The following is a 1153433-nucleotide window of genomic DNA, read 5'->3' as shown; positions in this document are numbered from 1 at the left end:
TTTTTGAATGGTTTTCAGAACTGTTTTGCAAGGAAAACAAAGAGCAAACAAGAAAAAAAAATAACAAACCAGCTCCATCCTATTGTTCTGCTACAATCCCTGAGCTAGATTCTCATTTAAGGTAAACAGCCACAAATTTACCAAGGCAGTAGAGCTGAACCCACTTATCCTGCCTGACACACAGGTCCTTATGTACACCTCAATCATGTGCAATTTAAAATGGGTGTTTCAAAGAGGAGTGGCAAATCCAGATTTGCCCAGGCAGTAATTTTCCTGACTTACACTCCTTCGAAAGAGGTGCTGAGGACTCTCAGATAATGTTGAGGATGCAAGTTGACATTTATAAATTAGGCCAATGCTTTTCCCCAAGCATAAACATTGCAGGAAAGCAAGGAACTCAGGGCATTAGGAAGTTCAGTTTCTAGATTTTTTAAGCACCAAGGGTTGCAGATGCTACTGGAGAGAAATATTTGCAGCAAAGGAAAGGTATGGGGAAAACATAGCAAGCTGCTCAAACAGATTCACCAAATGACCTGGTACAACCTGAGCTGGGAACACTACCACAAAGAGTGGTGGTGAATAGAGTTAAATCCAGTCAGCAATCAGTCACAAGTGGTGATTGCCAGAGTTCCATTCTGGGGCCAGTTCTCTTTAATATCTTTATCAATGATCTGGATGAGGGAACTGAAGGCATCCTCTGTAAGTTTGCAGGTGACACTAAAATGGGAAGGAGTGATTATGTTTGAGGGTAGAAAGGCTCTACAGATGGACCTGGCCAGGCTGGATCAATGGGCCAATGTGATGAGGTTCAACAAGGCCAAGTGCCAGATCCTGCAGTTGGCTCATGTGGTATTTTTAGGCTATGCCTTTAAAATTTGGTGCAGATTTCAAGCAGGACAGGGGGTGTGAGGTGCATAGGGACAGATCTCCTGGTCTTTGACCAGGGGGGGTCTTGTGTTGTTTGTTAATTGTAACTATCTGTAAATATTGTATATTTTGTACATATTCATTGTATTCCATTGTAGAGTGTAGTTTTGCCTGCAAACACAGCTTCCACTTGCTTCCAACTGAGCTGTTCTGCCAAAGTTAATGTTGGGGGAGGGAATTTCAACCCACCACAAGACACCACAACAACTCTGTGCAATGCTCCAGGCTTGGGGCAGGGTAGCTGGAAATATGCACAGAAGAGAAAGAATTTGGGGTGTTGGCCAACAGTTTGCTGAACATGAGCCAGTGTGTGCCTAGGTGACCAAAAAGGCCATCAGCATCCTGGCCTGGATCAGGAACAGTGTGGCCAGCAGGAGTAGGAAAGTGATTTTCTCCCTCTACTCAGCATTGGTGAGGCCACCCCTTGAGTCCTGGGTTCAGTACAAGAAGGACATTCAGGTGTTGGAGCAGGTCCAGAGAAGTATAACAAAGCTGGTGAAGGGTCTGGAGAACAAACCTGGTGAGGAACAGTTCTGGGAATTTGGATTCCTTAGTGTGGAGAAAAGGAAGCTGAGGGGAGACCTGATTCTCTACAGCTCCCTGAAAGGAGGTTGAAGCCATGCTGGGTTGGTCTCTTCTGCCCCATAGCAACTGATAGAAGAAAAGAAAATGGCCTCAAGTTGTACCAGGGCAGGTTTCGGTTGGATGATAGAAGAAATACTCAAATCTTTCCCAACCAAAATGATTCTGTGCTTCTATGACAGTATGTTGTAGCAAGTACAAGACAAAACAAAACAAACTCCCTCAAAGGAGGCTGGAGATGGCATAAAGATGTCATTTCTTTTCAGATATGAGCATTACAGCTGAACAGGAATGCACATCTAAGCTGCACCAAAAAGAGGCAGCTGAGATATCAGCCCAACTCTGCAATAGGTAATTCAGTAATAGATGGGAAAGAAAAGACCCTCAACAACTTTTCTATCTCAGGTTTAATGAGCTAACTCTTTCCATTTCATCTCAAGCTCTGAATATCTGAACATTTGACCTGTCCTGTGATTGAGGCGAGGAAGTTGCCTCAAGTTGCCCCAGGGGGGTTTAGATTGGATCTTACAAGAAACTTGTTGGCTGAAAGGGTTCTCAAAGACTGGTACAGACGGCCCAGGTTGAATCCCCACCACTCTAGGCATTTCAAAGAAAGAGAGATGTGATGCTGAGGGCCATGTTTTAGCATCAGGCTTGGTTGAGTTATGTAATGTTTGGACTCAATAACCTTTATTTAGAATAACCTTTATTTAGAATAAACCAAACCAGGTTGGAAGAGACCTTCAAGATCATCGTGTCCAACCCATCAACCAATCCAACCCACCCAAACAGCTAACCCATGGCACCAAGCACCCCATCAAGTCTCCTCCTGAACACCTCCAATGATGGTGACTCCACCACCTCCCCGGGCAGCCCATTCCAATGGGCAATCACTCTTTCTGTATAGAACTTCTTCCTAACATCCAACCTGAACCTCCCCTGGTGCAGCCTGAGACTGTGTCCTCTTGTTCTGGTACTGGCTGCTTGGGAGAAGAGACCAACCTCCGCCTATCTACAACCTCCCTTCAGCTAGTTGTAGAGAGTGATAAGGTCACCTCTGAGTCTCCTCTTCTCCAGGCTGAGCAATCCCAGCTCCCTCAGTCAATGGTCTGAAAGATCTCTTCAAACCAAAATAATTCCATGATTCTATTCTATGATCTTTCCATGGAGAGAGGAAACCTACAGTTTATCAGAAAACCCTGTAGCACTGAGAAAGAGGCATTCCTTGTTTGCTGTAGTAAGGAACAGGATGAATCCATTCTAACTCATTGTGTCAAAAGGGAAAATTCATTATTCATAGATTCTCATCAAAAGCTCTCATCCCACCTGAGTCGTTAGCTTCCAAATGACAAGTCTCACTGTTCAACTGTTCTGAAACAAGACATTAAATTGATACTTAGCTTCAAATCTCTCCTGGTTTGCAGGCACTCTTTTATACATTAAATAACTAGGATTTGCTGCCAGTCTTCTCCTAAGGATTGTCCTTGCTCTTCACAGAGTGTCTCACCTTTCTTTCCATATAAATACCAGACAATTTCTATTTGCTTCCATTCTCATGGACATTCTACTCCCAGCTAGCGTTGCTCTGCAATACACACTCAAGTCAGGTCAATCAGTAAGTTATTTGCAAGGAAAATCCCTTATTTATGATGCAACAGAAACAAAATGTTTGCTGAAAACAAATGGGTAAAAAAAAAATGCTGACAAAGCTGCTTGAATAAGATTATTTTTTTTTTCTTCTCTTAAAAAACTCCACTATTCCATGTAGAGTTCAACTGGTAGCTTGAGCTAAAACTCACTGGTCAAGCATTACATCTTGTGATAATATCTGCTGTAGGGGCCTCAGAGCACTCTGTGTGAGGAGTACTGAAATCTGGCTACTCTAACTCCAGTGAAACAGCCAACACAAAGAGCTAACTTGGCATTTTCTCTACAGCTATAGGAGAAAGAATTTTCCCTGCCTGGAAACTCCCTTGAATGTAAGGACCTGCTGGAATGGGTCCAGGGGAAGGCCACAAAATTATTAGAGAGCTGGAGCACCTTTCCTATGAGGACAGGCTGTGAGAGTTGGGGCTGTTCAGCCTGGAGAAGAGAAGGCTCTGAGCAGACCATATAGCACCATTTCAACATCTGAAGGAGGCCTACAAGAAAGCTGAGGAGAGACTGTTTTGAAAGGCTTGTAATGATAGGATGAGGGACAATGGTTTGAAACTGAAGCAGGGTAGATTTAAGTTGGATAGCAGGAGGAAGTTCTTCACAATGAGGGTGGTGAAATACTGGAAACAGGTTGCCCAGGGATGTGGTTGAGACCCCACTCCTGGAGACATTCAGGGCTTAGCTTGACGTGGCCCTGGTCAGCATGATCTAGTTGGAGGTTTCCTTGCTCAGTGTGGGGGTGTTGGACATGACCTTTGAAGGTCCCTGCCAACCTGATGCAATCTGTGAATCTGTGAATTTCCAGGGTTGGAGTCTCCACCACTTCTCTGAGCGACCTGTTCCCGTGCCTCACCACCATCATGGGGAAGATCTTCCTCCTAATATTTAATCCAAATCCAGCTTCATCCAGTTTGAAGCCATTACCCTTCATCCCATCACTCCATGCCTTTGTCAAAAGTCCCTCTGCAGCAGTCCTGTAGTCCCCTTCAAATACTGGAAGATCTTCCCAGAGTCTTCTCTTCTCCAGGCTGAACAAGCCCAACTCTCTCAGCTGCCTGCATTGTCCTGCTTCTGAAGGCTGTGAAGATCCCTCTAGATGGCATGCTAGAGGAAAGGGATGTCAATTGCACCACACAGCTTTATTTCCCCAACACTTACTGTGTTTTCTTAACTTGCACAGGAACTCCTGACAATGTTTTGTAGACACAGCTTTGAGTAATGTGAACACTTTACATCTGGATGATCCTCTTCCTCCAGACTTTGTTTCATTTGGTTTATTTTTTCAAGCGTAACATTTGCAGACTGCTGTTCGGAATAAATACTGGGAGTTCCAGTTTTAAATGCTTCTTTTTGCGCTTTGTTTCGCAAACCAGGGCCCATCTCTGGAGGCATTCCAAACCTGCCTGAAGGTGTTCCTGTGTGATTTACTCTGGGTGATCCTGATCTAGCAGGGGGGTTGGACTATCACAGTATAACTAAGGTTGGAAGAGACCTCGAGGATCATCGAGTCCAACCTATCAACACAGACCCCATGACTAGACCATGGCACCAAGTGCCACGTCTAATCCCCTCTTGAACATCTCCAGGGATGGTGACTCCACCACCTCCCTGGGCAGCACATTCCAATGACGAATGACTCGGTGAAGAACTTTCTCCTCACCTCGAGTCTAAACCTCCCCTGACACAGCTTGAGACTGTGTCCCCTTGTTCTGATATTCAGATGATGATGATCTTGAGAGGTCCTTTCCAACCCCCACCATTCTGTGATTGTGTGATTAGACTTTCTAGAAAACACACCTGATTTAGTTTTCTAATCTGCTTTCCAAGTTACTGGATGAACAAGATTATAATGAAATAGTTGAGGAGCCACGAAGGTGCTACTGAAAAGTGCCATTTTCCCTGGTGAACTAATAAAGGCAAACACTGTTCTGGAGGCACAGATTCTCCTGCTGACCACAGGCAGCAGGTTGGGAGAAGGAACAAGGATGAGTTTCTTATGCTCACCAAAACAGAAAAGCTCCCTGGATCCTCTGGTTGCTTTGTGTAATGGCACAAAGTTCCAGCCTTACTTTCCAATGTTCCAGCTTCTCTTGGAAAGGAGTTATTAAAGAAAGAATGATGCTATTGTCTGCTTTGAAAGACTTTTCCTGATGTCATGGGGCAAGACACAATTGGATAGTGAACTGCATGACCTGCAGTATGGCACCTGTGCAATTCAATCGCCCGGTCTCCAAGAACTGACCTCTCTTTTGTTTAAGGAATCAATAAATAATGAACAAGGAATGGCTGAAGAGTGGATTTCTGCTGATGTTCTGCAGTAAAGTGAGCCAGCAGCATCTTAGAGGAGCCAGCTGTCATTCCTACTGGCTCTGCTCCCCAGATCCCAGCCAGAACAGTAGCAGGAGCTTGTGGAGGTAACTTCATTTCGCCACTTGCTAAAAGTACCTGCAAAAAGAAGGGCTCACAAAAATGCTACCTGAAATTTTGCTGTGCTTTAAGTTCCTGCTTCTGCTTTTCCACTACAAGCAGATCATTCTCTTCTTGGTGCTTTGATAAAAGGCTCTGATCCTGGTGGGAGTTTCATATTTGCCAAAAGAATGGAATATTCATACAGGCAGCTCTGTTATTCCAGTTGGCCACCTTGTCTTTGTTATATGCAAGGTCTTGGGAAGTGATCTAACAGAGCTTGTCTGTACAAGCAGTAATCTCCTTACAGATTTTGATCGTTAGGGTCATTTTTGAGGTCATTTGGAATGATCTATGTGCCAACAGGTCAGACAAGCACTGCTCGATAGAACACATATTGTCCAAGAACTATAAGCCTGACTGACAACAGAGATGGTGACCATGACTTGGGAGGGAAAGGCAAATGACTCAAAATCTCAGTAAAGATTGATTGTGCAAGCAGCCCGTGCAGAGGTCACGTAAAAGGGAAGATCACACAGACCTGGACTTGTCCCATATAACTTCAGATGCTTAGTTAAAAACATTTAAATGAGTTTCAAAACAGAGAAAGAAAGAAAAAAACAAAATCTGTGTTGAATCACCCCCTGGAGGGGCCAGGGATCTGAATTGCTTTTCATGTCCTGGTTCTCTCTGTTAATAGAGAGATGAGAGGAGCAATGCAAAAGCACTCCCACTGCTAGCTAAAGCTCTCCCTCTTAAGTATGCAGCAATGGATGAGATAAGCTTCAGCTCACTGCTCAATCCTCCACGGGCACTCCAGGAAGAGATAATGCTCTGCTGCAGCCTGGCTACCTCCAAGCCTCTAAGTCAAGTTTACCACACAGGCACAGAGGACTTAAACAGCAGGGTCTATATACCTCCAAAACATTAGCCATAGAGCTCAAGGGAAAAAATAAAGAAACAAGATATTCATGGGAAGACTTAGATTCTTCACCTAACCTCGGTATGTGATGGAGGCGCAATGTATTTGTTTCTTTTTCCACAACTCAGGAGCTGAGACTCAAGGAAGGGTTCCATTAATTCAATCCCTTCTCATTCTCTCCACTGCTGCACTAAAAGGCTGTGAAAAAGGAAGCACAGGTGGCAAGTTCCTCTTCAGGGCTTACTCTGTGGAAGGCCTCCTTCTGAAAAGAGACCTCCTCTTTGATACCTGCAGCCAGAAGTTTTAGCATCTTTTGCTCTCATTCACAAGATATAGAGTCCTGGAACCTTCAAATGGGTTGCAAATACACTTCACTGTTTACATCTTATCTTTATGCCTGGAACAGTATGCAGGGCACAGCATCGTGGTGAAGTGACCTTTAAAATCATCTTATTCTGCAGTGGAAATAAGCATGATGCCCCAGGGCAAACCTGAGAATCCTCTGGCCCAACTTCTAAAGGTTCACTGCAGCAGAAGGAATAGAAGGGGAAAAAGAATGTAGGAATTTGTGTCAAAGTTGGGACAAACAACAGATCTGCCAGTATGTTTGAGGTGGGCTCCCCAGCACAATCCTGGAATCACAAAATGATGGGGTTGGAAGGGGCCTCTGAATATCATCTAGTTCAACCTTCCTGCTAAAGCAGAATCACCTAGAGCAGGTTGCACAGGAAAATGCCCAGGCAGGTTGTGAAAGTCTTCAAGAAGGAGACTCCACAAATTCTCTGAGCATCCTGCTCCAGGGCTCTAACACCCTCACAGGTATTAAGTTTTCCTCAAGTTCAAGTGAAATCTCTTGTGTTCTTCTTTGTATTCACTGCTTCTTGTCCTGTCACTAGACATAACTGAAAAGAGCCCAGACCCATCCTCTTGAAACTCATCCTTTAGCTACTTATCAGCATTGAGAAGATCTCCTCTGAGTCTGCTCTCTTCCAGGCTAAACAGTCCCACTTCTCTTAGCCATTCCTCCTTAACAGGAACATCTGTTCCTGTTCCCTCAGCACTTTAGTAGCTCTCCACTGGACTCTCTCCAGCAACTCCTTATACTTGAACTGGGAAGCCCAGAACTGGACACAATACTACAGGCAAGACCTGACCAGGGCAGAACAGAGGGGGAGGAAAACCTTCCTTGATCTGCTGAACTACAAAAAACAACCAACCCACAACCAAATAAAAGAAACACCAAAAGGCTCCATAACACCCACCTTAAAAAAACGCAAACAGCAACAAACCAACCAACCAACAAAACAACCAACCAGCCAAACAAACAAAATAAACCATCCAAAAAAACTCAAAACCACCCCCAAAACAAAACAAAACAGGGAAATAGAATCATAGAAAGGTTTAGGTTGAAAGAGACCTCCAAAGGTCGTCAGTCCAACACCTCTGCAGTAAGCAGGGACATCTTCCATTAGATCAGGTTGCCCAGAGCCCTGTTGAGCCTGACCTTGATTCAGCTTGGGTTTCTCTGTCTTCATCAGAAGATGGAGAAACATCAGGATGAAGAGATTCATCAAGGTGTTTCCAGAGTGGCAAAACCAGGTATTTAAGTCCCACTCAAGCTGAAGAAGGGCTTACTAGGTCTCCCAGTCACCTAGCAATGCTGTGCACATGAAACCTTAAGGGAGTGAGGAAGAATCCAGGAGGACCAAGTATGAAGCAATGTCAGTTACTTCAACTGGGTCAGTTCTGATCATGAGATGAGTCCCAGCTATAATTCTTTGAAGGCCTTAGGGGGAAGGAAATCCGGTACCTAAAGAGGTAACACCTTTGATGGCAGCTTTTTATAATGACATTTTTAGGCTCTGATCCCTGAAATGCCGTGAAGTTTTGCTTTCAGCACCTAAAAGTATTAGAAGGCTATTTCTGTGACACAAGGCAGCTCAAGGCTCCATGAAGGACATTGGAGCTTCAGAAAGCCTGGTGCAGAAAAATATTTTCAAAACAGAAGCCTGACTTCTATAAATAGCCCTGGGCATTCAGAAAGTTTTACCCACTACATATGTTCTCTATATTAAGTCCCCAGCAAAGATTTTAATCAGCAGAAACCAAGGTTCAGTGAAGAGTTGAACCAAAGGCCTATCCCTTTAAACAGTCAGTTTTGTGCCATTCACAGAACCACAGAGTGGCAGGGGCTGGAAGGGACCTCTGAAAAATCATCTAGTCTAACCCCCCTGCCAGAGAAGAATCACCCAGGGCAGGTCACACAGGTACATGACCAGGAAGGTTTGGAATACCTCCATAGATGGAGACTCTACAATCTCTCTGGGCAGCCTAGCCCAGTGCTCTGCTACCCTTAAAGTGAAAAATTAGCTCCTTCTGTTTATGTGGAACCTCCTGAGTTCCAGTTTGTGCCCATTGCCCCTTGTCCTTCACAGGTGACAACTGAGAAGAATCTGGCTCCATCCTCCTGATACACACCCTGTAGATATTGATCAGTGTTGACTGGATCCCCTCTCAGTCTGCTATTCTCCAGTCTAAACAGCCTCACATCTCAGCCTCTCCTTGTAAGCTTCCAGTCCCCATGTCATTTTAGTGCTTTCCACTAGACTCTCCAGTAGTTCTTTGTTCTTCTTGAACTGGGGAACCCAAAACTAGACATAGTATTCCAGATGAAGCTTCATCAGGGCAGAGTAGAGCGGAAGGAAACCCTCCCTCAACCTGCTGGCCACCTTTATTGAACTCCTATTTCCGTCCAAGTAATCCTGCGGTGCTTGAACCTTAATCCGTTCCTCAACGGCTGATTGGAGCAGGCATGAAATAAAGTGTTTGAATAAAACAGAACTATCAGTCATCAAGCCTGCTGTCAAGCTCTCTGGCAGCCAGTGAACTGCAGGAAAGCAGAATGATGTGTGAAAATACACTGGAAATTTGCTGCAGCCAAGCCAGTTGTAAGAAGCCTTCTCTAATAGGACTTCAGTAGAGCCTGAGTTTGCAGACTCTTAGACCATTTCCTAGTGAGAATTTTCCAGTGCTTTCAGTTTCCTACTGAGGTGTGATCAAATCAGCAGAAGCTGTCTACAGCATCTATTTCTCCACATGACTCCAGAAAGGCTCCAAAACTGTTTAATACTCAACAGTCATGGCACAGAAGGAACAGTGACTTTCACAGCACCTCTCTGACAAGGAGAGGCTGAGACACCTGGGGCTGTTAAGCCTGGAGAAAAGAAGAATGAGAGGGGATCTCCACAATGCTGATCAATAGGCAGAGAGTGGGGGTCACGAGGATAGGACCGGGCTCTTTTCAGTGATGTCCAGTGATATGACAAGGGGCAATGGGCACAAACTGAAACACAGGTTTCACTGTAGGCTTAATGAAAATAATTCTTTCCTGTGAGGGTGCTAGAGCCCTCCACCAAGCAGCTCCTGCACTGCTACTGTTTGGAACAGATACCGTCATGTACTGAACGCAGAATCATAGAATGGTAGGGGTTGGAATGGACCTCCAGAGATCATCGAATCCAACCCCTCTGCTTGAGGGTAGGAAGGCTCTACAGAAGGACCTCGACAGTCTGGATCAACGGTCCAAGGCCAGCAGTACAAGGTTCAAAAAGGCCAAGTGCCAGGCCCTACACTTGGGTCACAACAACCTCACACAATACTCCAGGCTTGGGACAGAGTGGCTGGAAAGCTGCCCAGCAGAGAAAGAACTGAGGGTGTTGGCCAACAGTCAGCTGAACAGGAGCCAGTGTGTGTCCAGGTGGCCAAGAAGGTCACCAGCATCCTGGACTGGATCAGGAACAGTGTGGCCAGAAGGATTAGGGAAGGGATTGACCCCCTGTACTCAGTTCTGATGAGGCCACTTCTTGAGTCCTGGGTTGAGTTTTGGGGCACTCACTACAGTAAAGACATTGAGGTGGTGGAACATGTCCAGAGAAGTGCAATGAAGCTGATCAAGGGTCTGGAAAACAGGTCTGGTGAGGAGTGAATGATGGAACTGGTGTTGTTTAACCTGGAGAAGAGGAGACTGAAGGGAGACCTTTGTGCTGCCTATAACTCCTTTAAAGGAGATTGTAGCAAGGTGGGTGTTGGTCTCTTCTCCCTAGTAACAAGTGATAGGATGATAGGAAATGGCCTCACAGAGGGTTTAGGTTGGATCTTAGAAGAAACTTGTTGACTGAAAGGGTTCTCAGACTGGAACAGTGGTGGAATCCCTATCCGTGGAGATGTTTCAGAGAGGCAGAGATGTAGTGCTGAGGGCCATGGTTTAGCACCAGATTTGGTAGAGTTAGTGGCTGGATTTGAAGATCATAAAGGACTTTTCCATCTGAAATAATTCCATGATTCTCTCTCCTGTTTCTTTTCCTGGAACAACATCCCTGTACTAATCTAGCATGAGATCAATATTCCAATAACAATCCTCAGAAATATTTTGACGTCCCTAAGTAGCTGTTTCTTACAAGTTAAGAGGAGTTTAAGATTTGGTTGTCTGAGGAACAACAAGTTTTAATACAGGATTTAAAAAGTTTTAGTACAAAAAAAAAAGAAGGGGGGAAAAAAAAACAGAGAGAGAAACTAAATGGAAATCTGAAGCTATATTGCAAAAAGTCAGCAGCAGAACCAAGACCCAGATATGAAGGCAATAATAATACAACTCCCTTGTTTTCACTAACCATCTCAAGAACACAAGAGGTGGTACAATAATGATTTTTATCTTCTTTCTTTTACTGTAATGGCCACCTGGCTTGCAAGTTGCTTGAAAGAACTATTGCTTCCTGCATTTATTATCCCTGTATTATTCTACAGCACCACACAGCTGCACATGCAATTAAGGATTTAAATAATGAATAGATATTAGCATTATGTAGATCATCATAATCTTCTATTAATGGGAACTGGTGGTAACTGCCTGTGAATCACAAGCATTAGAAGTCACAGAGACTTCACAGAATCACAGAATCACTTTGATTGGAAAAGACCTTTAAGATCCTTGAGGCCAACCATTCTCTGACTTTGCCAAGTCTGGTGCTAAACCGTGGCCCTTGGCTGCTATACCATGGCCCTCAGCTGCTAATCCGTGGGCCCTGGCTGCTAAACCATGGGCCCCAGCTGCTAAATTATGGCCCTCGGCTGCTAAACCGTGGCCCTTGGCTGCTAAACCATGGCCCCCGGCTGCTAAACCGTGGCCCCCAGCTGCTAAACCGTGGCCCTCGGCTGCTAAACCATGGCCCTCGGCTGCTGAACCATGGCCCCCGGCTGCTAAACCGTGGCCCTCAGCTGCTAAACCGTGGCCCTAAGCTGCTAAACCATGGCCCCCGGCTGCTAAACCATGGCGCTTGGCTGCTAAACCGTGGCCCTTGGCTGCTAAACCGTGGCCTCCGGCTGCTAAACTGTGGCCCCCGGCTGCTAAACCGTGGGCCCCGGCTGCTAAACCGTGGCCCTCGGCTGCTAAACCATGGGCCCCGGCTGCTAAACCGTGGCACTTGGCTGCTAAACCGTGGCCCTCGGCTGCTAAACCATGGCCCTCGGCTGCTAAACCGTGGCCCTCGGCTGCTATACCATGGCCCCCAGCTGCTAAACCATGGCCCCCGGCATTGTATCTTGTACAATTTTAAATTTGAAACTACATGCCTGCTGCAAATTGCAATCAAAGCACCTCTACTGACTCCTCTTACATTGTTTCCAACTTGATCTGTTGTACACCTGTTAGCAAAACTTTTTGTCCAATGCCCTTAAGAGAATGTGAAATATATTAGCAGCTGGAGTTAAATGTTCAAACCATGATTATCCAACCCAAAATTAAATCCTGTGAGTTAATTTTATGTATGTCTCTTCAAATTACACTTAGCTAAGGTCAGTTATGAAAAACAATTGCCATCTCACCACTTATTGCTCCCATCCATTTCTCTTAATAAACTCATTACTGAGCTATAATTGGAGGGGCTTGCTTAGGCCAGGACTGGAAAGCATTGCTTTTCTTCATTCTTCTTCCACTTCTTGCTCTATTTCCACTGTGATTTGAGGCTTAATTAACCAACACCCTAAATAACAAGCTCAACAAACAGGCAAGACAAGCAGCAGAGTGCACAATTTCCCTTTTCTAACATGTTTTAATACTTATTTTAATGAAAGATATTGAATCCGCAGCAAGGGGAATGGGACAGCTTTCGGCATCTTAGTGAGTGTTCCCTAGTCCTCAGCATAGGTGAGTCCACACCTTCAGTGCTAGGTTCAGTTTTAGGACCTTCCCTACAAGACAGACATTGAGGTGGTGGAGTAGGTCTGAAAGCATGAAGTGTACTCAAAAACCTTTCTTGTTTCTTTCCAGTGAGAGGTCATGGGTGGCTTAGGTAGCTGGCCTACATGAGTGTGATATATAGTTTAAGAAGGAGAAGGACTTGAGGGTCTTGACCTTGAAAAACTCACCATGAGCCAGCAATGGTCACTCTGAATCCCAGAAGGAAACCTTGTCTACTGTGTCTAGTTACAGTGCCCCCAACACAAGAAGGAGATGGCACTATTGGAGTGGGTCAAGAGTGGGTCACAAAGATGATCAGAGGGCTGAAGAACCTCCCCTGTGTGGACAGGACAGGGGAGTTGGGGTCTGTTGAGCCTGGAGAAGGGAAGGTGCCAAGGAGATCTTAAAGCAGCCTTCTGGTACCTGAAAGGAACCTACAAGCAAGCTGAGGAGGGACTTTTTACAAGGGCTTGCAGTAATAAGGTGAGGGGGAAGGGATCTAAGATAGAAGATGGTAGATTTAGACTGAAAATTTGGGAGAAATTCTTTGCAGTGAGGGTGGTGAGACACTAGAACAGGCTGACCAGTGAGGTTGCAAATGCCCCTTCTATGGAGGTTGGACAAGGCCTTGAGAAACCTGTTTTAGTAGAAGGTGTCTCTGCCCATGACAGAGGGATTGGAAATCAATGATCTTTAAGGTCCCTTCCAAACCAAACTATTTTAGATGGACTTGACTACATGACATGAGAAAAAGAAATGACACCCAGAGAAATTATCAGATTGGGCAAACAAAAGGCAGACATTAGACTTTGGCTCTCAGTTCAGGCTGCCTCTTTTCTTGGCAGACTTCCCATCCATGATGCACAACAAAACACCAAAGGGAAGTTGTGTGATCACGCTCCAAATGTTACACGGGGTTGACTGCCAATAATATGCTAATTCTAATTAGGAATATCAAAACAAACCTTTGCCAAACCTCATTCAATGAGCCAGTTCTCCAGAAGCCCCTGCTGATAGTTAGGAGCAATAATCCCAAGCCTTTCCAACTCAGTTGAGTTTGTTCTACTTAAGGTGTAATTGCCACATTAGTGACTTTCAGCACACAAGTAAAGCAGACACGTTGCTGTCAATAACTTCAGACCTTTGTAAAACAGTCACAAGAACCTACTGGCTTTTTAAAAGCATAGGAAAAATGACTTGAACTAAACCAAAGTATATGCAATCTATAATGGAGCTTGTCATGTTTCCCCAGCTCCACCCCCTAGAAGCTTATCCCTTCTTGTCCCCAGTGTAAAACCACCTGGCTTTTGTCCTTAAGGGTATTGGGAGTGAGTAGTGCCCATTTAACCTTTTCCTTTCCCATCATACAACACCCACTATTGATGGTAGAAACATCTGATCTTTATTTGTAATTTAGAATCATAGCATCATTAAAGTTGGAAAAGATCTCCAAGGTCATCAAGTCCGATTGTCAACCCAACACCATCATGGCCACTAAACCAAGTCCTAAAATGCCTAATCTGCTGTGATCCTGATCTGTTGTGATCACCACTTCCCTGAGCAACCTGCTACAATGCCTGACCACTCTTGCAGCAAATAAAGGTTTCCTAACACCCAGCCTAAACCTCCCCTGGTACAACTAGAGGCCTTTACCTCTTGTCCTATTACTTGTTGCTAGAAAGAAGAAACCTCCAACCTAAATCTTCCCTGGCATAATTTCAGGCTATTTTCTTTTGTTCTGTCACCTGATACTAGGAAGAAGAGATGAACACCTACCTGGATCCAACTCCTTCAGGGAGTTTTAGAGAGTGAGGTGGTCTCCCCTCAGCCTCCTCTTCTCCAGGCTAAATAATCCCAGTTACCTCAGCTGCTCCTCACAAGACTTGTTCTGCAGACCCTCCACCAGCTTTGTCATCCTTTTCTGGACACATTTAAGAACCTCAATGTTCTTTCTTCACTGAAGGCCAAAACCAGAGCCTAATCCTCCAGATGTGGCCTCAGCAGTGATGAGTACAGGGAAACAATCAAGTCCCTGGTCCTACTGATCACACTATTCCTGATCCAGAGCATGATGCTGTTTGCCTTCTTGGCCACCTGGACACATGGTGGGTCACCTTCAGCCAGCTGTTGATAGTGATAGGTGAAAAGCTGAACATGGACCAGTGACATGTACTTTAAGCCCAGAAAGCCAACCATCAAGTCTTCATCAAAAGAAGCAAGGCCAGCAGGTCAAGGGAAGGGATTCTACAGCTCTGCTCCACTTAGAGTACTGCACCCACCTCTGGAGTCTTTAGCAGAGGAATGACTGGCATTCAGCTGAGATATTCCCAGTTTTGAACTGGACTTATAATTATCTCTATTAATTTTTATTGTTCTCTCTGAGTCATGGAAAGAGTAAATACAAGGTTGCATTTCTGTTTTAATGATTTCCAGAGTGAGGCTCTGAAGATAAAGTCAGAAAATAAAGAAACCTATTTAGATATCTCTTTTAGCTTGCTCTAACATACTGCCTCTAATCCCCAGCCCTGGATGAAGAACTCTGTGAGCTAAATTGTGGAGCTCAGAGGCAGAAATGGCTCGTCTCACATGTAATCTGCTAGGAAGGAAGTGGTCAGGCATAAAAGCACAAGGAAAAAAAGCTTGTCAACAACATTTGGTGGACTGAGCACACCAAGAGGAATCCTCATACAATATATTTTAAAAGTGCTTAATTAAGAATCCAGAATAAGTGCAGTTTGAAAGGCAATGGTAGATAAGTGCTTCAGACAATTCAGTGGTGAGGACACACCTGGAGTAAGGTGAGAGGCCTCGAGCACAAGCCCTACGAGGAGAGGCTGAGGGACCTGGGGTTGTTTAGCCTGGAGAAGAGGAGGCTCAGGGGAGACCTTATTGCTGTCTACAACTACCTGAAGGGTGGTTGTAGCCAGGAGGGGGTTGGTCTCTTCTCCCAGGCAACCAGCACCAGAACAAGAGGACACAGTCTCAAGCTGCACCAGGGGAGGTTTAGGCTGGAGACGAGGAGAACGTTATTAACTGAGAGAGTCATTGGCCATTGGAATGGGCTAGCCAGGGAGATGGTGGAGTCACCATCCCTGGGATTGGATGTGGCACTTGGTGCCATGGTCTAGTCATGAGGTCTGTGGTGACAGGTTGGACTTGATGATCTTTGAGTTCTCTTCCAACCTTGGTGATTCTGTGATTCAGTAATGTGTCCAGTTTTGGGCCCCCGAAATTAAGAAGGAAACTACTGGAGAGAGTACAACAACAACACAGACTTTTGTCTGAAGGTGCAATATATTTATGGAGGTCTTTTTTTTTTTTTCTTCTTTTTCTTTCTTTTGTTTTCTTAAATGAGTTGACAAAGAAATGAACAGGTCATGTATTCAATCTCTTAGACAACACTGGATTGCTTCATTTACTATAAAGGTCAGAAACAGTGACCTGGTTCTAAGGGCTAAGTTGCTTTTTAAAGGTTAAGTACTGATGCAAGCAAAACATCATTTATTTTTAATTAGCTACCAGAATGGTATTTGATTTTGTTTCTTCTCCAAGCACAGCACAAGTGCAGTCTTCTTCCTGTACCTGCTTAGCCTTAGCAAATGGTTTGTCTGCCTTTCAGTAGAAATGTATTGATCTGGAAACTGTAGTGCAGGAACCAGGCTGAACAACTCTGCAGAGTGGCTGCTGATGGAGAAGCCCTTTATAGACATTTAAGATCACTGAGTCCGACTGTTCTCTAATTCTACCAAGGCTGGGGCTAAACCATGGCCCTCGGCACCACTTCTCTGCCTCTTTGAAACACCTCCAGGGATGCAGATTCATGCATCTCTTTGGGAAGCCTGTTTCAGCCTTTGAGAATACTTTCTGTCAACAAATTTCTTCTAACCTCTAAATTGTACCACCCCAGGTGGAACTTGAGGCCATTTCCTCTCCTTCTATCACTTGTTACTAGGGAGAAGAGACCAACTCCCACCTGGCTCCTGTTGTGGAGAGTGAGAAGGTCTCACTCCTTCCACCACCATGGGGAAAAAAACATATCCACATCTCACCTAAACCAAGTTGCAGCTAGCTGTTCTTTTTTTATTAAAAACATATTTCTTTTAAGCCTGGCATTCTTAAGACAGGCTATAATTTCCTGACAACCACAATATCAGAGCCTTCCTTTCCATGAGCATGAAGCAGGGGACATTTCATGTCCCATGACACATGAGGGAACAATCTTATCTGGACAGCTACTACTTCTGTGACAATTTACTTGCATTCAGACAAGATTATTTCCCTGATCTTGTCAGGCCACACAAACACATGAAATAAGCAGAGACAGCAGCTCACATAACTGCCACATTGCAGTCGCAAGCCTGTGATTAAAGACGTCCTAGGCACATCTTTGTCATTGCCTGCATTCAAATTTAAACATTTCTCTCCTAAACAAACCTTGTTTCTTCTTTTCTCTTTTCAATTACAAAGTTTCCCTTTAAAGATCATCTTCAGATGATCCAAGAAGTATTCCCCTATGATATTTTAATTTGGAGCAATGAGATACTCTTGCTGGTTTCCCAGATCTCTTGCCAGTGTAACCACGGAGACCTTGCCAGATGCTACAACACCTTGAGGAATTTTGTCTCTCTCACTAGCTTCCTCAATGACAAAATCAGTGGCTGCAGGGTTTTCTTCAGTTTTTCAACACTCAGTAGCTCTAAGCTATTTATGCCAACTGTTGGATTTGTTGCTCATCATTAAAGACAGGATTTGCTATTTACATGAGAGTAGCATGCAGGAAAATGTGTTCAGAGGTTATTGAGTCAGTGCCTATGTTCAAATCTGTCTCAGTCACACAGAATGGTAGGGATTGTAAGGACCTAAGATAGCCTAGTCCAACCCTCCTACCAGAGCAGGATCACTTAGGGTATGTCACATGGGATAAAAACAATCAGCCTTATGGAGAAAATACATCTGTCCCTAAAAAATTGCTATAGTACTGTCTCACCTACACCACTCAGCATCACTGCTGTTTTCACAATTGTTAGGTGGGAAGGTAAACTCTTAACTTCTAAACTCACCCTGCTAATCCATGACAAGATTAAAACCTGCTCTGCTATGACTAAGAATCTAATTTACGTTCATTATCCTGAATTAAGGACTTCCAGAACACCACCCACCTCCTCCTACACTTGGTAGCAGTGGAAAGAAGACATTCTAATTTGTAAGCAGGTGTAAATGGGCTTCTCAAAGTGTTCAACTGCAGCCCACCTGGGTCTCTAATCTGAGTTTCAGTGACAGGAAAGCAAGCCCAAGGGCAGCCACTTCTGAACATCTTGTCTGGTTCAAATGCACAAAGAATTTTTCATTGTGATTGAGATAAAGCATCACTTTTCACCATTTTTTTTCCTTTCTTCTCTTTCATTGTGAAAATATCACTTGGGTGATGTCAAAATGTTTACAGATGTGTTTCAGTAAAAGCCAAACAGAAAAGAGCTTTGAAGAATTGGAAATAAATAAATCTAATATTCAGTGGCTTCTCATTTCAAATGTATTTTCATTTTAGTCTTAATAGCTTTAAAAATACAAATAAATACAAATAAATCAATTATAACTTGTCCTAAGGCAAAATGTAATTTCACCTTCTCTGCCTTGGTAGGCCATTTGGACTTGATCATATCCAGAGGTCCCTTCCAACCCCTACCATCTTGTGATTCTGTGTGATTCTGATAACAATACCTCCCCATTTCTACAACCATTGAATCACTGAGGTTGGAAAAGATCTCTCAGATCATCAAGTCCAACTGTCAACCCAACTCACCATGGCCACTAAACCATGTCCTAGGGAGCCATGTCCACACTTTTATTGACACCTCCAGGAATGGTGACTCCACCACCTCCCTGGGCAGCCTGTTCCAATGCCTGACCACTCCTCCAGCAAAGAAATTTTTCCTTGATCTCTAACCTAAACCTCCCCTGGTGCAACTTGAGGATATTCTTGTCCTATCACTTGTTACTAGAGAAATCAGAAGAACACCCACCTTGCTCCAACCTCCTGTCAGGGAGCTGTAAGCAATGAGAAGGTCTCCCCTCAGCTTCCTCTTCTCCAGTCTGAACAACCCCAGTTCTCTCAGCAAATCCTCACCAGACCTGTTCTCCTTATGCTTTTGCACTTTGCTGCTTTCCTCTGGAGACAGTCCAGCACCTCAATGTCCTTCTTGTAGTGACTGTCAAGCTTCTTTTTTGATGGGTACAGATATGACAGTGAACTGAACAACCCCAGTTCTCTCAGCAATTCCTCACCAGACCTGTTCTCCTCATGCTTTTGCAATTTGCTGCTTTCCTCTGGAGATAGTCCAGCACCTCAATGTCCTTCTTGTAGTGACTGTCAAGCTTCTTTTTTGATGGGTATAGATATGACAGTGAAAGAAATTGGGGAGTTTTCCTCAGCATTAAATGTGTCAAGTATGAGAAGGCCACCTTCACTTCCTTTAAACACTAGCTATGCAAAACATTCACAACATGTATGTTTTGGCTTGTTTGTTTGTTTGTTTTTTGTCTACAGCAAATGTTGAAGTGTCAATCATATTTCAAAAGCAAAATACAATACTGAACCCTAGATCAAAACACATCCTGAAAAAAAACCCTTGCATTCTCTCCTTTAACAAATCTCCTTCAGTGATTTTAGGTCACTTTGGACCACGTAGCCTTCACAGCAAATGAATCCTGTGATAGGTTCTGTTCAATTTCCAAACCTACCTCTTAACTTTAGGCTTTCCCCTAGTGACTGATGGCTCTAAACACACAGCGCTGGATCTTAATGGCACTCCAGCTTAACAAAACTCTTCATGGTCATTAAGAGAAAATGATTAAATTAAGTTAGGAACTCCAAAGCATTCAGCTGCAGCAATATTAAACCTCAAGAAAGTGCATAAACCAAAGTCCATTTAAGAAAAACTAAGGTAAAAAATAGGTAATAATGAAGAGGCACGATTCCATTTTAATCTAACTAAAGTGTCTCAAGAAGACAACACTCTAATGAAGCACCTAATGACTACTTAAAATTATTTTAACAACTGATGACTTCAGAGAGAATTTTCCATCTCAAAGCCTTATGCAAAGTCACAGCACTACCCATTAACAACTCTGGGCTGGATAACTCTGCATAGCCACAGCATAGTGAAAAGATGTGCATGTTTTCTAGGCAGAGATAGTGTCCCACCTTTTGACACTGTCTCCCAAAACATCCTTACAGGGAAGGTTAGGAAGTGTGGATCAGATGAGTGGACAGTAAAGTAGATTGAGAAATGACTGAAGAACAGAGATCAGATGGTTGGGAACAATGGCATAGAGTCTGGTTGGAGGTCTGTGGGTAGTTGTGTTCCCCATGAGAACAGTCAGACGTTGGAATCACCTCTCAAGGGAAGCAGTGGATTCCTTTCCATTGGGCAGTTTTAAGACTCAGCTTGACAGGGTGCTGGGCCAGCTCTTTTCAACTAGACTACTACCTAGAAAGGTTGGACCTGATGAAGCTTGGAATCCCTTCCAGCCTGGCATTCTGTGATTTTGTGTGATTCTGTGAACTGACTTTAATTTGAGCTCATAGAACCCTCTCTCTCAACTCTGACTGTGATGTGGTGTGATCAATAGGGTGTCCTTCTTCCCACCCTTTTTCCAGGTGGTGTCCATATCCAATTCTTCCAAGAAAGACAGGAGGATAAAAAAACAAAAAAAACCCACCCAAACCCAACCAACCACCAAACAAAAACCCACAAAACCACAAAACCAAAAGCACAAAACAAAAATAAACAAACTCTACAAAGTTGAGGCTGCAGCACACCCAAACTCATTCTGGGCTAAGCCATGTGTGGCAATAACCTATTTACTACCTCCTCCTATACACATTTTCTTCTCTTCTGTTTCTCTGGCAGCTTAAACAGGTAAAATGAAGAGAGATCAAAGGTCTACCCCCGCCTACTTAGTCCTGTGGGTTAGCAAACATAATATCTGTTTCCATAGCAATGGCACAAACAGGAGAAATCTTGCCAGCATTGCAGCTCATCTTTGATTCTCCACCCTAAATACCTTGCTACTCACTCACAGCTGTATCAGCTGCAGGTGGTTTGCAGCAGGAGGAAAGGTCAAAGTCATCTGAGCTCCCCAGAAAAAGATACTGCCCCAGTAGAATTAATGAGACTGCAAGTCTCAATCAGCTGCCCCATTTAACAATCCAGGCTTGGGGCAGTGTGGCTGAAAAGTTGCCCAGGAAAAGAACCAGGAAGTGCTGGTTGACATGAGCCAGCAAAGTGTCCAGGTGGCCAAGAAGGCCAACAGCATCCTGGTCTGGGTCAACAATAGTGTGACCAGTGTGAGAGTCTAATAAGTTTGTCTCTCTCTATGTGAGTCAACAAAGATAAAGTGATAGCAGAGCCACTGGAAAGAAGGTGGAAAGAATCCTGTCCACCAATCCTGGATGCAAATCAGCTTGTGATTGCATCGTGATAACACGGGACTACAACAATGGACCCAAGGACCCAGCCATCACACTTTCTGGGCAGGATGGTTTCCGCCCATCAAGTACCTTGGGCAGGGTGATACGATGGTTTCCACCACCTGTGTAAAGGAATGTGGGAGGACTTGTCTGGATGGAGATGGGGTAGACGGAAATTCCCCCCTCGCCTCCATCCAAAAATCTTGCCCACATACACAGCAATACACAGAAAGATTTCCGGGGGAACAGATACCTGGATTATTTCCTTGCCTCTGGAATACCTGACATACTGCCCATTGTAAGTGCAGATCAGGTTCGTGATCATCTGAAGAACCTGAAAGTGTTCAAGTCCATGGGACCCGACGGGTTACACCCACGGGTGCTGAGAGAACTGGCAGATGAGGTTGCTAAACCCCTCTCTATTATATTTCAAAAGTCCTGGCAGTCTGGTGAAGTCCCCACAGACTGGAAAAGGGGAAACATTGCCCCCATCTTCAAAAAGGGTAAGAAGGAGGAACCAGGGAACTACAGGCCAGTCAGTCTCACCTCTGTGCCTGGAAAGATCATGGAACAGATCCTCCTGGAGTCACTACTCGCTCAAAAGAATAGTGAAGAGGTGATTGGGAACAGTCAGCATGGCTTTGCCAAGGGCAAATCCTGCCTGACCAACCTGGTGGCCTTCTATGAGCAGGTGACAAAATTAATAGATGAGGGGCGAGCAACTGATGTCGTTTACCTGGACCTGAGCAAAGCCTTCGACACTGTCCCACACCACATCCTGGTCTCCAAACTGGTGACACATGGGTTTGATTGGTGGACCACTAGATGGATAAGGAACTGGCTTGATGGCCGCACCCAAAGAGTGGCTGTCAATGGCTCCATGTCCCAGTGGAGGCCAGTGACAAGTGGAGTCCCTCAGGGATCAGTCCTGGGACCTATCTTATTCAACATCTTTGTGGGGGACATGGACAGTGGCATTGAGTGCACCCTCAGCAAGTTTGCTGATGACACCAAGCTGTGTGGTGCAGCAGACACGCTGGAGGGAAGGGAGGCCATCTAGAGGGACCTTGACAGGCTGGAGAGGTGGGCACAAGCCAACCTCATGAAGTTCAGTAAGAGCAAGTGCAGGGTCCTGCATCTGGGTCGAGGCAATCCCAGGCACAAATACAGGCTGGGCAGTGACTGGCTGGAGGATAGCCCTGAGGAGAGAGACTTGGGGGTGCTGGTGGACAAAAAGCTCAACATGAGCTCTCAGTGTGCACTTGCAGCCCGCAAAGCCAATCAGATCCTGGGCTGCATCAGGAGAAGTGTGGCTAGCAGGTCGAGGGAGGTGATCCTCCCCCTCTACTCAGCCCTGGTGAGACCCCACCTGGAGTACTGTGTCCAGTTCTGGAGCCCCTATTACAAGAGGGATGTGGAGGTGCTGGAACGTGTCCAGAGAAGGGCCACAAGGATGATCAGAGGGCTGGAGCACCTCTCCTATGAGGACAGACTGAAGGAGTTGGGGCTGTACAGTCTGCAGAAGAGAAGGCTCCGAGGTGACCTAATTGTCGCCTTCCAGTATCTGAAGGGGGCCTATAGGAAGGCAGGGGAAGGACTTCTCAGGATATCAGGTAGTGATAGGACTAGGGGGAATGGAGTGAAGCTGGAGGTGGGGAGATTCAGGCTGGATGTGAGGAGGAGGTTCTTCACCATGAGAGTGGTGAAACCCTGGAATGGGTTGTCCAGGGAGGTGGTCGAGGCCCCGTCCCTGGGGGTGTTTAAGAGCAGGCTGGATGAGGCTCTGTCCAGCCTGATCTAGTGTGGGGTGTCCCTGCCCATGGCAGGGGGGTTGGAACTAGATGATCCTTGTGGTCCCTTCCAACCCTGAATGAAACTATGAAACTATGAAACTATACCAACACCTGCCTGAGGACTAAAAAACTGTATAAAAGACTTGAGCAACTGCTGGTTTGTAGAGAGAAACAGAGGAGAGAAACAGAGGAGAAAAACGGGGAGAAAAACGGAGATGAAGGAAAACACAGGAGACGGGCCAGGCCGCTGAGAAGGGAAAGCCGGGACAATGCTGCTCCGGAGAAAAGAAGCTGCCCGGAGGACCACAGCTCCAGCCAAATCCTCAGCACCCCTTCTCTACAGACCCAGGCTGCCCAGAGGAGCCTCAGCACTGTTCCTGTATCAACCCAACATCTCCCCAGAGGACCACAGCTGTTCTCCAGCAAAAGCCTCACCACGGTTTCTCTACAAACCCAACATCTCCTGCAGCACCTTTCCTCCACAGACTTTAACTGTCTTGGGGGGGATGAGGGGTGTGGTAATATAATTCCTTTCCTTTTCTATCTCTCGTCTCTCTCTCCCTCTTTATTTTCTCCCTCTTCCTTTCTTCCCTCTTTATTTTCTCCCTCTTCCTTTCTTATGTCCACTTTATTTATTAAATAGTCTAGCTGTTGATACTTTGGCCTCGTTTGTGCCTTTAATTTCACAACACGGGAATATTTAAAAGAACTGTGTCTCCGGACCGAGACATCTAATGTCTCCGGACCGTGACAACCAGCAGTACCAGGGAGGTGATTGTGCCCCTATGCTAAGCACTGGTGAGGCTGCTCCTTGAATCCTGTGTTCAGTTTTGGCCCCTCACTACAAGGACATGGTAGTCTTAGGTTGATGTTTGTACTCAATGATCTGAGAGAGGTTTTCCAGATGAAACAATTCTATGATTTCCTCCTAAAGGAAGGACAATTTGTTCCTCAGACCCAACCCTTGCCCTATATCTCTTTGTAACCTATTCTCTTTTGCAGTCCTCCTGAAAGTCAGACAGTCCCACCATCCTCAAGCACAAAGGCCCTACATTCTCCTCCTCCTGACTCTTGTGCCATTTTGAACAGTGTAAAGTCTTCTTAATAACCACAGGTCTTGGGCCTTTGCTTCATGTGGTAAGCTCAGCTCTGCTTAGGCAAGCATCCAAGCCCTAGGTGTCATAAAGTTGGCCTTCAGCTAACGTGTTTGGATTAGAGCTCTGTTATATTACTTCACAGCATGAGAAATACTACTCAGCAATCCAGCTTTTCATCTAAGCTAGGCATATGCTAAAGGGACAATTCTTCTCCTCTGCAAGACAATTCCTTTACAGAGGTTTTCATGAACAAACTGATTTCCCTGGTGCTTCACTGTAGTTACAGTTAGCACTGTTAATTTACTTTCCCTTCTGCAAGGCAAGACACTGCTGTACATTCCCCTGTAAGGAAGGGATGCCAATGATTTATGTGGCAAAATGAACAGTCTGACCAACCACTGAGAGATGAGGAAAGACCACTGCAGAATCCTAATGGCATAAACACAACAAGCTACCAAGTACCACTAGCTTAGCTGATGACTATAGCATCCTCTGTCTTAACATTTGTCTGCAGTATCTCCCAGTACTTCACTATCACTACCTGCACTGGAAGATTTCAACCTAATATTTTAATAACTCTACAGAAGAGCTGGAGAGAGACTTTTGACAAGGACATGTAGTGGCAGGATGAGGAGTAATGACTTTGTACTGCAAGAAGCTGGATTTAGATCAGACATTCAGAGGAAATTCTTCCCCATGAGGGAGGTAAGGCACTGGAAAAGGTTGCAGAAAGAAGTTGTGGAGGCTTCATCCCTGGAAGTGTTGAAAACCAGGTTGGATGAGGCCTTGAGCAAGCTGGTCTGGTAGGACATATCCCTACCTATGGCTGGGAGCTGGAACTAGATGGTCTTTACAGTACCTTCCAACTCAAACCATTCCATGATTTTGTGATCTTCAGAGCAGTTTAGTTGCACAATGTTGCTACTTAACTTGTATCTTCAGAGGAATCATGATGCTTAATGTTTCAGATTGAAAATATTCGGGTTACAACAACTGTTCATAGCACAGTTCCATGAGAAGCAGGATTTGTCATGGCCACAGCATACAGGTGCCAAGAAGAGCATGGATACCACTGCCATGGAGGAAATCCTTTATCAAACCTCAGTATAGAAAGGCAAGTCTTTCCAGGGTTTTGAAAGGACAACAGGAAAAGATGATTTTACAGAGGAACTTTCTCTGCAGACGAGATAGACTGCGTAGAGAAGAAGCACTCTTCACTGACAAAAAGAACCCAGACAAGGCTCTTTTTACAGCTCAGACATCTCTACTGTCTCAAAGAATACCACAATTCCTTGACCCCTCCATTAACACATTATGTTTAGTTTAGATACTGAGCAGATGATGTAATGAGAGCAACTGAGAAGGAAGAGGGACTGATTTAAACCACACTTGTTGCTAAGAAAGGCTCCCTACTTAGGTCATTTCATTTGTACATGGAGTTGCTTCTCTAGAACAGCCCATAGGACTCAGAAGGTGGGACCTATACTTTGTGAGAGAAGGTCACTTGAAATCTTTGTAATGTGTTGACGCAGGGTTGATTCCCTACATTCCAGCTTCATTCTAGGCCTGGTAGGAAGCATCTAGGAAGAAAATACAACTACCCCAGGTACATCATAGAATCATGGAATGGTTTAGGTTAGAAAGGATCTTTGAGATCACAGAATCACCAAGGTTGGAAGAGACCTCAAAGATCATCAAGATCATTGATTCCAACCATTATTTAGCTCTACTAAGTCTGGTGTTAAACCATGGCCCCCAGCATCACATCTTTGCATCTCTGAAACACCTCCAGAGATGAGGATTCAGCCACCTGCCTGGAAAATCTATTCCAGTTCTTGAGAACCCTTTCAGTGGAGATGTTTCTTCTAATGTCCAGCTTAAATCTCCCCTGGTGAAACTTGAAGCTATTTCCTCTCCTCCTATCACATGTTACCATAGAGAAGAGATTGACCCCCACCTGGCTCCAACCTCCTTTCAGGGAGTGGGAGAGAGTGAGAAGGTCTCTCCTCCTAAAGTATCTCACAATAAGCATAGCAGGAGGCTAGTAAACAATACCTGCAGTCAGACAGTTGAAGATGCTGCTTTCCTAATTTTCCCTCATAGTCACACTGCTCTGAAACCAGCCTTAGGAAAAAGACACCCATCTAACCTGGCTTTCAGTTTCCTGCACATAAGTAGAGAAACAAACAACTTATTAGATTGCTGCTCAGGACTAAGGCAGCAACACCAGTACTTTTACTAAGGTTCCAGATGTCAAGCCTTAAAAGAGATGAAAGTGACTGTGTAGTCTGGTTTTTGCAGTTTCCTCTCTGTCAGGCTTCATTGTTTCCCTTGCCATGGAAGCTTTGGTTCAGAAGTACAGAAGCAGCTCTTGGGAAGAGCTCTTGGTCCACACAACATCCTGAAGTGAAGGTTCCACTTAAATAGGTTCCACACTTGAGCAGGAGACAGTAAAGAGCTTCTCTCTTGTGTGCTTGCATGCAGAGAGCAGACACACAACACAGAAACAACTTGCTCTGCTTTGCAGATAACAAGAAATACATGGGAAGAGGAAGGTGTGAGCTAGACTTGTTAGATGAGCTACAGATGTTTAAAGCATCTCCTTGAAAAGAAGGTAGACAGCTGTTTCTTTGTATATTTTGCAACATAAATGAATATGGTCTCCAGAGCCCCCTTCCAACCCCCCAAAACCACCATTTCGTCCAGACTTATCCCTTTTGATAATTTTCAATAAGAGGGGGAAGTAACACCAGTAAGAAAAGTGACAGCAGAGACAACAATTACTGAAACCAAAATGTTAACCTGAGAATACCTACAGCTTTGGTGAGCTGCTTTCTTGAAGAAGTTCCAGTGCCTTAGAAATTTAGCTTCCTGCAGAAACAAGTTTTGAAATAGAGTAATCTACAGATCATAGAATCATAGAATTGCCTCAGTTGGAAAAGACCTCTAAGATCACACAGTCAAACCATCAATCCAACACCACCATGTCCCAAAGTGCCACATCCACATCTCTGGAATGCCTCCAGGAACATTGACTCCACCACCTCCCTGGGAAGCCTGTTCCAATGCCTGACCACTTTTACAGCAAAGAAATACCTCCTAATCTCCAATCTAAACCTCCCCTGGCACAATTTCAGACCATTTCCTCTCATCCTATCACCTGATAGTAATGAGAAGAGACCAACACCACCACCCCACTTCCTCCTCCCCCTCCACACCCTCCTTTCAGGGAGTTGCAGAGAGCAATGAGGTCACTCCTCAGCCTCCTCTTCTCCAGACTAAACAACCCCAGTTCCATTAGCTGCTCCTCAAAATTCCTGTTCTTCAGACCCTTCTCCAGTTTTCTTGCCCATCTGGACATGCTGCAGCACCTCAATGTCTTTATTATAGTGCGGGCCCCAAAACTCAACCTAGTATTATCATAGAATAGTTTGCATTGGAAGGGACCTTAAAGATCATCTAGTTCCAAAAATCCCCACCATGGGCAGGGACACCTTCCACTAGACCAGCTTGCTCAAGGCCTCATCCAACCTGGCCTTGAACTCCCCCAGGGAGGGGGCATCCACACCTTCCCTGGGCAACCTGTTCCAGTGTCTCACCACCCTCTCTCTCGAGAATTTCTTCCTAAACTCCAGTCTCAATCTCCCCTCTTCCAGGTGAAAGCCATTGCCCCTTGTCCTGTCACCACAAGTCTCTCCCCATCTCTCCCATAGCCCCTTCAGGTACTGGAATGCTGCTTAAAGGCCTCCACGGAGCTCAACAGCCAGGCTCAACAGCCCCAACTCTCTCAACCTGTCCCCATAGGGGAGGGGATCCAGCCCTCTGATCATCTTCATGGCCTTCTCTGGACCTGCTCCAACAGTTCCATGTAATTCTTGTGCTGTGGGGTCCCAGAACTGGATTCAGTACTTCAGTTGGGGTCCCATGAGAACAGAGTAGAGAGGGAGAATCACATCTGCTGTCCTGCTTGTCACACTTCTTTTGATGCATCCCAAAATGCCATAAAACACCCCCCTGCACCACTGAACTCTCATCTTCTACACGAGCACTTGTACAACACTATCCCTGAGGACATGCTAGCTCAACAACCAGCTCAATACTGCCCTGACAGCATGGCAGAGAGCCAAAGAAAACAAGCTCTGCCTCCTGGCCAGGCTAATTACACCAGGTCTAGTGCCGTGCTGACATGGGTGTGCTGCCTCCAGACTCGTTGATAGGTCTGTGGCACGTAACCCCTTATTTCTGCTTCACAGCTCACGCACAGAGAAGACATGACACACATTGCCAGCACTCTCTCACTTGTACCAGTCTGATTCCACTGCTGATGAAATATGGCATTGTTCAACCAAGTAGGTGCAAAAAAAAAGAGGGGGTGAGGGGTGGGGGGGTGGCCAAACACAGTTCACAAATCAGCTCCAACTACTTGTCTTCCAAACTGGAACAAGCTACTTTTGACCAAAATACATGGACAGAAACACTTCTCTGTTCTCATTCAGTGAAATGACTGCATTAAAGATGTGCAATAGCAGGACTGCTGTGTCTCAGCCCTCTCCCTCTTTCCCTCTTCCTCCAGGCTGTTATTTAAGATGTGGTGCTGAGGGCCATGGCTTGGCACCAGACTTGGTAGAATTAGAGAATGGTTGGACCTGATGGTCTTAAAGCCTTTCCAACTGAAATGATTCTATGATTCTATCATTTCCTGATGGCTTATGACATAAACAAATCTCTGCACTCTGGATATCTAGGGAAACACAGTGAGAGCCCCTCACCATCTCCCATTCCCACTACAAGTACATCTCAAAAAAGGCCCCTATAAGGTTGTGGTGAGGTGGGGGTCTGTCTTTTCTCCCTAGTGTCTGGTGATAAGATGAGAGAAAATCGCCTCAAGTTGCAGCAGGGGAGGTTTAGTTTGGAGATTAGGATAACTTTATTTCCTGCAAGAGTGGTCAGACATTGAAACAGACTGCCCAGAGAGGGGGTGGAGTCACATGTTCAAGAAATATGTGGAGATGGCACTTTGGGACACGATTTACTGGCCGTGGTGATGCAGGTTGATGGTTGGACTCGATGCTAGAGGGCTTTTCCAGCCAAAACAATTCTATGGTTCTATGATCTGCACAGCTCATACAGAATATGAATTGAGCTTCTCATCCTGTATCCCACTGCACTATGCAGCTCTGGACAGAAACATAGATTCAAAGAATTTTTTAATTTCAAAAAAGAACTTTATGATGATCCAGTCCAACTGTCAACCCAGCACAACCATGCTTACTAATCCATGTCATGAAATGCCATGTCTACATGTGTTTTAAACACCTCCATGTACAGTGACTCCACCACCTGCCCAGGCAGCCTCTTCCAATGCCTGACCACTCTTGCAGCAAAGAAAACTTTCCTAATCACCAACCTAATCTCCCATGAGCCCATTTTCTCTTCTATCACTTGTTACTAAGGAAAAGACCCCAACACCCACCAGGTTTCATCCTCCTTTCAGGAGGTTATAGAGAGCAATGAATTCTCCCTTCAGCTTACTCTTCTCCAGACTATGCAGCCTCAGTTCCCTCAGCTATTCTTCACCAGACCTGTTCTCCAGAGCCTTCAACAGCTTCACTTCCCTTTTCTGGAAATGCTTCCAAACCTCAAGGTCTTTCTTAGAGTGATTAGTCCAAAACTAAACCTCGGGCTCAAGCTGTGTCCTCACCAGTGATGAGTCACCTCATCAGGGCAATAATCGTTTCCCAGGTCCTGCTGGCCACACTAATCCTGATCCAGGTCAGGATGCTGTTGGCCTTCTTGGCCACCTGGGCACACACTGGCTCATCTTCAACTTGCTGTCTAACAACACTCCCAAGACTACTGTGCATCTTTCCAGCCACTCTGCCCCAAGCCTGTATGATGCATGGGAATGATTTGGTGCACTTAATAGCAAAGTCTAAAAACACTCCTCTGAATCCCAAGCAAGAGTAAAGATCATGAGGTATCCTACTCCCCTGCTTCTTTAAACACAAAGAAACGCCTTGAGCATAGAACAAAGTCTTTTATCTTCAGCTCAACTCTACCCTCAGGTGCATGCTGATAGAAAGGACTGGAAGCTGGCTCAACCCTGTGTGTGCACCCACCACTTCCCACCAGCTTCCTCAGCAGGGTCCAGTTTTAAGGCTCATATAATGTATGGAATGACTGTCCATAGCTCTGCTGTGACATGATAGTCACTTCTGTATTTTTGTACTTGTATTTGCTTTGTGGATGGTCTCAGGTATAAAAACCCTCTGGGGCTGAAAGCCTCTCTACCATATACAGACACAACCTAGCCTGCAGTGTGCTTCATCTCCACAGACAGCTTAGGGAAACTTCAGCCACAGCTCAATGCACAGCTTGGGACAGCCACTCACTCCACAGAAAGATGAGGAATCTTGTGATCTTAGTATTTGTACTGAAGATCAAGCTCCTGGAGTTCAGTTACATGAGAATCTGAACTTCTCCCAAAAAGGAAAAACTAGTGTGCCTAACTACAGGGAAAAGCTCGAAGACACTTTCTGAAGCCTGAAATGTCAGAAGGATGATAAATGAATAGCTGGCTTAGTGGAAGATGATTTTGCAGCTGCTTGGTATTTTAGGTCAGTTATGTTCTTTTGATGGTGTAAGGGCAGTGAAATACCAAAGAAAGTTTTTAATGAAACACTGGGACTGGACAGGTATGTCTGAAATACCCAGTGTCTCCAAAAATGCAGCAAAAGGTTGTGTATATCCTCACCACATCATGAATAAGGCATAGCACTCCACAAAAAGGAGATGGTTTTTCCCCTCTATTCTGCTCTGCTGAAACTCCACCTGTGTTCAGCTCTGGACTCCTCAGCACAGGAAAGGCAGGGACCTGTTGGAGCAGGTCCACAGAAAGGCCACAAAAATGATCAGAGGGCTGGGCTGGAGAGCCTCTTCTGTGAGAACAGGCTGAGAGAGTTGGGATTGTTTAGCCTGGAGAATTGAAAGGTCCAGGAAGATCTCATTGTGGCCTTTCAGTGGTTAAAGGAACCTACAAGAAAGATGATGACAATCTTTTTATCATGGCCTGTTATGGCAGGACAAGGGATGATGGTTTTTAAACTAAAAGAGGGACATTGAGATAAGATGTGTTTTTACATTGAAGCTGGTGAAAAACTGGCTTAGGTTGCCCAGGAAGGGAGCAGAAACCCCATCCCTGGAAACATTCCACACCAGGTTGTTTGGCGCTATGAGCAAACTCAGCTAGGTAAAGACAATCCTGTTCACTGCAGGAGGATTGGACTAAATGACCTTTAAAGGTCCCTTCTAAGCCAAGCCATTCTATAATTCTGTATCCTGAAGACAGTGTGTAACAAAAAGTACATCCACCAAGAGGAGAAGGTAGTAAGACTGAGTCTTGTTTATATAAAGAGACAACTATTTTGTTTGTCTGACTTGGTTTTGAGGTCTTGGGTGTGTGTGTTTGTTGGTTTATTTGTTTTGGTTTGGTTTGGTTTTCTGTTTAGAATAGAATAGAATTAACCAGGTTGGAAAAGACTTTTGAGATCACTGAGTCCAACCTATCATCCAACACTACCTAATCAACTAAACCATGGCACCAAGTGCCCCATCCAGTCTCTTCCTAAACACCTCCAGTGATGGTGACTCCACCACCTTGCCGGGCAGCCCATTCCAATGGGCAATCACTCTTTCTATGAAGAATTTCCTCCTAACATCCAGCCTAAACCTCCCATTGTGCAGCCTGAGACTGTGTCCTCTTGTTCTGGTGCTGGTTGCTGGGAGAAGAGACCAACCCACACCTGGCTACAGCCTCCCTTCAGGTAGTTGTAGAGAGCAATAAGGTCTCCCCTGAGCCTCCTCTTCTCCAGGCTAAGCAACCCCAGCTCCCTCAGCCTCTCCTCACAGAGCTTGTGCTCCAAACCCCTCACCAGCTTTGTTGCCCTTCTCTGGACACATTCCAGCAACTCAACATCTTTCCTAAACTGAGAGCCCTCATTTTGGGTTTGTTTGTGGTTTGGTTTATATTTTTATGTGGAGGGTTGTGGGTTTGGTTGGTTTTGTTTGTTGGTTTGTTTTGTTTGATTGGTTGGTTGTGGGTTTGTTTGTTTTACTTAGAGAGAGATAAAGAAATACAATCCAAAAAGTAATTACAGGTGTGTAAAATGCTGCCTGCAACTTTACTACCTGCTGTGTTTTACAGTCTCCTATTAACTGTGGGAAAAAGACCAAAACCCTCTTGGCTACCAAGTGAGCTGGAGCTCATAATTTACGGCCCATGTTGGGCACTTCCTGGATCCATCCTCAGTTCAAGTGCTTTAGCTCATGTCTAGAGTCAAGAAGGTGCCAGAAGTTAGAATTTCAGACCAGTTTCAGCCAGGATAACCCAGTCAGACTTAGTCTGGCAGCTCACAGAGGTTCATTCTTCTGAATTCACTCAATTGCTAGAAAACATCCTGAGTTTTCAGAAATACGTAGTTCATCAGTTTCACTGAAGCATGGACTAAGCTGCTGGTAAAAAAAATGTATTTAATTTCCCAGTGAAAAATAAGGTGATTTTGTTTTTCATTAGGAATTTAAAAACTATTAAACATCCCATTGCCCCAGTATTGTGCTTTTTAAAGCATAGAAAATCAAGAAACATAGGATTTTACTGAAAATTAATTCTGTCTCTGTCAGCTTTGCATTTGAAGAAGTGTTGGCTATGATACAGAAAGGACTTTTGACCTAAAGCACGCTCAACAACACAGACTGCTATCCCATCTGCACCGTTAAAAGGGCTTGTTGTGACACAATGAGGGGCAATGGGTTTAAGCTTGACGAGGGTGCATCTTCCAGGGTGGGTGGTGAGACACTGGAACAGGTTGCCTGGGGAGGTTTTGGATTCCCCCGTCCCTGGAGATGTTCAACCTAGGCTAGACAGGGCCTTGAGCAAACCTGGTCTAGTGGAAGGTGTCCCAGTCCATGGCAGGGGGGTTGTAATAAGATGATCTTTAAGGTTCCTTCCAAACCAATCCATTCTGTGATTCTATGATTCTATGATTCTATACTGAGCATTATACTTGGAAAGGACAACTGAGTGTTAAAAATATGCACCACTTGCTGAGAAAAAGTGTAGAATTCCTTTAGAGACTAAAGTATAATTGCTAAGCATTGATAGATTGTGCAAGAAACACTATTGATGATTCACACCAGCAGAACTTGCTGCTAAATAAACTCTGACCTTGATACTCAAGAGACCCACTTAGAACATCCTGCAAGACAATGATATATTTCTCCACACTAACCTTTGCAAGTAGTCTGCCGCTTCAGCTCCTTGAAACAAGCTAGCTCCAATTAAAGAGGAGAAGTGGAACCGTTTCATACATTTGTTTTAGTGACAGGATATGCAGGGGTTATGATGTCATGGTGCCAAGACTATTGGGTTTGAAAAACTAGGTGTGGGCATTCTTCAAATTCCAGATAATGTACTATTGCAATGCTGCAGAAAGTATTTCCTTCTATATGTAAAAAAGTGTGCTATTAGAGGAAAGAAATCCACAGAATCAACTGGTAACCAACAACTGATGACCAGACAAAGTCACAAGTTCCATAACCTGGAGCTCAGTCAAAGACTGTGGAACAGCTTGACAGCTTTATGGGTCTTCTGACGGAGAGAGCCCCTCAGGGATGACTGTATGGAGCCAAAAGAGAGCACAATTAACTGTGGGACAGTGTTAACACAAGTTGAACTGTGGCAACTGAATGACGAACTGTGACCACATAGGAGACTGGAAAGGTACAAAAGCTTGAAGGCAACAGGGAAGTTTGAAGCTTTCCCACTGATCAAGGCTTTCAGGAACTGCAAGACATCATGGGAGCCACAGTGGTGACTATCTCTGCTTCTGCTGATTTCCTCCTCTATATTTCTATCTTTCCCCACTGCACAAGTAAGTGAAATAAAATTCAACTGCTTTTCTCAATCAACTATTTGGTTCCTTCTTGGTTTCATTTGAGGCATCCATAAAAGAACTCTCTCTTCTGCAGAGTGGATTGAGAGTGCCATGGTCCAACAGTGAGTAATTGGCAAGAGTTAAATTCTCCTGCACTCCAGGTTTTCATAATATATCAGAGGGACTGGGAGCAGCTGAGATTAACTCCTGAGTAATGCCCAGTTGGACCTTTAATGTGGCTAACTTTACATTCTGGGGAGCAGAATTAAGACTCTAAGGGAGCCAAGAGCCAAACTGGTTTATTTAACAGGCTGTGGATGTAACTACCATGGTGGCCAAGCGGGAATGACACGAACAGGGGCGGTGAGCGGGGCCAGGCAGGACGGCAGTTCGCTCTCTCTCTGCATCAAGCAGGGCAGCAGGCAGAGTGAGAGGCAGGCAGGGTGGCAAGCAGGGCAACACAGCAGGGCAACACAGCAGGGAGTCTCCCAAATTCCAAAGTCCCTTACTTGAACCCAAGAGACAAAGTGCCAAACTCCCTGTATCCCAAATGACTATACCAAACTGATGCCCCCAACAATGATGAGCCACATATATAATGATTTTTGGTCCCTCACAGACAGCCCACATACTGCTCCTCAGTACACCATGCTATGGTGTTCTAGTAGTATTCTCTCCTACATGATACTGAAGCTTCAGGCTCAAAGAGTAGGCAGCAGTACCACTAGAAATCATTGCCTCTGAATCTAGGGAATGAACAATTTCTTTGACACATCAGTCTTAGCCTGGAGGAGGCTCAGGAGTGATCTCATTGCCCTCTACAACTACCTGAAAAGTGGTTGTAGCCAGGAAGGGGTTGGTCTTTTCTCCCAGGCAACCAGCACCAGAACAAGGGGACACAGTCTCAAGCTGCGCCAGGGGAGGTTTAGACTCGAGGTGAGGAGAAAGTTCTTCACCGAGCGAGTCATTCGGCATTGGAATGTGCTGCCCAGGGAGGTGGTGGAGTCACCGTCCCTGGAGGGGTTCAAGAGGAGATTGGATGTGGCACTTGGTGCCATGGTCTAGTCATGGGGTCTGTGTTGATAGGTTGGACTCGATGATCCTCGAGGTCTCTTCCAACCTTAGTTATACTGTGATACTGCGATACTGTCTTTCTCTTGTCAACACAGCCCACCATAGAAATTATATCCAGAAAGTGCCTGAGAACCTTTCTAAACGTGTTACAGAACACTTGACACCAAAAAAGCCCAAACAAGCAAACAAACAAAAAACCACCAACAAAACCCAACAGAATTCTTTGGACAGACATTCAGTACAAAACACCAAAGGCCCCAACATGGAGATCATTCCTTAAAAAGGGAGCAGGAAAGGTGCAGTGTGCCACTTATACCCTGTGTCACTTCTCTTTTGCAACTGGAAAATTAGTCTAATAGAAGTTAGAGTTAGCTAATATCTGGGCTTGATGATTTTCTTCTGTGTAATTTCATAATGACAGAAAATAGAATACAATAGAATGGAATGGAATAGAATGGAATGGAATAGAATGGAATGGAATAGAATAGAATAGAATAGAATAGAATAGAATAGAATAGAATAGAATAGAATAGAATAGAATAGAATAGAATAGAATAGGTTGGAAAAGATATTCGAGATCATTAAGTCCAACCCATCACCCAACACCATCTAATCAACTAAACCATGGCACCAAAAACTATTCTATGATTCTACTGTGACTTGTGTGCTTCTGAGACAAATAGGCAAGAGAGACAAGTTTGCCAGCACGGAAAAAAAGTGAAGACCTTTAGAGGTACTTCTCAATTTCTGGATCTGTGTATCAGGAAGAAAGGTGGAGATACTGACTTTGCACTCTCAGATATAAAGTCCACCTAAAGAGAACAGAAACTGCTTCCCTTCAGTAAGAAGCTCCTGAGGAAGCAAAGTACAAAACAGAGTCATAGAATTGTTCGAGTTGGAAGTGACCTTAAAGATCCCGGCCTTTATCCTTGAACTTCAGGCAGTCTAGGCTCAGAATAAGAAGAGCAGCTGAGATGAACTCATTCAGTGTTGAGCAGGAAGCCCACACAGCATGTAGAGGACAGATGCAATGTACTGGTGGAAATGAGCAGCTAAGAAAGTGTGTCATGGTACAGTTTGCTCAAGGAGCTGAAACACAGAGCAAGGCAGGAATGAGAGAAGAAATGGCAGTGATGGAAGCAGATGGGATGTAGGGGATGTATCATAAGGTAACATGAGAGAAACATTCATATGTTTGAAAGCAAGGGGGAAAAGACAGTGACTGATGCAGAAGCAGTGAAGGGATTTAGAAAACAGCATGGCTGGTGAGGAGAGGGAACACATAGCATCAGGGGATTCACTTTCCTCATGATGGATGCTGAAAGGAAGTCTAAAAACATTTAGTTTTTCCCACGAGGAAAACTCTATTCTCCAATCACATCCAAAAGGAAAAGCAAACCTGGTGAGAAGTCTGAAATTCTCCACTGTGCCAGGCGATTTTCTTCTCTTTGTTTTTAAAGCCTGGATCACATCCAGCTACACCCATGATTATCAAACAATGATGACAGAAATCAAACCATAAATGAAAGAAAAATCTCTTACATCATGGCATTTTCTTTATGAGTCACTGTTGCCTGCAAATGAGGACTTCTTGCTGTATTCCCAATGTGCAGCAAGTAATTTTGCATTTCTGGTTTGTGCAGCAAGTAATTTACATTTCTGGTTCCTGCCTCGGTCACATTGAAACAGGGAAGTCATCTCTAGGAAAGACTGATGAGATATCAGAACAAATTTCTTCACTAAAGAGTTTCTCAAACACTGGAAGAGGCTCCCCTGGGAGATGGTTAAATCCCCATCCCTAGAGGTGTTTCAAAGACGTAGAGATGTGGTGCTGAGGGATATGGTTTAGCACCAGGTCTTGCAGAGTTCATTAACAGTTAGCTCAATTATTTGAAAGGTCTTTTCCAACTGAAATGATTCTGTGATTCCAGTCTCCAGTAACCCTGCTATTTATTTTTAAGATCAATCCTGCTTGCTATTAAAAACAACAAAACCCAACCAACCAAATAAAAAACCTGAATAAAACCCCAACCAAAAAACAACCCAGTTCTAAGTATTTGGAGTGGATTCCATGGTAACTTTTGTTCAGGTAAAGCAAGTGAAACTCACTCTCTTGCAAGCACTCAGTGATGAAAAAGACTGAAGACCACTGATGACTCGTTTTACATATAGAAATGCAGAATGCATAAACAATAATGAGCATTTCTTTTTGGTTCCAACCTGAATTCCACAGAAAAAAAAGGTAACTTTAGTTGCTAATGCTACATCTTTCTCCTCTGTCTTGAAAGTTTTGATCTTGTTAAAGACTCTGCAGGAAGTTTCATCGTTAAATGATGTTGGTACATAAAAATTCAACTAATTTCTGTGGAAAAGGCAGAGTCTCACTGACCTCTTGGAACCTAAAGGCAGACATTACAGACATTAATTAGACTCACAGAATCATTTTGGTCAAGAAAAATCTTTAAGATCATCAAGTTCAAGCATTCTCTAACTCTACCAAGTCTGGTGCTAAACCATGGCCCGCAGCACCACATCTCTGCCTCTTTGATATATCTCCAGGGATGGGGATTCAGCCACCTCCCTGGACAGTCTGTTCCACTGTTTAAATAACCATTTAAATAAAGAAGTTTCTTCTAAAGTCCAATGTACGCCTCCCCTGGTGCAGTTAGAGGCCATTTCCTCTCCTCCTATTGCTTGTAACTGGGGAGAAGAGACCAACACCTAACTGGCCCCATCCTCCTTTCAGGGAAGAAAGAAAGTCTCCCCTCAGTCTCCTCATCTTCTCCAGACTAGACAAGGCCAATTCCCTCAGCTGTTCCTCACCAAACCTGTTCTCCAGACCCTTCACCAGCTTTGTTGCCCTTCTCTGGAGATGCTCCAACATCCCAACATCCTTCTTGCTGTAAGGGCCCCAAAACTGAACCCAGTACTAAAGGTGCGTGCTGAATACAGGGGAACAATCACTTCCCTGGTTCTGCTGGTCACACTGTTGATGTTCTAGGTCAGGATTCTGTTGGCCTTCATGGCCACCTCAGCACACTCTTGTTCATCTTCAGCTGGCTGTTGAACCAACACCTCCAGGTCTTTATATGCTGTGCATATTTCCAGCCACTCTGCCCTAAACCTGGAGCATTCCTGGGGTTATGGGACCCAGGTGCAGGACCTGGCTCTTGGCCTTGTTGAATCTCATACAACTGACCTTGGCTACCTAATGTAAGAAGTAAGTATGCAATGAAAGTCAGATGTGTTCCTACAATAGGAAATGGGTTGGAGATAGTCATTGCAGTGTCAGAAAGTGGAGCCAAAACTATGTTTCAGGTCACATCTCTGTGTTTACACAGAGCAAGCAAGTTGCCTGACACAAACCCAGCAGGCTGCACAAGTGAAAACTATTTCAGATAATAGGTGAGATACAAAGAAACTATTAGTTTGACAAAAACATAATTACAGCATCCTGCCCAAAAGGGTCTGCTGAAATCAGCAGATCTGGGAGTCATTGAGATAACCAGGGAAATAGTTTAAAAGTGAGATTTTCCTCAGATTGCTTCACTGATACAACAGGAAACATTCCAATAGATAATCTATCACTTCACAACAAAAATGTAACAACTTTGAGGCAGTGCCTGCCTCAGCATTTTGTGTTTTTGGAGAATGTAACAGAGCACTGCATCTCTTGCAGAGTTACTTTCATACTGCATGAAAACCATTTCACTGGCAACAAGCAGAATCCACAGAGAGGAAATAATGAGGCATGATGCAGTGAATTATAGACTTTGCATTAGCAGTGTTGACATTATTGGTGGTAATGCTGCAACAGGCAATTCAAACATCATGCCCTAGTTTATTTAGGCAGAAGAGTCTAATCAAAGTAAATCAGCTCTCACTGGACCTGAAAGTAATTTTCTTTTCCCAAAGGAGTGCTTCAATCCTTCAAATGTTCACTTTAAGTGTGGACCAAAACTGGTATTAGGAGAACTAGCCAAATAAACTGTTGACAACAGAGGAAATGTTAGAAATCTTGGGTTGAGAAGGTGTTTGACGGCTTTCTGCTTCTGTTCAGAAGAGGGCCATGAAGATAGTCAGTGGGCTGGAGCACCTTCCCTATAGGGATGGGATGAGAGAGTTGGGTCTGTTCAATCTGGAGAAGAGAAGGCTCCAGGGAGACTTTACAGAGGCCTTCCAATACCTGAAGTGGGCTACAGGAGAGCTGGGGAGGGACTTTTTACAAGGGCTTGTATAGACAGGATGCTGAGCAATGGCTTTGAGCTGGCAGATTTAGACTGGAGATTAGAAAGAAATTATTTCCAGTGAGAGTGTCTCAACACTCTACCAGATTGCCCAGGGAGGTTGTGGAGATGTTCAAAGCCAGATTGGACAAGGCCTTGAGCAGCCTGGTCTAGGGGAAGGTATCCTTGCCCACAGCAGTAGGGTGGGAACTAGGTGATCTTTAAGGTCCCTTCCAACTCAAACCATTTTATGGTTCTATGATTCTTTCTTTAATTTTGGATTCAGTTCAAGCTGATCTCAAACTTGTCTGTTTGTCTCAGAAAAACAAGATGCCCATTCCAGCTCCAGTTCCATGTGCACATACAGAATGGGACAAGAGTTTGTGCCTCAGATATATCATCTCTTATGAGGACTATTAAGTAAAATTTTATAAGCTGTATGAAGTGTTATAAAGAGAAGCTGAGGGAACTGGGATTGTTTGCTCTGGAGAAGGGTGAGAAGAGATCTTCTCTCTTTCTACAGCTCCCTGAAAGAAGGTTGCAGTGAGGCAGGGATTGGTCTCTTCTCCCAGGTAACTAGTAATAGGACAAGAGGAAATGGCCTCAAATTGCACCAGGGAAGGTTTGGGTTGGATACTAGGAAAAAATTCTTTCCTGAAAGAGTGGTCAGGCATTGGAACAGACTGCACAGGGAGGTGGTGGAGCCACGTGTGGATATGGCACTTTGGGACATGGTTTAATGGCCATGGTGGTGTTGGGCTAATGATTGGACATGATGATTCACAGATTTAGATACTGCATCAGGTTGAAAGGGATCTTCAAAGGTCATCTTATTCAACACCCCTACAGAGAGCAGAGATGCTTCCAACCAGATCAGGTTGTCCAGGGCCACATCAAGTTTGATTTTGAATGTCTCCAGGGACTTTTTGTCCCAGAAGGACAGCAGAATCTCATGGAGACTAGTTTTCCCTGGAGCTGGAGCCTTACATTTTCTGGGAGTGGTCAGTTGGACACATGTTTTTCTTTTACAAATCTCTTTCCTTTTGGTATATGGCCTCCAAAAAACACAAAACAAAACAAAAAACTCCATACCACCAAAACCCAAACCAACCCCAAAATGACATGAAATATGTGAAATATACATAGCTATGGAAACATGCAGTGTATTGATGTTGTCTGTAGCCAGAGAACAGAACAAGGACAGAGAAGAGGACAAAAACTTCACTATGAGTAAACCTACATTTGGAGCAAAGGCAGAATATGGTATTCTCATTTGCTCTGCTCCTCTGGAGAGCTGATACAAGGAAAATACAACGCAGTGCAAAGACAGAATCACAGAATGGTAGGGGTTGGAAGGAACCTCTGGAGTCCAACTCCCCTGCTAGAGGAGGATCACCTAGAGAAAACCACAAAGGATTTAGAATAAATCTATTCTCCTTGCTGGAATGAAGGCCAGAAACATGAAACATCATACAAGCTCCTCAAGAGTAAGATAAAGTGAAGTGAAATACAAGCCTTGCTGAGGAGCTGGACAACACAAAGGATAACCACAAGAATCTTACATGTGCATATATGGTCTCTTAACTACTTCACAAACTGTGCTGGTAATTATCTATCTCTCTTTCCAAAGATGATTCCACAGATGATTCAGTGACTTTGAGCTAAATGGTGAGCTTTTGTCTTCCAGGTTCAGGAATTCAATATTTATCTTTTAAAGCTGAAGCTGCTCTGCACCTAACCTGGCATACCTCACCCTCGAGGCAAAATGTTTTCCTAAACAGAATACCTCCTAGGAGTGCATCCCTGGTCATTCATTCAACATCACGGATGCCTGTAAGCAAGAAGTCAAAGAACCCTCAGATAATGTTCCCTCAGTAGTCCTATTCACAAGTACAAATCACAGAAACACAGAATGACAACTTGGAAGGTACCCCAAGGATCATCTGGTGGCAGCCTGTGAAGCTGAGTCTTAAATGAAAGGGGATCCACCATTTCCCTTGGGCAATATTCCATTGCCTAACTGTTCTCATTTGGAAGCATTTTCTTCTGGAGTTCAATGGTAATTTCCCCAGCAGTAACTTCACATCACCCCTTGTCTTTCCCATGGGACTCCTTGAAAGAAGAGGGTCTACATCCTCTTGATAGCTACCCTTCATGTACTGGTCCTTGGTAATAAGGTCTCCCCTAAGCCTTCTGAAGGCTGAACAAACCCATATGGCAGATCTGTTAATCTTCTGATCATTCTCCTGGCCTTTCTCTGGACACTTTCTAGCCTGTCCACATCTCTTTTGTACAGTGGGGACTGAAACTGCATGCAGTGCTACAGGTGTAGTCTGACCAGCACTGAGTAGAGTGGGACAGTTTCTCTCTGGGACTTCATTATCTCTGTTGTTGTCTTTGTTGATGGAGCATTCTATTTACTCATGTCCACCAAGACTTTCAGGTTCCTTACCACAGGTCTGCTCTCCAGCGAGGTGAATCATAGTCTCAGCTGCTGGGTTTTGTACTCCCAGGTACAAGGCCCTACACTTGTCCCTGTTGAACTTCATAAGGTTCTCACTAGCCCACTCCTTCAGCCTGTCCAGGACTTTGTGGAGGGTGACTGTCCCTTCTGGAGTATCCACCTTCCCACTCATTTTGGTGGCATCTGCAAAATTTATCAGGATGCTCTTGATCTACTCAATTACCACCTCAGAACAGCAAGACATGAAATTAACTTGGAGCAAATTTCTGACCCCTCTTCTCCTTAGGGAACATACCCTAAGTTCAAAAGGTTGCCCTTCAGGAAACAATAAGAACTACAATAATCCTCATGGCTGATTATTATTTTTTCTAAGTCCTTATTTTCTAAAAGCTGGCAGGTAGGAAAACATTTGCTGCACTGACTCAAATACCATTGGAGGGGAAAAACGAAGGAAAACCAGAAAGTTAGAAGCTGATACAGCATGGTCTGGGGGACTTCCTTTGTCAAGCATATTTTCTTGTCTTTTCCAACTAAAAACATTTGGTTTTATTCATTAGAGAAAGAACAGAGACGATTCCATAATTATTCATTAGCTACAAGCACGGAATAAATTGATCTTTGCCCATTTTATCGCTTCAGACTTTAAATACACAGCGACGTGATTGAATCAATATTCTCAAAGGAGACAACACTCGCTAATAGCTGGCTTTAATAATCATAATTTTGCAACCCACTGTGCTTTGAACACAGAAATGAATTAGCTGTGGCAAAGCCAAGTCCTCACAGAAAGAAGGTAGGCATTAGTGCATTATGGTCTTCTTCCAGCTGTAGAAACTGAGGCCAAGGCATCACTGGTAGCATTTACAAAAGGAGGAGAGGCACTTCAATACCCTGACCCCCTTGGCTTTCAGTCTCCACTTACCAGAAGAAATCACCTAACTGGCTTCTCAAGCAGCATTTTGGAATCACAGAATCTTAGAACTGTTTTGATTGGAAAAGACCTCTAACATCATTGAGTCCAACCACCAAGCTAACACCACTATGGCATTAAACCATGTCCTGAAGTGTCACGTTGTATGATTTTTGACTCTCCAGAGATGGAAAAGAAAATCATTTGATGGCCCAATTTGTGTGAATGTTTGAAATCCTTCCAGATACAGGTAGCCTTCTGGGAAGTAAATAACAATTTCCTTGTTGCTCAGCTACATTACAGTATCACAGTATCACAGTATCACCAAGGTTGGAAGAGACCTCAAGGATCATCGAGTCCAACCCGTCACCACAGACCTCATGACTAAACCATGGCACCAAGTACCATGTCCAATCGCCTCTTGAACACCTCCAGAATGGTGACTCCACCACCTCCCTGGGCAGCCCATTCCAATGAATAATGACTCTCTCAGTGAAGAACTTTCTCTTCACCTTGAGCCTAAACTTCCCGTGGCACAGCTTGAGACTGTGTCCTCTTGTTCTGATGCTGGTTGCTAGAGAGAAGAGACCAACTCCTTCCTGGCTACAACCACCTTTCAGGTAGTTGTAGAGAGCAATGAGGTCACCCCTGAGCCTCCTCTTCTCCAGGCTAAACAATCCCAGCTCACTCAACCTCTCCTCATAGGGCTTGTGCTCAAGGCCTCTCACCAGCCTCGTTGCCCTTCTCTGGATTTACATTGCTCATTGTCTCAACATGGTCACAACATGTTCACAGAAGTACAGCAGACTAGGTGGAAATGGGCATCATGGGGTTGGTAATGGACAATCAAGGAATAAGAATATGGACCCAGCAGGTCCTGGCAGTCCTCAGCAAGGCCTGGCAGCTCTTCCTAGCAAACAAGCCTGGCAGAGACCAAGGGGGCATTGCCAGGACCCAAAGTGGGCTCTTTAAATGCCCCCAGGGAGCTGTGGTGGCCCAGAGCACCAGGACCAGGGTGGGCAAGGAGGGCAGTTCATGCAGGCAGGGTGTGTGGGTAGGAGGAAGTTTTTCTCTCATCTCCAAAGGTCAGCCATTCCAATGGGTTTGCAGCTTACAGTAAGGTGCTCAGGCTCTGCCAGCTCCTGAAGTGAGGGGACTCATCCTTACTGATCCTTTGGCACAATGATGAGCACTTGATGCCAAGCAATGCTTGCAGCTTTGCCACAGGGGTGTGGATCACCTACTTTGGAGATGACAGTTATCTTCACCCAGCCAGAGCTGCCAAAGGGAGAAGCAGTCATGCAGACCTCAGCCTGTAGGCAGTGCCTTGACCTTTCTCCTGAGATGGAGAATGGGGGGCATAGCTGCCTGCAGAAGGTGTGCTCAGGTGGAGGATCTCCTGCAGCAGGTGGCTGCACTACAGAAGACAGGCAGAAGACTGCATAGTATCAGGGAGGCAGAAACATAGATAAATAATTGGATTCAAGTGCAATCTGCACTGAATCTGCAGCCTGTGGCCAAACAGCCCTAAATTACCTCATCAGCACACCCCAAAAGAGGGAAAACCAGAAATGGTGGAGAACAGCATATTGCAAGGGCAAGAACTAACAGGGGGAAGAAATCTCCCTTCAAGCAGACCTGAGTAAGACAGCCAGACCGGCTCCCTGTTGTACAACAACTAAAGAAAAATAGGCAAGTGAAGTAGTGGGTAACATTCTTCTGAAAGCACAGAGGCACCCATTTGCCTCTCCAGAAGGAAAATGGAGATCAGGTCATGAGAGACATGGAGAAGGCTCAACGACTACTTTGCCTCAGTGTTCGCCAGCAAGAGCTCTAGCTGCACCACCCAAACTTCAGAAGGAAAAGCTAGGGACTGGGAAAAGGAAGATCCACCCACTATAAGTGCAGATCAGTCTTGAGACCATCTAAAGAACCTGAAGATGCACAAGTGCATGGGGCCTGATGAGATCCACCTCCAGGTCTTGAGGGAACTGGCAGATAAAGTTGCCAAAGCATCAAAGGTTATAGTGACCTGGTGATGCCCCTGATGAATGGAAAAGAGGACACAGCACCCATCTTCAAAAAGAGAAAAAAAGCAGAACCCAGAAATTATAGGCCAGTCAGTCTCACCTCTGTTCCTGGAGACATCATGGAACAGATCCTCCAGAAGCTTTGCTAAGACATATGGAAACTGAAGAAGAGGTGATTGGTGGCAACAAATATGACCTCACCAAGGGCAAATCATGCCTGCTGAACTTAGTGGCCTTTTAAGATGCAATCACAGCAATCAGTGAAAAAAGGAAAAGCAACTGGTGTCATCTACCTGGACTTGTGTAAAGTGTTTGGCACTGTCCCACATGACATCCTGGTTACCAAACTGGAAAAGTATGGACTTGAAGGTTGGGCCACTTACTGGCTAAATAATTGGCTGGATGGTTATGGTTAATGGCTCAATGTCCGAATGGAGAACATTTTATGACAACTAACCCCACATTTCTGAGTTCACAGGTTTCTGGAGAGAGTGTCTTTCTCCCCAGATGTGAGAATTTGGAATCAGATGTGAGGCAGGTCTGAGCCGTGTCAAAAAGTGGGGCAGCCATGAGCAGTATCTTAGGGGAATATCTGTCCAGCACAATTGAAGGCAAGAAATTCAGCTGCGTGAGGGGAGATTGGTGTCTGCAAGCAAGCAAGCAAGCAAGCAACAGACAAGAATAAGCAGTAAAATTACATTTTGAAGATAACTGAATTGTCAGTCATAAAACAACCTCTAAATTATCTGTCTTGGGAGTCCAGTTCGATCCTGCATACATTCAATATTTTGATCCTTATAATGCAGTTAAGTTTCCAATACATCCTAAAGCTATATATACACATTCCCTGGGTTTACAGCTGCAATTGTTTGAGATATTCTGGTGCCTGGCAGTAAATGAAAGCAGGAAATGTTCTGTAATCTCTGCAGCAGTGAAAGATCTCAGCGAAGGAACCTGCTGCTGCGTCATGGACATCTGGGATAATCACATTTAGGAAGGCAATGTGAAGCCACTTGTTTGATGTGATTGAGCTATTACAGAGACTTCTGGCAGCTAATTAATCACCAGGACTGCTGAAGGGGAAGAATCTTTTCCAGACGTATTTATAGGCAGAGCTGGAATAAGCTTGAGAGCTTTTTTGTGCTTTCTTCTGTGTGCGTAGAAAAGAGTCAGTTCTGAGGCTGGCACATGTGTTGGTGATCAGCAGTGAGCTAACTGAACCAGATTAGCTTGCCCAGGGAGGTGGTGGATTCACTGTCCCTGGAGGTGTTCAAGAAATGTGTGGACCTGGCACTCTGGAATATGGTTTAATGGCCATGTTGGTATTAAGTTGAAGGTTGGTCTTGATGATCTTAGTGATATCTTCCAGTCAAAATTCTTCTATAATTCTATGACTCTAATTACAGTGATGCAGGAACAGGAAAGCCCACTCTAACAGGAAATAGACAAAACCCTTCTGTGAGTTTCCTCTGAAGAAGCCAAAATCAAGATGGAAAAACGTCATAGAACTATAGAATGGTTTTGACTGGAAAAGGCCTTTAAGATCATTGAGTCCAACTGCCAACCAAATACCACCATGGCTATTAAACCATGTCCTGAAAATCTGTGTCTGCATACTTGAGACATATGGGTCTGACATAAGCTCCTAACTTTGCTCAGCAATCTCTGTAGTCATCTACAGTCTTCAGGCAGGCTAGACTGTTTGGAATTTGTTCCAGAATCTTACAGTATCAGAAGGAAGTCCTCCTACTGAATTTAGTGGACAGCAGATTAGATTTAACAGTTAATTGACTAATTATTCCGTACTCTGGGAGATACCTAGACCAGCCAAGCTACTGGATCAAAACAATCTGCCAAAAGTATTGATAGAGAAGCAAACTGTAGACTGGATGTCAAATCTTTTGATTAGTGTTTGGACAGAAATGTCTTTACCATGATCCTACGTAAACAATGCTGATTATTCCAGATGCACACACACAGATTCTCAGCCATTCAGCTGTCCTCCTCCATCATTGCTGCATTCATGGCCTTCATTTGAACTTCCCTTCTAGCAGTTCCACTTTCAGACTACAGCATGTCATTTATTTCTTAGATCAAAGTTTGCCATGACACTCCAAATGAGAACATTTGTTTTTTTTCAGGTGACCACTACTACTTCAAAAAGGCCAAGTGATGGATCCTGCATTGGGTGACAGCAAACTCATGAACACTCAAGGCTTGGGGCAGAGTGGCTGGAAAGCTGCACAACAGAGAAAGGCCTGGGGGTGTTGACCAGCAGCTGGCTGAAGAAGATCCAGTATATGCCCAGGTGGCCCTTGATCAGCAATGGTAGGGCCAGCAGACCAGTGATTGTCCCCAGGTACTCAGCACTCTCGAGGCCACACCTTGAGTCCTGAGTTTTAAGCTCAATATTAGATGAAAGACTTTGACTGAAAGTGTTCTCAAAGACTGGAACAGTCTCCCCAGGGAAATACCTGAATCCCCATTCCTGAAGGTGTTTAAAAGAAGCAGAGATTTGATACTGAAGGACATGGTTTAGCAAAAGACCTCGTAGAGTTAAACAGGCTCAGTGATCTTAAAAGTCTTTTCTAACTGAAATGATTCCATGACTCTATGATACCTTAAAGCAGTCTGTACAGATTTTGATTAAGGAAATAAGATAACTGATTTTTAACAAAGACAACATTTTCTTGAAGAGCCTGGCCAGCTCATGAAGCACAGTAATTGTCATTCCTTGCTTACAGCAGCATAATTATCTTGTGGCTTATAATTATTTTTATGGTATTTAAAATATACAACCACATTGGAAATGAGGAGGAGTCCTGATTCCACTGATTTTTTTTCCCCTCTTTCTTTCCCTTCCCTGACTTGTACTAACACTAAACTAAGTACTTTGCACCATCCCTGGAGGTAGTCAAGAAAGGTGTGGACGTGGTACTTTGGGGCATGGTTTAATGGCCATGGTGGTATTTGGGCAATGGTTGGACTCAATGTTCTTAGAGCAGTTTTTCCAACTGAAACAATTCTATGATTCTCCATGTGAGGACCGTGATCACCAGTTTTCTCATGAAGACTCCAGATAGAAATTCATATGCAAAATGCTATGCTTACCTGAAGGCTAATTCTGTCTCAGGGAAGAAGTCAAGCATGACTCTGTGATCAGTATGTGTTCCAATGACTTTTTCCCACTGAGCTCTGAAGATATAACCTAGATAAAAGTTCTTCTGCCAATGTCTAAGTTAGTCTCCTATGTATTCAGTATATATTCTAGTCCATAGCAGGTTGAGATGGATTCTTTTTGAAGCATTCTTATTTCTTTTTCATCCAGAGAAACACAAACTTCCTAAATCCAAGCAGAATCACACAGTGATATATCCACTCACTTGGAAAGACATTATTCAAGTTATTGATCTAACTCAGATGAAGCAGGATCTCCTAATCCCACATGAATTGATCCTCCCATCATCTACCTGCAACTGAGGCTAGAGGGAAGGGAGTTGCTCCTTGATTTCAATCACAGACTCCTTTCTGGGTAATGGGGGATTAATTTTCCCCGGAGATAGCTGCAGTGGAATGCACCACATGGGACTGAATACTTGAATCACGGGAAGAGCTTGTGTTTTTGTTCTACCTCCTCAACCCTACTCCAGAAAAAGGCAACAATTTTAAGGATGATCCATTTCTGGGGGCAGGAAGAAGAGGATAGTCTGTGTTGCAATGCACAGAGAAGGTGAGAGATTTAATGCAGCAATCTGCTTGGTTGATGACACCAAAACGAGCAGGGAGGATGACACTTCAGAAGGGAGAACAACCCTTAGTGAAAACATGGGCAGGCTGAAGGAGTGGGCTAGCAAGAACCTTATGAAGTTCAGTGGGGACAAGTTCAGGCTCTTACACCTGGGAACACATAACCCAGGAGTGCAGCTCAGACTGGGCTCCACCTGGCTGGAGAGCAGACCTGTGGAAAGGGACATGGTGGTCCTGGTGGACAACAAACTGAACATGAATACATACAATACATAGAATACATAGAATAAACCAGGTTGGAAGAGACCTTCAAGATCATCGTGTCCAACCCATCAACCAATCCAACCCACCTAAACAACTAACCCATGGCACCAAGCACCCCATCAAGTCTCCTCCTGAACACCTCCAATGATAGCAACTCCACCATCTCCTCGGGCAGCCCATTCCAATGGGCAATCACTCTCTCTGTATAGAACTTCTTCCTAACATCCAACCATGAGTGAACAGTGTGCTGCAGTTACAAAAAAACAAAAACAAACCAACAAGCCAAAAGGATGCTGGGTTGCATCAGCAAGTGCATCACCATCACACACCACCACAGAGGAATAAGTGATTGTCACACTTTACTCAGTGCTTGTCAGTCCACACCTGGAGCACTGCATGTGAGAAAGGCTGAGAGAGCTGGGTTTGTTCAGAAAAGGATTAGAAGGGACTTTGTTACCATGTCCCTGTACATAAGGGGCAGCTAACAGGGGGATGGAGACTCCCTTTTTCCAAGGAGTTCCATGGAAAAGAAAAGGGGTGATGGGAACAAGTTACTGCTAGGGAGATTCCTATTGGACTCCAGATAATGAAAATGTTTCCCTGTGAGAAGAGACAGCTGTCAGAATTGTCTCCCAAAGGAAGCAGTGGATTTCCCTGCAATGGAGAGTTTTAAGACTCAGCTTGACAGAGTGCTGGGCCAGATAATTTCAACTCTACTGTCACCTAGGAAGGTTGGACCAGATGATCCTTGGGGTCTTGGCATTCTGTGGTTCTGTTTCAGTCTAATAAAAATGTAACATAAGAAAGCACATCTCCCCAAGAATCATCTGTGAAATTTATTTAAAATGCCTTTGAGAATGGTTCCAATCACACTGCTGAGCCTCCTGCCAGTGGCAGCTCTCGGGATGAAATAGCATCAGTGACATGAACAGCATGACAGCATTATGTAAGAGCTTATGAAGCAGTTTCAAACCTGCTTTGATACGGCATTAACAATCAGCAGGGAAAACTTTGTTTAATATTTCAACAACATGTTTAAAAGTTAAACACTTTCATTTCTCTGATGGTGCAAAAGCCTGAGCAGCACACAGACAGAAGGAGGAGGAGGCATTTCAAGTCTTTTGCCTACAATCACAGAATTGTTTTGTTTGGAAAAGACCTTAAACATAATGGAGTCTGACCATTATCTTACTCTACCAAGTCTGATGTCACACCAAGTCCCTCAGCATCACATCTCTGCCACAGGGTGACCTGCATCAGCAGGGCAGTTGGACTAGATGAACTCCCTCCCAACTTCTGCTATTCTGTGATTCATTGTGATCTCTGTGTCTTTTCAACGCCTCCAAGGATGGGGATTCAACCACTTCCCTGGGGAGCCTGCCCCAGTATTTGAGAACCTTTTCACTCAAGAATTTTCTTAGAATATCCAAACTAATGTGGGACTATCATTAAAAACTTGTCCAAAAGTATTCTTACATTCCACCAAGATGGTCAGCATCAGCAGGAGAAAAGCTGTTTCTCTCCTTAGCATAAATCTGTCAAAGAAAACTGGTGCTATTAGCTTGAAGAGCACAGAATTTCATAGAACCATAGAATTGTTTGCATTGGAAAAGACCTCCAAGATTGTGAAGTGCAACCTTCAACCCAACACCACCATGGCCGTTAAACCATGTCTCAAGTCTTGAACATATCCAGGGACAGTACCTCCACCACCTGGGCAGCCTGTTCCAATGCCCAACTGCTCTTGCAGCAATCACATTTCTCCTAATCTCCAACCTAAACCTCCCCTGGCACAATTTCAGGATGTTCCCTCTCATTCTATCACTTGATACTAGAGTGAAGAGACCAACCCCCACCTCACCGCAAGCTTCTTTCAGGGAGTTGTAGAGAGCAAGGAGGTCTTCCCTCAGCCTCTTTCTCTCCAGACTAAACAGCCTCAGTTCCCTCAGCTGCTCCTCACCAGACCTGTTCTCTAGATTGTTAAACAACTTAGTTGAGCTTCTCTGGACACAGCACAGGACCTCAATGTCTTGAATTTGTTCCATTAAAGTTCGCACTGGAATTGCCATGATGAGAATGGAGAATATCCTACTGTAGAAAGGGTCATAAAGGTCTTGGTATTTTAGGTCATGGTGATCAGGAAACACTACTGCAAACGTTTCCCTGTCACTTCCTCATTTGCTCTTTTCAAATATATTGGTGATATATTTTTTTTCTCCCCCTGTACTAATCAGAATCATCAGTCATAAAATCATCATCACATTGTTGTGCTGTTCACTAGGTTTAGATAATTCCAGTAATGACTGCTATGTTATTTAGGTATTCTCACTACAAGGAGATCTGTGAACAGGCAATTTCCTGCTGAACATTTCATACATTTCTAATAGGCAGTTTGTGCAGTTTTTGATGACACAATAAATCATCCAGTCTTTAACTGTGGCACTAAGATTGATTCAGCTTTGCAATGGGAGTAGAACATCTGAATACACACGAGTGTCACCCAAAGTTAAGATCTAATGATGCCATGCTAGACCTCAAAAAGGGTGTTTAGATTCTAAGACTTTAAAAGGGTTAATAAAATCTTTTCTTATAAAACCAAAATCTAGTAGGGAAAAGCAACTTGGAAGATCAAGAAGGATCTAGAGAACAAGTCTATGAAGAGTGGCTGAGGGACCTGGGATTGTTCAGTCTGGAGGAGAGAGGTCTGAGGGGCCCTCACTACAAGAAAGACATTTCAGACTTTCTTCACCATGAGAGTGGTGAAGCCCTGGAATGGGTTGTCCAGGAAGGTGGTTGAGGCCCTGTCCCTGGAGGTGTTTAAGACCAGGCTGGATGAGAATCTGGCCAGCCTGATCTAGTGTGGGGTGTCCCTGCCCATGGCAGGGGGGTTGGAACTAGATGATCCTTGTGGTCCCTTCCAACCCTGACTGATACTATGATTCTATGATTTCATCACCTTCATTGTAAAAATTTCTTCCTTATATCTAGTCTAAGCCTGCCCTTTACTAGTTTAAAGCCTTCACCTCTTGTCCTGTCACAACAAACCCTGCTAAAAAGACCATCTTCATCCTTCTCATAGACCCCTTTAAATACTGAAAAGCAGCAATAAATTTTCACCAGCCTCCTATACTCTTTTAGACTAAACAAGCACCGTCTCTCCCAGCCTTTCCTCACAGAATCAGTATTCCAGGCCTCTGATCATTCCTATGACCCTGCTTCAACAGATCCATGTCTTTCCCATATTGAGAGCTCCAGAGCTGAACACAGTACTCCAGGTGGGATCTCACCAGTGTGGAGTAGAGGGGGAGAATGCCCTCCCATAACCTGCTGCCCACTCAGCTTTTGATGCAGCCCAGGCTATAGTTGCCCTTCTGTGCTTGTGAGCACATGCGGCTGGTCCATATCTAGTTTTTTATCTAGCACTACCCCCAAATCCTTCTCATCCCAATGAGTATGTGGCCTTCCACAATAAAAGAAACCCTCTCTGTGAAGACAGAGTGTCACCTGTGTTCCATCCCACCCTTCACACTACCCCAGCCTCACCAGCATCCAGGCAGAGACACTGAGTCCCCCAACACAGCTTTTCACCTTTAGTTCAGCACACGTTTTGCACTTCTGTGGTTGGGAAGCTGCAACATAAAGAGGGACCTGTGTGTATGGGTTGACAGTTGACTAAATGTGAGTCAGCAGTGTGTCCAGATGGACAAGCAAGCAAATGGCATCCTGACTTGCATTGGAAAAACTGTGGCCAGCAGGAACAGGGAGATGGTCATTCCCCTGTACTCACCACTGGTGAGGCCACATCTCAAGTCTTGTGTTCAATTCTGGGCTGGTGACTACAGGAAGGACACTGAGGTGCTGGAGTGTGTCCAGAGAAGGGCAATGAGGCTGGTAAAGGGCCTGGAGCACATGGCCTGTGAGGAGGGGCTGAGTGAGCTGGGGTTTTTCAGTCTGGAGAAGAGGAGGCAGAGGGAAGACCTTATTGCTTTCTACAGCTATCTGAAGGGAGGTTGGAGTGATGAGGAGACAGCTTCTTCTCCTAAATGACAAGTGACAGGACCAGAGGAAATAGTTTCAGGCTGCACCAGGGGAGGTTCAGGCTGGGTGTTAGAAATATTTCTTCACTGGAAGGGTTCTCAAACATTGGAATAGTCTGAGCAAGGCAGTGGTGGAGTTACCATCCCTGGAGGTGTTTAAGCAGAGTGTGGTCCTGGGACACGGGGACACAGTTTGGTGTTGACCCTTCAGTAGTAGATTGAGGGCTGGAGTGGGTGATCTTTGAAGTCTCTTCCAATTGAATGCATTCTGTGATTCTCTCCTAAGGAGCCCAATTGCAAATGGGCACAGAAAAAATAAATAAATAAAAAAGGTTTGACACTGTAGGATTAGAGAATGCACAGAGAGTCTCTAATTATTTATTCATTTGTGTTTCTTTCATTTTTAATCCTTTGATTTCTGAGAATCACCAGCTAGATTTCCTGGTACAATAATTATAAATACTTCATGACAGTGGATGGCTCTAAAAATTCTATTTGAAGTTTTGATGAGAGTCTGTGATGAAACGTTGGCACATTGTTTTTACTTGTCTGGGAACTTTGATGCCACAGTAATTTTCAGAGGATAAAGCTTAGGCATTTACACATCAATTCCCACTTTCCTCCTTACTTTAATTGTTCCCTTTCCCAGCTTGGGGTTGCCATCTCCTTGCATAAAATTCCACCAGTGGTTTTAATGTGGCATATAGTACCTGAAAGGAGGTTGTAACAAGACAGGAGTTGGTCTTTTCTCCCTAGTAACAATTCATAGGAGGAGAGGAAATGTCCTGAAATTGGATATTAGGGACAAATTCTTTCCTGCAAGAGTGGTCAGGCATGGGAACAGGCTGCCTAGGGAGGAGGTGGAGTTGTCATCCTTGGAGGTTAAAAAAATGAGTACATGTGTCACTCTGGGACATAGTCTACTGATCATGGAGGTGTTAGGTAGAAGGTTGGACTTGATGGTCTTAGAGGCCTTTTACATCCTTAATGATTCTATAATTCTAATAACAAGTGATAAGAGAAGAGTAAACGGCTGTTTAACCCTGAACATCTCACCACAGAGGTCTCTTCTCTGTCTTCCATTTTCTCTGCTATTCTTTAGAGGCTCTATGAGAGAGTTCTTTAATATTGTGGAATCATAGAATCATGAAGATTGGTAAAGATGTATAGAATCAAGTCCAACCATCAAACCAACACCACTGTGCCCACTAAACTTGTCCCAAAGTGCCATGTCTACGTGTAGTGCCATATCTCCAGGGACAGGGATTTAATCACCTTCTTGGGGATCTTGTTCCAGCCTTTGACAATGCTTTCAGTCAAGATTTTTCTTCTAATATCCAACCTAAACTTCCCCTGGTGCAACTTGAGGCCATTTCCTCTTGTCCTAACACTTGCTACTATGGAAGAGTCCAACCCTCACCTGTCTCTCATTGTATCATATGATACTAGGGAGAAGAGACTGACCCCCACATAATTACAGCCTCCTTTCAGGGAGTTGTAGAGAGCACTGAGGTCTTCCTTCAGCTTCCTTTTCTCCAGACTAAGCAAACCCAGTTCCCTCAGCCATTCCTCACTGGACCCTTCCCCAGATTTGTTGCCCTTCTCTGTACACCCTCCAGCACCTCAACATCCTCCTTCTCATGAGGACAAACCCTGAAATTAAAAGATATGAGACTCAGACTTCAGTCATGACACAGCTGAGAAATAAGTCGCCTAACACAGAGCAAGGTCATGATTAGCAGGTGTAGCACAGGAAGAAAGCAGCAGAGATCAGATGGCCAAGGGCAACATGGTAAGAAACTGAGCCTGTTCTCATCCTGCTGGTCTGCATGTACAGCTGAATATGAACCAGAAAGAGAAGTGACTTCCCTATAAACCAGGAAACCCATTTACTAGCTTCCACACATCTTTGTCAATCTTCTTTCAGAAGGAGCCTTTTGATAGGAGGTTGTTAAAGCCCTGGGATGAACTCCAAAACTGAGATGCAGCCTCTGTGTGTCTTTTCTTTCCCCTACCATACTAACACTCATCCATCAACCTGCTAAGCAATCTTTGCAGATCATACAAGCAAATGTTTTGAAGTAGGTAATCTGGAAGTATCAGGAGTAGGGCCTTCTGAAGTCGTAATATCAAAAGTCTTGGCAGCAAAGAACTATAGCAGAAGGAAATATAATCTTAAATAAGCAAAATGATGGTGGGAGTTTCAGGAAAAGGAAAAAAAAAACACACAATAAACCTCCTCTCAATTGTATTTCAGCTCCTCAAACATCACATCAGCAATTCTGTGGCAGAGACTAAAGTGCATCTGTAACTTGCTTTATCTTTCTCCCTGCAGTTAAAGCTTTTATTGTGGTTGTTACCTAAACGTGGAAGTTCATATTTACATTTTACTCTGTGATTATGATTTGTTTACAATGCTGACATTTTCAATCCAAGTTTCATAAAATATGGAGACAGAGGGAAAGCATATAGCCAGCTGGAGAATCTTTCAGGCAGTCCATGTAAGCCCCACAAAAAGGTGGCTTCAATTGGCCAGAGTTCAAATGCTCACAAAGAGAATCAAACAATTGTGTTTTGGCTGGAAAAGACCCTTCAGATCAGAGTCCAACCATTAAGCCTTGTTCCTCAGTACCACATCTCCATGGCTTACAAACCCCTCCAGAGATGGGGACTCCACCACTGCCATAGGCAGCCTGAGCTAGGGCTTGACAATACTTTTGGGAAAGAATCATAGGATCAGAAAATGGACTGGGTTGGAAGGGACCTTAAAGATGGTTTCAACACCCCCACCATGGGCAGGGACACCTTCCACTAGACAGGTTGCTCAAGCCCCTGTCCAACCTGTCCATGAAAACCTCCAGGGAGAGTGCATCCACAACCTCCCTGGGAAACCTGTTCCAGTGTCTCACCACCCTCACCATAAAAAAATTCTTCCTAATCTCCAGTCTAAATTTCCTCTCTTCCAGCTTAAAGCATTTGCCCTTCTCCTATCACTAAGCCAATGTAAAAAGTCCCTCTCCAGCTTTCTTGTAGGCCCCCTTCAGGTATTGGAAAGTCCTCCCCAGAGCTTTCTCTTCTCCAGAAAGATGACAAGAAACAACTTTGCTCATCTTGTCAATTAATATCTCCTCCTGCTTCCTCCCTGATGCAATTCACTTCTGTCCTGAATGGACAAAACCTCAAATACGCCCTGAACCAGACAATGGAGCAGGAGGCAGGAGGGCTGGTTTTCCAGCACATTGCCCATGTTGCCCAGGCTTGTCTGTGGGCCAGGTGTGTGTGCCTTTGGCCATGTTTGGAGAAAACTTGATTCTGTAGGTTAAAGTCTCAAGTTTCCATCTCTTATTCTTTCTTGCCTCTGGCCATCATTGTCACAGGAATTCTATAATTGCTAGCCCAAAGGTGAGCAATTTGCCTTCTTTTACTGGAAGAAGCAACAAGAGCCGCTGCGGAGGTTGCAGCTAAAGAACTCCTCCATAGCAGGCAAAGCTACAAAAGCTGCCAAGCTGCAGGGATGAGAGCTGCTTAAAGGCTGAGCACCAAAGACACCCCAGACATTGGCTTTCTTGGCCACCTGGGCACACTGCTGGCTCATACGCAGTTGCCTGTCGATTAGAACCCCCAGGTCCCATCCTGCCAGAGTTCTGCCTGATTGTTATAGGCCTCTGTTAAAAGGCTCTGTTGCCCCAGCCCCTCTATTGGGTGAGTTCTAGAGTTCCCCTCTGTGGGCAAAGCTGGTATAGTTGCCCAGGTCTTTCTTTACAGTTTAAACTCCTGTTTGCCATTTCTGGGTTTTGCTGGTACTGTTTAAATTGCCACATGTCCCTGCTTGTGAGATACCTTTTCCACAATCGAATATTTCAAATAAGTTAATAGGTTTTATTAATATTTTCCGTGGGATTTTGGATTAATAAAGTTATTCCCATTTTTATTAATTGCTCTGCCAATTCTTGAATGTTAATAACCATAGCAACCTCAAATGAGCTATTTAGGTTTAACTCAACGTGAAAAAAAAATATACCTGTCATCTTAAAATTAAAAGAATAAAGCCACGTCCTCCTCTGGAGTCTCCACCAGCACACATTTGATCTATTTGCAGTGTGGTAGCCACTCTGACATTTTTAGATTCTCAGGGTTATGAATGTCAGGCTCAGAAAGGAATAAAACCCAGAGTGAGATGATTCCTTTCAAAAACATTCTTTAAAAATAAAAGACAGAGCAATTCTGATGAGAGTGGTGATAAAGCAGTCAAAGCTTGATCACAGTGAGCAGCATTATGCAAAATTGAAGAAGGGAAACCGTATAAAAAAGACCTTTAAAACCATACAGCTAGTTGCAATCCAGGCTGTGGCTGATGAATTTCTTATATGATGATAGCTTTCTGTCTGAGGCAGGAAAACTACATATTCAATCCCATCTGCATTAAAGGATGAGAAAATCAGAGGCACTTTTCCATAAAAAGTGCTTGACTCATTGGACCTTTACATAATTCACTGTACTGGGAGTGAGGAGGATATCCAGAGAAGTGTCATTCAAAATATTTTCCCTTGCCCCACTGGTAAAAAAAGCCCTGAAATGGGATTATGTAAATGATGTGACTGTGTGCACACACTTCTATAATGACACAAACCTCTGCCATTTCTGAGGCACACGGAGTCACAGAATGTCAGAATCACAGCTTCACAGAATGCCTGGATGGAAGGGACCCCAAGGATGGAATGGAATAGAATAGAATAGAATAGAATAGAATAGAATAGAATAGAATAGAATAGAATAGAATAGAATAGAATAGAATAGAATAGACCAGGTTGGAAGAGACCTTCAAGATCATTGTGTCCAACCTATCATCCAACACTACCTAATCAACTAAACCAGGGCACCAAGCACCCCATCAAGTCTCTTCCTAAACACCTCCAGTGATGGTGACTCCACCACCTCCCTGGGCAGCACATTCCAATGGCAAATCACTCTTTCTATGAAGAACTTCTTCCTAGCATCCAGCCTAAACCTCCCCCGGCACAGCTTGAGACTGTGTCCTCTTATTCTGGTGCTGGTTGCCTGGGAGAAGAGACCAACTCCCACCTGTCTACAACCTCCCTTCAGGTAGTTGTAGAGAGCAATAAGGTCTCCCCTGAGCCTCCTGTTCTCCAGGCTAAGCAACCCCAGCTCCCTCAGCCTCTCCTCATAGGATCATCCTGTCCAACCTTTCCAGGTAACAGTAGAGTTAAATGAGCTGGCCCAGCCCTCTCATGCTGAATTTTTAAAGTCTTCCATGCAGGGGAGTCCACTGCTTCCCTTGAAGGATGATTCTGACTGTATGACCGTTCTCGTGGGAAACATTTTCTTCTGGAGTCCAATGGGAATCTCCCTAGAAGTAACTTGTTCCCATCACCCCTAGTCTTTCCCATGGGACTCCTTGTACAAAGGGAATCTCCATCCTCCTGGTAGCCATCCTTTATATCCTCATCCATGGCAATAAGGTCTCTCCCAAGCCTTCTCTTCTGAAAGCTGAACAAATCCATTTCTCACAGCCTTTCTTCGTGGCAGGTATATTTCCCATATTTTTTTGTTTTTCATGAAGAACACAGAAACACTGCTGCCAAGTTTTCAAGCCATCAGCACCACAAATGACCTCTTACATTTAATCATTAATAATAATAATAACAATAATAATAAAAAAGAAATGGTAATGGAGTACGTGCTACTTTCATCTCTTTTCCAAATGCCTTTTCCTTGATGCATTATGTTTTGATATATCCCAGGCAAATTAAGCAGCTACGTATGGCAGTCTGATTAATGACATAATGTGATTTATGTGCTTCATTTTAGTACATTGGGTCATTCTGATTATTTTATTTTATTTTAATATGTTCCTGCAGATGGGAACAAGCAGTGCATTAAATCCTGCCTCAGACAAAAATCTCCCATTGAGATTGAAATGAGTGAACTTTTTCATTTAATGAGGATTGCATAAGGGATTTGGGGTAGATTATTCTTTTCTTTTTTTTTTTTTTCCTTTTTTTTTTTTTAATAATTATTTTTTAATGCAGCCCAAGTGCCATCTAAGGGAATTTTCAGACAAGTTGTTACTAGCAAATAGCTGACATTAAAAAGAGTGTGGACGGCAGGTAAAGGACATTCTCCTCCCCCTCTGCTCTGCCCTGGTGAGATCCCACCTGGAGTATTGTGTCCAGTTCTGGCCTTTCCAGTTCAAGAGGAAGAGGGATAGACTAGAGAAAGTCCAACAGAGGTTATGAGGATGGTGAAAGATTGGAACATCTGTCTGATGAGGAAAGACTGAGAGACATGGGGCTGTTTAATCTAGAGAAGACTAAGAGATCTTATTAATGTTTATAAATATCTGAAGGTGAGTGTCAAGAAGAAGGGCCAGGCTCTTTTCAGTGGTTTTCTCTTATAGGACAAGGGGCAATGGATACAACTGGAACACAGGAATTTTCACCTCAATATGAGCAAAAACTTATTTTCTGTGAGGGTGATAGAACTCTAGAACAGGCTGCCCAGAGAGGCTGTGGAGTCCCCTTCTCTGGAGACTTTCAAAACCTGCCTGGATATGTTCCTGTATGACCTGCCCTGGGTGATCCTTCTTTGGCAGGAAGGTTTAACTCAATGATCTGTGAAGGGCCTTTCTATGATTCTAAAGATACCAAATCTCTACTTAGGTGCACAACTAGGTACAAGAAACCTATAGAATGTTCAGACCTTGGCAGTGTTCTGAGCTAGACCAATCTACACAAGAGACCACTGACCTTGATTTTCACATTTGTATGAGCAACAGAGACAAATAACATGCATACTAGACAAAGATATGATTCCACATCACTCTTCATAAAAATCAACTACCAAAGGCATGGAGGCAGTCCACAGTATCTTTGTATTTCTTTCTCTATAGAGCATATACAAATAGGGCACAAAGAAACTACATGGTCCATCATTGCTCTCCATCCTTCAACTGCTTTCAGCAACAGCTTACACTATGCACAAGTGGGAACCTGTTTGGACTGAATGCTTCTTTATGCCATTTGGAAGCGACATTAAAGGTCATTGAGTTCCAAACACCCTCGCATGGGCAGGGACACCTGCTGCTAGACCAGCTTGCTGAAGGTCACATCACAGAATCACCGAATCACCAAGGTTGGAAGAGACCTCAAAGATCATCAAGTCCAACCTGTCACCACAGACCTCATGACTAAACCATGGCACCAAGTGCCACATCCAATGCCCTGTTGAACACCTCTGGGGATGGTGACTCCACCACCTCCAACCTGGCTTTGAACAATTCCAGGACTACAAGTGCTACAACATCTCTGGACAACCTGTTCTTAGTGTCTGTGTTAAGGAATCACTTACAAGCCTGTGTAAGGAATCACTTACAAGCCTGTGTAAAGAATCACTTACAAGCCATGCATTAGGGTAATGTAAATTTTTTCCCAGGATATCCTGTCCATGATTTTTTTTCTTTTTCCTTATTATTGGTTTTAGAAAGCCCAAATGAGAAGAAAATAGTTTTCTAGCTTTTAAAACACTCCAGATTGCAATAACACCGTGGAGCTTTCTGCTGGCCCTAAAACTACTGCTTCTGATGTCAAACAAGGAACAGAATTAGGCCATTACTGAGGGCTTTGTAAATCCAGCTCACTAATGACTACTGGATTCATCCAGCTTCTTTTCCATTGCAACAGTTTCAGAAAAAAAACTCAGTTAGTGAACTAAAAAGAGAGTATTAAACAGATCATCAAAATATTTGTCAGAATCCTGAAATTTTTGAGCCAGGGTGTGGAGGGAGGTAGACTAAAATGAAACTGCAAGTTTAATTAGCTTACTTCTTAAAATAAAAGGTGTTTTGCTCAACTGAAGATGTTTCTGTTTTCAAGTAAAACAATGCCACAATATCCTTACATTATCCCTGCAAAGGCTTTCTTGTTGTATCTCTTTCCCTTGTAGTTTTAGGCAATGATTAGACCTATCTGACAATGAAGACAATTCAATTCATTAAGCTTCATTATAAGGGATTGGAGTAAGGGATTAGTTTAATGCTTAAGCGTATGCAGTAATTATTACTGATGTTAATAAGGATAGTTAATCACAAAGAGGCTCCTATTGCATTATTGCTGGTGGCACTGGCACCAGATAACCAAAAATGTTTCTTCAGGGTTCCTCAACATCACACAGACATATGAGTGGGGTTTTTGTACTCTTTATTTTTACATCTTTTAATTTTCCCATTCCTTGTGAAATGATGGGAGAAAATCTGGAGGCAGGGCTGGGTTTCTCATTTCTTTTAGGACAGGAGGAAAGGATATCAGGTTTTACCAGGAGAGGATTAGGTTGGATAGCAGGAAAAACTTCTATGCTGAAAGAGTGGTCAGGCATTGTAATAGGCTGACCAGGTAGGTGGTGGAATCATCATCCCTGGAGGTGCTCCAAAGACATGTGGACATGGCACTTGGGAACATGGTTTAGTGGGCATTGTGGTGTTAGGATGACAGTTAGATTTGATGGTCTTAGAGGTCTTTTCCAACATTAGTTGTTGTATAACTGGGGAAAATTATCAAACACCAAGATGCAAACAAGTTTCCAAGCACAGCAGTTTATAGCAGGATTTCAAACTCCAGTTAGGCCAAAGAAGCAACTTACAAAGATGCTTAATAGAAGTCAAAACATACTCATGTTTCTTTATTCTTACCAAGCCATGGTACCACCTCTACAGGTTTCTTTGAACAGCTCTATGGGCACTGAGTCCACCACCTCCCTGGTCAGCCTGTTGCAGTGCCTCACCACTCTCACAGGAAAGGAATTTTCGTTAATGTCCAGTCTGAACCTCCCCTAGCACAGTCTCAGGCCATTTCCTCTCCTTCTACCACCTGATACTAGAGAAGAGACCGACACCCACCTCACTCCAATCAGCTTTAAGGGAGTTGTAGAGAGCAATGAGTTCTCCTCAGGCTGCTTTTCTCCACAATAAACAATCTCAGTTGCCTCAGCCACTCATGACCCCAGCCTCTGGGTATGTTAATATCCAAACACAAAACCAAAGTGCATTCTTGCTATAGAATCACAAGGGCATAGTAATGTCATATTGAATGTGAATCATAGAATGATTTTGGTTGGAAAAATCCTTTAAGTCCATTGAGTCCAACCACTCTCTAGGTCTACCAAGTCTGGTCCCTCAGCACCACATCTCTGTGTCTTTTAAACACCTCAAGGTATGGAGAGTCATCAGGCAACTTCTCAAGAGCTTATGAAATGGCCTAAACTCTCTGCCATCCATAGAAAGAAACTGGTCTGTTCTTACCAGAGAAAAGCTGAAATGGAAACCCAAACCAGCTGTAACTCTTTCTGATAGCAGGAATGTTAATTGTAGAGGCAGTAACTGCTTTGAGGGTCCTTCTGCTGTCTTCCAAGCATAGCTGCAGCTTGCTATGGCTCTGTTTTGGCTTTGGCAGGATTTTAACATGTTTTTCCCCCAAATCTGAAATGAGCAAGGGCAAAGGCTATGGCAATTCTTCTGCTTACTCAGTCTGTGTCCAGAGCTAGCCTTCATTCTTTGCACTTCTGCTAAACATGACCTGGTATCAAACTGGAGTGCCTAACTATGAAAATTATATGTCTTTGGCAGGCAAGTTATTTTTCTTTAGTCTTCTGGAATTTAAGCAGATCTCCTTTTTTTTTTTTTTGTGGCCTAATTAAAGATATGCCAAATCAGCAACAAAAATATTACTCTGGGGCAAAGAAAGCTAATTCCTCATAAAATGGCCTCTTACAAATAAATTTAAAAAAATATAAAAAGGGGGGGGGGGAAAGAATAACCAAGTTTTTACCCAGCAGATTCCTTCTCTCTGTGTTTTATGGGAAACTCAGCAAGCCAGGAAAGCTCAATAAGAAACAGAAATCACACTTCTTGCAACTGGAGCAAGAAACTCTCTTTCTCACACAGCCTTCCAAATTTAGGACCCTGCATACGTAGAGTACTCCAACACTTACCAGCATGCTTTTTATGGGCAAACACACACTTGGAAAGACAACCCTAACAGATGACATTCCAGAGGACTCTTTTCTAACCATCCGTGCTCACTCCAAGCCAAGGCTTCAATATGTGCCCACTTGTATCATAAGGCAAACATCTGACAGCATTGTTTAAAGAAGTTCTTCCCCGGGTGTGAATTCTGTGTGGAACATGTCAGAAGGAGAACACAAAGATGCCTGTGAAGGTTCTAGAGAACAAGTTTTATGAGGAGCAGCTGAGGGATCTGGGATTGTTTAGTCTGGAGAAAAGGAGGCTGAGGGGAGACCTCGTTGCTCTCTACAACTTCCTGAAAGGAGGTGGGAGCCAGATGGAGGTCGATCTGTTCTCCCTATTATCAGGTGATAGGATGAGAGAAAATGGGGGGGAGGTGTGAGTGGGTGTCTTGTTGGATATCAGGAAAAACATTTTTTGCTGAGTGATTAGGCACTGGAACAGGCTGACCAGGGAGGTGGTGGAGTCACCATACCTGGAGCTGTTCAAGAAATGTATGGCCTTGGCAATTTGGGACATGGTGTAATAGCCATGGTGGTGTTTGGCTGACAGTTAGATTCGATGATCTTGTAAGCCTTTTCCAACTGGAACAATTCTATGATCTGTCCTGTAAAGCTTCACACTGGCACATATGGAAAGAGAAGTTGTAGCCTATGAAACGTGACTTGTTTCATCATGCTTTAACAGCAGGAGCCACAGGACTTTGAGGAGCATATTACTCATAAGCACATTACACATCAGAAAATGCAGCATCCAAGACCAGGAATCCAGAAAGGGTGATCACAATCTCATTCATCTAATGGTTTTTCTCATGCCACCAGCTATGGATGGGCTCTATTTCCTAATTATTATGACAAATTCATTTAGTCTGTCATCATTAGCAGCTACTTTATACCGTTTGGAGAGTTCCTCCACAGAATAGTGATGCTGTATTGGTTCCAAACCCATGTGGACCTTATTCCAAGCTTTCTGGTAATTTTTGCTCTGCAAAAAATTGAAATTAGAGCTTTTTGGTATTGCAAACTTTTCTTGCCTTCCATAGGTGGATAAATGAAATGTATCTGTTCTCCCAGGCAACCAGCACCAGAACAAGGGGGCACAGTCTCAAGCTGCACCAGGGGAAGTTTAGGCTCGAGGTGAGGAGAAAGTTCTTCACCAAGAGAGTCATTCGTCACTGAAATGGGCTGCCCAGGGAGGTGGTGGAGTCACCATCCCTGGAGGTGTTCAGGAGGAGATTGGACGTGGCACTTGGTGCCATGGTCTAGTCATGAGGTCTGTGGTTACAGGTTGGACTTGATGATCCTTGAGGTCTCTTCAAACCTTGGCGATACTGTGATACCTAACAAAACAGCATCTATTGGGACAGTAAAATCACCATGTCAGTCAATATGGTCATCTGCAGTTCCAGTGCTCAGCTGGACAACCCAACTGAGAAAAACACTCCAAGGCAAGGGGTAAGAAGAGAAAACATTTCACAAAGAGGGAAGGAAATTTCAAGTGAATCAAGAAACACTTGGAAATGATAAAATTCTGCACAGGTCACAGAATGATAGGGGATGGAAGGGACCTCTGGAGATCATCTAGACCAACCCCCATGCCAGAGCAGGTTCATCTAGATTAGATTGTGTAGGATGGCACCTAGGCAAGTTTTGAATGACTCCAGATATGGAGACCCCATCACCCCTCTGGGTAGCCTGGTCCAGGGTTGTATCACCCTCAAAGTAAAGTTCCTCTTCATGTTTAGACGGAGCTTCTATGTTCAAATGTATGCCTGTTACCCCTTGTCCCGGCACTGGGCACCACTGAAAAAAAGACTGGCACCATCCTCCTGACACCCACCCTTTAAGTATTGATAAGGATTTATAAGAGTCCCTCCTCATTCTTATCTAGGCTAAAAAGCCCCAAGTCCCTCAGCCTTTCTCAGAAGACCTATGTTCCAGTCCCCTGATCATTTTTGTAGTCCTTTGCTGTAGCCTCTCCAGCAGTTCCCTGTCCTTCTTTAACTGGGGAGCCCAGAACCAGACACAGTATTCCAGATGAGGTCCTGGCAGCTTGGAAATGTGCTGGACTAATTATATTCTCTTGGCAACATTTATAAAGAAAGTGGAAAGTACGTGCAGAAAGTGTGCAGATTTTATAGCAAGGCACAGGCTCTGCTATAAAAATGCTCTCTTTGTCCCCTGCTTAAGAGTAAAGGCGATAGCATCATCCAATCAAAGGAAGAAGCAAGAGCAGTTCAAGGGGAGAATTATTTTTATTGCAAATTTCCAGAGGGAATTAACCAATTTTCTGTATTATGATAGAATCAGCATATTGTAGATTGAACCTGCAGATAATGTCAAAGCAGAAGAGGAGCTTTCAGATTTGTGTGCCTGCTGAATCTCAAACACAAAAGGCTGCTGCGCTTCTGTTTGCTCTGCAGTTTTCTCATCAATGTGCACATGATTGGACCTTACTGTGGTGGCAGCAAGCTCTTCAGTCTGGCTGATGAGACAAGTGAAAACACCCCTTGGACCTCCTGCAATTCAGTACTTGGCAATGACTCCCCCTCCCATTAGTGCATGTGTGATGGTGAAAGAACAGGAAGGAAGTGAGATCATGGTCATATTCAAAAGAAGGTTTTTTTTGAGCATGGGTACATGCCATGCTGTTTAAATTAAAACAAAATAAAAATAGAAAAGGTCTTTTTATTATTATTTCTCTCCTACAATCTAATCCCTGAATATGATTACTTCATACAGAAAAGAAGTTGGCAGGGAACTGACATGAAAATAAGGGTAATACAGAATAGCTGGGAAAAGCAAGAGAGAGCTCATAACCTTCAAATCCTGCTTTCCTACATTCAATTAGCATACACATTTTAACATGTCTCCTGCAATGTTCAGGGAAATGACACAGTGCCCTTCTGGATATGTTTTATTGAAACTGGCAGACTCACTGCTAGATATAATGAAATAGGAATTACAGAGGAGATTTCACTCTTCAACTTTGTATTTTTAGAAGAGCAAGTGTGAATCAACCACAGAATCACAGAGCGGGTTGGGTTGGAAAGGACCTGAAAGATCATCTAGGGCCAATCCCTGTCCCGGGGGCAGGGACATCTTCCACTAGACCACCTTGCTCAGGACCCCATTCAACCTGGCCTTGAGCACCTCCAGGGAGGGGGCATCCACAACCTCCCTGGGCAACCTGTTCCAGTGTCTCATCGCCCTCACTGGAAAGAATTTCTCCCCGATCTTCGGTCTAAATCTCCCCTCTCAATGGCTCAAAGCCATTGCCCCTCATCCTGTCACTACAAGCCCTTGTAGAAAATCCCACCCCAGATTTCTTTTAGGCCCCTTCAGGCACTGGAAAGCTGCTCTAAGGTCTCCTCAAAGCCTTCTCTTCTCCAGACTGAACAACCCCAACTCCCTCATCCTGTGCAGATAGGGAAGGTGTTCCACCACTCTGATCATCTTCATGGCAAATTTGGTACCACTGCAGAAATTAGATGCCTGGTAGTTTCCTACAGGAGTTCTCCATATTTCTCACTATTGTCCTAGTTACTTAATAAGCAGATGCAGCAGACCACTGCAGCTTCTATTCTTGAGGGTACTGACATATCAAGTTCTGTATAGCTGGAAATTAAAATTGAACCATAGCATTATTTTGGTTGGAAAAGACATTTAAGATCATTGAGTCCAACCATTCAGCTCTACAGGGCATCCATCACTCAATATCCAATTCCTCATCCTTCCTATTGCCTAGGTCCCTTCTAAAGACAGGTCATCCTAGGGCAGACCACCATGTACAGTGAGCTTTCTTTTCCTTTTCACATGACTACACTGCAACACACAGTCTTTGCAGCTTTTTAATAAGCTGCCTGCAGACTGCAATGATTCCAACCTCTTCTTTGGAATTTACTAGTCCTTTAATATCATCTGTCAGTTTTATCAGCAGTGATTTTAGCTTTGCTTGAGGGAAATGTCACCCAGGCAGAGACAAGGACCAGCCTATTCAAGCCCATACAAAACACATGTGTACAGCTACAAGAGCTCTCATTTTACAGTTTCATTAGTTTGTTTAAGAGGCCCCATATTGATATTGCTTATTTCTGCTTCTTAAGTAAAATGTCATGCAATGCCATCTTTGTGCCACATCTCTTCTGCAAAGGAGATAATAAAGGCACTTTTCTGCTTCACAGAGATATGAGAGTCTGTACTGAAACACTTTGATACTGTGACATTAACAGGCAACAAAGAAATGTAGATATCTGGATTGAAACCATAACCATTCAACTTGCACACAGGAAAGTGAGTGTTGAAAAGCCCTCACTGCCTTAGCACAGAGCTTTAGCAGTGGCAAAGCAGAGGGAAGGGAGCAATATTTCTGAAAAGTCAGCTCCAAAGGCTTCTGTGAAGAAAGAGTTCATAGAATCATCAGATAACTGAGTTTGGAATAGGCCTCTAAGATCACAGGGTCCAATCATCAACCCAACACTAACATGGCCACTAAACCATGTTCCAAAGTGCCATGTCTACCTATTTTTGAGCACCTCCAGGGATGATGAATTCACCACCTCCCTGCACAGCCTGTTCCAATGCCTGATCACCATAAAGAAACTTTTCATAATATCCAACTTAAACTTCCCTTGGTACAGCTTGAGGCCATTTCTTCTCATCCTTTCCCTTCTTACTAAGGAGAAGAGACTGACACCCACCCTGCTACAACCTTTAAGAGAGTTGTAGAGAGCAATGAGGTCTTTCCTCTCAGTCTCCTCTTCTCTAGACTAAACAACACCAGTTCCCTCAGCTTCTCCACACTCTTCACAGCTTCACTACTCTTCTCTGGATCCACTTTATTCCCTCAATGTCCTTCTTCTAAGGAGGACCCTAAAACTCAGCCAAGGACTCAAGATGTGAGTATCATTTGACCCAAGATTATGGACCACCTTCTGTGATAGCCTCTATGATTTTGAGGCTGCAGAGCTGCCATAAGTGTCTGCTTACCACACAATTATTGGAGAGTGTCCAAGAACAACTAAGCTGATGAAGGGATTTGAACACGAAGGGATTTGAACACAAAGGAACAGCTGAGGGAACTGGGCTTGTTTAGTCTTCAGAAGAGGAGGCTGAAGGGAGACCTCATTACCCTCTAGAACTACCTCAAACAAGGCTAGAGTGAGGTGGGACATGGTCTTATCTCGCATGCACCAAGTGACAGAACAAGAGGAAATGGACTCAAGTTGTTCCATGGGAAGTTCAGGTTGGATATTAGGAAGAATTTCTTCACAGAAAGGGTTCTCAGTCATTGGAATAGGCTGTCAAGGGAGGTGTGGAGTACCCATTCCTCAAAGTATTTAAAAGATGCATGCATGTGGTCCTGAGGGACTGGTTCAGTGATACTTTTGTAGCAGTAGTGGTCTGCAAGCAGTGGGACTGCAAGCTCTAGATGAGCAATTGTACTTCATGTACTCAAAGATCTCTTTCAACCTCAAGAATTCTATGATTGTACAATTCTGTGGTGTGTGTCCCCACTAGTGCTAAGCACAGGGAGACAATCAGTTCCCTGGTCCTCCTGGTCACACTGTTTCAGATCCAGGCCAGGATGCTGTTGGATTCTTTTGTTACCTGAGCACAACTGCTGGCTCATGTTCACTTGGCTGTCAACTAGCACCCCAGGTGGTTTTCTGGTGGACAGCTTTCCAGAGTTCTGGAAAGAGAGACTAAGAATGGAAGGTAGGTTTCACTGTTAGAAAAGCAAAGACCTTGTCAGAAGAAAGGGAGTGCCAACACTGGGGGATAGATATTAAGTAGGTGAATAGCAAACCATTCATGAATGTATGAGATTCAGAGTAAGTAAGAGTGGAACATTTTCAGGCTGGAAACCAAACTGTTCTTCCAAACCTGGAGTCTTGGAGTCATACTTTCCAGTATGCCTTAGCTTGCCCAACTGAGGAAAAATAAGCATCAGCTCCAATCCCTTGGTGCTATTGCCTGCTGAAACCAAGACTTTCTCCTTAAAGCTTCAGAGAAGATTCCTAACAAAATGCAGTCTGAAGCTCTATGGATGGATGAAGTATCAAACAAACTCGGAAGCTCAAAGCTCTTTTTCTCAATGGGGAAGTCTTTCTTTGCTGTTCTGAGCAAGAGCAGATAGAAATGATATCAAAAGCCTGCAGTCCATAATCCCAAGCCCCCTTCAATTTACAGAATCAAAACCAACTTTTGCAGTGTGTGGCTTTACAGTCAAAAGTAATGCAATTCACATGAATGCTAGGTAAAGAACTACTTTGTTTTAAGTCTTATTGCCTCTTAAAGTAAAAAGAATCTCCCTACCTGTGCTAATGTGAATCTTTAGTACTCAGAAATAGATTGGAACGAATAAAGGAAGGCACTATGCACTCTAATAAAACAAGCAAGCAAACAAAATGAAGTGTTTGGGGTTTTTTTCTGCAGTGATATACATAAGCTTGTAGAATTGCTTCAAGCATGGCAGTTGTTCACCAATAGCAGAAGGGTGCTTGAAGGAACTGTCCAGTGCCCCACCCTTGCAACAGAGACACACTAGAAGGTTCATAGAATCACAGAATAGTTTGGGTTGGAAGGCAATTAAAGATCATCCAGTTCCAATCCTCCTTCCATGGGCAGTGACACCTGCTGGTAGCCCAGGTTGCTCAACACCCCATCCAACCTCTCTATACTTCCAGCCTGGGAGCCTCCATAACTTCCTCGGGCAAACTGTTCCAGTGCCTCACCATCTTCATGGGGAAGGATTTCTTCCTAATGTTTGACCTAAATCCAGCTTCTTCCAGATGGAAGCCATTACCTCTCATTCTGTCACTCCATGTCTTTGTCAAAACTCCCTGTTTAGATCTCCTGTGGTCCCCCTCAAATCCTGAAAGGCTGTGATAAGGTCTCCCCAGAACCTTCTCTTCTCCAGGATGAACATACTCAACTTTCTCTGCCTGTCTTTACAGAGGAGATGTTCCAGTCCCTCTTCATAGCTTCCTCTAGACCCTATGATTCACTGATATCTCAGAACAGCAGCTTTTATCAGCATCACAGCCTGAGGAGCTGTACAGCCCCTTTGTTTTTATGATAATCAGACTGTCTCATCCCAGAATTCAAAATGCTGTTGAGGTGTATTTAGTATTCATGTTGGAGTATGTATGGAGTTCTCGCAGTCTCTCTGATCAGGAGGGTCATGAAGTCATAGAGCAGACTAGCAGTAAAACTGGAAAGAAAATGCTGTCCCTCCTGTGCTCCTGTTAGCACCATGTCCACTAACAATAAACAAATCAATAGTCAATATAATAATGAAATGGCATTTTAATTCTCAGAAGGAATCACCTCCTCGAAGAGGCAAGAAGATAGAGCCACAGAATTCAAAAGCACCTTAAAAGATTGCCTAGAGCCATCTCCATCCTCTGCAGAAGTACGTCCAGATTTTTCCTGTGGTATCTCTGCTATTTGAGACTCCATATCTTATCCAGGCAGCCCAAGCTGTGAATATCACACCTTATCTAAACCATCCTTCTTGAAGTTCAAACCTATCCCTACTTGATCTACCAAAGCAGCAGCCTTTTACAAACCTGCCAACAGTAACAGCTCTCCTTGATTTTTCCCCTTGCAGGAAAATCCTTTTGCTTTACCAATCACAGAAGATTACTTCTGTACAGCTGTGGCCGGTTGACGTTGCCCCCTTAAGAAAGGGAATATGGTGGACGGAAGTTGGTAAACGGAAGGAATAGTCTAAACTAATTTCATTGGACGAGTGGGAGGAAGCACTTCTGAGCTGGGACTATACTGGACATTTCCAGCACTTCTCAGTCAGTCTTGCTTCCGCCTCTTCTTCAGGCAACAGCTTTCTGTGCTGGGCTTTCTGCCAAGGCCTCGGCCTTGAAAACCAGATACCAGGCCTGTATACTAACTCCCTTCCAATTAACACAAACTGCTTCTAACTTTTTTTTCCCTCTCTTTCTCTTTCTATCCCATTCTGGGGAAAGGGGGGGAGAGAGGGGAGAGCGGAGGTGGGGGACCCCTCTCTGCCGAGAGGGATTACTCTCATTTCTGTGTTACTCTGTTGTATATCTTTGTATATATTGTAGATATTGTAAATTTGTAAATAATCCCCTGCAAACCCTACATCGCTTTGTAAATATAGCTCCACTGCTTTGCTAATTCAGCTTGCGAGTTTTTTTTTCCTTTCCCTTCAATTTTTTTTTTCCCTTTTACTTTACAAGGGGGAAGGGAGGAGGCTTCTCGGCCTTACCCTTCCACCCACCACAACAGGGTAACAGAAAAGCCTATCAAATGAAACATCAGAAGCCACACTAGGTAGGGCATTCAGAATCAACTAGGCTTCTTAGACACAGGTTGCATGGGAAACAATTTTGCATCTTCTCTGTGCTGCTGAGGCCTCACCTGGAGTACTCCAACCAGTTCTGGGCACCCCAGATCAAGAACGACAAAAAACTGCTGATGAGAGTTCAGTGCAGGGCCACCAAGATGCTGAGGGAACTGAAACATCTCATATGAGCAAAGGCTGAGAGAGCTGGGGCTGTTCACCTTGGAGAAAAGGAGGCTGATGGGCAATTTTGTTAAAGTTCACAAGTATCTAAAGGGTGCATGTCAGGGAGATGGGGCCAGACCCTTCTCAGTGGTCCCTAGTGACAGGACATGGGGCAATGGGCATAAACTTGAACACAGGGAGTTCCACATAAACGTGAGAAGGAATTTCTTTACTTTGAGGATGGCAGAGCACTGGAACAGTCTGCTCAGAAAGATAGGGAAGCCTCCATCTCTGGAGATTTTCAATGGCTTCTTGGACATGTTCCTGTGTGACCTGTTTTAGATGATTCTACTCTGGCAAGGGGGCTGAACTCGATGATCTTCAGAGGTCCCTTCCAACACCTAACACTGTGATTCTGTGATCTAAAGGACTGAAAATGCCAAATCCACAAGACTGGAACAGCTGAGGCAACTGGGCTTGTTTAATCTTCAGAAGAGGAGGCTGAAGGGAGACCTCATTACCCTCTAGAACTACCTCAAACAAGGCTAGAGTGAGGTGGGACTTGGTCTTATCTCACATGCACCAAGTGACAGAACAAGAGGAAATGGACTCAGGTTGTTCCAAGGGAAGTTCAGGTCGGATATTAGGAAAAATTTCTTCACAGAAAGGGTTCTCAGTCATTGGAATAGGCTGTCAAAGGAGGTGTGGAGTACCCATTCCTCAAAGTATTTAAAAGATGCATGCATGTGGTCCTGAGGGACTGGTTCAGTGATACTTTTGAAGCAGTAGTGGTGGGACTGCAAGCTCTAGGTGAGCAATTGTACTTCATGATCTCAAAGATCTCTTTCAACCTCAAGAATTCTATGATTGTACAATTCTGTGATGTGTGTCCCCACTAGTGCTAAGCACAGGGAGACAATCAGTTCCCTGGTCCTCCTGGTCACACTGTTCAGAGGTCCCTTTCAACACCTAACACTGTGATTCTGTGATCTAAAGGACTGAAAATGCCAAATCCACGAGACTGATCCAGTTCTTTTAGTCAGCATACAGAGGAGAGCTCAATCAAGCAACCAACCTCTCAGCATTGCTTTCATTCTCCCTTTCCAAGTGTCTTGCTCACATAGGCCTTGCAACAAATCACAGACTCACAGAATGTATCAGGTTGGAAGGGACCCTCAAAAGCCGTCTTGTTCAGTCCTCCTGCATTGAGTGTGCTTACTCTGCTTGTAGAACCGGGTACTCAAGGATCTGCTCTCAGATGATGTTTATAGTTGTCCTTTTAGCAAAACCCCAAATGGTAGGTTGATGTTTGTTCCCAGATAGAGTCATAGAATCACAGAATCATTTTGGTTGGAAAATCATTGAGTTCAATCATTAACCCAGCACTTCCAAGTCACTTCTGAAGCTGTCTTTCAGCACCACATCTACATGGCTTTTCAATCCCTTCAGAGATGGAGACTCCACCACTGCTCCAGGCAACCTTCAGGCCTTCAGGAGAAGCAGTCAAGTGCTTCTTGAAGAATCTTGACTGTCCTCAAGCATCTGGAAATACTGTTTATGACAGGCATTTACAGAGGACTTCAAGATTCTGAGAGAGCCAATATGTACTAATCAGTCATTTGAATAGGTTGCCCAGGGAGGTGGTGACATCACCATCCCTGGAGCCCAAGAAATGTGTGGATGTGGCACTTTGGGTCATGGTTTAGTGGTCATGGCCATGGTTGAACTTGATGATCTCAAAAGTCTTTTTCAATTGAAACAATTATATGATTCTATGATACTTAAACTGATTTTGTTTCCACTTTGTTCCTATTACAAATTCCACTATAGTTAGTCTGAAAGCCATTTTCTATTTAAAGCTTTCCACCTAGAAACATGATGCAACAATAAAATTTGGAAGTGTGGATAAGAAAGGACAATTATTTCAAGAACCCAGTGCATAATATGCAAGGTATGTCAGTAAGTACACTGATCACAGAATCACAGAATGCCAAGTTGGAAGGGACCCCAAGCATCATATGGTTCAACCTTTCAAGTGAACAATAGAGTTGGAGTGAACTGGCCCAGCACAGTATCAAGATGAGTTTTCAAACTGACTGATGGAGGGGAATCCACCACTCCCCTTGGGAGATGATTCCAATGTCTGATTGTTCCCATGGGGAAACACTTTCTTCTGGAGTCCAATGGGAATTTCTCTAGCAGTAAATTGTCCACATCACCGCTTGTCTTTTCCATGGGGCTCCTTCATAGTTTCATAGTATCAGTCAGGGTTGGAAGGGACCACAAGGATCATCTAGTTCCACCCCCCCTGCCATGGGCAGGGACACCTCACACTAGATCAGGCTGGCCAGAGCCTTGTCCAGCCTGGTCTTAAACACCCCCAGGGACAGGGCCTCAACCACCTTCCTGGACAACCCATTTCAGGGCTTCACTACTCTCATGGTGAAGAACTTCCTCCTCACATCCAGCCTGAATCTCCCCACCTCTAGCTTCATTCCATTCCCCCTAGTCCTATCATTACCTGAGATCCTGAGAAGTCCTTCCCCAGCCTTCCTGTAGGCCCCCTTCAGATACTGGAAGGCCACAATTAGGTCACCTTGGAGCCTTCTCTTCTGCAGACTGAACAGCCCCAACTCCTTCAGTCTGTCATCATAGGAGAGGTGCTCCAGCTCTCTGATCATCCTTGTGGCCCTTCTCTGGACACATTCCTTGTAAAAAGGGAGTCTTCATTCTCCTAATAGCCACCCTTAATGTACTGGTGCATGGTAATAAGGTCTCCTCTAATCCTTCTCTTCTCCAGGCTGAATAAATCCAGCTCTCTCAGCCTTTCCTTCATCCTCCCCTGCATTTCTTTCACAAGAGCCCGGCACCAGCCTATGCAAATGCACTGTAATTATTCTTGTACTCTACAAAGTGCTCAGGTGTCAGTATCTGGTGGAGAAATCTGCAGAGTAGGTAGCTGTGATTTTTCTAACTTGACATCTTCCTGTTTGTTAAAGACCTTTTTTTTTTTAATTGGAAATTTATTTGGTGTGGGAGAGATGTTTTAATCAGGCATCCATCTCCACCTTAAAACAGGGTGGGGGGGGAACCAAATTGTGAAACTTAAAATACTTCTACATGATAAATTTCCAAGTAAGACCATTCAGGGAGAATGTATGAGGAAAGGTTTATATATTTAATGGCTTTAAAAAAAAATAATTCAGTAATATGTCTCCTGAACATCTTGCTTTTCATTATCACCTAGCAAAATAATCTAGGGTATATTGTCTGCACCATGTTTCTTATCTTGTTAGGTGAATAAGGAGGGCTACAATGTTAAAACCAGTTTTCAGCTGAGTTTCCAAAAAGAATAAAGAGAAGATTCATTATCCTCCTAATTAGGTCTGTAAAAGACAGGTGCATAGATCGCACCATGTTGCATAAGACGAGCTGGCTTTGGGTAAGAAATCAGTGCTTGACTTTCAGAGCTCCTCTTTAGAGATTCCAGAGGGGCAAGCCCAAAGGAAGCTATGAAGATGACCAGAAGGCTTGAGCACCCACCCTCTATGAACACAGGCTGTGAGAGCTGAGGCTGTTAATTCTGGAGAACAGAAGGCTCAAGGGTAACTTTAGAGCGGCATTCCCCCCTGAAGGGGACCTATAAGAAAGCTGAGGAGAAGGTTTTACAAGGATGAGTGGGACTGGATTGAATCTGGAAGAGGGGAGATTTGGGTTGAATATTAGGAAGAAATTCTTTCCAGTGAGGGTGGTGAGACACTGGAGCAGGTTGCCCATGGAGGCCATGGATGCCCTGTTCTTGGAGGTGTTCAAGGCCAGATTTGATGAGGCCTTGAGAAATCTGGCCTAGTGGAAGGTGTCCCTGCCCATGGTAGGGGGTGAGGATGACTCAGAACTAGATGATCTTTAAGCTCCCTTCCAACCCAAATCATTCTAGGATTCTATGATACTATATCCAGCCTGTTTTTGAAAATCACTGTGCTTAAGGAGTCTTACAGAGGAATTTATGGCCAAGAGGATCATAGGCAATCCTGGATGCTTTGGAAAATTCCACCAGCAGCACCCATATCTTCTTCAATCATAAACCAGCAATCAGGGGCTGCCATTCTCCTCACTGGTTCTGTGAGGTCTCTGCCATCGCTAACACAGTGAGGTTTTTCAGCAGCTGGTGAGATAAAACTTTACCTTTCCCAATAGTATTTGGGCTCAAGAAAATCCCTCCACCAACATGTGTAAAGACAGATGGTCATACAGAGGAACAGAAAGAAAGAAAATAATAAAAAAACTCATGTAACTTTGTTTTCCAGCTTAGATACAGCACAAATATTTGTCTGACACATGGAACAGATAGAATATTAAATGCACTCCAACAGCATTTTGGATTCTGGGATGAAACAGTCTGATTACCATAAAAACAAAGGGGCTGTAGAGCTCCTCAGGCTGTGATCCTGATAAGAGAGCTGCTGCTCTAAGGAAGCCAGACTGCTGTCATAAACTGGATTTCATCAATTCAATCCTTTTTTTTTTTTGGAGAAACTAATTTGATTTTTCTGTCTCATGCAAGATGAGATCATAGGAGTGACCTGAAGCTGAACAACAATTTCAAAAATGTGTGCTCATTCGTTGACAGAAGCACAGCAGAGCTGAGGAAAATATAAAAGTGCCAGGTACGAGGGTTAACCCCCTTTCATGCTTTTTTAGTGCCATTACACATTTCCCATAGCAGATGAAACAAGCTGGAGCTTATCCAAAGAAGAAACCACTAAGTCAATAGACATGACCTTTACATATCTGGTTAAGCTAAAATAAGAAAGATGAAAAGCAATGCAACCAGGCTTCTGGGCAGGTCACAGAATCACAGAATGCATCAGGTTGGAAGGGACCCTCTAAGGTCATCTAGTCCGTGCTCCCTCAGTGAGCAGGGACATCTCAAACTAGATCAAGTTGCTCAGGGCCTCATCAAGTTTGACCTTGAATTTCTCCAGGGATGAGGCTTCAACCACCTCTCTGGGCAATCTGTTCCAGTATTTTACCACCCTCATTGTGAAAAACATCCACCTGATATTCAACCTATATCTATCCTGCTCTAGTTTAAAACCATTGCCCCTTGTGCTATTGCTTCAAACCTTTCCATATCTTCTTGCCGCTTTACTCCTACATTTTATTCCTTTAGATCACTTGTTCAGCATCTCAGAATCACAGAATGGTGGGGATTGGAAGGGACTTCTGGAGATAATCCAGTCCAACCCTCCTGCTAAAGCAGATCAAGTTGCACAGGAGTTCTAAGCATGGCTGAAGTGGGCAAGCACCACTATGATACAAAGAAATAACAGAAAGCTATGAGGAGCAGTTTCAGCATGGCAGAATGAAATGCACAACAGCTGAAGAGTTCCACTGTTGCAGATCACCAGAACAACACAAAGTCATCAGCAGATAGAATAGAATAGAACAGAACAGAATAGAATAGAATAGAATAGAATAGAATAGAATAGAATAGAATAGAATAGAATAGAATAGAATAGAATAGAACAGAACAGAACAGAACCAGGTTGGAAGAGACCTTCAAGATCATCATGTCCAACCTATCACCCAACACCATCTGATCAACTAAACCATGGCAGCAAGGTCCCTATCAAGTTTCCTCCTGAACACCTCCAGTGATGGTGACGCCACCACCTCCCCAGGAAGCCCATTCCAATGGGCAATCACTCTCTCTGTGTAAAACTTCCTCCTAACCTCCAGCTTAAACCTCCCCTGGAACAACCTGAGACTGTGTCCTCTTGTTCTGGTACTGGCTGCCTGCGACACAACCATGTGTGCCCTCCACCTTCAGGCTCTCCCTGTGGAGTCAAACTCTTTGTTTAGGTTGGATGTTAGGAACAATCTCTGTCCTGCAAGAGTGGTCAGGGGTTGGCACAGGCTGCCCAGGGAGGTGCCGGAGTCTGCCATGCCTGGAGGCGTTCAAGGAATGTATGGCCATGGCACCTGGGGACAGGGTTTAGTGGCCAAGGTGGTGTTGGGTTGAGGGTTGGACTGGATGATCTTACATGAAGCTCAGGGTTAACATATGACATAGCCAGTGATCTTTAGAAGGGAATTTTCAATCTTGAACACAGCACAATGTTCTCTTCAGATGTGAAATCCATGGATTTAAACAGTAAACCTTCAGATTAAATACCGAAGCGTGCTTCTGTGTCTTCAGAGCCCACTTCCATAGTCTGCCTTTGAAGTTTTAGAGATGGACTTTGAGGATGGGTGAATTAACAAATCCCATCCCTGCTTGGGCAGTTTTTAAACCCATACTTCTTGAGAATTAAATAAGGTCTAGGTCTTGTGACTCTCTGGGGCCCCTTTTTAGAAGCAGTATTTCACAGAATCGTAGAATGCGTTGGGCTGGAAAGGACCTTTGAAGGTGTCGAGGGTTGAAGGGGAAGGCCACAAAGACTTCTCCCCCCCCCCCACCCCGTAAGTAAAGGGAAGAAAATTGAAAGGGAAAAAAACCACAGCTGGATTAGCAAAGGAAAGTGCTATATTTACAAAGCAGTTTAGGAAGTGCAGGTTTATATACAGAATTTACAATATTTACAATATATATACAGAAAATATACAATAAAGCGACACAGAAATGAGATTCCCTCCTCTGCTGAGGAGGGTTCCCCACCCCTGTACCCACCCCTCTTCTCTCCCCTTTTCCCCAGAGAGGGATAGAAAGAGAGAAAAAGGAATAATTGTTAATTAAAAGCAGTTAGTCAGGCCTTGTGGTTATCAGTTCCAAGGTCAGTCTGGCCGAAAGCCCAGAAGCTGTGAGCTGCGGGAAGGAGAAAGTGCAAGACAAGACTGCCCACAAGTCTCTGCTGAACTCCAAGTTCAAAGGTGCTTTCTACCAATCTACCAATGAAATTAGTTTAGATCTGTCTTTCATTTATAAACATTCAGCCACAATGTCCCCTTTCTTAAAGGGACAGCCTCAAACGGTCACAGTAGGTCATCTAGATCAACCCCTCTGGAGTATGCAGTCACATCCACAAATATATCAGGTTGCTCAGAGCCCCATTATGACTGACCTTGAATGTTTCCAGGGATGGCATCCCCACCACCTCCTGCAGCAACCTGTTCCAATGTTCCACCACCCTCATAGTAAAGAATTTATTCCTAACATCCAAGCTAAATCTACTCTTTTGCATTTTTAAACCATTGTCTCTTGTCCTATCACTACAAGCCCTTCTCAGTGGTGTCTCTCCAACCTTCCTTCTCTTCTCCAGGCTGAAGAATCCCAACTCTGTCAGCCTACCTTTATAGGAGAGGTGCTTCAGGCCACTGGCCATTTTTGTGCCCCTTCTTTGGACCTGTTCAATCAGGTCCATGCCCTTCCTGTGTTGAAGGCCCCAGAGCTGGACACAGCACTCCAGGTGAGGCACCTCCAGAGCAGAGCAGAGCAGCAAAACCACTTCTCTCCATCTTCTGGCCACTCTGCTTTTGATGCAGCCAAAGATACGATTGCCCTTCTGGGCTGCAAGTGCACATTGTTGGCTTATGTCCAGCTCTTCATCCACCAGTACCCGCAAGTTCTTTTCCACAGGGCTGCTCTCTATCACATCCTAAATGTTTGTGGAGAAAGATAGGCAGATACCCAGGGGCTGAAGTTAATCCTGATGAGATTTGACGCACTGACACAGCGGTGAGCTAAGAATATTTTTCTTGCCACTTGTCTATTTGTTCGTAGGAGATATGGCAGCAGTTCTGTTTGCAGATGTGCTTAATTTATTTAAATTTCTTCACCTGTGATAGAGCCTTACAGAAAGTTCCTATTTGGAATAATGAGCAGATGAAATAATTCAGTGTAGAATAAGCTGTAAATAGTGCTCGATTCACAGGTGACATGTCAATGCAAAAGGAGAGAGGAACAAGTTCTCATTCTCTCTCTAATGAAAATGCATTAATCAGTTACTTGTTACTCAGTTCATCCATTTCTACCTGAAAGAAGGTTGGAGTGGGGGTTGGTCTCTTCTCTCTAATGTTAGGTGATAGAATGAGAGGAAATGGCTTCAAATTACATCAGGAAAGGTTTAGTTTAGAGATGCTGCAAGATTTGTCAGCCATTGGAACAGGCTGCCCAGGAAGGTATTACAGTATCACAGTATAACTAAGGTTGGAAGAGACCTTGAGAATCATCAAGTCCAACCTATCAATACAGACCTCATGACTAGACCATGGCACCAAGTGCCACGTCCAATCTCCTCTTGAACACCTCCAGGGATGGTGACTTGGTGACTCCACCACCTCCCTGGGCAGCACATTCCAATGACGAATGACTCTCTCAGTGAAGAACTTTCTCCTCACCTCAAGTCTAAACCTCCCCTGGCACAGCTTGAGACTGTGTCCCCTTGTTCTGGTGCTGGTTGCCTGGGAGAAAAGACCAACCCCATCCTGGCTACAACCACCTTTCAGGTAGTTGTAGAGGGCAATGAGGTCACCCCTGAGCCTCCTCTTCTCCAGGCTAAACAATCCCAACTCCCTCAGCCTCTCCTCATAGGGCTTGTGTTCAAGGCCTCTCCCCAGCCTTGTTGCCCTTCTCTGGACATGTTCAAGTGTCTCGATGTCCTTCTTAAACTGAGGGGCCCAGAACTGGACACAGTAGGCCCAGAACTGGACACAGTAAGGTGGTGGAATCATAATCACTGGAGGTGTTCATGAAACTGGTGGACATGGCATTTTGGGGCATGGTTTAGTAGACATTGTTTTCTTAGGTTGAAGATTAGACTCAATGATCTTGGAGGTCTCTCCCAAATAAAAAGATACTATGCTGCTATGCTTCTATTTCCTGCCTCTTCAAGGCAACTGCTGTGACAAACCTTTCACTTTGATACAGATCTCCTTTGGACACAAGATCATGTGACTGCATTCTTTTTTAATCTATCCCTCCTGCTACATACAGAAGAGGTAAACATTTCAAAAGCTACTAAATTTAGCTAGGGAACCCCAGCAGTTAAGGAGAACTGGGAATCACTGGGTGTTAGACACACAAATGTTCTTCAAAAAGCATTATAAAGGGCTCTCCAAACACATGGAGGGAGATCCACCAGAAATGCTGAGGCAATTAAACAATAAGTATCTGCTGTTGAAACGAGTAAGAAAGCCCTCAACTGAGATCGGTGGTAGGGCTCAGTTGTCAGTCAGGAACCCACAATTTCATTAGGAATGAACTTGAAAGAAAAAAGAAATTAATCTTTTCACCATCTCCACTGATATAATGAAAGCTTTTCACCTCGCTGTTCCCATTCAAGTCTGTACACCTACAGGTGGGTTTCTCTCCTAATTATCCTCATGAAACACTTTTGCAGGATGATTTCTTTGGTATTGTCTGCCATTTGAATAGTGGTTTTCAATTCCTTTTCCTCTGCTCAGTCTATCTTATTAGATTACATGAGCGTCTTTATGGAATATTCTCTCAAACTCTAGTTTTTCACAGCACTTTTGGGTATAATCCAGAACAAAGACAGTAAAAAAGTAAATAAGCTATTGATGCTGACACTAGAACAGTATCACAGTATCACAGTACCACCAAGGCTGGAAGAGACCTCAAAGATCATCAAGTCCAACCTGTCACCACAGACCTCATGACTAGACCATGGCACCAAGTGCCACGTCCAATCCCCTCTTGAACACCTCCAGGGATGGTGAGTCCACCACCTCCCAGTGCCATCTCCATAAGAGATGTTAAAACAATAAACTGACCAAAGGTCAACATTGACATCTTTGGTTCATCTGTGCAAATGGTACCCATGGCTCATCTGTGCAAATGGTACCCATGGCTCATCTGTGCAAATGGTACCCAAGACACCACCTGTTGAGTAATCAGCCTTCCCCTGTAGATTCACCAGTTACACTGGCTTGGAGATTAACAGAAATTCCTAAAAAACAGCATTAAAATAGAGAAAATTAAATGAAGAAATGGAAACCTTTGAAGAAAAGGTTCTAGATACCCACCTCACTTTGGCCTTTTCTTCTAGGATCCTATTGCAGGAAGCTGAATGGCTCCTGCTGTTATCCACTTGAAAATATTCCTCTCTTAAAGTTTAAGCACTGAGGATACCTTCAGAGAAGCAGGATGAAGAAAGCACATGCTCCTTGATTTTACTCACTAGACTGCACAAGGTTATAGAACTCTATGTATCCAAAGCACAACTCATAAAATCATAAAATCACTTTGGTTGGAACAGACCTTTAAGATCATCCAGTCCAAGCCTTATCTAACTCTGTCAAGTCTGGTACTAAGCCCTCAGCACCACTTCTGAGTCATTTCACATCAGCAGCCAAAACTGCTGACCACTTTCAGCACTACCATCTAGGTTACTAGGCACACCAAATTGATAAAAATCTGCTGGCAAATATTTCAGTGGAGCTTTTTTATTACTGGGATAAGACCAAATGCATGGAAGCCTTTGTAGCAATGTTACTCAACCCAGCAGTGGTGCATTAGCCAGCCTCCCCTTTGAACAAAGGCTCCTGTATCTCAACAAATAAATGTGAAGACCAGGCTTTCATATATCTACTGGTACTAGTTGAGGTTAATCCTTGCTCCGCAGGCACTTATAAAGACAGAAGGTCGTTTCTGTTCTAAGGGTCTGCTTACGTCTTCAGTCATGAAAATTAACTCTGCAGCTACATCAGTCTGTGAACCTACCAAGAGGTGGCACTGGAAGGACACACTTTAGAAGGAACCAGGCAAACATCTGCCCCGGGAATGGGTGGTGAGAATCAGCCTGTGAAAACAAAACTTCAGGATGCACTCATGGTCCATCCGTTTTCACATGTAATTGAAGACAGTGGCTGTGTCTCCTTCTGCAGGTTCATCACACTGAACCTACTCACACAAAACTAAAACCCTGCACGCATGTACGCCAAGTAATGAAGAATTCTTTTGGTTTGGAATGCAGGGAAATACCAGGGAGCACTAAGAAAAGATAGCTTAGACCATATTTTCATGCAAAAAAAGTTATCAACAGGACTGTTTTCCTATTTTCAAACACTGACAAAACATTCAAATTCATTCAAAGTTCCTGTTAACCTTATGACTCTCTACAAATATGTGACAACTTCTGAGACTCCTGGAAAAGCAGGTTAGCTTTCATTGAGCTTCAATCTACTACACAGGGATTCACATCTCCTATCAAGAAACTTCCCCATCTACACACAGATGAAGAAAGAAAACTGCATATCAGAGTGTTAGAAGAGCACTTGCAATATTATGTGTTGCAGAGCATACACAGGAGTTGTGTGTAGACATTTTTATGTGTTGTGTATTTACTCATGCACAAATCACAGAATTGTAGGGATTGGAAAGGACCTCTGAAAATCACCTAGTCCAATTCCCTGCTAGAGCAGGATCACCTAGAGTAAATAACCCAGAAACATGTCCAGGTGGGTGTGAAATGCTTCCAGAGATAGAGGCATCAAAACCTTTCAGGGCAGCCTGCTCCAGTGCTCTGGCACCCTCAAACCGTGTTGTATGTTTAGGTGGAATTTCCTGTGTGCTTGCCCCCTATCCTGTCACTGAACACCACTGAGAAGTGTCTGGACCATCATGACACATCCACCTGACTTTCACCCTTTACATATTGATCAGCATTTACAACATGATTTCCTCCCCCACCCCAGTTTGCTCTTCAGGCTAAACAGCCACAGGTCCCTCAGCGTTTCCTACCCTGCAAGGTACACCTTCCAGTCTCCTCATCATTTTAGTTGCACTCTGCTGGATTCTCTCCCATAGTTCCTTGTCCTTCTTGGCTGGGGGAGCACAGAACTGGGCACAATATTCCAGATGGGGCCTCAACAGGGCAGAGTAGAGGGGGAGGAGAACCTCCCTCAACATGCTGAACACCATCTTCTTAATGCACCTCAGGAAGTCATTAGCCTTCTTGGCTTCAAGGGCACATTGCTGGCTCATGGTCAGCCTGTCATTCACCAGAACTCCTAGGTCCTTTCCCCAAGTCTGCTCTTCAGCGTGTCAGCTATCAACCTGTACTGATGGGGAGGTTGCTCTTCCCTAGATGCAGCACCCTACACTTGCCCTTGCTGAATTTCTTTAGGTTTCTCCCCACACAAATCTCCAGCTTGGCCAGGTCAAATCTATCTGTATATTATCTAAATCATATTTCATATTTCAGACACTTCCTAGTGAAGCATTTTGACAGTATCCATAACAACATAGGTCAGTAGTCCTTAACTAATTTATTTGGGAATTTGTATTCTACAGCAAGTCTCCAAGTCAAGCTCTTCTTTTCAGCTGATAAAGAACAGTTCTCATTTAAGACCCCCTCCCTCTGTCCTTCCCCAGATTCTCCACCAAAGAAAAGCAACAGTTTCTGGTTAGCCTGGTTTTGTTTGGTTTTACACCTTCCCTCAAAATAATTTGTCACAAGATATTTAAGTAACAATGCTGAGAGAAATGATGCACATGCTTGAGCTCATTGCAAACAAACAAGCTGCTGCAGTTAATGCATCTGCTCAGAAGTAAATTTAAGTGTGGGCATTTGCATGACAGGAGTCAAACCCCCTGTTACTCAAGACAAAATTTACAATCTAATCTAATGTACAATCTAATCACATGTAATAGCTTCTACATCTATACCATGGGAAGTGCTTTGAATTGTTTATTTCTGAGTGAGGGTTGTGTGTACTGATTCCTGTGCCATGGCCCAATCAGTCCCCAGAAATATGACAGGATGGAGATAGTATCATAGTATCATAGTATCATTCAGGGTTGGAAGGGATCACAAGGATCATCTAGTTCCAACCCCCTGCCATGGGCAGGGACACCCCACACTAGATCAGGCAGGTAAACCTGCTTGTTTTAACTGACATTTCACAGATTAGCTTCATTGGTATCAGCACAAGGAGAGCATTGTAGTAGCATTTACAGATGTTTAGTGAATATTTTCATGACATCATAGAAAAGACCTTTAAGAACATCAGGCCAAATCATTCTCTAACTATCAAGTTTAGTGCTAAACATTGGCCCTCAGCACCACATTTCTCTGTCTTTTAAACATCTGCATGGATGGGGATTCAACTGTGTCTGTTTAAGTTTCTGTATTTAAATAACCTGTCCTGTGAAGAATTTTCATAGTAACATAGTATCATTCAGGGTTGGAAGGGACCACAAGGATCATCTAGTTCCAACCCCCCTGCCATGGGCAGGGACACCCCACACTAGATCAGGCTGGACAGAGCCTCGTCCAGCCTGGGCTTAAACACCTCCAGGGACGGGGCCTCGACCACCTCCCTGGACAACACATTCCAGGGTTCACCACTCTCATGGTGAAGAACCTCCTCCTCACATCCAGCCTGAATCTCCTCACCTCCAGCTTCATTCCATTCCCTCTAGTCCTATCACTACCTGAGATCATCTCATCTGCAACATAAACCTTCCCTAGTGCAACACTCTGTCCTCCTGTCTCACGTTCCCATGGAGAAGAGCCCAACCCCATCTGGCTACAACCTTCTTGCAAGGTGTTGAGTGACTTTGGACTCTCAGTGACTGCAATGTTTTGCGATTCGTGGCGATCAACAGTTACTAGGTAACTTAATTTTGAATGCTGACAGATCAGAACTGCAATGGCACAGTTTAGAATTGACATAAATTCATTAAAATCTGCACCTAAATTGCCAAAATAGTCTTAAATCTGGTTTACTGTCATTACAGCTCTCTTGGGTTTATTGGCTTGAGGAGGGAGGCTTGTTGCTTATAGGTTTGCTTTGTATTTTGGGGGGGTTTGTGTGTGTGTGTGTGTGTGTGTTTATTTGATTGTTTTTTTATGCCAGTGGACCTCAGAATGGAAAGAAAAACCAAGACCTGATGTAAAAAAATAAAATATTAAATGCTTCATAATTATCTGTTTGGCAAGCAGATAAAAACTCTAATTTCTTTTGCCTTTATGAAGGCAAGGAAAAATGTATCTGAGAAAAAAGCTGAACTCACCAATTTGTTCCAACAAAATGTTATCAGAGTCTGTCACATTTCAATTACCTGTGTAATCAAATCATAAATGAAAATCACACAGCATTCAAAATACCTCTAATGTTCCAAGTCAAAATATATTCTTTAGAGAGAGAGGTAACTCACAGCGTTATGCTTCAAATTGATTACCACAAACTGCACCTATAATTAGATATAACTAATGCAATTTAAGGAAGAGAAAACTAATATTTGAAACTAAAGACTGTAAGTAATCTTGTTGCCTTCCAGTCAGTTACCAAGCAGAAAATGTACAGTCCTGCTAATTTATTATTAGAAACCTCAGATTCTTAATCTATTCTAAGGGCATGACTATGGTTTTAAGGCAATATTTCCCAGATGGATTCCAAAATCACAAACTTGCTGAATTTTTACTGAAGCAAAAAGTTCAGAACTCCTGCACTATTGTTATAAAAGCATGACCCAGAAGAAGTATAGCATAGCTACAACCAACATTATCTCATTATCATTGTGCCCCTGTACTCGGCACTGGTAAGGCCACACCTTGAGTCCTGTGTCCAGTTCTGGGCTCCTCAGTTTAGGAAAGATGTTGACTTGCTGGAACATGTCCAGAGGAGGGCAACAAAGCTGGGGAGGGGTTTGGAGCACAAGTCCTATGAGGAGAGGCTGAGGGAGCTGGGGAGAAGAGGAGAAGCCTGGAGAAGAAGAGGCTCAGTGGAGACCTTATTGCTCTCTACAGCTACCTGAAGGGAGGTTGTAGACAGGTGGGGGTTGGTCTCTTCTCCTTCAACTAGGCCAGGTTTCTCAAGGCCTTCTCCAACTTGTCCTTGAACAGCTCCAGGGAGGGGGCACACATGACTTCACTGGGAAACCTATTCCATAGTCTCGCCACCCCCACTATAGAGAATTTCTTCTGATCTCCAGTCTGAATCTCCCTTCTTCCATCTTAAAGTCATTGGCCCTCATCCTGTCCCTAAAAGAACTTTTAAAAAGTCCCTCCCCAGCTTTCTTGTAGGACCCTTCAGGTACAAGAAGGTCACTGGGAGACTTATCCACCTTGAAGAGCCCAAACTCTCTCAGCCTGTCCCCACAGGGGAAGTGCTGCAGCCTTCTGCTCACCTTTGTGTCCTCTTCTGGACCTGCATCAACAGTTCCATGTCCTTTTTGTGTTCAGGGCAACAAACTGGACACAGCACCCCAGGTGGGGTCTCACAAGAGCAGAGTAGACCTCCCTTGTCCTGCTGCTCACATTGTTCTTGATGCAGCCCAGCACACAGCTGCCTTCTGGGCTGCAAGTGGGCATTTCTGGCTCATGGTGAGTTTTTCATCAGCTGACATCCCCAAGTCGTTCTCCTTAAGATGGCTTTTAAGTCACTCATCACCCAGCCTATATATTTGTGCTTGGGATTGCTCTGACAAGTGCAGGACCTTGCACCTGGCTTTGTTGAACTTCATGAGGTTTGTGTGGGCCCACCTCTCCAGCCCATTAGGATGCCTCTGGATGACATCCCTTCCCTCCAACAGGTCAGCTGGATCACATAGCTCAAGAAAGAGGATGGACAGAGGTTCCCTACCATTCAGATAATAGTTACAACATTGTGGTCCTTTCCAGTACTAAGTTTGAAAGGCTTCTTCCTTCTCTTGGTCACCTTACAAACTATGCAGAATTCTCTCTTTCTTCTGCCTTCTCTCACAGCCATGCCAGGAAGAATGGCTGTACAAGGAATCATTCTGTCCTCCTTGGAGCAGCAGCTGCTGCTACTACTCACTGCTGCCTGCAAAGGGCTCCCATCTGGTGACAACACACAACACATAACCCCAGGCAACGAGGCAAGTGCATCTGCCTTAAACTGCAGGTCTCTGAAGCAGCAGGACATGAAATTTCAGCAGCACCTCAGGAGCATCAAACCCTGCTCCAGACTGTAGCCCAAGAGATGACTGAGTTTGGATCATACAGAAGAGTTGCACTCATGCTTTGTGCACATTAGCAATATGGATTTATTTCACTTATTGCTAGAACATAGCAACTATGCTCTTTCTGCCACACTAGCAATTATGATCATCTCTGTCTAATATCCCAGAGCCAGACAAAAGTGACACAAGTATAATAGAATCATAGAATCACAGAATTGTTTTGGTTGGAAAAGACCATTAATATCATCAAGGCCAACCACTCTTTAACTCTGTCAAAGCTGGTGCTAAACCATGGCCCTCAGTACCACATCTCTGTGTCTTTGAAACACCTCCAGGGATGGGGATTCAGACACCTCCCTGGGCAGGCTGTTCTGGTCTTTGAGAACCCTTTCAATGAAGACATTTTTCCTAACCTCCAACCTAAACTTCCCCTGGTGTAACTTGAAGCCATTTCCTGTCCTTCTATCACTTGTTACTAGGGAGAAGTACTTGACATTTTTTACCATGGCATAAACAGGGAGGCAAAAGATCTCCTGTACTTCAGACCTACCCTACCTACCAGAACTTAGTAAAGCTACATTCAGAGAATTAAAAAACCACAAAACAAAAAGAGATTTATCATGCTGGCACCAAAAAAACTCTTCTCTAGAACTAAACTTCCTAGCTCAGGATAGGATGAGAGGAAATGGCCTTGGGTTGCACCAGATGAGGTTTAGATTGGATACTAGGATAAATGTTGTCACTGAAAGGGTTTGAAAGACTGGAAGAGGTTCCCCATAAAGGTGCATGAATTTGCCCCTGGAGGTGTTTCAAAGTCACAAAGATGACATTTAACCCTGGCTTTGAACACTTCCAGCCTTGGAGCCTAAGTGCTGAGAGGCTGAGAGAGTTGGCTGGAGAAGAGAAGGTTCTGAGGAGACATTCTAGCAGACTTCCAGTATTTGAAGGGGGCTACAGGAGAGCTGGAGAGAGGCTTTTGACAAAGGCAGGGAATGACAGAATGAAGCTGACTGGAAGAGAGTGAATTTAGATTAGACATTAGGAGGACATTCTTCAGTCTGATGGTGATGAGGCACTGGAACAGGTTGCCCACAGAAGTTGCAGAGGCTCCAACCCAACCTATACTGTGATTCTAGATGTCTTGCTGATGGACACGTGTTACTACTAGGCTTGGTAGACTTAGATAATGGTTGGACTGGATAATTTTGAACACCTTTCTCAACTGAAAATGTTTCTATTAACATTGAAATCCATTGCTATAAGCTTCTAGACAGCTTGTTGTGTTACTGCTGGCTGGTGGGCCCGAGGTACTGTTGTTTCCAAGGTGATTTGTAGGCTGAAGGCTTTACATGTACAAGCAAGCATACCAGTGATTTAAACTTGCCTTATTTATCTCAATTTTCAAGCCCTGAAATACAATCTCAGTACACAGCAACACTCTATATAGAACATGATTCACCTACCTATAAGGAAATTGTCCAAGATCACTTCTACAAAGGGCACTGAACAGCATCTTCTGGCTAGTAACTTAGCAGCATAACTAATTGAAACTCTCAACATCACACTGAAGTGTCTTGACGCCTGGTTACATCGCCACTTAAAACAGCAGCAGCATTCTGAACAGTGCATTCACAATCCTCACTTCATGATCACTACCACATATAAATCCCCCATCCCACACAATGAGAAACGGAAGACTTTCATACAAATAGTTCTGAGCTCTTGGAAAGGCACAGAGATCACTTTAAAAGCGGTTCTACAAAACCAAGACAAGAAAGCAGTGTTGTTGTTTTTTTTCCTTATGTGGAGGTCCACATTCTATGAAATAGAACATGAAAGAATGTGACTAACTTAATTTCTAATTTTCTCCTTAATGCTGAGTGCCCAAAATAAGACTGCTTCAAAGAAGGTGAGGTAGTAGACTCACCATCCCTGGAAGAGTTCAAACAACGTGTAGGCATGACACTTCAAGACATGGTTTAGTAGGCATAGTGGTGTTTAGTTGATTGTTGGACTGGATGATGGCCTTAAGCAGGGGAGGATTAGGTTGGATATCAGGAAAAATTTCTTCACTGAAAGACTTGTCAGGCATGGAAACAGGATGCCCAAGAAAGTGGTGGAGTCACTGTCCCTCAAAGTGTTCAAAACCCATGTAGACATGGTAGTTTAATGGCAAGGATGGTGTTGGGTTGATGTTTGGACTTCACAGTATCACAGTATCACCAAGGTTCACCTCAAAGATCATCAAGTCCAACATATCACCCAAGACCTCATGACTAGACCATGGCACCGAGTGCCACATCCAATCCCCTCTCGAACACATCCAGGGATGGTGACTCCATCACCTTGATATATTAGATGATTGATGATATCAGAGGCCTTTTCCAATTGAAATGATTCTATGATTCTATGATCACTTAGATTCCAGACTTGACAAACTTCAATACACTTTGCCCATTGTCTGAACAAATTTACCTTTACTTAACTGAAGGTCAGCGCTTGAAAAACTCCATCCAAAACCAGAGATTGCAGTTAGAGATCGTATGCAAAGAAGAAAGGACAGATGTGGAGTAATTAACATCACACTTTTATAGCTCCCATGCTGACACTCAGCAGTTGATGTTGAGTTTTAGTGGACACATCATTGGTTTGTTAATAGCAGCAGTTATAAAAGCCCTAATGAAGCCCCATGTGCACCCTGACCACACAACTAAACCCTTGTCTTCTTGTTTCAGTAGCTCACATCTTTTCTTTATGCTTTGATTTTTAATTATTATTTTCCTGTAAGGGGATGAGGTTTCTATTTTACTTCTTCTTGTCACTACCCTTCACTTGCAATATTCTGACATCCTCAACTGTCAAGAGTCAACATGTAAAACTCTTAAACTTGATTGTCAAAATACTGAAACAATTTCCTCGTGTTTATCTTCTTTGCTCTCTGAGTGTTTGCAATAAAACTGCTTCCAAATTCAATATTTGTGTTTAAGAGGCTGTAGCATTAGCTAGAGAGGCTCAGAGTGCAATCCTGGTGATATTGCATACCATGAAGCAAGCTGAAAAGACATTCAGAGCCAACTTTTTACTATGTGACTCAGGAACAAATGTAATTTTTTTCCTCTTGCTCTCTCTGAGACAGTTCATTAAAAAAGCATCAGAAATGGCTTGCTCTTTTTGTGATGGATTTTGTGCTCATGAGAAGTGACAGATAATGCTGGTAGCTGCTATTTAGTCTCTGGGATGTTAGCCTACCCAAGAAGCCAGCCCAATTCCCAGTTCACCAGTCAGGTTTATAAATTGGGCAATGGTAAGGCATTAAATGGAAATGATCTCAACACTACAGTGCTCACTGCCACAAAACACCATCTCTGACCTATTCACATTGCTGATTTAGGAGGTTCTTTTCCATCCTGTTGCCACAGGGTTTTAAATAGGTCTTCTTTATGAACCCTCATCAGAAGAGACACAGGACAGTAAATTGCCTGCTGTATAAAAGCTGCCAACAGAGAAAACGCATGTCATGGTGCCATACAGAAGTGACCTGCCAGCATACTGCTGTTCAGGAAAAAGCAATGCCTTTGTCTCATCCCAGTGGAAGAACTGACAACTCCACACAGCTGTCTCTGGTGGAAACACCAGCTTCAAGAATTTTGCTGCTAAATTTCACAAGACCTTTCATGGAATTAGATAGCACAGTGAAATTTAGGTAAGTGATCTGGATGAAGGAATTGAGTGCACCCTCAATAAGTTTGAAGATGAAACTAAGTTGGAATAGAGTGTTGATCTGCTGAGGAACAGGAAGGCTTTACAGAGGGACCTGGACAGGCAGGATCAATGTGTTGTGGTAAATGAGATGAGATTCAAAAAGGCCCAGTGTTGAGTCTTGCACTTAGGTCACAGCAACCCCATGAGTTATGACTCATGCTGGAATCATAGAATCATAGAATGGTCTGGGTTGGAAGGGTCTTCCAAATGTCCTCTAGTCAAACCCCCTCTGCAGTAAGCAGGGGCACCTCAGCTAGTTCAGGTTGCCCAGAGCCCTGTCAAGGTAGCAGAGTTCAGCCATATCCCCATGCCTAGATTTTCCCTTCCAACCTACTGCAGAGATGAAATCCCACATCTTTCCTGTCTAGCAAGCCCAGCTGGTTTCAGAGTATGTAACATGACTGGGTATATTACAAAAAGAGAACAGCATGAATTCCAGGCTGTGAGAATTAAGGCCCCAACAGTTCATCCCCTCTTCCTAGGGAAGAGAAGGATCCAGGGAGACCTTAGAGTGGCCTTCCAGCACCTGAAGGGGGCCTGGAAGAACCATGGGCAGGGACGTTTCACAAGGGCTTACAGTGATAGCACTAGAGGGAGCCCAGAACTGGACTCCAGATGTGCCTCACCCGGGCAGAGAACAAGGGGAGGGCAACCTCCCTCAACCTGCTGGCCCCACCCTCCTAAATGATTCAGGCTACCACTGCCTTTCTTGATCAGAAAGGCACTTTGCAGATGCCCATCACAGAATATATGTCAGCTTCCCCATGCAACCCCTACCTGGGGAAAAAACATAAGAAGGTCTGACTGAGGATTTCTGCATCTGTGAAAATTAAAGAATAAGCATGAAAAGCTGCTTTTATTCCTTTGCAGCACTATAGCACTAGAATATAAGCCCTCACGAGGTACTCCTCATTTATCCATCAGCATCATAAAAATTTGAGCTGGTGTCTCACTGAGACCTGAAGCTACATTCTATTTCCACTGCACAGGCCCAGGTTCACGAGCCCTGCACTTTGCCTCTAAAACACTATTGAGTGGGTAACTTCACACATCTATCAACTGCTCCATGAGCTACAGGCTGCAGTGTCCTGCTGTGTTTTCTGAGTTAGGATTGTTTTGATGAACACAGTACAATTGACTAGCAGGATTGCCTACATGTCCAAACAGCACTCCAACTCATACCTCATCCATAAGGTGAATGACAGAGCTGGAGGAGGATTCAGCATGTCACTACTTCCACTACTTATATAGCAAAAGTATTTAATTTGCTTGCTCACATTTTGTTGCGTAGTTTGATATAATAAACTGACTTTGCTGCTTTTGAGAACTGTCCCCTGTATTCCTATAAACTGGAGATTAGAAGAAACTTCTTGACTGAAAGGGTTCTCAAAGACTGGAAGAGGTTCCTGAGGGAGATGGTTTGATCCTCCTCCTCGGAGGGGTTTCAAAGATGCAGATATGTGGTTCTTTACTGAAATAGTGGTCTGGCATTAGAACAAGCTGCCTAAGGATGTGTTAAAGTTACTGTCCCTAGGGGTGTTTGAGAAAGGTGTGGACATGGCATTTTGGGCTCATGGTGCTGTTGGGCTGATGGTTGAACTCAGTCTTAAAGGTATTTTCCAACCAAAGTGATTCTATGACTTTATGGCTGCACTTCTTGCACTAGCATCACCTTGTTGAATTTCTTATATATTCTAGTACACCAAAGAGATTGTTCTCACTCTGCATCTCAAATTATTTTGAACCTGCCTGAGATTCCAAGGCATGACATGTGTCTGAGCAGAAACCAAATGGTTGAATACCTTCAGGCTCAGGCCCTCTCTGCAACCACAGATAATTGTTTTGTACCACTCAGTACTTTACAGAATCATAGAGTCATTAAGACTACAGATCATAAAGATCACTAAGTTAATAAGTGACACTGAAGATCATAAGTGACAGGGGGAAGTTTAGGCTTGAGGTGAGGAGAAAGTTCTTCACAGAAGGAGTACTTGGCTAGTGGAATGTGCTGCCCAGGGAGGTAGTGAAGTCACCATCCCTTGAGTTGTTCAAAAAAGTATTGGATGTTGCACCTGGAGCCATGATTTAGTTGTCATGAGGTGTTAGGTATTAGGTAACAAGTTGGACTTGATGATGTCTGAGGTCTTTGCAAACCAGGTTGATTCTGTGATTGAACTGCTGGAGCAGGCCTGGGGAAATTCATGAAGATGATCAGAGAGCTGGAGTACCTTCCCTATAAGCACAGGCTGAGAGAGTTTGGGCTGTTCAGCCTGGAGAAGAGAATGCTCTGACCTCAGAGCATTATTCCAGCACCCACAGGGGAGGTGAAAGAAAACTGGGGACTTTTTACAAGAGCTTGTAGAAATAAGGCAAGGGGGCAATAACTTTGAGTTGGAAGAGATTTAGGCTGGAGATTTAGAAGAATTTGTTTCCAGTGTGAGTGGTGAGACACTGGAACAGGTTGCCCTCAGAGGTTGTGTATGCCCCCTCCCTGGAGGTGTTCAAGGTCAGGTTGAATGAGGCCTTGAGCAACCTGGTCTGACCATAGGAACGAGATAATCTTTAAGATCCCTTCCAACACAAACCATTCTATGAGTCTATTAATCTATGAACCTATGAGCCTATGAATCAAGTCCAACTGTTAGCTCACCATTACCATGCCCACTAAGCTATGTCCCAATGTGCCACGTCTACACAAGACCTCCAGGGATGGTGACTTGACTCATTCCCTTGGCAGTCTGTTCCAGCGTTTGACTATTCTTTTGGTAAAGGAATTTTTTCTAATGTCCTAATTGTCCATCTACTATTTCAGCTTTTGCAATGGCTGAAAGCAAAATCAGAACACAGCAAAGTGAACTAGAAAAACTCATGGCAAAAATTGATGGCATGGCTGGAGGCAATCTTCGTGGAGTAGTCCTGTAACTAATGATTACTGCAATGTCACTCACAGATGACGTCTTCTGACTATTTGTCAACTCCAGTCTCAGTCAAATAGGATTGAGAGCTACCAGAAAAGTTCACCTGACCTTTTCATACATCTACCACATGTCCACACAATGCATGGAAGCAAATCTCAGGAAACATTTGTTTGCTAATATGGAAATCAGTCCCCTAAACACAGTTCTCTTACCTGTAGGAGATTAAAACAGGGCTTTCACAACTCCCGTATTTGCAATTTAATTAGCTCCCTGCACCTTCGGTCCCTTCCATGTTGCAGCAATTTCTCTGTGAGGTCAATTTGGAGAGTGGTCTGGGTAGCTGTGTGAAATAGAAGGCAGCCACACTGGAGACTGGCTAGCTCCATTTATTCTGCTGAGAGCAAGTAAATTGGCTGGGAAGCTGTCAGATATTGAAAAATTGTCCACATCAGATTCTCCTTGTTTTGGAGGAGGCATTACTCATTTGATAGAGGTTTTTAAAACCAATGAGATTTTTTAAAATATCAGCAAGCCACACTCTTTATATAGAGACAAAACTAGTAAGCCAAGCGTTTGAACAAAATATCAGCTTTCAGTGACAAACCACAGTCAGTAAGCAATACGATTTTTGCCCTATCAGCCTTTAGAGATTCATGAACTGTTGGAAAACAACCCTAACCCAAGTCCAGCCCAGAATTGCATTACTCCACTCAGAATGTAGTAATTGGAGCCTTCTCAGAAGAGGAATCACTGGACTGTGGTGAAAGAGGAAGCACAAATGGCCAGAGGCTCTAGAAATAGGCACCTGGCCTAGTCATCACCTTTCCAAATTCCTGCCTCAACAGCAGAAAGACTACAGAGACCTGGAGCCCAACCCTGCAGCAAGCCTTGGCCCAGGATCTTGAAAGGATGTCCAAATTCAGCCTTATCTTTGCTGTACCAAGGAAGGTAAACTCAGGTGAGAAAAACCCCAAAGGTTTTCAAATGATATAGTGATGCTGCATAAGAATTAATACGGAGTCATTCACTCCTCAGCTACTTGCACGTAACACTCTGATGGGTTCCACCCAAACCCCAAACAATGCATCTGCAGTTTTCAGAAATTCATGGCAAAACAAGGCTAAATGTCGGTATCCCAAGGAAAGGCTTCTCACAGCCCAGTCACCAGCACAGGCTTTTCTGACCCAAGCCCCATCACAGGCTTCTCACAGCCCAGTCACCAGCACAGGCTTTTCTGACCCCATTCCCATCACAGGCTTCTCACAGCCCAGTCACCAGCACAGGCTTTTCTGACCCAAGCCCCATCACTGGCTTCTCACAGCCCAGACACCAGCACAGGCTTTTCTGACCCAAGCCCCATCACTGGCTTCTCACAGCCCAGACACCAGCACAGGCTTTTCTGACCCAAGCCCCATCACAGGCTTCTCACAACCCAGACAACAGCACAGGCTTTTCTGACCCGAGCCCCATCACAGGCTTCTCACAGCCCAGTCACCAGCACAGGCTTTTCTGACCTGAGCCCCATCACTGTCTTCTCACAGCCCAGACACCAGCACAGGCTTTTCTGACCCGAGCCCCATCACTGGCTTCTCACAGCCCAGTCGCCATCACAGGCTTTTCTGACCCGAGCCCCATCACAGGCTTCTCACAGCCCAGTCACCAGCACAGGCTTTTCTGACCCGAGCCCCATCACTGGCTTCTCACAGCCCAGTCACCAGCACAGGCTTTTCTGACCCGAGCCCCATCACAGGCTTCTCACAGCCCAGACACCAGCACAGGCTTTTCTGACCCAAGCCCCATCACTGTCTTCTCACAGCCCAGTCGCCATCACAGGCTTTTCTGACCCGAGCCCCATCACTGGCTTCTCACAGCCCAGTCACCAGCACAGGCTTTTCTGACCCCATTCCCATCACAGGCTTCTCACAGCCCAGTCACCATCACAGGCTTTTCTGACCCAAGCCCCATCACTGGCTTCTCACAGCCCAGTCGCCATCACAGGCTTTTCTGACCCGAGCCCCATCACTGGCTTCTCACAGCCCAGTCACCAGCACAGGCTTTTCTGACCCCATTCCCATCACAGGCTTCTCACAGCCCAGTCACCATCACAGGCTTTTCTGACCCCATTCCCTCACAGGCCTTTCTGTGGTGTGGTTGCTGTGGTTTAGAGAGATGAACTCCAGGAGAAGACAGAATTCCATTGAGGCAGAACTTTCTGCCAGGAGCAGATCTGGCCTGTAGCTCCAGAAAAGGAGGTCATTGATGGGTACCAACAACCACTGGGACTTCCAGTCTCCCGGCCAGCCCTGTCTCTTCAGAGCTGGTGTCACCAGGCATTGTTTGAGAGGGTAGAAAACCAGGCTCTCACCAGGCCATAACTACCCGGCCATCTTTCAGCACAGCTCAAGTGAATGCCAGTTTGCTCCAAGGGGATGTGGAAGGTTCTCACTGTGACAGTCTATTTGTAAATCAATTCCAAGAGCAAGGTTGCCTCTTGACCATAGTATTGTCTGTATGGTGTTTCAGGAAGGTGAATATGACTGAAGACCCAGCAGCTTCACTTCGTGAAGCAGCTTATTTCCACTGTAAATAAAATTCACAGACAAAATGTTTGTAGTTGTTGCTTGATTTATGAGGCTTGATTTATACTGATGTGAGTAGAAAAATCAGACAGCAGGTGCTGTGCAAAATCCTCAAAAGAGAAAGGAAAATGAAGGATTTAATTTGAGGTGCCAGCTGTAGGGTGACTTTGGACACATTTCCCTTTTTAACTGAAAAATGTTGATATCAAAAGTTAAGCAATGTGTCATTTAAATCTGAATTTCAATATGGCCTCCAACCACTGCTATATAAAAATAGTAGGTAAGAAATAGGATAATACACCTTGACTTCTCATTATTATTAAACAAAGCATTTAAAGGCAAATATATCACTGGACTACAAAGGTGTGACAACAGCAACACCATAGCAGGGGCAGCTGGGACATGAAGCCACTGTCAGATCTGTCCTAAGGAGCAGGACAAAGCCATAGTGTGGAACTGTGGGATCATTTCACCTGGAAAAGATCTTTCAGAACATTGAGTCCAACCATTACCTAACTTGAACAAATCTGGTACTAAACTCTGGCCCTCAGCACCAGATCTCTGCCTTTTAAAATTATCTCTTCTTCTCCCTAGCAACAAGTGATAAGATGAGAGGAAATGGCCTCAAGCTACACCATGGGAGGTTTAGCTGGATCTTAGAACAAACCTCTTGATTCCAAGACTGGAAAAGGATCCCCAGGGAAGTGGTTGTACCTCCATCCAAGAAAGTGCTTCAAAGACGTGGAGATGTGGTGTTCAAAAAGGACAGGAACTTGCTGGAGAGGGTACATCAAAGGGCTGCAAAGATTCTGAGGGGACTGCAACATCTCTCTTATAAGGTAAGACTGAGAGAATTGGGCCTTTTTAGTCTGGAAAATAGAAGACTGAGGGAGGGTCTCGTCAATGGTGATTAATACTTAAAGGGTGAGGGTCAGGAGCATGGGACCAGTCTTTTTTTCTGCAGTGCTCAGTGACAGGACCTGGGGTAATGGTCACAAATGTGAACATAAGAACTTTCATTTAATCATGAGAAGGAAATTCTTTAATTTAAGGGTGGTGGAGCACTGGAACATGCTGCCCAGAGAGGTGATGTAGTCTCCATATTTGGAGACATTCAAAACCCAACCGGAGGTGTTCCTGTGTGACCTTCTTTAGGTGAACCTGCTTTGGCAGGGGGGTTGGACTCGATGATCTCTAGAGGTCCTTTCCAACTCCTACCATTCTATGATTCTGTGACATGCTTTAGCACCAGAGTTGGTAGAGTTGGGTAATGACCAGACTCAGTGATCTTAAAGGTCTTTTCCAGCTGAAACATTTCTATGATTCTATAAGTGAACCCATTGCTCATCAGAGGCACTGTACAGTGCTGAGCCAAGTTCTTCTTCTCATTACCCTTAAAAGCTTCAGTGCTGGGAGTCAAAACAATGACATGGGTTATTAGCTATTCTGCATCACAGCATAAACTGATCCCCTTTAAAAGGAGACGTTTGCCAAATACTTAGGACGCTGGGTTTCTTTTTAACTTAAAAAGCATCACTCACAATCAAAGCTGAGATAATAATACAGGCAATCAGTATATGAACAAAGGAAGACGACCAGAAAGCTCCCCAGACCTCCCTCTCACCACAGCATAAGGTCCCCTGCTGCTCCTTCAGCACTTGTTCTCTGGCTGTTCAGAACATTAGCTGTCAAGCAGGCTTGCATGTCAAGTTTAGACAGCACAATGCCCAGTTCTACAGATGGCCAGCATGCAACTCTAGATACAAGACTAAGACTCAAATTAGCTGGGCTAGTGTGATGAATTGTCAATGTGAGCTCGATGTGGGGAATGTCAGAACATTAGTTTTCAACACAGTGATCCCTTTTCTCATAAAGATACACTGCTGCTTTCCATCTGCATTTGAAACGCAAATGGAGCATGCTATATAGTCACTGTAAAATTGTTTCATAAAATAAACATGTAAACACCTAAGCCAAACCCACATACTCTCTGATGGAGTCCAAAAGGGGAAGGATTTCTTTGCCCCATTCTTTAAGAGCTGGTGTTGGTCATAGAATCACAGAATTATTTTGGTTAGAAGAGACCTCTGAGACCTCATGGAGTCCAACCCTCAACTGTGCAGATAATATCAGCTATCCATTGGTGGCTGTACCACACCCCAACAAGAGAACTGGGTACCTATGCTGACTGATGTTTGAAGACACCCACTTTAAATATAGATTATATTATTGTTTTCATTTAAGTGGTGTCATGGGAAAGAGAAGCATAGGAAGACTCTGTTGTCAAAAAGACAGGGAGATTCTCCTTCCCCTCTATTCCCCCTGGTGAGGCCACATCTGGAATACCGTGTCCAGTTCTGGGGTACCTGTTTCATGAAAGCCAGGAACTTGCTGGAGAAGGTATTGAAAAGGGCTACAAAGATGTTGAGGGGACTGGAAAGTCTCTCTCATGAGGAAAGACTGAGAGAATTGGGGCTTTTTAGTCTGGAAAAGAGAAGACTGAGAAGTGATCTCAAAAATGCTTATCAATACTCCTCCAGATCCTCCACCAGCTTCACTGCCCTTTTCTGGAAATGCTCCAGCACCTCAATGTTTTTTTCTTAAGTAAAGGCCCCAAAACTGAACCCAGGATTCAAGCTTCAGTGATTAGCACAGGGCACAATCACTTCCATTGTCCTGCTGGCCACAGCACCTACATTGAAGTCAAGATACACTGCATATTCTTGTAGTTACAGATGGGCAACCATTGCTGTGTGGAAGAGGAATGGATTTAAGCATATGTATTAAACATTTTGTTAAACGTCAGCCTGACCTGCCAAGAAACAGACAGCTTCTGCTCCGTTTAATCCATTTAAAACATGTCTGACACCTTCAGTGCTGTTAACTCTGATCCTCAGTTGTATTACTCAGCTCAAGTGGTTGAGCTAACGTTCAGGATCCTACACATACATAACTGCCTCTGGGAAGAAAGTAAGCACAGGAAAGAATGGCTGAGCTAGAGAGTGGAGCTGGGGGCAGGCCCGGTAGGGTAGAAACCAACCTTTATGCTATTGCTATGTGCACACATTTCCATCACTACCCATCTGATTATGACACAAAGCCCTTCTATAATGGGGTTTATATATTTTATATACTTTTCTTTTCCAAAGTATTCTCATTAAGGAATCTCAACACCCTTGTAAAGGCACAGCACAGTCTGCTTTCTCTCACAGTCCAGAGATGGATTTTTTTTTTTCTGTTGTGCCTATGTTACTTTTTATAATCTACTTTGGATTCCTTCAGATACATTCATTTGGCCTGTAATTAACCCCTTCCTCCCTCACTTTATGTACCTTTTCCCAGCTTTGTTTTCTAAGTGCTAGATCCTAACAACATAGACATTCTCTTCTGGAATCTCCTGAGATCCTAACAGTAATTTCATGCACCAATAATGTTTTACTGAAAATAAACAGACCTAAACCCATTGGTCAGCTGGGAATAATCAAGGAGTCACACATGTCTTGATATACAGCCAAACTGCCTGGTGACCTCTGTAATTACATCACTCATTAACATATTCCCAGCCAGTCCAGTTTCCCTCTGGGTGATAGAAACCATACCAGATAAGCAGACTGGAAGGTGTGACCAACAAAGGCAATGAAAACCTAATGGGATAGAACCCAGGTGCCATAAATGTTTAGGCTCACTGGAGTGGTTTTGTTGTGAGGACTGATGATCAAATTCCAGGTCTGCAGCAGGAAACTGATATTTATTCTGGCAGCACTCAAATATTATTTGTTTTAAAGGATTCAAGGCACCTCCTGCATTCCTACTAATTACAGGCCAACTTCTGCCAAATCATGCTGGACAGAGGCATGTGAGACTCCAGTACTGCCTGAAATAGGGAACAATTTAGTCTGGAGAAAAGAAGACTGAGAGGAGATCTTATTAATGTTTATAAAAATCTGAGGGGTGAGTGTCAAGAAGAAGGAGCCAGGCTCTTTTCAATGGTGTGATAGGACAATGTCAGTGGATACAAACTGGAACACAGGAAGCTCTGCCTCAGCATGAGGAAAAATTTCTTTTCTGTAAGCATGCTGGATGCCTGGAGAAATAGTGTGGCCAGTAGGACAAGGGAAGGGATTTCCCCCCTGTCTTCAGCACTGGTGAGGCTACACCTTGAGTCCTGGGTTCAGTTTTGGAGCCCTCACTACAAGACTGACTTTGAAGGACTGGAGTGTGTCCAAAGAAGGGACACAACGCTGGTGAAGAATCTGGAGAACTGGCTTGGTGAGGAGCTGCTGAAGGAACTGGAGCTGTGTAGTCTGGAGAAAAGGAGGTTGAGAGGAGACCTTCTTACTCACTACAACTACCTTAAAAGACATTGGAATAAGGTGGGGGTTGGTATCAGGTGACAGAATGAGAGGAAATGGTCTCAAGTCATATTAGTGAAGGTTTAGGTTGGAGACTAAGAAAAATTTCTTCACTGCAAGAGAGGTCAGACATTGGAACAGGTTTCTCAGGGAGGTGGTGGTATCACACCATACTTGGAGGAGTTATAAAAACATGTAGATGTGGCACATAGTTTAATGTCCATGGTGGTGTTGGGTTGAGAGTTGAACTAGATGATCTTAGAGGTTTATTCCAACCTAAAAATGTCTATGATTCTCTGATTCTGAGTTCCCTGGTCTCCTTCTGGCAACTAAGGAGCTTTATTGCTGCTTTTGCCTGTTGCTCTGTATCGCTCTGACAGCTGGATTTTCTAGGAATGTTTTTTCTTGGCTCTCATAAGTAAGTGGTAGTGGACCAGGAGCCAAGGCTGGGTACACTGAATTGAAAGTGGATGTGCATAAACCCAGGTTTTTCTGTTACCTTGATTTCCAGATAACCAAACAATTGACTTCACAAATTCAGAAAAGTGATTGCTGTTGCCTTTTGATGTTTCAGAAAGGACTTGACAAGAGACATTATCATTCAAGCATTTGATAGAGGTATGGTCTTTGCTTTTGGACTACTAATGTGTACTAAATGAAAGATGAATTTTCTGCTCAGTGTGCTGTAGTAGAAAATTGTGCTGGGCGTTACAACATTTCTTTTGCTGTTCATTATGTGTTGCCTTTCCAATGCTTGACCTAGGGTTACAAATTTCCAGAGGTATTTGATGACAACATAACCTTGGAATTATTTGAAGACAGTGCAGCAGGCAATAGAAGCCCTAAAATTATATTTGGTAATAAAAAAACACCCAAAACACCTCTATAAAATTTAATATGATCATAGAAATATTATTAAGATTTTGCAAATCATTGCCATGGAAAAATTCCACTGCAAGGCTTTCTGTCCAAAGGCAGCACTTAGTGGTGGTATCCTTATTCAGGTGAAACATGTCATTCAGAATCACAGAATCATAGATTGTTTGGAAGAGACCTCGAAGATCATACAGTCCAACCCTTGACCCAGCACTGAAGGATCAACACGAAGCCATGTCCCTAAGCACCAGGTCCATGTGGTGCTTGAACACCCCCAGGGATGGTGACTACACCTTTCCCCCAGGCAGACTATTTCAATGTTTGAGAACCCTTTCCTAATGTCCAGCCTAAACTTTTCCTGTGTTTTGCTGTCATACAGGAGGATGGTAACAGAAGGAAGTGGTAAAAAATTGCATAGATTTATTTTTATTGTTGGCTTGGTTTCAATAATTGAGGAATTTATTAATAACTGCAGCTGCCTGAATTATTTAGAAGATACATCTCTGTTTTTTTCATGTTAATTATTTGATCGCTTCCCTTGCCTATTGTTGTTTGCAGTTTATGATGGTGCTTAGAGAATCAAATTAAGATGAAGGTCTCTTATTTTGCATGCTAAGATGTAGCTCTTTCCTAAAGAAGCTGCAATCTAAGCTGCTGTCATAGAGGAGGGAAAGAAGATAAACAGTTTGCTCACAGTCAGTCAAATCTCTGACAGAGCTGAGTTGGCATCTTTTTGGAATCTTACCCCTTGCCTGTTGGGCTACAACTTTTCTACCTGTGGTGACCTCTGCTCTCCCACTCTCTTCACACATAGTATGACTCAGATTGTTCTGTATTGCTATGCTTCTTCACCCACACTTCTTGTTCAGCAAGGAAAGGGAACTGACACGTGGCTCAACCCTTAGTGTTGTCATAACAAACTGGAGGTTTATCTTTAAGACCCAAAATGGTAGTACTTATTGATACTGAGAATGCTAGAAGGAGAAAGAAAATCCAGTTTCTGCCAATGGGAATGTGAATGAATCCCTGAAAAGGCTGGGGTGTGAGGGTTATTTTACCAGCTTTTCCTGAAGCACTTGTCCTCTTGTCATGACTTGCCCCCACAACCTTGGCTAGTGTCTCTAATTTTGTCATGTGAAATGGTTGTCAGGCTGAATTCAGCAAAATTCAGTGTAAATGTCAGATTTGTCTGGATTCTTTTCATTGCCCTGACAAGAACCACAGGCTGGAACTGTATAACTACATTTGGTTTAGTTTTGTATTACTTACTGCAATTTTCTATCTTGACTTATCTCACAGTGTTTGCCATCAGAGTTGGAGTTTGAGAATTAAACAAATTATGAGATTGACTTATTCCCATTTAAAAAGTAATTTTTCAATAAGATTGCTCCTCTGTAGTGCTGTAGTCAAAAACTGAAACATAATGAGAGTGGTTCTTCTTCTATGGACTTCCACATGCCACTAAAAATATGAAGAGAGAAAGGTGGTTGAATCCCCATCCCTGGAGGTGTTTAAGACACAAAGGTGTGTTTCTGAGGACCATGGTTTACCACCAGATTTGGTAGTGTTAGATAATGGTTGGACTCAATAATCACAGTATCACCCAGGTTGGAAGAGACCTCAAAGATCATCAAGCCCAACCTGTCACCACAGACCTCATGACTAAACCATGGCACCAAGTGCCACATCCAATCCCCTCTTGTAAGTCTTTTCCAACCAAAATGATTCTATGACTCCATCACCTCCCTGGGTAGGCTATTCCAATGCCTAACCACTCTTGCAATAATTAAACCCACCAATCTTTACAACATTTTCATAGAATAGAATAGAATAGAATAGAACAGAACAGAATAAACAGGTTGGAATAGACCTTCAAGATCATCGTATCCAACCCATCATCCAACGCCACCTAATCAACTAACCCATGCAACCAAGCACCCTATCAAGTCTCCTCCTGAACACCTCCAGTGATGGTGACTCTACCACCTCCTCAGGTAGCCCATTCCAATGAGCAATCACTCTCTCTGTGTAGAACTTCTTCCTAACCTCCAACCTAAACCTTTCCTAGTGCAGCTTGAGACTGTGTCTTCTTGTTCTGGTACTGGTTGCCTGGGAGAAGAGACCAACCTCTGCCTGTCTACAACCTCCCTTAAGGTAGTTGTAGAGAGCAATAAGGTCACCCCTGAGTCTCCTCTTCTCCAGGCTAAGCAACCCCAGCTCCCTCAGTCTGTCCTCGTAGGGCTGTGCTCCAAGCCCCTCACCAACTTTGTTACCCTGTTGTTAACAAAGCTATTTGTACACCAGGTGTTTTATTCTCATCATTTGTGCCACATTCTTTCTGGTCAAGATCAGCTCTGTTACCAAATCTATTTCCATAAGGAAAAGATAAATTTATACTCATAAAACAGAGAGATTTAATGTTACAAGCATACTGCATGCAGAAATTTTTGTTCTGCTTTTAGCAACTAACACTCCTAAAATTACAAAACATCTTTAGATATTTGTAGAGATCTTTAAATCTGCAATTTGCATCAAAAATAAGCAGACCCAATCAAATTCTTTGTTTGAAGGAATATAAAAATCCTGAGAAACATGAAGATACACAGATCGTAAAGAATCCCTGTGCTTGCTTTACTTTCACTGCATATCTTCAGCACAGGGATTCAGCCACACCTCTGGGCCTCTGCAAATTGTACATCAGCCTTGAGGTTCCTAAGATGTGTCCACCTGTCACAGTAGAGGCCAAGCATTATATTCCCTCCCTGCATACTGCAGAGCCCTATGGTGACCTTCCATCCTCCTGGCTGCCTGAAGCCTTCTAGCCTCCTCTCAAAGGAAGAAAAGTGTCATATCTTTTTCAGGGACTAATTCATGCATGCAAGGAAAAGTAAATCTATATATACACATTTGTATAAGCAAGCTCTGACTGAAGGGAAGGAAATGAAGAGTGGGATTTTCTGGGAGGTTTACTGCAGATCTGGATGGAAACAGAGCTAAGCCGGTGCTCTCTACATCTCAAAATTCACCAGTGATGATCTCCAACCCCCCAAAAAAGGAGTTTAAGGAAACCATTTGTTTTAAAAAAAAGCTCTCCATCATGTCAGTTCTCCCAAGGATCTAATCAACCTGAAGGCAAACAAGTAGTCACCATCCCTGGAGGTATTCAAGAAACATGTGGACATGGCATTGTGGGACATGGTTTAGTGGCCATGGGGGTGTTGGGTTGATGGTTGGACTCTATGATCTTAAAGTTCTCTTCCAACCACAGCAGTTCTATGATTCTATGAAAAGGAGCATTTGAAAGTGCACTGTGCACTACCTCCTGAATAGAATGTCTTTAGCAATTCACCAGCACAGGAAATGCAGTATTTAAGTAAAGGATATTTATTTATAGACTGCTTGATGTAAAAATAATACAGAAACTTCTGTTTCTTTCCTAACATAACTTCTGACCAAGCTGACATCTGCATTTTAAATTGCTGGAGCCCTTTGTTATGACACCAAAATGAGGTGCCAAATGAGCCTGAGGGTAGATCTTGCTCGCTGAAGTTACTTAAATGGAGGTTGGAGTGAGGTGGACTTTAGTCTCTTCTCCCTAGGAACAAATGATAGGAGCAGAGGAAATGGCCTCAAGTTGCACCAGTGGAAGTTTAGGTTGGATCTTAGAAGGAACTTCTTGACTTAAATTGTTCTCAAAGACTGGAGCAGGCTCCCCAGAGAGGTGATTCCTCAGGGTTCCATCCCTGAAGGTGTTTCCAAGATGTAAAGATGTAGTGCTGAGGGCCATGGTTTAAAACCAGCCTTGGTAGAGTTAGAGGATGGTTGGATTGAATGATGTCAAGTGTCTTTTACAACCAAGACGATTCTATAGTTCTAGGAAGCTATGGGAATTCACAATTAGTTTATAGTAAGTGGAAATACACGATGAGCTTTCAGCTGAAAATACTGTGGGACTGTGGTTCACAGTTCTACACTCAGCTTGCAAACACACTCTGGAAATATCAGACCCTAAATAACAGATGATATGGCAAAGCTAGTGGAAGCCACATGGTGAGATAGAAAGTCGTCAAGGAAAGAAGACGTTTTGTAAAAAGTAAATAAAAATTGAGTACCCAAAAATTGGCTCTATTTCATACCCCCATAGGATTTGGTTTCATTCCCAAATGTTGCTCTACCAATAAATCCTCCTTCCCCAGGAAGTTACAGCCACACAAAGGATAGAGGAAATGACACATAAACAATCTGTGTGTTGACAAGAAGGCAATTTTGTAATATGTTGTTATTTATGGCCAACACTTAAGCAGATGGAAGATGCATCAAAATGAGAGTTTCATTCAGAACATGCAAGCCAGAGAGAAGTCCCTACAGGAAAGGCACACCACAGGAAAATACAAGGCACTTAACAGCTAGAGCCCCACAAGAGTGTTTGTTTTAACTTAAAAAGAAACATGTGGGAAGATACTGGAGACTAGGTAAATGTACAATGCATAGAATCACAGAATGGTTTCACTTTGGAGGGGATCTTTAAAGGTCATCTAGTTCCAGCTCCCCAGGGCTCTCAACACAGGAAGGACAAGGACCTCATGGAGAGGGTCCAGGGGAGGGCCGTGAAGATGTTCGGAGGGCCTCTCCTATGATGACAGGGATAGAGAGTTGGGATTATTCAGCCTGGAGAAGAGAAGGCTCCAGGAAGACCCTAGTGCAGCCTGAAGGGGGCCTACAAGAAAGCTGTGGAGGGACTTTTTACAAGTGCTTGTAGGTATAGGACTAGGGATAATGGTTTGAAACTAGAGTAAGGTAGAGTTAGATCAGCCATTATGAAGAAGTTCTTTACTATGAGGGTGGTGAATTCCTGAACAGTTTGCCCAGGGAGGCGGTGGAGGTCCCATCCCTCAAGATATTCAAAGTCAGGCTTTATGTAGGTCTGAGCAACCTGATCTGGTTAAAGATGTCCCTTCTTACTGCAAGGGGTGGTGGTGGACTATATGACCTTTAAAGGTCCCTTACAATCCAATGTGTTGCATGATTCATGCAGTCTACTAGACCAACTTGCTCAAGGCCTCATCCAACCCAGCCTTGAACACCTTCAGGGAGAGGGCATCCACAACTTTTCTGGACAACCTGTTCCAGTGCCTCACCACCCTCATGGGGAATCATTTCTTTCTAATATCTAATCCAAGTTTACTCTGTTTCAGTTCAAAGCCAGTTCAAAGTCCTATCACTACACTCCCTGGTAAAATGTCACTCTCCATCTTTCCTGTAAGCCCCCTTTCAGAAGTGGAAGGACACATTAAGGTGTCTCCAGAGAGATTCTGTCCAATAGGCAGTGAAAAGAGGTTGAATCCTTTTCCAGGGGTCCACCTACCCTGACCAGCCTTCTTGCTTCCTGAAGGAAGTGGCAGGTCCCATGACATGTCCTGCAGGAAATCTGCCATTTTACTGTGCCTTCCCCCAGCACAGGGGACAGGTGCAGACTCCTGATAGCAGAAGCGGGTGGAGAATTTGGCCTTCACTCTGTGCACTATGATTAGATTTGCATTCTTTAGTCCACACTCCAGGGGCTGTCTCCTTCTGGCACTGCTTGGAGCATGTTGGAGGATGGCTGGGGTGGGAAATGAATTAATGAATCACAGAATGCCAGGTTGGAAAGGACTCCAAGGATCATATGGTCCAATCTTTCTAGGTAAGAGTAGACATGAAATCAGATGGCTCAGCACATTGTCAAGCTGAGTTTTAAAACAGTCCAATGGAGAAGAATCCACTGCTTCCCTTGGGAAATTATTCCAGTGTCTGAATGTTGTCTTCTGAAGATTCCAATGGGAATCTCCCCAGCAGTAACTTGTCCCCATCATCCCTTGTCTTTTCCATGGGACTATTTATGAAAAGGGAGTCTCCTTCCTCCTGTTACCACTCTTTATGTCCTGATCCACAGTAAAAAGGTCTGCCCTAAGCCTTCTCTTCTCCACACTGAACAAACCCAGCCCAATAGCCCAGTGAGCAATTTCTACCCACAGCTCGGAACAACACGGCCCACAGCCCCCAAGAACAGCATTCATCTGAGCTGCATTGCTTTCTGTCATCTCAGCTCATGCATGAAAGAGGAAAATAAATTAGAAAGGAAAAAAATATTTATGCCTCCTCCCCCATCCCCAGCCCCTGACTTCATTTGATTTTAAATCAATTTGGAAGCCCTGCTGGCATCAGGGCCCTGAAGTGCTGGCAGCCTTTGGGAGCTTTTAGTATTTGAGAGTCCAACTCTCTATTTTCACTTTTAAAACAACACTTCTTCTTCCAGTCACTTGTTTAGCATCCCAATCAAAGCTGAATTTTAATCATTTCCCACCCACCTTCCCTGTGGAGACAGGCTGAGGGAGTTGGGGCTGTTCAGCCTCAAGAAGAGAAGGCTCCAGGGAGAATTCAGAGCAGCCTTCCATTAGTGGAAGGGGGCTAAAAGAAGGTTGGGGAGGAACTTTTTTAAGGGCTTGGAGTGAATGGATGAGGGGCAATGGTTTTGAGCTGGAAGAGGGGAGATTTAGCTTGGAGATTAGTAAGAAATTCTTTAGATTGAAGGTGATGAGACAGTGGGACAAATTGCCCAGGGAGTCTGTGGGTGCCCCCTCCCTGGAGGTGTTGAAGACCAGGCTGGGCAAGGCCTTAAGCAACCTAATTTAGTGGAAGGTATCCCTGCCCATGGCAGGAGGGGTTGGAACTGTATGATCTTTAAGGTCCCTTCCAACCCAAACCACTCTATGATTCTATGAGTTTATTTCTTTCCCTACAGCTCTTATTAATTTGATGTAGTTAAATTGAAGAATAGGCTTGGAAGAGTTATAACTTCTGCTTTGTAAAAATGCAAGTAGGACATTTTTAAGTCTGAAGCCTAAGAGGGTTTAGCATAACTTGAGAACTAGCTCCTTGTCAGCAATGAGACTGCAAAGATACAGGTATAGCAGCAGTCTAACTGTAGAAGGTACAATAACCAAGATCAATGAACAAGTTACAATATTATGTGTTGTAGAACAGCCAGAGTGGAAAGTGCAGATAACACAGCTGGTTAAACTGGGCTGTTTAGAAGGCTTGCCAGGGCTGTTTTGGCAGGGAGCACACTGATAAGCACCCACAAGGTGATTTACAGAGACACAGCCACATGTCAGAGAAGCATTTCACACAATAAGCCTCCACAGGGAGAACTGCTCTGTGGCACAGCACAGCACATCACATCACCAGGTATTCTTCAGGAAGCCATCAGCAATCCACATCTGAAGAAGATAGTCAAGAATATATAAGGAAACATGGACTTAGAATTCCAATTACAATTGGAAAAGATTCCTAAGGTCATCAAGTTCAACTGTCAACCTAATACCACTATCCCACTAAATTGCATCCCAAAGTTCCATGTCCACACATTTCTTGAATACCTCATGGGGTGGTGTCTGCACCACCTCCCTGGGCAGCCCATTCCAATGTCTGACCACTCTTGCAGGAAATACATCTCTGCCTCTCTGAAACACCTCTAGCAATGGGGATTCAACCACCTCCCTGGGCAGCCTGTTCTAGTCTGTGAAGTGAATGTTACAATCAATGAGCTTCTCAAACACAAGGCCATTTCCTCTGATCCTATCACTTCTGAAAAGGGAGAAGATGAGTAATGAAAGAAAGAAATCAGTAAGGAGAGGGAGAGGAGAGGAGAGGTTCAGAGAGGAGAGGTTCAGAGTGGGGAGAGGTTTGGAGAGGAGACATTCAGAGAAGTTTGGAGGGGGGAGGGGAGGAGATGAGAGGGGAAGGGAGGGGAGGCGAGGTGAGGCTCTGACCATCCACCCAGCAACTCTTGCATTAGGCAGCAAACTGTGTTGCTTCCTTCCCATTCTCTGTTGCTCAGCATGCTGGCTGACCCCATTTTTCACATTTAAAATGCAGATGGCAATCACTTGAGGCCAAAACTCAAGGCCATGATGGAGCACAAGCAGACTGGTGTAAATCGAGTGGTGCCATGGAGAGGTGCTGATTTACACGAGCTGTGCCATGAGCTTGCTCTGCCTCCTCCAAAGCACAGCAAAACTTCCATGACCACAAACCAATAAATAACAAGAATAGAAGTGCTCTGCACTCATTTCAACTCAAAAAATTACTTTCTGAATCTCTCCATTCCCCTCAAAGTCTCAGCAGTACACAGCTACTCCCATTACTTGCTTTGCTAGCCTAAAGAAAAGCTAGTCCTAAAAGAGAGACATAGCCAGAGACATTAGAAATGCATTTGCATGGAAAGCAGAAGCACCCTGGAAACAACAAAGCTGGTGAAGGGTCTGGAGAGCAGGTCTTATGAGGAGCAGTGAGCAACATGGGATTGTCTGGTTTGGAGAATAGGCTGAGGGGACTTCATTGCTCTCTACAACTCCTTGAAAGGAGGTTGGAGTGAGGTGGGGGTAACAAATGGTGCAAGGAGGAAAATAAATGGGGAAGTACTGTACAGATTCCTGCTGAAATGGAGCAGGGAGACACAAGGTGGGTTGTCAAAAACTCTGTTCACTGCCCTGGCTCTTCTGCTGATCTCAGTGATAATGCTTTTACTGATACCAGTACTTAGGTCAGTGGCAAATAGGCACTCCACACAGGGAGAATGCAACACAGAATACAGAGCTGGAGATAAAGAGGGTGGGGAAGGGAAAAGAGAAAAGGAAGAGTAGGATCTTGCTGTATTAGCAGGCATGTGTCCCTCTGTGATTATACCTACTCAGTGATGAGCTGCTAACTTTCTGTCTTCCAGAATGGAAAAATTCATACCTATGCAACCATGACAACAGCACACAAACACAATTATCTGCACAGTGAAATATGCACCTAAAGAGACCAATGGAGGCAGAAACATGTCCTGTGAGTTTTACAACATAAACTGTAAACAACATCACCAGTAGGAAGTCAACCACCACCTAAGACATTGAGTTGCTGGAGCACATCCAGAAAAGGGCAATAAAGTTGGTGAAGGGTCTGGAGAAAAGGTTTGGTGAAGAGCAGCTGAGGCAACTGGGTTTATTTAGCCTGGAGAAGAGGAGGCTGAGGGGAGACCTCATTGCTCTCTACAACTCCCTGAAAGGAGGTTGCAGTGAGGTGGAGGTTGGTCTCTTTTCCCTAATATCAGGTTATAGGATGAGAGGAGATGTCCTGAAATTGTGCCAGGGGAGGCTTAGATTGGAGATTAGGAAAAATGCAAGAATAGTCAGGCACTGAAACAGGCTACCCAGGGAGGTGGTGGAGTCACCAGTCCTGGAGGTGTTCATGAAATGTGTGGACATGGCACTTTGGTACATGGTTTTGTGGCCATGGTTTTATTAGGTTGATGGTTGGACTTCAGGACTTTAGAGGACTTTTCCAACCAAAACAATTCTGTAATTCTATATTACCTCTTTGCCACTGTGGGACCTGCTGGTACTAGGCAACATATAGAAGGTGATGCATCTGCTTGCTTAACAGGACAATTATTGTAGCCACTAAAGCTGTTGCATTTATAAACAAAGACTGTAGGTTTGAGCCCAGTTGTCAATGAGCCACAACAGGGTGCTTTACTTTAGAGTTATCTCTGTATAGTAAGAGTTACCATGGCTCCCAGGATCTTCTATTGCTGCTTTTAAATATCACCATGTCAACTAAAACTCTACAAGGAGTTGCTGTGTCTCTCAAGAGATTGGAAGCCCATGCTTTATGACACTAATTATGTCTTCTTTTCCTGCCACTGGGACAGAGTGAAACACGAACCAGAAATGACACCTTCCACAAAATTTTGCTTGTGGTTTTTCAAGTCACTGCTATTATTTCTCATGCCTTGTCATCCTTCCAGATAAACCAAGTGACATCCTTCTCTGTAAAGCAGAACTAGCACATAGTGATCATTTTTGACTACACAAAGGGCAGATCCTTGTTGCTATGACAATAGAGTGAGAAGAAAAAAAAATAGTGAAAGAATGACTTCCAAGCCCATGTAAGCCCTCCTCACTCATCCCCATATCACTTCACATTTGAGGCACGAGCTTACTCAAAAGAATCACTGCTTTTAAAGAAAGGGAGAGGGGCTGAGGGGATGTATGGGGCGTTGCTTGCAAGACCAGGAGATTAAAACCTGGGAGCTCAAGGAGGGATTTTCAAAACAGCAGTGATAAGACTCCCATTGTCTACAAAATAGGGGAGTGCTACAGTTACACTGGGTTGGAAGAGGATCAGCAGTGTGTGACTCTAAAATACACAGGAGTTTTGAAGTCCTTTGGTAACAGGAAAATAGTTTTACTACTTACAGATGCAACAGGTTGGGAAATGGGGATTTGGGAAGACTGCCCTCTTCTAATAGAAAAGAAATCAGAGCCTTACTGAAACACCTGTCTTAAAAAAGCAGGACATTGAGATGACCTTCAAATTATGAGAGGCAGCAACCCTCATGGGGGACTGTGACAATCCACAACAGATTATCTTCTTTTATGCTCAGCCTTTCCCAGGCTGGTGTTCTCCAGAACAACTCTATATGGCAACAAGCCATGACATGTTTTGTTCTTTACCATCTACTTGGTTAGAGACAGATTAAATAAGAGCTTTCAAAGAAATGTCTCTGTCTTCTGGGTCATCACAGAATCAGAGAAAGGTTTGGGTTGGAAGGCACCTTCAAGGTCAACTAGTTCCAACCTCCCTGAGATGGGCAGGGACACCTTCCACTAGACCAGGCTGCTCAAGGCCTCATCCAACCTGGCCTTGAACACCTCCAGGGAGGGGGCAAGGATTTTGTCTTTGTTCTTCTGTAGAAACTGGATACATTAAAAACTGGATAGATTAATTAACATCTCAAAACTAATATGTTTCTTTTATTGTTTTATTTTTATTTTCTTCTAAGTCAGCTTTTCCAGGAGCAGAAGCTTCTCCAGTTATTACATCTTTTTATATGGATCAAAGTTTCCAATTTTTGTGTAGTAGGATGCAGAGCAATGCAAATCTTTCCATGATTTTATGAAAATTCTGGTCCAGAATCTCACCAGAGCAAAGGAACTGTAAGACAGAGGCAATTCTTTTAAGCCAAAAACATGGGGAGTGTGGTGGGTAGGCATCTCAGACTCAAAGACCAGTTTGCACCTGGTAAATTCACACTTCTTCACTCACCACCACAGGGCCAGCCTTCATGCATTTGCTTTCTATTTGGTAAGTACACACAGAGAAGAAACACAGGAAGATGCAGTGACTTGAAAAGCCACAAGCACAATTTTATGCAAGGCGTAATTTCTGGTTTGCTTTTCACTCAGTGTCAGGAAAAGACCACAAAAACCCTCCAAAGGATCCGCAATAACACACACTTCCTTTTGGAGCTCGAAAGTGCTAGAGAGACTGCACCTGTTAGTATGGCACTGGTGTTGGAGACCAGTTCAAAGTTACCACCAGAGGTGTTCTGGCAGGTGCAAATGGCTCTGTGAAGCTTCATTTATGCCTTGGTTCATAGTGGATAAACACAGGCACACAGGAGCTCCATATCTGGAAGTAACTAACAGACGCAAGAGTGGACACAGGTCCACTTACACCAATTAATTTGAAAGCATGGCCTGAGCATACAGCTCTGGACACCATGCTCTGCAGCCTCAAAAATATAGAGGCCATTACAGAAGGTGGCCCATACATAAGCTTGGGTCAAACAACACTCATACCTTACATCCTTGGTTCAGTTTTGGCCCCTCACTACAAGAAAGACCTTGCGGTGCTGGAGCAGGGCTGGAGAAGTACAGTCAGGTGAGTGAAAGGTGTGGTGAGGAACAGCTGAAGGAACTGGGGTTGTTCAGCCTTGAGAAAAATGAAGCTGAGGGGAAAACTCACTCTCTACAACTCCCTGAAAGGAGGTTAGAATGAGGTGGGGATAGGTCCTTTCTCCCAAGTAACAAGTGAAAGGAGAAGGCAAACTATCCTTAAGTACCACCAGGGGAGGTTTAGATTGGATCTTAGAAAAATTTCCTGCAAGTGTGGTTAGGCATTGGAACAGGCTTCCCAGGGAAGTGGTGGGGTCACCATCCCGTGAGGTGTTTCAAAAAAATGTGGCATGTGGCACTTTGGGACATAGTTTAATGGACACGGTGGTGTTAGGTCACTGGTTGGATTTGATCTGAAAGGTATTTTCCAACCAGAATTATTCTAGGATTCATAGAAGATATTTATGGGTACTTCAGGTTACTAAAACAAAGGTTTGCTTTCTCCTCCATGCCATTTCTATTTGCCTGAGCAGCCCTTAGAGTTGTTTGGGGTTTTTTTGTTTCATTTTGTTCTTTTTTTTTGTTGTTGTTGTTATTGTTGTTTTTTTCTTTTTCTTTTTTGTTCTTTTTTATTTGTTTGCTTAAAATGAAATGAGCCTAAGGCTGTGCCTGGTGCCTGCATATTTTATTTGATCATGCTGCACTTCAAGTATTACATTCCTTCAATGCCACCAGGCCTCAGCAGCTCTGCTGGAGCTCCAGCAGAGAGGACAGATTCACTGCCTCATGTGTTTTCAAAGGCATTTTTCCTCTCCTTTCACTGGTTTCCTTTCACTGAGAATTATTCAGAAAGCTCAAGCAGAACCTTCATATATTCTACAGAGACCTTTAATTATAAGTTTCTTGGATATATCCAGCTACTATATTGTATCACCCGAAGAGAAAGATAACTTGGTGCCCATTGCCCTCCCACTTAGGCACTCTCACTTTGAGCAATTAAAGCAACGCTATATTCCTGCCTTTAAAAGAATGGTCCATTTTAACCATGAGTTGAGCACATTCCCCGTGCCAACTATGCAAATCTATTGTTTTCACCCCAAACACAGCACTGTTTAGCTTTTCCCATTAAATTAATTAAGCATCCTACACATCTCATATGGTATCTTTTTTAGCCCCATGTAAAGGGAGAGATAATTACTGTACCTCATGTTGCATGGAGTTAGTGATAAAATTTGGCTTTGATCCATCCCTGTATAATCATCATAGAATCACGAAATGGTAGGGGTTGGAAGGGACCTCTGGAGATCACTGAGTCCAACCCCACTGCCAGAGCTGGATCACCTAGTGTAGGTCACATAGGAATGCAACCAGACAGGGTCTTGAAAGACTCTAGAGAAGACTCCACAATCTCTTTGGCCAGCCTGCTCCAGGGCTCCAGCATCCTCACAGTAAACAAATTTTTCTTCATGTTGAGGTGGAACTTCCTGTATTCCAGTTCATATCCATTATCCCTTGTTTTATCACAGGACACCACTTAAAAGGGTCTGGTCCCTTCTTCTTGACACTCACCCTTCAGATATTTGTAAGCATTGGTAGCATCTCCTCTCAAGCTTCTCTTCTCTGGCCTAAATAGTCCCAGGTTTCTCAGCCTTTCCTCATCAGACAGATGTTCCAGTCCCTTCATCATGCTGGTAGCCTCTGTTGGACCCTGTCCCTTTTGAAATGGGGAGCTTAGAACTCTGCACAATATTCCAGATATGGTCTCACCAGGACATAGTAGAGGAGGAGGAGAACCTCCCTTGACCTGCTGCCCACACTCTTCTTAATGTACACCAGATATAAAATCAAGACCATTCCAGAACAAGGTCACTGGGACCATTAAATCTGAATCCTGATCCTGCCTTGTAGGGCATTTGGATAAAGAGAAAAGAGCAAATGGAGTGACCTTTGCTTTAGCAGCTCTCAGCCCACAAGCCTCACTGTCTGTAATGGTTTGAATCAGAATAAAGCAGATCAAACTGCACCAGCAGGTTAACCTGGCTATTTTCCCCACTACAGAAGTGAGGGAAAAGTAACACAGAAACCCTCCAGATTGAGACACACAAAAAACCCAAAACCCAAACACACACCAATGAGATGAGTTTAGTGATCAAAATCAGATAAACAAAATGCACAATTAACTTAGCCTATTGCAGAGGTATGTCATGAAACAGCAGCAAGCAGCAGTGAGCAGAAGCAAGTGAGACATAAGCCCAAGCCAGAAAACTGCTCCCCCATCCCTCCTTGTCCTGCTGCCATCCCAGTGAAAAAACAGCACTCAAGAACCAAGAAACAGCAACCAGAACAGGGAGCCTCCCATGTTGCCATCAGAACTTCAAGTCCCATAATATTTTGCTCCAGTTAGCACTTTCATTTTTGAAGTTGGCATGACTGCAGCATGCTATGAATAACAGCGGCAGGTTCAATTCAATCCATGACACTGACAATGCCATAATAGCTGAAAGAACGTTGGAGTGAAAAGGAGGTCAGTCTCTCATTTCTAGCATCAGGTGATAGGAATAAAGGAAATGGCCTGAAATTGTGCCAGAGGAGATTTATATTGGATATTAGGAAAAATTTCTTGACAGTAAGAGTGGTCAGGTACTGGAACAGGCTGTCCAGGGAGGTGGTGAACTTATCAACCCCGGAGGTGTTCAAGAAAGGTGTGGACATGGCACGTTGGTACAGGGTTTAATGGCCATGGTGCTCTTAGGTTGATGGTTGGACTCAATGATCTTAGAGTTTTTTCCAGCCAAACTAATTCTGTGATTCTATGAATATCAGTTTTGTGCATGAACTCTGACAACAAGTTGAAAATTCACCTACTTCAGAGAAGGTGAATAAGGAGATGGGTCTGGAAGCTGTGTAGAACACAACATCTGTAACAGCCTCCAGGTTCAGCTGGGTCGTGCGGGAAGGGTATTTCATCTGTGGCAACCTAAACAGACCACAACAGAACAAAAAGCATGTGATTTAGCTGGTGACAAAAAACTTATACTCAGTGTTATTACCCAAGCCAGTGCTACGGAGTGAAGACCAGCTTTAGAAAACATGCCACTCAGGAATATGATTTTTGCCTACATATCCAGGCTAGCAAAACTCTTCACATGGGTCCAGTTACATTGATACAAATGCTTTAATTATGTTTGTGTTTCCTTGGAGCCGGTCCAGAGAAGGATATGAAGATGGTCAAGGGGCTGGAGCACCATCCCTATGGAGACAGGCTGAGAGAGTTGGGGCTGTTCAGCCTGGAGAAGAGAAGGCTCCAGGGGAGACCTTCTAGTAGGCCTGAACTGGGCCTATGAGAAAGCTAGGGTGGGACTTTTACAAGAGCTTGTAATGACAGGGTGAGGGGTAATGGCTTTAAGATGTAGGAGCGAAGATTTAGACTGAAGATTAGGAAGAAATTCTTTCCAGTAAGGGTGGTGAGACACAGGAAATGGTTGCCTGGGAATGTTGTGGATTGCCTCCTCCCTGAAGGGGTTTGAGGCCAAGTTGGAGAGGGCCTTGAGCAAGCTGGTCTAATGAAAGGTGTCCCTGCCCATGGTGGGGGTTTTGGAACTAGATAATCTTTAAGGTGCCTTCCAGCTCAAACCATTCTCTGATTCTATCAAATATTTTCCTGTCCTGGTTTTCATGGCTTTTACAGCATGGTATGCTGGATTTGAGGTGGGATCCCGACACAGGCAGAGGTCGGGAAAGCTGTCCCCCACCTCAGAGATCATTTGTATATCAGGTAGCACTTGCAAACTGAATTGTCACCATCAGAGATCACAAAAAACATGGTTCTGGAGGAAAGTAGTCTCAGGATATGGTGACTTTTATCCTCCTTTTGAGTTCAACAACCCTTACCTCCCTCTCTGTAAGAGAGACAAAGTAAATGCCTGCAGCAGTTGCCTTCACTTAATCACTAGATTATACAGCTTGTGAAGAGGAATGAGTCAACAAATCACAGACATGGCCAGGGCCAGGAAACAAAACCAGTTTTTAATGTCAAAACAGACTTTCCAATAAGCTCCTTGTAGCTGGGGTGAAGAAAGCTGAAATCATTGAGCAGGGACAGGAATACCTGCGGCTTTGAAACAGAGTGATGGGGAGATCAAAATACAGCAGAATAAACAAATATATCAAAACCAACTTTGGGTGAGATCCAGGTCTAAGGGAAAAGTAAAACAAATGGAAGAAGAGAATCTGTGTATTCTCTTTTCCATTTTCCAGGCCCACTGTTCTTTAGCCTTGGAGGCAGCAACTGTCACTTGGATAGCAAATGGTAGAAGGGCTGATATTAAAGAAGTCCAAGTCAAGCCAAACTTTCAGGAACTCTTTGCAGGAGTGCAGATATAGTAGCACTATTGCTCAATTAAAGTAATCGGATATCTTGAAGCATTTCTGTAGGTCAAAGAACTGATCTTTGGAGAGAATAAATAGCAAGAAATTATGGAACAGAAATAAAGAATTCCACTGCAGGCGATGACATTGATGTCTAATGGATCTAATTAACAGCAAAGAACTCCAATACTTACATTTCTTTCAGAGTAAACCTGATTCATAGGCTAGATTCAGATTTACTAAGTTCATTCAGACATACTCTATTTGGCATCAAATATAAATCTACCTAAACCAGCCGTGGCACAATTTCAGGCCATTTCCTCTCATTCTATCACCTGATACTAGTGAGAAAAGATTGGCCCTCAATTCACTTCAACCTCCTTTCAGGTAGTTATGGAGAGGAATGAGGTCTCCCTTCAGCTTCCTCTTCTTCAGGCTAAACAACCCCAGTTCCCCTCAGCTGCTCTTCATAAGATTTACTCTCTAGACCCTTCACCAGCTCTGTTGTTCTTCTCTGGAATCGCTTGAGAGATGCTACAGTGGGGCAAGAACTCCTCAGTAATTTCTTCTGCCACTGAGGTAGCAACAAACTCCCTGTAGCGCTTGTTATCTAGTAACACTTCTGAAATCACCCCATCCATCTCATCCAACCTGTTATTGAATTTCCAGCATGGACAAAGGAGAGAAGGCCTAGGTGAATCATAGCTTTTACCAGTCATGAAAGAGAAGCCTGGAAGGGAGCTTAACTTATTTTATGGTACAGGGCAGGCTGAGAGGAATTTTTTTTTGATCATAGGAAATAGTTTCATTAGTACTGCTACTCATAAAAGTGTTTATTCCAAGATATACATCCACAAATAAGAATTTCAATGGAAGGTCTGATGAGCCTTGTTATCTGGATAACTCCAGGCAAAAAGAGATCTTCTAGAAGCACTAAATTCCTTAAGGGTTCCATTTGTTTGGTTTTAAGTTTAAATGACCTGAAATTAATTTCCTTCTTATATTATTCAAAAAATTGCATTCTGTATTCTGAGAGGAAATACTGCTGGTTTGGGAAGGGAACTCTGTATTTTCCAGGCATAACAAAAGGATGAGTTGGATCCTTTGGAACAGAGCACACTTGCAAAAACAGCTTTCCCAGTCTCTATGTCCATCCCAATCCCCTTTCGTTCCCAGCTCCCTGGGGAATATTCAAGCACCCTCACAATCACATAAAATAAGATCTTTTCCTCCCACCTTCTGCTTTGCAGTCATTAATTTCATTTGACTCATTTTGTTTCATGTGGTTTGTTCATTTCACACCTGCTACTCCTTGCTGGGAGAATTTCATCCAAAAAGTAAAGTAAAAGTAAAGCAAAAGTAAAACATTGACACTGGATGGATATGAGCCAGCAGTGTGCCCAGCTGGCCAAGAAGGCCAGCATCATTGTGGCATGGATCAGCAATACAGTGGCCAGCAGGATCAGGGCAGTGTTTGTATCCCTGTACTCAACACTGGTGGCAACACACCTTGAGTGCTGAGTTCACTTTTGGGGCCTTTCTTGCAAGAAGAACATTGAGGTGCTGGAGCTTGTCCAGAGGAGGGCAATGAAGCTGATGAAGACTCTGGAGAACAGATGTAGTGAGGAGCAGCTGAGGGAACTGGGGTTATTTAATCTAGAGAAGCGGAGACTAGGGGGATACCTCCCTGCTGCTTACAACTCCCTGAAATGGGATTGGAGACAGGCATGTGTCTTTTATCTTCTTCCTGGTAACAAGTGGTAGGACAAGAGGAAATGGCCTCAAATTGCATCAGGGGACATTTAGTTTGGGTCTTAAAAGAAACTTGTTGAGGACAAGTGTTCTCAAAGACTGCAACAGACTGCCAAGGAAAGTGGCTGAATCCCCATCTCTGGAGGTGTTTCCAAGAGGCAGAGACGTTGTGCTGAGGGCCACGGTTTAGCACCAGGCTTGGTAAAGTTAGAGAATGGTTGGACTGAATGCTCTTAAAGGTCTTTCAGAACAAAAACAATTCCATGATTCTATGATTAGCAGTATTTCTTCAGGAAAGGGAAATTCTATCTGCTATTGCAGCAATTCCTAGACACAACTGCTCAACCCCCAGCAGCAGTGCTTTTATAGCTAAAACCAAATCTCAGTTGGAAAGTCAGCCACTCCGTTAACAGAAATTAGAACAACATGATTTTGGCATGAGCAGAACAGAACTGTAGCTAAAAAGCTTTATCTATATAAAGAGTGGGAATGTTATGGAGTGACGTCATTGCCATTACAGAGTTGAATTTCACACCATGTTGGCTGCTGCACTTGGAGATTAACTATTTTCTCATTTCATGTGTTTTACAGAGATTCGAGCTGCAGCTCTTAGGGATTTTACAAGGAAATAGAAGAAACCTTTATTTCTAATTTATTAGAAAATGTGATTAAATGTAGTTATAACAATAAATGCTAGTAGAAATAATTGCTGTTGCTGAGAGCTGGACATGACCAAAATTCTTGATCAAGAAATAGAACTTAAATTCTTCTGGATACCTGAACTGGAGCTAAATTGCAGTGTGTGCAAACAGCATGAAAAACCCTCTGGAAGAAAGTGAAGGGAGAATGACCATGAGGGAGGATAAAAAAAGCATCTTAGTAGCAGATGGTGTTCACACAGAATACACCACCTACTATTTTCCTTCAAGCTGTCCCAATAATACACATGAAAATGACTCCATCAGAAACTCAAGGTTAGAAACACAGGACCCATTGTCTTCCTGGCAATGAGAGGTGCTGGCTGATGAGGAGCTTGACATGAGTAGATAATGTGTGCTGGCAGCCCAAAAATTCAGCCACGTCCTGGACTGTATCTAAAGATGTGTGACCAGCAGGTCAAGGGAGAGGATTCTGCCCCTCTACTCTGTTCTGGTGAGACCCCACCAGCATCCAGCTATGGAGCCCCCAACACAAGAAGGGTATGGATCTGTTTGAGCAGGTCCAGAGGAGGCCAAGAAGATCATCAGAGCACTGGAGAACCTCTCTTATGAGGACAGGCTGACAGAGGAATAGAGAAGGTGCTGGGGAGACCTTAGAGCACCATTCCAGTGCCCAAAGGGGGCTACAGGTGAGCTGGGGAGGGACTTATTATAAAGACATATAGTGATAGAGTAAGGGGCAATGGTTGTGAACTAGAGCAGGGTAGATTTAGATTGGACATTAGGAAGTTCTTTGCTGTGATGATGGTGAGACACCGGAATGGATTGCCCAGAGAAGTTGTGGGTGCCTCATCCCTGGAAGCATTTCATACCAGGCTGGTTGAGGCTTTGAGCAACCTGGTCTAGTAGAAGGTGTCCCTGCCCATAGCAGAAGGATTTGAACTAGATGACATTGAAGGTCCCTTCCAATTCAAGCCATTCTCTAGCTCTATGATCCTTCCTCACTTTTAACACCATAACATGCAGAGACCATGGCATAATTGTTTTTCCCTGTCCTTTTTTTTATAGAGTCTGCATTGAAGTGTACTGGGTAATAGGTAGGACACTGCTGAATCAATTGGTATGATGCAGGGACTCCCAGGTTTTGCCCTCACTGGTTCAGTTCCTTATGTTGATATACAAAACAGCCATTGCATTACATTTGCATTGAGTTGCTCCGTGGGTGGATGAAGAACATAAAACTCCAATTCCCTCTGAACTCAGCCTCACCTTCTGAACTTCTTTTGGGCTTCCAAAACTGTCTGATGGATTTATCTCTTTAGCCTTCCTGGATAGCTTCAGGAATAGCAACCCAGGAATTCTGACACAAAATTTAGTTCAGCCCACTTTGTGTGAGGGCAGACAGTTAAAACAACTTCTTAGTTGGCTGGTTGGAGCCTTGTGTCATGTTTAATTGCATTTGCAAGATCTTTATTGTACATAGATCAGAGATGGAGAGTTAAAACTTCAGCAGCAGAGAAACACTTATTACTTATGAATATTTAATACTTCTAGAATCACAGAATTGTTTCTGTTGGAAGAGACCTCCAAGATCATAGAGTTCAGCCTTCAGCCTAAAACCACCATGGCCATTAAACCATGTCCCAACGTGCCACATCCACACATTTCTTGGGCACTTCCAGGGATGGTGTCCACATCCACAACCTCCCTGGGCAGCCTGTTTCAATGTCTGCCCACTCCTGAATTCTCTGAGGAGGTGGTGAGTTGCATCTGTTTTCCTTCTCGAATCTCCTGGAATCACAGAATGCTTTAGCTTGGAAGGGACATTTAAATGTCACCTAGTCCAGCCCCCACTGCAGTCAGCAGGGACTCAGAATCACAGAACTTTTTTCACTTGTGAAAGACCTCTAAAATGATAGAGTCCAACCTTCAACTAATGCTACCATGAGCATTAAACAATGTCCCAAAGTGCAATGTCCACATGTTCTTTGAACACCTTCAAGGATGGTAATTCCACCACCTCCCTGTTCCAATGCCTGATCACTCTTGCAGGAAAGAAATGTTTTCTAATCTACAGCCTAAATCTCCCCTGGCACAGTTTCAGGCCATTTCCTCTCCTTCCATCACCTGATACTAGGTAGATGAGACCAACCTCCACCTCACTGCAACCTCCTTTCAGGGAGTTGTAGAGAGCAATGAGATCTCCCCTCAGCCTCCTCTTCTCCAGGCTAAACAACCTCAGTTCCCTTAGCTACTCCTTACCAGACCTGTTCTCCAGATCCTTCACCAACTTTGTTGCCCTGTGACAATAGACTGAATAATTTTGGCTTCAAGGAGGAAAATATGACCACCACAGAATATCTAGTTCCAAATGCATTGATATGATCATGATCTCTGTGGTCACAACAACATCCCTTCCCAGAATAATTACTTTATTCTCTCATCTGGAAGGAAAATTAATTGATTGATGGTAAATGATCAATAAGGTTCTACCGTATGTGGTCTTTTTTATTGTGAGTACTTAACAAACCTACATGTCTCAGCGGTGAAATGATCTTAGCACATCCATGCAAAACAACTCCATTATCTCAGGAGGCAAAAGCAAACTGTCAGATAAAGCAAGGGAGCTACTATTAGCTTTTATGACAGGAAAACCCTTCTCTCCACCAGTACTTTTGATTTTTCAATTAAGATTGGAAATTCCTCCTTGGAAACCACTGCTGCCAGTAAACCTTTTAATTAAGCTGTTTCCAGAATCCCATAGTTTCTGCTTTCTCCACCTTAAATCAACTGAGCATTTTTGTATAGTGCTTATATTCACTTTCTGGGCTGGTTCTTCAAAAGAGTTAATATATAAAGAGCCCTACCAGAAGAAGAAGGACACCAAACTGTTGGAGCAGGTCCAGAGGAGACCATGAAGATGATCAGAGAGCTGGAGATCCTCCCCTATGGGACAGCTTGAGAGAGTTGGGGGTGATCAGTTTGGAGAGGAAAAGGTGCTGGAGAGAACTTAATACCTGAATGGGCCTACAAGAAAAAGCTGTGGAGGGCTTGCAGTGATAGGAGGAGGGGTGATGGCTTTGAGCTGGAAGAGGGCAGATTTAATCTAGAAATTAGGCTCCCCAGGGAGGTGGCTGAATCTGCATCCCTGGAGATGTTTCAAAGAGGCAAAGATGTGGTGCTGAGGAACGCAGTTTACCACCAGACATGATCGAGTTAGATAATAGTTGGACCTGGATGATCTGAAAGGTCTTTTCCAATTGAAATGATTCTGTAATTCTATGATTTTATAATGCTGGAATAGCCAGTTGGAGAGAGTAGCTGAGCAGCTTCAAACTAGAAAGCTGAGAATGGGACAGGGCCCCATAGCACATAGAAATCCAGTAGTCCGTGAGACACTAGTAATTACCAGTGTGACAGAGCCCAGCTTTTGACAACAGCCTGTGCTAAGAAATCAAATTAGCCATTTAGACAATCAACTGAGTCAGCAAGATATACCTATGTCCCTGTGTCTTGCACTTCACCTTGGACCACATTTCTGGTGGCTTGGTGTCAGCTCACAGTGTGCCTCTGAACCAGTTTTACTTCCACTGACTTAGTTATGGTCTCTTCCTTCCTTAGATGACCAATTCCATCTCAGGTGCTAAAGAGGAGAAGCTGCCTCATCTTCTCCTTCAATATTAATCCCATTATTGTTTTAAGATGTTATTAAAAATACAGAGGGATAGTTCCACCTTCAGAAGCATGTTTCCATGTTGTTGCTGTCTTGGGAAGAAATAATTAACTTATTCACACACTGGTGGTTTTTGAGGCTTTCAGCACAGACACGAGAGCTAGGAACTAACTGTATCTCTTCAGTGTCAAACAGGAAGAGCAGTGTAATTTCATGACTCCACAGACTGGCACTATATACACTGCATTTGGGCCTGATGCTTGGGTTATAGGCATGGTCAGGATTCAAGTTTTCACAAACTGTCTTAGAGTAAATCATAGAATTATAGAATCAAAGAATGGTAGGGGTTGGGAGGGAGCTCCAGAGATCCTCGAGTCCAACTTCCCCTGCCAAAGCAGAGTCACCTAGGGCAGACCACACTGGAACACATCCAGGTACATTTTGAAAGTCTCCAGAGAAGGAGACTCCACAACCTCTCTTGGTGGCCTGTTCCAGGATTCTGTCAGTCTCACAGTAAAGATTTTCCTCATGGAAATTTCCTGTGCTCCAGTTTGTGTCCATTGCCCCCAGTCCTATCACTGGACACCACTGAAAAGAGCCTGGTCCCTTCTTGACACTCACCCTTCAGACTTTCATAAATATTCACATGATCCGCTCTCAGGCTGCTCTTCTCCAGACTGAACAGCTCCAGGTCTCTTAGCCTTCACTCCATAGAGAGATGCTCCATTCCCCTCAGCATCTTTATGACCTTCTCTTGGACAGCTCTCTGGTAGTTCCTTGTCTCCCTTGCACTAGGGAGCCAAGAACTGGATACAATGCTCCGTATATGGCCTCTGCAGTTTGCACAGAGACAGCTGAATGAGGGAAGTGTAAATTGTTGCTCTGCCAAAAACTTCAAAGTGGCAGGAGTGTCATCATCAGAGTGATTCTGTGATGAGTGTCATCATCAGAGTGAGTCCAGCCAAACGAGATGGCCAAAAGCTGACAAACAGCATCATTCCATTTCTCTGTCAAGACTGTGTCAGAACAGATAATGAGTTATTCCATGAGGGCTGGAATATCTTTATTAATATTAAAGAAATTACACTAACACTTCTGTTAGAATTCACCCGATGGGCAATGACCAGACCTAGCTGCAGTGATTAAAAGACCTCATTCATATCTAATGATCACACAGAGTAATAATCTCATTGTAAAAGGCAATCAAACACTTGTTCACTCTTCTTATCTTTTCTTCACATGTATAGTTACTAAGAAAGGAACTGCCTTTGATCATCTTTTCCTGTGCTGCCCTTTAAGTCATCTCATTAAAGAGCCAGAAATTCCTGGATTAACAGCCATTTGTCATTTCTCCATATCAGTTTTGCCTCCAATCTCTTGAGACCTTACAAACATTTTCTGTAATGCTTTTGAGAATTACAGTAGTGATAATGTTGTAATCAGATGAAGAGTTTTTATTAAACACAAACAAACAAAATCCCAAATCCCCTGCCAAAAAAAGCCTTGCCTTTCCCTTCCCCTTCCCCTTCCCCTTCCCCTTCCCCTTCCCCTTCCCCTTCCCCTTCCCCTTCCCCTTGTTCTTCCTCTTCTCCTTTTTTTCCCCCTTCCCTTGAGATTTTTTTTTCTTCAGCATTCAGTTACCTGAGAGCCAGTAATGAGAGTGGAGGCATTCAAGAGTTGTGTGGACATGGCACTTCAGGACATGGTTTAATGATCATGGTGGTGTTGGGTTGATGTTTGGACTCAATAATCTTAGAGGCCTCTTCCAAGTGAAATAATTCTGCAATTACAATATTTAGCAGGGCTATTTTTCATTTTGGTTGTTGGGTTTACTTTTCCCTTCAAACAGGAATGTCTCGGTTCTTCAGTGGCACAAGATGGAAGGAGTGTCATTTGTCCACCTCCATCCAATGCCGAAACTGCTTTCCTTGCAACTCCAGCACATTTGCCAAACCTTATAATATATGTAACAGAAACCTCTGTGCAGAGACCTCATACCCTTTCCAGCCAAGCCATGCATCCTCATTCAGCAGATACAACTTACTCCACTTTTACTGTGATGGTATGGAGATTAAGAGACATTAAGCATTCACTAATTATGTCATAGCTCTTGGGGACGTAGCAGAAGACATAAGTTACCAGATTTTCAGAGTGCTTTTTAGGCAGGAAATTCCCTTACACCGGATTTCAAGAGCTGTTAACAATGTGTTAGTCATTAGGTTAACACCAGAGACCCAACTGAGGCTCTCTAAATATTAATGCAAGAGCTGCTAGACTGTAACTGGTAGCATCTAAGAAAGACCTTCAAGATCACCGAGTCCAACCATATGTAACTCTACCAAGCCTGGCACTAAACCATGTCCCTCAGCAACACAAGCTGGAGGTGGGGAGATTCAGGCTAGATGTGAGGAGGAGGTTCTTCACCATGAGAGTGGTGAAACCCTGGAATGGATTGTCCAGGGAGGTGGTTGGGGTGCCATCCCTGGAGGTGTTTAAGAGCAGGCTGGATGAGGCTCTGTCCAGCCTGATCTAGTGTGGGGTGTCCCTGCCCATGGCAGGGGGGTTGGAACTAGATGATCCTTGTGGTCCCTTCCAACCCTGAATGATACTATGATACTATGATACAACTCTATCTCTTTTAAACACATCCTGGGATGACGATACAAGTAGCTCCCTGGCAAGTCTACTCCAGTGCCATTTCTCCAGATCAAGTGCTTGGTGTGTGGTTTGGACAGGGTGTGTGAAGATGTAACCTTGGTTTGGGGTTGTAGATCTCCCTGATGGAGTAAAAGCACACATACTGCGACATCACCATTATCCCTACCACCAGCAGTCCTGTGCAGTGAGCTTGTGCAGAAAGCAAGCCACACACCCACACATCACCATGACCTGTCCCTGTTGAAAAGCAGGGTTTGCTCAGTGTCGGCCTCAGCATTGTGCCAACCTCAACATTGCATTCTTGGTCATCTAATTTGATACCCCCATCAAACACAACCACAATTTGTAAATGTGATTGCATTGCTTTGATTTTTTTTTTACTTTTTAAATAGTAATTCACCTAAGTGACTCTCATTTGATTGACAGGTGTATACAGGTCACGCTTCATTTAGCTTGGGCAGTTCAGTTCGATCAGCCTTTCATTCTCTTCAGTGAAACCTTCCAGCAGCAGGCTGGCTGAGACCTGTAAGATGAAATTGTGATAATAAATGCTAGGTTTTTCTTCCAAAAGAAATGCCGGACTGGCAAGACAGAAGGCAGCAGAGAGCTGAGGAAGCAACCCTCCTAACAGCCCTTCTTACACTCACAGTGATGTAGCTGCCAAGCATCTTGGTAAAATAAAATACAAATTTTTAAACAGGCTATTTTACATGGATACAAAAAAAAAAAAAACCAACAAGGGATCCAAGGAAATGTTTCTCCCAGCCAAGTGGGCATTTCCCAGGACTTGTTGGTTTTATTACCCCATCTGTGCCCTTAGCTGTCAGCAGAGCAGTGCTGAAAGCTCCCCATTTAAAGCAGGCCATACCAAACAGAGATTTACCGTCTATCCAAAGCTTGTATAAATTTACTGTGGGCAAAAGCTCAACAAAAGCTTATAAAAGAGGTACCTGTGGCTTCCAAATTAAGCCAGTTTGCTCTAATTAGCCTCCTTTTTCACAATTTTCCTTTTCCCTCCACTCTTAAAAAAAAAAAAAAAAAAAAAAGGAAGAAAACTGCAGCAGCAATACTGTGAGGGTCATAAAATCCATGGGCTTACACTGAGCAAGGACTTGATGTGGTAAAATGTTTCTGGTAATGAAATAGAAACTTCCAGCTCAGCTGAAAAGAGGACAAGGAAAAGCAAGCATTCAGGTTGACTTGAATGTGGCTGGGAGAAACTTATACATTTGCCTGGCATTCATTTCTGTCTGCTTTTAAAATCACAATCATTAAGGCTGGAAAAGACCTTTAAGATGATCAAGTCCAAGTATCAAACAAACACTATCATGGCCACTAAACCATGTTCCGAAGTGCCATGTCCACACATTTTGTTAATACCTCTAGGGGTCATGACTCCACCACCTCCCTGGCCAGCCTGTTCCAATGCCTGACCACTCTTTTCATAAAGAATTTATTCCTAAGATCCAACCTAAACTTCCCCTGGTGCATTTTAAGGACATTTCCTCTCGTGCTGTCATGTGTTACTATGGAGAAGACATTCCCTGGCCTGCCTCAGCCAGTAAATACTGTGTTTAAGCACAGTATGAACAACCACCTTTTGCTAACCATATTTCACTTGTGTGAAGCAAGGCAGCATATACAGGAGAGACTGGGGAGAAGACCTTGAACAGGGTAGTCTGTGACCTCTGTACAGAATCTACAGCCCAAGAAGGCTACCCAAACACAGATACATTTTTTTCATAAAAGAGTGATAAAGCACCATGTTCCCAAATAGTCATAGAATCATAGAATAGTTTGGGTTGGAGTGGACCTTAAAGATCATCTAGTTCCAAGCCCCCCGCCAGGGGTAGGGACACCTTCCACTAGGCCAGGTTGATCAAGTCTTGTAGCCTGACTTAACTGCAAGAGGAAAAAAAATAAGTTCAACCACAGGGACAGGTAGCTGAATCACTCACAACTTCCAGCCTGCAGGGATGAGCCTGGATAACCTGGGAGGCTCTTTCTGCTCATAACACACATTGATCTCTTCACCACATGCTCAAAAACCTTCAGGCTTTTATTCTGTAGCAATAAACAGTGCAGTCATTTAGGTTGTACCAGATATTTACCCCCTCCCTGACTCTCCTCTGAGACATGAATAGTGTGATGAATGCAAAGAAACTATCCATGAAAAACAAAGGGGCTCACAAGCAGGGAAACCTAAACTGAACTTAATAGAGCTGGCCTGGAAAACCTTCACTAACCAGTTCTCCATGAAGGTATCACACAGGGGCAGCGTGCCTGAAATGCAATATTTTGAATTGCCTTGTTTGTTTGCTTTAGCAAAGAGAGTTATTATCAAATTACTTTGAATTGTTTACACTGAAGATGAGTTTTCTCTATATTTATTTGTTGTTTGCAAAACACAACCATCCTTTCTCCTCCTGACAGGGTCTTGATTTGTACCTGTATAGGTAGCTAACGATGCTGACCCCAAAATAATTCAGTGAAGTTGCTTAATAGGACAATAACAATCAATTCCTGGGAAATAGCTGGAGGAATTAAGGACTAATAAGCCACAGAAATGATGGATCAGCTAGGGTTTAAGTGATCATCTACTAGCTGCTGAGCCTAATTTAAATACAGGAAGAATATCACATTTCATCAACTTCCATCTTCAGATTTAAGAGCTTCTCAAGTCCTCATTTATACCTGAAGTGTCACTGGCACATACGCTAAAGCTGACAGAATCCATTTACAGCAGCAAGGTGTTCAGATTCACCTGTTTATTCTCTCCCAATATGTTAATTTTTCTGCAGCATACTAATTTTATACAAAAAGATCAAGCAAGCATTTTGTGTTTGCTGTTCTGAAGTTCTTCCATAATCATTTATGTGAGTTTAGGGAGAGCGTGTCTGAGCATTGATGGCATTCAGCCCAACTGTACTTTTTTAGGTGTTGGTCTCTTCTCCCTAGTATCACATCATAGAATGAGAGTAAAGGACCTGAAATTGTGCCAGAGGACGTTTAGGTTGGAGATTAGGAAAAGATTTTTTTGCTGCAAGAGTGGTCAGGCATTGGAACAGGCTGTCCAGGGAGGTGGTAGTGTCACCATCCCCAGAGGTGTTCAAGAAATGTGTGGACATGGCACTTTGGGACATGGTTTAATGGCTATGGTGGTGGATGGTTGGACTTGATGATCTTGGAGACCTTTTCCAAGTGAAACGATTCCATGATTCTATGACCCAGGGCTCTTATCTTCCTGCTATTTCAGTAATGGAAACCATGTTCAGTAGATCTATCTACATCTGAAGATAAGCATCAATAGAACTGCTCATAAAATCAGCACCCTGAAGAGATGAGATCATTTCAAATGTGCTGCTTGCTTCCTGTTACACTGGGGAATTTATGGTGGCTGCTGGCCACTACAAATACTGAAATGACAAGAGGTGGTTCTCACATATTTCACTGCAATATTCACTGCTGCATTTTTGTCCTAAGAGTAATTTGATTTGTTGTAATTGATTTAGGTGGGTTTTCATCCCTAATTAACCGTTGTTTTGGTGAGATGATGCAATCCTTCTTTCCACATTAGATCCAAGAAACAAAACTCAGAAGAGTGTAAGAGCAGGAGAGTGGAGGAGAGTGTTACCTAGGAAGAAGGCCAGAGAATTACTTGGGAAGCCAATTAGCCAGGGAATTGAGTGCTGCTGCTCATATTTGTGGTGTGAATGGACATGCTTAATCTTCCCATGTTTATGGTAAGCATCCTGCAAAACTAATTTCTTTTCATGAATTATTAGGAAAGATGTACATCAAGAAGAGTTCCTGAGCAATATTTTGGCAGACCTTGCTTTATTCTGGTGGTTGCACAAGTCTGCCTGTTATTAGATCAAGTAGTGGAAGGGTGAAACCATGGAGCTCTAGAAACACATGTGAGCTGCATCTTCTTATATTCAGAACATCCATCTACACAAAGGCACAAGCACAGCTGAATGAAAGTTAGGGCTTGTGGGGAGAAAGAGCATCCTAGCTGTTCACCAGTTACTCTTGGTTAACTTTTGGATGCTAAAGACCAGGAGAAAACACAATGGAAGTGGCTTCCATGATCGTTGAGTCCAACATTCGACTTGACACCACCATGGCCATTAAACCATGTCCCAAAATGCCATGTCCACACGTTTCTTGAACACCTCCAGGAAAGCTGACTCCACCACCTCCCTGGTCAACCTACTGCAATTCTCACTTCCCAAAGGCAAGAAGTGGCAACATCTCTCCCCATTACTCTGTCTGACAGGCCAATGCATTTACCTTTACTAACTGGAATGTATACTGATTTTCTCTGCTGGTTATTTTCACTGAGAGTGCTCAAAAATTCAGAGCTGTAATCCTTTTCAGTTGTTAACCTTGATTCTGGAAGGGGACTGAAACCAGGAGTCATATGAATTCTTCAAGAAAACACCAATCTTGAGTATTATTTCAGAGCTGTATTTGGAGAAAATTGTTGTGGAAGTCAGAAAGTCTCCATCAGCCCATGCTTGAGATGAAAAGACTTTACTGACAGCACTCTACAGCTCTCTCTTCCGTTGGCAATGATGTTGTAGCTGCTGTAGTGTTGATGCACGGCCTGCTCTGTTAGTCTTTTCTTGGTCTTTCTACCTTGATCAGATAATTGAAAAGCAAAAGTACCTGGAATAGCTAAAATAGCTAATGCTCACAAATAGTACCTTGTTTCCCCTCAGTTGTTGGTGTCTTTTTGTTTGCTTGCTTTTGGTTGTTTGTGGATTTGTTGTTATTTTTTTGGTTGGTTGGCTTAGTTTGGGGTTTTTTTTTTGTAGTTACTTCATTGGTTGTTTGCAGTGTTTGTTATTTTTTGGTTGGTTGGTTGGTTGGTTTTTGGTTTTGTTTCAGTTTTAGTTGTCAGGCAGTGACAACTTAGAGATGTAACTGAGCCAGAAAGCTGTGTGTATTTGACAGTGATTTTGATATGTCTTCTGGCACTCTATAGTTTGGATGTGTAGGTTGCCATTGTCTTATGCAGAAAAGGGTCTAAAATAGCTTTTAGTGAGGCACCAACTAAGGTCAGGATTGCTGTGATGCCACTGACCCCTGTCCAAGGAGTCATCAAGTGTGGCCAGGTGGATCAAGCCAGGTAATTTGGGTGCCTGTTAAGCCCAGAACTGAAATTCCCCTAAGGTAGAATAGAAACGTTTCTAAATTGACGTTTTTATGGATTTAAGCCAACATATTTCTGTTCTCCACTGGAATATTCTAATACATTTCCACAGGGAGAAAAATAATCTCTACTGGAAAAACAAACCAAATCAAACCAAACCAAACCACTTTTTCAAACAGTCCTAGTAACTACCTCTGGGTACAGTCTTCTCTTACCTAGAATGAGTGATGTCATGGAGGGTGGAAGGTTCTTCTCCTTTACATTCAAACAGATAAACTGACTGGAGATAATAGTAAGGTTACCTCAAATTACAGCTTCTATGGGTTGTTGTTGGTTTTGGTGTTTTGGTTTTTTGCCTTTCTTTTCTGGGAAACATAACCATCTTTTCCTTTTCCTTTTCTGGGAATGTTCAAGTCAGGAAAAGATGTCTTTATCTGAAACACAAATGGAGTTAGAAAGAAGAAGTAGTAACATTAACAAACCAGTCAAGTTGCCTATAGTAGGCAGCATATATCAGGCTTTCCTGTTGGCAAACCATGTCTCCCGATCATGGGTTTCAAAATGTAGCATGTCTGTGGAGGAGGAACACAGTAGGTAAAAGCCAACATGCTTGTTCTGTTTCACATGCTGCCTAATTGAATAAGAGGGAACTATTCCATCTCCAGTGACAGGCTGATCCTTCCTGTCTTGCATTTTTTCTTGGTTGATCCTCACTCTCTTGCAGTCTTTCTTCACAGATCCTTGCTCTCCTCTGCTTTCCTTGGTTGATCCTTGCTCTCCTGTGCTCTTTCTCATTTCTTTTGGTCCTCCAGTTCCTTAAAAACAGATGGCCATGCTAGTGTTAACAAAATTCCCAGCATGCCCAGTGGCAATATTGAGGAGATCTATGTGCTGCTATTAACATTAATTGGCAACATTGCCCCTGATGGACAAGCTATTATCTTCCTAAGCTGTAGTTGTCTCAGTCTGAATACTTATCTTTATCCAGCTGGTAAAGTCAAGGTTCCACTCTATTGTTTTCTCCCACAGAGGGTGATTTATTTGTTAATAAGGTTTCAAACACAATTTCTTCCTAAATTATCCTATCCATTCCATTATTTCTTTTCTATTATCTCGAAATTCCCAAAGACTAGGTAAAAAAATTAGATGCCAAATTCACTGTAGATTTCGAAACTCAGACTGACACCTCTAAATCCCTTTGATGAGATTCTGTGATGTCCTTCTGTCTTACCAATTAACTTGGAGTGGTGTAGTGGTGATAAAAAGATTTGGTCAGTATTTGTCTTCCAGATGTTGTATAAATACAAGCATCTGCATTTCATCTACGCTTTACTCCGTGTTGCAGTAGCAAGGCACATTTTTCATTTGATAAAGGTCATGCTTGCTTCCTCTCATGCCACAAAGACATGTTGTGTATGTGCAGAGAGAGCCATGACTAAATAAAAATTAAAATAGATGGGAACAGATAGCAGCCAAAGATGCTCTTGGGGAAAGAAGTTACATTTGTATTATCACGACACTCAAGTCTTTAATGCTGTGATACTGTCACAGCAATTCAAAGCTAATCCACTTTATAAATATTAAATTCCTAAGGAAATGGAAATTCATGGTGTACTAGTTCCAGAATGCTACTTCCACCTGTCACTTAGATCCTGAAGGTACAGTCTCTGAGCAGCAAAGGACTTTTCCAAGATGAAGATGTAGATGTCAGGATTTGCCTTGTAGCTCTGTAAAAGAGGATCAGGTTTTGTTCTTCATTTTTTTCCCTTTTTTTCCCCCTGAAAGATATGTAAAATGTTTTCCTCAAAACATCATCTTAGGATCATAGAATCACAGAATTTTTTTTGCTTGAAAATACCTTTAAGATCTTAGAGTTAAACCATTATCTAACTCTACCAAGGTTGGTGCTAAGTCAGATGCCTCCGCACCACATCTCTGCCTCTTTGAAACACCTGCAGTGATGGGGATTTAGCCACCTCCCCGGGCAGCCTGTGCCAGTCTTTGAGAACCCTTCGAAGGAAGAATTTGTTCTAAACATTCCAATCTAAACCTCTCCTGGTGCAACTTAGGGCCATTTCTCTCATCCTATCACTTGCTACTAGGGAGAAGAAACAAACACCCACATGGCTCCAACCTCCTTTCAGGGAGTTGCAAAGAGCCAGGAGTTCTCCCCTCAGCATCCTGTTCTCCAGGATAAACAACCCCAGGTCCCTCAGTTGCTGCCCACCAGATCTGTTCTCCAGGCCCTTCACCAGCTTTGTTTCTCTTCTAAGGACACCCTCCAGCATCTCAATGTTTTTCTTGTAGTGAGGGGCCCAAAAATGAACCCAGAACTCAAGTTGTGGCCCTCACCAGTGCTGAGTACAAGGTTCCCTGGTCCTGATGCCCACACTGTTCCATATCCAGGCCAGGATGCTGGTGGCCTTCTTGGCCACCTGGGCACATACTGACTCGTCTTCACCCAGGTGTCAATCAACATCCCCAGGTTCCTATTCCTGTGCCTTTAAGAGTTCCCTCTTGAGCAGTGTCCAGCCTTTCTGGACTCCTTGGCCGTCAGGGCTGCTTCCCAAGGGACTCTGTCCATCAGTCTCTGAAACAGGCCAAAGTCTGCCTGCTGGAAGTCTTAGGTGGCAGTTTTGTTGACCTCTTTATTTCTCCAACAACTGAGAACTCTGTAATTTAGTGATGACTGTGCTCAGGATGGTCCCTAACCACCACATCACCCATAACTTCTTCTCTGTTCACAAATAGTAAGTCCAGCAGTTGTCTTCCCCGCTTGGCTCCACCACCAATTGTGTCAGGAAGTTCTCTACAGACTCTAGGAAGTTCTGGGACTGCTCTCTCTCTTCTGTGTTATATTTCCAGCAGACATCAGGGAAGTTGAAGTCCTCTACAAGAACAAGGGTCATGAAACTTCTCCCAGATGCCTAAAGAATATTTCATCTGTCTCTTCATCCTGGTTGGGTGGTCTGTAACAGACTTCCACCAGGATATCTGCCTTGTTGGCCTTCCCCCTGATTCTAACCCATAAACATTCAACCCTATCATCACCCTCACTAAACTCAGGACAATCAAAACACTCCCTGGCGTACAGGGCCACCTCACCGCCTCTCCTTCCTTGCCTATTCCTTCTGAAGAGCTTGTAGCCATTGATGGTGTTACTCTGGTCATATGAGACATCCCACCACGTTACTCTGCTGGCCATTAGATCATAGCTTTCCTGCTGTACAATGGCTGTTTGTGTCCCTTCTCCCTTTCGGTTTAAAGCTCTTTCAGTGAGCCCTGCTAGCTCCTGGGCTAGGATCCTTTCCCCCCTCTGAGACAGGTGTATCTTGTCTGTTGTCAGCAGACCTCATCTCCTGTAAATCAACTCACAATTAAAGAACCCAACATCCTGATGGAGACACCAGGCTTGGAGCCAGGCATTGATCTGCTGGCTCTTCCTGTTTATTCCCTCATCAATCTTTGCAACTGGGGGTATACAGGAGAACATTGCTTGTGCTCCTCATCCCTTAACTAGACATTCTAAGGCCCTGAAGTCTCTCTTAATTGTCCTTGGACTACTTGTCCTTACTTCATTGCTGCCTACCTCAAAGACCAACAGTGGACAGCAGTCTGAGGGCTGCACTAGGGAAGGAAAATTTCCCCTCACATCACTTACCTGGGACCCTGTGTAGGCAGCAGACATCCCCTAGACAAGAGCCTGGACTGCATGTTGAGCCTTCCACTGCCTTCAGAAGTGTCACCAATGAAAATGACCTGTCTTTTATTCTTTACTGAAAAGGTTTTGATGTGGGCTTGTAGATCAACTAAAATTCAGCAAGTCCTCCGATTTGGTTGATCCATCATCCCAGTCAGCATTTGCTTCTCCTTGCAGAGCAGTGTATCTGGTTTGCAAGGGCAGCTGGGAAGGTGAGGCAGTTACTGGGACAACGGTCCTGTGGTGCCTGTTGCACCAGGAAGGAACTTGCAGCCCCTGCTCACTATCCTCTAACTTCACTTTCAGACAGGCAGGAAAAGGACAGGGAGTTCTCCATATGATGAGCTCCATCTGTCCAAAAGTCTATCTCTCTGTCACATTCTCTGATGGTTCTCAACCTACTTAACTCCTCTTGGTGTATCATTAAGATGCTGAGTGGACTGGAGCATCTCTGTGAGGAGAGGCTTAGAGGCCTGGGGCTGTTTAGCCTGAAGAAAAGCAGATTGAGAGGGGATCTCAATGCTCAGGAATAGCTAAAGGGGGGTGGGCAAGAGGATGAGGACATACTCTTTTCAGTGGTGCCCAGTGACAGGATGAGGGGCAATGGGCACAAACTGAAACACAGGAGGTTTCTTTTAAACATCAAGAAAAAATGTTTCCTTTGAGACTGGCAGAACACTAGATCAGGCTGCCCAGAGAGGTTGTGGAATCTGCATCTCTGGAGGCACTCAAAAGCAACCTGGATGTGTTCCTGTGTGAATTATTCTGGGACACCCTTCATTAGCAGGGCATTTGGAGTGGATGATGTCCAGAGGTCCCTTCCAACCCCACCATTCTGTGATTCTGCAGTTGTGTTCAAGGCAAGCCACCCTGAAGGACTGAGACCATTTAGCTGCATAACACTGAGTGAAACTCCATTTCTTTTTTACTGCCTTAAAAGCTGTAAAATAATGCCTTACTTTTTCTTCTGTGGGGTGATAGCCCTTCTCAACTTTCAGCAAGATCTTGCAGACAGCCAAGAAGAGCTCCGTGTGTTCAACATCTTGTAATAACTTGAAATCTTTGCTTTGCTTCGAACTCACAGCTTTCTCAAGAGCAAGGTCATCATACTGAAACAGAAGAGAGCAAAGCTCCAAGCTATCAAGCAGAGTACAAGCAGATTAGGAAGAAATGAAATTCATCAATACAGTGCCCTCTTGGTCAAAAGTTCACAAAGGGAAATAGGAGCTGCACGATGCACCCATCTCCTTTTAATTGGCTTGGAGCTGGTTTCTACCACACTAAGGCAGATGTGGTGTCAATAAAAGTCATGCAAAGGCAGAAACTTTTAATTATTTTTAAACAGCCTGCTTCATCTTGGGAAGCTGTGGTTAGGACTTGACAAGGAGAAAGATAAAAAGAAAAAGGGAAAAAAAGAGAATGAGCTGATATTTGCTGGAAGAAATCTCTGAATTTCATACAGTAATAGAATGGTTTGGATTGGAAGGGACCTTACAGATCATCTAGTTCAAACCCCCCTGCCACAGGCAGCATCACCTTCCCCTTAGACCAGGTTGCTCAAGTCCCCATCCAACCCAGGCTTGAACACCTCTAGGGAGGGGACATCCACTGTCTCCCTGGGCAACCTGTTCCAGTGTCTCACCACTCTCACTGGAAAGAATTTCTTTCCAATATCCAGTCTAAATATCCCCTCTTCTAGCTCAGGGCCATTGCCCCTCATCCTATCACTACAAGCCCTACAACTTTCCTGTAGGCCTCTTTCAGGTACTCAAACTAGGTGGTCTCCCTGGAGCCTTCTCTTCTTTAGGCTGAACAGCCCTAACTCTCTCAGCCTGTCCCCATAGGGGAGGTTCTCCAGCCCTCTGATTATCTTTGTAGCCTCCTCTGGACCTGTTCCAACACCTCCATGTTCTTCTTGTGCTGGGGGCACCAGAACTGGATACGATACTCCAGGAGGACTCTCACTAGAGCAGAGTAGAGGGGGAGAATCAAGTCCCCTGTTCTGCTGGTCAGGAATTTGCGTTCATCATCTTTGTGGCCATTGGACTTTCTCCAGTAGTTCCTTGTCTTTCCTGAACTGGGAAAGCCAGAACTCAACACAATACTCCAGGTGCAGCCATACCAGAGCATAGCAGAGTGGAAGGAGAACCTCCCTTGACCTGCCGGACACACTCTTTTTAGCACAGCCGAGGACACCATTGGCTTCTTGGCCACAAGGGGAACACAACTGTAGAAGGCACTGCCTGGAGAATCTGGATGTTAATGACTATTTCTGCTCTCAATAATTTAAAATGTTCTCAAAATGTAATGATACAAAGCCCCCTGTGAGCACACACGTGTGTGAGTGTGTGTTAGCTACGAGAACTGTGAGTAAGTGGTTAACAAAACTGAAGAGCTGGTATTGGTTAAAGTAGACATACTGAGTTTATATCAAATTTTATTGAGCTGTAATTCCGGTGGAGAACTGTCTTCTTATCCCTTTCTGAAATTCCTCCAGCTCAGCCCCCACCCCTCCACAGATGGGAATTCATTTGCTAAAAGGGGAGTTGGCAGCAAAGACCCATCCGGAGCTCTGTGGGCTGTGTCTCTTCAGGAGACAGGATTATTGCAAACACTCCCTCTGAGCTAAGATGTTTAAACAGTCTTCCCAGCAATGTTAAAAACGTAAGGTGTGTGTGATGATGAAAGATCACTAGACAATGATTTCCACATTTAAAAACCAAGAGAATGCTTTCCAGCTGTGGCAACCACACTGTCAGAATAGAATATCACTCTGAGAATTCATTTCTGGGGGCAAAAAATATTTCTACTTCCCTTGCTCCCTCTCCAAAGTGTTTTCCTTCACATTTGATGGGCTTTGCTGTGTACCTTTGCAAAGTACCCTTCATTATCTGTTGGCTCCTCAAACTCACTAAGAAACCAGGACCAAGAAGGTAGTCCATTACTAGTGAAAATCTTTTTGCCTTCACAGAGTGGAGTCCCCTTTGTAACTGTCTAGTAGAGATTTAACTCTACTGCTATGCAGTGTGCACCAACTGGGAGGGAACGTTGATCTGCTTGAATGAGGGAAGGAAGACTCTACAGCAGTACCTGGACAGGCTGAATCAATGAGCAATATGATGCAATAGAGCCAAGTGCTGGGTCCTGTACTTAGGTCACAAGCCCATGAACACTCCATGTTTGGGAGAGCGGCTGGAAAACTTCCCAGCAAAGAAAGACCTGGGAGTGCTGTCTGACACTGTCTGAGTTCACTTTTGGGGCAATCACAATAAGAAAGACATCGAGCTACTGGAGTGTGTCCAGAGGAGGGCAAGGATGCTGATGAAGGGTCTGGAGAACAGGTCTGGTGAGGAACAGCTGAGGGAACTGGGGTTGTTTAGCGTGGAGAAAAAGAGACTGAGGGAAGACCTTCTGGCTTTTGGCCACTCCCTGAAAGGAGGTTGGAGCCAGCTGGGAGTTGACCTCTCCTCCCTAGTAATGAGTGATCAAAGAGGAAATGTCCTGAAATTGCACCAGGGGAGGTTTAGGTTGAATCTTGAAAGAAAATTCTTGATTAAAAGGGTTCTCAACAACTGGCACGAGCTCCCCAGCGAGGTGGTTGTATCCCCACCCCTGCAGGTGTTTCAAAGAGGCAGAGATGTGGTGCTGGGAGACACGATTTAGCACCAGCTTTGGCAGAGTTGAGGAATGGTTAGACTGGATGATCTTAAAGGCCTTTTACAAATAAAACTATTTTATTATTTTATTCTATGATTACTAACATTCAGATTTCCTGGCTAAACCCAAATGACAGATAAAACCATGCAGAAGGTACAATCTAGACAAAATTCTGCAGGACAGTTTTGCTGAAGATAAGATAATTATTCTTCACTGGGATTCATCAAACACCTGCCAACTTTCCAACTGAGCAGCAGGTCATAAAGCTATCAAAGTTCCTAAAAGTGAAGGTGCATATAAGCAGCAGAACGAGAGGTGAGAGATAAAAGCACCTTGTGCACATGCTGGGCTGGAAAACAGCCAAACAAACCAAAGCCAGTGTGAGTGCCAGCATGGCTTCATGCCCAGTGAAATACAAAGCCATATATGTGGAGTGAAAGAAAATAGCCAAACAATTTCCAGACCTGAAAGAAAAGACAATAGTAGAAAGAAGGGAAGATGAGTTAGGAGCAGTATCTACTGGATGCTGCTAAGGTCTTCCAGGCTAGAAAGGCTGTGAGAAGATGTGGGATGAGAGTAAGGGTGAAGGTGGTACATTTGCCATCAGTGAAAACTTAGGAACAGCACTGTAATTCTGTGGATTGAAATTCAACCAGAGTGACACAGTCTGGCCCACATGGGTCAGTTCCTTTGCTGTCATGAGTAAGAGGTGTTCTGTACTAAGTGAACAGAAACTATCTGCCTTTACAAGAATCTATGAAACTCCAAGACTTGAGAAAAACAAAGAAAATGGGAGCCTGAAATGTGGTCTTTTCCCATTCAAAGTCTTACACAATTTCTCCTGTCAGGAGTCAAGAAAAATTTCTCTTGGCTGCTCAGCCTGCTGCTTGGTTGTAACTGCATGTCTGTAGATTACTCTTTCTTCTCACCTTCTGGTGATGAAGACTTGTTCTCTCTCACGACTGGCTTGCTTGGGTTTTATTTCAGACTTAGCTATATTGTTTTCTATATGATTTCTTTTAACCTGAACTTGTTACTGAGTGTGTATTTGCCTTGCTCCTTGTTTCTGAATGTCCCTGGCCCAGTGTTGAACTACCTTCGGGACATCTCTTTTGCTCAGACTCATGGCCTCAGCTACACTGTGGTCAAGGTATTTCTTTATCTCCTGGGTTAGAAGGTCCTCACTTAGATGCAACTGGTGGACTTGGGTTATTGTGCCTGCCTGATTTATTTTCCCTACCATGAAACTCCAGAAGCCCTATCAATTAAAATGGGTCACAACAAAGAAGCAGAAAAATAAGGGGCACCAGCAGCAGCTAGGAATTAGATGAAAGGCCTATGTGATCCAAGTAGATGCATCCCCATCTTCCTTCTAGCTGTCAGTTCTGGCAAATAGTTTGTGTAACTGTCTCTCAGAAGCCAAAAACCTGAGTATTTTTCCATGTCATCCTGTGCTTGTTATTCTAGTCCATGTGCTTTGAGTGTGATGATTATTTATTATTAAACTGAGGAAAAATAAAAAGCATTGCCTGAGTCTGTCAGACTTTCAGGAATAGCTTCCACTCTTGCACAGCCCTTTCCCTTATGTCTCGTTTGGCACCTTCGAATGCATTGGTTTTGTCTATGTTTACTCTAAACTGAGATGCTGAAAGAAATGCACAGAGAATCACATGGGGGAAGGAAAACAGTTATTTATAGCATGAAGCAGTGAAACTTTCAGGATGGTTATATGAATTCTTTGCAGCAAGAAATGCTCTAATTCTGCCATCACTTAAGAGCATCCTGTATTTGATGTATTAGGAGAGTGGAGCTCTTGATTTGGTTTTAGCAGTGTCATCAGGGTCATTTGTGCTCAGAACAGATGTGTGAGCTATGAGCCTGGTCTTGGGCATTGCTGGCTGTACCTCTGGATCATCTAAGATCCATCTGGGTGCCTCGGCCCAGCTGGCAGTTTCATATGGTGCAAGGCTGATGAGCCTGTAGGGAGGAGAAAGCATCTTCTACACAATCTGGACACACAAGATTGTTCATGGACTGCAGAAGGACTGTATGTATTGGCTAAAGGTGTCTGTGTGGGGATGTTTAAAGAAATGAGACTTAGCTGGGAGGGTACAGGGGTACATCATGAACCCAAAAAGCAAAACATTACAGATATCTTCTGAGTTTTGAAAAAAAGGAGATTTGTCAAGGGGAAAAGTCTACAGAGACTTTAGAGCACTCTAGAGCAAGTGCTCATTAATTCTGTCAGGTTAGTTAGGTTCTAGCCACTAGGGGCTTGCTTTTTTTTTTTTCTTTTTATTTCTTTTTTTCCCCCCTGAGTTATTCCTGCTTCCTGCACAAATTTGGGCTTTTTATGGAGAGAAATGTTTTGCTAGGATGACTTTTGGCAGCCATGCACGCGTGTGTCGAAGGGGACTTACTGTTGAACAAAACCTGTTAGTGGTATGAAGAAATACTTAGGCTGACAGACACTTTGATGTGCTCAACTCAATCCCAGCAGGCACAAGTAGCAGGAAGAGCCCTGAGAAAATACAGCTGACAGATTGTCTTAAAAGGTCAGAATTTGTATTGCAATGAATCAATATTTGGTTAGTAATAAATATTTCCTCTGCTCTCTCGCTTGCTTTGTGAGACTGAAAACAAAGGTGGGATAGGATTTGTCAAAGCTCACTGTCTCATTAAACTCTTTCTGCACTGCGGTGGTAAAGTAACAGCAGTGGGAAGTGAGCTGTGCCAACTGTAAGTGCTTATGGTTGTAGGAACTAAGACAATGTAGGAGTTGGAGCTGGGTTTTACCTGGGGGTATCAGTTGTGGCTTAATTTCACAGTGCCAAGAAAGTTGGCTTAGTAAAACTTTGTGGCCAAGAAGGCCAACACTTTTCTGGGATGCATTAAGAAGAGTATGGGGCTAGCAAGTTGAGAAAGGTTCTCCTCCTCTACTCTGCCCTGGTGAGACCACATCTGAAGTATTGTGTCCAGTTCAAAAGGGAAAAAGAAATAATGGAGAGAGTTTGATGGAGGGCTACAATGATGATGAAGGGACTAGAACATCTATCTGATGAGCAAAGGCTGAGAGACCTGGGGCTGTTTAGCCTGGAGAAGATAAACCTAAGAGGAGATGCCATCATTGCTTAGAAATACATAAAGGGTGAGTATCAAGAAGAAAGGACTGGTCAATGTTTATAAATATTGCTCTTTTCAGTGGTTTCCTGTGATAGGAAGAAGGGCAACAGACACAACATGAGGATAAAATTCTTTAAGGGTGATGGAGCCCTGGAGTTGGCTGCTCAGATAGGTTACGGTGTCTCCTTCTCTGAAGGCTTTCAAGACCTGTTGGGACATGTTCCCGTGTGATCTGCCCTAGGTGATTCTGCTTTGGCAGTGGGCGTTGGACTCAACAATCTCCAGAGCTCCCTTCCAACTCCTACCATTCTATGATTCTGTGATTCTGCCTCTCTGATTTCATGCTGTTAATGCTCAATTGTACCTTCCATGTGTTTCTGAAAGAACAATTGTGCCTTTTTGTACACTAGATTTATATACAATATATTTGAATACAAAGGTGAACAGACAAGAAGCTTCTTTGTATTTCATGGCAGCTTTGAATCTTTCAAGCCATAGCACGGAGCATAAACAAAACTCACTGGATACTTTCAATGAAAGCTGAATCCACAGACTTGGGTTCCCCACCACCCACCTCAAAGAAATTTTCTTTTTTTCCTGCATGCAGCCTTATGGCTACATATTTATCTAAGCTGTACAAAGTCTTCTTTCTATTCCTTACAGTCTGAATCAAAGCAATTTTTCACCCTGGATGTCTGCAGCTCAGGCAGCAAGGGTCTGATGTGAAAACATCCCTCAAAGCAATGCACACCTTGAAAAATTATGGTGTGACAGGACATCACATTCTACTTGTGACCAACTCAATCAGAAATGTTCCTGCTGGTTTGTACATGGTTTAACTGAAGGCACCTCCTGTAAGCATCAAGGGTAGTTACTGAACTGCAGACCATGAAATAATTTCTAGGATGGAGTGCAGGTGTTAGCCTCTTAGCTGCAGCTCAATTTTGGAGCCTCATTACAAGAAAGACATTGATGTGTTCCAGCATATTTCCATAGTATGTGTCCAGAAAGTGTCAAGGAAGCTGGCAAAGGGTCTGGAGAACAGGTCTTGTGAGGAGCAGCTGAAGGAACTGGGGTTGTTTAGTCTGAAGAAGAAGAGCCTGAGGGTGGACCTTCTGGCTCTCTAAAAGGAGGTCTGAGATAGGTGAGAATTGGTCTCTTCTCCTTAGGAGCAAGTGATAGGAAGGAAAGGAAATTGCCAGAGGATGAAATGTAGGTGTTTTGAGGATGGGGTATACACCCTATATTAAGCATGAGTACCCTACAAAGGCTTACTTGCACCCCTGCCACTCAGTGGCAGATGCATAAAGTCCATTTGGGAACTGACCCAACTTTGTGATATTTGGTCTGGCCGTGACTCTCAACTGGGTTCAGTATTTCAGTCAAAAGCAAGTATGCTCTAAAAACTGGGGGGAAAATTTCACATTCTGCATTAAAATGAAGCCTTTCTTGAAATGAATGCTCTCTACAACTCTGCAAAAGGAGGTCAGAGTGAGTGGGAATGTCCTGAAATTGTGCCAGGGGAGGGTTAGGCTGGAGATGAAGAAAAAATTTCTTTGCTGCAAGAGTGGTCAGGGATTGGAACAGGCTGCCCAGGGAGGAGGTGGAGTCACCATCCCTGGAGGTATTAAAAAATACCCAAACATGTAGACATGACACACTGGAACATGGTTTAATGTTCATGGTGGTCTTAGATTGAACTTGGTGATCTTGGAGGTCTTCTCTAACCCAAACAATGCTATGATTCCATGAAGGGGACAATGCAGCTCTGGGCTTTGGCCATTTGTTCACATTGTATGGACAGAAGTTCTTAGTGTGCTGGGCTAGAGCATGGAGTAACACTGTTTAATAAAGTCAGAGTAAATTAGAAAGAAAATGGATAAAATCCTCTCATAATTCAGTGTTAAGGAAAAATCATGCAGCAGCTGCCTCCGTGTCTACAGCTGCATTACAATGAAGGGCACCATCCTCTCAAACATTTATTGCTGGTATGGCTTATCATTTCCTACCTCTCAAGCTGGCCCTCCTGTTAAGTACTTTTCCATTGACATTTTCTGGTCTTTTTCAATGCTGTAGGATCTTTTACTGACATTGGCTGTTAGAGGACTTCCAAAGCTCAGATCTAGTTTAACAAGAGAGCAATCTGATTTTCTGGTATCTTCTCTTTTGCACTTATCCTTCAGTTGTGCAGGCATTTTGAAAGGACTCAGCATCCCTTCATGAAGATAGATTACTCTGGAGCACAAGTTGTCTCCAATAAAGTTCAGAAAGCATGGTCCTGGTGGAAGAGGAAGACATTACTGGGTATGTATCATTTGTGAAATTCACACTTTACTTACTTTACTTTACTTAATTACTTACTTTACTTTACTTACTTACTTACTTTACTTTACTTACTTACTTTACTTTACTTACTTACTTTACACCCTTTCATTTACTTACATAGCAGTGTTGTAATATTTTTGAAATCTCATTGATTCAAAAGTTTGTACCTTAGTCTCATTTTTTAGTGGATCCTCCTACCTATGAAGAATCAAGATTCAGTTCTGGTTTAATCATCCTTTTACCCCATGCACTACAGGAGCTGGATTATTATATCCTTCCTACCTCGTGCTCCTGTTAAGATTGCAACTCTGATGAACCATTACAGACTTCTTTCCCCAGATATTTACTTTTGTTATAACTCTATTACAACACTGCCTGGCAGCATTCAAGCAGTCTTGATTTATATTTTGAGTCATAAAAAGAGAATCATAGAATCATTTGGGTTGGAAAGGAACTTTAAATCCATCCAACCATCAGAATGTCAATGAAATTGGTGAAGGATCTACAGAACAAACCTTATGAAGAGCAGCTGAGGAATCTGGAGATATTTATCTTAGAGAAAAGGAGGCTGAGGAAAGACCACATTGCTCTCTACAACTCCCTGAAAGGAGGTTGCAGTGAGGTGGGGGTCACACTCTTTTCTCTAGTATCAGGTGATAGGACAAGAGGAAATGGCCTGAAATTGTGTCAGGGGAGATTTAGATTGGAGACTAGGAAAAAATTTATCTGCTGCAAGAGTGGTCAGGCATTAGAACAGGCTGCTCAGGGAGGTGGTGGAGTCACCATCCCTGTAGGTGTTCACAGTATCACAGTATCAGTATCACAGTATCACTAAGGTTGGAAGAGACTAAGCTGTCAGCCTGTGGATTGGACCACTACACTCTGTGCTGGGTTAGGAACTGGCTGGAGGGCCGGGCCCAGAGAGTGGTCGTGAACGGTGCCGCATCCAGCTGGAGGCCAGTCACCAGTGGTGTCCCCCAGGGATCAGTGCTGGGCCCTGTCCTCTTCAACATATTCGTTGATGATCTGGATGAAGGGGTAGAGTCAGTCATCAGCAAGTTTGCAGATGACACAAAGTTAGGGGCAGATGTTAGTCAATTAGAGGGTAGAAAGGCTCTGCAGAGGGACCTCGACCGACTGGAAAGATGGGCAGAGTCCAATGGGATGGCTTTCAACAAGTCCAAGTGCCGAGTGCTGCACTTTGGCTATGGCAATCCCATGCAGAGCTATAGGCTGGGGTCGGAGTGGCTGGAGAGCTCCCAGACAGAGAGGGACCTGGGTGTGCTGATCGACAGCCACCTGAATATGAGCCAGCAGTGTGCTCAGGTGGCCAGGAGGGCCAATAGCATTCTGGCCTGCATTAGGAATAGTGTGGCCAGCAGGAGCAGGGAGGTCATAGTGCCCCTGTACTCTGCTCTGGTTAGGCCGCACCTTGAGTACTGTGTCCAGTTCTGGGCTCCTCAGTTTAAGAAGGACATTGAGACACTTGAGCGTGTCCAGAGAAGGGCAACAAGGCTGGTGAGAGGCCTTGAACACAAGCCCTATGAGGAGAGGCTGAGGGAGCTGGGATTGTTTAGCCTGGAGAAGAGGAGGCTCAGGGGTGACCTTATTGCCCTCTACAACTACCTGAAGGGTGGTTGTAGCCAGGAGGGAGTTGGCCTCTTCTCCCAGGCAACCAGCACCAGAACAAGGGGACACAGTCTCAAGCTGCGCCAGGGGAGGTTCAGACTCGAGGTGAGGAGGAAGTTCTTCACCGAGCGAGTCATTCGGCATTGGAATGGGTTGCCCAGGGAGGTGGTTGAGTCATCGACCCTGGAGGCGTTCAAGGGGAGATTGGACGTGGCACTTGGTGCCATGGTCTAGTCATGGGGTCTGCGGTGTCAGGTTGGACTCGATGATCCTCGAGGTCCTTTCCAACCTAAGTGATACTGTGATACTGTGATACTGTGATACTGTGACCTTGAGGATCATCATGTCCAACCTGTCACCACAGACCTCATGACTAGACCATGGCACCAAGTGCCACGTCCAATCCCCTCTTGAACACCTCCAGGGACGGCGACTCCACCACCTCCCTGGGCAGCACATTCCAATGATGAATGACTCGCTCGGTGAAGAACTTTCTGGTTCTTCAGCACCAGGAATGAGGATTCAACTATCTCCTTGGGAATCCTGTTCTAGTCTTTGAGAACCCTTTTGGTCTAAAGTTTCTTCTGATACCATACGTGATATCCAACTTCCCCTGGTGCAACTTGAGGCTATTTCATCTCATCCTATCACTTCTTATTAGGGAGAAGAGACCAATACCTATCTTCCTTCAACCTTTTTCCATTGAGCTGTAGAGAGCAAGGCAGCCTCCCTTCAGCCTCCTTTTCTCCAGACTAAATAACCCCAGTTCTATAAGCTGCTCTTCACAAGACCCATTCTCCAGACTCTTCGCCATGTGTCATGTCCACATGCTTTTTGAACACCTCCAGGGATAGCGACTCCACCACCTCCCTGGGCAGCCTGTTCCAAAGCATACACTCATTCCTTATTCAAACATTTATGAAGTTCTTTTAATTCCAGAACTATGTGTCTGAGTCACTCCTACCAGTCTCATCGTCTCATGTATTTCAATTTCCATGTAACTTCGTAACTGCAACACAAATTAGTTAAAATACAAGTTGCAAAAAATCATTGGCTGGGAGACATCTTAATTTGAATATAATCCATTAAGTAAAACCCCACTATTCTAATTAGTGATAATGTAGCACAATTAGGAAATAAAATTTGATTGGTACATCAGAATTGAAACTCAATTAGTAACTGCTCTTCTAATTAGCAAATGCAATGCATTTTGTGCAGTGCCATGTAAAGAAGTGCATGTACAGTAGAGATGATGGTGAGGAAAGAGGCATGAGGAGAGCAGAGGTGTGTTGTGAGGAGTAGAGGAGCTCAGCCAAATCCAAGTCCTGTGCCCCCCTATCTAAAACAGTGCTGACCTTACAGAGGGAGAGGCTCAAACTCATTCAAAATATTTGACATGGATGCAAAGTAGAACACAGGAAGTTCCACCTCAACATGAGGAAAAACTTCTTTACTGTAAGAGTGACAGAGCCCTGGATCTGGCTGCCCAGAGAGGTTGCAGAATCTCCTCCTCTGGAGACTTTCAAGACCTGTCTGGATGTGTTCCTGTGTGACCTGCCCTAAGGGTTGGTCTCAATGATGTCTAAACATCCCTTCCAACCCCTCCCATTCCATGACTATGATTCTATGATATGAAGGGTGATTCACCATCAGCTTCAAGCAACCTCTTCCTTTGGCTAATTATTTCCACCATGAAGATGGTGCATTTAACTTTGACGCTGATGGTTTTCCCCCTCCAAATCCAGGCAAACAAATCTGATAAATTAGGGAAAATAATTGTTGATTTCAACTGGATTGGAGAGATCAGAATTGAATTAGGAAGATGCAAAAAGGAAATTGGAGGAAGGAGCTTGAGCTGTAGCTGGATCAATCGCCTTCTGAAAAGAGACTGTACAACATTTCTTTTTAACAGTAAAAGGAAGGAGAGTGAGGTGGTGGGGAGAGGGGAGTGGGGGCAGAAAGTATTACATGCTGAACTAACCATAATAATTTCAGCATCTCTTTCTTGGAAAACAGTTCATGGAATCATTGAAACATAGAATTGTTTCAGTTGTAAAAGAATTCTAAGACCATGGAGCCTAACCATCAACTTAAGAATACTGTGAGCATTAAATTATGTCCCAAAGTGCCATGTCCACACATTTCTTGAACACCTCCAGGGATGGTGACTCCACCACCTCCCTGGACAGCCTGTTCTTATTCCTGACTACTCTCACAGGAAAGATTTTTTTTCCTTCTATCCAAAGTAAACCTCCCTTGGCACAATTTCAATCCATTTGCTCTTATTTTATCACCTGATACTAGTGAGAAAAGACCGACCCCCACAGAAAGAGATGTTGTAATGTGGTAAATCTCCCTCAAAATGATTTTTTCTTATGCCTTTTTCTCACATGGTATGATCTTTCAGTGCTCCCAGTTTTGCCTCAATTATTCAATACCCCTAGAGAGTAGATGGCAGTATCCCTATTTCTGCCAGCTTTGGGAAGTGTGAAGTATTCTACTTTAGCAAGCTCAGAGTTTGCTCTTATTAGGGATTAGCATTTACCTCCTCCAAATCTGGGCATGTCTTTCTCTGTGGGTGCATGTGTGTAGCCATAATTTCTGTCTTTCCTCAGTGGCTTCTATTGTTACACCACATGACTGTTATATATATATCCTTTTTTTTCCTTTTAAATTGGGTAATACACATTTATGACATTTATTCTAAATTTCTACTTAAAGCTTTGTGCACTAATCCAAGAATTTGACCCTTTTGACTGCTCTTTTTATGTATTGATTCCTGTTTGGTTTGCAAGAGTGGTGCGCAATAGGCTTTCTCATTCTTCCTCATTCTTTTTTAATCCCCTATCTTTCAAGATAAAAAATGAAGCTGTTTCTAGATGTAAAGGTGGAGATGCAAGACACTTAAATGGAATATGCCTGTGTGGCCAAGAAGGCAAACAACATCCCAGCCTGGATCAGGAATACTCTGGCCAGCAGGGGTCAGGAAGTGATTGTCCCCCTGTACTTAGCACTGGTGAGGACACACCTTGAACCCTGTGTTCAGTTTTGCAGTCCTCTCTAAGGTCATTGAGGTGCCAGAGCATGTCCAGAGAAACACAACAAATCTGGCAGAGGATCTAGAGATCAGATCTTGTGGGGATCAGCTGAGGGAACTGGAGCTGTTTAGCTTGGAAAAGAGGATGAGGGGCTCTCTACAATTCCATGAAAGGAGGTTGAAGTGAGGTAGGGGTTGGTCTCTTCTTCCTAGTATCAGGTGATAGAATGAGAGGAAACAGCCTGAAATTGTGCCTAGGGGATGTTTAGGTTGGAGATTGGGAAAAATATCTTAACTGAGAGAATGGTCAAGGCATTGGAACAGGTGGAACAGGGAGGTGGTGGAGTCACCATTCCTGGAGGTGTTCAAGAAACAAGTTAACATGACACTTTGAGATGTGGTTTAATGTCCATGCTGGTGTTAGGTTGAACATTTGATTTGATGCTCTTTAAGGTCTCTTCTAACTAAAATAGTTCTATGAAAAGCCTCCCAAGCTGAGAATTAATGTTAGTGCAGGAACAAATGTGCTTAAGTTGTGGTGGTGTTAGGTTGAAGGTTGGATTCAAAGATCTTCAAGGTCTCTTCTAACCAAAGCAATTTTATGAGAAGCCTACCAAGCTGAGGGTTAATGCTAGTAGAAGAATAAATGTGTTTAACTAAGTCATGAATAAATTAAAGCTGGCAATTAGAAGATGGTTCTTATCCATGAATTTTAAATTTCCAGATGGAAGAGTAGGCTAGGAAAACATTAACTAGTTTGAATCAAGGGAATTCCTACATCTGTGTGAAAGATCACAAGACTGCCTTCTATTACAGACTCAACCTGCTATCTGAGAAAGACCTTTCTAGATGCCTCAGGATGTTTCCATTTCTGTAGGAGCAGAGGATCTTCTGCTATGAAACACTTCTGTGCTTGCTCCCTGGCCTGAATGGTGATTCAATATTAAATTCCAGTTGGCAATGACTTTGGCAGCAGAATTCACCACTGTGAGGGGAAAATAAATAAATAAAAGGCTGCCTTTATTTGTCCAAAATTGCCACTCGATAATTTCATTTGCTGTTCCTGGCTCCCAAGTTATAAGAACAATCGACTTCACCCTCTCCACCAAACTCACATTTCTATAGATTTCCCTCACACCTTCCCCCAGACACCTCTTTTTTTCCACACCAAAGAGCCTCAGGCTATTTAATCACTCCTTATAGAAAGCTGTTCCATACTACCGATAATCCTTATTGCCTTGCTTTGGATGTTGCCCAGCTCTGCTAGATCATTTCTGAGCTAGACAAACTGGAACTGCATGCAGTGCTTCAAGATGTAAAAACACCATGCATTTAAACAGCAGCCTGGGGCCATTTTCTGTTCTCTTTCCCTAATAATTTTTAACATAACTACTAACGAGGACTGAGCAGATGTTGAAGCTCCAAGACCTCTTTCCTTACTGGCAGCAGTCAGTTTAGAGTCCATAACTACACCCCTACACAGGGCTTTTGTTTCCAAAGTGGTTTTTGCATCCCAAGGGAAAAAAAAAAAAAGAAATTAAAAACAACAACAACAAAACCCAAACAAAACCAAACCAGGCTTTGAGTTGTCCTGATTGGCAAAGTGTCATCTGCAGCATAAAATCGGAAAATGATTTCACTTGGAAGAGACCTTCAAGGTCATCAAGTTCAACTGTTAACCCAACACCATCATGGCCACTCAACCATGTCCCAGAGTGCCATGTCCACACATTTCTTGAATACCTCCAGGGTTGGTGACTCCACCACCGCCCTGGGCAGCCTATTCCAATGCCTTGACCACTCTTGCAGAAGATAATTTTTTCCTAATCTCCGACTTACACCGTCCTGGTCACACTTTCAGGCCATTTCCTTTTTCCATTTTCACCTGATACTAGGAGGAAAAGACCAAGCCCCACCTCACTTCAACCTCCTTTCAGGGAGTTGTAGAGAGCATGCGGTTCCTTGCCTGATAAATACCAGAAACCACTTTCATACAGAGAGCAGCAACCACCCCGTGCTCTATACCTCTTCTCAACCTGGATTTGGGATATTTTCCTATTGCAATACCCCCTCAGCTTTCCATACAAAAAAGTCATGTAAGCATCTTCTTAATACCACTCTTGTTAGCTAAATATTTAAGCACAAAGCTACTATTACACACCTAACAAATCCTTTTATCTTCAGCAGGATTTCGGCATTTGCTCAAATTTCAGTATAAACTTTGGTATTTTGCCGAGGGGAGATGCTTTCTCAAACAAAGCTTTTATTGAATGAATTAACTAAACAAACTCAGATTTCCTAAATCCTAGGCTTTCACCTACTGCAAATGGGTTGAGTGTGTGTAGGGTTTAAGGAATCAACAGATCCTGAAGTTGCCCGTCAGAATTGTTTTTCACCAGCAAGTGCAAACACTGTCTTATTTCTCTTACACCTTCTCAAAACACGAGTGCTTCACCCAAGCCCAATATCACCAAACATGAGAGGCAGACACAGGGGAGGTCTTGAAAGGCAGTAATGTGAGGCCACTAGGAACACACTCTGCCCTCACCAAAACTCAACTGAGATAAAACTCTGTCATCTCTTGAAAGAGGGGCAACTTTTCTTTACTGTCTTTTTCAAAGATCTGGATGAGGAGATTGAGTGCTCCCTCAGTAAGGCTGCAGATGACTTCAGATTGGATAGGAATGTTGATCTGCTTCAGGGTAAGTAGACTCTATAGATGGATCTAGATAGGTTGGATCAATGGGCTGAGGTCATTTGTATGAGATGCAACAATGCCAAGTGCCAGGTCCTGTACTTGGATCATAACAACCCCATGAATGCTCCAGGCTTGGAGCAGCAGGAGAGCTGCCCAGCAAAGAAGGACCTGGGGGTGTTGATAGGCAGCTGGATGAAGATAAACCAGTGTGTGTCCAGGTGACTAAGACAACAGCATGCTGGTCTGGATCAGAAATAGTGTGGTCAGGTACACCAGGTAAGTTATTGTCCCCATGTCCTCAGCACTGGTGAGGCCACAGTTTGGCTCTGGACCACTCCCTCCAAGAAGGACATTGAGGTGCTTGACATTGCCCAGAGAAGGGCAAGGAAGCTGGCGAAGAGTCTGGAGAACAGGTCTGATGAGGAGTGGATGAGGGAACTGAGGTTGTTTAGTCCAGTGAAAATGAGACTGTAGGGAGACTCTCTGGCTCTCTACAACTTACAGATAGGACATTTGAGTGAGGTGGATGTTCATCTTTTCTTCCTTGTAACAAGAGTATATGTTCTCAAGTTGCACCAGGGGAGGTTTAGGTTGGATATCAGAAGAAACTTCTCTGCTGAAAGGGTTCTCAAAGCCTGAAATGGGCTGCTCAGGGAGGTGGTTGAATCCCCATCCCTGCAGGTGTTTAAATAAGGCAGAGATGTGGTTCTGAGGAATACAGTTTAGCTGCAGCCTTGGTAGAGATAGAAGATGGTTGGGATCAATGATATTGATGGTGTTTTCCAACCAAAACAATTCTATGATTCTATGAAAAAGCCTTGCTGATCGTGGCTTAATACTGTAGGAGTCCCTTGAGCTGCATTGACATCAGATTAAATGTACTTGTGGTTTTAAAAATATGATTGAGCTTTATATGTTCTCTAATAAATCAGTACCAAAGTCCAAAGGCTGATCTGCAGTTCTGCCTGCCCTTAGACTGGGAGACACATCAGCAACCTCACCTGACAGTTGGGCCTGGTGTATGGAGCAGGGAGAAGGTCCTCCCTGGTGAAAGACGACTGCCAGCTGGTAGCCTGCATTGCATGACTTGGGTGTACTTTAACTTCATCCTACCTTATATTTATTTTCTTCAAGAAATCCTCTCCAAAACTCCTTTTATTTTTTATTTATTGTGTTTTTACAGGGTCTACTATGAAATGGTTTCTCACAGAATTACAGAATGGTAGGGGACCTGCAGAAAGCATCAAGTTCAATGCCCTGCCAAAGCAAGATCACCTAGGGCAAGCCCCCCCAGGAGCACATCCAGGTAGGTTTGGAAAGTCTCCAGAGAAGGAGATTTTGCACCCTCTCTGGGCAGCCTGCTCCAGTTCTCCATCACCCTCACTGTGAAGACAGATAGTCACATAAAAGTCATTGGGTTTGAAGGGACTCTCAAAGGTCATCTTGTCCAGCCCCACTTCATTAACCAGGGGCATCTGCAACTAGATCACATTTGAGTGTCTGACTTCAGGTCTCAGGCGAAAATTGTAATCCAAAGACCTAATGTGTAATCAACAAGCCCCTACCAATCTGGTAAAGCTTTTCTGCAAACTGCTTGGGAAAGCAGGAGCAGAGGTTAGGGGTGAGGGTCTTGCTTGGAGTCACACCATGAATTAACATTTGAGGCAACAACATGACCTGCCCCGGTTTTACAGATTGCATTTCTCCTCTATCTGCATGAACCAGTCTGTCTCATACAACAGACCTGAAATAAGCAGAGTGTTCACAGCAAAGAACTTCTACCATTAGGCCCTAGGGATGAGTAGCATTTGTTCCTAGAAAATTATGGTCATGGATGTTAGAAAGAAATTCTTTAGAGTGAGGGTGGTGAGACACTGAAACAGGTTGCCCAGGGAGGTTGTGGATGCCCCCTTCCTGGAGGTGTTCAAGGCCAAGCTGGACAGGACCTTGAGCAACCTGATCTAGTGGAATTTTTCCCTATGCATATTGAAGGGTTGGAACCCTCTAACCCAAACTGTTCTATGATTCTATGGCCTCTGAAGTCTCTTTGTTCATATATATTTAGTTGAAGCATCCCTGAGGAGCCCCTGTGATGAAGAGTCAGCCTGCCTACATGTAAAACACTGCAAGAACATTTCAGCTGATTTTAGCTGCCAAACAATTAACTACCTAGTCCTAGCAGTCACACAAGTATGCTGTCCTTGGGGGAAATGCTGGGCTCAGGAGGATTTAATTTTCCCCAGAGCTACCTGCCTCTCTGCAGGAGAGGGTGAGTCATCCCATCCTGAAATAGACACGGAAACCAATGATTTGCATCACACTCTGTAATGCTCCTCTCTCCTTCTCAGCTCTTGATGACTCTCAAGTGAGCACAGAAACCCAGCACGGATGGAGCCCAGAGCCAGGTGATTAAAATAATTTAAGATAAATCCCAAGCAATGAACTTTTTCCACCCCCAAGGAACCAACAGTTCTAAATTGGGCAGATCTTGAGAAGAAAGCTTTGCAGCTGTTGGGCCATCTCTGCAAGACAAATGTCACCTATACCTATAGACAGGGCTTGCAAATAATTACATCTCAGACAAGATTTCCTATCCTGTCCCCGCTGAGCTGCAAGAGGAGGTTCTCATTCCAACACACAATGGAGCGTGGCTTTGGCATGTCTTCTGCAGAGTCTATTTGACAGTTTAATTAATGTCATTTGTTAATTAAGAAGGATAAATGATGACAGGGAGAGGGGAGGAAATCTTATAAAGGATGAATAATAACCTTGTTCAAAAGCAGGTAATGAGGTGCTGAGTTAAAAATTTGTTAAGGGCTTGCAGAGAATGTCCAAATATTTTTCGGGAATGAGGTGCTGCCCGTCGTGTCCTTATCGCAGACATGTCAGGGAGAAAAATTCATCAACCAGCTCCAACACGTGCTCTTCACTCAAGGGCTTTCTAGCAGAAAAGGCCTCCCATCTCCTGGTTAACAACAGCCAGTCTCCTGCTGCCTCTTGGATTGGTGATCACCATTCCCTTTCTCTCTGTTTAGCGTTACCACAACTACCAGTAAGAATCACAGACTGCCAGGTTGGAAAGAACCCCAAGGATCACCTGGTCCAATCTTTCTACATCACAGTAGAGCTGAAATGAGCTGGCCCAGCACACTGTCAAGCTGAGTCTTAAAGCTTTCCAATGCAGGGGGAGATGATTCCAATGTCTGACTGTTCTCATGGAGAAACATTTTCTTCTCTAGTCCAGTGGTAATCTCCCCAGCAGTAAGTTGTCCCCATCACTCCTTGTCTTTTCCACGGGACTCTTGTAAAAAAGGAGTCTCCATCCTTCTGGTAGCCTACCTTTATGTCATGGTCCATGGTAATAAGATGTCCCCTAAGCCTTCTCTTCTCAAGGCTGAACAAACTCAGGTCTCTCAACCTTTCCTCACATGGCAGGGCTGCCAGTCCTCTGATCATTCTCCTGGCTCTTCTCTGGACACTTTCTGGCCCATCCACATTTCTTTTGTACAGCAGGGACTGAAACTGCAGGCAGTGCCCCAGGTGTGGTCTGTCCAGCACTGAGTAGAATGGGACAATAGTTTCTTTATCTCTGCTGGTGTTGCCCTTGTTGATGTAACCCAGCACCCTGTTGACCTTCTTTGTCATTGCAGCACATTGTGGACTCATGTTGAGCTTGTTGTCCTCTGTTTCCCTTGGCAGGGGTTGGGAGGGGGAAAGTCAACAGTGGGCATCACTGCAACCATGTCTGGGGTTCTGAGCAGAGCAGCAGCACTGGAGCAGGAGCAGCTGTTTCCAGATTCAAGCATAATGCAAAATTTTATCAAAAAACAGCAAAAAAAACCCTGTAAAAATTTGGGGAGATGATGAATCCTGGCACCAGATTGGTGCAGGCTGACTGTTTGTTGAGCCTTTTTTGTTGTTTCATGTTGTTTCGAGTTTTTTTTGTCTTGTTTGCTTTGTTTTTTCTGATTGTTTTAGGTTATGTACTCAAAGCATGCATTTGTTTACCTTGTTGTTTTCCAATCCCTGCATCTGTTCATTTCTTTAAGTGCAAGCCTTCTTGCTTTCCACTTGTGTTTCCACTCATTACAGTGGAGCATCTGCTTGGCACTTGATAAAAAAATATAAATCAATCAATTAGAAATAATTTTAGAATCATAGCATCATAGAACTGTTTTGACTGGAAAATACCTCTAAGATCATTGGGTCCAAGCATCAGTCTAACATCACCATGGCCATTAAACCATGTCCCAAAGTACCATGTCCACACATTTCTTGAACATGTCAAGGGGCAATGTAGGCACTGCCTCCCTGAGCAGCCTGTTTCACTGCCTGACCACTCTTTCAGGAAATTATTTCTTCCCAACCTCCAACACAAACCTCCCCTGGCAGCTGGTACTAAGGAGAAAAGACCATCCCTCACCTCATTCCAGCCTCCTTTGAGGGAGTTGTAGAGAGCAGTAAGATCTCTTCTCAGACTCTTTTTCTCTGGATGAAAAAAAAACCCAGTTCCTTCAGCTGCTCCTCTTAAGTCATATGCCATGGAGCAGAAAGTTTTCATAAAGTGTGGGTGAAGAATAATTATCTACATAATCCCTTTTGTTATTGCTTTTTGTTCAGGCTCCAGTTTGACAAAAAATTTGGAATGCCTCTGACAAGCCTTCTTTTGGGAAAAAGGCAAGAGTAGAGACCTAGGAGAATAACTCAGAAAAAGTCCTCCCTGAAAATCAAGGAAGCAACACTGTTGAGCTGGTGATGGCCTTCAAAAGGGTAGGTTCTTCTCTGATTATCTGTAACCTAACTGCAATATCTGTGCTGAAAGCTTGGATAAGCACGGTCGTTCAGTGTCCACGGGACATGCAACAGCATGGTCACCTCCCCCAGCTCCCTCTTCTTGCCAAACACTCCTCTCTTCCTTTCTTTGCCATGACCTCAACATGAGCAGGCAATGTGCACTTGCAGCCCACAAAGACAACTGAATCCTGGGCTGAATCAAAAGCAGTGTGGATAGCTGGTCAAGGAAGGAGATTCTGCCCTTTTACTCTGCTCTGCTAAGACCACACTCCACGTGTGGACACACACTATGTGTCCAGCTCAGGGCCCTCCAACACAAGAAGTTCATGGAATTTTTAGAGAGGGTTCAGAGGAGGGCTGGAGCATCTCAGCTGGGGTTCTTCAGTCTGGAGAAGAAAAGACTCCAGAAAAACCTTAGATTATGCTTCCAGTACCTGGCTGGAGAGCTGAAGAGGGACTTTTGGCAAAGGCATGGAGTGACAAGATGAGGGGTAATGGCTGTAAACTGGAGGAAGCTGGGTTTAGATTAGACATCAGGAGGAAATTCTTTTACACAAGAGTGGTGAGACACTGGGAGAGTTTGCCCAGAAAATCTGTGGAAGCTGCAACCCTGCAAGTGCAGAAAGCCAGGATGAATGGGGCCTTGAGCAACCTGGTCTAGTAGAAGGGCTTTGGAAGTGGATGACCTTTAAGGTTCCTTTCAACCTGATTGTATGACCAGCAGCTGCTAGGAGCCCTTCAGGGCCTGTCTCCTCTTCTAGCAGGTGGTAATCTGGGAAGAGCATCCCTGCATCACTCTGCCTTCCCTCCTTTGCAACAACTGCAGCTAAGGAACCTCATCTGACCAAGTGACATTTAGAGGAAATTGTCTTGCTGACTAGAAGAAATGTGCAGTATCTAGGGAAAGGATTCCAAGCGCTCAGAAGGAGGTGATAGGAGGCCAAGTGTCCTCTTGTTGACTAATGGCTGCAGGCAAGACTGAGTCATTAGTATAAATGAGTCACACAAAATTTCATGAGAAGTTTGGGGAGCTCTACACGAGCAATCAGACCAAGCAGCAGGTAGATGAACCTCTGTCAGCTTTTCCAGCAACTTGACTCCAGGTCCAAGTGGAGATTTAAAAGATGATCTTACTGGCAGCAGTTCATCACAACTGCTGCAAGCACAACATCCACAGCTCAGGCTTGGAGACCAGGTTTTCTATTTTATTTTGCATTCATTTCTTTCATAGAATTGTTTCAGTTGGAAGATCACTAAGTGCCATCATTGCTCTTTTAAAGATAGCAGACATTGACACTTGGAATGGGGGGCTTAATACAAGCCTGGAAGACACATGAAGCAGGGCATAAAGGACAAAGACACCCAAGAAAGCTTGGTTTTAGAGAGAGCTGCTTTCCCTGTAGAATCATAAAATCATTAAGGTTGGAAAAGACTTTTAAGATTATCAAGTCCAACCATCAACCCAACACCACCATGCTCACTAAATCATGAAGTAGCATGTCTTGACATTTTCTGAGTCCCTCCAGGGATGGTGACTCCATCCTCCTCTTGCAACACCACCTGGAAAGATCTGGCACAGGGATACTGGTCCCCATTGCTGCTCCTGCATCAGTTCTGCAAGTAAGGATAACTGAGGGAAAGTCACATGTGGGATTGTCAGAGCTGGCAAAAACCCTGACAGCACACACCTCTACAAATGGGATTTTAAGAGAAAAGTCTGGCTTTGGCCAAGTGCTAAAAGCAGGTTAGTGAAGACAAGGCAGGTCATGATTTCTGCACATCAGTAGGTCGTTCTGCCTATTAAAAACTGTTTTAATCATCTGGTTATCACAGAGTAGCTAGAGTGCTTGGGGGCCAGCACTTCTCCTAGTGAAGGGAAGGAAGGAAGGGGGAGAGCAGGGCACAGAAGGATGTTGCAGATGAGTGGAGAGTTACCACATAAGGAGATCACAGTCTCTTCTCTAGCACCAGATAAGAGCAGTCCTGAAACACATGAAGCACTTTGAACCTTTTGCTGCACCATCTGTTTTGTCCAGCTAATTTCTCACATTAATCGTCTTCACCCCTTGTGAGTAATTCCCTTAGGGAAAATCTACTGAGCACATTGAAGTTTATTACAACCACCACAGTTTCTCTCCACAGTTTCTATACCCAGTGTTTTCTGCCTTAAGCTCTGGATGATGGGGAGAGAAACACAGCAATGACCAAAAAATGATTTCTTTCATCTCTCTACCTTCCTACTGGGACTGGTGGCACTAGTGGGGATTGGTGTTACAGTGAGGCTTCATGCATATCCACTGTAGTATGCCAAGCATTGTCACATATTTCTCCAGAGAGCTCATGCCAAAATATTGAGAAGAGTTGTAGATGCGGTTACAGCTGGTTGAAGGACAAGGACATACATAACAAGAACACTGTTCATGGAAGTTCTCAGCTGCTTTCAAAGTCACAGAATCATTTTGGTTAGAAAAGACCTCTAAGATCATTAACCCAACACCATCATGGCTGTTAAGCTATGTCCTAAAGTGTCATGTCCACATATTTTTTTCAACATTTCTGGAGATGGTGACTCTACCACATCCTGTTCCAATGCCTGAGCATTCTTGTAGCAAAGAAATTTTTCTTAATATCCAACCTAAACTTCTCCTGCAGCAACCTGAGACTATTTCCTCCTGTCCTATCACTTTTTATTAGGGAGAAGAGACCAACCCACATCACTCCAACCTCCTTTCAGGGAGTGTAGTGAGCAAAAAGGTCTTCTTTCAGCCTTCTCTTCTCCACACTAAACCCCAGGTGCCTTAGCTGCTCCTCACCAGACTTGTTCTCCTGACCTTTCACCAGTTTTGCTGCCCTTCTTTGGACTCAGTCCAGCACTTTCTTCTAGTGAAGGCCCCAAAACTGCACCAGATCCTGGGCTGGAGCAAGGACACTGCAGACCTGTGGCCCTTTCTCCCCAGTTGCTCCAAGCCCACTTCTGTGTGCTGTAGTGTGCCAAGCCACAAGGTTTTGTCTATCACCGGCCTGTTTCCCCTCACATACGTGTTAGCAGAGCTACCTTAGGCTTGTGTTACGTGGGTTAGGAAAGTAGAGCACAGCCAGGTTTTTCCAGCTAAAACCAAACACAGAAACAATTACCCCTGAAAAACTCCTTTTGGAAGCTTAACACACTCCACGTAGGCAACCACTCTACTCTGCACTGGCTAGTGACTCCCCACTGAATAAGCCTACTTCTCCTTGAGGAGGCTGCCAGCCTAACTCAACTTGTGTACTTTAACTGGTGAAATCTACCCAAGTGTAAACAGGCCATCTACGCTCACCTGAAACCCATTCCTGGGTAATTGGTTTCCATGATGACTTGCACAAGCACAAAACATAGGAAAGCTTCACTCAGAGTTGCTCTGAGTTCCTACAGCCATGAAGCTTTTCACTGGTGATGAATAACACAAACTCTTTTATTTTTCTATCTCCCTCTTGGCCCATCCCACCTGCTTCCCCACCAAGAATTAATCAGGCAGGAAAAAAGGGGGATCTGGCTGAGTGCCATGGGCTAAGGATAAAAATCTCATGAACGTGCAGAGAGCAAGAACATACAGAAATGCCATATGGAGAGTAAACAAGTTCTAGTGACCTTCTTGGGCTTGATCAAATATTCATGAGAAGAAGGCTCATGGGGATACAAACCTAATAATAATCAACCTACCAGCACTTCAGAACCTCCATCGTCTTTGCACATTCTAATTTCCCCTTCCAACAGTGTTGCTTCCACCTTGCATGCCAGATGCCTGTTAGCCCAACAGTCCAGACCCTCACTAGGCTGCCTGGTGGCCTTCAGCCCTTAGTTAATCATCACAGAATCATAGAATGGTTTGGGTTGGATGGAACCTTAAAGATCATCTAGTTACAACTCTGACATGGGCAGGCACACCTTCCACTAGACCAGGTTGCTCATGCCTTGTCTAACCTGGAGGGTCTCCATAACCTTGGCAGGCAACCTATTCTAGTGTCTCTCCACAGAATCACAGAATCAACCAGGTTGGAAGAGACCTCCAAGATCATCAAGTTGAAATAGCCTCTTTATAAAAAAATTTCCAGTCTTAATTTCCAGTCCTAATTTCCAGTCCTAATTTCCAGTCTTATTATCCCCTCTTCCAGCACAAAGCATTTTTCCCTTGCCCTATCACTACAAGCCCGTGTAAAAAGTCCCTACCCAGATTTCTTGTAGGCCCCTTCAGGTACTGGAAGGCTACTCTAAGGTCTCCCAGGAGTCTTCTTTGAGCTGAACAGCCCCAACTCTCTCAGCCTGTCCCCTTGGACAGGCTTGGAGCTAAGGCAAAGGAGGAGGATGCAGTGGTATAGAGGATCTCTTCACAGCCAGGCTTGTCTTAATGTCAGCCCTTCAGGGAGACCTGGCAATCTGAGGACTCCATTAAATTAAAATACAGAAACTAACATCTTGCAACATCACTGTCAAATTTTTACTCTTGTGTGCTGGGTTTTTTCCTAGCCTCTGCGGAGCATGTCCATTGGGTACTTTCTGAACTGAAGGCATGGCATGTGTTACCAAGTTACTGGCCTCAGATGTGCAAGGAGTCATCTTACTGGAAGCCAGCCATTCAACGGCAGCAAATTACATTTCATGAAGGATTTCAGCCTTGATTTTTTATTCCACAATACATTTCAAAGGAAAACCAAAAAAAAAGGGGTGAGGGGGGGGAGGGGATAGCCTCCAATACAGAGAGCTGGAAGAATTAGCTTGATAAGATGGGATTATTTTTTCCAGGGACAACGATCTATTTAAAAGCAGCGGAAATAGATTGAGTGGAAACAATTCAAATTACAGTGATGTGACTACTTAGGGAAGCTAAAAGCATGCAAGTCTTTGCATCACCAGTGCTTTCAGCTTTAATCTCTTAAAAATAAATGGGGAGGGAAGAAGAAGGAATGTTATCATTTTCTGAAAGACAGCAGCAGTGTCTTGGTTTCAGTATTCTTTGCTTCTCTTTGAAATGGTTTTCTTTCCCTTACATATTGCAAAACCTCACAAAAGAAGTTTTGAAATAATAGATGTCATTACACAGATGTGAAATGGAAAAGAAGGCAGCAAAACCCAAGAGCTGTATAAATACTAAGGGTGAGAACAGCAGTACAAGAGGGATATGGAACTGCTGAAATGTGTCCAGAGGAGGCCACAAAGGTGATCAGAGGGATGGAGAACCAACACCATGGGGACAAGCTGCAATAGTTGGGGCTGTTCAGCCTGGAGAGGAGAAGGCTTTGTGAAGATTTTAGAGCAGCTTTCCAGTGCCTGAAGGGGGCTACAGGACATCTGGAAAGGGACTTTTGACAAGGGCTTGTAGTGACAGGATGAGGGTCAATGGTTTTAAGATGTAAGAGGGGAGATTTAGACCAAATTTATTTAGAGTGATGGTGGTGAGACACTGGAACAGATTGCCCAGGGAGGTTGTGGATGCCCTCTCCCTACAGGTGTTCAAGGTCATGTTGGAAGAAACCTTGAACAACTTGGTCTAGTGGGAGGTTTCCCTTCCTGTGGCAGGACTGTTAGAAGTAGATGATCTTTAAGATCCCTTCCAGCCCAAACCATTCTATGATTCTATGATTTCCTGGAAGAGTTTTTTGTCATAAGCAAGCAGAGGCATGTAGTACACATGTACATTCTAATGCAAGAGTAGCATTCATCACCTTATCAGAAGCAGTCTGTACCTTTGAACCAGCACATCAGTGGTCATGTTATAACCACATCATGCTACAATTCCTTATTTTGTCCAAGCCCTTTTCTCCCCTCCCTGCATCCAGGGCTCCTGAGCACAGCATTGCTCACCATCTGGCCTCTAGCAACAGGACACATTGGGGTTTTAATTCAATCCAACCTTTCTGCTGGCTTTCATGTTCTTTTGCACAATGTGACAGCAAGAGTAGCTTCCTGATTACCTTGCTACATGTTTATAATTAATTCCTCTTGGGAGGATTACAGCCAATATTATTACCCAGCACATTTCCTAGAGTATTGAATCAGCCTTGCTTCCAAAAAGTACATGTGGTTTATTTTCTCCCAGGGGAGTCGACATTTGTAAGCAGCAGATTACTGACATGCTGCAACCAGAACGCAAAACACAATAGCAATTAATGCCACGTTGGGAATGAAAACCTGCTTGCTGCAAAAATCTCTCAATGGCCCCAACATGACAGCACCCATGTCACCAAACCTGCTGCACAGCTCCAAATACCAAGCAAGGTTAAGACTGAGAGTGCAGGATTTAAAACTGCTGCAGCAGAAGTCTTTTCCTTCAGTCTTTGAGGAGCACGTAGCAGACAGATGTCCTGCCTTGCCGTGGGTGCTCTGAACACCAGCACGAGGGATCAAGGGTAACTTACACTGTGAGAAAGCATCATGGCTGTTTCAGAGCCCTTTTGATCACAAATTGTTAAATGTTACCAATGCAGTGACAGTGCCAATTGTCTATCAATGGACATTGTTAATCAAGGTTAGAGACACATGTCCCGTTGCCTTCACATCTACCAATGTTCTCTCTCTCACTCAAGTCCACTACAGAGTAGAGGTGGATTCAACAAGCTCAGTGCCCAGTCAGGACTGGGAATTGCAGGAAACAGTGGAGGTATTTGCAGAGAAGGCAGCAGTGAGATTGACACAATGAGAGAGATATCACACATGGAGCAGGCTGAAGTAATGCTTGGAAACCATGAGAAGGATCATGGCTAATGAGCATGGCTGTGCTCATGGCTATTTGAAAATTAACCTGATTGCAGTTAGATACAAGATCAATAATCACCATGCCTGTCATCTATCAGAGGCCCGAGAGAGGGCTGCACAAGACACCTCTGTTGTCACATGCAGCAGAAATATCCAGATATGGAAATATACACTGAGGTGAGATGGTGCAAACAGAGCCAGCAGTATACACAGATGGCCAAGAAGACCAACAGCACCCTGGCCTGGATCAGGAATAGCATGACCAGCAGGACAGCAGTACCAGAAGCTTCCATTTTTTTTCTAACTAAAATCTTTATTATTTCAGAAGGAAAAAGAAAAGCTTTTGCTGTTTGGTTTCCTTGGGATTTTTTCCCCCAAAGCCATTAGACTCCCCCTCTCCCCTTGCTTTCTGTACTAGTTGCCTTTAAACCCCCTCAAGTCTGTAAGACAATAGCATCTGTTGAGATTGTCCTTAGGCAAAAGTAATTTTTCCCAGGAAAACTAGCTTCTGGAGAAGACGTCTTTGACCAGGTCTGCAGTAATAAAGCAAATGGGCACAGCATGGTGTCTAATATACCTGTCTACTATGCCTTCTAAATCACTAATATCCTGATACAAAGATTAGAAAATCATCTCATGAGCCTCATCCACTTCACCAACAATCTAGCACTATCCTTCCTAGATGAGCCCTTCTGTGACAGGAGTAAAGGGGTCTTGCTTAATCATATTCATGGCTGAAGATGAACCAGCTGTGTGCTCAGGTGCCCAAGAAGGCCAACAGCATCTTGGCCTGGGTCAGCACTACTGTGTGGTGGTGTTCTCTTCTCCCAAGTAACTAGTGTTAGGAGAAGTGGAAATGGCCTCAGGGGAGGTTTACATTGGAAATGAGGAAGAATTTATTTGCTGCATGAGTGGCCAGGCATTGCAATATGCTGTCCAGGGAAGTGGTGGGATCACCAACCCTGGAGGTGCTCAAAAAAAGCCTTGCAGGCATGGAGCTTAGAAGCGTTGTTTAGTGGGCATGACTGTGTTGGGCTGATGGTTGGATTTAATGATTTCAAAGGTCTTTTCTAACCTTTACAACTCAGAGGTGTGGTCAGAGGGACATGGTTTAACACCAAACTTGGAAGAGTTAGGTAATTATTGGCCTCCATGATCTTAAAGGGCTTTTCCAACCAAAATGATTCTATGATTCTATATTGGGTCAGGTGGACCTAGGATCTGTCTTGGTAGGAACATTCCTCTACTCTTCAAGACACTAAAGAGCTGATGAGGCTCAAAGCATTTTCCAAAATGCCTCAAAGTGTCCTTTTCCCCTTGTTTTAACCAACTGAGCAGACATTCTAGTTCTTGATGTCTTGAGTTATGTCACCTGCATTCACTTTGTAGCACATGGCTACAGCTGCAGCTTATCAGAAGTTTAGCAATGTAAATGTTTCTCCTAGCATAACCTGCAAAAGAGGGGGCAACTTGGGATCCCTGAGAACTATTTAAACAAAAAGATATTTTTTTCATAAGCAACCTGACAGCTTGCTTGGAAGACTTAGCAAGATGAATTTCTGTAGTGCTTGTTAATACACAGCAAGAGGTTTCTGCTTCTTTCCCCAGAACTGGAGCCCTGAATGTCATCCAGCAATAAGAGCACATTTTAAACTGGGATTTTAAGCTATGAATGTCTCATGTTTGAAACAGCAAGACAGTCCTCATGGAATCAAGAAAACAGGGTAAGAATGACATGTTTTGGGTTTGTTTTTTAAATAATGAATTTTGGGTTCTCTTCTTTTGATGCAAACCATGTGGAGTCATGAATTTGAGTTTCCTTCCTACAGTGTAGAAGCAGCTTCCTGGCTAGGAGACCCCAAAGCTTGGGATCTTCTTGGCTCTTGACCTTACTTGTTGCATTCCTAAATGACTGCAAAAACATGTGGGGATCTCTATGGAAGATGCAGATTTCAAAAGGAGATCTCTGTGGGTCTCTGTTTTCCAAACAGTCGAGATATTTCTGCACTACGTTCCTCAGATTGTTCATATTATTATTATTGGTGGTGGTGGCTGTTGCTGTTTTATTTTATTGTATTTCTTTTAATCCTCCAGAAAAATGGTTATGAGGACAGGAGATTGGCTTATGCTTTGTAGATGCCTCAGAGAGATACATACTTGCAATAGAGTCGGAACTTATTAATGTCCAGCTTGTAACACACACTTTACTCCCTCATTCATGAGTGGAGGCACATTTGCCCATGAATTCACCTGGAGGTCCATATTATTGAATGAACTTCTGGTTGATTTTTACATACCAATGCTAAAACTTGTTCTAATTAATCTCAGCTTTAATGAGAAAATGAGCAAAATTCAGCCATACTCAAGGCAAAAGAAACCTAGATCATCTGCATTCTATGTGGAGCATCTAAGTTATCCCATACAGCCCCATCTCCCAATCAGAACTGCATAATCTGATTATCTGTGTCCAATTATGTTAATTACTCCTAGCAATCAATAGAGTTTCAGCCCTATAAACCTGTCTGACCTCTCTCCTTGAAGAGACACAATTACATACATAAGAGTACTCCATTAACCTTTGACATGGGGAGAAATTAGTGCTCACATCTGACATATAACTGATGGAAAGTTGCCAAGCAGCAACAACAACAAAACAAACCACAGCATCACAGCCCTTTTAGGCAGCAGATATTCACCTGACAAGGTGGACATGAAAAGATAAGGGGAGCTTTATTGATCTTTCCTTTCTCTCTTTACTGCACATCTGTTAATTGCAAATGTGGAGGGGAAAAATATTTTAAATAAGCAAAGCTTTTCGATATTAACCTCAATGAGTGAATTAAAGAAGCAATGCTGCATATAAAATTGGAGATCACTAATGGGTCAAAATATGCAATTCCTCCTTGCTCTGGGCAATCAAGACTCCCAGTTGATAGACCTCTGCAACTTAACTGCAAGCCTGATAATTGCTACCCATTACTGAGATAATCAGAGTGTGACCCCAGGGACCAGCAGTACCAAAATCCTATTGGATTTCAGTGGCACTCATGCAGCAACCTCCACCAACAGGCCTGTCTTTTGAAAAATCCCAGCCAACAATTCATCCCACACACTTGAACAAGGCTATGTCATCCTAACTGCTTCCAGAAGAGCAAAGGGTTCAATTCACCCAAGGCTGTGCTGTTGAAGTACTGGAGCAGTGTTAATTAACAATTGCAAGAGATTCTTTTCCTATAAGCATTAACAAAGCCTCATGACCATTCACAGGCAGATGTACTTCCACAGTGAACATATAGCTGATATTGAAAGTTTCCAGTTTAGCCTCTGAATCACTCCTTAGGCACTGCAAAGCCTGGAGGAGGGAGAAAGAGTGGTTCTTTTTCCACAGGGCTAAGCATCCAGAGCAGATGGGCAGAGGTCAATTAAATCAGTCTGTCTGGGTGGAGAAGGATGCAAAACCCAGAGTAGTAAATATAAACTTATTCCCTACTCCAGTGCAATCTCCTGCTACATCATGCAAAATTTGTCATCACAGAATAGTAGAGGTCAGATGGGACCTCTGAAGATGACCTAAAGCAGATCACACAGGAACATGTTGAGGTGGGCCTTGAAATTCTCCAGGGATGCAGATTCTACCACCACTCTGGACAGCCTGTTCCAGTGCTCTGCCACCCTCAAAGTAAAGAAGTTCCTTCTCATGTTTAGGTGATCAGAGGGCTGGAGCACCACCCCCCTCCCCTCCTCAGTATGGACACAGCCTAATAAAGCAGGGGCTAGAGAAGAGAAGACTCCAGAGAGACCTTAGAGCAGCCTTCCAGTATCTGAAGGGGACTACAAAAAATCTGGGAAGGGACTTTTAACAAGGGCTTGTAGTAACAGGAGAAGAGGGAATGGATTGAAGCATGAGGAGGGTAATTCTAGACTGGATCTTTGAAAGTATTTCTTTGCAGTGAGGGTGGTGAGAGGCTGGAACGGGTTGCCCAGAGAGGTTGCGGATGCCCCCTCCTCAGATGTGTTCAAGGCCAGGTTGGAGAGGACCTTGAGCACCCTGGTCCAGTGGAAGTTGTCCCTGCCCATGGCAGGCACTTTGGGTCTAGATGACCTTTAAAATCCTTTCCAACCCAAACTGTTCTATGATTCTGTGAAAAAGAATACAGCAGGGTAACAATGGTGGAATTCTGCTGTGGAATGAGTTAATATTTTATATCCTTCATCTTCCTTAAGATGCTGATGTTACAGACCTCAATCTCCTGCAGTTCTCTACAATTCAGTAACATGAGTATAAAAACACCATATCTACCCAGCTCCAGACATCTGGATGATATCACTTGCAAGTCAGTGGCAACATGCATTTGAAGCAGTCATCAGTAGGCTTTGGTCACAGAGGTATTCTTGCTGACTTCTAGAAATGTGTTGCTCACTGTAGTAAGCTATGTGGGAAATGAAAGAGCTGTCTCACATCTGCCTATGCCAGTGCTGGTTTGTGTATGTGACTAACTCCTCTATTAATTTCTCATCTCTAGTGTCCCAGTTTCATCTCCCACTATTAAATTTTCTCCCTGCCAGTCAGTTCTGAATTTTGAAAAGTGTTTCAAAAGGATGTTTTCTTCCTTTTGAGATCAATCCTTTTTTATAGTGGGACAAGTGGGGAAAGCAGGACACAGAATTATGGGAAGTCTCAAGGGAAGAATAGTTGAAAGAGCACCTTAGAAAAAGCAGTCAGTCAGAGAATGTTTGGGGGTTGGAAGGGACCTCTGGAAATCATCTAGTCCCTGCTAAAATAGGGTCACCTAAAGCAGTTTGCACAGGAACAGGTCCAAGAAGGTTTTGAAAGTCTTCAGAAGGAGAGAGTCCACAACCCCTCTGGGCAGACTGCTCCAGGACCCTCACAGCACAGGTGTTTCTCCTTAAATTGACGTGAACCCCACTGTGCTCTAGTTTGTACCCACTGTCCCATCACTGGGCACCACTGAAAAGAGCTCAGTCCTATCATTTTGACCCCCACTCTTTAGATATTGACAAGTATTGAGAAAATCCCTACTCAGTCTTCTATTTTCCAGGCTCAAAAAGCACCAAGTGTTTCAGCCTCTCCTCATAAGAGAGATTTTCTAGTCCTCTCAGCACCTCCATGGCCCTCCGTTGGTTATATCATTCGCTTATTTTATACTTGACTGCTTCTCTTCCAATAAGTGATCATGCCATGCCAGAGGCAGGAGAAGTTCTCGTTTCATCTCATGACTTTTCAAAACACAAAACCTACATAACATAGACTCAATTCACAAAAGGCTTTAAGGTAATGCAAACACCCCAACACAATGGGATGCTCAGCAGCATAGGTAGAACCAGGTGTAGCAAACACAGAGTCACAGATTCATAGAATGGTAGGGGCTGGAAAGGACTTTTAGAGATCATTGAGTCCTACCCCACTGCCAGAGCAGGATCACCTAGGGGAGACCACACAGGAATAGTGCCAGATAGGTCATAAAGTTCTGAAACCCTTCCAGAATTGTTTCTTCTGCACACACCGTGCCCCACCCCTCCCCCCAATTTCTGGGAAGTATAATAAAGCCCTTCTCCAAACCCTGTGTTCCCCCACCCTATTTACAGTCTCTCCTGCACTGTCTTTTCCTGCTCTCCTCTCTTGGAAAGGACAGTAATTCATTGTGCATGGGCAGGAACAAAGGTGTCCTAGGAAATTCTTCTTTCACACACACTCATGATATTTTGGTTCTCCTAATTTGCATTTTGCAACTTCCAAGGATTTCAGAGGGCTGCATTCCTGCTTTACATTTATCCTGGTTTTGTGTCTCATAAAATAAAGTGTCTCTTGCTGCCAGGTAATGTAGAAACATTGATTTAAGGCATTTTGCTTCAAAACTGCTTTGGTCTTTGCTTGTGATGCGCTCCTCATCCCACTGTCAAACTATTTCCCAGCTCACAGGTAGTCAGATACATGTACTGGGCAGCAATGGCCTAGGAAATCCCAAGGTTTCCTGTCCTTATTCCCTGCTTTTTGCAGCCTGTGGTGCTGTGAAGCTGCAACAGGTTGACCCAGGCCAATGAATAGAATACTAGATACCTAGAGTAGTTCAGGTTGGAAGGGACTTCAAAAATCATCTAGTCCCAGTCTTCCTGCCATGGAAGTCCTGTCATCTTCCACTAGACCAGGTTGCTCAAGGCCTTGTCCAACCTGGCCTTGAACACCTCTAGGTAGAGAGAGAATATCCACAGCCTCCCTAGGCAACCTGTTCCAGTGTCTCACCACCCTCACTGTAAATATTTACTTCAGAAGATCCAGTCTAAACCTCCCCTCCTCAAGCTTCAATCCATTCCTTCTTGTCCTATTACTACAAGCCCTTGTATAAAGTCCCTCCCCAGATTTTTTGCAGGCCCCCTTCAGGTACTAGAAATCTGCTCTAAGATCTCCCTGGAGCCTTCTCTTCTCCAGGCTGAACAGCTCCAGTTCTTCACCTACAATTCATCTCCCCATCCATCTTTAATTACTTTCCTCCTCCTAACCTTTATATGTGTGGCTGTAAATGGGCACTGACTGATGGAAGTAATTCCTGATTTGCAACAGGGAAAGGGAAAAGAGAATCAGGTTCAAAATCCAAGGGATGCTTTGGGGTGTCCCACACAGTAGTCAGTGCACAGTGAATTTACTAGCAAGTCAGTCACACAAGTCTAACCAACTACCCATTAAGTGGTGGTTTTAGTATATTTTGGCCCACCTAAATACATCATATAATTAGGAAAATGATCAAGGGAAGTGCAGGCACAGGTGTCTCTGCTTGTTATTTATCCATGCTGCATGACATTTATATGGGAAACTGCAAATATGTGTCTGCTGCAGCCTACAACAATCTCAACCTCACCACAATGGAAAATAGTCTGTTCAAAAACAACACGCAGAGGTAGGCTGGAACCACTTTCTGCAGAGTATTTCATTCTATCTTAGGGATCCTGTGTGCCAAGGGAGGCTCTTCCACTTCTCAACAACTTCCTGAAAGGAGGTTAGAGTGAGCTGGGGCCAGTCTCTTCTCACTACTACCAGGTGACAGAACAAGAGGGAATGGCCTCAGGCTGCACAAGGGAAGGTTTAGGTTGGATATTAGGAAAAAAGCCTTTCCTGCAAGACTGGTCAAGTGTTGGAACAGGCTGCCCAGGGAGGTAGTGGAGTCAACATCCCTAGAGGTGTTCCAAAGACATGTGGACATGGCACTCTAGGACATGGTTTGGTGGGTATGCTGGTGTTGGGTTGAATGCTGTGCTCTATGGTCTTAGAGGGCTTTTCCAACCCGAATAGAATAGACCAGCTTGGAAGAGACCTTCAAGATCATCGCGTCCAACCTATCATCCAACACCACCTAATCAACTAAACCATGCAACCAAGCACCCTGTCAAGTCTCCTCCTGAACACCTCCAGTGACAGCGATTCCACCACCTCCCCGGGCAGCCCATTCCAGTAGGCAATCACTCTCTCTGTGTAAAACTTCCTATGATTCATTCATTTTATTTCACAATGAAGATAAACCAAAGGAGATTAGTCTTTTGTACATATTAAAAAATGTCTTGTGTCCCTGCCATCATCTGCCCATGAAACTTCAGGGGTAACGATGCTGCCCTCAGGCAAAGGATCACTTGGGCAATGTGTCCTTCTAGCATAGCCCTGCCCTTGCTGCAACTCATCCTGCGGTTACACTGGTGACTGCTGTCTGGCCCACTTGGGAATAACTCATCTCTGTGTTTATAGGAATGGAGAAATCCTACTGGAGCTCCTCACTGCATCTGACAGGATAGGTTATCAGGGTAAGGAGCAGCTTCCTATGGTGACTGGTGGTGATGAAAAACCCCAAACTACTTTTAATCCAACTGTATGGACTACAACAGGGAGCTGTGTGTAGACTTTACACAGTCAAATCAGTATCTTTCTGTTTTCCTCTCAAACTTTTGCACCATAAAAAGTTTAATTCCTTTGAAAGAGGAGAAAATTGCCCTTTATAGTGTATTTTAAAGATGATTCTGCCTTTAAAAACAGAACCTCTTTGCATTCTGATCCCAGCAGGATAGAAAGAAGCCATGCAAGTTTCCTTCAACTTCTTCCTATTTTAGTACACAAGCAAATCTATTTAATCTCATGAAGCAGCTCTGGGTAATGGGGCCATGGTCTGTGATCACAGAATCACAGAGTGGTAGTGCTTGGAAAGGACCTCTGGAGATCATTAAGTCAAATCTCTCTGTCAAGGCAGGTTCACCTAGAGAAGGTCATGCAGGAATATGTCCAGTGAGTTTTGAACATCTCCAGAGATGGAGACTCAATCACCTCTAAGGGCAGTACATTCCAGGGCTCCAGCACCCTTAAATTAAAGTCCCTCCTCATATTTAGATAAAACTTCTTGTGTTCAAATTTGTGCCCATTACCCCTTGTCCTGTGACTCAGTGGCACTGAAAAAAAGCCTGGTCCTACCCTCCTGAGACCCACCCTTTGAATAATTATCCATATTGATGAGATCCTCTCTCAGTCTTCTCTTTTCCAGACTAAAACATCTCAGTTCTCTCAGTTGTTCCTCAAAGACAGATGTTCCAGTCCCCTCATCATCTTTGCTGTACCCTCTCAAGCAGTTCCCTGTCCTTCTTGAACTGGGTATCCCAAAACTGGGCACAATATTCCAGATATGTTTTCACCATGAAAGAGCAGAGTGGGAGGAGAACCTCCCTTGACCTGATGGACACATTCTTCTTGGTGCACCCCAGGATGCCATTGGCTTTCTTGGCCACAAGGGCACATTGGTGACTCCAGGATGTAAGCCGAGGTGTCTTGTCAATCCTGTTGCTAATAGGGGAAATGAAGATGCAAGGAAAAAGACAGAAGAAAAAGGTGCTGGGGACTCCATAGATGGACACAGCACTCCAGGTGAGGTCTCACCACAGCAGAATGGCAGAATCCCATCTCTTGATCAGCTGCCCATGCTTCACCATTACTTTTGTCTCCTTCCAAGCACCAGCAGTGCTTTTCAGTCTGCAGTTAGGTGCTCACTCAGAGTAGAGAAGCAGCAATTTGTTCTGCTGGTCACAACCTACATCAAAGAAGGGATAGCTGCAGCTTGAATTGAAGACACAAAGCAGGAGGTAGCAGATGTGCCAACTTCCCTTCCTGGGCTGAGTCCTGCTAACTGTGACATCCGTTATCAGCAGGCAGCATCAGCAGCTGAGATGAAGAGGAACATTTCTGTCACTGTCAGAGATTTGATTGGGAAATTGAGTCTGTTTCTCTCATCTGCATCACTGGCAGGATGTCTGTTGAGCTGGCTATGAATTTCAGACAGCTCATTTAACATGTTCCATGCTGGCAACTGGGTCTCCCTTGGTCTCTCCTTCAGCTCCATCTTCTACTTACTGCTTTGGAAAAGAAAAATCAAAATTAAAAACCCAGTCAGAAGCAGAAGCTTTCATATTGGAGCTACCCTACTTGGTTGATGTTCTGAGCCCACAAAGGGTGACATGCTGCTCTGACAATAGGTAAACTGGGGCTCAGCTCTGAGATCCAACTGCTCTGAGTTCAAACTACCCAGTCTGCACCATAAAACCCATCTTTGACATCCCACCAATATTCTCCACATGGGCATTCCCAGGGAGGTGGTGGAATCACTGTTGTTTGAGGAGTTAAAAAAACATGTAGGCATGGCACTTCAGCACACAGTTTAGTGGTCATGGTGGTGTTTGGTGTTTTTCAGCCTTTATGATTCTATGATCTTTGTTCTCCAGAGCACTGCCAAGATGTTTTGCCATCTTCCCTGAAACCTGTGATGAGTTCCTTTGGGCAGCTACTCTCCATCAACCATGTCTCTCTCATTCCTATCTAGACTTCACCTGAGTGGGCAGGAAGGCTGAATTGGGGAATAGGGAACTAGCAGATCTTTAAGGTCCATTCCAACCCAAACCATTTTATGATTCTCTGATCTGGTTGCCTCATCTCAAACTCTATAGTGTCTAGCAAGCATAGGAAAAGGCAGGTGGGAGAAAGGCAGCACAGCTGTCTGAGAAGTTTTGCACTTTCCCACTCCAGTAAAAACAGTCCCCATACACCCTTCTTCAATCCACCTCGCTCAGCTCCAGCCTTGACTTCTCCATGATTTCCTCCCATCTCCATATCTGTGTGACACTAGCTGAGCCACTTTACAATGAGCAAACCTCCCTGATGGATTTGTTTTATTGAAAAGTATGAATAAAAACCTTTTTTTAAAGGTCATTGTTATTTGTATATGTATAACAAACATTTGAAGTGGCACTTGTGATCTCCAGTAACTGTACAATGAACATAAGAAGTTCCATCTAAACATGAGGAAGAACTTCTTCAATTTAACTTTGAAAAAGAACTGGAGCAGGCTGCCCAGAGAGGTTGTGGAGTCTCCACCTCTGGAGACATTCAAAAACCCACCTGGATGTGTTCCTGTGTGACCTTTTCTAGGTCAGCCTGCCTTGGCAGTCCCTTCCAAGCCCTACCTGTGACAACATTTCTAGTGGGAGCTGCATTGGTTCCACACAGGTTAGACTACTCTATAACATAAAATAGCTCAAACCACATCTGTGAAAAAGATCACAGTCTCAGAAACAAGCTGCTGAGTGGCCTGCAGGGAGAACATTTATTCAGTAAAGAATAGACCAATCCTTGGAAAAGAGGGCCCTGATGTTTTCTCTCAGCATTGCAAATGTGACTATAATTGGAAGCTGTCAGCTCCCAGGTAACAGCGGCAAATTAAGGTGATGAACCAAGGTAAGAAAGCGAGGCGATAAATGGAGACACACTTTGCTGTCTGCAGGCAGACACAGGCATATGTGAAGGCTGCAATGCAGAGCACTATTTATAACAAGACTAGTTTGGAGAAGTGCCTCATGCTACACCAGGTAGCTTGAGGTACAGGAGGGAATTTAAAAAAAAAGGGAAAAAAGATGGAAGGAAAAAACATTTTCTCGTTGAGTTTTCTTCAAGTTGCTTGTCATAGAGTCAGGGAGACAGGCTGAGAGAGTTAGGGCTGTTCAGCCTGGAGAAGAGAAGGCTCCAGGGAAACCTTAGAACAACCTTCCAATGCCCTAAGGGGGCTACAAGAAAGCTGTGGAAGTACTTTTTACAAGGACTTTGATAGGATGGAGGGCAATGGCTTTGAGCTGGAAGAGAGAGATTTAGTCTGGAGGTTAGGAAGAAATTCTTTGGAGTGAGGGTGATGGGACAGGTTTCCCAGAGAGGTTGTGGCTGTATGAGGCATGGAGCAAGCTGGTCTAGTGGAAGGTGTCCCTGCCCATGGCAGGGGGGTTGGAACTAGATGACCTTTAAGGTCCCTTTCAAGCCAAATCATTCTATGGTTCTGTGATAAATGGAGCCTTTGTCAGTTCAGTCACACACATGTAGTGCTAACAAGAGGAATGAAGCAACAGAGTCATAGTATCATCATAGTATCATAGTATCATTCAGGGTTGGAAGGGACCACAAGGATCATCTAGTTCCAACCCCCCTGCCATGGGCAGGGACACCCCACACTAGATCAGGCTGGCCAGAGCCTCATCCAGCCTGCTCTTAAACACCTCCAGGAACGGGGCCTCGATCACCTCCCTGGGGGACCTGATTGCCTGAATAGAGATGCTCTCCTCTTTCTAAGGTGGGACCCAATGTCATGTTCAGCCTGCTTTCATTTAATGGCTGGAAAAGCCCAACATGGCAAGGCTATAGTATTTACAGAGGAAAGCAATTAACAAAATAAAGCAGCAATTTCAGTGTGCATTTTATTAGCAACTATAACTACTAATCACTTAATTTGCTATTTCATAATACATGACCTACATTTACCAGCCACCTTATCTCCTCCCTAAGGTCAAGGATGCAGCTCTCATTTTACATGGTGATGTTCTGACCTGCTTCTCCCCATTTATATTGATTACAAATAATTAAAATCTTATATCATAGAAATACCACATAAAATGTGCTTTAAATTCATTCCACAGCTTATGCCAGCAAGAAAATAAAAAGCCTTTCTTCCAGGTCACGTTTGAAATTCAGACCGAAGAGTATTTCCTGCAATATATTACTACACCAGATATATTTTTGAGCTTCCCTCTTTTAGAATGGATTTATTAAGCCCAAGGAAAATGTCCAGGATTTAGTCAGTTTTATCCCAGTTGGTTACATACAGAATCATAGAGTCATAAAATTGCTTGGATTGGAAAAAACCTCTAAGGTCATCAAGTCCAACCATCAACCACCATGGCTATTAACCACATCCCAAAGTCCAATGTCCACACATTTCTTGAACACTTCTAGGGATGGTGACTTCACCACCTCCCTGTGCAGCCTGTTTCAATGCCTGGCCACTCTTGCAGCAAATAAATGCTTCCTAATCTCCAAACAAAACCTTCCCTGACACAATGCCAGGCCATTTCCTCTCCTTCTATCATCTGATACTAGGGTGAAGAGACCAACTCCCTCCTGGCTACAACCTACTTCTAGGGAGTGGTTGAGAACAATGAGGTCTCCTCTCAGCCTTCTTTTCTTCAGGCTAAACAACCCCAGTTCCATCAGCTGCTCCTCACCAGGCTTGTTCTTCAGACCTTTCTTCAGACCTTTCACCAATTTTTATGCCATTCTCTGGACTTTCTTGTAGTGAGGACCCCAAAATTGAACCCAGCATGTGAGGTGTAGCACATAGCTAATGGTGTACTTATATGATTTTACAGATGCATGTCCCTATGAAGTGGCTACATCCCTCTGCAAGGGTGTCAAGGCTATGACATGCTTCATGGATGGGAGCGAGCTCTCAGAGAATGAGTCAGAAGGTTTTTGTCTTGTCTGGCAATTTTGCACACCAGCTGCTCACAGCAGACTGTGCAACACCAGACTATTCCCCTCAGGAACCTGTTGGAGATGCTGCCCCAATGCAGAGGAGGCACAAGATACTCTGCTCTGCCCATTTCCTCTTTAATTTAAAATATATCTTCCTTAACATGCTTTACTTTAAAGATGACATAAAATTCCCATAACAGAGCACACCAGCAGTGAAATGAATTAATTGGTAAATTAAAATAAAGGCAAAACTTCCTCTCAAATGCATAAAGCTACAAATAACTTCTACCATTGCTGCTTTAAACAGCCAATAATACACCAACTCTTGACAGCTCTCCTTGATTTACTGACAGTAGGGAAGCTGTATCTATTTTCTAGCACTTGCTGAGTTTAAAGAATTCAGCCCCCACTGCACTACCCCTCTGAGCACACTGGGATAAGAAAATACATCCCCTGCAAGATTGCTTTGCGGACATGTTTTCCACCATAGCACCAGGTTAAAGGGCAGCAAAGCTGGTGAAGAGTCTGGAAAACAAGTCCTGTGAGAAGCAGCTGAGGGAAATGGGGGTGTTAAGTTCTGAAGAGAAGGAGGCTGAAGGGAAACCTCATTGATCTCTAACATTCCCTGAAAGGAGGTTGAAATGAGGTGGGGGTTGGCCTCTTCTCCCTAGTATCAGGTGGTAGGACAAGAGAGAATGGCCTGAAACTGTGACATGGAAGGGTTAGGATGGAGATTAGGAAGAATTTCTTTGCTACAAGAGTGTTCAGACATAGGAACAGGCTGCCCAGGGAGGTGGTGGAGTCACCATCCCTGGAGATGTTCAAGAAATGTATGGACGTGGCACTTTGGGGCATGGTTTAATGGCCATGGTGGTGTTAGGGTGACAGTTGGACTCAGCAATCTTAGAGTTCTCTTCCAACCAAAATAATTCTATGATGCCAGGCTCACTCTCCATGATGTAGCCAAAGCAAGGTTAAAAACCAAGTTGGATGTATTTCCAAGCAGGGTCACTCAGTGTTGTTTCTCTTCTCCCTTGCTGAACTGACATGAAGCAGGACGCCTTTCCTTGATACCACTGCACTAAGTCTCCTAGGAAGGAAGCTACCTGTGGAATTTTGACTATTAGAAAGGACCATGACCCTGTGACCAAGAGTGTCAATGGTATCCTGGGGTGCATTAAGAAGAGTATGGCCAGCACATTGATGGAGGTTCTGTCCCTCTACTCTGCCCTGGTGAGGTCCCTTTCAACCCAAAGCACTGTAGGATTTTATGATCTCAGGGAGTCATCTTAGTAATGAAACACAGTCTCAAGATGAGAAGAGTAAAGGAGGAAGCTGTCTTTTGCTGAAAGAATGAACCAAGTTGTGGGAGTGAGGAAATCCTTCGGAACCTTGACTAGGAGCTATACAGGATGGGAATAATTATCTGTAACAGCAGTATAGATTTATTGACTGTTCCTTACAAAAGCAATGGTGCACAATAGCAAAGTATGATACAGTGGCATTGTAAGGGCATCTCTTACAAAGGAAAAAAATCCTGGATTGATGTTTAAAAAGGAAGGAGAAGGTCAGAGGAGAATAATTTAAAACATCGAGCCAAATCTGGTCACTCTCACAACAATGGTCTCTGACCCTCTAGTATAAGAAGTATTGCATGTGTTAGGTGATTGTTACAGTGCTTAAGGAGATGGCTGAGGTCAGAGTTTGTACCCATGCTTTGTTCTTCTGCTTTATATTTGAGTTGTGCTGTTTGGCCAGCTCTGAAGGCTTTCTGAGAGAGGAGATCAGCTGCCTATGTGAGGGATAGAACAAGTAGTGACAGTTTCAAATAGCAACAAGAGGAGTTCAGGACAGGCACAAAGGAAACATTTCCAACAGCTGGCTAGTCCTGCCCTGGACTTGAGCCATCTGCAGAGGTCTTGCATTTTAGAGCCTGAGGAAGTCTTGCTTCCCTCAGGTGTGTTTAAGTGCTTGTGTAAATCCAAGTATGTTAATGACTCCGTTTGTTTTCAGCCTGTAATGAATCTAGGAATGTTTATTACCTACAGCCTTTGATGTCTGGCCATTTACTGACATAGCTGCTGTCAAATTTAGGATTATGTGCGTGGGTGGAAAGCCAAATGCTGAGATAGAAAGCCGCTGGTTTTCAGCAGCAGGTTGGCATTACAGGAGGGAGGGGTCGATATTATATCAATACTTAGTTTAAAAACCCCACAAAACAAACAAACAAACAGACATCCTACAAACAATGTAATGTAAAACAAAACAAAAAAACATCCCCCCAAAAATACCCCAAACTGAAAACCCAATCACAAAACCCTCACAAAACCCCAAAGCTCTTTTATCAGCCTTATTATATTCACCAACAACCAAAACACAAATCTGATGAAGCAATGTGCAGAGGAGAAGCGCAGGGAGTTTTGAAGTCACATCTCTGACATCTGGAGTTTGCCTATTCCATGTCAGCAGAACTGTTTTGGTTCTTCTCCTTGCAAAAGATACTGGGGGGTAGAGGGTGCAACAACCAACCAACCAACCACCAACAAAAAAAAGAAACCACACCCTTTTCTCTGCCTCCTGTGTTTATGTTCAGCTGTACATCTGTTGTTGGAGTACACAAATGTTTACCTACATCACCATCCTCCTCTCTAAAAACTTCCTTCCTTTCCCCTGCTTTATTTATATTGGCTCTTAGGTCACAGGAATGAATGCCTCTTTAAGCTTCCTGTTAACAGTAAGTGCCTCCAGAGAGTTTATCTTTGGACAAACCAAATTCCATAGGTGGATCAGAGAACCACAGAATTACTTCTGTTAGAAAAAAACACTCTAATATCATTGAGTCCAACCATCAACCAAAGACCACCATGGCCATTTAACCATGTCCCAAAGTGCCATGTCCACACATTTCTTGAACATCTCCAGGAACAGTGACTCCACCACCTCCCTGGGCAGCCTGTTCCAATGCCTGATCACTCCTTTATGCAAAAAAAATATAATAATTCCTAACCTCCAATCTAAACCTCCCCTGGCACAATTTCAGGCCATTTGCTCTTGTTCTATCACCTGATGCTAGGGAGGAGAGACCCAACCCCACCTCACTCTAACCTCCTTTCAGGGATTTGTAGAGAGCCCTGAGGTCTCCCCTCAGCTGTCTCCAGACTAAACAACCCAAATTCCCTCAGCAGACCTGTTTGTTAGACCCTTCACCAGCTTCATTGTCCTCCTCTGGACATATTTTGGCACCTCAAGATCTTTCTTGTAGTGAAGGGCCCAAAACTGAACCTAGTATTCAAGGTGTGACCTCATCAGTGCCAAATACAGGGGCACCATCACTTCCCTACTGCTGGCCACGCTGTTCCTAACGCAGGCCAGGATGCTGTTGCCCTTCTTGACTGCCTGGGCACACTGGTGGCTCATGTTCATGCATCTATCAGCCAGCACCCCCAGTTCCTTTTCTGCTGGGCAGCTTTCCAGCCACTCTGCCCCAAGCCTGTAACACTTCATGAGGCTGTTGTGACTAAAGCGGACTTGGCCTTGTCATATCTACCTCAACTATTTGCATAGGCTAGGAATCACAGGGGCCCATGAGAATACTTTCAGGAGCAGAAGGTAGAGGTTTAAATTGTTCTTGCTTATTTCCTTTGCCATTTTCACCTCTGGTTGTGAGAAGGCAGAAAGGAGGGCATCTGGAGAATATGGGATGGTAATATGGTGCTAAGTAGAGGCACAGCAAAAAGGCTGAGCACTTCAAAAGCTGGGGCACTGTCCTGTGTAGCCAGACAATTTTTCCATGGTGAACCTCTGAAGGCATGATTAAAGTATTAAATGTGTCTGTACTAAACGCAGACACTTAGAGCTCAGTTTGCAAAATCAGGTTCTTAATGCAGCAATTAAACACCTGCACACAGATTAGTTATTCAAAATGCCTGTTCACACTTATTCAGTGGGTGTCAAGTGCCAATTTTAGGTCTAAGTGCAGATGTAGGTGACTGAACAGTTTCAACTGTTTCAAGACTGGAAACCAGACTTTTAACAACAACAGCATCACCTGCCCTTGGTTCTTCTGCACTGCACAGCAAAATCAGCTGAGCACAAGTGGGGAGAAAGCAAGGAACAAGGAGCACAAAACAGCTAATGGCTGCTGTTATGTAGCTTGGGTGATGACTTCCTGCTTCAGAAGGCAAATACTGTTCTGGTGAGCAGGGCAGCAGGCTCTTCAGCTCCAGATTTATGACATTTTCTTTCTTTGATTCCTTTTGGCTTCTCAGCTACTTTCCAGCACCTTCACCTACAGAACAAACATGGCTTTTATCAGTGTGACACCTTCTGAACCCAAAGAGGTTGGCTGCTGTTTCACATTCATCTCCCATGAGGTAGAGGCAGTGTCTTAAGAAGCACCAAGGTACTGGTCTAACAAAGGAGGAGTGAACCAAAGGAGTGAGCAAAAAGGCTCAACACCACAGCCTGAAGGAGAACAAAAAAGGATGTAGGAAAAAAAGAGGCTGAAATATGAGATGTTGAAGGCAGCAGGGAAAACAAAGGGCTACAAAGATGGTGAGGGGACTGGAGCATCTCTCTTATGTGGAAAGACTGAGAGATTTTGGACCTTTTAGTCTGGAAAAAAGAATACTGAGGGAATTTCATAAATGCTGATCAGTACTTAAAGGGGGATGTCAGGAGGATGAGACCAGGCTTTCTGCAGTGATGCCCAATGACAGGGCAAGAGTTAACAGACACAAATATGAACCTAAGAAATTCCACCTAAACATGAGGAGGAACTTCTTTAATTTAAGGCTGGTAGAGCACTGGAACAGGCTGCTCAGATAGGTGTTGGAGTCTCCATCTCTGGTGACCTTCAAAACCTGCCTGGATGTGTTCTTATGTGACTTTGTTTAGGTGACCTTGCCTTGCCAAAGGGGGGTTGGAATAGATGATCTCCAGATGTCCATTCCAAACCCTACCATACTGCAATACAGCTCCTGACACTAGTTTCTCCCTGATCTTGGAACAGGTGGCCTACTATCTCTAGCTTGTGCTTCAAGATCTCCTAAGAGATGAGATCATGCATTTTCTTTAAATCCAGGCTGGCACTCTGATAGTGTAATCTAGGTATATCACAGAATCAAAGTATGGATTTCTGTCTCAATTCATGCAAACCCAACAAGAAAGGCAGCTTTGTCAGCCCTGTGCTAAGATGTGCTGGAACATTTCTTGGGGCAAGGAAAGAAATCAGTTTTAGGTTGCAAAAGAGAGGCTGTATTTTTGCACATATCCAACCACTTAATGAGAAAAAGCAGCAATATTTACAGAATGTAAGGCTCAAGGCAGGGACAGAAGAGAAAAAGAGCCTGAAGAGAGACCTCCCTCTCTACAGCTCCCTGAAAGGAAATTGGAGCAAGGTGAATGTTGGTCCCTTCTTCCTAGGAAGAAGTGATAGGAAGAGAGGGAATGGCTTCAGGCATCAGGGGAGGTTTAGGTTGAATATGAGAAGAAACTTCTTGACTGAAAGGGTTCTTAAAGACTGTAACAGGATCCCTAGAGAGGTAGTTGAATCCCCATCCCTGGAGGTGTTTCAAAGAGGCAGAGATGTGTTGCTGATGGCCATGGTTTAGCATAGGACTTGGTAGAGTTAGGGAATATTTGGACTTGATGATTTTAAAGGTCTTTTCCAGCTGAAATGATTCTATGATTCTATGAAGATGCCAAATACATATTTGTGAAGGACTTCTTAGAGAATACAGAAGAAAACAAAGAAACATACAAACAAAAACCCAAACAAATCCTCCCCAAACAAATAAAAGAGCTCATCCTGCTATAAAGAGCCTGCTATAAAAGACACTAAATGGTGATCTTTTAAAATGAAAGCCCATTCTGGCTAGACCAGGGTTCCTCACTAGGATGATCAAAAGTCACAAACCCATGCCTGAAAAGCCAAATTTCCTGCAGTCTCAAAGGAGAGAGGAAGTGCTCTGGCAGCACAGTCAAAAGTAACACAACCTCAGTCTCTTGACTCCATGGATAGGAGACAGATGGGAAGAGCTAATGGGCTTCTTGTTATCAAAAGGAGTGATACTACTTCCCAAATAAGAGTGTCACATGCTGAGATGACATGTTAGAAATCTACCTGAGTTATCCCTGGATTCAGTAGAGCTGGTTTGGCATTGGAGTTCTTGGAAGACTGCAGCATCACAGTGGAAATGCTGCTTGGGTGCCGTGGGCAGCTACAGCTCCAGCAGTCTGGAGCCCTGCCGCCTCTTCTGAGGGCTGCAAAAGTGAAGAGTGTCATCCTGTAAGGTCATGATTTAGAGGTTTAATAGCTGATATTCATCATTCTGTCATCAGCACTTATCAAGGCAACATCTACCATGCAATGCCAGTCTGAGCCAGAGCCAGCAGACCTTTGGTTTTGTTTAGCAATTCTTCTCTCTTTCGGTGGGAGGGAAACTAAACAGGAAGGACCTCTTTATATCTACTTTGCTGAGCATTTCATTACTCTTTCCTACCCTCTTGTCTGATCTTCATCTGTACTTTGACCTTTGGCTCTTGCAGCTTGGAAAAGGAGTGTGTGGCATGGACCAAAATCCTATGCTCTCAGGAAATATATAGGGAGCAACCACAGCCAGATGGGCTGGTGGGCAGAAGTTTGTGATTGTTATCAATACCTTAGCAATGCCAAACGTGACGTTGCCAACAGCAAAGCTCTAACATGCCTGACACTGGTATCTGCTATGGAAGCACTTCCTGTACTCAAGGAGTTTATGCTCAAAGTAGGAAACTATGAGTGGGAGAGGAAGATGGATTGTGTCCAGTTCCAGACTCCCTGGTTCAAGAAGGACAAGGAACTGCTTGAGAGGATAAAGAGCTAAAAAGATGGTTAGGGGACTCTCATGAGGAAAGACTGAGAGATTTGGCTATTTTTAATGTGGAGATGAGCAGATGGAGGGGGGATCTAATCAATACTTATTAATACTTCAAGGGTAGGTGTCAGGAGGATGGGACCAGGCTTTTTTCCAGAGGTGCCCAGTGAGAGGACAAGGGGTAATGGGCACAAACATGAACCTAAGAAGTTCCATCTAAACCTGAGGAGGAACTTCTTTAATTTAAGGGTGGTAGAGTGCTGGAACAGGCTGCCCAGAGAGGTGGTAGAGTCTCCATCTCTGGAGACATTCAAAACCCACCTGAGCTTTTTCCTGTGTGACCTTCTCTAGGTGAACCTGTCTTGGCAGAAGGGTTGGGCTCAATGACCTCCAGAGATCCACTCCAACTCCTACCATTCTGTGATTCTGTGATGATGAGGAATCACTGCAGGGTTAGAACATTTGTTTCTGTTTAAACTAGAGTGTTTTCTTTTTTCCCTCCAAATTGAGTAACTTATTCTAGAAAATGCATTACCTCCTTGTTCTGGGTCATGCTGATGCTGCTGGGCCTTGAGTAGATGCCCTTTCATTTAGGGTTGTTGGTGTCATAAAATGTTAATGATTTATACTGGGAGTTTAAAAAATAAAGAGAAGAAAATTAAAAAAAATAAAAGAAAGCCCTCAGTTCTTAGACTGCTTGTTAAATCCCACCATAGCTAAATAACATCTGGCTTTCTATAAATACAGCAAGCCAGTCATTAACAGTGGGACTATTCAGTGTTTACAGAGCTTGCATCTGAAAAGAACTGAAAAGCAAAGCCTTCATTGAAGTCTGCAGAGCATCTGCCTGCAATAGAATTTTGATAAATCCAGCCTTCCACTCCAGTCACCTTCATGTTCCAGCATTTGGTTATCTTGTCTGGGTGACTAGTTGTCTTCTTTTCCGGAGTCACAGATATGTTGTTGATGCAGGCAAGATGGCAGTTTCTAATGTGCACAGAAATTTCTTGTGTGATGAACAGCCTTGGACACCCACTTGTGTTTAGATGTGTGAGGACAGTCATCAGACCCAGTCAGACTTTAATCCAGACTTTAATCCCTTTGCTGGAGCAAAATGAATAAACACAAGTAGAATGATAGAATCATAGAATTGTTTTGATTGGAAAAGACCTTTAAGATCATTGAGTCCAACCATTATAAAACTTGACTAAGTCTGGGCCCCTCAGTACCACATCTCTGCCTCTGAAACCCCTTCCAGGTATGGGGATTCAAGTGCCTTGCTGGGGAGCCTGTTCCAATCTTTGAGAACCCTTTCAGTCAAGAAGATAGGGGTTTGGAACACAAGGCCTGTGAAGGGAGGCTGAGGGAGCTGGGGTTGATTACCCTGGAGAAGAGGAGGCTCAGGGGAGACCTTATTGCTCTCTACAACTACCTTATGGGAGGTTGTAGCCAGGTGGGGGGTTGGTCTCTTCTCCCAGGCAACCAGCACCAGAACAAGAGGACACAGTCACAAGCTGCACCAGGGGAGGTTTAGGCTGGATGTTAGGAAGAAGTCCTTTACACAGAGAGTGATTGCCCATTGGAATGTGCTGCCCGGGGAGGTGGTTGAGTCACCATCATTGGAGGTGTTTAGGAGGAGACTTGAAGGGATGCTTGCTTGCATGGTTTAGTTGATTAGGTGGTGTTGGATGATAGGTTGACCATGATGATCTTGAAGGTCTCTTCCAACCTGGTCTGGTCTATTCTATTCTATTCTATTCTATTCTATTCTATTCTATTCTATTCTATTCTATTCTATTCTCCTAATATCCAACACAAACCTCTCCTCATGGAACTTGAGGCTCTTTCCTTTCCTCCTATCACTTGTAGCTATGGAGAAAAGATCAACTCCCACCTGACTCCAACCTCCTTTCAGGAAGTTGTAGAGACTGAGGAGGTCTCCCCTCAGCACTGGTTTTCTCCAGACTAAACAATCCCACTTCCTTCAGCCACTCCTCACCAGATCTGTTCTCGAGACCCTTCGCCAGCTCTATTGCCCTTCTTTGGATCCCCTCCAATACCTCAAAATCCTTCTCAAAGTGTGGCCTCACCAGTGCTAAGTGCAGACGGACAATCGCTTCTCTGGTCCTGCTGGCCACACTATTTCTGACCCAGGCCAGGATGCTGTTGCCCTTCTTAATCACCTGGGCACACACTGGCTTATCTTCACCCACCTGTTCATAAATGCTTCTAGGTCTTTCTCTCCTGGACAGCTTTCCAGTCGCTCTGCCCCAAGCCTGAAGAGTTCGTGTCGTTGTTGTGACCTAAGTGCAGGACTTGGCCTTATGGAATTTCATACAAGGCCTTGGCCCGTTGATCCAGTCTGTTCAGGTCCCTCCGCAGAGTCTTCCTATTCACAAGCAAATCAACACTCCCTCCCAGCTTAGTCTCATCTGCAAACTTACTGAAGGTGCCTCAATCCCTTCATCCTGATAATTGATAAAGAGATCAAAGAACATAAAGATATTTAAGAGAATATAAATACACAGAAGTGAACTATTGTAGCACAGTTCTTCTGTCGGGCTAGTGAGGTCAAGCCACTCTCACAGACAAACAAAGCCTCTTGAGTCCTTGAAAGCTAAATTCTCATTCATCTTTATCCTTTCTATGTAGACTGTGTCCTTCTCTCAAGCATCACTTGCACGTTTTCCACACTGCTGCATGCCTTTGGAGCCTAAGACAGACTTAAGAACATCCTCAGAGACTTACAGAATTCCAGATTGGAAGGGATCCCAAAAATCACCTAGCCCAGCACCCTGTCAAACTCATTCTTGAAACTGTTCAGTGGAGGGTAATTCACTGCTTCCCTTGTGAATATATTATCTTTATTAACGCAGCATATCTCATTTTGTTGAAATATTTAAGTGTTCCAAGCTATTCCAGATCCTTGTTGCTACTGATTTTCTTGCAATTTTTCTACATGTTTTACAGGCATACTTTATTATTGTATGGAATGCACTCTCTGCACAGTGTTTGTGCCCAGTATTTGTGCAGAGAGACTTGCCTGCTTCTATGTATGCAAAGAATTTTAGAAAGGTCAAAAGTGTTGTTCTATTAGTAAACAAAAAAGGGGGAGATGTGGGAAGAGGGATGTCTTCGGGTAGCTTTAGAAGACTATAGGGATGATTTGCCTTTGCTCAAATTAGAGAAAGCTATGTTTTGTCTTTGACTCTGAGAGTAATGTAAACACCTTGTAACTGAAGGAGAGAAGCTGGGCAGAATCTGGTTGGATTTGTTTCACTTGCTCAGTCTTACCTTTAAACTTGCCTTAAGCTGTCCCTGTGGGAGCAGGCTAATGAGAGCTGGGGTTGTTCATCCTAGAGAAGAGAAGGCTCTGTGGAGAACTTAGAGCAGCCTTCCAGTACCTGAAAGAAGCCTGCAAGAAAACTGGGGAGGGAATTTTTACAAGGGCTTGCAGTGATGTGACAAGGAGCAATGGCTTTAATCTGGAAGAAAGGCGATTTAGACTGGATATTACAAAGAAAACCTTTCCAGGTAGGGTGGTGAGACACTGCCTAGCGAGGTTGTAGATGTGCCTCCCTGGAGGTGTTCAAGGTCAGGCTGGATGAGGCCTTGAGCAACCTGGGCTAGTGGAAGGTGTCCCAGCCCATGACAGGGGTGTTGGAACTAGATAATCTTCAAAGTCCCTTCCAACCTACTGTTCTATGATTATTGTCCTGCTCTGTTTTAAACCTATTTAACTTTATTGAAATTTTTAGAGCAGAGATATCTATTCCCTCTGTTCCTTAGACAGACAGATCTTGGAGCAGCTCAGTGAAGAATCAGACAGTGCTTAATTCAACCTTCTGGGTCCTCTGGAGCTTTGATGTGCTGTCAGAGCAATGGGAAAAGCCATAGTTAATCTGAATTTGGTAAGGGATTTAATATCAAGCTCAGATGAAATAAATCAAATGAAAAAAAAAAGATGGCATCAAAAGCACATGCTGGAGAGATCATGGGGGGTTAATTGGCAACCTTTCCCTTTGATCATGATCCAAGCGTCATTGAACCTAAAAGCCAGATGTTTGGTTTACTACCTTAGGAAGAGGTAAGGGGTATGTGTAGTCATTAAAAAATAAATGAGTCATGATTTTTTAAATGCCACCTATAACGCAAGAACTTTTAAAACTTTCTTTGTGAAAGTCTACTCAAAGGCCTTTGAAATCAAGCAGGCCACAGATGAGGTGAATTTAATGGATGGTTTGGGTTGTGTGCAACTTTTCTACATCAAAGTTTTCTTTAGATAGTAAAACATTGACTACCTTCTTTCTCTCTGGTTCATATTTTTTTCATTTCAAATCTCAACTGTTCTTGCCAGTAAGAAGCTTTGAAGCACATACACATGTAGCAGCAAACATAAACTACATTCTGAGGACAGATACGCAGCAGGAAAACTGATGTTGTGGCCCACCAGCAGCATGGTGCTGTTGCACTCCAGAGACTGTAATGGGCATGTCTTTGAATGACTCTCATGCTGTTTGCTCCTACTTTTCACTCCTTTTTACAGCTGACAGACAGTTGGGTGATTGACTCAGAATCACAGAATGCCAGTGTGGTGGGGGTTGGAAGGGACCTGCAGGGATCATCTTGTTCAATCCAAGGTTACCCAGAGCAGGTTGCACAGGTTCGCAGTGTCCAGGTGTGTTTGGAAAGTCTCCAGAGGAGCGAGTCATTCGTCATTGGAATGTGCTGCCCAGGGAGGTGGTGGAGTCATCGACCCTGGAGGCGTTCAAGAGGAGATTGGACGTGGCACTTGGTGCCATGGTCTAGTCATGGGGTCTGTGTTGATAGGTTGGACTCGATGATCCTTGAGGTCCCTTCCAACCTAAGTTATACTGTGATATTGAGACATCATGACTTCCCTGGGCAGCCTGGGCTAGCGTTCTGACATCCTCATAGGAAAGACATTTTTCTTTAAGCTAAAATGAAATCTCCAGTGTTTTAGTTTGTGACCATTGCCCCTTGTCCTGCCACTGGCCACCACTGAAGAGAGTCTGGCCCCATTCTTTCAACCCACCCCTTTAGATATTGATCAGCACTGAGAAGATCCCCTCTCAGTGTGCTCTTCTCCAGGCTAAACAGCCTGAGGTCTCTCAACCTCTCCTTGTCAGAGAGATAGTCCAGTCCCCTCAACATCTCTGTAGCCTTTCACTGGAGTCTCTCCAGCAGTTCCACTAAAGAAAGTGACTTACAGTCCTTTATAGGAAAACCAGGTGTTTATGATTCTACATAGGACAGGAGCTAAACCACTGCTGTAGATATAATCAGACCTAGTTCAATGAAGAAAGATGCAAAGGAGCAGTACTGAAGAAGGATATTAGACATCACACTTAGTTTTTTTCATGTCTCTCCAGTATGAAGCAACTAAACACCCTCATCAGGCTAAATACAAGTATATACACACATTTTTTTTCTCCAGATTTAGAAATACCCCAGTTCTCCACCATGCAGATCATAGAATCATTCAGGCTGGAAAAGACCCCTGAGATATCAGGTCCAACCATTAACTCTACCAAGTTCACTGCTAAACCATATCACTAAGAGCCACATCTAAACAACCTTGAAACATATGCAGCAATGGTGACTTGTACCACTTCCCTGGGCAGCCTGTTCCAATGCCTGACCACTCTCTCAGTGAACAATTTTTTCCTAATGTCTAGCCTAGATCTACCCTGATGCACATTGAGGCTGTTCTCTCTTGTTCTATCACTAATTTCCTGCGAGAACAGACCAGCTTTTACCTTTCTACTGTCCTTTCAGGTAGATGTAAAGAGCAATGAGGTCTCCCCTCAGCCTCCTCTTCCTCAGCCACTCTTCGTCAGATTCATTCTCTAGGCCCTTCACCAGATTAGTTACTCTTCTTTGCACCTGCTCCAGCACCCAAAGGATTTTCTTGTACTGAGGTGCCCAAAACTGAAAGCAGCACCCAAGGTGCAGCCTCACCAATGTACAGGGATACAATCTCTTTCCTGATCCTGCTTGCACATTTCTGATACAAGGATTCTATTGGCTTTTCTTGTGACCTGGGTGCACTGATAGCTCATATTCAGCTACATGTTGATTAAACCCCAGGTCCCTTTCTGCCAGACAATTTTCGAGACACAGCCCCCCAAGCCTGTAGAGTTCCATGGGGTTGTTATGGCCCAAGTCCTGCAACTCATCTGATCTTGTGGCAGATGGGACTTTACAACAGCCAGCAGTTCTCTAAGCCCTGTAGCTGGAAGTAGCAGTGGCAAATAAAGCATCTAGTTCCAACACTGACCATGGCCACTCCATATTCCACTCTACAAGGACTCTAACAGCTGGTGGGGTCAAGCCAGGTCAGACTTATAACCAAAGGTAGTTTCTTTGATTTGTTGATGTTTCTTCCTGTTTGGTTGGGGGGTTTTGGTTTTGTTTGTTTGGTTTTCAAGGTGATAAACTTCTTTTCTCTGCACATTTCATTGGCAGAAGTTTCTCTGATCCGCCAGAAACAAAGCAAAACAAGCAATGCAGTAACTATCAAGTCAGGCTTGACAGCCATAATTCCAGAAAATACATTGGCTAATTCTGTCCTCAAGGCAGAATAAAAGTGACACATTGGATGGCAAATTCTGCTTGTGGAATCACTGCCAACTTTCTCCCCTGTAGATTTTTTTTTTCCTTCTCCAGGGATCACATTTAGAGTATTTGATTTGTCTCTTCAAAATCCAGAACTTGTGACTGATAGCCTGTAGTAAATATATCCATGCAGCACGTCTCCAAATCAAAATAATTTCAAGTCTTTTGATGAGATACTTGCAAACAAGCTCATACTGTATGGAAGAAAAATGCTTGGTCTCCTCAAAAACATCTCCTAGACTTTTTTAGAGGTCTGAACACATGAAACTTGGGGTGGAAACCCCTCCTTTTTATAGCTTGCAATATAAAATATTGGTTAAAAAGATCTACATGCACAACTCCTAGACAAGCCTGGAAAACAATATGAGCTTCCAGTGTTCTGAAATGAATCACAGAATCATAGAGTTATTGATTCATAGAATGGTTTGGGTTGGGACCTCAAAGACCACCTAGTTCCAAGCTCCCAACCATGGGCAGGGACACCTTCCATTAGAGCAGCTTGCTCAAGGCCTCATCCAACCTGGCCTTGAACACATCCAGGGATGGGGTATCCACAGTGTCTCACCACCCTCACTGTAAAGAATTTCTTCCTGATCTCCAGCCTAAATCCCCTCTCTTCCAGCTTGAAGCCATTGCCCCTTGTTCTATCAGTAGAAGTTCCTCCCCAGCTTTCTTGTAGCCCTGTTTCATGTACTAGAAGGCCACTCAAAGGTCTTCTTGGAGCCTTCTCTTCTCCAGGCTGAACCTCCCAAACTCTCTCAGCCTGTCCCCATAGTGGGGGTGCTGCAGCTCTCTGATCATCTTCATGGCCTCCTCCAGACCCACTTGAAATGAAGCAGCCAAACCCTATGATGTTTTCTCATAATTAATTAGTTCAGCATCAATGTTAATTGCCTGCACAACACATGGAACTGACAGTTCATGGGCACTCAGCCTGCCTGCATTGTAGCTGGCTGACTGGGGCGGGGGCTGCTGTGCCATTTTCATTACTATTCTCATCAGCCCTGACATGCAAAAAAAAAAAGCAGCAACACTTTCCCCCCCTCCAAACAGTCTGTTCTGGGTGTGAGTCAGTTCAGACAGTTATCAATAAGAGAGAAAAATGAGCTCAACTGGCATCTCCCAGAAACCCACAGACACTATTTTTTGCCTTTTAATTATTCCCTTCTAAAGATAAATAAAGGGACATTCAGCAGGCTTAGAAGATGCAGCACAATACCTTCACAGAGGCTCTCACCACAGGGACCAATTTGCAAAAATTAATACAAACTGGAGACAGACTAATAAGTGCACCAGATGTAAAGCAAACTCACGTGGAAACAAAGAAGAAAGCACAATAGGATTCTTCCTTCACTGCAGAGAAAGCTCACCATTTACACCATGAATCACACCAAAGTTATTCCAGGCTCTAGCAACTCCAGCAGTTTGGCAGTCAGCACAGTAATCCAGTATGCCATGGACCCACAATTACAACCTCCACAACTCCCACACCTTCCAAATGTGCACATTTTACCCAGCCTGCTCAGCCAGATGAGAGCATTTGAACCCACCACATTCTTATCTTGTGCTTCATGCAATCATTAAAGTTGAACAATCCTCTAAGATCATCAAGTCCAGTATCTCATGGTTAATATAATTACAGTTGGAAAAGACTTATAAACTGAGCAAGTTCAACTGTCAACACCACCACCACAGTCACTAAACCAAGTCAAAGTTCAATGTAAACATGCTTTATGAACGCCTTCAGGCATAGTGAGTCCATCACCTCCCTGGGCAACCTGTTCCAAGGCCTGAACATTCTTGCAGAAAAGAAAGTTTTCCTAATCTCCAGCCTTGAACTTGAAGCCATTTCCTCTCATCCTATTTCTAGTTACTTGAGAGAAGAGAAGGCAAGCTGGTGAAGGGTCTGAGGACAGGTCTTATGAGGAGCAGATAAGGGGACTAGAATTGTTGAGTCTGGAGAGGAGGAGACTAAGGGGAGAAATTCTGGCTCTTTACAAGTCCCTGAAAGGAGGTTGGAGTGAAGAGGGGATCATGTTCTTCATGTGTCTTCCCCATGCTAACTTGCCAGAGGGTGTGAATTCATGGTAGATCCCAGTTGAAACCGTACTCCAGAAGCTCTTCTCCACACTTCATCAGTGTGTTGAATTACTCCCACATGAATCTTGTCCCCAGACACTTTTTCTTTGCTTTTGCCAGCAACCTCAAATCATCCTTCCCCAAACCAGTTCAATCCTAACCAGGTAAACAGGTGAAGCTTGGTCTTGTTTTACTAAAGCAGACCAGGTGAAATTATGCCATGGTTGTGCTGGCTGCATGAAAAGAATGATCCTTGGCAGCAAGAGGTAAAGAAGGGAGGAGAGAAGCCAGGATGGGAGAGTGACTGGCTTCATCCATAAAGCTGCAGCTGGAGCAGGATGAATGCGCACAGCCTGGATCCTGCCTTTCAAGCCCTGTGCTCAGCCCTTCCTAACTCAGCATTGCAAATGAATAAAGGAAGCAGCACTAAAATTCTTTCCTTCTGCAGGGAGCACAGGAGGTTGGCAATCTGGTTCTTCAAATAACCAAGTCAGTCTGTGGCACAAGGAAGTAAAGTTTTAAACTCTCTGGGATTCAGGAGCCTAAAATCCTGTTAATTTTTGTCTGCCCAGGAGGCAGGGTAATGCAAGCCTTAGGGGAGATTTTTATACTTCCCATGTAAATTGACAGAGCTGCTTTAAGGTGTAATCAGCTTCCAGCTGCTAGAGGGCCATGGAGGGGCTGGTCCAAGATGCTCAGAGGTCAACAGAAAAGCTTGCTTCAACAGCCAGACAAGCCAGCAGACTGTACTTTTGGACTCTGCTTGAATATCATCTAATAAGGAAGGACAGGAACCTCTCAAAGGCCTCATCTTCCTGCAGAAAGGTAATGCTCATTCATTCCTGAGCCTGAGCACTTGAAGACACTTTTTTCTTCTACACCCAGAGCACATACCAGATCTACACACCCACCTCTGTGCTGGCCTTCTCCCAGGTTTGGGTTTGGTTTCTGTTTTGGAGGTTTCTTTGTGGAGTTCCCCACAGGGGAACAAAGATGAGGAGGGGACTGGGCCATCTCTCTTACGAAGGGAGGATGAGACACCTGGGGCTGTTTAACATAGAGAAGAGCAGACTAGGAGCTAAGAGGTGGGGGTCAAGAGCATGGGAATGAGCTCTTGACAGTGATGCCCAGTGGTAGGACAAGGAGCAATCAGCGTGAACTGGAACCCAGAAGGTTTCACTTGATCTTAAGGAAAAGCTTGCTGTGAGGGTGCTGGAGCCCTGGACCAGGCTGCTCAGAGAAGTTGAGGAGTCTCCTTCTCTGGAGACTTTCAAAACCTGCCTGAATGCATTCCTGTGCAATGTGATCCTGGTGACCCTGCTCTATCAGGGGGATTGAACTTAATGTTTTCCAGAAGTCCCTTCCAACCCCTACCATTGTGCAATTCTATGTCCGACCTGTGTCAAAAAAATGACCCTAAGCCTAGATTCGTTACCTGCCTGCAAAAACAAAAGCAACGTTCCCCCGGTACAACTCACATATCCACACAGGAGTAGCCCTGACCACATCAGGTGCCCTCTGTGCTACTAAAACCGTAATCCCATAGAAGTCAAGAGGACCATACAGATCTGGTACAAATGGCATCCAGTGACAGGACAAGTGGAAACAGGCAAAGGCCTGGACACAGTAAGTTTCATCTAAACATGAAGAGGGCAATCTTTAATTTAAGAGTGACAGAGCACTAAACCAGGCTTCCCAGAGAGGTGGTGGAGTCTCTGTCTCTGGAGACATTGCAAACCCATCTGGAGGTGTGCCTGTGTGACCTTCTTTGGGTGAACCTGCCTTGGCAGTGGGGGTGAACTCAAAGGTCCCTTCCAATCACTACCATTGTGTAATTCTGTAAACAGGTGTAGTCACCAGCATGCCCAGGCTTGCTACAGTCAGAGAAATGGGTGATTTGGATTCCCAGGAGGATTCTTTCCCTTATTTGATTAAAAACCATTATCTACTGCACACCTAAGATTGTGTGCTGTGATTCTCCTCTTCTGGGAGATACAGTCCCTGAGAAGTAGGTATCACCATCTGAAAAATTCTTGAAGAGCTAAGAGTAAAGTGGAGAGGGTAGCACAGAACAGTACAATGCCTTCTCCAAGACACCCAGGAAATTGATAGCTGGCCTGGGTTATTGCTTGTCTTCTCTGCTCCTTCATGCTGCCTTTCAGCATGGATAAGCCATCTGGCTTTCCCTTGGCTTGTGCTTTGCTATGCCAGCAGAGCTCAGCTCTACCATGTGCACTGAGCTATATTTAGAGGGACATTACTTCATCCCTGTCCAGCTGAACAGGCAGGAAAAAAGGGTTTTCTGGAGGCATTGCTCCTGCGCAATGGCATAGGGACAGCAGAGCTGACCCTACTGCTGGGCACGTTCCATCTGCGACCTCCAGCACTGCCAATGCCTCACCTGTGCAGTCGTGGGATGAAAGCAGCCTGATACCTGATGTGAAACCAAACTGCAATAAAAAGTAGAAAAAATGGGAAGAAAGGCCAGCTGCTGCTGGGTGCTTTTACAGAGTGTTCAGGAGAAGAGGCAACCGGTCAGGCTCTTGCTGCATCCCTTGGTGTCTAACAAGCAGGTCATCCTCCTTTCACTCTGCAGCTCAGCATAAAATCATAGACCTGTTTGTGTTGAAAATGTCCTCTAAGATCATTCAGTCCAACCTTATACCTCACACCATCATGTCCATTAAACCATGTCCCAAAGTGCCATGCCCACACGTTTCTTGAACACCTCCAAGGATGATGACTCCTCCCTGGGCAGCCTGTTCCAATGCCTGACCTCTCTAGCCGGAAAGAAATTTTTCCTAATGTCCAACCTAAACCTCCCTTTGGCATAATTTCAGGTCATTTCCTCTTGTCTTATCACCTGATAATAGGGAGAAGAGACTGACCCCTACATCACTGCAACCTCCAAAAGCACATTTAAAGTATTCTCTTATAAGCAGCTATCTGCTGGGACTGTCTCACACTGTCATTACACAGGTCCCCTTGTCTGGTTTATTAAAGCTTTTCTTTTCCCCCAAAGTCTCTTTCACCCCATCAGTCTCCATCTCACTGTTAAAATATGCAGTAAAAGAACATCTCACCATAGCTTCCCTCAACTTTCCTACCCTTCCCTCTCTGGGCACACAAGAAGAAAAGGTCTATACACCCCCACCCTTGGCACCTCATTCTTAATGGGGTTTGCAGCATTGCTTTAGAGCAGGAGGGGAAGAGGGGTAGGAAAGGATAACAACGAAGGGTTGTAGGATCATAGGTTGGGAAAACACCTCCAAAGTCATAGAGTCCAGCCATTGACCTAAGAACACCATGTCCTGAAGTGCCATGTCTACACACTTCTTGAACACCTCCAGGGATGGTGACTCCACCACCTCCCTGGGCAGCCTGTTCCAATGACTGAGCACTCTTGCAGTCAACAAGTTTCTTCTAATATCCAGCCTAAACCTCCCCTGTTACAATATAAGCCATTTCATCTAATTCATCTATTTCTAATAATTATTTGGAAGAAAAGACCAACTCCTAACCTCTTTTCAGGGGGCTGTAGAGAGCAATGAGGTCTCCCCTCAGCCTCCTTTTCTCCAGACTAAACACCCCCAGTTCCCTCAGCTGCTTCTCACCAGACCTGCTCTCCAGAACCTTTACAAGCTTTGCTGCCTCTTTCTGCACCTGCTACAGCACCTCTGGGCTGTCTTTGCTGACAGAGATATTCATGGAGAGCCATCACCTTAGCACAAACAGCACCTGGCCCCTTGCAGGAAGCAGAAAAAGCTATGCTTCAGTACCAGTAACAAAAAAATTCTCCCTGGTTCTCATTATTTCTTATGCAAACTCTGTCCATCAAAACCTATTAAGGTGAAATGTGTTAGCTTCAAAAGCCACCACAGCCGAGAATATACAGATGGCCAATGGTCTCACTGCACTAATTCAGCCTTGCCTAATATCTGCCAAAGAATTGTCATGTCTAGTTTGTTTTAATCCTTAAAAAAAAGACCCAAACAAGCCCAAACACCCAACAGTTAGAAAGTAAAATGAAGAAACTTCACAAAATAATGAGTACAAAGGGGTATTTACCCTTAAACATGTGGATATATTTTATTCTGTGGTTTTAATCTCTCAAACTCATTTGACTCCAAAACTCAAAGGGCTACATCAGCCTTGGCTGAGTAACTTTCCCTATCATTTCTCCTCCCCTCCTCAATCAGCAGATGTAAATTTCCTCTTGAGCTGTGAAGCTTCACAAGCTTTCAAAAAATAACTCCTAATAAGGACAAACAAACAGGCTGCCTTTTCTTTTTCCTTAAGGGTTTCCCCATTATATCTCTGGAGCAGCTCTTGGGGGTCAGAACTCAACACAACACCATGCACTCTGCAGTAACCCCTTTCAGAAGCCTACCACAATCCAAGTGTGACTAGGGAGACCCCAGATTTTGTGCCTAATCCAAAAGGACTCCCCCCAAATCATCATTCTCTGTGTCTGATGAGTTTATCTCCCATCAAGGCTGCTTGACCTCTGGGGATGTCTCTCCTGAAAATCCTGCCTGCAAATGGAGAATATTCAATTCTTTATCTCTTTGCCCAAAGCAGGATGCTTTTGTTCTAAAAGCTGACAGAGAATCTTTTTCACATTATTAAGGTGCACTGGCCAGCAGCTTTGAAGGTACCATCAGTGACTTTTTTTTTCTCTCTTTCTGGTGGAGTTTGGGTGCTTTTTGTAGGTTTGGTTTGGTCCATTCTCCTCTCAATGAACCAGCTCATCCACATCTTGCAGTACTTATGTTCCAACAAGGCGTAATTTAAAGTCAGTACTTGGAAGGATATCTAAAGATCTTGTCTGTCTCTACTGTTCAGGCCAGACTTTGCATATTGTGCTCAGTTTTGGCCCCCATACTGCAAGAAAGACATGGAGGTGCTGGAGTATGTTGAGAGAAAGGTAATTAAGCTAGTAAAAGGTCTGAGGAACAAGGCTGGTGAGGAGCAGCTGTGGGAGTTGGCATTGCTTATTCTGGAGAAAAGAAGGCTGATGGGAGATCCTATTGCTCTCTGTAACTCCCTGAAAGGAGGCTGGAGCCAGGTGGGGATTGGTCTCTTCTCCCTAGTATTAGGTGAGAGAATAAAAGGAAACAATCTGAAATTGTGACAGTGGGGGATTAAGTTGGTTATTAGGAACAATTTATTTCCTGCAAGAGTGGTCAGACATTGGAACAGGCTGCCCAGGGAGGTGGTGGAGTCACCATCCCTGGAAGCATTCAGGAAATGTGTGGATATGGCACTTTGGGACACAGTTTAATGGCCATGATGGTCTAAAGTTGACAGTTGGATTCCATGATCTCAGGGATCTTACCAGACTGAAATAACTCTATCATTCTGTAAGACATTGATTTTCTATTCAAATTAACAAATCTAAGCCTGACAATTTACAGGTGACTTTCAAGTCTGAATGTCCAGGCACTCAGAAACTCAAAACCATAAAATCATCCTTTGTTCAACACGACTGATTCATCCTGAACGAAGGGAGACAGCTTTGAGGTTTGGGGTCATGTTCACCCAGCTTCTCCATCAAAATAAAATAATGCTACTCTGATTTGACAGACACTATTTCCCAGCCTGCAATTAAAATGGACACTTCCTCAGCTAGGAAGTCTTCCTTTATCTTCACTGCCAGGAAGCATCACATAATTACCTTGGACTAACAGTGACAAAAGGAAATTTATTATTAAATTCAAAAGATGACTTCATTATAACCTTGTTGGTCTGTTGATCATTTATAGATAAGTTACCCTACGCATACATCAGCCAGTCTTTACCATTTGTCAATTTGTCTGTCCCATATATCAGGACAGATGGGAGGAATAAAAAAACACAATCAAAATTATGGTGCCCAGTGTCCCTCACTTACACAAAAAGTTCATGACAAATTTGATGTTTCATATCACACACTTCACAGTTTTATTGTTGTCAGTGATAAGAGAAAAAAGCTCGAATGAAACCAATGTCCTTTGCTGTCAAAGACAAGGGTATCTCGTGTCTCGAATGCCATCGTCGGCAGGAAATTGCCTGCCCTGGTTTCAAAGAGAGATTTCTGGAAGAAGAAGGGAATGACTTCTTGACAAAGCACACTGTTTGAAAATTGTCTGTCAATCAGGGGAAAACAAATCTGTGATTAGATGTTAACTCCTTCAGGTTGACCTAATGTTGTCCACACAGCATACTGAGGTGACTGCTTTAAGGACAACATTATTTGGAATCACATAATCACAGAATTCATAGATTCATGTTGGCAGGGACCTTAAAGATTATCTAGTTCCAACCCTCCTGCCATGGGCAGGGATTCTGTCCACTACACCAGGCTGCTCCATGGACCCATCCAACCTGGCCCTGGTGTTCCTCCAGGGAGTAGGCATCCACAACCTCCCTGCACAACCTGTTCCAGTGTCTTCCTACCCTCAGTGTCAAGAGTTTCTTCTTAATATCCAGTCTAAATCTGCCATGCTCAAGCTTCAATCCATTCCCTCTCATCCTGTCATTTCAGGTACTGGAAGGTCACTAGAATGTCTCCCTGGAGCCTTCTCTTCCCTAGGCTGAACAGTCCCAGCTCTCAGCCTGTCCCCACAGGAGAGGTGCTTCAGCATCTCATCCTTGTCTCATCGCATCATCAGTTTCCGCCAGGATGGATGAGAGGACATCAGTCTGGTACATCAATGAATTTACCAGGAGATCAATTCTTCCCATTGCCCCTTGTCCTGTCAGTGGACACCACTGAGAAGAGTCTGGCTCTATTCTCCTGACACCCACCCTTTAGCTATTGATCAGCATTGATTGCTCTTCTCCAGGTGAAACAGCCCCAGTGCTCTTAGCCTTTCCTGGTAAGGGAGATGTTACAGTCCCTTCGGCATCATGAAAAGCTCAAATCTAAGGCAGTAGAATAAAGCAACATTTCATGCAATAAAAAGAGCTAGATGGCAAGAGGTTAACAAAATCAAAACAAAATCAATGAGTCCTGGGATGAGATACTCTGGAATTGCAGCACTAACTGCTACAGGGCTCTGTAGTCCCCTGCTTACGGATCTAAGTAATCTCTGTGAAAATAAAATAGTATAAAGACCAGATTCTCCCCTTTCTGCCCACTCCTCTCGCTCCTCAGGCAGATGGGTAAAGCATTCAGGAGACTTTCAAACCATGGGGAGGAACCTCACTAAATCTTTCCATGGCATGGTTCTGGTCTGATTGGAAGTGGGATTTCAGCCCATGCATCATTTAGTTCCTTTTGCAATTTTTATCTCAGTTGCTCTCCACTGTGAGACCACATCTGGCAATATCTCCAACTCTTTGCTACTCATGAAAAAGTGATGAACACCAGGGATTGCCAAGAAGATTCATACGAAATCTAACAGCTTTATAATAGTCAATAAACTCCCTGGCGGGTCAGGGGTTTTATTAAAGACCACACTAAAGCCTTTTCTCTGATATCACATTATTGAATACCACAGGTGGGCCACACTGTGGAGAAAGAGAATGTCACTTCTGCTGTTGAGGATGTCACATCTGCTGTCTTTGTATCTAAAGAAATCCATCTATATGCAGGGGAAAGCTACCTTAGCTGGCTGCACACTTTTGCAGTTCTGAGGCTCTCCTGACACACACGTTTACACTTGCTCTGCTCCATGCACTTGGATTTCTGGGCTGCCTTGATGCTTTCCCCTCTGTGACAGACCTGGCCTGGGACTCCCTCTGGTGAAGTTGCTCACCATTTGCCAAGCAGATCACCTTTTTCCCCCTTTCCATAGGATAGGATCGCTCTTGACTAGCATCAGCTGCTGACTGTGTACTCCTCTGAGCTGGTAGTAGTCAAAGGGCCAAAGAGCACTGGGCACAGAACAACACAGCACTCGTTTGGAAATACATGTGTTGAAACCAGGCAATAATGGGAAAGGTCATGGCTCCCAAGCAAACAACCAGTGAAAAGCCACTAAGATGCTGAGGGGACTGGAATATCTGTTTTATGAGGAGGCTGAGACACCTGGTAGAGTTTAACCTGGAGATTTTAAGACTGAGAGAAAATCCCATTAATACTGATCAATATCTAAAAGGTGAGTTTCATGAGGATGGGGCCAGACTCTTCTCAGTGCAGTCCAGTGACAGAATGAGGGGCAATGGACACAAAGTGGTGCATGGGAGGTTCCACATAAACATAAGTAACTTGTCCTTTTGAAGGTGTGGGAGCACTGGATCAGAGAGATTGTGGAGTCTCCTTCACTGGAGGCATTCCAAACCCACCTAGACATCTTTTTGTGTGATCTACTCTAGGCTATGGAAGAGGGGAGATTTAGACTGAATATTAGGAAGAAATCCTTTCCATTGAGAGTGGTGAGAAAATGGAACAGATTGCCCAGAGAGGTTATGGATGCTCCCTGCCTGGATGTGTTCAATGCCAGGCTGGACAGGGCCTTGAACAATTTGGTCTAGTAGAAGACATCCCTGCCCATGATGAGGGATTTGGAATCAGATGGTCTTTAAGGTCCCTTCCACCCCAAATCCTGTTATGATTCTATGATTCTACTTTAGCATGGGGTTTGAAGTAGATGAACTCCAAAGGCCCCTTCCAGTCCTTCCAATCCTCACCACTCTGTGATTCTGTGGAAGTGCCAACTGACACAACCCCCTCAGGATGCTCCCCAAAAGCTGACAGAAGAAAGCCTTCAAGTTTTTCTGTAAGGATACACATGCATGCAAGTATGTGAGCATATGCACACATGCCCCACCTTGTGTCACAGTGAGCAGGATGAAAAACATTCATCCTTTGAGCCATTTGTCAGAAAAGATAGAGCTGTTTGCCCTGCAAATGTTCAGAAAGGGGCACAGAGGACAGGTAAATGTGGTGGGGTGCATAGGAGTATTCAAGAAACTTGTGGGCACAGCACTTTAGGACATGGTTTAGTGGCTGCGGTGGTGTTGGGTTAATGGTTGAACACAATGATATGCCAGCCTGCTGCACCAATGCCTAGAGATGTCTACATCTGGGGGGAGACATAGTTTAGGGAGTTGCAGAGGCCTGTATGTACTTGCTGCAGTCATCTGAAAACTTCAGAGGACAGGTCTCACTGCAGAAGTGTAGGACATGAGTTCATGACTATGGCAGTTTCCTATTGCTGTGTGGTGTAAGGTGATTTCTTTGCTGACAGCAAGCTGAAGTATTTGTGTTTCCAACTCTACATGTCTAACTCAATCTCTGTAAAAGTCCATCTCCCAAGGTGCCCTTTCCAGTCAACAGTAAAAGAGAGATCCTTCCACGGGGAGGTTTGAAGCAAAACCAGATGGACCATATACAAGCTAAATCTCCTTTCCATCTCCATACTCCATTTAGCAATGCAAGGTTTGGATGAGGGCAAGATTCTTCCCTATGATGCAGTCCTGACCCTAAATGTTCCTGTGCCTGGAGGAAAGGCAGATGTTTGCTCCAGTTGGCTGGGGTCAGGGATTCAAAGTAACAGAATTGTAGAATGGTAGGGGGTGGAAGGGCCTTCTGAAGATCATTGAGTCCAACTCCCCTGCCAAAGCAGGATCACCTAGGGTAGGTCACACACAAATGCATCCAGACAGGTCTTGAAAGTCTCTAGAGAAAAAGACTCCATAACTTATCTGGGCAGCCTGCTCCAGGGCTTCAGCACCCTCACAGTAAAGAACTTTTCCCTCACATTGAGGTGCAACTTCCCGTGTTCCAGTTTGAGTCTATTGTCCCTTGTTCCATCACAGGACACCACTGCAAACAGCCTGGCCCCTTCTTCTTGACACACAGCTTTCAGATATTTATGAACATTAATAAGATCTCCTCTTGGTCTTCTCTTCTCCAAACTATCTAGCCCCAAGTCTCTGTCTTGCAAGGAATGTCTGTCCACTGCCAGTAGAGTCCATGGGAGTGGACAGAGCAAATACCAGAACAAACCTTCACAATGAGGAACCTGCAGAGAAGCCTGATGAGTAGACTTTCCAAAGTGCTCAGCAAGCCTGCCTGCTGTGCTGGGTCTGCCCTGCTTTTTGCAGAGCACTGTATTGGGTCCTGCTTCTGTCTTTATGAGGAAGAAGTGGTAGAGGACTTAAGTTTTCTCATTTGTATTCCTGTTCAGAAGCAAGAAGCGAATCTATAGTACTGAATTCACATCATGTATCCAGCCAAGCAGTTGCATGCCCTTTGGATGGATTAATCTACCTGCTTCTGGCTTCACCCTTCAATTCCCTCTTTGCCTGGGCTGCTGTGTGGGATGCCTCATCATGGCCACAGGAGCTGTGTTCCTGTCTCCCTTCTTGTCCCAACTCTTCTGTAGCACTGTTGGATACAAGAAAACACACACAGGAAGCTGTGCTGGCTCTTGATGCCTCTCCACTGATTAAGCTAGCAAGATGTGGTGGCAGTAATGCTCACAGGCCACCCATCCCTGAGCTCACCAGCACAACATGTTCCTTCCTTCTCTGCTTTTGGGCTTCCAACAGGTACTGCCAAATAAGCCATCAAACCTTACAGGGACACAGTGATTTCAGTTTGCTGGAGACTTATTTTTTCCTTGCTGTAGCAGTACATATGGAGAGTAATTATTTCTGGAAAGCCTTTTCATACTCCATGGAGTATTAAATAGGCAGCACTGGATTCCCTTAGTCTAAATTACTTCCTCTGTCAAGGTAAATCTCATGCTCAGTCTTCCTCCATCTCATGCTCATTTTGCTGGCTTTAGCAGGCTTCTTCTCTCTAATTGCCCAGTTATGACCATGGTAGCTAAATTAATCATCCACCTGCATTTGTTCATCTGGATCAGGAATGCTGGAGATAATGGGTCATTAAAAACTATGCTTTCCAAACCACAGATATCATGAGCCTGACTGGCAAAGAATTAGCTTTTAGATAAGAAAAAGGGCTTAGGAAGGTCAATTAGGTTATAGTTGGCTTGGATCATTGCCTTCACCTGCATTGGCTTTATTAAAACCCGGTAGCTGGAGACAATATCTTATCTGCTGTTTTTCAAATGGGGCTGCACAGTTTGGGGCTTGCCAGCACATGATATTCACTACCAACAAATTTGAGATTATCAAACCTGGAGCCCATCAGATTACAAAGCTAAAGGCCCTACTGGAGAGAAGATAGGACAAAAACACCCTTCTTCTGCCATGCTAGGCTCAAGCCTCTGCAGACCATGCTTGATTTCTGAAATAAAACACCATGGATCTGAAAGGAAAGAATCAGCCCTGAGTTACATGAGCCCTACAGCTGAGACATTCCTCTTGGCACTCAGATGAAGTTTCCCCAGCTTGGAAATGTCACAGCAGCTCCAGTGGTATCACAAAGCAATCCCCCTTTATGAGTGTTTGCTCAGGGCAAGGAGAGAAAAAAACCCCTTGGAAGTCTTTCTCAGCCTGATTTTCTCATATCTCTCTCTCTAGACATCTGTTTTGAAGCTAGTGAAAGGGCAAAATGTGGCTGTAATGAAAGCAGCCAGCAACCCCAGAATCAAGGAGCAACTCATAGGGTTCAGTGTTCCCCAGCACAGACCCACAGTCCTTTCTTTACAAGACCTCCAGGAGAAGGGTTCCTACTTGCTTCCCACTGCCCATCATGTGGTTTTGATGGAGGGTACATTTCCTCCCCCAAGCATCCTTGTTTTGTGGGATCTGGCAATATCATTGCTGATGATTGTCTAGTCTGGAGAACAAGATGCTGAGTTGCTCTCTAAAACTCCCTGAATGGAGGTTGGAGAGAGATGGGTGTTGGTCTTTTCTCCCTACTGTCACCTGAGGAAATGGCTGAAACTGCACCAGGGAAAGTTGAGCTTGGTTGTTAGGAACAATTTATTTCCTGCAAGAGTGATCAGACATTGGAACAGGCTGCACAGGGAGGTGGTGGAGTCACCATCCCTGGAGGTGTTCAGGAAATGTGTGGACATGGCACTTGGGGACATGGTTTAAAGGCCATGGTGGTGTTAGGTTGACAGTTGTACTTGATGATCTTAGGAGGACTTTTCCAACCAAAATTCTATGCTCTGTAAGTCTATGATTTGCTCAGTAACTTGGTTTGCAAATGTTGAGGTCAGCCCTTAGGTATTTCACATAACAAGGAAAAAAGTCATCCAGAAGAGCATCAGAATGAGTGCACAGCACCTGGTGATCATCAGCAGCATTTTTTACATTGTGCTGCTGCTCTCACACCTCATCTGGGTATGCCAGGATTCTTTTGAACGGCATGGGAACTGGCAATGTTTGAATCCCAGCCACATCTCTGCTCAGTGCTTGCCGTTTGGCTTTGAGTGAGATAGTCCTAACTTTCAACATCCACTTTTGAAAGCATCATGAGGACTCATCAGACACATGTTTATAAATAATGGCTGCTACACAGCATTATGTGGTTTGCAGTCAGCATTAAACTGAGTTTAGACAGCAAGAGTAACACAGCCCTTCTGATACATCCAAGGTGTCCTGAGGAAGGCAGTGATGCCTTCTGAGATGGCTTATAATCAAGACTCCTTGAAGGTGTTGAAAGTAAACACATTTGGAGGTTTGCTCATGTTGTTTTTACACATAAGCTTTCCTCACCTCACCTCACCCGCTCTGCTAATATTCAAATCATAGAATCAGTTTGGTTTGAAAGGACCTTTAAGATCATCCAGACCAACTATTAGCTAGTTTTACCAAGACTGGTGTTAAACCATGACCCTCAGCACCGCTGGACAGATGGGCAGAGTCCAAGGGCATGAGATTTAACACATCCAAGTGCCGGGTTCTGCACATTGGCCACAACAACCCCATGCAGTGCTACAGGCTGGGGTCAGAGTGGCTGGAGAGCAGCCAGGCAGAGAAGGACCTGGGGGTGCTGGTTGATGGTAGGATGAACATGAGCCTGCAGTGTGCCCAGGCAGCCAGGAGGGCCAATGGCATCCTGGCCTGCATCAGGAACAGTGTGGCCAGCAGGAGCAGGGAGGTCATTCTGCCCCTGTATACTGCACTGGTTAGGCCACACCTCGAGTACTGTGTCCAGTTCTGGGCCCCTCAGTTTAGGAAGGATGTTGACTTGCTGGAACGAGTCCAGAGAAGGGCAACGAACTTAGTGAGGGGTTTGGAACACAAGCCCTATGAGGAGAGGCTGAGGGAGCTGGGGTTGCTTAGCCTGGAGAAGAGGAGACTCAGGGGAGACCTTATCGCTCTCTACAACTAACTGAAGGGGGGTTGTAAACAGGCAGAGGTTGGTCTCTTCTCCCAGGCAGCCAGCACCAGAACAAGAGGACACAGTCTCAGGCTGCACCAGGGGAAGTTCAGGCTGGAGGTTAGGAGGAAGTTTTACACAGAGAGAGTGATTGCCCATTGGAATGGACTGCCCGGGGAGGTGGTGGAGTCCCCATCACTGGAGGTGTTGAGGAGGAGACTTGACAGGGTGCTTGGTTGCATGGTTTAGTTGATTAGGTGGTGTTGGATGATAGGTTGGACGCGATGATCTTGAAGGTCTCTTCCAACCTGGTTTATTCTATCTTTGCCTCTTGTGAAGAACTCCAGGGATGGGGATTCAACCACCTCCCTGGTCAGCCTGTTCCAGCCTTTGAGAACCCTTTCAGTCAAGAAGTTTCTTCTAATATGCAACGTAAATGTGCTCTGGTGCAACTTGAGGCCATTTCCTCTACTCCTATTGCTCGTACTAGGGAGAAGTGACCACCTGGTTACAACCTCCTTTCAGGGGATTGCAGAGAGCCAGAAGGTTTCCCTTCTGTCTCCTTTTCTTCATAGCAAACAGCCCTGGTTCCCTCAGCCACTCCTCACCACACTTGTTCTTCAGACCCTTCACCAGCTTCTCTGGACACTCTCCAGCACCAGAATGTCTTTCTTGAAATGAAGGACCCAAAACTGAGCCCAGGCCTCAAGGTGTAGCTTCACCAGCACCTGACTCTCTTTCTTACAGAAAGGAAAAGGAAGAATAAAAAAGAATATCAAAATTGACCAGCTTTTCATCCCTAGAAAGTGCAAAACTTTGAGGCCCCCTTTAATTTACATTGAATATATATGAAGGCCTTAAAAATCAGAGCAATGAGGAAAAAAAATCTCCCTTCTTCAGAGGGCAAGCAGCTGATTTTGATAGAACATGCATTCAGAGAATAAGTTCTCTGTAATAAACCTCTGCCTTTTTACCATTATTTTAGAATCTGTCAGCTACATCTTAACATGCATGTGCAACAGCCTCATATTTAAAAGGAGAGAAAAAGACATGCATTTTTTACCCACATTTAGCCTCAAGTGGCTTCATAATTTATTACTTTAGTTTGCTGCTGCTGCTGTGATTGAGAGCTGGAGAAAGGGAAGCCTCCAAGCAGGGATCATGGGAATATAAAGGGAATTGGCACTCAGAAGAAGCTGAGAAAGTCTTGGGCTCGTGGCCTCATTTTGACTCCTATCAATGCCAAGTGTAAAATAATAGTCTGATTCAGAGCTAAATGCCATCTAGATTTCCCACCGAGTCCATTAATTCTCCTCTTTTATGGTGCTGGAAAGTATTTAAATACCTCATGCTAGAAATCAGGGTTTCATGCAGGATCTGTATTCCAATTACACAGCATCCATTCCCAATTCAAGACATTGTATTGATTGATTTGGGTGTAAGGGGGTGGGGGAGGACACAAGTAGGGGGAATTATTATATCTTCTTTGTGTGTGTGTGTGTGTGTTTGCGCTGTTTTCTTTGGGTTGGGTGTGTTTGTGCTGTTTTCATTGGGTTGGGGTGCTTTGGCTGTTGTTTCTTTGGGTTTTGGTGTGTTTTTCTTTTCAAGTTAAAAGAAGAATTTATTCTTTCTTTACCCTGAGTTGTAAATTGCAGATGTTTTTGTCAAGCTGCTTCCTACCAGAGCTGGTGGATTAGCTTGGAAAGTGGCTGTCTGCAAAGGAGTATCTGAAGGGTGGACTTGTTTTGTCCACTCACATCACCTCTCTGCAATTTTTGAGGATTATCATTAACGATGAATTCCAAAGTGACACCTGCTAGAGACAGTCTAGCTAATTATTTGCAAGCTTTTCTGTTTCTGCTGAAGTTTTTGGCAACCAGCCTGCAAAGAATGACTCCAAGCTGTGTTTCCACAATAAACTGCTTCTAGGACTGACACAAACTGCTTTTCCTAGCCAATGCAAAAGACATTTGCTTCCCCATCACCACAAAAACCAATATTAAGCAGCTGCTCAGCACTGCTTTCTGAAGGCACTTCTGTCACCCATCAGCAAAATTTAATAACATCCAGATTTAATCCCACAGACTGGAGCTGAGCTCCCAGCAGAGTCACAGAGGGTATGGAAGGTTTGAAAATCAAGTTCTCTCACAGGCAAGGAAGCAGCTGGAGATAGTCCTGGTTGAAACATTTTAGCCAGGGCCAAATGAACAGATTTGAAAGGACAGGGGCAAATGCTGCTTGAAAGTTTATATTTCAGTTGGTGCTGGAGTCACTCTTGTAAGAAACCCAGAAAAGAGTTCAATGAACTCTTTTTTGTTGGTTGGTTTTTGTTTGTTATTAGTTCATTTGGCAAAGGCAAGGTCTTGGATGTGCATTTGAGAAATGCAATGAAGAGACACCTTTGGCTGGAAGGATAAGCAGTCTAGTTGCAAAAACATCTTCAGGATACACATAGGATAACAGAATCATTTCTTTTGGAAAAGACATTTAGGATCACTGACTCCAACCATTCTCTAACTCTACCAAGTATGGGGCTAAACCATGGCACTCAGCACCACACCTCTGAATCTTTGAAACACGTCTGGGATGGGGATTCAATCACCACCCTGGGCAACCTGTTACAGTCTTTGAGAACCCTGTTGGTCAAGAATTTTCTTCTATGATCAAGCCTAAAGCTTCCTTAGTGCCATTTGAGGCCATTTAATAGAATCATAGAATGGCTTGGGCTGAAACATACCTTAAAGATCATCTAGTTCCACCCTCCCTTGCTCTGGGCAGGGACACCTTCCACTAGACCAGCTTGCTCAAGGCCTATGTCCAACTTGGCCTTGAGCACAACCAGGGAGGGTACATCCACAACCTCCCTGGGAAACCTGTTCTGGTGTTTTGTCATCCTCACTGGAAATAATTTCTTTCTAATCTGCACTTTAAATCTCCCCTCTTCTAGCTCACAGCCATTGCTCCTCACCCTATCACTACAAGCCCTAATAAAATGTCCCTCTACAGCTTCCTTGTAGCCCCCTTCAGGTACTAGAAAGCTGCAATAAGGTCTCACTCTGTCTTGCTTGTGTCTCCTACCTTCCCACAGCACCTCTGCAAAGGGTTTGTGTTTCACTGACACTGCTTGACCATCACCATCCTTTCTTGTGTGTTTCTTGCAGTGACAGGTGATAGCCAGTGTAGGTTATGAGGATGATGAAGGGGCTGCAACATCTGTCTGATGAAGAAAGGCTGAGAGACCTGAACCTGTTTAGTCTGGAGAAGAGAATGCTGAGAGGAGATCTTATGAATGTTTCTAAATATCTTAAGGGTGGATGTCAAGAAGAACGAGCCAGGCTCCTTTCAATGGTGTCCTGTGATAGGACAAGGGGCAATGGATACAAACTGGAGCACAGGAGATTCTATCTCAACATGAGGGAAAAATTCTTTTTTGTGAAGGTGCTGGAGCCCTGGAACAGGCTGCCCAGAGAGGTTGTGGAGTCTTCTCCTCTGGAGACTTTCAATACCCACATGAATGTGTTCCTGTGTGACCTGCCCTGGGTGGTCCTGCTTTGGCAGGGGGTTGTGCTTGATGATGTCTGGATATCCCTTCCAACACCCACCATTCTGTGATTCTTTGACTCTATGGTAAAAATGCATCAGGGAGGAAAACCATAGGTTTCTGCAAACTTAAGGTTCTCTTTACCAAGGCATTCACCCCACAGCATCTTCTCTCTGGAATTCATCTCACAGACATGATATCCATGTTCATTCCTCTGCTTCCATACCTTTGCTGCTCTCTTCTCAGTCTCTATGTGCTTGTAAATTAATCAGACCTGACAAGTACTAACCATTTTCCAGCATTCACTGCCATCTCCCAGCTAACCTTCTTCATCCAGACATCTCACTGTCTCTCCAGCCTTCCAGGTGACACTGGTTTGTGTCATAGTCTTGTTCTTACATCCATCTCATTGCAAAACACAGCTCATCTCCTCCTGCCTAAACACAGAGCATCTGTCAGGTTCCAACTCAACTATAGAATGCTGTGAAGATAACAGTGGAGAAATCTCTCTCTTCACTTAGATGAAAATACAAAGAAAGTCCAGACAGCTGTTATTTCAAAGTTCATTTTAACAGCAAAGCACTGACAATGAAAATAATTTATCCCTGCTTTCAGAATCTTAAAATTGTAATTCTCCCTATCTTTTTCTTAATGGCTGTGGCCAGAAGTTTGGGTCAAAGCTGCTGGTGTAACTCCATAGTATTCACTGGAGCTCAGACAATTTCCACCAGCTGAGTCATGATTCATGATAGAATCATAGAATGCTTTGGACTGAAAGTGACCTTTAAAATTCACCTAGTCCAACCCACCTCCAGTGAGCAGGGACACAGGGACATCTTTAGCTAGATCACATTGTTCAGAGTCCCCTTCAAAATGACCTTGAATATTTCCAGGGATGGGGCATCCATCACCGGTCTGGGCAACCTAAGCCAGTGTCTCACCATCCTCATCTTCCTTGCATCTAGTCTGAATCTACCCTCTATCAGTTTTAAATTATTAACCCTTGTCATATCACAAGAGATCCTGCTGAAAAGTCTGTCCTCATCTTTCTTGTAAGTACTGGCCTTCCAGTATTTGTGGCCTTCCAGTATCTGAAGGGGGCCTACAGGAAGGCTGGGGAAGGACTTCTCAGGATCTCAGGTAGTGATAGGACTAGGGGGAATGGAATGAAGCTGGAGGTGGGGAGATTCAGGCTGGATGTGAGGAGGAGGTTCTTCACCATGAGAGTGGTGAAACCCTGGAATGGGTTGTCCAGGGAGGTGGTCGAGGCCCCGTCCCTGGGGGTGTTTAAGAGCAGGCTGGATGAGGCTCTGGCCAGCCTGATCTAGTGTGGGGTGTCCCTGCCCATGGCAGGGGGGTTGGAACTAGATGATCCTTGTGGTCCTTTCCAACCCTGAATGATACTATGATACAATATGATCTCCCCAGAGCCTTCTCTTCTCCAGGCTGAACAGCCCCATCTCTCTCAGTCTGTCCCCATAAGGGAGGTGCTTCAGCCCTCTGATCATTTTTGTAGCCTTCTCTGAACCCACTCCAACAGGTTTGGCTGTGTTTAGTTGGTTGGATTATTTCATTTGTGGGTTTGGGGGGTTTTGTTTGTTTCTTTGTGGTATTTCTTGTCTTGTTGTGTTTTGGTTTTCTTTACTTTTCTGTCACTTGTGGCCTTAGCTGAGTGGGGAGACTTTGGCCAGGGATTGATAAGCTTTTGCAGTTGTATTTTTTTTTTAACTGTGAGCTTGTGTTCTACCTGCAGAGAGTCATAGAAACATAGAATGCTTTGGGCTGAAAGGGACCTTAAAAATATTTTTTTTCTAACACTAGCCTCACTGGAAAGAATTTCTTCTTAATCTCCAGTCTAAATTTCCCCTCTTCCAGCTCAAAGCCATTGCCCCTTGTGCTGTTCCTACAAACCCTTATAAAAAATCACTTCACAGCTTTCTTTTAGGACCCTTCAGGTACCAGAAGGCTACTCAAAGCTCTCCCTTCTCTTTTCCAAACTGAATAACCCCAACACTCTTAGCTTGTCCCTAGAGGGGAGGTTCTCCAGCCCTCTGATTATCTTTGTATCCTCCTCTGGGCCCACTCCAACAGTTCCATGTTCTTGTTTTGTGTTGGCAGTACCAGAACTGGATGTAGTACTTCAGGACTGCAAGCGACCGTTGTCCACTCATATTGAATGTTTCATCAGCTGGCACCCCCAAGTCCTAGTGATCTCTGAAAATCTCCCCCCCCCACACAGAAGAAATAGTACATTCAAATTTCAAAGTTCTCTTAGCAGTAGGTGGCACTGCTGGGACTGAAACTTGAAAAGGAAGAGAACTGTGTGGCATATTTTGCTCTCCGAAAGAACGGTTTGGATTATAATCGCTATAAAATAACCCACCCAATGCAGGTTACCCTCATAACCACCCTATTGGCTAAAAACTGTGTCCATAATTGCACCTTTAATACATGTCTGGAGTTTCTTAAAAGCTTTGCCCGTGCTCTGTTGTGGAGGAAAGGGAGATTGCATAACTGCAAGCAAAAGGGAAAAGGCTGCTAGCGGTTAAATTATGATCTGTGCATTATTTATCTGAACATATACCTTTGGGTTAAGCTTTTGTTGGGGAGTGTTTGTCTGGCTTACAAGGTAATGAAAAGAGCTTTCTGTTGTGGGAAGCATTTGATTTGTAGCCTAAAAATATCCATTTCCTTCTATAGCAGGATTGCACTGAGGTCTTCTCTGGAGATAATTTTTATTCAAATTGTCGTAAATTGCTGTTACCCATTCTTTAATATTCATGGAATCATAGACTCGTTTGGGTTGGAATGGACCTTTAAGATCATTGAGTCCAACCATTCTGTAACTCTACCAAGTCTGGGGCTAAGCCACGACCCTCAACATCACACCTCTGTCTCTTTGTAACTCTTCCAGCAATGGGGATTCAACCACCTCCCTGGTCATTCTGTGCCAGTCTTTGAGAACTCTTTCATTCAAGAAGTTTCTTCTAGTATGCAGCCTAAACCTCCAGTGCTGCTACTTACAGCAGTACTGTGTGCAGCTCTGTGGCCCCTGACACAAGAAAGCCATAGATTTGCTGGAGCAGGATCAGAGGAGGGCCACAAAGATGATCAGAAGGCTGCAGCAGCTCCTCTGTGGGGACAGGCTGAAAGAGTTTGGGTTCAGCCTGGAGAATAGAAGGACCCAGGGAGATCTTATAGCTGCATTTCAATATCTGAAGGAGACCTACAGGAAGGCTGGGGAGAGAGTTCTAACAAGGGTTGGACAGATGGAGAAGTTCTTTACAGTGAGGGAGGGATGAAATATTGGAACAAGTTGCCTAGATATATCATTGAGATCTCATCCCTGGAGGCATTCAAGGTGAAACATGATGGGGCCTTGAGCAAGTTGAAGGTGTCCCTGCTCACTGTAGGAGTGTTGGACAAGATGACCTTTGAGGGTCCCTTCCAACCTGATAGATCCTGTGGTTCTGTGACACTGCAGACCGCACTGCAGAAGTGGGTCTGATTTGTGTTGAAATCGCACTAAATCAGAATTACTAATGGGAATGAGCAGGTCCATGAAACCAAGGTGGTATCGGAAGTGAAGATGAGATCACAACAATTTATGGATGAAGGGGATCATCAGAAGTAAAGATGAGTTCACAACAATATCTGCCATCAAGTTCAGAGTGAACTGCCACATCTTTTTCTCCTGCACATATTCTCATTGCTCCATAGGCAAGACATGCTGTGGATAGTAAGGAAAATCCCACCAGGGACAGAGAAGCAGAACCTCCCTGTCTTCCTGTCTATCAGGAATAAGCCTACTAATGTCAGAATTTTCCAGCACAACACTCTTTCAGTGAAAAAAGTAAAGGTTTTGTTCTCATTTTTCTCTGTCCAGGGCAGCATAGAATGAACATATTTTAATGTAAAATGCTGCTAACCTTAAAACTGTGTCACATATTTACTAAATAATAATGATTATATAAACTCCCAAGGTCATATTAGGGCAGCCATTTAAGTGGCCTGATTTAGTTTTGGTGTGATAAATGGGGGCAAGTAAGTGGCTGAACCTCCACCACCAGAAGCCCTTCACGTTCCTCCAGAGCTCGGTTTAGTTTATTCCCTCTGAGCAAAATGAATGACATTTAGTGAAGCTCTCTCTGAGCTGAAGATATTGCTCTGAAATTACAGGAAACCAGAGGATCAGGAGAGCTGGAAATGGATGGAATCAAGTAAAAGATATTAAAATCTTTTAAATGAAAGACTTTGTTCTCTCAGAGCAATAGCACCGTTCCATGATACTCAGCTACCTTTAATGCTTTGGTCCCTTTGTTCCTTTGGAATCAGGGGAAATCTGAAATACAAACAAAGCACCAAGACTACACTCTTCATCTTTGTTTTCTTTCAATACAACTCCAGGGCACAACATCCAAATTTTGATTTTAAGATCACAGAAAAAAAAGGTGCCATTACCTTCCTGGCATGATATGCTTCTCAAGTGAGAAGCTGGGAGAATGATTACTAGTTAAAAAAGCAACAAGGATGACAAAAGGCAAAGTAGGAAATGCATTATAAATGCAGGGTGGGGCAGGGGGTGGAAATTACCCTGTCACCCCCTTTGTGTTTGTCCATGTAGATGAGGTACATAAAAAACCAACCAGCCACCCAGACAAACAAAGCATACAAAACCCCCAACAACAAAAATCCCCCAACAAACAAAGCAAAACAAACAAAAAAAGGACTGAAACACAAAAAGGCACAAATCTACACAGTATCACAGTATTGCCAAGGTTGGAAGAGACCTCGAGGATCATTGAGTCCAACCTGTCACCACAGACCCCATGACTAGACCATGGCACCAAGTGCCACATCCAATCCCCTCTTGAACACCTGCAGGGATGGCAACTCCACCACCTCCCTGGGCAGCACATTCCAATGACGAATGACTCGCTTGGTGAAGAACTTCCTCCTCACCTCGAGTCTAAACCTCCCCTGGTGCAGCTTGAGACTGTGTCCCCTTGTTCTGGTGCTGGTTGCCTGGGAGAAGAGACCAACCCCTTCCTGGCTACAACCACCTTTCAGGTAGTTGTAGATGGCAATGAGGTCACCCCTGAGCCTCCTCTTCTTCTACAGAGTTATCGAATACAAATGAGACTGGCAAGTAATGTTTTTCCCTAAGCTGTTGTATGTTTCACCATCCTGTCACCAAAAAAACCCCAACACAAATGTCTTTCCTCCCACCTCTGACTTGCTATTGTTGCTTTTCGACCAAAACAGCGTGAAAGGAGATGAAAAGATTGAAGAGGAAGTGCTAAGTTATTTTCAAAGGTAATTTCTATCGTTTTGTGCTTTTCTTAACCATGTGCTGGCATGGTGACAATAGTGACCAGTGTGTGCCTGGAATCGTATTTGGAGATTTGGTTTATAATATTTTTTTTCCTTTTGTTTAATTTTTTGTTTTACTTAAATAAATGAAATTTTCCTAGTGCAGTGTTTCTTTCAGTTCTTGAATCTGTCTCCTCATCTCTTCTAAACAAATTCTTGCTCACCAAGAACTAGCCCAGCCTGATACTTAGACAGAAAATTGTGCTGCAGAGACATGCAGCTGAAATCTCTTCTGCTTTGGAGTAGGGTTTTGCAAAGTGGGCTGAGGGCTTTTGCATCCTCATACAAGGCTGCGGGCTTGGGCAGAGTGGCTGGAAAGCTGCCCAGCAGAAAAGGAGCTGGGGGAGGCTGTTAGACAGCTGGCTGAATGTGAGCCAGCAGTGTGCTCAGGTGGCCAAGAAGGCCAACAGCATCCTGACAATAAGTGTGGCCAGCAGGACCAGGGAAGTAATGGTGGCCCTGTACTCAGCACTGGTGAGGCCACACCTTGAGCGTTGGGCCCTCATTACAAGAGAGACCTTGAGGTGAGAAGCATAGCCAGAGAAGGGTAGTAAAGCTGGTGAAGAGTCTAGAGAGTAAGTCTGCTGAGGACTAGCTGAGGGAACTGGAATTGTTGAGGCTTTTGGAGGCTGAGGGAAGATCTCATTGCTTTCTACAATTCCCTGAAAGGAGGATGAAGCCAGGTGGCAGTTGATCTCTTCTCCCTAGTTTCAGGCTACAAAACGAGAGGAAAGGGCTTGAAATGGTGTCAGGGGAGGTTTAGGTTGGATATGAGAAGAAATTTCTCAAGTGAAAAGGTTCTCAAAGACTGGAATGGGCTACCCAGGAAGGTGATTGAATTCCCATCTCTGGAAGCATTTCAAAGAGGCAGAGATGTGCTGAGGGCCATGGTTTAGCACCAGCCTTGGCAGAGTTAGATAATAGTTGGGCTGGATGATCTTAAAGATCTTTTCCAAATGAAGTAATTGCATGATTCTATGACCTGTAACAAAGCAAGGGATAATCCACCTTTCCTGCATCCATCACCTGCTGGCTCTCATGGCTCTTGCCCAACCTATCTAATGATCCTGGCATACAGCCTCCCCTTCTCTACAGGAGCCTCTTTTGTCACTTGTCAACTAATTAGTCCTTGCAAGTATTTCACCAGCATGGCCAGACAACAAAGCCTATAGCAATTATAACTGTTGTTTTTCAGAAAGCTTCCCAGATGTTTGCTGAGTCTTAGCCACAGAAATTTTGTGGCAGCCTCAGTGTGCTCCCAACAGGACAGCATCTGCAAGTCTCCCAAGTGCAAGATTTCATTCATTCCTCAAGAAGCTTCCATTTTTTTCAGGCTTGGATATTTTCTTGTTTTCCTCCACGCAGGGCAACAGCTATCAAAGGAGGAGAATTGCCATCCATGCCACATTGACAGCTAGGGCATGTTTCCAAAGATCTGGCACATCACCACTCCTCGACATCAGAAGGTAAGCAAAGAATCTCACTGAATTTTGGGACTGCCAGGATACCAAATTTTCTGTGAGGGTTGTACCTTCATCATGGGAGACTAATTGGAATTATCTGTGGAGAAAAAACCAAACCAAACAAAAAAAACCCAGAATCCCAAAACAACCAACCAAGAAAATATGGCTAGAAACTGATATGAAACAGTTGAAAATTGGTAAAGGATGTGGCAGTGAAGGAAGGAGAGGGCACAAGGTATATGTGCATCCCTGGAGGGAAAGGATGCCATCCAGAGGGACCTGGACAGGCTTCAGAGTTAGGTCAATGCCAGCCGCATGAAGTTCAACAAAGCAAGGTCTTGCACCTCAATTGGGGCAGTCCCAAGCACAAATCCAGGCTGGATAGAGAATATATAGAGAGCAGTGCTGAGGAAAAGGACTCAGGGGTGTTGACTGATAAGCAGCTCAACATGAGGCAGCTATGTGCAAGTGCAGCCCAGAAACCAGCCATGTCCTGAGTTACATCCATGGCAGTGAGAGCAGCAGGTTGAGGGAGAGGATTCTGCTCTGCTAAAACTCCACCTGCAGGGTGGGGTTCCAACACAAAAAGGACATTAAAATGTCCAGGTCACAAAAATGAGGTCTGGAGTACCTCTCCTAGGAAGACAAGCTGAGAGACTTTGGGCTGACAAAGGCATGAAGTGACAAGACAAGGGGTAATGGCTTCAAAATAAAAGAAGCTGGATTTAGATGAGGCACTAGCAGGAAATTCTTCCCCATGTAGTGGTGAGGCACTGGAACACATTGCCTGGGATTGTGGATTGCTCCAAACCTGGAAGTCTTGAAATCCAGATTGAATGGTCTACTAGGCGGCATCCCAGCCCATGGCAGAGGACTTGGAACTAAATGATCATTAAGTCCTCTTCCAATTTGAACCAGGGAAGGTTCTGGTGTGTACAAACTCTTCAGTCTAATTCACAAGGCAGTTTATCTCCACTAATGGGGCATTATTGTCCATTACACCACTACAGGTGACTGAAAACCCAAGACACCTGCCTGTAAGGGATCTTTCACACCAGCCACATGCCAAGCTGGTGACCCCAGGTCTCCTGATCCATCCCAGGTTTACACCCTCTGTGCCCTGCATATCTACAGTTCTAACCTACCAGTGTTTGCTGTTGTGTCACAGCCCAGATGATTTATGAAGTTAAACAGGCTCAGGAAGCCCCTGCTTGTCCACCAGCATTACTCAGACCTCTGTTCAGGCCAGGGGAGATTGAAACCAATGTCTTTCCTGTGATACCTGCTACATCAGGACCTGGAAAGCCATCAGTGCTCATAAATCACTCCTGTTGGGGAGAGGACTTTATCAAGGCAACCCTTTTGTCTGTGGCATGTCCAATAGCCCTGATTCTGCAATAAAGGCAGAAATATTGTTGACTTTCACAGTATTTTACTACAGGGAGAAATCAGGTAGTAGGTTCAATACAAGCTTGACAGCCCTAACTAGCACTTAGCTTGACCTTTTTACCCTACAGGAAGGAAAGATAGGATTGCTTATGGGGCTTTTCTCCCCTTCCTCATCTGTCAGCTCCCTGCTCATTGCCTCTCAGTTTCCCTTATTTTTACATATGCAGTTTGTGGTGCTTCTCTTTTCTCTTGGCTTTTGTTGAAAAGAATGAAGGGGATAAAGAAACTAGAGGACAAACATCCTGAAGGAATCCTAAAATCATAGAATGATTTGGGTTGGAAAGAATCTGAAAGATCATCAAGTTCTAGCCCTCATGCCAGACCTTCCACCAGACCAGGTTGCTCAAGATCTCATCCAACCTGGTGTTGAACACCTCCAGGGAGGGAGCATCCATAACCTCCCTGAGCAACCTGTTCCAGTGTCTCACCATCATCACTTTAAAGAATTTCTTCCTAATCTCCCGTCTAAATCTGCCCTCTTCTAGCTCGAAGCCACTGCCCCTTGTCCTGTCACTACAAGCCCTTGTTAAAAATCCCTTCCTGGCTTTCTTTTAGGACCTCTTTCAGGTACTGGAAGGCTGCTCTAAGGTCTCCCCAGCACCTTTTCTTCTCCAGGTCAAGCAGCTGCAGAGGGGTGAGGGCATTTGATGTGATCTTGTTTCAGACATCTAGGAGCACAGGTGACAAGGATCTGACAATGATCTACAATCAGTAAAGATAAGGAGCAATTGTGAGGTCAATTAAAGCCAGCTGGTTTTGAAGCTATTTCAGGATGGCATTAACAATCACAGAAGGGTGGGGGTTGGAAGAGGGCTTCTAAAGATGATCTAGATAACCCTCACCTGCTAGGGTAGAATCACCCAGAGTACATCACACAGCAACATGCCCAGGAGGGTTTTGAATGCCTCCAGAGAAGGAGACTCCACAACCTCTCTGGAGAGCCTGGACCACTGCTCTGCTACCCTCAAAGGGAAGAATGTTGCCCTTGTTCTGTGTTTCAGTTTGTGTCCTTTACACCTTGTCCTATCTTTGGACACCAGTGAGAAGGGGATGGCTTCATCCTCCTCATACTCACCCTTTAGATATTGATCAGCATTGGGAAGATGTCTTCAGTCTGCACTTCTCTACACTAAAGAGCCTCAACTCTCTCAACTTTTCCTTCTAAGGTAAGTTCTCCAGTTCTTTAACTGGAGCATACTTCACTACAGCTTATGAGAGTGTGATGGGAGCTGTGGGGTGTTCTGACCCTTGTTAAGATCTCAGCACTTCAACCACTTGCCAAAGCAATTTGAAAATCTTGGTCTTCAGGGTAAATGAGGAAAAAAGAATGAAGTAAAATTGACAGCAATAGTTATGTTGATGGGTGGTATATTCCTAGCAGTGTTATTGCATCCAGTGACCTAGAGTGCACTAATGTCAGTAGATTTCACAATGTGCAATCATGGTTTGTATGGAAGGCAGCCACTGTGTGTTAGGCAGGGAACTGGTTTCCATTACAGAGGCAGCACAAATCTTGGCCAATACTTCATACCTGACATGGCATCTGTTGGGCTTCAGGCCCAGGAAGAGATGGAAAACAGCTTAGGATGGGGAGCAATGTGCAATTGTAGCCCAGAAGGCAAACTGTATCCTGGCTGCACCAAAAGGAGTGTGATCAGCAGGATCATAGAATCATTGACTACTTAGAGTTGGAAGACACCTCAAGGATCATCTAGTTCCAATCCCTCTGCATGGGCAGGGACACCTCACACTAGATCATGTTGCCCAGAGCCACAGGATGAGGGAGGTGATTCTTCCACTGTGTTCTCATGAGACTACATCTGGAGCACTGTGTCCAGTTCTGGTGCCTTCAGCCCAACAAAGATCATCAGAGGGCTGGAGCATCTCTTCTGTGGGGACAGTCTGAGAGAGTTTGGGCTGTCCAGCCTGGAGAAAAGGCAGCTCCAGTGAGACCTTCTAGCAGACTTCCAGTACCTGAAAGAGGTCTACAAGAAAGCCAGGAAGGGACTTTTATTTATAAAGGCTTGTACTGACAGGACGAGAAACAATGGCTTTCAGTAGGAGGAAGGTAGATTTAGACTGGAGATTAGGATGGAATTCTTTCCAGTGAGGGTGGTGAGATGCTGGAACAGGTTACTCAGGGAGGTTGTGAGTGCCCCCTCCCTGGAGGTGTTTAGGGCCAGGCTGGACAGGACTTTGAGTAACCTGGTGTAGTGTGAGGTGTCCCTGCCCAGTGTGCTTCTCCTCTGTGCACCTAAACAGCCTGACATGTAGGAGGAAACCCTTTTGTTGAGCTCATAACATCTCTAGCTCCCTTGGAGAAAGCTATTTAGGGGCTAGCCTGTGCTCACAAGTACCCAACAGGACAAGATGTAATAGCCTCAAGCTCCACAAGGGGAGGTTTAGGTTGGATATTAGGAAGAACTTCTTTACTGAACGAAAGGTCAGGCATTGAAACAGGCTGCCCAGGGAGGTGGTGGAATCACTGTTGCTGGAGTTGCTCAAAATCTGAGTTCATGTGGCACTTCTGGATGTGATCTAGTGGTCAGGGATTTGATGATCTTTGAGATCTTTTCCAAACATAATAATTCCATGATTCTATTCTTCGATTCTATGATTCACAACACATGAACTTGCCTGGGTGGGAAGAAAATGAGCAGCATGTGATGATATCAAGGAGGGAAGATGAGTCACCATGGAACCGGGGGCTAAACTACAGAGTTGCCTGGTTGGAAAAGACATTAAGATCAACACATCCAACCATAATCTAACATCTGCCTCTACACAAGTCTTATACCATGTTCCTGAGCTCCTCGTTCAAACATCTTTTAAACACCTCCAGGGATGGTGACTCCACTGGGCAGCCTGTTCCAGTGCCTGATGATCCTTTTGGTGAAGAAATTTTTCCTAATATCCAATCTAAAATAGAGACCAGTATAGGAGACAGAAAGAGAAGGAATCTTAAAAGCTCTCTCTGATGACTCAGATATTCTCTCTCTAGAGGAAATTTTCATGGAATCATACAATTATAGAATCACAGAACAATTTGGGCTGGAAGGTATCTCAAATATCATCTAGTTCCAAGCCTCCCACCACGGGCAGAGACACCTTTTGCTAGACAAGGTTGCACAAGGCCTTGTCCTACTTGACCCTGAAAATCTCTGGGGAGGTAACATCCACAACTTCCCTGGATCACCTGTTCCAGTGTCTCACCACCCTTACTGTAAAGAATTTATTTTTAACATCCAGTCAAATTCTCACCTCTTCCAGCTTCAAGCCATTCCCCTTCATCCTGCAACTACAAGGCCTTGTAAAAAAACTTTCCACAGCTTTATTGTATGCCCTCTGCAGGTAATGGAATCAGCTCAAAGCCATTGTCCCTCATCGTGTCACTAAAAACCCTTGTAAAAAGCCCCTCCCCATCTTTCTTCTAGTCCCCTTCCTGGTACTAGAACCACAGATAGGGACAAATAACTTCCAGTACCATGTCCACAGCTTAAGAACCATGCAAAATCCTTGCAGCAGACTGTGGAAAAGGGCACAGGATGGGCCAGCTCTCACACATCTAGCTATGTAGTGGAGAAATGCAGCTCTGGTTCTGGTCAGGCTTTGAAACAGGCTGTGCAGGGAGTCACTATCCCTGAAGATGTTCAAGAAAGGCATGGACATGGCACTCTGGTCCATCTTTTAGAATACAATTAACCAGGTTGAAAGAGACCTTTGAGATGGTGTAGGGATGATGGTTGGGCTCGATTATCTTAGAGGCCTTTTCCAACCCAAACAATTCTATGATTCTGTGATGTGATTCTGTGCCACATGTTGAGGGGCAAACAGTGTTTTGCCTGCAAAGGTAGGGAATAGTAAAGCCACAATACTGTGAGCAAGAGATCTTACTACTTTTTTTTCTCCCCCTTGTGAACCCATCAGTATTTTCCTCTGAACCATTTTTCCTCCCTCATCTTGCTGGAATAGAGAATTGCTCTTTTTGCAGATCTCCCCTCTCTGCTATTCCCTCGGTTTGACTGAAATATAGATGAGATGACTCAGAGTTTGAACTCTCACTATATGTTGCTAACACAAAGTCTCTGGGTGTCTGGGGACCTAAGACAGATATTTAATTTTAGATAAAAATCCTGGTGACATCATGTCTTTGATTTCTTCGGTGGGTGTCTGTACAACCAGCACAGGGTGAAGCTGTTCAGCCATAAGGGTTTTCTCACACTTAAGAAGCTGCTTAATATGCAGCATAGCTGCAGAGCAATGGGTGGCTACTGGTCCTCTTGGGTGGTGTTTAGTGGGAGACCACAGCAGAGCTTTTAACCACAGAAAAAGCACACAGCAACACATGTGAGGGTAAAGAATCATGTGAGGAAAACAAGATCAAGTGCTGGGTTCTGCACTTGGGTCACAATACCATGAATGCTCCAGGCTTGGGGCAGAGTGGCTGGAAAGTTGCCTGGCAGAAAAGGACCTGGGGGTACTGGTAGACAGCTGGCTGGACAAGAGCCAGTAGTGTGCTCAGGTGGACAAGAAGGCCACCAGCATCCTGGGCTGGATTAGGAATAGTGTGGCCAGCAGGACCAGGGCAATGATTGTGCCCCTGTACTCAGCACTGGTGAGGCCACACCTCAAATATTGGGGGTTTAGTTTTGGGCTCCTCACTACAAGAGAGACACTGGTGTGCTGAAGCAGTTCCAGAGAAGGGCAACAAAGCTGGTGAAGGGTCTGGGGAACAGGTCTGGTGAGGAGTAGCTGAGGCAAATGAAATTGTTCATCCTGGAGAAGAGGAGTCTGAGGGGAGACCTCATTGCTGTCTGCAACTCCCTCGAAAGGAGGTTAGACCAAGGTGGGTGTTGGTCTCTTCTCCCTGTTATCAGGTGATAAAACAAGAGGAAATGGCCTCAAGCTGCACCAGAGGAGGTTTAGGCAGCATAATAGGAACAACTCTTTCCTGCAGTAGTGGTCAGAGATTGGAACAGGGAGGTGTTCAAGAAATGTGTGGATGTGGCACTCTGGAGCATGGTTTAATGACCATGCTGATGCTGGGTTGAAGGTTGAACTCAGTGATCTTAGAGGTTTCTTCCAATCAAAACAAGTCTGTTTCTCTCTTTTTTTTTTTTTGTGCAGCTTCTGCACCCCCTGAACAACAAAGCCCTAAGCAGTGCATGTCAGCATGGGGGGCAGTTGCCCAGACCCCCCACACCACCTTGCACACTTTGATTTATACTCCCCCACCAAAGCACACCCTCTGGGGAGGTTGGATGTCCCCTTTCCATTGGTGACTTCAGCTTCCCACAGCAGCAGATGCCAGCAAGTGCACCCAAGCAAAAGAGACCATTCACACAACTTCATTTTTAGCTTTACAGCTTAAAAGAAAAATGGGGGATGGGGGGAAACAACAAAACGACAAAAAACCCCACCACAAACCAGACAGGCTTGCCTTTTATTTTGAAACACAACTAACTTAAAGCTCATAGCATGGAGGGAAGCTTCAGAAAAACATTGACTTCTGCAACAACACCTTTTAGTTGAGACCATTTTGATGACTTTACAGCGACAAATCTTCAGCCTTTCCTACAAGTTTATACCTTCCTACACAGCAGGTGTTAGTCAAGAAGATCTAGGAGACATATTAGCATGGATAAACAGGGCAAGAAGACAGGAAATCAAATCTAATTGCTCAGCCACCAGGCAAACTGCAATGCTGGCGTGTCAACAGGAACAGGCAGCATGTGAGGTGCCTTACCAAGGGGTTCAAGAGGTTCCTCAAAACCTCCAGCTAGCTTTGATGCATTATCTAAAAGTTAGTCCCTAATTCATTCAGGATTTATAAACCCATTGCTTTGGACTGCACAGAAGAGACCTTCCTCAGCAGCCCTCTTGGCTTGTTAAAGGGCCTCTAATTAATGACTGGACATAGTATCACAGAATGCATTGGGTTGGAAAGGGCCCTGGAATTTTATCTTAATCACATACATACAATGAGCTGGGACATCTTTAACTAGATCAGGCTGCTCAGATCCCTCTCATGTTTGACTTTGAATGTCTCCAGAGATGAGGCATCAACCTCACCCCTGGGCAACCTTTTCCAGGGTTTCACCACCCTCATTGTGCAGAACTTCCTCCTGATGTCCAAACTAATTCTCCCCGGCTCCAATCTCAAACCACTGCCCCTCATCACATCACTACAAGGCCTTCTAAACAGTCCCTCCCCAGCCTTCCTGTAGGTCCCCTTCAGATATTGAAATGTAGCTCAAAGGTCCTGCTGGAGACTTCTCTAAACTGCCCCAACTCTCTCAAGCCTGTCTTCAGGCTGACATCTAGGTGACAATAGAGTTGAAATGAGCTGGCCCAGCACCCTGTCAAGCTAAGTCTTCACACTGTCCAATACAGGAGAATGCACTGCTTTCCCTGGGAGATGATTCCAATATCCAACTGTTCTCATGGGGAAACATTGTCTTCTGGAGCCAAATGGGAATCTGCCCAGCATTAACTTGTTCCCATCACCCTTTGTTTTCCATGGGACTGTTTGTAAAAAGGTATCCTTCTAGAAGCTACCCTTTATGCCCTGGGACGTGATATCAAGGTCCTCCCTTAGCCTTCTCTTCACTCAGCTCTTTCAGCCTTTCCTCACGTGGCAGAGTGTCCAGTCCTATGACCATTCTCACGGCCCTTCTCTGGAGCACAAAGTGGATTCAAAGTGGTGTGGTGGTTGCCCTTCTCGATTTCTCCAAGGGAGATATTGAAGTTTGTTCTTAGAATCCACCCACTGGCCATGGGAATAAAGCATGTGTGAGCTCTTAGCAGTTCTGCAATGTTCAGTGGTTACAAGGAACATGCAGCACCCCACCCCACCCCCCCATGCCTATTTTGTGAGCCCACGCTCTTGAAGCTGTAGCACAGGATGCTGATATGCAAGGTTTAGTTCTCTTTTAGTCCTGCCAGTTGATAGGTGATTTCCTAGGTATACCTAACACTAGTGTAATTTTTCAGGGGGGAAAAAAAAATCACTAAAAAAGGCTAAAACAAATCAGAGTGTGAAGTATGGCTGAAAACTCAGCAGGGGTGTTTCTTCAGTTCCTCAGGGAGCTAGCAATTATTTCTGACCCTGCAACACAGCCTCTAATGCCAGGATTGGTTTTGAACTGGGGGACTTTGATTTCTTCAAGGGTAAAAAAGGTATAATTTTTTACAGAAGCTCATTGTACATCATTTTACTGGTGTATTGGACCAGAAGGTCTCCAGGTTAGGTATCCCGTGCTAGGTAATGAAGCCTTGCCTTTAACTACATTTAAGATTTCACCTCTTCTGACCACACTTGCTATATTGCCTGTGTTGAAGTGCAACCCTTATTTCACCTTCTCTGGACAATACTACTTCTTCTATATGCCTAAGAGTATAGAATTATTTGGGTTGGAAGGGACCTTAAATATCACCTAGTTCCAAGTCCCACACCATGGGCAGAGACACCTTCCATTAGACCAAGTTCCTCAAAGCCCACTGTCCAGCCTGGCTTTGAACACCTCCAATGAGGGGGTATCCACAATCCTTGCCTGGAGAAGAGGAGGCTCAGGGGAGACCTTATTGCTGTCTACAACTACCTGAAGGGTGGTTGTAGACAGGAGGGGGTTGGTCTCTTCTCCCAGGCAACCAGCACCAGAAGAAGAGGGCACAGTCTCAAGCTGCACAAGGGGAAGTTTAGGCACGAAGTGAGGAGAAAGTTCTTTAAGAGAGTTGTTCACCATTGGAATGTGCTGCCCAGGGAGTCACTGTCCCTGGAGGTGTTCAAGAGGGGATTGGATGTGGCACTTGGTGCCATGGTTTAGTAGTCATGAGGTCTGTGGTGACAGGTTAGACTTGATTCTTGAGGTATTTTCCAACCTTGTTGATTCTATGTTGCTTATGTACTTCTGCACCAAGAATAATTCTAAATGGTGCCTAACAAGAAAGTTTTCTCTTCTGTGCTATTGATTTGGAGCCTGGAATTGAGCCTCCTTGGAGTTCACAGCAAAGCTACATCCCTAGCTGTGATGCACAGCAAGCAGATCCTTTCTTCACCTCTTTTGACAAGGTTTTCCTCAGGCTGCTTCAGGGGATACAGCCCATGGACTTGAGATTCAGCTTCACTTCATCTAGAACTAGGATTTTTCTTATGGAATTGCAGAATTATGTTGGCTAGAAAAGACCTTTAACATTACTGAGTCCAACCGTTATCTAACTCTACCAAGGCTGGTGTTAAGCCATGTCCCTCAGCACCACATCTCAGTCTTTAAAACACCTCCAGAGATGGGAATTCATCTACCTCCCTGAGGATCTCGTTCCAGTCTTTCAGAACCCTTGAAATCAACACCCCTTCTAATCTCCAACTGAAACCTCCCTTAGTGCATCTTGAGACAATGTCTTCTTGTCCTATCACTTCTTATTAGGGAGAAGAAACCAAACCCCACCTGGGTCCAACCTCTTTGCAGGGAGCTGCAGAGAGGTCTCTGCTCAGCCTCTTCTTCTATAGACTAAACCAGCTGAGTCCTTTCCAACCCAAACCACTCTGAGATTCTCTGATTTTAGTATTCCAGTTAAGAGGAATGAGGGCTTATTAATCTGTTGCATCTTTCAGGCGTTGATTTTAGTGACACTTCTATAACACCACGATGACAACAATGAACTGATTGATTCATGCCTATGGATTAGCTTGCCTGAGACTTTGATCCTAGGCGGCTTCACCGCGCACTGCAACGTCAGAATTCCTCGCTGTGTTATTTACGAGGGACTGAACTGGCTGCATCTCAATAGCTGAAGAGATCTTCACTGTTTTATTTATGTATAAATGTTTACTTAATCAGCCACCAATTTTCTTTAGCAGACTTTGTTAGCAAACGGAAATTGTAAAGCCGTAACGTGATTTCTATTTTAAAATTTGTAGGCTTTCACCTACAGCAAAAGCCAAGATTTCCAAAGTGTCTTTTCCTACTGGTAATCAACAAGCCCTCCTGTATATTTTTCATGGTAATTGCATTGAGCTGTTGTGGCATTTCATGTGGAAAAAATAAAATTAACCCAGCCCTAGCAGGGGTAGTTTAATTGGTAGTGTATCCCAGTCAACACCAATATCATAGAATGGTTTGGGTTGGAAAGGATCTTGAAGATCATCCACTTCCAACCCCCCCATGGCCATAGGTAGGAACATCTTCCACTAGGCCAGGTTGCTGAAGGCCTCATCCAACCTGGCCTTGAACACCTCCTCGGAGGGGGCATCCACAACCTCCCTAGGCAATCTGTTTCAGGTTCTCATCTGCCTCACTGTAAAGAATTTCTTCATTGGTCTAAATCTCCAGTCTTCCACCTCAAAGCCATTGCCCTTTATTCTGTAACTACAAGCCCTTGTAAACAGGTCTTTCCCCAGCTTCCTTGAAGCCCCCCTTCAGGTGCTGGAAGGCTGCTATAAGGTCTCCCCAGAACCTTCTACATCTCCAGGCTGAACAGCCCCAACCCTCTCAGCCTGTCCCCATAGGAGAGGCTCCTCAGCCCTCTGATCATTTTTGTGGTCTCTTCTAGACCTGCTCAAACACTTTTATATCCTTCTTGTGCTAGGGACACCAGAACTGTATGTGGCATTCCAGATGATGTCTCATGAGAGCAGAATAGAGGAGGAGAATCACTTCACTTGCCCCATTGGTCACACTTCTTTTCATGCAGCCCAGTAGAAGGTTGCCTTCTGTGCTGCCAATGCTCAACTCAACACGCTGGGTCATGTTGAGTTTTTTTATCAGCTGATACCCACAAGTCCTCCTTCTTGAGCCACTCCTCCCTGGGCTCACATTTGTGCTCAAAATTGTCCTGATCCATGTGTAGGACACCTTACAGCACACCCTTTACACCAAACCGAGCTACAGGAGTAGTGTGAATGAGCAATTTCTAACAGAAAATTCAAGGGCAGGCCTGTAATGAACAGGAATGGGTGAGAAAAATCCAGCAGGTCATTAATGTCAGCCAAAGCCAGGTTCCTTTTCATAATGTACATTTTATTAATGCTCTCCATGATAGCTTTTCATATTGGTTCATCACCAGAGTACAGTAATTACAATGTATTAAGAGTCATTCCATGCCTGAGGAGTAAGGAAGTCCAGTTAAGATATGGAAAGCAGGTAACATGTCAATCACTATTGACTTGGGGCTGGATTGAATCAAAACTGTGCTGCAGACAACACAGCAACTGGGTGGGTTTGGTGGTGGCACCTCCCAGACCTGCTATTCAGTGAGTATCAGCCGCCTCCTCCTCAGTGGCTCATCTCCACACGTAACCTGTGCACCATCAAAGTGGAGGCAGTGGATGGGATTCATCATTTTTATTAGGACTTGGGGTCAGTCTGGCTCATCTTTACAACCATCACCATTAGTTACAGGGTGTCAGCCTCTCTGGGGTGGGAGAGAGACATTGAAGGCTGTTAGAAATGTCTCCAAGAATAACTCTTCTAGACAAAAAGGCAAAGGTTTAAGGTGCAGGGATGATGGGATTGTCTGGGGAGATAAACTAATGGTGAGGGCTCTGACGAAAAGAAAGTACCCAGCCCTACTCAGAGAATTTCTGCTTTCTTGTGAGCTAGTGAAAAAAACTAACAGGGAATTTCTGCTTTCCTACAGTCACAGACCCCATTGCACCCCATGCAGCACCCCAGGCCTCCTCAGGGTCAAGCAGCCTTAGGTTTAGAATTTAGCACTACGCTTTGGGACTCTAGGAAGCACAAGGATGGTGCCCACATGACTGTGAATGATCGGGAGCTTACAAACTTTTTGGAGACATTTGTTTTACTCAATATGCTGCCTGATTTTCATAACATTTCTGACACAAAAATGGGGTAGGTTGTTCAGATTCTTCATTATTTTTCTCCCTAGAAATAAAGGCTTCACTGGGGAGGAAACCTGAGCCTCCTCAAGAAAATGTCCACCTTGTCTTGGGACACCATGCAAGGCTGGAGAAGTCCTGTGCACTTGGCACTTGCAGTTGTTAGGTGTGACTTGTAACAGCAGCTCAACAGAGCTGAATGACAGAGGAGGTATTCAAGTATCCAGGAGGAAAGATTGAGGGAACTGGAAGTATTTAGTCCTGAAGAAAAGGAGGCTGAGGAGAGACCTCATTGCTCCCCACAACTCCCTGAAAGGAGGTTGGAGAGGGGTAAGTGTAAGTCCTTTCTTCCTAGTAACACATAATAAGACAAGAGGCAATGTCCTCAGGCTGCCACAGGGGAGGTTTAGGTTGGGCATTAGAAGAAATTTCTTCACTGAAAGCCATCCACTGGAACTCAGGGAGGTGGTTTACTCCCCATCCTGGAGGTGCTTGAAAGAGGCAGAAATGTGGTGCTGAGAGCCATGGTTTAGCTCCAGTCTTTTCCAACCAAAACAATTCTATGGTAAAAAAACACCCCTGCAGCTCATGACAAGTGAATGACCATTGTGGGTGCCCAAGCTCCTTGGTCCTTTGAGGCAGCTTCCAATTTCTGTTGATTGTCCATTGGCCTTTTGTTGTGAAGCTCCAGGGACTTTGCCCCCAGTCTCATGCTAAGTGTGCGCAATAGTTGGTTTCATGCTATCTGGCTTTGTAAATGGGGAGGGGACACTTCTGCCTTGGCCTTGCTTCTCTGCAAAATGCCAGGCTGAAGAGAGAATATCTAGAGAATGATGTTCTGGTTGTTTTCAAAAGTATCTTCTTTTTTATTTAAATCTGTTGGGTTTTGTTCTAATTTTAATTTTTAAATCCAGGGTTGTTTTCTTTTTCCTGATTTTCCTCCTCTGCATGAATCCACAGAGTCAGACTCAGAGTAAATAAGGCATAAACAAGCTTTGAGGTGGGAAGGACAGAGGGGAAACACCAGAACTCCTTTTTCTGCTTCCATCAGGTCCCATGCTGGTGCAGCCAGCCCTCACCAAACACCCATGCCCCAGTGGGTGCTGGGAGCATTTGCATATAGGCACAGTTGTGCCACAGCAGAGGGTCAGCAGATGATGACTCAGTGGGGAGCAGAGATTTGTGAGCTGTTGCTCAGCTAAGGCTGACCCTCTAATCTGCTGGTTCTTGTTTCCCAAGTGATGTGAACGCTACTCCGCACTCATGCCAATGAAGCTGGACCCAGAAATGTTACTTAGGACTTCTCAAATGTGTTTGGGAAAAGGAACAGGTTGGCCAGGGAAGTGGTGGAGTCATCATCCCTGGAGGTGTTTGAAAAATGTGCTGACAGGGCACTTCAGGGACATGGCTTAATAGCCATGGTGATGTTAGGTCAGTGGTTGGACTTGATCTTGGGGGTCTTTTCCAACTGAAACTGTTCTATGCATGAAGGTGAGTACAACATCCACATCCTCTCTTCTCACATGGGCACAGCTACACTGACATGAGGACCTGTGCTGGCTGCCAGCTGCTTGTGCAGGGCATGGCCTTCCACACACACAAGAGAGAACCATACCTGCAGATGCCTGTTGACATCAATATGGATGTCTGTACACATCTCTATTTACCCAGCCAAACAGTTGTCCCAACATCAGCAACAAGTTTGTCTGGTTTATTTTCTTTCCCCCTCCCTCCCCTCCCCTCCCTTCCCCCCCCGCCCCTCTTTAATTAAATGCGAAAAGCCTCTGGGGAACCACACTGGTGTGGTTTGCTGATTTCTGCCCACCCCATCTGCACCAAACTGCCCCTGTCTTCTGTGGGCCATAGCTGATTATTTACACCAGCAGACACCACAGGCCCAGCAAGGGATGAAGGAAAAACATCTGCCAAGTCCTCTGTGAGATGTGCTCATTGTCCTTCAGGTGCCTCCATTGCCTGTGACACCCTGCCCCCACCCAGAGCTTCACAGAGTCACAGGATGGTAGGGGTTGGAAGGGGCTTCTGAAGATCAAGTCCACCCCTCTGCCAGAGCAGGATCACCTAAAGCAGATCACACAGGAACACATCCAGGAGGGTCTTGAATGTCCAGTGGACAGATGCCATGGTTCCCCATATCCCCATCCCTAGCTGAGCTGATTGACAAACGCTATCTACAAGGTACTAAGGCTCTTTCTTTTTTCTTTTTTTTTTTTTTTTCTTCAAAAAAAATATCTCTTTTTACACAAGACAATAAAATCTGAGCAGCTTTCCCTGCTTCCAGAAACTTCTGCCCAGCGGAGTCGCTGCTGGATGCATGTGCCAGTCCCTATTTACAAGCCCCAGCTTTGCTTGACACCACTCTGCCAGCAAGTTCTGCTTCTGCTGCCATAGGGACAAAATCTTTGTCCCTCTTTTCCTTCCCTCATTACCTCTCCACGTAGCCAAGTCTGTATTTACAGCAGGGACCTGGATCTGGTGGAATGCCTTTATACAGCCCAGCTTGTGAGAATGGAAAGGGGCTCATGATGGAGTGGAGAGTGAAATATTCTCAGCCATCTTTAAGTGCTTTCAAGTTGCAAAAGCAACATTTGGAGAAGATGAAGTTCATTTCTTATTACAAAGGAGTGTTTTTTTTTTTCCTGTTCTGCTTATCTTTAAAATTAAACAAAACAAAAAAGCAACCAGCAATGAAGCAGTGAGGTCACTTCCCAGGGTGCCGCCATGCACGGGGCAGCAGGAATCTCAGCCAGGCTCTTTTCTGCTTGGGGAGTGGAGGGTTTGCTGAGGGTTTTGCTTGAGGCTAGGTTCTCTGGCCTCTCCTGTTGCATTATCCCGTGTGAGGGATGGGGTAAACAGAGGCACAGAAGAGCTGAGGTGGTTCACTGGCGTGGGCTTGCTGGGTCAGACTGGTCAGGCGCCCTGGGTGTTAAATGACGCTGTCTTCCATGGTGACTCTCCTGAAGACCGGCTCCTGCTTGGGTGTCCTTCCGCTTTCTGTAGAGAACAAGGGGAGAGCAGATAAAGCACCAGAGCAGGACCTCACAGCAGGACCACTGTTTCCACCCTCAAATAAAACATGGGATGCTGGGCTTGCCTTGAAAGCAAAGGCTTGCTCAGAACAGGGGAATGTATTTATGGGAATGTATTTATCTCATCAGGAACCTTCTCCCACCCTTTCTGACTGAAGTACATATTTGCCTGGCTGTCTTCCTGCAGGAGCCAGTTCTTTGTTAAATGGAGTATCGGGCACTGCTGCCCACAAAAGTGACACTTTTCTCCTCTAGGTAAATCCAGCTCAAGCAAGGAAAGCTAAAATGCATACAGCAGGGTCTACCAGCCCAGTCAGGCTTGTTTGAGTAAATTGCATGTTTTTTTATAGAATCCGAGAATTGTTTTGGTTGGAAGAGGCCTCTAAGATCAACTTCAATTGTCAAACTGAGACCATCATGGCCACTAAACCATCTGCCAAAGTGCTGTGTCCCCATCTTTCTTGAATGCCTCCAGAGATGGTGACTCCATCACCTGCCTAGGCAGCCTGTTCCAATGCCTTGAATGTTCTTGCAGGAAAGAAATTTTTTGTACTATTCAACCTAATCCTCCCCTGACAGAGTTTCAGGCCATTTCCTCTCCTTCTATCAGCTGATACTAGGGAGAAGAGACCAACACCCACCGCACTCCAACATCCTTTCAGGAAGTTGTAGAGAGCAATGAGCCTCCAGACTAAACAATCTCAGTTCCCTCAGCCACCTGTTTTCCAGCCCCTTCACCAGCTTTGTTGCCCTCCTCTGGACTTCCTCCAGCACCTCAATGTCTTTCTTGTAGTGAGGGACCTAAAGGTGTGGCCTCAACAGTGCTAAGTACAGGGCCACAATCACTTTCTTACTTTCAATGGTCACACTATTCCTGGTACAGGCCAGGATGCTGTTGGCCTGCTTGATTATTTGAGCACATTGCTGGCTCACATTCATGTTTTGTGGTCATGTTCCCCCCAGTCATGCCAATAACCAGTTGGTTCTAAATGACTTCAGAGTAAACAGACCTGTTACTATCAGACATTATCTGAAAGACACTTCACATCCTGAGTGCTCTGCTTTACAACTGCCTCTACAATCACTGCAGTCCCAGGGAGGAGGAGGTCTCCTCTGACATGTGCAGGCTGGAAAAAAGCAACCTCGTTCAGTTCAGGGTGAACACACACAGGCTGTTACAGAAGTAATATTTCAGGGACAGGTTAAGATAAGCTAAATGCCTTCAAGGATTAAGAGTTGTCCTGCAGCCATTTTCCTGGAATCAGAAAAATCACAGACTCACTAAGGTTGGAAGAGACCTCTAAGATCATGGAGTCCAACCGTCAACCCAGCACTACCATGGCCAAAATGCCATGTCCATACAGTTTTTAAATACCTCTGGAGATGGTGACTCCACCACCTCCCTGGGCAGCCTGTTCCAAACCCTGACCACTCTTGCAGTTATGAAATGTTTCCTAATATCCAACCTAAACCTCATCTGGGTCTTTTTACTTCACCTCCCACCCACACGAAGGACAGCAAATCTGAGTTGCTCTACAGTTCAGCATAGAAAATATTGCAGTGAAAGTACAGTGGGTAGGGCTGGCAACTTTTGGGTCATTTCCTAGGTTAGCTGTTTAGCCTGGCCTTTTGGTTGGTTGGTTGGTTTGTTGGTTTGGTTTTGTTTGTTTGTTTTCCCTTCTGAAAAGGATTTTCATCCTTTCCTTATTGATTTCCTCCCCCCCTCCCCCTTCTTTTTTCTGTATTTCCTCCCCAGGCAGTGGGATGCATTTTTAACCTCTTGTTTCCGCCATTTCCTCTCCTTCTGTCATTTGTTACTTGGGAGAAGAGATGAACCCCTTCCTGGCTCCAAGCTCCTTTCAAGGAGTTGTAGAGAGCCAGAAGGTCTCTTCTCAGCCTCCGTTTTTCTCCAGACTAAACCACCACAGTTCCCTCAACACCTTGACAATTTCTGGAAGCTGCTTTTGGCACATTTCAGCCAAAGGCTTTGGCCTTGCCAGCAGCGAAGGTCTTTTCCTTTCATTTCCCCTCCCAAAGTCCGTTTTCTCATCCTGCTTTGAAGCTCTTGTGCAACAACATACTGAGATATCCAGGGTAGGGTGCTGATGCTTCCCAAGTGGCCCTAACCCTCCACCCCATTCACTGACCACTTGGTTTTCGATGCCCATCCCTCCCCAAATGTTTAGCCATGGATGTCAGCACACACTCATGCTTGCTGAAAGTTGAAGCCTTTGCTGCTGGAGGGACACAAGGGCTGAAGGGCTCAAGTCTGAATAGAGATTTCCTGCCACAGGGACCCAGATTAAACACTACCTGAGATGCCTCAGAGGGAAGTGGGAGAAGACAGGCTCAAAACAGTTTTATTATAGTCATCATTTACCCAGTGAGCTTCCTGCTGCTGGAAATAACCTTTCCAAAGTTATAACAGAAGACGTAGATTGATTGTAAGTGGCGTATGGAGATATTGGGTCATTGGTACAACTATTCCCATGCACACCAGCTGAGGAGGCTAAGTAGTAGCCATAGAATCACAGAATTATTTTGGTTGCAAAAGCCCTCTAAGATCATTGAGTCTAACTGTCACCCTAACACCACCATGACCATTATACCATGTCCCAGGGTGTTACGGACACACCTCTAGGCGGTGACTCCAAAACCTCCCTGGGCTGCCTGTTCCAATGCCTTGAATGCTCTTGTGGGAAAGAAATTTTTATTAATATTCAACTTAAGCCTCCCCTGGCACAATTCCAGGCCATTTCCTTGCATTCTGTCACCTGATACTAGAGAGAGGAGACCAACACCCAGAGCATTCCAATCTCCTTTCAGGCAGTTGTGGAGAGCAATGGGGGCTCCCTTTAGCCTCCTCTTCCCCAGACTAAACACAGAATCACCGAATCACCAAGGTTGGAAGAGACCTCAAAGATCATCAAGTCCAACCTGTCATCACAGACCTCATGACTAAACTACGGCACCAAGTGCCACATCCAATCCCCTCTTGAACACCTCCAGGGATGGTGACTCCACCACCTCCCCAGCCCATTCCAATGGCGAATGACTCTCTCAGTAAAGAACTTTCTCCTCACCTCAAGCCTAAACTTCCCCTGGTGCAGATTGAGACTGTGTCCTCTTGTTCTAGTGCTGGTTGCCTGGGAGAAGCGACCACCCCTCTTCTGGCTACAACCGCTGGTCAGGTAGTTGTAGACAGCAATAATAATTCTGCCCTGAGCCTCCTCTTCTCCAGGCTAAACACTCCCCGCTCCCTCAGCCTCTCCTTGCAGATCTGCCTTTCCTAAATCCATGTTGCTGGACCTGATCCCTTGGCCATCCTTCAGGTGCGCAGTAACACCTCCCATTTCCCTCAGTTGCTCCTCACCAGACCTGTACGCCAGATCCTCCATCAGATTTGTTACCCTTCTCTGGACACCTCCAGTACCTCAGTATCTTTCTTGTATTCTGAAACTGAACCCAGTATTATACAAGGTGTAGCTCGTGCCTTCTAAGTTCTTAGCTGAGGTTCTAAGCAGACACTTCCAAAATATCAAGCATTTGCTTTCAGTATCTGATAAGTGTTCCATACGCTCTTTTGCTTTGTTTTTATTGTTGTTTTGTTTTGGTTTTAATTTATTGAGGTTTTGGCTCGGGTTTTGACATGTCTTCAGCATATGTAAGGGTTAGAAACATTTTTTTAAAAGGCAATATATAGAGGGTGAAGAAATCACTAAGACAGCAAATAGGATGATCCTTTTTTCTTGTTGGCATTTTGCTGGAGAAGGCTATCGTCATCTGTCTGGCATATCAAACACAATAAACAATAAGGACCTGCAAAAAGCTTTTATGATGTGAAAAAAAGGAAGATTTCCAACTCATCCTGGTTAGTCTTATATTTCATCTTTATAAAGATCATCCCTCCTGAACCTCCTGATTTATGATCTACTGCAGAACCCATGAGTCTCTAGGGATGGCCAAAGCTCTTGGAACAGCAAAATTGGCCCTACACCAGCTGCCTGAGCTGAACCAAATTGACTCTTGATGCAGAATGGGGGTTGCTTCTGTCTTCCTGCTGTTACCCTTTTGGGTGCTTCCCCCAAGCCCTGCTACTAATGTGCCTGGTGAAGACAGCCACCATTGCTGCCTTCCTTGGCCACACTAATCACCTATTTGATCTGGCTTGAGCTCTAGGCTGCAGGGTGTTCTCCATGCCATTACTGGAGAGTCTGCAAGGCTGTGACATTTCTGTAATGGACATGACTATTTAAACCTTAAAATATTCATTAAATAAAATTTGCATAGAGCCTAGCTGAGTGCAGCAGGTACCTAAAAATAAAGTCCTTTTTTCCTTCTAAAATAAGGAAGAGAGATCAGGTTTCCCTGAGAGAGCTTTTTAATAAGATAAGCTATCTTTTCATTTCTGTTGTCCAGGCAAGTCATTGGGCAATTGTATTCTTTATAAACTTGTAAGATCAAGAGCAAATTGGGGTGTGTGAATGGTCACTTGGACACAAAAGAGGTAAGGGAGATGCCGGTAATAGGGACACACACATAGAGACACACAAAAATCCCCCTGGAGCTCAGCACCTCCCACTGCCACCACTGTTTTCCTTGGCCCTCCTGAATCACCTCACTGAGGGCATAGTGGAAGGAAAATGATTGGTTAATAGGCACAGATTTCAGGGAATTAAATGTGGTCAACAGGTAGAAAGGAGCAACATCATGGTAAGTGGCGTTGCCTACACAGTGCCGCCAAGCTGTGACGAATACCTCCTCAGCCCAGCAACACTCCAGCCTACACAGTCTTTCTTGGCAGGTCTTTTCCCTTGTGTCTCTCCTTCACATGTTACAGGGAGATATTTCCTGTCTCTTATGGCTCTTGCAGAAAATGGGCAGGCAGTGCCTGTTGGAGCCAAAGTGTCCTTAAGAAGTAGAAAGCAGCATCGGCTCATGAGAGACTCGTAGAATCATTTCAGTTGGAAAAGACCTTTAAGGTTGTTGACCATTCCCTTACTCTGCAAAGGCTGGTGCTAAACTATGCCCATCTGCGCCATATCTTTGCCTCTTTGGAACATCTCCAGGGATGGGGATTCAACCACCTCAGTGAAGAAGTTTCTACATGTCTGACCTAAAGCTCTCCTGGTGCAGTTTCAGGCCATTTCCTCTCATTTTAGCACTTCCTATTAGGGAGAAGAAACCAACATCCACCCAATAACAACATCATTTCAGGGAGCTGTAGAGAGCAATGAGGTCTCCCCTCACCCTCCTCTTCTCCAGAACCCCAGTTCCTCCTCACTTGACCTGTTCTTCAGACCCTTCATCTTTTCTGGAGATGCACATCAATGTTTTTTTTTTTGTGGGGGATTTCCCTTCTTACAAAGGTAGTCTGCAATGGGATTACATAGGAAATTCCTTTATTCTGTGAAAATTAGGAGTAAGAGAAAAATAAGGGATTCACAACTTGTAAAGCATCCCTAGATGATTTCTAGGAAAAACCAAGGCACAGAGCCTCATGCTTCTCCATTCTCCTTTTCCTTGCTGCACACAAGGCTTTCCTAAATAATATCTCAAGCAAGGGGTCAACATCGACAATCCTCACTCCAAGCATGCATGGCAGCTCACACCTCCCAAAGGTGGTCCCATGTTTCAGAAAAGGAGGTCTATGTGTCAGGGTGGTGTTTTCATTGGACCAAGCACTGCTTGTTTGCCCCTATTCTGTCTGGTTTTAATAGGAAAAAGAAAAGAGGGGAAAAAAAAAAAAAGGATGCCTATTGCAGTTGAATGATGAAGCTTTAATCTTCTCCCTGCAAGGCAAATCTGGTTTTGGTTTGTTTTAAGGATTTTTTGTTGTTGTTGCTGTTGTTAAACAAAGCTCTACAAAATCAGATCCTTCCACTACAGGGCTGATTATCTCTTTCAACCCAGCTTGCAAAGTTTGCCAACATAGGTATGGATTTAATAACATCATCTCTTCATCAAGCTGGTTTCTCACAGCTCTGCCTTGGCTCAGCATTAAGAAATGCCTTAGAAGTTGTGCAGCTCTTCCTCCTACCCCAGAGTAATTTTGGACTTCACACTGACTTAAGGTCTGCATGCTGCACTCTGCCCAGGAGGCATCACGCCGCTGCCAGTTGCCTAAGAATTGTTGCTACTGAGCCATTGATCAACAAGCAGAAACCTTCACAATGCCCAAGCAACTTAACAGCAAGCAGAAACCTTCGCCATGGCAAAGCAACTTATCAATGAGCAGAAACTTTCAACAGGCCCCTAATCAACCATCTGCTACAACAAAAGACTGTTTTCAAGAAGAAAAAAATGACCAAAATAACCCACAACCCCAACTAAATTACAGTCTTAAGCCATTTATATCTTAATATAATTAATAATATCTATTTCCCTTCTGTTTTGTGGTTCAGCTGCTTACAAAGCTATAAGAAGCACCACCAGTGAGTCCTGTGGTGCCAGAACAGCCTGGGGACAGAAATTATCAGCTTGAAAATAAACAGTGTGGTTTTTGCCATCAAAGTGCTAATAGGTGTGGTAGGCTGACAGAGAGACAGGATGGAGAAGAGAGGGAGAACAGTCTGGCTGTTAATAAATCCCAAATACACAGAAAGGCTGGGGAAGAACAATCCTTTGGAGGAAAAGATTTTTCAGTGGGAAGCAATCATCCCATAACAAATCTGCCACTGGTTTGCCCTTGCATAGCTTCAGGCACACTGGACAATGCTGTGTGGACCTCTTGCCTCCCATTTTATCAGGACCATACTTGCTACGGTGGATTTCACCCTCTGTGTCAAACCTGCCATATCCCTGGAAGACTATTTTGTTGGGGTCTGATACACTGATGGAGGATTTTAGTTCCTCCAAAATAAGAAGTACTTCCAAGTGTTGCAAGCCTCAGCTGCCTCCATTAGCTACTTCATAGACTGGTATGACTACATGGATCTGGAACACTTGCTTTGCCTGCATGCTTTGCATGCTTTGTCTACCAGGCACTGCCCAGCTTCGTTGCTGCTGGTATGGAAGATAAAATGGAACAAGGGGGCAGCATCAAGAGCATGAGCCATCTGTCCAGAGGCTATTTCGCTATGAAGCCAAGTGATTCCCAGTCTTCTAATGGGAAACACTTACTTGCTGAAACCTAGACCCAGAAAGAGGCAGGTCAGAAATGATGTTTCCTCCCCAAGACGTTTTGGCCTGTGTGCCTAGCTGCAAGAAGGACCCAGACAATTCGCTCTTGTAGGCCATGATTACCACCGAACAGCACTATCCCCTGGTTCTTTGCTCACCAAGCAGCATTTTCCCATGTGAGTACAACCCTGGGATGGAGCAGAGCAGCTCCTCTGCTGCCTTTATGCTCCAGCCCCAGGAATATATTCTCTAGCATAGGAATCACCTGCCTGCTCCAAAGCTTTTACCCAGCTTGATCAGAGTTGAATGGAGGCAGCTTGGATGGAGGCACAACTAGACTCCAAAGCTCAAGGAACGAGAGGACTTTGTGGGAAGTCGTGTAGCAAAAACCCAGTACTGAGTGTGTCCAGAGGTGGTCATTTGCACTGCCAAGCTTTCCAGCCTCTTGTATGACTTTTTAAATTGCTCCCAAGGGTTTTGAAGGCAGAGGCTGGAGAAGAGCATTACAGCACCAGTGGGATGTTGGCAGTGGTGGAATAGGAAGGTCAGTGCGGCTGAGGACAGTGAAGGCACTTCGTGTATGCCGGGAGCAAGAAAATAAAGACACAGCAAACAACGCCAGAGGAGGCCTAACGGGGACTTGCTTTACTCTTTGACATGCTACCAGTAGCTTTAATCTCAGAAGAACCAAAAGTCAGAAAAAAATTTAAAATAATTAAAAAGCAAACCCCCAAACCAACTCAACATTACAATGATTAAAAGCTGTGACACATGAAAATACTCTACTCAAATCATCCCTTTGTTGTCAGCTGGGTTATACAGTAGGCACAAAACCGACCTAGAATCACCTGCAGCAAATGGTGACTGGTGGTGTCCTTACCCCCTAGCCTGATAGTTCTAATTAGTTGTGCTTACATTCCTCAGCTTAGGCCTCCTTTCTTTGGCATTGCTCACCCATGCCTTAAAGGAGTGGAGACTAGTACTGAGGAGAGTAAGGGAGAGAAGGACAACGACCAAACAAAACAATCGAAAATCAAAAGAAAATGAAGAAAAGATGCAAAGGAGAGATTAATTGTACAATACATACATACAGTATCTTCTAAATTGTGATCAGTTGTTTATTGGTTGGCAAACAAGCTTCACTTTTACAACAAATATTAGTAATGAGGTCATTCAACTGTTGAGACCGTACAAAATGGATCATAAATTAAAAAAAGAAAAAAGAAAAAAGGGGGGGGGGCAGAAAAAAAGGCAAGGAAATAAAAACAACAAAAAAAGATAAAAGGAAAAATAGAAGAAGAATTCATATTCCGTGCTGCTAATTTACCTCCAGAAAGCCTATGTCACTTAAAAATCCTGTCAAATAAATACACTTCCTGTTAGGAAAAATAACGAACAGAAGATTTGGTGGTGGTTGGTTGGGGTTTTTCTTTGTTTGTTTGTTTGTTTTTTATCATTGCAAAGTACATTTTCAGCTCCCTACGCACCAATCCGTTTTCTTCTCAACCACTGCAGTACAAGTGCCTAATCTGGGGACCAGATGGAGCCATGAAGGCCCTTTGCTCCTCCAGGGAAATGACCGCCTCCTGTAGAAGCCCTGCTAACCATAACCCCCACCCCCCACACACACACTCTGTTTCAGCTCCTGGATGCAACCCAGTGGCCACAGATGCTCTACAGGACTATCGCCACCATCGGTTGTGCACTGCCAACGGGGAAGTTTTGCCCTGCTCTAGTCTGCCAAAAGCTCTGCCAGCAAGATGCTGGCTGGAGAGAAGTTGTACGGCGAGGAACTCAAAAAGAAACAAAACCCAAAGGAAAAAGAAAGAAGGCTGCAACGAAACAATGACCGTGCTACTAAAAATGGCCCTTAGGAAGTGATGGCTGGGGGGTGGCCTTTGGGGCTTAGGGTTTTTTTTGCCTTTTTGTTGGTGGGGTTTTTCTTTTTGGCCCAGTGAGATTTGTACTGAAATGGAGAAGGGGATGCAAGAGATGGAATGGGGGAGAGGGGAGGGCAGTGGAAGAGTTAAAATAAAATAGCCAAAAGAAAACAAAAAAAAGGAGGAGTTATGAAAAAACCCCCAAACAAATCAAACCTTGCTCCTACTGGTAGACGAACTTACAAGACCAGCACAACAGAAAAAAGTTCTCTTTTTTTTTGTTTGTTTGTTTTTTTTTTGGGATGTTGTTTTCTCTTTTTTTTTTTTTTTATCTTTTTCTTTTTCTTTTTCCTTTTTTTTTTTTTTAAGTTTTTTTGTTTGCTTGTTTGTTTTTCCACTACATTAACAGGGACGCAAGTTCTGGAGGAACAGAAAGCAGACTATATGTGCAATGCTAGTATCTGTACATTACATAGAAACTGTTCACTTCTCCTCTTTGTGTTGTTGCTGCTGCTGCTGCTGCTGCTGTTTTCTGCCATTAGTTTTGACCATCCGTTAACACAGCGAACCGTAACAGATGCCTGTAGCACACAACTCTCAGATTCCCTTCCACCTCATTATGTGTTTGCTTTTGTTTGTTTGTTTTTTTTTTTTGGTTTGGTTTGGTTTTTGTTTGCTCCCACAGCAAAAGGGCACTGCAGTGGAAACCAAGTTGGGAGTGACCAAAACCCATGACGTGATCTGGATTGGTAAGAAAAGAGTTTTTGCTAGCTTGTTTTTGCTTTATTTAGTTGTGGTTTTTTGATTTATTTATTTTTTTTTCCTTTTCTTTTTGTTTTCTTATTTTTTCTTGTGCAACGCTCCCACCTAGATGAGTTATCGCTACTAGTTTCAAATGCACATTTTTGGCCTTTTATTTATTTTCTTTGCTTTTGCCTTTTTTTTTTTTTTAAATTTTTATTAGTATTTTTTAATTACTTTTTTTTTTTAATATATTTTTGTTTGTTTGTTTGTTTTCCCTCTTAAATCAGGTCCTCGGTATTAAGAGCAACACAGCATCAAGGACTTGTTTAAAGAAACACGGCATAACTTGAGAAGGCCACAAAGTGTGCCATTATCTATCTCTTTCATTAACATAATGAAGTCTGTCTTGAGGGAAGAAGGATGAGGGGGAAAGAAGGGGGGGGGGAAAGGGGGGGAGTAGGGAGGGTGGGCAGCAGTTACTGTCCTCTCCGGGCCGGCCTAAAAATTCCAGTAAAAAAAGTCCAAGAGTTTCCTTTTTGAACAGCATGAAGATTTAGGAGTACACACAATATTACCACTGTTTGGATTAACTCAGAACAGTAAACCGAGCGTTATGGAGGGGCTTTTTGTTGTCTCTTTGCTTATTTTTCTGGTTTTTGCTGACTCTTCTATAGACTAGTGACCAAGTGAGCAGGTCCTTTTGCATTGCCGTCCGGGGGGGTTCCCTCTTTGTTTGGTGGGACTATAAACCCGTCGCTGCTGCCTCGGCCTAGCTGGTAGTAAGTGTGTAGCTGATGGATGTGGTTCCTGGAGCCAAGGTTGGGCATGCTTTTGTAGTAAACGTCATCGGCGTCGCCACTGCTGCTTTTGGCTGGCGGGGGATCGGTCTGGGTGCTGGCGGCGACGCTTTCCGCCAGGGGCATGCCGGCCAGCGCGGGCATACTGGTGTAGAGAGAATCCCTGTTGGGCGACTGGAGGTCGTCCGTGTGCTCGTTGGTCAGCAAAGGGAAAAAGCTCTCGCTGTTGTCTTGCGGGATGCGCCGCCGGCTGTAGAGGTGGGGCTGGTGGTTGTCTGCCGAGTACACCCTGGGAGGCAGCAGCGGGGCGTCCGACTCCTCGTGTATGAGCTCCAGGCCCAGGCTTTCCTCGTGGGTGAAGGAGGTCGCATCGTCCAGCACGATGGCATCATCCTCGCTCCCGCCGCCCACGCTGTTGACGAGTTTATTCATCAGGTTGCGGCTCTGCTCGCTGGAGCGCTCGTGGTTGTTCAGGTAGGAAGGGATGTAGTTGGAGGTGAGTTCCTTCAGGATCTTCTTCTCGAGGGCGTTCTCGGTGTGGTTGTAGCCGCGGTCAAGGATTTGCACGCAGTTGCTGAGGTACTCGCCGCTGGCGATGCTGTAGCTGTTGCCGTGATTACCATTCAGTGGTAGAGTATCCGTGACACTTGTATCCCTGGCATTGTTCAGAAGCCCCTCTGAAAAACATCACACAAGAGAGGGTGACTTGTACAAACAGGACATTCACGTGGGATGTGCACACTCAAAACCCCTTCCTAGGCTGCTGGGGCTGCTGGGGCTCAGCAGCGAGGCGAGCGTCGTGGCTAAAATAATAGGGTGCAGGCTGCAGCTAACTGGGTTAAGGTCTTCCCGACACAAAAGTGGAAAGCACCATCGAGTATGTGACCTGAGGTGGCAGTAACTGGGGGGAAGGAATGGCCTCTCCTGGCTGGTACCTCCTACAGCTTCTGTGCTTTGCTCTACGTATTCCAAAGGGGCTGAGGAATAGGTGACTCTGGGCTGGTCCCAGTTGCCCCAGCTCCAGGCACTCTGGAGCTGAGGAAGAAGTATTTGCAGGGCAGGTTAGTCATTACCCAAACTTTGTTTGGGAGTGTGTGCTACCTAGAGAAAAATTTTAAAAAAAGAAAAAGAAACAGGAATTCTCTCTCTCCTTTAGCTGGGCAGGCTGCTGGGGAAAGACATCAGGCCGCAATGGGGGGATTTGGGACTAGCAAGTTGGAAGCCCAAAGTGCTTCTTGGCCCAGGCTCTTTTTGGAACAAGACTAAATGCCCTGCCTCTCATGGCACAGAGGGCACAGCCAAAATTCCTTACTCCACACTGGCCAGGTGGGGAGTTTCTAATGCAGTGACATTGGAGGTGGCTGCTGTGGGGTCTTGTGAAGTCTTTAGAAAAAGTTCCCACTTTACTTGCAAAGCTAGAGCCAGAGATTCAGTAGAAAGTACAGCCATGCCATCCTCACCACAGTGTGGTGGGCTCAGAGGAACCTGAGAGGAGTAATGGGGTCTTGAGGTGCCCCCCAGGTAACTGCCTATAGCATTTTTGTAGGTGTCTCGACACTATAAATGTGAGGCTGGAGTGTGGCTCTTTCCCAAGATCCTACGGGAGATATTGGGGAAGTGCTTTGAGAGCAACACAGCAGGTGCAGCAAGGGAAAGAAAATCAAGCCCAGCAGTTAAGCCACCATTTTTTATCTGTGGGGATTACTGGCCTCTTCAGGAGGCGTGCAGGCATAGGGATGCATGAAATAACAAATCAGCTTCTCAGCTAAGAGCTTCGGGCCTGGACAAAAACTGGCAAACAACTTCCAGCAAGCCACCGTGGATTTGAGGAGCCGTTAGCTGACAATTTCAGATGAAGAGTTGCTCATACCATGCTTGGTACCATGGCAAGTGTACCTTTTGAAAATACAGGATTCAGTCTCTATCTGTGATGGGCTAATTGCTGCATGTTTAAGGGCTGGAAAGCTTTACTGAAGGTTTTCTGTTTGCTTTTGAGTGCAATGTCCTGAATGTTTTGGTCAGCTTTGACGGTTCTGAAGCTTAGAGGGTCCTGCTGTATCCCAGCTTTCCCAACAAATAAGGGAGCAATGCCAAAAAGATCAGCTAGCCATCACAGACACAGAGCAAAGCCATTGATTTTCATGGTGGAAGATCTCCATCTGAGTCACGATGCTTGGGGAGAAATGGAAAGTGAGCATTTTGGAGAGAGGACCATATGTGATGGGTGACAGGTACAACAGCATCTGCCTGATGGTGGTGCTGAGTAATGTATGCATTGAGGTGCTGAGCACCGTGCTTCTGCTGCCAATGCATAGATCTGGGGGTTGGGTGGAGAAAGAAAATGGAGGCATCGCAGGTGAGAACAGAGCAGGGGCTGCAATGAATCACGCCGTGAGCTTGCAAATAAAAGTGTGAAGTTCAACAACAAAAAGATAAATAAAATCGTACACACATTCACATGAGAAACTAGGCTGTGTTAAACAACACCACAAAAGCAAGAAATAAACAAAGAAAGCATCATCTGGTCTCATCTCTCTATATATATGCACAGGTACATATATATATATATACACACACACATACACACATCTTTATACACATGTATAGTCAGATCATTTGGATTGCAAAACTGTGAGATGAATTTCCTTTATTAACTACATCATCTACGTGTGATGCAATAAAAGTGAACTAAAAAAAAATTACATTTGATATGCAATGTTTAGCTTTACTCCCATACTTGTCTCTCTGTAGGGCTCTAAACGACAGCATGAAGAAAAGGAAAGAAAAAACAACAAGTAAGCTTACAGCGACAGTAGGAGAAACATGAGTCAAAAGCAAGTTGATGATATGCAGGAAAAAAAAGAGAAATAAATTCCACTGCCCAGAATACAGGAATTTGTTACATGGTTTATTTCAGGTTAAGAGAAAAAAAAAAAAAAGAAAGAAGAAATTATTGACATTTTAGACAGGAAAAAAAAATTCTTTTACACGCAATATATTCAAGAGGCTACATTTTTATTAGGAAAAAAAAAAAAATCATCACATTTAAAATGGTTTTGTTTTGGGGTTGGTTTTGGTTTGGTTTCGGTTTTGTTTGTGTGCTTGTTTGTTTCCAACGCCGTTTAGATCAAACAGTCAGCGTGCGACACAAACCAAGGAGGGAACGCCTGGAAATTTAAGTGAAGTTTAAAGCTGGTCATGCTTGAAAAGACAGGCACTGTCAATGTCACTTCCAAAGTCTTAAAATGAAGGTCTTGGCTCACTGTTTGTTATAATCACCCCTGGCAGTCGAAACCAAAATCCATTTCCTTGCTAAAAATGCTTTGCCGTCCATCCTCTGCCACAGAGTGCTTTGTAAGAGTATGACTTTGCTCATCGCGGGGCTGCTGGCCTTCTACAACCTCCGGGCAGCCTGCTCTTTTGGGCTTTTTTTTTAACCAAACACATGGCAGACTACATGGGTTTTGCAAAAAAAAAGCCGAACAACCCAGCAAACCAGGGAAGAGGAACAATAGTTCAGATAATGGCATCGCTAAATGGAGCTATTGAGAAGGAAGGGTTAAAAGAAGAGCCAGAGATGAAGAGCCAGTGATAAACTCTCAGCTTCCTGCTTTGCAATGGTCTGTGGCAGGCTGTGGGTTAACCAGAGCTTGTTAATGGGATTGCCACCTTCTCTTAAAATGAGCTCTGACGAAAGCAGTTAGGCCACTTCAAGAAAACTCCTGGGTATGAGATACCAAACCAGATCTGTCTGTCATCTGCCAATGGCAGTGAGCGTTCAGCATGTGCTGCGGGGTGCCAGACCCCTCACCAATCATCTCTCCTTCCTCTACACTCTGTGTCCCATCAAGGAATTGCTTTCACCGCCAGGAAAAGGGATTTTTGGTCCTTTGTGGTCTGATTTCCTGACTCTTTCCAAGGACTGCGTTTTGGTTTTGGTTTTTTTTTTAGGCTTCCTGGCCCCTGACGAGTCTCCACCACAGATAGGGCAGCTTCATCTTGAGCAGAGAGGGAATATTAAAACTTGGAACTGGTAAGGGGGGAAGAAAAGGGTGGACTAGATCAGGTCCCAAGTTTCTTACAGCATCCTGTCTGTCACTGGCCAGTATCAGAAGAGGTAGATGAATGTGTGAAAAAAATCATAGCCTTAGTGATGTAGAATGAGTTAGTTGGATGATGTTAGCTAGCCATATCCTCACCACACGCCAAGATCAGCCAAGGCACACCCAGAGATGGTTACAGTGTCTACTTTTACAATGCACAGTGGTCAGCGCTTCAGCGTTGTCTGCTGGGGCAGCATCCTTGAGTCCTGGGATGGTAACAATAGCAATAGCTATTCCAGTTCTGAGGTCACTAGTTAACTTACAGATTCCTGACAAGAGCGGGTTGGGTTCTGCTCCCTCTGAAGTCAATGGCAAAGCTCCAGGGGCTTTAATGAAATCTTTACTGGTCCCACTCCAGGTCTTCATCTCCCAGGGATGAAGCTGGAGTAGGCTTTTCTATTATCCATCTGGCCATGTGGCACTGAATAGCATTTTGGGGGGGTTTGTGGAGTAAAATGCTGTTAGCTCAGGTAAAACCATACCAGAATCTAACCTTCAAAAATCAGAGGAACACAAGATGATTAAAATGCACATTAAACCTTTTGTGTCACATTTTTTGCCCAGATCACCTAGGTCCAGTTGAGGCACCCAGACCTGAACATCAATCATGGAACTCTCTTAGGTCAAATGTTGACCCAGCAATACCTGCTGCCACTTGATTTAGAAGGAGCCCAAACCTCGATGTTGTCATGCAAGAAACCTATGCAGACCGTCCAAGCTCATTTGGCCATTTGCAGTACGCTGAAGTTCTTAACATTCAGAGCATTCCAAGTTTAACAGCAGCCCTTTTTGCAAAATGTCATTAATGGGAGCAAATTTATTGCACCGAGTTAGCATAGTTTAGGAAATGAATGAACAGCAAAAAGGTCAAACACGTGCTTTCCTTGTGCTTTGAATGAAAATACCCTAGTGATGCAGCGCAGTATCTGTTGTAAACAATACACTGCCATGTCGTACAGAACGGGATTTTCCTGCTTCCACTGTAATCATCATCATTTTCTCTTTCTTAGAGACCTTTTCCAGGAAAGGGTCACCTTCACTTGGCGTAGAGATCTGACAAGAGTGTTCACAGAATCACAGAAAAACTATGGCTGGAAAAGACCTTTAAGATCATCAAGTCCAACCATCAGGTAACTCTACTGGGGCTGCTAGCACACCATATCCTTGAGCACCATATTTAGACAGCCTTTAAATACATCCAGGGATGGGGATTCAACCATTTCCCTGGGCAGCTTGTTTCCACCTATGAGAATCCTTTTGGTATAGAAGTTTTTCTTAATGTGTAACATAAATCTCCCCTGACATAAGCTGATGCCATTAACTTGTGCTTAGGCACAGCATTATTCTAATGATTCCACCACCTTGCAAGCAAGCTAAAAACCGAAACAAACCCATTCCAAATCTGCCATGGAAGTGGCAGAGCAAGCCACCAACAGCCAGGAGCTGGCAGAGTTCCTCCTTGGGTCCTGCTTAAATGAATCATCCACCTCTCCCTCATGAAAGCATCAGGACATAGCGGACAAGCATGGTCCCTTCCCACAGTCAGAGCAGAGACAAACAGATAGGTGACCAGAGGCTGATTTCTACAGCAGACCTCCCCTCTAGGTACAACTGATTCTAATTGACTGGTTGCTTTCCATTGCTGAGAGGAGGACATGCAAGAGGTTCTAGTTCCCCTACACTGTTTTCTGTTCCTTTTTATTCTTTTTGCTTTCTCCTAGCACATCCAAAATGTAGTAATGCAAAGGGCAAAACATTTCTTACAACATCTAAGCCCTGCTCTTTGGAGCTGACCTACACTCCTCGCTTCAGCTGGCATTTTTCTTAGAAATCAAGGGCAGTTGTGCTTTATTTTGCCTTTTTTTCCCCCCCTTTCCCCCTTTCCTGTGCAATCCAGCTGACCACATTTCTACACATCATTTCAAAATGAAAGCAGCTTTGGTGGCAAAGGCCATTTTAGCTTCACTTACCTTCCAAGGTGTTGCTGTGTCTGAAATGAATGGTTTAACAAGGAAATGTGCTGACAACAAAGAGAGGAATGGAAAACATTGGACAAAACACACACACGCACAAGACCAAAACAATACAAAAGCAAGGGGACTGAAAATAGGAAAAAAAGGAATAAAAAGGAAAGAAAACAACAACAACAACAAAAAAAAAACACACCCCCAAATCATCAAAATCAAACCCACTATGAATGCTTTGAGCAGAACTGACAGGAGTTCTCTCAAAGTGAATTGGCTTGCTTATGGAAAAAAAAAGCCTTTGGAAAATGGGAGGATGCATTGAAATGAAAGGAAAAGGAGAAAAAGAGGGGATTTTTTTCCCCCCCTTTTTTTTTTTTTGCCCAGTTACCAAAAAATAAAACCCAAAAAATAATCTAAATAAAACCCAACCAAAGGGGAGTGGTGTGGGGAGGAAAAAAAAAAACTATAAAAGAAGGAAAAAAAAAAGAAAACAGAAAAAAAAAAAAAAGGAAATAATGGGCCAAAAGAAGCCATAGAAAATGGAATTCTCACTAGAAAAATTAGAGAGAAACTCCAGCACACCTTGTGCGTTGTACATGCTGACAGAAGGGTTGTTATAGACCGCCGATTCCCCCAGCAATGTATTATAAGGGTTGTTAGTGCCATGAGGACGAAGCAGAGCATTGGTTATAAGATGATTAGCCATGGCTCCTGGAGCAGCCAGATAGAAAAGACAGAGAAAAACAAACAAACAAACAAAAAAAGAGGTCAATCAGGCAAATGTGGTATCTCAAAAAGAAACGGGAAAAAAGAACATTCAGAAATGACAACAGTTGAAATAATCCTGATTACAAGCAGCCAGCTAATTAGACTTGGGAAAACTGTGTGCCATTAAAGCAGAACAGATGTCACTGACGATGCACAAACCCAAACCAAGGCAAAAGAAAATGTATCGGAAAGCAGGTAAAGCTACATTTATGGTGGCTCCCCCGTTGCTCGGAGTGTAAGCAAGGTTATGCTCACATGCTTGCTATAAAGAAAGGAAGGAAGACAGCAGCCTACACAATGGGGGTGGGGGGGTAAAAACTCTCTGGAAAATGTCAAATGGATTAAAAAAAAATATATATATAATGACTAACAGAAAACAGCACATTCAACTCTGACTATGGGCTAAGGTCTCTCTTTTACTGACTCCTTTGCTTTACTCACAACACTTCTGAAATTGAAAAGGCAACATTAAAAAGAAAGGATGGAGAGTGTGTCTTCTCCAAAGCTTCTCTGAGAGAGGCTGTCTCTCATATCTAAAAGGGTGAGTTTTGCTTCAGTTGCAGCTCTGGTACCATTGTTGAGCACATCCATGATTACCTAAAACCACTACTGAAGATGAGAGCACCTTGGCTCCATCAGGTGTTTCTACCAGCAGTGAGATGCATGTTTCTGCCCCACAAACACCTTGTTTCCCCACTCCCAGACCACTTTGCTGTAATTTCCGAGCTCTCAGCCAGCAGTTGTCCTTTGGTCTTGGTTTGTCCCTTGGAGACACAGCCTCTGGGTTTGTACTTTTCAGGATCACCATGGCTCAGCAGGTGGCTGCCAAGACCTACCTTGATTCCCATTTCAGGCATCACCCCATGAAGCAAAGACTTCCCCCCAGCTTTTAGCTGGCCTAAAGAACCAAAAACCCCCATTAAACCCTTGCTACATATCTCCTCTGGGATCCAAAGACAAGACCGATACGAAAACTCTCCCTCAGGGCCATTCCCACCGTCAGCAGTAGAGACCTAGAGGAAGACTACTCAAGTTCACACCATGGGGTTTACCTCCAGGGCTAAACTATTAAGACAAATCTTTTCCACAACAGAATTAAGACTTTGGCGAGACAACTAGACTTAGTCAGGACAGGCCTCTCAGAGGACTCAGGTTACATGGGGATCACCAATATCTGACAGTCCTAACCCAAAGAAGTGACTAAAAAGCCAGCCTCCAAAACCAGCAACACTGACAGGGATGCTTTCATCAATAACTGGAACAATTGCCATTGCCCATTTGTCTCTTTTAGGGGTGGAGGTGGCCCTGTGGTGCGGTGGAGGCAGTCCTGTGGGGCATGTGGGGTCCTGGTGGCAATCTGCATAATTTATTAACGGGTTTGTTGTTGGGTTTCTATTGTTGGTTTGTTTTTTTATGGAGTTGCTGAGGACCAAGGACCTCTGGCTGGTACAAATCCCCTTAGCAGTGAGCTCTTTGAAAGATCTCACCTCCTAATTATGTTTTAAAAAAGCAGAAATTGGCCAAACCTAAGGCTAGGTAGAAGCTTCTAGAGCTGTTACCCATATGCTTCTCTGGCTACATCTCCAGGACAGAGTTTCTCCATGTTTGAGCAGGTAGAGGAAAAAAACTAGTTGTCTCCTGCCTCTTCCTCATCCTTCCCAGTCCCAGACATATGGTGTTAGTGGATCACTTAGTCTTTTGAGCAGGGGACAAAGTAGAAGGCGGTGCTGTATGGGGGCTGCATGCCAGGGAGGCTCCTCAACACATGCAGCTGGAAAAAAAAAAGACTTTTTTTTTTCTCTCACCTGATATTTTTGGCTAGGCTGATGGAAAGCAAGATGAGCTGCTGTGTTTGGAACTAAGGAAACAAAGATGTCTCCTGTAAGAAAACATTATAGGAATGCTTAACTGAGCAACCTTGAAAGTAACTAATAGGTAAATGAGTCAGTTCTCACTTTCTGGTAATGTATTTTCCACCAGTTTCAAGCACATCTGTGAGGAGAGACTGCAGGAACCACTTCTCTTCTTGCACCAGTTTTATACCAGTGTGAACATGAAGTCCATTAAAATGATTTTTGCTCTCCCAGGATACCATGGGTTGGAAGGGACCTCTGAAGATCAAGTCCAGCCCCCTGCCAGAGCAGGATCACCTAAAGCAGATCACATCTTTAAATCAAGCCGGGCCAAAAAATAGAGATTGAGAAAGGGACTCACTTTTACAGAGGTAACTGCAATGTCTGGAGTTAATGCCAGCCATTATATCATCCTCCCTTTGGAGATTTAACCCCATCTCCAACTTGGTCTCTATGGGATTTGATACGGAGACAAATATATCAACACTGCATGGTTTTAAACCTTTTAGCATGGAGCATCTTTAAAGGGCAACTGTCAGAAAGAGCATCTCACTCAATGTATCCCCAGCCTGGTGCTGTCTAGAAATCCCTAGCAGGTAGGAAGAAGTTAATCCAGCCATGGCTGGGCGGGTTGAATTCTTCTCACAGAAACATAGAATTATTTCAGTTGGAAGAGATCTTTAAGAACATCCAGTCCAACCATCAGCTTAACAACACCATGGCCATTAAATCATGTCCCAGAATGCCATGTCCACAAGCCTCCTGAGCGCCTCCAGGGACAGGGACTTCAAACAGGATTCAAGATGGTTCAAGAATAAGGTTCAAGAAGGACAGGGACTTGCTGGAAAGGGTACAGAAAAGGGTTACAAAGCTGATTAGGGGATTAGAACATCTGTCTTATGAAGAAAGACTGAGAGAATTGGGGATTTTTAGTCTAGAAAAGAGAAGATTGAGAGGGGATCTTATCAATGCTGATTAATACTTAAAGGGTGGTGTCAGGAGGGTGGGACCAGGCTGTGTCCAGTGGTGCCCAGTGACAGGACAAAGGGTAAAGGGCAACAAACTTGAACATCAGAAGTTCCATCTAAACATGAGGAGTAACTTCTTTAATTTAAGGTGACAGAGCACTGAAGCAGGCTGCCTAGAGAAGTGATGGAGCCTCCATCTATGAAGACATTCAAAACCCCCGCTGGGGGGTTCACATGTGGCCTTCTTTAGGTGAAATTACCTTGGCAGGGGCATTAGACTTGATGCTCTCCAGAGGTCCCTTTCAACCCCCACCACTCTGTAAATCACCAAACAGCAGGGGTTGGAATGGACCTCCAGAGGTCCACTCCCTCTTCTAAAGCAGGTTACAAGAGAGTAGAAAGGACCAATCTGTGGCTGCTTCCTGGGGTGGTGGGCTCTGGTGCAAGCTAAATTCATGCACTCCTGGCTCTTTCAGGCAGTTGCAAACTAGTTTACAGCAACTTTTAATGCAGATACATGACCCTGTAAATTTGGCCAGAACTTAAAACCACAGAATAAGTAATTTTTGCTCTCATAGGTGTTTATAAAGGGGGATTGGTAAAACAAAACATCCATTCCTGTGTGGAGCTACTTAACAAAAGTACTCCATCTCCTGCTTTCTTCTAGCTTGATTGCAGAGGGTGTTAAGATGTTTTTCATTTACTGATCAAAGCCCCACTTTAGATGGCAGCCTGGACCACAGTCAAACCTAACCTAACTTAAAAGCTAACAGGTTCAGCTACCTTTCGATACTTTCCTAAGTATTCTACAGGAGGTTGTCACCACAGAGGGCTTGGTCATGGCAAGCTTCATGCTCCCTGCAGGTCACACTAAATGCAAATTTGGCATCTTAGAAACAAAATTATATGTACCTTGCATCCATTAATTTGGCCTCTTGTTTTTCCCTAATTGCTTTTGAGCTGTAACGTTCCTGTTCTCATAGCATGCTGAGAGGGAAGGATGGACCTTCTGTTAAAGCTCTAGATGAAGTAATAATGCACCATACAAACCCCCATTGTTGGGTTTCTCCTTCCCAGATAAGAGAGAGGTAACAGCAACCATACATTTAAGTTTCACCCTGCCTTTTTCGTAACATTTGATCATTGCTATAGCAACCTATAGGAGAAAGAAAACAAAAATCCCACCATATTTACTACTAGTTTAACCACACACAGAGAATGCAGATAGCCATAGTTAGCTGCTTTTTGTGCCTGTCACAGCAGGCATTATTTTAGAGACAGTATGCAACCAAACAGTACTTTTTTTCTTCCCTTTCTAAGACAGAAATTGATGTCCTGAATGCAAGACAACAGTGAGGCAGAAGTAAGTTTGTTCTTTCTTTCTTTCTTGTTGGGTTTGTTTGTTTTAGGGTTTTTTGGTGTTTGAATGTAAGGGAAAAAATTGCACCTTGTTAAAGACAAGTATGATTTACCCACTCACTGAAAGCAAAGGGTGAAACTCATGACAAGCACATGGTGCCAGGCTTTCAACTTCATCATTCAGGAACACAACACACAGAATTTCTTAGAATAGAATCAGAGAACCACAGAGATGTCTGAGTTGAAAAAGCTCTCGAAAATCATAGAGTCCAACCTCAAGCCAACACCACAATGGACATTAAACCGTGTCCCAAAGTGCCATCATGTCCACACATTTCTTGAACACCTCCAGGCACAGCAACTCCACCACCTCCCTGGGCAGCCTGTTCCAATCCCTGACTGCTCTTGCAGCAAAAAATCTTTTCCTAATATCTGACCTCAGCCTCCACTGTCACAATTTCAGGACATTTCCTCTTTTTGTATCACCTGATACTAGGGAGAAAACACTGACCCCCACCACTTGGCTTCACCATCCTTTTGGGGAGCTGCAAAGAGCAATGAGGTCTCACCTCAGCCTCCTCTTCTCCAGGCTGAATAACCACAGTTCCCCCAGCTGCTCCTGATGTGATCTGTTCTCCAGACCCTTCGCCAGCTTTATTGCCCTGGACATGCTCCAGCACCTCAATGTGCTTCTGGTAGTGAGGACTCCAAAACTGAACCAGATATTTGAGGTGCAGACCCACCAGTGTCAAGCACAAGGGGAAAATCACTTCCCCAGTTCCCTCAGCTGCTCATCAGAAAATACATTCAAAGCAGCTTTCTAGGAATCTATGTTCTTGTCATCTTTGTGACTTGCCTCACCAGCAGTGACCAGTGCCCTTTTCCATGCTCCAGGCAGAGTTTTCAAGTATTTAAAGACTTATAGTCTTCCATGTGTTCACTTGCTATTTATTCCAGCAATGAATGCCATCATGAGAAGCCAGATCACACGATTTTGCTGGAGGACAACAGGTATTTCCAGCATTTTTTTTTTCTCCTGGTTCCCTCCCACAGATGCTCTGGCAAGTTTAGATTTATTGAGCTGTGTTCTTATAATAGGCAACAGGATTCAGTTAATAAACTTCAATAAACCTCCCTATTAAATTTCTCTCAAATAGGTTTGTTGTCACTCGCAGCATCTAATCTATTCATTGAGAAGCTATTAATACTGACTGCAGCGAAATGGAGTTTCAGCAAATGAGGTTGTTAAGCTTTGGGCCATCTTCCTCCAAATGAAACATCCTCTGCTTTTGTGCAGAGAGAGAAGGGAAGGAAGGTATTTCTCTGCTCTTTCCCCCCACACACACTTCCTTTCTTCTGCTGAGGAAGGGTCTGGAGAATAAGTTTGATGAGGAGCAGCTGAGGGAACCAGGGTTGTGTAGTCTGGGGAAGAGGAGGCTGAGGGGAGACCTCATTGCTCTCTACAACTCCCTGAAAGGAGGTTGGAGTGATGTGAGGGTTGGTCTCTTCTCCCTACTGTCAGGTGATAGAATGAGGGGAAATGACCTGAAATTGTGCCAGGAGAAGTTTAGTTTGAATATTAGGAAAAGATTCTGTGCTGAGAGAGTGGTCAGGGATTGGAACAGGCTGCCCAGGGAGCTGGTGAAGTCACCATACCTGGAGGTGATCAAGAAACGTGTGGACATGGCAAACTGGGACATGGTTTAATGGTCATGGTGGTGTTGGATTGGTGTTTGGACTCCATGCTCTTAGAGGCTCTTTGTAACCAAAGCAATTCTATGATTTGCAATGATAGCCCTCTGCTGGATTATACCCCCCTGTACCATATGGGAAACACACAGCTAGCCTCCACCAGCTTAGAAATATTTGCCTACTTGTTGATTCCTCTCAGCTGCAGAAACATTGCAAAATTTCTTCTTACCACCTCTACTCCTTCCAAGGGTTTACATCTCGTTAAACCTTGATTATACAAACATTTACTATCCCTAATTGTTCCTGCTTAGGCTTACTTCTCACTATACCTGACCTCTTATACATCTGGAGAAAAGAAGGCCCAGTGGAGACCTTCTGGCTGTCTACAGCTTCCTGGAAGGAGGTTGGGGCCAGGCAGGATTTGGTTTCTTCTCTCTAGTAGTAGGTGATGGGACAAGAAGACATGATATCCAGTTGCACTAGGGGAGGTTTAGTTTGGACATTAGAAGAAACTTCTTGACTGAAAGGGTTCTCAAAGATGGGAACAGGCTGTCCAAAGAGGTGGCTGAATTCCCATCCCTGAAGGTTTTCCAGAGGCAAAGATGTGGTGCTGAGGGACATGGTTTAACACCAGACTTGGTGGAGATAGTTAATGGTTGGACTGGATGATCTCAAAGGTCTTGTCTAACTGAAACAATTCTATGATTCTATAGTTCTTAGATGTGCAGAGATCCCTGCCAATGATGGGAATTTGACCATACTTAAAGGAATCTATTTAAGCAGCTATGCTTTCCTCCTTCACAATCATCATATTAAGATTGCTCTACATCAATATCCTGCTGGATCTAATACTCCCCAAAGGCTGTTCTGATTTCAGAAATTGCCATGCCCTTATTTTTTCTTTTTCTCTTTAAATCTGATCCACCTAATGACTGAACTTCCAATTATATGGCTGTCAATCCTAAAATCAAAGCCAGTTCATAATATCTCCCCAGGGAAGAATGTCACGTCACTCACTGCAATCACTGCAACATATCTCAGCCAAACTCAGGCTCAGGCAGCAAGAGAGGCAAAATAAACCAGAAGACAATCAGCAGTGGGATTCATTTTGCACGTAGGCAGAAACAGGAGTTAAATTCCCTGAGTTTTTTGATCTTTGATGCAGAAAATCATGATTTTCCTGGCACAAAATGTACAGCTGATTAAAAAAATATAATTTTATATATATATATATATATATATATATATATATAAAGAGCTAGCAGAGGCAATCTGCTCATCCCAAAGGATGTTGAACTCCCTTTACAAACAGAAAATACTCCTTTGCTGTACCTGGAATGTCTCTCTCATTCATATGCCATTATTGGGATGGGTTATTTCGAGGCTTTGTACTGTACCCAAGTACAAAGTCCTGCATCTGGGTTGGGGCAATTGGAAGCACATGCCCAGGTGGGTGAGAATGGATAGAAAGCAGTGCTGAGGAGAAGGACTTGGGGGTGCACAGTGATAAGAAACTCAGTATGAACCAGCAATGTGTGCTTGCACCCTGGAAACTAGCCCTGTCCTAGGGTGCATCTCAAGCAGCTTGGGCAGTGGGAGAAAGGAGATTCTGCCCCTCTGCTCCACTCTGCTGAGACCCCACCTGCAGTGTTTGGTACAGCTCTGGAGCCCCCCACATGAAAAGGACATAGAACTTAGATGAAGTCCTGAAGATGAATCAGAAGGCTGGTGAACCTCTGCTATCAAGACAGGCTGAGAGAGTTGGGGCTGTTCAGCCTGGAGAAGAGAAGGCTCCAGGGAGATTTTAGAGCAACATTCCAGTACCTGAAGGGGGCTACAGGAGAACTGGGAAGGGAATTTTGACAAAGGCATGGAGTGACTGGATGAAGGGGAATGGCTTCAAACTGGAAGAAGATGCATTTACATTAGAGATTAAGAGGAAATTCTCCACTGTGTGGGTGGTGAGGCACTGGAACAGGTTGCCCAGAGCAGTTGTAGAGGCTCCAAACCTGGAATTGTTGAGAGCCAGGTTGGATGAGGCCTTAAGCAACCTGGCCTGCTAGGAGGTGTTCCTGACCATGACAGAGGGGTTGGAACTAGGTGATCTTGAAGGTTCCTTACAACCTAAATGGATTTATGACTCCATGAAAACTTCTCCAGATTTAAACAGACACACCTCTTCCTCCACATCTCCTACCATCACAGTGCAGTGATGGTACCACCAAGAGCAACCTGCAGGAAACAAGCACTTTTCTTTAGTGCAAAGATTGTTGTGCTGCTTAGTGCTCAGAAAAATAAAGAAAATTATGTAAAGTATTTTTGTACCCTGGTATATTTCACTGAGGTCCCTCTAAGCATCTGCAGAGCATTCATGAACAAGGCAGGCTGCCACAAGCACCTTGGACATCGTGAGAGACTGAATCTGCCTACCCCAGTATCACAGCAAGAACAAGAATGAAAGAAAGCAAAAGTGATCTGGCACAGCTTCCACACAAGCGTAAAGATTGCAGTGGCCATTTGCATGGTCATAGGGCCACAGCCTGCTGATTTCAAATGGAAAAGTCCCCACAGCATAAAACCATCTCCTTGAAAGACCTGATGTGGAAATCACCTGAACCCACAGAAGACTCTGGGACAGTGCTGCCCAGTGCAGCAAACGAGAAGCAAGCAGAGAAAGTTTCTATTCTCTAATAACTTTAAGCCACAAGAAAAGCCACAGGTGTTACTCAGAACAGGTAAGAAGTCTGATCTGTGACAGATCAGTTGATGGGGCCCTCTGAATGTCCTAGCAAGATGAGCAGAGGGCCTCCTGCCTCTCCCAGAGCTTGGCTGCTTGTTATTTGTTTGCTATGCAGCATGAATTCAGCAGAAATATGACTGTCACGGCAGTCACATCAATCCATCGAGCTGTGAATGAGCATCTCGAGAAAGACTGACACATGACAACAGCAGCACTTCCATGGTCCAAATTTCCACCTGCTCCCCACATTATCTAGGCACTGGCAGCAAAGGCTCAGGGCTGCAAAAGGGCTACAGCACGCAGCAAGCACTCTTTGCGGTTCACCAGGGAAAGGCGCTTGAGATTCCTGGGAGAATCTTGATTTGATTTTTTTTCTACCCCTTTTCTACTGCTGTATTAATAAGTTATGTCCAGGTCATAGAAGTGAATCTCCACAGAATCATTAAGATTGGAAAAGACCTCTAAGATCATCAAGTCCAACTGTCAACCCACCACCACCATGCCCATTTAACCATGTCCCAAAGTGCTGTATCTACAGGTTTTTGGAATACCTCCAGGGATGGTGACTCCACCAGCACCCTGGGCAGCCTGCTCCAATGCCTAACCACTCTTGCAGCAGAGAAATTTTTCTCATACTCCAACCTAAACTTCTCCTGGCAGAGTTTCAGGCCATTTCCCCTCATCACCTGATACTAGGCAGAAGAGACCACGCCCCACCTACTCCAACCCCCTATCAGGGAGATGTAGGGAAAAATAAGCTCTCCTCTGAGCCTCCTTTTCTCCTAAACACCCCCAGTTCCCTCAGCTGCTCCTCACCAGACCTGCTCTCCAGACCCCTCACCAGCTTTGTTGCCCTTGTCTGGACATGCTCTGGCACCTCAATATCTTTCTAGTAGTGAGGGCCCTGATGCTGATTGCGGTATCAAGTTGTGCCCTCACCAGCGCTGCCACCCACCAACCCTGCAGACAGATAAACCAAAGCATCTTCCTCTTGCAACACCAAGGCACATCTACTAGCCTCTGTCTCTGAGCAGAAGAGGAAGATCCAAATCTGAGGGACCCAAACCTCACTGCCTGCAGTGCCCCAAGAGAAATGTGCAGCTCCCCTCTTCTGGAGTGACAGTCTCCTACTAAAGGAAGGATTTCACCTTCTACTGTGTTTTCTAAATAACTGCTCCCTGAAAATGCAGGAGAATGTGGCCACCTGAAGAGGCTTTCAAACATCCCCCACTCTCCCTGCAGCACACACAGTCCTCCCTGCTGAGTTAAGAGCGCAGATACGATTTCAGGCTGGAAATCACAGCTTAATTGTATTTTTTGGGTGGGTGGGAGGAATTTGATGGGAGATTTCATTTAGGAAACAATGAGGTCTCGGCTGGGTTAGAAATCAGGATATTAATGTTCTTCATTTTAATTTTCCCCTCTGACTCAAGATTCCCACTGTTTGAATTTGAGCTCAATTTGTTCTGTTCGTTATGAAGAAATCCACATGAATTTGACATTAAACTGATTATCTCTGAAAACAAGAGCAATAATTTCCCCTTTTTTTCCTGTGCATGCCTCAGATGAAGTCTTTGTGGTTGACATAAAAAACACAGGGGAGAAATAATAAGGCAAAGAGAAATCAAGTCTTTATTATGGAGCCCTGCTTGGAAGCTGAGGTATGCATCGACACACACATTTGGGAAGGAGAAGCAAGGGGCAGGGACAAACAATGTCCTCATTTCTGTTTCCCATTTCATCCCAGTTGCCTGAGCACTGGATTTCCCAGCTGGTCTCCAGTCTGGAGAACAGGTCTGGTGAGGAGCAGCTGAGGGAACTGGGGGTGTCTGGTTTGGGGAAAAGGAGGCTGAGGGGAGACTTCATTGCTCACTTCATTGTTCTCTACCACTCCCCGAAAAGAGGCTGGGGTGAGGTGGAGGTCGGTCTTAGTGTCAGGTGATAGGACAAGGGAAATAGCCTGAAATTGCACCAGGGGATTTTTAGGTTGGAGATTAGGAAAACATTCTGAAATGAGCGGTCAGGTATTGGAACAGGCTGCCCAGGGTGGCATCCCCGTTCTTGGTCCTATCATCTGATACTAGGGAGAAAAGACTAACTGCCACCTCGCTCCAATCTCCTTTCAGGGAGCAGCAGAGAGCAATGAGGTCTCCTCTCAGCCTCTTCTCCAAACTGAACACCCCCAGGTCCCTCAGCTGCTCCTCTCCAGACCCTTCACCAGCTTTGTAGCCCTTCTCTGAATACACTCCAGCATCTCCATGCCCTTTCTCAAGTAGGGAATGCTGGTCACCACACAGCAATAGAAAGAGTTAGAGCCATCTTGCCTGGGAGATTTCAAGCAGCAGAGGACTGTGAGTGCTGTGAATGCAATCAAGGTTTAAAAGGCTTAAAGGAGGAAGCACAGCAGATGGAGGATTCCTCACTGTTCCCATGACAGAAACACGCAAACTCAGTGCTGGCCCAGGACACAGAAGGGGGGCTTGAGCCAGGATCTGGAGGATAGGACAGTTCTGGGGAGAAAGGATTAGTTTTGCCCTGTTTTAGAAAGAGGTCTTCTGTCTGAAGGCTCTGGGGAAAACACCAGCATATAAAGAAGGTTTAATCTGGGATAATAGATACCTTCATGCAAAAAGTTTTGTGAGTAAGAGCCTTGGGTAGAGAAAACTACTAACCATACAACTCCAGGCTCTCACTTGACTCCGCTCAGATTTTGCTGCACAGATGTAAACAAAATGTTAATGAAACAGCTCCTTTAAAGCTTGCTATGCATCAATATATTAAGGAGAGGACAAGAAGTTTACAAACCACATTGCCTCACTGGTTTGTTCAAGCTGCAGCTCTCTCTGGAGGGACTGAAGAAATAACTTATGCTCAATGCAAAGCCCTAAGACCACAAATATTTCTTTGCAGATGGAATGAATAGGATAAAGTGTGAAATATCTAGGGCCCCATGCAGCTGAGATTACTGCTGATGTCAAGGGTATTTTCCTAGCAGAGCTGACCACCTGCTGCTTTGGAGATGCTAGTTCCCAACAAAATATTTTCACTTTCAGTCCAGAAGGCCAACCATGTTCTGGGCTGCATCAAAAGAAGTGTGACCAGCAGGATGAGGGAGATGATTCTGCCACTCTGCTCTGCTCCCCTCTTGTGAGACCCTACCTGGAATACTGCATCCAGTTCTGGTGCCCCCAGCACAAGAAGGACATGGAACCATTTGAGCTGGTCCAGAGGAAGTCACAAAGATGATCAGAGGGCTGGAGCCCCTCTCCTATGGGGACAGCCTGAGAGAGTTGGGGTTGTTCACCCAGGAGAAAAGAAGGTTTCAGGGAGACTTTAGAGCAGCCTTCTTGTATTTCCTTCTGTTGCCTTTGCTGTATCAGGAAGAAAGTCAACTTCTCCACTAACTAAAGTAGGAACCTTTAATGCAGAACAAATTTTGGTTTTCCACTGGGATGGAGCAATGGAGCAGAGAACCACAGAATGATAGGGATTGGAAGGGACCTCCAGAGATCATCGAGTCCAAACTTCCTTCTAGAGCAGGTTCACCTAGAGCAGGTTGCACAGGACAGTGTCCAGATGGGTTTTGAATGACTCTAGAGAAGGAGACTCCACCACCTTTCTGGGCATCCTGGTCCAGTACTCTACTACCCTCAAAGTGAAGAAGTTCCTTCTCATTTTAAAATGGAGCTTCTTATGTTCAAGTTTGTGTCTGTTACCTCTTGTCCTATCACTGGTTGCCACTGAAAAAAGACTGATCCCATTCCCCTGACACCCACTCTTTAGTTATTTTTAAGCATTGATGAGATCCAACCTCAGTCTTCTCCAAACCAAAAAGCCCCAGGCCCCTCAGGCTTTCTTCATAAGATAGATGTTCTAGTCCCCTAATCATCTGCACAGCCCTTTGCTGTACTCTTTCAGGCAGTTCCCTGTCAAGGCAAGCCCAGAACTGAACTCAGTACTCCAGAAGAGGCCTCTTTAGGACAGAGCAGAGGGGGAGGATGGTGAAAGGAAGCAACAGTTCTTGTATGCTTCATGTGACAACCAACCCCCTTGAGAAGACTGGCTGTAGCTCTCCAGTCTTTGATGCAAAGACAGAGAGAGCTGCAAGGGCAATACACGGGGATAAACCAGGCATTTGCAGCGATGACAACTTATAGCTGTTTTTATTGATGTTTTTTCAGTGCAATGGGAAAATATCTGAGCACAACAGCCACCAGAGAAGGTTGAGGGAGAAACTCACATCTCCATTTTTACTACAGTACTTCTCCCTTTGCACAGGTTTAGGCAACACATGTACATAATGCCCAGAGAAGTGAGTTGTATTCTCTTAGTTCCCCAGCACTCAGGAGGTCCATATTACCAACAGTAACAGCCCTTCAAGCCTACCCTCAGACAAAACTCATCCTCAACTTGATGGGGATTCAGGGTGCACAAAGACTGACTAAGAACCAAAGTTATAGAATCATAGAATTGTTTTAGTTGGAAGAGATCTCTGAGATCGAGTCTAACCTTCAACCCAACACCACCATGACCATCAAAACTTTTCCCAGAGTGCCATATCCACACATTTCTTGAACATGCCTCCACCACCTCCCTGGGCAGCCAGTTCCAATGCCTGGCCACCCTTGCAGCAAAGAACTTTTTTCCTCATATCCAATCTAAACCTCCTCTGGCACAATTTCAGGTCATTTCCTATCATCTGATGCTAGGGAGAAGAGGCCAACCACCACCTCACTGCAACCTCCTTTTTAGGGAGCAATGAGGTCTCCCCTCAGCCTCCTCCAGACTAAACAATTCCAGTTCCTACAGCCAGTCTTCTAAGACTTGAGTCTCAACTCAATTTTTCCTTGAGATTTGCTGTCCAGCCACCAAGACTGGAAATACTTCTGATTTTCACTGCTGTGAGGGATGAGCTGGACCCAGTAATCCCAATTCTACCCCTTCTTAATTCCACCATCAGTTTGGCAGATACATAAACCAGAATTCAGCACCTGGTTGCTCAAAGCTGCACCATAAAATAATGCAGATTAGTGGGTGTTGGAAGGGACCTCTGGAGATCATCTTGTCCACCCCCCTGCTAAAGCAAAGTCATCAAGAGCAGGGTGCACAGGAATGTGTCCAGGGGGGGTTGAAAGTCTCCAAAGGAGGAGACTCCACAGCCTCTCTGGGCAGCCTGCTCCAGGGCTCCTGCACCCTCACAGGAAAGAAGCTTTCCCTTGAGTTCAAGTGAAACCTGCTGTGTTCTAGCGTATGTCCGTTGGCCATTCTCCTGTTACTGGGCACTACTGAAAAGAGCCCAGCCCCATCTTCTTGACCTTCAGTCTTGAGCTCTTGCTGAGCATTGATCACATGCCATCTCAGGCTGCTCTTCTCCAGGCTAAACAATCCCAGGTCTCCCAGCCTATCCTTGTCACAGAGAGGCTCCTGTACCCTCCACATCTTTGTGGCCCTCCTTTGGGCTCTCCCCAGTGGTTTCCTGTCTCTCTTGAACTGGGAAGCCCACAACTTCACTAGTTTATGTTTCAAAACCTTTCCATCAGTCCCACCAACACACACAGCACCTTGGAGCCATCTGGGTGCATGTAACCTCCTCTCCCTGCTTGCTGCTCTGAAGAAGGAGGCTGCACACTGGCCACAGACCCTCAACTGTTACTTTTCCAGGCACTGAGAGTGCTGAATTGTACCAGAGAAGAAAGAATCCAGTCTGAGGCTTTTTGTCAGGTGTTTGCTCATTGTCATTTCCCTGCAACTGTCTGGAGGAAAAAGACTTTTCTTTACAAGAGCTGCGCAGATTTCCTCCCATGCCAGGCACCACATTTTGTGTGGCATCCACACCTCTGAAATCCTCTCCTCTGTGTATGTCTATGAAGCTCACATCACCCAGTTCTTCAGACTAGGTTTATGAATGTCAGTACAGACAACTTTGTTCCAAGCATGGTTTACTCTTAGGTTTCTGCTCTGCCATTCATTGTTGCTCCTGCAAATGCGACAGCTACCTCCCCAGGACAATCAGGACTGCTGTGATGCTTACCACAGGCTGCACAGTGCCATCGTGACCCATTTCTACTGCCAACAAGGAGCTCTGACACCTCAGTACTTTCTGGTCCTAGCAGTTTGCTGAGGAAAGGGGGACATTTCTTTTAAGCTTCATTTACCTTTCTTTCTCTTTTAAAAATTATTTTTACTTTTCCTAACTTGCAGAAATAACAATTCTCAGTTGTAAAATGTATAAAGAGAGAAAGAAAAGAAAGGCAACAACCACCACAAAACCTCCTTCAAGTTATCATCAGCACATTTCTTACGTGGGAGAACAGGGTCCAGTGCCAGTCGAGGTGAGGAGGAGGGGAAGGGAAACAAAAGGGGCAACACATTTCAGTTTCCTTAAAGCCATCACAAGAATCAGAGAAATTAAAAAGAGTTCATAATTACCTCTGTTGAGTGAAGCTGAACTGTTTATATCTCCAGTAATAAAGGAAGACTCGGACTGCTTTCGAACTGTGTCATTCCACATCCTACGAATCCGGCTCTGAAGGGGGATTGAACCACAGCAGGCAATGAATTCTTTAGCAGCTGCAAGATAGGTTTCCTTCTGCTTCCTTAAAGGTGGCTACTGGCATGCCTGGCTCAGGATAAGACTTGTCACTGGCTAGCTGTAAGAGTGTGGTTGCTGCCTCGTTTGCCTTGAGTATGCAAGCCCCTGACTGCTGAACTTCATAGCACAAAGATCTAGCTCCCAGAAGAAATGCATCACTGGATTGCATTAATAACTAAAATAACCACCAAACAGTCACAAATGGTATTGGAGAGAAACCCAGAGCCATGTGAGCTCCAGATTTACCAACACAGCACCAGATAACAGAGAAACAGCTTACACACAGAAGCAGGTGTGCTCCACATTCTATCTCAGTGTCTTGTGTTTTGTGAAGTGCAACAGAGGACGTGATCTGTGGTGCCCTTGAATGAAAAGAAGTCTTCTGTAGCTACTATCCAGCTTGGGGAATATCAAGGGGAGAAATAAAAAAGCCCCCTTAAATGAATGACTCAGATTCTCCTGTAGAAAAATCTGAGGTGGATTTGTTACCTATGATAGAGCTTCTGCTGCTGGGGAAACAGTGTCCTGCATATGTTTGCCTTCTGTTTTATTTCTCAGATGGGCTGTGGAGCATATACCTCAGTGGCTTTTATGCTACTGTCTCAATCCACCCCAACTAGACCAAGACCCAAAAATCAGCCAATATGTATCATGCACGTGGTTCAACAACAATTTCTCTGTGAAGATGACTGGGGAACCCAGATGTTTCCCGGGGAAACTCTCCCTCACCTCACCTATCAGATCGTGATGGACATGTCCCATGGATGCATGAAAGTGGTGCTAAGGCAGCTGGGAAGATCAAGAAGTTTGGTTCCTACTCTGACAGGCCATGGTTTTCCTAACTGCTAAAAGCACAGTGCTTCCTGTAATGGAATCTTAGCAGTGAAAGATCTTTCAGGGCTTACTCATGTGGTCACAGCTGCAAAGTGCCTCCTCCACTGCTCATTAACTATGGAGTAATGGCATCTCCTGATCATGCATTAGCCCTCTATAAATGGAAACACAATGTGACATGAGACCCATGCACTTTTACAGCAATTATTTTTCACCTGGACATTTAATCTATTGCATTTCTCTGGTGTGATCCATTGTGGATTAATTATTCTGTTTCCTAAGTGCTTTTCAGAGAAAGGAAAAAAAGAAGATAACTTTGGACTTAGGTCCTTCTGGACTTCTCTATTCAAAAGTTAGGAGTTTTGTGCTTTTGACAGCTCAGACTGATCTCCATTCGCTCTCTCTCATCTGTGTGAGGTTGTCCTGCCTACAGTAGGTCTCAGGCATTTCCATCTTCCAAGGACAAGCTTCTGCAGTCAATAAAATATTCTTGGTGCCTCAAACCTTGCCTGCCATGAGAGGATTGCTGCCAGCAGACACAGCTCACCCTCAGAAGGGCTTCTTGTGGTGAGATCACCAAAGAGAAAGGACCCACTAAAGTCAACTCTTCTTGGAGAGTAGCACATCTACTCAGCAGCTAAGTTATGTACAACCACAGGCTTTCAAATCAGCCACATAATTGTTGCTGGATAGAGTGAGTTTTGGATATTTATTGATTAGTGTGGGATTTTTCTGGTCTGTTGGAGAGAAGTTCCATATTCTGTTGCTATTATTTGCCCTGAGTTGCATCCAGACCTACATCAATGCCAAGTGGAGCTCTTGGGTGACATCTTGGAAACAGCTGAAAATAAATAATAATTTGCTCCAAGACAGAAATTGCAAATTGGGTTTTTCCTGGGAGGCTACAAACTGCTACTTGCTGCATGTCTTTCATAATTTCATAGTGGAACTGTCATGTATAATTACTTCCATCAGTAATAATGAATACATTTGTGTTTGCTTCCCATTGATTACCAACTAAGCCTCTTCATTTGATACGAACTCTTCACCCATCAATCTGCATCTAAACCTACAAGTTAAGCTTCACAATTGCCAAGTGCACCAATGACACAAACCCCTGAATTTTGGGGGGTGATCAAAGCATAACAAATCTCAAAACTGAATAAAATAATCTGACCCAAAGAGATTCTCCTAAGAGGTCCTACAAACTAAAGCAAACTGAGTGAGGCAAGGGGCTGACTAAATGCCAGAAGGAAAGGCCTCTGACTGTGAAGACTCTTAGAGTCTTTATTTTTTTTAAGCCAGAGAAATACTTGGGTATGGCAACATTATTCCTGCACAGTGACAATCTTCACCTCATGATCAAAGGATCTACTGGGATGTAGCATAGTTGCCAAAATGCTCCCAGCTCATGATTCCTATAGAGAATGGGAACAGGACACATCCTGAACCAGGACAGGATGATGACCTTCACTTATCTCTGAAAAGTAAATTTGGACTTTTTATTCTCATTGCAGCTATGTAGAAAGTTCTTGGAGAGGCACTAATTGCCACACATCCCAAGAGAAGTCACTATGTTGAATTCAGGTCTGGGAAGGAGAGGAAATCTCTGCAACTGCACAAGGGAGAGCTCTGAAGCAGCTCCTTTGGTGCCAAGTGGAGCTTGCCACCCGAGCACATCCAGGAAGGACATCAGGGTGGTGGTGCAAAGCATTGGGGTGTGGGTTACCTGTGAGCCTGTGGAATATCTTCCAGGAGTCCGTGACCCCGAGGTTTTTCCTGAGCCAATGGAGCTCTCTGTACTTTTCCCACTGCAGCAATGCGTGCGCAGGCATTTCCCATACTCTTTGCGGACCTAGCCAAGGAAAGAGCAACAGGGGTTAGCTGGCAGCTCCTCCTCCAGCCCACCACCCAACCCCGATGCCTGGAGAAAAGAAGGCTCTGGGGAGACCTTAGAGCAGCATTTCAGTACATGAAAGAGGCTATAAGAAAGCCAGAAGGGGAGGTTTTACAAGGGCTTGGAGTGGTAGGAGCAGAGGGAATGGCTTTGAGCTGGAAGAGGGGAGAGTTTTTAAAATGGAAGATTAGGAACAAATTCTTTATAGTGAGGGTGGTGAGACACTGGAACAGGTTGTCCAGGGATGTTATGGATACCCTCTCCCTGCAGGTGTTCAAGGCCAGGTTGGACAGGGCCTTGAGCTACATGTTCTAGTGCAAGGTGTCCCTGTCCATGGTGAGGGCGTTGGAACTAGAGGATCTTTAAGGTCCCTTCCTACCCAACCATTCTATGAATCTATCCATCTATGAATCTTCCCTCAGTGGGTCATTAAAACAATAGTTATTGCAATAGGTGAGGGAGAAGCCTATTACAGTTTGCAGCTGAATGGTCACAGTAGCTTAGAACCCTGTTTGCAGTGGTGTGAGGGACTTCTTTTATGCAGTAAAGCTTGTGGACACCAATTGATTCCAGCTTCTACTGAGGCACATGAAAGGAGCGTGGGAAAATCTCCAGATACACTATTTATGACTGAAAATTAATATCCTCATAGATTTGATATAAACTACCATATTGGCTCATCAAGGTACTAAAACTTATTGCTCCTGGCAGAGGACATAGAAGAAAAATTTGAGAAGAAACACATAAGAGCTATTGATTTACTTTATTTCTTTTTACATTATTTCTTGCAGTCCAATTGAACCCCTGAATCATTGAATGGTAGAGGTTCAAAGGGATCTCTCATTGAGTTCAACCCCCATGCCAAATTAGGGTCATCTAGGGCAGGTCACACAGGAACACATTCAGACCGGTCTTGAAAATCCCCAGAGAAAGTCTCCACAACCTCTCTGGGCAGCCTGCTCCAGGACACCAGAACCCTCACAAGAAAGAAGTTGTTCCTCATGTTGAGAGAGAACTTCTTGTATTCCACTTTGTATCCATTGCCTCTTGTCCTATCACAGGACACCATTGAGAGGAGCCAGGCCCCTTCTTCTTGACACTCACGCTTATAAAATTCATAAGATCTCCACTCAGTCTTCTCTTTCCCAGGCTAAACAGTTCCAGGTCTCACAGCCTTTCTTGGGGGAACTGCAGAGCCAAAGACCCTAGAGATTATATTCCCAGTGCTATGCAGTGGCTGGAATCTGTCCTTCCACAGCAAACAAATGCAAACCAGTCAGGTTTGAGTGGGCATCACATCAAACTGGGCTAACTCCTTGCCTAGAGTAAAGCCATGACACCTCCTTCACTTCAGGGGAACCAGGGGGACTTGTGCCAGGGCAGGAGCCAAGCTTTAACTGAGCTTCAAGTGTGACTTTTTATACTTCAAAACAAGATGGAACAAGACTGAAAACGAGCAGTCTGTACCATATTGTGGACATGGCACTTTGGGACATTGTTTAATGGCCACAGTGGTGTTAGGTTGATGGTTGGATATTGGAGATTTTTTCCAACCAAAACTATTCTATGATTCTAAAAAACCTGAAGCAGGTCAGGTTGCCTACTAAGAAAACAAACAAACAAACAAAACTAAACCAAAACAACTCAAGAATCCACCCTTCCCCCCAAAACTCTATTCAGGTCAAGCCCAGCAGCTGAGGTTGCTTGGAGCACAATATTAGCTGTGAAATTTTGGCAGCCTATCTCTGAGCATTTCCAAACTCTGCAAAACAACAGTTAAATAGCAAATTACAGCTTTTTTCATTAGGCTCTTCCTCGAGTGTTCCAGACAAACACAATACCACAAGTGCCCAATATGCTCGAGTGCCTAATCAATCCTTTGCTGAGAGAAAATAATTCAATTGCTTTAATTAGCCACCCACTGCTTGCCTCTCTGCAGCTTTTTGCTGATATTTTAGTCCATGATAGATAGGAATAAAAAGGTGGTTGTTGTTGCTTTTTTCCTTCTTCTTGCCTCAGCTCTCAGGTCAAAAAGATGCAACTACCCCAAAACAAGGTACCAGATTTATTCTCCTTCCTTTTCTGCAGCCAGAAATCAGTAGTGATCCCCTATCCATCAGTGATGGTTTAAGGATATTGACTGGCTTGAGACACAAAAAACGTTGAGACAATACCTAAGGATGCTGCAGTGCCATGCTGCGATGGGATGTTTGGGGCTGATCATACGCATGGCCTAATAGAGACAAGAGGTCAGAGCAGTAAGAATGATTCAAGCTCTTCACCAGAGAGGCATCTGCAGTTTTAATTAGTGATGGTGATGTTTCCTACAGTCTTATGATCGTCTTGCCTGGAAAAGGTCTTGCTTAAAGTTCTGGGCACATCATCAGGTAGTTGCATCTAGATAAAGAGTCCAGCACAAAGCCACAAAGATGCTGAAGAGATTGGAACATATCCTTTATGAGGAAAGGCTGAGGGAGCTGGGACTCTTTAGCTTGCCAAAAAGGAGGCTGAGGGCTGACCTCATTCATGTTTACAAATATGTGAAGGGTGAGTGTCAGGAGGACAGATTTAGGATCTTTTCAGTGATGTCCAGTGATAGGACAAGGGGCAATGGATGCAAGCTGGAACAGAAGAGGTTCCATGTGAACACAAGGTGAGTGTGCCAGGGCCCTGAAACATGCTGTCCAGAGAGGTTGTGGAGTCTCCCTTTTATGCAGACATTCAAAACCTGCCTGGATGTATTCCTGTGTGACATGCTGTAGGTGATCCTGTCCTTGCAGGGGGGTTGGACTGGATAGCCTTTCAAGGTTCCTTCCAACCCCTAATGTTCTGTGATTCTGTGACTCTGTGAAAAGCTTTTGAGCTTTTTTTTTCCCCCCCTTCTTTTTAAGCTGCACAGCTTTGAGATGAAATGACAAGGACAAAACTCTAAACCCCAGAACTCTTCCTTTGGTTTTAAGAAGGGCATTTTTACACAGCTCTGTGAGGCACTGCTTACAGAGTTCACTTGGTATGATTAAATTTGGTTTTGTTTTCATATTCATACTGCCTTCCTGAAGAGGCCTACAAGAAATCTGGGGAGAGACTGTTTACAAGAGCTTATAGTGGTAGGAAAAGGGGGAATGGATTTGATCTGCAAGAGAGGAGATTTAGACTGGAGAATGAGAAAAAATTCTTTGCAGTGAGGATGGTGAGGCACTGGAACAGGTTGCCCAGGAAGGCTGTGGATGCCCCCTCCACGGAGATGTTTAAGGCCAGGTTGGATAAAGCCTTGAGCAACCAGGTCTAGTGGAAGATGTTCCTGCCCATGGCAGGAAGGTTGGAACTAGATAGTCTTCAAGGTCCCTTCTAACCCAAACCATTCTATGATTCATAGGTCAGGTCTCCCCTGTATAGCAAAACATGGAGATCAGACCTTATCATGGCCTTGACTTTACCTAATCAATCATTTCACCAAAGGCCACTGAGAAACTGAGACCCAGAGGTAACTCTTCCCTATGTGGCTAAAGAAGCTCTATCCTAGTGAATAAAGAAGTTTTTCTTTGAAAGCAAGATGCACATAAAAACTTTTCAGCTGACATGCACAAGGTTGGAGAACTCGGGGGGGGATAAAATGGTCCTTAAAAGTATTTCTTGCTGAGTGTCAGAGGCTGTAAGTTTGATCTAGATATATACATGGAGAGTTTTATTTTGACTTTTTTTTTTTTTCCCTCCAGAGTTTTCCTAAGTTCCTCCAGTGCTATTTTGCAAATGTTAATTGGGGCATACAGCACACTTCAAGTTCCACCAAGAAGCACTTAACTGTGCTTGGTTTGATGAAGATCTCCAAAAGCTGACATTAGAGCTAAACAACACACAGGCTAATGAAATGTTGCAGAGTTCAGGTACCTCCCTTCTTAAAAAAGCAGGGGAAGCAGCCCTTGCTACACATCATCATTCAAAGCTATAGGAAGGGGGGATTTCTTGCAGGGATTCAGCCATGTGAGGACCCCTCCAGATGCTCATGGGGTCTCTCCCATCTCACACTGGCACATGGGAAAGGAGAATCTGGCTAAGAGCAGACAAAGCCCTTTTACAGCTTGGCTACCCTAAAGCCCTGCAAACTGTCAGCTGCCTTTTCCCTTGCCTCCAACGTGTGCCCTGCCTGCTGAAATGCCACTGTCACATATCTTCATTATCACCTCATTCCCCTGCATCTTGCTGGTTTGCAGTCTAAATACCACCCTTATTAAGTGGACTGGGGGGATAAATCAGCATGAGACCAATTCAGGGCATGCAGACGATGTTAGGCTGCTGTTGTTAGGCAACAAAACACCCCCTAACCATCTCTTCTGCTGCTGGGAACTGTCTGGCTTACCTTTTTCTGGAGGACACAATGGAAAATGAATATAAACATTCCCTGCAGAGAATTGAATATGGTGAAGAGGTACGCCATGATGACTGTGCTTTCATTAATATACATGAGTCCGAATGCCCAGGTCAGTCCTAATAGGCAGAGCAGGGCTATCGCCCCTATCACCCAGGACCTGTTAGGAGAAAGAAAACAAAAGAAAAAAGGAAAGGGGTTGTTGTTGTTGTTGTTGTTTTTTTTTACCATCCACAAAAGAAGGCACACAACTACAAACAGTAAGATTTTGCCTATGGTTTGAGGGGGGAATGAAAAAAAAAAAGAAAAGGCAAACAGCAGATCAAAAGTGTTGCAGGGAGGTTTCTCTTCAGGCTGGATGCAGCTTTACAAATCTTCAGGCTTGAGGAAATATACAGACATGGAAATGTTATGAGCATGGAGAATTATCATAGCCAAAGCACATTTGTAACCACACTGTTTCTTTCTTTCTTTCTCAGTTATTTTTTATGCTTCATGTAAAAGCAGCATGTATGCAAATGATGTGTAGATGTTGCTGCTGCAAATGACAGGGAAAGGATAGCAACCGACCAAAACAGTGACTCTAAATGTCCCTTTTTTTAGTGTCCACTGGTTTCACTGGGGCAGGAGTGCCAGCTGGATGAGCTTCTTTACACTTAACACCACCACACATGTATTGCTTCATTTTAGATAGTCTCCCATATGCCAGCAAGGCAGACAAACAACTACAAGCAGGTGGGCGAGCCCTCACCACCTGCCAGAGCAGCTCCACACTAGGAGGCTCTCAGGGCTGCTGCTTCACACCTCTTCCACCCTGCGAGGAGGGGAAGTAGAGATCTACACATACAGGGGCTCACACACCACATGTGCTGAAGCAGGAGCTGCTGCCACACTTCTACTTGCAGAAAAGGAGGGGCAATCCTTCTCCACATCTACTGCAAACCTAAGATTATTGCTAGCTCCATCTCAGAAGGGGAGCAGGAGCGCTTGGTCCCAGACATTGTGGGGTGCAGACCACTGCTTGGTCCCAAACATTGTCCAAGTAGATATATGGTAGCTGTGTCTCAGAGACTTTCTGCTGGGGCATGGGATGGCTGCTGCAAGTTATTCTTACCTTTTTTAGCATGCTTCAGGAAACCAGGAAGCTCTGCTGGGATGGCAGGGGAGATATTCCCTGTCACCCTGCTAAATATTGTGATATTAGGAAAAAAATCCTGACTGCAAGAGTGGTCAGGCATTGGACCAGGCTGCCCAGGGAGGTGGTGGAGTCACCATCCCTGGAGGTGTTCAAAATAAGAGTAGATTTGGCACTGTGGGGACATGATTTAGTGGGCATAGTGGTGCTGCATTGGCACTTGGACTTGATGATCTTAGAGGTCTTTTCCAACCTTAATGATCATAGAATCATAGCATAGTTTGGGTTCAAAGGGACCTTAAAGATTATCTAGTTCCAACCTCCCTATCATGGGCTTGCTCAAGGCCCTGTCAGATGTGGCCTTTAACACCTCCATGGAGGGAAAATCCACAGTCTCCCTGGGAAACCTCTTCCAGCATCTCAACACCCTCACTGGAAAGAATTTCTTCCTAATCTCCAGTCCAAGTCTCCTCTGTTCCAGCTCAAAGCAATTGTCCCTTGTCCTGTCCCTACAAGCCCTTGTAAAAAAACCCTCCATGGCTTTCTTGGAGGTCTCTCCAGGTACTGATTCCATAAACAATATTGAATCATCTGCTAAATTAAACTCTCAGAGACAAATCTTCCAATGCCAAGACAGGAGATGAAGTTGTGATAATCAGGACAGGACCTGTGTCCTGCTCCTATCCATTCCCTCAGTTTCCATACACTAAACTGCCTACACCATTAAAGGAACTGCTGCTGCACAGGGAAGGAACTCAACTTCTAGCCGGGATGAACAGCAGGAAGTGCATAGCAAGCAGACCATGAGCATCCCTTTGCTTTTTTCCTCAAGGCATTAATTTTCTTCTGCCTTCTCCTGGACTCATTAGGTGTAACATCATGAAAATTACTGCAATAACACCTAATATTTGCACCCCTTCCTCACCATTTACTGCTTTGGGGAACCAAAGCAGACAACCCTGCAGCCAGCACTACCTTCTTTGCCTCCTTGTCTGCCCCAAAACCAGCCAGGGGTGACGCAGGAGAGTTTAAGGAAAAATGAGATGCTTACACTTCTAAGCCACTTCAGCCTTGTAGAAATCTGGCCATGGTTTAAGCAGATCTGGGTTTCCATTAGCTAAGCAGAGCATGGGGAAATGGGGAGGAAAATGAAGCAGCAGTAGTTCAGAGGAAAAATAACTACTGGAGAGGTCAATCTCCATTATGGAGACTCTTTGGTAGCTGCAATCTTGAACCCTTTTCTACTTTAGCAGGGCTTGTCAAAACCAGAATTACATTGATGTTGTATCCATGTTATTTTTGTTGGTTTACTTTTCTGCTAAGTATTAAAATGGAAAAAAAAAATAAAGAAAAAGGCATTAAGTCTTCCACTGAAGGTTTATAAAATATGCATTATTTAACCACACAACCCAAAGAGCTCCCTGAGGTAAGGGCTTATTAAGGCAGTTCTTTAAAAATCACTATTATGTATCTAGCAGACCAGAACAGCTCCTCTGAAGCATTCCCAGTCAATCCCACTAATAAATATTTAGCACAATGCAAATTGAAAATGCTCTCTCCAAATCCTTCAGGAAGGTAGCCACTAGATCAAGTTTGCCAGCTTTAGCCACTTGGTCTATTTTTCTCCTCAAGATTTTCTTCTCCAGATTCCACCATCAATGAGAGCACATAATCATCTTAATTGCACATCAATTTAAAAATACAAATATTGTCTTTTTCCTTAAAGAGAAATGAAAACTAATGAAGCTGAGCATCTGCAGGAGCTGGGATTGTTTAGCCTGGAGAAAAGGAGGCTGAGAAGGGACCTAATTGCTCTCTACAACTCTCTGAAAGCAGGTTGGAGGCAAGAGAGGGGTTGGTCTCTTCTCCCAAGTGACTAGAGATAGGACAAGTGGAAACGGCCTCGGGTTGCACCAGGGGAGGTTTAGGTTGGACATTAGGAGAAATTTCTTGACTGAAAGAGGGGTCAGGCACTGGAACAGGCTGCCCAAGGAGGTGTTGGAGTCACCATCCCTGGAAGTGTTCAAACAATGTGTTGACATGGTGCTTTGAGACACGGTTTAGTGGGCATGGTGGTGGTGTGTTGATGGCTGGACTTGATGATCTTAGAGAGGGTTGTTGCGACCTTAATAATTCTATGATTCTAAGTAGAAAACATTCCCCCCTGCCTACTTCTCTTCTCTCTGATGATTAAAAGCTTCCTGCATTTACAGATTCTTTTAGAAATGATTTTCAGGATGTCAGAACACTCTTTGGCTCTGAGGCACAGCCAGCTCCCGGACCTGGTAAAACAACCTTTGGCTGCAGAAGTCTGCAGGAGCAAACCAGTTATTTAATGGAACTGTGCTGCCTGCTGAGATGGAAAGGAAGCTGTGGGTTTAGAAGGACCTCAAGTATAAACTGAGCTCTCTAGAGTGTTGTCCTTCAGAAAACAAGACCTGAAGATATAGAGGACTTGGAGATTTCTTTGAGTAGCTCCTCTCTTCGCAGGGAAAAAAAAAGGAAAACAAAAAAAAACCCCAACCCTCCCACAAAACCAACAGCCAAGCAATGACAGAGAATATGGGAATGATGCTGCAGGAATGAACACATACGACTCTTCACCAGAAGAACAAACTGAAAGTCCACTGCCAATCTGATTTGCTTCCATTTTGTGCTACTGCTTATTCCTCTTTTCTTTTCTTTTCTTTTTGGTTTGTTGGTTGGGTTTTGGTTTTTTGTGGGCACATAATTTTGAGGCAATTTTGGCTTTCTTTGGTGCAGTTTGGGGTTTGTGGTCTGCTCTCTGTACAGACTTGCTGGGCTTTTTAGTTTGTTTGTTTCGTTTTGTGTCCTTTTCTACGGTGCAGTTTTCTGGCTGTAGCAATACCAAACCACTTCATGTTTCGCTTTAATTGAAAATCAGAGGCTTACAATTAAGAACATTTAGGTGCTCCAGTGAGGAAGGAGACAGTCTCCAATCCACCAAAGACAAATTTGTTTCCACTGGTCCTACTAGGTAAGACAGAAATCAGAGGGATTCTCATCCATACACCTCTCTGAACATTTACCTTTGTGTTCACATGACCACTAAGCACTCTCAGTAGCAGAGCACAGTGGACCAGAGGGCTGCTCTTGGCTCAACAAGTCTGTACTGCGTAGAATCTGCTTGGGAACATTCCCATTGAATTCAAGTAATGGCCAATAAAAGAATAATGAAGCCAATCTGGAGACAATTGGTTGGCAATACATCTGCAGCACGTTTACTCTGCACATTAGCTGTATGCCTGACTGTCTTCCTGCACAGTTTGCTCTTCTGCCTCAAATGCGAATGACAGAAGCTTTAATGATTTTTGCCATATTGATCTGACAGCTGGTTCATGAGACCACACTGATAAATGAAATTTATCAGCCATTCAGGTCATTCTTACTTGATGAAGGGTCTGTTATCCTCATAGCTAAAGAATGCATAGACATAAAGACAAGAACACCAACATTAGAAATAGCATGACATAGAGAATCCACCTCACTGCTAGTCCCCCTCCCTTCCCCCACCAGCCACCACCAAAGCAAAGGTGGGCTGGCATCAGGTGTGCCTGATGCACACCAGCCAGCCTGGCTCACAGCCCCAGGGAACTGAAATTTGACCAAAAAATGTAGCTTCGCACACAAGAGTGAGCATTGTTAGCTATGAGCTGCAGCTACCCCTCCTGGCTGCCACCACCCAACTCTCCATTGCCTTTGAAACCTCTTTTCAGAAATCTCAACTATCTCAGGAGAAAATAAGTTTTGAAACTTCAGTGTAGCCCTTGCAGAAGGCTTTCATGCCTTCAGGTGGTAAAACTTCACTGTGCCTCCCAGCACTCTCCATCTGCAGTGCTGTAGTTCAGTGTGTTCAGCTTTGGGGCCCTCACTCTAAGAAGGACATTTTGGTGCTGGAGCATGTCCAGAGAAGATCAACAAACTGGTGAAGGGTCTGGAGAACAGGTCTGGTGAGGAGCAGCTGAGGGAACTGGGGGCATTTAGTATGGAGAAGAGATGGTGAAGGGAGACTTCATTGCTCTCTACAGCTCCCTGAAGGGAGGTTGGACAAGGTGGGGGTTGGTCTCTTCTCCCTAGTAGCAAGTGACAGGATGAGAGGAAATGGCCTCGAATTGCACCAGGGGAGGTTTAGATCAGCTGTTGTCACTGACAGGCAAGCAACGCTGTCTCAGCTCCAGCACCTATAGCGTCCCTGGGCTGAAGACCTCCCTGCTTCCATCCCCATCCCAACTTCTAATGAAGCCCTCTTGCAGCTCTGCTTCAGCATCCAACCACCACCTTCAGCTGTCCTTGTTGCCACCCATGCAGGTTCCCTCCTGATCATCACTTGCCACCCTGACAGCCACTTGCCTTAGATCTTGCACCATATCTGCTGGCTGCATAAAGACATCTGAGTTGTCCAAGGGCACTCAAATGTAGTGTCTAACAATGCATGGGGGAAGCACAAAACATATCAAGAACGGAAATGAGAGAAGAAGCAAGTGTAGAGGAGCTGGCCTGATGCGGGGGACTGAATCTCTGATTCCAAGACACAGCAAGGAAAGCTCAGTTCCTTTCGCTTAGCAAAGATCCTTTCTTCACCAGAAGGGAGGTGGTGGAGTTGCCATCCCAGGAGGTGTTTAAAAGATGTTTGGATGAGGAGCTCAGGAACGTGAGCATGTGTACAGAGAAACATAGAAAAGGTGCTGTCACCAAATGCTTTCCCCCTTAGCTGCACCAATGGGGATCTCTAGCCTATCCCATCTGTGCAGCATGATGTTGGCTGGATCCCTCTGCTTCTCTTTGCTCCCTTATCCACTCAGTCCATGAGATCACTGGGGCAAGTTGCTATTGTTCTCATGCCATGTGTAGTACTGCAGGTCCTGTAGGCCCCCCATGATGTAACTGAATTCACAAAAGAAGTGAGACAGTCTGGAGCTCCCAGGCCAGCAGTGTGGGCAGGAACAGTTTCTAGTGCTGTGTTTACGAGCACACAGGATAAAGGATAAAGATTTTACAGTTGAAATGTCACTGGTGATAGCTTATAAAAAGAGAGAATTAGGGATTTATTATATTTTTCTCTGCTGCTGCTATCCAGACCTTTGCAAAGTTCTTCAGCGATCTGTAACTGCCTTTCTTCAAGGCACCTGAAGACTCTGTTTCATCTTGTACAGACAAAACGTCACTAAACTCAGCCTTTTAGCTTGAGGCTAACACTTCAAAGCAGCTCAGAAGTAAACCATCAGAAAGGCCCAAGAAGTTTAGACCCCATTTCCAACCTGAATGTGGCTAGAGCCCACTGCCCAAAGGAAGCAGGCACCTAAAGAAGTAAGACTTTCAAAGATGCCAAACTCCCTAACACTTCCAGTCTCAACACACAGGGCTCACATAGGACATAATCTCTCCTGCTGTGATGAGCACGATGAGAGAGGTGACTCTTCTCTTCTACTCTGCTCATGTGAGACCCCACCTGGAGTACTGCACCCAGTTCAGCTGTCCACAGCACAAGAAGGACATGGAACTGTTAGAGTGAGTCCAGAGGAGGCCACAGAGATGATCAGAGGGCTGGAGCACCTCCTCTGTGGGGACAGGCTGAGAGAGTTGGGGCTGCTCAGCCTGGAGAAAAGAAGGCTCCAGGGAGATCTTAGAGCAACTGTCATGTATCTGAAGGAGGCCTACAAGAAAGCTGGGGAGGGACTTTTTACAAGGCCTTGTTGTGATCGAGTGAAGGACAATGAGTTGCAAGAAGGTAATTCAGACTGCAAAACAGGTTGTTCAGGGAGACTGTGGATGCCCCCTCCCTGCAGGGCACCAGGCTGGATGAAGCCTTGAGCAACTTGGTCTAGTAGAAGGTGTCCCTGCCCATAGGTGGGGGGAAGAGCTTTGGAATGATCTTTAAGGTCCCTTTCAACCATTCTGTGATTCCATGATTCTATGATATTCCTTCTGAAATACTGAGCATTCATTTTCATTTTACCAACTCCAGTGTTGCAAGTAGCTTAAGTCTTGTAATAGTAACAGTTCCTGTCTGAAAAACATCACTCCCGAATGTTGTGGCTTTGTGTGTTGTTTGGGGTTTTTTGGACTCTATCAGTGAAGTCTGTCAGTGCTGCAGCATTACTGTGTCATTACCTGCAACACATAAAATCCATCACTTAGACAAAGGAATAGCCTTGGAAGAGTCATAGCCCACAGGAAAATGGAGTTGCTGACTGTAAAACTGAGATGATATTCACTAGTGGTAGAAGGAAATAATATTGAAGCAGATATCATTGGAAAATAAACCCTAGCACAGCTTGAACATGGTAGGTTTAAGTAGATTTTCCAGATTTAGATAAACTCTTCCAATTCCTGTTAGTGAGGGGAATACAGTCCATTGAATTTTAATGAAGTGACTCTCATCCCTCCATAGGTAACAGGAGGCTGGTAGTCACAAAGAGCAGGTGAGGGTTGGTCTCTTCTCCCTACTAACAAGTGGTAGGAGAGGAAACGCCCTCAAGTCACACCAGAGGAGGTTTAGCTTGCACATAAGAAGCACCTTGTTGACTAAAAAGGTTCTCAAAGACTGGAACTGACTTCCTAGGGAGATGAGTGAATCCCCATCCCTGGAGGCATTTCAAAGATGGAGTGATGCAGTGCTGAGAGACAACTTGTAGAGTTAGATAATGGTTGGAATCAATGATCTGCAAGGTCTTTTCCAGTCAAAGTGATCCTGTGATTCCATGATTCCTTTAGCCTGTGAAATCTTACCTCACCTCCCTTCTGTTTCTTCACAGCCCAGATGATGGATAGTGGATGGCCTACCAATCTGTAAAAATACCTTATTCATTTTCTAATCCTAAAAAAGCCCTGGCTTTACCTTGGGGCAAAGACTCCTTAAGGTTAATTATACATCACATAAAACACTTTCAACACCTTCTTTTAGTTAGATGTCTTTCAATTTCCCAGAGTACTTTCTCCTAGGATGAGAAAGGATGCTTTATATCACCTTCTATAGTCCTGTGATATTTCCAGACCAACACTTTTTTTAACTAGCTGCTAAAATTAGCTGCTTATTCTCTGTCTACTGATGTCTTTGTTCAGACACTTCAGGATTTTCAAAACCAGTGCATCTTAAATTTGGGAGCCACTTTCACACTACTTGTCCCTTTAAAACCCAAACATGTCAATTTTGGACAAAAGGCAAACAAATTGCTACCATATCCACCCCATACAGGGGCCCACATCATAGAAACAGAGTATCATAGAATGGTTAGGGCTGGATGGGACCTTAAAGTTCACCTAGTTTCAACTCCCCCACCATGGGCAGGGACACCTTCCACTAGACCAGCTTTCTCAAGACCCTGTCCAACCTGGCCTTGAACACCTTCAGGGAGGGCCCATCATCAAGATGCATCATTAAGGTTGGAAAAGATGTCTAAGATCATTATATGCAACCATCAACGCTAAAACATGTCTGGAAGTGCCCTGTCTACATGGTTTTTGAACACCTCCAGGGATGGTGACTCCACCACCTCCCTGGGCAACCTGTTCCAGTGTCTCACTACCCTCACTCTAAAGAATTTCTTCCTAATTTCCTATCTAAATCTCCCCTCTTCACAGAATCAAAGAATATTAGGGGTTAGAAGGGACTTTGAAAGATTATTCAGTCCAAACCCCCCTGCCAGGGCACACAGGAACACATCCAGATGGGTTTTGAATATCTCCAGAGAGAGAGACTGGGCAGCCTGTTCCAGTGTTCTGTCAACCACACAATGAAAAAAAATTCCTCTTGTTTACATGGAACTTCCTATGCCTCAATTTCCACCATTGTCCCTTGTCCTGTCATTGGGCACCACTGAGAAGAGCCTGGCTCCATCCTCTTGGCACTCACCCTTTACATCTTATAAACATGAATGAGGTCACCCCTCAGTCTCCTCTTCCCCAAGCCCCAGCTCCCTCAGTCTCTCCTCAAAGGAAGATATTTTACTCCCTTAATCATTTTTGTGGCTGTGTGATGGACTCTTTCAAGCTCAAAGCCATTGCTACTCCTTTTATCATTACAAGCCCTTACCAAAAGTCCCTCCCCAGCTCTCTGTAGTCCCCTTCAGGCACTGGAAGGCTGCTCAAAGAGGTCTCTCTGGAGCCTTCTCTTCTCCAGGCTGAACAGCCTCAGCTCTCACAACCTGCCCCCATAGGGGAGGTTCTCCAGCCCTCTGATCATCTTTGTGGCCTCCTCTGGACTCGCTCCAACAGGTCAATGTCCTTCTCGGGCTGGGGGCCCCAAAACGGGATACAGTATTCCAGGTGATAGTCTCCCAAGAACAGAGGGGCAGAATCACCTCTCTCATACTGCTGGCCTGTAACTTTTCTTTACCTGATGCAAACCAGATCCTTGTATGTCAGATAGCAAGATCCTGGATTTCTAAAGCTTTCTTTTGTTTTTCCTTTTTTTTTTTTTCCCCTTTAAATTTTTTTCAGTAGGAAAAATAAGTTAGGAATTTACCTTCACACACAGATTGGTCCTAAAGTGCTGCTGAACAGAGACAGCCTGTTACTCAAAAGGCAGTTACTCAGCTCTGCTTTGAAAAGCATAATGTCTGCTCTTGCTACATCTTGAAAAGAATTTACTTCTTTTTTTTTTGTGTGTGTTAAATATATTTAACAAAACATAGTTTTTGAGTGGCATGTAGAGTAAAACCAGGCCTTTAACAACCCCCTACATAAATAATCAGCTTCAGGTGTTATCATCCTATTCAACCCTTTATGGTTTAACTTTGCCTGACTGGAATTTATCACTCTTTTGCCAATTCAAAGTATTTTCCCATCTCTCTGACAGCAGAAAAAGGCTCAGTAAGCACAAAGACTCAGTGCTCAAGCCCTAAAATAACATGGTTTGTCTAGCAAGTAAAACTGGCAACATAAGTACACAGAAAATCAAGCTACTTGAAACAATAAAGAGAAAATAACACTGGAGAGCATCAATATATCCCTCAATGTCACCTAGGTTAAAGGCCCTGGGGAGACCTTCCTGCGGCCTTTCTGTAGTTAGAGGGGCTGATCAAAAAGCTGGGGATAGACTTCTGGCAGGGTCTTTTGTCACAGGACAAGGGGGGATGGCTTTACACTGAAAAAGGGGAAATTCAGATCAGACATAAGAAAGCCTTCACTGTGAGGGTAGTGAAGCACTGACCCAAGTTACTCAGGGAAGCTGCAGATGCCTCATCCCTGGAAACATTCAAGGCCAGGCTGGATAGACCTTTGAGCCTACCTGGTCTAGTAAAACATGTCCCTGCCCATGGCAAGGGGGCTTGGAGCTAGATGACCTTTTAAGGTCCTTTCCAACTAAAACCATTTTATGATCTCATGAGCACACAAGATGTGTAGTAGCTGCTATGGGTGTTGAAACCTAAATACCAATAGATGGATGATGTGTCCCCTCAAAAGCACTCGGAAAGAGCCATGGAATTTATATGAATATGACAAATAAAACAGAGATTTCCTGCAGGCAAGCATAAGAGAGAGACAAAATAAAGCCTGCTATTGTGTCTCCCCACTGCCTGCCGATACGAGGCAGTAGGGATGTTTGTTTTCTTTTCCTTTTCTTTCTTTTTTAATTTCAGGGATTAGAAAAGATTGATTTATTGAACTGCTGAAGATCTACAGGAAGGAGCTGGAAAGTCCAGACACTCGCCTCATAAAGCAAGAGGGTTCACTGCTAATTAGTGAAGGAGCATCTTCATGGGGAGTAAAATCAATCATGAGCAATAGAAGAGTGCTTAAAGGATTTTGCCTTTACGCTCTGTGACAAAGTTCCCACCTTGATGGCTGGAAGCCAAATGTCTTCCTAATTGCCTTCCTTAGGCTGCTGGTACTCACTGCATGGCTTTCCAAGCCATATTTCCAAGTCTCAGCTTCTGGCTCACTCGCTGCCTTTGCCAGGAGATAGTCAGTCCCCTGAAGACCACCTCCTCCTCATCTAGGAAGCCAGTGAGCTTGTCATGGCTTCATTTACTTTACATGTCTTGGAGATCTGCAAAGGTTGGGGTCCTACCACCTGGTATAAGGAAATTTTATAGAGATTAAAAGCCACTGCTGCCTTCCACTAGTAGCTCTGAAATTTTTATCCAATCCAAAGCCAGATTTTATCCAGACCAATGAGGGCAAATCTTTCTTGGCTCTATGTGATACCTAAGCCCAAGATTTGGGGCAAAATATGCCTGATTTTTTTCTACCAGAGGCAAAGCACCATGACTTCCTCCCTTTACTCACCCAAGGAAGTCATGGCCTGCTTTCTGAGATTTGCTCTTAGCTATTCCAAGTCGAAAGAGAACTTCCATTAAGCTCAACTTGTGTTCTGCCAAGTGATGAATTACCCTCAGAACTGCTTGCCCTGGTTAATTCTACCTCCTAATTTTGCAAAGGCTTGGCATGATTGTTCAAACTACATTGAGATGTAACCATATACCTGATTGTTTCCTCACAACCTGGGTTCAGAAAGGCTGTGTACCCATTGCTGCTGTCCAAATATCTAACAGGTCACACCTTGAGTATTGTGTTGAATTTGGAAAGGACACTGAGATTCTCAAGTGGGTTCAGAGAAGGGTAAGAAAGCTGGTGAACAGGTCTGGTAAGAAGCAGCTGGGGGAACTCTTCTCCCAGGCAACCAGCACCAGAACAAGGGGACACAGTCTCAAGCTGCGCCAGGGGAGGTTTAGACTCGAGGTGAGGAGGAAGTTCTTCACGAGCGAGTCATTCGTCATCGGAACGGGTTGCCCAGGGAGGTGGTTGAGTCATCGACCCTGGAGGCGTTCAAGAGGAGATTGGACGTGGCACTTGGTGCCATGGTCTAGTCCTGGGGTCTGTGTTGATAGGTTGGACTTGATGATCCTCGAGGTCCTTTCCAACCTAAGTGATACTGTGATACTGTGATACTGTAACTGGGGCTGTTTGGTCTAGAGAAAAGGAAACTGAGAAGAATCCTTTTGACTCTCTACAACTCCCAGAAAAGAGGTTGGAGCCAGGTGAAGGTTGGTCTCCTCTCCCTACTAACAACTGACAGCAGGAGTGGAAATGGCCTCAAGCTGCACCAGGGGAGATTTAATTTGGATATGAGGAGAAACTTCTTCATTGAAAGGTTTCTTAAAAACTGGAACAGGCTTCTCACAGAAGTGGCTGAATCCCTATCCCTGCAGGTGCTTCAAAGAGGCAGAGATGAGGTGCTGAGGGACATGCTTTAGCAGCAGACTTCATAGTTAGAGGATGGTTGGACTGGATCATGTTAATGGTCTTTTTCAACCAAAAAGATTCTGATGTTATGATTCTATGAAACAGTGCCAGCAGAGCTTGCTGACAAAATATTTAGAATGTATTGCTTTTCCAAACAGTAATCACGATTTATGAGTTCACAGAAAGAGCTCAGGTATTTAATATCTTCCAGGACACTCTCAAATCAATAAGTGCTGATTGATTTTTATTTTATTTGCTTAAATTTAAAAAGGACAGCACCCATCAGTGGGAAGATTTGTGCTTTACAATTCAGCACCCAACCATAGCAAAGCCATCACACAAACCAGAGATAGGAAAGACTCAAAGCCAAAAGGGTCAGATATTAACCATACCCTTCTGTGAAAACCCCAAACAGCAGCAGATTGCAACAAACAGAATTGGTTGCTGATGCCATCAGCATCACTGGGGATAAAAAGCACCCAGACAGAAGTGCAGTCACAGATGTTTTTTTCAGCACTGGCAGAGTTTCTGCCTCCAAGGTGCCCACAAGTTCTGCACTGGCAAATTATAAATGTGCTCTATCTTTCCTTGGTAAGAAGCTTGTAAATACTTCAGTTTGTTCCATCTCCAAATGATTTTTCTGTGTTTGCTTTAGGCTGCCTGTTCAAAGTTTGCTCATGCACATGTAAAGGCTGTGGAGGATCAGCACTGAATTACCCAGGTGACCAAGAAGCATGGTGCTTTCTTAGGCAGGGTCCACAGAGACCCTTCGCTGATGATCAGCTTAGATATGACCCTGTGAAAACATCCAACACAAGAAGGATATAGAAGTGATGGAGAAAGTCCAGAGGAGGCCACAAAGATTGTCAGAGGAATGGAGCACCTCCCCTACGAAGAAAGGGTATGAGAGTTGGGGCTGATTAATGTGGAGAAGAGTAGACTCCATGGAGACCTTAGAGCAGCCTTCCAATATCTGAAGAGGGCTACAGGAGAGCTGGGGAGGGACTTTTGACAAGGGCTTTTAATGATAGGATGAGGGGCAATGGCTTTGAGATGAGAAAATTAGGAAGAAACTCTTTAGAGTGAAGGTGGTGAGACACTGGAGCAGGTTGCCCAAGAAGATTATGGATGCCCCCCGCCCCCAGGTGTTCAAACCCAGGTTGGAATAGGCCTTGAGCAACCTGGTCTAGTGCACTGTGTCCCTGCCCATGGCAGGGGGTTTGGAACTAGATTACCTTTAAGGTCCCTTCTAACCCAAACCATTCTAGGATTCTATGATAATGAAAATGTGATGGAAAATTTCCAACATACACCTCAGCACTCCACAGCTAACATCCAGATTTTGCAGAAGAGGGAGGTGTTCTAAAGGAGAGAAAAAGCTATTCCTCATTATCAGCAGTACCCAGATTGTTTGGTCATCCTTGCAAAACACTCCTGTCAGGTTTCCTGCTGCCTGCACATCCCAGGCACCATTACAACACACACTTCATTTCTCATTCAAGTCTATCCACACTCAAAACACTGGCTCTGGGGCTCTTTCTGCTCCCTGGGATCACATTCTCTTTTCCTGGGGCAGGAATTCAGGGATGATTCTTTTCCAAAGGGCATCCCTGAAACTTCTATACTCTGAGCCTGCTGCCTCCAAAAGTCAGAAGAGTCCGGAAGGGAGCAAATAGCAGAGCTGGATGGTAAGCAAAGAATTTCAACACCCTATTCTTTAACAGCCCACTCAAACTTTCTGTTTTACAAGTAGGCATGTGTGAAAACGGTAACAGAAACCTCATGCTCCATATGCATAGGGGAGGTTCCTCAGCCCTCTGATCATCTTTTTGCCCTCCTCTAGACCTGCTCCAGAAGTTCTATGTCCTTCTTCTGTTGGGGGCACCAGAACTAGATGCAGTACTCCAGGTGGGGTCTCACCAGAGCAGAGCAGAGGGGCAGAATTCCCTCCCTTTCCTGCTGCTCTCATTGCTTTTGATGCAGTCCAGGACATGGCTGCCTTCTGTGCTGCAAACAATCATTGCCAGCTCACGTTGAGTTTTTCATCAACCAGCCCACCCCAGGTCTTTGTCCTCAAAGCATACCTGCTACAAATTACTGTTCTGCAGTAATCATAGAATCATAGCATGATTTAGGTTGGAAGGGACCTTAAAGATCGTCTGTTCCCATGGGCAGCTCTTCCTCCTGAAGGAGAAGAAATCCTGCCTTTTCCAAAGTCTAACTCATATCTCACTGCACCCAAACCCAGGATGTTTGCTTTTTCTACATTTCAATCAGCTGAGCAAATAAAACCAGCCCAGTAAACCTCTGCTTCTGCCAGCACAACACCATTGTGTTAAATCAAGGATTAAATTTAAACATTTCCACAGCCCATCCTTGGAAGTTGCATTTAATCTTTGTTTCCAATTTTCTACCTAACTCTAAGAGGGGTTTTTTGTATTTTATTTTATTATTTTCTTGATGACTGAAGAAAAGCTGCAGGACTGAAACAACAAGTTAATCTAGGGGCTGGGATTACTCATGTCTCTTGAAATAAAAGACATATGTTGAAGCAAGAAAATGAGCAGATAATCACTTCCACCGATACAACATATGGGGAGAGCAGGATATGGCAACACTTTGTCAGAGAGGCACCCTTGCAAAAAGGGGTTTCTCAGTTTCGTGCCTGATGCTCCTCAGCCCTCACCTCACTCACCCTGAATTGGACTCCCTAAAAGAGTCCAGGCTGGGCTTTGCAAGGTTTTATAGACTAATAATCAACTTTGAGACTTTGCGCTTGGCTCCTACTTTTGGCTTTTAGGCTGCACGTTCTGAGATTTATTTCTGTGGGTCTGTGAGTCTCATGGAAAAGGGAAGAGAAAGAAAAAAATAAAGCATGGAAGTATGGTGTGAGATGTGTTTCAAGTTAGAAACTTGGGGGAACATAGACTTTTTGGTTTAGCCATTAAATCAGAGCTTTGTGCCTTCAGCCCCAGACCATTTTACTGGTTGTCTGAAAGAAATTCTGTACAGTGAAGGCAATGAGATGCTGGAACAGGCTGCCCAGGGAGGTAGTGGATGCCTCCTTCCTGGAGGTGTTCAAGGCCAGGTTGGACAAGGACTTGAGCAACCTGGTGTAGTGGAAGGTGTCACTGCACAATGGTGAAGGGACTGGAACTAGATGATCTTTAAGGTCCCTTTTCATCATTATTGAGTATTCAGTATCACTAAGGTTGGAAGAGACCTCAAAGATCATCGAGTCCAAACAAATCATTCCATAATTCTATGAATCTATGTTCCTGTGATCTAAAGACATCTTCTACTGCATGCTCAGAACATGTTGGGTTTTGTTTGATTGTTTGTTTTCCCCAGAGAATTTCAGGTTTTAAAATAGTGCTGCTTCTGTTGTTGCAGAAGATGGGATGAGAGCAGGTTTCCACAGGAGGGAAGAAATCTCCAACCAAACAATGATTAATGGCAGGATTAAACTATCTCAAAGCTCCTAAATGATAGTGTCTCTTCAGCAATGAAAGAAGCTCCCAGCTAAAAGTCCAGGACTCCTGTCTCAAAATAAGAAATGATGATGAGTTGTTTAGCCTTAAGAAAAGGAGGCTGAGGGGAAAACTTGCTCTCTACAACTCGCTGAAGGGAGGTTGCAGGAAGGTGGAGATCTGTCTCTCCTCTCAAGGAGCAAAAATAGGACAAGAGAAAACAGACTGAAATTGCACCAGTGGAGGTTTAGATTGGATATTAGAAGAAATTTCTTCTCTGAAAAGGTTCTCAAACTGTGGACCAGGCTGCCAGGGGCAGTGGTGGAGTCCCCATCCCTGGAGGGGTTTAAAAGCTGTGTAGATGTGGTGCTGAAGGATATGGTGTAGTGGTGACATGACAGTACTGGGTTAATGTTTGGACATGATGGTCTGAAAAGACTTTTCCAACTGAAATAATTCCATGATTCTATGTCTTTGGGGTAGGTTTCTATTGCACTGGATGAGCAAGCACCAACATGCTTCTCTTTGAAGAGGTCCCCATGAGTTGTGCTTTCTAAAGAGAAGCCAGGTGGCCTATGGTACAAGCCAAACTATTCACTGGTTAAAACTATAACAATGAAATGGGACAAAAAGAGAAGTGAGATGACAAAGCCCTTGCCTCTAGCTTTCTTTGCAGTGGGTCTGCAACTGCACTTGGCAGCCATGGCTAACATCTCATCCTTCCAAAGTCAATAAAATAAAACCTTGTTGCCACATACTGTAGCATAGAAGAATGTGAGGAAATCTGGTCTGGGTGGGGGAAAGGCTAACAAACCCAGGCACAGCCAGGGAGAGCTGAGAAAGAGGGGACAGGCGCCTCCAGGAACTTCAAAGGGAAGGTTACATAAGTAGGGAACAGAAATTACAGCTTCTGGTCCCTCCTAGGAGAAAAGAGGTTTCACTGCCTCCCCTCCACTGGCTCACAGAATGGTGGGGGGTGGAAGGGGCCTCTAGAAATCATCAAGTCCAAACCCCAGATTAAGCATGATCACCTGGAGCAGGCTGCATGGGAATATATCCAGGTGGGTTTGAATTCTCTCCAGAGAAGGAGACTCTACAACCTCTCTGTGCAGCCTGGTCCAGGGCTCTGGCACCTTCACACTTAAGATTTTCCTGAAGTTCAGATGAAACCTCCTGTGTTCTAGCTGGCACCTATTGACTTGTTCTGTCACTAGGCACCACTGAAAAGAGCCCACCATCACAACCTTCCCCAGTGATGCCCTGTGTTAAGTTCAGACATGGCCACTGCTTGGCCCCACTGATAAATCACTTCGATCCACTTACAGGACTTGATTTTTTTAACTAAATAACTGCTCTCCCTAACAAATTCTCTGCCAGTGTTCCACATCAGGCACTCAGGGCTTTTTAGCCTAGAGAAGACTGAGGGGGATCTCATAAATGCTTATAAATACTTAAATGGTGAGTGTCAGGAGAATGGGACCAGTCTTTTTTCAGTGATGCTCAGTGAAAGGACAAGAGTTAACAGACACAAACCTGGACATAGGAAGCTACATCTAAATATGAGGAGAAACTTCTTCACTTTGAGGATGGTAGAGCAGTGGATCAGGCTGCCCAGAGAGGTGCTGGAGTCTGCTTCTCTAGAGTCATTCAAAACTCCTCTGGACACCATTCTGTACAACCTGTTCTAGGTGAATCTGATCTAGCAGGGAGGTTGGCCTCTATGATCTCTGGAGGTCCCTTCCAACACCACCATGCAGGGGTCTTGTGAGAAGCACACATACATACCCATGAGTGGAGCCCATCTTTTTTCCCCCTGTACTAGTGCCATGCTGACCTGAATAAGCAATATTGAGATAGCTGCAGGACAAGCAGTGTTCTGTGACATGATGCAAAGGTATCTGGAGAAAAGATTCATACAAAACCCTACATTCTGCCCAGAAAATGCTGGTTAAGCATCTGGAAACACCAGGATGGTTTGTTGTGTGGCAGCATCTGGCATGAGTCAGAAGAAACTTGTTGTGTGAGGACCACAAGCAGCCACAATACCTGCCTGACCAGCCAGAAAGGAGTTGATGGAAGGAAAACTCAAGAATCATGCTGGAATATTCATATGTGGATGCATTTTCTTTTGTCACATAAGGCTTCCAACAAGAATGTGGATAGAAAGAAGCATGTTCCTGCCTAGGAGAGTCTGAGGCATTTCTTACACCCAGCCAGCACAATGGAAAAGTGCAAAGGAAAGAGTTTCTGCTGCTCAGCTCCAGAAATCAGTCTGCGTGGAAGCAATCTCCAGTAAAACAACTTCACACCTGCTCTGAAGTATTCCAGCTGGTAACACATCCTCACCAGGAGCCATCTGCTAGTGAGAGAGCATCAGTATCATCTTCATATGCCTGTAGTCTCTACCCTGCAGGCTAGAGATGCAAACAGCACAGTAGGCTTTTACCTTCCAAAAAGTTTGTGCAGTCCCTGGCTTAAAAGGAGGAGGTGATTGTGCCCCTGTACTTGGCACTGGTGAGGCCACACCTCAGACACAGGCTTCAGTTTCAGACCCCTCACTACAGGAAAGACATTGAGGGGCTGCAGATTGTCCAGTGAAGGGCCTGGAGAACAAATCTTATGAGGAGTGTGCTGAGGGAACTGCAATTACTTAACCTGGGGAAGAGAAGGCTGAGGGGAGACCTCATCATTCTCTACAAGTCCCTGAAAGGAGGTTGTAGACAGATGCAGGCTGGTCTCTTCTCCCTAATATCAGGTGATAGAATGGGAGGAATCGGACTAAAATCATGCCAGAGGAGGTTTAGGTGGGACATTAGGAAAAGTTTCTTTCCTGCAAGAGTGATCAGGCATTGGAACAGGCTGCCCAGGGAAGTGATGGAGTCACCATACCTGGAGGTGTTCAAGAAATGTATGGACATGGCACCTGGGGAGATGGTTTAATGGCCATGTTGTTCCTAGGTCGATGGCTGGGCTTGATGATCTAAAGAGGTCTTTTCCAACATTAATGATTCTGTGAAAGGAGGACTTGAGCATGAACCTCACTGGCTCAGCAGGCAGAACTCACTGAATCATCCCAGTATCCAGCTGCCAAACAGGGAGGATGCTCTTCACACCGGGGGAAGGACCCAAATACAGTATCACAGAATCTTTTTTGGTTGGAAAAGACCTTTAAAATGATTGAGTCCAACCATTCTCTGCTGTAATATGTGCCCACCCTACTTCCTTCTTGGAAGTACTGAGCTAAGCTGGAAAAGGTAACATGGGTAAATAATTAGCTAGCTCTTTACTCATCCAGTTCCTTGCTGGGTAATCCCTGGGTAACCAGAGCTCCACTGCAAGAATGTCAGGCTCTCCCATGCTGGCACCATAATGCAGGGCCTGTTCCCAAAGGTTAAGGAAGTTTATTTTTACAACTTTGCGCAGTGCTTACAAATCTTTCAGGCACACAGCATCTGCTTCAGGCACTGCCCTTTCAATGGCTGTTCTGTTGGTGCAGTAATTAAAGGTATCCCAGGTGACACCTGATCCCTTATCAAGTTCATTAATTTAAGTGGAGTTATTTGGCTCTCTATTTTCTATGCTTCATAATGTATTTCTAACCTTTCAAGTGACATAGGCAAGCACCGGTTTGCAGGGACGCTTATTAACAGCCTATTAAAATATTTTATGGCCTTTATTTTTACATTGCCACAGGGAATCAACTATTTGGCTGTTGTGGAACAGGCCCAAGGATTTATGTTGCGAGAACTTCACCACAGCCAAACACAGAGCAGGGCTAGGAAATGAAGTGGGAGAACAAACTCCCATTGAGCTCTCTGTGCACCGTAAAGCTGTCATGCACAGATGGCAGCCAGGGGCCCTCCAGTGCTGGCCCTCCATTTGGTTTGGTTTTGCAAATGTAAAGCAGTAAGACAAGATCATAGATCCATGGAATCATAGAATTGTTTTGGATGGAAAAGACCTTCATCAAGTCCAACCACTATCTACCTCTACCATGTCCCTCAGTACCACACTTCATTGAAACGCCTTCAGACACAAGGATTCAGTTACCTTTCTGGGAAGCCTCTTCCAGTCTTTGAGAACCCTTTCAGCAAACAAGTTTCTTCTAATCTCCAACCTAAACCTGCCCTGGTGCAACTTGAGGCCCTTTCTTCTCATCCTATCACTTGTTCCTAGGGAGAAGAAAACAACCTCACTGCACTGGAGGGATCTGCCTCTAATCTGGCTCTATACACTTAAGGTGGGAAAAATCCACTGGGATGTTGTGATATGTGGCCCAAACTCTATAGAGAGCTACTATCAAATGTCAAGCCTTTCCAGAAGTGACTTTTGAGGGGAAAGTCCTGCCAGGCTTGCAAAGGGGCTTATGCTGAGTTTGCACTCACAGGATGCCTCCAGAAAACACCATTTGAGCTACTTGACTTCTCTGCCCAAGTAAGAGGCTTGGAAATCAGCACTGTGTTTAAAGATGGGGACTGGGCTGTCCATAAATCAGGTCCCAAGCTTCACTGCCCCAAGCCTGCAAATCTGCTCCAGTACCTCTCTAAAGCATTAAAAGGAGCCTTCCTTCTCTAAGCCAGGCCAGCTTAGAGAGGAAGCAGTAAACATCTTTGAAACACTTCCAGGAATAGGGATTCAAGATTCAGGGCTCTGGGATCCTGCTGAGAATCAGGCAATGCCTCCTCAGAAACAGATCTGGGTACAGACCTCTGGAAGTAAGCTCAGAAAGGATTTTTCTGATTATCTATGAAATAACCTGGTTTGTGTCTTTTTATTCCAGAGGTGCTGTACCACAGATGCATTTTTCACTTAAATTAGAGAAAATTACTTTGGAATAAAGCCATGATCTTACCTGGAAGGAGACAGCAATTTTACCTGGAAGACAACTATGGGCTTATTCCAGAGACTACAAGCCTCTAGGAAAGCTTCCTCACAGTTGTTGCAGTTTTAGGCCCAGCTGCAGCCAATCCCCAGGCAGCTGCTCAATTGTCCCTTGCACTCCCTCACCCAGGCAGGATGGGAAGGAGAAGTTGGGAGGAAAATGCAAAACCTCATGGGTTCAGGTAAGAAGAGTTTAATAGAACAACACTAAGAACAAAGGAGCAACAGAAGCAACAATAGTCTGGGATTGTTTAGTCTGGAGAGGAGGAGGATAAAGGAAGACTTCATTGCTTTATACAGCTCCCTGAAAGAAGGTTGGTGTGAGGTTGGGGTTTGGTCTCTTCTACCAAGTAACTAGCAATAGAATGAGAGGAAATGACCTCAAATTGCACCAGGGGAGGTTTAGGTTGGATATTAATGTGACCGTTTGAGGTTGTGCCTTTAACAAAGGGACACCATGGCCGAATGTTTTATAAACAAAAGACAGGTCTAAACTAATTTCATTGGTGGAGAGGCAGAGCACTGCCTTAAGTTTTGATTCCCAGTGAGACTTGTCTCAGTCTTGCACTTTCTCCCCCTCCTTCCGCAGCTCACAGTTCCTGGGCTTTCAGTCAGACTGACCTTGGAACTGATAAAGCGTAAGGCCTGCACTAAAACTTACTAACATATTTTGCTTTAATTAACAATTGCTCTTTTTCTCTCTTTCTAACCCTCTCTGGGGATAAAGAGGAGAGAAGGGGGTACAGGGGGAAAACCCTTCCTCCTGGAGGGGGAGGGGAATCTCATTCCTGTGTTACTTTGTTGTATACTTCTGTATATATATTGTAAATACTGTAAATTGTGTATATAAACCTGCATTTCCTAAACCGTTTGTAAATACAGCACAATCCTTTGCTAATCCAGCTGTGGATTTTCTTTCAATTTTCTTCCCTTTACTTATGGGGGGGGGGAGAAGGCTGGGCCTTCCCCTCAACCCTTGACAATTAGGAAAAATTTCTATCCTACAAGAGTGGTCAGGCAGTGTAACAGGCTGCCCACACTGGTGGTGGTGGAGTCTTCATCCCTGGAGGTGTTCAAAAAATGTGGACATGGCACTTTGGGGCATGTTTTAGTGGGCATAGTGGTGTTGGGCTGCCAGCTGGATTTCATGACCTTAGAAGTTTTTCTAACCTCAATGATTCCATGATCTATTAGTCTATGATAATACTGATGAAGTAATCTATAAAGGGAGTGATACCAAGTGTGAATGCCTCTTGCCGCACCAAAGGAAAATTTCCTTCTCTGTTAAAAATCTGCACCTCCTCCTAATTCAGGCAGATCTGATGTTGAGACAACAAATACATGGGGTTTAGACACTTCATTTTGCCCTGCTTTGGTATTCAGAAACTGAAATCAAGTTCCTTCTGAAATTCATGTTTTGATAAACCTCCTAGGGTGAGCTTGGGGTCTTCCCAAGTTTATGTTATTCTTCGCTTATTTTTCCAAGCATAAAAAAAATACATTTGCAAGGAAGAAGTCTGTTTGGAAGGGTATCAGCAACAGACTTGTTTTTTAATTGGTTATGTTTTCAAAATGTTTTAATGAAGCCAATTCAGGAAAAGACACTCATCTGCCAACAGAACCTATAAAATATTTTACAGTGACATTATAGTTGATGTATCTGGTTGTATAAATTATTGGCATTTTAAACGGAGATGGTGGAGATTAGCACAAGCAAGATTATTCAGGAGGCAGTTATTTCCCCTTTAATTAGAAATGCTTTGTTGTTTTGCTTGCTTTTTTGGGGGTTGTTTTGTTTTCTTTGGGGTTTTGTGGTTTGTCTTTCCTTTCCTTCTTCTTCCCCCCCTTCCCCCCCCTCCCCCCCCCCCGTTTTTAATTTAAATGTCATCCTGCAAAGTTTTATAGACAGATTTTGTGTGGGTAACCTTAACAAGCCTCTTCTCAGTAAGCAATCCCAGAGCACTCATCCATGAAGTGTTATTAAATGTATCATTCTTTTAATGCCTCATCAAAGACCCAAAGAAAGACCATCACACTGGGATCAGTCCTGGACATCCAGACGAGACCCTTCCTCCAATTTCATCTCAATAGTTGAGCATGAAGTTCAACAAGGCCAAATGCTAGTTCTTACACTTGGGTCCGGGCAATCCCAAGCACAAATGTAGGGTGGGCGAGGAGTGGCTTGAGAGTAGCCTGGAGGAGAAAGACTTGGGGGTGTCAGTTGATGACAAACTCACCATGAGCCAGAAATGGTTGCTGGCAGCCCAGAAGGCAGTTGTGTGCTGGGCTGCATCCAAAGCAGTGAGAGCAGCAGGACAGGGAGGGGATTCTGCCCCTCTGCTCTGCTGAGACCCTACCTGAAGTACTGTTTTCAGTTCTGGTGCCCCCAGCATAAGAAAGACATGGAACTGTTGGAGCAAGTTCAGAGGAGGCCACAAAGATGATCAGAGGTCTGAAGAACCTCCTCTATGGGGAAAGACTCCAAGTAATTGGGACTGTGTACATTGGAGAAGAGAAGGCCACAGGGAGACCATAGGAAGGACTTCCAGTTCCTGAACAGGGCCTGCAGGACAGCTGAGGATGGACTTTTTACAAGGGCTTGTAGTGATACGGACAAGGTGCAATGGCTTTGAGCTGGAGAAGGGGCAATTAGGAAGAAGGTCTTTATTGTGAGGGTGGCAAAACACTGGAACAGGTTGCCCAGGGAGGTTATAGGTACCCCCTCCATGGAGGTGTTCATGGCCAAGTTGGAAAGGGCCTTGAGTAACCTGCTCTAGTGGAAGGTGTCCCTGCCCACGGCAGGGGTTTTGGAACTAAATGATCTTTATGGTCCCTTCCAAATGACTCCATGATGGCAGCAGCAGAGGCACACCATAAAGCAATCTGACTGCAAGTTGGGCAGGGTCAGATGTGGCCAACGTGTGTCCCTAAGCTCACTGCAGTCCCCTGCATTTGTATAGACTCCAGTTCCATTTCCTCTCCACCCTTGAAGAAGAAACCATGCCTAAGAAACTAAAACTTCACTCAAAGGACCACATAAGGTTGTGGCATTTTAGGAGCATGGCAAGTTTTGCCTGCTGGGGAAGTTTTAAGGTGGAACTGACTTAGTTTAAAGCCACCTGTATGACAGAAGCTGAATGGTAGGTACCAGCTTGCTGAGAAGTGTCTTTCAGCTCTGTAATTCAATCCTCTCCTAACAAGCTCCCTTCGTGCCTGTTCTACTCCCACCACAGAAGAGAAGAGAACACCAACTTCCAGCCATGTCACAGAACATTGTCTTTTCCTGGATGGGCAGCAAAGTGCTGACTCCCAAGAATTTCTTCCTCCTGAAGTTCATTTGATAATTAAAACAGTTAGCAGGCTCCCCATCTTATCACATGCTGCAGGTGAAGTTCTCCTCATTTTTTTTAAAGTAAGCAGTTAAAGCCAGAGGTACTTCAACAAACAGGCACTGACAGAGAGTAATATTCTAATGAGGCAGTTTGCTAGACAGTAAGATGCTCAAGTTCTGATGTCAACCAAATCCAAGGGCAAACAAACCATGCCGTGGCTGGCAAGCACACCTTCTGACATGGGCACCCCCAGGCAAACCCCCAGTCACTTTGCTGAAACTAATCAGATTCTGGGGAGAATCTGAATCATTAAATCTGTCAGGGGCTAAAACAAACAAAAAAGAAGTCAGGCTGCTGCCCTCAGAGCACAGAGAAGTAGTAATGACCAACAATTTCAGCACCTTCCCTGCAGAGTCTGTAATAATTAGCCAGTAATTATTGGCCAGCGTTTATGTAGCGGGACTAAGAGGTTACCTGCTTCAAGGACAGCAAATGCAACTTCACTTCCTTCATACAAAATCAAATGGAAAATGCCACCACTGGCAGCCAAATCCCAGTAAAGACAGTGCTTCCCTGGCAGCCAAATCCCAGTAAAGACAGTGCCACACCATCAACCACTTGCTAGTGATTAGAAACCATTCTGTAGTACCATAACCCAGCATATTGCCTCTGGTTGTCACTGCTGCTGGCAGAGCTGATTGCTAGGTGCTCTTCACAGAGAGGAACGAGGCCATAAACAGCAGAAGACAGACACAGGGAAAGAGAGGACACCAGCCACTTACTTGATGTTGTCAAGGCATCCAGATTCGGGTTTCAGTATGGCAGTATGATGAAACATTTTATAGAGGGCGATCCCAAGGAAGATGACATTAAGCTGAAATGGGAGAAAAGAGGGGGAGAAAAACAAGGTTACATGAGGCAGCACAACACGATGAAGAAAAAGTCAGTTTGTGGTCTGTAACAGATAAGTTGCTGTAGGAAATTAACTCTTGCTGCAGTTTTACCATGCCTAAAAGACTAAAAATTACCCAGGATTTAATGAGGTGAACTGGTCTGTAAACTGCAGGACTGATGATGCCAAGGCATCACCAAGGCTGTGGTGCTGCATATGTTACTGATCAATGATCTGGTTGTCACATCACTTGTAGGACTTCAAATGGCATTATGGAAAAATAAAAGTATCTGTTGGAACAGCTCTTTTTTTATGTCTCAGAGGTGTAGAGTTGTGGTGTCTCCTTCTCTAGAGACTTTCAAAATCAACTGGGACATGCTCCTGTGTGGCCTGCCCTAGGTGATCCTGCTTTGGCAGCGGGGTTGGACTCAATGACCTCCAGAGGTGTCTTCCAGCCCCTACCATTCTATGATTCTGTGAAGGGTCTTTCCAAGCATCTTGCTTCATCAGCTCCATTGGAACGAAGCAAAAAAAAGAAATCTTCTTTTTTATTTAGTTTTTCCTCTTAATATATCTTTTAAATAGTATAATAGGGGAGATGGGCAGGGAAATCATTACTGCTGAAGATGCTTAGCACAATGCAAAACATGAAAAAGAAAAAGAAATAAGAAAGAGTTTGATTTGTTCTTTAAAAGGTGTGATAGTGTTCCAGTGTCTCAGTGTTAATAAAGCTTCCAATTCTGGGAAAGGAGGTCCCCCCAAAGCCCTTGATTAAAAAAAGGAAGATATCTTTTTATTAATTCATTGCTTAAGGGGAAAAAAAGGAACAAACCCCAATGGTTTTAGTTGGTGATGTAGCTCCCTTACTGATGTGGAAGGCTGTTGAAATGGCCCCCAGTTGCAGGAGAAGCAAAGACAATGTCTGCATTGAAGTGAGAGTGCCTGGTTTGCTGTGTTAGCCTATGCAAAACAAAGGGTGGTTTATTTAAGCCATATTGTAGCGATTAAAGTATGAGAAAACTCCAGCTGTCCCTGAAGTGGGGTTCTCTACCTTGTTGCTGTGTTAGCTGATACACTGGCAATGTGCTAACCATGAAGTCACACGAGCTTAAACTTCCGCCGAGGAGGAAAAGCCACCATCAAACCTCTCTTCCAGTTTGGAATTTCTTTCATTCCCCCTGCCTGTGCCTTTCCACCCCTGCCCTTTTCTTGCATGATTGATGCAAAACTTCACTGTGAAATTCAAAGGAAGGCGGGCAGCGAGGGGCATCAAAATAAGGCTTGGAACTTCTAAACGTCCAAGGGCAGCAACCAAACTCTGTGAGCACCTTCTCTGAAGCTCCAGAGCCTGTTTTGAGCAGACATTTTGCAATGCCAAGAGCCTCTCATAATGAGGGTCTAATTGCTTATGCCAGGTGAGGTCAAAGAAGAACATGCCTTTCTCAAATTAATCTGTGTAAATTAAAGATAAAGAGTAAAGGGACAGCAAAAGTTTTATTTCTTGACCTGAGAGATGGAGTAGTTAATTAGGAGTTCTTACCATAATTATCAAGGTCGCTGGTCCTATAAAGCTCCAAATGAAGTAGGTGTCAAGTCGGAGCCAACATCTGTAATGAAACACAGGGGAGAGAATGCATTCAAGGACTGCACCCAGGACATACATCAAGAGTGAGCGAGTGACAGAGAAGAATGTGAGCTGCAAAACGCGGCGGTGGGAGACAGGAAATATTACATTGCTTGTTCATTTAAATGCTGAATTATGTGCCCAATTTCTGACAGCGCTATTGATGGAGGAAGATAATTACCTCTGGAGGAAGCGGGGAGAAAATGGCACAAGGCCTAGCTGCATCTGTTGGGAGAAAACACTTAGAAGCCTGGTGGTTTTTAAGGAAGGGGTCTGATAAGCTGCTGCTTTGCTTGAAGTTCCTCTTCCCTCTCTGGCACTGATGCAACGCAAGCTGTCTGTCAGCTGTCAAGCGAGATGCCATTTCTCCAGCAAGCAGAGAGGAGTGAGTTTGGTGCAAAGAGGAAGTAGGGTTTGGATAACAGAAGGCTGGGGTTTAATTAGGTTCAGCAACTTCCCCTTCAGAGCGTTTTATTTCCCCCAACCTCCAGAGTGTTTTCTTTCCACTAATATTTCCAGGGTTGCATATGGTCTGTGCTATGGCATGAAGTTGATTCATGGCCTAAAACTAAATTATTAATCGCTTAATTTCAACCACATTTAATACTCCCCACATTTTTTAAGGCCCCCTGGGAAATTACATTTCCATTCCTAGTTCATTCCAGGCGACAGGAAGATAAAATGGAAGTGACTGGTTACAAGACAGACGAACATAAATTCCAGAAAGTTTTGCATACTGTTTAAAATAATAATATCTTGCCATGTTTGGAACTCTGCAAATCACAGCTCCATTTAGACACAGAGGGCTAAGGAAGCATCACATCACTCTTGCAGGATACATCTCATGGAATTTCATAATCACACAAGTGACAAGAACCATTGCTGTGAGCTCATTGTGGTGGAAGAATCACAGAATCACAAATTCACAGCACGGTAGGGCTTGGAAGGGACCTCTGAAGATCCTCTGAAGTCCAACCGCCGCTGCCAGAGTGGAGTCATTTAAAGCAGATCACACTGGAACACATCCAGGCAGGCCTTGAAAGTCTCCAGAGATAGAGACTCCACCACCTTTCTGGGCAGCCTGTTCCAGTGCTCTGCCACCCTCAGAGTACAGTAGTTCCTTCTCATGTTTAGATGCAACCTCCTGTGGTCGAGATTGTACCTATTTTCCCTTGTCCTGTCACTGAGGACCGCTGAGAAGAGTCTGGCCCATCTTCCTGACCCCCACCCCCTGGATATTTGTAAGCATCAATAAGAAAGAACAGTTCTCACTAAGGACAGCTGCGGTGCACATGCTGCATGGGGTTTTCCCTTTCAATGGACTCTGCAACAGGCAGAAAGGTCTGTGCCAGCAGCCCCATGGAGGAGATCAGCAGCAGCTGCCTTCTGAGAGAATAAAGCATGACCTGAATCACTACAACTGACAGAAGCTAAGGTATGAATACACTCAAACATGCAGAGAAAGCTTCTCAATTCCCTCCCTGACCATATAAATCCCAGGTCTCGTCAGGGCTGAAGACGTATCGGTGTCTAGATGTGGTCCTACCACTCTTTGTCGCAAATTAAAACACCGTCACTTCCATGACTGTCATTCCTGAACTGCTTCTGCAGCTGTTCATCCAAAATCTTCATCTGTCAGCATCAAAATCTTAATGTGAGAGGCTTTTGGAGTAATTGTAGGGGAATCTCGTTTCCTCTGCGGCTGCTAAAGTTCAAGGTGATTTAAATGCAGCTGGTAATGAAACAACACAAGTGACAAGGAACTCTTTGAGTCTGATTTCCTGTAGGAGAGGGTTTATGCCATCATGACATCTGTGTATCACCCATAACAACACCTGAAATGTCGCCTGAGTGCAACTAAATTTGACAGAGGGGGAGAGATTTCATGGGTAATGAAGTCCCTGTAAAAAGTTCTCCCACTTCATCCCAGAAAACAGATGTCTGCAGAACAGCATCTCACACATTGCATGGCTCTGCAGACTTCAAATCCACTCCGTCCCGTGGGAAAACAGGAACAGAGGTTTAACGGGTAATGAAACCCCTGTAAAAAAGTCACAGAATCATAGAACCACAGGATGGTTTTGGTTGGAGAAAACCCTCCAAGATCATTGAGTCCAACCATCAACCCAACACTACCATGGCCATTAAACCATCTCCCAAAGTGCCATGTCGCATATTTCTTGAACACCACCAGGCATAGAGACTCCATCACCTCCCTGGCCAGCCTTTTCCAATCCCTGACCACTCTTGCAGGAAATACATTTTTCCTAATCTCCAACCTAAGCCTTCCCTGGCACAATTTCAGGTCTTTTCCTCTTGTTCTCTCATCTGACGACACGGACCCCCACCTCACTGCAACTTCCTTTCAGGGAATTGTAGAAACCAGTGAGGTCTTTCCTCAGCCTCCTCCAGACTAAACAACCCCAGTTCCCTCAGCCACTCCTCAAGATCTGCTCTCTAGACCCTTCCCCAGCTTTGTTGTCCTTCTCTGGACATGTTCCAGTACCCCGATGTGTTTCTTGGAGTGAGGGGCCAAAACTGAACCCAGTGTTTGAGGTGCGGTCTCACCAGTGCTGAGTACAGGAGGATTATCATTTCACTCCTCCTGCTGGCCACATTATTCCTGATCCATGACAGAATGCTGCTGGCCTTCTTGGCTACCTGGGCACACTGTTGGTTCAGGTTCAGCTGGCTGTCAACCAGCATCTCCGTGTCCTTTTCTGCTGGACAATCTTCCAGCCATTCTGCCCCAAGCATGGAGTGTTTATGGGGTTGTCTTCCTGCACAACCCCTTAAAAAGAAATGTCCCCATAGCAGCTGCTCACATAGTGCAAGGACATTTTAGACTTCAGACCTACCCCACCCCGGGGGGGTGGGGGGTGTGTGTGTGTAAGAGTTACTTGTGTTTTTGCCTTCAGCTGTCGCCTAGAAATCAGTGAATAGGCAGCCACAAAATTTCTTTTCTCCTGATAAGAGGAGTGCTGCTGTGTGGGAGAGGACTCAAAGGGTTGAGATTTTTTTAAAAAATGGAAGCATGATGAACTATTTTTTTTTTTTTTATTTGCCAATTTAACATTCAGAACATCCCCAGCCCCTGCTGCGCAGGACTCAGGAACATGCTGTATTTTAATTGCCAAGCAACTTGGTTTCCCTTCAGCACAGGGAACAAGCCAGGTCTTGGAAAGCCCAGAGAAGAGGAAAGAAATAACTTCCCCTCTTGACTCCTTCAAGCATGCTGGCCAGCCATATGGTCACATCTGCTGCAGCTGGTTCTGAATGCAGATAGATTGGGACATGGGGAGAAATCAGTAGAAGCTGAAATACGGCATGAGGGAAAAGCCAGGCTGGGTTGAGAAAAAAGGCACCAAGCAACTGAAAGGAAATGACCTTAAGTTGCACCAGGGGAGGTTTAGATTGAATAGTAGGAAAAATTTCTTGACTGAAAGAGTGGTCAGGTATTAGAACAGGCTCCTCAGGGAGGTGGTGGAGTCACCATCCCTGAAGGTGTTCAAGAAACGTGTAGACATGGCCCTCTGGGACACAGTTAATGGCCATGGTGGTCTTAGAGTGATCATTGGACTCGATGACCTTACAAGTCTCTTCCAACCTTAATGCTTTTATGATTCCACTTTGTTCCCCTAAAAACCCATCTCTTCTGCTGCACAGTTCAGTGACAAGACATGGATGAGAAACAGGTAAGGAACCAGTTCACACCCTTGGGATAATCCAGAGGGGACAGGCATGGACCAAAATGTTCCCCTTCCAACAAAAGAGCACTTAATCTGAGCAAGAGTACAGCTTGAGGAAATTAGAACAGGCTTTTCCTTGGCCTCTCTGTACACTTTCACAGAATCACATAAGGAAGGGATCTCAGAAGATCATCAAATCCAACTCTGCTGCCAGATCAGGTTCACCTAGGGCAGGTCACACAAGCATGCATACAGGTGGGTCTTAAAAGTCTCTAGAGGAGGAGACTCCACAACCTCTCTGGGCAGCCTGATTCAAGGCTCCAGCACATTCACCATAAAGATGTTTTCCCGCATGTTGAGGTGGAATTTGCTGTGTTCCAGTTTGTATCCATTGCCCCTTGTCCACCACTAAAATGAGCCTGGCCCCTTCTTGACACCTACCCTTCAGATATTTTTAAGCATTTATAAGATCTCCTTTCAGTCTTTTCTTCTGCAGACTAAAGAGCCCCAGCTCTCTCAGCCTCATTATTGTTGTAGCTTCCATTGGACACTCTCTAGTCTATCCCTCTCCCTCTTGAACTGGAGACCCCAGAACTGGACACTATACTCCAGATGTGGCCTCACCAGCACAGAGCAGAGGGGGCAGAGAATCTTCCTTGACCTGATGGCCACACTTTTCTTAATGCACCCCAGGATACCTTTGGTTTTCTCGGCCACATTGCTATCCCATGGACAACTTTGAACCAGTTTAAGTCACACCTTGTTAAAAATGCAAATTGCAACTGAAACATCAACACCCAGGCATCCAACAGCTTGTGTTGAGGAGCTGTAAATTGCCAATCAGACAAGTGCCACACAGATTTTTTTCCCTCAAAAGACAAAAACCCCTCACAGGCACAATGAGCTGCATTACATGAGCTCCTCCAAACGAGGGAAGCAATCAGGTGACTTGCTTCCCCTAGTTGCTAACTGTGGGCTGTGGTGTCACTTTTGACCCCCCCGTGTGCAGCTGTGCCGTGCAGATGGACTCAGTGTGCTCCTAGTCTAGACTGGGCTGCCTGCAAGCAAAAGAGTTGCTTTAGGTTTCAGTGCAAGGCTGAGTGGATTATCTGAAAATCTGTCGATGCAGGGAACGCTGCTCAAAACCTCCCTGCTTCTTCCCATTGACACCAGTGGATCATAACAAGCTCCTTGGTGCTTCTTTCCTTCCCTTTTTAATTTCCTCCTTCTCCACAGAGACGAGTCACTATATTCACCTAAAGCTTTGCCCAAGTAATAAAGACTACAAAGAGTTTACTCTATTTTCTGCATGAAGAGAAATCAAATACTAAACTATCCCTGGTGTGCATTTAATACAACCAATAAACAATCATTAGCTGCCATTGGACCATAAAATTTGAAGAGCCCTAAACATATCATGTTGTTCATGGGAGCTCAGCAGGCTGGTTCACATGGCTCTACAGCCTGCTGGACTAGGTGCAGGAATGGGATAAGTATGCACAGGGCATGCCATTCAAAGGTGCAATATAGGTTCTGCTGAATTCAGTCCAACCTCCACACTGCTCATCGATCCTCCTCCAAATACCCAACAGGAATGCTTAAAATATGGTGGTACTAAAGGATGTGGCTGTGGTGTTAATGAGACAAGGCTACCATGCCAAGACACATGGTCATGGTGCTAAGACATATAGTCGTGGTGCTAAGACACATAGCTGTGATGCTAATGGACATGGTTGTGGTGCCAAAGGACATGGAGATGGTGCTATGTGCATGGCTGTGGTACTAAGGGACATGGTTGTGGAGCTTAGTCACTTCTTCCTAATAGCAAGTGATAGGACAAGAGGAAATGGCCTCAAGTTGCACCAGGGGAGGCTTAGGTTGGACATTAGAATAAACTTTTTGACTGAAAATGTTCTCAAAGACTGGAAAAGGCTTCCTATGGCGGTGGTTGAATCCCTGTCCCTGAAGGGGTTTCAAAGAGGCAGAGATGTGATGCTGAGGACCATGAATTAGCACTGAACTTGGTTGAGTTAGAGAATGGATGGACTTAATGAACTTAAAGGTCTTTTCCAACCAAAATGACTCTATGATTCTGTGATATGAAAATACAACAAGTTCAGTGGAGCCACCCAAGACAGACTGTGTTGTTGGAAGCTATTTCCTCAGCAACATTAGCATGTAGAACATGTCAGAGACTGGCTGATGGACTTGCAGGCTGTGTACATACACCATGCTTTCATTTTGCTTCCTGACAGCTGGATTGCTTACCATGGATACCCTGCTTTATAGCACAGCAAAAGGGGAGAGGAGGGAGAAAAACCAAGAGAGAGCTTCCTGTCATGATAAATGTGATCACCGCTGGATGAATATACCTACAAGGTAATTTTCTACAATATATGGAACCATTCAGAGCATAGCTGCTTTCCTCTGAGATTTACAAGAGATATTGATATGAAGCTTAGGAGAGTATGGGAATAAGGAATAGCTTCTGGTCGTTGATTTTGGAGAGTCTGCTAGCTGACTGAGTCACAGAATTCTAAAATCATAGAGCTGGTTTGGTTGGAGGACATCTCTAACACCACCACAGCCATTAAACCATGTCCCAAAGCACCATGCCCACACGTATCTTGAGCACCTCCAGCCATGGTGACTCCACTGCCTCCCTGGGCAGCCTGTTCCAATACCTGAGTGATTTTAACTAGTCCTAAAAAAAACCCAAAATTACAATAGCAAAAGGATCAATTTCAAAACTTGTGTAATAATTAGGTATAAAATAGTATCTTCTACTGTGCAGCTGCTCCAGAGCTCCAGTAGGAATACCAGAGCTTGGGATGCTTTAGAAAGTCATGAGTACTGGTACTGGGTCCAGCCCTGTTCAATGTCTTTCTCAATGATTTGGATGAAGGCACACCAGGGACTCTCAGACAGTTTGCTGGTGAGGGAATTATGGCTGACACCTCATCAGGCTGTGCTGCAATCTAGTGTGTGACCTGGACAGGGGAACCTCATGAAGTTCAACACTGGCAAGTGCAGGGTCCTGCATCTCAAGAAAGAACATCACAGGATCAGTGCAGAATGGTGAAAGACCTCAGTAGGCCAAGGGAGGTTCTCCTCCCTCTCTACTCTGCCCTGCTGAGGCCACATTTGCAATACTGTATCCAGTTCTGGGCACCACAGTTCAAGAATGACAGGGGCTTCCTGGAGATGGTACAGCAGAGGGCTACAAAAGTGATGAGGGGACTGGAACATCTCTCTGATGAGGAAAGACTGAGACAGCTGTGGCTTTTTAGTCTGGAGAACAAAAGACTGAAGGGGCAATCCCATAAATGCTAATCAATATTTAAAGGGCGAGCATCAGGATGGGACCATTCTGTTTGCAGTGTTACTCAGTGACAGGACAAGGGGTAATGGCCACAAACTTGAACATAAGAAGTTCTGTCTAAACATGAGAAGGAAGTTCTTTAAGGGTGCTGGAGCCCTGGAACAGGCTTCCCAGAGATGGGGTGGAATCTCTATCTCTGGAGACATTCAAAACCCACCCGGACATGTTCCTGTGTGACCTTCTCTAGGTGAACCTGCTTTAGCAGGGGAATTGGACTCAATCATCTCCAGAGGTCCCTTCTATCCCTCACCATTCTGTGATCCTGTGTTTCTGTGAAACAGAGAGAGGAACAACTGCCTGTTTCTGACTCTGTGATCTGGGTGTGTGTTACGGAAGTGTGGGATTGAGAAAGGAAAATGAAATCAAGGCAACTCACCCTTGGTGTCTAAGCAAATCATCTGAAGATATATGAATGGCAGTACCAAATGCCAGGAAAAAACCAACCAAACAAACCAACCAGCCAACAAAACCCAAACAACAAATACCACTAACAGCTCCACAAGTCCTGCTTGAAACAAATGCAACTAATAATGGAGGGAGGCAAGTTAATATATTCCAGAGGATGTTTTACAAAACCTGGCAAAACCAAGCAACTTCTTGCAATCAAATTATGTATGCCTGGCATCAAGTTCCCTACAAATCCTAATCAGTTCTACCCTTCTAATAACATTATACAGAAAAATACATCATCATCCATCAACCAGATGGAGCATGATCGTTCTACAAAACATATTGTACGGTGGTTGTTTTTTTCCCTTCTTTTCACCAGGAGGATGTGATAGAATTGGGCAATCTGGAATTAGAGATTAGAAATAACTTGGGGTTTTTTTTGTTGTTGTTAGGCTCTCTAAATCTCTGTAAATATTTATTTGCAAAAAAAAATTCCATGTTTGAGCACTAAAATAAAACCCCAAGTACTTTATGCCGTGGGGAGGGAGAGAGATTTTCCTGGCGCACACGGAGGGTTGCTGCCTCCTCAACACAAAGATAGCAAAGCCTTATTGTTCTCCTCCAGAGAATTTCAGCCACACTTGGTGCCTTTGCCTCCCATGCTATGGAAATATTTAGGCAGCCACGGGCTGTTGGATAAAGCCAGCATATCCCACAGAATGTCTTTATTTTGGTGTGCTCCAGAAAGATCAATTTAAAGGGGAGCAGGAACATTTCAGCAATGCAAATCTGCTGTGGTGCCTTCTGAGAGCTCTGGTGAGATGTCAGTATCAGGAGCGGTGTGATCAGAATGACCAGGGAAGCAATTTTCTCCTGGAATCAACACTGGTAAGGTCACACCTTGACTCCTGGGTTCATTTTTGGGGCCCACACTCCAAGAAGGACATTGAGGTGCTGGAGGGTGTCCAGGCAAGGGAAAGGAAGCCTGTAAAGGGTTGGGAGAACAGGTCTGGTGAGGAGTGGCTGAGGGAACTGGGGCTATTCAGCTGGCACAGTGATGGATCATAGAATCTTAGCATGGTTTGGGTCAGAAAGGGCCTTCAAGATTATCCAATTCAACCCCACCCCTGCCACGGACAGGGATGCCTCCCATTAGACCACGTTGCTCACCACCTCATCCAAGCTGTTTTTGAACACTTCCAGGGAAGGGGCATCCACAACCTCCCTGGGCAACCTGTTCCAATGTCTCACCACCCTCTCTCTAAAGAAGCTCTTCCTAGTCTCCAGTCTCCTCTTCCAGCTGAAAGCCATTGTCCCTCATCCTATCATTACAAGCCCTTGTAAAAAGTCCCTCCCCAGTTTTTCTGTAGCCCCCTTCATACACCGGATGGTTGCTTTAAGGTCTCCCAGCATCCTTCCCTTTTCCAGGCCAAACACCCTCAACTCTCACAGCCTGTTCCCATAAAGGAGGTTCTCCAGCCCTCTGATCATTTGATCATGGGCAGTTCTATTGCCCCACAGCCTTGCTTCTATAAGGAATCAGGTTCATATATATAAAATGAGGTGTTGGGAAGAAAAAAAATCCTACCACTGAATTTGATGGAATATCAATTGCTGCCATAACATGACCTGACTTATACTTCATGAAAAATTAGGAAAGATTTAATTGCTGCAAGAGTGTTCATCTGTGCCTCTGTGAGGTCTCATCTGGAATACTGGGTCCAGTTGTGGGGTCCCCAGATAAAGGACAAGGAACTACTGGAGAGTGTCCAGCAGGGAGCCACTGAGATGGTGAGGGTACTGGAACCTTAGCAGGCTCCTGGGGCTGTTTAGCTTGGAGAAGAGCACACTGGGGGGAATCTCATTAATACTGACCAGTAGCTAGAAGGTGAACATCAGAAGGATGGTACCAGGCTCTTCTCAGTGGTGCCCAGTGACAGGACAAAGGACACAAAATGGAACACAGGAAATTTCATATAAACAAAAGGAATGCTTTTTTCCCTTTGAGGATGGTAGAACACTGGACCACACTGCCCAAAGAGGCTGTGGAATCACCATCTCTGGAGGCATTCCAAACCTGCCTGGATATGTCCCTGTATTAATTACTCTGGGTGATTCTGCTCTAGCAGGGGGGTTGGTCTAGATGATCTTTAGGTGTCCCTTCCAACCTCCACCATTCTGAGAGATTCTGTGAATTTGTCCTGGATCATCACAAGGTTTGTGGGAGACAGAGAAATAGGGCAAGACATGCTTTGTGGCTCAGCTCTGCCTGCACTAGCCTCCTTTGTCTGCCAGGTGTGTAGGCTCCTCACTTCCCTTTGTTATCTCCACTCCCACCCCTCTTGGCCAGGTCCAAGCAGTGCCAAGCCCCACTCACACTTTGTCAGTGCCATAGCTCCGATAGTCCACCGCCGCCGATACCGCCACAATCAGCGCAGGCATCCCGTAGCCAACCAGATAGAAATACTTCCTCCGGGAGTGTTCACTCTCAAAAACCTCCACCAGCATGATGTAGAGCTGCACTCCCTCCAGGAACATCCAGGTGAAAGCTGCCAGGAAGAAGAAGTGCAGGAGGGCAGCAAAGACGGCACAGGCAATCTGCGTGCGGATTGGAAAGAGCAAGGGAAGGTGTTTGTAGCAACGGTCAGGGTTATTCTTTCTGGGAGGTTTAATAAGAATAAATGAGTTTGTCCCTTCCCTACCCAGTGCTTCCCTTCCACAAAAGGAGGAGCTTGGAGAATCTGTCACTTGGACCATGTGCATGAGCTATTTTAAAATAGACTCATCTCTGCATGTGTAAGTTGTACTCAAAGATACAAAGGTAGAGGTACACACCGTCTCTCCAACTAACATATGAAGATGTACACACTACAAATGCATTTTTACAATCTACTTATTGAACATCAACTTATTAAACACCAACTCCCCCAAATTATTAAACATCATCTTAAAACTTATTAACAAAAAAAATCATTATCTCGAAACAATGCACATGCAGCACTGGAAATCACAGAAGGCATCACCATCTGACTCCCAGTTAGCAACCACGGCCTTCAGTTTGTGAGGACTGATGCACAGAATGAAGGCAGCTGAGAAATGTCTCACTTCCCAGCCCTGCTTCCCATGCACACAGGGAGGAGAGCCTGTGGTGGGAACAGAAAGTGCTGTGCCTCTTACCGGCTGGTCAGTCCGGTTAATGCCAATGAGGAAGAGGAGTTCTGCCACAAAGAGGCTGATGCACAAGTTCTTGTGAATGGTGTTGCGATCACTCTGCAGCCCACGGAAGAAGCAGAAGGTGAAGATGCAGATCAGGAGGCAGACCAGTGAGAGGAGGATGCCAACCCACGTGATAAAGTCCAAAAGCAGGTCATGGACTGCATCACTGTGCTGAAGATAAAACAAAAAACCAAAACCCAGTCATCAGTCGCATGCTCAGTGACTTTGATACTTGCCAGACACAGAGTGAGGTTGCCTGAGACCCTTCACAAACATTTGTATCTGCTCACCAAGCTGTGACACTAGGGAACAGTAGCAACAAGACTAAACGGACCTAGACTTGAATCTTGCATTAAGAAAGCTGCAATCTGAAACACAGACTCCAAAGCATCTGGTAAGCTGCAGGTGCCCTGAACAGACATAGACCCCAAAGTACCCTAGAAATGATGATGCTGTTGTTGAAAACACAGAATCACAGAATGGTGGAGGTTGGAAGGGACCTCTGAGTGGTGTTCACATTACCCTCCACTTCTGGCACTCTGATGACTTGGGCATTCTGTAGGCTGGCAAATGCAATAGTGTCATGCTTCAAAAAGCCAGGGCAAGCAGGAAACATTCTGCTCCCTGGGGGCTAAAAGCTTGTGACAGATGGAGAGAAATGGTGATTAATTTATCCATTTTCTTTGCCTGCTTGTCAATGATAAAGCCACATCAAATGTCAAGCTTTTCCTGATAGACACTCTGCTGCGTCAGCACCCATGAGAAACAACTCAAACCTTTCAGCTCTTTGCCTTTATCAGTGTGAGTGATAGGCATCAAATGATAATGAAAGATGGGCAACAGCTCTCTCCTCCATCTCTTCCATGCTGGATGTTTTCTTTCCAGGGACACTCAGAGGTGGAGGGATGAGGGCTCCTTTCCCAAAAAGCTTTTGCAGCTCTTCCTCAGTATTTCCAGTATCAAAGGAACTGTGAAGGTGGGGTTTTCTGTGTAGATTGCAAGTCCAGCTGAGAGGCAAGAAATCATTGTGTGCTTCCTCTAGAGCATGACAGAAATGCCTATTCTGAGACTGAGGGAAGATCTCATTTCTCTCTACAGCTACCTGAAAAAGAGGGTGGAGTGAGGTGGGATTTAGTCTCTTCTATCAGGTATAGAAGGAAAGGAAGTGACCTGAAATTATGCCAGGGGACTTTTAGGTTGGAGACTAGGAAAAATGTCTTCCTTGGCACTTGGAGACAGGATTTAATGGCCATGGTATTGCTGGGATGAAGGTTGGACTTGATGATCTCAGAGGTCTTTTCCAATTGGAACAATTCTATGAGCCTATAATTTCAGCCAACTCCTCCAGCTGCATCCAGAAAACTGAGAAGGTGAAGCATATGTCATTGTCCTGGTGGCCACACATTGCTTTATCTGTGTCATTCCAGCTCATCCAGCTCCCTTAACTCAGTGCAAAAAAATGCCCGTGGAAACCTTGCACCTTACAAATCATTCTTGCATCTGAGGCTGCCAGGGAAGGGCAGGAGAACATCTCCCTGAACAACCCCACCAGCTCACATGACTAGATTACTTTCCCAGGCTGAAGTGATTAAGAGATCTTGGAGTGGGTGAGTGGGACAAGGCAGGTAACAGACAAAAGCAAGGAGAAACATACCAGGGAATCTTTGGCCAGATGTATCTGTCCCATTCAGGCAGGCTGGCAGCACAGATTCAACTATCCCAAGACAAAACCTCACACGGGGAAATTTCTTTGAGAGTTTCTTCCCCCACATTTGGACTGGAGATTAGGAAGAAATTCTTTACAGTGAGGGTTGTGAGACACCGGAACAGGTAGTGGGTGTCCCCTCCCTGGAGGTTTTCAAGGATAGGTTGGACAGGACCTAAAACAACCTGGTCTAGTGGAAGGTGTTGGGTTGGAATTAGATGATCTTGAAGGTCCCTTCTACCCCAATGAGATGAATCTCACTGGTCTCGGATCCTGTACCTCTCTCATGAAATTACAGCTCTGTTGACTTGAAAATACAGACCAGGAATCAGGAGAATTTTTGCTCCTGGAGAGGGATTCTGCCATCTAGGTTCATGGACTTCCTCAGGGAAGAATTGCTTGCCCACTGAGCACACCATGATTAGCAAGAAATACAGACTTTGTTGCTGTATTATTATTATCACTCTGACTAGTATTCTTTTTAATATTAATCATAATGATAATATTGATTTTATGCACATTCAACCATCCCTGGAGTACTGAGAAACAACCATGGAAACAGCTTCTCCATAATTACAACCTCCCTCCTTGAACTCAACAGACTCACAAAAGACAGCAAGCAGGAATAATAAAAATAAACTGGGAACAAGCACAATTTAAAGACACCTTGGGGGAAAAAATATGAATTTGCAGTTTTTCTAGTAAAGTCCAAGAGAAGAAGTGAGCTGGAGCAGCTGTGGGAACTGGGGTTATTTATTCTGGAGGAAAGAAGGCTGAGAGGAGGCCTTCTCATTCTCTACAACTCCCCGAACGGAATTTGAAGCCAGATGGGGGCTGTTCTCTTCTCCCTATTAACAAATAATAGGATGAGAGGAAATAATCTCATGTTGCATCAGGGGAGGGAAAGGTTGGATCTTAGAAGAATCTTATTGACCAAAAGGGTTCCCAAAGACTGAACAGTCTCCCCAGGGAGGTGGTTGACTCTCCATCCTGGAGTTGGTTCAAAGAGGCAGAGAAGTGATGCAGGTTAAGCATCAAACTTGGCAGACTTAGAGAATGTCAAGAAGTTTCTTGTAATCTCCAGCCTAAATTTCCCCTGGTACAGGTGGAGGTCATTTCCTCTCCTCCTATCACTTGCTCCTAGGGAGACCCATGCCTACCTTGATCCAACCTCCTGTCAGGGAGTTGTAGACAGCAATGAAATCTCTCCACAGCTTCTTTTTTTCCTCACTGAATAACCCCAGTACCCTCAGCCACTCCCCACATGACCTGTTCACCAGACCTTTCACAAGCTTTGTTGCCCTTCTCTGGTTTTGGAGCCTCTCTTTTGGCCTGATGATGCCAAGAGCAGCTGATGGCAACTTGTTCAGGAGTTGTTACAGTAGCCCTGGTAGCAACCACAGCAGGAGGAGCAGGCAGCCTAGATGCTCTCCAGGCTGGGAAAAATCAATGAGCAGCTCTGGCAGTGCCTGTACATCAGAGCTGAGCTAATAAAAACAAATCCCAGGGAATGTCAGCTTATGACAGAACGTCTCTCCCCAAGATGAGCAGCCATTTCCTTCCTTATTAAAAACATCAGTAGAGGAAAACAGCCACCAAACCAAGCTGCCAGCAGCAGAGGACACATTCCTTTGCCTAATCTGTCCCTCCAGAAATGGAAAGAGTATTATGTTTGCAGGTGGAGGAATAAGCAAGCAGTAAATAAAAACACAGCTCAGATTATGACCACTTGGTGCCCAGTGGGAGCTGGCAGTGTGCTGGACTGGGCAGAGACCCAAGTGGGACAAGTTTAGAATCATAGAATCATTTTGGTTGGAAAAAGACCTGTAAGATCATCCAGTCCAACTGTTCCCTAACTCTAACAAGCCTGGTGCTAAACCATGGCCCTCAGCAGCACATCTCTGAGTCACTGTGTATGAGCCAGTAATGTGAGCTTGGATCCAAGAAGCCACCCCTGTCATGGGCTACATCTTCAGTAGCATGGGCAGCAGGTGGAGCAAGGGGATTCTGCCCCTCTACTCTGCTCTGGTGAGACTCACCTGGAGTACTGTGTCCAGCTATGAAGCTTCCAAAATAAGGGCATGGAACTGATAAAGTGGGTCCAGAAGAGGCCACAAAGATCATTAGAGGGCTGGACAACCTCCCCTATGGGTACAGGCTGGGATAGTTGGGTCTGTTAAGCCTGAAGAAGAGAAGGCTCCAGGGGAAGCCTACTGGTATTTGAAGGTGAATACAGGAGAGCTGGAGAGGGAGTTTGGACAGAGATATGGGGTGACAGGATGAGGGGGAATGACTTCATACTCAAACAAGCTTGATTTAGATGAGACATTAGGAGGAAATTCTTCCCCTTGAGGGTGGTGAGGCACTGGAACAGGTTGCCCAGAGAAGTTGTGGAGGCTTGAAACATGGAAGTGTTGAAAGCCAGGCTGGATAAAGCCTTCAGCAGGCTGGTCTAGTAGAAAGCATCCCTGCATCATTGCAGGTAGTTGGAACTAGATGATGCTCAAGCTCCCTTCCAACCCAACCCTTCCCATGATTCTGTGAATATTACATGTTGCAAAGTGCAATTTTTAATTTATTTTTTTAGAATTAACCCCTTGTGCTGGTACATAAATATTTGTCTTTCAAATCCATTCTGCAGCAGCTCCAGTAGCTTCATTCTGCAGTCAGGGTGTTTTTTTTGCAGTCTTGCACCCACCTCTGCTTTCTCTTACTGCTGTCCAATCCCACAAGTGCTAGTATATGGAGATGCCAGCACTGCAGTAGCTTCAGCTGGCTCTTTATATCCTAAATGGCTGTATTGCTGTAGGCAATGGACCACTGCATTCCATTTAGACTCCATATATTTTTATTCCTTCCTCTCCTTAGCTCACCTTCCACTTCCATTCCCCAAATAATTAGCATGGTGTAAAGTGTTTGTGGTGTGGAATCACATCTGAGAGCTTCCCATTAATTGCTACAGTTTAAACACTTCTCCTACACACACCACCACCCCCACCACCCAACCCTCACCCTCACTTTTCTCTCTTGTTTTATTTCTTTACTTATTTTTCGTTAGAAGAAGAGTAAGCTCTGGAATTCACTACACACTGATAAGCAACATTTATCTACCCTGAGGTACCTTTGCTTCTTCTCTTTGCGTGGATTGTTGCTGTGGGGGTTTTTTAATTGCATTTTCCCACCAGCTCTGAACTTGTTTTGTGTCTGCAGATTTATCCCATGGTACATTTAAGATGCATTTGCCATAATTAATGTGATGCAAAGTGTGAGCTCCTATGAAAAGCAGCTTGTAGGGTCAGAATAATTCTGCTGCAATTACACAGGTAGAATGGCTTATTGAACTGCTGCTGTTGTCTCCTGCCATGAGAACCACCATGTCTTTGGGAGAAGTTAAGGATCAAACCAAATATACTGCTTATTTTAATGACAGATCTTTAACATAGACCTCATCTATGTTAAAGATATCTCATGATTTAAAATCATAGAATCATTAAGGTTGGAAAAGACCTCTAAGATCATTGAGTCCAATGGGCAACCCAACACCACCATGGCCACTAAATCACATCCCAAATTGCCATGTCCACACATTTCTTGAATACCTCTTGAGCACCTCCAGGGATGCTGACCCTGGACAGACTGTTCCAACGCCTGAACACTCTAACAGCAAAAAAAGTCTTCCTAATGTCCAGCCTAAACCTCCCCTGGCACAATTTCAGTCCACTTTCTCTCCTCCTATCACCTGTTACTTGGAAGAAGAGACCAATCCCCACCTCACTCCAACCTCCTTTTAGGGAGCTGTAGAGAGCAATGAGGTCTCCTTTCAGCCTCCTCTACTCCAGACTAAGCATCCCCAGTTCCCTCGGCTGTTCCTCACCAGACCTGTTCTCCAAACCCTTCACCATCTTTGTTGCCCTTCTCTGAGTATGCTCCAGCACTTCAATGTCTCTCCTATTTAAGAAAATATCTATAAGAGTCTACTATTGTTTCTCCTTACAAAGGCCAGCTGACACCTTTCACTAGACCAGATTGTTCAAGGCCTCACCCAACCTGGCTCTGAACATCTCCAGGCAGGGGGCATACATAACCTCCCTGGGTACCCTGTTCCAGTATCTCACCACTCTCACTGGAAGGAATTTATTCCTAATCTCTAGTTTAAATCTGCCCTTCCTAAGCTTAAATATGTGGGTGAAGAAGAAACTCTGAGCCAAACTAATTTTAACATCCAGAAAGCACCTTCAAATTCAAATCTCCTCCTCTTAATTGGGCACTGTCCTATTAAGACTGGAATTGACCCCAGCAACCTCTACTCTTGAAGCACACCAATAAATTCTTGCTGCCATGGTCAGCCAATGTCATTTTCTGCCCCTTTGGACAAAGACATATTGCTGTTCCATGCTAGAGAACCAGAGGGCCATCAATCACCTCCTCAGTGGTGCTACCTTCCAGCTCCGCCTTGCCACATAGGCTCTGCTAATAATTAAATCCCAGCTCCCAGCGTGTAGCTTGCAGAGCAGCCACGGAGGTCTCCTCTGGAGGACACGTTCTTTGGCCATACTACAAGGAGGGGAGATCATTCATGAGCAGAAGTGACACTTGTCAAACTGATGCTGGCTTTTGATTAAGGAGCAGGACTCAGGGTGTCCGCTTTCCTCGCTGCCCAGTGTTCGATCTCATTAGGTAGGGTGCTGTGGATGCTCGCTACACTAAAGGATGCTTCCAACAGATCCAAAACTTCGACAAATTGAAGTCAGCAAACTCCAAGTCTCAATTACAGACTGAATTATTGCTGCTGCAAAAATTCCCAGAATATCATTAATTGTCATGTGTGTGTGACAGTCCTCCCTGGGGATGCCAGTCATGGCTAGAACACCGATAAGAGGTCCTTCTTTACAGCAAGGGTGGCGAGACAATGAAATGATGTTGCGGATGTACCCACCTTGAAGGTGTTTGAGGCCTGTTTGGATGAGTCTTTGAGCAACCTGGTCTAATGGAAGGTGTCCCTGCTCATGGCAAGGGCCTGGAACTGGATGATCTTGAAGGTCCCTTCCAACCTGAACCATTCTATGAATCTATGATTCTATGCAACATCCTTTCCCTAAGGATTGTTCCACCTCCAAGAATACTAAAAAATCTTTGAAGCAAGGAATGCCTCTTTGGACAAAACACAAGACAATAAATGGCTTGAAAGTATGGCTATGAGAGATCATAGAATCACAGAATTGTTTCAGCTGGAAAAGCTCTCAAGTTCACTGAGTCCAACCTTCATGCTAACACCACTGTAGCTATTAAAACATGTCCTGAAGTGTCACGTCCACACATTGCTTGAGTATCTCCAGAGATGGTGACTCTACCACCACCCTAGGTAGCCTGTTTCAGTATCTGATCAGTCTGCTCAGGAAAGAAATTTTTCAACAAATGAAAACAAACCATTTTAAAGCCTCCACCTTTCTAAACCAGCAGATGTTCTGCTGCCAAGATATGAAAATCAGCACATTGCAACAGCAGAAGGAAAGTCATCCAGGCCACCTCTTGATTTGCCAGGAGCCACAGGGCCAGCTCTACCAGCAGACCAGAATGTGATGGTGCAGCCAAGAGCAAGGTGATAAGCAGCTGGAGTGAAGCTTGCAGGATACACACTGCCCTTTGCCCTCAGACCAGGATGATCACTAAAGCAGATGTGCCAGGATGCTGTTTGGTTGCATCAGAGTCAACAAAGTGGAGCCAGCTTGGCTCTTACAACAATGATGTTCTGGCTGCACCCAAATGAGAAAACATGACCTGAAAGTCTTGAGGTCACTTGTTAACATCCAGAAACACCCACCAGCTAATTGCACACTGACTTGGAACTGGGAAAGATTCCAGATGTAGCTCTTTCTAACCTGTTGGCTGAGCATAGGCAAGCAAGGGTCTCACATTCTGCAAGATGAGATAACACCTGCACTGTCAGTCTAATAAGGGCTGGGTGAAATGCTGTGCAGGCAAGGTTGACCTTCTTGCAGCCTGGGAAGAGGCTTGCTTGCTGCTAGTTTGTATCTGCACCACACAGGAGGGATGGCACTTACAAACTGCAGTGGCCTGGAAAGCTATCTACATTTCTCAGGTGCAACCTCTGACTTCAGTGATTCTGGTATATCTGTTACCTCCAGGCAGGTGAAACATTGCTTTTGAAACTTCAAGCAGTCACTAGTGACATGGACAGAGAGATTGAGCGAACCCTCAGAAAGTCTGTGAGTGACACCAAGCTGTGTGGTCTGTCTGACACACTGGAGGGAAGGGATGGCATCTAGAGAGACTTGGACAGGCTGGAGAGGTGGGCCTGAGCCAACTTCATGAAGTTCAACAATGATGAGTGCAAGGTCCTACACTTGGGTTGGGGCAATCCCAAGTGCAAATATAGGCTGGGCGAGGAGTGGAGGTGCTCAAGGTCAAGCTGGATGAGGCCTTGAGCAACCTGCTCTAGTGGAAGGCATTCCTGCCTATAACAGAGAGGTTGGAGAGAGGTCCCTTCCAACCATTCTATGAGTCTATCAAATTAGTAAAGCCAGACTTGGACTGCAGCATGCCATTAACCTATAAACCTGTACTCTGACTAGGCTATTTATTCAGATAATGCCACACAAATCACTGGCATGTCTCCTGGACTGGTGGTGGTTCCTGCACAATACAATGGAGACATCATTCTGCAGCAGCAGGTCATGGAGTCCTAGAATCATAGAATCACAGAATGGTTTGGGTGGGGAAGGACCTTAAAGATCATCTAGCTTCAACCCCCTGATATGGGCAGGGACACCTCCTATAGTATCAGCATGCTCAAGGCCAAATCCAACCTTGATTTCAAGACTTCTATGCTTTAAGCATCCACAGCTTCTCTGGGCAACCAGTTTTATGGCCTCAGCATCCTCACAGGGATGAATTTCCTCCTAATATCTAATCCAAATGCAGCTTTGTCCAGTTTGAAGCCATTACCCCTTTTCCTGTCACTCCATGCCTTTGTCAAAAGTGTCTTTCCAGTTCTCATGGAGGCTTTTTTCAAATACTGGAAGAATGTTGGAAGACCTCCTCTGAAACAACTCAAATTCACTCAGCCTTCATTCACAGCAGAGGTGCTCCATCCTTCTGAGCATCTTCACAGGCTTCCTCTGGACCTGCTCTAACAGTTCCACGTTCTTCCTCTGTTACAGATTGTAAGGTTGGACACCAGCTCTTATTTCCATGAGATGGTTTCTACCATTAAAGTTACTGCAACAGCAATTTTTGTGCCTAGCTCCAGTTGCAGTAACAAAATGTATCTGGAAAAAGATTACCCAGGAAGGCTGTGGATGCCTCCTCCCTGGAGGTGTTTGAGACCAGGTTGGATGAGGCCTTGAGCAAGCTGGTCTAGTCGAAGGTGTCCCTGCCCATGGCAGGGGGGTTGGAACTGAAGGTCCCTTCCAACCCAGACCATTCTATAACTCTGTGATTATCCTGGCCACTTTCACTGCCCAATGCTTTGGCAGTCTCTGAATGTACACCACCTCCACTCACCTTAACTTCCACGTGTGCCATCAGGACTGCAAAGTTTGTCAGGTGATTGCAGGAGCATGTTGTGTGAGTCTTGTTAGTTGTCAGGAGGCGACAGCCTTGGGTGGACCAATATCCTGTCATGGTACGCTTTGTGTAGCTCCAGAATGAGCAGTTGGGATTGAAATTTTCTTCTGACTGCTGTGGGGAAGAAATGAATCAATGCAATAAAAATTACAGGGTTTCAGAGATTTCTAAATGTGGTGAGGTTTTTATCCTTTTCTTTTTCATTTATCTCCCAAAGGCACTTTGTAGCTGTCACCCTTTAATTTCAGAGAGGCCATCAGCAGTAGCTGATACGTCAAGTATGACTGGAGAAAGTTAGATTGTTGTTGTTCTTTTTGCTAATGCAAAACTTAGTTCTTTGTTCTTGATTAATTTCAGCCACAGACTCAATCCAGCTCTTCAAAACCAGATTGCTTCATTTGCATTGCAGAGCAGAGAAATTAATTGCTTTAAGCAATCAACTTTTTGCGATGATTGTGCTTGGCTAACAGGAGGACTAGCTGTCCTCTTCCACTGTAATTCCACTTCCCTCTAATATCCCCTGCCACTATGATAAAATAATATTATGGTCTATTCTAATATATTGGTAGTTTTTAATTACAGAAGGACGTGTGTCAGCAACTGAGCAATAGGCATTAGCTCAAAGGAGACTCTTCCCTCACTTTTATTAACGTGACACGAAAGGGACATTCTCCATAAATAACACAAAGTGCAAAGGGAACAAATGAATAACTCAAAATCTAATCAAAGAGCTGCTGGGGGTGAGGGGCCTCATAGCAGCCAACTTGTGCATCACTTTTTGGTTAGGAATTGAGAATAAGAAGAGTAAAAACTATGAAACTATGAAAAAGGAGGTGGGTTTTGGCTTCACTCACCTTGATGTGCTTGACGGTAAAGACCACAGGATCAGCCAGATAAACCTTATTGCTGAACTCTTTGTTTATTGCTGCCGTGATAACAGGGGAGTTGACAATGACAGAGTGATTAGTGGACATTGCTTCTGTTCCCAACTTCATGCTGGCATTCTCCGTGGAGAGATAGGTGCCCAAGTTGTTGTATAGCACAAAAGCCACCCTGATTTCACCTAGAAAGGCAGCAAGATGTTAGATATCCAAGTCTGCATGCTGTTTTTCCTTTTTATATTGGTGAGCTTTAATACTGAGCTTGACAGGGTGCAGGGTCATCTCATTAAAACTCCACTATCACCTAGAAAGGTCTGATCAGATGACCCTTGAGGTCCCTTCTAACCTGGCATTCCATGATTCTATTGAAATCTCTTCTCTGAGCCTAATTTAAAAAACTTCATGTAGAGAAAATTTGACTGGAAAAATATGAGGTGCATGGATGAGGCCTAGAGGCCCTGAGCAACCTTGTGTAGCGGGAAGTGTCCCTGCCTATGACAGAGGGTTGGAACTGCATGATATTAAAGGTCCCCTCCAACCCAAACCATTCTATGAATCTCTGAAAACTCAGCTCTTCCTGTCAGTCCCAATAAGTACCACGAGATGCAACAAGCGGCCCATGGATAAGAAGGGCAGAGCTGCCTCCCTCGAAACAAACTTTTAGAAGCAAATGGATTGACAGAACACAGACAGAGAAGGTGGGGTTATTTTTGGTGTCAGTGGGTGTAACTGGCTCCAGAAGATAGAGGCCAGGTGGCCCATTTCACACCTGACATAACACTGTGTTCTCCAGCCTTCTGTAGATGTTTCTCCAGAAACATCTTTTGTTCTGGCCTGTTGCACTGTGGGAAAAAACAATTTCAGCCTTTTAATAAATTAAGACTACATCAAAAAAGTGTGGGGACAAATCTGCAAGAGGGAACCCAAAACATTCCAACAAAATTCCAATCCCACACAAAAGGCAAATTAAAAAAAAAAAAAAAAAGAAAGAAAAAAAGCAGCAGACATTTAATTTCAAAATAATTATATTTCCTTAGTTTGGCAATCAGATATTCCCTCTTCCACACCACCTCCACTATTAGGGAGCCCTGCAGAAAACCTGGGCCAACAACCAGGTTGTTCTTCAGTTCTTGTGAACTGAAAACATTAAGTTTGCCTTTTTTTGCAAAGTATTTCACAGGCTGTAAGCAAGAATCCAAGCTGATTTGTTTGTCTTTATGTGTATTAGTTGTGGGGAGGTATTTTTTCTTTCTATAGGAATCACCCCAGCTTCTGAGACCTCACAGTACAGTGTCCAGATCTGGAGTCCCCAACACAAGAAGGGCATGGAACTGTTGCAGAGGGTCCAGAGGAAGCCACAAAGATGATCAGAGGGCTGGAGCACATCCATTGTGGGGACAGGATGTGAGAGCTGAGGCTGTTCAGCCTGGAAAAGAGAAGGCTCCCGGGAGACCTTAGAGCAGCCTTCCAGGATTTAAAGGGGGTTACAGGAGAGCTGGAGAGGGACTTTTGACAAAGGCATAGAGTGACAGAATGAGGAGGAATGGCTTCAAACTGGAAGAAGGTCCATTTAGGTTAGCCACTGGGAAGCAACCATTCTGCATGAGCTTGGTGAGGCATTGCAACACGTTGCCCAGAGAGGCTGTAGAGATTCCAACCCTAGCGGTGTTGAAAGGCAGGCTGGATGAGGTCTTGAGCAACCTGGTTTAGAAGGAGGTGTCTCTGCTTATGGCACAGGGTTGGAACTATTAATTCTATTAATTGATACTATTAGTACAACTGGTTAATCACAGAACAATGCCTAAGGCATGACTGATTCACAAGGCCGGCGTGACTGGAGGAGCTGGACTCACCATTTCGACCATTTTGCTTCAAGGTATTTGCTGACAGCTGGATGGCACTCCCATGGCCCATGTTCTGGGGGAACTTCAGGTCTTCCAGGTTCCCATCTGTGCTTAGTCTTGCAACTTCCAGCTCTGTTTGGGAGAGAGACCAACACTAAGAAAAATCTCTGCCAAATTAATTGACATGATTATTACTTCAAAGCCAAAACCCGGTGTTGCAGACCATCTGAGAACAGAGGAATCAGCTCACAGTGTTTCATTTTAGACTCTGTTTGGGCTCCTATTTAATTTAAAATCTTTGCCCAGAAGAAGTTTAAAATTTAATTTAAAGTAAATAAAAGGAAGGGGGGGGGGGGAGGGGAGAGAAGGCAAATAAATTCTACTCTCTGTGGAAAACAAAAAGACAACCAGTTCTTGTAAACAAGAACCTCAGGATATTAAGGACACAGTGGTTAAAATGAAAATCTGAAACTGCTACTTCATTGCCACTGGCTATTGGTACTTTCTGCAAATGTTATCGGTGCTGGGCATCTGTATTCAGAGCAATAGAAAGAAAAGTTGTTCTCATTTTACATACGCACAGTGGGAGTGCTGCTGCTCTCCATCATGCTTGGGTTTTAATTAAAATCAACAATCAGCCAAATAAAGACATAAATTTGGATGAAATGGAAGGCAATCGTGGTCGGATGAACAACCTCCCTGGGAAGCTGTGCTCGCGGTGCTCGAGCGCAGGCTTCATCCTCAAAGGCAGGACTAGAAAAGGCAGGCTGGATGCTCCATTTCCATGGCATTGCTCGTTTTTCATGGGATTTCAAGCAAGGAGAGCTGCCTCAATCTTCTAAGCAGTTTTGGAAAGACTTTTAAGTCCTTCAGACAAAGGGCCGTGGTAGTTCTAACAAATTGGACACATTCCTGTGTGACTTACTCTGGGTGGTCCTGCCCTGGCAGGAGGGTTGGAGTGAATGATCTTTCAAGGTACCTTCCAACCCCTAACATTCTGTGAAATTCAGGCTGTTTGGTCTGGAGAAGAGAAGGCTGAGAGGAGATCCTATTGATGTTTACAAATATCTGAAAGGTGGGCGTCAAGAAGAAGAGGGCAGGCTCTTTTCAGGGGTCTCCTCTGACAGGACAAGGGGCAATGGATACAAATTGGAACACAAGGAGTTCCATCTCATCATGAGGAAAAACTTCTTTTCTTTGAGGATGATGGAAGCCTGGAGCAGCCTGCCCAGAGATGTTGTGGAGTCTCCTTCTCTAGAGACTTTCAAGACCAGTCTGGGTGCATTCCTGTGTAACCTGCCCTAGGTGACCCTGCTCTGGCAGGGAGGTTGGACTCAATAATATCCTGAGGTCCCTTCCAACTCCTACCATTCTCTGATTCTATGAAATTGCTCTTCAGTTACTCTAGGAGCCAAGACCAAAGCCAAATTTCCCAGCCTTTGCTCTCCCTTCAGCTGCTCTCAGCATTTCTGGGAACGATCTCTTACGGATGTTGTCAGTGTTCTCCCGGACAATGTCTGTCTTCAGCAAGTTATCAGCCAGCACAAAGGCACTGTCCTCCACGGTGTCAAGTAACTTGGTGGCTGCACGCTGCTGTTCACTTGCATTCAGGTCCCTCCACGCATTCAGAGCCTGTGGCTGCAGGAGGTTGTTCACTGTCTCCACCATGGCCTGCAAGGGAGAGGGTTGAGTGAGAAAGGGCTCTAATAATCCTAAAGCACCATTGAGACCTCTGCCATATGCTCAGTCCCATCTCAACACTCATCAGTTTACAGGGAAAGGACAGCATCTCATTTCCCCACCCACTGGGACAGCCTTCAATGGAGCTAGTCATCATTATTCCCATCAGATGGGAGTGGGAGAAAATGTCAATTTTCTCCTAAATGAAGGATGGGGATAGAACTTTTCTGCTTTGGTGATCAGTTGCTATGGGGTTGGAGTAAAAAGAAATTAGGATTGAGGGGGGCAGAGAGATGATGAGAAGATTAAGGAAACATGCAGGAAAATGGATTTCAAACCCCATCTATGAAGCAGGTTGCTGTGACCTGCGGCACCAGAATTTGAAGAGTTGTAGAGTGTTTCCCACCACATAACCCACCACATAACCTCTGGCTAGGCAGTCATGAAGACAGCTGAGTTACGCCCCTTCACTCAGAAAAGCAGCAGGTGCCCGCAGAGTGTTAGGTAAGACAATACATTTCCAGTTCTGCCGTTCAGGAAGGAGCCAGACCTGTGGTGGCAACTTCAGTCCCTCCTGCAGTGCACCTTCTGCTTTGGGTTGTCACACAGGAAGAACTCTCCCATGGAGAACTTCCCACAGGTTAATCTGCATGCTCATCCAGAATCACACAAAACTGCACTGATCACAGCAGCAGTAGAATCTGCTCAGCCTAAAAATTCTGCTCAGCCTGAGCCCCCTGCTTAGTTGCTCACCAGAGCTGACTCAACTACCTTCCAGCTAATGTTTACTAAGGCCAGCCTTATCAGTTGGTAGAACTGATTATGCAGAGGAAAAAGTAGAAAAAGAAGTATCTTGAGTATGGTTTCTTCTGCTGGTTAGTGTCTAACCAGCAGGCAAGGCCTACACCACAAAGAAACACCTCCACTACCAGCTACTGCTCCCTGCAGAAACCAGCCTTGCCTTTGAGATGAAGTTACCATCCTTAGCAATTCTCTGCACACCGCACACGTAGACATCAAACTCACACATCTGTACTGCAAAACAAGGATGGTCCCAAGGGATTTCAACATATTGCAAGTCAAAACGATGCTCCATGGCATCCAAAGTTTCATGGAAGTACTTCAGTATTTCCTGAAATTTGAGAGAGAACACCACCAAGAAGTGGTGTATGCCAAGTTTTGGGCCCCTTGATACAAGAAAGACATTGAGGTGATAGAATGGGTCCAGAGACAGGCAACAAAGCTGGTGAAGGATCTGGAAAACAGGTCTGGTGAGGAGCAAGCAAGGGAAATGGGGAGACCTCACTGAAAGGAGGTTGCAGTGAGGTGGGTGTTAGAGGGAATGGCCTGAAATTGTGTGTGGGAGGTTTAGGTTGGAGATTGGGAACAACTTCTTTGCTGCAAGAGTGATCAGAGATTGGAACAGGCTGCCCAGGCACCTAGTGGAGTCACCATCTCTGGAGGTGTTCAAGAAGCTCCTCAGTTTAGGAAGGATGTTGACTTGCTGGAATGAGTCCAGAGAAGGGCAACAAAGTTGGTGAGGGGTTTGGAACACAAGCCCCATGAGGAGAGACTGAGGGAGCTGGGGTTGCTTAGCCTGAAGAGGAGGAGACTCAGGGGTGACCTTATCACTCTCTACAACTACCTGAAGGGAGGTTGTAGACAGGCGGATGTTGGTCTCTTCTCCCAGGCAGCCAGTACCAGAACAAGAGGACACAGTCTCAGGCTGCACCAGGGGAGGTTTAGGTTGGATGTTAGGAAGAAGTTCTACACAGAGAGAGTGATTGCCCATTGGAATGGGCTGCCTGGGGAGGTGGTGGAGTCACCATCATTGGAGGTGTTCAGGAGGAGACTTGATGGGGTGCTTGGTGCCATGGGTTAGCTGTTTGGGTGGGTTGGATTGGTTGGTGGGTTGGACACGATGATCTTGAAGGTCTCTTCCAACCTGGTCTGGTCTATTCTATTCTATTCTATTCTATTCTATTCTATTCTATTCCTATTCTATTTCTATTCTATTCTAAATGTGTGGACATGGCCCTCTGGGACATGGTTTAATGGCTATGGTGGTCTTAAGTTGATGGTTGGACTCAGAGGTCTTAGAGTTCTCTTCCAACTGAAACTGATTCTATGATTCTGAGGCCTATTGTGCAGCACAGTGTCTACTCTGCAGCCAGTGGACTTAGTGCTGATGAGCATCCATCCTCTTAAAGTGACTAACCTGATTCCAGCCACTTCACATAGTTTTGGATCTGTGACTTCAGGTTTTCCAAGGACTTTAGGTTAGGCTTTTAGCACATATCTGAAGGAAGTCTGTAGACTGCTTTCCGTGGTATTACATCAGAGATGAATTTAGTCCCTAGCTCTTTGCAGAGGGTCACTCCCCTCACCTGTCTCAGTGCATTAATCAAGTGCTCCCCGCATCATATTTCTGAGCCCAGCACTTCATTAGGGCTGAGTGCTACAGCCTGAAGCCAAGAAGATGAGGTGCTAATGAAATGTTTGCCTTTTGGACAGGAGCTGAGGTAGGTGTTTCCATGAAACAAACCAGCTGTTAAAGCAACAGTGTCTCTTGAGGCAGAGAGGCCAACTGGGAAAAGTTGGGCAGGGAAGCAGGAAGAGTGGGACAAGGATCTGCCTGTGTCTTCACAGTTAAGGCAAGCCATTGTTTCTTAGGTGGGTCAAGCACCTGCTCCAGTCATTTTATGGTCAGAGGAAGATTCAGTATAGAAGACACAGAAGTGCTAAGCCTGATGAACATAAAGGTCCTTTTCAACAGAAATGACTCTATGATTCTATGAGTCTGTAACTTTCCATCTGCCATGCCTTTGGCCTCTCACTACAAGAAAGACATTGAGGTATTGGAGAGAGTCCAGAGAAAAGTAACCAAACTGGTGAAGGGTCAGGAGAACAGGTGTGATAAGGAGCAGCTGAGGAAACTGAGGTGGTTTGGTCTGGAGAAGAGGAGGCTGAGAGGACACCTCCTTGCTCTCTACAATTCCCTGAAGGGAGGTTGGAGTGAGGTGGGGGTTGGTCTCCTCTCATATGCAGCAAGTGACAGGACAAGAGGACATGACCTCAAGTTGTGCCATGGGAGGTTCAGGTTGGCTATTAGGAAAAAAGTCTTCACAGCAAGGGTTCTCAGCTACAGGGAAGCTCTCAAGCTGGTAGAGTCACCATCCCTGGAGGTATTTAAAACACACATGGATACTGTGCTGAGGGATGTGGTTTAGTGGTAGTGGCCTAGCAGTAGTGGTGGGATTATGAGCTCTTGGTGATCAGTCGGACGTGATGATCTCAAAGGCCTCTTCCAACTTCACCAGTTCTGTAATTCCATGATTCCATCTCAAGATATGTAGGTGCAGCTGTCAGCTATGTTAGGGCGCCTATCATGGAAAACCAGACCCTTCACAATCTACAAGCCTGTAAAGTGCAACCATCCTGGGGGTAAACTCAACACACCATTCACATCACCAGCAGTGGCTTCAACTGGATAGGGAGAGAAGAGCAAGAACATGCCAAGCACAGAAGAAAAATCCCGTGGTGGTGGTCCCTTTAATTCTAGCACCACAGACTGTACATTCAACATCAAGAAATGTAAATAAATTACAGAGGGAGAGTTGTTTTTTTTTAATTTCAAATAAGGGCATGTGGTTATGGTTTCCTGATTTTGTCCTGAGGTTACAAAACAGAAACAAAATGTAAGCCTTCCTCCTCAGACACTTACAAATTGGTATTAAAAGCTGTATTGTCAAACAACAACTAATTAGGAACCTTGCAGTAATTACACATTACTAAAAGGCCACTCTTACACATCCCATCGATTCCTTTTGTGACAACCACTTTGTCGTGTAAAACTGAATTTTGCTTGTTCATTTATTTTTATCCCTTTTCCCTCTAGAAACAGCTGCTGTGAATATCTGGTCCAGTGGAAGGTGTCCCTGCCCATGGCTGGAGGGTTAGAACTAGATGATCTTGAAGGTCCCTTCCAACCCAAACCATTCTATGGTTCTATGTGACACACAGTTCAAACCTTGGAAGCGAGTACCTATCCAGTGGCACAATATCCATTTATTTCTCTCTTCCTGGACCAAAATCTAAGACATTGTTTTTTGACAACAGTGAAATCTGTAATGTAAAATATGTCTCCTATTGAGAGTCAACTCTGGAAGTCACTAGGAGTCACTTTAGATAGCCTGGAGAGAAATCAAATGAAATTCAGTAAGGCTGAGCACAGGGTCCTGCATCTGGGGCAGAACAACCCTCCCCACCCCCCACCCCTCATTAGTACATGATGGGGGCTGATCTTCTGGAGAGATCTGGAGAAAAGCATGGTCCTGGTGGACAACAGGATGACCATAAGCCATAACCATGTGCCCTTGTGGCCAAAAAGGTCAATGGCGTCCTGAGGTGCATCAAGAAGAGTGTGGACAGCAGGTCAGGGGAGGTTCTTCTTCCCCTCTACTCTGTTCTAGTGAGATCATGTCGGGAGCATTGTGCCCAGTTCTGGACTTCTCAGTTCAAGGAGGACAGGGACATGCTGGTATGAGTACAGTAAAGGGCTACAAAGATGCTGAGGGGACTGGAACATCTCTCTGATGAGGAAAGACTGAGAGATGTGGGGGTTTTTAGTCTGGAAAAGAGAAGACTGAGGGGGGATATCACCAATGATGATGGTGAGTGTCAGGAGGATGGAACCAGGCTTTTTGCAGTGGTGCCCACTGACAGACAAAGGGTAATGGGCACAAACCTGAGCATAAGAAGTTCCATCTAAACATGAGGAGGAAATTCCTTAATTCAGGGGTGCTGGTGCACTGGCACAAGCTGCTGAGAGAACTGTTGGAGTCTCCACCTGTGGAGACATTCAAAAGCCACTTGTACACATTCCTGTGTAGCCTGATTGGGTGAACTTGCCTCATCAGAGAGGGTGGACTGAATGGCTTCCAGAGGTCTCTTCCTGGCTTTTGGCCAGGGGGTTCTTGTGCTGTTTATCAATTGTAAATACCTGTACATATCTGTAAATATTATGTATTTTGTACATATTCATTGCATTTCCTTGTAGATTGTAGTTTTGCTGGTGACTGCAGCTTCATTTGCTTCCAGCTGAGCTGGTCTGGGGGGGTGGAAATTTCAATCCACCACAAGTGGGTTTTGCTCTGTATTCATGCAAAACACCCCACGCCGAAACAAAACCTTAAGCTCTCAGCACTGGCAAGGCTCCAAACTAATTGATTTAAAGGCACAATCAATGCTGTTGAAGATAAGTTCTACTGGAAGTTATGCATGTGTTGCTGCAGGTCAGAAGAAGCACCAGTACAAGAGAAACTCCCATTAACTCTGAGTGTACCAGGTGCAGCCAGCAGAGGAGAAGAGGACTAGAGAGGAGGACCAGAATGTTTCTTGGCTTGCAAGGAGCTACTTTTGCCAAGGTTATTGCATTGAAAGGGAACAGCTCAGGAAAGTATGTGTCTTTGTAGAGTGGCAAATGAACAGCAAATGAACCCGATCCCACTGCAGAGAGGTCACCAATCAAACTGGAACAGTCATCTGCTCTGTGGGAATTCAGGTCAAAAGTAGGTGAACATTTCATTTCTTCAGCTTCCTAAACAAGGAAAAGTATCATTTTGGCTAAATGATGGAATTAAACCCTAATTTTTAGCCCAGAAGTGCCTTCAATTTTGTCTGACAAGGTTCTTTACCCTCGGATGGTTTTTCACCTTGCATTTATTCTTTCAATTCCAATTTGAAAATCATCTCTGGTCAAAGAATAACTAAGCACAGCAGAAACAGCTTCTTCCAGGGAAGCCCAGACACTGTCTCAGACTTCTCCACAAGCAATACAGTCATCACAAAACAGTAATAATATTCAATGGACAAACAAGCGTTGAAATTGAACCAGGCGTGCTGAAATAAGTTGCTAGAATGATAGAATCATTTTGGTTGGAAAAGAGCTTTAAGATCATTGAGTCCAACCATTCTCTCACGCTACCAAAGGTGGTGCTAAACCATGGCCCCCAGCACATCTTTACATCAAACTAGAAGCATTTGGGCTATGACAGACAAGGAAAATGAGCCTCAACATGGAGAACACAGACAGAATTACTATGAACATCCCCAAGACTGTCACAAGCTTTTCACTTTTGCCTAAAGCAACCAGCTTTGGGCAACTTAATAACAACACAGGAATGTCTCTTAAACCTAAACCTTCAGACAATGGAAGCTGGATGGTGCTGGGATGTGGTAACCAAAGCAGAAGGGCTCTGAGGACACAAGGGCCTGAACAATGCTGTCAGCAGCACAACAATCCACTGGAAGATCCATCTGAAGTGCCACTTCCACCTGAAAGCATTACTTTAGCAAGGCAAGAGTCCACCTGAGCTCCAGGTCATGGTGCATATCCCATTGCTAATCTCCACATCTGTCTTCAAAACTGAGCCAGAAGCATCAGCTTACATCTAGTACTAGAGTGGTGACTGGCAACTGATGGCATCAGTTTTGGTGACCCAAGCCAAAACCTGCTACTCATAGCAAAGGCAAGAGAAGGTCTTCCCCTGACCTTGCAGAGGAATTTCTAAACTTGCTCCAATGACTGAGAGCAGAAGTTCTTGAGAAAGAACATGAAGCTGCCTTTTTCCCCCCTCTCCAGCAAATGTTTATGCTGTGGCTACAGGAGCTGTAGTGGATTTCAGTACCTCTGAAAACTCAAGGCAGTGAGAAGAAAGTCACTGACCTCTGATGAAATTAGGCCTTCCACAAAATGCTTAATGGTGGGATGAATGGTCTTCCACCAGGCACACAAGGTTTGTACTGTTGGCCTTGAACTACCAATAAACTGCTAATGGGAGCACACCACCCACAAAAATGAAAAAAAAAAAAAAAGAAGAAGAAAATAAGATATGAGAAATAGAATAAGATTACAAATTACAGGTTATGGTTTTGCTTTACTTTAGCATACGAGGAAGAATAATTTAAGGTCAGAAGGTATCTGTAAGACTGAAATAAAAGGAATTGATTGGGAAGAAAGAAAGAACAGATGATCTATTTCATCTAATGAGATCTTCCCCACAGAAGAAGCTGTGCACTGCATTTATGAATCATCTGTATCTGCCTCTCTACTGTTTGGGAGTTCAGATTATAAAAGCAACTGCTAGAGTCATCGCACCGAGGAAGTGAGCGAAGCTGTAGCCAGGAAGGAAAATGGCCTGTGACCGAGAAATGCCTCTTTGACAGAACACCACAGCCTTGAAGAGAACTCCTAGGGAGCCTGTCAGACTCAACCTATCCTCCAGTGGTCCAAATCAAAGGGATATCTCTCACTTATCTCTGAACCAATTTATACTGAAACTTTTTACTAGTACCTCCAGATTCCAGGACTGACTCAGCCTAAACCAGGGAGGTGGTTAAATTCTCATCCTGGGGGCTGTTTCAAAGAGGCAGAGGTGTGGTGCTGAGGAATATCGTTTATCATCAGACTTGCTGATTTAGAGAACGGTTAGATTCCAGTTCTGGGCGTCCTGGATCAAAAAAGACAGGCAACTGCTTGAGAAGATACAGAAAATGGCTACAAAGATGATGAGGGGACTGGAACATCTCTCTTCTGGAAAAAGGCTTAAGGACATTGAGCATTTTAGCTTGCAGATGAGAAGACTGAGGGGGGATCTTATCAATGTTTATAAATACTTAAGGGGTGGGTGTCAGGAGGATGCACTGGTGACAGGGAAAGAGGTAACAGGCACAAAGCTGAACATAGGAAGTTCCATTAAAAACATGAGGAGGAACCATAAATTAAGGATGACAGAGCACTGGACCAGGCTGCCCAGAGAGGTGGTGGAGTCACCTTCTCTGGAGTCTTTCAAAACCCACTTGGATGTGTTCCTATGCAACCTGATCTAGGTGACCCTGCTTTAGCAGGTTGGACTTGATGATCTCCAGAGGTCCCTTCCAATCCCTACCATTCTGTGCTTCTGTGACTCAATGAACTTAAATATATTTTCAAGGGAAATGATTCTCTCTCTGATTCTAAAGCAGCTGGCAATGTTCTAGCACATCAAGACTCGATTTCCTTCTTAGCTTTGCAGTGTTTCGTATGGGTACATAACCACAGGTGGAGCTCAGCTGTAGGTAGAGGAATACGTGGCAACCTTCCATTTTAATGTTGCTGGGAGGAATTTCGGAGTCTGGTGACAAACTCCAGGCTGCTGCTTTGATCTTCCTCTCTCTTAACAACAGTCTTACCATGGCAGAGACATCCAGGATGGGGATTTCTAGTTTGGCTCTTGCTGACACAAATCAAGTGCAGGTTTCTCATGCTGGGAAGTATATTAAGTTCATGGAGTTTTAACAAAGGGCTACCAAAGCGTGGAACCCCTGCTGCAAGTCACACTTCTTTCAGACGTCCTTTTAATGATATTGAATGAAAGTTTGGGGCACTCTGATGCTGATGGGCAAACATCTTGATCTCTGGAAAGAGCTGCTGAAAGTACTCCCTGTAGCTATAGTTAATATATGGCAATCTGTGCACACTGCCAGCTAATTTATTCCATCCACTTTACCAATGAGACCTTGCCCGGCAGACCACGCGGAGTTGAGGAACGCACGGATCATTAGAGGACTCTGAATGTTGCTTGACACACATTGAGGAGCTCTTTGTCATACAGCCAATTAAATGACCAAATGAGGAACTCGAAAATCCTTATTAATTTGCTCCTTTCTATATATGAGTTAGAGTCTTGCTTGTCACAGGCACAACACGAACACAAGTAAATGCAGTGTAATTCAATTTATTCTCCCTCTCAGAGCTACAAGTTTCTTTCATTTAGCTTTTTATGGAAGTTGGGACCAGCCATGCAAGCAAGGAAAAGTGTGACAAACAGAATTAATTCACTTTAAATAGTACTGGCTAAGGCCCAAGTACACCTTTTATCTATGGAGAACTACTAGGTTAGAAAAGAAAAAATAAAGTCTCTTCTACTCAGCTCTACACTTAATGCCTCGAATCCTCTGAGGAAAGCCTTTCATTTTTTTGCTTAGTGTGGCATTTCTAACAGCCCATGTTATGAGAACCAAGCATTCAGAAAACTTCCAGGAGAACCAGAAGGACAACTTTGACTGCAACCACTCACCACTAAACCTGCCAGTAGCTCAGCAGCAATGGTTCTGATGATGACACCATCACCGAGAAGCTCCTGTGATTTTCACAGAGAAGGTAGCACCTTCACCATTTGCTGTACAGACAGGCCCAGAATTTCAACAATAAGGAAATGTGATTTACAGGACAGTCTGGATGACCTAAAATTGTGCCAGGGGAGGTTTAAGTTGGAGATTAAACAAAATTTCTTTCTGCAAGAATGATCAGAGATTGGAATAGGCTGCCCAGGGAGATGGTGGAGTCACCATCCATGCAGGTATTTATGAAATTTGTGCACATGGCACCTGGGGGCATGGTTTAATGGCCATGGTGGTGTTGGGTTGATGGCTTGATGATTGGGCTTGATGATCTTAGAGGTCTTTTCCAATCCCAACATTCTATGATTCTATGTGCCAAATACTGAAGGGCATGGAAGAAAACAAACATCAAACCCAGTTCCTCAGCCCCCCAAAGACAAACCTTTTCTGTTTTCTACAACTTCTGTGCTTCAATTTAATGAAGAGCACTTTGGCAAATGAATAAATAACAACGCTGAAGAAATGACAGACAATTCCTATCAGCTTCTGTCAGACACCAGTCACCAAACGAGTCTATGCTAATCAAATGCGTCACCCATTCTGACTCATTCTCCCACACGATGACTTTTCCCTTCCTTTCCCAAAATAGATTGCAGGAAGACTGCATTGCATAAAGGTAGGTAGGGAAGATATAGATCTCTGCTCTCCAAAAAGCCACACATCAGCTCCAAGCTCTGCTTAGCTAATGAAGCAACTTTCCAAGGCCATTCATTTCATCCATGTTGGTTATCAAACCTCAAGCAGCTCAGCCTAAGGTGAGTCTTTGTTACAGGAATTAAAGCCCATGTGGCAGCTTCTTAAACATCACCATGACTGAAAAAAACTCCCAGAAAGTTTTTGGGTCATTATATTTATATGTGGTTAGCACCTCACCTGTCACATTGGTTCTTGTAAAGTTGCCATACTTGCCTTTACTCTGCTCTGGTAAGATCTCACCTGGACTACTCTGTCCATCTCTGGAGCCCTCAACACAGGAAGGACATGGAACTGATGGAGAGGATCCAGAGGAGGACCATGAAAATGATGAGGGGGATGGAGCACCTCCCCTACAAGGACAGGCAGAGAGATCTGGGGTTGTTCAGCCTGGAGAAGAGAAGGCTCCAGGAAGACCCTATAGCAGCCTTCCTGTACCTGAAGGGGGCTTACATGAAGCATGGGAAGGGACTTTTTATGAGGGCTTGCAATGATCTAGTAGAGGATGTCCCTGCTGACTGCAGAGGATTTGGATGAGATGACCTTTGGAGGTCCCTTCCAACTCAAACCATTCTATGGTTCTATGATATTAAAGGAGCAGAGTTTGTAACCTCTATCTCCAGCAAAGAAAATCCCTGAGCTTTTAACTCAACAAATACTGTGACATTGCACAAATTAAACCAATATTTATTTTAATTACAAAGTTGCCCCGAGAGATAAGCTGATAATCTGATACAACATTTCCAGGCTCAAACTTGAATAACTCATGAAATTTCCAGATCTGTTTTACATATTTATTTATATTCATTTATTTTGGGCTCAAGAGGACTTTACACACCAATCACTGCAGGGGCTCTGTCATGACTACCTAAATTTGTCAGCCAAAAAAACCCAACACCCCAGTAAGTGTGAGTTTAGCAATTATTAGCTTCTCAGATCATCTTCCTCCTCCCTAAAGTCCACCTTTTCTCAATTCTACTTTTGATATTTGCAATTGCTGGAGATCTTTCAAGATCTTTCACATAATCATAGTGAGGTTGGGGCCAGTCTCTTCCCCCTCGTACCAGGGACAAGATGAAAGGAAATGGCCTGAAATTGTGCTAGGGGAGACTAAGAATAATTTCTTTCCTGCAGGAGTAGTCAGGCATTGGTACAGGCTTCCCTGTACAGGGAGGTGGTGGAGTCACCATCCCTGGAGGTGTTTGAGAAACATGTGGCCATGGTGGTGTTGGGTTGAGGGCTGGACTTGATGACCTTAGCTATCTTTTCCAATCAAAACAATTCTGTGATTCTATAAACTTTGTACTGCCCTGCCCTTTGTTGAAGGAGCACAGGAGTGAGCGCTATCAACTCTGAGCCCAGTTCAGCCACAGGTGCTGTTGACAATAACAAGAGGAGCATCATGAAGAGATCCTGCCAGCAAGGTTAAAGCCTCATGTTCTCTGCCATTAGTGTTCTACTTCCCAGTGATTTTCTCATCTCCCATCAAGTCCAGAATCTCACCATTTAGGATTGGTTTAGAAATCTCTGCTAAATCACCTTATCCAGACCAGATATTTCACTGCTGAGTAAAGGATAGCTGGCTTCTAATATCTGCAGTCACAAATTTCCCCACATGATTATCTGGAAAGGTTCAGATAGGTCATCTAATTCATTCACCCAGCCCTCCATCACAGGACTGTTCTCTTCAATGTATTTGCCAGCTTTGACTATATTTATACCATTTAGTATAATATTTAGTAGATGTTTAGTATAATATTTGTACTCTTCAGGCAATGAGTTTTCCTCCACTGAACAGGTAGATGCATGCTTAATGTTTAAACACACAAGTAGCCTTTAAAAGTGAAAGTGAAGAAGTTCTGGAAATCAAGGGTCAGCTGAAGTTTGTGCAGAGTATTCAGGCTTTATTCTACCAATGTCAAGCTTACTGTGGAGTGTATTGAACTCACTATTCACTGCTCTCTGAAAGAAAGCATAAAGAGCAGGAGAACCCTTCAACTTTGTAGAGTACTTCTGAGAAGCTGGTAGAAAGGACAAATTGTGACCAGCAATACAAGGGAAGTGATTCTTCCCCTCTGCACTGCTCTTGTGATACCCCACTGCAGTACTGTGTCCAGTTCTGATGCCCCCAGCACAAGAAGGACATGAAACTGTTGGAGCAAGTCCAGAGGAGGTCACAAAGATGATCAGAGGACTGGAGAACCTCCCCTACAGGGACAGCCTGAGAGAACTGGGACTGTTGAGCTTGGAGAAGAGAAAATTTCAGGGGGACCTCAGAGCAGTCTTCCAGTGCCTGAAGGGGGCTACAGAAGAGCTAAGGAGGAACTTTTGACAAGGGCTTGTTGTGATAGGACTAGGGGCAATGCCTTTGAGCTGGAAGAGAGATTTAGATTGGAAATTAGGAAGACAACATTCTTTGCAGTGTATGTGGCAAGACACTGGAACGAGGCTGTGGATATTCTGTTCAATGACAGGTTAGACTGGGCTTTGAGTAACCTGGTGTAGTGGGAGATGTCCCTGTCTTTGGCAGGAGCTTTGAAACTAGATGATCTTAAAGGTCTCTTCCAAACCAAACCATTCTATGATTCTATGATTTTAGTCAGGTTGTAGTCATGGTCCCAAACAGAGCTGTGTGGTCCATGGTCAAAGCAGACTCACCAGTTTCCAGTAGTATCAGTAGAGAAGATAATTAGCTTGGGATTAACTTTCTCTCATGACCATATCCAAAGGGAAGACAGACAAACTACCAGCACAGAGAGCTGCTGCTTTATTTTGAATGTCCTAGGCATGTAAGCCATCTAACCCCACATGCTAAATGAAATATGTGCTCACTAACAGTCACTCCCAATGGTAGAAGGTTACATTTTGTAGGATAACCCAGGTATATAGAGAAAAAAAACAAAACAGAACCATTGGGTTCATTTTCACACCTCTGCACATTACACATACACACATAAATAATTATTAACCACCCATAAGTACAACAGGAATGTTCACAAGCGCAAGACTGAAACTAGAAAGTAAAACATTCACAGTTCTTAAAGCAGCATTAACTCACCCGTGGTATGCAAATAGATTCATATAAAAGCACTGGAGCAAATGCTCCAAGGCAAGGTGACAGGATAAAGAGCTAAACCTTACCCCCCACTCTTGAGAATGTCTTTCCAAAATGCTGAAGCTTGACTTTTGTGCCTGTGAGCCTTGGTGGGAGCCTTGAAAAGTTGGACCACAGCTGGGTGAACTGTATGGGACTCTCCTCCTTCCTACATCTCCCTGTGAGGACGCTTTATTCCATTGTAATCCTACCTCCTGCCCCATGCCAAGTTTGCCATTTCAAGTTCTTTCTAAATTTGTAAAGTGTGAGAGAGGAAGAAAGGAATCTCAGGAAATGCAAGCAGCAATTGTATGAGTGACATGGCATAAGCACAACCCAGCTGGTCTGGAGACACCTCTGTGAGCAGGAGTTTTGCATTCCTGCATACTTCCATCCTCTCCTGATTACTCTGAGTCTTGTCAGATGTCTCCTGAGGTTTTTTGGTTTTTCTCACTTTCTGGCTCAGAAGTTTCACTCCTTTTTTTTTCATGTAAAGCCTGAAAGCAACTGAGCAAGTGTGGGGGGGGTGGAGAAAAAGAAGAAAATTTTTATCCTGTAACCTTAGCCTTAGAACTTGCTGCCACAAGGATGGTAATATACCAGATGATTCACAGAGACATGACCCACTTCACAGTCATTCAGTCAACCAAGTGGACACGTGTATTAAAAACACAAGAAATACCTGGACATAGGCCCTGCAAGAGCGCTCCCTTTTCTGAAGCTGAGTCCATAAAGACAGCAGATTAAAGGTGGAATAGAAAAAAACAAGTTAGTGACAGAACAAGGAGGGAAAAAAAAAACAACCAAACCTGAAGAAAATGCCTATGAAAAAAAAACCCCAAACAATCCCTGATTTCTTTTTTAAACAGCTCCTGCAAACCAACCTGCAAACCAAAGGAAGGACATGAGTTAGGCAGCAGTAGGAGACTGGAAGGACCGGCTCCAGAAGTGTGGGTTAGGCCTTTTTCAGTGAGGTAAAACACACACTGGCAACTTTGTAAGAGCAGCTGTTAGATGGTAGGAGACACAGAAGTCAAGTAGAGACACTCAAGACATGATGCTCTCCTGACAGCTTGGAGATCACACGATATTTCCACATCAAACAAGGCTGGAAAGGATGGGGCTACAGAGGAGTATTGTGGGCTCTGCAGTCCAACATCACTGATGGCACAGGGGGGTTATAACCAAGCTTTGGATGAGGCAGGACCAATTCCAGGCAGCAAAATCTGCGCAGGATGGACCTATACAGACCCATCTTAACACACTTGCTCAGATCACTGGCTTAAGGTAGAACCTACAGCTCTTCAGCTTTGCTGCTGTGAGCTCACTTAAAGCCAGAGCAGCACATGTACAGTGTGCACCGGTGAGGATGCACCTTGAATCCTGGATTCACTTTTGGGCCACTCACTCCAAGAAACATGCTGAGGTACCGGAGCGTTTCCAGAGAAGAAAAACTATGCTGGTGAAGGGTCTGAAGAACAGGTCTGGTGAGGAGCAACTGAGGGAAATGGAGTTGTTTAGAGTGGAGAAGTGGAGGCTGAAGGGAGACCTCATTGTTCTCTACAAGCCCCTGAAAGGAGGTTGCAGTGAGGTGGCGGTCAGTCTCTCTCCCTACTACTAGGCAACAGAAGGAGAGAGAATGGCCTGAAATTGTGCCAGGGGAGGGTTAGATTGGAGTTTCCTTTACTGAAAGAGTGGTCAGGTCACTACTGCCTATGGAGGTGGTGGAGTCACCATCCCTGGAGGTGTTCAAGAAACTTGTGGACGTAGGAGTTTGGGATATGGTTTAATGGCCATGGTGGTGTTGGGCTGAAGGCTGCACTTGATGATCTTAGGGGTCTTTTCCAACAAAACCCATTCTATGATTCTACGATAACACATTGCACTGAAAGACAGAGCCCTGCCCAGTGCTCTGGTAGCACAGAGGGCCACTGAAGAGGATATACCAATGGAAGGGGAATCCAGTGTAATATTCCTAGACCAGGCCTTTTGGATTAAACTGCTTCTTCAAGAATGCATTTTCCAGTCCTCTCCTATCAACTCCTGGGCCTAAATGCTTCATATGCTGAACAGCTTTTCCACAAAGAGCCCCACCTTTTCCATAGGAGTCACATCTAGGGCTATACTTCGTCATGCACTTGCATGCCTCTTGTCTGCTGTCTTCACCTTAGTGTGTTCCAAAATTCACCCAGTCACTTCTAGATCTCTCCAGGACTTTGCAGGTAGCCTGAAGCCTGTAAGCCTAGATACTGGTGAGCTCTGCACTGGTGCTACTGAGCCTTCCAAAAGCAGGCTGCTGAGAGACACTGGTTTGGCTGGGTTTGTGGAGGATTTTTGGTGATGTGCCTGGGTTGGAAATTGCACATCAGTGAGGGATTCAGGACAAGTTGTGCTCTCAGCTGACAGCAGAGTGATCCCATTAGTGCAGCTCAGACCCAAATTTGTCCCTGAGAGTTTTGAAGGTTTTGAGGTAAACAAAACACACCCAAGTATCACGCAAAAGCCTAATTTCAATTTCTAATTCATCAATTTGTAACAGCAGAAATCTTCCTCTGGGTAAACTTGGCCAGGATGAAGATTTTACAGAAACAAATGGAGATCAAAGAAAGCCTTGCAGAAAATTACAGAGCTATCCACCTGGGGGTCTTGCCAGTCTGCAGCAGAACAATTATTACCTTAATTTAGCCTGAACCAGTGGAAAGCATAAAGCTTTTAGTGACAGCAAAAGTGGCTCCTGAAAGATGATAGCTTTCAAAAATTCTGATTATGCTAGTTTATTCCAATTCATTGTACATCAGCTTGCAAAAAAAAACAACCAACCAACAAAAACCAACAACCTCAGTACCTAACAGCACAGGTGATTACTTTCAGATCCCTAGCACATTTCCTTTAATGATTAAGAGAATATTTAATGGCTAGTGCTTGCTTTATTTCTGCTTTCTGACTAAACAGCACTAAACAAAACTCCTTGCAAATGACTTTTTTTTCCTTTCCCCCCCCCCCCCCCCCTTTTTCTTTCTTTTGGAAATACTCTTGATCAGTGAAGGGGAAAATGGAGCAGTAAACTCTGTTGCCTTTTGTTTGCCCAATACCACTTCCAAGCTGAATTCATGCATTCGTAAATGAACACAGAGCAGTTGCTCCTCTAAAGAATTAAGTAGGGAATGAGAGCAAGTAAATTACCCAGCCTGTCATCTGGATCACTGACTCGCAGCACTGCTTTGCAGGACTCCACAAGGTCCAGCATCTAAATGAGGAGTGCAATTGATTTGTATGAGCTGCTTGTGCAAAGCCGATGGCAGGAGGGGAAAGCCGGCGAGGGGTGGCGGGGGGCCTGGGACTGACAGCCAAGCTGAAGGAGCTCTGCCTTCCCCATGCCTTCCCCCCCTCACTAACTCATACCAGTCTCTGTGATACAACCCCATTTCACATCACTGAAATATCAGAAGGTGGGATACAAACAGATGAAAAACATGTGCTTGCAAAGCTGAAGTGACAAAATGTTGGGTGTGGGCATATTCAGAAGAGCAAGCAGACTGTGACCATGAAACCTGTTAGTGGGTGACATTAATTGTTGGCTTTACCTGCTAGTGTCAGGCATCCTCATCATCTCAGACAAACAACCGTGGCATGATTATACGGAATAATGTTATGCTGATGTAACAATTAATACAATGATTTCCTACATTGTTACCAAAGAGCTGGAAGCAGCAGCAATTAAAAGCATCAGGATAACCCAGTTCACAGCACATGCAAAGCACACGAGATGCAGGACTTCAATTCCCATGTAGCTGTCATCTTAAACAATCCAGAAGCCCCTTGCATTTCAAACAGCATAAGCTTACAATATTAACTTACAGGCAAAAAACCAAAGCTGCTTCTCTGTAAAGCATTGCTCAGAAGAAATTTTAGGCTTAGGTTGGGCTCATTTATTCCCTGTATAACCTTGGGACCAAATCCTGGTCTGATTTATGTGGATGCCAGGGCTATCAGAGCCAGCAACACAGCTGAGAACAAAACTCTGCTTCTTATCTTAAGTGGATGACCAAGGAAACCATATGCTCATAGCCATGGGGCTCTGCTACTCTTTCTTCTGAGGACCAGGCCTCCACCATTCACTCTCAGAATCCTTTAGAAGTCCTACCACATGTGTTTGCATGAGGTTCAGTGATGAAGATGGCCTTGGGCCAAAGAAAACCTCAAATCAAAGCTCTTCTTACAGGTTCTATGGCCCATTTCTTCCCATGACTGACAACTTCTAGCACCTTTAACATGTAAAAATTCCACTTAATTTTGGAAATGACCAAAGGACTTGGTCTTCCCAAAGAGGGGACACAGAGACCACATTGCCATCATGCAGTAAGGTGCTTCTGGACTAAGTCATGGGTCATCACCAATAAAGGTGCTCTGATACTAAACCACCCTGAAGTGTAAATACGATGATGTCTTCTGTGCCTTTGGTAAATCCCTCTCCAGCGTGAATTCATTTTTCTGTCCACTTGTAGTAATTTATATTCACAAATAAAAGTGTTCACCTTCACATTTTTATCTTGTAATGTTAGAAGACTGGGGAGAAAAAAAAAAAGGCAGTCTCTCTCTGCCTCTTGGGGCTTTAAATATTCCAATGTTCTGGATCATATTACATGGCATTTCACAGATAGGGAATGCTGCTTTCATTCATGCTGCTCCAAGTCCAAAGTAATTGCCACGTTTTCATGCTAAGCTGTGAGAGCTGAGACCACAATGAAGTACCTGGAGTTCATCTATCTACACACTGAGGGTGTTCGTTCCCCAGCGCCACCAGAACCCTTGGCATTTACAACTTGTTTGGCTTCTCAGCAGTATAAAACACACTGCAAATGAGAAACTGCCAGATACTCTGCTCTGCTAGGAAAGAACCTTTGCTCTAAAGAAGCAGTCCTTCAGCTAGACAGCCAGAAGAGCTCTCCAGGGACAGCCCAACCCTGCTTCAGCCTCCCATCCCTTCCCCAGCTGCTCTGCTTTTACCTTGTTTAAGCTGCGTGCAGCGCTGTCCTTCCCACCCGGAGTCAAGTTTCGGAGCTGCACGTCAAGCAAGTTCACCAGCTGGACCATGGCGGACACCGAGTACGCGATGTCTCCAGCGTACAAGTGGTTCTTGGTGTGCTCTGCAAGCTCCCGAGCAATGTTGGCAGCCATCTCCCCTGACTTCATCTGCAGTTGAGAAAACAGAGGAAAAGGTTGTCCTGGGCTCTTAGCATCATCTTCCTCCAGTCCCTTCCAGCTCTACAGTGTTGAGCGAGTCAACTCTCAACAAGAAGAAGAGAGAAGAAGAGAAAGAGAAGAAGAAAGGAATCACAGAATGTTAGTGGTTAGAAGGGACCTTGAGAGACCACTGAGTCCAGCTCCCTGCCAAAGCAGGATCACCTAGAGCAGACCACACAAGAACACATCCAGGTGGGTTTCAAAAATCTCCAGAGAAGGAGATTCTACAACCTCTCTGGGCAGCCTGCTGCAGTGCTCTACCACCCCCACAGTAAAGAAATTTCCCCTCATGTTGAGGTAGAACCTGCTGTTTTCCAGCATTCCATTGTTCCTTGACCTATCATTGGGCATCACTGAAAAGAGACCATCACCTGCATCCTGACACCCACCCCTCACGTATTTATAAACATTCATAAGATCTTCTCTCAGCCTCCTCTTCTCCAGATTAAACAGCCCCAGGTCTCTCAGCCTTTATCCACAGGAGAGATGTTCAAGTCCCCCAGCCTTCCTCAGCTCTCTGTTGGACTCTCTCCAGTAGATCCCTGACTGTCTTGAACTGCAGAGCCCAAGATTGGACATAATATTCCAGGTGTGGTCTCACTAGGACAGAGTAAAGCAGGAGGACAACTGTCCCTGACCTGCTGGACATACTCTTCTTGATGCACCCCAGGATGTCACTGACCTTCTTGGCCACAAGGGTACATTGTTGTGCCATGGATAACTTGCTGTCCACTAAGACTCTAAGGTCCTTCTCCATGGAGCTGCACAACCCCTAGTCTGTGCTGGTGTCTGATGTTCCTCCACAGCTGGGTTCTTCATATGAAATTTCCAATTTTCTTATCTTCAGGACAATCCTCAGTATAAATCCAGACTGGGAGAAGATGTGACTGAGAACCACCCTAAAGAGAAGGACTTTGGGGTGCTGGCTGATGAGAAGCTCAAGATGAGCCATCAATGTGCACTCACAGCCCAGAACCAATCACATCCTGGGCTGCATCCCCAGCAATGTGGACAGCAGGTGGAGGGTGGGAATTCTGCTGAGATCCCAGCTGGAGTGCTAGGGCCAGCTCTAGAGCTCTCAGCAGAGGAGAGACATGGACTTGGTGGATCAGTGTCAGAGAAGGCCACAGAAATTATCAGTGATGTATCACCTCAGGCCAGGCTGAGAGAGCTGGGTCTGTTCAGCTTGGACTAAAGAAGGCTCCAGGGAGATCTTGTGGCCTTTCAGTACTTAAATGGGGCCTATAAGAAAGCTGGAGACAGACTTCCTGGCAGGACATGTTGTGACAAGACAAGGGTTGCTGGTTTGAAGCTCAAAGAGGGAGGTTCAGACTGGAGGTAAGGAAAAAAATCTCTTACACTGAAGGTAGTGAGACATTGGAATGAACCGCCTAGAAAAGTGGTAGTTGCCCCAGAAATCATTCCAGGTCAGCTTCTTTGGGGCTCTGAGCAACCTGGTCTAGGTAAAGATGTCCCTGCTCAATGCAAGGGGGTTGAATTAGATGAGCTTTAAAGGTCCCTTCCAAGCCAAACAATTCTATGATTCTATGATTTTATGATCCTCCAGCAGTCAGAAATCAGACACTTCTGTTGTTCCCTCGATTTCTGGTGCTTGTTATAAAAGTGAGATTCCAGAGAAAGGCTTCAGGCTGAGCTTTTACCTCTCTCTAAATCAATTATCTGAGTTACAAATGAATAAGTTACTTCCATCAATTTGACAGCAACAGCCCATCTGATTTAATGAAATCTAACTGAAGATGTTCATATGCTCATCTTCAGAGAATTAAAGCATGTGATGATCTATATAGGCCAAACAAAGGAGATCATGTGTCGTTCTTCCCATTAGAGCAATGCTAACATATATTCAAAAATGAAATTATTTCTTCCTTGTTACACACGAGGCTAATGCCATAGAAACCAGATCCTGCTCTTACAGCTGCCTCCTCTTCTAAGCATCTGAAGAAAGCCACACATTGGCACAAAGGCTGAATTTTGACCTCTTCTGTCAGCACCCAGGACTTTAAATGACAATGGGTGCTTGCAGTCCTGAAAACAGCCATGTCCTGGGCTGCATCAAAAGCAAAATGACCAGCAGGACAAGAGAGGTGATTCTCCCCAGCTACACTGCTCTCAGGAGACCACACCTGAAGTACAGCATCCACTTCTGCTGTCCACAGCACAAGAAGGACATGGAACTGTTGAAGTGGGTCCACAGAATAATGATCAGAGGGCTGGAGCACCTTCATTGTGGGGACAGGCTGAGAAAATTGGGACCATTCAGCTGGAGAAGAGAAGGCTCTGGGGAGACCTTCAAGAGGCCTTCCAGTACCTGAAGGGGGCCTACAAGAATGCTGGGGAGAGACTTTTTTACAAAGGTTTGTAGAAATCAATGAGTGGCAATGGCTTTGTGCTGGAAGAGGGAAGATTCAGACTGGAGATTAGAAGAAATTCTTTCCAGTGAAGGTGGTGAGACACTGGAAGAGGTTGTCCAGGGAGGCTGTGGATGCCCCCTCCCTGGAGGTGTTCAAGGCCAGGCTGGATGAGGCCTTGAGCAATCTGGTCTAGCGGAAGGTGTCCCTGACCACTGCAGGGCACTTGAGACTGAATGATCTTTAGGGGTCCTTCCAACCCAAACCATTCTTTGGTTCTGTGACTGCATCAAATCCCTTTGCATAAAGAAATCAGTTTTCACCTCTGCCTGCAGATCATGGTCAGCGCTCAGCACATAGCAGCAGACACAGTGTTTCTCTTGTAAGACTTGCAGAGAACTGCCAGAATACAAGAGGCTTTTTGCAGCTACATTAGGAAATAACCCCCCTGCTATTCAATCTTTGGTGCCTGCATTTTCTCTTGGACCAGGCACCTACGCAAGCTGGCAGACTGAGCAAATTACTCAGCTGCTACAAAAGCAAACACGAGAGCTTTCTCTCCCTATGATAAGTCTTTTGCTGTGTTCAACTGTACTCTCTGTTATTTCTACCTGTCTCAAAAGTAGGGTGGGCTGGTCACTAATAAACCCTTTTCCTTATATCCTGGGGTGCACTGAAGAGAGTGTGGTCAGCAGGTCAAGAAAGGTTCTCCTGCCACTCTTCTCTGCTCTGGTGATGCCACATCTGGAGGATTGTGTCTAGTTGAGGGCTTCCTGTTTCAAGAGCGAGAGGGATAGACTAGGGAGTGTCCAATGGAAGCTACAAAGGTGATGAAGGGACTTAAACATGTGTCTGTTGCGGAAAGGCTGAGAGCCCTGGAGCTGTTCATCCTGGAGAAGGCTGAGAGGGGTTCTGATCAATGCTTACAAATATCTGAAGGGTGCATGTCAAGAAGAAAGGGCCAGACTCTTTTCAGTAGTCTCCTGTGATAGGACAAAGGGCAATGGATACAAACTGGAACCCAGCAAGTTCCACCTCAACGTGAGGAAAAACATCTTTGCCATGAGGGAGCTGGAGCCCTGGAGCAGGCTGTCCAGAGAGGTTGTGGAATTTCCTTCTCTGGAAACTTTCAAGACCCATCTGGATGTGTTCCTGTGTGGCCTGCCCTGGGTCATGCTGCTTTGGCAGTGGGGTTAGACTCAATCTTTGGAGGTCTTTCCAAGCCCTTATCTTTTGTGATTCTTTGGCTGATCCTAAAAACCTGAAAACCTGGGGAACTCTAGTGTGACCAAATAAATATCCCAAAATAGGCATACAAGGAAAAAGAGCCTGAGAAAATGGATGTCAGTGCTCAAAATCTGTCGACTCCTGGGACATAGAAGTACTTACCCAAACTCATTTCACACACCTCAGTTTCCTGAAAACCCAGAGATAGGTCATTTCCCCCAGGACAACGTGTCTGGTTGACAGGGAATGAAGTTACTGCTTAGAGATGACATTCATTTCCAAACCTACTCATTGTCAAACAGAAAATGCAGTTTCAAGTGCTAATACACTCTTCCCATCCTGTCTGTGTGCATAACATGAGGGTATCCAAAATAATGGCCCAATGACATATTCATGTGCATTACCCAGTTCTTTGGAGCATTTTCCACTGGAATTTAAGTGTCTCCTCTGGAGATCTGTCCAACCCACTTTCTGTTAGCAGTCCCAAATGCTGGCTGAATACTCCAGGCCTAAGATAAATGTTTGGTCTCTTAGAGAAACAGGACTGAGCCCCTCTTTTGGCTCACCATGACCCCAGAGGACACAGTATGAAGTTACTTTCCTTCTACAAAGGAAGACCAGAGAAGCTATTAGCCAGCCAGTCTCACCTCTGTGCCCAGCAAGATCACAGAGCAGATCTCCCTGGAAACTCTCTCAAGTTACATGAAAAATGAGGAGGTGATTGGTGGCAGCCACCCTGGCTTCACCAAGGGCAAACTGTGCCTGACAAATTTGCTGTGTTTCTATGACAGGGTAACAGCACTGATGGACAAGAGACCTATGCAAAACACTTGCCACTGTCCCTTATAACATCCTGCTTTCCAAATTGGAAAGCCATAGATTTGATGGGTGGACCACTCAGTGGATAAGGAATTAGCTTGATGGTAACACTCAAAGAGTGATGGTCTGTGGCTTGATGTCTAAGTAGAGACAAGTGATAAGTGGTGTTCGTCAAGGGTCAGTATTGTGATGGGTGCTGTTTAACATCTTTGTTGGTGACATGGACAGGGGGATCAAGCCACCTGCTCCATCCAGTACCCCTTAGTGCTCTGAAAACAAACTGTCAAAAGCAACCAGTTTGGAGGATTTCATCATAGTGTCACCCTTAGACCTGGACATGCCAATGTGGTGATGTCATCCACAAAATCCCATGCCTTCTGCCAGAGAGCTCCAAGCAGATCTAGAAGACCTGAGGAAAGTACTTTGACTCCTAAGGTTTACCTGCTCTTTGTGACTGTATCATCTAGGCTTTTTTAGGAGAATAATATAGCCCAGGGATGTGGTGGAGTCACCTTCCCTAGAGGTGCTCAAGAAATGTGTGGACATGGCACTTCAAGACATGGTTGAATGGCCATGGTGGTGTTGGGTTGATGGTTGAACTTGATGGTCTTGGAGGACTTTTCCATCTGAGATAATTCTATGATTCTGTGAATATGAACACGGGTGGCATGTGCTTTCAATTTACAGTTTGAGGCTTTTCATGCATTCATGAAGGACACATCACTCTCTATTCTGCTACCAAAAAGACCTCCTCTCATTCCCAAGCTTGAAGCTGAAGGTAGTGGTGCCTCACATCCAAGGAAGCACCCACAACTGAAAGCTTTGGTAGGGAACAGATACTTTCAGGTGAGTCATGCACTGCAGCAGGGACAGGACTGATGAAAGCAAATGGCAAAACCACGAGGCTGAGACTGAATGGATGACCTCATGGTCAGGAAAATGCAATGTATCCAGCACTGACCTTTTTGTTGCCTCTTACTGCTTGACTCAAGAAATAACCCAGGTCGCCGTACATAATTCAATCGCACTGGCGACTCTATTCTGCTGCTGCGTTAGGAAGGCATGGGAAGCCACCAACAATAAAGTTAAAGTAAATGTCAGGAGGCCAATGAATTGCTGAAGTGGACATTTGTTCTGATCTTCTAGCAAGCACAATAACTCTAATGGAGGCTAATAGAGGGTTGTAAAACCTAATACCATGATGCAAGCAGGCAAACACCCAACGTAGGGTCTGAGCACTGCAGAAGAAAGAAAAGAAGCAATAATCCTTACCTCACTACAGAGACATGAAAGCAAGCACAGCATTTCCCTACCATCCTCTCTATCTTGGCTGAAATCCCTCCAGGGGTCACATCAACCATTTTCCTGAACAGCTTGCACCCAGTAGGTGAGAGAGGAGGGAATTTGGAGAAAACCAAGCAGATTAGGATGGAAGACACACTGAGCAGGGATGAAACTTGGCTACCAGAGAAGCATTTCTACCCATTTTGTAAGCTGTGCTGCAGGTGAGGATGCTTTGGGATGGGTGGTTAAGGAAGACCCCAGAACAAGGAAGACAGGAGAGCTGAACTGCAGGGTGTGACTGCTTCTGGTCATCATAGCATGGCAGGCTTACTGCTTCCTCTGCCTGCCCTCACCACAGCAACAAGAGGAGCTGGCCTGGTTTAGAGGAGGAAGCCTCCTTTTTATGATTTAGAGAGGTGCTGGAGCAGATCTGCAAGCTTGGGACAGTGAAGTGTCCTGGTCATGGTGAAAACCTAATTTATAGACAACTCAGACCCTGTCTTTAAGCACAGTGATGATTTCCAAGACTCTTGCTTGGGCAGGGAAGCCAAGTAGCCATGGGTTGCTTCATAAGCCATTAAAACCTGAGTTTGCTCGAAGGATCCTACTGAATGCAAACCCCTACACAAACCCCTGTGTAAGCCCTCAAAAGTCACTTTTTGGAAGACTCGACGTATGGCAGCAGCTATCCATAGAGGTTGCACCACATATACCAAGATCCAACTCAGACATTAAACACCTAGATCCAGATTAGTCAGATCCTTACAGTGAAGTGGAGGTTGGCCTCTTCTCCCTCCTAACAAATGATGGGAGAAGGGGAAATGGCCTCAGGTTGCATGAGGGGAGATTTAGTTTGGATATCAGAAGCAACTTGTTGACTGAAATGGTTCTTAAAGACTGGAACAGGCTTCCCAGGGAGGTGTTGGAATCCCCATCTCTGGAAGTGTTTCAAAGAAGCAGAGATGGTGCTGAGGGCCATGCTTTAGAACCAGCCTTGGTAGAATTAGATCACGGTTGGACTTGATGATCTCAAAGCTCTTTTCCAATCAAAACCATTCTATGCATCTGTGATTCTATGATTCCATGATTGTAGTCATTCCACTGACTGATGGAGAGTTCCCAAAGCCGAACACAGCTAAATTCCTCCAGAAAAAAAAAACAACAAACCAAACCAACAACACAAACACACAAAACCAAAACCCAAATGCAATAATAACAGTAACAACAAACCCCATTCCCAGCTGCAACCTGCTGGGCATTTCTGAAAAGCTGTCTCTTCCATTCATTTTATCCTGCTTTGAAAGCAGGTAACAAATTAAATGGGGCTCATTTGTTTCACAAATGATAGCTGGGGTTTCAAATCAAATAAGCCTAACCTTGACTGAGATTTCATCAGCACAGGCTATTATTTCCTTCTGCTAATGGCTAAAGGCCTCGCCATCTTCAGTGAGCAGCAAGAGGTCTCCCAGCTGCCTGGGTGAATTATGGCTGGAGTAAGTAATATTAACCCCTCCAGGATAAGTACATGGGTCATAAACCACGAGCTGCACAGCTGCTAATGCCAGCAAAAGGCAGGCTGCATTCATCAGCTAGCTGAATGTATAGCAGCAGAGCTGCCCACCCTCCCCTATGGGACCGAAGGAGCAGAGGCTTTGTAATGTCTGTGCCATGTCACAGCAGCCCTACATTAGTTGATGCCTACCCTGGTGTCTGGGGAGGGATGGGCAGAAATACTGATGAAGATGGGGGATCTCATCAATGCTGATCAATACTTAAAGGGTGGGTGTCAGGAGGATAGGACCAGGCTTTCTGCATTGGTGCCCAGTGAGAGGACAAGGGGTAATGGGCACAAATTTGAACATAAGAAGTTCCATCTAAAGATGAGGAGGAACTTCTTTAATTTAAGGGTAACAGAGCACTGAAACAGGCTGCCCAGAAAGGTGGCGGAGTCTCCATCTCTGGAAGCATTCCAACCCCACCTGGACGTGCTCCTGTGTGTTTTACTCTGGGGGACTCTGCCCCAGTAGGGGTGTTGGACTCAATGATCCTCAGAGGTCCCTTCCAACTCCTACCATTCTGTGATACTGTGCTTCTGTGAAAGTCTTTTCTGCAGGCTCACCCCATCCCGCTAACCAGCAGGCTCTGGATCTCCAGGAGCAAGGTGCTGGTACTGCACAGCAGCACAGGCAGGCAGCAAGGCTGGAACTGGTTCACTTTGGTCAAAGGAGTGAATCAATCCCCACAGATTGCTGTAATAAAGGATTCAGCCCACAGACTCTGTGGCGTAAACACACATCTGGTCTCTGTTTGCAGTGAAATCAGCTGAAAGCACCACTGTGCATTAATAAGCAAAGTGCTCAACATACAGCTACCAAATAAGCTCTGCTTGTCTTGAGCTTCTATTGTCACATCTTAATGGACTTTTAACACTAATAAATGATGAAGTGTCACAGAACATTCATCAAGGGGCTTATGAGTCAAAAGCTAGGCATTATTGCAGTGTTGTTTTCTACCCCACCAGCTCTTTCACAATTTGGGCCGAAGTTAAAACCGGCGAGGCAGATGTGCAGTGCAAACGATTCACATGCAGCCTGCCTTTCTTTGGTAAGGATTTCTCAGCTAGAGGGTTTCTCCTGTGCTTGTGTGGCATGAGAAAATCCTTGGGGATGTGTGAAAGAGAAAGCTTCCTTTTGCAATCAGTTGGTATTTTCCATATGTCCACCCACCTCCTCCTCCTTCTTCCTCCTTTTCTCACCACAAACAAGAGCCATCATTCACTGTTAGTTTATTTCCACTCTCCGGTCCCCCTCCTTTGCCTTTCCCTCACCTTCTTTGCCTTAATTTTGAACAGATTTGTTTTTACAGTCTTGCTTTCTTCTTGCAAATCCTGGCTACTATACATGGCTCATCCTTTTCTATATGTGGCTGTTGGTCACTTATGTGTTCCCTGTTGTGGAAACAACCAGGAGGGTCAGTGGGTAGACTCAGTGCAGTCAACAGGCAGGAAATGTTTTACCTTCTGAGTGATATGGTTGATCCAGGGAGAAGAGCAGTTGCTAAGATCAGGTCCTTGGGGCTCCCAGATCCCATCTGGCGCAAGACACCGGAAAGTTGCGACACCTGGAAGAGGAAAGGGGCTATGTTCAGTGGCATAGGTTGCATTTTGCCCCCAGGACTCCTTCTCACAGGTTTCATTTCACAATGCTGAGCTCCTCATGCGAAGCCTGGAAGCTTTTCAGTGCTCAGGACCTCAGTGGGACACTTCTGAATCTTGTCAGTGTACTTAGCCCATCATCTTAGTGTTTAGGCACCCTAAGACACAGAAGATCCATGAGGAAGCGCAGGGACATTATCTCCACTTCACCAAAAGGTGACTACAGGCAGAGCTTTGCCTTAGGCCATGCAGGAAAGCTGCCAGAGACTGAAAAATGGAAGCTGTATCTCAAACACTGAGCCCCCTGCCTCAGGTGCTCTGTCAAACTGTTTGGCTCCATGATCAGCCCCTGTGCCTTAAACAGGTTGCCTAGGGAGGTTGTGGATGCCCCCTCCCTGGAGGTGTTCACAGCCAGGTTGGACAAGGCCTTGAGCAACTTGGTCTAGTGGAAGGTGTCCCTGCCCAGAGTGGGAGGTAGGGACTAGATGATCCCTTCTGACCCAAACCATTCCATGATTCTGCGACTTCCTTGTTAATTACAAAGGCTTTACTGCTCTGAATCACCATTAACACATTTGGGTGGAAACACAACATTTTCAGTGCTATGAATGCTACAGTGTAACACTGGGATTTACACTTCACCCTCAAACCTTCAGAGGGACTTTAGAGGAGAGTTTCATCTGGGGCCACCCTGATTCCTGCTGCAAAAGAGAGCAAAACACCTCAAACCGTGTCAGACAAAAATAAATGCATCCAAAATCGTGGAGTAAAATATCTTTAGAAAGCAAGCCAGCCACAGTTTAAAGACTCTGCATTCTACAAAGTGCTCTGCCCTGCAGAGCAGAGCTTTCCAGCAGCAGAAGAGTGAATTACAGGCCAGGGCTGACAGTAGTGCCGATTAAAACCAGCCAGAGTTTGCTCATGTCTTCAAAAGGAGCTGGAAGAGGCCCACAGTTAATACACCACAGCTTTTAACAACTCCCATGAATCACTGAAGTAAGAGAAGGGAAAGGCTTTTTGCCATCCCCTATCAACAAGTTGGGTTATTTTATTTTATTTTTTCCCTTAGATATTTTGATCAAGTCCTTAGCTCTTGTGCTTAGAAAAGGGCTCCCTGCATCCAGCCCTCATTTTCCTTTTTTATCCTGTCCTTCCTTTTCACAGCTTCAGTTCTGACTATCCTTTCCCATCTCTGGAAACCACAGGATACTTTTGGCATTAATTTTACGAAGTAGGACTGGGAAATACAGTAAAAATGTTCTTTACCTACTCTCACCACTGATGTCTTCCCATGCCCCTCATATTTTCACTGTATCACAGTATAACTAAGGTTGGAAGAGACCTCGAGGATCATCGAGTCCAACCTATCAGCACAGACCTCGTGACTAGACCATGGCACCAAGTGCCACGTCCAATCTCCTCTTGAACACCTCCAGGGATGGTGACTCCACCACCTCCCTGGGCAGCACATTCCAATGACGAACGACTTGCTTGATGAAGAACTTTCTCCTCACCTCGAGTCTAAACCTCCCCTGACACAGCTTGAGACTGTGTCCCCTTGTTCTGGTGCTGGTTGCCTGGGAGAAGAGACCAACCCCTTCCCAGCCACAACCACCTTTCAGGTAGTTGTAGAGGGCCTCCTCTTCTCCAGGCTAAACAACCCCAGCTCCCTCAGCCTCTCCTCATAGGGCTTGTGCTCAAGGCCTCTCACCAGCCTTGCTGCCCTTCTCTGGACATGTTCAAGTGTCTCCATGTCCTTCTTAAACTGAGGGGCCCAGAACTGGACACAGTACTCAAGGTGTGGCCTAACCAATGCAGAGTACAGGGGCACAATGACTTCCCTGCTCCTGCTGGCCACACTATTTTTAATGAAGGCCAGTTTTAACAGTCTGACCTCACCAAACTCAAGACAATCAGTATTCATGTGCACAGGTGTGACTGGGTCTCCAGGGCAATGGAATGGAGAGCTAACTGAGAGTTTCCTCTGCAAGCCACATCCCTCCAGCCCTTTTCAAAGGCAATTTCTTCTGCTTTCTTCTTGGCGAGCAAGTTCTAAGGCCTTGCTAGCAAGGCTAACTTGACAAAAAAATTCTTTTAGAGAACTGAATTTGTTAAAATACAGTAATATGCCCAGAGAGGTGGCAGTCTCCATTTCTGGAGACATTCACAATCTGCCTGGATGTGTTCCTGCATGACCTCCTCTAAGTGACCCTGCCTTGGCAGGAGGATTGGGTTTGACGATCTCTGGAGGTCCCTTCTAAGCCCTACCATTCTGTGGTTCTGTGATATTCCAAACCCCATTCTTCACTCAGATATGTTTCAACTTGGGCAGAAAATATCCAGAAGCAATATTCTGGAAGAAAACAACTACCAGGGAAGAGTAGAAGTGCAGGAGCATAAATTTGATAGGTTGGACTCGATCATCTCAAAGGTCTTTTCCAAGCTGGTTAATTCTATTCTATTCTATTCTATGCTATGCTATGCTAGGCTAGGCTATGCTATTCACCATTTTGAGGGATTTGACTTAGTCTTCCCTGCCTGCTTTCTCTGCTGATCACACTTGATTCTGGCTGCCATTTGAAGAATCACTCCAGTTGATTCAGGAGTAGTACCTGGGAACATTTGTGCTATGAAATTCTGGCCAAAGACTTTGAAATGTAAACAGTGTAGCATAGAGCTTCGAAATCTAAGTTTTGTTGATTTCCTCTGCTTCCCTCAACCCCCTCTCCAAAACAAGTAAAGCATTGTTCACCAACACATCAGTCATTGAGCTCAGGGGTTACAAATCCAGGCAAAAACAGGCATAGCAGGAGCATCACACAACTTCTGGAGAAAAGGCTCTTTGGGCACTGGAACAGGCTGCTCAGAGAGGTTGTGGCATCTCCTTCTCTGAAGACTTGCAAGACCTGTCTGGATGTGTTCCTGTGTAACCTGCCCTAAGTGATCTTGCTTTGGCAAGGGGGTTGGACTCATCTCCAAATATCCTTTCTAATCCCTACTGTTCTATGGTTCTATGATAGCACATCAAGCTCAACTCCACAAGACTGTTAGCTTGTTCTCTCCTTCAGTCAGAGCTTGTGATACCAAAGAACCTGTACAATGTGGTCACCTTAAACAAAAATTTATTTCCTGTGAGTGTGCTGGAGCCCTGGAGCAGGTGCTCAGAGAGTTTGTGGAGTCTCCTTCTCTGGAGACATTCAGAAGCCACATACATGCATCCGTGTGTGGCCTGCCCTAGGTCATCCTGCTTTGGCAGGGTGGTTGGACTCAAAGATCTTTGGAGATCCCTTCCAACCCCTACTACTCTATGGTTCTATGACTGATCCTGCAAGCTTAAGATCTGAGGAGGTCTACTGTGACCACTAAACACCTCACAGTAACACTGATGGGGAAAATGCCTTAAAAAAATTGACATTACAGTTCAAAATCTGTCAACTCTTGGGTTCCTGTGCAACCTGATATAGGCAAACCTCCTCTAGCATGGCGGGCTGGACTAGACAATCTCAGAATGTCCCTTCCAAACCCTACCATTCCATGATTCTGTGAGGCTTTCACCCTGGTCAGCTGTTTGCTGAAGTCATCAGCATGCTCCACTGGCATGTTCCACCTGGTCATACTCTCAGAACATCCCACAGCCAGAAAGAGATGGCTCTCCATGTCAACTCACCTATTGAGCCGATGGGACACGGCTGCTTCGCCACCTGTCCCTGCCGAGTTCGAGACCACATAATATCGCGGGCTTCCACGGGCTCGCAGCTCTCCGCACCAGCCGCTGGCAGCTGGGAGGAGACAGGTGGGAGGTGTGTGGTCATTTCTTCGGGGACATCGGCCATGGGTGATGGTGTGCTGGTGCTCCTGTTCCTCCTGCCCGAAGCCGAGGTGGTGGTGGTGCGGCTGGTGCTGCTGGTGGCCACCCGTGGCGTGCTGCTGGCAGTGGTGCTTCCTGGCCCCAGAGCCCCCGATGTAGATATTCCTGAAACAAGAGCAGAGCTGATTAAAGGAAGGAAGGGAATAAAAGAGACTCAAGGTCCCAAGGATGTCCCCTCTGCAGCTGCCTGTGGGGTGTAGTTGAAGCTATAGCTAATCTAATGCTTGCTGCACAGCCACCTTTCAGAGAGAAGCCGGAGCACACGGCATGAGAAGTACACAAGAGGGTAATGACCGCTGGAGCACAACTGATTTCCACAGGCAGTAGCATCTGATGGAAATAAAGCACCATTGAATGCCCTCACCATTTTTCTTCCTGTCATTTTAATGCAAAAATCTTCTTTTCTGTCTCATAGAAGAACACCTAGCACAGAATTGCTGTTGATTCTTTAGTGTTGTTGAAGACCCAGCTGGTTTGGACAGTAGAACATTTTCCGTGGTGTAATGAAAAAAACCCACCTCAAACCACAAATGCCTCCACAAAAGAGCAATGCACAGAGGGATGACCTCAAAGCTGCTCTTGGCACAAGATCTTCCCTCAGACCTCAAGGGAGGTTCTCCTCCCCCTCTACTCTGCCCTGCTGAGACCGTATCTGGATTATTGTTTCCAGTTCTGGGCTCCCCATTTCAAGAGGATGTGCTAGAGAGTATCCAATGGAAGCTATGAGGATGAAGGGACTGCAACACCTGTCTGATGAGGAAAGGCTGAGAGACCCGGAGCTGTTTAGCCTGGAGAAGGGAAGGCTGAGAGGAGATCTTATGAATGTTTATAAATATCTGAAGGGTGGGTGTCAAGAAGAAGGGGCCAGGCTCATTTCAGTGGTCTCCCGTGACAGGACCAAAGGGCAATGGATGTAAACTGGAACACAGGAAATTCCACCTCAACATGAGGGGAAACTTCTTTATTGTGAGGGTGGTAGAGCCCTGAATCAGGCTGCCCAGAGAGGTTGTAGAGTCTGCCTCTCTGGAGATTTCTAAGACCTGTCTGGAGGGGTTCCTGTGTGATCTGCCCCAGGTGATTCTGCTTTGGCAGCAGGGCTGGACTCAATGATCTCCAGAGATCCCTTCCAATTCTATGATTCCATGCTTCTATCCGGAGAGCTGGCACTAACGGCACAAGACTAAATTTTGCCATCATTCAGACTAGAGCTGCAGCTATTAAATAAGCACCAAAATATTTCCAGCATCCACAGGGGAGTCCTTGCAATTCCCACAGGAGCCTCTCTCTACTCCTGGCACACTGAATAGCAAGAAAAATAAATTGGTTGTTTGTTTTTTTTCCTCTTCTTTCTTTTATTTTCCAACCTTTACATCCAGTTCAGGGCTCTGGAGGAAAAAAGTTTGCTTGGTGGAAGGAAAATCATGGAAGGGATTGAATCATAGGGAAAAATCTTAAGTGTGTATGGTTTATTTTTATTTTTCTCCCATTTCCTCCTTCTCCCCTTTCCTGGCCTAACATGACAAATGCATAACTCACCTAAGGCCACCAGGAAAATACCACACACATGCCATGGAATCATAGAATTATTTAAGATAGAATTATCTAAGATCATCCAGTCCAACCATGAACCTAACACCACCATGGCCATTAAACCGTGTTGTCTTATCTTCTGCTCTGCCCTCCTCTTCTGGTGCTCCCAGACAAGAGAGACTGCTCTGCCAGAAGATGCTGAGTAGTGTTTTTTTATAACAAAAGTACTTTTGATTGCCAGCATGGCTATTTGTGATCACTACCAAGCTACTTTTTCTCTCACTCTCCTCTTTTGGCTGCTATGTACCCAGTACACTCCATATCTGAAATACTTTCCAAGAGATGTCATGCATTTTCTGTCCCACGAGCTGGGTGCCCCTTGAGCCAGAATTGCAGACAAGATTTCCTGTGTGATGTTACCTGGCTTTTGCTGGGTAACAGATAATAGAAGACATCTGTCAAACTCCACCCTGACGGTTACAGTCCAGAGGTTTAACCTGATGGCTACGTGCTATGAGCCAGCATTTGCTCACGTAAGTGGAAGGAGAGGCTGCGCTCCTAGTTTTATGTGTGAGATCAAAGCAAACCATGATGACTTAACTCTTTGGTGTTCCTGAGTCTGATGCTCAAGCAGACATGCAGGGGTGCTGGTGGCCACAACTCCTTGATGGCTCCCTGCACTGCAGCTGGTGAAATGCAACAACTGACATATAACTAATCTGGGGGGTTCAACACTTTGTCTCTGCTTGAGAGTAGGAAGGCTCTAACAGTAGGATTTTTCCTGCAGGTGAAAGCCAATTAGGCCTCACACAAAACATGTGTCCAGCCTCCTCCTGATCACACACACAGCATTTTTGTGGGGAAGCTGAGCCAGAATTGTGCATGAACATGAAAGTTCATAAACTGCTTTTAGATGAGTGGGAGTTGTGCTTCTTGTTGGAGCTTTACTTTACTGAAACTGACAAAAGGTTTGCAAAAACCATTGATAGGAAGAAGTGATTAGATATGTGATGGTCCCAGAGTGTTCAACATGACACATTGTATTCAGCAATACAACTGCAAGCAGACCTGCACCCCAAAAAACACACATGAATGATACATAGATACATAGCTCTTCTTTTTCCTTCTTCTTACCTAACATTAAAAGCAGCATGACCAGCACATGTGTGCCAATATAGAATAGAATAGAATAGAATAGAATAGAATAGAATAGAATAGAATAGAATAGAACAGAACAGAATAGAGTAGAATAGAAAGAATAGACCAGGTTGGAAGAGACCTTCAAGATCATCGTGACCAGGAGGATGAGGGAGAAGATTCTCCCTCTCTGCTCTGTTCTGGTGAGATGCCACCTGGAGTACTGCATCCAATTCTGTTGCCCCCAGCATAAGAAAGACATGAAATTGTTGGAGAGGGTCCAGAGGAGTCCACAAAGATGAGAGGGCTGGAGAACATCCCCTGTCCTGGCAGGCTGTGGGAGTCGGGGCTGTTCAGCCTGGAGAGGAGAAGGCTCTGGGAGGCCTCAGAGCAGCCTTCCAGTACCTGACAGGGGCTAGAGGAAAGATGGGGAGGGACTTTTGACAAGGGATTATACTGACAGGATGAGGGGCAATGGTTTTGAGCTGGAAGAGGGGAGATTTAGACTGGAGTTTAGGAAGAAATTCTTTGCCCTGAGGGTGATGAGCCACTGGAACAGGTTGCCCAAGGGAATTGTGGATGTCCCCTCCCTGGAGGTATTAAAAGCCAGTTTAGACAAGACCTAGAGCAACCTGGTCTACTGGAAGGTGTCCCTGCCCATGTGTAGAAATTAGGTTATCCTTTAGGTCCTGTCCAACCCAAACTAATCTAGGATTCTATAATACATCCATTACCAAACAGATAGGAAACATGATTTTTCCCTCTGAACAGCCACACACACTTGTTCTGCGTAGAAACTGAAAGGTGTGTTCCGGTTTTCATGGCTGAAACACAGACATGGTTTAATTAAAAGGTAGAAATCAAAAATAAAAGGAAAAAATATGAAGCTGGCAATCTAAGCCTGCAGGAAATCTCTTGAAGCTGTAAGCATAGTGCTCTTCTATCTGCTCTCTAAGATGGTCTGAATGAAAAGCTGACAGCACCTGTTATTGAAATCAAAAGTGATTTCTCTAACAATGGGATCCTGGAGAATTCCTACTGGGCTTCTCTTTAATCGAGTTTGAAGGAGTCAGGTTGGAAGACAGTGCCTAAGATCCGTACCACTGGCTCTAATGCATGGGAGTCACACCAGGGGACAAAGATTGTTTAGGAGGTTACAAGTTCACTCCATACATTCAGTAATGATATGCAGCTGGTGTGCCCTTCAAAAGAGATTGTGTGCTTGCTTTCTTCCCCCTCCCTGTGTGACATACCATGTGGACTGAAAAAAATTAGGCAGATGTTACGTTCAAGTCCAGAAATTCAAAATAACTGCAACCACATCTGACAGCATTTTTGAGTCCTGAACTGATTTGAAGCTAGATTGTCCCCATCCCATCCCATTCCATCCCACCCCCCACCCCTCCCGCCTTGAAGTTTCAAACCGATTAGATTAGTCCATTTATAATAAATCCTGACCTACTCTCTATTAGATCACAGAATCAGAATTGTTTTGGCTGGCAAAGTCCTCTAAGATCATCGAGTCCAACCATCTACCCAACATCACCATGGCCACTAAACCATGTCCCAAAGTGCCATGTCCACATATTTCTTGAACACCTCCAGGGATGCTGGCTCAACCTCCTGCCTGGGCATCCTGTTCCAATCCCTGAACACTTCTGAGGGAAATTTTCCTAATATCCAATCTAACCCTCTCCTGGTACAAATTGAGGCCACCTGCAATCTTTTCCTCTTTACCAGGCCTCCTGTGAGCATTGTTCATCTGTACTTCAAAGAGCATTTAAAGCTTGATGTTCAAATAATTGCTCACTTTTTATGTCTTGCACATGATGGTCCAGTTTTCTTCCTGACCATTTAGAATCACTTGCAAAGTCTTCAAGGGAGCAATGTGGCATCAATGCCTCCCCTGGATGAGCACCAACGGGGACAAGAGTTTAACAAAGATGGATTTAGCAGAGATGCTGCATAGGAAAGCAGAGCTAAGACTTTAGCAACTGTCTAGTCATAGAAGAGGACCGTGGTGAAGACAACAGCTGGTGCTCATATGCTGTATCACTTAACTTTCTGGTATTGCTATGTGTGCCCATGGGCAGTACTCCTGTGCCAATGGCATTTAAAACATTGCCTGATGTCTCTGAAGATACATTTTCAAAGTGGTACTCAGTAATTTCTTGGAGAAGAAGAGGTCAGAGAGGAACAGAAGAAAAGAAATAAACACCTTCTTTTATGCAAATGACAATTAAATTGAAGACCTGCCATTAAAAGCTATTGGGAGTCAGAAAAAGTACTAAGCATTCACATGCACACACAAAAAGAGTGCCACAAAGCCTAAAAGTTGATATTTCACCAAAACCAACTTACGACTTCAACAGGCTGGAGAGGAGGGCCCATGCCAACTTCATGAAGCTCAACAAGACCAAGTGCAAGGTCCTACACCTGGGTTGGGACAACCTCAGGCAAAAATGTAGGCTGGGAGAATAGTGGTTCAAGAGCAGCCTTGAGAAGGACTTGGAGGTATCAGTTGATGAAAAGCTCACCATGAGCCAGCAATGGTCACTGGAAGCCCAGAAGGCAGCTGTGTGCTGGGCTGCATCCAAAGCAGGGAGCGCAGCAGAACAGGGAAGGGACTCTGCCCCTCTGTTTTGCTCTCCTGAGACCACACCTGCAGCACTGCATCCATCTCTGGGGCCCTCAGCACAAGAGGGAAGTGGAGCTGCTGGAGCAGGTTAAGAGGAAGCCACAAAGATCATTAGGGGGCTGGAGAACCTCCCCTGTAGGGACAGGCTGAGACAACTGGGGCTGTTTGGCCCACAGGAGAAAGGGCTCCTGGGACGCCTTAGTGCAGCCTTCAGTACCTGAAGGGAAGGAGAACTGGGAAGGGACTTTTGACAAGGGCTTATAGTAATAGGAAGAGGGGCAATGGCTTTGAGCTTGAGAAGGAGAGATTTAGACTGAAGATTAGAAGAAATGATTCACAATAAGGGTGGTGAGATGCTGGAACAGGTTGCCCAGAGGAGTTGTGGAAGCCCCCTTGAACACCCTGGAGGTGTTCAAGGCTGGGTTGGACAGAACCTTGAGCAAGCTAGTCTAGTGGAAGGTGTCTCTGCCCATGGCAGAGAGGTTGGAACTGGATGATCTTCAAGGTCACTTCCCACCTAAACCATTCTATGAATCTATGAACAAACCAGGCTGCTGTTTGAGTTCTTATTTTTTTTCCAGTCAAAACTTGGGAGTTTGCAGTAAGAGCCTGAATATTATTGACAAAACAGCCTTTCCACAGTGATCCAGGAGGTGTAATGAACAGTTGATCATTGTCAGAAATGCAACTTTTGGATTCAAAACAGCTTTGGTAGACAGAATTTTTTTTCCTGTTGGAAATTGATCCCATGTGGTGACTGCTTTGAATGTCTTAATTGTCTTGCTGAGGGTTGTGCAGTAAGGAAGAGGTGGGGCAGACACCGTGGACTTGAGCCTGTTGCTGTGATTTTATACACTTTGCTCTCCTTCTTTGCTGTCTAATGTTAAATGATCAAATCAAGATTCAGAGAAAAAATAAAACAACAAACCAGTGTGTAAAGGGATTCCAGCTCAAAGTGCACTGTGGCAGCTGAATTTGCACCATGTCTTGGACTACAGCTATAGTTTCTACCCTAGTATAGGGAACTCAACATCTGGCTCACATACATTGCAGCATCTGCCCAGGCCCAGCAGAATAGTCACATGTGGGCAGAGTAGCCTCAGGCACAAAAACTGATCCCCTGCTGAATGAGATAGAATCCAGAAAGGTTTGTTGTTTTTATTTTTCAGTTTGGCAGCAGTCAACAAGGGAATGGCCCTTCCTTCTGTCAGAGGCAGCATCCTTCGTGTTTATAGAAACACAGCATCACAGAACGGTCTGCGTTGGAAGGGACCTGAAAGATCATCTAGTTCTACCTCCCCCGTCATTGACAAGGAACATCTTCCACTAGACCACGTTGCTCAAGGCACAATCAAATGTGTCCTTGAACACCCTTGTCAAAAGTCCCTCCCCAGCAGTCCTGTAGCCCCCTTCAGGTACTGGAACGTTGCTGTAAGGTCTCCTCAGAGCCTTCTCTTCTCCAGGCTTAGCAGCCCTAACTCTCTCAGCCTGTCCCCATAGGGAGGTTCTCCATCACTATGATAATTTTTGCAGCCTCCTTTGGATCTGCTCCAACAATTCCAAGTCCTTCTTATGCTGAAGGCACCAGAACTAGACACAGTACTCTAAGTGGGATCTCACCACAGCAGAGCAAAGGGGCAAAATCACCTCCCTCGTCCTGCTGGTCACAGTGCTTTTGATGAGGCCCAGGATATGGCTGCCTTCCAGTATCTTCACCTAGTGTGTGTTTCCTGCTTTTTGCTTCCAGTCTCCATCTTTAACTGAACAACTTGCACACACTCTGCACAGACAGTACCAGATGGAGCTGGTCCTTCTCCAGCAGTTCTTCACCTTTGCATTTGTGATGAATGTAAGCAAGTGAAGCAGTCATAAAATGACTATTCATGGTCTAGCATTTTCTGATCTATCAAATCAACATGATGAGCCCTTCCAAAGGCCAAAGGCAGTCAGCTGATACCACTATCTAAAACATTTCTTCAGTTGCAAGCTACAAACATAAGGTTAATAAGAGAAAAGTATAATCTTCAGACAGTCAGTGCTCATCTGTGTGTGTAATATCTCCAATCTAGATGTTAGTAAGCAAGGTGGCCAATTGCATTCAGATAAATGCCTGGGACTCTATTTTAAAGATATCATAATCTGCCTGTGAAATGGCTGGATGGTTGCTTTCCAATTTGTGAAATGGTTCAAATGCTGTAAATAAAAAAACCCGAAATTGGATGGCTTTCAAAGGGACAGATTAGTCTCTTCAATTCTCAGTCATTTGGTGCTTCCAAATTACACTCCTGTGATCTTCATATTAAAAGTTAAAGCCTGGTTGTGTGATTCTGTTATCTTGAGGAAGAGGGCCTAATACAATCAAACCCATGGAGACAACCCACTAGAACTAAAAGAAACTAGCTCCCTGTCCTCACAGCATGTGTGTGTGCAAGAGGTGTCAGGGAGGGTCACCTGGCCACATTTCCTCCTGTCTGGTTTGGGAGATTAAAGTCACAAAGGTTGCTTTTTGCATTTAATCTGCATTTTCCCTTATACAACATGAACCATCCCAGCTGCTCTGAGTCTCAGAACTGTAGGGCCTTCCTAGTTTCATGTACTATTGCTGGGCTTCCAAATCAGCCCTGATGCCCAGTCTTTTAAGTGCAAGCACAAGTTCCTCTGTATTCAGCTCAGGTGAGATCACACTTTGCATCCTGGGTTCAGTTTTGGGGGCCTCACTACAAGAAAGACACTGGGATAGAATAGAATAGGATAGAATAGAATAGAATAGGATAGAATAGAGTAGAGTGGAGTAGAGTAGAGTAGAGTAGAGTAGAGTAGAGTAGAGTAGAATAGAATAGAATAGAATAGAATAGAATAGAATAGAATAGACCAGACCAGACCAGACCAGACCAGATCGGAAGAGACCTTCAAGATCATCACGTCCAACCTATCATCCAACACCACCTAATCAACTAAACCATGCAACCAAGCACCCTATCAAGTCTCCTCCTGAACATGATGCAGCATGTCCAGAGGAGGGCACTGAAGCTGGTTAAGGGTCTGCAGAAGGGGTCTGGTGAGGAGCAGCTAAGGGAACTGGGGTTGTATTGCCTGGAGAAGAGGGTGAGGGGAGAACTTCTTGTTCTTTAACAACTGTCTGAAAGGAGGTTGGAGTGAGGTGCATGTCGGAGTCTTCTCCCTAGTAACAAGTGATAGGAAGAGAGGAAATGGCTTTAGGTTGTACCAGAGGAGGATTATGTTGGCTATGAGAAAGAACTTCTTGACTGAAAGGATTCTCAAAGACTGCAACAGTCTCCTCAGGGAGGTGGTTGAATCTTGACCCTGGAAGTATTTCAAAGAGGTAGAGACATGCTGCCAAGGGCCACAGTTTAGCACCAGCCTTTGTAGAGTCAGATAATGTTTGGACTCAGTGATCTTAAAATTTTTTTCCAACTGAAATGACTCTATACCTGTATATTCTGTGGGCAGGTTGGTCGTCTAACATCATAGAGAGGAAAGAGAATACAGTGCAAATCACCAAGGGTGAAGTTAAGGTTGCTTACACTGTTCTTTTGCTAAGCCAGGATAGGACTCTCTGTATTAGCATGTAGATCATACTGCATCCCCAGACATGAATCAGAGCCCTGTAAGCCTGGCCTGCTGTCTGTACAGCACCTGTGACAGCCCTATTGTATTCTTCGTAACCTCCAGAACAACAGGAATGACAAACTTGCCAGCAAAGCTTCACCTCTTGCCTGTCACCAAACCCATCTCTTTTCTGTTCTTTCTACAATCCACTGCCTATTTCAAGTCTCATTCAAAAAAAAAAACAACCCCAAAATCTTTCTTCAAAGCTGCCAAAGGGATTTATCTCTTGAGCACTCACTCCATTCTCTGAGTGTGTGAGCTTCTAAGTTATTTATTTATTCCATTTATTTTTGGTCCTACAAGGAAAAGAGCCTGAACTACAGAGAGAGCTAACCAGTGAAACCAGCAGAAATAGAGAAATGCTGAGAAAGTCTGGCTTTTCTTACTCTTTAAGCATGCTCTAATGCACCTCAGTGTGGATGTGCTGTCAAGACCCCTCTTGTAAATCAGAGGGCAGGCAAGGCCTCAGCCTTTCCACCACATCTCATTTTGGAGCTTGGATTAGCTCAATCCTCTCCCCAGATTTGCCAGAGATTTGCTTTCTGCACATGATGTCACAAGATGGAAGAAAGGGAGGGAAAAAGCTTGTAGTAAGCAAAGAACAAACAACTAAAAATCACGAAACCCCCCACCTCTCATGTACCATACAATCATAGAACAGGACTGGGTTGGAAGGGAGCATAAAGATGATCTAGTTCAAATCCCCCTACTATTAGTAGGGACCCCTCCCACTAGAACAGCTTGCTCAAGGCCTCATCCAATCTGGCCTTGAACACCTCCAGTGAGGGGACATCCACAACCTCCCTGGGCAACCTGTTCCAGTGTCTCAACCCTGACTGGAAATAATTTCTTCTACTCTCCAGTCTAAATTCCCCTTTTCCAGCTGAAAGCCATTGCCCTGATCCTATCACTACAAACCCTTGTCAAAAGTCCCTCTCTGGCTCTTCTGTGCCCCTCTTCTGGTACCAGAAGGCCTCTATAATGTTTCCCCAGAGCCTTCTCTTCTCCAGGCTGATTCATGTAAACCAGCTCCAAGCAGACCAAACTCCGTTGTTAGAACATCAACATTCAGCTGCTTTCAGAAATCAAACAGTTTCCCTGACAAACCATAAACCACTATTTAGCTCCATTCCCAAACTCTTTATTACTTCTGTAGGAATATTGATATTTTGTCAGGCTCTGGTCTAATAATTGTGTTTGTGTTGTCTCAGGGGTCTGTCTAAACAATACTGAACTGCAGGACTGGTGTCTAAATTTGTTTTATAGATATCTGAGGTTCTGCAGAGGGCTTGAACAATGAGAGAGGTATGAGTATGATGAAAAACACATTTGCTGCAGCATAGCACATTTGTAACACATAAGCAAACTCTGCAACATCCAGAGCATCTTAAAGTGAAATGAAGGGGACATCAATTTCAAGGTTCTCCCAGTTTTGCACTGGACTTTAGTACATTTGAACACAGGCAAGTTTCATAGTTTCATAGTTTCATAGTTTCATTCAGGGTTGGAAGGGACCACAAGGATCATCTAGTTCCAACCCCCCTGCCATGGGCAGGGACACCCCACACTAGATCAGGCTGGACAGAGCCTCATCCAGCCTGCTCTTAAACACCCCCAGGGACGGGGCCTCGACCACCTCCCTGGACAACCCATTCCAGGGTTTCACCACTCTCATGGTGAAGAACCTCCTCCTCACATCTAGCCTGAATCTCCCCACCTCCAGCTTCATTCCATTCCCCCTAGTCCTATCACTACCTGATATCCTGAGAAGTCCTTCCCCAGCCTTCCTGTAGGCCCCCTTCAGATACTGGAAAGTTGGTGCACTACCAAGTCCATGCTGATATCTCAACAAGCTTGGAGTACAAGCATAGTATCATAGAATTGTTTTGGTTGGAAAAGACCTGAAAGCTGATCTCATCCAAGCTTCAACCTAAAACCACCGTGACCACTAAATCATGTCCCAGAGTGCCATGTCCGCATATTTCTAGAACACCACCAGGGAAAACGACCCCACTACCTCCATGGGCAGATTTTCCCAATGCCTGAGCACTCTTGCAGGAAAATTTTTTCCTTATCTCCAACTTAACCCCAGCCTGGTGACATTCCAGGCAATTTACCCTTGTTCTATTAACTGACACTATGGAGAAGAGACTAACCCCCACCTCACCAAAACATCCCTTCAGAGAGTTGTAGACAGCAATGAGGTCTCCCCTCAGTCTCCTCCAGACTAAACAATCCCAGTTCCATCAGATGTTCCTTATTCTCTAGACCTGTGTCTTGCAGAATATATTTTTTGAGGGAGGACACTCAGGTGCTACTAGTCATGCTGAATATGCATTCTTGTGCCTCAGGATCTCAAGGAGATGGCAAAGGTCTCCAGAGCTGGAGGTATTGCCCCTGCTAGTCAGCTCAGCTGAAAAGTCACAGCAGAAAGCTGAGAGGCAGGAAGGAATGGCACCCGAAAATCTGAAAAGGAGGTTTAATCTAACTTGTTTGGCTCTGTACCATTAATAGCTACCAGCTCTCTCACAGTCAGCTTGAGCCAAGACAGAGCCTCAAACTCTTACACAAGACTGATGAAAAGATGACAATACATACGGCCAAGGTGGAAAAACCTTTAACAGTGGTTTCTAGCTTTACATCTGTCAGCTTTCAGATTATTCTTGCTAATGGCTAGTTCAGACCAGCACATTGCAACGTAAGCAGGTTTTTCTCCTGTGAAGCAGAGGAATATACCCATTGACCTTGCAGGACTTTGAATTGGGCCTCCAGAAAAGAAAGGCATTAAAAAATCCACAATGAAGTGAGCAGAAGTTCTGCAAAGCCAGATATTTTAGGTCAAAGATGTATGCCTGCCTCCACAGGTTTGGCATATGGGTTTACATCAGGCTAGGTGCTAAAGTTCACATGTCCATGGGAATTACTGGTCCAAACCATAGAATCATGGAATCATAGAATGGTTTGGGTTGGAAGAGGCATCCAAAAGTCATCTAGTTCAACCTCACTGCAGTCAGCAGGGGCATCCTCTACTACATCAGGTTGCTCAGAGCCTTCTTGAATCTCACCTTGAATATCTCCAGGGATGGGGCCTCAGCTACCTCCCTGGGCAACATGTTCCAGTGTTCTATGACCACATGGTGCAGAAATTGTTCCTAACATCCAATCTAAACCTCCTGTTCTTCAATTTCAAAGCACTGCTCCTCGACCTATAACTGCAGGCCTTTGGAAGCAATCCCTCTGCAGCCTTCTTGTAGCCCCGCTTCAGGTACTGGAATGTCATTTTTAGTTCCCCCTGCAGCCTTCTCTTCTCCAGGCTGAACAACCCCAGGTCCCTCCTCCTGTCCTCGTAGGGGAGTTATTCCTGCCCCCCCATCATATTTGTGGTGCTCCTCTGGATTTGCTCCATCAGGTCCATGTCCTTACTGTTTTAAGGGCTCAGTACTCCAGGTACAGGGTGCAGTACTCCAGGTGAGGTCTTACCAGAAGCACCAAATGCAGAGAGGAACATCCAAGTGCTTCTGTGCCAGAACAAGTATTTTCCATAACATATTCCTGGCCTGGAAGCCTTAACTGCACCTGATCCACTTGGGCTACCAACAAAGGCATTGTAGATCCCCATGAGCATGTGTAGAATCAGAGGAACTTGAAAACTGGTTAAAAAAGCCAGATAGGACGAGACAGAAAGGGAAAGGAGTGAATTGTATCCTTTAGCTGTTTTAAAGCTGTTTAATCTCCTTGCCATTGAACCATATACACACCCCCATAAAATTAAATACCTGATGTCACTGCAAAGAATAAATGTGATATGTGCAACAAAAGAATCATGTCTCTCCCAGGTTAAAAAAAAGAAAGAAGTTACATATATTCCACATGTGAGAAAAAGGGGGGAGAGAGAAGAGACTCTGGTCTGAACTATTCCAGTGCACATATCTTTAAAAATCCACCTGCGATCTAGCTGAATGTGAATGTATCTTCATATGACCGCAAGATTCATAGAATCATAGAATCATTTTGGTTGGAAAAGACCTTCAAGATCATCTGGCCTAGCCATTCTCTGACTTTATGAAGGCTGGTGCTAAACCATGGCCCTCAGTGCCATGTCTCTGTCTTTTTGAAACACCTCCAGGGATGGGGATTCAACCACCTCCCTGGGAAGCTTATTTTAGTCTTTGAGAACAATTCCAGTCACAAAGTTTCTTCTAAGATCTGACCTAAATCTCCCCTGGTGCAACTTGCAGCAATTTCCTCTTGTCCCTCATTACTGAGGAGAAGAGAGGAAGTCCTGTCTGGCTCCAACCTCCTTCCAGGCAGTTGTAGAGAGCCAGATTATTTCCCCTCAACCTCCAGAGTTAACAGCTTCAGGTCCCTCAGCCACTCCTCACCAGACCTGTTGTCCAGACCCTTCATAGAATCATAGAATTGTTAGGGTTGGAAGGGACCTCAAGCATTGTTGCCCTTCTCTGGATCCACTCCACCACCTCAATGTCCTTCTTGTACTGAGAGCCCCAAAACTGAACCCAGGAGTCAAAATGAGGCCTCATAAACACAACAAAAACCCAAGAGAGAAATAAAAAACAACCCAGTCAGGTAATTTGCACCTGAATCTGAAGTACAGCAGAGACCTTTCTACACTTCCAGCTATTACTTTAAGTACAGGAAAAAACTACTGCTACAACACAGGGCTACAGAACTGCTGTAAGCTTCCAGCGCACAGCCTAAACCTCATTTTACAGCTCTCACAGGTAACATAAAATAAATGCACCAGTTTACAGTGATTATTAATCCCCCCCCCACCCCCTTCTTCATCATCAAGTAGGTGGCAATGTTTTTGTTTTGTAAATATTTTACAGCAGGCCATTTGGTACATGTGGTGAGACCAGTAATGTTATTAGCCTGGAGGCCTGCACATTCCGTGCATGCATCAAGAAGCTTCATCAATTTGCAGGGAAGAAGTAGATTAGATTTTGGGTGGTTTGTTTTGTTGTTTTGTTGGGTTTTTTTCTCCCCTAGTCATTGCAGTGTTTTTCAGGTACTAAAAACCTCTAAATCCCTAATATTTTACATTATCCAGCCAGCCGTCTCATTTTATGGCAATAACGCTAACCCCAAATCTACCTCACTTATGTCATCAAAAGCAACTCTTCTTCCATTATCTTAAATGTAAATGAGAAAAAGCATGCAGCTGAAGCAGACAGAATAATTTATAATGAGAGGAAATCTGTCAGGCCAAGAATCAAAAAAAAAAGAAAAAAGAAATACAACAAAAACCCCAAAGCAGAGCATAAAATTGAAATTATTTGAAGTAGTAAGGGGTTGGTCTCTTCTCCCAGGCAACCAGCACCAGAACAAGGGGACAGAGTTTCAAGCTGTGCCAGAGGAAGTTTAGGTTTGAGGTGAGGAGAAAGTTATCCATGGGGAAAGTCATTAGTCATTGGAATGGGCTGCCCAGGGAGGTGGTGGAGTCACCATCCCTGGAGGTGTTCAAGAGGGGATTGGATGTGGCACTTGGTGCCATGGTCTAGTCATGAGGTCTGTGGTGACAGGTTGGACTCGATGATCTTTGAGGTCTCTCCCCACCTTAATGATACTGTGATACTGTGATGGAAGGAAATTACAGACTTTGCAGCATGGTGGTCAGGAATGGGTTGGGAAAGGAGGAAGAAGGTCATTATGCTAGACCCTTGTGAGCAGCACTAAGTAAGCTCAGTTCTGGGCATCCCAGGTCAAGAAGGACACAGAACTACTGGAGACAGTCCAGTGCAGGGCCACTAAGCTGATGAGGGGACTGAAACATCTTTCATGAAAGGAAAGGCTGAGAGAACTGGGGTTGTTTAGCCTGGAGAAGAGGAGGCTGAGGGAGGAAATCATATTAATGCTTACAGATATCTAAGGGATAAGTGTCAGGAAGATGGAGCCAGACTCTTCTCAGTGATCCCCGGTGACAATGGGCAATAGGCACACTCATGAACAGAAAATTCCATCTAAACACACGAAGGAACTTCTTTGTTCTGAGGGTGCCAGAGCACTGGAGCAGACTGCCCAGAGAGGTGGTGGAGTCTCCATCTCTGTCTGGACTTGTTCCTGTGTGACCTTCCCTAGGTGATTCTGCTCTGGCAGGATTCAGTGATCTTCAGAGGTCCCTTCCACCCCCTGCCAGTCTGTGATTCTGCGAAGAGATGTTTAAACCTTCGAGGGAATTTTTAAGAGGCTATAGCCTGACTGACCACTGATCAGACATAGAGTTCATTGGCAGGCCAACCTGGAGCCGCTCAGCAAGAGAGAAATTACAAGTGTCAGCACCGCACTGTTCAGCTGCTGTGGAGATTGTTCCAAGGCAGAGAAAATGCGGCTTTGCTAGAAGAGACAGGAAAAGAGAGAGATTTAGTTTAGGAATCTGAGTCAGACAGTCTATGGACAGGAAAACATTCCAGCTAAAGCTATTCAACTGGCCTGAGGTGCTTGACAACTTTGGCGATAGCAGGAATCTGCAAGTTCCCACACCACCATCTCCCTCTCTGTACCAACATATCAGTATTAAGTTCAGTTTTGGGGCCTCCACTACAATGAACACACTGGGGTCTGGAGCAGGTCCAGAGGAGTGCAATGAAACTGGAGGTCTGGGGAACAGATACCAGGAAGAGAAGCTGGGGGAATTGGAATTGTTGGCTGGAGAAAATGAGGCTGAGGGGAGACCTCATTGCTCTCTACAACTCCCTGAAAGGAGGATGAACTGAGGTGGGGGTTGGCCTCTTCTCACTAGTATCAGTTGATAGGAGGATCTTACATGGCTTCGTGTTGTACCACGGGAGGTTTGGATTGGATATTAGAAGAAACATCTTCACTGAGAGAGTTCTCAAGAGTTGGAACAGGTTCTTCAGGGAGGTGGTTGGATCCCCATCTCAGGAGGTGTTTAAAAGAGGCAGAGATGTGGCCCTGAGGCTCACAGTTTTGGAGAAGACTTGGTAGAGTCTGATAATGGTTGGACTCAATAATTTTAGAGGCCTTTTCCATCTGATTGCCATAGAATATAGAATAGAATATAGAATAAACCAGGTTGGAAGAGACCTACAAGATCATCGCGTCCAACTCATCAACCAATCCAACCCACCTAAACAGCTAACCCATGGCACCAAGCACCCCATCAAGTCTCCTCCTGAACACCTCCAATGACAGCGACTCCACCACCTCCCCAGACAGCCCATTCCAATGGGCAATCACTCTCTCTGTATAGAACTTCTTCCTAACATCCAACCTAAACCTCCCCTGGCGCAGCCTGAGACTGTGTCCTCTTCTTCTGGTACTGCCTGCCCAAGTCTTAACTGGAAATCGTCTGCCAACAGTAAGCAACATCTGGCTTAGTCTCCTGAGAAACACAGCAAATCCCTCAGGCACAGAAGAAACTGCAGGTGTCTCAGTCATTTGCTCACCTTCCCTCGAGGTGTTTAGTTGGTGCAAGGAAAGCCTTAAGCCTTGCCATAGATAGCCAGAAAAAGCAGAACAGAGTGGTGGAGAGAGAGGGGAAAGCTCCACCACAATCAGACATCACAGCTTCCTTGTTTCTTCACATTCATCACATGAATGCATGCTCTTGGGAGGTGCTGAGAAGTGCCAAGGATTGCAGTGAAAGAAGAGGTGGTTGAGTCATCGACCCTGGAGGCGTTCAAGGCGAGATTGGACGAGGCACTTGGTGCCATGGTCTAGTCATGGGGTCTGTGTTGATAGGTTGGACTCGATGATCCCTGAGGTCCTTTCCAACCTAAGTGATACTGTGATACTGTGATACTGTGAAGAGGAGGGTGGGGAAGGCTTTGATCCCCCTGTTTTATTGTCTGAGGTAATGAATGGTTAATGTGAAAGAATGAGCCCTTCTCTTGCTCCAGGTTATTCCCCAAGGAATCTCCTGCAAAGTCTGAAGCTCAGACAAGGTATTGGACTGAAGGGACCACTCTTCCCATCTTCTGAGCCAAGCTCAGCATGTCCACAGTACATTTCTGAGTACAACATACAACTCCCTAATCTTCTTGGCAGCAGCCACTCATACAAGGTCAGTCCCACTGGCCTCCAAGATGCCTTTTCAAATTAAGCTATTGTTTTCCCTTATTAAACCTCATATTTGAGCTAAAGCAGGGACACTGATTCAGTTAAGCCATCATGTCTGTAGATCTTGTTCAGAGAGCACAGAAATCTCAAGATGCCTGGTCAGAAAGACTCCAATGACGCAATGGGTTGGTTCTCTTGGTCTGGAGAACAGGTCTTAAGGGGAACAGATGAGGCAAATTGGATTGTTTAGTCCAGGGAAAAGGAGGCTGAAAGAAGACCTCACTGCTCTCTATAACTCCTAGAAAGGCAGTTAGTGTTAGGTGGGAGTTGGTATCTTCTCCCTAGTATCAGGTGATAGAACGAGAAGAAATGGAATGAAATTGTGACAGAGAAGGTTTAGATTGGAGATTAGAAAAAATGTATTTCCTGCAAGAGTGTTCAGATATTGGGACAGGTTGGCCAGGGAGGTGGTGGAGTCACCATCCCTGTAGGTGTTGAGAAAAAGTGTGGACATAGCGTTTTGGGACATGGCTGTAGTGGCGTTGGGCTGAAAGTTGGACTTGATTATCTTGGAGATCTCTTACAACCAAAACAATTCTATGACTCTCTGGTTATAAGGGAGATACAACTTTATTTCAGCAGCACACATCATTTCAGCTCAGGGGACAGCAACATGAATTATGCTTCCTGGCTGAGATTTTATCTTCACTAACAGCAACGTACATCCTGCACTGAAGGGCCTCAAGAGCATCTCCAAGAGCAGCCTCCTAGACACTATCTTACCTATTGAGCGACACAGATCTGAAACTTCTTCGCTACATGTGGCTTTCAGCCCACCAGTAGATGTTGGTTAGGGTATGGATGAGGGCTTTTGTCCTTGAGTGGAGCAACTCTTCACTGCCACTCACCACCACTGAGTTAAATTGCTTGAGATAAAGAGAAAAAAAACATTCTTGATCCAGCCAGCTTTTAATCATGAGCAGCACTCACTGGATAACAAAGGTCACAAAGAAGCCTAGGCTGAAGTTCTGAGGCCTCTAATACAAGAAGGATGTGAAACTATTAGAGCAGGTCCTGAGGAGGCCACAAAGATGATCAGAGGACTGGAGCACTTCCCCCATGGGAACAGGATACAAATGTTGGGGCTGTTCAGCTAGGGAAAGAAGGTTCTGGGAAGAATGTAAAGTACCTGATGGGGGATGCAAGAAAGATGGGGAGGGACTTTTTACAAGGACTTGTAATGATAGGATAGATGGCTTTAAGATGGAAGAGGTGAGATTGAGACTGGAGATTATGAAGAAATTCTTTTCTGAGGGTGGTGAGACACTGGAACAGGTTGCCCAGGGAGGATGTGGAACACCCTGGAGGTGTTCAAGTCCGGGCCTTGAGCATGGTGGCAAGGATTGAAATAAATGATCTTGAAGGTCCATTCCAACCCAAACTATTCTATGATTCTATAATAACAGAAAGGAAATTTTCAGTGTGTGCAAAGAAAATCAAAGACAACACCTAAGGAAGGAATGAACGGAATATCAAAGCAGATATTAAATTTCTTTTCTCTCTCTTGCACTCTGAGCAAATATTGTTCAAGGGTGTTTGACAATCTCTTTGCCAGCTGAAGCGTGCAAGATTTCCATAACAACGTAAGCAGAAAATGATGTGTCGCTTTCTGTCACGCTGAGGCAAGTCCATGCCACGGTGTTTGCCTAAATGGAACACAAAACCATGGCAGAACGGACCCAGGCCAACCTGACAGCTTGTGGAATAAGATAGGACTGAGCTGGGGAACAAGGGAAAGAGGATGCAGAGAGGGTAAGACAAAAAACAAAGCACAAACATAAGAACCAACCTGGCTTAACAATTTTTTCCTATCATATTATCATAGAATGGTTTGGGTTGGAAGGAACATTAAAGATCATCTAGTTCCAACTCCCCTTGCATGGGCAGAGACACCTTCCACTAGATCAAGTTGCTCAAGGCCCTGTTAAACCTGGCCTTGAACATCTACAGGGAGAGGGCAACTGCAACATCCCTGGGGACACCAGAAATTGACATAGCACTTGAGGTGGGGTCTCATGAGAGCAGAGGGAGAGAATCCCTTCCCTTTCCTTCTGCTCTCACTGCTTTGTGTGCAGCCCAGCACACAGCTGCCTTCTGGGCTGCAAGTGCACACTGCTGGCTCATGTTGAGGTTTTCATCAACTGACACTCCCAAGTCCTGCTCGTCAATGCTCTTGAGCCATTCCTCATTCCTTGTTGAACTTCATGAGGTTGGCACAGGCCCACCTCTCAAGCCTGTCCAGGTCCCTTACCTCCATCATGTCAACCAGACCACACAGCTTGGTGTCATCTGCAAACTTGCTAAGGGTGCCTCAATCACACTGTCCATGTCGCTGACACAGCAATGTTCCTGGTACTGACACCCAAAGGATGTCACCTGTCACTTGTCCATTTGGACATTATGCCATTGACCACAACTCCCTGAATGCAGCCATCCAGCCAATTTCTTATCCAGCCAATGGTCCAACCCCTCAAGTCCATGCTTTTCCAGTTGGGTAAACAGGATGTCATGTAGAACACTGTGAAACACTTGACACAAGTTGAGGTAGATGACACTAGTTGCTCTTCCCTTATCCACCTCCAATTTACTGTTATTCTTCCTCCTAATATTCAGTTGGGCTTTTTTAGTTGCTTTTTCCTTTTTTTTTGGTAGTCTCTAAATCTTATAGCCCAGCCTGGCTGGGTGAGAGCAGTATGAGCTAAGTCAGCATCACTAAACATTTTTGCTTGGGAGACAATTCCTCTACAGGGATCCTCCAAGTGGGAAACATGCCATTAGACTGTCTTCATAAGCCAACAGAAACATTGTGGTGGTGAGCCCAAACCCTTGCAGGTGATAGGATCCCAGATAGAATTTCAGCCTGACATTCAGAGATCCCCCAATGTCCCTTACCCATATTTCTCTCCCTGTACTTTGACTAAAATCTCATTCATGTGGAACCCTCATTACAGTTCTCTGGGCTGCTGCTGGTTTATCTCCATTACAGGGGATCTTAAATCCCTGTTTCATTATTTTTAGCTCTTTTCCTCATCTTGGGTCAGTTCCAGAACTTACCTCTGCCTGTTTCACTGATCATTGCCTACAAACCACTTCTACATCTGCCCCTTGAGCAACAAGCTGCTCTTTATAGATTTATTTCTCCATTTTTTTTGCATTTGCTCTCCTTTCCCATAAGAGCCTCTACTGGCAAGTACATCCTGACCTCAATTCCCTTCACTCCAAAACCAAGCATACTCCCAATGTATGTAACAAACTCAAATACCTTTCCCCTACCCTTCAAAAATCTCTCCCTACCACAACCTCTAGTGTGAGGTAGTGCCTTCAGCTCTTGTTAATAACTTATTTAAGGAATACCTTGGGATGAATGGTACCTTGGGGATACAGCCTTGTTTCTGGCTGGAGTACTCCAGATCAGTGATCTGGATCAAGGCTTTGAATACACATTCAGTAATTTGCAGATAACACTAATGTTGTGCTATTTGCTGAGTTACCACTTTCTCTGCCTGTGGAGCCATAATGAGCAGGGTACTGCTAAAGTTTGATCACAGGGTGGAAATGATATTCCTTTCCCCACCCCTGGAACTGCTGGGTGAACTATCTGTGATTGTGTGTACATTTGTATGGATACTCTTCTCCCTCTACAAAGCACATCACAAGTAGAGTTAACTGTAACTGATCCAACAGCAGATGAAAAAGGACATGAGAGAAGAGTTGCTCTTGAAACACCTGTCTCACTATAATTGTGTTCTTTAAAACTAATAGGCAAGTGAAACCCAAACTGATACTCATAAGATCATTTGGGATTGGATCTTTAGGTTATTACATTAAGGGTGGTGAGACATTGAAACAGGTTGCCCAAGGAGGCTGTGGATATGCCCTCCCTGGAGGTGTTCAAGGAAAGATTGGATGGAGCCTTGAACAACCTGGTTTAGTGAAAGGCATCCCTGTCTATGGTGGGGGGGTAGGAACTGGATGATCTTGAAGGTCCCTTCCAACCCAAACCATTCCACGATTCTAGGTGTGCCCCCTCAGAACTGTAGGCAGAGACATGGTTTTGCCAACAATAACCAAACATACTAGGAAAAAAAGTAAATTATGAGACACACAATCCTCTAATAACCCAACCTGAAGCCAAGAGCACATCCTTTCCAGGCTGGAACACATTTTCTCAAAGGAAACTTTCCAACTGATTGCTGACAATAGAACAAATGTGTCAGCAAAATTTCCCTTGCTGCCTTTCTTTCTCTGCCACCCTGACAGGCAGCAAGATGGGAGCACAACAAAACCCTCTTCTAACCTTCCTTGGTACAGGGTATCCTCAGCTGCCTTTGTGAAGTGTGTATTCACTCCATGTTGTCCTTGGTGGCCAAGGTTAGGCAAGCTGAGATAGACATGCAGCTGGCATGTGGCACAATCACAGAATCACAGAATGTATTGGATTGGAAGGAACCCTCAAAGGAGATCTTGCCAAACCTCCTTCACTCATCTGGGACACCTCCAACTATAGCAGACTGCCCAGGGCCACACTGAGTCTGACCTTGAATGACAGCAGGGATGGTACCTCCACCACATCTCTGGGCAACCTGTTCTGGTGTTTTACCACCCTCACTGTGCAGAACTTCCTCCTGATGTCCAACCTAAATCTGCCCTGATCCAGTTTCAAACCCTTGCCCCTCATCCTATCATCACAGGCCCTTCTAAACAGTCCCTCCCCAAGCCTTTCTGTAGCCCCTTTCAGATATTGAAATGTAGCTGCAGGGTCTCCCTGGAGCCTTCTCTTCTCCAAACTGAACAACCCCAACTCTCTCAGCCCGTCTCAACTTTTTCAGCCTATTCCAACTTTTTCATCCTGCCCCAACTCTTCCAGCCTATCACAATGATAGATAACAATTTTGTGAATGTTGCCCAACCCTTGAGCAGGAGACACAGGAAAGGATTTGTCTTACCACGCTTAGGATAGGATAGGATAGGATAGGATAGGATAGGATAGGATAGGATAGGATAGGATAGGATAGGATAGGATAGACCAGGTTGGAAGAGACCTTCAAGATCATTGTGTCCAACCTATCATCCAACACCACCTAATCAACTGATTATGTGGAGAATCTTTAGGATTCAGGAAGAGCAGCTGGATACTCCAGGCTGATGATACTGGAGGTTGCCAGTGGTGTTGGGGAAGAAGATGCCCTTGCACTGCCAACGTATCAGAACATTCCTCAAGACCTCTCAGGTACAATAAGGCCCATTTTATTCCCAAAATAGTTGGCCAAGGATGAAAAGATCTCAGAAAGCTGGAACAATATTTCAGCCCCCAAAAATGGGGCAGCTCCTCAAACACTCTCCTGAGAATTTCAACAAACTGTGACAGAGATGTGGAAAGAGGGAGAAAGTGCCAAGTGTCTGCTTGGGAACCTCCTGCTCCATGGGTTAGTTAAGGAGCGTGTGAAGCAGACACTTTAGGCTTTTTTAGGTTTTTTGTTTGTTTGTTTAAAGTCAGTCCCTTTAAGATGTTGTAGTCCTAACCAAATAAAGAAAATTCCTTGGGCACTGAGTATTTAGAAAACCAAAGTCCCTCTGAGAGTGAAAATGGCAGCAGGGTCGGGTGAAAGAGGAATGGGTTGTGGCCACCAGGATGGGTTGAGTCCTGTGCAGCCTGTGCCCTTACAAGTGGGTCAAGCAGGACTTAGAATCATAGAGTAATTCTGCTTAGAACAGATCTTTAAAATCATTGAGTCCAATCTTTCTCTAACTCTGCCATGTCTGGTGTCAAACGTCCCTCAGCACCACATCTTTGCCTCTGAATCGCCTCCAGAGATGGTGGATTCATCCACCTCCCTGGGAAGCCTCTCCCAGTCTTTGCAAACCCTTCCAGTCAACAAGTTTCTTGTAATGTCCAACCCAAACATCCTCTGGTGTAACTTTAGACCATTTCCTCTCTTCCTAGAGATCAACCCCCACCTTGTTCCAACCTCCTTTCAGGGAGTTGTAGAGAGCGAGGTCTTCCCTCAGCCTCCTTTTCTCCAGACTTCGCTGACTTCCCTTTCCCTTAATTTTGCACTTCATTGTTTTTCTCCCAGGAAAAAAGAAATGCAAACACAACAAATAAGACATTTAGGTCAAGACTTTCATGAAGACTGTATCCATGGTAGTCTCTGAGCAAGTGGCCTGGTTTCTAAAAGTCCTAGGGAAGCAGTATCTGCTTCTGCTTTTAAAAAGCACTGGCCTTTGGAATGTCAGCCTATTTAGGGGTCTCAGTCTTGCTTACCCTCTGAGTTTCATCTTCTGGTTCTGAGCACAGACTCAGTGCACTCTTGGGAATTGAACATCCAACCTTAGTAATACTGAATACTGAATACTAAAGAAGTTGCAAATGTGAGGCCAGATCTGAGAAACACTCCAAGAAGGTGGCCCTCACATCACTCAAGCTAAGTGGGAAATCCTGAGGGCACCTTGCTGAGCAGTGTCTGTTGTGTTTACATCCCACCTCAGATACCTTGAATTTCCTGCAAACCACAAATATCCTTATTGTGCCTACATGAATTAACAGCTCTGGGATGTGCTCTTCTGAATCTCAATCTGGAGCTTCCCCTTTCCTTTAACAGAGAGAGCCCCATGGATGGTTTAGTCCCTCACACTTGAAATAGCTCAAGATGACTGCAATCCTCCCCATGGTTTGCTCTCTCTGTACATGTCTCTTTACATTTGCTGGACAGACTCAGAAGCAGGGCCAGCCTTCACTGTGGTCAGGTTAGATTAGCACTCATGGTTAGAGCAGTGTCCCAGGGCTAAGGAACATCTGCTCCAGATTTACTCTGAAAAACCCGAAAGGAGCCTCTGCTGCACTATTTCTCCCCATTCAGTGGCAAAGAGCTTTGATCTAGTCTATGCCTACCTGCTGCTTACCACCTCACTGTTCAAACTCCAAACTGATTACCTTTGGTGCTCTTCATCAAGGAAAAAAAGGTTTTCCTTTCTTATCAACTTCTGAAGAAGTTTCATTGATGGGAACAGAATTTCTATCCACATTACTTCTGAATTGCTTTGCACAATACATGCTCAACAAATCTTTAGAAACTGCTCTGTGGAGCACTGAAATGGCACTCCCCCATGATAAGGGGGTTGGAACTAGATGACCTTTAAGGTCCCTTCCAACCCAGACCATTCTGTGTTATGATATAAGGTGTGGACATGGCACTTAGGAACATGGTCTAATGGCCATGGTGGTGTTGGGTTGATGACTGGATTTGATGATGTTAGAGGGCTTTCCCAGCCAAAACAATTCTATGATTCTATGATTCTATAAACTTTATACTGCCTTTTCCTTTGTTGAAGGAGCACAGGACTGAGCACTCCCAGCCCTGAACCCAATTCAGCCAGGGATGTTGTTCACAATAACAGGAGCATCATGAAGAGATCCTGCCAACAAGGTTAAAGACTCAGGCTCTCTGCCATTAGTGTTTTATGTCCCAGTGATTCTATTCTATTTTGCACCTGGAACTGAAAGGGATGGATGCTTTTGGTAGCAATTTCATTTGCCTTTTATTCTTCTGCAAAATCTGTAGTAATTATTAGCTATAATACAAAACATACCTTCAAGAAACACACTGCTGCATACTACACTTGGCAACTTGCTAGTACACAGCATAGCAGCATAGAGTCATTGGTGGAATAGGTCAATAGAAGGGCAACAAAGCTGGTGACAGGTCTGAAGAATAATTCCTAGGAGGAGTGGCTGAGGGAACCGAGGTTGCTTAGTCTGGAAAAGAGAAGGCTGAGGGGAAACCTCATTGCTCTCTACAACTCCCTGGAAAGGAGGTTGCAGTGAGGTGGGATCTCTTCTCCCTGGTATCAGGTGATAGAATGAGAGGAAATGGCCTGAAAATGTGCCAGAGGAGGTTTAGGTTGGAGATCAGGAAAAATTTCTTTGCTGCAATAGTGGTCAGGCATTGAAACAGGCTGCCCAGGGAGGTGGTGAAGTCACCATCCCTGGAGGTGTTCAAGAAATGTGTGGTCATGGCACTCTGGGACATGGTTTAGTGACCATGGTGGTCTTAGGTTGACGGTTGGACTCAATGATCTTGGAGGTCTTCTCCAACCAAAACAATTCTAAGATTCAGTACAGATTCTAAGCCTAGGCTTGAGGTTATTGAAGACAATGCTTTAAAAGCCTATTGTGGGTTGAAGTAATTTCCCAGCCACACACACAAACTTCTAGATTTTCTTTTGCTCCCATCCCCCCCTGGAGATGAAAAGGAAAGCAGATCAGCACAAAAAAATGAGGCAGGATTAACACAGGGATCCAAAATCTCTCACAGGCAGCATTTACCTAGCAACAGAGATATGCTGACCCTGGGTCACATTACAGGAGGAGAGCATATGAAATATATTTTGCTATATACTAGAGAACAAATGAAATCATATAGAAGGGATCAAATGCTGCAATAGCATGAGGCAGGTCTAACCCTATCTCTGTGCCCATCATCTCAATCCCTACAAGGGCTCAATCAGACTTAATCTTTCTCACAAACACCACCACACGCTGTTCCAATTGAAAAAGTCTTAAGGTGAGATTTACTTTCCTCCCCTCAAAGCTCCTGCCACAACTATTGCCAAGATACTTGTGTGCATTAAAACATGACAGCTACTAAACCATGAAGTGTGTTAGATTTCTTTTTCAACACAACTAAACATTTCTTTGCACAGGACCTTGGGCCAGCTGAAATTTGAGGCTACCACAATCCTACACACTGACACGTAGAGGGAAACCTTGTTAGCTACTTGTGTTCGTCCTCTCCTTGCAAGTGCAGCATCTAGACCCTGGTGGCAAAAAGCTAAGCAGTGCTGAAGGTGATAGCACCTCAGAAAGAGCAACAGGAAGGAAAGATATAGCAGAAATGGAAACCAGTGATGAGTGGCCTGCTTCAGGGACTGGCACCTGTGCTGTTTGACATCTTTGTCAGAGACTTGGACAGTGGAACTGAGACATCCTCAGCTAGTCTGAGGATGACACCAAGCTGTGTGGTCTGGCTGACATGTTGGAGGGAAGGGATGACATCCTGAGGGACTGGGACAAGCTGCGGAGGTAGGCCCATGCCAACCTCATGAAGTTCAACAAGGCCAAGGACAAGGTCCTACAGGACCTGGGTTAGGCCAATCCCAAGCACAAATCCAGGCTGGGCAAGGGATGGCTGAAGAGCAGTCTGTAGGGGAAGAACATGGAGGTGTCAGTTAATGACAAACTCTCTGTGAGCTGGCAACGGTCACTGGCAGCCCAGAAGGCAGCTGTGTGCTAGGCTGCATCCAAAGCAGTGAGAGAAGCAAGATGCAGGAGGGGATTCTCTTCCTCTGCTCTCATGACACCTCACCTAGAGTACTACATTCAGTTCCGGTAACCCCAACACAAGAGGGACATGGGACTGTTGGAGTGGGTCCAGAGGAGGCAACAAAGAGGATCAGAGGTTTGGAGAACCTCCCCTAGGGGGACAGGCTGAGAGAGTTGGGGGCATTCAGCTGGAGAAGAGAAGGCTCTGGGAAGACCCTCAAGAGGCCTTCCAGGACCTGAAGGGAGCCTACGAGAACACTGAGGAAGGACTTTTGACAAGGGCTTGTAGTGATAGGATGAGGGGCAATGGCTTTGAGCTTGAAGAGGGAAGATTTAGACTGGAGATTAGGAAGAAATTCTTTCCAGTGAGGGTGGGGAGACACTGGAACAGGTTGCCCAGGGAGGTCTGGATGGGCCCTCCCTGGAGGTGTTCAAGGCCAAGTTGGATGAGACCTTGAGCAACCTGGTCTAGCCCACGGCAGCGAGGTTGGTACAAGATGATCTTTACGGTCCTTTCCATCCTAAACCATTCTCTCATTATATGTTGAATTAAATCATTCTCTTCATGAGCAAGGAGCCTGTTTCTGAGGAAATGTCCTTGTGGGGAAAGAAAATCTGCGCTGAGCCCTGAAGTTTGCTAAAACACAGCTAATTTGCTAAATTGCCACAGAACAGGCTGTTCAGTGTTGTGGGTTCCCCCCCTCCAGATTTCCATGGAGATGCCACTGTTCCTCACATGAAGCACTCTAAAAGCTGATAATATATTATATGCTGCTTTTACACCTCATTGAGACACCTGCCCCACAGCACCTCATGACCCACGCTGGTCCTTCCAGGTGCTGAGGGTACCTTTTGGCTGTGAGATGAGAAGGGATCCATGTCCAGTTCTTGCTGTTTCCAGGTTTATGATTTTTCCTTCGGCTGCCAACAAATTTTCAAACATACGATCTTGTGGTTTGGATTTCCTCCAGCATTTCACAAACATCTGCCAAATTCCTGTTAAATCCAACACTGGTTGATGAGCACTTTCCGATGGTGTGAAACTTGATGCAAGTAACTAGTGGAGGCTTGGGAGCAATTAAATTTTAATCAGAGATAAGTTCAGTTTTCAGCACTGTGAGTTATCTCTAGTGCCTAAATACCTAATATCTATAATAATCCACTTCTCTTGTAATCAGCAGCAGTGAGTGGCAGAAAGACAGGGAAGTAATAGCTGAAGAAGTCTCCTTCCCAGGAAAGCCACCTACCATCCTTTCTCTCTGACATGCCATCTGTATCCCAATTTACTCAGCTGGGGTTTCCAGAAGGATCCAAGCATCTGCCATGATCCTGGTTACCTCTCCTTGGTCTCCTGAACAAGATGGCCCTTCATGCTCAGCTCTGCTGGCAGGGTTGCTCATCTCATAGAATCATACAATTGTTTCAGTTGGAAAAGACCTTAAGAATTGTTGAGTCCAACTGCTATCTAACTCTGCCTGGTCTTGTACTAAACCGTGTCCCTCAGCACCACTTCTCTGCCTCTTTGAAACACCTCCAGGGATGGGGATTCAACCACCTTCCTGGGGAGCCTGTTCCAGTCTTTGTGAACCTTTTCAGTGAAGAACTTTTTTCTAAGCTCCAACATAAATCTCCCCTCATGCATCACAGGTTACTAGGGAGAAGAGACCAACACCCACCTCCTTGCTCTCCAATGTGTTTTAAGCAAAGCAAGCAAGACTGTCACTTCCTTATGAAATCATATACAAGCTGGCTCTCATCTGGCATCTTGGTTTCTTCCTCCAGCTGCACATGGGGCAACAAGACACCTCCAACCCTTCTCCAAATCCCTCCCCCTGTGGGTTGCAAACATGCAGATCTCTTGCCAAAGGCTGCCTAATGCCCATCCTTTCCCATCTTTGTAAAGGTGCAGGATGAACATGATGGCTTCCTATAAACAAATCAAGCCCTTCCACCTCTCAGCAAATGAAGGCTGCAAGTCACAGTCCTTTTACTTTGTAAGTCATTCAGGTGTTGGAGTCTGCACAGAGGAGGGCTATGAAACTGGTGAAGGATCTGGAGAACAGGTCTGGTGAGGAGAAGCTGTGGGAAGTGGAGTAATATGGTCTAGAGAGAAGAAGGCTGAGGGAACAACTTGCTCTTTACAACCTACTGAAAGGAGGTTGGAGTGAGGAGGGTGTTGGCCTCTTCTCCCTTGTAACAAGTGATAAGAGGAAAGGAAATGGCCTCAAATTGTACCAGGGGAGGTTTAGGTTGTGCATTAGGAGAGACTTCATATCTGAAAGGGTTCTCAGGCACTGGCACAGGCTGCTCAGGGAGGAGGCTGAGTCCCCAATCACTGGAGGTGTTGAAAAGATTCAGAAATGTGATGCTGAGGGCCATGATTTAGCACCAGACTTAGATCAGACCAGAGTTAGAGAATGATTAGACTCAATAATCTTAAATGTCTCTTCCATCAGATATGATTCATCATTCTATGATTCCTATGGAGCAGAAGATTTCCTGTCTGAGTTCTGGAAACTACTCAGAGATCTGGAAAGATCCCTGAAAAAGCTTATCTTGGATAGGAAACCTTTGCTTGAAGGTGGCCTTACAAGCCACCTTCCTAGCCTCAGAAGGCTACACAGTGTAGCAGCAGAGACAACTGAAGCAGAAGAGATAACTGAATCTGGGGATTTTTTTCTTTCCTTGCAAGTGAAAATATCCTAAACCCCCTTCGCATGTGCTGCTTGGGGAAGTTAGAGGAACAGCTGCCTGGAGCCGAGCACTAATTCATGCATTTTGCTCTCTGTTAATGAACACAGACAATGGTAAATCAGTAGATGCAGAAACCCCACCATTTTTATGGCTTTCCAGGCTGATTTTCTGTACCTCATCTAGGCATTTTTATGCCTGTGAAAAGTGACGGCACAGTTGGTGTAAAGTACCACGGAATTATCATAGGGATATTTTTACCCTCCATTTCCACTGGCTATGGGTGTCAAAGGCAGAAGAAAATGTGTCTCAGCAGAGCAAAGGAATATTCACAAAACTAACAAAATTTGCTATCCCCACTGCTGTCTCCAGTTCAGATAACTAGCAGAGGTATCTATTATTTTGTCTGCAGTAAACCCTGTTCCCTTCTCTCTTCCACCTTCAATTTAAAGTGATGTGTGACCACCAGAATCTTTTCAGAGAGATGCAGGGGGAGCACCAGTCCCAGTGGTAATTCTGGGCTGGAACAGCCTCTTTCTCTCACTTGTGGGTGTTGGTTGATGAAAAACTCCCCATGAGCCATCAATAGTCATTGGCAGCTCAGAAGGCAGCTGTGTGCTGGGCTGCATCCAAAGTAGTGAAAGCAGCAGGATAGGGAGGAGATTTTGCCCCTCTGCTGTGCTGAGACCCTACCTGGAGCACTGTGTCCAGCTCTGGTGACCCAAACAAAAGACGGACATGGAACTGTTGGAGTGGGTACAGAGAAGATCATGAAGATGATCAGAGGGTTGGAGATCTGCCCCTGTGGGGACAGGTTGAAAGAGCTGGAGTTGTTCATCCTAGAGAAAAGAAGGCTCCAGGGAGGTCTTGGAACAGCCTTCCAGTACCTGAAGGGTTATACAGGAGAGCTGGGGAAAGACCTTTTACAAGGACTTGTAGTGACTGAATGAGGGGCAATGGCTTTGAGCTGGAAGAAGGGAGATATAGGCTGGAGATTAAGAAGAAATTCTTTCCAGCGAGGGTGGTGAGACACTGGAACAGGTTGCTCAGGGAGGTTGTGGATGCCCTCTCCTTTAAGGTGTTCAAGGCCAGGTTGGACAGGGCCTTAAGCAACCTGGTCCAGTGCAAAGTGTCTCTGCCTTCAGGGGGAGGGGAGAACTAGATGATCTTTAAGGTTCCTTCCAACTCAAACTATTCTATCATTCTATGATTCTATGATTTCCAGGCCAGAAATACCTGTACCTTGTTGTGAATTTCTCTTAGTCCATTACAGTTTGCAGATCAAATCCAGCTGGCTTAGTGATGAGCAGCACTGATCTGAAGGAGACTGAGCACAGAGCAAACACAACATGTTCTGACTTGCACCTCTCCTGGATCCTAGTTTTTGTGCTGGTTATTTTTTTTTCTCCCACAATCACACTGAGAACATCACCATAAAATGGGTCTGCAGCTATGAGACAATCTGCTTTTTTTAGTCTATGGCAAATTTGAAGGCCACAGCCACTATGACAAGACAGCTATTCCCATGTGCAAATACGGAATTCCTTTCAAGCTGAATATATCCAGAGTTCAAAAATGCATCAGATCCCTAGGATCACCAAGAGAATGAAGGGGGAAATTTCATTTTCAACCAAACCAGTAAAGATAACTTCTTCCCTCTTCCAGTTTAAATTCCTTCCCCTTAGTGACAGGAGAGTGACAGCTTTATGCCAGAAGAGAGTAGATTTAGGCTGGATATTAGGAATTCTTTACAGTGAGGGTGGTGAGACACTGGAACAGGTTTCCTAGGGAGGTTGTGGGTGCCCCTCCCTGGAGGTGTTCCAGGACTTGAGCAACCTGGTCTAGTGGGAGGCGTTCCTGCCTGTGGTGGGAAGGTTTGAACTAAATGATCTTTAAGGTCCTTTGTAACCCCAACCATTCTGCAGTTCTATGATAATGTAGCCCAGCACAATGCTCTTGGGGGCTTCTTGCAAGGAGGCATCGCAGCCTCTTGATGATAGGTTGGACGCGATGATCTTGAAGGTCTCTTCCAATCTGGTCTAGTCTAGTCTAGTCTAGTCTAGTCTACTCTACTCTATTCTACTCTATTCTATTCTGCTCTGATCTCTGCAAAAACTGGCCAGTGCTTGTGCCAAAAATCCCAGGCTCTGGGGTTTGTATCACTGTCAGATTGGTCTACTTGTGCAACTGCAAAGCCTGCCTGCTGAGAAAGCAGCAACTTAGCCCAAAATTGGCTTGCCACCTCTTTGTCTTTGATACAAGCATTCACTGCATTGAGTTACTACAAAGCTACTCCAGCTAAACCCCAGCATTATTTGAGCCCAAGAGACTCAATGCTGATCTTACTCAGTGTCACATGAACCCTGTGATCAAACAACCAGCCCCCAAAATGTGGATTAAGAACAACCAGACAAAATCTTCACTTTAAAAAGGAGAGAAAACCACATCTCTCTTCCAGGTGAAACTGGCTATGCCTAGATTTGATAACTAGAATGCTGTGAATGCCATAGGCTCCAAAAAACCCTGGCAACCAGGAAATGTAAGGATTTGTATACTTTTTAAAAATATTTGATTTTTTTTTCATTTGTTTGGTGTGGGGGGTTTGCTGTTGTTGTTGTTTCTCTGAAATAGTTCTTCACATTGCCAAGTCTCTTATTTCGGTCTTCAAGATACAGGTGTGGCAGCTGGGAGGCTCCAACCCGGAACACGGCTGCTGGATGAGCCATCCATGATTTCAGGGCTTCAGGAAGTCCTGGGATCACACAATGGTAGGACTTGGAATGCATCCATGCAATTCTTAAAAGTCTCCAGAGAAGGAGACTCCACAACTTCTCTGGGCAGCCTGTTCCAAGGCTCCAGCACCCTCATAGGAAAGAAGTTTTTCATCATGTTGAGATGGAGCTTCCTGGGTTCCAGCTTGCATTCATTGCCCCTTGTCCTATTAGCGGATGTGACTGTGAACCCTGGCTTCTTTTTCTTGACACCCACCCTTCAGATATTTATAAACCTTATATGATCCCCTTTCAGACTTCTCCAGGCTAAACAGCCCCCAGTGTCTCAGCCCCATCAATAAGATGTTTCAGTCACTTCATCATCCTCATTGCCTTCATTGGGCACTCTCTAATCTATCCTTGTCCATCTTGAACTGGGGAGCTGGAACTGGACAGAATATTTCAGATGTGCTCTCAGCAGGGCAGAGTAGAGGTGCAGGAGAACCTCCCTTGACCTGATGGTGCACAACGTTTCTTTGCTATTTGTCACTCAATTGCATTTAGACAAAGGCTTCAGCTGTCCCTCACTCTCCATCTCACTCTCCACCTGTGTGCAGCCACCCTTGGAGAGGTTTTTTTCTGCTCAAGAAATAGCCCTATCCAACAGCAGGAGCTATTTGGATAGACCCTTTCCAGGTTCTGTTTCCTGTTTCTCCTTTCTGCAGTGCTATGTAACTTTGCTTTCGCTTATTTTCTTCTTATTATTATTTTTTGTGCACTTCAAGGAAAAGCCAAATACCATCCACCAGAAGCAGAGAAACAACCTGCACTTGCTCAAAAGCCAAGAGAGAGAAGCAATTTCCGCCTCTCTCCCTGAAGCAGGGGTAGAAATTACCTGGTTTTATTCTATTCTATTCTACTGCTGTTTAAACCTACTTCCATCTTGCAATTCCCACCACTTCTATTACTTCACAGCCCAGAGGATTAAAAATCAAGGCAGCAGATCTGAGCTCTGGCTTGAAGAGAAGCCCATCTTCCTTCTGCTTGGGAATTACATCAGAATTCAAGACAACCCACATCTTGCTGTGGACAAAATTAAGTCCAATCAAGCCAATTTCCGCTCTGACATTACTCAAACACAGCCACAATCAAATTGAGGAGAAAGCCAAATGAAAAACCCAAGCACTAAAGTGATTTCAGAGATGAAGGCGGAAAAGCTTCATGGATTTGAACCCCTCCTGCTAAAGATGGATGCCCTGCAGTATATTATGGTCTGTGCTGTAAAATTTTCTTTTAGCCACAGTCCTCATTTTAAGTGGATCATGGACACTACCTTTTGCAGCAGCTTATGTCCTACTAGGTGATTATCTTTGCCAGGCACTTAGAATCACTGATTGGTAGGGGTTAGAAGGGACCTCTGGACATCATTAAGTCCAACTCCCCTGCCAGAGCAGAATCACTCAGGGCAGATCACAGAGGAACACATCCAGATGGGTTTTGAAAATCTCCAGAGAAGGAGGGTCCACAACCTCCCTGGGCAGCCTGCTCCAGGGCTCTGTCACCCTTACAGGAAAGAAGTTTTTCCTCATGTTGAGGTGGAACTTCCTGTGTTTCAGTTTGTATCCATTGCCTGTGTTGCAGTTTGTATTCAGGACACCACAGATAGAGCCTGTCCCCTTCTTCTTGACACCCACCCTTCAGATATTTGTAAGCATTCATGAGATCTCCTCTTAGGCTTCACTTCTCCAGACTAAAGAGCTCCAAGTCTCTCAGCCTTTCCTCATCAGCCATATGTTTCAGTTCCTTCATCATCCCCTCAAGCCTCTCGTGGACTTGCTGTAGTATATCCCTGTCCCACTGGAATTGCAGAGCCCTTTTTTCTTTTGTTCAGGATACATCACACCACTGCTGGGAACAAACCTTAACAAAAGAAAATATGGGCAAAAGATGAACTGAGAGATACAGACCCACTAATAATGTTGGGAATGGCTGGAATTCCCCCCTAGCTTGGGGCTGTGGGCTACCCTTGCTTGAGGCTGTTTCTGGAATCTAAACTGCTTTTGCATTTTGAGAAGTGTGCTATGGAAACCTGTCAGCTCTCCAGCCAGTAGCATAAGCTACTTTGGAGATTTCTGGTTAACTGCACTGGTCTTGAAATGGACACAGTGAAAAATTCTTAGTATCTTTGGACTTAGTCACACATCCCTATTTCATTATTTTTTTCTTCCATAGACTCTTACAGTGGTTTGGGTTGGAAGGAACATTAAAGATCATCTAGTTCCAACCCCCTCCCATGGGCAGGGACACCTCCTACTAGACCAGCTTGCTCAAGGTTCCATCCAACCTGGCTTTCAACACTTTTAAGCTTGGAGCCTCCACAACTGCTGTGAACAACCTGTTTCAGTGCCTCACCACCCTCATGGGGAAGAATTTCTTCCTATATCTAATCTAAATCCAGCTTCTTTCAATTTGAAGCCATTAGTCCTCATCCTGTCACTCCATACCTTTGTCAAAATCCCTTTACAACATTTCTGTAGCCCACTTCAAATAATGGAAAGCTGCTCTGAAGACTCCCCAAAGTCTCCTCTTCTCCAAACTGAACAACTCCAACTCCCTCTGCTTGTCTTCACAGCAGAGGTGCTCCAGCCTACTGATAACCTTTGTGGGCCTCCTTTGGACCTGTTCTAACAGTTCCATATACTTCCTATGTTGGGAATCCAGAACTGGACACAATGCTCCAGGGCAGAGTCTGGTTCTGCTACACATTGAAGTTTTAACTTTAAAGCTGAGGTGCTCTCAGACCACTCTCTCCTCCACAGAATCATTTTGGTTGGAAAAGACCTGTAAGATCCCTGGGTGTTTGAATCCCCCATCCCTGGGTGTGTCTCAAAGACACAGAGGTGGTGCTGAGTGCCATGATTTAGCAGCAGACTAGATAGAGAATGGTTGGAGGCAGAGATCTTGTGAATTGTTTCCAACTGAAATGATTCTGTGGTTGTGTGATTCTGTGGTGTGCACCTCCCTCCCTCGATCCTCGCTACTCACATAACAGGCTCGGTATCATCCCACCACCTTGTGCATAGCTGATTGCACTCTTCACTAATTAGCTGCTCACACAGCTCTCTGTTTTATTCTCTGTTGCCTTTCCTCCTACAGTTTTCTTCTTTTTTCCCCCCACTTTTACTGAATTTTTGCAAGTGTTGTAGCTGTGAGCCAGCTATGAATGAGGGTGAAAGGCCTTTTTGCTAGAAGACTTTCTCTCTCCCCACTGCTATCGTTCTCTTCAAACACAAACCCACACCTCTGGCACCATCTTTTCTGGATCTAATCTCCAACCATCTGCCCAAACACAACAGGGAGGAATAGGGTAATTTCTCTAGCTACTGATTGCAAAAGTCACCACTCCTTCAGCCATTCCTAGCATTTCTCATCTTGCCAACTCTTCTAGGGAAAAAAAAAAAACACAACTCAGAAAATGCAAAAGGTTTTACCCACGTGGGCAGGATACCAACAACAGCACCAAGAGAGTACAGCAAACAAAAGTATAATTCTATCTGGTTTTAGCATGGGCAGGATGGGGCATGGATTTCTGTTGCTGGCTCCACAATTGTCTTTCTTCCTTTCCCACAAACTCAGAGATTCTACAAAACCCAAAATACCATTTTCCATTTCTCAGAATAGAACAAGAAATAAATAGCCACAAGGTTAGAGGGTGCCACAGCTAAAAAATCTCTTCTTAGAGAAACTAGAGTGATGTGTGAAAGGATGAAATCACTAATCACTACTAGAAGAAGGAAACAATAAAATCCAGTCTCCAGATGACAAGCAATGACTCCCAGGGCATGCCCAACTTTTCCCATTGTTTGGAAAAACACACCTTGTATTAACACCATAGAATCACAGAATGGCAGAATCATAGAATCACAGAATCCCTTGTGTTCAAAAGGACCTGGTAGATCACCTAGTTCTAACCTCCCTGCCATGGACAGGGATCATGCCACGCAAGGGTGAAGGACTAGGTGGGCAGAGCAGTGCCTGGAAGTGTGGACCACCACATTATTCCTATGCTGATTGAGAGGGGTCCTGCTTATAACTATTGGGAGTGTGTCATTCCTGTGAGTTTTCCATGGGGTTTACTCCTGTAAAAACTCTTCTAGCTTTTGTGCTCACTACCATTACCTTGCTCCACCAATGCTTTCTGCTCCTCTGCATTACAGCTCTGCAGCAGAATTTAGAGTCATTACCCCAGTTACATGCTACAGCAGATCACTGGACCAGGCTGCCCAGAGAGATTGTGGAGACGTCTTCTTTGGAGACTTTCAAAATCCACCTGCACCTGTTCCTGTGCAACCTAGTCTTGGCAAACCTGCATTAGCAGAGACATTGGACTTGATGACATCCAGAGGTCCCTTTCACCACCAACCTTTCTATGATTCTGTGATTCTGTAATTCAGGTGCCCTGAGCACCACTATGCCAGCAAACAGGAGTGCATACCTTAAGCAATGAGGACACCCTGTCACTATGCATTCAGGAGCTTGCTGCTCCATGGGGACTCACAAAGATCAAGTCAGGTCTCATCAAATATTTAGGATCTTAATTTCTTAGTGATTTCAATAAACAAGGACGCATCAGAAGAGAAAACAGTGGCCTCTGTGTGTAGTCAGATGGGAGTTTAAAGCTCTGTGGAGCATAAAGGGCTCTAACAGAGTGCACAAAGTAAGCAGACAGGAGGGCACAGCCCCAGTGTTAAGGCGGAAACTTCATCTCTCTCCATGGAACCACCTCACTTACTTAAAGCAAAAAGCAGAGGTGAGTTGCTACAGAAGCACCTCATCCAAAAGCAGGGCCTCAAGATTTCACTGTGAGTGAAAAATCCCTTCCAACTAAACAAGGCTCAACACCTGTCATTCTCTAGTCTCCAGCCTTTGTTCTCCCCGGTAATGAACACCTTTGTAAGAATAGTTGTAGCTTAGAAAAGGAATTAACCTGCAAACAAAGGAGAAGCTTAATTAAGAACTGCATGGAAAGAAAAGAGAGGAAGTATAGGTTAAAAAAAAAAGAAAAAAGACAAGACAGCTGCACAGACTTAATTCCAATTTCCCCTCTTGTAGGTCACTTTACCCACTGTAATTTCCTCTCTGTCTTTGGATGAGTTTGTAACTGAGGCACTGCCCGTTAATAAACAGAAGGGGCTTTGTTGCTTTCCACTCAGTTCTACCTTTTGGATGCTTTGCATGATGAGCTCTCCATCAAAAAAAATAAAAAAAAAAGAAAAAAAAGGCAAACCAGATTTAAATTAGACTTTGGGAGTGTGCCATTTCATAAACTTTTCCCCAGAGAGCTTCTTCAGCTAATTAAACAAATGATTGCAAAATACTCACAATGTCAACCCTGGCAGCTTACACGCAAAGTACCTCCACCAAGCTGCAGCTGTTTAGCCAAAGACAAGGCAGAGGAGTAAGGTGCTTGAAAGCCAAGCACAAACCTCAGGCCTTAAGGAGGCACACACTTAAAACCTAGGGCAGACTATGGAGAGACAGGAGACATTGAACCTCCCTGCCCAGGGGCTGGGGGGCCAGTAGATATAGCTATGGCTAGCTGAAAAAAAGACAGAATCAAAGATTTGTTTTGGATGCAAAACCCCTTTAAGTTCACCCAGGCCAACCATTTTCTAACTCTAGCAAGACTGGTGCTACATCATGCCCCCCAGCACCACATCTCTGTGTCTTTTCTCTGTGGCTGCTCCATGCCTTGGCAGCAGTACTAATGAGAAAATACTTTTGAAAGGGGGAACTGCATCCAGAACATTCCTTCAGGAGGAATGCCAAGATCCTTCCTTGTTTATTTTACTTGCTGTGCAAACATTTTCATAATCCTTATCAATACAGTCTGTAGAGTGAGTCTTTTAAAACAACCAGCATGGACTCCATGGTCCTAAAGGTCTTCTCAAACTGAAACCATTCCATGATTCTGTGACTTCCAGTACCTAAAGGGGGCCTACAGGAAAGCTGGGGAGGGACTTCAAACAAGAGCCTGTAGTGATAGAATGAGTGGAAATGGCTTTGAGCTGGAAGAGGGGACACTGAGATTGGATATTAGGAAGAAATTCTTTCCAGTGGGGGTGGCTAGATACTGGAACAGGTTGCCCAGGGAGACCGTGGATGCCCCCTCCCTGGAGGTGTTCACGGCCAGTTTGGATGAGGCCTTGAGTAACCTGGGGTAGTAGAAGGTGTCCCTGCCCATGGCAGGGAAGTTGGAACCAGATAAATTACAACAGAATTACACTGAATAAAGGTACATAAATAAATTACACAGAATCACAATGGTTGGAAAAGACCTCTAAGATCATCAACAACAGATGATCTTTAAGGTCCCTTCCAACCTAAACCATTCTGTGATTTTATGATCAGTACTTTGCTCATGACTCTGGCCTTTTCTTTGACTCCGCACACTGAAGCTATCAGGTTGCTATTGTACTTTATGTATTGTGATGGCTACTACTTGATTGCAAGCTCTTAGTAGATCAGCCTAAATGAATCAGAAGGTGCTGAAATCACATAATGGACACCAGCACTGGAAATGGTCAGGAAATAGGAATTAAGGGTGAATGCACTGTTTACATGATCAAAACACATTAGGGCATGAAAAGGCTGAGAAATTTGTCACTGGAAGCATCTGTTAACAGCATTCAGTTCGGTTCTGTCACATTTCTTCTTAGCAGCAGCAGCTGCAGATCTCTACCACTGAGCAATGGGAAAGTTGAGTGAACAAATTCTTTCAATTGTTTGGTATTCTCCCATTTATCTGTGTGAAATCTTCTGAAATTCAAGCTCACTTCTTGTATCCAAATTTGTATGGCAATCTGAGGAGACTTTAATCAAAATGATGCATTAACTTCTTCCCCTACCTCCCCCTTTTTAACTTCTTCAACCTACAGAACTCAGAATCATAGAATTGTTTCAACTGGCAAAGACCTCCAAGATCATCAAGTCCAATCTTCAAACTAAGACCACCATGGCCATTAAACCATGTCTAAAAGTGCCATGTCCACAGGTCTCTTGAACACCTCCAGGGATGGTGACTCCACCACCTCCCTGGGCAGCCTGTTCCAATCCCTGAGCACTCTTGCAGTAAAGAAAATTTTCCTAATATCCAACCTAAACCTCCCCTGTCACAATTCCAGGCCATTTCCTATCCTTCTATCACCTGATACTTGGGAAAAGAGACCAACACCTACCTCACTGCAACCTCCTTTTAGGGAGTTGTAGGGATTAATGAGGTCTCCCTTCAGCCTCCTCGTCTCAGACTAAACAACCCCATTTCCATTAGCTGCTCCTCGTCAGACCTGTTCTCCAGACCTTTCATAGTTCTGATCACAAAATATTAACCTAATGTACCTCTTCCTTAGCAACAGCTGTAGTGTCAGGGGAGTGCAGTCCATAATAATGCAGCTTGATTGAGAAGCACAATAAAATATAAATAAACTTGCACAGGTCCGTGGCATACAGGATTCGACTGTCAAGGGCCTTCATGCATTTAGTAAATCCCTTTATTACCTCTTCAACACAGATGATTTTGAAGACTTATGGGTGCACACTCCTTTTTATTCCAGCAAATGAAATGTATTTGTTGACTCAGGAACAGGAATTTTCTGCTGCTGCTACATTTGTGGGCATCACTCAGATACGCACGTGTCGGTGCACTGCAGTGCTCATAATGAAATCAAGACAAAAGCAAGACTTAGAGGAAATCTAAAGAGGAGACTGCCTTGAGAGCACCCATAATTGTGGTCATTTGTTAATGAAGAAAGCACAAGCAATTCCCTCCAGTAAACAGCTGCAGTGAAACAAGGGATGTACTTATTATAAAACAGCCTGGGCTGCATCCAAAGCAGCGTGGGCAGCAGGTTGAGGGAGGAGATTCTGCCCCTCTACTCTGCTCTGGTGAGACCACATGTGAGAGTTCTGTGTCCAGCTCTAGGTTTCCCAATGCAAAAAGGACACAGGACTGTTAGCTGGAGTACAGGACAAGAGTTGGAGCACCTCTGCTATGGAAACAGTCTGAGGGAGTTGGGATTTTCAGCCTAGAGGAGTCTGGGGAGAACTTAGAGCAGCCTTCCATCTTTTGAAGGCTCCTTCAGGAGAGCTGGAGAGGGACTTTTGACAAAGGCATGTAGTGACACAACCAGGGGTGATGGCTTCAAAATGGAGGAAGCTGGATTTAGATTAGACATTAGGGTCTTCCCCATAAAGGTGGTGGGGCACTGGAAAAGGTTGGGCAGAGCAGTTGTGAAGGCTCCAAACCTGGAAGTGTGGAAAGACAGGTTGGATGGGGCCTTGAGTAAACAGGTCGAGTGGAAAGTGTCCCTGCCTATGTCGGGGGGGTCAAATAGATGAATCTTTAGGGTTCCTTCTAACCCCAACCATTCTATGATCCTATGAAATCAGCATGCTTAATCTAATACTCACTATAAGGCACCCCCTGTACCATTTCTGCAAAAAGAGCATCCTCAGATAGAGAACAGTGAAATCTTCCCCTTGAGCCAAGTCTAGCTGGTTGTCTCCATCTCTGAAAGCTATTTGGCCATCAGTCCCATGGCTGTTGCACCCTCATGCACACTGGCCCTCTAATCCTTATTGCTTTTAACCAACCTGAATACCTCTTCTCAAAGAGAACCAGGACCTTTTAAATACTGCTTCTTGTCAGTTTTGAAGGAGAATGGACTATTCTGAGCCAATCTGAAGGCAGCAATCCACCATTTGGAGCACAAGGATAGCAGCCTTGTCTGCTGAGCAAATGTTGTTATATCAAGCCAAAATTTACTTGGCTGAAAGATTTCAATCATAAGGTCTTTGATGAGGGAGCCAAGTTCTAATATCAGCTTTGGGGGTCCATGATGTTTATTTGTAAAATCAGTAGTTTTGATTAATTCATTAAGGCTGGGACTTCCAAAAGCACTTTGCAAGAACGTGGAACCTAAATCACAGAATCATAGAATGGTTTGGGTTGGAAGGCACCTTGAAGATCATCTAGTTTCAAAAGCCCTGCCATAGGCATGACACCTCCCACTAGACCAGGTTGCTCAAGGCTTCATCCAACCTGGCCTTGAAAACATCCAGGGAGGGGACATCCACAGCCTCCCTGGGCAACCTGTTCCGGTGTCTCACCACCCTCATTGGAAAGAATTTCTTTCTAATATGCAGCCTAAATCTGCCATCCTCAAGTTTAAATCCCTTCCCATGGCACAAATGTCCCTCTGAATGGATTGCATCACATCACCAGTATCCCTTGTAAGAAACAGCACACAAAGTGAATAATCCAAGGCCACCAATATGTTTTAAGGAAATTCAAGGGCCAAAGCAGGCTCTAAAACCAAACATTTAAGAAAGGATTAGATCACTGACTCAGGTAGAAATCTCATGCTTCCAACAGCTACTGATTCAACCTAGGATGATTCCAAGAGCCAATCATTGTTAACAAAAAAATGCTTGCCTAAAGAAAATCCTCCTGCACAGCTGAGCAGCCATAAAATGAACATGAAACTCTTTGTTTCAGTGCTGTCAACACCAGTAAGTCTGAGCTTAACATGATTTGCTTGTGTGGGAAATCAGCTGCCTGCTTTGCTAGTGGTCCACAGCTTGAGCCTGATGAACTTCAACAAGAGCATGTTAAACTTGCTCATTGATGTTCTATTGGAAGGCAGAAAGACTGCACCACTGAATAGCCCAGTCCTTTGCCAGTTGCTGTTCCTAACCCTGTCTTCACCCAAACTGAGGTTTTTTGAGCTCTTTTGTAAGGGTGACTAGCCATTCATTAAATACATCATAGATGCAGTGCAAAAGAACAACCATAAAAAAACATAGAATCATAGAATACACTGGATTGGAAGGAACCTTTAAAGGACATAAAATTCTGACCCCCCTACAGTAAGTAGAGACATACCTAACTAGATCAGGTTGCTCAGAGACCCATCAAGGCTGACCTGTTTTTTTCCACAACCTCCCTGGGCAATGTGTTCCAGTGCCTCAACACACTCAGAGTGAAGAGCTTATCCCTGAAAGGAGGCTAGAGTGAGGTGGAGGCTGGTTTCTTATCCCTAGTATAAAGTGATATAACAAAAGGAAATGGCCTCCAATTGTGCCAGGTTTAGTTCCTTCAACAGTGTTCAGGCATTGGAATAGGCTGCCCAGGGAGGTAGTGGAGTCACCATCCCTGGAGGTGACCAAGAAATGTGTCAACATACCACTCTGGGATATGGTCTCAGGTTGATAACTAGACTTAATGATGGTTGGATTGATGAGCTTGGAAGTCTTTTCCAACTGAAACAATTCTATGACTGCATACAGCACAGGACAGAAGCAGCATGGCCACAGGGGCAGAAGACTTTCCATGGTTAAGCTCTTGGGAGTGCAGCAGAGGGCTCCCTTAGGAAGTTTTCTCTCACACTGCATACCTTTGGAATGGGAAAATGAAGGCCATTTTAGGCCTCTCAACCAAAGTGCTGCACACCAGTCCTACTCTCTTTTAAACAGGCATAGGGTGTAGGAAACCAGTGGCCTTGAAATTCGACCTCTCACATGATTAATTTTCCCACCTTCTCACATTACACAAATATAAATAGAACAGGGGTTTGTCCTTTCTTTTTTTTTGTTTCTGTATTTTTCCTTCTTTTCCTGCAGTCTTGCAACGACTCAGAATTAATAGCAGATGACAAACTGGACCATGTACCACGAGGGGAAAAGTCACAGTAAAAGCTCCTTCCCATTAATGGGACCATTCATTCATGTGGCCACTATTCCCACAGGGAAACTGGCCATAAATTATGCATTTGACATCTAGTTATAGATGATTATATCTGACATAATGAAGTCATAATGGAAGGAGTTTGCACATTGTTTGGTTATTAAGTGGCCATTTCTTGTCCCTGCACCAGGTGCAACAGTGATAGGGCCATACAAATCATCCAGAAGAAAGACTAAAATGGGTTCCCTCACTGATAAAGCACCACACATGTTTATTAATTTAACAGGTTGTCTGATGTCTCCCCCATCTGCTCATTTAAAACAGTTATTTGCCCTATAAATATTTCAGAAAGAGAAGTGCAGCCAAAAAAAATGAGTCTGGCAGAAAAGGGAGGTAAAAATAATGAAAAAAATAAAAAAAGAGGAAAAAAAAGAAGAAAAAAAAAGAAAAAAAAAAGAAAAAAAAAGAAAAAAAAAGAAGAAAAGGAAGAAAGAAAAAAGAAGAAAGGAAAAAAAAGAAAGAAAAAAAAGAAAAAAGGGAAAAAAAAAGAAGAAAGAAAAAAAGAAGAAAGGAAAAAAAGAAGAAAGGAAAAAAAGAAGAAAGGAAAAAAGAAGGAAGGAGAAAAAAAAGAAGGGTTTGAGAACCACAAAATGGTTTGGGTTAGAAGGGACATTAAAGATCATCAAGTTCCAGCCTCACTGCCAAGGGCAGGGGCACTTTCCACTAATCAAGTTGATCAAGCCCTCATCCAACCCAGCCTTGAGCACCTCCAAGGAGCAGGCATTCACAACCTCCCTGGGCATTCACAACCTCTCTGGGCATCCACAACCTCTCTGGGCAACCTGTTCCATTGTCTCACCACCCTCACTATAAAGAATTTCTTCCTAATCTCCAGTCTAAATCTACCCTCTTCCAGCTGAAAGCTATTGCCCCTTATCCTATCACTACAAGTCCTTGTCAAAAGTCCATCCCCAGCATTCTTGCAGGCCCCCTTCAGGTACTGGAAAGCCACTATAAGGTCTCTCCAGAGCCTTCTCCAGGCTAAACGGCCCCAACTCTCTCAGCCTGTCCCCATAGGGAAGGTGCTCCAGCCTTCCAATCATCTTTGTGGCTCCTCCCTGGACCCACTCCAACATTTCCACGTGCTTCTTGTGTTGGGGGCAGATGGGGTCTCAGGAGAGCAGAGCAGAGGGGCTACTGTCACTGCTGTTTTCACTGCTGCTGTCCCTGCTTTGGATGCAGCCCAGCACACAGCTGCCTTCTGGGCTGTCAGTGACCATTGCTGGCTCATGGCGAGTTTGTCATCAACTAACACCCCCAAGTCCTTCTTCTTGAGACTCCTTTCAAGCCACACTTTGCCCAGTCTGTATTCGTGCTTGGGACTGCCCCAGCCCAGACCCCATGCTGAGAAGGGTCTCCTGCTGAGAAGGGTCTCACACTGTATGCAGCACTGCACTCTATTTTTTTTTTTTTTCAGGTTGAATTGTTTCAGCAGCATTTTTTTTTCCAAGCTGATAATAGGACATTCACTTTAGATTAGTGATGCTTCAGGATGCACCACCATAGCTGACTCTGCTTTCCAGCTGTTACCAGTGTCAGGGGGGTTGAAACCTTCCACCACTGATGGCTAGTGGCGCATTTCAGCACAGTGGAAAATGAAACCCACTGTCAAAAGAATCTCCTGGCTGGATGTCTTTGTCCATTTGCAGCTTATGGGGTGGCACAGCAGCTACAAAAGGCCTGCAAAGACTAACATCTCAAGGCATCCTGAAATTCCAGTTGCAGTATCACAGAATGGCAGGGGTTGGAAGGGACCTCTAGGGATTGACTCCAACCTCCTTGCTGAGGCTTCAAGAAGGTCACACGTGAACAAATTCATGTGGGTTTTGAATGTCTTCAAAAATGAAAGTCTTCAGAGACTCCACCATCTCTCTGGGTATCCTGTTCCAGTGCTCCAGCACCATTAAATTAATGAGGCTCCTCCTCATGTTTTGATGGAACTGCTTATGTTCAAGTTTGTGCCTGCTACCCCTTGTCCTGTTCATGGTGATCTCCACAGCAAAGTTCCTTTACAAGAAAGTAGTTAGCTCTTGAAAAAAAAAACAAACTCAAAATTAGCTAAACCCCACTTTTTATTATTGTTCTGAAATGAGGAGGTGTTAAACATCATCCAGAATCTTCCCCCTCCACCCCAAAAGCCTGAAATATTTCCAAGTGTAAAGACTTTGAACAGTTCCCACCAGCAGACTGGATTTAGCACTCCTCCTTGAGAGACTTTGTTAGCTCCAGCTTTCTACTAGAGTGAACACTGTTATCTTATAAATAAACAGAAATGCCCTGAGGTGCCCCTCTGCAATGAAAACACACATTCCAAAGAAATAAGAGCAACAGTTCGACACCACAGTGAAAAAGAAAATGGCAAACAGCAGGCAATTAACTCTTCCTGAGCATGGGGAGCTACAGCACCTAAAAAGCAAACAGAATTGCAAGCTGGATGCAAGATCTCCAGCAGCTCTGGCTGCTCTTGCTATAGATCCATCATAGGATCATGGAATCATTGGCTCATAGAAAGATATAATGGGTTTGGTTGGAAAAAAAACAGAAGATCATCCAGTCCAGTGATTCACTAACCCTACCAAGGCTGAGGCTAATCCATGGCCCTCAGCACCACATCAACACAGCTTTAAAACACCTCTGGGGATAAGGATTCAACCATCTCCCTGGACAGCCTTTTCCAGTCTTCAGGACCCCTTTCAGCCAAGAGGTTTCACCTAATATCCAACCTAAACCTTCCCTGGTGCAACTTAAGGACATTTCCACTTGTCCTGCATTTTTTCCCAGGGAAAAGAGACCAGCCTTCACTTCACTCCAACCTCCTTTCAGGGAGTTGTAGAGAGCAGTGATGTCTCCCCTCAGCATCCTTTTCTCCAGACTAAACAATCCAAGTTTCTTCATCTGTTCCTCACCAGAAGTGTTCTCCAGACCTTTCACCAGCTTCACTGTCCTTTTCTGGACCTGCTCCAGCACCTCAATGTCCTTTCAGTGAGGGGCCCAAAACAAAACCCAGGACTCAAGCTGTGGCCTCACCAGTGCAGAGCACAGAGGAGAAATCATTGTCCTTCTCTCACTGGCCAGAGTGCTGTTTGCCTCTCAGCCACCTGTGCACACACTGGCTCATTTTCAGTCAGCTGTCAATCAACACCCTAGGGTCTTTTTCTCCTGGGCAGCTTTCCAGCCACTCTGCCCCATGTCTGGAACATTTATGGGATTGTTGTGACCCAAGTGCAAGACTCAGCACTCAGTTTGCTGATTCTCTTACATCTGCAGAAGCTGAACCTCACAACCATGGTTTACAGCAGGGAAAAAAACACCACAGTGCCCTAACTGGGGCTCTGGCTGGGGAAATCTGTACAGAAAGGTGACATCTTCCCTTCCCTCCTTTTTTCCCTCTTCATTTCTAGAACTGGGGCAAACACAGAGTTTTGCTTATTAATTAATATTTTGGAAGCATACTGACTTCAAGCATATCAATCTCCAAGACAGCTACTCCCTGAGCTTCATCTTTGAAGAAAACCTATGCAAAACTCTAGCTCAAGATGGGAGGAGAACTCCTCAGACAGCATAGCTTTAAATGCCAGGCATATATTTCACATTTAATATGATTACATCTATTTGATAAAACCTGCCTCTATAAAACCTTATAAATTGTTTTATTGTGTGGATTCAGTGAGTTTAATTCACTTATTTGCTATGTTTTAGTACCTGGCAGAATCTGAGTCTAAACACTGAATGTAATTTATTGCTATCTATAATAATTCCATAAAATCCCTTCCTAAGCCAGAGTATCAACGTTAGTATCAGCATGAAGGACACTTTTTGTTATCATCAGCAACCACAGATCCATTTTAAACACAGGTTTAGAACTTCAGTCTATGTGACCCCAATCTGAGGGGTCAGCTACCCCTGGACTCATTCTGCATATGCTTGGGGTAGACAGTTGGGTAAAAGTCATGTCATGATCTCCAGATGATTTGACTGGGAGGAGATGTGAAGTCATAGAATCATTTCAGCTGAAAAAGACCTCTAAGGTCATAGAGTCCAAACATCAACTTAAGACCACCATGGTCATTAAACCATGTTCCCAAGTGCCATGTTCACACGTTTCTTGAACACCTCCATGGATGGTGACTCCACCACCTCCCTGGGCAACCTGTTCCAATGTCTGACAAACCTCGCAGCAAAGAAATCTTTCCTAATGTCCAGCCTAAACCTCCCCTGGTTCAACTTGAGGCCATGTCCTCTTGTCTTTTCACTCTTTGCTAAGGAAAAGAGACCAACCTCCATTTCACTCCAACCTCTTTTCAGGGAGCTGTAGGGAGCAATAAGATCTCCCCTCAGGCTCCTCTTTTCTAGACTGAACAACCCCAGCTCCTCAGCTGTTCCTCAGACCTATTCTCCAGACCCTTCACCATCTTTGTTGCCCTTGTCTGGACACACTCAGTACCTCAGTATCTTTCTTAGAGCAAGTGGCCCAAAATTGAAACCAGAAGACAAGGTATGGCCTCATCAGTGCTGACTACAGGGGGACAATCCCTTCCCTGTTCCACCTGGTCACAATATTTCTGATCCATGCCAGGATGCTGGTGGCCTCCTTGGCCACCTGAATGCACTGGTGGCTGATCTTCAGTCATCTGTCGACCAGCACCCCCAGCACATGGTTAGTAGTGCTTTGTTTATGGAACTAATTGTAAACCAGCCTCTAAATTAAAAAGGGTGTGAGGAATAAGAAGTGTCCTGATAAAAAATGCTGATTCAGGCTCTCATTTCCATGAAGTGATTTGCAGTGTCATTACCATGCTACTGCACAGAGCTGGGGCTCAGAGTAATCACCCTGTAATGCACGGTGACACTAATGTACTAGTAAACTACTGGAGTTTATTCACTACTAGCATCAGGACTCTGAGAGGCAGGTAAAAATGCCCTGAATGCAAAGCCACCATGTGGAAATGTCATCAGGGATAAATTTGTTTAAAAAGGAGAAGGAAGAGGCAGTTACAGAATAAATCTGCCAGCTGAGAATTGCAACCTCCTAAGCCCCACAGGAGCACTAAAGCTGTGTGGGTTTTGAATAATTTGGAAAGGAAGGATGCTTTTATCTCCCTGCCCTAGCTCTGGATCCATTTATTACAATTAAAATTGCACAGTGCCTTCTTCCTTTTGCCACTTGAAGTGCAACATTGACCTGGGCCTGGTGTTTGGCTGAGTGTGAGGGAAAATGCTGGAGGGAAATGAAAAGCATCAAAGGCACAGCCAAGAGCATTAGTGTTCAGTGTCATAATACTGCTCTTTTTAGACAGTTCCAGCTACTAGAAATGTGGACACCAATGAAAGCTTCAGGACAGAGGTGGATTTGCTTTATTTGTTTAAAACAGCTCTTGTGGTTACTGCATTAAGTTTGGAACATTAGGTCTCTTCTCCCTAGTATCAGGTGATGGGATGAGAGGAAATGGCTTCAAATTGTGCCAGGGGAAGTTTAGGTTGGACATTAGGATAACTTTCTTCACTGCAAGAGTGTTCAGAGAACAGGCTGCCCAGGGAGGAGTCACCATCCCTAGAGATGCTCAAGGAATGTGTGGCCATGGCATTTTGGGACATAGTTTAATGGCCATGGTGGCATTCAGTTGACAGTTGAACTCAATGACCTTAGAGGTCTTTTCCACCTGAAACAATTGTATCACTCTATGGTTCTGTGTTCTAAGACGTCAGAAAATGCAGGAAAAAGACCCCAAGCTTCAAAAGTTTCAATTACTTAGAAAAAAAGTGATCATGATTATGATAACATTCTTATGGATTTTGGGTGCTGACATAGGGAATGAGGCAGCAGATGTGTAAGTAGAGCTACACAACCCAGGTCCCAGGGCCAGAGGAAAACATTGTCCTTCCCCCAGGAGACAACACTGATTGCTGCATGTTTAATATCCCCCAGTCATCAACTAACAGACTGATGTTTTCAGAGCTCTGCCTCTATGTCCCTCTCTAATTAAGTCGCACAAAGGGAATCGAGTCCTTTTACCAGTATGTAGCAGCAGCAGCATCTGTCCTTCCATTCTGAGCAGCACAAAGGCTTTAAAAAGTCCCTCAAGTGGGGTTGTGGAGGCCCTGGTGGAAGTGGTTAATGTAGCAGTTCACGTTGCATAAACTCCACTTTACCTTCTCTGCAAGTGCTGCAACTGTTCTGCCTGACCCACTTTGCTCTGCTCCTGGTGGTAGTGCCATTCATCTTGCAGAGATGCCCTCATGAGTAGCAGGTCACTGGAAGATTTTTGGTAGTCTTTTGCTCTCATCTTGGAGAAAGCAAGGTGCAGCATCTTTGGTGGCTGCTGTTTCACCACCCTTCAGTCTTCAACAGGCAGCTCCAGACCCCACAGCGAGGATTTACCTTGACCTATTCTAAGTAGGCTCTAAAACATCACATCTAAGATCAGACTTGAGCTAGAAGGTCTTGGAAGTCATAACTGACTCTGCATCACTGGAGTGCTCTGCCAGAAAAGCCAGGTAGTAAATCTGACCACAGAAGTGTAGGTTTTCAAGGGACTTAGAAGAAGCTGATGATCTCAAACACACTTGTCAAATCTCCAGGGTAGTTCACTCAAAGCTGAATGGATATTGTGAACTGCCAGGAGATTGTACGTGACCAGACCAACTCACAAGGCCAGATTTGGAAAGAGGACACTGAATGCACCATTCTCCACTGCTCAGCACATGGTTCCACCTTGCAGAGGCGCAAGAGGAACAATAATGCAGAGGCAGCTTCTCTGCATCAAGAGTCAATTCCTTCGTTTTGGTTCCAGCAGCAGCTAAGCAAACACAGTCACACATACAGAGGGGGAAAACCCAGCAAGAGGGGACTTGGTTTAGTTACAGATCTGGACACATGGCTGCTGATGGAAAAGCTCCCTCAGAACTAAGGGAGCTGTCCGGCACAGGAACACTAAGGTACTGAGGGGACTGGAACATCTCTCATAGGAGGAAAGGCTGAGAGTGCCACATCCACACTTTTCTTGAACACCTCCAGGAACCAAGCCACCCCTCCATATTCCTATTTGATTTTAGCCTAGCTTACGATCCATTCCAAGAAAGACAAGCTGGTCATTTTGATAGCCAATCTAAATAGTGACAAGCTAATTAAAAGGAGCAAAAGAAAGTGTAAAAATTCTGCACCAGTGCAGATACTTGCTCTTGGGCCAAGCCAAGTATTGGGGGCTCATCACAACACAGTCAGGGGACGACGCTCTAAATACGGCACAGATATCAAGAGCTCACATTCATATCACTTTATGTACAGTATGCAAGAAAGCCACCTGTCTTAGCTAGCTTATTCTGGACTTAGTCCACAAGTACTGACTACTAGCATTGTTCCTGAGGGCAATCAGCTCACCACAATCTGAATCATTCTCTGGAGTGAACAGATCTCATCACCAGCCTCAAAAAGAACCTTGAGCAAGGGCAACAGAGGTTGAATCTAGGTTTGGACCACCTCACAACCACTTCTGTATCCCTTCTCACCTGAGGGGCAGCTGAAATCTGCTTTTTAGCATCTTGCCAACAGCTTCCTGTGCCTGTGTATTGCCATGAGAAAGGAAAGGAGGAAGGCAGAAGGCAGGACCTAAGGTACAACTGTTCCTGCAGAAGGAAACCAGTCGGAAGAGCCAACCAGCTTGTGAACAAGATGTTATGTTCAGAGCTATGTAATGGAATGCATGGGATATGGTCATCTCTCATACACCTCTTGAAGGAATTCAGTTGCTCTGGAGAGTGTCCTTGGATGGAGTGTAGGACCATTACCATGAAGGCTCTATGAACACATGAATGATGGGCACTCAAACCATGGCTGGCTCACAATGCAGGTGCATGGAGGCTGTCACTGACTCACCCTTGGATGGCAGTCTCTCCAGATCCGAATCGAGGTGGATCGGTGGGGCAATGTAGGAAACCTGCCCGTGGTGAGCCTGCCCTGTGGACAAATAAGGGGTTTAGTTCTGCTGTTTCCTACAGAGTGCTAGCGTGGGGACAATTAAAGGCACAGCATTTTATGGCACTGGATTCAAAACAGGCACACAGGGGTTTTGTCCTATCCCACACTTTTCATAATGAAGCTTCATTTTCTGATGACACTGGATAAAAAGTTGAAAACACTCCCATTCCTTTTGGATTTTCCATGCAGAGGTCAACTTTGGCCATACCTGCTTTACCACTACCACGTACATTCTGCATGTCATTCTCTTAAAAGGCCATATCATAGAATTATTGAATCACAGAATGCTTTGGCTTGGAAAGAATCTTGAAGATCATCTAGTTCCAAAGCCCTCAGCATGGGCAGAGACACCTTCCATTACACCAGGTTGCTCAGGGCCCTGTCCAACCTGGCCTTGAACACCTCATAGGAGGGGGCATCCACAACCTCCCTGGGCAATCTGATCCAGGGTCTCCCCACCCTCACTGAAAAGAATTTATTCCTAATCTCCACACTCAATCTCCCCACTTCCAGCTCAAATCCATTCCACCTCATCCTATCACAACAAGCCTTTGTAAAAAGTCTCTCCCCCAGCTCTTCTGTAGCCTCCTTCAGGTACTGGAAGGCTGCTCAAAGGTCTCCCTGGAGCCTTCTTTTCTCCAGGTTGAACAGCCCCAACTCTCTCAGCCTCTCCCCACAGGGAAGGTGTTCCAGATCTCTGATGATCTTCATGGTCTTCTCTGGACCTGTATCAACAGTTTCATGTCCTTCTTATGTTGGGGGCACCAGAACTGGACACAGTACTCCAGGTGGGGGGTATGCCACAGAAGACAATCAATTTCCTGGATGCCCTTTCAATCTGTTAATCTCACTCTTGAGAGGGCAGAAAGCCATTCTGCATCACAGCAATTTTTGAAGGAAGTGTGGCATGAAGTGAAACCACATCTGCTTTTTCCCCACAGCAGGAGATGCAGGTGTGACTTTGCAGAGCATTGCATCGCTTTCAACCCAGGCGAAAGCTTTTTGCTTCCTAACATGATGAGGTAGTTTCCCAGTCTCCATTCTTCTTCAGTAATTTGGGGGTAATTCTATCAAGAAAATTCCACTTCCAATCAAACCCATGTTGCTATAATTTATCTATTTACCAGCACAATTTGCAGGGCTATTAATCTCTCTCTTTTTTTTTTCTAAACACGGAAAGTTAATGACACATAGATTACAATAACAGTTAGAGCAACCTTCCTGTTTCAAGTAATATTCTTGCTGCAACAAAAGCAGCTGATTCCTCTTAGGAGACACATTCCAAATAATTAATACAGCTCCCTGTTGGCATTTGCTGTTTTGCTCTAAGCAATTTCCAAGCTAGCATCCCAGGCAGCAGAGCGGCGGAACGGGCTTCAGGCTTCTTTGTAATGACACCCAGGAATACCACGAGCACAGCAGGCTGCTGCACATAATATACTGAAAACATTTCTTCAGGGAGATAAAATATTAATGGGAAAAGGAAAGGAAAGGGAAAAAAAAAAAAAAAAGACAAAAGAGGAGGTTCCAGAGAGACCTTGGAAGGGTCCCCCACACCTGAAGGCGGCTACAAGAAAGCTGGCTGGGGGCACTTTTTACAAGGGCTTGTAGTGACAGGATGAGAGGGGAGAGATTGAAGCTGGAAGAGGGGAGAGTTATACTAGACACTAGGAAGAAATTCTTTCCAGTGAGGGTGGTGAGACACTGAGACAGATTGCCCAGGGAGGCTGTTGTTTCTCCCTCCCTGCCGCTGTTCAAGTCCAGGTTGGGTGAGACCTTGAGCAACCTGGTCTAGAGGGAGGTGTCCCTGCCCATGATGGGGGAGCTGGAACTGGATAATGTTGGGTCCATCTGACCCAAACAATTGGGTCAGCACAACAATTGCTGTGCTTCATTTTCTAGGCATGAGTGCCAGCTTAGCTGCTTTTCAGACTCATCATAGTCTCCTCACACAAGGGACAAAGGCTCCCTACTGCTATCTGTAGCCCCAGTTATACATTCAGGATGAAGACACCTTGTAACCTTTCTTGCTAATCACCAAAATCACCTTTTTCTTTTGATTTTACTTCCAATACTGAAACAACTGTTGGGTATTTTTTTGTGACAACAAAAGGGGGTTGAGGGAAGGGAGGAAAGGTTTGGGGGGAGGGGGTGTGTGTGTGTGATTAAACAAGCTCTGGTACACAAGCATATGGAGAAAATGTTAGGTCAGGAGGCCAAACTAGACTTTAATAGTAGTAAAAATCTAGCTACTCATTTCATTAAATCCTTCACAATTTTATCCAAAAGACCTCTGCAAGACTGGGAGATGATATGGCTGGTGTCTCTAGTGCAGCTCACATTGGCCTCAAAGGCTGACAAGTTTTGCCACGTGACACCAACCCCTGTTCCCCTTTGTGTGAATTTTGCAGCTTCAGATGCTTACTTCAAGCCCCAGTCTGAGAAATGAGCAGTTCCACAGGGGACCACAAAGATGTTCCAAGGGCTGGAGCACCTCTCCTATGGGGAAAGGCTGAGAGAGGTGGGGCTGTTCAGCCTGGGGAAGAGAAGGCTCCAGGGAGTACTTTGAGCAGCCTTCCAGTACCTGAAAAGGGCTACAAGAGAGCTGGGCAGGGACTTCTTTGCAAAGGCCTGTAGCGACAGGACAGGCAGTAATGGTATCAAAGTAGAAGAAGCTGAACTTACTTCAGACATGAGTAAAAAATTCTTCCCCATGAGGGTGGTGAGGCATTGGAACAGGTTGACAGAGAAGTTGTAGAAGCGCCAAGCCTGAAAGTGTTGAAAGCCAGGCTGGACAAGGCTCTGAGCAAGCTGCTCTAGTCAGAAGTGTCCCTGCCCATGTCAGGGAGTTGGAACTGGATGATCTTCAAGGTCCCTTCCAACCCAAACCATTCTATGCTTCTATGACACCAATCTTCACCTCTCCAATTCCAGCTACTGTAAAACAACACTTGAAAAGGGGCATGCTAAAACCTTCATGAGAAAAGGGATGACAGAAACAGCCAACAACAGCCCTTCCAATTTGCCTGGTCCTTCAGCTGTTTTTTCTGAACACTGGATCCAAGCTGACAGCAATGCAGCACCAGGAGATGGAACTCAGCTTCCTCTGGCTGCATGACCATCTCTCCACCTCTCAAGCCTTCATTTCTACCTTCACATCCATTAACTCCTGACCTATTTAATGATAATTTCAACCCGAAGAGCTGCACACAAGCTAACCGATATTGACCTGGTATCAGTGCTTATAGGGAAACGAATGGTCAGTGTCAGGTCCTCCCCAGGTGTTTTGCAGGATGCTCCAAAATAACTGCACCTCTTTAAATAATTGGCTTGCTTTTTAGTTATTTTAAATAATAAGAAACAAAAGAGGAAAGCAAAAACAAGAATCAAACCAAACCAAACCCAAAACTCACAAACAAGGCAGCTTCTTACAAAATACCAAAATTCCAAAGGTCAAGAAGTCTCTGTTGCTGATGGAAAGTTGAACGTGACTGGTGTCCTGACAGCTTGCACAGCCTTCTCTAAATCCCACCCTGACTATAACCATCTGGTGTTTCTGCAGCCAGCTCCCAGGTAGAAAAAATAAACAGCAATTAAACATAATCAACAAAGTAACATGTGATGAAGATGCCAATTTTATATCTAATCTCTAAGGCTGGGCTTCGTTTCCTTCATTCCTCTTGCTGGTGAGGGTCTGCCACTGACATGGTCAATGGCCATGGCTCCCTGGGAGTGGCAGAAGCAGAGGGACTAACAAGCAACAAGGGGCAAAGCTGGGGGACAGCCATAGGTCAATCTTTGTCTGCTTTTCTTTGTTCTGTTTTGTTTCATACCTCAAGGATTCAGGTCTAGCCAACGTTACTTAAGCATAAAACCATCTTGGGGCAAATATCAGATGTGACACTGGTAACCACAAACTCCTCATGCCACCTCTCTTTAACATATTTATTGATGATCTGGATGAGGGCATTGAGTCCATCATCAGTAAGTTTGCTGACAACACCAAGCTGGGGGCAAGAGTTGATCTGCTGGAGGGTAGAGAGGCTCTGCAGAGAGACCTCGACAGGCTGGACAGATGGGCAGAGTCCAAGGGCATGAGATTTAACACATCCAAGTGCTGGGTTCTGCACATTGGCCACAACAACCCCATGCAGTGCTACAGGCTGGGGTCAGAGTGGCTGGAGAGCAGCCAGGCAGAGAGGGACCTGGGGGTGCTGGTTGATGGTAGGATGAACATGAGCCTGCAGTGTGCCCAGGCAGCCAAGAGGGCCAATGGCATCCTGGCCTGCATCAGGAACAGTGTGGCCAGCAGGAGCAGGGAGGTCATTCTGCCCCTGGACACTGCACTGGTTAGGCCACACCTCGAGTACTGTGTCCAGTTCTGGGCCCCTCAGTTTAGGAAGGAGGTTGACTTGCTGGAAAGAGTCCAGAGAAGGGCAACAAAGTTGGTGAGGGGCTTGGAACACAAGCCCTATGAGGAGAGGCTGAGGGAGCTGGGGTTGCTTAGCCTGGAGAAGAGGAGACTCAGGGGTGACCTTATTGCTCTCTACAACTACCTGAAGGGAGGTTGTAGACAGGTGGGGGTTGGTCTCTTCTCCCAGGCAGCCAGCACCAGAACAAGAGGACACAGTCTCAGGCTGTACCAGGGGAGGTTCAGGCTGGAGGTCAGGAGGAAGATTTACACAGAGAGAGTGATTGCCCATTGGAATGGGCTGCCCGGGGAGGTGGTGGAGTCACCATCACTGGAGGTTTTCAGGAGGAGACTTGACAGGGTGCTTGGTTGCATGGTTTAGTTGGTTGGGTGGTGTTGGGTGATAGGTTGGACACGATGATCTTGAAGGTCTCTTCCAACCTGGTCTGGTCTGTTCTATTCTATTCTATTCTATTCTATTCTATTCTATTCTATTCTATTCTATTCTATTCTATTCTATTCTATTCTATTCTATTCTATTCTATTCTATTCTATTCTATTCTATTTCAACAAGAACAGACATATGGCACCCACAGGAGCCAGGCCATAAGCACATGGTGTGTGAATGGTGGGAAAAAAGTTAAGTTTGATAGCACCAGTTTGGGGAGCAAAATGGGTATGACCTTGAAAGCCCACCTTATAATGTGACCTGCCTTGGCTAGAGGAAGAGCAGATGACGACTGCAAGGTAGAAGAACACCTGACACATTAGAAATGTAGCACACTTTAAAAGCCAGCAACTTAGAAGAACAAAGAAAATTATTTCTGAGTACTAAAGGAAACAAAACAGCTTGGCCTAAGGGATTTTTAAAACACTTTTTCTTTTTTTTGGGTACTCATAGAGAAAAAAATGACATCTTGAGAAATCTGCCCCTGAGAGATTTAGTCATCTAGAGAGGCCACAGTAGAAAAAAACACAGGAAAAAATATAATCAAATCTGTGAATGCATGGAGCAGCCAAGGGGAATAGCAATAAAGCTGTCTCACCTGGCTGTCTGTTAAAAAAACAACTTCCCCCCAGTCCTTTTAGGAAAGACAGAATCACAGAGTGGTTTGGGTTGAAAGGGGCCTTAAACATCATCTAGTTCCAACCCCCTTGCCATGGGCAGGGACACCTTCCACGACACCAGGCTGCTCAAGGCCTCATCCAATCTGGCCTTGAACACCTCCACAGAGGAGGCATCCACAACCTCCCTGGGCAACCTGTTCCAGTGTCTCACCACCCTCACTATAAAGAATTTCTTCCTGATCTCTAGTCTAAATCTTCCCTCTTCCAGCTCAAAGCCATTGTCCCTCGTCCTATCACTACAAGCCCTTTTCAAGAGTCCCTCCCCAGCTCTCCTGTAGCCGCTTTCAGGTACTGGAAGGATGCACTAAGGTCTGCCTGGAGCATTCTCTTCTCCAGCCTGAACAGCCCCAACTCTTGCAGCATGCCCCCACAAGGGAGGTACTCCAGCCCTCTGATCTTCTTCGTGGCCTACTCTGGATGCTCTCCAACGGTTCCATTTCCTTCCTGTGCTGACAGGCACCAAAACTGGCTGCAGCATTCCAGAAGGGGTCTAACCACAGCAGGGTAGAGGGGAAGAATCACCTCACATCCCACTGCACTCATACTCACCGTTTGTAGCATTTAAGAGAGCAGACCTCCCTCCTGTCCCATGCCAGATTTGTAGTGAACTTCACACTGGGTTTTTTCTAGAGAATGAACAACTCCTGTTGCCATGCATGACAGCAGGAAACCTTTCTGCCTGACCCTTGCTCATCTTAGACTCGAGGTGAGGAGGAAGTTCTTCACCGAGCGAGTCATTCATCATTGGAACAGGCTGCCCAGGGAGGTGGTTGAGTCACCATCCCTGGAGGCGTTCAAGAGGAGATTGGACGTGGCACTTGGTGCCATGGTCTAGTCATGGGGTCTGTGTTGATAGGTTGGACTCGATGATCCTCGAGGTCCTTTCCAACCTAAGTTATACTGTGATACTGTGATACTGTGATCTTCCCCCTGAGATTTTGCTGTGTACTGCTACGGAGAAAACCTGACCAGGAGACATGAGACTGAAAGAATCAAACCTCCAAAAGCAAAGAAAATGAACACAAACATTTACTAGACTAGAAATAAGCCTTCTAAAAAGGTATGACTTCCTAAACATCTCATGACTAGCCTTCTAAAGCTCTGGCACTGGCAATACCATGAAGACAACTAAACACACCAGATTGGATGGTCCTCACTTTTCCCTCCTGTTCAGTACCCCCAGTACTGTGGTGGGCACTGCTGTGCATGTACTCGAAATGCAGTTGTACTCTATGCCTGACTCAGCTCCAGCTGCAGCAACAGGAAGCCACCAAGAGATACATATCTAAAAGAAATATGCCTCAAACTCTTTCTGTCAAGGGGTGGGAGTCTCCTCTCTTTACTGTCCTCACCCACAGGCAATCACTGCAACACATTTTTGTCTGCCATGGTCAGACTACATCACTTCTTCATTTTCCATGCATTTTCCAGCCTCTTTTGGTGTGTTTTTATTTTCCATGAGCTCATCAAGGTGGAATGAGGCCCAGAGGAGGGCCACAAAGATCATCAGAGGGCTGGAACACTTTCCCTATTGGGACAGGCTGAGAGAAGGCTCTGGGGAGGTCTTAGAGCAGCCTTCCAGTTCTCCAGGCTGAACAACCCCAACTCTCTCATTCCCTCCCCACAGGAGAGGCGCTCCAGCCCTCTGACCATCTTTGGGGAATCCTTTCAATCCTCTTCAACAGATCCATGTCCTTCTTGTGTTGGGGTACCAGAATTGAACCCAGCACTGCAGGTGGAGTCTCAGCAGAGCAGAGCAGAGCAGAGGGGCAGAATCTCCTCCCTCCACCTGCTGGCCGAGCTGGAGGGGATGGAGCCCAGGACACAGCCGTTTTCTGGGCTGTGAGCACACATTGCTGGCTCATGTTGAGCTTCACATCTCTCAGCACCCCCAAGTCCTTCTCCTTAGCACTGCTCTCTATCCATTTCCCTGTAGTTGTGCTTGGGATTGCTCTGAACAAGGTGCAGGACCTTGCACTTGGCTTTGTTTAACCTCTAGAGTTTGGCATTGGCCCCCTTCTCGAGCCTGTCCAGGTCCCTCTGGGCATTACTAACTAAATACTAGGAAAACTTTCTTTGCTGCAAGTCTGGTCAGGCATTGGAACAGGCTGGGAAATGGGGAAGTCACCATCCCTGAAGGTGTTCAAGAAACATGTGGACATGGCCCTTTGGGACATGGTTTAATTGTCATGGTGGTGTTGAGCTGAAGGTTAGACTCAATGACCTCAGAGATCTTTTCCATCCAAAAACATTCTATGTTTATAGATCCGAGATACTTTGCATGCTGTAGCCTTTTCCCCATGCAACTAGGAATTTCCATTTCTAAAAGCAGTCTGTTTTGTCTGAAGTGATCTGATCTGTAGAAAGCAGAGCATTACTTTTTGGCCACATTTCTGCAATCTTCTAACTGTTAAATGGGATTTGTACAAAAACCTGATTTATTATCCCAGTGAAGACTGTGGCCCATTTTGTTGGATTGCAATTTCCAGGATCATTACTCCCATCCTCTTTAATTTCCAAAATTAGTCCTTTTTTTTTTTTTCCTTGTCCTTTTTTTTTTTTCTTCACCCCCCCCTCACTCAGGAGCCTTTTTTCAGCTCTGCAACACACCAGCATATATAAAACCATATGGAGAGAGGAACGGAAAAGCTGCTAGGTTAGCTAACAAACTCTTTCAACAGGGCCATTAAACAAATTTCTTTCTGACCTATCTATTCAGACTGCTCCTGGCAGCCTTTTTTTTTTTTTTTAATCTGCCTTTCATCAATGACTATCGTTACAAAACATCATTTCCTCACTGCCCACCCTTTTCCATTTTACATTAAAAGCTTTCTTTTTAAATAAAGCTTTTATAAAGCCATTCCCTACCTCAGACCTGTCAGAGTTAGCACCGATTCTGTCCACCGCTTCATTTATTCATGGACTTTTATGGAGTAGCTCTCTTTCATCTCTGCATCTCTCTTTCATCTTTCATTGCCCTTTTAACTCCTTAGGGTAGCAGCAACTCATCTGCTCCCTCTTCCTCTCCCCCTCCCAGGGTTTTTTCTCTGTCTCTCCCTTGAAACTGTGCATGTCTCTGAATACAACAAAACCCTTTTCTCCAAAGGGTGCTCTCGGACTGGACGATCTTTGCTCTCTTCCCATTTTGCCTCTGCTATTTCCCACCAGGAAGCATCACAAGCTTAAACCAGCTACAGCAGGAAAACTTGGGTACCTGCAAGTGTGGCTGCACTGTGGAGGGACCTCTGGCTCCTGATCATGTCTGCTTTCTGTTCAACAGAAAGAAACGGCCTCAAGTTGCAGCAGGGGAGGTTTGGGTTGAGTATTAGAAGAAACTTCTTTGGTGAAAGGATTCTCTAAGAGTGGAACAGGCTCCTAAGGGAGATGGTTGGATCCCCATCCCTGGAAGTGGATGGTGCAGCCTGCCCTGGTGCATCTTGAGGCTATTTCCTCTCCTCCTATCACTTGTTATTAGGGATAAAAGACCAACCTCCATCTCACTCCAACCCCCTTTCAGAGAGCTGTAGAGAGCAAGAAGGTCTCCCCTCAGCCTTCTTTTCTCCAGACTGAACAACCCCAGTTCCCTCAGCTGCTCCACATAAGATTTGTGTTCAAGGCCTTTCACCAGTTTAGTTGCCCTTCTCTGGACCTGCCCCAGGTAGTAGTGCCCTCTTGTAGTGAGGGACTAGACACCTCTTGGTTTCCCTCCATACAGCAGCACCTGAAGCAAGGCTATATCCAGGGCTGGCATCCACCTGTGCCCATGGCAGAGAGCTAACCTGCTGGGCTGTACATTTTCTGAGCTTCCCTTCCCAAAAGCATGCCTGGCAGGCTAACCAAACATGACACATTGTATTATCCTTCCCCTCCCAGATGTGCTCGCTGTGCTATGAAATTCAATTTAGCAGTCACCTGCACTGGGAAAGAAAGAAAAGGAGGAGAGGGATTCTGGTGCAGAGGAGACCATGGGATTTGGAGCAGTGCAGTCCTCCAAGCCCTGGGGCAGATGGTGAGTATTGGTAACCACAAACTACCCAGAGTGGGTTTAGCAACAGTGAGTACAGCAAAGCCCAGAGAGGTTTTCTTGGCCAGCTCTCAAAGATTTAAGCTGATATGAAGAGCATGGTGCCAACTCCTGCTGTCCTTACACCACTCTCATCCCAGAAGACAAACTGGACGTTTCAAACTGCCTTAGGAGGTCAAGTCAGCCTGTTCTGCCTCAGAGGAGGCTGGAAAGAATTGGGATGGAGAAGTTAGGAACAGTGTGGAGGAGAAACCTAGCCAAGGAAGATTATCTGGGGAGAAACTTAGCCAAAGCTATCCAGTTGGTCTCCTGCACAGACAACATTGTTCTTTGTGTTGTTGTTTTGAATGGTAACTGCTCAGGGATGCTCACTGCTCCATCCCTGATGCTGAGCTGCAGATCTCACTGTTGAAAGATTTAATCCTTCTCCCTTTAGAATCAGAGAATGGTTTTGGTTGGAAAAGACTCTCAAGATCCTCCCGTCTGATCATCATTTAATTGCCAAGTGTGGTGCTAAACCATAGCCCTCAACACCACATCTGCAGCTTTCAAGCACCTCCAGGGATGGGAATTCAACTACTTCCTAGGGGAGAATTTCCCAGTATTTAAGAACCCTTAAGTTAAGAATTTTCTTCTAAGATCCACCCTAAACCTCTCCCAATGCAACTTGAGGCCATTTCCTCTCATCCTGTCACTTGTTACTAGGGAGAAAAGACCAGCCCCGACCAGGTTCCAACCTCCTTTCACGTTAGCCTGCCTGCCTTTCTTGAAGGGAGGGAGAGGAATCCCACTGCCTCCCGGCCTGAGGTGCTTCTGACTTATTTTTACCCTGTTGCTTGCTCTTTTCTCCCTGCCAGTGTTCCTACGGGGCCTAGCCCTTTGCTGCTTTCCTCTCACTCTCACCCACTTTTCTGGCCCCCCTTTTCTCTCTTAGCTGAGCACAATTAGCCAAGACTGCAGCTCTGTGTTATATCTTACCTATTTCATCGTGGTCTTCCCTCCCCTGAGAGTAATGGCCAGGCATTTCCATTGCAGGCAGGTCTGGCGATGAATACAAGCAGAGAGCAAGGCAAAGCTGATCTGATGGAAAACAACCCAGCCAAAACAGTAATTACTGGTTTCCCACTGGCTCAATGAGCAGAACAAATTCAGATTGCTGTGGGGGTAGTGCCAGATCTGATGCAGAGGAAAGGAGCAAGAACAAAAGAGCCAGGGGTGGGATGGGGACAGCTATCAGCTTCACCGTAACATGAACTGCACCTGGGAACAGTAGTGGCATTGTAACTGGATGTCCCCTCTGCCCCCATGCCAGCTTCTCCCTTTGCCCCAGGGAGGCAAAGGCAATTGCGTCCTTTCTTTGGTGCTTTTCAGACAGCTTTTCATCCACCTGCCAGCGTAATCTGGAGGGCTCCATCTCACAGCTCTAGGTCAGGGTTTTTAATGAAAGCCCAACACCGTTCCAGCACACTCACTGCTCACAGGCAGAGTCTGGGACACAGTCCTGTCCTTCTGTCACTTGTGTTGTCCTTGTTCGTGCAGGAAGGGGAGCAGTGGAGGCAGAGGAGAAATCAGGCAGCAGCTCTTGCCATGCTGAGTTTAAATTTCAGTGGCAAAGCATCCAGGGGGGATTGTCAGAGCGCTCAGCTGAGATGCTGGATAACATGGTAGGAGACAGGTCTGGAGCAGACAGGTAGATCTGTGAGTCACCAGCCTGGAGACGGTAATTGAAGTGTCTTGTGGTTTCAAAGACTGTGATGTGTGATCCAAGAACTTGTCACTCTTGCTTTCCTCTTTTTGTGACAGCCTATAGCACATGTCCTCTCCAATTCTGCCCTTATTTTCCAGCCTGTTCGGTCTCCATCCCCATTTCATACCTCCCTGGTACTGCTTATACCTCTGTTTCAATCCTTTCTCTATCCTCTACCACCTCCCAAGCAGGTGAGACTTCACATTCACTCAATTATGTCTCATAGTTTCATAGTTTCATAGTTTCATTCAGGGTTGGAAGGGACCACAAGGATCATCTAGTTCCAACCCCCCTGCCATGGGCAGGGACACCCCACACTAGATCAGGCTGGACAGAGCCTCATCCAGCCTGCTCTTAAACACCCCCAGGGACGGGGCCTCGACCACCTCCCTGGACAACCCATTCCAGGGTTTCACCACTCTCATGGTGAAGAACCTCCTCCTCACATCCAGCCTGAATCTCCCCACCTCCAGCTTCATTCCATTCCCCCTAGTCCTATCACTACCTGATATCCTGAGAAGTCCTTCCCCAGCCTTCCTGTAGGCCCCCTTCAGATACTGGAAGGCGACAATTAGGTCACCTCGGAGCCTTCTCTTCTGCAGACTGTACAGCCCCAACTCCTTCAGTCTGTCCTCACAGGAGAGGTGCTCCAGCCCTCTGATCATCCTCGTGGCCCTTCTCTGGACACGTTCCAGCACCTCCACATCCCTCTTGTAATAGGGGCTCCAGAACTGGACACAGTACTCCAGGTGGGGTCTCACCAGGGCTGAGTAGAGGGGGAGGATCACCTCCCTTGACCTGCTAGCCACACTTCTCCTGATGCAGCCCAGGATCTGATTGGCTTTGTCAGCCAATGTCAGAGAAGTTGGTCTCCTGGCAGCCTTCAAGAAACAATTCCAGCACACAGGCTTGCTTCTTTGGGTCCCAATTACATTTTCTTGTCCAGCTTAATGAACTCCACCTTCCATGGTCACACAATCTCAGACCATGCAAATCTTATCTCCCATGGGTTTCTACAACTCCTCCTCACAGTGACTGCAGCCCAGAGAGGACTGACAGACATGAAAGCACTAAAAAAGGTATTTGTATCAGCTGCTCTCATTAAGGAAGTGCAAAGAGATGAGTAATTTGTTTTCTGAGCAGGTCAGTATGCCCTAACTTCATTAATCATTTCTTTTGATCTTCAAGGGGAGCCTCAAGACAGGCAGGACAGCCCTGGCTTGCTCTGCTTCCATCTTGCTGCCAAGCTTCAGCTGTAGGGTAGGGTCCCTCAAGAGGGGACAGGCTCCAGCCCAAAGCAAGTGATGAAGCAATAAATGGGATTAACATCACACTATTTGGTGAAGAAATGAAACAAGGGTGGGGATTTTCTTTGTAACCTATACCAACAGTAATCTAAGCCACCAAAGCAGTATAATTATCTTCTTTTCTTTTCCTGTTTTACTTTCTTTCTTTCTTTTTGAGATAGTATGAAGTATGTCTCAGCATGAAGGACATAGCTGCCTGGTGAGAGATTTTGACAACTCCCCTCTGAGTGCTAAAATGCTGTCAGCCAAAAAAAAACTGAGCTGTTTGGGCAAATTGATCCAGCTTTGACAGACATTTGCTCTGTTTTTATGTTTTCCCTCTCAATCAAGAGCCTCCTAAAGGATCCATGTTTTCAGTTCAGTCTCACAGAGGGCAGAGAAGAGAGGAGGTCACATACTTTTGCTGCACTGTCCATCATCACTGTAGCTGCATGAAGAATCAGAGAATCATAGAACAGAATCATGCATTGATTTTGGTAAGAAAAGACCAGGATCCAACCACTTTCTAATTCTACCAAGACTGCTGCTGAACCATGGCCATCAGCACCACATCTCTGCATCTTTTAGGCACCTCCAAGGATGGGGATTCAACCACCTCCCTGGGCAGCCTGTTCCAGTCTTTGAGAATCCTTTCAGTGAAGAAGTTTCTTCTAATATCCAACTTAAAACTCCCCTGGCACAATTTCAGGCCATTTCCTCTCATTCTATTACCTGATACTAGGGAGAAGAGAACCACTCCTACCCAGCTCCAACCTCCTTTCAGGGAGCTGTAGAGAGCAATGAGATCTCCCCTCAGCCACTCCTTCTCCAGACTAAATGATCCCAGTTCTCTCCATTCTCTGGAAAAGAAAAGGTTAAAAGGGGACCTTACCAACTTCTACAAATATCTGAAGGGTGGGTGTAGGAGGATGGAGACAGCCTCTTTTCACTGATACCCAGTGACAGGATGAGGGGCAATGGATGTAAACTCAGTCACAAGAAATTCCATCTCAACATGAGAAAAAAAAAATGGTGAGAGGGTGCTGGATGCCTGGAGCAGGCTGCCCAGGGAGGTTGTGGAGTCTCCATCTCTGGAGATCTTCAAAACCTGGATGTGTTCCTGTATGACCTGCCCTAAGTAGTGATGCTTTGAAGGGGGATGGGACTCCATGATCTCTGGAAGTCCCTCCCAACCCCTAACATTCTAATTTTGTGATTGATAGGCCTGAGTTCATCTCTGGTGCCAACACCAGACAAGCTACTGATTCAACCATCCAAAGAAAGCCTTACTGAGCATTTTTTCAACAATCATTAGGAATCAGCTCCCTTTTTCCTCAGCCCAAAGGAAATGAAAGCTCAGCATTTTTAAACCTTGTCCCTAGCTGAGAATATCTCTGTAACCTTTCTGCACCACTGACAATTTCCAATACAGTTTTTTGATGGTCAAATCCTGAGAGCACTCTTACTGCTTTATAGCAAAGATTAAGCAAGCTGCTGTCACAGCCAGTAAAACACCATCTCTTTCCAAGTCCTCAGTTAGGAACTCCAGAAATCCCCAGTGCCAGCAGGTGAAGCAGTGCCAAGCAGTCCAAAAGCGCCTTGCAAAGACAATTTGAGGTTGCCATTGCTTCTGTGCTCTGTTCATCCTTGCCTGCGGCTAGCAGCCATGGTGGTCTTAGGTTGGACTCGATGATCTTAAAGACCTTTTCAAACCAAACCAATTCTATTATTCTATTCTAACAGAGCTTTCCAGCTCCACAGCTCTTTGGGTCTTTCTTCACAGTTTTCCTAGCTAAGTGTTGAAACATACAATCCTACAATGGTTTGGGGGTTGGAAGTGACCTTAAAGATCCTCTAGTCTCAACAAACCCCACCACTAGAGCAGGTTAGTCAAGGCCTCATCCAACCTGGCCTCGAACACTTCGAGGAAGTGGATATCCACAACATCCCTGGGCAACCTGATCTAGTGTCTCCCCACCCTCACTGAAAAGAATTTCTTCCTAATCTCTAGTCTCAATCTCCCCTCTTCCATCTCAAAGTCATTGTACCTCATCCTATCATTACAAGCCCTCATAAAAAGTCCCTCTCCAGCTTTCTTACAGGCCCCTTCAGGTACTGGTGGAGCTCATCTTTCCTCTTTTCCTGCCTTCTGTAAACTCAGCTGGGGGAACCCATGCTCAGTGTAGCCAACATTTATAATTTTGTTAAGGCCTGTGCAGCAAAATTACTGATTTGCAGATTGTAAGAGATCTGAAATCTGTAGCTCATCAATTTTACTTTTGGTGAAGTCAGCTAGACTTTATAAACTTCATCCTGGCCTTTTGCATTGCTTCACAAAGCCAGGCATGACACAGGAGATTGCACCATCTGTTCCCTTCATACTGCCATCCTACACTTACTTCTTTCTACATGGCCAGGGACCGAGAAGTTTGCAGTGGGTCAGCACCTGCACAAGCCCACTGACTTACAAAATAACTGTGCACAGAACAGAAGCCAAGTACATTAAACATCCTTCTACAGATCAGATGCTGTAAGCCTCTGGATGACAGTTTTGATTAGAGGGCTGGACACTGACTAGGAAAGTAAGATCCTGTTTGGAAGTTCTTGAATAATACATATTAATCCTAACCTGAGTCTCCTTCACACTGCTTGAGTCATGCTGGCTGGCCTCTGCAAGGGCAGCAGACAGGTCTGCAAGGGCACTTCTCTGTCTTGCCAAGGCCAGCCAAGGGTCCTGAGGCATTGCCAAATGTCCCTCGAGTTAGCTGTGTACATGCAGAGGAAGAGGTATGCTAGACAATGCTATTTCTGATGTGTCTCTCTGCTCCCCACAAGGATTACAGGAGACATGCAGCACAACTGAAGATCAGACCATGGGGTCTGAAAAGTACACCCAAAGCGGCTGCATTTCAGCCCAGCTGAATGTCTTTCAAATTCTTCTGTCTCCAGCTCCTGTCTTTGCTGTGAAATCATGCTATAAATCATAGAATGATGGAATGGCCTGGCAGATTTAGATTGGACATCAGCAGGAAGTTCTTCACTATGAGAGTGGTGAAATACTGGAACAGGTTGCCCAGGGATGCTCTTGAGGCTCCATCCCTATACACATTCAAGATCAGACTGAATGGGTCCCTGGACAGCCTGGTCTAGTTAAAGATGTCCCTGCTGTCTGCAGGGGGGCTGGGCAAGATGACCTTTGAGGGTCCCTTTCAACTCAATGAAATCTGTGAAATGCTTTTATATTTCTTCTTCTTTAGAGCTACAACTCCTCACCTGCTTTATGGAGAGCAGAAATGTCCATATTATGTATGCTAGCCATGAGCACTAGCTGAAGCTAAACTTCCTTTAACAGGCTAACCCTTAACCTTGCATTTGAATCTTTAGATCAAAGAGCTGACAAACTCAAAGTGATACCTCAAAGTCTCTGGCTAACCTGGCCTCTGTCAATGACATTAAGCACCCTTCACCCTCTCATGATGCAAGCAAGGCAGAAGAAACAGCAGTACATCTGATGAGGTACCTGGACAATGTGTGATTAACAGCTTCCAAAGAGTGAGCTTCAGACAGAGCAACAGTAATGACTACCTTAGTGGTCAGGAGCCCAGGATGAATGCATGTTTGCCCTAGAATCATGGAATTACATAATTGTTTGGGTTGGAAAAGAACTTTAAGATAGCTAGCTTGACAGACATTTCAGTTCTTTGGGCTATTTGGCAGAGGGCTTGGAGTCTATGATCTCTTCAGGCCCCTTCCAGCCCCTAACATTCTCTGATTTGACTGCTTTAATTGTTTTACTCCAAATCCTTTTTCTTTGGTTCCAAGCTGATGCATACATTATCAACTATGTTTGGGCAATGACTTCCAAACATGAACAAGGTCCCTGTGGTCACAAAGAATCACAGAATTGTTTCAATTGGAAAAGACCTTTAAGACCATGGAGTCCAACCATTCTCTAACCCTACCAAGTCAGCTGCTAAACCATGGCCCTCAGCACCACATCTCTGCCTCTTTAAAACAACTGCAGAGACAGGGATTCAATAGCATGTTCCAGTCTTTGAGAACCCTGCCCCCAAGTCAGGGGGAGGACAGAACAGCTCTGTTTAATCCTTGTTTAGCATTGCATCTAATAGCATTTAATGGCTTTGGTGCCATTCAAAGAGAGGTATAATTTCTGGGTTGGCTCCTTGGGATTGAAACACAGTCTCAGTAACATTGGCCATTCCAGCTCTGACTGAGAGTTTTAGGTGAAGCAAGATTGGCTGAATAGCTCAGTGACCAAGAATCTGTCAGAAGACAGAATTGCATTTACAGCTGATGAGCCCACTCAGAGTATTCCTGGTGTAGCTTAAAGAAAAGGAAAAAAGAGACTGAAAAGAAATTCCAATCTGGGAGTAGTGGTGACACCACCAAAGACACCTCCAGAGTAGCATAAACTCCCTTCTCTAAAGCAAACCAGCTGAAGCCCAAGCATGCCTCATCCAAAAGTCCACCTCCTTTCCACAGCCACTGCAGAAGAAGAGGAATGCCAGTGAAGAAGATGGCTGTGTAGCTCTCTGTGCCAGTCTTCCATTTCACAGTGAGTTTAAGCTCCTTTGCACAGGTGACCTCTTTGTGTGGGAGTTCAGGCTTTCATCATCCAGGGATGACTTAATTAGAGATTGTGTTTCCTTCTCAAGTTACTGGATTTGAGGAATCATGCTGTTGTTATTTCCAGGCAAACAGAACAGAAGAGGGACAGTAAATAGAATAGCATGGGGGGGGGGGGGGGGGGGGGAAGTCCCTACAAAAAAATAAATGGCTGTAAACTCTGATGCATCTAAGAAAAGAGAGAAAAGAGCAAGGCTTACTCACCTTCACAGCAGGCTGGATGCCTTGGCATCCAATCCTGCATGGCTCTGTTGAGGGAGTCCTCTGAAATATTTCCTTTTGTGAGAATCCAGCCAAAAATCTCCAATTAGTTTCATGGAGATGAGAGGCCAGATTGCAAAGTGCCTGTTCCTTGACACAAAGGCAGCTTTCTGCTCAGTATAGCAGAGCTTAATAGATTTTATTAAGGGGTGAGACCAAAAGAAGGGAGTGACTGCAAGAAGAAGTAGAGGGCATCAAATACCCGTGTTGTAGATTGAGGGCAAGTGCCTACACTTTCTGCTTTACAATCTGGCTAAGCAGGGAAGCAGGTTTCCCCCAGGTCCCTCAGTCAAACTGATTACAAAGGTTACAAATGACTGGAACAAGCTCAGAGCTCCCAGGACAACCAGAAGGAAAAAAAAACAACAACCTGTGAAAAAGCTTCAGGTTGTCAGATGTTTGAAATGACATTGGTTGAAAGCTGGTGCTGGGAAGAGATTTCATTGTCAACATCAAGCAGGTGAAAGTGAGGAGAGACACCCCCCCCCAAATGCTGGGATTACATTCTAGGACTTTTAAGCAAAAAGTAAACAAACCCCACAAGAAATAGTTAATCTTATGGATTTTACTCATTGTGCCTTTAAACTTTTCAGCAGTGGTGTTTTATAGAATCAAAGAATCATTTGGGTTGGAAAAGACCTTGAAGATTAATGAGCCCAACCATCAACCTAACACCACCAGGGTCAATAAACCATTTCCCCAAGTGCCATGACTACATGTTTTTGAACACCTCCAGGGATGGTGACTCCATCACCTCCCTGGGCTGCCTGTTCCATTGCCTGAGCAAAATCATTCCTTGGCCTTTTGGATAAGTGTAGTGCAGTTTTAAAGCTTGTTTTCACTTAGAAATCCAAGAGGACTTTTGTACTCCTTCCACAGGAGGGCCACAAAGATGTTCAGAGGGCTGACGCACCCCTCATGTGGGGACAGGATGCAAAAGTTAGGGCTGTTCAGCCTAGAGAAGAGAAGGCTTCGAGAAGACCTTAGAGCAGCCTTCCAATATCTGAAGGGGTCCTACAAGAAAGAAGGGGAATGTGGCGGCTGAGGGGTGAAACTTCAACCCACCACAGAGAGGAACTTTTGATAAGGGTTTGTAGTGACAGGATGAGAGGCAATAGCTTTGAGCTGAAAGAGGGCAGATTTACATTGCATAGTAGGAAGGAATTCTTTCCAGTGTGGGTGGTGAGATGCTAGAACAGGTTTCTCAGGGAGGTTGTGGATACCTCCTCTGTGCAAATGTTCAAGGCCAGGTGGGACAGGGCCTTGAGCAACCGGATCTAGTGGAAGGTGTTCCTACCCATGTCATGGGCGTTGGAACTAGGTGATCTATAAGGTCACTTCCTACCTAAACCATTCTATGAATCTCTGAGCTCCATTCCAACCTGAAGCATCCTGTCATTCTACAAAACAAAACTGAATGTTCTGTGAACACAGGGGCTGAGGCTCTGGAAAAAAAGCATCCCTGATGTGCTCTGTCCCACCAGCTCCTGTGGGAATAATCTCCTACCAGGAGGTTAACAGTGCATTAAGAAGGGTGTGTGATTTATTCTAGCAGGAGGGTTGGACTAGATGAGCAGCATTCCAAGCCCACCATTCTCCAAATCCGTGTGACCATCATTAAACAGCCCCAAATCCTGGGCAGCTGAAGTGTGCTTGGATTCCTGGCACCACAGGTTGGAGCTATCTGCTTTGGTTCTTCATGGTGTACGTCAGACATATGCACCTAAAGGCTGTGACAGCTTGAGTTGTTCAGCAGGACAAATCATATTTGAACCAGCACGTCAGGTTTTGATTAAACTGGCAATTAACAAGCAAGGAGCAACATGCCCTGGGGCTGCAGAGCTGATAAGCCAGATTCAACACAAATGGACAAATTTTCAGGTGATGCAAAGGGTTGGAACTTCATTGCCTGCTGCAGGCCTGCACCTTTCCATGCAAGCTGTGGATCTGACCCTCTCCAGCCTGGGACAGTGACATAGATGGTAATAAAATGCAATCAACTGGGAAGGAACCATTGTGCAAGGAGGCACAACTTGACATTTTGCAGTGGCTCTCCAGGGAGGTTGTTGAATCCCCCATCCCTGGAGGCCTTTAAAAGAGGCAGAGATGTGGTGCTGAGGGCCATGGTTTAGCACCAGCCTTGGCAGAGTTACAGAATGGTTGGACTGGGTGATCTTAAAGGGCTTTTCCAAGCAAACTAATTCTGTGATCCTAGTTTTACTTTTCTTTTTTTTCCCTCCCCTTGGGTAATAGCAAAATGTTCCTTGCTAAACATAACAATAAAAAAATAAACTAACACCAATTCAACATTGCAGATGACAACAGCAGCATCCCAAAGCCTTCATCTGATACTTTCCTGCCAAAAAAGGCCAAGTTCTCACAAAATGTTTCTATGTTCTGTCGATGGGACGTTTTCCAACAACAACAATGAAAAATCATTCCGGTGACAGTTGTTTGGTGTGCTGTGAACGTACAGTTTCTTACATCCAAACCTCAGGGTGCTATAAAAAACCCTCAACCTTAATAGAGCAGGAGGCTGAAAGCAGCAATGTCCCAACTGTCACTTGGATGACTCCTGTTCTCCCTGTAAAAAACTGCCTCAGAATTTCCATCAGGCTGCTGCTCTCTCCCCTTCAAAGCGGTAACTTTTCTTGGGAACACCAGAGTTTGGAAAGCACTGCCTAGAAAATCCAGACAGTCTAATGGTGTCAGGATGATGGATCGAGTTTTTGATTGACTGCAGACCACAGGAGAAGCTTAGTTCATGAAACCTGGCCATTCCCTCACAATCTTCCTGTCCCAGTTTGGTTTGGTTTAGGCATTTTGCCTTCCCTATTAATCTCAGTGTTGGTTATCCAACAAAGTAAACCTCTGATATTGTGTCAAAGCTATTGCCAAAGCATGTTGGCCATGAGAGGCTGCTGGAGGGAAAATAGGTGAAGGTACAGAAATATATCAATCACAGAATGCATCAGGTTAGAAGGGACCCTAAAAGTTCATATTGTCCTTGCAGTCAGCAGGGACACCTCCAACTAGAGCAGGTTGCTCAGGGTCACATCAAGTGTGACCTTGAATGTCTGCAGGGCTGGAGCTTCAACCACATCCCCGGGCAGCCTGTCCCAGTATTTCACTACTCTCATTGGACATCCTCCTGATGTCCAATCTAAATCTCCCCTCCTCCTGTTTCAAACCATTGTTCCTCATCCTATCACCACAGACCCTTCTAAACAGTTTTTCCCCAGCCTTTCTGCAGTTCTGCTTCACATATTTAAATGTAGTTATAAGGTGGTTCTGCCCCTCTGCTCTGCTCTGGTGAGACCTCACCTGAAGTAATGTGCAGCTCTGGGGATCTCAACACAAGAGAGACATGGACATGCTCACCTGGTCTAGAACAGGCCTTCAAAGATGATCAGAAGGCTGAAGCAGTTCTCCTGTGAAGATAAGCTGAAAGAATTAGGACTGTTCAGCCTGGAGAAGAGAAGGCTTCAGGGAGGAGACCTTAGAGATGAATTTCAATATCTGAAGGGGACCTAGAGGAAGGCTGGGGAGGGACTGTTTAGAAGAGTCTGTGGTGATAGGACGAAGAGCAATGGTTTGAAACTGGATCAGGGGAGATTTAGATTGGACATTAGGAGGAAGTTCTTCACTATGAGAGTGGTGAAATACTGGGACAGGTCACCCAGGGATGTGGTTGAGGCCCCATCCCTGGAGACATTCAAGATCAGACTGGATGTGGTCCTGGGGAACCTGATCTAGTTGGAGGTGTCCCAGCTGAATGCAGGAGAGTTGGACAACATGAGCTTTGAAGGTCACTTCCAACCCAATGCAATCTTTGAATCTGTCTATACATAGCGACATGTGAATGACTTACTGCCAATACTACTTCCCCCAGCAGCAGCTTCAGACAGCTCTGCACTCAGTGTGATTTTAGCTGCTAAAGAATGAAGTCTGAATAGTAAACAAGCAGAAATAAAGATCTGAGAGTGCAGGTACGGCTTTTACCAAGTCAAGGACCATCTCCTGGGCATTAAAGATGCCTGTGCATGAGCAACTCCCTACAGAACCATGACAAGGGCTTACTCGAGAAGAGTGTTCTGAAGAATGCATGGTCATTGGCTTCAAGTAGGTGTTTTTATCTGCTGAAATTCAGAACTGGGGTGAACCACAACCTTGAAGCATTGCTTACACAAAAAGCACCACTGCTTTTCAACAGAAAATGAAAGCAGCTCTATCAAAGCCCAGGTACTGAAGAGATTTTTTTTTTCCTTTAATGCTTTGGAGTTGCTTGAAATATTTTTCTTTCCTAGTAACTGGATCCAGACTTCAGGCATTGAGTACAACAATCTTTATGTTGTTAATAAACACATTTCTCTAATGAATATCTCTTGGTAATCTAGTCTGTATTTAAGGAAACCCAAGCACAGCAGAGATAAAAATATACACATCCTAAAAGCTCAAATTGGAGGAAAAAAAAACCCCACCAAATCAATTCAAAGTTAAATTACCCATCTTAAATCAGTATGAAAACTACTGGCAATACTGACTTCTTGAACTTCAATTAATCTTTAGCTATTAAGCCAGAAGGGGAAAAAAAGAAAGATTTTTCAGGGTATCAGATAGGAAGCTGCAAAGAGCTCAGTTCAGCTTGTGGACAGACATGACTACTGCTTGAACTCCCCTTCATGGCTCCCCTGGGGTGGTTAACTCCTACTGGTCATAGAATCATAGAATTGTTTGGGTTAGAAGAGCCTTCAAAGATCATTGAGTCCAACTGTCAACCCAACACCATCATGTCCTCTAAACCACATCCCAAAGGGTCACATCTACACATTTTTTAACCCCTCCCAGGACAGTGACACCACCACCTTCCTGAGCAGCCTCTTCCAATGCCTGACCACTCATTTTTCCTAATATCCAATTTAAACCCCTCCTAGCACAACTTGAGGCCATTTCCTCTCTTCCTATCGCTTATTGCTAGGAAGAAGAGACCAACCCCACCTGGCTCCAACCTTCTTTCAGGGAGCTGTAGAGAGCAATGAGGTCTCCCCTTAGCCTCCTCTTCTCTGGACTAAACAACTCCCTCAGCTGCTCCTCACCAGCCCTGCTCTCCAGGCCCTTCACCAGCTTTGTTGTCCTTCCCTGGACCTGCTCCAGCACCTCTGTGTCTTAGACTCCTTTGGGTTTCTGTTTTCCAAGCATCTGCCTGCGACTACCCACATGCATGTGGCATACATTTGCCAGCTTCACTTCTCAGGGATTAATTGGCAGAAGTGCTTGTCATGGTTAAATAATTTTATTCCATTTGCACTGTGTGAAGATATGTGGGCAAAAGGAAAAAAAAAATAGCTAAAATTTAATTACTTTCCCCCCCTCTATAATGAGAAAAAGTTGCATTCCTCAGAGACTCAGCTGGGTCTAGAACATCACTCAGCTTTATTGTTAAATATGTAATAATAATAATAATAATAATAATAAATAATAATATCAACAACAAATAAAAGTCAATGATCAGTTTCTTGTTGTAGAAGAGTGGCATGCCCAGGACAGGCAAAACAGATCTCTAGAACCAATGACAAGTGAAGTTTATAAAGATGCCCATGGAAATTTAGAAACATCTTGCACAGAAACATGCAGAAGATTTTATTCCAGGTTCCTCATGAAATAAATAGAATCATAGAAACTCAGAATGGTAGGGGGTTGGAAGGGGCCTCTGAAGATCACCGTGTCCAAAATCCCTGCCAAAGCAGGATCACCTAGGGCGGTAAGACTCAAAGATGTCTCTTTTGCCACCTATGGGAAATGTCACCTTTAGTGACAGGCCAGAGTCTCTGCCACACACATTTAAGGATTTCACAGAGCTTGACAACTTCTCCTTTCTCCCAGGTTCAGACACAAAGACTGGTTGCCTTCTGTGGATTCCAAGTGGAAAGAAAAGCTGCCTAAGCTCTCATCTCCCCTTGATGTCATCTCTCCTTATATATAGCCATCAGAAAGAGTTTGGCTCCCTAAAAAAAAAATACACCAGAAATATCTGGAAAAGGGCAGAGGAGACAAATCAAACATCTACTGGAGATAGATGACAATGTTGCTGCTGATATTATTATTATTAGTAGTAGTAGTAATAGCATTATCAGTAGTAGCAGCTCCCTGATATACAGTCTCTTCTCCTGAAGTCCCTGGCCTTTTGCTAGGTCCACCTTCAAATTCTTACTATCTGAAGACCTCACCTGCATCCTACCACAAGCCTCACATTTCCCCCAGCTCCCTGGCTGATATCAACAGATGTAGATCTTCTCTTGACATGACTCACACCACCTAACAGGCAACCTCTGCAGCAAGATGCATGCACAGAGGTGGTGGGCATTTGTGGCCAGCCCTAAATGACAAGGGATGAGTGCCTCTCCTCATCTGCATGGCAAAGAAATAACAGGCTCCTCTAAGCTTCTGCAGTAAGGCAATAGATCCCATCACAAAGTGACTTTAAAGGAACCAGGATGCTAGGGCCAGGATGCTAGAACCACAGGTCCTTGGGGTGGATGCACAGGAGCAAGAGTCACATTTAAACATCATGTCAGCTAGGGATGAATCTCAGGTATGCACAAGCACGTTTGCTGCTTCTGTACCCACAAGGCTTCCAGAGCAAGTGAATTAAAGAGTTGCATGGATGCATGCTGTGTTTTTAATAACTATTCCTAGTGCAGAAGAAAAGCAGCTTTCTAATCAGAGTAGGAAGAGGACACTAAGGCCATTGCAACAAAACTGTTATCTGGAGAGGACCAGCTTGTTCAGCTCTGGATCTACTCACAGAAACAAAGAACCTTGTCACTGCTAAATGCCAACAAACTGTAGAAAGAAACTTTTCACATCATTTACTCCCAACCTAGAAGTCATTGTAAGGGGGGAATTTAATGAAACACCTGAAGGCCATGGTTCAGCAAGGCGATGGTTACTGCCTTCCACGTGCAGATCAGGTTGGAAAGCAGTGCACAACTCCCATGGGCACTACCTTACACCAGCTTGCCCCACAGACACTTCAGGGTCATTTGGCCTAATTTGACTCTTTTTTCCTTTGGTTACTCTCAACTACGTTTGGGGCCGTGCCTTCCAAACATGTACAAGGTCACTGTGGTCACAAAGACTCACAGAGTTGTGTCAGCTGGAAAAGACCTTCAAGATCATCGAGTACAATCATTATGTAACTCTACCAAGTCTGCTGCTAAACCATGACCCTCAGCATCACATGCGCACAGCTTTTAAACACCACCCAGGATGGGGATTCAACCTTCTCCCTGAGGAGCCTGTTCCAGTCTTTGAGAACCCTTTCAGTCAACCAGTTTCTTCTATCTCCAATCTAAACCTCCCTTGGCACAACTTGAGGCCATTTCTTTTCCTCCTATTACTTGTTGCTTGGGAGAAGAGATCCCCCACTACTTTCAGGGGGTTGTAGAGAGCAATGAGGTCTCCCCTCAGCCTCCTTTTCTCCAGGCTTAACAATCTCTGTTCCCTCAGCTGCTCCTCATATGACCTTTTCCTCCAGACCTTTCACCAGCTTCATTGCCCTTCTCTGGACTCATATTGCACTGTAAAGGTAAGAGAGGACTTCCCTAGACTTCCTTGATACCTGCCCATTTTAAGGTTTCATCTCCCCAACAAAAAAAAAGTGAGAAAGAGGGGTGACATGCCTACTCTCACAGTGCTTACTCTAACGAAGCCACTATCTTGAGACAGTCTGTCAGTACCATCAAGAAATGCCTGAAGTGAAGTTTCTTCAAATTATCACAAAATGTAGTGTGAGAAGGAAAAAAATCTACACATTCTGAGGAAAAGCTGAGAGACCTGGGGCTGTTCAGTCTGGAGAAGAGAAGACTCAGAGGAGATCTTATTTATGATTATAAATATCTGAAGGGTGGGTGCCAAGAAGAAGGGGCCAGGCTCTTTTTAGTGTTGCTTGTGATAGGACAAGGAACAATGGATACAAACTGGAACACAGGAGGTTCCATCTCAACATGAGGAGAAACTTCTTTCCTGTGAAGGTGATGGAGCCCTGGAGCAGGCTGCCCAGAGAGGCTGTGGCATCTCCTTCTCTAGAGACCTGCTTGGGGGTGTTTCTGTGTGACCTGCCCTATATGATCCTGATTTGGCAGTGATGTTGGACTTGATGATCCCCAGAGGTCCTTTCCAACCCCTACCACTGACACCATAATAATTTGATTTGAGCCAGGACCATTTTTGGTGCAGTAGCTTGCATGTTAAGAAGCTGACAATCTCTTTCCATCAGGCTTGACCAGTAGATTTTAACAGGGAAAGCTCAGTGTAACATCACTCAACACAATCAATGGTTATTTACCAAACTACTTATTGTACCCTCTACAACAGATTTCCTGGCATCATCTTCCCTCCCCCCACAATGTAAACACAAGCTCCTTTAAGAAGAGGGTGGAAAACAAAACACACACACAGCCCCCCAAAAAACAAACAACCCAAACAATGAGAGAACTTATTTGAAATTAAACATCCCAATACCTTAAGGAAAAAAAAAACCCTGCTGGAATGATTTTTTTGCCTTTTCCAATACACAGATGTTCTCATCAAAGAGCAAATTGGAACTTGAGGACAAACTCTGAGGTTTAAATGTCACTTCCCACCATTCTGGTTCAATTAAAAATGGAAGTGGCATTAAGAGAGTGGTATGGAAGCTTTTCAGCCTGGTAATTTCTCCTAATTAAAAGGAAGAGTTTAAGCACACATTTAGTGACACTTGCCACACGGTTCACATCTCAGAGTAGAAGGCTTTCTTAGGTTTAGTGCTCAGAAAGCCATTTTTTTCATTGCCAGTGAATTATTTGCCTTCAGGATGATCAGGAAGTTCCCACTTTACATAAGTTTCTAACATCTTAAAGAGCATTATAAAGTCTCAGACCTACCACCAACTCCCACACAAGACATCATCTGGGAAAGAGGCAAACAGTGCAGCTGAAGAATTGCACTTTGGGCTTAGAGAATTGCAGGGCTTGTAAGGGACCTCCAGAGATCGTCAAGTCCAACCCCCCTGCCAGAGCAGGATCACCTAGGGCAGGTCACACAGAAACATATCCATGTGGGTCTTGAAAGTCTCCAGAGGAGAGTCCATAACTTCTCTGGACAGCCTAATCCGGGGTTCCAGTACCCTCAGAGTAAATAAATTTCTCCTCATGATGAGGTGGAAGCTGCTGTGTTCCAGTTTGTATCCATTGCCTCTTGTCCTATCACAGGCACCACTGAAAAGAGCCTGGCCCCTTCTTCTTGACAATCACCCTTCAGATATTTATAAACATTGATCAGATCCCCTCTTAGCCTTCTCTTCTCCAGGCTAAACAGCCCCAGCTCTCTCAGCCTTCCCATTAGACAGATTTTCCGGTCCCTTCATCATCCTTGTGGCCTCCATTGGACACTCTCTAGTATATCCCTGTCCCTCATAAACTGGGGAGCCCAGAACTGGACACCACACTCCAGCTGTGGCATCACCAGGACATAGTAGAGGGGAAGAAGAATCCCCCTTGATCTGCTGGCCACATTCTTAATGTCCCACAGGACACCACTGGCCTTCTTGGCCTCAAGGGTATATTGCTGTCCAATGGATAACTTATTTTCCACTAGGACTACAGAGAGATGCTCTCCAGGAGGCCAATCCTGAATCTGTCCTGATGCATGGTGTTGTCTCTCTCCAGCTATTGTACGTACTATTCAAAAAGGCACAAAAAAGGACTGGCTGACCTGGCCAAACCAAAATGTGTATGATGTGGATGTTGTTTACCTCTCCAGCCCTGGAACTGAACACTTCCTGCCTGCAAAAGCACTCTGTGAAGTGTCTGGCTGCCTTTCTGGAAAGCACACTTCAGTTGAAGTCAAGTCATTAGGATCAGTACAAGAGGAAGCAGATGAAATCCAATCAACTGCATTACAGAGGTCAGACTAAATGAGCTAATGGTCCCTTCTGGTCTTAAAAAAAATCTATTAATCTAATTTAATTCTCTGTTCTACTCTTCATACCAGAGTCAATTTAAACTCATTTATATGAAAAGAACACAGTACAGCAGCCTCACACAACACACCATCTTCTTACTGGGCACTTTTAGGCCACCTGAAAGCTTCATTTACTTCCCACCGAGCTCAGGAGGAGGCTTCATTTATCCATAAAGACAGCTTAAATTCACCGGCAAGCCAGCAGGCAGAGGCACCTCTCCCAACACTACACTGAACAAACATGCCCCTTAAACTAGACCAGAAACTCACAGAGTCAGAATTGGTTTGGTTGGGAAAAGGAAAAGACCTTTAAAATTATCGAGTTCAACCACTCTCTAACTGTACCAAGTCTGCTGCTAAACCTCAGCACTACATCTCTGCCTCTTTGAAACACCTCCAGGGATGGGGATTCAGCCAGCTCCCTGGACAGCCTGTTTCAAGCTTTGAGAACCCTTTCAGTCAAGAAGTTTCTTCTTATATCCTACTTACACCTACCCCCATGCAACTGGAGGTCATTTCCTCTTGTTCTACCTGTTACTAAAGAGGAAAGAACAACCTCACCTCACTCCAACTCTTTTCACATAGTTGTAGAGTAGGGAGGTCTCCCCTGAGGCTCATTTTCTCCAGACAAAGGAAAAAAAAAACTACTTGTCATAGTACTTTTTACCAGAGTTTGGATTTTGGTACTGGTGTTCCTCATTCATCCCAATTCCTGCCATGGTGAAGAGCACAGTGCTTTAATCAATGAAATCACTTCCAGTTGTTCCAAAGATATTTCTTGCAAATAACTTGTAACACACTCCATGTTACACCAAGAAATTACTTGGCAGTCACTGTCCATTGGGAAAAGTAGGCACTTATGTAGAGAAGGCCAAAAATATCCACTGCTGCTAGTCCCTCCACATGCTCCTGGCAAGCAAATAGATTTTAATACCTCTCCCTCCAAGAAACGTAAATAAAACCACAGAATGTCAGGGGCCAGAAGGGACCTCTGGGGATCATCAAGTACAACTCCCCTGCCAAGGCAGGTTCACCTACAGAAGGGCACAGAGGAACATGTCCAGGCAGGTTTTGAATGACTTCAGAGATGGAAACTCCACCACCTCCCTGGGCAGCCTATTCTCATGCTCTGACACCTTTGAATTAAGATCCTTCTCATGTTTAGATGGAACTTCTTATGTTCAAGTTTGTGCCCACTACCCCTTGTCCTGCCCTTCTTTTTCTTCTCCATGCAGCCTTGCCTCAGTACTTTGTTCCTCCTGAAGCCTCCATTTTCACATCAACACTACCAGTCCTTTGCTTAATTCAGGACTACAACAGTGCTAAACATAGATGAATGCAGGCTGATTGACCTTAGCAAGCCACAGCATCTTTTACATGTCACTTAAAGGGTGGGTGTCAGGAGGATGGGACCAGGCACCAGTGGTGCCCAGAGTCTGGATAAAGGGTAATGTGCACAAAATTGAACATAGGAAGTTCCATCTAACCATGAGGAGGAGCTTCTTTAATTTAAAGGTGATGGAGCACTGGAACAGGCTGCCTAGAGAGGTTGTGGAGTCCCTTTCTCTGGAGACGTTCACAACCTGACTGGGTTGCTGTGTGACCTTCTCTAGATGAACCTGCCTTGGCAGGGAGGCTGGGCTTGATGATCTCCAGAGGTCCTTTCCAACCCTCACCATAGTGTGATTCTGTGATTCTCTGCTGGTGTAGCTGTGCTTGATGCTGCCTTTATTTCTTCTGCCTACAGCACACAGACAGTCCTTTCCCCATTGCTGTCTGACACGTACACAGATAAAAAGAATTGCAGAGTTGCCCACTGCCTCCTCTCTCCAGTGGCTCTCTTAATTTATTCCAGATATTTGAGGGAAGCATGAATGGCACCCCAGTAAGCCAGCTCAGACTGGTATAAAGGCAGCTGATTTTCCCCTCTTCTCTCATGGCCAGAGTATAACTTTTATACGTTTCAGCTCTGATGTTTCTTTGCTTCCCCCCTCCCATCTCCCTTTTAAGTCTCAAGCAGATGGTACTTCGTGAGAATGCAGAACACAGGAGCTACATAACATGAAATGCCCAGTTTGCTGCTTCTGCTCCAGACTTTTAATCCCATGTTTCACTGGAGCTTGCCTTGCGTCCTTGTTTCCCCTTTGCACATTTTAATCAAGCAAAAGTCCTACTTGTAGCAAAGAAATTCCATTTACAGTCAACGACCACTACATTGTTTTCATGGACATATCTCACCTGAGCCTTCACCACCTCTGGGTTGCATCAAAAGCAGTGTGACCAGCAGCACAAGGGAGGCGATTCTCCCCCTCTACTCTGATCTTCTGAGACCCTACTTGGAGTACTGCATCCAGTTCTGAGGCCCCCAACAGAAGGACTTGGAACTGTTGAGGAGACCATGAAGATGACTTGGTGTTTGGGGACACCCCTCCCCCCCCACTATGGGGACAGGCTGCAAAAACTGGAGCTGGGCAGCCTGGAGAAGAGAAAGATCACCTTAGAGCAGACTTCCAATATCTGAAAAGGCCTACAGGAAAGCTGGGGAGGGAGTTCTGACAAGAGATTGTAGTGATAGGATGGGGGACAAGGGCTTTGAGTTGGAAGCAGGGAGACTTGGACTGGAGATTAGGAAGAAATTCTTTCCAGTGAGAGTGGTGAGACACAGGAACAAGTTGCCCAGGGAAGTTATGGATGTCCCTCGCTGGAAGTGTTCAAGGCCAGGTTGGATGAGGCCTTGAGCAACCTGGTCCAGAGGGAGGTGTCCCTGCCCATGGCAAGGGGGTTGGAGTTAGATGATATTTAAGGTCCCTTCCAGCCCAAACCATTTTATGAATCCATGAATCAATGACTCTCCTTTGCACTTGAGCACAAAAAGCAGCCTTTGAAACACCCAAATGCAATGCAGATATTGTGCCTCAGATCGCTATGGGTATCAGCTTACAGTTGATAGTTACCCATCCTCTCTGGATGCCTTTAGGCACAAATCAAGAGATCAGAAAATCTCTCACTGGCAAAAAAAAAGTAATTCCTCCCAAGGAAAATGTCTCCATCCCTGGAGATACTCAAAACTCACCTGGACGCGTTCCTGTGTGACCTGCTTTAGGTGCACCTGCCTTGGCAGGGGGGTTAGACTCAATGATCTCTGGAGGTCCCTTCTAACCCCCACCATACTGTGATTCTGTGAAACAGAAATTCACTGTGGACTTGCTTCTGAAGTCCCTACTCCAAACTTCCACCGAGTTCAGAGGCTTTGCCTGAATATTGCCTGAGCTGAAGCTCTCCAGGAAATTTGGGATTTTGTCCCAGGAACTTTTTCACCCTATCAAGCCTTACTCACATCCACCTGGCACACTCACCTGAGAGAAAAGGACACTGCTATTTTATTAATTGCCTTTCACAATCCAATTCTCTTGGTGTAGCATCATTCCTAACAACACCAACGTGCACTTTGAGGAGGTGTGCTTCAGAGTGCCTATTATGTCTTATTTCTGGCATCTACCTACTTTCTCCTGTCAAGCTGGTGACAGAATCACCACCTAGCACTTCAAAGTCCTTTGTGGTTGGTCCCACTTCTCCCAGAAATAGAGATTTTCAAACTAGCAACCAAGATTTATTTATTCTTTATACCTTCAACCTAAATTCCTGTCCCATCAGCAACTCATCAAAGTCAACCACACAGTGAGAGTTCATCTGTATTTCTAAGGATAAGGTTGATCTTTCCATTCCTCATGTATACCTTGAGTACACCTTTTGGCAGCACAGTGTCTGGAAACTTGACTTGCTGCCATGTAACAAAGAACACAAGCCCTATGAGGAGAGACTGAGGGAGCTGGGGTTGCTTAGCCTGGAGAGGAAGAGACTCAGGGGTGACCTTATTGCTCTCTATAACTACCTGAAGGCAAGTTGTAGACAGGTGGGGGTTGGTCTCTTCTCCCAGGCAGCCAGTACCAGAACAAGAGGACACAGTCTCAGGCTGTGCCAGGGGAGGTTTAGGTTGGATGTTAGGAAGAAGTTCTATACAGAGAGAGTGATTGCCCATTGGAATGGGCTGCCCAGGGAGGTGGTGGAGTCGCCGTCATTGGAGGTGTTCAGGAGGAGACTTGATGGGATGCTTGGTGCCATGGTTTAGTCGTTTACATGGGTTGGATTGGTTGATGGGTTGGACGTGATGATCTTGAAGGTCTCTTCCAACCTGGTTTGTTATTATTTATTATTATTATTATTAGTAGTAGTAGTAGTAGTAGTAGTAGTAATAGTAGTAGTAGTAGTATATGGATAACAGCATCACCACTCCTTCCTGAAGTGATGGGAAGGCTCTCTAAAGCCTTGTAAAGTTTTGGTCATTTTGTAGCTTAATCTCAAAGACTTTTTTCATGGAATCCCAGAATTGTTTCAATTGGAAAAGGTCTCTAATATCACTGAGTCCACCCATCAACCCAACACCATCATGGCCATTAAACCCTTTCCCAGAATGCCAAATCCACACATTTCTTGAACACCTCCAGGAGTGGTGACACCACCACCTCCCTGGACAACCTGTCCAGTGCCTGACACCCCTTGCAGCAAGGAAATTCTTTCTAATCTCCAACCTAAATCTCCCCTGGTGCAACTTGAGGCCATTTCCTCTCATTTTATCACTTGCTAATAGGGAGAAGTGTCCTCTTTAATCTGGGTATCCAGGCCAGCAGTATGAAGATTATCCAGCACATCTCATCCTTGCTTTGACTCTAGAGCAGCATATGGTATGGCATCCACATCTGCTTCCTTGGCTTTGTTGGTTAAAAACAAACCAAACAACCAACCAAACAAACAAAGAACAGAAAAAGAAAAGAAAAAAAAAAGAAAAGAAAGCCAACCTGACATGGCAGCACTGTGGAATGCTGGTGGCATTGAACAAGTTAATTAGTGTTGCTGAACTAGACTTCAGAAGACAAGTCTTAATAAGTGCTGCTAAAAATATTGCAGCAGTCATTTCCAGACCAAACACAATCAGCAGCAAATGAGCGAGAAGAGCGACCAAGACCCACGAGCTGCCATGGCGAAGGTGTTCCCAGTGGGGAGCAGGGATAAAGTCTGCTCCTTTTAAAGACAAAGCAGCAAAACACCAAGCTGGCACGACAAGAAAGCACCCAGGACCACGCACGTCAAACCAGGCTAGTGGATCTGCAGTCAGGCCAGAGAAGAGCTGCATGGACCAGAAGATATTAGGAACATTGTTTGATGGAGCAATGGTTGCTGGCAGCCCAGAAGGCAGCCATGCGCTGGGCTGCAACAAAAGCAGTGTGACCAACAGCACAAGGGAGGTGATTTTCCCCCTCTACTCTACTCTGGTGAGACCCATCTGCAGCACTGCATCCAGTTCTGGTGTCTCCAACAGGAGAAGGAGTTGGAACTGTTGGAGCAGGTTCAGAGGAGGCCATGAAGATGACCAGAGGCTGGAGAACCTCCTCTGTAGAGACAGGCTGAGAGAGTTGGGGCTGTTCAGCCTGGCCATCCTGTTCCAGTGTCTCAGCACCCTCCTAGTCTCCCATCAAATTCTGCCCTCTCAAAGCCATTGGCCCTCATCCTATCATTACAAGCCCTTGTAAAAAGTCCCTCCCCAGCTTTCTAGAAGGCCTCTCTCAGATAATGAAGGGCTGCTCTAAGGTATCCCCAGGGCTTTGTCTTCTCCAGGGTGAACAACCTTAACTCTCACAACGTGATATATGATGCTGGGGAGGTGTTGGAAAGAGGTAGAGATGTCATGCTGAGGGCCGTGGTTTACCACCAGCCCTGGAAGAGTTAGAAAATGGTTGGACTGGATGATCTTAAAGCTCCTTTCCATCCAAGACAATTCTCTGATTCTCTGATTCTAGAGAAAAGGGAGGTCTCCTCCACTTCTGTTTGGCACGGCTAGCTCCTGTTCGACCACCCTACTGAGAGAAGTGCATTTTTATTTGGGAGGAGGGAACATCCACACATTTATTCATACTGGAGAGGCACTGAAGACACTCCTGCTGTGTTAACCAAACAGAATTAATATTTATGAAAGGCTCCACAAAGGGAACATTTTGAAGCTGAGGAATCTTCTGCTTTTTAAGGATTTTTAGTGTGAAGGTAGAGGAAAAAAAACTCAGACTCAGGCTTTCCTGCCAGAAAGCAGAAATCCCTAATTTCAGAGAAGTGTCCAGTGGAGTGAAGCCTTTTTTTTGTTGTTGTTTTTTAGCATTTTTGGATCAAGCACTGCTTTAGAAAGGGAGATCATTTGGATCTTTAACAACAAAGAGATGGAGCAGGCCTCAAAATAGGGAACAAACACAATTCTGAACCCCACCATACCCCAGGTGGATGAAATATCCTCCTGTCATTTTTGAGCTTAAGGTACCATCTGGCCAGCAAATGTAGGTTGAGGTGCCAGCTTTGTTATCAAAGATGAAGAGTCTCTGTGCTGCTCCCTTCAGCTCCAAACTTAGGCATGGCTTTTTATCCTAAATAGCAAAAAGGGACTGAAATATCTGGAGAAGACATGTAACACACATACATGGGCAAATAATAGAGGATATAAGGCAGAGTTCTAGTCATGAGAGGTGTTTAGCAGAGCCTGCTGAGAGCAGGCACTGATCTCTGGAAACCTCCAGCAGCACTCTGCAGCCAGCAGCTGTCACTATAAGCAATGAAGAGGAACAGGAGCAAAGGAGCTAAGGATGCTCCTGGATGGGAGGAAAGCAACTGGAAAATAAAAACACAGAAGCAGCTGCAATTAAACACTCAGCAGCTCCCTAAAAATGGCCCTTGGCTGCCATGAGAAGCTGCTCATCAAAAAGCCTCAGCTGGCCTTTTACAATTTAGCCCAAATTCTACTTCAGAGACACCAAGCATGACTTACTGCACCAGGACCTCACTGTAACAGCAATTCATGTCCTGGGTAAGAGTGGGATTGCGGATTCAGCAGCACTTAGGATGCATGTCCCAGGAAAAGGTGACCAGGGGGCTGGGGCACCTCCTAAGAAGACAGGCTGAAAGAATTGGGGCTGTTCAGCCTGGAGAAGAGAAGGCATCAGGGAGACCTATATGCTGCATTTCAGTATCTGAAGAGAACCTACAGAAAGGCTGGGGAGGGACTGTTTAGAAGGGCCTGTGGTGATGGGATGAGGGGCAATGGTTTGAAACTGGAGCAGGGGAGATTTAGATTGGATATCAAGAGGGAGTTCTGCACAATGAGAGTGGTGAAATATTGGAACAGGTTGCTAAGTGATGTAGTTGAGGTCCCATCCCTGGAGAGAGTCAAGATCAGACTTGATGTTGCCCTGGGCAGCCTGCTCTAATTGGGGTTGTCCTTGCTGGCTGCAGGGGGGTTGGACAAGATGAGCTTTGTGGATGCCTTCTAACCCAATGCACTCTGTAAGTCTGTGAGTCTCCTATGTGGGGGGGTTCAAGGAGAAGAGTGCAGGAAGCTGCTTCCAGCTACCTATTAGCACGTGGCAGATGTGAAATGTTCAAGATCCTCTGCCCACCATCCACATTACTTGGCTGTCAAAGGCAAAGCCTCAGATTTATGATGTGAAAATTACATTTTAACGAGGTGTCATATGTGTTTAAAGTTCTTATTCATCACCCTCCTGCCACATCTTTTACCCAAGATACAAATGTGCTTAATTAGCATATTCTAAGGACAGAGGGTTCACCTTATCTGCACTGCAAAACTGCTTTAGGGAAGGAAAAAACAAAACAAAACACAACTTCAGCCACCCTTACTGAATAAAATGGCTGCAGTTGTGTGTCAGGGGACCATCTCACAGTATTGAACAGAATGAGAAGCATAAAAGTTTGATGTGCACCAACTGAGGTTCTGAAAATATCACAGATGTGGATGGAAGCTTCATATCGAATTTGATATTTAGATATCAGAAGAAAATTCTTGACTGTAAGGGTTCTCAAAAGCTAGAACAGACTGCCCAGGCAGGTGGTTGAATTCCCATCCCTGAAGGTGCTTAAAAAAGGCAGAGATGTGGTGCTGAGGGCCATGGTCTAGCAGCAGACTGGGTAGAGTTAGATATTGGTTGGACTAGATGATCCTATAGGTCTTTCCCAACCCAACCCAACCCAACCCAACCCAAATCTATGACACAATGATTTTCAGACTGGCACTCCACAGCATCCATATGCAATCTATGGAATCTGTGCAGTCTTCAGCACACTTAGGCTGTATTAGAAATCATAGAAACATAGAATTGTTTTTGTTGACATTGACCTCCAAGACTACCAAGTCCAACTGCCAGCCCAACACCACCGTGGCCATTAAACCATGGCCCCAAAAGTGCCATGGTGTGGTTGGTTTGAGCCTTAACTGGGGCTTAAAAGCTCAGATGGGGGGCAAGGCTGAGAATCCTCTTCCCCAACAGAGAGAGAAAAGGAAAGGAGGGGAGCAAATCCACCAAGAAATAATTTGGGTTCGGCTTGGAAGTAGAGAGGCAAAGAATTTTTCTTTAAAATATATATATATATGTAATAATGACAGGCAGGGTTCACAAGGGTAAGGGACAAGGATGGGTGGGAGAAGGAAAGGAAAAGGAAAAAAAAAATGAGATACAGAACCAGTTCTTTGCAAAATGTGGAAGCAGCAGGAAAGAGGGCAATGGCCACAACTCTCCTCCTTATACCCCTGCTGGACAAGGAGGTGGAGGAAGTGCAACAGACCAAGTCAGTTTCCCAAGGGAGGAAACACTGACCCCCCAGGATGGGTGTAGCCCACCACACATGGCCACACTTTTCTTCAGCACCTCCATCGACGGCGACTCCCCCACCTCCCTGGGCAGCCTGCTCCAGCACCTGACCACTCTTGCAGCAAGATTATTTATTTTTCTCATCTCCAATCTGAACCTCCCCTGGCACAATTTCAGGCCATTCCCTCTGATGCACCATTCCTGTGCAAACATTCATTCTCTGGTGGTGGTGGTGGTGGTGAACACGATGACCTCCAGAGGTCCCTTTCGACGCCATCGTTGTGTGATTCTGGCTGCCTGGGCGTGTGCGGAGGTGCAAAGCTGGGAGCTGGATGTTTGCATGCAGCTCGGTGCTGGGAAGCAGGATGGGAACACTTTATCTTTTTGGAGAGGAGGATTTGTTGATATTTTCCTGAATTTGTTTATGCAGCCTGGATCACAAGTGGGTGATGATTAAAACAAGGAACTCTGGTGAATATTAAGACTGATTAGGTTGCAGAAAATTCCGCATTCTGTGGATACAACCTTTTCATTTCCCTCTCTGCTCACGCCTAATGGAGCACATTAAACAAACAAACAAACAAAAAATCACCTGCAGAATTTTCTGGGTTCAGCTTCTTGAAGAATGCTATGGAAAAAACAACATTGCTAGAGTCACAGAGCTCCTCTCACCATCACTTCAAATTAGCCAAGTCAGAAGCAGCTACAGAGCTCAGAGCCCAGGAGCTCAGAAGCATTTGTTTATGGAGACATAAACTCCAAAGCCTCCTCATTTTAAGGCCAAAAAGCTCAAAGATAAAACACTTCAAAAGCTTTGGGTATCATCAAGGTGACTTCTTGAAGGGAGATATTAGAGACAAGTTTCTTGGGATTTGCAAGGAGTAAACGCTAAGGAGTGTTTACTTTCCAGATTGCTTTGGAATAAAGGAAAGCAACCCCGGAGTAAATGAGTGAGGCAAATCCTGAAACTAAGCTTTTCCCATTTCTGAGAAAAATGAAGAATTGCATGTAATTCACTCACAACCTTGAATTGCTTCTAGATCAGTTGAATCTAGCTACGTGCCTCACTCAAGCCATCAGAATCACAGAATGACAGACTTGTCTTGGTTGGAAAAGACCTAAGACCTAACACTACCACGGCCATTAAACCATGTCCCAAAATGCCATGTCCACACGTTTCTTGAACACCTCCAAGGATGGTGACTCCACCACCTCCCTGGGCAGCCTCTTCCAATGCCTGACTACTCTTGCAGCAAAGAAATTTTTCCTAATCTCCAACCTAAACATTCCCTGATGCATCTTAGGTCCATTTCTTCTTGTCCTGTCACTTGGTCCTAGGGAGAAGAGATCAACCCCCACCTGACTGCAACCTCCTCTCTGGGAGCTGAGGAGAGCAATGAGGTCTCCCATTAGCTTCCTCTTCTCCAGACTAAACAGCTCCAGGTTCCTCAGCTGCTCCTCACCAGACCTCTTCTCTAGATCCTTTAACAGCTTCCTTACCCTTCTCTGGACCTGTTCCAGCCCCTCAATGTCCTACTTTGAGTGAGGGGCCCAAAACTGAACACTGTATTTGTCTTATCATAGTATCAGTCAGGGTTGGAAGGGACCACAAGGATCATCTAGTTCCAACCCCCCTGCCATGGCCAGGGACACCCCACACTAGATCAGGCTGGACAGAGCCTCATCCAGCCTGCTCTTAAACACCTCCAGGGACGGGGCTTTAACCACCTCCCTGGACAACCCATTCCAGGGCTTCACCACTCTCATGGTGAAGAACCTCCTCCTCACATCCAGCCTGAATCTCCCCACCTCCAGCTTCATTCCATTCCCCCTAGTCCTATCACTACCTGAGATCCTGAGAAGTCCTTCCCCAGCCTTCCTGTAGGCCCCCTTCAGATACTGGAAGGCCACAATTAGGTCACCTCGGAGCCTTCTCTTCTGCAGACTGAACAGCCCCAACTCCTTCAGTCTGTCCTCATAGGAGAGGTGCTCCAACCCTCTGATCATCCTCGTGGATCTTCTCTGGACACGTTCCAGCACCTCCATATCCCTCTTGTAATAGGGGCTCCAGAACTGGACACAGTGCTCCAGGTGGGGTCTCACCAGAGTCTTCCCTGGTACCTTCAGCTGCTAGAGAACCTAAGCCCAGAAATGGATCTACTCCAAGGAATATAAGACCACACTTTTAAATAGTGGGTGCAGTGGGTGACAGTGAAGATCATAAGTATGTTCCAAACCTACATGCACAGTCAGCCCTTTAATTAAAGGTCTCAGACAATGTTTAATCACTGTGAAGTGTGTGAGAAAGTGATCCCTGCCTTTTCTATAAGTCAGCTGAATCTGGCCTCCTCCCATTTTTTTTCCTGAAGGGTTTAAGAAAAGAAGGTTTGGTTCTAAGTGAACTGCATTCTCAAAACCCTCCTTTTTCAAATTTAAATTCACAGATTCACAGATTGCACTGGGTTTGGAAGGGAACCTCAAATGTCATCTTGTCCAACCCACCTTGCAGTCACCAGGGGCACCTCCAAGTAGAGCATTGTCCCTCATCCTATCCCCACAGGCCCTTCTAAACGGTCTCTCCCCAGCCTCCCTGTAGGTCCCCTGCAGATATTGAAATTCAGGTTTATGGTCTCCCCAGAGCCTTCTCTTCTCCAGTCTGAACACCCCCTACTCTCCCAGCCTGTCTTCATAGGATAGGTGCTCCAGTCCTCTGATCATCTTTGTGGCCCTCCTCTGGACCCACTCTAGCAGGTCCATGTCTCTCTTATGTTTGGTGACCAAGACCTGGACACAGCACTGCAGGTGAGGTCTCACCAGAGCAGAGGGGCAGTACCACCTCTCTTCATCTGCTGGCCACACTGCTTTTAGAATAGAATAGAATAGAATAGAATAGAATAGAATAGAATAGAATAGAATAGAATAGAATAGAATAGACCAGGTTGGAAGAGACCTTCAAGATCATCACGTCCAACCTATCACCCAACACCACCCAATCAACTAACCCATGGCACCAAGCACCCTGTCAAGTCTCCTCCTGAACACCTCCAGTGACGGCGACTCCACCACCTCCCCGGGCAGTCCATTCCAATGGACAATCACTCTCTCTGTGTAAAACTTCCTCCTGACCTCCAGCCTGAACTTCCCCTGGCGCAGCCTGAGACTGTGTCCTCTTGTTCTGGTGCTGGCTGCCTGGGAGAAGAGACCAACCTCTGCCTGTCTACAACCCCCCTTCAGGTAGTTGTAGAGAGCAATAAGGTCACCCCTGAGTCTCCTCCTCTGCAGGCTAAGCAGCCCCAGCTCCCTCAGTCTCTCCTCATAAGGCTTGTGTTCCAAGCCCCTCACTAACTTCGTTGCCCTTCTCTGGACTCGTTTTGGTGCAGCCCAGGCTGCCATTGGCCTTCTGGGCTGCAAGTGCCCATTGCTGCCTCTTGTCCAGCTTCTCACCCACCAGCACCTCCAAGCCTTTTTCTGCAGGGCTGTTCTCAATCTCATCATCCCCCAGCCTGGACTGATATCTACAGTTGCCCCAACCTAGGTTTAGGACTTTGAACTTTGCCTTATTGAAGCTCATGAGATATCCTTTATACCCTCCTGAATATTCTTTGTTGTCCAATACCAGACACATCAAATAGCTTTCAACTGGCAGCTACGTTTATCACTGTTCTTGTTATGAGCAATTTTTTTTGGGCTTTAAGAGTGCTTCCTCTAAAACTTCACCCTTAACTGCTTTTTAACAACCAATTTATTCGATTCATCAATTTTATAATCTTCCCTTTATTTTCTAATTAAGCAGATACTATTTACATATTTTGCTACTCAAACTGTAACCCTATGAAAAATGGTTGCATTGAACATTGCCTTACTCCAAACAAAGAAACACTGGTGATTTTGGAAGAGGAGAAACCCATCCCCACAATCCTCTCCACAAAATATCAGAGAACTGTAGAATCATTTGGTTGGAAGAGACCTTTCAGATCACCCAGTCCAATCATTCTCTAACTGTCCCAAGGCTGGTGCTAAGCACTGGCCCTCAACATTGCATTCCTGCCTCAGTGAAACACCTCCAGGGATGGCAATTCAGCCACTTTGTTGGAGAGCCTGTTCCAGTCTTTGAGAATCTTTTCAGTGAACAAGTTTCTTCTAATCTGCAACCTCAACTTTCCTGGTGCAGTTTGAAGTCATTTCCTCTCCTCATATCCCTTGTTACTTGGGAGAGCAACCCCACCTCTCTCCAATGTCCTTTCAGGGAGCTGTAGAGAGCAATGTGGTCTCCCCACAACCTCCTTTCCTCCAGGCTGAACAAACCCAGTTGCCTCAGTTGCTCCAGACCTTTCACCAGCTTCCTTGTCCTTCTCTGGACTTGCTCCTGCACCTTTATGTCTTTTGTTGCAGCGAGGGCCCTAAAACTGAACCCAGGACTTCAGCTGCAGCCTCATCACTGTTAAGTACAGGGGGATAATCACTTTCCTACATCTGCTGATCACAAAATTGCTGATCCAGGCCAGGCTGCTGTTGGCTTTCTTGGCCACCTGGCCACACACTGGCTCACCTTCACCTGTCAACCAGCACCCCCAAGTCTTTCTCTGCTGGGGAACTTCCCAGACATTCTGCCCCAAGCCTGGAGCATTCATGGGGTTGTTGTGACACAAGTGCAGGACCCAGCATTTGGCCTTGTTCAACCTCGTACAAAGGGCCTGAGATCAAGCCAGCCAGATATTTATTACTCTAATTAAAGCAATGCAGGATTAAATGTGGTGCTAACTAGACAATGTTTTGCACTGAATTTGGAAGAGAGTCAGACAGATGTCACAGATCCTCTCTGCAAAAAAGACTGGTGTCAAGCAAGTGTTTGCTCATCTGTTCAACTCAAAATCAGTGCTTCTGTTGGCCTGACTCTAAATCACGGAATCACAGAAACATTCAGGTTGGAAGAGATGCTCAGGATCACCAAGTCCAATTGATAACCCAAGTCTACAAAGTTCACGCCTTAACCATATCCCCAAGCACCGCACCTAAACGACCTTTAAACACATCCAGGGCTGGTGACTCAGCCACCCCCCTGGGCAGCACATTCCAATGCTTGAACACTTTTTCTGTGAACATTTTTTCCCTAATGTCCAGTCTAAACCTATGCAGTCACAGCTTGAGGCTGCTCCCTCTTGTTCTATCACTAATTACCTGTGAGAAGAGACCAGCACCAGCCTCTCCACAACATGCTTTCAGGTAGTTGTAGAGAGCAATGAGATCTCCCCTCAGCCTCCTCTTTTCCAAACTAACCATCCCCAGCTCCCTCAGTTCTAGTCATGAGGTCTGTGGTGACAGGTTGGACTCAATGATCTTTGAGGTGTCTTCCAACCTTGGTGATACTGTGATACAGTTGCTCCTCATCAGTTTCATTCTCCAGGCCTTTCAGCAGCTTTGTTGCCCTCCTCTGCACTGGCTCCAGCACCAACACATCTCTCTTTTATCGGGGTGCCCAAAACTGGACAATACTCAAGGTGTGGTCTGAGCTGAGTACAAGGGGACAATCACCTCCCTACTCTTGCTAGATGCAGCATTTCTGATACAAGCCAGGATGCCATTTGCTTTCTTGGCCACCTGGGCACACTGCTGGCTCATATTCAGACCCTTGTCCATTAGAACCCCAGGTCCCTTTCTGCTAGACAGTTTTCTAGCCACACTTCCCCAAGCCTGTAGTATTGCTTGGGGTTGTTGTGACCAAAGATTGTCTCCACTTATAATGACATGTAGGTAATGGAACAGCAAACTCTCGTTGCAAAGGTATTTGTCTTTGAAATGCCCTGGTCCATTCCGAGTTGTCTCATTGTGAATTTCACCTGCTGCCAGAGGAGTCTTCTCCAAAGTCCTCTAAGGTCATAAAATAGTGAGGTAATGGGATCCTTGCACACATCTGCCAAAACAGAAATCCCAGCCATTTCAGAGAAGAGAAACACGTGTAAAGTTCAGCGTTGTCCTCACATTAGAAAGCCACCAAAATCTGCACAAAGGACCTCAGCAAAGGCTCACCACACTCCCCAGAATGGGCTTAACCCTCTTATGCCCACCACAAGATGCCAAACTGCCAAAAATATGTTCACCACAAATTCCAAAAGCAGCTTCATCTTTCTAACTGAGGAACTGGGGAGGTTTGAATTCTCCTCTAAACATGAATGAACTTAAAGGGGCTTCAAACCAGAGGGACACAAGGACAAATCAAACCCCTGCACTTCACAGACTTTCAGCCTTGAGCAATGTTTTCATCTGCTTACCCATCTTAACAGCTTACACTGGGAAAAAGGGTTTTTCACTGAGCATGGCTATTAGTTTTAATTACAGATTCATAAACTGGTTTGGGTTGGAAGGGACCTTGAAGATCATACCGGTCCAGCCCCCCTGACATAGGCAGGGACACCTTCCGCTAGGCCAGATTGCTCAAGGCTTTATCTAATCTGGTCTCAAACACCTCCAGGTAAGGGGCATCCACAATACTAACAACAGTTGCATAGGAAAAAGTGTCTGCAGAGACTCCACTTTAATACCTGAAAATAATCCACTGGAAAAGAGAGAAATTCTATGAACTAGAAGGGATGCAATTGATTTTCACTCCTCAGGGATAAGCAATAGCTCACAAATTGCTCTGCTTCTCTCCACCACTCAGAATACACACACTCATCATTAGGCTGGGAGAATGAGAAGTATTACTTCATTTTGTGCTCATCTGCAATCGTGCAGAGGTCAACACCACTGAAAATGCCCCTGCTCCTCTCTTAACATTCACTCAGTTTTGTTCATCTCCCTCTTTAGGATTCCCTTCTTTTCCTGATGCTTCTTTCTTGTTTGGATTTTTTTTCCCCCACTAAACATATGAAATTCACTGCCATTTCACTACTTGTGTTCCACCTCTCCCCAGATTTTCATATCCACAGTTTCTTTCAGCATCTCTTAATACATTTTTAGGTGAATAATGGATTGCACACAGGAAAAAGAAAAAGAAAAGCTCAGTGCCAGAAACCTCTTGACTTCTCTTTTGCATTCTGAAGCCCCAGATCCACTCACCCACTTTCAAGTTTCTAATTAAAATAACAGGATGTTCAGGGAATAGCCATGAATCACAGAATCATGGAATTCTTTTGGTTGGAAAAGACCTTTAAGATCAAGTCTGGTGCTAAACCACGGCCCTCAGCACCACATTTCTGCCTCTTCAAAACACCTCCAGGGGTGGGGATTTAACCACCTCTGTGGACTGTGAATGCCCCCTACCTGAAGGTGTTTAAGGACATATTGGATGAGGCCTTGGGCAACCAAGTGTGCTCGAGATTCATCCCTGCTGATGGCAGGGGGGGTGGAGTAAATTATCTCTGAAATCTCTTCCAACCTCAGCCATTCTATGATTCTATGAAACAAGGCAGAAAACCAGGGAGTCCTCTGCAGGGGAGCAGATACTCCTCTCTTAGAGGAAGTACACTAACTCATGGTAAGCCATCAAGAGCTTAAAAAAAAAAAACAACAGAACAACTTTCAGGAAGAGAAACCAACAATTTGGAGAATATTGTCATTGATTCCCCTCCTGACTCTGGACACACACTTGTGGGCCCATGGTCAGGTTTATGTTGTTAGTGGCAGCTTCCCTGAACAGTCCAACCTCCTCCAGCTTCGTAGAAGAAACTCCCTGAAACTGTTTTACCCTGTCTGTTTGCAAAGACAACATCTCCCATGCTTTGTTTTGCCAAAATTCCTGCAGAAGGGAAAGATGATCTGATGTAGAGAGGACACTTCAGCTAGAGAGAAAGGAGTGTCTATCTCTGTGAAGGGAACATGAGCATGGACATTTGGAGGCTGCTTCAGGTTAGTTATGGGTAGACCACTCCTTTCTCCACTTAATTTCAAAGTAAGATTGAAAATAAATATAAAGTATTCTTCACATATTCATGTTTCAATATAGGCCTGGTGGTGAGGCTTCATCTACAGAAACACAGGCAGATCAGTAAGACAGGGATGTACTTCAATTTTAAACCCTGTTTGGAAGAAAACCAGAAAGCCCAATTCAGATTTGGGCTTGCTGCTAACATCCTTACCTGCTCTGCTGTCCAGTGGGCCAAAATCCAAGGAATACTTCACCACATGATAGTTGTTCCACACGTAAAGGAGGTTGTCCCGGGGATTATAATCCACAGCAGCAATGTACTGGTAGGAGTTTGGAAAGGGCACATCCACCATGCTATCCTTGCTTTGGTCAGTGTTATAGATGTAGTCTATTTTATTCCCTGTGGCTTCATTGTCATCATCTTCATACACAGACTTCACCACATACAAAATCCCACAGATCATGAAGGCATTAGAAGCTGACCTCTTGTCATAGGCAGTATCCCACGTCCCTTCAATCCTTAAAGTGTAAGGGTTTAGCTGGCTAATGACTATTTTGCCATTATTTTGTTCTGTTGCATAGATTACCCACAGCCCATTCTCATCCACAGCCAGGTCTATGTCTGACTTGCCTCCCCAGCGGTAGGGAGAGGTGTCGTGGTAGTTTGCGTTAGCTATGATAGCCTCCCCGCTCTTTATCCTTGTCCTCAAGTCAAACTTGACGATGTTCCTCGTGCGTTCCTTGTTGAAGAACAAAGCCCCATCATACACCACAAAGCCTGTGCCATCCACCCGGTGTGGGAGCTTGTAGGTTGTGGTTGGCCTCCCAGCAATGAAGTCATCCTTGGAGGAGTACTCCGTCAGCGTGTCTGTCCGGTATGGTGTCCAGGGCATGTAGTAGATCTTGTCAGATGCCTGCAGAGGATCCTTGCACCAGGCACCAGACTGGTGGTCAGATTCAAACAAATGTTCACTCTGGTATACTCCTTTCAGCAGCCCAGGACAAAGAAAAACTGTTGAAGGGGAAAAGAATTTAAAACAAAGAAAAAAAACAACAAAGTTAATAGTCTGGAGGTGGTTGGCCCAAACAGCTCAAAAGCTTCTAGTTCTGGAGCAGAGGATGCTCAAGCTCAGAGGGAACCCAAGAGCAATGCTTTGTTGCTAGAAACTAGCCTTCCTGGTGGCCACATCTCTAGAGCAAGACTTGCTCCAGCAAACTGATTATTTTTGATGTTGGGTTTTTTTTTGACCCTTCTTTTTCGGTCAGCTGTGGCTTGTTTTTCTCCATTGCTTTTCAAATCTATTTTTGCAGGTGTACTTACTTGGACCGCTTGCCTCTGTACCCTCTGAAATGAATATGTGCCCCCAAAGGATTTCTGGGTTTGTGTTTCCAGATTATATTCTGCAGTGAGTCTGTACCTACTAGGTGAAGGGGTAAACTTCCTGGGGAATTGATCCACATTTTTATTTGAACAGCCTAGAAATGGAAATAAGAGAAAGAAATTCCCATCCTTACAGCTCAAGCGGTATTAAATATTGAAAGGGTACCAATGGCAAAACAGAGGAGAATCCCTTAGCAACTCGGAAGAGCATTTAAAGCAAAGGGAGCAGGAGGTGGGAGGGGGAACACCCATCTACAGGTCTGGACATGTAACTAGGAATGAGGCTTTTGAAGCTGCTACAGGACACACGAAACATGCAATCCACACAATTAAAAACAAATGACATATGGGTGCTGAAAGGAAAAGACAAGGAAGGAAGGAAGGAAGGAAAGAGGGAAGGAAAAGAATCAAGTTCACTGGAGAGGAACCCAAGGTCTGGATTTTAATCAGTTAAAAAATGTCCTGTTAAATATAGTAGTAATTCAAACTTAACAACATATGCCTTCTATTGTTACATGAGAGGAGCACAGAGGAGCGGTTTGACTAACCAGGGTGCTTTGCTGCTCAGACTTCGGGGTTGGGGGGTGCTGAGTGGGGCCAGGGCATGCCCAGCACCTGGGAAGAAGCTCAGCCAGTGCCCAGCTGACCTGGGCATCATGGGAACACCAACACCAAAAGGCCAGCTGGCTGGCTGGGGAGATAAAAGGAGGGATACTGCAGAGCCAAACTGGCTCACTGGACCCTCGCCATCCCCTGGAGCACCCTCCTGACCTGGAGGCACTCTAGAGGCTTGGGGAGGAGAATATTTGTTGTTTGTCATGCTGATCAGTACAATAACTGTGATGACAGTGGGATGGGCATCAGGGAGGCGTGAAGAGGTGTCCTACCACACGCTTCTCTGGCACAGGAGATCCCACCGTCATGCTCCCTGCTTGAGGAGGAATCATATTTTTGCAATGGAGGAACTGGCAATACCCTCTGGAGGGCAGGATGGGAGGAAAATCAGATTTAGCAACTGCTGTAAATGTAGAGTGCTCTACTGGAGCCTAAGTAACCACCCCGAGATGCTGATAAAGAGGTGCCACTTCCAACAAGGCTTGGTTGGATATACTTAGGCACAACCTCTCCACATCCTTATGGGCAGAAGAAAAATGAGTTCTGTTAACTTTTGAATAGAATATCAGTGCAAAACAAGCAAATAAACAAAAAAGGAAAAGCTATCTTTTTCCCCAGCAAAAATTAATTATCTGATGAAGTTGAGCAGCAGAGATACTAAATAAACTTTAACAAAAAAAAAAAAGTAGTGAGAATTAATGACAAAGTATTGAAACTAAAACGTTAAACTGTTAAATAACTTAGCCTATACATAAGTAATATATATATATATATATATAATTTGAAAGGTATTTAATTACCTTTTTGTTCCACTTCTATTGGAGAGAGAGAGGTAAAGAGAGAAAGGAGAAAAGAGAATAGATTAATGGTACTGTATTGGCCAGGTACTTTTCTTTACCTCTTTCACATGAAAAGGAAGCTTTATTAATTTACTGTAGAATGTGAACGTTTGAGATATAAATACAAAGCCTTTCCTCTGGTATGCACTGGATAATAGTCAGACAAGCTGAACAAAATACAGATACATTTTAACAAGTTGCTAAGAAGAAAAAAGAAAACAAACAAGCAAAACCCAAAGCAAACCAAACAAACCCCAAACACCTGGGACATCCCCAGCCCTTCCGAGCTATCTGAGATACCTCAGCAGCAGCGACCTTGGATCAGTTTCATAGAGCGAAATGAAATATCCACGTACTGAAATAGGACTGAGGGGGATTTATGTAGAGAATAAAAACTCTAGGGAGAAGTTTTACAGAATATACCTCTTCATATATTTCACCCCAAACCTGTCAACCCAGAGATCCCTACTTAAGGCAGGAGAGTATTCCCTGCTACCTGGCACAAAATAAATTCCCTTATGACATGAACAGAGAACATAGGACAGTCAAATCAAGCTCATCAGTAGATGTTTGTAGGGTCCTGTCTTACGCCTCAGAGAAACAAGCTGCAGAAGGATTTGGAAAGAGAAAAAAAATCATCTTAAATATTCTGAAACACAGATAATATATAAGGTCTCAAAGACTTCCAACATTAATAGATTAGAAAGATCCCAGCACTATTTTAAAGTCCAACCCCAGAACTCATTGGATATTTCTGAAGTGAATTATTAATTCACCACACATAATAACACTGCTGAAGAGGCCGTGTCCCTTTGGGCAGAGCCTCTCACAGCCAGAATAAATCATAAAATCATAGAATCAGAGAATCAGAGAAGCATAGAGTTATTTTAGTTGGAAAAGACCTCCAAGATCATTGAGCCCAACCATCAATCCAACACCACCATGGCCACTAAACCACATCCCAAAATGCCATGTCCACACATTTCTTGAACACCTCCAGGGACGGTGACTCCACCACCTCTCTGTGCAGCCTCTTCCAATCCCTGACCTCTCTTGCAGCAAAGAAATTCTTCTTAATCTGCAACCTAAACCTCCCCTGGCACAATTTCAGGCCACTTCCTCTCCTTCTATCATCTGACAGTAGGGAATAGAGAGCAACCCTCACCTCACTCCAACCTCCTTTTAGGGGCTTGTAGAGAGCAATGAGGGCTCACCTCAGCCTTTTCTTACCCAGACTAAACAACCTCAGTTCCCTCAGCTACTCCTCACCAGACTTGTTTTCTAGACCCTTCACCAGCTTCTCTGGACATGCTGAAGCACCTCAATGTCTTTCTGGTAGTCAGGGACCCAAAAACTGAACCCACTATTCAAGGTTTGGCCTCACCAGTACTGAGTGCATGAGGGACAATCATTTCCCTACTCCTGCTGACCACACTATTGATGATCCAGGGCAGGATGCTGTTGGCCTTCTTGGCCACCTGGGCACACTGCTGGCTGCCAGCAGTCCTTTTCTGCCAGACAGCATTCCAGGCACTCTGCTCCAAGCCTTGTGATAAATGCTCAGTTTCCATGTCTAACAACTCCCTGAAAGAGGCCTTGATGGGCCTCATCCAACAACCCCCTAAGGTCATGGTGTGGTGGGGCCCCAAAGAGCTTCTGCATCCCCAGCCCTGGGGTTTACTGGTTCTGTGGGGCCTCTTCTCCAAAGTATAGGAGAAGGCAGGCCCTATAAAATATCAGTGAGGGAGAAGTGAGAACTTGCCAGCAGAACAGTATGGGTTTGACAGCTGAGAGATCTCTGTTCAGAGGAGCAAGGCAGGAATGCAAAGGTATGCACACATGCTTTGCTTTTGCTTGCCTGGAGTTCACTTTGGCCCCCTCCAGACTGAGACATTTGCCAAATGACTGTCCTCCAGTGCTGGGATTGCAAACCCCTTTGCATTCTGAAATCTCATTCATTTGGATGGGAAACTGCAGGCTGCATGAAGAAAGATTTCAGGCTCAGACTGCAAACACGTTGGTTAGATGTGGATCTGTACTTTGCCGTGCATGAGGTGGACATACAGAGCCAACTGCATCTCACTACATGAATGTTTCCAAACTTCAACAGCAGTTTTTTAACCTGGGCTTTGATTCAAGCTATTTTCTTCCTCTTAACACATTAATTTTAAAGGCAAATGTTTTCAGTATGTGGCTGTCAGGGATATAGGGGGCCTGGTTTCCACAGAATCATAGAATGCTTTGGGTTGAAATGGACATTAAAGATCCTCCAGTTCAAACCCCTTGCCATGGGCAGGGATGCCTTCCACTAGACCAGGTTGCTCAAGGCCTCATTCAACCTGGCCTTGAACACCTCCAGGGAGGGGACATGCACAACCTTCCTGGGCAACCTGTTCCAGTGGCTCCCCCCCCTCACTGGAAAGAATTTCTTCCTAACCTTCAGTCTCAATCTCCCCTCTTCCAGCTCAAAGCCATTGCCCCTCATTCTGTCACTACAAGCCCTTGTAAAAAGCCCCTACCCAGCTCTCATGTAGCCCCTTTCAGGTACTAGAAGGCTCTTCTAAGGTCTCCCCAGAGCCTTCTCTTCTCCAGGCTGAACAGCCCCAAGTGCTAGAGCCTGCAAGATTAAAAGACACTAGACTTTCGACAGAAGAAACTCACACAGCAATTGCTCTCTCCAGCCAGAAAAGAAAAGAAAAGAAAAGAAAAGAAAAGAAAAGAAAAGAAAAGAAAAGAAAAGAAAAGAAAAGAAAAGAAAAGAAAAGAAAAGAAAAGAAAAGAAAAGAAAAGAAAAGAAAAGAAAAGAAAAGAAAAGAGAAAAGAAAAAAGAAAAGAAAAGAAAAGAAAAGAAAAGAAAAGAAAAGAAAAGAAAAGAAAAGAAAAGAAAAGAAAAGAAAAGAAAAGAAAAGAAAAGAAAAGAAAAGAAAAGAAAAGAAAAGAAAAGAAAAGAGAAAAGAAAAGAAAAGGAAAAGGAAAAGAAAAGGAAAAGAAAAGGAAAAGAAAAGAAAAAAGAAAAAGAAGAAAAAAACAACCACAAACCCACAACAACAACAACCAACCAAACAAAAAACAAACACCCAAACAAACAAACCAACAAAAAAACCCACCAAGAAACAGACTTGCGTTAAATGCCAGTGGCCAAAACAAGAAAGCAACCTGACACATCCCCACACGGACAGCTTCATACTGCTACTTCTGTCTGATGGCATGCTGTATCTCTGGCAGCAGAGTAAGGTAGGTTTCCAAATGAACAAAAGCTTTTGTGATGCACTCAAACAACAGTGTGACGTTGCAAGCAGAAAGAGAGAAGTTTCTGCAGGAGCTAATATACTCCTGACCAGCTGAGCAGCTGGACCTGAAGCACTGATTACCCTTATCTTGATGAGCCTGTGTGTTTTATTAGTAGTCATGACATAACCATCTCTCCTCTCATTCCAGACATGGGACATGTTTTGGTGACCTCCTGCAAGGTGCTGCCCATTGTGTATGTCTCAACTATGTATTTTTCTCCAGCTGATTTAAGACCTAATACTTCTGAATTTCAATAAAGCCTCAGCTTAGAATCAAATCTAATCAAATCAAACAGAACAGAATAGAATTAACCAGGTTGGAAAAGACCTTCAAGATCATCAAGTCCAACCTATCACTCAACACCATCTAATCAACTAAACCATGGCAACAAGAGCCCCATCCAGTCTCTTCCTAAACATCTCCATTGATGGTGACTCCACCACCTCCCTGGGCAGCCCATTCCAATGGCAAATCATTCTTTCTGTGAAGAACTTCTTCCTAACATCCAGCCTAAACCTCCCCTGGCATAGCCTGACACTGTGTCCTCTTGTTCTGGTGCTGGTTGCCTGCGAGAAGAGACCAACCCCTACTACCTCGGAGAAGAGACCAACCTGAACTACCTCCCTTCAGGTAGTTGTAGACAGCAATAAGGTCTCCTCTGAGCCTCCTCTTCTCCAGGTTAGGCAACCCCATCTCCCTCAGCCTCTCTTCACAGGGCTTGTGCTCCAAACCCCTCACCAGCTTTGTTGCCCTTCACTAGACACCTTCCAGCAACTCAACATCTTTTCTAAACTGAGGGGCCCAGAGCTGGACACAGGACTCAAGGTGTGGCCTAACCAGTGCTGAGTACAGGGGCACAATGACCTCCCTGCTCCTGCTGGCCACACTGTTCCTGATACAGGCCTGGATGCCACTGGCCCTCTTGGACACCTGGGCACACTGCTGGCTCATGTTCAGCCTACTATCATCCAGTACCCCCAGGTTTCTTTCTGCCTGGCCTCTCTCCAGCCACTCTGACCACAGCCTGTAGAACTGCATGGGGTTGTTGTGGCCGATGTGCAGAACCCGGCACTTGGATGTGTTAAATCTCATGCCATTGGACTCTGCCCATCTGTCCAGCTGGTTGAGGTCCCTCTGCAGAGCTCTCCTACCCTCTAACAGATCAACTCCTGCCCCCAGCTTGCTGTCATCTGCAAATTTACTGATGATGGACTCAATCCCCTCATCCAGATCATCAATAAAGATATTGAACAGGATATGTTCTATTATTCAGACAGGTTGTATGGGAAGCCTAGAGGATTTATCTCATTGAGCAATATTGAAAGGAAGAGCTCTAATTAGGGTCTGGTTATCCCTTCAGCTATGCAGTGTATCACTGCAAATTTGTCTTCAGAAAGTGATGGAAGAATTTTAAACATTTTACCCAATTACAGGCAGTTTTACATCTCCACCATGCCTGTGCCAGTCCACAGAATTCAAGCACCACTTATAATAGAGGAGGTACCTTACCTGCCTCCAACATCTACAGAACAAGCTGCCATACAGAGGTATTTCTCTTACAGTATGATCAGGCAATCATAGAAATACTCTGGTTGGAAAAGACCTTTAAGAGAATCAAGAGCAAACCATTATCTAACTCTCCCAAGCCTGGTGTTAAACATTGGTCCTCAGCACCACATCTCTGCCTCTTTGAGACACCTCCATTGATGTGGATTAAACCACCTCCCTGGGGACCCTGCTCCAGTCTTTGAGAACCCTTTCAAGTCAACACTTTTCTTCTAATCTCCAACCTAAGCCTGTCCTGGTGCAAACTGAGGCAATTTCCTCTTATTCTAAATTTCTACCATGAGCTGTTTTTGCAACCAGAATTTCCAGAGGCTGTAGAGGTTCCCATTTTGCACTCCTTTCTTCTCCTGACACATCATTATAATGACAAAGGAGAGAACATAGCCAAGCTTTATTAGAATAGAATAAACCAAACCAGGTTGGAAGAGACCTTCAAGATCATCATGTCCAACCCATCAACCAATCCAACCCACCCAAACAGCTAACCCATGGCACCAAGCACCCTGTCAAGTCTCCTTCTGAACACCTTCAATGACGGCGACTCCACCACCTCCCCGGGCAGCCCATTCCAATGGGCAATCACTCTCTCTGTATAGAACTTCTTCCTAACATCCAACCTGAACCTCCCCTGGCGCAGCCTGAGACTGTGTCCTCTTGTTCTGGTACTGGGTCTCACTGTGTGCAGCAGAGAAGCAAACCAAAGCATGTGCCACCATTTCCCTCATCCACCCACACCTTCTAGGAAAACCTGGGATCCAACTGAAGTGCAGGCAGGTGGTTGCTGGACCCAGAATGCCACAAGAAGAGGAAGAGAGTCGTATCCCCTGCAGCAAGCTGTAGCCAGCAGGGCTCAGATAACGCCTGACCACTCTTTCTGTAAAGAAAGTTATCCTGATAATCATAACTATTAACCAGTTATATTTCCAATACAATGTAAGGTTTTAATAAAGAGAATTCTTCCCTATTTGTGAACATTTTACTCCTTCCCAGAAGGCTGGGTAAAAGGGAAAAAAATCCAACCATAAATCTTGATTTCTTGTACAGGAGAACTGCTTACCTTTTCCAACAAATGAACTGCTAATCCTCTCTTTAATGAAGGGAGGAATAATCTCACTTGCTCCATTTCTAAATTAATTTTTCATATAATACCCAGGCCTCAGCGAGCGGAGGTGCTCTCCAAGTGCCTCCTGTTACAATGGCTTCATGTAACACATTCCCCAAATTATCACCTCCTAATTAATTTCACTCTGAAGTCTGAAGATTGGAAATGTCAATAATCCAGAAACACTTTCGCAAGCCACAGCCTAAATTAGAGCCTTAAATATGGTATCTGCAGATATGCAGAAATCAAAGCTGTCATTTGGCAGAAGTGGGCTTTTTTTTTCCCTCCTTCCTCCCCCCTCCCCCCCCCCCTTTTAGATTTCCATTCATCTGATAAATATGTGAAGCCTTTCAAACCATTAATCTGGGCTTCCTTAAAATGTCAGTGCTTTCAGCCTGCTTTTTAATGTGTAATAACTAAATAGATGTTCACTACAAGAATATTCGGGGTTATTCATGTTAAAACACCCCTAAGTGTAACTTACAGTCGTCAGGACCCAAGAAACCACTAATATTCATTAACTCGGGTCCACCAGAGCTTTCTGTGAGATGAAAAGAGCTATGACTTACTACAAAATTGCCTTGTGGGATATAGATCAAACTTCAGGCTGTTTTGGGAGGAAGCCATCTTTTCATTAGACTTCAATATGATGGATGACAGGCAGCATGGACTCTCCCCAACACCCCCAAAAGATCAAAGGTTTTTCCATGGCACTGGTGCCTCAAAGCCAATTTCCTAAAAGTTTAAATACTATAGAATTGTTTTGTTTGGGAAAGACCTTTTAAAACATCAAATCCAACCAGTATCTAACTACAGAAATTGTGCTGCTAAGCCGTGGCCCTCAACACCCCATCTACAGAGCTTTTATACACCTGCAAGGATGGAGATTCAACCACCTCCCTGGGGAGCGTGCTCCAGTCTTTGAGAAACCTTTCAGTAAGCAGGTTTCTTCTAAGATACAACCTAAACTCCCCTGGTGCAACTTGAGACCATTTCCTCTCTTCCTATCGCTTGTTCCTAAATAGAAGAGTACAACACCTACCTTGCTCCAGCCTGCTTTCAGAGAGGTGTAGAAAACTAGGTCTCCCCTCTTCTCCAGGATAAATTACCCCAGTTCTCTCAGCTGCTCCTCACCAGACCTGTTCTCCACCCCCTTCACCAGCTTCCTTGCCCTCCTCTGGATCTGCTCCAGCACCTCAATGTCTTTCTTCTAGTAAGGGCCTCAAAAGCAAAGGTAGTACTCAAGGTGTGGCTTCACCAGTGCTGAGTACAGAGGGACAATCACTGCCCTGGTCCTCCTGGTCACATTATTGCTGATCCAGGACAGGATGCTGGTGGCCTTCTTGGCCACCTGAGCACACTGTTGGCTCATCTTCAGCCAGCTGCCAATCAACACTCCCAGATCTTTCTGTTCTGGGCAGTTTTCCAGCCACTCAGCCCCAAGCCTGCAGTGTTCATGGCGTCGTGGTGACACTATTGCAGCAACTTGCACTTGCCCTTGTGGAGCCCCATACAGGTGACCTCATTGACCCAGCCTGTCCAGGTTTCTCTGTAGAGCCTTTCTACTCTGCAGATGATCAACACATTGGAGGTGTCCCAGCTCACTGCAGGGGGGTTGGACAGGCTGACTTTTGAGGGTCCCTTCCAAACCAATGCCATCTGTGAATGTGTGAACACTCCTTCCCAGGTCAGTGTCATCTGCAGACTTACTGAGGGTGCAGCTATGACCTCATCAAAGAATGCAAAAGAAAAGGCATTTCAATGTCTGTGGTTTTGGTTTGGTTTTTTAAAGGAAAAAAAAATAAATCCTTCCTACAGAAAACCAATGAAAATTTGGGGTTCTGAGTTTGGGGATTAAACAATAAACCCCCTGCTACCTGCCCAGCCCTGCAAAAGCAGAGATCAGTGAGATGATTCACAGCATTTTTGCAAATCCCCCAAATTCCATCAATAATTTCTGCTCTTTCTTTGCCTCTCTCCTCTCGTTGTTATTCCAGGTGGCAGTCACAGTGGCTGGCTTCTCTGAAGAAGCAGACACATCATCTGCTTCAGCAGATACTGAATGTGATTGTGCTGTGCTCCTAAATATATTATTCCAAGAGGTAAATATTTTTTGCTCAAGTAAAGATAATTCACTTAAGGTGTAAATTAGAATCCTGAAATATATTTTGCACTGGGGGAAAAAAAATACCAAAGTGAGAAGGAGCAGGTGTTGTTATAGTCAAAGTTTATCTTCAAAATCATAGAATGATTTGGATTGGAAGAAACCTCCAAGATCATCCAGTTCCAGGGACACCTTCCACTAGGCAAGCTGCTCAAGGCCCTGTCCAAGCTGGCCTTGAACACCTCCAGGGAGGGGCCATCCACAACCTCCCTGGGCAACCTGTTCAGTGTCTCCCCACTCTCGCTGGAATGAATTTCTTCCTAATATAATGTTGCCCCTCTGGAAAAGGTCTGGGTACAAAACAAGTATCAAGATGCTGCTGTCCTCCATTGAGAAATGTTTCTGTGCAAACACAAGTGGATCAAGAGGTGCTGGGAGCAGCGTTTGATCCTCCAGGGGTATTGAGTGCAGATTTCCAGGGCAGGAACCCATGACAGACCTAATTCCCAGTGATGTGAGCTAAGCCTAGGAGTGCTCAGAGCCAGGGCACAGGGAGACAGATCAACAGAGTGGTTAGAAATGCCACTGCAAAACAGATGTTTGGGAAGTAGCCTTGCCTGACAAAAATATAACCCCAGAGACCTTGTGTAAGCAACTTGGAGCCTAGGTGTTCCTGTCCTTGTTCATTCAGCCCACAGACATACCATAGAATGTTTGGGTTGGAAGGGACCTTAAAGAACATCTATTTCCAACACCCCTGCCATCTGCAGGAGCACCTTCCACTACACCAGATTGTTGAAGGCCTTGTCCTACCTAGCCTTGAATACCTTCAGGGAGGGGACATCCACAACCTTCCTGGGCAAACTGTTCCAGTGTAACCAGGTAGGGTAAATGGACCTTGATAGCCACCTCCTTCTGGGATGCACAGAAAAATCACTTGGCAACTAGGCAAATGCAGCTAATTAGGAATAATTCTTATTTTCATATCTCTTTACATCCTTCTTGGCAGATGAACTGTAAGCCCTCTTTGACTGCCTGTAAAGAGAATGAAAGCCTGAAGTTCATTAAAGATTTGTCCTCATCCTGGCATAAGATAAATTTGGGATGTCATAAGGCTGACAGAGCCATCAAGACAAACATTAGGAGTCTTGCCTTAAGCAATAAGTGGGAAGGGGAAAAAAAATCTTAGGTGAGGGAAGGCTGAAGTAGAGCTCTGTGTCTTTTGGTCTGATTTCTCTCCAAAGAGGAATAAACTGGTTGTCATCCTGCCAGCTACAAGCCTAGCTATAAAATAATGGATTCCACAGGCCCAGATGAGGCTAATCATAATTGCCAAGGCATGTCTGTGCTGTGAGAAGTGAGCGAAATCTGATGCTCTTCAGAGAAAGGTTTTTTTGCACAGCTTTTTTTGCCCTGCAATAAGCCTTGGCAGTTATCACACGTCTTGGAGTATCTACCATACTTCTTGTTTGATTGCAAGGCATATTTCTAAGACTGGCTGCTGTGGCTGAGTTTTCTTTTAACACTGCTTTGGTAGGGAAAACATTGCTTCTTTTGAACTGCTGAGAAAATGGTAAGGAAGGATTTTGCACTGATTGCTTCTCTCAACAGTTCTTCAGGGTCTTCAGCTGGATGCTGGAGTAAAAATGCCCATCAGAGTCAGAAAAGGATTTCCACAAAGCCAAACAACAAAGTGAAAACATTTGCTTTCTCCTCTCTGAATCAGAGGAGTGGCTGGGGAGGTGGGATTTTGCTACAACCACTTTGGAAAGCAGGGAAGAGCAAGGGAAGGGATTGTTAGGCTTCTTCAACCACTTTGGGGAGCAGGGAAGAGCAAGGGAAGGGATTGTTAGGCTTCTTCAACCACTTTGGGGAGCAGGGAAGAGCAAGAGAAGGAATTGTTAGGTTTCTTCAGGTCCTTTGGAGTGAGATTTTCCAATCTGGTATAAATTTTAGCAACATCTGCTATATAAAAGAAGAAGAAAAAAGAATCAAGGCAGGACTTCTAGCACTTTCAGGCATCAGCCATTAACATGAGCATAGCGTGTGTGCACATACGTGCACTCACATGCAGAGGTTTGGAGATTGAGATGATGAACCCAAGTACACACACTCCTACATATAACACAAAGGTAACATGCTAACACATTGAGGCATGTTCCCAAAACACTCCTCAGAAACAGCTCTGCAGTAGTCTGACGCTCACAGCCCATCTACAACCTGCTAAAGGAGTCTTCATTTCATCTTCTCCTTTGCTCTGGCTCTCAGTAGCAAGAGTCAAGAAAACAGAGGCAGATGTTGCAGAGGAAATCATGGCCCACCTCCCATGCCTTTTCCCCAGTGCAAGCTCCAGATGCTGGGAGGCAGAATCATAGAATGCACTGAGCTAGGAGGGACCTTGAAGGTCATCTTGTCCTAATCCCTGCAGAAAACAGGGACATTCCCAAACAGATCAGGTTGCTCAGAGCCCCATCAAGCCTGACCCTAAATGTCTCCAGAGATGGGACCTCAACCACATCTCTGGGCAGCCTGTTGTAGTGTTCCACCACCCTCATAGTAAAGAACCTCCTGTTAATGTCCAGTCTAATTCTACTCTGCTCTAGTTTCAAACCATTGCCCCTCACCCTAACACTACAAACCCTTGTGAAAACTCCCTCCTCAGCCTTCTCATAGGCCCCCTTCAGTTACTGGAAGATGGGAAGGATTGCGTGCACACCTGTGTAGTGCAAGGTAGACAGGAACAGTTGCTTCCTCAAGAAGGTACCATCAAGTGTGTTAGTCCTGCTGAATGTTACAGCATCCTCAATCTCCAGCTGACCAAGCCTCCTTCTACCATGCACAAGCCTTTCCTCTTGGGATGGGACATTTTACAGGGGTTTGTAGTGACAGGAGGAGGGACAATAGAGGGGAGATCTAAACTGGAGATCAGGAAGAAATTCTTTCCAATGAAGGTGGGGAGACACTGGAACAGGTTGCCCAGGAAGGCTGTAGATGCCTCCCTGGAAGTGTTCACGACCAGGCTGGATGAGGCCTTGACTAACCTGCTGTAGTGGAAGGTGTCCCTGTCCATGGCAGAGAGATTGGAACCAGATGATCTTTAAGATGCTTTCCAACCCAAACCATTCTATGACTTTATTATCTTCCTTACATCTGCTTCACTCATCTCTCCAACATGCTGTGTACCTATCAATCACTACCTACCAAACAGTACAGAAAACCCTCATGTATTTGCAGAGCTGAAACAGGAGCAGAAACAAAGCCAAAGAGTCCCTGCAGCGCTCTTGGCAAGGCCGCGGCAAGCCAGCCTGCCACCAGCTGAGGCTGCTGCACAAGCAGACCCTTGAGAGTTGGCACCGGGATCTATTTATTTAGCCAAGCATGCAGGTAAACACTGAATCACAGAATGCCAGGTTGGAAGGGACCCCAAGGATCATCTGGTCCAACCTTTTTAGGTCACAGTACAGTTGAAATGAACTGGCCCAGCACCCATCAAGCTGTGTCTTAAAGCTGTCCAAGGGAAGGGGACCCACTGCTTCCCTTGGGAGATGATTCCAATGTCCAACTGTTCTCAAGAGAAAACATTTTCTTCTGGAGTTCAATGGAAATCTCCCCAGCAGTAACCTTTCCCTATTATCCCTTGTCTTTTCCATGGGACTCCTAGTAAAAGGGGAGTCTCCATCCTTGTGGTAGCCACCCTTTGTCCTGGTCCAAGGTAAGAAGGTCTCCCCTAAGCCTTCTGTTCTCCAGGCTGAAAGAACTCAGGTCTCTCAGCCTTTCCTCACATGGCAGGGCTGCCAGTTCTCTGATCATTCTCCTGGCCCTTTTCTGGACACTTCCCAGCCTGTTCACATCTCTTTTGTGCAGCAGGGACCAAAACTGCATGCAGTGCTCCAGGTGTGGCCTGACAAACACTGAGTAGGATAATGACACATTCAGGGAGAGCAGCTTGCAACAAACACATGCTCTGAGCCCACCTGTGAATAGGGAGCACTTTATGAGCTTGGGGATGTGTCTCCCCACTGCTTGACTCCAGGAGTAAGAAGGATAACATTATATTTTATACTTATTTCTTAATGAATAAGTACTGCCATAAAGCAGGGACCTAGCTGGAATGAACTGTCACTTTAAAGGAATACATCTGAGACCTTTAACTTGCACTGGTATATTCAGGGAAGTAAAAATATTATTCTGCTTGGGAGAACCACAAATTACAGCAATAAAATACATGTGGTGAACACAGAGAAATTCGGTACCACTCTGGAAGGAACTGAATATTAGGCAGTGCTAAGACCCTATCATTTTCACCATTAATGAAAAGGAGACCATTTTATTTCTAATTTAAAGCCTAAGAATTTATGAAGGTTCAGAAAAGTCTTTTGTGTGCTTTTGCAGCAGCTTGACTTCTCATATATATATATATATATATATATCTGAAAATTAGGATCTCTGGGCTGCTGCACAATATTTATCGATGCACATTATTGGAGCGGTCAGTGTGTGGTGCCCTCTCTCTGTTTCATAGCCAAGGCAGCAGTTTCCCCATGGCACCAAGAGATTAAAAACCCTAAAAAAAAATAAATCTCGTTAAAGTAAAACAAAAAAGAAAGAAAAAAAAATGTTTTAAAAAGTGAGAATGAAACAGGCTCATTTTGCAAAGGCTACTTTGCTAAGGTTCAGATCTGTGTAAAACAACACTTCTTTTATCTTAAAATCATGGAATCACAGACTCGTGGTTGGGAAAGACCTTTAAGATCATTGAGCCCAACCACTCTCTAAATCTGGTGCTAAACCTTGCTAACTTCAAAATGGAAAAAGAATTAAGGGTGAGAGTCAGTTTTGAAGCCATCTTTTGGTGATCTGTAAAAGAGGAAAAATGACAAAGAGGGACCCTGGGAGGTCTAAAGGACAGAGCCAAATGTCAAGGTTATGCCTGCCTCACATAAATGCTCTTTCTCTCTTGAAATCTCTTTTGGGCAACTTAGACAAAGTAAACCAGCAAGTACTAAATGACCTGTTCTCCAGACCCTTGACCTCTTCCTCTGAACATCACCAGGGGAGGTTTAGGCTGGAGGTTAGGAGGAAGTTTTACATAGAGAGAGTGATTGCCCATTGAAATGGGCTGCCCGGGGAGGTGGTGGAGTCACCATCATTGGAGGTGTTCAGGAGGAGACTTGATAGGGTGCTTGGTGCCATGGTTTAGTTGATTAGGTAGTGTTAGATGATAGGTTAGACGCGATGATCTTGAAGGTCTCTTCCAACCTGGTTTATTCTATATCATTCTATATCATATCATGTTGCCAGCGGTTCCCAGAGGGACAGCAATGGGGCCTGATGACCCAGTACTGCAGAGGACATAATCATAGAATGGTTTGGGTTAGAAGAGGCCAACCTCCCCACCATGGGTAGGGACACCTTCCACTAGACCAGTTGGGTCAAGGCCTTGAACAACCCCAGGGAAGGGGAATCCACAGCCCTGCTGGGCAACCTGTTCCAGTGTCTCAGTGTGTTCTCTGCAGCCTGGAAAAGGACACCATGTCCAGGACTTTTTAAGGGTGTCCAGGGGATCACAGCACAGTGTCTTCTCTTTGAAGAGCCGTCATTTCCACATGTTGGACTGCTCACTGGCCAAGCACTTCCTAAAGACAGCTTCCCCCTCCATCTGACATTACGGTTGGATTCATCGAGCAGCAGGAGGGAGAAAAGCTTTTAAGAAATGCTTGTCTGTCTTCCTTAGCTCATGAAAAGCTGATTTCTGTCTCTGAGAGCTAGACCTGGCCTCAGCCATTACAAGGTTAAACTCCTAGAATAGGCTGCACTTTGGAAAGCCACCAGGAGATTAAAGCTGGTGCACAACACAGCTGCTCCTCTTTTACACAAGTCAGTTCCCAGGAGGAAAGGCCATGGTCTGTGTTCTGGACAAAGTGCCAATTGCTTTCTGGATGCACTTCAGCCTGCCATAATGCTGGTGAAGTTTCAGAAGCTGCTCACCCACAGCACCTTGTTGTCAGAGCAGCTGTCTTTGCATGAACCTGCTGACAGTGTCCATCCCAGGAGTGGGGATGGCTGAGGAGGAGACAGCAATCACTTCCATCAGCCTAAGCTGCTGGGATGCCACCGGCATGGTCACCACTAGTGACACATCATGAGTGAGGTCTGAGGCAGCTGGGGATGGGAACAGGGCTGCTGCTTGATGGGCACCAAACACAGGGAAATAATACGGTTTGGATCCACAGCCTTGTGGCATATTGTCCAAGGGTACCACCTCCTTTCTCCTCTCTAACAATGGAGACCAGGCCACATGGTGCTCTCACAGATGCCCCTTCTCCCTCATTCCTGATGTCTGCACAGCAGAAGGCTCCTATGCTGCAAGATAAAATCAGATTGGAAGCAGCTTTGCATGTTGTAGAGCTTCACAAGACTAAGGATACCAGTTTAGACATTGAGAAGTATTCATGCTTAATATCCACCATCATTTTGCAGTGGCTCTGGATAAAGGCTTTACTGTTTTCTTTCCTAACAATGCCAGAGGAGGCCAAGGATCACACAGATGCCACCTACATGAAACACAGCAGACTCTTAAGAAGGAGTAAAATATGACAGCAAGAGCTGGAATTCAGGCTCACTGTGGGACCATGTAGGAGTGGTATTCACAGCAGGCAAGAGCAAAATGAGATGTTTAGAAGTATCAGGTAAATAAATGTCAAGGTAGACAGGTCTTAGTGGGGTGCAACCAGTTATGTTCTCAGCTCTGCAAGGCCACAAAGGCAAGAGGACCGTAATACAGCGACACGCGTGGCATGAACACAATGGCATGGGACTCACAGGACTTTTGGTTCTGAGTTTTCCTACTATAAGAGCAGGAATCTACCTACTAGGTGAGGTATAAAGTCATAGAGGCATAGAATGGATTGGGTTGAAAGGGACTTTAAAGATCACTTCCTCCCAACTTCCCTGCCATGGGGAGGAGCCCCTCCCACTACACCAGGTTGCTCAAGGCTTACTCCAACCTGATCCTGAACACCTCCAGGAAGAGGGAATCAACAACCTTTCTCTTGGGGCAACCTGCTCCAATGTCTCAGCACCCTTAATGTAAAGAATTTCTTCCCAATATCCAGTCTTAACGTCCCCTGTTCCATACTAAATTCATTCCCCCTCCTACCACTACAAGCTCTTGTAAAAAGTCATTTAGTGCACGTGTGCTGTGAGGACCGAGACAAAAGCAACCACCAGCCTCCCACTGAGAGACAGCATGAGCTACAATCCCTTCCAGAAACTGGGTTCAGGAAAGGGTTAAGCAGCTCTGCAAAGTACCTCTTGCTGCCCACCACTTGCAGGGAGGAGAAATGGAGAGCACTTGGTGTGCAGAGAGGACTTCAGGTCTGAAGAGCGCAGTCCTTGGGGAGGAGCCCCAGTCATGGCTCAGCACGCAATTTTCTGTTGCTTGCTTTGTTACTAATTCTAAAGGGGACTTTGGGCTTTGCATGCAACATGGACTTTATTTATAGAGCAGGTCAGGGAAGGCTCCTGCTCACCAAGTCGATAGTGGAAAATGGCACTGCTGTACACAACAGCATCACACCAGGGACCTGAATGTGCAGAATACTGAACTCCTTGCCCATAATTAGAATTGCTGCTTTGTCTTCCAACCTTTAGCCACACAATGACTATGTTTCACTAGAGGAAAACTGGGAATGAAAATAGAAGCCCCCAGGTTAGGACCTATCTGAGCTTCCTTCTGGACCAGCAGGACTCATCCAAGTCACAGCCAGTCAACACAGTGCTTGCAATTGTGACCTTCACTGGCAATTACAGGTTAGGGCAGATCTGGGCTTCCTTCTGGACCCTCAGCACTCATCCAAGTCACACCCAGTCAACACAGTGCTTGCAATCATGACCTTCACTGGCAATTACAGCTTTGCTTCCCTGTTAAACTGTTTTATCCAGCAACGATTTTGCAGTTCCATGAAGCATTCCTGATTAGATTTTCAACACTGCTGCACATGAGATCTCTTGTACAGAGTGGTTTCCACTCAGAGGATGTGAGAATCACCATTCAGTGCTTTTCAGTCCACATTTGGAAGGAAAATAGAAGTGCTTGGGTTTATTTAAAAACAAAGCTCCTATTTTAACTTTTATTTTATATCATTTTTCTTCCACCTAATAAAGTTTGTGAAAGGTCTGGAGAGCTGATCTGGTGAGGAGTGGCTAAGGGAACTGGGGTTGTTTAGTCTGGAGAAGGGAAGGCTGAGGGGACACCTCATTGCTCTTCACAACTCTCCAAAAGGAATTTGGAGACAGGAGAAAACTGGTCTCCTCTCCCTACTATCAGGTGATAAAATGAGAGTAAATCGCCTGAAATTGTGCCGGGGAGGTTTAGGTTGGAGACCAGGAAGAATTTCTTTGCTGCAAGAGTGGTCAGGCATTGGAACAGGCTGCCCATGGAGTGATGCAGTCACTGTCCCTGGAAGTGCTCAAAAAGTACATGGACATGGCACTTTGGGACATGGTTTAATGGCCATTGTGGCCTTAGGTTGATGGTTGGACTTGAAGAATAGAATAGAATAGAATAGAATAGAATAGAATAGAATAGAATAGAATAGAATAGAATAGAATAGAATAGAATAGACCAGACCAGACCAGACCAGGTTGGAAGAGACCTTCAAGATCATCGCATCTAACCTATCATCCAACACCACCTAATCAACTAACCCATGCAGCCAAGCACCCTGTCAAGTCTCCTCCTGAACACCTCCAGTGATGGTGATTCCACCACCTCCCCAGGCAGTCCATTCCAATGGGCAATCACTCTCTCTGTGTAAAACTTCCTCCTGACCTCCATCCTGAACCTCCCCTGGTGCAGCCTAAGACTGTGTCCTCTTGTTGTGGTGCTGGCTGCCTGGGAGAAGAGACCAACCTCCACCTGTCTACAACCTCCCTTCAGGTAGTTGTAGAGAGCAATAAGGTCACCCCTGAGTTTCCTCTTCTCCAGGCTAAGCAGCCCCAGCTCCCTCAGCCTCTCGTCATAGGGCTTGTGTTCCAAGCTCCTCACCAACTTTGTTGCCCTTCTCTGGACACGCTCCAGCAAGTCAACATCCTTCCTAAACTGAGGGGTCCAGAACTGGACACAGTACTTGACGTGTGGCCTAACCAGTAATAATGGAACTATTTTAGCTGAAACAGGCCTCAAAGATCAAAGAGTCCAACTCTACTATATTTCAAGCTATAGTATCCATCAAAGCAGGATCACCAGTATCAACGAGTTCAGTATTTTTCAGGGAACACAAAAGGAAGGAAATGTTGGGACACAAATGGCAGTCAGATCCCGCTTGATTATTTCCAAAGTCTGATTCTTTAAAAGCTATTACTAGGAGAACTCGGTAACGGTTTCCATCTTCTGTGGTTACCATCACTGACATTCGGGGCTGCAGTCAATAGCGTTTTCATTTCAACTGCTTAATTTGCTTAAAGACAATGAAACCCTAACGCCAATATATTTAGTAAAATGCTCCTGTATGACCTGCCCTAGGTGACCCTGCTTTGGCAGGGGTATTGGACTCGGTGATCTCTGGAGGGCCCTTCCAACCCCTACCATTGTATGATTCCCCCCTACGTAAATAGACAGGATTTGTAGCTGCTGCTGCATGAACAGTGAAACACTCAAGGATTAGCTCTTCTGGACTGAAAAACCAAAAGTAACCAGAAAAATAAAAAAAAAAAGGGAAGGGAGGAAGTGTGTCCAAAAGTTCTAAATAGCACTGACATCCCACTACATGGAAGATTCTTTTTCTCTAGTATTTCACTCGTTAAGTTCACCTGCCAAGCTTGCTGCTTTCCTCACTCATCTCTTTACAATTACTCCGTGGGCTGAGCAGCCAGGAATAGCACAGGCAGTACGCAATGTCCACTGCAAAGCAACTTTAGCAGGATAATCATCAAACCAAGCTGCATTAATCATCTCTTGCAGACTAAGCCTTACAGCCAACACTCTTGGGCTTTTCAAAACACTTAACTACTTCTGTACTCCTAGACCCAAGTGTTCAGAGCTTTCAGTTCAATTGCATGCTGCAGGTGTAGACAACAGAGGGTGGTTCGCCCCCTCTACTCCACTCTCTTGAGACCCCACCTGTAGTACCGTGTCCAGTTCTGGGGGCCCCAACACAAGAAGGAGATGAAACTGTTGGAGCAGATCCAGAGGAGGCCACAAAGATCAGAGGGCTGGAACACCCCTCCTGTGAAAACAAGCTGAGAGAACTGGAGTTATTCAGCCTGGAGAAGGCTTCAGGGAAACCTTCTATCTGCATTACAGTATGTGAAAAGGGCTACAGGGGAGCCACAGAGGGACTTTTTACAAAGCCATGGAGTAATAGAATGAGGGGCAATGACTTCAAACTGGAAGCAGCTCAATTTAGATTAGATATTAGGAAGAATCTCTTCCCTGTGAGCATAATCTGGCACTGGAACAGAGAAGTTGTGGAGTCTCCAGGCCTGGAAATGTTGAAGACCAGGTTGGATGTGGTCTTGAGCAACCTAAACTAGTGGGAGGTGTGCCTGTCCATTACAGGGAATTTGAAACTAGATGATCATTAAGGTGTCTTACAAGCCAAACTATTCTAGTATTTTATGACTCTTTTCTTCTGTACTTTCAGCAATTCCTCTGTATGAAATTTCTCTAAGTCTAGGCCAGTTGGGTTTGGCTGACCATGAAGCTGGAATAGCTCTTCCACTACTATACTAAGGAAGCCCTTTCTCTGTGTGAGCATGACAGGTCAGGCATCTTGCTGAGTAACTAAATCAAATTTGGTTTGGATTTAAGCTAAAAGGATGGCTTGAAGCAGCACTACTGACATTCCATTTTCCACTCCATCCTCATTTCAAGGCAGGGAAAAACCTTACAAGGAACATCCACCAGTCCAAAATTCTAGCCCACAAACTGCACTTTTTCTCAACTAGAGAGGCAAGAGAGTGAAATCAGAGTTTCCTTGGGTGTTTTCCAGATCATCAACTTGTCATGCCTTTCTGCAGAGCTGCCACATATTAAGAACAGTGTGGTCATCAGGTCAAGAGAGGTGATTCCTCCCCTTTACTCTGCTCTTGTGAGACCCTATCTTGAGTACTGCATCCACTTCTGGATCCCATCATAAGAAAGACATAGAACTGTTGGAGTGAGTCCAGAAGAGTGCCACAAAGATGATCCAAGGGCTGGAACACCTCTGCTATGAAAACAGGCTGAGGGAGCTGGGGTTGTTCAGCCTGGAGAAGAGAAGACTCCAGAGAGACCTTAGAGCTGCCTTCCACTGAAAGGATCCTACAGGAAGGCTGCAGAGGGACTTTTCATGAGGGTGTCTAGAGACAGGACAATGGAGAATGGTTTGAAACTGTAGGAGAGAATGGTTAGACTGGATCTTAGGAAGAAGTTCTTTAGCACAAGGGTGGTGAGACTCTAGAATGGGTTGCCCAGAGTGGTTGTGGATGCCTCCTCCATGGGGGTGTGTAAGTCCAGACCAGATGGCTTTGAGCAACCAAGTCTAGTTGAAAGGCATCCTTGCCCCTGGCATGGGTGTTGGAAGAGATGTTCTCTGAGGCCCCATACAACCTAAGCCATTCTCTGATTCTGTGATACCACCACAGAAATGTCTCTGCTGCAGCACTGGGTGAAAAAAGACATAGGGATGCTGCTACATTTTAATTAACGTGTGAAAGGATTTGGTGTTTTTCAACTAAGACATGTTTTAGAGCAAGAGACATTTGCATATTCATTGCTTTAAATGCAGTTAACAAGCCACATGCAGAATAAAACCCCCAATCAAAGGACAAAAAAAACCCAAAACACAACCCTGTAACGTTCATTTTCTCTTAGGTCTCTTCAATTCAACGTTTTCTGTAGCACATCGTTCTTGGGAGCTTTAATGTCTTTTATAGAGCAAAACCAATCATGGCTATTTCACTTGAAAGAAAACCTGCAGGCTGTGAAAAGCAGGCTCTAATTGACTTATTTTGTTTTAGGGAGAGAAGAAAAAAAAGGAGGAAAAAAAAAAACCCAAAACCCAACCAACCAACCTGTGTCCCCAAATCCAAATTCTTTCTGCAGCAAATTGAACTTTCAAACTGACTTTTTATTATATGTGCAACTGTTTGCAGAAATTAATTTCCAGGGCAGCAAGAGACCACATGGGTAAAGAGTTTGCCTGATGTTTTTTTCAAACTAAGCATTGCAGTAAAATCAATCAATATGAAGAGGAAGTAACAATGTTGGCATCTGCTGCTGATTTCATAGAATCATTAAGGTTGGAAAAGACCTCCAACGTCATTGACTCCAACCTTCAACCTAGAATATAGAATAAACCAGGTTGGAAGAGACCTTCAAGATCATCGTGTCCAACCCTTCAACCAATCTAACCCACCTAAACAACTAACCCATGGCACCAAGCACCCCATCAAGTCTCCTCCTGAACACCTCCAATGACGGTGACTCCACCACCTCCCCAGGCAGCCCATTCCAATGGGCAATCACCTAGGGCCACCACGACATTAAACCATGTCCCAAACTGCCATGTCCCCATGTTTCTTGAATACCTCTGGAGATGGTGACTACAGCATCTCCCTGGGTAGCCAATGCCAGACCACTCTAGCACCAAAGAAATTTTTCCTAGTCTCCAACCTACACCTCCCCTGATGCACAATTTCAGGCCATTTCCTCTCCTTCTATCACCAGATGTTAGGAAGAAGAGACTAATACCAACCTCATCCAGCCTCTTTTGAGAGACTTGTAGAGAACAATGAGGTCTCCCCTCAGCCTTCTTTACTCCAGTCTAAACAATCTCAATTCCCTAAGACACTCCTTACCAGACCTCCTCTCCAGACCCTTCACCAGCCTCATTGCCCTTCTCTGAACCCACTCCAATATTGCAAAGTCCTTGCTGTGAGTGGCCCAAAAACTGAACCAAATCAACTTGAACTTCTTTGTTTGTTTGGGGCTTTTTTTTTGGTTAATTTGGTGTTCGGTTTTTTGTTTGGTTTTGTTAAGATTTCATCAGCACAGCAGCAGGGACTCTAAAAACTAGTTCAGCCCTAGGAATGCAGAATTATCCTGACTTAATGCTCACATGTTTTTTGTGGTACCAACAGTATGTTTGACTCTGGTCAATCAATAGGGTCAAGAGGCTAGAGCTGGTCTGGTTTCTATCACTGTTTGCCTGAAGTCAAAGAGGCAGCCAATTCAATTTTCCAATATTGAATGAGAACAGAGTGGTAGTGTCAGCTCTTCTCCAAATGGCTATTAAATTACATGATGTAAAAGTGGCTCAAGATGATTCACAGCAATAATATGACCCAGTTATGTGTTTACTGCATTTAAAAGACAATTGGGGGTGTTGATTTCATTGCCAGCTGTGTGGTAGTTAATGATCAGGAAGAAAGCAGCAAACTGAGAACAGCTTCTGGTTCTGACTGAGACCTCCCCTGCTGAATCTCAGAAAATACCAGAATGAGTTGTGGGTGTGTTTAAGTGATCTAAAAATAAAGAGGAAAGGGCTTTTATTGCAGACTAACAGGAAATATTCACTGTGCAACTGTCCTTAACTTGAAAAAAAAAATAACATCACAGGCAGGAATTATGGACAAGCTTCTAAATGCACAGAATTCCTCTCCCTATAGCTCTGTTGCTCCTGATTAATGCTGTCCATAAATCACAGAACCAAAGAAGAGTAGGAGTGGGAAAGGACCTCTGGAAACCACCCAGTCCAACCTCACTGCTAAAGCAGGGTGACCCACAGCAGGCTGCCTGGGATCACAATGTCCAGGTGGGTTTGGAATCTCTCCAGAGAAGGAGACCCCACAACCTCTCTGGGCAACCTGCTCCAGGGCGCCAGCACCCTCACACCAAACAAGTTTCTCCCCAACTTCAGATGAAACTTCCTCAGTTCCACTTTATGCCTGTTGTCCCTTGTTCTGTCACTGAAGTACCACTGCAAAGAGCCCAGCCCCAACCTCTTGAGCCCCACCCTTTAGATATTGATCAGCATTGAGAAGATCCCCTCTCAGGCTGCTCTTCTGCAGCCTAAACAGCCCAAGGTCTCTCAGCCTTTCCTGGCCAGAGAGAGACTCCAATCACCTCTGCATCTTCTAGTCCTCTGTTGGACTCTCTACAGTAGTTCCCTGTCTCTCTAATAATAAATAAAGCCTTTGGGGCTTGCATGACTCTCACCACACTTGCAGAGGATGGGGCAGGACTTGTAAAGCATTAAATCCTCCCACAACAAGAGAGACTTTTACACTGGAAATTCTGCACCCAGATCTGTGATAGTCAAGGGGCAATGGATAGAAAAAAGGAACACAGGAAGTTCCACCTTGACATGAAGAAAGACTTCTTTACTGTGAAGGTGACAGAGCCCTGGAGCAGGCTGCCCAGAGAGGTTCTGGCGTCTCATTCTTTGGAGGATTCCAAGACCTATCTAATGTGTTTCTGTGAGACCTGTCCTAGGTGCTCCTGCTTTGGTAGGGGTGTTGGACTCAATGATCTCTGGAGGTCCCTTCCAACCCCTACCATTTTATGATTCTATGATTCTGACCAACGGCATGATTAAAGCAGTCCCCCTGTTAGCAAAGAGCACTGCCGAATTCCTCTAATTGAGCCTGGCAAAACCAGAATAAAATAGATTTTATTTTTTTTTTCCTCATTAAAATATCAAAAGCAGTGCTTAAGAAACTTCTTCTTGAAGTTCACAGCTTTGTTTTTATTTATTTATTTTTTCTGCCTGAGGAGAGGGCTCTGTAAATGCTGCACTGTTAAGGGAAAGAAGTGCAAACTTTACAGAAGGGCTTTTTGCCCAGCAGTTCTTGGCATGCTGCCTTGGGTTGGAGATGGCTTTGTATGGCCAAGCGTTTCAGCAGAAGAAGATAACAACTGTGTTACCCAGGCACTGAGGAAGGCCTTTGCCTGAAAGGCATTGAGCCAAAAAGTTTCTTTTCAAGGAGAGCAGGGAGAGTGTTTGAATGAGCATGACATTCAGCAGGGGAATAACTAAAATGATTGGTTTTAAAGACACAGAAATGGTTATTGTACTGCTTTATCAACATTTAGTGTGAATTTCAAAAGGCCAGAGGAAGGACACACATCAATCACAGATTACATCAGGTTGGAAGGGACCCTCAAAGGTCATCTTACATAGGATACATAGAATAAACCAGGTTGGAAGAGACCTTCAAGATCATCGCGTCCAACCCATCAACCAATCCAACCCAACTAAACAACTAAATCATGGCACCAAGCACCCCATCAAGTCTCCTCCTGAACACCTCCAATGATCTTGTCCAACCACTCTGCAGTGTGTAGGGACACTTCTAACTAAATCAGGTTGCTCAAGGTCCCATCAAGTTTGACCTTGAATGTGTCCAGGGACAGGACCTCAACCAGACCTCTGGGCAACCTGTTCCAGTATTTCAGCACCCTCACTGTAAAGAGTTTCCTTCCAGTGTCCAACCTAAATCTCCCCTGCTCCAGTTCCAAACCATTGTCCCTCATCCCATCACTACAAGGCCTTCTAAACAGTCCCTCCCCAGCCTTCCTGTAGGTCCCCTTCAGATACTGAAATGCAGCTCTAAGGTAGTGTGAGCTGCAGAAAATGCAGTGACAGAGCAGAGGCTGAGGTAGTGTAGCTCAAACCAGGCCACCCTCGCAGCAACTTATTGACATTTCAGTTAAAAAATCTTGCCGAACATCCCTGTCCCAAGGTCCCTCAGGAATGGCTAAGAAATTCATATACTGCAAACAGGAATTCCACCCTTGCCCAGACAGGTGCAGCTTACCCCAAGCTGCAGAAGAGACAGGATTCCCTTACACCAGAACTGATGTTCCCTCATGGGTTTCCATCATGCAGTATTTCATGGTCTTCATTTGCAGGTTATTAACATAGGATCTTATCCAACAAGTGGAGGGGAAGAAGAGGTCAGGGGGTTGGTTTTCTTCTCAGAAGTGGCAGCTAAAGCTGCTAAGCAACATGTGGTTCTCATTTGAAACAAATCATTCATTCTTAAAAACAATAACACAGATCATCTGCTTCAGCCATTCATAATTGATAAGATTTGGGTTGAGTTTGAGTTTGGGCTGAGTTTCAACATGAGAATGGATGTGCAGATGAACAAGTGTGGCAAAGCAATTTGCCAGAGCTTTTCTTGCCCATTCCAGTTCCCTCGGTCAGACATTGGAATAGGTTGCCCAGGAGGTGTTGGAGTCAGTGTCCCTGGAGGTGTTCAAGAAATGTAGGGACATGGAACTTTGGGACATGGTTTAATGGTCATGGTGGGGTTGGGTTGAAGGTTGGATTTGATTATCTGAAAGGCCCTTTCCAATCAAAACAGTTCTACGAGTCTATGATTGTCGCCAACAACAGCCAATTGTCTCTGAGAACACACTGGCACTCTGAATGCTCTATTTATTGAGCCATTGCAAAGCATCACCATATTCCCATGGCAAAAAGTAGCTTAACAATTTAGCACCATTTCCCTCAAGCAAATATTTCCCTCAACCCAAAATAGTTAGATGTTTGTGAGACCATGCAGAGCTGCTGACTCTGTCAAAGAAGCTATTAAAAAGCAAGGATACACCAGGAATATTTCAGAATAGAAAAGTACATTGTCAGATGGAAAGGATCTACAAGGATCATCTAGTCCAACCACTTTAAGGTTGACCAGAAGTTAAAGCATCTATTAATTTAGTCAATATAAAATATCATTTATTTAATGACATCAAGTTTCACCAGGGGAGGTTTAGGTCAGATATTGGGGAAAAAAAAAACCTTCTATACTGAAAGGGTTATCATAGTATCAGTCAGGGTTGGAAGGGACCACAAGGATCATCTAGTTCCAACCCCCCTGCCATGGGCAGGGACACCCCACACTAAATCAGGCTGGCCAGAGCCTCATCCAGCCTGCTCTTAAAACACCTCCAGTGACAGGGCCTCAACCACCTCCCTGGACAACCCATTCCAGGGCTTCACCATTCTCATAGTTCTCAGAGACTGGAACAGGCTGCCCAGGAAAGTGGTTGAATCACCATCCCTGGCAGCATCTAAAAGCCAGCTAGATACGGTGCTCAAGAATATGGTGTAGTAGTGCCACCAGCAGAGTTAGGCAATGGTTGAACTTGATCTTGAAGATCTTTTCCAACTATAGGGATTCTGTGTGATTAAGGGCATAGTTCAAATGCCTCTTCAAGACTGACAAGCTTGGAGCATCAATCACCTCTTTAGGAAGCCTGTTCCAAGGTGTGACAGCACTTTTGATAAAGAAATGCTTCCTAATGTCCAATCCAAACCTCCCCTGACACAGCTTTGAATCATACCCACACATCCTGTCACTAGATACTAGGGAGAAGAGATCAGCATCTCCCTCTCCATTTCTCCTCCTGTGGGGAGCCATGAGGTCAACCCTTGGCCGCTTTATCTCCAAACTAGACAAACCCAAAGTTATATAATCACAGAATAGCTTGGGTTGGAAGGGACCTTAAAGATCATCTAATTTCAACTCTCTCCCCCACCTTCCACTAGGCAAGGTTGTTCAAGGCCTTAGCTGTTCCTCATAGGAGCTGCCTTCCAGCCCTTCACCAGCTTTGTTGTCCTCCTTTGCACACATTCAAGCACCTTCACATGCTTTTTAAATTGTGGGGGCCAGAACTGCATAGAGTACTCAAGGGGAGGCCACAGCAATGTCTGGTGTACCCCAGGATGAGGTTTGTCCTCCTGGCTGCCAACTCCTTTGCTAAATCGTACTGAGTATGTTGTCAACCAGCACCCCCAGATCCCTCTCTACAGGGCTGCACCCCAGCCACTCCTCCCCCATTTTATTCTTCTGCTTGGACTTACTCTGTCCCAGATAAAGGATCTTGCAGGTGTTCTTGTTAAATTTTATCCCATTAATCATTGCCCTATACTGCAATTTATCTAAATCCTTCTGCAAGTTCTTTAATCTCTGAAGAAAGTCAATACCATCACCCAGTTTGGGATCATCAGCAACCTTGCTAATGGTGCATTCAACCCCTCCACCCAGATCTTCGATAAACACATTGAACAGAGCTGGCCATTGAATGGAGCCCTGAGGAACACTGGTGATCAGTTGCCAGCCAGATGTAGCCCCATTCACCACAACGCTGCACCCTGCCCTTTAGCCAGTTCTTCACCAAGAACACTGTAGCTGCTCATCTCACAGATGGACAACTTGCCCAGAAGGATGCTGTGAGGGATGGTATCTAAAGCCTTACTACAATCCAGAAAACTATATCCACCACCTTCCCTTCACCCACTAGATGAGTAAGCTTCTAGAAGGCTATCAAATCAGTTTAAAGAGGACTTTCTGTGACCACCACATTTTCACTCTGCCTGACAGCAGCATTATTATTTATATGCCTTCCAGTAGTACCCAGCACAACCTTCTCCATAATTTTTCCAGGAACTGAAAGTAGACTAACAGGACAATAGTTCCCTGGGTCTTTCCTCTTGCCCTTCTACTAAATTAGAATAACACTGGCAAGCTTTCAATCAGCAGGGACTTCCTCAGACTCCCAAGACCTTTGGTAGATGATTGAGAGGACTCTTGTCATAACATCTGCTAGCTCCTTCAGTAGTCTGGGATAACCCCCATCAAGTCCCATGGATTTGTGTACATCCAGCTGGTCCCTTAGAATTTCAGTCTCCACATATGGTCAGCCACTGCTCTCACACCCGTGGTCATTCATACCCAGGGGAGCAGGGAGCTACTCGACTACCCTAAGTCCTTCTCCTCAGCACTGATCTCTATGCCTTTTCTGCCCAGCCTGTATTTATGCTTGGGATTGTCCCAACCCAGGTGTAGGACCTTGCACTTGGCTTTGTTGAACCTCAGGAGGTTGGCCTAGGCACACCTCTCAGGCCTGTCCAGCTCCCTCTGGCAACCCTTCCTTCCAGAGTGTCAGATTCCTGATTTAGTTGACTCCTCTGCATCTCATCTCCTAGTATGCCTCACAGCCAGCTCAGTGAGCCTGTCCACAGTGCAGGCACCCCTGCAGGTGCCCCCCATCATGTCAGATACCATTGTGTTTTCCTTGGTGCATCTTAACAGCTACCTCATCCACATTTCCAAGTCCATACTGAGGTTGCACTCCCAGTCTTTGCTTCCCCAGCAGAAATACCCAAAGCAGAACCAGGCTACAAATGCAATTCCATTTAGAGCATGACTAATTCCAGCCTGTGATAAGAAAAATACCACCAGTAGCAATGTAGTGCAATTTTAGTGCAATTTTACACCTAAGAGAGCCACCAGCCACTCCTTTCTGCTCTGCCAAGTGAGGCTAGAATATCAAAGTCATTTATCCAACAATTTCAGTGTTGTGGGTGAAGCCTTAGCAATAAAAACCAGTTCTAGGTGCTGTTTCCCGAGCTTGCTTTCCTCTCCTTAGCATCAAAATTTCAAACTCACACCTATGTATGCTCTGTGGACTTTTCATCCATAGACTCACAGAATAATAAAATCTTGGAATCATTGATTCATGAAGTCACAGAATCACAGAATCATGTTTGGTTCAAGATCATCCAGTCCAATTATTCTCTAACTCCACCAAGGCTGGTGCTAGACCACGGCCCTCATCACCACATCTCTGCCTCTTTGAAACACCTCCAGGGGTGGAGATTCAACCACCTCCCTGGGCAGCCTGGTTTAGTTTTTGATAACCCTTTCAGTCAAGCTTCTTCTGATATCCAAATACCAAATTTGATAGGAGGCTTCCATCCACATCTGTGATATTTTCAAAACCTCAGAAGGTGCACATTGAACTTGTAAAATACTGTGGGATGCTGTCCCACTGGTCCCACATGACTACAACCACGTTATTCAGTAAAGGTGGCTGAAGTTGTGGAATGGAGATTCAAGCACCCCCCTGAGGAGCCTGTTCCAGCCCTTGAGAACCCTTTGTCAATGTGTTTCTTCTCATAGCTAACCTAAGCCTCTGCTGGTGAAACTTGAAGACATTTCCTCTCCTCCTATCACTTGTTGCTAGGAGACCAACACCCACCTGACTCCAGCATCCTTTCAGGGAATTGTAGAGAACAATGAGATCTCCCCTCAGCCTCCTTTTCTCCAGACCAAGCAACCTCAGTTCCTCAGCTGCTCCTCCCCAGACCTGTTCTCCAGACCCTTCACCAGCTTCCTTGCCCTCCTTTGGATCCACCTTCAGTTCTGTTGCAGAAAGGTGGAACTATCCCTTAAGGCCACACTCAGAACAGCACTTAAATTCAGTTTGTTTCTTTAAACAGTTGCAGAGGTTGGGCAACTCCAGAGTATTTCATACGCAGACATCAAGGCTTTCATTAGGGCACCTATCAGGCTCACTCTCTAAAGCCCAGGGAGTCAGTAGCTCCCGTTCTACTTAACACCACCATTCCTTTGCAGGTCTGAACATCTTAGGTTTTGAAAACTTGCAGGTGCTGGGGTGTGCATCTGTGTGGTCCTGCAAGTTTAAATTGAAAAATGTGTGATTATTAATCTTTAAAGGCAAGAGGAAAAGGGAAGGCCTGATGCTGCCTCTCCTGGGATTAAAAGCAAGGTCTCAGCTGGAGGACACAGTGACACACTAGCCCCAGCCTCTGCTGAAAGAGCTTGTCCTAGCCAGCAAAGGACAAGACAAGAGTTTCACTTGTAGACATCATTCAACAAACACAAGAGAGAAAAAAACCACACCAAACAACCCAGAGTTAATGAGGTTCTGTTGAATAATCCCTTTGTAGAGGCAGAGAGAGAAACCAGGAGATGTCATCTGCAAGGTAAATTAAAATTATATATCTCTGAGGATTAGTAGTGAAAATTGAGATCTGGAAGGGAATTTGGGTTTGATATTGGAAGGGATAAATACCCAATGTAAATCCTTTTAGGAGGGCCTGTAGAGTGGAACAGAGAAATTAAAGATGAAGGTATTTTCTAAAACAATGTTAGATGTACTTAAGTTAACTACAGAGGTCAAAAAAGTCTTTGGGGGACAGGATTAGTTTAGACCCTCACCAATACATTCACCTGGGAAATCAATCTGAATAAACCTTTTCTAATCTCAATTGGCTGTCACCTCTCCCAAAGCCAGATACACACCAAAAAACCCCTTAAGAACATTTCTGCCTGGGCTGGCAATCAGCCCAGGGTAAATGACATTTCAGGGCATAGTTGTGGTGAGATTTGGGATACAAAACCTGTAAAGATAAGTTGATTTCTTTAATTATTTAAACTTTTTTTATTGCCCTGGGGAGAACCCCTTTGCCTCAGCTTCCCACAAATCCTCTTCCCATTTAATTCCTGGAAGCAGAGACAGGAGCTAACCAAAGTCAAATGCTAAGCAGCCTGTGTTGCCGTCTCCACTGCCAGAGTCTGAGGTACGCACGACCGCTGCGGTTTCAGACCATTATTAAAAGACAACTGGAAATGTTGTTAGCAAGGGAAGTGGAGGAAATGAGTAACAAAAGTAATACATTCAGATGTATTTGGCTCTCTTCCTGGGAGCCCTTTTAATATAAAGAAACTCAACAAAGCTGTATTTTTAGATCTGGAAAGATACTTTGTTGTATTTCACACACTAAAGGGATTTGCTTTAATGCGCTCAAATTCCCCCCTCCTCGTCCACCTCCCTCATGTGCTGGAAGAAACGAACTTCAATTCTCAACTTAACCACTGGATACACACATTCTGTTCTCCCCATTGGCCCGACTGAAAACCAGTAAATGGATTTCATCTCTTTGGTGGATTTATCATAGCACCTGGCAAGGATGGTCTTAATCTCCTTGCATCACCTGCACCAATGAAAGAAGCCGTTGTGGTTCTCCTCGTGAGAGAAATGGAAGGAAGGATAATAGGAATAAAAGCTGGAAATAGACATCTGATCACCATGAAGATCTGTTAGAACATGTATGAAATCCATATGAATGTCTCCAGAGGGTGCTTGGCATAATAGGGAAATGTAGACAATAGGTTATTAAAACGGGAGGAAATAAATTCCTCTTAATCACAGAGTAGTTCAGAGATGACTGGGGAGTAGAAAGTCTTGCTTAGACAGCAGATTGGTGGCAAATAGGTAGTAGAACACCTGTCAGAAAGAAAGGAAAAATATGGCTTGGTCCAAAGCATCTAATGCAGGTGATTTCTTAATAGTCTGTACTGGTAGGAGTTGGAAGAGACCTCCAGAGCTCAAGTCCAACCCCACAAGTCAAGGCAGACTCACACAGGGCAAGTCACACAGAAATGCATCCAGATGGCCCTTGAAAGTCTCAGAGATGGAGACTTCACAACCTCTCTGGGCAGCCTCATGCAGAGCTTCATCACCCTCACAGGAAAGAAGGTTTTCCTCATGTTGAGGTGGAAATTCCTGTGTTCCAGTTTGTATCCACTGCCTGCTGTCCTATCACAGGACACCACTGAAAAGAACCTGGTCCCTTCTTGACACCCACCCTTCAGTTATTTATAGACATTGATCAGAATCCCTCTAAGTCTCCTCCATGCTAAAGAGTCCCAGGCCTCTCAGCCTTTCCTCATCAGACAGATGTTCCAGTCCTTTTGTCACCCTTATAGCCTCCATTGGACACTCTCTAGCATATCCCTGTTTTTCTTGAACTGGGGAGCCCAGAACTAGACACGATACTTCAGATGTGGTCTCACTGGGGCAGAGTAGAGGGGCAAGAATCTTTCCCTTGACCTGCTGGATGACTTTCCCATGGATACACCAGACAAGCAGGTTTGCTGGGGTCAGGCTGTACATTTGGTGAACATCTTTGTTAAATGAACACAAATGAACTACAGACACTAGGAAGATGCTCTACTATTTGGATGGGGAAGCATCAGCCACCAAAGTGGGGGGATTGTAGGTTATTAATATCCTGAGGAATTCACCAAAATCTCGTTTTTGTTTCTGCCCAGCATTGGTGACAATTTCCTTTTCAGCTGAGACAATACCAGTTATATGCTAGGTTACAAATGGCTGTGACAAAGATGAATCTCTAAAAGAAAGTATGAAGGTAATAACTGGAATGTTGTGTCCAGTTTTGGGCTCCACAGTTCAAGACAGACAGGGATCTGCTGAAGAGAGTCCATTGGAGCACTATGAGTATGATTGGGACACTCAAACATCTCACCTATAAAGAATGACTGAGAGACCTGAGGCTATTTAGTCATGAGAAGGGATCTTAGAAGGGATCTTACCAATGTCTAGAAATACCGGGGGGGTGGGTGTCAAGATGAAGGTGACAGGTTCTTTTCAGTGGTGTCCAATGGTAGGAAAAGGAACAACAGCTACAAGCTTGAACACAGGAGGGTCTGCCTCAACATGAGGAGACACTTTACAGTGAGGCTGATGGATCACTGGAACAGGCTGCCCAGAGAAATTTTGGAGTCTCCTTCACTGGAGACTTTCAAGACCCATCTGGGTGCATTCCTGTGTGACTTGCCCTTGATGATACTGCTTCAGCAGGGCACTGGACTCTCTAGGTCCCTTCCAACCCCTAACATTCTGTGATTCTGCGACTTTGGATAGCCTCAGATTCCCAGCAATGGGACACAGAGTTAGTTGATACTGAAAGGAAGTTTCCCTGTGATTTTTTTTAAAGACTTTGAGCCAGATTCCAAGGCAAGAAGGCATTCAGGAAACAAATCAAAAGATTTTAAGCAACTCTTCCTTTAAATAGCTAACCCCAATCCAGTAATATCCATCAGCTCACTCAGAATTCAGCTGCTGTGGGAGAAGTTTGAAAAGGAATAAATGGTGCACACAAGTCATACAAGAAAATAAGTTACTCCCTTATATTCATGGTCTTCATGGAATGAGATAAATTACATTACTCATCACATTTCTGCATCTTCAGATTCCATAATAAGCCAATTAGAGAGGTCCTAGGGACAAATGACAGGGCTCTCCATCAAGAAAAAAAATGTCCAGTGTGAGAAACATACAACACAGCTCGGGCAAAGTCTTGGACTTATTACAAATTTTGTGAGGGTGAGGTGATGCTGAGGATAGAGATGTGAATATTCCCTTTCTTGCTCTACTAGCTCTTTGATGGAGCATGCTGAAAATTCTAGATGGAACAGGTGGTGGTAGCCTTCAGACTATGGAAATTGCCTAACATTTATCTAACAGCTTCTCACATGACATTTTTTCATGCTCCTAGTGAGAGCAGATCTTTAAGCCAGTATGCATTACAGGTACCCACACTTGAAACCACCTTGTTCTTTTAACGGAAAGAACAGCCCCATGGATCAGTACAGTTTAGGGGATGATCTCTTGGAGAGCAGCTCTGGGGAAAAAGGAGAAGGGAGTCCTGGTGAACTATAGGATGCCTATGAGCCAGCAATGTGCCCCTGTGGCTGAGAAGATCAATGGCATCATGGGGTGCAGCAAGAATAGCGTGGCTAGCAGGTCAAGAGAGGTTCTCCTCACTCGATACTCTGTCATGGTGAGGCCACGTCTGTAGTCCTGGGTGTAGTTACAGGCTTCCCAGTTCAAGAAGGACAGGGACTTTCTGGAGAGAATACAGCAAAAGTCTGCAATGATGTTGAGGGGACTGAACATCTCTGTGATGAGGAAAGACTGAGAGAATTGGAGCTTTTTAGTCTGGGAAAGAGAAGACTAAAAGGGGGATCTCATCAATGCTGATCAGTACTTAAAGGGTGGGTGTCAGGAGGACAGGACCAGGCTTTTTGCAGTGGTGCCCAGTGACAGGACAAGGGGTAATGGGCACAAATCTGAACATAAGAAGTTCCGTCTAAAGATGAGGAGGAACTTCTTTAAGGCTGCTGGAGCACTGGTTCAGGCTGCCCAGTGAGGTGGTGGAGCCTCCAGCTCTGGAGACATCCAAAACCCACCTGGTCGTGTTCCTGTATGACCTTCTCTAGGTGATTCTGCTTTAGCAAGGGGGTTGGAGTTGAGGGTCTTCAAAGGTCCTTTCCATCCCCTACCATTCTGTGGTTCTGTGAGATTCTGTGATTCAAAAATGAACCTGTGATAGCAGATTACTTTAATGAAGAGAGCTTTCCAAGTGGCTGCTGGTTAGGTGCAGTCTCCCCACAAGCACACAGTGAGAAGCAGCTGATAGGGGGAGTAACACCTACTTCATTTCTGCCTCTGTAGATAAAGAACCAACAAGCCAAGCTGGGAATGTCAGTGAATATAAAAAAGGAGGCTTTTTGGCTGCAGTGCCCAGGAAATTGTATGCCTTGGAAGAAAGGCAATTTGTCAGCAGGACAGAAAGTAAAGATTAGTTCTTTGCTCAGAAATCATCATAATGGGTAGTCAGGTCAGGTGTGTGTGTGTTGTGGGGTTTTTTGGTTGGTTGTGTTTGATTTTTGTTTAATTACTGTTCCTAGCCCGTGCACACAAATCATTTATTTAACTAAACAAAACAAAGGACTCTTGGCTTCAGGGAGGAACTCGCTTGTTACTGATCAAAGTGCCCACAGCATGGATAAACCCCACAGGGACACTTCCCATTTTCACCAGTGGGCCCCAGGGGAACAAATCCTCTTGGGTAAAGAGGAAAAGCAAAACAACAACAACAAAACCACAACAGAGCAACACAAAATCAAAATGCCCAGAGTGCAGGAATATTGGAGAAGCTGCAAGTCCATTTGTTTGACAATACCCAGCACAGCTCTCAGTGGGCAAACATTTCTTCCCAATCCACAGGGAAGGCAGCAGGAAAAGGCACAGAGGGAAAGGCTGGAGGCCACATAATGGTCTTACAGTGCTCCAGAAATAATTAAGAACCCTAGACTTGGGGAAAGTTGTCTCATTAAATTGTTTTCTGATTGCAGTTTTCACCCAGTTTCTCCTCCCCTCGTTCCCTTTCCACCAGCAATCTTGGAACAATGAAAATAGCAGTTTGCTTTCTGGTGCTTGTATTCTCTTAAAAATGTCATTATTCAATTATCTGTCTATTCACTGGCCCTCAGGTCCAGCAGAGCAGATATTGGGAACCTTCATTTAATGTTTTTAACGGCACTTCAGTCCACTTGTGATACAATAAAACTTTATTGAATCCTGCTCCCGCATCACACTTCCCATCCCTCACTTTTATTGATATGTAAGCCCATCTACTCTTCTGTCAGCAATAAAAAGGAATATTTCTAGCAAAGAAATGACCTTTCCTTCCATCAATACAACAAGTGGGAAATATGATTTCAGCTTCCATGTTTAAAAAAAAAAAACAAAAGTCTTAAAACCAGAAAAATGAATCATGCTCAGGCGTTGTTTTCCTTCCCCTTGTTAGTGCTAAAGAAGCAGCAAAAAAAAATCTCTCTAAGCACCAAAGACATTTGGTGACTTGGTAACATTTATTAACACATTTACCCAGAAGAAAGGAAAAGAAGGAAGCCACAAACATTTTTCCCTTGCAGTAAATAGACCTTTGAATAGATGTCCCCAATATTCAAAGCTGATGGAAGATGTGTTGCCTGGGTGTGAGGCAAGTTATCATCACAGTGGGATATGCCATGCCCAAGGCACTCATCTCACTCCCTCCTGCTGCTGCCATCCTTTACATTAATGCAGCGATGGCCTTGCCCTCATTAATGACCTGGATGAGGGGATTGAGTGCACCCTCAGTCAGTTTGCAGATGACACCAAGCTGTGTGGCTCTGTTGATCTGCTATAGGGTAGGGAAGTTTTACTGCAGGATTTGGACAGGTTAGACCCATGGGTCAAGGCTAATTGTATGAAGTTCAACAAGGCCAAGTGTCAGGTTCTGCACTTGGGACACAACCACCCCATGGTAAGCTACAGACCAGGGGATGTGTGTTGGAAAGCTGCAGCTTGGAGAGGGACCTAGGAGTGTTGGTTGATAGCCAACTGAACATGAGTCAGCAGTGTGCCCAGGTGGCCAAGAAAGCCAATGGCATCCTGGCTTGTACTAGAAACACAGAGGCCAGCAGGGACAGGGACGTGATCATCCCCCTGTACTCAGCACTGGTGAGGCCACACCTCAAGTGTTATGTTTCTCACTATAGGAAGGACACTGAGGTGCTGGAGTGTGTCCAGAGAAGGGAAACAAAGCTGGTGAAAGGCCTGGAACACATGGCCTGCAAGGAGTGCCTGAGACAGATGGGGTTGGTCAATCTGGAGAAGAGAAGGCTGATGAGAGACCTCATTGCTCTCTACAACTACCTGAAAGGAGATTGGAGCAAGAAGGGGGCAGCCTCTTCTCCTTGGTGTCAAGCAACAGGACCAGAGGAAATGGTTTCAAGATGAGCCTTCTGGGCTGCAAGCACACCGCTGGCTCATGTAGAGTTTTTCATCAAATGACACCTGCAAGTCCTCCTCAAGACTGCTCTTGAGCCACTTCTCACACAGCTTGTATTTTTTGTTGCCAGGAGACAAGTTAGTTCTGTAAGAGCTAATCAAAATAACTATCTAACTTTAAAAATCAGATGAGGAGCAGGCGGCCCAATGGAGCTTTAAATCTACTATAATTTTTCTCCCAGGGAGCACCACACTAAGCATAAGCACCTAAGGTCAGTCCTATCAATATCTGTTAAAGATGATTCCTAAATGCTGCTCCCCTGAGATGTGCACACGCTGCTCTGCTGCTGAGCCAGCACTTGGGTAAGCTCACTCTTTCTCTGTCCGCAAGGAATAATTTGAAACCATAAGGAGTAACCCATCCCCACAGATGAAGTAAGCTGGAATTGCACACAAGTGCCTGCTGAAATATTCATTCCTTCGTTATGCAGCTGCTGTGTTTCTTTAGGAGATGGCCACGTGGCAGATGCCACCATTCACCAAGGTCTCGGTGCACTAAAGTCACCAAGGGTACATCAGCACCCGGGGAAGGGTTTTCTCCAGCCCACTCCCCTTCTGTGAAGCATCATCTAGCTAATGGTTGGACTAGATGGTCTTAAAGGTCTTTTCCAACTGGAACAATTCTATGATCATATTCTAAGATGCAGAGTGGCTGGATGTGGTTAGCAAAAGCAGGACCTGAAGCCTGAATTTGACCAGAGGGGTTGAAGCCTGTCAGCTCAGTGACAAGAACCCAAGGGGACCAAATTGACCTACAGTAAACAGCAGATGAGTCACCAAGGGCACCAAGAGGGAAAGAGATTTCATCCAACAAGTTTGGTCCAGTCACACCCTTGCTGGCTGACTTGTCCAAAGTTGATATCTTTCCCATAGCTTGGATGGCTAGGCAAGAAAGAGCTGTACAGCTGAGTTAACCATTTTCAGAGGGAAGAAATGGAGGCAGTAACAAAGCCAGGCACAGACTGAGGTGGGAGAAGAATCCAAGGAAGTCCTAGGATTCCTACTCCATGTCTGCAGATGAAGGTACACAGTTTGCCTGTGAACAATCAAGTTCCCTGAAGCTACACTGAATAACAACATCACAACAAAATGTCCTAGGCAACAAGAGCTCAAGTTGTGTCAAAGGGATGTTCAGGTTGGATGTTAGGAAAAATGTCTTCCCAGAAAGGGTTATCAAGCATAAGAACAGGTTGCCCAGAGAGGTGAGGCATCACCATCCCTGGAGGTGCTTAAAAGATGTGTGGATGTGGTGCTGAGGGATGTGATTTAGTAGTAGCAGCTTAGCAGCAGCAGTGGGATTGTGAGCTCTAGGCAAGCAGTTGGACTGGATGATCTCAAAGGTCTCTTCCAACCTCAACAGTTCTATGATTCTAAGGCCAGGAGATACAATCCTATCTTACAATATGCTCTCCCTTCATTTCCTCCTCCCATAACTCTGCCTGCAGAAGTGCTACATTTGATTTACAAACAGAGAAAACAGCCATCAAAGCTCCTAACTTAATTACAGAGACAGTGTGGCTTGTTGTTCTTGTTTTCCTTCCCACATTCAGATCATTAAAGCCTGCTCAGTGCCTACTGTACACTCAGTATTGAGCACATTCTGACAGGAGGTATTTTACATCTTGTACATCTGGCCAATGAACACCTGAGGCACAATATTCACATCTTACCTCATTCACAGTGCACCTCTGTTCCTCCTTGGTTTACATGCAGTGAAGGCTACAGAGGCTTAATAGTAATCATAGAATCATTTGAGTGGGAAGGGACCTTCAACATCACCTAGTTCCAGCCTCCCCACCATGGGCAAGAACAACTTTCACTAGATCAGGTTGCTCAAGGTCTCATCCAACCTAGCCTTGAACAACTCCAGGGAGGGGCCATCCACAACCTTCCTGGGCAACCTGTTCCAGTGTCTCACCACCCCTACTGGAAAGGATTTCTTGCCAATCTCCAGTCTAAATCTCCCCTCTTCCAACTCAAAGTCATTGCCCCTCATCCTATCACTACAACCCCTTGTAAAAATCCCCTCACCAGCTTTCTTGTAGTCCCCTTCAGGTAATGGAAAGCTGCTCTAAGGCCTCCCCAGAGCCTTTTCTTCTCCTTTCTGAACAGCCAAAACTCTCCCAACCTGTCTTCATGGGGGAGGTGCTCCAGCCTTCTGATCATCTTCATGACCTCCTCAGGACCTGCTCCAACAGTTCCATATACTTCTTGTGTTGGGGGCACCAGAACTGGATGCAGTACTACAGGTGGGGTAGTGACTTTTGCTTTAGCTGCCTAGTCTCAGGAGGAAACAGCATACCTCATGCAAATCATCAAACACAAGGAAATACAACCTACTACCATAACCAGAAGCTAAGTTCCCCTTGCACAGGGCATCTGTAAAGAGAAAGTTCTCCAAACTGGTAATTTGGTACAGGGTTGCTAGGGCAGACCTTAAGTCCCCTGATGTCACTCTTTCCATAAGGTTAGTAGCTTACCAAAACCAAACTAAACCAAATCACCAAAACAACAAACCATCATCACTGCATTTAGAAGCTCTTAGTCATTGAAGAAGCTGAAGTCTCCTTCTGCTCTCAGTGCAACTCTGTGGCTGGAAAGCAGCCATTTCCTTACCTGCTTTATTATTCTGGGAAGTGTTCTCTGAGCTACTCAAACTGAAACCTTGGACAGAGCCCTGTTACTCACCACTCAACCCATTATGACTGCTAACAAAACCTGCACTCCTAGTGTTGCTGTTGTTAGTTCTTCTTTGAGCTATGCCATTTTGGACAGGAGGACCCTAACTGCACCTAACAAATTTGGTTGCTACAGAAAGCAGGTTCTGAGGTAGATGCTTAACATTTTGGAGCTCTGTCATTTCCCATGTGGCACATACTGCTGCTATCCCAGTCAGCTGTCCTTTCCCTCAAAAATTCAGGATAAATGGTTTGCCTGCAAGTTGCCTTCATAACTTTGGAAGCTTATAAATCAGTATTTTCTGCCGTCAAACATCACGTTCCCCCAAAGATGAGTTCTCTATCTCTTTGGTAATGCAATACTGTAGTTAAAGCACTTATCAGATGTCACCAGTTACATGAATGTAGGTCAGTCAAAGCACAGCTATGGTTCCAAGCACCAAAATCTGGAAAGAGAAGCTACAAGCTATCAAAAGTCCTTCATTCTTCTGGTCTGATTTCACAAACTGGGACTTCCAAAGTGTTTTCCAAAAGGTGCTATGTCACTGTTACATCATGGGGAACTATTAGGATATTTTCATCTATAGAGCAAATCTTGCACAGAGGACAATTTTGCATCTCTGATCAGATCAGCTCCATATGATGCACATGGTTTGTCTCTGAACATTTACTTGACCTCAGGCAACAAGAGGCAAGCTCAAGGCTGGCCCAGACTCTGAAATAAATCAGATCTCTAAGAAAAAGAAGGAAATACAAATATATCAAGATACATACTGTAAGGGACACATTCGTACTGCACTTCGAGGTACTTGTATGTCCCAGGGCAAGGGTCTGGAAACACATCAGGGCCAGCAACAACTGCACACTGAGTCCGGTTACTGCATCTGAAAAGCAAGAAAAAAGAGTCAGAAAACAGTCCAGACAGAAGGACAGGTCAAGAGGTTTGCAGCACCCTGTAGCATCAACAGGAAGGAAGATCCCACAGCTTCAGCATAGAATCGTAGAACGGTCTGTGCTGGAAGGGACCTCCAAAGGTCATCCAGTCTGACCTCCCTGCAGTCAGCAGGGACATCCCCAAATAGATCAGGCTGCCCAGGGCCTCGCTGAGCCTCACCTTGAATATCTCCAGGCAAGGGGCCTCAACCATCTCCCTGGGCAACCTGCTCCAGTGTTCTACTACTCTCATAGTAAAGAATTTATTCCTAACATCCAATGTAAATCTGCTCTTCTCCAGCTTAAAGCCACTGTCTTTCACCCTCTAATTCTTGAAACCCAAGGTCCATCACAGTGACCACAGCTAACCTTAAATACCAGCATTCCCCCCAAAGAGTAAAGCAATAATATTTGTGGCAAAAGCCAACACTGTTTGTTTTACAGCAGGAATAACAAATACATTTCATACAATATTTAGAGAGCTCCCACAGAACCAGGCATCTTGAGTAATGTTGTTTAACTCCATGCAGACTAGAAACAGCAACACTTGAGTGGTAAATAAATCACCAAATAAGCTGCCTAAAAACCAAAATAGGAGTTTTTCATACACAGCCAACACACTTGCATTAGTTATGAGTAGCTACATTTCAGTTTAACACTCTGCCCAGCGCAGCAGCATCTCATGAGATGATGTATTCCTCTGAAAAACAAACCTTGTTCTCACCAAAGGTCTTGCTATACAATCTCACAGAGAAAGAAATGATGTCCCCTCACTACAAGAAGGGCATTGAGATGCTGGAGCATGTCCAGAGAACAGCAATGAGGATGATGAGGGGTCCACACAAGTCCTGTGAGGAACATCTGAGGGAATTGGGATTGTTCAGCCTGGGGAAGAGGAGGATGAGGGTAGACGCCATTGCTCTCCACAACTCCTTGAAAGGAGATTGGAATGATGTGGGGTCCAGGCTCTTCTCCCCGGTAACAAGTGATAGAAGGAGAGGAAGTGGCCTCAAGTTACACCAGGGGATGTTTAGACTGAAAAGAGTGGTCAGGCACTGCAACAGGCTGCCAAGGGAGGTTGTGACTAATGTGTGCCTGGATTGAAATGCACATTTGTCTCTGCTTTCATGGTACAAACACCTCTAGGTATAAATTTTATGTATTTTGGGGGTGCAAAAGTATTTAGCACACAGAGGTTCTACAGAGAAAACTCTTAGAACCAGAGAAGAGTTTAGGTTGGAAGACACTTTTAAGACCATCTAGTTCCAACCATGTGCCATGGGCAGGGACACCTCCCGCTAGACCAAGTTGCTCAACGCCTCCTCCAACCTGGCCTTGAACACCTCTAGGGAGGGGGTATCACAACCTCTCTGGGCAACCTGTTGTAGTGTCTCACCACCCTTACCAGAAAGAATTTCTTCCTAATCCCCAATGTAAACCTTCCCTCTTCCAGCTCAAACCCACTGGCCCCCACCCTACCACTCCTGCGCTGGCTTGTTTTAAAGAAAAAGAGAAATACGCTTAGTCTTTGGCTTTCATGCTTTTGCATGCCAGAAAGAGATCTCCTAAGGGCTAGGCCACTGCATTTACTTTCTCCAAGATGCTGCCTCCTCTGATGTGACACAGGACCCCTGACCCTCCTGCTCTTCTGGCAGAACCTCTGCCATCAAGCGCAAAACTCCTTTTAGGTCTGCAGTGAAAATGCTCCATGTTTACCTGAGGCTACAATTCGTCAGCCTTAATGACAATTTTATTTGAGCCCATAAATTAAAATTGATTCATTAGTGACTGCCTTAAGCTCTGTAATTTCTTTAATTTCATGGAAAGATTAATAAGAGCTGATACACTCGCTCGTCGGGCTGTTTGGCTGGATAACAGCTAATCCAGAGGGATAGGATCTTCTCATGTTTTGGAGTTGAAAGGTGACACTTATCACAGCAAGTGACTAATTTCATCATGCACAGAGAAAAAAAACACAATTTTATTAACCAAAAGGATAACTTTGCTGTCCTCACCCTTGCACACTTGCAGACAGGTGGCTTGGCTGGGATATGACAGGTAGTTTGGATCGTGTGAGTAAGGCAGTCTGCCAGGAGAGGCTCTGAATGCCAGCCAAAACTTCACTTTCAACATAAAAGCCTTTACTGGGCTCAATGTGCCTTTCAAAAAGCAATTGCAGTGGCCTAATCAATAGTCCCCCTGGCTGCAGGAACAGCCTGGCCACAGGACAGACAATGGGAGCAATGGATCAAAGAGACATTTCAGAATCACGAGTTGGGATCCAACATGATGAAGATCTGGAAGAAGGGATTTTTTTTGCTTTCTGTCTGTCAGGAAGCCTTTACTTTGAATGGCCAAGTGAAGGGCTGAATCAAAAGAAGCGTGACAGGCAGGATGAGGAAAGGAATTCTGCCTCTCTGCTCTGCTCTTGTAAGACCCACCTGGAGTACTGCATCAAGATCTGATGCTCCCAGCACAAGAAGGACATGGAACTATTGAAGCAGCTCCAGAGCAGGCCACAAAGATGGTCAGAGGGCTGGAGAACCTCCCATATGGAGACAGGCTGAGAGAGCCGGGGCTGCTCTGGCAAGACCATAGGTTGGGCTGGCAAGACCATAGAATGGCCTTCTGGTACCTGAAAGGGGGCCACAGGAGAGCTGGGGAGGGACTTTTTACAAGGGGTTGCAGTGACAGGATGAAGGGCCATGGCTTTGAGCTGGAAGAGGGGAAAGTTAGACTGGAGATTAGGAAGAAATTATTTGCAGTGAGGGTGGTGAGACACTGGAACAGCTTGTTCAGGGAGGTTATGGATGCCCCCTCCCTGGAGATGTTCAAGGCCAGGTTGGATGAGGCCTTGAGCAGCCTGGCACAGCAGAAAGTTTCCCTAGCTGTGGCAGGGGGTTTGGAACTAGATGGTCTTTAGGGTCCTTTCCAACTCAAACCATTCTATGACTCTTTGATTCCTTGACATTTCTTTCCTCTCCTTTTCAAAGCTCAATGTGGAAGATGAAATTTCTGAGCACTGGTTTTAACATCCCCAAAAGTGTGCTTCCTTCTGGCATATCACTAAAGAGAGTAAAAGCAGCATGATAGAAGGGGTTGAGAAATATAGGGTGGTGGGATGGACTTTGCCCCAAACTCCAAGTCCTTTGCACATCCCTGTATCAGGGGATGTCAAAACACTGAGCCTACCAAGTACAGAAACTTCAAAATAAGGCAAGATCAAACTGCCAGTGCTGCTTTGGGGGAGAAACAACAGAAATCCATGTGAATCGCCTCAGTAAATTTGCAAGTGACAACAAATTAGGGTGGGAGTGTTGATCTGCTTGAGGGTAGAAAAACTTGGCACTGGGACCTGGACCAGCTGGATAAATGGGCTGAGAAAGTGGCACACAGATAAAGACCTGGGGATGTAGATCAACAGGCACCAGAACATGAGACATCAGTGTGCCCACGTGGCCAAGAAGGCCAACAGCATCATGACCTGGATCAGCAAGGGCCAGTGAAGACATTGTGGCCCTGTAGTGGGGTACTGGTGAGTCTACAACTTGAGTTCTGGGTTCAGTTTTGGATCCCTCACTACAAGCCTGTAGTACTGCATGGGGTTGTTGGTAGGACTCACTGATTTTAAAGGTCTTTTTCAAACCAAAATGCTTCCATGATTCCCTTCCAGGAGATCAGGAACTGTTTGTGGCTCTAGCAATCTAGCAAAACTGCACTCCTACAAACCAATTAACTTTTACACATTCATCCATACCTCCAATTACTGCCTTTTGACAAGCACCTCGTATTTCTAACACTGACTCATCAGCTCCTTCAAACAAAACAACTCTTCCCCCTGTGTTGCCCTCATACCATAGCTTTCCTAAGTGACCCCTGCCCTCCTGGGGTATTTTGTCATTCTCCATCTGCTCTGACACCAAGTAAACAAGAGAACTGTGGGAGGAATCTGAGGGAGCAGACAGAGAATGTTATGCCTGTTAAAAAGGCAGCTTCTATTTTATTAGTTTGTACAACATTTGAAGGCAAACGTTTTGGAGACATGGAAGTGGATTTAGTGGCTTTCTTGGAACCACTTAAGTGGTTTTAGTTCTCCTTAATACCATTTATCATGAAATCCAATGAGGAATTTATTGCCACCTTGTTTCTTGGGGTTAGTTTCTTTGACTTCAAGATTTCTTTATTTCTAATTGTAATCTCACTCCTCTCTCCTTGCTGCTCCTTAATTGAAAGGGTGGCACATGAAGCTAGAGCCTGCTTCTCACAGACCCTGAATATCTCAGGCCACCTCTGGAATTGCTGATGGGATTCATAGACACTTTGCCTGGACCAAAAGTGTCCACTTAGCTCACCAGACACCACTCATAGTGTGTCCCAGCACACTATGTCACATCATTCAGGCCAGCAAGGCAAAACAGAACTGATTCATTTTCCATTTTGCAAGATATAGAAAATGTGCCTTCCAGTGTCTGGGCTCCCCTGTAACTGCTTGTGTTGGTTCAAGGGGTGGTTAATGAAAAGGCCAGGATCTCACATCCTCTTTGCCAAGCACAGATGTCTACTTAGAGCAACTATGAGATCAGAAACCAAAGTCCAGGGCAGGCAGGAATGGATTAAAGCTTGAGCAGGGCAGGTTTAGACTGGAGATTAGGAAGAAATTCTTTGTAGTGAGGGTGGTGAGACACTTTAACAGGATGCCCAGGGAGGTCATGGATGCCCCCTCCCTGGAGGTGTTCAAGGCTAGGTCGGATGAGGCTTTGGGTAACCTGGCGCAGCAGGTGGTGTCCTGGCCCATGGCAGTGGGGTTGGCACTAGATGGTTTTTAAGGTGCCTTCCAGCCCAAACCATTCCGTGAGTCTATGATTCTACATTTAGATCATGAAGATTGCCTGGACTCATAACCCAATATATGTGTAATCACCATGACTTGAGAGACTAATGGCATCATAAATTCCTGTGTGGTCAGGAAAAACAAAAATCCCTCCAATTGTCTTAAAAATCAGTCTGAGGTACTCAGCAGCCTTCAAGCCCACAGTATCTTAGAAACAGAATTGCACATTATTCACAGATATGTTTTGGAGAAGAAAAATTGCCTCCTGGGAAGAGTGTAAATTGTCCCACTCACAAGAAAAGAGAAATAAATAAAAGGGTTCTTTACTCCTTCTTTCCAACCACATTTGTTGAGAAGTGGAGTCCTCAGCACAGGAGAGACATGGACCTGTATTACAGGGGGCAGAGGATGCCAGGCAATGATGGGAGGGCTGGAAGCCCTCTGCTGTGCAGTCAGGCTGAGAGAATTGGAGCTGTTCAGCCTGGAGAAGAGAAGGCTCCAGGAAGACCTTCCTTTAGCCTTTCAGTGCTTAAAAGGTGCCAAGAAGCAAGCTGGGGACAGACTTCCAACCAGGTCCTGTTGTGACAGGACAAGGGGTGATGGATTTAAACTAAAAGAGGGAGACTCAGACTGGAGAGAAGGGAGAGATTGTTTCTGCTGAGGGTGGTGAGATAGTGGCTCAGTTTGCACAAAGAGGTGGTAGCTGCCCCATCCCAAGAACCATTCTATGTCAGGTTGTCTGGGGCTCTGAGCAACCTGATCTGGTTAAAAATATCCCTGCTCATGGCAGAATGGTTGGACTGGATGACCTTTAAAGGTCCCTTCCAACCCAATCCATTCTGTGATTCTATTTAGGTACCTGTTTGGTGGAAAAATATTCTTCCTAAAAGGGAGGTGTCAACCCAGTGCAGAACACACACTTGTACCAGAAGATATGAGATTACTTCAGCAGAACTTGTCCAAGTTGCAGTGGAAAATGACTTTCAAGAGTTTTAATGTGAAACAGCAATAACAAGTCCTGTGGCATTTGGTTTGCATTTCTAGCAGTGGGACTGAGGAGGCATTTGAGTTCAGAACCAGCTGCAGGGCTCAACTCTGTTTGCAACTCTGGGCTCACACTTAGCAACACCAAAACTCCATTTCCCTTCAGCAAGCTTCCATTCCTTCTCCCTGACAACCTTTGTATGATTTTCAAGTGACAAGGTTGTCTCGTGATAATGAGGCAGAAACACTTTAAGATATAAACAGCTGTTTATTCCTGCTCTGACATTTTTCAGCCTTTTCCAGTGCTGACTTTGTTCATATTTACAAAATGAAAGGGGAAAAAAAAAAAACACATAAAACAACCCTACACAAAAAACCCCCAACACAACCTAAAAATAATAGTTTGGCAGCTGATGTTTATTTTAGGCCTTTCCAGAAACTTTAATAGCAGAGACATGTCAACATCATCAAGCTGGGCATGTCTGGGGTGCTGTGTTTGCCAGAACAAAAATGCAGAGGCAGCATAAAGTGAAAGATCAATTCCAAACAAAAGCCTTTCAGCATTAATCATCCCCAGCACAATACCAGTAAATCCTCCAGCTCCCCATCCAGGTGGGGACTGTTTGCCCCAGACAAGAAAATTGGATGCCAGGTCTAGGGTGGTGCTTGTCTGCCAAGAATGCCAGAAGAACGACCAGAAATCTGTGCACAGGCCCACAATAAGCCTAAAGGCTCAAACATCCATTTCATCTGCAACACACTCTCTGCCTCCTGGTCCTCATCCTCTAGAGACAAACCCTTCTGAGGTGCTCTCTGCAACACCATGGGCATAAGCTCCTGTGAATAGGGCATACTGCAAACCAGTGCAAATGGCAAAGCCACCCACTCCTTCTGAATGCACCATCAGAGTACAGAGCTAGGCTCTTAAACACCCTGAAGATAGAAAACGCCAGGCTGCGTGACCAAGTGACACTGGTGAGACACTGGAACAGCTTGCCCAGGGAGGATGGGACGCTCCCTCCCTGGAGGTATTCAAGACCAGGTTGGGTGAGGCTTTGAGCAGCCTGGTCTAGTGGAAAGTGTCTGCCCATGACAGGGGCCGTTGGAACCGGATGATCATTAAGGTCTCTTCCAACCCTAACTATTCTATGATTCTGTGAATTTGGATTTGCACAGAAAGCCCTGATGTCACATCCCTTGATGCTGCTAACAAACCCTACTTGTAGCTGGTGCTACCCTTCACCTAGAGCAACTTGTCACAAAGGACTCTTCCTGTCCACATGTGCCAACCAAACTGGCTCAGCTGTCCTCATGAGCACTGGTTGCCAAAACCCCAAAGATGCTTTCCCCCAGCTAAAACACACACTTTACACAGAATTTACTTTTATTTCTGCAAAGACATGGTAGCCATCATGTACCCAGGGACACTCACATCACCAAGACATCAATATCTAAGCCTCTTTCTCAAGGTTTACCTCATTTTACTAATGGTTTTACAGTGAGAGACAGTCTTAATTCATTATCCTTCATGGCAATGCTGCAAGACATCCTTTTCCTTCTCTGGAACACAAAAATCTCCTCTCTGGATGATTGCTTTAAGAAAGAGGCTGTCACAGCAAATAAGTCAGCCAGGAGTATGCTCTTCCCTGTCAATATGTGATATTTCCAAATCAAGCCTTTAGGAAAGGCCAAGAGGAACAAAACCAAACCAAACCAAACCAACAAAATTAATGCCCTGAAGTAAACAGAAAGCAAAGAGAAATTTCACTCACAAGAGCAGTGGCTGGCAAATAAGGGGGAATAGGGGGGGAAAAATAAAAGCAAGCAGAGAAGGGAGGCAGTGAGGAAGGAGAAGGGAGAAGACAACCACAAGCCCTCAGAAAAGCCTTTGGTTCACCACATTGGCTTTCAGTGATGTGCTGCACAAAATCCCCTCAACAGAATCTCTTCCTGCCTGTGCAAACCCTGAAAAGTAAAGGATCTAAAGACAGGGAAATGAAAATCCAGGTTCTCTAATGTTTTCTTCATGAGGAATGGGCTTTTTATTGATCTCAGAGGATAGAGAAGATGGCTTCCCAACCTCTGCTGCCATCCCATTATCTGTGGTGTTTAATACGAGTGCAGACATATCCCACCACACACTGCATTTTGTTGTTTCATTGATGGGGTTTAATTATCTATCCAGGTGCTGGAGCTGTCACAGAAAAGCTGCTTCTTCTGTGATCAAACTAATACAAGGAGAGGCAGAGAGCTCTCTAATTGCAGCCTCACCAAGAGCCCCTGTGGAGCTCTGCCAACAAGATCCATTTCAGCTGCTGTGGTTATTGTAAAGCCTTAAAATGTTCCATGGTGGTGGTGGGAGAAACCAACAAAACAGCACACACCTCTCTTTCTGCAGCCCTAACCCATTGAGCATTTCTGATTATTATTTTATATTGAGCAAAGAAAGAAAAGAAAAAAATAAGAAAAACAAACCACCAAAACCACCAGCCAGCCCCAACAGTAGAAGAATCTTGCAGAGCCAAACCAAATGAAGGCTGTAAAGGTCAGCAAGGGGACTACCTTGATCTATTATGGAGAGCCTGAGAGCAAGATGGAAAATAGGTCCTGGGAATAATTTAAATACCAGTTTTATGTAGGGAAAAGGAAAAAATAAAAGACAAAGTAATTACTCTGTTTCAACTTATTGATAAGGCCCTTAAAATTTAACAAGAAGCATTTAACAGCAAATTCACAAGATTTACCAGATGTAATGGCAATTTGGGGCACTACTGCATATGGTGAATCTGTTTGGCTGCCAGCAAGTCCCTCTTATTCCCAAGAATATGAGGTCTAGGGTGGGACCCACTAGGAGGGAAATCCTGGATCATCATCACCCTCCAAAGCAGGGTCCCCCCGACAAGCACTGAAAGCTTGTTCCTCTGTGTTCTGCTGTGAAGCATCTCTTGCACTGTGCCCTTCCTTGGCACCCTCTTTACTATGAGGGTGATGGAATCCTGGAACATGCTGCTTAGAGGTTGTGGACTCTCCTCTGCAGACTTTCAAGGCCCATCTGGATGCATTTCTGTGTGATCTGCCCTAGATTATTTATTCTGCCTTGGCATGGGGGTTGGACTCAATTATCTGTGTAGGTCCCTTGCAACCCCCACCATTCTGTGATTCTATGGTCTCCACATGGAGGAGGGAAGATGACATCCCTAAAGGCAATGAATGCATACCCCAACAGGAAAACTCGCCAAGTGCTTTGTGCTGATGTGCCTGGCTACTGCAACTCTGCAGCCACAGGGGACCTGAACACCAGCCTGGAAGAAGAAACACAGTTCTAGATGTCATTTGCCCAAACCATTGAGTGTATTTGGAGGAAAGGTTTGGGTCAGCATGGAAATCCGATCTGCACTGAGAACACCTAAAGCAGCCACAGTGTTGGTGTGAGTGCAAGGAGCTGAGGAAAGAAGAAGCTGGTCTTCCAAGTCTTTTCCAACCAAAAGGATTCTATGATTCTGTGTAGGGTAACATCTTTTATTGGATGCTAGTCCATCAGGCTGAAAACCAAACCAGGCAAACATGAAAGCTGTAAAGCTCATCTTTTGAAGAACTACATCTGCCCTTTTACAGACGCTCTGCTTCTTCCAACTCCATAAACTTCTGTAGCGCCCTCATAAAAACCCACTTTGCGAAATACTGACAGGATATCTGGAGAGAAGAGTAAACACCTAACCCAGCCCCAGCAATAAAAAGCTCCTTGGTTTAGCCAGAGTTAACACTAGTTAAAATAACTGCGAACAGAAAACAATCTGCCTTTTAATTTGGGTTAGGAGGTGAAATAAAAGGCTAGAGGAGGTCTGGGCTGAATTTCAGCTGGCAATCCACATTGCTTTGTCTTCACTGCCATTTTAATAAAAGTCAGGGTGAGTTAAAGCCCACTTTTTTCTCCTTCTTCAGTGTAACAACCCAGAGATGGGAGAGCCAGAGCAAGTGCAAAGGATAATTTGTTCTACACACTTCTGAAGCCTGTTCAGACCCTGGGGCTGCCATTACCTATCTATCCACAGAGGCTGTAGTACAGGGCGCTGCTGCTGCTGTGCCCAACATGAAGGTGACACAGACATGTAGACACTGAGGTACAAACCTGATGCTCAGTTTTTTGTTTTACTTTTGGGTTTTGAGCAAAGAGCAAATCTGAACATAAATGTTTAGACATATTTAAAAAATGTCCCCAACAGCATGATTTTCCCTTGAACACAGAACTGGTGAGGTCACACTTTGAGTCCCGGATTCAGTTTTGGGGTCTTCAGTACAAGAAAGACACTGAGGTACTGCAGTGTGTCCACAGAAGGGCATGGAGCTGGGGAAGGGTCTGGAGAACAGGTCTGGTGAGGAGCAGCTGAGGGAACTGGAATTGCTCAGGTTGGAGAAAGAAGGCTGAGGGGAGACCTTCTCACACTTTACAACTCCCTGAAAGTACGTTGGAGTGAGATGGGGTTTTGTCTCTTCTCCTTAGGAGCAAGTGACAGGAGAGGAAATGGCCTCAAGGTTGCACCAGGGCAGATTTAGGCTGAAGATCAGAAGAAATGTCTTGAGTGGACTGGCTCTCACAGACTGGAACAGGCTGCCCAGGGAAGTTGTTGAATTCCTGGAAGTGTTTCAGAGTGGTGCTGGGGGCCATGGTTTAGTACCAGACTTGTTGGAGTTAGATAATGGTTGGACTCAATGATTTAAAGGTCTTATCCAACCAAAACGCTTCTATGATAAAGGATTAGAAGAGGATGTTCTGTCCTGTGTAAAAGGAAAATCCTTCATTGATTCCACTGCACCCCCTTTTCTTGAAGTACAAGGAACTACACAGCCTGTAACAGTCACAGTGCTGCAATTTAGCATCACCACTCAATGCTCTCATCCCAGCCACTGATTCCTGCAAAAGGAAAAACTCAGATGAGGGAATATCATCTGTAATGGGCTTAAGTCATCTGTATTCATGGGTTGCTGGGTTTAATGTATTAGCCTTTAACCTCTGCCAATAGGGTTAAAGAAAGGATTTGGGCCAAAATAGTTTGTACTGCTCTCCAGCTCAAATTTGACATCATAATTGAATGACTGAATGAAACGAAAATGAATATGTCCAGACAGCACAGGAGGTCAAAGCTGGGCAACTCCCAGATGAACTCAGGAGTAAACTGAGGGCATCTATGAAGCACAGTTTCCAGAAGCCAGAGCAACCTCACTCTTCATCACTCTTGCCAATAGCACAATGTTGAGGCCATTTTTTTAAAGTAGATTTTTAGGAAGGGGGGAATTTTCCTGACCAAGTGAGATCAACAGGTGCCAGGTTGTGCCTTTAACATCGTGGTGAACTCAGGTGAGATAAAAAATATGATATCCATCAGTAAAATGACCAGCCTGCCACGTCCTGTTAATCATAGAATCAGAATGGTAGGGAATGGAAAGGACCAGTCCAACCCCCTATGCCAAAGCAGAATCACATAGGGCAGCTCACACAGGAATACATCCAGATGGGTCTTGAAAGTCTTCAAAGAAGGAGACACCACAGCTTCCCTGGTTAGCCAGATCCAGCATCCTCACAGTAAAGAAGCTTTTCCTCATGTTGAGGTAGAACTTCCTGTGTTCCAGTTTGTATCCACTGCCTGTTGTCCTATCACAGGACACCACTGAAAAGAGCCTGGCCCCTTCTTCTTGACACTTAGCCTTCAGATATTTATGAACATTAATAAGATCCCTTCTCAGGCTGCTCTCTCCAGACAAAACAGCCTCAGGTCTCTCAGCCTTTCCTCATCACACAGATGTTCCAAGTCCCTTCATCATCATCTTCATAGTCTCCATTGGACACTATCTAGTCTTTCCCTGTCCCACTTGAATTGGAGAGCCCAGAATTGGACTCATAACTCCAGATGTTGTCTCACCAGAGTAGAGTAGATGAGTAGGAGAACCTCCCTCAACTGTTGGCTGCACTCATGTTAATGGCACCTGATTTTCTGCAGAACCTTGTACAAAGGAGCCTTGGCCCCTATCTGTGCCTCAGGCATTAAAGCAGCACAAACAATAACCAGAAAGAACCCAAAACTTTCACAGACACACACACAAAATAAATCCTAAAATGAAATAAATGTGGGTTTGATATTCAAAAGGGATTTTTTTTTTAATTCCAAGAGCCAACTCTGCCTCTTTGATGTTCAGCCCAAAGCTTGAAGAAAGGCAGCCCGCGCTTTGATTCTAAGCTCAAGAGAAAGCAGAGCATTGCAAAAGCCTCCGCATGCTGCCCAGCCCAGCCTTGCCCAGCCAAAGCACAGCGAGAAACAAACAGTAAGACAAGGAAAAAAAATGAAAATCTTAGTTCTACTTCTTGAAATCACCAATGTAAAGTTCCTCAAAATGTCTCGATGTAGCACTGAAATGCCTGTGGCTGCATGCAGCAACTTGGGAGGGGATGGAGGGATCATTTCTGGGAACATCTGCCCAGCAGCTCCAGGGAGGCTTTCTCCTGCTGTGCCTGATCAGCAGAAAGCTGAAGGGAGTCAGGGATCAAACACCCCTAACCTCCCACCATCCTATTCCCTCCTCACTTGTCCTTCCTGGGGCAGTTTTCAACATATTTAGCTGTCTCTTTCTTTCTGTTTTCAGCTCTATGTGCCCACCACCGAATCACAGAATGTAGCAGGTTGGAAGGGACCCTCAAAGGTCATCTTATCCAACCTCCCTGCGGTGAACGCAGACATCTCCAACTAGATCAGCCTGCTCAGGGCTCCATCAAGTTTGACCTTGAATGTCTCAACCACATTTCTGGGCAACCTGCTTCAGCATTTCACCACTCTCATTGCGAAGAACTTTCTCCCTATGTCCTAACTAAATCTACCCTGCTTCAGTTTCAAACCATTCCCCCTCATCCTATCACTACAAGACCTTCTAAACAGCCTTCCTGTAGGTCTCCCTCACATATGGAAATGCACCTATACAGTCTCTCCAGAGCCTTGTCTTCTCCAGGCTGAACAGCCCCAACTCTCTCACAGCAGAGGTGCTCCAGCTCTTCTCCTGTCCCACCTTATCTGGTCACTATCCTGAGACGGCCACTACTTGTTCATTACCTAGCTTATCTGCCTTTAAAATAGATGGTTAAAATACATACAGATGTGGCTAAAAGGACCTTGCTGAGAATAAAGTTTAATTGGAAAATGGCCTCTGAAATTCTGCAGCATAATGTCTGGCAGGAAGAGAGCCACAGGGCTTCAGTGAGAAACACTTTGTTAGTGGAGGGCTGACCGAGTATTCCATCCCCTGGAGTCTGCCTAACACTGTACTCACAGAATTGAACTCACTGTAGATAAGAAAGCTCCTTTGAGGAAGCTAAGCTCAAAAGCCAACTCTTCCAGAAAGGCTCTGCCTCCCGTCAGAGCTGAATTTTTCCAAAGAGCTTGGTTCCTCTTGGAGGAGCTACAAAAAAGCCCAGCTGCTTGAGCATGGCCTGGGACTCCTTGGTTCTCATGGAGAGCAGCAAAGCTGCCAGCTATTAAGCATTTTTCAGGCAGCAGGCTGTGTCACCAAGTGCCTAACCACTGAGGTCATCCAAGTTAGATAGCTTTGCTTGGCAAAAAGAAAAAAAAAGGGCTTGCACAGGAGCCTCAGGTCAGGCAGAAACTAGGAAACCCACATTCCAGAGCACAGAGCATGTCTCTAGCAAGTCAGCTTTAAAATGTGTGACTGCTGCTGCTCAGACATACTAGCTAAAGTCCAGGGAGATGGATGAAAGGGTAAAGATGCAGGATAAATTCATCAGATGTCTTCATAAATCATTTCTACAGTTCACATTTGTTCTCTGCCTTTCATTACTTACATTTCTAAAGCCACCGGGTGTCTGGGTGCAGTGGAGCTAATAAAAGGGAAGATAAATTTTAACATCCCTTTTTGAAACATCTTAAAATGATCTAGCTTTCTTCTGAATGTTAATGGCAAGCATTACAAAAAACACAATTTACCAGAGCTGGGAGAGAAAGCAGAGTCCTGCTGAAAACTGAAATGCACAGACTGATTCCTCCCCTTACTCCCAACAGGTAGAAAAGATCTCATTTCTGGCATTAATGTTTTGGTAGCCTTAACTTTGTCCCCAAATCCTGCTGTGGCTTTTTGCAGACCCTCTGACACAGGGGCCAAATTCCACATTAGAGAGGAGGAAATATTTTTGGAGATTGGCAGTTTGGAAAAGAATTTGAGCTGCCTGACAGCTGTTGGGAGAAGCAGGATGCCAGTGGGGTCCCGGCGAAGAATCCAGCCTTACACACCCACATGGAAAACCATTACAGCTCCTGTCTCTGAAGTTTCATATTTAATAGCAGAAAACAAGTGGGTTAGCTGGAGAAGTCTGGGGCGACAGGAATAGCTAATGATATTCCCCTTGCCAAGAATGCCACCCTGGGAAGCTCACCAACAGCAACAGGATGGAGGAGCAACTTGTGAAAGCACCAGCAGGTCCAGGTGGGTTTGTTGAGGGTGAGGAGAGCTCTCATAGAATGGTTTGGGTTGGAAGGGACCATCAAGATCAGCTAGGTCCAACCCCCTGCAGTGGGCATAGGCAAGGACACCTCCCACTAGACCAGATTGCTCAAGGCCCTGTCCAACCTGGCACTGAACACCTCCAGGGAGAGGGCATCCACAACCTTCCTGGGCAACCTCTTCTAGTGTCTCCCCACTCTCACTGGAAAGAATTTCTTCCCAATCTCCAGTCCAAATCTCCCTTCATCCACTTTAAACCCATTCCTCCTCATCCTATCATAACAAACCCTTGTAAAATGTCCTTCAGCAGCTTTCTCGTAGGCCCTATCTGGAATAGGAAGACTGCTATAAGGTGTCCCCAGAGCCTTCTCCTCTCCAGGCTGAAGAGCCTCAAATCTCCCAGCCTGTCCTTCCTTTTCTCCCTGCCAGGTCCCTAGGGAGGTGGGAATGGAGCAGAGAGCCTGCTGCTGCAGGGCTGGGGTTGTTGTAGGAGGACCTTTAGAAGAAGATTTAATCCGTGGCAGGTTAACCAAAACAAATGACTGTACAAGTGAGCAATTAAAGAGCATTCCACTGCCAGCACTGGGAGAGCCTTGCCATTGATTAATTAGGTTCAAAGGGCCAAGGCTAACCTCACACTCCCCTGAGAAAGAGGCCACTTAGTTCTTAAAAAAAAAAAAAAAAAGGACCAAAAAAAAAAAAGAAAGAAATGAAGAAAATTTTCAGCATTCCTATTTAACAGGCAAGCAGTAGTTAAACAGCTGCTAAAGCAGCCAAACAATTCCTTGGGGCTGACCTACATTCAGCTTTATGGCTTTATTACATCCAGGAGAAACTTAATTAAGCTTCTGTTACTTAATAAAAGCAAATCAAATCCTCCATTTGATGACGAGGAGCTGCAGTGCCACAGCCCTGTGAAGCTTTGGGCTGTGAGGTTTCCCAGGAGAGCGTGGCTCTTGCTGTCACATCCCTTCCTGGCACACTGGAAGGATAAGAAGGCGCAAGAGATTTTCATGCACTCCTCAAAGTGGGTTAGCTCACTCTGCTAGCTCCCACCCGGGTGGAGACAGACCCCACCCTCTGACACCTGCCTGATAGCTTATCAAACCTGCTCTGTGGTCTACACACAACCACTGTGGCAATGCCAGCAACGAGCAGTGTGAGCAATCTGGCAGTGCAGGCCTAGAGCCTGACATGGTGGTAGGCCATGCTCAGCATAAATGCAGAGCCAGCCAGCAGTGTAGCAAAACAGTGCTGTGCCTGCAGCATGTAACTAAAACAGGGCACTGGTAGCTATAAACATGGACAGTTATCTTGGGACAACAGGACATGCACCTGCATCAACAACCTCGCGTGTCGTTAGTAGTTGGACCAATAAGCTATAATAGTGTGACGTGTGGTCACTCATAGGCAACCAATGAAGCCATGCCAACAAGGCACTCTGAGTTTATATAAGTTGTAGAAGTTCCCTTGCTATGCACTTCTGCCTTTCCTTTCTCTTCTTCTTCTATGCTTTACATTACTGTGCTACACTCGCACCGTAGGCCTGCAATACTGGAGCAATAAAGGAACAACACTCAATCATATTGGTCAGCCATATTGACTCCAATCCCTGTCGTCCCCATTACAACCACATCATGGACTAGATCATAGAATCATAGGATCACCTAGTGGGAAATGATCTTAAGGTCATCAAGTCCAGCACTGGTGAGGCCACAGCTTGAACACTGGATTCAATTCTGGGCACCACAGTATAGGAAAGACATTGCTGGAGGGTGTCCAGAGAAGAGCACCAAGGCTGGTGAGGGTTTTTGAGGGCCTGGTATACAAGGAGCAGTCAAGGAAACTGGGGTTGTTTAGTCTGGAGAAGGGGAGGCTGAGGGAAGATCTCATTGCTCTCTACAACTCCCTGAAAGGAGGTTGCAGTGAGGATGAAGTTGGTCTCTTCTCCCTGGTATTAGATGATAGAAGCAGAGGAAATGGGCTGAAATTGTGCCAGGGGAGGTTTAGTTTGGAGATTAGGAAAAGAAATCTTCACTGCAAGAGTGGTCAGGCATTGGAACAGGCTGCCCAGGAAGGTGGTGGATTCACCATCTCTGGGGGTGTTCAAGAAACCTGTGGACATGGCACTTCGGGATATGGTTTAATGGCCCTGCTGGTGTTAGGTTCGTGTCTGAATCTGATGATCTTGGAGGCCTTTTCTAAGCAAAACAATTCTATAATTCTATGATTCTATCTAGCAAGAACATTACTTCCAGGCAAATAATCTCAGACTGAGTTCTCTCCACAGGAATTTTGGTCTAGAGTTGAAAAACATGGAAGCAGAAACTGCTACAAATAACTACAGTTGATTGAGCTGCAAATAAATTCCTTTGGGCACCATCTTCTAATGGCCAGAAGAACAGACAGTGGCAGAGGGGCTTCTACTGTGGTTTCTGCTGTAAGGCAGAACAACCTTGCAGGGGGACATCTTTGCTCCTCTGAAAAATAGAAGGATTCCCTTCCCTGTGAAGGCTTTTGAGAGTCACAGATGAAAATAAATAAATAAAACAATTAAAAATTACTTCTGCTGTTATTTACTGATGTGTCAAGTCTGCTGCCCAAGCCTGCTGAGACCTGCAGGGCCTCCTATGGAAGCAAAGCATGGCTGCAATGAAGGGCACCAGAATCTGTCCCTAGTTTCTACTTTGCATTGCAACCTTCAGGTTAAGCATCGAGTGTTATTCACTCATGCCATGGAGGACATCAAATATTCCACTGGTTTACAGGAACTTCAGAACCATTTGACTCAATCCAGTCTGCAATAAACAGAGCAAATAATCACACACCCCAAACTAATCCCAGTGTTTCTTGGAAAGAACTGCCTTTACTGTTTTTACCACAAGGGCAAAAATCTCATCAGCTCCTGAGTGAAACTTCTTGACGGGAGCTGAATATTGGAACAGGCTCCTCAGGGAGGTGGTTGAATCCCCAGACCCAGAGGTGTTTCAAAGAGGCAGAGATGTGATCCTGAGCCCCAGACAGTGAAGTTAGAGAAAGGTTTGACTTGATGATCTCAAAGTTCTTTTTCTATTTGAATGATTTAATGCTTGCATGGTCTTCCTGCAAGCTCCTGGTTGTTTCAGATACATCTGCAAAGACTACCATCAGTTCTCATCTTGCAATCATAGAATCACAGGATTGTTTTGGTTGGAAAAGTCCTCTAAGATCACCGACTCCAACCATCAACCTGACACCACCATGGCCATTAAACCATGCCCCAAAATGGATATGTTCACAGTATCACCAAGGTTGGAAGAGACTTCAAAGATCATCAAGTTCAACCTGTCACCACAGACCTCATAACTGCTAAACCATGGCACCAAGTGCCACATCCAATCCCCTCTTGAACACCTCCAGGGACGGTGACTCCACCACCTCCCTGGGCAGCCCATTCCAAAGATGAATGACTCTCTCTGTGAAGAACTTTCTCCTCACCTTGAGCCTAAACTTCCCCTGGTGCAGCTTGAGACTGTGTCCACTTGTTCTGGTGCTGGTTGCTTGAGAGAAGAGACCAACTCCCTCCTGGCTACAATCACCCTTCAGGTAGTTGTAGAGAACAATGAGGTCTCCCCTGAGCCTCCTCTTCTCCAGGCTAAACAATCCCAGCTCCCTCAGCCTCTCCTCATAAGGCTTGTGCTCAAGGCCTCTCCCCAGCCTCCTTGCCCTTCTCTGGACACCTTCAAGTGTCTCGATGTCTTTCTTAAACTGATTTCTTCAATACCTCCAGGAACAGTGACCCTTCTTGAAGGTGGGGGGTAAAGACAAATGGAGAGAACCAAGCTGTGGGCCAACCTCAGATACCTTTACATCAAACTTCTCTTTCCTCCAACTTCTTTTTCCATTTCAAGGAGGGAGGAGGAACTGCGGAGAAGCTGTGTAAACAGTCATCAGCCGCGTGTTTATTGCCTGAGCAATAAAAGATTAGAATTGACAAATGGAGAGGGTTTTGGAGACACAGATGCTACAATCATTTTAATATAATTTGGATTTCCAAATCAGTAATTACTCTATCACATATTTATAATTTTGTAGATGCTCCTAGAAATGCTGATGTCTTTTTTCTATGCATAGTAATGAGCGACAACAAGGGCTGTTAATATAAAGCCTGTAATGTTTGTATTCATATGTAAATAGGTTATGTAAACGTTTGAGACATTTCTGACTGAAATGCTGAGTTCTAATCTAAGTGGCTCCATTCCTAAACTAGAAAATCACACCCTGCATAGAAATTGTTCACCAGGCTGTCAGCAATGCCGCCAGAGCAGCGGGCTGAATGCATGGGGGGACTGAGATCTCTCCATGGGGTGGGATATCAGTGGGATTGGCAACTCATAAACACCCGGACAGAGCTGTAGGGGGATATGCAGAAAGCTGTTTGCAGGCCTGTGGCAGCACATTCAGCAAAAATGAGTCTTCTGTGCCATGCAGCTAGTGCTGGGTCCTGCACTTGGGTCACAGCAACCCCATGAATGCTCCAGGATTGGGGCAGAGTGATTGGAAAGTTGCCCAGCAGAGGTGGGGTGCCTGGGGGTGTTAGTTTATAGCTGGCTGAACATGAGCCAGTGTGAGCCCAAGTCGCTAAGAAGGCCACCAGCATCCTGGTGTGCCAGCAGGAGCAGGGAAGACATTGTCCCCCTGTACTGGGATTAGTGAAGTCACACCTTGAGTCCTGGGCTGTTCTGGGTTCAGTTTTGCGGCCTTCACTAAAAGAAAGATGTTGAGGTGCTGAAGTGTGTCCAGAGAAGGGCAAGAAAACTGGTGAAGGGTCTGAAGAACAGGGCTGGTGGGAGAACTGCGGAAAAGAAGGCTGAGGGAAAACCTCATCACTCTCTACAAAACCTCATCAATATCTGAAAGGAGATTGCAGTGAGGTGAGGGTTGGTCTTTTCTCCCTAGTAGTAAGCAACAGGAGAAGAGGAAATGGCCTGAAATTGCATCAGGACAAACTTAGGCTGGAGATTAGAAGAAACTTGGTGACTGAAAGGGTTCTGTAAGGCTCCCAAGCAAGGTAGTTGAATCCCCATCCCTGAAGATGTTTCAAAGAGGCACAGATGTGGTGCTGGGGGCCATGGTTTAGCACCAGACTTGGTAGAATTAGAGAATGGTTGGACCTGATGGTCTTAAGGACCCTTTCCAACCAAAACAAGCCCACAATTCTCTGACTGGGCACATGTGTGGGCAAACACAGGAACCCTTTCAGGAGGCTGTTTGAGGAATGTGGTAGTGTTTGATTTAATTAAAACTAATTTAGTTTAGCTGACACAAAGCCCTGGTTATGAATCAGTCTGGTTTCTCCCTGTTCCTAATTGACTTTAGACAAAACTGAATAAGGCACATAAAAACAGCACATGTCTGCAAGAAGGTTTATCTCATGTGAATTTCAAACCCACAACTTTAGATAATGCCAAACAATATTAGAGACAGAAATGACACATAGAATGTGGACTAAAATGCTCTAGGGCCAAGGGAGGTTGTAGCCAGGTGGGGGTTGGTCTCTTCTCCCAGTCAACCAGCACCAGAAGAAGAGGACACAGACTCAAACTGCACCAGGGGAGGTTTAGGCTTGAAGCTAGGAAGAAGTTCTTCACAGAAAGAGTGATTGGCCATTGGAATGGGCTGCCCAGGGAGGTGGTAGAGTCACTGTCCCCGGAGATGTTTAAGAAGAGACTGGATGGCGTGCTTGTTGCCATGGTTTAGTTGATTAGACAGTGTTGGATGATAGGTTGGACTGGATGATCTCAAAGGCCTTTTCCAACCTGGTTAATTCTATTCTATTCTTTTCACCTCAGGATATTACTATTTTTCTTCCCACTCCTTCCTCTCAAACACCCACAACTGCAGCCTTCATGTGTCCCACCTGGTGCTTGGTGGAGAGGCCCTTGGGGCTTACACATGCCATTTCAAACTCAGCTGGAGAATAGACACACCACCATGGCTCTGTACTTCACTGGACCTGAGGTGTCTACAAAAGCAGAATGCTGGATCTGTCTCTCATCTATCAACATCACACCACTAACTTCCATGAACTTCAGTGAGATCTCCTCTCAACATTCCGATGCTGAGAGTCACAACATGTGACTTTGCCCTTGGTGTCCCTAGCAACTCACATCCAGGCTCACCCCTTTCTCTTCCTCTCGAACACATGCATTTGCAAAGATGATTTAGGGCCGGCAAAGGCTTTGTAAAGACAGCTCAGAGACCCCCATGGCTCCTCTATAGCACAGGAGGAACTCCCACTTGTACAGGAAATAAAAGATGTCTTGTCTTCATTAGCAAAAAATACAAAATGGAAATGACAACAAGGAAGCAAACATCTTGCTGTTGCTGCAGCAGCTTTCAGCATCTTCTACCATCTAGGGATAGTATTTTTAAGATCTGTTCAATTCCTTTTCTTTTGATGAGGCTGCCAAAAGCTGCCAGGGGCAGCTACTGCCATTTTGACCTTGTTCTTTTCTGCCTTCCCTGCTCCTCCTACCTCTCTGCTCAGCCTTTGCTCCACTCTGAAGCACTCCCAGGCTGTTCCCAGAATGGTATTAACACATGAAGAGCCAAAGTACATTTACATCTTGTGCAACCCTAGTTTTGCTCATCCTGCTCTCTCAACCACTGCCTCTAAACAAAGAAAAGTAACATCAGTCATGCCACAAAACTCCAGGGAGAGAATAACCAGGCAGCTAAATGATTGACATCCATCTCCCTGGTGTGCTGCAGTGATGTGGGATGACCTGTGATAAACAAGGCAGCTTCCACTGGAAAAAAGGAGGGAAAGCACAACAACAAAAAACCCCAACAACAACAGGGCAGATAGCTCCACAGAAAAAAAGCAAAATAAATCTCTTCAGGCCACAAGCGTAGCCTCTGCCACACCCCTGCCAAGAGCAGTGACTCTTACATGAGCAACATTAAGAGGACTACAAGGCAGGTGAGTAAATCCAAGTCTGTTTTGTTTCCAAGGAAAGGAATTCACCCCAGCAAAGCTCTGTTTCTACACTGGAAGAGCAGCATCAATTTTGACAGCTATTCCAGTCTCCTGTGATTCCCTTTGTGCTCAGCAGCTCTGGGATTCCCAGTGCTAAGAAACTGGGTCACGGGATGCTTGAGGTTTTTATTCCCTTTTAAAGAGGACACTCTTGGAGGTGAGAAATGGTCAGTGCTTTCTTGTGATGATGTAAGTGCTAAAATGTGGCTGGCCTTAAAACAAACAATCAAACCCAAACCACAACCAACAACAAAATAAATAAACAAACAACAAGAAAAAAAACCAGCACCAAAAGACATGGGAATGGAACTATTTTTTCTTCCTGTTCACCTGGAATTTGTTAGATCAAGTGAAATAGCAGACAAGCACTCACAGCAAAATGAAAGCTCTTTGCTCCTGTTTGGTGAACCTTCACCTGTAAGTTGTAGGAGGAAAAAGTAAAGACTGGGCCATGTGGCGCAGTTGCTCAGCAGACCCAGTGGTCTGATATCACTGTGTTACTTCCTTAGAGCTGAACAAATACCTGATCTGGCCAGATTTCTCACCACCCAAACCTTTCCACCAAGGACTGTTGTTTTCACTGTGTCAGCCTAATGAGAGACTTCCAGTGGGTGATCAAGGACCCTGACCTGATAAGCTCACAGTCTAGCCTGCAGACTCTGCAATAGCCATTATGCTCAAAATGATGCTCTCAAATAAGGGAAGCATTCAGGACCTTTGTGTTATCTGAAGGAGCAGTCTTTGTCTAGAGGAGCCAGCCTCTCTCCAAGGCCTGCATGTGGAGCAAAGCCAGCAAACTGCTTTAATATTTCCAAGAGGAAATGGCTTCAAGTTATCACAGTATCACAGTATCACTTAGGTTGGAAAGGACCTCGAGGATCATCGAGTCCAACCTATCAACACAGACCCCATGACTAGACCATGGCACCAAGTGCCACGTCCAACCTCCCCTTGAATGCCTCCAGGGTCGATGACTCAACCACCTCCCTGGGCAACCGGTTCCAATGCCGAATGACTCGCTCGGTGAAGAACTTCCTCCTCACCTCGAGTCTAAACCTTCCCTGGCACAGCTTGAGACTGTGTCCCCTTGTGCTGGTGCTGGTTGCCTGGGAGAAGAGGCCAACCCCTTCCTGGCTACAACCACCCTTCAGGTAGTTGTAGAGGGCAATGAGGTCAATGAGTTGCCCCAGAGAAGGTTTTGTTTGCATATTAGGAGAAACTTTGTGACTGAAAGGGTTCTCAAAGGCTGGAACAGGCTTCCCAGAAAGGTGGTTGACTCTCCATCCCTGGAAATGTTTAAAAGCTCTGTAGAAGCGGTGCTGAGGGCCATGGTTTAGTACCAGCCTTGGTAGAATTAGACAGTGGTTGGACTGAATGATCTTAAAGGTCTTTTCCAACTGCAATGATTCTGTGATTCTAACTCTCCATTAAAAGTATTACAAATCTTGAAGGAATCATTTAGTACTTGTCTTTAATAAAAACAATGCTTGATTTCTAAAACCCCTCCTGGCCATAGCTACACCATATCCAAACTAAACTGACCTAAACCATGAATTAAATGAGGCTGATAAAAACAGGCTTTTACTGGCAGAGCTTTCCTCATCCTCTCCTAACAGGCCTCTGATCAAATTATGAGTCCTAATGGCACGGCACAACTTCTTTCTAGGCTGTAAACCAACTGTGCTGGCAAAACAGTCCAGTGCAGTCCAGTCTGCAGATTGGTGTCCAGCTCCTTTACATCAGGGAAATCCCATTCAGCCTTTGAAGCCTCTGGTGCCAATTTACCCTTAAACATCTGTTCTCAAGACTATCCCTCTGCACTACTTCCCAGTGTAATTACAAGGACACAAATCTGGAGCTTCCCTCACCCCCCTCTCTAAATCCCCTCTCCTGCTGCCTTTCCCCACATTGCCCTCCACTGCAGCCAAATCCCCATTACAGCAACACAGAGGGAATCAGACATCTTTGTTCAGATACAGCCTGAGCCTCACCAGCAGCACAGAGATGGAATACTTCTGTTTGTCAAGGACTCTGCTTGATTATTTGCTTCATTCTTTGATATTGACATTAAACATGAAGCTAAAAACCATTTAGCTTTAACTTTAGTGGCTGGAAAGCTACCCAGAAGAAAAGGACCAGAGGGATTGTTTGACACTTGGCTGAAGATGAACCAGCAGTGTACTCAGGTGGCCAAGAAGGCCACCAGTACCTTGGCCTGTATGGATAATGGTGAGAGCAGCAGGAGTAGGGAAGGGATCATTTCCCTGTACTCAGCACTAGTGAAGCCATACTGGGTTCAATTTTGTGCCCCTCACTCCAATTGAGGGGCTGGAGAGTGTCCAGAGAAGGGCAACAGAGTGGGGGAAGGGTCTGGGGAACAGGGCTGGTGAGGAGAAGCTGAGGGAATTTGGGTTATTTAGTCTGGAGAAGAAAAAGCTGAGAAGAGACTTCGCTACAGCTACCTGAGCAGAAGCTGGAGTGAGGCTCATGTTGGCCTCTCCTCACATGTAACTAACAACAGCACAAGAGGAAACGTTCCCAAGCTGCACCAGGGGAGGTTTATGTTGGTGATTAGCAAAAATTTCTTTGCTGCAAGAGTGGCCAGGCATCAGAACAGGCTGCCCAGCCAGGTGATGGAGTCACCATCCCTGAAGGTGTTCAGAAACCAAGTAGCTGTGACACTTGGGGACACAGTATAGTGGTCATGGAGGTGTTGGGTGGAGGTGTTTTCTAACCTTTATGATTCTATAACTCCACCAACTAAGAATTTACAGCAGTCATCTGCTAAAGCTACTAAGAAACTCCATCCTCTCTCAGGTAGATGCTGTGTTTTCTTGCAGAAGACACTGCTCTACAAGATGATTGGAACCCTATAGATTCATCCTAAATCCAATTGGCTGTGGGTGAGAGAGAAACCAGGAAGGAGAAACTTGGGCAGAAAAAGGTCTGCAATTTTGTACCACGCCTCAAAGGGCTGTGAGGAACATTTGTCTTGCCAGCTCATCTCTTTAATCAAAGAATTTTAATCAACTTACAGTTCTAGAAAGCACAGGTTAACATGGACAAATGATAAGAAGCATTAAACCACTCCAATAATCTGTGGCTCATCTGTCAACAGTTCCAAAGCATGCTGCAGCTCTGGGATAGATTTATCTTGCACATTTAGTGAGCTGGATCCTCAGCAGGTCTCACTCAATAAAGACCCCCCAGGACTACCACTGATCCCTGGTGAGTGCAGAGCTATCACCTCCAAAGCCTGCCCTGCTCCACTTTCTATGTTTTCTCAGATACTTGCACATATCCAACAGGAACAGCAACCCTGTTGCTTCTTACGAATGAATGCAAACAGTTGGCACAGCCAAGAGGGACTCTTTTCCCTTGGAAAATGATGAACAATCAAAGTGTTGTGGGGGAGTGTGTAGATTCACATTGTCATTTACTGAATCCTAGTATGGTGGGGGTTGGAAGGGATTTACAGAGATTATCTAGTCCAACCTCTCTGCTAGAGCAGGATCATCCACAGCAGCTTGCACAGGAACATGTCTGGGTGGGTTTTGAAAGTCCACAACCTCTCTGGGCAGCCTGCTCCAACACCCACACAGCAAAGAAGTTTTTCATCTTGTTCAGGTGAAACCTCTTCAGTTTCAGTTTGTGCCTATTGTCCCTTGTTCTATCACTGGGCACCACTGGGCACTACCAGCTCCATCTTCTTGACCTCAATGCTTTAGAAATTGATCAGCTTTGAGAAGATGTCTTCTCAGGCTGCTCTTCTCCAGGCCACAGACCCCCAGGTCTCTCAGCCTCTTCTTGTAAGAGAGATGCTCCAGTCCCCTCAGTGTCTTTGTAGCCTCCTCTTGACTCTGTCTAGTAGTTCCCTGTCTCTCTTGAACGGGGAAGCCCAGAGCTGGACACAGGACTCCATAAGCAGCCTCACCAAGGGCAGAGTAGAGGGAGATAACTTCCCTCAACTTGCTACCCACATTCTCCTTAATACACCCCAGAATACTCTTGGCCTTTTTTTGGCCATGAAGGCACATTGCTGGCTCGTGGGGAACTTGTTCAAAGCAGAAAGCTTTCCAGTTCAAAAAGCAATTTACGTGTTTTTGTTAGCTTTGAAAAGTAAAATATTCCAGTTGAACAGCAATATTTCTTGAAGTGCAAAACCATTTTCCTGGAGAATTTACAAATCTTTGATCCTCTGTAGAGTCAGAATCATTTTATGTTGTCACCGTTATGGCAGAACTTCCTGTTTCACGGCATATTTTGTCTTCATCTAACTCCCTGAATGGTCTCTTTCTCTTCATATTGTTTAACTTCATATATAAAATCATAGAACTCTTTCTGTTGGAAGAGACCTCTAAGATCTTTGGGTCCAACTGCCCACCCAACACCACCATGGCCATTAAACCATGTCCCAGAGGGCTAGGTCCACAGGTTTCTTGAACACCCCCAGAGATGGTGACTCCACCTCTTCCCTGGGCAGCCTGTTCCAATACCTGACCACTCTTGCAGTGAAGAATGTTTTTCCTAATCTTCAAACTAAACCTCCCCTGGCACAATTTCAGGACATTTCCTCTGCTTCTATCACCTAATACTAGGGAGAAGAGACCAATCCCCACCTCATTACAACATCCTTTCAGGGTGCTCACCAGACCTGTTCTCCAGACCCTTCACCAATTTTATTGCCCTTCTCTGCATGTGCTTCAGCACCTCACACAAAATCCCACAGAATCACCAAGGTTGGAAGAGACCTCAAAGATCATCAAGTCAAATCTGTCACCACAGACCTCATGACTAAACCATGGCACCTCAGTGTCCTTCTTGTAATGAGGGGCTCAAAGCTGAGCCCAGGACTCCAGCTGTGACTTCCAGCGCTGAGTACAGGTGCTCAATTACTTCTCTGGTCCTGCAGGCCACACTATTCATAATCCATGCCAGGATGCTGTTTCTCCCCAGCAGCTGAGCATGCTAAGCACTGCAGACCTCTTTTCTCAGCTTACAAGCCACTTCAAACTGACCTGAGATTATTACATGGCCCTTCAGAAGTCATACATATGTATGTTTCAGAGTTACTGTAGAGCTGTTGATCTCTAGCACCCCACTGGCCAGCCAAAGCCTGCCCTTGGTCCCTAATTCTGGACATTTAGAGTATGTCAGACGACCGGCTGAATAGTTTTGTGTGCATTAAAATGCAAACCCAAGTGCTCATGAGACAGAGTGCACTGAAGCTTTGGAGGAAGCGCTCAGCAGGAGACAATCTGAGCCTTTTGCAGGAAGCAGGCTCATGAGAAGGCAAGGAGAAGGCAGAAAGGTTGCTGGAGTAGGCTGCCCAGAGAGATTGTGGGGTCTCCTTCTCTGGAGATTTTCAAGACCTGTCTGGATGCATTCCTGCCCTAAGTGATCCTGCTTTGGCAGGGGGCTTGCCTGGACTTGATGATCTCTAGAGGTCCCTTCCAGCCCACTGCATTCTATGATTCTATGAAAGATTTCAGGTTGGTCCAACCACAGTGTAACAACTTTGAAAATGAGCAGCTAGTAGGCTCGCATAATACCATCTCTGTTTTGAAATGAGAAGGTTTCTGGGGTGATTTCCTCCTTCCCAAGAAGATTCTGCACTCTTCAGCTGCAGAAGTACAGGGCATCAAGCCACAAATTGGACAGCCTTTGCCATTCAGATCTTGCTTCTGCAGGTATTCAAGAACCAACTCTGAGGTTTGCCCTTCTCCTCACGCTACCTGTTGGCACCGCTGACCTTCACTTGGCTGCTTTTTGAAGGAGGCCCTCCCACCAGGACACAGCACTTGAATTCTGAAGCACCGAGGAGCACTGAGTATTTGTCTGAGAGCAATAAAAGAAAATAGGAGCAAAAGGGACTCCTTCCTGTCCTGCAAAAGATCTGAACCTGTACATGCTCACCAGGCTTAGTGAACATGGAAAAGTCCAAGCTCCAGGACGTTGCTCATGGTGTAAGAGATGCCCTCCACAAAGGAACCTACTGGAAACTTTATAATGAAGGGTAAAAGTACAGCTGTTGTGCAGGGAACATTTAAATAATACTATTACAAAGGAAAAAAAAAACCATATCAAAAGTCCAATTGTTCCCCAAAAGGTATTTCCCAACGTTGTCTGGCTGCCAAGAGGGTGAAGACTCAGTTTTCACAAGGAGTCCCATGGAAAAGACAAGAGGTGATGGGGGACAAGGTCCCGCTGGGGAGATTCCCATTGGACTCCAGAAGAAAATATTTCTTCCTGGAAACAGAGATTGGAATCATCTCCAAAGGAAAGTGGTGGATTCCCATACACAGGGCAGTTTGAAGACTCAGCTTGACAGGGTGCTGGGAAATCTTTACTATGTTGCCCAGAGCTGTACTCATAATCAACAGGGGGATATTTCAGCTTATGTCTCCAAATACTAAGACCATGAATCAGTGAGAGAACCAAATCATAACCATAGGCAGGCTGTTACCTTTTCAAACCCTTTGGCTACAGTGGTAGCTGGGTTTGCAGTTTTGTCTCAAATTCATCCTTCACTCATCCATGCCAGCTGGAAATGTGCTGCCGGGACCAACTCATTATCCAATAGGTTGCCCCCAGCTACAGCTGTTCATGATGAGATCCTACAGCAATGTTTACTCAGACATTCAAGAGCAGCAATTTCACCTCCCTACCTTGGATTGTTTTGTCAGAGCACACACTGATGGTGAGGCTACCCATCACCAAGTTAAAAATCACACATTAGGAACTGAAGCTTTCACCTGTTTTGCCTCCATGTTTTGCCACTGAGAATCAGATAAATAAAAGCAAGGATTTATTTTCCTCCATTTCCCCCTCCCTCCCCCCCATTGCTATGGAAGATGTTCTACTGTGTGGTGTTTTCACTTGGGTAGGGAGATGGCTATAGAATACATTAGACATTTGCTACTGCAGACTTGGAAAGGGATTTAATCAGAACATGAATGAGGCTTAAAGAAACAGAAAGCTTCCTAATGCAAATGCAGCTGTGACTGATAAGAAGGACAATGGACAGAAATCCTTGACTTGATTAACTTAGTGACCTAGAAAGAGGGATGTGTCTCATTCCAGCAGGGCAGAACAGAGAAACACTCATTAAGTGTTCCTTTGGGCTGAAAGGATCGGCAGCGCTCACTTCCGCACCCAAAGGAGCCATTCAGCAGAAACTTGGACACGCTGGGGAAGCCTTTCTTCCAGTTTCTGGCTGCACAAAGTCGAACAGAGGGACAGGCTTCACATAAATAAGTGTCTTTACCCCTCTTCCCTTCTCTGGCTCCCTGCTTTGGCTTTTCAGAGGGTTCAGCTGGTCCTAAACCACATACAGTAAGAGAGATTATTTCAAAAGGACCTAATTCACTTTGATGTGTTGCTTTAATGGGCTGGGTTTTTTTCCTAAGGACACCTAAGGACTCTTAACTATTTAATGTCTGCACATGCCATGGTGGTGTTAGGTTGATGGTTGGACTCTCTCATCTTAAAGGTCTTTTCCAACCAAACAATTCTGTGATTTGTGCATCTGCATGGTGATGGTAGGGAAAAAAGAGCACAATTCAGCAAGGCTAATCTTAGTAATACCTTTAAACATATTTCAGATATATTTTACACCTTCAAAGCCCTGTGCATGGCAGCTAATTAAATCTCTCAACACTGCTCTGATACAGATGGGTTAAGAGTAGTTATCTCTGTTTTGCAGGTGGAAGAAGAGAAACAACATGACATGCTGCAGAATTTACAAGGGCCAGGGACATTTCCTTTTCCAAATCATGGCTCTAAGTGCACACCCCAGCACCCTCACAAAGCAGCTGCGTGGGCAGAAGGGGTCACAGACTGCCCTGGGGGAGTTCAGGCACTGAGGGAGAGAGGACATGAACCCAGATCCAGTCTCCACTGACCCCAAGGATTCATGCCACGGAGCAACAACGCCAACAGTGCTGACATTTTTACACAGAAAGAAACAGAGCACAGAGGCCTCATAAAGAATCAATTAGACATTGCAAGAGACTGCAAAATAAAGGCAGGAAACACACAGACAGAATAGCAAATGGAGAGGAGAAAGGCAGGAGCTTTTCCTCCCAGGGCTGGCTCACATCCCCACCCCAGCTATCGCAGGGCTGATCAGCACGCAGGAGGATGGGAATCCAGAAGTATATCAGAGCTTGAAAAGAATCCAGATCTTCCTTATCTCACCACTGTGGTCCCATTCCTCCAAATAACAGAGGTTTGGAAAATTAATTAACATTCCAAAAGGAAAATCTGACCACATGAGCAGACTGCTAATTAGGTTACTGATAAGTGGCAGCAGGCTGCTTAAGAGTCAAGGCTGATTCTACTGGCTGCATACAGGGTGCAAGCTCTGCCCCAGTGAAAAGCCAGCTAACCTGCAGGCTGCTTGGCACAGGGATTCATGGAGAACAGGGCGAAAGGGGCCTAGTAACACTGCCTTGTCAGAGGGTGGGCAAACACCCTGCAGGTGTTCTTAAAAGGCAGAGATGTGGTGCTGAGGGACATGGTTTAGCACCAGACTTAGGAGAGTTAGAGAATGTGCCTTGTGGCCAAAGCAGCCAGTGGGATCCTGGGGAGCATTAAGAGTGTGGCCAGCAGGCCTAGGGAGGTTCTCCTTCCCCTCTACTCTGCCTTTGTGGGACCACACCTGGAGTATTGTGTCCAGTTCTGGGCTTCCTGGTTCAAGAGAGACAGAGATATACTGGAGAGTGTCCAACAGAGGCTATGAGGATGATGAAGGGACTGGAGCATCTCTCTGATGAGGAAAGGCTGAGAGACCTGGGGTGGTTTAGTCTGCAGACAAGATTGAGTGAGGACCTTCTCAGTGTTTATACATATCTGAAGGGTGGGTGTCAAGAAGGGGCCAGGTTCTTTGGTGACATCCTGTGACAGGGAAAAAGGCAAGAGATACAAACTGGAACCCAGAAGTTGCATCTCAACATGAGAAAAAACTTCTTTACTGTGAAGGAGCTGGAGCCCCAGATCAGGCTGCCCAAAGAAGTTATACAGTATCCTTGTCTATTGAGTTTCAAGACCCATCTGGATGCATTCCTCTGTGAGCTGCCCTAGCTGACCCTTCTTCAGCAGGGGAGTTAGACATGATGACCTCCAGAGGTCCTTTCCAACTCCTACCATTCTGTGAAACTATGATAGTAGCTGGACTTGTTGATCTTAAGTCTGTTTTCCATCCAAAATGATTCTATGATTCTGGAAGACACGTGAGGGCAGGATGGTGCCCCAGGGCTGAAGGAGGTGTGAGGGGGAGAGGACCAGCTCTGTACAGCACAAAGTGCACAAAAAGGAGCTAGGAGTTCTTCCGGCGGGGATAAAGGAATGGACCAAAAGTAGGATCCCTGGGAGGAGCAGGGGGAGACAGGAGGTGCCAGTTTCTCCTGCCAGCTTCTGAGGAAGGCACAAAGTGATTGATGGGGGACATGTGAGATGCACAAAGGAAAGGAACTGTGAGGAGAAGGAAGAACCAGCTAATTTACCCACAAGCAACTAACAGAGCCAAAAATTGTGCTAGGGTCAGGAGCTAGACAAAAATCACAAGCTTTGACTTGACAGGAAGATGCACAGCAGAGAGACAAAGACAACCCAGTTCCTTCCCAGAAAGCCTGTGGCAATGCAAGCTGCTTGGAGGAACACACAGAGATGTTTAAAAAGAAAAATAAATTAAAAAAATAAATCAAACCACCAAAAAAAACCCAACAACCCACAAGGTGTTAAGAAGAAAGGAGGCAATGACAGAAGCCTGATCTAGAAAGAGAGCAAGAAGACATGAAGCTGAAAAGATGAGCTAGTGAGTGGCAAAAGCAAGAGGGAGGGGAGATTTATGAGCTTGGAATAAATCACTTAATTACAGATGGAAGGAATAAAGCTTTCACCAAAAACCTACTTCCTCATGTAACTCCCAGAGTGTTTCAGGTGTGCCTGCTGATAAGCTAGCTGGAAATAAAAGCACAAGAATTCAAGTGCTTAAAAAAAAAACACCCAACCACCCTAGTATGAGGGTTTTATCCTCCTGGTGAGATTTATGTGACTACAGCCAGCCAGGTCCAAGCAGTGAGCATTCAGCAGACAGAAGGAACAGGGCTCTAATTTGGGGGAAACAGTTGGCAAGGCAAACATGGAGGCAAACACCCAAGTGCACAGCCAGAAATAGTCTACATAAAGTGGCCTCTAAGGACACAGAACTGTTGGAGCTAGTCCAGAGGAGGGCCACATGGATGATCCAAGGGCTGGACCACCTCTGCTGCCAGGACAGGCTGAGGGAGGTGGAGTTGTTCAGCTTGGAGAAGAAGACTCAGGAGGCACCTTAGAACTGCCTTCCAATACCTCAAGGTAGCCTACAGGAAGGCTGGAGAGGGACTTTTCATAAGGGTGTCTAGAGACAGGACAAGGGGAAATGGTTTGAAGCTGAGAGAAACTAGGGTTAGACTGGATCATAGGAAGAGGTTCTTCAGCATATGGGTGGTGAGACTCTGGAACAGGCTGCACAGGCAGGTTGTGGATGCCCTCTCCCTGGAAGTGCTTAAGGCCAGATTGGATGAGGCTTTGGGCAACCAGAGCTAGTTGAGAGGTGATGCTGCCCATTGCTAGGGAGTTGGAATAGATTATCTCTGAGATCCCCTCCAACCTGAGCCATTCTATGATTCTAAATAATCTAAATTAGAGGCACAGGTGAAGCTTGGTCATTTAAAGTAAGCAAGCAAACAAATAAATAAATAAATAATGTCTACAACTATAGCCAAAAACTGAGAAGGCAAAAAACCAAAGCAGCAGTGCTCCAAAAGAGAGCTTGGCTGATTTCAAAGGAAACTACTGAAAACTTGCAGAGACCTCTGTAATCCTCTTGCTGACACTTTATTTTTCAGCCACCTTATCTAATCATCATCTTTTTATTCTTTTTCTTCCCCCCCCCCCCCCCCCCCCCCAGCAGGAAGAGAGAAAAGATTTTACTAATTGAATTAATACAATCCCTTGTTGTCTCCAGTCCATCCTGGGTGATAACAAATCCCTTCCAGACAGATCATAATTTCCATTTAAACCTTTCATGCCTCTGCTCATCAGCAACACACAGGGCACAAGATCTCATTTCTGTCCTAGGTGGTCAAAGGTAAAAGCAAAAGCCCTCTGAATAACTCAAATCCACTGTGAGGCCACATTCAGGACCAGTTTCCTTTAATATTCCCAAACAGATCAGACAGGGAATTGGGTACCAGATGTAGAATTACAGAATCATAGAACAGTAGCAGTTGGAGGGGACCTTAAAAATAATCGCTGAGTAAAATCCCCCTGCCAAAGTAGAATCACTTAAGGAAGGTCACACAAGAGCACATGCAGTCAGGTCTTGAATGTCTCTAGAGAAGGAGACTCCATAATCTCTCTGGGCAGCCTGCTCCTGGGTTCCAGGACCCTCACAGCAAAGAAGTTTATCCTCATGTCAACATGGCACTTCCTGTGTTCCAGCTTTTAGCCATTACCCCTTGTCCTATCACAGCCTTCAGTTGTATCTCTGATAACCTTTCTTCCCACAACTTATCCAGCAATGAGCAGGATCTGCTGACACCAGTCTGAATCAAAGACAGAAGGCTTCAATGAGTAAATGTGCCGGGTGTTCAGGTTCACCTCTAGCCCTTCACCATCACATATTACACTTGTGGTGTTGCTCATTGTTGTCACAAGTGTGCCTATGCTGATGAATTCCTGACTGCAGCTCTTTCAGCTGTATTCATGGTGTGATGGAAGCTCACAGGAAATGAGTGAGAAATGCCATCCTTCTTGGAATTAAACAGGGGGAAAAAGGCAAACATGGACAATCAGGAGCAGAAAATCCTATTTTCGTGCTGCTGCATGGTGTGTGTAGATCATTAACCTCTTGGTGCATCACAGGATTCTGCCCCTTGATTCAGCCATTAACCAGGATCCAAAAAGGATGCTGGCAGCTCTTTCCCCTCATTTAACTCTTTTCTTTTCCTTGCCTATCACAAAATAGCCACAAGGAAGATCTCTATGCCTGAAGATAGAGTGAATCATAGCATCTTTGAACCATAGAATGGTAGGGGATAGAAAGGACCTGCAGACATCAAGTCCAACCACACTGCCAAAGCAGGACCGCCTCGGGCAGCTAACACGGGAATGCATCCAGGTGGGTCTTGAAAGTCTACAGAGAAGGAGACTCCACAATGTCTCTGGGCCCTGCTCCAGGGCTACAGCATCCTCACAGTAAAGATATTTTTCATCGTGTTGAAGTGGAGCTTCCAGGGTTCCAGTTTGTATTGATTGCCCCTTCTCTTATCAGAGGACACTACGGAAAAGAGCCTGGCCCCTTCTTCTTGACACCCACCCTTCAGATACTTATAAACATTCATAAGATCTCCTCTTATGCTTCTCTTCTCCAGGCTAAACTTATGCTTCTTTTCTCCAGGCTAAACAGACACAGGTCTCTCAGCCTTTCCTCCTCAGAGGGATGCTCCAGCCCACTCAGCATCTCTGTGGCTCCATCGGACACTCTTCAGTAGTTACCTGTTCCTCTTGAACAGAGGAGCCCAGAACTGGAAACAATACTCCAGGTGTGGTCTCACTAGGGCAGAGTAGAGGGGGAGGAGAGCCTTTCTTGACTCCCCTTAAGGCTCCTCCCAAGCCCATCATGGATAAGGTCAGGTGGAAACAGCAATACAGACAGCAGCTTTCCTCAGCCATTTTCAAACCACACATCCTTCTGTCATCACTAATGCTGCCCTGCATCAACTCAAAAGAACAAGCTCCTCCTCTGCTCAGTGACAGTTAAGGATTAAAGCAGAATCCCTGTGCTGTGACTGTCACACACAAGATACATTCCTTAACCTGAAGAAAGCCCAAAGAAAACATTTCTTAACAAAGAAACCATGGGCAGGAAGGGGAGGTGCTGACAATCCCTGCCAGCAAAGGAGAAAAAAAGAAAAAAGAAAAAAACCAACAACCAAAAAACAGGATCATTTCAGAGCTGCTTAGTTGTTGAAAACAAAGTGACACCAACTCATTCATTTGCAGGAGGGAACATGGTCTCAAAGTACAACCCAAATCTCCAAGAGCTACAAAAGGACATAGAAATCCCAAGGGCTTGGCCCAGAGAGATGATCCTGCAGCAGTGCAAGGGCTCAGGGGAGCTACCTGTCCTGCCTTCCAGCTCACACTTGAAGGAAACACCTTAGCAAAATGAATCACAGAAGCATAGAGTCATGGAATCACTAATGTTGGAGAAGACTTTTCATATCATTAAGTCCAACTTTCAAATCAACACCATTGCCATTAAACCATGCCTCAACGAGCCAGGTTCACACATTTCTTGAACACCCCCAGGGATGGTGGCTCCACCAGCTCCCTGGGTAGCCTGTTCCAACCCTTGACCACTCTTGCAGCAAAGAAATTTTTCCTAAGATTGAACCTAAACCTCCCCTGGCACAATTTCAGGCCCTTTGCTTTCATCACATCACCTGATACTACAGGGAGAAGAGACCACCCCCCACCTCGTTCCAACTTCCTTTCAGGGAGTTGTAGAGAGCAATGAGGTCTCCCCTCAGTCTCCTTTTCTCCAGACTAAATACCCCCCAGTTCCCTCAGCTGTTCCTCACCAGACTTGTTCTGTTCTCCAGACACTTCACCAGCTGCGTTGTCATTTTCTGTACCCACTCTAGCACCTCAGTGTCCTTCATGGAGCGAGGGTAGTGAGAGTTAAGTTAAACTCAAATGTGGTATTAGGACTATTAGGAACGTTAGACTGTCCCAGAACCAAACCCTAACATGCACTTCTTAAGTGTGAAAAAACTCAGCAGAGGAATTGTTGTCAAACTTCCCATCTTGGATATTTTGTGCAAAGTTCTCATTTCCCTCTCCTCCTTTGGCTGTCAAAATGAAGAACTGGGAAGCATTTACCCAGAGACTGTTAGAATCTGTCAAAGATTTAGCAGTGTAATTGATAGGGAATCCAGTGTGTTTAGACAGCACTGCCTGAAATCAGCCTCTACAACACAGCCTGCCAAAACTCTTATGCCATTGCAAAACACATCCAACAGAAGTAGTCCAAGATCTGGCAGCTCAAATTGGCAGCTTGCTCGGATACAACCAAACCCAGCTTTGTCCAAAAGATAGAGAAGATACATTTAGTCTCTGAAATGTTAAAAATGGGGTGGGGTTGTGTGGCCAGGAACATGTAAAGCAAGTGGACATGCAGACTGTTAAAAAATGCAGGGGGTTTGGGACACTGACACCAAAGGAAGTGAAAAATATCATGGTGCTCAGGTTGAAAAAGACAGCAATAAGAACCTAGAATTCATAATGTCCTAACAGATTGCTAAGGAGGTCATGGATGTCCCCTCCCTAGAGGTGTTCAAGACCAGGTTGGACAAAGCCTTGAGTGATCTGGTCTAGTGGAAAGTGTCACCCTTCCAACCCAGACCACTCTATGATTCTATGAATAACTCTCTATAAATCTTTCCCACTACAACAGATGAGATATCATTGATAGTCCCGACATGGATATCTTTGATCATAGACTCATAGAATCATTTCAGTTGGAAAAACCCTTCCAGATCATTCAGTCCCACCATTCTCTAACTATACCAAGACAGGGGCTAAACCATGACCCTCAGCACCACATCTCTGCTTCTTTGCAATACCTCCAGGGATGGGGATTCAATTACCTCCCTGGGCAGCCTGTTCCAGTCTTTGAGCACCCTTTCAGTCACCCAGTTTGTTCCTAAGATGCAACCTATACAAATGCTCACCTTTTGCATGCTAAGCTCTGCTAGCATTTTTTCTGGGTTTTGATTTATGGATTAGTTTGGGGTTTTTTAGGACATCCCTATGCAGACAAAAGCTTTACAACTCTAAGCTCCCCTGAAGGCAAATGAGAGTATCTGTTGACAGACAAGCTTTCAAAGATAAAAAAAAAAGAAACATTCTTCCCTCCAAAAACCCTAAAAAAGAAAATTATTAATTGAATTCTCTTAATTTTTGGCTGGCATACTTCAAACCTACAGTTGTAACCCAAGTCCTGTCTCCTCTTACAGCTCACCACCTAGAGCCAAAGCTAGAGTCTCCTTCTCTTGAGATTTTCAAAACCCACCCGTACATGTTTCTGTGTGCCCTGCTCTAATTGGTTTTCTTTTGCAGGGGGATTGGACTCAACCTCTGGAGGTCCCTTCCAACCCCAACCATTCTATGATTCTCTGTAACACAAGTGCAAGTCTGTAGTACCAGCTACAGAACAAACTACACAGAACATAAAGCAAGGACATATCTCGCTAAAGGTGAAAACAAAGCACGCTTGAACCTTCAGAAAGCTGCTTCAGGGTTTGTCTTCTCTCTGCAAAACTGGAATATCATTAAAGCTGCTAAAGACCAGTTGCCCTCACAGAAGCAAATAATGGCTGTGATCCCGCAGATGTTTCCAGGACTAGGTGGATGAGGTGAAATAATCTCCTTCCTATCTACATTCTGCACAGAAGACAACCCACTGTAGGTAGGCAAACAAATTAGATATTCTTGGGATTTGCAAGCTGAGCCTGTTATTTATCCTCACCAACCACAGTAATTATGCTGCAAGCGGCCACCTGCTTAAATTACCCAGGTTCTTTGTGTTCCAGTCAGACTACTGGGAAATCCAAGCAGCTGGGGTTTTAGGGAAGGAAGTCCATAATTCAATAATTGAGTTTGATGTTATTAAAAAGAGAGAGATCCTTGGAAAACATCAACACGTGCAGGCTGAGGAGCTATCATGCATACAAACTGCGGCCACACGTGTCCTTGCAGGGAACAGCCATAGCCTGCATACTCCTCTGCGGGACAACAGCTTGATTAAGGGATTTAATGTCTGATCTTCTGTCTACCTGCTATCCCTGGTGCCTCTCCTCCATGCCTGGGGAGGGACTTTTGCAGGGGCTTGTAGTGATAGGATGAAGGGCATTGGCTTTGAACTCAAAGAGGGGAGATTTAGATTGGAGATTAGAATCAAATTCTTTCCAGTGAGGGTGGGGAGACACTGGAACAGGTTGCCCAGGGAGGTTGTGGATGGTTCTCTCCCTGGAAGTGTTCAAGGCTAGGTTGGATGAGGCCCTGAGCAACCTGGTCTAATGGGAGGTGTTCCTGCCCATGCATGGCAGGAGGTTTGAAACTGGATGATCCTGAAGGTCACTTCCAACCCAAATCATTCTAGGATTCTATGATGTGCTCTGGCTTCCTGGCCTAGATTTAACTGATGCCATTTTGATCCACATTTGTCATATTGCCACACACCCTGTTGCTACTCCCAAAAAGACACTGTCAGAGTGTGTGCAGAAGCAACATGTACACAGGCAACTTCGATCATGTGTCCTCTCTGACCAGAGAGCTGACTTCTGGAAATGGATTCTAGGAAGGCCTCTAAGAAGTTTCAAATGGTTTTAAAAGAACACCTGTGAAAGAGCTGTTTCAGAAACTCCAACAAAAGCCACTGGGTATGGGAATTAACTTCCTAACTTCCATTTCAGGCTACATTTACCATTTCAGTAATGCCCACACTACTCCAGCGTGCAAAGCAGGAGGGGTCCCAGCTCACTGACACACAATGATGGAAACACAGAATCATAGAATCAATAAGGCTGGAAAAGACCTCAGAGATCATCAAGTCCAACCTGTCACCCAAGACCTCATGACTGCTAAACCATGGCACCAAGTGCCACATCCAATCTCCTCTTGAACACCTCCAGGGATGGTGACTCCACCACCTCCCTGGGCAGCACATTCCAATGACAAATGACTCTGTGAAGAACTTTCTCCTCACCTTAAGCCTAAAATTCTCCTGGCACAGCTTGAGACTGTGTCCTCTTGTTCTGGTGCTGGTTGCCTGGGAGAAGAGACCAACCCCCACCTGGCTACAACCTCCCTTCAGGGAGTTGTAGATAGCAATAAGGTCTCCCTGAGCCTCCTCTTCTCCAGGCTAAACAATCCCAGCTCCCTCAGCCTTGTTGCCCTTCTCTGGACACGCTCAAGTGTTTCGATGTCCTTCTTAAACTGAGGGGCCCAGAACTGGACACAGGACTCAAGGTGTGGCCTAACCAGTGCTGAGTACAGGGGCACAATGACTTCCCTGCTCGCCACACTATTCCTGATGAGGGCCAGGATGCCATTGGCCTTCTTGGCCATCCAGGCACACTGCTGGCTCATGTTCAGCCAGCTGTCAGTCAGTACCCCCAGTTCCCTTTCTGTCTGGCTGCTCTCCTGGTTTCACTTTGGTTTTGGGGGTGGTAGATTTCTTGGATCAGTGTAATTTATGGGTTATACTTTATATATTATCATCACAATACTGCAGAGATATCAAATCTGTGCTGGCCAACTGACAGCGTCAGCAGTCTGAAACATTTTTCATGTTAAATGAATTATATCACAGTGTCACAGAATCCCAGAATGGTGAGGGTTGGAAGGGACATTGAATCCCACTGCTAAAGCAGGGTCACCCACAGCAGCTTGTCCAGAATCACAAGGTCCAAGCACATTTTAAAAGTCTCCAGAGAAGGAGACTCCAGAACCTCTCTGGGCATCCTACTCCAGGGCTCTGTCACCTTCACAGTAAAGAAGCTTCTACTCATGTTGAGGCAGAACCTCCTGTGTTCCAGCTTGTCCCTGTTGTTCCTTGTCCTATCACTGGGCACCACCAAAAAGAGTGTGGCACCTTCCTCCTGACACCCACCCCTCAGATACTTATAGATACTGATAAGATCTCCTCTTAGCCTTCTCCTCTCCAGACTAATCAGACCCTGATATTTCAGTCTTTCTCCATAGCAGAGATGTTCCAATCCTCAGATCATCCTTGTAGCTCTCCACTGGACTCTTCCCAACAGATCCCTGTCTCTCTTGAACTATGGAGCCCAAAATTGGGCACAAGACTCCAGATGTGGTCTCACCAGGGAAAAATAGAGGGGGAGGAGAACCTCCCTAGACCTGCTGTACTAGTGATCTTACAGCGTGAATTTGTTGCCAACTCTATCAATTTCCTTTCCAACTAATTTAACACATCTTGACTCTGAAGCAGGTTTTTTCTATTATTATTTTCTCCCCTGCTGATATCACAATGTCAGAGATCAAAGGCTCCTTCCCTTCCTCCAGCTCACGCTACACTCAAGCAAATTACCAGCTATGTTACAGAAAATTTGCAGCACTCACCCAAATACGGTCACCAGCAACCCAACAAAGCTCTGAACACGTGGCAGATGTGGGGTTACTGACAAGCTGGGGCTGGAAAAGCAAGCTCATTACCAGTGAATGCCTCCTGTACCAAGCAGGCATTTACACATGTGTGGGCTGGAAAGAAAAATCCCAAATTCTATGGGGGTGGGCAGGGAATAAAAGGAGAAAAAAAGGAAAGATACATTGGTTTAATGAAGCTAGTCAAGAGATTTGTAAAGCTTTGACAGGTCTGCATGGGTTTTAACCTCTTCTTGCCCACGAGTGTGAAGAAGGACTTGCAGAAGGCTCAAAAGAAAACAACAAGCAAATGTCTAGTAAAGACCAGGTCAAGCGTTTGTAGCTCACCTCTCCACCCTTTTCAGCACGAGCTAATCCTCCTTTGGCACTGAACTAAAGAAACACAAACAGAAATCCCTTCTGTCTTGGCTGCCTGCCTGAGCTACAGTGTCTGTAAACTTCCATTGAGAACCCGGCTGGAGTGAAAATGAATTGAGTGAAGACAATTCATGGCTACAATAAGTGACTCTTTCATAACAAACCAGAGCTGACAGCTTAGCTTGCTGACCTACATTGGATGTATATACAACACATGGCACACACACACAGAGAAAATGGGCAATAGCTGGGTTCTGAGTGATAGTTTGCAAGAGCACTTCAGCATATTCACCTGTGATGGTGGTGATATCGCACACGGACAATGAAAGCAGGGAGATGTTTTCTCCATTCTACTCTCAGTGCTCTGTAGTGCACACCAAAACCACCCCCTCTCCACAGCATTCCGAGGAATTAGCTCTGACATCTTGATAACAGTGAGTAAAAGATGTGTGGAGGGATTAAATCAAGGCAGCACCATGGGCTGGATCAAAACCTAGATCTAAGGATATTCTGCAGAGAGCTCCACAGCAACTTAACTTAAGCATCTAAAAACCCTAACAAGAACAAAGAAACCTTAAAGGAGAAAGCATATAAAAATGGACAGAAAGTGGACCTGAGGAGAGGGACTCAGGGTACTGGATGTGAAGCTCATCATAACCTGTCAATATGCATTCACAGCCCTGAAGCCAACCATGTCCTGGGCTGCATCCCCAGCAGCACAGGCAGCAGGTGAACAGAATGGATTCTGCCCCCTTGCAGTTCTGAGACCCCACTTGCAATGCTGGGGCCAGCTCTGAAGCCCCCAACACAAGAAAGAAATCAAACTGATGGAGTGGGTCCAGAGGAGACCACAAAGATGATCACTGGGCTGGAGCATCTCTCCTATGAACACAGGCTGAGAGAATTGGGGTTGTTCAGCCTGGGGAAGGCTCCAGGGAGATCTTCTAGCTGCCTTCCAGTATTTGAAAGGGGCTGCAGGGGAGGTGGAGAGGGACTCTTGACAAAAGCATGAAGTGATGGGAGGAGGGGGTAAAGGCTTTGACCTGCAAGAAGCTGAATATTAGGAAGAAAATGTTCTTCATGAGGGCAGTGAGATGTTGAAACAGGTTGTCCAGAGAAGCTGTGGAGGGTCCAAGCCTGGAAGTGTTGAAAGGCAGGTTGGAGGGGGCCTTGAGTAACGTGGTTTACCAGGAGGTGTCCCTGCCCATGGCAGGGTGGTTGGAACTCAATGATCTTTAAAGTCTCTTCCAATCCATTCTGTGATTCTACGATTCAAAAAGCAACACCAAATAAGCCTGCCTTCCAAATGCTTCCTGAGCACAGAGTTAACATGAGGTGTGGCTCTATTCCACAGCTATCTGCATCCTTCCTGTGTTTTCTTAAATCTCCTCATCCTGATTCCAGGTCTACAGAACGAGGGGACCAGGACTAGATTTATCGAGCAACAGCAAAGAGTCAATCTTACGAACATGAACAAACTGTAGCTTATACTGATGGTGAGGGCAGCCTACCCACGCAGAGGCAGCCAATTTAGGCTACACAACCCACCTGAAACTGCGCCTTCTGTAAAGCAGTTAGTTCTTTGAACTTGGCTTGATATCATCTGGCCAGCTTTAATTACCTTTTTTTCCTTTCATCTAGTGACTCCCGTGATATTCCTTATTCTTTTAAATCCATACACAAATCCTTCTCCAGCCTCCAAGCCAGGCAGTTCAAAGCCTCCTCCACAAGCAGTTTATTGTGCACCAGAGCTGACTCTCTGCATTTCAGCACTGAATACTGATGCAAAGAGAAAGGTTTATTTCACCCATGGCTCTTCCAGCGTATGAGGGAGCTTTTGCTTTATCAAGAGCGGTCTGTTGTCACCTCTGCTGCAATCCCCAGTAACAGGACTTGGTGTTAAGGTAGAGCCCCCTTGCTTCTGTAGCTTTTCTTCAGAGAATCAGGAACTGCCTATCTTGATAAAATGACACACAATATCTGATAGAATCACAGAATGACTTGGGTTGGAAAGGACCTCCGAGATCATCTAGTTCCAACCCCCCTGTCATGGGCAGGGACACCTAGCTCAAGGCCTTGTCCAACCTGGCCTAAAGAACAAAAGCAATTTTGCAGCCTTGCTTGATAAATTGAATGGGAAGGCATTAAAAAAAGGGAAAGAAAGGGGCTGGAGGATGGGGTGTGTGTGTGTGATTGAGAACAAGAGATGCTAACAATAAAGCTCTTCCACAAGGAGGATTCAGGTCATCAATTTTCCTGCAGTATGAATCAAATACTGTTAACAACATGGAAGCAGCTCCACGATAAGAGCCATGGCCGCGCTTGAGCAACTTAATGCTTTGTCCCCTCGCTGCAGAATTTACAGTATTTAATCGACCAAATGGAAAGGCAGAGGCTCTTCAGAGCCTCTTATCAACTGGGAAGCAGGAGGTGTGACAGGAGAGCAGGCTGGGATAACGAATGCACACTGAACTCAGAGGGATACTTGTGAAGCTGATCCACTCTCCCAGCGATGCAGAGGTTCTCAGAGATAATTAAATTGCATCTCCCCCATGGGCACAATCTAATTTGGGATGTGATGGAAGTAAGGGATTGCCTCTGTTTCCTTCCATGCCCTGGAGCACACAGAGTATCACCAAGTTAGAAGCCTGGCAATCCACATAAAGCTTTGCATTCACATTAGGGAGCTGGTTTGCCTTCACTCAGTGTTTCATGGAATAGTAAATTCATAGAATGGGTTAGGTTGGAAGGGACCTTAGAGATCAACCTGCTCCAGTGTCTCCCCACCATCACTGGATAGAATTTTTTCCTAATCCCCAGTCTGAATCTCCCCTCTTTCAGCTCAAAGCTATTGTTCCTTGTTCTATCACTACAAGCCCTTATAAAAAGTCTCTACCAAGCCTTCCCAAGCCCTGCTTCAGGTACTAGAGAAGGCTGCTCTAAGGTCTGTCCAGAGCCTTTCTTCAGGCTGCCATCCCATAAGGTCAAAAACCTGGTGCCTTTAAGTTAAAGAGAACAGGGACAAATCAAAACTTCACAGAAGATATGGCAGATGCCTGTTATATCCAGCTTTCCTCTCCAGCTGGGTCCCAGTAACCTGCCTCTGGGAAGATGCCAAAACTCTGCTGCTGCATTGATGCAGTGACAGGGCACAGCCAAGGAACCGGGAGAGGTTCCCCTTGCAGTGTGCCACTTGGGAGTAGCTGTGGTCAACATCACAGATGCCCCACCTTGTGATCACCTAGTACAAGGTCATCACTCCTAGCATGGGAAAGATTCCTACTTCTCCTGAATGCACACATTTACTTGTGGAGAAAGGGCAATTGTGGACAAAATCTCAGCCAAAAGTCTCTACACTTCATGACTAGAAACACTGCTGTGGGAATTTGCCACACTGTCACTATCTCAAAGTGGCAATTCTCTCTTGACAAGCTGAAAGAATAACATAATTAGGTAAGCCATGGTTAAAGGAGAATCCTCCTCCTGCTTTCACATGTCAGTCGATCCCCTCTATCTAGGCAGGGATCTAGACACACAAGCAGGTAAGCAACTTTTCCAGCACAATAAAGATTTTGAATGGCATCACTTCTACTGCACACCTCAGCTAGGGGAAAGTCTGATGTCTTCAGATGATTTCTGAGAAAGCACATAAGAGAACAGTGTAGAAACATGAGAAATGCCAGAGGCTTTGCTCTCTACAACTCCATAAAAGGAGGTTGGAGTGCAGGTGGGGGTTCTCTTCTCCCAAGTAACTAGCAATAAGATGAGAAGAAGTGGCCTCAAGTTGCACCAGGGGAGGTTTACATCTTAGGATGTTGAATATTTCCTGATTGGATGTTTCCTAAAATTGGATATTAGGAAAATTTTCTTTCCTGCAAGAGTGGTCAGGCATTGGAACAGGCTGCCCAGGGAGGTGGTGGAGTCACCATCCCTGGAGCTGTTCAAGAAACATGTGAACATGGCACTTGGGGACAAGGTTTAATGGCCACGGTGGGGTTAGGTCCATGGCTGGACTCCATCTTGGAAGTCTCTCCCAACCAAAGCAATTCTATGATTCTAAGATGAGATTAAGTGGCCTCATGCTGCACCAGGGGACATTTAGATTGGATATTAGGAAGAATTCCTTTGTTGCAAGAGTGGTCAGGCATTGTAACAGGCTGCCCAGGGAAGTAGCGGAGTCACCATGCCTGGATGTATTTTAGACACGTAGTGCTTAGGGACATGTTTTATTGGTGGGCATGGCACTGGTAGGTTTACACTTGGACTAGAAGATCTCAAAGGTCTTTTCTAAACTGATTCTATGGGGAAAAATAAAAGGGGAAAAAAAGAAAACACACCAGGGAAAAGAGGCTCCATTTTGAGTTCTTTGTAAGTGCCACAAAATACCTTTGAGCAAACCACACATTTTCTGGTTTTCAGGACCAAAGTGACACATTCCTGACCATATTACTGTGGGTGTCATAGAGGCAATTAAGCAATCAGCCAGAGCTACAGACTATCAGACAATCCTGCTGCCAGCAGCTATCAGAGGCATCAAACAGACCTGCCACAAAAAGGATCAGCAGAAGCACAAGGATCAGTGAAATCAATTCAGTCCAAACAACTCACAAGAAAGTAAATGCCACAGACAAGCAGAAAAAGAGATCTCTCTCTACATCAAACCAGGATTTGAGCCTTCAAAACTCCAGAAGGCAGTCAGTTAGGAGAACAGAAACCTGTGCTACTTGCCCCAGGGATGCCCCAACATTCTAACACGATATTATGGTGCCAGACCTCCCTCCTACTACCCCCAAAAAAAGAGAGAGAATAGAGACCATCCTGTAGAATACTAAGAGGAAATGGCCTCAAGTTGCACCAGGCAGGGTTTAGGTTACAGATTGCAAAACAATTCTTTGCTGCAAAAGTGGTCAGGCATTAGAATAGGCTGCCCAGGGAGGTGTTCAAGAAACGTGTGGCCATGGCACTTTGGGAGATGGTTTAATGGCCATGGTTGGGTTGACGGTTGAACTGAAAGGTCTTACAGGTCTTTTCCATACACAACAATTCTATGAATCGATGAAATCCAGAAGAAATATTTCCTTCCCTCCTGATATAAATCCTTGGTCTGCAGCATAGCTGGACATGCACAAAGCACTACCCCATCTTAACTAGAGGATCAGTTCTACCCCAGCTAACCATCTGAAGGGGGTTTCTTAGAAACAGCCCTTTTTGCCCACCTCTCCTTCCCTTCCAGCCATTATCAGTTGAGTGCTGCTTTGTAAATGTTTCAACTTAATAGATAGAGCTCTTGCAGGTCAGAGTAGAAAGCCTTCCTATACCTACATTTTGGTCTCCTCAGAAGTGTGAGTAATGAAACACAGGCTGGGATAGAGCTATTCAGGATAAATTCTCTTTTAGTAAAGATAAAAAATTTATTCTCTCCCCAGAGCCAAGCCAGAGCAGTCAGGAGGATTCACATCGTTCTGCTATTAACTCAATTAAGCAGGCAGGCAGCTTTGCTGGGTGAAAGAGCGGTGGAGGTTTGGGTGAATGTAAAATGCAGTCCAAAGGAGCCTTAAAATGTCCTTTAAACTGCAGCAAAAATAGATCAATAAAGTATTTTGCAACAACTACTTATGTGTCCATAACAACTCGTTATTTCAATTCTCTGCATCGGGGATTTCTTGTTTCTCTCCTCTACCCCTTAAATAAATCTAACTGAATTAGACATTTAAAGCAGCCTATGCATCTCTAACAACAGAAACAAATTTCATTTAACATCCAGCTGTCAAAAGCCAGCCCTTCTGTCACTCTCTATTCAAGCCTGCTTTACATAATTCATGGCATCTTCATTACATCCTTCTCTTTCTGGGTAGGATAACACTTAAGGATGAATCACTTGTAGCACCATCATTAGCTCTGCTTTTCATAGAATCACAGAATGGTTTGGGTTGGAAGGGACATTAAAGATCATGCAGTTCCAACCTCACTAGCATGGGCAGGGACACCTCCCACTAGACCAGGTTGCTCAAGGCCCCATACAGTCTGGCCTTGATCAACTCCAGGGAAGGGGCACCCACAACCTCTTTGGGCAACCTGTTCCAGTGTCTCACCACCCTCACTGAAGAGAATTTCTTCCTAATCTCCAGTCTAGATCTCTCCTCTTCCAGTTCAAAGCCATTGTCGCTTGTGCTGTCACTACAGACCCTTGTCTAAAGTCCTTCTCCAGCTTTCTTGTAGCCTCCTTCAGGTACTGGTATGATGCTCTAAGGTCTCCCTGGAGCCTTCTGTTCTCTAAATGAAACAGCCCCAACTCTCAAAGCCTATTCCCATGGGAGTGTTTCTCCAGACCCTGATCTTATTTGCAGCCTCCTCTGGAATCTCTCCTACAGTTCACAGAATGTTGGAGGTTGGAAAAGACCTCCAGAGATCATCAATTCCAACCCCCCTGACAAAAGCAGGATCACCTAGGGTAATCAATACAGGAATGTATCCAGACAGGTTTTGAAAGTATCCAGAGGAGCAGTCTCTACAACTTCTCTGGGTAGCCTGCTCCAGTGCTCCATCACCTTCTCTGTAAAGAAGTTTGTCCTCATGTTGAGGTGAAGTCTTCTATGTTCAAGTTTCTATCTGTTGTTCCTTGTCTTATTACTGCACACCACTGAAAAGAGTTCCATGTCCTTCTTGTGCTGGGGGCACCAGAACTGGAGGCAGTGCTGCAGGTGAGGTCTCAGCAGAGCAGAAGGGCAGAATCCCCTCGCTGTCATGCTGCTCTCACTGCTGAGGAGGCAGCCCAGCATATGGCTGCCTTCTGGGCTGCCAGCAACCATTGCTGGCTCATGCTGTGTTCGTCCCCCAAGTCCTTCTCCTCCAGACTGCTCTCCTGACACGATCTCTCATGAAAAACAAACAAACAAAACCCCAACACAGATGCCCTACAATGTCTAGGTAGGGAGTTGTGTGTATGCAGAGCCTATCATGATGGGACAGCACTTGATTCACGTGCCCCAGCAATGAAAATAGCAGCAGAGATGCATAATGCTGTGCTTTAATGTAGACAGATTGTGCTATTAATAGTCTCCCTTTTTTACTTCTTTACAAACAGCTGCTGCCAGAATTTATGAGAAGCAGAGGAAGACAGCATTAGCTCAAACCAGACAGATATTTTTTCTCCCCTTCCAAGTTCCTCAAAATTAAAACAACAACAGAAAATATCTTAAGCTTCAGCCCATGTCTTTCCCATCCTCCACCATTCCATACCAGAAGTCTTCTTTAATTTAAGGGTGACTAATTTAATTTAAGGACCTTCTTTAAGGGTGACAGGACACTGGAACAGGTTGCTCAGAGAAGTGGTGGAGTCTCCATCTCCACACTGGAATAGTCTGACCAGAGTGGGGTGGAGCCTCCACATCTGGAGACATTCAAAACCCACCTGGACATGTTTCTATGTGACCCTCTTTAGGTGACCCTGCTTTGATAGGACTCAATCTCCAGAGGTCCCTTCCAATCCCTGCCATTCTGTGATTCATTGATTGCCTGCTTGGTGTTAAAACCTGAATGAAATGATTGCATACCCCTTCACCTCCTACTGTAATGCTGGTTATAGGAAGCCTTTGAAAACAGAAACTGCTTTCCCTGGGGGAAGTATTTTTTGGTGCAGCCACACAAAAGCTGTATTGACCCCAGGAGATCCTCATCCAAGCCCAAGCAGGGTACTTTGACTGTAGTCAGCAAAGCACAGCTTGCCTTCAGCTCTTCAAAACCTAGACTTCCACAAAGATTTAATAAATGTCCCTGCAACCACAAGCAACAAACAAAGATGACACATTCTTGATAGTGACAGTGGTGAGACACTGGAACAGATTGCCCAGGAAGGTTGTGGATGTCCCCTCCTTACAGGTGTTCAAGGACATGCAATGAGGCCTTGAGCAACCTGGTCTCGTGGAATGTGTCCCTGCCCATGAGTGGAAGGGGTGGTGGTGTGCAGTTGGAACTAGATGATCTTGAAGGCCTTTTCCAACCCAAACCATTCTAGGATCCTTTGATTACTTGGAAGTAGGTAACAGCACAGTTGCAGTATTCCACAGTGTTTCCCTGTGACAGGGTGCCCAGGAAGGTAGCCAAGGCCCCATCCCTGGAGATATTCAGGGTGAGGTTTGACAAAGGCTCTGAACAAACTGATCTAGTTGAGGATGCCCTTGCTTACTGCAGAGGGGGGTGGACTCAATGACCTTTGGAGGTCTCTTCCAACCCAGACCATTCTATGATTCTACAAAAACACAGCAATCAACTGGGAGCAAAAGAACACTGAGAAGCTCCTAGGAAGAAAGAAGGAAGAAAAAGTGCAGCAGGTGTAAAACTGAGAGAAAACAGAAAGCGTTAAAGCAAGAGTTACAGCTTTCTCCTCTGCTTAATAATAGGATGATAATAAAATGATAATAAAGTGGAAAGCTTGGATAAGATGGAAAAATTTAAGCAGTTGGAAGTCAAAGGCTAAATTCTTGGGCAGATTACGGAGTCAGCTCCCTTGGATCCCATCTGCTTACCACGGGTCTTACACATGGTGGGCAAAAAGTTGGATATATGGCCACAGAGAGAGTTCATTGATTAAGAGTCATAAAAGTTTGGAGGTGATGAGCTGAAAGTCACGACACCAGTGTGGGATATTAAGACAGCAATTTTTTAGCATTATGTGTGGTAGAGCAGCACTGGCTCTACAGACACCCAGGGCAGTGCAGCTTCCTTGCTTGCTTTGCAGTTTCAAAGGAAAATAAATAGATATATATATCATAACCCAACCTGGATTTGCTACCATGGTACAGCACCTTGGGGGGGCTTCTGGATGTTGAGATTGGTTTGAATTCTCTGAAGAGGTGGTGAGTTGCTTATGTTTTCCTTCTTGATTCTCATAGAATCACAGAATGCTTCAGATTGGAAGGAACCTTTAAAGGTCATCTAGTCCAACCCTCACAGCAGTCAGCAGGGGCATAGAATGGTTTCACTTGGAAAAGACTTCTAAGATGATAGAGTCCAAACTTCAACCATCACCACCATGGCCATTAAGCCACATCCCAAAATGCCATGTCCACGCCTTTCATGAACACCTCCAGGGATGGTGATCCCTGAACAATCTTGAAGGAAAGGAATTTTTCCTAATCTGCAAGCTGAATCTCCCCTGGCACAATTTCAGGCCACTTCTTCCCATTCTACCACCTGATACTAAGGGTAAAACCCAACATCATACTGTGCACTCTCTACTTTGGCAATAGCCATCTGGAAGAGGGCAAAAAAATATAAACATAGAAGAAATATTTGTCATAACCAAACTAGATTTGTACCCTTATGCCCCATCCTCATGACTTTCACCCTTAAGTTATTTATTTGCATTGATTTATTTATTTTCATCCCTTCTGAGTCTTTTCCAGACTGAAGGTTTTGACTATGCAGAAGACGAGAAGCAGACTTTTACCACCATCATAAAGGACTGAAGCTTGTAGACAGGAGATTGAGACTGGAGATTAGGAAGAAATAATTTCCACTGAGGATGGCAAGACACTGGGACAGGCTCCTCATGGAGGTTGTTGATGTCCCCTCCCTGCAGGTGTTCAAGGCCAGGTTGGATGAGGCCTGGAGCAAGCTGGTCTAGTGGAAGGTGTCCCTGCCCATGGCACAAGGGTTGGAACTAGATGATTTTTGAGGTCATTTCCAACCTAAACCATTCTATGAATCTGTGATTCTATTATTTATGCCTACAAAACTCAACCTCTCAAGATACTATCTTCATGTGTGGTCTTTTTTGTACCAATTTTATTTCAGCCCTTCCCTGCATCTATGTTTGGGTATCCAATAGCTGATGGTGGATCCTGAGGCAGCATAGGGATTCCAGTGCTACCCAATGCTTACCCCAGGGCTTTACAGTGATGAGTAAAGCACTCCAGCCACTCCTGCTGACAATGCTAGCCATGTGTTTAAATATGCACCATTGCATCTTTGTTTCTCCCCTGAGCCAGACTGGGGCGTGACCAAAGCCCAGTCTGTCCTACAGACTTCCTCTTTCCTCTAACGCCCTTCATAAAATTTGCAATGTCCAAAGGGCTGGGATCTTGATTTCACATTCCTCTTTCACAGCTGCCTTATTCCTGCTGAAACAGTGGAATAAAATTATGCATGGAAACTGTGCTGAGAATGTTCTTAATGGAAGAAGCAAAGAAATGCTTGGCATGCTCAGACTTCAAACCAGAAGGCTTCTGATTCCATAGACATGTTATCACTATGGTACACATTGAAAAATCACACTCTACTTACACGACTGGATGGTGAGCCCTTGGGAGGAATGGGATTAAGATACAACCTTGGGTCAAAAGAGGTTACACAATCAGGTTTCCCATACCAGCACTGTGAAAATGAAATTCATGGTAGAGATGCTCAGTTGCTGAAATGCAAGGAAATACTGGAAGAAACTAATGTGATTAAAACCCAGGAATTAATTCTTTTACACAGAAGGGCCCAAAACACAGATTTGGCAAGAGTACTCCTCAAACTCCCTCATTAATTCATTTATTCCAGTGGCCATGCTCTACTTTGTGAATTATCCTTGGTAATTCAAGCAGACAAGTATCCCACTTCCCACATACTTTAATATCTATTCCAGAGTCTCATAAATGGAAGTTTCTGAGCTATGCCTGTTTCTATGTGTGCACCATCTCCAAAGAAGAGAGCTGAAAAAGGGAATATTTGGTTATCATCTTTTGACTATGTCTTGTCTTCCCCCCCCCCCCCCCACTTACTCTTAGTGCATTAATTTCCCAGCTAAAGGTTTCTGCTCTCACTGGAGGGTAAGAAAACAGAACTTCGCAGAGCCCTGGGTTTTTGGCACCACCTCACTCCTGCTTTATGCTTGAGGCTCCTTCCCTTCTGACTGCTTCTCAATTTGAATAAGCCCTCACTGTAAGACTGTATCAGAGCTGCACTCAGTTAATCTTATGAAACCATACAAGTTTGAAAACTCTTGAGTTTGATGTCAGGCAGGCTGTTTCCAAACTACTAAACTTAAGATCCAAATTAGATCATGAGCAAAATCTTCAAAGGCACTAGAGCCACATAGGAGTGAAATTCCACTTCCAAAAGAAATCACTGCAAGTGTTGGGAACCCAGGAGTTCATGTGGGAACCCAGAAGTTCATAGAATGGTTTGGCTTGGAAAGGACCATAACAGATTATCTAGTTGCAACCCTCCTGCCATGGGTTGTACCAAATCATTTGGGACTCAGGCTCCTGGGTGCAGTGGGTGCTTTAGATTGTTTTAAACCCTTAAAATGAAGTTAAAGAGGAAAGCTGTGAAAGCATTAAGAGATTTACATCCTGTACTGCCACTACCTGCACGAGCACATAGGTCCTCATGAAGTATATGTTAGTTATAGGAAGTTCCTACTCTCACCAAAAGTCTCCTGAGAAAAACAAACAAAAAAACCCCAAACAAACTCAAACCCACCCCAACCAAACAAAACCAACCTACCAAACAAAAACCTACCAAAAAAATCCCACTCAATGCCCCCCCTCCCCACCCCCCTACCCCCAAAAAGAACCCCTCTGGGAGACTCTGTTTTACACAGAGTGGTAGAGTTTTGGAAGGGACCTCCGGAGAGATCATAGAGCCCAACCACACTGTCAAAGCAGGATCACTCAGGACAAGTCAGTCAGGAACACATTCACATGGGTCTACAAAGTGCTCAGAGAAGGAGACTCCACAACCTCTCAGGAGCAGCCTGCTCCTGAGCTCCATCAGCCTCACAGCAAAGAACTTTTTCTTCATGTTGAGGTGGAACCTTCTGTGTTCCACTTGGTAACCATTGCCCCTGGTCCTATGACAGGACACCATTTGAAAGAGACAGGCTTCTTCTCTTTGATACCCACCCTTCAGATATTTATAAACATCCATAAGATGCCCTCTTTGTCTTCTCCAGGCTGAACAGCCTCAGGTGCCTCAGCCTTTTTTTCATCAGACAGATGTTCCAGTCCCTTCATCATCCTCATGAACTCCACTGGACACTCTCTCCAGTAGTTCCCTGTCCCTCTTGAACTAGGGATACCAGAACTGGACACAACACTCCAGGTGTGGTCTCACCAAGGCAGAGTGGAGGGGGAGGAGAACTTCCCTTCATTTGGTACTGAATCTGTAAGCTGATGCAACAAGGTGCCATTTAAGCACTGTGAAAGAAAATCTTCACCCTTACTCTTCCTTCACTCTTTATGGAAGAGTACTTTTGGTTTACAGATAATTGACAAGTGGCTACAGCTTCAGTTTCACTCAGCCACCTTTGGGCATAGAAGACTGCAGTCATTACAGGAAGAGGGAAGTGGTAGCTTGCCAGCCCTCTCACCCATAGAGTTTATGACAAAGTAGGGGGCTACTTAGCTGCCCTTAGGTCTTCCTGACATCCATGTCAGGCACCCACGTTTGCCACCTGAATGCCATCAAAACAAAGCTTGTGGAGACCTCCTGGAAGGCTTCTACTGGCACGCTGGCTTTAGACATCTCCTGTCACATGCACAGTCTTACATGAACACCAAAGGGTTTTCTGGATGGCAGCCCAACACAACAGACACCAGCCTGCTTTGTTTGGTGCCTGGCTTTAACTCTTCACAAGTGCAGCTAATCAACTGAAATTGATTTTCCACAGTTCACTCTAACTCACTGCTCTGAAGGTGACCTGTATTCTTTGTGTCTCTACACAGTAAAGGGGTTTGGGGTTTTTGAAGGATTGGATGCCCGTGTTCAGTTATTGACAACCTTGATGGTAATTCAAAAGGGTTCCAAGGGACACTCCTGACACAGGCAGGATTTAGAGGCACCCTAAAGATTTCTCCCCTGCTCTCCCAAATCATACAATCACAGGATAGTTTAGGTTGGAAAGGACCTTGAAGATCATCAGCTCCCTGTCCTTCAATGGGGAGGGACACCTCCCACTAGACCAGGCTGATCAAGGCCTCATGCAACATGGTCTTGAACACCCCTAGGTAAGGGGCATCCACAACCTCCATGGGTAACCTGTTCCAGTGTCTCCCCACCCCCACTGGAAAGAATTTCTTTTAGTCTCCATTCTAAATCTCCCCTCTTCCAGATGGATGCCATTCCCTCTTCTCCCTATGAAGTGACATCTTGCCTTTACATAGGTGGATGATGAAGCTTGAAATGGGAGGCTGGCACAGCTCATCTTATCTCAAATATAAGAACATGGAATTAAAGGGTATTCAGGGAAAAAAAGAAAAAAAAAGATCATTTTCATGCACACAAGAAAAAAAAAAAGAAAAGAAAAAAAGAACACCTCCCCTGTGAAGAAATATTTGAAGGCTCACAGCTCTTTCCCTTGGAGAGAAGAGAGGCTGGAAGCAATAAGACAAATGCATACAGGCTAATGAACAGAAATTGAAAAGGTAGCTTGGCCACATCTGTCTTCACAGGCTGAGGAGGGATAGCAATAAAATTAAAACCTGAAAAAAGCAATTATTTTTCACACAATAAGCCATTATCCTGCTGGACTCTGAGTACCTGGAAGTCATCACGACCAGGGACTCAATCGGATTCAGAAAGGATTTGGCCATTTATACTGACGGCAAGAATATACAGCAAGAGCAATTCATCTGAACAAAGGAAAGCTAGAAAGAAGATTAAAAACCTTGGGTATTGGGGTGAAAGCCCAACACTAACTGTGAAAAATCAGGAAGAGAAAAGGTAAGGGGCTGGTTAAAAGAGTCTCTGTCTGCTGAGGGATGCTGCATCCTGCCCTGAGGCAGGGAGGACAGGGCACAGTTTGCAGATGACACTAAGCTGGGAGAGGGTGCTGACCTGCTGGAGAGTAGGAAAGCTTTGCAGAGCAACTTGGACAGGCCAAGTTCAATGCAATGGAATTCAACAAGGCCAAATGCCAGGTTATACACTCAGGTTGCAACAATCTCAGGCTTGGGGCAGAGTGACTTGAAAGTTGCTTGGCACAGAGAATCTGGGAGCATTGATTTACAGCCCTCTGCACATGAGCCAGAAGTGTGCCCAGGTGGGCAAGGCCAGCAGCATCCAGGCCTGGATCAGCAATAGCATGGCCATGAGGACCAGGGAAGTGATTGTCCCCATGTACTCAGCACTGGTGAGGCCACATCTTGAGTTCTGGGTTCACCCCCATTCCTGGGGGTGTTTAAAGAGGCAGAGATGTGATGTTGAGGGCCATGGTTTGGCACCAGCCTTGTTAGAATTAGAGAATGGTTGGACTGGATGATTCTGAAGGCCTTTTCCAACCAAAACAACTCTATTATTCCACGGGGGCAGACCAGTGACTTCATAAGGAAACCTTATTCTTATTCTGTCACCTTTCTTCCTGGCCAGCTCCAAACCCTCCTTTCTTCTCTTGCATTAGTTTTATAGTTTTGTACGCTTCTCAAGCCCATAACTCCATCTCCCATTCTTCACAGTGTCTCTACAATAAAGTTTTCCCTTCTTTGTCACCTCTCCTACTGTGGGTAAAAGCAGATAATATACTGCCCAGCCCAAGCTGCAGCCCAAGCTAACGGACTGAATGCTGAGGCTATAACTCAGTCCGCAAGTTCTACTACTGCCCATAAACCACTCGCTGTCTCCCAGTTTACCATGTCAGCAGGACTCCAGCTGAATTAAAGCTTCTACTGTATATAACTGACACCAATGTATTCTCTTATGCATAATGCATAGAAGATGGCTCTCATAATAAATTCCATCTCCTGCCCTTCCTTTACATTACAGACGTGACCTGGCATCTCTTACGCACTCTGCTAACCGGGACATAAAACCCTGCTCCTGAATCATAATGGCAGCAAAGCTTTGGCTTGGGTCACTGCTGCTGCTGAAAGCCATTCTCTGGCCCTCTTTTCCTGAAAGAGGCTGAAACAAACTTCAATTCTGTTGGAGGGGTCCCTGCTCATAGCAGGGTCAAGATGACCTTTGAAGGTCCCTTCCACCCCAATGCATTCTGTGACTCTGTGGTTCATCCCATTAACAAAACTCATAGTTAAGTACCATGCTGATCTGATGATTCAGGAACTGCTGCCAGCCCTTATTTCTGATATTGGCAGGCAAATGATTTGTGCCTCACACCCACCTTTTGCCTGTGTGCATTTGGTGTTGCACAGAACCCTAGAAACATCATGGAACAGTTTCAGCTAGGAAGTACCTGAAAGATCATCTAGTTCCTACACCCCTCGTCATGGGCAGGGACCCATTCCACTAGACCAGCTTTCTTAAGGCCATGTCCAACCCACCCTTGAACACCTCTCGGGAGGGGACATCAACAACCTCCCTGAGGGCTTTTCCCAGTATCTCACCACCCTCATTGGAAAGAATTTCTTCCTATCTCCAGTCTACATTTCTTCTCTTCCAGCTCAAAGCCATTGCCCCTCATCCTATTACTACAAGACCTTGTAAAATGTCCCACCCCAGCTTTCTTATAGGCTCTGTTCAGGTACTGGAAGGCTACTAGAAGGTCTCTCAGAGCCTTCACCTGATTGAGCAGCTCTCTCAGACTGTCCCTAGAGGTGAGGTTCTCCAGTCTTGTGATCATCTTTGAGGGCCTCTCTGGCCCTTCCCCAACCATGTCCTTCTTGTGTCGGGGGCAGCAGAACTGGATTCAGTGCTCCAGGTGGGTCTCATAAGAGCAGAGCAGAGGGGCAGAATCCCCTCCCTCATCCTGCTGTTTGCACTGTAGCCCAGGACACAGCTGCCTTCTAGTCTGCCACTTCACATTGCAGCTCATCTTGAGTTAGAATCCCAGCATGGCAGGGTTTGGAAGGGAGGTCTTTGGATCATGCAGTCCAACCCCCTTGATTGAGCAGGTTCACCTAGAGCAGGTTGCCCAGGGATGTGTCCAGGCAGGTTTTGTATCAGCAGGGTGATCACACACATTTAAGGGTACACCATGGATGCCAAACTGCAAGCGTGCAAAGGTGAGAGAGGTCTGTAGAGAGCAGCAGGAGCCCTGCAGAGGAGCACAGACATCCCAGGCTTACACACAGTGCAGGGTGGAATAAGTCAGTGCTGGGCTTACGCATCTTGGAACAGAAGATGGAATTCAGGCTCTAAAGGTTCCACAAACGACGCAGTCAAAACCGTGCTGAATGAAAGCTTTGAAATATCCTGGAGAATAGACAATCCCCTGTGTATAAACTCAGTTGTGACCTCAGGCACAGGCAAACTGAGCTCTTTTGTACAAGAAGATAAAAAAGAAAAAGAAAGAAAACAGAATGGCAAAAGAAACTGATAGAGATGCATAACTTTCAAATTCATCTCACCTCACAGCCCTTTAGCCATTATCTTAAGCCAGGAGACTAACCAGAGAAGGTGCATGCATGTATCTTTCTACTCAAACCAAACCATTTGTTATTTTAAGAGAGTGCAAGTCCACTTAGCCTGAATAAATATTCCCCAACATCCTGAAATGCTCTAAGTCAATAAAAGCCTCATGATGAAAAGACAAAGCATCTGAAGACTAAGTCCTTTGATGGCCCAGTAAGGCATAGAACGCATAGAATCACTAAGGTTCAAAGAGACCTCTAAGATCATCAGATCCAACCTTCTACCCAACACCTCCATGATTCAAGGTGTTAGGAATACTGAGCAGAAGTGTATTCCATGTTAATTTCTTCTGTGATTTAGGCAATGAGCTGGAGGTTCTATGGGATTAACGAGGTGCCATGGTCAGCATGCAGGTGCCTGGCTTTAAACTTTGCTCTTTGGGAACCCCTAAGAGTGATTTTCACAGTGCAAAATTTGTTTCAGAAAAAGCAAAAGTGCCTGAGAGCCTAGAGCTGCATCTTCCCTGACTGTGGCTCAAGGAAGGCTTCCTACATGCTTGGAACAGGTTGCCCAGGGAGGTGGTGGAGTTACTGTCAGTAGAGGTATTCAAGAAACGTATGAACATGGCACTTTGGGACTTGGTTTAATGGCCATGGTGGTGTTAGGCTGAAGGTTGAACAGTTTTCTCTCTGTTCCTGTTTGGTGTTTCCAGATGAAACAATTTATGATTCCATGATTGTATGCCTTCACTCACCTCCTGCAACCTGATAATTAACACAGTACGTTGTTGGCCTGTGGACAGCACTGTGTCAGCAACATCTCCATCTTTGCTCAACATTTCCTCCCTGGGTGCAAATTAGTAGCTCAAGAAGCCTCCAACACCAGAACAGGTTGGTCAGAGAGGTTGTGTATGGCCCCATACCTGGAAGTGTTCAAGGCCAGGCTGGACAGGGCCCTGAGCAACCTGATCTAGCAGAAGGTGTCCCTGCCCATGGCAAAGGGGTTGGAACTAGATGACCTCCAAGGTCCCTTCAGCCCAAACAACTTGATGATTCCAGGATTCTGACAAACCAGATGAGAGGAGCATTTTTCACATGGGTCTTCTCCTGCTGGCAAAAGCCACATGTGGCAGGCTGCCAAGGACTGGCCAGCCCCTTCCCTCTGCCAGGCTGTTGCCAGCCACTTTCACACTGGTTAAGTAATGGATGGAGTAATAACCTGGATTTGCCCTGCGTGGTTTCCAGCACATCATGCATTCAGCACTTCTGAGGCCACTTTGAGACATGATTTATCCTGGAGATTATCCCATGGCTTCTCTTTGTTGGTTAAAGCCAGTGAGGGGATGAAAAAAACAATAAATTAAATGAAACCAAACAAAATAGCCTACAAACTGAAATGGGTGTGGTAAAGAGGAATTCCTCCAACCTCCTCCAACTTACAAGGACACCCTTCATAGAAGCATAAAACCATAGAATTATTTTGACTGGAAAAGACCTTTAACATCATCAAGTCCACCCATCAACCTAAGACCACCATAGACATTAAACTGTGTCCCCAAGTGCCATGTCCACAAGTTTCTTGAACACTTTCAGAGATGGTGACTCCACCACCTCCCTGGGCAGCCTGTCCTGATGCCTGACTGCTCTTGCAGGAGATAAATCTTTCTTAATCCCCAAGCTAAACCTCCCCTGGCACAGTTTTAGGGCATTTCTTCTGCTTCTATCACCTGACATTAGGGAGAAGAGACCAACCCCAACTTCCCCTCAGCATTCCCTCCTCCAGACTGGACAAGCCCAGTTTCTTCAGGTGCTCCTCACCAGACCTGTTCTCCAGACCCTTCACCAGCTTTGTTGCCTATCTATGAACATGCTTCAGTCCCTCAATGTTTTTATTGGGGTGAGGGACCCAAAACTGAACCCAGCATCCAAGTTGTGGCCTCACCAGTGCTCAGTACAGGGACACTATCACTGCCCTAATTCCTGCTGGTCATGTTATTGCTGATCCAGGCCAGGATGCTGGTGGCTTTCTTGGCCACCTGAACACGCTGCTGGCTGATCTTCCTCCGGCTGTCAACCAGCACTCCCAGGTCCTTTTCTGCCCCAAGACTGGAGCATTGCATGGGGTTGTTGTGACCTGAGTGCAGGATGCAGTATTTGGCCTTGTTAAACTTCACAGAATCAACCTCAGTCCACCAGTCCAGTCTGGCCAGGTCACTTTGCAGAGCCTTCCTACCCTCCAATGTGACTGTCTTTGCCCAGCAGCCTCACATTGCTTCCTCAGCTCCAGCCTGGATCTTCTCATGTGACATGGAGCTGCACACTAGCAGCAACAAAACCCCATCAGCTCCAGCACAACACAACCATCTGTTTATTTATTTATTTAATGTGTGGAGGTTTAGAGCTGCCCACGGTTACCAATTGGTACCCAGGGATGCCTAAAGCATCATTTTTGATCTACAGAGCCTTCCACGCTTTGGAACCTAATTACCTTCAGAAAATACTGCCTCCACTCATCTGTTACCATGGCAGCTGCAATCAGCTGAGCTGTTGGGGCTGACAAGCCCTGATTTACTGGGGTACCAGGGCAATTCCAGCGGGCTGTCACGTTCAGAATTTACTCTCCTGCTTGGGTCTGACAGCATTTGCAGGAGACGAAGAGGTAGGATAAATTAAGGCAGTACAGGCTGGGAAGTAGCAACCATTTTAAGAGCGATTCACTGCTCCACTAGCACTTACTGTTGTGGGTTGGGTTTTTTTTTTTCCTTCTTTATATTTTCCCCTGCTCTAAGTAATTGTCTGTGTGCCCTTGTCCCAGGGTCAAGGTGTGGATGAGATGAGCAGACTCTGCTTCATTTTGAAATATCTATCCACACAGAGAGAAAACAGATTGTTTAACTAAGTGCTCAGGCTCCTTGTCCAGCCTTTAAAACCACAATGCAGGGCAAGTGAGCTTCAGTACTCCCTCTTCATATCTGCTGGTTACAGAAGCTACTCCTTAACTACAGCATGAGAGGTTGATTTTTTGGGTTCTATTTTTTCCATATTAATGCTTTTTATGTGGTGATCTCAAAGCACCAAACTTCTAATTCCCAGAAAGAGAAAAGCCTCATTTCCTCCTGTGATGTCTCAGCCCTTCAGAAATGCACTTCCCACACCATCTGTGTGATAACAAATATAGAAATGTGTGTAGTACCTTGGCAGTCCTTACAAAATGTACTCAGGATGCAGGGGAAGGCAGAGGGGTTCCTACAGTGTTCAGTTTTTGAGCATCTCACTACAAGAAGGACATGGAGATGCTGGAGCAGGTCCAGAAAAGGGCAACAAAGCTGGTGAAGGGTCTGGAGAACAGGTCTGGTGAGGAGCAGCTGAGGGAACTGGGGGTGACAAGGCTGAGGATAGACATCATTGTTCTCTACAACTCCCTGAGAGGAGGTTGGAGTGAGGTTGGGGCTGCTCTATTCTCCCTAATATCACATGACAGAATAGAGGAAAGGGCCTGAAATTGTGCCAGGAGAGGCTTAGGTTGAAGACCAGGAAAAAAATATCTTTCCTGCAAGAGTGGTCAGGCATTGGAGTCACAATCCCTGAAAGAAATATTTGGACGTGGCACTTTGGAGCATGGTTTAATGGCCATGTTGCTCTTAGGTTTAGAGTAGGACCTGATGACCAAAACAACTAGTCTCTTCCAACCAAAATAAATCTGTGATTCTATGGTTCTACCAAACAGAGCACTCAGTATCTGAGTCAGAGGTGGTGATAATGAAGTCTAAGCAGGGGGCTGTTTGCTGAGAAAAGTGCTATCAGTTTTACAGAGCCTGACATGACTGTGCTTCAGCTCAGCTCAAGTGTGCTCAGTCATTACACAGCTTCCAGGTCTGCAGCTCTCTTTGTCCTGCACATCCTCCAACAGGTCCAACAGGACAAACTACTTGAATGAATAAAGGACTCCATGAGAACATCCCAAAATAGGTATGATCAAAACCAGTGGGCACTTGATTCGTGATTAGCATGGGTTATCCTGCCTGTAAAATAGTGACAACTCTGTCTCTTTATTTCCCAGCACAAGAGCAGATCAGTGGCATTTGAGAAGCGGCTTGAAAATCGCAGGTGCTGAGAGCATCACTAACAGCACAGCACCAGATGCAATATTATTATTACAATAATGATGGCACTCGTTTGGGACTCCTGCATTTTTCAGGTCATCAACCAAAAGCATTAACAAAGCACAGCCCTTCAGGAGATGAGAAATCTCCCCGGTGTAATGCAAGCTGGCTCATACAATTCCTTTCTCCTCACCTACCCTGCATAAAGTGCTTTTTGTCATCCTTCTGGCTGCTACAGAGAGAGCTGGGAATGTCCCTCCTCATCCAAAAGAATCAGGCTCTTCAGTGATTTTTTATTGTCTTTAGGGTGTTCTTTAACAGCCCAAATGCCAGTGTTAACACTGTAACAACAAAGACAACAATCATGGGAAAAGGTGGCTACTTAGTTTGGGGAGAACCTTGGCTGTTGGCATGGATATCATCTTAATTTGGTGGCTTGGTTGCTCAAGGAAAGACACAGAGAAGCTTCCTATGGTACAGTACACACAGTTTAAATTGGGCATGGTTAGAATCTAATTGTTTGTTCCAGCCCTTGAAAAGCCATTTCTGCACAGCAAATATGCTATGAAATACATTCTTCTCTAATCATGTCAGAGAGAAAAAAACAACAACAAAAAACAACTTCAGCTCATAAAGCACTCCTTCTGAGCTATTATGGGCAGCTGCTGCTTGAATGCTTGGAGGAAGAGCTGGCAAGTTAAAAAACAACACAGGCCACAGAGATTTAATTTCCTATAAAATAGCTCTTTAAATGTCTTTTACTTAAAGAAATACTGCAAAGAGTTTAGAGATGTTCAGGGCAAAAGCATGCAGGAAGAACTCACAGAATCCATCCTGTTGGGAGAGAACTCAAAGATGTCTCTAACCACCAGGGTCAACACGCTGCTTAAACACATCCAGGGATGGTGACTTTGCCACTGCCATGGGGCAGACCTTTCCAATGTTTGAGAATCCTTTCAGTGAAGAAATATTTCTTAATATCCAGTCTGACCCCACCCCCTGCACAGTTTGAAACCATTTCCTCTGGTCCTGTTGCTTGACACTAAAGAGAAGAGGCTGCCCCTTCCTCACTCCAACCTCCCTTCAGGTAGCTGTAGAGAGCAATGAGGTCTCCTCTCAGCCTCCTCCCCTCCAGACTGACCAACCCCAGCTCCCTCAGCCCCTCCTCATAAGCCATGGAACTCCAGGCTCTTCACCAACCTCACTGAATTTCTCTGGATGTACTCTTGCACCTCAATGCTCTTGTAGTGAGGGGCCCAGAACTGAACACAATACTCCAGGTGTGGCCTCACTAGTGCTGACTGCTCCTTCTGTTCCCTGTGCTCAGAGGGCTCCACAAACACTCCACCTTTCCCCAGGGAGGTGGTTGAATCCTCATCACTGGAGTTGTTGAAAAGACATAGAGATGTCCTGCTGAGTGCCACAGTTTAGCACCAGCCTTGCAGAATTAGAGAATGGTTGTACAGGGCTTTGCCACGCAAAATTATTCTATATGTAAAAATTATTTACATAAAAATACACCAGCAAGGGAGGCTCTAGCTCAGTTTGGAGGCAGGGGGGAGAGTGTGGGTTGGGGCAGACATTGCTGATATCTACCATCAGTCGGCTCACTCATAGTCTCATCTCCCACCCTAACAACACCTCTGTCTCACTGACACTTCCCACCAATTCCCCTCCCTCTCCCCACAGCCATGACACAGCTGAGTCAACTATGTTGCTTAGACACGTCCTGACAAATCTTCCAAGGGACTGTGTCTTTCTGAACTCAATCACTGATCAATGCCTAACAAGCATGCACATTGCATTTGCTTTCTCTCTCCACATGCAGGCAGCTTCAACTGCCCTGCAGGCTGCACAGCCTCGGGATCTTCAGCTCTCAGCTTTCCTACTCAGCAGAAAAGGTCATTGTGTTGCAAGCTGCATTCATGTGCAAATCCACCCACACAGGATCATAGAATCTAGCAACCATGCCATGGAGAGGGACACTACACCTGGTTGCTCAAGGACTCATCCAGCCTGGCCTTGAACACCTCCAGGGACAGGGCATCCACAACTTGCCTTGGGAACCTGTGCCAGTGTCTCCCCAACCTTACTTGAAAGAATTTCTTCCTAAACTCCATCTTAAATCTTCCCAAACTCCAGCTTAAATCTTCCCTCTACCAGCTCAAAGCCATTGCCCTTCACCCTATCACTACAAGCTCTTCTCAAAAGTGTCTCCCTAGCTTTCTTGTAGACACTGTTCAGATACAGGAAAGACGCTCTTCGTCTCTCCAGGCTCTTCTCCAGGCTGAACAGCCCCAAGACTTGCAGCCTGTCTCCGTAGAGAAGGTTCTCCAGCCCACTGATCATCTTTGCGGCTTCCTCTAGATCCACTCCAACAGTTCCCTGTCCCTCTTATGCTGGGGGTACCAGAACTGAGTGCAGTACTCCAGGTGTGCCCCATGAGACCAGAGGGCCAGAATATCCTTCCTGTCCTGCTGCTCACACTTCTTTTGATGCAAGCCAGCACACAGCTGTCTTCTGGGCTACCAGTGACCACTGGTGCTGAACTAATTCATTCTGCAGGTAAAGTTTTCAGGAGACAATGCCATTGCTAGTGCCACAAGCACTAGGCTGTCACAATTTTCCCTTTCCACCTTTTTTGTTTTTTGCAGAGGCTCAGCTCCAAGGCATGCTCAGAGCTGTGAGCTGGCAGACTGGGCTGCTTCTTAAGAACATATTTCACTTTAATGGTTGTATTTTTAAATGGTTTCAACTCCTGGAATTAATGGAGATTAAAAAAAGAAATGAGCCCGACATAAAAATGCAAAGCAGAGTGTTTTTCCCCTTTTAAACCTGCCTTTTAACAAGGATTGGGTTATATTTATTTTCAAGAAACTCAATAGTACCCAATTAATAAGAGGATTGTGCACTTCTGCTTGAAAATTGATCACCAAATGGCTCAAACGGAAGGAGCCACTACCTTTCCTCAGCCTCCCCAGTGATAAACCATGCAAGGTCCCAAATATATTCTTTTCAGTCAGTAGGGATTTGCTTTTCTCTTGCAAGAAATTCCCCCCTCAGTGGTCATCCTCAATAGTGCCACTTTCTGCCCATATGAGAAATCAGGGATGCCCCAGGGCCCACTTCCCTGCTCACTCCCTGCTAGTAACAGAGACTTCATCTGGAGCCAAGTGATCAACCTGAGTTTTCACCTGGGCACTGTTGCCATAAAACAGGTACCTAAATAGAATCATAGAATAGTTTGGGTTGAAAGGGACCTCCAAAGGTCATCTAGTCCAACCTCACTGCAGTTAGCAGGGACATCCTCCACTAGATCAGGCTGATAAGAGACACATTGAGCCTGACCTTGAATATCTCCAGGGATAGCACCTCAACTACTTCCTTGGGCAACCTATTGCAGTGTTTCATCACCCTCATGGTGCAGAACTTGTTCCTAACATCCAATCTAAATCTGCTCTCCTCTCATTTCAAACCATTGCCCCTCACCCTGTCACTGCAGGCCATTGCAAACAGTCCCTCTGCAGCCTTCTCATAGGCTCCCTTCAGGTACTGGAAGGCAGCTCTATGGTCTCTCCATTGCCTTCTCTGCTCCAGGCTGAACAACCCCAGCACCCTCAGCCTGTCCTTCCAGGCACACTTGATGACATGCCTTCTTTGGTTTATTGCAGACCTGCTACACATAGGAACTGACCAGAAGACTGCAGAGCTCTGAATTGCCTCAGAACCCAGAGCCTGGGAGGATGCTACTGCATGTATATAAAGATATTACTAGTTGGTAATGGTGATGACATAGTTTTATTCTGCCAATATGCAGAGGATTAAGGGTTTCTGCTTGAAGCCACTAACAACCTGAACAGGAGAATTACAGTAATTCCACTAAAACCACACCAAATCCAAGGGATCGGCTGAGGGCATCTTGTTACCCTTTCTACTTCTCTTGAAAACGTAACAGCTACAATACCACAACCAGGACTTCAAACACCTACACAGGGAGCTGCAATTTAAAGAATGAGCTCACAGGAGCCAAATGCTGCAAAGAGGGCATCTTGGGGTTTAAATCCTTGACATAGCATCATAGAAACATAGAATTGTTCCAGATCATCAAGTCCAGCTGTCAACATCATGGTCATTAAACCATGTCCCAAAGTGCCATGCCTACACATTTCTTTAACACTGCCAAGGATGGTGACTCAACCACCACTCTGGACAGCCTGTTCCAATGCCTGACCACACTTGCAGGAAAGAAAATTTTCCTAATATCCAACCTAAAACTTCCCTGGCGCAATTTCAGGCCATTTCCTTTTGTTCTGACACCTGATACTAGGGAGAAGAGACCAACCACCAGCTCACACCAACCTCCTTTCAGGGAGTTGTAGAGAGCAATGAGGTCTTCCCTCAGCCTCCTCTTCTCCAGACTAAGCAATCTCAGTGCCCTCAACCACTCCCCACCAGGCCTATTTCCAGACCATTCACCAGCTTTGTTACTCTTCTCTGGACATGCTCCAACACCTCAATGTCTTTCCTGTAATGAGGGCCCGAAAACTAAACCTAGTATTTGAGGTGTGGCCTGACCAGTGCAAACAGTTAGGCCCTCATCCTACAAGACAAAGAGTCTGTCTACACAGCATGTATCTCAGTTACCATTTCCAGATTCAGCAGACACTTAACAGTAAGAGTTATTGCACAGAAATATAGTAAGCTTTCAGCAAAACCATGTGAATGTCAGTCCTTGTCTGGGAATTCAGATCCTGTCTCAAAGGAATGCTGCATGATGATGACAAATGGTGGAGACTTTGCTTTGTATTCTAAGAAATGCAGCTGTTATTCTGAAGGGAAAATATTAATTGAATAAAGGAGATTGTTGGCCATGGGCTTGAACACAGTGACTGTGCATTTAAGAAAGACTTCTTTCACACTTTCATTAAGACCCTTGATATCTGGGGTTTGTGAAGGTAATTGGGACACGGTGAATATATCAAGATGACTGATTAGTAACACTTACATGCGTGAGGCCAACCCAGCTCTGCCAAACCCCCTGTTTAGCAATAATAGCTGTAATTCTGTGCACATCCAGACAGACTAAGTACCTGCATTTGCTCCTGCAAACACGCACAGAAGCTGGTTTGTACACACTGGATTAAAAACAAAAAGAAAGAAAACAACAACCCGACAGTCAGCAAACAAAGAACATTAAACACTGTACCTTTGAGTCATAATCTTATAGGCATCTGGCAGATAACAGCGGATATTCTCCATCTGAGCGGGATCAGAGTCACAGATTTTATCATCAGTCCTCCCGTAGTTGGCACTTTCGATCATGATGACATCTGTTCCCGGGCAGCGAAGCTCAATGGGGTAACTCTCACAAGACAGCTCCCTTCGGACCACAGCCATGGGGACCGGGGCACGGCTGAAAGCTGCAGGGATTAACACAGAAACACAGCAAACATTTACACTCCACCCCAAGGTCCAGGATTACAAGTGGAACAACATTTAGCATCAGGTTTTACCTATACGCTGTACTGAGATAGATTTGGTATCACTGAGACACGGTCTACAGAAACAGGGTCCAACTCTCGGCTGGCTGCCTGCCCAGACAGACCATTTCTCCACTCAGTGACCTCATTTTTGGTCAGGCATTGGAACAGGCTACTGAGGGAGGCGGTGGGGTCACCAGCCCTGGAAGTGCTCAAAAAAGTGTAGCTGTGGCACTTGAGGAGGTGGTTTAGTGGGCATGGTGCATTGGGTTGAAGGTTGGACCCAATGATCTTAAAGGCCTTTTCTGGCCATAACAACTCTAGGATTCTACGTTCCAAGTGGGAAGCTACTTGGCTTTGACATATAAAATCACAGCCCTGTGCTGTACCTGATCTACAGGGGGAATTTTCTGACAATAAGCAATCCAAGAATCAGGATCCCACTTGCTCAGGGAGACTGCATCTGTCCTACTGCAGATGTAATAACATCTGCATTGCTCCTGGTGCTTTTCTTTTTTAGGTCCTTAGAAAACAGGACCTGCTGTAGCCTGCAGCATGCCTGGGGATAACCTGGGGATTCTGGCAACTATCCCAAAACATAGACCTTGCAGTGGTATTTTCCATGGAAAGGCCAATAAATGGGATATTGGATAATTAAAGTTCATTCTCAGCTCTGCGTTGGACCTGCCTGGATGTTCAATACTGGCACCCACTTGCAAAGTGAAAATTAAAGAGCTCTCAGAATCTTACCTGTTTTAAAAGAAATCCAGGCTACAGTGTGCAAGAGAAAAAAAGAAACATGCTTTGAGATGCCTTGAAAACAAAGCCCTGAAGTATCAGTAAATAAACTCACATGACAACCAGCAATAATATTAACCCATCTTTACAGCCTCTTTGATCCAGAGATCTCCAGCAGCCTGACAAACCTGAATTTATTAATCCCCCCAAACACCTACACGATGTAGTTGTGTTGTCTTTCTCTTCTGAGCCACAGAAGGGCTATGCGGCTTCCAGAAGATCTCAGGGGAAATCGACAGTGAAGCTGGGAACCAAATCCTTGCTTTCCAGCCAAGCACACCAGCCATGAGCTGAAACAAAAGCCAAGCCCTTCTCTTCCTATTCCATGAGAGCGAAAACTCACCCACACCAAACAGGCTGGAGGCTGAATGGATGATGTGCCCCTGTGCCCTCATTTTGTACTGCTCAACATGTAAACAAACCCCTACCTGTGTGATGGTCACAGAGCAGTCAGGGAAGGTTTAAACTTGTAACCGATCCAGGGGCATCTTACACCTGACGTCTTTTAGCAACTCACTTTTCTCCTGGCTGCATTACAAAAACACCAAAATGCTCTCCCCAAACCCAAAAGAAAGATTCCTTTCAACACACTGTTGTCTTGTTTGATTTGGATTCCACATGGAGCATACATACCAGAGAATCACAGAGTCACAGAATCATTTTCATAGGAAAAGCCCTTCAAGACCATCCAGTCCAATCATTTTCTAACTCTGCCAAGGTTGGTACTAAACCATGGCCCTCAGCACCACATCTCTGCCTCTTTGAAACACCTCCAGGGATGGGGATTCAACCACCCCTCTGGGCAGTCTATTCCAGCCTCTGAGAACCCTTTCAGTCACCAATGTTTTTTTCTAAGATCCAACCTAAACTTCCCCTGGTGCAACTTTCCTCTCCTCCTGTCCTCCTGTCACTTGTTATAAGGAAGAAGAGAACAACCCCCACCTCATTCCAACCTCCTTTCAGGGAGTTGTAGAGCGCAACAAGATCTCACCTCAGCCTCCTCTTCTCTAGGCTAAACAACCCCAGTTCCTCAGTTGTTCCTCACCTGTTCTCCAGACCCTTCAACCAGCTTCCTTGACATTCTCAGGACTTGTTCCATTACCTCAATATCTTTCCTCTATTGATGGCCCAAAACTGAACCCAGGACTCAGAGTGTGACTTCACCAGTGCTGAATATGGAGGGACAATCACTTTTCTGGTCCTGCTGGTCACACTGTTGCTGATCCAGGCTAGGATGCTGTTGGCCTTCTATGCCACCTGGGCCCACACTGGCTCATCTTCAGCTGGCTGTTGATCAAAAGCTTGCTTGTGGAGATATGAGTGTAACAATGTTTCTTAGCACACTTCTTAACCGTACCAAGGCTGTCTGCCTGTTTGAAAGGCAGCAATCCAGCACACTAACTTCTGTCAAGCCTTCTACTATTGTTAGCTGTCTCATTTCAATTTGCATTATCAGTGAGAGAAACCTTCTCATTTCTGTAATTCTGCAGGAAATACTCTAAGATCAGATCCTTCCTGAGGTGCCAGGATTGAGGACTAATTGCCAAACTCCCAAGACAGGTGTGAATTGACTCGGGAATTAACAACTTCCACATCTAACACAGATCTGGGTTTGTGTCACATAAGGTGTCCTCATTCCTCAATATCACAGAATTTTTTGGTTTGCAAGGGACCTTAGGGGTTATCTATCGCTAAGCCTCCCCTCCATGGACAAGGGACAGCTTCCACCAGACCAGCCTGCTCAAGGCCCTCATCCAACCTGGCCTTGAACACCTCCAGGGAGGGGGCATCTACAACGTCCCTGGGCAATCTGTTCCAGTGTCTCATCACTCTCACTGGAAAGAATTTCTTCTCAATCTTGAGTCCCAGTCTCCTCTCTTCCAGCTCCAAGTCATTGCCCCTCATCCTATCACTACAAGCCTTTGTTAAAAGTCCCTCCTTGGTTTTCTCGTAGGTCATCTTCAGGAAGGCTGCTCTAAGGCCTCCGCAGAGCCTTCTCTTCTCCATGCTGAATGATGGGAGAAAAACTTCTGCACTGAGCTTGTATGGCACCATAAATGTGCAATGTAGGGAATTCATGCTGTGACCAACTTTCCCTTTCACAAGAAGGAGAGAAGGCAGGAGAAGCGTGAACCTCTGAGATGCAACACCTTGTTCTTACCCTTGGTTTTATGTCCCTAATCAAAGACAAGGTGAGAGGAGGAAAGATGAGCTGTAAAGTTAGAAAGAAGGTTTGATGGAAGAGATAAGCCCCTCAGAAAGGCAGAGTCAGCAAACCCCAGCAGCTGTAACCTGCCCTACAAATGACATCAGGACATATTAAGTCCTTTTTCACAGACCTGCCCACAAAGCCTACAGCAGCCCCTGCTCCACAAAACACCAGATTCTCTGGCAAAAGGGGGGGAGCTTAATTTTGAGTGTGTTACCTTTAGTGTGTACAAGCCCAGTGCTGACCAGAAATCTTGTGATGCCAGGCTGCTGACCTGGGAAAAGAGCTGCGGTGAACTCTCTTGTCCAGCCCCTTCTGTGTTAAACCCTAGCAGACTGGCAGCATGGGAGGCAGAGGGTTTCTAGCAGCTTTTTGGCAGATCACTGAGGCCTTCCCTCCTCCTACCATGGGCTTAGAGGAATTCTATTAAGTGTCAAAAAAAGGTCAAAATAAGGTTTACAGCCAGCATTAGCTATCTGGGGCTATGGTTTGGCCCAGTTCTTCAAGTCAGCTCTTGGGCAGTTTGGATCCTTTTCTCTGGGCGGCTGAAGAAACAACAGAGGGTTTGCTAATCACTGCATGGTGAGGGTTAGAAGGCACCTCTGAGGATCACCTAGTCCAATGCCCCTGCTAGAGCAGGATCACCTAGGATAAATCACACAGGAAGATGTCCAACTACTTTACATTTTAGTGTTCCCACTAGAGAAAACAGAACTCAACCCTCCAGCCCTCATGCTTCAGAAAGTCCATTTTTGCTATTAATTCCTATGCATTTTTTTTCCTCTCAGAAACTGTTCTGTATTATCAAAGAAAGCAGACATTCATCATGTGATGGTTGAGAAGAACCCCACTTAAAATTGTAGAAATTAACAGCCTGGGAATCCACTCAACCAAACTCAGTGGATAGGTCAAGCATGAATGCGGTAGATATGCAGCTAATCTTAACTCCTGTTGGAAAGAAGGAAGATTCTCTCTGTAGGATTTTGGAGAAAAGGAGCCTGAGGGGAAACCTTCTCTCTCTACAACTCCCTGAAAGGAGGTTGGAGGAAAGTAGGGGCTAGTCTCTTCTCCCTGGTAACAAGTGATAGAAGAGAGGAAATGGCCTCACGTTGTGCCAAGGGAGGTTTAGGTTGGGTATTAGAAGAAACTTGTTGACTGAAAGGGTTCTCAAAGACTGGAACAGGCTACCCAGGGAGATAGTTGAATCCCCAGGGAAATTCATGGAGGTTCCAGGCCTGGAAGTATTCAAAGCCAAACTGGACAATCAGAGGACTGGAACACTGTTCTACTGTGGGGAAAGGCTGAGAGAAATAGGCTGATCAGCCTGGAGAAGAGAAGGCTCCAGGGAGGACTTACAGCAGCCTCTCAGTACCTCAAGAGGGCTACAAGAAAGCTGGAGGGGGACTTTTTTACAAGGGTTTGCAGTGACAGCATGAGGGGCAATGACTTGGAGCTGGAAGAGGGGAGACTGGGACTCAAGATTCAGAAGAAATTCTTTCCAGTGAGGGTGATGAGACACTGGAACAGGTTGCCCAGGGAGGCTGTAGATGCCCCCTCCCTGGAGGTGTTCAAGGCCAGATTGGACAAGAGCCTTGAGCAGGCTGGTCTGGTGGAAGGTGTCCCTGCCTATGGCATGGGGGTTGGAACTAAATGATCTTTTAAGGTTCCTTGCAACCCAAACCATTCTGTGAAAGCAATAGAGAATGTTTTCCATCCTGTCATCCTCCACCAAATCAGATGCTCTGCCTGGCTTTTCTTCTGCCCTGGTACCTCCAGTAAATACTCCAAAGGGAGATTAGAGGCCGGCTGTTTATCTCCTTGCGAGCACATTTCTTTGTTGTGTCCCTATATTCTAATCTTTGTTAAACAGTTTTAGTGGTTTTCCTTCAAGGAGAAAAGATTGTCATTTTATCTGGTTTTTGGTGGGTTTTTTTTTAATGCTTTTTGCTATGAAATAAGATACGTCAAAGCCCATCTGTGAACTACACAGCAGGGTTGTATTAATTCATTAATACACTCCTCTCTTCTTTGAGCAGCTCCCTATCTTCTTAATTTCTCACTGAGCTCCTTATTTAATCTCCTAAATAAGTGACCTAATTGTTGGCTTGAAGCCAAGAGGAGATGCTGGCTGCTCACTAGTTTGGAAAACAGGTGTCTTTTTTTCCTCCAGGCTCCTCTCTGCAGACAGCCACCTAAATACAGACAGAACAACCTCCACATTTTGATAAAACAAAATAACCAACTAAAAAACCCCAAACCAACCCAAACCAATCGACAAAACAACCATTCTTCAGTAACACTGATGCCAGTGCCAACTTGAGTTTTCCAACTGCAGCCATTTGGTGGAAAATCCTCCTCCTGAGCTGCTTCTGCAGGGCAAAGTGAGAGCAGAGGTTTGTGGAAGGACAACAGAATGACAGGGTTTTATCTGGGCAATTTAGAACTTCTTTGTCTCTGCTAATTTCAAGAACTGGAAAATGAAGTAAGTCATCAGAATCTTGTGCTTTTTCTCCTCCTTGCTTTTGACCTCAGAACATAATTGCCTCTTGTCATGCCTGCAGGGCATGGGTTTGTAGTTATCACTGTGTGCTTAATCAAACCCTGAAATAGCCTTTGAATTCCACCTCTTCTTGGCTGCTGGAGACTTGTTGAGCTCTGCTACATTCAGAGGCATGATGGTAGTGGATGTACTTTTAAAAGAAAAGTGTGGGATGATGTTTTTAATTAGGTTTGATATGCAGTTTCCTCAGCAAAATCATGCTCTGGCTCTGAATTTTCAGAGGGAAATTTCAATGCATACTTAAGGGTGGTGACACAAAAGTTGGAAATGTAGAGATTCATGTTCACAAGGCTTGCACATGGTTTCCTCTGTCTAGCTAAGTAACAGACTGTGCATTCCCAAAGGCAAACACAAGGTATTGGGGGATGAGATTTCATGGAAACATAGAATCATTAGGGCTGGAAAAGCCCTTTAAGATCATCAAGTCCAACCATCCTCTAGCTCTACCAAGGCTGGGGTTAAGCACAGCCCTCAGCACCACACTGAAGCTCTTTGAAACACTTCCAGGGAAGGGGATTTAACCACATCCTTGGGCAACCTGTTACATTCTATGAGAACCTTTTCAGTCAACAAGTTGCTCCTAATTTCCAACCCAAACTCCCACCCAGCTTACTGCCACCTGAAGGCAGACAGCGTGGCCAAAGAGCTGGAGCCATTTTAGTGCAAGGCTGGACCTGAACTGGGCTGGTCTTCACTCCCAGCCCTCCACTTTGTGCCTCAGGTGATTGCTGTCTCACAGCTTTACAGATTGCACTGGGCTGAAAGAAACCCTCAAAGGTCATCTTGTCCAACTACCCTGCAGTCAACAGGGACATCTGCAGCCAGAGCAGGCTGCCCAGGGGCACAGCAAGTCTGATCTTGAATGTCTCCAGGGATGAGACCTCAACCACATACCTGGACAACCTGTTCCAGTGTGTCACCACTCTCCTTACGAAGAACGTCTTCCTTATGTCCAACCTAAATCTACCCTGCTCCAGTTTCAAACCATTGTGCCACATGGAGAAAATATATCATCTCCATGAAGCACTTCAAAATCTTCTGAGGAAAGGAAGAAAACAAGATAGAGTTTTCTGAAGATGAAGAATATGGCTTCATCCTGGGTTTCCACATGTGAATCAAACACCCACACATCCCCCCAGGCTGTCTTGAGCTTTCTTATTTTATAGATGATGTCGAATGACTTTCCTTGGGGCACCTTCACCAGAAGCAGTAAGCCTCCTTACCCAACAAATAGCCAACTAGGAAAAAGAGGCAGCAGAAAAACTCAGTGCTATGCGACACCTCGGCCACAAAAACCAAAGAAAAATGTCCTTCCCTTTGCATTTTATGTGGAGGTTGAGGTCAACTATCTCACAGTTGCATAAATTATTTAGTCTACCTCCACTATAAAACTCAGCTGACACTTGCCTGGAATTTGCTCCCACGTAATGTGAGCGAAAAGATGTTAATCAACATGTTCATATCCGACACTTCTCCCTGTGACAACGAGGGGATGCAGGAGAAGGCTGTAGTAGCTAGAATGTGGGGTTTTCTATAGGAGGTGCCAAACCCACCCACAGGTAGCATGTTTTCCAAGGTGACACAGCCAAGGATGCAAACAGGAGCACAACAGAAAAGCCTAACCAAGTCCCCAACCTCCCGTCTCTACAGCAAGCCTCTGCCCCCAGGCATTAGCCCTCTGGAAGTGTCTCTTATTTCCATGGCAGATCTCCTTCTGCCACACTTCCAGACATCCTAGAGGTCAGATCTCAGAAGAGTGATGCAGAAACAACTGGCTCTTCCTGTCACCTGTTGGAAGGCCAGCAAACCCAGGGCCAGCAGTCAGAGGATTAAGCACCAGAAAACTACGTCTTGAGACACTTATGCTCCTCGTGCACTGATGAAGATTCCTCATCTCCTTGCCATGCCATGCTGCCCTTCTTTTCTTTCCAGACCTCCACACATCCTAAGTTCATAGAATTATAGAATTGTTTTGGCTGGAAAAGACCTCTAAGATCGTTGAGTCCTAAGACCACCATAGCCATGAAACTATGTCCCAAAGTGCCATGTCCACACATTTCTTGAACCTCCAGGGACAGAAGTTCAAGAACCTTCAGTTTCTAGACAGACCTCTAGTCTGTCTGGATCTCTACGCAAAACACCCCTGCCCTTCAGCAGATCAACATGCCCACCCAAGTTGGTATCCTCTGCCAACCTACTGAGGGTACACACAATCATTCACCCCATTCTAAATTATTTCACTGTCATGTTTTGCCCTAACCCTTAATCTCATCTTAATATCTAAGCCACCACAGTAAATAATCATAAGGACAGTTCTGGGATCTCCAACACAAAAGGGACCTGCTGCAGTGTGTTCAGGAGGCCACAAAGATGACCAAAGGGCTGGAGCACCACTCCTATGAAGACTGAAAGAATTGGTGATGTTCAGCCCCAAGAAGGGGAGGCTCTGGGGAGACCCAAGAGCTGCATTTTGATATCTGAAGGAGACCTGCAGGAAGTCTGGAGAGGACCAGTTTAGAAGGGCCTGTGGTGATAGGATGAGGGACAATGGTTTGAAACTGGAGCAGGGAAGATTTAGGTTGGACATTAGGAGGAACTTCTTCACAATGAGAGTGGTGAGACACTGGAGTGTGTGTTGCCCACAAAGGACAGCTGTGTAAAACCTCCACAACTCTCAAGAGGAAGCCACAGACAGGCAAAAGAGGAGGGTTTCTTCCTAAGTATCAGAGCCTGTCATTCAAATACCTGTCTGAAAACCTGGGCCCTCAAATATTTATCATCTAAAGCAATTGTTTTACTTCACTGAAAGATGAAAAGGACTCCTTGAGAGTTAATTTTACAAGTACAGAACCCAGACCTTGAATGCCAGCCATCTTCAGGAAGTAATATGACCAAAGTGTAGATCATTAAAGGAATAACTGTGATTTTTCGTGGTGTTTTAGACACCACAGTTCCTTTGAGTCTCTGCCATAAATAACAACAGAGGATTTGCTCTTTCCACAAGCTGTAATGCTGTGAAAGTTTTATGAAGAAGCCTGAGACTGTGCTAAGATCACAGATTCATAGACTAGTTTGGGTTGGAAGGAACCTTAAAGATCATCTGGCACCAAGCCTCCCCTCCATGGGCAGGGGCAACTCTCACCAGACCAGCTTACTCAAGGCCCTCATCCAACCTGGCCTTGAACACTTTCAGGGAGGGGGCATCCACAACCTCCCTGGGCAACCTGTTCCTGTCTCACCACCCTCACAGGAAAGAATTTCTTCCTAATCTCCAGTCTCAGTCTCCCCTCTCCCAGCTCAAAGCCATTGCTGCTCATCCTGTCACTGCAAGCCCTTACCAGCTTTCTTGTAGGCCCCCTTCAGATATTGAAATGTTGCTCTAAGGTCTCCCGAGAGCCTTCCCTTCTCCAGGCTGAACAGGTCCAACTGTCCTGTGTGTGCCCACAGGAGAGGTTCTCCACCCCCCTGATCATCTTCATAGCCTCCTCTGGACCCACTTCAACGTTTTGACATCCTTGTGCAGGGGGCACCAGAACTGGAAGCAGTGCTCAGGGTAGAGTCTCGTGAGTGTGGAGTAGAGGGGGAGAATCACCTCCCTCATCCTGATGGTCACACACTACTTGTGATGCAGCCCAGGACATGGCTGCCTTCTGGGCTGCAAGTGACTGTTGCTGGCTTAATGCCAGATCAAGATCTTGAGCCCTCCCAGAATTGTAATCCAATATATATTTATTTTTTAAATTACAGTGCTCTGTGAATTCATTGTAGGGATGTACCAGGCAACATGGGAAGCCTTGGTTTCTACACGGCAAGATGAGATCTGGGGCTCCTTACTCAGCATACCTCAAAGGTCACTGCTTTTCAGAAACCAGTCGGTGCTCATCAGCAAGATCAGTGAGTACAGAGAACCCCAGGGCTGTACAGACAACCCTATCCCCAGGCTCTGGAGGAGGATTTCCACAGCATAATATCTACAAATTCCATCTCAGGAGCAAAGGCATCAGGGTCTAAGATCCTTTTTACTGATAGACTACAAGAATTGCAAGCAGGCTGTGGCAAGCTGATCTTTATGACCCCTTGAACCAGGGCTCTCCTCAAAGTATGTGACACAGCTCCCCCCCAACCTCAAAAGATCAAGGATTTCACCTCAAATGGGCCAGCAGCCTAAAAAACAACTTTGCAGAAGCAAATGCATTCATCTGAACAGTTCCCAACTTTATTTACTTCCCTTCTGTTAGGGTTTTAAAAATAAAGATCTTTAGGAAAATTTAATTGGGGGAAAATTAAATTGAGCAGCTGAGGGAACTGGGGTTCTTTAGTCTGAACAAAAAGAGGCTGAGAAGAGATTTCATTGCCCAGTTAGTTCAGGCACTCTTGGGCTCTGCAGCTCAGCGTCTGATGCAGTTTCCCTTATCTGTGAGAAGAGAGACGAGCCAACACCACCAGACAAATGGTCCCTGTCAACTGGTAGAGATATAGGAGACCTTGAGTAACACTAACCTAAGGTTTATATAGTCCCAGCTTTGACCTGCCAGGACAGAAAACGGTCTGGGCAGGTTCAGTCAGATTGAGGGGGTGGATAGGTGCTATTGGGTGTTGTTACATCCCCACAAGGAGTCTCTAGACCCCAGCTGAGGATCTGGAGCCCCTTCCAACCAGACCGAGAGGCTGACAACCTGCAGGCACCAAGACCTCTGTTAGACATCAACCTGCAACACTTGCCAAATCTTTCTGTAATGTAACTCCCTGAAGGTTTCTGAAGGATTCTTCCAAGTTGAAAACAAAAAAGCACTATGGAAAGGTTACCAGGGAACCATTTCTGGGAGATCAGAGGTTAAATGTCTAATGTAATTACGTTAAACTACCTGTAACTGCACTTTCTAAATACAAAGAGACTTTTATCTAACAAAGGATTCATTCTGAACACTTTTTTCCCCCACTGTACTTATTTCAAGCATTGTTCGTCTACAGTTATTTATTATTCAGTTCTAGAACTTTCTGCTTTTTCTAAGATTGTGTGTGTGTGTGTACATATATATTTAATATTCCAATCAGCCTGTGTTTTCTGTTCAGATTTGAGGAAAGCACTCTGCTGTCACTGCCCTCCACTTTTGAAGCACAACGGGTAAACTTCCTCAAAGTGCCTGGAGTGCAGAGTCCAGCTGTGGTGGCCCAAACACAAGAGAGACATGGACCTGCTAGAGCAGCTATTGTACATACATGAGGGCTTTATAGAATAGAATAGAACCGAACCAGACCGGAAGAGACCTTCAAGATCATCGCGTCCAACCTATCAACCAATCCAACCCACCTAATCAACTAAACCATGCAACCAAGCACCCCATCAAGTCTCCTCCTGAACACCTCCAAGGATGGTGACTCCACCACCTCCCCAGGCAGCCCATTCTTCACAAACTAAAATATTCCACAGAAAATTGAACAGAAATAAAGATTTAAGCTTAAAAATATGGACAATAAATGGCGAAATCTGTTTCCAGATGAAAAAAATCCTCAACTCTGTAATTAAGAGAAAAGCTTCTTCCTGTAAGGCCACCTTCAAAACAAAACAAAACAAAACCAAACACAAGACAAGTTCAGCAATCCAGTTATAAAGAAGAAATGAGTTTGGAAACAAAACCATGCAGTACTGAAAGCTCAAAACAGAAATGGCAGAAGTGGGGGACAGCAGACTAAGCAGGGCTATGCTTGCAAAACTTGGAAAGCAGGAGCATCAGTTTCGCCATAGGAAGGTCAAAGCCCACAAAATCAATCCCCCACAAACTCACTGCAGTCTGTGTTTGGAAAGAAGAAACAGATATATTCGTAACTCATAGAGAGGAAGAGGTGCTTTTGGTTCAAGCAGGGAGCACCCTCAGCAAGTTTCCAGATGGCACCAAGATGTGTGGTCTGGTTGATGTACTGAAGTGTGTCTAGTTCAAAACCACTGTCCTCATCCTATAGCTACAAGCTCTTGTAAAAAGTTCCTCTCCAGCTTCCTTGCAGGCCCCTTTCAAGTACTGAAAGGTCACTATAAGCTTTCTCCAGAGACTTCTCTCTAGGCTGAATAACCCCAACTGTCTCAGCCTGTCCCCACAGGAGCCCTCTGATAATTTTTCTCATCTAGTTCCACCACCCTCTGCCGTGGGCAGGGACACTTCTTAGTAGCCCAGGTTTCTCAAGGTCTGATCCAACCTAGGCAATATTATTCAGCACACCTCTGAAAGAAAATGAACTGAAGAACTTCATCTCTCTGATATCATTTCAACACACTTCTAGATGATCGGAAAGAAAATAAACTCAACGCTTGCCAAATTTGCAGTGGGCACAGAAAAATTGATGAAATGTTAAGTAATGACATGGACCTTGTCAGTTCTGCGGATTGATTTCTCCACTGCCTCAGCCAGACCGTGCTTTAACACAAACAGAAGTCCACGTAGGAATACAAGACGATGGGAGAGCACAGCCTCACAAGCAGCAGCTCTGAAACAAAGCTGCTATCATGATGGATACAAATTTGAAGGCTACACAGTGGCTCAAAGGGCAAACGTGATCTCTGAGAGCGCTAAGAGGTGAATAGCAAGCAGAAGTGGGAAGAGGAATTGCCCTACCTATAGTCATACAGAATCATAAAATAGCTTGGGTGGGAAGGGACCTTAAAGATAATCCAGTTCCAACCCCCTACAATGGGCAGGTACACCTCCCACTAGACCAGGTTGCTCAAAGCCTCATCCAGCCTGGTCTTAAAAACTTCCAGGAATGAGGCACCCACTATTTCTCTGGGCGACCCATACCAATGACTCGTAGTCATACTACTCTTCATAGTAAAGAACTTCTTTGACCATCACTGCAAGTAAAAGCCACACACTGAGAGACTCTGGGGACTCAGCAGCTTTGAAAGCAATGGAAAAAAGACCTTTGGATGTACTGAACTTCCTGGTCTTGTGAATTCTTAAGCTCCTCAGCAACTTTAAGAGTCTGGTGTAATTTTGACTTTGAACAAGTTCATCACAGAATCCCAGAACTGCAGCAAGTAGGAGGCTGGAAGGAGCCTCCAGAGACCATCCAATCCAACCCCCTTGCCAAAATAGCGTTGCCTACAGCAGCTTGCCCAGGATCACGATGTCCAGGTGGGTTTAGAATCCCTCCAGAGGAGACTCCACAACCCACCTGGGCAGCCTGCTGGAGGGCTCCAGCAGCTCCCACAGCAAAGAAGGTCTTCCACTTCTAGATGGAACCCTGGAGTCCAGTCTGTGCCTGTTGCTGAGCACCACCAGCAAGAACCTGAGCCCATTACAGGAATGTGGCCACTGTTGTGTCTAGACTTCAGAAATACTTGTCAGAAACTTTGAAATTGTTTGAAATAAATACTTTAAAAATACAAAACCCACAAACACAAGAATTCTGGACAGCCACTTTTACAAGTGAGGCTCCAACACTGCTTAGTTTAATGAGTGCAGCCTGCACCTGCTGGCTTTTGCACTTCTTAAACTAAGGAAAGGGAGTGAGAAAAATAGACAAGAGATCTTCAATTCAGCAGAAAGATGCAAGCAAGATATAACAGGCTGGAAGTTGAAGCCAGGACAATAAATGTCATAGAATCATTGTGACTGAAAAAGACCTTTTAATTTATCTGGTCCAACCATTACCTAACTCTACCAAAACCGTTGTCAAACCATAGAATTACAGGGTTGCTTTGGTTGGAGAAGACCATAAATATCAGCCAGTTCAACCAATGGCTTACACTATCAAGACTGATAATAAACCGTGTCCCTCAGTGCCACATCTCTGCCTCTTTGAAAGACCTCCTGGGATGGGAAACAACTACCTCCCTGAGAGCCTGTTGCAGTCTCTGAGACCCCAATCAGGTACACATTTTCAACAGAGTAAGTAATTTAAGATGGAACAGTTAACTTAGGTATACAACTCACAGATTCACAGATTGCATTGGGTCGGAAGACACCCACAAAAGGCATCATCTCCAATGCCCCTGCAATGAGCAGGGACACCTCCAACTAGATCAGGCTGCCCAGATCCTCATCAAGTCTGATCCTGTATGTCTCCAGGGATGGGGCTTAACCATATCCCTGGGCAACCTGTCCCAGTATTTTACCACCCTCATTGTGAAGAACTTCCTCCTAATGTCTAGCCTAAATCTCCCCTGTTCCAGTTTCAAATCAATTCCCCTCATCCTATCACTCCAAGACCTTCTAAACAGCCCGTCCTCAGCATTCCTGTAGGTCCCCTTCCGATATTGAAACGTAGCTTATAAGATCACCCCAGAGCCTTCTCTCCACCCGGCTGAACAGCCCCAATTCTTTCATCCTGTCTTCATAGGAGAGGTGCTTCAGCCCTCTGATCATCTTTGTGGCCCTAAATGATGCTTTTCTTGAAGTCCCTCAGTCATGACCGAGTGCTTTCTACAGAGAGAGTGATTGCCCATTGGAATGGGGGTGGAGTCACCATCATTGGAGGTGTTCAGGAGGAGACTTGATGGGGTGCTTGGTGCCATGGGTTAGTTGTTTAGGTGGGTTGGATTGGTTGATGGTTTGGACACGATGATCTTGAAGGTCTCTTCCAAACTGGTTTATTCTATGTATTCTATTCTACGTATTCTTTCCTAGAAGATGTGTTGCAGCTTAAACAGTAGGTAGGGTAGTCTGATTCACACATTATGGGGCGACATCTCTCCTGGGCAAAATGTCTGCCTTCTTGACCACAGAAGTCTCTTTGTATTGCTTGAAAATTTGGGAGAAAAGACAACAGGAACGGAGTGGGACTTTTGAAGCACAGAGAGTAGGACATTTGAAACATGAATTCATTACCTGAGATGTCAAAAAGCCAAACCAACAAACCAACCATAAGAAATAAACCTCTTCAATCAGTGTTTATCCAGACACCAGCTGTGCCCATCTCTGAACAGATTTGTACCTTGCCTCTAACCAGTGCTTGGGAATAGAATAAATAAATAAATTAAGAAAAAAAATTCCAGGAGAGCTTCTTTGGATTCCTAGGAGTAAAAGACTTGGAGGTGAAAGAAGGGAATTGCTTAATGCAAACCAGCAGATGGGATTTTAGTTAGGAGGTTGGCTTTGTTTTCATAATGAACCATAATCTGTGTAATCTGAAACAGTTTTTATTCAGAACCATAGAAATGTTTTGCTTGGAAAAGACCTTTAAAATCACCAAGTCCAACAATGACCTAACTCTACCACATCTGGTGATAAACCCTGTCCCTCTGTCTCTGCCTCTTTGAAACACCTCCAGGGATGGGGATTCAACCACCTCCCTGGGGAGCCTGTTCAATTCTTTGAGATCCCGTGAGATCCACAAGTTTCTTCTCATTTCCAAACTAAACCTCATCTGGCACAATTTCAAGCAATTTCCTCTCATTCTCATAGTAGGGAAGAAAAAACAACCCCCACCTGGCTCCAACCTCCTTTCAGGGAATGCTAGAGAACAAAGAGGTCTCCCCTCAGCCTCCTCTTCTCCAGACTAAGCACAGAATCACAGAATATTAGGGGCTGGAAGAGACCTCCAGAGATCATCCAGACCAACCCCACTGCCAAGGGAGAATCATCCAGGGCAGCTCACACAAGAATTCCAGTTCCCTCAGTGACTCCTCAACAGACCTGTTCTCCAGACCTCTCACCAGCTTTATTCCCCTTCTAAAGGCTTTACCACAATGTGGACAGGTGAGCAATTAAAGGCTACAGCAGGAAGTCAAGAAAAACTCAACCCACATGGCTATTCAAGGCCCCCTTTGCTCTTTTGAGTCCCCTACCTGAAATAGTGCATCCAGCTCTGGTGTCCCTGTCAAAAGAAGGATATCAGAAGAGCACCCCTGCTGTCAGGATAGGCTGAGGGAGCTGGGATTGTTCAGCTTGGAGAAGGGAAGACTCTGGGGGAACTTAGAGCTGCTTTCCAATAGCTGAAGGGATCCTACAGGAAGGCTGGAGACTGATTTTTCGTGAGGGTGTCTAGAGACAGGAGAAGGGAGAACAGTCTGAAGCCGAGGGAGAGCAGAGTAAGACAAAATCTTAGGAAGAAGTTGCCCAGGGTGGTTGTGGTTGCCTACTCCTTGGGGTGTTTAAGGCCAGATTAGATGACGCCTGGGGCAACCAAGCATAGTTGAGAGGTGCCCCTGCCCATGGCAGGGAGGTTGCAGTAGATGATGTCTGAGGTCCCTACCAACTTGAGCTATTCCATGATTCTATGATATTACTTCTTGTTTTGCTCAGGTCCCACATTTAGGTTTCAGCAACACTGTACATCTACTTGTGAGTCTTCAGCATACTTAAATTCCCATCATATTCACAGAACCACAGAACTGTTTCTGTTGGAAAAGCCCTCTAAGATCTAGTGCAACCATCAGCCTAACACCACCATGGCCACTAAACCATGTCCCAAAGTGCCATGTCCACACATTTCCTGAGCACTTCCAGGGACAGTGACTCCATCACCTCCCAGGCAGACTGTTACAAGGCCTGAACATTTATAAATCCCTGACTTGTACTCATCCATACTTGCCCCTCCTCTTCTTGAAGTTCATCTCCATATTAAAAATAAATGGCTTTCAAATGTAGGCAGCTCCATACATAAACACTCTGCTTGCAAGATACACTTCATCTGTAAATAGCAGCAATCAATACAGCCAGTAGAGAACCCAAACACATTTCTATGATGAATCCTTAATGGATGCATACTTTGGTCATTTTTATTATTAATATATTATTGATTTACAGAAAACATCACCACCACTGGGGTTTGCTTGAGTCACACCCTGTGTGGAGTTTGAGTCAAAACAGGAGCCAAAGTCAATAACCTATTTTACACAGAATCACAAGGGGTTGGAAGGGACCACAGGAGATCGAGTCCAACCCCCCTGCCAGAGCAGGATCACCTACAGCCTGTCACACAGGAATGCAGCCAGACAGGTTGTGAATGTCTTCAGACTAGGAGACTCCACAACCTCTCTGGGCAGCCTGCTCCAGTGTTTTGCTACCCTCACAGTGTTTTGTTTTGTTGTTGGTTTTTTGGGGTTTTTTTTTATGTTCACATGGAGCCTCCTCTGCTCCAGCCTGCACCCGTTGCACCTTGTCCTATCAGTGGATATCACTGAGCAGACCCTGGCTCTGACCTATTCACCACAACCCCCTACTAATCTACCCCAGGATGCCATTGGCCTTCTTGGCCACAATGGCACATTGCTGGCTCACAGGCATCCTTCTGTTCACCAGGATCCCAATTAACCTAAACCACAGCAGACTTCCTACCCTGCAGTAATTCTACCCAATTTTGTGTTACAAGAGCTAAAACTTTTAAATGGGTTTCATTTAAGCCAATGCAGATTTAGTCACTAATATCAACCAACACCCCCTACACTACTCTCCAACAGGTCAGTCCACTACTTCTGCTGATCCATAGGGTTGTTCTTTCCCAGATGCAAGACTCTACACTTGTTCTTGCTGGATTTCATACACTTTACCACCAGTGAGTCCAGAGCTGGGTACGGTGATGATGGTCTGGCTCTTGTGGTGCAATCACTTCTCCCACACTGCCAATTATAAGCCATCATTATTAATGCAAAATGATTGAGGAGGCTTCCCTGCTTCCAGGAGCTTCCTTCACTCTTCTTCACTGCCAGAACACTGTGGCAGTAGGGATGTGGATGAAGACTGGCAGACTAACCTTGCAGATCCCTCTCAGGGAAGAGCTCCTCTGAAATCAAAGCACCCACTTGGGCTCTTTTGCTTGGAATCAATGAATATTTTCCCTGTCTTTATTGCCATTCACATCAGGAAGTGGTGATTGACTCCTGCAGTTGCTCAGGAGAAAAGGCACCAAACAGCTTTCCTTGGGATGAATACTAATTCCAGCAGACAGGGACAAGACAGGCTGCCAGTCAGGCTCCCCACTCCACCACAAACAGGATGCAGAGAACATATCACTGCTACTCAGTGAGGCTTCAGGAGAAGCCTGGAGTAGAACAACAAAGCTATTTTGCTTGGAAAAGGCCTTTAAGACCATCCAGTCCAACCATTCTCCAACTCTACCATGACTGGGACTGAACTATAGCCCTCAGTACCACATTTCTGCTTCTTTAAAACACCTCCAGGGATGGGCATTCAAGCACCTACCTAGGGAGACTGTGCCAGTCTTGGAGAACCCTTTGAGTCAACAGGTTTCTTCTAATTTCCCACATAAACCTCTGCTGATGCAGCTTGAAGCCATTTCATCTCATTCTGTCATTTGTAACTAGGGAGAAAAGACCTACCTGGCTCCAACCTCTTTTCAGGGAGCTGTAGAGAGCAATGAGGTCTCCCCTCAGCCTCCTTTTCTCCAGACTAAACAATTCCAGTTCCCTCAGCCTCTCCTCACAGGAGCTGTTCACCAGCTCCACAAGTTTCACCTGTTCCCCAGAAGATCCTTCACCAGCTTCCTTGCCTTTCTCTGGACACACTTCAGCATCTCCATCTCTTGCTGTGAGGGGCCCAAAACCGAACCCAGTACTCAAGGTGTGGCCTCACTGCTGATGAGTACAGAGGGACAGCCCTTTTCCTGATCTTGCTGGTCACACTCTAAGAAGATAGGTTCACATTGTTGCACAAGCCAAATCTAAAATGTTTGTTTACTGCTACAGACAGAGAGGAGGGAAGGAAAAACCAAAACCAAAACCCAAGCAACCAAACAAAAAACTCACCAAAAAAAAAAAAAACCAAAAAAAGAAGTTCTGGGTTACAGGAGCTCTGGTGAAATGATCCCATACTGTTAACTTCAGATTAATGTCGTGCAGGTGACTTGCCTGCACATCACCATGCCTTGGGCAACTGAGACTTTACATCAAAAGCTGACCACGAAAGACCCAAAGATGATCTGAGGGCTGGGCACCTCTCCTCTGGGGCTGTTCAGCCTGGACAAGAGAAGGCTCTGGCCAGACCTTCTAGAGGCCTTCCCATACGTGAAGAGTGCCTACAAGAAAGCTGGGGAGGGACTTCTGGCAAGGGCTTGTAGTGACAGGATGAGAAGCAATGGCTTTGAGCTAGAAGAGGGAAGATACAGACTGCAGGTTAGGAAGAAATTCTTTCCAATGAGGCAGAGAGGATGGTGAGACACTGGAACCAGTTTCCCAGGGAGGTTGTGGATGTTCCATCCCTGTAGCTGTCTTGGGGACAGGTTGGACAGGGCCTTGAGAAACCTGGTCAGGTGGAAGCTGTCCCTGCTCATGGCATGGAGGTTCCAACTACATGATCACGAAGGTCCTTTCCAACCCAAACCATTCTGTGGTTCTACGATGCTATGAAGACAGCAGAGGTTCAGTAGCAGAAGCATCAGCAGCCCTTCAGCTGCTTAGTGAGGTGACCCTCCTATCAAACTGAGCTACTTTCAGAGGAGATCTGAAAGAATATTTTGCTTTTCTGCTTTTAGTGCCTTTTAAGAGATGGCTTAGAACCAGCCCCTGAGAGGCAAAGGGACCTCTGCTTCTTTCTGTTTCCTGTTTGCTCTTTTTGTGTTTACAAACAACACCTAAGAAGACAAATGAACAGAATGCAAAGAGGGGAGGGACACTTTGCCCCCGTTTTGCAGAAGACCAAACAACTGCAACAGAGAGAGCAATAATCAAAAACATGCCTGAAAAAATATAACAGCCACAAAAAGCAAAAGTCAGATCAATTGCTTAGGCCTCTCTGCACACAGAAGTGAAGTGAGGTGAAGTGAGAAAGTTTAATTCACTGAACTGACTGGAATTAAACAAATACACCATCTAAAAAGTGAGAGAGAAGCTCCTGAGAACCTGGCTGGAAAGCACACTCTTACACAAACTTGACATGAAACTGGCTTACCTATTTTCCCATTTCTAATACAAAGGCAATGTGCTCACACCTTCCTCTTCTACTTCTTCCCCACAAAGAATCATGGAATTGTTTTGGTTGGAAAAGATCTCTAAGATCATCAAGTCCAACCATCAACCTGAGACCACCATGGCCATTAAACTGTGTCCCAAAGTGCCATGCCCACTTGTTTCTGGAACACCTCCAGGGATGGTGACTCCACCACCTCCCTGGGCAGCCTGTTCCAATGCCTGACCACTCCTGCAGCAAATAATTTCTTCCTAATATCCAGCCTTAGCTTTCCCTGGCACAATTTCAAGCCATTTCCTCTTGTTCTAGCACCTGATACTAGGGAGAAGAGACCAAACCCCACATTGCTGCAACAGCTTGCCAGGGAAGCTCTGGAAGTGTTTAAGGACAGGCTGGACAGGGCCTTGAGCAACCTGGTCTAGTGGAAGGGGTTGGAACTAGATGATCTTTAATATTCCTTCCAATCCAATGCACTCAACGATTCTATGAGACAAGAAGCTGGAGACTATCAGTGGTGGAGAGCTTGGTTCTGCCAGGTGAGCCTTCCTATAGCCTGCATTATCCCCCATCTCCATGCTTGGAAGCCCTACCATTGTAGGCAAGTGTATTCAGAAATACCATCATAACTTCCTGAGCTCAGGAAGCTGAGGACTTCATCCAGGTCAGCTTGCCATAACCCAGAGCAATGGGGTTTTTTTTGAGTTAAGCAGCAGTGTAGCTTTACTCCTTGGCACTGACACCAGCTACTTCTCTGCATCTTCCTTGATGGTCTTGCACTGGACCAGCTCTTCAGTTTGCCAAAGCACTCTTTAGATGCTGTTAATCACCCGTAAAGGATGGAGCAGTTCCAAGGGATCCAACATCTCCTCCACCAGCATCAGTAGTGCCTCATCCTTCAGAAGCCACACAGGAATTGCACAGATGGTGGAAGCAGGAGACAAGGCAGAGATAAGAGGCTTCTCTTTATTTTTATCCCCACCTTGTGCTATAGACATTCATCTCCTTCAGCTGCATCTTCACATTATTTTCAAAAGCTGGACAAGACCCAGATATCTGCTTTGCCCCCTGCCCCAGGCTATTCTCCAGTACTGTCCTAGCATTATAGTCCCTGCCCAGCTACAAGTGGTATTGCTGTACTTCAGCTACAGGAGCCTGCAGGCACAAACATCTACTCTTGCACAGGCTTCTTACCACAACACATTTGCCTGCTAGGCACAGAATGCTTCCACTGCGCTGGAACTCACCAAGGCTTGGTCAGATGTCCCCAGGCTTCTATTTCCCACTGATCAGCATGGCTGGGGTTACACAGAAGCTGCCTTGGCAACCCAGAGCAAACTGAAGGGGCAGCTGAATGTTTGGCAACCTGCTCCAACCCCCTACACAGAGTAAGTCTCTACCTCTTACAGTCTGGATTTCTGCAGACTGTGTGCTTCTGCATTAGGTTTTCAGCTCTTCACTGGGTCCTCCAGTTTGCTTTCTCTTCATCCTGCCTCCTGCTAACCCACATGCCTCAAGTGGATTTTTAAAGAGGAAGAGGTGTGCTGCTAAGGACCATAGTTTAACACTAGACTTGGTAGGGTTAGAGAATGGTTGGACTTGAGGATCTTAAAGATCTTTTCCAAGCAAAACAATTCTATCATTCTACGATTCACTGCTGTGGAGCCTGCAATGTCTCCAGAAACTATGTGCTGGTGTTAGAGTTGTCAGTTGCCTAATAGAGTTAACCTGCTTCCTCATGCACTTGGTTCTGGGCAACAGAAGCACTATTGCTCCACATGGTGCAAGGACATTCACCAGTGCCTGCTAGCCTTGGGCAGTGGTCCAAGCAGGAGCTTCTCAACCATACCTTAGCATCACTGGTCTCCTGTAGGTTGAAGAGCAAATTTTATGGTTCTCTTATCTGTACCCTGCAGGTAGGGCTGTGCACAGACTTATGCCTTCCATTCTCTCCTGCTCATGCAAGGGAATTCTGTTGCAATGGAAAGGGTTTGGTATGTGTTTGAGATGTTGCACACAGCTCTGAAATTTAGTTTGATGCTGACAGAAGGGCTTTTTTGCTTCTCCTTTAACTCACACTCTCATGGAATCACAGAATGCTAGGGGTTGGAAAGCACTGATGGAGATTGAGTCAAAACCAGGATCACCCAGGGCAGGTCACACTGGAATGCATCCAGATGGGTCTTGAAAATCTCCAGAAAAGAAGACTCCACGACCTCTCTGGTCAGCCTATTCCAGGGCTCCCTTACCCTCACAGTAGAGAAGTTCTTCCTCATGTTGAGTGTAATTCCTTGTGTCTGTTAACTCTTGTCCTATCACAGGACAGACTGGCCCTTTCTTCTTGACACTCACCCCTCACATGCTATAAACACTGATAAGATCTCCTCTCAGCTTTCTCTTTTCCAGACTACACAGTGCCAGGTCTCTTAGCCTTTCCTCACCAGCCAGAGGTTCCAGTCCCTTTGTGATCCTCACAGCCTCCAGTGGACACTCTCTAGTATATCCCTGGCCCTCTTGAACTGGGAGCCCAGAACTGGACACAATACTCCAGATGTTCAGGACTCCACACTTACTGAACCTCATTAGGTTCCCCTTTGCCTGGCTCTCCAGCCTGTCCAGCTCTCATTGGATGGTCACACAGCCTTCTAGTACATCAGCAACTCTTTCCACTTTGGTATCATCAACAAACTTGCTGAGGGTTCACTCTATTCCTTCATCCAGGTCATTGATGAAGATGAATAAGACTAGACCTAGTACTGATCCCTGGGGAGCACCACTAGTTAGAGGTCTCTAACTGGACTCTACACTGTTGCTCACAACCCTCTGAGCTTTATTTTTCAGCTGGTTTGTTGATTTCAACAACTTCATGTGGATGTGCAACTGACCATAGTCCTGCTTTGAGCAGAAAGTTGGGCTACAGATCTCCAGAGGTCCCTTGAACCAGCACTGCTGTAATTCTCATGCCTTCCAGGTCTCACTGGCACCACAAAACTTCATAGTTTGTGCTCTGGGTAATGCCTCAAACTGAACAGTTACTTCAGGAACGGAATTAGCAAAGCAGAGCTACAATCACAGCACACACCCTGGCCACACCAACAGGCTTCCTCTCTCCTGCTCCTCCTAGACCAGCTTCTTTCTTCCACCTACCAGGCAGGTTGCTATGGAGATTTCTTGGGAAACAAAGAGAAGGATAGAAAAAAATACAAAGCATGGAAAAGGTCATGGGGAAGAAAGCAAATGTAATGGGGCAGAATGTAACATGTTAATACATCTATTTTCCCCATGATAAGCAGGTTGAATGAGATGGTTCTCCCTATCTACTTCACTCTCCTGAGACCCCACCTGGAGTACTGCATCCAATTCTGATGTCCACAGCATAAGAAGGACGTGGAACTGTTGGAGGGGTCCAGAGAAGGCCACAAAGATAATCAGAGGGCTGGAGAACCTCACCTCTGGGAACAGCCTGAGAGAGTTGGGGTTGTTCAGTCAGGAGGAGAGAAGGCTCTGGGGAGACCTTAGAGTGGCCTTCTAGTATGTGAAGGGGTCTGCAGGAGAGCTGTAGAGGAACTTTTACAAGGGCCTGTAATGATAGGATAAGGGACAATGACTTTGAACTAGGACAGGGGAAACTGAGACAACAGAATATGAAGAAATTATTTGGTGAGACACTGGAACAGGTTGCTCCTGGAGATGTTCAAGGCCAGTTTGTACAGGGCCTTGATCAGCCTGGTCTAGCATCCCTGCCAGTGGATGGGGCTTGGTAGTAGCTAGTCTTTAAGGTCCCTTCCAACCCAAATCATTCTATGATTCTCTGATATAGACTCATAGAATCATTTCAGTTGGAAAACACCTCTAAAATCTTTGAGTCCAGCCATCCACCCAACTCTGACATCCTACATGCCTGACCTGGTTTTACACCTCTGCATAGCATCAGAAGTGTGATTATGTTGACTCAGTGCAAGTGCTCCTAGGTATTTGTAGGGGCTGCTATGAAAATACCTCTTGCACTCCTGTCAAGTCTGCAATGCATCTTCCATATGCATGGGGTGGGTGGTTAATGGCTTTGGGTGGATATACTTCTAGTTGTGGCCTCCACAGCTCGGGACATAAAACTCATAAAACAATGTGGTCACAACAAGAAGCCAGGAAAGACCCTAAAGCATTTGCCCCTGCTTTGAAGCTGTTGAGAATGCCTTAAGTGATCAGTATTGCCCTTCAAATCTTTCTCCAATAAACCCATGTGGTCCTCAAGCCCAAAGAAGCAGAGGAAACCAGAAAGAAACCACAATTCAGAAAATACAGTTGCTAATGACAGTAGCTCCATTCCCAGCAGTACTCAGGGCTGCTCAGTGACCCTGCAGTCGTCTGTCACCAACACCTTAAAAGGATGGAGAGAAGCAAGGTCTGAAAGAGACGAGAAAATAGGTGCCTGTAACTACATTGTTTGCTCCAGCCTTCCAGATTATGTCTCATTTCAGCTACTCACAACAAATGCCAGCACTAGGTAGTGGCTTGGTGTTTGCAATTTCTCTAGATACTGACTTTGTTGTCTTGATTTGCTCCCAGCATATCTGTTGATACAGCAACATGAGAACCTTAACTAGAGTCTTAAGACAAATGCAGTCCCCAGTTGAGGCTATTTTACACACTTATGCAGGTTCAGGTCCCACAGCCTTTGAATGCAGTTCACCTTTTCTTTGATCCTGTGGTGCAATAAGAGTGAGTGCTGCTCAGGAGAGGGGATTCTGCCATTGCACTCTGCTCTGTAAGACCTCACCTAGAGCACTGCTTCAGGCTCTGGAGCCCTCAACACAGGAATGACATGGACCTGATGGATTGGGTCTAGAGAAGGTCCACAAAAATGATCAGAGGGCTAGAGCACCTCTAATACAAGGACAGGCTAAGGGAGCTGGGGTTGTTCAGCCTGGAGAAGAGCAGAATTCATGGGGACCTAATAGTGGCTTTCCAGTACCTGAAGAATTCTACAAGAAGGCTGCAGAGGGACTGTTTGCAAAGGCCTGCAGTGACAGGATGAAGAGTAACGGCTTAAAATTAGAGAAGAATACATTAAGAGTGGATGTTAGGAGCATGTTCTGCACCATGAAGGTGCTGGAACACTGGAACAGGTTCCCCAGAGAGGTGGTTGAAGCCCCATTCCTGGAGATACTCAAGGTGAGGTCTTACAGGGCTCTGGGCAACCTGATCTAGTTCAGGATGTCATTGCTGAATGCAGGGGGGTTGGACTAGATGACTTTTAGAGGCTTCTTCCAGTCCAAACCGTTCCATGATTCTACTTCTGTCCTCACCTTGTATATGTAGGGCTGAAGGGATTATGGACCAGGTCCACAGGGAGTGGTCAGAAGAACTGCCATGAAACTGCAGCCAGAAGCCAATGCTCATCCCCGTGCTGCATCTTCCCTGCCAGCCTCAACCTGGCAGCGCTCTCAGCATCTCTGGCAACTTCACTGTTGCCACAGCAAGCATGCAAGTAATCTTGTTTCCACTTGTTACTCATCTGTGTTCAAGCCCAGGTTGGATGGGGCCCTGAGCAAGCTGGTTTAATAACAGGTGTCCCTGAGCATGGCAAACCCAAACAATTCTCCTGATTTTCATATTGAAGACAGCACTGTATCAGCTACATGGAAGAAGATAACTCTACTCCAGTTGAAATCAGGACATCATGACAGCCCTCAGGACTGGTCAAGGGTGCACACAGCTGGCATCCTGCTGCAGGGCATGCAGATAAACAGCTAGTATGCATATGCCCAAAGGCACAAAGCTTTGCTATTAAACATTATCCTTCAGAAACCTCTCCACACCAAGAAGTTGATAAGAAATCCTCTAGCTTTCAGCAAGGTCAAGAAAAGATCAGATAATGACTTGTCAGGTAGGAGGATGTGAAGTAGTTCACCTCTATAGAGAAGATGCCAGGCATCATCTCTTCACTGAAAGGAAAAAAAAAAAGGCTACTGCCTAAGGTGAAGACAGAACAATAAGTCACACAGAATAGTTTATGTTGGAAAGGACCTTAAAGATCACCTAGTTCCAACCCCTTGCCATGGGCAGGGTCACCTCCCACTAGTTCAGGCTGCTCAAGGCTCTGTCCAGCCTGGCCTTGAACATTTTCAGTGAGGGAGCTTCCAAAACCTCCCTGGGCAACCTGTTCCAGTGTCTCATTTCCCTCATTTAAAAATGTATTCCTAATCTCCAGTCTAAATCTCCCCTCTTCCAGCTCAAAGCCATTGCCCCTTATCCTATCACTACAAGCCCTTGCCAAAAATCTCTCCCCAGCTTCCTTGCAGCCCCCTTCAGGTAGCGGAAGGCTGCTCTAAGCTCTCCCTGGAGCCTTCTCTTCTCCAGGTTGAACAACCTCAGCTTTCTCAGAGTGTTCCCAGAAGGGAGGTTCTTCAGTCCTCTGGTTCTCTTTGTGGTCTCCTCTGGCCCCACTGCAACAGTTCCATGTCCTCTTTTTGCTGGGGGCACCAGAACTGGATGCAGTACTTCCAACCCTGCAGGAACTAAAACCATAAATCCCATTTCCCTCGATGTGGTCTGGCATTCTAGGGGTTAATCAGAAAACAAATATTGATCAAATCCAAACTATTCTACACCCATTCAGAGGGTGAATCTACCAAACATCTCTGCCAGTGTGTAAGGAGAACTAATGGTGCTACTGGTCCTGAATAAGCTGACAGCAAATTTCCACCTTAGCAGTCAAATTCATTTCAAGACTTCATTACCTTCTTGCCATTTTAAATAATCATAAAAAATACAATATTTCAGGAAGGTAATAAAGCACTTTCCCATGATCTTCAGCACAGTTCTATTAATGCACATCCCTGGGATTGTACAACTTCTCCCTGGAATCCTCATGAGACCCATGCAGTAATTCATAGAATGGTTTAGGCTGGAAGGGACCCTAAATCATCTACTTCCAAACCCCTGCCGTGGGCAGGGACACCTCCCACTACACCAGCTTGCTCAAGGCCTCACCTAGCGTGGCCTTCAATACTTCCAGGGAAGGGGCATCCACAACTTCCCTGCACAACCTGGTCCTGTGTCTCACCACCCTCACTGTCAAGACTTTCTTCCTAGTCTCCAGTCTAAATCTGCCCTCCTCAATCTTAAAGTCATTGTCCCCTTGTTCTGGACAGGTTTGCCCTTGCTCCATCACACATACACCAAATGCTCTTTTTTAGCACATTGTTGCATCCAACCAACAGGGTATCACTTCACACCACAAACTACTCTTCATTTGCCTCCTAACAGGCTATCACTTCACACCACAAACTACTCTTCATTTGCCTCCTAACAGAGGTATTCAAGCAGTGTGTGCCCATGGCAGTTCAAGACATGGTTTAATGGCCATGGTGTTATTCAAGGTGGGGCCTCCCCAAAGCAGAGGAAAAGGGCAGAATGCCCTCTCTTGCCCTGCTGGCCATGTTCATCTTGATGTAGCCCAGGATGCAGTTTGCCTTCTGGTTTTAGTTTAAATCCAAACTCATGTAAGCCAGCAGCAGTCCTCAAGTCCTGCTGTTACTTGGTAATATCAAAAAGTTAGGGAAAGCAGAGGATCTTTTTCTTTTCCTAGCACATTGTGCACCTGGTTTTCTGCTTTTCTTGACACCCAGGTGGATTCAGAAAGCATGCCTGTCAGGTAGGTGCTGTTCAGGAGGTACAGCCTTCAGAAAAAGAGTTGTTCTCTCATCAAAAAGTGGGGATCTATCAAAACTAAATCTGTTCTTGGGAAGAGGGGCAAAAATCTGAAATAGCTTTCTGGGAAGAGAAAAACACATAAAGCCCCCCAAAATTTCCCAATTGTCAAAATGTCCAAGGTAAACATTTTCTACATGAAGAGAGAAAACTAATCTTGATTTTTTTTTTTTTTCATTTCCAAACATCTAATATTTTATTTTTCAATCAGGTTTTAAAAAGTTGAGATTAGAAGGTGGTGCTTCCAGACACCATAAATCAAACATTCTCACTGCTGACTGAATATCAGGAAGATATTCTTGGCAGTGAGGGTGGCGAGACACTGGAAGAGGTTGCCCAGGGTGGTTGTGGATGCCCCCTCCCTGGAGGTATTCAAGGCCAGGTTGGATGAGGCCTTGAGCAACCTGGTCTAGTAGAAGGTGTCCCTGACAACACCATGGGGGTTGGAACTAGATGACCTTTAAGGTCCTTTCTAACCCAAACCATTCTATGATTCCTTCTGGCCCTTTTTGAGGACTGCAGTGACATTGTTTCTTGGGGTTTTTTTTCCCAATCCATTTAACACATCCAAGTGCTGGGTTCTGCACATTGGCCGCACCTCAAGTCCTGTGTCCAGTTCTGGGCCTCTCAGTTTAGGAAGGAGGTTGACTTGCTGGAATGAGTCCAGAGAAGGGCAACAAAGTTGGTGAGGGGTTTGGAACACAAGCCCTATGAGGAGAGGCTGAGGGAGCTGGGGTTGCTTAGCCTGGAGAAGAGGAGACTCAGGGGTGACCTTATTGCTCTCTACAACTACCTGAAGGGAGGTTGTAGACAGGCAGATGTTGGTCTCTTCTCCCAGGCAGCCAGTACCAGAACAAGAGGACACAGTCTCAGGCTGCACCAGGGGAGGTTTAGGTTGGATGTTAGGAAGAAGTTCTATACAGAGAGAGTGATTGCCCATTGGAATGGGCTGCCCGGGGAGGTGGTGGAGTCACCGTCATTGTAGGTGTTCAGGAGGAGACTTGATGGGGTGCTTGGTGCCATGGGTTAGTTGTTTAGGTGGGTTGGATTGGTTGATGGGTTGGATGCGATGATCTTGAAGGTCTCTTCCAACCTGGTTTGGTTTATTCTATTCTAAATGATCTTACAAAAAAGATTCTGTGACTTCTGTGCTTTCCTGCACTCCCAAATTTTACACCAATTAAACTCAAGAGACCAACATTCCAGCCAGGATGTGAAAATGTGTCTTTCCCACACACAACTCAAAATCCATTCATCATATATATATTTAAAACCAACCAACCAACAATAAAAAAAGGCCTTGTGTTTTTTTTTTTCCCTCCCCTCTCTAGTTCTTCTCAGCCGATAGGGAGTCTGCACTGTGACAGTCACAACACAAAGCCACACTCTGCTGAGAGCCTTTAGGATTAGGATTTTCCAGAAGAAACCGTCTCTAATGAATGTTAAATATGAGAAGCAGGAGATGGCAGAAGGAAAAAACAAGCATGTTTATCATAAATTTCCATTTCTTAGGCAACATCAGAACTAAAAATCCCCACTGCCCACAGCAAAATCTCCCTGCAAATCATACATTTTAGGAACTAGCTGCAGTGCAGGAAGAGAGATCTCCTATTTTTGCTACTTTTTTTCCCTTTTGTTAGTATAATTTTATTTGTTTTTTTCTTTAAGGTGAAAACAGCCTTTTTTTGTGGTGGTTGTTTTTGGCCAACTACAACACAAATCAGCTGAAGCAGCTCTAGCAGCAACAAAACCCAGCAGAACTCTTCTTCCTGTGAGCTAAAATTACTGCTGCCATTTTCATGCCATGCTTCTGACATTTGAGACATCTGAAAAAAAACAACAAACCCCAACAAAATCAAATCTTCCTTTCCAGCTCCAGCCAAACTCTGATTCAACTGGGAAAACCTCAGCTGTGAGCATCTAACCTGGTTGTTCTCCATCAGAGAACCTCCCCAGGAGGTTCTTGCAAAATTTTAAAGTTGTTTGATTTTTTCCCCCCCCCCACACATCCCATAGTGCCCAAAGTCAGGGCTGGGCTAAGTACCAGAGGCTCTCTAGCAGGCCTTCTCCCTTCCCAAAGGCAAGTGAAAAGGAGTAAGGGAAAGATATTCATGGCTTGGGAAAGGAACTAAGCCTATTTAATGAAGATAATAACAACTATAAGATGAAATAGATAGAAATAAATACAAACCAGTGTCAAACCCGTAATGACAAGTGGTCACCATCACCACTGATGCTGTGGCAGAAGTCTCAGACTGGACCTGGAGGTGTGCAAAAAGGGACTGGACATGGCACTTGAAGCCATGGTTTAGTAGTCATGAGGTCTTGGGTGATAGGTTGGACTTGGTGATCTTCGAGGTCTCTTCCAACCTTATTGATTCTATGACTCTATTCTATGACTCAGCAGCAGACAGGAACTAGATTGAGGAGCTGGATTCTGAAACAGGATTCAGGAACTCACAGATCAAGATCCAGGCTAAAATGGGCAGAATCCTCCTTGGGTGCTGGCCATCAAAGATGAGGCTTGACCCTCATGAGCCCTTAGCTTTACAGCAAATATGACATCCATGGGATGGAGTCCCTTGCTGGTCAGTGTAGGGTCACCTGAACTGTCCACTCCTGCCTGTAGGTGTGGCCTTTTATTCTGCATCCCCACATAGCACACAAGATATAGCAGTGCCCTTGGTCTGCACCCCAATCCTTGGTACTAATTCTGCCCATCACATTCTCACTGCAAGAAGCAGACAGTGTCTGAGAGAATGTTCCCAGAGCTGCAGAAAGAGACTGAGCTGGAAAAATCACAGCACCAACTTGAATCAGTTCTGGTCTAGTTCCAACCAGGAAAAATAAGTGAATAATTTCTTCCTGCACTGAGACATTGCCTAGCTCCACAGCTGTAAGATAGGGCACACCTTAACACCACTGTGCAAACGTTGGACAGTTTGGGGAGCAGGAGTTTGCAGAAGTGCAGTGACCATCACTGCCAGTAAATCCTGGTTGAACAGCTGGGCTTCTGACAGCCATCTCAATTTATTGCCTCTTTTGACATGAGGAAATGACTGCCCAGAGAGGCTGGGGAGTCTTCTTCTCTAGACACTTTCAAGAGCCATCTGGATGTGTTCCTGTGTGACCTGTCCTAGGTGACCCTGCTTTGGCAGGGGGGTTTGGACTTGATGATCTCCAGAGGCCCCTTGCACCCCCTACCATTCTACAGTTCTACAAAATGTGACATGGCATAAGCAGAACTGACAGTGAGTATCTAAACACCAGTTTCTGCAGGCAACTTTTGGTGCAGATGATGTCAGCAAGTTGTGGCATGAACGTCAGCTGCCAGGATTGACAGCAATGGGCAAATCCAGCAGGTCCCAGCTGCTAAGCAGCTAATTGCAACTTGAAAGGCTGAGTTATTAATGTTACTGCTGATAAACTCTCTTGTCTGCCTCCCCCACAGACGTGATGGCTGTTGTGCTGGGTTTGAAGGTACAGCCAGTGCTGCTCATGTGACGAGCAGCACATTAAGGCTGCTTTTAATGAATGCACAGCTCATTATTCCTGGTAGAACATTTTGGCTCAGCGACGTCCCATCCAGTTCAGAGACTGCTCTAAGTCTACAATACCAGCTGTGCCAAAACACTCAGTTCCCATTAACTCCTGTGTAGGAGAGAGTTCTCTGCTTTCTCTCAGCCTCATCAGAGATCAGGGAATATCAGATCCAGTGAAAAAGACAATGGGGAGAGGCAGGTTATCCCATCTCTGCTTTTGAAGCTCTTTATGGCCCAGCTGAGCAACAACTTTGCAATTTAATTACCACAATGGAAGGTGATAATGAAAGAGAGATGACATCCCTGTAGTCAGCACTTGTGAGCCACCACTTGAATTCTGGATTCAGTTTTGGGCCCCCCAATACAGGAAAGACATTGAGGTGTTGGAGCAAGTCCAGAGAAGGACAACAAAGCAGGTAAAGGATCTGGAAAACAGATCTGGTGAAGAGCACTTCAGAGAACTTGGGTTGATAAATGTGGACAAAAGGAGGCTGAGGAGAGATCATCTCACTCTCTACAGCTCCCTGAAGGGAGACTGCAACCAGGTGAGGGTTGATATCTTCTCCCTTGTTACAAGTGATAGAATGAGAGGAAATGGCCTCAAGTTGCACCAGGGAAGGTTTCAGTAGGCTATGAAAAGCAACTTCTTGACTGAAAGGATTCTCACAGGAGGTGGTCAAATCCCCATCCCTGGAGAAGTTCCAAGGGTGTAGAGATGTGTTGCTGAGGGCCATGGTTTGGCACCAGCCTTGGCAGAGTTAGAGAATGGTTGGAGTTTGGTCCAACCACAGTGAGCTGAGATCACCTCTTCCTCCAGGCTTTGCCCCACACACTCACAATGCAATCACTGGTTTGCTCTTTGCCTGGAGCAAAGTCCTGCAACTTTCTGTGAGCTAAGCACAGAAAACAGAACAACCCAAACCTCCAGGGTTCTATTAATACCAACCTACTAACTAATCAACATACATAAAACACATAAAATACATAAAATAAACCCCCCAAAAGGACCAACTATATTCAAGAGCTGCTTGGCATCTCAAATTACCTGAAGCACAAACTAGTGGTAAATATGAACACCTCCTGCATCTTGTGGGAAATGAGATAGGCCAGAAATGCCCCTTTAATGTCATTTATCTCCAAAAACCTGCACGTCTCCAGAGGCAGCTGCAATTTCAATTCTTTCCCAGCCTCACTCCCTGGCTGCAGCAGAAGCTTTGCAGATGTGATTCAATTCTGACAAGCAGCTTGGGAGGAAGAAATAAATAAATAAAAGGTATAGCAAGGCTCTGGCTTGGCTGTTGTCTGCAATTTCCAGATTAAATGTGCACACAGACTGCAGGTTTCCAAAGTTCTTTAAAACAAAAAAGAAAGTGCTGATGACACCAAACAGGGAGGAGAGGCTGAGATCCCCTCAGGCTGTGCTGCCATTTAGTGAGATCTGGACAGGCTGGAGAGTTGGGTGGGGAGAAATTGAACGAAATCCAGCATGGACAAGTGAAGAGTCTTGCATTTGGGAAAGGACAACCCCACCAACCAATACAGGTTGGGGACTGACCTGTTGGAGAGCAGCTCTGGGAAAAAGGACCTGGGGGTGCTGGTGAAGGATGCCTATGGCTAAGAAGGCCAAGGGCATCCTGGGGTGAATGAGGAGGAATGTGATTAGTAGGTTGAGAGGTTCTCTTCCCCCTCTACTCTGTCATGGTGAGGCCACATCTGGAATATTGTGCCCAGTTCTGGGCCCCTCAGATCAAGAAGAACATAGAATCCTAGGATGGTTTGGGTTAGAAGGCACCTCCAAAGCTCATCCAAGTCCCCAGCAGGGACATCCTCAACTAGATCAGGTTGTTCAAAGCCTTGTCGAGTCTCACCTTGAATATCTCCGAGGGATGGTTCCACAAACTTCATGGTGCAGAACTTGTTCCTAACATTCAATCTAGTTCTCCTCTCATTTCAAACCATTGTCTCTTGTCCTATCACTGCAGGCCTTTGGAATCAGTCCCTCTGCAGCATTCTTGTAGCCTCTTTCAGGTACTGGAAGGATACTATTAGGTCTCCTTGGAGCCTTCTCTTCTCCAGACTGAACATTGCCAGCTCATAGCAGAAGTGCTCCAGCCCCCTGATCATTTTGATGGCCTCCTCTGGACCCTCTTCATCAGGTCCTCCTCCTTGTGTTGAGGTCTCCAGAGATGGGAGCAGTACTCCATGTGAGTGCTCCACGAGAGCAAAGTGGCAGAATTGCCTCTCTCAACCTGCTGGTGATGCTGCTTTTGATGCAGCCTAGGCAGGTGAATTTCTTACCCCCAAAAAGAGCATTTTGCTCAACAGATTCCTGAGCAGGGACCTGAAGAGCTGGGCAGTTGATGCAAAGAATGCCTTTTGTTCCTAGTGGCCTCTGCCTCCAAAGAGGCTGCTGCCACCATCTCTGTCACCTGCTGGAACCACTGAGCTCAAAGAAGACATCTGCATCGATCTCTGGTACAGCCTGATGCTACAGGAAAACTCAGACCCATGCCTCATTTCAGAGAATCAGAATGGTAGGGGTTAGAAGGAACCACTGAAGATCATTGAGTTCAATCCCCCTGACAGAGTAGGTTCACCTAGAGTAAATTGCACAGGAATACATCCAGGTGGATTTGGAAGGCTACCAGAGATGAAGACTCCACAACTTTCTTTGGGCAGCCTGTCCCAGTTCTCTACCACCCCCAACAGGAAATTTTTCCTTATTTTTTACATGGAACCTCCTATGTCCCAGTTTGTGTCTATTGCACTTAATGCTGTCGCTGCACACCACTGAGAAGAGTCTGGCTCCATCCTCCTGACCTTTTAGCTATTGATCAGCATTTATGAGATGCCCCCTCAGGCTGCTCTTCCCCATGCTAAACAGTTTCAGCTCTCTCAGCCTCTCCTCATAAGACAGATCAGCCCCCTCAGCATCTTAGTGGCTCTCCCCTGAATGCTCTCCAGTAGTCCCCTGTTGTTTTTGAACTGGGGAGCCCAGAACTGGACACAACATACCAGATGTGGTCTCACCAGGGCAGAGTAGAGGGGGAGGAGAACCTCCCTTGACCACACTCTTCTCAAAGCACCTCAGGACACCATTGACTGCCATGGCCACTAGAGCACATTAGTCCACAGGGAGTCCCAGGCCCCTCTCCCTATGGTTTTGCCAGAGCTGCTGTCCTTCAGACCAGGTGTTTTTAAGAAGTTTTGCTTTTCTGAACACCAAACACAGATAACCACAAAGGCACTGAAGTTCTGACATCTTATTTACATCTTCCCACAGCTTTCAGCAGCAGCTGAAGTGCTTAATTGCTTTTTGGGACCTAGCTGCATCTCCCTTAAACCTCCCTGCAAGTCTTCACCTGAGCAGGAGCTGTGTGCCTGATCAGTAGGCAGCTCATCCAGCCTGCGTGAAGCTCTCCTTGTGTTAAGGGACTGCAGCTGAAGAAACCCTGAGATACGCAGAGTCCATCTCCTCTCAACAGATGTGTCCAGCATAGCTAAAGCCCCTCTCCACCACTGCACACCGTGCAGACACAACCATACTTGCTCTCACATTAACATACCTGGCAGCTAATAGCAGAGCCCAACAACTTCTTGACACCCTACCCCTTTGTTGCCCAAAGCACACCTATAAAAACAAACCCATGAGGCTCTCGAGCTGTGCCCAAATGCCTACCCAGTTAATGCAGCTGTCATTTATCTCAATGCTTTTGACATTAATATGACACTCCAGCATCCTAGCAACAGGACCAGACTTGGTTAGGCAAGGAACAGCATTTTATGATTCTTTTTTTTTTCCTTATGACCTTGACTATCCCTCTCCCAAATCCAGGTTGTTTCACTAAAACTATAATAAAAGGACAAAGGTTCAGCAAATCTGCAGTTTACAGACCCACTGGGTTGGAAGTGACCCTCAAAGGTCATCTTGCCCACACACCCCCTGCACTCAGCAGGGACACCTCCAACTAGATCAGTTTAGCCACTCTGCCGTTCTCTTTCCCCATTTAACTATCACTACAACTGCATTGCACCTTCCCATGCAAACAAAGATGACACAGGTGGCATGCTCTGTGCCCCAAAGAACTTAATTTCTGACACATATTGAGTCAGAGAGCAATAGTCCAAGCACAAGAGGGCAAAGGGTCACCCTGAAGATGAGGGAAGAGACAGATGGGAAAGCAAAAAAGTGGAGAGAAAAAAAGAAGTTATCCAGGATTGGTTTTTATTGCAGAAAAGGCAGCTCAAAAGAGGAGGAGAGTAGAGAAGGGAGATGAAAGAAATGATTCAGTGACATAGAAAGCAGGAGGAAATAAGAATCTCCACCAAAATGCAGGGAGAACAAGAAAGCCAGTGAAGAGATTGATGAGAAGAAGCAAGTGGTGTGGACGTGAAGAGCATCCTCGTGGGGCTCGCTCAAAATATCAGGACAGTTTTAGAGCATCTACAGCACATTTAATGCCTGGCACAAAGGGGTTAGGGTGACCTTGAGTATGGAGATCTTTTTAAAGGACCAGAAGCTTCTAACATATAAAAGACAAATAGAAGCGGTAAGGAAACAACACACCCGAAGTCCCTTGCACTCTCCTTACGCTGTTAACTCAAAGCCTCCTTCCTGCAGCTCTTCCTTTACTACATATTTACTAAGTGCATTAACATAAATGGAGGGAGAAGATTTATTTTTAATTAAAAACAAAGAGAAAGAGGCCCAAGCTTGCTGTTCATATTGCCAAAGCCTTTCATGACTTCATTAAAAAATAAATTTTAAGCTTCACCTTTAGTAGCTGTTGTAATGGAGCCATTTGTCATCAGCTCACCCAAATTCCTTTCACACTCCTCTTACTCAGAATGAAATGTAACAAAACAGAGCTGCCTTTTTTTTTTTTTTTCCCCCATAGCAGAGCCTTTCCCCAACGAGGAAGCAAAACAACTAAATTATTTAACTGCCATGTATACGACCAGTGAAAGGAAAATTAAATCATTAGCCTTCTTCAAAAGAGGAAAAGAAAGCAATCTCTCATCAGATACTTGCTTCTTCAGCTATGAATGTTGCACTAATTATACTCAGAAGCACACAACAAGATTATTAGGGGAACAGGAGATGTTTTCTAGCACTTGGAAAATTGAACTTGTCTGTCTCCCAGGTTTTCCTTGTGCTGCCTGAGTCTTCCAATAAATAACACCTCCCTGGTCCTTAAAGAGCAGCGTGATCCCTAGTCCTGAAGGGTGAGGGCAGAGGCTGAGTGGCTTCTCAGGATTGGAGCCAACAGTTCAAGTCAAAAGAGTACAAGAGCATTTGAAGGAAACAGAGCCAGGGACTATCACAGAATCATAAAATTGTTTGGGTTTGAAGTGACCTTGAAATCATCTATTTACAACTCACACACCAAGGGCAGGGACACCTTCCACTAGACCAGGTTGCTCAATGCCCTCTTCAACCTGGACTTATATATTTCCAGTAAGGGGTTAACCACAACCTCCCTGGGCAACCTGTTCCAGTGTCTCAAGACCCTCACTGTCAAGAATTCCTTCCTAATATTCAGTCTAAATATTGCCTCTTCCAGCTTCAGAGTACCAGCAACATGCATTTGATCTCCCTTCTTGCTATCTGCTTTCACTACTGGCAGTCAAGAGAAGGGTGTGCATCATACACCACCAATGTAACATAGGCTGTCTCCTACAAAGGAAAAATAAGCTGCATCTTTCAGAATCTGCTTCACAGTTAATCCAGGCTTCCCAACACTTCCCATGCATATCAACTGCTTTTTACACCCATTCAAAGAGCAGCTTTGAGCTACTCCAACACTTGCTCTACAAAGGAGTGCTAAACTGTAAGTAACTGCAAACATCTAAGCAGAAAGAATACCTGCTTTTCCCTGAAGGAAGAACCAGCAGCAGAGAGAAAAGGCTATTAAACTCCAGATGAACACAGGAGAGATTATGATTGCCTTTCAGATAGAAAACAGACTGAAAACATGATTTGTTTCAAGGACAATAATTCAAATCAACAAAATGAGAGCCTCTGTTTCAAGTGATACCCATGTCTACATTTCATTGTAAACTATGCAGTGCAGGAGGCTTTTCCCTTCAATTTTTCAAGGTGGTGAAGCGTGAAAACATGCAAGCTACAGTCGTAAAAAAGCCTGCAGTACTTTCATATTAGTGTTTGAATTCCTTCTACTGTAGCACCTAATTCGAATCGTGCAATCATTTTGGCTGGAAAAGTCCATTTGGAGCATCCAGTCCAACCATTACTGAACTCTGCTAGGGATGGTGATAAACCATGGCCCTCAGCAGAACATTCCTGCCTCTTAGAAACACCTCCAGGGATGGGGATTCAACCACCTCTTGTGAGGTTTAATCCAGTTTTTGAGAACTCTTTCAGTCAAGAAATTTCTTCTCGTATCCAACCTAAACCTGCCCTGGTGCAACTTGAGGACATTTCTTTTCATCCTATCACTTCTTACTAGGGACAAGGGACCAACCCCCACCTGGCTCCAACTTCCTTCCAAGGAGTTGTAGAGAGCAATGAGGTCTCCCTTCAGCCTTCTCTTCTCCAGACTAAACAACCCGAGCTCTCACAGCTGCTCCTCACCAGACCTGTTCTCCAAACCCTTCACCAGTCTCATTGCCCTTCTCTGCACCTGCTCCAACACCTCAGCCTCAGGACAGGTGAGGGCATCCTCTCCATCTTCATCACTGAATAGCACCAGGTCTTTAAACAATGACCAGAAATTTTCTGAGAGCCTTGTAGCAAACATATATGTGAGTCTCAGTCCAGCTTTGCTGATATAGAAGACAGCAGGAACTGCACCATGGGGAAGATTTCACTGGCAAACCCAAAGGCTGGCAGGGCTATACCAGACAGTCCTTGGAGGGATGCCAGCTATGCCTGGAGGTGCAACACAGGGCCCTACTTTCATGACATTTGTAGCTATGAAAGAGAGATGACCCAGGCAACCAGTTGGTTTCCATATCATCTTTCCTGGTTTCCTTCAGGGATTTTGGCTTGGTGCCACCCAATATAGTGTCAGTTGTCACAGTGAGGCCTCTGAGCAGCTGCCAATCAGCAGCTGCAGGGCATGGTTCACCCCAGCAGAGTACAGTAAAGCAGAGCCTCCTCCAGATACAAGGCTTCTATCTGTGTGAAGTGTACAACATTCAACTGAACTAATTTGTTCTTTGGAGGCTTAGGAGTTCCACACCTGGCTTTAGCTGGGTGTTTTCCAGCCATTCTGCCCCAAGCTTGGAGTGTTCATGACCCAGGACCTGCCATTTGGCCTTGTTGAATCTCATACAGTTGACCTTAGCCCACTGATCCACCCTGTCCAGATCCCTCTGCAGAGCCTTCCTACCCTCCAGCAGATCAATACTTCTACCCAGTTTGGTGCCATCTGCAAACTTTTTATGGGTGCACTCAATCCTTTTTCAAGCAGGCAGAGAAGCTAAAGCTGCCCCAAGATGACACCAGCCACATACTTACAGCATTTTGCTTGTACAAGAAAACTGTTTTCAGCAGGTCTCATTATTTACAATCCTTCAAACCCCTCCACATAACACAGCAAGAAAGGTTAAGATCTTGGTGACTTCCCAAATAATTTGACAATGGTAGAGCGCTGTTCTTGTTCCTCAGTTTACTACAGACCCTGCCACATCGCGGGAGATACTGTGGACATCAGACCACACATGCTTTGGCACTGCCTGTCCTTGTGTGTGTTTCTTGCAATAGATGTTTTGCAACAGCTTTTAGGATATGGTAGCAGAGATAATGTTTGTCTCTTACCCCCATGTGCAAACTGTCCCCACTTCCTCCATCATGTGTGGAAAATGTGACCCAAAGCAATGCCTTGGAAATTTGAAATAAGGGCTTTAATCCTCAGTTAGCTCTTGGGAGACTGGAGCTGCCCAGAGCTCCCATAAAAAGCCATCCAGCAATGAGATTACCCTGCTTCTGGCAAAGGACACCTTATAGTGACTCCATAGCACCAAAGCTGTGCCTCTTCTCTTGGATCCATGAGCCACTAGATATGGCTTGTCTGAATCACCAAAGTCAAATCGGATCAGATCATGCACTGTGAGCACAGCAGCCAAGCACAGCCCTTTGTCTCCAACAACAGGACAGCAGCACATAAGAAGCTGAAATGCTGGGGCAGTGTCTTAAGTACAGGAGAACAGTCACCAGAGATTGTGAACCATCACCATGAGCACGCAGCTGCAGGCTTCAGCAGCATGCCACCATACCAACACGGAGAAAAGTATGGATGGTGGCCTGCCTGCTTCCTGCTACTTTACACACGTATGTCCATGGATGCCGTGCAGATTGAGAGTAGCCAGCCTCAAGAACTGCTGGGAACAATGCTGTGAAGAAGGAGGAACAGCATATGGGGACAGGCTGGGAGAGTTGGGGCTGTTCAGTCTGAAGAAAAGAAAGCTCCAGGGAGACCCTAGTACCTGAAGAGGACCTACAAGGTAGCTGAGACTTTTTGACAAGGGCTTGTAGTGATAGGATTAGGGGCAATGGCTTTGAGCAGGAAAGGGGGAATTTTATACAGGAGATTAGGAAGAAATTCTTTCTAATGAGGGTGGTGAGACACTGGAACAGGTTGCCCAGGGTGGTTGTGGATGCTCCCTCCCCAGAGGTATTCAAGGCCAGGTTGCATAAGACCTTGATCAACCTGATCTAGTGGAAGCTGTCCCTACCTGTGGCAGTAGGGTTGGAACTAGATGAGCTTTAAGGTCCCTTCCAAACCAAATCATTCTATGATTTTATGACTTCAGCTTCTCCTGCTCAACTTCTGTTCTTCTGAGCTGCAAAGAACCCCTTTGAACATGCAGAAGGGAGACCAAGCCCTGCATATGGGTGTTCCCTCACTGTAACCTCACTGTAATCAGTGGAAGCAGCAAATATGTAAATGCAGGCAGACAGAAGCAAGGCTGCCTTTTCAAACAGCAATAGCAAATTTGGGATTTCTAAACTGAGAGGTGGAGGAGAAGTGTCATCAAGAACAGATCAAGGCCTAAATCAGTGTGCAAGGGCAGCTCTAATCTGGCAATTAGCCTGAAATAGCACGATATCCAGTCAACAAAGTCACAAGATGTCACATCAAATGTCTGGAACTGCAGCTTCCTCTTTCATGTCACTACTTGACCCCACAAAGATAAAGCTCACTTGGGCACTTTCAGGCACACCGGCAATGCTCTTCCAAAATGCACGGCAGGCACACAGGCAGGTCTGAGCACAGAATTACAGAAGGCTAGGGGTTGGAAGAGGCCTGCAGAAATCATCCAGTCCAATGCCCTTGCCAAGGCAGGAGCACTTAGGGCAGGCCACAAGGGAATGCTTTCAGATGTGTCTTGAAATTGTCCAGAGAAGAGACTCCACAAAATTTCTGGGCAGCTTGCTCCATTACCCTCATCAAAGAAGTTTGTCCTCATGTTGAGGTGGAACTTCCTTTGTTCCTTGTCCTAGCACTGGACATCATTGGAAAGAGCCTGGCACCTTTATCTTGACACCCACCCTTCAGATATTTATAGATGTTCATGAGATCCCCTATCAGCCTTCTCTTCTCCAGACTTAACATCCCCAGGTGTCTCAGTCTTTCTTCATAGGAGAGATGTTCATTCTCCAATCATCTTCATAGCTTTCTAGTATCTCCAGTACATCCCTGTCTGTCTTGAACTGGGGAGCCCAAAACTGGACACAGTATTCCAGGTGGGGAATATGTGAGGTGAGCTCCTGGGTGAGACAGGTGAGAGGAAGATTATCACTGTCTCAGTTAATATTGCAGATACCAAGCTGAAGGCTGCATGTTTTAAGCAGCCAGTCACTTGAGAAGTAGCTGCGTATCATCTCCTACAATAATCCCACCATCAGTAGTGGTGTTGGTGTTAATTACTTAAGTTTAAATACAAAACATAATGAGATGCTGCAATTCCTTTTTTTTTCCCCCCCAACAGTTTTACCCTGAACATTAAACATTATTCAGCTTATTAGGAAAAAAATCAAATCACATCACTTTAGCACAGTCATCTTAAGGGACTTGCATGTTTTAATCATCAGTTTTAATTAAGCTAAAAAATAGAGGATGAATCAAGGCCCTTTTCTGAGGCACTCTCAAAAGGCACAAAAAAAAAAAGAGGTTCCATTCTTTATGTGACTGAAGTGCACATTATGCTAAAGTGTTAATGAGAGCAAACGAGAGAAACTGAAATCAGTCTCCTGCTAATTAGCATAATTTGTAGTGGAACACTTTCCTAATTAATAATAGACTTCTAGAGACAGCTCTGTTGACAAATACACACACTGCACTCTTTTAGCTTCCTGGCCTCTCTCCTCAGTGCTGATGTACATGCCAAGGTGATTCCAGACCTTCCCTTCCTACAAGCAGGTTAGCATCAAAAGCTTGAATTTTCCCTGAGTCATCTGTAACTGGAAGAAGAAAAATGTAGCCAGCAAGTCAAGGAAGGTTCTCTTCCCTTTCTACTCTACCCTGGTGACACCACATTTGGAATATTGTGCCCAGTTCTGGGCTCTCCAGTTCAAGAGGGACAGGGTTATACTAAAGAGTGTCCAATGGAGGCTAGGAGGATGATGAAGGAACTGGAATACCCATCTGATGAGGGAAGAGCTGTGGGTGTTTAGCCTGAAGAAAAGCAGCCTGAGAGGGACTTTTACAGATGTTTACAGACATTTGAAGAAGAGCCCAGTCTCTTTTCAGTGGTGTCCTGTGACAGGACAAAGGCGATGAATACAAACTGGAACCCAGGAAGTTCCACCTTAACATGAAGAAAAACATTTTCACTGTAAGGGTGGTGGAGCTGGCTGGACAGAGGAGTTGTGGAATCTCCTTCTCTGGGGACTTTCAAGACCTATCTGGATGTATTCCTATGTGACCTGCCCTAGATAATCCTGCTTTGGAAGGGAGGGTTAAACTTGATCTCCAGAGGCTCCTTCCAACCTCTACCATTCCATGATTTTATTATTTTGATTGCACCACAGTGTCCTGCTCCTTGTGAGTCTACAGCAGAGAACATTGATATTTGAGGATGGAGGAACAGCAACACAGTTCTACATTCAGACATGCACTGAAACAAAAGTACTATAGAAGTTTTAGGTAACACTACACTAAAAGTTAGTATATTGTTATCCAGGTTTTAATTTTTCATCCCTAAAGTCTGCAGCTTAATGTGTTGCTCACATGCCAGTGGATGGCAGTTGACACAGCAGTCACAGAATCTCTGAATCACAGCATGGTAGCAGTTGGAAGAGACTTCTGGAGATCATGCAGTCCAACCTCCCTGCTAAGACAGGGTCACCTACAGCAGGTTACACAGGAGCACGATGTCCAGGTGAGTTTGGAATCTCTGCAGAGGAGGAGACTCCACAACCTCTCTGGGCAGCGTAATCCAAGACTCCAGCCCCTCACAGCTAAGAATTTTTTCCTAACTTTGAGTGAAAGCTCCTGGGTTCTAGTTTGTGCCTGCAGTCACATCAGTCAGAGCTCTCGGTCGTGTCATGGAAGGATGCATTTCTCTGCCTGTGCTACCCACAGACACTGGACACCAGCACTTGGACACTGCAGGCCTTTGGGGCCTTCTGCTGCTCCACATCCATTCTTCCACCAAAGTCACTTCAGCTGACTTTGTCCTACAATAAGCCTAGAGAAATATTAAAACCTGAAGGGCAAATCACCTCATTCAATGTGAAACCCAACCAAACGAGGTCCTGCAGTGACTGATGTCCCTTTGCCATGTGAGTCTGACATGACACCACCTTTAGCAATCAAGACTGAAAAGTATTCTGCACAGGATGTAAAAAACAAGTAAATTAACTATTCTTCCTCAGACATATTTAGTTTACCACCCAGCTATAATGTGTTTATTGTGCCATAGTGTGCTCCAAGCTGATGAAGAAACATTGCCTTCCATCCAGAACACACCTTCTGCTTGCCTTTTCTCTGGCTCCACAAAACTTGCTGTCTGCTGACTTGCACAAATGCCATCAAACACAAGTCCTGGCAGCATTCATTAACTAATCCACCTCGTGATGTCAAATCAACTGAAAGTATTCCACAAGCAATGCCCACAGCAGCACAAGCCTACATTTAAAGCTTTTGCCTCACCCTCCTAAGACAGGCAATTTCATTTCGTTTTAATTTAGTTTCAAACTCTCTAATCTCTCCCAAAGCTCATCCCTTTTCACTGCTGTTCCAGCCCCCTGATCCAGCTCAAGTTTCTGTCACACATACCCCTAAGCCTTTCAAGGAGCAACAAGAGGCTGAACAAGAGGAAGGGGCACTCTGAAGGAGTGTAGAAAGGCAGCAATAGAGGAAAAGGCACGAAGCATGAAAAGTAGCTAAAGGGTTAAGATTTGGGACAGCAGCAACCCAATCCTGGCAGCTCTGATAGGAGTTTTTCACATTGCTTGACTGCATCAACCTCATGAGTTGTAAGTCGTTACCTGTGTAACTCAGATTAGAAAAGATTCATAGAATGGTTTGGGTTGGAGGGGACCTTAAAGATCATCCAGTTCTAACGCTCCCTCCATGGGCAGGGACACCTTCCATTAGACCAGGTTACTCAAGGCTTCATTCAATCTGGCCTTAAACACCTGCACATCCACAACCTCTCTCAGCAACTGTGCAGGCAGAGCCTCCAGAAAAATACTTTTCAGTACAGTATGGATGTCCCCTTCCTGGAGATGTTTACGGCCAGATTGGATGAGACCCAGGGCCACCACGTCTAATTGAGAGGCAACTGCCCTGGCCCACAGCAGGAGTTTTGGAGTCAATGATATCTGAGGTCCCTTCCAACCTGAGCCATTCTATGATTAATTCTAGCTAGTTTCAGTCAAGAGTTTTCCTCCTGGCTAGAAGTCTCTTTTTACTAGAAATATGTCTGTGTCCCTACCCCCACCAAATGATTTAAAAGAGCTAACTGGATTTCTTTTATACTGCTCAAATTTTTGGCTTAGCCATCAAGTATAAAAACCACTTCCCCCCCTCCCCCCCATCCACTGCAGACAAATGAAATGTAAAAGGTTTCCAGGAGCCCTCACAGAGTTTTCTTAACAAGCACATATTGAATGTGTCTCCACCAAAAACTCAGCCAACAGCTGGCTCTGATGGGAAAAATCATGCTACAGTAGGAAAATGTCAAACCTCAAAATAGGATATTTTTTTTTGCTTTTTATATATATTTTTTTAAAGTCATGAGTCAAGAGAATTATTCCCTCTGTGAAAGTTTTCACCATTTTTATGAAGAGTCTTTAATGTCAAGAGGTTTAGAAACTATTTGCATTCATATATGTGCACACACTCTTCCTGATGGCTCTTCTGCTCTCTGTTAAAAGAGCTGATCCAAGAATCAGGCAAGTACTTTACAAGAGTCATTAAGGGCAGCATTTTCTTCAAATTAAGAGTTTCCCCTTGATGAAGTTTTCTCTGAAATATCCAAAAAGCAAAGCTGGCCAGTAAAGAAAGACCTGGGGGGGATAAATAGCCAGATGGAGATGAGCCAGCATGTGTCCAGGTGGCCAAGAAGGCCCCTGGTATTTTGCCCTGGATCAGGAATACAGTGGCCAGGAGTACCAGTCAAATGATTGGCCACTTGTACTACACACTGGTGAGGCCACACCTTGAGTCCTTGGTTCAGATTTTGGCCCCTCACTACAAGAAAGCCTTTCAGTTGCTGAAGCACATCCAGAGAAGGCCAACAAAGCTGGTGAAGGGTCTGGAGAACAGATCTGGTGAGGAACAGCTGAGTGAAGTGTGGTTGTTTTACCAGAGAAGGGGAGGCTGAGGGAAGACCTCATTGCTCTTTGCAGCTCCCTGGAAGGAGATTGGTCTCTTCTTGCTAGTATCAGGTAATAGAAAGAGAGAAAATGGCCTAAATTCTTTTGGGGTGCTTTAGGTTGGAGATTAGGAAAGAATTCTTTCCTGCAAGAATGGTCCGACATTGGAACAGGCTGGCCAGGTTAGTGGTGGAGTCACCATCCCTGGAGGTGTTGAAGGCTATTTGGGAAATGGTTTAATGTCAACAGTGGTCCTAAGTTGAAGGGTGAACTTGATCACTGATTCTGTGTCCTTCGGGAGAGACTGAGCTGAAACTATGGTTGTGTGTTAGGAGCACTAAGACTCACAGATGCCAAATCCCTCCTCAATTTTTTCTCTCTTCTGCTTTTCACTTATCAAAATGTTGCTCACATCTACAAGCGCCAGCTCTGAGGTTTCAGTACATGTCATGGATGAAGACTCCATTGTTCCCAAAAAAGAGAGTTGGTCACATTTCAGACATGCTGATGCAGAATGCCCCACGTGAAGCTGTCAAGTGGAAACCACAAAAACCTAACAGAGAAAGGTTTGCAAGGACGATGAAACAGACTGTTCCAGCAAAACCAGCCAGCAGATTATAATAGAAACAAAGGACAGAGCAGAAAAGGTGTTGGCATGAGGAAGATTACATTGAATTAAAAATTAAGAACCTAGGCTGCAAAGATGCTGTGCTAGATCCTCCACAGTCCCCCAGTAAGTCTTTTTCTCTTAGACTTTAGAACATGAGAGTGATAAAGTTCTAGCACTTCAGCAGTGTGGGCCGCAGAGTCAGACTCACCATACCAAGGACATGCTCAGAGTGCTGCATCCAGTTCTGGTGGCTCTGGCACAAGAGAAACATCAAACTGCTGGAGCAGGTCCAGAGGAGACCACAAAGATGAGCAGAGGGCTGGAGAACCTCCTCTATTGGGAACGGTTGTGAGAGATGGGGGGCTGTTCAGCCTGGAGAAGAGAATGCTCCAGAGAGATATTAAAGCATCCTTCCAGTACCTGAAGGGGGCTACAGGAAAGCTGGAGAGGAATTTTTTTACAGGGGCTTGTAATGATAGGATGAGGAGCAATGGATTGAAGCTTGAGGAGGGCAGATTTAGAAGGGAAATTAGGAAGAAATTTTTTCTAGTGAAGGTGGTTGTCTGGAAATGGGTTGTCTGGAAGGTTGTGGATGCCCCTTCCCTGGAGATGTTCAATGTCAGGTTGGATAAGGCTTTGAGCAACCCGGTCTAGTGGAAGGTGTCCCTGCCCATGGCAATGGGGTTGGAAGTAGATGTTCTTATCATAGTATCAGTCAGGGTTGGAAGGGACCACAAGGATCATCTAGTTCCAACCCCCTTGCCATGGGCAGGGACACCTCACACTAGATCAGGCTTGCCAGAGACTCATCCAGCCTGGGCTTAAACACCTCCAGGGATGGGGCCTCAACCACCTCCCGGGACAACCCATTCCAGGGCTTCACCACGCTCATGGGGAAGAACTGCCTCCTCACGTCCAGCTTGAATCTCCCCACCTCCAGCTTCATTCCATTCCCCCTAGTCCTATCACTACCTGAGATCCTGAGAAGTCCCTCCCCAGCCTTCTTGCAAGCCCCCTTCAGATACTGGAAGGCTACAATTAGGTCACCTCAGAGCCTTCTCTTCTCCAGACTTAAAGGTCCATTCTAACCCAAACCATTCTATGATTCTGTGATGTGGATTTTAACAGTTCCCTGGTTTTTGTTCTTGCTTTTGCACAGAGAAGCTGAAACCACCAATGGCATTGAAAGTGGAATAAAGCAGAAGCAGCACAGGACACAACAGTGACAGAACCAAGCACAGCCACCAGCTATCTACATTGCAAATCAGGGCCGGGACATTCTGCACACGTGGAATTTGAGGCATTCAAGTTATGATCTCACAGGACTACAAAAGCAGTCTGAAAGAAAAGTATCCTATTTCTATTTTTCTTTTTTTCTTGGTTTGGCCAATTAGCCTGTGAAAAAATTCCCATACGATATCCTGAGCACAAAGTGAGATTTCTTTGTCTAAAAAAAACCCAACCAAAAAAAAAAACCCAACCCTGTGTATAAATCCACTGTGGTCTTCAATAAATAAATAAATGATAAAATTCACACCCTGGGAGGGTGGGTTTTTTTTTTTTTAATTATTTTGGAAAACCATAAGAACTGAACTCTCAGTTTACTGCTAATTCGCTGCTCTGCAAACTCCCGCCCCAACGCAAATAAACTCTGTCCTCCAGGTGAGGCAAATGAAAATAGAGTCTTTACAACCTTCTCTCCACAAAAAGGCAGCTGTCAAATTTGCAATATGAAGATGAAAAGCATTTGAAAGTTAAATCTGAAACCCCAGACTGCAACAACATTGTGCTTGCTCTCAGCACACCACGCTGCATGGCTGCTATTAAGCTCACAGCGCAATTTAAGTGCCATTTTGATCTTCTGTTTGAACAAAGAGGTGTCAAATTAAGGAAACTGGTGTCAAGTCCAGAAACTTGGGGAAAATGAAGCCCTCTCTGTAACAGCAGCCTATAGGGTTTCATTTCAGCAGCTCTCATTTTAACGGGGCTGAGGCATTTGCCTCAGAGAATCCAAGAATAGTTTTGGTTGGAAAAAAACTTTAAGATCAAGTCCAACCAAGATTCATAGATTGGTATTTAAAGTCCCTTCCAAAGCAGCCCATCTAGCTCTACCCCCACTGCTAAGGACAAGAGACACCTTCCAGTAGATCATGCTGCTCCAGGCATCATCCAGCCTGGTTTTGAACATGTCCAGGGAGGGGGCATCCACAATGCTCCTGGGCAACCTGTTTCAGTGTCTCACCACCTTCAATGAAAAGAATTTCTTCCTAATAACCAGCCTCAAACTCTCCTTTTCCAGCTCAAAACCATTGCCTTTCATCCTGTCACTACACGCCCTTGTCAAAAGTCCCTCCCCAGCTTTCCTGTAGCCCCCTTCAGGTACTGGAAGGCTGCTCTAGAGCCTTCTCTTCTCCAAGCTGAACAGCCCCAACTCTCTCAGACTGTCCCCATAGGGGAGGTGCTCCAGCCCCCTGATCATCTTCATGGCCTTTGTTTGGACCATTTCCAGTAGTTTACTGTCCTTCTTGTGTTGAGGGCATCAAAACTGGATGCAATATCTAACACTAGAGCCCCACTTCTATAAAAAGCTTTCCACAGCATCCTTGAGCTGCTCAACTGTCAGTGCTGTGATAGGTTATATGCAACCAGCACATAATCATGGAACCGTTAAATGGTTTGGGTTAGAAGGGACCTTAAGGAACATTTAGTTCCAAGCCTTTTGATGTGGGCAGGGACACCTTCTAGGCTTGAAGCCTCCACAACTTATCTGGGCAACCTGTTCCAGTACCTCACTACCCTCATGGGGAAGAATTTCCTCCTACTGTCTAACCAAAATCCATCTTCTTCCAATTTGAAGCCATTACCTCTCCTTCTTTCACTCTTTATCAAAGGTCCCTCTCCAGCTCTCCTGTAGTTCCTCTCAAATAAAGCAGCCTTCTAGTAAGTTCTCTCCAGAGCCTTCTCTTCTCCAGACTGAACAGGCCCAACTCTCTCAAAGCTGTCCCCATAGGGGAGGTTCTACAGTCCTTTGATCATCTTCATGGCCTCCTTCTGGACCCACTCCAGCAGTTCCATGTCCTTGCGTTGGGGACACCAGAGCAGAATTCAGGACTCTAGGTATGGTCTCCCCAGAGCAAAGTAGAGGGGCAAAATCTCTTCCCTGCCCCTGCTGCTAGGGATGCAGCTCAGGACATGATTGGTTTTCTGGGATGGCACATTGCTGGTTCAGATTCTCAACTTGAGCTTCTCATCACCCAGCACCCCTAAGTCTTTCTCCTCAGCTCTGCCAACCTGTAATAAATGATTTTATAACACTAGAAACCCACTCCTGCTCTGATGGTCATGTAAAGTCCCTGGATGTATGAGATCTCTGCATTGCTAGACTGAACCTGCATGGTTACACTAACAGTCCTCTTTTCCCTTAATGCTCACTTTTGACATTCAAGGCTAGTGAAGACTATGATGCCTGCAGTTCTCTTCAACCTTGTTAATTCAGAGAAGGGCAAGAAGTTGAGCCAGCAGATGTCATCCACACAAGCAAGCAGCAGGCAGTGCTGAACCAACTGCATATCTGAAGGGATAATTTTTATTACTTGTTTTGGCTTGTTCTCCAAAGGCATTGAAGCTAATACGAGCTTGCAGAACACACCTGCTGGATAGCATCTCCCTAACTACTTTTAGAGGTTGTCCATTTGGAAATCTGTCTGACACAAAGGCTGGGAAGCATAAGGAATTGAATTTCTGCAGCTTTCATGGAAGTGAATAGCATGGCAACAGAGACAGACACCCCTGGCTTCTCCAGAACAGACTGAGGGAGCTAGGGTTGTTCAGCCTGAAGAAGAGAAGATTCTGAAGAAGAGCAGCATTCCAGTACCTGAAGGGGGTTACAAGAAAGCTGAAGAGGAGCTGTTTCCAAAGGCCTGCAGTGACACCATAAAAGTCAATAGTTTGACACTAGAGGAGATTTGGATTGGATGTTAAGAACAAGTTCTGCACTATGAAGGTGAGGGAACATGGGAACAGGTTGCCCAGGGAAGCAGTTGAGGCCCCATCCCTGGAGATACTCAAGGTGAGGCTAGACAAGGCTCTGAGCATCATGATCTAACAGAGGATGCCTCTGCTGACTGCAGGGGGGTTGGCTCAGATGACCCTTGGAGGTCACTTCCAGCACTAGTCATTCTATGAATTTCTATATGCCCACCAAGCCAGTTATTTTTTTCAGAATGATCAAGTTTAACTTGTGTCTCCCTCAGGGACCACCACAGGAACATCTTCAGATTATTTCTTAGAGGCCATACAAGTTTTCAGATTTTTCATATGGTTTTGTTCTGGACACAGGTACAACAGGAAGTTTCCTAATGGCAGTCTATGATCTGCACCAAAGCTGCAGAAGCGTTAAAATACTTCCTTACATTCCTTTCTTCCTGCTAGAGGGACAGATTCCATCTGCCACACCAACAGTCTCAGCTGTCACATCACCTCCTGCTCCAGTAACAAATTGTTTACTACAGCTCTTTGTTTGAAAAGGAGTCCATTAGTTAACTGGCCATCAATTAGTGCTCAGCAAGGAACAATATGAAGAGAGAAACTGTTTTCTGCAGAGGTCTCGAAACAAAGAGCCTTTTTCCAAACCAGACCTCTTTATAGTCAAGCCAATATCTTGCCTCACTGGATGTCTATTGTAATACAGAAGTAGTTACACCAGGTAACAAGACATCCTGTTGACATACTACTCAATCCCATCCCACTTTGGAATGAGTCCTGTGGGTTCTGCAGGGTTTAAGGGAGCGCTCAGATGTAGTCACAACACTATCATGCTGTGGATTTAAAGGATGTAAAACAACAGCTTTGTTTCCCAGGACAAAATCTGAAGGGCAGCAGCCTGCTGAAGACCTCACAAACAAAGTTACCCTGGAGACAGTCTCTGAGGAGCAGTGACAATTCTCCACAGACAAGATGCTCTGCGGTGAGGGAGGAAAAAAGACAGCATTATAATGTAAGTTATAGGCTCCAGCCTAGAAAAGAGAAGGCTCCCTGGAGACATTATAGATGGCCTTCTAGTACCTGAAGGGGGCTACAAGAAGGCTGCAGAGGAAGCATTTCCAAAGGCTGGGAATGATAGGATGAGTAATAACGGTTTGAAATTAGAGAAGATTTTGATTGGATGTTAAGAACAAGTCCTTTGCCATGAGGATGGTGAAACACTGCAACAGATTGCCCAGGGGGAGCTGAGGCTCCATCCCTGGAGATATGCAAGGTCAGGCTTGACAAGGCTGTGAGCAACCTGATCCAGTGGATCCTTACAAGCCAAATCATTCTATGATTCTATATATGCCCTTACTTTCCAGGTCTCTTTCTTTCCCCAAGCCCTACCCAGCATGTCTATTCCCTTCCAGGGAGCATATCTGGCTCTACCATGCATCTGAAATGTGTATTCAACTTCACAAACAACGCTGCAGCGGTTTAAGCATTGTTACTGGGTAACCATTCAGGAACACAGTCATAAAAACTGAAGAACATCTGGCAGCTTTGCAGTTACCGCCTCCACGAGACATTCACATTGCCATCTCCCAGTGGAAATCATCAAACCTCCCCCAGTGAAGTGCACTAAAAAGGACTTGGTACCTAAACCGGCTTTGAGTCTAACTCTTACAAAGGTTTGTAACTGCACAGCTCCCACAGACTTCAAAGATCACCCTTCTTACTGCACTGCATTTTCCTGAGTGCTACACAGACTGATCTTGTCTCCTTGTATCAACTTTTCTATGCCCTTAGCTTGTCCTTCTTTAAGCTTCTCACCGTAAGAGCATTCCAGAGTGATACTGGATACACCAGCACTCCTCAAAAGCTATTCTTGATTGCATTTTGCTGATAGGCCAACAAGGGATAATGAAGTTCAATATGTCAGCACTCCACCAAGAGCTGGAGAATTTCACATCTGTCACATATTTACTACCCAGAAAAAAGAAAGAGGCTATGTTTGTACAGGGGCTGGGACCCCCAGAAACAGAGTGGTCACCAGATACTCCACACTTCAGAGTCTGTGTAGCCTCAAGTTGAGAGGCTGATCAGGGCAGACCCTAAACAATTAAGTTTGCAGGAACTGCTGGCTGGTTCAAGGATACAGAACACAATTCAACACCCCAGTGAGAGAAAGGCAGGAAGAGCTCAGTTAATCAGGGGACAGTTAGGGCTACCAAGACAAAAGGGTGTACAGGACAATACCCAATCTAAACCAACAACAGCCTGGGTCTGTGTCAGGAATGGTGTGGCCAGCAGAACCAGGGAAGGGATTGTCCTCCTGTATTCAATGCTAGTGTGGACACACCTTGAGCACAGGATTCAGTTTCCAGCCCCTCATTGCAAGAAAGACATTGAGATGGGGGAGTGGACCAAGAGCAGGGAAACAAAGCTGGTGAAGGGTCTGGAGGACAGGTCTGGTAAGGAGCAGCTGAGGGACCTGGGGCTGCTTAGCCTGGAGAAAAGAAGGCTGAGGGGAGATGAATTGATTTTCTACAAGTCCCTGAAAGGTGGTTGGAGCCAGGTGAGGGTTAGTCTACCTTCCCTAGGAACAAACCATAGGATGTGAGAGGAAGGTCTCAAATTGCATCAAGAGAGGTTTAGGTTGGACATTCAATGAAACTTTTTGTCTTAAAGAGTTCTCAAAGGCTGGAACAGTCTCCCCAGGGAGGTGGTTGAACCCCCATCCATGGAAGTGCTTTGAAGAGGCAGAAATGTGGTGCTTAGGGTCATGGTTTAGCACCAGCCTTGGCACAGTTACAGCATGGTTAGACTCAACGATCTTAAGGGTCTTTTCCAACTGCAGTGGTTCTATGATTCTTTTCCATAAGCCAGACACAAAACCAGAGCAGTCCTATCTTCTGAGGCTTGTTAGGAGGTTTCAGGTACCACTGCTACAAACCATAGCAAACACTAACACTTTTGCATTTCTACTACAGAAGACACACACCCCCATTTTTAATTCATCTCCCCAAGGACAGTAAACAGGTGACACAGGTTCATCCATTTTGTTCTTCATCTCCTCCATCTTACTGTCTTCCACCCCTTTAACATAAGATTCTGTGAATTCAGGTACGTGACCTGAACCAAGGACTGGAGCTGTCAGCACGTGTGGATGTGCTCACAGTGTTTCAGGGCAACTGCTCTGCTTCTGGAGAGGCAGAAATGCTATAGGACCTGCCAAAAAAACTGCTCACAAGATCTCAGCAGCTCCCAAAATTCATGCCAGTTGATGATAAACTCACTATGAGCCAGCAATGGTCACTGACAGCCCAAAAGGGAACCATAATCCTGGGATGCATCCAAAGCAGTGTGATCAGCAGGATGAGAAAGGACATTCTGTCCCTCTATTCTGTTCTCATGAGACCCCACCTGGAGTACTGTGCCCAGTTCTGGTGGGAGGAATACGGAATTGCTGGAGTTGGTCCAGAAAAGGACCAGGAAGATGATCAGAGGGCTGGAGAACCTCCCCTATGGAGAGAGGCTGCAAGAGTTGAGGCTGTTCAGTCTGCAGAAAAGGTGGCTTCAGGTGACCTTAAAGCAGCCTTCCAGCACCTTAAAGGGGCTAGAGGATAGCTGGGGGGGACTTTTTGCAAGGGCTTGGAGTGACAGGCTGAGATGCAATGACTTTGAGCTGGAAGAGGCCAAATTTTGACAGGATATCAGGAAGAATTCTTTTCATTGAGGGTGGGAAGACACTGGGACAGGTTGCCTGGGGATCTGTTATTTCTCCCTCCCTGGAGCTGTTCAAAACCAGGGTGGGTAAGACCTTGAGCAACCAGGTCCAGTGGGAGGTGTTCCTGCCCATGACAGGGAGTTTGCACTAGATGATCTTGCAGGTCCCTTCCAAGCTACATTATTCTGTAAACCTATGAATTTATGTCCAGCCCTGTTTTGTCAGGCATAAACATAAAGGTTAGAAAGCACTTCAGTGTTTTCAGTGGCTGTCTGATATTGCAACACATGACTTCCAAGCACTTCTGTCAGCAGGTCTTGGAGACTCCAAGGTGTCTGTTGATGATACAAATTCATTATGCATTTGGCAGGCAACCAAGAAGCCAAATTATTTATATTTTCCCCCTCCCAATCAAATTAAGGAAAACAACTACACATTATTAGATTCTTTTGGCCTTCAGAATTCCCCCAGAGTCATTTCCAATAGTAAGATTTTTAATTGCATGTGCCTGTAGGATGACAAATTACCATGACGGGCCAGATTTCAAGTCACCTCAATGGAAGGAAGAGATGTTCCAAGTTCCTTGCATTACTTCAGGTTTGGGTAGAGCAGCTCTCTATAGCTTTATTTATAGAGAGACAGTGTGAAAATTGTATAGAAGAGCACACACACACATGAATATCTGTATATAAATACACACAGAAATAAACTCACTGACCTGGATTTTCCTACAACTACTACAAGCAGCGTTCTTCTTCCAAACAGGCTACAAATTGCACACAAACCGTAGGACATGGAGCTGTTAGAATGGCTCCAAAGATTGTCGGAGGGCTGGAGAACCTCCACTATGGGAACAGGCTAAGAGAGTTGGGCTTGTTCAGCCTGGAGAAGAGAAGGCTCCAGGGAGACCTTAGAGCAGCCTTCCAGTACCTGAAAGGGGCCTACAAGAAATCTAAGGAGGTACTTTTTATAAGGACTTGTAGTGACAGGATGAGGGGCGATGGCTTTGAGCTGGAAGAGAAGAGATTTAGACTGGAGATTAGGAAGAAATTCTTTCCAGTGGGGGGGGTACAGCACTGGAACAGGTTGCCTAGAGGGCTTGTGGATGTCCCCTCCCTGGAAGTGTTCAAAGCCAGGTTGGATGACACCTTAAGCAACCCGGTCTAGTGGAAGGTGTCCCTGCCTATGGCAGGGGGAAACTACCTGATCTTTAGGGTCTCTTCCAACCCAAACCATTCTATAATTTCAGCTTCTCCTGCCCAATCTCTGTTCTTCTAAGTGGTCTGGCTGCAAAGAAGAGCCCCTTTGAATGTACAGAAGAGGGACTGAGCCCTGCAACCAAAGGATCTTTCAGGTCCTTTCCAAACCAAACCATTCTGTGATGATTCTGTAAGTGAGCAGAAGCGCTAATAAAATACTGGTTTAAGTGTTTATCAGGACTGGCCAAGATTCTGTCCTGTAGAGTGGAGCTGAACCTGCATTGGAGATACAGAGGGGATACCTGCTAGCAGGAGTGTCTGGCAGTGCCAGATGCTCCTCTCCAGCAGAGCAGCAGACACCTTAGGGATAGAGAGAGGATTTTGAGACATGCATGGCAAGCAGCAGCTGGCTGAGTTAGCACCAGCCCCCGGCTTTGTGGCGCACCACCTTGGTTTTCCCTGTGCTGCAGAGACAAGGGGTTTGTTCACATGCACTTGAAACTGCCAAGGAACTAAACTCTCAGCCCTTCTCCAACTGTACAGCTAGCACAGCCAGTCTGACTGCTTTGCTTCTGAACTGTCAGGCACATTTCCCCCTCCATCCCGACAGAAACAGGAGCATTACACAACACCAACATACCAAAGATAACTTGCTGCTTTTTTTTTTTCTCCTCTCCTCTGCTCTCTTGATGCTAAATCAACCCTTTCTGCAGCCTCCAGCGTTTCAGTAATAGAAACAAAACACTGCAAATTAACAACTGCAGACAGATCCTCAGCAATGAAAGCTACAGGGCGGGGGGGGGAGGAAAAGGAAAAAAGAAAATAAATCCTTTAAATCAACAGCGCTGATGGCTGCTAATTGTTCCTACAAGAGCTCAAAGGGGAACAGACTCCCGAGAGAAAAAGAGCCAAGCTCAAGGCTGCAACTCTTAGGGCAGTGGAGAAACCCTCAGCTTGGTCAACCTACTTCAAGCATCAAGAAGTCCATACAAACTGCTGTGTTACACTCCAGATTCCCCCAAAGTACATGTTCCTGAACGAGCTGCATCAGCTCGATCCTACTCTGGCAGTGAGGTTGGACTAGATAGTCTTCAGCGATCCCTTCCATCCCCTACTGTGATTCCTTGAAAGTAACCTCCCTCCAGGCTGCAAACACCAGATTCAAAGTACATCTGCATGGACTCACCGACTTGCTGAGGGATTTGGATCAGAGCCTAAAAACTCAGGATTAAAATGACATTTATTGATGACTCCACACTCTGGAGATATAACAACTGACAATTTGACTGAGCTTCTGAAATCCATCAGGCATCTCACTTTGTACAGATGACAGCACAGGAGGGAGTGATGGTACCTGAAGTATCTCATGGAATGGTAGTGGTGGAAAGGACCTCCAGAGATCAATTCTAACACCCCTGCCAGAGCAGGGCAGGTCTAGGGCAGGTCACAGATGAATGCAATCAGATGGCTCACAGTATCACAGTATAACTAAGGTTGGAAAGGACCTCGAGGATCATCGAGTCCAACCTATTAACACAGACCCCATGACTAGACCATGGCACCAAGTGCCACGTCCAATCCCCTCTTGAACGCCTCCAGGGACGGTGACTCAACCACCTCCCTGAAAATGGTCATAAAAGTCTTCAGAGAAGGAAACTCCACCACCTCTCTGGGCAGCCTGCTCCAGGGCTCCAGCACACCCACAGCAAAGACCAGTTGTGCCCATTACTCCTAGTCCTAGCACATTGTTCTAGCCCTGACCACTCCCTCCGACAGGGAAGGATATTCAGCTTCTTTGTCTCTTAGGTAACACAAATTCACACCCCATGAGGTGTAAAGCACCACCCAAGGCTAGCAGGCAGTGCAGAAAGCAGCTCAACATGGCAAAGCATCAGCAAATACAGAAAAGCAGATGTTGCTCTAACTACAACTCCTTGAGTTCCTGATGTGCACCCAATGCTGCACTGTGCCTAAACCCTGCCAGCCCAGTCCTACGTGCTCCACCATGGGCAGACTGCAGCATCCATGTGGTGCTGGCTACAAACCCGCTGAGCATCCCACAGCTTGGAGCGAGTCATGAGACGGTCCCTCTGAGCACTGGGAGGGGAGGAGGCGGGGGTGGGAATGCCCAGCACCAAACAATTTCCTGGAAGTAGGGAAAAGCTTCTGAGTTCTGACATGTTTTTAATTTTCTGCCCTTCTCCCAGTGACTTTCCCAGATGGGTTCTTCACCGAGCAGCAGGAAATCTCTTCCAAATTCAAATAAAACCACATTACCAAACAATATAATCGATTCAAGGAATCATGATCATTAAAGGAACCAACTGAGCAACAGCGAGCGTGCCATGGAGTAATAAACATCAGATAGCTCCAAGAGTCATTTAATGTGACTGTGGAGTTGAGAAAATGGATGTCAGAGATTTCTTCTAGGGACTCAGCAGTTTAATTCCCAACAAGGAGCTTCTACTGCTCTTACTGGGCCAAGGATGTTCTTAGCAGAGGAAAACAGCAGATTTGCCCATATCTTGTGGGAGCAGGTTAGCAGCAACTGAGGAGGTGGTGCAAGAATGAAGGTGTCCATAATTCATTGCCTCCCTCTCTCTGCTCTCATTTTAGCTTAAAATACTTCAAAATTCCCATCTTACATAGATGACAGAACTGGGGCCAGACAACCCTCAGAAGATTTTTGTTTTGATTTGGCTTTGTTTTTAATCTCTCCAACTGCTTAAGTTTAGTTGAACTTATTAGGGAAAGAAACAGGAGTGACATCCCATCTGTAAGCATATTTACCTCCAGTGAAGAGGTGTTACAGCTGCTTGGGAAGAAAGGGCAGATGCAGCTTTTGAACTTTTAAGACCTGGCTATGGCTCCCCACCCATACTGCTGCAAAGGATGGCTCTGCCCTAGCATTATTGCACCTGCTTTGGCTGTGAAGATGACTCTAGGTCCTGCACTTCTCCAAGTACTAAGGAAATAATCATAAAATTTCTTCTGTTGGAAAAAAAAAACCTTTCAGATCAAACCCTACCATTCTCTAATTCTACCAGGGTTGGAGCTAAACCATGGCATGGCCCTCAGCACATGTCTGCCTCATTGAAACACCTCCAGGGATGGGGATTCAATCACCTCTATAAGCAGCCTGTTCCAGTCATTGAGAATCCTTTCGGTCAAGAAGTTTCTTCCAATATCATAACATAAACCTCTTCTTATTACACAGCCTACAACAACAGGTTCTCTCCAGCCCCTGGGAGCTTCCTGTAATCTTCATCACACATAAGCTTTATCTGGAAGCTTGGCATTAACTAAATATGGGGTAGGATTAGCAGTTAGCCAAATCTATCTCCATTTTCCCAGCCAGGTAACCACACAGCTGATTAAAACAAGTAGGGAATGGGTGGGCAATCACCCCTCCTATGCACCAGGATGAGGAAAGGGAAGCTGCCCACTTTTGTTCACCTTTCTCTATTGCACCAGCCTCCCCCAGCCTTGAGTTGCCCCACATCAGTCTCTTTAGACTATTCTGTTTGTCCAGGGGACTGTTTTTCACATGCTGCAAAAGGAAAAAAAGCTGGTGGTGCTCCATGGTGCCTGTGGGTAAGAGCTAAGGGGTACCTGTACCTGGATTAGTCAAGCTTTGACCCACTACATTTTTCATTCCTGGTTCCTTAGGGTTGTTAACTCCAAAAGGATGTATAAAAGATCATTCTGATGTGTTTATTTGCAAGAGTCACAGAATGGCTTAGATTGGAACCATTGCCATGGGCTGGGATTGCCTCTGAACTAGACTGAGTTGTCTATGGCCTCATCCAGCCTGGTCTTAAATACCTCCACATCCACAAGTGTTCCAGGAAATCTATTGCAGAGACAAAAATAACTGAGCCAACCATAACAATAGTGTCACAGACACTGCTTACATGGAAAATTACCATGATTGGGCCATTGTAATGTTCCTAAGAGCCAGACATCCAACAGAAGTGGAAGAGCTCTGGCTGCATCAACGTCTTGGAATGGCTGAGAGCATGACTAAAAATTATTCAGAGAGCACATCCCTTTGAAGGGCCCACTTTTGATGGCTGTTGCTCATTTATTCTTCACTTAGCTATGACAAGGACTAGATGGGGACAGAGCTAGCTCACAGTGCTTGGTAGCACTGTGTCTACTGCAGGAGGTAAACACCAGGATCAGCATGAATGAATAAACTCAATGTTGCCCTAAACCCTAAGAGAAAGGGACAGTCAGGCACTGCCTCAAAGATCCTGTCACTCTAAGGAACAAGGTGCTAAGTACATGGCTGCTCTTCATTCATTTCAGGTCAAAGGAAGCTCTCCTGCACCTCTACTCTGCCCTGGTAAGACTACACCTGGAGAAGAGGAGACTCAGGGGTGACCTTATCACTCTCTACAACTACCTGAAGGGGGGTTGTAGACAGGCGGATGATGGTCTCTTCTCCCAGGCACCCAGTACCAGAACAAGAGGACACAGTCTCAGGCTGCGCCAGGGGAGGTTCATGTTGGATGTTTGGAAGAAGTTCTATACAGAAAGAGTGATTGCCCATTGGAATGGGTTGCCCGGGGAGGTGGTGGAGTCGCCGTCATTGAAGGTGTTCAGAAGGAGACTTGATGGGGTGCTTGGTGCCATGGGTTAACTGTTTGGGTGGGTTGGATTGGTTGATGGGTTGGACACGATGATCTTGAAGGTCTCTTCCAACCTGGTTTGGTTTATTCTAATAAAGTTTGTTTATTTTATTCTAATATTATGTCAGTTCTAGGCTTCCCAGTTCAAGAGGGACAGAGATACACTGCACAGTGTCCAGCAGAGACTAGAAGAACGGTGAAGGGACTGGAACATCTGTGAGATGAGGAAATGCTGAGAGACCTGGGTCCTGGAGAAGGTTGAGAGTAGATCTTGTGAATGTTTCTAACTATCTGAATGATGGGTGTCAAGAAGAAGGGAGCAGGCTCTTTTCAGTGGTGTCTTGTGATAGGACAAGGGGCAATGGATGCAAACTGGAATACCAGAAGTTCCACCTTAACTTGAGGAAAAAATGTCTTTGTTGTGAGGATGCTGTAGCCCTGAAGCAGGCTACACAGAGGTCATGGAATCTCCTTCTCTGGAGACTTTCAAGACCTGCCTTAGGTGATCCTGCTCTGACAGCAGGGGTGGACTTGATGGTCTCCAGAGGCCCTTTCCATTCCCTACCATTCTATGATTTCTCTCACAGTATTTCTTTGGGAAGAGGGTGAGGATTGCTGAACCAACCTTAAAATGCATGACCTTTGCCTTTCACTTTCAACAAGCAGAGTATTAGAAATGCATAGAAAAACAAAGAAATACTGAAAAAGGTTCTTAAGGCATTCGTGGACACTTTTGTTTTCCCTCTCCAGTACCACTGAAAGCACTTTTCCAGCACACACACCAGTTTGGTCCCTCTGGTGCTTTTCCACACTGCTGCAGGCAACTCATCTTCTCTACTCATTCAGTGCTTGCCAGGACTGAAAGCAAACACTCTGGCCATAACAAGGGTGTCTGCCATGTGCATTTGCACAGCCTGAACCAGAGAAAGATTAAATGGCTCAGGAGACTGGGTGTGAACTAAGGTTTCCAGACCAAATCAAGAGCAGATTGGGAAGAGCTAAACCTAGGCAACCGTTTGGCATCTAACACAAAACAGAGTTAGGAGTGAAGTCAGTTTTTCAGACAGCAGATGTCTGCATCACAACACCCATCCGTCACCTGGGGGTAGTAACCACAAAGGAAAATGCTCAGGAACGAGAACTCCTCACTTCTCAGAGCTACCTCTCAGTGACAAGACGCCTGTGCTACTTCTCAGGTCTGGTCTATTGAAAGGTTGATGTCCCTTCAGAAAGCTGCCTACTAAAAAACACTTTTAAAACTCCCAGTAAAAGATAATGGGAATTCAGTGCTGGTACAATAATTCACACTTAGCTGCACAGAGGCCATTTGGCCTTCATCTTTGTGCCTGAATGTGCTGGGCGTGAATTAGTGCACTGCAATTCACATGCTGGCGTGGCTTATGGCTTAATTAACACTACCCAAGGAAAAAAAAAGATCATAATTAATAAAGTTAGAGCCCACAAAGCTGGTCACTAGAGAGAGGAAAACAGCCTTGGCAAGGAAAAGTCACAACTGAAATAAGAACGCAAGGTTATAGGCCTGCAGAGTAACACAACTCACCCCTGGCTATTGCAGGAGAACAGAGCGGCAAGTGTTGGGAGAGACTTCGAAATCGTAAAGTCCAGCCCCACTGCCAAGGCAGGTTCCCCAGAAAAAGGTCACACAAGAACATGTGCAGGTGGCTTTAGGATGTCTCCAGAGATGAAAACTCCATCACCTCTCTGGGCAGCCAGGTCCAGTGCTCCAGCAACCATAAAGGAGTCCCTCCTGATGTTTAGATGGAACTTCTTGTATTCAAGTGTGCACACAATACTGCTTGTCCTGTCACTGGGCACAACTGCAAAAGGCCTGGTCCCATCCCCCTGACACCCACCCTTAAGTGTTGATCAGCATTAATGAGGTCCCCACACTCAGTCTTCTCTTACCCAGACCAAAAAGCCTAAATTCTGTCAGCCTTTCCTCAGAAGAGAGGTGTTCCAGTCCCCTCAGGATCTGCGAAGCCCTTATTTTCTGCCGGTGTAGCTCAGAAAGGAAAGTCTTCCTAATGTCTAATCTAAATTGATCATCTTCTAGTTTGAAGCCATTACCCATCTTAATGTCACTCCAAGCTTTTGTCAAAAGTCCCTCTCCAGCTCTCCTGTAGCCCTCTTTAAATACTGGAAGACTAATACAATGTCCCATGTGCTCTACCACTCTATGTCATATGTCACTAGGGAAGAATGACTTCCATGCATTAATTTGAACCATAGTCACCAGCTGCCTTCTGTGATTCAAACCCTACAGCTCCAGCTTCACTGCAACCAGAGCTGTGCTGCTGGCTGAGGAATGCACAATTTGCTATGGATCAAGAGAGGTCAGGCTACTTAGCCTGCAGAAGAGAAGGCTCCAGGGAGACCTTAGAGGAAAGGGACTTCTGACAATAGCTCGGAGTGATCTTAGGATGGACAGTGGCTTCAAACTAGATGAATCTTGATTTAGATTAAACATTAGGAGGCAATTCTTCACCATAAGGGTGGTGAGGAACTGGAACAGATTGCCCAGAGAAGTTGTGGAGGCTCCAAGCCTGGAGGTTTTCAAGGCCAGGTTAGATGAAGCCCTCAGCAACCTGGTCTAGTGGAAAGTGTCCTTGGTCACACTGGGGGTGTTTGAACTAGATGATAAAGTCTTTTCTAAGACAAACCATTCTGATTCTGTGGCAGAGGCTCAGATCCACCTCTAGTGATCTGAGCTGAAGGGCTTGGTTCAGTTCTCCTTGTTTTTATCTCTAGGATCAGCAAGGGTCCAGCAACCATCTCAAACCTTAGTTCTGTTGCCTTTTTAGGGGAAGAAGATAATAATTGTGTGTCTGGCTGGTTGAGGGTGGTTCATTTCTGATACAAAAGGTCCCTGCCAATCCCTAAATATTCTTTGATTTTATGACAGGCAAGTAAAAATAGGACAAGGTCTTGTCTCCCTCCATAACCAAAATATGTGGACTTAGCACTTAGGGACAGAGTTTAATGGCCATGGTGGTCTTAGGTTGAACTCAGTGATCTTGGAGGGCTTTTCCAAGTGAAACAGTTCAATGACTCTATGACCACTTTGGACTGACAGTTACCCTCACTACAGAAAAAACTTTGTCAGAAAATCCCCTTAAAATCTTCTTTATTTAGTGTGAAACTTCAACATGAAAGAAATAGGGCTCCACACAGCCCTCTGCACTACTTAATGGCTTAGGCAAGAATTAAATGGTCTATGGAGTCTTTGCAAGGTTGAATTTCACCCTCTATCAGCTTATAGATTGGTCAGTCATCAGGTGGGGAACTTAATACTCCCAGTTTTAGTTCAGTGCTGCTAATCAAAGCACCGCAGTCTATCCACAGAGCACAACCACCTCCTTTTATCAGGAAAAACCTTCCTCAGCCACTCATTCCATGATGGAAAGAAGGTGGCAAGGCTGCAGGTAATACAAAGTGCCAAGAATAGCAAATATTATAAATATTTCAAGGGTGATTAATCTTTTAAAACAATGAAGTTAGGCAGAAGCCTGGAAGTCAACTTGGCTATTTCACAACTAATAAAACATGTCTCTGGTATTTCATTTTTGACTATATAAAGAGCCTTGTAGTAAAAAGGCAATTATCCACCATTCACTAGCTAACATAACACTTGTACAAGTAAAAAAGAAACACAGGATGTATTTTAGGCACTGACAGTCTTTCCACTGCATTAAAATAGTCGTGAGGCAAATGTTCAGCTCCCATTAAGCAGCACTCTGTCACCAAGGACCAGCCTGCTACCATCATCTATTCCCTCAAGAAAGATAAGGCTGCTTGCTTTAACAGAGTCATTGTCACCAAGCAACTAGCCCTGCTGCTCAGTAATAAATATTTCCACTGTTCCCACAGAAACTGGCTTGGTATTTGGACCTGCTAATGCCTGGAGAGATCAGCTTGACCTTCCAGCACCATCTCCTCACAAATGCACAGTGCTCCCTCCCAACAGTTGTCTCCCAGAAGATGCTGCAGGAGCGCAGGAGGTCAGAACAGGACAGCAGAAGAGGCTCTCCTTCCTTGTAGATGCAACAACTTGAAAGGACTTCAAATGTCATTTTCTACTCTGCAAAGCATAAACTAGTTCATCCACCATGTCACACTAATTCTCCTATGGAGAGACAAGATGTCATCTGTCCCTACGTGCAGGAAGGTCACTTTACAGCTATACCACAACTGTGCATAGAAGAATTCTTTGGGGCAACTCATTCTTTGAAAGCTGGGCCAGTAGCAGCTGTAACCCTGCCAGTTTGAATTGCAGAAAGTATTGGCTTGGAAAGGATACTCAAAGGTCATCTTGTCCAACTCCCTCTGCAGTGAGCAGGGACATCTCCAACTAGATCAGGTTACTCAGGGCTCCATCAGGTTTAGCCTTGAATGTCGCAGGGGATGGGGCTACCACCAACTCTCTGGGCAACTTGTTCCAGTATTTCACTACTCTCATTGTGAATAACTCCCTCCTGATGTCCAGCTTAAACTTACCCTGCTCTAGTTTCAAACTGTTGCCACTAAATGGTTTGGTGCCAGTCGAGTGTTGGGAGTAGGCCCTTAAACTTCATACCACCAGGCTCCAGGATCTGTCAGGCTTTGTCTGAACTGGAGCAGCCTTTTTAGCTTCAGCTCAGCTCTACCTCCACAGTTATTTAAGAAATCTTTGCTGCAGCTACAAGTTGCTGTCAGATCAGATGACTCTCATCCAGCCTAACCCAGCCATAGCAGCACAAATACTACTCCAGTGTCAGGTGCCTTTTTTTTTTTTGTTCTGCAATTTCAGCCAGCTTTTGGTTATGTTACTTCCTAATTTGTCAAGCTTCAATCTTACCAAGCTTTGGGCAAGCATTTGGTCCTAGCCTACAAATCGCATTGTGCATAGGGAGAAAAATATTAAGAAACCAAAGCAATCAGAGCAATGCCTAACTAATCCCAGGGATCAGCAGCAGCAAATAGACTGCAGTCCATTAACCAGTGCAGGAATCAAGTATGAAAAATGACCCCACGCAGCTGCAAGACCAAGGAGGAGCCAACCTGCACAAATTACACTACATTTGCCCAAGCAGGAATCGGGACACTGATAGCTCCCTCTCGCAGCTACAGGGCAGGAGAATCAGAATTTTTTGGGTAGAGAAGACCCAACACAAAAGAGAGACCTGATGGAGCAGGTCTAGAGGAGGCCACAAAGATGATCAATGGGCTGGAGCAGCTTCCGTAGGGGGACAGGCTGAAAGAACTGGGGCTCTTCAGCCTGAAAGAGTCTCCAGGGAGACCTTAGAGCACCCTTCCAAGACCTGAAAGGGGCCTACAAGAAATCTGAGGAAGGAGCTACATTTCAATGTCTGAAGGGGACCTACAAGCAGGCTGGAGAGAAACTCTTTAGAAGGGCTTGTAGTGATAGGATGAGGGGCAATGGTTTGAAACTGGAGCAGGGGAGTTTAGGTTGGATATTAGGAAGAAGTTCTGCATGATGAGAGTGGTGAAACACTGGAACTGGTTGCCCAGGGATGTGATTGAGATCCTGCCCTGAAGACATTCAAGATTAGACTTGATGTAGCCTTGGGCAGCCTGATCTAGTTGGAGGTGTCCCTGCTGAGTGCAGGGGAGTTGGACAAGATGACCTTTGAAGGTCCCTTCTTACCCAACACAGATTCCTAATCCATGTGAATTGAGTCCAACCCCCCACCTGGCTACAACTGCTTATCAGGGACTTGTGGAAAGCACTGAGGTCTTTTGTCAGACTCCTCTTCTTGAGGCTAAACCACCCCAGGCCCCTCAGGTGCTCCTCACCAGACCTGTTCTCCAGAGCCTTTACCAATTTCACTACACTTCCCTAAACCTGCTCCAGCCCCTCAATGTTTTTTTCTGGTAGTGAGCAGCCCAAAACTGGACCCAGGACTCAAGGCAGGGTCTCACCAGTACAGAGTACAGGATGACAATCTCTTCCCTGGTCCTGGTGGTCACACTATTGCTGATGTAGACCAGGATGCTGATGGCCTTCCTGACCACCTGGCACACACTGGCTCATATTCAGCTGACTGTCAACCAGAACAGTTCTTTCTCTCCTGGGCAATATTCCAGCCACCCTGCCCCAAGCCTGGAACATTTGTGGGGTTCTTGTGACCCAAGTGCCACACCTGGACCTATATTCAAATTCTATAGAACTGGCCTCAGCCCATCAATCCAGACTGCCCAAGTCCCTCTGCAGAGCCTTCCTATCCTCAAGTAGACCAATGTCCTCTCTCAACTCAGTGCCATCTTCAAACTTACTGAAGGTGCAATTCCCTCACCCAGAATACTGTTATACATGTTAAACGGAACTGGCTTCAACACTGAGCCTTGGGGAACACCACTTGTGACTAGCCACCAACTGGACTTAATTCTCTACTACACTCTGGGCCCAGCCACCCAGCCAGTTTTCTACCTAGTGAAGCATCCACCTACCCCAGCCATGAGGTCACCATGCCTGTTGACTTTATTGCTTTTGTATCAACTCTGCAACAGAAAGCAGGCAATTTGCATTCTTGCTTTCATCTGAGTAATCATTAGCAGTCATCCATTTTTGGATTGAAGCACCAAGAGCAAGTGAAATACCCATTCTTTGCCTCCCATGGTGAAGTTATGCAGAAAACGAGGTCCTTAACAATAAAAATTTATATCTAAATAAATGATAAGCCAATCTGACTGGTTAATAAAGATCCTTGCACACAACATGCCTTCAGCTCTTTTCCAAAGCCTAAAATAAGTTTCCTGTTTGAAGCCATGCAAAATGTCACCACACAGTGATGCCTACGTCCTCCTTCCTGCCCTGCCCTTACAATCCTTTGCTTTCTATTCTTACTTTGGTCCAGCAGTCTGGAAGTTTTAAGTCTCAGCTCTGCGCCACACATGTGCATGACAGCAATGTATAAGAGCAGGTGTAGGTCTCTCCAACTGAGCTGCTGCCTGTCACGTCCATCTCATTTCCAGTGAACTTTGACAGGGTTCATTTGCTGGGGAAGAGAAATCCCTTTGTTTGAGGTCAAGGGGATGAAGGCTGAGGAAGAGAACAGCTGCTCATTCCACAAAAAATGCCTCTGGGAAATCCACCCATTATAGGCAAAGAGGATCAGTTTGCTCAGGTGCACATGGGGAACGCTTTTCTGGGGGTCCAGGCCTTTGGTTTGCTTAGGGAAAGGCTTTCAATGAGGTGGAGGTACAAGAGCCCTCACAAAGGATGACAAAACTCTTGAAGTTTTTTTGTTGTTTCTGATATTTTGGGTTTGTTTTTTTGTTGTTTTGGTTTTGTTTAATCATTGAATGGTTTGGGTTGCAAGAGACCTTAAAGATCATCTATTTCCAACCCCCCTGCCATGGGCAGTGACACATTCCACCGGACCAGGCTCAAGGCTCTGTCCTTGAACACCTCCAGGGAGGGACATTCACAACCTCCCTGAGCAGCTTGTTGTAGTGAACAGGTTAACTCCCTGGTAGTGTTGCTTTGTCTCTTGGCTGATCCTCCGAGTTCTACCCAACAGATGGATTTACAGGATTTGCCACAACTTAGAAGAGGAGAGAGAGCTTTCCAGGGGTCTCCACACTGGTCCAAGCTGTGTTGCCTACACATGCTGTAAGCTATTTTCCATTCAAGTCAAGAGCAAAGAAAGCATCCACTGCTGAAATCCACCATTATCAGGTACTTCACATGGTTTCAAGGTTTTTTTTCTGAGCTATGATTCAGAGTAGACCAAGCAAAAATAGACAGTACAGTGCCTATACATACAGGATACATCAGATTACCATCACCACTGGGAAATTGCAAGGATTCATGACTTCTTCCCCTTTCATTATTTCTCCAGCTTATCAACACCATGATTTTGTACCAGGCCAGGATCCTGGAAAATTACTTTTCCTCTTGCAGATCACTGAAGTCATCCACCCTTTGACTCCACACCTGTCAGAGGCCAAGACACACAACCCACACCAAGAAATGACACATAAGAGGGGAAAAAAACACACACCAAAAAGATACCTAAAAAAACCCAACAACTAAAAACCCCACAACCAAATAAACCAAAACCACAACAAATATATGAGATTACTGGCCTCAGAAACCTATCAAGAATATAGATCCCACTGCAGATGAAGACACTGTGTCATGAAACACAAACAGGAAATGAGGGAATAAGAGAGAAACAGGAATGAGAAATGACCTGAAATTGTGCCAGGGGAGATTTGAGTTAGGAGATTAGGAAAAACTTCTTTGCTCCAAGAGCAGTCTGGCATCAGAACAGGCTGCCCAGGAAGGGGAAGTCACCATCCCTGGGGTGTTCAAGAAACTCATGGACATGGTACTTCAGTGGCAAAGGTGGTCTTAGATTGAAGATTGGACTTGATGATCTCAGAGGGCTTTTCCAACCAAAATAATTCTATGATTCTATGAGATGCTGTGAGGTCAGACAGTAAAAGCAGTTGATATCAACACTGGGAATCACTAGAAGAAAGGAGTTATTCCAACCCATGAGGTAGGAAACTCAAATGCTTGAATCCTGTTAGACACAATACACGAAAGCTCGCTGCATGCAGTGAAAAGGGACTATCAAAATGCAAACTGAAGCCATTACCTCTCTTCCTGTCACTTCATGACTTAGTCAAAAGTCCCTCCCTAGCTCTCCTGTAGCCCCCTTCAGGTACTAAAATGCTTCTCTGGGGTCTCCATGGAGCCTTCTCCAAGCTGAACAGCCCCAACTTTCTCAGCCTGTCTTCACAGGAGAGGCCAGCCCACTGACCATGCTTTTGGCTTCCTCTGGACCATCTCTAACACTTTCATGACCTTCTTGTGCTGGGGACTCCAAAGATGGACACAGTACTCCCCCTCCCTCATCCTGCTGCCCATGCTGCTTTAGATGGTACTTTCACCATCAATTTATAGGGATCAGAACACACCTTGGTCAGGTGTGTGGTGGTCAGATTCACCAACTGCTCCAAAAACCACAGCAGGTACCCTGTATATTTACTGTGGGGAAGAACTTAAAGACTAGAAATGCTTGCAGGCACCTAGTTTCTGCATCTCTGGTGTTTGCTCATCTGTAGTGTAATAGGGCTGCTAGGATACCTGTGACATTTTCATTTGCTGTGCCTATCAGGCAGGATTTTTCCACCCACAGTAGCATGGTGAATTTAAACCAGTACTGCCAGAAGCAGATTTAAATTGCTAATTGCTGTAACCCTTCAGATTGTTTAATTATAAAGATCGACAACAACATTTACCATTTCATTTGCCTGGAGAAGAATGAAGAGCACCTTTCCTTAACAGGCTGCTTCATTCCACCCCAACTTCTTGGCTCTTATTTTCCAGTCAGAGAGCAGTTTTGCTGGAGGAGCAATAGGATGGAAAACCTTTGTGCCCAGAGGTGTCTCAGAAACACAGAATGGTAGGGGCTGGAAGGGATCACTGAAGATCAGGTAAAATCCCCCTGGCTAGAGTAGAATCACCTAAATAAGGCCACAAAGGCAAGCCTTGAAAGTCTCCAGAGAAGGAGAATCCACCACCCTTGCAGGCAGTGCACTGTTACCCTCCAAGTAAAGAAGTTCCTTCTCATATTCAGATGGAACTTCCTATGTTCAGATTTATGCCCATTACTTCTTGTCCTGTTCTGGCAACTGAGAAGAGCCAGGCCCCATATACCTGACATCCATCCCTTGGTAAGCATTGAGAAGATGCCCCCTCAGCTTGTCATCACCATCAGAAGTGTTGTGAGCAGACAAGTTGCGCTCTATAGATACGTTCAGTCAATTGCACACATTTGGTTCTTTCACCTCCTCCTTCTCTGTACAATGTTGCTCTAGTGTCCTACCTTAATATCTTCAAAGCAGGAGCCCACAGCTTGCATACAAGGAGCCATGTTATGTACAAACACGGTCCCACTGACCTATCATTAGTTAGATTGCTGGTGGAGCTCACCTTCCCTGAAGGTGTCAGGATTTTAGGAGGAAATTTTTCACCATGAGGATGGCAAGATACTGGAACAGGTTGCGCAGACAAGTTGTGGATGTCCCCTTCCCGGAGATCTTCAAGGCCAGGTTGGATGAGGCCCTGACCAGCCTGGTCTAGTGGAAGATGTCTCTGCCCATGGTGGGGGGGGGGTGTAACTAGATGATCTTTAAGGTCCCCTCCAACCTAAATAATTCCATGATTTTCCAAAGCTCTGCTCTGAGTGTTTAGCAGCTCTCAATGCAAAAAGGAGCTCCTGAACATTTCTGGACTTAAAAACCCTGGGTTGTTTAGTCTGGAGATAAAGGATGCTGAGGAGAGCCCTTCTGGCTCTCTGCAAATCTCTGAAAAGGAGGTTGGAGCCAGACAGGGGTTGGTCTCTTCTACCTAGTAACAAGGAATAGGATGAGACAAAGTGTGCTCAAGTTGTACCCAGATAAGCTTAGGCTGGATATCAGAAGAAGGTTCTTGGCTAAAAGGGTTCTCCAAAGGCTGGAAGAGGCTGCCTAGGGAGGTGGTGGAATTCCCATGCCTGGAGGTGTTTCAAAGAGGCAGAGATGTGGTGCTGAGGGTCCTGGTTTAACCCCAGTCTCAGTAGAGTCCATTAATGGTTGGACTCAATAACATTAAAGTCCATTTTCAACCAAAATAATTCTCTGATTCTGTCAATTAAAATAATTTCCCCACTTCAGGTCTAGTTTGCCCATGACAGTAGCTGGTGAATGACCTCACTGTCCTTACCTCAACTCATGACTCTTTCATTATATGTTCTCTCCCTTGTCCAGCTGAGGAAGGGACTCACAGAGTGGCTTTGGTGGGCACCTGGCATCCAGCCACCCTCAATCCACCACAAGCTCCCACATCCCTGCAGCACAACAGCTGTGCCTGACGCTGTTGACTCAGTTCTAAAATGCAGCCTAGCTCTGCAGCATGGTGCTACAACTCATGACTCCACATGGCTTGGTAGGTTACACAGTATACCAGTCCAAACAGCTGTACTGATTCTAAGTTCAGGAGCACTGAGACCATTATGGGAGCCTCTATCTTGCAGCAGAGCATGGACACATCCACTGCAACGCTTGAAATCAGAGTCTAACATGACAGTGGGCAAGACCTCACCCTGGCAGCTGTGGCTAAAGGGGGGCCATGAAGCCCCTTACCGAGGAGTATTCACAGAAGGGAAATTCATTTCCATGCAGAGGTCAGGAGAGGCAATTCCCGTGACACACAACCAACAGAATGGGTTTGGGCACAAAGAAGAAAGAGTCTGCCTTTACACAGTAGCTGAACTCCACAGAAAAAGCTTTTGATGTGTGAGCAAAGTTCTTTGTTTCAAGACATAATTAGACATAGAAACTTAGGAATTCTAAGACCTGGGGTAGAAGCAGGGAGAGAAATCAACATCCTGGAACAAACCCACAGCATTAGTAAAACGCACAGGCAAAACCCTTCCCCCTTTTCTGTTCTCTCTTCCCTTCCCCCAGACAAATGTACACCAGCTCTCACTCACCATGGGCTAAGGGTGTCAAAAGCATTGTGAAGAATAGCAGCTGTGATGACCACATGACTGTGAAGGAGGCCTTGAAAGTATCCCAGCAAAGGATGGTTCAAAGAAAACAAGGTGAGAGCGGTCCTGTGGCACTTGCTTCCAACACTCCAACTGCTGGCCTTCAATTCACATCCAATAGGGGAGGAAAAACCCAATAAAAAAAAAAAAAGGGGGCAAAAAAAAAAAAAGAAGAAAAAAAACCAAAAGCAGCAGCAATCCCACAGCCAGTATCCAGAGTCTGGGACCTGCAAATGAGAAATGAAAGAAAGAAAGAAAAAAAGGCAGTTAGTAAAACAATAAGGGAGACGTTTTCAATCAAGTCTGGGTGCTTTGCTTTGCTGCCAACAGCTGTAAAGGCAAGAAGCCCCTTCCCACCCGGCCCTTCAGATGCATGCACATTGTCTAAAGTGCAGGAATTAAATCACTCCCTGTGCACAGAGCCAGTCTGTGCATCACCAGGGTGCTGCCTCCTCATTCAATGCAGGGCCGGAGACAACAGTTTTGAACAGTGATGCCCACAGGTCCAATGATTCCATGGGCTTGAAAGCTGACTAGGAGAAAAAAAAAGTCCATCATATCATCCTATGCACATAGGGCCTCTGAGACAGGCTGTAACTCTGCTGAAAATGTTTGGGTGTCTATAAATCACAGAAGAAAAAAAAAAAAGTTGAAATGTGTTTAACTGATGCTGAGGCTCTGTACAGATTCATAGAATGGTTTTTGTAGGGAGGGACTTCAAATATCATCTAGTTCCAATCCCACAGGCAAGGACAGCTTCCACTAGAGCAGGTTGCTCAAGGTCTCACCCAGCCTGGCCTTGAACACCTCCAGGGAGGGACCATCTGCAGCCTCCATGGGCAACCTGTTCCAGTGTCTCCCCACCCTCAATGGAAAGAATTTCTCCTAGTCTCCAGTCTAAATCTCCCCTCTCCCATCTCAAATATGAGAGGCCAAGGTATAAACACAAACCATACTTCTGTGGTTTGCTCTGGGATTTTTGTTGCACATACTCAAGATTGTCCCCCTGTACTCAGTCAGCACTGGCAAGGCTACCCCTTGAGTCCCAGATTCATTGTTGGAGCTGTAACTCCAAGACAGACATTGAGTTGCTCAAGTATGTCCAGAAAAGGACAAGAAAGCTGGTGAAGGGTCTAGAGAATAGGTCTGGTGAGCAGCAGCTAAGGGAACCATGACTGTTGAGTCCGGTGAAGAATAGTCTGAGGGGAGACCCCATTGCTCTCCACAGCTCCCTGAAAGGAGGTTGAAGCCAAAGGGAAAATGGTCTTTTCTGCTTAGCAATAAGTGACAGAAGAAGAAGAAATGGCCACAAACTGCATGAGGGAAGGTTTAGGTTGGAGATTAGAAAAAAAACCTACACTGAAAAGGTTCTCAGAGACTGGAAGGAGCTCCCCAGGGAGACGGTTGAATCCCCATCCCTGGAAGTGTTTCAAAGAGGCAGAGACATGGTGCTGAGGGCCATGGTTTACTGTCAGACTTAGAGGTAGAGAATGGTTGGACTCAAACATCTTTTCCAACATAAACTATTCCCAAAGCCTCTTTAACCTCCTATCTGAGTAGAATCTGGAGCTTTAAACCCAAGCAGAGCCTAAAATTCATCCTTACCCAACAGCTTCTTTCTGTGGTGACTGCCAGTGAGGCAGTTTCTCACTCTTAGTTGAGCTCCACAGTTATTCATTGGGGGATTAAAAATCATGGACTTATCCATCCCACAGGCTTCCTGGAAACATAGGGAAGCGTGAATCCATGCTTGAACAGAAGCTCTCACCAAATAGGAGAACCTATTACAGCTTCCCATCATTTTAATCTCTCAAGAAGAGGCTAAATCACCACAGTGACTTAACTTTGGCAGGAAAAAAAACAACAGCTCTACAGAGTTAAACCATGGCATCATTTTGAGAGTTAGCTTCCCACTGGCTTTGAAATGATGATAAAATATGAGGAATTGAAAAGTATTTTTCCTATCTGTTTTGAACTCCCTAGACTCTGCAGACTTCACAGCAGAGGTCTAATTAAAAATCTCTCCAAATATCTCTGATCAACAGAAGTTATTCTTCTCTGAGCAAAGAAGCTGTTTTTGCCAAGTTTTCTTCTTACCCAAGACACAGCCTGAGCCAAAAAGCCATATGAAAATCTGAGCTGCATGCCATTGTGATGTGGGGATATTGCTGCAACTCTGGTATGACAAAGTGGCTTTTGTTTTGCCTCCTATCTCTGCTGATCAACTAAATCAAACCCCACATTGTTCAGAACCTATGTCTATGAGGAAGCTGCATTTTTTTCCTGATATATATATCTGCTAGGCCTGCCAAGATTTTATTCTCCCAGTCTGCTGGAATCTCCTCCCTAGTCTATCCTTGCAAACTGTTCACTCAGCTATGGGTTTTAGTTTCCAAAGTTTTTTTCCCAGCTCCCTAATTGGGGTGACTGAAAGGCCCAAGGTCAAAATGCAGTCAAGTGGCTTCTGTATAGACACAGAATAGAAAGGGTTGGAAGAGACCTCCGAAGATCAAGTCCAACCTCCCTACCAGAGCAGCATGACCTAGGGCAGGTCACACAGGAATGTATCCAGACAGGTCTTGAAAGTCTCTCTGAGAAGGAGATTTCACCACCTATCTGGGCAGCCTGTTCCAGGGCTCCAGCAGCCTCACAATAAATAAGTTTTCCTCGTGTTGAGGTGGAACTTCCTGGGTCCCAGTTTGTATCCATTGCCCCTTGTCCTACCACAGGACACCACTGGGACGAGACTGCTCCCTTCTTGACACCCCCCCTTCAGATATTTATAAATAGGAAATAGATCCCCTCCCAGTCTGCTCTTCTCCAGGTCAAACAACCCCAGGTGTCTCAGCCTCTCCTTGTCAGACAAAAACGGTATAAAACATGATAAGAAATAAAATAATAAGACATAAAGCAGAATAAGGCATAGAACAGTAGGGGTTGAAGGGACCTCTGGAGACCAAGCCTTGCAAATGAAATTTTGCTTGAGCTGGGACCAGTCAGAATGGTCACTAATAACATTTAAAGCCTGGCTTTTAAAAGGAGGCACAAGCTTCATGGGTATTTCAAGCCATGCATTCTAAATGGTGATCAGGTTCTCCACTGCTATTTTAGGAGGCTACCAGCACACACCAGGCTACATCACTGGCCAGACTCAATGCACACATTGTCAGCAGCATCTTCTACTTAAGTTTTAGATGTAAGACGGCTTTGGTGATACTGAATTTGAAAAGTTGTCCAGGGAAAAGGGGAAACATGACCCCCATTTTCAAAAGGGAAGGAAAAGTAGACCTGAGGAGCTACAGGCCAGTCAGTCTCCTCTCTGTGCCCAGCAAGATCACAGAGCAGATCCATAGATTCGTATAGTGGTTTGGGTCGGGAGGTACTTTCAAAGTCATCTAGTTCTGACCCTGCTGCCATGGAAAGGAACACTTTCCACTAGGCCAGCTTGCTCAAGGCCCTGTCCAACCTAGATTAGGCATTACGAGGAAATTTTTCCCCATGAGGGTGGTGAGGCACTGGAACAGGTTGCCAAGAGAGGTTGTGAAGACTTCAAGCCTGAAAGTGTTGAAAGCCAGGTTGGATGAGGCCTTGAACAATCCAGTCTGATAGGAAATGTCCCTGCCCATGGCAGGAGGTGTAAACTACATGGTATTTGGAGTCACAGAATGGTTTAGGTAGGAAGAGATTTCATGAGATAGAGGAAAGCTGTCCAAGCACAGGGACACATCCCTGAAGAAAAAGCTCAGCTAGGCAGTGCAGGAGCGGATGTTTGCTTTCTGATTTTTATTTAGTTAAGCTGAATCAAGTTCTGCATAATCTAAATCTGTTAGAAAGAGATAACATTCTGGTTACAGCAAAAGGGGTTTTGGGGTGTAATCTCAAGAAGTCAAAAATTAATTCTGCTACCTATCCCACAGAGAGAGAATTGTCAACAAAATGTTTGCACAGTGGCCTCTAAAATTATTGTTATCTGTCTATGCATTCCTGTATGACAGGTTTCAAGGATGTGTTCTATGGTCTCATGAGCTGAAGGTGCATGAGCAATGGGATTTACCTTCCCTTTGCAGGATCCAACCAATAATTGTTGTGAATTAATGTGTTAAAAGCACCAGAACTGCAGATAAAGATTTTATGCTACTGCAAAGAGCTCCTGGGCAAAACAGAAGACAGGAGTAGCTCTGAATTATGCACCATTTACTCCAGTTTCACATTTGGCAAAAAAGAATTACAGAATTATTGAACTGTTTGGGGTGGAAAAGACCTCTAAGATCGAGTCCAGGTGTCAAACCGGCACCAGCACGGACATCAAACCATGTCCTAAAGTGCAGTGCCTGTACATTTCTTGCACACCTCCAGAGATGGAAATTCTACCACCTCCTTGGGCAGCCTGTTCCAATGCCTGACCACTCCTGCAGCAAAGAAATTTTTACTCATCTACAACCTAAACCTCCCCTGGTGCAACCCGAGGCCATTTCCTCTCATTGTGCACCCTGGTTCCTTGTGGTGTCTCCATGCATGTCTAAGCACTTCAATATTCCTAGACTTACTTTCCTTCCTGCTAAAGTAGAACAAGCCAGAGATGCAGCTTGTCAGCCTGCACACCATGGCTGGCACTACAATGCCTTCAAGCATGCCCCTGCAAATATTCCAACCTCTTAGCCTTCAGCTCATGCAGAAACCTCAATAGATCCAAAACATATTTGGAGAAATGCCAAGATCACTTAACAACATGGGGCACTACAAGATTTAGTTGGAGTTGTATTTCCTAGAACCATAGAATAGCTTGGGTTGGAAGAGACCTTAAAGGTCACCTAATTCCAGCCCTGGGCAGGGACACCTTCCACTAACCCAGCTTGCTCAAGGCCTCATCCAACCTGGCCTTGAAGACCTACAGGAACAGATCAACAGCCTCCCTGGGCAAATTTGTTCCAGCATCTCCCCACCCTCACTGGAAAGAATTTCTTTCTAGTCTCCAATCTAAATCTCCCTTCTTCCAGCTCAAAGCCATTGCTCCTCATCCTATTGCTACAAGCCCTTGTCAAAAGTCCCTCCCCAGATTTCTCACGGTCCCCTTCAGGTACTAGTAGGATGCTCTAAGGTCTCCCTGGAGCCTTCTCTTCTCCAGGCTGAACAGCCCCAATTCTCAAAGCCTGCCCCCACAGTGGACACTCTTGATCCTCCTGATCATCTTCGTGGCTTCTTCTAGACCTGCTGTAATAGTTCCATGTTGCACTTATACTGTAGGAACCAGAACTGGACACAGTGCTGCATGTGAGGTCTCAGCAGAGCAGAGGAACAGAATCCCCTCCCTGTCCTGCTGCTCTCACTGCTTTTGATGCAGCCCAGCACACGACCGCCTTCTGCGCTGTCAGAGACTATTACCGGATCATGTTGAGGCCAGCTCATATTTCTGTAATCAAGTAATCAGAGCATGTTTGGGAGCTGGGTGTCTGCAGGGGAACAGCTAGATGGGAAATGAGTGGAGCAGCCCTTGTTGATATTGGTCACATAATCCCACTCCTGCAGTATTACGAGTTGCAGGAAGAAGCCGGCAAACAAAAGTCTACTTAATCTTTGGATTACTTCCAGGTAAAGAACAGCCCAAGAGAGAAACCAGAGCACTTCTCTAGGAACTATCCAGTTCAGTGTGTGATGCTTATGGATGTGAGGACAGGATATGCCATCAGGACGAAAAATTTAAGAGCTGCGCTTGACCTAAGAGGTTTAGACTCGACCAACAAAGATGACGCAGCCAGTATTGATTTAAAAGAAAGTTTTGCTCCTCACTGACCTTTCTGCCCATGGGGCTGCCCTTGACACCTGATCAGTCTGAGCTGCTGCCAAGCATCGTTTAAACCTGACTCACTTGCTGGCATTCCCAAAAATCCATCTCAAAGTGGTGCTGACAGAACAGGAGAAAGCCAAAACAGAACCTAAGGCTTTGTGGTGTAGAGATGAGCAGTGAAGTACTTGTCAAGGCAGCGTTCATAAAAGAGCATTAAAAATACACTGACAAACTCAACATCTCCCCAAGCCTGTTCTTCAGCAGCTGATGTCAAGCAGCACATGGAGCATTTTCTGAGCTCATCTGTCGACAGTCTACAAGGAAGGTGAAAAAGGAAAGGAAACCAGTTCTGGTGGGAGAACAGAACGAATTCAAAGCAGAATTTAGAGCAGCACAATCCAAACATGCCACAAATTCACTTAATTGCTGCCTTCCTCTGCACAAAACTGGACACATTCCTTCTTGGAGAGAATCACAGGATTGTTCCATTGAAAGAAAACCTCTAAGATCATTGAGTCTAACCATCAAGCAGAAATCACCACTGACATTGAACCATGTCCTCAAGCCCCATATCAACACACTTCTTGACCACCTCTAAGGGTGGTGACTCCACCACCTCCCTGTTCCAGTCCCTGACCACTCTTGTAGCAATGAGATTTTTCCTGACCTCCAGCCTAAACCTCCCCAGCACAATTTCAGGCCATTTCCTCTCCTTCTATCACCTGATACTAAGAAGACGAGACCAACCTCCACCTCGTCCCAATCTCCTTTCAGAGTAATGTAGTTTCCCCATAGCCTCCCTTTCTCCAGACTAACCAACCAGACCTCTCAGCAGCTGCTCACCAGACCTCTTCTCCAGACCCTCCACCAGCTTTGTTGCCCTTCTCTGGACATACTCCAGCACCTCTATCTTTCTTGTAGTGAGGGCTCCAAAACTGGATACATTATTAAAGGTATTGCCTCACTAGTGTCTCACCACCCTCACTGGAAAGAACTCCTTAATCTCCAGTTCAAATCTCCCCTCTTTGCCCTCAGCCTATCACTTATAAAAAGTCCCTCCCAGCACTTCTGTAGAGCAGCCTTCCAGTATGTGAAGGGGGCTAAGATCTCCCTGGAGCCTTCTATTCTCCAGACTCTCTTTTAAGGAAAAGAGTAACCTGTACAGTCACTTCCATCAGGAGCTGCTGAACAAAAGAATTGCTGCAATACACCTGGTCAGGTATTACCTGCAAAATATTTTTTGTTTGGTTCCCCCCCCTCCCCCCCAACATTATTTTTTAAAAAAAATAAATAACTTCACCTCTCCCCACCTCTGTTCCATCTTTCCCCTATATCAAACCCCTGTCAGGTGCTCAGGATGTGGCTCCACAGTTACTCTGCCGTGGCAGCAAGACAAAAGGCCATGGTAAAGGTCATGAAGACTTTACTGATGGTAAGATGCAGGGAAGCAGGCTGCTCTCCTGCCATTTCAAGGCCACCACGGGCACTTTCTCTTCCAGGTACTCCCTGAAGTTAACACAGTAGGTTATTCATGGGCAGATACTTCCATGAGCATTTTTTAGCAGTCAGGAACACATTTCTGAGATGTTTCAACTGATTTCTCTGTAAACATTTAATCTGTGGCTGCATCAAAGATATAAATATGTCAGGGGAGGGGTTGCCTGCTCTCCCTAGTAATGACTGACAGGACAGGAGGAAACATCCTCAAGTTGCACCAGGGGAGGTTTAGATGGGATACCAGAAGAAACTTCTTAACTGAAAGGGTTCTCAAAGACTGCAACAGGATCCCCAGTGTGGTGGTCGAATTCCCAACCCTGAAGGTGTTTCAGAGGCAGATATATGGTGCTGAGGGACATTAAGGACATTGAGGTGCTGCTGCAATTGCAAACAAGAACAATGAAGCTGGTGAAGGGCCTAGAGAATGAGACTTATGAAGAGTGGCTGAGGGAAATGTGACTGTTTAGTTTGAGGAAGAGGAGGCTGAAGGGAGACTTTATCACCCTCTCAACTACCTGAAAAGACAATCTGGAGATACAGGATCTGGTCTCATCTCACAAGTAATAAGTGATAATAAGTGACATAACAAGAGGGAACAGTCTTAAGCTGCACAAGGGTAGGTTTAGACCAGATATTAGGGAGGAAAAAAAGAAAGAAAATAAATAAATAAAACCACTAAAAGGAGTGGTCAGGCATTGGAACAGGCTGCCCAGGGGGGTGATGAAGTCACCATCCCTGGAAATATTTAAAGGTCATTTCAATGTGGTGCTCAGCAATACGGTTTAGGGATGACCTTAGTAGAGTTAATGATTGGACCTGATGATCTTAAGGGTCTTTTCCAAGCTCAATGGTTCTATGATTCTGTGGTTTAGCCCCAGCCTTGGTAGATTTAGGTAGTGCTTGGACTCAATCTTAATGAGTTTTTCCAAACAAAATCATTTTCTGATCCTATGAGAAACTTGCGACCACCTGAAACAAACAATCCCATTTCATCACCAGACACAGTAATTATTCCAGCAGCAGTCTAATAAATTTTGGAGAAAGGTTAAGCTGCTTCTGAAAAATTTATTCCATCCAGATAAGTCACCATCTTTCCCAAATATATTAGTTTGCATCCCATCTTCATAAAGGGAAGAAGAGTACAGAAACAAGCTCTCCTCACAGTATTTCCAACTGTTATAATTTCATGGCAAAATTCCCAGTGTGTGGTAGCTCCTTGCACTAATGAACATTTCAGCTTTCTTTGCAAGTTAATTTTCCTCCTCACAGAGAAAAGCTGAAAAGGAGAACTGCAATGCAGCTCTGAGATTAAGGAAAGTGGTAGTAAATAAACAGAAATCAACACAGAATCATGAGTCCTGGAATTGTTTTGGTTGGAAAAGACCCCTCTACTCTGCCCTGATGAGACCACACCTGGAATACTGTATCCAGTTTTGGACTCTCCAGTTCAAGAAAGAGATCTGCTGGAGAGTCCAACAAAGATCTACAAGGATGGTTAAGGGACTTGCAACATCTCTCCTATGAAGAAAGTCTGAGAGAACTGGGGCTCCTGAGTGCAGAGAAGGCTGAGAGGAGATTTTATCAACATCTATAAATATCTGAGAAATGGGTGTCAAAAGGGGACAGGCTCTTTTCAGTCACATCTGGTAACAGGACAAGGAATAATGGATATAGGCTACAATATAAGTGATTCCACCTCAACACGAGGAGAAATTTCTTAACTGTGAGGATGACTGAGCTCTGGAGCAAGCTGCTTAGAGAGCTTGAGGAGTCTCCTTCTCTGGAGACTTTTCAAGCCCCACCTCGATGCATTCCTGTGTGACCTGCCCTGGGTGATCCTACTCTGGTGGGAGGGTTGGACCCAATGATCTCTAGAGGTCTCTTCCATCCCCTCATATCATGTGATTCTGTGACATGTAGGATCGAGTCCAACCTTCAAACTAACACCGCCACAGACACTAAACCATGTCCCAAAGTGCCATATCCATCCGGGGATGGTGACTCCACCACCTCCCTGTGCATCCTGTTCTGATGAAACCTCACCTGGGGTACTGTGTCCAGCTCTGGGGCCCCTAACACAACAAGAACATGGACCTGATGAAGCAGGTCCAGAGGAGGCCTGAAGCACCTCTGCCAAGAAGGCAGGCTAGGAGGGTTGGGGCTATTGAGTCTGGAGAAGAGAAGGCTCCAGGAAGACCTTACACCTACATTTCAATATCTGAAGAGGTCCTACAGGAAGGGTGGGGAGGGACCATTTAGAAGGGCTTCTAATGACAGGTTGAGGGGGAAGGGAGGAAGGGAGATACAGGTTAGACATTAGGAGGAAGCTCTTTACTATGAGTAGTGAAATGGTGGAGCATGTTGCCCAGGGATGTGGTTGAGGCCCCATCCCTGTAGGTATTCAAGGTGAAACTTGATCGGGCCCTGAGCAACCTATTTAGTTGGAGGTGTCCCTGCTGACAGCGGAGGAGTTAGACAAGATGACTCCTCAGCATCTCTTTCAACCCAATCCATTCTATGACTCTAAAACACCAAGATTTACAACTCTATTTGTGTAGGAAGTAACACTTCCATCAACGCTGAATCTCCTCCTTACTCCAGCTGCTGTCACTACTCACCCATGTAACTCTATGCAGTAATAAAAAGGGGAAAGAGAACCACCTGAGTGAAAACACCAAAGCTGTGATGCATTTCCTATCTGTAAAATGTGTCTCCAGTGCTGCCTTATCCTGCTCTTGCTTGCTATTCCTTTCTCAAACAGCTGGGAACAAATGCTATTCGCCCTGCTGTAAAAAAGCAACCCAAACCACAACAACAAAAAATGTAATTTCCTGCCTTTTTTGGTGTCAATTAGGACATTAACAGGCAGTAGAAGCAAGGTTAATTGCTTTCCCCCCCATTTAAAACCTAGTGCTCTTAAAAGAATTAGAGGAACAACAAGAGATCACCTAGGCACACAACTCCATGCAAGCATCAAACAAAACCAAAACAGCTGGCAAATAAGATTGATGGCAAAAGCTGGCTGAGGAACACATTTGGACAAGAAAGTTACACCCAAAAAAAGTTAACTTTAATTGTCTTTCAGATCTGTTGTGATGTAATAAATGTCTATTAATGTTTAGCAGCAAATTGGCCTTTAATGATCATTGCTATTTTTGGCTGGTGGGTGACAGGGAGTTTAAATATAACTCAGATTTATGTTTTACACCAAGATGACTTTCATGGACAGCTCTCCTTGACTTAACCTCTTTACACCCCACAAGACATTTAATATAATTTTATTTCTAATAAACTGGGAGCCAATAGGATCAGAGTTGCTGCACTACCAATGTTTCCAATGAGAAATAAAATCAATGAGGTTTATGCTGAAGACGAGGCTAAGTGATTAGTGAAGTGGAAGTGGCTTGGAAAAATATTAGGAGGGATACAATATTTAACCAAATGATGCAGATTGAGAGAGAGGGTGAAAGGAAAATGTGTGTAAAATTCTGGACCTTATGTTGGAGAAATAGTAGCTGTTATCTGTGTTAGGGTTTTTTTTTTTGTTAGCAGTCCAATCACCAACCCAACACCACCATAGCCATTAAACCATGGCCCAAAGGGCCATGTCCACACATTTCTTGAACACCTTCAGGGCTGGTGACTCCACCATCTCCCTAAGTAGCCTGTTCCAATGCCTGACCACTCTTGCAGCAAAGGAATTGTTACTAATATCCAAACTAAACCTCCCCTGGCACAATTTCAGGCTATTTCCTCTCATTCTGTCACCTGATACTAGGGAGAAGAGACCAACTCTCACCTCACTCCAACCTCCTATCAGGGAGTTAGAGGGTGGAATGAGATGTCCCCTCAGCTTCCTTCTCTCCAGACTAAACAAGCATGGTTCCCTCAGCTGCTCCTCACCAGACCTGTTTTCCAGGCCCTCATTGTAAGCAACACTCTGTCCCAACAAAACTGAGAGATGCTGGCAGGAAAATAAATGTTGGCTCTACGCTTCCAGGTGTGGTATTTCCCATTGAGCTGACTGCAGAGGAGCCACAGAACAAGCACTAGGCCAAAGAACAGAACAGAAAGTATTTACATTTCCCTACAGCAAATGCCTGTGGAGTGATAACAAAGAGCCTGTTTTGCCACATTTCACCACTTCAATGACTGCTGCCGCACGTTACTCAAGAATCCTGCCTCTTTGATCTTTGGGGGAGACAAAAACAAAAGAGATTTGATTATTGCACTCACTTTCAGCACAGATCACTTTTGTTATTTATAGTCTGCTAACAGAGGTCACCATCTAACCTAAAGCCTACTTATGACATGTTCTGGATATTCCCCCAGGAAAACACAGTTTTCCCCATCCTTTCTTCCCTCATATTACCCACTCAACAAAGACTGGGTGGAAGACACTCATTTGCAGAGAGTACAGATGGAAAGCGTTGGTGGCTGGTGACATCGATGTGTCCTCTTCAACTCTGAAAGCAAGGCTCAGACAGTACATGGACTATTTCCAGATGGCTTTGATAACCATTGGTAAATACTCAAAACTTGCCCTCTCCCTGAAGGTGTTCAACACCAGGTTGCAGAGGGCCTCAAACAACATCTGGAATTTCTTGGTCATCTGGAATTTCTCCCTGCTCATGGCTGGGGTATTGGAACTAGATCACAGTATAACTTAGGTTGGAAAGGACCTCGAGGATCATTGAGTCCAACCTATCAACACAGACCCCATGACTAGACCATGGCACCAAGTGCCACGTCCAATCTCCCCTTGAACGCCTCCAGGGATGGTGACTCCACCACCTCCCTGGGCAACCCGTTGCAATGCCGAATGACTCGCTCGGTGAAGAACTTCCTCCTCACCTCGAGTCTAAACCTCCCCTGGCGCAGCTTGAGACTGTGTCCCCTTGTTCTGGTGCTGGTTGCCTGGGAGAAGAGACCAACCCCTTCCTGGCCACAACTACCTTTCAGGTAGTTGTAGAGGGCAATGAGGTCACCCCTGAGCCTCCTCTTCTCCAGGCTAAACAATCCCAGCTCCCTCAGCCTCTCCTCATAGGGCTTGTGCTCAAGGCCTCTCACCAGCCTTGTTGCCCTTCTCTGGACACGTTCAAGTGTTTCAATGTCCTTCAATGATCTTCAAGGTCTCTTCCAAGCCAAATGATTCCATGAATCTATGATTCCATGAGTACTTTCTTCATCCCTGCAGAAGCAGCTCTTCCAGTGACAGCAGCCAAACTCAGTCCAATCTCCAGAAAATAATATTCCATGCTTCCTTACAGCAATTTGCACTTGCCATAATGTTGTCCCTCTCCAAAGGATTATTTTGTAGATCTGGACCTGGAGTACTGCATCCAGATCTAGAGCCTTCAACACAGGAAGGACATGGATATGTTGGATTGGGTCCAGAGGAGAGCCATAAAAATGATCAGGGGGCTGGAGCCCCTCTGCTATGAGGACAGGCTGAGGGAGCTGGGGTTGTTCAGCCTGGAGAAGAGACCTAATAGCAGCCTTCCAGTACCTGAAGGGGGCTACAAGAAGGCTGCAAAGGGACTGTTTTCAAAGGCCTACAGTGACAGGATGAGGGGTAATGGTTTGAAGTGAGAGAAGAGGAGATTTAGATGCATGTTAGGAACAAGTTCCTTACCATGTGGATGCTAAAACACTGCAACAGGTTACCCAAGGAGGCAGTTGAGGCCCCATGCATAGAGATATTCAAGGCTGGGCTCAACAAGCCTCTGGCCAACCTGATCTAGTGGAGGATGCCCCTGCTCACTGAAGTGGGTTTGGACTAGATGGCCTTTGAAAGTCCCTTCCAACCTATATCTTTCTATGATCTTAGAGGTTAGCAGTGAAGCCAACTTACTTCCCAAGCTACTTGAGCACTGAAGTTCCATTAGCAAACCAAGTAAAGTTCCCAGTAAACATTATGGAAATAAGGCAATACCCTCAGTATCCCTCTTAGTGCCTTCACAACGTTGGAGCCAGTCTTGCATACAATGATGCTAAACCTTTGTCCACTGAAAAAGATGAGAGCTGAGCTGCATGTGAAGATATGCTGGTGTCCCCCTAAGACAGCAGTCTGCCCTGAAACACAAGCTAACAGCTCTCCTTTCCTAAAGAGAAGCATCAACCAACCACACACAACAGCAATTTGCACTGTTATCCAAAGAGGCCACCATGCTGCAGCTGAAAGTCAACACTGCTCCTGGTACTACAAAGGAAACATTTAGCAGTAGAAACTCAGGGTGGATCAAATATTTGTAAAATACTGATCACATACACTCCTCCCTTCCCTTTTGAAGTGAAACAAAAGCCAGTGATTTCCAGCTGAAACTACAGGAGGGATCTTAACTAAACAGAATGTTTAAACCTGGCTGGAATTTCCCCACAAGCCCCTCGGCTCTTGCGTCATGATCTGGCATTGCCATAACCCATGTGGTGATCAGCTCTTCATCAAAGCAACTGGCCCCTAATTCTCAAAAATGTATATTTACAGGACTTTTGCAAAACAAAATACTTACACCAATAAGCAGATGTGCTTTTTAAAGGCTACTACAAAGTTTTTGCCCATGGCAGACAGTTGGAACTTGATGATCTTTAAGATCCCTTCCAATTCAAACCATTCTATGATTCCATCCCATTGCAAGGTCCTACACCTGAGGCAGAGCAATCCCAAGCAAAAACACAAGCTGGTGAGGAGTGGCTCAAGAGCAGTCTGGAGGAGAAGGACTTGGGAGTGTCCATTGATGAAAAACTCACCATGAGCCAGCAATGGTGAGTTCAGAAGGCAGCTGTGTGCTGGGCTGCATCCAATGCAGTGAGAGCAGCAGGGCAGGGAGGGGATTCTGCCCCTCTGCTCTGCTGAGAGCCCACCTGCAGCACTGCGTGCAGTTCTGGTGACCCTGGCACAAAGGAGGCCACAAAGATGATCAAAGGGATGGAGAACTTCCCCTGTGGGAACAATCAGAGAGTTGGGGCTATTCAGCCTGGAGAAGAGAAGGCTCCAGGGATACCCTAGAGAAATTTTCCAGTACCTGAAGGGAGCTTACAAGATGGGGAGGGACTTTCTACAAGGGCTTGTAGTGATAGAATGAGGAGAAATAGTTTTGAACTGGAAGAGGGGAGATTTAGACTGGATATTAGGAAGAAATTCTTTCCAGCGAGGGTGGTGAGACATTAGAACAGGTTGCCCATGAAGGCTGTGGATTCCTCCTCCCAGAAGGTGTTCAGGACCAGGACGAATGTGTCTTTGAGCAACCTGGTTGAGTGGCAGGTGTCCTGGAACTGGATGGTCTTGAAGGTCCCTTCCAACCTAAACCATTCTAAGATTCTACACAATAAAACATTTTGATGTTGAGTGAAAGGCTAAAAGTAATTCATTCCTTCAGTGCACTCTTGTAGAAATTAATTGCAAGGACAAGCAAAACAAATGTGTTTAAGAGAATTGTCTTGGGCAGCGGAGTAAGGAATGTGAAACACCTGCCCTGTTTTCTTGCCTCATAGCTGAGGATCAGCAGCCATCAGGCAAGAGAGAAATGCATCTGTTTTGAAATTTGCCTGTGTGCCTGCCTAAGTGAGCCTCAAATTGGGCACATTTCATAGTGGCTTATTACATAGCAAGAATTGCTAATAATCCACAGGAAACCAAAAAGCCATTCTTACATCATCAATTCTCCCTAGCATCAGGTGATAGGGTAGGAGGAAATGGCCTGAAAATGTGCCAGGGGGGGTTTAAATTTGAGATTAGGAAACATTTCTTTGGTACAAGAGTGGTCATGGATTGGAACAGGCAGCCCAGGTTGGTGGTAGAGTCAATATCTCTGGAGGTGTTTGAGAAATGTGTAGACATGGCACTTTGAGAGGTGGTTTAATGGCCATGGTGGTCTTAGGTTGATGGGTAGACCTGACGATCTTAGAATTCTTTCACTTGGAATAGACTTCTATGGTTCTATACATAGGGGCTTATCTAAAATCCCAGAAAATAAAGTACTATCATCTAAGGAAGAGAGAAAACAGAGGAAAAAACAACCAAAATCAAACCCTGAAACTTCCTCAATATATATTACTTTTGCTCCAAGGAACCCCACCCCTAACAGCCTCCCTCTAAAATTAATGGATTGAAATTAATCTTCCAGATAAATCATTCCAGGACTAGAAAGACTGCATTCAACAGCAGTGCTCTCATGTGTAGTTTGCCAAACCGAAGTAATGAACTGCTCTAACATTTTACATATTTAAGCACACATTTGACATAAAATAATTGAGAAAATAATGTTAAACTTGTAGCTTGGTCACAGGCACCTAGTGCAACTCAAAGCCATTTCCTTTCCTTCTGTCACTTGCTCCTAGGCAAGAGAGACCACCCCCCCACTGGGCTCCAACCTCCTTGCAGGGAGTTGTAGAGAGCAATGAGGTCTCCCCTCAGCTTTATTTTCTCCAGGCTAAACAACCCCACGTCCCTCAGCTGCTCCTCATCAGACTTATTCTCCAGACCCTTCACCCCCTTCATTGCCCTTCTCTGTACCTACTGCTGCATCTCAATGTCTTTCTTGGAGTGAGGGTCCCAAAACTGCATGCTAGCCTCCAGGTGTGGCCTCAGCAGGGCTGAGCACAAGGGGACAATTGCATTCATGGTGCTACTAGCCACACTGTTCCTGTAGATATCACATTCAGTTCCAAAGAAGTAATGAAGCACCTCTGGCAAGTGTAAGGGAAATTAATTACTCTGATGCATGAGCCTGTCTCTTTTGATATTTTGCAAGTGACACTATCAATACCCAAGTAGAGCTGTGTTTGATATGCAAAACGAATTTTGGAGGAGGAGGAGGAGGAAGGAGAATTTTAATATCTTCTGAAGTGTAAAAAGACCACCACATTTCACATCCTCTGTAGCAGAGGGTTTCAAAAACACTGCCCTAATGCCAGCTCATCGAGGGTCACTGGCAAAATCCCACTGGTTGCTGTAGGAAGAAACACGAGAGAGACCTTGGAAAACATCACCCCAAGTCTAGTAAACAGCAAATAAACCCCTTGTGATTTAAGGTCAGAGGGCAATAAAGTATTTTGTCCAGTTATCTGAAAAGCCACTCACAATAAAAAACAACCAACAACTTTTTACTACATCTTTAGTCCAATTTGACTGTAAGAGGAGTGAGGACTTCAGCTTATAAACAAGGGGATAAACAGAAATTAGTCCTAAACTTTTTGCCAAAGCAATCAGCCCTTGGTTTATTTTGTTCCTCCCGTAAGGGAGGTTCACGAGGGCAAAAGCAGAAACGCTGGGCTTCAAAAGTAAGCAACATTGGCAAATTGTGCAGATAGCTAGATAGCGCCATTGTTTAGCACTTGGCACTCGCGTGGCTCTGAGCAAGCAAGAACACAGATCGCCTGTGATGGGAAATCTATCAGATGGAACAGAGTCAATGAATGCCTGAAAGTCTGACATTAAGATCCTTTCATCCACTGCCTACCTTCCCCTTACCTCAGTTTCACTTCCAAAGCAAAGAGACCCCTAACAGGCAATGTCTGAATGGAAAGAACATTGTGTTTCAGACTGCAGGATTCATCCAGACAAAGAACAAGCAACCATCAGCAAAAAGAATCTTAGAATTGTAGAACTCGTTTGGTTGGAAATGCCCTCTAAGATCAGCAAGTCCAGCTATCAACACAATACCACCATGGCCATTAAGCCATCTCCTAAAGTGCCATACATCTACGTACCTACACATTTCTCAACCCCCTCCAGAGACATTGACTCCACCACCTCCCTGGCAGCCTGTTCCAGTGCCTGACCACTCCCGCAGCAAAGAAATTGTTACTAATAGCCAACCTAAACCTCCCCTAGCACAATTTCAGGCCATTTCCTCCCACCTCATCACCTGATATTAGGGACCAACCACCTTCCAGGGACTTACAGAGAGCAATAAGATGTCCTCTCAGCCTCCTCTTCTCCAAGACAACCCCAACTCCCTCAGCTGCTCCTCACCAGACATGTTCTCCAGACCCTTCACCAGCTTCAGCACCCTTCTTTCCAGCACCTCAATATGCAGAGCAATGCCTAAAATTCATGTTGTCCACAGTAATTATTTTCCATTCAGGACTCCCTGTAGGAAGGGAAGGGTACATTCTGAGGGCAAAAAGCGAGAGTTTGCTTCCTGGCACCAGCATCCTTTCCAGCTGCACAACGTCCCATTGCCTTCACCACATTTGGTGCAAACGCAGCCACTCTAATTCAGCAGTATAACCCTCAGAAGCCGAGGGAGGAAGAGTGCATCCAGGGCTGTCTCATTACAGAATCAAACAGAAATTGCATTTGTAAATTGGATATGATCACCTAGAACACTTCATCATCAAACACTTCAGAAAATTACATGTATCAAGACAAAGGACTCCATGCCAGAAGATTTCATGCTGTAGATAGCCTTAGGGAGAGCTCAAGTGGGGCACAGTTTGATAGCAGGCAGCAAAAGCACCTTTTCACAGCAATCAGGTTGGGAAACTTCCAGGAATTTCCTTCCCTTTTACAGCTTCCCTTCTTTTTAAGAACCCTCCATTCTTGAGACAAACACAGGCCAATTCAGACACAAGAACATGAGGTGCTTTTACAAACCATATCATGTGAAAGGGAAGGAGCTGCCTCACCTCAGACAGAAGGATATTAACCCAAGCAACTTTCCAGCAGAGATGAATTTCAGTCTGAGGAACCAGAGGCCCTTGGCTCATGTGACAGAGGTACAGCAGGAACTTGTCACAGAATCACAGAGTGGTAGGGGCTGGGAGGGACCTCTGGAGATCAAGCCCAATCCTATGCCAAGGCAGGGCCATCTAAAAAAGGTCACACAGGAACACATCTAGGTGGGGTTTGATTGTCTCCAGAGATGGAGATCCCATCATCTCTCCGGGCAGCTTGCTCCAGGGCTCCATCACCCTTACGATAGAGAAGTTCCTCCTCATCTTTAGACAGAGCATGTTATATTCAAGTTCGTGCCCGTTACCCCTGTAACCCCTGATACCCTGTCACTGGGCACCACTGAAAAAAGGCTGGCCCTATTCACCCTCACATCTACCCCTAAAGCATTTCCAAACATCTACAAGATTGATCCCTCAGTCTTCTCTTTTCCAGACTAAAAAGCCCCAATTCCTTCAGTCTTTCCTCACCACAGAGCTGTTCCAGTCCCCTCATCATCATTGTAGCCCTTCCCTATACCCTTTCCAGTAAATTCCTGTTGTCCTTGAACTAGGGACCCAAAACTGGACACAGGACACCAAATGTGGCCTCACCAGGGCAGTCTAGAGAAGGAGGGAAATTGTCTTTGACCTGCTTGCCACACTCGAGGTACCCCAGGATGCCATTGGCCATCTTGGCCATCAGGGCACATTCCTGGCTCATGGGCATTCTTTTGTCCACCAGGACTCCCAGGTCCTTTCCACCAGACAGTTGGGGAACCCCAGATATTTCTCAACCAACCCTCCACTCCTCCCTGAGAGCCAGAAATATGCCAAGTCTCCTCCAGAAAAACAGAAGATAAGGATCTACTGTTACCCCAGCTCTGCTGATTCAAATTACTTCCTTCCCCCCCCCCCAACTTCTTTTGAATTTTGTATTTTCCTGAAAACAAATCAGCTGATCAATTTTAATAATGCTGAAATCAGTTTTTCCTGTTACCCTGTTGGAAATTGCTTTTTTTCTGATAGTGTTTCACTCCACAGCATTTCATTTTCAAGAAACTTAAGGTGCTCTTTACAGAAAAGATTCAAGTTGTGTTGAAACATTCTGGCTGATACATGGTTTTGATAAAGTCAATTTGCTGAAGGAAATAGTACTTCCCCTCCCCCTCCCAAAATTGCCAGTAACTTAAAAGTAATCTCTCTACTCAAAGGAGAGGGCATGTGCCATGTGCAGACTTCGATCCCCACTGCATAAAATGGGCAGACCACTGTGTAGCCTTCCATGAGCTGAGAGGAGAAGCAGCAGGAAGCACCATTCTTCTACAAATGAAGGCTTGGAAATGGAAGGTCCTCCATGAGCCTCATTCCTCATAATAAAATAGATTTGGCTAGAAATCTGTTTAGGTTGCAGTTGTTTATGACCTGAAATTGTGCCAGGGTATGTTTGGGTGGGAGATCAGGAAAATTTTCTTTCTTGCAAGAGTGGTCAGGCATTGGAACAGGCTGCCCAGGGAGGTGGTGGAGTCACCATCCCTGGAGATGTTTGAGAAACTCATGCACATGGCACTTGGGGACATAGTTTAATGGCCATGGTGGTGTTGTTTTGATGGTTGGACTCAATGATCTTAGAGGTCTCTTTCAACTGAAACAACTCTATCACTCTACAAAGATTTAGGTTGGAAGAGACCTCCATGATCTAGTTTCTACCTCCCCACCGTAGGCAGGGATACCTTCCACTACAACCGGTTGCTCAAGGCCCTGTCCAACCTGGCCTTGAACACCTCCAGGGAGCATCTGCAACCTCCCTGGGCAACCTGTTCCAGCGTCTCACCACCCTCACTGAAAAGAATTTCTTCCTAATGTCCAGTTTAAATCTCCTTTCTTCCAGCTCAACTCATTGCCCCTCATCCTGTCACTACAAGCCCTTGTCAAAAGTCCCCTTCAGGAACAGGAAGGCTGATCTAAGATCTCCCCAGAGCCTTCTCCTCTCCAGGCTGAACATCCCCAGCTCTCTGAGCCTGTTCCCATACAGGAGGTGCTCCAGTCCTCTCACTACCTTTGTGGCCTTCTCTGGACCTGCTCCACCAGTTCCAGGTCCTTTTTGTGCTGAGGGCACTAGAAGTGGATGCAGCACTCCTGCAGTTTACGCTATAACTCTTAAATACCCAAAGGTTCCATCCCACTGAGGTCAGTCCCAAACCCACTGCCTTTTTCCTCAGAAATACTGTCATGAGTCCAAGCCTTTCATTATCATAGTTAAAAACATGAGGAGGAGCATCTTTAGATTAAGGGCGATGAAGCACTGGAACAGGCTGCCCAGAGGGGTGGTGGAGTAAGTCAAATCCTGTCTGGACATGATGCCATGTGACCTGTTTTAGGTGAACCTTCCTTGGCAGGTTGCACTCAATCTGCAGATGCCCACTGTGATAGTGTGTAAAAATTACATAGGGGAGAGAGGCATGGATCAGCACCTCACTGAAAGCTGATAAGTGAAGAGTAGTTGAAACATCTCCCTACAATGCTGCTCTCCCTATTTTGTAATTAGAAGTTAGCCACAATGGAAGCAGAGCTGCTAATCTAAGAGTGGGCCTGTCCCCTGATGGAAAACTCGCCAGTACCAGCAGTAAGGATGAATGCAACATACTCTTTTGTTCATCCCTACCAACTTCAGCAGAACTCCATCAAAAAAGGCAGGCAGTAGGGAGGAGGATTGAGAGCGCAAAGCATGTTCCAGCAGTGCCATCCTCAAGTGCCACACAATCAGTTCAAGCACTTTCCTGTGTCAGAGACTTGCATTTCAGCTCCCTCTACCTATTTTCCTACGTACCTTGAAAGACATTCACTAATGTTTAGCTTTCAAAGCAGTAAGGTGTGAGACTAAAGTGTTCTTCCACTGCTCTTCCTCTGACCTCATCTGGTCATTCTCATCTACAAATGCCTGGTACCAGAGAGGCAACATCAGAGTCTTCCCCACCACACAGGGCAGCATTATCCCAAATGAATACTATAGACCTAAAAAGCTGATGGCAAGAATAATTGGAATTAAAACTCAGGGTTCTCTACTGGAAGAAAAAAAGACAGAGAGAGAGAAAAGGTAAGGAAAAAAGTGAATCCTGAATCAGATGGAATAGAACTTTTGATAGAGGACCTCCTTGTGCTTTCCTCTCCACAGCATTGTGCTACTTGTCCTTGCAGAAAGAGCCAGCAGTTTTTGATACATTTTTTTTTGATAGCAATTGTCCAGTCAGCAGCAGGATTTCATCCAGTTGAAGTGGAAGTGTCAGACTGGTTCACCCTCTCTAACGAAGCCGTTGGTACCTATGTAGTTTCAGGGAATTCCTGCAGTCCACACTTCAAGGCTGTACCAGGAACAATGTGAAGCTTTTCTGTATCTCATGACTGCAATTTAAACTAAAATGGGGTGAAGCTCCCATGAAATGCAACAAGCCTAAAATTTAAAATATGCTCCTCTGCCCTCTTAGCCAAACACTGCCTGGAAAGGATAGGGTTACAAAGGTGCTGAGGGCACTGGAACATCCCTGTGATGAGGAAAGACTAAGAGAATTGGAGCTTTTTAGTCTGGTAGAGAGAAGACTGAGGGAGGATGTCACCCATACTGATCAGCACTTAAAGGGTGGGTGTCAGGACGATGGGACCAGGCTTTTTGCAGTAGTGCTCAGTGACAGGACAAGCAGTAACAGGCACAGACATAAATGTGAGAAGTCTAAAGATGAGAAGGAACATTTTTAATTTAAGGATTATGGAACACCAGAGCAGGCTGCCCAGACAGGCGGTGGAATCTCCAACTCTGTAGGAATTCCCACCTGTACATGTTCCTGTGTGACTTTCTTTAGGTGACAGGGGGGCTGGACTCAGTCTCCCGAAGTCCCTCTTCCAACCTTCACCATTCTGTGATTCTATGAAAGTGTGATTAAAAGAACGAAAATCCAAAACCAAACCACACAACCTCAACAACAAAACACAGCCAGGCTGTGAAGCTTTCCCCTGCTAAGCAACAGGACAAAGAGGAACACTACAGAAGACCACAGAATGGTTATCAGAGAGAGGACAGAAATGATTGCAGGGATAATGAGCAAAGCCAGAGCCCATCTTCCCAAAGCCAACTCCTGGAGGCTTGCAATTCCTAAGGCTGCCTGTGCAGGAATCACTACAAAACTGGAAACATGCTGCTCGTATCTCTGTGGCATAAAGCAAAGCCATGCTGCAGTAACAGCCAGAAGAGTAAATCAATACTCTTCAGGGCCAATACTGTCAGCCACTAACCAAACGAGCAGCACTGGAAACCTATTGATTGTACAGAGCTACACTTCCATGCTGCCTTTCTTTACCTCCTCAGACATTTCTGTCACCTAGCAAAATGGAAAAGCAGAGACCAAAACACCTAATGAATACTTCCTAAAAACCTGAAGTCAGGAAAAGTAGAGACCAAAACTCCTAATGAATACTTGAAGTCACAGTTGGACAATTACAACCCCCCTTGGGAACACATCCTGAATTATGCATTTGCCAAAATACTCTAAGAACAAAAAAATAAAATAAAATTGTTTTTTAACGATTCTGCTGTGGCTTTATCAGGCTGAACACTTAGTTATGATACCCTAAGGCTACTCAGCAAGGCTACCTGGTTGGGTTCACAACATACTTAGAGGGCGGGAACACTTCTCCTACCAAGACGGGCTGAAAGAATGGGAGCTGTTTTGCCTGGAGAAGAGAAGGCTCCAGGAACACCTTAGAGCCACATTTCCATATCTGAAAGGAACCTACAGGAAGGCTGGGGAGGGACTGTGGTGATAGAATGAGGGGCAATGGCTTGAAACTGGAGCATGGAAGATTTAGGCTGGACAACAAGAGGAAGTTCTGCACAATGAGGGTGGTGAAACACTGAAATGGGTTACCCAGGGATGTGGTTGAGGCCCCATCCCTGGAGACATTCAAGATCAGACTCAGTGTGGCCCTGGGCAGCCTGATCTATTTAGAGATGTCCCTGATGACTGCAGGGTGGTTGGACAAGATGACTTTGAGGGTCCCTTTCAATCCAGTGCAAGCTTTGAATGCTCTGCCTGCCTGAAAACTGCTCCCACTGTGCACACTGGAGAGGAGACAAAGCACATCACTGTACAGGGATAAAAATGGGTAAAACCCATGAATGGGTTTATTTTAGTTTTATTTATTTATTATTTCTGCATCCACAGCAAAGCCTGCCAACCCCTGGAAACTCACATGTCCTTGTCTTCCTTCCCAGTTAGGTGAAAGACTTCTGGGGATGCTTTTTCCTTCCCCTCTCTCCCTGCTGCTCCCCTGGTCTCAGGGTGAAAACCAGGGCAGGATTAGAAAAAACCTGGGGGATAAACACTTCAGTAAAACAATAAATACCATCTAGACAGCTAGGAGGGTCAGGAGATGTTTAGGAAGATTACACATTCAAAGAGCACAGCAGCAGCAAGTACTGACAGATAAAGTCAGTCCTCCTCCTGATATGCAAGTTGCATACAAATACGGTACACAAATGTATAATATTTCACACCAAAAATTTGTAATTTTTAACTCTTATTTAAAAGTACATTATTTTTAAAGGCCTGGAACATGAAGGGCTACCACAGAGTGCATTTCCACTATAAAAGGTCTCCTACACTCTAGAACCAGAGCTCTTGCAAAAGGTAGCCCAAGGTCTCCAACACTTCACCCTCTGCTCTAAAATAATCAGATTTGAAGCAAAACCTTCAGAGATATGCTCCAGCCATCAACAGTGACCATTTCTTGAGTGCACCAGTTGAAGATATAGTGCTACAGAGACTAAGTGGGACTTACAGAAAAGAAGCTATAAATCTCTGTCAGCCTCTCTGAAATGAGCACTTAATACAACTGGCTCAGAGTACTTCACTTCTTGCTCAGCCGAGGTACCAATTATGGTACCACTATGATAAATTTAATCATTGTTGTTAATGACTCCCCCAATTTATTTTATCCTTTTTTCTGCACTAATGAGCTGTGCTCAAAGTCCCACCATTCAAATACTTCCCCTCTCCCAGCTGAACAAAGTCATCTTCTGGATTTCAGCCTATACTACTGGGGGCCTACACAAAGACTTTAGGAGAGGACTCCAGGTATTTGGGCCTGCAAAAAGACTGGGTCAGCAAGTGCAGTTACAATGCAGGCAGCAGCCACCTGGTACCCTTTTATTCCTTTTCCTACTTATGTGCTCCCTTGTTTCTCCCTCAGCTCAGCCTTTAATTTCTTACCAGCAGGCCAATTATTTGTTTTCATAGAAATGTAAAGCGGGTTGGGTTAGAAAAGACCTTCAACATGATCTAGTTCCAGCCCACCCCCCCATGGGCAGGGACACCTTCCACTAGACTAAGTTGCTCAAGATCTCACCCAGCCTGGCCTTGAACACATTGAAAACCTCCTTAGGCAACCTCTTCCAGTTCCTCACCATCCTCACTGGAAAGAATGCCTTCCTAATCTCCAGTCTGTGTCTCCCCTTTTCCAGCTCAAATCCATTAACACTCCTTCTCTCACAACAAGTCCTTGTAAAAAGTTCCTCCCCATATTTCTTGTAGTCCTCTTCAGGTACTGAAGGCTACTCTAAGGTACTCCCCATCCATACATCCCGTGTAGGATAGAAGCCTCTCAATTCACAACACGTGCCACTTCCAAAACACACAGGTGGATCACAGAATAGTAGGGGTTGGAAGGGACCTCTGGAGCTAGAGTTCAAATCCTCTGACAAGGCAGGTTTACCTAAAAAAAAGTAACACAGGAATATGTGCAGGTGGATCCCAGGCAGCCTTTCTAGTATTCCATCACCCTTAGAGAAGATCCTTCTCATATTTAGAAGAAAATTCTTATGTTCAAGTTTGTGCTGGCTACCCCTTGCCCTGTTGCTGGGAACCACAACTCCCATCCTCATGACACCCACCCTTTAAGCATTGATCAATATCAGTAAGATTCCCCCCCTCAGTCTTGTCTTTCCCAGACTAAAAAGTCCAAATTCTCTCAGCCTTTCCCCATAAGAGATGTTCCAGTTCCCACAGCACCTGAAGGGGCTTAGTAACAATGCACAAAGGGATTCATGTAGCCTGGGCACTGATGTTCCCCCAGATGATGCAGCAGTGTTGAAAAGCAGTAAATCAGAACGCCATGAAGAAATTCCCCCTGTCCCACCTAAGTCAGGGAATTTGCTGCCACAAGAGGGTGAAGAAGGCAATTCCAAAAAGCAGATGTTTATGTCTAAGCCCCTAATCCTTGAGAGCTCACAAAATCCTTGTGACCAGGTTATCCTGCAACCATTTATTAGACAATCTGGCACTCTGCTGCTCAGGATTTAAGAATGAGAGAAGGAAGTCACAGAAGAAAAACCTCTCAGATTTATTACAACTGTGAGTGAGTAAGATTCAGATGTATTCTGACTAGTTTGTGCCACCATCCCCTGAGAAACTTATGACAACAATCATTCAAGCTACAGCATGTCAGAGAATTTCTCTTCTATGGTAATGATTAACAACAAACCACTGAGCAAGCTTTTATTTCTTTTCCCTCTTCCCCCTCTCCATTCTATCATCCACCTTTCCTGCTTAATTATCACAGAATGGTAGGGGTCAAAAGGGACCTCTGGAGTTCATCCATTCCTAGCCCCCTGCCAAGGTAGCATCACCTTCAGAAGGTCACACAGGAGCATGTCCAGATAAGTTTTGAACATCTCCAGAGACAGACTCCACCACCCCCCTGGGTGGCCTGTTCTGATGCTCTACCACCTTTAAAATTCTTCCTCATATTCAGATGGTACTTCTTATGTTCAGGTTTGTGTCACTGAGCACGACTGCAAAAAAAGCCTGGTCCCATCCTCCTGACACTCACCCTTTAAGTACTGATCAAGACTTAGGAGATTCTCCCTCAGTGCTCTCTCTTCCAGATTAAAAAGGCCAAATTTTCCTCAATCTTTCCTCACAAGAGAGATGTTTCAGTCCCTTCACCTTTTCAGCTCTTCTCTGACCTCTCTCCAGCAACTCCCTGTCCCCCTTGATCTCAGGAGTGCAGAACTGGACCCTGTACTCTAGATATGGCCTCACCAGGGCAGATTAGAGAGGAAGGAGAACCTCCCTTGACCTGCTTCCTGGCCACACTATTTTTTTAAATTTGCTTCCTTCTATGTACCCAGAATATGGAGTTTTAAAACAATAGCCACTTTCAACACTGGATTGTCATTCCCTGAGGATGCAGTGGCTTTGAGCCAGAGCGGGTCCCGTCTCAGTATCTGGCTGCCTGAGCTCCAAAACCAGAAGGAAAATACATGGATAAATATCTCCAGTCATCTAGAGAGGAAGAAAAAAAACCCAACCTCTTTACTGCAAGAGTGATCAAGCATCTGAACAGGCTGTCCAGGGAGGTGGTAGAGTCACCATCCCTGGAGGAGTTCAAAGAACATGCAGATGTGGCACTTCAGGACGTAGTTTAGTGTTATGGTAGTGTTGGACTTAATTATCTTAGGGGCCTTTCCCAACCTTAGAGATTCTATGATCTTAACTGCTTGCACAAATAAGTAGGAGAATGAAGAACTGCTAAGGTGCTGAATCTGTCCTCTCTGCATGACAACAGTTATCTTCACACCCAAAAGATCCTAACCATCCTCCACAACATGTCCTCCCTTCCTCACCATGAAATTGTGCTCATGAACAATTTTGTCTTTCAGAGTGCTGCACACTTCCATGACAGCAGCTACCTTCTGGGCTCTGCACAGCTTTCATAACGAAGAACTACCACCTTATTCTGCACATCCAGGGGCCAATTTCCAGAGTTGGAAAGAGAATGGCCCCATGAAATACAGCAACATGTCTCATGAGAGATTTCTTTTTTGCTCTCTGCCAACAAACTATGTGACACAGAGAGCTGGCAAAAAGGAGAAGACAGATGTCTAGAGACATTACAGTCACTATGTTAACTGCCTGGGAGTTTATTCATCAAAAGGTGACCACCCTTTGTTCTGCTAAGAATTTATTTTGACTTACTTTGCAGCTTTGAGGGGTTGACAGCAAATCACTATTGCACAGTTCTCACAAAGTACCAAGTGATTTGCAGCCTGATTAAAAGACATGGTTCTCGGCCTCAAATACCAAACATTAAGCAAAACCCACAAAGGCACAACACAACTAAGAGGTGACAGGAGCAGAAAAGGAGATGAATGGAAGCCCTCTCTGTAGCCAGGCAGGCTCTAGACAGCTTTGCACACCCATGCACAGCACTGGGCCAGCCTGAATGTCACAGGGATGTGCAGCTTTACAAAGAGAAGAGTGCTGCTACACCAGAGAGTAGCTTCTTGCAATATATTCACAGAAACAGGAAGTTAACAGCATTCACACAGGCTCAGCAAAAATCTCCCTCTTTAAGAGTTACTTGGATATAGATGTTGTAGTAAGAAAACAAAACCCACTGTAGAAGCTATTCACCTTCCAGCAATGTTTCACAGAGACAGAGCTCCTATGAGATGTCCTTTGATTCAACCTGGAGTTCATTTCCTGTGGACTAGGGAGAGCATTAAACACCCATGTGGTCCTTGGACACAAGAAAAACAGCACTAGAAGGCTCAATCATTTAGAATCTCTTTTACCAGTAAATCTGCTCTTGGAGTTTGCAACACTTCCTGTGAAGCAGCAGCCACCAGCTGCACAAATCTGCAGTCTCTCGAGCTGAAGATGGAAGTTCAAGAGAGAATCCAGCACAGAGATGGCTGCAAAGACCAAAACTTTTACCACTGCCTGGAGAGGCATCAGAGACGCAAGGCAAAGTCAGCTTCATCCAACTCCAACTGATGTGCAGCTTAGAATGTCGGAATGGGCCTTTAAAGGTCATCTAGTTCAACTCCCTCTGGAGTAAGCAGGAGCATCCTCAATTAGATCACGTTGCCCAGAGACATCTTTTATGTATCTGGTCAGTCAGCTGTAGCCTGTGTGTGTAACTACAAATAGAAGTGCTTTACAAAAGCATAGATTCATAGAGCTATGAATTAACTGTCAGGTACCTTTCACTTCAATAGGAGACCAAACCACACCTAACCTGTACAACAACCAGTCACTGGGGAGAAGAGGAATACTTGGAGCAGGCACACACTGCTCCCCTAACAAGTTAGAATCAGAACAGTTTGGGTTGGAAGAGACCTTAAAGATCATCTATAGTTCCAACCCCTCTGCCATAGACAGGAATTTGGTGCCTCATATTATTGCTTGATGGTCTTGGAGGTCTCTTCCAAATGAAACAATTCTATGATCCCATGAAGTCACTGTTTCTCAAGTAACTCACTGTTTTCCACCTCCCTTTACCCCATAGCATCTTGCTTCGAGTTTTCTCCTTTTTCAGATTACCTTCCAGTATTTCTGCTCCAATTTTAATCCTCTCACAACACACCAGCTGCCAAGACACCTTTGATTTCAATGTAAGGCCGTGGATCAAGTTGGGAAATGTTGGTGCTGCCAGACCCTCAGCATTTAGAGCCTTCTATGGGGAAGCACAACTACATCAAACTCCTTCCTACTTGTGCCAGTCAGAATGTTAAAAGCACTGCCTGTGTTTGTGCCATGTTGTAAGATCCCTCTGAGAGAGGGAAAGACAGGTCAACAGGATCATTTCATTTGGATTCAATAGCTACAGAAGAAAGTGACCCTGCTGGAACTAGTTCATTCTGGGGGGCTGAATTATGGTCACTATTATTTCAGCCCCCTGGAGAGCTCAGGAGGCCTGCATACAAATTAAAAGATTATAAATAGCACTGAGCAAGGAGTTTTGTTAGAATCTCTGAGGCAGCCCTGGGCTGACCCACATTGAGGTTTCACCCCCAATCTAAAATTCAGCTCAAGCCCCCAAGAAAAGTTCAGGGAAGTGTCAGCACCTCCTCAGTGAATTGGCAAAACCCCCTCAAACTTTCATGGTGCCAGAGAAGTGTTTGCAACTTTGATTTGAAGCCAGATGTAGATGGTGGATTTTGTACAGCCTTAACCCAAAACCTGATGTTCTTACAAAATATTCAGAGCAGCAAAAAACATCTTCTCCAACACCTACAGGGAAGCTAGAATAGGACTTCTCATAGCGGTGTGTAGTGACAGGACAAGGAAGAATGATTTGAAGTAAAGTGAGACTAGGGGTAGACTGGGTCTGAGGAAAAAGTTCTGCAGTATAAGAGTGGTGAGAATCTGGAATAGGTTGACCAGAGCTGATACCTCCTCAGAGGTGTTTAAGGCCAGATAGGATATGGCCTTGGACAGTGTAGCCAAGTGGAGCCGAGAGGCATCCCTGCCCATGGCAGTGGGGTTGGAGGAGATGAACTCTGAGGTTCCCTTCAACATGAGTCATTCTAGGATTCTATGAAGAGATGAGGCATACTGTCCCAAACCAGTGAGCACACCCAAGCAACAAATTCTTCTCCAAGACAGCTAACTCAAGCTGCTTCTTACATCTAGATGGAAGTAAAGCTTTCTTCCTATCCTGCTTGGTGACAGAAAGTTGCCTGGGTCATGGAATAAGGCAAGAAGCTGGGATTTGGAAACCTGTGATTTGCTTGTGCCTCTGTAAATCAATCTAGGGTGTGGACTTGTCCACGGTCCTGGACATACTCCTGCTTCTCACCATCTCTTCTACTAAAACTTGTGTGTGTCATTTGCAGAATCATGGAATTTTTTAGGCTGGAAAAGACACTTAAGACCCTAGGATAGGGACCTAAAGTTAGGGATGGAGTCTCAACCACATTTCTGGGCAACTTGTTCCAATATTTTGTCATTGTGAAGAACTTCATTCTGTTGTCCATCCTAGATTTACTCTCTTCCAGTTTAACAACATTGCCATTGAGTTCAATCATTGCCAAGTCTGTTCCTCAGCACCATGTCTCCCCGGTTTTCAAACTGCTCCAGAGATAACCACCCCCACCAAATCCTGGGCAGCCTGGTCCACATGACTCTTCTAATGAAGATCATACTCTAGCTTACTTATAAGCCTGAAATGGATCTTTCAGAAAAGGACTTCATCAAGATCTTTCAGACTCCTTGTGGTCCTGGGCTGCCTGATCAACTTGGAGGTGTCCCTGCTGACTGCAGGAGGATTGGGCAAAACGGCTTTTGAGGGTTCCTTCCAACCCAATGCAATCTGCGCATCAAAAGGGAGAAGGGCCATGAAGATGGTCAGAGGACTGGAGCACCTCCCCTATGGGGACAAGCTGAGAGAGTTGCAGCTACTCAGCCAGCAGAACAGAAGGCCATGGGGAGATATTAGAGCAGCCTTGCAGTACCTGAAGGGGGCTACAGGAGAGCTGGGGAAGGACATTTTACAAAAGCTTGGAGTAATAGGATGAGGGCAAATGGCTTTAAATGGAAGAGAGAAGACCGAGATGAGGAAGAAATGCTTTCCACTGAGTGGTGAGACACTGGAAAAGGTTACCCAGAAAGACCGTAGATGCCCTCTCCATGGAGATGTTCAAGGCCAGACTGGATGAGGCCTTAAGCAACCTGGTCTAGTGGAAGGTGTCCCTGCCCATGGTGGGGGGGTTTGGAACTAGGTGATCTTTGAGGTCCCTTCTAAGCCAAAACATTCTATGATTCTATAACTGGCCTCTTCCTACTCCCATTTAAATTACTCCAAGCATCAGTAGAGCAGCTTGAAATTCATGGTCATGACCCCATCATCATCTAGAAAATAAGGGATGAAAATGAGCAAGACAAGTGAAGTCTTACAATGTTGAGCTAAGACAAACAGTAATACCAAACCTCTTCACGTAGTGCTCCCCAGATCAGAGGGGAGGCTTTTCTTGCTCTTGATCCTACTACCCTCCAGAGTTTTGGCAGGAGAGCTGTGAAAAGTGACTGGTCTGAACAAAGGGATCCTTCACAATCATCTGGAAGGCTTTATAAAAGGCTGATGTTAAATGTCACATTTTCTGCTGCTATCTCCCAGGCCTCAAGGAAGAATGGAGTTTATGTCAGAGCCTGTATTTGTTTTCCCGTCTGCAGAGACACAAGCTGCAGTGAAGCCTTCTCTAGGAAAAATGCATTTCTGGAGCAAGATAGTGACATGAAAAGGAGAAGACTTTGAAGATTCCTCTTTCCCTTTTAATTACAGAGTTCTAATATAAAGCTAAGGGCAATAAGTCCAAATTATTCCATCAATATTAAAGGTGAGCGGGGTTTAGCATACAATAGCTCTCACCAAACCCCATATGATTCCAGGGAAACAAGCTGCTGAAGGCAAGTAGAGCCCCCAGGACCTGGCTCCAAGTGAAGCTGCAGCAATCAATCACAGCCTTTCATCTCTACAGAAATAATTTAATAACAGCAGCACCACTACACCATGCCACTCCCATACAGCCCCTCTCTACTTGGTAACACTGATTCACACATTCAGACTGCATCAGGCTGGAAGAGACCCTCAAAGGTCATCTTGTCCAACCACCCTACAGTCAATAGGGACACCTTCAACTAGATCAGGTTGCTAAGGGCTGTATCAAGCCTGACCTTGAATGTCTCTATGGATGGGACCTCAACCACATCCCTGGGCAATCTGCTCCAGTGCTTCACCACTTATGAAGAGCTTCCTCCTCATGTCCAACCTAAATTTCCCCTGCTCCAGTTTCAAACCATTGCCCCTTGTCCTATCACCACAGGCCCTTCTAAACAGTCTCCCCCCAGCCTTCCTGTAGGCCCCCTTCAGATGTTGAAACGTAGCTCTATGGTCTCCTTGGAGCCTTCCCCATGCTGAATAGCTTCAGCTGTTGCAGCCTCTCCCCATAGGGGAGGTGCTCCAGCCCTCTGATCATCTACATGGGTTTTCTACTCCCCTTTTAGAATAAAGTCCCATGTTCGTGGCCTCCTCTGAACCTGTGTCATCAGGTCCTTATCATTGTGCTGGGAGCCCAGGGTTGGACACAGTGCTCCAGATGAGGTCTCTCCAGAGCAGAGTACAGGGGCAGAATCACCTCTCTTGACCTGCAGGCTACACTCCTTATGATGCAGCCCAGAATGCCATTGGCCTTCAGGGCTGCAAGTGCCCACTGCTGGCTAATACCCAGCTTCTCACCCATCCTACCAGTACCCACAAGTCCTTCACTGCAGGGCTGCTCTCATCCCCCAGTCTGGACTGGTATCAACAGTTACTCTGATCTAGATGCAGGACCTTGCACTTTGCCTTTGATTCTCCAGAAGTTCTGCTGAGCAGGGACTGAAAACTCCCCAGTTCTCTGATGCTTGCCACCTCTCTTTCCCCAGCACCTCCAATGATTTGGTGCTTCTCTATGTGTTTGCTTTGTACCTGCCCCAATCCCCTTGCTGCCTTTCCACCACCTAGGCTGCCAATATCTAACCCTGCAGACAGGCCCCGTGACTAATGCTCTGGTTTGCAAACACAAGCAGGCTTGCAGCTCTTCCCACAGGCATTTTCCAGCATGTTTTAGGAACTGATTTGCACAGATGGCAGCAGGTTGCTGGAAAACTGTTTAATCCTCCTCCATTTTCTTTGGAGATGGTATTATTCTTAGAGCAGCCAGCACTGCCTTGTTCTGTTGTACCAAAAGACAGATTTATCAGCCTTGGTATTCCTAGACATTGCCAGTTTAGTTCCAAAAAAGCCAATCAATCAACCCCACCAGTGCCAAGGCACTTTTCCCAGGCACTGGTCAGCACAGGCCTGCACCACTCAGCAAGAATCATAGAATGGTTGAAGGGTTGGAAAGGACCTCCACAGAGCAAGTTACACCACCTAGAGCAAGTTACAGAAGTGTATCCTTAGGGGTTTTGAAAGCCCCCAGAGAAAGACTGCATAACCTCGCTGGGCAGCCTGGTCCAGTGCTCTAGCTTCCTGGTCCAGTGCTTCCTTACCCTTACAGTAAGGAAGTATCTGCTCATGTTGAAGAAAACCAGAGAAGCTCTGTGGGGCAGAGCTATGACTGCACCACAGGCAAGCATTGACTTGCAGCAATTCCTTCCAGACATGCTCCCAGAGACAGCAGCTAACACAACAGCCACTCCAGCAGCCTCACTTGCATAGCTATAGCCCCTGGCTGCCCTGCAGTATACACTGCTTGTCCAGGGAGGAACAATCCTCATTCTAGAGCCACCCAAGCTGGCTTGAGCACAGTGTAGGTCTGCTCTGTTCCCATAGCACCCAAGATGCATTTCAAGACCATAAGCTGGAGCTCAGTAAGGAATTGGAAGCCAGGCTGCAGCAGAAGCATGCCCAGTCCTCCAGACCTCAATGGCTTCCCTCCACTCATACAACATGCAATGAAGTTTGTGAGATTCTTGATATGCTAGGCTGCATCTCAACAGGCAAAACCAGCATGAGTTAAGAGCAAAAGAATGATATCCTTTAAAGCTATGCTGCATCTTTTTCTTCTGAGGATTCAACATCCATGCCACAAATCCACAAAATACCCCAAAACAAACCCAACCAAGTCTCTTTCCCACGTGGATATTCATCCTCAAAGCTCCTTTAACATCCTGAATTCACAGAAAGTGTTGGAGATGTGTCAGGGAAGAGACATGAATTCAATGTTTGAATAAATGGATTAAGTGAAGTTGAGGTAAGCAAGGTCTGCTTGACATGAAAAAAGCCGCACTTTGGGAAGGATACTCAAGTTAGATGCCCAAAACACTACACCTGTTGAAGCCTGCTGTGAAAAGATGGCAGGACAGGGACACAAAGCTGGTCTGGAGAACAGGTCTTGTGAGGAACATCAGAGGCAACTGAGATTATTTATCCTGGAGAAGAGAAGGCAGAAGGAAGACCTCATTTCTCTCTGCAATTCCCTGGAAGGAGGTTGGACCAGGTAGGGGCTAGTCTTGTGACAAGGAAGAAAAATGATCAAGTGAGAAGGAATAGCCTCAAGTTGCACCAGGGGAGGCTTAGATTGGAAATTAGGAACAATTTCTTTCCTCCAAGAGTGATCAGGCATTGAAAAAGGCTGCCCAGGGAGGTGGCAGAGCCACCATCCCTGGAGGTGTTCAAGAAATATGTGGCCATGGCACTTGGGGACATGGTTTAGTGGCCGTGGTGGGGTTGGGTTGATGGCTAGACTTGATCTTAGAGGTCTTATCAAACCTTAATGACCCTATAATTCTGAGAAAATTGGAGCATGCAGCTGCATGATGAAGCAGTTAGAACAGAACAAAATGTCATGGCATGAGTCCTGGACATCTCAACTGCCATCTGGAAACAACAAATTTAATTTCATTTTCTATTTAGCAGAACAGCCTTCCTGTCCTAAAGTCAGAAGGCCCAGCGTGGACAAAGACATGCACTAGGCACTCAGATGACTCAGACCATCTTGCTAGAGGGGTACATGCACTTGAGAGCACATCTGGCCAAGCTTCTTTTTTACAGCTATCACCCAAAAAATCAACATTTGTAAATTTTAAATCCAGCTACAAAATAAAAACATCTAAACAAGGACAACACAGAACAAAGACTTCAATTGCAAGCATTGCTTCCTCTCCAGACTCAGCTTCTGCCTTCCCACTGCTTCGAGTAGGTGGACCATCTGCTGGGGACAGTGCATCTGGGTTGGGCCAACTGCAGGCTGGGTGCAGAGTGGGTTCAGAGCACCCCTGAAGAAAAAGCCTTGGGGGTGTTGAGTGCTGAGAAACTCACCATGAGCCAGCATTTCCCTCATGCAGCCCAGAAGGCAGCTGTGGGCTGGGCTACAGCAAGAAGTGTGTGGCCAGCAGGGCAAGAGAGGGGATTCTGCCTCTTTACTCTGCTCTGATGAAATGCCATTTCCAATACCGCATCTAGTTCTTGTGTCCCCAGCATAAGAAAGGCACAGAGCTGTTGGAGAGAGTTCAGAGGAGGCCACAAAGATGATCCAAGGACTGGAGCACCTCTGCTATGAGGACAGGCTGAGGGAGCTGGGGTTGTTCAGGCTGGAAAGGAGAAGACTTGTGGGGGGACCTTAGAGCTGCCTTCCAATACCTGAAAGGATCCTAGAGGAAAGCTGCAGAGGGACTTTGTATCAGTGTGTCTAGAGACAGGACAAGAAGGAATAGTTTGAAGCTGAGGGAGAGCAGGGTTAGACTGCATCTTAGGAAGAAGTTCTCATGTATGGAGATGGTGGGACACTGAAACCATTTGCCCAGAATGGCTGTGGATACCTCCTCCTTGGAGGTGTTTAATGCTGGATTGGATGAGGCTTCAGCAAACCAAGACTAGTTGAGAAGCATCTCTGCCCATGGTAGGAGGACTAGAGTAGGTGATCTTGAGGTCCCTTTCAATCTAGACCATCCTAAGACAGAGAATGCAGCCCAGGGCCCATAGCTTGGGCTCATTTGCCAGCTTGTAAAAAAAAAAAAAGATGTGCATAACTTATTTAAAGCCTAGAAATTGAAACAAGAGAAACCACAGACTTCCAAACATGCAGAAGCCTCAAGGCACATTCATATATCTGTCAGAGGTGCAGCTAACACATGCTGACACACCTACAGCCTGTTTAATCAGCCTGACTCGAGTGTCACAAGGAGTGACAAGGGAGCCTTGTCCTGCCACAGCTTCACTGCTCTTGCTGCCATGACAGACTTGATCAAAAGGAGGTCTCACGCTGCAATTAGAACTGCATGAGCCTGCCTGTGCTTCAGGGACTTTCAATACCAGCTCATCTTGCTAGAGCAACAATCTTCCTAGCTAATCCCACCTTTAAAGGTGTTCAACTGTTGGAGAAGCCTAATTCTCGATTCTTTTTAGAGGAGCTACCAGCTCAGACAGGCCACAAAGATTAATCTGATGATTTGATTTTCATGATGAATTCTCTCCCAATAAGCTTTGTCCCCCAGCTTTCAGAAGAGCAGCTACTGCCCAGCCTTGCCCTTGATTCATCACTTCAAATTTGATTTCTCATATTATGCTCTGACAAGCTGAGCATAAAGTCACAAATGAGCACTGCCTTGTCATGGACCAGCTAAGCTTGGGAACAGCAGTCAAGATGGAGAACTGACAGTGTGAAATTTGAAATCAGAGCCACAGAATTGTTTCAGTTGGAAAAGACCTCTAAGATAATCAAGTTCAACCATCAACCTAACACCACCATGGCCATTAATCCATGTCCCAAAGTGCTGTGTCCACACCTTTCTTCAACACCCTCAGGGAAGGCAACTCCACCACCTCCCTGGGCAGCCTGTTCCAATCCCTGACCACTTTCACCAAAGAAATTCTTCCTAACCTCTGTTCCAACCCTCCCTGGCACAATTTCAGGACATTTTCTTTTGTTCTATCACCTGATAGTAAGGGTAAGATATGAATCCCCACCTCACTATAACCTCCTTTCAGGGAGTTGTAGAGTCAAGTCTTCCCTCAGCCTCATCTTCTCCAGACTAAGCAACCCCAGCTCCCTCATCCACTCTTCCTACGACTTGTTCTCCAGACCTTCACCATCTTTTTGTTGCCCCTAGCTCCAGAGTCAGCTCCCTGCTATGGGAAGGCATCCTGTAGCATAAGGAGAGATACCCATGGGAGCTCATTGTCCTGGCCACTTCATGGTGGCACCGGTAAAAGGGTGACAAGAGGCCAAACCACACAAGTTCCTGTTAAAGGGGGAAAGTCCTCCTCTTCCTTTTTCCTCTGCCCTCCTTCAGAGCACAAAGAGGTGCTACATCCAATACCACCTAGCCTTCAAAGCACCACTGAACCCTAGCTTTGATGACAAGAGAAAGTTGCCAGCAGGAATTATAACACAGCCATCAGTGGACACAACCTAATTTCCCCCAGGGGCAAGCCATGTATGCTTTTTGTTGTTCAAAGCCATCTGCAAGGAACTGGATAGTTTGCAAGTAAAAGGAGATTAGGACAAGGCATTAATCCAGTGTCTGCTGCTCATTCATGCTGTCCCCTGAAAGAGGCAACATTCGAGTCCTAACACTCAGTCCTGAGCTGCTGGGAAATCACAAAGATGAGATGATAATTAACAAGCACACAGAGTTAGGATATTAAGGGTGGGGGTTTTCTTACCAGCTACGCCCCAAGAGGGCCATAAGACATTGAACTGTGAAGGAAACAGCGTCCCTCTGTGGAAAGGCAACTCCTCCTCAGCTGGGCCAACTCCTGCACCTAGCCCCATGAAAGAAAACACAACATGGCCAGGAAAAGAGTGGGTGCAGAAATGGCAATAGACTGTCCAGCAGCCCCTGCTCTTAGGATGTGGCAACTCCTTCAAGACTACCAGAAAACCTATTACTGAAAAAGAGAGTAGATGTTCATGCCCCAAGAGTGTGGTGAATGGGTTTAAATCCAATTGGTGGACAATCACAAGTGGCATTCCCCAGGGCTCAGTCCTGGAGCCAGTTCTCTCTAATACCTTTACCAATGATCTGGGAAAGGGGACAGAGATTCAAGAAAGCTAAGTGCTGGGTTCTGAACTTGGGTCAACAACCACCCCATGAACACTCCAGAATTGGGGCAGAGTGGCTGGAAACTGCACAGCAGAGAAAGACTTGGGAGCATTGATCACTGCTGAAGTTAAGCCAGGGTGTGCCCAGGAGGCCAAGAAGGACACCAGGATCCTGGCTTGGTTCAGCAATAGCATGACCAGCAGGACCAGAGCAGTGATTGTTCCTCTGCTGGTGAAGCCACACCTTGAGTCCTGCATTTAGTTTTGGGCTCCTCACTGCAAGAAAGACATTGAGGTGCTGGAGCATGTCCAGAGACAGACAAAGCTGATGAAAGGTCTGGAGAACAGGTCTGGTGAGGAGCAGATGAGGGAACTGGAGCTATTTAGGTTGAGGGGAGACCTCATCACTCTCCACAACTCCCTGAAAGGAGGCTGGAGTCAGGTGTTGGTCCCCCATCCCTAGGAACAAGTGCTAGGAAAGGAAATAGCCACCAGTTGTGCCAGGGTAGCTTTAGGCTGAATCTTACTTCTTCACTGAAAGGGTTCTCAAAGAATGGAACAGGATCCCCAGGGAGGTGGTTAAATCCTCATCCCTGGAGGTGTTTCAAAGAAGGAGAGATATGCTACACGTTTTAGCACCCACTTTGTTAGAGAACAGTGGGGCTGGAAGATCTGAAAGGGCTTTTCCAACTGAACCATTTCTGTAAGTCTACGACAACAGTGTCTTCGGGCCAACACTCAGACTTGGATGGTGAAGCCTTCTGCTACCCTTGGGAATCATTTCTGCTGTCACATGGAAGAGTACAGCAGAACAGCATCCACAGAAAGCCTTGCTCTGGGCATCATGACAGGAGGCAGAGAGACCATCAACCCAGTAAGAACAACTTCTACTTTTCCTTTGAGTTCTCCTGATATCCACTGTATCTACGTGGCTGTCAGTGCTGCTTTTCTGGAGAGACAAGGAAAAAACACAGATTAAGCTTGGGGGAAACACCCAGTTTCATAGTTTCATAGTTTCATTCAGGGTTGGAAGGGACCACAAGGATCATCTAGTTCCAACCCCCCTGCCATGGGCAGGGACACCCCACACTAGATCAGGCTGGACAGAGCCTCATCCAGCCTGCTCTTAAACACCCCCAGGGACGGGGCCTCGACCACCTCCCTGGACAACCCATTCCAGGGTTTCACCACTCTCATGGTGAAGAACCTCCTCCTCACATCCAGCCTGAATCTCCCCACCTCCAGCTTCATTCCATTCCCCCTAGTCCTATCACTACCTGAGATCCTGAGAAGTCCTTCCCCTGCCTTCCTGTAGGCCCCCTTCAGATACTGGAAGGCGACAATTAGGTCACCTCGGAGCCTTCTCTTCTGCAGACTGTACAGCCCCAACTCCTTCAGTCTGCCCTCATAGGAGAGGTGCTCCAGCCCTCTGATCATCCTCGTGGCCCTTCTCTGGACACGTTCCAGCACCTCCACATCCCTCTTGTAATAGGGGCTCCAGAACTGGACACAGTATTCCAGGTGGGGTCTCACCAGGGCTGAGTAGAGGGGGAGGATCACCTCCCTCGACCTGCTAGCCACACTTCTCCTGATGCAGCCCAGGATCTGATTGGCTTTGCGGGCTGCAAGTGCACACTGAGAGCTCATGTTGAGCTTTTTGTCCACCAGCACCCCCAAGTCTCTCTCCTCAGGGCTATCCTCCAGCCAGTCACTGCCCAGCCTGTATTTGTGCCTGGGATTGCCTCGACCCAGATGCAGGACCCTGCACTTGCTCTTATTGAACTTCATGAGGTTGGCCTGTGCCCACCTCTCCAGCCTGTCAAGGTCCCTCTGGATGGCCTCCCTTCCCTCCAGCGTGTCTGCTGCACCACACAGCTGGGTGTCATCAGCAAACTTGCTGAGGGTGCACTCAATGCCACTGTCCATGTCCCCCACAAAGATGTTGAATAAGATAGGTCCCAGGACTGATCCCTGAGGGACTCCACTTGTCACTGGCCTCCACTGGGACATGGAGCCATTGACAGCCACTCTTTGGGTGCGGCCATCAAGCCAGTTCCTTATCCATCTAGTGGTCCACCAATCAAACCCATGTGTCACCAGTTTGGAGACCAGGATGTGGTGCGGGACAGTGTCGAAGGCTTTGCTCAGGTCCAGGTAAATGACATCAGTTGCTCGCCCCTCATCTATTAATTTTGTCACCTGCTCATAGAAGGCCACCAGGTTGGTCAGGCAGGATTTGCCCTTGGCAAAGCCATGCTGACTGTTCCCAATCACCTCTTCACTATTCTTTTGAGCGAGTAGTGACTCCAGGAGGATCTGTTCCATGATCTTTCCAGGCACAGAGGTGAGACTGACTGGCCTGTAGTTCCCTGGTTCCTCCTTCTTGCCCTTTTTGAAGATGGGGGCAATGTTTCCCCTTTTCCAGTCTGTGGGGACTTCACCAGACTGCCAGGACTTTTGAAATATAATAGAGAGGGGTTTAGCAACCTCATCTGCCAGTTCTCTCAGCACCCGTGGGTGTAACCCGTCGGGTCCCATGGACTTGAACACTTTCAGGTTCTTCAGATGATCACGAACCTGATCTGCACTTACAATGGGCAGTTCTTCCTCCCTGTCCCTGGCTTTGACTTCCATAACATCAGGAGTGTGGCTAGAGGCCCTTGCAGTGAAGACTGAGGTAAAGAAGTTATTAAGTACCTCAGCCTTTTCCTCATCACAGGTGACCATGTCACCATTTTCTTTTCTGAGGGGGCCCACACCTTCCCTAGTCTTCTTCTTCCCATTAATATACCTGTAAAAGTTCTTAGTATTCCCTTTAATCTCCCTGGCTAGATTCAACTCAAACTCTGCTTTGACTCAAACTCTGCTTTGACTCAAACTCTGCTTCAGAAACAGAGATGAAAAGCACTTCATCTCTGTGCATTGTCTGCTTTTCTACCAGCAGCCACTTCTCACAGAGGGATTTTTTTTGCCTGACAGAGCTGATAGGCACTGAGCACTACTCAGATTTGGGGTTTGATACCTTTCAGATGTGTTTGGTGTTCAAAAGGCATCACACGTGGCACCATCTGCACCCCCTGCCTCAGGAATCCAGAGCACATTTCACATGACAAACACTGCCCGGCCACTGGTGCCAGCTGATGCTTTCTCTTCAAGGGGTTTTTCAGCTTAATTTCATTTACTTCAAGATGGAAAAAAGATGTTTCATAAAAGGCACATCCTACTGCCTGCTCACAGTACTGAGGAGGCACCACAGTTTCCTAGGTCCAGACCTCATTGCTCTGCCTGGAGATTCACAGACTGCATTGGGTTGGAAGGGACCCTCAAAGGTCATCTTCTCCAAGTTCCCTGCAGTCAGCAGGGACACCTCCAGCTGGAGCAGGCTGCCCTGGACCACATCAAGTTTAATCTTGAAGGTCTCCAGGGATGGGACCTCAGCCACATTTCTGGGCATTCTATCCCTTCAGATATTGAAATGAAGCTCTAAGGTCTTCCCATAGCCTTCTCTTCTAGAGGATGAACAGCCCCAATTCTTCCTACAAGGACAGCATTTCTTCCCTTTTCCTAGATAAACTGTGAAGCTACAGATAAAATCTTTAATTTTCATCTGAAATCAGCAAGTTTAAACAGCCTGTCTTATGAGGCAAAACAGGGGCTTGGATGTCAACACTCAAAGAGAAATAGCTATCTACAGCAGAGCACAACCCTCACATGCAATAACAAGGAAGTACCATAGAATCACTGAATAGGTTGTGTTGGAAGGGACATTATAGATTACCCAGTCCCACTCCCCCTGCCATAGGCAGGGACAGCTTCCACTAGACCAGGTTGCTCAAGTCCTCATCCAAATTGGCCCTGAACACCTCCAGGGAGAGAGCATCCACAACCTCCCCGGGAAACCTGTTCCAGTGTCTCACCACCCTCACTGGAAAGAATTTCTTCCTTATCTCCCCTCTTCCAGCTCAAAGCCATTGCCCCTCTTCCTGTCACCACAAGCCCTTGTTAGAAGTCCCTCAAATTTCTTGTAGGCCTCCTTCAGGTACTGCAAGGCTGCTCTAAGGTCTCCCCAAAGCCTTCTCGTCACACTGAGCAGTCCCAGCTCTTTCAGCCTGTCTCTATAGGGGAGATTCTCCATCTTTGTGGCCTCTACTGGACCTGCTCCAACACCTCCAGCCTTGTATGGCCACCTCCCCTGAGGTAACCCCTAGGCAAGTTAGCTGCAGGTCCTGGAGAAGCTGTCCTCAGGACACACAACCATTTCCACCTCCCTCTTCAAGTGTTTATGAAACCAGCCCCAAGTACTGCTCAACCCAAGCAGACTTTTGGCATCCAAGTGGCATTAAAGCCACCCTGGCCTTGTCATGCCATTAGTTTAAATCAGTTTTACAGCCAGTTCCCCGATCGATACAACGCAGGAACACGGCTGGAGAAGGGAATTAGCATCTGTAATCCCCTGCTTACACAAATCCCCTTGGTCAATCACTTATTAATGGCTGTTATATTTATTGGGGTTTAGAGCAGGCCCATAAACCTCAGCCATCAGAAGTAGACACCAAAGACGACACCATAAAAAAAGTTATTTGATTACTGACTCCTCACAGCAAGTGCTGACAGACTACAAATTTGGCTGGCTCTCCCTCCTGTTAGTGAGCCTGCTAATGAGCTTGCCAATTAAGAGCCAATCTAAAGACCTTGGAGGGGAAGCTGTCAATAACAAACTCCCATGCCTCTGAGGAGCGAGCAGCTGCAGGACTTGTCATGAGGGCCACTACTAACACTTCTTGCTGATGCCAACCACTGACCCTTTCATCTCCCACAACTCATTCCTCTCACCCAGGAAATGCAAACACTTGTCACACATCACACATGATGGCTTCTAAGGGGTGGGAATTGAAAAATAAACACAGGCCAAGGAGTAATGAAGCCTCCCCCTTGCTCCTCAGCATTGCACAAACCTTACTAGATCAAGCATTGGAACTACTGCAAAAGCTTTTAAATAGTAAATATTCATTAAGACTTATTAATAATTACTGTAATGTCATTAATTACACATCATGTTTATCTAATTATTTTGAGATACATTTTGTATTATTGGATGTAGAATCACCACATTGTTTCAGTTATAAAACACCTCTAAAGATCATCCAGTCTGTCAACCCAACACTGCCATGGCCATTAAACCGTGTCCCCAAGTGCCACATTCACCCGTCTCTTGAGCACCTCCAGGGATGGTGGCTCCACCACCTCCCTGGCCAGCCTGTTCCAATGCCTGACCACTCTTGTGCCAAAGAAACATGTCCAACATAAACCTCCCTAGCACAATTTCAGGCCATTTCCTTTCATTCTATCACCTGACACTAGAGAAAAGAGAGCAACCCCCACCTCACTGCAGCCTCCTCTCAGGGAGTTGTAGAAAGCAATGAGGTCTCCCCTCAGCCTCCACTTCCCCAGACTAAACAGCCCATTTCCCACAGCTGCTCCTCACCAGACCCGTTCTCCAGACCCTTCACCAGCTTTGTTACCCTTCTCTGGACCCACTCCAGCACATCAATAATTGAAAAGAGCTGGCACTAGTACTGAGCCCTGTCAAACACCACTTGTGACTGAAATCTTGTGGGTGTATCTCTTTAAGGAATCAAGGACAGTTTGGCAAGACTATCTGGGCTCCTAACTCACTTGGATATTCCTGTGCATAATCCTCCCCTCACCAGTAATTAACTTAATGCAGTTTATGAAAGGAAAGCTTTGTGACTTTCAGTGTAGTTGGCTCTGGGGACACAGGTAGCATCTGCTGCCAGTCCCAGCACACATCACTGCAACAACTGGACCAGGCTGTGAGCATCTTAAAAATCACAAAATTGTTTTGGCTGGAAAATATCTTTAAGATCATCCATTCCAACCATTCTCCAACTCCACCAAGTCTGGTGCTAAACCATGGTCCTCAGCACCACATCTCTGTCTCTTTGAAACACCACCAGGAATAGGGATTCAGCCACCTCCCTAGGGAGCCTCTTCCAGTCTTTGAGAGTCCTTGTAGTCAACAAGTTGCTTCAAATGTCCACCCTGAACCTCCCCTGCTGCAGTTGGTGGCCATTTCCTCTCCTCTTCTTGCTTGTTACTAGGGATAGGAGGCAAATCCCCACCTAACCTCCTTTCAGGGAGTTCTAGGGAGCCAGGTCTACCCCTCAGCCTCCTTTTCTTCAGGCTGACCAACCCCAATTCCTCCAGCAGACCAGGAGACTTTCAGAAGCTATTCCAGTTCTCTCTTTCCTCACCTTGCATTCCAGCAGGCAATTTAATTCCAGAACCACTCTCCACTGCCTATCTTTGCACTTTCCTTCCTGCCCAGTCATTCAGCAGACCACTAACAGTGACATTTCCAACAGAGAATGGTGAGCACCACACTTGATCCCTCAAGTACCCCCTGATGCCTGCACAGAGAGGTTGAATTTCACCACAGCCCTGAAACACAAGGGACTGTCAGGAAGAGAACAGAAGCTGGACTCCTGGTGGAGTTTTATTTTCCCCCAGATTTATCAGTCAACCATTCACTTCATCACAGCAGAGGATGAGTAACCCTCTGGAAATAACCTTTAGCAGAAAAGCTCTGTTACCCTAAGAAAGAAATGCCAGAGTTTCTCTGAAACCGTATCCTTCTGCTGAAACTAATTATGAGAAAGCTGTTCCTTAATGAAAGTTTGCTTTAATATGACTTCTGCTGTTCCTGAGTTGGCTTTGGACAGCATCCAGCTTTTTTAAATTAAATATTAGCAGTCTGTTAGCCTATCAAACAAACCTAAGCATGTCAAGTTTGGATTTTAAGTGTGTTTCTTTTTCTATTCACTCCCCCCTCCCCCTTCTCCCAGTCTAGGTTTGGCCTCCTTACTGACTTGAAAGCAGCAAGTCAATTAACTCCAAAGTCTGAGTAGAAGATGTCACACTTTAATGGTTTAGGAGTGCACACTTTGTCTGGGTGATTGATGGGTCAAATGTGTGCCCAGGAATGCCGCAATGTTGCTTTCATCATTTCTGCTTCTTACGGGGCTGAGAACTGGACTGCCTCTAAACCTCTTTTGCTGCTAGCAACAATAATTTGATTATCTCATTCATTATAAATGTAAAAATCCATCTTGCTGTCCTAAAGGGATGTCATTGAACTGACATCACTGTGTGAGCATTGACAGAGCTGTATGTACAAGTGTCTCACCTAGGACGCTGGTGAATGTACACACAAGGCACACTGGGCTCTCCCTGGTCCCTTTCAGTCCTCCCCTCTTATTCCTATCCCCAAGCCTTTTGGCAGATGAGATAAGGAAGAGCTGCACAGACACAGCAGTGACAGGTCCTCCAGACAAGTACATAGTGAATCATAGTATCATCACATAGTCATAGAACAGTTTGAATTGGAAGAAGCCTCACAGATGCAGTTACAGCACCCCTGCTATGGGCAGGGATACATTCCACTAGATCAGGCTGCTCAAGGACTCAGCCAACCTGACCATGAACACTACCAGGTAGGGAGCATTCACAACCTCCCTGTTCCAGTGTCTACTACCTTCACTGGAAAGATTTTCTTCTTAATCTCCAGTCTCAATCTCCCCTCTTCCAGCTCAAAGTCATTGCCCCTGGTTCTGTCACTACAAGCCCTTAGAGAGAGGAAGCAGCGCTGTAATGCAGAACCATTCACAGATGGATGGTAAAGAATGGCTGGGGCACTAATCAAGGGTTGCACATCTGACAACAGGCAAAGATGCAGTCAGAGAACACTTATTAAAGAATAATTTATGTATTTAACATTTTCAATGAGCTTTTCAATGAGAATAATTTGCTCCCAGTGTTGCTTAATCAAGCAAGGGACTGCAATGGTTCTGACCTCAAGCTGAGGGCTGAAAGATAGAAAAGGTTTTAAACTGTGCCCTCCAAAGTGACTAATCCAGGCTGTACCCATATCAAATGTGCCAGTGCTAGTGCAAGAACAGTATTCCTGGCTTCAGGCTGTGCCAGTGGGATGTGAAAGTCAGGCAGGTTCTCTGCAGTGCTGACACCGCATTTATTAGAGGTTTTACATACAAAGCTTAGTTAACAAATCCGCTGACGGCGCAGCAGCCAGAACAAAAGCCTGCTCCTTCTCCACAGCAAGGATCTTCCCCAGCTTCAAGGCCAGCAGAAAAGCACTGAGATCATGTAGTTGTGTCAGCCCCATCAGGGCAAGCCTGCCCAGCAGGTGACAGAGAGAGGACTGCAAGAAACCATAGAATGGTTTGGGTTGGAAGGGACCTTCAAGATTGTCTATTTCCCTTGCCATGGGAAGGGACACCTTCCCCTAGACCAGGCAGCTCAAGGCCTCAGCCAACCTGGCTGGGAACACAACCAGGGAGGGGGCATCCACAACCTCCCTGGGAAACCTGTTCCAGTATCTCACCACACTCACCATAAAGAATTTCTTCCTAATCTTCAGCCTAAATCTACCATTTTCCTGCTCAAAGCCATTTCCCCCAGTGCTATCACTACAAGCTCTTATAAAAAGTCCCTCCAGTTGCAGAGTCCCTAACAATGCAGAGCACAAGGCACCCAAGCATAAACAATGTGAGGAAGAATGGGGCAGGAGAGATCAAGAGCACAGCCAATACCCTTAGGCCTTGAAATAGCAGAGGATTTGTTAAATCCCAGGGAGTGGCCCTGGCTGGGTTCAGCAAAAGGATAAAGCAAAGCCCTGGTGGTGCTGACAAGTCTGGAGGGGGTGATGGTCCCCCTTCCACTCCCCAAATCCAGGGAGCACAACTTGAGGTGACAAGTAGGGCTGGTCCAACAGGTACCCCAAAGATTTGTGCTCTCACATGGGGCTGCCAGGAGCTGCCCATGGCTGACAGGAGGTTTCAGCAGGACTCGATGTGCACTTGGGAGTCTGCAAACAGAGCGTGTTACTAAATGTGGTTGGGCATTTGTCCTCATCCCCACATCTCCTTCAAAGTCCTCTGCAAGCATAAAGGGGGGATGCTGGATGTTTTATGTCATAAACACCTTCCTGTCCTGCCTCAGATGAGTGTGGTTTCACTGATGCAGCTACATCTTCTGCTCATTTGTTTTGTTGGTGGCTTTTTTTTTTTTTGGCTTACCACCCAAGATAATAAGAGAAAGAAAAGCTCTTGTGGTATATTCAGCCCTGTGCTGCATCTCACTGCATTACACACCAACAGAGAAGTGGAATTTCAGGCCCCAGCTGTGATTTTTCCTCTGATGTCCCCCACTTCTAACCTGTACAATCACTCTTGCCTATCTCTGCATTTCAGATGTACCTCTGAGACAGCCTGGTGATCTATAAATCATTCCCACTGCAACAAGCCAGGAACACTGACTTCCCTCCTTGCTCCAGGGAGAGGCAGAGAAAACTAAGCAGTGGAAACACCAGGATTGCCTCAATAAGTAAGGGCATGCTTCAACTTCTGCTTTAGTAAAAACTTAATGATATGACCACCCAAGAGAGTGTCCCCTCTCAGTTTTGGACAGGGGAAATAAATCCCACCCATTGCCAGTCTGCAGCACTGAGAGGAGAAGGCTTAGGGAAGACCTTATTACTATGGACCAGGACAAAGGGTGGCTACCAGGAGGATGGAAACTCTCTTTTTACAAGGAAAAGACAAGGGGTGATGGGGACAAGTTACTGCTGGGGAGATACCCATTGAACCAGAAGAAAATGTTTCCCTGTGGAAACAGACCATGGAATCCTCTCCCAAGGGAAGCAGTGAACTTCCCTACACTGGAGAGCTTTAGGACTCAGCATGAAATGGTGCTGGGGCAGCTCATTTCAACTAGAAAGGTTGAACCAGATGGTCCTTGGGGTCCCTTCCAATCTGGCACTCTGTGATTCTTCTGAGATTCTACAGCACAACCCACATGTACAGCTGGGATTCAGCTGCATCCAAGGAAAGCTTTGCTGGCTTGCCCTAGCCAGGGCCATTGCAGGACAGCCCTGCTTTCCTTTGTTCCTCACCTCTTTTCATCAAACCTTCCTGGTGTGGCCTCCCTCCCCCCCTCCCATGCTCTGGCAGAGATGCTGAATGCTGATGAGACAATACTTGATCCATCTTCAAGCACTTATTTTCGGGCAATTAACTTGGCATCATAGAAGCACTTAAGAAGCCTGGCTTTCCGGAGTGGGAGACAACTGAGTAAAGAGCTAAGCAAGGTAGTAAATTATTGCCAAATGACTAAAAAAAGCACAGGAAGGGGTGGGGTGGGGGGAAGAAGGGGAAAAAAACCCCTAAGACTTTGATAGAAGATGCTGTCAGACCAAATCTGAGACCTGAAAATAACTAACTACACCACCACCCCACCCCCCAATCTGTTTGAGCAACCATTAGTCCACTGCTGGCCACTATCAATAGTAGCCATAACAATTAAGCTTTGCCATTAATGGATGTTTTCTCCTCCACCACCTCTTGACTGTTTGTCACCAATTCATCCCTAGAATAATTAGCCAAAGCAAATCATCTCTCTGTTTAGACAGAGCACATTACTGTGACATTCAAAGCCTTGCCAACCACTGGTGTACTTTCATCACTAACACAGACAACACATCATCAAAACTACGCTTACTCACTGGGTCTTAAATTCAGTGCAAGGGAGCAGAATCAGATTGAGCTCTCCAGAAACCAGAAATTCCCAAGTCATTGTCTTGACCAGACTGAAAAACTGGGCAAAGAGAAACTTCATGAGGTTCAACAAGAATAAGGGTAGAGCCCTGCACCTGGGGAGGAACAACACCGTGCACCAATACAGGTTAAGGGCTGGCCTGACTGGAAAGCAGCTCCATGGAGAAGGACCTTGGAGTTGTAGTGGACAATAAGTTATCCATTGCACAGCAATGTACTCTTGTGACCCTGAATGCAAATGGTCTCCTAGGCTACATTAAGAAGAGTGTGGTCAGCAGGTCAAAGGATGTTCTCCTCCCACTTTACTCTGGCCTGATGAGACCACATCCAGAGTACTCTGTCCAGTTCTGGGCTCCTCAGTTCAAGAGGGACAAGGATGTGCTAGAAAGTGCTCAGTGATGGCTATACAGGTGAAGGGACTGGAACATCTGTCTGATGAGGAAAGGCTGAGAGAGCTGGGGCTGTTTAGCTTGGAGAAGAGAAGGATGAGAGGACATCTTATGAATGTTTACCAGTATCTGAAGGGTTGTTTCCAAGAAGAAGGGGCCAGGCTCTTTCCAGTGGTGTCCTGTGATAGGACAAGGGACAATAGATACAAACTGAAACACAGGAATTTCTACCTCAAGACAAGGAAAATCTTTGCTGGAGCCCTGGAGCAGGTTTACCTGCGAGGCTGTGAGGTCTCCTTCTCTGGAGACTTTCAAAACTCATCTAGATGCATTCCTGTGTGACCTGCCCTAGGGGTCCCTGCTGTGGCTGGGGGGTTTGACTCAAGGAGCTCAAGAGGTCCCTTCCAACCCCTACCCTTTTAGGATTCTGCGTGTGGCATTATCTTCCCACCTGAAAATAGCACTTCAAAGATGGATTAGCCTTTCATCTCCCAGATGCCAACATCAGGCCTGTCAGTGGTACCCAGAAAGGGGATGTGAGAAAAGCCAGTCTAGTACTGCCCAAGTGGTCTCACTCTGCTGGGCACCTAGGTATTCAGCAAAGACCTCCAAGATGATCAAGTTCAACCTTCTACTCAACACCTCCATGACCACTAGGTATGCAGAGGTAAGTATATTCCTTGCCACATAGATCTATATCCCTTTGAAGCTTTCACAACAAGGAGGAGTCTTTGGAGATCAGAAGTAGGCAGATTCTGCAGGCACAGCTAAGGTGAATAAATCAGGGTCAGTCTTCCCACTCACAACTTACAGCTGCCTCTCTGTAGGAGCAGCAGACTCCTACAGCCACCAGAAACCTAGACACGTGCAAAATAAATTCCCCTTTAAGGAAAAGAAACAAAACCCACCAACAACAAAAACCTACCACCCCCAAACCAAAGAGTTCTTAATCTTTACCCTGCTGATCACTCCAGCTACTTCCTCTTCTTCTACAGGTACCACTGCCATCAGCATTTTCCCAGGACTGGAGTTCCAGTGCAACACTTTGCAGGCACAGGTAAGAGGGCTGCTTTCAGAAACAAAGAGGAAGATGGGAGGAACAGACAGAAGGAAAGAAATCCTCCTATTCCTCTTGTTCTCAAAACTCACAAGTTAAAATTTATTCCTTTTGCCTCACTGGATTGACATGATTAAGTCAAATCAACAGATGAAATCCACAAGGAGTGACCAACAGGCTCAGGGAAGTGATTGTCCCCCTGTAGTGCATACTGGTGATGCCACACCTTAAATCCTGCATTTGGTTTTGGTCCCCTTGCTCCAAGAAGGACATTAAAGGGCTGAAGTGGGTCCAGAGAAGGGCAATGAAGCTGGTGAAGAGTCTGGATTCTCAAAGACTGGAAGAGGCTCCCCAGAAAGGTGGTTGAATCCCCATCCCTACAAATATTTTGAAGAAACAGAGCTGTGGTGCTGATGGCCATGGTTTAGAACCAGACTTTGTAGAGTTGGACAACGATCTTAAAGGTCTTTTCTGTCCAAACACATTATTTGTGTTCTCATCCTTTCATTCAGCTGAGAACACCACACAGCCACAACAGCATCTCCTCAAACAGCAAGCCTAAGCTAGACCAGAAGTCTAGACATTCTATTATCTTCAAACATCACCTACAGTGGGTGCTTTAGGGCCAAGCAACCATTTAGCTATAGCCCTCCATAAGCCCTCCCAGAAAGCAAGCAATGCAAGGAGCTGAACTCAAGCAGCACGCAGCTCTGCACACATGTGCTTCCAAAACCAACAGCTTTCATTAGTCCTAACCCAGCTGAAAAAACATTTGTCAATGCTTCATTAATGCCAAGTAAGCCCTGTAAGCATGCAGGGGTTTTTGTTGTTTTTCAGAGACAGATGCTGAAAGGTAGGGTGGGCCTTTTACTCTCCTAGTATTGGTTTTCTTTGCCCTTCCATCCTCCCCTTGAGTTCAGAAGCCAGCAGCAATTATCAACCATCTGCAGTTTAAAAGGTATGCAGGTACATGTGTGCCTGTTCACACACACAGGCCAGAGAAGTCAGTAAGTCCCTTTTAGGGACAGAATCTCACCACAAGAGTCTGGATTTGGTCCTCAACAGGCAAAGAGGGCTGCTTGCTGGCTAATCCCAATGAAAGCCTCAGGCAAGAGGTTTCATCCAGGCAAAGTTTATCCAGAAAGAACAGAGTCACTAATACCAGAAGAGATGCAAGCTTGGAAATGCTTACATTTCCCTGCCCTGTTGTCCCAGGTAGTATACTACAGCCCCTCCATGCACCAGCTCCACCTTGCCCCAGATGGGGAAAACAAGGCCCTCTTTATGGCACTTAGGGATGTGAACACAAGCATCACTCAGGAGAGCACCACAACACAGTTAACCATAATACAGTTTATGCCAATCAGCCATGTAGTCACCCCCTAAACGCCCCTACATACACAGGCCAAAAAAGGGCAAACCTCTCAAGTTATCATGAATTTGCCACAGGACCACACAAGAACATTTGTTTCTTGCCTTTCTTCAAGCCCAACAAACCACATGAAGGGTATGCCTCTTTCTCTCCCTTCCACTCACACCTATGCTGTGAGACTGGATGCACCAGCACCACAATCTGTGCTTCGTATCACAACGATTTGTGTTCAAAACAAGCTTAAACGTCACCTGGTTCCAATTCCCCTGCCATGGGCAGGAACACCTCCCACTAGACCAGATTACTCAAGGACTCATCCAGCCTGACCTTGAACATCTCCAGGGAAGGGGCATCCAGAACCTCCCTGTGTGAACCTGTTCCAGTCTCTCACCACCCTCACTGGAAAGAATTTCTTCCTAATTCCCAGTGTAATTTTCCCTATTCCAGTTTTATCAATTCCTTCTCATCCTATCACTACAAGCCCTTGTAAAAAGTCCCTCCCCAGCTCTGCTGTAGCCCCCCTTCAGGGACATGTGACACTCAAACATGTTTTAAAGAGAGTAAGAGACACGTGCTTCTACCCTGTTCATTTCGGACACCTAATTGCCTTGAAGCATAGATGGATTTTGACACAGACCAGACTCCCCTCACCCAGCAGAGGCTTAGGTTGGAGATTTGGAGAAGTTTCTTCCCTTTCAGAGTGGTCAGAGAAGAGGCTGCCCAGGGAGGTGGAGTGACCATCCCTGAAGGTGTTGAAGAGATGAGTGGCCATGGTGGTGTTAGGCTGAAGGTCAGACTTTATCTTTGAGGCATTTCTACCCAAAGCAATTGTGTGACTCTACAGAAAAGACACAGTGAGGCAGCACAGCATTTTTACATCCCCTGGCTGGTTAATAACACCTAATTGCTATCCAAGATTACATTTGTGATATCCTCATTGTCATGTTTCTCAGAAGGTGTTAAACCATGACTTGTTACACATCTTTACAGAGCAGGTAGGCTGCGGCTGTTCAGATCTTTGTAAGCATGCACATTTAAACAACTCCTGAGTCCACATAGTCTTTCTTCCTTCACTTGACACCTCCATGCTGACTACTAGTCAAGTTCAAATAAGGAGCTCATTTAATGCTGAATATTTCCCCAGCACCAATGGACATTGCTTTTAAAAGGAGGGGAAGTGTGCTAACTCTCAGATATTCCTCCTAATGAAAAACTACACCATTTTAAAGGCCGCTTCAAATAGAAGATGAGAGGATGATTTTTTTTCCCCCCTCCCCCCCACCTTCAGGAACAACACTGAGGAAATTACTGTGCATCTAACCCTTCCTCCTTGTCTTTTTATCAGCAAATCCTATAAACCCACAAAATGCCAGGAATTAAATGCTGAGGTTAACAATCTGTCACTGACATATGTTGCTCCCTTAGTTTTCCCCACCACCACCAAGCCCCGAGATACAGCTGCGGTTTCACACTCAGCACAGGGTCTTATACATCACTGAGTACAAATCACAGAGGTCTTCTCCAACTGAAACAATTCTAAGATTGAGTCAAACTATCAACCCAACACCAGCATGGCCACCAAACCATGTCCCAGAGTGCCATGACCACACCTTTCTTGAGCACCTCCAGAGATGGTGATTGCACCAACCCCCTCGGCAGCCTGTTCCCATTCCTGACCAATCTCACAGCTAAGACATTTTTTCTAATCTCCAACATAAACCTCCCCTGGCACAATTTCAGGCCATTTCCTCTCATTCTATCACCTGTTATTAGTATCTTCTCCCTAGTGCCATCTTCACTCCAATCTCTTGTCAGGGAGGTGTGGGGGACAGTGAGGTCTTCCCTCAGCCTCCTCTTCTCCAGCCTAAATAACCCCAGCTCCCGCAGCTGCTCCTCACCAGAACTGTTCTCCAGACCCTTTATCAGCACTGTTGTGCTCTCTGGACACACTTTAGCACCTCAATGTCTTTCTTGGAGTGTGGGGACCAAAATCAAACCCAGTTTTTGGTGTGCTGCCTCACCACTGTTGAGTAAAGGGGTACAATAGAATAGAATAAACCCGGTTGGAAGAGACCTTCAAGATCATCGCGTTCAACCCATCAACCAATCCAACCCACCTAAACAACTAAACCATGGCACCAAGCACCCCATCAAGTCTCCCTCTGAACACCTCCAATGACGGCGACTCCACCACCTCCTTGGGCAGCCCATTCCAATGGGCAATCACTCTCTCTGTATAGAACTTCTTCCTAACATCCAGCCTAAACCTCCCCTGGTGCAGCCTGAGACTGTGGCCTCTTGTTCTGGTACTGGCTGCCTGGGAGAAGAGACCAACATCTGCCTGTCTACAACCTCCCTTCAGGTAGTTGTAGAGAGCAATAAGGTCACCCCTGAGTCTCCTCCTCTCCAGGCTAAGCAACCCCAGCTCCCTCAGTCTTTCCTCATAGGGCTTGCGTTCCAAACCTCTCACCAACTTCGTTGCCCTTCTCTGGACACGCTCCAGCAAGTCAACAACCTTTCTAAACTGAGGGGCCCAGAACTGGACACAGTACTCAAGATGTGGCCTAACCAGCGCAGTGTACTCTTGCTGGCCTCACTGTTCTTGATCCAGGCCAGCAGGCTGGTGTCCTTCTTGGCCACCTGAGCATGCTGCTGGCTCATCTTCAGCCATCTGTCAACCAGCACCCCCAGGTCCTTTTCAGCTGGGCATCTTTCCAGCCACTCTGCCTCAAGTATCTGGCTGCTTTCATTCTCCACTTGCACTTTTCCCCCTTCCCATCCTCTAATCAATGTGATTTACTTTGCTATCCCAAAAGCCAATTTTTCTAGGAGTCCTTTGGGGAAGAGAGGACACATCCTAACATGCAAGAACCTGGAAGCACTTTGCACACATGGCAGCATGCTCCAAAGCAACATCCCCAGCTTCCAGCACAACACAGGCCAGTTCCCCACCAAAATCCTTTCTTCCCTTTGGGAAACCCTCAGCCCAAGCTGTCCAAACATTATTTACAGTTTCATGTGTTGCTTTATTTATGGCTGAAATTTTCCCTGCTACTCGACTGAGTAACTTCTTAGGAATGTTCTTGGGGAGTGGGGGGGGGGGAAATGAGATCATTCAGAACTCAAAACGGAAAGAAAGAAAACCACCAAACATTTGCAGCTTTTATGCAAAATTGAAAATTGGACCAACCTCAATCCCAACCCAAACAACCTGGAGCTGAGTCTTTGCCAAGCTACAGGTGGGTTTAGTTTTTTGTTTGTTTTGGGGGGGTTTTGTTGTTAAGGAAGGAGAGGATTCCAGCTTTCTTGTCTGGAGAAGAGAGGAAAGTATGACTTCTGAGAAGATTAAATACTTGAGGTAGATAAATTTACACAACGTGTGGGAAGTGTGAACATATGTTACCTAGGAGGCCTCCCTCATGACAGCATCTCCAGAGCGTAAGCGCTTTTCGTTTGGGTTTTGTTTGTGTGGTGAGGTTTGGGTTGCTTTGTTTGGGGGTTTGGGTTTGGTTTGTTGTTGGTTTTTTTCCTTGAAAAAAAATAATAATGTAATTTAAGAGAGTTTTGCAGTCAGGAGGACTGGCTTCTGAGGCCTTCCAAATACAAGTATTAGTATCTTTTTCAGTAATTAATAGAAGCAATCATTGGAGTCTGCTTGCTTATAGATTGCCAATACAGACTGACCTGGTTAGGGTATTGAACTTAAAAGTACAGGATCTTTTTGGTTGGAAAAGACCTTTAAAAATCATGGAGTAAGAAGTGCAGCTTCCACCTTGCAATCAGACTTTAGCACTATCCTCTTCAGCGTGGCTCCAAAGGTAGAGAAAGTGGTAACTCAGCAAATGTCACAACTGGGATGGAATCACAGAATCAGCTCAGTTGGAAAAGATGCTTGAAATCATTTGGTCCAACTGTTCTCTAACCCTACCTAGTACCACATTACTGCCTCATTGAAACACCTCCAGGGATAGTGATCCAACAACCTCCTTGGGCAGCCTGTTCCAGTCTTTGAGAGCCCTTTCAGTCAAGTTTGTCCTAATATCCAACCTGAACCTTCCCTGGTGCAACAAGAAGTCATTTCCTCTCTTCCTCTCACTTGTTACTAGGAAGAAGAGTAATTTGGTATTGTTTGCAGCAGTGGTAAAAACATCTGCTCCTGCTAAAACCTCTCCTTGTTACAGATGCTCCCCACAGCTGCAGACTCACTCCAGACCCTGACCTTCCCAATACGCTGGTCTGCAGTTTTGCTTACAAATCAATGGTAAGGCGATTGTTTCTTGCAAAGGTATCCTAGGACAAGCAAGGCACAACAAGGCTCCCCCAGGGCCAGCTGGGCAGAGAAATCAATGAAAGAATTAGGCAGAGCAAACAGGATGCACAGCACCAGAACTTCTTGTGCTGAGTTCATTACAAAGCAGGTCCCCGTGTCAGTAATGACAAAGAAACGATATCATGATTTGTTTGGTTACAGCTACCAGCAGCATCCTTTTGTGACGAGCTGGCAGCTCCCAAAGAGTTGGCTTCCAGAGAGTTCAGTTAAATATAACCCTCACTGCCTGAGCCAGCAATAAAATCTATTCCATTTAATGTGATTTTGGTTAAATCTGAAACATTACCAGCCAAAGAGCTACGTATTGATTATGTCACTTCTATTCTGATGGAGAGGACTTCAAGATAGCACCCAGGATCCAATATTTCCCCTGATCCCATTAAGTTCTGCTCCCCAAAGTCCTCTGCTTATTTTATAAGCAAGCAGTATACTCACAGGTCTCCCTTACAGGTTACCCCAGACATCAGCCCATAGCAATACATATACACACACATACAGCCCTACCCCCATGCACATGATCACATAATGCACCCAGGAGGAAGGGACCCTCAAAGGTCATCTTGTCCAACCTCCCTACAGTCAGCAGGGACATCCCCAATTAAATCAGTTTGCTCAGAGCCATGTCAAATTTGATTTTGAATGTCTCCAGGAACAGGACTTAAAGCACTCCAACCTAAATCTCCCCTGCTCCAGTTTCAAACCACTGCCCCTCATTCCATCACCACAGACCCTTCTAAACAGTCCCTCCCCAGCTTTCCTGTAGGTCCCCTTCAGATATTGAAATGGTGCTTTAGTGTCTCCCTGGACCTATTGTTCTCCATTCTGAACAGCCCAAATTCTCTCAGCCTGTCCTTCATAGGAGAGATGCCACAGCCCTCTGATCATCTTTGTGGCCCTTCTCTAGACCTGCTCCATTGGGTCCACATTCTTCTCATGTTGGTGACCCCAGAGCTGGACACAGTGTTCCTTCCAGGTGAAGGTCAGAGCAGAGGGGCAGAATCACCTCTCTTCATCTGCTGGCCATGGTGCTTTTGATGCAGCCCAGGCTGCCATTGGCTCTCTGGGCTGCAAGTGCTCATTGCTAGCTCATATCCAGCTTCTCATCCATCCCCCAAGTCATTTTCCAAAGGGCCACTTTCAATCTCATCATCCCCCAGCCTGGGTTGCCCCATCCAGGTGCAGGACCTTGTACTGTGCCTTACTGAACCTCATGAGATTGTCCCTAGCCCACTCATCCAACCTGCCTAGCTCCCTGTGGATAGCCTTCATCCCATTTTTCACTCTTATCAACTGCACCACTCTGCTTGGTATAATCTGCAAGCCTGAGTGTCTACAAGCACCTATTCCTCCATATATGCTCTCTTCATATTCTTAGGGTAGAAATAACAAAAAATACAAATAAAGGAGATGGGATCTGTTTCAGTGGCTGAAGGTGGCAAGCAAATTGTGCAGTGTTACATTGCTCTCAGGCTGCAGCTAGAGAAGAGTTACTCAAGCCTGCTGATATGAGCTTTGCAGGAAAACAGAGAAGTAAAAAGCAGTGTGATGTGTACATACTTGTATAGCCAATACACCAGAGGAAGTGTCTAGTTAGATAACCTCTTTTACTTCTAATGCTTCACAGTGATTTAGCTCTCTACCCTGAGGGTTGGTAGGTAGATAGGCAGGCAGGCAGTTGGAATCCTCTCCCCTAGCTCATTAAAAATATCAATCAGGGGAACTCTCTTCTGAGGCTGAATGAGCAACAATCACATTCAAGTAATCAAAAGCACTTCCTACCAAGGTCCTCATAGCATCTGCCTTTGTGCATGGCCAGTGTAAGTGCTCGTTTTTCATCCCTGGAGACATTCAAGATCAGACTTAATGTGGTCCTGGGCAGCCTCATCTAGTTGGAGCTGACTGCAGGGGGGTTGGACAAGATGACCTTTGAGGGTCCCTACCAACCCAATGTAATCTGCTCTATTAACACTGGAAGGGCGATTTTCCTCCAACAGGGAATAAAACCAAAACTATTCCAGGATGGGCACCAATCAGCCTGGCTTGACTTGCTGTGGTCATATCTTTAACTGGTCTCTATCAAAAAAAGATAACCAGTAATCACATGTTGTCCTTTTGGAGACACTTAAGCTGATCACGGGTATCACAGTCAGGTGGGTATAAAGCTGAGCTATGGAGAAGAAAACAGAAAAGAGACCAACCAACCAACCCAAAACCAAAACAGCCACACACAAAAAACCAAACCACCAAACACTGCAAAACCAACATCAAACACAAAAAAAACCCCCACAAACAACAAATCAAACCACCAGCAGGCAGCAAATTCACAACAGAAATCCAGGGCTTAACTAAGTGTAGCTGCAGTTTTTGCAAATGGAATTTTTCTTGTACTTGACATGGCTCCTTGGAATAGCAAGCATCAAAAAGGAAAGTTTGCTTCAATTAGGTTCATGAAAATAGCTAATGGGTAAGGGCTCCAACCTCCTCCTGCCCACTTCCTTCATCAGACTGGTGATGCCTTGAATTTCTCTCACTGTTTACCTTGTCAGTGGCTTTCAGCTCTACCAAGTTCAGACCAAGAACCACAATCATGACAAAACCCAAGAAAAACCACCCTAAACAGTCAAGCAGATCCCACAGGGACTGTGACACTATCTAAAAAGCTAGAGCTGAGGAAGCCACTGGCTCCAGTACCTAAAGGGGGCCTACAAGAAAGCTGGGGAAGGACTTTATGAAGGCTTGTAGTTACTGGACAAGGGGCAATGGATTGAAGCTGTAAAAGGGAAGATTTAGACGGGAGATTAGGAAGGAATTATTTCTAGTGAGGGTGGTGAGACATTGGAACAGGTTGCCCAAGGAGGCTGTGGATGCTCCCTCCCTGGAGGTGTTCAAGGCCAAGTTGATGAGGCCCTGAGCAAGCTGGTCTAGTGGAAGGCGTCCTGCCTATGGCAAGGGGTTTTACAGTCCCTGCCAATCCAGACCACTCTGATTCTATGATTCTACTTCTATACACTTACCTGAAGAGGACTTGAGCTCAAGAGAGAGAAAGAATCTCCTTTAGTTTTGATGTTGTTCTCTGCAGTGCCTGATAACCTTCTACACAAAAGCAGAAGCCTAACTGGTAACATTTATTACCTTTTAAAGCCTCTTTCAGCTGTAAAAGAGATCCAAGTATGACACAGCTCCACACTCAACTTTGGCAGGCACACCAGGAGAGCACTCTTATCTTCTGCACGGAGATGCAGAATTTCTAATGCAGAGCTTAGTAGCAAATTCTAATTTCTTCAGATTTTCCCTTGTAGAAAAAGATCTGCTCCAGTAGCTGTACAAAGGTGATCTGTGTTTTCTGCTCTCTTGACTATTTTCCACTCCTCTGGTCCAGGTTTACAGAAGAAAGCAGGAGATCGAGAGGAAGAAGCCCTGTGATGTAATTTTTGACAAGTTCTGCAGCCCAGTTACAAGGCACTCAAGTAAAGCTGCCTAAATTGGTGGCATCTAGCCAACAAAACAAGTCAGGATTTAGTGCCAAATTACTCTGTGAGTAGCTTACATGACTAATACTGGGCTTAAGAACAATTCCTCTGTCTTCACAAGCCCCACTAGCAGCTTTAACCTTTCAACACCCAGAACTGTCACATGAGACATCAAACATCAGTGAGTGTGCAAACCTGCACAGCCACACCACAGGAAGAAAATGAGCTGCAAGTAAAACAGTGTATGAGGCCATCATCTGTTAACCATTCAGAGCAGGTATGAAACCACAGCAGTTATGTCTTTGCCCAAAAGGCTGATTTCAAGATGGACCTAATCACCACCAAGAGCTTCATCTGGGGCCAGATGTCCCAGAATTAAGTCCATGCCCACTATCTTCTCTCTCTCTGTACCAGAAGTTGGAGTCTTACATCTGTGTCCAGTTCTGGTGCCCCCAGCATAAGAGGGGCATGGAACCATTGGAGCAGATCCTAAGCAGAACCACAAAGACAATTAGAGAGCTGGAGAACCTCCCCTATGGGGACAGGCTGAGAGAGCTTGGGCTACTTAGCCCAGAGAAAAGGCTCCAGGGAGACCTTAGAGCAGCCTCCCAGTACCTGAAGGAGGCTACAGGAGAGCTGGGGAGGGACTTTTGACAAGGGCTTGCAGTGACAGGATGAGGGAGAATGGCTTTGAGCTGGAAGAGGGCAGATTAGGAAGAAATTCTTTCTGGTGAGCATGGTGAGACACTGGAATGGGTTGCCCAGGGAGGTTGTGGATGCTCTTTGCCTGGAAGGGTTTAAGGCAAGGTTGGACAATGATTTGAGCAATCTGGTCTCGTGGGAGGTGTCCATGCCCATGGCAGGGGTGTTGGAACTGGATGGCCTTTAAAAGTCTCTTCTAAACTATGTCATTCTATGAAGCTTGAAAGCATAAAAGTAAAAGCCATGGCTTTCTTCCACACCCAGCATCCTCCTCCACTCTACATGAAAGTCTTCCCCTTCCATGTTAAGCCACATCAAGTCAGAAATTAAAAGAAACAAAGGAAAAAGGGCATTGAACTTTTGTTTTTCTCTGTTCCAAGCTACAGACATAGAGCAGCATCTATGTGCAGATCCTAGTTAAAATGCTTCATGCAACATCCAGACTATCCCATCCAGACTCTCCCACAAAACTCTGGAAAAGCCAGAAAAGAATCTATTAGGAGAAAGCTACTACCTCCTCTTCCCCCCAAGCCAACAAAGCGTGGCAGCACTCCTTCTTCCACAAACCCTTTTCAGTGCCACACTTCAAGACACATTTTGGTCACCTCACTGATGCACACACTCAGCTCCTCACAATGCAAGGCCTCAGGGGTAAGGCCCAAGTCAAAGCTGATGGTACAAATAGCAACAGGTTCTAAATCATTACATCCAGCTTACTCTTTAACGCTATTCCTTTTTCAAATATGTTCTAAAACCCACAGGCCTTTGACTTTGGTTTGGCACAAGGAAAGCAGTCTAGTTTCTGGTGGCTTGAGCAACATGTTCCCAAGATCCAGGCTTGCTCCCAACATCACGTTGCCTCCGTTCCTCAGCTCACACAACTTCAACTCAAAGCAGGGCTCCAGCCCTCAGCAAACAGATGCCAGAGGCTGGGGATTGATCTCAGCTTGTTTCTGCCCCCCCAGGTCCCCTTTAAAGAGGGGCCACAGGGAAAACTGAGTGGGTGTTAGGGGAACAGCACACCTGAGGTACCACCACTGACATCTGGCTCATAATGCCGAGCCACACTTCTGCTCCTACTGCTTTCATTTAAAAAGTTCCTATTTAGGGATCCTTAAAAAATTCAAAGCAGGGGTCAGGGGATGAAACACCATTTGTAGGGGTTTAAGAATTAGCATCTTTCCTCCATAATCATTTTCAGCCCTCTCTCTGCTTCAGACCAGATTTCAAAGGGAAACACAAGTTTGGACTCTATGACCTTAAAGGTCTTTTCCACCCTTAATGATTCTATGATTCCAAGTTACTTAGAATTCACTGGCAAGGCTACAAAATAAATTTAAAGACACCCATTAACTCAGGAATAAAATATTGACCTGTGCCCATGCAGAGCAGAAGACATGAAATGCAGGAAAAGGTCCAGTGAGAAAGTTGGTCTAGACGATCCTTCGTATCCCTTCCAACATGAGATTCTGTGATGCTCTGAAGGTGGCATAACTACTCCTCCTCAGGATAGAGGATTCAAGAACATCACAAACCATAGAGAAATGGACATAACATCATAAAAGGGAGAACAGTATCTGTAATGTGCTGCTTTATGCTTTTAAACTGATTGTTTACTTTCTGTACTGAGATCAAAACTAGAGGTGTTGAAAAGAGGCAGAGATGTGGTACTAAGGGCCATAGTTTAGCATCAGACTTGGTAGACTTAAATAATGGCTACACTCAATCGGAAAAGTATTTTCCAGCCCAAACAATTCTATGATTCTAACTCATTGGAGATCATACTCTTGGCCATAAACCAGATTTTGTCCCACCTTGGAAACCAAGCAGGCCTTGGCTGAAAGAAGAAATTAGCATCCTGAGTATCAAAGGTAAAATTTATTGTTGGTCAGCTAAAGTATGTTCAGTTGTGGAAAGGGTGGGCAGCATCTAAGAGTGAGATCTGAGCAGCTAGAGCCAGGACAGGAGACACAGCATTGCAAAGACCATTAGTCTCTAGGTCTTTAATTACAGCAGTATCATCACAGAGTGACTGATGTCATCAGTTATGCCAGCAGAAAACCATCTCAGAGACAGATTCCTGACCTTTGATTTGTTCACGCACCTTACAGACTTCACCTCACCATGAAGGTGCTGCTGGAGGAGATAACCTGCAGAGCATGATCATCAAGCACCAGCTCAACCCCCAAGCATGACCTCAGAGTTCCTAAGCCAGTCTCCTTGTGACTACATCACACAGGCCCATGCCCCATTTCAGTGTCTAAAATGATGCAACTTGCTTCATGCTTAGAAATCTTTCTCCCTACTATTGGGCAACAGAACAAGAGGAAACAGCCAGGGGATGTTGAGGTTGGAGATTAGGAAAAAATTTCTTCCCTTCAAAACAACCAAAATAATTGTATGATTCTATGGTTATGATGAATGAAACCACTTCAATATACTGCATCCAGTTCTGGTGTCCACATTGTAAGAAGGGCATAGAACTGTTGGAGTGAGACCAGGAGGCCCACAAGGATGATCCAAGGTCTGGAGCACCTCTGCTGTGAGGATAGGCTGAGGAAGTTGGGGTTGTTCAGCTTGAAGAAGAGAAGACTCAGGGAAGATCTTATAGCTACCTTCTAGTACTTAAAGGGATCCTACAGGAAGGATAGAGAGAGACTTTTCATGAGGCTGTGTAAGCCAGACAAGGGGGAATGGTTTCAAGCTGAGAGCAAGCAGGGTTAGACTGAATGTGAGGAAGAAGTTCTTCAGTACAAGGGTGGTGAGACTCTGGAATGGGCTGCCCAGAGTAGTTGTTGATACCCCTCCCTGAGGCCAGATTGGATGAGGCATTAGGCAATCAAGTCTAGATGAGTGGTTTCCCTGTCTGCTGTAGGGGTTTGGAGTAGATGGTCTCTTAGATCCCTTCCAACCTAGGCCATTCTATAGTAAATCTATGATTTTATGATAAACATTGGCCTTACCTAGCTGAAATCATTCGGCACACCAGACAGGAGTCAGATTAAACCCCCCCCCTGCACTGCTCATTGCTTTGACTTAAGGTGTCTTTGTTTTAGAGGTGACACACTCACCTCATCCCACTCTGCAGAATATCAGCTGCTGATTTGCTTCAGCGCCTTGCCTGCAAGCAAAATAACTTACAGACCTGTTTGGTGGTGTACAGCACCCTGCAGACAGCAGTGCTGAGCATCTTCATGTGATAACACGTGCAAAGATGGGATAAGGCTTTTCTCATTTTAATATATAAATAAAATGCAATTATAATGTATTTATGACTACACACAGACATCTAAAGCAACTTGCTGACTAAGCTTTTTTTATTGTGTTTTTTTGTTGTGGTGGTGGCAAATACTTGGCTTCTTATATACGAGGAATATCAGCTAACAAAAATGTTCTTGGAGCTCTCCCTTAGAAACAAGAGGAAATTTCACTCCTCTGTTCCACTAGGTTTCTCCAAATGGGATTACTGTAAACCTACAAAACTAAGGGAAAATAAAGATCCCTCCTGCCACAATAGAGTCCTTGTCAAAAAAGGCTAATTCTTCTCCCACCTTTTGTCTATCCTTTTCTACCAAGAGCTGTGTTATTCAGAATGGAAACAGTGTTTATACACAAAAGTCAAAGGGGCTCTTCAACATGCTGCTTTATTCTGCTCTGGTAAGACCTCACCTGGAATACTGCATGGAGCTCTGGGGCCCTAAACACAGGAAGGACATGGACCTAATGGAGAGGGTCCAGAGGAGGGCCATGAGAATGACCAGGATGCTGAGGCACCTCTGCTATGAGGACAGGTTGAGGGAGCTGGGGGTGTTTGGCCCAGAGAAGAGAAGAATCTGGGGAGACTTAATAGCGACCTTCTAGTACCTAAGGGAGCTACAAGGTGACTGCAGAGGGACTGTTTGTGAAGGCCTGCAGAGGCAGGGCAAGGGGCAATGGTTTGCAATGAGAGAAGAGCAGATTTGGATTGGATGTTAGGAACAAGTTCTGCGCCATGGCGGGGGGGAGACATGCTGCAACAGGTAGCCCAGGGAGAGTGCTGAGGTCCTGTTCCTAAAGATATTCAAGGTGAGGCTGAAAAAGGCTCTGACCACTCTGATCTAGTGGAAGATGTCCCTGCACACTGCAGTGAGGTTGGACTGGACTTCTGGAGGTCCCTTCCAACCAAAACCATTCTGTGATGCCTCTCACAAGGAAATAAACAGTAACTACTACTGTAAAATTTTAGTCAGAGTTAAAATACACTAATAACAGCATATTGTGGGATGGATTTGGGCAAGAGAAAGGGAGGTTGTCTACACTGGAAAATAACATTGTGTTAAAAGATGATGCTTGAAGAGCACCATTAACAGCTGGGATCAGCTTTTCACATGGTATCATCTGGTACTGCTCCTAGAAAATTTTTTGCCATGATACTTGCACAGATTTGCAGACACAGGCCTCTCTCTCAGCCTGCAAGGGAGCAGCTGGCTGAAATCACAACTGCCCTTCGAGGGTACTGTACATTGGGACTGCTCAGAAACTGACCCCTCCTCCATTCCCCCACCCAAAAAAAAACAATTCATTTCAAAATGCTTTTACAGACCTAAAGTTGAGCCAACCTAAACCAAGGCCAACACAAGAAGAATTTCCAGCATGCCTGTAGAAGTGCTGATTGGTCAAAAAAAGCAGTGCTACAGAAAAACAAATCAAACACGCCCAGAGTTTACAGTGCGGCGTGCAGGCTGGCACCACCTAAGAATCCTAGAATGGTTTGGGTTGGAAAGGACCTTAAAGATCAATTCCAGCCCCTCTTCACCATGGGCAGGGACACCTTCTGCTAGAGCAGGGAGAAGACCTGTTGCTGGGGAGAAGAATGTTCTGTCCTGTCAAGCCTTGACTATGTGAGTATTTCCAGCTGTTTGCACTCCATAACCATGTCGCTCCCATCCTACCTACCTCCCAACACATGTCAAATTCAGGATGAGGGGAAAGGCATAGTTGCTACCTTTGCAATTCTTAGAATCACAGAATTGTTTTGGTTGGAAAAGCCCTCCAAGACCAAGTCCAACCATCACCCCAACACCACCACAGCCATCAAACTGTGTCCCAAATTGCCATGCCCACGCACTTCCTGAACACCTCCAGGGATGGTGACTCCACTGCCTCCCGGGGCAGCCTGTTCCAATGCCTGACCATTCTTGCAGGAAAGAAATTTTATCCCCCCCCCCCAATATCCAACCTAAACCTCCCATCCTGTTTAATTGGTCAAAATGTTGCTCTTTTGTTAGAAGCAAGTTCATAAAATCACAGAAGTCATTTTAGTTGGAAGAGACATTTAAGAGGAAATCCAAGCATCGTAACTGAACAGAAGAAAACAGCGTGACATTGCTTGGGGTCTAGTGGTGGAAAGTATGTGGGAGAAAAGAAAAATAGATTGGGAGTTCCTATGCAGGAAGTTTTACTGCAGAAAAGTGTTTGCCAGTATTCTCATTCTCAACAACACATTTATCCACTCTGTGCACAGGGAGCAGAGAGGTCAAACATAAGACTTCAGCCTTGGGGCCAAAAGAAAAGGTCAGGGAAGGTCTGACACGCTGTTCACAAGCAGAGAACTAGAGTATCTCCCCCCTCTTCCATTGAAAACCTGTCCTACTTTTCTCCATGTCTTGTGAGTCAAAGCTGCTTTCTCCAAGAAACCAAAGCAAATTCCACCATAGGAAGGAAAAGCTCTGCTACGTGCAGAACCACCACCAGGGCCTGCATGTTCAGCTTCCTTCAGACAGGCACATCATTCTTTCCTCTGTGGTCAAATTGTTTGAATGCATATAGAATGGTTGGGGTTGGAAAGGACCTCCAAAGGTCATCTAGACCAACTGCTCCTGCAGTCAGCAGGGACATTCTCTACGAGATCAGGCTACTCAGAGCCTTGTTGAACCTGACTTTGAATATCTCCAGGGATGGGGCCTCAACTACCTCCCCACACAACCTGTTCCACTATTCCACCACCTTCATGGCAAAGAAGTTGTTCCCAGTATCCAATCTAAATTTCCTCTTCTCTCATTTCAAACAATTGTCCCTCATCCTATCATTGCAGGCCTTTGGAAACAGTCCCTCTGCAGTCTTCATGTAGCTCCCTTCAGGTATTCTAAGGCTGCTATTAGGTCTCCCTGGAGCCTTCTGCAGACTGAACAACCCCAGCTCCCTCAAGCTGCCCTCATATCAAAGGTGTTCCAGCCCCCTGATCATTTTTGTGGCCTTCTCACAGTATCACCAAGGTTGGAAGATACCTCAAAGATCACCAAGTCCAACCTGTCACCACAGACCTCATGACTAGACCATGGCTCTCGACCTGTTCCATCAGGTCCATGTCTTTCCTGATGCAGTATTCCAGGTGAGGTCTCACTAGAGTAAAGTGGCAGAATCACCTCTCCCAGCTTGCTGGCTACACTGCTTTTGATGCAGTCCAGGATGCCTGTGGCCTTCTGGGCTGCAAGTGCCCATCACTAGCTCACGTCCAGTATGAGCAGTAGATGGGTAGTCATGAGGAAAGCAAAGCATTATTCATTTTTCTTTCCTCGTGCTAACGTACAAGTCATACAAAATAATAAATGCAGACAAAGTCCTGATAAACACAAAAAAGCACAGCTGAGAGCAGCAAGGTTCCTTCTTTTCTGCTGCTGTGTGCCTTCTCTGTCTTAACTCATACCATATTTAATCTGTGTGTAGGAAGTCCACATTTGTTTCTCATAAGAGAATGAAAGTAATGAGATGTCAAGGAACAGTTTCCTTAGGCCAGAGACTTCAAAGGTGAGCCTGGCAGCTTGTCTCCCATTTATTGTTTGCATCAAGCTGAAGTATTTTTTTTCTGCAGAGCAACTGCCCATTTAAAATAATTATAAGCTGCAACTTAAACCCAAACACTACATGAAGGGATGATAAAACACTTACACCATCAGCCAAATTTCGGTGTCAGCCCTATGTCAGGGAACACATAACTCCAGATGGTGGATTAAAACAATAAGTACGAGCTGAAAATAAGCATATAATTCTTTCAGCTCGTGCAGAAGGGTCATGCTTCTTCATGCAACAGCAACGTGAAAGTATGGACTACATTATCTCAACACATGAGCTGCAGCAGCATCTATGTCTGCTGTGCCTATCAGCTAGATCTCTACTGCAGTGAGACCGAGGCACCAGTACAAAAACTAATTCCACCCACAGATCATTTTTCCCCCCTGAATATGATTTCACACAAAAATCACAGAATGTCAAGGGTTGAAAGGGACCACAAAAGATCAACCAGTCCAACCCCCCTGCCAGAGCACGGTCACCTAGAGCAGGTCACACAGGAATATGTCCAGGCAGGTTTTGAGTGTCTCCAGAGGAGATGTCACAACTTCTCTGGACAGCCTTTTCTAGTGTTCTGGCACCCTCACAGTGAAAAAGCTTTTCCTTCTGTTCAGATGGAACCTCCTCTACTCCAGCTTACACCCATTGCCCCTTTTCCTATCATTGGATATCACTGAGCAGAGCCTGGCTCTGTCCTCCTGACACTGCCCTTCACATCTGAATAACCATGAATGAGGTCACCCCTCAGGCTCCTCTTCTGCAGGCTAAAGAGCCCCAGCTCCCTCAGCCTTTCCTCAACAGGGAGATGTTCCACTCCCTTCAGCATCTTTGTGGCTCTGTGCTGGACTCTCTCAAGCAGTTCCCTAAGGTCCTTCTTGACCTGAGGGGCCCAGAACTGGACACAACATTCCAGACAATATTTTAGTCAAACCGAACAAAAATATTTCTGTGAACTTTAAGTTACAGCAGAGTAGGGAAAAAACAGGGACCCTCAAAAGGATACTGAGGCATCTCACTTCAACTCTATTACCTAGGAAGTTTGGACTGGATGATCCTGAGGGGTCCCTTCAAACCTGGCATGACATGATTCTGTGAATAGATTAGGGGGGGGTGGGGAGGGGAAAGGGCTTGTCCCACAGAACTATACTTCTTGCTCAGGACCAAGTCTTGCTTCTCCTAAAGCCAGTGCAAGGCTGTCCCAGGAAGGGAAGCCTTTAAAACAAGTGCCATGGCAGCAGATAACAAGTACTAGACTCAGAATCGTAGAGTTGTTTCATGTGGAAAAGACCTCTAAGATCATCAACTCCAATCATCAATCTAACACCACCACGGCCATTCAACCACATCCCAAAGTGCCACATTGGATTCTCTCCATCGGGTTTCTGTCTCTCCTGAACTGGGGAGCCTAAAACTGGACATGGTTTTCCAGGTGTGGTCTCACCAGGGCAGAGTAGAGGGGGAGAAGAATCTTTCTAGAGCTGGCTGGACTTGATGATCTCCAAGGTCTATTCACATTATCACAGTATAACTTAGGTTGGAAAGGACCTCGAGGATCATCAAGTCCAATCTATCAACACAGACCTCATGACTAGACCATGGCACCAAGTGCCACATCCAATCTCCCCTTGAACACCTCCAGTCACAGTGACTCCACCACCTCCCTGGGCAGCACATTCCAATGACGAACGACTCGCTTGGTGAAGAACTTCCTCCTCACCTCGAGTCTAAACCTCCCCTGGCACAGCTTGAGACTGTGTCCTCTTGTTCTGGTGCTGGTTGCCTGGGAGAAGAGACCAACCCCTTCCTGGCCATAACCACCCCTCAGGTAGTTGCAGAGGGCAATGAGGTCACCCCTGAGCCTCCTCTTCTCCAGGCTAAACAATCCCAGCTCCCTCAGCCTCTCCTCATAGGGCTTGTGCTCAAGGCCTCTCCCCAGCCTTGTTGCCCTTCTCTGGACACGTTCAAGTGTTTCGATGTCCTTCTTAAACTGAGGGGCCCAGAACTGGACACAGTACTCAAGGTGCAGCCCAACCAAAGCAGAGTACAGGGGCAAAATTACTTCCCTGCTCCTGCTGACCACACCATTCCTAATGCAGGCCAGGATGCCATTGGCCCTCTTGGCCACCTGGGCACACTGCTGGCTCATATTCAGGTGGCTGTCGATCAGCACCCCCAGGTCCCTCTCTGTTTGGGAGCTCTCCAGCCACTCCGACCCCAGCCTGTAGCTCTGCATGGGATTGCTGTAGCCAAAGTGCAGCACTCGGCACTTGGACTTGTTGAAAGCCATCCCATTGGACTCTGCCCATCTGTCCAGTCGGTCGAGGTCCTTCTGCAGAGCCTTTCTACCCTCTAACTGACTAACATCTGCTCCTAAACGAGAGATTCCATTCTTCTATGCTCTCAAGGGTCTACATCAATAAAAACACTTCTGTAACATCAAAGGTCTTCAACCAGTGCAGTTCTGCGATTCTATGATCTCAAAGGTCTGTTCCAACCAAAGTGATTCTACAATTCTAACATTAAGCACAACACAACCTGCATGGCCTACAATGTGCAGACCTTGAGGCAGGCAAAATGATTAAGCAGGCAGCCAACGTGTGTACTGAAGGCACCACTGCTGCACACAAGGTGCACCTCCTCACGGAGCCTGGTGTTGAGATGTGCCCACATGCTTGTATTTATGCACACACACCAGTTCCTATTTATCACCTCCCAGCACACACTCTGAGTCAGCAGAGAGAGGCAAAGATGTTGGAGGGGTGTTCAAAGTGATACCCCTTACAAACGCAGCCATCAAAATCCAGCGTTGAGAGAATTAATGAGCTCCTCGTGGAAATCACGCATAATTTACGGTGGAATTTGTCCTTCTGCCAACAGCCACTTGCTCTGCATAATAATGCAGGCAGGGTTTGGAGATGCAAAGTGATCCACAGCCCATTTGTGTCCTGAAGCCCCTTTTCCCCAACTCACCAAAACACTGCAAACCCTTCCAAAGAGCAGTAATACAAGGCAGCAAGTGGCGTGAAAGGCACAGGCTGGAGCGCTGGGCAAAGGGGAACCTCATGAACCGTAATAAGGACAAGTGCAGAGTCCTGCATCTGGAAAGGAATAACACCAGGCACCAGTGCAGACTAGGGGGTGTCCTACTGGAAAGCAGCTCCATAGAGAAGAACCTTGGAGTCCTGGTGGACAAGAAGCTATTGATGGGACAGCAATGTGCCCTCGGGGCCAAAAAGACCAATGGTATCCTGAAGTGCATCAAGAAAAGTTTGTCCAAAAGGTCAAGGAAAGGTCTCCTCTCCCTCTGCTCTGGCCTGGTGAGACCACACCTGGAACATTCTACCCAGTTTTGGGCTCCCCAATTCAAGAGAGGTAGAGATCTACTGAAAAAAGTCCAAGCCAGCCTACAAGGATGACTGGGGGACTTGTCTCTCATGGAAAAGACTAAGAGACTTGGGACTATTTAGTCTTGAGAATACTGAGAGGGAATCTTACTAATTTCTATGAATATCTGAGGGGTGGCTGTCAAGATGGTGTCAGGCTCTTTTTGGTGATGCCCAGTAATAGTGCAAGGAAAAACAGGTATAAGCTAGAAGACAGGAAGTTCCCCTTCAGCACAGTTTCTTTATTTTAAGTGTGTTGGAGCACTAGACCAGGCTGCCCAGAGAGGTTTTGGTGTCTCCTTCTCTGGAGACTTCCCAGATCCACCTGCATGTGTTCCTGTGTGACCTTCCTTAGGTGATCCTGCTTCGTTAGGAGAGTTGGACTCAATATCCAGAGGTACCTTTCTACCCCCATCATCCTATCATCTTAAATGCCCCTTCAAACCAAACCATTCTATGATAAGCTTCATGCCTCTTGTCCTTCTTTCCAGCTCTGGCTAAGTAGTATCACAATCATCACTCAGGGACGCTCATTTTACAAGCTATTAATTTTCATTTCAGAGCATTTTAAGTTTGGGCACATTCCAGTTTTGTGCTGCATACCCAAAATTAACATCTTTGTAACATCAACAAAATTATTTCTTGTGGTTTAGGCAAAAACAGGGGCAGGGATAGCATCAAGGAAAAGGAGGGGGCACAGAGAACCACTGCAAGCTAGCCAGGCACGAGTGACATAGTCAGCAGGCATGGGCCCAAGGACATACACAAACAGTTCAGCTTCACTGGATCCAACATCCCCTTTCTGCTGAGAAAGAGGGGCTGAAAACCCTCACAACCACAGCCTGAAAAGCACCTTTCTCTTTTTGCTGATTAGTATTAGCTATCACTCCAGCAAAATCTGCTTTCCTGTGAAGGTGGAAGAGCATTGACCCAGGCTGCCCAGACAGGCTGTGGAGTCTCCTTCTGCTCATACATTCAAGACTTACCTGGATGTGTTCTGGGACAAGCAGATCTAGGTGAAGCTGCATCACAGGGTGGTTGGATTATGCAATCTTCAGAGGTCCCTTGCAACAACTATCACTTTGTGATTACTAAGCCACTGCCTCAAGGACTGCCACCACAAGCAACAGCTCCTTCCAAATACCATAAGCCAGGAGAACATCAAGAAGCTGTTACAAAGCAGGACCCCCTTCAGCACTCAGTGTGGAAGCTTTCTCACAGGAGAAGGGCTAAATGCCTCCTCCCCTCTGCGCAGCTGGGAGCCATCAGGCTTCTTTACAGGGAAATGTGGTAGGGCCTGAGGGCCTAAACTCAACACACCTGGGCAGCCTGGCTGCTGGAACCTTCCTCCTCATTCCCTGCAGCTGTGACTGCAAAGGAAAACAACTTCTTGGACCTTGTGCTTTTGTCTCTTTTTTGGTGGCCTGGGTATAGTGTATGGAGGATTAGAGCAGTGCATGGAGACCCAGCAAGTATCCCAGAATGTAGAAATGGGACCGTGCATGGAAACACTGAATTGTCCTTCCCTCCCAAAGCCACAAATACAAACCTGCTTCACCATCACCTCCACAGCCTCTTCTAAATGTATTTACAAGGGCTCCCCTGTCTGTTCCTTTCTGTTATTACAAAGCATTTGTAGTTGATGCCTGGGCAATACAAAAAGGCTTTCATTCATCCACCCATCCCTCCCCAGCCCTCTGCTCAGCAGCCACACAGAAGAGCTTATTAATACCACCACCCCCTCCCCACCACCAAGGCCAGACAAAGGGAGCTGGCATTCAAGAACCTGGAGGGATCACACTGTAGCTCTGTGCGAGGCCATGCAGGAGGAAGCAATCAAAACAGGAGCTGGATGTGCTCCAACAAAAGACACATTCTGCCCAGCTCTGCTCCCAGCTTCCACTAGCAGCCACCACCGCTGCTGATGGAAGTAGAAGAGCAGCAGGTGTAGGAATCAGCAGATCTGAGGTGTTAAGAGTTAAGGCTGAGAGAGCTGGGGCACTATGGCTTGGGGAAGAGCAGGCTGAGAGGGGATTGTGTTAATGTTTACAAATATTTAAGAGGCAGGTGTCAGGAAGGTGGAACCAGACTCTTCTCAGTGGTTCTCAGTGACAGAACAAGAGGTAATGGGCATAAACTTGAACACAGAAAGTTCCATCTCAACATGAGAAGGAACTTCTTTACTTTGAGGGTGGTGGAGCACTGCAGCAGGCTGCCCAGAGAGGTGGTGAAGGGTCCATCTCTAGAGACTTTCAAGGCTGTCAGGACATGTTCCTGTGTGACCTGTCCTAGGTAATCATGCTCTGACAAGAGGTTTGACTAGATAATTTTCAGAGGTCCTTCTCAACCCCTACCATACTGTGATTATGTGAGTCCAGTCCCAACATCCTTAAGAGCTTTCTCAGGTGCTGCACATTTCCTGGTGTTTTTCCTGGTGAAAGTCCTGCCCACAAAGGATGTATTGTTATTGAGCAAGGCAAATGGGTTTAGTGGCACCATGCAATCTCTGAATTGTTTTGGTTCAAAAAGATCTCTAAGAACATTGAGTCCAACCATCAACCCAACACCACCATGGCCATTAAACCATGTCCCAGAGTGCCATGTCCACACATTTCTTGAACATATCCAGGGATGGTGACTCCACCACCTTCCTGGACAGACTTTCCAATGCCTGAACACTCTTGCAACAAAGACATTTTTCCTGATCTCCAACCTAAACCTCCCTTGACATAATTTCAGGCAATTTCCTCTCCTACCACTTGTTACCAGGGAGAAGAGACCAATATTCACCTCACTCCAGGCTCCTTTCAGGGAATTGTAGAGAGCAGTGGGGTCTTCCTCCAGCCTCCTCTTTTCCAGACTAAACACCCCCAGTTCCCTCAGCTGCTCCTCACCAGAGCTGTTTTCCAGAGCCTTCACCACCACTGTTGCCCTTCTCTGGACCTGCTCCAGCACCTGTCCCTGCTGGGCAGCTGCTGAACAATTCTTTTTATGTTTTTTTTACCTTCTCCAAGATCTTGGATTTTCTTCCAGGGATGTAATTTTACAAAGGTATGCAGGCTGGAAGCAGAACATTCAGGCAGCACCCCACCCCCCCAGTCCCTCCCTCTCCCCCCTCAGACTATGAAGTGAGTCCCAGATTCATCTGAAATACTCATTAAATAAAACTGTTGAAATAATGGCTTCTTTGTCTCTGGGTGGCCAAGAAATTATGAGTTAAAGCTCTAAGTAGCCCTGACTTCTCCTTAGCTCATCTCAGTGGTCATTAACTGGTCATTACTGGTGGATAGAGGCCCCTAATGCTTCCCTCTAACACAGCATTGGCTGCACAGCTTTACAACGTCCTACCCTTGTGAGGGATTCATGGCAGACAATAAAAGTGTCATCTTGTGTTGTATATTCACAGGCCTGCCCCCTCCTGTGAAATAAAACAAAAAAGGAAGGACATTCCTGGAAATGCCACCTCATGAAGAGAACTGGTCAAGAGGGAGCAAGCATCTCGTCATTACTGGAACAGGCTGCCCAGGGAGGTGGTGGAGTCAACATCCCTGGAGGCATTTAAAAGATGTGTGGATGTGGTGCTGAAGGCCGTGGTGGTAGCTTAGCAGCAGTGGTGGGATTGTGAGCTCTGGGTGAGCTGTTGGTCTCTTCCAACCTCAACAGCTGGAACAGATTCCATGATCCTCTCTCTCTCTCCCTCCTTCACTCTGCAGCCTTTCCTCAGGACTCATCCCCTCTTCATTACACATAAGTAAAATTAATTCCTGCTCTTGTATGCCTCTTAATGAAACTTCTCAGAGCAGGCCAACATTATAAACATTTACATAATGCCTTAATTTTTAGAACCAATTAGCATGTTTTTTCAGAAGTCTTTCCACAACCAAAGCTCTGTACCAAGCCAGGTGCTTCACACACTTTTTTTGCAACTGTGAGCCAGCATCCTTCAGGCTGCAGGAGATGAGCAACTTTCATCTGGCTTTAAAACCCATCAGATTACAAATATCATGACAAATATCAATTACCTTGAAGGCTGGGCAGAAGTTCCACCATATTTCATGGGGGAAAAAACCCAACCCCACAACCCAGGTGATCCCATAGCAACAGTTGAGTTTAAAACACAAAGCAATCCCTCCTCAGCTCTCCAGGAGTTTTTGATGGTTGGATTCAGTGATCTTAAAGGTGTTTTCCAACCAAAATGATTCCATGATTCTATGAATTTGCAGACCAGACTTTTTTGGGGAGGGCATTTCCTAAGGAAGCAGGAGCTCAGCACTGTGCTCAGCACTGGTGAGGCCAACTGTTGAGTCCTGTCTTTTCACCACCCTCTTTGTGAAGAACTTCCTCCTGATGTCCAGCCTAAATCTGCCCAGCTCCAGTTTCAAACCATTGCCCCTCGTCCTACCACCACAGTCCCTTCTAAACTGTCCCTCCCCAGCCTTTCTGTAGGTCCCTTTCAGATATTGAAATGTTCCCATAATGTCCCCAAATCATTTCCCCTCCTCCAATTTTGTCTCTCCCCTCCACACCCAGTGGCACTACTGGCTTTTTACTGTGGCTCTGCTGTGGTTCTGCATTATGCATAGTCCCAGCAGGTCACCCAAGCTCACCAAACCACACCGAACACTTGGAACTCTAAGGCAGTGCTGTACTGGCACAGACTTTCTTTACTGTGCCCAAATACAGCTGTGCCCAGCTGTATTTTCATGGGGTTCAACATTACGTAAAATGTTGGAGCCATTCCTCTCCACATTTGGCTTTCTGCAACATCCTCTCCCGTGGCCTTGCTGAAAATCATCTAGAGGAGTTTGTTTTCTTTCACAACGCTGCCATGAAGATCCTTTCCACACCTTGTTGCTTTGACCACATTCCACTTCCATGTTTTTCTTCTGTGGTTACCTCTACTTCACACATCCAGAATAAACGCTGTGCTTATAGCCAGAAGGCTTTTTCTCATGGCTTGTCTCCAATTTGAACTCCACCTCTCCCACTGCACTGACGTCCTGCTACTTGGCCACCAACAGCAACTTTTCCCACTTCCAGCCCAAACCATACTGTTGTTGTATGATCTCTACATAGCAATTCTGCAAGAGTCCTAGAAAGTCCAATTTTCCCTAAAATCACTGGGAATCAAGGGCAAGGGCTTGAGGTTGGCATTCCCACCAGCTCCTAGACCTTTCCCTCCCTTCTAGCACATTTCTACGTCCTTGTATTCTCCCAGCAGTGTCACCTCCTGCCAGTCAGAGCCCTATTTCTTTTCAGCAGAAGGCAGGAGGAGCTCAGATGAATAGAAAAGAGGTAAGTTTCTGCTTTACATCAAAATCCATGGGGTTCTGGACAGCATGCAGAGGAGAAACCGCTTGACAAAGCATTTGCAAGACAACAAGGCAAAGTGACAGGGATGCTCACTGATGTGAGCCCATGAGACTCAAGTGCTGCTTCAGCAACATCCTCACATCCTCTAGATAAGGAGAAAATTAGGGGTTTCCCAGTGTCTCCCAGCTGCACCTGTTGGTGAGGAGAACATTCAGGTTTGGAACTGCAAAACTCACAAGCCAGGAGCAAGGGTGCTCACAGAGGCCAGGGTCCAGACCTGTGCTGCGTGTCCAGAGATGTCTTAGGTTGTTGGGTTTTTAGGGTCTGGAGAACAGGTCTTTTGAGGAGAGGCTAAGAGAACTTGAGAAGAGGAGGCTGAGATGGAGACCTCATTGATCTCTACAACTCCCTGAAAGGAGGCAGTGACATGGGTAATAACAAGTGATAGAGAGGAAATGGTCTGAAGCTGCACAAGGACAGGTTGAGGCTGGATCTTACAAGAAACTTGTTGACTGAAAGGGTTCTTACAGACTGGAACAGGCTTCTCAGGGAGGTGGTTGAATCTCCATCCCTGGAGGTGTTGACAAGAGGCAGAGATGTGGTGCTGAGGGACATGGTTTAACACCAGCCTTTGTAGAGTTAGGTAATGGTTGGACTTGATGAACTTAGAGGTCCTTTCCTACCAAAACTATTCTACCTCCCTATGCTTTTTAAGAAGCTTAATCACATTAAGGCTTTTTTAATGATGTGCTTGTCAGATACTCTCTATACATTCAACGGCAGGGACGGTACCATGTTGCATGGCTTTGTCAAATTTGGTGTCAATTTTGTAGGATTGATACAAAAATAAAACAGAAACATTAGATTTGAGATACTTCTGAGCTCCTTGGGCTCCTTGAAAGTGGAAGAAGCTTTAAAAGAAAGAAGACTTAAAGGAGAAAGAAGGAAGAAGATTTAAAAGCAAAAAACACACACAGAGACAGTGAAGCAAGATAAAGGGCAATGCTTTAAAATTAGAGAAGAGTAGATTTAGATTAGCAACAAGTTCTGCACCATGAGAGTGGGGGAACACTGGAGCATGGTGTCCAAGGAGGTAGTTGAGGCCTCATCTCTAGAGATACTCAAGGTCAGACTGTGCAAGTCTCTGGCCAATCTGATCTGGTGAAGGATGTCCCTGCTCACTGTTGGCAGGGGGGAGGGAGGGGGGAGGTTAGACTAGTTGACCTTTGGAGGTCCCTTCCAACCCAAACCATTCTATGATTCTAATATTTCTTCCCTGCGTACTGTAGATATTGATGAGCTATTCAGCATTCCCAAACTTGCAAAGAGAATAAAGGAAGACAAAATGTTCTGCAGATGCAAATATATAACTCTACATTAAGCTGAGCATCTCCTGATATCTCTCTCTATAAAATCAAAGCAGTGCTTAAATTCTAGCTCTGAAGTACCTGAAGTCAGCAGGGAAAAAGCAGTTGGTAAAAAGCTGGATGATTGAGCCATATGTTTGTGCATCTAGAGGAGAGGCTGGGAAAGGCTGTGGCTGCGAGTGATGGATTCTGAAGTGTTGCCTGTGTGCATCAAATCAGAGTGTTTTGTGTCAATGGAAGAGTGGGGCTCTCAGAAAGCAGGAGCAGGAGGCAGGAATTTAAGCAACAAAAACTTTAAGGGTAATAATTATTAGCTTCCATTATTTCTGCAGACAAAAGGGCAATCACATTAATTCTTCTGTACCTTGCCAAGTCCCTCCTTTCCTAAGTCTTAACAATTAGCACGCCAAGGAAATACGAACCAGGATGCTGAAGAGCTGGGGAGGGCAGAATGGTTGCACACACAAATTATCCCCCTTTAAGGACTATGTTGGTGAAAGTAGCTCAGGTACACATTGAGCTGAAGTAAAATGAGACCAAAAACACAGTGGAAGAAGAGATGTACAAGTAGCCTCCCTTCTCCTTCTTGCTGAAGGGGGTACAGCAAAGGGCAACAAAGATGCTGAGGGGACAGGAACATCTCTTTGATGTGAAAAGACAGAAAACTGGGGCCTTTTTGTTTGGAGAAGAGCATCCTGAGAGGAGATCTCATCAATGCTGATCAGTACTTAAAGGGTGGGTGTCAGGAGGATGGGACCAGGCTTATTTTCAGTGATGCCCAGGGACAAGACAAGAGTTGATGGGCATAAGCCTGAACACAAGTTCCATCTGAACATGAGGAGGAAGTTCTTTTCATGTAGGGTGAGGTACCTGTGGCACAGGCTGCCCAGTGAGGTGGTGGAGTCTCCACCTCTGGAGGCATTCAAAACATGGCTGGACATGTTGTTGTGTGACCTTCTTTAGATGAACCTGCCTTGGCAAGCAGGTTGATCTCCAGACATCCTTCCCAATCCCCACCACTCTGTGATGCTATGATTCCGTTTCCTGTATGGGCTGCATGTGGCAGAGATCCATTCCTGTATCCCTGCTGCGGTGTTCAGGGTTGCCGCCACTGCATGCACATCTCCTCGCCGCAGTGGTGATGGGAACTGATAAAAACAGAATGTTTCCTCCTCTTCTTCCTTCACAGCTGATGTCTATCTAAGACATGCATATATCTCCCATCACCAGGATCCTCAAGTCTTAACAACTGGGTTTGACAGCTTTGCTTTTTTCAATCAGAAATCGGGTGCATGCCAATTCCTGCAGCTGCTTAATCTTCCATCCTTGAGCCAAACACTGTTTTCACAGACATAAAGAGGTGCTGGTAGCAGGTTAATACTGATACCATTGTCCCCTCCCTGCAAGTGTTCAGGGCCAGGTTGGACAGGGCCTTGAGCAACCTGGTCTAGTGGAAGGTGTCTCTGCCCATGGTGGGGGGTTGGAGTTGATCTTTAAGATCCCTTCCAGTCCAAACCATTCTGTGATTCTAGGATCATTTGAAAAACATTTCATGGGGCAGAACAAAAACTGAAATCAATGTTCAGAAATTCAGATGCAATATGTATGCAGAGTGTGGTTATTACCTTTCCAGTCACTTCTCCCCTTTATTAATATTCCCCATGCAAACCTCCAAATGGACCCTCTTAAATGAGCAGGGATGGTGGTGGAACATTCACAGCATCCCAAGGCAATCAGAGTCAGAGGACAAGCTGCAAGAAGGGTCCAGAGGACTGGAATATATTTGGGACTCTACACACACAGATCACCCCATGATGTTTAAACTGGTCAGCCTGCAAAGAATTAAAAACATTCATAAAATCATAGCTTGGGTTGGAAGACACCTTAAATATCATCTAGTTTCAACCCCCCACCATGGGCAGGGACACCTTCCACTTTACCAGGTTGCTCAAAGCCCTCTCCAACCTGGCCATGGACACCTCCAGGGAGGGGGCATCCACAACCTTCTTGGGCAACCTGTTCCAGTGTCTCACCACCCTCACGGTCAAGAATGTCTTCCTAATCTCCAGTCTAAATCTGGCCTCCTCAAGCTTTAATCAATTCCCTCTCATCCTATCCCTACAAGCCCTCCTAAAAAGTTCCTGCTCAGCTCTCCTATTAGCTCCCTTAAGGTACCCAAAAGCCACCATAAGGTGTCCCCAGAGCCTTCTCTTCTCCAGGCTGAACAGCCTCAAGTCTCTCACCCTGTCCTGATAGGGGAGGTTCTCCAGCCTTCTGATCATCTTTATAGCCTCCTCAGGACCAACTAACATTTCCATGTCCTTCTTGTGCTGGAGGCACCAGAACTGGATGCAATGCTCCAGGTGGGGTCTCATGAGAGCAGAGTAGAGGAGCAGAATCTCCTTCCTCATTGTGCTGTTCACAGGACAGAGGAGGTGACTCTCCCCCTCTTCTCACTGCCCCTTCAGCTCACATACTCTGCCCTTCCACAAAGGTCCTCAGATACCCTCCTGACCAGAAAGATCAGGCAAGGTGGAAGTGACTGGTATATATCCTTCTGCAGCTAGCTATGCTTGCAGAGGAGGCAGACTTTTCTGAGCAGCTGCTTTGGATGGATGAACTTCCAGCTTGGGCTGTAAAGGTGATTTTGAACTTGTATCACACACAGCTATCCATTCCCTGCAGGGTTAGATAAACCTTCCTAACCAAAACACTCCACTCCACATCCCCCTTTCCCTGGGGAGCAGATGAAAGAGCACATACAGATGTGCACTGCTGGAAGCTATTAGGGAACTGCAGCAAGAAGAGCAATATCAGGAGATGACTGAGGAGAGAAAAACAAAACCACACGAAACCAAGGTGGAGTGAGTGGTGTGTCCACCCACCCCGGCTGGATAGAGCAAACAGATTTGCTTTGAGTCCAGAATGACTTTGGAAGCAGCGCTATCAGCTCGTGCCTATGGATGCACAATATTTTTAATTGTCCAAACACAAAAGGCAGAAAAATCATGAGAGAGGCTCCTCCAGAACCCCTAATTGTGAGCTTCCCAGCATAGCTGCAGCTGACCCCCTGCCTTCACCATGCATGTGCTTTGCATTAGTTTTTATTGACTTTTCCAGCTCATAAAAAGGAGAAATTAAAAGGAAATCTCAATGACTAGTCACACAACCCATCTTTCTGGGCTCATAATCCCCCAGACCTTTACAGCACAGGCTTATTTTAAGCACCTGTGTAATCCCTTTGGAAGTCAGGGAGATTACTCATGGGCATGAAGTCAAAGATGTGAATCACTGGGTGTCCCAACTGACAGACAAGGCACGACTCCCTCAGAGACCCCTGTGAAATGCACAACTGCACTGGAATTTTTATATATATGTATATTTTGTTGGTTGTTTTTTTTCTTTTTTTGAGGGGAAAGCTAAATTAAGAAGCAATTCAGGCATGGGATGCATCAGCCCCTCATCTCAAGTCTGTGGAAAATCAGAAATATCTCAAAGGCAACTGCGGAGCCAGGGCTGGGATGAAATGTTAATGCAGCCCTTGCCTGACCCACAGTTGAGATGTAACTGCTAAAAGCTACAGTGGATCCTAGCAGAAAAAATGAGCATCACAGAAGCACAGAATGGTGGGGGTTGGAAGGCACCTTTGGAGATCACCTAGACCAGCCTCCTGCCAAAGTAGGACCATCTAGGGCAGGTCACATAGGAACATGTTCAGGCATGTTTTGAAATTCTCCAGAGGACGAGACTTCACAACCTCCATGGGCAGCCTGCTCCAGGGCTCCAGCACACTCATGACAAAGAAGTTTTTCCTCATGTTTAAGTGAAACCTCCTAGGTTCCAGTTTGTTGCTGTTGCCCCTTGTCCTGTCACTGGGCACCACTGAAGAGGCCCAGCTCCATCCTCTTACTACCTACCCTTTAGGTATTGATCAGCATTGAGAAGATACCCTCTCAGGCTGCTCAGCTCCAGGCCAAATGGTCCCAGGTCCTTCAGCCTCTTCTGAGCATCTTCATGACCTCCATTGGACTCTCTTGAACTGGGCAGCCCAGAACTGGACACAATACTCCAGGCATGGCCTCACCAGGGCATATGGAGAGGAAAAAGAACCTCCCATGACCTGCTGGCCACACTCTTCTTCACACAAGCCAGATACAAGGCACAGCACCTTTGCAGAGACTTTGCAAAACACAGGAATGTCTCCAAGTAGGTCAGCAGTGAATAAAATAATTATCTTAATATTCACAGAAGCTGGTCCAGGAGGAAACCAGGTTAGGCAACTTCCACCTCCAGAGGGATCATGTCTACCTGTCTGAATTGGAGGGAACCAACTCCATCGACATTACAGAGGCCTTCCAGTACCTGGAGGAGGATACGAGAAATCCCAGAAGGGAGTTTATACAGGGGCTTGCAGTGACAGGATGAGGGGCAGTAGCTTTGAGCTGGAAGAGCAGAGATTGAGACTTCAAGAAGAAATTCTTTCCAGGGAAGGTGGTGAGACACTGGTTGGCCAGAGAGGTTGTGGATGTCCCCTGGAAGTGTTCAAGGCCAGGTTGGAACTGGATGATCTTCAACTTAAACCATTCTATGGATCTCTGACCAATAATTTCACTTCAGCTCAGTAAACATCAGTCTACTCCCCTGGAAGAGACACATGTTCCACAGACACCTTTTTTCTTTTTGTTGTTTCTTTTTTTTCTCCTGTTTTCTTTTCCGTTTTGCTGATCTCCAGTTCAAGCATGGACCACTTCCAGCCCTGATTCTTGTTTAAAGTCACACAGCCCCAGGTATAATATTTCAAGCATCCAGCTTTGGCTTCTTTAATTGCAACTTTCTGTGACTTCATGATTTATTCATCTCAGGATGCACTCCAAAGTCTAGAATATCACTGTGATCCTCGCACAGCATACTGTTAGCTTTAAAATTTCATAAACCACCACGTATTTGACAAGTTGAAAAGTTAACAAGGGTTATAAGGCAGGGGGGGAAAGGAGGAAAAGAAAAAAGCCTGCTGGGCTCTGATCGGCTCAGCTCCCAGAACTCCAGGCTCTTCAGAAGAGCAGCTCACAGCTTGCTGCTAGGAAGGGAGACTCCAGTACAATATTGGCTCCATGGTCCATGTTACCCTGTTCCTCAGCAGAGATAAAGTCCGTTTCTCCTCTCTAATGAAAGCCACACTCCCTTCATTCACACTGGCTGTCAAGTATCAAACAGGGGCTCTGTCTGACAAATAAATGAAGTCCTGCTTGCAGCATTTTCTAAAACCCTTAAAAAACCCTTGCTTGTGAGGCCACTCAGTCCTACGTGACATGAGACAAGTCAGGAGTCACCAAAACCTGCCTGTCAGCCTCACCCAAATCATGACCATCTCTGCACTGAGTTTGGGGTGTGTGGAGGGAAGAGAAGAACAACCTTGCACATGCTGAAATGAGGGCTGTGTCAAAGAGACTGTTCTTCATTATGGTGGTGTTGAGACTCTGGAATAGGTTGCACAGAGTGATTGTGGATGCCCCCACCCCAGAGGTGTTTAAGGTCAGGTTGGATGATGCCTTCATCAAACAAATCTAGTTGAGAGGTATCCCTGCCCATGGCAGGCGGGTTGGAGTAGATAATCTCTGAAGACACAACCTGAGGCATTCTGTGCTTCTATTCAAGACATTTTTGTCTAAGAAGCCCCTTCAAGGCTGCCCAAAGAGGCAGTGGAGTCTCCTTCTCTGGAGACTTAGCTACCTGGATGTGTTCCTGTGTGACCTGCCCTAGGTGATCCTGTTTTGGCAGGGGGGTTAAAATCGATGGACTCAGTGATCTTTGAGGCATCTTTCCAACCCAAACAACTCAGTGATTCTACGATTCTAACAACAATCATTCACTCCCACCCCAAACAAAACAAAAAGACCACAGCTGAACCAGAAACCAAGTGTGTACAGCTCCAGAATATTTGATTACCACTTCTGAGAACACACCTGCGTGGCATGAAAAATCTCCCAGCGGACGCTGCCACGCTCTGCTTTTCTTTCCCACATGCAAATTGAATCTCAGTGGCTATGCAAAGCCTGTTCTGCTAACAAAAGCAGCGAGCAGCGTGATGCGGTCCTGCTTCTCTTTTGCCTACATGATTAGCAAGGATGAGCTCCAATCTACTGGAGGGGGCAGTGTGGGGAGCACGCAGGCAGGTGGTGATTTGGTTTCTCTATCAAACTCCGAAATTAGGCAGGCCAGTGAGAAATTTCAAGCTCACTTGGTGAATGTTTGAGTTTATGAGAAAACAGAGATGATTACAAGTTGGGCTGGAGCAGGCTCTCCTCGAAGAAGCGACACTGCAGGCCCAACCAGAGGCATAATTTAATAAAATGCAGTGGGATTCAGGCTAATCACAAAACTTGCTGTGATGAGAAGCCTGAAGGAAATTGCTTCTTCTTGTCCATTATGCCTTTATTTTTGATTAGGGAAATAAAAGCTGGGAAACCAAAATGTCAGGCTTTTTAATTTATTTTATTATTTTTTTTTTCCATCCCCATCAGGTTCCTATGGATACTGCAAAGGAAGAAACTGTCTAGATTCTTGTGAAGATAATTAGCATACCTTCAGAGTGAAAAATAGGCAGAGCCATTAGCAGCAGGCAGACAGCTCACGCTTGGCTGTAGGCTTCTGGAAAGACCCTCTTGTAAAAAGCTGAATCTTACCACTACATTGATTTCTACAATGAGTACATAAAAATACATTTATTTGCTGCTCTTGCCATGACATTTCATTACTTTCCAGAAAAAGCTATGTGCTGGCCCGTGGTTCTGCTGTGCTACAATGCTCAGAATCAGAGAATTGTTTCGGCTGGAAGAGACCTGTAAGATCACCATGTCCATGCTATGGTGCATGACAGCTCCTCTTTCTTACACACTGCACTGTGAAATACAGAATCACAGAAAGGTAGGGTTGGCAGGGACCTCTGAAGATCATCCAGTCCAGCCCCACTTCCAGAGCAGAATCACCTAAAAGACATCACACAGGAACACGTCCTGGCAGGCCTTCAAATTCTCCAGAGACTCCACCACCTCTCTGGGCAGCCTGCTGCAGTGCTCCACCACCCTCAAAGTAAAGTTCCTTCTCATGTTGAGATGGAGCTTTCTGTGTTCAAGTTTATGCCCATTACCTCTTGTCCTGTCACTGGGAACCACTGAGGAGAGTCTGATCTCATGTTCCTGACATCCACCCCTTAGATGTTTGTAAATATTAATAAGATCCCTGCTCAGGCTCTAAGCTAAACATCTCCAGTATAGAATACAGCATAAAAAGCTCCCTCAGGCAGAGAGGGTGAAGAAATTGCTTGACTTCATGCAAAGCTTAATACACCTAGCTGGCATTCTTCAAAATCCTCCTTGTGCTATACTCCCTGAAGTCTTACCCTCTTCATGTTGAGGCTATTATTGTTGTTAAGTTAGGTTGTTTGTAACTCCTATTCCCCACTCTTCTCATCCAGGAAAGAAAAGGTTGATTAAAAATCTCTGATCTTTCCTCAAACGAGACTTACTTGCATCTGCTGAACATTGCAGTGGTGACTTCACTGTCACAAATACTCTCACCATAAATCTGTCATCATCAGTTGACTCCCTCCAGGTTCCATTTTTATGCAGAAATAATGCCACAACACTAGATCACTCTTCTAATTATCATACCATTGTAGAATTGTTTCACTCGAAAGAGACCTCTGAGAACATTGAGTCCAAACGTTAAACTAACATCATGGCCAATAAACCATGTCTCCAAGTGCCATGCCCACATATTTCTTGAACACCTCCAGGGATGATGAATCTACCACCTCCTTGGGCAGCCTGTTCCAATGTTTGAGGACTCTTGTAGAAAAGACACTTTTCCTATCTCCAATCTAAACCTCCCCTGGCACAATTTCAGTCCATTTCCTCTCCTTCTGTCACCTGACACTAGGGAGAGGAGACCAACCCCCACCCCATTCCAATCTCCTCTTAGTACTCTTGTTTATGAATGTCAGTGACACCCTGCAGTGCAAACCCCTGCTTTCTTGGCTGTTTCTTTACTCATCCACATGTGAGGCTCACTAGAGCCTCCTCTTCCAAGTCAAAACTTCGTTGTGTTTGATAGTGGTGTTTAAGAACACAACATACATCTTTGAGGTCTCTTGCAAGCAAAGCATTCTATGACTCTATGTTTCTATGATTCTAATATTTTGTGATTCTATCATTTTATGATTCTGTGGTTCTATGGCTCTATGATTCTATGACCCTACGATTCTGTGACGCCACGGCTCTATGATTCTGTTATTTTATGATTCTATGATTGCATGACTGACTTCATGATTCTGATTTATGACTCTGGTTTTCTGTGACTGCATGATTCTGTGACTCCCTGGCTGTATGATTCTATGAGCCTATGTTTCTGTGACTTTATGACTCCATGATTCTATGAGTCTATGTTCCTGTGATTCTACACAGTTAGATCCCCCATGGAAGCGTCAGTCTGACTGTCTTTCACCTCCACGACCACAGCCTATATGGATAAGATGATTAATCACTTCAACTCTACCAGGCATTATTTCTAATTAAAAACCTGCCCATAAATACCTCTTTTATTGCTAGGTCTGTGTGGTAAATAAATCCAAGCGGTCAGTAAAACACTCAGGAAGGAAATTACCTTTAAAAAATGACTTTTCATTTCCAAAGCGAATCTTCCTAATTAAAATGCCTGTTTCCCATACATACAGCCTGCCATAATTTAAGAGTCTTTGAAAGCACAATTCTCCACAAACCCATTAAAATAACTTCTTGCCATCATCTGTTCAATGCAAACTATAGCATTTTAATATTACACCACGCTTCTTGCTGTTGACAACTTTACAGCTTCCCTGTCTCCCCACCAGGCAGTGGAGGACTGAAGCACAAGCAAAAAAAAAACCACACACCCCCAAAACCACAACTCTCCCCACCCCCAAAAAAAAACCAAACAAAAAACACACTAAATGTGCAACTTCCTAAACTAGCAACTTCAGACAGAATCAGAGAATCCCACACTGGTTACACACAGATTAAATCCCCCCCTGCCCTGCACCTATGACAGATGTGAAGCTATATGAGTAGTTATATCAGCCTTGCTTTCCAGGCACATCTCAAACCTAAATGTTTATTGAGGCACCTTGGGGCTTGCCTGGTAGGAAAAAAACAGAAAAAACACCAAACCCATATTTTATTTTATTTTTTTTACAGTGTGGAAAAGCTACTTCAAAAGCAGCTCCCCCAGGGTGGGATTGCCAAACCAAACCGCTGTGTGTGGTCGGTTTGAAAATGCAGATGTTAACACCCTTCTCATCATCACTTCACATCTAGCACAGTTGTAATTCACTTTCTGTATACAAGGAGCTGTTAAACAAACTCCTTTGGCTTGGGAGCCCCAAAAGGACACACTCCATAGAAAGCAGGGCAAACTCCTCCATTCCTGATGGAGCACACAACAAAGAAATTCAGCCCTACTCCATGGTATGGCTTCAGTGGCCAGTGCAGAAAATGGGACACCAGACTCGGATGTATTTTTCACAGCTTGCGCATCCAGGAGACAATCCTGCTTTGGCATGGGGTTGGGCCAAAGTCAGTTGGATAAGGTTTAACAAGGCCAAATGCTGGCCTCTGCACTTGGGCCAAAGCAATCCCATGCAATGCTCCTTGCTTGGGGCAAAGTGGCTGGAAAGTTGCCTGACAGAAAACAACCGGAGGTAAATTGTTGACAGACAGCTGAAGATGAACTAGTGCATACCCAGGTGGCCAAGAAGGCTTCTGGCATCCTGGCCTGGATCAGCATCTCTGTGGCCAGCAGAAGTAGGGAGATGATTGCTCCCCTCTACTGGGCCCTGGTGAGGCCAGACTTGAAACACTGGATTCGCTCACTACAAGAACATTGAGGTGCTGGAGTGTGTCCAGAGAAGGGTAATGGAGCTGGCGAAGGGTCTGGAGAACAGGGCTGGTCAGGAACAGCTGAGGGAACTGGAGTTGATTCTATGATTCTATCATTCTATCTTGAGAGGCCCTTTCCAACTCATCATTTTATGGTTCAGTGAAGGGGAAGGAGATGTTTTCATTGTGGAGGAAGGAAGATAGAAGGGCTCAGTTGAGACATGACAAAAGGCAAATGCTGCAAGCAAAGCACCAGCTGAGCTGCCACCTCCAAGTATTTGAATTATTCTCTGCAACATTTCAGATCATAAGAAACAGCCAGCACAGGGATTTATAGTAAAATCACCCCTCCGTGGTTGTTCCTGTGTGTCTATATGAATCACACAGCTTCTCCATGCACAGTGCACATGCAATTGTGGCTCACAGGAAGAGCTAATGGCCAGAGTTTGAAAAGCCCTCAACACACAGAGAGTCCCTGGAGAAGTCAGGTGATTTTTCATAGAACCAGAGAATGGTTTGGGCTGGAAGGGACATTAAAGATCATCTAGTCCCAACCCTCTGCTATGGGCAGGGACACCTTCCACTAGATCATGTTGCTCAAAGCCCTGTCCAACCTGGCCTTGAACATCTCCAGAGAGGGGTCATCCACAACATCCCTGGGCAGCCTGTTTAAGTGTCTCACCATCCTCACCGGAAAGAATTTCTTCCTGATATCCAGTGTCAATTTTCCCTCTTCCAGCTCAAAGCCATTGCCCCTCATCCTATCACTATAAGCCCTTGTAAAAAGTCCCTCCCCAGCTCTCCTGTAGCCCCCTTCTGGTACTGGAAGACCACTTTGAGGTCTCTCTGTTTCTCATCTCCTGCACCAACTCTCACAGCCTGTCTCCATAGGGAAGGTGCTCCAGCCTTCTAATTATCTTCATTGCCTCCTCTGGACTCACTCCAACAGTTTCACATCTTTCTGGTGTTGGGGGCACCAGAACTGGCTGCAATACTCCAAGCAGGGTCTCATGAGAGCAGAGTAGAGTGGAACAGCAAGTATGGTAGAAACTACCACCACCTCTTGAATTTTGTTGACACACAGTCTGGTGTATTAAGACTCTTCCAAAACCAGGAATGTGGTTGAGGCCCCATTCCTGAAGACATTCAAGATCAGACTCAACGTTGCCCTGAGCAGCCTGATTTAGTGGAAGGTGTCCCTGCTGACCGCAGGGAAGCTGGACAAGATAACCTTGAGGGTCCCTTCCAACCTAATGCAATCTGTGAAAACCAGGCCACCTTACTTAGACCCTTAAGTGCATGCTAAATGCAGTGGAGAAAACCTGCCCTTAAACTGTCAATACTACCCCTGGTGAGTCTGCTCAAAACCACAACAAAGCCGTGGCTCTCCATCTAGACCAACTGCAGTGCACTTGAAACATTTCTGATGTGCCATATGCATTGCTAGCTATTTATTCTTTAGCATAAACACTTAAAAAATTAATTACACGCTCTGTCAGAGCTGTCTAATATATAGGCAAGCTCAACTATAAAACACTGCTGTGCTCTTTTCTCCATCCTCCCCCACCCTCTGAAATTACCTTCAGATGTTTGTTAAGGGACATTAATGCCTCTGAAATTTAGCAACAGCAAGAGGTAAAGTGTTGAGCTCAGTTCAGCGCTGTGTACTTAAATCCTGCGTCATTAACCAGTGGCCACTAATTTTGTCCTTAAACGAGGATACAATTTTATGGGACTTTTCCACAGACCATTCCTTGTAACTCTTAACCACTTTAGGAGGACACACATACATCAACAAAAAAAGAAAAAAAAAGGCTACAAGGCTACCCTGAACTGAAACTCAACTTCAGCATCACTGTCACTGAGCTGCAAAGATCTTCTTGGGAGTAAGCAGAAGTCAAACACTGCACTGTATGCACAAAGCCACACTGGACATCAGAGCATGGCAAAGCTGGCTTGGATATATATAATATAAGGAAGAAGTTCTTTCCAGTGAGGGTGGTGAGACACTGGAACAGGTTCCCCAAGGAAGTTGTGGATGCCCCCTCCCTGGAGGTGTTTAATGCCAGGTTGGATAAGGCTTTGAGCACCTGGTCTAGTGGAAGCTGTCCCTGCACATGGCAGGGTATTGAAACTAAATGACTCAACCCATTCTGGGAATGCATTTATGAACATCAGAGAATCACAGAATGGTAGAGGCTGGGAGGGACCTCAGAAGATCATCAAGTTCAACCACCCTTCCAGAGCAGGATGACCTTAAACACATCACACAGGAACATGTCCAGGCAGGCCTTGAAAGTCTCCAGAGACAGAGACCCCACCACCTCTCTGGGCAGCCTGTCCCAGTGCTCTGCCATCCTAAAAGTGAGGAATTTCCTTCTCATATTGAGATGGAACTTCCTATGATCAATTTTATGCCCATTACTTCTTGTCCTGTCACTGAAGATCACTAAGAAGAGTCTGGCCCCATCTTCCTGACATCACTTCTTAGATATCTGTAAGCAGTTATAAGATTCCCTCTCAGCCTCCTCTTCTCCAAGCTAAACAGCCCCAGCTCTCTCAGCGTGTCCTACAGGAGAGATGTTCCAGACCTCTCAGTGCCTTATTGGTCCTGCACTGGACTCTCTCCAGTAGTTCTTTGTCTTTCTTGAGCTGGCTTGCCCAGAATTGGAACCAGTACTCCAGGTGAGGCCTCAACAGCCCAGAGTAGAGGGGGAGCAGAACCTCCATCGACCTGCTGGCCACACTCCTCTTAGTATATGTATTTTTGAAGTGAGAAAGGAAAACAGGAATGTGAATATGAGCAGAACTTAACATGACCTTTTCAGCATGAGATTTGTTGACAATGATCTCTACACATTGGAGATTATGCAGAAGGAAATGGAGACAATGCAGTTAGCAAGAGGTGTTTCCCTGTTTCATGAAGTGTAGAGTGATTACCAATCAGCTGTGAAAGTTATTAAAGCAATTTGTAACTTTAGGCATCTAATGGCATTGAGGTGGGAGGGAACTGGCAATCAACACCACCAAAAGCAGCCTGAGGTGTTGCTGGGGTTTAATATATCAGAAGGAAGTTCCAGCTGCACCTCTAAGGACATGCTACATCGCAATGTGTCTCTTCCTTTGCGTCATTCATGTGAGCATTTGAAGCTGCCTGCAACAACCAAGCATAAGAGAGTTTCTCATCCTCCTCACTCACTCTTTCTTTGACATAGAGCCAAGAAATTCCTCAACAGCCTGGTTTGCTCTAGAACAAACAGAACTCGTGAACAAGCAGGACTCCTAAGTACAGAGCTCATTACTGAAATATCTCACTGCTACTCAATTAGGTGGGACTCATTAATTCTCTGACTTGGAACAGTATGTAAAGGATTGAGGTGCTGGAGTGTGTCCAGAGCAGAGCAACAAAGCTAGTGAAGGGTTTGGAGAACAGGTGTGGTGAGGAGCAGCTGAGGGAACTGGGACTATTTAGTGTAAAGAAGAGGAGGCTGAGAGGAGATTTCATTACTCTCTACAACTCCCTGTAAAGGAGGTTGGAGTGAGGTGGTGGTTGGTCTCTTCTCCCCTAGTATTAGGTGATAGGAGAGTGGAAATGGACTGAAACTCTGCCAGGGGAGGTTTAGACTGGATAGTAGGACAAAGGTTTTTTTGCTGCAAGAGTGGTTAGGTATTGGAACAGGTTGCCCAGGGAGGTGGTGGAGTCACCATACCTGCAGGTGTTCAAGAAATGTGTAGACATGGCCCTGGGGCACATGGGGGGTTAATGGTTTTTTACAAGCTTAACAATTCTGTGATTCTATTTAGCACTGAAGCTAGATGAAGGCTCGCTGTAACAAGCAGGCACTCTTCATTCCACAACCAAGTCAGTGAGTCCACAACCAGCCATAGAATTGTTTCAGTTGACAAAGACCTTTAAGATCATTGAATCTAATCATTATCACCCAGATATTCCTCTTGCTGCTTTTTAGCCCCTCCAGACAGACTTCTCTCCATTAACCTAATGAGTTACTGAAGAACATTGAAAATATGGGCACAACCCTCACAACTCTTTCAATGCCAACCAATTCCTTCGAGGCTTTAGCAGACAATATTAATGACTGCAGCTACTTTATAGTATCTTCTTCAATTTCCTTGGCAAAACATTTGCAAGGCAGATTTAGACTGGATATTGGAAAGAAATTCTTTCTAGTGAGGGTAGTGAGACAATGGAATAGGTTGTCCAGGGAGGTTGTGGATGTCCCCTTCCTGGAGGTATTCGACACCAGGCTGCATAAGGCCTTGAGGAACCTAATCTACATGGAAGGTGTGGCTGCCAGTGGCAGGAGGGTTGAAACTAGGTGATCTTTAAATTCCCTTCCAATCCAAACCATGACCAGAGGATATGGTTTAAAGCTATGCCAGGGGAGGTTCAGACTTGAGGCTTTGAGGTCTGTGATTCAGTGATTTGACTTCCACAGGGAAACGAAATGCCAAATCACAGGCAAACCTTGCCAGAACCAGAAGGTGCACTTCAAAGTACAGCATCTTACAGGCCCGCAACTAATCAATGGAGCAAACACAAAATGCTTATGGAAATCAATCCCCCATTAAGGGCTGTTTTATTTTCAAATGTTGAATAACTCTGAATAAACAACTCAAATAAACACCACAGAAGCCTGCCTGGTTAGCCCATAATTGCTCATTCCACACTCTTGCCACCTACAAGCCTGTGGGCCACAATGTTCCCAGTCAGAGCTCTTTTGTTAGGAAATGAGTGAAATCTCAATCCTATGACATTTAAATATAATATTGACTTTTTAATTGCTGTTTTAACAATGCAGTTAAGCAGTGTGAACACAAATGTGTTCTGCAGAAATAAATTGGTAGATTTCCATCCCTGAATAAAGCCCTCAAACAGCTCCACGGCACTATTTTGACGGCAGGAAGCCCATTATTGCCTTCAGTACTTCCTAAGAATGGGATTTATATTTTTCTTTCTCCTTGCAGGTGAGACAGAAAATTTGTCTCCCTCTTCAGAGGCTCCAGCCTACAGGCACTGTGAATATATAGAATTATAGAATTGTTTTGGTTGGAAAAGACCTCTAAGATCATTGAGTCCAACCATCAACCTAACACCACCATGGCCATTAAAACACGTCCCAAAGTGCCATGGCCACACCTTTCTTGAAGATCTTCAGGGACAGTGACTCCACCACCGCCCTGGGCAGCCTGTTCCAATGCCTGACCATTCTTGCAGCAAAGAAATTTTGTCCTACTATCCAGTCTAAACCTCTCCTGGCACAGTTTTAGGCTATTTCCTCTCTCCTATCACTTGATACTAGGGAGAAGAGACTGATTCCCACTTCCCTACAGCCTTTTTTTATATGTCTTTACTTCTGGTGCCAAGGAAAACTGCACTTCTGAAGGTGGTTTTGGAAGAGTCTATCAGTTTTGCATGCCTCTGCATCCTCCCAGACATGACTTAAGTATTCAAATAACAATAATTAAAGAAAAAAAAAAAAAACTGGCAGAAAAATTACTGGGTGTTTTTTTTCTTAGAAACTCACCACCAAATGGATTTTGTTACAAGCAAGGAGGTCTGCTGGCTTTTGATGCCTTTGTAAAATGGTATTTGCATTGGAGAGGTCTGCTTTCTGGTCAGGCACTAGAACTAGGCTGCCCAGGAAGGTGGTGGAGTCACCATCCCTGCAGGTGTTCAAGATACATGAGGACATGGCACTGCGGGACATAGTTTAATCACCATGGTGGTGTTGGGTGGAAGGTTGGATGTGATGATCTTAGAGGATTTTTTCCAAACTAAATCATTCTATGATTCTTTGAGAGTGGTTCCTATAATTTAAAGCTTGAGACTCAAAAGTCTTTATCCATCAAGTTTAGGTGCCCAGTCTAGAAGTAAAGTGCAATAATGATAGGATCATAAAATTGTTTTGGTTGGAAAAGATCATTATGTCCATGGTGGCCCTATGTTGACAGCTGGACTTGATGATCTTAGAGGTCTTTCCAACTAAAACAGTTCTGTGATTCTAGAAGTCCAACCATCACTGACAGCAAGATGCTGGTTAGGGTCAGGGTCCCCAGGAGCATCTCTCCATGCTGGAGACTTAAAAAATCTCCTTGTGTCCTGGCGCTTTCTAGGCTTCAATAACTCTCCACATCACGGAAGGATGAGCAAGATTTTTCTCTTTAAGACTTTTCATTCTACATTCACAAATGAAAATAAAACACAGTTTTACTGCCATACTGGGGAGAGGGAGGGAAGGTGGGGCAGATAGTAAATTGATTTGAACATGACTGAGAAAGGCTTTTTCTCCTTTGTTGTAACCCAAGATTTACTGAAGTTTAAAATTTGAAATGTTTGGTTGGCTAAACCCCTCTGGGGCTTTGCATTGCTACTGAAAGTTGTGACAGCAGAAACCCCTGGATTAGAAGCAGTTACAAACTCCACTTTGTCTGGGAGATAAAACAGCTGGGACAGTCCTCAGGGGAAAAGAAAAATCTCAGGTTTAATACTATGTCACAGGTAATACTGCAAATCCACTCTGCTGTCTTAGCCTCCTTTTTTGGGGTTTAAATATGCACTTTCATGACACCAAACAGTGCAGGAGTATACAGACACAGGTAAGGGATACCCACAGGGCAGCTGAACCCATTGGACACAGAGAGGAGCTGTAGAATCATAGAACCACAGAATTATACAATTGTTTCAGTTGGAAGAGACCACCAAGATCATCATCTCCAACCCTCCAACCATCAACCCAACACCACCATGGCCCCAAGAGCCATGTATGCGTTTCTTGAACACCTCCAGGGATGGTGACTCCACCACCTCCCTGGGCAGCCTGTTCCAATCCCCGACCACTCTTGCAGCAAAGAAATTTTGTCCTATCCAGTCTAAATCTCCCCTGGTAGAGTTTCAGTCCATTTCCTCTCTCCTATCACCTGATACTAGGGGAGAAGAGACCAGCCCCCACCTCACTCCGACAACCTTTCAGGATGTTGTAAAGAGTAATGAGGTGTCTCCTACGACCCCAGTTCCCTTAGCTGCTCCTCACCAGATCTGTTCTCCAGACCCTTCACCAGCTTTGTTGCCCTTCTCTGGACATGCTCCAGCACCTCCTTCTTTGAATGAGTGCTCCAAAACTGAACATACTACTCAAGGTTTGGCCTCACCACTGCCCTGCTCCTGCTGGCCACACTGTTGCTGATCCAGGTCAGGATGCTGGTGGCCACCTGAGCACACTGCTGGCTCATCTTCAGCTCACTGCCAATGAGCACATCCAGGTCCTTTTCTGTGGGGCAGTTTCCAGCCAATCTACCCTCCTGCCTGAAGCATTCATCGGGTTGCTGTGACCCAAGCGTAGGACATCACATTTGGCTTTGTTAAACCTCATACAACTGACCTCAGCCCATTGATCCAGCCTTGCCAGGTCATTTTGCAGAGCCTTCCTACCCTCCAGCCGATCAACACTGCCACTCAATTTAGTTTCATCTGCAAATTACTGAGGGTGTGCTCCGTTGTTTCGGCCACATCATTGATGAAGGTGTTAAGCAGAACTGGGATTGTAAGGAGAATTGGTGGCTGTCTCTACAGAGGGAGAGTGACCACTGCACAGTAGGAGAGAGAATAAGGGAAGCATCCTCCCTGCTGTAACTCCAGTCAACCAGGACGTGACTGAAGGCAAAAAAAATACAACCCATGTGCAAGGTTTTTCAGCTGCTGTGAGATGCAGCAGAGCCTGATCTGTAACCCACCAATGCATGCTGCCTCTCTCCTCCTCCCAATTGCTTCCTAGCATGAAAATCACTGAACCGAGCTCACAGCCTAACATGTACAGTTCCAGTTATTGAGCCAGCTTGTCCTCTGGGAGAAACAAAACCAAAAGCAAATCAAAACTAGGAGAGACAGGTGAAAAAATACTGTAAACCCCAAGAAATACCAGCATTTATATATGCATTCCTGGGGGAAAAAAATTAAACAAAACCCAACCCAACATGATAAGGGCTGCAAAGATGATTAGGGGACTGGAACAGGGATACAAAGATGCTGAGGGGCGAGAACATCTCTTTAATGAGGAAAGATTGAGGGAATTGAGGCTTTTTGAGCTGGAAAAGAGAAGATTGAGGGGAAGATCTTGTAAATACTGATCAATACATAAAGGGTGGGTGTTAGAAGGATGGGGCTAGTCTTTTTTCAATGGTGTCCACTGACAGGACAAGGAGTAAGAGGCACAAACTTGAACATAAGAATTTCCACCTAAATGTGAGGAGGAACTTCTTTAATTTAAGGTGCCAGAGCACTGGCAGAGACTACCCAGACAGGTGGTGCAGTCTCCATCTCTGGAGACATTAAAAACCCAATTGGACATATTCCTGTGTGACCTTCTTTAGGAGACCCTGCCTTGGCTAGAGGGTTGTACTTCTGGATTGGCAGAGGTCCCTTCCAAGCCCTACCATCTTGTGTTTCTGTGATAAAATCCATCAGCAGTAAGACTTTAATTCTGGGTATTTTCTCACGTGCCTTTTGCTGTCTTACGCAGCAGTGTTTCGATCGCTACATTGCACTGATTTATAGTCTTCTTTCATTAAGAAAAAAAAAAGAAAGGCAACAAAACAAACAAACATAAACCCCCTGCTTATTCCCTGCAAGAAAGGTTAAGTGTTTAAACCTGTCACTCTTTTTTCCTTTCTTTTTTGCAGAAAAATTACAATTTGGGTTCCAAAGCCAGCAAGAAATCAAAAGAGAAAACAAAGTCTGAACTGGATGAGCGGTTCCAGCCCATTCCAGGGCCGTATTCAAAGTCCTATCTCTTCTTTATGCTACATGAAAAAACTAATTAAATGCTTCAAGGGGGAATGGCAAAGTAGTTCTCAGGCTGACTATATCTGACCTTTCTTCCTTCAAGGTGACATCTCAATAAAAAAGATGCTAATTATTGTCACAGCTTGAAATGACACTAGGAAAAGGAAAAAGCCAACAAGTTGTGCTTGTCTAAAAGTATGGGGAATGTTTGGAAACTCACAGGAGCTAGAGAGGATCATAGAGTCACGGATACCCTCTCCCTGGAGGTGCTCAAGGCCATGTTGGATGAGGCCTTGAGCAACCTGTTTTAGTGGAAGGTGTCCCTGCCCACAGTGGGTGGGTTGGAACTAGATGATACTTAAGGTCCCTTCTAACCCAAACCGTTCCATGATTCTGAGATTCTATTTTGCTCACTAAGGCAGGGCTCAGCAGCAAGTTTTATAAAAGCAAGTTCTGGCTCAGAAAATATCTCCTCAAAATGATAGATACAGCCCAGAAAATGCTTTTACAGTCATAAAAAACAAAAGAGTTATGTTGCAGGTTCTTTACAACGTGTTGGCAAAGAGCTTTTGTTCGCTGCCACTATTATCTATTTCTTCTCCTGGTTGATCTACACGCCAGTACTTAAGCTACAATGAAAAACAATCCCATGCACCTTTAAACATTTTATTGTTTGAATCAAAATGGCTCTTCCATGCTTAAAATGGACAGAGGTTTCTTTTTACTGGGAGATGCCGCAACAAATCTTTTGGAACTCTTTTATCCGTGTTCCACTTTGCAACATCCCCACCGTAAATTTCACCATGAGGAATTCATTACATAATTGGATGTGGCTCTACCCAATTTCTTTTCACTTCCTGAGAATCCCAACGTAATTCATGACTCATGTATAAATTATACACAGGAAGAAGTGATCTGAGTGCAAACTGCAGATTGCATTAAAGCAGGCTCTGCTGCTCAACTTCAGCCTTTAACATTTGCATTTTAAACTGGAGAAGCAGCATGGGAAAGGCTTTGGAGCTTTCCTCCGTACGTGAAAGAGAAACACAGCAAGCCCAGAGGGTGAAGCCTCTGTCAATCCAAAACAATGGAAAAGAAAAATGTACATTAGTAAACATGCAATTTATATGCAAACCTCAGTTATACCAGGCCAGAAAATAAATCAATCAAGACAACCAGCCAGCAGGAGCTGGCGCTGCAGAGAGTTATATACCGAGGTGGGGGGAAGATATTCTCTTAATTAATATTTTTCTCCTCTCTCTCTTTCTCTCAGCAGTTCAGTGTATTAACCAAGAAAGTAGGTCCAAGCTTTTAAAATAGGTAGAATAATTCAGGGATAAGCTTTTGAAACTTCTCAGGTTCTCCGAGCAGGGCCAGTTGTTCAAAATAGGCCACAGCTCGTGAAAATGATGGGAGATTCTGAGTGCTACGTTCTACACCCTTAATGTTCTAACTAGAAATGAGGCCTTCAGCCTGCAAAAATGCAACACAGACCCTCTGACTTTGTTAGTATCTCTGTCTTGACCTTTCGAGAAGGACAAAACCTGAGCTACCTGGAAAAGCTCTATGAATTCTGACATTTCATAAGAACACCAAGCCAAAGAAGTCTGAACCAAAACCAACACTCCCATCAGGAAACCTGAAGATACTATTTCAAAGAGACTGAAAACCAGTCCAAGCTATCTTGGAAACAGTTTTCTATCCGTTTGTCTGGTACAGTCCTTCTTGAAATGCTCCATTTTCACAGAATTATAGATTTTATGGAGTTGGAAGGGACCATCAAAGGTCATCTTGACCAACCCTACTGCAGTCAGCAAGGACATTTTCAACTAGAGGAGGTTGCTCAGGGCTCCATCAAGATTGACATTGAATGTCTCTAGAGACAGACCCTCAACCACATCCCTGTGCAACCTGTTCCAGTGTTTCGTCACTCTCATTTTAAAGAATATCCTCCTAATGTCCAGCCTAAATCTACCCTGCTCCAGTTACAAACCATCTTCTCCTGTAGCCCATGCCATCTTTGATAAAACATCTGTTTGCTCATCTATCCAGTGAGTGACATGAATACCACTACAGCTGTGGATGAAAGCAAGCAGGTAAGAGCTCAGCTGGCAGGTCCAAAGCCATGAAGTAGTTGGGAAGGACCACCCAGATCAGGAGAATGTGAGCCAACCTCGGAGGCATGATGTTAAACTCTTATGCATGGTTTCTACTACAAGAGGGCTTGCTTTATTTTTTTTCTTTATTTATTTCATTTTTCCTACCCCTTAGAAAAAAAAAAAGTTGACATCTTCTGTAGCAGCCAAACCTCCTCCTACTACTAGTACTAGTACTACTACTAATGTCCCTGCCCATGGCAGGGGGGGTGGAACTAGATGATCCTTGTAGTCCCTTCCAACCCTGACTGATACTATGATACTATGCCCAAAGTGCCACCACAAATAACAGGGGCATGACTTTTTTTTTTCCTCAATTTTAACCTAAACACCAATACAGCAGTGTTTAGAGGCTGCAGAAGTGAGCTACTGAAATACCCAAGTCCACTCAAGGAGACAAAAAATATATCGACTGCATCGTGGTCATGGGCCGACTGCAATGTCCTCTGCTCGCTTAACACCACATTCAAAATGTGCTGTGCTGAAGGAGAAATTAGAGATACCTCATCCCTCTGAATGGCTTTTAGAAGGCAATGACTGCTGATAAAAAACACTCCTCCCTACTTCATGAAAGGGAGATTGGCTGGTTAAAGACACACACATCAGAAATACCCCAATTACTTATGTACGAGTACTATGCAGGATTTCTGCTCTAAAGCAGGCTTTTAGAAACAAATGTAGAATTACAGAGGCCTGATAGGAACATCAGCAAACAGCCTGGCTTACAGCATTTCAAATGAACCAAATCATGGCACTCAGATCATATTAAAATCATTTTTTCCTACGGAAAATTGGTTTTGCAATTCTCCATCTTCGCTGCAATAAAACTCTCTCCAGTGTATCTGTGTCAGCTGATGCCAGGGACTGATCTCTTCTGTCTGGGTGCAAGTATCGGGTAAGGTTACAGCAGGGCCATAACTGACTGCACGGGCTAAGATCACCTCCTAAAGAATCATGGAATGGTTCAGGTTGGAAGGGGCCTTAAAAATCACCTAGGTCCAGTTCCCCCTGCTATGGGCAGGGACATCTTCCAACACACCAGGTTGCTCAAGGAGTCACCCAACCTGGCCCTGAACATCTGCAACCTCCCTGGAAACATGTTCCAATGTCTCACCACCCTCACTGGAAAGAATGTCTCCCTAATCTCCAGACTAAATGTCCCCTCTTCCAGCTCAGAGCCATTGCCCCTCATCCTATCACTACAAGCCCTTGTAAAAAGTCCCTCCCCAGCTTTCTTGTAGCGCCCCCCTTCAGATACCGGAAGGCTGCTCTAAGCTCACCCCAGAGCCTTCTCTTCAGGCTAAACACACCCAAGTCTTCCAGCTTTTCCCTGCAGGGGGGATTCTCCCTCTTCTGGATCTGCTCCAATAGTTCCATATCCTTCTTGTGCTGGGGGCACCAGAACTGGATGCAATACTCGAGGTGGGGTCTCATGAGAGCAGAGTAGAGGGGCAGAATCACCTCAGTTGTCCTGCTGGTCACACTTCTTTTGATGCAGCATTAGACACTATTGCCTTCTGGGCTGCTGGTGACCATTGCTCGCTCATGTTGACTTTATCAAAAGCTGACACACCAAAGTCCTGCTCCTCAAGACTGCTCTCAAGCCGCTCCTCAAGCAGCCTATATTTGTGCTTGTGGTTGTCCTGACCCAAATGCATGACCTGCACTGGGCCTTGTTGACCTTCCTGAGGTTGGCATGGGCCCACCTCTCCAGCCTATCAAGTCCTTCTGGATGGCATCCCTTCCCTCCAGCATGCCAACCAGCCCACAAACTTCTTGCCTTCCAGAAGAACACTTGAAGTGTTGGATTTTTTCCCCACAAATCCTCCATGCATCTTAAGTAATTTATGGTTACTTAAGAGCTTTACAATTCTAAAACCCTTTGCTGACTGAAGCAGACGTTCATCTTCATTTTTAAAGTCATCTTCTTGAGCCCAACAGAGAGACAGCACTATTGATTAATAACCAAATTTTCCACCATGTCATCTCCGAAGGATAGTTCAGCAAAACTCCCTTGTGAAATATAGCTGTGAAACATTACTGATGTCTGAATTCCTTTGATTTCTCTCTCTCTCTCCTTTCACCACTTCCACTCCATAAAAAGCTTCTTTACATACTTCAGAAATTGTCTTATTTAAAAGGAAAAAAATAAATTACATCAAGCTGCTAAGGCAGTCTGGCCCTTTGACTCACATTGCAATTAACAAGCTGTGGGACTGAAATCTGTCCCTGAGGCAGATGCACAATCCCAACAAAGTAAACTGGAGTAGCTACTGTTGACCTCAACAGAGCTAGAATTTGACCCACTGCAAACTTTGTAAAAATTATTTAAGAAGTGATAGGAAAAGGGGCAGGGGATACAAACTGAAACACAGCAAGTTCCACCTCAACATGAGGAAAAACTTCTTTGCTGTGAGGGTGAACGAGAACTGGAGCAGGCTGCCCAGGGAGGTTGTGGAGTCTCCTTCTCTGGAGACTTTTAAGACTCATCTGGGTGTGTTCCTGTGTGACCTGCCCTAGGTGATCCTGCTTTAGCGGGGGGGTTGGACTTGATGATTTCCAGAGGTCCCTTCCACTTCCTACTAACCTGTGATTCTATGGTTCTACAAACTCACTAGACACCCATCCAGAAATCATTCATGCTACTCAAGGTTTACTCTTGCATTATCTCTTAGATAATATGAAAACCAACATAACTCCCACTAGACTGGGAATTATTATAGCCTCGTCAGCTCATACAAAGCGAGACAAATGATGGCCAACTATTAACATTAAATATTTAGACAGCTTTGCTGGCTTGCAAACTAAGTCCAAATTAGTGCTTCACAGTATTGCATTCCACTAGGATATTGTTTAAAGGTTGCTTTAAGTATCAGCAACCTCTACAGCTGCTGTGCTTGGTTTAGTGAAGAAAGAAGAATTTTGGCCACTGACGTGAATTTACACTCTGGAATCTGACATTCCCTCTTGAATTACTCAACTGTTTATCCGCCTCTTTACCATCTTCCCTAAATCCTGGCAGACACAATGCATCTGCTGACATCAGCAGGCAGGTCCCACAGAGGAGCTAGTTCTGATCTATGATGGCTTCAGCTACACAATGCAACCGGTGCCTCCTCCAGCTTTGCGTGGTGCTTGTCAGCCGAAGGAGAAAATGCAGCCTGATTAGGGGCTGCTATTTCAGTGAGTGCCAAAATCAAACTTTCTCCTTCCAGAGAGACTATTTCTCTTGAAATCTCTCTTTTCCAGGAAATCATCTCTTCTCTCTTCAGCAAGTTTACACACAGCCTTCCCGGATGTCACTAAAGCGCGAACAAACTATTTACATTGCTGCCATATGTCCATCGATATCTTGCAGCTGTCGATCTAATTTCCAATTAGCTACCAAACTCCTGCCTGCGTAACCATTTGCATGCTTCCCCAATTGCAGGGTGTTCAGGCAGTTAAGTGGATTCATTTGGGGTTCGGGTTTATTATAAATGGAGACTTCCTTGGGTTTTTTTTTCCTCTCTCTCTCTCAAAAATTATTCAACTCTACAGACTTAGAATTATAAAATCATAGAATTGTTTCAGTTAGAAAAGATTTCAGATCACTAAGTCTGTTCTGATGTTTGAGAACCCTACAAATTTGTCTTCTTTTTTAAGATAGAATTTGTTTACTTTATATTATCTTAAGCATTCACTACCTCAGGACAAATCCTCATATAGACAGTGATATCTCCATCTTTATAGAGTTTCACGACACAGCTGTACAAAGCCACCATCAAATCAGTCTCAAGCAGACAAAACAGCTGGCACCGTTGGAAGGCTCAACCCCATTGCACTCATCAGCTCTCCTACACTTGCGAGACCATACCATGCTGGCACGGGGGCAGAAAGCATCATACCCTGCTTCCTTCTGAACAAAGGAGTAAGACTTGAGACACATATCAAGAAAGACAACTTTTAAGGAAGGAAGAAAGATTGGAATGAGGTGAGGGTTGGTGTCTTCTCCCTAGTAACAGGTAATAGAATGAGAGTAAATTAACTGAAACTGTGCCAAGGAAAGATTAGGTTGGAGATTAGGAAAAATTTCTTTGCTGCAAGAGTTGTCAGGGACTGGAACAGGTGCCCAGGGAAATGATAGAGTCACCATCTTTGGAGGTGTTCAAGAAACATGTGGACACGGCACTTGGGGACATGGTTTAGTGCCCATGGAGGTGTTGGGGTGAAGGTTGGACTCGATGATCTTAGAGGTCTTTTAAAGTGAAACAATTCTATGATTCTAAACAGAGTTGTGTTTCAGAGGTGCATTCTCTGTGCATTCATATGCCAATTCTTAACTTCAACCATGTGCTAATACCTGCTGCATCAACTGACCAACTAAATGCAAAAGCAATACCCTTAATTCAAAACATGCATGAAGCAGCCTACCCTACCAAGACAGGATTGGCACTTCCTCTGCCTCTGTGGTGTTTCTGGTGTTTAAGATTAAAAAATGAAGCATATCCATATACCCTGAACAAAAACCTTTTAGAGCTCAAAGGGCTTTTACGAGGTCTTGTAGTGACAGGACAAGGGGGAATGGCTTTAACCACAAAGAGAGGAGATTTAGACTGGAGATTAGATTCAAACTGGATTTAGATATTAGGAAGAAATTCTTTCCAATGCAGATAGTGAGACACTGGAACAGGTTGCTGAGGGAGGCTGTGGATGCCCCATTGCTAGACATGTTCAAAGACAGATTGGACAGTGCCTTGCACAGCCTGGTCTAGTGGGAGGTATCCCTGCCCATGGTGGAAAGATTGCAACTAGATGATCATCGAGGTTCTTTCAAACCCGAAGTATTCCAGGATTCAAGGTCAAAATGCAACCAAGCCAATGTGTAAGCTACATGTGTGCACCTGTGTGCATGCTGCAAGCCACCTGCAGCAGAGGAAAACCTGATGCTAAACTGTGTGAATGACCATGGAACATATGACTGTTCTGTATTGTGAGCAGCTGCCATGAAAGACAAGCTGGTTTTTAACTCATGTGGTAGCTCCTCACCATCACCTTAGAATTGTCATGCAAAGGAGGATGCAATTTCTGCAAGATGTGGGAAAGAAAATCTCACTCTGTTTGTCTTGGAGATGAATATCTGGCAGGTATTTTTTAGGGCTCCACTGGGAAGTAGGGGAAAAATTAATTTTCTAATCCAAAGAAAAGTCTTGGAGGGTTTGTGTTGGTTTTGAGTTTATTTGCCTCCCCCCCCCCCCCCCCCCCCAACTTGAACTAGTAGCAAAATTATATAAAGATATCAGAAGGGGAAAAGAAAGAAAGGCTAATCAAGTTTCCCTCTCTGTGAAACAGCATTCTAGAAAGAAGTCATTTTAGGTTAATTAAAATAAGTTAAATAAGTTACACTCAATGAAAAGAAAAAGCCTCGGTTTGCTCTTCACAGAATCTCAGAATGGTTTAGGCTGGAAACAACCTTTAAGATCATTGTGTCCAACCAATGAACCCAACACTACCAAGTCTGGTGCTAAACCATGGCCCTTAGCACCATATCTACAGATCTTTGAAACCTCTCCAGGGATGGGGACTCAACCACCTCCCTGAGCAGCCTGGGTCAGATGCTAACAACATTTTCAGTGGAGAAGTTTCTTCTAATATCCATCGTAAACCATCACTGGTGCCACTTGAGGCCATTTCACATGAAGGCTGGGGAGGGACTTCTCAGGATATCAGGTAGGATAGGGGTAGTGGAATGAAGCTGGAGGTGGGGAGATTCAGACTGGACATGAAGAAGACGCTCTTCACTGTGAGGGTGGTGAAGCCCTGGAATGAGTTGTCCAGGGAGATGGCTGAGGCCCCATCCCTGGAGGTGTTTAAGACCAGGCTAAATCAGGCTCTGTCCAGCCTGATCTAGTGTGAGATGTCCCTGCCCATGGCAGGGGGTTTGGAACTAGATGATCCTTGTGGTCCCTTCCAACCCTGACCGATTCTATGATTTCCACACATCCTGTTGCTTGTTCTTTCGGAGAAGAGACCAGTGCCCACCTATCTCCAACCTCCTTTCAGGGAGTCGTAGAGAGCAATGAGATCTCCCCCCAGACTTCTCCAGACTAAACAACCCCAGGTCTCTCAGCTGCTCCTCACAAAACCTGTTCTCCAGACCCATAGGTCCCAGGAGGTGGAAAATTCATAGATTCACAGAATGGTTTGTGTTGGAAGAGTCCATAAAGACCATCTAGTTCCATCTCTTCTATGAAAACAGGAGTAAGAGTTACAACTCTAAATTAAAGTCATTTTACACTGAGGAAAAGACAAAAAAAAAAAAAAAAGAAAGAAAGAAATCATCAATTCTGCAAATACCAAGAAGGCATTCTGACATTTTCCAAATTATTTTTGTCTTACTTCTGTTTCAAAGCAAATGCTGTTGAAACTGATGAGCTTTAACAAGCAATTTTGTGGGGCAGGAATGGTCCTTTTCAAACAGAAAATTGTTTCAGTGCTATTTCTTTTTTTTTTGTTGTTGTTGTTGGTTTTTTTTTTAATATATATTTGTGTGTTCTGTTTTGATCACTGACTAATTATTTGAGGACCTTGGAGTTCTCTGATCCCCAGCATACGATATGGATTATAGAGAAACCAGCTGGAGCTGAAATTTCCAACTCACATATGGAGCTCATGACCCTCTTTATGAATCATCACACCGTTTGTTTAATATTTAATGCAACTCTTAGTTACTCTGAAGGAAATGTTGAGCAACAGGGGCCCATAAAATTAAAATCACACAGCAAAATCACAGCTACTTGCAAATCCTCTCTTTTCTTTGGGACTTCATCACAAATCTGTCTGATCTGGGTTCATTAAGTTTATTTTTTTTTTCCACTCCTGAGATGGTAAGATATGATGGAACACTAAAATTTCATATAAACATCTCTGCTTGCAGCTTGTGAGCCTCAAGAGAGCCAGCCGTGCCTTTCATGCAAAACTAGGCATGGCAATGTCTAGGGGTTAAAAAGAAGTATTTCTGAGGGCCTTATTCTACTTAAGTCTAAGGAAGAGTAGGAAATTAAAACCGTGCAGCTCTAGATAGAATTTGGTTATCTTAAATGCATAAACTCTGCATGCTAGAAGAGTAACTGCCTCAGCCAGGACCTCTCTTTCCTCAGCTCCTTAACACACCAACTTGAAAACTAAATTTCCAAAGCTATCAGTAAATGTCTCTGTACCTCACTGAACACACAGTTGCAATCAGGAACATTCTACCCACCTCTTTTGCCAAAACTAAAGGAAATAAACCTTTTCTAAATGTATTTGTACAGCTTCTACAAATTGATCTTGTGTGAGGTACTGTTAAATAGTTGGGCAAAAAGTTTAAAGCTTCCCCCTGCCTCCTCATCTGAGCAAGGTCATCAAAGTCTCTCTTCAGCCTTCCTATAGGATCCCTTCAGGTATTGGAAGGCAGCTCTAAGGCCTCCCCAGAGTCTTCTCCAGGCTGAACAATCCCAGCTCCATCAGCCTATCCTAATAATGGAGGTGCTCCAGCCCGTGGATCATCTTTGTGGCCCTCTTCTGGATTCACTCCAACAGTTCTATGTCCTTATGATTCTTATGAATCTCTAATTTGTTCAAAGCCCTGTTTCCACTCATTGTGAAGACACCTCTCATTTTCAACACAAAACACAGATTTGTATCCAACCTCCAACAGACACAAACTCTCTCTACAGCCAAGTTATTTCTTGGCATCAAGCATCCCTTTGTCTTTCCTTTTGAACCCATCACCTTTCCAACTCCAACTTTCAGAATCAGAGAATGAAAGAATCACAGAATGGTGGGGGTTGGAAGGGACCTCTGGAAACTGAGTCCAACCTCCCTGTCAAGGCAGGTTTACCTGGAGAAGTTCACTCTGGAATTAAAGAAGTTCTTCCTCATGTTTAGATTGGCTCATAGTTGGACTTAATGAACTTAGAGGTTTTTTTCCAACCAAAACAATATAAACGTAGACCTCCTAAGCCCACCAGCACTCTCCCTACTGTCTCTCCCAGCTTCACAGCCTGCCTGACTGTTCCAACAGCACTTTCTTGCACGCTCCCCAGCAGAATTAATTAAAGTTTGCATGCTGCTTTGAAGATGGAAGTACAAAGTGACTGCTAAATGTAAGGCCATATTCTCTGCTGGTTTAAAACATGGCATTTGCAGCACCGCATCTGGGCCCATGATCACTCTGCCTTCTTAGAGAGACTCTACTGTAGAGAATGTGAAAGAGTAGAAGAATCCAGAAAAGAAAATCAGAAACAAATAAACAACAACAAAAAAAAAAAGTATATACAGACAAGCAACGCTGAAGTAATAACCTTTATGCTTTTTGTAGAATCATAGAATTATTTGAGTTGGAAAAGCCCTCTAGGATCATTCCGTCCAACCATCAACCCAACACCACCATGGCCATTAAACCATATCCCCAAATGCCATGTCCACACGTTTCTTGAACACCTCCAGGGATGGTGACTCCACCACCTCCCTGAGCAGCCTGTTCCAAACCCTGACTACTCTTGCACAAAATAGTTTTTTCCTAATCTCCAACCTAAACCACCCCAACACAATTTCAGTTGCCTTGAGCAACCCAGTCTAGTGGAAGGTGCCCCTGCCCATATTGAGGGGGGTGCAATGAGATGATCTTGGAGGTCCTCTCCAATCTAAACCATTCCATGAATCTATGAATTTAGATCTACCTAGTGAAACCACTGAAACCACTGCTTATGGAAAGTCTCCCAGGAGGTTTAACTCATGCACATGTCACATCTAAAGCAGCTGGGTGCTCTTCCATGAAGCACTGTGCTACTGCAGTTCAAGGGCTAAACTTCCTCCTGTCTTAGACTTATTTAATTTTTAGTAGCAGAGATCCCTCTTCAGATTTCAAACATGTCGTCCAAGAGGAAGTTCCATCAGTCTGTCACTTGAATAAATTGCATTAGTTACAAGGGGAGAGAAAGTGACTTTAAATGTGATTAGAAACCGCTGGTTGCTGAGAGGAGAGGAAGCACCAACAAACTGCACCCATCTGATGCAAGGGCACCACAGCTAATGGGAGAAGAGCCTCAGGACTGGAGGGAATGGATGTAAGCTGGAAGAGGGGATACTTATACTGGATATTAGAAAGATATTCTTTCTGGTAAGGGTGGTGAGACACTGGAACAGGTTGCCCAGGGAGAATGTAGATGGTCCCTCCCTGGAGGTATTCACGGCTTGGTTGAACAGGGCCTTGGACAACCTGGTCTAATGTGAGGTGTAACTGCCTGTGGCAGGGGGTCTGGAACCAGATGACCTTTAAAACCCCTTCCAACCCAAACCATTCTATGATACTATGAAGGAATTAGGAGGAGTCACTTCAATGACAGCAAAGACACCAACTCTGTGTGGCTTGGAGCTGACCAAATCTCTTATGACATTCATGTGGTCTATGAACTCAGCCTCACTTCAAAACCCCCAAAGTTCCAGGTACTTCAGTGGGAAACCATGCAGGCAGAGTTGCCATACTCTTTCCGTGTCCTCACCAGACCTCAGGTTTTCAACTCCTGATGTACATCAGTCACATACACTACTCACTTACATACAAGAGGGGAGCCCTGAAGCCTCTTCCCACATCCAACAGCAAGACTGTTTCTAGGTATTAAAATGAAAATGTTACACTAAGAATGAGATCCCATGCTGGGAGATGCCAAGTGTTACAACTTCCAGAGATTTTGCAACAGCCATTTATTTTTTTTAAGTTATAATCAGAAAGAAATCTGGAACCAGCAACCTCAAGTTCTTCATTTCTATTACCTTGGTGTAGCACCACTGCTCAGAAAATGAGGGAATCACAGAACAGTTTCAGTTGCAAAAGACCTTCAAGATCATCAAGTCCAACCATCAACCTACAAGTACCATGGCCACTAAACCATGTCTCCAGGTACCATATCCACACATTTCTTGAACACCTCCAGAGAGGGTGACTCTACCACCTCCCTGGTCAGCCCGTTGCAATTCCTGACCACCTTTCAGGAGAGAAATCTTTCCTAATCTCCAACCTAAACCTCCCCTTGCACAATTTCAGACCATTTCCTCTTGTTCTCTTGCCTGATACTAGGAAGAAGAGGATGCCCTACCTACCCACAGCCAAGGACTATGCCCATACACACACACTGCCAGCAGCAGAGCACCATGGATGCAACCAAGCAGGTGGACTTGCAAGCCTCCTGCCTTGGGCAAAGCTGGATATGTCCCCATCTGGCCACAGAGCTTCCTTATCCCTCCAGTCTGACTCCTGCTTCTGATTTCTAACTGAAGCCTCTCTCTGTTGAGAAACATCCCTTCTGCCTTTTCAGCCTGACTTAGGCTGATGTTCTGCATTTGTAGCCTTAATCTCTAGAGAGCTGGGATGAGATATTCAGAAGCACTTAGTGTTGACCTACCTCTGCTCCAAATCAGTCTGCTCATATTAGGTTAACTATACATAAGTTTGGCCATGTATATTTTGTCATAATAAACTTACCCCAAAGGAATGCGGCTGCTTTAAAACAAGATTACTTGATCTGTGACTACATTTCTGCATCTCCATAAGGAATCTGATTTTCCAGTTCCAGTTCTGTGGAATGTTTTTCGGAGCACTTGAATATTTAGTACTGGTTGAGGGGAGGTCAGTGCAATTACATCCTGCAGCTTAAAAGGAAAGAGGCCCCTCTAAATTCAGTGCTAGAGAAGCATTGCACTGGAGACCTTAAGGCTCAAAATTCCGAAAACTAACATCTAAAACTAAGAGCAATCTCATCTCAGCCAGAATGAGCTTTGCTTTCCTTTATCATCTGTGAACAGCTCTGCACAATCAAGACCCTAATACCAATATAGCCCTTTCTGTTTCACCTCCTCCCTTGTTTTAAACAAGAGCTGCCAGGCAGTAAGTGCTTCTAAATGGTACAAGAAGTGACTGTCAGCTGTCACCAGCTCTTTCCCAGCACACAAACACTGGAGAACCACTTCTCAACTTAGTCCATATGGCACTTCCAGAAAAACCAGAGCCATAGTTAAGAGTTTTGGCCATGAAGTTCATACAACACAGGACTGAACGTACCCTTTACAGGCCTGTTTGTTAAAAGTTGGAGTATGTTGAACTTTCTCCTGCTGCATTTTCTCTTTTGATACCTATGGTTTTTAACTGAATTCGTAATCGGCCTATCTAACTGATTGACAGTGAAGGTGAAGGAACAGCCTGTTAGTCTTGACTGCTAGGGTAATGAATAGAGAAGCTGACATGTTAAATTTCCTCTCCTTCCAATTGGAATTATAAATTATAGACTTCTGGTACATTATCATAATACCAAGTTCATCATAAAAATAGAATGATTCCTTGGGGGTGTATTTATAGTGGGGGGAAAATATACATACCTAATGCTGTACTTAGCATATCTTCATATTTTAATATCATTGGACTGATTGTTCCCATTTTTTCTTATTTTTGGAAATTAAGAAGCAGAAGCAGATCATCTTAGGTTTTACCAAGAGTCCACTGTTTTCCTCCAGCAGGACATTCTGGAATTTTCAAAAGCTGTCCACAATTTAATGCATCCTCCTTCTCTCTCTACAGCTGCTTAGAATCATAGAGTCATAGAACTGTTTTGGTTTGAAAAGCCCTTTCAGATTATCCTGTACAACCATTCTGTAACCCTACCAAGTTTACTGCCAAACTATGGCCCTCAGCACCACATTTCTGCCTCTTTGAAACACCTCCAAGGATGGGCATTCCACCACCTCCCTGGGGATCCTCTTCCAGTCTTTGAGAACCTTTCCAGTCAAAAAGTTTCTTCTGAGATCCATGCTAAACTTCCCTCAGTGCAACCTGAGTCCATTTCCTCTTGTTCTGTCACTTGTTACTAGGGAGATGAGGCAAACACCCACCTGACTACAACCTGACTACAATCACAGTATCTCGGAAAAGGATCATTGGAGATCACTGAGTCCAACTGCCCTGATAAAGCATATTCAAGAAGATCACACAGGAACATGTCCAGGAGGGTTTTGAATGTCTCCAGAGACGGAGACTCCACCACCTCCTTTCAGGGAGTTGTAGAGAGCCAGAAGGTTTCCCCTTAGCCTCCTATTCTCCTGTCTGAACAAGCCCAGTTCCCTCAGATACTTGGCAGGATGCACCTTCCTACCTTGGCCAACGGCCACTTTGAGTCTCTACAAACTGTGAAAGTGGAACCAAGATCTGAAGAGTTCTGTAGGAACTGAAGTTTCCACCCCATAAAAAACCCTGAACTCAACCTTCATCCCTAAGTAAACATCTTCTGTGAAACAAATCATCGCGTTCAAATTAATCATTGTGTGTGAGAGCAACAAAACCACAGGGAGGTGCCTCCAGCCAGACACACTGCATTTAAACTCTCCAATTTATTTTGCATGGGAGGGAGGGCAGAGAGCTCTTTAAAACTTTTGTCTAAATTAGAGTTAATTCAAATCATGCTGGCACAAAACCTCAAGGCCCAGCTCTTAATAGCGGTGTAACTGACTGTGGAAGTGCAGAGGAGATGAACATGATCTTCATGGTGGGGTGCCAAGATGAACATGATCTTCATGGTGGGGTGCCAAGAGAAAAGGGTGCTGAGGAAATGCATGCTCATGGCCCAGAAGGCAGCTGTGTCCTGGGCTGCATCAAAAGAAATGTCACAAACAGAATGAGAGAAGGTATTCTGGCCCTCTGGTCTTCTGTCGTGAGACCCTGCCTGGGGCACTGTATCCAGTTCTGGGACACCCAGCACAAGAGGGAGATGGAATGGGGTGGATGTCAGGAAGATGGGGCCTGATTCTTCTGTGGTCCCCAGTGATAGGACAAGAAGTAAGAGCACTGGGATGGACTGCCCAGAGAAGTGGCAGAGTCTCCTTGCCTGAAGACTTTCAAGGTCTATCTGGACATATTCCTGTGTGATCTGCTTTAGGGATGCTCTGGTAGGAGGAGAACTCGATGATCTTCAGAGGTCCCTTCCAACCCCTACCATTTCTGTGATCCTGTAACACAGTGCTGCACAATGTCCACATTCTCTTCAACCTACAGCATTTCATATCGGGAACATCTAATTTTTATTATAATTAACTTCACCAAACTGTAAGGTGTAAAACAGACAGAGGAATGCAGAAATAAACTCTGGTCCATCTGCCTTCTAGCTGCATTCAGATAGGTTCAGATTTACCCTCCAAAGCCTGACCCAATAAACCCACTCTACCCTTCGAACCTGCGTGCTACAAGCCAGCTTTGCAAAACCCATCAATTTGCAAGCCTTGGCATCAAAAGCAGCCCAAGAGATGGAAGCAGCAACCTGAGAAGATACTCCCCAGGAATTAGATTTTGTAAACAAACATTTCAGCTAATTGCATCCTTGTTCTTAGTGCAATGAAGGCCCCATTTAGCCAGAGCATTTGTCTATGGAGTTCAGTTTCTTCCATTTAATGAAGGCTGCTCCTGCCCTAGCCTCAGCTGGTATATCATCAGGATCAACATGAAATGCTAATGGAGAAAGATGCTTAATATCATTTCAAGTGTTTAAGCTACAACCACAGCTATTAAAGCAAATCTATTTTACCTGTTCCTCCTCAGGCTTCCCAGTGAGACAGATTTAAAAGTTTCCATGGGGAGAAGTGATTCATAACTGGCTGCGCAGAGCAGAGAAGAAAGCCTCTCACCGTTAATTACAGGCAGTGTTTGCCGAACCGAAGCCGGTCGCTTTGCCAGCACAACACATAATTAGCCAGGCTCCTTTCATTTTGTCACCTGCACAAATTAGTTCACTTTTTATAAAAAGCAAGGTAGCTGCCTCCAGCAGGAAGGAGACCCAGGCTAGTCAGTGAGGAAAATAAAGCTACAGAGAATCACAGACTTGTTTGGATTGGAAAAGACCTTTAAGATCGATGAGTCCAAATATCAAGCTAAGATCACCATGGCCATCAAACCATGCTCCAGAGTGCCATGTCCACACATTACCTCAACATCTCCAGGGATGGTGACTCCACCACCTCCCTGGGCAGCCTGTTTCAGTGCCTGACCACTCTTGCAGCAAAGACATTATTCCTAATCTCCAAACTAACCCTTCCCTGGCACAATTTCAGGCCATTTCCTCTCATGCTCTCACCTGGCACTAGAGAGAAGAGACCAACCCCCAGATCACTGCAACCTCCTTTCAGGGAATTGTAGAGCAACAAGGTCTCCCCTCTTCTCCAGACTAAATGACCCCAGTTCCCTCAACCGTTGTATCCACAGCAAAACAGTCCAGCAGGTTCCCCAGTTCTGTCCCCTTGCTGGCTCAACACAGAGCCAGTGCTGCTCAGTATGGCATCCTCACACACAAGACACTGAGATATGTCCATGTAAGACAGTTACCACACTGCTGTGAACCTAGGTCTTTGCAGTGAGAAAAATTTCCTCATTTTCTAACTTTCCCACCACTAAGACAAAGTACAGGACAGGGAACAACCACATTTCCCAGGAGGATGTTTCCTGCCCCTTGTTCCTGTAGACCAACAGATGCAGGCTCAGCCCCATCCGTGGCACTCCTGCACCATGTGTTTAGGAGACAGCAAGGAAACAGCAGGAGGGGACAATACATTCTAAAAGATGCTGGTCTTCACTCATCAACCAATTCGCAAACTGAGCTTCAATGTCTCCTGGAACATCCCTGGGCAACCTGTTCCAGTATTTCACCACTTCCATTGTGCTGAACTTCCTCCTGATGTTCAGACTCCCCTGCTCCAGTTTCTAATCATTGCCCTTCAACCTATCGCTACAAGCCCTTCTAAACAGCCCTTCCCCAGTCTTCCTATCGGATCCTTTCAGATACTGAACACACTCAGAAAGCATCTGCATTTCAAAGCAGTCTAGTTTCTTTCTTCCCATGTCTCCAATTGCCCCTAAGCCTCTTTAAAGAGCTCCTTCTCCAGAGTGGAGGCTTACAGTGGTGAACACGTCTGCCAAGATGTGGGTTTTTAACCAGTCCCCCCCATAATACCACCTGGATCCCATGGCAGTCACCAGATGGAGCACATTGCTGGCAGCTACCCTTGGAAAGGCTGAAGTTGTCCTGGTGCAGATTTTCCAAGGCCACTGTTTGTGCATGTAAATTCTGAAGGGCATTAGCAGCATCGCTGACACACACCGACAGCCAGCCCAGCTCCGGGAAGGGAATCAGCAGCAGCCACTGCCTGAATAATTGATGTGCTTTTACTCTGCCCCATGGCCCAGTTATTATATTGCTCACTCTCTTCAACTGCCTGTGGTTTCTAAATTAATTAGAAATCTTAATGTCATGGCCAGCCAGTTAGATAAAAAAAGGCACTGAGAACAAAAGAAAAGAGAGCTTCTCCTGCCCTTCAGCCTCAGGATGTCTTACTTGGGTCTGGCCACCCAGGCAATAAAAGTGCAGTCTCTTCCATTTCTAAATCAAGGACATGATTTAATGGCCACGGTGGTCTTAGGTTAAAGGTTGGGCTCGATAATCTTAGAGGTCTTTTGCAACCAAAACAGTTCTATAGGCTTGTTTCAGAAGGGCTTCTTGTTATAGGACAAGGGGGAATGGACTGAAGCTTGAGAGCAGAAGATTTAGACTGGAGATTAGAAAGAAATTCTTTCCAGTGAGGGTGGGGAGACACTGGAACAGGTTGCTCAGGGAGGGTGTGGATTCCCCCTCCCTGGAGGTCTTCAAGGCCAGGTTGGATGAAGTCTTGAGCAACCTGGTGTAGTGGAAGGTGTCCCTACCCACGGTGGAGGGGTTGGAACCACATGATTTTTAAGGTCCCAACCCAGTCTATGATTCTATGACTCTTACTGATGCTACAGCAGCACAGCATGAAACCCACTCCATCTGCCAAAAGCCCCATTTCAGGGGGCAAACACCCCTGCCAAGATAGAGCAAAGCTCTTACCAGAGGAGCAGCTAGCAGCTCTTTAGTCCAAAAAACGTGTCTGCCATGCCCCTAGCCCAGCCCTTGCAAGCAAGTGCCACATGGTACAGTATCACAGTATCACAGTATCTGTCAGGGTTGGAAGGGACCACAAGGATCATCTAGTTCCAACCCCCCTGCCATGGGCAGGGACACCCCACACTACATCAGGCTGGCCAGAGCCTCATCCAGCCTGCTCTTAAACACCTCCAGGGATGGGACCCCAGCCACCTCCCTGGACAAACCATTCCAGGGCTTCACCACTCTCATGGTGAAGAACCTCCTCCTCACATCCAGCCTGAATCTCCCCACCTCCAGCTTCATTCCATTCCCCCTAGTCATATCACTACCTGAGATCCTATGAGGTGACCTGGAGGAAGCAGAGGGCTTTCTACTGTCCTACTCTTGCAGTTGGCCATATGAGAAAAGGCTGAGAGAGATAGGTTTGTTCAGCCTTGAAAAGAGAAGGATTAGGAGAGACCTTATTACCATGGACCAGGACATACAGTGTGTCTCTAGGAGGATGGAGACTCCTTTTCCCCAAGGACTCCCATGGGAAAGAAAAGAGATGATGGGGACAAGTTACTGCTAAGGAGATTCCCATTGGACTCCAGAAGAAAATGTTTCCCTATGAGAACAGTTGGACATTGGAATCATCTCGCAAGGGAAACAGTGGAGTCCCCTACATTGGACAGTTTGCAGACTCAGCTTAGCAGGGTGCTGGGTCAGCTCATTTCAACTCTTCAATTATTTAGAATAAACCTTTATTTAGAATAAACCAAACCAGGTTGGAAGAGACCTTCAAGATCATCGTGTCCAACCCATCAACCAATCCAACCCACCCAAACAGCTAACCCATGGCACCAAGCACCCTGTCAAGTCTCCTCCTGAACACCTCCAATGATGGCGACTCCACCACCTCCTTGGGCAGCCCATTCCAATGGGCAATCACTCTCTCTGTATAGAACTTCTTCCTAACATCCAACCTGAACCTCCCCTGGCGCAGCCTGAGACTGTGTCCTCTTATTCTGGCACTGGCTGCCTGGGAGAAGAGACCAACATCTGCCTCTCTACAACCTCCCTTCAGGTAGTTGTAGAGAGCTTGGAGCAGATGAGCCTTGGGGTCCCTTCCAACCTAGCATATTGTGATTCAGAGCTAAACAGCTCCATGAGATCCCTTTCACAGGCTGGGGAAAATACATGCATGCAAGCAGCTGCTGTGGGAGAGCAGGAGAAGATGACAGAAATAACATGCTGATCAGATGTAAGAACATGAGAGGCCATTTCTTGGTGGAGTACATAGCCTTACCTACCCACAACACTGCTTATGCCTGAACTTTAAAACAATCTCTGCAGCATTTAAGAAATCCAGTGGGAATAATTCCCCTGTTTGAGTCACACCACATTAAAGTACAGGTAGCTTGCTTCTGAGTCCTTGGAAAAGCACTTAGCTGTGATGAATCTGGGGTTGTTGGGTTTTTTTTATATTACTTACTAAAAGAAATGCTGATTTTTTTAATTTTTTTTTTTCTTAAGAAAATCACTACAATAATGCAAAAAAATAAAAATAAAAATAAATGATTGGATTGGTTTAGATAATTTTAAATTGCACACATAACTCAGACTATTATTGTTCTGGGGAGACCTTCTAGTGGCCTTTTAGTACATGAAGTGGGCTACAAACAATCTGGGGAGGGACCTTTTACAAAGGGCTTGTAGTGACAGTATGAGAGGCAATAGCTTTGAGCTGGAAGAGAGGAGATTTACACTGGAGATTAGGAATAAAGTCTTGACAGTGAGGGTGGGGAGACACTGGAACAGGTTGCCCAGGGAGGCTATGGATGCCCATTCCCTGGGAAGTGTTCAAGACCAGGCTGGACAGAGCCTTCAGAAACCTGGTCTAGAGGAAGGTGTCCCTGTCCATGGTGAGGAGATTGGAACTAGATGATCTTCAAGGTCACTTCCAACCCAAATCATTCTATGAGTCTGTGAATCTATGATTCTCACAACAGTGCAGAGAACAGTGCAGGACAGTTTCTTACATACACAGAGGGTGACTACCAGGATGATGGAGGCTCCAATTTTACAAGAAGTCACATAAAAAAGACAAGGAGTGGTGAGGACAAGTTACTGCTGGGGAGATTTCCATTGGACTCCAAAAGAAAATGTTTCCCCATGAGAGCAGTTGGGACATTGGAATCATCTCCCAAGGGAAGTGGTGGATTCTCCTGCACTGGGAGAACTTTAAGACTCAGCTCGACGTGGTGTTGGGCCATCTCATTTCAACTCTTATTTCACCTAGAAAGGTTGGACCAGATGGTCCTTGTGGTCACTTCCAAGCTGGTGTTCTGTGGTTCTGTGTGATTCTTTCTCTTTGCCAGCACCTTTTCTCTGACTGTACCCTTCAGGATCTTGAAGGGGAGAGAGGTATAAGCCAACATTCCATTATTGCCCTGGGAAAACTCCTGGTTTTAAAAGACAGCGACAAACCAAACTAGTGTGACCAGGGAAGAGATCATTCCTCAGCACTCAGTACTGCTGAGGGGTCTTGAATACAAGTTCTGTGAGAAGTGGCTGAGGGAGCTGGGTTTGTTCAGCCAGAAGAAAAGAAGGCCTAGGGGAGATCTCATCACTCTCTACAGCTCCCTGAAAGGAGGTTGGAATGAAGCAGGGATTGGTCTCTTCTTGCTAGTAACAAGTGATAGGAGGAGATGAAATGACCTCAAGTTGCACCAGGGGAGATTTAGGCTGGACATTAGAAGAAACCTCTTCACTGAAAGGGTTCTGAAACAGGCTCCCCAGGGAGGTGATTAAATCCCATCACTGGAGGTGCTTCAAAAGAGGCAGAGATGTGCTTAGGAACATGGCTTGGCACCAGGCTTGGGAGAGTTAAATAATGGTTGGACAGGATGATCTGAAATATCTTTTCCAACCAAAACAATTCCATGGTTCTACGATTCTCTCTCCTATTTCTTTGCATCTGTGTTTTTAAATCTCACTATCCCTACTTTGCTATACTCAAATCTACAAACCTTCACCCTATATATTTCCATTTGCTCTCCACACTGTGGCATCTACAGACATCTCTTCTCCTCTGAAGGTTATTTATTAATTATTATAACAACCAATTTTAAGACTCAGATCATGTGGGCTCCTCTATATTATCTGCAGAAACAACTATGTCATGCACAAGGCTTTAAGGCAGATGTGGGGTCCTGATCACTTCACTGGATCGCCATACAGCTGGCAGGATCAATTATCTGAAGCAGGACACCACTCTTCATCATGGCCATGCCCCCCTTGCCCAGCTGTCTCCAGAAAGGAGCAAAGTGCAAAACCACAGGAGGTCTCACAGGGTTGAGCTCCTGCCAGCCTTGGCAAGAAGGTGGAAGGAAATGCAGGAGATAGCAGCAATTCAGAGCAGCAACACAGCTCCCTTCCTCATTGCTTTTCAGAGCTGAGTCTTTCAAGATGCAGCCCCTGGCAAAGTTGCTCATGAAAGTTTGATGAACAGCATTTTGTTCAACACCAGCAACTGAGCCCCAGTCCTGTTGAGCTGTGTTGCCCAAGCAAAATGTCATGACCCAAGAGGATCAAGAGACTCTGTTGCAAGTGTCAGGCTAGCAGGCAGCAGAGTTGCACCTGACCTCTGGAGCAAGGTGCACCGCTCCACAAGCTACTCAGTCACCGAAACATGAGGAGGCTGCTGTAACCCTGATGAACACTCAGCCTCCTTCCACGCTTGTGCACTCTGTTGCCAGGCTCTCAGGGAAGCCCACACCTGCTTCCATTGCATTGAAACCTTAATCATTACCTTTTTTCCCCCCCTCTTTTACTCTTTTCACTTCTGCATCCACTGAAAAAAACCAAACTCATGGTGTGCTACTGCCTACCATTTCGCTTCAGCATTTCCATTCTTTGCTGCTTTTGATCCCTTGCTCCCTTTCCAGAAAGGAAGGTTCTCAAGAAACAACCTTGCCTGCATAACTGAAATACAGCAAATACCCCAAAGTGTATGCAGATATATCCACAAATACACAAATCCCATATGCAGAGAGGGTGCTGTAGGCTTACACAACATGATCAGCTTGAGCAGCTTTAATGTTTCAGCACAGATAACAAATGAAGCCAGACACTACGGTCCAGTAATTACCTTTCCTTGTTCTTCAGGTGCTAAATATCCACACACTGTTTTTTCCAGAGTACCAAATTCAGCATTTCTGGAAACAAAGAGAAAAATATATTACAAAAACAAAGGGGGAAAAAATAAACAAACCCAACAATTAAAAACATTTCTACTTGTCTCTGAGGAACTTATTAGGCACTCATGAACATTCTGCTATATATGCACCAGAGGATACAGCAATGAGCAACCAGGTTTGGTCAGCACATCACAGAATCACGAAATGTTAGGGGTTGGAAGGGACTTCAAAAGATCACTCAGTCCAACCCCCCTGGCAGAGCAGTATCACCCAAGGAAGGACACCCAGGAATTCATCCAGGTGGTTTTTGAAAGTCTCCAGAGAAGGAGACTCCAGCACCCTCAACAGTGAAAAAGGTTTTCCTTATGTCCACGTGGAACCTCCTGTGCTTCAGCTTGAACCCATTGCCTCCTTGCCCTATCATTTGGCATGACTGAGCAGAGCCTGGCTCTGTCCTCCTGACACTGCCCTTCACGTCTTTTATAAACATGAATGAGGCCACCCTCAGGCTCCTCTGGTCCAAGCTAAATAGAGAGAGCTCCCTCAGCCTTTTGTCAGAAGAGAGATGTTCCACTTCCTTATCAGCAGATGTGATTTCAGGAGCCTGTAAGAAGTTTTAATCTCTGTATGGGAAGACAACTCTAGAACAAAATCAGCAACGGCTGCCTGAAAAATCAGTGGAAGCTATCACAGCCAATCATACAGAAAACCTTAGAGATACAAGCAATTATGGAATGTGCTGGAAAGCAGCCCAGCAGAGAAAGACCTTGAAGTCCTAGTGGACAGTAAGTTATCCATGGGACAGCAACGTGCCCTCATGGCCAAGAAGGCCAGTGGTTTCCTGGGGTGCATTAAGCAGAATGTGGCCAGGAGGTCAAGGGAGGTTGGGAAGCCCTGGACCAGATTATCCAAAGAGGTTGTGGAGTCTCCCCTGGAGATTTTCAGGAACCATCTGGATGTGTTCCTGTGTGACTTGCCCCAGGTCATCCTTCTTTGGCAGGTAGATTGGACTTGATCTCCAGAGGCCACGTCCAGCCCCTACCCTTCTCTGAGTCTATGGCTCTGTGATGTGCAGGTACATGAGTGTCTTTTCACCATCACAGACTCCACTGGGTTCTACTAAACTATTGTTGCAGAAAGGGATTTAACAGAGAGTTTTAGAGGTTGTTGCAGCAGAATAACAAAGAAATCTCTATTTTGAAAGGAATGTAAAATGAATTATGATTCCAAGGAAGTTACTTCGTGTTCCTCAGCAGTTACACTTTAGACTTCCTCCATCCTCTTAAGTTCTCAGCGTTTTCTTCTAACTAGAGTGTTAGATGCTAAATAGAACATGAATTGGTAAAAGCATGAAAAACGTGGATTCAGGTCAGCCTCCTGAAAGGGATGGAATCAAGAGGACTAATTACACAGGAAAAATTGCTCCTCACAGTTAAGGCTGCTACAGATGAAACTTTGGTGGGAGTCATGTTTGTCAGAGTCAAGCTGGTTGGCAGAGGACCCCCAGATCCCATCCCGCTCAATTCAACAATTAGACAATACAAACAGAACTGTAAGGGAAGCAGGAACAAGTCCTCCTTGCTGAATTTTCCTTCCAACAGTAACTACAAACCTAGCCTGTCTTCTACAGCCACCCTGTAGGGAAGAGCTCAGGTTATTTCATTTGGAAGAAGTGTATTAAAGTGTGTGTGTGGGGGGAATAAAAAAAAGCCTGACTAAAATAGGATCCAATGTTAACCGGGAGCCAGTTGCTCCAGTTGCAGCGGTGGGGCTTTAAGCCTCTCAGGGACTGCAGTATATCTTTCCCCTTTCTTCTGTGGTGCCACATCTTGGACCATCCCACACCTAGAGAACTTTGAAAGTGATCCTTAGTCTCTGCTTGATTCAGAGCATCCCAGATTTTATCTCCGATGCCAAAAGAGGAAATTTTCACCTCAGTTCTATATACTCCTTAACAGGTACTGCCCTGAGTATATGAAAAGAAGGAGGCTGAGGCATTGGTCCCCAATGCATAATTCATCTTATTTATGTACTACAGGAGCAATCACTTGCATTCAGAAACCTTGGAAGTCAGACAAGTAAATTAAAACTTAAAACAAGGCTTGAGAGTCCAGCACACACGCTGCTTTTGGAGAGATTTCTCTCTATTAGGTAAGTATGGATGCTCTGGAAGGAAAAAGAGACCTATTCCAGGTCAGCTGTCAGCAAAATTGCCTCTGTAAGCAATAAACAGGGTTTGGATCATCTAAGAAATGTACAGGGAAATTCAGGGTAGAACTAGCTATTATTTCTCACTGTACACATTTAAAAGTCTCTAGATGTTACCTGTTTCCAGCCTTGGATTTTGATCAAATCTATTGCTGAAGTAGGGGAAAAAAATCCTTTTACAAGTGAAGAGTAGAGCAGGCAGCACCTCATGAGGGCATCCATAGACTTTATATCTAGGATAAACTGCCATTTGTTTAGACTTGTGCACAACCTCCACCTGGTTCCAAGAAGCTGTGGGAGAATAACTCTCATCTGACAGCAGCAGCATGGAGCAGAGGTGGTGGTTTGTCTCTTCTGAAGGAGGTAATGTTTGTTACCCCACTGCCTCACAATGGCTTTTTCAGATGAAATTAAAACAGGATCTTAATTTCATTTATGATAGCCCAGATTTCACTTCTGCTTGGAGCATAAAAGGCCTAGAGACAGCACCACATCCAGTGGTTTATGGCTCTTCTGTGCTGTTTTAGGATTCAGCACATGCTCTCCTCTCAACTCACCTTTATTTTATCCTAATGTGAGTGTACTGACTTGTAAATCTTTCTTGCCTTCCCTCCCCAAATGCCAAATGGATGACCTTGAGCTGGCCTCTGCCATGTGCTATTCCCATGCAGATTTCAAAGGCAGTTTGGGGAATTCATGTTCTTATTACAATAAGAATGGAACAACACAGGGATTCCTGCACAGCACAGAGCCTGGGAAATGCTTGCTAGAAAGCCAGAGCTCACAGGCAGTGGCTGCACTGCGGGAGCTACAGGGATTGGCATTAGCCCTGAAAGGCAGAACAAACACACTAAAGAAAGAGCCACTGCTGTCCCTCTGACTCCTCTGAATGCTCACAGCAGTGCAGTGCCTGCCCCACACACATGGGAAGCTCTTTTTCCTTTTCTTTTACTGCTTTCCACACCACTTATCATAGACTTATAGAATTGTTTGGGTTGGAAAAGACCTCTAAGATCATCGAGCCCAAGCATCAACCTAAGATCACCATGGCCATTAAACCATGTCCAAAAATGCCATGCCCACACATTTCTTCAGCCACCTCCCTGGGCAGACAGTTCTAATGTGTGACCATTCTTGTACCAAAGAAATTTCTCCTAATCTCCAATTTACACCATCCCCTGGTAGAATTTCAGGCGATTTCCTCTTGTTCTATCTCCTGATATTAGGGAAAAGAGGCCAACCCCCACTTCACTCCAACCTCCTTTCAGGGTCTCCCCTCAGCTTCCTTTTCTGCAGACTAAACAACCCCAGTTCCCTCAGCTGCTCCTTACCAGACCCTTCACCACCTTTGGTGCCCCTGTCTGGACATGCTCCAGCTCCTCAATATCCTTCTTGTAAGTGAGGTCCCAAAACTGAACCCAGGATTCAAGGTGCAGCCTCACCAGTGCTGAGTCTAGGGCAACAATAATTTCCCAACTCCTACTGGCCACACTGTTGCTAATCCAGGCCAGGATGCTGTTGGCCTTCTTGGCCACCTAAGCACATTGTTGGCCCATCTTCATTCTGCCATCAACCAGCACCCCACGTCCATTTCTGCCAGGCAGCTTTCCACACACTATGACAAATCTGCTCCCCTCTAAAACCTGCACTATTCCTCAGAAAGTATTTGTGGTTTCTTACCTAGTTCTTCCCAAGTTGTACTCTGCCTGGACAATTTGGTAACTGGTTTCACTCAGGATGCTAAAAGAATGGGGAAATCAACTTCTTTCTCTTGTGCATCCCCATGTAAGCCTGGAGACCTACCTGCAGAGATGCCTAAAGTGAGCACTACAACATAGCCCTCTGACTAAGATGACTGCTGGCTTCCACGCAGCTAAGTGGCAATATGGCATTGAACAACTACAGGGAGGGGGCAACTGCAACCTCCCTGTGCAACCTGCTCCAATGTTTCACCACCCTCACTGGAAAGAACTTCTTTGTTATCCACCAAGACAGGAGCAGCTGTCCTCACTGCAAAAAGTCAATGGAATAGAGTAGAGTAGAGTAGAGTAGAGTAGAGTAGAGTAGAGTAGAGTAGAGTAGAGTAGAGTAGAGTAGAGTAGAATAGAATAGAATAGAATAGAATAGAATAGAATAGAATAGAATAGAATAGAATAGAATAGACCAGGTTGGAAGAGACCTTCAAGATCATTGCGTCCAACCTATCATCCAACACCACCTAATCAACTAACCCATGCAACCAAGCACCCTGTCAAGTCTCCTCCTGAACACCTCCAGTGACGGCGACTCCACCACCTCCCCGGGCAGCCCATTCCAATGGGCAATCACTCTCTCTGTGTAAAACTTCCTCCTGACCTCCAGCCTGAACTTCCCCTGGTGCAGCCTGAGACTGTGTCCTCTTGTTCTGGTGCTGGCTGCCTGGGAGAAGTGACCAACCTCTGCCTGGCTACAACCCCCCTTCAGGTAGTTGTAGAGAGCAATAAGGTCACCCCTGAGTCTCCTCTTCTCCAGGCTAAGCAACCCCAGCTGCCTCAGTCTCTCCTCATAGGGCTTGTGTTCCAAACCCCTCACCAACTTTGTTGCCCTTCTCTGGACACGCTCCAGCAAGTCAACCTCCTTCCTAAACTGAGGGCCCCAAAACTGGACACAGGACTCGAGGTGTGGCCTAACCAGTGCAGTGTCCAGGGGCAGAATGACCTCCCTGCTCCTGCTGGCCACACTGTTCCTGATGCAGGCCAGGATGCCATTGGCCCTCTTGGCTGCCTGGGCACACTGCAGGCTCATGTTCAGCCTACCATCGACCAGCACCCCCAGGTCCTTCTCTGCCTGGCCGCTCTCCAGCCACTCTGACCCCAGCCTGTAGCTCTGCATGGGGTTGTTGTGGCCAATGTGCAGAACCCGGCACTTGGATGTGTTAAATCTCATGCCCTTGGACTCTGTCCATCTGTCCAGCCTGTCGAGGTCTCTCTGCAATTAGTCTAGCTTCACAGCAGAGGGACCCACAAAAAAAACCACAAAGGTTTAGGAAATTCTCAGGAAACCTGTGAAAGAGCCTTGTTGGTTAAATGAACCAAGATCCTCACTGAAATGAACCAGAGCCTCATCCGGGCTCTGTTCAAGTGGAGGAGCAAGCACATGGTGTGGTGTTGTTGGAGATGAAATCCCACACGGAGCAGCAGAACAGCACTCCTAGGCATCAGCATCTCTGCATCAGCCCCATGAAACCAAATCAGCAACTTTCACCTACAGTGACTTAATTAACATGCACCCTACAGATCTCTGCAAATCCCACATATTGCCATTGCCATTACCAAGCTCTTCTGATGAAAGTGATTAAAGCTAACAATTATAATTTGTGTTAGAGATGCCCCCAGAGACTTTGGCTAGGCTCAAACTTCATTGTTCACAGAACACCAGGCAAAGAATTGTCTCTTCTGAAGAGCTCCTTCTCCAAGAAGACAAGGCAAACAAGGAATAGCAGAAAGAAAAGCATGCAGAAATAAAACACTTGCTCAAGGTCAAACAGCAGGTCACTAATAGAACTAAAGCAAACCCCACCTCTTCTAAGGAGCACTTGGAGCCTGTGCTGACTCTCCAACACTGAGCTGATCAACTAACACACTTTATATAATCATAGAATGACAGAACTGTTTTGGTTAGAAAACGCCTTTAAGATGAAGTCCAACCATTCTCTAACCCTGCCAAGCCCAGTGATAAATCATGGCCCTCAGCACATCTCTGCCTCTTTGAAACTCCTTCAGGAATGGGGTTTCAACCACCTCATTGGGCAGCCTGTGCCAGTTTTTGAGAGCCCTTTCAGTAAAGAAGTTTCTTCTAATATCCAGCTTAAACCTTCCCTGGTGAAACTTGAGGCCATTTACTCTCATCCTGTCACTTGTTAGTAGGGAGGAAAGACCAGCACCCATCTCACTCTAACCTCCTTTCAGGGAGCTGTAGAGAGCAGTGAGGTCTCATCTCAGCCTTCTCTTCTGCAGACTAAATAACCCCTGTTCTTTCAGCTGCTCCTCACCAGACCTGTTCTCCAGACCCTTCACCAGCTTCACTGCCCTTCTCTGGACATGCTCCAGGACCTCAATGTCTTCCTTGTACTAAGGCCAAGAGCAAATGAAGCAGTTCAGAGCTTGCTGTCCTTCATTTGATCACGTATTTTTGTGGTGGCACTCCAAGCAAAGCTAGCCATGACAGCAAAAGACCTACCTTCTCTTCACCTTCCAAAGAAAGATTTCCCATACTTTGTGTGCATGTGTGCTCATTACTGACAAATCGATCCCCTTTCATGTTTTTATTCTTCTATCAATGCTTTCAACAAAGAGTGATTGCTGAAGCACCCTTCTCCACCTTGTACTTCCAATTTTTTTTCAAGAATGGACAGTCTCCCTCTGAACAATTACCATTGCAAATGGACCATTTCATCTTGTACTCTCCTCTTTTAATGGCACTATGTGTGGTCAAATCTCTATGGTAACATTTAAAATAAAAACCTCCTACGTCATTCAGGTGTGGCTTAGGTATTTAAAAATATTAACATGTAATGACTGATGTTACAAAAGGTTGAACTCCTAACCCCCTGGCCTGGTTATGATGCCATAAATCACATACAGTTTTCACCCGTTACTAGAAAAAAATCTTTCTGAGGAGTAAAATGGAATTGAATAAAACTTCTTCCTCCTCAACTGGAGGAAAACATTCTTGACTATGAGGGTGATGGAATCCTGGATGTCCCAAAGAGGTAGTAGAGTCTCCTTCTCTGGAGACTTTCAAGGCCTGTCTGGATGTGTTCCTGCGTGACCTGCGCTAGGTGACCCTACTTTGGCAGGGGTGGGTGGACTTGGTGATCTCTGGAGGTCCCTTCCAACCCCTAACATTCTGTGATTCTCTGAATGTCTGATTCTGTGATTCCATGGTTCTGTGATTGTAAGATTCCATGATTCTATGATTCTGTGATTGTAACATTCCATGATTCTATGATTCTGTGGCTGTTTCTGTGATTCGCTGATTCTTGCCACACAATTTGGCAGCAAGAACAGTGCTTCTGCTGTGCATCCTCGAGGGCAGGAACAAAGCAGGAGTGTGCAAAGTGAGAGACAATTCAGCAACGAGAGAGGTGCTTTCACTGTGCCTCATCCACAGCAGGAGTGTGCAAAGTGAGAGACAATTCAGCAGCGAGAGAGGTGCTTCCACTGCGCTTCATCCAGGGCAGGAACAAAGCAGGAGCGTGCAAAGTGAGAGACAATTCAGCAACGAGAGAGGTGCTTCCACTGTGCCTCATCCACAGCAGGAGTGTGCAAAGTGAGAGACAATTCAGCAGCGAGAGAGGTGCTTCCACTGCGCTTCATCCAGGGCAGGAACAAAGCAGGAGTGTGTAAAGTGAGAGACAATTCAGCAGCGAGAGAGGTGCTTCCACTGTGCTTCATCCAGGGCAGGAACAAAGCAGGAGTGTGCAAAGTGAGAGACAATTCAGCAGCGAGAGAGGTGCTTCCACTGTGCTTCATCCAGGGCAGGAACAAAGCAGGAGTGTGCAAAGTGAGGGAAGCTTTTAGTCTTTGCAAACAACTTCCAGTGCATAAAATATTAAAAGCAATGCTAAACTAATCTCTGGCAAGGACTGCAGGCAGTTCCCTGCAACTCGTATTACAAATGCCTTTGGTTGACCATTTAAAAAACATTAGACTCGACCATTATGGTTGTGGATCACAGTGCTGTACATTAACCTCTGTAATTTTCCAGCCTGGCATATTGCAGTAACACAAACTAAGCCTATCTGGGGGGTGGGGGGGAAGAAAAAGGAAAAAAATAAAAGCTTAAAAAGAAGCAATATTTAAAGAGAGCAGACAGGAAAGCTCCTCGCTTCTTCCTGCCAAAGACAGCAGGAGAAAGTCCAGTCCCCTTTCCCTCGAAGCAAATGGGAAAAACCCCATTAATTTCCCCTGGAACTGACAGATCTGCAGCATCTGGGAAAGGATTCAGTCTAAATAGACGGCAGACAGGACAGATGAATGATTTGGGGGAGAGGGGGTCGCCTGCTCGCCTTTTAACACTTCTGTGTAACAGAAACAGAGCAGGTCAGTTTGAAAGCTTCAGAATGCTTTGTGGGCTTTCAGAAGGATTTTCCCTTCAGCGTTTTTCTGCCTTCTAGCTCGATTTTCTTCTTGCTTACAAGATTAATAGCTTTCAAATCTGTTATTTGAGGGTACAAGAACCATAAAACCTACCCTTGATACTTCCTGTTGTAAGGCCCACATGGATGAAATTTTGTTCTCCTGTAGTTTTCACAGAACCATAGAATGGTCTGGGTTGGAAAGGACCTTAAGATAATCTAGTTCCACCCCCACTGCCATGGACACCTACCACTAGACCAGGTTGCTCCCTGGGGGCTACAAGAAGCCTGCAGAGGGACTGTTTGCAAAGGCCTGCAGTGACAGGATGAGGGGTAGTGGATTGAAAGGAGAGAAAGGCAGATTTAGATTGGATGATAGGAACAAATTCTACACCATGAGGGTGGTGGAGCACTGCAACAGGTTGCCCAGGGAGGTAGTTGAGTCTCCATTCAAGGTGAAGCTCTGAGAAACCCGATCTAGCAGAGGCTAGATCAGTGGGGTTGTACTGCAGTGGGGTTGGACTAGATGACATTTGGAGGTCCCTTCCAACCCAAACCATTCTATGATTCTATTAAAATTCCAAGCTATTGTCTCAAATACTTTTTTTCCCAAGCAATACACAGGTCCAAGTGGTTTTAGAAGTAAGCAACAAGATCCTGGTGTTGAAAGAGTTCCCTGCAATAGAATAAAATGCCAGAGGCAAAGCAAGAATGGAGTCCTGCCTAATCTAATGCTGACTCTAGGTGTCACAGCTGGATTTCTCTAAGTCAGGGCTCTTACACTGGCACACCGCTGACCAAAGTCTTCTGCTTCATGTAAATTCCCTGCAAAAGCCTTAGGAGATAAAACTGATTAATCCTAATTAAAATGAAAATCAAGGAAATGACACAGTCTGTTGGATCTACTTGACGAATCAAAAGCCTGCCTCATTTCTATGTTAATTGTCTTTTCCACAAACGTGCAGGACTCTCACACACACAGAATAATGTTTTCATATATTTTCTTCACTTGGAATATCGTGGGCCAGATGTTAGAAAGCACACAGACAGCCCTTCTGCCTTAGTGGGCCCCTGTCTAAGTGAATGCTGAGTCCTAAGTGGATGCAGAGTCCTTCCTCAGACTTCTGATGGCTTTATTAAAGCACGGGCAATGCAGCTAGGGAAGGACTCACAGAATCATAGAATTACATAGAATTACATACAATTAACCAGGTTGGAAGAGACCTTCAAGATCATCGCGTCCAACCCATCAACCAATCCAACCCACCCAAACAAATAGACCATGGCACCAAGCACCCCATCAAGTCTCATCCTGAACACCTTCAATGACGGCGACTCCACCACCTCCCCAGGCAGCCCATTCCAAGGGGCAATCACTCTCTCTGTATAGAACTTGTTACTAACATCCAACCTGAACCTCCCCTGGCGCAGCCTGAGACTGTGTCCTCTTGTTCTGGTACTGGCTGCCTGGGAGAAGAGACCATCCCCCGCCTGTCTACAACCTCCCTTCAGGTAGTTGTAGAGAGTGATAAGGTCAACCCTGAGTCTCCTCTTCTCCAGGCTAAGCAATCCCAGCTCCTCATAGGGCTTGTGTTCCAAACCCCTCACCAACTTTATTGCCCTTCTCTGGACACTCTCCAGCAAGTCAACATCCTTCCTAAACTGAGGGGCCCAGAACTGGACACAGGACTTGAGGTGTGGCCTAACCAGTGCAGTGTACAGGGGCAGAATGACCTCCCTGCTCCTGCTGGCCATACTGTTCCTGATGCAGGCCAGGATGCCATTGGCCCTCTTGGCTGCCTGGGCACACTGCAGGCTCGTGTTCAGCCTACCATCGACCAGTACCCCCAGGTCCCTCTCTGCCTGGCTGCTCTCCAGCCACTCTGACCCCAGCCTGTAGCACTGCATGGGGTTGTTGTGGCCAATGTGCAGAACCCGGCACTTGGATGTGTTAAATCTCCTGCCCTTGGACTCTGTCCATCTGTCCAGCCTGTCGAGGTCCCTCTGCAGAGCCTCTCTACCCTCCAGCAGATCAACTCTTGCCCACAGCTTGGTGTTGTCAGCAAATTTACTGATGATGGACTCAATGCCCTCATCCAGATCATCAATAAAGATGTTAAAGAGCACAGGGCCCAGCACTGATCCTTGGGGCACACCACTAGTGACTGGCCTCCAGCTAGATTTGTTTTGGTTGGAAAAGACCTCTTAGATCACCAACTCTAACCTTCAACCTAAGACTGCCATGACCATTAAACCACGTCCTGAAGTGCCATGGTCACACATTTCTGCAACACCTCCAGGGACGGTGATTCCACCACCTCCTTGGGCAGCCTGTTCCAGTGTCTGACCACTCTTGCAGCAAAGACATTATTCCTCATCTCCAACCTAAACCTCCCCTGGCACTATTTTAGGCCATTTTCTCTCAATCTATCACCTGATACTAGGGAGAAGAGACAAAACCCCAGCACACTGCAACCTCTTTTCAGGGAGTTGCAGAGAGCACGAGGTCTCCCCTCAGCCTCCTCTTCTCCAAACTAAACCACCCCAGTTTCTTCTGCTGGTCTTCACCAGAACTGTTCTCCAGACCCTTCACCAGCTTTGTTGCCCTTCTCTAGGCATGCTCCAGCACCTAAATATCTTTGCTGTAGTGAGGAACCCAAAACTGAACCCAGGATTCAAGATATGGCCTCATCAGTGTTGAGTACAGGGGCACAATCACTTCCCTGCTTCTGCTGGCTACCCTGTTGCTGATGCAGACCAGGATGCTGCAGGCCTTCTTGGCCACCTGAGCACACTGTTGGTGCACCATTAGGCAGCTGTCAGCCAGCACACCCAGGTGCCTTTCTGATCAGAAAGACCAGCACTGAGCACCTCCTGAGCACACTGGAAGATTTGCAAGATGTCCACAGTAGCATTGGCCAGGGAGTATGCCATAATTTAAATTCAGCCAGCATAAACCCACCAAATTCCTGCCACAATTTCCACAGGTCTGATGATGCTCCAGTCATTGCTCAAGTGTTTATCAAAAGGTAGCTTGTATGTAACACTATGTCTCATTTGGCATTCAGAAGAGGCAGAGATGTGGTGTTGAGGGCCATGGTTTAGCACCAAACCTGGTAGAGGTAAGTGACTTCTGAACTTGATGATCTCAAAAATCTTTTCCAACCAAAGGATTCTATGTTTCTATAACTCCCAAAGGCATTCCTGAAGTGAAACTGCAGAGCAGACCCGTTTAAGGACAATTTAACTAAGGATGCAAGGGTTTTAAAGAGGAATGAACCAGTAGGCTGGTAGAACCAGGTAGGATGCTTTGTGCACAGGAGGATCTCCTTCTACATGGATAGGCTGGGTGAGCAGTGGCTCAAGAGCAGTCTTGAGGAGAAGGACATGGGGACATCAGGTGATGAAAAGCTCAACATAAGCCACCAGTGGAGGCCAACTGCATCAAAAGCAGTGTGACCAGCAGGACAACAATGGGATTCTGCCCCTCTACGCTGCATTCCTGATACTGTCCCAGTTCTGGGGATCACAGCACAAGAAGGACCTGGAACTGTTAGAGAATGTCCAGAGGAGGGCCACGAATATGATCAGAGGGCTGAAGAATCTCCCCTATGAAGACAGTCTGAGAGAGCTGGGGCTGTTAAGCTGAGAGAAGAGAAGAGAAGGCTCTGGGGAGAACTTGGAGCAGCTTTCCAGTACCTGGGGAGGCTACAGGAGAGCTGGGGGGCACTTTTTAGAAGAGCTTGTAGTGACAGGATGAGGTACAATGGCTTTGAGCTGGAAGAGAGGAGATTTAGACTGAAGATTAGGAAGAAATTCTTTCCAGTGAGGGTGGTGAGACATTGGAACAGGTTTCCCAGAGATCTTGTTAATGCCTCCTCCCTGGAGTTGTTCAAGGCCAGGTTGTCTGGGGCCTTGAGCAACCTGGTCTAGTGCAAGGTGTCCCCATCCATGGCAGTGGCGTTGGAACTAGATGATCTTGTAGGTCCCATTCTATCAATCTATAAATTCTGTGCATAGATACCTACAGAACTCCAAAAGAGATCCACATTCCATTTGTCAGAATCCTACATTACCTAAAGTCAGCAGAGGGAGGGAGGCAAAGCTTACCTAAGATACGTGGTAAAGACACTGGCCAAACTCCAGAAGCTGCTGCATCACTTGCCTAGACCCCATTTATTATGGTTCCATTTTATTATAGAGTAGTAAAAAATGACAAGGCAACATCCTGTGCTCACTCCCACTGGGATCAATGATACAGATGGACTATTAAATCTCAACCCCAGCACCAGTCAGGCTCCATTCCATTTGTGTCTTTACAACATGTTGATGGGCTGACATTCTGGCTTCTGATGGCAAAGCTGTTCTGGTGGAGATGTTGAAAGGTGCCATAAGAGGCCCAGCACTGCCCAGCCCTACAACTCTTCCAATCTTTAGCAAAACAACACACAGAAAGCAAAATCCAAGCAGACACCAGCATGCTGTTGGCACCTGGGAAGGAAAAACCACCACCACCACTACAGATTAGCTGGAAAGCAGCTGCATGGAGAAGGCCCTTGAAGTTCTGGTTATTCTTAGGACAGCAATGTGTCCTCATGGCCAGGAAGCCAGTGGTCTCCTGGGGAGCATTAAGAAGAATGTGGCTATCAGGTCAAGAAATGTTCTCCTTCCCTCTACTCTGCCCTTGTCAGGCCACATCTGGAATGTTGTGTCCATTTCTGGGCTCCCTAGTTCAAGAGGGACAGGGATATGCTAGAGAGCGTCCAGCAGAGGCTATGAGGATGAAGGGACTGGAACATCTCTCTGATGAAGAAAGGCTGAGGGACCTGTGGCAGAAAAGAAGTCTGAGAGGGGATCTTGTCAATATTTATAAATACCTGAGAGGTGAATCTCAAGAAGAAAGGGCCAGGCTCTTTTCAGTGGTGTCCTGTGGTAGGACAAGGGGCAATGGATACAAACTGGAACACAGGAAGTTCCACCTCAACATGAGGAAAAACTTCTTTGCTGTGAGGGCGTTGGAGCCCTGGAATGGGCTGCTCAGAGAGGTTGTGGAGTCTGCCTCTCTGGAGACTTTCAAGATCCATATGGATGTGTTCCTGTGTAACCTGCCCCAGGTGATTCTGCTTTGGCAGGGGGGTTGGACTCGATGATCTCTGGAGGTTCTGTGATTCTTTTCCATTCTCTGTCAATGTTATGAGGCGGTTTTTAAACTATCCTTGTAGGAGAGGATCCAAGTACCATTTTATTCATGCACACATTCAAGCCTTAGTTTCAGTTTTGATTTCTAGATTATTTTTTTTCCTTTCCCAAAATTGTTTTCTTTAAAATCTAAATTACTGGCTTCATGATGTCTCATGTGACAGAACATGCTAAGCCCTTAACCTGAACCTCAGTCCATCCTGACTGTTATTAACAGAATTAGGAGCTGCAAGATGCCTGCCCCAGCTTTACAGCAGTGTCAACCACAGCTGGGGAGAGACTCATGAAGGACCACCACAGCTGTCAGCCCAAGGGCATCGTGAGCCATGGAAATACACTGGCAGAGGGATGGTCCTACCCAGACCCTATTGAATAGATGGGGATTTGTAGATTCGTAGAATGGTCTGGGTTAGAAAGGACCTTAAAAATGAGGGGATAGCTTCCACTAGACCAGCTTGCTCAAGGCCTCATCCAACCTTGCTCTGAAGATAATTGAGTCCAACTCCCCTGCCAAAGGATCACCCAGGGCAGGTCACATAGGACTGCATCCATAAAGATATTGCAAGCCTCCAGAGATGGAGACTCCACCACATCTCTGGGTAGCCTTCTCCAGGGTTCCAACACCCAGACAGCAAAGAAGTTTTTCCTCATATTGTGGTGGAACTTTCTGTGTTCCAGTTTGTATCTGTAGGCCCTTGCCCTATCACAGAACACCATTAAAGGGACACTTGCACCTTCTTGATTGCATTCTTCTTGATTTGCATTCTTCTTGATACAAAAAGGGGACTTGTTTCTAAAAAGTCCTTAAAAGAATTATAGAATAGTTTTGAATCATAGAATCCTGGAATGGTTTGGAAGGGATTTTCAAAGGTCATCCAGTCCAACCCCCCCTGCAATCAGCAGGGACACCTCCACTAGAGCAGGTTGCTCAGAGTCTTGTCCAGCCTTACCTTGAATATCTCCAGGGATGGGGCCTCATCTATCTCCTGGGCAACCTGTTGCAGTGTTCCAGCACCCTAAAGGTGCAGAATGTGTTCCTAAGATCCAATCTAAATCTGCTCTTCTCTCATTTCAAATCATGGCCCCTCATCCTGTCACTGCAGGCCTTTGGAAATAGTCCCTCTGCAGCCTTCTTGTAGCCCCTTTGGGTACTGGAAAGCTGCTATTACGTCTTCCTGAAGCCTTCCCTTCTCCAGGCTGAACAAACTCAGGTCCCTCAGCCTGTCTTCATATCAGAGGTGTTCCAACCCCCTTATGATTTTTGTGGCCCTCATCCTCTCAATCAGGTCCATGTCCTTCCTGCGTTAAGGACCCCACGACTGGACACAGCACTCCAAGTGGGGTCTCACCAAAGAAAGTACAACAGCAGAATCACCTCTCTCAACCTGCTGTCCATGCTGCTTTTGCTTGGAATAGACCTCTAAGATCATTGAGCCCAACCACCAACCCAACACTACCATGGTCATTAATTAGCACAGAAACAAAGTTTGAGGTATTTCTCCTCCAAGAACAGTGTTGGAGCTTGATGCATCAAAAATGCATCTCCATCATACCCTGCCCTAGGATTGGGCATGCTCATGCTGCATGTTGGGAAATGCCTGGCTGAGCCACTTCATTAGAGTGCTTACAGTCAAAGCCAGACAGAAAGTAGGTGCTCCTCCACTCTAACAAGTTTTTAATTGCATCCAGAAATTACCTTCTACTTTAAATTTCATTCCAAGATTGCTTCTAATAGAGGCTGCTCCAGATGAGGCTGTCACACTTCTTAATAATTATTGTGAATGTGACACTAAGATCCTTCACTGGAGTTTACGCCACCTGAAGTGGCTTTCAAACAAACATCCTTAGCAGCCAAAAATAATCTTGACCTTTTAATTCCAAGTGGCTCACCAGTCACTCCTCCTCCTTCATAAGGAAGCCCATCACCACTTGGTGACACTATTAAACATCTTTAAAGGGGCAGAGGACTATCTTGCCACAGCAGAGCATGATTAGTGCCCATGTACAATCCTGTACGAGCTTAAGATTTAATACAGAACTAGACCAGCTGGTCCAACCTGGCCTTGAACTCCTCTAGGGAGGGGACATCCACAACCTTCCTGTTATAACATCCCCAAGTAATTCTGTTAACATCCTCAGGAGCTATCTTCCTGCATCATTCTGAAAGGTTTTCAATGAAGACACTCAAGTGTCCTCATATGTGTCACACCACCTCATGTGAGTGAACATCACTCCACCAACAGTGAGGCCTTCTCGTGAGCACACAGTTAAAGAAGATGCTGTGTGGCTACCTGCTCAACTCCAGACAAGCCATTTGTCCCTTTTCATGTCCCATCATCCTTCCCTTTCAGGAAAACTTCTGCAATTAAGAATAAACACCTCAACTTGGGACAGGCTAAGAGAGTTGGGGCTGTTCAGCCTGGAGAAAACAAGGCTCTGGGATGATTTTCTAGAAGTGTTCCCGTACTTGAAAAAGGCTACAAGAAAGCTGGAAAGGGACTATTGACAAGCACTTGTAGTGACAGGACTAGGGGTAATGGCTTTGAGCTGGAAGAGGGGAGATTGAGACCGGAGAGTAGGAAGATATTCTTGACAGTGAGGGTGGTGAGACACTGGAACAGAATGCCCAGGGAGGTTGTGGATGCTCCCTCCTTGCAGGTGCTCAAGGCCAGGTTGGATGGCACCTTGAGCAACCTGGTCTAGTGGAAGGTGTCCCTGTGCATGGAAGGGGAGGGGAGGTTGGAACTAAGTGATCTTTAAGGTCTCTTTCAACTCAGCCTATTCTATGTATCTATACTGTAATATAAAATGGGCAACTGACAATCAAACCAGTTCAAGTTCTCCCTCTATAACAATGTTGTTTTGATTGTTAATGATGTTGGTCTCCCAGAGGTAGCACAAGACCAGCTCCCCCTAACCCACATTTTCTCTGGGTGTTTGAGAAGGTTTCTGCCTTTCAACATCTTCATTTTTATATTATTCTTTTTCTTTTTCAATTTCCTTGCTTGGTTTCATCCAAATGTTTTTCAGAAGTAAATGATAAAGTTTTGCTTGCAGTTGGGCAGCATAAACAAATCATCTCTCAACCACTCACCACTGTTTTTCACAGAAAGGACAAGAGTAAGTGTTTTAATAACTTGCTTAAATATCCGTGACAGAAGAGTCCTTCTGTTGCAAAGCTGCTGCTTGCATTTGACACAGCTGACCAAATAGCAAAAATGTTGCTTTCTTGGCATCCTCTGGAATCTCAGACAAGATGGATGCCCCTGGTAGCACACTGAACTGTTGGAGCAGGTCCAGAGGAGGCCACAAAGATGATCAGAGGCTGGAGCATCTCCCCTGTGGGGAAAGCTGGAGTGTATCCAGAGAAGGGCAACAAAGTTGGTGAGGGGCTTGGAACACAAGCCCTATAAGTAGAGACTGAAGGAGCTGGGTTGCTTAGCCTGGAGAAGAGGAGACTCAGGGGTGACCTTGTTGCCCTTTACAACTACCTTAAGGGAGGTTGTGGACGGGCAGAGGTTGGTCTCTTCTCCCAGGCAGCCAGTACCAGAACAAGAGGACACAGTTTCAGGCTGTGCCAGGGGAGGTTTAGGCTGGAAGTTAGGAGGAAGTTTTACACAGAGAGAGTGATTTCCCATTGGAATGGGCTGCTGGAGGAGGTGGTGGAGTCACCATCACTGGAGGTGTTTAGGAGGAGACTTGCTAGGGTGCTTGGTTGCATGGTTTAGTTGATTAGGTGGCGTTGGATGATAGGTTGGACATGATAATCTTGAAGGTCTCTTCCAACCTATTCTATTCTATTCTCTCAAAGGCTGTGAGAGTTCAGCCTGGAAAAGAGAAAGCTCCAGGGAGACCTTAGAGCAGCCTTGCAGAACCTGAAGGAGGGTACAGGAGAGCTGGGGAATGACTTTTAACAAGGGCTTGTAGTGACAAGATGAGAGGTGAATGGATTGAAGATGGAAGAGGGGAGATTTAGACTGGATGCTAGGTGTAGAAATTCTTGACAGTTTGCCCAGGAAGGTTGTAGATATCCTCTCCCTGGAGGTGTTCAAGGCCAATTTGGACGAGGCCTTGAGCAACCTGGTGTAGTGGGAGGTGTCTCTGCCCATGGGGATGGGGCTGGAACTAGGTGACCTTTAAGGTTTCTTCCAAGCTAAACCATTCTATGATTCTACAATCCTACGATTCTATGTTTCTATGATTCTATGTTTCTATGATTCTACTCCATCTAGTTGGTGGGTAACTTTCCTAAGTGTTGCTAAGCATCCAACTGCACAGTTTAAGCATCTGCTTAAGTCTACAATACTCCAAAATCCTAAGGGTTTGCTGGTCGGTGCTCCCACACCATCCTCAGCACAGGACTTACACCTTAGCGTTACTGCTGAGACTGAAAACAAGCCAGCTCCCTCCACAGCTACAATTAACTGAGGAGTCTCAGCAGCATCCCTCAGAGCAGTGCAGATGAGAATGAAGGATGTGGTGAAAGACTCTGCCAGAGCAGGGTCTTGCTGGATTTTTCCAAAAGAAGTTTGATGGCATCAGGTTGTAAAACATGTCTGGTTTAGCAATTAGCGCTGCGTTTGTGATCAGCTCTTGTAATCAAATATTCATTTCATTTTGCAGTGTCATCAGGAGTCAGACACAAGCAGAAACAGATTTAAAATGCAGAGGGGGAGAAAAAAAAAAATAAAAAGAAAGTTGCAGGTAAGCAGACACTTTTAAAAAGAGCTAAATTACAAATTTAAATTACAGAGACATCCTCAACAGGGTGGCTGTGAGAAAAAGCTACTGCAGGAAAGGGCAGAGCACTGGTTAGGGTGAATCAGAGCACTCATGTTGTGGTCCTAGATAAAGAAATGCTCACAAGGTTGTACCCTATCTAAGACCACATTAAAGATCCAGATCTCTGTTCAGTTTGGGGGCCCTCACTACCAAAAAGATGCTGAGGGGCTGGAGTTTGTCAAGAGAAAGGCAATAAAGCCGATGAAGGGTCTGAAGGGTCTGGTGAGGAGCAGCTGAGGGAACTGGGGGTGTTTAGTCTGAAGAAGAGTAGGCTGAGGGGAGACCTCTTTGCTCCATTGCTCCATCCTCCTGAGTCTCTCTCTCTTTAGATACTGATTATCATTAATGAAATCCTCCTTCAGTCTCCTCCAGGCTCATGATAGCAACCTCTTTTCAGGGAGTTGTAGAGAGAAATGAGGTCTCCCCTCAGCCTCCTCTTCCCCAGACTACACAACCCCAGTGCCTTTAGATGATCTTCACCAGACCCTTCACCAGCTTTGTTGCCATTCTCTGGACATGCTCCAGCACCTCAATGTTCTTCTTGGAGTCAGGGTCCAAATCTGAGCACAGTATTTGAGGTGTGGCCTCACCAATGCTGAGTACAGCAAGGTGATCACTTCCCTGGTCCTGATGGCCACACTACTGCTGATCCAGTCCAAGATGCTGTTGGTTCTCTTGGCTACCTGGGCACACACTGGCTCATCTTCAGCCAGCTGTCACCCAGCACCTCCAGGTGCTTTTTGCCAGGCAGCTTTCCAGCCACTCTGCCCCAAGCCTGGAGCATGGCATGGGGTTGTTGTGACCCAGCATCCTATCTTCACAACTTCTGCATTGTATTTCTATGAGTCAGACAGCCCCAGAAGAGAGAGAGTAGCAAGAACTCTGGGCTTGCAGTGACAAACAGCATTCAGTGTATGAGCAGAGTAGCCAAGAAGCAGCTTTTTTGCTGAGCAGCATCAGAGAAATACATTATAAAGAAATGTAAGTGCTGCCGATTAAAAGATAGATTTATTTGCTAGCTAAAGCTTCCAGAGTTTATGAAACAATGTCCAATAAAACTGCACAGCTGTGATTTAATAAGATGCTTAAATTCATTGTTACATCTATTTTATATTTCAGTCTGGACTTCCCTTACCAAGTCCCATATTGGCTTTGCCTGACAGAAGCACCCTCTTCTGCATATCTAATGAGCTTATCAGCTTCCAGGAGGGGAAAAAAAAAAGGTAATTTTAGAGCTATCTTCTTCTAAGGTTTGCACTTAAATACACCAGATGACTCATCCACTCTGCTAATATCCATGGGGAATTCAACAAGGTGAAAAATGCTCAAGGCTGACTGAGGTTCTGCAAAGCACAGTAGAATCATTGAATCATAGAACAGTTTAGGCTGGAAAAGACCTTTGAGATCGAGTCCAACTGTGAAGCTAACACTACCAACTTTGCTGCTAAAACATGGCCCTTGGCACCATTTCTACATGTGATGCCAGATGCATCCTGGGCCAACCACATCGTGGGATGCACCAAAAGAAGAGTGACCAGGATGAGGGAGGTGATTCTGCCCTTTTGCTCTGCTCTCATGAGACCCCACCTGGAGTACTGCATCCAGTTCTTGTGCCCCCTGCAGAAGAGGGGTATGGGGCCGCTGGAGCAGGTTCAGAGGAGGCTACAAAGATGAACAGAGGGTTGGAGCACCTCCCCTATGGAGACAGGTTGCAAGAGTTAGTTTTGTTCAGCCTGGAGAAGAGAAGGCTCAGGAAAGACCCTAGAGTGGTCTTCCAGTACCCTAAGGGGGCTACAAGAAAACCAGGGCGGGACTTTTTACAAGGGATTGCAGTGATAGGACAAGGGACAATTTAGGCTGGAGATTAGGAAGAAATTCTTTACAGTGAGGATGGTGAGGCACCGGAATAGGTTGCCCAGAGAGGTTGTGGATGCCCCCTCCCTGCAGGTGGCTCAAGGCCAGGTTGGATGGCACCTTGAGCAACCTGGTCTAGTGGAAGGTGTCCCTGTGCATGGCAAGGGAGGTTGGAACTAGATGATCTTTAAGGTCCCTTCCAATCTAAACCATTCTATGAATCTAAGTCTTAAAAGGATGAAGAGCACAAAAAAGTTAAATTGAGAGGTACCATCTTATTACACAAGGTTTACTGGGAGTGAGGAAAAATACCAACTTCATTACATATAATTTTTTATGACCAAATAGGTTCTTGCATGTCAGACCTTCGGCAGGAAGGTGGCATCCTCACTGCTGCAGAGGTCTGGGCTGCCTGAAGATAAGCCCCCCTACCCAGAAAAACAGGTTGAGATTCCCAAAACTCATTCTAAAGCCATCTGTTTTCAGTCACCTGGACAAAGCTGCCTCCTCCTCTGGAGTGTGGAGGATTTTTCACAGATTCACAGATTGCACAGGAGGAGAGGAGATGGCCTCAAGTTACACCAGGGGAGGTTTAGGTTTGCTATGAGAATAAACTTCTTGACTGAAAAAGTTCTCAAAGACTGGAACAGACTGTCCATGGAGGTGGTTGAATCCCTATCCCGGGAGGTGATTTAAAGAGACAGAGATGTAGTGCTGAGGGCCATAGTTTAGCCTCAGACTTGGTAGAGTTAGATAATGGTTGGATGATCTTAAAGATCTTTGCCAACCAAAATGATTCTATCATCCTATAAATATTTAAATTAACAAAACCAGAAAGCCACCAGAAAACCTGCTTGTCCAATTGCAGCATGCTGCAAATACAGTCCAAATCAAATTTCTATTGGATTTAGTCCATGCTGGAGTTCAAGTGAACATCCAGACAGCATTTATCATCTTCAGAGCACTGTGCAAATGCAAGCTAGTGCCTGACTTGTGATCCTGGTCTGCACAGCTCTGACCCTTAATTCCCAAGTATCTACATGTTTCAGCCTGACTTGTGTCCTGCACCCTGGTGAGCTGAAAACCACCCACCACTTGGGCACTGGCAAGCTGCAAGCATTTCAGATCAGCAACAGCTCTGGGCACTGCACAGCAAGATCAGGCTTTGGCTCATCTCTAAGTTTCAAAGCAATTTCCAAGTCAGAGTCAACTCACAGCCAAGAGTTAGTTAACACAGATCAAAAAGTAACATTCCATCCAGCTAAGTAGGCAAAATGAAATGCTACCAAAAAAAGGGGGGGAAAAAAAAAAGCCCCCCAGAAGGCAAATAAATAAAAGTGATTTAGTGGTTTACAAACAGGAGCTCCTGGATTGTTTCTGCAGCCTCTCCTTTTTCCAGAAGAACAGAGAACTTATTATGCTTCTCCTCAAAGATGCTTACAAGTCAGCTCTCTCTTTTAGTCACAGCACAACAGAGAGCAAATAATCTTAATTATCTTGCAGGTTGCTGACTATAACAGCAGGAATACAGCAAGGGATCTGGCACAGAAAGGAGCTGGAACATCTCTCATCACCAGGGACCTTAAAGATAATCCAATTTCAACTCCCCTGCCACTAGACCACGTTGCTCAAGGCCTCATCCAGCCTGGCTTTAAACACCTGCAGGGAAGAGGCATCCACAACCTCCCTGGGCAACCTGCTCCAGTGCCTCACCACCCACACTGTAAAGAATTTCTTCCTAATGTCCAGTTTAAAACTCCACCCTTGCAGCTCAAAGGGGGCATGGTTTAACGGACACGGTGGTGCTGGGCTGATGGCTGAACTTGTTTATCTTAGAAGGCTTTTCCAATCAAATCAATTCTTTTCTATATTGGTTAAGCAGAATACTTTGACAGTGGGGAAATCTGAAAGATCTGCAAGGCCTCCAGAACTTTGAGGGCAATCAAGAGGTTAGACATTTTTGACAGCAGGCTGGAAACCTTCTGAGCAAAATCCTGTGCTCATTAAATTTGTCACGGCAGGGTTTCATGTTCCTTCTGCAAACATCAACTCCAGCAAGGAGTATGAGCACAGACAGCTTTCCAGGAGCACCAAATGTCAAACAGGCAAAGGACAACAACACTGGACGCTCCTCCTGCAGCTCTGCTCCTTCGGGGTAACATGGTGTTTTCCCTTTCTTATTTTCTTGGGAACAGAAGGAGCAGGCAGGCTACCTGGCTGAAGATTCAAAAGGGAAAACAACATTCTTCAAATTGATTTCCAATATCATGCAGCAATGCTGCTTTTACTCCCATTTCCTCTCTTGACCTGTGAGGTTACTCAGAACCCTCTGAAGTCAAGAGCAGAGGGCCTTAACCATTTCCATGGCAACAAAATCTAAGACAGGGGTCTGTAGCTATCTGTCTACACTTTTTTCTGCTATCAAAAGTAAAGAAAACTCAGAAACTCTGCACACACAAAACATGTGCACATAGCTCACATCTATAAGAGCTGAAGAGTAACACTTTACTTCCCAAAGACATAGCAGTAGAATGACTACAAGGGCACGCTTTCCGAAAGGGCACAAGCAGCAACACTACAGGAGATCTTCAAAACAGCCAAAGTTGTCCTCTACTACAGCAGCAAACTGTATCAGCTAGCTGAAAACCAAACTGATAAACCATTCCTGAAGAGAGGACAAGAATGTTCTTTAGCCTCCTCTTTGTCAGAGGAGAGTTCTGGCAGAGAAGGGACACTGGATAGTGAGTGCAAGGGTCCCAGGAGAGACCATGAGCTCTCCACAGATACCAAGATCCTCCTGGAGAAGAAAGGACATTTTACTTTTAAAGGCTTTGCTCTTAGTTAATATTATTGGGCTCAGGCACTTGCTTGCTTGCTCTTGGTCCACAGATTGCTCCTAGCTCATTTCTCAATGCCAGACTGCAGGACTAAGAGCATGCTCACTATTACCCCAGGACGGCAGCTCCCTGGGATGTTGCAGTGCTATGAAAAGAAGCAGCTGGCACAAATTAATAGGAAGTGAGGTGTCCATAGTGGGCATGTACCCAAGGTGGCAGGGACTACTGGCCCTGCTCTGGCACTTCCACAGCTAGCTCCAGATGATCATCTGCTTCCCTTGTTTAGGGTCAAAAAGATGCTAAGCTGCACCATGAGGGCAAGGGGAGGCTCTGACAGCTACATTACTCCTGAGTCTGGAAATGAGATAGCACAGAGAAGACATTCAAGAGGAAAGTCTTTGTAGGGACATTCCTACCTTTTACACCCCATCCAAAATTACAGGATCAGAATTGTTTTGATTGGAAAGACCTCTAAGATCATTGAGTCCAGCCATCAACCTAAGACCACCACAGCCATTAAACCATGTCCTAAAGTGCCATGTCCACATGTTTCTTGAACACCTGTAGGGATGGTAGCTCCACCACCTCCCTGGACAGCCTGTTCCAACAATGGACCACTCTTTCACCAAAAGAAATGAAGAAAAAAAATCTCTCCACAAACAGAGGAAAAAAAAAAAAGAAGAGAGAAAACATGAGCACCCCAAATCAAAGGCTATCTTCTAAAGTCCACAAAACCTTCTGGTTCCTTTGAGCCTTTTTGAACCACTCTCTGAAGGGAACTGGACCTGCATAAGTCCTTCACCATCTCTGCTAAGACCTCAACCTAGAGGACTGCATCCAGCTCTGGAGCCCTTTACAGAGGAACAACATGTACCTGATGGAACAGGTCCAGAGGAGGGCCAAGAAAATGATCATGGGGCTACAAAAACAGGTTGAGGGAGCTTGGGCTTCAGGGAGACTTAATAGCAGCCTTCCAGTACCTGAAGGGGGCTACAAGGAGGCTGCAGAGGGACTGTTTCCAAAGGCCTGCAGTGACAGGATGAAGTGCAATGGTTTGAAATGAGAGAAGATTCAGAGTGGATGTTAGGAACAAGTTCTGCACCATGAAGGCTCTAGAACACTGGAAAAGGTTGCCCAGGGAGGTAGTTGATGCTCCATGCCCGGAGATATTCAAGGTGAGGCTGGACAAAGCTCTGAGCAATCTGATCTAGTGGAGGATGTTCCTGCTGACTGCAGGAGGTTTGGACTGGATGACCTTTGGAGGTCCCTTCCAATCCGAGCCATTCTAGGATTCTATAATCTTACAATAGCCTCAGCTTGTTTTTCTTATTCAGATCTAAATAAGATGAAGCCACAACATGTGCCCACATGCAGGTTCTTCATGCTCTGGGAATACTGAGTCAGCCCTGGTGAAGAGTATCAGCAAGGAGGCACCAAGAATGCTATTTTTTGGGGATGGAGCTACACTCAGTGCATCTGTACACAGAATCCCAGATGTTTGTTTCCTGCACTTACAAAACCACCTCTGCACCTGTGCTTTGAAAGCTTCCTGCAGCCAAAAAAAGGCTCAGGAAAAGTTGAGGCTCCATAGTTCTGATAGATTGAAATCAGAGTGAAACTCAAAACATAACAACCCTTGATAAAGGGTAACTTGACCTGAACAGCCGTCCATTTTCTCATACATTTGTAATTTTTCCAGCGAGATGGAGGTGGGAAGGAAGAATAAGAAAGCAAGCAGGAGGCAGAATAGGTCTCTGAAGGATGTTCTCCTCCTCTACTCTGCCCTAGTTAGTGCAATATTCCATCCAGTTCTGGCTCCCCAATTCAAGAGAGACAGGGAACTACTGGACAGAGTCTAATAGAGGCCACAAAGATGCTGAGGGGACTGAAGCATCTCTGTGAGGAGAAAAAGCTGAGACCTGGGGCTGGCTGTTCATTACTGGAATGATCTTGACCACTAATGACAAAGGCACTAGTAATTTCAGGAGGAGGTGCAGTAGGAATATTTATTTATCTAGCATTATGAAATGTCTGTGCTAAAGCAGCATTCTGAATGTGAGCCATCAAGACTTTGAAATCAGGAAGCTCCCAGGTCCTCATGGTTCTCCTTAGCCTTTTACAGGAATACAACGTGAATATTGAAAGTATTTGCAAGAGGTTAAAGAAAACTCAACTGTGGTCCAAAATAGAGGAGGGGGAGGGGAACATGCCAGATTTGCTTGACGTTTGGAGAACATCATGTGTTTACAACCCTGCTCTCCACCCCCAACAAGCACATGTTTTAGCTGAACAGTTGGAGAAGAAGAAGTTGCCAGTGCACGTCAAACACAGACATGCTGAAGACATCTCTCTCTCTTCTTTTCTTTTCTAGCATGTCAGTTTGGGAAAGAAAACCTTCATCTTTTAGACCCTGGTATTAAAGAGATGGATCTGAGCTCCTCATTATCAGAAAAGCTCCTACCCAAGGAAATCAGAAAAGAGCAGAGATAATTTTTTTGTCTGTCTCTTGTCCTGAGTGAAAGGTCTCAGGTAGCCAAGAAGGCAAGAAGCATCTGGGCCAGCAGGACTAGAGAAGCGATTGTCCCCCTCTATTCAGCACTGGTGAGGCTGCGCCTGGAATACTGGGTTCAGCTTTTGGGCCCTCAGTACAACAAAGGCATTGAGGTGCTGGAGCATGTCCAGAGAAGGGCAACAAAGCTGGTGAAGGGTCTGAATAACAGGTCTGGTGAAGACTAGCAGAAGGAACTGGAGTTTTTCAGTCCGGAGAAGAGGAGGCTATGAGGAGATCTCATTGCTTTTTACAACTTCCTGAAAGGAGGCTGGAGTGAGGTGAGGGTTGGTCTCTCTCCCTAGAATCAGGTGATAGAATGAGAGGAAATGGCTTGAAATTGTTCCAGTGGAGGTTTAGGTTGGAGATTCTCAGGCTGTGCCAGGGGAGGTTTAGGCTGGATGTTAGGAAGAAGCTCTATACAGACAGAGTGATTGCCCATTGGAATGGGCTGCCCGGGGAGGTGGTGGAGTCACCATCATTGGAGGTGTTCAGGAGGAGACTTGATGGGGTGCTTGGTGCCATGGGTTAGTTGATTAGGTGGGTTGGATTGGTTGATAGGTTGGACACGATGATCTTGAAGGTCTCTTCCAACCTAGTCTATTCTATTCTATCCAGAAAAGTTTCTTAGTTGCAAGAGTGGTCAGGCATTGGAACAGGCTGCCCAGGGAGGTGGTGGAGTCACCATCCCAGGGGGCATTGAAGAAACGTGTGGGCATAGCACCTGGGGAGAAGGTTTAATGGCCTTTGTGGTGTTGGGTTGTTGGCTGGACTCAGTGATCTTAGAGGTCCAGCGGAAACAATTCTATGATTCTGTGACATCCTAGGCAATGTGCAGCAATGCCACACTCCTGCCTTATCACCAAAGTCAATAAGGAAAGAGGTGAAGAAGCTGCCAAAGAGTCAGCAGGGCAGCACGCTTCCTCCACAACAGTCAGCAGCACCTTTGGCCAGCGAGAACAGATCCATCCTTTTTATTGCCAGCTTACGAGAAAGCAAATGTGTATTTCGGCTCTTCCATCAGGTGATGAAGTTCTCTTTAATTAATCTCTAATCACTTTTAAAAAGATACATTCCTGAGAGTCACCAAAGCCCCATTGGTCAAGGCAATTGGCACTTCTACAAAAAGCAATTCTGAGAACCAGATGAATTTGCTTTAAAAAAAAAATAAAAAAGCATTGAAGAGTACCTCAGTCTAATATATTCTGTAACCATTCCCCTGCAACGCTAAATATAGATTTTCAAGCAAGCAGCTTAAGGTTTCATTCCAGTATATCTGTTCAAGCCATGAGGTGACTAAGTTTGCAGAAGACTCAGCAATCATAGAACTACAGAATGCTTTAGGTTGGAAGGGACCTTAAAGGTCACCTAGTTCCAACCTTCCCTGCCACATGCAGGGACACCTTCCACTAGACCAGATTGATCAAGGCCCCATCCAAATTGGTCCTGAACACCTCCAGGGAGAGGGTATCCACAAGCTCTCTGGGCCACCTGTTTCAGTATCTCACCACCCTCACTGGAAAGAGTTTCTTCCTAGTATCCACTGTCAATCTCCCCTCTTCCAGCTCAAAGCCATTGCCCCTCATCTTGTCATTACAAGCCCCTGTAAAAAGTCTCTCCCCAGCTTTCTTGTAACCCTCTCCAGGTACTGGAAGCCCATCCTTAGGTCTCCCCTGAGCCTTCTCTTCTCCAGGCTGAACAGCCCCAACTCTCACAGACTGTCCCCATATGGGAGGTTCTCCAGCTCTGTGAGCAACTTTATGCCCTCCTCTATACCTGCTCCAATAGTTCCATGTCCTTATTGTGCTAGGGGGCACAAGAACTGGATTCAGCACTCCAGGTAGGGTCTCAGGAGAAAAGAACAGTGGTGCAGAATCACCTCAGCCATCATGCTGGTCCCAGGATTCCTGATTACAGAATAATGTCTTAAAACTTCTCAAGGGCATGTCAGGTTACCCTTCTCCCTGTTGTTTTGCTACCCCATAGAATCTTCTTTCCATACAGCTTCAGCAAGAGCAGGTTTATAGGCTGGGATTTTCCCCAGTCCAAGGTACCTGCAACTGTTAACAAAATAAAAATGCAAATTGCCCATTGCTTCCATGAGCTGCCTTTCACCTGCCCATCACTGCTCAGACCATCAGTCATGGGAGACCATTTCAAAGCCAGTGTGGTCGCTTTATAGGCATGAAAAGGGTCAGGATGGCAATGGTGATCAAGCAGGAGGAAAGCAGCGTGTGAGATATTGTCATTCGCTATTTTACTACTACCATAGTACCTAAAAACCCCGGAGGACTCCTAAACTCCCACCTGCTGAGTACTACAGACATGTGCAGTACAACCCCTCCTGCCCTCAGCAATATGTATTCAATACAGCCGAGGACAAAGCCCATGAAAAAGCCAGCAGCACTGTCCCTGCAGAGCAGGTGGCCAAGCAGGGCAGGAGGAGGTGACATGCCTTCCGCACGGTCAGATGAAAAATCAATGTCCAGCGAGCACAGGTCACCTGAACTGCAGTCTGGAGCCCACCACAAGGCCAGCCCTCCCCATTCTGAAGTCTGGGCCAGTGTAGCTAAATGTTGTGGTTGGATAATCTCTGCATCCTCCTGGAATGCCATACTCTGCACTCATGGATTGGTAGTTCAGCAAGAAGAAGGAAAGCGTCCCTCTGAATGGCAAGTAAAAAGGCAGTGTTTCAAAGCTCCACTCTGAACTTCTCTCAGCCTTTTAAGACCTATATGATATATGAGGTGGAATCATAGAATCATAAAACCATAGAAACCTAGAATCATAGACTGGAATCATAGAATCACAGTATGGTAGGGGTTGGAAAGGACCTCTGGAGATCATCTAGTCCAATCTCCCTACCAAAGCAGGATCACCTAGAGTAGGTCACACAGGAACACATTGGATACTAAGAGTGGAGAAGGTATTGTCCCTTAAGGGATGCACAACCTTATGATGACCTCTCTCCATCAACACCTCTCCAGTTGCAAAGCTTCATCCAGGAGTCACACATTTTTAGCAGAATCATATAAGAGCAGGAAGGTCCCTCTTTGCAGAGGAAACTGTAGCACAAGCCATTCAAAGCAGTGATCCACGACAGGGGAAAGAAACTCAATGTTGTAGTGCTCTGTGGAGGAGCTCATCCAGGGTTGGCAGAGCGGCTTGCCAAGGGAGGAGCAGAGCTAAGGCAGCAGCATTACCCCTGGATTCTAAATGCAAGAACACACTACCTTCTCTGTTCCCATCAGCTCTACAATCAAGGAAGATGGTGAATCCTTACAGAATGATAGAATTGTTTTGGTTGGAAGAGACCTTTGAGATGATTGAGTCCAACTATCAATCCAATACCACTGTCCATTAGAAACCATATCCCAAAGTGCCACATCCACATGCTTTTATGAACACCTTCAGGCATGGTGACTCCACCACCTCCCTGGGCAGCCTGTTGCCATGTGTGACCAATCTTGCCATTTGCACATTTTGGACAATTTCCATCAGCATCAGCTGAGAATCCAGCCCATTATCAATATACTTGGCAATGATCAAACTGATTCAAAAACCTCATTTGGGGCAGAAAGTATGACAGCATGAGGCACTAAAAAGATTTCTTACTGAAGGTTTGATTTTTACTGCCCCACCAATGAGTGTCTAGCATCCAAACAGGGTCTGTGGTTCAAGGTCTTGTGGATATAAAGGCACAGAGCTCTTCCAAAGCACCAGTATGGAAAGGGTTTGCACACAGAGAATTTTAACAGGCTTTCCAAGGTACCCAGATGAGTGGAAGGGAGAAGGACAGGTAGGGGTTAAAGCAATGATGTACTCCTCTGCCTTTGCTCATGTTACCCATTCCCAAACCCCAGACTTTCAACCCAGAAAGCAGTTGCTCATTCAGACATTTTTGGGTTTGGAGTTCTGGTAGAGAAGATAATCCAGACTCAAGCACAAAGATAACTTCCATATTTAAACAGCTACACATATTTCCAGCCGATTTCTGGAGCACAGGGAAGATAATAAGGAGCTCCTCTTTCCAGGCTTACCATGCTAAGAGGATAAAAAGAGAACTCTTGTTAATGCTTGTGCCTAGATAGTAGGGCATTATGGCTTGAATTCACAAAGGGATTTACGACTGTAAGTCCCACTGAAATAAGGAAATGAATGGAACTTAGGCTCCTCAGGGCCTTCATGAATCCCAGTCTAAGTGCCTCCTCCTTTTGAAGGCAGTGGGAACAATGCCACGGCATTAAGCACAGGCAGAGCCTGCCCACCAAGCTTTAACTCTATTAAAAGACTTGAGGTTATCTGGTGACAAACAGGCACAACACCCTTGGTGAAAAGACTTTGGCCTGAATGTCTCTAAAGCTTCCACAGTGCTCCATCAAATGGAGCTGAAATGAAATCCATACAGGTCGATGAGAGCTTTGCAGTGAATTAAGATTTCAGCCCAGGTCCTCAAGTCCAAGGCAAAAGAGTTGATGAGGGTATCCAAATAGGAGACCTAATGGAAATCACACCAGCATGGTGAACACCTCTCTGAACAGGCACTTGAAGGCTTCAGCTCCTCTTGCCTTTATCTGCAGATCAAGAGCTTGTGTATTGAGGTGGATACACAAAGAGGGAAATGCTCAGCCCCATCTGTGGCACTTCTCTGTTTTACCTGGGCTGCAGCAGACAGCCAAGAGAACCACCAGGCTGGTTTACATAGCATAGCAGTTCTGACAAATGGTCTTTCCTTCAAAAGCAGTTCTTCCAGTGCATACTGCAGCCAGTTTGACACGGGGTCAGAGAAGATTCATCTTCACTGTGGCAATGAAGAGACTTCTTATCACTACAAGCCCTCGTAAAAAGTCCCTCTACAGGAAAGCTGGGGTAAGACTTTTTGCAAGGGCTTATAGCAATAGGACAAGGGGCAATGGCTTTGAGCTGGAAGAGGGGAGATTTGGACTGGAGATTAGGAAGAAATTCTTTACAGTGAGGGTGGTGAGGCACTGGAACAGGTTACCCAGGGAGGTTGTGGAATGCCCCTTCCCTGAAGGACAAAGCCTTGAGCAACCTGGTCTAGTGAAACCTGCTCTTGGGGTTGGGGTGGGAGGGAAGAAGGGGAGGGGTGGTTTGAACTAGATGAATGCTATCTCAACCCCCAGAGTGTGTAGCTAAAGCTGCCTCTGCTCTAGCTGGTAAGGAGGAAGGGAGAGGAAAAGAAAGTAAGTTTGTTTTTTCAAAAGCAGGAATCGATAAACACCAGCACTTCGTCTCTGCTCAATTTAGCCCTTTCTGGAAGCACAGATAATTCCTGATGGCAACTGTCCAAAGTGTCCAAATTCAGACATTCTGATAGCCCTTTCAGCTGGGTCAGTCCTGGTGCAGACAATAATCAGCCCTCCCACAAGGAATTTCATTCAACAACCGGCGCTGATTACGGGAGTGGTTTGAATCATCGTGTGGTATTGACCAGAGATCAATTTTCAGCTTGAGGTATTGTGAGGAACATATAGTACACAGCTAAGCTTAAAGGCATGGAGTAACAATTCAATAGCCTACCCAGCCATGCCAAATAAAAGCCTGCACACAGAGATGCTACAATCTCGCCCCACACCAAAGCCTGGGTTGTTAGAGGCACAGATTACGATGAAGTGGAGCCCCTGAGGAACTCTATTACATCATTACATTTCACTGCATCATTGCAATTACCATTTGATGCCTCCACCCCAAACTTATTTCAGGCTTTGCAATAAAACTCAAAATAATAATAATAGCAATAAAAGACAACTTGCCTGAAGAGCTCTTCCACTGATCCCACCTTTCCCTAATTCAAAATCTCTGAGCCAGATAACACTGCCCTTCCCTCTGCAGGGGTCTTGTCTCCCAGCACTGCTTAGCTTTTCTTCTCCCTCCACCAAAGCCAGGCATGGCAGCTTTCAGCTCTACTTTTGTGCAAGGGGAACAGGTGGTGATGCTGTGCACCTTGTAGACCCCATGCTGCCATGCACTGCTGCTCGTTTCTAGCCCTTCATGCTTTTAAGAAAAGATAAGAAAAAAAAAAAGAAAGAACAGAAAAAGAAAAAACAACCAAACAACAGCAACAAAAAAAACACAACTACAACTTTGAGGTGAAGAAATGCAACATGTCCCAAAAAGTAGTCAATCACAGAACCAGTCATAGAATGGTTTGGGCTGGAAGGGATCTTGAAGATCAGCTAGTTCCAATCTCCATGACATGTGCAGGGACACCTTCCCCTAGACCAGGTTGCTCAAGGCCCTGCACAACTTGGCCTTGAACACCTCCAGGTAAGGGGCATTCACAAGCTCCCTGGGCAGCCTGCTCCAATCTCTCACCACCCTCACTGTCAAGAATTTCTTCCTAATCTCCAGTCTAAATCTGCCCTCTTCCAGCTCAAAGACATTGCCCTTCATCATATCACTACAAGGCCTTGTTGAAAGTCCCTCCCCAGCTTTCTTGCAAGCCTTCTTCAGGTACTGGAAGACCGCTAGTTGCTGAACAGCCCCAGGTCTTGCAGCCTATCCCCAGAGAGGAGGTGTGCCCAGGAAATCCCACGAAAAGGCTCTTGAGGAGGAAGTCCTTTCCCAGATGCATTTACAATCAAAGATAGCACAGAATCGCCACTTCCTCAGAGCATTAAAAGAAGAACTGGGACTTGATCCATAAGAACCTGCAACAGCTCAGCAGCAAAGAAAAGAAGATGAAGGCCCATTTCTGAACACAGTTTCATCGGGGCCTCCACTAAGTACCAATACCTAGGAAACAAGCTTTCCCTGGGAAAACTGTGCACAAGTTTTCTCCTTAGCTTCTCTGGCCCATCATGCCCAGTTGTGTTCCTCAGCACATGAGAGGGATTGCTGGGATCCAGCATTGCTGCTTTTGCAGAGGGAGGGAGCAAGGTGAGGAGAGCAAGAGACACACAGAGCCTTTCACAAATCCTCCCAAAATCCCCACAAGCACCTTCTGCCCAGCACAAATTGTTGCAGATAGAATGGCTTTGCAAATGGCTCACAGTGGAAATTGGATGTGGGGCTTCCCCTTGCAGAGGGGGAGATTACTGCAGAGCCAGATAATTGTGTGTGACTTGGGCTGTTTGCACTGAAAAAATGTGATGACTGCTTAGGGTGACCATTTTCAGGTGTTATGCTTAGGCTGGCCATTTCTCACGTGTGCTGCAGTAGAGCGCTTAATCTTGCAGAGACGAAGAGTTCTTGACGTTTTAACAAGTAATTCTTTTAGGCATCTATTATTTTACAGAACCTATTTTACAATGTCCACAGGGCTCAGAGAACAGCAGTACCATGAGGTCTTCCACAAAGCAAAGCAAACTTGAAAACAGTTGATATAAACATCATATCAGGTTGGAGTGAGGTAGGGGTTGGTCTCTTCTCCCTAGTATCAAACAATAGAATGAGGAAATGGCCTGAAATTGTGCCAGAGGAGGTTTAGGTGGGAGATTGGGAAAAATTTCATTCATGCAAGAGTGATCAGGGATTGGAACAGGCTGCCCAGGGAGGTGGTGGAGTCACCATCCCTGGAGGTGTTCAAGAAACATGTGGACATGGCACTCGGGGACATGGTTTAGTTGACTTGGTGGTGTCAGGTTGAAGGTTGGACTTGATAATCTTAAAGGTCTTTTGGAACCAAAATAACTCTATGATCCTATGATCTAATCACATGAAATGTAAATTCCATAGTCAGGAAATTGGCCACAAAGTCACTGAGTAACACCAGGCTGTAACAAGCTGTAGTGTAGCAGTGAGGCACAGATTTCCAAACATCTGCCTATCTCCATGGAAAAATCCAGCCTGTACACAACCCTAACATGAGAAAAAACAATAAATCAGAAGAGACTACAAGCTAGAACAGATCTCAAATCAACAGCTAGACTGACCTGACTTCCCACACAGCCAAGTGAAAGGCAGGACGTTATACTCATGGGAACATTTCAATGTTCTGCGTAAGATCCTGTCGTTTCTCTTTATTCCCTCATTTTCTCTTTTCCTCTTGCTTTCTTCAAGCTATTTAAGTCCTCTTACTTACAATTTTTCCCCCCTAACTATCCTCTTTTGTGTTCTCTCCAATCTTCTTTCTCTGCCTGAGGAAGTTAAACACCAAATCAAACCTAATTTGCTTGTCAATAGGTAAAGAAATAATCCTTTGTGGTCTGGGGAAAACTATGTTAAACAATCCCACACAAACCTAGACAGAAGAAAATAACCACTAACCACACTCACTTTAAAACAGAGACGTATCAGAAGATGCCTTTTATATTTTGGTTGGGTTGGGTTGGTTGGTCGGAGGGTTTTGCCTATTTTTCTCTCTGTCAAGAAAGCAAACATAAAACAAGGACCCAAGTAAAGTATCACAGTGTCACAGAATGCCAGGCTGGAAGGGACCCCAAGGATTATTTTGTCCAAACTATCTAGGAAACAGCAGAATTGAAATGAGCTGGCCCAGCCCCCTGTCAAGCTGAGTCTTCAAACTGCCCAGGGTAGGGCAGTGGGACTCCACTTTTTTCCCTTGGGAGATGATTCCAATGTCCAATTGTTCTCATGCTGAAACTTTTTCTTCTGGAGTCAAACGGGAATCTTCCCAGCAGTTACTTGTCTCCACTACCCCTTGTCTTTTCCCATGGGACTCCGTGTAAAAGGGGAGTCTCCATTCTTCTGGAATCCACCCTTTATTTCCTGGTGCATGATAATAAGGTCTTCCCTAAGCCTTCTCTCCTCAAGGCTGAACAAACCAAGTAACCACAGAAAAAACATTGCTAGATGTTGGAAACAAGAGAGCTATTCAAGTCTTCAGAAACTCAGCTCTCAGATCCCTCATCTGCATAAGTCCTTCAACAATGATGCATGCTAAGAGGGTAAAGTGCTGAAATGCAACCCAGATGGGTTGCAAATAGGGCATTGGTATCCTGCAGTGACAGAAAATTACTGCTGGGTGAAAGGGCCAGCTAAGTTAAATTGTGTTGCTTTAGAGGAGAAGGTAAGAGGGTAAGAATTCTGCTAGGACATGCAGGCTGCCCTGCAGTAGAGTACAATGCGCACACCCCAGGATCAGAGCTCTCCCTCATTATTCCACTGTTGTACTGGCCAAGGCATGCAAAAATGAATTAAGAGACTTGACAGTGGCTTAGAAGTAGAAGTAATTTCAATTTATACATATATATATATGGCCTGGAGCTTTACAAATCACAGAATTCCTATTAAGTATTAAAAAATATTAAATGAGAATTTTTACCTACTACTTTTACCAGATGCCTTCTGACCAGAAGCACAGAGGAGGTGGTTGTCTTTCTCTCACCTCAGCCCAGCTACACAAGGCTTCTGTGAAGATCTTCCTGTGTCTTTGTTTCCAACTCCTCCATTTTTCAGAGCTCTATGTTATGGTGCAGGAATCCCCCTTAACACTGCCATGCACCACCACATCCTCTGATTTTTACCCTCTTGTCTACTCCAGCAAGTGTCTTTCATCAGCCAGGTGCTTGTTTCCAAAATAACTACTCCTTGCATCATGCAAAGCAACCATAGAATTGTTTTGGTTGGAAAAGCCCTCTAAGACCATCAAGTCCAACCATCAACCTAACAACACCGTGGCCATCAAAAAATATCTCAAAGATCCTAATCTACATGTTTGTTGAACACCTGCAGGGACAATACATAGAATAAACCAGGTTGGAAGACACCTTCAAGATCATTGCATCCAACCCATCAACCAATCCAACCCACCTAAACAACTAACTCATGGCACCAAGCACCCCATCAAGTCTCCTCCTGAACACCTCCAGTAATGGTGACTGTGTTTAAAAATGAAAATCTCTTTGAAAAGACTCCAAGCTGAACTCCTCAAAAGTGTGACCCAGAAGATTTCTGGTCTGCAGGAAAATCACAGCTGTGACACACCACCATGGCCATTAAACCATGTCCCAAAGTGCCATGTCAACGCCTTTCTTGAACACTTCCAGGAACTCCACCACTTTCCTGGGCAGGCTGACCACTTTTGCAGCAAAGAAACTTTTCCTAATCTCTAACCTAAACCTCTGCTGGCACAATTTCAGGCCATTTCCTCTCATTCTATCATCTGATGCCAAGGAGGAGAGACCAATGCCCACCTCACTGCATCCTCCTTTCAGGGAGTTGTAAAGAGCAATGAGGTCTCCCCTCAGCTTCCTCTTCTCCAAGCTAAACAACCCCACCTCGTTCAGCTACTCCTAACCAGACCTGTTCTCTAGACACTTCATCAGATTCATTGCTCTTCTCTGGACATGTTCCAGCACCTGAAGATCTTTTCTGTACTGAGGGCCCAAAACTAAACTGGTGCAGCCTCACCAGTCCTGAGTCCACATGGACAATCACTTCCCTGCTCCTGCTTGCCACACCATTCCTTATCCAAGCCAGGGTGCTGCTGGGCACACAATGCCTCATGTTCATCCAGCTGCCTATTGCAATCAGTCACCCTACTGTCAGGTCTGATTCTCATATTAATATGAGAAAAGGTGAGACCAGAGGAGCAGTTCAGGCAGACCCCTGTTCCTAAACAGAAGATTGCATGTTGCTCAGATGGCCAGCACCCAGGGCACGTGAAGCCTGTGTAAAAAGCTGCAGTAGCTCCAGATGCACAGGGTGAAGCAGATTCTCCTGCTGGCTCTTCCCCTCCCCACCTCACGATTTACAGCCAGGCTGACCACACTAGGCCGGATACGCTTGAGCTACCAAAATGATTTAGTCCAGCACTGTGCAGCACTGAGCACCTCCGAAACCTGTTATGTGTTAACCTCCCTACCTACTGCTGGATTTCAGTGCCCCAGGCTTCAACTGATCAAGGATCAGTCAATACTTCCCTGGAAACAGCCTCCTGTTCTGCAGCACAAAGGTTCATTTGAAAGACCTTGTGTTGATTGCCACCATGTGTCCTCCCTTCCAGTATTTTATTCCACACTGAAATTCAGCTGCAGTTATGATTTCAAGTTTTAAAACACTGGAGCAGTGCATTTGAGTGGATAAACAGACTAAGCATAGTTAAGAGTCCCACTGGGAAGTCTTGAAAAGACTAATTTATGAATATGCAAACACTTCCATGTCACTCAATCCTGATAAACTCCAGTTGCATGAGCCTGCAAGATGAAGGCAATCTGATACTAAACAAAGCCACAAACTGCAAGAGGAGTAACCTGCACAGAGCAGTTACACTGAGGAATTTTATCTTGGGCAGAGGCTTTCCTTTCAAACACATTGCTGCTTGGGTTCTCCTGCTTTTCTCAAGAACTTCTTTATTGTTCCTCATAGAATTCACAGATTGTATTGGATTAGAAGGAGCCCACAAAGGTCATGTGGCAGTCAAGAGGGGCATCTCCAACTACATCAGGGTGCCCAGGGCCACATCAAGTCTGAACTTAAATGTATCCAAGGACAGGTCCCCGAGCAGCCTGATCCAGTATTTTACTATTGTCATTGTGAAGAACTTCATCTAATGTCCATTCTAAATCTACCCTGCCCCAGTTTCAAACCATTGCCCCTCATCACATCACAGCCCTTCTGAATAGTCCCTCCCCAGCTTTCCTGTAGGCCCCCTTCAGATACTGAGGTTGCGCTGCAGCCTTCTCCATGCTGAACAGCCCCAATTCTTTCAGTCTGTCTTCAGAGAGAGGCGCTCCAGCCCCCTGATCATCCCTGTGGCCCTTCTCTGGACCTGCTCTAGCAGGCCCAGATCTCTCTTGTGTTAGGGTGGCCAGAGCTGGACACAGTACTCCATCTGAGGTCTCACCAAAGTAAAGTGACAGAATCACCTCCCTCAACCTGCTGGCCATGCTTCTTTTCTTGCAGCCCAGGGTACCATTGGCCTTCTGGGCTGCAAACCATAGAATTGTTTTGGTTGGGACTGACCAAAGTCTGGTCATCAAGTCCAGCTATCAACCTAAGGCAATCATGAATATTAAACCATGTCCCAGAGTACCATCTCCTGTGACCACTTTTCTCCCCACAGTAGCTTTTGACATCAGCATTAAACCAGCCTGTGCATTCCCACCTTTTCCATGCTAAGCATGGGATTTCTTTTCCTGGCACACACAGTAACACCAGTAAAAATATTGCTACAACTGAAAGGAAGAATTTACTGCTTGCTTTGTTTCCATCTAGACAGCTTACTGGAACTAAAAATACACCTTGCCTAGTAACACTAGAGACATGCTGGTGGTGATGCACAGGGTTTGCAAAATTATGGCAATTTAGCTAAATTGTAGAATCACAGAATGGTTTTGGTTTTTTTGGAAAGGACCCCAAAGATGACTTAGTTCCAAACCCCACCATGTGCAGGGACACCTTCCACTACACCAGTTTGCTCATGGCCTTGTCCAACCTGCCTTTGAACAGCTCCAGGGGGGCAGGGGGAAGGGACATCCACAATCTCCCTGAGAAAACCTGTTCCAGTGTCTCATGCCCTCACGGGAAAGAATTTCTTCCCAATCTCCAGTCTGAATGTTCCCTCTTCCAGCTCAAAGCCATTGCCCTTTGTCCTGTCACTACAAGCCCTTGTAAAAAGTCCCTCCCCAGCTTTCTTGGATTCCCCTTTCAGAAACTGCAAGGCTGCTAGGTCTCCCCAGGGCTGAATGCTGAAATAAGCAACAGAAGTGCCATTTGAGCTTGAGGGGGGTGATTCCAGTCAGAGCTCAGGCCAACAGGGAGAATTTGGAACAACCTCTGCTCCTATGCTAAAAGCCAAGATGCAAACCAGTTTTGGTTATGGATAGCTGGAGTGAGTGTCCTACGTGCTGCTGTGTGCAGTTGGAGACACGTCCTGACCTAGCCATCTGCCTAGTTTTGGCAGCTCTTGCAGACCTCTCATCCTTGTCCTTCTTGTCTCATTTTTCTGAGCACTGGTTGATAAACCAGGAGCTGATGAAGCTCTGACACACAACTGATTACACCAGGGTCATGTGAGAAAATCATACCTATGTTATCAGGCAACATGGCAGGGGGAAGGAGATCATAGAAACATAGAACTATTTCATTGGAAAAGACCTCTGAGATCATTGAGTCCAACTGTCCAGTACCACTATGGCCATTAAACCACATCCTGTAATGACATGTCAACATGCTTCTTGAACACCTCCAGGGACGCTGACTCCACGACTTCCCTGGGAAGACAGCACAGACATGGAATACATGGCAGATTCTCTCTGGGGGGAAGATGCTAGAAAGCAACCCACCAGCCCATACAGCCACTGGAAGGGGGCAGGCGCTGCCACCATCTCATCTGAGCAAGAGATGGCTCATTGCAAAGCTAAAGATCACAGAGGCCCTGCCAGAACATCCATCCCTGGGCACAGGTGAATTAAATGTATGTGACCACAACATCTTGGGTTTAACCCACAGACCTGTAAGTGCCCCAGACTAAGAGTGCAGCGAGGGTTTGCTCCTTTGAAATCCATACCTTTAATTTCTGCTTCCTCTCTCATTAGCCTGGTTTGAGACCCCCACCACAGGGGGATTTTCTAATTGCACACAGATCTTTTTCAGAAATGGCTTTTGTCCTGCAGAAAAGCCACCTAGCATCTCTCTCTGCAGCACCCTGCAGCTCACAGAAATCACACACAGTTTTGGAAACAGCTCAAACCAACAGGTTAAAAGCATAGGAAACGGTCTAAGGAGGCAGGGCTCAGTGAAGTGTGGCCCAGCATTGACCGTGAGGACGTCCTGAGATCCCAGAATGTAGAATCATAGAAAGGATGGGACCAGGTGGGTTGTTTTTTTTCCAGTGGTGTCCAATGACTGGACAAGGGGTAATGGGCACAAACTGGAAGATAAGAAGTTCCATCTAAACATGAGGAGGAACTTCTTTGATTTAAAGGTGGCTGATCACTGGAGCAGGCTGCCCCCAGAGGCAGTGGAGACTTGAAGAACTCTTCCTGCCTGCACAAAAACGTGTCCCATGCAACTGGAAGTTGCTATTGATTGAGTGGAAGTGGCTTGCTCCTGACAAAGGAAGTCATTGAGATGAAGATGAAGTCATTTATGGGAAGAAAGTTTGCTAGTTCATTTATTTGAAAGGGGGCATAAGGACTGTAGGGAAGACAACAGATATTCTCCAAACCTGAAGAGGGTTACAAGAAAACTGGTGAGAGACCTTTTACAAGGTCCCTTTCACAAGGCCTTGTAGTGATAGGATGAGGGAAGATGGCTTTGAGGTGGAAAAGAGAAAATTTAAACTGAAGATTAGAAAGAAATTTTTTCCAGTGAGGGTGGTGAAACACTGGAACAAGTTGCCCAGGGAGGCTGTGAATGCCCCCTCTCTGGAGGTGTTCAAGGCCAGATTGGAGAGAGCCTTGAGCAATCTGTTCTAGTAGGAGGTGTCCCTGTCCATGGCAGGGGGGTTGGACTGAATGACTTTCCAGAGGTCCCTTCCAACCTCTACTATTGTGATAAACAGCAGTATCTGTGATAAGTCAGAAGCCTGAGATGTAAGACAACATGTTTAAGACACGACCAGAAATCAGGCACAACTTAAGAGTCTGACCACACTGCAACTACCCCAGAAAAAGGCAGTTTCCCAAAAGCCCAGGTACATTCTAGAGATGCTGAGCAAACCCCAGCACTGAGGTCCAGGCAGGGCTGTGTCAAACAGCAGAAGATAGCCACACTGCTGTGCACATGCAAGGACCTATATTTATTATTTTATTATTATTATTTTAATGCATGAGCAGTTGTCCCAGTGCTTATTATTTGGCTGAATGAGCTGAAGTGAGACTCCCTGGGCAGCTGCTGACATAATGAATGATTGTGTGGTGAAGCCCAGAATGTGAATGATGAAGAATTTTGAAAGGCTCTGGAATTTGTGAATAACAAAAGTAGCTACAGTCCCCAAAATCTCACCATTTGTTCTCAGCAACAAAAGAGGACTCAAAGGCCTTTGTTTAACAAAATGATTCAAAAACAGGATACTAGAGGAATTAAGGGTTATCTCCACTGACACAATACAGCAAGCAAATTGTGTCCCCGAGTAGAAAGAGTTATGAATGTGTTCTGTTGAACATATTGTTAACTGAATTACTACACTCCTGTTCCTTTTATTCCCTTTCCAGTACTGTTACCATGTTTCCTGTGTCAGTAATTCTCAAGGTCTTAAGGCCTTTCAGCTCAAACTCTGTAAGAGGGGGAGCTGGAGACTCTTATCCTCCCAGATGCAAAGGGGAAGCACCGAGCAATACAACCTCCTTCCTCCCAGGGCTGCTATCAGTCCTGGTCCCATGGCTTAGCTCCCTTCTTCAAGAGTGATAAAAAGTAAGCACAGCTACATTTTCCTTAACTAAAGATTCACTTTGCATTAAAACAAAAAATAAGAAAGAAAGGGAAGGAAAAATCATAATCCTGACACTGGTGGGGTGAGGAGAATTGCATGAGAATCAAGAAGGCAAATTGCAAAGTCCTGCAACCTAGGTCAGCAACCCTCAACATCGGTCTGGGCGATGATGAGATTGAGAGCAGCCCTGCAGAGAAGGACTCGGAGGTGCCGGTGGGTGAGAAGCCAGACATGAGCCAGCAATAGGCACTTGCAGCCCAGAAGGCTGACGGCAGCCTGGGCTGCATCAAAAGAAGTGTGGGCAGCAGATGGAGAGAGGTGATTTTGCCACTCTGTTCTACTCTGGTGAGACCTCACCTGCAGTGCTGTGTCCAGCTCTGGGGCCCCCAACACAAGACAGACATGGACCTGCTGCTGTGAGTCTAGAAGAAACCCACAAAGATGATCAGGGGGCTGGAGAGCCTCTCCTATGGGAACTGGCTGCTAGAGTTGGGACTGTTTATCCTGGAGAAGAGAAGGCTCTGAGCAGAACTTAGAGCTGCATTCCAAGAAAGGCTGGGGAGGGGCTGTTTAGAAGGGCTTGTGGTAACAGAATGAGGGCCAATGGTTTGAAACTGGAGCAGGGGAGATTTAGATTGGACATTAGGAGGAAGTCCTTCACAACAAGAGTGGTGAAGTATTGAAACAGACTGCCCAGGGATGTGGTTAAGGCCCTGTCCCTAGAGACATTCAAGATTAGGCTTGATGTGGCTCTGGGCAGCCTGCTCTATTTGGATGTGTCCTGGCTGACCGCAGGGAAGTTGCACAAGATAGCTGTTGAGAGACCCTTCCAACCCAATACAATCTGTGAATCTGTCTCTCTAGTAATGGAGGTGGTGGAGTCACCATCCCTGGAGGAGTTCAAGTGTGGACATGGCATTTCAGGACATGATGGTATTGGATTGCAATTAGACTCAATAATTTTGGAGGTCTTTTCCAACCAAACCAATTCTCTGATTCTATGGGCCTGCAAAAGAAAGACAGCCATGCCCCAAGGCAGCTGCCTGTCCCCTTGAGATGAAGGAAGACGCCTAATTTCCGAGCAGTTACCGTGGGGATTAGTGATGAACTGGGCACGAGATGAGCAGGTCCAATGAAGATTCATGCTGCACTGCCAAGTGCTATCTAAACAAACATAAATTCAATTAAAAGCCTCTGTTGTGTGAGCAATAAACCGAGAAGTTTCCTGGATCAAGGAGTGGAAAGTCAGCTCACCCGTGAAGGTTGGCAAGCATGAGGAATTAGACAGAAGACAAGGAGCAATGATGATGCTGAACCCAAAGGTGGGCATCATAAATCAGAAGGAAAGGACTCCTGGGTGAGGGGAGGGGGACAACACCCACTGAAGAATGGGGCCAGCTCCACTCTCTCCTCCTTCTCTTTGAGATGCTCACCTGATGTTCTGGCAAAGGTTTAAAATCATAGACTTGTTAGGGTTGGAAAAGCACTTTAAGATCATTGAGTCCAACCTTCAGTTAACACCACCACGGCCATTAAACCATGTCCTGAGGTGCAATCATTACATGTTTCTTGACCACCCCCCATGAATGGTGAGTCCACCACCTCCCTGGGCAGCTTGTTTCAATACCTGGCCACTCCACCAACCCAATAAAGGTGTGGACATGGGGTTTAATGGCCATGGTGGTGTTGACAGTTGGACTTCATGATCTCAGAGGTCTTTTCCAACTGAAACATTTCCATGATTCTATGCCAAGAACCTGGCCATGACAGACACTTGTAGACCTAACCTAAGGACTCCTGCACAGGATGATTACACCTCTTACCTCACCTTGCATTTAGGGCATCCTTTAGATCAAACTACACAATTCCCCCTGCAGCAGCCCAAGTCAATCATGCCTGTGGTGTCTCCTTTGCCAATCACTATTAGTGTGGTAGCTGCAAGCAGTGCAATCAAACCAGCTTGTGCTGCCCTGCCTGCCTCAAGTCGATAAGTATTTGGCAATGCTTTTCAAGGAAGCAGGGTTTCACCTTGGGGCACAACTCAGACCTGGAAGGAAAAATTACTCTGCCATTCATTTGTACAGGTGCCTCATCAGCTCTTTCCCTCTCTGAGAATCCTAGAATGGGTTGGAAAAGACTTTAAGATCATCCAGTCCAACCATTCTCTAGTTCTACTAAAGCTGGTGCTAAACTATGTCACTGAGCACTGCGTCTCTGCCTCTTTGAAACACCTCCAGGGTTGGGGTTTCAATCACCTCTGTGGAGAGCCTGTTGCAGTCTTTAAGAACCCTTTCAGTCACGAAGGTTCTTCTGAAATCCAAACTAAATCTCCCCTGGTGCAACTTGAGGACATTTACTCTCTTCTTATCACACAGAATCATAGAATGGGGTGGGTTGGAAGGGACCTTAAAGATCACCTAATTCCAAGTCCCTGACACAGGCAGGGACAATTCCTCATAGACCAGGTTGCTCAAGGTCCCATCCACCCTGCCTTTAAAGGACAGTTTACAAAGGCTTTAATGCACCTTTGTGACAGTAGAGGTTAGATCTGCTTACCTTTTTATTTTTTTTTTCCCCTGGTTAATGAATGCTGAAAATCCCAAAGAATGGAAGGGGTTGAAAGGGACCCCTGAAGATCACGGAGTCTGGTCCCCATGCCAAGGAGAGTTCACCTAAAGCAGGTCACACAGGAACACGTCCAGGTGGCTTTAAAAGTCTTCAGATATGGAGACTTCACCACCTCTCTGGGCAGCCTGCTCCAGCTCTCCATTAACCTTAAAGTTCCTTCTCATGTTGAGGTGGAGCTTCCTATGTTCAAGTTTATGCCTATTACCCCTTGCCCTGTCACTGGCCACCCCTGAAAATATTCTGGTCTCATCCTCCTGACACTCACCCCTCACATATTTGTAAGCATCAATAAGATTCCCCCTCAGTCTCCTCTTCTCCAGGCTAATCAGCCCCAAGTCTCTCAGCCTTCCTCATATGAGAGATGTCCTGGTCCCCCCAGAACCTTTAGTGCCCTGCAGTGAACTCTCACCAGTAGCTGTTTGTCCTTCTTAAGAGGGGGGTGTCCCAAACTAAAATAGACCTAAGTATTCCAATTCCAGGAGCTGCATCAGAATTTAAAACAAAACCAGCACAAAACAAACAAACAACAAAAACCCAACAAAACCCCAAAGATGTGATTCATGCTAAAAAATAAAATCACAAGAAAAGGCAGCAACATTGGGAGATTCCCTAGAGAATGTCAGATGAAGAAATCTGCTATCAAATTGTCATACCCACCATGAAATAAAGCCCCTACAAAACAAGGCAGACTAGAAGAGACTGGAGCAGTGAGGCTTTCCGAGTGGTGGTGTCTCCTGAAATACGATTCCACACCTGGTATCAATCCTGCTGCCTGCCACATTTGCACCATTACTTCTGCCTTATCAGCCACAAATTCAAACAATCACACCTGAGCCTGAAGTGAAGCTGAGGAAACACCGCAGCCAGAGTTTACCTTCCTGCATGTTCAAAGGAGAGCCTTCTGATCTCTACCTCTGCATTATGCTTAGGAAAACTCCTGGCTCCACTTCTAGACCTCTTACCCCTTCCTGCCAATCTAATTTCAAGATGAAGGTGTGAGTCATTTTTTTGTGGTGCCCAGTGACAGGACAAGGAACAGGGGGTACAAGCTAACACAGAAGGTTCCACCTCAACACAAGGATACACTCCTTTATGGTGAGGTTGACAGAGCACCAAAACAGCTGCTCAGAGAGGTTGTGGAGTCTGGATGTGTTACTGTGTGATCTGTCCTAGGTGATCCTGCTTTAGCAGGAGGGTTGGTATTGATCACAGGATTTTAGGGGTTGGATGAGACCTCTGGAGATCATAAAGTCTAACTGCCCTGACAGAGCAGGACCATAGAATGTAGTGCAGGTCACACAGGAATACATCCAGATGGGGCTGAAAAGTCTCCAGAGAAGGAGACTCCACAACCTCTCCAGGCAGCCTGCTCAGGGCTCTGTCAACCTCACTGTGAAGAAGTGTCTCTGCTGAAAGCTACTGAGAGCACAAAGATGATCTCTGGAGATCCCTCCCAAACCCTAACATTCTGTGATTCTGTGATTTTAGCCTTTTGCCTTCAGAAATGGTAATTTATGGATAGGCAGAGAGGTTGCGGAAGCCCCCTCACTGGAGGTGTTCACAGCCAAGTTGGACAAGGCCTTGGACAACCCACCACGGTTGAAACTGGATGACCTTTAAGGTGCCCTCCAACTCAAACCATTCTATGATTCTATATATGGTCGAGCAGTGTCTGTACTCAAGCTGCTGGTTTCCATTGCTCTTGTGTATTGAGCCTCCAGGAAGACAGGTGTAGAACCCTTTCACTCAAAAAGTTTCTTCTCATAGCCAACATAAACCTTCCTTGGTGCAACTTAAGGCTATTTCCTCTTCTTCTATCATTTGTTAGGAGGGAGAAAGGACCAACCCCCCACCTCACTCCAACCTCCTTTCAGGGAGCTGTAGAGAGCCAGAGGGTCTCCTCTCAGCCTTCTTTTCTTCAGACAAGACAAGCAGAGGCAGGCAGCGGTGGCTGCCATGCATTGTTTGGTAGGAATGTTCCTGTGCCTTTCCCATCATGCCCCTACTCTCCTCCCTCCAGCACACAATAACTGGGTTTGCCCCCCAAACTTTTCTGCTGCCTCTGATCTCAGCTGTCATTGATGTGTGGGCAATAGGCTCAGCCCTACCCTCCCAGCTGCTGTGCCCTGCAAATGACCTTTAATTGGCAAGGGACACAAGAGGAGACAAGGGCCGATTCAGTGACACTCCTGAGGACCATGTCACTTCTTATTTACACTCCTCAAAGCACAATCACTGCTTCTCCTAGGGAGGGGGAAGGAAAAAAACTTTACTTAGCTGGGGTTTGATAGGATGAGGCAGACAGGGGTTCCTTTGGACACAAAAAAAGCTGAAGGTAAGCTGGGGAATAGATGGGAAGGAAGGCATTGGTTATATGATTTTATTTCTTCAAGACATCCAAAGATGGGATTTTACCTTATGCACTAGAAGTCTATTAAATTTTGTGCTGCAAGTTAGAATTCTCACAGCACTCTTCAGGAGCACTAAAAAAAAAAAGGAAATCTCACTGGTTTTCCCCTCTCTCCTCTCAAATTTTACAGCTAAATAAAAAACAGCAGCAAAATGAGCTCCACTGAAAGCAGTGGACTCCACTGCACTACCCTGTATCAGGAGCCCTACGCCCCAGACCCCGTGGTCCTTCCTAGGTCTGTTCGTATTGACAGATTCACAGATTCCATTGGGTCCAAAGGGATACTCAAAGGTCATCTTGTCCAGCCCCCCAGCAGTGAGCAAAGACACTTTCAACTACATCAACTTAGCAATTTCCCTCCCCTCCCTCCCTATCTCAGGCTGAAGATCAGACAATCATACAAACATTTTGGTTGGAAGAGACCTTTAAGATCATAGAATCATAGAATGGTTTGGTTTGGATGAGACTTTTCACAATCATCTAGTTCCAACCCCACCCCCTGCCATGGTCAGGGACACCTTCCACCACACCAGGTTACTCAAAGCCTCATCCAACCTGACACTGAATACATCCAGGGAGGTGGCATCCACAACTTCCCTGGGCAGCCTATTCCAGCGTCTCATCAACCCCCCTCTAAAACATTTCTTCCTAATATCTACTATAAATCTCTCCGTCTCAATCTTAAATCCACTTGCTTTCATAATTTTCTCCTTCCCTTAGGGATTTTGAGAGCTGCTGAGAGCACAAAGATCTGTTCATCCTTCCCACATGTAGGAACAAAACTGTCTAAAGGAAAGCATCAAGTGATTTTATTGTGAGGCTATATGAAGGAGATACAGATGGGACCTCTATGGCACATGGAGACTCAAGTCCAGCTTAAGCAGCTTTTCACTTACTTTCATGAGCAACAGAAAACAAACAAAATCCATGCTACTAAGAACCATTTGCCTTGCAACAACATTTCCTTTTGGTGTGTGTAAATGAGCACAGTTTTAAGTAAAGCCATGGCTGAATCCAACAAGATTAATGCTGAACTGGAAATTAAAGCTTCAGAGAACTTCTTCACTAACAGACAACTGCGATCAGATCTTAACTGGGGGGGAGACTCAAGGGTGTCAACACCACTTGCTAACGTGCACCCCCTCAAAAAGCTTCCTCAAAAGCCATTTCAGGAGATTTTATCTGACAGAAGTCATGAATATCTACTATCCAAAAGTGAAATTGCTTCAAACCCAAGCCAAAATTAAGGTGTCCACCCCTTTTCACAGTAATTCAGAGGACAGTAACAAAACCAGGGGCAAGTGATACTTGAATTACTCCCTGAAGAGGACAGTAAACCACCTTGGTGCAATCAGCTTTGTCTCCAAATGGAAAAGAAAGCACAGCTGGTGATATGCCAAGGCCACCAACACCTCCACTCACCCAGACAGACTAATAACAACTAGAAGAATCACTCAATAAAGCCCATGTCACAGCAGGCAAGGTACCAGTACATCAAAATTAACAAACTGATTCAAAATCCTCAGCGCTAGAGAAAAGCTGGGGGAATGGCCAGCAATACTTTATCAGATGAGCCTGAGTAAGTTAAAACCACACCCATCCCAACTCAGGCCGTTGATCAGCTCCAGGCCTTTATTATAAAATCACAGAATCATGGTTTGGAGTGGAAGGGACCCACAAGATCATGTAGTTCCAACTACCCTGCTACAGGCAGGGACACCTTCCACTAGACCAGATTGGTCATGGGCCCAGAAAACCTGATCTTGAACACTTCCAGGGAGTGAGCATCCACAACCTCCCTGGGCAACCTGTTCCAGTGTCTACTACCCTCACTGGAAAGAATTTCGTCCTAATCTCCAGTCTAAATCTCCCCTTTTCCACCTCAAAGACATTGCCCCTCATCCTCTGACTACAAGCTCTTTTGAAAACTCCCTCTCTGGCTTTCTTGTAGGCCCCTTTTAGGTACTGGAAGGCCTCTGAAAGGTCTCCCTGGAACCTTCTCTTCTCCAGGCTGAACAGCCTCAATTCTCTCAACCTGTACGCACAGGGGAGGTGCTTCAATTCCCCCAGTTGTATGCATAGCTCTCATCTGGACTCATGCCAGCAGTTCCATGTCCCTATGTTGAAGGCCTGAGAACTGAACATAGTGCTCTAGGTGGTGTCTAACGAGGGCAAAGGGACAGGATCCCCTCCCTGTCCCGCTAGTCACCCTGATTCTGATGAAGCTCTCTGGGCTACAAGCAGACATTTATGGCAGAGCAGGAAGAGGTGAAGCCAGCCCCCAAGGGGCAATTTGTCTTTGTCTTCCCTAGTAAGACAGATGACATGAACTTCTTACCCACCTTAGCAATAAATTCAATAGTTACACTGAGGAATTTGCAAGAGTTTGATATCAGCTCATGCCAGAACAGGCACCAACCCTGTTCTCTAAAGCCAGAATGTAATTTTGAATCTGCCACCATGGCTTCATGTTCATACTAAACCAATGGCATTTTGCTACCTTAATATACAGAATAATAGAATTGTTTCAGTGGGAAAAGCCCTCCAAGATGATGGAGTCCAACAGTGAGTCTAAAACCACCATGGCTGTTAAATCATGTCCTGAAGCACCGTTTCTTGAACACCTCCAGGGATGGTGACTCCATCATCTCCCTGAGCAGCATGCTTCCTTATACTCCCTGTCTACATTTCACAGTCACTCACACTATCAACAAGGACTGATGCCACCAGAGAGTCTGGAAAGTAAACCAGATGTGCAGTTAAAAAAAAAAAAATCAACATATCTTTGAGATTTAAAATTACCTGAGAGATATCAGGGCCCTCAGCATGGCAGCAAATAGTCAGCAGCATCCCATGGCAAAACCTCAGACCAGTAAATCATTACTAAACTAACTGTGGTTTCACATTCAGATCCCCTTCTTTGGTGCTGGCAAGACTCCTTCCCCAAACTTCAAAGCTGCAACACCTCAAGGATGCTAGACTGGGTTGACACTGGCCAGCAGACCTGATATATTGGGTTGACACTGGCCAGCAGCCCATGGATTCTCACACCTGGTCAACAGACTCCTGCAAAAGCTGGGCTTTGCTCCAGAAGCTGCTATCTTTATGACTGTTTCAAAGAAAGTATTTATTTAAGTCTCTGGAAGTTTTCCCCTTTGAAGAAATCTCACAGAGGGGCAGGCAAGGTCTGGAGGATCTCTGTAAACAGTGTTGGTGAGAGGGGGGAGAAGTGTGGTTGTGTATTTAGGAGGGTGATGTTCTCTCTTCCACACCGCCCTATATTCTAAGGGAGGAAAAAACTGCTTAGAAATGCTTAGAGAGAGAAGCAAAGGAAAAGTCTTGAGGTACTGGAGAAGAGCTAAATTTAGCAGGTGAATCCCTAAGTGTTTCTACAGCATCCTCAGACGTGTTAGCTGGCAGCAGCATTCAGAAAACAAATCCTTGATTCTTAAATTTGAGATGCAACGATAGTTTAAATTTGCCTAAGAGCCAAAGCAGGCTTCTTATGTTGAGTTTCATTCATGGCTTTATTTTTTTTCAGATTGTTCCAGCACTAATTGTTGTAAAGATTAGATTTCAGCCCATCTCTGGATGTATGACAGCAATGGCAGTATCTCATCACAGAATCACAGACTGGTAAAGGTTAGAAGGACATCATCCAGTCCATCCCCATTGCTAGAGCAGGGTCACTGAGATCAGGTTGCCCAAGATCACAATATCCAGGTGCGTTTGGAATCTCTCCAGAGGAGACTCCACAACCTCTCTGGGCAGCTTGCTCCAGAGCTCCAGCACCCTCACAGTAAAGAATTTTTACCTCATGTTTAAATGAAAACTCCTGAGTTCCAGTTGTACCCATTGTCCCTTTGTCATTTCACTGGGGCACCACGCACCACTGAAAGAGCCCAGCCCTATCCTTTTGCCCCTCACCCCTTAGCTTTTGATCAGCATTGATCAGATGCCCTCTCAGACTGCTTTCCTCCAGGCTAAACAGTCCCAGATTGTGTGCAGAAAGCAGACAAAAGAGGAGAAATGAGGACTGGTTTAGAGAGAAATGATTTGTACCCAGGATAACTCTTCAGAAGAAAACATTCACATTATGAAGCATCATTCCTTCTTCTGATAGTAGATCCAGCATTTCTTCAAAGAAACTCAAACACATTGCTACAAGATTTAGTGCTGTTCCTGTCCCAGAGATAGGGGCTCATCCTCTGTACACTGAAGCAGGAGCAGGTTCAGCTCTTTGCAGCGAGCAGCCTGGGACCAGCCCAGCAGAAGAGCCTGGGATAAGTGTGGGTGTGAATTTACTTTGAAAGTCAGGAGTGACAATGTGTGCTGTGTGAACAGCAAAATGCTGCTCTTCTTCTTGGTTTTTGTCATCAATATTTCTCAATCACATCAGGGAAGAGCAGCTTTTTGTGTCCTGCCTTCTCATATCAGCATACAATGGTTTGGGTTGGAAGTGACCTTAAGGATCATCCAGTTCCAACTTTCTTGCCATGGGCAGGGACACTTTCCACTAGACCAGGTTGCTCAAGGCCCTCGCTGCTGTGGCCTTGAACACCACCCTGGAGGGGCCATCCACAACCTCCCTGTTCCAGTGTTTCACCACCCTCACTGGAAAGAATTTCTTCCTTATCTCCAGTCCCAATCTCCCCTCTTTCAGCTCAAAGCCAATGCACCTCATCCTGCCACTATAAGCTCTTGTAAAAAGTCATCCCCAACGTTTTTTGTAGGCCCCCTTCAGGTGCTGGAAGGCTGCTCTAAGTTCTCCCTGGAGTCAACAACACAAAGGCCATGTCCCGAAGTGCCATGTCTACATGTTTCTTCAACACCTCCAGGGATGGTGACTTCACCACATCCCTGGGCAGCCTGTTCCAATTCCAGACCACTCTTGCAGCAAAGAAATTTTCCCTAATTTCCAACCTAACCCTCCCCTGGCACAATTTCAGACCATTTCATCTCCTTCTGTCACCTTATACTAGGAAGAAGATATCAACCCCAACCTCACTGCAACCTCCTCTCAGGGAATTGTAGAGACCAATGAGGCCTCCCCTCAGCCTCCTCTTCTCCAGACTAAACACCCCCAGTTCCCTCAGCTGTTCCTCACCAGCCCTGTTCTCCAGACCCTTCACCAGCTTTGTTGCCCTTCTCTGGACATGCCCCAGCAACTCAATGTCTTTCTTGTAATCACAGAATCACAGAATCACCAAGGTTGGAAGAGACCTCAAAGATCATCCAGTCCAACCTGAGGGGCCAAAACCAATCTTGAGTCAGCTGGGGAGTGACAAGGCCAAGCTTGTATCAAACCTTCTTAGGCTTAACGTAATGAAGCACCACCCTGAGGAAAATGTAATCCTAGCTTCTGTGGGAAATGACAACATTTTGGGTCCAGAGGATAGCCACAAAGATGGTCAGGAGACTTGAACATCTCTCCTATGAGAACAGGCTGAGGGAGCTGGGGTTGTCCAGCCTGGAGAAGAGAAGGCTCTAGGGGAGGTTCAGGTTGGCTGTTAGGAAGAAGTTCTATACAGAGAGAGTGATTGCCCATTGGAATGGGCTGCCTGGGGAGGTGGTGGAGTCGCCGTCATTGGAGGTGTTCAGGAGGAGACTTGATGGGGTGCTTGGTGCCATGGGTTAGCTGTTTGGGTGGGTTGGATTGGTTGATGGGTTGGATGTGATGATCTTGAAGGTCTCTTCCAACCTGGTTTGGTTTATTCTAAATAAAGACCTAACAGCAGCCTTCCAGTACTCGAAGGGGCCTATGAGAGGGCCACAGAGGAACTGTTTCCAAAGTGACAGGATGAGGGGGAATGGTTTGATGTGAGAAAAGAGCAGATTTAGATTGGATGTTAGGAACAAGTTCTGCACCATGAGGCTGCTGGAACACTGCAACAGGTTGCCCAGGGAGGTAGTTGAGGCCCCATCCTTGTAGATAGTCAAGGTCAGGCTCCGAGCAGCCTGATCTAGTGGAGGATGTCCCAGTTACTGCAGGGGGGTTGGGCCTAGATGGCCTTTGGAGATCCCTTCCAACCCAAACCACTTTATGATTCTGTGATTTGCTAGATTTTTAAGACAGCATTGTCCAACTCTTTAAAATGTAGTAGCTGAAAGCATGCAAGAATTTACTGAAAGGGTTATAAACATCCCCCTGCATAGAAAACACAGAATAGGAAGAGTTTTCATAAATACTCTGGGGGGAAGGGAAATAGTGTGGGGGGGGGGGGGAGTTATTTTGGAGAAAATGAAATCAATGCTATACTGCCAACATTTCTGATTAAACTATTTACTCAAAAAGACTATTTTATGGTAAAACAAAACTTAAAATACCCCCAACGTTATTGTAAAGTACATCTTCCGGTATGATACTAGATGCTAGGTAGTAAACTTGTGCTCCACTTTATTGCTCTGAAGGTTAAACAACCTTTTTTTCATTTAAGACTGAATTGAGACTTGGAAGTCCCAAATTGCTGCTTTTAAAATGCATGGGCGCAGCAGTTTCAGATCAAAGCCCCTGTACCAATTTGTTCAGAATATTCCTTTTGACTCTGAACACACCATGTTTGCAAACCTGCCCACTCCCATTTCTCCTCATGCTGAAGTGGAACCTCTTGTCTTCCAGCTTGTACCTGTTGTCCCTTGTCCTATCACTGATCACCTAGCACTGGGAACTGACAGCCTAGCACCTTCACCTTGACACTTACCCCTCAGATATTTATAGACATTAATAAGATCCCCTCACAGCCTTCTCTCAAGACTAAACAGTCCCAGTTCTCTTGGTCTTCATCTTAAGATGATCAGGTCAAACTTTTCTTCTCAGCTTTAAAGCAATTTTTTGAACCTGACAGTAAACTTCAAACAGCTGGAGCACCACCCAAGAGAGAGCAAATGCTGGTCAACACAAGATCATTTTGGATTAATTACAACATAGCATTGCCCTCTACAACTACCTGAAAGGTGGTTGTAGCCAGGAAGGGGTTGGCCTCTTCTCCCAGGCAACCAGCACCAGAACAAGGGGACACAGTCTCAAGCTGCGCCAGGGGAGGTTTAGACTCGAGGTGAGGAGGAAGTTCTTCACCGAGCGAGTCGTTCGTCATTGGAACGGGTTGCCCAGGGAGGTGGTTGAGTCATCGACCCTGCAGGCGTTCAAGAGGAGATTGGACGTGGCACTTGGTGCCATGGTCTAGTCATGGGGTCTGTGTTGATAGGTTGGACTCGATGATCCTCGAGGTCCTTTCCAACCTAAGTGATACTGTGATACTGTGATACTGTGATAGCAGTGTCTTCATAATCACAGAATGTTCTAGGCTGGAAGGAACCTTAAAGATCATCTAGTGCCAACCCTCTGCTATGGGCAGGGACACCTTCCACTAGACCAAATTGCTCAAGGCCTTGCACGCTTCCAAGGAGAGTGCATCCAGAACTTCCCTGGGCAACCTGTTCCATGGTCTCATCACCCTCACTGTACAGAATTTCTTCCTAATCTCCAGTTTGAATCCCCCCTCTTCCAGCTCAAAGCCATTGTCCCCCATCCTGTCACTTATATGAACAGAGAGAGGAACCATCCTCAAATCTCCTCAAGAAGGGGTTTAGAGGTATTGCACCTACTAGTGCTGCCCAGGGAACACATATTTAGAGAGCTAGTGTTCTACTAATCCCACCTTCAACACCATCCTGTGTAGAGGATGCCGGGCAGGTATGCATTGCTATGCAGGACCTCTGCTGCTGTGCAACCAACCTCCCAGCAAGCTCACCGGAAAGTCAACCTCAGCTTGTGGCCACACCAGCAAGGAGAAAGCAAGCAAGTCAGCAGCATTCATCTCCCACAAACAAAGAAATCTGATCACCCCAGTAATTTCCTTAGGTTAAATTGCAGCAGAAGCCTGGAGCAAAATTAACTGGATGTCCTGTCAAAACCATTAGGCCAGGACTGAACTCAAAGAAAATGATGTTCACTGATGTCTTCATATTTACTTTAAAATGCAGTCATTTTGACAGGCTCATGAGGTAGAAGATTTCATTTTATGAAGGTCTTAGGGGACAAGAGGAGCAGAAATATAACATGCTGCTGTCTCAGTCAGCAAAATGATCACAAAATTACTTTAAAACTGACTTTCAAAACTACAAATCCAGTTATTTTGAGTCATTTCAGCCTTTTAAAAAGATACATGGTACTTCAGGTTGACCAAAAAAAGCACCAAACTTGGTAAGTATGATTGGGACAATTTTCCTTACTCATAAAATGTTTCTGCACACAACCACCTTTATCTTCTTCAATTCAAGAGCAGCTTGAGGAGCACAGCCTATCGACCAGAGGAGAGAGCACAGGCTTCATTTGCAGCCAAGCCACCAGGCATTGCCTATTCAAAGTCTTTAGATGGAAGCAGAACCAAGGAAATTGAGAAGAAAGAATGAGAAATAACTGTCTCTTGATGCCTAAAGCAAGCTTCATTTCTTCAGGGACCCAGGCTTCTCAGACACGACTTGGGGTGCTACGTACCATCAACATGATGTGACATGTAAAACTGCCAAGAAGCCTAAATTAACCAATCAGCAAGAAGAAATTCTTACCATTTTTCTCTAACTTGAGAAAAAGCATTTTTCAGCCATTAAAAAACAAGAGTGAAGGATGACCATATCTTGTATTAGCATATAAAGGGTGGCTACCAGGAGGATGGAGACTCCTTTTTCCCAAGGATTCCCATGGAAAAGACAAGGGGTAATGGGGACAAGTTACTGCTAGGGAGATTCCCATTGGACTCCATAAGAAAATGTTTCCCTATGAGAACAGTTGGACACTGGAATCAGCTCCCAAGGGAAGCAGTGGAGTCCCCTACATTGGACAGTTTGAAGGCTCATCTTGCCAGGGTGCTGGGCCAGCTCATTTCCGCTCTACTGTTACCCAGAAAGGCTGGACCAGATGATTCTTAGGGTCCCTTCTAACATGCTATTCTGTGATTCTGTATGATTCTGTGATCTCTGTGGAGCTAGTGCTCCTGCAGAAGATTTGTTTCTCATAGAGGAGATGGGAAAACAGAGTTTACTGCCAAACACACAAAGAAGGGCTGACAGAAACCTCCAAGGAGTAACTGGCTTGGAAATCACAGAATCATATAATCCTTTTAGTTGGAAAAGACCTTTTAAATCATGAAGAGCAACGTTTAGCTAACTCTACCCAGCCTGGTGTTAAAAGATGGCCCTCAGCACCACATCTCTGCAACAAAGAAGCAGCTTTTTTATTTTAAAATAAAATAAAATAAATCATTTTTTGCCCATTCCCTCTTTCAATATTTGGAATCTGATGCCCTTGATGCTGAAAAAACAAATTAATTGAAAGTCCACTTTCTGCTTTCATTTAAATGGATTCATTTCTTAGCTTCTGCCTCCATCATATTTAATTTAATTTGCTTTGCTACTCTTATTTCAGTTGGCATTCTTATACAAATCCTTTGCCCCATGTAGCCTGAATACAAAAAGCACCAACAACAAGAACAAAAAAAGAGGAATGTAAGGACTTCCACTGAGCCTCAAACAAGAAGAGCCCAACTAGGAACAATTCTACCCAGCTGCTGATTGCAGTTAATGCATGAAGTCTGCAAGAAGGAATGCTTTTTCAGTCTCCTAGAATCACAGAATCATAGAATGGTAGAAGTTGGAAGGGACATCCAGAGATCATTGAGACTGCCACCACCCCTGCTAAATCAGGATCACCTAAGGCAGGTCACACAGGAACACATCTAGGCAGGTTTTGAAAACAACATTTTCCCTTCCTCAATACCTTACAAGGGAAATCCTCCCTCATGACAAGCTGAGAACCTGCCCCAGGAGAGCAGGGATAGGGTTGGAGAGGGGCATTGCTAGAGCCAGAGCCTCAATCTCAGCAAGGCTGGGGAGAGATGAGGTCCCTTTCCAAGCACCCCTAGACTGTTTGGGGACCAGACAGCAAAGATGATGCTGCTTCACATGGGAGGCAAAAAGAAGCTATTTCTGCAAGCTCCTGCAAGCCCAGGAATTTAAATCCTTTCCCAGGAATCCACAGCACGTGCGATGCACTCTGCCCTGACGTCAAGGAGAGCCTGAGTTAATTAATTAGAGATGAAATAATTAGGCAAAATGCATCTTGTAAAATTATCAAAGGGCATCTGAGATCTGAGGCTTGCACAACGTTACAATAACTGCAATATCTGCAGAACCTGTCAGAAGCAATCGAAATAAATGAATGTTGCTGTTATTGCTGCTGGAGTTGTCTTTAAACCCACTAAAATCACAGGAGCCTGGGACTCAGAGAGCAAAAAGGTGGGGTATGACATCTGTGCTGATTACAAGGAAGAGGAATCTGGTCAGGCAAGTAGATACGACTGTTTAAGCAGGCAGAGCACTCTGAAAAAGCTGGGTGAGAGGGAGGGAGAGGACTGGAATACACCAAGGAACTAAAAACAAGTAGAGAAAAAAACATATTCCTAAATCTGGATTTCCATTTTGAGCAGAACTAAATCCCTCCCTCACCCCCCAAAAATGTGTAATGTAGATTTGTTAGAAAGAAGGTATGATTTTAACAAAACTAAGGAAGTGTGAACATGGTTCACTAGAGAATCACAGAACCATAGCACCATGGAATCAGTCATGGAATCACAGATTGGTAGGGGTTGCAAGGGATCTCTGGAGATCATCCAGTCCAATCCCTCTTTCAAACCAAGCTCACCTTGGGCAGGTCATACAGGAGCACATACAGGAGGGTTTTGAAAGTCTCTAGAGAAGGAACCTCCTGGGCAACCTGTTTCGGTGTTTCACCACCCACATCGTGCAGAACTTCCTCCTGATGTCCAACCCAAATCTACACTGCTTCAGTTTCAAACCATTGCCCATCATCCTGTCCCCACAGGCCCTTCTAAACAGTCCCTCCCCAGCCTTCTTGTAGGTCCCCTTCAGTTATTGAAACATAGCTCTAGGGTCTCCCTTGAACATTGTCCCAGTCCCTTCACCATCCTCATAGCCTTCATTGGACACTCCCTGGTATATCCCTGTCCTTCTTTAAGCTGTGTCCATAAAGACATAAACTGGTAAAAAAGAGAAAAGAAAAGAAAATCCAGTGCAAAGACTGTGGTCAAAGAAGCCAACACTTGGCTCTGGTGCAATTAAGATTGACTTTAACAGATTAAGTGGTGGTTTTGGCATCCCATCTCTTGCCAGAAGCAGCAACTTCTAATTGCTGATTAGCATTAGCATTGCAAATTGCCCAGAAACTGAGGCCATCTGAAGTGATCGCCCTGGGATCTGCAAAGCAGACCTGGGGTTATTACAAGGAGGAAAACATCCAGGGGAGGGAGAATGCTAAGCTGGTTGTGGTTGCACCCAGATTTGGCAAACATGTTTGTGCAGCGCACATCCTCAGGAATGTAAACAAACATCTGGTCACCACGAGCTGGCAGAGTGCATACAGATACCATACACTGCACAGAATCACAGAATGCAGCATGTTGGAAGGGAATCCTCAAAGGCCATCTTGTCCAACCACTCTGCAGTCAGCAGGGACACCTCCAGCTAGAGGAAGCTGCCCAGGGACACCTCCAGTCTGATTTTGCATGTCTCCAGGGAAAGAGACTCAACTGCATTCCCAGGCAACGTGTTCCAGTATTTCACCAATCTCACTGTGAAGAACTTCCACCTAATGTCCAAGCTAAATCTCCCCTGCTCTAGTTCCAAACCACTGGCCCTAGTCTTATCACCACAGGCCCTTCTAAACAATCCCTCCCCAGCCTTCCTGTAGGTGCCCTTCTGATATTGAAATGCAGCTCTAAGGTCTCCAAGGAACCTTCTCATTGGTAAGTGGAACAGCCCCAAGTCTTGCAGCCACTCTTCATAGGAGAAGTGCTCTAATCCCCTGATCATCTTTGTAGCCCTTCTCTGGACCACTCCAGCAGTTCAACATCCTTCCAGTTCTATGCTTCTATGATTCATATGTTGGGCTCCCCAGAGCTAGACACAGTACTCCAGAAGGGATCTCACCAGAGCAGACTAGAGGGGCAAAAATCATCTCTCTGTGCTTCCTTTCAGGGAATTGTAGTGAGTAATGAGGTCTCCCCTCAGCTTCCTCTTCTCCACATTACACCATCCCCACTCCCTCAGCTGCTCCTCATAAGACCTGTTCTCCAGACCAGCTTTATATCATAGAATCATACAGGCAGGAAGAGACCCTTGAGATCATCAGGTCCAACCATTAACCCTACTCTACCAAGTTCACCACTAAACGACATTGCTAAGCAACACATGTTGCAGTAACTTTAAACACCTCCAGGGATAGTGACTCAACCACCTCCCTGGGCAGCCTGTTCCAACGCCTGACCACTCTTTCAGTGAAAAAATATATATCACAGAATGGTAGGTGTTAAAAGGGACCTTTGAAGATCATCTAGTCCAATATCCCTGCTAGAGCAGGATCACTAAAGTAAATCACATAGGAACACCTTCAAGGAGGGTTTCAAATGCCTCCAGAGACAGAGCCTCCACAACCTCTCCTGGCAGCCTTTTTACTGCATATATCTATGAATCCAACATCTTCCTTTCTTGCAGCCTCATGCCTTCTGAACCTATTGGCAATAGCAAGGGAGCTTGGAGCTTTGTGTAGGTAGGGACACTGCTGATGTAACCTTTTGGGTGTTTATTCTCAGTGGATATTTGTGATTAACTCTGTGGGGCATTTCTTTTGTATCTCCGTTAAGAAAACATTACTGAATGGAAATAACCTCCCTTTGTGCAGGTGGCCTGCAGATTTTGTGTTCTGTGATGTGATCACTTCCCAGATGAATTTGGAATAACAGAGAAGGAATGACAAGGTTTAGTAATTTCAGTAGAGCTCTGATAGCTCAGTCCTTCTGTTGAGGTTTCTGACACTGGAGGAACCGCGTGAGGTTCAGTAAGGTGAAATGAAGTGCAAGGTGCTGCACCTAGGTTGGGGCAATCCTCAGTACCAATCTAGGCTGGGGGATGGTGAGATTGAGAGCAGCCCTGCAGAAAAGGACTTGGGAGTACTGGTGGATGAGAAACTGGACATGAGCCAGCAATGGGCACTTGCAGCCCAAAAGGCCAATGGCAGCCTGGGCTGCATCCCAAGTACTGCGGGCAGCAGGCTACAAGAGGTGATTCTGCCACTCAGTTCCTTACCTGGAGTACTGTGTCCAGCTCTAGGGACCCCAACACAAGAAGGACATGGACCTGCTGGAGCAGGTCAGGAGGGCCACAAAGATGATCAGAGGGCTGGAGCACCTCTCCTACCAGGAAAGGCTTCAAAAGCTAGTGCTGTTCAGCATGAAGAAGAAAAAGGTACGGGGAGACCTAAGAGCTGCATTCCAATATCTGAAGGTGACTGTTTAGGAGGGTCTGTGGTGACAGGATGAGGGACATTGGTTTGAAACTGGAGCGGGGGAGATTTAGGTTGGACATTAGGAGGAAGTTCTTCACAATGAGAGTAGTGGAACACTGGAACAGGTTCCCAGAGAAGTGGTGGAGACCTAATCCCTGGAGACATTCAAGGTCAAACTTGATGTGGCCCTGAGCAGCCTGATCTAGTTGGAGATGCCCTTGTTGCCTGCAGGACAGTTGGTCTAGGTGATCTTTGAGGGTCCATACAACCTCATGCATTCTGAGATTCTGTGACAGGACTGGACAGAACTCTGAAATCAATCAAAATCCCACTGATTTCTGCGAGGTCAGGAATTCACCTACAGCCTGGCTGACAAATATTGGGGTCTTGTTGATTTTGATCATGATCCTAGACACAAATATCACTTCTGCACATCTTTTTTGGTTAAGGATTCTCAAAAAAAAAATGGGTTTATAGTGTCAGAAGGTAATGGTCAAAATGTCAGTTAGGGGCAGTGTGATTAATTCCCCTGAAAAGAATAAAATGACAATCCTTATTAACACTCGATGAGAGCAGTGCAGCTGACTCACCAGTGTTTATTTAAAGTGGAGCACTGGCTCCTGATTAAAAATGATACCATATGAAGTGAGTCGAAATGTCAGCCATCATCCTACACCTCATCCTCAGCAGCACCGTGGAGCAGAATTTAAAACTGGGAGATAAAGATGTAGCTGCCTGCACTCAGTCAGGATGTGGAAGGCGTTTGGACACAAAATCAACATCCCCAGCCTCTCCACCAAACATTTGTAGCTTCTCACTTAGCAAATAAATAAATAAATAAGAGAGAGCGCCACACTTTGCTGCAGCAAGGAAGAAGTGACCTGTGGACACCGGGATGAAAACATCTAGAGACTCATCTTGTCCTCCTTCTCACAAACAGTTCTACCCTATTTCATGGACTCAACCAGACTAACTTAAGACTCTTACTTCTTACTGAAAGCAAACCATGGCAGGGCCAGAAATCACAGAATTGTTTCAGTTGGAAGAGATCTCCAAGACCATCTGTCAAGCCAATGGCCATTAAACCATGTCTCAAAGTGCCACATCTACATGTGTATTGAACACCTTCAGGGATGGTGACTCCACCACCTCCATTCTGCTGTGTGTCATGACCCAGAACACCCAACCTGGCCCACCAGGACACCTCCATCCTAGTACATCAGCTCCCCTTTCCTTCCCTAAAGCTTAGCCAAGACAAAACACAGTCATATTCCTTCCAAGGTAAGCTGTGACCTCAGCCATGAATGCAGGGGAGATCACAACTTCACCACCACCCTGCAGGGAAACTGTTGGTCACATGTGGAATTGGACTGCTCCACATCTCCTCAGCCAGCCCAGGTAGCTGCCAGCTTTCAGGGTTCACATTGTTCACCTCTAGTCTTTGTTCCATGGCTTGTACTCAACAGCAGAAGCTGAATCCACTGCATTCTGGAGTCCATCCTACTCTAAATCTGTATGCAGTGCTGTTAAACGTGCCCTGACACACACCACTGACTTCATCAGCCATGTGATCCACAAAGACAGAAGCACTGTGTCAGCCCATAGGTAACTGTCACCTTGGCAAGCAAACACAAAACTTGTCATCAACTTCTTTGAGAACCACACACACAAGGACATAGGAGGACATTTGGGATCCAGGGACCCACTCATACAATGAGGTAACCCTGAAACAAGTGCTCCTGAGGCCCTGCTGCTAGAAGAAATGATGCTACATGCACAAAACAGATGTGCTAGTCCAGTACACAGCCCAGCATAATTGGAAGAGGTCTCCAAGATCATCAGGTCCAACTGTCAATCTAACATCTCCATGGACATTAAACTATATCCCAAAGCACCCATGTCCACCCATTTCTTGGACATCTCTAGGGAAGATGACTTCACTGACTTCCTGGGCAGGGAGAATCACAGAACACCATGTTGGAAGCAACCCCAAGGATAATCTGCTTCAACCTTTCTAGGTCACAGTAGAGTTGAAAGGAGCTCTCCCAGCATCCTGACAAGATAAGTCTGCAAAGTGTCCAATGGAAGGGAACCCACTGCTTCCCTTGGGAGATGATTCCAGTCTCCAACTGTTTTCATAAGGAAACATTTTCTTCTGGAGTCAAATGGGAATCTCCCTAACAGTAACTTGTCCCCATCACCCCTTATCTTTCCCATGGGACTCTTTGGAAAAAAGGAGTCTCCATCTTCCTGGTAGCCTGGTCTCCCCTCAGCCTTCTCCAGGCTGAACAAACCCAACTCTCTCACCCTTTCCTGACATGGCAGGGCTTCCAGTGTCCTGATCATTCTCCTGGCCCTTCTCTGGATGTTTTTCAGCCTGTCAGCATCTTTTTTTGCATAGTGCAGACCAAAACTGCAGGCAGTGCTCCAGGTGTGGTCTTTCTGACCATTCTCCCAGCCCTTCTCTAGACACTTTTCAGCCTGTCAGCATCTTTGTTGCATAGTGGGGACCAAAACTGCAGGCAGTGCTCCAGGTGTAGTCCTTTGCTTTTGTCCGTTGCTGCTAGCACCAAGACACTTACCGCACTGGGAAGGAGTTTGGTAAACATTGTGGTAACTCCCAAATCAACAGTAAACCTCCATCCAGAGCAGTCTGGTGTTACCAGAGCTGGGGCTGAGTGGTGAGATCTCAGCCTCAATGAAGCAGGATCAGCAAAGGCTGCCTGCTCAGAAAGGCAACACCCACTGCTGTCTTCAAACAGCTCGACTCTTAGCAATGCAAACGTGAGTCAGAGCCCAGTGCCGCCAAACTGGGATGCCTCCTGTGAAACTGCTGCTCTCTGTATGGTATTTTTAGCTTTCTAATTATACAGTTACCAAACATACCAGTAAGTCTGAGCAGGCCTCTCCTTAGATGGAAAAAATAAAAGGAGTGGCAGCGTATGAACAAACTGAGATGACCCAATAAAGCCAAGAAAACAAAGTGACTATGAGCACAGGAGACACAAACTCACCCCCACCAGTGCGACAGAGCTATGAGGTCTGAAAGAGAATCATCCACGTAAGAAAGAAAACACTGCGAAACAGAAGATTCATGCAGATCTCCTGGGACCAAGGCATAGAATCATGGAATTGGTTTGGTTGGAAAAGACCTCTAACATCATCGAGTCCAACCATCAACCCAACACCACCACGGCCATTAAGCCATGTCCACATGTTTCATGAACATCTCCAGGGATGGTGACTCCACCACTTCCCTGGGCAGTCTGTTCCAACAAAGAGAATGGAAATGAAAATTAGACCATAACCTCTCCATATACTCTGGGACAGTAGCTGACATTTTCAAACACCTGGTGAGATGTCAGCAGTCAGAAGAAATTGTTCTAACAGGCTATCAGCAGCTAAGCTGCATCAGGAGCTAGTAATAATATCCTATCATGGAGCCTTTTAATTTATTTTTAGTGCTGTAACACCCAACAGCAGCAGAAGAAGCTATTTCCAAATGGGTCTGCTGGCTCACAACCTCATTGCATTTCTTCTCCCAAAGGGTTATAGGCTGCTGGCTTCAGGGTAAGGAGAAAGAATGAGTATTTACAGCAAGGCAATTGCTGGGGATAACCTGAGTCTCTAATCACTCTGATCCACCCTTTGTCATCACCACATGAAGCTTGATTGCTCTTTTCTTGTGAAGTTTAGCAAGCAGTTTTCAAAAAATGGATCTAGTGCAGCTCAGATGCCTTGTGAGAAGCCATACCTAAGAGGAGGCGGTTGTCTGAACAGAAACTTCCACCTGAACATGTGGAGTGAGGGCACTGTGAGCCCTGAAGCAGGCTGCCCAGAAAGGCTGTGGAGTCTCCTTCTCTGGAGACTTCCAAGACATTCCTGTGTGGCCTGCCCCAGGTGATGCTAAGTTGCTAAGGGAAGTTGGGCTTGATGATTTCTGGAGGTGCCTTCCAACGTCTACCATTCTATGATTCTGTAATTTCCTCCCCACAGATTTTAACAGGCAATAAATAAGTAAATACCCACCCACCCCAAAAAAAAAATCAAACAAAAACACCTACTCAAACCACCAACAACCCAACACAGTTGCAGAAGGACTCATCTTTGGAGCTCAAAGGTAAAAGGCACAGAGCATCATGGCCTCCAGACAAGACAGCAGCTCCTCCACCCATGCTCTCACCTTGCTCACCAGAACTTCTAGGTTCTTTTCTTCTTTGTTTTCCCCCCACCATTTGAAGGTCACTATTTCTGCAGGCCATTGATCTCTGGACAGAGAAAAGGACATTACAACACCAGAAGAGAAAAGCAGAGCGGGACAAAGGTCACACTATTACATGTCGGGAATCTCACTTGGTCCAGTTAGGTATTCTCTGACTTTGAGAAGTGATTTTTCCTTTCCAGACAGCAGTTTAACTTAAAATAAAATGAAATGCCTCAGGTGACACCCAAAATTGCAAATTGTCAGAGATCCCACTCTGCAAATAAAGGCTTGTAACACCACAGGAATCTCGATTTCTCAAAGTAACCATGCCACTGGCAACGTCCTAGAATGCTGGCTTTGATCCCACTAGGGCACTCAAGTTTTGGGCCATCTATTTGAAAGAAAAACTGGAACTCATTGTATTCATGTGTGTCACTCATAGGCAGCTCAATGAAAGAACAATCTCTAGAGTACACAGAATCATAGATTTGTTTTGATTGGGAAAGACCCAGAAAATCAGCCAGTCCAACCATTTCTTAATTCTACCAAGGCTGGTGCTGAATCATGGCCCTCAGCACCACATCTCTGCCTCTCTGGAACACCTCCAGAAGGGCATTTGACCACCTCCTTGGCAACCTCTTCCAGTTTTTGAGAACCCTTTCAGTAAGAGGTTTCTTTTAACCTCCAACCTAAACCTCCTCTGGTGCAACTTGAATCCATTTCCTCACCTCCTGTCACATGTTACTAGGGAAAAGAGACCAACACCCACCTGGCTCTGACTTCCTTTCAGGGAGTGTCAGAGAGCCTCCTTTTCTCCAGGTTAAACCACCCCAGCTGACCCTGCATCCTGCTTCCAGATCCAACCAGATGCAGTATTATCTGGCTTGAAAGGAGATTTCTGACAACTGCCATTCATAAAGATCATACAATCACAGAATTGTTTTGGTTGGAAAAGACCTTTAAGATCAAGTCAAACCATTCTCTAACTCCAGCAAGGCTGGTACTAAACCATGGCTCTCCACACCACATCTCTGCATCTTTTAGAATGAGTAACAGAATCACAGAATCATAAAACAGTAGGGCTTAGGCCACTGGGAAGCTGGTGGGATTTTATCCTTCTATCCAGTTTGCAGGTCTAGTTTCTGCCAGCTCTGCTCTAATAATTGCAAGATCATCATAGCTAATTCAGGCATTAGATCTGTGATGGAAATCATACAACTGCTAGGCTAGATCTCCCCTTGTATCCACCATAGATCTACATCTTCGCCCACAGAGTTAATGCTTAGATGAAGACATTCCTGGTTAGTGCTTGGCTCCCTTCACTGATACCTGGGCAAGAAGGGATAAAATACTATTACTGGATCCGGTGAAGCAGCTGAGGGATCTGGGATTGTTTAGTCTGGAGAAGAAGAGGCTGAGGGGAGACCTCATTGCTCTCCACAACTCCCTGAAAGGAGTGAGGTGGGGGTTGGTCTCTTCTCCCTAGTATCAGGTGATAAAACACTGGGAAATGGCCTGAAATAGTGCCAGGGGAGGTTTAGGTTGGAGATTAGGAAAAATGTCTTTGCTGCAAGAGTGGTCAGGGACTTAACAGGCTGCTCAGGGAGGTGGTGGAGTCACCATCCCTGGAGGTGTTCAAGAAACATGTGGACATGAAACGTCAGAACAGGATTGGTGGTCATAGTGATATTGGGTTGACAGTTGCACTTGGTGATCATAGAGGTCTTTTCCAGACGTAGTGATTCTGTAATTCTACTGGGTTAGCAGAGATGAGCAGGATGGGAAAGCTACTCCAAAGGGCAGGTGCTCTGAGGGAAAACACAGAAATACTGAATGTGTTCTAATGGTGAGAGGAAGCATCTCAAGAGGACTGGTATAGGAAATCTGCCAAGCTTCTGTGCTGAGAGATTTCATTTTATATCTAGAGCGGTCTATTTTAAGACAATTTCAGTGACCTTACTTAACAGAGATTATGCTGTGTTTCAATTAATTTTTACAGCATTCTAATTAATATTTTGGTGTCTGCTAGAAAGCATGCTGAGCTGTGTGAAAACCCACAAGTGCTGTTATTGAAGTGGAAGGAAGAACATAAGAGCCCTCCAGCCTTGCCTGGCAGAGTGGAACCGCTTCAGATGACCACTCCTCTAAGGCGCCAGCAGACCCTAGTGGGGGAAAAGTCAGCATTGAAGCTCAAATAGCTGAACCAATATCAAAGTATCACACAACCATTTTGGTTTGAAGAGGCTTTTAAGATCATCAAGCACAACTACTAACACAGCACTGCCAAGTCACCACTAAACCACATCCCTCAGCACCACATCTACATGGCATTTGAGTATCTGGACAGATGGGAACTCCACTACCACACTGGGCATCCTGTTCCAGTGCAGAAACCCTTTCAACAAAGTCATTTTTTAGTAACACTCATTCTAAACCTCCCTTGGTGCAACAGGAGGCCATTTCCTCTACTCTTATTGTAAAGTTCTCTGTTCATCCAGGCCAGCCTTCTTCCCCACCAGCTCATCTGACGGCACACCAGGAGACCTTACTCCTGCACCACAATGGTTTCCCTCCTGAAGAACATTCACTCTGACTCCCAATGGACTCCCAGGCTCCTAGAAATGTCAAAGTCTGCCTTCTGGAAGACCAAAGAGGCAGTTCTACTGACTCCCTCTCCTTGATTCCTCAAAAAATGAAAACTCACAGATTGTATTGGGTTGGAAGGGACCCTTAAAAGTCATCTTGCCCACCACCCCTGCAGGCAGCAGGCACACCTCCAACTATAGCAGGCTGCCCAAGGCCATATCAAGTCTGATTTTGAATGTCTCCAGTGATGGGGCCTCAACCACATCCCTGGACAGCCTGTTCCAGTATTTCATCACTTCCTGCTAATGTCCAACCTAAATCAACCCTGATCCAGCATCAAACCACTGGCCCTAGTCCTATTATGACAAGCCCTTCTAAACAGTCCCTTCCCAGCCTTCCTATAGGTCCCCTTCAGATACTGAAATGCAGCTCTGAGGTCTCCCTGATCTTTCTATACTGCAGGCTGAACAGACCCAATTCTTTCAGCCTGTGTTTGTAGGAGAGCTTCTCCAGTTCTCTGATCATCTTTGTGTCCCTCACTATGCCCAAGATGGTCTCCAACCTTAACATCAGCCACAAATCCTTCTCTGTTTATGTACAACAGGTCTAGCAGGGCACAATCTCCAGCTGGCTCCCTCACCAACTATGTCAGGAAGGTCTTTCACACAGTACAGGAACCTCCTAGACCATATTGTCTTGTCTGCTGCATTGGTTTTCCAGAAAACATCTGATAAGTCCCCTGCAAGAACAAGTGGCACCCACCTGCTTATAGAATATTTCATCTGCCTCTTGATCATAGTATCATAGTATCAGTCAGGGTTGGAAGGGACCACAAGGATCATCTAGTTCCAACCCCCCTGCCATGGGCAGGGACATCCCACACTGTATCAGGCTGGCCAGAGCCTCGTCCAGCCTGGGCTTAAACACCTCCAGGGACAGGGCCTCAACCACCTCCCTGGACAACCCATTCCAGGGCTGCTTGGGTGGTTTATAAGAGACTCCCACTGTAATATCCCCTTTATTGGCCTTTTCCCTGATTCTTACCTATAAACACACAACCCTATCATCACTATCATTATGCTCAAGACAAACAAAACACACCCTAAGACAACTTCACTGCCTCTCCTTCCTGGCCTATCCCTCTGAAGAGTTTGTAGAGTTGATAGCAAGATTGTCAGGGAGGGGAGATTTTCTTAGGCTAATGACTTTGCACAGGAACCCACACCACAAGCAGAGCCTTTTCCAGCCACCTGCTCAAATAGCTGAGTTCCAGGAGGTAGGAATGGCCAAACCATCACAGTTTATAACAGCACAGCCTTTTTTTGTAACCTCCACAGACAGATGAACCTTAGCTCATCTCATCTGACACAATGATTCCTGTGCACATTGAACACCTCTTGAGTAAACCATCCTCACACTCTTACACAGGCTTCTCTTGTAAGAACTAATTTCTGTTTCATCCCTGGGCTTGCAGAAGGCCTGAAGACACTACATGAAACCACCCTTTCAGTGCCATCAGACATGCAGGCTCTCTGATCCTGACACATCACATCTCTAAGCCAAGAGAGATCCATCATCTTCACCCCCCTTATTCATTCAAGCAAATGATAGCTTCTATAAACCCAAGATAATAAACAAAACCAAACTGAAATAACTCATTGAAGTCTCTGGGTATGCTGTGACTTCCACAGCAGTGTTTCTGCTCAGCACAACCTCAAATCATAGAACCACAAAGTTGTCTCTGTTGGAAAAGACCTACAGATCAAGTCCAACCTTCAACCCAACAAAACCACAACTGTTAAACCATGTCCCAAAGTGCCATGTCCACACATTTCTTGAATGCCTCCAGGGATGGTGACTCCACCATCTCCCTGGGCAGCCTCTTCCAATCCCTGACTGCTCTTGCAGCAAAAAAATAATAATAATTTCCTGTTCTCCATCCTAAATCTCCCCTGGTACAATTTCAGGCCAGTTCCTTTTGTTCTATCACCTGATACTTGGAGAAATATAAATATATTAACAATAAGAAGAAGGGCAGGAAGAACCTGCACTCCCTAGTGGACCTGGAGGGGAACACAGTTACTGAGGATGAGGATAAAGCTGAGGTCCTGAACACCTTCTTTGCCTCAATGTTTAACAGCAAGGCAGGAGTTCAGGACGAGTGGTCTCCGGAGCTGGGCGTTGGGGTCGGGGAGCAGAGTAATGCCCTGGAAATCCATGAGGAGTTAGTTCGGGACCTGCTGAGCCACTTGGATATCCACAAGTCCATGGGACCAGATGGGATCCATCCTAGGGTGCTGAGAGAGCTGGCAGGTGTGCTAGCTAGGCCACTCTCCATCATTTTCCTCCAGTCCTGGCTCACCGGTGAGGTCCCAGATGACTGGAAACTGGCCAACGTGGTCCCCATCCACAAGAAGGGTCGGATGGAGGAACCTGGAAACTACAGGCCAGTCAGCCTGACCTCAGTGCCAGGGAAAGTGATGGAGCAGATTATCCTGGTGGCAATAACTGCGCACCTGAAGGATGGCCAAGGGCTCAGGTCCAGCCAACATGGATTCAGGAAGGGCAGATCCTGCCTCTCCAACCTGATCTCTTTCTATGATCAGGTGACCCGCCTGGTGGATGTGGGGAGGCCTGTGGATGTGGTCTACCTAGACTTCAGCAAGGCCTTTGACACCGTCCCCCACAGCAAACTGCTGACTAAGCTGTCAGCCCATGGATTGGACCACTACACTCTGTGCTGGGTTAGGAACTGGCTGGAGGGCCGGGCCCAGACAGTGGTCGTGAACGGTGCCACATCCAGCTGGAGGCCAGTCACCAGTGGTGTCCCCCAGGGATCAGTGCTGGGCTCTGTCCTCTTCAACATATTCGTTGATGATCTGGATGAAGGGGTAGAGTCAGTCATCAGCAAGTTTGCAGATGACACAAAGTTAGGGGCAGATGTTAGTCAGTTAGAGGGTAGAAAGGCTCTGCAGAGGGACCTCGACCGACTGGAAAGATGGGCAGAGTCCAATGGGATGGCTTTCAACAAGTCCAAGTGCCGAGTGCTGCACTTTGGCTACGGCAATCCCATGCAGAGCTATAGGCTGGGGTCGGAGTGGCTGGAGAGCTCCCAAACAGAGAGGGACCTGGGGGTGCTGATCGACAGCCACCTGAATATGAGCCAGCAGTGTGCCCAGGTGGCCAGGAGGGCCAATAGCATACTGGCCTGCATTAGGAATAGTGTGGCCAGCAGGAGCAGGGAGGTCATAGTGGCCCTGTACTCTGCTCTGGTTAGGCCAGACCTTGAGTACTGTGTCCAGTTCTGGGCTCCTCAGTTTAAGAAGGACATTGAAACACTTGAGCGTGTCCAGAGAAGGGCAACAAGGCTGGTGAGAGGCCTTGAACATAAGCCCTATGAGGAGAGGCTGAGGGAGCTGGGATTGTTTAGCCTGGAGAAGAGGAGGCTCAGGGGTGACCTCATTGCCCTCTACAACTACCTGAAAGGTGGTTGTAGCCAGGAAGGGGGTTGGCCTCTTCTCCCAGGCAACCAGCACCAGAACAAGGGGACACAGTCTCAAGCTGCGCCAGGGGAGGTTCAGACTCGAGGTGAGGAGGAAATTCTTCACCGAGCGAGTCGTTCGGCATTGGAACCGGTTGCCCAGGGAGGTGGTTGAGTCATCGACCCTGGAGGCGTTCAAGGGGAGATTGGACGTGGCACTTGGTGCCATGGTCTAGTCATGGGGTCTGTGTTGATAGGTTGGACTCGATGATCCTCGAGGTCCTTTCCAACCTAAGTGATACTGTGATACTGTGATACTGTGATACTTTGATTTCTATTGCTGTCATTCCCATGAGCCCTCGCTGCTGACTGCTCTACAGCACCATGGCATGACTGTGTGAAGGACACTGCTAGAAAGATATTTGTGTCCCAAATCATGGGTTATCAGGACTCAGTAGATGTGATTGCATCAGCTGCAAATCTCAAACTCTGGAATTTATAACCAAAAAAATAATTTCCTAAGAAGTCTGAGCCATGTGACTGCAAATGAATTATGCTCCTCAAAATGCAGATGACCCTAGGCTGCGAGGGAGTGTTGATCTGCCTGAGGTCCTGTTGATGTACTGTCCTAAGGCAGCTGTATGATGTTCAACAAGGCCAAGTGCTGGGTCCTGCACTTGTGTTCACAACAACCCCATGAGCACTCCAGGCTTGGGGCAGAGTGGCTGGAAACTCCCCAGCAGAGAAAGGCTTGGCTGGGGGTTGAACAACAGCTGGCTGATCATGTGCCCGTAATGTGATCAGGTAGCCAAGAAGGCTACCAACCTCCTGGCCTGGATCAGCAATGGTGAGACCAGCAGCACCAGGGAAGTGACTGTCCCCCTGTAGTCAGCACTGGTGAGACCACACCTTGATTACTGGGTTCAGTTTTGGGCCTCTTATTCCAAGAAGGACATTTTGGTGCTGGAGCATGTCCAGAGAAGGGCAACAAAGCTGGTGAAGGGTCTGGAGAACATGGCTGGTGAGGAGCAGCTCTGCCCAGTGGTTTTTTTCATTACATTTTCCTTTCACATTTAATCCCCAGTGTGTCTTAATTTAACTTGAGAGGGCATCATAAAAATTCTACAGTACCTTTTTGCATCATTACCTTCTCAAACAAAACTATCCCAGCTTCTGCTGACATGTATGAAATAGGAAATTCTTCTCCAAAACAGCCTTATCAAAGGTACTATTATCAACATACTCAAGACCTCTTTCTTAAGTGTGAGCTATTGAATTAACAATGTTGACTCTGAGCTTGAAACACTTCAATCACCACCCACAACCATTTCCAGGACAATCCTTCTATTGTTGTCTGAGTTATCCCTCCCCAAGCCATTTACAGCACTACCTGGTCAATGTAGGGCAAACAAGGTGGGGTAGCATCTATATTTGGCACAGGTAGGGTACCATCAACCCAAGCAGCCTGGTATTTATGCAATGACAGATTAAAGAAAATGAGGTGTAGCCTGATGAACAAGGTCCTGCCATAATGAGGCACAGAAACTGTTGATTTCTTGGGGTTTGTTTGGTTTTTTTTCAGGGCACAGCCCTCATTTTATTTAGAATGGTGTAATAAATGGAAGCATTCAGAACATTTCAAGGAGCAGGAATGTTCACAGTGAGCTCAAACTTTGTTTTCTTCATTATTCTGAAGTCAATTAGACATGCTGCTGGAAGAAAAAAAAGTGGTTTGTATCCCCATGAACAAGCAAAGTATGGAAAAATAAACTTTAGGCAAGTGCAAGGCCTCAAATGTAAAGCTTTTGTCGTGCAAGGCCTCAAATGTAAAGCTTTTGTCATATGCTTACAGTTATCAGTTGCTCTTGGCATTGCAGAGCAGACTTGAGGAGAAGGACTTGCGGGTGTTAGTTGATGACAAACTCACCATGAGCCAGCAATGGTCACTGGGAGCCCAGAAGGCAGTCCTGTGCTGGGCTGCATCCAAAGCAGTGAGAGCAGCAGGACAGGGAGAGGATTCTGCCTCTCTGCTCAGCTCTGCCAAGACCCCAGCTGGAGTACTGCACCCAGCTCTGGTGTCCCCAGCCACAAGAAGGATGCAGAACTGCTGGAGCAGGTCCACAGGAGGCCATGAAGATGATCACAGAGCTGGAGAACCTCCCCTGTGGGGACAGGTTACCTGTTCCAGTCTTGAATAACATTTCCAGTCAAGAAGGTTCCTCTAATTGCCAACCTGAACCTGCAGTGGTGCAACCTGGGGACATGTGCTCTCATCCTATCACTAGGGAGACGAGACCAACCTCTACCTCACTCCTACCTCCTTTCAGGAAGTTGTAGAGAGCAATGAGATCTCCCCTCAGCCTCCTCTTCTCCAGACTAAACACCCCCAGTTCCCTCAGCTGCTCCTCACCAAGCCTGTTCTCCAGACCCTTCACCAGCTTCATTGGTCTTCTTTGGACAAGGTAGAACGAGCCAGGGCAAAGCAGCCTGGAGAGCCAGCGTATGCCAAAGGCTTTCCTGCAATATCCCTTTAAAAAAGGGCAACATTGCTTTACAATTGACTCCACAACATATTTACTTGCACGCTGACTACATATGTTGTACTTGGATGTCACAGCAGATTACTTGCTAATTATGCTAGGAAAAACCCAACTAATTACCACAGACTCTTTTCCTCTGGTTCAGAAGAGGTCAGAGCCAGACATTTACATGACAATCATGCCTACCATGAGCAGTGGCTGCTTTGAGCTGGAAAGGGCCCCTTGCTTTTGCACACGTGTCATTAAATAATCCTCTGTCTGTTTTGGTTTTTTTTTCCTAGAACATGCTGAAAACTGGGGATGCATCAAAACTCTGTACACCCATAAAAACTGAAGTGCTCTTGTTGCTAAGGAGTCTCTCTGCTCAGGCCAACAGAGCAAACATCAGAGAATCATACAATTGTTTCGGTTGGAAAAGACCTCTTAGATAAGGGGTGATTGTCCCTCTCCACTCTGCTGTGGTGAGACCCCACCTGCAGCACTGTATCCAGTTCTGGTGCCCCTAGCATAAGAGGCCATGCAGCTGCTGGAGTGGGTCCAGAGTTGGCCACAAAAATGATCATAGGTCTGGAGCACCTGTGCAACAAAAATAGGCTGAGTGTTGGAGCTGTTCATGCTGGAGAAGAAAAGGCTTCGGGGAGACCCTTCCAGTACCTGAAGGGAGCCTGCAAGAAAATCAGGGACTTTTTACAAGGACTTGTAGTGGTAGAACAAGAGGGAATGGAATGAAGCTTGAGAAGGATAGATTTAGACTGGAGATTGGGAAGACACTCTTGACAGTGAGGGTGGTGAGACACTGGAACAGGTTGCTGTGGGAGGTTGTGGATGCCCCCTCCCTGGAGGTGTTCAAGGCCAGGTTGGATGAGGCCTTGAGCAACCTAGCCTGGTGGAAAGTGTCACTGCTCATGGCAGAGGAGTTTGAACTAGATCATCTTGAAGGTCCCTTTCAACCTAAACCATTCTATGAAACTCTGAATCTATGAATCAACCCAACACTGCCATGGCCACTAAACCATGTCCCAAACTGCCATGTCCACACGTTTCTTGACCTCCTCCAGGTATGGTGACTCCACCACCTCCCTGAAATCAAACTCTTCATTCCCATTTTATCTGATCTTTCAGGCTGATAAAAACTTCTTTTCTGCTACTGAATGAAGGAAATCATATTAGGAGAGCTGATATTCATCAGAAATATTTGGAAGTGAATATGTGAACTACTTTGAACTGAGTTTAAATCGATAACTCTGCTACTGTGGCTAGTTTTATTGAATTGTCCATTGCAATAATATCATTTCAATTATCTTCTGATGACAGCATTACCCTGCTCTCTAAGCTGTGTTTATTCAGCTGGAAGGTGAAATGTAATGCTTCTTCATTTGACCAATCAGACACACTATTTCTTTTAATGCTTTTTTAGTGAATGATCACCGAGGGCTTGCCCTCTTACCTGTGTGCCATGCTCTTCCCTCAAAAGGTCAACACCTTCAGAAGCCTTCATCTTTGACAGCATTTCTTTTTTCTTGCAGAAATCAAGCACTAGAAGGCAAGTTCAAACATCACATAAACAAACTTTGGCTCAGGGTGGTAGTGGAGTCACCATCCCTGAAGTTGTTCAAGGAACATGTGGACGTGCCACTCTGAGACATGGTTTAATGGCCATGGTGGTGTTGGGTTGAAGGTTGGACTTGATGACCTTGGAAGTGTTTTCCAACCAAAACAATTCTATGATTCTATGGAAACAGCGTAGGTTAAGCACTTAGGATCACTCATGGGTGTTTCAACAGATCCAAGGAGGGGGTTGGAAGCAAGAGAAGCTGGTGGCTATGCATGCAAGCATTATTTACACATGCCAGATGACAGATAAATCTGTATCCATAGAATCATAGAATGGTTTGGGTTGGGAGGGACCTTAAAGATCATCTCATTCCAACCACCCACCCACCATGGGATGAGACACCTTCCACACCTTCCACTAGACCAGGTTGCTCAAGGCCTCATCCAAGCTGACCTTGAACACATCCAGGGAGGGGCATATACAAGCTGCCTGGGCAACCTGTTCCAGTGTCTCACCACCCTCACTGTAAAGAATTTTTTCCTCATTTCCAGTCTATCATCTTCAATCTTCATTCCATTCTCTCTCATCCTATCACAACAAGCCCTTATAACAAGTCCCTGGTGGAAATGCAAGAGGGGAGCAGCCTGTTATCTGTTATAAACATTTAAAATTTGTTGTTACCTTGTAAACATTCAGCTTGAAAGTGGGAAGGGACAAAAAAATGTTTTGAAGCTCAATTCTATGTTTTCTCCCAAAATATTTTAACTTTTAAAGCTTCACTTCATAGCTTCACGTCCAGAGCATTTATCTTTTCCTTTGTCATGTTTATCTCCAGGAGAGTTTAAAAGCACAAAGATGAAGTCACAAGCAGAAACCACTCATCACCCTAACACAGCACTTGTCAGCAGTGAATTTCACAGCACTTGACAAAGGTGCTGAGAATTCTTAAGCCCATTTCAATGAGGAAACCAGAAACTGAAAAGAAAAAAATAAAATGGCCCACACCAAAGCCAGGAATAGGATCCTGCTCTCCTATCCAGCCCTTGGAACACCAAAACCTCATGTGTATTAGCACATTATGACCACTAGCATTGATGTGCTCTGCAGAAGTCTTCTTTACATAGAATACATCGCATAAACCAGGTTGGAAGAGACCTTCAAGATCATCGCGCCCAACCCATCAACCAATCCAACCCACCTAAACAACTAAACCATGGCACCAAGCACCCCATCAAGTCTCCTCCTGAAAACCTCCAACGATGGTGACTCCACCACCTCCCCAGGCAGCCCATTCCAATGGGCAATCACTCTCTCTGTATAGAACTTCCTAACATCCAGCCTAAACCTCCCCTGGCACAGCCTGAGACTGTGTCCTCTTGCTCTGGTGCTGGCTGCCTGGGAGAAGAGACCAACATCCACCTGTCTACAACCTCCCTTCAGGTAGTTGTAGAGAGTAATAAGACAGCAAACTCTAAACCTCCATTCTTGAGCTGTGTGGCTTGATATTTTCCCTTTGCTCTGTCAAAAATCAAAGTCACTGAGTTTAGTCCAATTTTTTGACTAATGGTCACAGAAACCATAAGTGTATTTGGTTGCCTTGCCAGCACTAAAAAGGACATCATTGCTCTTTACAACACCCAGAAAGGAGGTAGGAGCGAGGTGGGTGTTTGTCTCTTCTCCCTAGTATCAGGTGATAGGAGGAGAGGAAATGGCCTCAAGTTGCACAAGGGGAGGTTTAGGCTGGAGAATAGGAGAAACTTCTTGAGTGAAAGGGTTCCAGTCACTGGAAGTGTATCAAAGAGGCAGAGATGTGGTGCTGAGGGCCATAGCTTAGCCTCAGCCTTGGTAGATTTGGAGAATGACTGAACTGCATGATCTTAAAGGGCTTTTCCAACTGAAGCAATGCTAAAATTCTGTGATCCATGTCCACGTACATTGCAGCTGCAGCCTAGCCAAGGAACTATTACCACTTTGCAGCTTTCAATTTAAGAGCATCAGTGTGTGACAATTTAGATATATTAAATCCTGTTAGGCCAACAAAAGTGATGATTTAACTAGCAGAACACATAGCAGTGATTTAGATGTCATTTTTCTACCAGCAATTAATCCACTAGACTTCATACTTTGATCATGACACTTGTGGATTATACTTTTTAGGAAAAAGAAAAAAGAAGGAAAAAAGGAAAAGAAAACAACCTTAGAGATAGGAAGGAAATTGCCAAGTTGTGCCACCACTACCTATAATTTCATTCTCCTCGCTGCCAAGCTCAGCCTAGGTCTTTTGCTCTGCGTACAAATGCTAATTACGGCTCAACACTAATGCTAATCCTGACATCTGCTAATTAAAAGATCACGTCTTCTGCTGAGTCATCAGTGTTAGTCAAATGAAAACATTAATCAGTTTAAAATTAAATAAAAAGAAAAAAAAGAAAAGGAAAAAAGAAATTGAGTCCTTGGTTCAATTAATATCAGAGTGCAGACTGGGAGTGTTCCAGAGCAAGTGTCAGAACTTTCCACCAGTTATCTGATACTTAGTGAAAGAGGGAACCCTTCAGTGTGGTGTGGTTGCTCTGTTCTCTGCAATCATTCACTTTCTCCTTCTTTAATCCTTGCTCCTCTATAATCACAGCACATCTGCAAAGCCAAGACCTGTCCTGACATCTCAGGGCCTACCCATGACAAGCACATCCATCTGTGTGTGTCAATTTCCACAGCTTAAAGTCCCACTGAAGTTCAAAGGGACCACTCTTTTCTACACGTAACACATACTTCTACAGAACAGGGTTCTCAGGTGTCTTGGGGTGCATTAAGAAGAACATGGACATCAGGTCAAGGGAGGTTCTCCTGCCTCTCTACTCTGCCCTGCCGAGACCACATCTAGAGTATTGTGTCCAGTTCTGGGCTCCCCAGCTCAAAAGGGACAGGGAACTACTGGGGAGAGTCCAAGAGAGGGCTACAAGGATGATGAAGGGACTGGGGTGTCTGTCCAATAAGGAAAGACTGCGAGACCTGGGGCTGATTAGCCTGGAGAAGAATGAAAGAGTATAGCCCTATCAGCATGCAAAAAATAAAAAGCATCCCCTCAACCCCCAAAAATATTAAATATCTTTTTTAATATTCCTCAGCCTAAGGTCAGTTAAAGGTGGCTCAGCAAAACGGAGCCAAGTCAATTTAATTCAGCAGACCAAGAGGTAGCACAGTGGCAGCTTGCTCAAGTAGAAAAGTTACTACGGTGTGCCTGGTGGCCAGGTCCCACTGGCCATGGTATTTATTATCCCAGTCAACATCTTTATTTCTAAGGAAGCCACAAATTGAGTTTATCACCTTTTTTAACAATGCTAACATGAAAATGCTCTTTAGACACCATAGAAAGTTAGGGGTTGGAAGGGATCTCAAAAGATCATCCAGTCCAACAACCCTGTTACAGAAGGATTACCAAGGGCAGGTCATGCAGGAACACATTCAGGTGGGTTTTTTAAGTCTCCAGAGAAGGAGACTCCACAACCTCTCCGGGCAGCCTGCTCCAGGGCTCTGCAACCCTCACCATAAACAAGCTTCTCCTCATGCTGAGGTAGAAAAAGATCAGGTGCCAAGGTTTCTCTCCTTCCTGCACCTTCTTAGCTACATCCTCTGCAATTGCCACCTCACTTACACTTCAAAGTTTCCACTGTGGGGATGTCTCAGACTGTGATCTATCTCTGGCTAATAATCCACTGTGGCCAGTTATAAATTAGTCATGTTGAGAAAAGGTCTAACAAAGGTAGCGGTGCCGCTCCGTAACGCACCAGCAGTATCGCCAAGCCCGCTTTCAATAGAATAGGCAACTCAATCAAGCAGAGAATGTGACAGAGCCTTCCAACTGCAAAAGGATCTTAAATCATTAATGAACCTAAGAATTTAATGTATGCAAATTAAATTATATATGCATATTTCAATGGGCTTAAAGTTTATGTGCATACTTTACCCAGGAATCTGTCTTGTGATATGATTAGAGGGAAACGGTGACAATTCAGATTTTTTATTACTCTGGACTGTAAAGCCTTCATGTAATTTATGTTAACTTAAAGAGGTACCAAAAGCCATCAATTAAAGAAGGACTTTATGTGATATAAATAGACTGCAGCCTCGTTGAAGGTGCTATCAGCACTGCTGCAATAAATCATCTGAAGATGACAGAATCACAGAATTGTTTGGGTTGGAAATGCCTTTTAAGATCAGCAAGTCCAACCATCAACCTAAGACCATCATGGCCACTAAACCATGTCCCAGAGAGCCATGGCCACACATCTTGAACACCTCTAGGGATGGTGACTCCACCACCTCCCTGGGAAGCCTGTTCCAATCCCTGACCACTTTTGCAGCAAAGAAATTGTTCCTAATCTCCATCCTAAACCTCCCCTGGCACAATTTCAGGCCATTTTCTCTCATTCTATCACCTGATACTAGGGAGAAGAGATCAATCCTCACCTCACTCCAACTTCCTTTCATGGAGTTGTAGAGTGCAATGAGGTCTCCCCTTAGCCTCCTGTTCTCCAAGCTGACCACCCCCAGTTCCCTCAGCTGCTCCTCAACAGACCTGTTGTCCAAACCCTTCACCAGCTTTGTCGCCCTTCTCTGGACACCCTCCAGTAACTCAATGTCCTTCTTACAGTTGAGGGTCCTAAAACTGAACCCAATATTCAAGGTCAGTGCTTTGATTGGGTCTCACTTGCCTCTGCTTTTGAACAAAAGGAAGAAGCCCAACCTAAGATTATGGATAGGATTTGAGGAGAATAATTTGAGATCCATCCTGGTCATCAGACAAGGGGTTGAAATGTTACCAGGGCATGACACAGGGCATATCAGCTTGTGTGTTTGTCAAATAAACTGTCTGTCCTGGCAAAAAAACTTTTAAAGATGAGAAGGGAATATGTGATAAAATGTTAACTTTATTGATTGTGCTCTAAAAGAAATAAATGTCTCAGTCCAGCTGCAGGGGACAGAGCAGTTCATGGATATTGAATACCTTTTGGAAATTATGATCACACACACAGGATGACAAAGAATGCCAGATTGGAAGGGAACCCAAGATCATCTGCTCCAACCTTTCTAGTTAACAGTAGAGTTGAAATGAGCTGGCCCAGCACCCTCTCCAGCTCAGTCTTCAAACTGTCCAGTGAAGGGGATTCCACTGCTCTCCTTGGGAGATGATTCCAATGTCCAACTGTTCTCCTGGGGAAACATTTTCTTCTGGAGTCCAATGGCAATCTCCCCAGCAGAAACTTGTCCCCACTAGCCCTTATTTTCTTTCCATGGGACTCCTTGAAAAGTAGAATCTCCATCCTCTTGGAGCCACCCCTTATATCCTGGTCCATGGTAACAAAGTCTCCCCTAAGCCTTCTCTTCTCAAGGCTGAAACAAAGCAGCTTTCTCAGCCTTTTCTCACATGGCAGGGCTTCCAGTCCTCTGATGATTCTCCTGGCCTTTCTCTGTATGCTGTCCAGCCTGTCCACACCTTTTGTACAGCAGGGATGCAAACTGGACATTATGTTGAAGCTTTTCCCCTTTCTATTAAAGCAGGCCAAAGAAACATCCCCCAAAACAAATGCCAAGGTTCTTTTACCTTCTGAAGTCTAACCCACTATTTCCTGATATAAGCCATTCACTGGGAACACAAGAAAATTCAGGCAGTCAATGGCCCTTTTAGGAAGCTATTTTTTTTTCCAAGCACAGAGAATTGCTCTATTATATTGATAAAAATAACACATTTACCTTGCCACAGTGAAAGCACCCAGTCTGAGGCAGAATTGAATAATTTACCCCCTCCCCAGTTCTTTCCTCTCCCCTCCCCTCATTTTTTCTTCCTCTTTTTCCCTCCCTTGAACAGATTGACAACACTCCCAATGAATAAATCACAGGGAAAGGTGAAGAACCAAGGTAGGTGTTCCCAAAGTGCAGCACCACATTCACCTAATGCCAGTAGCAAGTGGCAAGTGATAGAAGGAAATGGCCTCAAGTTGCACCAGGGGAGGTTTAGGTTGGATATTAGAAGAAACTTTTTGAATGAAAGGGTTCTCAAACACTGGAACAGGCTACCCAGTGAGGTGGTTCAATCCTCATCCCTGGTGGTATTTCAAAGAGGCAGAGATGTGGTGCTTAGTGACATGGTTTAGGACCAACCTTGGTAGGTAGATAACAGTTGGACTCAATATGCTTAAAGGTCTTTTCCAACTGAAACAATTCAATGATCCTAAGGTGGTAATGGTGCCCACAGACCTAAAGCTCACCAACTTCACCAGTGACTTCTGCCATGATGCTGAACCCTTCCTATCTGAGTCTCTGGAGACTTTCAAAACCTGCCTGGATGCATTCCTGTGTCACCTGCCCTAGGTGATCCTGCTTTAGCAGGGATGTTGGACTAGGTGATATCTGGAGGTCCCTTCCAACCCCTAACATTCTGTGATTCTGAGGTGGCAATCTGTGCTAGGCCCAAACCCAGCAAAGCCTGTGCTCAGCTGCAACAGAGGATTTGAGCCCTGTTAGAGCATCTGCACAAATGCTTGGTTGAATTATGAATCTGCCATTTACATCTCTTCCTGTTCTCAGTTCTCTCTGGGCACTCACTAAAATCACACAAGATCTAATGACCTCATTAAAGAGTTCTGAATGCTCACAGCACTGGGAATGCCAGCTTTCAACCCAACTCATGGCAAATGAAGGTTAATAAATGGCAACTATCATACTCCTTTTAAGAGTTTTGTTGTTACACAGAAATACTAAAAATAAATCACTGCAAGAAAAGAGCAAACACCTGTGCTGGTCCTGAATGGTGTCAGACACTAGTCTCAAGAGCACACTAGCTCTAAGGGCCACACATTGAAGCATTCAAGGTATTATAGCAATATGTTGCTTTGTCCGTGACATGGACAGTGGGATAGAGGCACCCTCAGCAGGTTTGCAGATGCTGTGTGATGTGTTTGGTATGCTGGAGTGAAGGGATCCTTCCAGAGAGGCCTGGATAAGCCTGAAAGGTGGACCCATGCCAACCTCATGAAGTTCAACAAGGCCAAGTTGAAGGTCCTGTATGTTGGTTGGGGCACTCCCAAGCACAAATCCAGGCTGGGTGAGGAGTGGCTTGAGAACAGACTAGAGGAGAAGGACTTGGGAACATCAGTTGATGAAAAACCCTTCATGCTCCAGCAATGGTTGCTGGCAGCCCAGAAGGCAGCCACGTTCTGGGATGCATCAAAAGAAGAGTGACCAGCAGGACAAAGGAGATGATTCTGCCCCTCTGCTTTGGTGAGACCACATCTGCAGTACTGTGTCCAGTTCTTCTGCCCCAAACAGAAGAAGGATATGCAACAGTTGCAGAGGGTCCAGAGGAGGGCTGAAGCACCTCCCCTCTGCTCCCCTGAGAGAGTTGGAGCTGTCCAGCCTGGGGAAAAGGAGGCTCCAGGGAAACCTCATAGCAGCCTTCTAGTACCTGAAGGGGACCTCCAAGAAAGCCAGGAAGGGACTTTTTACAAGGGCTTGTAGTGATAGGATAAGAGGGAGTGGAATGAATCTTGAGGAGGGTAGAATTAGACTGGAGATTAGGAAGAAATTCTTTCCAGTGAAGGTGATGAGACACTGGAACAGACTGCCCAGGGAGGTTGTGGATGCCCCCTGTCTGGAGGTGTCCAAGGCCAGGTTCAACAAGACTTTGAGCAACCTGGTCTAGTGGAAGGTGTCCTTGCCCATGGAAGGGGAGTTGGAACTAGATTTCAGGTTTTAAAAAGGAGCTATCTAGTGAAAAAGCTATCAAAGCACATTACCAGTCTACAGAAATCAGGCTAATGTCTTCCTAAGATACAATTATTGAAGTGCATCCATTTACTTTTCTTACTGAAAGGAGGTTGGAGTTGATCTCTTCTCCCTAGTAACAAGTGATAGGAGGAGAGGAAATTACTTCTAGTTGCACCAGAGGATGTTTAGGATGGATATTAGAAGAAATTTCTTAACTGAAAGGGTTCTCAAAGACTGGAACAGGCTCCCCAGGGAGGTAATAGAATCCCCATCCCTGGAGGTGTTTCAAAGAGGCAGAGATGTGGTGCTGAGGGCCATGGTTTAGCACCAAGCCTTGGCAGAGTTAAATGGTTGAACTCAGTGATCTTAAAGGTCTTTTTCAACTGAAACAATTTTGTGATTCTATGGTTTTCACTTCCCTGTAAACCAGCTTTTTCTTTCCTATGCCTGTCCTTTTAAATCTAAATAGCAAATAGTCTCCCAGCCTGTTTTTACTAATGGAGCTTCAAATTTACATACTTTTCAGGGGAAAATAAAAACAACAAGAAACAAAAACAACAAAGCAAATAAAGCCAAATACACTAAACATTTAAAGAAATAATAGTAATAAAAGGAAACAACACTACAGAAGTCAGAGCAGTTTGTATTAACAGCTGCTGTAAAACCAAAGGGAACACAGGCCTGCATTAAAATAATATTTAAAATTCTCACCAGAAGAGACCTGCAGACTTGCACAAACACAGAATGGTACTGAGAAAGAAGCCTCTACTAGGACTTGTCTATTTAATTGTGTTCTTCACTGGGAAAAGCTGGGTTTAATGTAATGCCTCGGTACTATTCTGTCTCAATCAGCTCTTTCTTACACAGGCAGATAGAATCATAGAAGCATAGGCTTGGTTCAGTTGGAAAAGCCCTTTTAAGATCATCCAGTCCAACCATTCGCTATCTCTGCCAAGTCTGAGGTTATACCATGGCCCTCAGCACTACATCTCTGCTTCTTTTAATCACCTCCAGGATGGGGATTCAACCACCTACCTGGGGAGCCTGTTCCAGTCTTCAAAAACCCCTTCAGTTAAGAAGTTTCTTCTGATCTCCAACCTAAACCTCTCCTAGTGCAACTTGATGCCATCTCCTCTCTTCTTTCACTTCTTACTAAGGGGAAGAGACCAACACTCACCCGGCTTCAACCTTGAAAGAAGTTTCAAGGAGCTGTAAAGAGCCACCCTTTCTCAAGACACTAAAGTTGTATTGACCAGAACTCCCAGTGCACACAAGCTCTAACCAGAAACATAGTTCCTCCAATAAAAGGAAGATTTGTTCAGATTTCAAATTTGCAAATCAGTGAAAGAAATTTCAGCTAAGATAACATTAAAATGTCCTGGTAAAATTCCTGGGACCCTGTCTCTCTCTGCAAGTGCTGCTCTGCAGAAGAAGAGAGACAGATTTTGACTGGTCTATTCTATTCTATTCTATTCTATTCTATTCTATTCTATTCTATTCTATTCTATTCCATTCCATTCCATTCCATTCCATTCCATTCCATTCTAACATTTAGGAGCATTACCAGCTTACAGCCTTCATACTGCTCCAAGGGGTTCACCATGCAAACTAATTGTATTCAAAATGAAATACATTTGCTGCAGAATCAGAGAACCATAGAATTGTTCTGGTTGGAAAAGACATCTGAAGATCATCAAGTCCAACCTTCACCCTAACACTATCATGGCCATTAAATCATGTCCCAAAGCACCATGTCCACAGTTTCTTGAGCACCTCCAGGGATGGTCACCCCACCACCCCCTGGGCAGCCTGTTCCAATGCCTAATACCTAACCTTTTCAGGAACAGACCCTTGACAAAGCAGTTCCTTTGCTCACTGTGTTTAGGAGGATGATGCTGACCAAAAAGTAAGTGAAGATGTTTGATGCAGTGATCAATGGCCAGCAATGGGCGCAAATCCACAGGACTATGCTGCAAAGAGACACAATCAAATCTTAACCAATGTCTTAAACCTGAGAGAGATCATTTCAATGACACATGTGCATAGTTTCAGGAGACTATGGAAGGCATGGATATGCTTCATCATCAATGACTTGAAGCACAGTTACCATATTCTGGGGCTACCAGATAACCCTGAATGGAACATTTTCAACCCCCTGCATCAAGAATCAGTCACCTTCAGCAAAGGCAGCTGAAATTTTCAAGTAATATTATCCCTTTTTTTTTCTTTTGAGGCAATGAGTCATAGAAAGTCCTTTATTGGCTCGAACCCCATGTGGTTTCCTTTCGATTTTTTAATTTGATCTGACAATTATGACTGTAAAGCACAAATTGAATTTTTAAGCCACACTGAGGTAAACACTCAACAACATCTGCTTTGTTTTCACTGCTCATTTCCAACTTATTTAGAACAATAGTAGCTTTAAAGGCTTCTTCATCAGGAGTTGACATCCTGCATTTGAATCCTTCTATCATCCCTCCTTTTATTAAGAGAGCTCCAGAGGAGAGCCACGAAACTGATCAGGGGTTGGGACACCTCTGCTACAAGGACATGCGGAGGGAGCTGGGGTTGTTCAGCCTGGGGAAGAAAAGACTCTGGGGATAGCTAATAGCAGCTTTCCAGTACCTGAAGGGTGCTACAAGAAGGCTACAGAGAGACTGTTTCCAAAGGCCTGCAGTGATAGGATGAGGGGCAATGGTTTGAAATTAGAGAGGAGCAGATTTAGATTGGATGTTAGGAACAAGCTCTGCAACACAAGGGTGCTGGGACACTGCAAAGGATTGCCCAGTGAGGTAGTTGAGGCCCCATTCCTGGAGATACTCAAGTTCAGGCTCAGCAGGGCTCTGGGCAACTTGATTTAGCTGAGGATATCCCTGCTGACTGCAGAGGGGATTGGAGTAGATGTCTTTTAGAGGTCCCTTCCAACCCAGGCCATTTTACAAAGATGAGTGACAGGCTGAGGGGTAATGTCTTCAAACTGGAAGAAGCTCATTTTAGATTAGACATTAGAAGGAAATTCTTCATCATGAGGCACTGGAACAGGTTGCCCAGGAAGGTGTGGATGCCTCTTCCCTGGAGGTGTTCAAGGCCAGTTTGGATGAGGCCTTGAGTAACCTGGTCTAGTGGAAGGTGTCCCTGCCCATGGCAGAAAGGTTGGAAGCAGATGATCTTTAAGGTCCCTTCTGACCTAAACTGTTCTATGAATCTATGAACTTTGAGCACCTCTGCGCTCCGCACACCATCCCACAGCTTATGCTGCTGCAACACAGCTACACAAATATCAGCTGTAAAGCAGCCAGGAAAAACGATCCCAGGCGAAAACAGCCCAGCAAAAGCTACAAACCCAACGTAGATTTTAAAATTAGAGCTTCATTTCCCAGCCTGCTTCCCTATACAGCCACAGAAACAGATGGCAAAACTAAGGGGTTTGATTTGGGGGTGGAGGGGAAGCAGTCAAAACTTGCACTGGAACATCTGTCCAAGCTGTAGCTCTCAGTATCAAGAAAGGAGAGTAGGAAAAATAAAAAGTGCTTTTTCAGGAGTCTTAAGAGACTAGTAGGGTCTGTGCACATCACATTTGTAGTATGCAGTAGCTTCAGCAGGTAAACCTTTAATTTGGTAGGGACCAGGACCTTAGGGATGCAAGGTCATGCTTCAAGGTCATCTGTGGGTGCAGCATCCCTGGGCCCCTACCCGAGGGATGCCTTCCCACGAGTTGAGGCAAACACAGCCCCCAGCATCTGCCTTTTCAGCCTCTTCACAGCCTTTTACAGGTGTAATTGCTCAGGTTTGAAGGTTACTACATGTTCTTGGGGGAAAATAAAGCCACGGAGGCACAAAAGCACGCAATGGGAGTCCCACTCTAAACGTACAGGTCTACACAAAAAGTAACAGGAGAGATCCCTCACATTCCACCAGCACTGCATTTATTTTTGTAATATTTAAAGTACAGCAGTTCAGCTCGTGCCAGTTCTCCTTTGAGTAAAGCGAGAGCTCCTCCTGGGCACAAGCTCTGTGAGGACCAGGGGCCATTTCAATTCCTCCCCGTGCACATCCTGCTGGATCAGCTTTGCTGCACCAGGTACTGGCTTATCGTGCAGAGTCACATTTACATTGGAAATGCTCTGCAAGCCAAGGAGACTAATTTCCTGGGGTGGGATTCACCTCCTCCATCTTAAAGTATCTGCAATGTAAATGTCTCTATCTGAGCTTGTCACCTTAGGCTACCTTTGCAGTCAGAGGAAAGAAATAAGCTTTTTTAGGGTGCAATTCACCTGACCTATTTTTAATGTCTACATGAGAAGGAAAGGAATCATGCCCCAGAAGCACCTGCCTCTTGCCATTAGCTAGAAGGCCAGTTTAAATTATTAGCTTGCATAGAGATGTCTCTGCTCAGCCAGATAAACTAAACCTACCTCATCCTTCTCCTTTGAAAAACAAAAACCAAGCCCAAAACTCACAAAACAAATGAACAAACAAAAAAAAACCACAAATCCAAGCAAAACACTAAAAAAGCCACACACACTAATCCCACAGCAAAAGTGGGGTGAGAAATAAACAATAATATGACAAAAATATGAAGTGAGCTTAAACAAACAAGGCAGCACAGTGCCAGCTTCCTGGGCACCAGCTGCAATAAAAGCTTTCTAATAAGGTATCACACAGATTTACAGACTGCATTGGCTTAGAAGGGACCCCCAAAGGTCATCTTGTCCAAGTCCCCTGCAGGCAGTAGGGATACCTATAACTAGAGCAGGCTGCCCAGGATAACATCAAGTCTCATCTTGAATGTCTTCAGGGATAAGGCCTCAACTATATCACTTAGCAACCTGTTTCAGTGTTTCACCACTCTCATTGTCCTTCCTCCTGATGTCCAACCTAACTCCCCTGCTCCAGTTTCCAACCATTGCCTCTCGTCTTATCACCACAGACCCTTCTAAACAGTCTCTCCCCAGACTTGTTGTAGGTCCCCATCAGATACTGAAATGCAGCTCTAAGGTCTCCCTGGATCTTTCTCTTCTCCAGGCTTAACAGCCCCAATTCTTTCAGCCTGTCCCCACAGGGAAGGTTCTCCATCCCTCTGGCAATTTTTGTGCCCTTCTCTGCACCCACTCCCTCAGGTCCATGACTCTCTCATGTTGGTGTCTCCAAAGCTGGACACAGCACTCCAGGTGAGGTCTCAGCAGAGCAGAGCAGAGCAGCAGAATCACCTCTCTCTATTTGCTGGTTATTCTGCTTTTGATGCATCCCAGGTTGCAATTTGTCTTCTGGGCTGCAAGCACTCACGCCTGGCTTATGTCCAGCTTCTTGTGCACCAGCACCCCCAAGTCCTTTTCTGCAGGACTGATCTCAATGCCATCATTCCCCAGCCTTTACTGATATCATGTTCCTGCCCCTGGCAGGTGGGTTTGAATTAGATGGCCTCTAAGGTCCCTTCCAACCTAAACCATTCCAATAATGAGACTGTCAACCATTCCAGGTTTAGCTGATGGCAATCCACAGAAGTGGCCAGCTGCCCACCCACCAAACATGTCCTGATGGATGCTCTTCAGCAGCGTCTTGCTCTGTGTGGCCCAGCCCAACTCCATGACTGGGCAGATACCAGCAGAACAAGCAGATCCAACTGTCAGCCTAAGACCACCAGAGCATCTGAGCAGAACAGTGTAATGACCCAGATATGAAAATCTTTCAATGTGGCAAAAGAAGAAATATGTTTTTCATTGGCCTGGTATCTTAAAAGGTAAATAACATGAGAATTGATATGCAAGGTGGTGAGAAAAAGCAAAAGGAAAGAATAAAAAAAAATCCACTCCCTTTGTAAGCTTTTTGAGGCCACAGAATGGAGACAACTGCAAGGCTTTCTACTCATCCTCCTCTACTCACACATAGAATCACAGAATCGTTTCAGTTGGAAAAGACCTCCAAGATGACCAAGTACAACCATCAACCTAACGCCACCATGGCCACTAAACCATGTCCCCAAATGCCATGTCCACACGTTGGTGACTCCACCTCCTCCCTGAGCAGCCTGTTCCAATGCCTGAGCACTCCCGCAGTGAAGAAATTGTTCCTAGTATCCAACTTAAACCTCCCCCGGCACAATTATCTTTTCTGCTATGATGTAACATCAGCACCTAGAGCTGAGCACTGCAGCACAAACACTGCAAGGCAACATCCAGATACCGTGACATGATTAATTTGTGGCTCCCAGCAGGTCTTCCCAGATGATGAATTGTCTTGCCAGTTGCTGAAATCTCAGTACCGAGACCACAGACCTGCATTAAACAAAGCAGCACTCCTGCCATTATTTGATCTCTCCTTTTTGATGAAACATGTCCTCTGGCTTAATTTAAATAATTGCTGCGTGTTACAATAGCATCAGTAGATGCACATAGATCATCTTCACCTACTCTGGATGTCTGATGAAATGAATCTGGAAATGGAAGGTGGGCCTCAAAGCTGATCAGAGGGCTGGAGCACCTTCCCTACGGGGACAGGCTGAGGGAGCTGGGGATGTTGAGCCTGGAGAAGAGAAACCTCTGGGGAGAGAGATTTAGACTGAAGATTAGGAAGAAATTTTTTAAGGTGAGGGTGGTGAGCCACTGGAACAAGTTGCTGCAATGGTTTAAGCCTTAACTGGGAGTTAAGAGCTCAGATGGGGGCAAGGCTGAGAATCTCTCCCCCGCTCCCCCCTCCTCCTTCCCAACAGAGAGGGAAAAAAAAGGAAAGGAGCAAATCCACCAAACAATAATTTGGAGTTGGCTTGGAAGTAGAGAGATAAACAGTTTTTCTTTAAACAAAACAAAATATATATATATCAATAACAGGTAAGGTTCACAAGGGCAAGGAACAAGGATGGATGGGAGGGGGACAAATAGGAAGAATACGAAACCAGTTTCTCTCTGAAGAGGCATGGAGGCAGCAGGGAGCAGGATCAGGCCCAACCATGTGGCAGATGAGCAGGAAAGCAGCCACAGTCCCTCTCATCCAGGAGAAGCAAGAGCCAAAAGGAGAGCTAATAGCTGCAATGCCCTGCTTTTTATACCCTAGCTGGGCAGGGAGGGGGGAGTGGAACAGACTCAGTTTCCCAGGGGGAAAAATGCCTTGCAGGGAGGGCTAAGCACTCGCAAGCCCTCTACCCTGTTTGCCAGAATGGATATTAACCCACCACAGTTGCCTAGGGAGGTTGTGGATGCTCCCTCCCTGAAAGAGTTCAAAAGGAAAAGAAAACAAAAAAAATAAAAAGGGAAAAAAAAATGAGAAAAGAAGAGGAAAAAGGCAAAACCATATTCTTTAAAAAAGAGTAATTTTTTTTAAGTTAAAAATCAAAGAATAAAAACAAGAGAAAAATTTAAAAAAATATTTTAAAAAGAAAGAAACAAGAAAAGGAGATATAAAAGGGAACAAAAATAAATAGAGGAAAAAAGGGGGGAAAAAATGGGGGAAAAGAGAGGAAAAAGGAAAGCAGAAAAATAAATGAGAAAAAAAAAGAAAAATGAGAGAAAAAAAAAGAAGAAAAACAGGTGGGAGGGAAGAAGGGAAAAAAGGTAATAAGAAGAGGAAAAAGAGAAATAAAAGAGAAAAAAATAAATAGAGGAAAGCCCCTCCATACTTCCTTTCCACAAACCTCCTCTTAGTCTCACTGCTTTAGAAACCAAAGACCCACTTAAGGCCATTAGCATTGACCCCTACCATGCTTCTCTGGTCTGTCCTTTGAGGGGTTTTTGTTTGTGATATGAGTTGGGTTTGAGGTTTTGGGAAGGTTTTTGGTTGGGTGTTTGGTTGGGGGTGTTGGGGGTTGGTTGGTTTGTTTGTGTGGCTTTTTTTTTTTCTTGCTACAAAGTTCCAGCATCCTACAAATTCCAAATGATAAGCCCCTATTACAGGAATCCCTATTACAGGAAGGTGTCCCTGCCCATTGCAGGGGGGTTGGAACTAGGTGATCTTTGAGGTCCCTTCCAACCCTAACAATGCTCTTATTCTATGATTCTGTGATAAGATTATTGATACAAAGCTACATGCTCATCTGCAGGAACTGATACAGTCATAGAATCACAGAATAATTTTGTCTGGAAAAGACTTTTGAGAACTTTGAGTCCAACCTCTCTGGAGGTGTTCAAGGCCAGGTTGGATGAAGCCTTGAGCAACCTGGTCTAGTGAAAGGTGTCTGTGCCTGGCAGGGGGATTGGAACTGGATGATCATGAAGGTCCCTTACAACCCAAACCATTCTATGAATCTATGAATATTATGGTGTCTTCACTGCTGCCCTGAGCAGCCTGTTCCAGAGCCTGACAACACTTTGGGCGATCAAACTTTTCCTAACATCCAACTTAAACCTGCCCTGGTACAACCTGAGGCCATTTTCTCTCCTCTTATCACGTATTCCTAGAGAGAAGACACCAGTACTCACAGAGAAGAGACCAATATCCACCTGGCTCCAATCTCCTTCTAAGGAGTTGCAGAGAGCCAGAAGGTCTCCTTTCAGCCTTCTTTTCTCCAGTATGGCAAACAATATGCCAACAGGGAGGTCCAGGAGCATGCAAAGCTTGGTCCATAAATAACTCTCGGCAGACTCTGGGCCCAATTCTGCAACATAACCATTCCTATACACATGGATCCTACTCTCACTCCTTTGCACTTGTTTTAATCTTCTGCATTGGCTTAGAAGGCACCCTCAAAAGTCATCTTGTCCAAGCCCCATGCAGTCAGCAGGGACACCTCCAACTAGAGCAGGTTCCCCAGGGACACATCAAGTCTGATCTTGCATGTCTTCAGGGATAAGGCCTCAACTGTATCACCTAGAAACCTGCTTCGGTATTTCACCACTCTCATTGTGCAGAACTTCCACCTGATGTCCAACCTGAATCTCCCCTGCTCCAGTTTCAAACCATTACCCCTCATCCTATCACTACGAGTCCTTCTAAACTGTCCCTCCCCAGCCTTCCCGTAAGCCCACTTCAGGTGTTAAAACATAGCTATGAGGTCTTCAGAGCTTTCTCTTTTCCTCTTAAAAAAAAACACCAAAAAGCCCCAAACCCTACTGCAGAGCTATCTCCCCGTCATATCTATTATTCAAGAAAGGCCTCATTGAATAAATGTCTGTTCAGAGGCTCTAAACAAATTTCATTTCTGAGCACCACTGTCTGCAGCCCAGCAGGCCATTTCACCCAGATAAGATCACACATTTAATCAAACGCTTGGGGAACATAAATAAATAAATAAATAAGAAATCCACACTGAGTTTGCTTAATAACCTCAAAACCAAAAGTGCAGCACTGGCAGCATACTAATTTTTCGTGCTCTTTCTTCTTTGAGGGTTGTCTCAATAGTCAAGGTCAACCGTACATGGGATTTCTTCTAATTAGGGTTTCTGGTAAAGCCTGGACCTGCTCACTCTCACCACTTAGCCATAGATTTCCCTAAAATGAAGACATCTCTCTTTCATTTTTAATTAAATCATGGCAGTATCCCACCCAAGTGTAACAGACAAAAGTCTTCTAACTCTGCTAGTTCAATAGAGAACATAAAATGAAAGACAACTGGGGGGAAAAAAAAAAGGGGGGGGAGGAAAAAAAAAGCCACATCTTTGTGGTCAAGGAGGACCCACGCACACAAATGGCCAGGGTTTAAAAGGAAAAGTGATTTACAGGAACAAGGGAAAAAAGAAACCAAAACACTGACATGGTTATTTGCTTGGTGTCTCACTGCAGCCCAGCAGAGACCTATCTGAGTAAGAAATCAGGAGCAGAGATGACAACTCCATGTCAACAGATGCTTTGGCATTTGTTTTATTGTAGTAATAATATAAGAAACCAGCTCAAAGACACTGCATGGTGCTACTACAACCCCAAAAACACATCTGCGTGGCTACAGACCAGATTTCTTGGATGTTCTTCAATAACTTGCTTACTACTTTAGCTATTGATTTTGGTACATTTCTTTATTTGTTTAAGTCTCCAGCTTTTCCACAATGACTACTGCTGAAATAGACTTTGCCCCCAGATTGCATGAACTTGGGAGGACCCCTGGACCCTCGCTGTGCTCAAGCCTGCAGTTTGAAAAGGGTCAAACAAAAGCTGGTATCCTCACCCTTACAGCTTGGCCCATAGGTTATGCTGGCCTGCCCTTTGCTCACATGAGATGAGGGAGCAATTAAGCACAAAGGCTTTGGGGAAGACAACACCCTCATAGCTGTTCTCAAAGCTGGAAGAGACAAATAGCAAGGCAGCTTTTAGATATATTCCCCACCTCGTCCCATTCTCCATGCCACAAACACCCCCCCCCTGCACACACTGTGGAAGTCTGAATTCTCTCCTTGGATGGGGAAATTACAGCACATTTCCAAATGATTCAAGACCTTGGTTGAGGTGTCCTAAATCCAAAGGAAGAACATTTCAGATCACACATACAGTTCTAATGAGGTCAACCTGAAGTGCAATGTCCAATATAGCAATTTGCAGTGTTGCTGGAAACAAGAATGACTGCGTACTCACACAGCCCAGAGGGCAAACCATATCCTGGGCTGCAGCAAGAAGAGTGTGGTCAGCAGGGCAAGAGAGGGGATTCTGACCCTTTACTCTGCTCAGCTGAGACCCCACCCCCAATACTGCATCCAGTTCGGGCATCCCCAGCAGAAGAAGGACACAGAGCTGTTGGAGCGAGTCCAGACTACAGCCACAAAGATAATCCAAGGGCTGGAGCACCTCTGCTGTGAGGACAGGCTGAGGGAGCTTAGGTAGTTCAGCCTGGAGATGAGAAGACTCTGGGATGACCTTAGAGCTGCCTTCCAAAACCTGAAAGGATCCTACAGGAAAGCTGGAGAGGGACTTTTCATAAGGTTATCTAGAGACCGGACATGGGGGAATGGTTTGAAACTGAGGAGAGTAGGTTTAGAGTGGATCTTAGCACGAAGTTCTTCAGTATGAGGGTGGTGAGACTCTGGGGACAGTTGCCCAGAGTGGCTGTGGATGACTCCTCCTGGAGGTGTTCAAGGCCTTGGGCAGCCTGGTCTAGTTCAGAGGCACCCCAGCCTACTGCAGGAAGGTTGGAGTAGATGATCTCTGAGGTCCCTTCCAACCTAAGCCATTCTGGCAGGGAGAAAACCCAACAAAGCAAAGCAAAAGTGGCAAATAAGGATTCACATTCCATGGCAGGTATTTCTGGTTACAAAATTTGCAGCATACTTCTTGCTGGCAAAACCAAAAAAAAAACACCACAAAACAACAACTCACAACCAAAATTTGTCCCCTTCTAAGCAACTGATGGGAATCTTCCTTTGGCTTGAAACCATCACCAGCCTGAAATGGTGATTCACTGTCAGTCAGCAACACACACACACACACGTGAAGGCAGTGTGAAAGGAGTTAACATCATCCCTGAAATTCTCTTCAAGTCTCTTCCTCAGTGACATCTATTCAAAGAGACAGGTGTTTTTCTTCTTTTTTTTTTTTAACTCCTTTCCACCAGCAGTCTTTGGAAGAGAGGAAAAAAAGAATAAAAAGAAAACCAGAAAGAGGAGAAGAGAGGGAAGATGGCATAAAAGAAGAGGGGAAAAAATCAAGAGAAAAAGGCAGGGGAAAGTGGAAGAATAAAGTGGAAGGAATAAAGGCAGAAAATAAGGAATTTTAAAATTAAAAAGGAAAACAATAAAAATAAAAGAAAAAGAAAAAAAGAAAAAGGAAAAAATATTTTAAAAAAAGTGACAAGGGAAAAACAGAAGCAGCAAAAGCCCAGAGAGCTATTGAAAATCTCCTTGCAGGGTTAGCTTGTCACTGGAATGCATTTGAGTATTCAGGACACCCACCCATGCAGAACATCAAAACCCGGGTTGGGGTTGCCTCCCCTATTCTCAGGAGCTTGAGCCAGGGCTTGGTCTGCACCATGGTGCTGAGCAGGCAGGCAGCAGATTGCCTCTACAAGGCTTGCAAATGGCAAGACCCCACCAACCAAACAGAACAGGAGCTTCTGCTTGGTTCTTCCCTTCCCTCCCGCTGTCCTCTCCACAACACACAGGGTATGGGAGACAAAACCAGTCAGCAGCTCAGCAGCAAACAGCGCTGGACTTCTTTTCTGAGCTAAATTCCCCATCTAACCCAGATCATAGAGCCACAGAATTGCTTTGATTGGAAAAGCCCTCTAAGTTCAGCACATCCAGCTGTCAACCCAACACCACCATGGCCATGAAACTATCTCCTGAAGTGCTATGTCCACTTGTTTCTTCGCTCCACCACCTCCCCGGGCAGCCTGTTCCAGTGCCTGACCACTCTTGCAGCAAAGACATTTTTCCTAATCTCCAACCAAAATCTTCCCAGGCACAATTTCAGGCCATTTCCTCTCCTTCTATCACCTGAGACTAGGGAGAAGGTACTGATCCCACCTGGCTCCAATCTCCTTCCAGGGAGTTGTAGAGAGTGATGAGGTCTCCCCTTAGCCTCCTCTTCTCCAGACTGAACAAGCCCAGTTCCGTCAGCTGGTCCTCACTAGCCCTGCTCTCCAGACCCTTCACCAGCTTTGTTGCCCTTGTCTGGACCTGCTCCAGCAACCCAATGCCTGTCCTGTAGTGAGGCCTTAAGGTTAGCCAGATTACTTATCTCTAACTTACCCCTACTCCACTCTTGAAGGAAAATGTTGACATACTCAAGAAAGCTGCAAACAGCACTTCTGCAACACAGTGACACTTCTCTGTGCTTTGAGGGCAGGTAAAAAAAAATCTCATTTAGGCAGGCTTGGGATCAGCAGCTTCAGAACAGAATCAGGCTGCTCTAACAAAATAAGCACAGACCAGCCTCGAGTCTGATAAAACATGTGGCTGCTCAGCATATCTGAAATGGAGTTGGTTTATTTTGGTGTTGGGCATATTTGAAAAGTGCAGGCCTGTGTGCATGTGGTTTTCTGTTCTTGTCCATCACCTCTGCAGATCATCCAGTCCAACCCCCCCTGCTAAAGCAGGGGCACCCACAGCAGGTTGCCCAGGATCACAGTGTCCAGGCAGGTTTTGGAAGTCCAAGTTCTCTGGCACTCTCAAAGTAAAGAAGATTTTCCTCACGTTGAGGTGGAACTTCCAGCATTCTCGTTTGTGCCTGCTGTCTGATGTCCCTGTCCCTGGGCACCATGGAGAAGAATCTGGCCCCATACTATTGACCCACACCCTTTAGATATTGATCAGCATTTGTGAGACCCCCTCTCAGGCTGCTCTTCTCCAAACTAAACAGCCCCAAGCCTCTCAGCCTTTCCTCCTCAGAGATGTTCCAGTCCCCTCAGCATCTTTGTAGCCTCCAATGGACTCCATTCCAGCAGTTCCCTGTCTGGGGGAGCCCAGAACTGGATGCAATACTCAAGGTGCAGCCTCATCAAGGCAGAGTAGAGGTGGAGGAGTACTTCTCTCATCCTGTTTCTCACACTCTTCTTAATGCACCCCAGGATGCTATTCGCTTTCTTGGCCACAACAGCACATTGCTGGCTCATGGTGGACTTGCTGTCCACCAGCACTCCCAGGTCCTCCTCCACAGAGCTGCCCCTCTAACCTGCACTGGTGCAGGGGGTTATTCCTCCCTAGGGGCAAGATCTCACAAAACTCAATAGGGAGAGAGAAGTTTTTCCAGCATTAATTCCTCAAAAGTAGAGGAATTCCTGTTACACTTCATTTTAACTGTAAGAAAACACAAATGTGGATCTTTTGCATTTATCACACTTGACTGGAAGCTTTAGAAACACACAGCTCCATTGCAAGGTTCAAAATCAATGACCTTACCTGGCATAAATCAATGCAACTGCAATCAAGGCAGTTAAGCTATTACAATTAATATGATTCAAAGCTATGATCCAAACTACTCCAAACACTGTGCAAAATATTTCAGAGCTGTTCCCTGCCAGGTATGAGGAGAAACTTCTTTAATTTAAGGGTGAGTGAACACTGGAACAAGCTGCCCAGAGAGGTGGGGGAGTCTCCATCTCTGGAGACATTCAAAGCCTGCCTGGACATGCTCCTGTGTGACACTCTTTAGGTGACCCTGCCTTGGCAAGGGGGTTGGACTCAAGGATCTCCAGAGGTCCCTTCCAACCCTTAACATTCTCTATTTCTCTATTGAAGCATTAGGTTTGTAACCACCATAATCATTCCTATGCCATTACTCACACGTTGAGTATAAATATACATAATAAATAAATGAAAATTAAAACAACAATATCCTGGTAGTGTGAGGCCAGATTTCAAAGGATGCTCTGTCAAAGTTCATTATCATTAGGCATTCAAATGACAAGGGGACTGGGACATCTCTCTCCTGAGGAAAGACTGAGAGAATTTGGGCTTTATAGTCTTGAGAAGACTGAGGGGGGATCTCATCAGTGCCAATCAATAGTCAAGGGGTGAGTGTCAGGAGGATATGACCAATCTTTTTTCAGTGGTGCCCAGTGACAGGACTAGGGGTAAGGGCCACAAACTTGAACTTAAGAAGTTCCATCTAAACATGAGGTGCTTAATTGAAGGGTGCTTAAGCCCTTAAAGCCCTACTATTCAGTGTGATGCTGTGTGAAATGTGTAACTTCATATAGCCTAATTAGGACAGCTTCCAAACCCTGCTTTCCTTCCCTCAGAACGGTATCTCTTTCATGACCACTGAAATCAAAAGCTGCCAAGTCTCAAATGAAAGTGTCTTGATTTTAATCTCTGACTGTTTTCAGGAGCAGATTTTAGAAGTGTGCAGAGATTTCAAGCGTACACAGCTTTGTTCAGCCTGAAATGCCACCTCTGGCTGACAGCAAAACACAATTAGTAGAAATGAAATGCTCAAGCAGGGGAATAGGTTTGAAAAGACACTAGAGCTGAACAGGGAAGTCATGAAGCATGCAAAGCTAGGTCCATAAATAACTCTTGGCAGACCCTGGGCCAAATTCTACAACACAACAATTCCTCTACACATAGATCCTACTCTCACTCCCTCGCACTTGTGTTAAGCTCCCCTTGATTCACAGATTGCACTGGGTTGGAAGGGACCCACAAAGGTCATCTTGCTTAAGCCCCCTGCAGTCATAAGGGACACCTCCATCTAGATCAGGCTGCCCAGGGCCACACTGAGTCTGACCTTGACCGTCTTCAGGGACAGGGCCTCAACTGCACTCCTGGACAACCTCCTCCTGCAGCACCTTTTAAAAAGATACACATCTGATGTTCTTAAGAATCTTCCTCACAGGGAACTCACAGAATCATAGAATGTTTTGGGCTGGAAGGGACCTTAAAGATCATCTATTCCATCTAGTCAACAGAAGTGCTACATCAGCTATAGCAGGAACCTCGTTGCACTGAGATCTCCCTTGAATGGGAGTGGGCCTGAAGCAGTTGGGATGGGAAGGTTTAAGGGAAAAAAAAAAAAAAAAAAGAAAGAAAGAAAATTAAAAAGCAAGCAATGAAAAAGGCCATTTGGAAAAAGGGAATCACATCACAGATTGGAGCAAGAGGTTGCCATTAAAGTAACCAGGAATTGTAAGTAGGTGCTTAAAAGCAAAGGTCCTCCTTCAGCAGCCTGCTCTGGCAGCTTCTACTGCCTGCAGGCACCAGGATGAGATCAGGGAGTGCTGGAGCATATCAGCACCTACACAAATGAGGACACACTCACACACATCACAGGCTGGTATTAAACAGCCTGATATTAAGTACTGGTGAGGACAGTGGCAAAAGTTTGCCAAGGCAGAGGCGACCCCAGGAGATGAGGCAATCAGAAGCCAGGCTGCCTTGCCTGGGACAGTTACATTCCTGCAAATACCCAAGGCAGAGTGAATTTTCTAGCTCTCCATCCTCTAGACACCTAAAATAATTGGCTACAGACATAGCAGAGGCTGAATTGTGTAGGGCCACACTTTGGCATCATGGTGCACTTCTAGTATTCCCATCCCAGCAGGAGGGCATCCATTGAATGAGAAAGGGATCAACAGGGAAGAACTATCATAATCACTCCAATCACAGAACCATAGAATGGTAGGGGTTGGAAGGGACCTCTGGACCCTCTAGTCCAACCACACTGCCAGCACAGGTATGCCTAGATCAGGTTGCACAGGAAGACATCCAGGTGGGTTTTGAAAGTCTTCAGAGACTCCACAACATCTCTGGGCAGCCTCCTCCAGTGTTCCATCACCCTCAAAGTAAAAGTTTCATCTTAAGTTAAACTGAAGCCTTCCGTCTTCTACTATGTACCAATTGCCTCTTGTCCTGTCATGGGCCACCAGTGGAAAGAGCTCAGCAGAGGGGGAGGAGAACCTCCCTTGATCTGCTGTCTAATCTCTTCTTAATGCACCCCAGGATACCATTGGCCTTCTTGACCACAAGGGCACGTTGCTGGCTCATGGTAAACTTGTTATCCCCCAGCACTCCCAGGCCCTTCTCCACAGAGGTGCTTTCCAGCAGGTCAGCCCCTAACCTGTACAGATGGAAGGGGCTGGTCTGTTTTCACAACCACCAAGTAAAGCAATTTTTAAAATAATTAAAAAGGGCATAAAAAGCTTGATGCTCATCCTCCGGGGCTTAGCTTTCCCTTAATCCATCTTGCTCCCTGAATGCCACCTCTTGCATCAATCCTCAGCCCACCCTGCTGTGCCACCTGTGTATTTTCCTAGTCAATCTACACACTCCCCACACTACTAGTATTAAATTTGTAATAATAAATCACCTGCTCCCAGGACTGCTCCATTTACAAAGACTCCACTCTCCCCTGTGCGCTTCATTTACTCCTGTTGACGATGCAGATTCTTCATGCTCTGAATGTGAAAACCCTGATGGGACAGCATCAGGATCTCCACCCGACACACTGACCAAAGCTAAAGGTCATGCATACTCCTCTCCAAATCTTTATTTCTTTATTATTTGTAACAGCCCTGCAAGGCTGGGCAGCACCCAGACACCCAGCCAGCTCCTTTCGTCTTGCCTGCATCTTCACCTGCAAACCCCTCCCAGGCAGCAAAGGGCACCAGTTTCGTTTTCACACCGGTGGGCAGGGCGAGTTGTTTGCTGCTGCTGCTGCGGGAGCAGGCAGTCTTCTTTGCAATTAACACCAGGATAGGAAAGCTTTGCAACTCTGACACATCAACATGGTCCCCATGGCATCCCAACCTGGTGCCCATGGCATCCCAACCTGTGGGACACGTCGCTGAGCACCAGCTGCGGCAAACAAAGCATGGGGATGAACCCAGCAGGTGCTCGGGGATGAATTTCCTAGGCTGAGGCACAAGCTGCTCCACCATCTCCGGAGGGCACTGAAATCCCAGCTCCTACTTTTGTCAAAGAAAAGAGTCGAGCAAGGACTTGCTAGCCTTAAACTTCATAAATACCATTAAAACCTCATTGCCCCACAAAGCAGGGCTTGGTGTTTTCACTCCCATCAATCTGCAGTGACATTTAGCTCGCTCTGGAATTAAATGCAAAATTAAACATATCCTCTCCTAAGAGCCCCCAGAAGAAAAGGGGGGGGGGGGGGGGTGAAAACCAAAAATAAATCACATTTTATTGAGGAACAAAAATCAGAGGGAACTCAGAGGCCCGCACTAACATCCTAAAAACGTGAGTCCTTTCAGAGACAGAGATTTGCATCCACTTTATTTTTCCCTACTATGTAACAAGGCAACAGTCACTGAGCAGCCAACCAAGCCTAAAGAAGGGGGAAATCAAGGAGGTGAAACAGTACCAGCCTCAACCACAAAAAGGGGGACAGCACCCAGCCACCTGAGAGCATTTGTTTAACCTTCAGGAATAGAACGCAGACCTAACCTCAATTTTGCCACCCAACATCAGCATGGGGGTCCAGATTTCCCCCCCTCTCTGGTCTCCTATTTCTAGGTGACGACTGCAGCCTGTTTTAACCTGCAACACCTGGTTTACCCTCACCCCACCTCCACCCCCCCAAAAAAATGGGAAAATTCTATTTTTCTTTCCTAATGGATACACAGGAGAAACTTGTTAATATTAGTAACCCCTGGAAATGATGATAAATGAGCTCTGCAAAGCACACACTACTACTCAAGACCAAGCAGGCAGCACTGGCTGCACTCTTGGAGAGAGGACATTCCACAACGAAAATGGAATGTATTTGCAACTCCAGGGAAGTTCTGGGTGGCTTTATTTTGTTTGTTTGTTTGTTTGATCTTTTGCTTTTTCTTTTTTTTCTTTTTTTTTCTTTTTTTCTTTTGAAAATCCAGATGCAAAGCTGTGAAATAACCAGTGTTATGACACAGAAAGAAACTGCCACAAGCAGGCTACCTATCTGCCTTCTATCAGGACACAGATGGTATTGTTACCTTTATTTTTGCATCTCAGCCTCATCCTAGGCAGCTAGCCGCCTGGAACCAGGAGTGGACAAGTGGGAATGCTAATACCTACTAACGAGTCATCTAAAGAGGAACATAAATACCACAGACGCGAGTTGTTTTGGCTACAGCAATGAATGCTACAGTGACAAGCAGACAACAATCTATTGCTTTGGGCTATATACAAATTGTTGTAACTACTGCAGAGAAGAATTCAATGCCTGTCAGGAAAGGGAGAGAAAGAAGAGACTCCTTTCCCACCACATCATCGCTCCCGTGAAACTGAACATCTGCCTGTCTATAGGGAAAGGGTGGGGGGAAAAAATTAAAGAAACCAACTCAATGCATCAGTGAGCGGGGCTGCCTTGTTTCCATGGACAACTCTGGACACAAGGCTGCTGATCAAACTCAGCCCTTGAAGGGACATCTAGATACCCACACAGGGCACGTTGCTGCAGCACGGTACCTACATCTTCATTAACAATAAAGGGCACCACCAGTTTGAGATAGGCTTCCTAGACTGGGAAACGGGGCCGGGGGGTGGGGGTGCAGGGGGGGGAGGGAAGAAAAATGGAAAAAAAAAAAAAAAGGACTGATGTGTATGACTCATGGCAGGGAGAGATCATCAGCTTACAACCAGATTTCCAAGTTAAACAGTCAAAAGATGATTGCAAGGGCAACAACACAAATAAACAATTAAGCGAGCGAATAAACCAAGGGTTAAATAAATAAATAAGCATAACCCCCGTGAATTTTCTGCTCCTAGCCACACACACCAGCTCCTGCTCAAAAATCCCCCTGGCAAATGCCAGCCCTTTACGGTTAAGAGCTGGCAAACGCATTCTCAGAGACAGGAGGTGGGAAGCTCTCAACATCTCTAGCAATGCATCTACCTGGACCATACATTTCCCTCTTGGACTGCAAAGGAAAGAGAAGCTTGCACCTACCTGTAACCCAGGGCCGCTGGGCTGGATGCAGACCTACCACCCCGTATTCACGTACACGAGCCCCAGTGCACACCACACACACACCATTCGGCAATCCATGCCCCTTGCCCACCCTCTGCCTCCGGCTATGCAGGGAAGCGCTTACTTCACCCTTCAGCAATGGAAACGAAATGTAGACCCACAAATGGGTGGGCATGAGGACGGGGTGGGGGGGAACGCATAAAACTCAAGAATTTCTCAGTGCAACACCAGCAAACCAACTGGTCCAACGTGATAGTTTTCATTAAAATAAAATACAAAATAAAGCCGGGGGAAGAGTGAGACCAAAACCTACTAGATACTCTCCATCTTTCTTTGACATCCTATCTGTCCCCAGACAAACCAGCTGGAGCCTACGAGGTACTTATTTCCCAATTAGCAGCACATCCCTCGTCCCTCCTGTTCCCCCCTTCGCCCCCAACTTACCCCCCAGAATGCAGACCCCATTACCTGAAGGATCCAGCCCCCCGGAGCAAACTATCCTGATTATGGAATATTTCAATCCAAACGTGTGCCCAGGATGGCCGGCACCCTTCAGCCCAAGGCAAGCAGGCAGAGGTGGGACTGAGGGCCAGGCAAGGGCTGCTGAGCATCCATCCGACGGCTGCTTAGTTACCTTTAGTCACCTCCGGCTCCTGCGATGCAAGTCCCCATCAGTTCCTCAACAACCTGCAGCAGGGAGCTGCTGCTGCTGCCACAATCCAGCCATTAAAACCAGGGGTGGAGGTAAGAAGCAAACCTGGCCACACAGTACCAAATCCCCCAAAAAGCCAGGAGGAAAAAATAGGGGGGGTGGTGAGAGGAAAAATGGAACGAGAAGAGAGGAACGTCCCTCAAGGAAGGATTTTTTGTTTTTTTAATAAAAGCAAGTAAAAACGGAAAGAAGTCTCTCCTGCCGTGCTCCTCTGCTGCACAGGCTCCCTCCCGGAGGACGGAGGCTGTGTGGGGATGGGGGAGGCGATCGCTCCACGCCTCTCCCTCCGTCGTCGCCGACCCCCTCCGGACCAAAGCCCCGCTCCGATTTACCTCCTGCGGGTGGGCAGCTTCTTCAGTCCAAGGTGATGCCTGCGGAGCCGGCAGCCCCGGCCACCAGGCGCCTCGGATGCGGCACAGTCATTGCCCGCGCTACCGCCGCCGCTGCCGCTGCTGCTGGGGAGGAACAGCCGCCGCCGGGGAGACCACCAGCAACACACCACAGCCCAGCCAGAACAACCTTCCACCATCCCCCTGCTTCTTCTCCTTCTTCTCTTCCCCCTCCAGCACCAGCCGCTTTTCGCATCCGCTCCCCTGCCCGCGGCCCCTCGCTCCGCCGGGGATCAGGGACACAAAGGCGCCCGCGCAGGGGGAGGCGGGCGGACCTCAGCCCCCCAGGCTTCGCCGGCACCCCAGATCCTTTCTCCTCCTTCTCCTGCCGCCGCTCCTGCTGCCGTCGCTGCGGACACCGGCAGCCCCGGCGGGCGCGCCCGGCGCGGTGCCTAACGGGCGCGGGGGGGGCCCATGGCCGCGGGCGGGCGGCCCCGCCGGCTCGGTACCGCTGGGTTCGGCACCGCTCGGCTCGGCTGGGCACGGCTCAGCACCGCTCGGCTCGGCACCGCGCACGGGGAGGGGGCGAAGGAGCGCCGGGACCTGCAGCACCCTCGTCGCCCGCAGGCCGGGAGCGAGGAGCGCGGGGAAGGAGGCGGCGGCCGGCGCGGTGCTGCTGCCCTGCCCGGCGGCGGCCGCACGGATCCGGGCGGGCGGGCGGCGAGCCGAGGGGCGGGGGAGCGGCGAGGGCCCGGATCTGGGTTGCGCGGACGCGGGCTCCACCTAGCAGCCGGCACCGCACCGCACCGCGCCGGGGCCTGCCCGGCTCCCTCCGCCCCGCGCCGCGCCGCCCCCGGGTCCGCTCTGCCCCGCGACCGCCCCCTGGCCACCGGTCCGCAGCGGCCCGAAGGATCCTCTCCCGCCCCATTGGCTGCTCTGCCCACCGCTCCCTTCCCAGGCAGCCAATCGCAGCCTGCCCTCCAGGCACAGAACCATGCCACACTGGATTCCCTGCCTCCCAATTGGCCTCCTGGGCCTTTGTCTCCAGCCAACAGCCAATGACAGGCTTCCTTCCAGGTACAGAACCATGCCACACTGGATCCCCTGCCTCCCAATTGGCCACCTGGGCTTTTGTCCTCAGCAAGCAGCCAGTCACAGAGTGCCTCTCCGTCAGAGAATCATCACCACTGGCTTTCTCCCCTTTCAATGAGTATTTCCCCCTATTGCTCCCCTGCCAGGCAGCCAATCACAGCCTGCCTACCAGGCAGAGAACCATTCCATACTGGATTCCCAGCCTCCCAATAGGCTGCTTGGGTTTTATGTCTCCAGCAAGCAGACAACTGACAATTGCCTGCCTTTCTGGCTCAGACCCATTACCTTCCGGTTTCCCCACCTCCCAGTTGGCTTCTATGCCTATTGCCCCTCTCCCAGGCAGCCAATTGAAGCCAGCCTGTCAGGAACAGACCCATTCCCCGCTGGATTCTCCACCTCCCCACCGGCTTGTCAGCTTGTTGCCCTGATCCCAGCAGCCAATTGCAGCTTGCCTACTGGCCACAGAGGTCTGCAGCAGCCTGGAGCCAACGGCACAAACTTCACCCTGCCCTGGGACCTCCAGGAGTTGGAAACATGGAGACTCTGATGTCTAGACAGCCAAGGATATCAGGGGCTGCAGACATCTAGGACAGGGGACAAGATGCCTGTCTTTGTTTTGCCATATTTGGACTTAGATCCTTCCAAGGGACCTCTGGAAATTATGGTGCTTGGCTGCAACATGGGCAACATTTTTCTCCTGGACTGCATTGTCCATTTGGTTTCAGTCTAGGAGAGGACCCAGGCAAATCCAACTCTTTTAAACAAATAACAAGCAGCAGCAAAATGCAAATGGGATTCCAGTTGCCTGAGGCCACACGCTGCACCTGATCCCATTGACCACACTGGTTTGGGGAGATGCTGCTAAGCTCATGGCTTTCAAAGTCAAAAAACCTGTAGTCTGGAGATATGAAAGGGCTGGAATGAGACCACCCAGTCCACCTCACTGGAAGACCACTCCATTTATTGTCCTTCCCAGATGTTTCTTCACCAAACTCTTACAGCTATCCTTTGACAGAGTCACAGATTGTATCAGGCTGGGAGGGACCCACAAAGGTCATCTTGTCCAACCCCCCCAGCAGGAAGCAGGGACACCTCCAACTAGAGCAGGCTGCCCAGGGCCACATCAAGTCTGATCTTGAATGTCTCCATGGATGGGGCCCCCACCACCTCTCTGGACAGCCTGATCCAGTATTTCACCACTGTCATTGTAAAGAACTTTCTCTAACCTTAATCTGCTCAGCTCTGGATTCAAACTATTGTCCCTTGTCACCACAAGCCCTTCTAAACTGTCCTTCCCCAGCCTTCCTGTAGACCTTGCAAGAGTGTCCCTTCCAGTGGAACAAAGTAATTAAGCACAGAATCATGGAATCATGGAACTGATAATACACTACCACCAAATTACATCCCACAGCACCACATCCAGAAGTCTTTTAAATCCCTTCAGGGATAATGACTCCATCACCTCCCTGAGCAGCTTGTTCCAGTACCTCAAAACCCCTTCTGGGAAGAAGTTTTCCTAATATCCAACCTGAACCTTCCCTAGTGCAACTTGAGGACATTTCCTCTTGTCCTGTCACGTGTGAGAAGAGGTCGACCCCCACCTCCCTCCAACCTCCTTTCAGGAAGTAGAGAGCAATGAGGTCTCCCCTCAGCCTTCTCTTCTCTGGACTTAACAACCCTAGCTCCTTCAGCTGTTCCTCACAAGACTTGTGTTCAAGGCTCTTCAGCCACTTGGTTGCTCTTCTTTGGACATGCTCCAGAACCCTCACTTCTTTTTCTAGAGTGGGGCCCAAGGCTGAACATGATACTCAAAACATAGCCTCACCAGTGCTGAATAGGGGGGACAAGCACTTCCCTAGACCTTCTGGCCACATTATTGCTTATCCAGGCCAGGATGCTGGTGGTCCTCTTGGCCACCCAAGTACAGTGTTGGCTCATGTTCAGCTGGCCGTCCATCAGAACTTCCAGATCTTATTTATCAGCATGGACCATGAGTCAGGAAACTGCTCACATGTCTTGCTGGTTAGGCACAGAGAAGTGTGGTTTGGGCTAGGAGCTGCTACTCTAGTGTGAAAACACCCCTGGAGAATATCTTTGAAGAATAAGAATGTAGGTGGAAAATGGTTTCAAACTGGAAGAAGATAGACTGAGATTAGACACATGAAATTCTTCCCCATGAGGGTGATGAGATGCTGGAACAGGTTTTCCAGAACAGCTGTAAAGGTTCCAAGCCTGTAAGTGCTGAAATCCACTTTGGATGAGGCCTTGAGCAAAGCTGGTCTAGCAGGAGGCATCCCTGCCCATGGCAGGGGGGTGGAACTGGATGTTCTTTGAAGTCCCTTCCGAACCAAATCATTCTGTGAATCTGTGGATGCACTGATGTGCTGTGGAAATAAATTATGGCTGATAAACAAAAACACTGCTTTCCTAACAAAACAAAAATCAGGGCCCATCTCAATGACACTGGAAGCAATCAAGGAAGAACATCAGCTGATGAAATTCACAGGGCAAAAATAAATAAATATATCGAGAAGTCATAACAAAACTGTCTCAAACGATTCTCTTTCCACTGGATTTCTGCAAAGTCCTTATAAACAACACCTGGCCTTTCCCATATGGCTGCAAAACACCCCCAGAATTCTTAGTGAGTGGGGCACAGACTTCTCCAGGGGTTCACTGGAAGAGAAAGCAGATTTTAAAGTAACTGAAAATCGGCTCAGGGAAATCATTCTCATCACTGGGAAAACTCCTTTAAGACTCTTCTGCTCCATCCTTGAGAAAGTCCTTTCCTGCAAGCGTTGATGGAATGTGTCCAGAGAGGGGCAAGGAAGGTAGTGAAGGCTCTGGAGAACAGGTCTGGTGAGGAACAATTGAGGGAACTGGTGTTGTTTAGTCTGGAGAAGAGGAAGCTGAGGACAAAATTCATTGCTCTAAAAAATTGCCTGAAAGAAGGTTGGAGGAAGGTGGGGATTGGTCTCTTCTCCCTAGTATCAGGTGATAGAGGGAGAGGAAGTGGCCTGAAATTGTCCTAAGGGAGGTTTAATTTGAAGATTAGGAAAACTTTCTTTGCTGCAAGAGTTGTCAGGGATTGGAAGAGGCTTCCAGGGTTGTGGTGGATTCATCACCCCTGGAGGTGTTTGAGAAACGTGTGGATGTGGCATTTTGGGACACAGTTTAATGACCGTGGTGGTGTTGAGTTGACAGCTGGACTTGATGGTCTTAGAGGTTTTTTCCAAGCAATACAATTCCATGATTCTATGATTCTTAGAATCCTCAGGGTTGTGGTTGAATCCTCATCCTTGGAGTAGTTTCAAAGCTGCAGGGACATGGCGAGGGCCATGTTTTAACATCAGACTTGGTAGAGTTAGATAATGGTTGGACTTGATGATCTTAAAGGTCTTTTCTAACTGAAGTGATTCTGTGATTCTTCTAGGGGCAGCATAGAGGAAAAAAGACGACCAAATAAATAAACCACCAAAACATCCAATCTTTAATACTCCTTTCACTTACATTCTCGGAGATAAGACAACCTCCAAGACATGATTATTCTCTGGTGTTCTTCACCACACATGCTCCATGAATGAATCAAGGCCCTTTAAGTTGAAATTAGATGCCCATATATATTAAACCCCTGGTTTAATGCAGAGGAGAGATTGAAATCAATGTTTTACCAGTGAGTGGGAAAAGGACAAATATCACTGGGCTTAAAGTGTGGTGGTTTGGTTCGTTTGGTTTTTTCCCTCATAGCAGCTAGACTTTCTTGTGATTCCAGAGAGATCTGCTTGTTGCCTTTCAGTACTTAGAGGGGCTGATAAGAAAGCTGGGGCAAACTTTTTAGCAGGCCTTGTTGTGGTTTAAACTAAAAAAGGGTGATTCAGACTAAAGAGATGGAAGACATTTTTGACACTGTGGTTGGTGCTGGTGAGGGGTTTGGAGCACAAGCCCTGTGAGGAGTAGCTGAGGGAGCTGGGGTTGTTCAGCCTGGAGAAGAGGAGGCTCAGGTGAGACCTCATTGCTGCCTACAACCTGTGATAGAACAAGAGGACACAGTCTCAAGCTGCACCCAGGGGAGGTTTAGGCTGGATGTTAGGAAGAAATTCTTCATAGAGAGAGTGATTTACCATTGGAATGTGCTGCCCAGGGAGGTGGTGGAGTCACCGTCACTGGAGGTGTTTAAAAAGAGAGTGGATGAGGCACTTGGAGCCATGGTTTAGTTGATTAGATGGTGTTGGGTGATAGGTTGGATGTGATGATCTCAAAGTTCTTTTCCAACCGGGTTAATTCTGTATTCTGGTGAGACCCTGTCCCAGGTTGCCAGGAGAGGTGGTAGATGTCCCATCCCTGGAACCATACTAAGTAAGATTATCTGGGGCTGTGAGAAACCTTCTCTAGTTGCAGATGTTCCTGATGACTGCAGAGGTGTTGGACTAGATGACCCTTAAAGGTTTCTTCCAACACAAAGCAATCTCTGATTATGTATAATGAAGATGGGAAAAAAACTCAGTGAATTCTGAGGGGACACAAGGAAGAGCTGCAGAAAGCTTTTTGTGCTGTCACACTGTGCTTTCATGCTGTTAAAACTGTGTAAGGGGCTGAAAGCTGCAAGCCAAGCAGGAAAGATGGTAAATGTTGCATTAGCTCATATCATAGATTCATGGAATGGTTTGGATTGGAAGGGACTTTCAAGACTATCTAGTTCCAACCCCACTGTCATGGGCAGGGGCACCTTCCAAGGCTCAAGGCCCCATCCAACCTGGCCCTGGTCACCTCCAGAGGTGAAGATCCCCTGTAGTCATCAAAGGGTGGAACACCTCTGCTGAGAGGATAGACTGAGGGAGCTGGGGTTTTTCATCATGGAGAACGGAGACTCCAGCAGGACCTTATAGCAGCTTCCAGTACCAGAAGGGAGCCTACAGAAAGGCTGGAGAGGGACTTTTCATAAAGATATCTATCAAAAGATCAAGGGGGAATGGTTTGAAGCTGAGGGACGGTAGATTTAGAATGGATCTTAGGAAGAACTTCTTCAGTACAAGGGTGGTGAGACTCTGGTGGTTTCCCAGGGAGGTTGTGGATACTGACTCCCTGAGGGTGTGCAAACATCTGTTTGCATGAGGCCTTGAGCAGCTGAGTCTAGTTGAGGGGCATCCCTGCCTATGACAGGGAGTTGGAGCTACTTGATCTCTGAGGTCCCTTCCAACCTGAACCATTCCATGACTCTATCACCCACTCCAACATTTTCATGTCCTTCTTGCACTGAGGGCACCAGAACTGGATGCAGTAATCCAGGTGGAGTCTCCTGAGAGCAAAGGGGAAGAATCACCTCTCTCATCATGCTGATCACACTGCTGTTCAATGTGAAGCTCATGCAGTTGTGGTTTCCAGAGGCAATAGCAAGATTATTACCCAAAGGATATTTTCCCAGCAAACCATGAATGCTGTCCAGGGATGAGGTTTCCACCAATTCCCTTGAGTGATGACTCTCCAGTCTCATCTATCTGGCTGCTTGGAAGGTTTTCCTGCTTTTTTTCAGCCTACATTTTTTTCCCCATTTCTTAATTTCATGCCATTACTGGTGATTATGGCCCCAATTAATCAAAGTGCTTCAGTGCATGCTTAAATTTAGGTATGTGCTAGAGCTCCGCTGGCTTCACGTGCCGGGGTGCGTTGTGGGGCTGATGGATATGCGCATGTGTTTAAGCACCGTGCTGAATTGGCACCATGCATCATCCAAAATAATTACCCTACTTGTGCATATTTTTAAACCATTATCCTTCCCTTGCTTAATTATTGATTAGATAAGCTATATATTTAAGCTACTTAATCTCTCCTTGTGTATCAGTCTTTCCAAGAGCCTGACAATTTTTCTTCCGCGGACCCGAATTGCCTGGAATTCTTTTGTGTTTTCTAAGGACAGGTAATGAGGTATTGCAATTTAATGCCATATCCCAGGTGTGATTCCATAATGAGCAGTTATGCTCTGCAGTCGAGGGATAGAACTTCCCTGCACTACCAGCCCTGAAGTGTATTGATTTGTTGTGCTGCTCTATCATTTCGTGAGGCTCTTTGTAATCTACTCCTACTCTTTTCCATATCCATCACCCTGGTATTCAGGGGGTTTTGCTTGCAGAGGTGGCTGGCCCTAAGGCCTTACAGAATCACAGAATGTTTCCTTTGGAAAAGCCCTCTAAGATCATCGAGTCCAGCCATCAACTAAACACCACCATGGCCACTAAACCACATCCCAAACCCATTTCCACACATTTCTTGAACACCTCCAGGGATGGTGACTCTACCACTTCCCTGGGCAGCCTGTTCCTATGCCTGACCACACCTGAAGAGTGCCACAGCAGGGCTGGGAAGGGAGATTTTGCAAGGGCTTGTAGTGGCCGGATGAGGGTCAATGGCTTTGAGCTGGAAGAGGGGAGATTGAGATTGGAGATTAGGAATAAATTCTTGACAGTGAAAGTGGTGAGACAGTGAGGGTGGTGGGAACAGGTTGAGGAGGTTGTAGATGCCCCTTTCCAATGTCAGGTTGGATGAGGCCTTGAGCAACCTGGTCTAGTGGAAGGTGTCCCTGCCCATGACCTTGGGGTTGGAACTAGATGATTTTTAGGGTCCCTTCCAACCCAACCATTCTAGGATTCTCTACCACCCTGGCACAACAGTGCCTGCATCATTTGCTGCTCATTATTTCATTATCCCTCAGGTAGCTGCAGAGCTTTAATGATCATTTCATTATATTACAATGGACTAAAATTAGGTTTAGTGAATTGTAATTGCCTGTGATTCTGATTCTTCTCCTTTTATTCTATTTTTTTTATTTTCCTTCCTTCCTTTTTCTTTTTTTTTCCTTCCTGAAGGTCTGTGTCCTATTTGTTTTCTGGCTTTCTCTCAGATTTCCATGAACTTCCATAAACAACTCTCACTGAGCCATGACATTGTGTAATGAATTACCTTATTCTCTGAGACACGTGTCATCTGGACCAGCTCATTGGTACACATTTATGCTTTTCAGGCTTGCAGCCTTTTTTTTTCTCCCTTTCTTTAACCAATTCTCTCTCATGAAATACATTTCACAGTGTTTTCTTTATTTCATGATCAAGTATTATGTAGCTTGTTTGATTTTCACCTCTTTTTTTTTTCCTTTAACCCAATGTGAAATATTGTCATGACAGAAATACATCAGCTGTAAAAAACAAATGCTGTGGAGTGATACAGATAAACATCCCAGGCTTCCTGCTATAGATTCAGCAAAACTCATCCCACAGAATCATAAAGTCACTTTTCCATCTTAAAATGCTCACAATCACAGAATCAGAGTATCACAGAATCATGCCAGGTTGGAAGGCATCCCAAGGATCACCTGCTCCAGTCAACAGTAGAGTTGAAATGCAACGACCTAGCACCCTGTAGAGTCTTAAAACTGTGCAGTCGAGGGGACTCCACTGCTTCCCTTTGGAGAGATGATTCCAATGTCTGACTGTTCTCATGGGGAAATATTTTCTTCTAGAGTCCAATGGAAATCCCTCCAGCAGTAATTTGTCCCCATCACCCCTTGTCTTTTCCATGGGACTCTTGTAAAAAAGGGAGTCTTTATCCTCCTGGTAGCCACCCTTTATGTCCAGGTCCATGGTGATAAGGTCTCCTCTCAGCCTTCTCTTGTCCAGGTTGAATAAACCCAGATCTCTCAGCTTTTCCTCACATGGCAGGGCTGGCAGGCCTCTGATAGTTCTCCTGTCCCTTCTCTCAACACTTTCCAGGCTGTCCACATCTTTTTTTTTTTCATAGTAGAGACCAAAACTGCAGTGCTCCAGGTATGGTCTGACCAGCACTGAGTAGAGTGGGAAATGAGGCACTTCAGGACATAGACTCGTAGTCATGGAGGTGTTGAGTTGATGTTTGGCCTTGATGATCTTAGAGGTCTTTTCTGACCTTAATGATTCTATGATTCCATGACCTGGTTCCTAACTTCATTAGTACTGATCTGTTGGTGTACTTCCTTGCAGCCTGTATAATGCAGAGCAATGCTTTGAACAGTAGGAGATGGGTTCCCAGTTTCTTGGGAGCAGAAATATTCCTGCTACAGTGTTTTGGTGGGCAGTGGTGCTGCTTCAGTGCTTTCCAAAGAGTAGGCAGGAGTGACATGGGAAGATCTCCTGGCACAGACTCTCAGGAGAGAGCATGGTGTTCACTTCAAGCAAACTACCATTCATGATGTGCATGCCCAAATCCACGCTGCTCACAATGACATTGCAACTGGGAAGTCTGTGCAAACCAGCTGAATCACAGAATCACAGAATGTTAGGGGCTAGAAGGGACCTCAAAAGATCATCCAGTCCAAGCCCCTGCCAGAGCAGGATCACCTATACTCGATCACACAGGAACTAATCCAGGAGTATTTTGAATGACTGCTAGTGACTGGTGGCTTAGATGTGGATTGGATAATGGTCCTGCATAAGAATTATCTGAACTGCTGACCTGAATCTGTCTGTTTTTGAGGTAATAAGGCAATTAGACACAAAAATCATTAATTATTTAGCTTAATTGAAACCTAACAGTACAGCCTTCCTCTATGAATTCAAGTGATTTCAATCCTTTGGAAAGGCTTTGACTTTTCTCCCTTGTTTCAGTCCTTAAATAATTTGGAAGAAAATAAAAAGTGTCTCTATGATGATGGCTTAAGGAGCTCGAGTTGTTTAGTTGTTTCATTTTGGTTTTGCCTTTCTTATTAATTTGAAGTTGTAAATTGTCAGGTGGCTCTGGTTACATTTTTTGACAGAGGCTGAAACCTGTCTCTGTGTGGATGTTGGGCTGGAAGATTAGAAATAAAAAAAGAAGGGAAGTCTTTGGAGTGAGGGTGGTGAGACACTGGACAAGTTGCCCAGGGAAGCTGTGGATGCTCCCTCCCTGGGGGTGATCAAGGCTGGGTTATTTGAGACCTTGAGAAACCTTGTCCAGTGGAAGGTGTCCCTGTGGGGTGGGGGAGTTGGAACTGGATGATCCATAAGATCCCATCCAATCCAAACCATTCTATTATTCTGTAACTCTCTAAGATGCAGCTGGCTGTAGTAAAAGGAGGGAACTTTGATCTAGGAGCCACCCTAAAGTAGCTGGCTTGAACCAGGCTCAAATGAAAGAGCAATTAATGCCCTTCCACATAGTTATGGCTGAAAACACAGGAAGCAGAAATAGCATGCTGCCAGAGATGCTGGAGGCATAGAAGCAGATTTGGAGGCAAGGGAGTTTGTTGGTTGCAGCCACTGATAAAAGGCAGAAGAGACCAGGGAAACCAGGAGAGAAGGAAAAGGAAGAATAACTTTTTAGGACCAAAGACGTGCACAGGAATTTCTGGGTTTCTTGTGAGTTGGAAAAGACCTTTAAGCTCATGCAGTCCAAACATTATCTAACTCTGCCAGGTCTGGTGGTAAACCATGACACTCAGCACCACATCTCTGCATCTTTGAAACACCTCCAAGTATGGGCATTCAACCACCCAGCTTAGTGTCATCTGCAAACTTACTGAGGGTGCACTCAATTCCCTCACCTAGGTCATTGATAAAGACATTAAAGAGAATAGGCCCCAGCACTGAACCCTGGGGAATTCCACTTGTGACCAGACACCATATGGGTTTAAATCTATTTCCCACCACTCCTTGGGACCAGCTATCAGCCAGGCTTTTTATCCAGCAAAACATCCACCATCCGAGCCATGAGCAGACAGTTTCTCCAGGAGGATGCTGTCATACACAGTGTTAGAGGATTTACCAAAATCCAGGTAAACAATATCCACAGCCTTTCCCTCATCCACTAAGTAGGTTATCTTCTCATAGCAGGAGATCAGGATCATCAAGCAGGACTCACCTTTCGTGAACCCATGCTGACAGGTTCTACTTACCTAGTCACCCTGCACATGCTGCATGATGGTGCTGAAGATGACCTGCTCCATGACCTTCCCTGGCGCATAGGGTCAGGCTGACAGGCCCGTAGTTCCCTGGATCCTCCTTCTGATTCTTATTCTAGATGGGCCTTACATTTGTCAATCTCCAATCAGCTGGGACCTCCCTGGTTAACCAGGATTGCTGGTAAATGACGGAAAGTGGCTTGGTGAGCATTCCCACCAGCTCCTTAAAGTCCACAGCACGTAAAGTCCTGTGGCATTCAGGAAAATAAAGCATTCTTCATAAAGGATCAACACAAGACCTTATAGGTACTTGTTGTACATACTCCTTAGGAAAACAGTATGTTGTCCTTATCTGCAAGTCATGTGAAGACATATGCTGCATAGAATCATCACAGAATCAGAAAATGGCTCAGAGACCACCTACTCTTCTCAACTAGACTTGGTTGCCTAAGGCCTCATCCAATCTGGCCTTAAACACCTCCATGGAGGGTGTATCTACAACCTCCCTGAGCAACCTGTTCCAGAGACTCACTACCCTTGTGCTGACAAACATCTTCCTAAGATCCAGTCTAAACCTACTCTGTCAGTTTCAAACCATTCCCTCTTGTCTTGTCTCTAGACAACCTTACAAAAAGTCCCTCTGCAGCCTTCCTGGAGGATTGCTTTATGTACTAGAAGACAGCTTTGAGGACCTTCCAGAGTCCTCTCTTATCCAAGCTAAACAACCCCAGCTCCTTCAGCCTATCCTCACAGCAGAGGTGTTCCAGCTCTTGGATCATCCTTGTGGCCCTCATTTGGACTTGCTCCACCAGCTCTGTGTCCTTATGATGGGGACAGCAGAACTGGACACGGTATTCGAGGTGAGGTCTCACAAGATGCCATTGTTGTGTGCTGCAACTTAGCATGACTTCATCATAAGGTCCACAGAGCCTTTACCTTCTACAAGAACCCAAAATATCCCCTGGAGAAGAGGAGGAAATCTAGCTCTGGCATCCTTCGCAGCGTTAGCATGAGGGATGAATTACGCTGACGTCCAGAAGAGTACAGTTCCAGCTCACATCACTTGCTGGGCTGGAGAGAAATTTGAACTCCTGGCAGAAATGCTGTATTGCCCCTGCGGGACTGCTGGGCATCCTGCTTGCGCAGTACTCGTAGCCATCTATCCTATAATGCTCATATCATCTGTAACCACTTACTTCACCTATCTCCTGGCAGGCAGAATGGAGAGAAGAAACCAAAGGGAAAACGCTACTCTTCTTGCAAGACTGTGAGAGGATTTAAAGCCATTTGTGAAACAAAAGTAGGAAATAATCGCAGATAAGAAGCCTGTTTTTAAAGGTGCTCTCCAAGGACCTCGGCTGCAGCACTATGAATTTAGTATTCATGGTATCAGTGGTGAAATTCTAAACTGAATAGGAAATTAACTTTCTCACTTGAGGTTATACTGCAGTGGTAAAGCGATCCTGACTTTGTTTGAAGACTAAATGCTATGGTCAGGGCAAAATCAGGTTCCAAAAAAGAATGGAATCAATAATGCAAAGACACATTTTGCAGATTTCAGAGAAAAGCAGGTATAAAATCAGGACCAAATGCAGCAGAAGCTCCTTTTGATGAAACGTGTGCGAGGTTTCATCAAATGCAGTCTCCTTCTCTAGAGACTTTCCAGACCCTGCTGGATGCATTCCTGAGTGACCTGCCCTAGCTGATCCTGCTTTGGCAGAGGGGTTGGACTCAGTGATCTCCAGAGGTCCCTTCCAACCCCTACCAACCTCTGGTCCTATGATTTTGTGATTCTATGATTCTCAGGCTCTAAGGTAAGCTCCCTTCCAACTCCTACCATTCCATGATTCTATGATTCCTTGAGGTCATGAGTGGATATGTCATGCACACAACTTAATGAGAAAAGAAAACCAAAACCCAACATAAATCAAATAAGACTGGGTCAAAGCATAGCAAAAGGGATTATACTAAAAAATTAAGGCTTTAAGAAATGGTTGTTGTGCAGACATGCAATTGATCTTTTCTTGGTCTCTCCACCCTGGGCTCTGTTTCAGAAATCAGTAGAATGATTTTTTATTAAGTTCAGGTTTCTTTTAACTTGTGTCAGCAGTCACTGAAATAATGTTTTTACCCCATTCTGCAGAGTTGATTGGCACCTCCTTGTTTCACACATTCATTTTACAAATCTTTTAATGCTTTTTCTGATAGGGTCACAGAAAACTGATCTGAGACACGTGAGAGATCTAATCTTCAGTTAGTTAGCATAGAATCTGGCTGCCAAAGAGAAAGCAAACAAAACGCTGAGGTGTACCAGCAGAGGCACAGAACAAGTCAGAAGAGATGGCTGAAATGCAGAAGGGGACAGTAGACCCACACCTGGGGGCTGTGTGAAATGCTGAGTGCCCCATTACCAAGATACTGATGCAGAAAGCACAACTCAAGTGTTGAGCAGTCCTGGATGTTTGTAAGTATGGTTGTAGATGAAACCAATTCATTTTGTTCTCATTAGGGCTAGAGAAGAAAGAGGATGAGAAAGGCTTGCTGAAATAAATTCTGAGGAGGGAAGAAGAGCAAGTAAGGTGCACCTAACATCCTGCATGGCTGTTCATCCTGGAGAAGAGACAACTACCTAAAATGAAGTTGTAGTCAGGTGGGCGTCGGGCTCTTCTCCCAGGCAACTAGTGATGGGACAAGAAGGCATGGTATGAAGCCGCACCAGGGGATGTTTAGGTCAGATATTAGGAAGCACTTCCTCACAGAAAGGCTGATTAGTCACTGGAATGGACTGTCCAGGGAGGTGGTGAAGTCACCATCACTGGAGGTCTTTAAGAAAAAATTGAATGTGGCACAGTTTAGCTGATGTCATAGTGTTAGGTCATGGGCTGGAATTGATGATCTCAGAGGTCTTTTCCAGCCTCAATAATTCTCTGGTTCTGTGATAACAGACTGGACTGTACAATGTTATCAACCAGCACACAAGAAAAGGTGATCAGGGATGTTTCAAAGCAGCTGTTCATACAATCACAGAATCATAGGATTGTTTTGGTTTGAAGAGGCCTCCAAGTGATCCTGGAATTTAACCATCAATTCAACACCACCCTGACCATTACATCATGTGCTGAAGCACCATGTCCACACATTTCCTGAACACCTCCAGGGACAATGACTCAGACACCTCCCCAGGCAACCTGTTCCAATGCCTCAAAACTCCAATGCCTGAAAATTCAGCCAAATGGAAATGTGACAGCAATTAATATCTGGAGCAGATTTCAAAAGAGGTTTTCAGGTGCATAATCTCACTACAGACCAGTGGGAATTGTGCTCTCAAATCCCTTACAGACTAGTCCCTACTTGTGTACGGCTGTTAAGAAAACTAGACAATATGTAGGTAGCCTGATGTTAGCATACATAGATTGTGTAGTGGTAGCATCTCTTTGAACTTGAACTCTTTGCTGGGTATCTTTGGCTGAGCAGGAGCTTATTATTCATAACTCTCAAATCCACCCCATCTCATTCCATCTCCTGAACTGTACAATCAATAATTCAAGTATGCATTCTAAGAAGATTTCCGAATTAAGCTTGACACCCTAATGTATAGGACCGAGCCTGCAGATTGGTATGCACAACAGCCAAGAGGAGAGCTGCACAGTGATTTGGAGAAGATGAATATCATTATGCTGAGGAGACGTTTAGAGCAGCAGACAGGGAATAAGATCCCAACATTGGAATTGCTTTACAGATGTGACGCTCAATACATTTTGGAGATTTTTAGCCAGTATCAGACCTCTGTAAACTGACTGATAAATGTATGTGTCCTGTATCACCAGGCTGTTCCACCAGCCACAGCCAAACCCCTCAATACCATAGACAAGGACAGGATCATAGACTCACAGAATCATAGACTCACAGAATCATAGAATCATAGCATCATAAGGGTTGGAAGGGACTTCCAGAGATCATCGAGATGCTGCCAAAGCAGGATCACCTAGGGCAGGTCACACAAAAATGGATCCAGATGGATCCTGAAAGTCTCCAGAGAAGGAGACTCCACAACCTCTCTGGGCAGCCTGCTCCAGACCTCCAAATCCCTCAGTATAAAGAAGTTTTTCCTCATGTTGAGGTGGAACTCCTGTGTTCCAATTTGTACCCATTGCCTCTCATCCTACCACAGGCCACCACTGAAAAGAGACAGGCTCCTTCTTGACATCCACTCCTCAGATATTTATAAACATTAATAAGATCCCCTCTAAACCTCCCCTTTTTCAGATTAAACAGCCCCAGGTCTCTCAGCCTTTCCTCATCAGACAGACATTCAAGGCCCTTCACCATCCTTGTAGCCTCCATTGGATCTTGTCTCATATATCCCTATCCCTCCTGAACTGGAGAGCCCAGAACTCCAAATGTTAAGTTTGATTTTTCAGACAAAATGCTATAGGAATTTTGCCTTTCATTCCTCTCTTGTGTTCTTCAGCACACACATTGTGGAGAATTACAGTCTATGAAGACAGCCAGGTGGAGGAGCAAACAGAAACAGCAGATTTCTGTTTCATCACTCAACTGCTGAGCTACAAAAGAGTTGGAGATGGTGTCGGCTCTGTCCTCAAAGAAAAGCTTAGGAAGCTGCCAGCAGGTTCTTACTTCTTAAAAGCACAGTTGCTTCTGAAAACTGAAGACTCCCACAAAGATGAGATTTCTTTGCAAAACAGTGTGCCATTGGTCTCAGTCCTCAGCTAACTTAATTTTATATACCTGCAGTAGTTTGAACTCAGAGCACCAATGTGCACAGAGTCATCAGTTCCTTGTGTTACTCAGTATGCTCTTTTCTTCTGGGTGGCTTGCTTAGCTTCAAGAGGAAATGGCCTGGAATTGTGCCAGGAGAAGTTTAGGTTGGACATTAGGAAAAATTTCTTTGCTGCAAGAGTGGTCAGACATTGGAACAGGCTGCACAGGGAAGTGGTGGAGTCACTATCCCTGGAAGTGTTCAAGAAATGTGTGGACATGACACTTGGGATAGTGGTTTAGTGGCTATGCTGGTGTTGGGCTGGTGGTTGGACTTGATCTAAGAGGCCTTCTCCAACCCTAACAATTCCATGGTTATATAATTCTTAGGTGATCTGGGTAGCAAGGAAAGTGCAGCTCAGCTGTTTTTTCTGGTGTTGCAACCCTGGTGCCACATGGTTGTTCACAGCAGTTTTTTGGAAATGAAATACCCTGGATGTGACAGTGGAAAACAGCATCAACTATGAGGCAAACAGTAAAGCACCCACTTTGTGATGGTCCATCCGTGATGCCTGTCATGAATTTAAATCTAGCTTATGAGTTATTGCCTTCTGCTTTTTGCAACCCTGCCATAGTACTGTCTTTTTAATAGAGCTCATAAACCTCTCTGCAGTGTTTTGCTTACTTGTATATTGAAGGGGGTAAGCATTAGTGTTGAAAGAAGGGAGGAATCAGCTCTAGCTATGACATTAGTCTAAGGACCACTGGCCCCTGCAATGCTCTGTTTCAAGTCAAATCACAACTGCAGTCTGATGTTTTGGTTTGGTTTGGGTTTTATTAGTTTGGGGTTTGTTGTTTGGTTTTTATTACTTCTACTGCTTGCTTTGTTACCCCTGTTGTTCACACTCATGCTCTTCTGTATTGAAAGTCTTGGACTAAGGGATACCTGTTAGGACTGCTGACTTTAATCATGGCCTATCTGAGGTGTCAGTTTTCCCTTTAAATCAGGAAAGTGGCTGTTCCTCAGCTTGCAGGGTTCAAAGCTCAAGTGTTGCCTGCTTCATGGTGTTCTTTCAAGGGCTGACATACATGTGGGTATGTTATAGGTTGCCTTTCTTGTAGTTCCCTGCCCCTCTTGAACTGTGAGCCCAGAACCAGACACAACATTCCAGGTGTGATCTCACTAGGGCAGAGTAGTGGGGGTGGAGAACCTCCCTAGACTTGCTGGTCACACTCTTCTTAATGCCCCCCAAGATACCATTTGCCTTCTTCACCACAAGGGCACATTGCTGGCTCATGGTGAACTTGTCATCTACCAGGATTACCAGGTCCTTCTTCATGCAGCTATTTTCCAGCAGGTCAACCCCTAACCTGTACTAGTGCATGGTGGTGGTCCTCCTCAGTTGCAGGACTCTCCACTTATTCTTGTTGAACCTCATTAGGTCCCTCTTTTCCCAGCTCTCCATCCTGTCCAGGTCTCCCTGACCGGCATCAGAGCCTGGGAGGTGTAGCAGCCAATCCTCCTAGTTTTGTATCCGCAGCAAACAATGTGTGGGTAGAGTCTCCTTTCTTCCTTCCTCAGGCCACCACACTGGATCTGCTAGCAGGTACCTTATGGTCATTAACAGCAAAAAAAGAGAACTCACAAAAGGATTTCTAAACTCCTGTGTTTCTCTGGTGGACTATGAGTAGCCCTCATCTCCTCTTACTACCTTACTGTATCTGAGCTACTTAGCATTTTATGGCTCTTGCAGAACGCATGGTGCAAAATTTGTCAGCCTTTTAAGCTTTTAAAACCCTCTAGGTGTTTTGACATGATCATCAGCAGAATGACCAACAGTCTCCACCACCTGACTGCACTTCCTGTGCTCTCCCCTTCCCTCCCTCTCTTCATCTCAGCACTGCTCATACAAAGAGTCCGTCCCTTTGCGGCCATAATTAAGCTCTCAGACTCTCTTCCCAATCCTTCTCTGACAGTGATTATCATGTCTTGTGTGGTTTTTTTTTTTTTTCCAGTTGCTGAAGCTGTCAATCCACAATGATTCCCAAGAGCCATGTTCAGGTTTGCAGAAGCAGGATGTGAGCACAGAAGCAAATCCCCGAAGTCGGACATCATTTTAAAGATAAGGTCTGATCAGGGAGAAGAGGCTGCTGAGTTTCAGAAGATTTAAAAGCAGCATATGGTTCATGTGCTGGATGCAAACAGCTTACACACACCACACCCTCCACCAGCTCCAGCTGTGCCTCTAAGCACGCATGTACAACTCTCTGAAAGGAGGTGGAGAGACACGGTTATTGCTCTCTTTTCCCTAGTCTCAAGTGATGGAAGGAGAAGAAATGGCCTGAAATTGTGCCAGGGGAGGTGTAGGTTGGATATTAGGGAAGATTTCTTTGCTGCAGGAGTGGGAAGGGATTGGAAGATACTACCCAGGGAGGTGGTGAAGTAACTGTCTGTGGAGGTGTTCAAGAAAAGTGTGGACATGGCACTTTGGAATATGGTTTAATGGCCATGGTGGTGTTGGGTTGACAGTTGATCTTGATGATCTCAGAGGCCTTCCCAAAGGAAGCAATTCTACGATTCTGTGATCTAGAGAGGAGCAAGAAAAGCATAACTACTAGTGGTACATTCTCCAAAATACTCTCCCATCCATCCTAATTTCAGTGACATTCTCAATTACACAGGGAGGTTTTTATTCCACATTTAGGAATGCTCTCTGGATTTCTGCCGCAGAGTCTAGTGCTGAATCTCCTTCAGGCCACACAGATGTTGAACACTCATAAAATTCTTTACAGTGAGGGTGGTGTGATACTGAAAAAGGTTGCCCAGGCAGGATGTGGATGCCCCCTCCCTGGAGGTGTTCAAAGCCAGGTTGGACAGGGCCTTGAGCAACCTGGTCTAGTGTAAGGTGTCCCTGACCAGAACAGTGGTGTTGGAACTAGATGATCTTGAAGATCCATTCCAACCCAAACCATTCTATAATTCTGTGAAAAGCAGACCTGGCAAAACCTTGAGGAAGCTGCAGTCCACTACCCCATTTGGTTTTTCTGCATTTGACTCTTCTTAACACCATGACTTCCAGAACCCACTCTGTTTCCTTTCAGTCAAATCTGTCCTGTAGCAGAGGGTCACGGCCAGTTTGGTCATTTGTCATGGAGAAACTGCCCCACAACTTTCGTCCTCTTTGTCACTTTCCTGGTTTGCAGGTGAAGGGACCAGAGCAACACACAGTGTTCAAAATGGGGATGAACTATGATTTTATACCAAGATTTGAAAGTGTTTGCTGTTTGTTCCCTCTCAGTTTCAAAAACCTCTTACAACTGCACTGAGGTGCAGTGTTTGCAGTTTTCATGGTCTCATTCCTGACAGTTACAGCCACTTCAGAGCTAATTTTGTTTGAGAGTCTCAAATTACTTTTTCCAAGGTGCATTACTTATCATTGCCTTCCAATGGGTCTAATTTGCCATTTTATTAGCTCAGCTCTCTATCTTCTCTCTTCTTTTCAGTACCCTACCCAATTGTTTTGCAATTATTGGATCTTTTAATTTCTACAATTAGTCCTGTTTTCTTTTCCCTTTTTTTTCTTTTTTTTTCAGGCAGTTTACAAACATAGAATCATAGAATCATTTGGGTTGGAAAAGACCTTTAAGACCATCATGTCCAACCATTCCGTAACTCTACCAAGGCTGAGCTAAACCATGGCTCTCAGCACCACATCTCTGCCTCTTTGTAACACCAGCAGGGATTGAGATTCAACCGCTTCCCTGGGCAGCATATTCCAATATTTGAGAACCTTCTCAGTCAAGAAGTTTCTTCTGATATCTAACCTAAACCTCTCCTGGTGCAACTTGAACACTGTGGCTCAGTTGGTAGCGCATAAGACCCTTAATGGCAAGGTTGTGAGTTCAAGCCTGCAGTGGGCAGTAGTGTCCTCCCTATTCTAGTCATGAGGTCTGTGGTGACAGGTTGGACTGGATGACCTTTGAGGTCTGTTCCAACCTTAGTGATACTGAATACTGAAAAAAATATATTGAAGCCATTTTCTCTCCTCCTATCAATTGCTCCTAAGCAGGAGACCCACATCCACCTGGTGCCCAACCTCCTTTCAGGGAGCTGGAAAGTGTGAGAAGGTCTCCCCTCAGCCTCCTCTCCTCCAGACTAAACAACTTTGTTGAAGAGCACACCTTTCAGAAACTCCATCCATGAGCTCTGTTCACATTTAAACCATTAAACCCTCCTTCTAGCTTTATATCTTTTACTTCAGTGATTTAGAGTGGTGGTGCTGGGTTGATGTTTGGACTTGAGAGTCTTGGAGGTATTTTCCAACCTAAATGATTTCCTGGTTCTAAAACTTCTGTCCAGCACCTCCTCTTAGTAGAACAAACATTTCCAGCTAAATTGATTCATCATTCCCATTTGTCACAGTATCACAGTATCGCCAAGGTTGAAAGAGACCTCAGAGGTCATCAAGTCCAACCTGTCACCACAGACCTCATGACTAAACCATGGCACCAAGTGCCACGTCCAATCCCCTCTTGAACACCTCCAGGGACGGTGACTCCAATGGGCAGCCCATTCCAATGGCTAACGACTCTCTCAGTGAAGAACTTTCTCCAACGTCCTTATCAAAGACCCAAAACAGCTCTCTCCCCCTCTATGTTTCTCCCAGTGGAACAACCTGCAGGACACCAAAGAGCAACAAACACCCAATACAACTTTGTGAGATCAGGTATATATTGAAAATAAATACAGTGCCATTGCATGACCATTGCATTCCTTCAGCTACCAACAAATATCTCTCTCCTCTCTCAGAACAATTAACTGCATGAAGTTTACAATATTGGAAAGTGTCACTGGCAATGCAGGACAATTTGCAGCTGGGGTTGATTACGCTGGTAGAGTTTAAGTGAGAAATAAAAGAGAGATACACATTGATTGAAGCTACCTAAATAAAACATGAACAGCTTCTAATGAAAACAGCAGGCAAATATCACTTAGAGGCCTCAGCAGCAATGTTTTGCTCGGTACATGGTGTGGGACAGCCAGGGGAAGCAACATTTGGTGAGTCACTGACTAATTTTTCACCTTTAGGTGCGTCATTTTGAGTCTACAGATTTATGAAAATACCTTTGGCATTCCTCCCTCCTCACCTCCAAACAATTTCAGTGGTATTTTTGCAGTTTTTAAAGTGCTCAGCGTGTTATCAGTGAAGATACAATCACAGAATTGTTTGGGTTGGAGAAGACTTCTAAGATCATTAAGTCCAACCTCCAACCTAAGACCACCATGGGAGGTAGGAATAGAAAAGCCAGGAAAGCCAAATCTTTCATGACTTTCATGACAAATTCCCAAGACATTTCTCTTTTTGACTGATAACTTATTTGCTGAAACCTGGAGTTCTTAAGAGGAGAGTCATTTCAACATAGAGGATAGTAGAAGCACAGAATAGTTTTGTTTGAAAGAGATCTTAAAGATCTTAAAGAGTCCAGAGAAGGGCAACGAAGTTGGTGAGGGGTTTGGAGCACAAGCCCTATGAGGAGAGGCTGAGGGAGCTGGGCTTGCTTAGCCTGGAGAGGAGGAGACTCAGGGGTGACCTTATTGCTCTCTACAACTACCTAAAGGGAGGTTGTAGACTGGCGGATGTTGGTCTGTTCTCCCAGGCAGCCAGTACCAGAACAAGAGGACACAGTCTCAGGCTGTGCCAGGGGAGGTTCAGGTTGGATGTTAGGAAGAAGTTCTATACAGAAAGAGTGATTGCCCATTGGAATGTGCTGCCTGGGAAGGTGGTGGAGTCACCATCACTGGAGATGTTCAGGAGAAGACTTGATGGGGTGCTTGGTGCCATGGGTTAGTTGTTTAGGTGGGTTGGATTGGTTGATGGGTTGGATGCTATGATCTTGAAGGTCTTCCAACCTGGTTTATTCTATCATCAAATCCAACCATCAACCTAACATTACTACGACCATAAACCATGTCCCAGAGTGCCATGTCCACACGTTTCTTGAACATCTCCAGGGATAGTGACTCCACCACCTCCCTGGGCAGCCTGTTCCAATGCCTGACCACTCTTGCAGCAAAGAAATTTTTTCTCATCTCCATGCTAAACCTCCCCTGGACCAATTTCAGGCCATTTCCTCTCTTCCTCTCACCTGATACTAGGGAGAAGAGACCAACCCCCACCTCACTGCAGCCTCCTTTCAGGGTATTGTAGAGAGCAGTGAAGTCTTCTCTCAGCCTCGTCTTCTCTGGACTAAACAATTTCAGTTCTCTCAGCTGCTCCTCACCAGACCTGTTCTTTAAACCCTTCACCAGCTTTTTTGCCCTTCCCTGGGTGTGCTCCATTACCTCAATGTCTGTCTTGTAGTGAGGGGCCCAAAACAGAACCCAAAACTTAAGTCATTGCTGAGTAGAGGGGGACAATCACTTCCCTGGTCCTGCTGGCCACACTATTCATGATAGAAGCCAGGACCCTGCTGGCTTTCTCAGCCACCTGAGCACACAAGGTGCTTAAAAGAGGATGGTGATTTGCTGTAGGTTATGTGAGAAGAACTGCTGCCTCTGCAACACAAACAATGAAACTCACCATGCAGCACCACAGACTTTCCTCTCTCTGCAGTTCATCAGCTGGTGAAGGTAGGTCCCTGCTTCCTATAGGCTTCGGTCATGGTTCCAGTGACTTCTGTGGGGTTACACAGATTATTACCTGGCTATTGTACCTGGTGATTGATGAACAATGACTATGAGGCTTGTCTGTGGTTTTCCTTTACATCTGCCTAGGATATTTTTCTTCATTTGATTTGTAGATTGCAGGGTTGTTTTATTTGACATTCCTTCATCTTCTTTCCTTTGTATTATTCCCCACTCTTTGGTATGGGCATGCACAGTTCCTCCCAGCTACCCACGGGTTTCATTATGCATCTGTTTGCTTCTGCTTCAGAATCATTAATGAGGATGTTGACTAAGTCAAGACCTGCCACTAATCTCCCTACCTGAGAGTGCCTCTGCGTTTTATGTGCTCTTACTGAGCTTTATCCCTTGCTGTGGATTTTTTGCCAGCTCTCAATACACTTGAAAGCAGAGCTGGTGAATAATTTATTAATGAATTTGGATCTTATTTTCCGCCATGAAGTATGTACAAACAGTCTGATTGTGACTGATTTGTTTCTTACTTGAACATTTTCAAGAAACACTTACTGCAAACAGATTTTAGAATGTGGGTTGCTGGCAAATTTCATTAATACACTCTAGAGTAACACTGTCTGTGACGTGATGGGTTACTGAAATGGTGCAGAAATGTCCCACCTCCCTTACATGCCAAGTGATTATTTTAAGAATGCCAATAAAGAAACCAAAAGATGGCAAAAAGCACAGCATTTAAGAGACTGTTACTAGGTTTAACCAGAAAAGCTATCATGTAAAATAAAAGGGTTAGTAAATAAAATCAGCTTGAGAGATGACTTCCTTCTACTGAAATCACAGAACCATAGAATTATTTCAGCTGTAAAAGACCTCTAAGTCCATCCAGTCCAGCCATAACCCCACACCACCATGACCATTAAATCATGTTCCAAAGTGCCATGTCCAAACATTTCCTGGACACTCCAGGGTTGGTGACTCCACCATCTCCCTGGGCAGCCTGTTCCAAGCCCTCAGCACTCTTGTGGCAAAGACATTTTTCCTTATCTCCAACTGAAACCTCCCCTGGCACCATTTCAGGGTTTCCTCTTCTATCACCTGATACTAGGGAGAAGAGACCACCCCCCTCCTGGCTCCACTTCCAGAGAACAATGAGGTCTCCCCTCAGCATCCTCTTCTCCAGACTAAACAACTCTAGGTCCCTCAGCTGGTGCTTATAAGACAAAAAGAATGTGGATACACTGGAAAGGGTGCAAAGAAGGGCCATATAAATGAAGGCTGAGAGAACTGGGCTTGTTCAGCCTTGAGAAGAGAAGACTTAGGGAGACCTCATAACCATGTACAAGTGCATAAAGGGTGGCTATCATGAGGAGGGAGAGTCCCTTTTTACAAAGAGTTGCATGAACGTGTCCAGAGAAGGGCAAGGAGGCTGGTGAGAAGCCTCGAGCATAAGCCCTACAAGGAGAGGCTGAGGGAGCTGGGATTGCTTAGCCTGGAGAAGAGGAGGCTCAGGGGAGACCTTATGGCTGTCTACAACTACCTGAAGGGAGGTTGTAGCCAGGTGGGGGTTGGTCTCTCCTCCCAAGCAACCAGCACCAGAACAAGAGGACACAGTCCCAAGTTGCGCCAGGACAAGTTTAGGCTCAAGGTGAGGAGAAAGTTCTTCACTGAGAGAGTTGTTAGCCATTGGAATGTGCTGCCCAGGGAGGTGGTGGAGTCACCATCCCTGGAGGTGTTCAAGAGGGGATTGGACGTGGCCCTTGCTGCCATGGTCTAGTAGTCATGAGGTGTTGGGTGACAGGTTGGACTTGATGACCTCTGAGGTCTTTTCCAACCTTGTTGATTCTGTGATTCTAAGGGACAATGGGTACAAGTTGCTGCTGGGGAGATTTGGACTGGATGACAGAAGAGAAAATGTCACCATTGGAACTATTAACCATTGGAATAAAGTCCCAAGGGAAGTGGTGGATTCCCCTGCCTCAGGCAGTTTCAAGGCACAGGGTGCTGGGCAGTGCCATTTAAACTATGCTCTTATCCTGAAAGGTCGGATTAGATGATCCTTGATGTCCTTCCAAGCTGGTATTCTATGGACCTGTGAATCTGCTCCCAGACCTTTCACCAGCTTCCCTGCCCTCCGCGGGACACTCTCCAGGCCCTCAACTCAGGCGGCCGAAACTGACCCCAGTGCTCGAGGTGTGGCCTCACCAGTGCCCAGGACGGGCAACCATCACTCTCCTGCTCCTGCTGGCCACAGGACTGCTGATCCAGGCCAGGATGCTGCTGGCCTGCTTGACCACCTGAGGACACTGCTGGCTCCTGACAGCTGGCACCCTCAGGTTCTTCTTTGGCAGGCAGTTCCCAGACGCTCTGCCCTAGGCCTGGAGTTGTGACCCAGCTCTTGGCCCTGTTGAATCTCACACAGCTGACCTCAGCCCGTGGGTCCAGTCTGACCAGGTCCCTCTGTGGAGCCTTCTTACCCTCAAGCAGACTGACAGTCTCACCCAATGTAATGTCACCTGCAAACTTACTCAGGGTGCCCAAATCCCCTTGTCTGGATCGTTGATAAAGCCATTCAAGAGAACTGGCTGCAGCACTGAGCCCTGAGGAACACGGCTTGTGACCAGCCATGACTGGATTTAACCCTGCTCCCCACCTCACCTCTGTGCTATCCATAGCTCCACACCAGAGTCTGTGGATCAGGTCATATTTGTAAATTAGGGGTCCATGAAAAAAATAAATAAAATCTGATGATAACACATTTACCAAATAGCTTTTCCTCATTGATTTCATACTTCTGTTTATATATATACACACACATATATAACCATATATATATCTCCATCAAGATTTATTCTTTATGAGACATATCGTAGGTACTACATCTCTTTTAACTTTATGTGCTCAGTGATCAGTCTGTTGATATAGGCTCTTTTATTTTTGCCATGGATTTATTTCACTGTGAAGCACTTCCAGCTCTGACTTTTGTTTTTCCTTTCTGCAAATCAATCCTGTATTTACCTTTCAGTAATATATTGATTATGTCCCTGGCTGGCTTTGAGCTTTGAGTCGCAATTGCTGTGTAATAATAGAAAATCAAGCTGACATTTTCTTTTCCTCCTCCTGAAATACTTTTCATTGAGATATTTTTCCCCCATCTGTCATTAATGGTTTTGTCCTTGTCAGGAAGCTGATTGCAGCTGATGAAACACAATCTCTTTTTCAAGGATTTTTGTGTAAAAAATGACAACATTAGCTGGGTTGGGTTGTTTTTTTTGTTGTTGTTCTTTTTTTCCCTCTGATATTACTTGGGTGGTTAGGTAGGAGGGAAATCCCACCTTGAGGTTATCCAGATCAGGGCTATGAGGATGATGAAGGGACTGGAATATGTTGTTGTTGTTGTTGTTGTTGTTATTATCTGTCTGATGAGGAAAAGCTGAGAGACCTGGGGCTGTTTAGCACAAAGAAGAGCAGATAGAGAGGAGATCTTATTGATGTTTATGAATATCTGAAGCGTGAGTGTCAAGAAGACACCAGTCTCTTTTCCATGGTGTCCTGTGGTAGGACAAGGAGCAACGAGCACAAGCTGGAACTGAGGAAGTTCCACCTCAGCATGAGGAAACATTTCTTCACTGTGAGGGTGCTGCAGCCCTGCAGCAGCTTCCCAGAGAGGCTGTGGAGTCTCCTTCTCTGGAAACTTTCAAGGTCCACCTGGATTCATTCCTGTGGGACCTGTCCTGGGTGATACTGCTTTGGCAGGGGCGTTAGACACTATGATCTCCGGAGATCCCTTCCAACATCTACTGTTATATGGTTCTATGACTTGGACCAACAAAGGCATCAGTAGGTAAAGCTGAGTCTGAATTGAATGATTTGAGTTACAGAACATCAGATTATTTTTATTTTTTGATTAAAAGCAAAACTGGAAGTTGGCTCCTCAATAAACCAAAGCAATCAAAGCCACTGTGCTGTAAACTAGCACTATGGACACAGAGGAAAAGAAATCTCCATTTGAGCTGTACTGCACTCAGCCCCTCTGGACTTAGCCTGCACTTCCAGCTTGATGTTATATTTTTATTTGCTTGCCTTAGTGTCACATGCTGCTAGACTGTGGCCCTGCTATGCCCCAGAAGAGATGCCTCTCGCAGGTAGGTGGAAAAACTCCTGCACATCAGCCAGGAGCTAAAATACAGCATTCTGGACTCCTGAAGAATGTTTTTCACCACAAGAACAGTTGGGCATTGGAATCATCTCCCAGGAGAATTGTTGGATTCCCCTCCACTGGGCAGTTTGAAGGCTTAGATTGACAGTGTGCTGGGCTAGCTCATTTCAACTCTAATACTACCTAGAAAGGTTGCACCAGATGATCCTTGGGGTCCCTTCCAACCTGATATTCTGTGGTTTTGTGACTCTCCTAGGAAGACGGTGTTTCAAGTGCCTGAAAAGCAACAATATAGTTGCACAGGTGGAGTGGCACCTGCTTATCTCCACACTATTGAAAGAAGATGAAAATAGAACAGGAAAAAAAACCCAAAGACATAAAATCCCCCCTCATCCCCCCCCAAAATACCCCAAAACCCAAACAAAAACCCCCCTAGTCTCAGACACAAAGCATTATCCTACTGAAATGTTGCTAAAAGAACTTTTAGAAGTTGCTAAAAGATCTGCAACACAATGGGCAATGATTTTTACCTTGTTCACAAGAGAGAGGGTTTGTATAGTGATGCAAATAGACGACGGCAGCCTGCGTGGCTGCTCTTGGAGGGAAATGTTTACAAGGATGCTCAGCACATCCTGCTGGGATGCACCTAGGAGCCCAGACTGCAGGCAAAGCACAAATAACTATACTTCTGCCTTGCTGATAGATGGAGTGGGGTGCTTAGCTGGGTGTGGGGGGGTAAATCCAGTTGGTAGCCAGTCACTAGTGGTGCTCCCCAAGGGCTCTGTATTGGGACCAGTTCTGTTTAATGTCTTTAGCAATGATTTGGATGAGGGGATTGAGTGCACCCTCAGTAAGTTTGCAGATGACATTAAGCTTGGAGGGAGTGTTGATATGATCAAATGTAGGAAGACTTTGCAGAGAGACCTAGACAGGCTGGATTGATGTGCTGACACCAGTTGTATGACGTTCAACAAGACTAAGAGCTGGACCCTGTACTTGGGTCACAACAATCCCATGAATGCTCCAGGTGTGAGATAGAGGGGCTTGCAAAGTTGCCTGACAGAGAAGGGCCTGGGGGTGCTGGTTGAGAGCTGGCTGAACATGAGCCAGTGTGTGTCCAGGTGGCCAAGAAGGCCAACAACATCCTGGCCTGGATCAGGAATAGTGTGGCCGGCAGGAAGTGATTGTCCCCCTGTACTCAGCACTGGTAAGGCCACACCTCAAACACTGGGTTCAGTTTTGAACCTCTTACTACAAGAAGGTCATTGAGGTGCTGGAACACTTACAGAGAAGGGCGAAAAAGCTGGTGAAGGGTATGGAGACCAGGGCTGGTGAAGAGCAGCTGAGGCAACTGAGGTTGTTTATTGTGGAAAAGAGGATGCTGAGGGGAGACCTTGCTGCTCTCTACAGTTGCCTGAAAGGAGGTGGAGTGAGGTGGCAATTGGTATCTTCTCCCTAGTATCAGGTGATAGAAAATGGCCAGAAATTGTGCCAGGGGAGATTTAGGTTGGAGAGTAGGGAAAATTTCTTTGCTACAAGAGTGGTCAGGGATTGGGATAGGCTACCCAGGGAGGTGGTGGAGTCACCATCCATGGAGTGTGCAAGAAACGTGTGGACATGGCACTTTGGGAGATGGTTTAATGGCCATGGTGGTGTTGGGTTGATGGCTGGACTGGATGATCTTAGTCTTTTCCAACTGAAACAATTATATGATTCTATCAATCTGTAACCACAGCCTCTCTCAATGTTTCCCTTGTACCTACATGAGGACTTCTCTTCCCTTATTCTGGAAAGAAAGTACCTTTCAATGTGGATACCTGCATTCAAAGTTCTATTTGGTGTGAGGAGTGGTGAGATGCTGTCTCTAACACCTTGGTGTCTGGGTCTCCAGATCCCACCTAGGCTCTTCTTTGACACAGCATATGCTACATTCTTGACACCTGATCACGCACTTAAGGAAACTGGAAGGCAACTGTGCTTCGAAAAACATGGGATGTAGTAGGAATGGAACATCCAGGAGAACTGGACAAATTTCCTAGACATTCCAAGTTTCCATTCATAAAAAGCATGGCCAGGTCAAGAGGGGTGATTCTGTCACTCTGATGAGACCTCACCGGGAGTATTGCGTCCAGTCCTGGGACTCCCAACACAAAAGAAACAAGGACCTGCTGGAGTGGGTCCAGAGGAGGCCTCAAAGATGTTTAGAGGGCTGGAGCACCTCTCCTATGAAGAGAGGCTGAAAAAAATTGGGCTGTTCAGCCTGGAGAAGAGAAGGCTCAATGGAGATCACAGAGTTGCATTTCCATATCTGAATGTAAATAACCTACAGGAATGCTGGGGAGGGACTGTTTAGAAGAGTCTGTGGTGATAGGACAAGGGACAAAGGTTTGAAACTGGAGCAGGGGAGATTTAGGTTGCACACCAGGAGGAAATTCTTTACAATGAGGGTGGTGGAATACTGGAACAGGTTGCCCATAAATGTGGTGGGGGCCTCATCCCTGGTTACATTCATGGTCAGTCTTGATGTGTCCTTGAGTAACCTGATCTAGTTGAGGACGTCCCTGCTGACTTCAGGCAGGTTGGACAAAATGACTTTTGAGGATCCCTTCCAACCTGATGCACTCTGTGATCCTGTGATAATGGTGGGAAATTGAAATCCTGAAGGTGAGACTTGAGTCTTTATTTTGATTCTGGGAGGAACTTACATTAAGAAGAGGGCACATCAATTATTTACAGGTACAAGTGTGCAAGACACTTTGCCTTCTAGCTCTGCGGGGCTCACCATGTAACATCACAGTTATGAAAATCCTTCCCATCTCCTGTAAAGTCCACAGTATGTGCAGCCCTTATACTCTAGCTGTAGGCAGCAAAAACATATCCTAGCAAACAGCTTATCTGTATTTTTCTGATTTGGCTTAGGACCATAGACTCACCAGAAGGCAAGAAGATGAGTAATAAGAACAGGGATAAATGTCTCCTGTCTTTCAATTGGTGAGCTAGAAGGGGTCAAATTAAATGAGGCAGGGCGAGGTTCAAAACAAAGAACAGAACTGCTCCTTCATGAAATCACAGAACTGTTTTGGTTGGAAAAGCCCTTAACAGAGTCCAAACAATATCCATCTGCACTAAACTATGGCCACCACATCTTTTCCTCTTTGAAACACTTCCAGGGATAGAGATTCAACCACCTCCCTGAGCAGCCTGTTGCAGTCTTTGAGAACCCTTTTAATCAAGAAGTTTCTATTAATCTCCAATTTAAAGCCACCCTGGTGTAACCCAAGGCTGTTTTCCCTCCTGTCACTTGTTACTAGGGAGAAGAGACAAACAGCCCCTTGGTTCCAACCTCCTTTCAGGGAGTTGTAGAGAGGGAGAAGGTCTCCTATTAATCTTCTCTTCTCCAGCTAAATAACACCAGTTCTCTCAGCTGCTCCTTGCCAGACCTGTTCTCCAGACCCTTCACCACTTTTGTCCCCTTCTCTGGACATACTCTAGCACCTCAATGTCTTTCTTGTAGTGAGGGCCCCAAATTCAACCCAGTACTCAAGAAGTGGCCTCACCCTTGCTGAGTACAGGGGGAAAATCACTCCCCTGGTCCTGCTGGACACACTATTGCTGATCCAAGTCATCATGATGGTCCTCCTTGGCCACTTGAGCACACTACTGACTCATCTTCAGTCAGCTATCAATCAACACTCCCCGGTGTCTCTCTGCTGGGCAGCTTTGCAGCCACACTGCCCCAAGCCTGAAAGGTTCATGAGGTTGTTGCAACCCAAGTGCAGAACCCAGCAGTTTGCCTTATTGAATCTCATACAACTGGCCTTGGACCATGTATCCACCCTGCCCATTGTCTATCTTTAGAGCCTTCCTCCCCACAGCACATGACATAAGACTGAGGGACTCATGGCCGCAAAGAAGTGTAGCTGCTGACAATTTAAGTGATTTAGGAAAAGCAATGAGGTGCATTCAAAGAAAAGACAGATTTCAAGAGTTATTAAATACCAAAGCACCCACTCTAGGTCCAGCTATATTCCCTGCAGCCTCTGTAAGATTGCTCTGGGGAAGCACCACATCCCGCAGAGTTAGAGAATGGTTGGAGTCAAGGATCTTGAAAGTCTTTTCTAACCAAAACAATTCCATGAGGTTTACATTGTATGCATTGGTAAATTGTTTGTATGGTAGATGGACCAAAACACTGGATTCCTTGAGAAGTGGGCTAAAAAATAATATATTCCTCATCTTCTTCTAGTTCTCTAGCTTGCACTCTAGCTTGTATTATGAATTTACACAGGCTCACAAGTAGCTTTGGATTGATGTAAGCTGCAATTTTCTGTGCATAAATCATTTATGGGGGGTGGGTTTGGAAAAACCTTTCAGACTGTTCTAATTTGAGGACTTCCTAAAAATAAATAGAAGGAAAAAATATGTCAAGAGTTAGCCTAACAGCAAAAGACACCTAAAGGAATGAGACATTATGCATGCATCCATAGACATACCTATAGCAGCACACTGAAGGCAATATATTTCTGCGGGAGGCTAATGTAAAGAAGGTTGTTTCCCTTGTGAAGACTCTGTGATGATGCTTGCTTTACCATTTGACAGTTCATAGGTGCATAGAATGGTTGAGGTTGGAAGGGACCTTGAGAAAAATCATCTCTATTGTGATGGCAATGGGAAAGCAGGCTGAGGTTTATATAGGAACTACATCTTGCAGAAATTATGCTTCCCTTCCCTTCCCTTCCCTTCCCTTCCCTTCCCTTCCCTTCCCTTCCCTTCCCTTCCCTTCCCTTCCCTTCCCTTCCCTTCCCTTCCCTTCCCTTCCCTTCCCTTCCCTTCCCTTCCCTTCCCTTCCCTTCCCTTCCCTTCCCTTCCCTTCCCTTCCCTTCCCTTCCCTTCCCTTCCCTTCCCTTCCCTTCCTTTCCCTTCTTCTCCTCTTTCTTTCTCCTCTCCTCTTCCTTTCTCCTCCTAGTCCTATATGTTGTTGCCCCTTCTTCATTGCTCTTCATGCTTTTCCTTGCTATAAGCATCAAATAACTTTGGGAGTCAATTCACTGGGATACAAGGAAGAAATTTTTTCCAGTGAGGGTGGTGAGACATTGGAACTGGTTATTCAGGGAGGCTGTGGATCCCCCCTCCCTGGAAGCATTCAAGGCCATGTTGAATGAGGTCTTGAGCAACCTGCTGTCGTGGGAGATGTCCTTGCCCATGGCAGAGGCATTAGAACTAGGTCATCTTTGAGGTCCCTTCCAGCCCAAACTGTTCTATGATTCTGTGATTCTATGATTTGGAGCGCCATTTTCCCCACACTCCACTTTAGCCCCTTCTTTCAAAGGCTGAGCCCTCTCTTCCAAATCTCTTAGCACTGCTGTTCACCATCTGGATCATCTACTATGCAAAGAGCATGTTTGGTGGTCGGGTTTTTCATTTTGTTTTCTACTTTGTAGATTACTCTTCTGCTTCACTTAGACTGCTTCTATTTTATTCACAGTAAAAGTTTGCCTGTCCCTGTTATTGCCTTATTGCCATTTAACTAATAGTTAGGCTATCACCAAAGCTTAACAGTGACCACAGTGAGCCTGGATTATGGTCCATGTATTTTTCAAGAGGCTGACAAGGAACATCTGTCCAGGCATGAAAAAAGAAAAAAATACAAAAAAGCTGTGGAAAAAGTGATGGGGGATTAAGTTTTCTTCCTTTTACATTATAATGACATTTCCAATCACTTGAGAGCTGCATGATTGCCTTTCATAGCTCCTGGGAATCTTGACTCAGTGAGTGAGAAATGTGCACTGAAATACTGGCACTTGTTCTAGATTTTCTCCTTAAACAGGCACTGGCCCCTGATGAATCAGCTTCTTTGTGCAATTCCAGTCCTTGTGTAACTCTGTCCTCTGACATTGCCCATGTGCAAATCCTTCCCAGGCTATTCCTAGGAAACCAAAGCCTTTTGGGGAAAAGGCTTCAGGGAGTTGCCATTTATCAGGAGCTTTCCTGGTCTGTGAGATCACTGCCAATTTGGTTGCTTTTTAATTGATTTATTTTTTCTCTGATCCCATTTTTATGTCTTTTTGATACCATGACTTGCTTAAACAACAGCAGCTATATTCCTCCCAGTCTTAGGTAAACCAGCTCCTGAAAGTGGAGAGAGGGGAGGAAACGTGACAATAGTCATTCAAATGACTACCAGGACCAGGGCAATCATTTTCCTCCTGTACTCACCATTGGTCAGGCCTCATCTTGTGTCCCGTGTTGTGTTTTGGGTCCCTCAGGACAAGAAGGACACATTGAAGTGCTGGAACAGACCTGGAACAGGTCTGGTGAGGAGAGGTTAAGGGAAGTGGTATTGTCTAGTCTGGAGAGGAGGAGGCTGAGGGGAGACCTCATTGCTCTCTACAACTCCCTGAAAGGAGGTTAGAGCCAGGTGGGGGTTGGTCTGTTCAACCAAGTAGGAAGTGATAGGACAAGAGAAAATGTCTTCAAGTTGCACCAAAGGAAGTTCAGGTTGGATATTAGGAAGAATCTCTGCACTGAAAGACATTAGAACAGGCTGCCCAGAGAGGTGGTGGAGTCCCCATCCCTGGAGGGATTTAAGAGTCCGGTAGATGCAGTGCTTAGGGATGTGATTTAGTCAAAGTCTTGTCAGTGTTCGGCTAATAATTGGACTTGATGATTTAAACGTCTTTCTAACCTGGGCAATTGTGTCATTCTGTGAAATTGTCTTCTGTGTCATAAATCAAACACATTAATTTACATTAACACATAATTCCACAGCTTTATGAACACTATCAGAGAATCCCAGCATAGTGGGGATTGGAAGAGACCTCTGGACATCATCCAGTCCAACCACCCTGCCAGAGCAGGATCAGCTAGGGCAGGTCACACAGGAACACATCCAGGCAGGTTTGGAATGTCTCCAGAGGAGACTCCACAGCTTCTCTGGGAAGTCTGTTCCAGGGCTCTGTCACCCTTACAGTAAAGAAGTTTTTCCTCATGGTGAGGTGGAGCTTCCTGTGTTCCAGTTTGTATCCATTGTCCCTCATCTTATCACTGGGCACTGTGTCTCTTACTGGTGGCTGAACTATGAAGCTGAAGCACAAAGGTAACCATGGCTTGGTAAGAGTATCTGGAACAAAATGGTTCCTTCTTTCTTTCCCTGCTTTGGGACACCTGCCAGGGATAAGCTGCTTTGAAAACTTGTCTAGAAGATGAAATAGGGAGATCAGGTTTTTGGAAAATCTAATCCCAGATATTGCCTGATGTTGGTACAAGAGGAGAGCTAAAGGGTAGTCTTAAATTAGTATTTCAATCAGCTATAAAATCACTGAAATTTGAAGTTTGGTGATGAGAAATGCCCATTCCTACTTTTACTTCCTTGTTTTTAGACAGAAGGCTTAAGTTTTATATGAGGTGGTTATCCCATGATGCACTATGCCCCCTCCCTGGAATACTTCAAGACCAGGTTGGATGAGGCCTTGAGCAACTGGCTATAGTAGAAGGTGTCCCTGCCCGTGGCAAGGGGATTGTAACTAGATGACCTTTAAGGTCCCTTCCAACCCAAACCATTCTGATTCCACAATTCTATGATTCTGTGATTACTGCTACTGCATCTCTCCCACCTCCCTAAGCTCTGCTGGTACCTCCAAGCTGATAAACTCACCAGCCTACTGAGAACATGTGTCTGGAAGTCAGAGTAATCTACTTTAATTATTTTTACAAGCAAGTGTCTTTAAGAAGCACATGTGTTTATTGTGAATTCTTATGTTTTCCTTTATCCATACATAATGAATTTATCACAGTTGGGAATTTTAGTGCACCCTTGTCTTCCATTTTTATTGGATTAATTTTTAATGCCCAAGCTTAACCCTCAAGCTGAAATATTTGACATTCCTTTGAGAGTTGTATTTTTCTTCTTTTCATTCTGCACCTTGATATCTCTTTCTTTGTTGTGAAAGATTTAGATGCCCCAGGTGGTTCTGAGGTTAACAAGTAACTACTCTTTGCATGTAATAAGATAACTTATTATGCAAACTTGCCAAAAAATTAGAACTAGAGTCAATAAGTTTTGCAATCTGAAGGCTGCTTTTATAGAAACATAGGATGGCAGAAGCTGGAAGAGACCTCCATGGATTCATGTGAGATTTATTTTGGGGTTTAGCTAACTGTGCAGCCATTTAAAGAAAATAAAGTCAGTTTTACAGATGTGAAATTCTACCTTTGTTTACTTTCTTAATTTAATAAAAAATTGTTCATGCTTAGCCTTTCTCAAGACAGGATTAGAGCAGTTTCAGATAGAGCTGGAAAAGTTTAGAACAAAATTATAGGGAGAGTTAGAATGGATGTGCTGAAAGAAATATTTCTCAAAACAAATTACAACTAGTTAGGAAAATGTGTTTATATATTATCATAGAATTGCAGAGTGGTTTGTTTTGGAAGAGACCTTAAGGACCATCTAGTTTCAAATGCCTTGCCATGAGCAGGAACACCATTCAAACAACTAGACCAGGTTTCTTCCTCATCCAAACTGGCTTTGGACGCCTCCAGGGAGGAGGCATCCACAACCTCCCTGGGCAACCTGTTCCTGTGTCTCACCACCCCCACTGGAAAGAATTTCTTCCCAATCTCCAGTCTAAATCTTCCCTCTTCCATTGCCCCTCATCCTGTCACTCCAAGCCCTTGTCAAAAGTCCCTCCCCAGCTTTCTTGTAGGCTCCCTTCAGGCAGTGGAAGGCTGCTCTAAGGTCTTCCCATAGCCTTCCCTTCTCCAGGCTGAACAGCCCCAACTCTACCAGCCTGTCCCCACAGGCGAGGTTCTCCAGCCCTCTGATCATCTTTGTGGCCTCCTCTGGACCTGATGCAACAGTTCCATGTCCTTCTTTGCTGGTAGCACATGAACTGGTTACAGTGCTCCAGATGGAGTCTCAGTAAAGAGTAGAGGGGGTAGAATCCCCTCCCTGTCCTGCTGCTCCACTGCTTTGGAAGCAGCCCAGTATATGTCTGCCTTCTGGGCTGCCAGCAACCATTGCTGGCTCATGGTGAGTTTGTCATTAAGTGATGATAATAAACCCACAGTATTAAAATTAATTACTGGGTATTTTTTTGTTTAATTTTTTTCCCAACTAAACATTTTAAAACATATTGGTCTTTATTACATTTATAAATAGTAGATTCAGTACAAACTGAATGGAGGAATTAATTACTCCATTGTTTCAATGCCTCCATATAGGTCTGACCATGTATGCCTATACTGATAGTGATATGAACTTGTTCTCACAATCTCAACCACATTTGGACCTTCCTGATGAAATCTTCAGGAGCTTATTACTGAAGCACTTTGGAAATGTCTTTGCTGAAAGGGTGTTCAGCAATGGAACGGGTTGCACAGGCAGGTGGTGGAGTCACCATCCCTGGAGGTGTTCAGGAAATGTGTGGACATGGCACTTTGGGACAAGGTTTAATGACCATGGTGGTGTTAGGCTGACACCACCATGTCAGTCTTACATGATGATTCAGTGATCTTAGAGGTCTTTTCCAACTGTAACAATTCTATGATTCTGTGCATGTGGTCCTTACTCATGAATGTGATGATCACTTCAAGCAGCACCAGGAAAATAATTGTTGTGCTTAGCTTGAGAGTAGCTTTGCTTCATTTCTTCTGCAAGTACTTGAGAAAGACTCTTATCTCTAAAAAGCAATCATGAGAATGCTCTTATGAGTCTAACTCTTAGTTAATGGTGATTTTTATGTTAGTCTCTGGAGGTGGCTCTCCTCTCACCCCAGGAGACCAGTTTCTACAGCACTGGTATGAGCCCTCCCCTGTGATAAATCAGGAGAATAAACACCATGGCGTTACAAGCCCTGAGTGCTATGGTGTGATCCTCCTCACTAGAAACCATTTCCTTGAAGGTAAAATCTCAGGCAACAAAACCTCATTCTTTGCAGCAGCTCTGCTAAAAACAAGGAGCATGCTGATGAGGTAAGGTCCACTTCACCATCAGGATGGGTGTGAGGGTCTGCCTCTCAAAATCTGGGGCAATCTCAACCATAGCCAGAGAATGTCTGGTTTGATTATTTCTGACATCTTCCTTCAGATCTTTCTACATCATTTGGTTAATTAATTTTTAAAAAAACCACCACTGAGGAAGCTGGAGGTGTTTAGTCTGCAGAAGGGGAGGCTGAGGGGAGATCTCATGGGCCTCTATTTTTGGTGGGAGGATTGACAAAGCTTCAGTAACTTCCACTGGCAACCCAAAGACTGTCTTTTGCTTAAATGCTGTGCAGAAGTCTACTAGGCCTTTGAGTTGGACTGAGGATTTAATGGTGGGCCTACTTTTGCCCTCCTGCATGATCACAGAATGCCAGCTAGGAAGGGATCTCAAGGATCATCTGGTGCAATCTTTAACCCTACTGCTCTGAGGAAGGCAGGATGTGTCTTGCAAAACCACTATTTCTAATGATGAAGCATGAGCTGGAAGAATCTTGTCCTTGCTTTGCAAGCATCCCATGAAGTGCAAGGTGACAATGTGTGACACTTGGTGAAAATCCCACTTTTTGCTGCCACCTTTTCCCAAGACAGATTTGGCCTTTATGTCTTTCTCTGTTCTGGGCATCTCAGAGAGGTAATACAGGCGCACACATATTTACTGCCTCCAAGCCTGAGAAGACTTGGGTTTCACTGTAGCAAGAGCATTCACAAGGCACTTAGTACTCGAGGAGAGAAAAAACAACGAATCAGACAAACTTATAATGTAAATATTACCCAAGAGATGGTGATGTTGGCCTGTTTAGCTTCCTGCACAATTTCATAAGTGGACATTTTCGTATTTTTAAAGCTGTAGGAATTGATTTCTGGATTGCATATTCCCCACTGTATTTTATAAAGCTAGCATTGCACTTTTGGGGCTGATTCCTGACATTTTAGGCTTTACTGTAAGCTGCATAAATCCAAGGATTGCTCGTGTTTGACAAATTCTTATTTCATTTCAATTTTGCTGGAACGAAGCTTTCCTGGAGTGTTATTTGACATTACGAAACATCAAACAAATGTGAAAGTGAGAATTGATGCACACATGCATGTTACCAAAACAACATCTCAAATTAGTAGAGACTCAAATACCTCTGAATTTTATTTTAACAAAATATTAATTGTTTCTAGGTGTGCTCCCCCCTATTTTCAAAATGCCAGAAGCTGCTGTGGAAAGGAGATGTATTACAGAATACATCAGGCTGGATGTGAGGAGGAAGTTCTTCACCATGAGAGCAGTGAAGCCCTGGAATGGGTTGTCCAGGGAGGTGGTTGAGGCCCCATCCCCAGAGGTGTTTATGCCCAGGCTGGATGAGGCTCTGGCCAGCCTGATCTAGTGTGGGGTGTCCCTGCCCATGGCAGGGGGGTTGGAACTAGATGATCTTTGTGGTCCCTTCCAACCCTGAATGATACTATGATACAATGAATCACAGTATCACCAAGGTTGGGAGAGACCTCAAAGATGATCAAGTCCAACCTGTCACCACAGAACGCATGACTAAACCATGGCACCAAGTGCCACGTCCAATCCCCTCTTGAACACCTCCAGGGACGGTGACTCCACCTCCCTGGGCAGCACATTCCAATGGCGAATGACTCTCTCCGTGAAGAACTTTCTCCTCAGCTTGAGCCTAAACTTCCCCTGGTGCAGCTTGAGACTGTGTCCTCTCATTAACTCATTGGTTTTCCAATTACCTGCTTGTAATTGATAAAATCACATTGGAATTGTTTGCCCAGGGGGGTGGTGAAGTCACTGACCCTGGTGGTGGCCAAGAAATGTGTGAACATGGCACTTGGGGACACAGTTTAATGGCCATGTTGATATTAGGTGTAATGGTTATGGTGGTCTTCGGTTTAATGACCTTTTTCAACCAAAACAATTCTATGATTCTATGGATCAGTTGTGACATAGGCTACTAGTTGACAGTTTAACATTAAATGTAACATATTTAATTTGCATTTTCCTTCTTATGTTTAGAAACTTTCTCTTTGGTTACTCAACCAAATTTAACTACATTACACTACTGCTATCAAAGCTGTGGCCAGTGTTCATACTTCCCATGTCAAATGAGGCTCAGTGTAGGCTGAAGTTCTCTTCACTTGAATGTTCTCTTAAATTCAAAAGCAAATATGTTTTGCTTTTGGCCTATTAAGAGTTTGCTTTTCACTCCTCCTGTCCTCTCTGGAAAAGCACATACATTTGCATGGCTGCAAATACCATTTTGCATATCCATGTGCATTCTCCAAAACCAGTATTTGCCATTTGGCCCCTCTCTGGGACAATACACCTTGTGATTTGGCTGCTCAGCTAAGATTACTGCTCCCAGACCACCCTGCAAGTCCTGTGTGTCCAAAGGCAAGTTGGAAGTGTTGTGACACCTTCAGTGTTGCTGGAGGTTGGTGAGAGCAGTACCCTGAGACACAACCCAGATACATGCAAAAGAATCTGGCTAGGCTGGGTTGATGGGTCAAGGTCAGTTGGATGAGGTTTAACACGGCCAAGAAATGGGTCCTGCGCTAGGGGCACAGCAACCCCATCAGTGCACCAAGCCTGGAGCAGAGTGACTGCAATACTGCCTGACAGAAAAGGACCTGGGCTGCTGGTTGAGAACCAAGTGAAAATGAGCCAGTAGTGTGCTCAGGTGGCCAACAAGTCCAAGAGCACCCTGGCCTGGATCAGCAATAGAATAGAATAGAATAGAATAGAATAGAATAGAATAGAATAGAATAGAATAGAATAGAATAGAATAGAATAGAATAGACCAGGTTGGAAAAGACCTTCAAGATCATTGAGTCCAACCTGTCATCCAACACCATCTACTCAACTAGAAGTGCCCCATCAAGTCTCTTCCTAAACACCTCCAGTAGGATCAGGTAAGTGGTCATACCATGTACTGAGCACTGGTGAGGCCACATCTTGAATATTCAGTTCAATTTTGGGCCCTTTCACTACAAGAAAGATATTGAAGTGCTGTAGAATGTCCAGAGAAGGACAAAAAACTGGTAAAGAGTCTGGAGAACAGGTCAGCTGAGGGAACTGGGGTTGTTTAGTCTGGAGAAGAGGAGGCTGAGGGGAGACCTCATTGTCCTCTACAACTCCCTGAAAGGAGGCTGTAGTGAGGTGGGGACTGGTCACTTCTCTCTACTATCAGGTGATAAAACAAGAGGAAATGGCCTGAAATTGTTCTAGTGAAGATTTATGTTGGACAGTAGGAAAAATTTTCTTTACTGCACGAATGGTCAGGCACTGGAACAGGCTTCAGGGAGGTGGTGGAGTCACCATCCCTGGAGGTGTTCAAGAAACATGTGGACATGGCCCTTTGGGACATGGTTTGATGGCCATGGTGGTCTTAAGTTGACAGTTGGACTCAATGATCTTAGAGGTTTCTTCAAACTGAAATGATTCTCTGATTCTACATCCCCATTACAAGGTACAGGAGCGTTCATGAATGTCATACAACCTCATGAGAAGGAGGAGAAAAGAGCAGTTACAAGGTCTTCTGTGAATTAGGTTGAATCATGCAGCATGCTCTGTGTTCTTGCCCCTCTCTGCTTTAAGCCAAAGGAGGAAGTCAAAATTATTAACTTTATAAAGAGGTACATTCTTTCACACAACCAGCTCAAGATCCAAAGAGATTTAAATCAGTCAGAAAAACAGATACATGAAAACCACAACTTGTTGACACATGATACCACAGCAAGCAGAGGATGAGATGGTTTCACAGGGTGTCAAACCATTAAAACAAACCTAGCCCAAACCTGGGGCCCAGGATTTGAAAAACACTTTAAACTTCCTGCCTGGGGGTGTGAATCCATGTCTGATGTATGTGGGAAATGTTCCTAGGTACAAATTATCCTCTAACACTTCCACTGTGCCTTTTCTTCCATTGCCCTCATAAGCATACAATTTTAACCACTGTTGGAGAAGAAAATATGAGACAGTGAAGATCAGTCTGATGCAGTCTAGTGATTGACAACATTATTGCAGCTAAAATCATGTTCTTTTTCAGATTTGTGAAAATTCTCTATGTTTGTCTAGGCTCCCCAGTTCAAGGGAGACAGGGTTCTACTGGAGAGAGTCCAATGGAGTGCTACGAGGATGATTGGGGGACTTGAAAATCTCTCCTACAAGGAAAGAATGAGAGACCTGGAGCTGTTTAATCTTGGTAAGAGACAGCTGAGAGGGGATCTTAACACTCTCTATAAATATCTGAGAGTTAAATGTCAGGATTAAGGTGATGGCTTCTTTTCAGTGGTGCCCAGTGATAGGACAAGGAACAATGGGTACCAGCTGGAACACAGGAGGTCCCATGTCAACATGAGGAGACACTTCTTTATGGTGAGGGTGCTGGAGTCCTGGAACAGGCTGCCCAGAGAGGTTGTGGAGTCTCCTTCCCTGAAGACATTCAAAACCTGCCTGGATGCATTCATTTGGACATGGAATGAGGACACTGTGGCTCAGTTGGTAGTGCATCAGACCCTTAATGGGAAGGTTGTGAGTTCAAGCCTGCAGTGGGCAGTAGTGTCCTCCCTACTCTAGGCATGAGGTCTGTGGGGACAGGACGGACTCGATCTTTGAGGTCTCTTCCAACCTTAGTGTAACTGAATACCCCTCAGTTCCTGTGGGACCTATGCTAAGTGATCCTGCTTTGGCAGGGGGCTTGGACTTGATTATCTCTAGAAGTCTCTTCCAACCCCTACCATTCTGTGATTAGTATTTCCATTCATGCACACATTCTTGCCTCAGTGAGGCCACACAGCAACAATGTCCTTGCAGTTAGAGGTTTAGCCTCGAGAAGAGAAGGCTTAGGGGAGACCTTATTATCATGCATGAGCACATAAGGGTGGGTACCAGGAGGATGGAGACTCCCTTTTTACAAGGAGTCCCATGGAAGAGACAAGGGGTGATGGGGACAAGTTACTGCTGGGGAGATTCCCATTGGACTCCAGAAGAAAATGTTTCCTCATGAGATGATTCCCTTTGGAATCATCTTGACAGGTGACTGGGCCAGTTCATTTCAACTCTACCATTACTTAGAAAGAATGGACCACATGATCCTTGGGGTCCCTTCCAGACTAGCATTCTGTGGTTCCACACAAGTAGCAGTCTCATATATTTCAGGAGGTCACTTCTTGAAGACAGAAAATGGATATTCAACAGGAAACAAACAAATGCTTGAGCAAAGCAGCACACTGAGGGCTTCAGAAGAGCCCAAACCGTAAAACCCCTTGATCTCTTCCAGAAGGTATTTATAGACAGTTTAGGCAAGAAGGCTTTTCTGGTCTGCATTCAAGTTCAGCAGCATCGTTACATAAATAGGCTGTACACACAAAAGCAAAGCATAGCTGAAGCCTAAAGATAGAAAGCTGTTCTTTCAGAGTTGCAGATTTATCATTAGCTCAGTTACAGGAAAGCTTATTTGGGTGACTTGCAGTGGCAGAGAAGTGACAAAGGCAAACTACTTGATGTTCAGTGCCTCCAGTGCACTCATGTAGGTAACCCACTTTAATTCTCTACTTTCTGCTGTGTTTATTGGAGTTTAAAGCAATAGAAGCTGTTAAAGGTAAATTCATGTCAGAGTTTTGGTTTTTCTGTCCCTAGGAAATGTTGTAAAAACGAGACTATTAAGATAAAAAGTAGCAATCATACAAGCTCAGCAGGCCTGGCCTGTCTTGGATAAGCACACATTATGCTGGGTAAAAACCTGGCTGAATGGCTGGGCCCAGAGAGTAGTGGGGAATGGAGTTAAATCCAGTTGGTTGCCAGTCACAAGTGGTGTGCCCCAGGGCTCAGAAAGAAGTTTGTGGATCAAGATAAGGACAGGGAGACTGCTCAGCAACGACCATCATGGGCAAACCAGACTCGACTTGGGGCAACTAATTTCCACAAGCCCATGGAAGGCTCATTTTGGGGCAGCATCATGTCCAGAAGCTGGAACCAACCCTGTTGGATGTGGCAACAGCTCTTGATATCTTCTCACATAAGTCAACCCTGTAGCCCCCCTGCTACTAAACCCTGCCATGTAAATCCAATACATATATAAAAAACCATCTGGGCACAGTAAAAGATAAAAATCAGACTTGTTTCACTAATCACCTGGATTCCTTTTGGGACCTGCTTTTTACAATGGCCAACAACATATTTAGTGGAGAGGGCAGGGAAAGCCCAGGCATTGACTTGAGAATTTTCCGGATGTCCTGGAGAGATCATAGAATGATTTAGGTTGGAAGAGACCTGAAAGATCATCTAGGTCCATCCTTCCTGCCACAGGCAGGAACACCTTCTGCTAGACAGGATTCTCATAGTCCTGTCCAATCTGACCTTGAACACCTTCAGGGAGGGGGCATCCACAACCTCCCTGGGCAAACTGTTCCAGTGTCTCACCATCCTCACTTCAAAGAATTTCTTCCTAATCTCCATTCTAAATCTGCCCTCTTCCAGCTCAAAGCCATTCTCTCTCATTCTATTACTACAAGCCCTCTCCAGATTTTGTTTAGTCTGTCTTCAAGTACTGGAAGGCTGTTCTAAGGTCTCCCCGGAGCCTTCTCTTCTCCAGGCTGAACATCCCTAACTCTACCCATAGGGGATCTTCTCCAGTCCTCTGATCATCTTCAGGGCCTCCTCTGGATCCTCTCTAATGGTTTCATGTCCTTTTTTGTGCTGGGGGGTACCAGAACTGGACACTGTATTCTGGCTGGGGGTCTAATGAGAGCAGGGCAGAGGAGCAGAATCACCTCACTCATCCTGCTGGCCACACTGGTTTTGCTGCAGCGCAAGATACAGATGCCTTCTGGGCTGCCAGCAAACATTGCTGCCTATTGCTGACTTTTCATCAACCAAGATCCCCAAGTCCTTTTCACAGAGAGACTGTGTAAGAGTCAGGCAGGACTCCAATGACAATGAACTGAAATAAGCGTATGATGGATCTGGTGCTGGAGATAGTTTACTGGTGTGTGAAAGACTTGGATTTAAGTCCTTCATCATCCACAAGCAGTCCCACGTGGCCCTAGGCAAATATCTGTCTCTTAGCTGTCCATATGGAGTATGGGAAGAATAACACTTCTCTGCTTTGTGCTGGGACACTGAGAATCAATGAATTAAAGGTCAGGCAAGGCAACACTAAGGTCCCCTTGGACCTAAATATAGAGGAGTGGAAATATTGAAGGCAATAAAATGTTTCCCTGTACCATATTTCCTCTCTGATGCAAGAGTTAGAGCAAGGTTTTAGCTGACATCTATTCTAGAAGATAGAGCAGAGCAAGGAGGATGATTTGTGTTGGAGGGATGACACAGAAAATGGTGGCATCAGACAAAAAAAGTGTTATTGCCTCGGTAGTTTCCCTCCAGACTCCCTACTCTTAAAAAATTATTTGGTTGTTGTATTGCATGATTAACTGAATGGTAACAAAGAATAAATAAAGCTGAGGACAAGCAAATCACAGAATCATAGACTCATAGAATTGTTTTGGTTGGAAAAGGCCTTTCAGATCATTGAGTCCAACCATTATCTAACTCTACAAAGTTTGGTGCTAAACTATGTACCAAAAGAGACTGCTAATTAGCTAGCTGAAAACAAGCCTTTGCTAATAAAACATGAGGAAAAGATCTATAAAATGTCTCCACCTGGGATTCCTGAGGGCACTTCATATATAAATTAGTGCTCAAAAAAAAAAAAAGCAGCTTGCATTTTGATTTCATGGTAATCACTGAAATCTGAGACCTGTGGAAAAGTGGGAGTCAAACTGCCGAAATTTCCACCTTTATGTTACTTACAGCAACTAAATACCTTACCTTCCATCCTTTTCTATGGAGCTGTAAAAGAGCCATTGACAGACCTCTCTCACAAGAAAGGCTGCAGCTCCAAATGAAATAGCCATGGGTGTTGTGGAGAAAGGCACTTCAGAATCATCCAAAACACTTATCAGATCATACAGTCCAACCATTCTCTAACTCTACCAAGTCCATTACTAAACCATGTCAGCCAGCCCCACAAACCTGCCTCTTGGAAATAGCTCCAGGGATGGAGATTCAACCACGTTTATGGGCAGCCTGTTCCAATTTTTAAGAACCCTTCCAGTCAAGAAGTTTCTTCTAATCTGCAACCTTAAACTCCCCTAGTGCAACTTGAGGCCACTTCCTCTCACTTGTTACTGAGGAGAAGAGACCAACACCCATCTTGCTCTAATCTCCTTTCAGGAATCTGTAGAGAGCCAGAAGGTCTCTTCTCAGTCTCCTATTCTTCAGACTAAACAACTAAAATTCCCTCATCAGCTTCTCATAAGACTTGTTGTTGGGGATTGATTGACATGGACAGCATCCTGTTTTCACTAGGGAGTAAACAGCCTGCATGGCTTCATGAGCAGCCAGATCATGCTTAATCCCAAGCAAAGGGATCATCCCAAGGATGATTTCTGCCCTGTTGCATTTATTTCTACATATTAGCCAAGACCCTAGTGGGGTTGGCAGCACAAAGATTTTTTGGGCTGGAATCTCATCTTCCTCACTCAAGGTGGGATCAGCACCAAACTCTGCAGTGACCATGCTACAATAAACAACATAAGCATAAAGCAGAGCAGTAGAAGGAAAAATATCAGGGTTAGAAGACAATGTCATTCTCTGGTTATGATTAGTGGATACCTGCCTTTCACCAGCTTAGTTATGACTGTGTAAACCCATCTAGGCTTTCTTCTCCAATTATCTTGTGAAAGCTTACAAAAGCCATTAGAGAGATACTCAGGATATTTCTCCATGCACTTGCTAAACAGAAAAAGGAAAATAACATCAGGTTTTCCTGTAAAGCAGCATGGCCACAGCAACACAAATCCTATCTTGTTACAGTAATGCCCAAACCATTAGTGCTGTTGTGGTTAGGTAATCCTAGAATCATGAAATGGTTTGGACCAGAAGAGACCTCCAAAGGTCACCTAGGCCAACCCCCCTGCAGTGAGGAGGGACATCCTCCACTAACCACAGAATCACAGAGAATCACAGAATGATAGGGATTGGAAGGATCATCTAGAGAGCATCGAGTCCAAGCCCCTTGCCAGAGCAGTATTACTTAGAGAAAGTCACACAGGAACACATCACCAAAATGACTGTCACCTTCTTCTTGACACCCACCATTGAGATATTTATAGACACTGAAATGATGGCCTCTCAAGACTAAACAGCCCCAGTTCTCTCTGACTTAAAAACAGTGTCCACCTTCACTCAGCACTGGTGTGGCCACACCGTGAGTCCTGGGTTCACTTCTAGGTCATTACACCGAGGTGCTGGAGCAGGTCCAAAGAATGGCAGTGAAGCTGGTGAAGTGTCTGGAGAACAGGTCTGGGGAGGAGCAGCTGAGGGAACTGGGGTTGTGTATGTCTGAAGAAGAAGAGGCTTCTGGCTCTCTACATCTCCCCAAAAGGAGATTCATTTCTTCTCCTTAGTAACAAGTGACAGGACAGGAGGAAATGGACTTAAGTTTCACTAAGAGAGTTTAAGGTTTAGAGGCAGCCTCTTGATTGAGAGCATTCTCAAAGACTGGAACAGACTGACCAGGGAGTTGGTTGTATCCCTATCCTGGGAGGTGTTTCCAAGAGGCAGAGACATGGTGCCGAGGGCCATGGTTTAGCACCAGACTCGGTAGAGCTAGACAAAGCTTGGACTTTATGATCTGAAAGTTCTGTTGAAACCAATATGGTTCTGCCCTGCTATGATTTTATTTGCTTTTTTTGGGGAACTTATAAAATAGCTAAACAAAGACCATACTTCTCCCTAACAATTGTATGCCCCAGTGAACTGAGAAAAAGAAAAAAAAAGTTGAATATTTTATGCAAAGATATTGAATGAGACAAATATTTTTTGCTCCCTCACAGACATTTTGTGGGTTTAATCTATAGAAATAATTTCCACATGTTTAATTTAAAGAAATAATTTTCACTGAACTGAAAATTCGCCTCAGAATTTCAGACTCTCATTTATTTCAAGCAGCAAGGAAGGAATGTTGTTTTTTTTTTAAAGCATCTTTCAAAGTGTCTTTTTGTTGTTTTTTTCCTTCTCCTTTTCTGAGTGACAGAGAAAGGTACAATTAAAAATCCCACCCACAACCAATATGGAACAAAAGTTTAAATGCTCATGTTAAGTTCAAGTATCCTTTGGATTAGCCCTCAGGGGACAGGCTCTGCTCTGACTTGCTCCTTTCTGACTCCAGAGTGATTTGAACAGGAGCTCCTTTGTCCTCTGCAAACTTTAGTAAACAAGCTAATTAATCAGTGAACTAAATGTGGGCTTTTGTTACTCATTTGTTTGATTTCAGCCTAAATATGCATACAAGGTGCAAAGCACTGAGCCAGAACCGTTGATGAAAGAGCACTGAGGGAAGTCAGGCTCTGTTTCTGTTTGTGTTCAACAACAATTCGGGAGCATTTCATACCAGAGGCAGGCTTGTAAGCGAGCTGCACAAGCAGAACCAACTTTTGAAATCAACAGGAAGAGAATATGGGGGAGGAAAAAAATCCCAATCCATGCTCGTTCAATGCCAAGAATTACTGGAGGTTTGAACAGCCTCTGAAAAATAAAAGTATCCTCAATGTTATTGACACATTTCCAAAGCGCATTCTGATTTTAGCTAAATCTTCTGTCAAGGAAAGGTTTTGTTGGAGATCTTCCAGTTTCTGTCTCGTGTTATGAGTTTGGGTTTTCGTGGGTTTGGTTTTTTTTTTAAATACAATGATTTTTTTTTAATTACTTCTTTTTTTTTCTGCACTCCGTGGTAACTAGAGTAGAAGTGAGCTTGTGTTATTCTTCTGGCAGTCATATTCCCTTTGGTGGCTTCCTTTGAAGCCAAAAGACACCTTGGTGGTATGAATTAAAGGGCTGCACGTTGGATGTCTCTGATGATTTACAGGAGCGATGGTTAACTGCCGACATTGGGTCGAGGCTGAAAGCAAATCTGCATTTCCAGTTCTTTAATGATGGATTCCATTCAGCCCATGAGGGACCTCTCAACATTTTCAAAGTATCTGATGGAAAATACCTTTGTTCCCATGAATGGGACTAGGCTTTCTTTTCTTTTTGGCATCTCTCCAGGCGTTTGTATTTGCAGCCATTTTAAGCCTGAGTTGTTGCAAGGGTGATGTTGGGTGAGATGCTTGTGTGAGCTCCCTGGAGTTTCTCAGCTGTGGCAGTTTACATGTTTAAAAGCTCCATGGAGCTATCACCTAGGAAATGTACAGTTATTAATAACAGTCCAAGGTGTCATCCACCCAAGGGTGTTAAGAGAGCTAGTTGATGTCATTGTGAAGCCATTCTCCATAATCTTTGAGAAGACATGGAGATCAGGAGACATCCCTGAAGACTGGAAGAAGGTCACCCCCATCTACAAGAGGGGTTCCAGGGAGGATCCAGATATTTATAGACTCATTAGGTACACTTAAATCCCAGTGAGAGTTATGGAACAAATCATCCCAGGAACTGCCACAAGTCAACTGAAGCATGTAATTGGGAAAAGAAAACATGGATTCACCAGGGGACTGTCAAATCTACCACATGAGCAAAGGGTGAGGGAACTGGGTTTATTCAGCCTTAAGGAGAGAAGGCTTAGGGGACATCTTATTACCATGGACCAGGACACATAGGATAGCTACCAAGAAGATGGAGACTCTCTTTTTGCAAGGAGTCACATGGAAAACACATGGAGTGATGGGGACAAGTTACTGCTGGAGAGAATGCAGTTGGACTCCAGAAGAAAAGGTTTCCCCATGAGAATAGTTGGACATGGGAATCATCTCCCAATGGATTCCCCTCCATTGGGCAGACTCATCTTGACAGGTGGCTGGGCCAGATCATTTCAACTCTACTCTTTCCTAGAAAGGTTGGAGCAGATGATCCTTGGGGTCACTTCCAACCTGTGATTCTATGTAAAAATAAATAAAAACTCACAACAGCAATCAGAGCAGTGGCTGTTAGCTTGACCCAGGGTCTGAAAATGCATGGTGGTCATTCAGAAACATTTCTTTTTCCATGGCACACACACACAAGTGATTTTCCAGGGCAAGTGTTGTTCTGTGCATGGAGGAGGTCTGCCCTTTACAGTCACAGAAGCTGGCTATGGTTTATATTTTCCTGTGTGTTGAACACAATTTGCTGCCCTGAGGTTCCACATGTGTCTAGTGTCTGATGCCACAGATGCAGTAGATGAAAGCTGAGGAGATTTTCCAAGAAGGTTTGCAAAGCACACATGTGCAGAACACAAACTAGAAAGCTAATTAAGCATCACCAGGTTCCTCGCTCACTTCTAGGGATGTTGGACCTTTAGCAGAACTAAGCAGAACTAAACAGAACTTTAGCAGAAATAAGTATGGTTCCTGGAAGCACAGTAGCAGATATTTGCTATCTATATAATCAGAAACCCTTTGGGATGATGAAACCAGCTTTGTGAAAGTACAACTGCCAGGCTTCTTCTCTACCATGCAACTGCTGGCTGCTTCCTGCTGTACCAACATGTTGTACATGTGCTGAAGTGAGCTGAAGGACACGAAAGGAATGGGAAGATGTGGAGGTAGCAATGAGGTTCCTAAAGCCTACACACTAAATACTGAAACAGCTTAAATCTTCAGAGCATATATATATATGTATGTATGTATAGTGGAAGAAGACACTAGGGTAGGAAAACATAAAATCAGATAGTCTGGGCTTTGACTGGCACCAAAGTGTTTACACACAGAATCTTTGCATCCAGACAGGGGAAAAAAAAGAAATCCAAAAAAACCCCAGGAAATTACAGGTAGCAGATGGAAAGCAATGAATCCAAGGGGGAAAGATGTACAGCTCATCTTCCTTATGTACTCCTCTTGTAAAGCTGGGAATGTTGATCTCTGGAAGATAGGAAGGCTCTGCAAAGGGACCTGGACAGGCTGGCCCAGAAAGCCACCAGCATCCTGGTCTAGGATCAACAATGGTATGGCTAGCAGGAGTAGGGAAGTGATTATGCCCCTATACTCAGCACTGGTGAGGCCCCACCTCAAAAACTGGGTTCAGTTTTGGGTCCCTCAGCACAACAATGACATTTTGCTGCTGGAGCAGGTCCAGAGAAGGAAAACAAAGTTGGGTAAGGGTCTGGAGAACAGGGCTGGTGAGGAGTGGCTGAGGGGACTGGGGCTGTTTAGTCCAGAGAAGAAGAGGCTGAAGGGAGACCTCGTTGTTCTCTACAATTCCCTGAAATGAGGTTGGAGTGAGGTGGGGGTCGGTCTCTTCTCCCTAGTATCAGGTGACAGAGTGAGAAGAAATGGCCTGAAATTGTGCTGGGGGGGATTTAGGTTGGAGATTAGGAAAAATTTCTTTGCTGCAAGGGTGGCCAGGGGTTAGAACAGGCTGCTCAGGGAGGTGGTGGAATCATCATCCCTGGAGGTGTTCAAGAAATGTTTGGACCTGTCCCTTTGGGACATGTTTTAATGGCCATGGGTGGTGTTGGGTTGACGGTTGGACTCAATGATCTTAGAGGTCTTTTCTAAGTGAAAACAATTCTACAGTTGTGTGATCTGTAAAAGGATCATTGTTTTCATATGCTGTTGTTAAGTTGTTAATTACTGTGTGTTAGTAGTGACTACACATTAATTGCTGTACAATTAATTTAAACTACATAGTAACATTTTTCTATATCATTGTTATAAAGTAACATTTATATGTAAGAAATGTGTGGACTTAGCCTGGTGGGACGTGGTTTACTGGCCATGGTAGTCTTAGTCTGGTGGTTGGGATCAGGTGTTATAGAATGGTTTCAATTAGATCTCAGAGGTCCTTTCCAACTGAAACAGTTGTATGACTCCATGACTTTTATAAACTGCTATATATCACTGTGTTCTCCTGTGATATAGTCTGGGTAATCCTACTTTAGCAGGGGGATTGGACTAGATAATTTCAGAGGTCCTTTCCAACCCCCACAGAATTCTGTGATGATTCTGTTATTTATACCACCAAGGTATTAATGGAAGATTCGTAAGCCCTGCATGCCAGCAGTGGATGTCAGCAGCTGATTCTTGCTGTCTGCTTCAGCAGAATCTGTGAAGGATGGAGTCAGCCCAAGGCTGTTTCTCTACTGTGGTAATGCCTGCATGGCCCTGTGGGACACCATGCCACGCTGACCCACACAGAGAAACACATAAGGATTGCTGGGACTGGGGAAACCCTTCCGAGTGTTTCTGCAAATCAATGTAGAGTGAACGTCCAGAGGCAGCAGCTAGACAGTGCTCCCTCTGCTCCCTCTGCTGGGCAATGCATCTGGTCATGGAATCGTTTCACTTGGAATCCGCCTCTGAGATCATCAAAAGTAATCAGCAAGCTCAAAGCTGGCCTCATTGCAAAGGAGTCATTAAAAGGATACATTAAACCCACCTGCCTTAAAAATCGGAGGGAAGCTGGCCAAAACATTTCTGGTGACGAGAGAGAAGCTTGTCTGCTGCCAGCAAGTACAGTGGCATAGGAAACTTCTCTTGGGATCCTTTAAGAGGAATGTGGCCAGCAGGTTGAGGGAGGCTCTCCTCCCCCTCTACTCTGCACTGGTGAGAACTCACCTGTAGTACTCTGTCCAGTTCTAGGTTCCCTCGTTCAAGAAAGACAAAGAACTACTGGAGAGAGTCCAGCACAGAGCCACTGGAACGTCTCTCATATGAGGAGAGGCTGAGACAGGTGGGTTATTTAGCTTGGAGAAGAGCAGCCTGAGAGGAGATCCTATTAATGATAACAAAAGTCTCAGGGGTGGGTGTCAGGAAGATGGGGTCAGACTCTTCTCAGTGGTCCCCAGTGACAGAACAAGAGGTAATGGGCATAAACTTGAACATAGGAAGTTCAATCTCAACATGAGAAGGAGCTTCTTTAACTTGAGGATGGCAGAGAACTGGAGCAGGCTGCCCACTGAGGTGGTGAAGTCTTCCTCTCTGGAGACTTTCAAGGCCTCCAGGATGTGACCTTGTGTGACCTGCCCTAAGTGATCCTGCTCTGGCGGGGGGATTGGACTTGGCAATCTCCAGAGGTCCCTTCCAACCCGTAACATTTTGTGATTCTGTGTGAAAGGGACAGCATTGAGCCAGCACCTTCAAGAACAGCTGCTACTCAGATCCTATTTCCAGGGCTCTGGGGTGAACTTTGAAGTTTTTCTGCTATCTTCATTAGCAGGAGGATGCAAAGCACAGCCCACTCTGTATATGCAGATCATGTAATAAAGTTTAGGCAACCAACTGCCTGGGGATCTGGGAAAAGGAGGTTGAGTGGGGAAGTGGAGAAGGGTCCCTCTCTCCCCTACCAAATTCCTTCCTTCTGCTGTGGCCAGCAAGAGGACTTGGAAAGTTGCTTTTGGAACCACAGCTGTAATCTGCCTGCTATCATTAGGGAGAAGGGTGAGATGGAAATAAAGTCTATGGTGAAAGTGAATTCAAGCATAAGATGATAAGGGGCAACCTAAATTTCTCCTAGAGGCATTATGTTTTACACAGCGGTGCTTAGAATAAAAATAACTCTTTAAATTGTCTTGTAACCTGGCAAGTGTCTAATTAACCTTTGCAGCATCCTTGATAGGCAGCAAGCTGTTACCAGTCTAGGGATACAGCACAGAAAACTGAGGAAGGGAGCTTAGGACATGGATGTTGTGGTTTCAGTCATCCTTATCTGCTGCAGACTTCCCAAAAACTAGGTGACAGCTCATCGTGTCTTTATTTATGAGGGTTGTGATGTTTTCCATGTAGCAGTGGGTGCCCTTTTCCCATCAGTTTCAGACATGGAGTTACAAAGACTCACTGCCCCATCTTTTCCAGGCTAAAGAGCCTCAGCAGCAAAGTCATAGCATCACTTAGGTGGGAGAAGCCAAGGTGCCAAGTAGCAGGAAGGGGATAGAGAAAAGTGCATTATCCTGGAGCCTCCAACTGGGACACGGATTCTCACCCCACTGTGGTGTGCAGACACTGCTCCTCCTGATATCACCATCAAACTGGTTCCTCTTTACATCATGGCTCTGTCACATCTGTCCAGAAGGTTTTGCAGCCATGCTGCAGAGTTCTCTTCAGGGTGAGATCTGTCTCAAAAGCAGGGCCCAGTGCTAGGATAGCCAAGAAAGAGGGACACCTTACACCTTGAAAATGCTGCTCCTTGAGATCTCAGAGATCCAAGGAGTGCTCCTCTAAAGGCCTTCTAAAACTGATCATGATTTATAACTGTGCTCTTTCATTGTCCTTCTCCCATCAGACCAAAGTCTTCTAATCTCACTGCACAAGAGGGAAAAAAATCCCACCATTTAATCATTGTGATGGTTGTGGCATGGTGTGATTACAAGGCAGGATATGGATGTCACAGATGACACCAAATTTGTAAGCATGAAAATGCTGTGCTTCAAAGGCTCACTTTCCCCTTCCAGTGATTCAGTGCAAGCCCAAGCTGCTGTGCAATGGTGATTACGGGGAAAATGCTTTGTACCACAGGAGGGGATGGAGACAGAAGCTGCACAGACAAAGTGCCTGGACAATGTCAGTGAGAGATCTGGCCTGTGATTCAGCTGATTTCCAAGAAACTGGAGACAGCCAAAAGTAGTGATTTAGAAGATTTTTAGAAGACTGATATAGCTACAATACTCTGAGTTGTTGAATGCAGCAGCAGTCCCTGTCCCAGACAGGACTACAGGCAGGTTTTAATCAGCTGTTTGAGCATTTCAGTCTTTCCTTTTTCCCCTTTTTTATCATGCACATAATGCAACAAGAAAAAAAGATAAAACAAAACCAAACCAAAAAATATTGGGAAAAAAACCAGCATGGAAAAGAAAATAAATTAAAGAGAAATGAATTATATAGCAAAACCCAATAACTGGAACAGAGCAATTCCTGTATGACAGATAAATTCTCTGGTGCATTTCATCTCCTTGTACTTGCAGAGTATCTCTGAGTAGATCATGACTTCTTTGGACTTAATAACATTTAAAGCTCCTTTAATGAATTACTGATAGCTTTCTAAGCATCACAGCTTAGTCTCTTTTTCCTCTGTGCACTCTGGTCAGGCATTGGAAGAGGCTGCCCAGAGATGTGGTGGAGTCACCACCCCTGGAGGTGTTCAAGAAACGTGTGGCCATGGCACTTTGGGACATGGTTTAATGGCCACAGTGGTGTTGAATTCATAGCTTGACTCAATGGTCTTGGATGTCTTTTCCAACCAAAACCAATTCTATGATTCTGTGATTCTAAGACCTTGCAACTGTAGCCCAAGAGAGCCCAAAAACTTAGTGCAACATATTTGGTTGTGGACTGCATGACACTGCTGATACTGTCTATGGGCTTTGCAGTTGCATGAACCTGGTCTGATGCCTTTGCAGCTAAGAGCAGACTGTCTTGCAGACTGTCAAGAAAACAGAATCTGCAACTGAAGACTTTCATATAGGCAGATTATTTGTGACGGCTCCCTCCTGTGCCATCGCCCTGACAACTGACTAAGTGTTGGCTCATCCCCAGGTCACCTTCCTTTAGCCAGTTCCAGTGACATCAGCTGCCTCCTTCCCCAGGCTCTGCAGAAAATTTAAAGCCTGGCAAACTCAGCCCTGTGTCAAATTTACTTTAGAAGGGTGAAAAACGAGCAGCAATTTTGGAGAGTAAGGGGACACAAGTGAATCCTAAAAATCACAGAAACATAGACTCATAGAATGTGAATGGTTTGTGTTGGAAGGTACCATAACGATCAGCTAGTTCCAACCTGCCTGCCATGGGCAGGGGCACCTTCCACTAGACCAGCTTGTGAAAATCATACTCAAAAGGAAGCAGCTGAAACACTTCCAGTCATCATATGAAAATGTTCTGTTCTGTCTACCATGATAATCAACTAAAACTTCCCATAACTTCTGCAGAAGCTGGTTGGCAAGGCAGGCTGAATGCATCCCTGGGTATAACACAAGCTGCAATTACAGCACACAGTAAAACTGTGAGAGATGAAAAAGATGAAAACCAAATATTTTTCTCACCCCAATATCATCTGAAGTACAAAAGGCTGTAGTCTATTTCTACTCCCTAGATGTAATCATTTCAGAAGCCCCAGTGAAATATTGTCAAAAAGACATTCTTGCCTACCAGGTCCAGTGAAATATGTTAGAACTGGTATTTGGTGTGTTCCTACAGAACCTTGTGGATTCCTTTGTGGTGATTCATCTCTGTTACCAAAGAAGACAGTGCTTTAGTTCCCAGTATCATAACAGTCTTGAGCTGTCTTTTTGCCTAATTGGCCACTGATCTTCTAATCATTCTTACTGTCAAACGTGCTCTGCTCCATTGATTCCAACCCAGCTTTGCTAGGGTACAGAAATATGAGTTAATAGCCACAGCTGCAGGATTAGAGTTTATAGGACTCTCCTATGTAGGCACTTGAAAAACACCAATTATTTTTTCCTGGGAACTCAAAAAATGCTACTGAAAACAGTCTTCTTTGTTACCAAGGAAAAATGAGGCTGAAAACAGAAATGACTGAGCAAAGCAATAAAGAAATAGCAAGTGCATTTTCTCTCTTATTTTGTTTTCCTGTGAGATATTTCTTTTTTTTAGCAAAGGGAAAAAAAAGAAAGGAACCAAGAGAACCAAGAGTGATGTCCTTCCCATGAAAGCTTATCTTGCTCAGAAAGTCTTTTTTTTGGTTGTTGTTGGTTTTTTTGAGTGAGAAGTTACCAGTTAGCTTTCCCAAAGAAGGCCATGGGAGTGCTGCAGGGCAAAACGATCTGGCCCATGGTTACGTGCAGCAGTGGAACAGGTAATCCCTTTAGCTCTGCAGTAACTAAATCACACTTCAGTGCTACAACTACAGAAAGCCCTTGAGGAAAGCAAGAGTTCCTAAAATACCTCTCTCATGTCATGTGGGTCTTTTCTTTCTTTCTTCCTTTTTTATTTTTTTCTCATTTGGAAGACTCTGATTAAGGCCTGCCCAGGGCCCTTTCTTGCTTGAGTTGCAGGTCTGGGAGAGATCACAGTCGATGCTTGCTGAAATTTGATTGGAAGACTGTCAAGCTCAAAGCAGTTCTTTCAGTGACACTCTCAAACCTTTGAGATCAAAGGTGCTGACTGAAGTTGGTTTTCACATCGAGATTACAACATTATTTGATTTCATAGCAGTGTAGTCCCCAGAGAAGGCATGAGTTGATTATGCAGTAATTCCAGGAGTGCCTCAAGTCTCCTGGGGAGAGATGAATTCCATGAAACCAATTTGAAAGAAAGGACAATTGACCTTGGTGGCATTTTCTGTTGGTGGTATGGGTTGTGGTGGTGTGGGTTTTTTTTTTAAGGAAAACTGCATTTCCTATTAAGATGTTCAGCAAATAATTGAGGCTGACAGCTCATGACTTCAGCAAGCTCTGTGCTGGGGGTGGGGGTAAAGTTGAGAAGCAGGCTGAGGGCTAAATTGTACATCATTTGAAAGGTACACTGCAAAAACAGAGGTGACAAGCTTCCAGGGAGCACCATACAGCATTTTGCTGCAAGTCTGCAGAAAAATTCATGCCAGTGCATCTGACATGGGATATAGGTACACATAAAATGGGACTACGAGTGGTTTGAGAACTGAATTGCAACCTAGAAAGCCATGCAGTTTCCGAGATAGTTTTAGGTCAGGTTAAAATCTAGCAAAAGAAGAACATGAAACTGTTGGATCAGGTCTAGAGGAGGCCACAAAGATGATCAGAGGACTGGGGAACCTCCCCTGTAGGGACAGGCTGAGAGAGTTGGGGCTGTTCAGCCTGAAGAAGAGAAGGCTCCAGAGAGATCCTAGAGCAGGCTTCCAGTAAGTACCTGACGGTGGCCTACTAGAAAGCCAGGGAGGGACCTTTGACAAGGGTAGGACAAGGGGCAAGGGCTTTGAGCTGGAAGAAGGGGAGATTTAGATTGGAGATTAGGGAGAAATTCTTTCCACTGAGGGAGGGTGGTGATACACTGGAACAGGTTTCCCAGGAAGGTTGTGGATGCCACCTCTCTGGAGGTGTTCAAGACCAGGTTGGATGAGGCCTTGACCAACCTGGTCTAGCGGAAGGTGTCCCTCTTAGTGGCAGGGGAGGTTGGAACTAGATGAACTTCCTGTTCTATGGTTCTGTAATAAATTATAGACTAGCAATGAATCATAGAATTGCTTCTTTAGGTCACTTTAAGATCACCTGGTCCAACCATTATTGAACTCTGTGAAGAAATGCTGCACTGTGTGGCAAAAATTATGGACACCTGCTTTGCATTGTATCCTTTTCTTCCTAGAGGAATGGAAATAACATTTCCATAGCCTCCATTGTGCAAGGATGTGGGCATGACTTTCTGTACAGAAGAAGGTGGGTAAGACAGAAAGGATTTGAAGGCAGGCTTTGTTTACAAGTCTACAGATCTCCTCTTGGACAAGCAGTCATGGAGCAATACCTGAGACTATTGATGCATAGTATCATAGTATCAGTCAGGGTCGGAAGGGACCACAAGGATCATCCAGTTCCAACCCCCCTGCCATGGGCAGGGACACCCCACACTAGATCAGGCTGGCCAGAGCCTCCTCCAGCCTGGGCTTAAACACCTCCAGGGACGGGGCCTCAACCACCTCCCTGGACGGGGCCTCAACCACCTCCCTGGACAACCCATTCCAGTGCCTCACCACTCTCATGGTGAAGAACATCCTCCTCATGTCCAGCCTGAATCTCCCCACCTCCAGCTTCATTCCACTGACCTCCTGTTAGCCCAGACATTGCTGTTTATCAGTCTGTATTTTCTGTCTGATTTCTAAATGATATTTAGAAATCATGGTTTAAAAGCCATTAAAAGCCATTGTATCCATTCCTGCATTAGTTCTGAATTTGCTTTCATCAAGTATGGTTTTCAGAACATAAAAAACAGACACCTGGCCTGGGGGAGGAAAAAAAGTACAAACAATTTTTTTTTTAAAGTGAAAAAAAAAAAAAAATCCCAACAGCAACACAATAAAATTGCTAAGGAAGATGAAAAGTGTATCAAATGTATTGGTCATTGTCATTCAAGAGTCAGGAGCTGTGTAATCATTTACAGTTACTGATGTTAAAAAATAAAAGAGAAGAAAGGAAAACCAACAAATCATTGAATGGTTTGGGTTGGAAGGGACCTTAAAGATCATCTAGTTCCAACTCCCCCACCATAGGCAGGGACACCTCCCACTAGACCAGCTTGCTCAAGGCCCCATCCAATTTGGCTCTGTTCATCTTCAGGGAAGGGGCATCCACAACCTCCCCTGGGCAACCTGTTCCAGTGTCTCACCACCATCATTGGAAAGAATTTCTTCCTAATCTCCTTTCTTCCTATCTCCCCTCTTCCAGTCTAAAGTTCCTCATTCTATCACAACAAATCCTTGTAAAAACTCCCTCCCCAGTTTTCTAGCAGGCCACCTTCAGTACTGGAAGGCTGCTCTAAAGAGGCGCCCAAGAGCCTTCTCTTCCCCAGGCTAAACAGCCCCAGTTCTCTCAGCCTGTCCCCATAAGGGAGGTTCTCCAGCCCTCTGATCATCTTTGTGTCCTCCTCTGCGTCTGCTCCAACAGTTTCATGTCATTCTTGTTCTGGGGGCACTAGAACTGGAATCAGTATTCCAGGTTGGGTCTCAGCTGAGCAGAGTAGAGGGGCAGAATCTTCCCCCTCATCCTTCTGGTCACACTCTTGATGCTTCTTAATCTTTCTGACATACTGGGTTTTAAATGAAGCCATAAGGAGAGACTGGACACAGCAGAATCCCAGATCAATTGGGCTGTAACTATGCAAAGAAATGACCAAGTCTCCTGTTACAGCTCACTAAGAGGACAGAGACCTGACTTTTGAAGGGGTGGTCTGAGGCTGCAGAGGTAATTCCTTCCCTAAACAGCATTATATGAGAGACTTAACATCTGAATATGAGAAGCTATTGAATGCTCCCCATCACATCCACAGATCCAGCATCTCAGGATTGTGCAGAAATAATTGGAAAAAGCAAACATTTGCGAATCACATGAATTCCACATTATGCAGTCTTTGATTTCCTTTTCAGAAGCAAGCATTATACTATGAAAGAAGGCAAATGCTGCCTCTGAAACAGAAGTATAAAAATATCAGGTGCTATTGCACTTTTCATTTGCTGCTTCCACAATCAAAACCTATCAGTTCTGTTTTCCAAAAAACAATATCACTTTGAGATCCTGGTTGGTGAGCTACTAGTAAAGGGAGTCTGAGAAGGGCAACAAAACTGGTTAAGGGTCTAGAGAGCAAGTCTTCTGAGGAGTGGCTGAGGGAACCAAAATCATTTAGTCTGGAGAAAAGGAGGCTGAGGGCTCTATACAACTCCCTGAAAGGAGGTTGCATTGATTGGGGGGTTGGTCTCTTCTGTATAGTATCAGGTACTAGAATGAGAGGAAATGGCCTGAAATTGTGCTGGGGAGGTTTAGGTTGGATATTAAAATATTCCTTTGCTTCAAGAGTGGTCAGGGATTGGAACAGGCTGCCCAGGGAGGTGGTGGAATCACCATCCCTGGAGGTGCTCAAGAAATGTGTGGACATGGCACTTTGGGGCATGGTTTAATGGCCCTGAAGTGTTGAGTTGATGTTTGGACTGGATGATCTTAGAGGACTTTTCCACATCGAACTATTTTATGATTCTACCCAGGATGTGACATGTGAAACAAACATTAAATAGGGTATTTGAACAGAGCATTTCCACAAAATGCCTTACATTGTGCCCAGACTGTCACTCTGTCAATGTGGTGAACTTAACTCAGACATCAGGGAGTACCAAGCACTCAGGAACAAAAAGAACATAAGTTTCTAGTGGCTGTTTTACCTCTACCCCAAACAGGCTACTATCACTCACACTTACTGTACAGATAAGCTGCCTTTCATCATAGAATCATTAGAGAATGATATGGGTTGGAAGGGACCTTAAATATCATCTAGTTCCAACACCCCTGCCATGGAAAGGGATGCCTTCCAGAAGATCAGGCTGCTCAAAGCCTCATCCAGACTGGTCTTGAACCATTCCAGGAAGGGGTCATCCACAACCTCCCTGGGCAACCTGTTCCAGTGTCTCACCACCCTCACTGGAAAGAATTTCTTCCTAATCTCCAGTCTCAATCTCCCTTCTTCCATTTTAAAGCCATTGCCTCTTGTCATATCACTACAAGCCCTTTCCTCTTCTCTGGACACCAAAGCCTGCCTTTAGCATCCAAAGAATTCAGGACTGTGGTCAAATTCTGTTATTGGTCACTTTGTCATTGGTTGGTTTTGGATTTCTGTTAGTTTTTGGTTGGTTTGGTTTGGTGTGGTTTGGTTTGCTGGTTTTTGTTTTGTATTGTAGCCCTGAGGATGAACATCCATTGCAGAAAAATAAATAGATAAATAAATAGAAATTTTCACCTTGCCTGTCCTACTAAATGGTGTCTTGGTATCTCAGTCTCTTTCTGTGCTCCCCTTCTGATCCTTATTTCTTCCTGGCTGCTCATTCTCATGTGTTGTGTTTTTTTTTCTCAGAGATGGTATTGTGGAACAGAACCATTGGAGAATTCACTTTTCCTCATGAATTTCTGCAGCCACGTTTCAAGACAGGTTTATTTGGTGACATGTACAGTGGAATGAAAACCCCAGATAGCTGAGGGAGAAATTTTTTTACCTGATGGCACCAGGAGATGTTTGCAGAGAATGACAGTGTCTGAATACTTCTCTTTTACTGCAGGTATTGCCTTGAAAAGTCTTGATTTTGTGTCAGCCTTGATTAAACATGGCCTGTCTGTTTTACATGAGACTTTGTGGCAGGTTTTCTATCTTTCCACCGTAATTGTCGCAGACGTTCTCAAAACCTGGTGACTCTGATCGTCTCTTCCTTTATTCTCACTGGCAAGCTGGATAAATACATCCTATTTTACTGGACACAGCACTGAGGGAAACAGTCAGTGTCTGGCCAATAATTACTGATGGAGCCATCTCACGACACTCTACAGGAGTCACCAGCCCCGGGGGTGTTCAAGCAGTGTGTGGACCTGGGGACATGGTTTAGTGTTAACTTTTCAGTGCTGAGCTGAAGGTTGGGCTGGATGATCTTTGAGGTCTCTTCTAATTAGATGTATCCTGTGATTCTGTGGTGGAGTCACCAGCCCTGGAGGTGTTCAAGAAGTGTGTGGACATTGCACTCAGGGTCACGGTTTAATGGCTATGGTGTTGGTATTCTCAGGATATCAGGTAGTGATAGGACTAGGGGGAATGGAATGAAGCTGGAGGTGGGGAGATTCAGGCTGGACATGAGGAGGCAGTTCTTCACCATGAGAGTGGTGAAGCCCTGGAGTGGGTTGTCCAGGGAGGTGGTTGAGGCCCTGTTCCTGGAGGTGTTTAAGACCAGGCTAGATGAGGCTCTGGGCAGCCTGATCTAGTGTGGGGTATACCTGCCCATGGCAGGGGGGTTGGAACTAGATGATCCTTGTGGTCCCTTCCAACCCTGACTGATTCTATGATACTATGATACTATGGTAGGTTGATGGTTGCACCTGATAACCTTAGAGGTTTCTTCCAACCAAAACAATTCTATGATTTTCTATTTCCCTCGATCAGAAAAGCAATGCTGACAGCTCTGCATTTCACACAGCACCAGGCCGGCTGCAAACCTCCACTGCTGATGGACACCAGCTGAACTCCTCTTCCTGAATTCTTACACACTGTCAGAAGCACAGGGATTTGCACCAGGCTTGGAGGTGTTCACCCTCCCCAGTATAAGTGTGGTAGATCAGATATGATGACTTGGCAGCCTCTGCTCCTTCTCCTGCAAATGAATTCCTCAGAAACCACTCTGATGACTCAATGCAAATGCATAAACCATATCCTGAGACTGTTTGACCTGAAAAGTAATTAACAAACACCTCTAGGAGGAATGACTGAAATACTTGTTTCTAAGAACAAGGGACAAACCTTGGCATTGGTTAGTGAACAAGAGGGAACTTGGCAGGTAAGATGAGAAGAGAAAAAGCTCTTCCAGACTTAACATTCTACAATGCTGTGACTCTTGTTCCATAATGCAAAATATTCTGCAGTAATCCTCAAAACAGCTTGAGGTAAGGTCTCAAGCAAGCTTGAGATTTGAATCCGATTTCATATTAGGACAAATTCCTTTGCTGCAAGACCAGTCAGGAATTGGAACAGGCTGCTCCGGTATATGGTGGAGTCACCATCCCTGGAGGTGTTCAAGAAATGCGTGGACACAGCACTTTGGGACATGGTTTGATGGCTGCGGTGGTGTTGGGTTGATGGTTGGCCTCAATGATCTTAGAGGGCTTTTTGCTACTAAAAAAAATCTGTGATTTGTAGAAACAAAACAAAACAAAAGATGCAAGAAAAGAGAAAAAAAAAAGATAAACTAATCTACAAGGAGGGTTGGTTTTAGTGTTTAAAATTCTTCCTATACATGAAGAAAAGTGAGAACGTCTTTGGAAGGGGGAAGATGTTAAACCCAGGAGCAACTGATGAAGGATTCTAAATCTGCCCTCCTTTTTAAGTAAACACCTTTGAAACATGCAGTGCAGCATCTTCCAAGCCCTACAGACAGCTTCCAAAGCTGTTGTATTGCAACTGAGTGCAGTATCTGTGCTTCCATTAAACCCTGCACAGTGAGCTCCATGTCCCCATGGGACTTTATAGTTTCAGTTTAAAAGCAGCATCACTTTAGGAACATATTCTGACTTTATTTATGCAGCCCAAGAGATGATCTACCTATCTGTCTACTGATAGCATCTTTAATCAAAACAGAGCATTTTCAATACAGAATGACAGAATTACAGAAGGGTGGGGGTTGGAAGGCACCTCTGGAGATCATTTAGTCCATCCCCCCCGCTAAAGCAGGATCACTTGTGGCAGGTTGCCCAGGATCACAATGTCCAGGTGGACAGAGGAGGAGACTCTGCAACCTCTCTGAGCAGTCTGCTGTAGCCCCCTCAAGTAAAGAAGATTTTCCTTATGTTCTAGTGAGAGATGTTTAATCCCAAACTAAACAATTGGACACTTTTGAGAATGGTGAAGTTGCCCCCTCACCATAGATCTTGGGAGCTACTAGGCTTTCAAACTGAAAAATAAGGTGTCCTTGTATTCCTTAATCATCCCCCAGGGAAAGCAGTTTGTAAAACAGTAAAATCTCTCAGGCACAAATATTTATCACAGCTCCAATAAGATTTTGTGTGCCTTGTAACTACAATACTACATGTTTTATGCTCCTTCAATCCTTGGGTTAGAGTCCCTCCAGTTTCTTCCGTGCAGATCGTTTCACAACCAGTGGAGATCTGTAAACAATGTTTTGTTACAGCCCCATGAATACTACCAGGTGCCATTATTTCTCTCCTAGTTTCAACAAGGTTTTACTCTTCCTGTACACATATTGTTCAAGTTCTAAAAATGCCTGCTGCAGAAGGCATAATTATCTTTATTTTATTGGATTTGTCAGGTTTACACAGTTTTCAGCCCTTTAGAGTCTAACCACCATTAGGCAAGCACACACAATTTGAAGTCCCTGGTTCATCTCATTCAGCAGGTGTTGCTTTGCAGGACAGAACAGCTTGTCCTTTAAAAATACAGCACAGTGTCACAAACCCAAGGCACACATCAAGGTGCACTCCTTCCTACCCCTCTGACAGAAAGGTACTTAATGGAGGTATTAAATACTGCAGTTCTAGGCATGTGGCTGCCCAGGAGCCAGGGTGCTCGATACAGATCAGTGCAAATCATAGAATGGCAGAATCATGGAGTCACACAGAATGCACTGGGTTGGAAGAGAGCTTCCAAGATCATCTTGTCCAAGTACCCTGCAGCCAGCAGGAAAATGTCAACCTAGAGAAGGTTGCTCACAACACCATCAAGCCTCACCTTGGATGTCTCCAGGGATGAGGCCTCAGTCATATCCCTGGGCAGGCTGTTCCAGTATTTCACCACCCTCACTGTTCAGAACTTCTATCTGATATCCAGCCTAATGCACCAAGCTCTAGTTTCAAACCATTGCCCCTTGTCCTATCACCACAGGCCCTTCTAAACAGTCCCTCCCCAGCCATCCAGAAGGGCCCCTTCAGATGTTGAAACATAGCTCTAAGGTCTCCTGGGAGCTTTCTCTTCTGTAGGCTGAACAGCTCCAACTCTTGCAGATCTTAAAGCAGCCTTCCAGTACATGAAGAGGGAATCCAAGGAAGCTGGAGAGGGACTTTTTACAAGGGCCTGTAGTGATAGGATGGATTGAAGCTGAAAATGGGTATATTTAGACTGAAGATTAGAAAGAAATTCTTTCCAGTGAGGGTGGCGAGAAACTGGAACAGATTGCCCAAGGGAGTTATGGATGCTAGAGGCTTTCAAGGATCCTAGAGGCTTTCAAGGCCAGGATGGATGAGGCCTTGAGCAAGCTGGTCTACTGGAAGGTGTCCCTGCCCTTGGCAAGAAGGGTGGAACTGGATGCTCTTTAAGATCACTTCCAACACAAACCATCCTATGATTCTACAACTCCTTGCCTTTTTTTCCTTAGATTTTTGCTAAGGCTACATTTCTTCTTTTGAATCCTTGGACATGCTGACTATCCATTTTATCTTGTCTTGCATATCCATTTTATCTTGTCTTGCATATCTTTTAGCTGATGGACTTTTCCACTTCTTAATGGCAACTAGTGAAATCAGGCAAGGTGACCCAGCTGCACTGCACCAAATGGAGCTTTGAATCAGCCAGCTGAAACTTGGGCTGAGGGTTGGAGAGCTATGCTGCCTCATTTATCCATGCAAGCTCAGTCACCATCATCTGTGCTTTGGAAACTGCTGTAGCTTCCAGCTTCTGCTGCCTCCCCACTCCCATGGCAGCAGCCACTTACACACAGAACTCTCCCCCACTTCAGCTAGCAACAGAGGTATTTTCAGTCCAAATGACCTTTATTTTATAACAAGGGAATAACAAGTAGGGTTTCTTTGGGTGAAGGTATCTTAACTGCCTCTGACAGTCTGTGCTGAGCAGATCATAAATAGGCCTGCCACAGCCTGTAGGCAAAGGCACCATCTCTAGCTGACAAAGAGGCAGGACACACACCAAGCCAAGGCTGAGGCAGGCAACGTGTTGGCCCTGCTGTTGATAGATGCACAGCACTAGCATGGCCTTGACTGATGTGCATGGCTCGCTGCAGAGCTGAAGAGCATCCCTGCTTGAGCCTTGAGCTCCTGCTCCCAGCCCCATGGCAGGAGATATTTCTCCTTGACTTTCTGGGAGGTAAGCATGGCTTTGGAACAGTGGTCAGCAATCTGCCACTGATTTAAACCTCCTGCAGAGATGTTCTGTATTATTATTTTAAAAGTTGGCATATTCAGGGTATTTCTAAAATAATTTAGAGTCATTAATTCCCTTGTATAGAATCCATTAACTGCAGGCTATTATAATAAATAAGCGGCATAATTATCAGGCTAATTGTCCAAAAAGCTAAAACAGTCATTCTAATGAATGTTTCTGTGGCTGTCTTATCCATCATGCTCTGTCTGGAAGCCTAGCAGCACCACAGCTCCTTGGCAGAGTAGATCCCACAGTCCCTTTTGGTTGAGTCTCTCTCCCTAGACCTACCATCTCAGCACACCTTTCCCCTCTCCACCTTTCACTGTCTGCTGTACCTCAAAGTCCATGCTTCTGTAGGGCTTTTCCAGCATCAATAACTCAGCAGCAGCAGCAGCAACTGCAGCAAGTGCATTGATTCCTGTGGCCCTCTGCCTCTGAAATACCCCAGTATGATCTCCACAGCTTGATTTTCCTCAGCAGAATGAAGAGGCAGCCATTTCAACCCAAGGAAAACTGTCTGGTTACCTGAGATGGGTAGAAAGCACAAGCAAGCTTTCCTACTTTAGCTTTCTTACAGGTTAGGCACTGACCTGATCAAAAGCAGCTCCACAGAAAGGGACTGTGGGATGCTGGTGAGCACCAAGTTCACCATGAGCCAGCAATGTACCCTTGTGTCCAAGAAGGCCAATGTTATCCTGGGGTACATTAAGAGGAGGCCATCAGGTTGGGGATGTTCTTCTCCCTCTCTGCTCTAGTGAGATCAAATCTGGAGCTCCCTGTTTGAAAAGAGATAGGGAACTATGGGAGAGAGTGCAAGAGAGGGCCATGAAGGTGCTGAGGGGCCTGGAGCATCTCCCTGAGGAGGAAAGGCTGAGAGACCAGGGACTGTTTAGCCTAGAGAAGAGCAAAATGGGAGTGGATCTTCTCAATGCTGATCAATATCTAAAGGGTGGGGGCCAAGAGGATGGGGCTGGGCTCTTTTCAGTGATGCCCATGGGACACTGGGCAGTGGGTACAAACTGGAACACAGGAGGTTTCACTTAAACATGAGGAAAAACGTTGCCGTGAGGGTGCTGGAACCCTAAAGCAGGCTGCCCATGGAGTTTGTGGACTCCCCGTCTCTGCAGAGGATCCAAATGCACCTGGACATTGTGATCCTGGGCAATCTGTTGTGGGTATCCTTGAATTAGCAGGAGTATGAGACTAGATGATCTCCTGTGGTCCCTTCCAACCCCTGTCATTCTGTGGTTTTTATGGCTATAACCACCAGGCAGTGCCCAGGCTAACTTGGAACATGCTACTGGAAGAAGAGTTATTGAATGGCTCAAGAGATGATGAGTTTTTATTGCAGAGTGCTCCAGCATTAAGGCAAACAAAGTACTGCTTACTATTTTTGGTGGTGCTTGCTCATCCTCTGCTTCCAAATGTGCCCAGCAGTTCTGTGTCCAGTTTTAAGACAGAGGAAATGCTCTGTCAAATGGAGCCATTGACATGTAGAGGACAAAAATAACAGGAAGAGTCTTTCAAACTGACAAAAAGTTGGACACTTAGTGAAGAGGAAGAGAAAGACAGAGGGAAAGAGCAAAAAGAAGTGGCCAGTTTAAATGCACACACGTATATATATGTTACAAGGAAGGAGGGGAGTAAGGAAGAGCAGCAGGCTTTCAGTTGGAGTGATGACATAGTTTCAGATACCTTTAACTTTTCATCAGTTACTGTTGTTGGTGAAGAACCAGAGAACTACAGAATCATTTTTGTTGGAAAAGACTTTCAAGATCATTGAGTCCAACCATTCTCTACCTCTACCAAGGTTGGGACTAAACCGTGCCCTCAGCACCACATCTCTGCCTCTTTTAAGCACCTCCAGGGATGAGGATTCAACCACCTCCCTGGGGAGCCTGTTCCAGTCTTTGGTAACCCTAGCAGACTGATAACCCTAAGAAGATTGATGCCCCCAGCGTCCTTGCATAAATATTGTTTAAGGAGAGACTGAGCAGGAGGTTAGACTGAATAACCTCAAGACATCCCCTCTGCTCAGCATTTCTCTGTTTTAAAGAGCGGGATCACAGAGGAACAAAGATCTTTAGTCACACAGATCTCTGTGAGTGAAGGATGGGGACAGAAGTGTTTCAGGATGGAGAGCAGACAAGAAATTGTGGGTGGTTTTTCCAAGCTAAGAAGGAAAGAAGCCAAACCAGAGCAGCCAAGGAAACTGCAAGTTTCCTCTTGTTTTCAGAGGCAAGTCTGGAAGCGACCTTTTAAGTGATCTATTTAAAGACAGCAAAATACTCTTGAATTGTCAACAGATGAGCAATCGTGGAGGTACTCAGCTCCCTGTCTGATGTCAGCTGGCAAGGATTGACTACCTGCCCCCTTCCCTACTAAAAATAGTCCTGAAGCTCCCAGTGACTTCACTGAAAAGTTATCTCAGCCTTCAAACACGTGAAAGCCTCCATCTTTCACTATGCTGCTAAACGTTAAAAGGTATAAGGAGGAAAAAAAAAAAATATGGAAAGGCAAATTTCAAGTTTCAAAAGTGTGATTCTTTCTCACTTTCCTGTGAAGAAAACCCCCAACAATCCAATTAAAAAAAATCTTTACATCTTCTGTGTCCATCCACTGCTTTTCCTTCTCATCTTAAAAGCAGTGTCCCCCACCATACACAGAGAGAGAGAACCAACACTTTATGTGAATATTGCCACTGGATACATGATAAATTCATGTGAAAATAGCAGTCTTCCCTTGGACAGCTTCTGTGGGAATTATTTCCAGCACCCACAATTCAGACAGCAACAAAACACCAAAGGGCTGCCTCTGTCTATGCCATCTTCCCCATCCATGTCATCTCCCCCATCTATGCCATCTCTTCCATCTATGCCATCTCCTCCATCTATGTTGTCTCCTCCACCTATGCCATTAAAAGGTGACAGGTCAGGCACACACTATCTCAAAGATGCTTCTAGAGGATTCCCAGTGTTACTATGTGCAAAAGCAGATGAGACTGCAGAAGCAGCTGAGATTACTGAGCCATCAAATTCAATTCCCTGCAAATGTGAGAAGCTGAACCTTGATAGCTTCTGTGTGTGAGACCTTCTTCAGACCTGTCAGCTGATGTCGACTAGATATAGCCTATACATCCCAACTGGCATGATAACAAATGGAGATAATATTGCAGCAGTGGTTTTGGAGGGAAGGAAAACCTCTTGTAAATGGAGTGCTGATGTCCATTTCTCTTCATCTCTGCTGTTTCAAGAACATGCACATTCTTAGAGCCAAGTCCTCTAGTGTATCATTGGGCAGAAAACCAAGACTAAGAGGTTTTTCAAAGCCTGTTTTCTCCATTAAGTTCCTTCCTCAACACAGACACAAAGATGGCCAAACTGAAACTGAAGACTTCAAAGGAATTCCCAGGAGAGAAGAGCCTATGAACAATGAACCCCCATTGTCAGTGTTAACAAATGCATTATTCAAATAAAAAGATGGGGTTTTTTTTCAATCTAACTCACAGTCAATTGAAATTTACTTCTTTTTGAAATGAAATAGGCTGTACTCCATTGTTTCAACTAATTTTCTCTTCTGACATTTCAGAGTACTGTAGAATCACAGAATGGTAGGAGTTGGCAGAGAATGCTGGAGATCACTGACACCAGCCCCACCACCAAAGTAAGATCACCTAGGGCGGGTCACCAGGAATGCATCAAGATGGGTCTTGAAAGTGTCCAGAGAAGGAGACTCCACAAACTCTTGTGGACAGCCTGATCTCCTCTCAGCCTTCCCTTCTCCAGGCTAAACAGCCCCAGGTCTCTCTGCCTTTGCTCAGCAGACAGATGTCCCAGTCCTGTCAGCATCTTGTTAGTGTCTGTTGGACATTTTCTAGCATACCTCTGTCCCACTTGAACTGGGGGGGCTTATAACTGGACAGAATACTCCAGATATAACCTTACTGGGGCAGAGTAGAAGGGGACAAGAACCTCCCTTGACCTGCTGACAACACTCTTAATACAGCCCAGGATACCATTTGCCTTCTTGGCCATCATCAGCTGTGTTGAAAACAAACAAATGAAAACAAACAAAAAACCCCAACCCCAAACTACAACTATAGAAAAAAAAAGACATTGCAAGCACTTTAATCTCATGCTTAAAATTGTTTGCTTCCATTATTCCAGGAAAGGGATCACATTTATCCATTTTCTAGGGTAAAAAGGCATAGAAACATCCGGTCTAAGGCTTATAGGGAAGATGCTGACTTAACACTGCTGGTGTCTATATCTAGGTAAAGAAAGCTCCACTGCAAATTTCCCTCCTGTCTCAGGGTTTTCTTTCGAGCTTGCCCTCATTTGGAGGATTGGGTTCTGGTTGGTTTTGTTGGGATTTTTTGTTTGTTTGTTTTATATATATATATATATATATATGATGAGATAAAGAGTTTGAGCAATGCCTCAGCAGCAGGGGCGCAGAACTAATGGGCAGGATCAGTGCCTGCCTTGCTCAGATTTTCAGGAGGTTAGACTTGGGCTGACAGCACACAAAGCTGGTGTTCCCTGCACCTTGGCTGATTGCTTGACCCGCTTTCTAACCCAAGCAACCTTCCTGTGCCTCTCTCCAGCAGGCACTGGGGACAGAATGCTCTGTGCTGTCTACTCACAACCTGTGATCCATTTTATCAGGCACAACACACTGAAATCAGTTCTTTAAATAAATATTGAATGCAGAGATTTAACTAAAATATGCTTATATTTTTTTTTCCAGATACTGGGCCAGTGATAGAATCACAGAATGGGTTGGAAGGGACCTTAAAGGTCATCTAATTCCAACTCCACTGCCATGGGCTGGGATACCTCCCACTAGACCATGTTGCTCAAGGCCTCATCCAACCTAGCCTCAAACACCTCCAGGGAGGGGTAATCCACAGCCTCCCTGGGTAACCTGTTCCAGTCTCTCTCCACTCCCACTATCAAGAATTTCTTCCTAATCTCCAGTCTCAATCTCTCCTCTTTCAGCTCAGAACTCCTTGTCCTGTCACTACAAGTCCTTGTCAAAAGCCCTCCTCTGATTCCTTTAGGTCCTCTGCAGGTACTGGAGGGCTGCTATAAGGTCTCCCTGGAGCCTTCTTTTCCCGAAGCTGAACAGCCCCAACCTTTCAGCCTGTCCCTACAGAAGAGGTTCTCCAGCCCTCTGATCATCTTTGTGGCCACCTCTGGACCTGCTCCAGCAGCTCCACTTCCCTCTTGTGTTGGTAGCACCAGAACTGGATACAGTGCTGTAGGTGGGGTCCTGCTGCTCTCAATGCTTTGGATGCAGCCCAGCACACAGCTGCCTTCTGGGCTGCCAGTGACCATTGCCAGGACATGTTGATTTATTCATCAACTGACTCCTCCAAGTCTCAAGCCTACTAACATGGAGACTTCATGAACACCGCATCCATAATCTATCTTCAGTCAATCCTGCTATAGGTTTGTGATACTGCTGGCTTTCACTGGTGTTTCATCAAGTGGTGTTTGGCCACATTTACCAACACTTTAAGCACTGAAACTTCCATCATCTCCTTTGTTCAGCAGCAGAGATTTAGATCAATGTGCTCTCTAGGCTGGAGGAGTGAACATCGTGGAATGAGCACAGCCTGTGCATAAGCTCCTGAGCAACCTCATTTCTCTGCATGACAGGAGCATCACACAAGGAACTCCAAGAGTTTCCCCACACTTTCAGCTTGCTTTAGGCTTTTTTTTTTCCTCTTGCTTTTTTCTTCCTTCCCCTAGATTACTAGAAATCAGGATGCTGTGAGGAAGGCTGAGGACTGGGGCTGAAGACAGGACAAACCAAGAGTAATAGCAGTGACCTGGGGTAGATGAGAGGACTAACTGGTTGGGCAGGCAGTTGCTGTAGCTTTCATAGAAACATGGAATGGTAGGGGTTGGAAGGGGCTTCTGGAGATCACTGAGTCAGTATCAGTATCACCAAGGTTGGAAGAGACCTCAAAGATCATCGAGTCCAACCTGTTACCACAGACCTCATGACTAGAGTAGGGAGGACACTACTGCCCACTGCAGGCTTGAACTCATGACCTTCCCATTAAGAGTCTTGTGCACTACCAACTGAGCCACACACCCCCTCCACTGCCAAAGTAGGATCGCCTAGGGCAGGTCATGCAGGAATGTATCCAGATGGGCCTTGAAAGTGTCTAGAGAAGGAAACTCCACAAACTCTCTGGGCAGCCTGTTCCAGGGCTCTGTCACCCTTACAGCAAAGAAGTTTTTCCTCATGTTGAGGTGCAATGTCCTGTGTTCCAGTTTGTATCCATTGCCCCTTGTCCTATCACAGGACACCACTGAAAAGAGCCTGGCCCCTTCTTGATACCCACCCTTCAGATAGTTATAAACAGCCCAGAGAGGTGGTGGAGTCACCATCCCTGGAGGTGTTCAAGAGAGGATTGGACGTGGCACTTGGTGCCATGGTTTAGTCATGAGGTCTGTGGTGACAGGTTGGACTTGATGATCTTTGGGGTCTCTTCCAACCTTGGTGATTCTGTGATTAGTAAGATACCCTTTCAGCCTTCTCTTCTCCAGGCTTAATAGCCCCAAGTCTTTCCTCATCAGACAGATGTTCCAGTCCCCTCATCATCCTCACAGCCTCTCTTGGACACTGTCTAGTCTATCCCTGTCCTTCTTGAACTGGGGACTCCAGAACAGGGCACAACTTTCATAGATAAGCCTAATGGAAAAAAGCATCAAAAGTGTTAAACTGGAAAGTCATTCATTTTTCGATGCTGCTAGTAGTTACACTGAGCCCTTCTCATCACCCTCTCTTTTTTTTTTTTGTTTTAATGCCTTCTAGCCATGTGATGACTCTTGATCACTCCTTCAACCTTTTCAGATCCAGAAAAAAAAGAAATCATATTCAGCATATGAAACCACTACACACTTGTCAACAACAGGCACTGAAAAAACCAAGGTGCTTACGAAATAAAGGCATGGAGATGTTGCTGATATTTTCTCCAAGGAAGGCAGAATTTTTATTTTATGTTTTTTAGCAGGAGAGGAGTTTCCATTTCACAGTCTCCCAGAGTCTGCAAGAACTTCACTGTAACATCAGCTATTGTAAGCTCAGATCTCCCAGCCTAGACAAATAAATACGGAGATGGAAGAGAGGCGCCAAAGAATCGCAGTTCTCAGGGGAAATTCCGGTGTCTCAGATAATAAATCACAGTGGGGGCAAAAAAAGAAAGATTAAAAATAAATAAGGACAATATTACTCCTTTACTCTTTCAGTCTCTTGCTGTCCCCCCAAAAATTAGAAGGAAGGTGTCCTTCATGCAGCTCTGGAACCTCGTTTAAAGCAACAGTGTCACCCATGGTTCAATTAGCAATGTACTCCACAGAGCATTGAGGAGGTGGATCCTACAGACCACAAGTTTCTGCTGAGATAATTTACTGCTGCTTTACCCCTGATTTTTTGTCTAATAATGGAAAACTGCAAAGATGACTCAAACCCACTGCTTTTCTTTCAGAGGAAATGGCACAGAGACATCTAGGTGCAGCAGAACATTCACTTATTTAACCTTCTCCCATCCTCAGAGCAAAACACTGATTTAAAAGCCAGACTCATTCTGAAGACCTCTGCTCAGAGAGCACAACTTAATGGATAAAAAACCCATACCTTTCCTAGGTAGATCAAATGTAGTCTTTAGAAGGAAATATGCCACCTCCTCTCAGACATGATGACATAGTCATAGCAAGACAATGGCAGAAACTTGACATTTTAAGTGTCAAAATCAGGGTGGTTTTGAAGCTGAAGTTAGTATTAAGAGGCTCCAGAGGTTCAGCATTTTAGGATCTCCAGGAAGGGGATTTGAGGACATGTTTCACTATTGCTGCCCTTCAGTACATTGTATTAATTCAAGACTTCCACTAGTCATTTCCAGAAGTACCAAGAGGAAAGTGTTTTCTACTTGGCTGTGAGAAAAGCTGGTATCTAGTGTCTAGAGAATAAGTCTGCTGAGAAGCAGGAGAGAACTGTTCAGTTTGAAGAAGAGGAGGCTGAGACGAGACCTTGTTGCTCTCTACAATTCCCTGAAAGGAGGTTGGAGTGAGGGGGCAGTTGGTCTCTTCTCTCTAGTATCAGGTCTGAGACTGTGCCAGGGGAGGGTTAGGTGGAGATTAAAAAACCAACAAACAAACAAAACAGCTCTTTGCTGCATCAGGCATGGTCAGTTCCAATGCTGGTCAGGCATTGGAACAGGCTGCCCAAGGAAGTTGTGGAGTCACCATCCCTGGAAGTGTTCAAGAAATGTGTGGACATGGCACTTGGAGTCACTGTAAGGGGGCAGGAATTTAAAGAAGTTGCTCTGCTACCTTAGGCAGCAGTCAACAGCGCACTAGAGAGAGGTAGCTTTAAGAAGTGGTCTTTCCTGATCTGTGCTTAGGGAAGAATTATTTTAGAATTACAGAACCATTTTGGTAGGAAAAGACCTCCAAGATCATTGACCTCAACCTAAGACCACCACAGCCATTAAACCGTGTCCCTAAGTGCAGTCTGCACTTCTCTTGAGTGCTTGCAGGGATGGTGACTCCACCACCTCCCTGGGCAGCCTCTTCCAATCCCTGACCACTCTTGCAGGAAAAGAGGTTTTTTTTTAATATCCAATCTAAGTTGTAGTGGAATGAGCCCAATAACGACAGCAGCCTGCTTGCCTGAAACCACCACTAATGCATAACCTGATGAGCACAAGCATCAAACTGCCTAAAAGCACAGACAGGAAGCTTTGAAGCTCCAACAGTTTAAAAACAGAAAAAAGCATTTTTTGAAGTGACACCCTTGTTTCCTGCTATGGCCTGCAGAGGAGAGGCATTGAAGAGTTCTTGGCACTGGCACCACCTGGGTCTTGCTACACTGATGAGCAGTTTTCCTCTGATTTGGGAAAGGAAGAACAGGAAGAGAATTGCACTAAGCAGGATAAAGGTGCCTTCCAGTCTTGGTTGGAAAGTCAGCCTAGATGTGCCAGCAGAAGGGGTGACCTGCCTGTTTCTCTGTGCTTCACGTCTTCACTGTGAACAGGAGAGAAAAAGGGCAAGAGGAGTAAGGAGCTACAGTGGGGGGTCTTCCTGTGTTCACATGAGAAAGAAGAAATAAGATACAGTCTGAGCACTTCTGACTATATAAACCTTGTCTTAGTGCTACAACCTGCTTTACCATCCCCAGTGCACTCAAGATGCTGTGAATACGATGGTGGAAATGAATAACAGGTGGGTTAATGAGGAGCCCACAGACCTCTTGACTCCTATTATCTTCCTTTATCTCCCCTTGCTTCCTTCTCATTTCAGCTAGCTTAAAAAAAGCCCATAGACCCAAACCTGAATGGTTGCCCTTCTCTCCTGTTTTCCTTTTTTCCTTTTCCTTTTGCTGCTTCTGTTCTGCCTCGCTGTAAGAAGGCAAAAAATCAGCCAGCAACACTGATGTGGTTTCACACATGGATCGCTCTGCAAGCTCACACGGAACATCTGGTCACCATAGCCCAGAAAAGAAAACGCACTTTTTATTTGGCTGAAAGCAGGAGGTTACAGACTAATGCATTAGATGGAGAAATCTTGCATGTCACAGAACAACCTTCTGTGTGACAGCTGCTGCAAAACATGCTGAAGAAGAAGTTTAGGAGGATCTAACCTAGAGTTTAATTTACTTTCCCTGATCAGGACCTCACGTCCAGAGAGAGCTGCTGAAAAATCCATGTATGCACATTTGTAGCCAATGGCCAATGCAAAAAATGATTTCATTTAGCCTGCAAGGAATGAGAATTCAGCTTCCTTGCATTGCTTTTGGCAGGGTCATGGGTGTTGCACAGGCAGCTGTTGCCCCTCAGCTGACTCGTGGTATCTTGACACGACATTATCTGGGTTGTGTGGCTGAGCCATGAGACATCAGAGACTCAGTGAGCTCTGCAGGGATTTAAGTAATCATAGAATTGTGGGATTGCTTCAGTTGGAAGAGACTTCTAAGATCAGGTCTAATTGTCAATCTAAGACCACCATGGCCAGTAACTCATGTCCCAAAGTGCCATGCCCACATATTTCTTGAACACCTTCAGGGACACCAACTGCACCACCTCCCTGGGCAGCCTCTTCCAATCCCTCACCACTCTTGCAGCAAAGACATTTTTTCTAATCTCCAGTTTAAACCTCTGCTGGCACAATTTCAGGCCATTTTCTCACCTTTTGTCACCTGAGACAAGGGAGAAGAGACCAACCCCACCTCACCTTCTACAAGAGAATGATGAGATTAAGCCAAATAGCTATTCCCATGTAGCTACTTGAGACTTGTTGCAAAACCATCTTGTTCTCCAGTGGCTGTTCCCCTGCCAGGGCCATTACAGAATTGCAAGGGATGCAGAAGACCCTACACATAAATTGTGGATAATTTGTCAGAAGCCTGAGCTGAGGAGCCAGCTTCTATTTCCTGAAGAAAGGTAAAGCAGTTTTTTTGCTCCCACAGCTGTCAAAGAAACACAATCAAAACTCTGCAGCTGAAATGAACTGCTAATTAATCAATGACTTCAGCAATCAGATATTGTAAAGAGGTGAAATCCCACTGGTAATTGATTCTCTAACAGCAAGCCACAACTGATGAGAAACTGGTAATAAATGTTCACATTGTCATTTCTGCCTGAAAAATAGCTCAGCAGAGCAAGACCAGCACCAACTGCCTATGTGCAACCTAGGCTCTGACCGTGGCAGAAACCCATGAGGTCAGCTGGGAAGGGAATGAAAGGTTCAGCAGGTCTTCACTACTGTATCTCCTCATCACACCTTCTGGGATAGCCCAGGGGTTTGTCTGACTTGCTGTAGAGGCTTCCCAGCAGACTCCTCTGAGCTGATGGTGTATCTTATCCATAGACTGAAGGAAATCAATGACAGAACTAATGATTATTGGCAAGGACGAGTATGAGCTAACCTCCTATCTACGTGAGCTGCTGATTCATTATTAGCTCATTCACCACATGTTTTAGACCCAGGGAAAGATTTGATAGAAACATCTTGATGGGGCTGTGTGGGATTTTGCTCAGTGCAGTATCCTCTGTACTAGGCAGGGTCATTTGGCAAGGACAACACACCCCAGAACTGGAGTTTAAAAGATAATGAGTACTCAGCTCCAGACTGTGCTCCCCCTCTAAATTCTCCTTCCACACTGTTCTGCCCTGTTGAGGCAACATCTGGAGTATTGTGTCCAATTTTGTATTCCCCAGTTCAAGAGAGACAGGAAACTACTGGAGAAAGTCCAGCGAAGGGCCATAGAGATGCTGAGGGGCCTGGAACATGAGGAACATGAGGAGGAAAAGCTGAGAGACCTGGGGCTGTTAAGCCTGGAGAAGAGCAGCCTGATCGGGGATCTGATCAATGCTGATCAGTATCTAAAGAGTGGGGTTCATTAGGATGAGGCTGGCTCTTTTCAGTGGTGGCCAGTGAGAGGAGAAGGGAGAATGCGTGCAAACCAGAATGCAGGTGGTTTAACTTGAACACAAGGGAAAGAAGTTTTGCCTTAAAAAAAAAAAAAGGAAAAAAAAAAGGGGGGGGGGGAAGAAAGAAAAAAGGGGAAAAAAAGAAAAAAAGGGGGGAAAAAAAGGGGGGAAAAGGGAAAAAAAGGGGGGAAAAGGGAAAAAAAAAAATGTTTTTGCTTGGAAGAGCACTGGAGCAGGCTGCCCAGACAGGCTGTGGAATCTCCTTCTTTGGGGACTTTCCAAACCCACCTGAACATTCAATCCTGGGCAACCTGATCTAGGTGAACGTGGTCTATCGGTGGAGGGGAGGGGTTTAATAAGATTTCCAGAGGTCACTTCCAACTACCACCATTCTCTGATTGGACACAGCAAATACAGGGCAGTGCACACCTGCTCTTTAAAGATGTTGATGCTTTTATAGTCTTAACTCGGTATCTGTAGGTCTGTGCTCCAGTGATTGCCTAGGTTCAAGCTTTCCCTCCAGAGACAAGTGTCTGAGGGCTTGTTAAATGTCTCATGCTCCCCAGACACAGTCCAAAACAAGACTAAGTATGTTACAGCTGGCTCTCAACATAACCAACATAAAACAGAGGTTGCTTTAGGTCACCAAAAAATCAAACCTGAGTCTTTAATTATCCACCAGCAGCCTTCCTTGCCTAATTTTCCTACAACTGAAATAAATGTTCTGCAAATTCATTAGTCCATACACTCCATTTACGAGCAGGTCCCCTGCAAGCAAAGGAGGAAAGAGGTTTAAAAGCTTTCTTGCCAGATGAATTGTGGGGTCTGTTGTACCTGTGGCAACTCATAAATTTTAAAAGGCGCAGTTATCCTCTCTGAAAGCCAAGGAGCTAAAAAGAAATAAGAAAAAGAAAACAACAACACAAAAACCCCTCAAAACCAACCAACAACCACCCACTGAAGGTGCAATTAAGAATGCAGCAACACAAGTGTTTGTAGAGTTAAAGAATGGTTGGACTCGACGATCTTAAAGGCCTTTTCCAAACAAAAAGATTCTATGATTTCATGATTCTGTGTAGTTCACAGCTCCAAAGTGCACACTGCTTGGATTTTGTCCTTTAAAAACTCAATTAAGCTAGGTAAATACAGTACAAAAGAATGTGTGCTTTGCACAGCTTGCTAACTTCAGTCAGGAGAGGACCTGCACTCCTCCCTTCTGTAATACTGCAGTGATCAGACACCAACAAAGCACTGAAATTGGCCTTAAGTTGCCCCAGGGGAGGTTTGGCTTGGATAGTGAAGAAATAACTTGGCTGAGCAGGGTCTGGCACACACTGGCAAAGGTTGCCCAGGAAGGTGGTTGAATCCCCACCCCTGGAGGTGTTTCAAAGAGGCAGAGATGTGGTCCCAAGGGACATGTTTGAGCAGCAGACTTGGTAGAATTAGAGAATGATTAGTGTGGTGGGTTGAAGTTACCCCCTAATTTGAGAGAATTACCCCTTCATCTGCAGCAATTAGATAGACAAAGGTCTTTCCCCATCAAAATGTTTCTATGATTCTAAAATACCTACTAGAAATTTCCACTTTCTGTGTTTATCAGGCTACTCTTTGTCTCCAGCTTTGCTTTCAAAATTATCCATGTAATTCCCAAGTAATGTGAGAGAAAAATGTTGGCTCAATGGGAATTGACAGGTAAGGATAAAGCATCAGCCTGAGTAGGAGCAAATGGTTGATGTGAAGAACTGCTGGCCAACAGAACAAGAGGACACAGTCTCAAGCTACACCAGGGGAGGTGTAGGATGGATGTTAAGAAGAAATTCATCATAGAAAGAGTGATTTGCCATTGGAATGGTCTGCCCAGGGTGGAGTCACCATCACTGGAGGTGTTTAAGAGGAGCCTGGATGAGGCACTTGGTACCATTGTTTAGTTGATTAGATGGTGTTCGGTGATAGCTTGAACTCAATGGTCTAAAAGGTCTTTTCCAACCTCCTCTCCTCTCCTCTCCTCTCCTCTCCTCTCCTCTCCTCTCCTCTCCTCTCCTCTCCTCTCCTCTCCTCTCCTCTCCTCTCCTCTCCTCTCCTCTCCTCTCCTCTCCTCTCCTCTCCTCTCCTCTCCGAACCTCTCCTCTCCGAACCTCTCCTCTCCGAACCTCTCCTCTCCTCTCCGAACCTCTCCTCTCCTCTCCTCTCCTCTCCTCTCCTCTCCTCTCCTCTCCTCTCCTCTCCTCTCCTCTCCTCTCCGAACCTCTCCTCTCCGAACCTCTCCTCTCCGAACCTCTCCTCTCCGAACCTCTCCTCTCCTCTCCTCTCCTCTCCTCTCCTCTCCTCTCCTCTCCTCTCCTCTCCTCTCCTCTCCTCTCCTCTCCTCTCCTCTCCTCTCCTCTCCTCTCCTCTCCTCTCCTCTCCTCTCCTCTCCTCTCCTCTCCTCTCCTCTCCTCTCCTCTCCTCTCCTCTCCTCTCCTCTCCTCTCCTCTCCTCTCCTCTCCTCTCCTCTCCTCTCCTCTCCTCTCCTCTCCTCTCCTCATTCTACTCTATTCTATTCTTTGTTTCTCAAAAAGGCCAAAATGGAAACCAATGGTACAGTTAAAAGAACACTGAGCAGAGGAACCAGCCCAGACTTTGACACAGCTCAGGTTTTGCCATCTCTCCTTAAATAAATAAATAATGGTAGTCTTTTTTTCATAGAACCATAGGGTTTTTGTGGTTTTGTTTTTTTTTTATTTTAATTGGGAGAGGCTTCTAAGCTCATCCAGTCCAACCATCAGTTCAACACCACCATGACCACTAAACCATGTCCCAAAGTGCCATGTCCACACATTTTTTGAACACCTCCAGGGATGATGACTCCACTACCTCCCTGTGCAACCTCTTCCAATGCCTTACCACACTTCCAGGAAATATTTTTTCCTATCTTTTGGACAGCAATATAGTTCATTCTTCCCAATTGAGGGATGTGATCATCCAAAGCATTTTTCTTGATAAGGCACTTGCCAACATTAAATCCAGGACAATGTCTGCATCAGATTTCTGCACTGGACTCAATGATCTCAAAGGTCATTCAAAACCAAAGCAATCCAGTGGAAACCTTTTTATTGTCCTGCAGAGAAGAGACCCATCATGGAGACTATGCTATGCCCCCCTTCACCTCTGTCATCATATCTCTTTGACTTAATCCTGATTTTGCCAACCAAGAGTGCAAAACTTCTCTCCAAACAGCCTAGAATCTAAATTACCACAATTGCTATCAAGGCTTTGGCTTGTTCCCACGGAGGGGAGTGTGGTGGGTTGAAAATTCCCTCCCCCCCACCCCATTAAGGACAAAGGAACAAAGGAATGCCTTTGTACATCTCCCACAACATCACAGCTTGTCCATGTTTAAATTATTTGCCTTCTACTCTACTGCAGCAGCCCTTTATTTTGTTTCTTCAAATAAGCATTTCTCTGTTGCATTAGAAAGAATGAATAGTTTGGCAATCAAAGGGCCAGATGCAGAAGTGGTTTTATGAAGGAGCTGGATTATTTCCTGCAGTTAAATCACCTGGAACGTGACCTTTTCCAGCCCCCCTTCACCCATCTAACTTCTCTTGAAAGCATTCACTGTTCCCAAATACTTGCCAGATAATTGACGGTGAAAAAAACAGCCAACAGTGCTCCCAGATTGCAGTCCCACTCTTGATGAAGCACAACAGTGCCAGAGTGATCCCTTTATGCATTTGGATTTTTCATTTTTAGTTTTACTTTTTGAAAATTCTTTTCAGTCTTAGCTAGAGAGTAAAACTACCAGCAAGCCAAGAGTCCAACTACCAGCAAGCCAAGAGTCCCAACACAGCCAGGTTTCTCCACAAACTTTTCCTGTTCACTCATCGTATGCTACAAACAGTTGCTTCTCAGGTTGCTTCTACCATCCTTTATTAGAATAAACCTTTATTAGAATAAACCAAACCAGGTTGGAAGAGACCTTCAAGATCATCGTGTCCAACCCATCAACCAATCCAACCCACCCAAACAGCTAACCCATGGCACCAAGCACCCCATCAAGTCTCCTTCTGAACACCTTCAATGACGGCGACTCCACCACCTCCCCAGGCAGCCCATTCCATAGCGCAATCACTCTTTCTGTATAGAACTTCTTCCTAACATCCAACCTGAACCTCCCCTGGCACATCCTGAGACTGTGTCCTCTTGTTCTGGTACTGACTGCCTGGGAGAAGAGACCATCATCCGCCTGTCTACAACCTCCCTTCAGGTAGTTGTAGAGAGTGATAAGGTCACCCCTGAGTCTCCTCTTCTCCAGGCTGAGCAACCCCAGCTCCCTCAGCCTCTCCTCATAGGGCTTGTGTTCCAAACCCTGGTCCATATCAGGAATGATGTGGCAAGCAGGAGCAGCATATGGGATACCACACCTTGAAAGGAGGTTGTAGCAAGGTGGGGATTGGTCTTTTCTCCCCAGTAACAATCATAGATTCATAGATTCCTTTCAGTTGGAAAAGACCTTTAAGATCACCAAGGCCAACCGTTATCTAGTTCTACCAAGTCTGGTGCTCAACCATACCCCTTAGCAAGATACTTCTCTGAACTGAAAATCATTGTCAGGATTGGGATGCAGTCTAGGCTGCAAAAGAGCAGGTGAAAAGTTGACCATTGGGTTTGTAGAGGTATCACAAGCTAACAGTGCCTACCCTCTCCCTACACACATTTTCAAAGATGTGATACCTTTGGTACACAAGTGATAGCACAAGAGGAAATGGCCTCAAGTTGCACCAGGGGAGGTTTATCTTGGATCTTAGAAGAAACTTCTTGACTGAAAGGGGTCTCAAAGACTGAAGTAGAGTTTGATAAGCACCCTCAGGAAGGTGCTTGAATCCCCATCTGTGGAGTTGTGGAAAAGACACAGAGATGTGGTGCTGAGGGACAGGGTTTAGTACCAGAACTGGTAGAGTTTGGCTCAATGACCTTAAAGGTCTTTTCTGACAAAATCATTTCAGTGATTCTATGTTTCTTTCTGGTAGTATCTTAAGTTTTCAGTATCCTTCTTGGGACGATAAATAAGTGAATAATCTAAGCATCAAATACAAGAAACTGGATTTCCAGACCAATAGTTCTGTGACAAAATTGGAGTCACCACATTAATAAAATAAAAAAGAAGAAACCAGTCCTCACTGAAAGTCACAAATATAGTGACCTCACCACATTTGTTTGACAAAAATATTCCTACATCTTTTTTCTCTTTTTTTCCTTTAGGCAACCTGCTTTGATGAAGCCTGCAGGGATATGAATCATACCTAGGCAGACCCACGTAGAAATAGACTTAGCATGCAATGGATGTAATACTGGACAAAGGAAAGTCCCAACAGGGCTTGCACAGCCAAGAGTGAACTCAGCCTTTCTTCAGTTCATACCTGAGAAGCCAAGATCATGAAGTGTGAGAGCTGAACTACGTTCCCTAGCTTACATTCAGCTCACAGCTGGCAGCACAAGTGAAGCATTAATCATAGAATGATAGAGTCATAGACTGGATGGGTTGAAAGACATCCTAAAGATCATCTTGACACCTTCCACTAGGTCAGGTTCCACTTCCACTGCAAAGCTCAAAGACCTGTCCAGCCTGGCCCTGAACACCTCCAGGGAGGAGGCATCCCTAGGCAACCTGTTCTAGTGTTCTACTACCCTCATCCTAGGGGGAACCTCAACTGAAGCAATAAGAGTATTTAAAGGAGTGGGAGAAGTAGCAGCTAGCACAGCTGGGAGGACATGCAAGTAGAGGGAGGGGGAAACAGTTCCAGTTTGGATATGCTCCTCAGATTTTGAGTCATGATCTACACAGTCAGCCAAAAGTACTCAGAGCACAGCTCCTGGGAAAGCTAGGAGAGGGGGAGGTGAATCAGTTTAGACATTCTCTCATGTTATTTAGGTTCACATCTGAATGTGGTTCAACTTCTTGTGCCTGAAAGGTAGAAGACACAGTTCAAAACTGCTGCTGCTGTAGCCATAAAAAGCACAGAGCCCATCTGAGGTCCATCCAAGCCCAGCTCAGTCATGTGGGGGCATTTACACTGAGCTTGTCTTCCTAACATTGCCAAAACACAGTCTGTGCTGCACCACAGAGTCAAGAGCCAAAAAATGATTCGTACCACCCTCTTACACCTACATCACTTGACTCTCACAAAGCATTGCTACTAGACTTACATCCCCCTTCTATGTACTTTGCAGAGCTCTTTGCAAACTCCATGGACCAGTGTGGTCTGTGCACATCTTTAACACATTTCACAGATGCCCTAAAACCGTTGAAGCTCTATGTCTACTCCATACTACCCATGGCTGAGAGCTGCCAGCTTCTCCTCACCTCTTCCAGTCAGGTTGAGACAACACAATCCTTTGCTACAACAGAGCAGTCAGCACCTAACTTTTCTAGGCATCTTTCTTCCAGAAGCATATTCCTCTAGAGTCCACACCACAAGCTGGCCTTGGTTTAGGGACTATATTTCCCCATCCTGCTAAAACTACTGCCTTAATGATGGGAGCCATAGAGTCATAGAATAGTGGGGGTTGGAAAGGACCTCTGAAGATCACCGAGCCCAACGCCCCCTGCCAAAGCAGGGTCAACTAGGGCAAGTCACACAGGAATGAATCCAGGTTGGTTTTGAAAGTCTCCAGAGAAGGAGACTCCACAGCTTCTCTGGGTAGCCTGTTCCAGGATGCTGCCACCCTCACTGCAGAGAATTTTTTCCTCACATTGAGGTGGAACTTCCTGGGTTCCAGTTTGTACCCACTGGCCCTTGTCCTATCACAGGATACCACTGAAAAGGGACCATCACCTGCTTGTCGACAGAGGCTCAAGAAGGACAGGGGACTTGCTGGAGAGAGTACAGCAAAGGGCTACAAAGATGTGGAGGGGACTGGAACATCTCTGTGATGAGGAAAGACTGAGAGAATTGAGTCTATTTAGTCTGGGAAAAAGAAGACTATGGGAAAAGCACATCAATACTAACCAACTTTTAAAGGGTGGGTGTCAGGGTAATGGGACCAGGCTTTATTCAGTGGTACCCAGCAGCAGGGCAAGAGGTAACAGACACAAACCTGAAGATAAGAAGATCCATCTAAACATGAGTAGGACCTAATTTAAGGGTGATGGAGCTGCCCAGAAAGGGGGTGCAGTGTCCATCTCTGGAGATACTCAAATCCCACCTGGATGTGGTCCTGTATGACTTTATTTAGGTGAACTTGCCTTGACAGTGGGCCTGGACTTGATGCTCTCCAGAGGTCTCTTCCAACCCCTACCATTCTGTGATTTTGTGATTCTGTTTGATACCCACCCTTCAGATATTTCTAAGCACTAATAAGGTCCCCTTTCAGTCTTCTCTTCTCCAGACTAAGCAGCCCCAGATCTCTCAGCTTTTCATTGTAAGACAAATGTTCCAGCCCCTTAATTTAGGGACTCTATTGCCCCTTCCTATTATAACTACTGCTTTACCTATGAGAGTTCCCTGCTCCTCCCTAGCAAGGTGTTCTCTGGCTAGATTCTTTCCTGATGCAAACCATTGAAGCCACATTGAGTTCACCAGGGCTCTGCTAGTTGTGTCAAGTGAAGACATTCTTTCTGCTGACTACAAATTGTTCAGTGGCTTCCCCCCTTTTCTTTCCCCCCCTCCCAATACTGGCAAGTTCCAAACTGCTGTTTGCAATTATGCAATTCTATCACAACACACATAGAGGAAATTAGTCTTCTGAGGCTCTCCCTTAGTCCCCCCCATCCCAACTCCCCACTCTGTCCTTGAAAAGGCCATTTGAGCATGCAATATTAATCATCTGCCGTGCAATAATCTTGGAAAAATGTAATATATTCTGGCAAATGGTGGGGCCTCCAGAGAGCCTTCCTGCCTCTGAACCAGCAGCTCTCATCCATTATCAGACGGCGACAAAGGCGGCTCCTCACTTACTTGCCCCATCAGCATGCAAACGGCGACTCGATTCAGTTGTGAGGAATGGGAGGAAATGATCTGTATTAACAAATGATGGGAGAGTGAGATCTCCCCATTCCAGAGAACTCAGATCAAAAGCCACTGAGCTCCCTTCCTTGTCTCATTTGATACCTTCCCTTTGCTGTAAAATGCAGCGCTGGGAGTAATTAAAGCTTCTGAAAGAAGTTTCAGAGTGAAGCCGCATTGCCCGAAACAATTAAGCCAAAACATTTTGTGCACGTTGTCATCTGCCTTCATTAGTGTTTAAAGGTCAAAGAAACAATTCACGAGGACAAAAGAAAAAGGGGGCGGTGGGGGGGATAGGTAAACTGCAGTACACTCCTAGGGTATGTCGAGGGACATGGATGCAAAGAATCAATGTTGGAGCAAAGGAACATGCAGAGCACCTTCCATCTGCATGGCAAATTGCTTATTGTACTCTGACAATGTCTGGAGACCCTCAGTCAGAGGGTAAAGCCTTTGTATGCTGTGTGCTATAGAATCACTGAGGTTGGAAAAGACCTCCTTTAGAAAGGAGATTATCTCTTTCCCGCAAAGTAGTGAAGAGAGAGGAAGAAGCAGCACTCCGAATTCAGGAGCTCAATGTATTTTGAATATGCAACCTTAAAATAAGAGTTTCTTTATACCAAAAAGCCTCTGCTTGTCAGAGATGAAAAAGAAGGCCTCTTCTCCCAGGCAGCCAGTACCAGAACAAGAGGACACAGTCTCAGGCTGCACCAGGGGAGGTTTAGGTTGGATGTTAGGAAGAAGTTCTATTCAGAAAGAGTGATTGCCCATTGGAATGGGCTGCCTGGGGAGGTGGTGGAGTCACCATCATTGGAGGTGTTCAGGAGGAGACTTGATGGGGTGCTTGGTGCCATGGTTTAGTTGTTTAGGTGGGTTGGATTGGTTGATGGGTTGGACACGATGATCTTGAAGGTCTCTTCCAACCTGGTCTGTTCTATTCTGTTCTGGAATATTGGCCAAACACATAGAGGGAAAAAGATCAACAAATTTCTCCCCACATTTCTTTCAACCTTGATCTCCAACAAGGGAAAAGAAACCTTTAACCTCTTCAAGTTTTTATAGTTCCCATCACAATGAGTATGTGATTCATCAGGGCAGGTGCTTGAGGGGGCTAATTGTCTTCATGACCTAGATTGACCTCACCTGTGTTCCCCAACAACTGCCTCCCTGCCCATGGTCCTGAGATGCTATTTAAGATCATTCTGGAGGCTTAGTTTTGGTTTTGTGTGTGCTTCTGCTTTGCGTTATCTTGCTTCATGTGATGGTTTATCTCGATGTAAGTAAAATTGTCTGTCCTTCCCCCCACCCCCCTTTTCTCCCCCCTTTTTTCTTTTGTATTAGGAGAAGCAGACATCAGAAAGCTTTTGAAGTTGGGGGTTGAACCAGATGACTTTTGGAGGTCTCTTCCAATCTAGATTGCTCTATGATTCTATGATCATCAAGTCTGGCCTTCTACCCAAAACTTTTGTTAGCACTGGATTGTGTCCCAAACAAAGGACAATAAAAAGGCATGCAGACTTGGTCTCAAACTTCTCACTATCTCATGTTCTAAAAGGTTTCTTGCTACCTCAAAAAAGAGCTGCTGAAGAAGATTTCAGTGGTGTAGGAGTGTGTTGAGAGAAGAACAAAAAAGCTGGTGAAGGGTCTAGAGAGCAGATTTGGTGAGGTGAGGCTGAGGGATCTGGGATTATTTGGTCTGGAGAAAAGGAGGCTGAGTGGAGACCCTATTGCTCTCTACAAGTCTCTGAAAGGAGGTTGCAGTGAAGTGAGGGTTGGTGTCTTCTCCCTGGTAGCAGATGACAGAAGGAGATGAAATGGCTTAAAATTGTCCCAGGGAAAGTTTAGATTGCTTGAGGAAAAATGTCTTTGTTGCAAGAATGGTCAGGGATTAGAACAGGCTGCTCAGGGAGGTGGTGCAGGCACCATCCCTGGAGGTGTTCAAGAAACACGTGGACATGGCTCTTTGGGGCATGCTTTAATGGCCTTAGTGGTCTTAGGTAGATGGTTGGATTCAGTGATCTTGAATGACTCTTCCAACTGAAACCATTCTATCAATCTATGATTCTGTGAAAAGTCAGCAGTGAAATCAAGTTTTAAACCAGCTCTTTGTGTGCTTTAAATAATGCAATTAAACTTCTGTGATAGTGCTCTCTTAATTACAGCTCAAATCCCCTCTAAGGGATAGCAAAGCACATTCATCTTTCTCATTCCTGATGTGCACTGAGTGATGTGAAATGAACTAACTTATGGACCCCATACAAAGAGCTGTCTGGTGGACTCCTACTTACTTCTGTTGACTTTGTTTCTCTGAAGTAGATTGTGAGCAATTACCTTTGGGAAGGCAGAGAGTCTTTCAGCCCTTCAACCTAGGTGTTTGAACAAGTGTAGCTGTCACCTGCTGTTAATGGGACAAGAGGACTGGGAAACCAGGCTGGAGATGACTAGGGAAGACCAGTTTCACAGCAAGTGCAGGCTGAAGAAGCACCACATAAAAACATGCAGGATTTAATCATGTTTTCATCATGTTTTCAGAGAGGGCAAATCCGTTTTGAATCAGGAAATGGAGACTGACAGACCAAGGGTTGAGAGGTGCAGTCACCATTGCTGGAGATGTTCAAGGATATGTGCGGACACAGCACTTTTGGACATGGTTTAATGGCCATGGTGATTTTAAGTTGACATTTGGACTCGATGATCTTAGGGGTCTTTTCCATCTGAAACAATTCTATGATTCTAATGTCTTGGGGTGTCTTGGGGTGGGTGTTAAAATGTTCTGCTCACTAGTGTCAATTAGTTCCAGAGCTCTCACACACAGTCCTGTGAATTTACCACTGCATTATGCTCAGATCCTCTCTTGTTTTATTTGCAAAGAACTTGTTGCATGCACAGCCTGACCAATTCTGAGGGAGCATTTTCAGAATCATCACTCTGAGGATTTATAGAACAATTTGGGCTGGAAGAGACATCAAAGATCATCCAGTTCCAACCCTCTGCCATGGGCAGGGACACCTTCCACTAGACCAGGTTGCTCATGGACTCATCCAATTCTGGTCTTGAACACCTGCAGGGAGGGGGCACCCACCACCTCCCTGGGCAACCAGTGTCTCACCACTCTCACTCTAAAGAATATATCTAATTTAATATCTATTACAAATCTCCCCTCCTCAAGATTCAACTCATTCTCTCATCCTATCTCTACAAGCCCTTGTTAAAAGTCCCTCCCCAGCTTTCTTGTAACCCCCTTCAGGTACTGGAAGGCCACTAGAAAGTCTTCCCAGAGCCTTCCCTTCTCCAGGCTGAACAGCCCTATCTCTCCCAGCCTGTCCCCATAGGGGTGGCTCTCCAGCCCTCTGATCATCTTTGTGGCCTTCTCTGGACTTGCTCCAGCAGTTCCATGTCCCTTTTATACTGGGGACAGCAAAGCTGGAGGCAGTGCTACAAGTGGAGTTATAGAGACCAAAAGAGAGGACCAGAATCCCCTCCCTGTCCTGCTGCTCTCATTGCTTTGGATGCAGCCCAGCACACAGCTGCCTTCTGGGCTGCAAGTGACCATTGCTGGCTTATGGTGAGTTTGACACCAACTGACACCCCCATATCCTTCTCCTCTAGACTGCTCCTGAAACAGTTCTTGCCGAGCCTGGATTTGTGCTTGGAATTGCCTCAACTCAGACATAGAATAGAACAGACCAGGTTGGAAGTGACCTTCAAGATCATAGCATACAACCTATTATCCAACACCACCTAATCAACTAAACCATGCAACCAAGCACCCTATCAAATTTAGAATAAATAAAACCTTTATTTAGAATAAACCAAGCCAGGTTGGAAGAGACCTTCAAGATCATTGTGTCCAACCCATCAACCAATCCAGCCCACCCAAACAGCTAACCCATGGCACCAAGCACTCCATCAAGTCTCCTCCTGAACACCTCCAATGACGGCGACTCCACCACCCCCTTGGGCAGCCCATTCCAATGGGCAATCACTCTCTCTGTGTAGAATTTCTTCCTAATACCCAGTCTGAACCTCTCCTGGTGCAGCCTGAGACTGTGTCCTCTTGTTCTGGTGCTGGTTGCCTGACAGAAGAGACCAACCTCTGCCTGGCTACAACCTCCCTTCAGGTAGTTGTAGAGAGCTAGCTCTCCAAATTGGAGTAGAGAGGCTTGGATCCATCAGGCCTGACCTCCAATTTAGCAAGCGTTGTGGCCAATGCTACATTGCCAGGGTCTGGCTGGGGAAGCAAGCAGACAATTTTCTATTTTTGGACAGTTTTCCCATCAGAGAAGGAAGCATTTTCAAAATCAAAACATTTCACAGGAGGATGTCAATTTCTGCCCTCTTTTTTTGTTTTGTTTTTTTGAAGGGAAAATGTTTAAATGAACCTTTTCTATTTTCTTCTGTTTTGATGGGCCATGAGTGTTTCATTTCGCTAATGTGAACACATTTTGTTCCTGCCTTTCAAGTTCTGTCCATTTCAGCTTGTGTGGCATAATAAAGTATCCATAATATTGAATTTGCACACCTCTTTTATTACACATAGGCAGCATAGAATTTTTCATCACAAAGTCTTGTAGTTCAGCCTTTTATCAAAATGAAACTTCTTTATCACCCTCAATGAGTTGTTTTCATGCCACTGAAGTGAACAGAAGAGAACTCTCCTTGATAAACAATTTCTGAAAGTTCAGAATTCGTTTCACAGAATCCCAGTGTGGTGTGGGTTTGAATAGACCTCTGGAGATTCTTTAGTCCAGCTTCCCTGCTAAAGCAGGGTCACCCAGAGCGGGTTGCCCAGGGTCACAATGTCCAGGCAGGTTTGGAATCTCTGCAGAGGAGACTCCGCAACCTCCATGGGCAGCCTGCTCCAGGCCTCCAGCACATCAAAGAAACTTTTCCCTCTGTTTAAGTGAAACCTCCTGTGCTGGTGACCATTGCCCCTTTTCCTGTTGCTGGTCACCACTGAAATGAGTCTGGACCCATTCTCTTGCCCTCCACCCTTTAGATATTGATGGACACTGAGATAATCCCTTCTCAGGCTGCTCTTCTCCAGGCTAAACAGAGCCTAAACCATCTTCGACCACAGAAAAAAACCATCTGAGTATAACGGATACATCAGCATGTGAAAAACTTGCCTGAGCCAAAATATTCCAGGGGCTCCCTTCCAGTGGTCTCCTTGGCCACAGAATACAGATATACCTGGTTGGAAGATAGCTTCAAGATCATCCAGAAATGGCCCCAGGTCTTTCAGCTTCTTCTCCTCACTGAGATGCCCCAGTCCTCTCAGCCTTTTTGTGGCCTCTGTTGGACTCTCTCCAGTAGTTCCCTGTCTCTCTTGAACAGGGGAGCCCAGAACTGCACACAATACTTGAGGTGTGCTCTCAGCAGGGCAGAATAGAGGGTGAGGAGGACCTTCCTTGTCCTGATGGCCACTTCTCAATGGCTATTTGGTCAGGAGGGCACATTGCTGGCTCATGTGTAACACTTTTGTACCAACATTTTTGCTCTGTGATATTTGTTTCACTAGCAATCTGCAGAAGTCACTGGTTCTGCCAATGGAAGGTGGACCATCCTTCTCAGACCAGTTTGAAGCATCTGTTAGCCCTCGTTTGAACCCAACAGCACATGCTAACAGCCTGGGCTTTTCCTATCACTCTTGTCATAATAGGTTAATGTCTGTGAGTCTCCCATCAGAGGACATGCATTCTCCTTCTCAGTGGGTAAATATGATGTGTGAAATGCCAGATGAAATTCTGGCTACATGAGCACAGGTATGGAAAGGAGTTACATGGGGATCCATTCACACCTTACCTCAAATACTATGTACAGTCTGAGGCCTCTCTTATACAGGAAGGACATTGAGGTGCTGGAGCTGATCCAGAGAAGGGTAACAAAGCTGGTGAAGAGTCTGGAGAACAGGGCTGGTGAGGAGCAGCTGAGGGACCTCGGGTGATTTAGTCTGGCAAAAAGAAGGGTGAGGGCAGACCTCATTGCTCCCTGCAAACAACTCCCTGAAAGGAGGTTGGAGTGAGGTGGGGGTTGGTCTCTTCTCCCTAGTATCTCTTGATAGAAGGAAAGGAAATGGCCTGAGATAGTGCCAGGGGAGGTTTAGGTTGTAGATCAGGAAAAAAATTCTTTGCTGCAATAGTGGTCATGGATTAGAACAGGCTGCCCAGGGAGGTGGTGGAGTCACCATCCCTGGAGGTGTTGAAGAAATGTGTGGGCAGGGCACTTGGGGTAGGCGGAACATGAGCCTGCAGTGTGCCCAGGCAGCCAAGAGGGCCAATGGCATCCTGGCCTGCATCAGGAAGAGTATGGCCAGCAGGAGCAGGGAGGTCATTCTGCCCCTGTACACTGCACTGGTTAGGCCACACCTTGAGTACTGTGTCCAGTTCTGGGCCCCTCAGTTTTGGAAGGATGTTGACTTGCTGGAGAGTGTCCAAAGAAGGGCAACGAAGTTGGTGAGGGGCTTGGAACACAAGCCCTATGAGGAGAGACTGAGGGAGCTGGGGTTGCTTAACCTGGAGAGGAGGAGACTCAGGGGTGACCTTATTGCTCTCTATAACTACCTGAAGGGAGGTTGGTCTCTTCTCCCAGGCAACCAGCACAAGAACAAGAGAACACAGTCTCAGGCTGCACCAGGAGAGGTCCAGACTGGATGTTAGGAAGAAATTCTACACAGAGAGAGTGATTGCCAATTGGAATGGGCTGCCTGGAGAGGTGGAGTCACCATCACTGGAGGTGTTCAGGAGGAGACTTGATGGGGTGCTTGGTGCCATGGTTTAGTTGATTAGGTGGTGTTGGATGATAGGTTGAACACGATGATCTTGAAGGTCTCCTCCGGTCTCTTCCGGTCTATTCCTATTCTATTCCTATTCTATTCTAAATGGCTATGGTGGTATTGGGTTGAAGGTTAGACTCAGTGATCTTGAGTGACTGTTCCAACTGAAACTATTTTATGACTCTATGATCTGATGTGATGCTGTTCCTGTTGTATTCCTGCAAATCAGAACTGCCTTCACTGAGGCACCTATTTGGTGGATTTATAACCTGGGAAATATTCCAGATTTGAGACCTTAATTATTTGAAGTTAATAAAATTAAGCCAAATATACTCAACACATGACTGTTCAGTACAAGCTGTGATGAAACTAAATTTAGTACCTCCCCACTAAAGTGAAACCAGAAGAATATTTAAGATAGTGGTGTGAAATTTTGCAGCTATATCAAGAGAAAAATATACAGATGAGATGGGTGTCCAGAAGAAGGGACCAGTCTCTTGCCAGTGGTGTAGTACAGAAGGGACCAGTCTCTTGCCAGTGGTGTAGTACAAGGGACAATGGGCATAAACTGGAACACAGAAAGTTCCGCCTCAATGTGAAGAAAAGCTTTTCTATTGTCAGGGTGACAGAACCTGCACAGGGAGGTTGTGGAATCTCCCACTCTAGAGACTTTCAAGACCTATCTGGATGTGTTGCTCGGTGGCCTGGCCTAGGTGATCCTGCTTTGGCAGGGGGGTTGACTTGATCTTTTCTTAGTCATACTACTCTATGATTTTGCAATTCTGAGGAGGAGGAGGCAGACAGCTCATGGTGGTTTGTGTAAATTATCTTTACTTTGCATGCTTGAAATTAAGGGGAAATAGTAGCCCATGCTTGGGCAAAAATGTCTGTTTTTACTCTTTTCAGTCTTCTTCACTAACTACTGTAAAGATAAAAGACCATTTCTCAGTAATATCCTGACCTTTGTCTTTTGATTATACATAATATTGTCCTGTAAAATTACATTTCCTAATCAATAAGAACCACTAAAACAATTTCAAAGCATCATTTCAGTCCCATCCTAATTTGATTTCACCCAGCAGCTTAAGCCTGCTGCTTAGCATGTGATTTGCTTCCAACAAATTTTGCTGTGTCAAGATATCCTGGACCTGCTCTGCTTATTGCACCTTACTAATCCTGCACCAAATATGTTCCCCTTATAAGAAAGAGGGATCCTTTTCCTTCACTGCTTCCCTTGCTAGCAGTCTGTTCCTAGTGAATCATTTGTTTTTCCCTTTTCACACATCATCGTGAGTAATGAATTTCCAGCAGGTCCCATGGTCTGCTTCTTACTGCCTTCTGAATGTGATGGGTAGCCTGTGGCAGAATGCCTGTTTCCTCTATGATCTGGGACACTCACTGCTTTCCTCAACAATCACACTTCCTTGCTCTGATTTTCAGAGCTGAAAGGGGAGGCTATTGACATCTACATCTCTCTAGGGATGGTATCTTATGGTCCCATGATTTAAGCAAGGCCTTTGGGTCCTGAGGCAAATTAACATCATTGGCAGCAAATGTTCACTGAGATATTTAGGTCCCTCACTACAAGTAGTACATTGAGGGCCTGCAGTGTGTCCAGAGAAGAGCAACCAAGCTGATGAAGAGCCTTGACCATGTCTGACAAGGAACAACAGAAGGAACTGGGGTTGTTTAGTCTTCAGAAGAGGAGACTGAGAGGAGACCTCATTGACATCTACAACTACTTTGGGGGTTGGAGTGAGGTGGGGGTCAGTCTCCTCTCACATTCAGCAAGTGGCAGAACAAGAGGAAACAGCCTCAAGTTGTGCCAGGGAAGGTTCAGGTTGGATTTTAGGAACAATTTCTTGACAGAAGGGCTTGTCAGGCATTGGTAGAGGCTGCCCAGGAAGGTGGCGGAGTCACCATCCATGGAGGTGTTTAAAAGATGTAAGGATGTGGTGATGAGTGATGTGTTGTAGCGGCAGTTGCTTAGCAGCAGTGGTGGGATTGTGAGCAATAAGCATGCAGTTGGACTTGATGATCTCAGAGGTCTCTTCCAACCTCAACAATTCTATGATTCTGTACCAGGAGTTCTGCTGGTTATGTTGTCTAAGACCAAGTAGAGACTTGGCCTGTCTTGTCTCTTAACAACTTGAGATGAAACCATTGTAAGAGAGGAATTAGGAGAGACAAATTGAGCCCTGTGGAGGCAGAGTGGCAGCTGCCTTTCTCTACTGACCATAGAGCTGGAAACGATCAGTCTGAGCATGCACCAGCTGAGGGGACAGGTCAGTAGTAGAATTTTCACCTGCCACACAGAGCCTGGATTCAATTCCTGGTTATTGCACTGTCAACTCCTGAACTCTCTAGAACACTCAGCTGCGCACACATGAGACAGTTGCCACCTTGGAGGAGGTCTTGGACCAGCTGGACTATATGAGCATGAGCACCTTTGTTCACCCATCCCTACAGATCAAGACAACAAGACTAGATCTAAGGGTGGTGAAACCTCTCCTTTTCCTCTCTCTTTTCTATCCATTTTCTTCTACTTATATTTCCTTGATAGATGTTGCCTTGTTTGCTCTGAAGTAGTTGAAGGGGAAATAACTCCTCTGCCAAAGTGCCTTTATCTGCACTGCTTGTTCACTGCTGTTATTAAAAAAAAGGAGAAATTGTTTTGTGTTTCTCCTCTAAGTCATTGTCATTACACTACCAGCAGGATGAGCAAAGTGATTCTCCCTCTCTACTCTGCTCTTGTGAAACTCCACATGGAGCAGTGCAGGCAGTTCTGGAGCCCCCAGCACAAGAAGGACAGGTGTGGGAGTTTTAGCCTATGCCTGTAAAATTTGTTTCACAGATCTTGAACAGAAACCAGTAGAATGTAAATAAATCACTATTGGGTGTAAAAATGAATATAGTGGTAGTTCTAACCAATCCCATTGGAAAGATAATGGACTTAAGCTAGTCATGCAAACAATTTCTCTCTCTTCTCACTTCCTCGGGCTGGGAGATGCTAACTCGATTCTGCTTGACCTTGACTGTGTTGTTTTGGCTAAATTCTAACTTCTCTACTTCTTTCTCTTGTCTCTTTTATGTAAAGGGGGGGGGGGGGGGGGGGGGCAGGGAGGGAGAAGCTATTAGCTTCCCCTGGTCTTTGACCAGGGGGATCCTTGTTCATTAGTTGTAAATATCTGTAAACATTGTAAATACTGTACATCATGTATGTATTCATTTCATACCATTGTAGTTTGCAGTTTTGCCTGTAAATACAGCTTTCATTTGCTTCTAGCTGAGCTGGTCTGGATAATTTAATGGGGTGGGGGAAATTTCCAACCCATGACAACAGAGAATTGTTGGAGTGGGTCCAGAGGAGGCCATGAAGATTATTAGATGGCTTGAGAACCTCCCCAAGGGGACAGGCTGAGAGAATTGAGGTTGTTGAGCCTAGGGAAGAGAAGGCTCCAGAGAGACCTTAGAGATGCATTTCAATATCTGAAGGGGACCTTCAGGAAGGCTAGGGAGGGACTTTTGTCAAGGGCTTGTAGTGCCAGAATGAGGGGCAACGGCCTTGAGCTGAAGAGGGAAGATTTAGGAAAAAGTTCTGTGCAGAGAGAGTGGTGAGACACTGGAACTTGCCGAGGGAGGTTTTGGATGTTCACTCCCTGGAGGTGTTCCAGGCCAGGTTGGATGAGGCCTCAAGCAGCCTGGTCTAGTGGAAGGTGTCTCTGGCCACGGTGAGGGGAGGATGGAACTAAATGATCTTAAAGGTCCCTTTCAACCTAAACCAGTCTATGAATCTATGATTCTGCACTGTGCAGGGACAGCCCTTTTTGAGGGGTTATAAAGATTCATCTCCCTCCTCATCCAACACGTGAGATGACACAGTTGTCTCAGCTGATGTCAAGGGCAGGACCAGGCCACCCTGGCCAAAAGCAGCAGCAGCAGTTCATCTCTTTTGCAGCGTGCTCAACAGAAAACACATACACACAAATCCAGTGCTTCCACTGCTCTGGAGCTAATGGGAGCAGTAGAGCTCCTTTCAGGGTCTGGAATAAGCTTCTGATTTAAAATCCTTATGCATGAAGGACAGATACAGTGAGCAAGGATGGGTTTGCTCAGGTTTCCAAGGGAGACTGATGATTCTGAGGACTTCAATTTTGGGGCATCACACTTGATGCCAACTTTGAAGGGTGGGAAAAGGTGAAGGAGCAGAGCATGTCTCACCAAACATGAGACCTTGAGAGATTCTGTGTTTTGTCTCCATAGCCAGTTCTCACTATTAAAAGCTTCAGCTATGTTTTTTGACAAAGTCATTTTTCAGAGTAGCACTGCATTAAAAGAGCAGAATAAAAATATGAACATCCAGGATGTTCAGGCATCTTTTATCACATCTAATAATAAACCAGGGATTAGTTTTCTTGTCATTCAGCTCAATATTTTGAATTGCAAAAGGTTCAGTCTGAGATTCTTTTCATGGAGCCTTACAAGCACAACCCAGACACTTCTTTAGGATGCACAGGTGAGCAACTGACATTTTCTAACCTGATTGCAATTATTTCGCAACACATTTTATACTGCTGGTAATTATAGAATGGGTCAAAAACAGAGAAACTCTAGAGAATCCTTCACTTCTTGAAATCTCCAATGTGCAAATGTCAGTTTTTGCATTCCCCTCCCCCCCCTTTGCCTTTTTTGGTTTGGTTACTCTGTCATTGTATCAAGCAACTGAGAAAAGCAGCTGAATACAAAAAAAGCTTTTAAAGGGGGTATTCTCTTCCCAGAGCTACAGGAAACTCTGCAGGAGAGGTATGCAGTGGGGTGTGTAGCCATGATCTCAGCCAAGAGGATTAGGAGTTACAAACCCCCTCATTAGTCTCCTGTGTAAGCACTAGTGTGGGCAATCCTTAACTTTTCACTGTGCAAAGAGGTTAATTTTTTTTCAGATTTACTCCTGCAAATGTTTCTCCCTGAGATGTCACTTTCATATCAAGGGTCCTTAGGTGATCTGACATTTGGCACTATGGTTCTTGACTCTTCTTGCTACATCCTGCTCCTTCTCTAGGGATGCTCTCATATCCATCAGTCGCCTCCGCAACTTTGTGGATAGGTTATTGCTGCATCTCTTTGACATAGGGTGGGGAAAATAAAACAAACTCAAATTCTGCACCATCCTGACCCAAAGTGACCCTTTGGGACGTGTTTTAATGGACATGGTGGTGCTTTGTTGATGGTGGACTTGATGATCTTAGAGATTTATTTCAATGTTATTGTTCCCATGGTTCTACAACCTTCAAAACACCACAGTGCACAGCCCACTGAAACCATTTCCACTGAAAGACCTCCCTGTGGTTTTATATCTTCTCAACCCCTTGGGAGAAATCACCATGTACTATTCCTGTGACAAGGCCCACTTTCTTCTGCTTGAGACCTACCATAGCTTCATAAAATCATAGAATGGTTTGGGTTGGTAGGGACCTTAAAGGTCATCTAGTTCCAACTGCCCCAGCATGGGCAACTTCTAGAGCAGGTTGCTCAAGGCCCCCTCCCTGGAAGTGTTCAAGTTCAGGCTGGATGAGGCCTTGAGCAATCTGCTCTAGTGGAAGGTGTCCCTGCCCATGGCAGGAGAGTTGGAATCAGATCCTCTTTGACCTTCGATCCCAAACCATTCTATGTGAGATGAAAGTGGGCCTAAAGAATCTGAGCAGCACTTTTCTGCAAGGGAAAACTTATTCTTATGATAATCAAAACACCCTGCAAATAAGCTCATTTCACTCACAATCTCTGACAGGGAAGAAAGACCTCCCATGGTTTCAAACTGTATCATTTTGATGCTTTCAAAGCCAAATGTCAGGTTTTCATTATGAAAATTGTTCCATGCTACCTTCTGTGATTCCATCTTTTTCTTTCTTTTTTTTTTTTTTTAAGTAAAATTGCTGGATAACCCCAAATTTCCAATTTTTGCTTATTTAATATTTTTTTTATCCATTTTATTGGGTTCACACAAACATTTTTGGTATTTTCTCTCACGGTAAATTTTCAAATACTCAGCTTTAGGACTTAACTGGAAAAAAGCTGAATGTCAAAAAAAACCCCAAAAAACTCAAAATCCTGTCCTCCTCACAGCTCTAATGCAGCACACCACATTAGATGATGGTTTGGTCTCTCTTGGCTTTAAAAGGTATTAGTCTATTAATTATAGATCACCGTCAGCATTTCTCCCTTAGACTTCAGCTTAATTTACCTTTCCTTCTTTTTTTCGCCCCTTTTTATTTAGGTCATCCCTCTAAAATGGACTAAAGCTCCATCTACTTACTTTTTTTTTCTCCATTCCACTGCAAATATCTTCCCTCTTAATTTTATTTTTTTTTTATACAGCAGCACTCCATCCACTTTGAGTGCTAGCTGTTTGTCAAGAGAAATCAGTGTCTGTCTCATGTTTTTCTTGCTGGACTTCCAATTCAGATTGATTTCAGGTTAGCCCGTGCTTTGCTGTGCTTTGTAACATCATAATCATCATCCTGTCTGATGGCTGCTTGTTTGCACACCTTCACTGCCTGTCTAGAAGGCTGGGAAAGGTAGGGTAGAGAAGTCTTGCAAAGCCACCATCACAGGTATCTCTCTGATAGCAGCCATATGAATGTTGCCAGAAATAACATGAGTCATTCTGTGCTTAGTGAAGCAGAAAGCCCTGGTCCCTGTAGTGCCTAATCACACTTGACCTAAGCACAGTTATGCAAATATAAGCCAAGGTATTTTTGAGGGCATGCTTGTCACAACCTGATTCCCGAGCCAGCCCTGGGCAGCAGGGATGTTGTGCTGTCTTCGAAAGTTCCCTTGGAGTATGTGTAGGTGAAGTGACACCAAATGGCTATTAAGTTCAGTTTATTTGATCCAAGGAGTGTTGTACGAATGCTCTTGGTCACTTGTGCGTTAAAGACGCTTGGCTGGATGAGAGGAGATGGAAATAGATAAAAGAAAAGAGAGAGTGAGATTGGAAGTAAGAAAGAAAGAGATATCACCACTCTTGGATCCATCCTTCAGTGACAGGATTAGTCCAAGTTCTTTGATTGTGAGTGTACATCCAGAGTGGGCTTCTGTGGTAGAAAATGTTGCTGCCCTTGTCTGCCCATCAGGTGTGGGGAGGCTGTGCTGATTCACATGGGCCCTTTCCAGTGTAATGCCCATCATAGGTCTTGCTGTGGTGCAGTTGCAATGGTTTAAAGATCAACTCCAAGAAAGGACAGAATTCCATCTAGGCAGAACTTACCTCTTCCTGTTGTTCATCCACCTGGCAGGAACATGTCTGGCCTGTAGCTCCAGAGAGGAGGTCAGTCATTGAGGGCCATCAACAGCCATGGAGACTTCCTGCCTAGGCATGCCTTGTCTCTTCAGGCCAGGTAGCACTATACATGGTTTGAGACCGTGGAAAGTCAGGCTTTCACAACCCTATGAATCAAGTCTTTGTTACACAACCACAACTGAAATTTTCCACTGGAATCCGAGTAAAAAATAGCTCCTGTAAAAAGTAGCCCACAATGAGGAATCTTCTGGTACTCTCACAGGTGGCTTGGAAGCATTGCAGTTGTCATCTGCGCTCAGGTGCCAGCTGTAACTGCCACTTTTTGTGAGTTTCCAAAAGAAGGGGTCAGTCTCTTTTCAGAAATGTCCTGAGACAGCATAAGGGCCAAGGGACACAAACTGAAACACAGGAAGTTTCACCTCACATGAGGAAAAGCTTTGTGAGTCTGCTGCAGCCTAGATGCATTCTTGTGTGACCTGTCCTTGGTGATCCTGCTTTGGCAGGGGGGTTTGACTCGATCTCTAGAGGTCCATTCCAACCCCTAACAATCTGTGATTCTATGATTAATTTAGAATCTTTGGAGCCTGCAGCTGAGAGCTTTAATTAGGTGTGCCTAGAGCTCTGGAAAATAGGCCTTCCATGTTATTTTCGTGTTTGGATTCAACATACTCTATTGAAACAAGTGCTTTGCTCTGGGATCTATCAATTTTTTTTCTCTTCCAGGGTAAGAACTAAGTTGGATCAGTCACAAAAATGAAATGACTATGAGCATCTTGCGTGAAACCTTTTGTTTGCTTGGTGATTCTCGTGTTTGTCAAATGCAAGTGAACTCACACCAAGTAATGCCATCACATTTCTTGTGGGGGCCTATTTTTAGACAAGCTTTTGCTCAGGGTGTGAAGTCATCTGCACAGGAATTTAAAAGCTCTCACCAGCACACACTCTGTAATAGCATACTTTTAATGGTTTGGAGTCTATTTAGGTGTCAAAATGGTGTTAAACCTTTATGTAGAATAAACCAAACCAGGTTGGAAGAGACCTTCAAGATCATCATGTCCAACCCATCAACCAATCCAACCCACCCAAACAACTAACCCATGGCACCAAACACCCCATCAAGTCTCCTTCTGAACACCTCCAATGATGGTGACTCCACCACCTCCCCGGGCAGCCCATTCCAATGGGCAATCACTCTTTCTGTAGAGAACTTCTTCCTAACATCCAACCTGAACCTCCCCTGGCGCATCCTGAGACTGTGTTCTCTTGTTCTGGTACTGGCTGCCTGGGAGAAGAGACCAACATCCACCTGTCTACAACCTCCCTTCAAGTAGTTGTAGAGAGTGTTAAGGTCACCCCTGAGTCTCCTCTTCTCCAGGCTAAGGAGCCCCAGCTCCCTCAGCCTCTCCTCATAGGGCTTGTGTTCCAAACCCCTCACCAACTTTGTTGCCCTTCTCTGGACTCATTCCAGCAAGTCAACATCCTTCCTAAACTGAGGGGCCCAGAACTGGACACAGTACTCGAGGTGTGGCCTAACCAGTGCAGTGTACAGGGGCAGAATGACCTCCCTGCTCCTGCTGGCCACACTGTTCCTGATGCAGGCCAGGATGCCATTGGCCTTCTTGGCTGCCTGGGCAAACTGCAGGCTCCTGTTCAGCCTACCATCAACCAGTACCCCCAGGTCCCTCTCCACCTGGCTGCTCTCCAGCCACTCTGACCCCAGCCTGTAGCACTGCATGGGGTTGTTGTGGCCACTGTGCAGAACCCAGCACTTGGATGTGTTAAATCTCATGCCGTTGGACTCTGCCCATCTGTCCAGCCTGTCGAGGTCTCTCTGCAGAGCCTTTCTACCCTCCAGCAGATCAACTCCTGCCCCCAGCTTGGTGTCGTCAGCAAATTTACTGATGATGTCAAAGCTACCTGGATTTTGTTTTTTTCAGGGAATCATAGAATCCTTAAGGTTAGAAAAGAACTCTGGAATCACCAGGCCTCTCTTTTTGCCACAATACTGCTGGAGTTGGGGCTGTTTAGCTGGGAGAAGAGAAGGCTCCAGGGGGACCCTACAGGAGGGGGCCTCCAGGAAAGCTGGGAAGGGACTTTTCACAGTGGCTTGTAGTGACAGGGCAATGGCTCTGGGCTGCAAGAGGAGAGACTTAGAATGGAGATCAGGAAGAAATTCTTTAGCGTGATGGTGGTGGGGAGGTTACCCAGGGAGGATGTGGATGCCTTTTCCCCAGAGGTGTTCAAGGCTATATTGGATGAGGCCTTGAGCAACCAGACTAGTGGAAGATCTCCCTGCCCAGGGTGGAGGGTTTAGAAGTAGATGATCTTTAAGGTCCCTTCCAACCCAAACCATTCCATGATTCTATGACACACATGTTTCAAGGTATCGTTGTGCCTGTGCTCATATTAAGGATTTTCACAGAATGTTCACAGAATGTTAGGGGTTGTAAGGGACCTTGAAAGCCCATTGAGTCCAACCCTCCTGCCAGGGCAGGATAACCTAGAGTAGGGCACACAGGAATGCATCCAGTGAAGGAGACTCCACAACCTCTCTGGACAGCCTGCCTATTGGCAAATCATAGTATCACAGTATCCTGGAAAAGCATCACAGTGCTGCTTGCAGACACTATAGGTGACTTTCCTTTTACTTTTCCCTGCCCTGGACGGGTGAAAGCAGAGGTGACTCTGAGGCAGTGCAGTGTTTAGAGCTCACAAGACCATCACCAAGTTCCCCAGTGCTGAGGAGCATGGCAGGCTGATGTTAAGCCTCTGCTGCCCTGCACCCCAAAATAGCTTCAGTGTGGCAGCCAGGTTCATTTTCTTTATTTTTAACTTTTTTTTCTCTCTCTCTACTGTCTGTGGTCAGCCTGAGGGAGAGCTGTTTGTTATGGATGTGTCCAAATGAAGGATGACTCCTGCCAGGCCTTTGACAGGGGGGAAAAAAGCCTCATTTCCTGGCTAACCAGAGAAGACAGAAAGCTTTTCTGAATACATTGGCTGCTAAAACATGTCGTTACTTGGGTTATGAGCTCATTTGTGCAGAAACTGCCATTTAGTTGTGTAGCTGTGCAGTGACTAGGGAACTGACCCAGGAATGGGTCTCTGTTGGCAGCAATACAATATGGAAACAAATAGTAATAATACCCACTGATGCTTTGGATTGTCCACTTAGTCTCCATGTGCCCCAGAGCCACATTGTTGGTGTAATGGAGATAATGCTTACCCATCTACAGAAAGGTTTTGGAAATCTATGAAAGTAAAGCACAATAACTATGCTCTCTTTTATTCAGTTCCCAGGGAGGGGGTGGAGTCACCATCCCTGGAGATGTTCAAGAAGCCTGTAGACATGGCACTTTAGGACATGGTTTAATGATCATGGTGCTGTTAGGTCGAAGGTTGGACTCGAGGATCTTAGAGGTCTTTTCCAACCAAAATAATTCCATGGCTCTACTTAATTTCTATTGCAGCTTTCTTGGAGGGGACATGTGTGAAAACCTGTGGAATATTGGGGAAATTACCTCCAAATGTAGTGATTCTCCATCTTTTCTGAGTCTTAGCACTGCCAGGTGTTGTCACATGGTAGAAAGCAGATGGGATCTTTTTGTGCACCGTAGAATCACAGAACCATAGAAATGGCTTGGTTGGAAACAACACTTAAGGTCTTCAGGTCCACCCAATCTCTAACTCTACCAAAGCTGGTGTTAAACCACAGCCCTCAACACCACATTTCTGCCTCTTTTGAACATCTCCAGGGATGAGGATTCAACCACCTTTCTGGACAGCCTGTTCCAGTCTTTGAAAATGCTTTCAGTCAGAAGTTTCTTCTGATCTCCAACCTAAAATCCCCTGAGACAACTTGAAGTCATTTCCTCGCCTCCTATCACTTTTTCCTTGAGAAAAGAGACCATATCTACCTGGTTCCAGCCTCCTTCCAGGGAGTTACAGAGAGACAGAAGGTCTCTCTTCAGCCTCCTCTTCTTCAGGCTAAACCACCCAGTTTCTCCAGCTCGTCCTCATCAGACGTCTTCTCCAGACTGCTCACCATCTTCACTGCTCTTCTCTGGACCTGCTCCTAGCTTCAATATCCTTCTTGGGGTGAGGCCCCCAATCTGAACACAGGACTCAAGGTGTGGCCTCACCCGTGCTGAGGGGGACAATCACTTCCCTGATCCTGCTGGTCACAGTCTTCTTGATACAGGCTGCTGCAATAAAAGGACACAGCCCTAAAAATGCAAATATAACTGATTAGTGCTGTGGGTGCCCAGGAAATTATTAGGAGCAACAAGATCCCAGCAACCTTAAGTGGTCCCATGTGGAGGAGTCCAGCATCTACAAGGCCTCCTGAAGCACCTCTCAATGGGAAGTATTCCTCCCTCCAGATGTCATCCTCAGCCTGGCCACTAAAAAACAATCAACTTCAAAGCTACCAGCTTGGACACTTCACACTGGGCACAAATGTGGGAAGTGCCTTTTTTTGTGGTTGTTGTGTTTTGTCACCTTCAGCTGATAAAAAAACCTCAGTGTGTGCATTGGGCATGTGGCTACTGAAATCTGGGATGTGAGAAGCTGTCCCTAGTGTGTCTTCTTTTCCTTGAGCTGTACATCTCAACAGATCACATAATCAAGAGCACAGTGACCCAGAATGAATCCCAGGAAGATTCAGTCATATTCTAGTACACCCAGCATGGAACAGGGGGAAAAAATAAGGCTTTTTAGCAGCTTGGCAAGGTTCTGAAACCTTCTACAGTTGGCAATCTTGGTGATTCAGAAGGAGCATCCAGATAGCAACTGCCTTTGTGTTTGAATCCTGAAATCTGTGATCTCGAGGCCAGATTCTGGGCATTCCTGGTTTGTTCTGCTTTTAAGGAAGAATCTCAGCTCCTACTGACTGAGGTGACTAAAGACTTGCATTTAGTGGATTTGGAAACAAAACAGGACACTCTCCTGGGATTTCTGGATCTGTAGCAACAACTAAATCATCACAGTGCTGCCCCCACACTTGCTTAACCCCCTTTTTTTTAAGCATTACAAGAGTCCAAGTGGAGCATCACGGCTCTTTCTGTTTTTAATTAAACAGTGAATAAATGAAGACTATGGCTTATCCAGCATGTAGCTTAGAAGATACAAATATTCAGCCTGCCTGACAGCTGCTCAGGCATGCAGAGAACAGTTTATATGCACAGAATCATGAAGAATGTAAGGGGTTGGAAGGGACCTTAAAGATCATCCAGCCCAAACCCCCTTCCAGAGCAGGATCAGCTAGAGTAGGTCATACAGGAACACATGCAGGTGTGTTTTGAATGCTCTCAGAGAGGGAAACTCCACAACCTCTCTGGGCAGTCTGCTCCAGGGCTCCAGCACCCTCACAGTGAAAAAGTGTTAATATTCCTGTGGAACCTCCTCTGCTCCAGCTTGCACCCATTGCCCCTTGTCCTATCATTGGGCATCACTAAGCAGAGCCTGCATACATCCTCCCATCCTCCCAACACTTTATAAACATGAATGAGGTCACCCCTCAGGCTCCTCTGCTCCAAGCTAAAGAGACTTGTGGTTTTGATTGGAAGAGACCTTTGAGGATATTGAGTCCAGTGATCAAACTAAGACCACCATGGCCATTAAACCATGACCCAAAGTGCCACGTCCCCACATTTCTTCAACACCTCCAGGGGTGGTGACTCTACCACCTCTCTGGGCAGACTGTTCCAGTGCCTGACCACTCTTGCAGCAAAGACATTTTTCGTGATCTCCAACCTAAACCTTTCCTGGCACAATTTCAGACCATTGTCTCTCCTCCTATCATCGGGTACTAGGGAGAAGAGATCAACCAATATATGTTCTATTACTAGTTCTTCCTCTGCTAGACACATAGCAGTATGCCTGCCACCACTGTCTTGTGACACATTGCAGCACTCAGCAAGAGATGTGGTTGAAGTTGCCTTATTTTCCCAGCATATTTTCCAATGGGATTTGTTCCCCTCCCCACTTCCCTCATCATAGCAATGCTTCAAAGATTACTTTTGTTCATTTTGGGGGAAATAAGTAAGAAAAAGCAAAACAAGAATCATGACATCCTCCCACTGTACTGTGGTGTTGTGTGATAGGTTGGACTTGATGATCTCAAAGGTCTTTGTCAACCTGGTTATTTCTGTATTTTTTAAAGGAGAAACAGTTAGCTTTTGGATCAATGTGTTAAAACGCTCCTGAAATATTCCTGCTAAGGCACTTCCCCTCCCCTCCCCACCCCACCTCCCACCGAGGAATTTGCAATTTCTTTTCTTAAAAAGGATTTTCTTTTAAGAACACTTCAAAAATAAATGAAACAGCAGACAAAAAAAAAGTGCTTCAGCTGCATTGCTGACCATGTATGTGCTACTACAAAATCAGTGGTAGGTGTTTGTAGTGCTGCTTGCTGTTTCCCATTAAATGTGTACATGTAGTACCAATCGTTTCTGTGGAGCAATGGTAAGCCTTTCTAAACTATTTGCATACCAAATGATGGGGAAAAGTAAAAGCTAAGGGGCCAGAAAGATTCAAGATGCCTATTTCATGCATACCCAGGAAGAAAGGACAACAAAAGAAGGATTTCAAGCTGAATACAGATATGAATAAACAGAAACAACATATTTCCATGGAAACAACTCATCTAAGACATGAACAAAGGAAACATGTGAGTACCCTACCTGACTATCTTTAACATGAAGTGAAATATCTATTGATGGGATGTGGCTGGCTCCTCAAAGCTGGAGCACTGAAGTTCCCAGAGATGGCCCAAGTGTGCCAAGGTAGGTGGGTATCTCCATCGTGGTGTCCTGTTCACTGTTCTGAAATGGATGATGGCACTAGGAGTGTGGTCTTATGTTGCTGGAGCATGTCTAGAGAAGGCCAATGAAGCTGGTGAGGTCTGGTGGCAAGTAGCTGAGGGAACTGGGAGTGTTTAGTGTGGAGGAGACTGAGAGGAGACCTCATTGCTCTTTACAGCTGCCTGAAATGAGGTTGCAGTGAGGAGGGGGTTGTTTTGTTCTCCCTCGTATCAGGTGAGAGGAGGAGAGGAAGTGACCTGCAATTGTGCCAGGGGAGGGTCATGTTGGAGGTTAGGAAAAATTTCTTTGGTGTGTGAGTGGTCAGGGATTGGAACAGGCTGCCCAGAGTGGTCACCATCCCTGGAGGGGTTGAAGAAATGTGTGGACATTGCACTTGGGGATATGATTTGATGGCCACAGTGGTCTTAAGTTTACAGTTGGACTCAATGGCCTTAGGGGGGGGTCTTTTCTAAATGAAAAAAAAAATATATATGACTCTCTGATTCTACAGTTCTACTTCAATGCAAATAAATACAGGTGTTCTGGAGGAGCAGAGGGGGTGTAATGATACATTGTGGCAAAAAATACATTGCAATTAAGCTGCGATGCTCCCACCACAATCATGATGAACTCAGATTATCTCCTCTGTCACACTCAGTTGCAACAGTTAGAGCTCTACTTCCAGTTTTGGGGTGTAATTCTCTCAGTTTGCCACGGTGGAATGCTGCTTTTACCTTCCTCATGCTACATAGCTCTCTGCATTTTCCTTGGACTATTTTGAAGCTCCTCTGAGCAATACCATGCTGATTTGCTTCCTTCTGTTTGTGCTGCCTCTCTTTATTAGACTCACAGAATCTATGGCAGGAAAAGCCCTTTAAGATCATCAAGTCCAACTGTCAACCCAACACCGCTATGGTCATTAAACCATGTCCCAAATTGCCAGGTCCACACATTTTTTGAACATCTCCAGGGATGGTGACTCCACCACCTCCCTGGGCAGCCTATTCCAATCCCTGACCACTCTTGCAGCAAAGAAATTTTTCCTGATCTTCACCATAAACCTCCTTGGCTCAATTTCAGGCCATTTCCACTTGTCCTATCACCTGATACTAGGGAGAAGAGACTGAGCCACACTGTAACATCCTTTCAGGAAGCTGTAGAGAACAATAAGGTCTCCCCTCAGCCTCTGCTTCTCTAGACTGGGCAACCTCATTCCCTCCAGCTACTCCTCACAAGACCTGTTCTCAAGACCCTTCACCAGCTTTGTTGTCCTTCCACTCTTGTCCAGACTTTGTCCATGACATGGTCACATTTGTTTGCTTCTTTCCACTACCGAATGAGTGATTCTTTGATGCAGCTGAAAGATCATACACGATCCAGCTAGGATTTGTCCTCAGTGTGTGCTTCATGGCCCCGTCTCCTCCTCTGTTTTGTGGAGATTTCTTCAGCCACATCTGAGCATCCTCAGAATAAAAATGGAGATGTTTTGCTGAAAGCAGTGCTTGAGCACATGCTGTGAATTTATCAACTCTTCTGTGCCAAACTGCTTGAGGTAAAACTGATCCTACATGTGCAGGATAAACATTCCTTGTTGACATGGTAAGTTAGCAAACCTGCTGAGTTATTCCTGGCTTATAGACTGTACAGTTATTCTCTTTCCTAGCACTGGAGGTGGAGATCTGGAGTAGGTATTTGGTGCCACAACATCCACCTTCACAACTTGACCATCAGTCTGTAAAATATTCCCTTTTTTTTTTCACCAAACAAAGAGCAAATAGAAAGGTACTCACCAAATGGACTACCTGAACACTTCTCTGTCTGGGGAACAGTGGCAGTAAATCAGAGAATCACAGAATAGGTGGAAGGGACCTCTGGACATCGGGTTCAACCCTCCTTGACAAGGCAGGTTCACCAGGTCAAACAGGAGCATGCCCAAGAAGGTTTTGTATGTCTCCAGAAATGGAGACTCCATCACCTTTCTAGGCAGCTTGTTCCAGTGTTCCATCACCCTTAAATCACAGAAGTTCATCCTCACATTTAGATGGAACTACTTATGTTCCAGTTGTGTCTATTACCCCTTGTTCTGTCAGTGGGTACCACTGCAAAAAGCCTGGTCCCATCCTCCTGACACACACAGTTCAAGCATTTATAAGAATTGATGAGATCCACCCCCAGTCTTCTCTTTTCCAGGCTGAAAAGCCCCAAATCTCTCAGCTTTTCATCACAGAAGTGTTTCAGTCCCTTATAAAGAAAGCTTTGCATTGTTCTGTAGCATGCAGGTAAAGATTCATAAGCATCTGCATGACTTTTTTAGCCACCATTACAAAGTATGACTATCCAGACAATAAATACTAAAGAGCAAGACCTGCCAACTCAGCTTCAGAACCTGCAGATTCAAATGGTTTGCCTTTCAATGTCTTCTCTGTACCAGGGATTTGAGGTTTCCTAGAGAAGCTGCATGGGGATGTGGAGATGCTGCAAAGTGGATGCCAGGATGCTGAGCCCCAGCTCCCTTTCCATTACACAGAAAGGAACTTCAGAAGTGACACAGCTCCTCCTGACTTGGACTGCTGCAACTCGGCATCATCCAGCAGCTGCATACAGGACCTGTCTTTGCCTGCTGCTGAAATGAAGTTACCTGTCTGAGGAAATGTGGCATCTCCTTATGGCAGCTGGAGTCCAGCACAGGTATGAAAATGCAGCAGACACACCCTGTGCTTAGAGTAGAGTAGAGTAGAGTAGAATAGAATAGAGTAGAATAGAATAGAGTAGAATAGAATAGAATAGACCGGAAAAGACCTTTGAGATCATTGAGTCCAACCTATCATCCAACACTATCTAATCAACTAAACCATGGCACCAAGCACCCCAGTTTGCCACTGAATGCACAAGGAAATGGGACACAACATGCAACCTTTTAACATAGCCATTTGTAGAGTTAGAGAATGGTTGGACTTGATGATCTTCTGGGTCTTTTCCAACCAAAGCAGCTCTGTGGTTCTGTGACCTTTAAGGTCTTTTCCAACCAAAATGGTTCTCGGATTCTATGATTTTCTGTTTTTTAGTGCTTTCTGTCCTTGCTACATTTTCTGTTTGTGCCTTGATGTACTATTCAAGTATGCTGAAGACAGAAAAAATACATATCAAACTGGCTTTGTTATATATATATATATATATATATATACATAAAACCCACTGATTTCCCTCTGGGGAGCTGTCTGCAGATCATTACTTTAAGTTGATGCCATGTACCTGAGCTGTAACTTGTACTTCCAAACTGTACAGGCAGTGCACTGCCTTCACTCTACAACGTGTTTCTATTTTATTCATTCATTAACATTCACAAAAAAACTTTTAAAGTTAGAAAATGAAAGGGAAAAAAAATCAAAAGCTTCTTCCTCTCAACACTTCTTTTGGTGTTTTTTTTTTTTTGTTTTTCATTGTGATACTCAGATCTAGTCAACAATAAGAGAGGAAAGGTTTGAACCTGTGAAAGAACAACTTTGTGAAGCCACCTGACAGGATTTGGAAAGAAAAAGCCTTTTTTTTTGCCTTTGTCTGCTCTCAGGCACTGATGTGCCCACCTCACTCAAAGGAGCTAGGGGTGAGGTGAGGGTTGATCTCTTCTCCCTAGTATCAGATGATAGAAGGAGAAGAAATGGCCTGAAATTGTGCCAGGGGAGCTTTAGGTCGGAGATTAGGAAAAGATTTCTTTGGTGCAGAAGTAGTCAGGCATTGGAACAGGCTGTCCAGGGAAGTGGTGGTGAAGTCACTATCACCGAAGGTGTTCAAGAAATGTGGGGATATGGCACTGTGGGACATGATTTGATGGCCATGGGGGTCTTAGGTAGAAGACTGGACTGGATGATCTTGGAGGACTTTTGCAACCAAAACAATTCTATTATTCTAGGGCAGAGTTCCCCAAGTCACCTCATTTTTTGCAGGGCAGATCAAGAGAAGTGCATTTATTTTTTTCCCCTTCTAGGGTAAAATCAAAGACCTGCTGCAGTTAAAGACTATTTTGTCATTTACCTTAGTGAAGACACAATACCAGTATTAAATAGTCCTTCTCCAGGGTGCCAGTAAAAGGAACTGGTCTGGTCCTTTCTGTCCACCATGGGTGTGTCCATCTTGTGGAGCAGGTGAGTCAGCATACCCTGAGCTGAGATACCTGCTTTGCCTGCGCAGATGCTAAGTCAGGCCACCTCTTACCATCCACCTATGTCCCATTTGCCAGTATCTTTTTTGTTGTTGCTGTTTTCCAGCGTTGTCCTACATTTCCTATGTTGCCTGGGACAAAGAGGAACTTAGGTCTGCTGTTTGACATACCTTATAACCTTACACAGGCTTAGGAACAATCTGAGCCAACTGAAAATGGACCATTTAAAATGTTGCTCTTAGCAGATATTATTTACAGTCAATCTGACAAGATGAATCCCAGGTATAAATCAAACTTTGGAGCACAAATCTTGTTAGTTGCCATGTTAGTAAATCAGCTCACCTAAATAATCTTGAGCTTTTGACAATGATGCAGCCCTTCTGGATTAAAAATGCAGCTCCTGCTTGTGCAGTGAACTTGATCTGCCGACATTTCAAAGGACTGAGATCCTATTTCTGATGGTTCAGTTTATACCCAGGCTGTAAACTATTTTGAGCAGCACTGAGCTGAATACAAACAGCTGATGTTCAGCTCTGTCTCCTCTAAGTAGAGTAGGTTAGGGAAAGTGCATAATTTGTACACATTTTCCAGCAGAAAACAACAAGCTAACAGAGGAATGTGGGGAGAAAAATAACACAGGAGATGTAAAGAATGCTCCCAGGAACTGCTTTTTTTGTTTGATTTAACTTTTCCATTTGGAAGGAAAATCTGCTGTTTTCATTCCATACCACCAAGCTTATTCCCGGAATAAAAAAAGCCTGTGTTAGAGAGATGTGATTTCTGCTTTTCACTGAAGGTCTGCTATTGTTTGGCAATAAACTCTATTCTCTACAGCTTCAATTACTGGCCCACTCAGATCTGACAGCCCTTAATTATTCAGGACATGATCTACTGAAATCTACATCTGGAAACGATATCGCTTTTTGCTTTCAGCACTGGAAAATCTGACTTAAGGTTAAACACATACTCTTAAATGCAAAGCTTTGAGAGAAATTAGTACAGCTGAGTACTCCTTCTACAGATGAAATGTTGAAATAAATTGCAGATGCTTTTTGTTTTATACTTACAGTCCTTCACTACATTTCAGCCTGCTCTGTTCTTCACATATCTCTACCAGTTGATTTTATTTCTCCCTCAAACATGGTGCTTGCTCTCACCTGATCGTTTCACCACAGCCCTAATTGGGCAGCACTGTCCAGGATTCAGAGCCTGGCTCTTGGAATCATAGAATTACAAAATTATAGAATTGCTTTGGCTGGGGAAAAGCTCCAAGATCATCAAGTCCAACCATTAACCCAATTCCACCATGGCCATTAAACCATGTCCCGAAGTGCCATGTCCACATGTTTCTTGAACACCTGGAATGGTGACTCCACCACCTCCCCAGGAAGGCAACTCCAATCCCTGACCACTCTTGCAGCAAAGAATTTTTTTCCTAATCTTCAACCTAAGCTTCCCCTGGCACAATTTCAGGCCATTTCCTCTCCTTATATCACCTGATGCTAGGGAGAAGAGATCAGTCTCCACCTCACTGCAACTTCCCTTCAGGGAGTTGTGGAGAGGAATGAGGTCTCCCCTCAGCCTCCTCCAGAGTGACTCCAGGTCACTCAGCTTCTTCTCACAAGATGTCTTCTCCATACCCTTCACCAGCTTTGTTGCCCTTCTCTGGGCACATTGCAACACATCAATGTCTTTCTTGTAGTGAGCGGCTCAAAACTGAGGATTCAAGGTCCACCCTCACCACTGCTGACTACAGGGGCATGATCACTTCCCTACTCCTGCTGGCCACGTTGTTCCTGATCTAACCCAGGGTACTGGTGGCTGCCTTGGCCAACTGAGTACAGGCTGGATCATGTTCATCAGCTTGTTGGCCTGTACCCTCAGGTCTTTTTCTACTGGCCAGCCTTCTAGCCACTGTGCCCAAAGCACTTTTGTCACTGCTGTATGGGCAGGCTGGAATTTCTAATAGATGTGCACAATTGTTTTTGCATCTTTCCCAAGGTTTGTCGAGATGTTTACTCTTCAGGTAGTCTTGGGGAACCAAAAAGAATTGTTTTCTGTTACTGTTAACTGGAGGCAGAAACACCAAAGCCACAGGTACCTCCCTCTGACACATCCTAAGCTCTGGTTTTCAGCATCACCATAACTAAAAAGAACAATAGCAGGATTACTTTTTGCATATAGACAGGGTGAAATTGATTTAGTGAATGAAGATTTGACATTCAGCAAACCCAAGCTGCTAGCTGAGATGAAAATCAGGAGATTTGAGGGCTAGTGGTGAATCTTCTAAAAATAATTTTAGAAAAATGAAGGAATTGTTCCTGTTAAATACACTCTGAGGAAAGGCAGACATCAGCCTCAGCTCAGTAGCCTTCATAGCACATGGAATAAAATGTTCCAGTTCATTTGCATTCTGGGCTTTTGGGGGTTTTATTCAAATGATAGACAGCTGGAATGCATTCCTGGCATGTTCACCAACGGCATGGTTGGCAGAACTGGCAACTGCAGAAGATGTCTTCAGACTGAGTTTGTTTTTTCCCCATACTTGAACTGGTAAACAAGTCTGATAAGTTTGGAAAATATCTTTCTGCCTCAGCTTAATTAGATTGACATTTTGTAGCAGCTCGTTAGAGTAAATCATCCCTGCCTTCGATTAGAAGCCACATGTATGGGATAAGGTGGAGTCTGTGCAAAAACTGCATTGTCATGCATGCACCAAGGTGTGCCTGGAGACCACACAATGATCTGCCATCCTGATTAGACCATCTGCTGGTACAGAGAGGTTCAAGCCTAAGTGGTCAACAGTATCTGGCACTGGAGCAGTACCAGCGCTGCCTGGTATGGAAGTGGAGAACAGCTAACATAATACACCTGGGGTGAATTAGGAAGATTGTGGTCAGAAGATCAAGGGAGGTTCTCCTCCCCCTCTACTCTGCCATGCTGAGATCACATCTGGAGTATTGTGTCCAGTTCTGGGCTCCCCAGTTCAAGAGGGACTAGAGAGTGTCTAACAGAGGCTATGAGGATGCTGAAGTGACTGGAACATCTGTCTGATGAGTAAAAGGTGAGAGACCTGGGGCTGTTTAGCCTGGAGAAGAGAAGGCTGAGATGAAACCTTATTAATATTTAAAAATATCTGATGGAAGGGTGTCAAAAAGAAGAGTCCAGGATTTTTTTGGATGTGTCCTGTGACAGGACAAGGGGCCATGGATACAAACTGAAATACAGGAAGTTCCACCTCAACACAAGGAGCAACTTCTTTGCTGTGAGGGTGCTGGATCCCTGGAGTAGGCTGCCCAGAGAGTTTGTGGAGTCCCCTCCTCTGGAAACTTTCATAACCCATCTGGATGCATTTCCTGTGTGACCTGCCCTAGGTGATCCTGCTTTGGCAGGGGAATTGGACTCAATGATCTCTGGAGGTCCCTTGCAGCTGCTACCATTCTATGATTCTGTGGTCCTATTAATCATCATACATATGAAAACACTGAAAGCCTGGCACTGAGTGCTTTGTCCAGCCTGGGGAAACCCTGTAGGCTTTATTGCTGAAGTCCTTGCAACTCTGGCTGGAAAATTACTGCAGAAGAGAAAAAGGTTGAGGTGCTGTGTATAATATGGTTACAATAGATAACTTCTGTGTTGCTTACCAAATTCTTACTGAAGCTCTTAAAAGGCTTTCATTATTTCAATAGGAACCCAGAAGCTGGCTGTTTTTTTCTCATGGGGCTACAACACAGTGTTTCTGAAGGTAAAGTTGAACAGTCTTTTCTATCATTACAAAGGGAGTGAAGGATTTGTGGAGAGTGGTAGGAACAGTGGTCTTGAAAAATAGAACATTCACAGGGTTTTTCTAGCTCCAAAACAGATCTGCCAGGAAAGAATGACTTTTTCCACTCCAACACTCAAAGTTTTGCAGGGAGTTCCTAGACCTACCCTGTCTCCTGGGTTGCAATGCTGATGTGGGATAAAGGCCTACACCATCCTGTTTCTGGCCACTGTGGTGTCCATCAGAAAACAACTGATACCTCCTTGCAGTGCTGCAGAAATTTTGCATGGTGCTAATTGTTACAGGGCAGCCAGAAGAATGCACTATAATTCAGATGGCACCCCAGGGCTGTAGAAACTGCATTGGCTTGTCTCTGCTTCTCTGGCAGCTCTCAAAAGCTGGAAGGTGCAAACATAGCATAAAAATGGCATCACTTCCACCCACAGGTGAGTTCTGTGCTGTATTTTTTCCAAGCTGATCTGCAGCAGGCAGAAAAGCTCAGGTAGATGCTTTTTGACCTTCTAAGGTCCCAAGTAAAGCAGATCTTAATGCTCATCAGTCTAACAAGCTGCTGCTTTCTTATTTTTTGGTATATACTTCCATTTTTACATATCATGGAAACCAACCAAGGTGAGAGCAGTCACACAGCAGGAAAGAACCAAACAGCAAAGCTGTGTGAGCCAATTAGAGTAAGAAGACTTGATAGAGTGCTTGGTTGCATGGTTGAGTTGATTAGGTGGTGTTGGATAATAGGTTGGATGCGATGATCTTGGAGGTCTATTCCAACCTGGTCTGGTCTATTCTATTCTATTCTAGTCTATCCTATTCTATCCTATTCTATTCCTACATTAGTGTCAGGTTCTAACCTTGGTGACTGCAAATAAGCAGAGCAAATACGTTCTTTACAATGTCAAAGCTCTGGTTTTGCATGGATTCATACAGGCAGTTTTGCTAGCAGCAAACAAAAAACAAGGTCAGAAGCCAGGCCTAGAGAAAATGAGATTAAATTAAAAGACAAAAAAGGTCTCTTGGGGGGAAAAAAAATTACATAGAAAAAAAAAAAAGTGGAAGTTTGAGTCACTTCTTTCTTTCTTTCTGGGCAGGTTTGGTTCCTACTTTCATTTTTTTCTTGATAGATGCATTGTAAGCACACACTATGATCTTAATATAAAACCACATGTAGCCAGGAACTGATATTTCAAGCAAAATCTCAAATATAGTAATCCAAATGTTAAAAAAAAAAATTACCAGCATGTCAGAGATAATATCTGGTCTTCTATTTGATGTGCAAAACACATTCTTCTTGTAGCACTCAAGCAGACATTCAGTGGTATTCATGTTCCCAAGCAAGAAAGTCAACCAGGGCTGTGTCATGTTTCACAGAATCATAGAATGGTAGGGGCTGGAAGGTCATCAAGTCCAACCTCCCTGCCAAGGCAGCTTTGTCTAAGGAAGGTCACAGAGGAACATGTCCAGGTGGGTTTGGAATGTCTTCAGAGATGAAGACTCCACCACCTCTTTGGGCAGCCTGCTCCAGTGATCCACCACCCTCAAATCAAAGAAGTTCCTCCTCATGTTTTAATGGAAATTCTTATGTTCAAGTCTGCGCCCATTACCCCTTGACCTGCCACTGGGCACCAATGAAAAAAGCCTGGTGCCATCCTCGTGACACCCACTCCTTCAGTGTTTGTAAGCATTGATGAGTCCTCCCAGCCTTCTCTTTGCCAGACTAAAAAGCCCCAATTCTCTCAGACTTTCCTCATCACAGAGATGTTGCAGTTCCCTCAGTATATTTGTAGATATTTGCTGTGCCTTCTCCAGGAAGTCCCTGTCCTCCTTCAACTGGGGAGCCCGGAACTGGACACAGTATTCCAGATGTGGCCTCACCAGGGAGATGAGTAGAGGGGGAGGAGAACCTCTTTTGACCTGCTGGCCACATTCTTCCTGATGCATGGCAGGATGCAATTGGCCTTTTTGGCCACATTGTTGGCTCATGGTCATCCTATTGCCCACCAGAACTCCCAGGTTCTTTTCTCCCAAGCTGCTCTCCAGGCAGCTACTACATCTTAGTGAGGCACCAAGATTAATAACATCTAAATGTCTCCAACAAACAGGGATGGTGTCATATTTCTACTAGTATTTCATACACTTGTTTACAAAGATCATGCTTTAAAGTAAGATTTGGCACTCCCACAGCCTTTCTTGCTTACTTCTGAATTTTGGCAATGAACCTGTGAAACAGTTACTGTTTGATGACATAATCATGGATTCATGACTTCATGGCAGTCTGCAACTGAAAGCAGGGCTGGGCCATGAAGACAGTTTGGCCAAACTTGGAGGCCTTCTCCAACCCAGACAATTCTATGATACTGTAACATTTATTAAAGGGCAGGTTTATGGAACAGCAGCAGCCAGGCAGTTGAAGAAAACAAAGTTGAACTTCATGTGGACCCCAAATTTCTACTCTTTGGAGGTTTGCTGTGGTGGGATTGTTGATTTGCCTTTAAAGAACAAACATAGTTAAATCTGTGTTTCATTAATCAACACTCTCTGCCAGTTTCCCACGCAGCAAATATCAAAATCAGCTCATTGCTTCACTGGAACACATCTGTTAGCCTTGTTGTAAAGAGCTGGGTTTTCAGCATTCCTCCTTTGGTGCCACGCTAAATAAGGGATATCACACTAGTTTCTCTCTGGTCCCCTGTTAGCATTAAGGGAAGGGAACTGAGAGAACTGACAGAAGTGCTCTCCATCTTTGCCAGCAGTCTTGGCTAACAGCTGACTGGAGATGGGCAAACATGATGGCCATCTACAAGAAGGGCTGGAAGAAGGACCTACAGACCTGTCAGGCTGACTTTGGTGCCAGAGCAGGTCACGGAGCCCATCATCTTGAGTGCCATTATGCAGCATTTACAGGGGAACTAGATGATCTGGCAAAGCCAGCATGAGTTCCTGAAGGGCAGGTCCTGCTTGACAAGCCTGGTGTCCTGCAACAAGGTGACCCAATGAGTGGAGGAGGAAAACGTTGTGGATGTTGTCTACCTGGACTTTAGTAAAGCCTTTGACACTGACCATCCCACAGGTGTTCAAGAAATGTGTGGACATGGCCCTTTGGGAGATGGTTTGATGGCCATGGTGGTGTTGGGTTGAAGGTTGGACTTGATGATTTTAGAGGGCTTTTCCCACCAAAAAAATTCTATGAGTCTGTGATCCTACAACTGCAAATGTCCGTGAATGGTCTGGTTCTAATTTCTTCCTGAGATACTTTTCTGTCAGTTCCTGGAGTTATCTGAATTTTTGTTTTGATTGATCTAACTCTTTCTTCATTCTTGTGGTGCCCTCCTCACTTGTTCGTTTTCTCCTTCCTTGTCTGCATGCAGCAAAATTATCCCCACTTCCTCCAATCTCCCTGATGAGCACAGATGCAAGGAAGTCATTGAGATTCATGGTTCTGTAGGTTTGCTCTGTCTTTCAAAGCCTAGAGTGTTCCTTCAACAAGATTACTCTTTTATATAACTGCACAAGCTTTTGTTTGCCTTCATAGCTTGTGTGGGCCTGGTTTCATTTTCACTAGTGGACTTGTGAGACTGTACACCTAATCGCCATAAGGTTAGTGTTGTTTCTGCAAGCTTATTGTCTTCATGCAGCCTTCTCTTTTCTTTATCATTCCCTGCATTTCCTTCCTCACCCATCCTTGCTCTTTACTACTCCCAGTAAAAGTTTATCAGAGAGCCATTTAAGCTGCAAAAGGCCTTTAAGATCATCAAGTCCAGTCATTAACCTGACACTGCAGTCTGGTGCTAGACCATGTTCCTCAGCACCATGCCCACACTTCTTTCAAATACCTCTAGGGATGGGGATTCAACCATTTCCCTGGGGAGCTGGTCCCAGGCCATGAGAGCACTTTCAGTACAGAATTTCTCCTAATGTAGAACCTAAACTTCCCCTGGCACAATTTCAAGCCATTTCCTCTTGTCCCATCATTTGTTACTAGGGAGAAGAGATCAAAGCCTACCTCGCTTCAGCCTCCTTTCAAGGATTTGTGGAAAGCAATGAGGTCTCTCCTCATCCTCCTCTTTTCCAGTCTTAACAACCCCAGTTTCCTCAGCTGCTCTTCACCAGACCTGTTCTCCAGACCCTTCACCAGATTTGTTACCCTTCCCTGGACATGCTTCAGCACCTCAATGTCCTTCATGGAGTGGAAGCCCCAAACCTGAACCCAGGACTCTAGCTGCAGCCTCACCAGTGCTGAGGACAGGGGGGCAATCACTGCCTGGGTCCTGCTGGTCACACAGTTTCTGATCACAGGATCACAGGATGTTAGGGTTGGAAGGGACCTCTGGGGAACATCCAGAGTCCAACACCTCTGCCAGAGCAGGACCATAGAACCCAGCACAGGTCACACAAGAACGTATCCAGATGGGGCTTGAAAATCTCCAGAGGAGCCTCCACAACCTCTCTGGGCAGCCTGTTGCAGTGCTCTGTGACCTGCCTTGGCCATCTGAGCACACTGCTGGCTCATATTGCTTAGTGTGTTTTTGTTACACTGGGCTCTTGGAGAACTGCTTCTCAGAGCCCAGCTCTCCTTTCCTCTGCCTTCCTCCTCTGTCCTCCAGCAGCTGATTTTTAGCAGTACAAACTTTTCTGTGTTCCTGCCAAATTTTAATGGCCAGATTGGACACTGGGTTTTTATTCTGAGGATTCTCTTTCTCTTTGTTTCTGGCAAGAAGAGGGTAACGTGAAATCCTCATGAAGTTAAGTGAGTGTTCAGTTCCACTGGTGCCTGGTCTGTAAAATATGAGCCTGATTCCCTCTTTCTTGTAGCTGTGCACCCATATAGTATTGAGTGGTTTCTACAGATGAAAATGAACAAAGTATGGTTGTGATTAGAGACAGCAGAGTGCTGTTTCCCATCCTCCTGCCAGGTCTTCCCTCTCAGCCAATATCATTTCACTCTCAAAAGTGTTAGAGACATTGCAAAGTCCAGAAATCATTCTGGGGCTAATCACCACTGTGGGTGGACAGGACTGCCCCTATGTGGGTTGGTATAGTTCAGCTTGAACCACAGGAGATTGTCTGTAGTGTACCCTGGCTGTTGCACACATGCACTGAGGAAGAGTCTCAGCTTGTCTGGTTCTGTGCAGGCACCAGGATTGTTGTAGGTGGGTGGTTTGGGATCATGGGCTGGATTGTCAGTTAGCCCAGGTAGGTATCATTTGATGCCATCACATTCCCTGGGAGGTGCATGTTCATACTCTCTCACCACTGTAGCAAGGACAGTAGAAGGCTTTGCACAGGCTAGTGTACACTAAATCCTCTCTGAGAGTTTAAAGAGGGATGATCTTACAGAAGAACAGAACAACAAAAAAAGTGGTTTCAGTTTTGTGTTGCTCATTTGTGTAACATCTTAGAGCTTATAACATCTTAGAGGTGTTCAAGAAATGTATGGACATGGCACTTTGGGATGTGGCTTAATGTCCATGGTGGTCTTAAGTTGAAAGTTGCACTCTGAGCTTAGAGGGCTTTTCCAACTGAAACAATTCTGTGATCTTAGAGTTTAATAGCCAGGTCCCAGTAACAGATGCCAACAATGTTGAGATGGGAACCAAAGGGAAGGCCTCTGCAGGTGTCAGTGCAGAGTTTTCAACAGAGAATATAGATGAGGAATGCTTGCACCATCTAATACCCAGTCCTAAGGGGAGGGGACTGACAGGAAAACACTTCTTTAATCAGCTGCATCTGAAAAGCTGGAAAGAAAGACTGGAAAGTTATCCTGTGCTTATGGTAAGATGCTGGGCTCCTTCTTTTCCTTTAAAAGTTAGAGGGAGTTCTTAATTTCTGTCCCAGTGTAAAGGTCTGTGCTGCTGGTAAAGACAAGCAGCAGACAGTGGAGGAGGAGGGCTGACCCTATGCTAAATTCCCTAATTACTCATCAAGGGGCTGGGGCTGGTTGAGCTGGAGTAGCTGAGCTGCTTGAAAACTGGCATCCAGCAGAAAGGAATTCTCTGGGACTGGCAGTATTGGGAAAGGGAGCAGACAGCATGGCATATCAGTCAGATGGCAAAGGTGCAAGTCCTGTCTGTCTTCATGAAGTTATTTCTAAGTTTTATGTGAAAGAGTTTCTGGAACAAACCCAAGTCCTGTCTGTCCTCATGGATTTATTTCTATGTTTTATATGAAAGAGTTACTGGAACAAACCCAGGGCACTGTTTCCCAATAGCTAATTCTTAACAGCAACATTGTAAAGGTTGTTGGGCCTTTTTCTGGCTTCCAATTTTATGCCTTTCTTCCTGCACTCTTTAGGAAGCATAGACACAACTGTCTAGGATCCCTAATTCTTCCTGGAGAAATATATTAGAAACCAAGGTTGCCACCTGTGCATCTACTGGATTTCATCTTCATGTCCACACTTAAAGAGGAATGGTGAAAGAAGATTGAATAGTCATGACTGCTTTAGAAGTTAAAGAACTCATTAGAGCCTATTGCCCCTTGCCTTTCATATATTTTTTTTCCATTAAAGTAAGGTAATATTCCTAATGTCTTCTTTTTGGCTGGAAAGACAACCAAAAGAACCCAACCATAATAAACTGTAACCTAACAGACCCTCTGACCTTTGATCCTCGTGGCAGCAGTTTGATAATTGCAAGCTACTTATCACTGGTGGCTCATTGCTAAATCTAAGTCTCTTGGCTCTGCACCCACAGGAGAATGTTTGTCATGTGGGTTGGGATAGGCTTCAGAAGGGCATTTTATTTGAACCTTGGGACATGATTGCACTGAAACACAGAATCACAGAACAATAGAATGGTTTGGGTTGGAAGGAGCCTTAAAGATCACCTAGCTCAAACAACCCCTGCCATGGGCAGGGACACCTTCCACTAGACCAGATTGCTCAAGGCCTCATGCAACCTGGCCTTAAACACCTCCAGGGAGAGGGCATCCACAACCTCCCTGGGCAAGCTGTTCCAGTGTCTCACCACCCTCACTGGAAAGAATTTCTTCCTAATCTCCAGTCTCAATCTCCCCTCTTCCAGCTCAAAGCCACTGGCCCTCATCCTGCCACTCACCAGTTTTCTTCTAGACCAATTCAGGCAGTGGAAGGCTGCTCTAAGGTCTCCCTGGAGCCTCTCTTCTCCAGGCTGAACAGCCCCAACTCTCCCAGCCTGTCCCTATAGGGGAGGTTCTCCAGCCTTCTGATCATTTTTATGGCTTCCTCTGACCCACTCCAAGAGTTCCATGTCCTTACGTTGGTGTCACCAGAACTGGTTGCAGTACTTCTCGTGGGGTCTCATGAGAGGACAGGGGGAGAATCACCTCACTCATCTACTGGTCATACTTCTTTTGATGCAGCCCTATCTCTTCCTTGGCCTCACCACTGCAAGGCAGAGATCATCTTGAGAGCAAAACAGCCCATTACAAAGAATTTTCTTGAAGTCACAGCAGCGCACAAAGACTATGGTTGAGCATATATCAAATGTCCTCATCAAACTCACTCCTTGTGCTGATGGCTTATTTCTGCAGCCATCCCAATCACCTGCCTTGGCTGGAATGAATATTTGAAGATGGTGACACCAGTCTGTGGCCACAGGCGTAAGCGAGCCATACCTTCCCCTGTGTGAATAATCCGACCTAGAAACTGAAATGTATTTTCAATTAGATGGGTTCAAAGTTTAGCTTCTGGGCAGCTCATTTTTGATTTACTCTGAACACACAGACAAATTGATCTGTGAAACAGCCATTGCTTTCACAGAGGGATTTGATTTGAGGAATTATGGGCTAGATTCATCATAGCGATGACAGATAGATTTCCATAGTTTGGATTTTATTAATGGCATGTTCTTTACTTGTTTAACATTCAAAGGAAATCAATCACCAGGTATTCTGCTGCTATTGAGTTTCTCTGGAAAAGGACACCATATGTGGAGACAGGAGTACAGTGCAGTGTGTGCTGCCTACCTTTACTAGCAGGGAATAATTGGAGATGGGTCCAAATTTCAGCCACTACAAGAACCTCACTCATCTCTTGGTCAACTCTGTTGACTGAAATCCATGACTCTTAATGCATATTTTGTTTGTTCTCAATGCCTTGAGTATCCTCCACCCCTCATTAGGGGAAGAAATGTAAAATGTTTGTGCAGTCCATTGATTCATAGAACCATAGAATGGTTTGGGCTGGAAGGGACCTTAAAGATCATCCAGGTCCAACCACTCTGCCATGGGCAGGGACACCTTCCACTAGACCAGTTTGCTCAAGAATTTCATCCACCTTGGTCTTGAACACCTCCAGGGCATCCACAGTCTCCCTGGGCAGCATAATCTAGTGTATTCAGTATTCAGTATTCCTAAGGTTGGAAGGGACCTCAAAGATCATCGAGTCCAACCTGTCACCACAGACCTCATGACTAGAGTAGGGAGGACACTACTGCCCACTACAGGCTTTGAACTCACGACCTTCCCATTAAGGGTCTCATCAGCCTCACTAGAAAGGTTTTCTTTCTAGTATCTACTCTAAAAGTACCCTCCTGAGTTATACAAGGAATATTCATCTATCCTGTCATCCTAGAAACCACTCCTCTGCTCAGGTTGCTCACCTCTGATGTGTTTCTTACACCTTCCGAGTTTTGGGATTCATTTGTTTGTTTTGCTTTAATTCTGCTGTAGCTCCTGGAATTGGAATATTTGGTTCCATTTTCACCTTTCGTTAAGAAAATAACTTTTACATCACCCAATGTCAGAGGAGATGCACTTACAGTCTTTGTAAAGTCTTTCAAAAGCAGGATGGACACGGCCTTCATCAACCTGGACTAGCAGGAAGTGTCTCTGCCCATGCTGAGGAGGTTGGAGCTAGATGATGGTTAAGGTCCCTTCCAACACAACCCATTCTATGATTCTGTGATTCCAATTCACTTGGGCTTACCTAAGTGAACTGTCCAGTCTTAAAAGCCTGGTATCCTCTTTAGGCTCTGGAAAAATCAGCTGCCACTTCTTCAGGCATGCATCACTGAGGTCCTTGAACCTGTGCCATAGTAATCAGTACTTTATGGGGAAATCATATTACCTTTAAGTAACCCTTTTAATACAGTCCACACTGTGCAGTTTCCTTTCAACATTTTTGGCATTTGATACTGTGGTTTTAAAAAGTTTTATTTGCTAATAAATCAGCTGAGTGAATGAACTTATGGAGCCTTGTCCAGCTACAGATGAGTGAAGTATTCTTCACAGAATCACAGAATTGTAGGGGTAGGAAGGGACCTCCAGAGATCATCCAGTCCAACCCTGCTGCCAAAGCAGGGTCGCCTAGGGCAGGTCACACAGGAAGACATCTAAATGGGTCCTGAAAATCTCTGAGAAAGAGACTCCACAATCTCTCACTTCAGTTCTGCAGCCCTGTTTGGAGGAAGATTTCTGAAATAACTGCCTCATATGTTTGAGTTCTGTCCACTCTGACAAAGCTTTGCCTTGCTGACCCAGCCAGCCCTGCTCTTGGGAGCTTGCAAAGAGGTGAATTGGTTAGTTTGCTCTTTGCAGCCTCTTCAGAGCATGAAACCAGCTCACTAGCTTACAGTTGGACTCAATGATCTTTGAAGTCTTTTCCAACCAAAACAATTCTATGATCCTATGATTCAACCTCCAGCCAAGTCACACAGGCACTGAAGGCTTGGGATAATAGCAGAATGCCTTAAAGAATGGAGAAACCTGATGAATCCATTGTCCTGGCTTTAGTATTAACAAGTGTCTTGGTAAGAGAAATTGTTTGATCACATCCCTCAGTTGAGAAGGATGAAGTATTTTGCTGTCCAAAAGACAGGACAAAAAACTCTTTGCTACAAGAGTGGTCAGGCATTGGAATAGGCTGCCCAAGGTGGTGGTGGAGTCACCATCCCTGGAGGTGTTCAAGAGAGGTGTGGACATGGGACATGGTTTAATGGCCATGGTGGTGTTGATGGTTAGACTCCATGATCTTAGTGGTCTCTTCCAATCAAAATAATTCTATGTTTCTATGAAAAAAATATTACATCTGCCTCTTTGAAACACCTCCAGGGATGTGGGTTCAACCACCTCCCTGGCCAACCTGTTCCAGTCTTTGAAAAGACTTTCAATCAAGAGGTTTCTTCTAATATATAATCCAAGCCTCCCACAACAAAATTGGAGGACATTTCCTCTCATCCTATCTCTAATTTTGAGGGAGAAAAGATCAACCCCCACCTCACTGTAACCTCTGTCCAGGGAGTTGTAGAGAGCAATGAGGTTTCCCCTCAGCCTCCTCTTCTCCAGACTAAACAGCTCCAGTTCCCTCAGCTGCTCCTCACCAGACCTGTTCTCCAGATATTTATCAGCTTTGTTGCCCTTTTCTGAACCCACCCCAGGGACCTAGTGTCTTGTAGTAGTGAGGGATCCAAAACTAAACCCAGGCCTCACTAGTGCTGAGTCCAGGGGGACAATCACTTCCCCGGTCCTACTTGTCACACTATTCCTGATTTTGTGCTTGACTAGAAGCAAAGGAGCAGCTTTTATTCCTTAGAAGCTCTTCTGTATCTCAAAATCCATATTGAAATAATTGTTAACTATACATGATATAGGATATTTTTTTCCCCCTCCCCAAAGACACTAGGTTGTCAATTTGCAAATTTTGCTTATGGAAAATGAAAGTGCATGGGGCTCCATCTGAGAGTCACCTTTGCTGCAAGCTGGAAAAGGACTCAGGCTCCTTGGACAAGGACCCTGAAAAGCTGACTTGAGAGGATTTAGTTGTGAGACACAAGTGCAAATGAGCGTTTGACTTTGTGAGCCTGACCAACTATCAGTGGAGTACCCAGGCAAAGAGAAATTTGAAATACTATTAAGTTTAGACATACTATGTTTTGGTTGGTTTCTTTCCCCTGTTGGAGAGCTCATCAGCCTTTTCCAATGGTAAACTCCTGATGGTTTTAGAAAGGTTGTGAAATGACACCTATGTCTTTTCCACCCCCCCCACACTGGGACAGAATCCCAGGCCAGCCATGGACTGCAGGCCATCAGCAGTTTAGAGTCAAGCAGGACCTGCTGACCTGAGGTTACTCACAGGTGTATCCCAGACTATGATCATCATGCTTAATACAAAGTGGAAAGTTTGCTGAGGAGAGCCTCCTGCTCAAGATCCTCTTCTTCCTTCTCCTCCTTGTCCTCCTGTTCCTGAGGACTGCTTTCTCGTACATTTGCTGGGCTGAGTATAACCTTTCATACTTGATAAGGGCATTGGTACCAACTTGGCTGTTTGATTAAATCTGTTTTCCCTTAAATTCATGGATCTCCTTTTCCTGATGCCTTTCTCTTTTCTGCTGAAGAGGGGTCGTCAGTTGATCGAGCAAATGCTATAGTTTAGCCCCAGATACAGGCTAAAGGTAGAGATAAGACAGAGACCATAAAATAGAGGTATTTTTTTTTCTAAAGGGAAAACTGAAAAGAGCAAGGCAGTGCTTTGTGAACCCTAAAACACAAATGCAAATCTTTTCCTTTGCAAAATTCAGAGGTAAGGTTTCTATTTGCCATGGCAGGATCAGCCACAGACTGATACTGACTGATTTCAAAATCTCAGCCTGGGAGCTTGTCTTGCTCTTTCTATACAGGAAAGCAAGCATAAAGATGCAACAAGAAGCCAGCTACACCACAGAAAACAAGTTCTCTGTGAATGTTCAGTAGCTGATGATAATGCACCTTCAAGAGTCAGGTTTCTGATTCAGTGTGCTGTCAAGATTTCATGCTCAGTGAAATTCCCCAAACTACTGTTTTTCAGGTGACACCCATAGTTATTCAGATAACTATTTTCAGCCCTTTTTTTTTGTGTGTGTGTGGTGCTAAACAACATGTTCTCCCTTTATACTGCTCTTTAGAGGTGTGCATATTTACAATTGTATGCAGTTGTTTTAATGTTATTCTAATCACAGAATAATTGGTTTGGTCAGAAGAGAACTTCAAGATCATTCAGTCCAAGACTCAACCTCATACTACCATGGCCACTGAACCATGTCCCAAAGTGCCATGTCCACACGTTTCTTGAATACCTCCAGGTATGGTGACTCCACAGCCTCCCTGGGCAGCCTGTTCCAATGCCTGGCCACTCTTGCAGGAAAGAAATTTTTCCTAATCACTAACCTAAACCTTCCCTGGAATAATTTCAGGCCATTTCCTCTCATTCTATCACCTGATGCTAGGGAGAAGAGACCAACCCCTACTTCACTGTAGCCTCTTTTCAGGGAGTTGTAGAGAGCAATGAGGTCTCCCCTCAGCCTCCTCTTCTCCAGACTAAGCAACCCCAGTTCCCTCATCTCCTCACCAGATTGTTCTCCAGACCCTTCACCAACTTTCTTGCCCTTCTGTGGATACACTCCAGCAATCTCTTTCTTGTAGTGAGGGGCCCCAAACTGAACTTCTGTTGGTGAAAAACAAATAAATTACCACAGCAAAGGCTGCCTGTGACTAAAGTCATGTTCCCACAGCCTCAGGGGAGTGTAAAGGTGACAGTGAAAATGCAGATTATCTATAACTCTTCAGTTTGAGGCCTTCTCCCCAGCTTGCATCAGCCTGGCAGCATACAGCTCTGTGGGTGTTCTGCAGGATGTGCTGAACGAGACACGTACCTTGCTTCATAAGTTCATGTCTGGCTCCTGGCCAAATGATACCGTAGTTGAGCTGTAAGTGGAAAACACTCAATTAGAGGAATATTCATCTTAATGAGCTGCCTGCTGCACATCACACTTGGAGAAATTGTATGCTAAAGACTTGTTAAAAAAATACCATTCCACACATGCAAACCTAAAAGAGGGCCTGCTTGCACTGTAGAGAGGAACGGATGGAGGATTACAGGCACTTGCTTGTGGATTGGCTAAAATTGCAAAGGACCTCTTTAAACAAGCTGAGGATGGGATGACCCCTCTGCAGTTTCCCAGATCAGCCCTTGCCCTTTCTGTTTCTGCATCTCAGAAAAAGGGCACACCAGGCTGTGGTTAGACATATTCTTTGCCCCCAGGTCCAAGATGTACAGATGAAGGGGAAGTTCTCACAATGCTCCCAATCCCTTCATCATTCACAGAATCACAGAATGGTAGGGGTTAGAATGGACCTTCTGGAGATCATCAAGTCCAGCCTCCCTGCAAAGATCCCCTAAAGAAGGTCACACAGGAACACATCCAGGAGGGTGTTGAATGGCTCCAGAGATGGAGACTTCACAACCTATCTGAGCAGAATTGCTCCAGCATCCTTAAATTAGAGAAGCTCCTCCTCATGTTTAGATGGAACTTCTGTTCAAGTTTGTGCCCATTACCCCTTGTCCTGTCACTGGGCACCACTGAACAAAGCCTGGTCCCATCCTCCTGACACCCACCCTTTAAGTACTGATGAGATCCCCCTTCAGTCTTCTCTTCTCCAGACTAAAAAGCCTAAATTCTCTCAGATTTGTGTCATAAGAGAGACGTTCCCGTCCCCATGTCATCTTTGTAGCCCTTTTCTGTATCCTCTCCAGCAAGTCCTTAACCTTTTTCAACTGGGAATCCCAGAACTGAACACAGTATTCCAGATGTTGCTTTAACAGGGCAGAGCAGAGGGGGAGGAGAACCTCCTTCCACCTGCCTGGCCGCACTCTCCTTGCTGCACCCCAGGATGCCACTGGCTTTTTTGGTTATAAGGGTACATTGCTGGCTCATGGTTATCCTGTTTTCCATCAGGATTCCCAGGTCCTTTTTCCCAGAGCTGCTCTGTAATGGGTCAGCCCTCAACCTGTACTGATCCATGGGTCCCCAGATGCAGGACCTAAGAATGAGCCCTTGCTGAAATCTGCAGGAGTGGATTGCATCACCCACCTCTCTGTAAACAGCAGTGTCTCTGTCAGTCCAGTGTAGTGTGCAAGCACAGTGGGGTGAGCAAGTGCTTCATCCTTTTATCAGGTGTCTTCTGAGTTCAGATTACGTCAGCACGTGATTCATTCCAAAGCAGAGAGGGGAGGAAAGCCAACAACAGAAATCCATCCCTCCTCCACTAAGCCACAGTGACCTTTCTGAATGTAGTGCATTACTACCTGCATCATATGGAAGGAAGCTACCACTGGAATATTCTTCCAGTATTTGAAGGGGGCTACAGGAAAGCTGGAGGAGGACTTTTTATAAAGACATGGAGTGACAGGATAAGAAGCAATAGCTTCAGACTGCAAGAAGCTTGATTTAGATAGGTCATTTGAAGAAATTCTTCCCTATGAGGGTGGTGAGGCACTGGAACAGGTTGCCCACAAAGTTGTAGGGGCTTCAACCCTGTAAGTGCTGAAAGCCAGTTTGCTTGATCAACTCCTGGGACCCATGGCAAAGGGGGTTTGAACTAGATGATCTTTAATGTTCCTTTCAATCCAAACAGTTCCATGATTCTATGATTTTTGGCCTGCCATCCACAACATATTGCTGATTTATCATCTCCACAAATCTCTGTGTCCTTCACCTTTAAGTGCTATTCTTTCACCCAGGTTTTCTCAGCCAGCAACACTTTGCTTATAAAGCTGTTTCTAAACCAAGATGCATGAAAGTAAAAAACCTGCAGCCAAATTTCATAGTATCATTCAGGGTTGGAAGGGACCACAAGGATCATCCAGTTCCAACCCCCCTGCCGTGGGCAGGGACACCCCACACTAGATCAGGCTGGACAGAGCCTCATCCAGCCTGGGCTTAAACACCTCCAGGGACGGGGCCTCGACCACCTCCCTGGACAACACATTCCAGGGTCTCACCATTCTCATGATGAAGAACCTCCTCCTCACATCTAGCCTGAATCTCCCCACCTTCAGCTTCATTCCATTCCCCCTAGTCCTATCACTACCTGAGATCCTGAGAAGTCCTTCCCCAGCCTTCCTGTAGGCCCCCTTCAGACACTGGAAGGCCACAATTAGGTCACCTCGGAGCCTTCTCTTCTGCAGACTGAACAGCCCCAACTCCTTCAGTCTGTCCTCATAGGAGAGGTGCTCCAGCCCTCTGATCATCCTTGTGGCCCTTCTCTGGACACGTTCCAGCACCTCCACATCCCTCTTGTAATAGGGGCTCCAGAACTGGACACAGTACTCCAGGTGGGGTCTCACCAGGGCTGAGTAGAGGGGGAGGATCACCTCCCTCGACCTGCTGGCCACACTTCTCCTGATGCAGCCCAGGATCTGATTGGCTTTGCGGGCTGCAAGTGCACACAGAGAGCTCATGTTGAGCTTTTTGTCCACCAGCACCCCCAAGTCTCTCTCCTCAGGGCTACTTTCCAGCCAGTCACTGCCCAGCCTGGATTTGTGCCTGGGATTGCCTCGACCCAGATGCAGGACCCTGCACTTGCTCTTATTGAACTTCATGAGGTTGGCTTGTGCCCACCTCTCCAGCCTGTCAAGGTCCCTCTGGATGGCCTCCCTTCCCTCCAGTGTGTCTGCTGCACCACACAGCTTGGTGTCATCAGCAAACTTGCTGAGGGTGCACTCAATGTTAAAATTTGGGGACAAGCAGCTTCCAGAATCACTCACAATTGTAGTAGGACCTCTGAGGATCTTCTGCATTGTTCTTTGCGGAAACCTCTTTCTGTGATGTGGGTGCCCAGCTCCACTAGGAACTCCCGGAAATCTGAATCATATTTGACAATGGAAGAGTAGGAAATACCATTATATCCTAGCAGATAGGTAGCACAATCAGTTTGTTACAGAAAAAAAGACCTCTTAATCTGAGAAAAAGGATACAAAATGCTTTCTATGACATTGCTTCTTAGATGGGATCTTTATGATGCTCAACTCATCACTAAACCATGAATTAGGGCAGCTGGCTGAAAGACCAAGAAAGAGATATCCCAATATTTTCAGAAGGATGGAGTACAGGATGCATCATCCAGCACATCTCCACCTTTACCCATATGCAGTTTGTTTAGTGAGATGCAATGAGTTTATTCAGTGGGATTTATTGAAGTTCTCAAATTAACAGTAGGAATAAATGCAACCTGGAATGCAACAGGAAGAATGAACAAGGGATTCCATGCTCTTCACCTAGTGATTCTCCACATTTATCATGTGGATCATAAATTCAATAGTCATGTTATAATATGGATTATCAACATCTGCAAAAGTAATCAGTTTGAAATGAGAATATTCCACTTAATGGATTCTCCTTTGCTTTTTTCCCCCCCTAGAGTTTCTTAATATGTATTTATTTAAATACTATTTTAATGTATTTCATTAAGCTCTCAAAACCCATCTGACTTTTGTTTTTGGAAGGAAGAGGAAAGGGTATTTTCTACATCAGAGCTCCATAGGAAAATAAATAGTGTGCAAAACTAGTCTGGCATGAAACCCAGAGCTTGAAGGTCAGCAGAGTGCCTGTGGGAGAGAAAAACACATTCAAGAAACACCCTTCAAGACATTTCCGTGCATGTATGTTCTGGAAGATCTGCTTACAGATGCTAACCTCAAGTGAGTTCACAGAACAGGGTCCAGTGATGACCTGTGCCTCCCCAGATGATCCTACTTAATAACTCAAATGTGACTACAGAAGCAGCTCCAATAGGTGGGCAGAAGGTGATAAATGTGAACTTTGGAAAACACAGCCACTGCGGCCATCCATGAGCTGTGATATGAGCTGGAAGGAAGCTGGAGGAGGAAAGGGACAGAGAGGAAATCAGTCTAATAAATGTCTGCAGTCTGCATGTGCTGAGAATGTTGCTGAGTAAAACCCACTTCCCCTACAAGAAGAAAACCCAACTCTGGTGGTGAATAAGCTTGGCTGCAAGGATTGATCAGCCTTTTTCATTCTCATCAAAGGAATTGCTGCATTTTAATCCCGCCTGCAAACATCTTAAAATGATTAACATTAGCATTAGCATATTTGACTTTCATTTGTGACTTGATAGGTTTTGAAACTCTATTATGTCCTGCTTGCAGCATGAAGACAGTAGAAATGAATGAAAAGAAAAGAGAGTTAAAAAAGGCGGTGGTGGCGGCGAAATAAAGTACTGGTTTAGGTAGACAGAAGAAACCTCCACCTTTATTAAATCAGAAATCCAACAGGAAACAGTGGAGTAGTTTTGCAACATGTTGGCAAGCTTCAAAGTCAATAAGTTCTCCTAGGGCTTCAGATTGTTGATTTCCCCCTCCCCCACCCTCCATTTTTAATTATGAACAGAGCTTAACTAAGAAGTGGAAAACTCCACTTTAGAAAGCACTGTGAAATGCTTTGATATCACAGCCCACAATTTTTTCCCCTCAAAACAATTTGTCAGCTTCAGCCCGAAAATTCATGAAACCACGTTTGTTGAGCTTGCTATCTTCTGAAAAGAATTTGCCCAGCTGTATTTTCAGACTTCAGTGATAAAGAATGCGTCCTTCAAGGCTCAAAGCGTGCTTGCTGAATTGATGTCTTAAACATTATTACAGCATTGCACTGGCAGCAACTTCCAGGCATCCTCCACTCGGTGCTGGAATCCAGAGAGCTCTTCTGGTTGTAACTGTTTCTGGAGATAGCAGCTTTGGAAGAGGACCACACTGAATTAGACACACAGTTTTCATCCAGCTCCAAACTGCAACACCTTTAGGTTTTCCAGTGAAGATGTGAGCTGAGTTCAGTTTACTGAAAGTCAGCTTATCTTTAATTACCTTACCAAGGCTTGCAAATAGTCCCTAGACTCCCCAGTGGCAGCAGTACAGAGGACCACTGAGTGAGGTAAAACAACATTACTTCTTAAAAGGAGGTTGGAGCCAGGAGGGTGTTGGCATCTTCTTCCTAGTAACTAACAATAGACAGAAATGGCCTCAAGTTGCACCAGGGGAGGTTTAGGTTGAATCTTAGAAGAAACTTCTTCCCTGAAAGGGTTCTCAATGACTAGCACAGGCTGCTCAGGGAGGTGGTTGAATCCCCATCCCTTGAAGTGCTTAAAAGAGGCAGAGATGTGGTGCTGAGGGCCATGGTTTAGCACCAGACTTGGTAGAATTATAGAATGGTTGGACTCAATGATCTTAAAGACAACCAAAACAACTCTATGATTCTCTGATTCTATGAAGTGTGTTCTCCAGTTTGACCAGCCAGGCTAAATTATAATTAAGCCCATCATGTATTAAGTATTGGAACAGAGCCTTAATCTGTCCCAGTGTGTATCCTGCTGCTCCAAGTATAAAGAGAGAAGATCAATATCTGCTTTCCCAGCTTTCCTGTGCACAGTATGTGGCATTGTATTATTGCTAGTTACACACACTCCTGAGGTAGCAGCAAACCTCAACAGGCAGCACTGGAAGCCTGACCCCTCTTCTGAAGTTGGTTGGGGTAGGTTTGGATAGATCAAGACAAAGCACTACAGAGAACAGATTCAGACTAAATACAAGAGGGAAAATTTTAGAGTGAGGGTGGTGAGACACTGACTTGGGTTGCCCAGGGAGGTGGTAGAAGCCCCATCACTAGAAATATTCCAGGTCAGATTGGACAAGGCTCTGAGTAACCTGTTGTAGTTACAGATGGAGTGGAACTATATGACCCTTAAAGGTCCTTTCCAACCCAAAGCATTGTATAACTCTCTTGTGCTGCATCACTGAAATAAGAGCAGAGCATCTCCCTTTTGCACCAATTTAGCCCTAGGAATTTGAAAAACCTAGTGGCTGACAACACATTGTACATCTGTCCAGCAATAGAGCAAGGGGCAATGGGCACAAACGATAACCAGGAGATTATTCCTGGAGCAGGACACCCAGAGGTGTTGTTCAGTCTTCTCAGCTGGGGAGATTCCAAACCTGCCTGTCCATGATCCTGTGCAACCCTGCTTTGGGTGACTGTGCTTTAGCAGAGAGATTGGACTGCATGATCTCCAGAGGTCACTTACACCCCCTGCCATCTTGTGATGCTCTGAATGGTTGCTGTGCTGTCAGTTCTTTTAAAAAAAAAAAAGTCAAAATGGTCTTTGCTTTGACTCCAGCTCTGTGCTTTAAGATAACACCTGCTGGAGCAGGTACAGAGAAGGGCAATGAAGCTAGTGATGGGTTTGGAGAAAACAGTCTTACAAGGACTAGCTGAGGGAGCTGGGGTAGTTTAGCCTGAAGAAGAGAAGGCTGAGAGGAGACCTCATTGCTCTTTATAGCTCCCTGAAAGGAGGTTGGAATGAGGTCCAGCATTGGCTTCTTGTCTCAAGTAACTAATAACAGGACAAAGAGGTAATGGCCTCAAACTACAGAAGGGGAGATTTAGGTTGGATACTAGAGAAAAAATTCTTTCCTGCAGGGACTGGAACAGGCTGCCCTGCCCAGGGAGGTGGTGATGTCCTGGAGACAAGTTAAAAAACCCTTGTGGACATAGCACTTGGGGACATGTTATATTGGCTATGGTGGCGTTAGGTTGATGGTTGGGCTTGATGACCTTTGAGGTCTTTTGCAGCCCCAATGATTCTATGATTGCCTGAGAACCTGCTCATTCTTTCAGAATCTGCTCTTGCTCCTTCATTACCCTAGAAAAATGTCTTTATTTGTAAATTGTTAGAATGGATGAGATCACATACACTTGATTTCTCCTACTACTCTCTACCCATGTTTTATCTGATAATTACAGCAAATAGAAAATCTAGACAAGCATGAAGACGATAAGATAATGTCTTTTAACAGCAACTAATTAAACCATTAACCAAGATGTGCTATTTAAGAGATAATGTTCATGGCACTTGAACACATCAAGCAATAAGCTGTGTTTGTGGTTGATTAAGTGTCAGAGTGAATCTGAAGCACCTGATAATTGCAAAAATAATTTCCAACAGATATACTAATAATATGAGGAGGTGGAGCTTCAGAATGTGTGACATACAGGCAGAAAGCCCCTCGTGTTCCAAGGAGAATCATAGAATGTCTTCTGTTGGAAAGGATCTCAGAGATCATCTACTCCACCTGACATGGGCAGGGATGCATCTCAACTGGACTGGGTTGCCCAAGGCCTTGTGCAGTCTGGCCTTAAAAATCTCCAGGAAGGAGGCATCTACAACCTCCCTGGGCAATCTGCTCCACAGTGTCACCACCCTCGTACTGAAGAACTTCTTCCTAAGGTCCAGTCTAACCCTGCTCTCCCACAGCTTAGAAGCATTCCTCCTTGTCCTGTTGCTAGACATTCTTATGAAAAGATCCTTTCCAGCATTCTTGTAGGCTCCCTGCTGGTATTGGGAGGTAGCTTTAAAGTCCCCCTGAAGTCTTCTTTTCTTCTGGCTGAACAAGCCCAGCTCCCTCAGCCTGTCCTCATAGCAGAGGTGCCCCAGCCCTTGGATCATCCTTGTGGCCCTCCCCTGGGTGATAGTCTCTTGGTGAGCTCTGTGGGCAGGACCAGCATTAGCTGAGTAAGTAGAGTTGTGCACACCGATGACAGCATTCTTCTGTTCCTCTACTGTGCAAAGTCTTTCCCCTGGCAAGACTCTCACTGATTTCAGCATGGATGGTTTTGGGTTTGTGAAATGAGAGCATCTATTAAGCAGTCCTGACATTCTCTGAAATGAGAACATGAAGCACACATTGCCAGAGTATGGACAGGTCAAGCCAGTAGTTCCCAGCAGCTTGAATGTTTTCTCCTTGTAACAATCTTTGAAGTTAAGCTTTGAGTCTTTCCTTGTCTCAGTCTCCAATGCTACTGAGAAAGTACAGCATAAAAATATGAATTTTAATCACAAAGAAAGAAAGTCCTTCTGGTGTTCATTATTACTGTCCTAGAATGAGCTAGAGCAGAACCAATTCTGCTCAGTGCTGTGACTTTCCAATTCAGTCTCTGCTCAGACTGCACTTTCTGCAGCTCAGGGCATGTTCTCACAAACACAGTTTTGTTTGTGGCTGGCAGCTTCTAGCAGTGAGAATGCTGATGGGGAGAGTTAGTACGGAGGGTCGGAGTGCAGACCAGGAGCACTGCTATATCCCTCTTCTCCAGGCTAAACAGCCCCAACTTTCTCAGCCTGTCCCCACAGGGGAGGTACTCCTCTGATTATCTTCTTGTCCTCCTCTGCTCCAATGGTTTCATGTATTTCTTGTGCTGGATGCAGTACTCCAGGTGGGGTCTCACCAGAGCAGAAGAGGGGAATCACCTCACTGGTCCTGATGGTCACATTATAGACCAGAATCTTAGAACCAAGCTTTAAGCTTAGAAAAAGTTAGATTTATGATGGATATTAGGAAGAAATTCTTTCCAGTGAGGATGCTGAGACACTGGAGCAGGTTGCTCAAGGAGGTTGTGGATGCACCCTTGCTGAAGGTGTTCAAGGCCAAGTTGGATGAGGCCTTGAGCAACCTGGTCTAGTGGAAGGTGTCCCTGCCCATTGCAAGGAGGTGGGAGGTGGATGAACTTTAAGATCCCTTCCAACATAAACTATTCTACAAATCTATGAATCTATGCATTGTTTGCACTGGAGAAGACCTCCAAGACAGGCAAACTTGGAATATTGATTCAAGTTATGAATTTAGGATTTCTAAATTTCAGGAATTCTTTTTTCTTTTCCCCAAAGAACTTCTGGTGGCCTAACTTGGTTTATAGCCCTCTTAGTTTGGCTTGCTAAGGCGTTACACAAAATAGCTATCAGCATTCAGGCAGATTTCTGAGGTGTAGAGCCATAAATTTTGATAGCATTTTATCTGCTGAAAGTAAATAGTGTCATTTTCCATTTTATGAACTCCATTTGACATACACTCTGATCTTAAAAAATTTATTACATTTGGAGAAGGGAGAAGATGGGCTGTTCAAATTCTCCATGACCAATAATTTATCAAATCCACCTCCTCTCCACCCCTCCCCCCCCCCCCCCCCCCCCCTTTTTGCATACAGAAAGACTGTTCTGCTAATGTCCTCCAGTACTTAAAGCTAATGGGCTATATTTGGGATATCCTATTATCTAAGATCTGTGATAAATATTAAGTGTTCAAGATGTCTACTGAAAGGGCAACATGATTTATTATTAATCAAAAGAATAAATCAGGGTTTCCTCTCCTGTGGCAATCCTTGTCTATTTAAAAGGATGGTTAATATTCCCATTCTTACTCTTCACCATTAATGGAGATCCAGATGTTTATGGTCCTGAGGGGTTTCAGAGACTTTCTACCAATTCTGCATCTACCTCTCTAGAAATGGAACAGACTTTCTTTGGTTCAGGGCTCAAAGTTGCATGATAACAACATAGCACTAAGCTTCAAAGGCAATGTTGCATTTTCTCTGACCGTACGGTTTAGTGGCCATGGTGGTGTTGGGGTGATGGTTGGACTCAATGATCCTAGAGGTCTTTTTCTACCCCAGTGATTCCATGATTCTTTTGAGAACTTATTCCTGTTCAAAAAAACTCTTTTGGCCAAGCAAGTCATACTGTTGTGCAGCAATGAGCCTCCTAAAAGCACAATGAGATAGCTGCGTGCAGGTCAGAAGACTTCACAAAAGAGCTGGTTCTAGAGAGAGGTGATTCTGCCACTCTGCTCCACTTGGAGAGACCTCACCTGCAGCACTGTGTCCAGCTATGGGGCACCCAGCACAAGAGAGACATGGCATGGACCTGCTTCAGTGGGTGAAGAAGAGGCCACAAAGATGAGGGCTGGAGCACCTCTCCTGTGAGGACAGACTGAAAAATTTGGAGCTATTCAGCTTTAGAGGTACATTTCAATATCTGAAGGGAACCTAAAACAAGCCAGGGAGGGGGAACTGTTCAATCTGATTAATGATACAGCATTAGGCAGCAAAAAGTAGGTAGGAGAATAAGCATGAAGTGCTACTGAACATCCCAGTTCAATCTGCAGCACAGCTACCGTGCCAGAAGGGCTAATGGTACTCTGTCCAAGTGCAAGAAGTTACTTCCCTGCAAGCCACAAACACCGACCCTCCCCACGAGACACGGGCACAACACCTCTTTTAGGTAAAAAAAGGACTGTCTCTATTCCACCTTTCTTCCATCCCATCCTATTCAACTCCATCTTTCTTCTATTTCATTCCATTCCATTTAATTCTGCTCTATTCCTTTCTAAATTTCTTTCTTCTATTCCATCATCTTTATTCCTTCCATTTAATCTGTCATCTCTCTCCTATTCTGTCTTTCTTCCCTCTACCACACACTCATAATACTCCTCTCCACCTCCCCCTGTGCAGGGTCAGGCTAAAATTCTCAGAGAAGAGGGAAACAGATATCCTGCCTATCTTCCTTGCAAGCAACTTAACTCTAGTTAGCCCACAAGAAGAGCATTCAGAGGGAGATTGCCACATCATCCACCTTCACCGTTCAGCAAAAGCGTCCCGAATTACACTCGGAAGATGCCTGCTTTTGTGACCACCACCAGTTCCCACATGACTAGTTTAAGATATTCTGATCTATCTGAAGCTACTGGTGCTGTATGGAGATTTTAATCCTCGCTCCTGCCCACGGTTTGAGGTGTATTTCCATCTGTAATGCTAAATAAAAACGGCACAAGGAAAGGTAGAAAACAAGAGGAAGAACACATTAAGAGGATCTTCTTAAATATAGCCTCAGGTCTGATGGAAAGACCTCACTATAGAGAAAATCTTTTAGTTGCTTTACTGTAGTTTTAGGAGAGAATAATGTCTTAATTCTGGGCCTGTAATCATTTGCCTCTGAGATGTTTAGAAGCCTTGTTCCCTGCCATAACGTAATTATACAGCACAGAATAATTATTTTACAGTCAATTAAGTACACTAAATGTGCATATTTAAGAAACTTGATTTAAATATCATCTCCACCATGCTGCATCAAACACTTCCATCTGAACCAGGAACCAAATACATCCATAATGAAGCTCAGCGGTTCAACCATCTTTTGAAGCAGCGCTTGAAACTTTGTTTTGTCATGGAACTGTGGCATGCCAGCCACCACAACAGGCTTGCACTTTAGGTTTCAACTGACTCCATAAGCCAAAAAGGAAATTCCATGAAGGTCTTTTATTAGCACTACAGCTCAGGCTGAGTACCTCCAAAGAGGGACCATAAACAAAGAATTGCTTTTCTCATGTTTTTTTTTCCCCCCTGCTAATCCACAACTGGGGATTTCCAGTTTTTCAATTTAATTACCTAACCCCTCATACAACAGTTTGCACCAATTAGGTGCACATTCATTTCCAATTAGTTTGCACATTAGGGTCCTAAATATTCCCATTCTTCACTGGGCCCTTCCAATGTCTCTAGGAGACCCATTTATTTTCCTGTTTCTAACATTATAATTTATGATGATGATGGGGCAGTGGTCTGAAACTGGAGCAGATTTAGGTTGGACATCAGGAGGAAGTTCTTCACAGTTGGAGTGGTGAAGTACTGGAATAGGTTGCCTAAAGATGTGGTGGAGGCCCCTCATGGAGACATTCAAGGCCAAACTTGAAGGGGCAATTTGATCTACCTGAAGGTGACCCTGATGACTGCAGGGGGGTTGAACAAGATGACCTTTGAGGGTCCCTTCCAATCTGATGTATTCTGTGATAGTAGCTTCTTTGAGTTTTGGCTTAAACTGGCTATGAGGCTTTTTTCTGCTTAACGAGGTAAAAGCTCAACACAGAATTGTTTCAGTTGGCAAACACCTTTAAGATCACCAAGTCAAACCATTCTTTGACTCTACCAAGATTGGTGCTAAACCATGGCCTTTAGCACCACATTGCTGTGTGTTTGAAGCACCTTTAGCCACCTCACTGGGGAGCCTGTTCCAGTAGTCAAGAACTCTTTCAGTCAAGAAATTTCTTCTATTGTCCACCCTAAACATCCTCTGGAGCAGCATATCTAGGCTAACATTCACAGCTTGCAGCCTAAGGCCTAAGCAAATTGAGCTATTAATTCTAAGCTCATTATGCTAAACAAATTCTATATGCCAAATTGCACAACAGTTTGCAAGCCCCCATCTCAGAGCTTGCACTGCAAAATAAAAGGTACAGAGAAACATCATAAAACTTTAAATCATACAATAGAATTGCCTGGGTCAGAAAAAGCCCTTTAAGATCACTGAGTCCAGCCATCAACCTGTGACCAACACAGACATTAAGCCGTGTCCCCAGGTGTCATGTCCACACATTTCTAAGCTTTAGCTCAGAAAATAAATTGTCTTATGGCAAAAACAACAAAAAAAAGTCACTTCTTCAATCCCATGTCAGCCAATAAAACCTACCATTGTTGTAGCAGACCACATTCATGGCATGCACAAGGGCTCAGCTTTTATTAATGGCTGAACAATGGCTTATGGAAGTTCTTACTGAGAATAAAAATTACATAACCATTTACGAGTGATCCAGTGTTATGGGAGTTTCTCCAAATGAAGAAGGATGATTAGTATTATGGCACACAGAATCCTTTCTGGGATATAAAATATTTTCTGCCTGTGGAATATCTGATACACACATGAGGAGGAGTTAGGTAATAGTTAGACTCTGTGATCTCAAGGGTCAAACAATTCTATGATACCAGTGCAAGAAGAAAGATGGTTTTAGCTACTTTGCCCCAAAACTAAGAAAGGGTTGCGACTGACTTCAAACTAAAGCAGAACAAAAAGAAACCAAAATAGTGAAATACTAAGGCTACTACTATTAGCAATTTAAAAACAAAACAAAACTTTAAATCATTTCTTGCAAGTGGAAAATGGCAAGTACAAGTTCAAGTGTGGAGGTTTCTTTGTCCTTCACTTTTTCATTGAATTAATATCTTCTTATTAGATGAAGTTGCCCAGACAAGTTGTGGAGGCTCCAGGCATGGCAGTGGTGAAAGTCACATTGGATGAGGCCTTTAGCAATTTGGTCTAGCAGAAAGTGTCCTTGCCCATGGCAAGGTGTGGTTGGAACCAGATGATCTTTAAGGTCCCTTCCCACCCAAACCATTCTAGGATGTCAGCTAAATTTGAAACATTACCTGAACCAAGTCCCAAAGCATCTAGTCACATGTAGAGTTTGGTCCTCCAGCAGTTACTCCAAGCAGATTTAAAGAAAGAAATAAAAACAAACAAAATGTTTTAATTAAATGCTGCTTTGCCACTCTAACTTTACCTTAATTGCATAATATTTACAGTGTTTTTACCTTTCTCACTGACTCACAGTAGGCTAACACACAAGTGAAGAACGCGGTACAAAAAGCCATCAACCACTTGGGGCTTTTCTATTTAGAGAGGCAGATGCTCTATTAGTAGCACCTGGCTCCACTTAACATGGAGAACACAGCTGTGTTCTGGGGGAGGAGTAGGAAGAATTGTCATACTGCAAGGTTCCTACCCCATTCTCTGATCAGGCCCAGTAAATCTCTCCCTGAAAAAATCTCTGTCACATCAGGCATTTGTCAAAATATGGACATCACTCTGTCAGGGATGTCAAGAATAAATGGCAAAGGTGATTTTATTGGGACACCCCCAGCTCATATAACCAAAGCCTGGTAATTTCTGTTAGGAATCCTGGAATTTTCCTTCAGTTTTCAGGTCTTCAAACAGAACATCCTTTTCTTTGATATTTTCAGGCTAAGGGGAGACCCCACTGCTCTCTACGGCTCCCTGGAAGGAGGTTGGAGCCATGTGGGGGTTGCTTTCTTCTCCCTATTATCAGGTGATAGAATGAGAGGAAATGGCCTGAAATTGTGCCAGGGGAGGTTTAGGTTGGAGATCAGGAAAAATGTCTTTCCTGCAAGAGTGGTCAGGCATTGGAACAGGCTGCCCAGGGAGGTGGTGGACTCACCATCCCTGGAGGTGTTCAAGAAACGTGTGGACATGGTTTAATGACCATGGTGGTGTTAGGTTGATGATTGGACTTGATGATATTGGAGGGTTTTTCCAACCCAAACAATTCTCTGATTCTCTGATTCATTTGAGTCAGAAAGGGATTTAAGGCATATTCCTGAAACAACCTGGGCTGTTCCTGTTTTTTCATCAGGAACTAGCAGCCCAGTGGGATGAGCATTTGTTGGATGATGGATTGGGTGTGTGGTGAAGGAAAAAGATGAATGAGCACAGACACTGTCAAGGTTTTTCTGGTAGAAAATGTTAACAATGTGCTTGGAGCTTCCTGATAACTCTGTCAGCTGGCCCATTACTGGGAAGAATCTTCCCAACTGGCAGCATGCTGATGTGTTGTGGAGTCTGGAAGTGGCGACGTTCATAAAGTGAGGGTAGTTTTGTTCTTTGGGATTTCATAAGGCATTGAGATTCAAGTTTCTCTGCCCTGGCTATCAGAAATACAGTCACTGTACCTGAGTGTGAACAAGGTGGATAGGACTTATGCAGCAATTCAGCCCAGTTTGCTCAAATTTGTTGGATTTTGTTCCTGGATGTACAAACAGAGCTTTCTTCTGCTCCTGCATGGGGCAAAGACGAGCAGCCAAATAATCTGACTTATTGAAAACATTAAATCAATATCCTGTGGATTTTTCAGTATAACTTAAATATTGAGAGGCTTTGAATCCATTTGCTCAGAGCAGGTGTCTCCCAGAATTAAGCAAAAATAAAGGGGAAAAAGAGCAACTCTGTCCCCTGGTTGAGATGTGACAGAATCAAAGAACACATTTGATTGGAAGAGACCTTCAAGATTATCCAGTCCAACCTTCATCCCAGTGTTGAAGGGTCAATACTAAACCATGACACAGCTCATATCCATTTCTTCTGGTCCTGTCTCTTGCAGCTAGGGAGAAAAGGCTGCCCCCTCCTTGCTCCAACCTCCCAGTGAGTTGTACAGAACAATGAGGTCTCCCCACAGTCTTCTCTTCTCCAGGCTGAACAACCCCAGCTCTCTTAGCACCTTCTCATAGCCCATGTGCTCCAGGCCCTTCACCAGCCTCGTTGTCCTTCTCTGGACAAGCTCCAGCACCAAAATGTCTTTCCTGTAGGGAGGTGCCCAGAAATGAACAGAATACAAACACAATGTCAAATTATTCCTATACTGGAATCATCTCCCAAGGGAAGTAGTGGGTTCTTTTACACTGGACAGCTTTAAGACTCAGGTTGACAGGGTGCTGAGCCATCTCATTTCAACTCTGCTATTACTTAGATAGGTTGGACCAGGTGACCTTTGGAGTCACTTCCAACCTGGCATTCTGGGGTTGTGTGGTGTTTTTTTTGCTTGGTTGGAGGATTTTTTTGCTTTTTAACATTTATTTTTAATTTGGGCAAAAGATCAGCAAAATCTATCACAGGTTCCTGCGCACTCTCCACTAACTCTGGAGATGAAAACATTTTGGTTTGGAGTGGCTCTGCTGTTTCTATACCATAACATTAGTTCTCTACTCACACGCACTGAAATTCCTTTAGCTAACCTCAAATTAACACCAGATTGATTAATGCTGACATGTGGGTTTGAAATCAACACCCTGCTGTGGGAGAGGTGCTGAAGAAGGGCCTCCATCTTAAATGAAATATTGTTTCACGTGTGTAAGGGAAGAGATTCAAATCATCAGAATGCAAACACTGATAAATTGATCATCAGGATAAAGAGACAGCAAGGGCCTGACCTTTCAGCCAAGCACAATGTCTTTTAAAACATTTTTATTTATTAAATCTACCAAGTCCTGAAGAGCAGCCATTGCTTGCATCCAGCTGCCTTCCTATCCATCATCAGTGGCAGTGCAAACAGTGGAAAAGGAGGAGCTGAGCTTCAGATGTGTGATTACTGTGACCCACAGTCCATGCTAGAGGAGTCTTCTTCGTGGTGTGCAGGCACTCTTATGCCTTTGCATAAGTCTGGAGAAAAGAAGGCTCTGAGGTGACCTAATTGTGGACTTCCAGTATCTGAAGGGGGCCTACAAGAAGGCTGGGGAGGGACTTCTCAGGATATCAGGTAGTAATAGGACTAAGGGGAATGGAATGAAGCTGGAGGTGGGGAGATTCAGGCTGGATGTAAGGAGGCAGTTCTTCACCATGAGAGTGGTGAAGCCCTGGAATGGGTTGTCCAGGAAGGTGGTTGGGGCCCCGTCCCTGGAGGTGTTTAAGACCAGACTGGATGAGGCTCTGGTCAGCCTGATCTAGTGTGGGGTGTCCCTGCCCATGGCAGGGGGGTTGGAATTAGATGATCCTTGTGGTCCCTTCCAACCCTGACTGATACTACGATACTACAATGATACTAAGTGAAGCACAGCTTCACTCATAGAATCATAGAATTGTTTTGGTTGGAAAAGACTTCTGAGGTCAGCAAGTCCAACCTTCAAACCAACACCACTGTGGCCATTAAACCATGTGCCCAAGCGCCGCATCCACATGTTTCTTGAACACGCTTCTTATGCTGGGGTGCCCAGAACTGGACACAGTATTCCAGGTGAGGCCTCAGCAATTCAGAGTACAGGGGAAGAGAAGTAAGACTAGAACAAGGAGAGACAGTAGAGGAAGAAGTAGAGGAAAGGGTTGAGAAGTTTTCAGAATTGAGAACTGTGAGCTGAGAAATGCTAGAAATACAAATATCTGTGCAATGTATTCTGCTCCCCAGTAAGTATAGTTTTTAACAAAACAATTATACAGTGTGGTGGGCTGTTTTCTATTTTTCTTCTTTTTTTTTCCCACAGGACACCTGTCTCCTCCAGAGCACAGGAGGGATGGTGTCTGTAGATGAATCAGGCTTGTAGAGTGAAGGAGGCTGTTGTTGGCAGGTTTGCCTCCTTCATTTTGATTAAAATCTTGCCAAGGAAATTCTGGCATGTCTATGCTTTGTAAAATTGGGACCACCAGATGGTTATTATTCAGTTTCTGAAGGAGGCACTGGGGGAGTTGTTTAGGAATCAAGAACTTTTGTGTGCACATGCCATCAAACTAATAAGGACTGCTTCTCTCGAAGGAGAGCTTGATTTGATCTGGTACAATGCAGGGGCTTCAGGATAGGGCTGGCAGTAGCAACATGACTCCAGCATCTGCTTCTTTGCCCCTGATGTAGTTACCTTACATTGGCTGGATGCCATGACTGATGTGGGACGTACCACAGAGGCAGCTGTTAAGAGGTGAGGATGTAGGACATAAAATCTGCACTAAGGGATCACACGCAGCTAGCCCAGCACCTCCTGAGGCTCTTGACTCCTGTGAGGGAAGCAAAATATCCACAGTGACTACTATTAGAATCTGTCAGCTCTCTGTGTGATCAGTGGAGAAAGGCTGGGAGTCCTGGCAAGGGAAGTTCAAACCAAGTTCACACCTTGGTGGCCTTTAATTGCCCATCAGGAGAAATGCTTTCCCTCCACTGCCAGCAGAAGAGGAAAGGAAAGCTCACTAGATGTACCAAGAGCTATTCACAGAAACCTGTACCAACCCAGAACTACTTTCCAGTGCTCTATTCCCCTGCCACCACTCATCCTGCTACTGAATGGAAGTGAAAGTGGAGACACTGAGGTCCTGAAGTGGGTGCAGAGAAAGGCAGTGAAGCTGGTGAAGGGTCTGGAGATCATGCCTGGCAGGGAGCAGCCGAAGGAACTGGGACTGTTTAGTCTGGAGAAAAGGAGGTTGAGGGGAGACCTCTTTCCTATCTACACCTCCCTAGCAGGAGGATTATGGTCCTCAAGTTGTGCCAGGGAAGGTTTAGGCTGGATCTCAGAGGAAACCTCTTCCCTGAAAGTGTTGTCAAGTTGAGGAACAGGCTGCCCAGGGAGGTGGTTGAATCCCATGGAGGTGTTTCAAATAGTCAGTGACGTGCTGCTAAGGGCCATGGTTTAGCATCAGGCTTGGTAGAGTTAGAGAATGGTTGGACTGGATGATATTAAAAGTCTTTTCCAGCCAAAAGAATTCCGAGTTTACCTTGGAATTTTGACTGGTCACTAAACAAACCACACAGATGGAAGAATAAGCCAAACAAGTGCATTCACTTGAAAAACAGTGTTTATTTTCACTCTATTTGAAGGCAAAGCCCACTGAGTGCTTTGTGCAATTTAATAAAGTGCTTAAATGTTCAGAAATATTTGCAAAGGGAAGAAATCTTTTCTTTTTTTTTCCTGTTGAACAAAAATTGTTTGAATGCTTTGACTGATTAACATTGTGTAACTTTTACACAATATATTTGAGCTTGTAAAAGATTTGCATTATGTTAAATTGCCTCATTCAAACAGGGCCCCACATGGTTTTGTAAAATCCATAGAAGACAACAGGAAGCAATTATCAGAGCATTTTGTCTCCTTTAGACTTCTGGAGAGCAGTATAAATATCAACTTTATAGCTATCTTTGCATCCCATTTCAAATACTGAAGTAAGAAATTATTTTGGATGTCCCTAATTCAAAGGTTAGAACACATTTCTTTTGTCTTCTTTTTCAGTGTGTATTAAAATTCCCAGTCTGTTCCCATGTAGGATTGGCCTCATTTGATTGACTCTGTCTAAAAAAAATAGGAATGTTTCCTAAGATAGGCAAGATTCACAGATTGCATTGGGCTGGAAGGGACCCTCAAGGGTCATCTTGTCCAATGCCCATCAGTGATCAGGGACACCTCCAATGAGATCAGGCTGCCACATAAAGTCTGATCTTAAATGACTCCAAGGATGGGGTCTCAACCACATCCCTGGGCAACTTGCTCAAGTATTTTACAATCTTCATTGTAGGGAACTTCCTCCTTATGTTCAAGGCCTGAATGAAAGCCAGGTTGGAGTTTTTGGTGGTTGGTTTTTAATTACTGCTCTAGGCAAACCAGACACATTTTCAAATGTAAAAACACTTGCCCATGGCAGAGGGGCTAGGACTAGATGCTCTTTAAGGTTGCTTCCAATTCAAAGCCATTCAATGATTCTTCAGGCTTGGAAGAGAAGCAAAGATCTTTGGCGTTAAATGCAAGCTCCCCTGCCAGAACAGGATCATTCACGGCAGGTCACACAGAGTCACAGAATGGTAGGGGTTGGAAAGGACCATCCAACCCCCTGTCAAAGTAAGATCACCTAGGGCAGGTTACACAGGAAGAAATCCAGATGGGTCTTGAAAGTCTCCAGAGGAGACTCCACAGCCTCTCTGGGCAGCCTGTTCCAGGGCTCTGTAACCTTCACACCAAAGAAGCTTCTCCTCATGTTGAGGTGGAACCTCCTGTGTTCCAGTTTGTAATCATTGTTCCTTGTTCTATCACTGGGCATCACTGAGAAGACAACTTTTGACAACTACCCCTCAGATATTTACAGACATTAATCAGATCCCCTCTCAGCCTTCTCTTCTCCAGGCTAAACAGCCCCAAATCTCTCTGTCTCTCTTCACAGGAGAGATGTTCCAGTTCAAGATCAAAGTGTGTGGTATTTCATAAGGAAAGGCAACATCTCCATAATTTCTGGCCAAAATTCTCCTATCTGTCTTTAATGAGAAAGAGGAATGAAGAGAAACCCTCTCACAAAGTCCAGGAGTAAATTCCTTAGGCTCAGAAGTTCAAATGGTTCTAGGAAGCAAAGTATTTCCAGTGAAATTCTGTGATGAGTTAGGCAATCCATCCATAAATATTTACAAAAGAGACGTGAGCTGGCACTACTGTTTGGTACCCAGTCTCTATCCAGATGGTCTTGCTTCAGCCAGTGGAGCATGACTGTTGAATTTCTATTAGTCTGAAACAGCTAGACTTGAGCTAGGACAACGTAAGTCTGCAGCTCATCCTTACATCCAGGCTATCAATACCTGGTCTTGCAGCCTTGGCTCTACAATCCTGTTTTCAGCATCTTTGTGGCCAAGAGCTTCCTCTGCTGATGGCCTCTTGGGGCTGAGTGAAACTCATATGGAGTGAGGGAGAAAAGGAATAGGCATTTTAACAGCTCAATCACCGTGCTGTTATCCATGACAGATTCCACCAGGCTGATTCCTCTGAAATACTGCAGCAGACGTTGCCTAACTCTGCCCTGTTATCTTGCCTGTGCAGTTTGACTGACTGAAGCATTGTTCAGCAGCCCTTTTTGGCCATCATTTCAGGCCCTCTGCAGAGTCAGATGGTACCTAATGTGCCTAAATGTCACTTTTTAGACTTTGGTCTGAAAAATGACAAACAATCTGACCGCTTCCTTTCAGTGGAAGTGGAGATCAAGAGAGTCACATAACCTTAGGAACTGGAAAGCTTCTGGAAGCCCTGGAGTCTGCCTTAAGCCATCTCTGCAAGTCATGATCTCTCTTTGTGAGTTTATAATCAGCAATCACTATTGTTTTGAAAACCAGGAGTACTCTGAAGGTAACAATCCTAAAGTAACCTCAATCAACCAAAAAGCCAGCAGATCCAGAGAGGTGATTCTGCCCCCCTACTCTACTCTGGTGAGACCTCACCTGGAGTAGTATGTCCAGCTCTGAGGGCCACTACACAAGAAGGACATAGACCTGCTGGAATGGGTCCAGAGCAGGGCCACAAAGACGATGAGAGTCCTGGAGCACTTCTGTGGGGACAGGTTGAGAGAGAGTTGAGGTAGTTCAGCCTGGAGAAGAGAAGGCTGCAAGGAGACCTTCTAGTGGCCTTCCAATACCTGAATGGGGGTCTACAAGAAAGCTGGGTAGGGTCTTTTTACAAGAGGTTGTGGTGATAGGACAAGAGTCAGTGGTCTGAAACTAGAACAGAGTAGATTTAGGCTGGACATCAGAAGCATGTTCTTCACAGAGAGGGTGGTAAAATACTGGAACAGGTTGCCCAGGGATGAGGTGGAGGCCCTGCTCCTGGAGATATTCAAGATCAAATTTGATGGGGCTCTGATCTAGTTGGAGATGCCCCTGTTCACTGCAGGGGCAGGTGGATAAAATGACCTTTGAGGGACCCTTCCAACTTGATGCATTCTGTGATTGTGACTGTAGTGATAGCATGAGGGACAATGACTTCAAACTAGAGAAGAATATATCTAGATTGGATATTAGGAACAAGTTCTGCACCATGAAGGTAGTGCAACACTGTAATAGGTTGCTCAGGGAGGTAGTGGAGACCACATCCCTAAAGATATTCAAGTTCAGGCTTGACAGGGCTCTGGGAAACCTGATCTAGTTGAGGATGCCCCTGCTTACTTGCAAAGGGACTAGATGACCTTTGGATGTCCCTTCCAACCCAGACCATTCTATGAGTCTATGATTCTGTGCAAAATGCTTAGTAAGTACCAATAATTTCTACTGTTCCACATCTAATGTTTTACAGGAAAAATAGTGTATTAGTTATGGACACCAGCAGATAGTGGGAAAGAAATATGGAAATAGCTGATGAGCTGTTGACTATCTCAGTATTCCTGTCAGTTGGACAGTGATCTCATGGTGGTGATAAGTGTAAAGTAATCAAACTGCCAACCACAAAGAACTGTTACCAGTTTATCTCACTGTCAGTGATCAAGCTGCTAATATAACATGACACTTTAGCTCATTAGCTATGAATATGCTACTAATAAGTATATCAGGCAATTAAAATGAGTGCTCTATTGTATTAGGTTGCTTGCAATCAGCAGTTTGAACAACCTGATGGCCACAGATTTCATTCAGTCCATGCAGGAGTGCTAATGTCCCCAGAAAGAAAACTGGCTCCATTTTTGATGCTTCTCATTTTGTTGGCTACAAAAACATCCTGTCAGGTCTGTGTAAAAATCTGCTGAGCACCAGGGGAAAAAAAAAGGTAGGTGGGTGTTGATAAGCATGGTATGAAAGGCTGTTAATCTAAAATGCAGATGTTTTTTATTAAAGAATTTAGAAGTATTCTCCAAGCCAGCACCAGCTGCCCTGATTGTTTAGATGCTATGGTAACAGACACTGTGAAGAATACCAAGACAGATAGTTTTCCAGCACTTTTCTTCATTTGACCATTGCATTCACTTTTGATTCATGTGCACCTACCAGCTGATGGCTTAGATTCAAGTTCCAAAGAATTCAAATTCTGAAAAATACCCCCACAACAAACCAGCTTAATTAAAACATCCGTACTCCACTCAGTTAGGAGAGCATTGCAGGGGAGGCTGCCAGTCCAGGCATTAGACCTCAGTAGCTATCATCTCCTTGTCTTCTAGCCCAATATTCCTTCACAGCTGAAAAGAACCCTCATGGAAAGTTTTGATTCCAAGGCTGTGGCAAGCAGAATCACAGACTAGAATCATAGAATTTGTTTGGTTGGAAAAGCCCTTTGAGATCATCCAGTCCAACTGTTCTCTGACTCTACCAAGGCTGGTGCTAAGCCATGGCCCTCAGCACCACGTCTCTGACTTTTTTAACACTTCCAGGGGCAGGGATTCAACAATCTCCTTGGGAAACCTATTTCAGGCTTTGAGAATCCTTTCCAGGAAGAAGTTTCTTCTAACAGCCAATCTAAACCTTCTCTGATGGAACTTGAGGCCATTTCCTTTCCTTCTGTCACTTATTACTAGAGAGAAGACACCAATCCCCCATTTCACACCAACCTCCTCTCAGGGATTTGTACAGAGCCAGAAGGTTTCCCCTCAGCTTCCTTTTCTCCAAACTAAATGACCCCAGGTCCCTCAGCTGCTCCTCACCAGATCTGTTCTCCACACCTTTCACCAGCTTTATTGCCCTTCTCTGGAAACTCTCCAACATCTCAATGTCTCTCTTGTAGTAAGGACTCCAAAGCTGAGTTAATGTGTAGTTTCAGCACTGCCAGGTACAGGTAGACAACTGCTTCTTGCTTCCCCAGTCCTGCTTGTCACATTAAGTATGTCTGAGATACCTAAGAACTGTCCTGCTATTGTTCTACTAGCAATAAATAGATCAATAAATTGTAAAAGTGAAAAACCAAAGCACAAACCCTGCCAGATACTCTTCCCAAGGTATGCTGATAAATGCTGAAATATCACTGTGGCAAAGGTAAGGGTTACCCATGCCTTGGTTCTTACATGAGGCCACTTACAGGTTTAATAATCCCCTGGCACTTTACCTGCTTGGCTCTGAAACTGATTCTGTTATCACTTTAGCTTTAGTCTACCTCTAGACAGTAAATAAAGGCTAGCTGGTGATTCTGTTGCCCTACTCCACTTGTGAGACCTCACCTGGAGTAGTGTGTCCAGCTATGGGGCCCCCAACATCAGTAAACTGCTGGAGCATGTCCAGAGGCGGGCCATGAAGATACTCATAGAGCTGGAGCACCACTCCTGTGAAGACAAGCTGTGAGAGTTTTGGCCTGGAGAGGAGAAGGCTCTGGGTGACAGTACAGAAGAATTTCAGCATCTGAAGTGGGCCTACAAGAAGCTGGAAAGTGACTATTTAGAAGGGCTTGTAGTGATAGAATGAAGGTCAGTAAGGTGAAACGGGAACAGAGTAGGTTTAGGTTGGACATCAGGAGGAAGTTCTGCACAATGAGGGTGGTGGAGCACTGGAACAGGTTGCCCAGAGATGTGGTGGAGATTCCATCCCTGGAGACATTCAAGATCAGGCTTGATGGAGTTCTCAGTAACCTGCTCCAGTGGCAGATGTCCCTGTCGACTGCAGGCTGGTAGGACAAGATGATATTTGAGGGTTCCTTTTCAAGCCAGTGCATTTTGTCAATCTGTGATTCCATGTGGTACTAAACAAGACTGAGCAAACCTTTCAGCAATGTGATTAGGTGGCAGCTACAATGAAAATCAGATAAATGTGGAGTGCTATGGAGTGGGAGAAAGAGCCCAAGTGTTTTTCACAGGCTACAGGGATCTAAATTGCCTGGAGACCTAAATTATCTTGAGTATTTCAGGCACAGGATCTAGCACTCAATGCCATCAGGCTGATGTGCTGCTAAGAGTGTATAAGAAGGGAATGATTGATCAAAATAAATAATTAATAGGGATTGCTAAAGGAAATAAATTGTCTTCTGCACCATTCTTAATTACTAAGCAGTGCTCACCATGGGGCTTTTTCCTAGCCTGCCTGAAAGCTCTGTTTTCCTCTGGCAAAGCAATTAGGAAAAACCCTTTTGAAAAAATGGCCTTCATTTCTTTTTTTTTTCTTTTCTTTTTCTGTTTTTTTTTTTTTCCTTTTAAAACTTCTCATCCCTACTGCTTCAGGCCCACTCCCATCCAAGGGAGGGCTCACTGCAATGGGGTTTCTGCTATAGCTGATGGAGCACTTCTCCTGCCTAGATGATCTTTAAGGTCCTTTCCAACCCAAAATATTCTATAGTTCTATGACCTCGCTGTGAGGAAGGTACTTGAGAACTTCAGATGTGGTATCTGCTGGAAAGGTGCCCCAGAAGGAGGTTGTCCAGGAATGTGGCTGAGACCCCATCCCTGGAGACATTCAAGATCATACTCAATGTGGCCCTGGTCAGCCTGATCTAGTTGGAGGTTTACCTGCTGATTGGAGGGGGCTTGGTCAAGATGACCTTTGAGGGTCTTTTCCAACCCAATTCAATCTGTGACTCTGTGAAATATTGGAGCAGACTGGGATTTTATCATTTGCTGCTGTATTTTTTACTACTTCATACTGCACACAGGGTAGTCTGCCTTAACACCAAGCTCCAGGATGCCACAGACAGTGAAGCTTTACATGGATAAGGCATAAGTGAGTAGAAAAGAGATAAAATGTTGAGAAGAATTAAAATAATCAAGGCTATTTAGTTTAGAAAGCAGGAGTATAAGCAGGACCATCTGAAATAATGAATGGTTTAGGGGAAAGAGATCCGGTACTCCTCCACAGCCAGTCCTAGCCCCATACCACAAATGGAAAAGAAAAGTTGATGAAATTGGCAGGCAGAAAATGTGAAATGAAGAGAAAGGGAAGTGTCTTAAAGTAGCACATTATCAGCCCATGGAATTCAATGCTACAGGAAATCGTTGAGGAAAAGAGCATAACAGGATTTGAAGAGGGGTGAGTTATTCATATGGACAAGCACAACTTCTGTGCCTACTTGAAGATGCATCAAGAGTAAAAGGACTTCAACATTTCTTGGGAAATGAAGATGTGGGCAGTGGTTTGCAGAGAGGCATCTGAATGCTTGAAACAGTGGGGGATTCTGATGAAAAGCCACAGAGATGTGGTGCTGAGGCACATGGTTTAGCACCAGACCTTGTAGAATAAGAGAGTTGTTGGACTCAATGATCTCAAACAGTCCAGCCAAAATGATTCTGTGATTCTATGACTTTATGATTCTGTGACTCCATGGCTCCATGATTTTATGACTATGAATTTATGATTCTGTGACTCCATGGCTTTATGGTTCTATGATTCTATAATTCTATGGACTTTATGGTTTTATGGCTCTATGATTCTGTGTCTCTATGAGTCTATCATTCCATGATTCTATCATTCCATGATTCTGTAATTCTCTGATCCAATGATTCAGTGACTTGCTAGGCAAGCTGCTTCTTGTCTCTTGTTACTGGATTTATTTTTACAAGATCAGTTTCATTTGATATTCCTCCTAGTCTATCAGGGTTCCAAAATCTAAATGCAATCTGTTTGCACAGATTTTCAAACACATTTGCAAGGTGAATGCTAATGAGTCTCACGTTCCTGAGGTGATAAACTGTGTGAATCAATGCAAGCTTGGTCGCCTGTGTGGCTTTGTTTTATGGAAACACAACAGTATCTCCAGAATTTCAGCCTGCACTTGATTAAAAAAATAAATAAATGAAAGAAGGGGAAACAGACAGTGTGGGTGGCATCACGCTACTCTTCTGCTGAAATTGTTTCCAAATCGTGGAAAGGCAAATTAATGTCTCATCCTGTCACATTATTTATATCATAGTTTTGGTTGTAAAACACATCGATGCTCATCGAGTCCAACCTTTGACCTAACACCACCACTGCCATTAAACCATGTCCCAAATGCCATGCCCACGCATTTCTTGAACACCTGCAGGGATGGTGACTCCACCACCTCCCTGGGCAGCCTCTTCTAATCCCTGACCAGTCTTGCAGCAAATAAATTGTTACTAATATCCAACCTGAATCTTCCTACAGTACAATTTCAGGCCATTCGCTCTCCTTCTATCACCTGATACTAGACCAACACCCACCTCAATCCACCCTCCTTTCAGGGAGTTGTAGAGAGCAATGAGGTCTCCCTTCAGCCTCCTCTTCTCCAGACTAAACACTCCCAAATCCCTCAGATGCCCCTCACCAGCCCTGTTCTCCAGACCCTTCACTACTTTTGTTGTCTCAACACCCCTGGGTGGATGGCATCCAGGTCCATCTATCTGTATTGGGATTGTTTAGCCTGGAGAAGAGGAGGCTGAGGGGTGACCTCATTGCCCTCTACAACTACCTGAAAGGTGGTTGTAGCCAGGAAGGGGTTGGTCTCTTCTCCCAGGCAACCAGCACCAGAACAAGGGGACACAGTCTCAAGCTGTGCCAGGGGAGGTTTAGACTCGAGGTGAGGAGGAAGTTCTTCACCGAGTGAGTCATTCGTCACTGGAATGTGCTGCCCAGGGAGGTGGCGGAGTCACCATCCCTGGAGGCGTTCAAGAGGAGATTGGATGTGGCACTTGGTGCCATGGTCTAGTCATGGGGTCTGTGTTGATAGGTTGGACTCGATGATCCTCGAGGTCTCTTCCAACCTTAGTTATACTGTGATACTGTGATGCTGTATGGATAAGCTCCTGCAATAGTTGGCACACCAACTCTTCCTTCACTGATGGCAAGTCTGTGCCTCACATCAACCTGAATTTTTTTCCCCCATGGCCTGGGACTCAACAGCACTTGTAAAAACAGAGGTGAAGAAGGTGTTGAGGACCTCTGCCTTTTCAGTATTCAAATGTCTAACACCCAGTGACATGTCTAGGAACAAGATGCTTAACTACATGTGAAGGTTAAAGTTTCCTATAGCTTAGGATAATATTTTCAAGCCCCAGAGGCTTACTTGTTTCACACACCATTATAAAATAGCTTTGCTTGGATGGGCCCTTGAGCAACCTGGCTTAGTAGAGGATGCTATGGCATCCTCCCCATTGCAAGGGAGTTGGAACTAGATGGTCTTTAAGGTTTCTTCCAACACAAACCGTTCTATGATTCTATAATATCTACTGCATCTCACAATGGATTTTGGATTTCTGCATATTTGCTCTTAACATAAGCATGGATTTAACTCCTAATGAAGTCATCAAGGCCTAAACTCAGACCTAAGATTAAACACATGGTAACCTAGTCTGAAGGAGAAGAGGGTACTGAGTTTGGGCATAGACTTTATGGGTGCTCACTTAGGTTTTCCAAGTTGCTTGGTGTATTGTCCAAGTGCCTGGTTTAGGAGCTCTGGAGACAAGAATTTAACTCTTCTTCAAGGGATTGCATTCATCAGCTCCTGCAGAATCCCTCTAACTAAATCAGGGCCTCATTCCAGTACATCTGACACAATAATGCTCTGCAGCTGCACACAGCACTAAATTAACAGCTCTCTGAAAACTTCCCAACAACAATTCTTGACAAATTTTCTCAGTTACAAAAAAAACCCCAAAACTAAACCACAACCAAAACCAAAGATTGAAAAATAGTTTGAATTGTAAAGGACCTAAGATAATCTAGTTCCAAGCCCCCTGTAATGGGCAGGAACACCTTCCACTAGACTAGGTTGCTCAAGGTTTCATCCAACCTGACCTTGAACAACTCCAGGGAGGGGTCACCTACAACCTCCCTGGGCAACCTGTTCCAGTGTCTCACCACCCTCACTGAAGAGAATTTCTTCCTAATCTTCAGTCTCAATCTCCCCTCTTCCAGCTAAGAGCCATTGCTCCTCATCCTATCACTACAAGCCCTCGCAAAAAGTCCCTCCCCCCTGCTATCTCCCCTGTAGCCCCCTTCAGGTACTAGGAGGCTGCTCTAAAGTCTCCCTGGAGCCTTCTCTTCTTCAGGCTGAACAGCCCCAACTCTCTCAGCCTGTCCCTGCCCATGTCAGGGTGGTTGGAATAAGATGATTTTTAAAGTCCCTTCTAACCCAAGTCATTCTATGAATCAATCTATGAAAACCTACAGAACTCTAATAAAATATCCACCAGTGCTTTATCATGCACTTATAATTCAGATCCAAACAGATTTGGTTTTGTTCCCTCCCCCCATTATTCTGACATTCTCTAAGTCCTTTCTTTGGTATTTGACCCCTGTGATACACATTTATGAGCACAAATTACCAAGACTTGGGACATTTCTAGATGACAGGAAAACAGCCCTATTAATGCTCATCTTCACACTTGCTTGCTGACAACTCAGCTACAGAAAAAAAGATTTTGGCATGTTAAACATCACCTTCAGTCAAGATATGATCCTGCATTAAGGCTGAGGTTCCAACATTCTTTTACTTAAACCCAGCCATGGACTTTTGTATGATGTTGAAGATTTCCCAAATTGCTTCCCAGTAATGCCTAGTTTCTAAGTCTGATGTCCCTCAGGGTGACAAGTGCAGACTTGCCAGTGCAGATTGGAACTTGAACTGCTGGAAAGCAGCTCTATGGAGAAGGACCTTGGATTCCTGGTGAATAAGAAGTTATCCATAGCACAGCAATGTGCCCCTCAGCCCAAGACAGCCAATGGTCTTCTGGGGTGCATTAAGAAGGCTGTGGCCAGCAGGTCAAGGGAGTTTCTGCTCCTCCTCTACTCTGCCCTGGTGAGGTCACAGTGGGAGTATAGTATCCAGTTATGAGGCCCCCACTTCAAGGGGGACAAGAATAGACTAGACAGTATCCAATGGAGGCTATGAGGATGCTGAAGGGACTGGAACATCTGTCTGATGAGGAAAGGCTGAGAGACCTGGGGCTGTTTAGGCTGGAGAAGGGAAGGCTGAGATATTTATAAATATCTGAAGGGTGAGTGTCCAGAAGAAGGGGCCAGGCTCTCTTCAATGGTGTCCTGAGATATGACAAGAGGCAAAGGATACAAACTGGAACCATGGAAGTTTCACCTCAACATAAGGAGAGACTTCTTTGCTGTAAGGCTGGTGGAGCCCTGGTGCAGGCTGTCCGGAGAGGTTGTGGGGTCTCCTTCTCTGGAGACTTTCAAGACCCATCTGGATGTGTCCCTGTGTGACCTGCACTAGGTGACCCTGCTTTGGCAGAAGGTTTTGGACTCAATGGTCTCCAGAGGTTCCTTCCAACCCCTAACATTCTAGGATTGCATGAAGTGCAGTGGTAGACCTATGATATAGTAAGAAACTGATTTCTTTCTTCTATTTGGTGAAGGAATTGTGTGAGGAATATTTAATTATTTTTTTCCCTGTGAAAAAACCCAAACACCTATCTTTTCAGGTAAATTGAAGCTTGCACTAATTATACTTTCAATCAAAATACATCAGTGTTAGGGAAAAAGCCTCCCATGTTTCAATTACAATGGCTATGAAAACAAAATCAATTGCTTTTGATTAAGACTTCTGTAGAAGGAAAACATTGCGTCCCAGCTATTTCTCTGATTGCTCTTGATCTAATAAAGGAAGTACAAAAGAAATAAAAGCCAACAGAGTACAAAATGTATCCATTAATAACACACATGAAATTGCCCCACTGGGAGGAGGAATAGCCTGGGGGATGTCTGTCAGGTCACCTTCCGTCCAAACGTGCCAGACATCACAACCATGGGTGTGATGTACAAGCTTGATAAGAAACTTTTTCACCTCAAAGGAGGGTGTAGTGAGGCTGGCATTAGCCTCTTCTCCCAGGTAACTAACAACAGGGCAAGAGGCAATCCCCTCAAATGAAGTTTAGGTTGGAGATTAGGAAAAATTTGTTCTCTTCAAGAGTGGTCAGCAATTCGAACAGGCTGCCCAGGGAGGTGGTGGAGTCAAAATCCCTTGGAAGAGCCGAAAAAACGAGTAGCTGCAGCACTTTGGGATATGGTTTAATGCTCATAGAGGTGTTGGGTGGAAGGTTGGACTTGATGATCTTGGAGGTCTTTTCCAAGATTAATGATTCTGTGATTCCTTGCAGACAGCTGCAGCACTTTATTGCAATGTGCTAAATGAAATGTTATGCCCAGAAGTTTCAGTCAGCTTCTGAGCAATGTAAGCTCATCAATATTTAAAACTCACTCTGAGAGTCTCCAGCTGGCAGCTGGCTTCAACCCTCACCAAATGTACTCCTCTTTCCCACAATTTGGGTCAGATTCTGCTTGTCCCTCTACTGTGGTAGGTCATAGAACATGAATCCCTCTTCTTTATCTTTGCTTCCTTCACCTCCTCCAGTTTTAGACAAACACCTGCAGTTATCCACTGGCAATATCTTCTCCCTTTCCTCTGGCAGATAACTCCTGCTTTGGCAGATTTTTTTTTTCCTCTCAGGTATTTTTTGACTGCACTGTCAAATAGAAGTAGGGCAAGGTCTGTGACATGTAATATGGAAGCACTCCATGTTGTAACAGTCACTGCTACGGTTCTTGATCCCCTAATTCATCGTTTCACAGAACCACAGAATGGTAGGGGTTGGTAGGGACCTCTGGAGATCAAGTCCAAACCCTCTGCAGGGTCACCCACAGCACATTTCCCAGGATCACAATGCACAGGAAGGTTTCTAGAGAAGGAGACTCCCCAACCTGTCTGAGCAGCCTGGTTATTCATAGGTATCTGTTTCATCTCTATCACATTTGTTGCTATACTCTTCTCCTACAGAATAAGAACTTAGGAGGGCACAATAATAATAATTATCTGTAATTCTGTGCATATAAAATCTCAATTTTCTCCTATGATTCAGAAAGAAAAGAAAATGTTTTCCACCAAGTCTGGGACTGAATCGTAGGATCATAGAATGGAAGGGATTGGAAGGGACCTCAAAAGAACACCCAGTCCAATCCTCCAGCAATGGGCAAGATCACCTAGGACTGGTCACACAGGAATGCATGTAGATGCATCTTGAAAGTCTCCAGAGAGGGAGACTCCACAACCTCTCCGAGCAGCCTGCTCCAGGGCTCCATCTACCTCACAGCAAAGAAGTTTCTCCTCATGCTGAGGTGGAATCTCCTATGTTCCACTTTGCACGCACTGTTCATTGTCCTATTACTGGGCAGTCCTGAAGAGACCATCATCTTCATCCTCACACCCTCCCCTCAGATATTTATAGACTTTGATAAGGTCTCCTCTCAGAGTTCTCTTCTCCAGACTAAACAACTCCAGGTCTCTCAGTCTTTCTTCATATGAGAGACATTCAAGTCTCCTATCACTGAATGCTTACCATCCTTAAAATCCATGTCTGTCTATCCTGGGAGGATCAATTGATGCTTTTGTTAAGCAGAAGTAAATAAACACTGATTGGGGTTCTGCCAGGCAAGTGTTAAAAAAGAGACATCCTAGCCTCTATGCATCAAACTGCTCATGAGATACTAACTAAGAATGGGGATTTATCTTAATGTTCTTGCTCAAAGGCTTGATTGCAACAACTGTTCAGCAGCTCAGCAGCTGATGCTTGCTAGAGTCACCAACTCATTTTCTGCTAAGCAGAATTCACTGATGCATTCACAGAATCACAGAATGCCAGGTTGGAAGGCACCCCAAAGATCATCTGGTCCAAACTTTCTAGGTCACAATAGAGTTGAAATGAGCTGGCCCAGCACCCTGTCAAGATGAATCTTCAAAATCCACAGTGCAGGGGACTCCACTGCTTCCCTTTGGAGATGATTCCTATGTCAATCTGTTCCCACAGGGAAACATTTCCTTCTGGAGTCCAATGGGAATGTCTCCAGCAGAAGCTTTTCCCCTTCACCCCTAATCTTTTCCATGGGACTCCTTGTAAAAAGGGAATCCCCCTCCTCTGGGTAGCCACCCTTTATGTCCTGGTCCATGGTAATAAGGTCTCCCCCAAGCCTTTTCTTCTCCAGGCTGAACAAACCCAGCTCTCTCAGCCTTTCCTCACATGGCAGGGCTGCCAGTCCTCTGATCATTCACTACACCAGGATATCCCAGCACTCCATGGATAGCTCAAGGTCTGGAAGATGTTATGTGCAGCATTTGTGGTGAAAGTAGCACCAGGCCTTTAAAAGTCCTGTTCAGTTTTCCACCTTTTAAAGGAAATGGATTCATTCAATTAAATGGATTATAAAGCTGGGTTTTGCAGAAGCTCTTCATGCTGGCCTGTATCTGAACTCAAAGTAGTCTTCAGCTGACATCAGTGCCAGCAGTCATGACAATGATGACTGCTTTGAAAGACTCCACACTACAGTGGCCATGGTGGTGCAGCTTGATGGTTGGACTCAGTGATCTTGGTGGTCTTTTTCAACCAAAGCAATTCTGTGATTCTATGATTTGTTCTATTTACAGGGTTTTTGTGTTACAAAAATGAAAAGCCATATATTTTGCATTTTGTTGCTGGATAGCTGAACTGGCCACCAGTGGCTGAGCTGATCAGAAGATAAACACTACTTTGGAGTCACAGCTGTGGTACCCCTGCAGACCAGAAATCTTGTGGGTCACACTTCTGAGAAGTTCAACTTGGGGCCACTTTAAAGAGCTTTTCTTTTTTAAATGGCATATATGCAGCATTGCCCCTGGGAGGTGTTCAAGAAATGTGAGGACATGGCACTTTGGGATATGGTTTAATGGCCACGGTGGTGTCAATTTGAAGGTTGGATTCGATCTGGGAGGGCTTTCCCAACCAAAACCGATCTATGATTCTATGATTCTATTTATTCAATTTTCTTGTGCAGTGTTAAATCAGAGGTGCACACATCAGAAGCACCCACAACTGGAAGCAGCTTCTTTACAGTCTTTGTCTGAAGAAGTCAATTGCTATTAACAGTAGTAGTAGTACTACTGCAGTACTAGCCACATCTTCTTTCTGACACCAAGACCTCCACAATAGAGTCTGCCTGAGCCCCTGTTAAGATAAATCTCCTAGCTTCAGTGATTCAGAACTGGACCCAGAGACAGGCACAGCCTGTGACTCCAAAAGCTTATCTTCTGAATAAACAAGACAGACAAAGCCTGGCTGAAAACAAATCTGTCCAACTTGCAAAAATGGTCAGCACCTGCTGGCTTCTGTTCACTGAGCCAAGCCAAACCAGAGCTTTGATGTGACTCCCTCAGTAACTGAATAAAGATGTAAGCACATGACAGTGGATTTATATGAACTCTTGGTCACTGTTTTTCTGTGTAGAGGTCTAGAAATATTGCATGTCCTTGTCATAGATTCGTAGAATTCATAGATTCATAAAATGGTTTGGGTTGGAAAGGATCTTAAAAATCATTCATTTCCAACTCCCCTGCCATAGGCAAGGACACCTTCCACTAGACCAGGTTGCTCAAGGCCTTGTCCAGCCTAGCATTGAGCACCTCCAGGGAAGTGGTATCCATGACCTCCCTGGGCAACCTGTTCCAGTGTCTCAACATCCTCACTGTAAGCTATTTCTTCCTACTCTCCAGTGCAAATCTCCCTACCTCAGGCTTCAATCCCTTCCCTTTCATCCTGTCACTACAAGCACTTGTCAAAAGTCTCTCCCCATGTTTCTTGTAGGTACTTTCTTTCTTCAAGTACTGGAAGGCTGCTCTAAGGTTCACTGGAGCTTGCTATTGTGGTTGGCAGACGTGTGCACAATATCTGTCTGAAGCAGCTGTGGTTACAAAAGGGTGTCTCTCTGTTAGTTACAGTGCAGATGGGGAATACAGAGTCATGGAATCATAGGATTGTTCTGGTTGGGAAAAGCCCTCTAAAGATCATCAAGCCCAACTATCATACCATAGTATCATAGTATCAGTCAGGGTTGGAAGAAACCACAAGGATCATCTAGTTCCAATCCCCCTGCTATGGGCAGGGACACCTCACACTAGATCAGGCTGACCAGAGCCTCATCCAGCCTGGGCATAAACACCTCTGGGGATGGGGCCTCAACCACCTCCCTGGACAACCCATTCCAGGGCTTCACCACTCTCATGGGGAAGAACTTCCTCCTCATGTACCAACAAACCATGTCCCAGAATTCCATGGCCACATGTTTTTTGAACATCTCCAGTGGTGGTGACTCCATCACCTCCCCGGGCAGCCTGTTCCAACTCCTGGCCAACATATTGGTGCTGGCCTTGGTGGCAACATTAGTTCTGGGCTTCACAATATATGAATTGTGAACACTGAGGTTCCATAGTGGGCAAGCCCTGCTGTGTGCCTTTAAAAAAGAACCCTTTTCCTGCCTTCATTTCCCTCTGTATATTTGTTTGAATGATTTGTTGGTATTTACAGAAGGGGCCAGTGTGTAATGCTGTCTAATGTCAGCTCTTTCCTACATTTTAAAACACATTTGGATAAGCTTTTTTGAGAGTAAATATAACGCCAAACCTCAGCAACTGCAGCTTAAATCACTTGCACACAGCACGGTCTATTCTTTCTTAATGTAGCTGCACTTGCTGTGAGAGAATTAGGTTAAATCTGCAGAAGAGATAGGATCCCACAGCCTTGGCATGAGAGAATTGGAATTGAAATACTTCTACAAAAACAATCTGAAGAGAAGTGCTTGCCCATTTTCTCCTTCCCATCTCCTGCGTGCTATTCGGAGAGAATAAAACCCCACACCATTAATTCAGACAGTAATGAGTATTGCTAGTTGGCACATCCAAGTCTAGGACATCAAAAAGATGAGCAACACATAAATCCTCCTGCCCTCAAATATGGAAAAATTTAAAACATCCCTGAACTGTGCACTTCACCAGCTGATGGCTGGGATGAATCAGAGCAGCCATATGGCAGGGAGAGAGCTGAGTGTTGAAGCAGGAGGCTTGATTTTTTGAGGCTTCAGAAGGCATGTCAGATAGCCACTGAAATAAATAAGTAGATAAATGAATAATGGAAACTTCCTGAGGTCAAGTGAGGAAGAGTGTTTGATCTGTCTACCTACACAGATGTATCATACAAACACACCTCGTGTTATTCTAGTGCTGTGTTCCTCAGCTTTGTTTTGAGCAGCTGGTCAGACACAGTGAAAATATAAATACCCTACTCCGCAGAGCAGTCTCTGTCTTGTGCTTATGACTGCAGCACCAGCAACATGTGATGGTTTCTTGTGTTAGGGTGACCTCAGGTGCAGCAGGAAAACAAGTGGATTTTGTGCCCCATTTGGGCTTTTTGTGCATAGGGAGGAATTGTTAATCTTATTTCATTGGCACTCTGGAGCAGGATGTTGCTATAACTGGAGAGAGTCCAGGGCAGGGCCACCAAGATGCTGAAGGTTCTGGAGCATCTCTCATATGAGGACAGGCTGAGAGAGCTGGGGATGGTTAGCCTGGAGAAGAGGAGGCTGTGAGGAGACCTTATTAATGTTTTTAAATATCTGAGTGGTGGGTGAGAGACAGATGGGGTGAGACTCTTTTCAGTGGTCCCCAGAGATAGGACAAGAGGTAATGGAAACAAACTTGAACACAGGAAGTTCCATCTTAACATGAGAAGAAACTTCCTGGAGGGTGGCAGAGCACTGGAGCAGGCTCAGAGAGGTGATGGAGTCTCCTTCTCTGGAGACTTGCAAGGTCACCTTGGAAATGTTTCTGTGAGACCTGCCCTAGGTGATCCTATTCTGGCAGGGGATTTGGGCTCAATCTCCAGAGGTCCCTTTCAAACCCTACCATTCTGTGATTCTGTGACTCTGAATTTAGACACAGCCTTTGTTATTTTAAGATGTCAGTGTTCCCTTCAGAGTACTTTACTGATGCAGCATTGTCTGGGTGGCTTTCTGGTCAGCCAGCTAGTAAAAACACTAGGGAAAGTCTTTGACCTTTTTTTGGCAACAAAGAGACAGACATTTCCAGCTTGTAAGAGTAAGCAGGAAGAGGAGACTAATCAAGCTGTTCTGATTATCTAAAACTGCCTGATTAGAACTTTGAAAGAGTCCTGTCCATACAATAGCTGTTTAAAGAAACAACACTGAAGTTAGCTATCATCTCAGGAGGAGCTGTACTCCTTCCCATTACCTATGTCACTTTCTGGAGTCTTTCAGCTAAAGTTAAATTTCAAGCTGTTGTACAGCTGCACCGCGTCCAAAGGAAGAATCTACGAGGAATCTACGGTGCACGAACCCTGAGAACCCTGAGAGCCCTGAGTCAACTAAGAGACCCTGAGACTCCCTGTTTCCCTTTTCTTCGCTTTGTCGGCGAAGAAACAAACTGTTTTCCATTTTTTCTCATTTTCTGATTTTCTTGGACTTTTGAATCATCTACATCTGAGCATAGCCGGAATGGTCTATGAACTTTGCTCATAAACTGTAAATATTGTTTTGGATTGGATGGACAGTATGAACAGCCAATGAAATTGTTTAGAAGGGGTGGACAAAGGAGACGCACCTCTGGATCAGCCCAGTGCAAGATTCGAACCCATGATCTCAACACTCATAGTCTCAGCCTGGGTGTACCTTGCTTGCAGTCCTTTTGAGAAACCTTCTAAAACACTGAATCACATTGATGTTGCTCAAAGGGATAACACAAATTATGCCTCTTTTCCACAGGCTTCCAGAGCCTGCAGAGCTACTCCTACCCAAAACACTCCTCTCCCTATTAGTCAACAATTATGACAAGGAACAGCCTGCTTCCCATTTTCTCCCTGAAGCTGAGAAGAGTATCTTGTTGTGCAACAAACAAAAATATTTTCAGACATCCAGAACTTTGTAATCTCAGATCATGATTTCTTTTCTCCAACAAAAAGTAAATTGCTACTTGGTTTTCATCCAAAGCTATTGTATGAGCCAATACTTGTGTATTAGAAGAAATACACTCAAAAGAAACACAAATTAATAGAAGCATAGAATCATTAAAGTTGAGAAAGACCTCTAAGACCATCAAGTCCAACCGTAAACCAACTACCACTAAACTAGTGAAGTGCCACATCTACACACTTCTTGAACACCTCCAGGGATGGTGATGCCACCACCTCCTTGGGCAGCCTCTTCCAAACCCTCACCACTCTTGCAGCAAAGAAATCTTTCCTAATCTCCAATCTAAACCTTCCCTGCCATGATTTCAGGCCATATCCTCTCCTTCTAACACCTGACACTAGGGAGAAGAGACCAAGCCCTGCCTCGCTGCAACCTTCAGAGAGTTGTAGAGTGCAATAAGGTCTCCCCTCAGCCTTCTCTTTGACAGACTAAACAAACCCAGTCCCCTCAGCTGCTCCTTGTATACCATGCTCTCCAAACCCTTCACCAGTGTCATTGCTCTTCTCTAGATACCCTCTAGGACTTCAATGTCTTTACTATAATGTGGCAGCCAGTATTGAACATTTCCTGTTGTTGTATGGTCATTATGGACCTTTTGAGTTGCAGGAAGCATTATGTTGGGTTGGATTTGGGGTCCTTGTGGCATTTTGAGGAACTTCTGTGATCCAGCACCTCATCTATTCATTCCTGCACAGCATGTGCATGCCATTTGCTATGATAAGGAGGTCAAATGAAAGACAGGAGCTATGTGGGGGAGGCTACACGACAGTAGCTGTTGTTTGATGAGGAAAGGCTGGGGCTGTTTAGCCTGAGGAATAGAAGACTGAGAGGGGATCTTACTGATGTTTAAAAATATCTGAAGGGTGGGTGCCAAGAAGAAAAAGCAGGCACTTTTCAGTGGTGTCCTGTGCTAGGACAAGAGGTAATGGATACAAAGTGGAATACAGGAAATTCTTGAACACAGGATGTCAGAGTACTGGAGCAGGCTGTCCAGAGAGGCTTCTTCTCTGCAGACTTTCAAGACCAGTCTGGATGTGTTCCTGTGTGACCTGCCTGAGATGATCCTGCTTTGGCAGGATGGTTGGACTCAATGATCTCTGGAGGTTCCTTCCAACCCCTACCATTCTATGAGTGTATGGTTGCAACTGCCCCTGTTCTTCATCCCTTCTTCTCCCCTAGCAAACCATAAGAAGGAGAGGCAGAATGGCTTGTGCTTCTCTCCGAGAGCCGTTGAACATGAACTTCTAGTGCCATGAAAAAGTCACAGCCAGCACAACTGTTATCAGGGGATAATGGTCTTTTTGTAGTCAGCAAAGGGCCCAGGGCTTTATTTGCTGACTGTGAGCCCCACAGAATGGAAAAGCTTACAGCACTATCCATAGCCTGCAAACAGAGGAGTGACCCTGTGACCTTCCCTCTCTCCATTGCTCCAGAAAGCCACCTTTCTCATGCAAATGCCTCTCTTTTGTCTCCTGCTGTTAGCAGCAATGATGTCATATTCAACCACCTCATCCTCGCAAAAGTGTGTGTGTGTAAAGCACTCATGAGTGAAAGACCTGCTGTTCTTTGAAAAGAAAGTCACAAGGGTGGGGAGAATTAGAGCCCAGCATTATCAAATATCATGTGCCTCGCTCACAGAGTCCTTTTGGCAGAAATGGCAAATGCATCTCTTTGGGTTATTGTTAGAATGTGTGAAGGTAGAAAAATGCTCACCCCCAAAGCCTTGGGAGCTCTAAATATACATATATGTTTTTCTTTTTTCCTTTTTCTCTTTGAAAAATACTCTCATTTATTTTCCATTCCTCCATGATTCGATGCCAGCTACATTTTCTCACCCAAACTATAATGTATTGCTCGTCAATATCAGTTAAAATCATGGGGCTACCCAGGAAAGCCATGCAGGAAGTGTTCTCTTTTGGCACCCAGCTGTACCTTCTGATTTATTGCAGCAGAATTTCTCGCCTTGTACAGCAGTAAGCAAGACCACATCCCCCACCCTGACAAAAAAAAATCTGCAGGAAGAAGGAAAGCAAAACTTGTGATGTTTAATTAATTATCCTTCCCTTTTATAAAAGGAAAAAAAAAAAAATCCAGGAAATTAAAAGAAAAAAAAAAACCAACCCAACCCAACTATATATTTTTAATGCAATTTATTTTTAAATTAAAGCTGAATGCTTAATTAGTCATGGGCTGAAAAAAACCAGTCTACTGTGGTAGGTTGCCTTTGTTGTGTTGCACTTCAAGAGGAAAGAAGAATCTGCAAGTCAAGTGAAAAGGAAACACAAAAACCCCAAACCAAAAAAAAAAATATAAGGGCAACCCTCCTAGAATCCAAGAGGGGATTTCACAAAGCATCCTCTTGTTCTGTATGCCAGGACCTAGCCAGAATTAGTGTGTTCTAAAAATACTGAGAAAACCTGTTAATTATTTATATCAGCTCACTTGGTTATTCCTCAGAATGTGCTTGTTGTCACTGGAAAGACACAACTCGAAAAATTTACTGCTATAAAACCCATTTTGGTTTGGTAGGGTGAAAATGGACCACAGGATGCACAAGCTGCAGGGGCAGGCTGAGGGAGCTGGGGCTGTTCAGCCTGGAGAAGGCTCCAGGGAGACCTAATAGCAGCCTTCCAGTCCCTGGAGGCAGCTACAAGGCGTCTGCAAAGGGACTGTTTGCAATGGCCTGCAGTTACAGGATGAGGGACAAGGAAAAGGAAACAAGAGCAGCTTTAGATTGGATGATAGGAACAAGCTCTGCACCATGAGGGTGCTAGAACACTGCAACAGGTTGCCCAGGGAGGTAGTCGAGGTCCTGTCCCTGGAAGGTGGAGGCCGTACATGACTCTGAGCAACCTGATCTAGTGGAGGATGTCCCTGCTGACTGCAGGGAGAATGGACTAGGTGACCTTTGGAGGACCCTTCCAACCCAAACCTATGATTCCATGATTCTATGATTCCATGATTCTATGTTCTTGTTATGTGTGTAGAGGACAGCATGTAAAACAAACAGAGGGCAGGGAAAGATGTAATAAACAGGATTTATGAACCAATACATGTGCAGCAGTTGTGTCGGTTAAGGCTCTGAGCCTTCCAGGATTTATGCCAAGGGAATACTTGGAGTACATAAAGTCTTGCAATATCACATTATGGGCAGGTGTTGAATTTAAATGTATGGGTGTCAGCTGCAGAAATTACAGAATCAGAGAATTGTTTCAGCTGGAAGAGATCTTCAAGATCATTAAGTCCAAACATCAATCCAATATCACTATGGCCATTAAACCACGTCCCAAAGTCCAATATCCACAAAGTATCTTGAACACCTCCAGGGATGGTGACTTGACCACCTCTCTGGGCAGCCTCTTCCAATGCCTGACCACTCTTGTAGTGAAGAAATTTTTCCTAATCTCCAATCTAAGCCTCCTCTGGCACAACTACAAGCCTTTTCCTCTCATTCTATCACCTGACACCAGGGAAAAAAAACCAACCCCCCAAGTCACTGAAACCTCCTTTCAGGGAGTTGTAAAGAGCAATGAAGTCTTCCCTCAGTCTTCTCTTCCCTAGACTCAACAGCCTAAGGTCCCTCACCTGCTCCTCACCAGACCTGTTCTCCAGACACTCCACTAGCCCTTCTTTGGAACAGCTCCAGCACCTCAATGTACTTCTTGTAGTGTGGGGCCCACAGCTAAACCAGGATTTGAGGAAAAATGGGATTCAGTGCCACAGCTTTTATTGTCCAACAGAGTCATTGAGCTGTCTACTTTTCAGGAAAAGTGTTTGTGAAATGGCTTTTTCCGCATTTGTTTTTTGGGGGTGGGGTGGGGGTGTTGGGGTTTTGTTTCTTTGTTTCACTTTGGGTTTTTTTGTTGTTTTGTCTTGCTTTACTCAGTGTAGCCTGAAAGATTTCCTTTGACCAGAATAATAGTGAAAACAGATGTGACCTTCTCTTAGAATCATAGAATGGTCTGGGTTGAAAGGGACCTCCAGAGGGCATCTAGTCTAATTCCCTCTATATTAAGCAGGGTCATTCTCAACTAGATCAGAGTCTTGTCCAGCCTGACCTTGAATATCTCCAAGGATGTGGCCTCAATTACCTCCCTGGGCAACCTGTTGCAGTGTTCCACCACACTCATGGGGCAGAACTCATTCCTAACATCCAATCTAAATCTTTTCTAGTTTGAAGCTTTGTCCTATCACTGCAGTCCTTTGGAAAGAGTCTTTCTCCATCCTTCTTGTAGGGCCCTTTCAGGTACTGGGAGGTTTTTATGGCCTGGGCAGTCATCCTGAACAGTTAATGCTAAGTGATGTACAAGAGCTGCAAAATGGGCCCAGGCTTTCTGAGGAAGGACATTCTCTTTTTTCACATTAACTGGATTAAACTGTGAAAGTTAAAGTTTAAGAGCTTATGAAGTGCTCTACCATGCATGATTTCATCCAATGACTCATTCAGGTACTGCAGCAGTTGGTAAAATGCAATGTTTAATCTGTATTTTATTTGAAAGTCCTCAACTGGCTGGCAGATAATATTAATGAATTAATGCTCTACTAAAAATCTTACTTAATATTTACTTTTCAGGCAGTGGTACTTTGATTTGAGTGGATGTTTTATGTGGGGCTGAACTCCAAGTTTAGTTTGGATTCTGTTGTTCAAATAATTGCATTTGTTCATTCCCTCCACTGGGCTCAATTGGAGAATGAGGTCTTAATGGAGGACAAGTGACAAACTGAGCTGTAGACCTCACTTAAGTTCACATAGTGGTTGAAAACAAAGTTGTTGTTTTTTTCCTAATAAAAATAAACACCTTGTGGAAACATGAATTTAATCTTAGAATAGAATATTTAGAATAGAATAAACCAGGTTGGAAGAGACCTTCAAGATCATTGCATCCAACCTATCACCCAACACCACCTAATCAACTAAACCATGCAACCAAGCACCCTGTCAAGTCTCCTCCTGACCACCTCCAGTGACGACGACTCCACCACCTCCCCGGGCAGTCCATTCCAATGGGCAATCACTCTCTCTGTGTAAAACTTCCTCCTGACCTCCAGCCTGAACCTCCCCTGGCACAGCCTAAGACTGTGTTCTCTTGTTCTGGTGCTGGCTGCCTGGGAGAAGAGACCAACTCTGCCTGTCTACAACCTCCCTTCAGGTAGTTGTAGAGAGTGATAAGGTCACCCCTGAGTCTCCTCTTCTCCAGGCTAAGCAACCCCAGCTCCCTCAGCCTCTCCTCACAGGGCTGTGTTCCAAGCCCCTCACCAACTTTGTTGCCCTTCTCTGGAAATGCTCCAGCAAGTCAACATCTTTCCTAAACTGAGGGGCCCAGTTTTCCCTCCAACCTGAATACCCTTTTTTCACCATTTCTGATGATCAGTCTCCAGTAAATTCATAATGGACAGCAATCAAAAGATATCCTTGCAAATACTGAATATTCACCTGAAGTATTCTGTCGCATCTACCCAGAGGTGATCATTAATAACCATCTTAGAACTCAAGGTTATGTATCCTCTGGGCCTTGGGATGCATTATGATAAGGGTAGTTCTTCTCCCTCTCTGCTCTGCCCTGGTGAGGCTACATTTGCAATACTGTGCCAAATTCTAGGGTTCCCAGTTCAAAAAGGACTTGCTGGACACAGTAGTGAAAAGGGTTATGAGGGTGACTAAAGAGACTGCAATATCTCTGTGATGAGGAAAGATCGGTGCTTTTTAATCTGGAGAAGAGAAGGCTGAGTGGGCTATCTCATCAATGCTGATCAATACTTAAAGAGTGGGTGTCAGAAGGATGAGAGCAGGCCTTGTTCAGTGGTGCCCAGTGACAGGACAAGGGGCAATGGGCACAAATTTGAACATAAGAAGTTCCATCTGCACATGAGGGGGAAAATTCTTTAATTCAAGGGTGATAAAGCCCTGTAGCAAGCTGCCCAGAGTGGTGGTAGAGTCTCCATTTCTGGAGACATTCCAAACCCACCTGGATGTGTTCCTGTGTGACCTTCTTTAGGTGACCCTGCCTTGGCAGAGTGATTAGACCTGGAGATCTCTGGAGGTCTCTTTCAACTTCTACCATTCTGTGCTTCTATGATTATGAGAAAAAACTTCCACACCCAATACATTCCCTTGAGAAACTCATTGCTACAGAGTGCTATTAGAAACAGGAACTCAAAAGCACTCAGGGTAAAATGTAGGTATGGAAACTGCTCAGGGTTTTATACTGTATCAACACCAAAGGGATATAGGCCTGACAGATATCTGGTCATTACCCTTATCTCACTCTGAAATGTCAACTGAAAGCTGCTGTTTGGGGTAAACACAGGCCTGGATGGACCAATTATCAGCTTCAGCACCCCAAGTTGTTGTTCACCCTCCTACTGCTCCTCTGCTGTGTTTCTGTGGCACAGCCACCACTGGCTTTTTAAAACCAGCTTATCTTTGAAGCATGGTAACATTCTCACCCTCCACAGATCCAAACACATATGAGGCTAATGTCTTGTATCAAGTGCTTGGATTTTGGACATGAAGGCAACAAATCTTCTGTAATCACCTTCCATCTGAATCATGGCTGTAATGGGATGATGCTATCTTTTTTCCTAAAGGGCATCTTAATCACAGATCTGTTTATTTTTCAGAGCAGGAACAGAACATTAGAAGATGCAGTGTTAACTTATTACACAGGTATACAGCATCAGGAGGAGCCTATTTTGCACCCCAGTTGTCTTTTTGCTTTTCACTGATTACACAATTCTTCACATCTTCATATAGGACAAGCAGGGGATCAGGCCCAGCCAACATGAGTTCATGAAGGATAGGTCCTGTTTGACCAACCTGTATGACAAAGTGACTGCCTAGAGGCTGAGGGAAAGGGTGTGGATGTTGTCTACCTGGGCTTTGTAGTAAAGTCTCCCACAGCATCCTCCTGGAGAAACTGTCTGCTCATGGCTTGGATGGCTAGACACTTATCTGGGTGAAAAACTGGCTGAATGGCTGAGCCCAAAGTGTGGTGGGAAATGAAGTTAAATCCAGTTGATGACTGGATACTAGGGGTATTTCCCAGGGCTCAGTGCTGGGGCCAGTTCTCTTTAATGTCTATGCCAATGATCTGGGTGAGTGGCTTGAGGCACTCTCAGTAAATTTGCAGATGACATTAAATTAAGTGGGAGTGTTGATCTGCTTGGGGGTAGGACAGCTCTTCAAAGGCATCCAGATGGGTTGCACCAATGGGCTAAGGCCAGTTGTATGAGGTTTAACAAGGCCCAGGGCTGGGTCTTTCACTTGAGTCATGACAACCCCATGAATACTCCAGGCTTGGGGCAGAGTATCTGGAAAGTTGCCTGACAGAAAAGGACCTGGAGAGTGCTGGTTGACAGCAGCTGAAGATGAATCAGCGTATGCCCAGGTGGCCAAAAAAGAAAAGAGTCTCCTGGGATGCATTAAGAAGTGTGTGGCCAACAGGTCAAGGGAAGTTCTGCTCTCCCTTTACTCTGCCCTGGCAAGGTCTCATTTAGAGTACTGTGCCCAGTTCTAAGCTTCCCAGTTCAAGAAAGACAAGAAACTACTGGAGAGAGTCCAACAGAGATACACCAAGATTCTGAGGGGACTGGAACATCTACCTCTCGTGGAAAAGATTAGAAACCCTGGGGATGTTCAGCCTGGAGAAGAGCAGGCTGGGGGATGAGGGGGTGGATCTTGTTAATGCTTATAATGCTTATATATCAGAAGGATGGAGCCAGACTCTTCTCAGGGATGCCCTGTGACAGGGCAAGGGGCAATGGGCACAAACTGGAACACAGGAGTTCTACTTAGACATAAGGAGACAATTAATTTTGAGGTTGGCAGAGCTGTGGACCAGGTTACTCAGAGAGGTTGTGGAGTCTGTGTCTCTGGAGGCATTCCAAACCTGCCTGAACATGTTCCTGTGTAATTTACTCTGGATGACCCTGCTCTAGAAGTGGGGTTGGACTACATGATCTTCAGAGGTCGCTTCCAACCAACACTATTCTGTGATTCTGTGATATGTTCACCTAATCCTCCAGGAATCCATCTCTGAAATTTTCAGACTCACCCCCAGGCAAACACCCAGCCTCTCAGCAATGGCTTTCTACCAAGTCTCTCAGCTGGATTCCAACGTTTGCACAAAACTGCTAAGCTGCCATCCAAGTGGGAGTCCTGGGAGAAGGCAAGGAAGGGAGAGCAACACTGCAGCAGCTGGAAGGAAAAGAGAGATAGCAGGTTGCCTGCCACAGCCTTGGTGGCACATCCCTCTGAAGGTGTGTGATGCACCTAGGGTGAGAATGAATCAGCGCAGCAGCACCAGCACCATCTGACTCTGCCCATTAGTGAGCACCTGTTGATAACTTAACAGTCTGAAGGAACAACTGAAAAATGAGGCTGGGTGCTGGCAGCCAGCTCAGCTATTCAGCAGGGTATCTTTCCTCTCCACTGGTTGTTCAAGGCACTTGCTATGACAGTCGTGTTTACAGTGGCTTAGCTCTGCTGGTATTTTTGTGGGAAAAGAATACGAGAAAAGAAGGTAAGGAGTTGTCATCCTTGGTAACAGAAAGCAGCAGCAGCAGACATAAAGAAGTCGTTGTCCCACTGTGCTCAGCACTGCTCAGACCACACCTGGAGCACTGCATTTAGATTTGGTCCCCGACACACAAAAAAGATGAAGGGAAGCTGGAATGTGTCCAGAGAAAGACTAGGAGAATGATCAGAGGTCTGGCATCCCTACATGTAAGGAGAGGCTGAGAGAGCTGGGTTTGTCCTGCCTGGAGAAGAGAAGGCTTTGGTGAGACCTTGTTACCATGGACCAATACATAAAGGGTTGCTATCAGGGGGATAAAGACTGCCTTTTTACAAGGAGCCTCATGGAGAAGACAAGGGGTGATGGGGACAAGTTACTGATGGGGAGATTCTCATTGGATCCCAGAAGAAAATGTTTCCCATGAGAAACATTGGAATCATCTCCCGAGGGAAGTGGTGGATTCCACTGCATGGGACAATTTGAAGACTTATCTTGACAGGGTGCTGGGCTGGCTCATTTCAACTCTACTATTACTTAGAAAGGTTGGATCAGATTATCCTTGGTGTCCCTTCCAACCTGGCATTCTGTGATGCTGTGAAAGCTGCCTGCCTCCCTGGTATGTCAATACTAGAATTAATCACACAGACACAAACAAACAAACAAAACCCAACACAAAAACCCCACATAGCAACACAAGACAGAAGCTTAGCAAAAGTGGTTTACTTTGAAAAAACAGAAGTCTTCCAAATATATTTTACATGGAGGATGGAACAGAGAGGCAAAGCCATATTTCCAGAGAGAGGGCTGATCTTTTCATCTTCCAGTTCCTGAGAAGAGAGAAGTGGACATGACACTTTTGTTGAGGCCTTTGATGAGAAGTGTTGAAAGGTCTCACTTCAATTCTATTGTGGAATGAGAACATGTATGAGATAATCTTCAATACCTTAGCAATGCAGACATCCTGTTGCTCACTCTCTGATAGGTGAGCAGGGGGCTGAAAGGCACCTGAACAACTCCACTCAGCTGCAAAACTTCACCAAGATGCAATATTCAAGAATTCTATAAGTGCAGTCCAGATATTATAGCTAGCTTGAGGCTGCTGTTGTGGCTCTTAACAGGGTGAATTGAGTCATGGAATCATAGAATGCATTGGGAACTAGATAAGGCTGCTCAGGCACCCATCATGTGTGACTCTAAATGTCTCCAGGGACAGGGACTCAGCCACATCTGAGGGCAACCTGTTGCAGTGTTTACCAGCCTCATTGTGCAGAACTTCCTCCTGATGTCCAACCTAAATCTTCCCTGCTCCAGTTTCAAACCATTGCCCCTTGTCCTGTCTCTAGGCACCTTTATAAAAAGCCCCTCTGCAGCCTTCCTGTAGGAACCCTTCAGGTATTGGGAGGCAGCTCTAAGGCCCCCCTGGAGTCTTCTCCTCTCCAGGCTGAACAACCCCAGCTCCCTCAGCCTGTCCTCACAGCAGAGGTGCTCCAGCCCTTGGATCATCCTTGTGGCCCTCCTCTGGGCTCACTCCAACAGTTCTATGCCTTTAGGGAAAGGATGATGTTAGGCAAGAGATTCATCTAGACAGTATCTCTGGGAAAGGTAGCAGAAAGAAGCAGGAGCCTCTTCTTCTGCATCCAGTTGTTAGCAGTAGCAAGGGCTCTGCTTGGACAACAAACTGGGGTCATTAGGATTTCAACATCATGATTACAGTGATGGATGCAGAAACTCAAGCCTCTTACTCAATCAGGTCTTTGGAGATAAAGTACTAAAATAAAATAAGGTGAGAGACAGGGAGGGAGAGTTACAGTGAAATCTTCAGGTCTCACAACATACAGACTCCTTGGTTGCCATTTGTAATCACATTTTGAAACCCATCCCAAAGCAGTCTACTCATCTGTAGCAAGATTTGATCATTCAGCTTGGTTAGGTTTAGGGACTGTATTTGGATTGTTTTACTGTGCCACTAATTGGGTTTTATTTGCTAATCAATTTCTCATATGGCTAATCTTAGAGGAAGAAGTGTAATTTGGTTTTTTTCTTTCTTTCTTTAAACTTCTTTTATATTGTGTCACTAAATGTTCTAATTGGACGTGTTTCACTGAGTAGTAAAAAAACTCAGTAAGGAAGGGATTAGTCATGTTGAATATGCTGGTGTGGTCCAGGAGGAGGATGGAACAGTAAGAGTTCAATTTTCACATATTTATGGATATTTTAAAAGAAAAGTACCTTAAAATGACAGAATCACAGAATCATCGAATGAACAAGGTTAGAAAAGATCTCTCAGATCATCAGGGCCAATCTATCACCCAACACCATCTAATCAACTAAACCATGGCACTAAGTGCCTCATCCAGTCTTTTTTTGAAATGCTTCCAGGGACAGTGACTCCACCACCTCCCCAGGCAGCCCATTTCCATGGCCCATCACTCTTTCTGGGAAGAATTTCTTCCTAACATCCAGCATAATTATAAACTACTGTCTATCCACCAATTAGTCACTGTGGATAAGGCTACAATTGAGACCCTAGCTCATGTAAATCAGTTCTGGAATCCATGTTAGGAGAAGTATGAAGAAGATGTCTGAAGTATGAAGTACAAAGTATGAAGCATAAAATATGAAGAAGAAGCAGAAACCCCATCCCTGAAGACATTCAAGATTAGACTCCATGTGGCCCTGGGTTGTCTGTTCTATTTGGAGATGTTCCTCCTAAGTGCAGGGGGGTTGGACAAGGTGACCTTGGAGGGTCCCATCTAACACAATGCAATTTATGAACCTGTGAAAAGTGTATCTTTTTAGGAATGTATGAAGTGAACCATGACCTGTTTGAATTAAACAGAAATAGATCAGTTTTAATAAGTGGATTCTTTTCCCTGTATTCACTTCCATAAGATGGTCTATTCTATTCTATTCTATTCTATTCTATTCTATTCTATTCTATTCTATTCTATTCTTCAGCATTAAGATTGTTTAGGAACAAGTTCTTTACCATGAGGGTGGTGAAACACTGGAATGGGTTGCCCAGGAAGCTGGTTGAGGCCTCATCCCTGGAGATACTCGAGCTGAGGCTTGAAGGGGCTCTGGGCAACCTGATCTAGTTGAGGATGTCCCTGCTTACCACAGAGGGGTTTGGACTAGATGACCTTGAGAAGTTCCTTCCAACCCATACCATTGTATGATTCTAAGACTAGGAAAAAGTGGACCAAAATACTTGGCTGCCTCCTTTAGCTGGATTTCTCTGCAGGGAGTGGGTAAATAACTCTTGCACTTGATACCAGTAACTAGCCTGATGATAGAAAATGAGCTGCTGTGTGTCTCCATTAGAGGACAGGAAAAATAATAATTTTAAATCAACAACCTTAATGGATTTTTGAATCACAGAAGCTTAGAGAGGAGGAAGCTGCTTACAAGTATTTAAGGGTGGGTGTCAGGAATATGGGGCCGGAATCTTCTCAGTGGTCCTCAGCGATAGGACAAGAGGTAATGGGAACAAACTTGAACACAGGAACTTCCATTTAAACATGAGAAAGAACTCCTTTATGTTGAGGGTGGCAGATCACTGGAGCAGGCTCCCCAGAGAGGTGGTGGAGTCTCATTCTCTGGAGACATCCTAAAGTGCCTGGATGCATTCCTATGTGACCTGCCCTAGGTGATCCTGCTCTGGCACAGGGGCTCCGACTCAATGATCTTCAGAGGTCCCTTCCACTCCCAACCATTCTGTGATTCTGTAATTACAGTGCTGCCTTAGAGTTGTGCACTTACAGAGGAAACAGAATAATCAAATAATAATACAGGAACCATATTAAACTGTGTCCAACTGTATTCTTGGAAATAATTTTCCAGTCCTTGTTACAGGAAATCTGTTATCTCCAGTCATTGAAAGGCTTTTAGGAATGTCCAGTTTCTGAGCTGCCCGAGGTCATGAGGATGCACACCTTAAAAATAACCAGTGGGAGACTGAATTAAAGGCTACAAACAGAGGGGAAAGTGTTTTCTTCTGATCTCATTAGATAACAGCCTTCCTCAATTTTGAGACTGCTCTCCTTTGTGGACCCAAAGGCAAAAGCTTTTCTTGGGATGGGAGATGGATTTTAACTGCAGAAGGGTCCTGCTAAGGATAAGCTTCTCTCCCCATCTGTTCCAGAGGAAAGATTTAAACCCCCCAGCTGTTTAGTTCTGCTCTTGCCTTGAGAAACCAGGAAGGGTTGTAACCTCCAGCAATGGAATAGGTGGCTGTTAGTAAGAAATATAAAGCTTTTCAACCCTTGCAGTTGGCTTTAAAAGAGAACAAGTGGTCACAGCCCTAGACTAAACTCATGGTGAAGGAATTAATGGTCAGCATGCAGCAGAAAGGCACAGTGGAACAGATCAAATGAGTGTGATCTCTGCCTCTGCTGAGCCCTGATCAAAACTGCATCCAGTTCTGAGCTCCCCAGTTCAGGAGGGACAAGGAACCACTGGTGAGAGTCAGAGAGCCACAGAGATGTTGAGGAGACTGGAACATCTGTCCTATAAGGAAAGGCTGAGAGAGCTGGGGTTGCTTAGCCTGGAGAAGAGCAGACTGAGGGGGGGATCTTCTTACTGATGTTTATCAATATCTAAAGGGCCAGCGTCAGGAGCATGGAGCCAGACTCTTGGTGGTGTCCAGTGACAGGACAAAGGGCAGTAGACACAAACTGGGACACAGAAGGTTCCACTTAAACATAAAGAAACAATTCTTCCCTTTGAGGGTGACAGAGCCTTGGAGCAGGGTGCCCGGTGAGGTTGCAGTGCCTCTTTCTCTGGAGGCATTCCACTGCCACCTGGATGTGTTCCTGTGTGACTCACTTTGGGTGACCCTGCTCTAGCAGAGTGGTCTCTACTTTGATCTCATGAGACCCCATATGGAGCACGGTGTCCAGTTCTGGTGCTCCAACCACAAGAACCACATAAAAATGCTGGGTCCAGAAAATGGCCACAAAAATGATCAGAGGGCTGGAGCACCTCCTCTGTGGGGACAGGCTGAAAGAGTCGGGGCTCTTCAGCCTGAAGAAGCCTCTGGGAGACCTTACAGAAGCCTTCCAGTACCTGAAGGGGGCTACACAAAAGCCAGAAACAGGATGTTTGCAAAGGCTTGCAGTGGCAGGATGAGAGGGAATGGACTGAAGCTGGAGGTGGGTAGATTGAGACTGGAGATTAGGCCGGAATTCTTTCCAGTGAGGGTGGACAGACACTGAAACAGGTTACCCAGGGAGGTCTTGGATGTCCTGGAGGTGTTCAAGGCCAGGTCGGATGAGGCCTTGAGCAATCTGGTCTAGTGGAAGGTGTCCCTGCCCATGACAGGGAGGTTGTAACAAGATGATCTGTAAGATCCCCTCCAATCCAAAACATTCTATGAGTCCACAAATCTTCAGAGGTCCCTTGCAGCCCCCACCGTTCTGTGATTCAGTGACCTTCCTGCATGTGATTTGTGTGAGCCGAGGGGAGACAGAAATTGCATGACAACACTTCACTCACTGTCACTTGTAGTCAGCGTTACTCACCCACACTTCATTTCTTATTTGTTCATAATATTTTGGTGTGTTTCTGCGAGAAGATTCTCAGGAAAGAGGAGGGAGTATCAGTCATGGTGTCAAAGGAGAAAAAAATGCTAATTACTGCCTTTAAAGTCCCAGTGAATAACATCAAAGTCAACATTCTAAAGAATGCTTCTGCAGCTTCATGGATGATTTAAAGATGATTGTGTTCAGCTGAATTTCATCCTGCATGATGCTTCTATTGGAGTTCTGATTTAGTTTGTAACATATCCTCTGCTAACTCCTGTCTGGGAAATTTTGATTGGTAGCATGAGTTTTAAAGTGAAATATAAATTATTTTTATTTTTTTCTCTAAAATGAGCTTTAAATTTAAAAAATAATAGGAAGAGACAAAAAGTACATTGGAACTAGATGGTTCATAAACAGCCTCGGCTCCTGGGAAAATAGTGAGGATGTACTCATTATAGAATCACAAAATTGCTTTGGTTGGAAAATCTCTCTAAAATTATTGGGTCCAACCTTCAACCCATCACCACCATGGTCATTAGACCATGTCCTAAAGTGTCACGTCCACATGTTTCATGAACACCTCCTGGGATGGTGACTCCACCACCTCCCTGGGCAGCCTGTTCCAATCCCTCACCACTCTTGTAGGAAACAAATTTTCCCTAATCTCCAACCTAAACCTCTCTTGGCACAATTTCAGGCCATTTCCTCTGTCACCTGATCCTAGGCAGAAGAGAGCAACACCCACCTCACTGCAACCTCTCTGCCTCTCTGAAACATCTTCAAGGATGGGGATACAACCACCTCCCTGGGCAGCCTGTTCCAGTCTTTGAGAACACTTTCAGTCAAGAAGTTCCCTCTAATACCCAACCTAAATCTCCCCTGAAGCCACTTGAAGATGTTTTTTCTCATCCTATCACCTGATAGTAGGCAGAAGAGGCAAACTCCCACCTCACTGCCTCCATTCAGGGAGTAGTAGAGAGCAATGAGATCTCCCCTCAGCCTCCTCTTCTCCAGACTGAGCAACCCCTGTTCCCTCAGCTGCTCCTCACCAGCCCCATTCTCCAGATCCTTCACCAGCTTTGTTGCCACTCTTTGGATCTCCTCCAGCCCCTTAACGTCCTTGTCTCAAGGGACACAAAAGTGAACCCAGTATTTGAGGTGTGGCATCACCAGCGCCTACCTTCCTTCACATTAACAGTTTTCCCAGAAGTTACTATCATCAGAAAAGACACTAAGGAAAAGTCTGGGAAAAAAGAAAGAATAGGATAGGATAGGATAGGATAGGATAGGATAGGATAGGATAGGATAGGATAGGATAGGATAGGATAGGATAGGATAGGATAGGATAGGATAGGATAGGATAGAATAGACCAAGTTGGAAGAGACCTTCAAGATCATCGCGTCCAACCCATCAACCAATCCAACCCACCTAAACTGCTAAACCATGGCACCAAGCACCCTGTCAAGTCTCCTCATGAACACCTCCAATCATGGTGACTCCACCACCTCCCTGGGCAGCCCATTCCAATGGGCAATCACTCTCTCTGTATAGAACTTCTGCCTAACATCCAGCCTAAAAGAGGAGACACAACTGAGAACATCCAGGCAATACTACCTTGATCCTAAGCAGGAAGCAGCTTTTCTTGCATTAGAAAGGGAGATTTCATTAGGATATGGAAATAAGCCCCATCCCAAGTTCACATCCAGTAGAGTCCTGAATTCAGTATTTTCAAAGCAGAGTCATTTCAGACAGTGTAACTTCCTGTCTTTAGAGGTGATGGGGTACTGCCCAGACCACATTAACCGTCCAGCTGGATCTTTAGCTAGGCAACCACAGAAATGTTTTGAAACTAACGGGCAGGGACAACTCTCTCAATGATTTCTGCAAGCCCACCATTGAAGTGTGACACTAGGATGGCTTGTTTGCAGAGAAGATTTGGCAGCTATAGCTACTGTGAGCAAGGAAAAACCCAAACTGATGCTATTTTCCTTAGGCCTGTACAATGTCACATCAGAGGGTAATATTCCAGAGAAGCAGTCACTCTGTTCAGCAGTGACAACACTTTATTGCACTGAAGTAGAAATAGGCTGACACTTGATTTTCTCCAACTAGAAACAAAAGGGATATTGTTGCCACTTTCTCTTTCTTTTTCTTTTCTTTTCTTTTCTTTTTTTTTTTCCAAAGAAAGAAACAAAACAGAAACTGTTTTGCAACTTTCACCAGAGGGAATAAAAGAAGAAAGAAGGGGGAAAAAAATCAATTTTGTCTGTGTTCCTGCCCTTGTGCCCACACAATAAATAAAAGAATCCTGAGGAAAGACAGGTCTAAATCACAGGGGAAGAAACCATCAAAGCTAAAATAAAATCTTCTGATGAATTGTAATGTTACCACTTCCCAAGCCCTTTAAGAAAGATTTTGGAATGAAGATGTTTCATTCACTTATTCAGGGGGGTTGGGGTTGTTTGGGTGTTTTTTAGGGGACAAATAGTATAGGAGTCTTCAAGGAATGTTTTCCCCTTGTTGGGTCCAGGCCAGTGGGAATCATGAAGGACTCACAGGTAGAGAGGAGTTTGTGCATCAGCAAACATGTTAATAACATCCATGGTTATATGCAGGCAGGGCCTGTGGGATGTTCATTGAGTGAGCCAGCTGTACAGGAGCCAGAAGTACGTTCAGGTGGCCAACAAGGCCAACAGCATCCTGGCCTGGATCTCAATAGTGTGACCAGCAGGACCAGGGGAGGGATTATGTCCCTGGACTCAGCACTGGTGAGGCCACAGCAGGAGTACTAGGCTCAGTTTTGATCCCCTCACTACAAGAAAGACATTTTGGTGCTGGAAGCTGGTGAAGGGTCTGGAGAGCAGGTCTGGTGCGGAGCAGCTGAGGGAACAGGGGTTGCTCAGTCTGGGGAAGAGGAGGATGAGGGGAGATCTCATTGCTCTCTAGTACTCCCTGAATGGAGGCAGTGAGGTGGGGGTTTGCCTCTTCTGCCTACTATCAGGTGATAGGATGAGAAAAAACATCTTCAAGTGGCTCCAGGGGAGATTTAGGTTGGGTATTAGAGGAAACTTCTTGACTGAAAGGGTTCTCAAAGACTGGAACAGGCTGCCCAGGGAGGTGGTTGTATCCCCATCCTTGAAGATGTTTCAGAGAGGCAGAGATGTGGTGCCATGGTTTGGCACCAGCCTTGGGGAATTTAGATAAAGGTTGGATTTGATCTTAGAGGTTTGTTTTCCAATTTTAAAAATGCTATGATTCTTTCAGGGGGGGAAAGCATGGTTGCCCACCTTATGACTGTTGACTAGCCAATGCTGGTTAATTAATCAAGAAGCCATCAGCCCAACCAAGCATAGCTTAAGAATAGTTTGTTGTCGTAACATATTTAGAGGCATTTGATAAATGGTTCTTTAAGTCTCCTTGATGACAGTGAAGTCTGATGGGTGGCCAAAAAAGCACTGAGCTCCTGTTAAGAGGAGCTCTGTCAGGAATAAGTGTGGGCTGAAGCTGTCATGATTCATGACTGACGTGATGGGAAGGGCTCCTCTCCAGCAGCAATATCACTGCCTTCTCCATGGCTTATACTGGTGAGATTGGCTTGGTCTCTGAGTCTGCACCAGCAATAGGGTTATGCTTTCAGATGCAAGCTTAGATTTAAATAACAAATCAGAGTGATGAGCACTCATCAAAACAAACCTTCCCTTGGTATAAGGGAGAGCAGAGAGATGTTGGGTGTCCTGCCCTTCTCCCATTTCCCTCTTCCCTTGCTGCAGTCAGGTACGTATGAATAGGAAATCATAGAACTATTAAGTTTGGAAAAGTCCTTTAAGATACTGAAATCCAACTGTCAACTCAACACTACCATGACCATTAAACCATGTCCCAGAGTGCCAAGTCCACACATTTCTTGAATGCCTGCAGGGATGGTGACTCCACCACCTCCCTGGGCAGCCTGTTCCAACCCCTGATGACTCTTACAAGAAAAAAAATGTTTCCTAATATCCAATCTAAAGCTCCCTTGGTGCAACTTAATGCCACTTCTTCTCATCTTATTTCTAGTTGTTGGGAGAACAACATCCACTTCACTACAGCCCCATTCCAGCAGCACGGTCAGACAGAGAGGCTCCTTGTGGGTCACAGAGGGAGATGCTCTCAGACTGGACAATATTAAGGAGGTACAGCAGGAAACAGGGACAGCACCTTTAATGTGATCATAACCCAAACATTTTCCCTTGAAGCATGAGAATCTGATAATACTCAGCGCTTGCTGAGCTTTCCAGTTTGGCTACAGAACACAGGAGGTTTACCTGCATCACTGTCAGAGGGCAAGCTTAAATTGTGATGAGTAGCCTATATGTAAAAGCAGTATTCCTGCAGCAAGTGCTAATGCTGTGTTTCCTAGGAAAGGAATGGTTGAAATCCATCCCTTGTCACCCAGTAACACGCCCAATAAATGCAATTTTAAATCCATTACAATGCTGCCAAGTGCATTAAACAAAACTATAGAGGGGAATTATCCACCAGAAGATTTACAGATTTCCTGAGCAGTCCATCATTATTGCAACTGCCAATTTGAAAATAAAAACTGTCAAACCATCACTGGAACATAATAAAAGCTGTGACAGACATACACAATAGATACCAAATCAGGGGAAAAAAAATAATGAAATCAAGCCCTCAGCAAACCCACTCTACACACAATTATCACCTCTCCAGACTGCTGAGGAAGCAGTGGAGTACTGAAGGATACCAAAAAGAGAAGTGCAGTGTTCAACACAGCGACTAGCAGCACCACATCAATTGTTAAGGGTAAGCAACTTTGAAAAGCAGACTGTTGAGTCTTTAATCATGGAATTGTTATGGTTGGAAGAGATGGCTGAGATCTCTGCCTCCTGGATTCATGTGATTAGTTGAGTATTTTTTTATCTTATCAGTGGAGTTTGTCTGGTGTTCAATCCATGGAATCATAAACTTGTTTCAGCTGGAAAAGACTTTTAATATCATCAAGTCAGTCTAAGACCACCATGGCCATTAAACTTTGTCCCAAAGTGCCAAGTTCACACACTTCTTGAACACTGAACACTTTCGGGGATGGTGACTCCACCGCCTCCCTGGGCAGCCTGTTCCAATCCCTTACCACTGCTGCAGGGAAGAAATTTTTCCTAATACCCAAGCTCAACCTTCCCTGGCACAATTTCAGGCCATTTCCTCTCTTTCTATCACTTGATACTAATGATGGAATCCAAGGTGGCTAACATCCAAAAGAGGTAAAATCCCACCTAAAAGATGGTTGTTCTCACATTTTTTTCAGCTTGGTGTTGGATCCCTCACTAGGGTCCTAATTAGCTTCACACTTGCTAGGCTCCTTGGTTAAGCTATGAGAAAGCAAGGCAGTAGTTTTGTCAGAGTCTGCTGGTAATTATCAGAGATTTCTGTCACACAGCTTTGGGTGAGCCTCTTCTACCTGAAAACTTTACCAGTCTGATGTGTTCAAATTCCAGGAAGCTAATCCCATGCCTTTCTTTGATCCAAGAGCACTGCAAAATCATCTTTCCCTTGCACATCTTTTATGATGCCTCCACCCCATTATTTCCTGGTAGACACAAGATTATATTGCAGTGCTGTCCCACAAGCCTGGAGTTACTGCTCCCTGTTTGTCCAGTAATTTTAAACACATCCTTCTCAGCTCTGAAACTCTGCAGATTCTCCAGATTTATAAATTGACCCTCCAAGGACATCTGCTAGCTAATACCAAACAGGCACAAAGCCACAAAAGTGATTCTATAAGGACTTGCTCTCAAATCTGGTAGTATAAGATTCATAGAGTCATAGAAATTCATAGACTCTTTTGGGTTGAAAGGGACCTTAAGGATCAGCCAGTTCCAACTCCCTGCCATAGGCAGGGACACCTTCCACTAGACCAGATTGCTCTGGCCTTCAACATGTCCAAGGAAGGGGCATCCAGAACCTCTCTGGACAACCTTTTCCAGTGTCACATCATCCCCTCTGGAAAGAATTTTTTCCTAATCTCCAGTTTCAATCTCCGTTCTTCCAGCTGAAAGTAATTGTCCCTCATCCCATCACTATAAGCCCTTCTAAAAAGTCCCTCCACAGCTTTCTTGTAGCCCTTTTCAAGTACTGGAAGGGCACTTTATGGTCTCCTCTTCTCCAGGCTAAATAGCCCCAACTCTCACAGCTTATCACCATAAGAGAGGTTCTCCAGCCGTCTGATCTTCCTTGTGGCCTCCTTTGGACCTGCTCCAACAGCTCCATGTCCTTCTTGTGCTGGGGGCACCAGAACTGAATACAGTGCTGCAGGTGGGGTCTCAGCAGAGCAGAGGGGCAGAATCCCCTCCCTGTCCTGCTGCTCTCGCTGCATTGACTGCAGCCCAGCACACAGCTGCCTTCTGGGCTGCCAGTGACCATTGCTGGCTCATGGTGAGTTTTCATCATCGTCGTGATACATTTGCAAGTCCTAAGAGATCTGTGTTTGATCTTTCTCTTAGGATTGTACTCAGAAGTAGGCTGGACAGACTGTAAGATTATTTATTGGATTAAAAAAATAGCAGCATTACTTCATGGAAGGGTAGCACTTGATGGTTGCATTTTCCCTGCAAAACTGCTTCAGAGGAACTTGGTACAAGTGCAGCATCTCACAACATTGAAGAAAATCCATAGAGACCCATAGAGAACATTTCTATTAGATGACTGAACAGCCTGAAAGAAAATAAAGGGACTTGTGTGCGGTCAATGTTTCTTCAAGAGTTTGGTGATTTGAATATGGGAGTCTTCACTCTGAAGTTTAACAAAGGCAATGTCAAAATGAGTGCTTCCACTGAATTCCCTCTTTTGGGAATTTTAGTTTTGAAGTTAGTGACTAAATCTGCATTGGCTTAAACAAAACCACTGCAGTGTAGGAAGTTCACTATGGTTTAGATCAGTGTGGGTCCTGGTGGACAGAAGCATGACCGTAAGCAAACAATGACTCTTGTGGCCAAGAAGGTCAGTGCCATGGTGGATTAGAAGGGGTGTGCTGTAGTTAGTAGATTGAGAGAGATTCTCTTTCCCCTCTACTCTGCTCTAGTGCAGCCATACCTGGAATATTGTGCCCTGTTCTGGGCCCCTCAGGTCAAGGATGATGTCAGGGAACTGCTTGAAATAGTCCAGTGCAGAGCCACAAAGATGCTGAAGGCAGTGGAACATTTCTGTGCTGAGGAAAGGCTGAGGGAGTTGGGGCTCTTTAGCTTGGAGCAGAGGAGCCTGGGAGGTGATTTCATTCATTTTATAAAGATGTGAGGGGCAGTGTCAGGAGGATGGATGCAGGCTCTGCTCAGTGATGCCCAGTGATAGGACAAGGGGCAATGGGTGCAAGCTGGAGCAGAGCAGGTTCCACAGGAACAGAAGGAGAAACTTTTTCACTGTGAAGGTGCTGGAGCCCTGAAGCAGGCTGCCCAGAGAGGTTGTGGAGTCTCCTACTCTGGAGACATTCAAAACACACCTGGGTGTGTTCCTGTGTGGCCTGTCCTGGTTGATCCTGCTCTGTCAGGGGAGCTTTGACTGGATGATCTTTTGAGGTCCCTTCCAACTCCTAACATGATTCTGTGATTCTGTAATGCATTTTAGATAGCATTTGCTGGTGGCAGAGCACACTGCTGTAGTCAGTTCCTGGAGATCAGGTGATGCACAAGATGTCATTAAGCTGCAGTAATTTGTTTGTATGTCTTCATGCTAAGCTTTTCCTGGCTATTGCTATATCCTAGATGATGATCAACTTTGTATTATCAGACTGCAATTAGTGCCCTTCTATTTGGTTGTAACTCTTTTCAGGTTTGTCAAATGCTATTTGCCCTCTTAATAGCATCCTCGAACTGTGGTACTCTACTCACTGATTTGAGCTGATGCCCAGAATGTCCTTAGCTGGTCTGATGGCTGATTCTTGCTGGACCTGTATTCCAGACATTGCATTCCTATGTATTTCACACTGTTGCCGTTACAATATCATTATTTGTTAGATGAAATTCACAGATGGTGATTTGAAGTGATAAAATCATTGTGAGTGGGACTTTGGAGAATCCAGCATACTTATTTCTGCTTCAAACAGGAAAAAAAATCTGGTAAGAGAATCAAATTCTCTCAAGCACAAACACCACAGAAGACCTGCAGGCACCCTTGTTTATCTTACTACTGCCTTTTGCACAGGAGAAAAACAATCTCAAAAGCTGAGGCTATTTTTGAAGCACCAACATAATTTGGCTTTAGATGAATATTGTTGTCCTGTCACTTTTGAAATCTGGCAGCCAGAGATAGGTGTTGTGATCTGGCTGTGAGCATCTGGTCAGCCTTGAATGGAACCAGCAATGCTAAGTGTCTCTAGCAGTGCATAATGACTTGTTCTGGGCTGTCATAATTCACTGAAGGCAGTGAAAGCTACATCCCTCTCTGACAGGTTTCAAGGAAGCACAAGATCAGAATATGACTCCATATGAGTATTGTGTCCAGTTCTGGTCTCCCCAGTTCAAGAGGGACAGGGAGATGCTAGAAAGTGTTTAACAGAGGCTATGAGGATGATGAAGGGACTGGAACATCTGTCTGATGAGGGAAGGCTGAGAGACCTGGGGCTGTTCAGCCTGGAGAAGAGAAGGGACACAGTGGTGTTCTATGACAGGACAAGGGACAATGGATACAAACTGGAACCCAGAAAGTTCCACCTCAACATGAGGAGAAAATTCTTTACTGTGAGGGTGCTGGAGCCCTGCAGGAGGCTGTGCAGAGAGGTTGTGGAGTCTCCTTCTCTGGAGACTTTCAAGACCTGGCTGGATGTGTTCCAGTGTGACTTGCCCTAGGTGATCCTGCTTTGACAGGGGGTTGGATGGTCCTTTCCAACCCCTACCATTCTGTGATTCTGTGTATTTCACATTCTTCATGAGCCTTGGTTTGCATCAAAAGAAAATTCAGTTGCTCAGAATTGGGATAAATATCAGGTTGATTTGGGTTGCTGAACAGACCTTTACCCACAAGGGAAATGTAAGTTTTATTGAAAACACCACCAATTTTGTTTATTATCAACTGCAGAATAGTCTAAATAAACAGCATCTTCACCTTCTTGACACCCACCCTCACTCCCAAACACCACAAACAAACAAAACCCTAAACTAATACCTTTCAGTTCCAGTGAGCTTTAACTGCTTAATAGCCTTAAATGCCTTTGAAAGTGTCTGGATTAATGGAAGCAGTCTTTTATGAAGAGAAGTAGCAAATGCTTCACACCAGCAAAAAAAGATAGTAATTTAAGAATTCAAATTGCTCCTTTTTTAACAAGCTTGGAGTAAAGGGACGTTTTTAGTTCTGCTGCCAATTATTGATGTATTTAGCCTCTTCACTGCATTAATCTCTATTCCAGATTGCTGCATAACATGCTTCTAAAAGAAAAGTGCAACTAGTAGAACCCAAAACTGGATGGCAAGGCACAGCTAGGTGAAAATATTATTTCAGTAACAAGAATGATGTAGCAGAATAGTGTGGAGAGGAGGGAGCAGAAGGAATGATGACAGGAACAACCTAGCAAACACACTCACATACACTTAATTCACATGCACATCACATCATCAGAATAGTGCTGAGAAGCGAGTTGGAGAGGAACTTGTTAAAAGGGTTTGTAGTAAGGGGACAGGGGGGAATGGACTGAAGCTGGAAGAGGGGAGATTTAGACTGGAGATTAGGAAGAAATTCTTGACAGTGAGGGTGGGGAGACAGTGGAACAGGTTGCTCAGGGAGGTTGTGGATGCTGGAGGTGTTCAAGACCATGTTAAATAGGGCCTTGAGAAATGTGGTCAAGTGGAAGGTGTCGCTGCCCATGGCAGGAGGGTTGGAATCGGATGGTTTTTAAAGGCCCTTCCAAGTCAAACTAGTCTCTGAATGTCTGATAATATAATTAAAGCTAACTTAAAGACTTTCTATTTTTCTATTTGTTTGTTTATTTGTTAGATACCAGCAAGTATCAGCAGAAGCAAGAGAAGGATAAGTAATCACTCACCAGTGATTTCCCTAGTGCCTCTAAATAACAAACATTGTTAGCAAATGAGTGATGGAGGTCAATGGGTTGTGCAGTCATTAGATGGTTTAATGATATGCTGCAGGTTATCTCAGGGCACAGTGCACTAATGACATTCTCAGCCTTCCCTGCAGCAAAGAACCTCTGCGACCCAAGATAAGCAGTCACATTGCACAGTGTAATAGCAAATGACCCCCACAAAAAGATTCCTCTTCTCTTTGACATTTAATGTGCTAGTATTCATCAAAACCTGTCCCAAGAATAGTGCTATCCTTCTGAAATTTGTTTGTGCTAACTGAGAAGCTATTAAAGGGCAGAAACCGAATATCCTTGGACCTGTGGCTTAAGGGTGGAGAGGTAATTGAGTCAGTTGGAGAGGAATAACTACTACGTAGCATCTTGTTTTGTTTCCCTGGCTGTTGCTTAGTCCTTTAAAAGGTGTAGTCCAAGGACAAATAGTCTGGTTTGTGCTGGAAGTCACATTACAAGATTGTAGCAGACCCTGTAACCTAAAAGCCTTTCAGTTGATGAAAACTACCGGGTCATTTCCCCATGGCAGGTGTTGGAGTAGGATGGCAACCTGTGTTATCAGAGCAGTATACAGTATCAGTGTGTCAAGCAGGTACAAAATAGTATAGTAACTTCAGTGTTACCTTAGAACTAAAGGGAGCCAATGTCTGGGGCCAGGTAGTCAGCCAGGGTAGGGAAAGAATAATTTCTTTCAGCCTGACTACAGCACCAATGTCACCATATCACGTACTGAGACTCCACTTCTCTTCAACCGTCAGACCACATACAGCATCTTCTCACTGTTAGCCCTTCTGGGTAAAAGAGAGGTGACTGGTAAGACCCCCAGCTGCAGTAGATGGGGTATGGTAAAACTGAAAACCTAACACCATTTGAGAAAAGTCATGAATCACACTGTGCTAAAGAATCAGAGAATGAGAGAATCATTACAGTTGAAGAAGATTATCCAATCCAACCATTCTCTAACTCTACCAAGTCTGATGCTGAACCATGGCCCTTGGTACCACATCTCTGCCTCTTTGAAACACCTCCATGGATGGGGATTCAACCATCTCTGTAGGGAGCCTATTCCAGTGTTTAGTAGTCCTTTCAGTGAAGACACTTCTTCTGATCTCTAAATTAAACCTCCCCTGGTCCAACTTGAGGCCATTTTCTCATGGGCTATCACTTGTTACTAGGGACAAGGCATCCCAGACTTGGAGTTTCATAGGAAAGATACTGAAAATGAGACAGAGAAGAATCATGTAAATTCTTTCATAGAATCATAGAATGGTTTAGGTTGGAAGGGACATTAAAGATCATCAAGCTCCAATCCTCTGCCCTGAACTGCCTGCCCTGATTCTTCCCTGGCACAACTTGAGAATATTGTCTCTTGTCACCATGTGAGAAGAGACTAATCCCACTTCCCTCCAGTCTTCTTTCAGGCAGTTGTAGAGGTCTATGAGGTCTCTTCTCTGCCTCCTCTTCTCCAGTCTAAACAACCCCAGTTCCTTCAGCTGCTGCTCACCAGATCTGTTCTCTAGATTCTTCGCCATATCTACAGACCTTCCATTTATTTCATTTGATAACTTCTAAATGCCTGTTCTGAAGTGCTGGAGGTTCCCTCTTTTATCCCTTCCCTGTTTCTCATTAGCGGGAGGAGGCATTATGAGCAAGGCTTGTGTCAGAGAGGCAGATTCACATGATGTTCCCTGCTTTGCCACGCTTTGCAGGACACAAAGTGAAACCTATTGAAAGAGCCAAAGCTCAGCCAGAACAGAGACAAGAGGTTTTTGTTTCCTGAGTATGATGACAGCTGTCACTGTGAATGGAAAGGAGAACAACCCGATCTGGGAACACCAATCAAAGATGCTCTTTCTAATCTGAAGGGGGGTTTGATACAATAATTTAATGTCCTGCTCTTAAACTTGCTCTTTTTCTTTTTTTCTTTTTCTTTTTCTTTTTCTTTTTCTTTTTCTTTTTCTTTTTCTTTTTCTTTTTCTTTTTCTTTTTCTTTTTCTTTTTCTTTTTCTTTTTCTTTTTCTTTTTCTTTCTTTTTCTTTTTCTTTTTCTTTTTCTTTTTGTTTTTCTTTTTTTTTCTTTTTCTTTTTCTTTTCTTTTTCTTTTTCTTTTCTTTTTCTTTTTCTTTTTCTTTTTCTTTTTCTTTTTCTTTTTCTTTTTCTTTTTCTTTTTCTTTTTCTTTTTCTTTTTCTTTTTCTTTTTCTTTTTCTTTTTCTTTTTCTTTTTCCTTTTCTTTTTCTTCTTTTTCTTTTTCTTCTTCTTCTTCTTCTTCTTCTTCTTCTTCTTCTTCTTCTTCTTCTTCTTCTTCTTCTTCTTCTTCTTCTTCTTCTTCTTCTTCTTCTTCTTCTTCTTCTTCTTCTTTTTTCTTTTTCTTTTTCTTTAAACTAAGCTTTCTTATATAGAGAGTTTAATTAACTGGCATTTTATTTTAGGGGGGAAGAGGTGCAGGAGGAATTGTCTTAAATGGCAGCAATTCCCTTTTAAAATCCCTCTCACCCTACACCAATCGATCACATAATGATGTATAACACATTCTGATGTAACTCAACCTTTGGTCTGCACTACACAGGGGAAATTAACCAGCAGAGCTATTCCCTAATAATTTCTGCTATTGCAATTTTGATATAATTTAACCATTCTGGAATAACTCCCCAGTGCAGGCATTCAGTTCCAGAAAAATGACTCTGCTTGCAAGGGGGAACAATCACTCCAGAATAAAGTCACTTTTATTTCAGAATCATGTGCACTGGTTGCTACTTGGGCATAGCTCCCCAGCAAAGCCTTTGTGGAATCATAGAATTATAGGGGTTGGAAAGGAGCTCCAGAGATCATCCAGATCAATTCCCCTTCAAAGTGGGATCACCTAGGGCAGGTCACACAGGAACACAAACAGGCAGGTTTTGAAGACCTCCGGAGAAGGAAGCTCCAGAACCTCTCTGGGCAGGCTGCTTCAGGGCTCCAGCACCCTCACAGTTAAAAAAAAAATAGTAAAAATATTCCTCATGTGGAATGAGGCTCCTCATGTGATTGAGGTTATGTTCATTGCCCCATATCCTATCGCTGGGTATCGCTGAAAAGAGTCTGGCTCCATCCTCCTGACAGAAAAAGAACAAGGACAGAGAAAAAGGACAAAGAAAAAATAAAGAAATCTCTTGCATATAAACAATGTTGCTTCCTTGCAATTCAAATTAGAAAGTGGTTGGTAAACTGGTATTTATTTGAGGTCAGAAATGTTCTTTCACAGTTATTCTGCCTCTCTGAAAATCATGCATTTTGAGGAGCATCCTGACAGCTTCTAAGCTCCTTCTGTCAGGCATTCAGCACCTGTCAGAGGTAAACCTTTAGGTACTTGTTTTTAATACACAGGTTTTTGTGTAGGCTGTTTAAGAGCACTGGCAGACAGACAGATTTGCTATATATTCTGAAGAAGTAATAAATTGCTCTTGCACAGTGTAGTTAGAGACCGCTTTCGTCATCATTAAATCCTAGTTTAACTTCATCTAGTATTTTTGTTGCTGTTTCTATTTCAAAGAGTTTTAGACTGAGAACTACCCCAATCATGTTAAAAATGAGTGAGTGTGGAAAGATGTTTAGGATCATACTGGATTTATTATAATATTTTATTTCTCCTGGAGATTAATCATCTGTTTTCCAATTCCTTCCAATTCTCAGTGTTGTCCCCTTGGGATGAGGTGACTCTTTTCAGAATGCAGAGATTCTGTTTCATTTAATTACAGAGTTGAAGTGAAATAGTTGGGGAGATTTTAGGGGATTTGACCAATGACTTTTGGGGTAAACTCAAAGTATGATGCCTACCTTGGTCTTATCTTTGTCAACATGCAGAATCACAGGATTGTTTCAGATGGAAAAGGCCTCCAAGATCATCCAATTCAACCATCAACCATTGAACTATCTCCCAAAGGGTCATGTCCAGATGTTTCTTGAACACTTGCAGAGACAGTGACCCCACCACCTCCCTGGGCAGCCTGTTCCAATCCCTGACCACTCTTGCAGCAAAGAAATTTTTCCTAATCTCCAGCTTAAACCTCACCTGGCACAATTTCAGGTCATTTCCTCTCTTTCTATCACCTGATACTGAGGAGAAGAGATCAACTCCCACCTGGCTCCAGCCTCCTTTCAGGGAATTGTAGAGAGCAATGAGGACTCCCCTCAGCCTCCTCTTCTCCAGACTAAACAATGCCAGTTCCCTCAGCTGCTTCTCACCAGACCTGTAGAATACACTAAACATGACAGCCTAAGTTCATAGATTCATGGAATGGTTTGCCTTGGAAGGGACAAAGCTTCTAGTCCACTGCTATGGGCAAGGACACCTTCCACTACACCAGGCTGCTCAAGGCCTTGTCCAATCTGGCCTTGAACACCTCCAGGGAAGGGGCATTCACAACCTCCCTGGGCAAGCTGTTCCAGTGTCTCACCATCCTCATTGTAAATAATTTCTCCATAATCTCTGCTCTAAATCAGAACCAAGTTTTGCTCTGCAGATGTAATCTCCAGCCTGCCTTCTGCACATCTCTCCAGCCTATAATTAAATGGATTAATTCAAAACCTTTCTTAAAACATCCCACTTGGGAACCCTGAGATATTAAGTTGTTACAACAAAATACAATTAAAAATACGCCACTTGACAAGCCAAGGAGGTTTCCTCTGGATCAGCAGCACAGTTACACAAGTATGGAAGAATTTATTTCTATGGGTTTTTAAAACAAGCTACATTCTAATCCACTTCATCCAGGGTTGTTTTCATGGCACAGATGGAGACAGTTTTGCAAGCAGCGTTTGCACCTGCAGTGTGAAGCAGCACTTTTTGGCTACACCTTTTGGTGACAGTAGACCTGCAAAGTGCTCTGTATGACATTCCTCTGCTCTCTCAGAAGTCATTTTGTGAACATTAAAAATGGAAAGCTGGCTGAAAAGCCAAATGAAACAATATGATGAGACAACCTCTTGCCAAATTGTCTTTTTCTTTTTCAGAATGGAGTCTATAACTGTCCTGTTTGTTCTGTCTTTATCTACAGTGTTCAAAACCAGCCCCTTTCCCTTGCCTTTTAAGTGTTTTCATTTGGCCTGTGAATTTTTGCATGACTAATTTCAACCCCAAATGGGATTTTTCTATCCCAAATGTAAGAGTCAACTTGATAAAATCAAGGCTCAGCACAAGAAAGAAATGGATCTGTTGAAGCAGGTCCAGGATGGGGTGATGAGAGGACTGGAGCACTTTTCCTGTGACAGAACACTGAGGGAGTTGCAGTTGTTCAACCTGAGGAAGAGAAGGCTCCAGAGAGACCTTGGAGCAGCCTTCTGCATTTCAAAGGGCTACAGGAGAGCTGGAAAGGGACAAAGGCATGGAGTGATGGGACAAAGAGTGATGGTTTTAAACTAAAAGAGGGAGATTCTAACTGGGTGTGAGAAAATTTGTTATGTTGAAGATGGTGAGACACTTGCCCATGTCATCCAGAGAGGTGGTAGATGTTCCAAACCCACTGCCATGAACAGGGACACCTCCCACTAGGCCAGCTTGCTCAAAGCTTCATCCAGCCTGGCCTTGAACACCTCCAGGGTGGGGGCATCCACAATGTCCCTGGGCAACCTGTTCCTATGTCTCATCACCCTCACAGGTTGGACTTGATGATCTTTGAGGTCTCTTCCAACCTTGGTGATTCTGTGATTCTGTGTGATTCTGTGAAAGAATTTCTTCCTAATCTCCAGTCTTAATCTCTCCTCTTCCAGCCCAAAGCCATTGCTCCTCATCTTGTCACTACAAGCCCTTGTCAAAAGTTCCTTCCCAGCTTTCTTTTAGGCCCCTTCAGGTGTTGGAAGGCTGCTCTAAGGTCTCCTTGGAGACTTCTCTTCCTCAGGTTGAACAACCCCAGCTCTCCCAGCCTGTCCTCATAGGGGAGGTTCTGCAACCCTCTGATCATCTTTATGGATGCCTCTGGACCCCCTCCAACAGTTCCATGTCCTTGAGTTGAGGGCATCAAAACTGGATAAAGTGCTCCAGGTGAGGTCTCACAAGAGCAGAGTAGAGTTAAGCTGAAGCTCTGCTGATCTGAGAGGCTGATGGGATGCTTGCAATCCCAAGCACATTCCTACATTTCTTCTTCCAAAAGGACAAAACAGTTCAACAGGGGGAAAAAAAAAAAAGAAGTTAAAAAAATAATGTGTTGTCATTTAGAAAAACCAGAATGCTCCATAACCAAAATCAATGGGTTTGTAATAGTCAACAACCCTTTTTCCTAGGTCAGAATCACTCTTGAAGGCTTTGAGACAAAGTCATGAAATGTGCAATATGTGAGAACAAAGGTATTTAGTTTTAGACAGTAAAATGAGATATATATATAAGTGGGTGAATAAAAAGGAGGAAAATGTTATAGGCTTATCCAGAAACTAGAAATAAAAAGCAAACTCCATTCAGACTCCTGTTAGAGTGGCTGCTTCAGCCAGTATCTGCCTCTGGTGTCTCTTAGATGCATAAAGTCACTATAAGGCTCTATGAGTGGTTGACAAGGGAACACTACAGGTTGGACAGGCCATAGGTTCTTCAGTGCCACATCCAAGAATCAGCTGGACACGGTACAGGGTGAACCATGGAAGAGACTGGTTAGGTTTGGACACTGCTCGCTGTGGATTAGTTTTTCTACTTTGAAAAGGATTTACAAGGAGTAAATTGAGCAGCTGGCTGCAGCTGCATGATCACAGCACTGGGAAATTTGTGGGGTATCATCAGATTTTTGTCATCCAATGTCAGACTCCCAGAACTGCTGCATTATTTGAGCCCTGTGGGAATGATGCCAATATTGCCTCACTATTGCTGAAGAAAATCTCAGAACAAAGTCTGATGATGATTTCTTGTTTCATGCTCCTTATCTGCCACCCTGTTGGCAGTGATTTTATGAAAGAGATCCCACAGGCAATCCAGCTGCACTGGATATCTGGTTTATACTTCATTACAAGGCATGTCCTTTGCCTGGTCATAGAAGTATAGAATCATAGAGTTGTTTTGGTTGGAAGCCCTCTAAGATCATCAAGTCCAACCTTCAACCTAACACGACCATGGCCATTAAACCATGTCCCAAAGTGCCGTTTCCACACATTTCTTAAACACCTCCAGGGATGGAGACTCCAACACCTTCCTGGGCAGCCTGTTCCAATGCCTGAATGTCAAATGTATTAAGCATTTTAAGGCATCACAGACCTGGAGAATTCCAGATAAAATAAATAATAGTTTGAATCCCCTGAAGTGTTATAGAAAAATCCAGATGGAATTTAATGTGTGTACTTGAGCTTTAGCGGTGCCTCTAATATCTGCTTAACTTGGAGACTTGTGCACACTTCTGGCTGCAATGTTAAGTTGGCAATTCACAGATCCATAGAACGCTTTGGGTTGGAAAAGGACCTGAAAGATCATCTATTTTCAGTCCCCTGCCATGGGCAGGCACACCTTCCACTAGACCAGGTTGCTTGAGGCCCCATCCAGACTGGCCTTGAACAAGTCCAAGGAGGAGGCATCCACAACCTCTCTGCACAACCTTTTTCAGTGTCTCACCACCCTCACTAGAAAGAATTTCTTCCTAATCTCCAGTCTTGATCTCCCCTCTTCCAGCTCAAAGTCATTGTCCCTCATCCTATCAATATAAGCCCTTCTAAAAAGTCCCTCCCCAGTTTTCTTGTAGGTCGTGTTCAGGTTCTGGAAGGCTGTTCTAAGGTCTCCCTGGAGCCATCTCCAGGCTGAAATGGCCCAACTCTTCCAGCCTGTCCTCATAAGGGAGGTTCTGCAGCCTTCTGATCATCTTCTTGGCCTTCCTCTGGACCAACTCCCCTGTTATTCTGGGGGCACCAGAACTGGACACAGTGCTCCAGGTAGAGTCTCAGAGAGCTGTGTAGAAGGAGAGAATCTCCACCCTCATCCTGCTCATCACAGGGCTTTTGGTTGCCATTAGCTTTTTCAGAGTGTTGCTTTGGAAGATCAGACTTCATGTGACAAGTTTTGGGAATTTTTCACTTTCTTTTTTTTTCCTTGGGATGTTGGCAACAGCAGAAGGGTTGAGCCAAAAGCTATCAGAATCTTCTAGTAACTGACTCTGTGCCAAGTGACAGCAAAGTGGGGTTTTCTTTGATTTTCATGTGTCTTTAGCTTCAGGGTTTCCCTGATTTAGTGGCTTGTAATGTTGTGTGGCAGCTGGAAAAATTCAGTGCAAGGGGGCTCTGAAAAGTGAACCACCTGGAGCTTTTAACCCAAATTCACGTAGAGGAGATTGAAGCCCACATGATGTGTTAGGAAGTTGCAAGGTTAGGCTGGAAGCCTACAATATTTTCCTCTTTACTTTTGCCATCTACTGACAGAATGTGCTAACAATGGTACTTAGGCTAACTAAGAGGCAGAGCCACACTCTTACCCATTTACAAGTATTTGTTGTGATTTTTGTACTATTCATCTCTTGCTCTGATAAAGACTCATTTTCACTGTCTGCTGAAACATAAAGCTGAGACAGCAATGTGCCCTTGTGACCAAGAAGGCCAAGGGCATCCTGGGTTGCAGCAAGAAGAGTGCAGCTAGCAGGTTGAGGGAGGTTCTACTCCTCCTCTATTCTGCCCTGGTGTGGTCGCATCTGGAGCATTGTGTCCAGTTGTGGGCTCCCCATTTCAAGAAGGGCTAGGACTTGTTGAAGAGGGTAAGGAAAAGGGCTACAAAGATGATGAGGGAACTGGAACATCTCTCTGACGTGAAGAGACTGAAAGAATTGAGGCTTTTTAGTCTGGAGAATAGAAGACTGAGGGGGAACCTCATCAGTGCTGATCAATGTTTAAAGGGGTGGGTGTCAGGAGGATGAGACCAGTCTTTGTTCAATGGTGCCCAGTGACAGGACAAGGGGTAACAGGCACAAACTGGAACATAAGAAGTTCCATCTAAAGATGAGAAAGAACTTCTTTAATTTACCAGTACCAGAGCACTGGAGCAGGCTGCCCAGAGAGGTAGTGGAATCTTAATTTTTGGAGATATTCCAAACCCTGCTTGGTGGTGTTCTTCTGTGACTTTCTTTAGGTGATCCTGCCTTAGCAGGGGGCTTGGACTTGATGATTTCCAGAGGCCCCTCCTAACCACAAGCATTCTGTGACTCTATGAAAAGACCACTGTCTAATTGTAAGAAAGAGAACCACTAGGATGAAGATGGTGAAGAGAGGCTCCAGCAGTGCAGCAGAAATCCAGTGGCTGTTGGAGCATGAAAATTAATTGATGCATGAGAGAAAAAGTTAAACAAAGGGCACTTGTTAAATTCAGCATTATCAAGGCAATGCCAATACATTTGTTTAACAGCCTAGCTTAGGTAAGAAAGAGCAAATTTTGTCCCAAGACTTTCTGCATGACCAGAAAGAATACCAGCTTTAGGAGATAAGTTTTGTAGTGAAACCAAGAGGAAGCACCATTTCAAGCCTTCCTAAAAGTTGTGGGACTTTTGAGTGGTAGAAGTGATGTTGTTTTTACAGGGAGGGAGAGTTTGCAGCCTTCCTAATTTAATGTTATTTTCAAAGGTTTTCTGAGGTGTTCTTGGCTGAAGCATAGCGAAGAAAAACCCCATAAAACAGTGTCAGTGTGCAGACTAGAGACTAGAGATCAGTCTCAACACATTGGAGAGAAAGCTCAGTGCTCAGTGGACTAGATTACCAAGTGACGGATCACATAGAGTCAAAGCAAAACTGAAAGAGCAAAAGGAGCCTTCAAGATTCAGGCAGCACTGGACTAGAAAAAGGAACAAGAGAGATTGCTTTCTTCCTGCTCCAAACACAAATATACCTAGTGTTCAATCTTAGAACAGAGATAGAAACAAATCTTGGGAAAAAAATGATAAAAAAGCAAAGATTGGGGATCTTCAGACAATAGATGGAGGCTGAAAATATGCCTGGAACCAGGTTTCACGGAGGTAAAACCTATGGTCGAGGGATAGGAATCCACATTGAAAAGCTTAGCTAGGGGAAATCTGAACTAAATGTAAATGTGGAAATAATAAGGAAAAAACAATCACAGAAGCATAGAATCATTTCAGTTGGAAAAGGCCTTTAAGATCATTGAATCTAACCGTGATCCAGCTCTACCAAGTCTGGTGCTAAACCACAGCCCTCAGCAAATTTCCAATATATCTGCAAGTTCCACAGGGCAAGGTCCTAAAATAAATATACTCAGTATAATTAGAAGTTTGATGGCAGGGGAAAAGGTAGAATAAAGAACACAATATGATTTTCTATATGTAACTACCCTCAAGAGAACATAAAGCCATGACCTAACATTGTCAGAGATTTGTACATGTTGCATAAGGATCCTGTTCTGTTACCTCAGCTATGCAGAAACAGAATAACAGAGCATGGTAGGAGTTTGAAGTGACCTCTGGAGTCCTCATCATTGAAGTGACCTGAAGTCCTGCTGAGCCACTTGGACACTCACAAGTCCATGGGACTGGATGGGATCCATCCTAAGGTGCTGAGAGAGCTGGCAGATGAGCTGGCCAGGCCGCTCTCCATCATTTTCCTCCAGTCCTGGCTCACTGGTGAGGTCCCAGATGACTGGAAACTGGCCAATGTGGTACTCATCCACAAGAAGGGTTGGATGGAGGAACCTGGAAACTACAGGCCAATCAGCCTGACCTCAGTGCCAGGGAAAGTGATGGAGCAGATTATCCTGGCAGCAATAACTGCGCACCTGAAGGATGGCCAAGGGCTCAGGTCCAGCCAACATGGATTCAGGAAGGGCAGATCCTGCCTCTCCAACCTGATCTCCTTTTATGATCAGGTGACTCATCTGGTGGACGTGGAGAGGCCTGTAGATGTGGTCTACCTGGACTTCAGCAAGGCCTTTGACACCGTCCCCCACTGCAAACTGCTGGCTAAACTGTCAGCTCATGTCTTGGACCACTACACTCTGTGCTGGGTTAGGAACTGGCTGGAGGGCCGGGCCCAGAGAGTGGTCGTGAACGGTGCCACATCCAGCTGGCGGCCAGTCACCAGTGGTGTCCCCCAGGGATCAGTGCTGGGCCCCATCCTCTTTAACATCTTCATTGATGATCTGGATGAGGGGGTCGAGTCAGTCATCAGCAAGTTTGCAGATGACACCAATTTAGGAGCAGATGTTAGTCAGTTAGAGGGTAGAAGGGCTCTGCAGAGGGACTTCAACCGACTGGACAGATGGGCAGAATCCAATGAGATGGCATTTAGCAAGTCCAAGTGTCGAGTGCTGCACTTTGGATACTGCAATCCCATGCAGAACTACAGGCTGGGGTCAGAGTGGCTGAAGAGCTGCCAAACAGAGAGGGATCTGGGGGTACTGATCAACAGCTGCCTGAATATGAGCCAGCAGTGTGCCCAGGTGGCCAAGAGGGCCAATGGCATCCTGGCCTGCATTAGGAATAGTGTGGCCAGCAGGAGCAGGGAAGTCATTGTGCCCCTCTACTCTGCTCTGGTTGGGCTGCACCTTGAGTACTGTGTCCAGTTCTGGGCCCCTCAGTTTAAGAAGGACATTGAAACACTTGAACGTGTCCAGAGAAGGGCAACAAGGCTGGGGAGAGGCCTTGAGCACAAGCCCTATGAGGAGAGGCTGAGGGAGCTGGGATTGTTTAGCTTGGAGAAGAGGAGGCTCAGGGGTGACCGCATTGCCCTCTACAACTACCTGAAAGGTGGTTGTAGCCAGGAAGGGGTTGGTCTCTTCTCCCAGGCAACCAGCACCAGAACAAGAGGACACAGTCTCAAGCTGCGCCAGGGGAGGTTTAGACTCGAGGTGAGGAGGAAGTTCTTCACCAAGCGAGTCATTCGTCATTGGAACGGGCTGCCCAGGGAGGTGGTGGAGTCACCGTCCCTGGAGGTGTTCAAGGGGAGATTGGACGTGGCACTTGGTGCCATGGTCTAGTCATGGGGTCTGTGTTTATAGGTTGGACTCAATGATCCTCGAGGTCTCTTTCAACCTTAGTTAATTATACTGTGAAGTCCAACCCCTCTGCCAAGGCAGGGTCACCTAAAGAAGGTCACACATATCCAGGTGGGTTCAGAATGTCTCCATAGATAAAGACTCCACCACCTCTCTGAGCAGCCAGCTCCAGTGCCCTGCCATCCTGAAATTAAAGAATTTCCTCCTCACATTTAGATGGAACTTCTTATGTTCAGATTTGTGCTTATTACCCCTTGCCCTGTCACTGGGCACCACTGAAAAAAAGTCTGGTTCCATCCTCCTGAACCCCACTTTTTAAGTATTGATCAGCATTGATGAGATCTCCCCCTCAGTCATCTCTTTTCCAGAGTAAAAAACCTCCAATTCTCCCAGTCTTTCCTCATCAGAGTCCCCTCAGCACCTTTGTAGCCCTTTTCTGTACTCATTCCATCAAGTCCCTGTAGTTCCTGAAGGTGTCAGGTTCTGGTGCACAAAATGGGTGTTTTCTAGGTAGTGCATACCAGTTACTGTGATGTCCCCTCAAGGGTTACCACTTCACAGCTCTGAATCAAAGCATTTTGCAAGCATTGTTATTTTAAATACACTACATAAAGTGCAAGATATCTACAACTTAACCTGTTAGGAAATTGGTATCTGAACTGCTCAAGGATGTCCATCCAAAAAGGCAGGAGAGTTCCAGTTTAGTTAGTGCTCCCAAAACACTGGCCAGCACCTCTGGAATTCACCCTGTCCCTTCTTGCACTGCCAGACAGTTGAGGATGCGAGTTTCTGGGTAATAGGATCACTGCTGTGGCCATGAAGACTATTATAACATTTTATAAACACAAAGAAGAAGAAACAAGATGGAAAAGTGTTTTTTGCTGAAATGAACATGAGTCTGCTGTTCTACCAGCAGCTGGAGTGACATCTAAGCGAGAACACAGGCACTTCCCCAGAGACTTCCTTTCTTTGTAGCAGCTGCATTTTGGAGAAAGGAGAAAGAATAAGAACCAGCTTCAGCTTCTTCCCCCACAGTATACAAAGGGAAACGGACAGCCAGGGTGTATTTCTTCTGGCCCAGGCTTTGTCAGCTCAAAATTAGGTTGGTTGGCCTGAAACAAAAAGGATTCTTCTACAGTGAGTCTGTAAATTAACATCTGAAGAGAGGCACCTATCAAACTTCCTTGACAATAAACGAGTCTAGAGGCCAGCTGGGATTGCATGTCTAAGAAGAAGAGGGTAGAATTAGCTGGGTTGGATCTCATTTGCCATCGCTGGAGGTGTTCAGGAGGAGATTTGACAGGGTGCTTGGTTGCATGGTTTAGTTGGTTGGGTGGTGTTGGATGATAGGTTGGACGCGATGATCTTGAAGGTCTCTTCCAACCTGGTTTATTCTATTCTATTTTATTCTGTTCTGTTCTATTCTATTCTATTCTATTCTATTCTATTCTATTCTATTCTATTCATGAACAACTTTGAAGAAGATTCAAATCTCTCAAATCTCAGTGGAGGTTGCTGACCAGAGCAGCATGGTCATCAACCTCTACTGGTCAGGAACTCTACAAGGCGCCTCAGGAACCTACAAGATGAAAGAGACCTATAGAGATGCACCCAAGAGTTCTTAATGTGTGACCCATACTCTCTCTAACAGGTTTCACTGCAAACAGTAAGTGTAAAATAATTACCACCTTAAGGGCATGAAAGATTTGGGTTTAAGCCAGTAGCTGTTGGAGCTCCAAACAAGATCACTTAGGACAGGCCAACCAGGAACACATCCAGGTGAGTTTTGAATGTCTCTAGAGAAGAAGACTCCACAACCTCTCTGGGCAGTCTGCTCCAGTGCTCCATCACGCTCACCATAAAGAAGTTTCTTCTCATGTTGAGGTGGAACCTCCCGCATTCCAGCTTGTACCCATTGTTCCTTGTCCTATCACTGGGCACCACTGAAAAGAGCTTGGCACCTTTATATTGACACCCACACCTCTGGTATTTATAGACATTGATAAGATTCCCTCTCAGCCTTCTCTTCTCCAGACTGAACAGCCCCAGTTCTTTCAGTCTTTCTTCATTCTTCATGCGTCTTCTTTAAACCCAGCAAATTAAGTGTTAAACATGGAAAAGCTCCAACACATTAAGACTTGGAAGTGCAAGCTCTTGGCACTAATAAAACTTTAACTTGTCCCTTTGCAATGTTGTGCAATACCAATGTGATTTGAACAAAAGCCCTTGAATATCTTTGACCCAGCTGAAACTGAACCATTTTGTTAAAGGCCCCATGATTTATTTCCCTGCTCTCCCCTGGCACCAGCAAAGAGAAATTCTCTCGCATGGCTGCTCTAACAGGCATGGCCACACCATGAAGCTTCACCTGTGCTTTAAGGAGCTCACTTTAATTCACTGGAACGTGCAGACTAATGGTTTACTTGTTAATGCCTTGAAACATTCATGCTGTGCCCAGATAATTTAGTGCTGTCAGCTCGCAGAGGTTACACTGTGGTTATGTAACTCCGGCCCTTTGTGAAGAACAAAACCCCAACTTTACGACACTGTAAGCAAGTGCCTCCAAAGTCTGGAGCAAGGTTTCTGTGGTCAGACTCCACTGCTATGCTCCCTCCCCAAGCTGGAGCTGAAAGAGTTTCTCTTTTGTTTTTTTTTTTTTCTAGAAGCCTTTTAGTGCCTGTGTCAAACATCTTCATCTAACAGCTGTGGCTTCTCTGAAGTTTATTTACTTGCCCCTGCAGCTTTGAAAGAAGGACCACATAAACTTAATGACTTTCTAATGCAGCTTGAATAGTAAATACGTGGCTGCTAATTGATAGCGCCTTCTCAGTGAGGCTTTGTCCCTCAGTCTGACGCGTCCCCTGGGGAGCATGGGGTAACAGCATTGTTTGGATTGCTGATTCAAATGGAAATGTAGACAAGAAATTCAGACTGGACCACTCCACAGCTTAGCAAATGGATCCCCTTCTGATTCCAGGGAGGTATGCTCAGAGGGAAAAAAATGCCTGCTGGGGACAGCAGCGCATGGATTGCAAATTTGAGAGGCCATTTCCTACTCGTGCCTTACAATGTAATCATGGCTTGAAACAGGTGTAGCAGTGCCCTTGGTCTGCACCCCAAACTTTGGGACTAGCTCTATCCATCAGTGTTCTCGCTGATAGGAGCAGCTGCTGTCTGTGAGAACATTCCCTGAGCTGCAGAAGTGCAGAGAATGAGTATCACAGTATCACAGTATCACAGTATCACTTAGGTTGGAAAGGACCTCGAGGATCATCAAGTCCAACCTATCAACACAGACCTCATGACTAGACCATGGCACCAAGTGCCACATCCAGTCTCCTCTTGAACGCCTCCAGGGTCGATGACTCCACCACCTCCCTGGGCAACCCGTTCCCATGACGAATGACTCGCTCGGTGAAGAACTTCCTCCTCACCTCGAGTCTAAACCTCCCCTGGCACAGCTTGAGACTGTGTCCCCTGGTTCTGGTGCTGGTTGCCTGGTAGAGCTGGAAAGCCATAGCACTGACCAGAATCAGTTATGCTCTACCTCACACCAAGACAGGGAGGCTGAATCAGACATGTTCCACTTCTTGACTATACTGGAGTGTTCAGGAGCAAACAATCCCCTCTTTCACAGCAATAGAACAGGGAAGAGCGGTGCTGCTCAGACAGGATATAGGCAAAGATGAACCTAATGAAGTTCCACAAGGATAAGTGTAGAGGCCTACACCTGGGGAGGAACAGCCCCATGCACCAGTACAGGTTAGAGGTTGACCTGATTGAGAGTATCTCCACAGAGAAGGACCTTGGGGTCCCGGTCGATAGTACATTATCCAAGGGGCAGCAATGTGCTCTGGTGGCCAAGATGGCCAATAGTATACTAGGGTGCATTAAGAGGAGTGTGGCCAGCCAGGTCAATGGTGGCTCTCCTTCCACTCTATTCAACCATAGTTAGACCACAAATGGAATATTGTGTCCAGTTCTGGGCTCCCCAGCTCAAAAGGGGCAGGGATATACTGGAGAGAGTCCAATGGAGGCTATGAGGGTGCTGAAGGGACTGGAACATCTGTGTGATGAGGAAAGGCTGAGAGACCTGGGCCTGTTTAGTCTGGAGAAAAGAAGGCTGAAGGGGGGATCTTATCAGTCTTATCTGAAGGGTGGCTGTCAGGATGGAGTCAGGCTCTTTTCATTGATACCTGGTGATACGATATAGGGCAATGGACATGAACTCAACCACAGGAAATTCCATTGCAGGATAAAGAAAAAACATCTTTTACTGTGAGGGTACTGGAGCCCTCGAGCAGGCTGCTCAGAGAAGTTGCAGAGTCTCCTTCTCTGGAGATCTTAAAAAAATTACACTGACTCATTCCTTTGTGACCTGTCCTAAGTAGTCCTGCTTTGGGAGGGGGCTGGACTCAATGATCTCTGGCAGTCCCTTCCAAACCCTAGCATTCCATCACATAATAATTTAGGGCCCTTAGAGATGGCCAGATTTTAATTCAATGGGAAATGTTCTTTCCAAAAGAGAAGTAACTATTATGTGCTGCTTAGCTGGGAGCTTAGTATCTAAAGAGACATTCTTTGCTGCAGAAAACTTGGGGATTGCTCAGGTAGAAGCAGTGGCTTCTGAGTGATGCTGCAGGATATGAGTCAGCACCCAGAGCTGTGGAGGAATCTTTCGCATGAAGTGCTAAAGAGATTCACTCTGCAGTTACACAGGCAGACGACTCAGGGTGCCATTGACTGCTAAAGCACTCAACAGTTTTTCCCTATGCAGAAGTTCCTGTACATGACACACTTCCAGAGAAGCAGGCATACATAGATAATTTTTGTCCTCTCAAGTTTTGCACCGAAAGCTTGATAGGAATACTCCAGGAAAATCAGATGTGAAAGCAGGAGCCTTGTAACTCTTTCCAGATGGCTGAAGCTATGGTTTCCTCAAAAAGCCTGTTGTGAGTTCTTTGTGTTATTATTTCAGCAGATGTAAAGTCAACATCATGCTAGGCACTACACTACAGAGTATTCAAAGGCAATTGCCCAAAGTTACTTGGGGGTTTGGCATGAATCTTACTCTCAAAGGGATGGGAAAGTTTTGTTGTGCATCATAATACAAGGCCTAGTCTGGAAATTACATTCTTATACTGACATCCTAAGTTCCAAACCTTTGGCAGTGCATCCATGCAGATTGGGAGTCTGCTTCTCATACTCTCAAAGAATCACAGCATGCTAGGATTTGGAAGGGACTTCCAGGGATCATCTAATGCAATCCCTCTGACAGAGCAGGTTCACCTAGAGCAGGTTGCCCAGGACAGTGTCCTGGCAGGTTTTGAATGACTCCAGAGAGGGAGACTACCACCTCTCTGGGCAGCCTGTTCCACTGCTCTACCATCCTCAAAGAAAAGAAGTTCCTCATCATGTTTAGATGGAACTTCTTATGTTCAAGTTTGTGTCAATTATCTTGTTCTGTCCCTGGGCACCACTGAAAAAAACTCATCCCATCCTCCTGACACCCACACTTTAAGGGATTATAAGCACTGATCATAGAGTCATAGAATGCTAGGGGTTGGGAGGGACCTCCAGAGATCACCAAGTCCAACACCCCTGCCAAATCAGGATCCCCTAGGACATGACACACAAGAGCACATCCAGACAGGTCTTAAAAGCCTTCAGAGAAGGAGACTCCACAACCTTGCTGGGCAGCCTGCTCCAAGGCTCTAGCACACTCACAGTAAAGAAGTTTTTTCTCATGTTGAGATGGAATTTCCTGTGATTATGTCCATTGTCCCTTGTCCTTTCTCTGGGTATAAGTGAAAAGAACCTGCCTCCATCCTCCTGTTAGCCACATTTGGGATATTTGTAGACATTAATAAGACCCACTCTCAGTCTTCTCTTCTCCAGGTTGAACAGCCCCAGGTCTCAGGCAAATCTCTTAAGCAAGATGCTCCATCTTTGTAGATCCCTTCTCAGGCTTCTCTTGATAAGACCCACTCTCAGTCTTCTCTTCTCTAGGCTCAAAAGCCTGAAGCCCCTCAGGCTTTCTTCATAAGAGAGATGTTTAACCCCCTAATTGTCTTTGTAGCCCTTTTGTGTACCAAAGTAGAGAACACAGTAGCCTTGCTTGTACTGCCTATTGCACATAGTGCTACAAGGAATACTTGCTTATTCTGGTTTGTTGGAGGAGATGATGAAAAACAGAAAGCTTCCATCTATCTGCACTCATGTACAAAATATTATTACTGTAGGAGGATTTAACCAGACAACATTTTCAAGCAAGCAGTAGCCATGCATCTTGCTAGAGATCAAGGTTGCTCAGGAGGAGCTTCACAGTTTACCATCCTTTCTAAACTTCCCAAAAGTCAGACAAATCACTGGGCAGCTTTTATGTTCCTAAAAAACCAAACCAAACAAACAAAAAGCAAACAACCCCCAAACTGTTCTTTGAAAATTCCCTCTTGGCTTTGTTGTTTCAGTGGAGAGCACAGTATCACAGAATATATCTGGTTGGAAGACCCTCAAGATCACCCAGTCCAACCCTCGACTCGGCACTGAAAGTTCAACACTAAACCATGTCCCTAAACACCAGGTCCACATGCTGCTTAAATAACTCCAAGGGCTGGTGACTCCACCACTGCCCTGGGCAGACCATTCCAACATTTGAGAATCCTTTCAGTGAAGAAATATTTCCTAATATCCATCATGAACAGCTTGAAACCATTTCCTCTGGTCCTGTCTCTTGACATCAAGGAGAAGAGGCTGGCCCCTCCTCGCCCCAACTTCAGGTAGTCGTAGAAAGTGCTGAGGTCTCCCCTCAGCCTCCTCTTCTCTGGACTGAACAACCCCAGCTCTCTCAGCTGCTCCTCACTAGACCTGTTTTTCAGGTCCTTCACAAGACTTGTTGCCATTCTCTGGACATACTCCTGTCCTTCAATGCTCTTCCTGTAGTGAGGGGCCCAGAACTGAACACAACACTCAAGCTGTGGTCTCACCGATGTAGAGTACAGGGGAATGTTCATAACCCTGTTGCTGCTGGCCACCATGTTTCTAATACAAGCTAGGATACCACTGGATTTCTTGGCCAAAACCAGATGTGTATATAGATGTTTCTGAATGTGCATCCCTGCTTTTGTAGCTACTGTATTTATTTATTTATTCCTCTTTTCTTTCCATATCTGCCACCAGCATGATAGAAACTCATAGAATCATAGAATGGTTTGGACTGGAAGGGACCTCATCAGTCTGCCATGGGCAGGGACACCTTCCACTATGCTGCCTTGCTCAAGGCCTCATCTAACCTGGCCTTGAACACCTCCAGGGAGAGGGCATCCACAGCCTTCCTGGGCAACCTATCTAGTGCCTCACTAGTTGCTCTGCTCAAACTCTTCCTATCTCCTTGTCTCTCACAATATATCCTTTTCATATGACCTTGACATATTTTCTTCTCTGTTCCCACCCCTAAATACTCTTTTCTCTTCCAGTCCAACACTTTTGACTTCTCTGTTCCCATCGTGATTTTTTATGATTCTGCTTTTAAAACCCACCATAAAAAGCTTGTCTTTGTTTTCTGTTTTATGCCTCTGCCTCCCTTTTCCTTCTTGTAAAAACACTGCCTGTTTTCTCTGGGAGCTATTAGATGTCATTTGCTGTTCTGATGCTCTATCGCCTTGTTTCCCTTACACTCTAGCTCTAAAACACAGAGGACATGTAAAAACATACCTAGTTTTGAAAGAATTAAACGTGACACAAGAACAAGTAGAATTTTGAAGGTAAGCAAAGCTGGTGAGGGGTTCAGAGAGCAGGTCTTATGAGGAGAGACTAAAGGAGCTGGTATCGTTTAGCCTGAATGAGACCTCATTGCTCTCTACAGGCACCTGAAAGGAAGTTGCAGTAAGGTGGGGATTGGTCTCTTCTCCATAGTATCAGGTGACAGCATGATGGAAACAGACTGAAATTGTGACAGGTGAGGTTTAGGATGTAGATTAGGAAAAAATTTCTCCCTACTTCCAGCTCAAAGCCATTGCTTCTTGTCCTATCACAATAAGCCCTCATATAAAGTCCCTCCCTAGCTTTCTTGTAGGCCCTTTAGGTACTGGAAGCATATCAATAAAATCATGGCTAATTAAACACAATGAAGTGAATGTGAGGCAATAAGAAGCTTTTTCATTTGCTTTACAAGATTTCTGTTCTAGTGGAAATGTCCCTGCCTGTGGTGTTTAAGGTTTCTTCCAACCCAAACCATTCTATGAATCCATCAATCTAAGATGTATGTCTGTGGCCTTTATCAGTATCATGGTCTTCAGCAACGGCATCTACATGCCAAGCCTGAATTCTTTACTTTAAAGAGTCTATTTATCTCTTTATGCCTTCTGGTTTCTTTCATTCCAGCTACTGCTTTTTGTTGGTTCTACAGAAGTTGATCTCCCACAGCTTTTCTCTCTCTTTCTGCCCTCAGCATTACAGATGTCTGGCAGCATACTGATTGTTCTTTTCTTTCAAAACCTTCCTTTTTAGTACTGCTCCCCTGTCATTCTCATTTTGTTCTAACCTGTCCCATGCTTGGCTGTGTTTCTCACTGCAGTCCTGATTCTCTTGCTCACTGGAGTTTGTAGCATGTAACCTGGGGCTACTGCCTGAGCTTCTCAGAGAGCAGCAGCCAGCACTCAGTAGAAACAAGACTCAAGCTTCCTCTAGATTTCCTTTCATCCTTCATGGGAATCAGGCCATGTTATGTATTTCTGCCACTGGTCCCTTCACAGACTGATCCCACCTCCTCCTGATGGCTGGCTGAGCCTGGGCAGGGTAAAATAGTTTCACATTGCAAGTACCAAAGAAAAATAATAAGGAAAAAGCAGTTGTTCTGCTATTTCTGCTTCCTTTGCTTTCCATTAAAAGATTTAATCTCCTCTGCCACTGTAACTGAAATTTCTACTTCTTCTTGTCCTCTCCTCTGAATTGTTTCACTCATTTAACTATAACTTGTGGGGCAAATTCACAAATGCCATAGTCATAGAACCATAGGACCCCAAAATCATAGCTCTTTGCTGTTAACACAAGAAAGGGAGAAAAGAAAAAATGAGAAGAAAGAAGATTTATATCTTCTTTTACCCTGCCATCTCGAGTATGTTCATTTCTTGTTGGTTTTGCATTTGTTGTTTTTCTTTAAGTATATAAAACACCATTTTCATTCTTTCTCCTCATATTTATTCCCCTCAGTCCAACAACTCTGATGGAGATTCTTAGCATTTCCAGTTTCATTTCAATGGGCAGACTTGGTGGAACAAAATATTATTCAAATTCATCAGTGAGGACAGAACCTACCCTGGCACTTTGAAAAAGGCTCTTTCTCAGGGTTAAAGAAAGAGAAATATTTTGGCTGTCTTCTTTGAATTCTGCCTACTTTGCAGTCTTTGATATTTGGGAATTATCCCAAATACTGTCCACTTCTCTAAGGTGGCTGCCTGAATAGGAAATGTCTCCTACACAAAGCAGTATTGCTGTAGGGGAAGAACTGTTGCTTGGCATGTTGATGTGCTTTCTGCTGATGCAGTGGGGTTCTGTACTTTGTAATTGTCACTTTGATATTTTTCTGTGGACTACTAACAAAAATGGGGATTAGAGAATACTGCTGATCCCACTCCAAAATAAATATTACTACAAAGAAAACTGTATAGAGGGTTTGTTTGTATCTGCTTGGAGTAGAAAGGCACTGTAAAGAAGGTGGTAGTGGGTTTACTATTAGACTCACACAGAATCACAGAAGCAGAGAATGGTAGGGGTTGGAAGGGACCTTCAAAGATCATCTAATCCAACTCCCCTCCCAGAGCAGGATCATGCAGTATCTGAAGGCTAGGTGTCAAGAAGAAGGAACCAGGCTCTTTTCAGTGGTGTCCTGTGAAAGGGCAAGGGACAATGGACACAAACAGGAACACAGGAAGTTCCACCTCAACATGAGGAGGAGAAACTTCTTTACTGTGAGGGTGCTGGAGCCCTGGAGCAGAATGTCCACAGATGTTGTGGAGTCTCCTTCTCTGGAGACTTTCAAGACCTGTCTGGATGTGTTCCAGTGTGACCTGCCCTAGGTGATCCTTCCCCAGCAGTGGAATTGCACTGGGTGATTTCCGTTGGTCCTTCCCAAACCCCTACCATTCCCTGATTCCCTAATTTTCTGATTCTGAATTCCTTACAGTTCTCTATATTTCATTCAGAAAATATTGAATAAAATTAGGCACAGAGATTACTAGCAATCATTGCTTCTGTAGCCAAGGATATGTTCTGCTATTAAATATTAGCCTTAAATGTATAACCCAGTTCTAACAAATAATTACATATTTGAACCCTCTTCCATATCTATTCTGTAACAGTCTCAGATCTCAGCCCAAAGTATCATCAGCTCTCTAGCTGTGTCTCTTTGTCTTAATTCTAACCCTTCTCCTATGAAATTGGTGCTGGCTTTGGCTCATGCAGTATCTCAGATCTGCCCAATGACACCAACATGACTTGCATCTTAAAATTCAGCTGCATTCTCTCCTTCTCTGTCCAGATTGCCTGCCTGTAGCTCAGTCATTCTAGGTATTCTATCACTGAAACAAATGCCAACCCCCCTGGTTTAGGTGGTTAGGTTTTGAATGTTGTACTTCAGATTTGGAAGAGTTAAATTCCAAGTAGCATTCATTTATCCAGTTTAAACTGGAGAAGAACTGTAGGTGCCCACCAGCTCCAAAGTTTACGGCTTTCCCCTGGCATTCCAAATAGACTCACAGCCCAACATCTCTGTCACAGACATTTAGAAGTGGATTTTCAAAACATTGTAACGGCATTTCATAAATTAATAGAATGTTTTGGGTTGGAAGAGACCTTAACGTTCATCTAGTTCCTACCACCCTGCCTTTGGTAGGGACACCTTCCACTAGACTAGGTTGCTCAAAGCTCCAACCCGGCCTTGAACACGTCCAGGGAGGGGGCATCCACATGCTCTCTGGGAAGCATGTTCCACTGTCTCACCACCCTCATTCTAAAGAATTTCTTCCTAATCTCCAGTCCCAATTTCCCCTCTTTCAGCTCAAAGCCATTGCCCCTCATCCTGTCACTGCAAGACCTTGTAAAAAGTGCCTCCCCAACTCTCCTGTAACCCCCTTCAGGTACTGGAAGGCTGCTCTAAGGTCTCCCTGGAGCCTTCTCTTCTCCAGGTTGAACAGCCCCAGCTTTCTCAGCATTTCCCCATTGCAGAGATTCTCCAGTCCTCTGATTATCTTCCTGGCTTCCTCTGGACCTGCTCCAACAGCTTCATGTCCTTTATGTGTTGAAGGCCCCAGAACTGGATGGAGTATTGCAGGTGGGATCTTATGGGAGCAGAACAGAGGGGCAGAATTCCCTCCTCGTCCTGCTGCTCTCACTGCTTCGGATGCCTTTTGGGCTGACATTTCAGATTCATACAACATGCTGCCATTGGTATTGCTGGGACTGCCAAGTCTTATTTTAGCTCTACCTTCCACATGGCTTTTTCAGAAGTAGTTTGACTTTTTCCTTTGCTAGATAGTAGCATACTTGATTTGCTGTTGCTCCCAAACCAGGTAAAAGTATTTTGTGGTCTTCCTTTAAACTATATCGTTACTTTGAGATTTGTAATATGAATTCCAATGTGGTTTACTGCTTCTGAATCATGGAATCATAGAAAGTCAGGTTGGAAGGGACACCAAGGATCATCTGGTCCAACCTTTCTAGGTCACAGTAGAGTTGAAATGAGCTGGCCCAGCACCCTGGCAAGCTGACTCATCAAATTCCCCAGTGCAGGGGACTCCACTGCTTCCCTTAGGAGAAGATTCCAATGTCCAGCTGGGGGGATTCCAATGTCCAGTCTTAATGGGGAAACATTTTCTTCTGGAGTCCAATGGGAATCTCCCCAGCAGTAACTTGTCCCCATTACCCCTTGTCTTCTCCATGGGACTCCCTGTAGCCATCCTTTATCTCCCGGTCCATGGTAATAAGGTCCCCCCTAAGCTTTCTTTTCTCCAAGCTGAACAAACCCAGCTTTCTCAGCTTTTCCTCACATGCAGGGCTTCCAGTCCTCTGATCATTCTCATAGCCCTCCCCTTTCAGCCAAGGAAGGAAAAAAAAAACAACTTTATTCTCCGGGGAGACCGTTCAATTGGGATGTATCAAAAACTCAGCATAGAACAATAATGGCTATTCATATAATAAACAGTACTCATAAGAATTGACCAAGCCTACTTCTGTCTCAGTAGTAATAAGATTAAGTATTTTTAACCTGAGCTCATCTGTCGAGTTTCTTTTTTCTTCTTATATTTTTTTTTTTTCCAGCGGTGGGGATGTTGAGGCATTTTTGAGGAATTGGTTTTCCCTTCCTACTTTAGAAACCATTCTCCCCTTAGGAGGATGTATTCATAAATTATTCACTCAGATAACTGCTATATCATCCAGCCTGTCTAGGAATTTATCCTGTCACCTGAAGTTACCCCCCAATTAAAGGGCAACCTCCCAGGTAGGTTGTAGATGTCCCCTCCCTGCAGGTGTTGAAGGCCAGGTTGGACAAGTCCTTGAGCAACCAGGTCTAGTAAAAGGTGTGGAATTAAACAGTCTTTAAGGTCTCTTCCAACCCAAACCATTCTATGATTCTGTAATTTTCTCAGGGCAGCAGATATTGAAGAGATAAACGAATAATGGTTGATAACAACTGCAGTAGCAGGCCTCACTTGGGATTTTTAACACCATGACTGTGGTCTAGATGTTAAGCTGCTTTGAAGAAAAGATTTGTAGCCAGTCTCTAAACACCATAGGTACTGTTTCCAAGCAGGTAGATTTCAGCCACTTCTGAGGCACAGAGCATTTTATCTTGTCAATAATGAAATACTTGCAAGCCATTTAGACCTCCTGTGCAAAGCTGTTCTCTGATTTACACAACTCACTTCTGACTTCCTTGGACAAATTCACCAAACTTGGACCAAATGCACCAAATGCATGGATTGAATGCACCAAATGGTAGCTTTTGAATCATAGGCATTTAAATAAGACTTCTGCTGGCCTCCATAACAAGGTATCATTTTAAGGATAAAGATTTTCACAGTATGTGCATGTTTCTGAGACTCACTTGTTCTTCCTAGGAGGCAGGATTCTGTTGGTTAACATGGAGAGAAGAGGGGAGCCAGACAATGGATAGCTTTGGAGGAGCAGGGGGAAGGAAAGTTGCCCTGGGAGATGAAGCACAGTTGTATGGGTTTCTCATAGTGCTTCCTGGCACCTAGGTTTTCCATCATCTTTTCTCACTGATATCAATAAACTGATGTCATGGCTGCAGAGGAAGAGCGGATGCGTGGGCAGCTGGGACGGAGCAGACGGTGCGGTCAGTAGAAGGCTGTGGTGGAAATCTTGTCACATCCTGTTCCCACCCTGTCTGATAACTGAGTGCCAAGCATGTGTGTTAACATTGCTGAGTTAATTATCTCTTGGCACTATAATGGCAACACTTTCCAACCTTAAGCTGGACTGGGTGGGTTTACTACAACCATACAGTTTCTATCAGGTAAACAAAATCCAAACTTCCAGGTAAATCAAGAGTGCAGAGAAAATTACATCCCAGCAGGGCTAAGCACAGGGCTGGGCACCTCCAACACCAGGTTCAGGAATTTGTATATCACTTGAATTTATTCAGCTCAAATATGAACCAACAGAAAGTGAAACACTTTGAAAGTTACACAGGATGAATTCCCTTCTGTGGAGGAAGCTTAAAAAAAATGAATGCCTGTCCCTGTTTTGCCTCCAAAGTACTCCAATGCCTTGAGACAAACATTCTCACTCATGGAAAACTGGGAGATGGGACAGCCTCTGATGTTAACTGCAGCCACAGCACAGTACTGTCTGCTAAGTTGTTGGCAAAAAAAGCCTCACAGAATCACAGAATGCCAAGTTGGAAGGGACTCCAGGGATCATCTGGTCCAACTTTTTTTGAGCTAACAGTACAGCTGAAATGAGCTGGCCCAGCACTCTGTGAAGCTGACTCTTCATACTCTCCAGTGCAGGGGACTCCACTCCTTCCCTTGGGAGATGATTCCAATGTCCAATTGTTTTAATGGGGGAACATTTTCTTGTGGAGTCCAATAGGAATCTCCTCAACAGTAACTTGTCCCCATCAGCCCTTGTCTTCTTCATGGGGCTCCTTGTAAAAAAAGAAGTTCAGGAGGAGACTTGATGGGGTACCTGGTGCCATGGGTTAGCTGTTTGGGTGGGTTGGATTGGTTGATGGGTTGGACGCAATGATCTTGAAGGTCTCTTCCAACCTGGTTTGGTTTATTCTAAATAAAGGTTTATTCTAAAATAAAGTCTCCATCCTGCTGTAGCCACCCTTTATATCCTGGTCAACGGTCATAAGGTCTCTTGTCAGCCTTCTCTTGTCCGGGCTGAACAAACCCAACTCTCTCGGCCTTTCCTCACATGGAAGAGCATCCAGTCCTCTGATCATTCTCCTTACCCTTCTCTTTTCAGGAAGGAGAATTTTTGGGTACAGTTCCTCAGGAAGGCATAAGCTAGGCTTATATCTGGAATATTACCTCACCTTAACACAGCCCTCTCCTGAAAGAGCAAGGAACACAGAGAGCAAAATCTTCCCTTTCTAGCAGCGTGTTAGTTGGGCAACTCTTTTGGAAGCATGCATTAAACATGGGGAACCTTCTAGCTGTAAGAGCTTCACACCAGATTTTATGGATTTTAGTCCAAAGCTAACAGCTTTTGAGGATCCTCCTCCTCCACTCTGTTCTCCTTTGGCAGCCTCTGCAGTAGTCATATGGAAGGAGGGATGGTATTTCAAAATGTTATGGTTAGCTTCTACAACCCTATTGACCATCTTCTGAGGGAATGTTACAGCAAGAGTACATATGGCTGTGTCTAGGGGGCTTCTCTGAATTCAGAATCATAAAGATTTTGCCTCAGGCTATAAGGTAAAATGAAGAAGAATGAGACCTTAAACCAACTGAACACAGGATATTTTGGCAGATCAATAAAGCCTTTTCCTTGAACTGCAGCTCTGGCAAGAGAAGGCAACAAAAGAGGAGGATAAAAAAGAATATAGAAATGATTAAAAATGCCATTTTATATATTAGCAGCTCAACCTTTCTTCAAAAGCTATGCTCAGTTCTGGGGACTTGATCTGAAGAAGGATCATGAGCAGAATCATTAAGGCTGCAAAAGACCTACAAGATCATTGAGTCCAACCTTCTACTCAACAGCTCCATGACCTGGGCTGCATCAAAAGAAGGGTGGGTCGGCAGATTGAGAGAGGTGATTCTGCCCCTCTGCTTTGCTCTGCAGTACTGTGTCCAGCTGTGGGGCCCAGAACAGAGATATTGACTGCTGCAGTAGGTCCAGAGAAGGGCCACTGTTCCTGTCTGTGCAACCATTTTGTTTGCTGCCTGTTACCAGCTTCACAAATGAGCTTTTTAATCATAGAATTGTAGAATAGCTCAGGTTGGAAAGCACCTCAGAGCTCTTCTACTGCAACACACCTGCCATGGGCAGGGACAACTCTCAGCTCAATTCAGCTGCTCAAGGCCTCTTCCAACCCGGCCTTGAACACCCCCAGGGAGGAGGCATCCACAGCTGTAACATTTTCAGGAGATGGTTTGCTTTTTTATTGACTTCAAAGAATAGGATCTGCAAAGGAGGTAGACATGCTGTCAAAACTAGGATGGAAGTAAAAACAGGAGGAGAAGGTGTTTTTAAAAGCCTTATCTGGATGAGGAGGAACTGTAAGGTATAGTAAATGTGACTTTAAATCTCTACAACATTATGACCCAGGATTTCAAGGCAATCTCCAGAAGTCCCTTCCAAACTAACATTTCACACAGATCTGTGTTTCATCATGTCATGCAGCTATTGCATGGGCATTAGGGCAGTATGTTTGTTACTCAGCCAAGATTAGAAGTGTTTCTTTTGCACAATGTCTTTGCATTTCACCCAGTCTAACACATTCCAATTCCTCCTCAACTAAACCCTACTCATGAATTCTGAGAACCTTCCCAGGGATTTCAGCAGCAGTATCCTACTACTGTAAATGATATGAATGAGCTCCAGTTGAGCATAGATTTTTCCTGTACTCTACTTTCAACATCTCTGAAGAATAAATGATATCAATGCATTTTTAAGAGCTCAGGTTTAGTATCAAATTTGGTAAGTTAGAAGCACTCAGCATATTTCAATAATAATGACACAATTCTGTGCTGCTCCTGGCACTGCTGCAATAGATCAACTGACCTGACAGGTGTACAGAATTATCACAGAATCATGGAATTGTTTTGGTTGAAAAAGACCTCTAAGAATATTGAGTCCAATCACCCATCCACCAACACCATGGCCATTAAACTGTGTCCCAAAATGCCATGCCCACACATTTCTTGAACACCTCCAGGGATGGTGACTCCACCACCTCCCTGGGCAGCCTCTTCCAATCCCTGACCATTCCTGCAATGAAGAGATTTTCTCCTGATCTCCAACCTAAACCTCCCCTGGCACAATTTCAGGACATCTCTTCTATCATGTGGTTCTAGGGAGAAGAGATCAATTCTCATCTCACTGCAACCTCCTTTCAGAGAGTTGTAGAGAGGAATGAGGTCTCCTCTCAGCCTCCTTTTCTCCAGGCTAAACAGCTAGGTCCCTCAGCTGCTCCTCACCAGCCCTATTCTCCAGACCCTTCACCATCTTCATTGCCCTTCTCTGGGCATGCTCCAGCCCCTCAGTGTCTTGAAGAGACAACTAAAAGAAGAGAACAACTGTAAGAGTAAACTAAAGAAATGAAAATGCTACCAACATTTGTTAGTGATGACTTCACTTCACCACAGGTAGATCTAAGAGAACAGGTTCCTGAGCTGCTTTGACTCAACTGCCTTAGAAAAAAAAAAATGGAAAAGATGTGCAAGATCATCAAGTCCAACCTTCTACCAAACACCTCCACAACAAACAGACCAGCGGACCACGTTCCAAAGTGTCACATCTCCTCATTCTTGTACCCCTCCAGGGATGGTGACTCCACCACCTCCCTGGCAGCCTGTTCTGCAGCAGTGATGATGCATTTGATTTATTACAGTATCACAGTATCGCCAAGGTTGGACGAGACCTCGAGGATCATTGAGTCTAACCTGTCACCACAGACCCCATGACTAGACCATGGCACCAAGTGCCACGTCCAATCTCCTCTTGAACACCTCCAGTGATGGTGACTCAACCACCTCCCCGGGCAGCACATTCCAATGATGAATGACTCACTCGGTGAAGAACTTTCTCCTCACCTCAAGCCTAAACTTCCCCTGGCACAGCTTGAGACTGTGTCTCCTTGTTCTGGTGCTGGTTGCCTGGGAGAAGAGACCAACCCCTTCCTGGCTACAACCACCCTTCAGGTAGTTGTAGAGGGCGTTAAGTTTGTGGCTGCTACATGTAGTCAGAGACATTTTGGTTTAGTTTGCCCTTTCTTCTACCAATGCTCAGTGTCAGGATCAGGTGATTTATTTGATTTGAGTTGAGTTTTGTTTACCAAATTGTGTGATGCAACCATGGGATGAGTGGAGAATGCATGACTAGCTTTGGCTGACTCAGAGGCTGACCGTGCCAAGGGGATTTTATCACTTGCTACTAAGAGAAAGTGAATCTTCAAAAATATACCTGCAGTTTTCAGTTGGGTCTGTATTTGCATTGTCAGTCTTCTGCCTGCAAATCAGTTATATGACATAAATGAAAGTCACTTAACTCCCCATCTCCTGCAATCATTCAGAGGCATCCACAGAGGCCAGTTCTGGTTTGTTGTTAGATTTTGCTAAAAATACCAAGTGTTTCGTTGCTGAATTCTAGGGGCAAAGGAAGAGTTGTGTTTAAAATGAACAAAAGACACAGATCTCTCACCCTTTGTCTATGTAAAACATACTAATTGGTTGAGTTAGGGGATTGCTTCTGGTCTGGGGGGAGAGATGAGCAACGAGCCCCCTTGATCCCCTTTATGGATTTAGCTCGGTCTTTGATGTAACTTCCGAGTTAATCTCTGAATTCAGCAGTTGCAGTCTTTTCCCTTGCAATGCTCCGTTGAGCACCTCTGACTCTCTCGATGGGTTTCGGCTTGGTATTTTTGGCTGTGCCCTGTTCCTTTTCCCCTGCTGCAGTTTATTTCAGCCAACCGAGTGAAGTGTAGGGTTCTTCTGCCACCATTAGGGTGGGAGTCGAACTGCAGCAGCTCCAGAGCAATGCTGGAGGGGCCTTTAAAAAGGCACAACAGGAATTGAAGCAGCACTGTCACAGAGCTGAAAAGCTTTCAGATTTATGGAGCAAAATTAAAAGAGGCTACAGCACCTTGTTCTTGCCCTACAGCACCTTGTTCTTGTCCTGCACCCCTGAATCAGGGGAAAAAGGGCATCAGTAAAGGTAAAATAGCAATGGCTACAGTGACACTCACCTACTCTTCTCTGGAACCAGTAAGTGGCATGAGAACAAACAATTTCCAAGAGACTTGCTTGTGACTAATTTACAGTCATTGTATAGCTAAGTTAGATCACAGAATCACAGAATTGTTTTGCTGGGAAAAGACTTTTGCGTTCATTGAATCCAACCATTCTCTATCCCAAGGCTGGTGCTAAACCATGGCCTTCAGCACCACATCTCTGGCTCTCTGAAACACCTCCAGGGATAAGGATTCATCCACTGCCTGCTGCAGCCTTTGAAAACCATTTCAGTCAAGAAGACTCTTCAAAGATCCAATTTAAACCTCCCCTGGTGCAAATTTCCTCTCATTCTATCCCATGTTACTAGGAGAAGAGACCAACCTCCATTTGGCTCCAGTCTCCTTTCAGGGAATTGTGGAGAGCAATGAGGTCTCACTTCAGACTAAACAACCCTAGATCTTGCAGCTGCTTCTCATCAGACCTGTTCTCCAGACCCTTCACCAGCTTCATTGCCCTTTCCTGGACATGATCTGGACGTGCTTTGTATTTTATAGAAAGGTAAGCTTTAATAAAGAATACTACTTTAGAAGTAGAAGTCTAAAACATTCATTTCATGAAGGACAAATTAGAATATTTTAGAAACAGAAAATTCATTTTGTAAGAACTGAAAAGTTTTCCATATTTAATAAAATCCTTTCCCAGGCTGTTTGCCCAGTTTCCCACCACTTTCACTCAGATTTGTGAGTAGGTTTGATCTCCCCCCAAAGTATGTTTCTATTAGCGAGGTTTTCCTGGGTACCAAACATAATGCTTAGCCATAAAAATCTAACTGCTGCTAATTTCTGTGGAAATCAAGTCACAGAAAAGATGTGGACAGGCTGGAAAGTGTCCAGAGAAGGGCCAGGAGAACGACTGTAGGACTGGATCTGGAACTGCATTTGAGATTGTGGGGACTGACATTTGTTTCTGCTGAGCACCAGGACAGCGCAGACTGATTCCTGGAAGAGACAAATGTCATTCTTCACAAAGAGCTTCCTGCTTTTGTTCAGATGCATTTGCCATCTATTATTTTCAATGTTATTATTGTCAAAGAGAGAGAGCTGAGAGCATGCCCACCATGTATAGCCTCTTTACTACTTCTGATTTCCCAAACACAAGGTATTTGTTCCTATTTAGCATCATCCTTGCAGTGAAACAGGCACCTAAAAGCACCCATTTCATGTTGTATGTTCCAAGTCCTCAAAAGACTGTATCATAATCCCAACAACAGACCACTAAAAAGAACTGTATAGATACAAAGGGCTAGAAAATTCACCAGAACAGATCACAGAGCAGAATCATTTCAGTTGGAACAGCCCTCTAAGATCATTGAGTGCAACAATTCCCTACCTCTACCAAGTCTTGTTCTAAACTATGTCCCTCAGCACCACTTTGAAACACCTCCAGGGATGGGGATTCAATCATGTCCCTCAGCAGCCTGTGCCAGTCTCTGAGAACCTTTTCAATGAAAAACTTAAACATTCCCTGGTACAACTTGAGGCTGTTTCCTCTCCCCCCATCACTTATTCCTAGGGAAAAGAGACTAACCTCCACCTCGCTCCAACCTCCTTTCAAGAATTACATAGGGTGAGAAAGTCTCCCTTCAGCCTCCTCTTCTCCAGACTAATCAACCCCAGACCCTTCAGCTGCTCCTCACTCCACCTCCATGTTGTTTGCTTTCCCTTTCTGCAATTTGAGGATGAGCTGCTTTGGGATCTTTGGCTGAAAAGTGCAGGACAACAGCATAGTATTTGTGCCACATCTGTCTTGTCTCAATACATCTAGCATGTCTACAGAAGACCAGCCTCTGGGAAATCAAAGCATGTCAAAATATCAGGTCTTTGAGAGGAGGTCTCAAAGGTGAGTATATATATATATATCATCTTATTGGCTGCATCAAAAATCAGACAGAAGAGTCCACAAAAATGAGGCAGAACTATGAAGAACTCCCTGGTATCTCTGGAGCCATTTCTCTGACAGATATAAGCCTCGAGCAATTGAGTCTGATAGGGTATGTCCTGCCCATGGCAGAGGATTGGAACTTGATGGTCTTTAAGGTCCCTTCCATCCCAAAGCATTCTGTGATTCTATGTCATCATCAACTCCAAAATCATTGTCTCTTCCTTCCTAGACCTTATAGCTTTTTGCCTGTGTTCCTGGAAATAAAGTTTTTGTTAATGTTCAAGTGAAATTTCTATTCCTGACACTGCAGGCTGAAAATCTCTGTCCCATCCCTGTGAACAAAGGACACTCTGTTCTCTGTCTGGTTTACATATTTTGAAGACAGTTACCATGACTCCATTTTCTACACAATTTACTTTAGCACCTCAGTTCATTCATGCTCCTGGGGTGGTTTTGTACATCTGCTGTTATCATGGAATCTCAGAATAGTTCAGGTTAGAATGGACATTAAAGATCATCTACTTCCAACCCCCTGCCATGGGCAAGGACACCTCCCACTAAATCAGGTTGATCAAGGCCTCATCCATCCTGGTGCTGAATACCCCTAGGGAGGCAGCATCTACAACCTCCCTAGACAACCTGCTCCAGTGTCTCACCACCCTCACTGGAAAGAATTTCTTCCTAATCTCTGCTTTATATCTTCCCTCTTCCACCTCAAAGCCATTGTCCCTTGTCCTATCACTACAAGCCCTTGTAAAAAGTCCCTCCTCAGCCTTCCTGAAGGTCCACTTCAGATACTGAAATGCAACTATAGGGTCTCCCTAGAGTCTTCTCCTCTTTAGGCTGAATAGCCCCAACTTTCTCAGTCTGTCCCCACAAAGGAGATTCTCCATGCCTTTGATCATCTTCATAGCCTTCTCTGCACCTGCTCCAACAGTCTGATGTCCTTCTTGTGTTGGGGGCACCAGAAGGGACACAGTACTCCAGGTGGGCTAGAAAATACCATTCAATGAGACAGTTCTTAGGTGTGAAGTGGGGAAAAATATTCCCCAAGCCCCAGACTTTGATGTCTACAGCATCCTGTGCCATTCTGGAAAAGCAAAGCCTAAAACTAGAGTAACATTAAAGCTGGGCCCTTTCTGCTACCAAGAAGAATGGAAGATTGGCTGAGTGTGCTTTCCATGTGACAACCCTTCCTGGAAGTATCAGATGCCTCCTGCCAATAGGAGAGCCTTCCAACAGGGTGAATCACCTATTGCCCTGGCTCCTGAAGGAACTATGGTATCAGCATGCACCTAGGCTTCCAAATACTTACAAGAATGAGGCTGAAAGTCTGTGGGAAGTTGAGTAGAAGTTGCTTCTAAAGCAGCACAAATCTCTTCTTCATGAAATGAGCCATCCTTATCCCTCAGAAGGTGATAAAGTGATGCATCTCAGGCAGTACACAAACACAGCACAGATCACCCAGCACACATATCTTCCTAGAAGAAGAAATATGTTCATTAAGACACAGGATTGTCACCCCCTAGATAGGCTGCACAGATCAGCATCAAAATGCCCCCTCCAAACTCTATGGCACTTTATTTGTGTTATTGTCATAGAGGTTCCCAAGCTCTGAGTGCAAAAATCACCATGGGTACAGAGAATGAAGCCAGTAATTAAAACAGATGGGAGCAGGAGTGGTTGTTCACTTGTCTGCATGGTTGCTTTCAAATATTTTAACATTTTAAACCTCCCCAGGCACTATATGAAGCCTTTTCTTCTTGTCTTATCATTTGGAACTTGGGAGAAGACACCAGCCCCCCTGCTTTCTCCAATCTCCTGTCAGGTACTTGTAGGCAGTGATAAGGTCTGTCCTGAACCTCCTTTTCCCCAGACAAAACAATCCCAGATCCCTCAGCTGTTCCTCCAAAGACATTTTCTCTAGACCTTTATTTCCAACATCTAACACTGGAAATTAAGAGAGAAAGACTGTACAAAAGTGAAAAGGTACAAGTAATCATGATGAAATCCATCAATTCATTCTCAGATAGACCTTTTGCTGGAGCAAGTCCAGAGGAGGGCCCCAAAACTGATCAGAGGCTGGAGCATCTCCCCTACAGGGACAGGCTGAAAGAAATGGGGCTGTTTAGCCTAGAGAAGAGAAGGCTCTGGAGGGACCTTAGAACTGCATTTCAAAATCTGAAGGTGACCTACAGGAAGGGTGGGGAAAAACTCTTTAGAAGGGCCTGTGGTGATAGGACAAGAGGCAATGGTTTGAAACTGGAGCAGGCTAGGTTTAGGTTGGATATCAGAAGGAAGTTCTGCACAATGAGAGTGGTGAAACACGAACAGGTTGCCCAGAGATGTGGTTGAGTCCTCATCCCTGGAGACATTCAATCAAGATCAGACTCGATGTGGCCCTGGGCAGCCTGCTCTGGTTAGAGGTGTCCCTGGTGACTGCAGGAGGGTTGGACAAGATGACCTTTGAGGGTCTCTTCTAACCCAGTGCAATCAGCCATTGATTTCTAAGAGTACCACTCCTAGCACAGACTTTCTGATGTCATCCCATATGTGAGTAATCATCACCAATTTTATATAGTGTTATTCAAGTTCATTGTGAAGAGAAGAAAGTCAAGTTTGTTTGAATGAACAAAGCTGAGACTCTTCAAGTAGTGTGAAATGGACAAGCAGTTTTTCTGGTCAAGGAGTTTCCTTCTCTAGAGACTTTCAAGACCCATCAGGATGTGTTCCTGTGTGACCCGTCCTAGGTGATCCTGCTCTGGCAGGGGTGTTGGACTCGAAGATCTCTGGAGGTCTCTTCCAAACCCTGATGTTTTGTGATTCTGTGATTCTATACATTAAACCAGAATTATTTTGAAACCTATTCCACCAGGAGGGACACTACTATCTTTTGGCAGTGTACTGGTCTTAGACAATTTTTCCAGTGCCTCACGGAATTCTTTTCTAGGCTAGCTCAAAGCATAAGAAAAATTAAAGTCAATTCTTCCCTGAGTTTCACCCTCCTCATGTCTCAGCACAAAACCATAACCAATTATTTGGATGAATTACCAAGCAATCCTCTGTTTTCCCCTCTTTGTCAGCCCTTCACAGCACACTGCAGATGTTTTCTCCTGGAATTATTCATCTCAAGGAAGCAACATTTTAGAATCAAAGAATCATAGGGTGGTTTCTATTGGAAGGGACTTGAAAGATCATCTGGTTCCAGCTCTCCTGTCATGGGCAGGGACATTTTTCCTCTCCCAAAGTGACTATTCTCAGGTCAGCAGAATATAAAGCCATCTATCATGGGCCACTTCCCACATCTGAATTTCTTGGTAGCTATTCCCTGTGGTATGGTGAGAAGACTTCCAGAAAGCATTTTTAAACTTTATAAATCGAATGACTAAATCCAGGCAGTGTAATCCTTCCCACTTTGCTTCAGCTCCCAGGGTTTACAATATAAATTCTGCAAATATACAGAGGGAAGGAAAGGTTGCAGCGATCAGTGGATAATCTGGTCCAGCAGTGAGAAGCAAACCAGGAGAATAGAAAGGGGCAAGTCTGAAAGCTGAAATGTCTTCAGAAGTCAAAGGAAGACCTTGCCTGTAACACTGAACACATTGTATGAACATAGCAGTAACCAGCCTGAAGTGTCCACATCAAACCTGCATTAGGAATAGTGTGACCAGCAGGAGCAGGGAGGTCATTGTGCCCCTCTACTCTGCACTGGTTAGGCCACACCTTGAGGACTGTATCCAGTTCTGAGCCCCTCGGTTTAAGAAGGACATTGAGACACTTGAATATGTCCAGAGAAGGGCAACAAGGCTGGTGAGAGGCCTTGAACAGAAGCCCTATGAGGAGAGGCTGAGGGAGCTGGGATTGTTTAGCCTGGAGAAGAGGAGGCTCAGGGGAGACCTTATTGCTGTCTACAACTACCTGAAAGGTGGTTGTAGCCAGGTGGGGGTTGGTCTCTTCTCCCAGGCAACCAGCACTAGAACAAGGGGACACAGTCTCAAGCTGTGCCAGGGGAGGTTTAGGCTGGATGTGAGGAAGAAATTCTTCCCAGAAAGAGAGATTGGCTATTGGGATGTGCTGCCCAGGGTGGTGGTGGAGTCACCATCCCTGGAGGTGTTCAAGAGGGGATTGGACATGGCACTTGGTGCCACAGTTTAGTCATGAGGTCTGTGGTGACAGGTTGGACTTGATGATCTTTGAGGTCTCTTCCAACCTTGGTGATTCTGTGATTCTGTGTGAAAGAGCATCTCTGGGCTACGTGGACCACTGGTCTAAGCCAGCCAAACCAATCTTATAGGAACTGTATAGGCATAAAGTCACTTTTCACCCTTCAAAGAACAGCTATGAAAGATGAAAATGTTCTGCTAGGGGAAAAATGGAGGGCTTTTGCAGATTCTTTCTCCCTCAATGTATATAAAAAATATATTTGAACACTGCAAAAGCTTTTTGAAAAACAGTGGTTTTGAAGGGTTTATTAGAAACAATTTGTCTGTTGGCAGCCACTGGAATTAAAAATGTAGGAAATGATTATGAGAACGTAAGGCAAATTTGGTGGAACATCTATTAACCACAAATAAAGTATTGATAAACTATTAATGAGCATCACAAAGGAGCAGGAGCATTACTGCTGTCCCTAAGGAGCAGTATAGATATAGAGGCCCTATTCTGCAGCTCAGATTCCCACTCCATAAGTATTTTAGCAACCAGCACTGTACTATTCCAAGGAACAGATCATCCTTGAAAACACACAAACCCAAACCCTCCCATAAAACATTTACAGACAGGTGGTTTCATTTTGGTTTTGAAGGTTTTGAATCACTGTTCTTTGTGTTTGTCTTTTTTGGGAAAAAACTTTCTCCTAGACCAGAATTCATTTCTTGAGAAAACATCCTTCTGTTCCAGTTGAACATCCAATTTAATATCAGACAACCACTTCTTATTTGTGATGTTTATCTTTCAAGTTATGCATGAGCAGACAAAACCACAATTAAAAACTCTCTTTGAATCTGGAAGATCAGGCACTGCACAGGAAAGTTTGGGGGTTTATGCACATTATATATTGGATTTCCCATAATCATGGAATTCTAAAACCATTTGGGTTGATAGAAACCCTGAAGATCATCCAGTCCAACCATCAAACCAACACCACCATGGCCATTAAATCATGTCCCAAAGTGCCATGTTCAGATGCTTCTTGAACACCTCAGGGATGTTGACTCCACAACCTCCCTGGGCAGCCTGTTCCAATCCCTCACCACTCTTACAACAAATTTTTCCTAATCTTCAACCCAAACCTCTCCTGGCAGAATTTCAGGCCATTTCCTCTCCTTCTACCATCTGTTACTAGGGAAAAGAGAACCATCCCCCACCTCACTCCAGCCTCCTTTCAGGGAGGTGTAGAGAGCAATGAGGTCTCCCCTCAGCTTCCTCCACACTGAACAACCTCAGTTCCCTCGGCTGCTCCTCACCAGCCCTGTTCTCCAGACCCTTCACCAGCTTCCTTGACATTCTCTGGACCTGCTCCAGCACCTCAATGTCCTTCTTGTAGTGAGGGGCCCAAAACTGAACCAAGTATTTGAGGTATGCCCTTACCAGTGCTGAATACAGGGACACAGTCACGTCCCTACTGCTGGCTACACTATTCCTGATCCAGACCAGGATGCTGTTTGCCTTCTTAGCCTACTGAGCATACTGCAGGCAATGCTGACTGTTCTCCAGATACTTCATAAAGAAGAATATCTGTTTGCCACGTAAGACTTCTAGATTGCATGTAAAGGACCAAAAGTTTGTTCAAGGCTATCAAGTGAAAGGAGTAGAAAAACCACTAAGTACCCAGGAATGTAGGAGACCCACAGGGAGATCCCTGTAATGAATCATGCAGAGGTAAGTGCTGACACTGTCCTTCACCCCGGCTGAATACACCAGGCAGTAGAATCCATGTGTCTCTTGCTGTCTAAATGATTATTAATTACTTATGGAACAGAGCACAGCTGCAACAGACAGAAAAAAAAAAAAAAAATTACTCACCCCAAAGCAGTCAGCAGCCCAGCAATTCAACACCTCCAGGCAGCTTTGTGTCTCAGCAGTATTAGGGTGGGGCTGGCATTCCCTCCTGGTCTAGTGGAAGGTGTCTCTGCCCATGGCAGCAGGGTTGGAACTAGATGATCTTTAGGGTCCCTTCCAACCCAAACCATTCTATGATTTTATGATTCTATGATCTTACTCCACAACATGTCACATGCTACTAAAGAACATGATGTGGCAATGGTTTCATCTAAAGAAGCCTCTGAGGACTCCCAGGTCTTGCTCTCCCATCATTCAAACGCTCAGAATATGCAGAGACTGAAGTCCAATTTACAGCAACATCACAGTCCCCCTGCCCAAACTGCCACCCACTTCTGTTTACAGAATCACAGAATGCAGCAGGTTGGAATTGACCCTCAAAGGTCATCAGGGACATCTCCAGCTAGATCAAGCTGCTCAGGGCCCCAGCAAGTTTGACCTTGGATACTTCCAGGCATAGGGCTTCAACCACATCCCTGGGCAACCTGTTCCAGTGTTTCACCACTCCCATTGCAGAATCTTCCTGATGCTGTCCAGCCTAAATCTTCCCTGCTCCAGTTTAAAATCATTGCCCTTAATCCTACCACCCCAGGCCCTTCTAAACAGTGCCTCCTCAGCCTCCCTGTAGGTCCCCTTCAGATACTGAAACAGCTCTACAGTCTCTCCAGAGCCTTCTCTTCTACAGGCTGAACAACCCCAATGCTTTCAGCCTGTCCCCATAGCAGAGGTGCTCCAGCCCTCTGATCATCCTAGTGGCCTCCTCTGGACCCACTCAGGCAGGAGGGAAGGGGGTTGGGAATGCTGTTGTGTAAGAGGCTGCAAGGGGCTCTGCTGTCATCTGGGTCTAAACCACAACATCCTTTCATTCTCTGCAGGATCTTCACACCCTCCTTATGCTCAACACACTCTTGGCTGGAGCCAAAGACTTTTAAAATCCATCTGGACCTGTTCCTGCTTTGGCAGGGGAGTTGGTCTTGATGATTTCCAGAGGCCCCTTCCTACCCTTGCCATTCTATGATTCTATGGTATAGAAAGGAACGAAACCAAGAGTCCTCAATGATTTCCATCCTTTAACATTTGCAGTTGCTGTGCCTCCATCCAACTCAATCAACACTGACTTGACTGTGAGAAATGACAGAAGCTGACACCTGAGTCAAGATCTGGTTCAGACAGCTGTTGGTCTTCTCTTGTAGGCAACAACCTCTCCATTGCAGAAGTTTCTCCAAGAGACTTAACAAAGTGAAAAAGACCGGAGTATGAGGGGGACTTCTGCTCTATATGCACAATGCTGGCAAAGTTCTGTGCTGCTCACACCACCTGCAATTCTACTGAGCATTTGGAACATGCCATCCATGGTATTAAGCAGCAGAAACCAGAGAAGTAGCCAGAAGCCTGCAGCAGCAGAGCCAGCACACTGTCTACTAAGCAAACACCCAAAATGGAATTTATGCAAACCTAAGGCAAACTTACTGTCAATTTGGTACATTAATGCATCAAATTAATGCACAGAATCTGGGGGTTTGCAATCAGATTGCAATTCTGAAGGACACTTGTCATTTTAACCCATTCACAATGTCATAGAGAAAAAATTTTCTCTTGAGCAGCTTGGAAATAATTTGCAGCTTGGAAATAATTTCCACCTTGAATCTTCAAACTCCTTTGGAAGCATCTCAGACAAGAAACTGTCAGTAGATGTCTAACTTGAGTATTGAAGCACTTATGAGAGACAAGAGACATAAAATGCAGCTGTACAACTTGAAGTCATGCAGATAACTAATGTTTGCAAGGACTTGAAGAGATGATGCAGCTTTATTAGACATACAGTAGAATAGGTTAGCATTTGAATCTCCTAGTTATTGCTAGCAGTACTGCAGAGGTGTTCCTGCCCTTGGATTATTTTTGCAACCTTCCTCTGGATTCTAACAGCTCTCTCTTCTTCTGCTGGGGACACCAGAACTGGATGCAGTATTGGAGGTGGGGTCTCAGCAGAGCAAAGCAAAGGGGCAGAATCCCCTCTCTTGCCCTGCTGGCCACACTCCTCTTGCTGCAGCCCAGCACATAGCTGCCTTCTGGGCTGCATGAGGACACTGTTGGCTCATGGTGAGCTTCTCAGCAACCAACACCCCCAGGTCTCCTTCTTCAGACTTACTCTCAAACCACTCTGAACTCAGCCTGGATTTGTGTTGGGGATTGGCCTGACCCAGCTGGCAGAACCCTGTACTTTGACTTGTTGAACCTCGTGCAGTTGGCACAGGCCCATTTCTCAAGTCTGTCGAGACCCTTCTGAATGGATCCCTCAAGGGAGTCTAGTGCACCACATAGCTTGGTGAGGGTGCCTCAGTCCTTATGTCCACTCTAACAATGAACAGCACGAGTACCAACCCCTGAGCAACACCATTTGTCACTTGTCTTCATTTAGACACCAAGACATTGCCCAGCAGTCTTTGAGTGAGATCATAAAGCCAATTCCTAGTATAAAAATTATTACCCATGTGGGGAGGGCAAACTCAGCATGATGTCCAGAAGGGCTTTTTCTTCAGTTTTGCCAAAAACCCCACATCTATTTTGCTTTGTTTGTCCCAGAAGGACCTATGCTAAATTAACTGCAGTTTTGAGTTAATCATTGCCTGACCTGAAATATTCAGGCATACCTAGATGTTCTAAGAATGAGACCTCCAAAGACTGACAATGATTTCCCTTACATCTTCTTCCCTGAAAGGAGGTTGCAGTGAGGTAGGGGTTGGTATCATCTCCCTAGTATCAGGTGACAGAATGAGAAGAAATGGCCTGAAATTGCATTTAGGGAAAGGTTAGGTTGGAGATGATTAGGTTAGGTTGGTTGCTGCAAGAGTGATCAGGCATTGGAACAGGCTGCCCAGGGAGGTGGTGGAGTCACCATCCTTAGAGGTTTTCAATACATGTGTGGATACAGCACTTCAGGGCATGATCTAATGGCCACAATGGTCTTAGTTTGATGGTTGGACTCAATGATCTTAGAGGGCTTTTCCAATTGAAACTGTGGTATGATTCTGTGATTCCCTACTATATCAGATATTACCAAGCACAAAAACCTTGCAAAAAAAATAATAATTGAGGCCTAATGAAAAGTCCTTTGAAGTCAGTGGGAGTCTTTTCATTGACTTCAAAGAGCTTTAGATCAGGCCCTATTACAACAGTATGAATAATGCAGCATGAGCACAGTGAACTGGGCTTTGACACATGGATGTTCAGAAGTCTAAAGTATTGGGTGGTTCTGCACAAAACTGACCATAGCAACAATGGTCTGGAAGAAAACCACCTTGGATCAGATTAATTTAAATAACCAAATTATTGAAGTTGTTAATGTTAGAGTTAATATTTTCCATTTGGCTGTTAATTTTGACAGTAGGGCTTTAGTAGGTAAAGAAAATATTTCATTTTTGAGTACCTATGGGGGGAAAGGGCAGTTTAGGCCAGATTTTAACATGTTTTTCTTACTCATTCTATTTGCAATTCATTTTAGCCCTGACTCTCAGATGAATCAGGAGTTTCATGGGAGGCTCATGGAAGGAGTTGGTGCTCTACATTAATATGAATGGAGATGTCGTGGCACAGAAATCAGCATTTTTGCCTTATGCTTTTACCTTGATCTTCTTGATAAAGCCTTTCATATGTCTCAGTTTAATTTTCAACTACCACTTTATATTTGTTCTTCTATGCTTCTTGTGTTTTTCTACTCTAGCATGTTTTTAATGCTACTATAGCTTTGTTTCCATGATTACGTTTCAGAAAGTGCTGTGGTACTTTTTTTTTCCCTTTGTGTCACGTCAACACAAATTCCATCAGCTCATAAAGGAGCTGTGATTAAATAATAACTGAGTGTCTCATGAAGTATTCATTCAGTTCTCTGTATGTCAGAGCTGCACCATGCTGCTTCCAGAGATGGGAATTTGGAGGCGTAGAAGGGAGGTCACCTGCACACCACCACCAAATTTAGTAAGCACAGAGAGTTCAGAAACAGGCTTTCTTGAGACAGTACAGGTTAGAGCCTTGACCTGCTGGAAAGCAGCTCCAAGGAGAAGGACCTTGAAGTCCTGGTGGAAATTAGTTATCCATGGCAGAACTATGTGCCTTGATGGACAAGAAGGCCAATAGTCTCCTGGAGTGCATCAAGAAGAGTATGGACTGCAGGTCAATGGAAGTTCTTCTCCCCCTCTACTCTGCTCTGGCTGAGATCATACCTGGAGTATTGTATCCAGTTCTGGGCTGCCAGTTCAAGAGGGACAGGGATAGACTAGAGAGTGTCCAATGAAGACTATGAGGATGCTGAAGGGACGGGAACATCTGTCTGATGAGGAAAGGCTGAGAGCCCTGGGGCTGTTTAGCTTGGAGAAGAGAAGGCTGGAGAAGAGAGGAGATCTTATAAATGTTTCTAAATACCTGAAATGGTGTCCAGAAGAAGGGGCCAGGCTCCTTTCAGTGGTGTTCTGTGACAGGACAAGGGGCAATGGATACAAACTGGAACCCAGGAATTTCCACCTCAACACGAGGAGAAACTTCATTACTGTGAGGGTGACAGATCCCTGGAGCAGGCTGCCCAGAGAGGTTGTTGAGTCTCCTTCTCTGGAGACTTTCAAGACCAATCTGGATGCATTACTGTTACCTGCCCTAGGTCACCCTGCTCTAGCAGGGATAATGTCTGGAGGTCCCTTCCAACCCCTACCAATCTATGTAATATTAAATATTAATATTAAGAAACCCCAACCAACCAAACAAAAAACCCACAACCCAGCCATGTAAGAAGAAAGCTTGTTGTGTCAGGTAACAAAAGCACATCCCCTTCAAATATCATCTTAAATGTGAAGCAAGAACTCCTGTTTATATTGGGATTTGGTTTTATGGCTGTATCTTAATCCAAGGAAATTCCTCTGCTGTTGTTCTCCTGATTTATGACTGGGCTGCTATTTATTTAGTGGAAAGGCATCCTGTTAAGAAATTATTCTCTCCTCCTTGTAAGGAAACAACAGACAATTTTGCAATTACTCAGTACCACTTATTAGTGAAATTAAAATTCAGGACAAAAGATGTTGGTAAGTGCTGAAGCAGCAGCTCACATTTCCAGATGGTCTGCATGAAAGTGACACTCTACACCCTTTGCAATAATAGGATGCATTGCCAAATGATTGTGAACAAGGTTTGCTTAATTAATAGAGGCTTGCATCGCATGCATTAATAAAGCCTGTGTGCTCAGCTCCACTCAAAGTTCTATGTGCCTCAAATAGGTATTTGCATCACAGGATGCATCTGGTTGGAAGAGACATTTAAGATCATCCAGTCCAACCTTCAACATAGCACAAAAGGGTCAACACTGAACCACATCCTGAACTGCCACATCTACTCTTCTTTTGAACACCTCCAGGGATGGTAAATCTACCACCTCCCTGGGCAGACCACTCCAATGTTTGAGAACCCTTTCAGTGAATAAATATCTCCCAACATCTAGCCTGAACCTCCTCTGGCATATCTTGTAACCATTTCCTCTGGTCCTGCTGCTTGACACCAAGGAGAAGAGGTTCCCTGCTCACTCCAACCTTCTCTTAGGTACTTATAGAGAGTGATGAGGTCTCCCCTCTCAGCTTCTTCATCTCGGGACTGAACAGCCCCAGCATCCTCAGCCCCTCCTCTCAGGCCATGTGCCCTTCTTGAGCCTTGGCACCCTTCTCTGAACATTCTCAGCCCCTCAATGTCCTTCCTATAGTGAGGGGTCCAGAACTGAGCACAACACTCAATGTGTGGCCCCATGAGTGCTGAGTACAGGGGGATGATCACTTCCCTGTTCCTGCTATCCACAGGGTTTTATGGAGGACTTAAGACTTCCCTGTCAAAATCTGTGTTCTTCACAGCTCTCCTCAGCTACCATCTCCCACAGTGCAATACAGTTTTCAACAAGCACTTACAGGAACTCTCCTGACATCACCTGTGGAAGGGAAGAAGTAGTGGCAGACACTGCTACCTTTTAAAGCACAGCAGAGAAGGCTAGACCTCTCCTTTCCTCCCCTCCTCTCCTCTCCTCTCCTCTCCCCTCCTCTCCCCTCCTCTCCCCTCCTCTCCGAACCTCTCCGAACCTCTCCGAACCTCTCCTCTCCGAACCTCTCTGAACCGAACCTCTCCGAACCTCTCTGAACCTCTCCTCTCCGAACCTCTCCTCTCCTCTCCTCTTAAAAAAAAAACAGCTCAATTCTTGGAACTTTATCCAGTGTGGCCAGCAGGAGCAGGGAAGAGATGGTGTGATGAAGAGTGACTGAGAAAGCTAAGGTTGTTCAGTCTAGAGAAAAGGAGGCTGAGGGGAGATCTTGTTGCTCTCTACAACTTCCAGAAAGAGGGTTGGAATGCGGTGGAGGTCAGTCTCCTCTCCCTAGTAACTAATGATAGAAGGAGAGGAAATGGACTTAAGTTGCACACAGGTAAGAAGAAGTGGTGGCTAAGACAAACTTTTGTGCTTTGATAATGCCCAGCTACCTAAACACTCCCTTTCAGTTTAGTGAGGTTAAAGGCACTCCTGCTTGCCTCCTTAGCCCCTTACAAAAGGAGGCCCATGCTTTGTGAAACCAGTAAAGGTCAGTGGAATGGTTAACAAACTGCCTATAGGCACCAACTCTAGTGACTGGAGTAGACAAACTCAGTAAACAGCTCAGAAGTATGAAGGTGTTACATTCATCTGCAGTGGGAACAGTACCTATGTTATCACAAAATCACAGAATGTTAGGGGTTGGAAAGGACCTCCAGAGGTCATCAGGTCCAACCCCTCTGACAAAACAAGATCACCTAGGGCAGATCCACAGGAACATAGCCAGGTTGGTTTTCAAAGTCTCCAGAGAAGGAGACTCTACAACCTCTCTGGGCAGCCTGCTCCAGGGCTCCTGCATCCTCACAGTAAAGAAGTTTCTCCTCATGTTGAGGTGGTAAGTCCTGTGTTCTAGCTCATATCCATTATTCCTTTTCTATTATTGGGTGCCACTGAAAAGAGCTTGTCCCTTTCCTCTTGACACCTGCCTGAGATATGAGATAGCCAAGAACAACATGAGAATGTGCAACTTCCACCACAGCTGGATCTACAGCATGGACTTCATAGATCCACATCTACTGCTCTCCAATAGGTATCTTCTGTCCTTTCTGCTTGTCTTGGCTTCCTTACTTCTCTGGCATTTACTGTGGAATTTGTTTTAGTGAGTGTTATGTGCTGGGATTTTCAAAGTGGCTTAAGGCTATTGACTTCCAATAGGATTTGGGTAGCTAATTGCCTTTTCCTTTATACTTTACAAATTCCAGACATAGCTCTTCTGTGAGTTCATTTTAGTATTTTTTTATGATTGAATTTCCTGAAATGTTATCTCCCTCTTGACAGGAAAGAAAAGAAGTAGCTCTGTTTCTTTTTAATGTAAACCAAAAGAAACAGTTGTCCTTCCTCTAAATGTCCAAAGCTCTTGGCCTCTTAGATAAGTTAAACAATACACCATCAACTGCAGCAATTCAAATCTCAGAGAGCTTCTGACTACAACCTGGCAGAGGATCTGGGTGATAGAGTTTGTCTCTGTAGTCCGTTCTCAGTGTGTGCCCTGCAGATGTTGTTTGGAGCCTGTCAAAAGAGTCAGAATACTGAAAACTCAATAAATGGAGTCTTTGGGCTGCCCATTCAGCCAATGTGCTTCCTACTAGAACTTTTATTTAGTTACTTCATGGAATCATGGAACTGTAGATTCATAGAATCACAGAATGCCTTGGGATGGAAGGGACCTGAAAGGTCATCTGATTCCAACCTCCCACTGCCACGGGCAGAGACACCTTCCACTAGACCAGGTTGCTCAAGACCCTGTCCAAACCTTGCCTTGAACACCTGCATGGAGGGGCCATCCACAACCTCTCTGGACAACCTGTTCTGTCTCTCCACCCTCACTGTCAAAAATTTCTTCCTAATCTCCAGTCTAAATCTGCCCTCTTCCAGCTCAAAGCCATTGCCCCTTATCCTGTCACTGCAAGGCCTTGTAAAAAGCTCTCCTGTAGCCCTCTTTAGGTACTGGAAGGTTGTTCTAAGGTCTCCCTGGAGCCTTCTCTTATCCAAGCTGAACAACCCCAAATCTCCCAGCCAATCCCCATAGGAGAGGTTCTCCAGGCTTCTGATCATCTTCACGGCCTCCTCCAGACCTGCTCCAAAAGTTCCATGCCCTTCTTGTGTTGGGGGCCCCAGAACTGGATGCAGTGCAGCAGGTGGTGTCCCACAAGAGCAGAATTGATGGGGAGAATCCCATTTCTGTCCTGCTGCTCTCACCGTTTCGCATGCAGCCCAGCACACAAATGCCTTCTAGGATGCCAGCAACCATTGCTGGCTCATGCTGAGTTTGTCTCCCAACGACATCCCCAAGTCCTTCTCACCAATACCACTCTCAAACCACTCCATGTCCATCCTCCCTCCACCTCCCCCTTTTACCCTATAAACTCTGGTTTATCTTATTTTCTTTCCTATGTGCAATTCCATTGTGCATCTGGCTCACATTTGCTGAAGTAGCACTTCCCTATAGCTTATGCTGCACTTTGCTTATTCCATGCATTTTCTGTCCTTTGTTCTGCTTCTCTGAGTGCCTTTAGAAGACTTCTACTATTACAAAATATCTAGTTTTAACCTTTTCTGTAAGAGGAGCTATCTACAATTTCAGGTGAATGATTTACTTCTGTTTTGTGCTGAGCACCTCTTGCTTCTTGCTTTGTAAGATTGAAAGTAATCATGATTTAGCTTATGGCCAATCAGCAGGAAGCCAAAAGATACTATGGACAGCTAGAGGTCAAAGCTGCTTGTCAAAGCTGACAGACAGCAATATAAGGTGGTTGTAAAGGATGTGCCCTCATGCCCAAGAAGGCCAATGGTATCCTGGGGTACGTTAAGAAGAGTGTGGAGAGCAGATCAAGGGAAGTTCTCCTCCCCCTCTACTCTGCCAGGGTGAGGCCACATCTGCAGTATTGTGTCCTCTTGTGGACTCCCCAGCTTGTCCCTTTTCTTGTCTGTCTTTACAGTCTTCTTGGACTGTGCTTTGAATTCAGGCACTTCTATGCCCTGCTCAGGCGTCAGTGTGCAGATCAAGCGTGCTGTGAACAGTTTTGAAAGCAATTTACACCGAAGGAGACCCCACTGGAGATGGGAAAGGAGAGAGAAAATAGAATGCTTTGCAGCAGCTTTTTTCACCCAACATCTTAGTGTTGTGAGACTGTTCAGAGGAAACACCAGGACAAAAGCACCTCTGTTTGAGGAAGCATTATTTAAGCTCCTTCAAAAAGGTGAGAAGTGTAGGTAGCAATTCTTTTAAAGGTCAGATTAGGTTTTGAAATACGACATTTGCCTTATAAAAGAAGACTAAACTGCTGTTCTGTTAATGAAATCATAAAGAATCTCCAAGATGATTTTGTGCCAATGTAACTTATGTAGCTTTTAAGTTTCACAGATTCACAGATTACATTGGGTTGGAAGAGACTCTGAAAGATCATCTTGTCCAACCCCCTGCACTCTGGAGGGACACCCCCAACTAGAGCAGACTGCTGGGAACACATCAAGTCTGACCTTGAATGTCTCAACCATATCCCTGGGTAATCTGTTCCAGTATTTCACCACTCCCATTTTGCAGAACTTCCTCCTGATGCCCTGCTCCAGTTCCAAAACATTGCCCCTCATCCTATCATCCCAGACCCTTCTAAAAAGCCCTTACCCAGCCTTCTTGTATGTTTCCTTCAGAAATTGAAATGCAGCTCCAAGGTATCCCTGGAACCTTGTCTTGTCCAGGCTGAACAGCCCCAGTTCTTTCAACCTGTCAGCATAAAAGAGGTGCTTCAGCCCTATGATCATCTTTGTGGCCCTCTTCTGGACCTCCAAAGCCATCTCCAGGTGGAGTGATCTGTAGAACAGACAGTGTACCTGAACCTGTTCTGAGTAAAGAATATTGCCTCTCTTATAGAGTGACAAAACCACTAAAGGATGGGTATGAACTGTTTATAGATAAGTAGATACTGATGCCAATAACTGACTCCATTTTCCTTCCAGGGTTCTTGAAGTGTCTCAGCACTAGTTGTCATCAAATTTGGAGTCATGGCTGCTGATTCTCCAGCTTCCTTGGGCACAAACTGTGACTCCTGCTGACTGAGCTATCACAAAAACTGTTTTAGAGTGTCATGTTATCAAACCTCTGTGGCAGAGCTTCAGGAAATCATTCTTATTCAGCAAAGCCCTGCAGCCCTTCCTGGCCATGTACTTCCTCCTTGCAGAGATTAAGAGGAGTGCATCTCCAGCAGTACTCTGCAACTTGCAATAAAAAGCCAACTTTTGTATGCTGGATTAGCACAGCTTTGGAGCTCCAGTTTATTAAACTGAGAACAAATTCAATGCACGCTGAACAGTGCTTTAGACACTGAAATTTCTCAGGGCATTACAAGATCATCTGAAAAAAACCCACCCAAACCCAAAAAACTCCAACAACCAGCCCCTTGAACATACCATTTAAAAGTCCACTTACATGACCTCTACCATTTGGGACCTAATTTAATATTGACCATGGCACCTTCAGACCAGGTTGCATTAATTTTCAGTACATGAAGGGGGCTACAAGAAAGCTGGAAAGGGAATTTTTACAAGGGCTCGTTGTGATAGGACAAGAGGGAATGGATTGGAGCTTGAGAAAGGGAGATTTAGACTGCAGAGTAGGAATAAATTATTTCCAGTGAGGGTGGTGAGACACTGGAACAGGTTGCCCAGGAAGGCTGTGGATGCCTCCTCCCTGGACAAGTTCAAGATCAGGTTGGATGAGGCCTTGAACAATCTGGTCTAGTGGGAGGTGTCCCTGCCTAAGGGAGAGGGCTTGGAACTAGATGATCTTTCAGGTCCTTTCCAACCCAAACCTTTCTGCCTTGGGAAAGACACATTGTTGAACATGGGTAACTGCCAGTCCAACACAATTCTTGAACCAGAGCCTGTTTAATGCACAGGGAAGGACTTGCAGATTCTGCTAATTGATTGTAAAACGATACAAGATCCATGGCAGATTCTACCTTGATAATGTTGTTCATGTTGGGAAGAAATAGCCTCAGATGAGCAAAACAAGAGGAGAATCATACAGATTCTAAAGCTCACTTTGTTTGAAATGCCACAGACAATTTAATTACATTAGTAAGGATTTTCTGATAAGTCATTGCATAATGAGGCAAATCTGAGCAGATTTGTCAGTAATTACCAGCACAACTGCATTCATAAGTTGCACTTTAATTGCTTCATTGAGTATTAGTACTTTGTGTTTGGGAAACTTGCACTTCAGGTAATTGTAAGGTAGCAAAGTGACAGAGAGCTAATAACACACACAAGCACATTCCATGTTTTTTTTGCAGTGTTATGATGATCTCTGAGACAAGAAGTGGGTGATCAGCATTTCTGGACTTGTGCTCATGGACTACCAATCCTCACCATACCACCAAAAGTAAGTCTGTTTCCTGCAGGTATGTCCATGAGACTTGGGCAGAGGAAACTTCCGTCCTTCACACTCATCTCAGAGAATCACAGAATCACAGAATGTTAGAGGTTGGAAGGGACCCCCAGAGATCAGCCAGTCCAACCCTCCTGACAAAGCAGGATCACCTAGGGCAGGTCACACAGGAATGCATCCAGGGAGGTTTTGAAAGTCTCCAGAGAAGGAGACTCCACAATCTCTCTGGGCAACCTGTTCCAGTGCTCAGCGCTCTCAGCAGCTCAGAGTATTTCTTTCTGGAGTTTCACATGTCTCCTCATCACCACGACAATTCTGGGCAGAAAAAGCACCTCACTAGCACCCTCACTGGGTTCAGGGACTCCAGCCCAGCCCATTTTTTTATGTTGGACTACACCATTATAAAGCAAATCTTGTCCTAGGGGCTAACAGATCATGAAAGCCAAAGGCCTGAGTCAGTCCATCATCATCTCTGGAGTTAGTTCAGCCTGCTTCCTTGGAATGCAAGTTCTCTACAATAAGAGTGGTGAAATATTGGAATAGGCTGTCCAGGGCTGTGGTTGAGGCCCCATCCCTGCAGACATTCAAGATCAGACTTGCTGTGGCACTGGGCAGCCTGCTCTGCTTACTGAAGATACAAAGAAACAAATCTCACTTCCATATCCACTTCTTAGTTTTGAGGCCATAGCTCTTTAAATTTCTTCCACCATAGAATGAGTTCTTACTGGCAACAAATGGTGATTGCAGCTTTCAACCCTAGGGCATACTCAAGTCTAAAGCTACTTCAGCCTTAAGGGAGTTTCATAGTTTCAGTTTCATAGTATCATTCAGGGTTGGAAGGGACCACAAGGATCATCTAGTTCCAACCCCCCTGCCATGGGCAGGGACACCCCACACTAGATCAGGCTGGACAGAGCCTCATCCAGCCTGGGCTTAAACACCTCCAGGGACGGGGCCCCAACCACCTCCCTGGACAACACATTCCAGGGTTTCACCACTCTCATGGTGAAGAACCTCCTCCTCACATCCAGCCTGAATCTCCCCACCTCCAGCTTCATTCCATTCCCCCTAGTCCTATCACTACCTGAGATCCTGAGAAGTCCTTCCCCAGCCTTCCTGTAGGCCCCCTTCAGATACTGGAAGGCCACAATGAGGTCACCTCGGAGCCTTCTCTTCTGCAGACTGAACAGCCCCAACTCCTTCAGTCTGTCCTCATAGGAGAGGTGCTCCAGCCCTCTGATCATCCTTGTGGCTCTTCTCTGGACACCTTCCAGCATCTCCACATCCCTCTTGTAATAGGGGCTCCAGAACTGGACACAGTACTCCAGGTGGGGTCTCACCAGGGCTGAGTAGAGGGGGAGGATCACCTCCCTCGACCTGCTGGCCACACTTCTCCTGATGCAGCCCAGGATCTGATTGGCTTTGCGGGCTGCAAGTGCACACTGAGAGCTCATGTTGAGCTTTTTGTCCACCAGCACCCCCAAGTCTCTCTCCTCAGGACTGCTTTCCAGCCAGTCACTCCCCAGCCTGGATTTGTGTTGCCCCTAAGTAATCTCATTGAATTCCAAGTTAGGAAAAATGACAATACACATATATGCTTTGCACATTTCTGCCCCTACCCAAACGCTTCTGATCTTTATGTGCCTGCCTTAGCCAAAATCACACATTGTCTTGATGTCAAAAAGCATTTTCATTAAAAAGCTGGAACCTCTATTAGAGCTGTGCCACCTTTGTGTCTGCAGACTGAAATTAAAGTTATTTAAAGTGGTTGAATAATAGGACTGGAGATTTTACAAGCAATCAGGAGCTGGTAGGAGGTGTAAATTAGGATGATCATGACACAGACCAGTGTAAATTCTTGTAGTAACCAATTACCAACAGACAAAGTACAATCTTTTTTCTGTACATCTGTCTGCAGAACAGCACCAATGACCTAGCAAGAATTTATGCTCTAGAGAAAGGTTGATTGTAAAGATAATTGGAGAGAGGAGGAATATATTAATAAGAAACAAAACCTTCTGCTGTTAGATATTGGTACAAATTTGGTCCAGATCAACTGCCACTGAAAGACATTGTCAGGCTCGTAATGTTCAGGGATGTGGTAGTCTCTGGTTTAGTTCCTAGAGGTCATTAATTAACATAATCTGCTTTGGAAATCTGATGAAAGTAGGTGAAAGATGGAACTGGAACTCAGCTAGAGACTGCCTGGCTGCTCGAAACAGATCCAAACCACACAAATGTTAAAGGAATACTTTTAGAGTGACTTATATAGTGCTCCACGTCGAGCCACAAGACTCACTTGACAGCAATCGTGGTCACTTTCAGAAGAGAGATGGATCTTTGTATCTGGCTTAATGGAGAGCCACACAATATTGAAAGCCAAAAAATCGTGTTGTCAAGGGTTAGGGCTGGGCCAGCCTCTAGAAAATGGGCAGATACTCTCTACCAACCCCTCTTCCCTTCCAGAAACAGAAGAGGAAGGGTATGAAGGAGAGAAACAATGGGTTGGAGAAGAAAACAAAAACTGTTCTAATGAAATAAAAGCAATAAGGTAAAATAGATACAAACATAAACAAACCCTATATTGAACATAACCCTTCTGGTGGCAATTACTCACTGTCACCACTGATGCTGTGGGAAAGTACTGGGGAAGTCCTAGATTGGATTCAGCAGCAGATGGGAAGCAGATTCAGGACCTTGATTCTGGAATTGCATTCAGGAGCTCATAGATTGGGATCAAAGGCAGAATGGAGAGTTCTTTTCAGATGCTGGTCACTGAAGAAGAAGTTTGACCCTGGTGATCCCTCAGCTGTACACTGAATGTAACATATATGCAATGGAATCCCTTGCTGAGCAGTTTATGGTCACTTCCCAACAGGTATGATCTCTTGATTTGCAGCACCCCAGAGTGGGACACAAGATTTATCAGTGATCTTGACCTTCACAGTCAAGGAAGAAAGGCAAGAAAGTGAAGAGTCCTTCAGCATACCAGTCCTTAGTGGTAAATACGAAAAACAAAGGTTCTCACTTCCTCTCAACTGGACTTGGTTGGCTAAGGCCTCATCCAGCCTATGCTTAAACACTTCTAGGGAGGGAGCATCCACAACCATTCTGGGGAACCTATTCCAGAGTCTAACCACCCTCTCACTGAAGAACTTATTTGTAAGATTCAGACTAACCCTGCTCTCTCTCCAATTCCAACCATTCCCCCAGAATAGTTCCTGCCAGATAAAGGAAGACAGAGCATTCCAAACAGCCTTGATTGCACCTCAACACTTTCTGGTGGCAGAACGAGCATGATGTCCTCCAGAGTTTGCTGCTTCCTGAAGCTTGCCCCAGATTGGACAGTAAAACATATTGCTACCCTTGCCCTTGCTCACCTTGCCAGTGTGCATAAGGTTGTTTCATGAACCCATGCCATAATTAAAATCACCATCATGAGGCATGCATTGGATGGAAAGCCTGAGCCTCACAGACAGGTCAGTTCTGACCCCTGTGTTGGACAGAAATTTTCCCCTTTGCCTATATGTAGTGGTTACCTGTTGTAAGGTGGGTGCAAAAGTCTCTGGTAATGGTAACTAATAAATATGTTCTTTCTTGGTTATCATCTGATGTACTTCAGTGAGGAGCAGTGGGATCTTGGCATTTCTGAGAAGTTTGGGTGATTTGTGAAATCACTCATGGAACACAGACCTCGTGTGTGGAACCCAGGAGAAGGATCAGGTTTTCATCATGACAGTGATTGAACTGCTGACATGGACTTCTGCTGACACAAAGGTTAATACTGTTAAGCTCTACTGACAGATATGTGCTGTTTGATAGCTTTCTGTGTTATTTAGATATTTACATCCCACAGTTTCAGAACTGATTCTAGGGGAAAATCAGCAGCCATGATAAGTCCTCTTTTTCTAAGGTTCATGTATTACCCTGGCTTCTGGATTCATGCAGTTAGTTGAGTATCTTTTATTTCATCAGTTTGCCTAGTATTCAGTCAATAGAGTCAGAGAGTCATAGAATTGTTTTGGTTGGAAAAGACCTCTAAGATCACTATCTAAGACCACCTTGGCCATTAAGCTATGTACCCAAGTGCCACATATCTTGAACACCTCCAGGGATGGTGGCTCCACCACCTCCCTGGGCAGCCTGTTCCAATGCCTGACCACTCTTGCAGCAAAGAAATTCTTCCTAATCTGCAACCTAACCTCCCCTGGCACAATTTCAGGCTATTTCATCTCATCCTATCACCTGATACTAGGCAGAAGAGATCAACCCCCAACTCACTGAAACCTCCTCTGACAATTTGTAGAGAGCAGTGAGCTCTCCCCTCAGCCTCCTCCTCTCCAGACTAAACAATTCCAATTCCCTCATCTGCTCCTCACCAGACCTGTTCTCCAGAACCTTCACCAGTTGCCCTTGTCTGGACACGTTATGTCCCCTCAATGTCCTTCTTGCAGTGAGGGGCCCAACACTGAACCTAGTATTTGAGGTGCAGCCTTACCAGTGCTGAAAAAAGGGGCACAAGCATTTCCCTACTGCTGGCCACAGTATTCCTGTGACAAGATTACAAAACAACTACCTCACTGTCACCACAAAGAGACCCACTGCACTCAAAAAACCTCAGCAGAGAAATGAAAGGGTCCCTGAGTGCTACTATCCAAAAGCTGGCAGGAAGCATAGCACTCATCTTTTCCACCACATCCCACAAATTTACATAGCTTGAGCTGGAGATACTGAAGGTATTGTTATCTAAATCTTCAATGTGATAAAGCTGCACTATTTTTTCCCAAAAAAAAAAAAAAAGTATGCCAGAGAATGTTTCTGATACCTACAGAGTGTTCACAAAGAAGATTATTTTCTTTACACAGAAATTCTGAACAAGACCAATGTGCCACCATTTGTCACAGTGCCCGGATCTGACAACGAGAGCTGATCCAGCACACTATCACTTTCAAGCCCGAGTTTTTGTAGAGATGGAAGAGTCTTCAGACAAGAAACCTGATGAATTGATTCCATTGTGATGGGCAGAGAGGGAATGCAGCATAGCAGCCATTACTGAAATGAGATTGTGAAGTTGGAGGAGATGAGGTGGAATGGAAGAGTAATGAAATCAGGGAAGTTAGAAAAGTGTTGGGGGATGGCTGGGAGAAGGGAAGAAGAACAGAGAATTGTTTATTCAAAAAGATATAGGAAAAGGCAAGGGGGAAATACCCCAAAGGCAAGGAAATGAGAGAGGTAAACAGTAAAATAGAAGAGGGATTTACAAGTATTATTCTCTCCTTTAGAGCATTATCCTCTCCTTTACAGTCCATCAGAGCTGCCTGCAATCACCAGTTGTTTACAATTGGAAATCACGGTGTGGGGAAGAGGTTTTGTGTCACTTCATTTAAAAGCTGAGTGCGCCTCAGGAAGGCAAGAAAATACCTAGGAAAAAAACCCCACAGTACAAACCAGAAGTCTTTTATTTCTCAGAGTCTGGAATTTTGTGGCTTTGTTTAGGGGAGGGTAGGGGGGGGGTCGTTTCTCCTGGGGGAGTAATAGGAGTCATGGCAGTATTTTCAGCCTGGACAAGAGAAGGCTTAGAACTGCATTTCAATATCTGAAACAGCTGGGGAGGGACTGTTTAGAAGGGCCTGTGATGATAGGATGAGGGGCAATGTTTTGGAACTGGAGAAGGGTAGATGTACATTGGACATCAGGAGGAAGTTCTACACAGAGGGTGGTGAAACACTGGAACAGTTTTCCCAGGGATTCGGTTGAGGCCCCATCCCTGCAGACATTCAAGGTCAATCTTGATGGGACTCTGAGCAGTCTGATCTAGTTGGAAATGTCCCTGATGACTGAAGGGAAGTTGGTCAAGATGGCCTTTGATGGTCCATTCCCACCTGACACATTCTGTGACGGTGTGGTTTTTCAATTTAGCAGTGTGCACGTTAGATCACCACAACTATTTCATAAACAAGCCCAGTCTGCCTTACAGCAAAAAGATGCATCAGCTTGCTTCAGTTACAAACTCAAATCCCAGGTCAAATCCAAGACAAACTTGTGTGTGTGTTCAGTGGGACTCTATATTATGGCTCTGTTCCCCCAGCTGCTTCCATGCTTCAAACAACACAGCACAGCTCTGGCATTTCAGGTGGTAATGTGCACAGTGAAATTAAATCCCCCATTGACACAGGTGGATTTGCTTACTCATTTGAGAAAACAGCATCAAGACTGTCAACAGAGAAACACAAAATGTATTTAGAATCATAAAACTGTATCAGTTGGAAAAGACCTCTAAGACCACCAGGTCCAAACCCCATACAAAAAAAAAAAGAGCTTTCCAAAGTCCAGAAAGGCTTACCCAGGAGTTAGGTTATTATGGAAAAATGGTTCAATAAAGGAACTTAACACACATGCTGGGAGGGTTGTCTGATACACTTGAAGGCTGTGCAGCCAACCAGCAAGGTCTGGACAGGCTGGAGGGCTGGGCAAAGGGGAACCAAATGAGGGTCAAAAAGTGTGGGATCCTGCACCTGGGGAGGAACAACACCATGCAACAGTACAGATTAGGGGTTGACCTGCTGGGAAGCAACTCTGTGGAGAAGGACATTGGAATTCTGGTGGAAAATAAGTTATCTATGGGACAGCAATGTGTCATTGTAGCTATGAAAGCAAATGATCTCCTGGGGTGCATTTAGAAGATTCTCTGAGTCTATGCTTGCATTAAAGCATTTATTTACTCCATATTCACCAGAGAAATTGTGTCTGTGCTAGACACCAACTCAGTGGACCCAAGGAATACGACAAGATTAAATATATATTCAGATGCATTGCTGAATCAGGGTGCACTATGCGTGTCATAGAATCACTGAATCAGAATGGTAGCAGCTGCAAGGGACCTCCAGAGAACATTAAGAGTCCAAAACCCCTGCCAAAGCAGGATCTCCTAGGGAAGGTAACATCTAAATCAGTCTCCAGAGAAGGAACAAGATAGGATAGGATAGGATAGGATAGGATAGGATAGGATAGGATAGGATAGGATAGGATAGGATAGGATAGGATAGGATAGGATAGAATAGAATAGAATAGAATAGGATAGACCAGGTTGGAAGAGACCTTCCAGATCATCGTGTCCAACCTGTCATCCAACATTACCTAATCAACTAAACCATGGCACCAAGCACCCTATCAAGTCTCCTCCTGAACACCTCCAGTGATGGTGACTCCACCGTCTCCCCGGGCAGCCCATTCCAATGGGCAATCACTCTCTCTGTGTAGAACTTCCTCCTAACCTCCAGCCTAAACCTCCCCTGGTGCAGCCTGAGACTGTGTCCACAACCTCTGTGGGCAGCCTGCCCAGTTCTCCCTCACCCTTGCAGTAAAGAATTTTCTCCTCATGTTGAGGTGGACCTTCCTGGGTTCCAGTTAGTATCCATTACCCCTTGTCCTGTCACAGGACACCACTGAAGAAAGACTGACTGACCTCTTCTTCTTGACACCCACCCTCCAGATATTCGTAAGCATTCATAAGATCTCCTCTCAGTCTTCCCTTCTCCAGGCTAAACAGCCCTAGGTCTCTGAGCCTTTCCTCATCAGACAGATGTTCAGTCCCTTCAGCATCCTCATAGGCTCTGTTGGGCACCCTCTAGCGAATAGTGCACTGCTCAGTGCAGACAGGTTGCATTTTGACTAATCTGCTTTCTATAGGACCAGGTCAATACGATTTAGTAATTAACCAGAATGTAATGAAATGGAGCTTATCATTTATCATGATTAATTTAATATTCTACTTAATGAGTTCTAAAATGCTGCCAGAAAGCAGAGTGCACATCCAGTTGCTAATAGAGGTAATAATAATGCTGTCTTTTATTGATTATAGAATCACAGAATTGTTTCAGTTGGAAAAGATCTCCAAGATCATTGAGTCACTGATTCTGAGGGTGGTTACAGCATTCAGATCCTGTCTGGGAAATTGTTCTTGCAAAGGAAAAATGTAAGGATTTATCTGATAAGCAACAAACCAGCATCCTGACATCAAACCCAGTCAGTTTCCATAGGTTTCCATAGTATGAGGGGCAATGGCTTTGAGCTGGAAGAGGGGAGATTTAGCTTGGAGATTAGGAAGAAATTCTTTCCAGTGAGGATGGGGAGACACTGCAACAGGTTGCCCAGGAAGGTTGTGGATGTCCCCTCCCTGGAGGTGTTTGAGGCCAGCACTGGACAAGACGTTGAGCAGCCTGGTCTGAGGAGGAGATGTCTCTGGCAAAGGCATGGGGGTTGGAACTTGGTGACCTTTGAGGTCCCTTCCAACTCAAACTATTCTTTGATTCTAGGCTTGTTGGGGAGCTTTGCCACTCGTTGCTCAAGCATTTTAGGCAGGCTGAGTGAGGATGGAAGCACAGAGAGCTGTCTCTGCAGGCTTCCTTGTCCAGAGAAACATGGTTCGCTCAGGTGGGCTACTTCAATTTCATTGAACTTCCAGAGGTTTCTGGGTGGATCACCTTAGGGTCAGAGGCTCTGAGGCTCCAGTGTCTGTGGCTACAAAGCCTACTCACAGGGACCATAAACAAGGTTAGCTTTTTGATCCAGGTCACTTGAGTTTACCCTTCCAACATGACAGTGGGATAGATGGTATGCAAGGGTGAGTTGAGGGGGATTCTTTGTCTCCTTTTCTCAAAGCAAGCACTACAGGGGTGTTTAAAGATGTGGTGATAATGCTCAGCAGTGGTAAACACCTGCAGGACAATGCTCACTGCACCATGAAAGAATCCACTGAACCATACAATTTTATCATGCCCTGAATATCAATAGTGGAGCATGAAAAGAGCTCCTATGCTTTGGAGCCAAAGCATGACTGTCAACTGCTCGATATCACTGTTGTCATCCTTGTCTTGATTGCAGGTGATAAAGCCATGGTTAGCACAGATCTCTGCTATTTTGACATTGATAATTTTACAATGGCTATGTTTCAGTTCACCTTCAGTTTCTTTTCTCCTTTGTCATTGGAAGCAATTTTCTGAAGCTACCACCTAAAAAATAAACCGTTCAATATTTGCTGCAGTAGACAAAGAGAGAAATACAAGGCTGACAGAAATAAGCTTTGCATTTTGCCACACATTATTGCTCTTAATTTTAGTCTGGAGGAGAAGGACTTGGGAGTGTCAGCTGAAGAAAAGCTCCCCATGAGCCAGCGATGGTCACTGGCACCCCAGAAGGCAGCTGTGTGCCGGGCTGCATCCAAAGCAGTGAGAGCAGAAAGACAGGGAGGGGATTCTGCCCCTCTGCTCTGCCATTCTTAGACAGCACCTGCAGCACTGCATCCAGTTCCGGTGCCCTCAACACAAGAAGGACATGGAGCTGTTGAAGTGGATCCAGAGGAAGCTATGAAGATAATCTGAGGGCTGGAGAACCTCTCTTATGAGGACAGGCTAAGAGAATGGGGGCTGTTCAACCTGGGGAAGAGAAGGCTCCAGGAAGACCTTAGAGCAGCCTCCCAGTACCTGAAATAGGGCCTAGAAGAAAGCTGGAGAGAGATTTTTACAAGGGCTTGTAGTGATAGTATGAGGGACAATGGAGTTGAGCTGGAATAGGGAAGATTTAGACTGAAGGTTAGGAGGAAATTCTTCCCTTGAGACTGGTGAGACACTGGAACAGGCTGCCCAGGGAACTGGTGGAGGCCCCCTCCCTGGAGGGGAGTTTGAGCTAGATAATCTTTAAGGTCCCTTCCAACCCAAAGCATTTTATGATTTTTAAAAAATGTTAATTTTCATGTTTGCAACAAACTCTGCTGTTCATATCTTCAGATCTGCTAGGCCTGAAGATGACCAGAAGAACATATTGTTAAATACTTAAGGACAAATGGTTCTTCTCAGGTTAACATTTTGAATGAAGTATCAACAGAGCTTCTCCCTAATGTCAGGTGATAGAAGTAGAGGAAATGGACTGAAATTGTGCCAGGGGAAGTTTAGATAGGAGATCAAGAAAAATGTCTTTGCTGCAAGAGTGGTCAGGCATTGGAACAGGCTGCACAAGGAAGGTGTCCCTGGAGGTATTCAAGAAATATGTGGACATGGCACTTTGGGATATGGTTTAATAGCCGTGGTGGTGTTAGGTTGATGGTTTGATTAGATGATCTAAGAGGTCTCTCCCTATAGAAACAATCCTATGATTCTATCATCATAATCCCCAGCAAATTCAGCTGGAATTAACCAGAAAAAGGACTACCTGAGTCACTTTCATACAAGTTAATGTTACACAAATTTCCACACACCACTTATTCTCTGAGTTCCCTTATGGAGCAGGCAGAATGACTCAGGGATTCAATGGACATCAGGGCAAAGCTGAAGCAGTGGTCATGAGTGGGTTAAGATATCATGGGACATTGACAGTGGAACATCTCTCAAAGCTTGCAGCCTGCATCAGTCCATCTCACTAGTCCCTTCTTTTGGCTATCTCTGCAGCAGCCAGGCTAATGAAGCATTCCTACTGGCTGGCTATGTGAAGCTGTGCACATAACAGAGCAGGAAACAGGACAGTGCTTGCTCAAAATGAGAAAAACTGTATTTGTGATGGCCCAATTTGTGATGGCACCTGTCCTGGGAGATGATTGTGCTATTAGCATCCTGTCAGTCCAAGTAAAACACCTTGGATCAGGCTTCACAGACTGAAAGAGAATTGTGGCCTCACCTCTCCCAACTGGCAAACATAAAACTGAGCAAACTTGGCATTTTACATATGGGGAAGATTGAACCATGATAAAGGAGAAGGATAGTTTCCAGCTTGGCAAGTCCTGGAGGCATGCATCTGTTCTCATCCTAAGCCATCCAGGACCATCTCAAGCTCTGAATCCTTCTTTTCCCCTGGTGCCACAGCAGAAGCTCATTGCACAGCATTACCCTTTTTCTCAGCATCTCCCCCAAGGTCTGTAAGGACATGGCCAAGTTACGTCCACAGCAGAGATAATTACCTGCATTCATCCAGTTACAACTGGAGTGGATTTGATCTGTTAAACTGAAAGGGGAAAGGGATGTGGTGTAGCAGCTCAGTTTGGTATCATATGCTGCTGCTGGTCCTCCATCTCGGATAAGTTATCCCAACAGAATCAGCCGTGTGGCTTTTTCTGGTGTACTCAGCAGCTTGGAGCTAAGGCGTTTGGGGCCTTATGCTCTCTAGTAACTCCAGCAGGTGAAGTACATCTAGGAAGATGCAAGAAATGCACAAATCATAGAATTGCAGAATTGTGCAAGCAACGTGCAAATCAGAATTGTTTTGGTTGGAAGACACCTGTAAGGTCATTGAGTCCAATCCATCACTGCCAGGTCACCACGTGGTTTATGTCCCTCAGAATAGCATCCACACAGCTTTTACAGCCCTCCTTTGATGAAGAACTTTTTCATAATGTCCAGTCTCCATCTCCTCTCTGAATATCAACTGAAATCCCCAGTGACATTGCTGTCCATTCCACTGACCTAGGTCGAATCCACTATAATGTTGCTGCTGATGCAGGACGTGGAACGAGGCTTGGTAGGAAATGTCACCAGTGCTTACTCTTTAACACAATCCACACTGCACTCAAAACTATGAAGAGCACAACTTGAACCTACAGTTTAGACATGGGTTCATAACTCTCATTGCTGTGTTTTCCTCTCCAGGACCAAACACTTGGCCAAGATGGCTGCCCAGAGAAGTTGTGGATGTCCAAGCTTTTGTAGGAGAAGTTCTCCAGCCCTGTGATCATCTTTGTGACACTCTTCTGGACACGCTCAAGCAGGTCCATGACCTTCTTATGTTTGGGGCTCCAAGAGCAGGACACAGTACCTCTAGGTGGGGTCTCACAAAAACAGAGGGAGAATGTAAGAGAAACTACATGGAGAGAAGCAAAACACTTAGGCAAGCAAATTCCTAAATCAGCAGCTGGAACAGCCAGGTGATGGAGATGAGCAAGAAGGAAGAGGTTTAGGCTGGATGTTAGGAAGAAGTTCTTCACAGAAAGAGTGATTAGCCATTGGATTGGGCTGCCCAGGAGGTGGTGGAGTCACCATCACTGGAGGTGTTTAGGAAGAGACTGGATGCGGTGCTTGGTGCCATAGTTTAGTTGATTACATGGTGTTGGGTGAAGGGTTAGAGTTGATGATCTCAAAGGTCTTTTCCAATCTGGTTAATTCAATTCAATCCTATTCTATTCTATTCTATTCTATTCTATTCTATTCTATTCTATTCTATTCTATTCTATTCTATTCTATTCTATTCACTAAGTTCATCTCATTTCTTTAAATATCAGGTATTGGTTTGATAGTGCACATGCCTGACCTAGGTTCAACTTGCTATTTAATCCATAAAGCCGTGATTAGCTGAATGGTGATTGGAAAGCAGCAGGAAGATACTTTGATTATGCCTTAATTATTGTCCTGTGCCTCATCGTCGCAGAAAGGATGTATGGATCTAGCCTCCCCTGTTGTTCTCAGCATCTGAGGCATACCTAACATTGCTGCTTAAGTGCAAATCTAAAGGTGTTAATACTGATTTCCAGAATAAGATGTAAGCTTACAAAGCTTTGTTTGCCTTCTCCTCCTTCCTAGTCCCAGGCATCAAAAGAGAGCTATTTGGTTAATGGCTAATTAAACATTTCCACTGAGCAAGCCAGAGCTTGGTAAACCCACATCTTCCTTGCTGCAGACTGTTTGGAATTAGATGAAAGTTTTGAGTTTGCCTTTTGACAAGTTGGAGGCTGAATTCACCCAACTTTGAAGGAAGCAGAGATAAATGAAGCCAGCAGGTTCTTAAACCAATTGATATGAAGCAGAAAAAAATATTCCACAACTCTCTCTTCAGGTAGAGACTTAAATATATATCCCTGATAATGAGGTGCCATGCTGGCTTATTAGATATCTGTTGGTTTAAAATGTAAATCCTAATGAAGGCACAAAGAGCTACAGCAGACAGGAATGGGTTGGCTTTCAAGAAACAAACATGCCATCTGCCTCTCTTATCTCCCAACCAACAGAACATTGCTGTCTCTGCACTGAGCACTGACAAACAGCACACTCCCAGGAAAGAGGACAGTGAAACAGTGGACTTGATTTGCATCCTTTGCTGAGCATGGGGCCAAAACTTGGGGCAGATTGGCTTTTTGGCAGGGCTGGTGTAAGCTGATGTCAGCTCCTACTCAGGAAAGCACACAGGGATGGGTTAGCAGTGTCATGGACTCATAGAGTCATTTAGGCTGGAAGAGGCTTGAAAATCATGGAGTCCAACCATAAACTTAACACTGGCAATTCCACCATGTTACTAAGTGCCACATCTGTACCCATTTTAAACACCTCCAGGAATGGTGACTCAACCACTTCTTTTGGCACCCTATTCCAATGCTTGGGAACCCTTTGGATGAAGAAATGTTTCTTAATATCCGCTGTAAGCCTCCCCTAGCACAACTTGAAGCCACTTCCTCTTGTCCTGTCACTTGTGAATTGTGAGATTGAGCCCCACCTGACTCCAACCTCCTTTCAGGGAGTTCAAGAACATGGGAAAGGCTCCCTTTAGCTTCCTTTTTTTAGATTAAACAATCCCAGTTCCCTCAGCCACTGTTTACAGGACTTGTTCTATAGACTCTTCACTGGCTTCTTTGTTCTTCTTTGGACATGCTTCAGTGCCTCAATGTCTTTCTCTTTGATACCACCTAGGCATACACACATCACCACAAAAGCCAGGGAAGATCTTTCTGAACCTGCATGTACACCACACTGGTGGCAGCATTAAAAACCCTTAGAGGGGAAGGCCAGGACTGGTTAGGAAAGTGGTTCTTCTGGATTCTTGTATTTCTTTCCTACAGTGAGTAGGGAAGTGATGGTGCCCCTGTACTCAGCACTGATGAGGCCACATCTTGAACACTGGGTTCAGATTTGGGGGCCTCACTCCTAGAAGGACATTGATCAGCTGTAATATGTCCAGAGAAGGGCAATGAAGCTGGTGAAGAGTCTGGAGAATAGGTCTGGTGAGGAGCAGCTGAGAGAACTGGGGTCGTATAGTCTGGAGAAGAGGAAGCTCTCTCCAACTCCCTGAAAGGAGGTTGCAGTGCGGTGGTGGTCACAGAATCATACAATGGCCTAGGCTGGAAGACTCCTCAGTGGTCATCTACTCCAACCTCCCCATAGGGACACTCCTGTGCAGCCTGATCTAGGCATATTTGCATTATCAGGAAGGTGGGAGGTTTGATCTGCAGAGATCCCTTCCAGCCTCTACCATTCTGTGATTCTGTTCAAAGTGGATCTTTTTCAGGGTTTGCAGATTGTGACAAATGGCACTAGCATTGTATCTCTGCTTATTGAAGAGAAGAACTGGCAAGCTTTTCCTTTGCCATATAGAGAAATTCACTGCAATTTTGCTGATCTGCACTGGAGGGAGACACAATTTACCTCTTAAGACAGACACCAGAGTTTCCCTTGTTGCTTACATCTCTAGGAGATACCACTGGGAGATACTTGCAAACATACAGTTAGGGATCCTGAGGTGGATGAAACAAAATCCATAGGGCTGCCCATGAAACATGTAGAAAACATTTATATATTTTTATATATATATAAACTAGAATTAAAAAGAAATAATTTCTATTTGAGGTGGTTTATGAGCTTTTTTGAAGGAACACATATAAGAGAAGTCTCTGAGGAGACCTTTGAGTGGTCTTCCAGTACCTGAAGGAGACTACAAGAAATCTGAGGAGGGACTATTTACAAGGCCTTGCAGTGACAGGATGAGACAGAATGGATTTTAGCTAGAAGCAGGGAGTTTGAGATTGGAGATTAGAAAGAAATTCTTTCCAGTGAGGGTGGTGAGACACTGGAACAGGTTGTCCAAGGAGGTTGCAGATTCCCCCACCCTGGAGGTGTTGAGGGCCAGGTTGGATGAGGCTTGAGCATCCTGGTCTAGTGGAAGGTGTCCCTGCCCATGGCAGGAGTGTTGGAACTAGATGATGTTTAAGGCCACTTGTAATCTATATCATTGTGCTTCTGTGATTTTCCACATCTGCTTATCCATTTTTCTGGTCAACCTTTTTTCAGGGCATTTATTGAGAAAGGTGATGGAGGTTCAAAGGATGTGTGAGACCAATGTGTGAAGCCAAGCTGAGTTAAATACAGCCTGAAACCGGGTCTGATTCTGTCACTGCTTCTAAGAACAGGGATTTCAGAGGGGATTTGGTGTTGTTTCATTTGCAGTAATTCACAATTAAGAGAACATCTGCCCTGTAATTCTTTTGAGTTTCTTATGTGTTTGAAATGAAAGAAAAACTGGACTAATTAAATGGTTCATTTAATAACTTCAGGCATACAACTCCATAAAGATTTCCTCCTATTTCATCTGGTGACAGCTATTAAAACTCTAAGTCAGGTAAATAATGAGAACTATCTCTAAGGCAGGTAAATACTGAGAACATGAATTTCCCTTATTTCTCTTAAGAGAAAGAAGAAAGATAATGGTCTGTACTCACTGGCTGCAAGAAAGGACAGTCAAAAGGACAATGAAGTTTTACAGTGACAAATGAAGAGTTCAAAAATGATTTGCAGTGTTGGAAGCTGTTCACAGAGTGTTTTAATTTATAAAGAGGCACACTTTGTTTTGATGGCCATACCTACTTTTGTTTTTTAGCTGCCTTGCCTTCAATGCTCTTTCTCCAGAAAAAGGCAAGAGAATGGAAAGCTGAGATAAGATGAGCTCTTTGCCTTTATTTTAAAGCAAAACCATTCAGAAGGTTAAGGATGTTGCTAGGTCTTGTAGGAAGAGAATTAGGGAGGCAAAAGCACACTTGGAACTTAAACTGGCCTCTACTGTGAAGGACAACAAAAAGTCCTTCTATAAATACATTAATAGTAAGAGGAAGGGGAAGGAAAACCTCCACTCCTTGGTGGATACGGAGGGGAACATTGTAACCAAGGATAAGGAAAAGGCAGAGATACTTAACACCTTCTTTGCCTCAATTTTTACTAGAAGGGCAGAACGTCTTCCTGACAGCTGGTCTGCAGAGCTAGCAGAAGGAGCCAGGGAGCTGCACAGTTTCCCTATGTTCCATGAGGCGGTAGTTGGAACTCTCCTTAGCAGCTTGGATCCCCACAAGTCCATGGGACCAGATGGGATTCATCCTAGGGTGCTGAGAGAGCTGGCAGATGAGCTGGCCAAGCCACTCTCCATAATTTTCCAGCAGTCCTGGCTCACTGGCGAGGTCCCAGAGGACTGGAAGCTGGCCAACGTGGTGCCCATCCATAAGAAGGGCCGGTTGGATGAGCCAGGGAATTACAGGCCTGTCAGCCTGACCTCAGTGCCAGGCAAGATCATGGAACAGGTCATCCTGAGTTCAATAACACAACACTTCCAGGATGGCCAAGGGATCAGGCCTAGCCAGCATGGATTTAGGAAGGGCAGGTCCTGCCTGACCAACCTGATCTCCTTCTATGATCAGGTGACCCGCCTGGTGGATGTGGGGAGGCCTGTTGATGTAGTCTACCTGGACCTCAGCAAGGCCTTTGACACCGTCCCCCATAGCAAACTGCTGGCCAAGCTGTCAGCCCATGGCTTGGACGGGAGCACACTGCGATGGGTTAGGAACTGGCTGGAGGGCCGAGCCCAGAGAGTGGTGGTGAATGGTGCCACATCCAGCTGGCAACCAGTCACTAGTGGTGTGCCCCAAGGATCAGTGCTGGGCCCTGTGCTCTTTAACATCTTTATTGATGATCTGGATGAGGGCATTGAGTCCATCATCAGTAAATTTGCTGACGACACCAAGCTGGGGGCAAGAGTTGATCTGCTGGAGGGTAGAGAGGCTCTGCAGAGAGACCTGGACAGGCTGGACAGATGGGCAGAATCCAACGGCATGAGATTTAACACATCCAAATGCCGGGTTCTGCACATTGGCCACAACAACCCCATGCAGTGCTACAGGCTGGGGTCAGAGTGGCTAGAGAGCAGCCAGGCAGAGAGGGATCTGGGGGTGCTGGTTGATGGTAGGCTTAACATGAGCCTGCAGTGTGCCCAGGCAGCCAAGAGGGCCAATGGCATCCTGGCCTGCATCAAGAACAGTGTGGCCAGCAGGAGCAGGGAGGTCATTCTGCCCCTGTACACTGCACTGGTTAGGCCACACCTCGAGTACTGTGTCCAGTTCTGGGCCCCTCAGTTTAGGAAGGATGTTGACTTGCTGGAACGAGTTCAGAGAAGAGCAACAAAGTTGGTGAGGGGTTTGGAACACAAGCCCTATGAGGAGAGGCTGAGGGAGCTGGGGCTGCTTAGCCTGGAGAAGAGGAGACTTAGGGGTGACCTTATCACTCTCTACAACTACCTGAAGGGAGGTTGTAGACAGGCTGATGATGGTCTCTTCTCCCAGGCACCCAGTACCAGAACAAGAGGACACAGTCTCAAGCTGCGCCAGGGGAGGTTCAGGTTGGATGTTAGGAAGAAGTTCTATACAGAAAGAGTGATTGCGCTATGGAATGGGTTGCCCGGGGAGGTGGTGGAGTCGCCGTCATTGAAGGTGTTCAGAAGGAGACTTGACGGGGTGCTTGGTGCCATGGGTTAGCTGTTTGGGTGGGTTGGATTGGTTGATGGGTTGGACACGATGATCTTGAAGGTCTCTTCCAACCTGGTTTGGTTTATTCTAATAAAGAATATAGTTTATTCTAATAAAGAAACTGCAAAAGGTGGTTGGCAAAATTATTTCATTGTCTGTTGTAGTAAATCAAGTCAAAGGAACATCAGTTCTTTTGCAAGAAGTAATTGGAAGAATTTTAATTGCTAGAGGGGTCCTTTGATCACAGTACCCAAACAAATAGCACAAATTTCTATTTGTCCTGCTAAGCTTTTCAGCTTTCTTTAAGGGTCAGTGGACTGTTATAGCAGCAAAGTAAGATGGACACAGCTGTACCCATGAGCTTGGTTTCATTGATGACCCAAATGGTACAGGGTTGGATGGGCCAAGTTCAGTTTCATGACATTTAGCAAAGCCAAATGCTGGGTCAGGACACTCCAGACTTGGGACAGAGTGGCTGGAAATCTGCCAGGCAGAAAAGTACCTGGTGGTGATGGTTGACAGGACAGCTTTATATCAGAGATTAGGAACAATTTCTTTGCTGCAAGAGTGGTCAGGGATTGGAACAGGCTGTCCAGGGAGCTGGTGGAGTCACCATCCCTGGAGGTCTTCACGAAACGTGTGGACATGGCACTTTGGGACATGGTTTATGGCCATGGTGGTGTTGGGTTGATGGTTGGACTGGATGATATTAGAGGGCTTTTCCAACTGAAACAAGTCCATAATTCTGTGTTTGGTTTACCTGATTCCCTGTCAGCCACCACAGTAGAGTGGAAAAGATTAATTTTCATTTTGAAGTACCCAAAGCAGACTTCTCACCAGCTACACCAAGCATTGATACAACTCTGCAGAAACACAGCATCCTTCCTAACAGCTAAGGCAGTTAAGCTGCCAGTCAAGTGCTTCAACACTTGGAAAGAAAATAGATCAGCAAAGAAAAGCAATGAAAGCAAAACAGGTTTCTAAATGCTGCAAAGAGCCCAGAGTGTTGCCAGTGTGGATGTGCAGGGAACATCCACTAAGTCACTGTGACCTTGGGAAAAGCCTTGAAGCAGGATATTGTAAAGTAAGGACATGACTGGGCAAGTTGTGAGATGAAAGCATTCTAGAGGCTGTCCCAGCCTTTCCAGAGGGTCTCCTGCTTACTTTTATGAGGGGTCATCCACCTTGGGTTGTTTGCTTTTTGTGCTGCACGGAGCCACATGTGGTTCACTACAAGCAGATAATTAGGACAGTAAGGGGATCTTAGCTGCAGAGCTCTGTGTCAAAGTGAAAGGGACAAGCAAGGCTTTACTTGGAAACATTTTCCATTTGCTGCTACAGCAGGGAGCCAGAGTGCTTTTGCCTTGTACACAAGAGAGCTTTGAGCCCAAAGAACAACCATGATTTTCTGTTATGTCTAAGGTTTAGAGTACATGCATGGCTCTCTTCTCTCTCAAAAATGCAATCATCTTTAAGCAAAGTTGTCTTACTCTCAGTTATCTGCTTGCTTTGTCTCTGACTGAAAACCCATACTCAAGAGAGTCAGAGAATCATGGCAGCATAGAGGAACAGAATGGTTTGGGCTTGAAGCGAACTTAAAGATCATCTAGTTACAACCGCACTGACATAGGCAGGGACACCTTCCACTAGACCAGGCTGCTCAAGGACTCATCCAACCCGGGCTTGAGAACCTCCATGCAGAAGGCAACCACAACCTCCCTGGACAACCTGTTTCAGTATCTCACCACCCTCACTGGAAAGAATTTCTTTCTAATCTCCAATCTAAATCTCCTCTCTTTCAGCTTAAATCACTGCAAACCCTTGTAAAAAGTCCCTCCCCAACTTTTGTGTAGCCCACTTCAGGTACTGGAAGGCTGCTCTAGGGTCTCGCCAGGTGCTTCTCTTCTCCACGCTGAACAACCCCAATTCTTGCAGCCTGAGAGAACCTACTCTGATGTTCTGTTAGCAGTGTAATTTGAACACATTTTAATAATAATAAAGACAGAAGATTTGTAACAATATCTTGGTGTTTGCATATGCTAGGAAGGGTGAAGATCTCTCATTTTTTCCTTTACCCAAGTGTTATGTGGCAGCTATGCAAAAGATCATCGAGTCCAACCACCAACCCAGCGCTACCATGGCCATTAAACCATGTCCCAAAGTGCCATGCTCACACATTTCTTAAACACCTCCAGGGATGGTGGCTCCACCACCTCCCTGGACAGCCTGCTCTAAAGCTTGAAAAGATAAAGGGCTGTTATGAAGGGTTAGTCCCAGGAAGGAAGCTGCAATCTCAGGGGGCCTGGATTGGTCTGGTGATTTACCTGGCAAAATGTGAGTACAGAAGAGGATGAGTTTCTAGGATGTTTTCCCTTCAGGCAAAGGCATTTTTTTTCCTGTCATGACTTTGCTCTGTTGTGCATCCTGCCTAATCCCTTCAAGCTGTGTGCCAGCTCTCTGGCCTTTTGATTCCATGTCAGTCCCAAGGGGTGGGAAGTGCTTTTGTAAAGTGCCTTTCAACTCACAGGAAGCTGAGTGGCTGATGTGAGCTTTTGAAGAGTCTTGAGGCCTGGCCATGCATACTTATCTCTGTCTATTTTGAGGAGCCTGCTGCAGCAGATTGTGGAAGTAAGCTGATTTGTTTCTCCTTTTGAACAGGTGCTTGTTCGGAACAAACCTAGTGACGTGAAATGACTCTTGTTTAGTAGGGTGAGCAATGTGGTAGCACCACTTGTCCCTGTGTTACTAACAGAGATTGAAGCTCTATAACAATAAAACCTGAGCTCCAGTAAATCTAGATATGAGGCTTTGGAACCTTAGGGGAAAACCACAAGCTTCTCAGACTTTATTCTTAAACCTTAAATACAAATACATATTTCAAGCCTTTTTTCCTCTGATATATTTTCACATCTTTGGATATATTTCCATGTTGCTTTCTAATACAGCATAGGATCACAGAATCATAGAACCATTAAAGTTGGAAAAGACCTCAAAGATCATCAAGTCCAACTGTCAATCCAACACCACCATGGCCATTAAACACTGTCCCCAAGCGCGTGCCCACATGTGTCTTGAACACCTCCAGGGATGGTGACTCCACCACCTCCCTGAGAGGCCTCTTCCAATGCCTGAACACTCTTGCAGCAAAGAAATTTTTCCTGATCTCCAACCTAAACCTCCCCTGGCACCATTTCAGGCTGTGTCCTCTACTATCACCTGCTACTAGGCAGAGGAGACCAACCCCCACATCACTGTAACCTCCTCTCAGGGACTTGTAGAGAGCAATGCTGTCTCTCAGCTTCCTCTTCTCCACACTGAATGACTTCAGTTCTCTCAGATGTTCCTCACCAGATCTGTTATTTAGACTACTCACCAGCTTTGTTACCCTTCTCTGGACATGTTCCAGCATTAAAATGTCTTTCTTGTAAGTGAATGGCCCCAAACTGAACCCAATACTTGTGGTGTAGCCTCACCAGTGATGAGTACAGGGGGACAATCACTTCACTACTCGAGCTGGCCACTCTCTTCCTGATCCAGGCCAGGATGCTGGTGGCCTGCTTGGCCATCTGAGCACATTGCTGGCTCATCTTCAACCAGCTGTCAACCAACACCCCCAGGTCCTTTTCTGATGGGCAATTTTCCAGCCACTCTGCTCTATGCCTGGAGTGTTCATAGGGTTGTTGTGACCCAGGCATGTGCCTTTGTTAAATCTCATACAACTGACCTTGGCCCATAGATCCAGTCTGTCCAAGTCCCTGTGCAGGGCCTTCTTACCCTCAAGCAGATCAAATCTCCCTCCCATCTTAGTGTTCTCTGCAAATTTACTGGGGGTGCTCAGTCCCCTCATCCAGATTATTGATAAAGACATTAAAGCGAATTGGGCCCAGCAGTGAGTCCTGGGGAACACCACTGGTGACGAGTCACCAACTGGACTTAACTCCATTCCTCACCACTCTTTGGGCCCAACCCTCCAGCCATTTTTTTACACAGTGAAGCATCCACCCATCCATAATGTAGCAGCAATTTCCTCTTGAATGACTAAATGCAGGGGGACTCAGCAATTACATAGATAGATAAATCTAGGTAAACATAAACAGGTATGGCAGAACCCAAGGACTTAGAAACCCATTTACAGGTGTTTAACTGAAGTAACTGAAGTTACAAAAGAGCACCCTTTTCTCTCTGAAAATTATTTTAAAAGCACAAAGTGTTCAAATGATCACTCCATCTGGTTGCCTTTTCCCCATAATTTATTAGCAAACCTCTTAGAGAAGTCATTTGTAAGACATTATTCCCTGATCAGGCTGTGGCAAGCTGCCATCCAGCACAGCATCTAAATAAGGGAATTTTTCTTTAATGCTTCTTTGTCTTTAAGACAGGATTCCTTGGAAACTGTAATCAAACTCTGCGAGGAAGAGAGAAAGATATAAATAGAAGGGTGACTTCAGCAGAAGGTAAGAGGTATTTGGGCTGCTCTATAGAGCCTCAAAGATGTTGCCCTGTCCTTGAGAGCCTAGAGCTACCCAGTACCTGAAGGAGGGCTACAAAAAAAGCTTGGAAGCTTGTGGCAACAGGACAAGGGGCAATAGCTTTAAACTAGAGACTTCTCAGCTGCTTGAGCAACCAGGCCTGGTGGAAGTTGTCCCTGACCATGGCTGGGAGGCAGGAATTTGATGATCTTGAAGGTCCCTTCCAACCTAAATTATTCATTGAATCTATGAATGAATCTTCTGAGGTGAAAGGGGTGCTAGCCTGCATGGAGCATTCTGCACCTCATTACTTTAACAGAGTGCATCAGGTAAGGACAGCTTTGGAACAGATGGTGCCGTTGGATTGGTATCCCTGTAAGTCACTTCCTTCTTTGTCATACTTCAATAATACATTTTGGCATAGCTACAACAACCTCCTCCCTTGCAATTGAATGGACAACAACTGCTTAAAGAAACATAGAACATTATCAGTCGCCAATAAAAAGGAGTAAAGTTCCTAAATTTGAAATAGAATAGAAATAGAATTAACCAGGTTGGAAAAGACCTTTGAGATCATCGAGTGCAACCTATCACCCAACACTATCTAATCAACTAAACCATGGCACCAAGCATCCCATCCAGTCTCTTCCTAAACACCTCCAGCAATGGTGACTCCACCACCTCCCTGGGCAGCCCATTCCAATGGCTAGTCACTCTTTCTGTGAAGATCCTCTTCCTAACATCCAGCCTAAACCTCCCCTGAGGTTATTTCTGAGAGAAAATACAAAAAATCATAGAATCATTTCAGTTGGAAAAAGCCTCTAAGATTATTGAGTCCAATCATCAACTCAGCACCACCACAAGCACTAAATCATGTCCCAGACTGCCATGTCCACACATTTCTTGAGCACCTCCAGGGATGGTGACTCCACCACCTCCCTGTGCAGCCTGTTCCAATCTCCCACCTAAACCATCCCTGGCACAACTTGAGGCCATTTCCTCTCCTCCTGTCATTTATTGCTAGGAAGAAGAGACCAAGCCCCACCTCTACCTCACTCTAGCCTCCTCTCAGTGAGTTGTGGAGAGCAATGAGGTCTGCCCTCAGCCTCCTCTTCTCCAAACAAAACAGCCCCAGTTCCCTCAGCTGCTCTTCACCAGACTTGTTCTCCAAACCTTTCACCAGTTTTGCCCTTCTCTGGACACAGTCCAGCACCTCAATGAATGAATCCTTTTCTTATCCTCCACACTAGGTTGCGAAGTTTTAATGAAGTCTCATTTTGTTTTTGTGCTGTGACTGCCTGGAGCTTTGGTTGCACAGCAACAGGACTGTGTAGCAGAAAGCATTCCCTCACTATAATGAGGAGCTGTTGTTGTTGACTGTTCGCTGTTGCCCATCACAGCATGCCTGCCTGGATGGATGCTTCTTTTCTACTAGAGGCACTGGTCTTTTTCAGATGTATGAGAGGAAAAGGGGAGCAATCCTGAAAGTCTGAGGAGTTGGTGCTCATTTAACATCCCAGTGAAGGTGAGGACCACTGTAAGCTATAGAGCTGGAGCAAGAACATGAATGATGGAGACTCAGATATGTTTGAGAAGGTAACAGACATACTGACTATAAACTGTTCTTCATTACTCCATCGTGAGCTGAAATTAGTCTGGTATATTATTTGATTGAACTTAAACTTCAGCAGAGTCCAGAGACCACATGAAGGGTCTAAATCTGCTGTCACCAAAGTACATGCCATATGCTGCTCTAATTGACTCTGCTGAGACCCCACCTACAGTGCTGGGGCCAGCTTGGAGTTCTCAGCATAGCAGAAACAGGGACCTGTTGGAGTAGGGCCAGCTGAGAACACAGCAATGACAGGAGGGCTGCAGGCCCTCTGCTACCAGGCCAGGCTGAGAGAATTGGGGGGGTTCAGCCTAAAGAAGAGAAGTCTCCAGAGAGACCTTCTGGTGGCCTGCAAGAAAGCTGGGCACAAACTTTTTACCAGAGCCTGTTTTGACAGGACGAGAGGAAAAAGGTTTAAATTAAAAGAGAGGAGATTCAGATTAGAAAGAGGAAGAATTTTTATTTACAGTGAGGGTGGTGAGACACTGGCTCATGTTTCCTAGAGTGGTGGGAGTGCCCCATCGCTAGAACATTCCAGGTGATATTGGACAGGGCTCTGAGCAACCTGCTCTAGTTGCCCATGCCCCTCATAACTGCAGGGGGCTTTGACTGGATGACCTTGAAAGGTCTCTTCCATCCTAGAACATTCTGTGATTCTGATTCTTTGATTTTAGCCTAACTGACTAAGTGCTGAGTGACAGCAAAGCCAGGTCAGCTGGTTCACTTGCAGAATGCAAAGCAGACGGTTTGAAGATGAAATCTTTCTATTCAGGTCCAAAACTTTTCTCAACCTAAGAACTGTGTTAGAGACTACTTAGAAAATGAAAATGTATTTGGGTGAGAAAGCATACACCTAGGAAGCTACCTGAGCTTTTGGAAAAAGACTAGCAAGGAAGCTCAGCAACCATTTCAATGTTTTCACCTTCAAAGTGAACTTTCCTTTGACTCACATGAGATGTGAGTAATAGAGACACCTGCTACAGGAATCAGGATCATAGAATGGTTTGGTTTGGAAGGAACTTCCAAAGGTTATCTTGTCCAACCCCCTCTGCAATCAGCAGGAACATCCTCCTCCAGATCAGGTTGCTCAGAGCCTTGTCCAGCCTCCCCTTGAATATCTCCAGGGATGGAGCCCCAAGTACCTCCCTGGGCAGCCTGTTGCAGTGTTCTGACACCCTCATGCTGCAGAACTTGTTTGTAACATTCAGTCTAAATCTGCTCTTCCCTCATTTCAACCCATTGCCTGGCTGCCAGGACCCTGTCACATTTGCCCCTCCAGCAGAGGTGAGCTGGGCTGTGGGCAGGTGGCTCCCATGCTTGCACCCCTACATATTGGTTAGACTTAGCCAAAGCCAGCTGATAAGAAGGTTAATCTCTCCTGAGTGAAGCAAAACCAGCAGAGACCAGAGGAGAATTTCTATGGTACAGTCCATCTTATTCTAGATATTTACCCAATGAATTTGTTTAGAATAATCTTTTGTTTTCCTATTTACATCCAATAGTGATTTATTTATATTTTTCTACTTTTCTGCTCAAAATCTGTAACTAAATTTTAAAGCCATAGCCTAAACCCACCACACCCCTCAACCTATCACTGCAGGCTTCTGGAAACTCCTTCTTCAGCCTTCTTGTAGGCCCTTCAAGTACTGAATGGCCACTATTAGGTTTTCCTGGAGCCTTCTCTTCTCCAGGCCATTGACATCAACCATTTTCTCTCAGTGAAAACTGGGAGAACTTAGAGGACATAACCAATGCTGAGCTGGTTTAGAAAGTCTTTGGGTTCAAGTAACCGTTTCCCTTCAAGCACAGGACTCAAACACCATGGTGACGAAGCAATACGAAAAGCTGCTCAAGTGTATTCTACATAGCTCCAGAAGGAAGCTCAAGCCAGAGATGAAATTGCCCCTCTGTCCTCTTAAAAGAAAATGCTTCTCCTTGCTGAAGGAAACCAGATTGCTGCTGGAGACATTAAATACATTAGAGAAAATCTCAGGTGTAGACAGTCACATGATGCTAGGATAGTTCAAGCTCTTCCTGGTGGGGGATTACCAGGTGGAGAAAGCTTCCCCAGATGTATGATTTGCATGAGATGCAGTGGACCATGATAACTCTTGTTAACCTATCACACGGTATTTTATCTTGAGTGATCTTCCAGCTACCCTCCCTACACATGTATCTCGTTGAACTGCACTTTGTTTCACTGACTTCACCTAATTGCATATGAAGAAGCCAAGAAATCATTTTTATGGCCCTCTGGTTAATCTCATCTTTCAGTGTCAGACCACACCTGGAGCACTGCATTCAGATTTGGTCCCTGCTGTACAAATAAAAAGAAAAATGTGGACAGGCTGGAAAGTGCCCAGAGAAGAGCCAGGAGAATGATCATAGGACTGGACACCCTGCCATATGAGGAAAGGCTGAGAGAGATGGGTTTGTTCAGCCTGGAAAAGAGAAGGCTTAGAGAAGACCTTATCATCAAGCACCAGGATATACAGGGTGGCTACCTGGAGGGTGGAGACTTCCTTTTTACGAGGAGTCTCATGGAAAAGACAAAGGATGATGGGGACAAGTTACTGCTGGGGAGATTTCCATTGAATTCCAGAAGAAAATATTTCCCCATGAGAGCTGTCACATATTGGAATCATCTCCCAAGGGAAGTGGTGGATTCCCATTCACTGGACAGTTTGAAGACTCAGTTTAACAGGGTGCTGGGCCAGCTCCTTTCAACTCTACTGTGACCTAGAAAGGTTGGACCAGATGATCCTTGGAGTGCCTTCCAAGCTGGCATTCTGTGTGATTTTGTGTCTCATATTCTATGCCATCTAAGGAGAAATTGCATACTCAAATAGAGTCACAGAATCACAGAATGGTATGGTTTGGAAGGGGCCTCTGGAGATCATTGAGTACAACACCCCTGCAAAGGCACATTCACCTAAAGAAGGTCACACAGGAACATGTCCAGGTGGGTTTTGAATGACTCCAAAGATGGAGATTCCAACAACTCTTTGGACAGCCTCTTCCAGTGCTCTATCACCCGTTAAGATCCTCCTCACGTTTAGCTGGAATTACCTTGTGCAGTCTTATGTGATCCATTGTACTGTGTGCACCAACAATCCCATGTAAACCAAGTATCCATATTCATAGAATCATCGAATCATCGAATCATAGAATGGTTTGTGCTGGAAGGAACCTCTAAAGGTCATCTATTCCAACCCTCCTGCAGTCAGCATGGACATCCTCCACTGGATCAGGCTGCTCAAAGCATTGTTGAGCCTGACCTTGAATATCTCCAGGGATGGGACCTCAACCACCTGCCTGGGCAACCCATTCCAGTGTTCCACTACCCTCATGGTAAAGAAATTGTTCCTACTACTACAGCTACTCCTACTACTGCTGCTTTTTCCTTCTACTACAGTTAGCAACAGGCAGGAAAGGGTCCTTTCCCTTGTGTTCCTACTTTCACTGGAAAAGTTGCCTTTGAAAGAGGATCCCCCAAGTCCAAAAGCCAAGTTAGATCTGCATTACTGCTGTCTATCCCTGGGTCTGCACGTGAAATGGAGATTCAGACCCCCCACCATTCCTGTAGTCAATGACTCCTCCTGCTCCTGTGTCTAACCTGTGGTAATTTTACACACCAAAAAGTGCTTGCTGGAGGCCTGTGATGTTTTTTGACTTATGTTTATATATTTATCTCTAAGCCTTTTTATCTAAGGTGCCCATCCTTGTAACTGCTTTGTTCTGCTCCTTTTTTTTATTCCTTTTTTTTTTTTTTTTTAACCATCTTTAGATTTTTTTATTGTTTTTCATCCCTCCCTCAGTTAGGCTTGAATAGTGTAATGTATTTTGTCCTGACTGCATTGAAGCTCAGAGTTAATAAAGGTATGCAGAAATAAAAAGAAGAAAATGGAGTTACTATGGGAACATACATTGCAATTGAATCGGCCGTGACATCTACAGGACTCCTAGGGAATGTAAGAAGACATTCTTTCATGTCAGAATTGCTTCAATTGCTCCTTACATCTCCTTTTTGGGGTTGGATTCTGCCTCAGTAACTCTGTCTCCTGATTTCACCCATACTCAGTATCTCCTTCTCCAGAATAAGCATTATCACAAAGCATCTCCTTCTTGGGTGTATCAAGTGTGTCCATCAGGTCTAGGGAGGTTCTCTTCCCCCCTACTCTTCACTGATGAGACCACACCTGGAAATCAGTGTCCAGTTTTGGCCTCCCCAGTTCAGGAGAGACAGGAATCTGCTGGAGAGAGTCCAATGGAGAGATATGAGGGGAGAGAGACTGGGGGATCTGAACATCTCTGCTATGGAGACAGACAGAGACCATCTGTTTCACCTGGAGAAGAGAAGGCTGAGAGGAGATCTTACGAATGTCTATAAATATCTCAGGGGTGAGTGACAAGGCTCTTTTCAGTGGTGCCCAGTGACAGGACAAGGAACAGTGGGCACAGGCTAGAACACAGGAAGTTCCTTCCCAACATGAAGAGAAACTTCTTTACTCTGAGGGTGGCAGAGCCCTAGAGCTGGCTGCCCAGAGAGGTTGTGGAGTCTCCTTCTCTGGAAACTTCCAAGACCCACCTGGATGAATCCTAGGTCATCCTGCAGGGGTGGTTGGACTTGATGACTTTTTGAAGTCCTTTCCAACCCCTATCATTCTATGATTCTCTAGGCTGAGTATTCTCAGTAAGTGTCTCCTTCTCTAGAGACTTTCAAGTGCTGTCTGGATGTGTACCTGTGCGGGCTGCTCAAGGGGATGTTGCTTTGGCAAGGAGGTTGGACCCAGTGATCTCCAGAGGTCCCTTCCAACTACTACCATTCTGTGATTTTTCACTTCTCTGCATTGATAAAATACGATATTAAGGCTCTGGAATAAGTGGAGGTGTTGTTTATCCTGATTCATACAAGCTGTGAATTAGACCTCATGTGGGATTATTTTTTTGTGTTTGGTGTTTTGTTTCATTTTGTTTTGTTTTTCAATTCAAAGGTTAATTGAAGTACTTTTAAGTTTTTAGTTTGAACTGGATTCATTTCTGCATGCATTCCATGGGTAGAAGTTGAGAAGTAACCAAAAGAATTACAGAAATTGGTAGGAAATTTGCATTGCTTTGAATCTGTGCAGTTTAAGCTGAAGTCCCTTGCTAGCACATTAACCCGTGACAAATATTCTCCCTATGGGAAGGCAGAGATTTGCAGAACACAATAATGCAACCAAAATGAGGAACTCCCCAGATCACCAGATGGGGAAGAGGAATCCTGATTTGGTATCCACTTTTTATTTTTGAACTGCCTAAGTACTCCTGGTCCACATCTCTCACAGGCACCATCTGAAAGTTCACTGTCACCTAGACCTAGGAGATTAAGTTCCTCTTCATTAGCACTAGCCCTCAGATCAGGTTTAGACTGTGAAAGAATAAAGGGGGGAGGAGTGTTTAGGAGAAAGGGATTGCTCTACTCAGAGTTGGGCTGACACTGAGGTGTCATTCCAAAGCCACCAAGTTCTTTTAATACAAATTATTATTCAATGTTACAAGCAAAACTATGGATGTCACTATTTTTAAGATATTCTTTTTGGCAAGAAAAAGATAAGGGAACCCCCCTCCCATTCCTCACATATCAGAATCATAGAATGGTTTGGCTTGGAAGGGAACTCTTTTCCCCAGTGTCGGCTTACAGAAGGAGAGGAAATGGCCTGAAATTGTACCAGGGGAGGGTTAGGTTGGAGATTAGGAAAAACTTCTTTGCTGCAAGAGGGGTCAGGGGCTGGAACAGGCTGCCCAGGGAAGAGGTGGAGTCACCATCTCTGGAGGTGTTCAAGAAATGTGTGGACATGGCACTTGGGGACATGGTTTAATGGCCATGGTGGTATTCGGTTGAAGGTTGGACTTGATCTTAGAGGGCTTTCCTTACCAAAACAATTCTATGATTCTATAATTCTGTCTCCTCCAAACTTTGCTCTGAGCCAAGGTTTTCTTCTGATTCCATTTCCTGAAAGCTTCACAAGGTGCTTGTTCTCAGAGAGCAAGGGAATAGAGGTTTGAGGAAAGAAAATGAAAAAGCAAACAGTTGTTTCCAGCAATGACCTCTCTGACAGGGTGGCTGCCTTTCCTGACAGCCAGGCTGTCCCAGAAGGAGAAATGTCTTCAATGTTTTTGGACTGACATGAGAGGGCAAACAACTCTAGGGCTGTCTTGAGCATAGAATTGTTTTGTTAGGGATCTGAAGGGAAGAAGCCCAGAGAGTGAAAGAAAATTCTCTTCTTGCTGGTAGAGCAGTAGAAAAATGAAATAATTCATAGGGGAGCTATTAAGGCTGAAATAATTTCAGAAAATTATGAAGTGTCTTCAATGCCATGTTAGCAGGGGTGAGAATCCAATCCAGTGCATTACTGCACAGAACTAGTTCTTGTGAAGGGTTGTAGAGCATTTCTTGTTACCAAGAATATAAGAGTTGATGCATTTTTGTGTTTGGAGAAGAATTATTCTGGGCACATGCCAAGCTACATTTAATTTCTGTAAAAGCAGTGAAAATTGCTACCATTGTGATTACCTGATTGTGGCCCAGTGTAATGGAATTGACATTATCTAAAGAAGCATTTCAAAGAGGACATTTTTGTACTATAATATGATTTGAGGCTATCACTAGCTGAGGAAAAACTACATGGAAATTAACATAACAGTGGTAGTGCAGAGAATCATGGAGCCATAGAATCACAGACAATGGTAGAGGTTGGAAAGGACCTCTGGAAATCATCCAGTCCAACTCTTCTGCCAAAGCAGGATCACCCAAGGGCTGGTCACACAGGAACACAACCAGATGGGTCTTGAAAGTCTTCAGAGGAGACTCCACAACCTTTCTGGGCTCCAGTGCTCTGTCTCCCTCACAGTAAAGAAATTTCTCCTCATGTTGAGGTGAAACTTCCTGTGTTCCAGTTTGTATCCATTGCCCCTTGTCCTGTCACAGGGCACTATTATATTAAGCCTGGCCCTTACTTCTTGATACCCATCCTTCACATATTTATAAACATTGATAAGATCTCTCAGCCTTCTCCAGGCTAAACAGCCCCAGGTCTCTCAGCCTTTCCTCCTCAGAGAGATACTGCAGTCTCTTCACCATCCTCATACTCCTACTTAACTGTACACTTAACACATTCTCATCTCCTCCCCCAAATTCTCTACATCCATCATCTAGTGACTAGCAACAGACTCTGGACCTCTGTGCAGCTGGCACCCAATCCTCCTGGGTTCTGGATGTATGCAGGACAGCCTCCAACAGGGCCATGCTGTGCTAGAGTCAATAATCTGGAGAGGTCCTGAACCACACTGGAAGCCTGAAACTAAAACTAGGAGCATCCTTCCTGTTCTGCATTTGATCTAGAGGTTTTCATTCAACCTACCAAGACTCTTCCTGGGACAAGGACCAAAGCTAAGGTTACTTCCCTCCCAAGTTAACATCCTCACCTTTTGTATTCCTACTTATCAGATCTTCGCTTCTCAGTTTCCCAAAGTTATAGCCATGAAGGACAGATATTTCTAAAGGATTAAATTTCCTGAGGTCCATTGTGGTTGACAGGTGTTTTGAAGGCAAAGAACCTCACCCCAAGAATGCTTTGTGACTCAAGGAAACTCATGTGCTAGAAACCAGTGGAAGTGGAATCCCTTCTTGGAAGTATCATGGTGTAATATCTGCTGTGTCAGTGGGTGGCAAGAGCAATCATTTCTCAAACAGCCACTCAATGAGAGGAGAGCACTAAGGAGCAGAGTCACATGAAGTGACAGACTTTAACTTCACCATACTCTTGATTTAATGCAAACACATTCCCTGGTTCTGGCTGTCATCAATTCCTGTGGGAACAGGCTGGCATTATAGACACAGCATACAAAATCACATGCCTCACCACAGTGGCTATAAAGATAACAGATCATCAGCATATCAGAGAGATTCATCAACACACAGGACCCAGGACATATGGTTTGTATTCAGGACAGCTCAGCACTGAGTCACTGCCAGTGTGTAGAAGGAGGGAGAAAATGAACAGCACCAGAAATAGACAGGTTTGCCTCAAGAGGCAAAGCATCCGTGGTACAGTATCAGTGGGGACAAGTAAGTGTGCACAGTTTACATTGAAAAGGAATTATTTTTCAAGCTTAAGAATCACAGAATCCTAGAACTGTTTGGAAAAGACCTCTAAGATCACCAAGTCAAATTGTCAGCCTGAAACCACCATGGACATTAGGGTGGGTGCCAGGAAGACGGGGCCAGACTCTTTGTGATGCCCACTGACAGGACAAGAGGTAATGAACATAAACTTGAGTAGGAAAAGTTCCTTCTAAATATGAGAAGGACCTTCTTTACTTTAAGGGTAGGAGAGCACTGGAAGAAGCTACCCAGAGAGGTAGTGGAGTCTCCATCTCTGGGGACTTTCAAGGACCACCTGGACGTATTCCTGTGTGACCTTCTTTAGCTGACCCTGCTTTGGTTGGGGAGTTGGACTCGATCTTCACAGCTCCTCCCTAACACCATTCTGTGATTCTGTGATTTTATGGCCATTAAACCATGTCCTAAAGTGCCATGTCCACATATTTCTTGAACACCTTCTGGGATGGTGACTCCACCACACCACTGGACAGCCTGTTCCAGTGCCTGACCAGTCTTGCAGCAAATAAATTTCCCCTACTTTCCAACCTAAACCTAAACCTCCTCTTCAGACTAAACAAGCCAATTCCTCAAGAGATAGAGAAAACCTGCAGATGCCTCTAAAGATACAAAGAGTTGCAAAGATAAACACTGACTTCTCTGTGCAGAGAACTGTTCTCCCATTTCCTCAACAGTTGACACCGCTGAAGATAAAAGGAGCTAAAGCTTAGGTGTTAGCACACACAGTGTGGATCCAGTCTGTCTTTGACAGATATTGTGGTGATAACCAGTGTGAAACCTCATAGGGCTCATGCTCAGTTGATGGGACTCACTGTTTCTGGTGTACAAAGAGGCTACAGCTTCACTGAAAAGAATCATAAAATGGTTTGGGTTGGAAGGGACCTTAAAGATCACCTCCAACCTCCCCTGCCATGGGCAGGAATGCCTTCCACTAAACCAGGTTCTTCAAGGTCCTGTCTAACCTGGCCTCGAACACCTCCAGGGAGGGGGCATCCACAACCTCCCTGGGCAACCCGTTCCAGTGTCTCACCACCCTCACTTGAAAGAATTTCTTCCTAATTTCCAGTCTCAATCTCCCCTCTTCCAGCTCAAAGCCATTGCCCTTTGTCCTGTCACTACAGTCCCTGTCTCAGGGAGTGAGAGATTGGTGTGATTCAGAATGTTGAAGATCTTGGCATGCCATTCCCTCACATTCCACTTGTAATTAATTACGCCCAAGCCTACCAGATGTGATATGGAGCACACTTTAGAAGGGTAGCATTTGCTTTTGTGTTTGGAATATTTACATGAAAATTAAGATATTCCATTTTTTTTTTTTTTTTTTTTTTAAATAGTTTTTCCCTTTTGTGAAACAGGAAGGAAAAGGATAATTTGGTCCACAAATCATGAAGAGAGTCTTTTTCAAAAGGTGATATTCCCAAGTGTGTAGGCAAACAGAGAGAGCAGTTGCCACAGTAACACAGTTCAGGATCTCTTTCCCCAACTGGATGCTGAAATAATGATTAATTATTCTGATGCTGGGGTGGTTACCAATCCAAATGCATTTATTTAACAACCTGCTTTTCATGGACACCCCTACAGAGTTTATTTGTGACCAAGAAGTAAATCAAAAGGCATCTGAGCCAGGGCAGAGCAAGATTTCATTTGATGCTTTGCAAAATATTCACAGGGTCACAGATTGCTTTGAGGTGGAAAAGACCCTCAAAGGTCATCTTGTCCAACCTCCATGCAGTCAGCAGAGACACCTCTAACTAGAGCAGGCTGCCCAGGGCAACAGAAAGTCTAACTTTGAATGTCTTCAGGGATGGTACCTCAACCACATCCCTGGGAAACATGTTCCAGTGTTTCACCACTCTCATTGTAAAGAACTTCCCCCTGATGTCCAACCTAAATTTGCCCTGCTCCAGTTTCAAACCATTGCCTCTCATCCTATCACCACAGGCCCTTCTAGTCAATCCCTCCCCAGCCTTCCTGTAGGTCCTCCTCAGATACTGAAATGCAGCTCTAAGGTCTCCCTGGAACCTTCTCTTCTGCAGGCTGAGCAGCCCCAATTCCTTCAGCCTGTCTTCATAGAAGAGGTGCTCTAGCCCTCTGATCATCTTCATGACCTTCCTACTGTATCCCAGACACTTTTCTGCGTAAATCTACCAGTAACAGTTGATCCCAAAGCAGAAGCTTCATGTGGCATTCTCAAAATGCAACAGGTGATTTTTTGGGGTTTGATGAGGGTTTGTTTTTTTTTGATTGGGTGGTTTGTGGCTTTTTTTTTTTTTTTGTAACTTCAATGAGATTTAGGCCATTGGCTTGAATTCCAGCAATGGACACATTAGTACCTTCAGAAAATCCCACCTAGCACACACTGCACAGTTTCATGAGCCCAAAGACCTCATGAAATTCACAGAATCACAGAATCAACCAGGTTGGAAATGACCTCAGAGATTGAGTCCAACCTATTACCTAATACCAACTAAACCATGGATTCAAGTGCCATGTCCAATCCTTTTCTGAGCACCTCCAGGGATGGTGACTCCACCACCTCCCTGGGCAGCACATTCCAATGGCCAGTTACTCTTTCTGTGAAGAACTTTCTCCTCACCTTGAGCCTAAACTTCCCCTGATGCAGCTTGAGACTGTGTCCTCTTGTTCTGGTGCTGGTTGCCTGGGAGAAGAGACCAACTTCCACCTGGTTACAACCTCCTTACAGGTAGTTGAAGACAGCAATAAGGTCTCCCCTAAGCCTCCTCTTCTCCAGGATAAGCAACCCCAGCTCCCTCAGCTTTCCTCATAGGGCTACTCTCCAATACTTTCATCTTATGCTCCCCTCAATCATGAAGTGTATGAGGCCTTGAGCAGCTCAGTCTAGTGGAAAGTGTTCCTGCAGGGACTAGAACTGGTTGCTCATCCAACAGGGCCTTGAACCCCTCCAGGGAGGGGGCATCCACAACCTCCCTGGGCAACCTGTTTCAGTGTCTCACCACCCTCACTGTAAAGATTTTCTTCCTAATCTCCAGTCTCAAACTTCCCTCTTCCAGCTCAAAACCATTTCCCCTTCTCCTGTCACTACAAGTCCCTGTGAAAAGTCCCTCTCCAGCTTTCTTTAAGCCTACTTCAAGTACTGGAAGGCTGCTCTACAGTCTCCCTGGAGCTTTGTCTTCTCCAGGCTGAATAGCCCCAGCTATCTCAGCATGTCCCCACAGAGGATTTTCTCCAGCCCCACCTTAGGAAATAAAATCCATCAGAAGAAAAGCCAAACCCACTGTTCCTGAGCTGCTGACTTGTCTGTCTCTGTCTGGAATTCCTTTCTTGTCCGTTTTTTTTTCCTTTTTTTTTTTTCTTTCTTTCTTTTTTTTTTTCTTTCTTTTTTTTTTTTTCTTTTTAATAGGACATAAAATTTTAATTGAGGTAGGAGAGATAAAACATCTATCAACATAGAAAAGATGAAGGAGAATAAGATTACTCTTCTACTCTGCTTTTATATGGGTATCAAGTGCAGCCTATGTCAACACCACTTCTGGGGCTTTTGTTTCAGTACATATTTGTTGTTCAGCACCTCTGTTTGATCCACTCTTCTGAGCAGCATGGAGCTCAGGGACAGTGCAATATTGAAACAGCTGACTCAGCTGCTGGCTGACGTCAGAAACAGAAAGTTAGTTTCCCCGCCTAACTTTCCAGCTCCCAACTACAAATGAACAGACAGACTTCACAACTTGCCTTCAGAGTTTGCTGTTGGTCATAAATAGATCAGCCACTAGAGTTTATCCTGATCTAGAATGAACTGCCTGGACAGCAAGTTGAGAGAGCTGATTATAGCACTCCACTCAGCTATGGTGAGAGTACTCTGTCCAGCTATGGGGATCCCAACACAAAAGCAAGACAGACCTACTGCAGTGGGTGGAGAGGAGGGCCATAAAGATGAGGGCTGGATCACCTCTCCTATGAAGACAGGCTGAAAGGGTTGGGACTGTTCAGCCTGGAGAAGAGAAGGCTCCAGGGAGGCCTTAGAGCTGCATTTCAATATCTGAATGGGACCTACAGGAAGGGGAGGGACTGTTTAGATGGGCCTGTGGTGACAGAATGAGAGGCAATGGTTTGATATTGTAACAGGGCAAATTTAGGTTGGACATCAGGAAGAAGTTCTTTACAATGAGAGTGGTGAAATATTGGAACTGGCTGCCCAGGGATGTGGTTGAGGCCCATCCCTGAAGACATTCAAGATCAGCTAACTGGACTGAAGGACACTTGGTCCTCTACCTGCTAGGTGCCAGTGGGCAGTAATGTATCTTCAAGTCCACTGAGGTAGAATAAAAGGAAGAAACAGGAGTAGGGGGTCATGTAGAAAAATTCTGCTCCAAAAATAGGTGTGCACGTGTGGGTAAAGCAGCCTTTTGCTCCCATTAGCATAATGCTCTGATTTGTTAATGCCTTCTCTGAAGTGCTCTGATGAAGGCATCAATTGATGCAATCATTCACAGCACACAACACCATTACCTGCTCTTTGGAAGGTGCATACTCCCCTAAGAATCTCTTGTTTTGTGCTGTTAATTATTGTTAAGGATGCTCTCAAATGCAAGTGCAGATGACTCTCCTTTTATGCAATTTCTTTCTTTGTACCTTTATTATTATTATTGGAAGCTGCCAGAAGCACTTCATTTGGAATTGATATATCTTCCAATACTTTGATTTCCCTTTGTTCCCTCCTCTCTATCACTGATTCAGTGGCACTTCACAAATAAGGGGTGATGAGGAAAGGCAGGCTAGGAACTAATGCTAAAAATGCACTTTGGATATACAATCTGTACCATTGTCCTTCAGCTTTCAAGCAGCTAAAATGATTACTAATATTTCATAAATGAAAAGGAAGAGATAAGATGCAACCATTAAAATTGGGCTGGATTAGAAATAATGGTTACTGGGGAGATTTCAAGAGTGCTTAATTTGGGAGCACAAGCACCTTTGAGAGGGAACTGAGAACTGTGCTCCTGCGTCTCCCACCCTTGAATATATCCCCTAAAGTCGTTAGATCACTTCAAAAAGTACAGCGGAAACATGGGCAGTAGCTTGTAAAGCCATAAATCTGACCTGATTCCTAAGTGGCCAGACCTTGCAGACTATGGTCTTTGTCTTCCATCACAATCCAACATGTAACAGTCCCATTGGCCTCCTTCCTTACACAGCTACTTTTCCAGGACTGTTTTTTTATCATTAACTGGATCAGTTTCTGAAGACTTCTCTGTTTCTCTGTAGATTTCCTGAAGTTGCACCTCTTGCTTCCGTGTCTTCCATCCCAGCTCCTGCCACTGCCTCCCAACTTGTCCTTCTCCCTTCGAAGCTGCCTGAGTGCTCTCCTCACCTTCTTTTATAGAATCATAGATTCATAGAATGGTTTGAGTTAGAAAGGATCTTAAAGATCATTTAGTTCAAATCCTGCTGCCATGGGCAAGGATACCTTCCACTAGGTTGATCAAGGTGTCATTCAACCTGGCCTTGAGCACCTGAGGCAAGCTGTTCCAGTGTCTCAACACTCTCACTTGAAATATTTTTTCCCTAATACATAATACAGAATTAACCAGGTTGGAAAAGGCCTTCAAGATCATTGAGTCCAACCTATCTCCCAACACTAATCAACTAAACCATGGTACTAAGTGCCTCATCCATCACCAGTCTAAATATCCCCTCCTCAAACTTCACTCTATTGTCCCTCATCCTGTTACCACAAGCCTTTGTCAAAAGTTCCTTCCCACTTCTAGAACCCCCTTCAGGTACTGGTAGGCTGCTCTAAGATCTTCCTGGAGCCTTCTGTACTCTAGGCTGAACAGCCCCAACTCTCTCAGCCTGTCCCCATAAGGAGGTTCTCCAGCCCTATGATCATCTTCATGGTCTCTTAAGGACCCTCTCCGCAACAGTTGTCTGTCCTTTTTGTGCTGGGGGCACAACTGGACACAGTGATGTAGGTGGGGTCTCTCTTTTGTTGCCACCCAGCTTCTACTTGTTCCAGTTGTATCAATTGGGAGCCCAACCTAAGAGGTTCAGAAAAAAACACTTAAAAATTGGGATCTACTCTGGAATAATTTCCTTTGTTGTTGGAACGCTTCAGATGGAGTTATTCTTTCATCTAAAATCCATCACTATCAGGAAAGTATAAAGCAGCTCACTGTTGCCTCCATTTTAGATCCCTGATGCAATGAAAGATTGAAGATGAGGAAAGATTTGTTTGCTGTAAGAGTAGTCAGGCATTGGAACAGGCTGTCCAGGGAGGAGGTAGAGTCACCATCCCTGGAGGTGGTCAAGAAACATCCAGATATGGCACTTAGGGACATGGTTTTGTGGCTATGGTGGTGTTGGCTTTGATGGCTGAACTCAATCTTGGAGATCTTTTCCAACAGAAACCATTCTGTGATTCTGTGATTCTGTGAAAGGCCCTTTTGAAAGTTAATGCTGCTTTCAGTGAAAACAGACTTGGAGAGGATTTCTTTGTTCCATGGTAGTCACTGGTAATCCATTGGAAGGAAAACCTTTCTCTGGATAACAGCACAGTGCAGGCCATGTCTGCAGCAGCAGGATCACTGTGCTGCCCTTCATATCATTTCCAGTGTATCCACCCACAATTGCAGTTAATCCTGTGGCTCATCCTTCATCCCACCCTGCATCCTGAGCCTGTGCTAGCTCTGACCAGCAGTGTCTGGTTACTAGGAGAAGCCACAAGAGATATTCTAGGGGGGAATATCACATTAAGTCAAACATACAGTAATGTTTCTGCCAGATGCTCTCCAACCTCAACCTTCCTGACTTGGGTGTTAATTTCATGTCTCAGAAACCCTCAGAGTGGACTTCTCTTCAACTTTTTGTGTCTCTAATTTAATCTCCTGAGGTCTTGGTAGCCAGTGCAGCTTTGGCCAGCAGTGCCATCCACAACTATCTCAATTTGATTATTTTCATAGTATCATAGTATCATTCAGGGTTGGAAGGGACCACAAGGATCAGCTAGTTCCAACCCCCCTGCCATGGGCAGGGACACCCTACACTACATCAGGCTGGCCAGAGCCTCATCCAGCCTGGTCTTAAACACCTCCAGGGACGGGGCCTCGACCACCTCCCTGGACAACCCATTCCAGGGTTTCACCACTCTCATGGTGAAGAACTTCCTCCTCACATCTAGCCTGAATCAACCTAGCTCCTGCTAATTTTACTTGACAGCCCTCATTTGTCTTGCAAGAGGCAAAGTGACCTGTCATTTCCCTCTCCAGTCACACCAAGGGCACTGAAGGAACATCCATGAGCATGAGCATAAGGACAAACTTCTTACAGACTGACAATCCCTCCCCCCCAAAAAATCCCTCCCCCCCAAAAATCCTGAGAGTCCTTTCAAACAAGAGAACAAGCTTTTCTCACAGTTTCACTTGTGCTTTAAATGAACATTGGTGCTAAAGGAACAGCCTCTTGAGCTGGAGAGGAACCATCGTCTCACACACTTAATTTTAAATGAGGTTCTCTGGAAAGGTCTGGGGATGAAGAACATTAGTGAAGCCTCTGCATGCTGTTTGTGAGTTTTTATTTACATTAGACAGAGATAAGCTGGCCACCTACTGTTCATATTTGCCTATCAGATGGTTTTGTCTCACATCAAGAGAAACTAAATGGTTTTAGTTTAAAACAGATGGCAAACTGTTGGCAGGAGCTTTCAGAGGCATCAACAGTTGTCCAGTAAAGTAGGACTCATAGGACAGATGAGAAATGAAATACCCAGTGCTAGAAAGTGACCTGAAATGAAATCCAAGGTACAGGCCATCGCACAGCAGGATGTTGAAAACTTTCCTACAGATCTGCATTCTGCAGCAGTTATGTTCAAGGACAGAGCAAAAGCTCCAGTTTGAAAGGAGATTGCCTTTTGGAGCAAGAAAATCCCACGTCCAGGTCTGGAGCAGGCCAGTTACCTGTTCCTCACAAGCTCAAACAGAGCTCCCATCTCTCCTGAGCCAGGTGAGAAAAACCCTTTGTAAAGACAGAAGAGCTGAAACAAACCACTGCAAAAACAACTTTAGTAATACAAGAGAGTCCGTCAGCCTACCAAACATCAGCATACTGAGAGCTTTTCCAACCCAAACAATTCCATGTTTCTATGATTTGAAGATTCTATTCCTGAAAACACACACAGAGAAATGCCCCACAACCTCACTAGCTTGGCACCTGCAGATCACCTGCCTGAAATCGTGTTTTTAACATCTGGCTGGGCAAATACAACTGGTGGGGTATGCAGGCAGCACAAACATGTGGAGGAATCACCACCTGTGGCAAGACTGGGAGGACTCACACCTTGCTTCAGTACAGAGTCCTGGGCATGGGAGACTGCTCAACATCTGGTGCAAGAGCTGCTGCTGGGATGAAGAGTACTCCCCCAGAAGAGGCTCTGTCTCCTGCAAAAGTGAATTCTGAAAGATGCCACAGAAATAGTCTCACTGCTTAGAAATTGAAGCACAGGCTAAGGGCTGTTTCATTCAGTGCTGAGAAAGTGAGTCAGTCAGGCATGTGGAGCGACAGCTGTTATGTGGCACTTAGTTGAAGCTGGCCCCACAAGCTTTTGTCACAGCACAGAATGCTCTACATGCCAGCTAACCCGTCCCCAAGCACTGTCAGTGACAATCAACCATCATCCCTAACCATTTTCCTAGCATCCCTTTCCTCCCATCATGAGACTCTGAACTTTTGATCATCCTGGATTTCGGTCTCATTCTGCTAGGAGCTCTGAACAGCTACAGGAAGATGGCTGTTTGGAGGAAATCCAAAGTAAGAGCTGGAGGTTTACTCCTTACACAGGCACCAACAAGTTCAAAAGTCCTTTGGATCCCACAGGAGTTTTTTTAATAGCTTAAAAAAAACTATTAAATGCTTTTTACCAGGACTTCCTGAGAACTCATCTGTGTCCAGCTCTATAGCCCTCAACACAAGAAGGACAGAGGAGGCCACGAAGATGATCAGAGGGCTGAACCAGCTGCCCTATGTGGACAGACAAGGAGAGTTGGGGTCGTTTGGAATGGAGAAGAGAAGGCTCCAGGGAGACCTTACAGCAGCCTTTCAGTACCTAAAAGGGGTTACAGGAGAGATGGGAAGGGGCTTCTGACGGGCTTATAGTGACAGGATGAGGGGCAATAGCTTTAAGCTGGAAGAGGGGAGACTGAGACTGGAAATAAGGAAGAAGCCACCACAGTAAGAGTGATGAAACACTGGAAGAGGTTGCCCTGGGAGGTTGTGGATGCCCCCTCCCTGTAAGTGTTCAAGGCCAGGTTGGATGAGGCCTTGAACAACCTGATCTAGTGTGGGGTGTCCTTGCCCATAGCACAGGGGTTGGAACTAGATGATCTTTAGGGGTCTTTCCAACCCAAACCATCCTATGAATCTATATCACATCACCCTGAAGCACACTGGATGTACACAGCAAATCACCTTCTTTAATCACCATCAAATGTTTTCTGTTTCTTTTCACTTCTTATCCAGAGGACTCTGGTATATGGATTGCCTCTGCACAAGGGAGTTTGATTTTAACTGAGTGTTGGATTTTTTTTTCCCCAAACACCTGGAGGCAACCTAGCATGGCCATCCTGTGGTATAAATTAACATCCATTGTCTCTATCACTATATTTGATTCAGCCAGCAAAAGATCTAAGACAAAAAGGCTTTATTTTGGGGTTTGTTTTGAGGTTTGGTTTTTTTTTAGTTTTGAGCCTAAATGCCTCAGGTACTTTCAATATTTTTCCTCTCCATGAAAAATTCATCCCCAAATGATAAAGCATTGTGAAAAGTGAACAAACAACAGATCCCACTGTGTTTGTGAACACACAGTGCTGGCTGGGAGCACAGGGTGTGACAGACTGCATTCATTTGGCTCAGGCCCTTCTTGTTTTAAGAATGGCCAACACTGGATGCTTCAGACAAAGGTGAGAAGAACCAACGCATGCAAAGGAGGGCAGATTTGCCTTTGAGTTGGTCCTGCCCTGATCCCACAAATCTACTATTTCTCAGGCTGTAGGGTCTGAAGGCCTTACCTTGCCACAGAATCATAGCATTGTTTTATTTGGAAGAGACCTCTAAGATCATCAGGTTTAAATGTCAACCTAATATCACCATCCCCGCTAAACCATGTCCCAAAGAGTCATGTCCACTCATTTCTTGAACACCTCCAAGGATGGTGACTCCAGCACTTCCCTGGGCAGCCTGTTCCTATCCCTGGCCATTCATGCAGCAAAGAAATCTTTTTCTTATCTCCAATCTCAACCTCTCCTGGCACAATTTCAGGCCATTTCCCCTCTTTCTATCACCTGTCCTACCAAATGGGAGTAATAAGGTGGGAAGTATGGTACAAAGGTGAGATATTCCCAGGGAGGAGGACAAGGCACGTCATGGGTGAAGGAGGATCACAGCATTTAAGCCTGCACAGGGAATCTTTCAGGGGCTCCAGAGTGTGGTCACCCCAATTTAGTCACACAAACAGAACTACCAGAACTTTGCCTGCTGCTGCTAGGTGATTTGGAGAGCAGCTTGGTGGAAGCCACGTTTTGCACTCCTGAGCCAGAGTGAACAGAGCAATCTTTCTGCTTCAGAAGAGACTGAAAAGCTGACTGTAGGAGTTCACTGCTGGCAGGGAGAGCGAGAATGATCTGTAAAGAAATATTTCAAGGGTCAGTGATTACTACTGAAGTTTACATACAACCATAGAATGGTTTGGGATGGTAGGGGTCATCTAGTTCCAACCCCCTTGCAGTAAGCAGGAGCGCCTTCCACTAGACCGGGTTGCTCAAAGCCCTGTGCAGCCTGGCCTTGAACACCTCTAGCAAGTGGATCATATAATTGTAGAATGCATTGGGTTGGACAGGATCCTCAAAGGTCATCTTGTCCAATTCCCCTGCAGGTAGCAGGGACACCTCCAACTAGATCAGGTTTCCCAGGATCCCATCAAGTTTGACCTTGAATGTCTCCAGGGATGGAGTCTTCACCAAATCTCTGGGCAAACAGTTCCAGTGTTTCACTACCCTCGTTGTGAAGAACTTTCTCCTGATCCCCATCACTTACTGAAGGAGTAATTCAGTACAGTTCAGTACATGTTCATCAGCAGCAAAAGGAGAAGTTCCACGCAAGAGTAATTATGGCATGGAGAAAAAATAGGTGGAAGAGAGTGGGATCAAAAGCCAGGCTATCAAACGTCCTGAGACTGCTGAGAAAACTGTTCATCTGGGATGGCAAATATTTTAAAAGAAAAAGAAAAGAAAATAATTACAGCAAGAAAAAGATAACAGCAAAAGCCCCAAGATGTTTATTTCATGAGGTTAGAAGTTCAGGCTGTCGAGTTCTTCCTATTCATCACTAAATATTACAACTTCCTCAAACCTGCTTCCCAGAAAAGGGAACTGCCTCTTTATCCAAAAGTTCAACCCTAAGACCAAAATGCTGTGAGCATCACATTTCTGAGACAAGGCAGAAGAGAAAACATTCTCTTGTTCTTTTTGATGAGAGACAATATTCTGAATTTTTTTTTCATGGTAACACCGATTTTTCACTCTGAAGAAATTTTAATTCCTTTCTCAGAATCACAGATTTGTTTTGGCTGGAAAAGCCCTCTAAGATCCCTGAGTCCAACCTTCAACTCAGCACAACCATGGCCAGTATGCCATGTCCCAAAGAAAAACCAACACAGATTAGTGATTTCTGCTTTGATTTTACTTTTAATATAATAATCTACATCATCCAAGCAGTAGAGGATTTAGAGCCATAGCCAGAAGGCACCAAGTCGTCAGCATCAGGAGACAATCTTGCTGGCTCACACAGCAGCACCTCATTGCTGCCTTCAGCTGAGGGGACCTGATCTGATTTTACACCTCAGCTTAGACACCAAACTATTTGAACAAATACAGTCATGCCAGAAGGGGTTTAGATTGGAGATTAGGAAAAATTGCTTCACTGAAAGAGTGGTCAGGAACTGGAACAGGCTGCCCAGGGAGGTGGAGGAGTCACCATCCCTAGAGGTGTTCAAGAAATGTGTGGACATAGCACTCTGGGACATGGTTTAACAGCTATGGTGGTGTTGGGTTTGATGATCTTGAAGGTCTCTTCCTAACAAAACAATTCTCTGATTATGTGATTCTATGTTCACACTGAGTTAGTGCTTTTGTTCTTGCTGTGTGGCTGTTCCATTTCTGGTCATGCTTTAGTTGAAGATGTCTCTGCTTCCTGCAGGGGGGTTGGACAAGATGACCTTTAAAGATTCCTTCCAACTCAAAGCATTCTATGATTCTGTGATAGGAGGGTTACCTGCACATTAGCCAGTAGTTAAATCTTGCTCGAGCTTTCCTTTACACATGTGGGGCTCAAGGAAGTACTCTACTCACACGGCACAGCTGAAGCTGGAAGATTGTTTGCCCACAGCCTCATGCTTTGGCAAAATATGAACATAAGGGATAAGCTCGTCAGCTACTGTGGGCAAGCTGTTGAGGATCTCCTCCTCTCTCCACAGAGAGCTAGGAGCCAGGCAGTCCCTTGTGGCCACTTCAGCTGCTTAACACTGCACTGTTGCAATAATTAAATTCCCCAGCACAGGTGCTAAAGTCACTAGAGGTGCTTAAAAAGTCCAGTCAGCACCAGGGAGATCAAAATGGTGCTGCTGGTGGGGCAGAGAAGAGGGCCTTTTTGGCAGAATGGTTGCTTCAGAGACAGCGAGTCGGTTCTGCTCTCCAAGACATAAAAAGTCTTGCATGTAACAGAGGGTTGTTTCTTTCCCTTTGCTGAGCAGCTTGAAAGCCACAAAGAGGCTCTGAAAAACCCATGGCATAGCAAATGTTATGGGATGTATAACATTCTTAAAGCACTTCCAATCTACAGAAGCTATGCCAGTGGCTAATGGCACATTAGCTGAGTGTCATTCAAGAGATCCATAGTGCTCCAGCTAAGCAGTTTGAAAGAAGGAAAAATGTTTTGCAGGCAGGATGTGCTGAGTACAGAGTCAGACAACAGAGCTAGGACCCACCCAGGAACTACGGCTCTCCACTTAGTGGGATCAAATAAAAAGGCTGCCACTCAGTGCTGGAACCTCTTGGATTTGGAGGGGTTTGTTTGTTTACAGTTTGGAACAAATGTCTCTTGAGGGAACACAACCAGCCTCTGTCACCACTTGGGGCTGAAAATAAGTTCTCTTTGCTATAGAATTACTCCCAGATTTTTGAACTTGGGACTGTTAATGCTTGGAAACATTTAGGCAACCTTTTAATATGACTGTGAGCTGTTCCAAAGCAGCAGCGATTCTGTTCAGAAGTGAGATGAGTGAAGCGTTTTGAAGATAAAAACATTGTGAGGCTGGAAGATTGCTATCAACTGATTTAGGTAGCAGCTGACACTGCCAACATTTTCTTTTCTTTTTTTTTTACATTTTCCACACAATAAATATCACTGCTGAAGACACTATTTCCAAAGCAGAGGTGCCAATTTTGCTGCATCCCCTTCATAGAATCGTGGAGTTGTTTTAATGGGGTGAAACCTTTAAGATGACATGTCCAACCATCAACCTAACACCATCATGGCCATTATACCATTTCCACATGTTTCTTGAGCACCTCCAGGGATGCAGACTCCTCCACCCTGGGCAGCCTGTTCCAGTGCCTGACCAGTCTCGAAGCAAAGAAATTTTTCCTAATTCCCAATCTAAACCTCCCCTGGCAAAATTTCAGGCCATTTCCTCTCATTCTATCACCTGATACTAGGGAGAAGAGGCCGACCCCCATATCACTACAATCTCCTGTCAGGGAGTTGTAAGAGAGAGTGAGGTCTCTCCTCAGCCTCCTCTTCTTCACACAAAACAATCCCAGTTCCCTCAGCTGCTCCTTACCAGCCCTGTTCTTCAGACCCTTCACCAGCTTTGTTACTGTTCTGGGACTCAATGTCCTTCTTGTAGAAAGAGTCCCAAAACTGAGCCTAGAACTGAAGGTATTGCCTCACCAGTGCTGACTACAGGGATGCAATCACTTCCCTGCTCCTACTAGTCACACCATTGTTGATGCAGACTAGCATGTGGGTGGCTTTCTTGGCCACCTGAAAACACTGATGGCATTCATGGGGTTGTTGTGATCCACATGCAGGACTTGGCCTTGTTAAACCTCATACAATTGACCTCAGCCCATTGATTCAGCCAGGCTAGATGTATTCACAAAGCCTTCCTACCCTCGAGGAGGTCAACACTCCCACCCATTTCAGTATCATCTGCAATACTTCAGTATTCCTGAGTGTCTCACAGGATTCTTTTCAGGTGGAAACTTCTAGGTAGGATCATGATGCTCTGGCCTTGCACTTCATAACCATGATCAGATACCATGGGAAGAAAGAGAGACCTGACGTACTATGCTAGATGCTATGGGAAAAAAGCGAGGCCTGGGATACCAAGCTCAAGCCCTCCAGATCAAGGGCTACTTGATGGGAGACAATGTAAAAGTATTCCCACTCACCTTGCTAAGGTAAAGCTGCAAAGGGCAAGAGCCAATTTGTGCTAAAAGAGCTACCTGAGGCACCCTGGCAGTCTTGGGGCAGGACAGTCAGGAACAGATTTCAGAGAGAATCACTTTGGAAAAGCCCTTTAAGATTATTGACTCCAACCATTCTGTAACTCTACTAAGGCTGGTGCCCTCAATACCACATCTCTGCCCCCTAAAACACTTCCAGGGGTGGGGATTCAGCCAGCAGCACATGACATTCCTTGCTTCATATCCTGGCTTCAAGACTTTATGTAACATTAAATTCATTACCCATTTCAGATAACAGAGATCCTGCAGAGGTGAAAGTTACATCCCAGATATTTGTTCATGACCCATGTCATAATTAGAATGTGTTTTAAAGACTTTCCACACCCATTACTCTTTATTATGAACTGGTGCTTATAAGGACAGTACTGAGTTTTATGATGATGCATCACGTGATAAAAACCACCATTTGAGGATTAGTTTTGTTATTATATCATCCCCTTGGATGAGAAGATGAGAACTGAACCATGCAGCAGCACTCCAATGCAAACACACATTTGTTAATAAAAAACAGCCCAAAAGGTCAAGCTCTGTATTTTAGACTGCTCAGTTTTGGAAAGAGAGCCTTACCATTATGTTCACTCAAAAGCTATGTTCTCCCATTTTTATTTCATTTCCTGAAATGACAATGATTATTTTCACTTGAAAATGGGAAATAAAAGTAAGAATCGACAAGAAAAACTGTGCAAATATGAAAGGAGAACACACTGAGCAAAACTGGTGGTTTGGCACAAATTGTCTTTGCTTGGCTTTCATCAGACAAGTGGGCCCTTCACTGCAGGAAAGACTTTGAGGTGCTGGAGCATGTCTGGAGAAGGACAACAAAGGTGTTGAAGAGTCTGGAGAACATGTCTGGTGAGGAGCAGCTGAGGGAACTGGGGGTGCTCATTCTGGAGAACAGGAAGCTGAGGGGAGACTTCATTGCTCTCTACAACTCCCTGAAAGGAAGTTGGAGTGAGGTGGGGGTTACTCACTAGTAACAAGGGACAGGAGGAGAGGAAGTGGTCTTAATTTGCACCAAGGGAGGTTTAAGTTGGATCATAGAAGAGCCTTCTTGACTGACTGGTTGGACTTGATGATCTTTGAGGTCTTTTCCAACCTTATTGGTGCTATGATTCTATGAGAGTTCTCAAAGATTCTTGACTGAAAGGGTTTTCAAAGGCCCCCTTCAGGTACAGCAAGGTCTCTTTGGAGCCTTTTCCAGGCTGAACAATCCTTACCCTCTTAGCCCTATAGATTCATCTCCATAAAATGGTTAGAAGTTTCAGACTAACTCAGCACACAGTAGCCAAGGTACACACTTCACCTCTGGGCAGGAACACCTCTCAGCTAAACTTGGTTGCTCAAGGCCTCATCCAGTCTGGTCTCAAACACTTCCAGGGAGGAGGAATCCACAACCTCCCTCAGCAGCCTATACCAGAGTCTCACCACCCTCATATTGAAGAACTTCTTCCAAGGATCCAGTCTAACTCTGCTCTCCCTCAGCTTCATTCCCCCTTGTCCTGTCTCTAGACACCCTATCAAAAAAGTCCCTCTCCAACCTTCCTGCAGGATCCCTTCAGATACTGAAATGCAGCTCTCAGGTCCCTCTGGAGTCTTCTCTTCTCCATGCTGAACAAACCCAGCTCCTTCATCCTGTCCTCACAGCAGAGGTCCTCCAGCCCTTGGATCATCCTTCTCATTTGTTGACACTAATGAATGAACCACACAGATAAAATTTCCTCTCCAGTAGCAGCTGAACAAGAAATTAAAAACAAGTAATTACTGGAGTAATAGTTAGATGTCTCCTTTTGGTGATGCCCAGTGATAAGACAACCAGTAATGGGTACAAACTGGAACACAGAAGATTCCACCTCAACATGAGGAAACAATTCTTTATGGTAAGGGTGCTGAAGCCCTGGAAGAGGCTGCCCAGAGATGCTGTGGAGTCTCCTCTGGAGACTTTCAAAACCTGCCTGAGTGAGTTCCTGTGATCCCTAGGTGATCCTGCTCTGACAGGAGGATTGGACTTGACGATCTCCAGAGGTCCCTTCCAACTCCTACCGTTCTATGATTCTAAGAAGTGGAGTTACTTCTAGAAGTGAAAAGAATTACAAACAGGTAGGAATCAAATTGTTTAGTAAAGGTTCAACAAGATGTCTTGAAGAAAAAAAAAAGCAGATAAAGAAACAGCAGTGGTTTGTAAGAGCTGTGGGAAAGTAATTAAGATACTTGTGTTGATAGCCTCAACGCCTAGATGCCTGCAAATGCTCTAAATCGGCAGCTGACTTGAAAGAAATTGTACCCGAAGGGACTTGCTCGTATCTCATTGTGTTTATCTCCCTTTCATCTTGCTCTCTTCCTCTGTCATTGCCAATCTGCCAATCTTTCATGTTTTTTATTATGCTTTTTTTTTACCCCAGAACTGGGAGGTATAACTTCAAAGCACAATCACAAGCAACAACATAAATTCACTTATTAGTATTTTTTTTTCACTCCACATCCTTCCCCCTCCCCCCCCCCCCCTCCCCTCCCCACCTCTCCCCCGTGTTAATCCCTGAGCAGGTATGTTTCATCTTAATTGAAATTCACATCTGAACAGCAAAGTCTTTAAAAAAGGAAAAGGGAAATCACAAGCAACATAACAATAGCAATCTTCAAGTACAAAACTCTTATCACACCGACTTTTCATTAAGCTGACCTGAAATCATGACTTGATAACAGCGAGAGAAATATTAAGTCTGTAGGCAGGCAGAATTCCATCTCCCATGAAGATGCTCAGCTTATTTACCAGCTGTTAAAGAGGCAAACATCCATAAAAACCTTTTGGCCACAGACAGCTACAAGCTATGAAAAAAATGCTTTTGTTTTGGTGACAAATTCATTCAACATTTCTCTCCCAATTTCCTGAGGAAGAGATCATTCATTTTTCACTCTTTTTCTGCAGAAGCACACACATGAACCTCCAGCTTTTTTTTTTCTTTTCTCCTTTTTGCAAGACCTGTTTTGCCTTGGGGAAAATCCCTCAACATCTGAGTGAAAAGTTTTCAGCAAGGCTTCTTTCAAATGGGTTCAAACCCTCCTGGTTCCCTCATGTACAAAACCCAATGGGCACAGAGAATTGAGATATTTGCCTCATTCCAATTCTGCACAGAACAGGGTGCTAGGTTCAACAAAGCTGCACACCAGCTGAAATTCACAGCAGATATCTATGCAATAAAATACAGCAGCCATATCTAAAGATGTGGGGATTTGCACTTTGACTTGTTGCATGAGGTTCAATAAGTCACAGTGCAAGGCCCTGCATCTGGGTTGGGCCAGCCCCGGGCTGGTTGCAGAGTAGGTGGAGAGCAGCCCTGAAGAAAGAGACTTGGGAGTGTTGGTTGCCGAGAAGCTCACCATAAGCCAGCAGTGCCCTCATGCAGCCCAGAAGGCAGCTGTATGCTGGGCTGCAGCAAGAGGAGTGTGGCCAACAGGGTAAGAGAGGGGATTCTGCCCCTTTGCTCTGCTGAGACCTCACCTCTAATGCTGCATCCAGTTCTGGTGTCCCCAGCATAAGAAGGGCACAGAGCTTTTGGAGTTAGGTCTTTTCCAACCTGGTAAATTCTATTCTATTCTATTCTATTCTATTCTATTCTATTCTATTCTATTCTATTCTATTCTATTCTATTCTATTCTATTCTATTCTATTCTATTCTATTCTATTCTATTCTATTCTATTCTATTCCATTCCATTCCATTCCATTCCATTCCATTCCATTCCATTCCATTCCATGGAGGCCACAAGGATGATCCACGGTGCAGCAGGTGTTAACTTTTAGAATCATGGAATTGCTCATGTTGGAAGCCACCTCAGAATCTACTCCAACCTCCCTGCCAAGGTGATCCAAGAAAATTGACACTCTCTTGAGTCAAGCAAAATGTTTTGCTGGTTTTGTTTATCAAATCCCCTGTAAACTTCAGGTGTTTTTGTAGAGCTGGAAAATTTTTTGATATAAAATCTTTAGGTACTATTTTTCCTCTAAACGAATCCTAGCTCAGCAGGAGAAGGTAAACTAAGTGCTGCAAAATATTAACAGCCCTGACAATAACAAGCAGTGTCAGAGCTGAGAGAACAGCAGGATGGCCTTGGAGTAAGATATCTCTGTCTCCACTTTTTCATGTGAAAGATGACATTTGCACTTTTATTCTATGTATAATAGAACTTTCCTTTGGCAACTGACAGCTGGCAATGTGGTGTGATAAACCCAGCTGGATTAGATTAAATAGGGCTGGGCACCTCTTCTGGTATTGAGAATTCCTGACATCACCAAGGTCAGTGTCAGAATTTCCTATGGTGGTAGTGGAAAAAAGGATAAGCTCCAAGCAACCAATTTTTATAAACCTCTAGGCTTATCTATCTATTTATTTCATCTTCTTTCTCTTTGGTAATATAGCATAGGGTTAATTTGAGGTCCACAAGAGCACTGATGACCCTCAAGAGAAAGGGAATTTAGTAGAATTATAGAATAATATTATTAAGATTGGAAAAGAGCTCCAAGATCACTGAGTCCAACTGTTGATCTAACAGTGCCCAAGTACACCCCTGAACCATGTCCCTAAATGCCACATCTATGCATTCTCTGAACATGCAGGACCTGGCCCTTCCTGGGAGAGTGTCTCTATCACCTCCCTGAGCATCCGGATGTTCCAATGCCTGGTCACTCTTGCAGCAAAAAAAATGGTTCCTAAGATGCAATCTAAACATTCCCTGCTTCAACTTTCATCAGGTTTAGCTGTGTAAAATAAAAACTGAATTTGATTCAGGTTTGTACCAGATAATGAGCTTTCAGAGGAAGCCAGATGTGAGTCCAGCTATACTGACACCATTCTGGGCAACCCTCTTCTGCTTCCTGCTTTTGTCTATTAAACCAATATTGTTTCTACTGTCTTCCTGATGTAGATTTACACAGAATCACAGACTTGATTTGGTTGGAAGAGACCTCCAAGATTACTGAGTCATTACTGATTACAGCTGTCAACCCAACAAACCATGGCCGTTAAACCACGTCCCAAAGTGCCACATGTTTCTTGAACACCTCCGGGGATGGTGACTCCACCACCTCCCTGGGCAGCCTGTTCCAATCCCTGACCATTCTTGCAGCAAAGAAATTTTTCCTCATCTCCAACCTAAACCTCCCCTGGCACAATTTCAGGCCATTTCCTCTCTTTCTATCACCTGATACTAGGGAGAAGAGATCAACTCTCATCTCACTTCAACCTCACAAAATCACAGGCCTTCAAGGTCTTCCAGTTCAACCTTTGACCCAGCACTAAACCACATCCCTAAGTGCTAAGTCTACATGCAACTTTAACACCTTTAGACCATTCCAATGTTTGAAAACTCTTTCAGTGAAGAAATATTTTGTAACATCCAGCCTCAACACCCCCTGGTGAAGCTTGAAACCATTTCCTTTGGTCCTGTTGCTTGTCATCAAGGAGAAAAGGCTGGCCCTTCAGGTAGCTGTAGATAGTGATAATATCCCACCTTAGCCTCCTCTTCTCCAGACTAACCAACCTCAGTTCCCTCCTTAAAAGACCTCTTCTCCAGACCCTTCACCAGTTTATAGGTGTCCTGAATACTCCAGAAGTGCCTCAGATAAGCTTTCAGCTTTCTTTCTCTCCTTGGCAGCTTATTTATTTCTTTCAAAGGCACATCTCTAGTCTTCTTGAAAACAAGAATCCTAAGCACTCAAGACAAAAGACATGTAAGAATATGACACGAGACCAAAACTCCTTCATAATCCTAATGTGAAGCTTTTCATCCCATGCTATCATTTCAAAGGCAGAACTGTCATTTGATCTAAAATACAGCATAAAATTAGATGTTTGTAAAGAAACAGCCTGACAGAACTGGATGCCTTAGAAAACTTCTTTGTCTCATAGAAATTGGCTTCAGGTTTGGGGGGAAATCAGAGTGCATCAACAAGCATCACTTCTGGAGTATTTTTACAGCTTGCCATTAAAGCTGAAGTCCCAATTTTTGCAATGCTATTTACAAATCACTTTCCACTGGCTTGCTTCTTCAGCATTCTGGCTTGGGCATTTATTTCTTCAGCCAAATTATTTTACTGGTTTGAAAGAAATGCAAAATCCAGGGAGTTCCTTAGCACTGCATATGCACCAGGGATTTCCAGGCTGTATCCTTTAAGCCATCAATTACAGCCTTCCTCAAATGCTGTACTTAAATGAGTGACAGCAACCTAGGCAGTGCTGCAGCCTTTCATTCTGCATGTAGTCTCCAGTGAGTGCCTCCACTTAATCTGTCCATCTCATGCCTACACACCACAGATTATAACCCTGAATTCAGAATCTGCTACCTTTCATCTGCACAGAGGTTATTGCACTTCATGTGGCCCCGTTGAAAGCCATGAGTTGCAGAAGGTCATGGAAGCTGAGGGAGCTGGGATTGTTTAGCCTGAAGAAGAGGAGGCTGTGAAGAGACCTTGTTGCTCTCAACAGCAACCTGAGGGGAGATTGGAGTGAGGCTGGTGTTGGCTTCTTCTCTGAAGTAATTATCACAGTATCACCAAGGTTGGAAGAGACCTCGAAGATCATCGAGTCCAACCTGTCAACACAGACCTCATGACTAGACCATGACACGGAGTGCCACGTCCAATCTCCTCTTGAGCACCTCCAGGGATGGTGACTCCACAACCTCCCTGGGCAGCCCATTCCAATGACTAATGACTCTCTCGGTGAGGAACTTTCTCCTCACCTTGGGCCTAAGCTTCCCCTGGTGCAGCTTGAGACTGTGTCCCCTAATTAATCACAGAAAAAGAGGTAATGGCCTCATGCTGTGCCAGGGAAAGTTTAGATTGGATATTAAGAAGATTTCTTTACTGAAAGAGTGGTGGGGCATTGGAACAGGCTGCCCAGGGAGATGGTGGAGTAATCATCCCTGGAGGTGTTCAAGAAATTAGTAGATGTGGCATTTCAGGACATGGTTTAGTAGTCATGGAGGTGCTGTGTAGAAGGTTGGACTTGATAATTTTAGAGGTCTCTTCCAACCAACTCCCACCTCCCTCCAGCCTCCTTTCAGGGACCTGCAGAGAGCAACGAGGTCTCCCCTCAGCTTCTACCTTTCCAGACTAAACCACCCCAGCTTTCTTAGCCACAGTATTGGACAGACTCTAGAAATGATCTCAGCTTCACAATTTCGCACCTAAAGTATTAAACATCTGGGAGTAGGTGGACAGAGAACTACACCAAGTATCCCTCATGGCCCATGACTAATTATGTTTATTGGGTGTTGGTATTTCCTCATGGCATTGGGAGGAAAACACTTCCTTCTCAAGAGCATATAGAGTTTATAAAGAACACCCATGGAATGTATAGTTACTCACTGGGTTTGGGTGGGGTTTTTTCCATGTCTATCAGAACAATTTAAATGAAATCATTCTGTTTCTTTGAAGCAGTCTCAATTCTGCCTGTGGTTTTGTTTTCATGTACTGGGGTGCTTGCACTGAAGTGTGACGTTTACACTGAATTCTGTGAAAGTTGCTTTCATTTGTTCTGTCTCCATGGGACCCTCAATATCAGGAGCTGTGGTTAACAGGCAAGGACATTATTTGTACAAGAAGTGAGGTCACCTCTGTGTTTGCACAACTTTTCCAGTACAGCAGCTGATGTTGTCAGGTGGCTTACACTGAAGATGTTTGGTTTCAAAACCTACCAAGAAACAAGGTATAACCCTCTTCCACTCACAGAATCACAGAATGCATCAGGTTGTGCACCCTGTTTCAGTATTTCACCACTCTCATTGTGCAGAACTTCCTCCTGATGTCCAGCCTAAATCTGCTCCACTCCAATTTCAAACCATTGCCACTCATCCTTTCACCACAGGCCCTTCTAAGCAGACCCTCCCCAGCCTTTCTGTAGGTCCCATTCAGGTACTGGAATGTAGCCTTAAGGTCTCTCCTCACCCTTCTCTTCTTCAGACTGAACAACTCCAACTCTCTCAGCCTGTCTTCATAGGAGAGGTGCTCCAGCCCTCTGATAATCTTTGTAACCCTCCCCTTGACCTGCTCCAGAAGGTCTATGTCCTTCTTCATTCACCTCCTTCAGATGACAGTTCATAGAGGGTGAGAGGAGAAAACCATAGAGGTATTTTAAAGTTTGCCCATGTGACAGAATGAGAACCAACTCTGTGGTCTTGCACCAAACAAAACAAACAAACAAAATACCTGGCTGACAAGCACAGTCAGGATAAGAGCAAAGGGTCTTGGATACTGGATAGCTTCTGAATGTCACAGGAGTGCACAAGCAGCTACTTCCTACTGACGTGAGGAGAAGTTACAAAACATTAAGTGGCAGGGAGAAAAATAAGTCTTGTTGAATGCAGTCCTCTTCCCCTCACAAGGAGGTTCCCTGCTGTTGGGAAGTGGACTTGCAGTGATTGTAGGCAGTCAAGAGCAGGGGGAGTGATGATTCCTCACAAACTCATTTTAGCACAACAGGCCTTGGGGGAAATGAGGGGGAGGTGTAGGCAGGCAATAGAGAGCAGGGGCCACATATGCCCAGACCCACCAAATGTTACACAAAGGAAAAAGCCCACAAGCTGAACTCATCACCACCTGATCCTAGATAAACTGTTTTAAAAGAGGTAGCTCAAGATAATAATAACTAATAATAATTATTAGCTAATAATAATAATTTTTATTATAATAATACAACATTTCAGTGGGTTTTGGTTTATTGCTACCAGTTGCTAAGGAAACTGGGAAAAATATCCTCCTGATGGCATTTCATGTGAAGTGATTGTTGTGAAAGATGAGTCTGTACTAAAGATTACGTTCATAGAATCATAAAATCATAGAATCAATAAGGTTGGAAAAGACCTCAAAGATAATCAAGTCCAACTGCCACCCAAGACCTCATGACTGCTAAACCATGGCTTCAAGTGCCACATCCAATCCCTTTTTGAACATCTCCAGGGATGGTGACTCCACCACCTCCCTGGGCAGCACATTCCAACAGCTAACAACTCTCTCTGTGAAGAACTTTCTCCTCACCTCAAGCCTAAACTTCCCCTGGCACAGTGTTATTCCAAATAATACAGATAATACACAAAATCAGAGAACTGTTTCAGTTGGAAAAGACCTCCAAGATCATTGTGTCCAACCATCAACCCAACACCACCATGGCCACATGTTTCTAGAGCTCCTCCAGGGATGGTTACTCCACTGCCTCCCTAGGCAGCCTTTTCCAGTCCCTGACCATGCCTTCTGTAAACAAAACTATGGAGAATTACAGAGGTGTTTTCATCTTTGTTTTTCTATGGAGACCAGTGGTATTCCTCGGGGATCAGTGCTGTTTAACAGCTTTGCTAGCCGTATGGAGAGAGGGATTGCTGCACCCTCAGCAAATCTGCAGATGACACCAAGCTCTGTGGTGCATTTGACACACTGGAGGGAAGGGATCCATGCAGAGACCTTGATAGGGTTGAAAGGCAGGCCCATGCCAACCTCATGAAGTTCAACAAGGCCAAGTGTAAGGTCCTGCACTGGGGTCAGGGCAATCTCAAACACAAATCCAGGCTCGGTGAGGAGTGGCTCAAGAACAGTCTGGAGGAGACAGCCTTGGAAGTGTCAGTTGATGAAAATCTCAACAAGAGCCAGCCTATAAGAAAGCTGGGAAGGGACTTTTTAGAAGGGCTTCTAGTGACAGGATAAGGGACAAAGGCTTTAAGTTGGAAGAGGGGAGATTGAGACTGGAGATTAGGAAGACATTCTTTCAGTGAGGCTGGTGAGACACTGGAACAGGTTGCCCAGGGAGATTGAGGATGCCAGTCTCCCTGGAGGGGTTCCAGGCTAGGCTGAATGGGGCCTTGAGCAACCTGGTCTGGTGGAAGGTGTCCCCACCCATGGGGGAGGGTCTGGAACAATATACACTTTAAAGTCCCTTCCAACTCAAACCATTCTTTGATTCTATGAAGGTGGATGTCAGTCTCTTCTCCCACACTAGGAGATGGAGATCACATTCACCTCATCAGTTTCCCAAGGAGAATTAACTGTCATTTCCACCTTCTTGCTCTGGCAAGTACATTAGGAAGCAATGCAGGTGTTTACCTAAAGCCAAACACAGGAAGATCTTTGCAGTCTCCCATGATACTCTGAATATCTTTATCAGCCAGATTGTAAATGTCTTTAATTATCCCCAATGGAGTTATATTTCAAGCAACACTCAATCCCTGTTAAGATCCCTGAAGAAGAAACCCATTTTTGATTTCTGTACCCAGGCACCCAGTTATTTTCTCACAGTGCACTTAAAGATGCTTAAACTCAGCTTTAATCAAATGGTAGGTTTGCTATCAAAGCTTTCAGGCATATAAGCTGCAATTTACAGAATAGAATAGAATAGAATAGAATAGACCAGACCAGGTGGGAAAAGACCTTCGAAATCATCAAATACAACCTATCATCCAACACCGTCTCATCAACTAAACCATGGCACCAAGTGCCTCATCCAGTCTCCTCTTAAACACCTCCAGTGATGGCAACTCCACCACCTCCCTGGGCAGCACATTCCAATGGCCAGTTACTCTTTCTGTGAAGAACTTCTTCCTAACATTCAGCCTAAACCTCCCCTGGCACAGCTTGAGACTGTGTCCTCTTGTTCTGGTGCTGGTTGTCTGGGAGAAGAGACCAAACCCCACCTGGCTACAACCTCACTTCAGGGAGTTGTAGACAGCAATCAGGTCTCTTCTGAGCCTCCTCTTCTCCAGGCTAAGCAACTCCAGCTCCCTCAGTCTCTCCTCATAGGGCTTGTGTTCCAAACCCCTCACCAGCTTTGTTGCCCTTCTCTGGACACCTTCCAGCAGCTCAACATCTTTCCTAAACTGAGAGGCCCAGAATTGGACACAGTACTCAAGGTGTGGCCTAGCTAGTGCTGAACACAGGGGCAGAATGACCTCCCTGCCCCTGCTGGCCACACTGTTCTTGATGCAGTCCAGGATGCCATTGGCCTTCTTGGCCACCTGGGCACACTGCTAGCTCATGTTCAGCTTACTGTCAACTTCCTCTGAAACAAGGTCTTCTATCATTGGATTATTGGACTAACAACATAAGACAACACCAGTTTTCAGAAGGGTTGCCTTCAAAGTGTGTGACAAACATCTACCATGATATGGTAGGGAAAAAAATAAAATAACTTGAAGGTTTGATTTTGTTATGCCAGATTACAGTCATGTGAAGTCTTCAGATCAGAGCTTGAATTCCCAATTCAAGGGAGGTTTAGGCTGGAGGTGAGGAGAAAGTTCTTCACTCACAGAGTCGTTCGCCATTGGAATGGGCTGCCCAGGGAGGTGGTGGAGTCACCAGCCCTGGAGGGATTCAAGAGGGAATTGGACTTGGTGCCATGGTCTAGTCATGAGGTCTGTGGCAACTGGTTTGACTTGCTGATCTTTGAGGTCTCTTCCAACCTTGGTGATTCTGTGAAAAGAACAAGAATTTTCATAGAATCATAGAATGGTTTGGGTTGGAAGCAACTTTAAATATCACCCATATAGTTCCGTGGGCAGAGACACCTTCCACTAGTGGCTCAAGGCCCCATGAGGGAGGAGGGCATCCAGAACCTCCCTGGGCAAACTGTTCCAGGGCCTCACCACCCTCATTGGAATTTTTGTTTTTTTTTTATAATATTCTTCTTTCTTTTGCTAACCAAAATGAAAAAAAGGGAAAGCACTTGAAATGCCTGTTAGTAATGTTGAATAAAAAATTTCTGCACTATTGAATCAACATGTAAATTTGCTGTGCTTGTAAGAATCACCACCAAGTGCATATAACACTCCCATGATGAGGCTGGTTAGACATTTGAGTGGAAGACCCTGGCTCTGGACCATAGGCAAAGCAGTCACTATATTAGCAGTCAGGTGTAAAATGCACTCCAAAGAGACCTAGAGTTCATTCTGAAAGGTCTGGCAGTAACAATATCCAGTAGACTAGTAGCCATTAGTTCCAGATGATCTATTCTTCTGGATGCAGAAGAGGTTCATCTCAAAGCCTTTTATTCAAAGGGTCTCCTTGTAATGAAAACAAAAAGCCTGAGGTGAAAGCCATAGATTTTATGACTTAATTTTTAGTTTTTATGGTGTCACAGCCTTTTCAGCATCACAACTCTGTTAATACTTTATGTTTCACTAAAGACTTCTTGTGGAGGACCCTGGTAGGCATCAAGTGGCTGCCACCTATAGAGTCTGCCATGTCTTGCATTTACAGAAATGAAGATATATCTGCTATACCATCAGAGCTCTGGTGCACAGTGCTTTGGATTTGTCTAAACAGAAGAGAGAGAGCACTGACAAAGACCTAACACTGCCTGCATTGAAATTAAGCAGCCACTTGTGAGAATATGATTATTTATAGCCATATTTAAATTATTTGTATCCTAAAAGATGATACTTGCAGCAATGCAGCACAGAAAGGCAGCTGATAATTCACCACTGGCTTTGACATAAGCAGAAGGCCTTCAAGTCCCACTCAATTCTTCCAGTTTTTCTATTTCAATGTCTTTCATTTTGAAGTGTTTGTCAGACTCCAGGGAATTAAGTTCCAGACCAAGAATACTCCAGCTCATTTTACCAATTATTACACAGCCTCAGGTTGCTATCACCCAATCACAGAATCACCGAATCACCAAGGTTGGAAGAGACCTCAAAGATGATTCAGTCCAACCTGTCACCACAGACCTCATGACCACACCATGGCACCAAGTGCCACGTCCAATCCCCTCTTGAACACCTCCAGGGATGGTGACTCCACCACCTCCCTGGGCAGCACATTCTAATGGCGAATGACTCTCTCAGTGAAGAACTTGCCCAATGCACAGCAGTGTAATGAGTGAGAGAACCTTGAGCAACATCATTTACTAATCAGATGCAAACACAAACCCCTCAAACCTCAATTTTGATCCCTATTTGCTTTACATGAAACAAGAGTAGTCAGGCATTGGGACAGGCTGCCCAGGAAGGTGATGGAGTCACCATCCCTGGAAGTGTTCAAGAAATGTGTGGACATGGCCCTTCAGGAGGTGGTTTAATGACCATTAGTGATCTTAGGTAGGTGGTAAGACTTGATGATCTTAGTGGTCTTTTTCAAGACAAACAGCCTCATGTGAAAGGATTTTCTTCAAAGGTCTTATAAGTGCATAGGGTTGGTCATTTCTGAAACTTAACACACATAGCTGGAAGCTTCTCCTAACATGTGCACTTCAAAAGTTCTTGGTAGCTTCCTGGCTTTGTGACAGGTCATCTCTTTGCTTTCAGCGGCTTTTATCATGCTCTGCTGTTGCTGTGTTTGAGATGATTACAAAGTTACATGGCGCTTCTCCATTCTCTTTTGCCAGGCCACATTGGTAAGGCTCTTGTTGTTTACTTTAATGGAGCCCTCTCTTCTTATCCATTCCTCTTTCATCAGGTCCCCTTCATGTTCAGCAGATTAGAAGTCTTCGCAGAGCACTAGATGCTCTTGCTGCACCTCCCAGAAATGTCAACAACACTTATTGGTCTGTCATAAATACTCTAATGGGTGGATTGTACCCCCTGAGCTTCCATTTTTGCAGTCAGACATTGTCAGTAGACAATCACCACCCTGACAATGACATCCCTGAAAACCAGACAAATCTCCTCAGTGAAGTTCATGCCACTGTCTTGCAAGGAAATGTTCTGTGAGATTAGCGATCTCTTTATAGGAAGACATCCTTATCAGTGTAAATGACATGGTGACAAAAAGCCCATCTGCCACCATCACAACCAGGCTCCACTGATGACAAGTTTCCCTTAGCAAGTGAGAACATGTCCTTATTTATTACCTGAGACCTCCTGACTGCCTATAAAGATCTTTTTTAAGAATTGTGGGATTTTGGGGTTGTTCAACCTGGAGAGTGTTCCAGGGAGATGTTAGAACAGTAGCAGTACCTGGAAGGGGCCTACAAGAAAGCTGGGAAGGGACTTTTTAGAAGGGCTTCTTGTGACAGGATGGGGGCAATGGTTTTGAGCTGAAACAGGGGAGATTGAGCCTGGAGATTAGGAAGAAATTCTTTTCAGTGAATGCAGTGAGACACTGGAACAGGTTACCCAGGGAGACGTGAATGCCACCTCCCTGGAGGTGTTCAAGGCCAGTTTGGATGAGGCCTTGAGTAACCTGGTCTAGTGGAAGGTTTCCCTTCCAGTGGTAGGGCAGTTGGAAATACCTGATCATGAAGATCTTTTCCAACCCAAATGATTCCATGATTCTATGAACCAACTCTGAAGCTCAAGGAAGCAAAAAATAGTTCAAATAGTCTGACTGTACCAGAACACTTGTTCTTTCCACAACTTTTTAGCTGCTGCAAGAAAGCAGAAGGGTATTGGTGATAGCAGATTCTTTCACGTCCTCAAGATGTGCTGATGTCCTCCTCTGACAATTCTAGTCTAAAGAATTATTTTACTGTGTGGATCACAAAAAAACCCCCAAGCTTCTCATCAATGAATACCAGAAAAGGGGGCATAACTACTTCCCCCACTTAGTCAATACAGAGAGATCCACAATTAAATTTGGCACCTGGCCGACGACAGGAACAGAACATTAAAGCTTTCCATTTTTCATTCCCTCTGAAGACTCTCCCAGCCACAAAGTGAGCCTCAAATGAAGGATAAAACCTGGTAGTTAAATGAATTCAAGGGAAACCACTAAAATCTTGAAGGGCCTTTAGGAATTTGGCTCAAAATATTCCAGAAGGCAACACAGCATCTACATATATTAGAGGGAGTATGTTAGTATTGAATTATTAAATAAATTTAGTTAGCTTCCCTTGTTTCATCAACAAACATTGTTAAATTTTAATGAGTATAAATGGGGCAGTAAAACTAATGAAGTTGGCTTTACCAGGAAAATGTAAAACTGAAGAGAACCTTTTACTTTAAAGGAAATATGTGTTGAGTACAATTTGGTTTATAACGGAATAAAAGAACATTATTGCTTTCCATAGTTTTGGCACAAGTTTCCAATTTGCAGGGAGGTCTGCAAAGTGGGATGACATTCTTAGCCATCATGTGAACACTCATATGCACAAGCAGCATTTTCAGGAGAAGGACTTGGTGGTGCTGAAAAACTCATCATGAGCCAGCAATGGTCACTGGCAACCCAGGAGGCAGCTGTGTGCTGGGCTGCATCCAAAACAGTGAAAGCAGCAGGACAGGGAAAGGATTCTGCCCCTCTGCTCTGCTGAGACCCCACCTGCTGCAGTGCATCCAGTTCTGGTGCCCTCAGCACAAGAAGGATGTGGAGCTGCTGGAGAGGGTCTGGAGGAGGCCACAAAGATAGTCAGAGGGCTGGAGAACCTCCCCTGAGAGAGTTGGAGTTGTTCAACCTGGAGAAGAGAAGGCTCCAGGGAGACCTTCTAACAGTTTTCCAGCACCTGAAAGGGGCTACAGGAGAGGTGGTGAGGAACTTTTGACAAGGGCTTGTCATGACAGGACAAAAGGGATGGCTTTTGTCTGGGAGAGTGTAGATTTAGACTGGAGATTAGGAAGAAATTCTTTCCAGTGAGGCTGGTGAGACACTGGAACAGGTTGCCTAGGGAGGTTGTAGATGCCCCTTCCCTGGAGGTATTAATCACCAGGTTGGATGAGGCCTTGAGCAGTTTTTTTCTAGTGAAAGGTGCATGGCCATGGCAGGGAGATTTGAACTAAATGATCTTTAAGGTCCTTTCCATCTCAAACCATTCCATGATTCAAGCAGAATCTCAGTGGAAATCAGATGAGCCTGGCAAGAGCAAAGCACATTTCACAAGTATGTTTGGACCCAGTGTACTGGGTAGTTCTATCTCTGAAGAGAAAAAAAACAACATCCAATGATAAAATAATTGGCAGGCTATTAAACCATCTGTGGTGTAGAAACGGCACCAGATCTTGATATTGTCCTCTAAATGATGGCAGCCTTGGATCCAGAATGTGTGATCATCTGTAGCATGAACTCAGAACTATGGGAGTTGACATCAAATGGTATCATTGCCTTGTAGTCCCTGCTGGTACCCCCTTGGTTACTACTCCATAAAGGAAGGAGAAAAGTTCTGTTGGTTTTTTGGCATACCTAGATTGGTTCTTTGTTTCTTAGAAGGCTGATGTAGAATAATGGCATGAATCATGCCAGAAGCATTTGTGTGCAGGGATGTTTCTGCTGATTTTGGATCACAACAAGTTCTTCCAAAGTTGTTCACATTAGCTATTTGAGGCCAGCAGCATAGTGCTGCCAATTCCTGTTCGCTGTGCTGGCCTTCTCATGCAGACTTTGTCTTGCCTTGGCCAGCTTCAGAGACTGGACCCATGCTCAGACTTGACATCCCCTTTGCAATGGATGCCAGTGAATGCTTTGACACCTGCTACAGAACAGCTGGCAAGAACTTTTATTTGGAAAAGAGATGATAGCAAGGGAGATCTGTGACTGCCAAAAGTGACAGTCACCTTGTACAAGAATGTAAGAGCTTTAGAGAGATAGATGCTCACTACACAATCCTAGTTTGTTGAGGATGGTCCAGGTAAGGAGCAGGTAAAGAGCTGTTCTGTTGAACCTGCTGAGACCCCTGGGGGCAGCTTTTCTGCACAAGGGCACAGAGTGTTGCAGAAGTCTCATCCAAAGCAGCTGCTAAAGGCCCAACAGAAGTTGCAATCAGTAAAACACCCTCAGTGAGTGTTTCAATTAGATTCACATCAGGCAATGTCTGTTGGTGTCCCTTGAACTGAATTAAGTGTTGCTCTGATCTTGGTAAAGCTGATGCAGCCTGTTCCATAATGGATGTGCCACTCCATGCATCACCATGTTGTCCTAGATATTCATATCTCTAACATCTTTTGGGGAGGCAGTTTTATGGAATTGGTGGTATCAGAGCTGTCCCAGGACTTGAAATACTTGCTGATCTGAGGTGCCTCTGCAACATCACCAGTGCTGGTAAATAATTCAGATTAAAGAACTTTCCTCTCTCTGTATCAGTGTGAGGGGGATTTCATTTACTTTCTTTCAGTGGTTTCATCCTGTGCTCTTCTCACCCTGCATTATTCATGTGCAACTTTCCAAATTGCTTCTAGTTCTTGCAACACTGGTATAAATCATAGGGCTATTTTCTCTGGAGGCCTTCAGCCTTCAGCTCCACAGCTTGTTTTCAGATGAAAACCATGTTCAATTAAGGTGATTTGTTTGCTGCACAAAAACTTAAGTATCTCATACTGCCATTTATAGAGAGGGAAAGCTGAGATTATATAAACACAGGATGAGTATTTCTTGGGTTTTCTGCCTTCACTCTCCACTTTGCTTATTTCCAGGCATGTCCAGCTGAGACAGAATCTGCTGGAAGAGGGGGGTGATGATAGTGCTACCAACAGGAAAGGCTGTGGCACGGTCTGCTTTGGTCAATGAATACAACATAGCACTCTACAGTGTTGCTTGTCCTATTCTATTCACAGAAATGGAGAAAAGATGAAGATTCATCATGCTTATGCTGGCATCTGTACTCAGCACAGCTAAGACCATGCTTCAAGCACCATGTCCAGTTGTGGGCACTATGATATAAGAAAGACATTGAGGTGCTGGAGCATGTCCAGAAAAGGACAAAAAAGATGGTAAAGGGCCTGGAGAAAAGGTCTGGTAAAGGGCAGCTGAGAGAACTGGAGTTGTTTAGTCTGGAGAAGAGGGTGGTGAGACACTGGAACAGGTTGCCTAGGGAGGTTGTGGATGCCCCCTCCCTGGAGGTGTTCAAGGCCTGGTTACATGAGGCCTTCAGCTATCTGGTCTAGTGGAAGGTGTCCCTGTCCCTAACAGGGGGCTTGGAATTAGATGACCTTCAATGGCCCTTCCAACCTAACCTTCCTTCCCCGAACCATTCTACAAATCTATGAAAAAAAATCAAACATCAATGTCTAAGTATTTTGTCCTGTAGCACAGTGAACAAGTAAGATTCCCTAAGTAGCTGGTAGAGTGGTACCATTTGATATTACAATGTTGAAAGCTCAGACACCGCATGGCCTGGTGGTGCTAGAGAAGGAGAGCGGTGAGAGTTAAACCACTGCTTGGATGGTGTTGTTCAAGAGAAGCATCTCTGGGGGAAGTCATGGCACATTTTTTGCACTTCTTTGCTTCCAATAAGAATATGACTGACAAGTAACTTGTGAAGAACAAGAGCATCCTCAACATCATCAAACACAGGTACAGACTTTTCAAGGGCTGGCCTTTGCTTTTGCCAGAATCAGAAGCCACACACCTGCACTGCTTTGTCATGAAGTTGTCTACTGAAAACTACTTAGAGAAACAGAGTCATATTCTGTGTGGTCATACTCATGAGAGATGTGTTGCATGAATGGAAGAGACATGGACCTGGTGGGCTGAAAAGATGATCAGAGGACTGGAACACCACTGCCATAAAGACAGGGTGAAAGAATTGGAGTTGTTCAGGCTGGAGAAGAGAAGGTTCTGGACAGACCTTAGAGTTGCACTTCAGTATCTGAAGGGGACCTATGGGAAAGGCCTGTGGTGACAGGATGAGGGACAAAATTAATAGATGAGGGGCGAGCAACTGATGTCATTTACCTGGACCTGAGCAAAGCCTTCGACACTGTCCCACACCACATCCTGGTCTCCAAACTGGTCACACATGGGTTTGATGGGTGGACCACTAGATGGATAAGGAACTGGCTTGATGGCCGCACCCAAAGAGTGGCTGTCAAGGGCTCCATGTCCCAGTGGAGGCCAGTGACAAGCGGAGTCCCTCAAGGATCAGTCCTGGGACCTGTCTTGTTCAACATCTTTGTGGGGGACATGGACAGTGGCATTGAGTGCACCCTCAGCAAGTTTGCTGATGACACCAAGCTGTGTGGTGCAACAGACACGCTGGAGGGAAGGGAGGCCATCCAGAGGGACCTTGACAGGCTGGAGAGGTGGGCACAGGCCAACCTCATGAAGTTCAATAAGAGCAAGTGCAGGGTCCTGCATCTGGGTCGAGGCAATCCCAGGCACAAATCCAGGCTGGGCAGTGACTGGCTGGAGGATAGCCCTGAGGAGAGAGACTTGGGGGTGCTGGTGGACAAGAAGCTCAACATGAGCTCTCAGTGTGCACTTGCAGCCCGCAAAGCTAATCAGGTCCTCGGCTGCATCAGGAGAAGTGTGGCCAGCAGGTCGAGGGAGGTGATCCTCCCCCTCTACTCAGCCCTGGTGAGACCCCACCTGGAGTACTGTGTCCAGTTCTGGAGCCCCTATTACAAGAGGGATGTGGAGGTGCTGGAACGTGTCCAGAGAAGGGCCACAAGGATGATCAGAGGGCTGGAGCACCTCTCCTATGAGGACAGACTGAAGGAGTTGGGGCTGTTCAGTCTGCAGAAGAGAAGGCTCCGAGGTGACCTAATTGTGGCCTTCCAGTATCTGAAGGGGGCCTACAGGAAGGCTGGGGAGGGACTTCTCAGGATCTCAGGTAGTGATAGGACTAGGGGGAATGGAATGAAGCTGGAGGTGGGGAGATTCAGGCTGGATGTGAGGAGGAGGTTCTTCACCATGAGAGTGGTGAAACCCTGGAATGGGTTGTCCAGGGAGGTGGTCGAGGCCCTGTCCCTGGAGGTGTTTAAGCCCAGGCTGGATGAGGCTCTGGCCAGCCTGATCTAGTGTGAGGTGTCCCTGCCCATGGCAGGGGGGTTGGAACTAGATGACCCTTGTGGTCCCTTCCAACCCTGACTGATACTATGATACTATGATGACAATGGTTTGAAACTGGAGCAGGATCTATTTAGGTTGGACGTTAAGAGGAAGTTCTTCACAATGAGGGTGGTGAAGTACTGGAACAGGTTACCCAGACATGTGGTTAAGGCCCTGGCAACATTCAATATCAGACTCAGTGTGGCCCTGGGCAGCCTACTCAAGTTGGCAGTGTCCCTGCTGACTTCAGGGTAGTTGAGCGAGATGAACTTTGAGGGTTAACCTATTGTAATCTGTGATTCTGTGAAAGAGAAGACCACAGCAAGAACAAGAGCAGAGCAAGGAACATTAATGTTTTGTTTTGTTTTTCCTTTCTTTTTTTCTGCAGATATTGTTTCATATCCCATGGAGGCAGCTCACTCAGTTCCAGCCCACAACGATCATTTGCAGATGATATATTTTAAGAGGAGGCAGCCATTGCATCTGGAACTAGTCAGAGAGTCTGAACATTTACTTGAATCTGTCATGTAACAGTCAGAGCTAAACCAATGTACATTTGTGTGTTGTCCTCCTTAGGGAGGCTGCAGGAGTGCAGAGTAAGGAACAGGAAAAAACAGTCTCCAGTAGCATTAGTTCCTGTCTGTTGGAAATCAGAAGAGAATGGCAAATGTGGTGAGTCCTCCTCAGTGATAAGTTTTGACTTTCCACCAATTCCCTGTTTGACAATAAGTGTTACAGAACCTGTGTCAGAGGGGGAAAGGGAGACAATAGCCCCCACCTCACTCCAACCTCCTTTCAGGGAGCTGTAGAGAGCAATGAAATCTCCCTTCAGCATTCTCTTCTCCAAACACCCCCAGTTCCCACAGCTGCTACTCTTCCCCAGACCCTTCACCAGCTCTGTTGCCCTTCTCTGGAGATGCTACAGCCCCTCAATGTCCTTCCTGCAGTGAGGGCCCCAAAACTAAACCCAGCAATAAAAGTGCAACCTCACCAGCACTGAGTAAAGGGGGACAATCCCTTCTCTGTCCCTCTGTCCACACTACCCCTGATCCAGGCCAGGTTACTGCTGGGGTTCTTGGCCACCTGACCACACTGCCGGTTCACCTTCAGATATCTGTCAACCAGTACCCCTATGTCCTTTCCTGCTGGCCAACTTTCCAGCCACTCTGCCCCAGGCCTAGAGTGTTCATGGAGATGTTGTTACATAAGTGCAGGATCTTGCCTTGTTAAACCTCATACAAATAACCTCAGCTCATTGAGCCATTCTGGTGAGGTCTGTTTGGCCAGATCCCTGACAGCTCTTTCTTCTCCCAACAGCAGAATGAGCTTCAGGATTCATTCAATCAAGCTCAGTAGAGTGAGAAAGCAAAACCCACCACAAAACTACAATTTATTTCATATTTTTTTACCCCAACATATTCAGCAAGAGAGTTTTTGATAGTAAAAAGCTGTGGTATCAATCTCATGTTAGTATACAGTTTAGTCAGAAACAGTCTTAAAAGCAACCCAAAGACAAACCAAATCCTTCTGGACACTGCTTACAAACAGCAATGAGAAATATTTATCATCTGAAAGCTGGGCAATTCAGAAACAGCATAAGTGGAAGTTGTAAAACACAGTAGAGTGAAGTAAAACTTTTAAAGCTGTATAGTAGAGCTGGTTCAAAAGTTCTTCCTGTTGAGGTGGAACTTCCTGTGTTCCAGTCTGTATTCATTGCCCCTTGTCCTATCACAGGACACCACTGAAAAGAGCCTGGCCCTTTCTTCTTGACACCCACCCTTCAGATATTTGTAATCAGTCTTCATCCATATTTAAAATCTGGAGGAGGAAGTTGCCATTGGTGTTACTTCATTAACAGATGAATGACCAGCGCCTGGAGTGGTCTAGAGTGAAGCTGACTTCATGGGTGAACAGTCTTGCATAAAAGAAAACTGAAAGGCAGCTCCAGGGTAGTTTTCCTTTATCTTTTTTTTTTCCCCTGTGGGTTCTGGTGTTGTTGTTCCCCCCCTCCCCCCGCTTCTCCTCTCTTACCAGTCAAAACTGCAGCAATATTTGCTTTTAGTAGGCCCAAGGGAGCACTCTTGTGCTTTAGGTGAAGTTAAAATAACACTGCTGGGAAAAATTACACCTTAGTAATATAGCCCCTGCTAAATTGCCTTTAACATAGTTACCAAAGTTATTTAGGAAAACAACAGTGCTAGTTGGTGATGATAAAAAGAGCCACAAGAAAAGGAAAACCCAAAAGCTCTGCATGCAAGACCTGTATCTTTCTTGACAAAGACAGCTGAAGAAATCGATTCTCATTTGTTTCTGCAGCCCATGCTTTAGTGAAGGAGCACAAAGCCACAAGCTCAGTTTTCTCCTCTGCATTACAGTACTGTGTCTGCTGTCCCTGCTGCAGTCATTTATCGTAGTGTGAAGAGAGGGAAGAAGATGGAATGGACTCTGATAGACTGGGAGACAATTTTTTTCCCCCCAGGGACATACTCATGGAAGGTGTCCCCTGAAGCCTACTGAGCTGCTGTACATGTAATGAAGTCAATGAAGGCACCAAGTGGCACCACAGGTTGACTTGCTGGAGGCTAGCTCCACAGAGAAGGGCTTTGGAGCTGTGATTGATGTTATCCATGGGACAGCAGTGTGCCCTGGTGGCTAAGAAAGCCAACGGTTCTCCAGTGTGCATTAAGAAGAGTGAGGACAGCAGATCAAGGGAGGTTCTCTTTCCACTCACCTCTGCCCTGGAGAGACCAGAGCTGGAAATTGTGTCCGGTTTGGGGCTTCCCAGTTCAAGAGGGACAGCAATATGCTGGAGAGAGTCCAACAGAGGCTACAAATACGATGAAGGGACTGGAACATCTGTCTGATGAGGGAAGGCTGAGAGACCTGGGGCTGTTTAGCCTGGGGAAGACTGAGAGAGCATCTTATCAATATTGATAAATACATGAAGGGTGGGTGACAGGCTTTTTTCAGTGGGGTTCAGTAAAAGCACAGGGGATGATGGATACCATCTGAAACATGGGAAATTCTACCTCAACATGGGGAGAAAAATTTTTTGCTGTGAAGGTTACAGCCCTGGAGCAAGCAGCCCAGAGAGGTTATAGAGTCCCTTTCTCTAGAGACTTTGAGGACTTATCTGGATGTGTTCCTGTTTGACCTGTCCTAGGTGATCCTGCTTTGGCAGGGGGGTTTGGACTGGATGATCTCAGAAGGTCTCTTCCAACCCCTACCATTCTGTGATTCTATATTCCCTCATTCACAGCAAGATCTGTACTTACCTTCAGTGCCTTCCACCTGAGTCCTGGAGAAGTTCCTTTCGTCATACAAATTACACTGTGCCACATGGCCTTGTCTTTTAGTTATGCTATGCAACTACAACCACAACAGATTTATCAGCACCTAGGTCAAGAAGGTAATGCCTACAACTACCTGCAGCCAGTGGATAGGCCTTGGAGCTTCAGCAGTAAATGTCACAGGTCAGAGCATTTTCCACACTGTCTTCCCACAAGTCAGAGCTATGCCAAAGTACATCCCTATCTCTCGCTTCCCCTCACACCATGAAGAATCAAGTTGCAGATAACCTGACCTTTGGGGGGGGTGGGGGGAATTAAATTAAACCCCACAAAGCAGAACTAATCTTTCTTTGACATTTTGCTCTTTAGAAATTCCATGCCCAGGGCATTTTCCCAACCTTATGAGATTGCTATCTCCAAACTGTCTCCTTCAAGTAGGTATTAGCTAGAAAAATATTAGCCATGCTACTTCAGCACCCAGCCTCTTTGAGATAAATGGCCAGTTAATAACATCTCTTCATTCACCCAGTGCAGTCTTTTTTACTATGAGTATCCATACTTACAGCATGGTCCTCAAGCCAAATTATTACCAGGCCTTTCACAGCCAGTTGGTGATAAGTCACACTTATGTTGTGGGTGCAACATTCATCCAACTAACGTCATTGATGACTCTGGATACTTTATTTCAACTTGGCTTCACTTTGAACATATATTTTATTGTAGCTTTACAGCATCAGCACAGAGAAGGACTGAAAAAAGCCTGTAAACACCTTGGAAATGTCTGTTCATTTTCTGTGTGCAGCTGTCTGTGAAGATGTCCAAACCCATGGAGATGGGAAACACTTCCTCTTCTGCAGGTTATGTGTTACAAACTAAAATCTGTGTCACGCATCTGACTGTCATAGGGTGACCAAGGGCTTCTAGTGATGAGAAGAGAGGGAGCAGCTTTAAGCTTGAGGAGGGGAGATTCAGACTGGAAATAGGAAGAAATTCTTTCCAGTGAGGGTGGTGAGGCACTGGAACAGGTTGCCCAGGGAGGTTGTGGATGCTCCTCCCAAGAGGTGTTCAAGGCCAGGTTGGAAGAGGCCTCGAGCAACCTGGTCTAGTGTGAGGTGTCCTTGCCCATGGTGGAACCAGATGAACTTTAAGGTCCCTTCTAACCTAAACTGTTCTAGGAATCTATGAACTCAAACAATTGTGAATTAATAATCCTTCAAGAGAGTCTTTTCAGAAGCTTTAAGAATGGTCAGTACACAGAAGAATGGGGACTCAACTCAGCCCACTAACAGTAGGAATTATTTGGAAGCATTTAAGCACCTTAGTTTTGGGACATCTCAGTTCTGTCCCATAGCAAGCCAGCTAACAAAACCACCTGCTGCTGAGTAACAACTTAGGCATTTGTTGCATGCTCAGTGAAATCCATTAGCTGTCTGGATGCACAGAAATTTAAAGGGGTGCTGCACTGTACTTTTTGAGCAGTCTGCATGATTCACCCAGTCCACAAGCCATATACTTGTGCTGCCTTTCCATAGAAACTAGAGTTAAATAAAACAGTTAATCAGAGGACTTACAATGGATGGACAACCAAGTAGGCATGGAGTATAAAAGAATCAGACAAAGATTATTTTAGATTGGAAGGGACCCTCAAAGGGCATCTTGTCCAATTCCCCTGCATTCAGCAGGGACACCTCTAGGTAGAACAGGCTGCCAGGAATACATCAAATCTGAGCTTGAATGCATCCAGGGGTGGGGTCTCAATCACATCCTTGGGGAACCTCTCCCCGTATTTTATCAGTCATTGTAACATGCACACAAACAGAGCTTCCATCTTAAAGGAGAGTATCCTAAATTTGTCCAGACTAAGGCACAGACTTCACAACTTGCCAGTTGCACCACATAGAAAGCTCAAGTTCTACATCAAAACCACCTACTGCCCTTACAAAATGCATTAAACTCTCCTGAAAGCCAGCCATGGAGACGCACAGCTTCTGCAAAACTGGCAGATTTCAGCATGAATGCCCTTCTGCAAAACCCAAGACCCTGTCTGGATGCCCATCTGCACCATTTTAGCAATGTTTTTACAGGACAGACAAGTCATGAGTTTGCCCAGAGTTAATTAAAACTATAAATATTGCATTACTGCATGGGAGGGAACAGAAAACAGAAAGGAGGAGATATCCGACTGTCCAACGCACTGGCATCCCTAATCCATTCTGCAGCAACTGTGCTAACCTGGAGAGCATTGAACAAAATCCAGACTGATCAGGACCCAGTGTGTGCTATGGGACCTAAGGCTGTATGTTCCATACAGAAAGTCATGCCACTGTCCAAAAATCTGTTACTCTGAAGGTGTCAATGAGTTGTGGCAGCAGAGCTGTTGGAAAGCTAGCTGAAGTCTGGCTCCTTCAGCGACCTGCTAGAAAACTGCTGGGGAATATGCATGAGCCAGAACTCCCAAAATTTGCATCTCAATTAAAAGCCTTGTTCAGTGTGCTCCAGTTTATAGAATCATAGAGTTGGTTTGGTTGAAAAAGACATCCAAGATCATCGAGCCCAACCATCAACCTAAGACCACCATGGCCATTAAACCATGGCCCCAAGTGTCATGTCCGCATGTCCCTTGAACACCTAGAGATAATTATCCTAGAAACACCTGGGATATTTAGCAATAAAATACCTTCCTGCATTTTATCTCTTTTTCCCATTTATCCACCCTGCTAGCAACTTTCTATTCGGCCTCAGTAAGGATACTGGAAGTATTTACACATGAAGTTGGTTCCAACCATATTCCAAGAAGCCTATTAACAAAAATAATGCAGGAAAACATCAGATGAGTACTTTGGAATTAGGGAGCTATCACTATCTCTGTTTTCATGTAGTATACAGTGGGATCCTACGCACCAGGGGAGGTTTAGGCTGGATGTTAGGAAGAAGTTCTATACAGAGAGAGTGATTGCCCATTGGAATGGGCTGCCCGGGGAGGTGGTGGAGTCACCATTGCTGAAGGTGTTCAGGAGGAGACTTGATAGGGTGCTTGGTGCCATGGTTTAGTTGTTTAGGTGGGTTGGATTGGCTGATGGGTTGGACACAGTGATCTTGAAGGTCTCTTCCAACCTGGTTTATTCTATGTATTCTATTCTATTCTATGTATTCTTTCAAGGAAAAGGAAAGTCAGTTACAGGAGGGACTTGCTTCATGCTGCAGAAGACAGGTGTTGAACTGGTATGTATCTTTGGAGCAAAAATAGCAGGAATCCTCTCCTACAGCTCAGAAGTTGTGCACTGCACAGCAACACTTGTGTTGAATGTGGAAACAGAGACTACAAGGAGGTACCTGTGGTCAAGACCATCAATGTGCAAGTGCAGGGTCTTACAACAGGGTCAGGGCAATTCCAAGCACAAATCCAGCCTGGGCAAGGAGTGTCTCAAGAGCAGTCTGGAGGAGAAGGGCTTGGGGGTGTCAGTTGATGACAAACTCACCATGAGCCAGCAATGGTCACTGGCAGCCCAGAAGGCAGCTGTGTGCTGGGCTGCATCCAAAGCAGCGAGAGCGGCAGGACAGGGAGAGAATTCTGTCCCTCTGGCTCTGCTCAGACCCCACTTGCAGTACTCAGTCCAGTTCTGGTGCTCCTAGCACAAGAAGGACATGCAACTTCTGGAGAGGGACCACAGGAGGCCACAAAGATAGTCAGAGGGTTGAAGCACTTCTCCTATGGGGACAAGCTGGTAGAATTTGGGCTGTTCTGCCTGAAGAAGAGAAGGCTTCAGGGAGACCTTCAAGCAGCCTTCCAGTACCTGAAGAAGGCTATAGGAGGACTGGGGAGGGACTTCTGACAAGAGCTTGTAGTGATAAGGTGAGGGGCAATTGCTCTGAGCTTGAAGAGGGTAGATTTATATTGGAGATTAAGTAGAAATTCTTTGCAGTCAGGGTGGTGAGACACTGGAACAGGTTGCCCAGGGAGGCTGTGGATGCCCCCTTCCTGGAGATGTCCAGGGCCAGGTTGGATGAGGCCTTGAGCAAGCTGTTCTAGTGGGAACTTTCGAAGTTTGGAAGATACCATGAGCAGAATACAGTTGAAATCAAATAATAAACCAAGTATCCAAATTCAAGAGTACAGTACAGTTCAGCAAGTCAGGTACAAGATACTGAAGACCTGCTGCAGCAGGACCATGCCTGAGGTACAGAGACACAGGCATAAAGGAGAGGGTCAAAGGCAGGGTCTGTTACCGTTCCTTCACAACTACACAAAAGAAAACAATCACTATAAAACACAGGAGGAAATAACAGAGACGTTCAGAACCCATTTTGGGGGTGAGTGGCCACATCATTACCCTCTCAAATATTTTGGTGGGGGTTTTGTTTCTTAGACAAAGACAA

At 45.1% G+C, this 1153433-nt stretch overlaps 1 protein-coding gene across 28 annotated transcripts; it reads right to left on the bottom strand.

The window, feature by feature from the left end:
* Positions 1–229363: 229363 nt before the first annotated feature.
* ADGRL3 (adhesion G protein-coupled receptor L3) lies at positions 229364–843998 on the bottom strand. Of its 28 annotated transcripts, XM_068137390.1 has the most exons (30): positions 842872–843991; positions 815275–815363; positions 805200–805284; positions 741726–741792; positions 624547–624830; positions 555181–555201; positions 554157–554370; positions 488465–488574; positions 449622–449636; positions 447037–447837; positions 402652–402732; positions 352015–352320; positions 348210–348313; positions 339258–339443; positions 334933–334971; positions 321049–321232; positions 319571–319693; positions 317691–317899; positions 316774–316950; positions 307506–307715; positions 306706–306926; positions 296784–296850; positions 295134–295225; positions 274871–274897; positions 270317–270485; positions 265792–265917; positions 263066–263162; positions 247839–247967; positions 243924–243941; positions 238386–241863 (listed from the first exon to the last, which is right to left on the bottom strand). In XM_068137390.1, exons 5-30 carry the CDS (start codon positions 624599–624601, stop codon positions 241058–241060), a joined length of 4587 nt encoding a protein of 1528 aa, XP_067993491.1. In that variant the 5' UTR covers positions 624602–624830; positions 741726–741792; positions 805200–805284; positions 815275–815363; positions 842872–843991; the 3' UTR covers positions 238386–241057. The 28 variants fall into 28 exon arrangements, with proteins under 28 accessions (XP_067993519.1, XP_067993491.1, XP_067993492.1 ...); XM_068137391.1 differs by lacking the exon at positions 805200–805284; XM_068137389.1 differs by lacking the exons at positions 805200–805284; positions 815275–815363.
* Positions 843999–1153433: the final 309435 nt, after the last annotated feature.

This window comes from Melanerpes formicivorus, unplaced genomic scaffold (genome assembly GCF_026170545.1).
Source record: "Melanerpes formicivorus ecotype bairdi unplaced genomic scaffold, bMelFor1.0.p_v2 SCAF_4, whole genome shotgun sequence".
Classification (NCBI taxonomy): Eukaryota; Metazoa; Chordata; class Aves; order Piciformes; family Picidae; genus Melanerpes; species Melanerpes formicivorus.
Note: the sequence above shows the minus strand (reverse complement) of the source record. Positions and strands in the feature narration are given on the sequence as shown.

Excerpts from the sequence above, each read along its gene's own strand:
- ADGRL3 (XM_068137390.1), bottom strand. The coding sequence starts at position 624,601 with ATGTGGTCATCACAGCTGCTATTCTTCACAATGCTTTTGACACCCTTA. Across the intron at positions 554,371-555,180 it reads CTGGATTTCTTTTAAAACAG|CTTTCAGCCGTGCCCCGGTC; the intron begins GTAAGATTCTGA and ends TAATCCCTGCAG. Across the intron at positions 352,321-402,651 it reads GGAGAGACTGCCATCCAAGG|GAATATCTACATCGGGGGCT; the intron begins GTGAGTCAGTGA and ends CTCTTGTTTCAG.